Source organism: Stegodyphus dumicola, chromosome 9 (assembly GCF_044657685.1).
Source record: "Stegodyphus dumicola isolate Sdum_Otavi_A_Nest chromosome 9, ASM4465768v1".
In the NCBI taxonomy this organism is placed as follows: Eukaryota; Metazoa; Arthropoda; class Arachnida; order Araneae; family Eresidae; genus Stegodyphus; species Stegodyphus dumicola.
In genome coordinates, this window is record NC_140776.1 from 120,048,339 (window position 1) to 121,018,830 (window position 970,492).

The 970,492-nt window shown below is 34.3% G+C and overlaps 4 protein-coding genes across 13 annotated transcripts; 2 read left to right on the forward strand and 2 right to left on the reverse strand.

Moving 5' to 3' along the window:
* Window positions 1-177,591: 177,591 nt before the first annotated feature.
* LOC146995476 (uncharacterized) lies at window positions 177,592-179,384 on the forward strand. The gene has a single exon (XM_085824010.1). The coding sequence runs from the start codon at window positions 177,961-177,963 to the stop codon at window positions 179,212-179,214; it is 1,254 nt and encodes a 417-aa protein (XP_085680136.1). The 5' UTR covers window positions 177,592-177,960; the 3' UTR covers window positions 179,215-179,384.
* A 60,378-nt stretch (window positions 179,385-239,762) lies between these two features.
* LOC118205143 (5'-AMP-activated protein kinase subunit gamma-1-like) lies at window positions 239,763-792,479 on the reverse strand. 6 transcript variants are annotated; one of them, XM_085824013.1, is made up of 19 exons: window positions 792,385-792,479; window positions 601,330-601,516; window positions 492,676-493,176; window positions 472,421-472,451; window positions 384,437-384,555; window positions 347,397-347,427; window positions 313,122-313,219; window positions 311,697-311,730; window positions 299,586-299,633; window positions 295,316-295,374; window positions 290,198-290,243; window positions 290,062-290,110; window positions 284,931-285,057; window positions 280,263-280,361; window positions 269,736-269,858; window positions 269,549-269,617; window positions 265,371-265,445; window positions 263,362-263,455; window positions 239,763-246,612 (listed from the first exon to the last, which is right to left on the reverse strand). In XM_085824013.1, exons 2-19 carry the CDS (start codon window positions 601,495-601,497, stop codon window positions 246,410-246,412), a joined length of 1,974 nt encoding a protein of 657 aa, XP_085680139.1. In that variant the 5' UTR covers window positions 601,498-601,516; window positions 792,385-792,479; the 3' UTR covers window positions 239,763-246,409. The 6 variants fall into 6 exon arrangements, with proteins under 6 accessions (XP_085680139.1, XP_085680137.1, XP_085680140.1 ...); XM_085824011.1 differs by lacking the exon at window positions 792,385-792,479 and adding an exon at window positions 711,616-711,968; XM_085824014.1 differs by lacking the exons at window positions 601,330-601,516; window positions 792,385-792,479 and adding an exon at window positions 529,217-530,034.
* A 26,421-nt stretch (window positions 792,480-818,900) lies between these two features.
* On the reverse strand, window positions 818,901-969,944 carry LOC118186278 (bifunctional 3'-5' exonuclease/ATP-dependent helicase WRN-like). 4 transcript variants are annotated; one of them, XM_085824022.1, is made up of 27 exons: window positions 969,806-969,932; window positions 963,731-963,801; window positions 963,100-963,456; window positions 942,014-942,094; window positions 938,705-938,861; window positions 933,820-933,889; window positions 925,561-925,628; window positions 925,096-925,204; window positions 895,266-895,340; window positions 894,612-894,694; window positions 893,715-893,821; window positions 893,519-893,625; window positions 891,807-891,967; window positions 880,811-880,902; window positions 879,580-879,652; window positions 878,172-878,280; window positions 857,454-857,636; window positions 856,513-856,618; window positions 854,303-854,356; window positions 853,941-853,996; window positions 844,939-844,970; window positions 842,481-842,709; window positions 838,715-838,838; window positions 837,252-837,518; window positions 832,071-832,323; window positions 829,402-829,544; window positions 818,901-820,519 (listed from the first exon to the last, which is right to left on the reverse strand). In XM_085824022.1, exons 3-27 carry the CDS (start codon window positions 963,286-963,288, stop codon window positions 820,364-820,366), a joined length of 3,084 nt encoding a protein of 1,027 aa, XP_085680148.1. In that variant the 5' UTR covers window positions 963,289-963,456; window positions 963,731-963,801; window positions 969,806-969,932; the 3' UTR covers window positions 818,901-820,363. The 4 variants fall into 4 exon arrangements, with proteins under 4 accessions (XP_085680148.1, XP_085680146.1, XP_085680149.1 ...); XM_085824020.1 differs by lacking the exon at window positions 963,731-963,801 and having other exon boundaries at window positions 969,806-969,944; XM_085824023.1 differs by lacking the exon at window positions 963,731-963,801 and having other exon boundaries at window positions 969,630-969,928.
* Window positions 901,179-916,742, forward strand: LOC118186281 (uncharacterized). 2 transcript variants are annotated; one of them, XM_085824018.1, is made up of 5 exons: window positions 901,179-901,339; window positions 901,437-901,505; window positions 904,209-904,286; window positions 904,524-904,589; window positions 916,568-916,742. In XM_085824018.1, exons 1-5 carry the CDS (start codon window positions 901,194-901,196, stop codon window positions 916,569-916,571), a joined length of 363 nt encoding a protein of 120 aa, XP_085680144.1. In that variant the 5' UTR covers window positions 901,179-901,193; the 3' UTR covers window positions 916,572-916,742. The 2 variants fall into 2 exon arrangements, with proteins under 2 accessions (XP_085680144.1, XP_085680145.1); XM_085824019.1 differs by lacking the exon at window positions 901,437-901,505.
* Window positions 969,945-970,492: the final 548 nt, after the last annotated feature.

Here is a 970,492-nt window from a genome sequence, read left to right on the forward strand (position 1 = left end):
ATTGTGCGGAGAACAAGGTGAGAAATTTTCGATACCATTTGATGGAGGGTAGTTACGTTTTCCGGAAATTACATTGTTACCCCTCCGAAAGCAAAGCTGTCGAAGACGAAGAGGAGGCGGAAGAATCTCTCCAGGAGAACTCGTGCGACGATGAGGAGGAGGAGGAGGAGGAGGATGAACTTTCTAATAATAATAATAATAAATGTCTAAGTTGGGATGCTTTAGAGACCCAAGAATATTGGTCTCAACCCTTATCTCACCGAGACCTGAAGGAGGATCCTCAAGTGTACTCTTTGCGGTCCTCTTCTAAAATTTGGTCTTGGAGAGAACCCTTGAATATTCATGTAAATCCCTAGAGAAAAAAAATAAAAAAAAAGTTCCTTTTTTTTGTAATATGTTGATTTCTTTCCAATCCCATTTCTTTTCCATAACTCCAGCCCAATCGACGAGAAGAAGAAGAATTTTCCAAGTTACACAAGACGAATCTTCCAAGTTACACAAGACGTAGAAAGATTTCAGAAGGATTTATAAATCACACGCTCCCACATGATATATGTATAGAGAGAAAAAGACCCTCTGTTCTCTAGCCAATACGTCGAGACTTCCCTAAACTAAGAGAGATCATGAGTACCGAGGAAACCTTAGCAGAGCAAGTGGAAAGACTTTCAAAGAGATTAGAAGAGTTAAGACGGGATAGATTTACAGTTCCGCCGACTAAAGAGGAAACTATCATCGATTTCAACAAACCGCTGTACTTTCATCCCCTACCCCAAAGAATGAGACGAGTGGACTCGCCGTTGAACAGTTCCAATGAGAAACAAAATGTCACTTATTTGAATAGTCAATTTCAACACATGAATATTTCATAAGTATTTTTTTGTTTTTTTCCCTAAAGCGTAGGGAGATCGGATCAGTAGTTTTTCCCTTTTCATCGTCGAAAAAGATTGGGAGGAAAAATCTTTCTCAGCTCTCTCAGAAAAATTTTTCAGCCTTAAAAAAAAAAAAAAAAAAAAAAAAAAAAAAAAAAAAAAACTTTTTGTTAATTTTTATCATGTCTTAGACATGATAAAAATTAACTCTACCCCCCTTTTGTCTGGGAATGTTGTCTCACACTTTCTAAAAATAGACCATCACTCCTCCTTTCCTAAAGAATAGAATTCCAAGAATGGGATCTGGTCTATTTTTAGAAACGGTGAGACCCTATTACCAGACAAAAGGCGGGTAGAGTTAATTTTCATCATGTCTAAAGTTCAGGGTCCATTCATCTTCTTATGTGAAACGGTGACCCTGACAAGATCGAGATAAACAAGTCCTGTGAGTTGTTTTGTAATCTTGACGCGATCCAAGAAAGACTTTTTATTTTTTTTTGAAATAGGCGGGGGGTGGGAGAGAAAATGTTCTCACGACCCTCAGATATCTTTTCATAAATATATTTTTTATCAAAGTGTTTCTTTCATCCCGATCCTTTTAAGAGGTTGGAATGACCCTGACATTTAGATGGGGTCGCGCGAGTATAAAAGTGTGTATCCTCCGCGAGATTTCTTCAGAGAACAGAAGAAGACGTGAACTGAGCTGGTAAGTTCCTTTGGTCCTATGAATATGGTTTAATCATAACTTCATTTAAAAAGACCTTTGAAACTTCTTAACCCTTTGAAAAGAAAAATGTCTCTTTCAAGACGACGACTCTAAAACGTTTTATTGTTTTTTCCCCCTTTCTAGATCTTCCCTGTTATACATATATACCTTTTCGATTCTTTTTTTTGCTCCTGTTTGTAGAAGACATCACCGTATTCATCGCCATGGCGTGTTCAGAAAACTTTATCATGCTCGACCTAGAGGGTTTCCAGTCCTACAACCACAAGAAGGGTGAATTTACCTACGTTTTAAAAGAATTGGGCTATGCGACAAAAGATTTTTTGACCGTGGGATCGTTGACGTTTGCTCCTCCTCACCCCTTCCACCAACTGAATGAAAAAAACCAAAAGACGAATGCCTGGCTGACGAGAAACCGGCACGGACTTCGTTGGAACCAGGGTCATATTCCCTACAACCATTTAGGACGCATTCTCCAATCGCTCACTCACAGCTTCTCCACGATTTATGTGGTGGGATGTCAGAAAGCTAAATTCTTTGCTAAAGCCTTGGATTATCAAAAACCCGTGACGGAAATTTATGTGCCAGATGGAATCATTTGGAAGTATCGGGAAAAATGTGCCCGACATCATCAAAGGAGGAAATATTTCCATTGTGCCGAAAACAAAGTGCGCAACTATCGATGGCATATTACGGAAGGAGATTTTCATATCAATCACGTCTATCCAGACGGAACGGAGAAAGAGGAGAAGATTCAGGAGGAAGCAGACAATCCTCTGCAAGCTTTTGATAAGGCCTACGATCAGTTAGAGAAGGATCCGTCCCCAAAAGCGTACGATAATCTCATCCAGAAATGGGATAATCTGTCCTGTTTCCAAGTGATGGAACATCCGGATGAGCATACGCCTTTCCACTTGATGGGCTCTTCTACTTCTTCTTTGTCGTCAACTTTCTCCAATAACTCGAGGAAGACGGAGGGTTGGGGAGACATACCTGAAAATATTCCCCATTACGATCCAGCAGCCTGTTGGGACGAACCTTCCAAAGAATCTCATGAGACCCCCAAAATATCTTCAGAGGATCCAAAGACAAAATCCACTGAGTGTTGGGACAATGAACGGACGACTCATGCTCCAAAATCCACTAAGACTATGTCCACTGAGTGTTGGGACAATGAACAGACGACTCATGCTCCAAAATCTACTGAGACTATGTCCACTGAATGTTGGGACAATGAACGGACGACCCATGCTCCAAAATCTACTGAGACTATGTCCACTGAGTGTTGGGACGATGAAACCGAAAAGACGACAGAGAATTGGGATGACCGTTCTCAAAAGTATTTGAATTGATATATACATAAACTCAGGAGAAAAAAAATAAAGAAAAGATTTTTAGAAATAAGTAGGGAAAGGTTCTCCGCTTTCCCTATATTTATGGAAATGGACTGAGAAGAAAAAGAGAGAGAGAGAGAGAGAGACGAATCAGGAGACCGAAAAAAATGGGTCTTGGAAGGAATGAGTGCAAATGCATTCGATTCCTTCCAAGACCCATTTTTTTGGGTCCCTCTCTCATCCAATCTTGGAAAAGAACTTAGTCCTATTTTTCTAGGTCCATTCAAAAAGAAATTAATCTATCCATAAATTTTCTTAAAAGAAGAAAAAAACAAAAAGATCCTTTACCTCTTGACGGTCCAAAGTCGAGAATCTTGGAAAAAGTTATCCACTCTCCATCCAGTCAAGCTTCTCTGTAGAAAATCTAGTAGGTGCATCTGCATTCTTGAACACCCGGCAGTTATTATTGGACGCGAAACGTCGAATGCTGAAATAGTTAACAGTGATCCCATTCTTAAAGAAACGGGGATGTTTTATTCATCCAGTCGAGTGCGGAAAAATTTCTGAGAGCCGGAGAAAAATTACTCTAGCTGAAAAAAAAAAAAAAAATACCCCCCTTTTAGTCTGAAAATTGATGTCTTCAATTTTTCAAAAATTGAAGACATCAATTTTCAAATTTTCAGACTAAAAAGGGGGTAATTTATTTTTCAGAAACTTTTCCCAGCCGACTCGATGTGAATAAAACTTTACTTTTTTTTTTAAGAATGTTATTTAATGGATCGATTTCAACCTATCGAGTTTCGCTTGAGTTCCGGCCGTGCTGTGGGCCCACCTGGATACAAGTTTTTACCTTTTGGAATAGAATAAAACTTTACTGTTTTTTAAGAATGTTATTTAAGGGATCGATTTCAACCTATCGAGTTTCGCTTAAGTTCCGGCCGTGCTGTGGGCCCACCTGGATACAAGTTTTCCCCTTTTGGAATAGAATTTCCGTCAAGGTCGGCTACTTTTCCTCTTTTTGCATTTTTCATGTCATTTCATTTGTATTACAATATACTAAAAACGGGCGTTCGAACTGATTTCTAGGCTATTTGTATACAAATGGAGCTCGATCCAAAAAAGAAATGATGTCTTTTTTTTATTTTGTGGACTGCCAATTTGTATTGGAATATACTGAAAACGGGTGTTTGAGTCGGTTTTCAGTATATTTCAATACAAATAGAGCTCGATCCAAGAAAGAAATGATGTCTTTTTTTTATTTTGTGGACTGCCAATTTGTATTCGAATATACTGAAAACGGGTGTTTGAGTCGGTTTTCAGTATATTTTGAATACAAATAGAGCTCGATCCAAGAAAGAAGTGATGTCTTTTTTTTTTATTTTGTGGACTGCCAATTTGTATTGGAATATACTGAAAACGGGTGTTTGATTCGGTTTTCAGTATATTTCAATACAAATAGAGCTCGATCCAAGAAAAAAATGATGTCTTTTTTTTATTTTGTGGACTGCCAATTTGTATTGGAATGTACTGAAAACGGGTGTTTGAGTCGGTTTTCAGTATATTTCAATACAAATAGAGCTCGATCCAAGAAAGAAATGATGTCTTTTTTTTATTTTGTGGACTGCCAATTTGTATTGGAATATACTGAAAACGGGCGTTCACGTCGGTTTTCAGTATATTTCAATACAAATGGAGCTCGATCCAAGAAAGAAATGATGTCTTTTTTTTTATTTTGTGGACAACCAATTTTGTATTGGAATATACTGAAAACGGGTGTTCGAGTCGGTTTTCAGTATATTTCAATACAAATAGAGCTCGATCCAAGAAAGAAATGATGTCTTTTTTTTATTTTGTGGACTGCCAATTTGTATTTGAATATACTGAAAACGGTTGTTTGAGTCGGTTTTCAGTATATTTCAATACAAATGGAGCTCGATCCAAGAAAGAAATTATGTCTTTTTTTTTATTTTGTGGACAACCAATTTTGTATTGGAATATACTGAAAACGGGCATTCACGTCGGTTTTTAGTATATTTCAATACAAATGGAGCTCGATCCAAGAAAGAAATGATGTCTTTTTTAATTTTGTGGACAACCAATTTTGTATTGGAATATACTGAAAACGGGCATTCACGTCGGTTTTCAGTATATTGCAATACAAATGGAGCTCGATCGAAGAAAAAAAGATGTCTTTTTTTTATTTTGTGGACAGCCAATTTTGTATTGGAATATACTGAAAACGGGCGTTCACGTCGCTTTTCAGTATATTCCAATACAAGTGGAGCTCGATCCAAGAAAAAAATGATGTCTTTTTTTATTTTGTGGACAGCCAATTTTGTATTGGAATATCCTGAAAACGGGCGTTCACGTTGATTTTCAGTATATTTCAATACAAATGGAGCTCCATCCAAGAAAAAAATAATGTCTTTTTTTATTTTGTGGACTGCCAATTTGTATTGGAATATACTGAAAACGGGTGTTTGAGTCGGTTTTCAGTATATTTCAATACAAATGGAGCTCCATCCAAGAAAAAAATTATGTCTTTTTTTATTTTGTGGACTGCCAATTTGTATTGGAATATACTGAAAACAAGTGTTTGAGTCGGTTTTCAGTATATTTCAATACAAATAGAGCTCGGAAAGTCGAAAAACGAAATGAGATCGGCTGGCAAAATATTTTCAGAGTTCAGAAAAAAATTCTGAGATAAAAAAAAAAAACTTTTTGTTAATTTTTATCATGTCTTCTAGACATGATAAAAATTAACTCACCCCCTTTTGTCTGGGTATGTTGTCTCACCGTTTCTAAAAATAGACCAGAACCCAGTCTTTTCTTGGATTCTATTCTTTAAAATGATGAGTCATGGTCTATTTTTAGAAAGTGGGAGACAACATTCCCAGACAAAAGGGGGGGTGAGTTAATTTTTATCATGTCTAGAAGACATGATAAAAATTAACAAGAAGTTTTTTTTTTTTTTTTACATCTCAGAATTTTTTTCTCAGCTCTGAGAAATTTTTCCTAGCCGATCCCATTTCGTTTTTCGACTTTCACTTTCAACTCTTCACTTTTCTATAAAAGCATTCCACATTTCTGTTCAGAACAGTGTCTCTCTCTACCCAAATCTGAAACCCTAGTCACGAGAGAATATGAGACTAGAAAAATAGTTTAGCTTATTGATCTAAAAAATGTCCCATGCTAGAACTCAGAATTATAATCAGAGCGGGGCTTTCCAGTATCCACTTCCAAGATTTTAGATTTGCCATGGGTGATATGTTCCCAAATTCATAAATTCTTCAATTATAGTCCCCTTCTTTGACAAATGGCTAAGAAATTCTTAAAGAATATCATGATAAAGATTTAGCTATCTATATATAACATTATGTTTTCTTTTCAAAAACAAAATCCAGTCTTGATCGAAATGGACTTTACACACAATTTATTGTATCCCCACCTTTCCAAGATTGGCTTGAAGAAGTGATAAAAAAAATGGGTCTGGAAGGAAAAGAGTGCATTTCGAGAAAAGAAAAGAGGACCCTCTTTTTCTCGCAATGTACCCGTTTCCTTCCAGACCCATTTCTTTTGCCTCCTCAGAACTCTCTTTCTTTTCTCCTCCCTCTCTCTCTCTTAAGAGGGATAGAAAGAAAGAGGCTAGATGGAAAAGTTTCTTTTTTTTTTCTTTCGAGAAGATAAAAAAAAATTTGGAAGAGGAGCAAATTTTTTTTGGGGGGTGGTGGTTGTTTTTTTTAGAAGGTGATGACTTTAGTGACATTTAAAGAGACCACCAGAGGATCCGTTTGAGTCTCGACGACCTTTTCTTGACGGGGGTCTGTCTGGCAATAAGCGCTGGCATATTGTTTAGGGTAAGTAGAAGAGTCCGTCATGCCTGGATGAGGCGGTATGTAGCGCACTCCCAGATTAAAGAGGGTGATGAAGGGAAATTTCTCCCCCGGATAGAGCAGTCGGTAAACGGGTTGATTGGGTACAACTCGAACCAGCGGCTGAGTTAAAATGCTATACACCCAGGCCAGAAGCTGATTATTTTTCGGATTATTTTCGGCCAGATGTAACATTTCTTCGCTGGAGAGGACATATCCCTCTTGAGAACTGCCGAGACTCTCAAGATCTTTTATTTTCCTGAAGACGTGGTGTTCGTCGAAAAACACGGAGAGAATGTCCCAGGTTCTTTTACTGGAAGTATGAATCAGAGGAAAAATGTCCGTAGCGTTCCAAAACAATCTTCCGTCATCCACATAACAGCGAATGCTCACAAACTCATTATATAAGACGCGGATCATCATCTTGAGTAGAAATATGGATACGCACAGCAGTCTCTCTCTCCGGGAAATAGAGTCTGTCTTCCACTCGCCTCTCTATATATACGAGAAGACCACGTGATGGGCGACGTGACGGTTGACTTATAGAAAAAAAAATCAACTTTGTCTACCTCTCTCTCTCTGTGACCTTCGATTTTTTTCCTAAAGGACACCCCGTCACCTTTTCAAAGGTCATGGGATTGAGAGGAACGAAAGAAAAAAAAACAACCATCCTTTGTATACTACCTATGACCTTCTCCTAGAGACCCCTGTCATTTTCTTCTCGAGAGCTACGTGATGAAAGCTTTTTTTTATTCTAAAGTTTATCAACTTTGTAGACACATGACCCCGTCACCTTCTCAAAGGCCATGTCGTATGGAATGGGACCCTTTTGGTTTTTTCTTTTGAGAAAATAAAAAATAAAACAACTTTATAATCATCTCTCTATGACCTTCACAAACACTCATGTTTTATCATTTTTTTTATTTTAGAATTCATCAACCTTGTTCCTCCTCCCCCCTCTCTCTCTCTCTCTCTCTCTCAGGAGTCTATATAAACGGATCGCCAGCGAGCTCTTGTTCATATCAGACGAGTGTTTCGCCTTGAGAACGGAAAAAAAAATACAAAAGCCATGCTGCTCAAACTGGAATATAACGATGACTATTACGTGCACGCGTATGTTGATCTAGGATTCCTGTACTGGAATGCCAAAGATATCTTGACTCTCTTGCCTACGAACGTCTCGCATACGACGAGTGTTCTCCAAGTCTTTTTTCCTAATCGACACCATTTTCTTCGACTAGGCGATTTGGACAACTACTCCAAAGAATGGGGTCAACCGAACCAGATTGTCCTCACTTCGAATGAAGTGGCCTTCGTCGCTTCGAAATCCCTGCATAACAAGTCGCTCTTCCCTTGGATGTGTAAAATATTCATGAGACCTCTGACGAAAATTGAGGAGGACGGGGAAACGTATATCACCCTCCGAGAGACTGTGCAAGACGAAAGAGGAAGGAAAAAGAGTCCTCTCTTTTTCATCACTCAATTCGGGATCCATCATCTCCCCAAAATCATCCAGAGACATCAAGCCTTCGTTGAAAAGTATCAGAAAGAGGATGATGGTGGTGATGATGATGATGATGATGATGCGATACGGTCTCCAGTCGCTTAAGGAAGAGGAAACGTTCTCCGCTTTCCCTATACCATAGACTGGAGAGTTGAATCAGGAGACCAAAAAAATGGGTCTTGGAAGGAATGAGTGCATTTCAAAATGCATTCGATTCTTTCCGAGACCCATTTTTTTGGGCCACTCTCTCCTCCAATCTTGGGAGAGGCAAATCTAAAATCTTGGAAGTGGATACTGGAAAGCCCCGCTCTGATTATAATTCTGAGTTCTAGCATGGGACATTTTTTAGATCAATAAGCTAAACTATTTTTCTAGTCTCATATTCTCTCGTGACTAGGGTTTCAGATTTGGGTAGAGAGAGACACTGTTCTGAACAGAAACGTGGAATGCTTTTATAGAAAAGTGAAGAGTTGAAAGTGAAAGTCGAAAAACGAAATGGGATCGGCTAGGAAAAATTTCTCAGAGCTGAGAAAAAAATTCTGGGATGTAAAAAAAAAAAAAAAAAAAAAAAAACCTTTTTGTTAATTTTTATCATGTCTTCTAGACATGATAAAAATTAACTCACCCCCCCCTTTTTTCTGAGAATGTTGTCTCCCACTTTCTAAAAATAGACCATGACTCATCATTTTAAAGAATAGAATCCAAGAAAAGACTGGGTTCTGGTCTATTTTTAGAAACGGTGAGAAAACATACCCAGACAAAAGGGGGTGAGTTAATTTTTATCATGTCTAGAAGACATAATAAAAATTAACAAAAAGTTTTTTTTTTTTCTTTTTTTTTTTTTTATCTCAGAATTTTTTTCTGAGCTCTGAAAATATTTTGCCAGCCGATCTCATTTCGTTTTTCGAATTTCCGAGCTCTATTTGTATTGAAATATACTGAAAACCGACTCAAACACTCGTTTTCAGTATATTCCAATACAAATTGGCAGTCCACAAAATAAAAAAAGACATAATTTTTTTCTTGGATGGAGCTCCATTTGTATTGAAATATACTGAAAACCAACGTGAACGCCCGTTTTCAGTATATTCCAATACAAAATTGGCTGTCCACAAAATAAAAAAAAGACATCATTTTTTTCTTGGATCGAGCTCTATTTGTATTGGAATATACTGAAAACCGACGTGAATGCCCGTTTTCAGTATATTCCAATACAAAATTGGTTGTCCACAAAATTAAAAAAGACATCATTTCTTTCTTGGATCGAGCTCCATTTGTATTGAAATATACTGAAAACCGACGTGAATGCCCGTTTTCAGTATATTCCAATACAAAATTGGTTGTCCACAAAATAAAAAAAAGACATCATTTCTTTCTTGGATCGAGCTCCAATTGTATTGAAATATACTGAAAACCGACTCAAACACCCGTTTTCAGTATATTCCAATACAAATTGGCAGTCCACAAAATAAAAAAAAGACATCATTTCTTTCTTGGATCGAGCTCTATTTGTACTGAAATATACTGAAAACCGACTCAAACACCCGTTTTCAGTATATTCCAATACAAAATTGGTTGTCCACAAAATAAAAAAAAGACATCATTTCTTTCTTGGATCGAGCTCCATTTGTATTGAAATATACTGAAAACCGACGTGAACGCCCGTTTTCAGTATATTCCAATACAAGTTGGCAGTCCACAAAATAAAAAAAAGACATCATTTCTTTCTTGGATCGAGCTCTATTTGTATTGAAATATACTGAAAACCGACTCAAACACCCGTTTTCAGTATATTCCAATACAAATTGGCAGTCCACAAAATAAAAAAAGGACATCATTTTTTTCTTGGATCGAGCTCTATTTGTATTGAAATATACTGAAAACCGACTCAAACACCCGTTTTCAGTATATTCCAATACAAAATTGGTTGTCCGCAAAATAAAAAAAAAGACATCATTTCTTTCTTGGATCGAGCTCCAATTGTATTGAAATATACTGAAAACCGACTCAAACACCCGTTTTCAGTATATTCCAATACAAATTGGCAGTCCACAAAATAAAAAAAAGACATCATTTCTTTCTTGGATCGAGCTCTATTTGTACTGAAATATACTGAAAACCGACTCAAACACCCGTTTTCAGTATATTCCAATACAAAATTGGTTGTCCACAAAATAAAAAAAAGACATCATTTCTTTCTTGGATCGAGCTCCATTTGTATTGAAATATACTGAAAACCGACGTGAACGCCCGTTTTCAGTATATTCCAATACAAGTTGGCAGTCCACAAAATAAAAAAAAGACATCATTTCTTTCTTGGATCGAGCTCTATTTGTATTGAAATATACTGAAAACCGACTCAAACACCCGTTTTCAGTATATTCCAATACAAAATTGGTTGTCCGCAAAATAAAAAAAAAGACATCATTTCTTTCTTGGATCGAGCTCCATTTGTATTTAAATATACTGAAAACCGACGTGAACGCCCGTTTTTAGTATATTCCAATACAAATTGGCAGTCCACAAAATAAAAAAAAAGACATCATTTCTTTCTTGGATTGAGTTCTATTTGTATTGAAATATACTGAAAACCGACTCAAACACCCGTTTTCAGTATATTCCAATACAAATTGGCAGTCCACAAAATAAAAAAAGACATAATTTTTTTCATGGATCGAGCTCTATTTGTATTGAAATATACTGAAAACCGACTCAAACACCCGTTTTCAGTATATTCCAATACAAATTGGCAGTCCACAAAATAAAAAAAAAGACATCATTTCTTTCTTGGATCGAGCTCCATTTGTATAGAAATAGCCTAGAAATCAGTTCGAACGCCCGTTTTTAGTTTATTGTAAAGCAAATGAAATGACATGAAAAATGCAAAAAGAGGAAAAAGTAGCCTACCTTGACGGAAATTCTATTCCAAAAGGGGAAAACTTGTATCCAGGTGGGCCCACAGCACGGCCGGAACTCAAGCGAAACTCGATAGGTTGAAATCGATCCATTAAATAACATTCTTAAAAAACAGTAAAGTTTTATTCTATTCCAAAAGGTGAAAACTTGTATCCAGGTGGGCCCACAGCACGGCCGGAACTCAAGCGAAACTCGATAGGTTGAAATCGATCCATTAAATAACATTCTTAAAAAAAAAGTAAAGTTTTATTCACATCGAGTCGGCTGGGAAAAGTTTCTGAAAAATAAATTACCCCCTTTTTAGTCTGAAAATTTGAAAATTGATGTCTTCAATTTTTGAAAAATTGAAGACATCAATTTTCAGACTAAAAGGGGGGTATTTTTTTTTTTTTTTCAGCTAGAGTAATTTTTCTCCGGCTCTCAGAAATTTTTCCGCACTCGACTGGATGAATAAAACATCCCCGTTTCTTTAAGAATAGGATCACTGTTAACTATTTCAGCATTCGACGTTTCGCGTCCAATAATAACTGCCGGGTGTTCAAGAATGCAGATGCACCTACTAGATTTTCTACAGAGAAGCTTGACTGGATGGAGAGTGGATAACTTTTTACAAGATTCTCGACTTTGGACCGTCAAGAGGTAAAGGATCTTTTTGTTTTTTTTTTCTTTAAGAAAATTTATGGATAGATTCATTTCGTTTTGAATGGACCTAGAAAAATAGGACAAAGTTCTTTTCCAAGATTGGATGAGAGAGGGACCCAAAAAAAATGGGTCTTGGAAGGAATCGAATGCATTTGCACTCATTCCTTCCAAGACCCATTTTTTTTGGTCTCCTGATTCGTCTCTCTCTCTCTCTCTCTCTCTTTCTTCTCAGTCCATTTCCATAAATATAGGGAAAGCGGAGAACCTTTCCCTACTTATTTCTAAAAATCGTTTCTTTATTTTTTTTCTCCTGAGTTTATGTATATATCAATTCAAATACTTTTGAGAACGGTCATCCCAATTCTCTGTCGTCTTTTCGGTTTCATCGTCCCAACACTCAGTGGACATAGTCTCAGTAGATTTTGGAGCATGGATCGTCCGTTCATTGTCCCAACATTCAGTGGACATAGTCTCAGTAGATTTTGGAGCATGAGTCGTCTGTTCATTGTCCCAACACTCAGTGGACATAGTCTTAGTGGATTTTGGAGCATGAGTCGTCCGTTCATTGTCCCAACACTCAGTGGATTTTGTCTTTGGATCCTCTGAAGATATTTTGGGGTTCTCATGAGATTCTTTGGAAGGTTCGTCCCAACCGGCTGCTGGATCGTAATGGGGAATATTTTCAGGTATGTCTCCCCAACCCTCCGTCTTCCTCGAGTTATTGGAGGAAGTTGACGACAAAGAAGAAGTAGAAGAGCCCATCAAGTGGAAAGGCGTATGCTCATCCGGATGTTCCATCACTTGGAAACAGGACAGATTATCCCATTTCTGGATGAGGTTATCGTACGCTTTTGGAGACGGATCCTTCTCTAACTGATCGTAGGCCTTATCAAAAGCTTGCAGAGGATTGTCTGCTTCCTCCTGAATCCTCCCCTCTTTCTCCGTTCCGTCTGGATAGACGTGATTGATATGAAAATCTCCTTCCGTAATATGCCATCGATAGTTGCGCACTTTGTTTTCGGCACAATGGAAATATTTCCTCCTTTGATGATGTCGGGCACATTTTTCCCGATACTTCCAAATGATTCCATCTGGCACATAAATTTCCGTCACGGGTTTTTGATAATCCAAGGCTTTAGCAAAGAATTTAGCTTTCTGACATCCCACCACATAAATCGTGGAGAAGCTGTGAGTGAGCGATTGGAGAATGCGTCCTAAATGGTTGTAGGGAATATGACCCTGGTTCCAACGAAGTCCGTGCCGGTTTCTCGTCAGCCAGGCATTCGTCTTTTGGTTTTTTTCATTCAGTTGGTGGAAGGGGTGAGGAGGAGCAAACGTCAACGATCCCACGGTCAAAAAATCTTTTGTCGCATAGCCCAATTCTTTTAAAACGTAGGTAAATTCACCCTTCTTGTGGTTGTAGGACTGGAAACCCTCTAGGTCGAGCATGATAAAGTTTTCTGAACACGCCATGGCGATGAATACGGTGATGTCTTCTACAAACAGGAGCAAAAAAAAGAATCGAAAAGGTATATATATTCCATATTCCTAGGACCAAAGGGACTTACCAGCTCAGTTCACGTCTTCTTATGTTCTCTGAAGAAATCTCGCGGAGGATACACACTTTTATACTCGCGCGACATCTGTCGGGATCGCGACCCCATCTAAATGTCAGGGTCATTCAAACCTCTTAAAAGGATCGGGATGAAAGAAACACTTTGATAAAAAATATAATTATGAAAAGATATCTGAGGGTCGTGAGAACATTTTCTCTCCCACCCCCCGCCTATTTCAAAAAAAAATAAAAAGTCTTTCTTGGATCGCGTCAAGATTACAAAACAACTCACAGGACTTGTTTATCTCGATCTTGTCAGGGTCACCGTTTCACATAAGAAGATGAATGGACCCTGAACTTTAGACATGATGAAAATTAACTCTACCCGCCTTTTGTCTGGTAATAGGGTCTCACCGTTTCTAAAAATAGACCAGATCCCATTCTTGGAATTCTATTCTTTAGGAAAGGAGGAGTGATGGTCTATTTTTAGAAAGTGTGAGACAACATTCCCAGACAAAAGGGGGGTAGAGTTAATTTTTATCATGTCTAAGACATGATAAAAATTAACAAAAAGTTTTTTTTTTTTTTTTTTTTTTTTTTTTTTTTTTTTTTTTTTAAGGCTGAAAAATTTTTCTGAGAGAGCTGAGAAAGATTTTTCCTCCCAATCTTTTTCGACGATGAAAAGGGAAAAACTACTGATCCGATCTCCCTACGCTTTAGGGAAAAAAACAAAAAAATACTTATGAAATATTCATGTGTTGAAATTGACTATTCAAATAAGTGACATTTTGTTTCTCATTGGAACTGTTCAACGGCGAGTCCACTCGTCTCATTCTTTGGGGTAGGGGATGAAAGTACAGCGGTTTGTTGAAATCGATGATAGTTTCCTCTTTAGTCGGCGGAACTGTAAATCTATCCCGTCTTAACTCTTCTAATCTCTTTGAAAGTCTTTCCACTTGCTCTGCTAAGGTTTCCTCGGTACTCATGATCTCTCTTAGTTTAGGGAAGTCTTGACGTATTGGCTAGAGAACAGAGGGTCTTTTTCTCTCTATACATATATCATGTGGGAGCGTGTGATTTATAAATCCTTGTGAAATCTTTCTACGTCTTGTGTAACTTGGAAGATTCGTCTTGTGTAACTTGGAAAATTCTTCTTCTTCTCGTCGATTGGGCTGGAGTTATGGAAAAGAAATGGGAATGGAAGGAAATCAACATATTACAAAAAAAAAGGAACTTTTTTTTATTTTTTTTTCTCTAGGGATTTACATACCAGTTCATTCATGAACATTCAAGGGTTCTCTCCAAGACCAAATTTTAGAAGAGGACCACAAAGAGTACACTTGAGGATCCTCTTTCAGGTCTAGGTGAGATAAGGGTTGAGACCAATATTCTTGGGTCTCTAAAGCATCCCAACTTAGACATTTATTATTATTATTATTAGCAAGTTCATCCTCCTCCTCCTCCTCCTCCTCATCGTCGCACGAGTTCTCCTGGGGAGATTCTTCCGCCTCCTCTTCGTCTTCGACAGCTTTGCTTTCGGAGGGGTAACAATGTAATTTCCGGAAAACGTAACTACCCTCCATCAAATGGCATCGAAAATTTCTCACCTTGTTCTCGGCACAATGAATCATCTTTTGGAAATATTGGTGTCGCGTGCATTTCGACTTGTTCCGCCACTCGGTTTTCCCTGGGATGTAAAACTCATAAACGGATCGCTGGCAGAGCTTGCTGAAAAATTCGGCTTTATCGTATCCATTGACGTAGATCACCTCCACATTTTCGGTCAGCATTTTCAGGATCGTAGGAAGATGCTCGTAGGAAAGACGACCCTCGGTCCATTGCAGGCCGTGTCGGTTATTTGTAGTCTGGTTGACCACAGCTTGATTGCGGGACGATAAGTCATCGTAATGGACAGGAGGGAGAAAAATCATGGATCCGCATAAGGTTAAATCGCAAGTGATGTGGCCCAGTTCTTTCAAGATGAAACATATATCTCCCGTCTTTGCATCATAACAGTGAAAGTATTCCATGTCCAGGACAATGTAGGAATCTTTGAGAGGTTTGGCACTCAAAATGTCCATCTTCTTCAATTGAGGAAAAAAAGAAAACAAAATTCTCTCTCTCTCGCTGTGTGTCCTGAAGGAAAAAATGGATAGCGTTCTCTCGCCGTCTCCTCTTTTATATATATAGAGAGAAGGTTGCACGTGACAGGTCGTATGAATTCTGGGAAAGGTCACATTCGTATATATATTTGTTTTTTGAATAATATCGTGCGTATCTCAATACACATCCATCATAATAATAATAATAATAAAGGTCACCTTGGAAAGAAAAAGAAATAAAAAACATGGAACTCGTGCTCGACTTTGAAGGTTTCTACGATTCTCAAGGAGCCTTTATTGTGAAAGAATTGGCTTACGTCACATTGGACGGTACTTCTCGAGGGGTATTTGTTTTTAAACCCCCGTTTCCATGGCAAATGCTCACCGAGAAAGAAAAACGAACCGCTGTGTGGGCGAGTGATTATTATCACGGCTTGTCGTGGTACGAAGGAGAAATTCCGTATAGTTATTTTCCATGGGTGTTAACGATGTTGACGGAACCTTTTTCCATGATTTGGGTGCGAGGAGAAATGAAACGGCGGTTTTTAGAGAAATGGTTGCAAAGATCCATTTATTGCATTTCGGGATCGACGCAAGAGATTCTCAAATACAATGGGATCGAACACATGAATTGTCCTAACCATACAAAAGGTTTTTTCCATTGCGCTCTACAAAAAGCGGTTCGGTATCATTATTATTTAAAGAGACAGAGAAGAAATTCGCAAGGTCGATCCTGCACAATTCAATCTTGACAGAACTCATTAAAAAATACATATATCACGTTACTTCTTCAACAGCACAGATGGTTCTGAAGCGAAACTTTGAATTTTATCGGCTGGGAGAAAAAAAATTTCTCAGAGGTGAGATAAAAATTCTCTAATGAAAAAAAAAAAAAAAAAAAAAAAATTTTGGTTAATTTTTATCATGTCTTAGACATGATAAAAATTAATGACCCTCCCTTTTTGTCTGGGAAGGATGTCTCACCCTTTCTAAAAATAGACCATGACTCATCCTTTCGCTAATGGCAATCATTCCATGAATGAATCACGATTTGTTTTTCAAAAGAGTGAGACAACATTCCCAGACGAAAAGGGAAGGGGGTCGTTAATTTTTATCATGTCTAAGACATGATAAAAATTAACAAAAAGTTTTTTTTTTTTTTTTTTTTTTTTTTTTTTTTTTTTGAGTTGGAGAATTTTTCTCAGCTCTGAAAATTTTTTTACAGACGACTCGAGACTTTACCTTTTATATTTACGAATAGTCTTTGGATTATTTATTTATTTTCTTTTAAAAAGAAAAATTCTGAGCTAGACCTATCTATTGGCTTAACATTCTGGTCATAGAAACAGTCTACAATCTCATTTTTTTTTCGAGGCTAATGCACGGGTTCTCCAATCAAAAGGGTTACTATAAAGGGATTGGTTTGAATGCATTTATCTGCAAATGTTGTAGGATTCTGTTGTTGAGAAGGGGGTATATTATTATTATTATGATGATGATGATTGTGGCAGATTCGTTTTCTACATGGAAGTCTAATCTCCTCCGAAGACCTTTTCTGGGGATCGTCGATAGATGGTTATTCAATAGGAATCGTTTCCCTCGGATCCTCAAGAGATAGAGGGGGGTCCTGTCTTGAGACATGGAGCGGTCTCTCCTCCTCCTCCTCCACCTCGAGAAGTCTTGAGAAAGGGAGATGATTTTCGGTTCCCTTATTCTGGAGGGGTCTTGACAAATTGAGAGGTCCCTCCTCTTCGAAAGAGAGAGAAGTTTTGGTTCCCTTATCCTCGAGGGGTTTTGACAAATCGAGAGGTGCCTCATTTTCGAGGGGTCTTGATAAATGGAGAGGTTTTTCATCTTCGAGGGGGTTTGATAAAGGAAGAGGTCCCTCCTTCTCGAGGGGTCTTGAGAAAGGGAGAGGTTTTTCATCTTCGAGGAGGTTTGACAATGGGAGAGATCTCTCCTTCTCGAGGGGTCTCTCTTCCTCAAGGGGTTTTGAGGAAGGGAGAGGTTTTTCATCCTCGACGGGTTTTGACAAACGGAGAGGAATTTGAACAGGCTTCTCCTCATCCCCATCATTATCGAGGAGGATGAGGATAGGCTTTTGGAAAGGTTTTTTTCTTTTTCTTCTGAACAGGCTCCTCTTGATGCTCGGGGAGAGGGATGGGGTAGTTGTTCCACCATTCTATTTTTTCTTGCTCGAGGATTTTTTCAAAAGTCGTGCCTCCTTAAGATGAGACGAAGGAGGAGAGTCCTCGAGAAGAATATAATAGGTATTCTTCCCAGTCTTCTCGATCGAGAGAGGTTCGTGCAGACATTTGTGCAACCATTCACTAAAATGAACGAGAATCCCTTTTGTCTTCTCAAGACGATCCATAATCCTATTCATTTGCGAGACGGTTAGAAAGTGGGACGTGTAAAAATATTTGGCTCGTTTCATTAACAAAATTTGTGCATCCAAAGGTGGAATGTCACGAGCCATCAACACGTTTTCGTCGGATAAAAATTCGTCCCGCATCTTTTGATAACTCCCCACGGTATGATAACCCGCACATTTTGAAAAATCGGAGGCTTTCAGGTAAACGACTCCTTGGATGATATAAAAGGAAAGATCAACATATTTATATTTGAAAGGAATACACGTAGTGAGCCGGGGACGCCTCCTCATGATCCACTTGGACAAAAATACGACTTTGGGGCTCTCCCCTTTTATTTATAGAGAGAAAGAGAGTGTGACCTTCCCTTCCCTCCTCCTCTCTCCCTGCTTCCTCTATTCCTGGACGTCCTTGGATTGGAAAGGGTGACTTTGAAAAAAAAAGAAGGTCATGGGTGGATAATTTTTTGTTTATTAAATTATTACTTTCACTTCCTCATTCCCACACACATTCATCTTTTTAAGAAAAGAAAAAGAGATCATGGAGATAAGATTTCTTGGAAAGAAGAGAGAGAGAAACAAAAAAAAACAAATAAAACGGACGTCATAGAGCCTCTATGTGTGTCTGTGTGTGTCTATATAGATATATAAAAAGGCGAGAGTACTGGGCGAGATCATTTCTTTTCCATTGGGAGCCATGTCGCTATTAGACGTTTTTCCAACTCAACGGATTTCGAACGGGGAGGATTTGAAGACGCTAAAGCAAATCTCCAACTTGAAAATTTTTTTGGCGTGTCATTGTGCGACATTTATTCCGCATTTACCACCTCATCAAGAGATCGTTTCTTTCAACCAAGATGTCGAATCCTCCAACCTGCTCGTTCAGAATATATACAGAAATTCATTCGAATCGCAACAAACGAAAGAGGAATCTCCCTTCTCTTGGAATCGGATGGATCGAGCTTTGAGACGGCCTATTCAAACAGACCGGCGATATACGGATCCGCGCACGAGTTTTCGGTGGAAGAATATTTTTCTCACGAAACGATATTTTACGTTTGGAGTGAAAACGACGGCTGAGGACGAAGTTCATATTGTTCAAACCACAGCCGCTCCTCTCGCCTATTACGAATCATCGTCCCCCAATCTGAAGGAAAGAAGTTTTAAAGTCAGCGACAGGATGAAATATAAGAAATATATTCTAAGACCTTTTCAAAACTATGTCGTTCCCCAGAAAACGCAATATCTCATCGTCACAACCCAAAAGAGTCTCTTTCTCGTCGATCGGTGCTCGTACTCGCTTTGGAAACAATTGAAAGAGGAGATTTCTTTCCAATCGCCGATGATGTTTCAAGAAAAAGAAGAAGAAAACCCCCCGCCATCTTTACCCATCCCTTCCTTAGATGATAAGAGGAGCTGGACCAAACCGTTATTTCCCGAAACAAAATCTACCCGGCAACGGAAAGAAATTGATGAAATTGAAGTCATCACAATTGAAGATGAGGAGGAAGAAAAAAAATTACCTCTTAAAAAACGGTCGACTTACCGGAACCTACCTGGCGTGCAAGATCCGCTTCAGAATCCAGAAGCTTCTTCTTCTTCTTCTTCTTCCCCGACTTGTTCAAACAGGCAACCTCTTTTGGACTCCTCACAGACAGAACCTCTTCCAGTATCCTCTTCTTCTCCTCCTCCAACCTGTCCCGACATCGTAGAGGTAGAATGTCAGACGGGTCCACAAGCTTCAAAAAGTCCCGACATCGTAGAGGTAGAATGTCAGCCGGGTCCACAAGTTCCAACAGGTCCAGAAATCATGGAGGCAGAATCACAGCCGGGTTCACAAGTTCCAACGGGTCCAGAAATCGCAGAGGTAGAATTTCAGCCGGGTAAACAAGTTCCAACGGATCCAGAAATCATGGAGGTAGAATCGCAGCCGGGTCCAGACATCCTAGATCCTTCCACTCATCCCAAAGAGACTCCAAGTGCTTCAAGACAGCCTTGTGAGGATCCAGCCCTTCCCGTATGGAATGATTATATGGACTTACAAAATTTGGTGCAACAGGAAGGAGAAGAAAATAATCATACGGATGGGTGGGTCAAAGACTGTTTAGATCATTTAACCTCGAATGAAATTGAACTGTTATGGAATTGCATTTCTGAATTCACATCGGAAATGGAATAAAAACCAAAACAAAAAAAAACAATTTTTTTAATAACAAATTGGAGGAGGGTCATGATGTCAATTAAACAAAAAAATATTATATAGAGTCCAATCTTGGTGGTTCACTTCAGTTTTCCAGCATGAGGTGATCCACGTTTCCCGAAATATGGATCCCATTCCAAGAGAGATTGTGTAGAGCCTTCACTTCAGTTCTTTTTTTTATATACCAAGAGGAGAGGGTCCCCAAAGGGCTACCCATGTCCAAAGAGAGAAAGTGTAGAGCGTTCATTTCAGTTTTTTTTCCAAGTTTAGGGGAGGGAGGTCTCAAAATGACACCCCCCATTTTCAAAGAGAGATGGTGTAGAGCGTTCATTTCTGTTTTTTCCAAAATTAGGGAGTTTTCAAATGACTACCCATTTCAGAGAAAGAGAGAAAGAGAGAGAGAGAGGTGTAGAGCGTTCATTTCAGTTTTCAAACGTTAGAAGGTCCCAAAATACCTTCTGAATTCAAAGAGAGATCGTGTAGAGCGTTCATTTCCAGTTCTCCAAGATCAGAAGAAGAGGGTCCGCGTTTCCCAAAAGGGCTATCCGTATTCAGAGACAGCGAAATGCAGACTTCAGTTTTCTCCCTCCCCAAGAATAGAGGGTCCCAAAATGGCTTTCCATTTCAAAGAGAGAGGGAGAGGCGTTCATTTCCATTCTCCAAGATAGGGTCGTCTACTTTTTCCCAAAATGGCTTCCCAATTCAAAGAGAGAGAGAGAGAGAGAGAGAGAAAGGGTGTGTAGAGCGGTCATGTTCATTCTCCAAGATAGGGTCGTCAGCGTTTTCTCAAAATGTCATCTCCCCATTCAAAAAGAGATCGTAACCAATTTTTTCCAGTTTTTTTCCAAGATGGGGGGAGAAGAAAACCTAGGATGGAATAACACGACACACAGAGAGAAAGAGAAAAAAACGCTATCTTGTCATTTTCTGATAGGGTACCGGTGTTCGAATACTTTTGTGACCGACTGTCTGATTATACTGGGAGAACCATGAAATCGGAAAAGCGATGGGTTTCACAGTTAACGAGGCAATCGAAGACAGACTGGGAAAGAGAGATCCTTTTTTTAGCTGAGAAGCAGATTGCCCTGGAAATCCGTGACTCTGACCATATAATTTCTCCATAGACTCTTTGAACGGTATTCAGGAGACATCCTCCATGAGGGAAAAACAATCTCCCCTTCCCCTTCTAAATCGACTGGAAAGAGAATGAGGTGGAAGAGATCCATCCACGAGAGATCATACTCTTGAACGTCAGACAAATATGAAGTCGAATAGCTTAAACAAAAAGTGCTTGAAATGTCATCGAGTCTCGAAAATCTAGGCCTCTCTCTCTCTGAAGGAAATGAGAAAATGGGAATCTGCGTTTTTCTTCCTCAACGGCTGACATTCATCTGAAGTGACACTCGAAATGCTTAAATAGATAAACGAGAATCCATTCTTAAAAAAAATGACGCTGTGTCGTCAATTGGAGAATCGAGTCGGCTCGGAAAATATTTTTGAGAGCCAGGAAAAAAAAATTTCTAACTCTGAAAAAAAAAAAAAAAAACTTTTTGTTAATTTTATCATGTCTTTAGACATGATAAAAATTAACTACCTTCCCCTTTTGTCTGGGAATGTTGTCTCACCGTTTCTAAAAATAGACCATTACTCATCCTTTCTAAAAAGAATAAAATTCCAAGAATGGGTTCTGGTCTATTTTTAGAAACGGAGAGACAACATTCCCAGACAAAAGGAGGGTAGAGTTAATTTTTATCATGTCTAGAAGACATGATAAAAATTAACCAAAAGTTTTTTTTTTTTTTTTTTAAGAGTTAGAAATTTTTTTTTCCCGGCTCTCAAAATTTTTTCCCAGCCGACTCGATTCTCCATTGACAAGACAGCGCCATTTTTTTTAAGAATAAACTCTCGCTTATCTATTTAAGCATTCCCAGTTTGGCTTTAGATGAGTGTCAGCCGTTGAAGAAGAAGCATCCTGTCACTTGGGAGAGACATATTTTGAGGAGTCAACATGTTGTGTGGACCGTTGAGATCGATTTTTCTCTTCCCATTGTGTGGACATTGTTGAGCGTTTTGTGAAGCTTTGAAAGAATGGAGGGGTTTTGATGGAAAATATTTCTTTTTATTGAATTTTTAAAAAAAAATTTAAGATTGACATTTTATAACAGGTTTTACATGGAAAGAAGGTTTTTCTTCTAGTTTGACGACTTCTTTTTCTTGGGAGATGTTTCTATTGGAAAGATGGAAGGAAAGACGATTTCCACATTGAAGAAGGTTCATGAGAAACTCGTACGGATCTTGGTTCTCTTCTCGAGCCGATATATCATACGGAATCCGGGACATGTTTTGCAATCGCTCCAGTTCCTCCTCGTATTTTTGCTTGCTCGCCAATTTCATGCGGGGACGAAACTGGTCCAGAATATACAATCCCTGGGGTTGAGTCACTCGAGAAAAAGCGACATATTGTTGAAATCGATTAAAAGGTCCGTGCATGTAAATTGCGATCGACGGAAAGGTGGCTCCTTGTGCTTTATGAGCCGTAATCGCTTCGGCTAACATCAAAGGAAACTGTTCGCGATAAAATGCGAGTCTTTTCGTCGAACAGGTGTCAATACGAATGGAGACGCGATCGATAGGAGCTAGACTATTCGAAAATTGCAGCCAGACACGCGTCACAACTCCGTCTTCATCCTGGTCTATTTGGTGTAGTGTTCCAATCGCTCCATTCATCCATCCTTTGGATCTATCGAGCGTTTTAGTCAATTGATATCGCGCTCCTCTTTGTAAATGGAGGACGGATTCGAGATTCGCCATCTGAGATCGATGTAAATGTCGACTCCGTTTCATGATCCTCTTCCGCAATTTTTCGCTCTCGGAATAAATCACGTCTCGAGCCAGACACGAACAGTACGTCCCTCGGGATTGGAGACGTTTCATATTATATTTCTCTGCATCCTTGCTCGGAAAACAGAGAATAATAGCTTCGCGAGGAATTTCGTCGAAACTGCGAACGCGGGACTGGAAAAATGCCACATCGTCCGGTTCTAAAAAGTGATTTCTCGTTAAACGATCGAGTCTCTCCTCGTAATCCAGAGAGAATCGCATACATTCGACTAGTTCATAGTAGAGCGTGGATTGAGGCGTCCACCACCCTTCAGAATAAAAAATGGGCGTGTCGCGAATCGGTTGGAGCTGCTGCAAATCTCCGAATTTAATCATATGCACATTCCCAAACGGCTTATCCGTCACATGACACAATTGTCGAAGTTGCTGGTCGAGGCGCGAAAATAAATTGGATCCGATCGTGGAAACGTCATCCAAAATCACCATCCGTAAAGGAGCATACAGGGTTCTGTAATAGTCTAAAGTCTCTTGGGTCGGAGGTCGAACAAAAGTCCCGTTCATTTGAAGACGCAGGGCATGATGCAAAGTATCTCCCGTAATGTAGACCGCTCCTTGAGCACTGAGTGCGAGTTTGAGAACCGAGCACGCTTCGCTAAAAAGAGGCGTTCGAATCAGAGTTTGGTATAAAGCTTGGATCAGGAAAGATTTACCCGTTCCGGCAGATCCTTGCACAATAATATCCAGAGGAGGGGGACGTTTCGATTCAGGTAACGCGTAATAGGTGTACAAACGGACGAGAACGTAGATCAGGAAATTGTATTGCTCTTTATTACATTGTCGAATACATTTTTGATAGGCTTCTTCGGACCACATATCCTTATACTGCAAATTCGTATAGCTTTCCCACTGCTTGGGAGGAAGATGTTTCTTTCGCGGTCGGGAGTTCTTTTTAAGAACAGCATAACGTTCCCTTTGAAGTATTCGTTCTCGCTCTCGATTAGCTGAATTGCTTCGCCAGCGTCGTTTCTGTTCAAGCATTCTTTCCCTAAGACGTTCTCTACTGGATAAGCTCATCGTGACACCACTCAAAAAAGGTGAAGTGTGTGTATAGAAAATCACTTCCTTTAATTTATATACATATACTTTTTGAGGAGGGGGGATGTTAAATGACCTCGTCTCGAAACGAACCAATAGCACTTCGAGAAGCCTTGGAACGAGATAGGTTTCTTAGAGAGAGAGAGGGACACAAAAAAAATATATAAAAAATCAGAATGATTTATCCGTCGACCTCTGGGCTAAAAGTAAACAAACAAAATTTGAAAAGGTCAAGGTGAACTCACTGAATTCATCTTAGAAATCAGATAGGAAAAAAAAATGAGGGTACCCATGTTTCCTCTTCAACAACATAGACTCATCTAAAACGAAACTCGGAATGCTTACACAAATAAACAAGAATCCATTCTTAAATAAAAAATGGGGACGTCTTATCGATCGAGTCGGCTAGAAAAATTTCTATTACTCAAAAAAAAAAAAAAAAAAAAAAAAAAAAAAAAAAAAAACCATCACTCACCCTCTTTAATAGCAACAATTCCAAGAATGAGTCATGGTTTGTTTTTTTCGAATGGGTGAGACATCCTTCCCAGACAAAAAGAGGGGACAGTTAATTTTTATCATGTCTATAAGACATGATAAAAATTAACCAAAAGTTTTTTTTTTTTTTTTAAACTCTGAGAATTTTTTTCAGAGCTCTGAGAATTTTTTTCCCAGTCGACTTGGCTGGACAAGACATCTCCGGATTCTTTCTGGAATGGACTCTATGATCTATTTAAACATTTCGAGTTCCGAGTTTCGCTTCAGTTGAGTGTGAGCCGTTCAAGAAGAAGAAACCATCCTGTGAGTGGAGAGAGAGAACTATTCCTTTTTCCATTCACCCATTGTGTTGAACCGTTCAGATATTTGCTTTTATTAATATTTTTTTTTTCCTAACCCACCCGTCTTTAAACAATAGAATAGTTTGAAAGGGTCAACCCATTTTATAGATATCACATCATACCCTCATCTCAACGGGTCTCGAGTGGGAAGAAGGAAGGAGCAGGCGACGAGAACTAAGCATGTCTGTTTATCGAGTAGACGCATCGGGGAAAGAACGATACCCGACCGACCCCCAACATCCTCACTACGAATTATACGTTACGGATCCTGAAGGAAATCCTATCTTGGCTCGAGACGAAAACGGTCATGAGTATTACGCGGTAGATTTAAACGGAAACCAATACATTTTAGCTCCTCGACGGTATGCCCGAACGGCTTTTGGACGAGAATACTACCCGAAATTTCAAAATGGGGACGAGTATTCGCTTTATACGTCTGTTTTATTCCCTTATGCCAAAGACGAATCGGGGCATGAAATGTATCCTAAAAAGGCGGATGGAGTCGAATATTGTTTAACGGCCGGCGATCGAATTCGTTATGCTCCCGATGCTTGGGGAAACGAGTTTTATCCTCGAAGAGCGGATCAGCAAACGGAATACCTCTGTGAAGAAGTGGGGTATGCGAAAAGAGCGGACGGATCCGAAACGTATCCTAAATTTTATATCTACACTTCTGGTTAAGATCTCTCTCTCTATCGAAAGAGAAGAAAATAATAAAGAGTGTGTTACTGCAATGGAGCATTCTGACGCAGAACCTGTTTCGTATTCCATTTGGTGTGTGAAATGCCGAGCCAAGACCGATACGGTCGACGTCCACTATCGCATGTCGAAAAATCGACGGCCGATGGTCACGGGAAAATGTCAGGCGTGTGGAACCAAGAAACAACAGTTTATTACAAATGCTTCCGTTCCACCTGGAATTCAGTTCCTGGATGAGGAGGAAGAAAAAGGAAAATGTTCCGAGTAAGAAGAAACAAGTATACAAATCAAAAATTGGAAAAAGATGGATCTTACTATTATATGCTCTCCTAAAGCGGGTGGTTCTCCTTTACAGTTTGGCATACAGACGGATTCGCATAATCCGATTCCAAGACTCGTGAATTTTCCTCAACCGGCAACTCCACCCTTAGATACTTCTTCTTTGAATGAGTTTTCTAGCATTCTGAAAGAATATCTAAACGTCGTGAGAGAATTGATTCTTCCCCTGCAACGAAATGTTGAAGAAAAGATCTCTGAATGTGGAAGCAAGGACACGGATCCAAAGCCAAATTCGGAGGGTTGAAAGGGATAGGTGAAAGTCCATTATTAAAAAAAAAGAAACAATGGTCATGTCATGTCTTGTCGATCGAGTCGGCTAGAAAAAATTCTCTAGATAAGATTGAAAAAAAAAAAAAACTTTTGGTTAATTTTTATCATGTCTAGAAGACATGATAAAAATTAACCAAAAGTTTTTTTTTTCCAGAGCTCTGAGAATTTTTTTTTCCCAGTCAACTCGATGATCCAAACAACAAGACATCCAAAATTGTTTCTAGAAGAAACTCTCGCTATTCTATTTAAACCCCTCGCGTTTCCAACTTCAGATCCGTGTGTGCTGTGCACTCAACCTAGAATTGCGCTTCTCCTCCCTCCTGGAAAGAGCCTTTTTTTTCTGAGCTCTTAGCATTTTTTCTCAGCTTCATTTCCATTCTCCAGGTTTCTGTGTCCTCCTTTCCATTAACACTGCAAAATTTCTAAATTTCTCATCACTCGGAGCTTGGAAATCTGTCATCCAAAAAACATGACATAGCTCTGCTTTCAAGGAGTCGGTTTAGATTCGTCAGGATCATGGCTGATTTTCCATGACGGCTCTCCAACCGCAATATTAGTTTGAAAGGAATAAGGTAAAAAAGTTCGTCCTAGATATGCAACGAAACGTAAAAAGAGCGACGAGGATCTAAAAAAGCTACTACCCTTTCCAGAAGGGGAGGGAGCAATGGATATTCAGGTGAGTCCACAGCATGAACTGCACGAAAATGAAACGACTTCCGCAAATAACAGAATGTTCGAAATGTCTCTCGTCGATCAAGTCAGCTGATAAAATTTTTTAAGAGCTGAGAAAAATGTTCGCATACCTTCACAGAAATTCTTTCCAGGAGGGAGAAGTGTGTATCCAGGTCGAATTCACAGCACAGACTGAACTGAAGTTGGAAACACGAGTGGTTTAAATAGAGAAGGGAGAGTTCCTTCTAGAAACAATTTGGATCTGTCTTGTTTGGATCATCGAGTCGGCTAGGAAAAAATTCTCAGAGCTTTGGAAAAAATTTCTGAGTGATAAAAAAAAAAACTTTTGGTTAATTTTTATCATGTCTCCTAGACATGATAAAAATTAACTCTCTCTTCTTTTTGTCTGGGAAGGATGTCTCACCGTTTCGAAAAACAAACCGTGACTCATTCTTGGAATAATTGCCATGAGAAGGATGAGTTTTGGTTTCGTTTTCGAAACGGTGAGACATCCTTCCTTGACAAAAAGAGGGGACAGTTAATTTTTATCATGTCTATAAGACATGATAAAAATTAACAAAAAGGTTTTTTTTTTTTTTTTTTTCCTCAGAAATTTTTTTCTTCCCCAACCAACTCAATGGACTAGACGATGAGTTTTTAAGAATGGACGTTTTGTTATTTATGCAGATATTCCGAGTTTCGCGTCAGGTAAATGCGCGCTCACCTTAGATTGGATTCCCTTCAGACAGGTCTAGAGATTGGATAACCCATCAAGAATTCTTCGACAGATTTTTGGAAAAAGAAATCGTCAAGAAGTGAGTATTGATTTTGATATTTTCTTTTTAACCTTGGGTCAATTTCTAGTACATTCCTATACTAATTCCATTGTATTTAAAAAAAATAATGTCAGCACGGACTGATCTGACCCGAAACGCTTGCCCATACAGTTGGCTGGAGGGAGGGAAAAAAAAGAAATTTGTTGTGAAGGATATGTCAGTTTTTTTCTAAAAATAGATTTCTAAGAAAAGAATGAACTTTTGTTGGAAATTTATTTTTAGAAACATGTCTAGACAACATGTTGACAAGAAAAAAATTCTTTTTTTTTTCCTGAGAGCGAAATGATTTTTTTCTTTCCACCCACTTTTCTTATTCTTTGGGAGGAAGGAAGAACTTCCCTTCCCCCCGCCTTTTTTCCAATAGTATTTATATAGATCCGAGTTTTTCTGCCTACAGGGTTCATTCTCGTTCTTCCTTCTCAACCGAGCAAAACTAAAATGTCGACCGATGCCGTTGCAGTTCTACCTACCCTGGTGGAAATCACGCCCGTCTGTCATCTCGAAGTAGCTGATCAATGGGAACCTCTCTCCCGTTTCGAAGAATGGTTTCGGGACCCGGAGCGTATGGAACAAATAGTCCAAGAAACCACGTGCTATTTATCCTGTTACGATGGAAAAATCCTGCATTATTTTTCGTCCATCGAAGTTTTCAAGCACTTTGCTTTCCATTCGATGATGGAGGCAGGAACCTTTCGCTTACACGCTTATCTGCGATGGGAAAATGTGATCGCCGTCGATGCTGGAACTTTTTTAAAACTGTTTTACGTTTCACCCGAGTGGGTTCATATTCTTCAAACCGGAGAAGCTTCTATCCGTCTTTATGGATGGGAAATGGAATCAGAAGCCGACGGGTATCGTATGATTCCCTATCGACTGCGAGCTCGCTCCGTGTACATTATTCACGGACCTCTTTACTACCAACTCCAATTTCATGACAAGACGGTGTTTGCCGTAGACGCCCTCTCCAGGGAGAAAGTGGAGTCTTTACGAGCGTTGCATCCTGAACAGCATTTTCAATTCCCTGCTCGCGAGGAAGAGAGGAGAAGGAAAAGATCCAGAAGGAGGAGACACCTAAAGAGGTACTAAAAAGAAGTCGGAAGGTAGAAGCATTTTTTTTTCATTAACGGAAAAAAAAACTGTGGATCATTCTTTGTATATTTCTTGGAAAAAAAAAAGAAAAGACTAATAGTCATAATAGAGGGAGTTAGGAGGGACCCTATCTATATATAGCTCTCTATATAAATCGGAAGCGTCAACAGGACGGTCCACCCAAAACAATCTATCCTATCTTTCTCAGAGCAGAGTGGAAGAAAGGCCAAGATGCGTGGACTCATTGGAAGCAAAAAAATTTGAGTGGTTTAAATAGATAAGTGAGAAAAGATTTTGAGAGGTGTTGTTTTATGGATGGAGCTGGCTTGGAAAAAAATTGGCAAAGCTCAGAGAAAAATTTCCTGAATTGGAAAAAAAAAAAAAACTTTTTGTTAATTTTTATCATGTCTTATAGACATGATAAAAATTAACTCTCTCTTCTTTTTGTCTAGGAATGATGTCTCACCGTTTCGAAAAATAGACCATCACTCATCATCCTTTCTAAAATAATAGAATTTCAAGAATGGGATATGTTCTATTTCATCCAAACAAGACATCTAAAATTGTTTCTAGAAGGAGCTCTTATTTTTTTCTATTTAAGAAACTCGAGTTTCGGCTTCCCATCAGTCTGTACTGTGCATTCAACCTGGATACCCATTTTTTGGAGATAGGGGGGAAACTTTCGCAGTTTTTTTTTCCTGAAACCCTCTATGGATCAGAGAATCTCACACATATCCTCCTCCGTGGATCGAAATGGACTGACCGCCACATCTGATTTAAGTAATAGTTTTGAATTTTCCACCTCCTCCCCAAGATTGGACTATCTCAATATTTTTTTTAAAGAAAAACGAAATTATTTTTTTATAATTATTCTACAATTTTTATTTTTCCCCCCACACTCTTTAAGAAGAATAAAAACATAAAACACATTGAAACAGTTCCGATAAATTTTGAAACTGAAAATCCATCACCTTGTTCTCTACGGGACTAAAATAAGTTACCCCGGTCTGAGAATCTTCCTGGATTTGAAGAGGTTCTCTCATCACACTCTGAAGCCAGGTCGAAAAGAGGAGAACGTCTGGACCCAAATCGTTGAGCAGTCTTTCCAGGGAATCGAAGGTGATAAAAGGGGTATGGCGGAGAATCCGGCTGGGGCGGTCCGACGTATCGATCCAGAGATCCGTCGTTAAGGATCGGTAAGGGCGAAAAGGGGCTCGAGAGATCCATTGCTGAATAGTCCGTTGACTTTTCGGACTCATCCAAGTCCCTTGCTGGGAAAGGCAAGTTACGAGTTCCGATCCTCGAAAATAGAGCGTGCCCGACCCCAAGTAAAACGTGAGGGGAATTGTCTTGGCGAAACGGAAACGAATCGCGAGGGAAAAAGACTCTCGCCGTAACCACTCCATGGCATTTGGTTTTCTCTCTCTCTCTCCTGAGGACGAGATGGAAAAAAAAGAAAAGACAACTTTTCTCTCGGTTTCTTTTATATATAGAAAGAGAGAGGGGGAGGAGGGTTCTCGAAAAGACTCATGGGAAATTTCCTCTTCCTCTTCTTCTTTTTGGGATAGGTGGGAGGAACTTGTTTTTTTTTGGTGGAGAGAATGCGTCGGATGACATCCCGAGACATTTAAAAAAGAATAGATAGGATGGATTCTTCAAGTGGGAAATGCGGGGTGGTTAAGGGATCTTATTTTAAAGAATATTATTACCATTCTTCGAGGGTGAGACGTCTTACCATTAAGTCAGGTAATCCGAGATGATGAGCATTCCTTTTGACATGCCTCATATGTTTTCTAATAGTTATGTAACATAAATATTCCAGGCTAAGAATACGTGGTTCAACAGCATAATTGAGTAACCGCATATTTTCCTCTTCCAATTTTCCATTTTTTCGCCAGCGTTCTAAAACGGTTTTGGGATCGCAACACCGGACATTCGCACCAGCAAGCAACAACATATCCACGATGAGTTTGCATCGTAATTGACAGGCATAGTGTAAAGGGGTAAAACCAAAAATATCATGTTTGTTCATGTCGCATCCAAGAAGAATCAGTTGCCGAACGATATCATCCATTGAGAACAAAATAGCGAAATGTAAAGCATTTCTTTTCGTTAATCTGTGTTCATAAAAAACGGGTGGTTCCGCGTTTATTATTAATTTTGTGAATATCCATTGATGAAAACTGTTAGAAAAACTCATATTGAATTCAACTCTATTAAATTTACGCGTAGCTTCTTTGATAGATAGGTAGGAGATATCCTTAAATTCTTCACTGGACGGGGTTCTTGAGAAGAGAGGGTAGAACCATGTTGGAGAGCACACACTCATTCTAAAAGGAAACACGGATTGAACTAAAGCGAAACTCGGAATGCTTAAATAGATGAGCGATAGTCCGTTCTTAAAAAATTGGATGGTTTTGTCCATCGAGTTGGCTGGGAAAAATTTCTGAAACCCAAGAAAAAAAATTTCTAAACCTAAAAAAAAAAAAAAAAAAAAAAAAAAAAAAAAAAAAAAACTTTTGGTTAATTTTTATCATGTCTTAAGACATGATAAAAATTAACTCTCTCTTCTTTTTGTCTGAGAATGATGTCTCATCCTTTCGAATATGTTTCTAAAAATAAATTTCCAAGAAAGAAATGAGTCATGTTCTATTTTAGAAGCATATCGAGACAACAGGTTACCTACCTATTTTCATTCCCCCCTCTCACTCTTTCTCTATATAAACGATTGCAGAAGGAATCGCGGTTCATTTTTTTGAGCAGATAGGTCGAGAACAGATGGCTACGGGAGACTTAATCATGACGTGTGAAGACGATGATGAACCCTGTTTGGACTTGCAACCTTCTTCGCCTTTATATGAATGTGTTTCTTCGGAGAATGAGTATATCACGTCGTGGTCTGATATATCGCCAACTCCTTCTCCTCCACCTGTCCGCCGTAGGATCAAAAAGAAGAAACCTAAAAACCTAATCCAATTCGTGATACTCCTTCTCTGAATTTCAATCCGCCGTTATCGCCCATTTCGTCTTCTTCCTCTCATTATTCAGTATTAATGGACCAATCCTCTCCACCACACATGCGTTCTACAATCGAAGAAGATCTTCCCTCCTCATCTCATTCTACTTCTTCTACTAAAAAAAAGAAATATCGAACTGAAATTCATCCGAGTGTCATAGGTGTGCTGGCCATCACGTCTGATGGATACACTCTGACAAACAGTGTCCGGTTTGCCTCTAGAGACATGAAAACGTATCGACCGCATACCAAATGGATTCAGCAATTGAATGAGGATCTGCGAAAACTTCATATTCAAAGACTGTATGTCGCGAATGAACATTGTCGAAAAAAAATTTATCAATTGCTCCGTGTTGAATCTGTATGGACAGTAAGCTATAAACCTTCTCGTCGTCCACAGAAATGTGAGTATTGTGGAACGAAATATTGTCATCGATTTATGGCTATGATCGCCCTGCAACAAATAGTGAAATATGGTGTCAATAAATATATTCATTGAAGAACCAAATGAAGTGTCTTTTTTTTATAGATGATGATTAGTATTTTGTCCAACCTCCTCTGTGTTCTATGACAGATGCAATTCGTCGAGGCATGGACGCAATTAATGTTTCAAAATAAGTTTCTTCCAAACTATAAAAAGCATCGCGGACCAAGTCCCATAATTCCAATCGGTTTCGAGCTACCCGATTCGCTAATCGACGTTCTAATTCCGCCCAAACATTTTCGACGGGATTCAAATCAGCTCCTTTAGGAGGCCAGTCTTCGACCATAGGAATTTCATGTTCTCGAATCCATTGTGTGACGCGTAAACTCGTATGGATCGGAGAGAGATCGTGCATGAACAAGAGACGGTGTTCGGTGATCAAAGGGTTTAAAGAAACATCGGGAGGTTGACTATGATCGAGAAGCACCGGCTCTAAAATATTAGAGAGGTAATAGTCGGCATTTAAATGCTGGATCCCGATTCGACGGATTTGGTTGGGAAATTTTCCGCTCATGCACATATAGACACTGAGATTAAAACGACCGGAACGTTGACGGCCTTCTAACGCAGAAGAAAAATAACGTTCGTCTTGATAACGCAGGACCTGTCGAGGCCGCCATACGCGAATAGGACCGTACCCGATCGAACTGAATACTTTCTCGTCGGAAAATATAATCCGGGACCAATCATCGACCGTCCATTCCGCACGCTGAGAAGCAAAGTCGTAGCGTCGTTGACGATGAATCTCCCGCAAATAATCTTTTCGGACGGGGATGCGCGACACTAATCCTTTTTCTTTTAATCGTCGACGAACCGTTTGAGCGGTGCAAGGCACTTGTAATCGACGACCAATATCCGTCGCGGGTAAAAAAGGATCACCCGTCGACATTTCAAAAATACGTTGATCCATTTCTTGGGTCGTGGCTCGAGGTCGGCCGGATTTGTGTTTGGTTTGATAGTTCTCCTCATTTTCCGAGGAGATCCAATATTGAACTGTGGAAGGAGCGACATTCAAGTGTCGAGCAATTTGACGAACCGTTTGCCCTCGTTCATAATACGAACGACGAATTTCCCGTCTTATTTCAATAGGTGTATACGGCATGATAAGAATAAGAATAATACAAGTAGGATCTTGGTTACCATGTTCCTTGATTTCATTTCAACGTGTCACGGTCCCGATAAAATCGTAGCAGGTGTCAATGGTCAATTGCAGTGCACGGAATGTGATCAAATTCAAGATGCGTATGCTTTTATTTTACAAGCGTCCTTTCCTGATGACAGTGATCCGTTCTTATCAGCTCGTCTAGCTCGAGAATATGCGAATTGGACGGGAGATTTGAACGTACCCTGCACATTTCCTCTCATAGGGATTCCTGGTATTTTACCGATCCGTAATGTTTCCGTCACGTTACGTATTTTATTAAACGGGATTCGATTATTACAATGCGTGAATGCCCCTTTTCGATCCCAGGCCGAACCTTTTGAATCGTATGAATCGCTCGAACGGTTCATGATCGAATACATGGACGAATACGCCCAGCATATTGAAAAAATCGCCAACGAAGAGAATCACTCCCAAGTCGATAAAGCGGCTCTGCACGCTCTTTTCACTAACATGAAATCGCTCATGGAAAATGTCCATCAAGACGAGGACCAACCTTTCAATTTCTTAAGTTATTATCACAAAGTCCTAGCTCCCTACGTAAAAATATGTGACGGCGACGATGCTTCGTTCCTTCTACCTCCTACTTCCAAGGATGTTGAAAAGGATCCCGCTTATCAATTATGTTTGGAAATGAAAGCCTCGAATCAAATTCGGGCTCGTTATTCTCCTTACACGACCCTATTTGATCTTGTGCACGTCATGATTTATTGCAATTTATGCCGGAACGAACTCAACGTGGTGGCGAATTTCGTGTTTGAGTTTGGAGTTCGCATTTGTCGTCGCCCCTTCTTCTTCAAAAAATCGTTCTTGACCCAGCAATTGCGAAAACTGGTCACTTCTCAAATTACGTACCATTGGAATACAGAATTCTATTACCTCCTTCGAGAGATTCAACAAGGCGGCACGTGCGATGCCTTATCACTAGAATTTATTGAAAAAATGAGTCGAATCGAAACCTTTTTAGCGAAAGTGTTCTTAGGAAAAGCGGAAGATCGAATAAAGCAGTTTGCGTTCAAACAAAATTTCTCCTACGTCCTGTTTGTTCCGAAAGAAGACGAAGAGACGACGAAAAAAGCCACCCAAATTGATGAGTACCTCGGATATCTTTTCGGGACCGGGTTTATTATTTCCAAGCTCAAAGTTAAAGGATTAGTGAAAGGTTCGATCGCGACGGGTAAGAAATTTTACCGTCTTGTACAGAAAGTGGCCTTGAAAATACGCGAATTTGAAAAATCCGACGAAGAAATTTTCTGGACGATGGAAATGGTGAAACTGTTCTTATGTTCCGACGGGTATATGGAAAAAGAATTGAGAATGTTACTCAATGTAGCGACGAAGGAATCTCAAGTTCCCTCTCGTCAAGAAATATGTCAAGGAGGAGGAAGAAGAAGAAACGAAGACGGCGAAGAGATGGATATGTCATAATCAAGTAAATCATTGGGAAAAATGGCAGACGCAGAGGAAGAAATCTGTGGAATTTGCCTGAAGGCCTTCAAAGAAACGAAAGGTCATAAAGTCTACAATCTCGATTGTGAGCATTCCTTTCATATTAAATGTATAAAGAAATGGATTCGAGAGTATGGTAAAAAGAAATGCCCGACCTGTCGGACTCGTATCAGCCAGGATGATATGCTCTATTTCACCAGCGGAACATTGCAAATGGAACATTTAAGAATAGATTCGGATGAAGAGGAGGAGGAGGAAGAACTAGAGGTGGAAGAACCGCCAAGGCGACGACGAAGATGAAGACCCGAAGAAGAATTAGTCGATCTGGGAGGCCATGGTCTCATTTTTTCAGGGCCTAGTACCAGTCAGACGAGACCCAGAAGACAGAGAAGAGAAGATTTAGTGGGAGATTATGCTTATATGGATACACCTAGACAAAGTTCACCTACCTCAGATGATGAAGAACGGGAAGTCAATCCTTATTTTGGTCGACCGAATGCATTTTGGAGAGAAATGAGACGACAAAGACGAAGTAGAAGGAATTAGATGATTCTTAAAATAAAAATAAATACAGTACGCAAAAATGGAAAAGTAAGACTCACGACTGGTGTATAATATTTTGTTATCAACAGATCCATCTCCTATACATCGTTATATCAACAGATCTATTTCCAAATGGAAAAGTAAAACCGACCGACTGTTGAAAAATATTTCTCAAAAAAATTTGATAGTTAAAAAAAAAAAAAAAGAAAAAAAACTTTTTGTTAATTTTTATCATGTCTTTTAGACTTGATAAAAATTAACTGTACCTTCTTTTTTATTTTGAATGATGTCACCTTTTCTAAAAATAGATTTCTAAGAATGAATCATGCTTTTCTTGGAAATTCATACTTAGAAACATGTCTAGACAACATGTTGACATCATTCCAAACAAAGAGGGTAGAGTTAATTTTTATCATGTCTAAGACATGATAAAAATTAACAAAAAGTTTTTTTTTTTTTTAAATACCACATTAGATTTTTTTTTGAGAAATATTTCCCACCAGTCGGTCGGTTTTACTTTCTTTTTTTGGAGATGTTGATAACGATATATAAGTCGATATATAAGTTTCACTCACTGGGTTCTGATTCATTCGTTTTCGCCTTTGCTTTCACGAGATATCGAGACCGCTTCAGCATTTCGAAGGAAGCCCCTTTGATGTTATACTGTTTCTTCAATCGTCGCTTTAGATTAAATAAATACTGGTAATGATTTTTTCCAAATAGTTTGGATGGAGGAGCATTGAATAGAAACTGGAATAACTTTATCTGATTTGGATCCTTATAGACTTCTAAAGATTTAGACGCAAACGCTTTTCGTTTCTCTGGATCATCGTTTAGATAGCCCAAGATGTGAATCATCCTCAATTCCGTTTCTAAAAGTAATAAGACTATCAGCGACAGTTAATCTGTTTCATAATTGGAGAGACAGTGATTACGGATTTGATTCATCTGCTCTGCTGTAAAAAGTTGGTGTTTTCGACGACGAGGTTTCTTGACCACCACCTCATCTGCAGAAGGTAAGAACCATTTTCGTCGAATAGCATTTAAAGCATTTGAAATATATTTCGCGGAACGTTGTTTTTGATCGATAAGATATTGGTGATATTCTTGAAGTGTTTCGGTATGATTTAGATCTTTATGCATTTCTGAACACCAAGTTTCATATTGATTTTCATAAATAGAGTAGACTAATTTACTAGTTTTTGAGGGAGACATGATGCTTCTTTTATTTTTGGTATAATGAAGAACTCTTACTTATTTATAATTTTTTTAATAGGTTTTTGAATCAAAAAAAATATTTATAATAAGAAGAAGAAACAGTAGAAACAAAATGGCCGAATGTTGTCCAATTTGCTTAGACGAACTCATTGCCGAAGATGTAGAAACCATTTCTACTTTAACGTGTCAACATCAGTTCCACACGAAATGTATTGACATTTGGACAAAGAAAAAGCATTGACGTGTCCTGTCTGCCGAGAACCGTTTGAAGATGCCCTGCAGAAATTAATTTCTATGTTTCTCCCTTTGCGACGTTCTTTTTTATATGATGTAATTTACGATTATGAAAACCGCATCAGGTTTTCAGACGATGAGGCTGATTTAGATGATTTACTCATGTATGAATTATTGGGACCTTGGGAAACTTCTGAGGAGGAAGAGGAGGAGGAAACAGAATCAATCGAACCTGAGGAAGAAAACCAGAGTGAGGAAACTAATTGAGACTGGAAAAAGGAATCGAGACCATAGATGGGTTTGAGTAAATTAGCCGATGACGGATGTAGGGATTGGACTCAAACCGATGGAATGGATTGGGACTGATATTCATCCCATTTCTTTAATCCCATCCGAAGATTTAAAGCCAATGACTTTTTCATATATTCGGAAAGAAGGAATCGCCAGGTTTTGGGACGATACTTTCCAACAATCTCGAGAGCGTTTAACATGCTGAGATAGCATTCTTGAGCTGTCCGACACAGTTTCAAATGAAAGACAACATCCATTTCATTCTCGACTTGCTTCCACCATCTCCCAGTTTGATATTTCCTTGGGTACAGCACTTCATTGTGTGGATATATTTCAGCCTCATCTTCGATCCACGGTTTCATGGTACTGGAAGGAAGGTCGTAGGGATCGCCTAAATGATAATTCAGTAACTGACAATTAGATAAATTGAGATGAAGATGGCTCGTGAAAACAATGAGACGATCGGCATAGGCTGGTTTGACCACCGAGTCTCCAAAATTCGGTTCGATCCAGATGAGAAGATCGCAATGCGTGCCGTCGCATTCGTAAGACGGATCTAACCCGCTGACAAACCAATCGTTGGAATCGTCGAGAAGAATATGGACCGTTTTATGATGTCGAACAAAAAGGGTTTCCAAATGATAGGATAAGAGGGAAGGATGCCTTCCTAAATTACCTAATACAACGGTCACGGGTGCGTCTTGGCATTTCTTGAAAAGATCTTGAATGGAACCCATGGTGGTTGTTCCACATACTTGATTCCCGAGACGAGTCAGAAAAGATCCCATGCTTCTTTATTTTTTTAACGCAGCTCGCATATATTCTTGATCTTTCTGGAATTCCGATTCAGGATAAGGTGGCTTTTGAAGACTGGCATTCACTTCATTATGAAATTGAAACCAGACGTGGGCAAAGTATTCGCCTAAAAACCGTTCTTTATACGTTTTGAGTTTGGATAAGTAATGATACACACAAATCCCGCATCGGAGAGTTCGATATAAAGATTCTGTCACAAAGTCTCTCCAAAGAGTTTTCGCGAGACGAATATCCTCGTCCTGCTCGTCCTGAACTGAAAACGCTTCGGCCATCCAATGTAAAAGCCGCCAGTAATAAGGACCAAAGACCAACGTGTTATGGTAATTGATGTGATGAAAATAATCTTCGGCTGAAAAAGGTTGTGGGGATACGGAAATGCCGATCCGGGTCATCAAGTCTCGAATCGCCTGACTTTTCCCCTGGAGTAATTCAATCACCGCTTCGTCTGAAAAGAAAAAGTATTCGCTCTACTATCGAATACGGTACAGGAGCGTTAAGACGCAGTACGTAGTCAATTTAAAGAGTTGAATCCAACTGTATTCGCCTACCCAAGCTCCAGGTCGTAGAAACGTCCGTCCCCATTTATCTTGGTTCATTAAATTGGCCATGAATAATAAATAGGTGACGACGACTTCATCTAATCGTTGTTGGGGCTCTTCTTCTCGGAAAGCGGTCGTAAAGTGGGTGACGTCAATACTCGGAGGAGGAGGTGGAGAAGAAGGGGTTTTGAAGTGTAAAAGTTCATGAATTTTATGAGCCACGAACGGTGAAACACGAGCCTGGCTTTCTTGGAGTTCGTTCGAAACGATCGGTTCATCTTCTAAATAAGTTCGTTTTAAACGTTTAAAGGTTTGAGCATCCATTCTCTTTACTTAAACCACCATTGACGAAAACGGCAATACCAATCTCCCACGTCTTTATTTTGCACCAAACTGCCGAGCAATTCGCCAAAAGTTGTAAAAATCGTCAGCTTGCGAATGTATCCAAAAGCTAGAAAGAGAAAAATGAGTCCGTTGATGAGGAGGAAAAGGAGAAAGAACCAGCTTTGTGTTAAAATGAAACAAAACAGGATCACGAAGGACGTATACGCTCCAGCGACTAAAAGCGTTCCTAATGTTAAGGAATCCATTTGTTTTGTTTTCTTCTTCTTCTCTATTCTTGACCTAATGTCTCGTAATAAAGGGTCCGATACGTAATATTCTGGTAAGCATTATAAACGGGATGGTGGATAAAGAGAAATAATAAAATCCATAAGAGGATCGATACCATATTTTTGTTTTCTTTGTTCTGAGTCAGAAGAGAAGAGATAATAATAAAGTAACTCATATTAATTTAAAAAAAAATGGTTCGAAGGGATAAATCCAAATCTGATAAAGCGGAACGAAAATTGCTTCGAATGGAAGCAGCTTCTCCTAATCATGTAGGAGACCCAGTCGTTGACAACCCCCTTAACAATCACCCTCCAAGCAATCCATCTAACCATTCTCCTCCAATCCATGACCATCCTCCTAATAATGATAAGGTAGGCAATATTCCCATGGACGTGGATGAGGAAATAATTCGTCGGCATAGGCGAGATCTCCTGAATTACGAAGAATACTACCCCGATCGAATGAAATCAGATAAGCGCTATGCCAAATTGGCTGACGGAAATGAGATTTATGCTAAGAATCGACAAGGAGATGAATTTTATATGCTGGATCCCGATGGAAATATTGTGTTTGCAAAACAAATCTCTCCCATCACCGGTAAAATAACCCCTGTCTATGCCGTCGATCATCTGAACCGTTCTATTTTACCCGTCGACGCCCAAAACCGTCCCGTGTATGGATTTGATAGTGATGGGGAACCCATGTTTCCCATAGAAAACGGAAAAATGGTGTATCTGTTCTACGGAGGAAAAGAATGGTATCCGGAAAATCCTCAGACCAAAGAACAGATCTATGCTTTAGACGAGCAGCATCGACCCTATTTTGCCAAAGACGAGCATCAAAAGCCTTACTATGCTCGAAAACTCGATGTCAATCAATTCCCTATCGAATATGCCCCTCTCGATTCCAACGGTCAACGGATCTATATTCCCTTAGAGAACAATAAATTCCAATACCCGTTTAATCTCGTTACAAAACGACCGCTGTTTGAACTCTCTCCGGATCAGGATGAAATGTATTTCCGAAACAATACGCTAGGCGAATATTATCCCGTCAACGAATTCAACGATGAAATTTACGCTCGAGATCGTTTGCACAATGAAATGCTGGCTAGGAACATCGATGGAACCCCTTATTACGCTAAGAGAGCGAGTGGGGACGAATACTATCCCAAGCAACTCAACGGTCTCGAAACGTATATTCGAATTGGAAATAGGGACGAACCGGCCTTAGATGCTTTAGGAGGAGGCATTTATGCGAAAGATGAAAACTTGGACGAATATTATCCGAGAATTTACCACAACGACAATGACGAATAAAGCAAAACGATTACCAAAGGATCTTCGATGGCAAAAGATAAGTATTATGCAGTCGACAATCTTGGAAATCAGCGATATAGAAAGGATCGAAGGGAATTTGAAACATATATTACCACTGACGATCCCAGTCTACTGTATGCCCTAGACAAATATAAAGTTCCCCATTATGCTAAAAAATCCGTGTATATCGGTGGAGAAAAAAAATTTGAGGAGTATTATGGAAAAATCAATAACTTGCCCGTCTTTCTAAAATACCAGGGTCGAGAAATTTATGCCAAAGAGCATTCCGGGGCCGAGATGTATCCCAAAGATTTGTTTGGGAACGACATGATTGCTCGAGATGCCGACGGGCGGTATTATTATGCTAAAGATGAGACAGGAAATGAAAAATATCCCTTGTTCGCCGACGATACGGAACACAAGCCCGAATACATGTCTTACGCTCTCGATAAAAACGGTATTCCGTTCTATCCTATCAATTCTCAGGGTAAACCCATCTATCCTAAAAATGCTACAGGCGATGAATTTTATCAAATCCTTCACCCTTTCACTCAGCAAGTCACCTTTGGAAGAGATACCGATCAGAACCAAGTGTATGCGCGGAAAACGGATGGAGGCGAAATTTACCCGGATAGCGGTCAATTCGCCATGACGAGGTTGAAAGAATTCTTTTATGCTCATGATAAGAACGGGGTCATTATTTACCCGGTCGATCAACACGGCAACGAACGATATTTAGTGACGGACAAAGGATCGTACGATCAATTGATGAAAGATCCGGCCGTGAAACGATACGCCAAAGATGCAAAGAATAATGAAATCTATCCGGAAATTATTCATGCCGATAAGCGCATTACACAAAAACCTTTAGGAAACCGGTACGCTCAAAATAAATTGGGTGAATATTACTACCCGGTCGATCGATACAATAACGAGTACATTGTTCAGTTCAAGAAAGTGAGTGAGGAACAAATCTTTGCGAGTGGATACCCCATCACGTGTGATCAAATCATCATTGTTCCCAATTTAAATGACAAGCCCTGGACGCCTGCGTTTATACGAGACCCTAGAATTGAACCCGAAAATTTGATAGGCTACTTGTACCGATCGCATTCGAAACCGATGGATTATTTGACCAATTTGAGATCTAAACGCGCTTCTCGACACGGATTCCAACCCTATAAAGTTATATATAATAACTCGGAGGGTAAAGTGGTCGAGAAAGTGGAAAGCGGTCTTCCAGGACAGGAAGATCCAGTGGAAGAGGAAGAGAAAAAGAAGAAAAGAAAAAAGAAAATACATGCCAACCCGATACAGTCTGACGAAAATAATCATCAATCCACCACCAACTGGACTACAATCATTCTTTCTATGATAGGTATCTTGGCCATACTTGCGTTCCTAATCTGCATTAATATACTGTTTAAAAACTAAAGTCGTGAGAGAAAGAAAAATATCTGAAACAATCCATTCTTAAAAAGATTGGGATGTCTTGTCAATCCAGTCGGTTGGAAAAAATTTTTCAGAGCTGAAAAAAAAAAAAAAAAAAAAAACTTTTTGTTAATTTTTATCATGTCTTCTAGACATCATAAAAATTAACTATCTACTCTTTTTGTCTAGGAATGATGTCTCACCCTTTCGAAAATTAGACCATGACTCACCCTTTCTAAAAATAAAATTCCAAGAAATAAATGAGTCATGGTGTATTTTTAGAAACATGGTGAGACATCATTGAAAACAAAAGGGGTTAGTTAATTTTTATCATGTCTAGAAAACATGATAAAAATTAACAAAAAGTTTTTTTTTTTTTTTTTTTTTTTTTAATAGCTCTGAGAAATTTTTTCCAGCCGACTGGATTCACAAGTCATCACCATTTTTTTTAGGAATGAACTCTTCCTTATCTATTTAAGCATTTCGAGTTTCGCTTCAAATGTGTACGTGCTGTTGAAGAGGGACCCACCTAGATCCTAGTTGACTCATTCATGGGGAAGGAAAAAAAAAAGTATTCTATAACGTGTTGGATAATGTTGGAGGTAAGTCTCTTTCTTTTTCATTTTTTTCTAAAGATTTATGAATGACAAACGGAAAGGTTTCTTTCTTGTACTCTTGAAGGCGATGAAAATAAAACAAAGCTTCTTGGAAAGCACAATATTTGGTCCGACCTACATGTTTCGGACAAAACGATGAATATTCATAGTTCATTGGTATGGGCGCGGTATGAAACGCCTCCTTGTTCTTGGAGACGAAATTGAAATAAATAGGACGGGCCAGTATCTGGTATAAAACATTAATTTTCCAATAATGAGGGCAGTAAATGTTTTTATATCCTGCCGTTAGAGCTACGAGAAACGGTTTTAATTGATCGTACGGCAAATGACCCTCATTCCATGAAAAGCCATGCGTTATATCCGCTAACGGTAAATGAACACTCGATACACTTTGTTTGGCGGAATAGGATAATTCAGACCACGGTATGGGTGGTTCCACGTAGATAATGCCTTGGGAACGATCATGGGTGATATAAGCCACTTCTTTAATAATATAGTCGGAAAAGTCATCATTATAAGAAAGATTGATTTCTTTGGCGAGAGGATCACCATTCAATTCGAAACCTTCGAAATTGAGAACGATATAGGATTCCATGTTTTATTTTTATCGGTCATCTTGTTTCAGGAGAACATTGAATCTAAAATCCTCTACGGTTATCACATGAAAATCTCTCAATTTGCCTTTTAGATAGGTGGCTCCAACTAAGTGGATGGATTGAGTTCCATATTTTTTCTTTAATTGTTGGAAACAAATCCGCTCTGATACTTGTACTGCAATAGGTCCTAGACGTATCTTATCCTTGCGAGTGAACAGAGTTATATATTCTATACCCACTCGATGTTGACGAAACTTTTGTAGAAATTGTATTAAGGACCAAGATTGAAGACCCAAGGTCGATTTTAAATCTCTTTCCAAATTAAACGTGGCAGTATGGGAAATAAGAACAATATATCGAAAGGAGGGACCTATTTGTCGATTGAACCGTTCGGTGATTCGCCATGGAAGAAAGGTTGAATGATTCATTTTTTTTTTCAATTTAATTTAATTTTTTTTTCTTCTTCTTCTTCGGTTCGAAGGATTAAACAAGCATGGCAGAGTATTACGATATTTCTGTTTTGAAAACTATTCAATTACCGATTGATCGACTCATCCGATTCGTGATTGGGCAAAATCCTCAACTTGAAAACTATCAAGCGACGTACCGGTTTCTGAATTTATTTTTTGAGATTACGCCTCGACTCGTTCGAGATTTTCAATCACAGGCCGTTGCTCATATCCGTCACGTGTTAGATAATATGTCGCAATATGGACACCTATATCTTTTAATTGATCAGCAGCCCCTGTTTAATGCCCTGGAATGGAATGATGAAGAATTTATTTTATCAAATGAAGAAGTCTTAGACCCCATTCGCAAAATGGCCAGTCAGTTTTTTCCTAAAGATTCTGCTCATTACCATATCACTTGCATCTATCTCTTATATTTTTACGCACTACTCGCGAATCCGAAATATACTTGGATCACAATGGATTATTTAATGCACGGCAATAAATATCATCAATATTTATTAGCTAAACATGCTCACGAAGAAAAGTAAAAATAAAATCATTAGACGAGAAATTTATTTTTGAAAAGATAAAGCAATATAATGGAATTTTATCCGAATCGATATGGTAGCGAATATTACAAATATCGAAAAAAAGATCCAGTCTTTGTGAAAAGTGAATATGGTCATGAAAGGTATGCCATTCACTCCCAAAAGGGGGAAATCTATCCCGACAAAGGTGATCCTTTCGTTAAAACCCGAGACGGCCTTCCATATTATGCCAAAGATCGGAAAGGAAATGAAAAATATCCTCTACAACGTAAAAAATCCCTCGTTATTCAAATTCAAAACGAATTCGTTCTGGCCAAATACGTGGACGGAAAAGAACGATACCCGGTGGATTTTAGAGGGAACGAATATTATTTAGTGAAAAATGAAGAACCTTACGTCCTGAAAGATGCCCAAGGTGAAATCTACTTTGCTAAAACATGTAGTGGAAAAGTCCTCATTCCCTGGAATTATTTTGAACAGTACAAGTATCTTCTCTCAGAACATTATAAACGCACATGCGATGCTGCAGGAAACTGCGTTTATCAATCCACGGTACCCGTTGAAGAAATTCTTAAAAAGTTGTTTCCATGCCTCTGTTTGTGCTTAGCTGAAATACCTACAATGGCTTTTATTCTAGCAGCTACGTTAATGTCAATACCAGGACTGTAAGAACAACGTTCTTATATATAGTCAGTGAGAAGAGAAAGAATGACTCGAAGCTGGCTGAGAAAAAATTCTATTAAAAAAAAAATATATATATATCCCCCTTTTCTTCCGAAATTGATGTCTTCAATTTTTCAAAAATTGAAGACATCAATTTTCAGACTAAAAAGGTTTTTTTTTTTTTTTTTTTTTTTTTTTTTTTTTTTTTTTTTTAAATCTTTAGAATTTTTTCTCAGCTGTTAGAAATTTTTCCAACCCGACTCGATCGACCGGACATCACCATGTTTTAAGAATGGACTCTCACTTATATATTTCAGCATTGCGAGTTTCACTTCACATGATTCTGTGTTTTTGAAGAAGAAACATCTTGAAATCTGGCTTTCTTCAGTCAACTTTTGTTTTTTCCAAGTCATTACACAATGAAATGTTGGGAACCTACCTCATGCATATGTAAAAAGGTTAGTAATTCTTGTCTTTTTTCAGATTTTTGATGATAACATTATCGTAATAAATAACTTGTCTTTTATGCTGAGGCAGATCAATGGGTTCATCGTCCACTTTTAAATGTTTCGTGGTTGAGTGTTCTCCCTCTTCGTCGTCATGCTTTCGTTTGAGAGACGAATTCAATTCGGCATTTTCAAACTGAAGGGGTTCTACTATATCCAAAGAAGAGGAAATATTATTTTCGGCTGAAAAGGAACTGAAATCCATTTCGGTCCGTTTCAAATGTCCAAATTCATCATTGAAACGCATAATGAGTTCCGTTTCGTGGATGGAGGTGTCGCGCATCGTTTTCAAAAATTGTCGAATGGCCGATTTCAGTTCGTTAAAGGTCGTAACAGAACCGGGAATGATTTGTACATCGGCATACTGTTTGAATTGTGTAAAAATATCGGTCGAAGATAGAAATTCTTTTTTGAATTCTACTAATATTTCAGGTTCGGAACGGTAACGGATCATGCTGTCCTCCATGTTAATATTGTGGGCCAGATGCAGATAAATCATTAAAAAGAAACCTTTATAGGAATCTTCGACGATAGAATCTTTGGTTTCGAGTAAATATTGATCCTGCATCACTTGTTCTGAGGTGAGGGATGGAGCATTTTTCGTAAACACGGCGTCAAAAGGAATTGCTACCACGCGATCATTAAACGCCTCTGTGGCCGTACACACTGGGAACGTATTGGTAGAAGCCATGAGTTTGGCACTGGGAATCGCTCCTACATTTTGCTCGTACAAATTCCGAAAACTGGTGGTCGAATTACCCGTGATTTCTTTCACGAGGTTTTCGTTTAATTTTCCCGACATTTCTTCAACAGTCACTACCCGACAACAAAATAACGAAGAGGCCAGTTCGGGTTGGGCTGATAGTCCTTGACCACTCGTCGTTTGTAAATTGACGGCTCGAATACCATGACTATAGCCTCCAAAGACCTTCGAGATCATTTGAAAGAATTTACTTTTTCCATTGCGCGTGTTGCCTTTCAAAATAAAAAATTTGCGACCGTAATTGGTCGCAATGAGAAGACTGGCCAGGACATCTAAAAGGTACATGAACAAATCGTATACGAAACACGTATATTTACACATGTGCACATAAAAATGAAGCATGCTTTGAATGAGCGGGTTGGTTTCTAGTTTGTCATGAAACTCGCGCACTTTTTCCCGCAGCGTATCCAGTAAATCGTCCGTGAGGTCGAGAAAACAGCTTTTCAGGTATTGTAGAAAAAATTTCCGGTCGGTTAATAAACGATAGATGGCTATCAAATCCGGATCGTGACGAAATTGTATCAACTCGTGTCGACTAAAATTGATGCCCAGACGTCGATCCGATAGGTAAAATTCCGGAACCGTCCCTCCTACATGACCCGTCAAGAGATTCAGAACCCCATCGTGGGTTCGAATATGCCATTTATGTCGATCCATTTGAATGATTTTACGATCAATGTTGGTTCGACTCAGAATGGACGAGACCACATAATTAATGTTGACCTGTTTCATAATGTCTGTGAAAGGACACATGTTTTTAGTTTTATCGGCAAACTGATTCCGAGCATAGGCCTGAATGGAGGACCAGATGGCATTCATCAGGTTTAGAATTTCTATCTGGTGGGGCACTTCTTGCCAGTACTCGTGGATATTATTCCACATATAGCGTTGAGGTTTCTTACAGGAATTGTGCATGGTAATGACGAGAATCGGAAAATATCGCTCTTGAATTCGATGAATTTGTTCCACGAGCTGATCTCCAGACACCGAATATAAAATAACGTCTTTCATGGTTTTGATAATAGCTTCCAGTTTATCTTTAAATTTGTAAATTTTAGGATTGAGATTCGAACCACAAAAGAGGATCGTGTCGAGAGTAAAATCTTGGGAAATGATATCTATAATTTTACTGTTGATTTTTTCCACAGAATCTATGAGTTCGTGAGATTCTAATATCGTACGCAAATGGGATGCGAGTGTATGGGAGGACATTCGTAAATGTTGACACAAGGCACAAAAGACAGGCAAAAAATAGTAACCTTGAATGTACTGCATAATCGTACGAAGGGGATTGGGATCGGAATGCAAACTAGGATTGTCTAACTTGAGAGCTTGATTCACCGTCTGGAATACATCGTTTTCGATGACGATAGAATTTTGACTTTCCCTGTACCATCGGTTTAGAGCCCGGTTATTTGATTCAAAGTCTGAAATCACAAACCCGTTAAACTTGATAAAGTAAAACGTTTTTAACCAATGATGACCTTTGGTTCCAAAATCCTTCCCTTTGTAAATATACATCTGGGTTTTTAGTTTATACACAAACGTAGCCACTTTTTCATCGTCGGGTCCAGCTTCCTCATCTTTGCTAATAAGCGTGGGATACGATACTCGATACAAAGGATCGTACAGTGTCACCACAGGCATCATATATTCATAAAGTTGTTTTTGAATATCCATTGGCTGGAGGTGGAGCAGTTTACGAAAAAAGGAATTGGTATTATCCTTGCGACGTTTAAATTTTGATTGAATGCCTAACAATCGCATGCTGAAAGCATTGGGATTGGTCAAATCTAAACGCCAGGTGGTTTGTTCGTCTACATAAATAATCAGCATGGGTTCGTATTTATTCGTATAGGGCTTGGATGAATTCACAAGCGTCGCATTCGCTAAAACGTCCAACTGGAAAATAAATTCAGATGTTTCGTGATAGAACCGGGATTGAAGTTGGCTGCAGAATTGAATATAATCATCATGAGCGATCGAGATTTCCGGCAAATGGACATGAATACCACCTCCTGGACGAACAGCCACAATAAAAGTAAAATGCTTAAGGGATAAAAAGTAAAATTTTAAGGTTGAGAGAATAACAGAATCTACATAATCGTAGAGCATAGATGAAGGAAGGGATGCATCGCATTCGGTTTTAATATCAATATCTAGGATAAGGGAATGATGGGTCGTCGAGCAAAGATCCATCGTTAAAAAAAGATTTTCGGCAGACGTTCGAGTATAAAATCGAGAAAATTGTGCGTAGTCTTTTCGGTTACAGTAAAAGATTCCTCCCGACATCTGGTAGAAAATGTAAGCATCGTTGGGCGCATCTCCAACCGAATTAATCCTTGTTAAATAATGGAGGCTCTGCGACATGATTATATATCTTTAACTTGATTAATATTTCTTAAAAAAATACAAGCAATGCTTTGTAAGTAAATATCCTATAAAATCTCCACGTGCTCCTCTAAAGAATAAATAAACTGAGCACTTTTACCTTCATAAAGTCTGTTCCTATATAATGTTGAATTCACGGCACAGAATGATTTAAAGTGAAATTCGTTTCGCACGTCTTAAATAGATAAACCAGAGTTCTTTCTAGCCAGAGCTCAGAAAAAATTCTAAAGTAGATATTAAAAAAAAAAAAAAACTTTGTTAATTTTTATCATGTCTTTAGACATGATAAAAATTAACTACCTTCCCCTTTTGTCTGGGAATGTTGTCTCACACTTTCGGAAAATAGAACATGACTTATCCTTTCTAAAAATAGAACTCCAATAAAAGAATGGGTCAAGGTATATTTTTTTAGAGAGTGAGACATCCTTCCCTGACAAAAAGAGGGGACAGTTAATTTTTATCATGTCTAAAAGACATGATAAAAATTAACAAAAAGTTTTTTTTTTTTTTTTTTTTTTTTTTTTTTTAAATATACATTTCAGATTATCTGAGAAATTTTTCCCAGCCAGCTTTTACTTTTCTAGACATAAACGTCCTTGTTTATGTCCTTGAATGACGTCATCTCTCATGTATATATAAAGCGTGTAAGTTGGCTCTGTAGACTTATTCCTTTCGAGGAAGAAGGCGAGATAAAGTAAGCTCTGTCATGGATAATGAAAAGTATTACAATGTTTCGGATTATGTGGAAGCGTATGGAAATGTTTATAGACAATATTATTTTATAGCTGTTCGTTTCAAACTACCCATCTTCCATGTCGATACTTTGAAACATTTTAGCCCGGGTCTCGTTCGAGCACCTTGCATTCTCGTGGTCAGTGAAAATCGACTCATTTTCCAAGGAGAAAATTTAGACAAAGACTATCCGTTTCCTCGTGGGTCTTTAGTCTTTTGCGTGCATGGAACAAAAGAGGATCCTCGTTGGATTAACGTCTCTAGAGATACGACCGATCAGTTTTTACAAAGTTTATTTCCCTCTCGAGATTTTATCAAGGTCTCCTATGAAAATAATACCTTATTTGTTTGTTCGACCATCAATCCGTTTTCCTTGTTCTGGAAAGTACTTCCTCGCAATATGGCTTTTCGCGCCTTAAGCGATCTGACGATGACCTACATAAAAAGAGAACCTTTCCAGTTAGAGCATTGCATGCGCCTCCGATTTTTCAAACGAAATACGCACGTCTGGGAATCGTGGTCCAACTGGTATCACTATTTACATCCCATGCTCATCCTCCACTTCATACATTTAACGGGACAAGCTGCGAGTGCTCGATTGGCTGCCAAACTTCATAAATTGTGGAAACGCTCCCTTCCACCTTACCTGCATACGGATTCTATTCCATCGGACTTTTATACTTGTGAAATTACTTTTGACGACACGAAATTAACCGGTGTTTGGTTTGTCGTTTTGAATATGTCTTTAGTGATGTATGTTTCGCCCATGATTGCGTCATTCCATCATGAAACGTTCCTCGACGTGAATCGTGAATGTAATTATTGGCTACCGTTTTACCGAAATAATGAATTATGGACCCGAGAAGGATTTAAAATATACGTTTCCCACTTTAGAAAGAATCGTCGCTACTTGAAAGAAGTCATGATTTGGTTATCGTCCCGCTCCGAAGAAAAATATCAATATATGTTGCTCGATTTGAACAAAGTAGCCTACCTTTTAATGATTTAAAAAAAGCAAAAAGAAAAGAATGTTACGAGAACTGGTTCGATGTCTTATTCAATACCAGTCCGACCCCACTTTTATATCTTTAAATGTTGTCGATGGTCTCAAACAAAATCTTCGAGACGACGTGATCGATGCTTTTCTCCTGAGTCGACCTTTACTCCATCTCTATCCTCAACTGTATAAAAAGAGTTCGAGCATCATCGATTTCTTGTTTCGCATTTCGGGCTTGCATTTGGAAGAGATTGTTCCGATGGAATCGCAGGACCTGGAAAACAAAATCGCTTCTTTGGAAACTCAATTGGAGGCAGATCGGAAAGCTTTTGAGAAACAAATCGAGACGCTCCAACAAGAGCACCGGAACGAAATGCGTAATTTTCTAGCAGAAAAAGAACAATATGTGAATACCGCTCGATTCGGAAAAGAGCATTCAGTCGTGGATTTGCAACGACAATTGGAACGCCTTACATGGGAGAAAGAAACCCTGCAGACTGAGTTGGAGCGGCTGAAACGGAATCACGAAACCTTACAAACTCAGTGGGAGCAATTGAAACGAGATCACGAAACCTTACAGACACAAATTCGAACGCACGAGTCTGAAAAAATACAATGGCAGAGGCAAATAGTAGAACAACAACAACAACAACAACAACAACAATTGAATAATAATAATAATATCGAGTTTCCAAACCGTTTGATGAACGAATGGCAAATGCTCCACCAACGCTACGAAACAGGACTTGAAGAATGGATGCAACGAACGGAAAGTTTAATCCGCCCTTTGCAAATGGCTTTACAAGAAACGATCGAGCAACTGAAACTTCCTCCTTCTTCTACAACTACGGTCATTGAAACTTTACCGCTCGAATCGCCTCCTTCTCAGCAGCTCATGATCGAGTCGTCGCGATCTAAATTAGAGCAATTACAAGAAACCCTCGACCAGTTTTTAACATCATATCAATCGGAACAAAAACAGCACGTCCAGCAATTGAACGAGGAACTGAAAGGACAATTGACCCTTTGTCAAAACGAAAAACGGATATTGGAAAAGCAGTTGGAGCAGGGTCAGAAAGAACGAACCGACCTCCTGCAAAAATGGAAAAGCGAGTCCGAAACACATTTCCAGGAAGGTATTCAACACGTTCTTGACACGCTGCAAAAAAAAATCCTCATATCGAGACGATTCTTCGAGACGAAATGGCTAAACAAATGAAGGAGTTCCACGAAACACAGTTTATGACGTTTTTACAGACGATCCTTCCCCCCTCATTTTGGAAACCTTTAGGTGCGAACCAAGATTGGAAAACATTTTTCTTCCAGCAAATTCAAACGTATATCCAGTATTTACAAAATTGGCAAACCCAGCTTTTGAACCAATTAACATTTCTCGGGAATGCTTTAAATCAATCGCTAACGCCCGACAATTTAGCTCATTCCGTTCTTCACAGTCTCCCTTCTTCCTCTAAAAGCATGATGGAAGACACGACCCTCTTGCAACGATTGCACGATCTTCAACAATCGATTGAGAACCAGAACGAAGCGAAGGAGGTCCTACAACAAATCCAAACTCAACTCCATCGGGATCGTAGCCAAGAACATAAAAAATTACAGCAGAGTCTAGAACATGAAAAACGGCAACGCGTCGCTTTGGAAAAGAAACTGGAGGTCCTGAAAACGAATTTGGTAACTCTGATACGGACTAAATGGAATGCGTATTTTGGGGCCACGGATTACGATCAGATTCTCTCGGAACTCGAAAAAGTATTCCATTTCAAAGAAAATCTAGAGAGGATCCTCGAAACGCAATTGGCGCAACTGAAAGGTCATTTTCCCGAAATACCGGTCGTTCAATTCGATAATTTGGCGTCGAGCATGATCGAATGGGCTCGACAGGTCGAGAATCGCTACGATTGTGAAGTCGAGCTCCGTAAAACCAAAGAACAACTTTTCGAATTGAAACAGAAACTCGATCAAGTCGAAAGTAATTATACGAAATGTAATGAGTACCTCCTCTACGCCAAAACGAAATTGACCACGTTCCTAAAAACGATCCTTCAGAATGACCCTAGTGATCAGAGGGAAGATTGGCCGCAAGCCGTTGTCCATCAACTCCAAAACGTGATTCACGAGCATCGACAATTTCAAGATCTCGTTTATAAACAAATTGTCACGCTTCGAGCCCAGTTTCCGAACATACCGGATCCCATTGAAGAATTGGCGAATTCGGTGATTTTATATTTCGAGCAGGAACGAGACCTATACCGACGGCAGTTGGAGGAACGTCCTCACATTACCGAAGTGAAAGAACCCACTACTGTACCGGCCATTACGTATCCTACGGATCAAGTGGAGGAATTACAGCGGGAAGTGAAAGATTTACAAAACCAACTGGAAGTGTCTCGGTCTCGAAACCAAACTTTAGAAAACCAACTGGCTAAAGCTCTCGTAGCTCCGCAGGATGTAGAAATGTCCGATACTTCGAAATATAAACGAAAGCACGTATCGACGGTCGACGAAGACTATGTAAGAGGTCTGTCATTGGATTTACAAGATGCCAAACACGCTTTAGATCGATGTCTGGACGAAAAAGCCCACTTGCAAAAGGAATTGGAACACATTAAAACCGAACCAACCCCTTCTCCCTCCGTATCGTCCGATTTCAAAATGCTCAGCGACCTGTTTTATCAATTATACGTGTCCTATTTTCGATTACGATTTGATGTCGTGTACGGAAAAACCGTTTTTTCGTCGGAGGAATATATTAGATCCGTGCTGAATAAATTGGATTTCGTGGATCGAAGCATTCGATCCAATATGACTGTGAAAGAATGGACCGATGTTTTATTGCAATACATCAAGTGGGACGTACAAACTCTGACAGGAGGGTTAGATTGGCAGGGGTCGCATACAGCCTACATTAAAGATGAATTCTTAACCTATTGCATGAATCAAACGATTGGAATCATTGACCGGTACGCGAAAGAATTGAGGAAACAGACCGAGATGTTTAGAAGTCCATAAAATAATAATAAAGGGGAGCTATGGAATATTCAGAGTTAATCGATCGTATTCGTGCGCACCCGATTTTAAAAGCGGGGATTGACGAAATCGTTGAAAATAACCCGAGAACGTTAAACCTCGTGAGCCGGGAATGGAAAAATATATTAGCCAACAATCCTCAGTTTCAAGATTTTGAAGCTAAAGCGATCCCGTTGCAGCATCCCGTAGAAAAAGGTTATATTCAGATTGAAAATATTAAAGATTTCAATCATCATTATAATATTCTCGTAGCGGGGTATTGGGTTCTCTGCGCTACTAATTATAAGAGGAATCTGAATGCCCATTCTTTCATATGTAAACTCTGTCCTCCTCTGGTGGACATTACCAAAGCCGTGGCCGCCGATCATTCCCAAATGCTGATTTCAGAACAATGTCGGTTCTTCATTGAAAAATGTAGACCTTCTCTCTGTAAAGCGTGTCGGCAAATGAGTCAACGAAATGATCTGAATTCTCAGATGTCTCAAAATCAATGGTGTTTACGCAAAACCAAAGTGTTTGATGGGACGACCCTTTTAAACGTGTTTCAAGAAACCCTGGACCAAGAATTTGTGAATAACGATATGTTTATTGGTATTTTAAATATTAAAATTAATTCGCGGTACTTTTACGAAACGGACGCTTTGTATTGTAGAGTAGGAGGCATTTGTAGAGATATGATTCTCTTTCAAGAAGATGCTCTGAATATGATCGAAAAACCCGTGTTTCAGTTAAATAATTTAGAACCTTCTTCGAGAAATACTATTAACGAAACCATTTCCACTACCTTCGATAAAGAGAAAATCAAAACGGAAAAGGTGGATCCAGACCAGGTTCCCATCAAAAGCAAGATCAATCCAGATCTGTGCAAACCATTCAAGAAAGAGAAGCCTAAGAAGGAGGCTGAGGATGTAAAAGGCAATGAGGATCCAGTCTATTTAGGTGAGGTTTCTGCCAGTTCTATAAAGAACAAGTTTAGTAAATTTGCGTATAAACCGTACGCTCTCAGGTCTCGTCGTGATCTGGAATAGAAATTTAAAAAAAAAAAAAAAAAAAAAACTTTTTGTTAATTTTTATCATGTCTTTAGACATGATAAAAATTAACTACCCTCCCCTTTTTGTCTGGGAATGTTGTCTCACTCTTTCGAAAAACAAACCGTGACTCATTCTTGGAATGATTGCCATTAGAAAGGATGAGTTATGATCTATTTTTAGAAAGTGTGAGACAACATTCCCAGACAAAAAGGGAAGGGATTGTTAATTTTTATCATGTCTAAGACATGATAAAAATTAACAAAAAGTTTTTTTTTTTTTTTTTTTTTTTTTTTTTTTTTTTTAAGATCTCAAAAATTTTTTCCAGCCGACTCGATCAACAAGACCATCATTTTTTTTTAAGAATGTGTTCTCACTTATCTATTTAAGCCATTCGAGTTTCATTTCAGATCGTTTGATGCTGTGGCCTGTGTACAAGCTTCTACATGATGAAAACAGATTCTGTGTCAAGGTATATTACCATTTTGTTTTTTTTTTTTCCTTTTTACATAATAGAAATTTTTCTGTACTGACTTTTTAACCCCCCAACCAAATCAATTTATTTCTCCAAACCTTTTCGCATTTAGCAAGTTAGGAACCGCGTATCAGAAAACTGCATGGCATTTTTCATAATGAGATTATCGGGCAAATCCTTTCTCGTCAATTGTTTATTTAAAGCCGTTTCTTTGGGATACGTGATGCATTTGGATTGATAGAGATACGAAGATCCTGTTTCTTCTCCCATCACAACAATCGGTTCAGGGTGACAAATATCTTCTAACGTATAAAACCCAACCCCTTTCTTGTACGCGACATTCGAAATGACGGTTTCGGGAACGAGGTCTAAATTGGGTAGTTTATGAAAATCGAATAAACAATGCGCCAGCAGGAAATTGTAAAAAGGAGAGAATTCCGTTTTAGAGTCGACAAAGAGACCTCCATTCGCCATGTCGCATACCTTTATCTTGTCGAAGAGCGTCGCTACATTTGAATTATTAATATAGTGGTATAAACCGCAAAGACGTTGCTGAAGCGTGCTCTTGAAATGAACCATCATTTCTTCTTGCATCTTCGTGGTATTGTTCACGCCTAAACCAATTTCGTTCGTGTTGCCAACACTTAAATTCCGTAGCAGTTCGTAATGGAAACGCCGATCAAACACATCCATGGCGTTATTGCGTTTCAAGTCGGTCGGGTCTTGAGAATACAGGTGGTTGATATAGTGCTCGATGCACGGGTTGAGTTTAAATGTGAGATCGTCCAACTGGACGTCGTGTAAATCGGGTCGGAAATGTTTATCCAGGAACTCGCGCGTCGGTAAAATGACAGTATTTTTCGGAAACGAGAAATTTTCCTTCACAATCAGGTAAGGTCCAACGACTTTGGTATGCGATTCCGATTCCATTCGATGATAATAAATTTGCAATCCATAAGGATTTCGAAGATGGTTCAGGCAGAGAATATTCCGAAACGCCGAAATATTGTCCGACCCACAAGGAATTTTTCGATTACTAAAAATACAATTGGATTCGTTCATTGTCTTGGTTTCTGAAAATCCGGCAAGGGTCAAGAGACATGCGATTTTTTAACAAGTCTGGAGGCAAAGTCGCTAAACAATTTAAACAATTCGACATTCCTGTCAAACGAGCAGGGGAGGTCGCTAAAGTCGTCGCGAAGAATAAACCCCTTCAAAAAGCTTTTGATAAAGTGTTTAGTAAGAAAGCTCTTCTGACCGCAGAAGGGGTGACGGCCGTCGCGCTCGGTTCTCAATATGTCAACCAATACATTCGGGACAATTCGGGCTGTTTTCTCTACAACGGAGGGGACATGGTTTGTAAACTTAAAGAATTGAGTTGTTGTCAACCCGAACCTGTTCACGGGATCGAATCGTGCATGGGATTTCCTATTCAGCAATGGAATGCGTGTGAAGGGTACGACAACGAGAAAGAGGATACGTGTTGTCGATTATGTGATTGTCAATATCACGATTGTACACCGACGCAAGAATTGAAATGCCGTCGACCCACGATCGGAGAAGCTTTAACGCATTTCAGTCAAGACGTGACGGGTTCCATCACGAGTGGTATTTTGGATGTTTTGGGTAATATACCGTACCTAAAACCAATCTTGTTGGGAATCGTTCTTGTCATCATCGGCCTTATTATTCGGAAATTCGTATAAGAAAAGATGGATATCGTTACACTTCAATCCTTAAAGACTCCTATTGATCACCTTCTTCATCATAAATATCGTCCTCGACTGAATACCGTGGTACCTCAATATATCAAATTTCATAAATTTCCGCCCTTCACGAGCCTCGTCACGCTCGAACTGGTGCGCGATCCAGAAGTACGGGAAGCGGTGCGAGACTATATTCAAACGCTGTTTCGAGAAAAAGAGAAATACGGCTATTTGTATTTTTTGAGTGAACAAAACCTCGTACTTCCATTTACAATTCAATGGAATACAGAATTGGTCGTGGATCCACTGAACTTTTTTACTATCATTACGGAAATAGATCAGATAGCCAACCAGTTCGCTCAACGGGGAGATATGACGTACGAAATAACTCGCGTTGAAATACTCTATTTTTTAGTGTTGATTGTGAATATTCAACTCAATTGGATCACGGTCGATTATTTGCTACGATGTAATCAGATGTATGATTACTTGATTGCTGCTCCTAATCGAATCTTGACCAATTCCGAAATGGAAAAGAATACAATATGATCTCCAAGTTACGAAATGCTTCTTCTTCAACCCTCCTGAGCGATCTGAAGTAAAACTTGAAATGTTTAAATAGATAAGCGAGAGTCCATTCTAGAAAGAATTTTGAGATGTCTTGCCAATCGAGTCGGCTAGGAAACATTTCTGAGAGCCCAGAAAAATTTCTGTAGATGAAAAAAAAAAAAAAAAAACTTTTTGTTAATTTTTATCATGTCTTAAGACATGATAAAAATTAACTCTCTCTTCTTTTTGTCTGGGAAGGATGTCTCACCGTTTGGAAAAAACAAATCATAACTCATCCTTCCTCATGGCAATCATTGCAAGAATGAGTCACGGTTTGTTTTTCGAAACGGTGAGACATCCTTCCCAGCCAAAAAGAAGAGAGAGTTAATTTTTATCATGTCTTAAAGACATGATAAAAATTAACAAAAAGTTTTTTTTTTTTTTTTTTTTTTTTTTTTTTTTTTTTTTTTTTTTTTTAGCTCTCAGAAATTTTTTCCAGCCGACTCGATTCACAAGACATTTCAAGATGACGTCATCGTTTCAAGAATTGTGTATATCAGTGGATAACTTTCGAACTTTCGCACTTCTTGTGAGTTGAGTTCCTAGCTGAGCTAAGGGAATCACCATTTCTCAATCTACAGATATTTGTTTCGTTTTTTTTCTCTTTACAACAGAACACATGGAGAGGAAACTGGTCGTTCCATAAATTCAATTCTTAACCGGACAATATCGAGAAATTTTCGAGCTTCCCGACTTAGGCGAATGACGATCGGGGACGATGAATTTCTTGGTACAATGATACCTTCTTCTTCTTCGGTTTCGACCGTTTCGGCCGAAAAGCATATTTTATGTCGAGCCAAAGTTAGAGCCAATTGAAAGAGTTTCAGATTGCCGTACCTGATTTCTGGATCCGTGGAACGATTCTGATGATAAAATTCCAGCCATGATTGAACCAGGTAAGGTAGATGAGCATAGGGTTTAGCAAGTGGAACTGGTTTTTCTTCTTCGATTTTGGTCAGACACCATAAATCATGAGGAATGGAAGCATATCGAACTCGGTGAAGCGCATGCTGACAATCGTATTCGTAACTCTCGAGAAACGTCAATTCGCTCACATCTGTGACGGGATGGAACAGACACGCCGTGTTTCTATTAGCAGGTTGTTTCGGATGAGATTCGAGCATGACATAACTTAAACATAAGAAAGCCTTTTTGTATTCAAACCCGATGATCGTCGAACAGAGTACGACCGGTTGAAGTGGATACGTGGTTTCTGGTTCGTAAAGAATAGGAATCCAGTGCACGGTCGTGGGAATGGCTTGATATTCCATGTACCGCTGATACGGTGATCGAACATATAAAATCGTTTCCGGTTCAGAACCGTTGACGACGAGTCCAATGCATTTCCCGTTAGGATTCGATCGAGTAGCATTTTCGAACCCGATTTGAAACGGGTATTCGATCAAGAGTCCGACCTTCTCAAGCGAATTTCTCTGATCGTACGTATTCAAAATATCTTGGACAATATATTGAGGATGGTGCTGATACGTCCATTGTTTTTGAATGAGCGCCGTACTCTTATTGTACTCAATGGGAAACGGGATGGGTTTCTCAGGATTCACGGACGGTAAAAATTCAATAAAGGAAGACGGAAAAGCCGTTCACGTTTTCAGAGGATCGTAATTAACGTCCGGTCGATCTTTCCATTCGTTGATGAAATTATGGACGAGGTCATTCTCGTGATGGACCTGGTTGGACAAAAAACAAAGACGATACCTTTTCCCTCCGTCATCTTCTGGTAAATGTAATCTGGGCCCGTTATCATCATCAAAGTAATGTCCTCCTGGATACGGTATATCCCATTCGTCTAAATATAGAATTGTATGATTATTTTGGGAGCGGTACACGTTTTCGAACACGGGATTTTGTAAATACCGTTCGATCGTTTTAGGATCTTTCACAAAAAATGGTGTGGCGAAAAGTTTGAAAAGATTGTGGGAGGATTCCGATGAATTCGTGATCGTGGGGAAAATGACCCGTTCGTTTTCTAAAAGAAGGATCCATGACGCATTGCGTTGAAGAAAAACGGTACACGGCAAGTCCGACATTTTACAATAGGCGGCTAGGGCGAGAACGAGTGGTTTCTGACTCGGGACGACTTTATCGAAATGAACGAGTTTTCGAATCACAGAAGGTTGAAGCCGCATATGGGCTAAGGGAAAAAAAATCGTATCTTGAATCACATTGAATCCTCCTAAATGCAAGCCATGAAATTGGCTGTAAAGTGTAGCGTATTTATGAATATTCATTATCCTTTGTTTTTGAGAGGGTCGGATTAAAAAAAGAAGAAAATAGACATCTGAGAAAGTATCCGCAAGTGGAAAAGCTTACGATGAGTCGATTTTATAGTTGGCGTAGTATCCGAACTGACATTCGCTAAGGGGTCTAATAAAATCTAAAATCCATGGCTAGAGAATAGATGGGGAAAATCTTTTATGCTTCTGATAAAAACCGCTCGTTGTAAATCCAGAATCCATTGGTTAGAACAGATGCGGGAAATGTATTTGGAATTCTAATAAACAGACCAAACTGCCTCGAGTATCTGCAAGTAAAAAATCTTACGATGAGTCAATTTTATAGTTGAAGTAGAATCTTGGATCCATTAAGGATATTGATAGAACTTGTATGTAATTAGAGAGAAAGGAATGAACAAGATAAAATGAGTTATGAATCATTTCTCCGATCCGTTTTTGGATCTAATTATAAGACATTTATGCCTTTTATTCATACTATTCAGCTTTACTGTTTATTTGTCATTACATTAGTAATTTGTCTGACCATCTACATGATTTATGAAACACAGCAAGATAAATATTAGGAAAACTATGTTCCCCCTTCATGGTATTTGTTTTTCAGACATATATATTATGGATTAAGTTATTTCTTTATCAATAGCGTCAGATCCTGGCACCCATTCAAAAAATCATTAATAATAATTTAATATCATTAATAAAATTTTGAAACCTTCTAGTATAAACCTTTTCATCAAATTTTTAGTAAAATAAAAAAGATCCTAAAATCCTTACCTTTTAAATCTAGTGTGTCCCATAGGACAAACCGGTTTGTCCTATGGGACACACTACATTTAAAAGGTAAGGATTTTAGGATCTTTGTTATTTTACGGTCAAGGAAAATTTAAAAGTTTTATGGAATCCTTATATTTTTTTTAATCAATTTACTTTTTAGGTACCAAAAAAGGATTAGATTAAAAAATATAAGACGAAGTGAAAAATAATAAATAATAATTAATAATGAAGGGTAGGAATCAAGATGGATACTGAGGAACCTACAACTTTATCTGAAAGGAAAAGAAAAAGAAAAGCATATTTGAAACATTATTGGTCACTGGAACGAGTAAAAGAAGCAAATCGATGGAGAAAACGAGAAAGGCGAAAAGATCCAAACGTTCGATTCAAAGAAAAAGAATACCAACGAATGAGACGATGGAAATGTTGGGATAACGCTCTTCCTAAACATAGACATAAGCCTGACAATACAGTATTCAAACAATGTCCGTCGATGGAGGAATGTCAAAATATTATTAAACGTATGAATATTTCGGAAGGAACACGAGCTAAGTGTGAATTTTATTTTAATGAATTCTATGATTGGTATCAAAAACATGGTGACGGTATAAAATATCATTATAAAAGAGCACTAGAGATATATGAAAAATATCTGACTGAGGAAAAGAGGAAATCGTATAATAAAATAAAAAATAAAATCGTGTTTTTATACCGTTTGCTCGGTGAAAAAAGGGAGCGCTCGAACCAAATTCATATTAAAAGATGTCAAGGTCCTCTTCTTACATTAAATGATCTCAAAAAACTTAGAAAAATAGTTATAGATCGCTATGAATATGAAGAGATGGCTTTATTTATTCTTGTCATTCTTGAAACTGACTTAAAAGCAAACGAAATTTTAAAACTTCTGAACGAAACAGATCTTCGACGACATTATGCAGAAAAGAAATTGGCATCGTCCAATATATGGGATCAACGTAATCGGTTTTTGTATGAATTTTTGGCTTGGGTTATTGCCGGCCCACTTTTCCCTCGATCATTAGATGGTTGCTTAAGAAAATTAAAACGATTCTTTCGAAAGTATTTTCCGTATCGACCCTTTAATCCTTCCTATACCATCATTAAACGTTCCATGAAAATTGCAAAATATCGTAAATATATACGAGAAGAAGCTAAAAAAGAGATGGAATCAGTAACACAAGAGTCTATTCTTTAAAAAACTTTCAAAAAATATAGGGATCATTGCTTTTATGGATTGAAAAAGATAACCAGATTGGATCTTCAAAAGCACTTCGTAATCTGAAGTAGAACTCAAAACACTTAGATAGGTTGAAAAAAAATAGGATAATCATTTCTTTCTAGTAAAACGAAAAATAATTAAGAAGGAAAAATCTCTTACCTTTATTGAAGCATTTGTCGTAACGTAGAAGCTGCGTTGAAAGATGTTACCTCTTCAGCAGTACAGACTGATCTGTAGGGAATGTCGGATTGTTTAAATAGATAAGTGAGAGTCTGGATAATTAAAAAACCATAAGGATCAAATCGATTGAATTGATAGAAAAAAAAATTCTCTTTTCGTTCGAAATTGATGTCTTCAATTTTTCGAAATTGTGAGACATCATTTTCGGACGAAAAGAGGGGTAATTTCTAATTGCACCCAATGTAAGATAGAGCCACGGTTTGTTTTTTCAAAAAATTTGAGACATTTTCAGACGTACATTTTTTAATGATCCAGTTCATTACGGATCCCGATAAAACCGAGCTATATTCCTATGCACACACTGAGGTTTTCCTTGAATCATAGCCTTTACTTGTGGAAATTGACACATGCATTCATGCTGATTGAACCCCCTGTAGATAAATGTACCATTTTGACAAACGTCTTTCGCCAATTCTCCACAATCCGGTCCATTGTAAAAAGCTGGATCCGTACAGTAACACGACCACTGATAGAATCCATTTTTTTCGGTAAGAATAATCATACCCCCTTTTTCAGTTTGACACGGGTAAGGATTCAGTTTGGGCATACAGAGTCCTCGAACACATTGCATTTCTTCCCCGTTTGTGCAAAGAAAATCACATGTATCCACACACCAGACTTTTTCTCGTCGACAATCTTTAAGCGGTATAGATTCGTTCATGGGGATGGAATCCGATTCTATGACAGAAGTAGGAAAGAAAAATAGAAAGAGACCAAACATCATCAAGAATATATACATTTCAGCCATCTTTTTTTTTCTTTGGAAAAAAAACAAAAGATAAGGATATGGAAAGACGAGTTGATCAACACGAAGAACGTCGATCTTGTCGTCGAACGGCTCTTCAGTCTAAAATTAATACTTGGCGAGATGCTTGTACGGCATGCTTTAAAATCATGGATGATTGGGCCACGATTGATTTTAAAAAATTCCATTTCATATTTGAACGATGGGTCTCGATTCTCAATCGTATCTTGGAAAATCCAATTCGTCGATTGGACCGTTACGAAATGTCCATGTATTATTGTGAAGAGCCAGGAGGACCCAAAGAGGTTGTTCAGTTATATATTAATGAAACCGAAACCGAGGAAGGAAAAATTCCCGTCTACGTTATTTTTAATCTTTTCGAGTTTATTAAAATTCATCGTAATTACTGCTTAAACTATTCCACTTCGAACAAGATGCTGGTAGATCAAAACAGGGGCACGATCAATATGAACACCTATTATGCTAATCAGGTCAATGTAGATCAAACTCGATTTTATCGTAATGAAACGACATGGCAATTATTATTCATTTTTACTTTACATTCCTTGGCTCATTTAGATGTGTTTGATTTATACGATCACGCTTACTATGATACACACCAGCACGTTCGAGATTCAGTTTTCTTCCGATTATATTTCTATGGACAAGTCATTTGGGGAATATAAAGCAAAAAAAAATGTCTTATCCTTCCAAAGTTCCTATTGAGTATGTTCAAAAAGTGTTAGAAGAGAAATTAAATCGAAACGTGCGTCGTTCTGAATTGACAGGGACATGTTCGTTGGGGCACGTTTTATTCGACTTGTCTCATTTACAAAAATTTTTCCCCGCTATAGTCCAGAAGAGTTTATAAAGTTTCGAGACGATAAATTTATAATCATTCCGGGAAATTACTGGTATGACGCTATGAGTGAAGAACCTCGTGTCCAAGACTATGTAAAACGTTTCTTAAACCGTAATAAAGTAGAAATAAATCCAAATATGCGGCGTCGATCTCAACGTCAACGTTCTAGAAGTCGATCGAGAAGTCGATCTCAAAGTCCAACGAGAGTCCGAACACGATCTCAAAGTCCAACGAGAGTCCGAACACGATCTCAAAGTCCAACGAGAGTCCGAACACGATCTCCAAGTCCAACAAGAGTCCGAAATCGATCCCGAAGTCGCTCTTCGAGTATAGATATACCCATTCGGCATTACTTGGCTCCTCTACCCAAAAAAAGAGGGAGAAAGAGAAAGTCCAAACTCAAAGCTCGTGTTGGCTACTATCAAAAGTTTATAAAAGCCCTCGAGACAAACGAATCGGGTCTGATTCTAAAACCGACTCGAGGAATGGATCGAGATTTAAATTTGCCGGGATCTATTTGTCGGGGTATTCGCCAAGTCTGTCGCTACAAGGATCCTCAAACGAAACGTTACATCAATTTTGTTCGTGACGGGAGTGAAGACGATGAGTACGTGCTGCAACTGGAATATTAACAAATGATGGGATTTTCTAACGGATTAAAAGCCAGCAGGACAAGAGCCTTCCAGTGATCCGAATAATATAAATTATAAGGATCGTAATCATATACATAAGACGGTAAAATGGCTTTATCGGTATGATTCTTCCAAGCATAATCATCTCGAAGGGACAATAATACTGATTTAGAAGTGCACGGTGACAATAAACCTTGAATCATGCGTGTTTCCAGTAAAAGAGATGAACGAGGTCCAAAATATTCGGGATCCATAATTTGATGAGTGATCTTGGCCGTTTTATAGTTATACACCCATAGTCGTATGGACTGGGGTAAATATCGAGTACTTTCGTCGTGAGTTAAGTTCAAAAATTCTCGAATGGCAGGAATGTTACTATTCAGATACATTATGAAATTATAAATTTGTTCTTCGAACATCTTGTATTTAAACATATCAAATTCAGCAAGATGGTGACTGGACAGTTTAACACGAAAACATTTTTCCGGATATTGATTTATATTAAAATCTTTAGGATCGATTTGTCGTCGAATAACCAATTTACTACTCTCGTCCGAAGTGATAAATTCCAGTTTATATGGATTGGGTTCTTCTAAATATCTTTGATTCAACTCGAAACATGGGGAGTCAAATCGTTTTACTTTCCCGTCTGATTTATAAACCTCTTTGTAATAAATATCCATGACCACATAACCCACTAAAATGGAATATTTTTTCTGTTTCAATAAATCGAGGACGAGTTGTTTATAATCCATCTTCTTGTTTATCTCGCAGAAAGCCACGTTCGAATGAGTTGACGAATAGGCTCATGGGGCATGAGTTCTTGAAAAGTATCTAAAACCTCGGCCAGACTGCGTTGTCGACTTTTACAAATCAGTTGATGCGTTACATCGTTGAAGACGACTTTCTCGGAGAGAATGCATTGACCGCGACATTTCTTCTTAAAATAATCCGGATGCATGAGTTTCACGTACCGAATAATGTCTCGAGTCGTTCGTCGTTTCAAGAACCGATGCCATTTCTTCTCGTTTAAAAATTCTCGATGACCGATGCGTTCTCTCTTTTCCACATTCAGAGCTCCAATATCCACGAGCACGGGATGATGGTCCGTGTACACAAAAGAACATAATTTTAAAACGGGAGCCGTTCCTCCGAGTCGATAACAAATACTACACAAGAAAACAATGAACGTGTAAAACGTTTCTGCTAAATATTCCGGTTGAAGAATGCGAGCACAATAAAGTCCAGGATTCATTTCAAAGAGACCTATTGTATATCCCGAACGTTCTCGGAAATGCGTTGCAAAAGGCAACACATACTTCGAACTCAATTGTCGATGAAGAAGGATCAAATCGAAAAAATGTTCGGGCAAGTCACAAGAGCTGCTGGCACTGTAAGATCTCCATTGCATCGAATGGTAAGTAAACAGGTAGTGGAATCGTCTTTGATTGAAATTATTTAAAATGAGAAAACAGGCATAATCAAAATGCCAAGGACATTTGGAAGGAGCATAATAAACAATTTCTTTCACGTGTTCAATAATAGTATGAGTGGTGGATCGACTCATCTTCTTTCTTTAAAAAAGAAAGATGGTGGTGGTCTGTGTCTTAGATATGGATGAGACGCTTGGATACTTTGAAGGAGAAACATTTCAAATTCGACCCAAAACCAATTTCCTGATCCAGTTTTTACGTCTTTGCAATATCGATATCATTTTGTGGAGTAAAGGTTCGGATGATATGTCGAGCGAGTGATCAACAGTTCATTGCACGATATTGCACGATATGCGTATCGGATGTTTGGCCGCACGCAATGTGAAAAGTCGTGCCGAAAGTATAATATTTCAAAATGTTCGGAACATATCAGTCTTGTACGATTACGACATTCTTTTAATTGGGGTCGATGATAACGTCAATGAAAATATGGACGAGCGCTATGATTTAAGAATTCACGTGAAGCCGTACAAGCAGATAGATCCCCGTGATCAAGAACTGTATAAAGTAGTGGAAAAAATTACCCAATTTTGTATAGATCATCAACGAGAGTTGTAGATGAAGCGAGATAGGGTTTTTGCTATGTCAGCTGGGAACCCCATTCCGTATAGAGAAGTGAGTACGAGAAAGTTATGTGTATATAGTTCTTGAAGCAATGACGTCATTTTTAAACAAACCAATAGTGAGCCAGTTTTAAAAAATGATGATTGGGAAAAGGTCGGTTGAAAATCTGGCTGGAAAAAATATGTCAGGAAAATTTACAACCATAAAAAAAAAAAAAAAAAAAAAAAAAAAAAAAAAAAAAACCTTTTTGTTAATTTTTATCATGTCTTCTAGACATGATAAAAATTAATGACCCCCCTTTTTTGTTTTCAATGATGTCTCAGCACCATGTTTCTAAAATACACCATGACTCACCATTTCTAAAAATAAAATTCCAACAAAAGAATGAGTCATAGTTTATTTTTAGAAATGGTAAGACATCATTCAGAGACAAAAGGGTGGTAGTGTTAATTTTTATCATGTCTAAAGACATGATAAAAATTAACAAAAAGTTTTTTTTTTTTTTTTTTTTTTTTTTTTTTTTTTTTTTATTTTCCAGATATTTTTGTTCCAGCTCTCACAAATTTTTTTTTTCCACTCGACTTCATCAACCAAACAAGACATTGCAAAATTCCTTCTAGAATGAATTCTCGCTTATCTATTTAAGTCATCCCATTTTCGCTTCAAATCAGTTTGTGCTGCTAAAGAGGTAACATCTCCTAAGGCCAGTAGTCTAATAACCAAGATACTACATTCTACTTTGTTCGAAAAAAAGAAATCTATTGAGTAAGAATGGATTATTCGTTGATTATCAAGAATATTCTTTCTTCTCCCATCCTTGAGAAAGCTATCGACGAATTAAAAGAACGTCAAGGTGCTCTCAACTTAATATGTCCCAACTGGGAAGATGTTTTAAATCACGATCCGCTGTACGAGACACATTGTCAACAAAAAGTTCAATTTTCCAAAGGAACTCGAAAAGATACTGTTCACATCCGAAACATTATTGGTTTACAAAATTGCTATAATGTTCTCGTGGCTGGTTATTGGTATTTGAAACCGGGGGAGAATAATAAAACAGGAACTTCGTTCATGACTCGACTGTGTGCTCCTTTAACTAAAATTGGCGAAAGCATGAAAGAGAATCCGCAACACAAATTTGCGGAGAATTGTCGTTTTTTCATGGACCGGTGCGATCCCGCGTTCTGCTCTGCTTGTAAAGGAGCCCAAGATAAATTTCAAATTCATAGAAATATGTGGTGTATACGAAAGAGTCGGATCTTTAATGGAGAGGGTTTAAAAAATACTTTTCAGTGTTCGATTGAAAATATGTTTGGTACGACGACTTCTTTTCTAGGTATTCTAAACCTTCAAATTTCTAACCGGTACACTTTCGGAGAAAATTCGTACAAGATAGGAGGTTTAGTTCGCGAATTTATCTTATTTAAAGAATCTGTTCTGTTCTCGACCGATCTGGATATTGAAACTCCTCTTTCCCTCCCTGTAGTCGAAGAGATGGAAGAAGGGGAAGAGAAGTGTCCCGAAATTATCGGCATTCCCAATTACTTCAAACCCGTTACTCATTTTTAAATAAGAAGAAAGCATTTAGAAATGTATTTATGGAAAATCCATCGTCGACATTTATTATCCAAACGACGTTACCGATTTTTTGCCAAGATGGCTCAAAAAGAAATGGATCAACTTCCCTATCTCACCCCTCATAATATGTTTATTCATCGAGGTTTATCGGAATCGCTGTTGAGTAACAGTTTTGTGATTACCGATCATATGCTTTCCAGCATTATACACCGAAAAGATAATATTGATCCTCAGTACAGTCAATATTTGAACAAAATTGTTCCTTGCCGCAATTTTAATCAACCTCTCCTCCTTCAGTTAATAGCCACCTCGATCGCGGAAAAGGTGAAAACGGAACAGAAAGAATTACCGATGGACACAAGAGGACTTCCTAAAGACCCAATAGAGGATCCAAACGCTAGGAAAGTAAGTGTTATTAAGGGGGGTCCAGGAACTTCCACGGAGGATGCACTGAATCAAATGTTTGGCGTAAACAAGTAATTTAAAAAATAATGGACGACCCTGTCAAAATGGTGAAGGTTCAACGAAACGATATGGTCTACAGTGTTCGAAAATATTTATTATCGATCCAGAATCTACAAACCAAATATAAATTTTTGCAATATTTTGAACAAATAGGGGCTCAACGAGATAATGCCGGTCTGGTGCATGAAGATCGAGGCGATAAAGTAAAAGTTGTGAACCTCTATTGAAAAAAAGAAGATGACGCTTTGGATATTTCTTCTCGTCTTTTATCTTTACCTGATCATGATCTACCTGTTTCGAAACGAGTCACAAACGACTACAACCCATCCTTGGCAATCCATTTCCTACCACCCTCCTCAGCGGACGACGCTTTATTCGACTTGCATTCACGCAACCGATTGTGACGACGATCAAATATGTTTTCGGGGTGAATGTCTTCCCAAACTCCTTCCCCATGCTACTTGTTCTTCAGCTACGGGAGAGTGGGTTCTGGTGAATCAAAAAGGATTGAAATTCACGACCTGTTTTTGTAAATATCCTCATCTCGTCACGCAAAAAGAACGCGGGGGGAATTGTGACGTGGACATTGCTTGCGGACCTCACGGACGATTAGAAAGTTTAGACAAAGATCCTTTGAAAGAAGGTAAATGTGTTTGCGATTTTGGATACAAGCCGCTTTTGCAAGGTTTCGGGTGTGAAGAAATGACCGCTCACGAACGATTAGCGTTTTCGAAGGAAGAAGAAAAAAACAACGTATGGGATCCGACCGTATTTTCCGAAAAGTATGTCGCGTCTTTCCAAAAACCCGGTTACTTCCAGCAGCCCTGTTCCTTCGATGCTTTTACAGGTCAGCCTTTAAAACATACTTTTTATCATGCAGAATTTGGAAGTTGTGTGTGTGATCCGAGGTATGGGAATATTGGGGTGCGACTCGATCATCCCCATTATTTGAAAAATAACGATAAGGGCTATAATGCTTGCGCGAATATTTTTAAAAGCGAACCCGATTTCCCGATCCATCATGTGAAACTGTTTGCCTATTTCTACATGTTTGATTATTCGCCGGTCGCGTTCATCGAATTTGAGAATTTAGACCCGACTCAATTATCCTATCCTTTCAATTATTACGTGGTCCAATCCAAGAAACACCATCTACAAATCGAAGAAACGTGGCCTTTTGACTACATGCAATATGTTTTTAAGTACCTTCCCTTTACGGTGCATACGCGTCACTGCCACGAAGATCCTATTTTTCATGTCAAAACGTGCTACGAAACCATTATTCGACAAAACCAGCTCACACGTTGCCAGTTGATCGAGCAAGAACTGGATGGAAAATTTATCAAGGCCATGTCGTTCTCAATCCTTTCCATTTACTGTTGAAAACCCTCCCAAACCTTCTTCGATCGAACGGTATTCAGATGAAACCGAATGAGGAAGGCATGTGGCATGTCACGTTTGCTCGAGCTCCTTATGTAGAAACATATGCGGCGACGTTAGATCCAGCCGTCTTTCCAGATATTAAAGGAGAACCCACGAAAGCGTTGGAAAAAGGTCATTTCTTTTAAAGAGAAAGAGAGAGAAAATCAAAATAAAAGAAAGGGAGACATATAATCAAAATAAAAATGAAACGCGCTCATGAAGAATCTGAAAAGGAAATGGACCATGGAGAGGGGGATAAGGAGGAAGAAGAACCTACCCATAAACGAATTAAAGAGTCGGACGTGTCTCTATTATTAGAGCTTCAAAATAAACACACAGATCCCGGTCAGCAAATGAATCGAGAATTGGAAACGGCTCGCGAAAAATATCTCGTTTCTTATCTACGGAAAGTCATTGAAAAACTGCCCATGAGTAAACACGTTCTAGATTCAACGACCGAAATTCCAGAAGGCTACGAAGGATTTTTAAAAATGTACAGTATCGCTAAAACATGCGTCCATTCCGAAATTCAGTTAAAAAAATTGATGGCGTTTAATTCCATCTTTGACATGTTGAATGGCGTGATCGGGAAAGTCATTCACGATAAATATATTGCTCCATATTTAACGAAACTCGTCACCGATCATGATTTGAATCGGGCTTTTGCTGTATTCCAAGAAACTCTGCAAGCAGACGATACGAACGTATCCACGGAACTCCGTTGCGTTTCGTTTTTGATTCAAGACGAATTGTCAAAGAAGGAACCTCTCAAAGTCCCCAATCCTTTGTATAATCGTTTCACACAGCAAATGTATGCCGTCAGTAAATACGTGACAAGTATATTAATGGCGATCGCAGCGAATCATGCAACTGCATCTACGCCTGACTTTGAAATGATCGGAACACCTAGAAAAGGAGAAAAATAACCAATGAAAAAAAAAGCTTAGGAATACGAAAGTCCATTAGTAACAAAACATGACAATGTCAGTTGGAAAAATTTTCTAAGAGCTGGAAAAAAAAAAAAAACTTTTTGTTAATTTTTATCATGTCTTTAGACATGATAAAAATTAACTCTACCCCCTTTTTCTTTTTTGTTGTGAATGATGTCTCACACTTTCTAAAACTAGATTTCTAAGCAAAAGAATGAGTCATATCGTTCTTGGAAATTTATTTTAGAAACATGTTGACACCTGATTCAAACCAAAATAAGGGGTGAGGGGTAGTAAAGTTAATTTTTATCATGTCTAAAGACATGATAAAAATTAACAAAAAGTTTTTTTTTTTTTTAGTCAATTTGATGTGGACAAGAAGTTACCCTTTTTAACCGGAATATAAACTTTCACTTAACTATTTAAATCGTCAGTCAGCCTGGATCCAAGCTTATACTCCATCATAGGAAAAAACCTTCTTATTTGGGTCCATATTCTTAAAAGAATTTCTTTTTTTGAATGTCTATTCTCCATTCGATAAACCACGCAACCAACACCAGAAACACGATCCATCGAAACTGAAATATATAGAAGAGTTTAGGAAAGAAATGAAATCCATGGAATATAGTTTCGGCCGCTTCATGGTATCGTAAACGCCGATCAAGGTTGACGAGCTGTTTAACCGGTTCAGGAGCGATTAATAATTGTCTGTCTTGATTCACCAGAATCACGGAATGAGCCCAATCCACCTCATTTAAAGAATCCACGTTGAATTTTTCTGCCGAGGGGTAATTGGGATAAACATGTTCCGTTACATATCGTAAATGCGCGTCTAAGAGTTGAGCTGTAAAAATAATATTTTTGGGATACGTCAATAACAATTGACTTCTTAGAAATTCTTCCTGACAAGGAATCCAAGCTGATGAACGATCAAGAATCGTTTCCATCATGATATTATTTCATCTACTCTGTTTTTTTCTTCTTTACCTATTCCAATGTTTCATGTACCGAAATTTACTCGTCTATTATTCGGGACAATCGATCCCTTTTCATTTCAATCTTCTTCAATGGTATCGACAAGTCCATCAAGAAATCACATAATAAAGGAATCATTAGTGGATAAAACAATGTTTGGTTTTAATCTTCGTTCGACTCTCGCCATAACCATTTTAATATGTCTGGTGACAACACTGGTCATCATGGCCCTCATCGTATATCGTCTCTCCTACGGCAGTGTGGCTTTCGTTTACGATGCTGCTGATCCGAATAAATTCACGACCAAAGGAACGACAGCGAGCGATTTCTGGGCCAACAATAAAATGTTGCTCATTGCTCCAACGGTTTTCAATGTGATCAATATACTAATGGTCGGTTTATTACTTTACGTGTAACCGAAAAGAGAATAAAGACTAGATTCAAAAATACATCACGATGGATACAAAGGCTATCATGGTAATTATCTTATTAGGAATTGTATTTGTCTCGTTACTCAATTTCGGCTACCTGGCAACAGCTATTTACAGTGATGCGACACCCAAAACAGGAGCCGAACATTTTAATCAACGCAACTGGATGTTTTACGGAAATATAATGCTACATATTATAGCTCTGATGCTAGGTGGAGGCATTTTTATGAAAAAGTAATGATTTAATTAAAAAAAATATGACAAGACTTACCCAAGATGAATCCAAAATCTTTCAGAGAAATACTTTCATAGATAACGATGAGTCACTCGTATTCATAAACACGTTCAAGGTGATGGACGGGCGTAACTTCAATCCAAGAAGAAATATACCAACAACTGCTTTTATTGACATCTTGCCCACTCAAGAAGGAAGAACAAGAATGATCAGAGTCAGCTAGAAAAATTTCCCAAGAGCTTAAAAAAAAAAAAAAAAAAAAAAAAAAACTTTTTATTAATTTTTATCATGTCTTCTAGACATGATAAAAATTCACTCTACCCTCCTTTTCATTTTGAATGATGTCAACATGTTTCTAAAAATAGATCTCTAAGAATGAATCATACTTTTCTTGGAAATCTATTTTTAGACACATGTTGACATCATTCAAAACGAAAAGGAGGGTAGAGTTAATTTTTATCATGTCTAAAGACATGATGAAAATTAACAAAAAGTTTTTTTTTTTTTTTTTTTTTTTTTTTTTTTTTTTTTTTTTACTACTAGAGAATATTTTTCTCAGCTCTCAGAAATTTTCCCAGCCAACTCGATTGACCAGATATCACCATTTTCTTACAATAATGAACTTTCACTTATTTATTTAAACCATCCCAGTTTCACTTCAAAAAATCAGTCTGTGCTATGACCTGAATACAAGCTTCTGTTCAGGTATGTTAATAATATATTTTTTATTTCTTTGGCTTTTCGCGTTTAGTTTATGTGATTCGTCTTTCGCTATAGAGATCCAATATTTTATAATGGCAATTTTGATTTAAGATGGTCACCATTTTCGCCATTTTCCGTAGCGCTTGATCTGCTCGAGTGTCCATGTTGCGTCTATCTTCATAAGACATATCTAAATACAGCTCATTGGCGTTCGGTTCAATATTTAGGTGATACACTTCATGATTGCGTTCTTTGTCCATGAGAAACTTGAACACATCAAATTCATTTGGCCGGCGATCGGATTTGAACGGTTTCAGGACTCTTGGACTGTAAAGTCGTTTCCCCTTCGGATCAAAGACGAAACCCGGACAAGGTCCACCTTTTTGAGAACGAACTTCCACCTCGTCCGGTTCAACATCTTCTTCGACCTGTCGGCCATTGTCGGAACGATACTGTAATTTAAACCGTCGCCAATTGTCAATAAACGCGTCGAGAGTATCCTCTGATTCTGGAAAATATTGTCGGTAAAGCGTTTCGGCTTGAGTTTGTTCTTCGGGTAATAAATTGGCATACTCCACATATTCAGTGAACAATTTCCGGAAAATAGGATCTTTCTCACTTAAATAAGTGGCCATTTCATCCAACGTCATTTCGTATAACTGTTCGACAAAATTCATGATGGAAGTGCTTTCTTCTTCTTATTATTATTATTGAATTTTCAAAGCGGACATTATATCTTCCATTCTCTCACATTGATAGCGGTATTTTAAATATTTGAAAGATGTGATGGCCATGAGCGCTAGAAAAATGACGAGCGTTAAGACCGTGAAATGAAATTTAAAGTGAGTTTCTTCCTCATTCACAATCAACACGCAAATGGAATAGAGTAATCCGCCCGCTAAAGCAAAGATACCGAACGGTTCTAGCTTCGAAATATTCATGGGGATCCTAAAAGCGACTGGGCAACTCTCAAGTTAGTAAATACTTTATTCCAAAATTCTTCGTGAATAGCGAGCGAATTTTCTAAAGAGTCCTGGAACGTTTCGTACTGAGGCAGAGTTTGAGCAAACGATAAAATACAGTCTTTGGGATTCTGCATCGGCGTATGAACTAACCATTCGCGTAACCGGTTCCACGTCTCGGGCCAACATTGAATTTCTTGGTTGAACCGATCGGCAATTGAAGGACCGAACGTTTCATTCAAAAACCAAGAAATGCAAGCTACAGTTTGTTTCATAATCGTTTCTGAATTCATGGTTCCTTATTTTTAAATATTTTTTTTTTCATTTATTTCAGAAAAAGAAAAAGAAGAGCAAAGAATGAATCATTTAGACGAATTGTTTCAGTACCTTCTCCAACACAAGAAAACAATTGTGTTTGGGAGCCTGAGTCGATTACCCTATGTGATCAACGATTACATTTCCAAACATTTATCCCACCTCACCATTTTTGTCATTTGTCCCCTTTATACGTACCCGTCTTCCCCTCATGTGCGTGTAATTAAACCGGAAGAATTGAGCACGAACACGTGCGATTTATTATTCTACATTGAACCTTTTCCGCATGCCGTTTTACATCACGACATTAAAACGGCTCAGCGCCTCGTCATTTTAACGAGCCACATGATTTTTATCGATCGATACCATGCGTGTTCCTATTTATCCTATTTTCATTTCCCGGGAAGTTTAGAAAGGTATATGGAAAAAACCAAACAGCTGATGGATTTGGAACAGACGTTCCTTTACAAAACGGATCTACCCGAAGTTAAAGAGTCCAAGAAAGCTCTTTCGATCGGTCCTAGTCCTACCCTGGATCGATGGATCAGTCCCGAGAATCCCGATCCGACTCCCTTAGAAAACATGTCATGGATTTTAATCGATCTCACGTCCTTCCGGAATACGTCGTCACTGTTATTTCATTTTTGGACAGCTTTTGATTACATGCTGAATCATATCGATCGCATTGAAGGCTGGCAATTGTGTTTTAAAACGTCCGCGGAAGCTCGTGCTTATAAGAAACTCGTTCAGAAATGGATCGATTATCTCTGTTGTAGGGAATTCCAGCACGGGAACGTGCTACAATTGAATGAAATTCTCTCTCTCACGCCTTTTTATCGAGCAGGGACGGTCGATCTTCCCATTATTTTAGAAAAGAAACGATTCGGACCTTTGGAATATATTCTTTGCACATCGGTTCAAGATGCGTATCGAGCTTCTATGCGATATAACTTAGATCCTGTCGTCGGATCCGTGTTTCGATTGAAATAAAGTCAGAATGAATGATCCTAACGAGGATGATGTTTCGAAAGAAATTCCACCTCTTGGAACACCCGAAGTTATTTATTATGACGATATTCTACCTTCACAAATTCAAAACCAAGTCGACCTTCCTGACGATTTCGAACTTCAATTTCCTCTCCACACGTATGCCAAATCCGATGTAACCACTAGCCCTTACATTATTCGACCGTCCGTTTCTCCTTCTTCTCGAAGTTCGAGTCCAAGTTCAAGAAGAAGTCCAAGAAAACGCAGTCCGAGTCCAAGAAGGATTAGAAGTCCAAGTCTAAGCAGGAGCAGAAGTCCAAGTCCAAGAAGAAGAAAAAGTCAGAGAAATCGTAGTCGTAGTTTAGAAATACGTCATTCTAGAAGAAGAAGTCCTGTAAGAAGAAGTCGTTCGGCTTCCGTTTCATCGTCTGCATCTTCTTCTTCCTCTCCTTCCAATATCAATCGTAGAGGAACACAAAGACCCATTCGTAGAAGACCTATGAGAAAACGTCGAGGATACGTTCTTGGATCTCGAACCGTTCGTGTGGGTCCTAATCGATTGCTTCATAAATATGGTAACCATTCCATTACGTTTGTGACCGAAGGTGGGGCCCACATACGAAATAAGAAAATTCCCAATAAAGCTTGTCGATATCTATTAAGTCATTGCTCACGACGGCATCCAACAGCTCGAGATCGATTGCCACGACAAGCTCGTATTGTTTTGAGAAAGAAAAGAGCTTAAACACAACGAGTTGAAAAAGAAACAATATACAAGCAATTCACAAAAGCCAAAAAACAATTCAACAAAATAATAAAGTTCACTTACCAAAATGTGTATATAATAGACTTTAACTGAAGCTCTTTCGAGGCTGGTATCCAAAACACAGACTGATCTGAAACCGAAACTCGGGTAATTTAAATAGTTAAGTGGAAGTCCTTTTTCTGGTTTTATCGATCGAACCAACTGGGAAAAATTCCCAGAGCCATACTAAAAAAAAAAAAAAAACTTTTTGTTAATTTTAATCATGTCTTCAGACACGATTAAAATTAACTATCCCCCCTTTTGTTCAAATGATGTTAATCTGTTGTCTCGATATGTTTCTAAAAATAGAACATGACTCATTTCTTTCTTGGAAATTTATTTTTAGAAATATGTTCGAAAAGATGAGACATCATTCCCAGACAAAAAGAAGAGAGAGTTAATTTTTATCATGTCTAAAGACATGATAAAAATTAACAAAAAGTTTTTTTTTTTTTAAAGCTAAATTTTTTCCTACTACCCAACTTTTGCTTCTCCTTTCTACTTCCCCCCTTTCGTTTCACAGTATATAAACAGCTGGAGCTGAGACGATTTTCTCATTTCATACTGAGGACAAGATGGATCAGGAAAACACTGTAACCCTGGAGCCTTTGACATTACCCTTGAAGGATCGTCTCAAGTACGTGTTGGATGAAGTCGTGCTGGAAGAATTTAATCAATCTAATTTGTTTACGACTAAAACCACCGTTCAGTTGAGAGTTTTAAAAAGAATAGCTAATATGATGATGTTTCCGTGGACCTTGATTCAAGATTTGAAACCTCTTGTACCCGTCCATCGATACTGTTTAAATACCATTTGGCGTTTATGGATGGATGTGCAACAGCAGTTGGTACAAAATAAAACCATCTCCACGCCAGATGAATGGAATATGATCGAGAAAGTTTTATCTAAAGACTATTCTAGATCGACCGATCTAATAAGACTTTCCAACATCTTATTCAAACGACAGGAAATACGTAAGATAGAAGTGTATAAATTATTTGCCGTAGACGGATTGCTGGGCGAGGATCTGCAAAAGTATGTTTTTAATCTACAGTACGGAGGAGATGAAAAAACACCTTTAAACGAACAAGAAGCTCTAGATTTTAAAGCAGTTCATGCTCGAATCGTCCGTTGTTTATATCACGAAGTTTCCAAACGATCGGAATCTCTTCTCTACGTGGATGTGATTCGACGTACTATAGAAGAAATAATAAACACTACACCTTCTACCAGTGATGAAGTAAGCGAATGGGGTGCATTGTATTTAAAGTATCTTGGAGAGGATCTATTTTCAAATATATTTTACGAAATTAAAGTCTGGAAGACGAAAGAATTGGAACAATACCAGGCAAAAAAGAATCAACAAGAAAATAATTCTCAAAAGAGAAAGAATGTGAGAGAGGATCCTAGAATCAAGAAGAAAAACAGAAATAATATGTCGGACCTTACTTTAGCTTCGAGTGATTATTTCGACCCTTCGATTGTCGATTTACAACCTGTCGTTATCCTTCTCCCAAGAGTCCACCTCCATCGGAAAAGGGGGAAGAAGATCCTATTTCTCCCGAGAGTCCACCTCCATCGGAAAGGGGAGGAGAAGATCCTGTAGAAGCTTCCTTCGAAAGACTAGAGTGTGAAGACGAAAATGTAGAAACTACAAGTAGTGAACAAGGCAAAATGAACCCCTAGAGACTCGGAACATTTTTTCCATGGCTCTTTAATGGAATATAAAGAGTGAACAGTCCAATAATACATTGAAGGTATGTGGGAGACTATATATATATATTTTTGGAATAGATTTAAATACTTTAGATGCACAAATATTAGACGAAATGAACTTGTTTTTGTCCTTTACAAGAAGAACTACTAACCATGATAAAATGTTTTTCGAATAGCATCCTTTCCAAAATATTTTTTCATCAGGTTCCATCCTCAACTGTAAAAACTGATTTTGACAAGATTTTATAGATAAGATAGTTCATTAAAAAAATTTTTGAGAACTGGTTTTTATCGCTATTCCATACGCAACTGTAAAAACTAAAATTTATAGGATTTTATAGTTGAGACAATTTATTTTTTAATTAAAAAAATTTTTTTTGGAACTGGTTTTTGTATATGTTCCATACGCAACTGTAAATACTGAATTGAATCTCATTTTGTACTTGTTACTATATAAAAAATGAATCCTTTTATTTTTGTTGTTAAAAAAGCAACAACATCGAACTTTTTTTCGATATATAGGAACAAAGCCCTCCTCCAAGATGAAATGGGATTCGTTTCAAAATAGAAATGAATATACTGTCACTTCTTACGATCTCGATCACGCTATTCGGTATGCTCAAGAAGCGACTCAACTCTATATTTACGAACAAGCTCTTCAAAGTCGGTACGCTTTTATTTTTAAACATACCACCTTCCAAATAAGAAAAGCCGACTCCAAACGGGATTACTACATACCTAAAACCCTCGATCCGGAACAATGTCACGTCGTCGAAAAATTTGTTTTTACGCAAACGGGATGTGACATGATTGCCTGCTTCCCTTTCCAAGAAAATTTAGAATCGTGTTCCCCGGAAGATGAACCGCGATGGATTCGACTCGGAACGGGTTTCAGTTTAGCTTGCCAACCCGCCTGCGATCGTTTATATTCCAACACGCAGCAGAGTATGGACACGGAATATCGAAATGGAAAATGTGTAGCCGTAAATCTCGCCAAGAAATTATTAGCTCTCTTGCCCGAACAAGTTTTCTTTCAATCGAATCATCCTTCTCTTCCTCGTCATCATGCCGGCCTCAATCTCGTCGAGGGTCATTTACGACTCAACCAGCCTTATTGTGAAGCGTACGGTCTTGTTTTCAACGGGTCTGATTGTGTGACGACGACGGGGCAAGATATTGGCGAATTGTTCTTGGGAAGCAGTATCTATCGATCTATTTCCACTCTGCAAAAAAATCATACGTTACCACCATATCCTCCTCATCTTCCCGACTTTGTACAAAACTGGCCCAAGAAACATGTGAAACGGTCCTTGGTTCATGAATTGGCGATTGATGTAGGGATCGATATCGGATTAGAAGCCGCGCAAAAAATCCTTGAAAAACGGATGCCTAAACTCTTAACCAAATTGAGTATGCAGTCTCTTCCCATTCAATCGGCCATCCTTCAAGCCGTCGTTCGGACCCAATTAAGTACGCTCGCAACACTTTCCAGAATCGCCGCGACAGGATTCTCGGTTACTTCCAATGTGCTGACGGGTATAAGTATTCTGTCCGCCGTACTCGATATATTGGATCCGTTTCATTTCAATAAAGTGCTGACCGCTCGAACTCTTTACGATATCGACTGGCGATTAGACGTTCAGTTTTATCAATCGGAAACGGACCATGTTCTAGAAATCACACCCGATCTTCTATGGGTCGTGTTAGAAGAAGATGCGAGCGATCGATACCTCTTCTTTGCCGAGAAAGTGCAAGAATATTTAGATGCTATCCATAAAGTGCCCATGACCGATCGACCCCAAACGCGAATGTCATTTCTCCAAAAATCACGAACAGACGAAAGAGCCCCGAAAAATTGGATTTATTTCACGATAATTGTTTATTTGTTAACAGGATTCACCTTCCTATTTCAACCCTACATGCATTACTTATGCGTGACCATCTTTTTCCTATTTGTGTTTTATTTTTATCGTCATTCTAAATGAAAGCTGAAGATTTTTGGAGAGAAAAAAAACGAATGACTTGGAGGGGGAGTAACTAACCAGTGAATAAACTAAAAATCAGTTAGTACTTACAAATTACAAGAAGATGTTTCTTCTTTCACAGCACAGAGTGATCTGAAGTGAAACTTGGAGTTTAAATAGATAAGCAAGAGTCTCTTCCAGAAACAATTTTAACATGTCTGATTTTCTGGATCAAGTCGGCTGGGAAAAAACTCTAAGAGCTGAGAAAAATTTCTAGATGATTAAAAAAAAAAAAAAAAAACTTTTGGTTAATTTTTATCATGTCTTTAGACATGATAAAAATTAACTACCTCCCCCTTTTGTCTGGGAATGTTGTCTCATACTTTCTAAAAATAGACCATCACTCATCCTTTCTAAAGAATAGAATTCCAAGAATGGGTTCTGGTCTATTTTTAGAAACGGTGAGACAACATTCCCAGACAAAAGGGGGAACTAGTTAATTTTTATCATGTCTAGAAGACATGATATAAATTAACCAAAAGTTTTTTTTTTTTTTTTTTTTTTTTTTTTTTTTTTTTTTAGCTGTAAAAAATTTTGAGAAATTTTTTCCCAGCCGACTCGATGGACAAGATACCATTTTTTAAGAATGGACTCTCGTTTACCTATTTAAGCTTTCCAAGTTTCGTTTCAGATGAGTCCGTGCTGCGAATACTGTTCTCCTGAAGATCTTTCAATAATACCACTTTCTCGGATAAAATTCATCACCATTCGCTTTTTTAGCATAACTTAGATAGATATAGAGAAATTCCTCGTTTTTATGATCTTTCGGGTAATACTCATTTCCATTTTCGTCTCGTGCATATCGGATGTAATTCGTCTCTGGCTTTTCCCGAATTCTATCCTGTATATAATATTCTTTTCCAATGCTGGATTTAGGATAAATCTCTCCTCCCCTCGCATTGACAGCATACGTTTTCACATTTACATCCAATGAATTTAACGGGTATTCTCCTCCATTGTTTAATTTAGGATAAAATTCGTCTCCGGAATTGGATTTGGCGTACCGACGAGGAAGCGCTATATATTCATGACCCCGATATTCCACAGCGTAATATTCATTTCCATGCTCGTCTTTGGCAAAAATAGGTCGATTGTCATTATCGAAATAATACAGCTCCTGTTTAGGTTTTTTAGGATCATTCGGATATCGTTCTTTTCCAAATTCATCTATGGTGTAAACCGAAACCATGTTTTTTTCCTTTACCGATCTTGATATTTACATGAGTCACCTCCGATTATCCAGTTATCTTTTGATATATCTTTCGAATCCAGTCTTCAATCGATTGGCCCGTCGTTTTGAGATGTTCGGAATTATGAACGGTCAAATAAGCCATGTAAGCGGCTAGACCAAATGTGAGGACTAATAAAAATAAAAAGATGAGCCGGTTCGTTAAGAGGGTGACTGCGACTAGGATGATGCTGATATAAACCGTAGAGTAAAACAATATGCCTTGACCTAAATAACGATCCATTTTTTTTCTACTTTATTCCATTTGAATCAATGAGTCGGCCGAGACCGGATAGTCATCGGTCGTGACGGGCTTTTCGGTCATTTCACCCGTGTACAACAACGTCATGTCAGGATCGGGGAGGGCTTTTAATTTTCGGTCTTCCCAGTAAGCTGAACGAGGATGCGTGACGAGAATTCTAAAAAACAATTTCATGTCGCGCTCGGTCCAAATTTCATAGACTGAGGTAAGGAGGGGGATACCTTCGGGATGCTGCGTCGCATCAAAAACAGCTTCTCGTCCATCTATTTTATATCGCGCTCCATGTTCCGGTATAATACGACTCAGCTCTTGAACTTCAAGTCGAAGGGTTAATCCAGCCGGTAAAATCCCTTCATAGGCTTCTTCTTTGGGTACGCATACGTGATACCCGTACGGAGTGGCTCGAATTCCTTCTGTGGAGAAAGAAGGACAAAAGACAAAAGGTTGACGCCAATTACAAGTGGCATATAATACGGAATCGGGAATAAATCGTCCCGATCGTATGCGATGGCCTTCACGACACGTTTCGGGAACACTATAAGTCGAAGCCTGTTTCACAAATCGCTGCGACTAAAATTTCAAACCTTGCCGTCGAACGCGTTTCTTTCGAATTTTTCCCTTTTCGAAAAGACACATGTGAGGAGAAGTGGGTAAATAAATAGCCGTTTTCAATTGTTTGAGGAATGGGTACGGCGTGCAGTCGGGATGAGAACAAATATTATAGCCGGGAATATAAACTTCTTCGTTGGTTTCGTCACAAGAGGTACGAGGTTCATGATCAAGAGTCGTCCAGGGCCGAATCCAATTCGCAACGATCGATAAATGATCGAATTTAAACACATCGAGATGCCGATACTGAAACGCGCCGGGGATGCGCGGTCGACATTCATTTCCGTCAAAAAATGTTTGAGGAGTACACGTTTGAATTTCCCTCCGAACGCAATCAAAATATCGATCGCTCGTATCGCCTATCGCGAGTTTCGACGATGACGACTTATCCTCACAAGCCCATTCAACTGTATATTGATCCGACACTCGATAGCCTGGTTCTAGAACCGTACGTTTTCGGGTTGGATCACACGTGTAAGCTACAGCTCGATCCAAGGATGTTGAAAATGGATAGGACGGGAGATGTTTCGTATACTCGTGAGCGGGAACGACAGTTTCTTTTGAGCTCGGTTGAACATTTTCACAGAAAAGAGGCGGTTGACATGTTTGGGACGTTTCGTCGTACACCATCGGTAAATGGAATAAGGCATCGCCGATCCATGTGTCCCAGGAAAGAGGACAGGATATAGTGTCGCGAACCATTCCGTTTTCACAAATCGCGTAACCCGGAGAGTACAGAAAAGATCCTTTTTGGACGATGGGGAGAGGTCGTTGCGTATTATCCGGAAATCCGTCGCAGAGATCAGACACGCATCGCCGATAATGTGTCGAATATTTTTCTCCGGGCGAACATCGAATCATTTTCGGTCGATGGCCACGACACTCGATATACGTCACCTCGTCAATCGGAAAATGTTGACCGTCTTCACAGTAAGATACGAAATGTTTTCGCGAAGTGCAAGCGTCGTAGTAGAAAAATGTCTTGGGCGGACAGGCGATTCGAATCGGTTGTTCGTTCTGGCATTCGTAATAAAAACGTCGATTGGTTGGATCAGGTAAAACCGATCCGTCATGCTGATCGATGCAGGGATTGACAGGAATGCAGGTAGAAGGAGAATGTTCTTCTTGACACATGAGCACGTCTAGAACACGAGCGTGCCGACATCGATAATAATAATACATCATGGACTTTTCGCGGGGTACAAAACTCTGCGATCGTAATAAAAACAGGTAGAGGTTTTTCCCCGTTGCGGGGAGCTGAGTATCATCGGGCTGTCCAAAACATTCATCTTTTTCCCAAATCCGTCCTTCCGCGAAATAATATTCGAGTGGGAGAGGAAACGTCCATGTTTTTCCCGTGGAGGTGTGAAACGAAACCTCGTTGTCGTTTGAGGTCTCGATCTGATATTGGAAACGCGTCGTTGTCGTCCGAGGAGAAGAAGGAACTTTCGGGGACGGGACCGAAAAATTATAGAAATACACGTAGCAGTAGTATAAACCCAAAACGAATAAAAGTATGACGAGCATCCAGCCTTTATTCATAAACGAGATGTGCCAATTATGGAAAGAGCAAAAAATTCCGAAAAAGGACGCAGCAGCGTGTTGTTCCAAACCGAATTATCGACATTTTTTAAAACAAGATCGCGCGTTGGATGAAATGCCGGCTCTGTATCGTGAATGTTTATCCTGTCAACAAAAGAGAAAGATCTTGGCGCGATAAAAAAGTAAATCAGAATGGATTCGTATCGTCTAACCCGACGTTATTTTCGTCAATTGCAACGGCTTCACTTCCTCTCGCAAATGCGGCAACGCGATTGGTATCATCATATCGTCATCCAATACGTGATGGATCCCCAAAAAGGACGCCATTTCACACTTTTTCATCCGGCTATGGATACCCATACAGAAGAGTCGCTGGTTTTCTTTGGAAAACGTCGCTTGTTTCTTACGTTTATGTTGAAACGGATCGTTCACCAAGGTTTGAATGCCGAACAACGGTTACAACCGAACGCGTTATTACCTCTCAAATCGCTCGACGATCCCGTCTATGAAACACAACGCAAGGCTATTCAAAATATTTGGGAGGTCGATGCTCATTGGTATACTACGGAGAATAAAAACGATATTGCCGTGAAGAATACGGCTCCTTTCATCAAAACCGAACCTTAAGCTCTGTAATTTAAAATATCCATCGGATGAGTGAGATGATTCGGATACGACACGATTTCAATCGTATGAGGCCATTTTAGCATGTATTTATAATGTAAAAGATCGTGCCGCTTCAGCGTATTGAGTCGGATAGCTGAAATATAGGTTTTTTCTTCGTTGGTTTTCTCGTACAAATAACAAATACCTTGATCGACGAACACGTAAACGTCTTGAGGAAACAGTTGCAGAAGCGACTTGTCCTTGGAAAAGTGTCGAATCACAGTATAATGAGAACTCGTAGGGATTGGAACCGGTTCTAATTTATAAAGGAGGAAAGAAAGAAAAATGATACACCCGAGCGCGATCATTCTATGCATTGTATTTCTAGTGACTCTCTTGAATCTTTTTTATAAACCCGATCTCCGGATGCCTTCTATTCCTCCCTCATCATCATTAGCCTTACCAGAAATTTCAACCGAGACGTATTGCCCTTTCCAAATCTTTCAGTGTCCCGATAGCCATTGCGATTGTTCTCAGCTCTGTGAAACAAATCCCACGTTTTACGAAAAACTCACTCTTTCTGATAAAACATGGAATCATCTCGAACCGGGTACTTATTGTATTCCCCAAGGAATCCGGACCGCTTGTCTTTCTTCCTCGGAAATTCCCATTTTTTCGGCCTCGGGATGGCTCTGTGCTCCTCGTTCCTCTTTCACCCATCCCTGTCAACATCCAGAAGCCCGTGATCCTTCTCTCAATGTTTTAATAGATCGTCAAACCCAACAACCCGCTCAAGAAGTAGCCGATTATTACGAAACGTTAGAAGATGGATCGTTCCGATACCAATGTCAATGCCATTCTTTAGATCGACGAGGTAATCGAATGATTCAAACATCTCCGTGGGTCTGTTCTGTCGATTACTGCGTTCGAGATTTGTGGAACGTGCCCGGACTAGGATGGGACGTCGAACGACACGTCTGTGAATGTGGACCCTACGTGCATCGAGCTCTGGGCGATCTATCTTCCCCCTGTGTTTTGGAATATACACACATAGACGAAAAGCATAGGTTAACGGGAAAACGACAATGTATGACCGACCAATCTGTTGAATTCCGACCGATTTATTGTCCAGAGAATCAGTCGGTTTTACGGTTCACAAAACGGGTCTTGCGAGGCAACACAGCGTACGATTATGTCATTGTACATGGAACAAGTGTTCCTAAAATTTCGAGAGGTCAAGAATGACATCTCATTTCAAACGAATCGAGAAAAACTTTCAAACGGACCAAGAATTGAGTCGGTTTGAAAAGGAAGACGAAAGCCCCAAAGAGGAAGGATGGTCAAAGAGACAAACGTTCGCCATTCATTTACTACTGGTAACGGCGGGTCCTACGATTCTTTTCGCTTTACTGGGCAACGTATTGAAGATTCATTATTATGTCGTCTGTTTAATTCTATTATTTTACTTTGGAGCTCTGGCCTACTTGATACGATACCGATTTCAGTGGCTATTGCAAGCTTTTAAAGAAAGTCGGAAATATATTCGTTGAATATGGGACTTGAAGAGTGGATTATATAAAAAAAACTTTGAAAAAAAATGAAGAGGGAGAAGAGTAATAAAAAAGGAAGAAGCAATAATTTAACCATGGCGATGGATCCTGTACTTATTCATCTATCTCCCAAAAATTCTGAAGGTAAAGAGTTAGATTTGGAAATATGGATAAACCCCGATGATACGGATGACAAGATTATAGAAATACATCGTCATGATCGCAAAGACAAAACGAAAGAATTTGAACCCTGTTGTCAAAATCCTTTTTTAACTCCCGCTATCCTCCAACGTAGAGAAAATGAAAAGAATAAAACGATAGATAAAACATTAGAATTGACCAAAGAAGTCATCCACATGTTGAAAGAAGTCTTTTCGGGAAATGGAGAATTCAGTACAATGGAATTTGATGCATCGTCCACTGAGGTAAGAGCTGATTTTAGACAGCCGACCAAAAAACCTGAAGTTAAGAAAGCAACAAGTTGTCAAGGTCGTAAACATAAGAAAAGAGTTAATAAAAAGAAATAGTACATATAAAAAGACCTCCCCATCCTTCTATGAATTTCTTGAACAATGAACTGTTTTCACGAGACTCAATCCACATCTTTGCTGGATCTAAAGAGAATCTTGAGAGAAGACATGGCTTAAACTGTTTCCAGGAGAGTTGAAGTGCAGGCTTTTTCAACAGCACAGAGGGATCTGAAGCAACAGTTGAAATGCTGAAATATATAGAACAGAAATTCCATTCTTAAAAAAAACTGGGATGTCTTGTCAATCGAATCGGGTAGAAAAAATTCTTGGCTGAAAAAAAAAAAAAAAAAAAAAAAAAAAAACTTTTTGTTAATTTTTATCATGTCTTTAGACATGATAAAAATTAACTCACCCTCCTTTTTGTTTTGAATGATATCTCACCTTTCCTAAAAATAGATTTCTAAGAATGATCATGTTTTTCTTGGAAGTCTATTGTTTACAAACATGTCTAGACAACATGTTGACATCATTCAAAACGAAAAGGAGGGTAGAGTTAATTTTTATCATGTCTAGAAGACATGATAAAAATTAACAAAAAGGTTTTTTTTTTTTTTTTTTTTTTTTTTTTTTTTTTTTTTTTTTTTTTTTTTACTGAAGAATTTTTTTCTCCTAGTTCTTAAAAATATTTTTCAACGATATCTCGATACCTCTACCTATTTTATTCCCCCTCTCTTAGTATATAAATGGTTGAAAAAGAAATCGGAGTTCATTCTGTTTCGTAAAAAGATAGCGAACACATGGCAACGGATAACTTAGTCATTTCATGTGAAGAAGATCCCTTTGAGGATATTCCAGATACGGAACCCACTTTTTATGGACCATTTTCACCCGTTTTTAGAGTACCGAAAAAGTCTTCTCCTTCTCCAACTCATTCTTTGGAAATACTGTCTTCTCCTCCCTCGTTATCTACTCATCAGTGCTCTAGAAAGAAGTCCTCACAGACCAAGCTCCACCAAAAAATTGTTGGTGTGTTGGCTGTCACCTCTGATGGATATACTCTTACGAACTGCGTCCGGTTTATAGCCAGAGACCTGAAAACACATACGAAGGAATTTATTCAGCAATTGAATGCGGATCTGGAACGACTTCATATTGAAAAACTCTACGTGGCGAATGAACCCACTCGAGAAAAAATTCATCAAAAGGTACATCTCAAGTTTTTATGGACTGTTATTTACAAACCTCAACATCGTTAGCCACAGCAATGTCCATCTTGTCGATCGAAATCTTGTCATAGATTTATGGCCAAGCTAGCGCTCCAACAATTAGTGAAATTTGCTGTTCATAAATGTATTCATTGAGTGGATAGGTAATCAAGGAATTTTTCTATCTTTTTCCTTTTTTCAGATGATCCAGAGAAACAAATACTCTACTTCATATGGTTTAGTGGTAAAGACCTCATCAGGACAGGTGGTGATGATTCATCGAAAAATGCCATACTGTTTTCAAAATTATTTAATTCAGCTTTTAAAAAATAAACGTATCGAACCACCCTTCGATTTGGAAAAAATATCGGTGCTTCAAGATGAATTTGAAAACCATATTTATCCGACTCTCCATCCCAATTTACAAGACGATTATGATCGGTACAAGGCTAAATTAGCTTATGAAGATGAATGGGATTTCCCGCATGGACAAATGGATAAAAGACGCTTCAAGAAAGATGACGACCCTCGATTCAAATGGTTCAGAGTCGCGTATCAGGAATTTGAAGAAGAGTCCGGCTACCGATTCGCCTACCAACCCTCGGACGTGGCTCAGTATCCCTTAATCAAACTAGAATTTACGGGATTAGATCAATGCATTTATACACAATATTTTTTTATAGTCGAACATCCTAAACATTTACGCCGTAATACCTACTTTGATAATTATTCTCCTTTCCAATCTCAAGCTGCTTATAGAATGGCTCTCGAACGCAATATCGGGAGTATTGATGATCGGATGGTCTATCGGGGTTACTTAATTAAAATCGAAGAGGCTCTAAAGTATCTAACACGTCAACAGGAAATGAAAAAGGACGGGAAGGATCAAGTGTTGCTATATTTTTTAGAAGGAGATAAATGGAATCCACCCGATTCTATTTGTTATTTAGAAAAGTAAAAAAAATGGAATAAGATCCCTTAACCACCCCGCATTTCCCACTTGAAGAATCCATCCTATCTATTCTTTTTTAAATGTCTCGGGATGTCATCCGACGCATTCTCTCCTCCAAAAAAAAAACAAGTTCCTCCCACCTATCCCAAAAAGAAGAAGAAGAAGAGGAAATTTCCCATGAGTCTTTTCGAGAACCCTCCTCCCCCTCTCTCTTCCTATATATAAAAGAAACCGAGAGAAAAGTTGTCTTTTCTTTTTTTTCCATCTCGTCCTCAGGAGAGAGAGAGAGAAAACCAAATGCCGTGGAGTGGTTACGGCGAGAGACTTTTTCCCTCGCGATTCGTTTCCGTTTCGCCAAGACAATTCCCCTCACGTTTTACTTGCGGTCGGGCACGCTCTATTTTCGAGGATCGGAACTCGTAACTTGCCTTTCCCAGCAAGGGACTTGGATGAGTCCGAAAAGTCAACGGACTATTCAGCAATGGATCTCTCGAGCCCCTTTTCGCCCTTACCGATCCTTAACGACGGATCTCTGGATCGATACGTCGGACCGCCCCAGCCGGATTCTCCGCCATACCCCTTTTATCACCTTCGATTCCCTGGAAAGACTGCTCAACGATTTGGGTCCAGACGTTCTCCTCTTTTCGACCTGGCTTCAGAGTGTGATGAGAGAACCTCTTCAAATCCAGGAAGATTCTCAGACCGGGGAAACTTATTTTAGTCCCGTGGAGAACAAGGTGATGGATTTTCAGTTTCAAAATTTATCGGAACTGTTTCAATGTGCTTTATGTTTTTATTCTTCTTAAAGAGTGTGGGGGGAAAACTAAAAATTGTAGAATAATTATAAAAAATAATTTCGTTTTTCTTTAAAAAAAATATTGAGATAGTCCAATCTTGGGAAGGAGGTGGAAAATTCAAAACTATTACCTAAATCAGATGTGGCGGTCAGTCCATTTCGATCCACGGAGGAGGATATGTGTGACATTCTCTGATCCATAGAGGGTTTCAGGAAAAAAAACTGCGAAAGTTTCCCCCCTATCTCCAAAAAATGGGTATCCAGGTTGAATGCACAGTACAGACTGATGGGAAGCCGAAACTCGAGTTTCTTAAATAGAAAAAAATAAGAGCTCCTTCTAGAAACAATTTTAGATGTCTTGTTTGGATGAAATAGAACATATCCCATTCTTGAAATTCTATTATTTTAGAAAGGATGATGAGTGATGGTCTATTTTTCGAAACGGTGAGACATCATTCCTAGACAAAAAGAAGAGAGAGTTAATTTTTATCATGTCTATAAGACATGATAAAAATTAACAAAAAGTTTTTTTTTTTTTTTTCCAATTCAGGAAATTTTTCTCTGAGCTTTGCCAATTTTTTTCCAAGCCAGCTCCATCCATAAAACAACACCTCTCAAAATCTTTTCTCACTTATCTATTTAAACCACTCAAATTTTTTTGCTTCCAATGAGTCCACGCATCTTGGCCTTTCTTCCACTCTGCTCTGAGAAAGATAGGATAGATTGTTTTGGGTGGACCGTCCTGTTGACGCTTCCGATTTATATAGAGAGCTATATATAGATAGGGTCCCTCCTAACTCCCTCTATTATGACTATTAGTCTTTTCTTTTTTTTTTCCAAGAAATATACAAAGAATGATACACAGTTTTTTTTTCCGTTAATGAAAAAAAAATGCTTCTACCTTCCGACTTCTTTTTAGTACCTCTTTAGGTGTCTCCTCCTTCTGGATCTTTTCCTTCTCCTCTCTTCCTCGCGAGCAGGGAATTGAAAATGCTGTTCAGGATGCAACGCTCGTAAAGACTCCACTTTCTTCCTGGAGAGGGCGTCTACGGCAAACACCGTCTTGTCATGAAATTGGAGTTGGTAGTAAAGAGGTCCGTGAATAATGTACACGGAGCGAGCTCGCAGTCGATAGGGAATCATACGATACCCGTCGGCTTCTGATTCCATTTCCCATCCATAAAGACGGATAGAAGCTTCTCCGGTTTGAAGAATATGAACCCCCTCGGGTGAAACGTAAAACAGTTTTAAAAAAGTTCCAGCATCGACGGCGATCACATTTTCCCATCGCAGATAAGCGTGTAAGCGAAAGGTTCCTGCCTCCATCATCGATTGGAAAGCAAAGTGCTTGAAAACTTCGATGGACGAAAAATAATGCAGGATTTTTCCATCGTAACAGGATAAATAGCACATGGTTTCTTGGACTATTTGTTCCATACGCTCCGGGTCCCGAAACCATTCTTCGAAACGGGAGAGAGGTTCCCATTGATCAGCTACTTCGAGATGACAGACGGGCGTGATTTCCACCAGGGTAGGTAGAACTGCAACGGCATCGGTCGACATTTTAGTTTTGCTCGGTTGAGAAGGAAGAACGAGAATGAACCCTGTAGGCAGAAAAACTCGGATCTATATAAATACTAGTGGAAAAAAGGCGGGGGAAGGGAAGTTCTTCCTTCCTCCCAAAGAATAAGAAAAGTGGGTGGAAAGAAAAAAATCATTTCGCTCTCAGGAAAAAAAAAAGAATTTTTTTCTTGTCAACATGTTGTCTAGACATGTTTCTAAAAATAGATTTCCAACAAAGGTTCATTCTTTTCTTAGAAATCTATTTTTAGAAAAAAACTGACATATCCTTCACAACAAATTTCTTTTTTTTCCCTCCCTCCAGCCAACTGTATGGGCAAGCGTTTCGGGTCAGATCAGTCCGTGCTGACATTATTTTTTTTAAATACAATGGAATTAGTATAGGAATGTACTAGAAATTGACCCAAGGTTAAAAAGAAAATATCAAAATCAATACTCACTTCTTGACGATTTCTTTTTCCAAAAACCTGTCGAAGAATTCTTGATGGGTTATCCAATCTCTAGACCTGTCTGAAGGGAATCCAATCTAAGGTGAGCGCGCATTTACCTGACGCGAAACTCGGAATATCTGCATAAATAACAAAACGTCCATTCTTAAAAACTCATCGTCTAGTCCATTGAGTTGGTTGGGGAAGAAAAACATTTCTGAGGAAAAAAAAAACTTTTTGTTAATTTTTATCATGTCTTTTAGACATGATAAAAATTAACTGTCCCCTCTTTTTGTCAAGGAAGGATGTCTCACCGTTTCGAAAACGAAACCAAAACTCATCCTTCTCATGGCAATTATTCCAAGAATGAGTCACGGTTTGCTTTTCGAAACGGTGAGACATCCTTCCCAGACAAAAAGAAGAGAGAGTTAATTTTTATCATGTCTAGAAGACATGATAAAAATTAACCAAAATTTTTTTTTTTTTTTATCACTCAGAAATTTTTTCCAAAGCTCTGAGAATTTTTTCCTAGCCGACTCGATGATCCAAACAAGACAGATCCAAATTGTTTCTAGAAGGAACTCTCCCTTCTCTATTTAAACCACTCGTGTTTCCAACTTCAGTTCAGTCTGTGCTGTGAATTCGACCTGGATACACACTTCTCCCTCCTGGAAAGAATTTCTGTGAAGGTATGCGAACATTTTTCTCAGCTCTTAGAAAATTTTACCAGCTGACTTGATCGACGAGAGACATTTCGAACATTCTGTTATCTGCGGAAGTCGTTTCATTTTCGTGCAGTTCATGCTGTGGACTCACCTGAATATCCATTGCTCCCTCCCCTTCTGGAAAGGGTAGTAAAAAAAAACTTTTGGTTAATTTTTATCATGTCTTCTAGACATGATAAAAATTAACTGTCCCTCCTTTTTGTCAAGGAAGGTTGTCTCACCGTTTCTAAAAAGAGATCATGACTCATTCTTGGAATAATTGCCTTGAGAAAGGGTGAGTGATGGTCTATTTTTAGAAAGGGTGAGACATCCTTCCCAGACAAAAAGAAGAGAGAGTTAATTTTTATCATGTCTTAAGACATGATAAAAATTAACCAAAAGTTATTTTTTTTTCAATCTTATCTAGAGAATTTTTTCTAGCCGACTCGATCGACAAGACATGACATGACCATTGTTTCTTTTTTTTTAATAATGGACTTTCACCTATCCCTTTCAACCCTTCGAATTTGGCTTTGGATCCGTGTCCTTGCTTCCACATTCAGAGCTCTTTTCTTCAACATTTCGTTGCAGGGGAAGAATCAATTCTCTCACGACGTTTAGATATTTTTTCAGAATGCTAGAAAACTCATTCAAAGAAGAAGTATCTAAGGGTGGAGTTGCCGGTTGAGGAAAATTCACGAGTCTTGGAATCGGATTATGCGAATCCGTCTGTATGCCAAACTGTAAAGGAGAACCACCCGCTTTAGGAGAGCATATAATAGTAAGATCCATCTTTTTCCAATTTTTGATTTGTATACTTGTTTCTTCTTACTCGGAACATTTTCCTTTTTCTTCCTCCTCATCCAGGAACTGAATTCCAGGTGGAACGGAAGCATTTGTAATAAACTGTTGTTTCTTGGTTCCACACGCCTGACATTTTCCCGTGACCATCGGCCGTCGATTTTTCGACATGCGATAGTGGACGTCGACCGTATCGGTCTTGGCTCGGCATTTCACACACCAAATGGAATACGAAACAGGTTCTGCGTCAGAATGCTCCATTGCAGTAACACACTCTTTATTATTTTCTTCTCTTTCGATAGAGAGAGAGATCTTAACCAGAAGTGTAGATATAAAATTTAGGATACGTTTCGGATCCGTCCGCTCTTTTCGCATACCCCACTTCTTCACAGAGGTATTCCGTTTGCTGATCCGCTCTTCGAGGATAAAACTCGTTTCCCCAAGCATCGCGAGCATAACGAATTCGATCGCCGGCCGTTAAACAATATTCGACTCCATCCGCCTTTTTAGGATACATTTCATGCCCCGATTCGTCTTTGGCATAAGGGAATAAAACAGACGTATAAAGCGAATACTCGTCCCCATTTTGAAATTTCGGGTAGTATTCTCGTCCAAAAGCCGTTCGGGCATACCGTCGAGGAGCTAAAATGTATTGGTTTCCGTTTAAATCTACCGCGTAATACTCATGACCGTTTTCGTCTCGAGCCAAGATAGGATTTCCTTCAGGATCCGTAACGTATAATTCGTAGTGAGGATGTTGGGGGTCGGTCGGGTATCGTTCTTTCCCCGATGCGTCTACTCGATAAACAGACATGCTTAGTTCTCGTCGCCTGCTCCTTCCTTCTTCCCACTCGAGACCCGTTGAGATGAGGGTATGATGTGATATCTATAAAATGGGTTGACCCTTTCAAACTATTCTATTGTTTAAAGACGGGTGGGTTAGGAAAAAAAATATTAATAAAAGCAAATATCTGAACGGTTCAACACAATGGGTGAATGGAAAAAGGAATAGTTCTCTCTCTCCACTCACAGGATGGTTTCTTCTTCTTGAACGGCTCACACTCAACTGAAGCGAAACTCGGAACTCGAAATGTTTAAATAGATCATAGAGTCCATTCCAGAAAGAATCCGGAGATGTCTTGTCCAGCCAAGTCGACTGGGAAAAAAATTCTCAGAGCTCTGAAAAAAATTCTCAGAGTTTAAAAAAAAAAAAAACTTTTGGTTAATTTTTATCATGTCTTATAGACATGATAAAAATTAACTGTCCCCTCTTTTTGTCTGGGAAGGATGTCTCACCCATTCGAAAAAAACAAACCATGACTCATTCTTGGAATTGTTGCTATTAAAGAGGGTGAGTGATGGTTTTTTTTTTTTGTTGTTTTTTTTTTTTTTTTTTTTTTTTTTTTTGAGTAATAGAAATTTTTCTAGCCGACTCGATCGATAAGACGTCCGCATTTTTTATTTAAGAATGGATTCTTGTTTATTTGTGTAAGCATTCCGAGTTTCGTTTTAGATGAGTCTATGTTGTTGAAGAGGAAACATGGGTACCCTCATTTTTTTTTCCTATCTGATTTCTAAGATGAATTCAGTGAGTTCACCTTGACCTTTTCAAATTTTGTTTGTTTACTTTTAGCCCAGAGGTCGACGGATAAATCATTCTGATTTTTTATATATTTTTTTTGTGTCCCTCTCTCTCTCTAAGAAACCTATCTCGTTCCAAGGCTTCTCGAAGTGCTATTGGTTCGTTTCGAGACGAGGTCATTTAACATCCCCCCTCCTCAAAAAGTATATGTATATAAATTAAAGGAAGTGATTTTCTATACACACACTTCACCTTTTTTGAGTGGTGTCACGATGAGCCTATCCAGTAGAGAACGTCTTAGGGAAAGAATGCTTGAACAGAAACGACGCTGGCGAAGCAATTCAGCTAATCGAGAGCGAGAACGAATACTTCAAAGGGAACGTTATGCTGTTCTTAAAAAGAACTCCCGACCGCGAAAGAAACATCTTCCTCCCAAGCAGTGGGAAAGCTATACGAATTTGCAGTATAAGGATATGTGGTCCGAAGAAGCCTATCAAAAATGTATTCGACAATGTAATAAAGAGCAATACAATTTCCTGATCTACGTTCTCGTCCGTTTGTACACCTATTACGCGTTACCTGAATCGAAACGTCCCCCTCCTCTGGATATTATTGTGCAAGGATCTGCCGGAACGGGTAAATCTTTCCTGATCCAAGCTTTATACCAAACTCTGATTCGAACGCCTCTTTTTAGCAAAGCGTGCTCGGTTCTCAAACTCGCACTCAGTGCTCAAGGAGCGGTCTACATTACGGGAGATACTTTGCATCATGCCCTGCGTCTTCAAATGAACGGGACTTTTGTTCGACCTCTGACCCAAGAGACTTTAGACTATTACAGAACCCTGTATGCTCCTTTACGGATGGTGATTTTGGATGACGTTTCCACGATCGGATCCAATTTATTTTCGCGCCTCGACCAGCAACTTCGACAATTGTGTCATGTGACGGATAAGCCGTTTGGGAATGTGCATATGATTAAATTCGGAGATTTGCAGCAGCTGCAACCGATTCGCGACACGCCCATTTTTTATTCTGAAGGGTGGTGGACGCCTCAATCCACGCTCTACTATGAACTAGTCGAATGTATGCGATTCTCTCTGGATTACGAGGAGAGACTCGATCGTTTAACGAGAAATCACTTTTTAGAACCGGACGATGTGGCATTTTTCCAGTCCCGCGTTCGCAGTTTCGACGAAATTCCTCGCGAAGCTATTATTCTCTGTTTTCCGAGCAAGGATGCAGAGAAATATAATATGAAACGTCTCTAATCCCGAGGGACGTACTGTTCGTGTCTGGCTCGAGACGTGATTTATTCCGAGAGCGAAAAATTGCGGAAGAGGATGATGAAACGGAGTCGACATTTACATCGATCTCAGATGGCGAATCTCGAATCCGTCCTCCATTTACAAAGACGAGCGCGATATCAATTGACTAAAACGCTCGATAGATCCAAAGGATGGATGAATGGAGCGATTGGAACACTACACCAAATAGACCAGGATGAAGACGGAGTTGTGACGCGTGTCTGGCTGCAATTTTCGAATAGTCTAGCTCCTATCGATCGCGTCTCCATTCGTATTGACACCTGTTCGACGAAAAGACTCGCATTTTATCGCGAACAGTTTCCTTTGATGTTAGCCGAAGCGATTACGGCTCATAAAGCCCAAGGAGCCACCTTTCCGTCGATCGCAATTTACATGCACGGACCTTTTAATCGATTTCAACAATATGTCGCTTTTTCTCGAGTGACTCAACCCCAGGGATTGTATATTCTGGACCAGTTTCGTCCCCGCATGAAATTGGCGAGCAAGCAAAAATACGAGGAGGAACTGGAGCGATTGCAAAACATGTCCCGGATTCTGTATGATATATCGGCTCGAGAAGAGAACCAAGATCCGTACGAGTTTCTCATGAACCTTCTTCAATGTGGAAATCGTCTTTCCTTCCATCTTTCCAATAGAAACATCTCCCAAGAAAAAGAAGTTGTCAAACTAGAAGAAAAACCTTCTTTCCATGTAAAACCTGTTATAAAATGTCAATCTTAAATCTTTTTTTAAAAATTCAATAAAAAGAAATATTCTCCATCAAAACCCCTCCATTCTTTCAAAGCATCACAAAACGCTCAACAATGTCCACACAATGGGAAGAGAAAAATCGATCTCAACGGTCCACACAACATGTTGACTCCTCAAAATATGTCTCTCTCAAGTGACAGGATGCTTCTTCTTCAACGGCTGACACTCATCTAAAGCCAAACTGGGAATGCTTAAATAGATAAGCGAGAGTTTATTCTTTAAAAAAAATGGCGCTGTCTTGTCAATGGAGAATCGAGTCGGCTGGGAAAAAATTTTGAGAGCCGGGAAAAAAAATTTTCTAACTCTTAAAAAAAAAAAAAAAAAAAAAAAAAAAACTTTTGGTTAATTTTTATCATGTCTTCTAGACATGATAAAAATTAACTCTACCCTCCTTTTGTCTGGGAATGTTGTCTCTCCGTTTCTAAAAATAGACCAGAACCCATTCTTGGAATTTTATTCTTTTTAGAAAGGAAGAGTGATGGTCTATTTTTAGAAACGGTGAGACAACATTCCCAGACAAAAGGGGAGGGTAGTTAATTTTTATCATGTCGAAAGACATGATAAAAATTAACAAAAAGTTTTTTTTTTTTTTTTTCAGAGTTAGAAAATTTTTTTTCCTGGCTCTCAAAAATATTTTCCGAGCCGACTCGATTCTCCAATTGACGACACAGCGTCATTTTTTTTTAAGAATGGATTCGTTTATCTATTTAAGCATTTCGAGTGTCACTTCAGATGAATGTCAGCCGTTGAGGAAGAAAAACGCAGATTCCCATTTTCTCATTTCCTTCAGAGAGAGAGAGGCCTAGATTTTCGAGACTCGATGACATTTCAAGCACTTTTTGTTTAAGCTATTCGACTTCATATTTGTCTGATGTTCAAGAGTATGATCTCTCGTGGATGGATCTCTTCCACCTCATTCTCTTTCCAGTCGATTTAGAAGGGGAAGGGGAGATTTTTTTCCCTCATGGAGGATGTCTCCTGAATACCGTTCAAAGAGTCTATGGAGAAATTATATGGTCAGAGTCACGGATTTCCAGGGCAATCTGCTTCTCAGCTAAAAAAAAGGATCTCTCTTTCCCAGTCTGTCTTCGATTGCCTCGTTAACTGTGAAACCCATCGCTTTTCCGATTTCATGGTTCTCCCAGTATAATCAGACAGTCGGTCACAAAAGTATTCGAACACCGGTACCCTATCAGAAAATGACAAGATGGCGTTTTTTTCTCTTTCTCTCTGTGTGTCGTGTTATTCCATCCTAGGTTTTCTTCTCCCCCCATCTTGGAAAGAAACTGGAAAAAATTGGTTACGATCTCTTTTTGAATGGGGAGATGACATTTTGAGAAAAAGCTGACGACCCTATCTTGGAGAATGAACATGACCGCTCTACACACCCTTTCTCTCTCTCTCTCTCTCTCTCTCTTTGAATTGGGAAGCCATTTTGGGAAAAAGTAGACGACCCTATCTTGGAGAATGGAAATGAACGCCTCTCCCTCTCTCTTTGAAATGGAAAGCCATTTTGGGACCCTCTATTCTTGGGGAGGGAGAAAACTGAAGTCTGCATTTCGCTGTCTCTGAATACGGAAAGCCCTTTTGGGAAAAGCGGACCCTCTTCTTCTGATCTTGGAGAACTGGAAATGAACGCTCTACACGATCTCTCTTTGAATTCAGAAGGTATTTTGGGACCTTCTAATGTTGGAAAACTGAAATGAACGCTCTACACCTCTCTCTCTCTCTCTCTTTCTCTCTTTCTCTGAAATGGGTAGTCATTTGAAAACTCCCTAACTTTGGAAAAAAACAGAAATGAACGCTCTACACCATCTCTCTTTGAAAATGGGGGGTGTCATTTTGAGACCTCCCTCCCCTAAACTTGGAAAAAAAACTGAAATGAACGCTCTACACTTTCTCTCTTTGGACATGGGTAGCCCTTTGGGGACCCTCTCCTCTTGGTATATAAAAAAAGAACTGAAGTGAAGGCTCTACACAATCTCTCTTGGAATGGGATCCATATTTCGGGAAACGTGGATCACCTCATGCTGGAAAACTGAAGTGAACCACCAAGATTGGACTCTATATAATATTTTTTTGTTTAATTGACATCATGACCCTCCTCCAATTTGTTATTAAAAAATTGTTTTTCTTTTTGTTTTGGTTTTTATCCCATTTCCGATGTGATTTCAGAAATGCAATTCCATAACAGTTCAATTTCATTCGAGGTTAAATGATCTAAACAGTCTTTGACCCACCCATCCGTATGATTATTTTCTTCTCCTTCCTGTTGCACCAAATTTTGTAAGTCCATATAATCATTCCATACGGGAAGGGATGGATCCTCACAAGGCTGTCTTGAAACACTTGGAGTCTCTTTGGGATGAGTGGAAGGATCTAGGATGTCTGGACCCGGCTGCGATTCTACCTCCATGATTTCTGGACCCGTTGGAACTTGTTTACCCGGCTGAAATTCTACCTCTACGATTTCTGGACCCGTTGGAACTTGTGAACCCGGCTGTGATTCTGCCTCCATGATTTCTGGACCTGTTGGAACTTGTGGACCCGGCTGACATTCTACCTCTACGATGTCGGGACTTTTTGAAGCTTGTGGACCCGTCTGACATTCTACCTCTACGATGTCGGGACAGGTTGGAGGAGGAGAAGAAGAGGATACTGGAAGAGGTTCTGTCTGTGAGGAGTCCAAAAGAGGTTGCCTGTTTGAACAAGTCGGGGAAGAAGAAGAAGAAGAAGAAGCTTCTGGATTCTGAAGCGGATCTTGCACGCCAGGTAGGTTCCGGTAAGTCGACCGTTTTTTAAGAGGTAATTTTTTTTCTTCCTCCTCATCTTCAATTGTGATGACTTCAATTTCATTCCGTTGCCGGGTCGATTTTGTTTCGGGAAATAACGGTTTGGTCTAGCTCCTCTTATCATCTAAGGAAGGGATGGGTAAAGGTGGCGGGGGGTTTTCTTCTTCTTTTTCTTGAAACACCATCGGCGATTGGAAAGAAATCTCCTCTTTCAATTGTTTCCAAAGCGAGTACGAGCACCGATCGACGAGAAAGAGACTCTTCTGGGTTGTGACGATGAGATATTGCGTTTTCGGGAGAACGACATAGTTTTGAAAAGGTCTTAGAATATATTTCTTATATTTCATCCTGTCGCTGACTTTAAAACTTCTTTCCTTCAGATTGGGGGACGATGATTCGTAATAGGCGAGAGGAGCGGCTGTGGTTTGAACAATATGAACTTCGTCCTCAGCCGTCGTTCTCACTCCAAACGTAAAATATCGTTTCGTGAGAAAAATATTCTTCCACCGAAAACTCGTGCGCGGATCCGTATATCGCCGGTCTGTTTGAATGGGCCGTCTCAAAGCTCGATCCATCCGATTCCAAGAGAAGGGAGATTCCTCTTTCGTTTGTTGCGATTCGAATAAATTTCTGTATATATTCTGAACGAGCAGGTTGGAGGATTCGACATCTTGGTTGAAAGAAACGATCGCTTGATGAGGTGGCAAATGCGGAATAAATGTCGCACAATGACACGCCAAAAAAATTTTCACGTTGGAGATTTGCTTTAGCGTCTTCAAATCCTCCCCGTTCGAAATCCGTTGAGTTGGAAAAACGTCTAATAGCGACATGGCTCCCAATGGAAAAGAAATGATCTCGCCCAGTACTCTCGCCTTTTTATATATCTATATAGACACACACAGACACACATAGAGGCTCTATGACGTCCGTTTTATTTGTTTTTTTTTGTTTCTCTCTCTCTTCTTTCCAAGAAATCTTATCTCCATGACCTCTTTTTCTTTTCTTAAAAAGATGAATGTGTGTGGGAATGAGGAAGTGAAAGTAATAATTTAATAAACAAAAAATTATTTAACCAAGACCTTCTTTTTTTTTTTCAAAGTCACCCTTTCCAATCCAAGGACGTCCAGAGATAGAGGAAGCAGGGAGAGAGGAGGAGGGAAGGGAAGGTCACACTCTCTTTCTCTCTATAAATAAAAGGGGAGAGCCCCAAAGTCGTATTTTTGTCCAAGTGGATCATGAGGAGGCATCCCCGGCTCACTACGTGTATTCCTTTCAAATATAAATATGTTGATCTTTCCTTTTATATCATCCAAGGAGTCGTTTACCTGAAAGCCTCCGATTTTTCAAAATGTGCGGGTTATCATACCGTGGGGAGTTATCAAAAGATGCGGGACGAATTTTTATCCGACGAAAACGTGTTGATGGCTCGTGACATTCCACCTTTGGATGCACAAATTTTGTTAATGAAACGAGCCAAATATTTTTACACGTCCCACTTTCTAACCGTCTCGCAAATGAATAGGATTATGGATCGTCTTGAGAAGACAAAAGGGATTCTCGTTCATTTTAGTGAATGGTTGCACAAATGTCTGCACGAACCTCTCTCGATCGAGAAGACTGGGAAGAATACCTATTATATTCTTCTCGAGGACTCTCCTCCTTCGTCTCATCTTAAGGAGGCCACGACTTTTGAAAAAATCCTCGAGCAAGAAAAAATAGAATGGTGGAACAACTACCCCATCCCTCTCCCCGAGCATCAAGAGGAGCCTGTTCAGAAGAAAAAGAAAAAACCTTTCCAAAAGCCTATCCTCATCCTCCTCGATAATGATGGGGATGAGGAGAAGCCTGTTCAGATTCCTCTCCGTTTGTCAAAACCCGTCGAGGATGAAAAACCTCTCCCTTCCTCAAAACCCCTTGAGGAAGAGAGACCCCTCGAGAAGGAGAGATCTCTCCCATTGTCAAACCTCCTCGAAGATGAAAAACCTCTCCCTTTCTCAAGACCCCTCGAGAAGGAGGGACCTCTTCCTTTATCAAACCCCCTCGAAGATGAAAAACCTCTCCATTTATCAAGACCCCTCGAAAATGAGGGACCTCTCGATTTGTCAAAACCCCTCGAGGATAAGGGAACCAAAACTTCTCTCTCTTTCGAAGAGGAGGGACCTCTCAATTTGTCAAGACCCCTCAAGAATAAGTGAACCGAAAATCCTCTCCCTTTCTCAAGACTTCTCGAGGTGGAGGAGGAGGAGGAGAGACCGGTCCATGTCTCAAGACAGGACCCCCCTCTATCTCTTGAGGATCCGAGGGAAACGATTCCTATTGAAAAACCATCTATCCACGATCCCCAGAAAAGGTCTTCGGAGGAGATTAGACTTCCATGTAGAAAACGAATCTGCCACAATCATCATCATAATAATAATAATAATATACCCCCTTCTCAACAACAGAATCCTACAACATTTGCAGATAAATGCATTCAAACCAATCCCTTTATAGTAACCCTTTTGATTGGAGAACCCGTGCATTAGCCTCGAAAAAAAAATGAGATTGTAGACTGTTTCTATGACCAGAATGTTAAGCCAATAGATAGGTCTAGCTCAGAATTTTTCTTTTTAAAAGAAAATAAATAAATAATCCAAAGACTATTCGTAAATATAAATGGTAAAGTCTCGAGTCGGCTGGAAAAAAATTTTCAGAGCTGAGAAAAATTCTCCAACTCAAAAAAAAAAACTTTTTGTTAATTTTTATCATGTCTTAGACATGATAAAAATTAACGACCCCCTTCCCTTTTCGTCTGGGAATGTTGTCTCACTCTTTTGAAAAACAAATCGTGATTCATTCATGGAATGATTGCCATTAGCGAAAGGATGAGTCATGGTCTATTTTTAGAAAGGGTGAGACATCCTTCCCAGACAAAAAGGGAGGGTCATTAATTTTTATCATGTCTTAGACATGATAAAAATTAACCAAAAGTTTTTTTTTTTTTTTTTTTCATTAGAGAATTTTTATCTCACCTCTGAGAAATTTTTTTTCTCCCAGCCGATAAAATTCAAAGTTTCGCTTCAGAACCATCTGTGCTGTTGAAGAAGTAACGTGATATATGTATTTTTTTAATGAGTTCTGTCAAGATTGAATTGTGCAGGATCGACCTTGCGAATTTCTTCTCTGTCTCTTTAAATAATAATGATACCGAACCGCTTTTTGTAGAGCGCAATGGAAAAAACCTTTTGTATGGTTAGGACAATTCATGTGTTCGATCCCATTGTATTTGAGAATCTCTTGCGTCGATCCCGAAATGCAATAAATGGATCTTTGCAACCATTTCTCTAAAAACCGCCGTTTCATTTCTCCTCGCACCCAAATCATGGAAAAAGGTTCCGTCAACATCGTTAACACCCATGGAAAATAACTATACGGAATTTTTCCTTCGTACCACGACAAGCCGTGATAATAATCACTCGCCCACACAGCGGTTCGTTTTTCTTTCTCGGTGAGCATTTGCCATGGAAACGGGGGTTTAAAAACAAATACCCCTCGAGAAGTACCGTCCAATGTGACGTAAGCCAATTCTTTCACAATAAAGGCTCCTTGAGAATCGTAGAAACCTTCAAAGTCGAGCACGAGTTCCATGTTTTTTATTTCTTTTTCTTTCCAAGGTGACCTTTATTATTATTATTATTATGATGGATGTGTATTGAGATACGCACGATATTATTCAAAAAACAAATATATATACGAATGTGACCTTTCCCAGAATTCATACGACCTGTCACGTGCAACCTTCTCTCTATATAAATAAAAGAGGAGACGGCGAGAGAACGCTATCCATTTTTTCCTTCAGGACACACAGCGAGAGAGAGAGAATTTTGTTTTCTTTTTTTTCCTCAATTGAAGAAGATGGACATTTTGAGTGCCAAACCTCTCAAAGATTCCTACATTGTCCTGGACATGGAATACTTTCACTGTTATGATGCAAAGACGGGAGATATATGTTTCATCTTGAAAGAACTGGGCTACATCACTTGCGATTTAACCTTATGCGGATCCATGATTTTTCTCCCTCCTGTCCATTACGATGACTTATCGTCCCGCAATCAAGCTGTGGTCAACCAGACTACAAATAACCGACACGGCCTGCAATGGACCGAGGGTCGTCTTTCCTACGAGCATCTTCCTACGATCCTGAAAATGCTGACCGAAAATGTGGAGGTGATCTACGTCAATGGATACGATAAAGCCGAATTTTTCAGCAAGCTCTGCCAGCGATCCGTTTATGAGTTTTACATCCCAGGGAAAACCGAGTGGCGGAACAAGTCGAAATGCACGCGACACCAATATTTCCAAAAGATGATTCATTGTGCCGAGAACAAGGTGAGAAATTTTCAATACCATTTGATGGAGGGTAGTTACGTTTTCCGGAAATTACATTGTTACCTCTCCGAAAGCAAAGCTGTCGAAGACGAAGAGGAGGCGGAAGAATCTCCCCAGGAGAACTCGTGCGACGATTAGGAGGAGGAGGAGGAGGAGGATGAACTTTCTAATAATAATAATAATAAATGTCTAAGTTGGGATGCTTTAGAGACCCAAGAATATTGGTCTCAACCCTTATCTCACCTAGACCTGAAAGAGGATCCTCAAGTGTACTCTTTGTGGTCCTCTTCTAAAATTTGGTCTTGGAGAGAACCCTTGAATGTTCATGAATGAACTGGTATGTAAATCCCTAGAGAAAAAAAAATAAAAAAAAAGTTCCTTTTTTTTTTGTAATATGTTGATTTCTTTCCAATCCCATTTCTTTTCCATAACTCCAGCCCAATCGACGAGAAGAAGAAGAATTTTCCAAGTTACACAAGACGAATCTTCCAAGTTACACAAGACGTAGAAAGATTTCACAAGGATTTATAAATCACACGCTCCCACATGATATATGTATAGAGAGAAAAAGACCCTCTGTTCTCTAGCCAATACGTCAAGACTTCCCTAAACTAAGGGAGATCATGAGTACCGAGGAAACCTTTTTTAGAGCAAGTGGAAAGACTTTCAAAGAGATTAGAAGAGTTAAGACGGGATAGATTTACAGTTCCGCCGACTAAAGAGGAAACTATCATCGATTTCAACAAACCGCTGTACTTTCATTCCCTACCCCAAAGAATGAGACGAGTGGACTCGCCGTTGAACAGTTCCAATGAGAAACAAAATGTCACTTATTTGAATAGTCAATTTCAACACATGAATATTTCATAAGTATTTTTTTGTTTTTTTCCCTAAAGCGTAGGGAGATCGGATCAGTAGTTTTTCCCTTTTCATCGTCGAAAAAGATTGGGAGGAAAAATCTTTCTCAGCTCTCTCAGAAAAATTTTTCAGCCTTTAAAAAAAAAAAAAAAAAAAAAAACTTTTTGTTAATTTTTATCATGTCTTAGACATGATAAAAATTAACTCTACCCCCCTTTTGTCTGGGAATGTTGTCTCACACTTTCTAAAAATAGACCATCACTCCTCCTTTCCTAAAGAATAGAATTCCAAGAATGGGATCTGGTCTATTTTTAGAAACGGTGAGACCCTATTACCAGACAAAAGGCGGGTAGAGTTAATTTTTATCATGTCTAAAGTTCAGGGTCCATTCATCTTCTTATGTGAAACGGTGACCCTGACAAGATCGAGATAAACAAGTCCTGTGAGTTGTTTTGTAATCTTGACGCGATCCAAGAAAGACTTTTTATTTTTTTTTGAAATAGGCGGGGGGTGGGAGAGAAAATGTTCTCACGACCCTCAGATATCTTTTCATAAATATATTTTTTATCAAAGTGTTTCTTTCATCCCGATCCTTTTAAGAGGTTGGAATGACCCTGACATTTAGATGGGGTCGCGATCCCGACAGATGTCGCGCGAGTATAAAAGTGTGTATCCTCCGCGAGATTTCTTCAGAGAACAGAAGAAGACGTGAACTGAGCTGGTAAGTCCCTTTGGTCCTATGAATATGGTTTAATCATAACTTCATTTAAAAAGACCTTTGAAACTTCTTAACCCTTTGAAAAGAAAAATGTCTCTTTCAAGACGACGACTCTAAAACGTTTTATTGTTTTTTCCCCCTTTCTAGATCTTCCCTGTTATACATATATACCTTTTCGATTCTTTTTTTTGCTCCTGTTTGTGGAAGACATCACCGTATTCATCGCCATGGCGTGTTCAGAAAACTTTATCGTGCTCGATCTAGAGGGTTTCCAGTCCTACAACCACAAGAAGGGTGAATTTACCTACGTTTTAAAAGAATTGGGCTATGCGACAAAAGATTTTTTGACCGTGGGATCGTTGACGTTTGCTCCTCCTCACCCCTTCCCCCAAAATATCTTCAGAGGATCCAAAGACAAAATCCACTGAGTGTTGGGACAATGAACGGACGACTCATGCTCCAAAATCCACTAAGACTATGTCCACTGAGTGTTGGGACAAAGAACAGACGACTCATGCTCCAAAATCTACTGAGACTATGTCCACTGAATGTTGGGACAATGAACGGACGATCCATGCTCCAAAATCTACTGAGACTATGTCCACTGAGTGTTGGGACGATGAAACCGAAAAGACGACAGAGAATTGGGATGACCGTTCTCAAAAGTATTTGAATTGATATATACATAAACTCAGGAGAAAAAAAATAAAGAAAAGATTTTTAGAAATAAGTAGGGAAAGGTTCTCCGCTTTCCCTATATTTATGGAAATGGACTGAGAAGAAAAAGAGAGAGAGAGAGAGAGAGACGAATCAGGAGACCAAAAAAAAATGGGTCTTGGAAGGAATGAGTGCAAATGCATTCGATTCCTTCCAAGACCCATTTTTTTTGGGTCCCTCTCTCATCCAATCTTGGAAAAGAACTTTGTCCTATTTTTCTAGGTCCATTCAAAAAGAAATGAATCTATCCATAAATTTTCTTAAAAGAAAAAAAAACAAAAAGGTCATTTACCTCTTGACGGTCCAAAGTCGAGAATCTTGGAAAAAGTTATCCACTCTCCATCCAGTCAAGCTTCTCTGTAGAAAATTTAGTAGGTGCATCTGCATTCTTGAACACCCGGCAGTTATTATTGGACGCGAAACGTCGAATGCTGAAATAGTTAACAGTGATCCCATTCTTAAAGAAACGGGGATGTTTTATTCATCCAGTGGAGTGCGGAAAAATTTCTGAGAGCCAGAGAAAAATTACTCTAGCTGGAAAAAAAAAAAAAAAAAAAAAAAAAACCCTTTTAGTCTGAAAATTGATGTTTTCAATTTTTCAAAAATTGAAGACATCAATTTTCAAATTTTCAGACTAAAAAGGGGGGTAATTTATTTTTCAGAAACTTTTCCCAGCCGACTCGATGTGAATAAAACTTTACTTTTTTTTAAGAATGTTATTTAATGGATCGATTTCAACCTATCGAGTTTCGCTTGAGTTCCGGCCGTGCTGTGGGCCCACCTGGATACAAGTTTTCCCCTTTTGGAATAGAATTTCCGTCAAGGTAGGCTACTTTTCCTCTTTTTGCTCATTTGTATTACAATATACTAAAAACGGGCATTCGAACTGATTTCTAGGCTATTTCTATACAAATGGAGCTCGATCCAAGAAAGAAATGATGTCTTTTTTTTATTTTGTGGACTGCCAATTTGTATTGGAATATACTGAAAACGGGTGTTTGAGTCGGTTTTAAGTATATTTCAATACAAATAGAGCTCGATCCAAGAAAGAAATGATGTCTTTTTTTTTATTTTGTGGACTGCCAATTTGTATTGGAATATACTGAAAACGGGTGTTTGAGTCGGTTTTCAGTATATTTCAATACAAATGGAGCTCGATCCAAGAAAGAAATGATGTCTTTTTTTTATTTTGTGGACTGCCAATTTGTATTGGAATATACTGAAAACGGGTGTTTGAGTCGGTTTTCACTATATTTCAATACAAATGGAGCTCGATCCAAGAAAGAAATGATGTCTTTTTTTTATTTTGTGGACTGCCAATTTGTATTGGAATATACTGAAAACGGGTGTTTGAGTCGGTTTTCAGTATATTTCAATACAAATAGAGCTCGATCCAAGAAAGAAATGATGTCTTTTTTTTATTTTGTGGACTGCCAATTTGTATTCGAATATACTGAAAAAGGGTGTTTGAGTCGGTTTTCAGTATATTTCAATACAAATAGAGCTCGATCCAAGAAAAAAATGATGTCTTTTTTTTATTTTGTGGACTGCCAATTTGTATTGGAATATACTGAAAACGGGTGTTTGAGTCGGTTTTAAGTATATTTCAATACAAATAGAGCTCGATCCAAGAAAGAAATGATGTCTTTTTTTTTATTTTGTGGACTGCCAATTTGTATTGGAATATACTGAAAACGGGTGTTTGAGTCGGTTTTCAGTATATTTCAATACAAATGGAGCTCGATCCAAGAAAGAAATGATGTCTTTTTTTTATTTTGTGGACTGCCAATTTGTATTGGAATATACTGAAAACGGGTGTTTGAGTCGGTTTTCACTATATTTCAATACAAATGGAGCTCGATCCAAGAAAGAAATGATGTCTTTTTTTTATTTTGTGGACTGCCAATTTGTATTGGAATATACTGAAAACGGGTGTTTGAGTCGGTTTTCAGTATATTTCAATACAAATGGAGCTCGATCCAAGAAAGAAATGATGTCTTTTTTTTATTTTGTGGACTGCCAATTTGTATTCGAATATACTGAAAACGGGTGTTTGAGTCGGTTTTCAGTATATTTCAATACAAATAGAGCTCGATCCAAGAAAGAAATGATGTCTTTTTTTTTATTTTGTGGACTGCCAATTTGTATTGGAATATACTGAAAACGGGTGTTTGAGTCGGTTTTCAGTATATTTCAATACAAATAGAGCTCGATCCAAGAAAAAAATGATGTCTTTTTTTTATTTTGTGGACTGCCAATTTGTATTGGAATATACTGAAAACGGGTGTTTGAGTCGGTTTTCAGTATATTTCAATACAAATGGAGCTCGATCCAAGAAAGAAATTATGTCTTTTTTTTATTTTGTGGACAACCAATTTTGTATTGGAATATACTGAAAACGGGCATTCACGTCGGTTTTCAGTATATTTCAATACAAATGGAGCTCGATCCAAGAAAGAAATGATGTCTTTTTTAATTTTGTGGACAACCAATTTTGTATTGGAATATACTGAAAACGGGCATTCACGTCGGTTTTCAGTATACTCCAATACAAATGGAGCTCGATCCAAGAAAAAAATGATGTCTTTTTCTTATTTTGTGGACAGCCAATTTTGTATTGGAATATACTGAAAACGGGCGTTCACGTCGGTTTTCAGTATATTCCAATACAAGTGGAGCTCGATCCAAGAAATAAATGATGTCTTTTTTATTTTGTGGACAGCCAAGCGGGGAACGTTTCCCCTTCCTTAAGCGACTGGAGACCATATCGCATCATCATCATCATCATCATCATCATCACCACCATCATCCTCTTTCTGATACTTTTCAACGAAGGCTTGATGTCTCTGGATGATTTTGGGGAGATGATGGATCCCGAATTGAGTGATGAAAAAGAGAGGACTCTTTTTCCTTTCTTGTTCGTCTTGCACAGTCTCTCGGAGGGTAATATACGTTTCCCCGTCCTCCTCAATTTTCGTCAGAGGTCTCATGAATATTTTACACATCCAAGGGAAGAGCGACTTGTTATGCAGGGATTTCGAAGCGACGAAGGCCACTTCATTCGAAGTGAGGACAATCTGGTTCGGTTGACCCCATTCTTTGGAGTAGTTGTCCAAATCGCCTAGTCGAAGAAAATGGTGTCGATTAGGAAAAAAGACTTGGAGAACACTCGTCGTATGCGAGACGTTCGTAGGCAAGAGAGTCAAGATATCTTTGGCATTCCAGTACAGGAATCCTAGATCCACATACGCCTGCACGTAATAGTCATCGTTATATTCCAGTTTGAGCAGCATGGCTTTTGTTTTTATTTTTCCGTTCTCAAGGCGAAACACTCGTCTGATATGAACAAGAGCTCGCTGGCGATCCGTTTATATAGACTCCTGAGAGAGAGAGAGGGGGGGGAGGAGGAACAAGGTTGATGAATTCTAAAATAAAAAAATGATAAAACATGAGTGTTTGTGAAGGTCATAGAGAGATGATTATAAAGTTGTTTTATTTTTTATTTTCTCAAAAGAAAAAACCAAAAGGGTTCCATTCCATACGACATGGCCTTTGAGAAGGTGACGGGGTCATGTGTCTACAAAGTTATAAACTTTAGAATAAAAAAAAAGCTTTCATCACGTAGCTCTCGAGAAGAAAATGACAGGGGTCTCTAGAAGAAGGTCATAGGTAGTATACAAAGGATGGTTGTTTTTTTTTCTTTTGTTCCTCTCAATCCCATGACCTTTGAAAAGGTGACGGGGTGTCCTTTAGGAAAAAAATAGAAGGTCATAGAGAGAGAGAGGTAGACAAAGTTGATTTTTTTTTCTATAAGTCAACCGTCACGTCGCCCATCACGTGGTCTTCTCGTATATATAGAGAGGCGAGTGGAAGACAGACTCTATTTCCCAGAGAGAGAGACTGCTGTGCGTATCCATATTTCTACTCAAGATGATGATCCGCGTCTTATATAATGAGTTTGTGAGCATTCGCTGTTATGTGGATGACGGAAGATTGTTTTGGAACGCTACGGACATTTTGCCTCTGATTCATACTTCCAGTAAAAGAACCTGGGACATTCTCTCCGTGTTTTTCGACGAACACCACGTCTTCAGGAAAATAAAAGATCTTGAGAGTCTCGGCAGTTCTCAAGAGGGATATGTCCTCTCCAGCGAAGAAATGTTACATCTGGCCGAAAATAATCCGAAAAATAATCAGCTTCTGGCCTGGGTGTATAGCATTTTAACTCAGCCGCTGGTTCGAGTTGTACCCAATCAACCCGTTTACCGACTGCTCTATCCGGGAGAGAAATTTCCCTTCATCACCCTCTTTAATCTGGGAGTGCGCTACATACCGCCTCATCCAGGCATGACGGACTCTTCTACTTACCCTAAACAATATGCCAGCGCTTATTGCCAGAGAGACCCCCGTCAAGAAAAGGTCGTCGAGACTCAAATGGATCCTCTGGTGGTCTCTTTAAATGTCACTAAAGTCATCACCTTCTAAAAAAAACAACCACCACCACCCAAAAAAATTTGCTCCTCCTCCAAATTTTTTTTTTATCTTCTCGAAAAAAAAAAAAGAAACTTTTCCATCTAGCCTCTTTCTTTCTATCCCTCTTAAGAGAGAGAGAGGGAGGAGAAAAGAAAGAGAGTTCTGAGGAGGCAAAAGAAATGGGTCTGGAAGGAAACGGGTGCATTGCGAGAAAAAGAGGGTCCTCTTTTCTTTTCTCGAAATGCACACTTTTCCTTGCAGACCCATTTTTTTTATCACTTCTTCAAGCCAATCTTGGAAAGGTGGGGATACAATAAATTGTGTGTAAAGTCCATTTCGATCAAGACTGGATTTTGTTTTTGAAAAGAAAACATAATGTTATATATAGATAGCTAAATCTTTATGATGATATTCTTTAAGAATTTCTTAGCCATTTGTCAAAGAAGGGGACTATAATTGAAGAATTTATGAATTTGGGAACATGTCACCCATGGCAAATCTAAAATCTTGGAAGTGGATACTGGAAAGCCCCGCTCTGATTATAATTCTGAGTTCTAGCATGGGACATTTTTTAGATCAATATGCTAAACTATTTTTCTAGTCTCATATTCTCTCGTGACTAGGGTTTCAGATTTGGGTAGACAGAGACACTGTTCTGAACAGAAACGTGGAATGCTTTTATAGAAAAGTGAAGAGTTGAAAGTGAAAGTCGAAAAACGAAATGGGATCGGCTAGGAAAAATTTCTCAGAGCTGAGAAAAAAATTCTGAGATGTAAAAAAAAAAAAAAAAAAAAAAAAAAAAAGACTTTTTGTTAATTTTTATCATGTCTTCTAGACATGATAAAAATTAACTCACCCCCCTTTTGTCTGGGAATGTTGTCTCCCACTTTCTAAAAATAGACCATGACTCATCCTTTTAAAGAATAGAATCCAAGAAAAGACTGGGTTCTGGTCTATTTTTAGAAACGGTCAGACAACATACCCAGACAAAAGGGGGGTGAGTTAATTTTTATCATGTCTAGAAGACATGATAAAAATTAACAAAAAGTTTTTTTTTTTTTTTTTTTTTTTTTTTTTTTTTTTTTAATCTCAGAATTTTTTTTCTGAGCTCTGAAAATATTTTGCCAGCCGATCTCATTTCGTTTTTCGACTTTCCGAGCTCTATTTGTATTGAAATATACTGAAAAGCGACTCAAACACTCGTTTTCAGTATATTCCAATACAAATTAGCAGTCCACAAAATAAAAAAAGACATAATTTTTTTCTTGGATGGAGCTCCATTTGTATTGAAATATACTGAAAACCAACGTGAACGCCCGTTTTCAGTATATTCCAATAAAAAATTGGCTGTCCACAAAATAAAAAAAAGACATCATTTTTTTCTTGGATCGAGCTCTATTTGTATTGAAATATACTGAAAACCGACTCAAACACCCGTTTTCAGTATATTCCAATACAAATTGGCAGTCCACAAAATAAAAAAAGACATTATTTTTTTCTTGGATGGAGCTCCATTTGTATTGAAATATACTGAAAACCAACGTGAACGCCCGTTTTCAGTATATTCCAATACAAAATTGGCTGTCCACAAAATAAAAAAAGATATCATTTTTTTCTTGGATCGAGCTCCACTTGTATTGGAATATACTGAAAACCGACGTGAACGCCCGTTTTCAGTATATTCCAATACAAAATTGGCTGTCCACAAAATAAAAAAAGACATAATTTTTTCTTGGATCGAGCTCCATTTGTATTGGAATATACTGAAAACCGACGTGAATGCCCGTTTTCAGTATATTCCAATACAAAATTGGTTGTCCACAAAATTAAAAAAGACATTAATTCTTTCTTGGATCGAGCTCCATTTTTATTGAAATATACTGAAAACCGACGTGAATGCCCGTTTTGAGTATATTCCAATAAAAAATTGGTTGTCCACAAAATAAAAAAAAGACATCATTTCTTTCTTGGATCGAGCTCCATTTGTATTGAAATATACTGAAAACCGACTCAAACACCCGTTTTCAGTATATTCCAATACAAATTGGCAGTCCAGAAAATAAAAAAAGACATCATTTCTTTCTTGGATAGAGCTCTATTTGTATTGAAATATACCGAAAACCGATTCAAACACCCGTTTTCAGTATATTATAATACAAAATTGGTTCTCCACAAAATAAAAAAAAAAGACATCATTTCTTTCTTGGATCGAGCTCCATTTGTATTGAAATATACTGAAAACCGACGTGAACGCCCGTTTTCAGTATATTCCAATACAAATTGGCAGTCCACAAAATAAAAAAAAGACATCATTTCTTTCTTGGATCGAGCTCTATTTGTATTGAAATATACTGAAAACCGACTCAAACACCCGTTTTCAGTATATTCCAATACAAATTGGCAGTCCACAAAATAAAAAAAAGACATCATTTTTTTCTTGGATCGAGCTCTATTTGTATTGAAATATACTGAAAACCGACTCAAACACCCGTTTTCAGTATATTCCAATACAAAATTGGTTGTTCACAAAATAAAAAAAAAGACATCATTTCTTTCTTGGATCGAGCTCCATTTGTATTGAAATATACTGAAAACCGACGTGAACGCCCGTTTTTAGTATATTCCAATACAAATTAGCAGTCCCCAAAATAAAAAAAAGACATCATTTCTTTCTTGGATCGAGCTCTCTTTGTATTGAAATATACTGAAAACCGACTCAAACAACCGTTTTCAGTAAATTCCAATACAAATTGGCAGTCCACAAAATAAAAAAAAGACATCATTTCTTTCTTGGATCGAGCTCTATTTGTATTGAAATATACTGAAAACCGACTCAAACACCCGTTTTCAGTATATTCCAATACAAATTGGCAGTCCACAAAATAAAAAAAAGACATCATTTCTTTCTTGGATCGAGCTCCATTTGTATTGAAATATAGTGAAAACCGACTCAAACACCCGTTTTCAGTATATTCCAATACAAATTGGCAGTCCACAAAATAAAAAAAAAGACATCATTTCTTTCTTGGATCGAGCTCTATTTGTATTGAAATGTACTGAAAACCGACTCAAACACCCGTTTTCAGTATATTCCAATACAAATTGGCAGTCCACAAAATAAAAAAAAGACATCATTTCTTTCTTGGATCGAGCTCCATTTGTATAGAAATAGCCTAGAAATCAGTTCGAACGCCCGTTTTTAGTATATTGTAATACAAATGAAATGACATGAAAAATGCAAAAAGAGGAAAAGTAGCCTACCTTGACGGAAATTCTATTCCAAAAGGGGAAAACTTGTATCCAGGTGGGCCCACAGCGCGGCCGGAACTCAAGCGAAACCTTGATAGGTTGAATTCGATCCATTAAATAACATTCTTAAAAAAAAATTAAAGTTTTATTCACATCGTGTCGGCCGGGAAAAGTTTCTGAAAAATAAATTACCCCCCTTTTTAGTCTGAAAATTTGAAAATTGATGTCTTCAATTTTTGAAAAATTGAAGACATCAATTTTCAGACTAAAAGGTGGGATTGGATGAGGAGGGACCCAAAAAAAATGGGTCTTGGAAGGAATCGAATGCATTTGCACTCATTCCTTCCAAGACCCATTTTTTTTTTGGTCTCCTGATTCGTCTCTCTCTCTCTCTCTCTTTTTCTTCTCAGTCCATTTCCATAAATATAGGGAAAGCGGAGAACCTTTCCCTACTTATTTCTAAAAATCTTTTCTTTATTTTTTTGCTCCTGAGTTTATGTATATATCAATTCAAATACTTTTGAGAACGGTCATCCCAATTCTCTGTCGTCTTTTCGGTTTCATCGTCCCAACACTCAGTGGACATAGTCTCAGTAGATTTTGGAGCATGGATCGTCCGTTCATTGTCCCAACATTCAGTGGACATAGTCTCAGTAGATTTTGGAGCATGAGTCGTCCGTTCATTGTCCCAACACTCAGTGGATTTTGTCTTTGGATCCTCTGAAGATATTTTGGGGGTCTCATGAGATTCTTTGGAATGTTCGTCCCAACAGGCTGCTGGATCGTAATGGGGAATATTTTCAGGTATGTCTCCCCAACCCTCCGTCTTCCTCGAGTTATTGGAGGAAGTTGACGACAAAGAAGAAGTAGAAGAGCCCATCAAGTGGAAAGGCGTATGCTCATCCGGATGTTCCATCACTTGGAAACAGGACAGATTATCCCATTTCTGGATGAGGTTATCGTACGCTTTTGGGGACGGATCCTTCTCTAACTGATCGTAGGCCTTATCAAAAGCTTGCAGAGGATTGTCTGCTTCCTCCTGAATCCTCTCCTCTTTCTCCGTTCCGTCTGGATAGACGTGATTGATATGAAAATCTCCTTCCGTAATATGCCATCGATAGTTGCGCACTTTGTTTTCGGCACAATGGAAATATTTCCTCCTTTGATGATGTCGGGCACAATTTTCCCGATACTTCCAAATGATTCCATCTGGCACATAAATTTCCGTCACGGGTTTTTGATAATCCAAGGCTTTAGCAAAGAATTTAGCTTTCTGACATCCCACCACATAAATCGTGGAGAAGCTGTGAGTGAGCGATTGGAGAATGCGTCCTAAATGGTTGTAGGGAATATGACCCTCGTTCCAACGAAGTCCGTGCCGGTTTCTCGTCAGCCAGGCATTCGTCTTTTGGTTTTTTTCATTCAGTTGGTGGAAGGGGTGAGGAGGAGCAAACGTCAACGATCCCACGGTCAAAAAATCTTTTGTCGCATAGCCCAATTCTTTTAAAACGTAGGTAAATTCACCCTTCTTGTGGTTGTAGGACTGGAAACCCTCTAGATCGAGCACGATAAAGTTTTCTGAACACGCCATGGCGATGAATACGGTGATGTCTTCCACAAACAGGAGCAAAAAAAAGAATCGAAAAGGTATATATGTATAACAGGGAAGATCTAGAAAGGGGGAAAAAACAATAAAACGTTTTAGAGTCGTCGTCTTGAAAGAGACATTTTTCTTTTCAAAGGGTTAAGAAGTTTCAAAGGTCTTTTTAAATGAAGTTATGATTAAACCATATTCATAGGACCAAAGGGACTTACCAGCTCAGTTCACGTCTTCTTCTGTTCTCTGAAGAAATCTCGCGGAGGATACACACTTTTATACTCGCGCGACATCTGTCGGGATCGCGACCCCATCTAAATGTCAGGGTCATTCCAACCTCTTAAAAGGATCGGGATGAAAGAAACACTTTGATAAAAAATATATTTATGAAAAGGTATCTGAGGGTCGTGAGAACATTTTCTCTCCCACCCCCCGCCTATTTCAAAAAAAAATAAAAAGTCTTTCTTGGATCGCGTCAAGATTACAAAACAACTCACAGGACTTGTTTTTCTCGATCTTGTCAGGGTCACCGTTTCACATAAGAAGATGGATGGACCCTGAACTTTAGACATGATAAAAATTAACTCTATCCGCCTTTTGTCTGGTAACAGGGTCTCACCGTTTCTAAAAATAGACCAGATCCCATTCTTGGAATTCTATTCTTTAGGAAAGGAGGAGTGATGGTCTATTTTTAGAAAGTGTGAGACAACATTCCCAGACAAAAGGGGGGTAGAGTTAATTTTTATCATGTCTAAGACATGATAAAAATTAACAAAAAGTTTTTTTTTTTTTTTTTTTTTTTTTTTTTTTTTTTTTTTTTAAAGGCTGAAAAATTTTTCTGAGAGAGCTGAGAAAGATTTTTCCTCCCAATCTTTTTCGACGATGAAAAGGGAAAAACTACTGATCCGATCTCCCTACGCTTTAGGGAAAAAAACAAAAAAATACTTATGAAATATTCATGTGTTGAAATTGACTATGCAAATAAGTGACATTTTGTTTCTCATTGGAACTGTTCAACGGCGAGTCCACTCGTCTCATTCTTTGGGGTAGGGGATGAAATTACAGCGGTTTGTTGAAATCGATGATAGTTTCCTCTTTAGTCGGCGGAACTGTAAATCTATCCCGTCTTAACTCTTCTAATCTCTTTGAAAGTCTTTCCACTTGCTCTAAAAAAGGTTTCCTCGGTACTCATGATCTCCCTTAGTTTAGGGAAGTCTTGACGTATTGGCTAGAGAACAGAGGGTCTTTTTCTCTCTATACATATATCATGTGGGAGCGTGTGATTTATAAATCCTTGTGAAATCTTTCTACGTCTTGTGTAACTTGGAAGATTCGTCTTGTGTAACTTGGAAAATTCTTCTTCTTCTCGTCGATTGGGCTGGAGTTATGGAAAAGAAATGGGATTGGAAAGAAATCAACATATTACAAAAAAAAGAACTTTTTTTTTATTTTTTTTTCTCTAGGGATTTACATACCAGTTCATTCATGAACATTCAAGGGTTCTCTCCAAGACCAAATTTTAGAAGAGGACCACAAAGAGTACACTTGAGGATCCTCTTTCAGGTCTAGGTGAGATAAGGGTTGAGACCAATATTCTTGGGTCTCTAAAGCATCCCAACTTAGACATTTATTATTATTATTATTAGAAAGTTCATCCTCCTCCTCCTCCTCCTCCTCATCGTCGCACGAGTTCTCCTGGGGAGATTCTTCCGCCTCCTCTTCGTCTTCGACAGCTTTGCTTTCGGAGGGGTAACAATGTAATTTCCGGAAAACGTAACTACCCTCCATCAAATGGTATCGAAAATTTCTCACCTTGTTCTCGGCACAATGAATCATCTTTTGGAAATATTGGTGTCGCGTGCATTTCGACTTGTTCCGCCACTCGGTTTTCCCTGGGATGTAAAACTCATAAACGGATCGCTGGCAGAGCTTGCTGAAAAATTCGGCTTTATCGTATCCATTGACGTAGATCACCTCCACATTTTCGGTCAGCATTTTCAGGATCGTAGGAAGATGCTCGTAGGGAAGACGACCCTCGGTCCATTGCAGGCCGTGTCGGTTATTTGTAGTCTGGTTGACCACAGCTTGATTGCGGGACGATAAGTCATCGTAATGGACAGGAGGGAGAAAAATCATGGATCCGCATAAGGTTAAATCGCAAGTGATGTAGCCCAGTTCTTTCAAGATGAAACATATATCCCCCGTCTTTGCATCATAACAGTGAAAGTATTCCATGTCCAGAACAATGTAGGAATCTTTGAGAGGTTTGGCACTCAAAATGTCCATCTTCTTCAATTGAGGAAAAAAAGGAAACAAAATTCTCTCTCTCTCGCTGTGTGTCCTGAAGGAAAAAATGGATAGCGTTCTCTCGCCGTCTCCTCTTTTATATATAGAGGGAGAAGGTTGCACGTGACAGGTCGTGTGAATTCTGGGAAAGGTCACATTCGTATATATATTTGTTTTTTGAATAATATCGTGCGTATCTCAATACACATCCATCATAATAATAATAATAATAAAGGTCACCTTGGAAAGAAAAAGAAATAAAAAACATGGAACTCGTGCTCGACTTTGAAGGTTTCTACGATTCTCAAGGAGCCTTTATTGTGAAAGAATTGGCTTACGTCACATTGGACGGTACTTCTCGAGGGGTATTTGTTTTTAAACCCCCGTTTCCATGGCAAATGCTCACCGAGAAAGAAAAACGAACCGCTGTGTGGGCGAGTGATTATTATCACGGCTTGTCGTGGTACGAAGGAGAAATTCCGTATAGTTATTTTCCATGGGTGTTAACGATGTTGACGGAACCTTTTTCCATGATTTGGGTGCGAGGAGAAATGAAACGGCGATTTTTAGAGAAATGGTTGCAAAGTTCCATTTATTGCATTTCGGGATCGACGCAAGAGATTCTCAAATGCAATGCGATCGAACACATGAATTGTCCTAACCATACAAAAGGTTTTTTCCATTGCGCTCTACAAAAAGCGGTTCGGTATCATTATTATTTAAAGAGACAGAGAAGAAATTCGCAAGGTCGATCCTGCACAATTCAATCTTGACAGAACTCATTAAAAAAACACATATATCACGTTACTTCTTCAACAGCACAGATGGTTCTGAAGCGAAACTTTGAATTTTATCGGCTGGGAGAAAAAAAATTTCTCAGAGGTGAGATAAAAATTCTCTAATGAAAAAAAAAAAAAAACTTTTGGTTAATTTTTATCATGTCTTAGACATGATAAAAATTAATGACCCTCCCTTTTTGTCTGGGAAGGATGTCTCACCCTTTCTAAAAATAGACCATGACTCATCCTTTCGCTAATGGCAATCATTCCATGAATGAATCACGATTTGTTTTTCAAAAGAGTGAGACAACATTCCCAGACGAAAAGGGAAATGGGTCGTTAATTTTTATCATGTCTAAGACATGATAAAAATTAACAAAAGGTTTCTTTTTTTTTTGAGTTGGAGTATTTTTCTCAGCTCTGAAAATTTTTTTCCAGCCGACTCGAGACTTTACCATTTATATTTACGAATAGTCTTTGGATTATTTATTTATTTTCTTTTAAAAAGAAAAATTCTGAGCTAGACCTATCTATTGGCTTAACATTCTGGTCATAGAAACAGTCTACAATCTCATTTTTTTTCGAGGCTAATGCACGGGTTCTCCAATCAAAAGGGTTACTATAAAGGGATTGTTTTGAATGCATTTATCTGCAAATGTTGTAGGATTCTGTTGTTGAGAAGGGGGTATATTATTATTATTATGATGATGATGATTGTGGCAGATTCGTTTTCTACATGGAAGTCTAATCTCCTCCGAAGACCTTTTCTGAGGATCGTGGATAGATGGTTTTTCAATAGGAATCGTTTCCCTCGGATCCTCAAGAGATAGAGGGGGGTCCTGTCTTGAGACATGGAGCGGTCTCTCCTCCTCCTCCTCCACCTCGAGAAGTCTTGAGAAAGGGAGAGGATTTTCGGTTCACTTATTCTTGAGGGGTCTTGACAAATTGAGAGGTCCCTCCTCTTCGAAAGAGAGAGAAGTTTTGGTTCCCTTATCCTCGAGGGGTTTTGACAAATCGAGAGGTGCCTCATTTTCGAGGGGTCTTGATAAATGGAGAGGTTTTTCATCTTCGAGGGGGTTTGATAAAGGAAGAGGTCCCTCCTTCTCGAGGGGTCTTGAGAAAGGGAGAGGTTTTTCATCTTCGAGGAGGTTTGACAATGGGAGAGATCTCTCCTTCTCGAGGGGTCTCTCTTCCTCAAGGGGTTTTGAGGAAGGGAGAGGTTTTTCATCCTCGACGGGTTTTGACAAACGGAGAGGAATCTGAACAGGCTTCTCCTCATCCCCATCATTATCGAGGAGGATGAGGATAGGCTTTTGGAAAGGTTTTTTCTTTTTCTTCTGAACAGGCTCCTCTTGATGCTCGGGGAGAGGGATGGGGTAGTTGTTCCACCATTCTATTTTTTCTTGCTCGAGGATTTTTTCAAAAGTCGTGGCCTCCTTAAGATGAGACGAAGGAGGAGAGTCCTCGAGAAGAATATAATAGGTATTCTTCCCAGTCTTCTCGATCGAGAGAGGTTCGTGCAGACATTTGTGCAACCATTCACTAAAATGAACGAGAATCCCTTTTGTCTTCTCAAGACGATCCATAATCCTATTCATTTGCGAGACGGTTAGAAAGTGGGACGTGTAAAAATATTTGGCTCGTTTCATTAACAAAATTTGTGCATCCAAAGGTGGAATGTCACGAGCCATCAACACGTTTTCGTCGGATAAAAATTCGTCCCGCATCTTTTGATAACTCCCCACGGTATGATAACCCGCACATTTTGAAAAATCGGAGGCTTTCATGTAAACGACTCCTTGGATGTTATAAAAGGAGAGATCAACATATTTATATTTGAAAGGAATACACGTAGTGAGCCGGGGATGCCTCCTCATGATCCACTTGGACAAAAATACGACTTTGGGGCTCTCCCCTTTTATTTATAGAGAGAAAGAGAGTGTGACCTTCCCTTCCCTCCTCCTCTCTCCCTGCTTCCTCTATCTCTGGACGTCCTTGGATTGGAAAGGGTGACTTTGAAAAAAAAAAGAAGGTCATGGTTGGATAATTTTTTGTTTATTAAATTATTACTTTCACTTCCTCATTCCCACACACATTCATCTTTTTAAGAAAAGAAAAAGAGGTCATGGAGATAAGATTTCTTGGAAAGAAGAGAGAGAGAAACAAAAAAAAAACAAATAAAACGGACGTCATAGAGCCTCTATGTGTGTCTGTGTGTGTCTATATAGATATATAAAAAGGCGAGAGTACTGGGCGAGATCATTTCTTTTCCATTGGGAGCCATGTCGCTATTAGACGTTTTTCCAACTCAACGGATTTCGAACGGGGAGGATTTGAAGACGCTAAAGCAAATCTCCAACTTGAAAATTTTTTTGGCGTGTCATTGTGCGACATTTATTCCGCATTTACCACCTCATCAAGCGATCGTTTCTTTCAACCAAGATGTCGAATCCTCCAACCTGCTCGTTCAGAATATATACAGAAATTTATTCGAATCGCAACAAACGAAAGAGGAATCTCCCTTCTCTTGGAATCGGATGGATCGAGCTTTGAGGCGGCCCATTCAAACAGACCGGCGATATACGGATCCGCGCACGAGTTTCAGGTGGAAGAATATTTTTCTCACGAAACGATATTTTACGTTTGGAGTGAGAACGACGGCTGAGGACGAAGTTCATATTGTTCAAACCACAGCCGCTCCTCTCGCCTATTACGAATCATCGTCCCCCAATCTGAAGGAAAGAAGTTTTAAAGTCAGCGACAGGATGAAATATAAGAAATATATTCTAAGACCTTTTCAAAACTATGTCGTTCCCCCGAAAACGCAATATCTCATCGTCACAACCCAGAAGAGTCTCTTTCTCGTCGATCGGTGCTCGTACTCGCTTTGGAAACAATTGAAAGAGGAGATTTCTTTCCAATCGCCGATGATGTTTCAAGAAAAAGAAGAAGAAAACCCCCCGCCACCTTTACCCATCCCTTCCTTAGATGATAAGAGGAGCTGGACCAAACCGTTATTTCCAGAAACAAAATCGACCCGGCAACGGAATGAAATTGAAGTCATCACAATTGAAGATGAGGAGGAAGAAAAAAAATTACCTCTTAAAAAACGGTCGACTTACCGGAACCTACCTGGCTTGCAAGATCCGCTTCAGAATCCAGAAGCTTCTTCTTCTTCTTCTTCTTCCCCGACTTGTTCAAACAGGCAACCTCTTTTGGACTCCTCACAGACAGAACCTCTTCCAGTATCCTCTTCTTCTCCTCCTCCAACCTGTCCCGACATCGTAGAGGTAGAATGTCAGACGGGTCCACAAGCTTCAAAAAGTCCCGACATCGTAGAGGTAGAATGTCAGCCGGGTCCACAAGTTCCAACAGGTCCAGAAATCATGGAGGCAGAATCACAGCCGGGTTCACAAGTTCCAACGGGTCCAGAAATCGTAGAGGTAGAATTTCAGCCGGGTAAACAAGTTCCAACGGGTCCAGAAATCATGGAGGTAGAATCGCAGCCGGGTCCAGACATCCTAGATCCTTCCACTCATCCCAAAGAGACTCCAAGTGTTTCAAGACAGCCTTGTGAGGATCCAGCCCTTCCCGTATGGAATGATTATATGGACTTACAAAATTTGGTGCAACAGGAAGGAGAAGAAAATAATCATACGGATGGGTGGGTCAAAGACTGTTTAGATCATTTAACCTCGAATGAAATTGAACTGTTATGGAATTGCATTTCTGAAATCACATCGGAAATGGGATAAAAACCAAAACAAAAAAAAACAATTTTTTTAATAACAAATTGGAGGAGGGTCATGATGTCAATTAAACAAAAAAATATTATATAGAGTCCAATCTTGGTGGTTCACTTCAGTTTTCCAGCATGAGGTGATCCACGTTTCCCGAAATATGGATCCCATTCCAAGAGAGATTGTGTAGAGCCTTCACTTCAGTTCTTTTTTTTATATACCAAGAGGAGAGGGTCCCCAAAGGGCTACCCATGTCCAAAGAGAGAAAGTGTAGAGCGTTCATTTCAGTTTTTTTTCCAAGTTTAGGGGAGGGAGGTCTCAAAATGACACCCCCCATTTTCAAAGAGAGATGGTGTAGAGCGTTCATTTCTGTTTTTTTCCAAAGTTAGGGAGTTTTCAAATGACTACCCATTTCAGAGAAAGAGAGAAAGAGAGAGAGAGAGAGAGGTGTAGAGCGTTCATTTCAGTTTTCCAACATTAGAAGGTCCCAAAATACCTTCTGAATTCAAAGAGAGATCGTGTAGAGCGTTCATTTCCAGTTCTCCAAGATCAGAAGAAGAGGGTCCGCTTTTCCCAAAAGGGCTTTCCGTATTCAGAGACAGCGAAATGCAGACTTCAGTTTTCTCCCTCCCAAAGAATAGAGGGTCCCAAAATGGCTTTCCATTTCAAAGAGAGAGGGAGAGGCGTTCATTTCCATTCTCCAAGATAGGGTCGTCTACTTTTTCCCAAAATGGCTTCCCAATTCAAAGAGAGAGAGAGAGAAAAAGGGTGTGTAGAGCGGTCATGTTCATTCTCCAAGATAGGGTCGTCAGCTTTTTCTCAAAATGTCATCTCCCCATTCAAAAAGAGATCGTAACCAATTTTTTCCAGTTTTTTTCCAAGATGGGGGGAGAAGAAAACCTAGGATGGAATAACACGACACACAGAGAGAAAGAGAAAAAAACGCCATCTTGTCATTTTCTGATAGGGTACCGGTGTTCGAATACTTTTGTGACCGACTGTACTGCAATTCCTTTCACTGCATCTGTTAATATATTTATACAGTTTTATATATATATATATATTTAAAACAGATTTTCTGTGCCTTAAACTTCTATGCTTCTGGAAGTTACCAATGATATATCTGTCATTACCAATGATATATTGGTAATGACAGATATATTGCTTATCAGAGATATGTTTGTAATGCAACAAACCCTTTCGCAGTATTTGGACCTCGGACCGAACTACCAGTGTTCAGCGATTTTACTACATGGTCACTGGTGGGATTGATTTAAAAAGAGTATACATAGGAATATGTATTGCAATTTCCTTTCACCGCATATGTTAATATATATATATATATATATTTGTGTGTGTGTGTGTGTGCAAGATAATATGTCTTATGATTTAACTTATAGGTATTTAATTTTTTTATTTTTCTTCCTATTACTTTTGTTAAAAGTTTGTTATATTTTTACTCACTGCTTATTGGTATCTACGATACATAGTATATTTGTAGCTACGTGATAGGTATAATTTCTGAATAAATAAAATTATTGATATAATCACGCGTTGCTAAAAATTAAATTTTTTTGATTCAAATTCATTAGGAATATTAAACACGCGTATGCAAAGCTATATTTCAATTATTTGACTTATGACGTTGTTGCATAACCTTTTCGGACAAAATATTGTATTTTAATCATAAAATTCCTGTTAAGAAATAGTTTACAAACATGTAACCTTTTAGAAAATTTCCATTTTGCAAAAGATCATACGTAAAATTATGTTTACGTTTCTTCACATACTTGAAGTTTTGAAAAGCCTATTTCTTTCTGCGTCTAAAATATCCATTAACGTTCCCCATTTCTTTTTTCCATACTCATTACTAAATCCAGCAGCCTATTTTTTCGAAAAATTTCACCATTTACTCCAACTCGATTTTTTTTTCTACCGCCATCCTCAGTAATAAGCATGTGCGGAACAGCCACTTTGACAACAAACTACCCCCTTTCCCTGAGCCTGGATCACCAGGCTGTAGGATCTGAAAGTGATCCAGGCAGGAAAAGTGATCCAGGATGTAGGCCACGAAGTATAATACTCCGTGGCCTACAGCAATGTAGAGGTGAGATAGACTGGTTGCTATTCAATAAACGTCACTTCCGCACGGAATTTCCACTTCACTTTCCGCCGACGGAATTTGAAGAGGCCAGACTCGCTCTCCCTTCAGCTGTCGAGTGGAAAGAGAATCCTGACTGGTTTTCCGATATCGATCTCGACTGGTGTCCAGACTAGACCCTTCAGACTCGCCTCCCCGTTTGCTGTCGAGTGGAAAGAGAATCCCGACTGGTTTTCCGATATCGATCTCGACAGGTGTCCAGACTAGACGCCTTAGTCAGTTACGTCGAAAACTATGCGTATTAGATAAGGAGTAAAAACCAACCTGCAGCATGCTTTTGTGGTAGGAGATTAAAAACAATTGACACGCGTTGAACGCTTTGTAGCAGTGAATATACGATGTCTCAGCAAGACGACTTGAATTGGTAGTCAGGAAGGCCATCAGTCGTTTACAGGAGAGTCAAACGAAATCCATTGTAGCGGAAGCGTTAGGAGTTTCAAAAAATGTGATTTCCAGACTATGGAATCGCTTTTGGAAACCGGATATGTTTGAGAAATTCGGGACAAGGTCATGTTATCGTTTTAAAATAAAAAGCGGGAGCTATATGCACATTTCGCTTAAAAGAACTAAAAAATATATCGTTATTTTAGAGAAATAAAGTGGTCAGAAAGAACGTTTAAGATATTTGGTTGATGTACAGTCGGCCACAAAAGTATTCGAACACCGGTACCCATTCAGAAAATTTACTTTTCCGTTGAGAAACAAAATTGTCTCCAGAGTCTATCTTGGTTCGATAGACAAAAAAAAAAAACTAAAGGATGGCTCATGCCCAAAATTGGCTAGGTGCATGAAACAAAATACAACATGACCTATCTGAGTGAGATGGGAAACAAAAGGGCTGCTCACGTAATCCATTATTGCGCTCATAGAAAACGCAAAGTGTCGCTGCGGCTCGTCTCGGTTCGCGAAGAGTGAAAACCCAAAACGGTCTGCAGTGTCTATCTTTGTTGGATGAGAAAACAAAAGGACGGCTCATGTCCAGTTTATTTAGGTGTGGGAAAAAATATAACGTGACCTATCTGGATGAGATGTCTCCAGCGATCCAGTATAGACTTTTTCCCCATCTGCAATAGATGACATCTATAAACAATTTCATTGAAATCTCCTCGAAATATAAGAAACAGCTAGCTCGTGAAATTGTAAGGTATTCCCAAAGAATTCCACTTCTTGAAGAAGGAAAAACATCCTAGATGCAGATGAGGTAGAGAGAGAGAGAAAAAGCATGTTGCACCATGGAGAGCCCGCACGGTTCTGAACAGAAAACGTGGAATGCTTTTATAGAAAAGAGTTGAAAGTGAAAGTAAAAGCCGATTGGAAATTTTTCAATTGGTTGCCGACTGGGAAAAAATTTTCAGAGCTGAGAAAAAAAATCTGAGATGTAAAAAAAAAAAAAAAAAAAAAAAAACCTTTTGTTAATTTTTATCATGTCTTCTAGACATGATAAAAATTAACCCTACCCCCCTTTTGTGTGGGAATGTTGTCTCACTGTTTCTAAAAATAGACCATGACTCATTCTAGGAATTATATGTTTTAAAAAGGATGAGTTTAAAGTTTATAAGATAAGATAAGTTTTTAAAAAGGATATGTTTTAAAAAGTCTTTGGGTTTCTCCATTCCAAAGTAAACAAAGTGAAGACATCAAATTAATAGAAAAAAAAGGAAATTTTTTTTTTTTTTTTTTTTTTTTTTATAGCTCTGGAAATATTTTTCGCATTCAAAGCCAAGAAATATTTCCAGCCAATACAATTTCATTTTTACTTTCACTTTCAATTCATTTCTTATATCTATAAGAACATTTCATTTTTCTGTTCAGATCAGTGTGGGTTGTTCAAGATGCAGCAACTCTACTCCATCCCACAACCAGGAAAAAAAGATGTTCTTTCATGAGATGTTCTTTTGGCTTTCGAAAACAATGATGACATGATGATTGTAATACATTTCGGTTCTCATGTCCCATGCTTGAACTCAGAATTATTTCCAGAACTCTGAGAATTTTTCCTAGTCAGCTCGATAACCCAACTTTCGTATATTTATTTTTTAAGCCACTCGAGTTTCGACTTCCCATCCGTGTGTGCTGTGCATTCAACCTGGAGACACATTCCCTGAGCTCTAAGAAAATGTTTCCCAGTAGACTCAATCCCTGAAATGGATTAAAAAAGTTCTTTCATACATTTTTGAAGCTCAAGAGTGTTAGGTGTCATGGAAAGAACCTTTTTTTCCCTGAGCTCTAAGAAAATGTTTCCCAGTAGACTCAATCGCTGAAATGGATTAAAAATAAATTCTTTCATACATTTTTTAAACCTCAAGAGTGTTAGCTGTCATGGAAACAGCCTTTTTTTTACCTGAGCTCTAAGAAAATGTTTCCCAGTAGACTCAATCGCTGAAATGGTTTAAAAATAAATTCTTTCATACATTTTTTAAACCTCAAGAGTGTTAGCTGTCATGGAAAGAGCCTTTTTTTTACCTGAGCTCTAAGAAAATGTTTCCCAGTAGACTCAATCGCTGAAATGGATTAAAAATAAATTCTTTCATACATTTTTTTAAACATCAAGAGTGTTAGCTGGCATGGAAAGAGTCTTTTTTTTTACCTGAGCTCTAAGAAAATGTTTCCCAGTAGACTCAATCGCTGAAATGGATTAAAAACTAATTCTTTCATACATTTTTAAACCTCAAGAGTGTTAGCTGTCATGGAAAGAGCTTTTTTTTTACCTGAGCTCTAAGAAAATGTTTCCCAGCAGACTCAATCGCTGAAATGGATTAAAAATAAATTCTTTCATACATTTTGAAAGCTCAAGAGTGTTAGCTGTCATGGAAAGAGCCTTTTTCCCCCTGAGCTCTGAGAAAATGTTTCCCTGCAGACTCAATCGCTGAAATGGATTAAAAATAAATTCATTCATACATTTTTAAACCTCAAGCGTGTTAGCTGTCATGGAAAGGGCCTTTTTTTTTCCCAGCCCACTCAATCGCTGAAATGGATTAAAAATAACTTCTTTCATACATTTTTAAAGCTCAAGCGTGTTAGCTGTCATAGAGCTGCAGATGAGGTAGAGAGAGAACAAGCATGTTGCACCATGGAGAGCCCGCACGGTTCTGAACAGAAAACGTGGAATGCTTTTATAGAAAAGAGTTGAAAGTGAAAGTAAAAGCCGATTGGAAATTTTTCACTTGGTTGCCGACTGGGAAAAAATTTTCAGAGCTCAGAAAAAAAAAATCTGAGATGTAAAAAAAAAAAAAAAAAAAAAAACTTTTTGTTAATTTTTATCATGTCTTGTAGACATGATAAAAATTAACCCTACCCCCCTTTTGTGTGAGAATGTTGCCTCCCTGTTTCTAAAAATAGACCATGACTCATTCTAGGACATTCCAAAGTAAACAAAGTGAAGACATCAAATTAATAGAAAAAAAGAAAGAGTTTTTTTTTTTTTTTCAGCTTTGGAAATATTTTTCCCATTCAACAGCCAAGAAATATTTCCAGCCAATACAATTTCATTTTTACTTTCACTTTCAATTCATTTCTTATATCTATAAAAACATTTCATGTTTCTGTTCAGATCAGTGTGGGTTGTTCAAGATGCAACATCTCTACATCCCACAACCAAGAAAAAAAGATGTTCTTTCATGAGGAATTTTTTTGGCTTTCGAAAACAATGATGACATGATGATTGTAATACATTTCTGTTCTCATGTCCCATGATTGAACTCAGAATTATTTCCAGAACTCTGAGAATTTTTCCTAGTCAGCTCGATGAACCAAATTTCGTATATTTATTTTTTAAACCACTCGAGTTTCGACTTCCCATCCGTGTGTGCTGTGCATTCAACCTGGAGACACACATTCCCTGAACTCTAAGAAAATGTTTCCCAGCAGACTCAATCGCTGAAATGGATTAAAAAAATTCTTTCATACATTTTTAAAGCTCAAGCGTGTTAGCTGTCATGGAAAGAACCTTTTTTTCCCTGAGCTCTAAGAAAATGTTTCCCAGCCCACTCAATCGCTGAAATGGATTAAAAATAAATTCGTTCCTATATTTTTAAAGGTCAAGCATGTTAGCTCTCATGAAAAGGGCCTTTTTTTCCCCAGCCCACTCAATAGCTGAAATGAATTAAAAACAAATTCTTTCATACATTTTTAAACCTCAAGAGTGTTAGCTGTCATGGAAAGAGCCTTTTTTTCCCCTGAGCTCTAAGAAAATGTTTCCCAGCAGACTCAATCGCTGAAATGGATTAAAAACAAATTCTTTCATACATTTTTAACGCTCAAGCGTGTTAGCTGTCATGGAAAGGGCCTTTTTTTTTCCAGCCCACTCAATCGCTGAAATGGATTAAAAATAACTTCTTTCATACATTTTTAAAGCTCAAGAGTGTTAGCTGTCATGGAAACTGAAATTTATGTCATGGTTTGTGTCTCACACGTCGTCAACGGTATGGTTTGAGGTAAAAATTGAAAACCCGGTATGAAAAATCTCTTTAAGTTCACTTTAGAAGAAGCTGTGGGATAGAGAGATTTCGTCATGGAAAAATGTCTTTCAATGTCTTTCAATGTCAGTCATGGGAAAATGTCTTTCAATGTCCGTCATGGAAAAATGTCTTTCAATATCATGACATCTCTTTTCAAATAAGATTGAAGGATTTTTCTTAAACTATGTTAAAATCTTGATCCATCCAAATTACAGATGGGAAATTCTGATCCATGGATGGATCATCCAATTTCGCTAGAACCTGATAAACGGTTGCTGATGAAATCCAAACGAAAACCCTAGCTTTTCAAACAGGAAGCATTTTCCCCTAAACATATTAATGATTTCTATTCTGTGAGACATTAAAAAGTGGGAAGAAACTTGTGTTCACAGAAGCTCTTTCTAGAAGAGTGGTCCTAGGTCCAGATGAGATAGAGAAAGAGAAAAAGCATGCTGCACCTTGGTTAGCCCGCACGGTTCTGAATAGAAAACGTGGAATACTTTTATAGAAAAGCGATGAAAGTGAAGGTAAAAGCCAAATCGTCTTGGTTGTAGAATTTTCACTTGGTTGCCGACTGGGAAAAATTTTTCAAAGCTCAGAAAAGAAATTTGAGATGTAAAAAAAAAAAAAAAATCTTTTTGTTAATTTTTATCATGTCTTCTAGACATGATAAAAATTAACTCCCTTCTCTTTTTGTCTGGGAATGTTGTCTCACTCTTTCTAAAAATAGACCATGACTCATTCTTTCTAAAGAATAGAATTCCAAGAAAAGATTGGATGAGTCATGGTCTATTTTTAGAAAGTGGGAGACAACATTCCCATACAAAAGGGGGTGAGTTAATTTTTATCATGTCTAGAAGACATGATAAAAATTAACAAAAAGATTTTTTTTTTCATCTCAGAATTTCTTTCTGAGCTCTGAAAATATTTTCCCAGCCGATCACATTTCGTTTTTCGACTTTCACTTTCAACTCTTCTCTTTTCTATAAAAGTATTTCGAGTTTCTGTTCAGAACACTGTGGGCTGTTGAAAAGGTAACACGTCTCCCTCTCTACATTAATGGGGAATCCAAGATGTTCTAAAGAAGAATTCTTTGAGAATCTCTTAACCTTTCTGAACTTTAGAAGAGCTAGCTGGATATTTCTTCATTTCTTTTTTAAGTATGGGTTCAAAGGATTCTTTTAAATAGTTGCAAGTAAGACGTTGTATCATTTTCTGTTGATCATGAATCTATTAAAAAAATTTCAATGCCTAGTACCCAACATGATTCATATGTTTTACTCTACGTTTTAGATGAGACCCTCTCTTAAAAACATGATTTTCCTATTCAAAGTTGAAATGAGTTTCCAAAAGCTTGATCCTTTAAAAAAAACATGTGTGTTTGTGTAGGTGTGGTGGGACGGGAATCCAAGATGTTCTAAAGAAGAATTCTTTGAGAATCTCTTAACCTTTCTGAACTTTAGAAGAGCTAGCTGGATATTTCTTCATTTCTGTTTCAAGTATGGGTTCAAAGGATTCTTTTAAATAGTTGCAAGTAAGACGTTGTATTATTTTCTGTTGATCATGAATCTATTAAAAAAATTGCAATGCCTAATTTTAGGGCTACCTATACCCAACATGATTCATATGTTTTACTCTACGTTTTAGATGAGACCCTCTCTTAAAAACATGATTTTCCTATTCAAAGTTGAAATGAGTTTCCAAAAGCTTGATCCTTTAAAAAAACATGTGTGTTTGTGTAGGTGTGGTGGGACGGTTAGCTTTCTTTCTTACGAGATAGTCATCTCCACGAGATGTGTTTTGGATATCTTCTCCACTCTGTCTCTTTACCCAATCTCATGATATTCTTTAAGAATTTCTTAGCCATTTGTCAAAGAAGGGGACTATAATTGAAGAATTTATGAATTTGGGAACATGTCACCATGGCAAATCTAAAATCTTGGCACTGGATACTGGAAAGCCCCGCTCTGATTATAATTCTGAGTTCTAGCATGGGACATTTTTTAAATCAATAAGCTAAACTATTTTTTCTAGTCTCATATTCTCTCGTGACTAAGGTTCCAGATTTGGGTAGAGAGAGACATGTTCCTCATCAACAGCCCGCACTGTTCTGAACAGAAACGTGGAATGCTTTTATAGAAAAGTGAAGAGTTGAATGTGAAAGTCAAAAAACGAAATGGGATCGGCTAGGAAATGTTTCTCAGAGCTCAGAAGAAAAAAATTCTGAGATGTTAAAAAAAAAAAAAAATCTTTTTGTTAATTTTTATCATGTCTTCTAGACATGATAAAAATTAACTCCCTTCTCTTTTTGTCTGGGAATGTTGTCTCACTCTTTCTAAAAATAGACCATGACTCATTCTTTCTAAAGAATAGAATTCCAAGAAAAGATTGGATGAGTCATGGTCTATTTTTAGAAAGTGGGAGACAACATTCCCATACAAAAGGGGGTGAGTTAATTTTTATCATGTCTAGAATACATGATAAAAATTAACAAAAAGATTTTTTTTTTCATCTCAGAATTTTTTTCTGAGCTCTGAAAATATTTTCCCAGCCGATCTCATTTCGTTTTTCGACTTTCACTTTCAACTCTTCTCTTTTCTATAAAAGTATTTCGAGTTTCTGTTCAGAACACTCTGGGCTGTTGAAAAGGCAACACATCTCCTTCTCTAGATTAATCGGGAATCCAAGATGTTCTTAAGAAGAATTTTTTGAGAATCTCTCAACCTTTCTGAACTTTAGACGAGCTAGCTGGATGTTTCTTCATTTCTTTTTCAAGTATAGGTTCAAACAATTCTTTTAAATAGTTGCAAGTAAGACGTTGTATTATTTTCTGTTGATCATGAATGTATTAAAAAATTTCAATGCCTAGTTTTAGGGCTATCTATACCCGGCATGATTCATATGTTTTACTCTACGTTTTAGATGAGACCCTCTCTTAAAAACACGATTTTCCTATTCAAAGTTGAAATGAGTTTCTAAAAGCATGATTCTTTTAAAAAAACATGTGTGCTTGTGTAGGTGTGGTGGGACGGTTAGATTTCTTCTCTTACGAGATAGTCATCTCCACCCTCTCGTGGTCGCTGAAATCTCGTGATAGCTCAAGTGAAAAGGGTTCGTTTATTTTGACTCACAACCACGTTATATTTGTTTGGATATCTCCTCCAACGACTCGTGGAACTCTTTTCCCTGAAATCAGGTATGTTTAGCAGTGCACGCCCTCTGAAGTGAAGCTCGGAATACTTTGACAAATCCTGTCGAGTGGATTATGAAACCATTTTTAAAGGACCTCAGAGAAACACCCATGAAGACGATACCAACGTGTCGTTTTTCTGAAAGCATGAAGGTGGTTCATGGTGAGAGGTGAGATGGTAAAATAGTTTTTTTCTTAGAAAGTTGAAAAAATGGAGAGTAGTAAGACACAGTCTCGTTTTTTCGAAACTGAGTAGGAGGGTCATTTTGAGATGAGCTGGAAAATATTTTCTGAGAGATTTGAAAAAAAATTTTAAAAATAAAAAATATATATATTATATAATATATATTATATAATATATATTATAAATACTTTTTGTTGTTCATTTTTATCATGTCTTCAGACATGATAAAAATGAACGACATCTCTCTTTTCTCTTTGAAACCTCTTTCAACCTATCTCGTCCTGTTTCCCTTTTCCTAAGAAACATTTTTGGGAGGGAAACAGGCATGGTGTGCCTTTTCACGACACCCGTGTGGCTGAACAACCTATCGGTCACCGGTGATATCTCTGGAAGGACAGAAAAAAACTATCCACTGTCGTTGTTGTTCACTGGAGGCTATTTCTTTCCCTTTTAATTTTCTCTGAGATCCTTTAGAAATGGGTGAGGATGGGTAGCGTGAAGCGCGGGAAACCTGAATCAGCAGAACGAAAATCCCTTTGAACAACTATTTAAAAAGTAAATGTAAAAGCGGACCAAACTTTCGTGAAAAGCATTTCTGTGTAGACGAAAGTAGGAAGAGATTTCGAAAAAATATTCTATCCTAGAACGATGAAGTCATTCCATTGAAATCTTCTTCTTTGATCCATCAATAGCTTCGAAATACAAAAAAGAAACATTCAGCTTGTCTAAGGTTCAGGAATTGTAAGAGATTCTTAAAGAATTCTTCTTAAGATCATCATGGGTTCCAGATTTGGGTAAAGAGAGAGGGAGACGTGTTACCTTTTCAAGAGCCCACACTGTTCTGAACAAAAACGTGGAATACTTTTATAGAAAAGAGAAGAATTAAAAGTGAAAGTCAAAAAACGAAATGGGATCGGCTGGGAAAATTTCTGAGCCGAAAAAAAATTCTGAGTCAAAAAAAAAAAAAAAAAAAAAAACACTTCCTTTTTCTTTATTAATTTGATGTCTTCACTCTTTTGACCTTGTAGAATGTCAAAAAGTGAAGACATCAAATTAATAAAGAAAAAGGAAGAGTTTTTTTTTTTCTGACTCAGAATTTTTTCTCGGCTCAGAAATTTTTCCAGCCGATCTGATTTCGTTTTTTTAACTTTCACTTTCAATTCTTCTTTTATCTATAAAAGCATTCTACGTTTCTGTTCAGAACAGTGTGGGCTGTTGGAAAGGCAACACGTCAATGTTTTCCCCCTCGACTCGATGAGTCAAACAAGACCTATCTAAAGGGTTATTAGAACGAATTCATACTTGTGTATTGAAATCACTCCAGTTTCGACTTAACATCAATCTGTGCTGTGTATTCTGCTTGGATACACACTTTTCCCTCCTAGAAAGAGCTTTTGTGAAGGTAGACCATCCATTCTTCACAGCTCTTAGACATTTATTTACAGCTGATTTGATCGACGAGACATCACCTTATTTTTAAGCACATCCACTCTCTGGGATCTATGAAAGTTTTTATCGTTTTGTTTCTGTTGAGTCTGTGCTGTAGAGCCCCCAAATGTCTACAAGAGTTCTTATTCTAGAACGTGTGCACTGTTTTGACGTTTCATTTCATAGCTGGGGTGATGGGTGGGTCACCATCCTTTCAAACTGCACCGTGGAGGTAGAGATGTTAGAAAGTTTCGAGTCTACGTGTTTCATTCATGGGTGAACCACGGGTCGTGAATAAAAGTGGACACTTTCGTGGATCGTCGCTAGGAAAAAGCATAGAACTGAAATGGCTACTCGTGTTTTTGTCTATTCGACATTATTCAAAAGGATCTCTACTCTCTTTTTGGTTCGAAGTATGTCTCTACCTGTTGTCTTAGGTGTCTAAAGAAATTAGCTTTTCAGGAAAAGAGTTGTCTTAGGTTTCTAAAGAAATTAGCTTTTCAGGAAAGGAATGTTACTTGAGAAACAGGACGAGATAGGTTGAAAGAGGTTTCAAAGAGAAAAGAGAGATGTCGTTCATTTTTATCATGTCTGAAGACATGATAAAAATGAACAACAAAAAGTATTTATAATATATATTATATAATATATATTATATAATATATATATTTTTTTATTTTTAAAATTTTTTTTCAAATCTCTCAGAAAATATTTTCCAGCTCATCTCAAAATGACCCTCCTACTCAGTTTCGAAAAAACGAGACTGTGTCTTACTACTCTCCATTTTTTCACCTTTCTAAGAAAAAAACTATTTTACCATCTCATCTCTCACCATGAACCACCTTCATGCTTTCTGAAAAACGACACGTTGGTATCGTCTTCATGGGTGTTTCTCTGAGGTCCTTTAAAAATGGTTTCATAATCCACTCGACAGGATTTGTCAAAGTATTCCGAGCTTCACTTCAGAGGGCGTGCACTGCTAAACATACCTGATTTCAGGGAAAAGAGTTCCACGAGTCGTTGGAGGAGATATCCAAAAAAATATAACGTGGTTGTGAGTCAAAATAAACGAACCCTTTTCACTTGAGCTATCACGAGATTTCAGCGACCTCGAGAGGGTGGAGATGACTATCTCGTAAGAGAAGAAATCTAACCGTCCCACCACACCTACACAAACACACATGTTTTTTTAAAAGAATCATGCTTTTAGAAACTCATTTCAACTTTGAATAGGAAAATCGTGTTTTTAAGAGAGGGTCTCATCTAAAACGTAGTTTAAAACATATGAATCATGCCGGGTATAGATAGCCCTAAAACTAGGCATTGAAATTTTTTAATAGATTCATGATCAACAGAAAATAATACAACGTCTTACTTGCAACTATTTAAAAGAATCCTTTGAACCTATACTTGAAAAAGAAATGAAGAAACATCCAGCTAGCTCGTCTAAAGTTCAGAAAGGTTAAGAGATTCTCAAAAAATTCTTCTTAAGAACATCTTGGATTCCCGATTAATGTAGAGAGGGAGATGTGTTGCCTTTTCAACAGCCCACAGTGTTCTGAACAGAAACTCGAAATACTTTTATAGAAAAGAGAAGTTGAAAGTGAAAGTCGAAAAACGAAATGAGATCGGCTGGGAAAATATTTTCAGAGCTCAGAAAAAAATTCTGAGATGAAAAAAAAAAAAATCTTTTTGTTAATTTTTATCATGTCTTTTAGACATGATAAAAATTAACTCACCCCCTTTTGTATGGGAATGTTGTCTCCCACTTTCTAAAAATAGACCATGACTCATCCAATCTTTTCTTGGAATTCTATTCTTTAGAAAGAATGAGTCATGGTCTGTTTTTAGAAAGAGAGAGACAACATTCCTATACAAAAAGAGAAGGGAGTTAATTTTTATCATGTCTAGAAGACATGATAAAAATTAACAAAAAGTTTTTTTTTTTTTTTTTTTTTTTTTTTTTTTTTTTTTTTTTGCATCTCAGAATTTTTTTTTTCTGAGCTCTGAGAAATATTTCCTAGCCGATCCCATTTAGTTTTTCGACTTTCACTTTCAACTCTTCAATTTTCTATAAAAGCATTCCACGTTTCTGTTCAGAACAGTGCGGGCTGTTGATGAGGAACATGTCTCTCTCTACCCAAATCTGGAACCCTAGTCACGAGAGAATATGAGACTAGAAAAAATAGTTTAGCTTATTGATTTAAAAAATGTCCCATGCTAGAACTCAGAATTATAATCAGAGCGGGGCTTTCCAGTATCCAGTGCCAAGATTTTAGATTTGCCATGGTGACATGTTCCCAAATTCATAAATTCTTCAATTATAGTCCCCTTCTTTGACAAATGGCTAAGAAATTCTTAAAGAATATCATGAGATTGGGTAAAGAGACAGACTGGAGAAGATATCCAAAACACATCTCGTGGAGATGACTATCTCGTAAGAAAGAAAGCTAACCGTCCCACCACACCTACACAAACACACATGTTTTTTTAAAGGTCAAGCTTTTGGAAACTCATTTCAACTTTGAATAGGAAAATCATGTTTTTAAGAGAGGGTCTCATCTAAAACGTAGAGTAAAACATATGAATCATGTTGGGTATAGGTAGCCCTAAAATTAGGCATTGAAATTTTTTTAATAGATTCATGATCAACAGAAAATAATACAACGTCTTACTTGCAACTATTTAAAAGAATCCTTTGAACCCATACTTGAAAAAGAAATGAAGAAATATCCAGCTAGCTCTTCTAAAGTTCAGAAAGGTTAAGAGATTCTCAAAGAATTCTTCTTTAGAACATCTTGGATTCCCGTCCCTTCACACCTACACAAACACACATGTTTTTTTTAAAGGATCAAGCTTTTGGAAACTCATTTCAACTTTGAATAGGAAAATCATGTTTTTAAGAGAGGGTCTCATCTAAAACGTAGAGTAAAACATATGAATCATGTTGGGTATAGGTAGCCCTAAAACTAGGCATTGAAATTTTTTTAATAGATTCATGATCAACAGAAAATGATACAACGTCTTACTTGCAACTATTTAAAACAATCCTTTGAACCCATACTTGAAAAAGAAATGAAGAAATATCCAGCTAGCTCTTCTAAAGTTCAGAAAGGTTAAGAGATTCTCAAAGAACTCTTCTTTAGAACATCTTGGATTCCACATTAATGTAGAGAGGGAGACGTGTAACTTTTTCAACAGCCCACAGTGTTCTGAACAGAAACTCGAAATACTTTTATAGAAAAGAGAAGAGTTGAAAGTGAAAGTCGAAAAAAGAAATGAGATCGGCTGGGAAAATATTTTCAGAGCTCAGAAAAAAATTCTGAGATGTAAAAAAAAAAAAAAAAAAAAAAAACTTTTTGTTAATTTTTATCATGTCTTCTACACATGATAAAAATTAACTCGCCCCCCCCTTTTGTATGGGAATGTTGTCTCCCACTTTCTAAAAATAGACCATGACTCATCCAATCTTTTCTTGGAATTCTATTCTTTAGAAAGAATGAGTCATGGTCTATTTTTAGAATGTGGGAGACAACATTCCCAGACAAAAAGAGAAGGGAGTTAATTTTTATCATGTCTAGAAGACATGATAAAAATTAACAAAAAGATTCTTTTTTCTCTGAGCTGTGAGAAATTTTTCCTAGCCGATCCCATTTCGTTTTTCGACTTTCACTTTCAACTCTTCATTTTTCTATAAAAGCATTCCACGTTTCTGTTCAGAACAGTGCGCGCTGTTGATGAAGCAACATGTCTCTCTCTACCCAAATCTGGAACCCTAGTCACGAGAGAATATGAGACTAGAAAAATAGTTTAGCTTATTGATTTAAAAAATTTCCCATGCTAGAACTCAGAATTATAATCAGAGCGGGGCTTTCCAGTATCCACTTCCAAGATTTTAGATTTGCCATGGGTGACATGTTCCCAAATTCATAAATTCTTCAATTATAGTCCCCTTCTTTGACAAATGGCTAAGAAATTCTTAAAGAATATCATGAGTTTGGGTAAAGAGAGAGACGTGTTGCCTCTTCCACAGCCCACACGGATCTGAAGTGAAACGCGGAATAGTTTAGCTTATTGATTTAAAAAATGTCCCATGCTAGAACTCAGAATTATAATCAGAGCGGGACTTTCCAGTATCCACTTCCAAGATTTTAGATTTGCCATGGGTGACATGTTCCCAAATTCATAAATTCTTCAATTATAGTCCCCTTCTTTGACAAATGGCTAAGAAATTCTTAAAGAATATCATGAGTTTGTGTAAAGAGAGAGACGTGTTGCCTCTTCCACAGCCCACACGGATCTGAAGTGAAACGCGGAATGCTTTTATAGATAACTTCCCCAGTTATCTATTGATCATGTCCAGTTATCCCCAGTTATTGAAACAAAGTCAAAAGCCAATCGAAAGTAAAATCCCAACAGAATTCCACAAAAATGAGTCATAGTCTATTTTTAGAAAGAGTGAGACAACATTCCCAGACAAAAAGAGAAGGGAGTTAATTTTTATCATGTCTAGAAGACATGATAAAAATTAACAAAAAGATTTTTTTTTTAATATCTCAGAATTTTTTTCTGAGCTCTGAGAATTTTTTCCCAGTCGGCTTGATTCACAAAACCAGATATATTCAAATTATTTCTATAGAGGGTTCTCATCTATTTAAACCACTCGCGTTTCAGCTTTAAATCAGTCTGTGCTGTGCACTGGAGCTGAATTGTTTTCAGCTGTCAGACATTTTTTTCCAACAGCCGACTCGATAGTTCAAATGACACCGTGAAATTTGGAGAGAGGTCAAGTCAATTCGGAGGACGGTAAAGCATTTGAGGGCTATTTGCCTTAAGAAATGCCTTCGTGGAGGACTTTGGAAGGGAAACTGGCTCGTATTCACGTTACACATGGGGAAAAACCACGAAAAAAAACACCCATGCAGCCAGCTTGAAAGTCAGTCGTTCACGTTTAACAAAATATGAAATGGATTTTATAAAAACCTATTGGGATCGTATTCAAAATTGGATCATTCTGTTGTTTTATCAGAATATGCCAGGTATACGATTGAACAATTCTATTGAATCACATGATCTTGCCTTCTTGAAAGTCATTTGTTAACGTTTCACAAAATATATATCAGTATAACATGGAACCATCGTGATCCGTTATCCTGACTGATGGAGTCAGCTGTGGATCACAAGACCTTGCCTTTTTTGAAAAGGATTTGTTAAAGTTCCACAAAATATATTAGTATACAATGGAACTATCGTGATCCGTTAATTCTGACGGGTCTAGTCAGCTGTGGATCACGAGATCTTGCCTTCTTGAAAGTCATTTGTTAAAGAAGTTTCACAAAATATATCAGTATACAATGGAACTATCGTGATCCGTTAATTCTGACGGGTCTAGTCAGCTGTGGATCACGAGATCTTGCCTTCTTGAAAGTCATTTGTTAAAGAAGTTTCACAAAATATATCAGTATACAATGGAACAATCGTGATCCGTTAATTCTGATGGGTCTAGTCAGTTCTGGATCACGAGATCTTGTCTTCTTGAAAGTCATTTGTTAAAATTTCACAAAATATATCAGTATGCGAGGGAACAGTCGTGATCCGATTATACTGACTGCTATAGCCAGCTGTGGATCACGAGATCTTGCCTTCTTGAAAAGGATTTGTTAAAGAAGTTTCACAAAATATATCAGTATACAATTGATAAAATCGTGATCCGTTAATCCTGACTAGTCTAGCCAGCTGTGGATCACGAGATCTTGCCTTGTTAAAGTTTCACAAAATATATCAGTATACGAGGGAACCATCGTGATCCATTGATCCTGACTGCTCTAGCTAGCTATGGATCACGAGATCTTGCCCTGTTGAAAGGGATTTGTTAAAGTTTCACAAAATATATCTGTATACGATTTATAAAATCGTGATCCGTTTTTCCTGACTAATGGAGTCAGCTGTGGATCACGAGATCTTGGCTTCTTGAAAGGGATTTGTTAAAGTTTCACAAAATATATCAGTATACGATTGATAAAATCGTGATCCGTTTTTCCTGACTAATGGAGTCAGCTGTGGATCACGAGATCTTGGCTTCTTGAAAGGAATTTGTTAAAGTTTCACAAAATATATCAGTATAGGATGGAACAATCGTGATCCAATTACACTGACGGGTCTAGCCAGCTGTGAATCACGAGATCTTGGCTTCTTGAAAGGAATTCGTTAAAGTTTCACAAAATATATCAGTATAGGATGGAACAATCGTGATCCAATTACACTGACGAGTCTTACCAGCTGTGGATCACGAGATCTTGGCTTCTTGAAAGGAATTTGTTAAAGTTTCACAAAATATATCAGTATAGGATGGAACAATCGTGATCCAATTACACTGACGAGTCTAGCCAGCTGTGGATCACGAGATCTTGGCTTCTTGAAAGGAATTTGTTAAAGTTTCACAAAATATATCAGTATATGATGGATTAATCGTGATCCGATTACATTGACGTGTCGAGCCAGCTGTGGATCACATGATCTTGCTTTGTTGAAAAGGATTTGTTAAAGTTTCACAAAATATATCAGTATACGAAATAATAGCATGTGTTCTATAAAAACAGCTATTGAGTAAAACATTTCTAGCCTTGAAAAGCAAAAACAGTAGCACGGGGAAAAATATTACCCTACCTCAAAGTATTGAAAGGAAATAAGAATACATTTCTATAAAATGGGTGACTCAATAAATATTTGTAGTCTATGAAATACAAAAGAGTAAGAAAAAAATGTTCACGTACCTTCACAGAAGCTCTTCCCAGGAGAGTGAGAAGCGTGTATCCACGTTAAGTGCACAGCACAGACTGATCTGAAACTGAAACGCAAGTGGTTTAAATACATTAACGAGTTGCTTCTAGAAACCGACTGGGAAAAATTCTCAAAGCTCTGGAAAAATTTTAACACATTTAAAAAAAAAAAAAACCCTTCCTTTTTTCTTTCTTAATTTGATGTCTTCACTTTTTTTATTTCTACAAGGTCAAAAGAATGAAGACATCAAATTAAAAAAGAAAAAGGAAGTTTTTTTTTTTTTAATCTTTTTTCAGCTTTGAAAATTTTCTTCACAGTCGTTAACATTTCGTTTTTGGACTTTCACTTTCAATTCTTGGACCCATGATGTTCTTTTCTTGATGTTCTTGTAGTATATTTCTATACAAATTCACTTCTTTTCCCCAAAAAAGATATCTTTTTTTTATTTTTTTTTACCTTCCAATTTGTATAGCTATATACTGAAAACAGGCATTAAAGTCAGTTTGTAGTATATTCCTATACAAATTCACTTAATTTCCCGAAAAAAAAAGATGTCTTTTTTTTTTATTTTATTTTACCTTCCAATTTGTATAGCTATATGCTGAAAACAGGCTTTAAAGTCCGTTTGTAGTATATTCCTATACAAATTCACTGCCTTCCCCCCCGAAAAAAAAAGATGTCTTTTTTTTATTTTTTTTTTACCTTCCAATTTGTATAGCTATATACTGAAAACAGGCCTTAAATTCCGTTTATAGTATATTCCTATACAAATTTACTACCTTTTCCCAAAAAGATGTCTTTTTTTTAATTTTACCTTCAAATTTGTATAGCTACATGCTGAGAACAGGCGTTCAAGTCCGTTTGTAGTATATTGGTATACATGGTCTATTTTTAGAAACAGTGAGACAACATTCCCACACAAAAGGGGGGTAGGGTTAATTTTTATCATGTCTAGAAGACATGATAAAAATAAACAACAAGTTTTTTTTTTTTTTTTTTTACATCTCAAATTTTTTTTTCTGAGCTTTGAAAAATTTTTCCCAGTCGGCAACCAAGTGAAAATTCTACAGCCAAGTCGATTGGCCTTTTACTTTCACTTTCAACACTTTTCTATAAAAGTATTCTACGTTTTCTGTTCAGAACTGTGCGGGCTGTCCAAGGTGCAGCATGCTTTTTCTCTCTCTACCTCATCTGGACCCAGGACCACTCTTCTAGAAAGACCTTCTGTGAACACAAGCTTTTTTCCAATTTTTGACGTCTCACAGAATAGAAATCATTCCTCCGTTTAGGGGAAAATGTTTCCCATTTGAAAAGCTAGGACCCCTCGTTTGGATTTCATCGACGGACATTGAAAGATATTTTCCCATGACGAAATCTCTCTATCCCACACCTTCTTCTAAAGTGAAGTTAAAGAGATTTTTCATACCGGGTTTTCAATTTTCATCTCAAATCATACCGTTGACGACGTGTGACACACAAACCGTGACAAAAGTTTCAGTTTCCATGACAGCTAAGTGTCTTGAGGTTTAAACAAATGTATGAAAGAATTTATTTTTGATCCGTTTCAGCGATTGAGTGGGCTGGGAAAAAAAGGCTCTTTCCATGACAGCTAACACGCTTGAGCTTTAAACATGTATGAAAGAATTTATTTTTAATCCATTTCAGCGATTGAGTGGGCTGTGAAAAGAAAAAGCTCTTTCCATGACAGCTAACACGACTGAGCTTTAACCATGTATGAAAGAATTTGTTTTTAATCGATTTCAGCGATTGAGTGGGCTGTGAAAAGAAAAAGCTCTTTCCATGACAGCTAACACGCTTGAGCTTTAAACATGTATGAAAGAATTTATTTTTAATCCATTTCAGCGATTGAGTGGGCTGTGAAAAGAAAAAGCTCTTTCCATGACAGCTAACACGCTTGAGCTTTAAACATGTATGAAAGAATTTATTTTTAATCCATTTCAGCGATTGAGTGGGCTGTGAAATGAAAAAGCTCTTTCCATGACAGCTAACACGCTTGAGCTTTAAACATGTATGAAAGAATTTGTTTTTAATCGATTTCCGCGATTGAGTGGGCTGTGAAAAGAAAAAGCTCTTTCCATGACAGCTAACACGCTTGAGCTTTAAACATGTATGAAAGAATTTATTTTTAATCCATTTCAGCGATTGAGTGGGCTGTGAAAAGAAAAAGCTCTTTCCATGACAGCTAACACGCTTGAGCTTTAAACATGTATGAAAGAATTTATTTTTAATTCTTTTCAGCGATTGAGTGGGCTGTGAAATGAAAAAGCTCTTTCCATGACAGCTAACACGCTTGAGCTTTAAACATGTATGAAAGAATTTGTTTTTAATCGATTTCCGCGATTGAGTGGGCTGTGAAAAGAAAAAGCTCTTTCCATGACAGCTAACACGCTTGAGCTTTAAACATGTATGAAAGAATTTATTTTTAATCCATTTCAGCGATTGAGTGGGCTGTGGAAAGAAAAAGCTCTTTCCATGATACCTAACACTCTGGAGCTTTAAAAATGTATGAAAGAATTTATTTTTAATCCATTTCAGCGATTGAGTGCGCTGGGAAACATTTTCTTAGAGCTCAGGGGAAAAAAAGGCTCTTTCCATGACACCTAACACTCTTGAGCTTTAAGAATGTATGAAACAATTTATTTTAAATCCATTTCAGCGATTGAGTGGGCTCGGAAAATTTTCTTAGAGCTCAGGGAATGTGTGTCCAGGTTGAATGCACAGCACACACGGATGGGTAGTCGAAACTTGAGTAGCTTAAATAAATATACGAAATTTGGGTCATCGAGTGGACTAGGAAAAATTCTCAGAGCTCTGAAAATAGCTCTGAGTTCAAGCATGGGACATGAGAACAGAAATGTATTACAATCATCATGTCATCATTGTTTTCGAAAGCCAAAAGAATTCCTCATGAAAAAACATCTTTTTTTCCTGGTTGTGGGATGGAGTAGAGTTGCTGCATCTTGAACAACCCACACTGATCTGAACAGAAATATGAAATGTTTTTATAGATATAAGAAATGAACTGAAAGTGAAAGTAAAAATGAAATTGTATTGGCTGGAAATATTTCTTGGCTGTTGAATGGGAAACATATTTCCAAAGCTGCAAAAAAAAAAAAAAAAACTCTTTCTTTTTTTCTATTAATTTGATGTCTTCACTTTATTTACTTTGGAATGGAGAAACCCAAAGACTATGACTCATCCTTTCTAAAACATATAATTCCTAGAATGAGTCATGGTCTATTTTTAGAAACAGGGAGACAACATTCCCACACAAAAGGGGGGTAGGGTTAATTTTTATCATGTCTAGAAGACATGATAAAAATTAACAAAAAGATTTTTTTTTTTTTTTTTTTTTTTTTTACATCTCAAATTTTTTTTTCTGAGCTTTGAAAAATTTTTCCCAGTCGGCAACCAAGTGAAAATTCTACAGCCAAGACGATTTGGCTTTTACTTTCACTTTCATCGCTTTTCTATAAAAGTATTCCACGTTTTCTATTCAGAACCGTGCGGGCTATCCAAGGTGCAGCATGCTTTTTCTCTTTCTCTATCTCATCTGGACCTAGGACCACTCTTCTAGAAAGAGCTTCTGTGAACACAAGTTCCTTTCCACTTTTTAATGTCTCACAGAATAGAAATCATTAATACGTTTAGGTGAAAATGTTTCCTGTTTGAAAAGCTAGGGTTTTCGTTTGGATTTCATCAGCAACCGTTTATCAGGTTCTAGCGAAATTGGATGATCCATCCATGCATCAGAATTTCCCATCTGTAATTTGGATGGATCAAGATTTCAACATAGTTTAAGAAAAATCCTTCAATCCTATTTGAAAAGAGATGTCATGATATTGAAAGACATTTATCCATGACGGACATTGAAAGACATTTTCCCATGACTGACATTGAAAGACATTGAAAGACATTTTTCCATGACGAAATCTCTCTATCCCACAGCTTCTTCTAAAGTGAACTTAAAGAGATTTTTCATACCGGGTTTTTTATTTTCACCTCAAACCATACCGTTGACGACGTGTGAGACACAAACCATGACATAAATTTCAGTTTCCATGACAGCTAACACTCTTGAGCTTTAAAAATGTATGAAAGAAGTTATTTTTAATCCATTTCAGCGATTGAGTGGGCTGGAAAAAAAAAGGCCCTTTCCATGACAGCTAACACGCTTGAGCTTTAAAAATGTATGAAAGAATTTTTTTTTAATCCATTTCAGCGATTGAGTCTGCTGGGAAACATTTTCTTAGAGCTCAGGGGAAAAAAAGGCTCTTTCCATGACAGCTAACACTCTTGAGGTTTAAAAATGTATGAAAGAATTTGTTTTTAATTCATTTCAGCTATTGAGTGGGCTGGGGAAAAAAAGGCCCTTTTCATGAGAGCTAACATGCTTGACCTTTAAAAATATAGGAACGAATTTATTTTTAATCCATTTCAGCGATTGAGTGGGCTGGGAAACATTTTCTTAGAGCTCATGGAAAAAAAGGTTCTTTCCATGACAGCTAACACGCTTGAGCTTTAAAAATGTATGAAAGAATTTTTTTAATCCATTTCAGCGATTGAGTCTGCTGGGAAACATTTTCTTAGAGTTCAGGGAATGTGTGTCTCCAGGTTGAATGCACAGCACACACGGATAAGAAGTCGAAACTCGAGTGGTTTAAAAAATAAATATACGAAATTTGGTTCATCGAGCTGACTAGGAAAAATTCTCAGAGTTCTGGAAATAATTCTGAGTTCAATCATGGGACATGAGAACAGAAATGTATTACAATCATCATGTCATCATTGTTTTCGAAAGCCAAAAAAATTCCTCATGAAAGAACATCTTTTTTTCGTGGTTGTGGGATGGAGTAGAGATGTTGCATCTTGAACAACCCACACTGATCTGAACAGAAACATGAAATGTTTTTATAGATATAAGAAATGAATTGAAAGTGAAAGTAAAAATGAAATTGTATTGGCTGGAAATATTTCTTGGCTGTTGAATGGGAAAAATATTTCCAAAGCTGAAAAAAAAAAAAACTCTTTCTTTTTTTCTATTAATTTGATGTCTTCACTTTGTTTACTTTGGAATGTCCTAGAATGAGTCATGGTCTATTTTTAGAAACAGGGAGACAACATTCTCACACAAAAGGGGGTAGGGTTAATTTTTATCATGTCTAGAAGACATGATAAAAATGAACAAAAAGTTTTTTTTTTTTTTTTTTTTTTACATCTCAGATTTTTTTTTCTGAGCTCTGAAAATTTTTTCCCAGTCGGCAACCAAGTGAAAAATTTCCAATCGGCTTTTACTTTCACTTTCAACTCTTTTCTATAAAAGCATTCCACGTTTTCTGTTCAGAACCGTGCGGGCTCTCCATGGTGCAACATGCTTTTTCTCTCTCTCTCTACCTCATCTGCATCTAGGATGTTTTTCCTTCTTCAAGAAGTGGAATTCTTTGGGAATACCTTACAATTTCACGAGCTAGCTGTTTCTTATATTTCGAGGAGATTTCAATGAAATTGTTTATAGATGTCATCTATTGCAGATGGGGAAAAAGTCTATACTGGATCGCTGGAGACATCTCATCCAGATAGGTCACGTTATATTTTTTCCCACACCTAAATAAACTGGACATGAGCCATCCTTTTGTTTTCTCATCCAACAAAGATAGACACTCAGACCGTTTTGGGTTTTCACTCTTCGCGAACCGAGACGAGCCGCAGCGACACTTTGCGTTTTCTATGAGCGCAATAATGGATTACGTGAGCAGCCCTTTTGTTTCCCATCTCACTCAGATAGGTCATGTTGTATTTTGTTTCATGCACCTAGCCAATTTTGGGCATGAGCCATCCTTTAGTTTTTTTTTTTTTTTTTTTTTTTTTTTTTTTTTTTTTTTTTTGTCTATCGAACCAAGATAGAGTCTGGAGACAATTTTGTTTCTCAACGGAAAAGTAAATTTTCTGAATGGGTACCGGTGTTCGAATACTTTTGTGGCCGACTGTCTGATTATACTGTTACAACCACGAAATCTCGAAATGGATGGGTTTTACAGTTGACTACGGTAAGACGCAGGGAGACCTGTCATCCCTAGCTCCTCCTAGGAATTCTGAAGATACTATTACTACCCCAAAATCTCAAAAATGATAGGATTTAGTCTCACAACCTACAAACGCATCTTCTTTCAAAAAAGTTAGAAAGGATTTTAAAATAGGTTGGAAACTATTTTCTTTTTCAAAATTCGGGAAAACAACAACATACGCTTGGGTTCCAAAAAACAGTTAAAGAAGGCTAAATGAACAGCCCGTCTAAAGTGAAATTCCGAAGAGAATAAATGGGTAAGGACTCATCCATCGAGTCGGCTGGGCAATAGTTTTCTTAGAAATTGAAACAGTCCACAAATAAACAACGTGGTAAACAATATCAACAAAATGGTAAAGCAAATCTATTGAGCTGGTCTCTCAAATCTCACCCCGCAAATTATTTTTAAACGTAAACAAGTCAACAACATAGTAAATACCATCAATAGAATAGGATAATAACATCGGCTAGAAGGGGGAAAACCTGTCAGAGAAGCAAAAACACAAAAGAGTGGAAGAAAAAATGTTAACATACCTTCACAGAAGCTTTTTCCAGGAGACAGAGAAGCGTGTATCCACGTTGAGTGCCCCGCACAGACTGATTGGAAGCTGAAACACGAGTGGTTTAAATAGCTAAGTGAGAGTTCTTTCTAGAAACAATTTGGAAGTCTTATTTTGATCATCGAGTCGACTGGGAAAAATTTCTCAGAGCTCAGAATAAAATTCTGAGATGTAAAAAAAAAAAAAAAAAAAAAAAAAAAAAATCTTTTTGTTAATTTTTATCATGTCTTCTAGACATGATAAAAATTAACTACCCTCTTTTTTCTGGGAATGTTGTCTCCCACTTTCTAAAAATAGACCATGACTCATTCTTTCTAATGAATAGAATTCCAAGAAAAGATTGGATGAGTCATGGTCTATTTTTAGAAAGTGGGAGACAACATTCCCAGACAAAAAGAGAAGGGAGTTAATTTTTATCATGTCTAGAAGACATGATAAAAATTAACAAAATGTTTTGTTTTGTTTTGTTTTGTTTTGTTTTGTTTTTTAACATCTCAGAAATTTTTTTTCTCAGCTTTGAGAATTTTTTCCCAGTCCACTCGATGATCAAAACAAGACTTCCAAATTGTTTCTAGAAAGAACTCTCACTTAGCTATTTAAACCACTCCAGTTTCAGCTTCAGATCAGTCTGTGCTGGGCAGTCCACCTGGATATAGGCTTTTGGATTACAAGAATGGTTTTTCTCAACTCGCAGAAATTTGTTTCCAGCCGACTCGTTTTCACTTTCCCATTCAACTCGTCTCTGATCTATAAAAACATTCCGAGTTTCAGTTCAGTTCGGAACGGGCTGTTAGACACGCAATACAACAAGATGCTTCTCCTCCAGACCTGGAGAATACTTCTCTATTAGGAAAATAGAGATACATAAAAGATCTCAAAAATATTCTTTAAAGTGATATTGGAAAAAGGAGAACGTTATCATCAACAATTTTGTTTTGCTATTGAAATGGGAGAAAGAAAAATCACTTCTAAACATGCAAGGAGTTTATATGGAGAAGGCTAAATGTTTCCAGCCGACGTGTGTCACTACTAGTTTTTTTTTCAAAAAAAACAATGAGATTTCCAAGCTACAGTTCAAGGTGAAATATAATAGCCGGAATCTCTTCCACTTAAAGAAGATAACATATTCTATCCTTTTCAAATCTTCAAATTGAAAAGGGGTAAGTTTATGTCTTTCATTCATACTGTCCAGCTTTACTGTTTATTTGTCATTACATTAGTGATTTGTTTGACCATTTACATGATTTATCAAACACAACAGGCTAGATATTAGGAAAAATTATGTTTTTTTTCCTCCCTTCATGATATTCATTTTTCAAACATATATATTATTGATAAAGTTATTTCTTTTTCAATATCGTCAGATACTGACACCCATTCAAAAAATCATTAATAATAATTTAATATCATTAATAAAATTTTGAAATCCTTTAGTATAAATCTTTTTTATCAATTTATAGTGAAATAAAAAGGATCCTAAAGTCCTAACCCTTCTATCATTATCCCATTACTTGATCAAGGTGCCTTGAGCGAGAAATGGGTTAATATGAAAGGGGTTAGGTTTTTATTCTATTTTCTCTTTTACGGTTAAAGGATATTCAAAAGGTTTATAGAATCCCTATATTTTTTTAATCAATTTAATTTTTAGGTACCAGAAAAGGACTAGATTAAAAAAAATATAAGACGGAATCAAAAATAACATAGATAATAATGAATAATGAAGGGTTCGAATCAAGATGAATAATGAGGAATCCACAATTTTATCTGAAAGGAAAAGGAAAAAGAAGGCCTACATGAAACATTATTGGTCATTGGAAAGAGTAAAAGAAGCAAATCGATGGAGATTACGAGAAAGGAGAAGATTTTGCATCTAATGGTTCTGTGAGACTAAAGGTGCATCCAAGAGATAATAAGAGGTTTTGTTAACAATAACAACATTTATTTACAAGAAAATATACGAAAATTTCAATCAATTAGAGATATATTATTAGGCATCTCTGCCTTCCACGTCTTACACCTTTAGTATCCTGCCTGCCATTGACTATTAGGACGAACGCAGCGCCCTCTAGTCAGAATGACGGTGGAAATACGTAATAGAAGAGATCCAAATGTTCGATTCAAAGAGAGGGAATACCAACGAATGAGACGGTGGAAATGTTTGGAAAACTCTCTTCCTAAACATAGACACAAGCATGACAGTACAGTATTCATACCAAATCCGACAATGGAGGAATGTCAAATTATTATTAAACGTATGAATATTTCGGAAGCAACAAGAACTAACTATGAATTTTATTTTAATGAATTCTATGACTGGTATCGAAAACATGGTGATGGCATTAAATATCATTATAAGAGAGCATTAGAGGAATATGAAAAGTATCTGACTGAAGTAAAGAAGAAATCGCGCAATCAAGTGAAGAATAAACTCTGGTTTTTGTATCGCTTGTTAAGTGAGAAATGGGAACATCCAAAACAAACCAATATTAAAAGATGTCAAGGTCCTCTGCTTACATTAGATGACCTCAAAAAACTTAGAAAAATAGTTATAGATTGCTATGAATATGAAGAGATGGCTTTATTTATTCTTATCATTCTTGAAACTGACTTAAAAGCAACTGAAATTTTAAAACTTCTGAACGAAACAGATCTTCGACGACATTATGCAGAAAAGAAATTGGCTTCGTCTAATATATGGGATCAACGTAATCGATTTTTGTATGAATTTCTTGCTTGGGTTATTGCCGGCCCCCTTTTCCCTCAAAGATTAGATAGTTGCTCGAGAAGGTTAAAACGATTCTTTCGAAAGTATTTCCCGTATCGATCTTTTAATCCTTCCTATACCATCATTAAACGTTCTATGAAAATTACAAAGTATCGTAAACACATACGAGAAGAAGCTAAAAAGGAGATGGAATCAATAATAACGTAACAGCTTATTCTTTTACGTATCTCTATCTTCCTAATAGGGAAGTATTTTCCAGGTCTGGAGGAGAAGCATCTTGTTGTATTGCGTGTCTAACAGCCCGTTCCGAACTGAACTGAAACTCGGAATGTTTTTATAGATCAGAGACGAGTTGAATGGGAAAGTGAAAACGAGTCGGCTGGAAACAAATTTCTGCGAGTTGAGAAAACCATTCTTGTAATCCAAAAGCCTATATCCAGGTGAACTGCCCAGCACAGACTGATCTGAAGCTGAAACTGGAGTGGTTTAAATAGCTAAGTGAGAGTTCTTTCTAGAAACAATTTGGAAGTATTGTTTTGATCATCGAGTGGACTGGGAAAAAATTCTCAAAGCTGAGAAAAAAAATTTCTGAGATGTTAAAAAAAAAAAAAAAAAAAAAAAACATGTTGTTAATTTTTATCATGTCTTCCAGACATGATAAAAATTAACTCCCTTCTCTTTTTGTCTGAGAATGTTGTCTCCCACTTTCTAAAAATAGACCATGACTCATCCAATCTTTTCTTGGAATTCTATTCTTTAGAAAGAATGAGTCATTGTCTATTTTTAGAGAGTGGGAGACAACATTCCCAGAAAAAAGAGGGTAGTTAATTTTTATCATGTCTAGAAGCCATGATAAAAATTAACAAAAAGATTTTTTTTTTTTTTTACATCTCAGAATTTTTTTCTGAGCTCTGAGAAATTTTTCCCAGTCGACTCGATGATCAAAATAAGACTTCCAAATTGTTTCTAGAAAGAACTCTCACTTAGCTATTTAAACCACTCGTGTTTCAGCTTCCAATCAGTCTGTGCGGGGCACTCAACGTGGATACACGCTTCTCTCTCTCCTGGAAAAAGCTTCTGTGAAGGTATGTTAACATTTTTTCTTCCACTCTTTTGTGTTTTTGCTTCTCTGACAGGTTTTTCCCCTTCTAGCCGATGTTATTATCCTATTCTATTGATGGTATTTACTATGTTGTTGACTTGTTTACGTTTAAAAATATTTTGCGGGGTGAGATTTGAGAGACCAGCTCAATAAATTTGCTTTACCATTTTGTTGATATTGTTTACCACGTTGTTTATTTGTGGACTGTTTCAATTTCTAAGAAAACTATTGCCCAGCCGACTCGATGGATGAGTCCTTACCCATTTATTCTCTTCGGAATTTCACTTTAGACGGGCTGTTCATTTAGCCTTCTTTAACTGTTTTTTGGAACCCAAGCGTATGTTGTTGTTTTCCCGAATTTTGAAAAAGAAAATAGTTTCCAACATATTTTAAAATCCTTTCTAACTTTTTTGAAAGAAGATGCGTTTGTAGGTTGTGAGACTAAATCCTATCATTTTTGAGATTTTGGAGTTGTAATAGTATCTTCAGAATTCCTAGAAGGAGCTAGGGATGACAGGTCTCCCTGCGTCTTACCGTAGTCAACTGTAAAACCCGTCCATTTCGAGATTTCGTAGTTGTAACAGTATAATCAGACAGTCGGCCACAAAAGTATTCGAACACCGGTACCCATTCAGAAAATTTACTTTTCCGTTGAGAAACAAAATTGTCTCCAGAGTCTATCTTGGTTCGATAGACAAAAAAAAAACTAAAGAATGGCTCATGCCCAAAATTGGCTAGGTGCATGAAACAAAATACAACATGACCTATCTGAGTGAGATGGGAAACAAAAGGGCTGCTCACGTAATCCATTATTGCGCTCATAGAAAACGCAAAGTGTCGCTGCGGCTCGTCTCGGTTCGCGAAGAGTAAAAACCCAAAACGGTCTGCAGTGTCTATCTTTGTTGGATGAGAAAACAAAAGGATTGCTCATGTCCAGTTTATTTAGGTGTGGGAAAAAATATAACGTGACCTATCTGGATGAGATGTCTCCAGCGATCCAGTATAGACTTTTTCCCCATCTGCAATAGATGACATCTATAAACAATTTCATTGAAATCTCCTCGAAATATAAGAAACAGCTAGCTCGTGAAATTGTAAGGTATTCCCAAAGAATTCCACTTCTTGAAGAAGGAAAAACATCCTAGATGCAGATGAGGTAGAGAGAGAGAGAAAAAGCATGTTGCACCATGGAGAGCCCGCACGGTTCTGAACAGAAAACGTGCAATACTTTTATAGAAAAGAGTTGAAAGTGAAAGTAAAAGACGATTGGAAATTTTTCAATTGGTTGCCGACTGGGAAAAAATTTTCAGAGCTCAGAAAAAAAAATCTGAGATGTAAAAAAAAAAAAAAAAAAAAAAACCTTTTGTTAATTTTTATCATGTCTTCTAGACATGATAAAAATTAACCCTACCCCCCTTTTGTGTGGGAATGTTGTCTCACTGTTTCTAAAAATAGACCATGACTCATTCTAGGAATTATATGTTTTAAAAAGGATGAGTTTAAAGTTTATAAGATAAGATAAGTTTTTAAAAAGGATATGTTTTAAAAAGTCTTTGGGTTTCTCCATTCCAAAGTAAACAAAGTGAAGACATCAAATTAATAGAAAAAAAAAGGAAGAGGTTTTTTTTTTTTTTTTTTTTTTTATATAGCTCTGGAAATATTTTTCCAATTCAACAGCCAAGAAATATTTCCAGCCAATACAATTTCATTTTTACTTTCACTTTCAATTCATTTCTTATATCTATAAGAACATTTCATTTTTCTGTTCAGATCAGTATGGGTTGTTCAAGATGCAGCAACTCTACTCCATCCCACAACCAGGAAAAAAAGATGTTCTTTCATGAGATGTTCTTTTGGCTTTCGAAAACAATGATGACATGATGATTGTAATACATTTCGGTTCTCATGTCCCATGCTTGAACTCAGAATTATTTCAAGAACTCTGAGAATTTTTCCTAGTCAGCTCGATAACCCAACTTTCGTATATTTATTTTTTAAGCCACTCGAGTTTCGACTTCCCATCCGTGTGTGCTGTGCATTCAACCTGGAGACACATTCCCTGAGCTCTAAGAAAATGTTTCCCAGTAGACTCAATCCCTGAAATGGATTAAAAAAATTTTTTCATACATTTTTAAAGCTCAAGAGTGTTAGGTGTCATGGAAAGAACCTTTTTTTCCCTGAGCTCTAAGAAAATGTTTCCCAGCAGACTCAATTGCTGAAATGGATTAAAAATAAATTTGTTCCTATATTTTTAAAGCTCAAGAGTGTTAGCTGTCATGGAAAGAGCCTTTTTTTCCCTGAGCTCTAAGAAAATGTTTCCCAGTAGACTCAATCGCTGAAATGGATCAAAAATAAATACTTTCATACATTTTTTACCTGAGGTCTAAGAAAATGTTTCCCAGTAGACTCAATCGCTGAAATGGATTAAAAATAAATTCTTTCATACATTTTTTAAACCTCAAGAGTGTTAGCTGTCATGGAAAGAGCCTTTTTTTTACCTGAGCTCTAAGAAAATGTTTCCCAGTAGACTCAATCGCTGAAATGGATTAAAAATAAATTCTTTCATACATTTTTTAAACCTCAAGAGTGTTAGCTGTCATGGAAAGAGCCTTTTTTTTACCTGAGCTCTAAGAAAATGTTTCCCAGTAGACTCAATCGCTGAAATGGATTAAAAATAAATTCTCTCATACATTTTTAAACCTCAAGAGTGTTAACTGTCATGGAAAGAGCCTTTTTTTTTACCTGAGCTCTAAGAAAATATTTCCCAGCAGACTCAATCGCTGAAATGGATTAAAAATAAATTCTTTCATACATTTTTAAAGCTCAAGTATGTTAGCTGTCATGGAAAGAGCCTTTTTCCCCCTGAGCTCTGAGAAAATGTTTCCCAGCAGACTCAATCGCTGAAATGGATTAAAAATAAATTCATTCATACATTTTTAAACCTCAAGGGTGTTAGCTGTCATGGAAAGGGCCTTTTTTTCCCCAGCCCACTCAATCGCTGAAATGGATTAAAAATAACTTCTTTCATACATTTTTAAAGCTCAAGCGTGTTAGCTGTCATAGAGCTGCAGATGAGGTAGAGAGAGAACAAGCATGTTGCACCATGGAGAACCCGCACGGTTCTGAACAGAAAACGTGGAATGCTTTTATAGAAAAGAGTTGAAAGTGAAAGTAAAAGCCGATTGGAAATTTTTCATTTGGTTGCCGACTGGGAAAAAATTTTCAGAGCTCAGAAAAAAAAATCTGAGATGTAAAAAAAAAAAAAAAAAAAAAAAAAACTTTTTGTTAATTTTTATCATGTAGACATGATAAAAATTAACCCTACCCCCCTTTTGTGTGAGAATGTTGTCTCCCTGTTTCTAAAAATAGACCATGACTCATTCTAGGACATTCCAAAGTAAACAAAGTGAAGACATCAAATTAATAGAAAAAAAGAAAGAGTTTTTTTTTTTTTTTTCAGCTTTGGAAATAATTTTCCCATTCAACAGCCAAGAAATATTTCCAGCCAATACAATTTCATTTTTACTTTCACTTTCAATTCATTTCTTATATCTATAAAAACATTTCATGTTTCTGTTCAGATCAGTGTGGGTTGTTCAAGATGCAACATCTCTACTCCATCCCACAACCACGAAAAAATGATGTTCTTTCATGAGGAATTTTTTTGGCTTTCGAAAACAATGATGACATGATGATTATAATACATTTCTGTTCTCATGTCCCATGATTGAACTCAGAATTATTTCCAGAACTCTGAGAATTTTTCCTAGTCAGCTCGATGAACCAAATTTCGTATATTTATTTTTTAAACCACTCGAGTTTCGACTTCCCATCCGTGTGTGCTGTGCATTCAACCTGGAGACACACATTCCCTGAACTCTAAGAAAATGTTTCCCAGCAGACTCAATCGCTGAAATGGATTTAAAAAAATTCTTTCATACATTTTTAAAGCTCAAGCGTGTTAGCTGTCATGGAAAGAACCTTTTTTTCCCTGAGCTCTAAGAAAATGTTTCCCAGCCCACTCAATCGCTGAAATGGATTAAAAATAAATTCGTTCCTATATTTTTAAAGGTCAAGCATGTTAGCTCTCATGAAAAGGGCCTTTTTTTCCCCAGCCCACTCAATAGCTGAAATGAATTAAAAACAAATTCTTTCATACATTTTTAAACCTCAAGAGTGTTAGCTGTCATGGAAAGAGCCTTTTTTTCCCCTGAGCTCTAAGAAAATGTTTCCCAGCAGACTCAATCGCTGAAATGGATTAAAAAAAAATTCTTTCATACATTTTTAAAGCTCAAGCGTGTTAGCTGTCATGGAAAGGGCCTTTTTTTTTCCAGCCCACTCAATCGCTGAAATGGATTAAAAATAACTTCTTTCATACATTTTTAAAGCTCAAGAGTGTTAGCTGTCATGGAAACTGAAATTTATGTCATAGTTTGTGTCTCACACGTCGTCAACGGTATGGTTTGAGGTGAAAATTGAAAACCCGGTATGAAAAATCTCTTTAAGTTCACTTTAGAAGAAGCTGTGGGATAGAGAGATTTCGTCATGGAAAAATGTCTTTCAATGTCTTTCAATGTCAGTCATGGGAAAATGTCTTTCAATATCATGACATCTCTTTTCAAATAGGATTGAAGGATTTTTCTTAAACTATGTTGAAATCTTGATCCATCCAAATTACAGATGGGAAATTCTGATAAATGGATGGATCATCCAATTTCGCTAGAACCTGATAAACGGTTGCTGATGAAATCCAAATGAAAACCCTAGCTTTTCAAACAGGAAACATTTTCCCCTAAACGTATTAATGATTTCTATTCTGTGAGACATTAAAAAGTGGAAAGAAACTTGTGTTCACAGAAGCTCTTTCTAGAAGAGTGGTCCTAGGTCCAGATGAGATAGAGAAAGAGAAAAAGCATGCTGCACCTTGGATAGCCCGCACGGTTCTGAATAGAAAACGTGGAATACTTTTATAGAAAAGCGATGAAAGTGAAAGTAAAAGCCAAATCGTCTTGGCTGTAGAATTTTCACTTGGTTGCCGACTTTGAAAAATTTTTCAAAGCTCAGAAAAAAAATTTGAGATGTAAAAAAAAAAAAAAAAAAAAAAAATCTTTTTGTTAATTTTTATCATGTCTTCTAGACATGATAAAAATTAACTCTACCCCCCTTTTGTGTGGGAATGTTGTCTCCCTGTTTCTAAAAATAGACCATGACTCATTCTAGGAATTATATGTTTTAGAAAGGATGAGTCATAGTCTTTGGGTTTCTCCATTCCAAAGTAAATAAAGTGAAGACATCAAATTAATAGAAAAAAAAGGAAGAGTTTTTTTTTTTTTTTTTTAGCTCTGGAAATATTTTTCCATTCAACAGCCAAGAAATATTTCCAGCCAATACAATTTCATTTTTACTTTCACTTTCAGTTCACTTCTTATATCTATAAAAACATTTCATATTTCTGTTCAGATCAGTGTGGGTTGTTCAAGACGCAGCAACTCTACTCCATCCCACAACCAGGAAAAAAAGATGTTTTTTCATGAGGAATTCTTTTGGCTTTCGAAAACAATGATGACATGATGATTGTAATACATTTCTGTTCTCATGTCCCATGCTTGAACTCAGAACTATTTCCAGACCTCTGAGAATTTTTCCTAGTCCACTCGATGACCCAAATTTCGTATATTTATTTAAGCTACTCAAGTTTCGACTACCCATCCGTGTGTGCTGTGCATTCAACCTGGACACACATTCCCTGAGCTCTAAGAAAATTTTCCGAGCCTACTCAATCGCTGAAATGGATTTAAAATAAATTGTTTCATACATTTTTAAAGCTCAAGGGTGTTAGGTGTCAAGGAGAGAGCCTTTTTTTTCCCTGAGCTCTAAGAAAATGTTTCCCAGCCCCCTCAATCGCTGAAATGGATTAAAAATAAATTCTTTCATACATTTTTAAAGCTCAAGAGTGTTAGGTATCATGGAAAGAGCTTTTTCTTTCCACAGCCCACTCAATCGCTGAAATGGATTAAAAACAAATTCTTTGATACATTTTTAAAGCTCAAGCGTGTTAGCTGTCATAGAAAGGGCCTTTTTTTTCCCCAGCCCACTCAATCGCTGAAATGGATTAAAAACAACTTCTTTGATACATGTTTAAAGCTCAAGCGTGTTAACTGTCATGGAAAGAGCTTTTTCTTTTCACAGCCCACTCAATCGCTGAAATGGATTAAAAATAAATTCTTTCATACATGTTTAAAGCTCAAGCGTGTTAGCTGTCATGGAAAGAGCTTTTTCTTTTCACAGCCCACTTAATCGCTGAAATCGATTAAAAACAAATTCTTTCATACATGTTTAAAGCTCAATCGTGTTAGCTGTCATGGAAAGAGCTTTTTCTTTTCACAGCCCACTCAATCGCTGAAATGGATTAAAAATAAATTCTTTCATACATGTTTAAAGCTCAAGCGTGTTAGCTGTCATGGAAACAGCCTTTTTTTCCCAGCCCATTCAATCGCTGAAACGGATCAAAAATAAATTCTTTCATACATTTGTTTAAACCTCAAGACTCTTAGCTGTCATGGAAACTGAAATTTTTGTCACGGTTTGTGTGTCACACGTCGTCAACGGTATGATTTGAGGTGAAAATTGAAAACCCGGTATGAAAAATCTCTTTAACTTCACTTTAGAAGAAGGTGTGGGATAGAGAGATTTCGTCATGGGAAAATATCTTTCAATGTCCGTCGATGAAATCCAAACGAGGGGTCCTAGCTTTTCAAATGGGAAACATTTTCCCCTAAACGGAGGAATGATTTCTATTCTGTGAGACGTCAAAAATTGGAAAAAAGCTTGTGTTCACAGAAGCTCTTTCTAGAAGAGTGGTCCTGGGTCCAGATGAGGTAGAGAGAGAAAAAGCATGCTGCACCTTGGACAGCCCGCACAGTTCTGAACAGAAAACGTAGAATACTTTTATAGAAAAGTGTTGAAAGTGAAAGTAAAAGGCCAATCGTCTTGGCTGTAGAATTTTCACTTGGTTGCCGACTGGGAAAAATTTTTCAAAGCTCAGAAAAAAAATTTGAGGTGTAAAAAAAAAAAAAAAAAAAAAAAAAAAAAAAAAAAAAAAAAAAAAAAAAACTTGTTTATTTTTATTATGTCTTCTAGACATGATAAAAATTAACCCTACCCCCCTTTTGTGTGGGAATGTTGTCTCACTGTTTCTAAAAATAGACCATGTATACCAATATACTACAAACGGACTTGAACGCCTGTTCTCAGCATGTAGCTATACAAATTTGAAGGTAAAATTAAAAAAAAGACATCTTTTTGGGAATATACTACAAACGGAATTTAAGGCCTGTTTTCAGTATATAGCTATACAAATCAGAAGGTAAAAAAAATAAAAAAAAGACATCTTTTTTTTTCGGGGGGGAAGGCAGTGAATTTGTATAGGAATATACTACAAACGGACTTTAAAGCCTGTTTTCAGCATATAGCTATACAAATTGGAAGGTAAAAAAAAATAAAAAAAAGACATCTTTTTTTTTCGGGGGGGAAGGCAGTGAATTTGTATAGGAATATACTACAAACGGACTTTAAAGCCTGTTTTCAGCACATAGCTATACAAATTGGAAGGTAAAAAAAAATTAAAAAAAAGACATCTTTTTTTTTCGGGGGGAAGGCAGTGAATTTGTATAGGAATATACTACAAACGGACTTTAAAGCCTGTTTTCAGCATATATCTATACAAATTGGAAGGTAAAAAAAAATAAAAAAAAGACATCCTTTTTTTTTCGGGAAATTAAGTGAATTTGTATAGGAATATACTACAAACTGACTTTAATGCCTGTTTTCAGTATATAGCTATACAAATTGGAAGGTAAAAAAAAATAAAAAAAGATATCTTTTTTTGGGGAAAAGGAGTGAATTTGTATAGAAATATACTACAAGAACATCAAGAAAAGAACATCATGGGTCCAAGAATTGAAAGTGAAAGTCCAAAAACAAAATGTTACCGACTGGGAAGAAAATTTTCAAAGCTGAAAAAAGATTTAAAAAAAAAAAAATTCCTTTTTCTTTCCTAATTTGATGTCTTCATTCTTTTGACCTTGTAGAAATAAAAAAAGTGAAGACATCAAATTAAGAAAGAAAAAAGGAAGGGTTTTTTTTTTTTTTTTTTTTTTTTTTTTTTTTTTTTTTTAATGTGTTAAAATTTTTCCAGAGCTTTGAGAATTTTTCCCAGTCGGTTTCTAGAAGCAACTCGTTAATGTATTTAAACCACTTGCGTTTCAGTTTCAGATCAGTCTGTGCTGTGCACTCAACGTGGATACACGCTTCTCACTCTCCTGGGAAGAGCTTCTGTGAAGGTATGTGAACATTTTTTTCTTACTCTTTTGTATTTCATAGACTACAAATATTTATTGAGTCACCCATTTTATAGAAATGTATTCTTATTTCCTTTCAATACTTTGAGGTAGGGTAATATTTTTCCCCGTGCTACTGTTTTTGCTTTTCAAGGCTAGAAATGTTTTACTCAATAGCTGTTTTTATAGAAAACATGCTATTATTTCGTATACTGATATATTTTGTGAAACTTTAACAAATCCTTTTCAACAAAGCAAGATCATGTGATCCACAGCTGGCTAGACACGTCAGTGTAATCGGATCACGATTGTTCCATCGTATACTGATATATTTTGTGAAACTTTAACTAATTCCTTTCAAGAAGCCAATATCTCGTGATCCACAGCTGGCTAGACTCGTCAGTGTAATTGGATCACGATTGTTCCATCCTATACTGATATATTTTGTGAAACTTTAACAAATTCCTTTCAAGAAGCCAAGATCTCGTGATTCACACCTGGCTAGACTCGTCAGTGTAATTGGATCACGATTGTTCCATCCTATACTGATATATTTTGTGAAACTTTAACAAATTCCTTTCAAGAAGCCAAGATCTCGTGATCCACAGCTGACTCCATTAGTCAGGAAAAACGGATCACGATTTTATCAATCGTATACTGATATATTTTGTGAAACTTTAACAAATCCCTTTCAACAGGGCAAGATCTCGTGATCCATAGCTGGCTAGAGCAGTCAGGATCAATGGATCACGATGGTTCCCTCGTATACTGATATATTTTGTGAAACTTTAACAAGGCAAGATCTCGTGATCCACAGCTGGCTAGACTAGTCAGGATTAACGGATCACGATTTTATCAATTGTATACTGATATATTTTGTGAAACTTCTTTAACAAATCCTTTTCAAGAAGGCAAGATCTCGTGATCCACAGCTGGCTAGAGCAGTCAGTATAATCGGATCACGACTGTTCCCTCGTATACTGATATATTTTGTGAAATTTTAACAAATGACTTTCAAGAAGGCAAGATCTCGTGATCCAGAACTGACTAGACCCGTCAGAATTAACGGATCACGATTGTTCCATTGTATACTGATATATTTTGTGAAACTTCTTTAACAAATGACTTTCAAGAAGGCAAGATCTCGTGATCCACAGCTGACTAGACCCGTCAGAATTAACGGATCACGATAGTTCCATTGTATATTAATATATTTTGTGGAACTTTAACAAATCCTTTTCAAAAAAGGCAAGGTCTTGTGATCCACAGCTGACTCCATCAGTCAGGATAACGGATCACGATGGTTCCATCTTATACTGATATATATTTTGTGAAACGTTAACAAATGACTTTCAAGAAGGCAAGATCATGTGATTCAATAGAATTGTTCAATCGTATACCTGGCATATTCTGATAAAACAACAGAATGATCCAATTTTGAATACGATCCCAATATGTTTTTATAAATTTCATTTCATATTTTGTTAAACGTGAACGACTGACTTTCAAGCTGGCTGCATGGGTGTTTTTTTTCGTGGTTTTTCCCCATGTGTAACGTGAATACGAGCCAGTTTCCCTTCCAAAGTCCTCCACGAAGGCATTTCTTAAGGCAAATAGCCCTCAAATGCTTTACCGTCCTCCGAATCGACTTGACCTCTCTCCAAATTTCACGGTGTCATTTGAACTATCGAGTCGGCTGTTGGAAAAAATGTCTGACAGTTGAAAACAATTCAGCTCCAGTGCACAGCACAGACTGATTTAAAGCTGAAACGCGAGTGGTTTAAATAGATGAGAACCCTCTATAGAAATAATTTGAATATATCTGGTTTTGTGAATCAAGCCGACTGAGAAAAAACTCAGAGCTCAGAAAAAAATTCGGAGATATTAAAAAAAAAAAAAAATCTTTTTGTTAATTTTTATCATGTCTTCTAGACATGATAAAAATTAACTCCCTTCTCTTTTTGTCTGGGAATGTTGTCTCACTCTTTCTAAAAATAGACTATGACTCATTCTTGTGGAATTCTGTTGGGATTTTACTTTCGATTGGCTTTTGACTTTGTTTCAATAACTGGGGATAACTGGACATGATCAATAGATAACTGGGGAAGTTATCTATAAAAGCATTCCGCGTTTCACTTCAGATCCGTGTGGGCTGTGGAAGAGGCAACACGTCTCTCGCTTTACCCAAACTCATGATATTCTTTAAGAATTTCTTAGCCATTTGTCAAAGAAGGGGACTATAATTGAAGAATTTATGAATTTGGGAACATGTCACCCATGGCAAATCTAAAATCTTGGAAGTGGATACTGGAAAGCCCCGCTCTGATTATAATTCTGAGTTCTAGCATGGGACATTTTTTAAATCAATAAGCTAAACTATTCCGCGTTTCACTTCAGATCCGTGTGGGCTGTGGAAGAGGCAACACGTCTCTCTCTTTACCCAAACTCATGATATTCTTTAAGAATTTCTTAGCCATTTGTCAAAGAAGGGGACTATAATTGAAGAATTTATGAATTTGGGAACATGTCACCCATGGCAAATCTAAAATCTTGGAAGTGGATACTGGAAAACCCCGCTCTGATTATAATTCTGAGTTCTAGCATGGGACATTTTTTAAATCAATAAGCTAAACTATTTTTCTAGTCTCATATTCTCTCGTGACTAGGGTTCCAGATTTGGGTAGAGAGAGACATGTTGCTTCATCAACAGCGCGCACTGTTCTGAACAGAAACGTGGAATGCTTTTATAGAAAAATGAAGAGTTGAAAGTGAAAGTCGAAAAACGAAATGGGATCGGCTAGGAAAAATTTCTCAGAGCTCAGGAAAAAAAATTCTGAGATTAAAAAAAAAAAATTTATTTTTCTGGCCGATGGATTTGGGTATCGATGCGGAAAAGGAATCTCCAAAGGGGTGGGAAAAAAACTTTCCCTTTTCCGAAGAAACATTTTTGGGAGGGAAACAGGCATGATGTTCCTTTTCACGACACCCGTGTGGCTGAACAACCTATCGGTCACCGGTGATATCTCTGGAAGGACAGAAGAAAACTATCCACTGTCGTTGTTGTTCACTGGAGGCTATTTCTTTCCCTTTTAATTTTCTCTGAGAACCTTTAGAAATGGGGGAGGATGGGTAGCGTGAAGAGCGGGAAACCTGAATCAGCAGAACGAAAATCCCTTTGAACAACTATTTAAAAAGTAAATGTAAAAGAGGACCAAACTTTCGTGAAAAGCATTTCTGTGTAGACGAAAGTAGGAAGAGATTTCGAAAAAATATTCTATCCTAGAACGATGAAGTCATTCCATTGAAATCTTCTTCTTTGATCCATCAATAGCTTCGAAATACAAAAAAGAAACATTCAGCTTGTTCAGGAATTGTAAGAGATTCTTAAAGAATTCTTCTTAAGATCATCATGGGTTCCAGATTTGGGTAAAGAGAGAGGGAGACGTGTTACCTTTTCAAGAGCCCACACTGTTCTGAACAAAAACGTGGAATACTTTTATAGAAAAGAGAAGAATTGAAAGTGAAAGTCAAAAACGAAATGGGATCGGCTGGGAAAATTTCTGAGCCGAAAAAAAATTCTGAGTCAAAAAAAAAACTCTTCCTTTTTCTTTATTAATTTGATGTCTTCACTCTTTTTGACATTCTACAAGGTCAAAAGAGTGAAGACATCAAATTAATAAAGAAAAAGGAAGAGTGTTTTTTTTTTTTTTTTTTTTTGACTCAGAATTTTTTTTCGGCTCAGAAATTTTCCCAGCCGATCCCATTTCGTTTTTTGACTTTCACTTTTAATTCTTCTCTTTTCTATAAAAGTATTCCACGTTTTTGTTCAGAACAGTGTGGGCTCTTGAAAAGGTAACACGTCTCCCTCTCTCTTTACCCAAATCTGGAACCCATGATGATCTTAAGAAGAATTCTTTAAGAATCTCTTACAATTCCTGAACCTTAGACAAGCTGAATGTTTCTTTTTTGTATTTCGAAGCTATTGATGGATCAAAGAAGAAGATTTCAATGGAATGACTTCATCGTTCTAGGATAGAATATTTTTTCGAAATCTCTTCCTAATTTCGTCTACACAGAAATGCTTTTCACGAAAGTTTGGTCCGCTTTTACATTTACTTTTTAAATAGTTGTTCAAAGGGATTTTCGTTCTGCTGATTCAGGTTTCCCGCGCTTCACGCTACCCATCCTCACCCATTTCTAAAGGATCTCAGAGAAAATTAAAAGGGAAAGAAATAGCCTCCAGTGAACAACAACGACAGTGGATAGTTTTTTTCTGTCCTTCCAGAGATATCACCGGTGACCGATAGGTTGTTCAGCCACACGGGTGTCGTGAAAAGGCACACCATGCCTGTTTCCCTCCCAAAAAAAGAGAGAGGGAGACGTGTTACCTTTTCAAGAGCCCACACTGTTCTGAACAAAAACGTGGAATACTTTTATAGAAAAGAGAAGAATTAAAAGTGAAAGTCAAAAAACGAAATGGGATCGGCTGGGAAAATTTCTGAGCCGAAAAAAAATTCTGAGTCAAAAAAAAAAAAAAAAACACTCTTCCTTTTTCTTTATTAATTTGATGTCTTCACTCTTTTGACCTTGTAGAATGTCAAAAAGTGAAGACATCAAATTAATAAAGAAAAAGGAAGAGTTTTTTTTTTTTCTGACTCAGAATTTTTTCTCGGCTCAGAAATTTTTCCAGCCGATCTGATTTCGTTTTTTTACTTTCACTTTCAATTCTTCTTTTATCTATAAAAGCATTCTACGTTTCTGTTCAGAACAGTGTGGGCTGTTGGAAAGGCAACACGTCAATGTTTTCCCCCTCGACTCGATGAGTCAAACAAGACCTATCTAAAGGGTTATTAGAACGAATTCATACTTGTGTATTGAAATCACTCCAGTTTCGACTTAACATCAGTCTGTGCTGTGTATTCTGCTTGGATACACACTTTTCCCTCCTAGAAAGAGCTTTTGTGAAGGTAGACCATCCATTCTTCACAGCTCTTAGACATTTGTTTACAGCTGATTTGATCGACGAGACATCACCTTATTTTTAAGCACATCCACTCTCTGGGATCTATGAAAGTTTTTATCGTTTTGTTTCTGTTGAGTCTGTGCTGTAGAGCCCCCAAATGTCTACAAGGGTTCTTATTCTAGAACGTGTGCACTGTTTTGACGTTTCATTTCATAGCTGGGGTGATGGGTGGGTCACCATCCTTTCAAACTGCACCGTGGAGGTAGAGATGTTAGAAAGTTTCGAGTCTACGTGTTTCATTCATGGGTGAACCACGGGTCGTGAATAAAAGAGGACACTTTCGTGGATCGTCCCTAGGAAAAAGCATAGAACTGAAATGGCTACTCGTGTTTTTGTCTATTCGACATTATTCAAAAGGATCTCTACTCTCTTTTTGGTTCGAAGTATGTCTCTACCTGTTGTCTTAGGTGTCTAAAGAAATTAGCTTTTCAGGAAAAGAGTTGTCTTAGGTTTCTAAAGAAATTAGCTTTTCAGGAAAGGAATGTTACTTGAGAAACAGGACGAGATAGGTTGAAAGAGGTTTCAAAGAGAAAAGAGAGATGTCGTTCATTTTTATCATGTCTGAAGACATGATAAAAATGAACAACAAAAAGTATTTATAATATATATTATATAATATATATTATATAATATATATATTTTTTATTTTTTAAATTTTTTTTCAAATCTTTCAGAAAATATTTTCCAGCTCATCTCAAAATGACCCTCCTACTCAGTTTCGAAAAAAAGAGACTGTGTCTTACTACTCTCCATTTTTTCAACTTTCTAAGAAAAAAACTATTTTACCATCTCATCTCTCACCATGAACCACCTTCATGCTTTCTGAAAAACGACACGTTGGTATCGTCTTCATGGGTGTTTCTCTGAGGTCCTTTAAAAATGGTTTCATAATCCACTCGACAGGATTTGTCAAAGTATTCCGAGCTTCACTTCAGAGGGCGTGCACTGCTAAACATACCTGATTTCAGGGAAAAGAGTTCCACGAGTCGTTGGAGGAGATATCCAAACAAATATAACGTGGTTGTGAGTCAAAATAAACGAACCCTTTTCACTTGAGCTATCACGAGATTTCAGCGACCACGAGAGGGTGGAGATGACTATCTCGTAAGAGAAGAAATCTAACCGTCCCACCACACCTACACAAACACACATGTTTTTTTAAAAGAATCATGCTTTTAGAAACTCATTTCAACTTTGAATAGGAAAATCGTGTTTTTAAGAGAGGGTCTCATCTAAAACGTAGAGTAAAACATATGAATCATGCCGGGTATAGATAGCCCTAAAACTAGGCATTGAAATTTTTTAATACATTCATGATCAACAGAAAATAATACAACGTCTTACTTGCAACTATTTAAAAGAATCCTTTGAACCTATACTTGAAAAAGAAATGAAGAAACATCCAGCTAGCTCGTCTAAAGTTCAGAAAGGTTAAGAGATTCTCAAAAAATTCTTCTTAAGAACATCTTGGATTCCCGATTAATGTAGAGAGGGAGATGTGTTGCCTTTTCAACAGCCCACAGTGTTCTGAACAGAAACTCGAAATACTTTTATAGAAAAGAGAAGAGTTGAAAGTGAAAGTCGAAAACGAAATGAGATCGGCTGGGAAAATATTTTCAGAGCTCAGAAAAAAATTCTGAGATGAAAAAAAAAACACAATCTTTTTGTTAATTTTTATCATGTCTTCTAGACATGATAAAAATTAACTCACCCCCTTTTGTATGGGAATGTTGTCTCCCACTTTCTAAAAATAGACCATAACTCATCCAATCTTTTCTTGGAATTCTATTCTTTAGAAAGAATGAGTCATGGTCTATTTTTAGAAAGAGTGAGACAACATTCCCAGACAAAAAGAGAAGGGAGTTAATTTTTATCATGTCTAGAAGACATGATAAAAATTAACAAAAAGATTTTTTTTTTAATCTCAGAATTTTTTTTTCTGAGCTCTGAGAAATATTTCCTAGCCGATCCCATTTCGTTTTTCGACTTTCACTTTCAACTCTTCACTTTTCTATAAAAGCATTCCACGTTTCTGTTCAGAACAGTGCGGGCTGTTGATGAGGCAACATGTCTCTCTCTACCCAAATCTGGAACCCTAGTCACGAGAGAATATGAGACTAGAAAAAATAGTTTAGCTTATTGATTTAAAAAATGTCCCATGCTAGAACTCAGAATTATAATCAGAGCGGGGCTTTCCAGTATCCAGTGCCAAGATTTTAGATTTGCCATGGTGACATGTTCCCAAATTCATAAATTCTTCAATTATAGTCCCCTTCTTTGACAAATGGCTAAGAAATTCTTAAAGAATATCATGAGATTGGGTAAAGAGACAGACTGGAGAAGATATCGAAAACACATCTCGTGGAGATGACTATCTCGTAAGAAAGAAAGCTAACCGTCCCACCACACCTACACAAACACACATGTTTTTTTAAAGGATCAAGCTTTTGGAAACTCATTTCAACTTTGAATAGGAAAATCATGTTTTTAAGAGAGGGTCTCATCTAAAACGTAGAGTAAAACATATGAATCATGTTGGGTATAGGTAGCCCTAAAATTAGGCATTGAAATTTTTTTAATAGATTCATGATCAACAGAAAATAATACAACGTCTTACTTGCAACTATTTAAAAGAATCCTTTGAACCCATACTTGAAAAAGAAATGAAGAAATATCCAGCTAGCTCTTCTAAAGTTCAGAAAGGTTAAGAGATTCTCAAAGAATTCTTCTTTAGAACATCTTGGATTCCCGTCCCACCACACCTACACAAACACACATGTTTTTTTTAAAGGATCAAGCTTTTGGAAACTCATTTCAACTTTGAATAGCAAAATCATGTTTTTAAGACAGGGTCTCATCTAAAACGTAGAGTAAAACATATGAATCATGTTGGGTATAGGTAGCCCTAAAACTAGGCATTGAAATTTTTTTAATAGATTCATGATCAACAGAAAATGATACAACGTCTTACTTGCAACTATTTAAAAGAATCCTTTGAATCCATACTTGAAAAAGAAATGAAGAAATATCCAGCTAGCTCGTCTAAAGTTCAGAAAGGTTAAGAGATTCTCAAAGAATTCTTCTTTAGAACATCTTGGATTCCCCATTAATGTAGAGAGGGAGACGTGTTACCTTTTCAACAGCCCACAGTGTTCTGAACAGAAACTCGAAATACTTTTACAGAAAAGAGAAGAGTTGAAAGTGAAAGTCGAAAAACGAAATGAGATCGGCTGGGAAAATATTTTCAGAGCTCAGAAAAAAATTCTGAGATGTAAAAAAAAAAAAAAAAAAAAAAAAAAAACCACAATCTTTTTGTTAATTTTTATCATGTCTTCTAGACATGATAAAATTTAACTCACCCCCCGCCTTTTGTATGGGAATGTTGTCTCCCACTTTCTAAAAATAGACCATGACTCATCCAATCTTTTCTTGGAATGAGTCATGGTCTATTTTTAGAATGCGGGAGACAACATTCCCAGACAAAAAGAGAAGGGAGTTAATTTTTATCATGTCTAGAAGACATGATAAAAATTAACAAAAAGTTGCGCTGTTGATGAAGCAACATGTCTCTCTCTACCCAAATCTGGAACCGTAGTCACGAGAGAATATGAGACTAGAGAAATAGTTTAGCTTATTGATTTAAAAAATGTCCCATGCTAGAACTCAGAATTATAATCAGAGCGGGGCTTTCCAGTATCCACTTCCAAGATTTTAGATTTGCCATGGGTGACATGTTCCCAAATTCATAAATTCTTCAATTATAGTCCCCTTCTTTGACAAATGGCTAAGAAATTCTTAAAGAATATCATGAGTTTGGGTAAAGAGAGAGACGTGTTGCCTCTTCCACAGCCCACACGGATCTGAAGTGAAACGCGGAATGCTTTTATAGATAACTTCCCCAGTTATCTATTGATCATGTCCAGTTATCCCCAGTTATTGAAACAAAGTCAAAAGCCAATCGAAAGTAAAATCCCAACAGAATTCCACAAGAATGAGTCATAGTCTATTTTTAGAAAGAGTGAGACAACATTCCCAGACAAAAAGAGAAGGGAATTAATTTTTATCATGTCTAGAAGACATGATAAAAATTAACAAAAAGATTTTTTTTTATATATATCTCAGAATTTTTTTTCTGAGCTCTGAGAATTTTTTCCCAGTCGGCTTGATTCACAAAACCAGATATATTCAAATTATTTCTATAGAGGGTTCTCATCTATTTAAACCACTCGCGTTTCAGCTTTAAATCAGTCTGTGCTGTGCACTGGAGCTGAATTGTTTTCAGCTGTCAGACATTTTTTTCCAACAGCCGACTCGATAGTTCAAATGACACCGTGAAATTTGGAGAGAGGTCAAGTCGATTCGGAGGACGGTAAAGCATTTGAGGGCTATTTGCCTTAAGAAATGCCTTCGTGGAGGACTTTGGAAGGGAAACTGGCTCGTATTCACGTTACACATGGGGAAAAACCACGAAAAAAAACACCCATGCAGCCAGCTTGAAAGTCAGTCGTTCACGTTTAACAAAATATGAAATGGATTTTATAAAAACCTATTGGGATCGTATTCAAAATTGGATCATTCTGTTGTTTTATCAGAATATGCCAGGTATACGATTGAACAATTCTATTGAATCACATGATCTTGCCTTCTTGAAAGTCATTTGTTAACGTTTCACAAAATATATATCAGTATAAGATGGAACCATCGTGATCCGTTATCCTGACTGATGGAGTCAGCTGTGGATCACAAGACCTTGCCTATTTTGAAAAGGATTTGTTAAAGTTCCACAAAATATATTAGTATACAATGGAACTATCGTGATCCGTTAATTCTGACGGGTCTAGTCAGCTGTGGATCACGAGATCTTGCCTTCTTGAAAGTCATTTGTTAAAGAAGTTTCACAAAATATATCAGTATACAATGGAACTATCGTGATCCGTTAATTCTGACAAGTCTAGTCAGCTGTGGATCACGAGATCTTGCCTTCTTGAAAGTCATTTGTTAAAGAAGTTTCAAAAAATATATCAGTATATAATGGAACAATCGTGATCCGTTAATTCTGACGGGTCTAGTCAGTTCTCGATCACGAGATCTTGCCTTCTTGAAAGTCATTTGTTAAAATTTCACAAAATATATCAGTATACGAGGGAACAGTCGTGATCCGATTATACTGACTGCTCTAGCCAGCTGTGATCACGAGATCTTGCCTTCTTGAAAAGGATTTGTTAAAGAAGTTTCACAAAATATATCAGTATACAATTGATAAAATCGTGATCCGTTAATCCTGACTAGTCTAGCCAGCTGTGGATCACGAGATCTTGCCTTGTTAAAGTTTCACAAAATATATCAGTATACGAGGGAACCATCGTGATCCATTGATCCTGACTGCTCTAGCCAGCTATGGATCACGAGATCTTGCCCTGTTGAAAGGGATTTGTTAAAGTTTCACAAAATATATCAGTATACGATTGATAAAATCGTGATCCGTTTTTCCTGACTAATGGAGTCAGCTGTGGATCACGAGATCTTGGCTTCTTGAAAGGAATTTGTTAAAGTTTCACAAAATATATCAGTATACGAGGGAACAGTCGTGATCCGATTATACTGACAGCTCTAGCCAGCTGTGGATCACGAGATCTTGCCTTCTTGAAAAGGATTTGTTCAAGAAGTTTCACAAAATATATCAGTATACAATTGATAAAATCGTGATCCGTTAATCCTGACTAGTCTAGCCAGCTGTGGATCACGAGATCTTGCCTTGTTAAAGTTTCACAAAATATATCAGTATACGAGGGAACCATCGTGATCCATTGATCCTGACTGCTCTAGCCAGCTATGGATCACGAGATCTTGCCCTGTTGAAAGGGATTTGTTAAAGTTTCACAAAATATATCAGTATACGATTGATAAAATCGTGATCCGTTTTTCCTGACTAATGGAGTCAGCTGTGGATCACGAGATCTTGGCTTCTTGAAAGGAATTTGTTAAAGTTTCACAAAATATATCAGTATAGGATGGAACAATCGTGATCCAATTACACTGACGGGTCTAGCCAGGTGTGAATCACGAGATCTTGGCTTCTTGAAAGGAATTTGTTAAAGTTTCACAAAATATATCAGTATAGGATGGAACAATCGTGATCCAATTACACTGACGAGTCTAGCCATCTGTGGATCACGAGATCTTGGCTTCTTGAAAGGAATTTGTTAAAGTTTCACAAAATATATCAGTATACGATGGAACAATCGTGATCCGATTACACTGACGTGTCTAGCCAGCTGTGGATCACATGATCTTGCTTTGTTGAAAAGGATTTGTTAAAGTTTCACAAAATATATCAGTATACGAAATAATAGCATGTTTTCTATAAAAACAGCTATTGAGTAAAACATTTCTAGCCTTGAAAAGCAAAAACAGTAGCACAGGGGAAAATATTACCCTACCTGAAAGTATTGAAAGGAAATAAGAATACACTTCTATAAAATGGGTGACTCAATAAATATTTGTAGTCTATGAAATACAAAAGAGTAAGAAAAAAATGTTCACATACCTTCACAGAAGCTCTTCTCAGGAGAGTGAGAAGCGTGTATCCACGCTGAGTGCACAGCACAGACTGATCTGAAACTGAAACGCAAGTGGTTTAAATACATTAACGAGTTGCTTCTAGAAACCGACTGGGAAAAATTCTCAAAGCTCTGGAAAAATTTTAACACATTTAAAAAAAAAAAAACCCTTCCTTTTTTCTTTCTTAATTTGATGTCTTCACTTTTTTTATTTCTACAAGGTCAAAAGAATGAAGACATCAAATTAAGAAAGAAAAAGGAAGTTTTTTTTTTTTTTTTTTTTTTTTTTTTTAAATCTTTTTTCAGCTTTGAAAATTTTCTTCCCAGTCGTTAACATTTCGTTTTTGGACTTTCACTTTCAATTCTTGGACCCATGATGTTCTTTTCTTGATGTTCTTGTAGTATATTTCTATACAAATTCACTCCTTTTCCCCAAAAAAGATATCTTTTTTTTATTTTTTTTTACCTTCCAATTTGTATAGCTATATACTGAAAACAGGCGTTAAAGTCATTTTGTAGTATATTCCTATAAAAATTCACTTAATTTCCCGAAAAAAAAAAGATGTCTTTTTTTTATTTTTTTTTTTACCTTCCAATTTGTATAGCTATATGCTGAAAACAGGCTTTAAAGTTCGTTTGTAGTATATTGCTATACAAATTCACTGCCTAGCCCCCGAAAAAAAAAGATGTCTTTTCTTTTAATTTTTTTTTACCTTCCAATTTGTATAGCTATATGCTGAAAACAGGCTTTAAAGTCCGTTTGTATTCCTATACAAATTCACTGCCTTCCCCCCCGAAAAAAAAAGGTGTCTTTTTTTTATTTTTTTTTTACCTTCCAATTTGTATAGCTATATGCTGAAAACAGGCTTTAAAGTCCGTTTGTAGTATATTCCTATACAAATTCACTGCCTTCCCCCCCGAAAAAAAAAGGCTTTTTTTTATTTTTTTTTATTTTCCAATTTGTATAGCTATATACTGAAAACAGGCCTTAAATTCCGTTTGTAGTATATTCCTATACAAATTTACTCCCTTTTCCCCAAAAAGATGTCTTTTTTTTTTAATTTTACCTTCAAATTTGTATAGCTACATGCTGAGAACAGGCGTTCAAGTCCGTTTGTAGTATATTGGTATACATGGTCTATTTTTAGAAACAGTGAGACAACATTCCCACACAAAAGGGGGGTAGGGTTAATTTTTATCATGTCTAGAAGACATAATAAAAATTAACAAAAAGTTTTTTTTTTTTTTTTTTTTTTTACATCTCAAATTTTTTTTTTCCTGAGCTTTGAAAAATTTTTCCCAGTCGGCAACCAAGTGAAAATTCTACAGCCAAGACGATTGGCCTTTTACTTTCACTTTCAACACTTTTCTATAAAAGTATTGTACGTTTTCTGTTCAGAACTGTGCGGGCTGTCCAATGTGCAGCATGCTTTTTCTCTCTCTACCTCATCTGGACCCAGGACCACTCTTCTAGAAAGAGCTTCTGTGAAAACAAGCTTTTTTCCAATTTTTGACGTCTCACAGAATAGAAATCATTCCTCCGTTTAGGGGAAAATGTTTCCCATTTGAAAAGCTAGGACCCCTCGTTTGGATTTCATCAACGGACATTGAAAGATATTTCCCCATGACGAAATCTCTCTATCCCACACCTTCTTCTAAAGTGAAGTTAAAGAGATTTTTCATACCGGGTTTTCAATTTTCACCTCAAATCATACCGTTGACGACGTGTGACACACAAACCGTGACAAAAATTTCAGTTTCCATGACAGCTAAGAGTCTTGAGGTTTAAACAAATGTATGAAAGAATTTATTTTTGATCCGTTTCAGCGATTCAGTGGGCTGGGAAAAAAAGGCTCTTTCCATGACAGCTAACACGCTTGAGCTTTAACCATGTATGAAAGAATTTATTTTTAATCCATTTCAGCGATTGTGCGGGCTGTGAAAAGAAAAAGCTCTTTCCATGACAGCTAACACGATTGAGCTTTAAACATGTATGAAAGAATTTGTTTTTAATCGATTTCAGCGATTGAGTGGGCTGTGAAAAGAAAAAGCTCTTTCCATGACAGCTAACACGCTTGAGCTTTAAACATGTATGAAAGAATTTATTTTTAATCCATATCAGCGATTGAGTGGGCTGTGAAAAGAAAAAGCTCTTTCCATGACAGCTAACACGTTTGAGCTTTAAACATGTATCAAAGAATTTGTTTTTAATCCATTTCAGCGATTGAGTGGGCTGGGGAAAGAAAAAGCTCTTTCCATGACACCTAACACTCTTGAGCTTTAAAAATGTATGAAACAATTTATTTTAAATCCATTTCAGCGTTTGAGTGGGCTCGGAAAATTTTCTTAGGGCTCAGGGAATGTGTGTCCAGGTTGAATGCACAGCACACACGGATGGGTAGTCGAAACTTGAGTACCTTAAATAAATATATGAAATTTGGGTCATCGAGTGGACTAAGAAAAATTCTCAGAGCTCTGGAAATAGTTCTAAGTTCAAGCATGGGACATGAGAACAGAAATGTATTACAATCATCATGTCATCATTGTTTTCGAAAGCCAAAAGAATTCCTCATGAAAAAACATCTTTTTTTCCTGGTTGTGGGATGGAGTAGAGTTGCTGCGTCTTGAACAACCCACACTGATCTGAACAGAAATATGAAATGTTTTTATAGATATAAGAAGTGAACTGAAAGTGAAAGTAAAAATGAAATTGTATTGGCTGGAAATATTTCTTGGCTGTTGAATGGAAAAATATTTCCAGAGCTAAAAAAAAAAAAAAAAAAAACTCTTCCTTTTTTTTCTATTAATTTGATGTCTTCACTTTATTTACTTTGGAATGGAGAAACCCAAAGACTATGACTCATCCTTTCTAAAACATATAATTCCTAGAATGAGTCATGGTCTATTTTTAGAAACAGGGAGACAACATTCCCACACAAAAGGGGGGTAGGGTTAATTTTTATCATGTCTAGAAGACATGATGAAAATTAACAAAAAGACTTTTTTTTTTTTTTACATCTCAAATTTTTTTTCTGAGCTTTGAAAAATTTTTCCCTGTCGGCAACCAAGTGAAAATTCTACAGCCAAGACGATTTGGCTTTTACTTTCACTTTCATCGCTTTTCTATAAAAGTATTCCACGTTTTCTATTCAGAACCGTGCGGGCTAACCAAGGTGCAGCATGCTTTTTCTCTTTCTCTATCTCATCTGGACCTAGGACAACTCTTCTAGAAAGAGCTTCTGTGAACACAAGTTTCTTTCCACTTTTTAATGTCTCTCAGAATAGAAATCATTAATACGTTTAGGGGAAAATGTTTCCTGTTTGAAAAGCTAGGGTTTTCGTTTGGATTTCATCAGCAACCGTTTATCAGGTTCTAGCGAAATTGGATGATCCATCCATGGATCAGAATTTCCGATCTGTAATTTGGATGGATCAAGATTTCAACATAGTTTAAGAAAAATCCTTCAATCCTATTTGAAAAGAGATGTCATGATATTGAAAGACATTTTTCCATGACGGACATTGAAAGACATTTTCCCATGACTGACATTGAAAGACATTTTTCCATGACGAAATCTCTCTATCCCACAGCTTCTTCTAAAGTGAACTTAAAGAGATTTTTCATACCGGGTTTTCAATTTTCACCTCAAACCATACCGTTGACGACGTGTGAGACACAAACCATGACATAAATTTCAGTTTCCATGACAGCTAACACTCTTAAGCTTTAAAAATGTATGAAAGAAGTTATTTTTAATCCATTTCAGCGATTGAGTGGGCTGGAAAACAAAAGGCCCTTTCCATGACAGCTAACACGCTTGAGCTTTAAAAATGTATGAAAGAATTTGTTTTTAATCCATTTCAGTGATTGAGTCTGCTGGGAAACATTTTCTTAGAACTCAGGGGAAAAAAAGGCTCTTTCCATGACAGCTAACACTCTTGAGGTTTAAAAATGTATGAAAGAACTTGTTTTTAATTCATTTCAGCTATTGAGTGGGCTGGGGAAAAAAATGCCCTTTTCATGAGAGCTAACATTCTTGACCTTTAAAAATATAGGAACGAATTTATTTTTAATCCATTTCAGCGACTGAGTGGGCTAGGAAACATTTTCCTAGAGCTCAGGGAAAAAAAGGTTCTTTCCATGACAGCTAACACGCTTGAGCTTTAAAAATGTATGAAAGAATTTGTTTTTAATCCATTTCAGCGATTGAGTCTGCTGGGAAACATTTTCTTAGAACTCAGGGGAAAAAAGGCTCTTTCCATGACAGCTAACACTCTTGAGGTTTAAAAATGTATGAAAGGATATTTTTTAATCCATTTCAGCGATTGAGTCTGCTGGGAAACATTTTCTTAGAGTTCAGGGAATGTGTGTCTCCAGGTTGAATGCACAGCACACACGGATGGGAAGTCGAAACTCGAGTGGTTTAAAAAATAAATATACGAAATTTGGTTCATCGAGCTGACTAGGAAAAATTCTCAGAGTTCTGGAAATAATTCTGAGTTCAAGCATGGGACATGAGAACAGAAATGTATTACAATCATCATGTCATCATTGTTTTCGAAAGCCAAAAAAATTCCTCATGAAAGAACATCTTTTTTTCGTGGTTGTGGGATGGAGTAGAGATGTTGCATCTTGAACCACCCACACTGATCTGAACAGAAACATGAAATGTTTTTATAGATATAAGAAATGAATTGAAAGTGAAATAAAAATGAAATTGTATTGGCTGGAAATATTTCTTGGCTGTTAAATGGGAAAAATATTTCCAAAGCTGAAAAAAAAAAAAATCTCTTTCTTTTTTTTCTATTAATTTGATGTCTTCACTTTGTTTACTTTGGAACGTCCTAGAATGAGTCATGGTCTATTTTTAGAAACAGGGAGACAACATTCTCACATAAAAGGGGGGTAGGGTTAATTTTTATCATGTCTAGAAGACATGATAAAAATTAACAAAAAGTGTTTTTTTTTTTTTTTTTTTTTTTTTTTTTTTTTTTTTTTTTTTTTTTTTATTTACATCTCAGATTTTTTTTTTCTGAGCTCTGAAAATTCTTCCCAGTCGGCAACCAAGTGAAAAATTTCCAATCGGCTTTTACTTTCACTTTCAACTCTTTTCTATAAAAGCATTCCACGTTTTCTGTTCAGAACCGTGCGGGCTCTCCATGGTGCAACATGCTTGTTCTCTCTCTACCTCATCTGCAGCTCTATGACAGCTAACACGCTTGAGCTTTAAAAATGTATGAAAGAAGTTATCTTTAATCCATTTCAGCGATTGAGTGGGCTGGAGAAAAAAAAGGCCCTTTCTATGACAGCTAACACTCTTGAGGTTTAAAAATGTATGAAAGAATTTATTTTTAATCCATTTCAGCGATTGAGTCTACTGGGAAACATTTTCTTAGAGCTCAGGGGAAAAAAAGGCTCTTTCCATGACAGCTAACACTCTTGAGCTTTAAAAATATAGGAACAAATTTATTTTTAATCCATTTCAGCAATTGAGTCTGCTGGGAAACATTTTCTTAGAGCTCAGGGAAAAAAAAGGTTCTTTCCATGACACCTAACACTCTTGAGCTTTAAAAATGTATGAAAGAATTTTTTTAATCCATTTCAGGGATTGAGTCTACTGGGAAACATTTTCTTAGAGCTCAGGGAATGTGTCTCCAGGTTGAATGCACAGCACACATGGATGGGAAGTCGAAACTCGAGTGGCTTAAAAAATAAATATACGAAAGTTGGGTTATCGAGCTGACTAGGAAAAATTTTCAGATTTCTGGAAATAATTCTGAGTTCAAGCATGGGACATGAGAACCGAAATGTATTACAATCATCATGTCATCATTGTTTTCGAAAGCCAAAAGAACATCTCATGAAAGAACATCTTTTTTTCCTGGTTGTGGGATGGAGTAGAGTTGCTGCATCTTGAACAACCCACACTGATCTGAACAGAAAAATGAAATGTTCTTATAGATATAAGAAATGAATTGAAAGTGAAAGTAAAAATGAAATTGTATTGGCTGGAAATATTTCTTGGCTGTTGAATTGGAAAAGTATTTCCAGAGCTATAAAAAAAAAAAAAAAAAAAACCTCTTCCTCTTTTTTCTATTAATTTGATGTCTTCACTTTATTTACTTTGGAATGGAGAAACCCAAAGACTCTTTAAAACATATCCTTTTTAAAAACTTATCTTATCTTATAAACTTTAAACTCATCCTTTTTAAAACATATAATTCCTAGAATGAGTCATGGTCTATTTTTAGAAACAGTGAGACAACATTCCCACACAAAAGGGGGGTAGGGTTAATTTTTATCATGTCTAGAAGACATGATAAAAATTAATAAAAAGGTTTTTTTTTTTTTTTTTTTTTTTTTTTTTTTTTTTTTTTTTACATCTCAGATTTTTTTTTTCTCAGCTCTGAAAATTTTTTCCCAGTCGGCAACCAATTGAAAAATTTCCAATCGGCTTTTACTTTCACTTTCAACTCTTTTCTATAAAAGCATTCCACGTTTTCTGTTCAGAACCGTGCGGGCTCTCCATGGTGCAACATGCTTTTTCTCTCTCTCTCTCTACCTCATCTGCATCTAGGATGTTTTTCCTTCTTCAAGAAGTGGAATTCTTTGGGAATACTTTACAATTTCACGAGCTAGCTGTTTCTTATATTTCGAGGAGATTTCAATGAAATTGTTTATAGATGTCATCTATTGCAGATGGGGAAAAAGTCTATACTGGATCGCTGGAGACATCTCATCCAGATAGGTCACGTTATATTTTTTCCCACACCTAAATAAACTGGACATGAGCCATCCTTTTGTTTTCTCATCCAACAAAGATAGACACTGCAGACCGTTTTGGGTTTTCACTCTTCGCGAACCGAGACGAGCCGCAGCGACACTTTGCGTTTTCTATGAGCGCAATAATGGATTACGTGAGCAGCCCTTTTGTTTCCCATCTCACTCAGATAGGTCATGTTGTATTTTGTTTCATGCACCTAGCCAATTTTGGGCATGAGCCATCCTTTAGTTTTTTTTTTTTTTTTTTGTCTATCGAACCAAGATAGACTCTGGAGACAATTTTGTTTCTCAACGGAAAAGTAAATTTTCTGAATGGGTACCGGTGTTCGAATACTTTTGTGGCCGACTGTACTGCAAACACTTTATTACACATTTTATCAGACAAACCAAGAAAATAAATAATTGACTATATTACAATAATTATTAATTTTAAATATATTTTTCAGAAATCAATCAAAATAAAAACTGAAATTTTCCGGAAAATCTTGTTTGGAGACCATTTGGCGATCATACACCCCCTTGCCCCCCCTCGCTAAGCCACTGCACACACAAACACACCTGTGAGACACTATTTATTGTAAATGAAGACAGCTTCTTCTCCTTTTAACTACACTCATGGACACAATCGTATTTTAGGATATTTTCTACTTCTTTTCATTTTCTTTCTATAGGCCCTTATTTTTCCCTCTATTATTTTTTGGGCCATTTATTTTAAATTTTATTTTGTCCCATCTTTTCTTCTGCCCTTTCGAACTCGTACAAAATGTACGAAGTTCCTTTTTAATCTCCTCTGAAATACGAAATTGCCTCCCTTTCTATATATCTTTCCTTCGGACCTAAGCTTGAATTTTCGCCCATCGATGCAGAAAGACTTGGTGGGTGCAAAACAAGACATCTGTCTACTTTGTCTCTTTAATAAACGATGTTTGTGTACATCTTGGTAATCATCACTGAGCACATACCCAACATATATATATAAAAACAACACAGCATGTGTATTTGCTCAAAGTACCTACAGCTCCTGCGAAGCATCCAAGAACTACTCGGGATAAAATATTTTGCAAATTATGTATGTGGAACATGGAATGTGATTCAAATATTTAAATCCGTAAATTCTTCAAATTTTTATTTAGCAAGTCTAGAAAATTCAGAACTTCATGTAATCATAATGTAGCCGTTATAAGATATATAGCAAGTTATATGATATAAAAGTTTCCAGCTTCTAATTCTTTATAAAGGAAATGCGTAGGAGGTAGATAATGAGTTCCCTTAAAAAAGAATATATTTTAAAAGAGGAAATGCTTATCAGTGCTGGAGAGAAGCATCACGTGAATGAGGTATGTAACACATCACTTAGACACAACATTTGTTTAAACAGGCATATAATCACCCACAATGGAAAGAAACCTCTTTTTTGTGATATATGTAACAAGTCATTTAGATGTAAGGGTAATTTAAAGAAGCATATGCTTATTCATACAGAAGAGAAACTTCATATGTGTGAGGTATGTAACACATCATTTAGAAAAAAAGATTGTTTAAATGAGCATATGCTTATTCACACAGGAAAGAAACCTCATGTGTGTGAGGTATGTAACAAGTCATTCGCACTAAAGCGTCATTTAAAGGAGCATGTTTTTATTCACACAGGAGAGAAACCTCATGTATGTGAGGTATGTAACAAATCATTTAGACTGAAACATGTTTTAAATGACCATATGCATATTCATACAGGAGAAAAACCTCATGTATGTAAGGTGTGTAACAAATCATTCAGCAAAAATTGTACTTTAAGCGATCATATGCTTATTCACACAGGTGAGAAACCTCATGTGTGTGAGGTATGTAACAAATCATTCAGACTGAGAAGTAGTTTAAGTGGCCATATGGTAATTCACACTGGAGAAAAACTATATGTGTGTGAGGTGTGTAACAAATCATTCAGCAAAAATGGTGCTTTAAGTGATCATATGCTTATTCACACAGGTGAGAAACCTCGCGTATGTAAGGTATGTAACAAATCATTCAGACAGAGAGGTAGTTTAAGTGACCATATGCTTATTCACACAGGAGAAAAATTTCATGTGTGTGAGGTGTGTAATAAATCATTCAGAAAAAGTGGTACTTTAAGCGAACATATGCTTATTCACACTGGTCAGAAACCTCATGCATGTGAGGTATGTAACAAGGCATTTAGAAGAAAGTGTGATCTGAATGTGCATATACTCATCCACACAGGAGAGAAACCTCATGTGTGTGAGATATGTAATAAATCATTTAGAACAAATAGTCATTTGAGCGATCATATGCTTATCCACGCAGGAGAGAAACCTTATAAGTGTGAGGCATGTAACAAAGCATTTAGACAAAAAAGTGATTTAAACAGACATACTAGGCTTAATTATACAGGCGAGAAGCCTCATACGTGTGACGTATGTAAGAAGACATTCAGACTAAAGTGTGGATTGAATGTGCATATGCTGATTCACATAGCAGAAACCTCATGTTTGTGAGGTATGCAATGAGTCACATTGACAAAAGAGTGCTTTAAACAAGCATATGTTAACTCACACAGGACATAATGAAAGAATTTAAAGAAGATATCTATGGAGAGTAGAAGCCTCTTTTTTTTTTTTTTTTTTGTGAAGACGTGTAGATTAATAAAAACCTTTACTTATATGGGCAGGAAGGTCTTGTCCATACAGGAAACAAATCTCATTATTTAAGGTATATGTAAGATGTACTTTCAACTAAATTCTTCATAAATCATTTTGTTTCTGTAAGAGTAGAACCTAATGCTTGTGCAAGATAAATTAGACATTCTGGTACTTTTCCGTTTTGCCGGCGCAAACAATAAAGTTGCCAGTAATGGTACAACTGATGCCAAATGGAATATCTTATCTGGTAACCTTTTACGCTCCATTTTCAAAACAAGTCGCAGCCATTTCTAATCAGATTGATTGTCTTTCAAAACTGGCATACAATTACAAAGAATTTTTAAAAGATAGCTAAATTTTATGCCCTAAGACCATTCACGGTAATTAAGTCAATTAGGATGCAATCAAACCGCTCACCTGAAGGCGAAAATATAGAAAAGGTAAAATCAAGGGTTAAATTCATCTATTCTAATAAGAATACACTAGCGAAGTAAAGCACAGCGGTTTTACATAATTTCTGAGTAAGCTATTCATACAAATTGAAATAACTCTTGCATTTAAACTTGTATTCCAAATTAAGATTTAACTTGAAATTAATGTAGATAATGAGAGAATTAAATTTTTGTAATGTAGTTTACATGAGAGGAGATCACTTGGGGTCACGCGGTACGAATCGGCGAATCAGGATGTTGAACCATAAAATCATGGTAAGTTTGCACATTAATGTCTTTTTACAAATTTATTGTCTTTATTTATTGGATTTTTTCAGAATTTTAAACCATATTAAAATGTTTATGCCTTCAAAATAAAAAATTCTTAGACCTAACATTTGTTAACATTTTTTATGTGTATACTGTGTGTTGTCGCCAACAAAGTCTGCTTGGCGAGATTTGCACCGGCGAAACGGAAAAGTACCGAAATTCCTTTAAGGTATTGCTGACTTGAAGCAATATCTGGTTATTCTTGCTATTGAACTAAGGCAGAAAGTTCTAAAGCATTATATGTCTAGACTAGCAGAGTTTGAGACTGAATTTCATATTCATAATCAGGAAACTATATGGGTCTCACATTTCCCAAATATCCAATTTTGAATCCTTCACTCTGGACTGCACTTTTCACAACATTTTGTAAAAACTACAAAGATATAAAATATACTGTTTTATAACATTGTTTACACTACAGGCTGATTTTTTCTTTTACTTCTCAGAACTGAATTTTTTGAGGAAATGAGGTTCTCCACCTCCTTCCTTATATTTTCTTCCAGTAAAGATGTTTTTACACAATAGGTACTATTCGCTGTCTACCTTTAAGTGTTTAGCGTTATCTCCTGTCAGTTGAATGTTTACCTTTTGGCAGAATGCACTATATGGATAACTTTAGTGTACCCATTTTTGAAATACTTCTAGTTCTTAAATTCTGAAGTACTGCTAAGTATATCTTCACAGTATGCATGCAATAATTTTGAATTTACGACTCTGTGATTTAGTTATAGAAATGTATTTCTAATCTCCTATGCCAGAATGCACAACATACTTCCAAATATTAAAGACATTGCTATGAAACTCCAAATTTAAGCACATCAATACATAGCTTTCACAAAAACAAGTACATGGTTACCATATCTAATACTGAGAAAAGGAAAAACAGGTATCTCAAATTCTCACAATTTTTGCATATATGTATATTGTAGAGGAATCCCGTGTGTGTAAAGTGTGCAAGAAGGAATCTGGAAAAACAAAACAGTTGGGAAGTATTGGCTGATCTTTGGAATATGGTAACTGGTAGTTTGGCGACATTTTGGAGACGATAAAGGTTACTACCTAGGACTTTGGTAATAATGTGAGAAGCACTCAGTTCCGATTACGCATTATTTTGTGTGAGGGAAATGAGAGATCATGAGATATGTCATGTAACATTAATGGACGAATTACAGTTGTTTAATCGGAAAAGGGGGGAATCTGGAAAAAATCTGGAAATTTCGTATTTAGCTTTATTCTGTGTTGTGTGAAACGTGACATTAATGGACGAATTACAGTTCTTTAATCGGAAAAGAGGGGTTAATTTGGAAAAGCTTCATTGTGTGTTGTGTGAAATAGTGTTGATTAATTTTTGGATTGCATGGCGCTATGTAAAGTGAATTCTAAATTTTGAATGCGTTTATCTGATAATAATAATAAGTAGAGATTGTGTGAAAGGAAGATATTACAGTTAAGTTTAAATGGCGATGCAAGAAATATGGTGAAAATGGACATTTTGTGAGAAGGAGTGTAAGGAAAGGTACGTGGTTTGCTGAAAGTAGTTTGAGTATAGGTGAAATTTTATTAATTTCTTATTACTTGGTGAATAGACTTCCAGTTGACTACTGGATTTAGGATTTAGAAATTAGCAGTAGTACTGCAGCCACGTAATGAAGATTCTGAAGAAGATTAGGTAAGTTAGTATTTTTAATCATTTGAGGATATTATTTTTATGCATAGTTCTAAATGTAAGGAGTAAATAAATTAATGTGGTATTATTGGAAAATTGTTATTAGCAATAATTTAGTTTAAAGTAATTAGGATTGTAATCTAATTTTTATTAATTTAATGTATGTGCTTATTTATATTTTAAGGAGTGTTTTTTAATTTAATTATATTTTAATTTAATGATCGTAATTTTGTGAGTTATATGTTTGTAGTATTTTGGAATACGTTTGAGTAGTATATGTTGAGTATTTTCATGCATTTTCGTGAAATTTTTCTAATTTATGAGAAAAAAACAGTGTACATGGATATAGTGAAGAGTGTGTGCAATGCCATTTTTGTGCAATTCTGGGATGTTTTTTTAAGTAAAAATAAGTCGACGTGTACATGGTGTAGTGATATTTTAATTAAATGATAGTTATTTTGTGAATTTTATGATTGTAGGAATTTGGTATACATTTCAGTTGAAGTAAACATGTATGGAAATTATTTAAATATTTGACACTAAGTATTTATAACTATTTTTAATGTTTGCGTATAAATTCGTTAGTGACATTTATAATATAATAGATAATTTAGAGGTAAAAGCTTTTGGATATTTTATTTATTTTATATGTGGAAATGTTCATCCTTGGAAAGGGTATGTACTTTTTCGCGATCAGATAATTTCATATATGTGCTCTTTATGGAGTTTAAAGATTAAGAAAATTTTCCTGCATTTTCGTGCAAATTTTTGTAATTTATGAGAAAATAGCAGTGTAGATGGATAAAGTTAAGAGTGTGTGCAATGCCATTTTTGTGCAATTCTGGGATGCTTTTTAAGTAAAAATAAGTCTACGTGTAAATGGTTTATGTGTATGTGCTATTCTGAAAAACACGCAAGGAGTTTGCGATTCTGCACATTTTCTCAATTTTGCAGTTAATATTTGCCATGATTAAGCAGTTTTGTTACATAAAATTTCTAGCATCAGTGTAATTCGGCTAGTAGTAGATTGTTGGAAAAAGTGTTGAGTAAATAAAAAGAAAAGAAACATGTCTTTACTTCGTGAAGACAAAATGGCGGCAAAAATAAAAATAGAGGGTTGCTGTAGCAGAGTTAGTCGCCAAATTTTGGCAAAAAAAATCGCCAAGTTACCATAATCCAAAGATCAACCGAAGTATTTTTCTTATGCAGGTAAGAAACACATGTTTGAAATTAGCAAGATGTGAAACATACTACCATTTTGAGGATTTTAATTTAAGAAGTATCTTATTTTGAATATTGTACCAAACATATGTTTGTAAAATTGGACTAGTAGAATTAATTAAGCTTTGCTAGATCGTTTTCAAATTTTATATCATGGGGATCAATAATCAATTTTATTTCATGGGGATAAAGTAATATTCCATATATTTTAGTGTGCTTCTTTTTTTTTGGCTAAAGTGCAGAATCGCTTACTTATTTGGCGCTTTTTACAAGATTGATAAGTGCACCGAATAAATAAAGATATTGAAAATATCTAAATATTTAATTATGAGAATTCTAAATGTTCTTTATGGATGTTTGAAATTGTGTAAAATCCTAGTATACGGTACGGCCTTGGTACGATTTTAAAATAGTCGCTAACACTAAAATAACCCATTTACTGCTCATCATAATGTCGCCAAAAGTCACCAAATCCCGTGTATACGGTATACTAGGATTAAGCCTAAAATAAGCTGCCCAACCAGTACAGTAGTTAGCGTCGCTGAATGCCATGCCGAAGGGCCCAGGTTCGAATCTTGGAGAAGGCACGTTTGTAAATGTATAGTATCGGTGCGCCATGGCAGCACTCTAAATATGCAGCGAGCGGAAAGTCCTCTTGTGTGTTTTGGTGGAAGGGGTGGGAGACCCTTGGACTTGTCTTTCTGGGGTGCTCTCCATCAAAATTTGGGGCGGAACTAACCTAAATCGCACTATCACCTGAATGGTGCTCAAGGCTGTTGCCAACGGTGGTTGGCTCCTTGCCATGAGGAATTTTGTGGGCTTTGGCTGACTACGTCAGACAAGTGAGCATAAGCAACAACAATAACAAGCCTGAAATTGCATGCTTATTTAAAATAGGTTTGAAACATTTTTTCTATTTCTATTTGAAACATATTTTGATTTTTTATTTATTTGAAAAGGTTATTAATGTTTAACCCTTTGAGGTTCGGTGCATAAAATTTTTTTTTTTTTTTGAAAAAATAACTTTAAACATAGATAATTAGCCCCAAATACAATGTAATTTCATGAAAAAAAAAAAAAATCTGATGTGTACACCACGTGACTTCCTTGTACGGAATATTAAATTATACACATTTTTCCTTGCATTTTATTTAAACTTATTAGATTGAATTAAACCTACTTCGCCAACAGCGCATAAACCACAATAGAATAAATGCATTCTTTAAAATTCACTTTGTTTACCATAGCGACACTCTGGCACTAGGTTTACTTAACAGTATTATATTTCGTTCATATTATAACTCAGAATGCACAAAATGTATATCATTTATAGAATTAATCCCACGAACGGGCTGGCTGCATGGGCGTTTTCGTGGTTTTCCCCATGTGTAACGTGTATACGAGCCAGTTTCCCTTGGAAAGTCTTCCACGAAAGGCATCCCTCCCTTTAGGCAGATAGCCCTCGTGTGCTTTGCCATAACTGAATAATCCAATCCATTTATAGAATTATCTCATCGTTGCCACATGTTCTATTCAAATACTATAATAAAGCTAGAACTATGTATAAAAGAAATTAAGCAAACAAAACAAAAAAGAAACAGTTTTTCACAGACGATTGAGTATTTCTCATTTAATTAATTCAGTTCTCACTTCGCGAGAAGGCAAAAATACATAAAAACTCAAAATATCTATATTAAAATTACGAAGTAAACCTCAAACGCCTTTATTCCTCGAAAAAATTCCAGAAAGAATTAAGCATAATTTAACTGGCAATAATAAATGAATGTGTTATCTTTGTTGTTGTGAAGTTAAGTTTCTCTAGATTGGGGACAAATCCACTAGTCTCCTGTTTCAAATGTAAACATCAATGGCTGCCATTATAAACAGGCTTAACGGCAATTAAACAACTTTAAAATTGCTGATAACTCTAAAAATATTGCACACAGATTTACTAAAGGCATAAAACCCTTAACCGGAAGATAAAAACAACATAATTCAATCATTTTTAAAGCAAAAAATGTACAATTTACAAACATATAAGAGTAAAGAAACTGAGATCACTGAGCCAGGTAATAGAGTGGATATATATATAATTATATTTATATACGTTTGGGGCGGCCGATTGCAACCAAAATACGAGGTGCACATCTACATGTTATAGCAGTCCTATATACTACAAAATTTCAACGTTCTGAGGCTACTCGTTTTTTAGTTATGTGAGATATGTACGTACGCACGCACGTGTACATATGTTCGTACAGACGCCACGAAAAATTCTTCTCAGAATTAATTTTAAAGCAATTTTATAATTTTTTTGAAGGAAAAGAGTATTTTATTCTGTCCTTACATACAGAGATCACGCAAAAACATAGTTAAATTGCATTCGATAGAGGTCAAAAAGGATATTTTCGTTGAAAAATGCTGCCTGAAACTTTTCGCGATTACAATACTTCCTTTTTACTTCATAAAAGGAAGTAAAAATAAACAAACAAACAAAAAAAAAAAAAAACAGGTAAACCTTTAAGGTAATTCATGAGGTTATGGGATACCACTTGTCCCACCATGCATCTAGAGCAGTAAATTGGCATCTTTGACTGAAAGTGAATTCTCCTAACATGCTTATCTAATCTAAAGTGCTACTTTTAGCAACCAAATGAAACTGCAAAATATAAAAAACGTTTTTGAATAATTAACTAGAAAATATTGATCATATTCGCAAAGTAAAAAATATTTTTAAAAAAATTACATAATTTAAAAAAATTGCTCTCTGCATGCCTTTTTAGATATTTTTTAATGATTTCATAATAGATTTTAAACAGAGAAGATTTTCGCTCCAGTACTTTATTTGTTACAGGTTTGAAAAGGAAGAAATTTAGATGGCCATCATGTTTATTTACATTTCACCTCTCTTTCCTCTGCTTAGGATATTTTTCTATGGTGAAGCACACTCACATATCCATTCAGTATTCACTGACATTTCATGCCACAGAGTTATATTTTCATTTCTCTCGGAAAAAATACTAAATATTTTTCAAGTTTGAACATCATTGTAATTTATTAAAAAATATAATTTTGCATTATCAACATATAAAATGATCATGATACTTGAATTTAAAATATTTGAATGGTGCTGCCATCTAGTAGCAGCAATTCCTACATGTACAGTGGGACATATTCGTCCCACCTTTTAATTTCAACCATTCTTAATTAATATATATAAACTTAAAATATAATTTTTATGTAGGAAACTTTCACATAAAAATATTCATTCTAACACTAAAAGTTGTTGTTCAGGTGATTTTAAACTGCATTAGAAATTAAGAAAAAAACTGCTTCAAAATTAGACATGCGAAGTTTTATTTTACAACAAGGACGTCATATTTGCGGCCAGCGGGCCGCATGCGGCCCGACCAATATATCGGCAAATAATAATATATAACAATAAAATAACATATCGATGAAGAAAAAAATGAAATGTTTACTGCTAAGTAATTAACGATAATTTATTCAGTGTTGATTACTCACAGCGAGCTGACACACACACTACTTAAATTACAAATGCGTGTGAGTAGCTTGCGTTCAGCTACCTTCGGCTTATGGGTGACACGTGCACTCAGAACTTGTACGCATTCCCCCGATAGCCGAATGTGGCCGAACTCATGGTCTCAGTTTTCCAATCATAGTTTTGTACGATATATTGGTGCATGCATGTGCATGCACTTTGCTTTATTATTAATTATTACTTAATTCATATTGTTACGAATTTCATAGTTATTTATTTAGTTAGTTTTTTTTATTTAGAATTGTAATTAGATTTGCTTCATGTTGCCTTAGCAACGCAGACGACTTTTGAAAAGAAAGCTGTGTTGGAAGGTTAAAAATAGAACAACGCGTGCATTTAATACCTAATAAATAAATATCTCGTAATTGCTGTTGCCATCCACAAAAATCCAGATATTTATAGATGTTTCCAGTATATTCGAGAAATTAATTATAAAGCTTATAAAAGCCGAGAACAAACAACTCATCTCAGTAGTAGCTGTAGTTCTAGCGAACTGTTTGTTTACTTAATGCTGTGATTGATTTGTAGCGATTTCGCTGTGAGATGGAATTAGTTTCTCTGTTTTGAATTGATTTTTGCTAAACGTTTGACATTTTGTGATATTGTTAGAATATTTTTGAAGAAATATTTCAGCATTTTGATTTATCTCTTGTGGAAAGAATAAATTTTTGTTAACTTTTTAACGTTAACCGTGTTTATTCCAGCCCTTTGTATTCAGTATGTCTATATCAAAACCAAGTGGTAGTAAAATTAAACGAAAAATCGCTGACGAACATAGAATATTCCAAGTAAAATGGGAATTAGAATATTTTTGCTGTGAAATAAAAGATAAAATAATCTGCTTGATATGTAATAATACTATTAATGTATCAAAGTTATATAATATTAAACGTCATTACGAACAACACAAATCGAAATAGAACAATTACGAAGGATTAATGAGAGAAGAAAAGTTAAAAGAGCTCAAGTTAGGAGTGAAAAAGCAACAGTCCATGTTTAGTAAGGTATTGCAAGAAAGTGAAGCGGCGGTACATGCAAGCTACGTCTTGTTGGTAGCTAAACATTCGAAGCCTTTTACTGACGGTGATTTCATCAAGGAATGCCTAATGAAAGCTGGAGAAATTGTTTGTCCTAAAAATGTGAAGGCTTTTCAATCAATTTCATTGTCTCGAAATACAGTTGCGGAAAGAGTTACTGATTTAGCCGCGAATTTAAGTGATCAGATCAAAGCAAAATCATCTAGTTTCGAAAGTTTCTCCATTGCCTGTGACGAGAGCCGGACATTAGTGGCAAAACTCAATTAGCAGTATTTCTTCGTTCTTGTGACAAGAATTTTAACATTTTTGAGGAATTACTGGAACTAATACCGATGCCTGGTACTACTCCCACAGGAGAAGATATATTTACTTGTGTTTTTGGACTTCTGCAGAAATACAATCTACCTTTGGAAAAATTAAATTCTGTAGTTACAGATGGCGCTCCATCAATGACTGGGAAAAACAAGGGCTTCGTAGCATTACTAAGAAAAACATTTAGTGAAATTCACGGTTCAAACGTTCATCATATGCATTGTATTATACATCAAGAAGTTCTATGCACGAAAGTAATAAATATGGAGAATGTTTTGTCCTATATTAATAAATCTGATGTGTACACCACATGACTTCCTTGTACGGAATATTAAATTATATGCATTTTTTCTTGCATTTTATTTAAACTTATTAGATTGAATTAAACCTACTTCGCCGACAGCGCATAAACCACAATAGAATAAATGCATTCTTTAAAATTCACTTTGTTTACCATAGCGACACTCTGGCGCTAGGTTTACTTAACAGTATTATATTTCATTCATATTATAACTCAGAATGCTATAATGTATATCATTTAAAGAATTATCTAATCGTTGCCACATGTTCTATTCAAATACTATAATAAAGCTAGAACTATGTATAAAAGAAATTAAGCAAACAAATGAAATACTCAGAAAAAATTGCAAATTTAACATCTGAATTTGAAACGAGGTTCTATTTTCTCAATAAGTATTGACTCAGTACCCAGCCATATGCAAATGGAGGTGATCGAGATTCAATGCAACTCAAATTTGAAAGCAAAATTCATTAAAGTGGGCGTGCCTGAATTTTACAAATATTTACCAGCCAGGTTTGAAAATACTCGAAAATTCGCATATGAAATTATTTCCATGTTTAGTAGCACTTATCGGTGCGAGCAGTTATTTTCAGTCATGAAAGGTAATAAGTCTCCTATTAGAAACCGTATTAATGATGCTCAGCTTGGGTCAGCGTTGAAAGTTGTCACTGCAAACAAAATTTCTCCCGAAACAGGAAAGATAATATGAGAGAAGAGATGTCAAGTATCAGGACGTAAACATTAAATTTTTCTTGTTCTTTTCTATATAAATATATATATATATGTTTATTATTGTATTATTCGAAATAAATCTACGTTTCTATGAATATTGATTTTTTTTTTTTTTTTTTTTTTTTTTTTCCCCGGCCCGACGAAAGTTAAACTAAAAGTCATAATTGTATGTATTTTAAATGGAATTTTTCAGCTTTCATATGGGAGATAAAAACTGATGGCGTTCCACCGCCCGTCAAAGGGTTAAAGCAAATGTTAACTAATTTTATAGATTAGATAACATTAAAAAGTAGTTATGAAATGAATTTTGTAAATGTTACTTAATACATGTTCTTAAAAATTTCATTTATAATTAAATAGCTTAAACTTATTTATTATTTACTTTTGATATTTAGTACATTAAGCATAAATATTTTAATGTCAAGTCCTGAACTTTTAAAATTCTTGCTCGCAAAATTTGAATTTGCAGCTTTATCCTGTACATTATGCATTTTTTTAATAATTTTTAAGTGGATTAAATATGAAAGAGATGCTTAAAACGAGACTAATTTAGTATGCTAAGTATCTTTACATATGTAAAATCAGTTGTAACTGTTTGAATTAAAAAATTAACTGAATTAACATGAATGTGTGTCCAGCATCCTTTATGCCAAAATGCATTCTTATACTGAATAAAATGTGCTCACAAATTTTAATTTTTTATCTGCTATATTTCATAAATAATGAGAGAGTGTTCGTCATCATGCACTGTAAATAATATGTTTAATTATGCGCTGAGTTTTTCCGAAGAAATACATCTGCCTATAATACTCACAATAGTAAGTAAGTATGCAAACATGTACTTGCATAATTCTTCATATATAACTATGCAGAACCCAGATGTAAGGATGTTCAACAGAATCAAATGAGCACAATACTTATATGTGTGTATATGAGTGTTTGCAACATTCATTATTTAGTATTATGTGCAAGATAGCTATACAGATACAAATAATTCATTTTTATATATGCATTTCATTACATTTGTTAATACTTACCAGATGTAGAAAAGAAAAAGATACAGAAAGTAATTCCAAACAAGAAATTGTTTAGGTAATGTGTAATACCAGTTACTACTATTAGGTAATGTGCATAGATATGTCTGTGTGTAAGGTAAATTGAGGTATCTTCCCTTAGAATTTCATCCATGAAGACATCACTCCTATGAGATAGATAATGTTCATGCACTTATCATTAATGAATGAACAAAGAAACTCAACACATTATACTTGAGTAGGTCCAGCATCTGGAACTTGTATGTGAACTTCTAACAAGCTGCCAATAAAAATGTCCATGAACTTAAAGCATAGTAAGTGGTAACAGCTATAGCTTTCGTTATTTTAATTCTTATTGCTAAACCGTATAATTTAGTACACTAAAAAAAAATTCTATGAATACTAGAGAATTTAGTCCAGCATAGAAGTGATATATCATAAACTACTATTTAAATACTGTAACTTACCTACATATTTTAAAAATATTTTTTATACGTTTACTGTAAACTGAGTAAGTCACATATACCAATATTGAAAAAATGACAGTCCAAGGGCAAAATTTGCTTCATAAATATATTTATTTTTGTCCATATGTTTATTATATTTTATGAAATTTTATTATTGAAATTTTGGATCAATAATTTCTGCTTGCATACTTGAACATGTCTGTGAATTAACTCTTACAGTTGTTCAGAAGTGCAAGAAATCTTCAAGTTTTCAGCAGAAAAAGAAATGTTTCTTTATTTGAATGTAACAAAGCACACATTTATTTGCCTAAGGAAAAGGATGCTCTTGTAGAGGACTTTCTGAGGAAAATTGCGTCATATTTACATTAAATATAGGGAAAACCAGGTAAACAGCTATATGTCCAGCCCATTTGCTTGTCCATTAAACCAATGGCGTAGCGACGGGGGGGGGGGCAAGGGGGTGTATGATTCCCCGGGCGCCGCTGGCAGAGAGTCGCCAAATTGTCTAAACAGATTTTCCGGAAAATTTCAGTTTTTATTTTGATCGATTTCTGGAAAATGTATTTAAAACTAATAATTATTGTAATATAATTAATTATTTATTTTCTTAATTTGTCTGATAAAATGTGTAATAAATGTTTACGCTTGCAGTGCATCAATCAAATATCTCCGTATACAAAACGTTCTTTCTGACCACTTTATTCTTCTAAAATAGAGATATGTTTTTATTTTTTTTAACGAAATTCATGTATAGCTCCCGCTTTTTATTTTAAATCGATAACAAAAAGTAGTTGTATTATTGTTTAAAAAATAATTATCATAATGTGAATTTAGTACTTAGCTAACACTCGGTTTCTGCATCAGTTGAAAACCTAACTTCACCCAAACTATCTTTTACGCATTATAACGTTTTATTATTATATGCTAGTTGATTATTGACATTTAAGAACAGTGTTATTTTATGCAGCATATGCAATATATTCTAGTGTTGAAATAGCCTACAAAATATTTCTTAGTTCAAATACTTTATAAAAATGGAAAATCAAAGGGATTATTAGTACCAGAGGCTTATAAATCCTTTTTAACACTAATTGACCTAAGCTCTCCAATTTTCTATTTCAAGTCTACAGCCCCCAAATTTCCGCAGTAGCTAGCTTGTAAGGATTATGTTAATTTTATTAAATGTGTAATAAATGTTTACGCTTGCAGTACATCAACGGAATTAAATTTTCAGTTAAACTTCCTCTCCTATCGCTTCTTAACTTCAACTTACCACTTCCGGCCAGAACGTAGTTTTATAATCACGTCTGAATACTAATGAGGAAGAGCGGTATAATACCGCGAAGTTTTACTGTCTGAGGGAGAGAGATACTAGAGATTCTGATTAGCATGCGTCCGCCTATTTAAGCTACTCTCTCTTAAGCTAATGTTATGCTCGGCCGTACTTTAGGCCCTTGATAGCTTCGCAGTCAATTAGCGTTAAGGGGCCAACTCCGTTAGAATCTTGATAGCTTCGGCTATATCTCTTTTTTAGTTAAGATTAGTTTAATTCTTAGTTTCTTAAGTTCAAGCCCAAGTGTCGGCTTTATTGTACAACTCCAAGAAGGATTTCCATTAAATCTTATTTGAATAATAAAGGGTTATTTTACCCTTCTATCTTGTTGTTTCCTGTCACACGAACTCAAGCGATTATTCGCTTATCAGTTCTTAAGATTCTTCACTTTCAATGTTAACTTAGAATTACACAGTGGAGAATCCTACAAGCTTTATACAAAAATGCAACTCCCATTTCCCTATCACCAGTGCACAGTATTTAAGTACCAGTGCAGTTTATAAGCTACAGAAGCTATAGTTTAGGAAATTTTAAATATAGTATAACAAACTTATAAAGGGTCCCAGTTTTCAAATAGATTTGGGGCCTCATCAAGTTTAATCCAGCCCTGCCTATCACTAATCGTTGCAGATTTTCCATTTTTAATTGTATGTAATTGCCTTTAATCTCTTTTTATTTCTTCAGTAACTTCTTCAATAACTGTCACAAATTATTTTTTTATGCAGACCATGCCAATGCCAAGGAAAAAAACTTAGCGGTTCTAACAATCGGAAAAGAAAACTAGAGCAAGAAAAAGAAGCTCGGAACTCCAGCAGGGTTCGTAGCGGTCCTTACAAGTGCTTATAAGTCCTTATATTTGAAAATAAAATATAAAGACCCTTATAGGTGCTTACTTTTTCTTTAAAGCCCTATTTTTTTGTTTTTAGTGCTTATTTTTTGCTTTTAGCGCTTTTTTTTTTAATCCTTTGTTTTTAATGAACGCGCATTTTTTCCCCGTACCAAAGCCGAAACTAAATAAACAACTTTTCTTCCTTATATGCAACGTCAGATGGTGAATCATACTCCCGAAAATTGCTTTCTCCCCCTTCCTCTGTATTAACGTAACCTATGGTGCGCGCGAGAGTACAGACAGGTGCACGTCATTCTATTCATTGCGAAAACGTAGAAAATTCCGGTACATTCGGTATTCTTTTCCTCCCACCCAAATACTACACACGTTTGAATTTCCATCAAGATTTTAGTCATTTGCATTCTCGTTCCGCGTGGTCAGTTCATATTCGTGTTTATTATGATCGTTATGCGTATATTGTGAGCATATGTATGAATATTTATAATAATATAATTGCAGTAACTGCTGAAGTATAGATAAACTTCCAAAAATGGGTGTTTTTACACAGATTAGCTTTCTAAGGAATAATATTTGGAATGGCTTAAATAAAAGGAAAATAATCGAATGGTCAAAATAATTTCATTTTCTTTGCCAATAAATTATACAGTATGGAGGTTGGGAGTTACTCCGCAAAATCTCTAATATTGAAGCAGCGGACTTTTTTTTGTCACTGTCCAATCTGGATTGAATAGGACTAAAAGTTTTTGCGGTCTACCCAACCCAAGCCAAGATTGATTCTATTTCGGAAATTTAATACAGTCTGTTTAAAATTAGAATCAGAAACACCACAGATATGTAAGTCTCTTTCTTTCTTTTCCTTTATTTAGTTCTTCTTTCTCCGAATACCGGCAGGTGTTGATTCCGATTACGTAATATCATATATGGAAGAATTACGCCGCACGTATTGCGCAATAACGTTAGCGGTATTTTGCATTGATAATTAATTTTGATGTTCAGTCTGAGATTTGTTTATGAACACTTATAAGAGTTTTACTGTGCTTTCTAAGCAGAATATTTCTCAGTTCCGTTAGTTTTTATATGATGCACATATCGAAATGTCAAAATCATTTATTTAGCCTAAATTTAAATCTAAAGAACGGCTACAATCTCCCCCACTCCTCATTTTCCAGTTACTATCCGGAATATTCGGGAATTTCCAAGTATGCTGGTTAGTTAAGCTTTTACTGTTAAAGGATGACTGAATGAAGCAATTTCCCGTCTTCTGGTTTCAGAAATGTGCCTCCTTTTTTACTTAAATTACTTTGCTTGGGATATATGTTAAGGGAAAACTGTTATGCAATGAAAATTTAGAAAATGTTCAGAATTTTGATTTAAGTTAAATTATTTAAATATTAATATGAGTGGAAAAATAAATTGTATTTATTATTAGGTGCCAAACGAATACAATTAATATGGCTTATTATTACGTATTTATTTTTTATATTTTCAACTGAAATATCATCATTAAAATTTTGTAATATAGTTTAGTTCCGCATAGTTTTTTTTTTCTCTCGTTGTAAACTAATTCTGTAAATTGAACTGTCATTTAAAATTTAAAAAAAAAAAAGTTAATTGTTTTCCATTGTTGATGTAATGCTCATTCTTTTAATAAATATTTCATTGCTCATATTTTAAATTACAAGTCTAATTTTTCTTTTAAGGTTATGCAGTTGTGTATAATGTAATTAGACAGGTGCTTATTTTTTCCTTAAAATGTGCTTGAAAAGTGCTTATAGGTGCTTATTTTTTAACTAAAATGTGGCTATGAACCCTGTCCAGAATAAGAATGGAATTATATTTAATAAACAAATCGCAAAAAGGAAAACTAGAAGTTAAGAAGAATGAAGAACTAAAATCAGATTCAAATTGTATTTCTATTGCTGCTAAACGTTTATGCGATAACACATCACAACAAATAAAATTCTCTAAAGATGATGAAGTTGGGGGCCCAAGTACATCAGGAGTCCCAAATCCATGTCCATACCTAATAAGTACAGATAATGCAACAGAAACACTCACTGCAATGCCGGACGTTCTGGAGTTCAAAGATGTTGCTTATGTAAAATTTTCTAATAATCTTCCAATAATATCGAATCATCTTCGCACCCAAATGATTATTCGTGGACCCCGCATATTTCAAAACGAATGCAATAGTCTATCTAGTTGCAAAGTTGCTATGAATAGCAACATCAACTAATCGTCTAGGCCAAAATCTTGGTTTTTTTCGACGAATCGGTAATGAAGAACAAGGAACTGAAATAAACCGATCTGGGTTATTATATTCACCAAAAAATAATGCAGCGTTGTTTACTGTTTGTTACATCAAACTCCGTTACACAGTCATCTTTCGCAACAGCATCTGGTTTTAATAAATGGAGGAAAAAAGATAAATTGATTAGCCATGAAAGAAGTCAAATTCATCGAAAATCGTTTACAACGGAGAAAGAAGATTAATTAGTAAAATGGGAATCGATGAATCATTAGAAGCAAATATACAGTCTGAAAAAAAAAAACGGTGGCGAAATATATTGCAACGGATTGCTTGTATGAAGTATCTGATTATACAAATTCTTCCTCTACGTCAGGCATGTCAAACTCATAGGTACACTTGGGCCAAACAAACAAGGTTTAACTTTAGGCGGGCAAAAAAAAAAAAAAAAAAAAAAAATCAATATTCATAGAAACGTAGATTTATTTCGAATAATACAATAATAAACATATATATATATTTATATAGAAAAGAACAAGAAAAATTTAATGTTTACGTCCTGATACTTGACATCTCTTCTCTGATATTATCTTTCCTATTTCGGGAGAAATTTTGTTTGCAGTGATAACTTTCAACGCTGACCCAAGGTGAGCATCATTAATACGGTTTCTAATAGACTTATTACCTTTCATGACTGAAAATAACTGCTCGCACCGATAAATGCTACCAAACATGGAAATAATTTCATATGCGAATTTTCGAGTATTTTCAAACCTGGCTGGTAAATATTTGTAAAATTCAGGCACGCCCACTTCAATGAATTTTGCTTTCAAATTTGAGTTGCATTGAATCTCGATCACCTCCATTTGCATATGGCTGGGTACTGAGTCAATACTTATTGAAAAAATCGAAGAAAACGAAAAAAAAAAAAAAAAAAAATTGTCTTCGAGGGAACTAAAATCATTAAACCTCGTTTCAAATTCAGTTGTTAAATTTACAATATTTTCTGCGTATTTTTGATACGAACAAGTATCATCTAAACTTGATTTGTTCATGCTGCACGTCGGGAAGTGCGTCAAATCTTCATTTTTAAGTTGTTTTTCCCAAAGAACTAGTTGACATTTGAATGCTTTAATTATGTCAAACATGTTCGTAATGATATGATCTTTTCCTTGTAACGATAAATTTAAATCGGTTAAGTGTTTGGTTATATCAACCAAGAAAGATAAATCTTGTATCCATATTGGATCGTAAAACAAATTTCGTCTTGATTTTTCGTTTTTAAAAACTGACATATTTCTTCTTTCAAATCCCAGAATTGTTTGAGAATCTTGGAGCAAGATAACCAACTTACCTGGGTATAGTAGGACAAACCCGAATATTCACTATCTAAATCACTTAAGAATACAGTGAATTGACGCTGATTTAAACCTCGAGATCTTATAATATTTATAAATTTTTTATATACGACAAAACATTCTCCATATTTATTACTTTTCGTGCATAGAACTTCTTGATGTTATTACAATGCATATGATGAATGTTTGAACCATGAATTTCACTAAGTTTTTTTCTTAGTAATGCTACGAAGCCCTTGTTTTTTCCCGGTCATTGATGGAGCGCCATCTGTAGCTACATAATTTAATTTTTCCAAAGGTAGATTGTATTTCTGCAGAAGTCCAAAAACACAAGTAAATATATCTTCTCCTGTGGTAGTAGTACCAGGCATCGGTATTAGTTCCAGTAATTCCTCGAAAATGTTAAAATTCTTGTCACAAGAACGAAGAAACACTGCTAATTGAGCTTTGCCACTAATGTCCGTGCTCTCGTCACAGTCAATGGAGTAACTTTCGAAACTAGATGATTTTGCTTTGATCTGATCACTTAAATTCGCGGCTAAATCAGTAACTCTTTCCGCAACTGTATTTCGAGACAATGAAATTGATTGAAAAGCCTTCACATTTCCAGGACAAACAATTCCACCAGCTTTCATTATGCGTTCCTTGATGAAATCACCGTCAGTAAAAGGCTTCGAATGTTTAGCTACCAACTCGGACACAAGACGTAGCTTGCATGTACCGCCGCTTCACTTTCTTGCAATATTTTACTAAACATGGATTGTTGTTTTTTCACTGCTAACTTGAGCTCTTTCAACTTTTCTTCTCTCATTAATCCTTCGTAATTGTTATATTTCGATTTGTGTTGTTCGTAATGACGTTTAATATTATATAACTTTGGTACATTAATAGTATTATTACATATCAAGCAGATTATTTTATCTTTTATTTCACAGCAAAAATATTCTAATTCCCATTTTACTTGGAATATTGTATGTTCGTCAGCGATTTTTCGTTTAATTTTACTACCACTTGGTTTTGATATAGGCATACTGAATACAAAGGGCTGGAATAAACACGGTTAACGTTAAAAAGTTAACAAAAATTTATTCTTTCCACAAGAGATAAATCAAAATGCTGTAATATTTCTTCAAAAATATTCTAACAATATCACAAAATGTCAAACGTTTAGCAAAAATCAATTCAAAACAGAGAAACTAATTCTATCTCACAGCGAAATCGCTACAAATCAATCACAGCATTAAGTAAACAAACAGTTCGCTAGAACTACAGCTACTACTGAGATGAGTTGTTTGTTCTCGGCTTTTATAAGCTTTATAATTAATTTCTCGAATATACTGGAAACATCTATAAATATCTGGATTTTTGTGAATGGCAACAGCAATTACGAGATATTTATTTATTAGGTATTAAATGCACGCGCTGTTCTATTTTTAACCTTCCAAGGCAGCTGTCTTTTCAAAAATCGTCTGCGTTGCTAAGGCAACATGAAGCAAATCTAATTACAATTCTAAATAAAAAAAAACTAAATAAATAAATAACTATGAAATCCGTAACAATATGAATTAAGTAATAATTAATAATAAAGCAAAGTGCATGCACATACATGTACTAATATATCGTGGAAAACTGAGACCATGAGTTCGGCCACATTCGGCTATCGGGGGATGCGTACAAGTTCTGAGTGCACGTGTCCCCCATAAGCCGAAGGTAGCTGAACGCAAGCTACTCGCACGCATTTGTAATTTAAGTAGTGTGTGTGTCAGCTCGCTGTGAGTAATCTAACAACACTGAATAAATTATCGTTAATTACTTAGCAGTAAACATTTCATTTTTTTTCTTCATCGATATGTTATTTTATTATTACATATTATTATTTGCCGATATATTGGGCGGGCCGCAAAAATATTTGTTGTGGGCCGCATGCGGCCCGTTGGCCGCGAGTTTGACATCCTTGCTCTACGTGATCATGTTGAAAATCTAGCGCTTCAAGACGGTACAAATGTCGGAAACTTATTATCTTTATTTAAACTTGTAGCTCAGTTTGATCCACTGCTAGCTACTCATCTAAAAAATGTCATAGAAACGCCAAGAACTGTCTCATACCTATCACCACAAATCCAAAATAAATTTATTCATCTTTTGGCATCCATAGTTCGAAATAAACTAACAAGTGACATCAAAGGAAATAAATATTACGGACTTTTATTTGATTCGACTCCTGATATTACTTATCGAGAACAAATGTTGCAAGTCTTTAGGTATGTAGATATTGATTTTACCAACAGAAAAATTTCCATCAAAGAATCGTTTTTAGGATTTATTGAAATACATGTTAGAAAAAATAAATACCGATCGTATTTCATAAAAAAATTGTAGATCACAATGTTATGATAATGCTGCCGTGATGCCAGGTCACATATCTGGCGTTCAACAAAGAATTATGGAAAAAAATAATAAAGCATTATTTGTAAATTTTGATAACCACTCATTAAATTTAGAAGGAGTCACTGCAGCTAAGCAAGATCCAATCGTTATAGCATGCTTTGGAATAATTGAAAACATATATCTCTTTTTCTCACGTTCAACATTACGATGGGAATTATTAAAAAATGCTTTAAAGAAAACTGTTAAACATGAATCTGAAACACGATGGAACGCCAAACTAGGAGCGATTAACGTTACTGTTGGAAAACCGGAAGAATTAGTAGAACTATTAGAAAAATTAGCAGAGGATAGTACTACCAGAAGTGAAGCAAAATTGCAAAATATACTGAATTTTAGTTTCATAACTTTAGACCATTTCTGGCATAAAATCTTGAGGAGAATTGATCGTGTGCAGCTTAGGTTACAAGATCCTAAAATGAATTTTAGGGAAGCCTTCCATGATCTTCAGTCATTAGTGTTGAATATCTGCAAATTAGGTGTTTTAATCTTTTATAACTTTGAACTTAAACTGACTCATGGTGCCGGACAAAAACTCAAAATATATATATATATATATATATATATATATATAATCATCATAACATTCATATATCATATCGAACAATCGTATAGTGGTAGTACAAATTAAATTTTAGGTTCGCGTTGTAAATAACCTATGCAAAAAGAAAATCAATAATCCAAATTCAATTAAAGCTCCATGTTTCTTAAAAGACTACCGGCTCAAACAAATTAAGGGACATGACAGACCACAGTAAGTTAACACACAAAATTACCAAGTGCAATTAAAATTCTAAATCAAACGCATTTATTAAATTCTTAAATATAGTAATAGTAAATACCTGGGTAACTGATCAGTTTTCCCTACCACATTATTTTTACTATGAAAATATCGCATCTGTCACACAAAATTTCAGTTTACAATAATTAAAACATTTAATTAATAACATTTTTTCACAAATTAAGAAGGTGTAACATATTTGAATTCTCGAAATAAATGGTTCTCATTAATTAGGAATTAACACTTTTCTAACGCCAAATTCAGTAGGTGAAACGCATTTTAATCCTCCTAAAATTGGCCTTAACTTGAAATTATAAATCACTTCTCAATGTTACTAACTAGCTATATTTAATTTATATAATTAATAACAATATGTACACTGCTGAAAAAAAAAAAAAAAAAAAAAATGGGACAGTGCTATATCTCCCGTTCTACTGGGGCGATTCACGAAATTCAAATTGCGTTCTTCATGTCTCGAAAGCGCGACTTAGGATATATATCAGATTTATACATAGCACTATTCTAACGTAGGTATTTTGACACAAAATCGGACTTTTTCTGAAATAACATACCAATTTTTTTCCATATTTCGATTCTACGACTCAAATTATGCCAGAATACCAAATTTTGTAAAATTCGTATGAGTAGTTTTGAAAATATTAGCTCTCAAAATTTTAGCTTCCCAATGTTAATTGAATTTGGCAAATATTTATTAATATCTCTTTTTTTTATTAAACTTTTTTTATTTTTCTTTTCACATTTCGAAATTTAGCTTCATTCCAAATAAAATTTACCTATTTTTTGTGTTCTATTTTATAAATTTCTATTTTTAGATAATTTTTATAAATTTTTCGAAAAAAAATTTGAATTATGACCTATAAAATTTTTACCATCATCTTAAAGTAGGTGTATTTTTAAGTATATCTGCAAAAAATTAGACTTTTTTATTCAAAATCTTCTAAGATATACACGAATTTACATATTTTCGAGTTTTGAAATTTGGCATCTTTTTTTTGAGCGATAATAACGCCAAATGTGGTCTATGGATCTTTGTTACAGTGAATTGCCACAGCTATTTTTAACCTTAAATTTGAAGTAAAATTTTGCGAAGAATTAATTACATGACATTTTTTTCTTCAATGATGTGTAATAAATATTTATTAATACTATATGAAAAGCTATTTTTTTAAATTATAGATGATATTATTCAAATTTTTAACTATTTTTTTTTAAATTTCTCTCTATCTTCCTTTTTTTTAAAAAATAAGAGTAAATTTTTGTAAGACTAAATTTTTACCTTCGGCGTATTATCGTCCGCTACTTTACTTCGTTTAAATCGAAATGTCTAATACTGAGAATTTTCGTTTGATATTTATTTGAATTTTATGACATTAACTGCATAATTTATTTCTAAACAAACTGTTGCTTTTGAAGTGGCTGAAAGAGCGGTTTATACTATCATTCACATTTTTAAAGCACAGTATATTTTTATAGAAACATAAGATTTAGAATAATCATTTTTATAAAAGTCAAATTATGATATAAACATACAACCCTCTAGAGACTGAATTAATGGAAGTGCAATGGTTTGTAGAAATGATCTGCAGCTACTTAATGGCTGGATAAGTCAGCAGATTCTGGGGACAAGTAATAATAATTATATAAACGACACCCAACATTCTGGATTTTTTTTTTTTTTTTTTTTTTTCAATTAACAACGAGGATACGATGTTTATTAAATGGTTTGGTTTGGTTTATTAGATTACGGCAAAGCACTCGAGAGCTATCTGCTTTAAGGGAGGGATGCCTTCGTATAGGACTTTTTAAGCGAAACTAGCTCGTATACGCGTTACACACGGGAAAAACCACGAAAACACCCTTGCAGCCAGCCCGTTCGCGGGATTCGAACCTCGGAACGAACTACCAGTGTTCAGCGACGTTACCGCTCCGCCGCTGGTGGGCGTTTATTAAATGAATTTAAGAAGTTTTAAAATATAAAAAATCAACTAATTTTTTAACCTAAAATGTATTTTTGTGCGTAGCGTATTTTGATTATATCCTTAAAATTCTAATTTAGAATGTAATTGTCAACAACTGAATCCTAATCATCAGTAATATAATAAGTAATTATTACGGTTATTAATAAATCCTTCTTATAAAGTAATTGCAAATATTTCAAAAACTTTCTGTCTGAATGCAAATATTTTTAATTTTATATTAATCAAGATTTCACACGATATGATTTATTTGCACTTCACTTCTTACCGTCAGTTCTAGTAGAAGTTACAAATCAATTATATTTAATTAAGGATTGGATTGGATTATTTAATTATGGCAAAGCACACGAGGGCTATCTGCCTGAAAGGAGGGATGCCTCCGTGGAGGACTTTCTAAGGTAAACTGGCTCATATACACGTTACACATAGGAAAAATCACGAAAACGCCCATGCGGCCAGCCCGTTCGCGGGATTCGAACTTCGGACCGAACTACCAGTGTTCAGCGTCTTTACCGCTCGGCCGCTGGTGGGCTATTTAATTAAGGAATGACCATCTAAGTTTAGAAAGAGCGTACCGTAACAGCAATTTAATTATTGGCGCCGCATCTTTCATGTTACTTCCGATTGGCAGGCTACATGATTTTTAATGAGTATTCGGTTTTTGCTAGTAACTTCACTTGAAAATCGCGCTTAAACTAGGTTAATTGGTTATTTGAACATAGGAAGAACATGGGAGCTATTTGATTAAGATACTTTCATAGAGAACCTTTGTAAAGAGAGCCTAGAAAACTACGAAAACCAACCATGCAGCCTGGGTTAGACATCGCAACAAACAATCAGTATTTAACAATCTTCAAATGCTAGGCAACTGGTGAGGCTCCAATTAAATCTCCAATTTAACATTTTATTTGTAAATATTTAAAATATTGTTGTATTCTCAGACACAAAAAGCAGAATTTAAGTTTTGTTAACTCGTTAGTAAACTACCAAGCCGTAGTGCAAATGAATATTCAATTTCTTTTGAAATAATTGTATTCACTTAATATTCTTGGAATATGAGTTAAAGAAGGAACGTTCTCGGAAGATTAAAGAAGTGTTTAAAGCCAGTGATATTAGGTTTGTCTTACAAGCTTAGGATCAAAACGATTCTGCAATTGCCCGAGTAGTTGACTTGTAAATGGCTGTGAATTAAGCAGATGACTTAATCTTACGTTTTCAGTCAGAAAACGTATTCCAAATCTTTTGTATTGCATGACAATGCATCTTTTCATTATTCAATAACCAGTCGGAGAACCGCTTGTGTTCCGAAAATAAGTATGTGTACTCAATAATCGTCCTGCATGTTCTTCAAATTTGTCTTCTTGTGATTTTTTTCTTTCCCAAAAACTAAAGTTGTCTCTCAAAGGAATGTTTTTTGACATTGAAGAGACAAAAGGACTATGACATCTACTTTTAGAGGCATGCCAAAAACAGATCTCTACAAGCCTTCTCTTATATTACACGTTGGGCAGTAAGACAAAAAGTTGCATCAGTGTAAATTCTATAATATATTTTTTATTACACTCTGATTACTTTATTTACATACAGTGAATATATACTAAATCTTTTACTTGAGCTTAAGTAATTCGGAATTGTTGTCGGAACTAGGACTTAGAAGATAAGTCAAATTAAATATTTTGATAACCCAGTAAATTCAAGTTCGAAGTTTCAATATTTCATTTTCGGAGGGAGGGGAAATTTTTTCAGTTTTGGTCCATTATCCTAAGTATATTTGCTTCGATTCTTTATTTTTCCATAAAAGCGAAAATTTTACGCATGGTATACATATAACGCATAGCTTCAAATTATATACAGAGAGGTTCCACATTGAAACGGTGAAAAAGTTCCACACTGAAACGGTCATAAAAGGAAAACTACTGGATCAAATGTTATCAAACTTGGTAATCGTGTAAAGGAGGTCATGGGAATTTATTTTCCGCGAAAAACAGGAAGTTTGAAACCTCGCCACCAGGAGGAAAATGGCGCTATATGCAATATTGTTAAACGAAATATGGGTCAGAATCTAACTTAACCTTTTGTTACACGGGTTTAATATGTTGTATACCCTTAAGAAACTTTGAAGTAAGCAAATTACCATTTAAAGGCGTTAAATTCGATAAAAGTCGAGTGCGCCATCTGTGTAAGTGAGAAATTCGTCCGTGAAAACCACGAATTAGCGATTAGAAAATGTGAGATCGCAAATCACTCATCACTCGCACAAGTGCGTACAATCTGGAAATCGTTTTCTTACAGATCGCTAATTTGTAATTTTTGAAGGCCTAAATTCGGCATTGAAACATGAAGATACTGATTCAAAATGCTTTTAATCGATTTGGGCTAAAGTAATCCCTCATGTTGTCTATCTAGTTCCATTGCATTCTCCTACTGCACTCGATTGCATAGCAGTCATTCCACACCGTTTAGTGTTGAATGACAGCTAGTTTTATAACTGAACCATTTTTCTCTGAAGAGCAGTCGACAGCTGGAACACTGTGATTGCACCTCACTTAGAGTCAATGTTAAAATGTTTCGTGATACATGAACTGCAGTAACGTGGCATTTTAGATACTACGATTTTTATGCAGGGCTGTGCCCCATCTCACGTGTGTCGCACAGTTACTTAGGCAACATTTCACGAATGAACGTCTTATAGTCCAACACTTCCCCTCTTCCCACCAGACCTCAACCTCTGTGACTTTTGGCTATGGGGTTATTTCAAAAGCACTGTTTATGGTGATAATCTAAACAATTTGGCAGAAATGAAAAATGTGATACACTGACATGTCCGTAACATTCCTTCTGATATGCTAAGAGCTGCTGTTGAGAATGCAGTAACAGGATTTAACTTACTTTCGGAAAATGCTGGATGCTACATTGAACATGCTTTGTAACACGTTTCGGAAAATATTAAACACATTTTAAACAGATCTTTTCGTGTCTTATTTCATTTAACAATATTCTATACAGCGCCATTTTTCCCCTGGTGGTGAGTTTTTGAACTCTTTCTTTTTCCGCGGAAAATAAATTCCCATAACTTCCTTCACACGATTCCCAAGTTTGATAACATTTGGTCCGGTAGTTTTCCTTTTATGACCATTTCAAATTGGAAATTTATATATTTTTAAAGCTGGGACTTGAACCAAACTGTCAAACTTCTAAAGTTTAATTTAAATGGTGATTATAATTATAACCACCATTTAAATTAAACTTTAAAAGTTTGACAGTTTGGTTCAAGTCCCAGCTTTAAAAATATATATATAAATATAATCTTTTATATTAATTCTCTTAGAAAGAATGTTTTAAGAAGTTAATTTTTCTCTCGCGTTATGGATTGTATAAAAAATACATGATCTTTAATAGGATTTAGATTGTTTCAGCCGATATAAGAATCGGGTTACTCGGTGGTACAGAATAAACCCTGCTGGACTGTTTTATTTCTTTGTCATTTAGCAAAAATCTTTTAATTAAAATAATTATTCTTTGGACTTCGCTTTAAACTTTATTTATAGTAAAAATGACTAGAAAACGAAAAGCTGTCTTCAGCTGAAACGCAATTCATGTAATTGATATTTTAAAAAATTGGCAAGAATGCAAAATTTATGGAAGTCTAGCCACCGAAAAATCTTAATTTTCTTGTGTGAGCACTGAAAATAACTGTAGAAGGAAAGAAGAAAGTTAGGGAGAAAAGTAAGCACAAATTTGCAGGGAAAATTTGGCTGTCAGACATGCCAAGATGTTTAAAAAAGTTGGACGCTTTTGAATATACTCGTACTTTCTGGATACTTCAAAGAATTTAGGCGTTCAAAGAGAAAACAGTTGGACGTGTACACCAGCAAATACCATCAAATTGAGCTTGTGTTAACAGAAAAGACAAAAACAATATCATTGCAGATTAAAGTGAAGAGCGACTGGTTTTAGACTATATGGTTGTATAAATTTAAATTACGTTATAGAACATCATATCGTATCATAAATGGAGAATCACATGATTTTCTCAGTCGAATTATTTGAAGATTCAGGAGTTTATCCAGTACTATATGTGGATGTTACCTAAAGGTGTTTTTTTCCCGTCCTGATGTCCTCAGCGGCCTAGCCGTAAAGTCGCTGAACACTGGTAGTTCGGTCCGAGGTTCGAATCCCGCGAACTGCATGGGCTCTGTCGTGGTTTTCCCCATGTGTAACTTGTATGCGAGCCAGTTTCCCTTAGAAAGTTCTCCACGAAGGCACCTCTCCCCTTAGGCAGATAGCCCTAGTGTGCTTTGTCATAATTAAATAAACCAAAACCTCTTGATGAAACCAGTCTTTCCTTTCATCTCATACCTTCAAAATGTTTAGCCTCTAAAGACTGATAAAGGCTCTGACGGAATACTTCGTGAAGAACTTTCTAAGGGAAACCAGCTGTCATACACGGTACATGAGAAAATCCACGAAAACGCCCATGCAACCAACCCGTTTACCGGGATTCGAACCCCGGAGTGAACTACCAGTGTTCAGCGACTTTATCGCCCGGCCGTTTGTGGGCCTTTATGAAATGGAAGGCGATAACTTTATTCAAAATGATTGTCAGAAATACCAAGATATTTCGAAAAGTTGGATGCATTTTAATATACTTGCAGAATGCCTAAAGAAAAAGACCAAGAATAAAGTAGAATGCCTGAAGAAAAAAGAGAAGAAAAAAAATAAATTTTTTTGCGTAAAATTTAGTATTAGTACTTTTTTTTTTTTTTTTTTAATTTAAAACCTTTTAATCTTATATTTGATTCTTGCAATTTCAAAAATAAAATATTTGACTAAAATGTTAATAACATTTTAAGAAACCAAATGTAGGATAAAATTGTGTAAAGCAATGGGCACAATGATAAAACTGTTTAAAGCAGTGTATGCAAGTCATCCTAAGTTAAAATGTCGGTTATACATCTCTATTATATATATCTTTTTTGAACGGAACATTGAAAGGCGTGTTAACTGTGCTTTACTGTATTTTCTCTTTTAATATATGCAGTTTTCAAACGCATCGTAATCTGGGTTATAAAGTATTCTTCCGAAAGAAACGCAGTTCAAATAAATAAAATCAAATTCTGGAAAATTTATTTAAAAAATATATTTAAAATGCTCAGTTCGAAGGAATAAATAGAAAATTTTAAAACAATTATCTGAAGAGACAATGCAACACAAACAATTAAAATAGAAGTATAAAAATTTAAACATTACCTAAAATAATAACTATGACAAAAAATATATATAAAGAAAACTATTTGATAAGAAATAAACGCTCCACCTTTATTTACGCAGTTCGAATAGGTAAATAGAAATTTTAAAACAGTTGTTCGAAAAAAAAAACATGTAACTTAAACAATTAAAATGAAATTCAAAAAAGAAAAAATTACTTAAAATAATAAGTTATAATTAAAAATATAATATAAAGAATATTATTTGGAAAAAAGGAACGATGGTGACTTTTTTCCCTCTCACGGGAAAGGAAACTAGGTTGCCATATATTAAGAAGTTCGCCAAGTGAACTATTCTTGGCGCAACTGAAAAAAAAGTGCCAACATAAATTTGTGAATTTCTCCGTAAATTTCGCTCCAAATTTTACAAAATTTTATATTTAGGCGTAATTTGAGTTGTAGAAATATGTAAAAATATTGGTATGTTATTTCAGAAAAAGTCCGATTTTGTGTCAAAATACCTATGTTAGAATAGTGCTATATATAAATCTAATATATATCCTAAGTCGCGCTTTCGAGACATGAAGAACGCAATTTGAATTTTGTCAATCGGCCCAGTAGAACGGGAGATATAGCACTGTCCCATTTTTTTTTTTTTTTTTTTTTTTTTTTTTTTTTAGCAGTGTACATGGTAGATAAATCATTATTAACTGTTCCACCACGGCATTGGGATAACTAAGAAAAGAGAGAAAATAATCTTAAAATTTTTTCACTCACAGGTGTAAGACAGTTTTTCCAGATAGCAGGATCCTTAGTGTCCAATCCACAGGGAAATGAGCCAAGCCCATTTTTCCTTCGGTCACAACCCTTTCGGAAGCGTCTAAAATTATTAGAAATCACGAGTGGAAACTACAGTCTAATAATTCTTCAAACAGCCAGGAATCGCTTTATCTGTCCATTAGGTGGGGACCAATAGTGCAATTCAGAATGATCTTTATTTCAGTTCAATAACAGATAGTTGAAAATACACAAGTTTTTAGCACGATCACTTGCATCATCCAAGCGGCGAATCAACATTTTAAGCTGAATATTTCGGAAAAAGGCTCTTGGAGATAAACCTGCGATTCGGGTGAAGAGAGAAAATCTGTGCTAAATTTTCTTGGTAGATTGCTCTATATCTCGCACTAAAGTAGTAATCAGCTCGCAATAAAATGTTCATTGCAGCTAGCGCACGTTTGTCTAGACATATCGCAGGAAATAGCTCTTTACATCGCGCACAAAATTTTTAATCATCTCGCAGAAAAAATGCCTCTTCTGGAGAAAAGAAAGCGCAGCTCAAGCCCTCTTGGCTCAAGAAGACCGCAGCAGGGCAAAACGCCCCTCGATCTTTTCTTTCTCTCACATCACGCCTGCTCAAAATTCACGTAAATCATAATCGCAGCCCGCAGGTTCACGTCGCTCGCAAGAGTAAGACCCGCAAGGGGTTTCTCTTTTCTCTTTTTTCTTTCTCTTAATTCGAAAATCAGAATCAGAATGAATTCTAGCAAGGTGTAAGCACCGAAGTAAACTCTCCTCTCCGCCCCCCGAAAATTTCATTCAGGCATTTTTTCGCCTACAAAAAACCATAAAATTAAAATCACACCAATGCCAGAATTTTACTTTATCTAAACTGAGCAAATTACACCCCCACGACGAATCAAAACCAGAAAAACTGACAATGAAGTCCAGAAAACATCTATACACACAACGTGGGAACTAAAGTGAACCCCCCAACTAACAAGCGGAAACTAAGCTATACCAGAATCCGATTACCTAAGCTTACAACAACCCCCACTGTCTTGCAGTAAACAAAATTGCAACTATAACAAAGCGGAAGCAAGACGATTTTCGTTTCAAACGCCATTAGTAAAAGGCGACAACACAACACTCTACTGCCGCCATTGTTAGTAAAAAGGCCATAAACCAATAAACCAGATGTTTCCTCGCAACCGTCTCTCGCCTTTGTTACACTTTCTACTCAAGAATAACGAGTTAAATAAAGCCTTAACAACTTAAGAAACTCTTTTTACCGTATTGAAATATGCATGAATACAAATAAAAATACCAGAATAATGATAACTTAAAACACATATTAATAATTAAAATTCGCAACATAACATTAGCGAGTGAACTTGCAGAAATTCGAGACTAGATTTGTAAAGAGGCAATAAAAAATGCTAAGTCACTTTGTGAAAAATGGGGTATTGATACTACAATCTGTGTTAGAAGACTCCGAAAAATGCTCGGAGAATTGTCCAGAGACGTTGGCCTTTCCGCAGAAAGTGAAATTTCTCGCGTTATGAAAAGCGTTCTTGATCGTCTGCAGCTGGAAATAAATAAGCGATTTACACGACTAAGTGATCTTAACTCCAAATTTGGATTTTTACTGGACGTTGAAAATTTATTAAACAAGGGTAATGTCGATAACGATCTTGAAAAGAATTGTAAAAATTTGGGTGAATTTTATAATACAGATTTTAATGGAACAGAACTCTTATGTCGAAATATGTGATTGCAATATATTACTCCCCAGTAGAAAAGAAATTGAACCTAGAACTCCATTACAACTTCTTACCTTTATAATATCGTATAGAGAAGATGTTTTTCCAAACCTGAGAGTCGCTCTTCAAATACTCCTTACTATTTCAGTATCAAATGCTAGCTGTGAACTTTCGTTCAGCAAATTAAAATTAATTTTGACACATCTACGATCAACGATGGGACAAGATCGCCTAAGTAACCTAACATTTTTAAGTGCAGAAAGAGAAAAATTTGAAATGATCGACTTTGACGAAGTAATTTATAAATCTGCTTCATCCAAGGCGAGAAAAATATATGCTTAGTAATTAATTGTATTCATTTATTGTAATATAATATTATGTAATTATTAACTATAGCGACGTTTTATATATATATATTAACTTTTAAATTGTTTGAAAATTGTACGTTTTTTAAGAAAATTAAATGAGTATGTAAATTAAATAGCATCTTGAACTTATTCTAGATGACCGTCTGTCCGACTTTTCTACTGACAGAGAGATTTCCGAATCCAATTCCAGTCTTGTTTTTTTAACAAGTTTATTTTGTATTAAATTTAAAGCCTAATCTGAGCCTGAGTCCCTATATATCTCGAAAACAATACAGTATTTTGTAGAAGAGTGCTTGCAGTGACTATTCGTAATATTTTATAGAATATTTTAAGCTAGGTACTGTAATCTTTTATTTTTGTTTTATATTTTTATTACGAGTATATTCTATATATTACATTACTATATGTTTTTCGGGGGGGACGCCAGAAAGGTATCGTGCCCCGGGCGCCAGTTATGCTAGCTACGCCACTGCATTAAACCAATGTAGCTTGTGCCTTAACCTAACATATAATTTAGAGATATGTAACTCAGAGTTTTCTGGAATATACAAATGTGTCCATGAAATGCCTTCAGTATTATTAAAATAAAGTTTGAGAGCAAATATGTAAATGGGAGTACACATCAAAGCGTAGCAAAACCTTTTGCAACCATTATATTGTTTTCATTGTCAGAAGAAAACTTTGACCTATACAAAAAAAAAAAAATAAATAAATAAATAAATAAATAAATAAATATTGAAGTTTGCTTTATTGAAGTTTGCTGTTAATGATCCGCAGATTATACTTCGAAAATATTCATGATGTATGGAGCTGAAAATTTTCAAAGGAAAATGATAGGGCTGCAGTTTACTAGTTATCAATTATGAAGGTCCGGCATTGGTTATAAATAGTTTAATCCAGGGGTTCTCAAGCAGTGGTACACGTACCCCTGGCGGTATGCAAGAGAAAAATAGGTGGTATGCAAAGAAGCAAAGTATTTTTAACTGTTAAATTCAAAAATTAAAACCCCAACGTCCTGATTGAGTTTTATCTCCAACACTCGTAAATTTATATGCGATCTAAGCTTTGTTCAAGGTCAATAGCCGCTTACCAAGAGGTGAACGATCTGTCTGCATGGCAGTTTACGTGATTTTTCTTTGTACGTTTTACAAATATTCTTTTAGCCGTAGACCTAACAAAATTTGCAATGAATAATTTTTTTTAAAAGGAGTAATAGAAAGGGATGCTGTATTTAAGAGGACATAAAAATAAGTTCCCATGAAAAAGGTAATAGTATATCATTAAATCTCTTAGAGTTTATCGATTTTTTAGTATGTCAGCACTTTATCTCGCCATTTCCGAGCTCATATTGCTCCATTTTCAATGAAAAAAATTTTTACGTCCGTTTGCTGTCTCATACAGCAGGTATTTTGTGAACTATTAAAAACATTTTTATCTGCAGCGCCCCAGACTATGTATCGGAAATTCTAAAGCTTTATCTAGCACTTTTTAAACTATTTTGTGATATTTCTGGTGAACTGAATTTTATGGTTTAAAAGCGAAGAACATGATATTTAATAAATAAAGGTTACACACAAAACTTTAAAAAAAAACGCCCCTTTGGACCTCGTATAAAATTTGAAAGCTTTCAGAATTTTTTTTAAATATTTCTATGGCGAATTTAAAAAATAGTCATTGTGAAATTTAGTGGTGGTACTAAAGGTTTTGAATTTTTGTTTAGGTGGTACGCGTTAGTCAAAAGGTTGAGAACCGCTGGTTTAATATATTTGTATTACTTGTGTTTTAAACATCAGCTGTCATGTATGAGACTATTTCATTCATAAATATCCTGTTAACCCCAAAATGAACTTCTCTCTGAGTCTTGTCAGGTCATCTGATGCTAAGCCTAGTAGACCCCATTGTGCCATCCAATTAATAGTATATTCCCTGTTTAAATATTTGAAATAGGAATAATTTTTAATTCAGTGCAACTTAACAAATGGCAGCTGTCTGTTTATATTACCAAAATTGGTGAAGTATCTGCATCGCGCAGTTTGGGCAAAATAATGTACGTTCATCAAAGAAATAATACATTAGTTTTTAGTCCAAAGGGGCTTTGTCCCTGAAGGACTATTTTTTTCTTTTTGCGATTTTGCGTCGGAACCCTATAAACTTTTCAAATCGTTGTCACCAAATACTATTGCCCTGTATTATATTATATTCGAAGAAATTAAAAAATGAAGAATTTGCATAAACGTATATATGTTTCTCGCATTGTGATGAAACGACGGTACCCAGAGCTATCAAATTTTGAATAACATAATCCTCCTGCGAATATGAGCATCTGGAAACCCAAATTTGGAATTTGTTTTATTATTGATTTCATATTTTGTAAAACTTTAACGAATTTTTGATTAACAAACTCAACGATGTAAAAGCGAGCAATGGCAACACTCTGTTGGGGGAAAAAAAACTTTTTATCTCCAGCGCGCGAAACTGTGTATCGGAAATTCTAAAGATATGCTGATTATAAAATTACTTTCCGACATTGCTGTTGAACTGAATTGCATGATGCCACTGCCTTCCTCTTCATCCCACATGGGGGCTCGGCCCCGCGAACTCTTTCGATCCCTTGAACTAAAATCTGTTCTTTCCTTCAACTTTTTAAACCCCCTAGACTACCATATAACATACCGAGTATAGCTGTAAATGATGGAATACTTTGGAAACCTATGGAATAATATCGCAAGATTCCAGCTGTTGTGATTTGTCAGCACGTAAGTAGAGCTAATTTTATTTGATGAAGTAATGCTAATCAGGAAGTAATATTCTTTCAAATTATGAATATTTGATGACGCCTTTTTATGAAGTTTATTTGAAGAAGCGAAAGGCATTTGATTTTGATGAAAATTCGTTTTATTTTTGAATGATTATTCCTTTGAAGAATTAACACTTCCGTTTTCGAATTTGATGTTGATGATAATTAATTAAACAGATTTGATGAAGTTTAATTGAATAAACTAAAGATATTTGATTTTGATGGAAATACATTACTGACTATTTACAGAATTGTGATGTATTAAAAAAGTTACTCTGAAGAATTACTTTCGTTTTTGAATTTGATGCATAAATTTCTTATTTCTTGTGATGCCTATATTTTACAAGGACTGTAGTATATTATTTGAAGTTATTAATTTTGATATCATATCTTAACGTGAAATTCTATTTTTCATTCTTAACATAGTCTTATAAGAAGATTTGTTTGACGATATATTTTACTATTTGTTTGAATCATATGTTCACAATTTCATTTATGATTTTTGAGTGTTTTAACATCATTATTGTGTAAGAAGAACTAATATTATTGTGAAGAATATGAAACATTAAAAATATACTTTGTTATGATAATTTCTAAAAACGAAACTGATAAATAATGGCTACACTTAACGATTATCCCAACATTGCACAGTCATTAAAAACCGCCAGTACCAAGCATATCAAGCTTTTACATCGTTTAGTTTTTGGCTCAGATGGTGATCGGCAGAATTGTGCTATGTTACGCAATTTTTCTGGTTTTCCCAAACCATTTAACTTTGAAGTTACGAAACAAAAAATTATCAAAGAATTTTCTCTCACGGAATTATTTGCCATATGTAACTTACTGTATTTAGAATTTTCCACCGATATTGAAAACTGCGCTAATAATATTCTTACGAATCTTGCTGATGTATCATTATTAAAATCAGATTCCGCTGACCACAGCAACCTTGAAGAAGAAGCTTTGGTTCAAAGTTCACCCTCAACGCATAGCGTCACCGAAACGAACATAAATCACACTCCAGATGAATCTTTATGTAAACAAATGGAGGCAAAAATCTCTCATGAAAGCGCGCCTGCAAATTTATTGATATCGACTAACCCGCAAACACAAACTGTTCCATTTCAATGTTTTGGCTTAAAAGACATTGTTGATTTGATCAAACCCTTTTCCTCTCCTGATAATTACAGCGTTGAAACTTTTATTTCTGACATAGAAGATATTTTTAATCTCTATGAGATCACGAATCCTGTACACCAAGTAATTTTTGTTAAAAAATGTCTTGCAGTCCAGCTTTAATAAGATCAATTCGTGGAATTACTAATTGGGAACAATTAAAACACCATTTATTAGATGAATTTGCGGAAAAAATTAATAGCCTTCAATTACATAAAATAATGGAATCTCGTCACGTGAAAACATCTGAAACCTTACAAGAATATTTTTTAGCTATGAGAGATCTCGCATACAAAGGTTCTATGGATGGTTCTTCTTTGATTGAGTATGTTATAAATGGTATTCCTGATTCATCAAAAAATATAAAATAATTTTATATGGTTGTAAATCCATTCCTGAATTTAAAGAAAAACTGAAGATTTATGAAAAACTCTTTAACAATTCAAAAACTTTGAAGCAAAATACTCCAAAGAAATTTACAAATTCCTTTCCCAATGCTAAAATTCATGCTAAACGTACATCAGACACTCAACCAGTATGTTATTCCTGTGGACTAAAAGGACGCAAACGCATTAATTGTACAAATAAATCTAACAGCAAATTATGTTATGGCTGCCACAATTATGGTCACGTTCATTCCAACTGTCCCAAACGTTCTGGTACTTCTACCACGGAATCTGCTAACTGTTCTACATCTGATAGTACTGTAAATGCACTTTCTGCTCAAAATTTTTCTAAACATACGATGCATGTTGATATTCAACTTAAAGGAACTCAGTTAACTGCTCTCTATGACATTGGATCACAAGCAACGCTAATTAATGAGCAAACATACCGCAAAATTGGTTCTCCACCATTACATCCTTCCAGAATTACATTCTCAGGACTTGGCCGAGACATAATTCAAAGTATTGGATTCTTTCAAGACTACATTCAAATTCAAAACACTATTTTACCTGTTAAAATCCATGTAGTAAAAAACTATATGATTCCTCTTGATGCTATTATTGGAATAGACTTTTTGCAACAAACTCGATTTACATTTGATAAAGATGGTATTCATTTATGCAACAATAATAATGATCAAATTTTTGTTAATGTTGCTAATGTTACTCATGATCACACATTTCCACCTGATCTTTCACACATCTCAAAATCGGAAATTCTCGAACAAGTTCAACATATCATTACTCCTCACAAACCACACGAAGTTGACACTGCTATGGAAGATTTTCAGAAAATAACAGAAAGTGAAAATCAGTTGAAGAAAACAAGTAAGGAAAATGATGATGCTGCACATGACGATTTAGAATTGGATTTAGATGATGACAATTTGGATTTGGATGATCACGATCACAAAGATGATGCTGATACCAATCATGAAGCTCATGACGATGATGTTGATGAAGATGGTGATGACGACATGGATCAAGATCATGATATTGATGATGACGACAATCATAACGTTAATGGTGCTGCTGATGATGATGATGGCACTCCTGAAGCTAATGAAGATGGTGATAATGATGCTGATTAAGATGACGTTCTTGTTGTTGGTGAAGATCATGTCAATGAAATTGATGTTGATGACAACGACGATGGTGCTGATGACGGTCATGAGACTAATGATGATGATGATGATGTCGATAATGATCTAAACGTGCAGAATAATGAAGAAACTACGACAAATAAACTGAATCAGTTTGAACAAGCATGTGCTGATCAAGCAAACGATAAAACACCTTCTAAAAGTGCAGAAACTCCCAAAGAACAGAAAGCCTGGAAGTATAAACGAACTTCAAAGACAATGAAATTGCTGACACAGCATATTGATGAAAACGCTGCATTATGCATTGAAGCTCAACGGAACCTCCTCCGTTTACAGCACGCACATATACGGCAGTATAAGAAACGTCGCAAACCTGCCTGCAAATACAAACTTGGACACCAAATGCCAATCCCGCCTGAACTGAAACTTCGTCCCAAATTCTTCGGTCCTTATGAGACAGTTCATCCCTCTGATTGTTACGAAGTATGAAAGATACGCCATGAAGTAACCATTATGATATCTACATGTACTGATAAGATGAACCGGTGGTGCACAAAGCTAACATTCGCCATCTGGACATTGATTTTTTTTCACTTTCTCTGCTTTTTGTTTTTTCCCTTTCTTTTCAGATCAACCCCCAGGCGAGGACGCCCGGCAAGGCAGAATGGCCGTGTGGACATTCGCTCCTACAACTCATCCGCCTTTTCCTAAATCTGGCAACAGCTACAGTAGCGAGATACTTCTTCAAGCTGCGTGAGGAAATGGACAGACTTCCATTCCGATGAGGTTATGACGTGGCGATGGATGGAGCTAAGATATGTCGCTCTAAAATATTATTTGATGATGTAATCCCGTTTCATGATGAATAGAACTTTTATCTTACTCCCTTTCACTCTGTATATACCATAATCATGTTTATTCTTTCATCATTAAATACCTTTAAAATGCCACTGTCTTCCTCTATTTTAATCCTAGCCTCATCCCACATATATATATATAAACCACCAAGGATATATATATATATATATATAAACCAAGGATATGTATATATATATATATATATATAAACCACCAAAGAATTCACGACTCGGTTCAGTCATCTCGGAACTCTACTTACTCTCGAGATTCTCCAGGCTACCGTTCGCGATGCACTCAACGATAAGCGCTAGAGTAGAGCTCCCGACTCGGTTCGGTCGTTCTCGGATCTCAACACACTCAAGATAAAACTCGACGAAGCACTCACTTGCGAGACACTGATTATTCTGCGATCGACTAGACTTTCTCGATCGACTGCTACTCTGTGTACCAGCAGGGTTTATATAGCTTTTGGCTTGCGTTTGAGAATAGTTTGGTCCTAATCGGTAAGAATTCGTTCCAGAAGGTTCTCCATCCGTCTGTGGCATATCGCCAATATTTTTCCGCAAAATGGGCAATTTCTTGCCAAATATGGCAACCCTAAACCCGCTTTGCGGAGAAGCTATCTTACCGTAGCTGGACATTTTGTAGCACTGCCCCCTCCCAAAGACTGCATATGCCGGGCAGTACAATCCTTGGTCTGAAGCCAAATTTGATACAAACAAAGTGTCTTAAAACAAACAAATAACGTAACTAAAGAAACAAATATTACACTATGTACAAGTTGTATACACAAATTAACCACATAATAATTCTAAATTTTATAAATTAAAGTTCAAAATTAATTTCAGTCTCAGGCTTTTCATTAAGTAATACCCGGGTCAAATACTTTTTCACTGCAGTTCTCACATTTATTTCTGTTTTGCTTATCACAGTCTGAAAATTCAGTCCCTTCAGACATTTCATCCACAAGAAGATCTCAAACAGTTTTTCATTACTCTGTAATTTATCCGCATCATATGCACAGTTCACTTCAGTATTTTCAGCAGTTGGTACATGCTTATTTACCTCTATTTCCTGAAAGCCAGTTCCGGTGTTTGCATCAGAGTTATGAATAGAGTCCAATCATTTACAAACAGAAGTATCCTGGTTTATAATTAAGTTGCTGTCTGACCAACTTTTAGGAGACACACACTTAGTTTGTAATATTTTCTTGCCATACTGGAACACTCTGTTTAAGCTGTACATCAGCTTCTTCAATCTCTGCATGACATGAATTGTCAGATGGTTCAATACTTGCCAACTGCGACTTCGTAAATTCACTATCAGTTTCTACGAAATAGAACGAATTTCTACGAAACAGTAGCATTTTCACTTTTTTTCACTTCTACTAGTCACTTGAGAATCAAAAGCTTCTTTCCCGTCTTTTTCTTCATCTTTTCATTCTCTTTCTTCAGTCTCGTGAGATGCTTTATCCTTTATTTCTTGACCTTTCTCAGACAGTTCATTAGCTACTTCCTTCATTTCATCATCTTTTGATTCTTCAGATGTTAACTACTGTCATTTTCACATCTTTTATGGCGCCAGTTTCTTCTGTAAGCTCCGCTTTCATCTGTTGCACTTTTCTAGGCGGACTTTTATTTTTTCTTGTACGTTTTCCACCTTTTCTCGTCCGGCTTTCATCTCTTGATAGTATTTGTTTCTAAACAAAAATGTTAAGTTTTAATATTTTGGCAACGTTAATATTTTCTTAGATTGTAAAAGATTGAGTTAAAAATGTATCTGGCATCTAGAGAGATGGTTATGGTTTTATAGAATGCGATAAGGCCTTTTATGATTAATCTTATTTAATAAAGTTTTCTTTTTATATATTACTATAATGTGTTTTTTTATTAGAAGTAGATAATTCTTAGAGAATACAATTTATATTCCTACTTCAAACGAACATTTGGTAGCAGAGCGTCGTTGGCCCCTCTGTTGATGAACTTTCATATAAAACATTGATGATGTTTAGGCTTGATAGCATTGCTAATTTCTCTAAGAGATAAATTTGATTTATACTATAATTAGTGCATATAAATTAGGAAATATGGCATAAGATCATCAAGCTTATCATATAAATTTCACTCACATAGAAAAATTAACTGATGATAATTACCTTATATGGGCAAATAGAATCGAAAGTGAATTAAGAAGTTTGAAAATATGGAGAAGTGTGATAGAAGCTGATGAACCACCAAAACCATATAAAAGGGATGATGTTAATTTCGAAAGTGAAATAAAAACTTAGGAAATATGAGATGATAATAATGCGATAGCAAGAAATGTAATGAATCAAACTATGGCAGCTCCACGAGTGTTAAAATATGCGAATGAAAAGAACGAAAAGAACTTATGGGCAAAAAATTAAATGGCGGCAAGAATAGAAGATATTCATATCAAATGTAGAATAGAATTAGTTCAACCGAAAATGAGTCAAAATGATTCAGTAGATGATTACGTGAATAGAGCTATAATTCTGAAAAGTATTCAAGCGAGGGATAAAATAAGAGATAGAGAATTAATTTATTTCATACCAGAAGGACTTAGAAAGGAATTTGAATTTGATGTTAAAATCATTAAAAACAATAAAGAAAAGGATATAGCTTCAATTACACAAGCTTTAAAAGAAACAAATGAAAAAATAAACAAAGAGGAAAAGAAATAGAAGAAAGGCAAAAGGACACTGGATAAAATCGAAATATGAAAGAAGATGCTTTAATTGTGGAAAATTAGGGCAATTAATAAAAGAATGTCGGAATAATAATATAAAGTGCTTCTCATATTCTGCCAACTCAGTTGAAGAAATCACTTATTCCACCTATTACTAATTGTGCTAGGCTTTATGCTCTTCCAAAAGTCCACAAAACAGGTATTCCTTTTCGACCAATTGTTTCCAACATAGGTACTGCTTCATATCCTTTAGCCAAATATTTAGTTTCCTCTACTTGCTAACAATATTCACACTGTAAAAAATTCTGAAGTCATTGATAAACTTAAAAATATTTCTCCACTTCGTTCCATTATGGTTTCATTTGATGTCAAATCACTGTTTACTAATGTTCCGGTCGAAGGAGCACTAAATTGTCTTGAAACTAGGCTTCGGGAATTTCACTTCACACATACTGAAATGAATGAGTTGGTTTCGCTTACTAAAGTCTCTCTAAGTCAAACCCACTTTGTTTTCCAAAATGCATATTTTCGTCAAGTTAAAGGATTGGCTATGTGTAATCCTTTCAGTTCGGTACTCGCTGACATTTATATGCACTATTTTGAGATGAAATTATTTGATAAACTATCTTTGGATTCGGTATGTTGACGATGCTTTCGCACTTTTTGACGGTTATAAAGAGGATTTATCCGAGATTCTATCTATTATGAATTCAATTGATGCAGCCATCCAATTCACTCTTGAAATTGAATCCAACAATTCCCTCCCCTTCCTTGATATTCTTATAATCCGCAATGAAACTGATTTTAGCACTACTGTGTACCGTAAACCCTTTGCAGTTTGTTTACCGCCCCATGCCAAGTCATGCCACCCTGTTAAGCAAAAAATGGCTTCTCTTTACTATTATGTATTTGTTCCTCTGAATCTTTGCTTACCAATGAACTTAATTATTTGAGAGCAGTTGCGATTGACCGTTGATTTTCTCCCGTGATTATTAAGAAAGCCGTTAAAACATTTTCAGGTTCCCATCAAAGAAGACATTCCATTGTTAGAAATAATATTAATGACCTTGTCGTGCTTCCATTTTATCCTTCTGTTAGCTAAAAAATTGCACGGATTCTCCAGAAATTCAATTTTCAAGCCTGTTTCTCCCCTATTAATAAAATTCACCCTTCGATTCTAAAAGATTGCGTTTCTGTCTTGAATTCTTGGGGAATTTATAGTATATCGTGTCAGTGTGGTTTGAGATATATTGGCCGAACAAAAAGAGCGTTGAAGTTTCGTATCAAGGAACATGAATCTTATGTCAGAAAAGGCGAAATTAACAAGTCTTCAATAGCGTATCATAGTTGGACATTTAACCATAATTTTGACTTTGGGTCTGCAAAAATTATCCAAAAGGCTTCTTCCATAGGTGAATTGGATTTTCTTGAGGCTTTTCATATTCACAAAGATTTAGCATGTTTAGTTAATGATTTGAAGTCCAATCCTGTCCTTCCTAATGCCTTTAAAATTCTATTATCTTAATTCAGTTATTTTTGCCGATAGATGGCGTTACCTCCTCGCTTTTGGTACTACCAGAGGGTATACAAATTCGTTCAGTGGTTGCTTTCCATTATTCGAAGTTCAGATTTTGAGCGTGAATGTGCAGTTGCCCCTCGCTCCCTATTTTTAACCTTGCTAATTTTTCTTGCCCTTTGTGTTACATGTTTGATCAGATAGCTTGGCTCAGTAAAATTAGGCGGCCAGTGTAACTCTGATTAAAAATCCGGTTATAATCACGTGCAGTGCTGATAAGGACCACGTGTTTCTGAGACTCCTTCTCCTTTATTTTTCTTCTTAATATGTATTTCTTTCTCCTGATGAGGAGGGACCTTTAGCTGCCCTCGAAATCGATTGAGCGTTTCAATATACTTACGCTAAATACAAGGTTGTTTTTACGATTTTGATTCTCTATATAGTTAAGAGAAATGGAAATAAATTTGAAGTTGAAGGAAATATAGCTAAAGAAGCTAAGATTAGTAATGTTACTGATGTACTGAGCATCAGAGACTAGGTCACATAAATTATCAAAGGCTGACCGAAATGGAAAAAAAAAAAAAAAAAAAAAAAAAAAAACCCTCACTGGTCATTGGATTAGAAAAGGTAAAAATTTCCCAAAACAATTGTGAACCTTATACATTAGGAAAAATGACACGAAAATCGTATAAAAGTGTGAAATTTAAGCAATCTGAAGGTATTTTAGAATTATGGCATGTAAATATAGTTGGACCAATTGAAAAATCAATAGACAGGAGTTGTTATTTTTTAACAGTGGTAGATGATTACAGTAATTTCATGTTTGTGACAACAATTGAGAAGAGTGAAACTTCAGAAGCTTTAATCAAGCTTATCATTCAAGATGAAAGACAAACAGGAAAGAAACTAAAAAGAATTCGTAGTGATAATGGTAGTGAATTTTTAGCTAAAAATATAAAATTTTTTTTTTTTTTTTTTGAAAAAATGGGAATTAAAATTAACTTACAGCCCCTTTTACTCTGGAAAGTAAGGGAAAAGCTGAACGTTTTAATCGTACTATAATTGAATCTACTAGAACTACGTTGATTGATACAGAATTACCGGTAAAATTTAGGTCTGAAAGGGTTAAAATAGCTGTACATGTGAATAACAGGAATCACAAAAAGGATAAAATGTTTACACCATATGAACTATATACACGACGCAAGCCTAACATTACTTATTTTAAAAGATTTGAATGTGAAGCATATGTTCATCTAAGACGAGAAAAAGTTAGAAAGATGGACCTAAAAGCTCAAAAAGGAATTATGATAGTCTATAGCAGAGGTGGGGAACCTTTTTACCATTAGAGGCCATATTTAAATTAGGCAGCAATAAGAGAGGCCGCATAAGCTGATTGACCTAAGAAAGTGACTTTTGTGAAATTATTATAGTTTTTCTATATATTTAACAATTTATTGCATTATATAGAAAAAATAAAATATAATACTACAAAATTTTAAATATAATATACATATAAAATAATATAAAAATATTATAAAAAAATACAATAAAAATATTTTTTTATTCACTAAGTTAGTGACTTATTTGGCTTTGTTTTTTGTTTGACAGTAATTGTATATTTGGATCAAGCTTCGTAACACACAGCTTTAATTGATCCTCTAAATGTGCATCTGTAATTTGCGTTCTTAAATTTGTTTTTATTTTTGACATGAGAGAAAATGTTGTTTCGCAACAGTAGATACTTCCGAAGCAGGAAAGTAAACGGCGAGCATGTTCTCGAAGGCATGGATATTCAACAGCACTTTTCCAGATTTCTATGGGATCCTTTTTAGCGTTAAAAAGGGATTTGATGATACTATCTTCCCCTAAATCAATTAACTCCATTTGTAGTTCTGCAGGAGCCTTGGATATATCTATTAAATGTGGTTCAAATGCCAGTTTCATAGCAGGAGTGTGCTCGTCAAAATCAGAAAATCTATTAGTATACTCTTCTATTAAATAATCCAAGACACCTACATATTCATCGAATATTTTATTTTCACAGTTCTGCTCATTTAACATTTTACCTAGCTCCGAGAAGTGTTGTGCAGATATTTCCGATCGACAAAGCAATGTTTTGAAAAATGATAATTTTTTCTAAACGCTTGGATCTTTTGGCACATTTCATAAATATACCTCGTTTCACCTTGCAGGCAAATATTTAAATTGTTTTGTTTTGTCATCATATCAGACAAAAATGCAAGGTTTCTGAGAAATACTTCATCTGATAGATCACATTGTTTTCCTTGTTCTTTATAAAAGTTTAAAATTTGTCGTCGTAAAGACAAAACTTTTATCAAAACCTGACCTGTTGATAGCCAGCGAACCTTGCAGTAGTATGGCAGGTCAACACTATATGTTTCCTCATCTAAAGAGAGCATCTGCCGAAATTCACGATGACGTATTCTATTTACGCGAATATAGTTGACAATGGCAATGGTTCTATCCAGAGTGTCTTGCAAAATGGTAGATTTTGCGCAAAGATTTTGCTGATGCAAAATGCAGTGAAATGATATCAATTTTTTCAAGTTTAAGTTTTCCTTTTTTAACAAAGCAACGAATCCTTCTTTTTTGCCTCTCATGGAAGGTGCGCCATCGGTGCAGACACTGACTAAATTACTGACATTCAATTGTAATTTATTACGTACTTCTTTGAAGTTTTCGAAAATATCGGCTCCGCGAGTTCTTCCAGTTAGTGTACCCAACGCAAGTAGTTCTTCGTAACGTTGAAAATCTTTAGTTATAGCACGAATAAAATATAAAACTTGTGCCGAATCTGTTTTATCAGTGCTTTCATCTAAAGCAATTGAAAAATAAACATCTTCATTTTGTATAATTGCATGAAGTTGCTCTGTTACATTTTGCGCTAATTCGTGCTGTCGATCTGTTACAGTTCTTCTTGAAAGAGGTAATTGTTTGTATTTGTCGACATTTCTTGGATCTAACATACTCACTGCTTCAACAATACATTCTTTAATTATTTCAATGTCACTAAATGGTTTTCCCCTTTTTCCAAGTATATGTGCTATTTTATACGTAACAGCAACTGCAGCGGAATTTTGATTTACAAAGGCACTAAAAGATGCCTGCTGATGATGCTTCTCATTTTTCAACTTTTGAAGTGCAGGTTTTCGTGATTCACCTTCTAAAGCGAAATATTTATGTTCTTTATGAGTCAAATAGTGTTTATTTGCATTCGCTTTTTTTAAAGTATTTAAAACTGTATTGCACAACAAACACATCATTTTATCTTTCTCAGCAGTAAAGAAAAAATCCATCTCCCATTCTACATTAAATGTTTTGTTTTCATCACCTAATTTTCTTCTCTTACTATTTGACATGATGGATAAAAAAACGAATATCAAATAATATCTTTAACAAAGTGTGTACTTTCTAGAAATACAATAAAACCGTGTTTCTGTTATAAGCACGTACTGTTAATTACAGTTAGCTGAAGATCGCAACAGGGAAGCGTTGAGAGATGCGAGTCAGAGAAGCCAAAGCAAGGTGTGACACTCAAATGGGAGATCTGAAACCGAGTTTTGTTTACTTCTTAGACAAAGTAGTTGGCGCTGCTAGCTGTGGGCCAGAGCCTCGCTCATGCGTGTTAGAGACCGTTTCAGACTAGTATTCTGACGTCATGTTACAATATGACTGTCTTTGGCGGGATTTTTCGCGCAACTGTCATGGCGTTGATGTACAATAGTTGTTTGAAACGAACTCTACCATTTTGTACTAGGTGGCAAAGGGCCGCACAAGAACCTCGCGGAGGCCGCAGGTTCCCCACCTATGGTCTATAGCATGAAAAGAAAAGCATACAAAATTTATATTCCTGAATTAAATAAAATTCAAGAAGTGATAGATGTAAAATTTAATTAATAGAAACTGGGATCACCTTTACTAAGAGGAAATTATTTAAAATTCGATAAAAATTAAATATTAGAACTTATTATTTTTTACAGGGAACAAACTAATGGCTGTGTAAACAATTCAAAAATAACTGACAGATATCATAGAGAAGATAACACAACAGATGAAGAAGCTGAGAAAATTTTACCATCAAACAAAATTGATGAACACAACAAAAACAGTTCTTTGGAAAAGCCAACAGTCTATCCACAAATAAATGAAGAACCTGAAAATGATAATAATGAAAATTCTGTACAAGAGCAGAGAGAACGACGAAGCCACCAAAAAAATTAAAAGATTATGTAGTATACAATACAAATGAAGAATTACCTAAGACATATGAAGCTGTAGAATCTGCTGAAAGTGAACTCTGGCTACATGCAATGATAGAAGAACTGAGTTCAATAGAGGCTAATGAAGTCTAGGAATTAGTTGAAAGACCCATCGATAAGAAAGTTATTAAAAATCTCTAGATATTCTCAAAAGGGGATGAAAAGGGTGATTTAGAAACAATTTTACAAAGCAAGACTAGTAGTAACCCGATTTAATCAAAGAAAAGGATTTGATTATGAAGATGGATTTAGTCCAGTAAGAGATGTGCAATCTTTAGAACATTGTTATCGATTGCAGTTTACAAAAACTACAAAATAAGATTTTATGGTGTAAAAACTGCATATTTAAATGGATACTTGAATAAACCAATTTACATGGAACAACCACCTGGATTTATATCAGATCTCAACAAAGTATATCTTGTGAACAAAAGTATATATGGATTACCACAATCAGGAAAATGCTGGTATGAATAATTATGTATTCTTAAGAAAAGGAATTAAACTAGATTAACCCTTTCCGGCACGTTACCTTTTAAATTCGGAATCAGGCATTAGGGGAGTATACAAGTAAAATTTTGTGAAGGTAGCACTTATCGTTTTAATTCTGTGGGTGTGCCCTAAGTGGGGACACTGAGTGAATATAGCTTCGAATAGAGCTTGAAACGAGCATTGCGGGAAAGCGCGTAAAAGAGTAAGAAATTTTGCCTACGATTAAAAAACATTAGATTCTGACTACCGTAGCAGATTAAGCATTACTAACACGTTCTTAATCAGAAGCCCAACCACCAGATCTTGACGTCATAAACTGGCGGCTGACAATCGCCGTTGGTTTCCACTACCTGCCTTAAAAGTATATGTGTTTTTGAAGCTTTACTAAAAAGAACGGTTTCTTCTAATGATGTAAATACATATTATTTTTCTTTTCTATTTACTTTATATATATATATATATATAGAGAGAGAGAGAGAGAGAGAGATGAAGATATATTTTCAATTCATTCGCGGATATAATATTGGAAACATATTCATATGCACAAAATACATTGTACCGTATTTGGCGCCATATAAAACGCACTTTTTTTCCTTAATTTGGTCTCAAAAAAGTTACCTGCGTCTTATACGTGAAGGACACGGGTTAACTTTCAATACTGAATGCTATTTTTAGCCCGGATAAAGGTCTAGACACACATAACTTCTTCTACATCTGCCATAATTATTTTGCGCATGCGTGAAATATCTGTCGCCAAAAAGCGCCAAAGCTCGAAGCTGATGTCGAAGTTCGAACAGGTTCGACGGTCACATTACGTCTATGGAGCATTTCCTTTTTTACATAGACTTTCTTTAACTCAGTCGACACACGTGTCGGTATCGGTGCTTAAAACTATTTGTTTTAAAAAATACCCTGGAAAATATGACTACAGGAAACAAGAGATTAAGCTATACATTTGAGTATAAACTAGGAGTGTTAAACTACGCCAAAGTGCATGGAAACAGAGCAGCAGCAAGGCATTTCGGTCCACCACGTACCGAAAAAATGATACGTACTTGGTGACTGCAGGAAGATCAACTGAAAACTGCTAAAAAACAAAAACATACCTTCGATGCCCAGCTCCATCTTAGCCTGAACTTGAAAATGCCGTAAAAATGTGGGTGATAGATAAGAGGAAATCTGGGATAAGTGTTTCAACTAAAATGATAATGAATGAGGCCGAAAGATTTGCAGAAAAACATGGGGATCAGAACCTTTCAGAGTCTGAGGGCTGGTGCTACAGGTTCATGAAAAGGCAAGGCTTATCAATGCGCACAAGAACGGAAATTGCACAGAAAATGCCAGCAGATTATGAAGAAAAAATACTAGCATTTCATAGGTTTGTTATAAATGCACGCAAGAAAACTTCTTTTGAGCTCGGTCAAATAGGTTAAGTCCTGAAGTGCGGAATCAGTAATGCTCTTGACGGAACAGAAGACGACGCATTATTCGAAGAAGGTGATATTAGCGATGACAGAAACAGTAGTGATGACGATATTCTCGTTTTCGATGATGATGATAGTGAAAAGGATTTTTATGGTTTTGAAAGTGATTAAAGTCTAATTTCATGATAGGCAACGTTTTCCTTGAATCTGTGTTTTTTGTTGTTTCTGCTATATTTTGTATTATGTTTGATTGCTTTCCGTTCATTCATTTATTCATTATTGAAATTTAAATATCATGTTCAAAATAGCTTGCCGTTTGTTAATTTTCCTTAATAAAAATGTGTTTCGTAATTGCATTCAATGATTGTTTATTTGGCTTTTACGAAACGTGAGAACTAAAAGAAAAAACATTTTAAGTTATTGTGGACTGTCGCGCGGACTATTGAAACTTTTTTTCCTTGTGTGTGGCCTTCTAAATAAGGGTGCGTCTTATATGCCGTCAAATACGGTATTTATTTCTAAAATAATACGGTATATTATTAATGTTTTATGTTCTTATATTGTATGTTTACAGTTAAAATAAAATAATGCTTTAAAGTAATGGTTGGCTTTTAACCACTTGCGCTACGACTAAACTTCACGGTTGCGGCGCCGTGCGCTAAAATATAACAAGCGGTAAAGTGTCTCATTTACGCCGCTCCGCATCTGCGAGGGCATGTGTGTGATTATGGCAAAGCCTCGAGGGCCATCATGCAGGACTTTCTAAGGGAAACCGGCTCGTATACACGTTACACATGGGGAAAACCACGAAAAGGACCATGCAGCCAGCCCGTTCGCGGGATTCGAACCTCGGACCAAACTACCAGTGTTCAACGACTTTACCGCTCGGCCGCTGGTGGGCCCGCGTCTGCGAGTTCAATCCAGAGCTGTAACTCGAGAAATAAACAATCTCCTTTTTAGGCGACGTGTGCACCACGTTATTTTCATTTTTGCGCGCGGTTTGAGACAAAAGGATCTCGACGTGCGTGGCACGTCTTTTTAGCGCAAGTGGTTAATAAGTAACATTAATGAAAAGTTAGAATCTCCCTCCATACTAATAGTATTCAAGTCACTTAACTGCATAAAAAGTATATTGGAAGGATGTATAGAAATATTTTTAAGGATATTAGAAGCTTTTAAATTTTAGCAGGGCAGATTTATAAGCACAAAAGTTTATTAAAGAAATTTATCTCTATATGCACATATATACACAAATTCTACTACAGTTCTTTCTTATTTTTAGTAAATAGCAAGGTGTTAGCCGAGGTTTCCAATCCTCGTTAGCAGAGCATACATTGTAGAGCCTAATTAAATCAGGAAAAGTGCTATGACATACTAGGATACCAGACGTCCCTTGCATTAACACTCCATCTTTCCCTCCTTCCGTAAAGCTGCTATCACACAACTGTTTGGAACAATTTTTCTGTTTTGTCACAACAGCTAATCACTATAGATCGCTTTGGGATTAACACTGGGGAAACTGGTTTCCCAAATTACAAGCGCACTGATAGCATTCGAAGCTAATACAGTCAAAAGTCTTTAATCCGGACGTCCATAATCCGGAATGACCTATAATCCGGACCTCAAAGTTACAAACTTTCTGCTCATGCGTAAACGCATTAATGCGTTTACGCATGTGCGTAATACCTTTACGCATGCGCATATGTATAATACGTAAGCGCATTCGCATAATACGTTTACGCATGCGCGTTTAATGTATAACGGACTACCGTCCGTTATACATTATAAATTATCGCTAAGCTAAAATTATCTAATTGTCTATTTCAGTTAATGTTGCAGATTGCGTTGTTCCTTAATCTTCTAATTGGATCCGGCTTATTATTTTTTGCAGACTATTAGAGCAATTTCATAAAAGTAAGCTTGAACTTTCGATTATGTCAAAAAGAATTTCCGGTTCTGGAGCTGCCAAAGGATCTACAAAGCGAAAGCATGTTTCGATGTCCATCAAACAAAAAGTGGAATTGCTGCAAAAAATGGATAAAGGCATATCCTTTGTTTCTCTAACCATTCCGAAATCTGTTTATCAATTTCACGCTGCTCTGCGGAAGGGGGGGACGTCGCGGCGCCCAATGAACTGGAAGTTGATCTGCCAGCACTATCCTTATCTTCAGGGCAGATGTTTATATTTTATTCGGATTATAATTCCTTACTAAATGTAGTATTTCATCTCGATGTACTCCGTCTCTGATAAGATTTAAATCAAATTCCTCGTCAATCTAAATATCACGGATACACATCAAATAGTTTTATGGTTGCAATTTTCTAATTTCGACTATGCGTAATGTACGCTTTACGCATGCGCGCGTTGAAAGAAATTTTTAATAAAGTAAACAAATAAATATTAAGCTTTTTTTTTTTGTAAATTTTGATATCCTTTAGATCATAATTGCCCTTTATTTCATAAATTACGGTTTCATATTTTTAATTTTATAATTTCTGCATGCCATCTTACCAGATTTAAACTGATGATCTATAATCCGGAAAAACCGATAATCCGGAATCGCCGAAGTCCCGACGAGTCCAAATTAAAGACTTTTGACTGTAGCTGATTGGTTGAAAACGAACAAATTGCAATTTTTTTTTTTTTTTTTTTTTTTTTTGAAAGGAAGGAATACGTCGCACGTCTTTCTTTCTCACGTAAACCAGGCAGAAAAATTGCCCGAAACCGTTGTTCGTGTGAAACAAACGCCGTATGATATGGGCCTAATGAAATTCACATTTCCCCCTCCCGTCTGCTGTCATTTTACCAAGTATTTTAATAACATTCTAAAAATGTGCTTATTTTTATTACATTCGAATTGTAGATTTTTCATTTAAATTAACATTAAATAAAAATAGCTGCTAATTTTCCCTTCTGTCTTCAGCGGCTCTTTACGAAATAATTTTGTTAAAGACAAATATTTGGGGCAAGCGCTGAAAATTGAGGGAATAGCATTTCCTTTCAATCGTACTTGTTTCTATAGAACTTCTATTTTCTTCCCCGTTTATTTCATTGTATTTCTCAGAAACATGCTGAAAATCTTTCTCGTGGAAATGTAATTCATAGACCTAAATCCGGCAAATGTAAAAAGTGACCTAATTAAATTAATTTTATAAAGTAATAAAAGTAAGATTTCTTGTAATGCAATTTATTTTTTTAACAAAACTGGTAATATCAAGCTTATGTGTCTTTATTTCCCACTCGGGGGGGGGGGAGAAAAGGATTTTTAGTGGTATAAGGTTTAATAATATTTTAACTTATTTCTTATTTTATGCAAAACTATGCACTTTATATTGCAATTTAAAAAAAAAAAACATAAGCATATTTATTTCCTTGACAGTCTCTTTACAAAAACGTACAGTACAAAAATAAATTAAATACTTTCATTTTCTGCTATATACGTATGAAGTTAAAAGTTCCAAGTTATAAAATGAATCGAAAAGTAAAAAATTGCAGATTTTAAAAATTAAGTGAATATTTAGCATACAATTCGATACATAATTATACTAAATGATACGTGATTACTTTACACAATATTATACACATTGGTATATTGAAATGAAATTGCTTAATAAATACGTGTCCATTCTTCTAAATAAATACACAAGCAAATATCTTAATTAATTTAAATTTCAAGTTAGGCTTAACTTACCCTAGAATACTTCGAAAATTTTCGGTACACAGCTTGTTGTTTAGGAAATATATATACTGACACTTTAGGGCCATCATTAGAATATCGTTGGCATAACGACGCACAACACTTTAAGGCATAATGAAAAACGAAAAAAATATCAAGATTAAATTGAGCAGACATTCAACCTAGTAAAACAACGCTTTGGTTCATTAACGGGTCCTCTCACGATTTCCCTAACTTGCTCATGCCATCTGGATGACCTCGGGCCGAAGGGGCTATCTTTCGCACCCCATCGAGATAGCCAACAGTTTGTGATGTCACTAAACTACGAGCCTTCAGTAGGGAGGCTTGTGTTTAAGAAGGTGTTAGCATTGCCCATGGTGTGCCACAGGAAGGTCTGCTACTCTACACCCCCGTAAAAAAGCTTTTCTTGGTTATATGATGACTACATGAGTATGAATGGAAAAAACGTAACTTGAGTATATGAAATTTACATTTCCTATTTACATTTTCGTCCATTTTTTTATGGTGGTACTTCTCGAAGAAAGTGACACCACCTTAAAAAAGCACAACCCAATATTGCATGTTTTGCACATGTAACCTGGATCCGTATCAGATTCGCTATTTGAAAGTAATTCATGTAGCACTTTCAATGATTCAGAAACGGTCAGCCCTCTCTATTTGGAAAATAATTAAAAATCCGAAAAAAAATAAACTAATATACAATTAGAAATTATAAACTATAAAATAAAAGTTTACAACTGAAGGCTATCAAACGTAGCGCTTATAAAAATTCTTTGAACGAAAGCGAAAGAGAAAAAACCAAACAGCTAACTGATGAAATTACCCCTGACCTTCAAAAAATCACCCCAACAATTTTCTTAGTTAATTACCAAACCTGCTCTTTAAAAAAAAAAAAAAAAAAAAAAGGGAAATGGAAGACAGATGTGGACCCACCTTCCTGTTGTCAATATACTGACCGGAGAGCTGCAGAGAAACAAAGATCAGTTGTTGGTCTAGTCCAGGTCTGTCAGTGAGCCCATTCTGGGCGTACCTGATGTTCGGCGTTCGATTTTAGGCAAGATTTCAAGGTAAAAATTTAAAACTAACATACACTCATGTCCATAAATTAAGGATAATACGCAGTCACGTGGAAATCGAACTCTAAAATAAATATATCACCTGTAAAATCACTACACACATCTTCAAGAATCATATGCAAATTTCAGAAAGTAACCAGATGACACCGATGGTACGTCACAATGACGAGAGTGTAAGAGAGTGATATATAAGGAATACAGGCAAAGAAGTAAAATTGTTCGCACGCGCTTTATAAGCATTTCAGTGCAATAACCGAACAGTTATGACACAAAGGACGCATTTCGATAATTTTTTACTTGGTAGAATTATCGGCCGTCTGGAATGTGGGCGTACCCAACTGGAAGCATCAGACGAACTTGGAATTGCCCAGAGTGTCATCTCCAGGCTTTGGCAACGATTCCAAGATGATGGTAATGTGAGTAGACGTTACAGAACAGGTTGCCACAGAGTTACAACGCCGAATGAGGACCTGTATTTGGCAGTTACTGCCAAAAAAAATAGGCGGAGCACAGCCTCAGACCTGTCTCGTCAGCTCTCTTCAGCCACTGGTACGACAATTTCAAGGCAGACCGTTTACAGACGCTTACGGCAGATTGGTCTATATGCTCGTAAACCTGTCAGATTCGTTCCACTTACTGCAAATCACTGTCGCCTGCGGTTAGCCTGGAGTAGAGAGCATGCATTGTGGACACCGCAACGGTGGGCTTGTGTGATGTTTTCCGACGAGTCCAGGTTTAGCTTGCAGTCTGATTCTCGCCGGACTTTCATATGGAGATCTCCAGATACCTGTTACCACCAAGAAAACATCATTGAACGACACCGTTACGGTGGTGCAGGAGTGCTCGTTTGGGGTGGAATTATTCTGGGTTCCAAAACTGACCTGAACGTTCAAATTGGAACCATGACAAGCCAAATCTATCGGGACGTCATTCTGGAACAACATGTACGTTTGTTTCGGAACGCCATGGGCGTACAATTTGTGTTTATGGATCACAACGCCCGTCCTCACCGAGCAAACATCGTAAGCGAATGCCTTCAATCGGAGGATATCACCCGTATGGACTGGCCAGCTTTCTCACCGGACTTGAATCCAGTAGTGCACGTGTGGAACATGCTTGGCCGACGAGTTGCAGCCTGTCAACCTCCTCCTACATGTCTACAGGAACTTCGGAAAGCATTGCTTTTTGAGTGGTGTAATATCCCCCAAGATCAGATCGATAATTTGATACTCAGCATGCCTAGGCGTTGTACGGACTGTATTGCGTCGTTTGGGAGACATACAATGTATTAACAATTATACCAACCATGTAATATTGGTTTTTTGTAAATAGGTTTTTTTTTGTAATTTGCTCCAGGAAGAAAAAATCGCTATTTTTTTTAATAATATCAAACATATAGTATCTTTTTTTGCTCTTTACCTTTTGTTTAATAAATAAGCTTTACAAATAAGTCAAATTTGTTTTGCTTCTAACTCTTCCTTTGCCTGATTTTGCATTATCCTTAATTTATGGACATGAGTGTAGAATAAGGAGATTAGCATACAGCTAAGAAATAGGAATTTCTTTTCAAACAATTCCTTTTATATCCTAAAATAAAATCTGGAAGATTTCTTTGAAAAATGAGGGTCTTTAAAAACTAAACATGGCTAAAATATATGAACTGGTTAGTGTTGCGCTGCCATCTAGTATAAAAAAAGAAGGTTCAGAGTAACCTATAAACGCTTTTTCATTCAATTTTTCTGTGCGTACAGAAGGAAAGTTTTAGGTACCGCAGTGGGTTAAAGTCAGATCCATGTGTTTATAAAGATAAGATAAACTATCTTATCATAGCAGTATATGGATGGCTTGATGGTGATTGGAAATTCAAATTCTGAGATAAACAACATCATCTCTCAACTATCTAAATCGTTTACATTACGAGAAGTCACTAAAACACAAAAATCTTTAGGAATAGACATCCGGCAGGAATCTGGAAAACTTATACTTAGCCAAGAAAAGTATATAACTAAAATCTTAAAAAAACTTTGGAATGAATGAATGTAAAGCTGCCAAGACTGCAGGAATATTGGGTGAAAATCTTGATGACATAGCATCTTCGCCACCTGTATCGAAGACAAAATGTCAAGAAGCGTTAGGTTCATTGATGCACTTAGCAACAGGCATAAGATCAGATCTAGCTTTTGCCGTAAGTAATTTGTCAAGATATAATCATGATTCCAGAGAGAAACACTGGAAAGCTGAAACCTGGCTTTTAAATTTCGAGAATCCTGAAGGTCAAATTACCGGGTGGATACAGAGACTCCAGGAATATGACACAACTATCACGATTTCACACGGAAACGCCGACACCCTGTCTAGAAGGCCTTGACAGAAAGCTGCCGATATTGTTCGAGGGTCGAGCAGACTTATCCGATCGCACGACAAATTACAGCATCAGCATCAACTAATCGAGACTAATGGAATGACAAAAAAGTAGGAAAAACCAGTTGGCAGACAGCAACATTAAACCAATACTTGAATTGATGGAGTCTTCAAACAGGAAACCTACCTGGCAGAACATTTCAATCTACAGTCAAACGACAAAACAATTTTGGGCTTTCTGGGACTCACTCACCATTCAAAACGGCGTTTTATACGGGAAATTCGAATCAGATGATGGAAAGGCGTTCCGATGGCAGCTGATACTTCTAAGATCCCTGATTTCGAACGTCCTTAAAGAACTGCATAGCAGACCTACAGGAGGCCACTTCGGAATGATGAAGACTTTGTAGAGAGTTCGAGAGCGCTTCTATTGGAGTAACGTAAAGGATGACGTGCAAAATTGGTGCCGGTCTTGCAATGCCTGTGCAAGTCGGAAAGGATAGAAGAAACACAGCGGAGGCAAGCTGCAACATTATAATATAGGAGCACCTTTTGAACGTATCGCCTTTGACATCTTGGGACCTCTGCCACGAACTGCTGATGGTAACAAATACATCCTCGTTGTCATTGATTACTTCACCAAGTGGCCTGAAGCATATCCTATTCCTGATCAAGATGCTGTCATAGTAGCAGAGGTAATTATAGAGTATTCGATTTCCAGGTTCGGAGTGCCTCTTTATTTACATTCCGATCAGGGAAGGAATTTTACATCGGCTGTAATTAAAGAACTCTGCAAGCTACTCGGCATTGACAAAACTCAAATTACACCTTTACATCCTCAGTCGCACGGCGTGGTAGAGAAGTTTAATCGAACCATCCTTAATAATCTCTCGTTTGTAATTTCCAGAAACCAACACGACTAGGACAAGAAGCTACTACTGTTTCTACTGGCTTACCACAGTGCTACCCGCGAGACTACCAGCTATTCCCCATCTCAGATGCTCCTTGGTCGTGATCTTCATCTGCTTTGCGATCTTCTGCTTGGGTGCCCTCCGGATACGCCATCATCGCCTGAGGAGTATATCCAAGATTTCCAGGCATGGTTTGAAATGATGCACAAATTCGCACGATACCGAGTCAACTTGGCGATGGAGATGAAGATCCGATAATACACGGGTGGTACTGGACATCGATTCAACGAAAGAGACAAGGTGTGGTTGTGGAATCCGACTCGACGAAAGGACTCTATCCTAAACTACAGTCACCTTGGGATGGTACGAATACAGTCCTTAACAGGCTGAGCGACGTGGTAGTTCGAATTCTTAAGTCATCGATTTCTAAGCCCAAAGTTGATCATTACGACAGGCTAGCTCCTTACTATGGTCATAGTACGTAATGTATACGATGTAAATAGTATAAGACCATGGTCCTTTTTGTTTCTAAATTTGTATTGGATTTGATTTGTATTTAGTATTTGATTTGTTGTTCCTTCACCGATGTTATAGGATAGTTGCACTGCTTATTTCAGCGATCCAATTCGTCCCAGAGGCTCTCAATAGGGTTTAGGTCCGGAGATTCGGTTAAATCCATTCTTACCACACAAATCCATGGTGAACTTCGCAACATGACAGTGAGTGTTGTCCTGAAAGTAACATGGGTCCAACCAATAAAACTGCCACAATGTAGGAAACACACTCTCATCCAAAATATTGCAGTAGGCATTGGCATTCAGCTTACCATGAAGGGAATTATTATAAATCGAAGTGAAAAAGACGTCAACAAAAGATACGAAAAGAGGAATATGATCGGAAAAAAAAAAAATCCAAAACAAAACCTTCAATTGCACGGGCGGCTAAAACTCACCGGGAACTGAAGAAATTCAACCAATCAGAATAAGCCACCGCTGGGGACTGTTTTTGGCGACCAATTTTTATGCCAGCAATGGAAGGTTTTGTTTTGGATTTATTTTCCGCTCATACTCCTCTTTTCGTTTCTTTCGATGACGTCTTTTTCGCTTCAATTTTCTAACTTTTATTTCTATAAAAGACAACGGAGTGAATATGGAAAATTAGGTGGATTTTCACGTGAAATGTGTAATAAAATTTCTAGCCTGTTCCAGCAAAAAAAAAAAAAAAAAAAAAAAAAAAAGGCGTACGGTGTTGTATCGTAAAAATTATATGCTAAATTGGACATTTCACTTCATTTTGTAGCACTGAAAATTACAAAGAGCATTTATTTTTTGATTACCAAGTAAAGAATGCACATGAAAATGTCTTTCTCAAGTTTTCCTGTGCAGAAAATATGTTACTTTTTTCTTTCTTCTTCTTTTTTTTCTCCCCAGAAGGCTCCTAAATGCTAACAAATTATAATTTTTCTAAGATGTATTGCATTTTTGTGTGATGTTTGTTTTTTAAGAAATGTAACACATTGAATAAATTGATAGTAAAAATCTCAAATATGCTGTATTTTTGAAAAGGTTAATATGCAATTTTTTAAATTGTTTTCTTTATCTAATAAAATCTGGAATTCTCTCCGAATTTCAACACATGAGAAATGTACATAATATGTTAAGAAATTCTTCCAATTTTTATATTTGAATCTCAGTTCAATTAACGTACTTGAACTATACTTGATTTCCAAAATAATATTTTCTCACAGAAGACTAAATGCAGTACTTTTACTAACATAACATGTGTGACGGATTAATGCATGCAACAAATATATTTTTAGAATAAATGTCAGTAGCATAACTTGACGAATGTAAAATGTGAAGATCTTCATAATGTATTATATATTAGATATAATACAGTTCATAATCATCCGAAAAAGAACCCATGAGTGTTAAGACTGCTGAACATTGATAGCTAGGTTTTTATCCTAACAAATGTGATTTTGGACACAGCTCAGCTTATCTGGTCTAATGATCTCCATAAAATGATAAATGAAAAATAAAGTATTTGTACTCAATATTATATCTGATCTGCAAACAAGATTACTGTGGCTGTGGAAACCAACATGCCAGTGAAATTGTTATGTGTCTTGTAGATACTACACAATCACATCAGCTATAAGTACTCTATCAAGCAGTATGGGGATAGGTACCATATAGGCACACATAAAACATTTGTAATTATGTATTTTAAAGTTATAGGCTTTCAATACGATTAGAATTTATATTTCTGTAATACACGAATCTTCTGTGAAACATGCTTATTTTGCTTAAATCTACTTCCAAAGTACTTTAATACAACCCATTGTTTAGAAAATATTAATGTTTCTGACATTCAAGAGCAGATAAAAGTATGTCATACTTAACTGACAAAAACATGTAAAATTAAAATAAGGCAAAAATAGCTGCTTAACATAAAATCTTGTGTCAGTTTTAAGAATTAAAGAATTAACTAATATAGGTCCCTCTTCTTCAAAAAAAACGTTTTTATTCCTGGTTTTATCATATATCAGATAACCCTCGAAATTAATCAGAATTATTCAAATTCTGCATCAGTCTACCTTTTTTTTTTTTTTTTTTTTTTTTTTTTTAAATCTTTAAATTTATGACCTGTCAAAATTTTGAATTTTGTGACTATATGTTTTTGAGAACCTGGGATCACATGTTTCATGCTAATTTCTAAATTATTTTTTCTTTTGGGAGTTACAGTGTTATTTTATGAGTTATCCCATATCATCATTTTAACATACAGATTCTCTGAATAATCATCATATTTTCTACATTTCAGTAGGAGCTTTTGTTATTTGCCTATGGAAAAATACATAAAAGAGAGATTTCTAAAAGTTTTAAAAGTACTTTACATAAAAAAAGACATTCTTAAAATATTTTTCTTTATTGAATTTTACAATGTATACAGTACATGAAATAATAAGAACCTAGATACCACCAAGCATTTTCAGATACACCCAGAAATTTCACAATACAGTAACTTTTATCCTTTTTAAAAGTGTATCAAACATTTATTCCGTATCGAGATGCAAATTGAGTAGAATATTAAGTTGTATTTGTTTTCGAAATTGAGATTTACATACTTCACTTATCGCCTCTACAGTAAATTAAATATTAAATCATATCTGCATACCACAAAATCATGGAGGTAGGAAGTTAGATGGAGTGGCCCTCAACCGGTTTCCCCATACCCTGCTTTGAAACACTGGCGATCCCTTCTTTAGTGACCCAAACATTGGGTAATTTACCATTTAGTTCAATGGGTTTTGACACGATCGGATGTAAATATTCTGTAATTACGTCGTAAATATGCATATAAATGCACATATTTTCTTTTTCTACAATACTTCAGAGGCCTAAGTATATGAAAAGAATACATTTTTAAACAACATTTCATTCTGAACGGAATTAAATGCTATCATTTTCACAGAACAGTTTGCTCAGAATGGTTTAATTTGAAATATTTTCACAAGTTTCCGTTAATTACATTGGAAAAAAAAATTAAGGCAATTCGATTTGATTCGGTTAAGGATTACAAAAATTAAGATCAAAGTTTATTGTATTATTAAAATTATGCATTATTTCTTTTCTATTTATAGAGCTTCTTCTTAAAATACTTTCTCAAATATGACATGATTTTTTAGCTTCTGAGGCATCTTTTAAATCGAAAGCTATAAGTCAATTTCTAATTAATGCTCTATTCGGTCCATTTCAAAACAGAGCACCTTTTAATTTAATAGCGAAACAATTTAAATAGTACTTAACTTCCTCTGAATATTTCTGAAAGGGAATAAAATAAGGATTATTTTTTAAATATTATTTAAAACTGACTTATTTAAGGGGAATAATTCTTCTAATTATACTTATTAGATTTTTTTACCCTTAATTTCAATAATACATATTTCAAAACTCTTCTTTATTACTTTCTTAAGTATGCATCTCATAGAAATTGCTTTACAATACCTTTTAACAGATTGCTTTCCAGTACGAACAATTCTTGCTTAAATAGTTTTATAATGTATTTGTCAACAGGATGTCAATTTATGTTTACAATTCAATGCTAAGGTTATTATATATTTAGATAATACAAATCATTATGAACTTAGATGCAAATTTCTTCACAGTAACTTTCACAGTTATTTATGAATGAATAAATCCTTCATTTCAAATACATTTATAAATAATTAAATATTTACGTATTTTGTCAAAGGCAGATACACGCCTTTTGGAAGCACACACATGAATACAAATACATATTTTTCATTTCCGGCATGCGGAAATCTTTAATTTCTGAGCATTTACTATATTTTTCGAGTAAAGTAATTTACACTAATTTTCAAAAGTACATGTTACAATAATACTAGGATGTGAAAAAACTTTATTTTATTTAAAACATTTTGGCGTTTGGAACATAAAATAAAAGAAGCGAATACTGTATTATGGGTACCGAAAAATGTATACAATTTTAAAGGTAAGGTGAAGTATTTTTCATTCTTTAAGCATAACTTTTTTGCTAAAATCTATATTTTTGTAGTTCAACAGCTTTGAATTTTATAAAACAAATTCATAACCAAAATCGCTGTTGTTAGTTATCGAGAAATAACCAAGATGTGATTTTTGCGTAAATGTGGCTAAACTATACAAATTGCTCTTATCCATCATACTAGGAATGTTTCTTTTATGCGGAAGTGTCCCGTTTTTCGATTTGTATAGAACTGTCGTGTGTCAAAATACTATCAGAGCGCTGTCAACCGAGCTTCTGAATGTAAACAAAAAAAAAAAAAAAAAAAAAAAAACACCCCATCTGGTGACGAAGCTTCGAAGCAGTGTTTCACTTCTAGTACCGGTTTGGCCACTCCCTCCTTTCTTACCTCCATGCACAAAATAACTAAAACAAATGAACTACTTCTACCCAAGAAGTATGGACAAGTTACCATAACATTAACAACTGCGTTTGGAGATCGCAAAATGATGCCAAATGTTTCTGGTGCAACAGTTAAATTTCTCCCATTCCTGGCTGGTTTTAGCCGCCTGTGTATAAACATTGCTTACAACATTAATTCGGAAATCTTAAAAGTAAATACATGTCGATATCTGTGAATATGTATGATTGAATGATTTTATTTATTTTTATTTTTTAAAGGGAAAATAGGAAAATGAGTAAAAAATTCAATCTGTGCTTAAGATCATAACAGTTCTAAACAGTTAGAAAATATACATGTATTTTGCTAAAAGGGATTTCTAGCAGGGTATATGTAGAATAAAAAAGACCATTCACTAACAGAGATCAAGAAAAAACACATTTATTAATCATTGAACACTCATAGGATTACTGAAAACTAAACACAGTAATTATCCAATACAAATCTCAACATTTAAAATATTATGAAGAAGGCAAATCAATATTTCATCATTGTACAAATGTATCTACAGTAACAACCTCTCTTGGCTAAAAAACGCTCTCAAAAATAAATTGCATTTTCAAAATATTTACAGAATAAGCAATGCTGAAAACACTAACTGTACAAAAGTTCAGATTTTTTACATATATTCCTAAATGAATTGCACAGTTATATATTACATGTGTCATTTACACAGCCCATCATATTCTTCTTGCCTTTCCTTCGCAATACCGACAACAAGCACACCAAAAGATTATTTACATAAATTTAACAATTTTCTTCAACAGCTATGGTACGGTTGGTACAGTAAATGGTACGGTTCATTGCATAGCAAATAAGATAAATAGGCTATGTATTAGTCTCTCTGTACAGCCTAATATCCACTATAAAAGTCTACACTTTTTTTCACTAGAGATATATGTATAATATATATGATACATCACCTCCGGAAACTTGCTTAAAATTTTCTTAGTTAAAAAAGTGTGATTACTGATGAAAATAATAGGCAAGTTTACATAAATACTTATAAACTAAGGTTGGTACAAGAAATATGTTACATTTATTTGGTAATAACTAATCCAATATCTTTAAACTAGCATTCATTCATTTATACAAGACATTACACAGTATAACAAAATATCTAAATGTTATACATCGTCATTAAACATCAAAACGAGAAAATAAAAGCTCCAATATAAAAAAGATGCAGCAGAGATTAAAATTCTAGTTTCATAGCAAAACAAGGTATATTTTTACTATGCTTTTTAACATCACCCAATGACAATTTGTAAATATCTCTACGATCTAACTGATAAATTATATTTCAACATCCAGAAATTTTAAAACATACTTGTACTAAATCAAAATCTGTGTCATTTGATACAAGCTTGACTGGTCCTAGATTTAAAGTATTTAGATTAGAATATAATAAAGCTGTTTAAAAAGTTTTAAAATAAGTTGAGCACAATTGTGGAAAATGAAATATGCAATTCTTAAGATTAAGTTCAAGATAAAAATGTAGTAATTACAAGTGAACCTTATAAAGGAAAAAAAACAAACATACAATACTTTGAATGGTTACCAAATGCAAACATAAAACTTTCAATATGAAAGAAAATAAGAAATTGTTAAACATGTAAAAGGTTAACTTTTCAAAAATAAATTCAATAGGATAACTCATTAGTTAACCACACCGCTATTGAACAGACATACATGAATATACATATTGTCCTAAATTAATGAGTTCACATTTTATTTCTATTTAAGAATTAATTTTAAATATTAGCAAACAAGTCTATTAATATGTTTAGAGGTAATAACTAATAGTATTAAATAAAGTAGATTTAAGCTTTCATATTTTACAGTTACTATTATAAGCATATATTTCAGTGATTAAAACATCAAAAGAGAAAAAAAAAAAAACAGTTTTATACTGTGCCCATTATACCTAGACCAAACCATACTTTCAAAATATATACTGAGTTATAAAGTACTCCTTATTCTAATCAGGCACTATTGTGGCAATTATTTAAAAAATGTATTCCTTAAGTTTAACATAAAAAGATGTACTGTGAGTATAACATTCAGAAAAAACAATAAAAAATCCACTTCAGAATAAGGTACTTCATCTCTGCTAGTAACTGCACAACAATAGTCACCGTTGTGCTTTCTTAATAAATGCTAAAATATTCAGAGAAGGAAAATATAATAATGAAACCTGATCTCTGCAAACCACAAATATATATTTCAGAGTCACAGAGTTCAGAGTATGAGAGTTGGAAGGAAATCAAACAGCACCAGCATTCAATGATGGTCAATGATTGGTAGGCACTGAAGTTTAAAAAAAAAAAAGAGAAAGCTGATTAAAGATACTTGGTATCTAATTTTTGAATTAAAATTTAAAAAATAAGCTTGTGATAGGTTTTGGACCCTGAGGATTTTGTGTCAAACAGATATAGTTAAAATTTTAAGTACAACATCAAAAACAAATAAAGGAAATTTCATATTATAGTCTTAACATGCGTATGATTGGAATAACTTTAAATCTGCCACAAAGACAGCTTCAGTCTTTTACAAGTAGAAGATCAAAGCTAAGAACTATGACCATGGAAATGAACAACCTTTTAACTGTACTAACAGTAACTAACTGTAGCAGGAGGCTAATTTACTGTGCCAGTTGTTGGTCCTCTTATCCCATTACCCAGTGGTTTGAAATTTGATTCAACAGTAGCTATATATCTTTAACATTTAAAATTGCTATGCAAATAATATAATCACAATCTGCCCTAAAGAATCAAGTAACTTGCAACTGCATCACATATGTACATTTTAGGAAATACATGAAGGTAATTTGACAAGCCTGATTTGATATTCAAATATTGTTTTAGGGGAGGTTAAAATAAATTTCTCACTGTTTTCCAACAAATGGTGTTATCAGAAGTGTGTGCACATAGTTTAAGATGAAGACGCATCTATATGGAAGCTTGAAATTTAATGCATGTCATTTTGCAGAAGTGTAAACACTTTTTTTTTGTTTGTTTGTTAAATATGTCAAATTTCATGCCCCCTCAAAAAAAAAAAAAAAAAAAAAAAAAAAAGGTGCTTGTGGAGAGTTTTATTGCACCACTTTATTAAAAAAAATCTGCAGCTTAAGTACACAGAATTCTTGTTGAGACTTTGAGGCAACCATGCTTTTTTGGAAACAATACGCAGATACTGGTTTAGATGGTTAAAAAAATAATCATTTTGAAGCTGAAGATAGAGAGAGGGAAAAAAAAAAAAAAAAAGTTTGTAGATGAAGAACTGGAGGCATTATTTCATTAAGACTCATATCAGATCCTAGCTGAACTTGCAGAATCATTAGAAACTGATCACACAACAGTTTGGAAATGCTTGAAAGCATTAGGAATGTCATTGGGTGCTATACCAGTTAAACAGCATCTTTTCACATGTGAACAGCTGCTTCAACAGCAGAAAAGGAAAGGTTTTTTTTTTTTTTTTTTTTTTTCTTTTTTTTTCCTTCAGATCATGATTGGTGATGACAAATGGATATGTACTATGATAACCCTAAACATAGAAAATCATGTAGTAAGCCCAGTCATGCATCAACATCATCGGCAGAATCGAATATCCATAGTTCCTAGCTTCTGCTCTGCATATGACGATTAGCTGGGTGCAGTTCATTATGAGCTGCTTAAACCAAACGAACTATCATCGGAGATTGCTATTGATTACAAATGATGCGTTTGAGCTGAGCACCGAAGGAAAAATGGTCACTGTATGAGAAGAGGTACAAAATAGTGATTTTACAGTATGACAATGCTCAGCCGCATGTTGCAAAACGAGTGAAAACCTACTCGGAAACATTTAAATATTAAGTTTACCATATTCACTACACACTGCCCTTTCTGATTATCCCTTATTCCAATCGATGGCACATGGTCTGGTTCACCAGCATTTCCTTTTTACGAAGATGCCAAAAACTGTATTCCTGAAGGATCCTAAAGATTCTTTGATAGCCTCAAAAGACGTGTTGTTTTTCCAATGTGGAATTTAAATGCTGCCACAAAGATGGAAAAAAGTAATGGCTATGGATTGATAATACTTCCAGCGACATGTTTTTTGCTGATTTTTTTTGTTGAAATAAAGCACTAATTTTCATGAAAAAACAGCGAGAATTTATTCAACACGCCAATAGCAGCTGGCTTTAACTTACTGAATCAAGCATACATACATGTAAATCTTCTTCATAAATGATTTTTCCTATTCACCAACTGTGCATACTTTATGCACAGTTTTTAAATATCACAGAAGCAAGAAACAAGTTTAAGGATTCCAGTACATATGGTTTCTTAATGCCATTTGATATCAAAATATGTTTTTTATTGAGGTTTAAAATTAATAAAAAGCTCATCAAAAAGAAAGATAATCAAATTCAAGATTTAATAAAAATTTACTCAAATGGCAAACAAATCACAAAGTTATGAAAAATTCCTTAACATTAAAATGAAAAATAAGTTAAAAATAATTTGAGAGTAAAATTATCTATAAAAATTGTAAGTTTTAATATAATAAAAATCTCATTTTAAGACATTTCACAAATTGATTAGAAAAATAGTGACATTGTCACCAATGACCCTTTTCACAGATGTATGTTCCACATTATAATACTCACAGAAAAATTTATTATAAAGAAGCTAAATTTCCAATATCACAATTAGATTCTCCATGAATTTGTTATCTGAATATCTGAAAGTGTAGCATTCTAAAACAGCCAAGATAGTTTTATTCAATACTTCAGCAAAAACAGGTATGTATCTACAATATATCTAATGACAGTTCACTGTGAGAATGATCATGATCTTGGCAGGAAACATTCATATGAATAATATTTAAATTCTCCATAGATCTATTTTTAATCAATAGAAAATAAAGTCTATTATGATTACAGCTGACTTGCACTGGTTCAGTGTCATTCTTTACTAAATATATTTAGTTCAGTAAGCATTCTCCAGTATTTCAAAGGTTTATCTGAATAATTTAGCAATACAAAGGTGCAAATATTAGATTATTCAGAAACTATATCATCAAAAACTTCACAGTTGAAAACACTGAAAAGAATGTTTACAAAAGATACATCAATAAGAATATGGTATTAAAACGAAATAGAAACTACGTTTAAAATGTTATCACTGTCACTAATTTTTGTGCTTAATATACTTTGACAATTCACCATGGCTAAATACCTGCTTTAAGAATGTTAATTTGGGGCAAAAAATTATCTTCTCAGCACATCTCTACTTGAATAGATATGTTAACAAACAAAATTGTCTTTTTTAGTATGAAAACAATGCACAAGAGATCCGCCAGATGCCCTAGCATTCGGGAAAGGTCACCTAGTTTTTTTTTTTTTTTTTTCCCCTCCTCAGAACAAGAAAGGAGATGTAGTTACAGTGACTGATGAGTGATACTGAATGAAGATGAATTTTTTGTGGCCAAATTTGGAGGACATGTGGTTCCAATATTATGGTGCCCCGTGTCACACTGCTAATTCAGCTCTCAATGTATTGCCAAAACAGTTTAGTCAAAGGATAATTTCAAAAATGCCATTATTACTTGGTCTTCCAGAAGTTGTGATTTAATGCCTTTAGATTACTTTTTGTACATTTATTTCGAATCTACCGTCTATGCAAAAAAACTCACAAACCCTTGAAACATTAAGAACAAGCACTGAACGTTGTATTCGTGACATTAGACTGGAGTTATTGCATTTAGTCATCAAAAACTGGGTTCGTTAAATTCACTCATGTGCACCAAGTTGAGCAGGATACTTCAATAATGTTTTATTCAGAACATAATGCATTTCAAACCAATACAAAAAGTTTGGTTGTACTTGAAATAGCTTTTATTTTATTTAATTTAAATATCATATTCTTTTTGAAAGACCCTTTACTTGAGAATAATTTCTTTCCATTTTTAGATGGCGATGTAAGTACATTACAATTTTAAATTACAAATAAGAAAAGGAAAAGAACTTGAATATAGTTAATTTGAAAAATAATATATTTGGCATTTAAAAGAAACTTACACAATTTTTAATAAGCAGTGCATATCATGATTTAAAACAAATAGTCCATAGATATATAGAGACAGAGATAGATTTTCCTCCAGAGGAACATACAAGGTGAGTCAGAAATATGGCTACAATTTTATGTAATAAATGTGATGTATACTGTAGAAGGACATGGTATGCTTCATAATGTATATTTCAAATAACAGTTAATAATCCTGAGCTATTATCATCAGCTAAAATAACACTGAAAAAATGTAGCAATAAATTTCAGTCGCAACCTAAGCATTTGCAATCATGTATTCAATTAAGAGCTCATTGTCCAGAATGATCCATCACTTGTGAGACTGCAGATATGTCATTTTCTTCAGCAGTATTACTACAGACTGCAAGAACCTGCTTGTAATAGTAATCAGCCTTAAAACACTTGAAGTAGTATCATTGCAGCAACTTCAGAAAGGATGGAAATATTCAAAATGCTTGGCATTTTGATGAAGTAAAATAAATCTGGAAGGTATTTGTTTACTGCTCTTCAGTTTGAAAAATGCAAATTTTGAATGCACTGCCTTATTTCTTCCAGCCATAAAATACTGTCATCAAGTGATGCAGTTAAATACACAGCCATATTTCAGACTTACCATATTAACTTAAAAGCAAAAATGAACTTTTTTATGTGCTCACAAAACAAATAATTTCCATTTATGCAGAGGTTTAAAAGCAGTCTTAATATTTTTGGCAATATTTACAGAAAACACTCACTAACCTGACTGTTTTGTTTTTTGATAATAATACAAAACTGGTGGCATAACACAGTTCAAGGGTAGTCTTATAATTTAGGCCATTGAAAACCTACATTTAGCTTAAGTAAACCTCCTGCACAAAGCCAGAAATCTTTTTGTACAATAGACTAGAATATTAAAAAAGTTTCAGGTACATGGTTACATCTTGACAATTTGCAAGATATTATTCATGAGGATCCTCACTGGCTGGTGCATCTGCATCGTCACTTATTTGTAATTTAATTAAATCTTTGGCTAAATCAGATGAATTTTCTTCCTTTTCGGCACCAAAGAAAACACTAGTATCTGAATCTGCACCACCAACAGCACCTTCTGGTGTTTCTTTGATTGTGTCGGACACTGCTAAATCTGTATCTCCTAAGCCAGCTGAAAAAATAAAAAGAACATAAAACAAAAGAGTCAATCAACAAATACTATCCTTTTTAATATCTACTCCCAAGTTTATATTTATTTATACAAGGCTAGATAAACCCAACTGGACATGGCAGAAGAGGAAATGAAAAAAGCTAGTATATTGGATGGCATAACAGCCCATGCTGCCTTGGGAGCAATGCATTTATTTTCATACCTGACAGGACTGGCTCGGAGAATCTATGGCTTCCAAGATCACCTGATCTATCCAGTTGACATTTTTATTTGTGGGACAGCCTGCTTGCACCATCTTGTAGCTTTCACGTAAAATGTCATTAAATATAATGCTAACTATTAAACAATAATCCAGATAATAAATATGAATACTAAAATATAAAAATTTTTGGCTGATCTTTGGAATATGGCAACAGGTAGTTTGGCGACATTTTGGAGGCGATAAAGGTTACTACCTAGGACTTTGGGAATAATGTGAAAAGTACTCAGTTCCGATTACGCATTATTTTGTGTGAGGGAAATGAGAGATCATGAGATATGTCATGTGACATTAATGGACAAATCACTGTTCTTTAATCGGAAAAGGGGGTATATTTGTAAAAATATCTGCTGTACTTTATAGCAGTATTTTCATTCTATGTTCTGTGAAACAGTGTTGTTTGAACAGTTGTTGAACAGAAACAGTGATTTGGATCCCATGACCGTATATAAAGTAAATCCGAAATTTTTATTGCGTTTATGTGTAATTGAAAAGAATTGCTTAATTCCGGATAAGTATGAATGTCCAATATGTGGGAATGAAATGAGATTGTGTGAAAGGAAGGATATTACATATAGTTTGAATGGCGGTGCAAGAAACCTGGTGAAAATGGACATTTTGTGATCCGCCATGCACTCAAGATTCTGTAGAAGATTAGGTAAGTTAGTATTTTTAATTATTTGAGGATATTATTTTTATGCATTGTTCTAAATGTAAGGAGTAAATAAATTAATATGGTATTATTGGAAAATTGTTATTAGCAATGATTTAGTTTAAAGTAATTAAGATTGTAAGCTAATTTTTATTAATTTAATGTATTTGCTTATTTATATTTTAAGTAGTGTTTTTTAATTTAATTATATTTTAATTTAATGATCGTGATTTTGAGAGTTATATGTTTGTAGTATTTTGGAATACGTTTGAGTAGAAGTAAGTGTGCATGGAAAGAATTTAAGTATTTGACACTAAGTATTTGTAATCATTTTTAATGTTTTGTTATAAATTCGTTGGTGACGTTTATAATAGATAATTTAGAGGTAAAAGTTTTTGGATATTTTATATGTGCAAATGTCATCCTTGGAAAGGGTATATACTTTTTCGCGATCAGGTAATTTCATATATGTCCTTTTTACCGAATTTAAAGATTCACAAAATTTTCATGCATTTTCGTGAAATTTTTCTAATTTATGAGAAAAAAGCAGTGTACATGGATACAGTAAAGAGTGTGCGCAATGCCATTTTTGTGCAATTCTGCAATGTTTTTTTAAGTAAAAATAAGTCGACGTGTACATAGTTTAATTATATTTTAATTAAATGATAGTTATTTTGTGAATTATATGTTTGTAGCAATTTGGTATATGTTTGAGTAGAAGTAAACGTGCATGAAAATAATTTAAATATTTGACACTAAGTATTTGTAACCATTTTTAATATTTTGTTATGAATTTGTTGGTGATGTTTATAATAGATAATTTAGAGGTAAAAGTTTTTGGATATTTTATATGTGCAAATGTCATCCTTTGAAAGGGTATATACTTTTTCGCGATCAGGTAATTTCATATATGTCCTTTTTACCGAATTTAAAGATTCACAAAATTTTCATGCATTTTCGTGAAATTTTTCTAATTTATGAGAAAAAAGCAGTGTACATGGATACAGTGAAGAGTGTGCGCAATGCCATTTTTGTGCAATTCTGCAATGTTTTTTTAAGTAAAAATAAGTCGACGTGTACATGCTTTAATTATATTTTAATTAAATGATAGTTATTTTGTGAATTATATGTTTGTAGTATTTTGGAATACGTTTGAGTAGAAGTAAGTGTGCATGGAAAGAATTTAAGTATTTGACACTAAGTATTTGTAATCATTTTTAATGTTTTGTTATAAATTCGTTGGTGACGTTTATAATAGATAATTTAGAGGTAAAAGTTTTTGGATATTTTATATGTGCAAATGTCATCCTTGGAAAGGGTACATACTTTTTCGCGATCAGGTAATTTCATATATGTGCTTTTTACCGAGTTTGAAGATTCACAAAATTTTCCTGCATTTTCGTGCAAATTTTTGTAATTTATGAGAAGATAGCAGAGTAGATGGATAAAGTCAAGAGTGTGCGCAATGCCACTTTTGTGCAATTCTGGGATTTTTTTTAAGTAAAAATAAGTCAACGTGTACGTGGTTACTGTGTATGTGCGATTTTGAAAAACGTGGCAAGGAGTTTGTGATTCTGCACTTTTTCCCAATTTTGCAGTTAATATTTGTCATGATTAAGCAGTTTTGTTCCATAAAATTTCTAGCATAAGTGTAATTCGGCTAGCAGATTGTTGGAAAAAGCGTTGAGTAAATAAAAAGAAAAGAAACATGTCTTTACTTCGTGAAGACAAAATGGCGGCGAAAAAAAAATAGGGGTTGCTGTAGCAGAGTTGGTCGCCAAATTTTCGCCAAAAAATCGCCAAGTTACCATAACCCAAAGATCAACCATTAGATAAGATTCTTAATATAGGAATTCTGTTTTATTAGCTTATGATGATGAAAGCTAAAATATACACTTGGATACATGACTTTACTTTTCTCTTGTGAGTTCAGACAATTTGACACACTTATTAATAATTCTGGAAAAAAAAATACTGAAACATTCAACCAAAACTTCCCTACAGTTATTTCAAAACTGCACATATCAAACCTTGTGCTTTTTCCTCAAAGTATTTTAAGGTGTTTAGGCCTAAACAAACTATTATATAATTAATAATAAGAAAACACTAAATCAAATGTAAAATTCTACCACTTAAAAGGGTGATAGTCTCATTTCATACTGATTCAATATAAATTTAAAATCAAACAGTATATCAAAAATCCTGTCACAATATGATTGCATATTCATACATAAGTGAAAGAAGAACCATATTAAAAAAAATTCCCAAAATATAGTAATTCAAACTATAGTTGAAAGAAGTGCTCCACTATAAAAAAGTATATTTAAGGAGCTACAATCAAGTACAGTCAAAAGTCGTTAATCCGGACTCGTCGGGACTTCGGCGATTCCGGATTATAGATTATCAGTTTAAATCTCGTAAGATGGCATGCAGAAATTCTAAAATTAAAAATATGAAACAGTAATTTATGAAATAAAGAACAATTATGATCTAAAGGGTAAGAATTGGAGGCTCCCTTCAGCCCACCTGGACACAAGTGTCCCTATAGCTCAAAAGAAGGGGCCCCGTATCTCCACAAACGAGGGCAACCAGTAACCCAGCCACCCCCAAACAACAAACAAAAATACTAAATCAAAACTAAATAAGCACATCTAACACAATATTACAGACTAAAAAACAAAAACAAAAGAAGAAAAAAAAAAACCATAAACACAAATTCACAACATAGAACAACCACAGATATCCAAAACCCACACAAACACAAAATTCAATTTTAACAGAAGATTCCTACCAGCGCCCTATTTTCATTCATAAACTTCATTAGAGCAATAGAATATGATTTAAAAACTTTAAAATTAATGACACTTACATTAAAATCAGTAATGTTAAAAATCTGTCTAATAGGGGCTGTTAAACTACAATCAACCACGAAATGCCTAGCATCACCATCAACCTGACAACTATTACATAATTTATTTTCCTGCAGTTTAAATTGGTTGAAATAGAAAGGAAACCTACCATGTCCAGTTAAAACCTGATTAATATCTATGTTGTTCATACATTTCATTTTATTTGTGATTTTAATTAGTTCCATAAATCCTTTGTTTTTAGGTGAAGAAAACCACTGTATTTTCCATTTGTTAACGTAATATTTTTTCATTCTTCGAATTGCAATTCTCTTCGAACCTGTTACTTCAATATCCATTGCACTGACATTTGAGACTGCCTGCTTGGCCAGGCTGTCAGCCCTCTCATTACCAATAAAGCCTATATGGGCCTTAACCCAATGTAGCTTAATATTTAAATATGAACTCAAAGTTTCTAAATGATTCTTAATTTCGATAATTAATGGACTGAAATTGTCTGGGCGGGAGAGAGCATGGAGAAGTGACAGGCAGTCAGTGTAAATACTTACAGACGTGGGCATAAACAAGGTATTTTTAATCCATAATAAGGCTTGTTTGAATGCTTCACTTTCTGCCTGGAAAACTGATTTATATATATTCAACTTAAACATTCTATAATCCACCTCAATTCCATAGTAAAAAACAACAAAAGCAGCTCTTACGCTCCCTCCGACCCCAGAACCATCTGTATAAATATCAAACACATCAACAGTTGGATTACATTTATCAAAAACAAAACCAATTCTATTGGAAGGATGTATTAAATGAATATTAAATTTTTCAAAAACATTCTTTGTAATTAAATAATCTTTACATTTTCAATTCCATTCATCCAGTTCTAAATAAAAATTTCTCATAAAAAAATTCGTATAAAATTGAGAGAGGAGGCAGCCCAGCCAACACAAAGACGGCCTCGGTAGGCACTGTTCTAAAACATCGGGTTAAAGCTAAACCCCAAGCTCTCTGAATACTGTCTAACTTCATCTGTAATCTAACCAGTTCCCCTGCCCTGGATCCCCAGGCTCCAATTCCATACATGATGATTGGGAGCACTACATTTAAGTAAATCTTCTTCAGAATGGAGGATTTCAAGGCTAAAATCTCAGCTGAAAAGGTTCTTCTATAATTTAATAAAATCAGATCAGTTCGTCTTTGTACCAACTTAAAATGTTCTATAAAATTTAATTTGTTATCAATGATAATGCCAAGATATTTCATATTATCTACAAATTTGATTCTTTTGCCTTGATATTTCAAATTTGGTGGTCTAGTCTTTTTACCTCCTCTGGGAAAAAACAATGCACATGTTTTTTCAATATTAAATTGCAATTTTTCTTTCTTTTGCCAATCACTTAGTATTAGAGCAGTTTCATCAAATAATTTTTCCATTTTTTCAAGAGAATCGTGTTTCATAAGAATCATAATATCATCAGCATATGCAATTAATTCCACATTTTGAGGAAACTTCTGCTTCCGCAAATTATCCACAATAATGTTCCAGAGCAGGGGAGCATTGCAGGAGCCCTGAGGGCATCCTTTATAAATATTCATTACTAAGTCTTTACTCTTATCCTTAAAACAGTTAAAAACAATTTTCCTATTACTAAAATAACTTTTAAATAAATAAAGCAAGTTTCTAGGTATTTTTAAATCAATTAAACCATGCAACAAGGAAGACCAATCAACAGAATCAAATGCAGCTGAAATGTCTAGAGAAATCAAAGCTACGTGTTGTTCACCCCTAAAACGTCTGACATATCCAACAACCCGGTAAAGTGCATTCTCTGTACTTCTTCCAAAGGTAAATCCATATTGAAACTCGCTAAGTGGACATTTATTACCCATAAAGTGTAAAATTCTATTAGTTACCAATTTGTCTAGCACCTTACCCAAAATATTCAAAAGTGTATTGGTCTTTGCTTTCCATTAGGCTTAGGGATCAAAATAATTCGACCTATTTTCCAACAATCTGGAAAAAGAGTAAACTTAAGACAGGCATTATATAGGCCAACAAAAAAATATGGGTAATAGAAAAATAATCTTTTAATCAACACAGAATGTATGCGATCCGGACCAGCAGCAGCCATATTCCTCAAACCCAATATAATACTCTTAACTTCATCATACGTGAATGGTAAGTCATTTTCACTACATTTCAAAACATCATCTTCTAAAACATGTATGTCTTCTGGTTCACCCAAATCAAGCACCTCTTTAACATACACAGTATTAATATCTTGCTCATTGCCCATACCATCAGGTCTCTTCACATTCAGCTTTAAATTTCGCTTTCCAAATGCCGTCTTATAAAATCTGTCATAATAAACAACGCTTCTTAAAAAATAATTCTCTTTACATACTCTCTTGATCTTCCTAATCATACGTTTATAAACAGCCAATTCTCTTTTGTACTTTATCTTACGTAAAATTCTAGTATTATCATCTAATCCAATCACCTGTGAGCTTCTCCTATATGCACGGATACGTCTTTTAAACTTTTCCAATTCGGGCGTCCACCATGAGATTACATTTGAAGTCTTCCTCTGTATCAGCAGATCACAATCTATTTTCGCCTGAAGCAACATTTCAAAATCGTTTACTACACCAATCAATTGTTCACTGTCATTTACAACACTAATTCTCTCACCAAGCCTCATCATATCGACTTTAATTTTTTTACTCAGCCTGTTGACCCTTAGAATATTTCTCGATACCAAGGCCCCTCTTCCATATTGAAGACAAGAATCTGTCATTTCGAAGACAACATAGCGATGATCGCTCAGTGAATCATCAGTATTGATTTCAAGTTTGCATTTGTTACTATCCAGATTGCTGGATCCTATAGCTAAATCTGTCCAACCATGTCCGACAGGAGAATTAAAGGTTGCAATAGAATTAAAGTCATTAAACAAAATTAAATTATTAGATACAATAAAATCGAACACCAATGTTCCTCTTGCATCGATCAATTTGGCCCCCCAACTAAGATGCTTTGAATTAAAATCCCCCATAATTAAAAACCTCTTATATATAGATAAAACCTCTTCCAATTTATGAACATTCGCAGCTATGTCCTCTAAAGGGTATCAAAATTTACAAAAAAAAAAAAAAAAAAAAGCTTAATATTTATTTGTTTACTTTATTAAACATTTCTTTCAATGTAAGTTGTTTAAGTTGCTTCCTGTTATGTGATAATACTTTCTCTTTAATTCTATAAACAGACATAATTTCTTGTTCAGTTACAAAGTTCCGCTGTTCAAGTCCCGTAATTGCTGTGCCGAGAATACCGACTAACTTGTCAATCGAAATTTTTTCGTTTTCACTAACCTCTCTGTCACCTTCTTCGTGTCTATATCCATTTTTTGCAGCAATTCCACTTTTTGTTTGATGGACATCGAAACAAACTTTCGTTTTGTACGATCCTTTGGGAGCTCCAGCATCGTAAATTCTATTTGACATAATCGAAAGTTCAAGTTTACTTTTATAAAATTGCTCTTACAGTATGCAAAAAATAATAAGCCGGACCCAATTCGAAGATTAAGGAACAACGCAATCATCAACGTCAACTGAAATAGATAATTAGATACTTTTAGCTTATACCGTCCGTTATACATTAAACGCACACGCAAAAACCTATTCTGTACTTGCGCACACGCATATGCGCAATCGTAAAGGTCTTACGCGCATGCGTAAATGCCTATGCGCATGTGTCAATGTGGCGCATGTGCAGAAACTTTTTAGCTTTGAGGTCCGGATTATAGATCATTCCGGATTATGGGTGTCCGAATTAACGACTTTTGACTGTATTTGCCTTTAATTATGGTTGCAATGATGGCACTTGGGTGTTAGGTATCTCATGGCTTATGCTGTCAATAGAAATGGTGTACAGAGATGATATTTCATTGTTGAATGGTGAAAATGATGCTATTTCTGAAAATACAGGGAGGAGTGGCATGAGAAGCAGCTATTTAGAATGAGTGGCCAGCTTACTTACTGGACTCTAGACCATGGGATGGCAAACTATGGCCCATGGATCAAATATGGCCTGCAGCATATTGTTATGAAATGAACAGGCGCGGTAAGATGCCTTCCCCGCAAAGCAGTTTTAGGGTTGCCATAAAATGACAAAGGAAGGCAGGGTTGCCACATTTGATGAAAAATCGCCCATTTGGCGGCATTTGGTGACAAAATTAGCGATATACCATGGACTGACGGAAAAACTTCTGGAACGAATTCTTACCGGTTTAGCCCAGAATGTTCTCGTACACAAGCCAAAAGCTATATAAACCCTGCTGGTCCACAGTCAGTTAGTGTCTCGTCTAGAGAGTCAATCCCTGCGGAGTTGATCGAGTTGACAGCCGGGCAGCGGGTGCCGAGTGGGCCGTCGAGTGCACTGAAGGAGTCTGGTAGTGTAGTGCAGTTAGTGCATTGTCGAGAGAGCATGTTGAGCTCCGGGAACGACTGAACCGAAGAGTCGGGAGCTGGGCTCGTGTGTCATCGAGTGCATCGTGAGTTGTAGCGTGGAGAGTCGAGAGTGCGTGGAGTTCAGAAAACGACCAAGCTGAGTCAGGAGCTGTATTCCGGAAAGCAGAGTCGTGTGCTTTGCAGGAAGCTGTCTCAACCGTTATTGCCTGACAGTGTGAAGGCTGTGTCACTGATTGTTCCAGCGTGTTTATAGTAGATCTTCGACGACTGTAAAAGTGTTATGAAGCTGTCCTGATTAATATTGATAAATAAAGTGTGTTTTTATACTTCATCCAGTGTTGTCGTTATTCACTCCAAATCTACGAACCCCGTACGAATGTGAAGGAAAAAAATAACGTAACAACTGGTGTCAGAGAAGAAAAGAAAAACATAACAATATTTATTTTTCACATGACAAATGAATCAGCTTACACACAATTATGCAATGGATGATAGTTGAGTTGAAAAGTTGTGATTAATGACAACGAGAGATGCTATTGCCATATTCTCTCATTTATTGCATACCAACAGGCAAATGTTTATTCATTGTGCTAAAAACTTCTAGGACTGAGGAAGAAATTTTGCCAACATAGGAATGGTTCCGTCAGATCAAAGAGAGAAAAATTTACACAAAGTTTACAGGGCCTAGGGTGTTGGCTACCCGCGAGCAAATACCTAATGTGCCACCCCTCTAGACAATTTTTCATATTTTGACTTATACTTAACGCTGATGTTATAAACTCAAATAAAATTTGAAGTGCAAAACTTTATTGTTGTGTTAATAGGAACAAAATACTTTAACAAATAATATAATAGCAAAAAAATATCTTAACAAAAATAATATAATAGCGACAAAATACTTCAACAAAATAATAAACAAACAAAAATATTACTTTTGGAATAAAGTAGACATTTTATAATTAGAAATGCAAAACAACAGTATTTACTCTAACCTAATACAAAAGTACTAAAGCATAAATCTCGTGAAATGAAAAGTATACAAATCAGTCCTACAAGGCTTACCTAATAATTAACTACAAAATAACTTTTCTGGATTTCTGAGAACCAAATTTTTCAATAATTTTGCTGAAATAAATTTTTCAGAGATTTTGGATTCAGTAGAGATGATGGCCAAATCTGAAAGCCTTTCTTGTGTCATATTATTTCTCAAGTAATTTTTAATAATTTTTAATTCACTAAAACTTGAAATTCACTAAACAGGTAAGGTTAAAAAAATCCTTATTACTAAAGCAAAATTTGAAAAACAGGGAATGAGATCATTTTTTACTATAATTTCTAATATCTCAATTGGCCCTTTTTTACCTGTAAAAATATCTTTGAATGGAGTTATTTCATTAAAGAGTTGTATACCATCTATATCTTTCACAATATTTCCTTCCTCCTGTACCTGTGACTTAATATATAAGTCCAAGTGAGCTTTTATGAGATCATTATTAGAAATGTTGTGAAACTCATACAGAAAGCAGAATATTGAATAGCACTCAGATAAGATGGTAAATCTTTCATTTACCGAAGAGATCCCGTAATCACGAATTGCAAAATAGAATGCAGTCTTGAATTGCTGGAAGAAATTCAAAACGGAATCTTCCTTTTCCAGCGGTTGTCAAAAACGTTCCTGTTTCCGTGAAATCATCAATCTTCATTACCCCCCTTCCCAAAGGGGTAACATAGTGGGGGGGGGGCGAGTGGACCTTGGCCTCTCCAGAAATATAGGACAGCAAAAATTTTTAGATTTAAAAAGAAGAATTTTTAAACGAAATATTTGAAACATATTATGGTCTCAGATCTTTGCATGAATGAAGCTAATACTGTATTTAATAGGAGAGAGAGAGAGAGATGTGCAAACTCTGTGATGATTTTGGCAACGAACTAAAAGATTGTTTTCCAAAGTAAAAAACAACATTCTTCCAAAGTTCTGCATAAAAGTGAGTTATAATAAAATCTTTCAGAATAAATATTCGTTCTGAAATGATGTTCTTTCTTCTACAACGACGACTTCTTTGGTCTTAATAGCTTTTAATTCTTTCATTTATGCAAATCCAATAAACTACATTTTCCTTACTTTTATTCTGAATTCAATACTGATAACTTTTATAAAAGGCTAAAAGTTTTTCTTTTCCTTTTAGTTGCAATAATGTCTAAAACATCCGTATTGATTAACCTAAGATGTGAAAATAACAGCTAATATTGTAGCAGAATTACAAATGGAATGAAACTAAAAATTTCAAGAGGAGCCTAAAATAAGACACATCTTCAGTCTAACAAAGACTCTTATTTACAAAGAAACTGCCCAGCTCTTCTTAATGACTCATCATGACATCTCCTGAGGAGCTATGGGAGGGGGATTGTACTCTCCGATTTCGCGGGAACAGGAATAATTTTGAAACACACAGAAAGAGGAATCGCGGAAACAGAACTAGTTTATTTAAAACTGGTTCCTTGTAATCAAATAATCAAAATCCTAAAGAAAAATTACCCCTACCAATTCTGTAACAGCAAAAAGCCAAAAATATGTTAAACAAAATCAAAGGAAAGTGTAAAATTAATTTTATATTAATTTTTTAAGTGTAAAATTAATTTTATACAGAAAACTGCTGCATATTGAGACAATTACACGGGAAAAACTCTTACTATGAAAAAATTTAAATGAAGGCATTTTTAATCAATTACGTAGTGATTTTGCTGTTCCTAACAATTGTTTCGTAAATTGTGCTAAAGCGCAATTTATGCATTTATTACCTAGTTAATTTTCCACAATCAAAATATTGTATAATAAGTCACCAAAATGGAAAGTAATGTCACTTTATGATATGATAGCGAAAGATTAAAAAATGTTTTTTTTTAATGTTATTTCTTGAATAAAATTGCATTATATTAGCATTAATTTACTGAAATTGATCAATGTTATAATGTTTTAAAAATAATATCGTCAAAAAATTCCCAAATTTTCGAATTAAAAATTTTCTATAGAAACTGATCTTAAAATCGCCAAAATGTAGACAAGTAGCAAAATTTCGAACCGTTTAACAAAGAATTCACATTCTCCAAAGCAAAAAGTTGTTTAAAAGCTCTTCATTAGAAAAATGAAATAATTTCAAAATGCTTATGTTCACTTCTTGCTAAGAAACTTGAGTATCCCACCATTTATATATATTTATATCCCACCATTATTTATACCCCCTTACCCCAACCTAGCTACACCACTGACAGAATGTAACATGACATGAATAAGTTTTATACTTGTGATTATATTTTTGCAACTTGTATGGTAACATGCTTTTTTTTTCCTGTCAACAGTTTCAGTTGTTGTCGCTATAGTTTCTTTACCATGTATAATTTTACTATGTTCTTTCTGTGGGCTTAATAAATATATGTCAATATAGACAGCGTTCTTGATTTTCTCTTCATTCATAACATTAATCTAACAGGTTATAGATCCAGAATGCCCTAACTCTACAGGGGAAAAAAAAAAAAAAAATAGAAGCCAAGGGGAGATAGAAGTTAGCAGCAGTTTGTAAGCCTAACACAGTAGGTATTAAGTCTCAAGTAAGTTGGCAAATTAGTTCGCAAAAATGGAAATTGCAAAGATATCAATTAAGCCATTATGTGGAAAAAGTGATTGGCCTATTTGGAAATGCCAAATTAAGTTCACATTAAGTTGTCATACAAGACACTTAGTCGTGGAAGGAAAACTGAAAAACCCAGTGGAGCCTGATCAAGCTGCCGCTGAAGAGATTCAAAAGATACAAGAAAAGACGTGTAAGGTTTTTAATAAAGCCAATAATTTTGCTATGTTAGTTTTTACGAATTCCATGATTGGGGGTACTTTACAAAAGGTAATGTGATTTGACAGTGTAAGAAAAATTTGGCTCAATCTTCACAAAATATTCGAAGATTCGTCCGATAACCAACATATGTTTACAGTTCTTCAAATTCATTCGGTCAAATGACAATACAGCAGCTCATTTTCCAAACTGAAAAATTTATGGAACAGACTGAACAGTGGACTTGAAAATAAAGAAGAACACAAACTCCCACAGAGGCTGTGAAAATATTGGATACTCTTCCTCCCAGTTATGGTACTTTCAAATTGAGTTGGTTACTTCTTGGTGATAAAAAGAGAACTCTAGATGGATTAACTACACAGTTGCACACCCATGAAAGAGAATTAAAGAAAGATTCAAGCAGAAACTTTAAATCAGGAAGCATTCATAGCAAATTTGAAATTTATGCAGAAATCAGCAAGTGTAACTATTGCCTACAGAAAGGACTCTAAGTCAGAACCTACAAGAAGTGGATAGCTGATAGGAAACAACAAAACCTAGTCTACATACAGAGCCAAACAAAGGAGGTAAGAATAATGTTGCTGCAAATATGACACTCCTAGCTGTGTATGAAGGAATATTTTCTGCTGAAACCAATTCTGATCAGTGGTTTATTGACAGTGGGGCTTCAAAACAGGTCGTCAATAATAGTCACTACTTTATGAACTTTGAAAAGAGCTTCCCCATAGCATCACTGCAGCACTGGAGACTTATCTGCCTAAGTGAAAGGATGCCTTTGTGGAAGACGTTCTAGGGGAAAGTGGCTCGTATACACAATTGAGGAATATGACAAGTTCTCGTCAGAGCCACAACAGTGCCTTTTTTTTTTTTGGTATCACTGTATAATTTCATATAATAATCTTGTAATGCAATAAATCATCTGGAACTATAATAAAAGTAAGTACATATAACTTCTTTATATTTAGTTATTTAAAGTACTAATTTTGTATTGGTTTTTGTGTTAAGTATGGTATTGTTATTGGTTTCTTTGGTTTTGGTCATGGACCACACATATCTTACATTCTATAAACTTCACAACTTTTACAATAGATGACTGGACAGCTTATAATCAGAAGTAACAGACTAAAACACAGTAGTCTCATCAAGAAACTAAGAACTTTAAAAAACATTTGATGCCTAAAGAATGTTTATATGACAGCCTCATTATAATACTGATAGTGACTAAACACAATCCAACAATTAAGTACAAACAATTAAGTAAAGTTGGAAGAAAGATAAGTTTAATCCAGCGGTTCTCAACTTTTTGACTAACGCATACCATCTAAACAAAAATTGAAAAACTTTAGTACCACCATTACATTTTACAATGACTAATTTTCAATTTCTCAATAGTAATATTAAATATATATATATATTTTGCCATTAGCACAACCTATTGACTATTTGTATTAAATATGCACACATTAAAAATATTAGATTAAAAATTGGTTAACATTTAAATTATCAAAATTTAAATTATAGAATTTTAATTCTAAAATTTAGTGTGAAATTTGGGCCTGTTTAAGAGGATCAGTTTCTTTATGTCTGGTCTTATTTCATTTAGTTTTAACAATAAATTACCACTTTCAATTTTATTTTGTATTTATTCTTCAAACATAACATGGAAGAAAATCCACGTTCACACAAATAGGTTGTGCAAAAAGGCAATAAATATTTTATATCTTTGAAATGCCTTTAAATATGAGCAGCTATTGACCTTGAACAAAGTTCAGATTGCATAAATTTACACGTTTGAGAAAAAAAACTTAAACAGGATGTTGAGGTATTTAATTTTTGATATTAATACTAAAAAAATACTTTGTTTTCGCTGGTTTAATCAACAGGATAATTATCATAATATAACATAAAGATAAGAGTGCATGCTAAGCTAATCACAAAACCCAGAAAAAGCAATGCCAATAATTGGTACTGTAAAGCGATTGTAAACAAATCTAATATTTTAACTGTTTTTTTTTAAACTTTTATCTTAACTGTTTTCTTAAAGTTTTATCTTAACTATTTTTTCAAAGTGGCATTTTCTTAAAATTAATTTTTTTATTTTTCTAAACAGAAAAGGATTATCAAGCAAATCAGCTTTAATACTTTAAAACATTTAATTATTGCTTGTGATAGGAGTAAAAAATCTTTTCATCTCAAGAAAGTATGCATTGCTTTTTTAAACATTTATTTAACAGAACTGATGTTCTTTAACTCTCTCAGTGGCCAAACCACATACTATATACATGTTAAAAAATATTAGTTTTGATATTTTTAAGTACAAAGACATGGATCATGAAATAAATATTATAGATATTAATTAGAAAATTAAATTGCATATATATTAAAAAAATCGAAGCAGAAACTGTTCATTTCAGAATTATAATCTAGAAAATATCTATCATTCGTGAGCTTTTTGGGAAATTTAAGAGTTTAGGATCAAACCCTTGGCTATTTATAAGGTTAAGGATAACAACAAATGACTGAATAAACATAATTTTAAAGAAAATGGAATTATTTCTTAAAAGTTAACCCTTAATGCTAGAAAAGGTGTGCTGCAGAGACATGTATTACTACTAGAGAAATCAGAAGGCTCCATTATGGGAACATTTACTTAATATCCACCTTTCTCAGTGTTCGAAGTAAAAGGCTAAGCAGGCATGTGTAGCACATAATTCTTGGAAAACCACGACATGCAATAAACACAACTTAGGGATCCACAACTCAAGGCTAACGCTTATAATGAATTGTTAATGTGCACTGGAGGAAATAATCTAAATAGTGATTTTTAGGTACTTAGTGCAACTAACCTGGTGCAATCTGGTGATTTTTTACAGATGAAAAAGTAAAAGTTACTTAAGAAGTGAAAAATTGGTGATTTTCAGGACATTTTTAAAAAAAGATTTCCAAACTATCATTATTTGTCATAAGTTGGCAAACATTATCAATACCTGAAAAGGAAATGCAATTTAAACTTAAAATTTCAGTTGTTAAATAAGGATTATGTGATACATTAAAAAATAAAACTTGCATTCGTCTCCAAATTTTCTGGTTTTGGCGGGACTATTCCCAAGTACACAGAGATCTGTTTCCACTTAGAAAAACAATAATCAGAGAATTATAGAGACTCTGCATTGCATAAACCTCAATACGACTGGTTTTCTACCCAACACATCTCTTCATTATTCCATTTAGAGATTTTAATGCAAAATTCTGTATTCCCGCAGAAAATTTACTGCAGTTTCTTCCATTGCTGGAAAATTCTGTAAGACCATATTTTAAAATTAACTTTAAGGCAAGAAGCATTATGATTTGCTAATAAATACTGCTGGAACATGGAACATAACAAAAAGAATGCAATCAAAAATGGCAGTGTTGCTTGACAGGACTAATATGAGTACAGTTGCCTGAAGAATGCTTATGTGCATGGTTGCCAGTTTAACACATTCTGAAAATTTGGAAACTTCTACTAAGGGGACGATAATATGGAAGAATGCACAATTTTACGAAAAGTAATGTTTTGTGTAAAATTAATAATATATGCTGAAACTGAAAAGAAGTGAAAAAATATTTAGTAAACTGCATGTAAATGTAATAATAACTGTAACTACTTTTAATATATATATTTGTAATTACTTTATATGTATACATATTTGTTGCGGCAAAGCCAGCAAACTATTAAAATTAACATTACCCTTTTTGTGAATGGCATCACTTACGTTTTTGTATTCATAAATGTCTTTTTGCTTGTTCTATACTTGAGGTTTATGTTAGGAAATAAATAAGTATAAATTACTATCTCTTAATATCTTTAAGCAAAAGTTACTATCAGCATTTTATGGGGGACGTGACGAAGATAATTACGCTTTCTGTGCGATTCTTCCATCAATTTTTGTTTTATGAGATACTCTAGTTTTTTCTTATCAGATTAGATATAGAAAACCAAACTTTCTATCCTTTGAAATTCATTTATAACAGGGCTCAACCATATATGATTTGCAATACATAATGAACCTTTTAGTGACAGTATAGCTACTAATAAAAATCCAATTATAAAAATGATAAGAGATGAATAAAGTAACCAAAGATAATAAAACCAATAATAAGAGATCTATTGTTACAATGTTGCTTCATGAAATACACGTAGCAAATAAAACTAGCATGTTTATTCTGAAGAAAATTACTAAAATCATAAAATAATTAGAAATTGAATGGAAGGATCTAATAAACCTAAAAGAAATGGATCTATTCATATGTTATTTCATACTGTGAGATAGGAACTTTCTAACTTTTAAAAACAATAATTGACTGGAAGGAGGAAGCTGAAATATCCCGTATTGTGAACTAAAAAAATACCATAAAACAATAAAGATCATACATCAGATTAATCAACTCCCTGTTTTTTGAATGAATGATGCACCTCGTGTCTTTGTTTTTTAAAGAGTTAAAGGATACAAATTGACGTTTTTTAACCTTGAGTGTTCCTTGAGTTATATTTTTCTAAGAAAATGTTTACACAAGATATTTGGTGCAACATAATGCATAAAGTATTATACAATTCAACTTCAGTTCAGTAACTTTAAAATATCAGCAAATTATAAAAGTGATATAAAGATTTTAATTTACCTAGAGGTTGTAGCACAAGGAATTTAAGAATATCCGATAATGAAAGCATGCCAATGACTGTATGCTTCCCATCAACCACAACTAAACGATGAACCTAAAACATTCAATGAAAATTATGATATTAATATAAAAAGCTTTTTATTCCCTCATGTTAATATTAGGTAATATAATATGTTAAGCTTCCCTTCAATTTTATAACTCAGCATTAGGCTAAATTTTTATTTAGCCCGCAGTTAAGAATAAAAATTTCATGCAAAATTTTTAAGGTAACATTAAGAAAATTATTATCAGATATTTATGAGTATTATAACACTTATTTATGAGTGACATGCATTATTTTTTATCAATTTACATACTGAATTACTGATTCTGGCACACTGCTACTTTTTGGCGGTCAGTTAAATTATGGAGAACCTAATGGTAAAGTAGTTTCTTCATATGCAATTCTCATGAATAATTTTATGTATGGCAGCAGATCTAATGTTAAATTCCTTCTATATCATTTAGTATGTGCAGCGATTATCATCGATTAACATTTCCTGTATGGCACACACATTCTGTATACAGTTCATCACACAAAATATTAAATTCCATCAGAGAAAATGCATCATATTAGATCAACTTATTTAAAGGTGGAAACTGATAATCATCTTCCTTGCATGTTAATGTTTAATCATCTTCCTTGCATGATAATGTTTAATCATTTTCCTTGCATGTCAATTTATTGGACTAAGAAACTGAATCCTAGAAAAAAAATCAAAAGAATCCTTCACTGAAAGAGATCATTGCTGCGATGAACAGGATAAATGAAAAGTGTTGTGCTTAATAGAATTTTTATGGAAACAAGAGTGAATCACATTAGTCACTTATTGTAAAAAACTCAAAATAATGCAACAGATTAAAAACACAGTTCTCAAATGTGAACAGACGTTCACAAAATAATGATAAACAATACATCTTACAAATCAATATATCAAAACTGTCACAGCTGTTTCTCTTTAATCACATTATCAGCCCATTCAAAATTCTCTACACCAGACCACAAACTTCTCAAAAACAGATGCAATAATTTTCGCTTTCAAATGATATGTTTCAGAACATGACACAATACTTCAAAGAGTCTCCTCCATTAGTAAAACATTCAGAAACATGCAAGAAAAGAACAAGAAACTGGTTGGCTGATTAGAACAAAGCATACAAGGACTGTTTATATTACAAAGAATGCCTTCATGAAAAACTTTCTAATGAGTCACAATACACACGCAAACACCTTAAACCCCCCTTGCAGCTGGCTTGTTCACTAAACACTGTATCTGAAACAAACTATTGTTGTTCATCAGTCTTCCCACTAGGCAATGGTGAGTATTGAAAGACAAGTGGATGTTATGCTATAACAAAAACTGATTATATGAACAACAAAAGAGAGAGATTATTTTACCTTAAAAGAAAAACACTGCTTTCTCATATGGTATCAGACCAGGAGTTTAAACTTTGATTAGCTTTTACTTTCAATAGAATTCCTGTATAAGCTAAATAAAATTGAACTCATGTAAAAGTAACTTATAAGTTCTAGATAAAAATGCATATTTCACATTGCAGTATTACTCTTACAAAAAAAATTTTTAAATGTTTTTATGTAACTGGTGAACTGAGGAAGTCTGATAATGTCTCTTAGTGTCTTTAAATGCATACACACCACACAAACATTTAAAATATTTCCGCTTCTAGACAAAATGAACAAAAATAGAACATAATCTACCATATTAAGGAGTCAAAATGTATTAACACATTACACAATAAGTTGAAATAAAAGCATTAAAAATAATTCAATTATGTTTATTTCATTTAGGTAAAGTTTTAAGTATTCCATAAAAATTCATTTTAATATAAGAAATGATGCCTCTATATTTAACTGTCTTTCAGACTTTCAAAGGGGAAAAATTGTGAAATGAATATAAAGTAGCAGATAAAATACCAATAATTAGTTTTAAAACATTAAAACATACTACCTTAAGAACAAAAAATCTTTCTATCACAGCTCCTAGTGTTTCATCAAGCGTGCAAACATATCCATCTTCATGCACCTAAAGTAACAATTAATGCTATGCTCAAATTTAATATATATATATATGGAACAAACTTAGATATAATAATGCAGAAATGTTGATTGTGTAGACACTGCCATACTGATTCATAATGAAGAGCCAACTTGGCAGCTGAGGCAGATTAAATATTAATTTTTATTTCCATTGACATTTGTGGCTATAATTAGCAGTAAGCAGTGCTATAAGTGCAGTAAGCAAAATGCATAGTAATCTTTATAACAGCTTATTTACAAAAAAGGTTTTCGTTTAGGAAACTTTTAAGTTCCAAATTAGCTATCATCAACATTACATAAAAGTCATATGATGGATTAATCTAGAAATGATACAGTCTAGAAAAAGTTATTACTATTTTTAGAATAGAGAGAGGAAGTACCTAAATTAAAATAAGGAATTAAGGAGCTATTTATAAGATATTTTGATTTAGATATTTTTCTACATGGAGGTAGGAAGTAAGATGGAGTAGCCCTAAACAGGTTTCTCCCGTACTCTGCTCTGAAGCACTGGCGATCCCTACGTGGTGACCAAAACATTGGGGTTTTGACACGATCGGATCTAAATATTTCGTAATTACGTGGTAAATATACATATAAATGTATATATTTTCTTTTTCTACAACACTTCAGAGTCCTAAGTATATGAAAAGAACATATTTTTAAACAACACTTCATTCTGAACGGAATTAAATGCTATACTTTTTGCAGAACAGTTTCCTCAGAATGGTTTAATTTGAATGAAATATTTTCACAAGTTTTCGTTAATTACATTAGAAAAATAATTTAAGGTAATTCGATTTTATTTAGTTAAGGTACAAAAATTAAGATCAAAGTTTATTGTATTATTAATATTAAAATTATGCATTATTTCTTTGCTATTTATAGAGCTTCTTCCTAAAATACTTTCTTAAATACGACATGATTTTTTGGCTTCTGAGGCATCTTTTAAATCGAAAAATATAAGTCAATTTATAATTAATGCTCTATTCGGTTCATTTCAAATTAGAGAATTATTAGAAATTAGCGAAATACTTTAAATAGTACTTAAATGTTCAGAGAAGAACATTTCTGAAAGGGAATAAAATAAGGATTTTTTTAAGTATTATTTAAAATTTGTAACTGAGTTATTATAAAATGTAATGGGAATAATTCTTTTAATTATACTTATCAGATTTTTTTTATCATTAATTTCAACAATACATATTCCAAAACTCTTTATTACTTTCTTAAGTGTGCATCTCATAGCATTTGCTTTACAATGCCTTTTAACAGATTGCTTTCCAGTACGAACAATTCTTGCTTAAATAGTTTTATAAGGTATTTGTCAACAGAATTTCTATTTATGTTTACAATTCAATATTAAGGTTATTATATATTTAAATAACATTTATAATCATTATAAATTAGATACATTTAATAATTATATTTCTTCACAGTTATTTATAAATGAAAAAATTCTTCATTTCAAATACATTTATAAATAATTTAATGAATATTTATGTATTTTGTTAAAGGCAGATACATGCTTTTTCCAAGCACATGCATAAATACCCATACATATTTCATATTTTTCATTTCCGGCATGTGCAAATCTTTAATTTCTGTGCATTCACTATATTTTATTTTTAATTAACCCAAATAAGTAAAACGTGTAAGCCCAAAGGGATTATTTTTCAGAAATATAAAATTAAAATGATGAGTTTAAAATGAGCAACAGTAAAGCCTCTCCTCTAAAAATATTAAAAGGTACATGTTACAATAATATATGCATGTGAAAAAAATTTATTTTGTTAAAACGTCTTGGCGTTTGGAACAAAAAATAAAAGCAGCGAATACTCTATCAAGGGTATCGAAAGACGTACACTATTTTAAAGGTACCGTAAGGTATTTTTCATTCTTTAAGCATAGCATTTTCGTTAAAATTTATATTTTTGTAGTTCAACAGCTTAGAATTTTATAAAACAAATTCATAATCAAAATCGCTGTTGTTAGTTATCGAAAAATAACCAAGATGCGATTTTTGCGTAAATGTCACTAAACTATACTGAATGTTTCTTTCATGCGAAAGTGTCCCCTTTTTCGATTTGTATGGAACTGTCGTGTGTCGAAATACTATCAGAACACTGTCAAGCGAGCTTCTGAATGTAAACAAAGAACACCCCATCTGGTGACCGAAGCTTCGAAGCAGTGCTTCACTTCTAGTGCTGGTTGGCCACTCCTTCCTTTCTTACCTCCATGTTTTTTTACCTTAGATATACCATATATAAAGCATATGAGGAAAAAAAATCAATTTTTTTAATCATCAGAAATAAGCATACAATAAATCACACAGAATATAAAAAATAACCAACAAAATTTCAGGAAAGATTTCAAAAACTCAAATTAAAAAAATTTCAAATAATATCTGTAACATGCTTCTCATAGGATGAAAATTTCCTGTTCTTGAGATGTTATCGGGGATACTTTGTTACTAATGTTAAAACTAAATGGTGACAGCAATTACTCATGTATGCAAAAACAGCAAAAGCCTATTTATCCTGACTTCAGGAAAAGTGTCACATACAAGAGCTCAAATAATATCTTTACCAGGTAAGTGTAGAAGGGCACTCATAACTTTCTGGTAAAGCAATATTATAGAAATCAAACAATCTTTGGAATCAACTGTGGCCAGGATCAATCTTTGAATGATCCTGGCCACAATATTGAAAATATTATGTTAGTGTCACTAATTTCAAAACAGGGTAATTACCCTGAAATTAATATTCAAATTACTTAGCGTGTCAAAAAAAATTCGAAATTCGAAAATTTTTAAAAAGTCTAACTTGGCCTGCATATCCTCTCCCCCCCCAAAGAAGATATACTCTTTAAATATTCACTTATTAAAAGAAATACCAATCAAATGTGATACTGTGTTCCATAAAATTAAATACCAAATGGTTAAATGAAATATATTACTAATGGTTAACAAAATTAAATATATTATTATATGCTAAAATATCAAACAAATACAAAAGAATTCTGAATTATAAAATTAAAAATTATATGCATAAAATTACATTCATTTATTACATTACATTCTCTTTGCAATAACCTGCTAATCTACCTGCCGGAATTGGTGCCTAATTTTGCTTTTCCCTTCTCCCTTAAACTGAAAAGGCTTCATACGAAGATAAAAGAAGATTAAAGTATCTTCATTTCATAACAAAGACGTGAAAAAAAGAAAAAGATGAAATAGAACACCGTTTTAAGTTCCACTTGATAAATACATATAGGCTGCCCACCAAAACTCTCAGCCTTAGAATGAAATATTGCCATGAAAAGCATGGTGGAGATCTGTTAATAAAAGTGACGACTATGTTTTGGCGATGTTATGTGACATTTGTTATGTGCATGGCTAAATGAGACTTCTGTTCTGTAAAATTGGAAGACTTTTAAATTTGATGGAATTAAAAATTATAGGTTATTAAATTAATTCATGAAATCAGGATTTTTAATTATATTTATTTTCATATTTAAAAATAGTGTTACCCTTTAAGAAATAAATAACAAAATGCAGTACTGCAACATTACCAAATATTATTCATGAGCTGAAAATACTGACTTCATCAATTATGGAACTATGAATTGTATACTGCAACTATGGACTGTATACTGCAACATTACCAAATACTGTTCATATGCTGAAAATACTGACTTCAACAATTATGGAAAGACAAAAAAACTACTGCTTACTGTTCTGAGGCTTAAATTGCCTAACCACAAGCACACTTATGATCAAAGTACAAGCCATGTATCTGTTTTCCCAAGTTGCTCTGCATTTCACAAAAATTTCATACAGCTACTATAAAATATATATAGAATCCTATGAAATGCATACAACTTTTCTATAAAATTAATTGCCTAAGATACTACCAGTTTTCGATTAAATTTTGTCTAATTTTATTAAAGTTTAATTAATAGAGACTTCAAAATTCTTTAAAAATAATATTTTACTCCTTATTTGATGGTTGCATAATGCAGTTTAAGAAATTTGAAAACTTCAGATATTCCAGTTAAACACAGCAAAACTGCCCCAAAAGAATTACTTACACTTGCTTTATCAAGTGCTTCTGATATATTCATATCAAGATTATGGTACGTCTGTTCTTTTGCCAAAGCCTGGAATAGAACAACATATTTTAATTTCTCATAGGAAATAACGTTTATCTAAAAGGAAATTTAGATATTTAAGTTCTATAAGAAAATAAACAGAAAATTTTAATAATATTATGCTTACAAAAACATCAAATTTGGCAAAAATATCGACTAATAAACCATCATCATCCACTACAGGTAAAGCAGATACATTTCTTTCCACAAAGAGATCTAAAGCTTCAATAACATTGGACCTCAGTGTTATCTATAATGTAAGAAAATAAAAAATTAGAAATCTCAAAATACTTGAAGTGCTTTCTTCACTGTTTAAACTTAGATCTATTTAGAATTAAATCTATTTAAAAGATAGATTTGAATCCTAAAATACTTGAAGTGTATTTCTGAAGAATTATACAGTTTAATAAGAAATGAAACTGTTGAACACATGCATCCCCCAGTATAATACAGTTTAATAATATTATAAAGTTTAATAAGAAATGAAACTGCTGAACACATGCACCCCCCCCCCCCACACACACAAAAAAAAAAAAAAAAAAAAAAAAAGAAAGAAAGAAAGAGATCTTAGATATTCAGCTTGAATGATCAGTATTTTCCCTCTTTTTTATGTAGCTAAGTTAGTAGTTAACATAGAAACTTGTATCCAACTGTTTTTGACAACAGCAGTTATCTGTGGCAAAGAAATTTAGTTTCATTTCAGAGTTAAACCTGCTACAGCAGAGGTTTCCAACCCTATGACCCGGGCACCATGGCAACCGCTGATCGTTTAACATGTGCTTGACACTGCATGATCACAATAAAAATGTTTTAGTTTTCAATAAAATTCTATGTGAAAGTTTTCTTATTTTTAATGAAATAGAAAATGTGTCGAACACAGATATCAGGACAAAATGAAAGGTGGCCAATCTCTCTTTTTTTTTAAATGCATGTATTATTAACATTAACTCTATCCAACTATAAATACACTTTGAAAATGTAAATGGTGCAATCCATCCAAAGATATTCTAAAATGTGCTCTTTGAAACAAAAAGGTTGGGAACCCCTGTATTCATTATTCACGAGCACTGCATGATTAATGAATACTATCATTATATTGTAAAAGCCCAACTATTCGGCATTCAACTATCTGGAATGCTCCAGTAACTAGAATATTTTTTATTTTTAGAAAATTTTCCGAAGCTTTTGGATAACCAGCTCTTGGCAAAATTTCCGATTAGTTAAGCCACCAAATAGTGTGATTTAATGCCAATAATGGATAAACGTGTTGTCATGACACAATCAAAAGGAGTTTGTTTTGGTTTAACGTAAATTTGATGAACTATTCTATCAACTATCAGGATTTTTTTCGTAACAATTGGATCAGATATTTTACTTTCATGTTTAAAGCCTATAAAATACTAGAAAGCCTGGCGGTCATACGAAATGAATGCTGTTCTAGATATTATAAATTGTAATTAAAATGATTTGTGCAAAGGTGTCTGCTAATTTAAACTGAATTACCCAGGGCAGGCAGAAAGGATGCCCCTTTACTTACTGCCCCACGGGGTTTCCCCCCTTCTACTTGCTTAATTGCTTAAAGTAGAGTGCAATGAAGGAAACCACTGACAGTACATTTCTTAAGAGTCACTGCTAGCTCAGTCAATAAAGTGATTTAAATAATGAAATGTTATTTCACATGTCACAGATCTCTTTGTACACAATATTTCTTGTGTAGATCTTTGCATCATTTTTAAGCTCGCCTTGCAGAGGACCATCCATTATTTTTAATTTTACGTCTGTTCTTTAACGAACTCTTAAACAGGCAATATAAAGTTGACCGTGTCCAAATGCAGGCTCAGGTAAAAAAATGCCAACACGCTAAAGCGTTTGGCCCTGAGACTTATGGATGGTCATAGCAAAGGAAAGTTTTACAGGAAACTGTCTATGTCTCAATTGAAACAGAAACCCTGTGCCATGGCAACTTCACCCCATTGGCTAGTACAGTTATGCAAGCAATCAATAAACTATTGGCGACAAACAGACACTTAAGCCGCATATATATATATATGGCGTGAAGTAACATCATCTCCTCTGAAACAGCTGGCTCCCGGGCTTAGCGAAGCACACCGTTGGATTCCGCAGGTCCATGGCACGTCATTTTGACCATTTGCATCTTCTTGGGACTTTAATTAGCCAGGATATTAATTAAAAACTAATTTTCCCTAACGCTTTCCACTTTCTTTCTTGGGTTTTCCCTATTACAAGGATTTGGCTACGTGCAAAATTCTTTTTTCTCGAATATCTATGGAACGGCGCCGAGTTGAAATTCGAGATGCATATCCTCAGATTTAAAAAAATTCTCCGAATCCATCAATACTGTTCTCATCTTCGTAAGACTTTAACGAACTGAGATATTAATTAAAAACTGCAGAAACGTTAATTTCCGCGCTCATTTTTCCGAGTGGCAACAATAAACTATCAGCGACACACACTTTAGCCGCTTATACATATAAATATGTCAGTTTTAATATTTTAAAAGCAGACTCCCCCCCCCCAAAAAAATCTTTTATAATTTTCAATGCACACTTTTAAAGTTGGTAACATACAAGATGATTATTTTTATAATTTTAAAGCTGAAAATCTCTCTATGTATTTGGCTTTGTGCATATGAATTCTTTCTTTTGTATGCTCAACTAATTATGCAGAACTTCCACATATTCAGAATTTGGCATCTGAATTTTTACTACACATTAGTCATGAGTTACATATAAAGCAATGATCAATAATAGTTTTTAACTGCTGTAAGGATTCATTTTCTCTTAAAAGAGTAATGTTTATACTAAAAGGTATTATGAAACCTCATGAGTACTGAAGCAATAGATCCTAAAAGTCAGGCCTAAAAATAAGATATGTTGATATACTCTTTTTGCATTACAACAATGCAAGGCCGCATTGCACAAACTAATTTTAACAAATAGAGATCTTACTTATTAATCATCTGCCACAGATAATAGAAATGCATGTAGTATATGTAGCTAAGTTAGAATTTTGAGAAATTTTTATGAACATTTCATTTCTTTCAAATTTAATGCATTCACAAATGTTAAGTATGTAATTTTAATCACTACAAATTCTAACTATAACTTCAGTATGACAACTTTCCCTTTTTACACTTTTTCTGGAAGCATGTAGCTGCTGCTGTGTGTTTGCAGATGGAGTAAGCATGACGTCAAAACTTAACATGGCTGCCATACAGCGTACAAATAAATCTATAAAACATATTGTTAAATAAAATTACACTGATTTTTAGAGCAAATATCAGTGTGTGCAAGGCTCAGAAATGTGTCTTTAAGTTTAACTTGAATAAAATGCCATTAAAACTCTTTTACGGGTCTCTTAGTTTTTAACATGTGTACATTTTTCTTACAATTACTGTTTGCACATTTTCATGTATCTAGATTTGATTAAATTTGAAAGTTATTTACAATCCTTGTGATTTTTTCCTAAACTAATGGAAAATAAAATATATTAAGTATTAAAATTAAAACAAGTGATGTATATATGTTCAATGATGGATAGCTAACATACAGACAACACCAATTCGAATGTAAACAAAAGCAGCAGAAGTTCGCCTATGGCAGCAGCCATAATAACTGTGACATCATACCGTGATGTATCATGGCTTCATTATCTTTCAACGAACACACTGAGAGGTCTTGCTCCATTTATTCTAACTTCTTGCAAAACTCCAATATAAAAGAAGCATGTTACCACTCGGCAACACAATATACTTCTCTTTCAAATTTAATCACATTATGGAAGAATGGCAGCACTTGTAGTAAACAAATTTAGAACACACAGTCTTCCATCCAAGCATATGTTATATTTCAGAGCCTGAATTTTGAAGTCTGAGTTTATTTTTTTATTTATTTCATGTTTTGTTCAAATTAATGGAACTTTTGTTTAAAAACTCAGTAAACTAAAAGCTTTGTGCTTTTACTTATTGCCCCTTGACAAATGTTAAATGTATCAAAGTGTACCAGAAAACTTCAAAATAAAAGAAGCATGTTACTACTTAGCAAAACACAATATATTTATCTTTGTATTAAATCAACAAATTCAGCGATTTAAAAGATATATGCTGTCATTGGCCAAATTAAAACGTTTTTTCCCTTCCATTTAGCAAATTTATTTTGTTATTAATTAATAAATCAAGCAATTTAAAAGCAATAAACACAAATTCATATTAATTATTAGCTGGACCTGTGAAATTAGACTAGCTCGATTTCTTAAAATCATTATATATATTTTACTCTTTTATAATAACTGTTTTAGGCAGATATATTTTACTCTTTTATAATAATTATTTTAGGCAGCTGACCACTTAAAATAAGAAAGTAAAAGACAGAAATCCAGAAGATCAGAAAGACTTCATAATGTATTCACTAATCCATTAAATTATAATAATTTTTATCAGAAAACCACATTAGAAGTCTTTAAAGAAAAATCTGAAATGAATATTGAGGAAAAATCTGGAGTTTAAATCCCAACATATTTTCTTCAAAAATAATGAAAGGGACAATTTTGAAAAATTAAAGAAAGATCATTGTTCTGTAAAGTTCTCATCGTTGATTAAATAAAGCTTTGTTCTCTTAAATAAATTGCATTAAAATAAACAATTTAAATGCATTATGAAAACTGTGGTAATGACTATTAGAAAGGAAAACGTGTTGTAGGCAAATTTTTTTAAAGGGGAAAGTTGAAATTACAGCTTATAACAGGATTTCCCTAACATTACAGTAAATATCAGCAAATAAAACTACTTGTCTACTTACTTAAAGAAAACTATAAGGTCATTAAAGCATAACAACAGGACAAGAAATTAGTGAAAAAATATGAAATCAAGATTAGTCACCATAATTTATATAAAAATGATCATATTTGTGAGAACTGCAATGATGTTTTATCACCATTAGACTCATTAGAAAGGCCTAAGAATCACGGACTTCAGTTAATAGTTAAAATCAACTTTATTTAACATTTTAAAAAGGAAATTGCATCTCTCAAGAGGCTAAATACTTAAACATTAACACACACGAGCTGATGTCAGACACTGATCATGAACAGGCAAAAATAAAATTAAAAAAAAAAAAAAAAGTGAGAAGAAAGTCACAAATATGATCATTTTTATATAAATTATGGTGACTAATCTTGATTTGATATTTTTTCACTAGATTCTTGTCCTGTTGTTATGTTTTAATGACCTTATAGTTTTCATTAAGTAAGTAGACAAGTAGTTTTATTTGCTGATATTTACTGTAATGTTAGGGAAATGCTTCCTGTAGTTGAATAGTGCTTAGCATCAGAGTGCCCAGCAACAAAGCCCTAATCCAAATCAAATGAAATTCAAAGTTACTAAATAGATTTCTGGGAACAACTGGTCCAATATATTCATACATTTCTATACGATATATACAGTCAAAAGTCGTTAATCCGGACCTTGAAGCTACAAACTTTCTGCGCATGCGTGTAAGACCTTTACGCATGCGCATAATACGTTTACGCATGCGCGTTTAATGTATATCGAACGTTTATCAGCTAAGCTAAAATTATCTAATTATCTATTTCAGTTAATGTTGCAGATTGCATTGTTTCTTAATCTTCGAATTGGATCCAGCTTATTATTTTCTGCAGACTGTTAGAGCAATTTTATAAAAGTAAGTTGAAACTTTCGATTATGTCAAATAGAATTTCTGATGCTGGATCTACAAAGGGAAAGCATGTTTCGATGTCCATCAAACGAAAAGTGGAATTGCTTCAAAAAATGGATAAAGGCATATCCTTTGTTTCTCTAACCATTCCGAAACCTGTTTATCAATTTCACGTTGCTCTGCGGGGGAGGGGGGTGAATATTGCGGCGCCCAATGAACTGGAAGTTGATCTGTCAGCACGATCCTTATCTTCAGGGCAGATGTTTTTATTTTATTCGGCTTATAGTTCATTACTAAATGTAGTATTTCATCTCGATCTCGATGTACTCTGATATGATTTAAATCAAATTCATTATAAATATCACGAATACACATCAAATAGTTTTCTGGTTGCAATTTTCTAATTTCGACTATGCGTAATGTATGCTTTACGCATGCACGCATTGAAAGAAACGTTTAATAAAGTAAGCAAATAAATATTAAGCTTCTTTAGATCAAGGATGTCAAACTCGTGGCCCACAACAAATATTTTTGCGGCCCAGCCAATATTTCGGCAAATAATAATATATAATAATAAAATAACATATCGACGAAGAAAAAAATTTAATGTTTACTGCTAAGTAATTAACGATAATTTATTCAGTGTTGTTAGATTACTCACAGCGAGCTGACACGCACACTACTTAAATTACAAATGCGTGTGAGTAGCTTGCGTTCAGCTACCTTCGGCTTTTGGGCGACACGTGCACTCAGAACTTGTACGGATACCCCGATGGCCGAATGTGGCCGAACTCATGGTCTCAGTTTTCCAATCATAGTTTTGTACGATATATTGGTGCATGCATGTGCATGCACTTTGCTTTATTATTAATTATTACTTAATTAATATTGTTACGGATTTCATAGTTATTTATTTATTTAGTTTTTTTTTATTTAGAATTATAATTAGATTTGCTTCATGATGCCTTAGCAACGCAGACGATTTTTGAAAAGACAGCTGCCTTGGAAGGTTAAAAATAGAACAGCGCATGCATTTAATACCTAATAAATAAATATCTCGTAATTGCTGTTGCCATCCCCAAAAATCCAGATATTTATAGATGTTTCCAGTATATTCGAGAAATTAATTATAAAGCTTATAAAAGCCGAGAACAAACAACTCATCCAGTAGTAGCTGTAGTTCTAGCAAACTGTTTGTTTACTTAATGCTGTGATTGATTTGTAGCGATTTCGCTGTGAGATAGAATTAGTTTCTCTGTTTTGAATTGATTTTTGCTAAACGTTTGACATTTTGTGATATTGTTAGAATATTTTTGAAGAAATATTTCAGCATTTTGATTTATCTCTTGTGGAAAGAATAAATTTTTGTTAACTTTTTAACGTTAACTGTGTTTATTCCAGCCCTTTGTATTCAGTATGTCTATATCAAAACGAAGTGGTAGTAAAATTAAATGAAAAATCGCTGAAGAACATAGAATATTCCAAGTAAAATGCGAATTAGAATATTTTTGCTGTGAAATAAAAGATAAAATAATCTGCTTGATATGTAATAATACTATTAATGTACCAAAGTTATATAATATTAAATGTCATTACAAACAACACAAATCGAAATATAACAATTACGAAGGATTAATGAGAGAAGAAAAGTTGAAAGAGCTCAAGTTAGGAGTGAAAAAGCAACAATCCATGTTTAGTAAAGTATTGCAAGAAAGTGAAGCGGCGGTACATGAAAGCTACGTCTTGTCAGAGTTGATAGCTAAACATTCGAAGCCTTTTACTGATGGTGATTTCATCAAGGAATGCCTAATGAAAGCTGGAAAAAATTGTTTGTCCTGGAAATGTGAAGGCTTTTCAATCAATTTCACTGTCTTGAAATACAGTTGCGGAAAGAGTTACTGATTTAGCCGCGAATTTAAGTGATCAGATCAAAGCAAAATCATCTAGTTTCGAAAGTTTCTCCATTGCCTGTGACGAGAGCACGGACATTAGTGGCAAAGCTCAATTAGCAGTGTTTCTTCGTTCTTGTGACAAGAATTTTAACATTTTTGAGGAATTACTGGAACTAATACTGATGCCTGGTACTACCACAGGAGAAGATGTATTTACTTGTGTTTTTGGACTTCTGCAGAAATACAATCTACCTTTGGCAAAATTAAATTCTGTAGCTACAGATGGCGCTCCATCAATGACGAGGAAAAACAAGGGCTTCGTAGCATTACTAAGAAAAACACTTAGTGAAATTCACGGTTCAAACATTCATCATATGCATTATATTATACATCAAGAAGTTCTATGCACGAAAGTAATAAATATGGAGAATGTTTTGTCATATATAAAAAAAGTTATAAATTTTATAAGATCTCGAGGTTTAAATCAGCGCCAATTCACTGCTTTCTTAAGTAAATTAGATAGTGAATATTCGGGTTTGTCCTACTATACCAAGGTACGTTGGTTATCTTGCTCCAAGATTCTCAAACAATTCTGGGATTTGAAAGAAGAAATATGTCAGTTTTTAAAAACGAAAAATCAAGACGTAAGTTTGTTTTACAATCCAATATGGATACAAGATTTACCTTTCTTGGTTGATATAACCAAACACTTAACCGATTTAAATTTATCGTTACAAAGAAAAGATCATATCATTACGAACATGTTTGACATAATTAAAGCATTCAAATGTCAACTAGTTCTTTGGGAAAAACAACTTAAAAATGAAGATTTGACGCACTTCCCGACGTGCAGCATGAACAAATCAAGTTTAGATGATACTTGTTCGTATCAAAAATATGCAGAAAAAATTGCAAATTTAACAACTGAATTTGAAACGAGGTTTAATGATTTTAGTTCCCTCGAAGACAATTTTTTTTTTTTTTTTTTTTTTGTTTTCTTCTATTTTCTCAATAAGTATTGGACTCAGTACCCACCCATATGCAAATGGAGGTGATCGAGATTCAATGCAACTCAAATTTGAATGCAAAATTCATTGAAGTGGGCGTGCCTGAATTTTACAAATATTTACCAGCCAGGTTTGTAAATACTCGAAAATTCACATATGAAATTATTTCCATGTTTGGTAGCACTTATCGGTGTGAGCAGTTATTTTCAGTCATGAAACGTAATAAGTCTCCTATTAGAAACTGTATTAATGATGCTCACCTTGGGTCAGCGTTGAAAGTTATCACAGCAAATAAAATTTCTCCTGAAATAGGAAAGATAATAGCAGAGAAGAGATGTCAAGTATCAGGACGTAAACATTAAATTTTTCTTGTTCTTTTCTATATATATATATATATATATGTTTATTATTGTATTATTTGAAATAAATCTACGTTTCTATGAATATTGATTTTTTTTTTTTTTTTTTTTTTTTTTTTTTTGCGGCCCGCCTAAAGTTAAACCTTGTTTGTTTGGCCCAAGTGTACCTATGAGTTTGACATCCCTGCTTTAGATCATAATTGCTCTTTATTTCATAAATTACGGTTTCATATTTTTAATTTCATAATTTCTGCATGCCAACTTACCAGATTTAAACTGAGGATCTATAATCTGGAAAAATCGATAATTCTGAATTGCTGAAGTCCCGACGAGTCCGGATTAAAGACTTTTGACTGTATATTATAATATATAATTGATATTTAAAACTAAGGTATGACTCTAGAAAGCTGCTTGGATGATTAATACAGAAATACATAAGATAAGCTCCAACTACTTGATGCCTGAGAAAAATAAATAATATTCACAGAATATAAAATACAATAAAGTGAGTTAAATTTACAAGACAGTATAAGAAAAGATATATCAATCCTCTAAAATTATACTAAGGTTCAGTATTGCCATAGGCCTTTTGTTAGTAAACATGTTTGTTAGTTTTTTAGTAAACATGTTATTAGCAGTACTTCTGTAATGATAGTTGTAGATATTCAGTTCAGTTCTGTATAGGGTTCTCATCTTGACATAAAAATTTTTGGCTAAATATACGGAGTTGAACAACTTTTAGTTATTCGTGAATTCTATTACTGAACACATACCAAAGCGCATTATAAATCTGATGCAGAATACAGTTATGCACCCTTTGTAATATTTTTTGACTGGATTTATATGAGTATGCCTAGACTAGACAGGTGTAACATAGCATGGGATGCAAAATGGATTTACAAATGAGTAACTTGTTACTCATTTGTAGCTAACACACTGTTTCGATCAATTAAGGGGCTTTATGCACTAGAAATTTCTTTATAATACCTTGTATGTGTGGAAACTATGTAACAAGACATATTGAGGATCATCTCACTATCAGTTACTTGCATAGCCCAGAGTTGAGTGGTCCCAAAGAAGTGAAGATTTTGATCAATAATTTTCTTTTTAGTAAACCTGACTTCAGTTGTTTTACTGATATTAACCTGTACTTTCCATTATTTTTAAGCCAGATCTCTAACACTTGTATATGATTTTGAAGGTGTTGTAGTAAGTCTCAGCAAAAAAGTTTATGATTTTAACCTCGTATTATGGCGAACACATATGCATATTGCACAGCAAAGATGAATGTTGCCACTCACTACAATGAGGATTTCTACCATAGAACTTTCTAAATAAATATTCTACAGTAATTCTCATTCAAATATGACTTTTGAAATATGACAAACTTGATGTTCAAAATTTTCAAGCATTATTAAACTACAAACTCCGGATATACTTTATCTAAATAAACAGTACTTACATATTTTCCCCACATTAAACACAAATCCTGATACTGCCAATAACACCAAAATAATCCGAATGAATTTTTATCAAAATACTAGTTGAGTAACGTTATTACTCAATTAGCTCCTTAGCATATTTTACTTACAGCTTAACACATACACACACAAAACCACATATATATCTAATTAATATACATGATAATTTAAAATATTTAAATGTTATATTCATTAAATTAAATGCAATATCAAATACCACACCTTTGCAATATTTTCCAAAGTTCCAAGTTTGAGTTCCCCAATAGTTTTCTTGAAAAATAATGGAGTCTTTGCATTGGTTTTCCCAAATTTATCAATTAACTAGAAAGAAAGAAAAGTTTTATTTTAAGAATATACAACTGACACAGAGGTATGCGCCACTGACCAGGCTTCTGACTAAGGTTTAACCGAACGGAATGATGCCTGATCAGTAGAAAAAACAATAAGCAGCCACCACAACAAGGCAGCGGCTGAAAGACTAAACACCATTAATTGCTCTTAATTAGGAATGTCACAGAAAAGTACTTTACAAAAATTATTACAAGGCAACTTGCATAAGTTACTACATATGACAATAAGCAAAACATCAATGTATGACGTTATAGTACAATAAAATACTGCATTTAGTGATTAAATACATGAATATGTAATTTAATGGTATTCCATAGTATAATGCCTTAATATTATGGAATAGAGCTATGATAAAGTACGAATAATAAATTAACTAAAGTATTAACTAAACTGAATTACTCTATGTTAAACATAACTAAATGTGAAATATTTTTTAAAATGCTGCCTTAATGCAGTACTAAAAGTGACACATTACATTTATGATATTTTACATAATAACTGCAATAATGCAAAGCATTTTATACCACATAAATAGTTATTTAAGAATGACATAAATAGGTGACATATGAGTGAACCAAAATACGATAGTACATTGAGTTAGGTGATTACATTAGTTGTATTAAGCAGTGCCCCACTTACTTTATACATACGTTACAATCATTACAGCAAATCAAGCATTACATTAAATGATTCAGTGAAACAATTATACTATATGTAAAATGACAGATATGATAATAATTAAAAACTATACTTGACACAAGAATGCAAAGCAATATAACAATTAAATCAATACTTGAAATGATTCTGATATAAATTTTAAAAAATTAATTAAAAAAAAAGAAAAAAGGGAGTTACTCAAAGTAAATTTCTAGTGACTCAGTGCATTTTATAAAACCTTACATGATAAATTGAAATCATTATTAAATCATTTTATGATATATGATGTAAAAAGTAGAGCATAGAATTAAGTAACAAATACATAACTAAACAATACAAATACATAGGTACCATTTTAGAGTCATTAGGTTAATTGGAAGCAGAAAAGATGAAAAATATGCAACCGCTTTTGCCGGGAATCGAACCACAGACCTCTGAAATACTGGCTCAGCGTGCAGAACCACTAATCCACAAAGGATGCTAGGAAAGTGGGAGAAATACCTTATATACTCCCCTTTTTAAAGGGCGACTAGGGTTTTAGGGTACCTAGAAGCCAAATCCTGGGTGCGGAGAATAATCATCCACAACCCTTTTAGTTCCGGCACCACTGTAGAGTCATTAGGTTAATTGGAAGCAGAAAAGATGAAAAATATGCAACCACCTTCACTGAGAATCGAACCACGGACCTTTGAAATACCAACTCGGTGTGCAGAACCACTACACCACGAAGGACGCTAGGAAAATGGGAGAAATACCTTATACCATGTCTAAAACTTCATTTCTCAATGGTGCACTGGTCTAAATACGCTAATTTGAATTCATTCAAGACTACATTAGTTCTCTATTACAAATATTGCAAAATACTAAAAAACACAATTCTGGACTTATATACAGAAATGTATGATATATAATTGCTGTTGAAATACACTTATAAAAAACACTACTAAACTTTAAACTTTTTAATTAAAAAATTAACATTTCTTTAAAATACAATTTCAGGTTAAAGTTTATAATTGGATGCCCTAGATTCCATATACAAAACTCTCACTTAATCTAGCTCCACATACCCTCACTGGTGGTTGTACGGGTGACAGTGCTGGGTCTTTGTGAATCAAGGAGAGATTCACTTATAAATGCTGGAAGCCTTGATACAGACGCAATCATAGACTTTCCAGAAGTCTGAGGTAATCATGATCTTAGACAGGATTTTTTTAGAAATCACCACCAACAAAGTCTCTTTCATGCTAAAGTATTAACTAAACCATCAAACACCCACTTTCCATTCACCTTTCTACCTCTATTATACTTCCTTTTGCAAAACCTGCTCTCATTAATCTCCACAACTGTAATCAGGACCATCAATAATTTCACTCTTGTTTACACATACATCCGTACCTCTTTACAAAAATTTCTTCAGTCAATCATGGTTTTATTTAAACAGACATTCTCTTCATTCATAAGCAGATTCGTGAAAGCTTCTTATAGCCACAAATAAGTAAAAATTAAAATTTGAATTACACTCAACTTGGATGCTTCGAACCATGTACTCTTCCTTACCTCTTGCAATGATGAGTATCTGCACCTTTCTCATGACAAACCTCCTCTTAGCTATGCAATCAATCCTTGCACTCAACCAGATGTATATCTTTTTCACAAACTGGACATTCATACATAGAACTAATTAAACCTTCAATACACTAATCAACAATAACTTTTGCACCCTTTCACTCTAAATCACGAAAAAAAAAGAAAATCTGAAAGGTTTCAGATTTTAAATTACGTCCAAAGGGGCGTTTTTTAAACATTTTATCTGTTACCTTTATTTATTAAATATCACGTTCTTTGCACTTAAACCATAAAATTCAGTTCAAGAGCAATATCGCAAAATAGTTTTAAATTCAGCATATCTTTAGAATTTCCGATACAGAGTCTCGCACACTGGAGATAATTTTTTTTTCTGTACAACATTGCCATTGCTCGCTTTGAAATCCTTGAGTGTGTTAATCAAAAATTCGTTACAGTTAAAGTTTTACAAAATATGAAATCAATAATAAAACAAATTCCACATGCCCATATTTGCAATAGGATTACATCATTCAAAATTCGATTTCTCTATGTACCGTTGTTTCATCACAATGCGAGAAATATACATACATTTATGCAGTTTTTTCATTATTTAATTTCTTCAAATATAATGCATGACTCTAACATTTGGTAGCAACAGTTTGAAAAGTGAAACGAACATTTATAGTGAACCAACGCAAAACGAAAACAATAGTCCTTCAGGGACAAAGCCCCTTTGGACTAAAAAAGACTGTTTATCTTACAAGACCTACTTCTTTGAGGAAAAGACAGGAAAACGATTAATTAGAACCAGCCAGCTAATGAAACCTGACTGGCAATTAAAATTCCAATAATTAAAAATACATTGAGCTATAGAATGTGATACATGTACTACAAATCACATAACCCTTAATAACTAAGCTAAGAATTTCCAATTAGATTGGACTTAAAACATTGGCATGTAGCAAAAAAATAATTGCCACAACACTGAGGAAACAGATGATTCTGGGTTACCAGAAAAATTGTATCTTTGATATTTGGCGCCAATCTTGGGGGCACTCTTTTATACACTAAAACCCATTTTCATTTTTTATAAATCTCAGAAGTGAATTGTAAATGCAATTCATTCTCATTATTAATTCAATAGTCCAAAATATGAAAGAGCTTGGTTATATAGTTTCATATACTAACGTAAAAGATTTTTAGAAAATAATAAACATTATTTTATTAAGAGAGAAGAAAAAATATTAAAAGAAAACTGTAACTTGCATATTTCAGATTACATCTCAAAGATTAATTTTCATTAGTACTTTGACAACTACTAAAAAATAGAAAGTAAAACATTACACAGATTAATAAAACAAATGATTTTAAGCCAGCTATGAAACATATGGCTTAAAAACAAAAATTTTGTTAAATACAAAAAAGTTGCAAATGAACAAAAAAATTAAAATTTTCCATGAAATATAAAGTTGGAAATTCCTATAAATTAAATATATTTTAATTTATACCAATTTACATTATTTAAATGTATTATTTAATAAGGTAAGTAATAAATTATTAATTATTAGTACATTTATTGATTTAAAATTATTTGGTTTATTAATCAATAACTAATTCATTAAATTTGAAAGATAAATTACAGACTTACAATTTTGCAAAAGGTAACAATCTCAAAATTGGCTATGAGCAAAGGTATGTCAAAGACAAATTCAGTCTTACATTTTGTGGAGTGGAAAGAGCTGCTTTTAGTCCCCACCTGGGATTTGAAACCTGGACCAAACTATCAATGTTCGGCGACTTCACTGTGTTCGTTGCAAGAGAGACTATAATAAGACTAATATTTGTAACATGGGCAAACTGCTTCAAAGTCCTATCTCTAGTTCAATCTAAGAACAGCTTAACTGTATTAAACAAAAAGTGACAAATTTGTGCTTAGCAAATTAAATGAGCAAATTCAGGTTTCTTTTATTTTTGATACTATTTTGAATTTGCTGAGTATAATAACAAATTTCACAATTATTAAAAAAATAGCAGCATTTCAATTCACTAGAAATGTGTGTGTGTATTTAATTATGGCAAAGCACACTAGGGCTATCTGCCTAAGAGGAGGGATGCCTTTCGTGAAGGACTTTCTAAGGGAAACTGGCTCGTATACACGTTACACATGGGGAAAACCACGAAAACACCCATGCAGCCAGCCCGTTCACGGGATTCGAACCTCGGACCAAACTACCAGTGTTCAGCGACTTTACCGCTCGGCCACTGGTGGGCCTCCACTAGAAATGATGTGATATTCTAATTAAATATTCTACTTACATTGTTATATAAATACTGCAGCAGCCTTCGGCGTGTTATTATGAAAAGAACACTGTTTCTCCTTTCTTCATAAACTGGAAGCCTATGGACCCCTTCATGAATTAGTAACTTTGTTGCCTGAGCAAGACTAGATGAAATAAATAAGAGTCTTTTGAGGAAAGTGAAGAAAACAGGTAAATATAACTTAACTCTAATAGACACTATTAATGAATGTTTTTCTGAATATTTCATTCAGATAAATATGCTCAGGTAGGTATTTTCAAGTTATTTTAACAGCACAACAGTTCACAAATAATCAATACTCACAATCAATAAATTTTGTTTTTAAAGACTGCACTGCCTCAAAAATAACAAATGAACTTATTTTGGTAAACATTAATTAGTAGGTATTTCATATAACTGACAAAGTATTTTTCAGACTGAAAAATGAGTTTGTGAAATACCTTACAAATAATATGGACTAACATGATTAACAATATTTTTTTAGTTGATAATAAGGTATTACAATCAAATAATAATTGCCACAGCTAGTTTCATTTGATATAAACAGATTCACATCTATTTCAACATGTTAAGTTTTAAAAAAAACTTTTAGAAAGAATAATATATACAAGAATATAAATTTTTCAATAATAAATCATTATAAGAAAATATAAATCTTTGAACATAAAAGTCGAGCTCTCTTAAAGGGAAGAGGTTTGATTATGAAAAAGCACACAAGTGCTCTCTGCTTAAAGGAAGAAATGCCTCTGTCGAAGACTAAGAAAAATTGTATTATTTTCACATTACATGCAAAGAAAACCACAAAAATACTGATGCAACCAGCTGATTCCTCAGCTTTAAATTTGAGTCAAACTACCAGTATCGAGAAATTTTAATTCGCTTGGCCAATGGCTAGCCCATTAAGATTTTGAAAAATAAAGAATTTAACTGCAGAAAGCATTCTTCATTTCATTTTGATAGTCATAGTACATGCTATTCAATTTTATAGAGAAATGTTTCGAATATTAAAAAAAGAAAAAAAAAATTCTGGTTTCATGTTCATTAAAAAACCCTACATCAGTTGCATTTATATAAACATACAATTTATTAAAATTATATAGATAATTACGGCCATCTTTGAATAATCAATGACAATAAAATACAGTACATACCAAAAATCAAAACATTCGAACACTTAATTTTAAGATATCGCAATTTTCACATCATACATAATTAATTATACACAGTACAAAGTTCGAAATCCAGACATCCAATATTTAGAATGATCTAAAATATGGACCTCCACAATGGCAGTAACCTTTCTTTCTTTCAGAATTTTTTTTATTCTTTACACTACTTCCACAATAAAATATGTGAACAGTCCTGATTCTTAATTTCACATCTGCACTGATGCCAACTTGATGAATCATTATTTATTACTTTCTGCATTTATCACTACATGATTGAAACTGGCAGTTTGAGAAATGACTCGCACACCAATGTCTAAACATTTTTTGTTTCTTTACAACATTAGTAACTGAATAGTAAAGAGCCTGGGAATTTTTTATGTTGACCTTACGCTTGGCAATGATTACTGACTTCAGCTAACACTGCTGCAAAATGTTGAGTGTGCTGACAAATAGAAATTTAACAAAATACATGCAAAAAATAAAATTCGTATATGATACTCATAGGCCAAAGGATTACATTTAGAGTTAGTTATTTGAATTGAGAATAACTGATTTGCAGTTCAGTTAAGCCTACGACTGGTGTCAGAGCTGGTGAAACTGCACCAAGCAGTAGAATTTAGTGCAGGAAAAATGTTTAGAATTTAAAAACACTAAATAACAAAATTAAGGGATGGCAAAATCTTTTGAATTTAAAGAAGGCACTGGGATGCAAAATTTAGGAGTGAAGGGAGGCAAAATTTTTGGAATTTGGGGAGGTGCTACACAGCAGAATTTCAGACCCGCAGAGCCTGCAACCGGTTGCAAAATGTCTAATGCAAGCCCTAGATAAGCTATATGCATATGTCGGAATTTATTTATAAAGAATTCAGATAAGTCTTAAGGTTTACAGGAAAGAGATGTAAGTATAATACTATATATTTAATATAATCCAAGCTTAACTTTGTCAATGTGGGATAAAAGCAAGACAAAATTTAGCAGAACAACATGCCTTTAGTCACCAATTACACAATACATTGTCAATAGCATATAGTGGACGCTAGCTAAACTTTAAGATGATGGCAGCTATTTTGAAGGTTTTCAGATATTTTAAACAAAATGTGAAATTTTTGAATTAATGAAAGTTGTAAAGATATGTAGAGAAATGGTAATAAACGAAAATGATATAACATAAGTTTTTCATTGTGTAATGCCCCAATCATCAATCAATTAACAAATGGCAAAATCTGTAGCATGGTTCTAAATCCAGAAAATATTGCTACCGATAGCAAAGAAAGTTACAGAGAGGCTGCTGAGATTGAAAAAATTTTAATTGGCAATTTAGTAAGAACTCTCAATTTGGAAACCGGAGGACTTGAAGAAAGGAACTTTGTAGCTGAGGAAGAAATTATATCTACCTATAAAATTAAAAGAGAAAATATTAGTACAGTCAAAATTCTTTAATCCGGACTCGTCGGGACTTCGGCGATTCCACATTATAGATCATCAGTTTAAATCTGGTAAGATGGCATGCAGAAATTATACAATTAAAAATATGAAATCATAATTTATGAAATAAAGAGCAATTATGATCTAAAGGGTATCAAAATTTACAAAAAAAAAAAAAAAAAAAAAAAAAAAAAAAGCTTAATATTTATTTGTTTACTTCATTAAACATTTCTTTCAACGCGCGCATGCGTAAAGCATACGTTACGCATAGTCGAAATCAAAAAATTGCAACCAGAAAACTATTTTATGTGTATTTGTGATATTTATAATGACAAGGAAATTGATTTAAATCACATCAGAGTATAGCGAGATGAAACACTACATTTAGTACGGAATTATAAGCCGAATGAAATAAAAACATCTACCCTGAAGATGAGGATAGTGCCGACAGAACTTCCAGTTCATTACACGCCGCGACGTTCCCCCCACAGAGCAACTTGAAATTGAGAAACAGATTTCGGAAAGGTTAGAGAAACAAATCACCTCTCTGTCACTTTCTTCATGCCTTTATCCATTTTTTGCAGCAATTCCACTTTTTGTTTAATGGACATCGAAACATGCTTTCACTTTGTAGATCCTTTGGCAGCTCCAGAATCGTAAATTCTATTTGACATAATCCAAAGTTCAAGCTTACTTTTATAAAATTGCTCTAACAGTCTGCAAAAAATAATAAGCCGGATCCAATTCGAAGATTGAGGAACAACGCAATCTGCAACATTAACTGAAATAGATAATTTGATAATTTTAGCTTAGCTTATACCGTCGGTTATAAATTAAATGTGCATGTGTAAAGGTATTACATAAATGCATAATGCGTTTATGCATGCGCAGAAAGTTTGTAGCTTTGAGGTCCGGATTGTAGATCATTCCGTATTATGGACGTTCGGATTAAAGATTTTTGACTGTATAAAACAAAAAGAAGAAAATTACATAATTTACATTTAAAGAAATGCTTAATAAAACAAACAAACAAATATTGAGCCTTTTTTTTTTTTTTTTTTTTTTTTTTTTTGTAAATTTTCATTAAGGTTATAAATGCTTTATTATTTCATAAACCATTATTTCATATTTTTAATTTTTATTCGAAACTGCCAAAGTATGGATGAGGGCAGATCTCGGACTTAGCACTGTATTTCAAAATTGAACCGTAATGGTTTAATTATGATCAATTTTTAACTTCAGTTAGAATGCACACCAAGGACACTTATTACTACATTCAGAATGGAAATGTTGATAAAGAATTAAATGGAAGAACGTACCAATTCTATTCATAGCATGTAAATTATTATGACAGACATAAATTATTTCATTTCATTCAGGAAGGGCATGAAACCACCTTATCTCAACGAACATTTGCATTAGCCTATCTAAAACAAATTAATTTAAATATTGTATTATTTAATGACTTCTAAAACACCCTGTACATCGATATAAAAATAGCTAAAAATTATCAAGGAAAAATATCAGACCAGATACAATTAAAATCCAGAACTCCAGTTAGTGATGTTCTCCAGGTATCTAGCAGACATATTTGACATCCAAAATACTGTTACGAAATGTACAGGTGCAGCAAGATGGCTTCCCCGCAAAGTAGTTTTAGGGTTGCCATAAAATGGCAAGGGAAGGCAGGGTTGCCACATTTGGCGACATGCCATGGACAGTTGGAGAACCTTCTGGAACAAATTCTTACTGGTTTAGCCCAGAATGTTCTCGAACACCAGCCGAAAGTTATATAAACCCTACTGGTCTGCAGTCAGGAGAGTGCCTCGTCGAGAGGGCAAGCGAGTGCCTCATCTAGAGTGCGAGTGTCTCATCTAGTTAGTCCGTGCGGAGACGATTGAATTGACAGCCGGCCAGTGAGTGCCAAGCGCCCCGAAGGAGTCTCTTAGTGCATCATCGAGAGAGAGTGTTGAGCTCCGGGAACGACTGAACCGAAAAGTCAGGAGCTGTACTCTGTGTTTCAAGTGCATTGCGAGTTTCAGCGTGGAGAGTCTCGAGAGTATGGGGAGTTCCGAGTTTTGTCTTAGACCGTGCAGAGTCAGGAGCTGTACTCTGGTGCTTTGCAGTGAAGCTGTCTCCACTGTGATAGCCTGATAACCTGAAGGCTGTGTCACTGATTGTTCCAGCGAGTATTTATAATAGATCTTCAAAGACTGTAAAAGTGACTTTGGAGCTGTCCTGATTAAATATTGACCTATTAAAATGTGTTTCGATACTTCATCAAGTAGTGTTGTCATTATTCACTCCAAATCCACAAAAACTCCGTATGAACGTGAAGAAAGAAAATAACATAACAACTGGTGTCAGAAAAGAAAGAGCGCAACAATATGTACAAGCCTTTCAGATATGCATGAAACATAACAGATATCCATTAAATATTGTGACTGTACTTATTTTACAGGATAAATATGTAATCCAATTTCATACAACTCATCCTAGATTTAATTAATTGAGAAAATGTGCATTAAAATTACCTTTCATTGGGTCCAATTTTCATGAAAGGCTTTTCTACTTGAGTTATTTCTAAAAAAAATTTAAATATCAGAAAAGATATTTTATTATTGCAGTTATTTGGAAAACGAGATGAAAGAAAGTATTCATTACACTTACTCCTCCAAGTTAAAATTTTTTGATTTTCAATATCTTTTATATCCTCCTGGAATAAAAATTTCAAAAAATATATCTGGATTCCACATCAATATCCTGATATTTTAAAACAGGAATAAGCTAAAAGCAATATCAAAAAAGTAAATATTACATATTCTAGTCATAAACTCAGTACAATTTGCTAAATATACCAATAAATTAGAATTCTTAAGATTTTAAAGAAATATAAGCTATTTGAATATTTGGAAATAAATCAAAATGGATCTCTTACTATATATATGGGCATAGGTTTTAATTTTGCATAAAATATTTTTAAATAGGTTTTGCTGTATCACACAGGGGAAAAATAATCTATATAACACTTTATTTTTAATCTATATAATGGATTAGTTTTCTAAATATAAGCATATTATGCAAAATAAAACCTCTCACTTAAAATGAGTTCTTAGCTAAATTTTTTCACTTATTCCTTTAAACAACAAATAATATGTCCTCTTATAAGAAACAACTGATGTCCGAACCTATTAAGTGGTATGTTGACTTGAAACAAACACACAAACTTCCTCAGTTAAAAAATTCCTGTATAGGTATATAAGTTGTACAGCAATACAAATGTTCAAAATTTGTTTCATGAATTACCACAATGTATGTAAGGGCTAATTGCCTAGAAATATTCGAATTGCTCATCATTAAAGAAAATTTATGAAGGTTATATATTGTTTGCTTTTTGCAGATAGCACAATCAAAAATGGATACCTCAAAATATATATTCTTGTATACAAGACTAAAAGCATATAGAGACAAGTCTCCACATAATGATGCTATTCCTGTCATGCTCAAATTGATGGAAAATATCTTTGTAAGCGCATGAAATGTACTAACTGGCCAAGTTCCAGGATTTTAAAACAGTGAAAAGTAGAGCATTCTTGCAAACTTATGAAGCTAAAGATAGTACGAACAGAATGGGAATTCTTCTCCTTATTCCCCTTTCCTCCCCAAAATTCTGCCAGTAGAAAATATTTTGCCCATAAAAAAACTGATAACAGAATCACATAGTTCTATTCCAGAATGTTAGATACTCATTTGAGAACACAAGGATTCTTTTGCATGGTGGGAAAGATAATATGTCTTCCAAAGGAAGTTAGTCTCCTTTTTTTAATTAATCTTATTTAATAGACTATATTAACCTTCTCAGGGAGTCAAAATATCAATACAATCAGCGTTCAAAATAACGATAATGATCCGCAGGACTGTAAACAGAAGTTTACTCGTGTTTTTGCTGATACATTGACTTAACCCTACATAAGGGATATAATGATGCTATATTAGCTGACTAGTTAGTTCACTTCAATCCTTCTCTATATCACTAAAAATTACTAAGGGATATACAGGACAAGGTCTATCTATTCTTTTGCCACATGATGCAGTCTCTGCTACTCTTAAATTCTGCTGTCTGATATAGTTCTGGCATCAGCCTTCCGATTATACAGCAGTGTAAATCGGTCATACAATTTTTGGCAACATTGTATGACAATGACAAAAATTTTTGGCAACATAGCCTTTTGCATGACAGACACTCTGGCAGCTCAGTAACATATACATGAAAAATTATTGGTCAAACCGCATCCAATAATGAACAAGGGTGACTGATATTAAGATCGTGCACTCAAACTGGAGGAATTGAACCTCAACTAAATGAAAACAGTATTTCTATCTATAAGCACTGAGTTTTGCTTTAGATACCTGAAGATCTGATATATAATTCAATCAGTACAAAGAAAAGATCTGATATGGAAATTTACTCATATTAGCTCCTTCCCTCAAAAAACTAGAAGACAAAAATAAACTTTCTTTGGGCCATGTTCTAGATCTGAGAGATAATGGATCGAGAAGATTAGCCCTCCAAGTGTTATGAACATAAAATTCCACATCAAAGGATAGCTTTTCCATTTAATTATGCAAGAAAATTTCTGCCAGATCCTGATCCACCCGATGTCAGGTTGGATGTATATTGGAAGAAAAGGAGTAAGAGTACAAAATGAGAGAGTCATTTTGGAATTATAATCAAGAAAATAGCATTTATTCATGATACTATGGAGAACATTGAAATTTCAGGGCTAAGCCCATAATATTGAGAGGATTCAGGAAGAAAATATTCATTGAATGCATGAACTGGAAATTCTTTCATAACGTTAATTTGATTAATCTGTCAAATTTGGCTGCTAGAAGTCCCCAGGTGATGTTCCAATCATTCTACTCAAAATTTTAACTTCTGGTACAGATAATATTACATTTCTCATCAGCACAATGCTACTAGCACACTTAGGTAATATCTCTAGATCTGATGTCGGCTTTTAATAATCTTTGCAGGCTGGGTATACTCACCACCCGGCCACCAAAGATCACTCCAAAATCTTACCTGTTGTACAAATCTCTACAATTTACTGAAGAATTATCTTCATAATAGAAAAGTCATCTACAAAAGAGATGGCATCAATGTTTTCAAAAATTATTATAAGGGCACACCTCAAGGATCTAATTTAAGTTCAATTTTGTCGAAAATTGTGGTTAATACTACATTAAAGTTAGACATAGAATAATGTCACTGTTCAAGCATAAATCCTACAGACTTAGAAAGAAAAGTGAAGAAAGCATTAGTGAATATGGAAAAATGGAATGATAAATATAACTCTGTTTTAATAGCACTAAAACAAAAATGATCTAAGGGTTCAAAAACTGGTAAAAAAAATTCAACAAGATCACGATGGAAGAATGTCCCTATTCAAAATAATGATACATTAAAATATTTAAGATTCATTTTTGATAAAAAAAAATTAACCTGGATTCCACACCTCTCAGGAAGTGCGAGATCGAACACACACAATTGTAAACTATTTAAATCATCTTATGATGCACAAATGGGGACTTTATAGGTAAAATATGGAAAGAACTGTATTTAAGAGTAATTAAAAGATTAATATTATATGGCTGCCCTGGACAGTGGCATTATAGTGGCACAATAAGAGCAACAAAAAAATTGCTACAAATTCAACAACTAGTATAACTCCATATAACTAAAACATTTCATACTACACCAGCAACTGTTCTTCAAGTTCTTGTTGGAGTGCTTCAAATAAATATTAAAGCAGAACAGGAATCAAGTTATTCCATCTCTTTAATTTAATGCATGGCATAGAAAAATGCATGGCAGATGAATTGAATATACCAAGTTCTGTAGTGGTATTAAAAGTCCCAAAACTGAGCAAACACACAGCTCAATTCACACCTATCATTTGGCATATGAACGTTCCCAAATGAAAGGGAATAGAAATTTTCACAGATGAATCAAAGATAAAGAAGTTATAATATGTAAAAAATTTAGACTAAATGATTCAAGCACAGTTTTCCAAGCTGAAGTAATAGCTTTGAAGGAAGCCCTTTTTATGGCTAAATGCTTTTCTCAAAAGTAGTAAGTCACAATATACAAGCATTTATACAGATAGCTGAAGTATTTTAAAGGCATTATGTACCATATGATCTTTACTTATTCAAACTCTTCAAGAAACAATAAATATGGAAATGAATATTCGTATAATTAACCTAATTTGGATATGGGGATGTACAGGTATAATAGGGAATGAGGCTGCTGATACAGCAGCTATAGATGCCACATTAAAAGATATGATGGATCATATTCCACCTTCCTATTTAAAGACTTACAATCAAGAACAAAATTTCTAAACAAATTTTCATAAAATGGCAAAGAAGATACAGGAAGATTAACTCATGAATATTTCCCACAAGTATCCCTAAAAAGAATTAAAAAAAAAAATTCTTCCTAGTACAATTAGCAACAAATCATGGAAAGTTCCGCCTTTTTCAGCAATTCTTAAGAAGGAATGTAAGATGTAGGTGTGGAACACCTACACATCTAGCAGATGCTAAACATTATATATTACCATGTTCTTTACTTTCAATTATTAGAGCAAAACAGTTAACCAGGATTTGCAACAAAAATTCCAGCAAAAGATTTATTCTACAATACAAAGTGTGTGTCTGCACTTCAAAAAGTTATGAAATATATTATTGAAAACAACGGCACAGTGACTGTAAATAATTAATTATATTACATGAATAAATTAACAAGTAGTAATTTAATGGCAAGTAAAGATTATAGCATGTCCTTTCTATATCTGTAAAGTGGAAGAGAACAAGACAAAATAAAAAGGCTTCTTTCTGCTTGTATATGCTGTATATGTTTCCCTTCCTTACTCTATTAGTTTATTACTTTATATGTTTAACAATGGACTAGTGGGTCCTGTTGACGATGGTATTAAAATTTCCAGCCGAGCACGGTTTATCATTGTTTATGCTCTCAGCCTTATGGCTGCATATGCTGGGCAAATGTCCGATCAATTGTCTGGGCAATATCGGCACAGGATTTAAAATTATCTCCCTACAGTGTTCTTCACTAAACCTGGCAGAAATTCAAAATATAGACAGATTGATGACACCAGTTATCCGATGGCATGCTGTGCAGATATAATACGGCTATCCTCTCAGAATCACTAAACCTGAATAATGCTTTCAGCTGATTAGAAGACAATTTTACAAAATACACTCATGGACAAAAAAATTAGCACACAAAGAAGGAGTCATCAAAATGAAAAACTGTGACAACTGCTCATATTGTCTTTCGTTATGATCCCACAATTATTTCTTTGTGCGCTAATTTTTTTGTCCATGAGTGTATAACATGGTAGGGGGGGAAGGAAATCAAAACATGATTTATGAAATCAGTTTGAAATGCTGATAATCTATTTTTCATATAAAGAAGTATGAAATAACCAGCATGTTTCTGGTGATTCTGACTACAGGAAAAGACAATTACATATTGCTTTCCCTCTTGCCAGGGTAGGTGAAAGAAGGGATACTATATAAAAAATTAACTTCATAGTAATTCTAATTCTTTTATATATATTATGTTCCAAAATCAATTTAATGTTCCAAAATGAATGTTAAGCTTTTAATTTTTTTTCCTTACAAAATTTTAAAATAAAAAATATAACACACTTTCACATAAAATCAACAGAACTCAATAATAAAAAAATTAATACTTACACGTGAAGAATAATAATAATGCCTTAAGACATTTATGAAATCTGAGATTGTGAGCATTCCTGAAAATAAAACATATTAAAGAATTTAAATTTGATATTAAAAGCATAATTTCTACAGTAAATAATGCTAAAATAGTCTTTTACAAGCAGAAAATTAACACGCAAATTACACTTTCATACACGAATTTACACTTAATTTAAGCAAAAGCAATAAAAACTAATAACCTTTACCTTTTTTTTAACCAATTATTATTGCTTTTATTTTTTGGTGTTAGCAACTAAAAAATAAAACAACTTATCAGCATTCGAGTATTTTTATTTATTTTATAGTTTTCTTAACATTTGCTAAAATTAGTACAATCTAAAACTATACTTGTTTTTAAGTTTCTGTTCCCCCCCCTCGCTTTGTGCTGGTATCTGTGTTGGATGCAATTTCTATTTCATTAAAAACGAAAAAACTTTTATACAGGATTTTATTGAAAACTAAAACATTTTTATGGTGATGGCACAGCGGCAGGCACATATTAAACAATCAGTGGGAGCCATGGTGCCCACGGGCATAGGGTTCGGAACCCCTGGGTTGCAGCCATGGAGGTAAGAAAGGAAGGAGTGGCTGAACCGACACTAGAAGTGAAGCACTGCTTCCAAACTTTGGTCACCAGATGGGGTGTTTTTTGTTTACATTCAGAAGCTCACTTGACAGTGCTCTGATGGTACTTTGACAAGCGACATTTCCATACAAATCGAAAAACGGGACACCTTCACATGAAAGGAAATTTTCATAGTGTGATGGATAATAGCAATTTGTATAGTTTAGTGGCTTTTACCCAAAAATCACATGTTGGTTATTTTTCGATAACTAACAACAGTGATTTTGATTATGAATTTGTTTTATAAAATTCTAAGCTGTTGAACTACAAAAATATAGATTTTAGCAAAAATGTTATGCTAAAAGAATGAAAAATACCTTACGGTACCTTTAACCCTTTGCGGCAGATGTGTCCGATCTGGACACACCTAAAAATTTTCTTCTGTACGAACAGAAAAATTGAATGAAAAAGGATTCATAGGTTACTCCGAACCTTCTTTATTTTTAGCAGATGGCAACTCAACACAATTCAGTCCACATATTTTAGCCATGTTTAGTTTTTTAAGACCCTCATTTTTCAAAGAAATCTTCCAGATTTTTTTTAGGGTATAAAAGGAATTGTTTGAAAATAAATTTCTATGTTATTTTTTTGGCCGTATGCTAATCTGATTATTCTATATTAGTTTTAAATTTTTACCTTGAAATCTTGCCTAAAATCAAACAGCGAACCCTAGGTGTGCCCAGAACGGGCTCACCGATAATCTAGGACAACTGAGTCTGTATTCTTTGTTTCTCCAGTTCTCATCAGTCAGTTCATTGACAACATTGCTCATTTCAGCACTGTTTTCGAAGATCTATTCAATCAGGGTGCCCTATTTTGGGCACACCCACAGAATTAAACAATAAGTGCTATCTTCACAAAATTTTACCAGTGTACTCCTCTAGACCTAATTAGACTGCCTACCTTTTTTTTTAAATCAAAACTCCAAATTTAAAAGGTAGCGTGCCAGAAAGGGTTAAAATTGTATACATCTTTTGATACCCTTGATAGAGTATTCGCTACTTTTATTTTATGTTCCAAACACCAAAATGTTTTAAATAAAGTCCATTTTTTTTTCACATCCACTATTATTATAACATGTACTTTTTAAAATTTTTTAGAGGAGAGGCTTTACTGTTGCTCATTTTAAACTCATCATTTTATTTTTATATATCTGAAAAATAATCATTTTGTTCTTACACGTTTTACTTAGTTATTATTATTTATTATATTATCAGAGAATTATTAAACTGTAAAATCGATAAAAGAGATATTGAGTGCTCTGCCAAAATATATTTACTAGAAGATTTGAATTTGATGATGAATGTATCCTAAAACGTGTTTTAAGTCAAAAGATTGAAACTTGATGGCCAAATGTAAATATAAAATTATGCATGTTAAAATATTTGTAATTAGGCATATAAGTCAGGTTAAGTTTTTATTAAATAGAGTAAGGCAAGTAAGGGCTATCTGCCTAAAGGAGAGATGCCATCATGGAGGAATTTTGAAGAAAAACTTACCTTTGAGTGTGTATTAAAAATAATCCATATAATTTTTCATTCAAATTATATTTATACATATTTCTTATATGAAACTTTCAGGTATATGTTAAATTAGTGTAGATTACTCAAAAAATATAGTGAATGCACAGAAATTAAAGATTTGCACATGCCTGAAATGAAAAATATGAAATATGTACGGGTATTTATGCATGTGCTTGCAAAAAGCATGTATCTGCCCTTAACAAAATACGTAAATATTTATTAAATTATTTATAAATGTATTTGAAATGAAGGATTTATTCATTCATAAACAAGTGAAAGTTACTGTGAAGAAAACTAATTATTAAATGTATCTAAATTTATGATTATAAATATTATCTAAATATATAATAAACTTAGCACTGAATTGTAAACATAAATTGAAATCCTGTTGACAAATACATTATAAAAATTATTTAAGCAAGAATTGTTCGTACTGGAAAGCAATCTGTTAAAAGGTATTGTAAAACAAATTCTATGAGATGCGTATTTAAGAAAGTAATAAAGTAGAATTTTGGAATACATATTGTTGAAATTATGGGTAAACAAATATGATAAGTATAATTAAAAGAATTGTTTCCCTTACAGTTTATAACTCAGTTACAAGTTTTAAATAATATTTTTAAAAAAATCCTTATTTTATTCCCTTTCAGAAATACTATCCAGAGAAAGTTAAGTACTATTTAAAGTATTTCGTTATTAAAATAAAAGGTGCTCTAATTTGAAATAGACTGAATAGAGCATTAATTATAAATTGACTTCCATTTAAAAGATGCCTCAGGTGCTAAAATATGTCACATTTGAAAAAATATTTTAGGAAGAAGCTCCATAAATAGAAAAGAAATAATGCATAATTTTAATATTAATAATACAACAAACTTTGATCTTAATTTTTGTAATCCTTAACTGAATAAAATCGAATTACTTGAAACTTTTTTTCTAATGTAATTAACGAAAACTTGTGAAAATATTTCATTCAAATTAAACGTTCTGAGCAAACTGTTCTGTGAAACGTATTTAATTCCATTCAGAATGAAATGTTGTTTAAAAATGTATTCTTTTCATATATACTTAGAATTCTGAAGTACTGTAGAAAAAGAAAATATATACATTTATATGTACATTAATGACGTAATTACAAAATATTTACATCCGATCATGTCAAACCCCATTGAACTTAATGGTAAATTATCCATGTTTTGGTCACCACGTAGGGATCACCAGTGCTTTAGAGCAGGGTGTGGGGAAAACTGGTTAGGGCCACTCCATCTTACTTCCTACCTCCATGGTTGCAGCACAGATTACATTAAAAATTAAAACTTGCATACTAAAATACATTATAAAATTTAATTTTTCTAAACTGTCATTATCAAATCTACTGAAATTAGCTATTATTGAGTTGTTTAGTGATTTAACTGACAATACTTTTCTGCCACTTGGTAATTCTTATAACTTATTTTGACCTTATTTGACAGATTTATCTTTCACTTGGAAACTATTTTAGTCTAAAAATTTTATTATTTGATAACTTGATCATATTAATTGTATTACTGATCACAATAAGCAATGAATTTTTCATGTTGTCATAAACAAATGAGCAGGACTTTGGCAGATTGAATAACAGTATCCAAACAACAATAACCATATCACATTAAATAGCATCTACAGCAAACAGAGATATTTCGTAAAACATGGTACTTCTTCCCTCAAGTACCTATCGTACAAATGATGATTCTCTAATGCATTCAAATTCCTATGAATCTCAACAACAGGCTAAAAATAGATAGATCTGTCTGCTTAAAATTTAACCAAAAATAGAATTTCATAAATCTAAAAACATTGCTTATTGGTGTTGTACAACATTCCTGATTCCTTAGCAGCAGCAAATTATTTTGTGCCTAGCTACTAGACAAGTACTATGTCATCCTAGAAAACAGTTAACTTGGAGCTTCCAAAAGTAAATTTGGAATATATTGGAATCTTGTAGAAAGTAAGTGCTGTGGAGTTTCCAAAACTAAATTTGGAATACAATGGAATTCTGTAGAAAGTGCAATAAGCATAATGGAATTTTCATATGCACTTGCAAAAACTATATACTTACCTACAAAGGATCGAGACGTGCTGTCCCATAATGGAGCTGCTCTGATTTCTGAAAAATAAATATCAATGAAAAAAAAGCAACTTATTTTGGTAACAGTACTTAGCCATTCAATTATAGAGGTTGGGTGAAAATGTTGAAACACATGGTAAATGAAATGCATAAAGTACTAATTTTCCTTTTGAAAATGTTGACATTATAGTTTTGCAACTTACGATATCCACACTTAGAGTTTCAAGAACAAATTATTGTAGTCTCTTTGGCATATACACGTGTGACCAAAGCAGTGAATTTATTGTATATCACTATTAAATGCTCACATGTAATAATATTATTTAATATTGTATTTAATAATTTTATTTTAGTTTAATATCTTGAAAATAATGTTGTTAAAAATGTGATGGCAATCGTTACAAAATCCTATTCCTTTTTGAGCTGATGGAATTCTGATGAATCTCTTGTTGAGTGTGGAATTCAAACAATGTCTCTGCTTCTAATCTGAGTGTAAAAAGTGACAAAATTCTTTCTGTGTAAACAAATCACTGCATAGATGGTGACAAAATTTTTGTTCCTTTCATGAAGAAGCCCATTAGTTTTTAAAGATAAATGAATTATTTCCTTTCCATTTCATTAAGTAAAAAAGAGTGATATATTATAGATCTGTAGACAGTTAGTCGTGGTATCTGATAAAACTGTTAATTTTTCTTTAACATGTTCTAACATAATTTTTAGTGCCTGAACATGGACTCAAAACATCATATGGTTGATTATCTAGTTATAGAAAGTCAACCATATAATTCTCATGTGGGCGTTAAAACTCTTATAATTATTTTAACCGAGGAATTTTGAATTATACCACCTAGATGTACTATTATGGATATTATCAGAAAATGTATTAAATGTAAGAGATTCACTTTAAAGGCTTCAGTCACTCTACCTGTTCAGTAATGGTGTAATGACATCAAATCAGAAGAAACATTTCATTTACGAAATTCACAAACGTTTATTTGGAGATGATCATGAACAAGAATCATTTACATTTTCTCTGATGAATATACAGGGTGCGGCAGCGTTCATAATAGGATATTAAAAAAACACCATAAGACAGTAACTGTAATTTATTTATTACCTCTTATGTCAATTAATAGTTAAAGGTATGCCATTTACTTATGTGCAAGTCATAGTCCATTGCATGGATTACTTTTTGAATATGATGCCTGTCAAATGATGCCCCCTCTGCACAACACATTCATCTAGGCAGCATTGGAAGCTTGCCATAACTTGGCGTAATGTACTCCCTGGGACATTGCCAATAGCAGTTTTGATGTGATCCTTCAACTCAGGAATGGTGGCACAATGTGTTCGGAAAACTTCTTGCTTCAGGTGGCCCCAAAGGAAAAAGTCTGCACATGAAAGGTCAGGCGAACGAGGCGGCCAGGAAATGTCACCAAAACGGGAAATTACTCAACCTGGAAATGTCTGTCGCAATGGTCTGTCCATCTGGAACTTTCCCATGACATCCCAAGTTGAAATGTTGCGGAAATAGACGCTGGGTAGCAATAACAGAGTAGTTATTCTTCAAATAACTTTCAATAGCAAAGGCATGATGCTGCGCACTCCACCGATCTCTATCACTGTCACACTCAAAATGGCAGCTAATTAGTACACGAATGTGGCACGAGCTGGCACGTATTCATGCAGTACGTCATTGTACTATGCAAGTCAAATTACGCTATGAATGCTGCCGCACCCTGTATAACATTTATAGAAATGTTTATAAACTCAAATTATTTTATAAATAAATGTGTGTACCTCAAAAATTACTATAAAAATAAAACTCTCTTGCTCTTGATAAACATTAGTCACCCAACTCCTAACCAAAACAAAACCTCCTTCTAAAATACTTTGAACCACAGAGTATTAACTTTAAACTAAGGGAAAAAGAAGATTTTGATCTGCTGCCACTCAAACGTAAGTAAATTATAATTAGTAAAGAAGCAGTTTATGACATCCTCCCTCCTAAGTTAACTAAGAACTCAATTAATGTTATTTATAGCAGAAAACAGAATTTTATAATTTTATAATTAATTAAAAAATTTTAACAGAGGTAACCACATGCAGTTACTCAGCTTCCTTTTCTTAATCTTTTTAGACTATATTTTTCAAGAAAATTACCACTAAAACTTACCATAAAAATTACCAATAAAAGAGATTAATTAATTAATAAGCTTTATTAATTAACTATATACGTTTAAAATACTAGACTGTATTTTCATGAAAAATTAAGCAATTAATTAATTAGCTTTAGTAGTTAATTATACAAATTAATTAATGAGCTTTAATGGTTAATTATACAAGTTTAAAATTCTATTAACTGCCATATCTGGTATTATTTTCCTACTCATTTTCAGTTTTTTTAATGCTTAAAATTTCCTCCTTATTTTTTCAGCAAAATTAGTCCCAGTTCCTTTTATGAGAATTTTTAAAAAATCAAAACGTACGCCTGCGATATTTTCCTCTTATTTTTACCATGCATTTTCGATGATAATCTTTTTAAACTGCAAAGCTTTTGAGCCACACCGAAAATGACGACGATGTTGTAAAACAGCAATGTTTTCGCCTTCCTTTCTTTTATGTGGGCAAGACCATTACAGTCATGTTCATTAGAAAAAAGAATATTCAACATCATCTGCAGTTATACGGAACAACTCTGCCCTGGACTAACCAAGTTCCTTAACTCGAGGTGATCCTCACTAATTCTCTAACTTGGCCCCCACACATACACTCTTCCAGTTCGTAAAGTTAAACTATACACCTTAATTGTTCGAAACAGTGTTCCATCCATTGAATGAGTAACTTGTTGCAGCCCATGTTATGTTATGCCTATTCAGTCTGGGTGTATTCTTGTAAATCTGACAGAAAAAAGACTTCAAACTGCACATAACTATGTTCTCAGGCAGATCTCCAAAGCATCCTGGTATGTTCGTAATAATATTATTCATTAAGAACTTGTCATTGTCCAAATACAATCATTTTATTACTATCTTGCAGTTAAATTTCATGCAAAAATGAGAACACTTAGTCATCGTGATCTCCGAATCTGTAACTATAACTATCTGGATGAGCAGCATAAAAAGCGGACTATGGCCATACTTAACCCCAGGGTGTTAATGGAATAATTAGTACTGAATGTTGATTTATTTCTAATTTTATTTTTCATGATTTGTACTTTTATTGTACTGTATTATTGTATGTATTCTTTTTAAATTGTTTAAACTTTAACACTGTGACCGCTTGCACTGTGTACTTTTAGTTCTCAGCTCGGTCAGCTTTCTGAACAATCTGTTCTAATTAATTAACATTTATAATACACTGGTTATCATAAAATAAGGAAAAATTACAAAAATAGCGATAACTCCCTCAAAAATAAGCCAAACCGTGTAAAATTTGAATATGTTGCCAAGTAAGAGTAGCTGAGTAAAACTGCGATACGCAAATTAGTGGCGCTACTTTCGGAATACGTCATCTGCGAGGAGCATAAAAGTCCACGTTTGAGAACAAACCCACATATTTCACTGTGACAGTGACATCAGAAATCTGAGATAGCCAATTTGTAACAATGACCTCCAGGCATCATTTGCCTGCAGAACTGCGATGTAGAGCCATTGGGAGACTAGAGGCAGGACAAAGTCAAACAGAAGTGGCCAGATGGCTAAATGTGAGTCCTTCTGTGGTTCATAGACTTTGGAGGCAATTTCAAGGTTCGTGTCAACATCAACTGTGCGTAGGAGGCTTCATGAAAGTTGTCTGTATGCGAGGCGACCAGCCATTTGTGTGCCGTTCACTCCATGCCATAGGAGGGACCGTTTTCAGTGGGCACGACATGTCCATTGGACGCCTGATCAATGGAGGGTAATTCTATTTACGGATGAGTCCAGGTTTAGTCTAGAAAGCGATAGTAGGCATTATTTGATATGGAGAGAACCTAGAACCCGGTATCATCCATGAAAGGATGCATACGGAAGGGGCAGTGTCTGCGTTTGAGATGGCATCTCTTTGGGTGGACGCACACGCCTCCATGTCTTTCCAAGGGAAACTGTGAACGCTCAGATTTATAGAGATGACATCCTTGATATTTATGTGCGCCCATATGCCAGGGCAATAGGTGATGCTTTCCTGTTACAGGACGACAACACAAGACCACACATGGCTCACATCGTAGATGATTATCTTCAACAGGAAACAATTACGCGCATGGAGTGACCAGCTCGATTCCTGGACTTGAATCCTATCGAGCACGTTTGGGATGTTTTAGGGAGATGTCTAGCTGCTCTCAATCTGTCCCCTCAGACCCTTGTCGTGCTTGCAACTGCTTTGCAAGAGCAATGGCTCTCGCTTCCTATAGAACTGATAGATTGCATAACTGAAAGCATCACACATCGCTGTATTGCTTCTAGAGGCGATCATATTCCCTATTGAAGGTACTTTTCCTATAGCAAACTGACACCTTCGATTTGTTCATTTTATATATGTGCTAATTTCTATACTACCATATTTAAAAATACCATATTTGTCTGGTAATTTCTTTTAATGCTATTTGATACCTTACTATGTGTTGTATATTGTGGTTAAGTTTCATTAAATTCTACATGTAACTTTTTCAGTAATCATAATTTTTGTGATTTTTCCTTAATTTATGATAACCAGTGTATATTTAAAAACAATTCAGTAATTCAAATTCAAATTTGTTATCTTATTTCTTAACGTATTATTAAGTACATTATTTCAAAATTTTTAATCGTTCGATTCAGGGCAGGGCACTGGACCCAGGGACCCAGGCACCCGGGTAAGTTAAACACTATTCCACGTCAGCTTGATTTTTTCTTTACCACAACATTTTTTTGTATAAGGTCATTTTTACCTTGCGTTGTTTTCTCCGCCATGTTCTCGGGTTTATACTAGCCACTTCATATTGCAGAACAAATTAAACACTATTTGCAGAATAGTAAAAGAAAAAATTAAAATTGAGAAAATAAAATAAGTTATTTCTAAATACAACTATGTATATGATCAGCGATCTGTGTAAACAAAAAAGAAAAAAATCAGAGATCTGAATCAAGATGCTATCAGAGTGAAGCTCGTATTTTGATTCAGAACTTACCAGATCTCGAATTTTTTAAATTACCTGTAGAGACACAGACACAGAAAAAGTATAATTATTGATGAATGATGCAGAACAGAAGCTGGGTGATGCAAAAATGACCTTTTATGAGTGAGGGATGACAAGTATAAAAATATTATTGGCTGGACTCGAACCATCAGTCTGAGGCTCTACAGTGCGCAATTCTACAGCACTAATGTTTACGTAATAAAAAGGCGATAAAAATTGAAGAAACAAAGTGAAAAAGGAAATGTTCCTACATTTAAAACTTGTGCAAAAGAGATGACGATTTAAACAAACAATTATGTATATAGATCCAACATGTTGAACAGATGTGCTGCGCAAGATCTGGAAAGGTAATGATCTGGAATAATTTCATAGTTTAAGATTTTAGCAAAATTTGTAGAAAAATTTGTTTCAGCATTACAGTAGAAAATTTTGTTTAGCTTATTGAAGTAGTGCTTAATGTAATAAGTGTTTAAGTCTTTATGAAGATTCTTGTTTCTGAGAAACTAAAGGGTTCCAGTAATAAGAAAAAGAAATTTATTTTCTAAAATTTGTAGCTTATTAATTTCTTTTTCTTCTCTCATAGTATCATTAAGTCACCAATCTTATGATACATTGCCAATAGTGTATAGCAGACGGCAGCGAAGCATAACACATGCTAAGATGAAACGTTACTCCACTGAACACAATTAAAAAACAGCAATAGAGAAGGCAACAAGCTATCAGAAAGAGTACTCTTGTTTTGCATCCACTACGTCTTTTTGCACACAGGGTGAAAAATCAAGCTCAGGTGCGAATTCCTTTATTGGTGGCTACAAAACTGAATCTAAAATAAACGAACCATTTCAAATAAACAACTGGAGATAGGAACAAAAATATAAGAAAAGATTTATTATGGCCTTTTTATTATTATTATGCTCCATTTTTGCACTTGGAGATTTTGCTTTTAAGCTTTCATAATCTTCAATTCTAACAGCCTCTAATGGTCATGGCACCGACAGCAAAGTTCTGAATTATGTCTGAATTATGTTATTCTGACCCACTTTTCTTGAAAAACCTGTTTCAAGTGACCTTTGCTTGGAGCTTAATATTTGCATAAGCATTAATTTGAATACAGATTGTAGATTTTCAATGAATTTGATACCTGGGCACCACGCAAAGAAGGCTATGTAATTACTGAATACAGGGGCAAACTAACCACTTTTGCAAGTTTTGGATTATTATTTTACTGCATTATGAAATTTCTATGCAAATATAAATTAACAGCAGTTTCTTTCATGTTTTCCTCAAGCATATTTTAATAAATTACATATCATAATGCCAACAAAACTTTTCGCTTCTACTTGAGACCATGCAAGCCTACATAATCATAAATCTATCTCCATGTGTGATTCCTCAAAATCAATGGCTAGGATATCATAAATAACGGATCAAAACTTGGTGTTTCTTCGAAGCAATGTCATCATTATCACTAAATATGATCCCATAACATTACTGCAGAGGATATGAATCTTCAATAAACGAGTCTGAAGCTTCTCTCCAGCATATCTAGAAGTAAAACTATACATCACGATTATCTTAAATAAATATAAGCTTTTGGACTCCACTTGAAACCGAGCAAACCCATACAATCATGATTCCATTTTCCTATTTGACTACAGGAAATCAGTGACTTCGTATCAAGAGTTACATTTGATTTCCTGGAAATAATGACTTGAATATTATTATCACATCAACTTGCACCTTTATTTCAGATGTTACGGGTCTTTAAAGGGTGTTGAAACCCCAAAATCTTCAAAAAATTGTGATTTCGGATTTTTGCATTTTCAAATTCTTTACACTTTTATCTTTCTAAAAATACCATTCTTTAATCTTTATGAAAATTAGAACTGTAAAAAATCTAGTTTTAATATGTCATCGACTGCTTTGATCAATGAGGATTTTTATATAAAAACGCGTTTTTCTCCAAACGTGATTTTTTTTTATACTCGATGTACCTTTTCTCAGGAACTACTACTTAGAGGTATCTAAAATTTTTATGGCTTATTTATTAGGTTTCCTAATATTTACTGAAATGAGCTTTTTGTGATAAACTTAGAATAAAAAATTTTAAAAAGTTTTTTGTGTGAGAATGCTAAATTTTACTATGTTTAACAAAATATTCTGTAAATTACTCTAAAATCCAAAATGTTTCAAAAGCTCATTTCAGTATAATAAGATAGGTATACTTTAATTACACAAAACATTTTAAGCGTGCATCTACAGCAGATTTTGAGAAAAGGTACATCGAAAATGGCCAATTTAACATTGTCGGTAAAGAGGTTTCTGATACCCCTTAATAAACGGTCATCTGACATTTTTTTTTTCAGTATATTTAAATAAGCTGTATATTATGATTTCCATCAACAAATATGTTTTTTCCAACTCCATTTCTAGCCACGCTAACCTACATAATCAACAGCAGCTTCATGATTGATTTATGGAAATCAGTGGCTTAAAATTCCCAAAAATATTCGTCTTAATCACGGGAGTACAGCCATCATCATTACTAAATTTGATCTCAACACTTAATTCCAAAAGTTCTAGATCATGGCTTCTTAAACTTTTTTTGTCGTGACTCCTTTTTATCACCGAGATTTTTTTCACGACCTCTGGACCCCATAACATTTACGAAAATTTTGTGGGACCTCATAAGCATTGCGCAAATCTGACATACGCGCGAGTGAAACCGTCAGTTTTTTCACTTGTACTGTAATATACTATTGCAGTTTTAGGTCATTAACTTTAATTTCTAATTTTAAGACATGGAAAAATGTGAAAATTTTAAATAAGTAACACATGAAATGACAGTGTCACATGCAAAGCAAGTAAAATGAACGTTTATATTATAAAAAGAATGCGTCAGAATGTTTTCGGTTTTTTTTTTTTTTTTTTTTTTTTTTTTTTGTCTGTATTGTCTTATCTTTACCTATTTTCAGATACATTGGGTAAAAATATTTGGTAATTGTAAAATTATTACAAGTTAAAGAAATATCAATACTGCTAAAACTTTTGGCAACCCTCTGGTACAGGTTCCTCAACCTACAGTTTAAGAAACTCTGCTCTAGATCGTCAGTAAGCTAAATTACAAGTAAAACACCCCCAGACTTGCCTTTAATACTCAATTTGATGATGAGTAGCTTGCCACAATTGTTTCTAAAAGTTAAACAATAACAAAACAGGAAAACTGATCATAACTAAAAAAATATGCAAGCAGACTGGACGAAAACTGGTGATAATACACTTGTAAGTTAAAAACAAGAAAATGCTGATGTCACAATGGATGTTATATTGTGAATGCTGATATCAACAGGAACATAAAATCTCTTAAATTCGGACACATAAGTTTAATACAAAAAATTTCTGAATAATAAATATAATCACTCGAATACTAGTACAGGCCTGACAACGATGTTTCATTCTGTTTATAACGATGTCAACCAGCTAGCTGTTTGGGCAGCAATGGCGACTGATCATGTAAAAGCAATTCTAAATCAACTAGTGATTGGGGATAGGGCTGGAGGTCAGAAATACGCCTCTTGAGAGCACCCTACACGTGCTTAATTGGATTAAGGTTGGGAAAGTGTGCTGACCATTCTATTTGGAGTTAAGTTTTTGCGTCAAGAAGCTGGTGAACAAGGCGAGCAATGTGAGGGCGGCCATTATCTGCTTGCAAAATAAAGGTATCGACAATTGCGACCGTATACAGATGAATTATAGGATTCAGTATGTTGTCTCTGCACCTCTGAGCATTAATTGAGTTTTATGTGTCAGTGCATACAGATTTGTGCGCTTACCTAAAACTACTTTCCCATGCAAGAATACTTACCTACTGCAGAGGTATTAATTTTCCGTATGTTAGAGGGAAAATATCGAATGTTTACTTCCTATTACATGCAAGTACATCCAGAATCACTTGATAAAGCAAAGCAGGACTCATCAATGACCAGAGCAGGGGTCTACTGATTTTCAGTGCAGTTTATCTGACTATGCGGCCTAATTCAAACACTTCCTCTACTGGTGGGAGGTATGTGGGTCGCACAATGCCAGTCGCCAAGTATACAAACCTCTTTCATGCAATATGTCGTGGCTGATAGGGTCTTTCTTGTAGCAGAAATAAGGCGGATCTAAGTTGAGATGGAGCTGTAGTCCTCTTACGATATGCACTTAAGTCATCACAAATACTGGCCCTTTGCAGAAGTGGCAACTCTTGGCATACTTTCGGTAGGTCTTCAAGAGGCTGAACCAATTGTTAGAAACTGGTTCCACAACCGACTTAGCACGGAACGATTTACATTTAGCCATATTGCAATGTCAGATTGTCGCTGCCCAACTTCTAATCAGTCTAAGGTTCTTTAACGCAATTCTGCTGCGAAATGCAGCTTCGAGCTCATTATTACACTTAGGTTACTTCGAAACTGTTTAATATACGTAGTTTATTGAACAGCGATTCTCTCTTAAACAGCTCGTTTTATGCTGTATCATATTTACATAAAGCGAAGAATTACATAAGCACTTTTGCATCATGCTACTCGATGCAGCTTGCTTTTACTTGTAACATATACAAATTAAAAAAATTTCAAAAATGATTTTGGTTAAAATTCCATAATCGGGGTGAGCGCCAAGCTTGGCGAGTTTTTATTTGGCGTGATTTTAATTTGGTTGTGGTTTCTGGCTGTATGTTTTCTTGTGGCAAACCTAGAGTATTATTTTGGTAACTGTAGGAGCGCGAATTTAGTGTAGCCAGATTTTTTTTCAATTTAATTTTGAAATACTGTGTTTGTTTTTAAAAGTTTTACTGTTTAATATTATTGTTATACATACGTTTAATATTATATTTATATAAATATTTGCAGAAGGTTAAGCTGTTGTTGGTGGGAGAGTGTTGGATTTCATATGACATGAAGTTTATAATTTATAAATGTTTTCATTTAATTTTATTTAGTTAATTTTTTTAAAGTTTTGTTTCTTACATGTGGCAATCGAAAGATGTGGAATATTTAAAGCTTTGAATGAAAGTTGTTTAATGTGTTGAATTCCACGATGATAGTAACTTGAGTATTTTAGTTAGTTTATGATGCTGAATACGCATAATTTGCTATTCTGTTTATGTTTAAAACTGAGTTCGCAGTGCTCTGATCTGATAAGTGTATACATTTATTTACTCAATAATTATTTACAAGAATTGTTCATTCTACTATTTTATGATGAATTACATATATATAGGAGTATGCTTTTACTTGCAAAGCTGTTAGACTTTCTTTTACTCATCTAGTATTTGATCATCTCATTTTACTATTCTGTTTACATAAAATAACGGCGTTTCACTACTGTAAAACTATTCTACTATTCTGTTTATGTTTAAAAATCCCTTTTTAGTGCTTCTATTTAGTACACCTAAAAAATTCGCCAAATTTTGAAGGCCAAAATAGTTTGGTGCCAACTTAGCCCGCTTATGGAATTTTAGCCACGATTTTGATCAATTTATCCAGATTTTACGGTTTGATTTTGGCAATCAGTACCGTTACCTTCCTACCAGTTTTAGGGATGACAATGAATGTGATTTGTGTAAGAATAAATGATACTTGTTTTCAAGAAAACTGTATTAAATGAAACAAGGAACAGAACATCCTGCATGTTTATGTATTGATTTAGCTATTTTTAAATAGAATTAATTAAAACTGTTTTATATTACCGTGCAATGCAGCATAAGACTTATTTGAAGAGAAAGCTGTGGCGGAAAAATTAAAAATAGAGGAGCACGCACATTTAATAAATAGATCTGTCGTAATTGTACTCTTTTAATATCGAGAAGTTTCGCGTGCATTTAAAAAGCTTATAAAAGCAGAAGGAAAACCTCTCAATTCAGTTGTTTAGCAGCTGTTTTACGAATTGTTTTAGAAAACTGCTGTTTATTGTAGCGAATTCGCGGCGAGATAGGATTAGCTTTTTCTATGTTTCTCTGTTTTGAATTAAGTTCTGTTGAAAGTTTGAGTAGTTTAGAAGATAACTGCTGTCAGATATTGCAATATTGTACGAATATCTGAGGAAATTTAAGCATTTTGTTTTATTTGTTGTAATAATAATAAATTTTATTCAGTTTTCATCGGACTTGTACATTCAACTTATTACGAACCCGTACACACACAACAATATTGCTATTTTAAATAAACTCCTTACACAATTGTACAAAATATGATATATAATGCGCATATAATGAACAGAATTTCCGGCATGTTTATACATATTGCTATTTTAAATAAACTCCTTACGTAATTGTATAAACTATGATATATATTGTGTATATATATATATATTAAATAAATTCTGCTAAATTATGTTATATTTAAAAAATTGCTGACGAAATTGTAATAATTTCTATAAGTAATAAAAATGTATATTAATTTCCTTCAATGTATAGATATATTAAATAATTTGTATTGTAAGGTTATCAAATAAAATGCCAATTTATCTTTAACCCTAGTCAAATCGTTTTAGTGGATGTTTAACATTTGTCAACTTTCTTAAACTGAAGACAAAATACCAAATATTTTTTAAAGCTGTGCAATCAAAAGTCTATTACTATTTATTAATTTTTAAACTTGCACTTAATCGCCAAATTTTGTTTATATTCTATATACTGCTTTCATTTTACTAAATTACTCATAAATTTTATATGCAAAGGAATGCATCCTCTTCTTGCGGAGTCATTATATATAAGCAAAACTATAAAGACGAAATAGGGAAGTTTTCAAACAACAAAATTCATTTTAAAACCTAATATTGCATTAAAAATATAATATAAACTTAATGTAAGTTGCATAAAGAAATCACTTCACATTACATAGATATAAAATAAATTACTTCACTTAAAATGATATTTAATTTAAGAATTCTAAAGGACGTACCATTCGTCACCAGGCAGCTGAAGGCATTTTTTACCTGAAAAACAAAATTCAATTTCAAAACTTGCACAGAAAAATTTTATATGGTGCTACTTTGGTAAACAGTTGCACGGATTTTTGGCGATTTACATTGGCGCTATTGTTGGCGCGGTTTTATAGTCATCAGGCATCTTGAAAAATGCTGTTTTTACGTATTTTACGCATATAGTAAAGTATTAGAAACTTTACATTTTTTTTTAAGATGCCTCGCAAATGTAAATAAATACATTTACTAAGAGTATAAAATGCTAAAGTAAGGTTAAATTATTACTTTCATATAATAGAATAAAAACACCACTATAAAAACATTGCGCCAACATTTAATTGGATTAAAATATTGCTTAAATTGAATATCGAATTAAAAACATCATACCAACCTTTAAAAGAATTAAAATATTACTTAAATACTTTAAAATAAGTTTTATAGGATTTAATTATTTAACATAAAAACATATGTGGCAATAAATATCTCAGGAATTTTTGAAAACATTGTATTAATTTTTTAATAAAAGTTGAATTATACACTTATAAAGTAAAAGAAAATTATCTACTTACATTTTTTTTAAAGTATTTTACCTGTCGTATATTGATAAGTACCAGAAAAAGAAACGATCTTCATCTGTGATCCACATCTCTCGCACTTCATTGGAGAAGCAATTAGCGAGGTTTTCTCCAAAAATTTAAAATAAATTTCCTCTGACGCTATTAACAATTTATAAATAAATATTTGATTAAGAAAGCCAGGTTGGCCAAAATAAGTTCTCAAAGGGCAATTTTTTTATTCCGATACCAATAATTCTTGGTAATTACCAATAACAACCTTCATCTTCGAAACAGACATATCCATTCCATTTGAAATCTGAGGAATTCGAAGACATGAATAATAAAATTTTAAAATGGGGCGGTAATGCACAAATATTCAGTAACCAATAAGGGAGCTGATTACATTACGCATAGAATTAAAATTATTTAAATAATCATTCATAATAAAATCATTTTTAAAACAAATGCAAAATTAAATTGCATTTTAATATTTAGCAGCCATAAATAATGTCACTGATTACATCATCCACAGCATAAAATTATATAAAATATTATAAACAACAATTTTTATTTCAAATAAAAATGCAAAATTAAATTGATTTTTAATATTTAGAAGCCATAAATAATATTTAAAACACGGAATTTATGCATAATAAAACGCATTATTTTTAAAATAAAATGACAACAAAGTATCGGTTACCATAAATAACTTATACAGCAATGGGTTTACCATAAAGTCGTATTACTCGCCAAAAGAAAAATTGCCAAAATCCGTGCAACCGTCTACCAAAGTAGCACCTTTTATCTTTTATATTCGCACATTAAATAAAAAAGATTGATAGTTACCAAAAGATCTGTAGAAAGCAAAATAACTTTGCCACTTTTGGGCATTGCATCATAGCAGGCATGAGAACCCAAAAACATAGGAATAATCTTGTCATCGTCTGAAAAAGAAACTTTTACATGAAATGTTATTCAATTTAAAAATAAACAAAACTGATAATTTAAAATTTTTAAATATTTAAGATTTAAATACAGAATTCCACGATTTGGCCAAAACGTTAAACGTCTGTTTTCCGCGTAAGCGTCTAATGAGATTCCGCAGGAGAAGAAGAATGATCTTGGTTGCTTATATTAGCTATACATATGTTACGTGATCTCCGAGGTTCATCTGCATTCTTTGTTTACAAAAGCTATACATAAGTCACGTGATCTATGAGGTCATCGGAATGCATAAGCCAGAAACTAAACTTGAAGTACTGGAGGTGCTAAAGCAGCAAGAATCTGCGTAATATTCCTAAATTTGCTAAGACAAGTTTCAAGGTTCTAAAAATACAGAGCCATCTTATTCAGCTGCAGAAGTGCAGAAAGCGAAGCCTGGGCTCCAGGATTTAAGAGAGAAGTGCTAGTTCATACAGCTCCCCCCCCAAGAAACAGGAAGTGAAGAGTGATGACGTAGCCATGTTGACACTGGCTGCAATTTGTAGCAAAGATATAAAAATTTTAAATTTGAGAAAAAAGAGAAAATTTTATTACTGTAAGCATTTTAACGTTTAAAAAGTTAATAATATTTATTTATAAATTTAAAAAATAATAGATAAAATAAGCTACGCTTTCTTAAAAGTTGCAAGTTTCTTCCTCTGAGCATTTATTATTAAATCATGAAGGGGGAAAAAACTATAGCATTCATTATTTTTACTTCGAAGAGAAACACTCTAGCTTAAAATTTACAGTTAGGTCAAAAAAGCAATCTTAGATTAGATTAAATTGTGAATAAAACTACCGATTTCGAGGGTGGGCAAACAGTTCCTCTTCTTAAGCTGTGAAAAAAAAAAAAAAACATATATTCAACATTACGCCAAATTAAGGGTTTTTTTTGGGGGGGGCTAACTTTAAAAAGCTTCTGTTACAGTAATTTTAGACAGAGTAATAGAATTCTTTCACTTAAGCATACTAAGTGAGAGAATTTTATTACTCTTCGGAATTCCATGCGCCGTACATCTGAGGTGTACATTGAAGTCGGTGGACAAAACCTCGAACGCTATCTTTGAGTTATGTTACATTTTGTCACGTAAATTTATTGTAAAACGAATATTAACTTACATGGCATCTTTTAATTTCTGATGTTTCTGTATACATCAACGCGTCAGGAAAGCATTTCTGACCCTGCACTGCTATAGAATTCCGAATCACTAGGGGTGCACCCTACCCCTGCTAGAAGTTCTAAAACATGGTACTCAGACATCCTGTACATAACAAAAATAAATAAAAACAGTTCAAAATCTAAACCAAAAGCGCGCTGAAGCAGCAACCAGTGGTGGTAATAATGCAAAATAAATTAAAATAAATAACATGTTTAAACTCATCCCATTCAGTTTGGAATATACATATGCAAAAACCAAAAATCCAGAAGCACATTAACAAACTGCAAGAAAAAGGGGGCAATAGATGTCAAAACCAAAAACGAAATAAGGTATAGATTACTTTAACTGTTTTTCTGAGATTTAAACTTCAAACTTTGATTTGTGTTTTCCGTTAGTTTAGACACAGCTGATTCATTTACTTCTTGCGATGTACCAACCCCCTAATGACGATTGGGCGAAAGATGTAAATTTCTCATTTGACTTTTGGATTTGATATATATCGTCTCCTTTTTCTTGCACTTTGTAAATGAGCTTCTGGATTTTGGGTTTTGCATATGTTTTTTTAATTGACTATGGGATGAATTTTAAACGCATTATTTTATTTTGCATTATATATACACACACACACACACTGCGCTCCAAAAGTTAAGGAACAGCATGTTTTTTTGTGTCGTGTCTAATTTGAGAATGAAGCAATATAGAAACAAGAAATTTATACAACATGTTCACTAAACAGTTCTTTAATGAATGCGACATAGAATGTTTCGAAAGTTCATCACAAACATGAATTACAACAAAAAATAACTTTCTTGGCAGAAAAATCCAGTCTTGGAGAAACAGTATATCACAGCTTTTTGAGGAAAAATGGGGTGGTAACATTACAAAAATGGGTTCTAATAAAGAATGTGCCCACCCCTAGCTGCAATACATTGACGGCAGCGACGTTCCATGCTGAAGCTGTCGGTCAGTGAAATGGGAAGCAATGACCAGACAAGGAGTAATCCTTGTTCAAGCTTATTTAACGACATTGGAGGAGGACTTAAAGCAGCATCCTGTTTCCTAAGGTAGTCCCAAAATGCTTTATCGGATTCGGGTCTGGGGTTTGAGCTGGCTATTTCATACGCTCCATACAATGACCCTCAAGATATTCTTCAGCAACTCGAGCTCGGTGCGGCTGCGCATTGTCGTCCATCAGAAAAAAATCCAGGACCAATAGCAGCGGCATATGGGTGGACAAATTGATCAAGGGTTTCGTCTCGATATCTCACACCGGTCAAAGTTCTTCCATTTAACACATGCAGATGAATGTGACCACCGAGTGAGATCCCAGCCCAAACTATTATTCCACCATCTCTGTAACTGTGTTTTTCCACAATGCGGAATTAGTTGTATCTGGTGCGTTGTTCCCTCCAGATCAACTGATGACATGAATCACTCTCCAATGGGAATCTGGACTCGTCAGAGAAGATAACAGATGCCCATTGTTGACTGGTCTAGGAGACTTGGTCTTTTGCCCAACATAAAAAGGCACCTCTGTGTCCTCGGGTCAAGGGGACACAAACAACTAGTCGTCTTGCACACATACCTGTATTGTGCAGGCGTCTGTGCACTGTAGTAGCTGAGATTTTTGTTCCTGTTTTTACTAAATGATCTGCAATAAGCTCAGGGACAGCAATGTTATTCCTCCTTCGGGCCAAAATTCTCTCGCAGGTGTCGTAACTCTAAGTCTGCCTAGAACGTCTTCTAGACACAGAATCCTTGGAATCAAACAGATTCCATAGTCGTTGGACCACACTACGAGAGACATTGACACGTCTAGTAGCATCAGCTTTTGACGTTCCCATTTCCATCCATCCGATCGCATGCCTCCTCAAATAATTGGGTTGGACTTCTCCTGGATATTGTCTACGAAACTGTAATAACAACTGATAATCAACACACGTGAACAAAAATTACAATTTTTGCATTTTTGTATGAAATCCATTCCATTTTCAAGCTAAGTCAAAAAGTGGAGCCATGTGATATGATGGCTAAGGGTTCACGCCATTGGCTGGGACGGTAAACTTTTGCAACTCATGTACAAATATTCATTTCTATAAAATAAAAGTGGTAACTATTGTTTTTACACATATTTTCTTAAACTTCGTCTCTGTCATGCATATGAACTGTGAATTTAAACGTTATTGACATTTTTGTAACGGTGAGCTTTGAAAAACATGTTGTTCCTTAACTTTTGGAGTGCAGTGTATATATGAGAGACTAGAGAAAAGGTCAAGACTTTCGAAAGAATATGACATTTCTCCAATACTCGGATGTATCTAAAGAACGTTTCCAGCTACAACCAAAAAATCTTAAACGAGCACAAATATGAACATAAATATTTCAATAATTTTGTAACTGTCTTAGATTCCTTTAATGAAGAATACATGGACAGATTTCGAAGAACATATTCTCATAACGGCACTAGCTTTTGAACCACATCTGATCGATACCTTAAAAGAACCCATGGAATTGATTAAGTTGGGGGAAGATAATATTTATTCAATCTCATAAAAAATTCCAATGAAATATAGAAAATTAAGTTAAATATCTAAATTCGCGTGATTTGCTTTCCTGCTTTGGAAGTACTGCTGCAAATCAACATTTTAATACATACCTTTACCTTCACTCGCATTTGATACTAACTACTGTGAGTTATCACCAATAGATGAAGTATGCCTTAAGCCTTTCACGTTTGTATCAAAAAGAAGATGTAATATTGGTACATCTAATCACCCAGAGCCGTAGAATGCATTCAAAAACTCTACGGTTTGGAATAATATGGTCGTGGGGAAGTAAAAGTTTCTATAGATCTTAAATTGTAAAGCAATCTTTTACAAATGGTCGTATTCAGTCTCTGCTAGATATTAATTCAGAGTTATTTAAGGAAAAGCATTCTGAATTGAGAGCACTTTGTCACAAAATAGGAAAACAGTTTAAGTCTGCATTCAATTAATCAGTAATATCCTTAACATGCACCGAAACGTCAAAGTTTACTCTTACGTCAAAGTCAGACTTTGGTCAAAAACACAAAGTTCATAAAAATTAGTAGAATTTGCATTCACACACAATTGTCTTTAATCAAAAACACAAAGTTTATAAAATTTTGTAGAATTTTCAGTCACTCAAAAGTCACATCACATGAAGACACATTAAAAATTTATTCGCAGATACACCCTTGTGGGCGTTTCAACGAAAAAAGTAGCACAATTTCCACTTTAAATCTTGGAATTAAACATAAAGCATCGTTACATCATTTGAGAGCATCGTTACTAATTTCATCAAGTCTTTTGCTTTTCGGACTTTAAGTTCTTTAATAATTTGCCTTTCTTCTCTGGGAGAGGTGAGTTCAATAAAATTAGAGGGGGTGTTGCCTTTCAGAGATTGAACCCGAGTAGTACTTAAGTACTGTAGAAAAGTACTGAATTTCTTCTTCAAGCTCAGTGTTTTCTTCAGGGTGTGGCTTGAAAACCTTTTCCTAGCTTTTCAGCCATTAAGTTTGCAATCGCAGCTTCTGAGTGGTGCATGACACCCATGTGATTAATAGGAGAGACGGCATTGATCCTGCTTTGTTCTTAGAGACCGGGCAATCCTCCAGACTAAGTTCGATTGTAAGTCCATATTTTCAAGCAAGGAATCCCATTTATCAGAGCGGAATTCTTGGACATCGTTTTTAATTTTCCTATTTAGGTAATTTAAGTGTCTTCTGTCTTGAGGATTTCGGGATAACTGCCATCGTTTCCTGGCTCGATTTCTTCTTTTTAACTCTTTTATTCTAGTCGGGAGTGCAAGATGATTTACAGAATTTCTATGAGAAGAGGCATTCTTAATAGCAATTTGCATTTTATGCCTAAGTAAGTTGATTTTCAATATCACCACAGTGATTAAAACTATAGCTACAGGTATTAGTCTAAGCTTGTCAGTGAATTTGCTCCAGTTAACTTTGTAAGAAATTTTCTTTCAGGGCGGGTAAATTCCGTAAAAATCAAAGCTTATCGGGAAATGGTCAGACATCAAATCTTCGTGAACTTCCAGCAGAGGAGAAGTACTTACATTTTTGAGTAGCACAATATCCAGAATTTCACCTGTGCCGTTATGATGCAGGCGGGTAGGAGTGTGAGGGACAACAAGCCTAATATCATTACTTAGCATATAGTTATTCAGAATCCGGCCATTTGCATTGTCCGTCATTCAGAATCCGGCCATTGTATTATTCCAATTATGGTATTTTGAGTTTAAATCTCCCGCAATTATCGTGGGATAATTTGTAGAAGAAAGTATGTCAAGATCGTAATTTTAGAGAATTCCATTCGGAGGGAGATACACTTCATTCGTAGTACTATAAACAAGCATAGCAGTATTTTCAATAAGGTTAGTTGCAGGGAGGTGAATAACAGTGTTTTATATGATTTTTGATAAAAATCGCGGGTTCTCCACCCCTGTTATGCATTCTATCATTTCTGGCAATAGAGAAACCTGGAAGTTTAATTTTGTCATTCCCTTTAAGGTGGGTCTCGTTAATTAGCATTAAATCAATCTGATTTTTATATAAAAAATCTCCGATTTCGTAGAGTTGATTTTTAATGCCTCTAACATTGAAATAGCAAACTTTCAAAAAGCCGGCGTTGGCTGCAATCACAGTATTAATATTTTGATTTGAACTAAAATTCATAATCAAGATTAGTAAAGTATTCGAAGGCTTTCATGCCAACTTAAAGTTTAGCTAATATATTTTTAGTATTTTAAAATTCATTGAATAATTCTTTCGCTTTTTTCACCTGTGTTTTGAACCAATCCAAATAGGTGGGCTGATCTTCAGTAGGTTTTTCCAAAGCCGAAGGCTTAACTTTAGGGTTAGCACTAAAAAGGGCAGGAAATTCATCATCCTTTAGTTCAAATTTTCTTGCTTTAGTTGCTTTTAGTTTCTTATGATTTTCCATGCTTTTTTGAATTTTTTCAAGGTGCTGCGAACAACCTTTATACGATGAGACGTGGGGACCTCCTCAAAGGGCGCAGATAGCTGGTTTTTGCTCTCTAGTTAGCTTACAAGTATGAGTTTCATGATATTCGGCGCATTTCAGACAGCGCGCTTTATAATTACACAGGGGCCCGTATGTGTCCATAGCGCTGACACTTATGACACTGCACGGGCCCTGGCCGCGATTTACATGTTTCAATGCGAACATCTAGTCCTCTTAGGGTCTTGATTTCATAGATCTTCTTAGCTTCTACATTCCTCTTACATTCAGCTACAAAGAGCGGGAGAGGGGTCACGTTACCATCTTGAAAGCTTTTAAGCTACCTAATTTTTTCAATTGGAATTCCTTGATCCTTGATTTCTTTTATAACTAATTCAGTATTAGTATTTCGTGAGAGTTTTCTTATAAGTGCCTTTATAGGCTTTTGCGATTGAATTTGAAATGTGTGAAAGGGGATGCCTCTATCCCTTAACATTTTAGTGACTACTTTGTAGTCTTCAAAAACTTTAATCTTGAGAGTGTCTCCACTTAGGTTACCTTTGACTTTGATGCCTAAAGCCTCTACCTCTTCTTTAAGTTTGTCCCAGTTGGAGTTAAAAATCATCAAGTACAAATAGAGGAATATGCCCTGCAGTTTTTTTGGGTTCGAAAAAATCATTTGCGCTTTCACTATCTTGCTCCATTTGATCATCAGGATTTAGCGTTTCGTATTTCTTTTTTTTGGCCGGGGCCTTATATTCAGAGTTAGATCTAGTACGCTTATCGCGAGTCTCGGAGTAGTAAAACCATCAGCGTCTGTGACGACTTTTTGCTTTTGTTTTTTAATACTAGGATAACTGTCGATTTTGGTTTGTTTGAGCTTACGCTTAACTTTTCCATTTTTTCTTTCGCTAGTTTTTTCAAACATGATACAAATCTTCTTTATATATATAAGCGGCTAAAGTGTGTGTAGCCGATAGTTTATTGTTGCCACTCGGAAAAATGAGCGCGGAAATTAACGTTTCAGCAGTTTTTAATTAATATCTCGACCGATTAAAGTCGTACGAAGATGAGAACGGTATCTATGGATTCGGAGAATTTTTTGGAATCCGAGGATACGCGTCTCGAATTTCAACTCGGCGCCGTTCCGTAGATATGCGAGAAAAAAAAATTAGCACGTAGCCAAATTCCTCTAATAGGAAAAACCCAAGAAAGAAAGTGGAAAATGTAGGGAAAACGTAGGGGAAAATTAGTTTTTAATTAATCGGCGGATTAAAGTCGTACGAAGATGAGAACGGTATCGATGGATTAGGAGAATTTTTTGGAATCCGAGGAATTCGCGTCTCGAATTTCAACTCGGCGCCGTTCCGTAGATATTCGAGAAAAAAGAATTTGGCACGTAGTCAAATCCCTCTAATAGGGAAAACCAAAGAAAGAATGTGGAAATATAGGGGAAATTTAGTTTTTAATTAATATCTCGGCTATATAAAGTCCCATGAAGATGCGAATGGTCAAAATGGCGAACCACGGACCTGCGGAATTCAACGGTGTGCTTCGCTAAGCCCGGGAGCCAGCCGTTTCGGAGGAGATAATGTTACTTCACCCCATATATATATATATATATATGCGGCTTAAGTGTCTGTTTGTCGCCGATAGTTTATTGGTTGCTTGCGTAACTATACTTGCCAATGGGGTGAATTTGCCATGGCACAGGGTTGCCGTTTCAATTGAGACATAGACAACTTCCTGTAAAACTTGCCTTTGTTATAACTATCAATAAGTCTCAGGGCCAGACGCTTAAGCGTGTTGGCATTTTTTTACCTGAGCCTGCATTTGGACACGTTTATGTTGCCTGTTCAAGAGTTCGTGAAAGAACGGAAAAATAATGGATGGTCCTCTGCAAGGCGAGCTTAAAAATGATGGAAAGATCTACACAAGAAATGTTGTCTACAAATAGATCTTTGACATGTGAATTAACATTTTATTATTTAAATCATCTTTATTTATTGAGCTAGCGGTGGCTCTTAAGAAATATATCGCCTGCGGTTTCCTTCATTGCACTCTACTTTAAGCAATTAAGCAAGTAGAAAGGGGAAACCCCTTGGGGCAGTAAGCAAAGGGGCTTCCTCGCCGCATGCCCTGGGTAATTCAGTTTAAATTAGCAGACACCTTTGCACAAATCATTTTAATTACAATTTATAATATCTAGAACAGCTTTCTAGTTAAAAATTAATCTCAGATAACAGATTCTCATTTAAAAGATAGACTCAAACTTTCAGTCACGAAGCTGGAACCAAATACTGGAGTACTTTCAAGCAACAAATAAATGCAAAAGTTGCATTAAATTACATTATGTGCGTTTTATAAATGTACACGGAAACAAATATATGGTATTTCATGTTCTTAAGTGCAACTCATTTGTAATGTCCGAGTTAATTAACCATTTTTTAAGATTCTGATCGTTACTTTTCTTTTCGTATCCCTCAACAGAATGCAAATTAGCTTTAAGTGTATTTAAGTTTAGGGTTTTGGGGCTTGAGAGAAAGCTTTTGGGACTTGTGCAGCTCTGTTAAGCTTACAACCTGTACTAAATGTTTGCCGTTAGCTATATAAATGTAATTATCTCATTATATTCTCTCGCAGACTATTACTTTAAACTTACGCGCAGATGCAGTTATCTAAGCCAGCTTACAATTTTTTACGTCTAGTATGGTTGTAGGACTCAAATTCAAGTACCTGTTTAGGTACAACCTTATATATTTATCATTTTTCCTCTGTTTCTAGCACAATAAATATATTTAAAAATAATTAAATAATATTTGCAGAACAATGATACTAAAGATTCTATTCCCTAATTGTACTTTTGGCCTGTTGTCGAAATTTAATGTGGCCTATCAGGGTGCTGACCACCCCTGAACTAGGCTAAAGATTTTTCTGGCGTTGTACAGTTTTATTCATGCATCAATAAAACAGTACTCGGTAAACGATTGCAGTAATCAACCAAAGATTAATTACGGTGCTTCTCGTAAATGCAGAAGACATTTATTACATAATAATATATAATACATAATATATTTATTACATAAATAGTATATAATTTAGATTAATGTTAGAAAAATTAAGCTAATTGTTTTCTTTTTAAAGATTTTAATGTCATCTGACAAGCTTCAGTCAGGCATGCATTTCGTTAAGAACTTGATTATCAACACTTAGACGTATTTAAAAAGACTCATGTGTAACTGTTTGGACAAAGTCCCGTCCTGAAGAGTATGAAACGCACAGCTAGTGATTAAAACTGCAAAACCAACAAAGCAGAACACAATTAAGTTTATTTTACAAATTCCTTACGATATCTTCACAACGAAGGATGACATTATTAAAATTTCAGATAAGTTGGAAAAATAGAATATGATAGGATTTAAAAGTACGGCATGTAATTACTATGAGTAACAATAGCGGATGCTATACGGTTAAGTCAAAGATACTTAACATTCAAAACTTAAAAGCGTTTTTTCGCCTTAACTCTAAAAGAAATTACGTAAGAGATATGAAAAACATAATACAAAGTCTTCTGTATTTAAAAGATGAATAGAAGTCACATTAAAGAGCAGTTATGAATAGGACTCATACAGTATGGAACTGAACAGGGAAAAAAAATTAATAGAAAAAATGACACTTGTACAAATTTTTATCTGCCCAAAACGGAGAACAATATATGTTGTTTAATAAGAGAGAGACCTTCCTTGACTGAAATGGTTGCGTGGCACTTTATCTCCATATTCAACACCAGATGATTGAACATTTCTTGAAGTAAGAATGCCCATTTCTCGGTTAGGTTAGGTTATTTAATTATGGCAAAGCCTCGAGGGCTATCTGCCTAAGAGGAGGGAAGCCTTCGTGGAGGACTTTCTAAGGGAAAATGGCTCGTATAAACGTTACAGAACCACGGAAACACCCATGCAGCCAGCCCGTTCGCGGGATTCGAACCTCGGACTGAACTACCAATGTTCAGCGTTTTTACCGCTCAGCCGCTTGTGGGCCACCCATTTCTCGATAAACTTCAATTCAGTACCTAGATGTTCGCCGGCGGATGCGTTCGTGAGGAAAAACGTCTACCCTCACTTTCTAACAACTCCAACACAACAAGAGTCTGGTGTTTTTTTTGGCTTTTTCATCGATAAATACGAAGTCTGCAACAACGACAGCTCGGAACGGACACACATGGCGAAGGATCACTTCTTCACAATAGCAATGCTCATTAACGTTTATAACATCGAAAATGTAAAGGGCGGCGTGTGGCTTCCCAAATGAGCATGTCAGGACCACCATAACAATGTTTTTCCTTCATATTAATGGAATGAAACAGTGTCTCCATCTCTCTCCATATAAGGTAGTGTATCATTATACGGTTTATTTTCAGAACAGTTGGATCGGATCCTATTCCTCTCGTTCGTATCAGGTAGTGTGCAGAATCGCTCGTTACATTGAAACGAACTCTCATCTGTAACGAGGATTCGCCCCATTGATTATGCGTTCAGTTTTTTGTGCTCTTTACACATACGATGAGCGGCCGTCGATGGGATGCAACGTTCATTACTACGAGCGAATGGAACATTTTTTATGTTTCTATCCGCTCATCACATTAAAACGCGATATTTTAAATTATATTGCTATACGCAGCTGCTATGCGGTGTGTAACTAATTAACAGGATAGTATGCACTCCTCCTATATACCAACCGAAATATTTCTAAAAACATGTTTTTTCAGCAAGTTCGGTCGGAGAATTAATCTACAAGTGCTATATTTTACTTGCAGATCCAAAATGCTTCTTCCAAAGTCAACTAATTCATAACTCAGTCAAGTATAACGAAGGCAAAAGGTAATGGAAAACATTTACAAGAGATAATGGATTTCAATTTTGTGGCTATTAAACTCACCCTATCGACGTAAAATAGAAATTTAACTCAGCAACAACATAAAAAGAAACCTATTCCGATGTTTTGCCAGCATTTCCGACACTTTTTTAAAGCGTGCATTTCAGTTATCAATTTCATAAATACGTTCAAAGTTGCAACACAAACATGAAATTACTGGCATTCAATTTAACCACTAATTTTGAAACGTGGTTAACCTATTAACTGATTACGACGAAATTTTTCGTCATGCCTGGAAGACTACCTAAAGGTGAATGACGACATTTTTCATTACTAAAATTAACCGTATTATGTTGAATGCATTACGTTTTATATAGTTACTATGAATTAAATTCGAGAGCGGTTATGTGACATCATAATGTTGACGAGTCATGTACATGTATAACCATGTTTTGCAATCTGATACTCGAGCGCTATTCGTGAATAACCGATCGGTGCACGCGCTTGTTCGCTTATACATTGTGAATCGAATTTGCACAATTTGGCTTCACTTTAGTCTGCATTTCAGTATTTTACATATTAGTGATTTCAGTAATTTTTATTTATTTCAAAATATGGCTAAAAGCTATTTGTTTAAAAGTCTACCACATTGCTTCAAGAAGTATCATACTGCAAATTAATTCTTTTAACACTGAAATTACTTCATTTATATATTAAATATCATACTTTTTTGTGGAAATAAAAAAATCGATAAGTTAAAAGCAATTTAATTTTATTATTTGAAGTACGATGACATTACTTATCACAGCGGGGAAAAAAGTCCCTAATGTCAAACGAGTTTCACAAAATTTTATTCCCCGATTATCAGGTTAAAAGACCTAATCATCTCGGCCCTCCAGAGCGGTGAAATCACTGAACACTGATAGTTTGACCTGGGTTCGATTTCAGGCAAGCGGGCTGACATCATGGGTGTTTTCGTGGTTTACCCTAGGTATAAACACGGATATGAGCCAGTTTACTTTAAGAAGTCCTGCATGAAGGCTATTTCTCACTTAACGCAAGTAGCCCTCATGTGCCTTCCCATAATGAAAACAAAATCTAATCATCTCGATTAAGAATAAATCCTTACTTTTTTTTTCCTTGATAGACTAATACACAGATTGCATTAATTTACAGCACGCTGAAAAAGGATAAAATATGCAATTCGCCACCCTAAGAAAAATGTTCTAAATAGTATATTTGACCTTTAACTAGAATCCGCCCCCTGCTATGCATCCATTTTTCTTCATGAGTTAAGATAAAAATGCTTATTTCAGGGATTGTGCTATCCTTTAAAAGGTACCAGACTAAATACTGAACTGAGAAACACAGCTCTAATGATATAAATAAAAACCAAAACAGATGAACGAAAAACACACATACACTTAAAAAGGCTACGGATCTTTTAAACTACACAATTCTTAAAAGCTTATTAAGGTTACTATCACGTGTGGAGCTTTGCTGTCTTGCCAAGCAATTTCACAAACGAAAGCGAACTGTTTCTGTTTACTTAGGTTTCAAAAGTTTTTGAAGTATTCAGTATCCATTATAAAGAAGGAATCCACATGAAAACGTAAAGACAAAAAACAGAACCTTAAAAAAACAAAACGCTTACGTGCAGCTAAAGTCGAAAGTAAAACTTGAAGGGGAAAAAAGTATAAATAAAGGATCTTGAAATAACGAATCAAAACTTGTTTTTCTCGGGAAGAGTAGATAGAATTTAAAATAAATATACAAGAACTCTTCCCAATATCGCTTCCCTTGCATTCATCTATTCAATATATAGAAATTATTTCTTTTTTGATACATACTGGAAAAAATTAGTTTTTGGAAGATCGGAATGGAGTGGACTGAATGTGACCTATGTATTTTTCTAAGTTGAAATCACGTCAAATGTGCCTATGATGTGCAACACCTTTGTGAAGGATTTTCTGCCAGACACGGATTTATGTTTACAGATAGAGGTAATCACGAAAACATTCATGCAGCCAGTACTTTGCCGAAATTCCAAACCGTGTCCAAGAATGTTCAACGGTCAGTAGGTCCATCAGTGCCGGAAAAAATACTCGGCCAATGATGGATTAGAATATTGAATGAATTTGTTTCATTAACCTTTTCGGAGTACATTTCTGGCTTCATCATGGCTTAATTTCTATAATTAGAAGTGCCAGAGCCCTATGGATAACCACCACGGAAAAGAAAAAATTATAAATATACAAAATAACCAATAAAATAATAAACTAACTAATAATTAAAATAACTAAATAATTATATAATTAAAATTAAATAAAACGTAAAGAGAAATAAAAAATTCCTATATTAATGGTAAATGTTTAAATAATAAAATAAAATACTGGTTGTGTATTTAATTACGGCAAAGCACACTAGGACTATCTGCCTAAGGGGAGGGATGCCTTCGTGGAGGACTTTCTAAGGGAAACTGGCTCGTATACACGTTACACATGGGGAAAACCACGAAAACACCCATGCAGCCAGCCCGTTCGTGGGATTCGAACCTCGGACCGAACTACCAGAATAAAATACTGGACTTCGACTTATTTGGGGTTCTGAATGGAATTACAATGTCATTTATTAGCTAAGATATAGCTCAACCGGTCTCCGGTTGAATTTAAACTCTGAATATACATTATAATAAACTACTTCAAGGAATGATAGAAACAAAGACCATTCCTTTCCCAACACACCAATAAAAAACGTTAAAACGGTCTCTAATAAGAATGGAGAAAACGCTATAAACTTACATATCAGGGAAATTTTAATTGAGAATGTGTAGGTGTGGAAACAAAGATAGAAAAGTCCAACTTTATCACCACCACATCCTGCCAGTATCATTGCTGCTGTCAAGCAAAATGCGAAAAGAGAAAATTTTTTCTCAATCACAAGAATAAAGTAACAAGTGACAAATTTCGTCCCCTTGTATTTGATTACACCGTGTCAAATACAAACTTTTGACACGATGTAAATTAGAAGAGACCAAAATGTGCTCTTATTATATCCGGAGGTTCGCTATAGTGGGGTTTGAGTGTATTTACACAAGGGTAATTCAAAAGTCCTAGGAAAAAATGTGATGGATATAAAGATGTGGAATATGTATGCCAAAATGACGCATTCAGATCATACAGCGTACTGTTAAGTGATAGATAAAAGCGTTCTGCTGGCATTAATTGTCATTTCCGTCCAAATTTTGAGCAGTATGTATCACATCCATGGGGGCTGCGGACGGAAATGGAGCAGAAGCTTAAAGGAGGTACTCCTGAACCGTTTTTTTATACCTCCTTTGCGTTGCTATGCTATTTTAGCCGCAATCCCATATGTAAAACGCAAATCAAAGAGTTTCACGACGTTCATGTAACCGAGTAATGTCATGTAATCAACGAGTTTCACGTTACCTCTTGAAACTCGTAACAGGAATGATCATTTACGTTAATAGAACATATTTATTTACAGCTCAACAGCACCCTATGCAACTGCAATAACATTTCTGCATTACCATTCTATCGAGGTGGCTGCGGAGCGGTTGTTGATTTATGGATCGCTGTCTGTGGGCTTTCAGTGTTTTAGCGGAATTTTGCTCGTGGCAATGTCTATGGGTAGAATCAGAAGTGCAATGCGAAGTCCTTTTGAGACAGTCAAAGGAAGAACTTGAATATGTGACATGAGAGTGAAATAATTTACCTCGTCATAAACTAGCTTTTCGATGACGAATTGAAGTAATTCCATTCTTTGAATTTCCGAACGTTGGCTGGCTCCGAAGAACGCCATACAGACTGAGCACACAAAGATACGGAATTCATATGTGCAGTCTCTAAGACAAATGACAGTCTTCGAGCTGTTACGAGTTGTGAGACCACGTGCTTCGAAATTGCAGAAGCAGTAATTATATTCAATAACACCTCCATTTGACATTACAAGAGTCATAATTTTACGACCAGTGTTAAGAGATTTTTAGCGATTTACCGATTTTATCGATTTTTAGCGATCACTGGTATCTATCATCCAATATTCTCGATTTCATGGAAGCTGACGGATCAATGATCCTGTTGCTGCTCTGATATCGCTTCAACTATAATGAACCAGAGAACATAAAATACAACCGAAAAATTAAGACCGCGTGACTAATTCAGTCTGCTGATTGTTTCAGACAGAGCAACAGGTCTGTCTCGCATAATGAGGGGAACTCTGCTTACAATAAATGTTTCTAGCCTTCAATGCCGTCATGTATTGTTAATAAAGCTTCTGTAAATGTGTTTTATTGCTACATCCAATGAGTAACAAGCAACCTAATAATAATAATGTTAACCTAATGTTAATACGCAACCTAAACAAACCCCAAACTATGGAATCTTCCCCATCAGCGCAGCGTACCGTCACCACCCCACCATTAAAAAACCTGTTTATTTCAGTTCCTTCTACCTGCTTCATATTTCTGCCAGATGTTTTTGATGCATCCTAGATTCCTGCATAAAAAGGGAAGAAAGGCAAATTAAGATTTCGAATGAGGACAAAGCCGCTATAGGCTACCGCAAGGCATTGCCTCTAGCGTGTGCAGGTTATTCGGACTGTAAGACAGAGCATGCTTCTGCCTCTGGAGACCACGTTACTAGGTTCGTCAGCTCTGGTACATAGCAGTTCTTCGGTTTGTTTTGCGTTTTAGGGTCCCACTATTAAATTGTTATGCCGATGAGAACCTTTTCACCCAACTTCGCGTTAAATCAATTTGTACAGCCTCTAGCTACTGAGCTTAATTTTAAATTCTGAAATTTACTGCTGTTTTATGTTATACTGTCCCAAGTGTTTGCCTGATCTTGTTAAGCACAAGATGTGCGTGTTATGTTCACAGTTCTGATGTAATAAAAATGTTTGTTAAACCTTCTCTAACTCTGTAGTTCTGTCCATTACTAACATGTAAAGAGTTTGATGCTAGTTTATGCTATCAAAAAACTCCAAACTCTATATAACAATCGCTTTGTTTCGGAATATATATTTTTTTTCGCATTTGAACATGAAAAAAAGAGAACCCGACTAACCGATACAACGTCAGCAGTCCATGACGGTTGCTTTGATTTATTTGATTATGACAAAGCACACTAGGATTATCTACCACAGAAAAGAAATAGTTTCGTGTATGGTTTTTCTGAAGGAAACCGGCTCGTATAGACGTTACACATCGGGAAAACCACGAAAACGCCTATGCAGCCAGCCTGGAATCGCCTGAAACTAAGTCGGAACTACCAATGTTCAGCGACTTAATCGCTCGAGGGCCTATAATCCGTGATGAAGATAATTTCTAGTAATTTCTCTTCAAGGCTACAAACTTTGTCAGAATAGAAATGCAATTCAATGTCAAGGTATAATAAGAAATAAAGGAATTTATAAGTATTTACATACAAACAAACGTAATTTTATTTACACATCGAAGAACAATTTTGTAAATAGGAAACTAGGTTGTTATTATTTATTCTCATGTTTCGTCCTTCTAGGCAAATTTTCTTTGAAAACTTAGAAAGCTTTCATAATTTGTTTATTTTTAGTTTAATTTAAAGTAAATTACTTAATGATTAATTAAACATGCTAGAATTATTTGAAAGGATTGTCAGTCTAACAATTTAATAATTAGCTCTCAATATATTTGAATTACAAAATGCAGCCAACAAAAACGTCTTGTAGGTATAGAACTTTAGATTTCAAAAGGAAAATAAATATAAATTTGAATTTTTTCCCTTTCCGATATCATTATTGTAGTTTATGAATGTTTTGATAAAATATTTAGTAGCGATTAATTCTTTTTCTAATAAAATTTATCATTTTGTAAAAAACTAGGACAAACAATAAACATACCTTTATATCAAATCAAACTGCCTTCCGCAAACAATCTAAGTGTCAGGAGAAAAATTATGAAATTGAGCTTGAGGAACAACGAAACATTGTCAGCTTTCGGGTATTTATCACAAATTAAAACAATTTCTAGAAGAAATTTAAAGAGAAAACATAAAACAAAGTTACTTAAACTGCACGCATAATACATTTAATAATGTGATATCAGGCGGCTTGCGTTGACAATGAAATACAGACAAAATGTATTTCTCTTAGTGTTTCTGTTCTGAGCTCAGAAGTAAAGAAGTGATTCAGTGTCACTTAAATATTTTACAAGTGTTAGTTTTCAGTCGAAATTTACAGTGAAATATTACAGCACTTGTATGACATGCAGCTCAACGACATGCATTTAAATGATATACAGACTTGCTCAATATTTCCCACCGTGCCAGAACACAATTCCTGATTCGAAATCCTTTTACGACAACAGCTAAACTGACAGATATGACAGCAGCTGATTTCGAAAGATTAATTCACTTCGCAGCTGGCTCCGGCATAAAACAAATATTTAAAGAACTAGAGTTGAAAGAATTTTGGACAAATTTGTCAAAAGAATATCGAAACTTATCAAAACGAGCTACTCATATTTCGCTTCCTTTTACGATAACTTATACGTGGGAGGCAAGTTTTTCACGTTAAATTGCAAAGAAATCCAAATACAGAAACCGATTTGATGTTGCGCCTAATATAAGAATTCACGATTCTAACGCTGTGATTGACATTAAGGGAACGGTGGACTTAAAAAATTAGTTTTTTACGTTTTTGTGTTTTCAGCAAGAAATATATACATGTACGTATTATAACATCAGTTTATAAAATATATGTGCAAAATTAATTTTTTTTAATTAAAAATTTTTAAAACAAATAATTATAGATTTTAAATGCTCCTTGCGCGCTAATTTTCAATATATTTTCCTAATTTTAAGTTTGTTATAAAGACTTAAGAAAAGTTTCTGTGTATCCGTTATTGAATATGATGGATCAGAAATTTTTAAAAAGGATTTTTGTGAACTTAAACCCAGTTTTCGGAAAAATATCACCTTTTGTTAAATATTATAACAAGTTTAAACTTCTTAATAACCTCATATCCCAAAACGCATACACAGATCTACAGATCTATTGTAACATATAACAAGATAGTTTCTTCCAAATATCATTCATTTTTAACTACAAATGAGACGCATGGAGCATTTTCAAGACATACGAACTGCGAAAAATTTTGTTTTGAGAAAACCGAGTTTAATGTTTTTCTTCAAACTTATCTTTAACACATGGTCATGAGGAACAACAAATTAACTTTAAATATGAATATACAGATACTAGATAGCATTTTCGTATCATTTAATTATTTTTAATCTCATAATATTAATATGAGAAAAATAAACATATCGCAAATTGGCTCGTGATTCGAAGTTTAAGGTAGAAACAATTTATGCATTATATCCAATGAAACTTTTAAAATTCACTCGCATCCTATGTTTTACCTTCATTTGTTACATTTACATTATCTTTTAATGCTTTATATATTTTTTACTTATATTTTTACTATTTCTGTTTTTTTTCCAAGCAGGTAAACTTCTCTTTTTTTGCTTTGGTTCAAGCGAGCGACGTTGATCACGCTTTCCTGCAATGCGTAGAGAAACCGAGATTGTTTCTTCCTGTTCTAGACGTATAACATTCACACAACCAAAGTTAAATTCATTAATAGCTGTCATTACTGACATTTTTAGCCTTTTTTTTTTTTTTTTTTCAGAAATAAACACTTCTTTTGAGCAAATATATAAATTATTACATCAGTAAATAACTGTTGAAATACATTTTTTTTACATTTTTCTCCAAAATTTAAAGGGAAAAGTTTACGTTGTTTACACATTTTAAATGATTGTAAATTCTTTAAAAATTAGAATATTTGAACTCGGTTTTTTTTCATACGATGTAGTTACGTATATGGAATATTATGAGAGTAAAAAAACGAATTCAATATTTTGGTTGAATTTTAGCTATTTTAAAGTCCACCGTCCCCTTAAAAGAATTTGTAATTCGGGAAATCAAGTACATTGATATTATTGAAAACTTAAAATGTTTAAATTTTTTTTCCATCTTTGTTTCATTTAATTAGCTTTATGCGCCATTTTTTTAAACAAGTCAAAAATTTCTTTTATAGATATCATTAAAATTTAGAATACCCTATATTCCCTTACGTATTTTTTGACGTAGACATTTTAATTAGTTTAATTATTTTAATTTTAATTTTAATTAGAAACTAATTTTATCGTTCGAAAATGGAAAGAAGAAATTTATGCGAATCATTTAATTTCCGAATAACACGGTTATATTAAAAGCATAACGACTGAAAAGCAATCATGAATAAACTAGCAGTAACTATCACAATATTATTTTTTAAAAGAAACTCGCATTCTAATAAAAATGTACAGTAATATTAATGTTACAGTGTCTTACGAATATCTGAGCAACTGCGCGACGTGCCAGGTTTAATTACTCAGAAAAGCCTCAGGGCCAACTCACATGAATGAATCTTGATCGTAGTTCCCAAGGGGGACATCGCATGACTGAAGGAAGAGGGGACGACCAAAAGATTCGGACTTCGAAAAATTAAAGCCATGAGTAGTAGATATGGCTACAGTGAGCTAGAACGTAAATAGCAGGAGTAAAGTGAAATCCCATGTTAGGAAAGCTTCTTAAATGCGAGAACATCTGTCATGTCCGGGTTAGCTTAAAGGAGAATCTGCATCAAACGCGGTACAAATAATGCAAGAGAAAATGAAATGATTATATAAAAAATGAAAATACAAATTGAATAGACAGAATAAAAATTATCCAGGGAACAGACATTACCAACAAATTAGGCCTCAGAGGGGAAAACTATGAATCTTAAAGAAAGGATGAAATGACACGAACATTTAAAAAATTCTTAGATTATACGAAATCCATTCTTGCATTATTATATTGCAAGAATGCATTATTCATTATCCTTGAAATTTTTATAATTATTGCATTATACAAAAGTGCAACTACGAATTGAATAGATGGAAAAAAATAAATCCAGGGAACACAATTTATCAATAAACTAGTCCTCAGAGGAGAAAAAAACTGAATCATAAAAAAAGGATAAAATGATACGAATATTTTTTAAATTCTTAGATTATATAAAATGAATTCTTGCATTATTATATTACAAAAATGCAATATTCATTATTCTTGCAATTTGTATAATTCTTGTATTATACAAAAACGCAAATATAAATTGAATAGACGGAATAAAATTAATCTAGGGAACACAATTTACGCGTAAACTATTCCTCAGAGGGAAAAAACTATGAATCGTAAAGGAAGGATAAAATTATACGAATATTTTTTAAATTCTCAGAATCTACTAAAAAGCTACGGGAGAAAATACGCACGGAAATAAGGTAAATGTTTATTTGTATATCTAATATACCCGCCTGATCATTAATTATATAAACACCCAAACTTACTTTGTTCCTTAAAAATTTAAAGAACCTAAAAAGTGTTTCGCGATGAGAAAGGTTTGGAAAGCAACTGCTCTAAAGAGCACAACTGCACAAACTGCGCATGTCGAAATTCCTGATCTAAATGGCGTTCTAATGTTGCTAAGAATTTACTATTCTCCTGTGATTTCGTTACACAGAATCATTCCTTCAAATCAATACTCTGCATAGAAGGAATTACGAAGACTGTAAAATAATTTGCCCTCTGGGAAAAAAAAAATCTGATGTCTACACTGTATGAATTCCTCGTACGGTTTGTTAAATTACGCATACTTTTTTTGTTGCACTTCATTTAAACTTATTTTCTTGGATTATTCTAACACTCAATTACCTGATCCCTAAAGGGAAGTGGAAAATAAGACCAAAAATTGGAAAATTTTGAAACTAAATATCCCGGTCAAATATTTTTTCGCACGGGAGTCAAACTTCTTTGTATTTTTATTTTTTCATAACGAGTATTAAAGCTACATTAAAGTATAGGAGTTTAAATACAGAAATCGGGATACCGCATTTAAAGTTAAATTTTGTTACTAGTCCAAAATTATTTTCTTTCTAGATTTAAAATTGCCAGAACATGAATATTTTCGTCATTTAAAACACTTCTGTTATTGGAAGTATATAACTACGACCGACAACTGCGAAAATAAAGGCCGCGTAAGGACTTCAAAGCTGGGTAACGGAGTTGGTGTGCATATATATATTTGGCACTGCGGATTGCAATATAAAAGCAAGGTGCCCAACTAGATGTTATAGCACTCCCATATACAAAACATCAATGTTCTACGGCTAATCGTTTTTGAATTATGCGAGACTCATACGTACGTACTTACAGATATCAAAGAAAATTCCCTTTTTCATCCCTTTTAGAATCCATTTTGGGAAAAAGAATCCTTTATTCTTTCCGTGCACACAGATGGAACGCAAAAAAAAAAAATATTGTCAAAATGGATATTTCCGTTGATAATATGATACCCGATGCTAAACTGTAAATTGATGCAACTGCGTGAAATTGTTGAAAATAATCTGGAGCTGGAACACGTTCCAAGATAACACTAAAGAATCGCAGATTTATTCTACAAAAGTTAACCTTGAAGCTTTTAGAAGAATAATTTAAGGCATATGGATACAGTGGACAATCAGCAAGAAGGAAATTCTTCGATAAGAAGTGAACAAGGAAAATACGCCTGGTTTTCGCAAAATTCATGATAAACAAAGTTATATCATACCGAAACATTGTTATTATTGAGAAAAGGTCAAAATTTAATACACTCCTCAAAAGGGAAATTGCAACACCAAGAAAGAATGCTCGTAGCGTCATGCAAATTGCAGGATCGAGAGTTGTCAAATGGATATGCAAATGATTAAAAAAACAGACATATATAATCATTATCTACGAATCTATTCAGTATCTAATGTGCCCACCTCGGGCAGCGATACAAGTCGCATGCTATCAGTGAGTTCATTGATGGGTTCCTGAGGTTAGCCTTTGCCAAGCCACATTCACTGCTGTACGCAGACCATCCAGGGTTTGCGGCCGTGGTCCTCGGTTAATGTCACGTCCAGTGACATCTCACAGGTGTTCGATGGGATTCAGATCTGGAGAGGTTGCTGGCCAGGGTAGGATGTCAAATCCGGTCAGGCAGTTAAGAGTATGCCGTGCGACATGCGGCTTCGCATTGTCTTGCTGGAGTACCGTGTTGGGTGCGCCTACAACCAGGGCAGAACAACAGGCTCCACAACTTGCGTGACGTAGTGGTCCGCTGTCAAGCTGGCGTTAATGTGTACCAGGGCTGTCTTGTGATCAAACATTATGCCACCCCAAACCATGATGCCTGGTGCAGGACCGGTGTGACGCTCGGCGAAATGGGCTGTTTCGTAGCGTCCTATGGGTCGCCGCCATATCCATCGACGGCAGTCTTTCCTCTACAGACAGAAACGTGATTCATCCGTGAACAAAACCCGATTCTATTCGATGGTCCACGCACTATGACACTGACATCACACCAGGCGTCTAGTCTTGTATTCAACAGTCAATGGTACCACTGAGGCTGGTACCCGTGAACGCAAGCGCGCTTCATGCAATTTATTGCGTATAGTCTGGCTGGACACAGATCCACCTGCTCTTGGAGAAAACCGGCTTCGGATGTCACGTGACGTGGAGAAATGGTCTCCAGCAGTTGACCGCCGAATATGCCGGTCTATGCGCTCTGACGTGCACCTGAAGACACCACTTCCTCTTGGATGTGCACGTACACCTTCCTGAATCCATCGTGTGACACAACCTTGGTTGGTACACGCTATTATGAGCAGCGACAATAAAAGTTCATGAAGTTCGATAATATGGTCACGTTCCCCGGTCGTTAACTGATGGTATTGAGCTTGCCGACGTCTCAGAGGCAATTTCTATGCTTCTTCTAAAGTCTCCAATGCTCCGTAAACCCTGTGGCTAACATTTATAGCCCACATACGTACCACGTGATCCAATGCGTGCGCAGCTTTTATCATTTGCATATCCACCTCACAACTCTCGCTCCTGCAACTTGCATGACGCCACGCGCATTCTTTCTTGGTGTTGCAATTTCACTTTTGAGGAGTGTATATAAACAAGACCGATAGATGAAATAATAGGTAGCAAAATTAAAAAATTGTTGCCTACTGTTAAGGAAGGGTAGGGAGGCATAATGGTCCGCTGCCCTTAGAACAAGATATTTAATCCTAACAGAAAATAATAAGGATTGATATATATATAATGAAGCAGACTTAGATGTAATAAATGTAATAATGCTGTAGGAAAACTGATTGTACAAATGCGTAGAAATATTGATCGATAATGTATAGGAAGCTTCGCAATCGAGGCAGATTAAATCTTCATTTTCAGTAAACATGTTGCGGCCATAAACAACTTGGGACGGTACTTGTGCGCATATCAAGAGGTTTAAATTTTTGATAACTTTGCAGTAAGAAGGAAGCAGCAGACAGCAGTTCAGCTAGGCGGAAGAGTAGCGAACGAGTGCTTTATGTTCAGGATGTAATCTTACTTCAGACACATAGTTTTTGTTCTCAATACATTTTGATTGTATAATTAATACTGCTGTAAAATTAGTATTGGCTATTTCAGTTTTAGTTTCATTTACATCAACAGAATTACATCAACAGAATTATGCAAGAGTCATATGGCATGGATTAGCCTCGAAATAACGCAGTGCAAAGGGAAACTGATATTTTTAGAATACAAAGGGGAAATTAATTTGTGCTGCTAATTTAAATTTTATCTTTTATATAGTCTTTATTTTTCTCACATACATATATATGTAAAATATAAAATATCTAATTTGTAAAATATAAAATCTAAGTTTTCAAATAATAAATTAATAGCCCTTTAACTTCCTTAATGAATGTTGAATCAAGCAGGGATCATCCCGCAAAAGGTCAAGTTCGACTACGCCATGGTGAAATAAAACTAATCTATTATTGTAAAAAACAAACAAACTTAGAAGTAATAACTAGCAGAAATTTTGATGGCGTAGAAGTGTTGATCCATAATGAAATAGGAAATTGGAGGCGAAAGCAGATTAAATCTTCATTTTTTATTTCGGCAAACATGTTGCGGCCACAATCAAGCTGGCACAATAATTGTGCATATTTCAAGAGGTTTACATTTTTGATAACTTTGCAGCAAGAAGGAAGCATTAGACAGACAGCAACCCAGCTAGGCCAAAGCACAGAAAGCAAGTAAGTAATGTTCACGATGAAATCTTAATTCAGACTAAGTTAGTTTTGGTTCTCAATGCATTTTCTCAACGCATAGTTAATATTGCTGTAAAATTACTATTGGCTGCTTGAGTTCATTATGTAAAATATCTAATTTGTAAAATATAAAATCTATCTTTCATGTAATAAATTAATAGCTCTTTAACTTCCGTTTCATTCTAAAAATAACAGCAATAAATTTTACTCTCTGCAGGTCTGATGCGCACTTGCCGCTGAAATCTGAACCCAAAATCCCGTACATTAAAGTGTCACGTGATCTTAAATGGAATTCGGTATATAAAAAGCTTAATTACGACGAAACTCTTTCTTTATTGTACTGTGTATTTCTTAAATTCACTAGTTTTATTCACATTCTACACTCATTTTATGACTCCCACTTAGTCACGCCTTTACCGGGCCGGTTACTTGCTAGTGAGCTCTTGCGTTGCTGGTCTTCCTATTCTTTATCCGTCTTTGCTCCTCCTTACGGCGGACATTATGTGAAGATAGTTCTATGTTATGTGCCCATCTGGCATAAATTTGATTGAGCCAGATAAACTACTGATCTCAGTGGTATTCTGGCTATAAGTTATAAGTCAGTCAGTCAGTCGCAACTCTTTCTTCTTCGCTTGTCTTTTCTGCTACTTTCTACTGTGTCGTAAGCTACGCAAAGTTTACTTTCCTAAATTTGTCCATTATTTAAGATGTACACTGAAGTGACAAAAGTCATGGGATACCTTTTGCCCGGCGGTAAATGGATGGTAAGACCCGCGTAACGCTAGAGGGCGCTGAAAGCGGCATTGGGTATGTTCAGTTAGTTGATGGAAGATGTGACGCAGTGATGATGTGAGATTTTTGAGCTTGTGATATTATTATATTTAATTAAATCAATTCATATTTTATTGATTGTTGATTTATTCAAATTTGATGTAATATTATGTTTAATGAACCACTACACATATTAGAAAGTTGGATTACCACTGAATCTTCAAACCACTGATGCGCAATGGATATATCCATTGAAATATGATATTCGATATTTTTCGCGATTACTATACTTTTTACGTCGTGAAAGGAAGTACAAACCATCACTAAGAATAATGTTCAACGCAGAAATTAAACTATAACATTTCTATTCAGCGTCTGTAACCTTCGAACTTTCTACAACTTTCATTCCAAAAGGAATCGATACGAAGAGGAGGTATTGATTAGAAAATAGAAGCTAAACAAAAAAATTGATAAGTAAGAGATATCGATTGACCGTTGTTTTCAGCAATTGCGTTTTCTAGTTCTTTTTTGATACGTGTCTTACTGAACGGAAGTTGAATGGTTTTCCTTTTGGACATCCTACACTTTGGAGCGTTTAGTATATTAGAAAAAAGTAATTCAAAGATAATGACATTCAACGGCATTGGAATAATCTTCGCAAAATGGTCCAATAAATTCCTAATGGCGTTTTGGTTGAACAAGTAATCTAAGATATTACCAAAAAAATAAAAAAAAATTCTTGAACACGTTTTAAAGAATGCATGGATGGTCGAAAAAGATGGCTGGAGACTTATTTTAATTAATCTACACGTACTTAAAATTACGAAATTTCCCAAAATAATGGGTGTCCCAAAATTAACGCAAGATTTGAATTTGGCGCCATTTTTGCATTAAGTTGTTGGCAACCCTGAAAAAAGAACAGTTTGAAAGCCGAGAGTTTAGGGTTAGTCAAAATGGAGCGTTATACGATACAACAACGTGTCTTCATTATTGAACAATATTTTAAAAATAATGAAAGTTTGGCTACCGCAGTTCGAAAGTTTTATACAAAATATGGTAAAAATAGCGTTTTAACTTCGTCAACTGTGAAAATATTAATTGAAAATTTTGTGGAGACTGGATCAGTTGGAGACGCTAAACACACCGTCCAAAAACAGGCCGTTCAAATGTCAATACTGAAGCACTGCGTGAGCGTGAGTGTTGGTGAAATCCCAGGAACATAAATTCGGCGTCGTGGACAAGAATTGCAAATTTCAAGAAGCTCTCTACAGCGTATACTCACAGAAGATCTGTGTCTCCATGCTTACAAAATTCAATTAACACAACAACTGAAGCCTAATAACCATGAACAGCGAAGAGAGTTCGTGGAATGGATTATTAGTAATCAAAATCTATGTACTTTATGATTCACTTAAAAAATAAATATCTAAAGACTAAAAACTCTCTTTTATATTGAATTCAAATCTTTCGTTAATTTTGGGACACCCTTTATTTAGGATTAGATAGGATTAGGGCAACTCTTACGAAAAGGTCTTATAAAATTCTACTGAGAATCCTATAAAACGTTGGGTATAGCTTCTATAGACTCATGCGCAGAGACTGTATAGAAATATATGTGGATATTACATAGAGATTTATGCTGAGATTCCATAACATTTTATACACTTTCTAAGCGTCCCAAGAATAGAATCTTATGAAATGTGTCTAGAATCAATTAACAGAATTCTACTAAACATATGAGATGAAGTTTCGCAGTAAATTGGGCTAAAGAATTCTAAACAGGTTTTTCTTTTGCTTCAATTTTTATGGAAAAGTCTATAGAAACTTTTGAATATTTATGAACGCTATAAAAAATGCTTTGGAATTAAAAGGATGAATTAAATTTTCTTTATTGAACATAATTTTTTAATCTAAATTTTGAAAGCATATATGATAGAAATGGAGATAAAAATCTCCAGAATAATTAAACAAATAAATTCTAATAATTTTGATTAAAAATATTTAAATAAGAACAAGCACATTTGAAACAAGAGTTAAATTTGATGAAAATTAAGGAATCATTTCTCTTGTTAAGGAACATTTACACGGTATATGTCACGGGTATATATACAATTACATCAATTTCAGGAATTAAAATTTTTTATTATTAGTTACACAAATTTAATATTTTAACTAATTTTATGATTTACGTTGATTTTAAGTTTAGATGTAGTTTTTTTGTATTACAAATGCAATACTACGGAAAATGTTGCACAAAATGTTCCATAAATTCAGAAGATACAGGATGTTAAGCTAGAGTGGACAAAAAGATTCCATTTAGAAAAAGTTCACCTTTTACCGTGAAAGACCAAAATTGGAGAATGTCGACTTTCACCAGAGAATGTCAACATTCACCGAATACGTCGGTGAAAGATGGACTATTGCATTACATTCTTGTACATTCAGACCCTCACCGGTGTATGTCGACAATCACAGATATGCTCTGATGTGGGTCGAAAAGAGAGGAGTATATGTACACGCTGTCATTGCAAAAGGAAGTGTTCACAAATAAATGCAGTCGTAAAAGCAAGCGCCTCTTGTGCAATTCAAAGTATCATAATAGTTTAAGTTGCTGCAATAAATAAGATTTGAATCATATAATTTAGTAAGTTTTTAACTTCTATTATTTTCCTTTTTCATTTTGAATGTACTGTGTGTTTTAAGTTCTTATATTCTTATTTTAAGTCTCAAGTGCGTTTTTTCGCGACTGAATTACGGAGAAGAAAATATGATATTCTTATATGTTCAACATTCACCATTAGTACATGGTGAACGTCGACATTTACCGGTTAAGTCAGAAATGAGAGTATTTGGCAAATATTTTGAACATACACCAAGCGACTATGTGAATGTTGACATTCACCGGTGGAAGTCGACATTCTCCAGATTCCGGTGATTTACCGTAACATATATAAAAAGTTTTAATTTTTGCTTTTTTGTATCCCAGACGTGTAATAAAATGAGAAAAATATTTGCGGTGATTACAGTTTGAAAAACGTTGCAGATTTCAACAGAATATCATTTTATGCGGACTTTATTGATTTTTATATAATCCATTCTGTAAAAGCTTTATAAAATTTCTATAAAGGTTTATAGAGAAGCATTTCTATAGAGGATTATCTATAAAGTTCTATACGCACTGCAAAGAGCTTTACGAGCCTCTAAAAAATCATGAGGGAATACATGCGAGAATTATTTCCCCAAGAAAAAGGATGCCTTCGTGGAGGACTTGTCAAGGAAACTATCAGTTAATTGTTAGCGGTTGTTCAATATATAATATCAAAACATAGACATCGCGGTGAGAAGTTTCACTAAATTTAGTAAAATTGCTTAAATTAAAGCATTTTAAGGAATTTATTGAATGTCATGGTGGGATCTATTATTAGAATAAAATACAAAATTTTCTAGAACTGCCTCTTTCCGCAGTAAGTCAAAGATATTCAAGAACAACAAAATTTCAGACATTTTTACTTCCTTGTACAAAGCAAAGTGCTTTCAACTTTGAACTGCCAACTCGTCAGGCCATTCTTCATATTAGCTTCTAAGTTAAGTTCATTTGGCCCCATTGTTTTTGGAAATTAATTTTTTCACTGTAATTGTATTGGCGCGCATTAATTATTAGTGACAATGCCTTGAGTTTTATTAACCTAAATTAATAAATTAAGTTCCACATAGTATACATAACTTGTAGCTTTTGTATATACTTTAAAAAAAATTTACATACTGTATTTAACAGTATTACGAAAATTGAGGCTCAAAGACTTTTTTTAATAGAGGAAGCACTTTTAATTCACGAAGATGCTAAATATGTTTATTTATTTAATATTATTCTGCAGGAAAAGAGGTGATGTCACTTAATGGCTGATCTTCTCTTGACAAAGTAGAAGTCAAAGAGTGATAATACAGCTTTTCCAAGTGTATTTTTACTTCTAATTCATTTGTTCTTTTATTAAATGTTTGCTTTGCCATTTTTTCGCTGACAATCACATTTTAATTTTTATAATTTTAAAAACTGCTAAATTTTTATATTGTTGCGTTTTTCTTTTTTTCTGACACCAGTTGTTACGTTATTTTCTTCCTTCACGTTCGTACGGGGCTCGTGTGGATTTGGAGTGAATAACGACGACACTTTATGAAGTATCGAAACACACTTTATTTGCCAGTATTGTCAAGACAGCTCCAAAACACGTTTCACAGTCGTCGATGAACTACTTTAAACACGCTGACACGATCAGCAACACAGCCTTCCGGTTATCAGGCTATCACGGTGGAGACAGCTTCACTGCAAGCTACCGAATCTGCTCGGTCGTTCTCGGAACTCCCCGTACTCTCGAGACTCTCCACGCTACAACTCGTGATGAACTCGAAGTCACACAGAGCACGGTTCCCGACTCTTTGGTTCAGTCGTTCCCGGAGTTGGACGATGCACTAACCGCGATACACTAAGAGACTCCTTCGGTGGACTCGACGATCCACTCGGCACTCGCTGCCCGGCTGTCAACTCGATCGACTCCGCAGACGCTAGACGAGACACCAACTCGATACCGACTATCTCGCACTCGAGAAGGCGCTCTCACTCGCCCTCTCGACGAAGCATTTACTCTATGAAGCACACACACTGACTGCGGACCAGCAGGGTTTATATAGCTTTCGGCTTGTGTTCGAGAACATTCTGGGCTAAACCGGTAAGAATTCGTTCCAGATGGTTCTCCATCCGTCCATAGTATATCGTCAATTTTGTCGCCAAATGTCGCAAACCTGCCTTACCTTGCCATTTTATGGCAACCCTAAAACTGCTTTGCGGGGAAGCCATCTCACCGCGCCCGCACATTTCGTAACAATATTTTTAAACAATTTGCAATATCACCCTTTATATCTTTCTTTGCGCAATTTCTTTCGCCTGTTTAAGTTATAATTATTTTTATTTTAGATCATCTTATATATTTTCAAGAAATTATTATAAGAATTTTTATTAAAAAGATTGTCTTACCCTAGGATAAATTCTTTACGGCGTTTATTTTGTCTCTTGTCAATGGCAGTGAAAAGTTAAAAGCGGAGAAAATTTCTTAAAGGGTAAATCTGAACAATGTATTATTGGGAGAAACAAATAAATAGTATTAATCACCTACTGTTCAATGTTGCTTAAATATATATATATAATACAGTATCACAGTTTTTTATATCACATTTCTTAAATTTTCCTGACTGAATTGTTTTTAAAATATTTTTAGGGAATTTTTGTAGATTACTAGTTTTCAAATTATATTTCTTTTGGGTCTTTGCGGATTTGGTACTGAATTTCTTACTTTTTGTCTCTCTCTCTCTATATAAGGTATTTGGTATATAATGTGCATATAGTATATAACATACACATAAACCCTCACCCGGCTTTCAAGTTCTCACCCGACCTTTATTTTTGCAATCGTTGATATTTTTCCAATTACAAAAGTGTTTTAACTGGCGAATATATTCATGGTTTGGCAAAGTCAAATTAAAAAGAAAATTAATTTCTGACAAATAACGAAATCGAATTTTTGATGCGATCTCCCGGTTCCTATATTTATAGCTGGGAAAATTTTACATCCGTTATGAAAAGTAAAATTATAAGAAGTTTGACTCCAGTACGACAAAAATTCATCGGGGCTTTACAATTTGCAATTTTTGATGTCCTATTCAACTTGTCTCGAGCAATCGGTTAACTAAGCTAGAATAATTAGCACTTTATTGAGCCGTCTAACCGGAATAGTGGTTAGTGACTCCGACAACCGTTCCGAAGGGTCCGGGTTCTGATACCGGAGAAGACATGGAATTTTGTTAATCTATAATGTCTGTGCGTAAATGTATAGTTTCTATATATCATGAGGCACTCAAAGTGTGCTGTGAGCCTAAAGACCTTTCGAGAGGTTTAGTAGGGAAAGAGGGGTTTGAAATCCTCAAACCCGTCCGCTTGGGATGGTCTCTTTCAAAATTGGAGGCATGCCTTAAATCGGATTCCCACTCTGTGACCTGTGTGATACGGCTCTTGCCAACGACAGGTGCAATTTTGCTCCTTGCCATGCTGAACTTCTTGGACTTGCTCTGATTTCAGGCAAGTGAAATTAATCAAATCACAACAATAATGATTTTTTCGCAAAAGGCTTTTCCGTCCAGAAGCCTCTTTCTCCTTGAAAGAGGGCGGGGAATATGAAAGATATATGACAGAAATTTATGAGCAAATTAAACTTAATTGAAACAAACTGACAATAGATCTTTAAATTACTAAATTTCAATTAAAGTACAACTCTTCCAAGGTATCTGCATTTTCCTTGCAGTAACAGTAATGTGAAAACTCTTGTCTTATCGCTGTGCAAGTTTAAAACTAAGCGCTCCGAAATTATAAATACTAGTGGAACTATTACTCATTACTTTCTGCTGCCTATGCTTTAGCTAAAGGACATCTCTTATTTGGGTGCTTCTATTTATAATTAAAGTAATGCGTTAGAATCAAAACTGTGATGTGTAGATTATCGCTACGGCGCTCTGCCATTTCCATACAGTAATCAACAAGTAATAAAGATGCATTTCGATTATTAAGTATTTTGTAACTTTTGTTCCCGTCGTCACCTACGACGTAATCGATATTTCAGAGATCTTCTAACTTCAATCTACTCGCGACTACAAAATAAGAGATGTTTTCTCTACTCAAGCACTCATCTAATATCAAATTATCGGGAACGAACAAAATTATCATTATATATATATACATATACAATATATATAGGTATATCTAGCGAGCTGCAGAAGTTCCATATACGTAATTTCAGCGTTCTACGGCTAATAGGTTTTCAGTTTCACGAGATACATACGTATATATACTCTTTTGCAAAAAAAATCGAAGCACCATGAAGGAAGTGGTTGTTTTTTATGAAATTGAATATGTGTATAGCTCATACACAGATAACAAAATAATCAAAAAATCAAGGTCATAGTACCTGTTCACGGCTCACAATCACCCACTGAGTGTTCAAATTAGTAGTTGGTCGAACCGCTTCTGGCGGCAATGCATGCTTGAATTCATCTAGGTAAGGAGTGGTAGAGGTTCCTAATGTCATCCTGCGACACATTCTGCCAGGCATTCATCAGTTATCACTCCAGATCTGCGATATTTTGTGGTGCCCGAATCTGGCGGCCTATCATGTCGCAGACATGCTAAATTGATGAAAGGTCTGGTGAACTTGTTGGCCAAGAAATAGTATCAACTGCATGGAAAGAGTGCAGAGATATGCGAGTGGTATGCGGCCCGGCATTATCTTGTTGGAAAATGGCCCCAGGATGACATGCCATGAAGGGTAATGCAACCGGCCGCAGGATGGTATTAGCATATCGTTGAGCTGTTAAAAATGTATGGAGGACGACTAAAGATGACCCGCTGTCATAAGAAATAGTGCCCCACACCATCACACTAAGGGTTATGGCTGTATGCCCTTGTAAAACAAAGGCTGATTGGAACCGCTGGCCCTGTCTTCTCCAGACACAAACACGATAGTCATCTATCTGCTACAAGAGTGAAGCGGAATTCATTTCTGAACACCATACGATACCAGTCAGATGGCAGCCATGATGATCGACTGCGACATCACTCCAGACGACTCCGCCGATGTTGTGGGTTCATCGTCTTAAAGGGAAACGTCTTAAAGGCCTCTGTGAGCCTAACCCCGCCTCAGACAAGCGCCGTGAGATGGTGGACAGTATCACAGGAAATATAGACGTGGCTGTAGTGTGTTGAAAAGTCGACAATGATACTGTTGGGGCGGTTCGGATCTGGCGAACAATTATCCTATCTTGCCTCGCATTTGTGATCCTTGGCCTTCCAGAGCCTTCATTTCGTCGGCAATTTCCTTAAAGCAACCATTGCTGCCAACATCTTTGCACAGCAGTGTCTGTACGCTGCAGGTGGTGGCCTATTGCTCGGTATGACCACACAGCTTCACGGAACCCTACAATGCGACCACGTTCGAAGTCTGTAAGGTCTTCGATATAGTCGTAATGGTATCTTTAGTTGCTTCTTTACGGAATTACAATGGCTGCAACAAAAAAAGATGAATTTTCCGCCTCTGTTACTGCTTTTATACTTTGCGTATTGCGCACTAGAAATGCTCGCTATGATTGCAGCTCCTGTTCACTTGCCTCGAAACTTTGATCATTTGCATGTTCGATCAAAATGTTTTTGCATACTAAATTTCTTCACGATCGAAAAAGTCCTTAGTGCTTCGATGTCTTTGCAAAAGAGTGTATATACAGACGTCTCGAAAAGATCAATTTAAATGGTTGGTTGTGGGATTAGTGGCACAAAACCTTAAAGGTTATGCGCGCCGAAACAAGTCAGAAACTTTCAGATGTCAAACTAAGGAAAAACACAAGTACATACGCTCACAAACAACTTACAAGCAAACAAATACACACACAAATAACTTAAATAACTTAATTACCAGTGGGAAATTTATGCTCAAGTTTAATATAGCTGATAAACAGAGCTTCGATAAAATCGGTGGGGGATAATGAAATAATAAAAATCAACAGTCTTTTATGAAATGCAAAAACGAAATATGTTGAATACTGGTTGCTTATTTAATAAATGGATTCCGCAGAAACGGCTTGCACAACTTGGATAGGATCTCCGCCAACTTTCACGGTAGATGGGATGATACCTAAGTACCTTTTTATCTTCCAAGCGGTAGTGTTCTCGTTCGGCAAAGTGTATGGCACTTAAATTATCTTTGAAATTTATTCTGTTATTAATTAACAAACTAAGCGATTTTAAAGCAATAAAAGCAGATTATTATTAATTCCCCACTGCAGCCTTTTAATGACATATGCTGGATTCCTTAAATTCATCTATATATATATTTATAAGAAGAGTATTCCTTCATATTTGGGTAATTCATACAAATTCAATTAATAGGTCATTTTCTAGCAGTAATATGAATGCAACTATACAGAAACAAGAATTGCAATTAAGTGGAAGGTGTTTTGATGTATTATAATAATAAAATGTATGATTGTTATTTCTTAATTCATAGAGTAAATAGGAAAAGAATTACTTACCAAGGCTTCCGTAGTCGATTCGGCTTTCGCACTGAAAAAGAAAATTTTATAATAAGTTAATGAAGATAACTTAGTGCCAAAATTTAACTAAATTTAACTTTAAAAATAATAGGCAACTTCGCTTTCATTCTCAACATAAAGTTTGATTTTACAATAATCTGAGAAAATGAAAGTTTGATAAATTAGATTTCTTTGGTTCAATATTAATGGTCTGCAAATTGTGTTCTTTGGAACCTCAAGCTTCAGTCAAATCCTAGGGTTCCGAATGACATAATAAAAATTCGAAAAGAAAATTATACAGCACTCACACTAATTGGTTAATGTTTATTAACTAGAAAATATGAAGATACATTTAGTTACAGATTAGTTTTCAGACTTACCATTTAGTCATCATACGTCAAGAGAATACCGTACCGAAGGGCCTGGCTTTGATTCCCGGAGAAGGCATGGGTGTTTGTAAATTTATAGTGTCTGTACGGCATGGGGGCACTCAAAATATGCAGCGAGAAGGAAGTTCTCTCGAGAGGTTGCTAGTAAGGGAAAGGGGGTGGTAGACCTTCGGATCCGTACCCCGGATTTCAGCAAAGTCTTACTGTCACCTGTATGGTGCAAACGACAATCGCAATTTTGACTCCTTGCCACAATGAATTTCGTGAGCATGCTCTGATTTCGAGATTAGTTACAACAATGGTGGGCTATGCTTTGAAAAACTAAACAGTTTTCTAATGGAAAATGAACTGAATTTAGGCGATACTGTTAAAAATTATACAGTGGAGCACCTTGATAAAAACTATGAAAGAATATTTCCCAGAAGAAAAAACTGTATGACGGGACTAAAAAATCCCCTCAAGTATTACGATAGATAGGGTTGCTGGTGAAAAAAAAAGGGATTAATTTACCGACACATCAACAGATTCAACTTTAAAATCCAAATTTAATTTGCTCCTAAGTTTTTTGTTGTAGATTCATGCAGAGTACCCAGAAGTTATTGACATAGCTATAAAATTTTTAATGCTATTTCGGAACAATGTATTTAAGTGAAAAATATTTTTATATCCCGCGTACCAGACTGCTGCCATTCGGAAAAATGTAAAATAGTTCTGTTTCAATTTTAATCAATACATTCGGCTATTCAACAGGAATGTGCCACTACTAATAGTAAAATAGCGTTGCCACTGTCGGAAATAAAATACTTTTATTTTCCAAGACCGAAAATGTGGCCACTCAGCAAAGCCTTTGAGATTTAATCTGGAAAGTTACTGAGCAACACACTACGAGATTTAATATAAGAATACTGTTCTGCCCAGTTTTCACTTATACGTCTCGCATGTTTTGCTTCTCTTTTTGTCAAATGTTCTCTTTTTGAATCTATAACACGCAAATGAACTCTTATAACTTAATTACAGGCAGTCATATCTGAGTAACACTGTTACTATGAAATAAGATGTCTTTGGCAGTACTTACTAACAATTTAAACTAACAAAGTAAAAAGGAGGAACCTATAGTCCTATACTATAATATTTCGCTTTTTAATTTTAAAACCAATGAATTGGATCCTTTTGGTTGGTTTTTGGTTTTATTTGTTTATGGCAAAGCACATAAGGGTTATCTGTCTAAGGAGATAGGTGCCTTCGTGGAGAATTTTCTAATAGAAACTGGCTCGTATCCACTTGGTGAAAACCTTAACGACTATGCAGCGAGCTTTTTCGCCTATGATAGAACCGAGGTCGAACTATCAGGTTTCAAAGACTTACAACTAGGTCGCAGGCCAGCCTTCGATGAGTCTGCAACTCACACTGTGAGAAATATATGAATTTGCTAAGACCCTAAGTAGCAAAAGAATAAAAGCAGTCTTTTCTGCAAAAGCATCTTTGATTCCAAATAATGCACACTTAAAGTTTCAAGTTATACTTATGCTCTCTTCTGTTAGGCCTCTAAGCGAATACATATTTTTATTTCCCCCTTTAATGCGCGTATTACAGTCCTCTCTCTTATACTCATTGATATAGTAATGCTAAGAGATGAAGCACGTTAATCTCTCCAAGCATATAATTCTGATTCCAAAAACGTTTGTGTCATCAGCCACGAGAGCGGCAAGAAGTACTGCGATACATGTTTAATATGTAGTTTATACTACATTTAGGAATCATTATATTTAATTATTCATTGATCATGAAACAATAAAATCTGGTTTTAATTTTTGACAGTTTCCTCCATGTTGAAGTTTTGTATCGCTTATAGTTATATTCATCATTTTTAAAAATAAAACGAATAACTTTTCATAAGCAAAGGTTTTATGCTACAGATGTGCTAATTTGCTTTTACGATGGGAATGTTATGCCTCAGATATGTTAAATCGCTATTTTACACAAGTTATGCCACTGTTACATATTGCCACATTGGATGTGATTCAGCACTTTAAGTGCACAGGTTTGTTCCAACATTTGAATTTATTTTTCACTTTTAGGATACCCATTAAGGACAGATATGGATAGGTAAAGACTTCAGGGTCGTATACCTATTAAATAAGCGAAGACCTATGACCTATAGCATTTAAATTATTATTATTAATTAGGGTTTGATTAGCAATAATTTGAAATTTTATGATAAATATTAATGATATTTTATACTTTTACCCATTCTAAGTGAAATATTAAACACTGTAAATATTAATTCAGAAGTCAAACAACAAAAATCAGCGTTAATTTACAAAATTTTCACAGGACTAGTTTCGATGGTTTTACCGAACCATCGAAACTAGTCCTGTGAAAATTTTGTAAATTAACGCTGATTTTTGTTGTTTGACTTCTGAATTAGTATTTATTTGGCGTGTTATTGTGTCTTAACTGTAAATATTATGATGGATATATATCGTGAACAGATGCCACAAGTAAAATTAGTAAATTGAAATAATAGGTACTTTCTGAGCTTTCCTCAACGATTTCAACATTCGGCAAAACTGCTCTATTTTGATGTATTTTCGAGTATGCATGAGGTTAAGAAGCAGTAGAGTTTAATTTCCTTCTTACCTCCATGGCACACACGCAGTAACAGCCAACTCCGCACGCGCGTCCCATGCGTTTAGTACACGTGAATGGCACGCACGCGTGGATTTGTGTACTTTATATTTAACTAAACAGGCTGAAAAAAAAAAAAAAAAAAAAAAAAAAAAAATATTGGCATATTGATTTTTTTTCGCATAAAATTTCTTCTCTTATAAAATGCTTCTTTTTTATTATTTATGAACATAGTAAAACTAATAAGACGTAAAATTAGATAAACAAACCTTTCTCGCCAATTTATAAAGTCACCAACGAATTGGAAACGTTTTGTGAGAGTGCGAATAATCAGAAAGTGTCAATAAAGGTATCACAATTATCTGAGCTTTTCTAAAGCAGCAATTTTGTTTGAAATGATTTCATCTTCTTAATACACATGCATATTACATGAAATAAGATAACCCACATATTAAGGAGAGTTTAAGATTTCGTATTCAGAATTTACTATCAATATTGAATATTTTTTTCCTGTTTCAGTAATTTTAATGTAACACGGACAGCGGCCTTTAAAAAGAAAAGTTATTTCACAAGCCGCCGGAGGGAATACAACGTTCTGTAGATAGTAGGCAAACAGTAAATGAAAACTAGCTTCAGAAAACGGTAAATGGCAGTAGTTAAGGATGTTGAAGTGCACATACAATGAATAAATAAAGAATCAACGGTAGGACAAGTGTTGTGTGGATTTTTGTGTTCTTGCTTTAGGCTTTTGTATGTCTCGTAATTGTGAAAAATAAAATGTGAATGTATTTTAGAAATAAATACCGTATTTGACGGCATATAAGACGCACCCTTATTTAGAAGGCCACACACAAGGAAAAAAAAGTTTCAATAGTCCGCGCGACAGCGCGGTACCACAATAACTTAAAAATGTGGTTTCTTTTAGTTCTTTTAGTTTCGTAAAAGCCAAATAAACAATCATTGAATGCAATTACCAAACATATTTTTATTAAGGAAAATTAACAAACAGCAAGCTATTTTGAACATGATATGTAAATTTCAATAATGAATAAATGAATGAACGGCAAGCAATCAAAGGCATCGAAGGTTATGTTTTTGTTTTTTAGCAGTTTTCAGTTGATCTTCTCCTGCAGTCGCCAAGTACGTATCATTTTTTCGGTAGGTGGTGGACCGAAATGCCTTGCTGCTGCTTTGTTTCCATGCACTTTGGCGTAGTTTAACACTCCTAGTTGATACTGAATTGTATAGCCAGGGGCGTAGCTAGAATTTCTAGCGCCCGGGGACAACTGAAGAATTTGCGTCCCTTTCAGTGTGCCAGAAATGGAAAATATTTCATTAAAAAATTTCGTAGCATCAATTTGGCGCCCCTTGGATGTTGCGCCCGGGGACAGATGCCCCCCTTGTCCCACCCTAGCTACGCCACTGTGTATAGTTTAATTTCGTGTTTCCTGTAGTCTTATTTTCCATGGCATTTTTTTAAACAAATAGTTTTAAGCACCGATACCGACACGTTTATACAGAGTAGCATCGATACCGACACGTGTGTCGGCTGAGTCAAAGAAAAGTCTATGTAAAGAAGGAAAGGCTCCATAGACGTAATGTGACCGTCGAACCTGTTCGAACTTTGATATCAGCTTCAAAATTTTGGCGCTTTTTGGCGACAGAGATATTTCACGCATGCGCAAAATAATTATGGCAGATGTAGAAAAAGTTATGTGTGTCTAGACCTTTATCCGGGCTAAAAATAGCATTCAGTATTGAAAATTAACCAGTGTCCTTCACGTATAAGACGCAGCCAACTTTTTTGAGACCAAATTTAGGAAAAAAAGTGCGTCTTATATGTCGTCAAATACGGTAATACCGACAGAAATACCATCTACGTAATGCTAGTTTTAAAGGAAAACAACAAAATATTTAAGAAGCTAATAACGTTTAGAATTATAGAATCTTAGTTATACCGCTTATGATGCTCAGATTCGAAACAACAGTGTATATTTTGAATACAAAAATAACAATAAAATAACTGCCGCTGAGTTTTTAGCCACTTTTACGGCAGTTGCCAACTTTCTGGACGGAAATCATGCTTTATTGCACAAACACCATTTATTATTATTATTACATTATCTATGCCATATGAGATCAGAATTAATCGCGCGTTGTAGTGAAACTGAAAGATTCTCTAAAATAATCTAGAATATGTACATAAAATGAAACTAGAGAAAGCTTTTTTATACATTTCAATGAACAAAATACTAATGAAGATTCAACCTGTAAATAAATACAAAGGAATATTCTCATATATTTAAAAGATAACTCCAGTAAATAGTTTCTTATAATTCAATCAACAAATTATATTAGTACAAAGCAAAAAAGAAATATGAACAAACTACCATATTTAGTACACATGAGGCAAAACAATAAATCTACTTTTCACTTACGTGCACTTTATACTACATTACATTTCGATGCTTTACTCTGTAGTAAAAGAGATCCACATTTTATGATATGAATGCACTAGAATTACTGTATCCTTTATTTTAACGTGTACCAAATGTTTAAACATCCGCAAAGCTGCCAATCTTGAAATATAAAAAACGGCGAAATTTTCGCTCGGAAACCAGGATTTTCTGGAAGGTATTTTTAGTTGTCTGGCAATGCTATTTCAAGAGAAATCCAAATTGATTTAAATTCATTTTATACAGTACTGTCCGACCACGTATTCCAGATTTATATAAACATCCAGTCTGGGGCGGAAGTGGGCATATCTATCAGTGATGTAGGGGTGAGTGCAGTAGCCCGGTTAGATTTAAATGGTTCTTCTATTTCACGCTCATTCTTTCGAGTGCTGCGCAACAGAAAATTTTCGTCTGCGCTTTATGCATTTTAAGATGATGTACCGTGAAATTTTAAAATTATAGAATTAAATTAAAATGCATAGAAACATCAGATCCTGACATTTCAAAGAAAAACTATTAAAAGAACTGTAATAGTAAACTATTTGTCTTAATACAATTCATCATCAGTTGATAAATATTTTAATAGATAATATTAATTTAATAATAATTTAATAGATAACAATTCAATTAATAATAATTTAGATAATGCATCTTAGTTAATTTTTAATATTTTCAAACATTGAATGAAAAACATTTATCTGTTAAATATTCTTTAACAAATTACATCTATTAATATAATCAAATGATCTATAAATAAAATCAAGCAATTTAATGAGAACAGGTTATATAAAAATTAGTTTTAATTAGATATGCTATACCTCCCCCCTTTACATTTTTGGCTGCGTAACTGGGATTGTCAGTCTTCGTAATTGTGATTCTTCGTCACAAACTTTAATCACGTTATACACTAATTTCTTAAAATCGCTGCGGAAAGCTTTATTTCTAGAGCTTTCTGGAACACTAGAACTTATCGTAAAAATGAAGATATCAAAGTAAAAGAAGGTCAGTAACAGCGATGCTCAACGATTGTAAGAAAAAGCACTAAATGACCCCCGACGTCCGAGAGGAAAAAATACCCGCGCTTTTCACCCATACCCTGTGATACTTCTTAAACAATTTGAAGTCAACTCCAATGATAGAACACAGCAATAACTTTCATTTTACACTCTAAAAAAATGGCGACATACAAACAAGAGAAGAAAAGGAATAAAAACTTATTTTCCGAGAGGGAAAAATACACACGCTTTGCACCCACACACCTTCAATTAAACTGACCCATCTTGGCTCTCAGCCAAACTGCTCTCGTTAGTATGGTTAAATAGTAGACGAATTCAGTAAATCGAATTATTTAATCCATTATTTCCATTAAACTATACGACAAATTGATTTTTTCCTTTTAGTGCATTTATCATATACATTTTAAATGAAAGCTTACTATATAAAAACATTTTCTTAACTATATTTTTTTATGTGTTTTAGTCTCAATTACACGTTACCAATATAAAAAGTATATAAAAAACGAATATCGCATGACAAACTTCATCACAATTTGCGCCAAGATGGCACACTCAAAAATTTTTTTTCCAAGAGCAACGTTCTCTCCCCCCCCCCGTCTGCTCCAGATTGCTGAACATTTTTTTTAAGTGAAAAAAATTGCTCAATCAATAGTTTATCATTCACGTTTTAAAAAAAAACCAAAAGTTTATTTTATAATCTGGAATAATTTCAAAACGTTAAGTTAGAAAAGAAGTTAATAGTAATTTTAAGCTATATTTTTAGATGTTGACATTTTAAAATTATAAATGTCAGACAGTCTTCTTAAGAAATCCAACGATTTTCAAAAATTCAGAAATTAAGTTACAATTTCCCTACAACTTTCTGTGAAAAGATATTCTTTTTTTTACTTGTATTCGATGGAGCAAACAGTAAAATTCTGATATGTTTAGTTTGTTAGTTATACGAAGATATGCACGAAAAGTCGATAAAACATCATATTAAAAAACTCTAAATTGAATTTTGAAAACATTCTTGCACCACATTCCATTGTCATCGACCAACAGTGTGTGTACAAAATTTGAACTCAATAATTTATCGAGGTTAAAAATCAAGAACAAAATTCCACTCACAGTGAAACACCATGAGTGACCTAAATAAAAGCTTAGAAACATTTCGTTTTTTATAATTACCAGACAATGAAAAGATTTATAAGAAATTACTTAATTTGGATTAGTTACTACAGAAAAACATTTCGATGGCTACTAGTCTTAAAAAGAATGCTATTGTGGAGAGTTGCTAAGGAAAACTGAATCGATACAGATTTACACGTAGGAAAAAGTCAACCTATTAGAACCTAGATAGGTTCCTAAAGTACCATGTTTTGTGAAACCATGTCATAGGAACTAACAGCTAATACGAAATAGAAGGATGCGTTCCGAAAACGTGTTGTAAGACCTATGCATACAAATTTCCAACAAAATGTTCTTCCCTCCTTCAAAAAGGCTACCATTTCACAAAATAGTATAAAAGTGATTGACGAAGCATACTCAAAGAGTGATTAGCATAACTATGTGCGAAAAGAAGTTAATAGTAATTTTAAGAAAAACATTAAAACATAATTGCAGTCATTATTCATAACATAATTGATTAAACTGATGAATGATTGAAACATTAACATTCATAACATAATCGCAATTACCTAATTCCTTTGTCGTTGTTTTTCATTGCCACCAGAACGTTACACGAAAAATTATTCATGGTTTGGATTAGTTCCCTTCAATTACAAATTTTAACCTAAAACACGCATTTACAATTATGAATAAAGCATCAGCCTTAAACAGAGGGCTGTTTGACATCTCAATCAAAGAACTTGAATGGAATCAAACAGACGACTCACGCTCCCTCTCTCAGTGGAAGAATAATTCTTTGGTTAATGTGTGACACAACAGTATCTCCTAAGGCAGGCGTATGAAACCTTTTTTTAGCTGCGGGGTCAAAATAAACCAAAATTTGCGTAAAAGACGTTTCGGGTAAGCGTTATTCTCATTTTTAAATGGTCTTTTTTGGTGAATAAAATAAATTTTATAGAATAACAAAATTTTATACAGAAAGTAAATGTTTTAAATTTTAAACATAAAAATTAAAATTATGATTTTAATTATTATGAAAACAAACATAACTGAATGAACTTATTTTTCTCTTCGATACTAAGCTCCTCCGATGCTGAACTTGTGATATCAATTTAGTCAAGTTTTCTTAAGACAGATACAAGCATCTGAATTTTCGGTAAATAAAATCAATTAATAAATATTTTACTTAAAATAAATTTCATGCGTGAAAATACTAGCTCCCCTTTAGAAATTGAAACGAATGCGGAAAAAATGCCAAAGCCAGTTTCGTCTGCTACTCAATTTATTCTTGGCAACCTAAAGGTGTTTTTCGTTGTAAAATATCGTAAACATGATGGAATTGATGGGGTTATCATATCTGATGACGCGTGAAGCTAGAATAAATTTTCCACGATAGAGCTCTTGTTAGTAAGAACATAACAAGTGAAAAGTAATCATGGATAACTATCACAATTCTATTTCTTTAAAAGAAACCTACATTCGAATAGGAAGACATAGTAATATTCACATTACAATATCTGACGGTAACTGAGCTGGTCACGACACACTACCCGGTTCCATTATCTCGTAAAGCCCTGGGGCACCTCCCATAAATGAGTTTTGATAATTTTTGGGATGAGTCAGTTTCCAACAGCGACATTGAAGGAAGGCAGCAGAAGGAGACGAATTAAAGACATAGATTTCGAAAGATCGAATACACCAGCAGTCGATAAGGTTACAATGAGCTGGAACACAAATAATAGAAGTAAGGTGAAATATATTTGGAAAGTTTCTTCGGTGTGAGAACACCTGCTACTTCCGGATAGCTTAACGAAGAATCTGCACAAAATACCTTTGAAATAATGAATGCAAAAGAAAAAGAATGAAATAAAAATGAAATTGAATAAAAATAATTCAGAGAATAAATATAAATTACCAATAAACTACACTTCACAGGGAAAAACTATGTGCAATACAAGGAGAAAATTATGCGACTATTCTTAAATTTTTCAGAAATACGCGAGGAAATAGGGTACACAAAAAAATCTTCAAGCCAAGATATCCGCAGAGTTCGTTATCCGGTATCCATACATTTTGAAATTCGCTACAGCCGAGTAAAATAATATTAAGTCTACACATAATTGGACAAGATCAAAAAGTTAGTTCGTTATAGCAGGGATTTGTTATAGGCCGGATCAGCTATAGCGGGATTTGATTGTATCTTTCTTATTATGCTAAAACACTACAGTTTAAATATTTGTAAAGGAGCTACAGTATAAAAAAAAATCCCGCGTCCAAAATTTCAAAACAAATGAACCTCTATCACGCGCAGAGAGAGTTGAAACAACATTTGGCACTTACGTACGTCTTTCTTTCGTCCACTGAATGGATAGGGATAAAGAGTGCAGGACTTCTCATCTTCAACTAGTATACTAAATGAGAAGAAATAAGGACACCCAGTTTACCAAAGGCAAAAGAAGCAAACAGAAGTATGTGCTTTAGATAAGAACTAATCCTTCCTGCGCAGTGCAATAATTTTTCACAACTGATAACAGCCGAAGTTTCGTTAAAGTTATCCCAAACAAAGACTCTGTTTGTTTTCATCGGAAATATTTGTAAATTTATCTAAATTTTGAATTACGTACGGCGTCATACTACCTGCAAAACAACGTCAGCGCAAACAATTCAAAATTAGTGATAGTTGGATAGAGGTCGGCAAGTTCTGAACGATATCAAAAAGATAATGATAACGGTAAGAATAGAAAATTCGAAGTTTGGTTTCTGAGTCACTTATTTTTCAAATTCCCATAAAATGCCACTGAACAGATTCTCTCCGTTATCGGGATAACATCGAAGTGTTAGAGTGATTTTATGTCGTTAACAAACCAATCTGAATGCCAGAATCATTAAATCATACTGCATTGAATGTTCATTTATTTAAATATACCCAATCAGATAAAAGTAGAAGAATTAAATGTGGTTTCTATAATACAGTTAAAGTTTATGAAGTTCCAACTCTACATCAGCTAACCTCCATTAATTAAATCTTTCGCTTCCCGTGGTCCAACACTGAAACCACCTGCAGTAAATATTTGTCGAACGCGAACTTGCAAAACGCGATTTTGCGTATACTCGGTATCTTAATTGCCTCCATTTAATTTGTCTAAATTTTCATGATATGCGATTATGCGATACGTTACAGGCAGTCGGCCACGTTGCGGTATTCTCTGTTAATGAATGGTTTCAAAATTCGTTCTATAAAGAGGCAAACATTGCTTAAAGAACAGCAAACTTTGAGCTTTAACGTTCTTTCAAACCTCGATAATTTTCCATGACACGGTGCCGAAGCCCTCAACAATATTGTACCGAAATGTAGAGGTTTTATTCCTTCCACCGAACACCACTTCCTTAATCCAACCAATGGATGAGGGGATCATAAAATCATTAAATCATTCAGAAGTCTATTATGTCAGGCATGTTCACATCGGTGCAAATAAAAGCACTAGTCGAAGGAAAACACGATACACTATTCGCATTCTGGAAGCAATTCAACATAAGACACGGGATAGAAATGATTCAAATAGCATGGGAACAAGTGAATTTATCAACAATGGAATGCTTCTTAACATCAGCTCTGGCCAAACGTTGCCAACAATTTTAAAAGATATCCATCAATTGAAAATGAAATTAAGGAAAATATATAAACTGCAAAAGCAAGTCGCGGCTAAAGATTTTCAAAGGTGCAAGAAGGAGAAATCAAAGAATTAGTCCAGAAAGACGATCACAAAATGACAAACTGTATGATCATATAACACCAGCAGACTGCAAAAGCAATGATAGTGAAAAAAAATAAAGAGCCTTTAAAGTCCAAGAAGTTAAACGAATTCTACAAAAGATACAAGAAATGTCCAATTTTGTCATGGAGTTTGACGCTAATGTAGAAAAGAAGAGGATACTTTATGACAGTGAAAATTTTTGCTCTTCTTACCGCGAAACATTATAAGAGTTGTGTAGGACATTGTCCACCCCCCCCCCCGAAAAAAACCCATTAGATATTTAATAAAATAACTTTACCAGTACCTACTTATTATGCATGCGGTCAACCGGTTACTTAGCTCTCGAGTATTTAATGTTAATTTATGAATATAAAAGACTACTCTTAATTAAGTTTTGGTATTTATCAACATTTACTATACTTTTTGTTATTTAATTTATACGACACGTTAGAAAATAATCTAAATAAATATTTAAATGTATGTGTATGTAATTCAAGTTTTGGAAAAAAGAGAGGGGAATTTCCAAGCAATGCTGAAAGCGATGAACACAGCCAAAAAGGTTGATAACCGCTGTGATAACACAATTTTTTTTCAGCTTTATTATTAAGCGTCGCATTCTTCTCACTTAACGTCACATAAAATTCAAGAGCAAAATCATGAAATAGTTAAAAGCAGCTTATCATTAGAATTCCTGATACTGTATTAGAAGTTGCCATACATTTTTTATATTCGATATAACTAATGATTCGCACCCCCAGCTTCAATATTAAGTTAAATTGCCCTGGAGTATTTTCCAGTACGCATTCGTTATGAGCCGATCCATGCATTGCGCATACTACACGTGTTTGAGTACATGTGATTTATACAGTTCATATTTAACCGTTATTTCGCTGTATAGTGACTATAGGCTGTAAAAATGCAAAAACTGCCAACATACATTTCTAGTTTCTCTCATAAAATTTCCTGCTTCTTGAAAAAAAATGTCTCCTTTGTATTATTTGCGAACAAACAGTACAAGACACAAAAATATCCGAATAGGCATTTCTTGCCAATTCACAAAGGTCTGGGAATACGGTTAGTTTATTAGAATATGGCAAAGCCATGAGATCTATCTGCCTAACAGGCTACAAGAGTTATCTTAATAACAAGAAGAATGCCTTCGCGGAGGATTTTCTGAGGGAAACTGGCTCGTATTCAATCATGGGAGATTATCTGAAATCATATCAAATCCACGAGATTTATTAGAACTGAAAGAAGAGACAAAACGTGAAGTTATACAGATTCCGCGTGCGATGTTACGGTCGTCACAGCTGTCAGCAATCTCCCGCACGCAACCCTTTATCGTCTGTGAAGTGGGCACATTAAAAAATTTTAATTTCAGAAAAGTTTTTTCGTCCCTCTCCTCTCTTGTATTGTCTGTCATTGGTCCTTTATGACGTTATTTTTTGAAAACGTTTTAAGCCGGAGGGTTTCATCATGTATGTACCGTTCTAACGCTATTTATGGTTTTTCAACGCGCTGACCCAGTTGTGCAGGAAAAAGTGGATGTTGCCATTCAAAAATTTCTACAATTTTCTCACTGTCACTGTAACCGGGAGAGCTCTTTTGTTTTGAATAATCACAAACTCCAGCGCATACCTTCGAATAACAATAACTGTAATTTTATTTCGATTGGTTTAGCGGATAGGCCGCTTTGGGCTCATATCCCGAGGACTATTTTTATGGCCATTCGGCATGTTTCCGGCAGTGTATGAAAGTGGCCATTTTATATAATGTCGAAAACTTCCCAGCAGTGTATGAAACGATTAACATTTCACACATTTTTTTACGCATTCTTATAGAATGCCAGAAACAAACCGACAAAGTATGAAATACATAACAAAATTATTTCCTTTCTTGATGCAACAAGATGCAAATTTTTATTTTCTTTAATAAGATATTCACAAACTTCGTTTTGTATAGTTTATTTTCTTTCGTGTATTTTGAATAAAAAAATTTAATGACACAGTAAAAATTTAAATTAAATAAAAATTTAATGTCATTAAATTCATTATTTTTTCAAAATAACATTTGTATTTTTGAGGAACGCGCATCTTAATAATGGTCTTCTCATGCTCTTTTTTCATAGTTTACCTAAATGGCATTTGTCTTTCTAAAGAATACTCAGTATTATATACAATGCTTAGGGAAAGTGTATAATTCTCAAATTTCATACTTTGCCAGAAAAGGCCAGACATTCTATAATACGCCTAAGAGTTCTAAAAAATGCCGACTTTCATACACTACCAGTAACATATAGTACAGATTTCGATTAGCTCACAACGAGTATCAGATAAAGAAGTATCATCGTAAAGTGTAAAGGGAGTCAGATGAAATCAGGAAGATGAATCAAAATAATAAGGAATTACACATGAAATACGCTGTGTAGCAGGCGAATTGTGTAAGGTCGCACTCTGTAGCTCTCGATAGTGATCATCTGTCTGAAGTTCTTTCAGAAGCTGATAAGTTGGATGATTTTGTAAAAATGGGAGAAGCGACAGCCATTTCATATTAAAAGCAATAACAGGAGCAAAGCATAAACAAATGTAGCACCATCTGGCGGAAAACTGCAATGAAACGTTAAAAACGAATATACTATAATTCTGATCGCGTTAGGAAGAAACGAACTGGAATTAAAGTCGTTGATTAAATTTTTACATATAAAAACTTTATTCAAAACCTACGATAAGCTGTCTTTTTACCTATTTTATAAAATCTGATGTAGACACCACATGACTTCCTTGTACGCCAATTAAACTCCATACATTTTTTGTTGCATTTTACTTGAACTTATTTCTCCGAAATAACTTAATTAACTCTTATGTCGAGGCAAGTTGAAAAACACATCCAAAATTCCAAATTTTGAAATTAAACATCTCGGTAAGTTTTTATTTTACAGGAGTCAAATTTCTTAGAATTTTATTTTTTCATAATGAATATTACACATTCCCAAATATAAATACACGAACCGGAAGACCGCAATGAAAGACTTCTTTACTTTTCCAAATTACTATTACTCAATTTGATATTGCAAAAACATGAATATTTTCATCATCTGAAACACTTCCGTAATTTGAAGCACTTTACTACGACCAATGATTTCGATAATAACAGGCTGGGTAAGGACTTTTAAGCCAGGTAAGGTCATCTTTTCGAATTGGCGATTGTGATAAAAAAAGGTAGGTGTAAAATTACATCTTATAAGCGGTCCCATGTACAAAATGTCATCGTTCTACGGCTAATAGTTTTTGCGATATGCGTGATACATACATATATATGTATATACAGATGTCACGAAAAAAAAATTAATTTAAAATCCATTTTACAATCCGTTTTGGAATAAAGAGTCCTTTTTTATATCAGTACGAGTCCTTTTTTCCTGTCAGTACCACACAAAACAATAATCAAAATGGATATTTTCGTTGAAATCCGATAACCGAAATTTTTCTTGATTACAATGTTTCCTTTACTTCGCACAAGGAAGTAAAAATTAGATGATGCAAATTCGAGATGCGGATAATGAAGACAGTATATTTGTTGGCTTCATACAAATTTAAATATAGGTAGTAAAACATATTTTTAATGACATGGCAACTACTTATGATACAGCGAATAGTCAAAGAGTTAGAAAATACAATTATGAATTAAAAAAACTGGAGTAGGTCAGGATGCATTAAGAAGCAGAATAATAAAAACTGAATGGAGAGAGCTAACATGTGAGCTTGCAGAGTAAGCAATAAATTGTGGCCTTTGTGCTAGAGGGGGTTCTAGAGCAAAAGCTGTACGATATTTCTATTGACCAAACCAGGAGGAGAAAAAAAATGGGAAATGACAACACACGGTCCAATAGCTTCAACAAAAATAATGTCCAGAAGTGATGGATTACGGCCATTACTTCCAACAAGTTCCAACCTAAATAAAAATCACCATGGTTTCCCCACCAATAATAGCTAAACTGTGACATTTACCCAAATTTACAGCAATATTCCACACCACAGGAAGGAAACTAAAATATTCATCGAGTGGCTTTTGACTTGAGAGCAACGTACTGTCACGCGTGTACTAGTTCATATTGGATTGAATGCATACAAAACATGTATGCTTGATGAAATTTATTTTTCCAAAATCACGTTACACTTTTGGAACTTTTCACGCAAAAGTATTCCTACAACTCTTCTTAGTGTAACAGAGCACAATCAGCAGTTACCATTTCAAAACGAATAGACTATAATACACCATTCAAAAAGCCTCAATATGTAAGCTCGAACAATGATTTAACAGGTACAGGTAGAAGCTGGGCCCAGCACCTCCGTAGTACCACAGGTAATTGAGGTATTGCTGAACCTAGCCAACTGTTCAACTTTCCACCTCAATTTTGAGGGAGAACACCCCGGGGGTCCTAGGATCTCTCGCCCCTCATTTTTTTTTACCATCAACCCCTTGAGAAGACTTTCTGAGATAACTGATTTCTGGTATTAATAGCGTATACAAATCATACTGAGAAAAGACTGTCCTTGAAAAGTTCAACAACTGATGCTTCCAAAACTCTAAACATATGAATAAATGCCCTTTCTAAGGCGGAAGGTATAATAGGCAAGTCTTTGGAGCTCCCGTCTATCAGCATTGCGTAGAAAAATGAAATTGTTGGAACATTAAAAAAAATTAAATAATTATATTTTAGTAATATATGGACATGAATAAGCATTACATATGACAAATATCTAGTCTAAGTCTTTGGATATGTATAAGAACGTCTCCGATTTTGGTCCTAAGGTGTCTGTTCTTTATTGAGTATTTCTTAAATGGTATTAGATTGTTGTTAGGCTTAATCAGATGTTTACCGCCTGTTAGATTACAGTCAAAAATGTAATGATGAAGTTCATCCCTTTTGCCACATATGCAGAGATCCGTGGGGCACATGCCTCTGTCATGGAAGCAGGTGGTGAAAGGACCGTGCCCTGTGACATACTGATTCAGAACATGGTCATAGTGCACTCCTCCTTGTCAAAATGATTTAACAATACTCTCAATACTCTGAGCTCAACTTTGAACTAAACTATAAACTGAATACGAAAACGAAGATAACGGTTTATTGCTGGTCTGTGGCGCAATGCCCAATTTTACCAGCTTAGATGAAATTTGGGCCTTTCGAGCTTGACTGTGATTTTTCTTTGATAATGAATTCCGTAAAAACGGGAGTTCGAACAGAACTGAAAACGAATGCTTTCTTATGTCTTATACAGTACAAAGTCCGAAATCTGGACGTACAGTATCCGGAATGATCTAGAATTCGGACCTCAAAACCACCAACAACTTTTTCCTCGTAGGCTTTATGCATGCGCATTTGATTCTCTCCTCCACGCACAATAAAACATCTGGAGAGTCCCGATTTTTTAATTTCACTTCGACACTAAATAAAATGGTACTTTTCCGTTTTGCCGGCGCAGGCGATAAAGTTGCCAATAATGGTACAACTGGTGCCAAATGGAATATCCTCGCTGGTAAACCTTTTACGCCTCATTTTCAAAACAAGTAGTAGTCGTTTCTTATCAGATTGATTGTTTCTTTCAATACTGGCATATAATTACATAGAATTTTTACCAGATAGTTCAATTTTATGCCCTAAGGCCATTCGCGATAAATAAGTCAATTAGGATGCAATCACACCGCTTATCCGAAGGCAAAAATATAGAAAAGGCAAAGTCAAGGGTTAAATTCATCAATTCTAATCAGAATGTTCTAGCGAAGTAAAACACTGCTGTTTTACATAATTTCTGAGTAAGCTATTCGTACGAACTTAAATAATTCTTGCATTTAAACTTGTATTCTATATTAAGATTTAACTTGAAATTAATGTAGATAATTACTGAGAGAATTAGATTTTTGTAGCTTAGTTTATGTGAGATGAGATCACTTGGGGTCACGTGATATAAGACGGCGAATCAGGATGTTGAATCATGAAAGCATAGTAAATTCTTAAATTACAATCTTTTTACAAATTTATTGTCTTTATTTATTGGCTTTTTACAAAATTTTAAACGATATTCAAATGCCTCCAAAATAAAAAAATTCTTAGAACTAACATTTGTTAACATTTTTTATGTGTATACTTGTATACGGTATGTTGTCGCCAATAAAGTCTGCTTAGCGAGATTTGCGCCGGCGAAACGGAAAAGTACCAATAAAATACCTTGTTATTGAAGAAACAATAATTTTAGCATAAATTTGTACGCTGCGTATCTGCTTTTGACACACACCTCAAACCGATACATTCCACATAGATACATCGTTGATCTGACGCCAACCTGGCGAATCATTATTATACTTTCCTTCAGTGGCAACTCGTAATAATCACTGTGGAACTGCAGCACCTCCTATTTCCACTTATTATTATTTTTAATATTTAATATAGTGTGCCCTTTAGTCTTTAATTCTTTCTTTATACTTTTACAATACATAATCCTTAAGCTTAATGTCAGTTGTCATCCCCTACTTTCTGAAAAAGGTACGAAATTCTTTGTTTGGAACTGCGCGCTTCACAGTTCCAGCGACGTGGTTATTGGCTGTTCTGCGCATGCGCGCATGGAAAGCAGCACGCGAGTTGGAGAAGAGCACTGTCGCTCTTGCAGTTCTGAAATTCTGGCATGTTGTTGGAAACGTGATTTTCTTTTTACTCCGCGCGTGTGATATTCCTCCTCAAGGTGGAACTTCATCATACCGACCATAAACAGAGTTCATGAAAATTTGCAACCTTTAAAAAATTGCCTTACTGAAATTCAATCAACATCAAATGCAGATCAACAGGAATTGCAAAAGCAACAGGAATTTAAAAAAAAACTATATGATGATAATTTCAAGTTTTGGTTAGAGCTTTTTTATCAGATGCCTCATGTTGAAATAATATACAACTAAATGCAATCCAGAGAAATTACTGTGTTGTTTATAAGTTAACGAATATATAAAAAATTTCAAAACTGCTATTTTAGAATTAAGAAACTCAAAGTACTGTAAGAATTTTTCAAAGACACTGATGGCAGAAGCTAAGGAAATATGTGACTTTACACTATGTATTGATATAATGCACAGATATTCTTCCACTAAACACTTAGCAGCTGCTAAATTGTTAAACAAGAAATGCTTTGCTAGTTTTAGGAATGAACATTCTACAGAAGAAATAGTACTGACCACTGAAGCATATTTAATGATTGATAAAGAAAAGCTTGAAACTGAACTAAAAGTATTTTATTGTAGGTCTGATATTCATGATTGGTTTGGTTTGGTTTATTGAGATTACGGCAAAGCACACTAGGGCTATCTGCCTAAGGACAGGGATGCCTTCGTGGAGGGCTTTCTAAGGGAAACCGGCTCGTATACACGTTACACATGGGGAAAACCACGAAAACTCCCATGCAGCCAGACCGTTCGCAGGATTCAAACCTCGAACCGAACTACCAGTGTTCAGCGACTTTACCGCTCGGCCGCTGGTGGGCCCCTGATATCCACGAATACGGCAAATTAACTGAGCTACTGAAATTTATCTTTGAAAATAATCTAAATGATGTTCTTAGAAATTACGAAACAGATAAAAATTCTCTTGAGAGTTTCCATGATTACATCAGAGGCAGAACGCTGCTTTTCAAAATTTAAAAGAATGAAAACTTTTCTAAGAAGCACTAGGAATTTGGAAAGACTAAATGCGCTTGCATTGATTTCAATAAAGAAAAATTTCCTCAGTTGTCATCCAGAGATCAAGGAGAAAATTATTGATCTTTTCGCGCAAATTAAAACAAGAAGAATGGATTTCATTTTTAAATGAATAGACAAAGATTGAACTGTAACAATTTAGGTTAAAGTAATTAAGAAATGTTTAATTTTGTTCTTGTAAGATTTCATGAAGTTTCAAAATAAATTTTCTTTTTATACATGTTTATTTCCTTTTAGACAATTTTAAAACAAAGGTTATTTTTTTTTTGGGGGGGGGGGAACAGCAACCCCACTAATTTTAACCACGAGCCGCCACTGCTTTCCTTTCATCACAGCATGTTTATCAACACATGACGACTTGAGTAATGACTCATGTAGCGATGCCTAAATATTTTTTTATGTTCATAATTGAATAATAAAGGAGTATGGTAACCTTTTATAGTAAATACGTTTGGTACCTGCCGATTGCATTAAAAAAGCGAGGTGCATATCCAGATGTTACAACAGTTCGAGGACGGTCAAAATGGATATATCTGTTCAAATATGGCGTTGGTGTATTTAATTATGGCAAAGCACACTAGGGCTATCTGCCTAAGGGAGGGATGCCTTTCGTGGAGGACTTTCTAAGGGAAACTGGCTCGTATACACGTTACACATGGGGAAAACCACGAAAACGCCCATGCAGCCAGCCCGTTCGCGGGATTCGAACCTCGGACCGAACTACCAGTGTTCAGCGTCTTTACCGCTCGGCCGCTGGTGGGCTCTGTTCAAATATGATAGCCGAAAGTTTTCGCTATTACAGTACTTCCTTTGCAGAAGGAAGTAAAATATTGAACGTGAGCCAATGTAAGTGAGTAATTTCACCTAATTCCTTCTTCAAATAAAGCGAGATCGTAATAAGGCAATATAATTAATAAAGAAAGTAATCACAATTCCTCAAAGCTGTATAAATTTGAATATATAAAATACGTACAAGCTGTATCAGCGGAGAAGACTTAGAACTAATAGCCCCAAAGAGACGTTAGTCCCTCCACCAAACATTATCGCCCGGTATGATATTAAAGAAATTAATTAATGAAGAGTCTGTGTGAATGTATGTATGTTTCTAGCACTGTGAAATAAATAACGGTACCTAGAGCCATCAAATTTTGAATAACTTAAGTCCTCCACTCGAATATGGGCACCTGGAAGCCTGAATTTTGAATTTCGAATTTGATTTATTACCTATTTTATATAATAAATAATAATATAATGTAAAATTTTAATGAATTTTTTATTAACAAACTCTACGATTTCAAAGCCAGCATTCTCAACACTTTAGAATAAAACATTTGTATCGCCAGCGCGCAAGACTGGTTATCGGAAATTCTAAAGATATGCCGTTTCACATGTTTTCTGATTTTACTGTTGAATCGGTTTTTATGTGGCACAAGCGATATGATACTTAATAAATAAAGTAAACACACAAAACGTTAATAATAAAAAGACAAAAAAAGCTTTAAAAAGCCATCTTAGTAAGAGAGCAGCTGAACATTCATAAGATAAAGTGAAAAAAACGGGAAAATGTGTGCCAACTTAAAGCTGCATCGGGAATTCTGAACGTATATTTGCTATGCTGCTTTCAAAAATTTTGTAAGTTTGCTGTGTAACTGTATACAGCGTAAGAGCGAAGAAAATGATGCTTAATAAAAGCTAAAAAAAGGGGGGCTCGCAAGAGTGCGTGCAACAGCAGACTAGTACACTTAAGCTCAGCAAGAGCATAAAAAACCTCAACAAATCCTTTTGGCTACCTTCGAGATTCTTTTTTTAAAATTTTGTTTAAATACTAATCAAATTTTCAGTTTCTGATGTACTGTATGCTATGCAGAAGAACAAAATACACGTTTTCTGTTCATAAGTGTTGAATCATTTTTTAATGGAAATTTTTGCCATTTCTCCCATAGCTTTAAGTTTTTAAACTTCTGAACGCACAGATGTGTCAGGAGAAAAATCATCTAAATAGATTCGAAACGACCTAAACGGATATCCGAAACTTTTCTCGATTACAATGTTTCCTTTACTACGTACATGGAATTCGTAAAATTGGTATTGGCCATAATTCGAAAGTGTTAAATATTGGAATTTTTTTATAGAATTGTATAAGTTAGAGGTCTCAAACTGGTGGTCCGCAGGCCGCATGTGACCCTCGACGACATTTTATGCGTCCCACAATTACATTTCAATTATGTATTTGTTGCAAAGATTGAGTTTGCAGTATTTTCATTATCGTTAAAAATTAACGTGAATAACTTACCTGAAAATCTATGAATAGAGCTAATAAATTTAAAGTGTAATGTATATCTTAGTTAACGATTTGAAGACACAGAATTTATTAACTTTTATTGGTACTTGTTTAAAAATAAATTAAACTTTGCTACGAATTATTTATTGATTTATTATACGTTTCGCAATTAGACACTGGACGTAAAGGATGGGATGCCTAGCGGAGTACTATTAAGGGAAACTGGCTGGTATCCAAGTTACACATAGAGAAACCATGAAAACGCTTATGCAGCCAGCAAGTTCGTCGACTCGAAAACACGACCGAACTACCAGTTTTCAGCAGCTTTTATTCTCGCGGCCGCTCGTGGGCAATCGCTTTGTTTATGAATAAAACTTTATGAAACAGCTTTTTTTTTTCTTTCAAAGTTGAAAAATTAAGAAAAGAACCCGATTGATCAACAGGCATCTGGAATACACGATAAGAATAATTTCAAGTACTTTTCTTCCACTGCACGGGCACATTTACAAACAAATTTGGGCTAATCTTTGGAATATGGTAACAGGTAGTTTGGCGACATTTTGGTAAGGCGATAAAGGTTACTAGCTGGGACTTTAGCAGTGTACATGGATAAAGTCAAGAGTGTGCGCAATGCCATTTTTGAGAAATTCTGGGATTTTTTTTAAGTGAAAATAGGTCGATGTGTGCAATTCTTAAAAACGCGGCAAGCAGTTTGCGATTCTGCACTTTCTCCCAATTTCTCACCTAATCTTTGTCATGATTAAGCATTTTTGTTCCATAAAAGTTCTAGCATAAGCGTAATTCGGCTAGCAGATTGTTGAAAAAAATGTTGAGTTAAAAAAAAAAAAAAAAAGCCTTTACTTTGTGAAAACAAAATGGCGTCCAAACAAAAACTAGCAGGTTGCTGTAATCGCCAAGTTACCATAATCCAAAGATGAACCCAAATTTGATATTTACATACAACATTTAAAAATTTACATAACAACTCAGATTTTAAGGATTTTCAGATATTTTAATTTATGTGTCGGAGAAAAAATTAATAAATAACAGAAAATTAATAGGTTGTTATTATTTATTCTCAAGTTGAATCATTTGGTAAATTTTTCTCAGAAAACTTGTTTTTAATCATCTGATAATCTTTTAGATTTCAGATAATAAATATAAATTTGAGTTTTTTTTCCTTTGTTTTATTATTATTCATGTATGATTTAAGAAAAATAAATACATAGTACGAGAAATTTTAAATTTTAGTAAAATACTTATTTTCTTGATAAAACATTTTCATTTTGCTGTAAAAAAAATTATCTTGCATGCCAGCTTTTGCCAGATTGTGCGTTCGGCCAGCACGAAATTTGAGTCCGAGACCACTAATATATGGCATTTTTGCAAAAGTCTTCATTCCAAAAACAATTCTGTAATTTACCACCACACTGCTTGGTACTATTATAAGATAATTCATCTTCAATAAATAAGTCACAAGTACAGAAGTAAATAAAATTGCGATTTTAATTACCTTTTAACACCTCCGATTAAAAACCAACTTTCATAAATGAAATCCTTACCTTTCCGATTGGCGAAGAAAGTACAAATAAGTCATAAGAAAGCAAGGAAAGAAAAAAATATGACTCGGCATCTATCCAACTATGAGTGCATACGTACCGATGAGAGCTGAGAAGGGCTATCCCAAACTGTTTGCAAGAAATGCTCGATGGGACTCAAATCGCATTTCAAGCCTTCGCCACCGTCGCACTGGCTGGACGAAACAGGATATACTATATCCTTACCTCCAAATTTTGGCTTTTTGCATCTCAAACTATTCATCAACTCTTGTGGTGATGCTAAGCACTGTACCAATTTCCTAGTTTGAGTCACTGTGTATGAAGCGAAATTTTTACTTGAAAAAGCACCAGGTACAAGATTCGAAACATTAGGCGAGAAGGCATGACCTTTTGCTGAGAAACTAACAGGATCGGACTCATTTAGATGCTTTTTTGTTTTTGCTCCTATGCGACACGGAGACTTTTTTAGTTGAGGACTTGAATCTGATGCATTGGAGCTACAAACATGCAATGGACTAACAGCAATACCCGAGTCCGAAAGATTCTGAGAGTTAGAATTTAAATTACATTCCGCAACCTGGCAGCATCTGCCTGCACATGTTATTTTTTCAAGGTGGGATAAATTTGTACGATTGTTTTCATCAATATCGTTTCCACTAGAATACCTTCTGAACATTTTTTAATATAAATTATCGTTTCAAATGTTTGAAAGCATAAAAATAAGCACGGAATCAATTCTTCTACCCAGTGGCCAAACTGAAGGAATAAACGGCTGCAGTTAAAACTCAGCAAACTATTCTCTCTAAATTTTCAGTTAACATTACAGTTACGCAATACAGATTCATAAGTTTTAGAATAAGAATGTGATTTTTCATGTTGAATAAAATATGAAAAATTAAATGACTTATATCATTGAAAATGCAGAAATATTTACACTTGTCAATATTTTTGAAATTTCAGTAGTTAATCCACGAATCGAAAAAAATCACTGCAGTTCGTTAATAATACATATTCAACAATTCTAATAAACATAACATACATGTACCATCAAACTTCCAAATTTTTAGTCCAAAGGGATTTGAATCCCGAAGGACTATTAGTTTCGTTTTGGCATTTTGCGTCGGACTCATAAATGTCGGTTCACTTTTCAAACTGTTGCCACAAAATGTTAGAGTCCTGCATTATATTTGAAGAAATTATATAATGAAAAATCTGCATAAATGTATGTATATTTCTCGTATTGTGATAAAACAACGGTACACAGAGTCATCGAATTTTGAATAACGTAATCCTCCAACGAATATGAGCATGTGGAAGACCAAATTTGAAATTTGAAATTTGTTTTATGATCGACTTCCTATTTTCTAAAACTTTGACGAATTTTTGATTAACAAACTCAAGGATTTCAAAGCGAGCAATGGCAACGTTGTGCAGAAAAAACATTTTTATCTCCAGCGCGTGAGTCTCTGTATCGGAAATTCTAAAGATATGCTCGTTTAAAAACTATTTTGCGATATTGCTGTTGCACTGGATCTTATGGTTTAAGTGCGAGGAACATGATATTTAATAAAGAAAGGTAACACACAAAATGTTAAAAAACGCCCCTTTGGACGTAATTTAAAATCTGAAACATTTCAGATTTTTTTTTTTTTTTTAAATTAAGGACAGAAACTCAGCATTTTTATTAGCTTTTATTTAGCTTAATAGCATGGTGTTTCCCGCTAGGGCGAAAAATTTATCATCAATCTTTAAATTATTTCCTGATAAGCTATGAAGCTCAAATTTTGTGAAACACAATGGTAACACAATATGGTCAAGCGATTTTTCTAAATTTGATTTAATTTTTTCTTTTAAATTTAATGTTGGAACCATATTTTACGTATATCTTCGTTTAACGAACAAGCTAAAAATTTCAGAACTTTACTGCTTTCACCACCAAACTGAATACGAAAAAATCTTTTAAATGGAACTTACATGAAATTCTAAACGTCATGTCTAATTTTGTTTTGGCGAATTTTTGAAAAGTATTCGATTTTTGACTTCTTCGTACGAAGTAAAGAAAATATTCTAATTGAAAAAAGTTTCGGTTTTCAGATTTCAACGATTTTTCAGGTCCTTTTTGACCGTTTCCGAATCTCGTGACGTCTATACCTAAGTATATATCTCGCATAACTCAAAAACTATTCTATCCGCAGACATAGAAATTTTGTATATGAGAATGCTTTAACGTCTAGTTGTCTCTCTCTTTTTTATTGCAATTTATAGCAAAAGTACATGTATATATATATGTATACATACTCGAATTTATTTATGTATTCCTCAAAACTTTTTAACGTTTTCAAAAATATTTTTTCACAAAAAACAAATGAACACCATTAGTCGTGGGACAGGCATTCACCATTAGTCGGGCTGCGAGGTACTCTGACTGCTCGCAGGTACACTGACGACATCTTGCATCCGATCGTACTGCCTCATACCAGCAGCTTGTTTGCGTTCTGTTTTCCAAGAGGATAACGCTCGGCCACGTACAGCACGACCTTCCCAACAATGTCTTCGACATTTTAATGTCCTCGACTGACCTTCCAGGTCTCCAGACCTGTCGCCTATCCAACATGTTTGGGACATGCTGGGAAGGTAATATCCCAACAATATCTTTGAAGAGTTAATGCCCTCGGTCTCCATTGCTCCATTTGTGACACAATCAACCGCAGAACGATTATGGCAACTTAATAGACTCTATACCTAACCGAGTATCAGGCTTGTATAGCTTGCCAGAGGTGCCTTTACCACCTACTGATTTTCATATTCTTCGTATTGCTATTCGTAAATAAAATCCCTTTTTTCGCTCCGGTTTTTGATCATTAGTTTATCTACTCGAACACTATATAACTGCCGAGTTTTGCAGTTGTGTCTCAATTCTTTTTGAGTGCATATATTTTTTTGCAACAGAGTGTATTATTTCTTCCGCCCCTTTTTTAAAGAATATATTTTGCATTTATTCCTCATTTCATTTTATTAACCTCGAAAACAAAAAGTTTAAAATCTGATAAGCATTTAAAATTATCTACAATGAAATCTACACGATCGTTTCTAATTTCGGTCATTTCATAAATTTATATGGATTTTTTCCCTCAGTATTTCATTCTAAAAGTTTTTTTTTTTTTTTTTTTTTTTTGATTGATTATACAGTCTCACTCTCTTTGGTAACATAAACTGAGTGAAAACTCTGAAGACTTTAGCGATTCTCGCTATGTCTTCAAAATTAGAACAAAGACTTGGAAAGGGAGTAAAAGACCAGTTTATTAACTCGGCGGGGGGAAGAAAATAATTTAACAGAAGTCACAGCTTGTGCATACAAAACCAGACGGCACGCATGGCGCAAATCAAAAATAAATAATTGACCTAAGTAAACTGTACTTAGCGCAAAGGCTACACAGACAAATGACGGAGGCATTGGGCACTGTCCCTCTACCATCGTGGTTAATCAGTGCAGCACCTCCTCCACCATTATCTGGAGCACCCCTGGATGGTAAAAGGGAGGCCACATGAACTCTTCCCGCCGGATGCCTAAACCAAGCGCCTAATGCAGACCAACGGCAGTCCGCAAGACCAAAATACCCCCCGGGAATTTACTAATAATAAAATAAGATTACAGTGCCATATAAGGGCTGAAATATGTGACTTGTGCGTCACTGAGACATAATAGTTGAATATATGCAAATGAACTTGTTAACGATATACTATTCTGAAATTTCTAGATAATATATACAACATATGTACAAGTAAACACTGGGCACTACTAAATTACATTAAATTCTAGAACATAATTGAGTTACATTAAATAATACTACATATGAATATATAAATGCTGCAAATCGATAAAGAGCGAATTAGATTTGTGTTATCAAAAGTGTCAATTGGATTTTCAGCAAAATTACTAAATGCATCACATCTAGTATATATATCAAATAGGATTAAAACGCTACTAAGAACATATACAAATATCATTGCATATGAAGCAAAGATTAGACAATATAATATATATGTAATAGTAAGGCTGATCACTACGTAAGATACAAAAAGGACAGTTATCATGCAAGATAGATATAGCATTTACGTAGATTATTAACTGATTGTTAAAATTCTGGCAAATATATACAACATATGTACAAGTATACACAATTAAATTCTATAGCATAACTAAGTTACACTAAGCACTATTACATGTGAATCTATAAATGCTACAAATTGAAAAAAGGTGTGAATTAAAATTTGCGTGACTATGAGTATCATTAGAATTTGCAACGAAATTACTGAGTGCAGTACATCTAGCATACACTACATATGAGATTATAACACGATAAACAATATATGCAAATATATACAGAAGATAATAAATTATCACTATGTATTATGAAAACGTAGAATAAACAATATTGTTACGAATTTGGTATTTAAAAAGCTAATGTTAGTTCAATTATAAATTAATTGGTTTTATTTCCCGCGCAGTGCAGCGCGTGACGAATATTAAAAGAAGAAAGCTAAGCCGGAAAAATTAAAAATACAAGAGCGCGTGCGTTAAATAAATAAATATCTCTTTTTGATTTCGAGAAAGTGCTGGAAAATTCTAGCGCGTGATTTTAAAATCTTATAAAAGGAGGAAAACATCTCAGTTTGTAGTTGGTAGTTGCTTAGTTTGTTGTTATTTAGAAAACTGCCGTTGTTGATTATAGCGAATTCGCGGATTAGCGTTCTTTAGCTGTTTTGAATTACGTTCTATTGTACATTTAAGTAGTTAAAAGATAACTACTGTGAGATATTGTGATACTGCATGATAATTTGAGAAAATTTAAGCATTTCTGTTGTGATAATAATAAATTTTTGTTCATTTTTCATCGGACTTGTGCATTCATTTCATAACGAACCCGTACGCACGCAACAATATAATATTTTACCGTTGTTTAGGTTGAATACATACTTAAATGATGTAAATATGATGAATACATACTTAAATGGTGTAAATATGATGAATACATACTTTGATGATGTACTACAATCGAAATACTATATCTTGTTTAAAGTTTGTAAGTACTAACAGGTATGCATAGTAATCTCACTGATTGACAACTGATTGATATAAATCAAAATAATTTATGTGTACAATAATAAAATAACAATGAACAAGTGAATTTATATGCTCATGTGTGTAGGTCTATTACAGGCACATAAAATTAAAAAATTAAAATGGTATGTGACAGATGAGAACGGAAGTTTCACTATGTGATAATACAACGCGTAAGGTAATATCGTTTATGCGATATAATAATTAATACGATTTGTTTTATTCTACAAATAAGTAGGTTCCTATGTATATATTTGCAATAATATAAGCTATACAGATACAGTAACATGATACATGATGATGAAAATGAGACCAAGTACATATACCGAAACTCATTCTTCTTGATGCAAATCATCAAACATGATATTATACTATACTAGTTTGGTAGAACTAAGTGCAACACATTTGATATTCAGTACACAGACAAAAAACGCGCAAGCTTGCTCAGACCTAATACCAACGTGGCAAGGCTAATGGCGAGAATTTCTCAAGAGAATCAACTAGTTACGTGGTCTTCAGCAGGCGGAACATGCTCTGATTTTACATCTAAAACCTTTCTTTAAATACTATTTCTTTTCTGAATCACCGGAATACGCTCGAACAGATGGAAAGCGAGAAAGACAGCAAATTTAATTAATTAAGGTAAAATAAATGGCTTATTAAAAGTAAATGAATACTCTACAAGCTAATACTATACTCTTTTATGGGACTTTAAAATTATAACATCTAAAAATATATTTGTTATACAGATTTGAAATTTTCAAAAGTTACAAAATAAATTCTTCACCTACTTTTAAAACAAAAATGATAAGACAACTTGATGACTTACGTAGGTTTTTTTTCAAAATAGCCGTGGTTTTTGTAAGATTTTCCTAAATCGTTCATGGTGTTTGTCGCTACGATTAAAACTTTGACATCAATTTTTAAACTTGAAAAAGCTGTTTATATTTTTACAACGATTTCGACATAGAATTAAAAAAAAAGAAACCAAAATTCTTGAACAGTAACTTATTATCTGAAATGAGAAATATCGTCTGCTACTTCTAAATTTATTCTTTTTTCAAATTGTCGCATACAAGAAGCTGTGCATTGAATATGTCTTTGCGCTTTCCGAAAAGAAATATTCCCATTTTATAATTATACGCTGTTGCAAAATGCAAGGTATTAAAATTTCTGTACAAATTAAGCAAAATTATTAATTTAAAAGGAAAAAACCTTAATCATTACTTCTAGATAAAAAGAAGACTTAAAACGAATACCTGAAAAGTACATACAGTGTCTCACAAAAGTGATGGGACACTTGTGCTTTACAAAAGGAAACTGTAATAAAATAAATTTAAAAAACATGTAAAATTTTTTTGTGGGTGTGTTTCATACCTAAATTTAGTAACAATTATTACATAAGATAAATTTTCTCAAAATATTAATTTAATAAAAATACAATTGTTCAGAACGGAGCAAAAAATGGCTCACATAAGTGATGGGACACCATTAGATACTACTACGTACTACAATAAAAATATTTTTGGGGGGTTTTATTTTTACTCAAAAGCAATTGGCAATAATTTATAAAATCATCTGCAGTATTTCTCTCCAGTTTGTTTTGGAAATTTTGTGTTTTTTATCTCTGTGCAGCCATGAATGCTAAACGAAAAGAAACTTTGCCTGAAATTCAAAAATTAGTTATTAATTTGCATATTGAACATGGAAAATCTATTAGAGAAACTGCTGAAACAGTTAACTTGAGAGTCATTCAACAGTTTTCAATATCATTAAACGATATAAAAAGAATCATATGATTCAGGATAAAAGAAGACCTGGTCGACCATCAAAGCTATCCAATGGAATAAAGCGAATTATCGTTCGAAATATTAAAAAAATCCAAGAATGAGTGTGCCAGGAAAAAATTCTTCGTCAGTGAAAAGAATAGAGAACTCAGACTGGCTTTCGCAAAATCCAACATAAATAAGAATTCTGATTACTGGAATGAAGTTATATTTGCTGATGAGAGTAAATTTAATATATTTGGTTCTGACGGTAGAATCTTGGTGTGGAGAAAACTCAGGGAAGAATTTCGCAAACAGAACTTGGTGCCAACAGTAAAGCATAGTGGAGAAGGAGTTATGGTATAGGGGTGTATGTCGTCCGCTGGAGTTGGTAATCTCGTTTTTATTGACAGTATAATGGATCAATACAAGTATATTGGCATTTTAAATCAAAATTTGAAATCTTCAGCACGAAAATTGAATCTTCATAACGATTTTAAATTCTACCAAGACAATGGCCCCAAGCACACTGCTTTGAACGTTAGACTCTGGCTGCTGTATAACTATCCTGAAATAATAAAAACACCACCACAATCTCCAGACTTAAATCCCATAGAGAGTATTTGGCAAGAATTGGAATCAATAATTCGCAAACACACCATTTCTTCAAAGGAACAATTAAAATCGGTGCTTCAAGAAGAATGGGGTAAAACCGCTCCAGAAATCATAAAAAAATTAGTCGAATCCATCCCAAGAAGATTAAATCATGTTTTAAAAGTAAAAGAAAATCCAACAAAATATTAAAACCTTTTAAAAAGTAAAATTTTTGAATAAATATTTGATGGAAAAGTAAGTGTCCTATCACTTATGTGAGCCATATTTTGCTCCGTTCTAAACAATTTTATTTTTATTAAATTAATATTTTAATATTTTGAGAAAATGTATGTTATGTAATAATTATTACTAAATTTAAGTATGAAACACACCCACAAAAAATTTTTACTTGTTTTTTTAATTTATTTTACTACAGTTTCCTTTTGCAAAGCCCAAGTGTCCCATCACTTTTGTGAGACACTGTATTATTTTTAATGTTCCTAAATAATAATTTCTAAATACTAAATATAATGTTTCTAAATAATAAATTTAATGTTTCTAAATAATAACTTAATGTTTCTAATGATTGATAACAAGAAAAAAATTCACCTACGCAGAAATCAATTGCAAAGGCTCTTCAAAAATAAACTAAGATTTAGAGCCTAAAACAAATAAAAACATAACGTTCAGCAGCTTTTGTCAAGGCACGTGTCTAAATGCCGAATACTTTGTAGAACCGCACAAGAAAACTATTTAGCAGGAGAAAAATGAAAATATATTGTGGCCCTTGATGAAGCATGGGTTTACTTAAATTACTGCAGCAAAAAAAGGACTAATTATTATCGTAAACGAAGAGCAAAAAAAGAACAAGCCGGGTTCTGGCAATGCAAAGAAACTTTCACTGAGGGATTTAGGATCGTCGCAAGATTTTCTTAGAACGGGAAATTAAAAATAAGATCAGCGAAAAAAAAATGTTAAAATCAACAATGTTAAAATCATCAACAAATGTTAAAAAGCAAAACAAAAATGCCTTGTTTCACTTTTCATTCGTGTCTGTTAGTATTTGGAAAAACGTAAGATAGTACTACTTCAGTATTTAATCTGTCTATTATTCACTAACAAACTAAAATATTTAAATGCAATAGATGCAGTTTTAAAGAATATTAAGTTTTTTACATTTTAATCTGATTGATTTTAATAAAAATGCATTGAATTAAAGATGAATCTGCTTAAAAACACTCAATATGTTTATAGAAGTAATTACATTACAGATACATAATGCTCCCATGTTAGTCTAAATGCATATTCATCTAATATCCTACAAAATGTTTCTCTATTTCACCTGGGCCACCTCTATAGATAATCCCTATTGATAAAACATTAAACTTTAAAAGAGAACTTTTATGTGATCGTTAAAATTCGAAGCATTTCAGATTTTTTTTAATATAGTACGTCCATGTGTTTTTCTAAAATTTTTTTATCTAATTTCCTTAGTTAGACAAAGGTTTATTTATTTATTTATTGGTGAGGCGGGAGGCAAAGACTTGATTTAAACAGTTAAACACTCCACTGTTATAAATTATATTTAGTTCATCCTGCGTTTTAGTCACTTTCCAGAGCAGCATGTTTATATTTCCCTTGGTCGGTATATTTTTTTTAAATAAGCTTGATTTCTTTATTCGCAACATCTGCTAGAAATGACTTTCCTCACTTTTTTTGAGCAATTTTCCGTTCGTTAAAATTTCACTTTACCTCTGCCTCTCCCAGGTTTATTTATTTTTTCTCTCTGTATTGGCAAGAATTCCACATTAAGTTATTTTAGGTTCTGCTTCAGGGTAACTTTATAAAATAATTCTAAAATTTTCACTTCTTCGAGTTTTTTTTTTTTTTTTTTTTTTTAACGTCAAGAGCAGAAAAAATCATTAATATCAACAATTCAACTCAATTTTTTTAAACTGATTTCAAAACGCTAATTTTTTGTCCATATCTCTTTCAAGTGTTGCCATGAAATGTTATCGCCAAGTATTTCAAAAAATAATACCATCATACGGGAGATGTAGTATGCATGATGTCACAAAATTGAAGCCAAGAAGCCATGGAAATGTGATTAACGTGACGTCAAGACTTATCATGGCCCACCATACAGCCTACGAAACATATTGTTAAATAAAATTACACTGAATTTCAAAGCAAATATCAATATCCGCAAGTTCAGAAAGTGTTCTTAGGCATAAAAATAACATTGATCTACATCATCTGCATAAAATTAACATTGAAACTTCCACTGATCTTTCAGATTTTACCCTGTATACATCTGTGTTATAGTTACCATTCATACATTTTCATGTACCTAGATTTTTATTAAATTTGAAAAAGTTACAGTCCTTGTGAGTTTTCTGTACACTACTTGAAAGTAGAAAATCTTTTAAGTTGAGTATCAAAATTAGAAAGGCAAACTTATAAACGTTCAATGTTGAACAGCTAACATGTAAACAATGCCGATTAGAAAGAATGCAAAGAAAACCAACCAGAAGTCTGCTTATGGCTGCGGCCATGATAAGTGGTGACGTCATACCGTGACGTTTCATGCCTCCGTTTTCATTGCACGGGACACACGGAGAAGGCTTACTCCATCTAGTCTAACTTCCATCGAATAACATAGTGACTACATGAATAAAATGATGTTGCTACCGAATGTTATCACCATGCATTATTTTTAAAGAAATAATACAGCTAGTATAAAAAATATATGGCAACTTAAATAAAAGAATGATGCCTCAAAATGTTATCGCCATGCATTTTTTAAAGAAAAAATATAGCGAATATAAAAGAAAATATACACTGCTCGACATTGAAAATGCAACACCAAGAAGGAGTGGTCAGAAAGTGATGAAATTTGGAGAAAAGACAGAGACAGCAAGCAGCAATAAGTGATCTTATTTCAAAATGATAGTAAGAATACAGAGCGAGAACGGCGTCGGCTCAGTAGGATTTAGGATTTAGGATTTAGGAACGGGGAAGACGGGCACCACGCCTTTACCATTTGGTTAATTGGTTTAGCGCCGACGTGATCCCAGTCGTTTATTGATATTAGCAAACAGATACATAATTTGAAATGAATACAAAATTTGCAATGACACATAATTGTAATGAATACATAATTTGCAATGATACACAGTTTGGAAGGTTAAAAAAAAAATGCATATGAACAGTAAGAGAGTACGGAACAAACAAACAAGTCATCTGTAAAAATACTAGGCTCAAATATGCAATAGTTAAACAAAAACATATACAAAGACAGAAAGTTGCATACAAAATAAAGAAGAATTTGCGGAAAAAGCTATACTTGCTGACTGAAACTATCCATATTGTCAACAATAACTATAGTACCGACAGAACTATATTACTGACTGAATGCGATATTTGCAGATCGACTAGAATTATTTACTGATAATGCTATACTTGCTGACTTAAGAATGAAACTAGCTAACATGAGACAAGAAACAATGATATTGAAATTGTGTACTAAATAAAAAGTAGATAGATTCTTACAACATGAGACAGATTTCAATGTAATTAGATTAACATGATGCCATCAAATAAACATTTACAATTTCTGTTATATTACAAAGGCTCACTATACATTACAATACAACATACCAACATAATTTACTAATAATACTATACTGAATGAAGATACTTGTAAGCATGATACAATGATTAAGATAATGATTGTCTTATAGACAATCAACTTAATAAGAAAAGCATACTATCGATAGAAGAGTACAGTACAATCAAACCAACGTGAGAAATATGTAAAGGCATAGCTTAAAAATATATATATATATATATATCGTAGGCAATAGTGCCCCAAACCATTAATGCCACGTTGTCGCGCGGTGGGGCGTTCCACAGTTAATGCCGGATTAGATCTGTCTCCACGTCGACGCCACACACGTATGCGGCGACTGTCACAGGATAAACAGAAGCGTGACTCATCTGAGAACACGACGTTTCGCCATTCTGTCATCCACATCGCTCCAGTCCGGCACCATTATAAACATTGGCGTCTATGCTGTGACGTTAATGGCAGTCTTCTTCGGACGCCGTGAGTGCAGGCCACGTTCAACCAATCGACGAGAAATGGTTCTGGTCGACAAGGGAACATCCAGGGTATCTTGCACATGCTGCAGAATCGCGGTACAAGTGACTTGCTGGACCGCCACAGCTTGTCGGCGGATGCGTCAATCCACGCGTGCTGACGTCATTCTGGATGCACATGCACCCCTCCTTCTTCCCACATTTCCTTGTTCCAACCATGTTCGTCATACCGATGTACCGTGCTCGCATCCATGTGGGTATCAGCTGCAATTTGACGTAAAGACCAACCCGCCCTTCTCAGTCCGATCACCATACCCCTCGTAAAATCGTCTATCTGCTGGAAGTGCCTTCATTGACGGCGGCCTGGCATTCTCTTCTGTTACACGTATCCTCCGAGACAAAAACCAACTTTCTTCGATAATTCGTCCGGCAGAAATAACGACACGAATATTGCCCATTCTGCACGTTCCTTCCCTTATATCTTACTTCACGTTCGTCGGAGAGCTGCGTATTTCACATCATTCGAATAACTCAGTGACGTGCGTCTACTCTAAAATTTGCATAAATTTCTGACCACTCCTTGGTGTTGCATTTTCAATGTCGAGCAGTGTATATAGCAACATTTAAAATTCTATTCGGGAATAATAGATAAAAAGAACCAATATAAAAAGATAAATAAAAACAAATATAAAATATTTTTCCCGACTCTTGTTACCTGCAACGAAATAGAGGGTCCTGGAACTTCAAAACAGTCTATATTCTAATAAAACGATATTAAAAATATTTTTAACTTCTACTATCTAACTACGCGTCAGGTTGTTGTCATTTGTCAATCTAATTTTTCTTTTAAATTTAATCTACCTGTTTTTGATAAACAAACTAATCGATTTAAAAGCAAGAAACGCAGTTCTTTATCTCTTTTATGAATTACCAGCTGGACCCATACAATGATACTAGCTAGACACTTATTAAAAGCATTATATATATTTCTTTTTTATAGTCAGTATTTTAGACGGCTGGCTGAGCCAGTAACTAGTTATTCGAAAAGTAAAGTGGACAACAAAGGTGATTAGACGTAAAGGTTCAAGGATAAACATCCCTTCCGAACTGGAAAATGTATGGCAAACATTTAACACTGCATCGGTAATTTTAAAAATATGCTGCGTTTACACAAATTTTGTGATTTTACTTTTGAATTTCATGTGGCGTAAGTGCAAAGAAAGTGATGCTTAATAATAAAATTAAAAAGACAAAAGTTGTGCCAGCAGATTCAAAATATATATTGTGAATGATCTGATTAAACCTATTAACATTATACCACGGACCTCTGGAATACCAGAATGCAGAACCACTACACCACGAAGGCACGCTAAGAACGCGGGAGAAAAACCTTATATACTCCCCCTTTTAAAGGGCGACCGAGGTTTTTAGGGGACCCAATCGCCAAATCCTGGGTGTGGAGAATCCTCATCCAACATCCTTTTAGTTCGGGCGCCACTGTAGAGACATTAGGTTTTTTTTTTTTTTTTTTAAAGCAGGTAGAATAAAAAATTAGCAACGCCTTCGCCGGGAATCGAACCACGGACTTCTGGAATACCGGCCCAGCGTGCAGAACCACTACACCACGAAGGCACGCTAAGAAGGAGGGAGAAATACCTTATACATTGACTATTATTACAGAACTTCTTTTTCATAGAGCCTGCAATAAAAAATGCTAAGACTTCTACCATTTACATATATAACTATACTTATATTTGATTCAATGTCACACTAAAAATTTTCAAAAGAAATCTACGATGCATTAATTACTTTCTACAGGAAATTGCGTGGCAAAACGTTTTCAACTATCTTGCTTAAAGCGCGGTAAAGGCCATGCGAAATGACAGAAATGTTACTTTCAGCCCATTGGTCCATTCCAGAAGCCACTCCCTAGGTGGCGATACAGATGTGCACTTACGAAATATGCTTCCCGTAATTTCCTATGCACATAGATTTAGTGCAGTCATGAAATTCATCCCAGGGAAAAGGAAAAAAAAAAAAAGAGACTATAAAATACTGCTCATGATACTCAAGAATGTTACTCTGAAATGTACAGCGATAACTAATCTCATATCATCCTATCATGTTCACCCATCTCATTCGAGGTAAAATTAATCACGTGTTTTGGTATTTTAAAAAATGTTATAATCATTTTAATACATACCACTTTAAACATAACAATATTTATTTATACTTTATTTTTATGTCACCATTTACTATTCAAGACACCGAAGTTAAATATCTTTAGTTACTTATGACTAGTAGCAAGTAAATATTTAAATCCTACTTTTAATATAATGACGTGGAACACTCAAACGATAATTTCCAAGCAATGTTAAAACTGACGGTCCATCTGCCCCAAGATTTTACGCTACTTAAGTTCAGTCTCGCATATTATACCATACGCCATCGGTTGTACCAGGGCGTTGTCTACAAACGAACTATACTCATATGATATACACAACAGGGTTATCCACTTACCGTTTCGTCGTCCCCGTGGCATGTGTACGTCTCTCCCTGGTGAGACTCCAGAGACCTGTACGTGTTGAAGGGTTTCCGCCTCTTGTCGGGGTCGACCGAATGACGACGCAGAAGTGCATCTGGAAACGAGAAAAGTATTTTATTTATTATATTAGGACTCTACGGATATCATGTCTATTATTAAATAAAGAAGAATCTGTTTGTATGTATGTTTATATTTTCCTCGCATTGTGGGAAAATGACTATGCATGGAGCCCCCTAATTTTGAATTACACGTTGTCCTCCACCCGAACATTCGAGCACATCGAAGCTCGAATTTTGAGCTTCGAATTCTTGTTTTATTTATTTTATATTCTGTGCAAATCGAATGAATTTCTGATTAACAAACTCAGCGATCTGAAAGCGAGCAGTGGCAACACTTGTCGAAACAAAGCATTTTTATCTCGCCATCCAGGTTGTTGCTATTCGGCAAAACGTACGCTATTTCTGTTTCAATTTTAATTCATAAACTCGCTATTTAAGAGCAGCGTGCTGTCATTGCCCGAAATAGAATACTTTTGTCTTCCACGCATCAAGGGGCTCAAGGGACTATCATTAAGTACAAACCAAGCGATTCAAAAGCAACAAACGCCATTCGTAAGAATATTTCTTCTATTTCTTAATCTGCTTGATTTAAATAAACATGCATTTAAATTGGGAGATGTCTAACTAGAAATATCATTTTGTTTAAATTACATTAGGTGGATTTATGAAAATTATTATATACTTTTCTCACTTTATAACTATTTTAGGCGACTGGCCATAAGCGGCCAGATGAAATGCTGTTTACATAATAAATGCTGTAGTATTAAAGGGAGTTCGTCAGTACCTAACTACAAACAACATTAATTCAACTCAACACCGCTCATTTAAAAATGCCGGTAAAATTCAGTCATGGGAAAAGTGACACATATAATTAATAATATCATTATGAATGAATAATTTCGACACAAAAACAATGTGCAGTGTTTAATCAACTGAGAAACTATTTTCCCTAGACTTACTAATTCCTTCTTACATCGGTTCAGTAACATCAGCTACGGTAACAGTAACAATAACAACAGTGGAATTCCTTTTTGTACTTAATTTGTCACGAAATTGCATCGTCATCAGGCCCTTCATACATCTCGAGATGAATATTCACAGCTTTTATATTTTTTGCGTTTAAGACCGGAAGACTGGTCATTTTTCGCTGTCTGCCGAGCGATCGATTTTTTTGAACATTTTACCTACACAAAGATAACAGACCGACGGCACGAACGCAAGTGGCGCCGCCCAGACGATTCAGTGGTTAGAGGAGCTACTGCGGTACTTAAGGGCCCGGGTTTGAATCCCGGAGAAGGCATAGATATTTCTAAATACGAGTATATAGTGTCTTTGCGGCATGTGGGCACTCTAAATTTATGGCGAGCCTCAAGTCCTTTCGAGAGGTTGCTGGTAGGAGAAGAGGAGTGGGAGACCCTCAGTTCCGCACCCACTGAGAGAAGTCGTATTGTCACCTGTATGGTGCTCATGGCTCTTGCACACGTCAGGCGCAGTCTTGCTCTCCTTACCACGACAAATTTTGTGGGCTTGTTCTGATGTTACGGTCAGACAAGTGATATAAGTCACAAGACAACAACACACGCAAGCGGTGTCGTGTTCTTAGCAAAGAATGTTGGGAGCCTGCGCGCTCAGTAATTCAGAAGCACGAGTAGAATTTCAAATGGTATTTACTGACGGAAATTACTTAAAAAATGACTTTCGTATTTTAAATTACATTTTTACATTCTTAAACAGCATCTCTGACGTTCATATACAATCCACACTGCGTAAAATGAGTCAATTATAATTATTTGGCAAACAAATGAAAAATCTTATATTATAGATTAGTAATACTTCCTATTTTGCCCTTTTCACATGCAGCTGAAACTCACTATAACGAGTTTCAAGGTACCGTAAATTTAGTTCGCTATATGCGATTCGACAAGAAAAGTAGATTGTTTTCACAAAAATTATAAAAAATTTTCTTATATTTTAATGAAAATAATTATAAAGGATGTTGACGAATTTACAATTAACTTCTACTTAAGATATGTATGGTTACAAGGAAAAGATTCAGTAACTTTTGAATGGAATATCCTTGTCTTTCAAAACTCCTAAGGAACACAAAACCCCCATTTGGAAGGCAGAACTTTGCTATAAGCAAAAAATAAACTTTAAAAAAAGGGAAATGGTTTAGATTTTAACGGTCGCCCCAAAAGGCTCTTTTAATGTTTAATGTTGTTTATCGGTGGCGATTATCGGATAGAGATGGCCCAGGTCGAACAGCGAAACACGTTATAGGATATTAGATGAATACGTATTTAGAGTAACATAAGGAACTTATATTTAAAAAAAATGGAAAAATGTATAATTCTGATAATGTATAAAATGTATAATATATCATGAATTAAATGCATTTTCATTTAAATCAATTCAATTAAAAAGTAAAATAATAATAATAAGAAGAAGAAGAACTGTATCTATAGCTTTTAAACAGTTTAGTTTGTTAATTAATAACAGACAGATGTTCACATGGATGTCAATGATTTTCCGAATCGCAGTAGACTCGAATGAAGAGGGAAACAATGCATTAAAGTGAGACAACGTAAAATCATGTTTCGAGACTGATGGTCCTTTGAGGCTAAAAAAACAGTTAAGGATAAAAAGTTTCTATTCTGTAAAAAACGTATCTACTATATAACTCAGACTTCTAAGATGCACTACTTCCTCTTTGCAAGATTAACCAAAAATTCAAAATTTCTATCATGCTATCAGCCTCGAGTCTGAGAACTCCTTCATAGCATATGAATAGAGTGAAAGAACCCACTTACGTCTTTGGTTTTAATAGTCAAGTATACAAAGAAAGACACATGGTGTCCCAAAATATGCTTATCGGGTCCATCTTCTCCTAGACTGGGTGTCACACCTCTTCTTTCATAGTCTTTGTTTAGAACACTGAGAAATGTTGAATTGAACATACAAAAAAAGCAATGTAAAGGTGTTTTCTCACGCACAGAATGTGAAATGTGGATTCTAACATCCACAAAAGGATTAAAACAATTTTTCGCAAAAACCAGCAGAAATTCTAGAAAAAATATGGAAAATATTGACATCTACACAATTTCTTATTATCTGATTAGAGTCCTTTCATCATTTCGGGGGTTAAGTTATATCGAGTTCAATTCTAATTTTAAGGGCAAAACGAAACTAACAGCACATCTTTTAGGTATTAATAATTAATCATCAAACATCACCATCATTTATAACAAATAAAGAAGTGGACATTTATTTTGCTATTCTTATTAATAAATAGCAAATGCAAACAGAGAAATGAAAGAGTTGAAGGATATTAAGATTCCGATACACAAATTCCAGGTGCTATTACGAAGCCATTTGCATCACTGCAAGAAGTCGTGACACCAAACGCCTTAACTATATTGCAAGATATTTTTACGAATTTTATGTTATATATATATATATATATAATTTTAGTGAAATTATACATAAATTGCAGTATTTCTTGCATAATATAACATGAAACGCCTCAAAAGCGTGAAGCATCACTGGAAAAACAAAGGGGCCAGTTCTGTGTCCTGAACTGTATGCCTTGAACACCAAACTATTTGAAAATTTAATCATATCTTTCCCTCATTATATTATAAAAATGCAATAAATAAGTTGTAGCTACTTGCTTGCCTTCCTGATCTGACGATTTTAATGGCCCAATTCAAATAATTCAGCAGTTTATTTAACCATGCAATGTTTATGATACACCCTGTTTCAACAGACGTCTTAAAAGGGGACTCATACACCTTAAACCCCTTATGATCTTCGAATACGTGACTGTTGCAAGAATTGGGATATTTTATTTATTTTAAAAGCAATTACTTCCAACTTCTTACAGCTGACTACATAATATAGCTGCTTTGGAAAATAGTAACCAGAAAGTTTGTGTTGCCACAAATATTTTTGTAATTTAATCCTCTTTGTGACAAAATATTTCGCCATGTTTCCACCTTGCGCGCATGCTATTTTAAAAATGGCTGATGGTACATACTTGAAATTGGATGGAATTCTTTATATGGGCACTACTTTCTAACTGAACCAACAATCTGATGAATATTTTAATACTGAAAAATTTTATGGACGAAAACATTAAAAATTTTGTTAATAAAATACATTTTATAAACTGAACTTAAAATAAAATAAAAATTTAACATGAAATTTTTAGAATTTTAGGTTCACAGTAGTTTCCAAGTGTTATAAAATCTATATATTAATTATGGAATTAAATTATGAAACAGAATGCTTTAAACTGTGCGCGCAAGTTGGAAACATGACGAAAAATGTTGTCACAAAGCAGATTAAATTATAAAAATATGTATGGCAACACAAACTTTCTGATTACTATTTCAGAAAGCAGCTATATTATGTAGTCAGCTGTAAAAAGTTGGTAGTAATTGCTTTTAAAATAAATAAGTTATCCCAATTCTTGCAACAGTCACCTATTCGAACATCTTATGGATTTTAAGGTGTATGAGTCCCCTTAAACTGAAACAATAAAATAGTATATAAAAGCAAATAAATAAAAACTCCAAATGTTTAATACAAAGCAAAAACTACACAAAAATATCCACAAATTGATAATGTCAGTCAACGTCACTGCTAATTAAATGTCATGATGAATTAAACAAAAATCAATAATCCCGATACGGGGAGCTTTCGGCCCCGATTCTAACGCGACCGAGCTAGGGAGAGGTAAGATATTTTTTGGATTTATAAATAAATATTTTTTGGTATTTTATAATTTTTTTAAAACACAAACGCTACACGAAAGATTAAAGCGAATAGGAAAGAGCTCAAGATTAATAGGCTTCGTGTTCACATGGATGTTAAATCATAAAAAGCAATATTAAAGGTATCAGGGAGAAATATTCTAGGCAGAATTTAATTTGCGGTAATTGATGTGATAATAATGTTGAACAGATTCATAATAATGTTTGATGATCATTCATGAAACTGATATTGAAGACGTAGCTGATTTTTAGATGGTAAGAGGACGAAATAGCATTTCTTTATGTTGAGCGAAGACGGCTCCGGTTGTAGCGTCCAGAACGGCAACTGTTAGAAATTCTGAAATCCTCAACAAGTTTCTCTGCATAAACCTAAACCATTTTATACAGTTTCTAAGAAGAGAAAAGCAACCTACATAAAGATGCGGGCACCTTTATGATGGGCCATCGCTATGCAAATAGAATTTTCATCTGCTTTGCTAATCGGAAAAAAAGCAGAACATTATTTGCATACTGCCACTCTATCATAAAGGTGCTGCATCTTCATTAAGGCTGTTATTACTTCCTTGTACGAAGTATTGCAATAGCAAAAAATTTTGGTTTTCAAAGGAAATATCCATTTTTCCCATTTCTGAATTCATTTTGACTATTTTTTTTTTTTTGCGTGATGTCTGTAGCATGAATAGAATAAAGAACTCTTTTTTTTTTTTTTTTTCAAACCGGATTGTAAAATGTATTCAAATTTGATGTTTTCGTCACGTTTACACGTACCGTACGTACGTATGTTGTTGTTGTTGTTATTAACGTCGCTTGTCTGAATCAGACATGCCAAGAAACGATGCCAAGAAATTCATCGTGGCAAGGAGTCAAGATTCCTCCTATCGTTCGCAAGAGCTTTGGGCACCACACAGGTGACAATACGATTTTCTCAATTCCGCCCAAATTTTGAAGGAAAGAAGCCCGGGAGGTGGATCCGACGGTTTCCCACCCTTCTTTCCCTACCATCAACCTTTCAAGAGGACTTTCGGATCGCCTCATATTTTGAGTGCCTCTATACAACACAAATACTATTCATTTACATACATACACGCCTTCTCCGGGATTCGAACCCGGGATCTTGGGTACAGCAATCCGAGTCACTAACCACTATCCCACTATGTATGTATGTATCTCGTACAACCCTTAAACGTTTAGTCGTAAAACGTTGACATTTAGTAAAGGGGTTTGCTGTAACTTCCAGTTGCGCATCTCCCATTTTATTGCAATCGATAATACAAAAAGTGTACAATAATACATACAGTGTACACCCGCCCACATTACCCGGCCTTTATTTTCGCAATCGTTGGTCGCAGTCATATACTACCAGTTACAAAAGTGTTTTAAATGAGGAAAGAAAATATTCAAGTTTTGGAACTTTTAAATTAAAATAATAATTGTGGAAAATAACGAAATCTAACTTTGAATGCGGTTACTCATGGGAAGTTTTACATCCGTTAAGAAGAAACAAAAATACAGGAATTTGATTCCCGTACGACAAAAATGGACCGGGATATTTAATTTCAAAATCTGCAGTTGTTGGATGGCATTTTGGTCTTGCCTGGAGGAATTGGTTAATTAAGTTAGTATAATTTGAGGAATTAAGTTTAAATGAAATGCAGCAAAAAATGTGTATAATTTAATAATAGGGATACAAGGAAGTCACGTGGTGTCCACATCAGATGTTTTAAAAGTTAGAAACCGATCTTTTTAAAGGAGTGGGCGCCATCACATGGGGCACCCTAGTAGAGGTTCTCTGAGAACAGTGGCCGACTTTAATTAAGGTATCCGAGCCGTATAAAAGAGCTTTATTATGATTTAACCCTGCATAGCAACCATAAAATGCTTTCTTCGGAGAACATTTGATGGCAGACTTTTTTAAACATAATCTTTACACCAAACTCCAGGGTTAGTATTCAAGACTCGAACCCAGGACCTAAATACTAGTGTTCAGCGACTTAACCCTTCGGCCGCTGGTGAGCAATTCCATTTCTTAATTTCATTTAAAATATTTTAGAAAAGATAATCAACTGCTACTATTTTGAGAATCTTTACACATCACTCCCTTTGAAGGAAATTTCCGACAGTACTTTGCAATTGCCATACTTTTTTGCAGTTCTGCTTACTATAGTAGATTTCAATAACTGTAACGATTTTCTTAAATGCACACTTTTTCACAGTTACATTAAGTTTGACAATACTATTTTTCAGCAAATTAATGGTATGCCAGCAGCCACTAACTTGTTGAATAATCAAACAAACACACGAATAAAAGAATAATCGTAGATATACATGCTCAGAACATTATAAACTATCCCAAACTTAGTCAAGAACTTCAAGAAATGCTACATCATGTACGGCCATTGAAATTATTAGATTCCGATAAACTTTCGGATATAGAGTTAATAAATGTTATAGTTTAGAAGCTTGATCGTGAGTCTAGAAAACAATTTGAAATGACTTTCACGTTCCAGAATTTGATTCATTTTTGCAGTTTTTTGAAAAAAGAAGTTTGATGTTAGAAAGCCTATCGCGAAATATGCCGTTTAACGGTACAAATTTCCAATCGAAAAACATAAACTTTGCTTAAACTGCTTATTCTCGGTCTCATAAAGTATACAAATGTAGGTCAAAGATCATTTGTTCAATTTGTAAACACCGTATATTATTAAACAGAGACCTGAATAAAGATACTACACCGGCTTTTACTGAATTGGAAACTGAAAAGGTGCAAACACAAGTCAAGCTACTAACTCCCATTCAATCGTTAATAACGACTGTTAAAAAGGAAACAGTTTTGTTGTGCACTGCTTTCGTTCATATTCAAGATTTATTTCCACGTAAACATCCTGTGGTTATACATGCTAATTTATTGCGATGAAAAAAGCAAAAGAATTTTACTCCCATTTGTTCCTTTTAAGGAATCAATTCTTCCGTTTTAAACCTTAAATAAAAAAAAAAGGTATCAAATTTAAAGGGCATTTATAAATAGAATTATATTTTTTTTATCATACCACAAATAACTGATATTGGTGAACTAATGGAATTTTTATTTTTAAAATTTCCTTAATTTAAATGAAATTTGAAAAATAAGAATTCCAAATATTGTTTTAGCAAACTGCAAATTTTACACACCCTAGAAAACTTGTTTATTTCTTGAGCTCGAATTTCTTTTTTGAGTTAAAAGTGGAAAGGTTCACACTAAAGGCAAGAAATTGTTGTTTCAAGAAACTGTGTTTGGTTATGTGGCATCGGACTTCATCGAAACTTCGAGAAAATAAATCATCTATTGACTATTGTACTCATCTGTGAATATGTACACGTTAAAACAAACACTTAAGTCTTTTGGGGAAATACAAAATGTTACAGTTACAGTCCAAATTCAAGTGAAGAGTTGAGATATCGAGAGGACCACTTTGCTCGGATTCACCATCGGCAAATCCGATAGTCGTTTTGTCGTACAAAAACCACTTAAACCTGATGCTGCAAAAAACATAATTTACAGCAATTTCATACTGCTTGCGTCAAAATGCTTAAACCAGCTTTGAAGACTCTGAAAACCAATCCAATGACGGAAGCATTACATACTGAGTATGCAAGAATATAAATGTTTGCGTCATATGGTTGAGATTGAAAAAAAAAAAATTGTTCGGAGGTAATTTACACTCATGTCCAAAATTATCTTTACATACCCAACAATGATGGTATTCAATGAAATATCGAATCAGTATGATACGTATTTGCAGGGAATGTGGGAAAACCAAGCCTAATTAGCATTATCCAATTAAAAGTAATCAAACGGTTTGTGATATGCAAATCTAGGCGTTACATTATCCAAGGGTGAATCAAGCGCTTTGCGCAAACTGAATATTTGAGTGAATTTCTGCAACATAGCGTTTGATTTCAGTGTGTAGGGACTCAAAGCGGTTTGTTATGGCTTCGAAGTATCATTTGGAAGAATCTGTAAAGTGGCGAATTATCGGCCGTTTAGAAGCAGGCCAGTCAATCATGGAAACAGCCACATGTCTGAATATTTCAAGACAGACAGTCTCTAAGCTATGGATACAGTTTCAAAATGATGGAAGTGTTGTAAGGAGGCCTGGACAAGGTCGGAAACGAATGACAACTGCTTCTGAAGATCGGTATCTGGCATTAACTGCCCGTCGTAACAGAAAGGCTACTGCTCGCCAGTTAAGTTCAGAGCTTGCAGCCGCCACTGGAACTGTTGCATCACGGCAAACAATATACAGAAGGCTTAATGAAAAAGGCCTTTATGCCAGAAAGCCAAGGGTATGTGTTTTACTGTCTTCACAGAAAAAGAGGGATCGCTTTAATTGGTGTAAAGAACATCAAAACTGGACTGAACATCAATGGTCCCATGTTCTCTTTACTGATGAGTCGCGGTTTAGTTTAACTGGTGGTTCTAAACGTGTTTACATCTGGAGGGAGTCAGGAACACGAAATGATCCCTCGAACATTGTGGAACGTGACCGTTTCGGTAGTGGAGGTGTGATGGTGTGGGGTAGAATAATGATCGATGGATGTACGCCCCTACACGTGTTCAGCAGTGGATCTGTGACATGCCAGATATATCGAGATGAGGTCTTAGATCCTTATGTAAGACTTTTCAGGGGTGCATATGGACCTGACTTTTTATTTATGGATGATAATGCCCGTCCACATCGAGCAAACCTCGTTGATGAATTCCTTGAAAGTGAAGACATTAAGCGAATACCTTGGCCACCAAACTCTCCTGACCTTAACCCGATAGAGAACTTATGGGACTACCTTGGAAGAGCAATTGAACGTATACATCCTCCTCCTAGAGATGTAAATGCTCTGAAGAAGGCATTGCTGGAAGAGTGAAGATTAATTCCCCAAACTGTGGTTAACAACGTTATTTCCAGCCTTAAAACACGTTGTGATATGTGTGTACAAGTCAGGGGAGATCATATTCCATATTAAATTCGTAAGACTTAATTCTTTTTCTGAATCATTCCTTTTTTTCTTAACTCTCTTTGTCACACTTTATTACCATTTTTATTGTTTCATGCTACAATTTTATATCATATGAGGTGATCTTCAATTTTTTCTTTTGCATTTATGTGTCATCATGTTATGTGTGATTCCACGAAAATTCATTAAATTATAAGTCATCGTCTCTGAGAAATCCGTGAATTTATGCATGTAAACATAATTTTGGACATGAGTGTACTTTCTACCTCATAACGGGGTCTACAGACCTGCCATAATAACGTGTTCTACGTGGTCTTTAACATAAGTGCAAAACTGCTAGCGGTGCGTTCATTGACGATATTCTTCTGAAGGGAGGTGTCACATAACAAAGCCTTTTCCCTATCATATAACGATTTAAAAAACTTATTTATGCCTTTAGTGGGAACATCGAAAAAATGTTTTGAAAAACTGAAATTAACAAGTTCCAAGTCGATTCCTCAAAGAGTTCTCTGGAAGAAAAGTATTGATCTTTGGTAAAGGCCTACACTCTTCAAACAGTTACGCATGGAACAGCATATGCTCTGTTCCTAGCCAAGAGGATATTTCATCAGATATCTCTTAATGAAGGAAAAGACTTTCCTTTAGTCTCATCCGTATTTTAACCGACTTCTAATGGACCATGTCCTGTCAGGCGCTTCAGACTTAAGCTAAGAATCTTCAGAAGAGAGTTGACTCTATTGCTTGGACGTGGTGGAATGAAAATACACAAATGGTACGGTAATACTCCTGAGTTAAATGAAGGAAAGTTCGGAAATTACTCTTCTCATCATTCAGCCGAATAAAAGTTCGTGAAATCTCTAGGTGTGCAGTGCAACGCCAAGCAGTGATTTTTTCTCTTTCAAAATGTCCTGAACCTGGTAGCACATACAACAAACGAGCAGTGTTGCCTAATACAGCTCGCATTTATGACCTCCAGGGTATGGCAGGATTAATCATTACCAGAGCTAAAATATTTATGCAAAGGTCGTGGTTATTTCAGATTGATTGTCAAGTACCATTTCCCGGATCGCTATATCTTAAATATGCGCAGAATCTTAAGCGCAGGAAGACTTTTGTTACAACGCTTACCGTAACTGAAAATCTCAGTATTCCGAAATGTGTGTTGTGCTGCGACATGTGAAAAATTTTTATTCAATTCATTTTTAAATAAAAAGATGCGATTCGTGTTGGAAGACGCTTGAGACTATCAAATCTGAACTACGATCAGAAATATCCAATAGTTCTGCCAATTGGCCACAAACTAACGAAACCTATCATGGAATACTTCATACGATGCACTTATATATAGGGCCTCAAACTCTTCTTTGCAGCGTACGTCAAACGTTTTGGCTCATGGGTTAAATTTGTAAGGCAGATGTGTCGACAAAATTACGACATCTATCTGCCTACTACTGACAAAAGCCCACCGCTGCTTCGCAACTAACGGGTGATCTTTCTTATGAGAGTGCTTTCTTATTAGGGTGTTCACCCTTTACCAACACTGGAATTAGTTTCTGCGGGCCCTTTTATGTTAAGTATAGAGCGCACAGAAAGAGTGTCTTACAAAATACATATATTGCAATTTTCGCATGTTTGCCTACGAAATCCGTACATTTTAATGTAGTGTCTGATCTAATTACGAAAGCTTTAATCGCAACTTTGAAACAGTTTTTTTTTTTGGGGGGGGGACACGACGAGGCAAAAGCTCCGAAATTTTTACAGATAGCGCATCCAACTTCAAAGGTGCTCACGCGGAACTGAAACGTCTGCGAAATCTTTAAGAACTCCCAACAACAAACAATCAGGTGGTTTTGGGCTCCTGGTTTGGTTTGGTTTGGTTTGGTTTATTAGATTACGGCAAAGCACTCGAGAGCTATCTGCCTTAAGGGAGGGATGCCTTCGTGGAGGACTTTTTAAGGGAAAATGGCTCGTATACACGTTACACATGGGGAAAACCACGAAAACACCCATGCAGTCAGCCCGTTCGCGGGATTCGAACCTCGGACCGAACTACCAGTGTTCAGCGACGTTACCGCTCGGCCGCTGGTGGCCGTTTTGGGCTCCTGAGGAAGTACTGTGGAAATAAATTCCGCCTACAGCCCCCTTCAATCTTCGGAGAGCTCTGGGAAATTGGTGTTATGTCTTTCAAACACCACTTACAAAGAATAGTTGGAGAAAGCTAATCTTAGAAGAACTGCTACGTATTTCTGTTCAAATTGAGGACATTCTGAATTCGTGACGCCTTGCCCTTTTGTCTCCAAATGCATATGATTCTAAGGCTTTAACAACACCAAGCCATTTTTTAGTAAGACGTCTGATAAACGCAATTTCAGATCTAGAACTCTTATACAAATCAGATAATAAGTTAACACACTGGTAGCAAAAATAGTCAACAAATATACCGGGATTATATTAACCACCTGCGACAAAGGGCTAAATAGCAATTTTTTAAAGATAAGGTTTCTCCAGATGCTCTTGTATTGTTGGAGAAAGATAATTTTTAAAAAGGCCTCTCTGTCGAATAGAAAAAGTAATAGCTGGTCTTGACAGTAAAATTCGTGTGGTAATTGTAAGAACGGCAACTAGTTCTTTTCAAAGGTGTATTTTAAAAATTTGTATATTTCTTCTCCAATAAGATACTTTTGTTTTATGCAATCTTTAACTTATTTTAATTATTTCTTAACTCTAAAATGATATTGTTGCATCTGCTTCTCATGCTGATTAAAGACTGCTTATTTACATGTTTATTTTGAAATACACACGTCTGGCGAGATGTTGGTTAGGTTGGTTTATGTGATTACGGCAAAGCCTCGAGGGCTATCTGCCCAAGGTAGGGATGCCTTTGTGGAAGCCATTCTAGGGAAATCGGCTCGTATACACGTTACGTATTTTAAAAATTTTTTTTTTATTTATTACGTGCTCCGCCCTTAGGCACTACACGGAAAGGGAGGGATGCCCCGTGGAGGTCTTTTTAAGGGAAACTGGCTCGTATCCACGTTACACATGGGGAAAACCACGAAAACGCCCATGCAGCCAGCCCGTTCGCCAGGATTCGAACCCCGGAACGAACTACCAGTGTTCAGCGGCTTTTACCGCTCGGCCGCTGGTGGACCTACACGTTACGTAAGGGGAAAATCAAGAAAACGCCCATGCAGCCAGCCCGTTCATAGGATTCGAACCTCTGGCTGGATGTTGGAGATCGTTACATTGTTTACTTTTTTTAAAAAAGATAAAAGATAGTCTTTTCAAACTGGGCAATAACAGCATAAATTCTAAAGATGTAATGGTCACTTGTGTTTCATTATTATTGAGTAGCTTCAATTATCGTCTTCCTTGTTGCTTAAATTCGTCTCTTAATTTGTAACATGAATAAGTATGCAATTTATAACCTTAATTTATTTACCAAGGAGTTCTAGTTTCAAAAATCAATTTAAGTTGAACAATTAAAAAAGTCTGCTTATATTACTTACAGGCACATAGATGACATCAATAGTTTTGGTTTAATTGAAAATAGTAATATTTACCCTCCTAGCTTAAAACACAATATTTCAACATATTAAATTAATTAACTGGAAATAAAACATTTCTGAAAATGTAACTGATAATACTATTTCACAATCAATTAACTGGAACTAAAAATATTTGAACAGAATTTCTTACCTTCAAAAAGAAGTTATTCTACTAGATAAAACTTTAATTGATAAAAATGTTCCTTACAATTTTGTTAACTTCTTTTTCATCAGCTACAAAACATATTAGATTATGAAATGAAGTCTTATTTTAAACAGCGAGGAGGATAGAGGCGGATGTATAACTGAATATTTTTAACTTTACCATTTATTTTTATCATTTTCCATAACTTTTCACCTGAAATCACTTCAAATTACATTCAATAATTTTTTACCTTTTGCCGCCATTTCCAACATTTTCTTTGTTTAGACGAAAGGTTTTGTAGTCAAATTCTATGGCGCGAAAATCCCATTATACATTCCTTAAATAACCTTATTTTTGGTTCCAACGGTCACTTTTCGCTTAAGCAGACAATAAGTACAATTACAATACATTAGATCTCTTTATTATTCTATAATTACTTTTTAAATGTATTTACGACATGATTATTAATCTTGAATTTTATTAATTATTTTCATATTCTGTTCCGTGTATATGTTTGCATAGATATTTTAATGGTTTTAAAAATTTAGGGAATCACGAAAATTTAGGGAAGAAAATTAAATGTGGCATATGTTCACAGCAGCTATATTCTAAGTTTAATTTTTTTAGGGAGGGATTTTATTTCCTCCCTTCAGTGTCTTTTAAGATCTATAACAGATATATAACAAACATGTCGAGCGAAGAAGTTTTAAACAAATGGCCGCCTGACATGGGTTATAATTGACTTCCAAATTTGACAGCTAATGACTTGAAGGTTTGCTACATCTTGCGTTCCAAAATGTACGCTAAACATGCTTATGTTCTGCGCAGTAACAAATGTGGTCATTAAATGGAAAAAAGATTTTGAATTATTTTTAAAATTTTAAAATTAAAGTAGGAAGTTATCATATCGATGTTCATTTCCTCACTAAGATGGCTTTACAAAACATTTTTGTCTTTTTATTATTAACGTTTTGTGTGTTTACTGTATTTATTAACTATCATGTTCTTCGCGCTTACGCCACATAAAACTGGATTCAGCAAAATCAGAAAACATTTAAAAGCAGCATATGCTTAGCTTAGAATTTCCGATAGACAGTCTCGCGCGCTGAATCTAAAAATGTTTTTCTTCATACAGTGTAGCCACTGCTCACTTTGAAATCGCACTACAAATATATACAAATGTACATACGAAATAGTTTACAATTTACAAATATATGATTACATTCGTTTACAAAATATGAAATAGATAATAAAACAAGTTCGAAATTCAGAATTCGAGCTTCCAGGTGTCAATGTTCGGGTGGAGGACTACGTTATTCCAAATTAAATGGCTCTAGGTCCCTTTGGTTTTTCACAATACGAGAAACATGCATACATACATGTAGATTCTTCATTATGTAATATCTTTAAATATAATACAGGGCGATAATAGTTGGTGGCAGCAATTTGAGAAGTGATACGCCAATTATAATGACTGAACGCAAAATGCCGTTTCGAGACTTATATTTCAGTCGAGGATAACGTCCCTTTTGGGCTAATAAATAAAAAAAAAAACATATGAAAAATAAAATTTAAAAAAGTCTGGAAAGGTTTAGATTTTACAGATCACTCAAAAGAGCTCTTTTAACGTTTAATATGGTTTCTCAGTAGATATTTTCGATACAAATAAACGAGATGGAACAGCGAAACATTTTATAGGAATTAGATGAATATGCATTTATACTAACATGGGAACGTAATATATCTACTGTATGTTTGAAAAGTTAAGAAATATGTTACGTAGCTCTATAAAATTACTGAATATTTTTAATTAGATATATCATGAATTAAATGTATTTTCACTTTAATCCGATTGAAAAGTAAAAAAAAAAAAAAAAAATTCTTAAAAACTGCATATACTGCTTTTAAATAATTTAGTTTGTTAAGTCATAATATATAGATCAAGTCTATACAGACAGATTAAAAGATATACAGACAGATTAAAAGTGAATAATATCTTACGTTTTCCCAAATGGCAACAGACTCAAAAATAAAACCAACACATTTAAGTGAAAAAATATATTTGAAATGTGAAAAAAGTATGTAAATGTCATTTGATAAAAATATTGAATGTTTTTAATTAGATATATCGCGAATTAAATGCGTTTTTATTTAAAGCAACATGATTAAAAAGTTTAAAAAAATAGTGAATAATTACATTTATTGCTATTAAATAATTTACTTTGTTAATGATTAACAGACAGATTAAATATGAAGAAATATTATCCTTACATTTCTACAAATGGGAACAGACTGTAAAGTAAACAGTGCTTTAAATTAAAAAAATATATATATATATTCGAAAAGTCTAAGAATATGTAATGTAATTGCAAAAAATATTTAATGTTTAATTAGATATATCATGAATTAAACGCTTTTTTATTTAACTAAATCAGATTCAAAAGTAAAACAATACTATTCTTAACTGCATGCTTTTAAATACCTTCTTTTGTCCACGAATAGCAGACAGATTAAATTTAAAAGATAAATATCCTACATTTTGCCGAATGGCAACAGACTTGAAGGAAAAGGGATCGTACGCAAAATCGCGTTTCAAAACTAACAGTTCTTTTGGGCTAATAAATAAATCAAAATTTCATAATATGAAAAGAAAAAAAAAGAGAGAGAGAGAGATTCATGAATCTGATAAATATGCTATTCTTTCGCGGATATCAAAATCAATGTAATTTCAAAAATAGCAGTGTAGACAGCGCTTTAAATAAAAACGTAATAGCGAAAAATACAGACAATAATAATTAATATTTGCAATATTAATTTATACAATACCGATTTTAATTACAAAAATACCATAACCACTGAGCATTGGAAATTTTACTCTTACTTCAGGATTTCAAAGGTTAAGAAGCAAATGCAGACTCACTTCAAATATTTAAAAACACTTTCTAACAGTATTTCAACTATTTAAAATCACTTTTATTGGTTTTTATAGTAAAGGATAAAAAAAAGAAAATCCCCTACACCTCCCGCCAACTTTTACACAAACGCAATTTTCCAGCAGATTCCTTCAATATTAAATTCGGAAAAGCAGGCCTAATCTTCGTTAACGGGGGGTGATATCCAATACTCCTTTTCGAATCTTCCACCTGTACCACTATCGCACAATCCCCGTAAGCGTCGGGTAGCATTCTGCAAACCAACCGAGAAAGGAATCGATGATGGAAAAGAATGAAGTGGGCACTTTCACGCAGACAAGAAAGTGTTGAAAGAAGATGGATGGATTTACCTGCCGATTTTCTGGCGAAGGGGAATTTCCTGGATCGCCATATCCCTTTCTTGGGGGTCACCATCACGCTGACATCCGGGTAACCTCTCCGGAACCCGGAACTGATCCAGTTCTCTACGCTCAGCAACACGCAAGATGGAACTAAAATGCTTCCCGTGATGCCCTTAGCCAGCAAAAGGGCCCCTCGCCCTCGCCGCTCCCATGACGTCAGAGGTGTGAGCATCGATCGAATCCGTCACCTGCGTCATTCGGTTCGGAAGCGACTTTGTTTTCGCTTTCTGGACAAACGATAGATACTCAGTAGAACTCCTGGCACATTTCGAAAAGTTGAGTGGGTAAAGCGGGTAGTTCGAAATGGAACGCAGATCCTCCGAGAAGAAAGGCAGGATGATTATGCAAAATAACTTAGTTCTGTTTTGGAGTTTGCAGCGAAGAATGGTTGCCGTTTTCTAAATTTCGATCGTTAAGTGTTCGATTGGTAATGTTGTTGCTCTTCTGATAATTGGTAAGGAGGTCGAGATTCAGTTATCTCTTCAGCGAATGGTCAGGCTGGAGGAGGAAGTGAATCTCAAATCCCTTTTGCTGAAAAAGAAGAAAGCACCCCTTTCCAATGAACTTCCACTACTCTAACGTAACTCGTTTAAATCTTAAAGGATTTGATTTTACTCTTTCTCTATGCGTTTAATAATCGAAACCAAAAAATATTAATTGAAATAGATAATTTCGTTTAACGAGCAGAACCCATAATTGAGCTTTTAACGTTCATTTCAGTTTTCAAGTGGTAACTCACTTTGCATTTACTCATTCAAAAATTTTAAAAGATCTATATGTCAGATGAGTTATACAGTCAAATCCTACTATAGTGAATCCCGTTTATAACGAAACTGTGGATATAACGAACGAACTTTCTGATACTGACCAATTTCTTACGCTATTTTATATGAGTACGGCAATAATGCATTTTATATGACTATATGAATTTCTAACCGTTTGAATATAGAATACAATGAGCTTGGTCTTAGGCTTAAACTATTTTTACATTTACTCATTATGGGTTTTAAAAGATGTAAATGTTAGATTAATTATGCATTCAAACGCCACTATAGTGAACCCCGTTTTTAACGATCCTCCGGATATATCGAACGAAATTTTTTATACTAAACAATTTCTTACGTTACTTATATCCTGTGTCGAACCTCTAAGCGTAAGAAATTCAAATATATCGAACTTGATGGCCATCTTAGATTGAAACTAATTTTATAGTTACTCCCATGGGTTTAAAAGATGTCTACGGTAGATTAGTTACAGAGTCAAATCCCGCTTACAATGACGCCTTGGATATAATAAACACACGTTTTGGTCCTGTCCCGTTTCCTGTGTTCTTTTATATGACCACAGCGAACCTTATGAAAATCAGACATAACGAAATTTATGGATGCATTCACCTAAAATTATTTTGTATTTTTTACCAGAATTTCAGGTGCTAACTAAAAACTTACTAATCCTTAAAAATGATAAGTTATTACGAGTATGTACTAGCTGAAGTTACCCTGTGTTGCCCGTGTTTTTATAAAGTGAGGAGTGAAGAGCTTAATTTTGGGGGTTGATATAGTTTTTTTTTTTTTTTTTTTTTTTTTCAAAATGCCAGATAGATTGTATTTTTCCTCTTATTTCAGTTTAAGGTGAACTGAGCAAAATTTGAGCAAGCTCGAATAAAACTGTAGATCAGTATAAAACTAACACGGTGCCATGTAATGTTTTATTAAGCACTGATACTTGCTTTGTTTATCGGTTATGTTTTTTGTTTTTCGAAATGAGCTTTCGAAAAATCGGCATTCACTTTCGGGAAATCTCCACCACATCTTCACTGTTCACGAAAAATTGATATAAAGTGCACTTAAATTCTGCCTAAAGGTTCTAGACAGCTCTGGAAAGTTTCACGCTGTTCTAAAGAGTAAACGAACATGGTACTTACTATCTAAAGGTTTTAGTAAGAATTATTTACATCTCGTCTGTTGAATCAGGACAAATATGCAGTATAATATACAGCCCTCTTTGTAGCTGTAAGTTTGCAACCCCATTCAAACAGATAAGAGATAAAAAAATTTCATGTCCCATTCAAAGGCTATAACAAGGCAGAATCCTACATAATGCATAAAACACTCTAAAACTCTATTATAACTTTAAAAGACTTCTCACGTATATATTTTCAAAACACATTTTTGTCGCTAAAAGCAACTTCTGGGATAAGATCGGAAAATGGGAAAACGCAAGGAGCGCCGTGTTGTACCACTCTTTCTCAGACTGCTTTTCAGGCTTTTAGGATCAATCACAGATTTGGAGAATGAGCATAAATTTTAAAGCACAGCATGATAGAATTGAAGAATATCGATATTTCAGCAAGAAATACGAATCGAAATTCTACATATACTTCCTTTGAGCAGCTGCTCCGTAGCCGTCCACACCTCACGGATAAAAGGCTTTCCGCGAGGTTCCTCTTCGTAAAATGATGCCTACTGCTAGAAATCCGCAAGAGAAATAACAATTTACGCCAGCAGAATTCTTTCAAACACCCCAGTCCCATTTTCGAATGCACATTCCTTAAAAAAATATGCTTATTTCAGTCCGCTTCTCCTAATTTACATCTTAGCCGCCCAGCCGGTATGCTGACTCCCGTATCGATGGGCTCGGATTCGAATCCCGGAGAAGGCATGGTTGTTTGTAATCGTATGGCGTCTGTGCCGCAAGAGACCAGTCCAAATACATAGCGAGTCGAAAGTTCTGTCGAAAGATTGGTGGTAAGGGAAGATGGGTGGGAGATCTTGGATCGCGCCCAGGGATTTTCTTCCTGAAAACTGAGATGGAATCATGCAATTAGTGGGATAGGACTATACCTGTGCAACCAATAGTGAAATTGGAAAATAGGAAAAAAGGGGAAACACATTTTGCCATTTTAAATGGTTGTCATATACGACCTTACATAATTACATAAAAAATATTAAACTAAAATTCTATTTTTAAGCAATAGCTACTTAACTCTCCATTTTGATCTGGCTAATTCACTCCTCTGTCTCTCCTTAAAAACAGTTACTATTTATAATTGCGTTAATTCAAAATCCATCTTTCTTACATAACGTAATAGCACTGTATTAGCATAACGCAAATGGCGCACACACTTACGTTTCAATCAATGCAGATTTCAAATTTGAGAACTGAAACTTGAAAATAAGCCAATGGGGACAATCTAAACTGAAACTAAATCACTGTGTACAAGATTTTTACCTGAGACAAGTGGCATTCTATCTTTCGCTTCCCTGCCGCCTACTTGCTGAAACTCGCTACGGCACTAATTTCACTGCATTGAATTTAATTACTATAAAGCTGTAGGAAGTGCGAAAACGTGATAAAAGCCATTCAGAATTCCACATTATTGGCTACATCTTTCATCCCATATTAGAGATAAATTATTTATAACAAACATCCCTCAAAATTAAAATTTAATATGAGAACTCCACACTACTGGCTACAACTTTTATCCTATACTAAAGATAAATTATCTATAAGAAACATCCCTCAGAATTAAAATCTAACAATCTGTCTTCAGTGAAATTTGGGGTTCCTAGTTCTGCACCAATAACATTCACAATTTCACATTATACCAACAGCTCTAATTTTCAATTCAAACAACCATCAGTGAGCCGCACATATCTAATTTACAGAATGTGTTTACACATTTTTAGGGGCCATTTAATTAATGTTAAAATATAAAGAGCATTTTTCAATTGTTCGATCTGATAGCCTTTTTTTAACTATAAGTCTGCGTGATTTCCATGATAGAAGGAAAACTTCCATTCCATTTTGATTCCTCTTTGACTACGTTCTACGGTCCATTCATCAGAGTAGGTTTGCGCTTTGAGAGAAGAGACCAAACGCACAACAGTCCATATGTGAAATATCAGGAGACTTTGCAGGAATATGTTTATGTTGAAAAGGTACACATGAAATACCTCTATTGGTCTTCAGCATTTCAAGAAATGCAATGGTACTTTTTCGATGAAGTTTCACTCTTTGAAAGTAATTCGGATAGAGAAATGGAATTTCTTCTGAAAATATTCGACATAGAACTTTCTCTTGATAGTACATTGAGTTGATTTGAATATTTTCTTTCTAATTAATTCTTATTTTCCATTACAACAGATGCAAATGACAACCGTAAACCCCATTATTGACTTACTGGTCACAATGCATTTCCATTTATCTCTTACTAAGTAGTTTCCATACACGATTCTACAAATCGTTTTGCGTCGAGCCACATGTTTCGGCGAAAGCTGGTGAAAATTTTGTTTTTTTACCTTTTTTTTTTTAAATTTTGTTTTTAGTTGTAAATCTTGGTTTATTATTTTATTTATTGTTACTGCATATGTATTTAAAGGCTCTGCGACTGATATCTGCGTTGGCGGATTTCCTCTTACCAACGGTTTAACTTTAGCAACATTAGAAACAGTACCTACCTTTTTCAGATATTTCGTTTTCTTTCCGTGTAAAAGTAACGATTGACAGTTTTTCCCTTTGTGATTAATTATGTTGCTTATTTTGCCCTTAGAAATTTCAATACAACTCCTTTCACAACGTTTCTGTGTTATGGAACATTCTTCTTCGGAAATCGCAAAAACTTATCCTTCAATCCACAGCTTGTTTATGTACGACATTTTGAAAGAAGAATAAATTTCAGAGTAGCAAACGATATTTCTAATTCCAAATAAAGTAAGTTGTTGCAAGAAATTTTTATTCTAAACCATTTTTTTAAAATTCTTTATCAAAATCATTCTAAAAATGTATAAACCCCTTCTATCCACATATTGCCTTTCACAGCAAATTGAATTCATTTCAACCATCAGCAAATCGAATTCATTCATATACTGAAAAACTACAAATATCAAAATAAAATAAAGCAAAAATACTGGGATGCGGTTTCTCAACAAGTGACACTACATGTGGGACTCGATATCCTACCGTCGTAAATTTCCGCCCACTTTTGCTTCAGTTGATATACAAAAGTAGTCTGGACAGGCTAAATAGGGTTGGCGCCAGGTCTCCATGCAACTGCTTAGGCAAAAATAATTTCAAGCAGGAAAAACAGATCGATAGTCTAGTCTAGCCCACGCTTATTCATAAATCCCTAGCATTTTATTTATTAACACAAGAGATCTTTTAAATACATCAAATGGATGGAAGATGACTCGGTTTAATTCCTTCCCATCCTAAATATTTCATAAAATTTCTGAGCAACTGCTTTTTTTCCTCTCCTTTCCTTTTTTAATCAAAGCTAAAAGCTCATAATAATTCTGAATATTTACAGCACCAACTAACGGGCATTTTCCTTTTCTCAGATGCTTTCTTTACTCTATACGAATTCTCGAGTAAGAGGACTAGGTGTTTTTCCTTCCTCGGAAGGGAGCTAGGTTTACTTTTCCTGCTAGAGCAGTAGTCTTCAAACTTCGTCGTATCACAGAGCCCTTAGAACTAAAAGTTCCCTTCGCCCCCAGGAATCCCTATCCCAAACTTAGAAAACTATATCTTAAAACAATATTCAAAGTAAATCAATATGTAATAAGTACTTTATGTAAAGACAATTAAACTATTTTTATGAACAAAATTAACATAAATTAATAGAATTTACTCATTAATAGCATTAACTCGTGCTCCAGGCGTCACCTACCCCTGCATTATAGTGACTGGGTTGTGCTCCCATATTTTTTACATAAACTGTCCAAGTCTAGCTCTATTGATGTTATCTGCAGACGCATTTCACATTCCGCATTTAATTTATTTCTATATTTTGCTTTTGCTGCCACATGCGTTGAGAAAGATTTCCCCCTTAAATACTTTGATCCGAATGGCACTGAAATATTCCAAGCCACGTGAGAAATTTCTAAGTATTTTGTCTGAATCTGCAACCAAACATTTAGGAGCCAATGTCACTTAAATAATTTAGATTAACCACTAATCTGTAGATATGTCGATAAGTTGTTCCCCATCTTTCCTTGGAAATCCTTCAATTCAATTCAAAAGGTGCTCATCCATAGCGTAATTTTTAACTCAAAAGGTGCTCATCCATAGCGTAATTTTTAACTCAAAAGGTGCTCATCCATAGCGTAATTTTTAGCGTTGTCTAAATGGAATGGTTTTTCAATAGAAAATTGTTTAGTTTCGCAAAGCATTGCATGGCATTCTCTTTGACATATCATGACCACTCTTTCAATTTTAAAACTAATTTATCACTAAATGTAGCTTTATATTTTTTAGTTAATAAACGCTAGTCAGCTACGTGATTGCTGCATAATTTTATTTTCGAATTTTTATTTTTACTCGAGGAACCCTGGGGTTTGCCTGTCGGAAGCTCGCGGTTCCGCGGGACATAGTCTGAACACTATTCTGCTAGAGGAAGTTTTATTTTTCCTTCTTCATCCAAGAGAAAATTAAAAGTAAGTTCGTCAAAATTTTCGGTTATTTATCTTAGTGCTTTTATACTGTTAAGGTTAAAATAATTAATTGTAGTTATTAATGGTTTATTCGAAGGAATGATCAGGAGATTGATAGTTACGATAAGTGATTCAGTGGTCTCAAGTTGAAACTGGACGCGGCCTAAATGCACGATCTGAAAGTAACTGATACGCCGCAATAATAATTATAATTATAATGACTAAAAATCTATTGCATATTTGTGAAAACATACATGTAAAAATGGTGCAAAGAAAAATTCAAGCTTATAGTTTGTAGAGTTCATGTTTAAGTTTCTAAACAGTTATTTCATGATAATTTTCTGTCTCATCGGTCTAATTTCCATTTCCCTGCCAGAATATAAATTTCTAGCTCGCGTGATATATTTAAAAGAAGGTTTTAGAGGGTAGAATTAGAGCATGTTCGGTCTGCTTGAAAGGCATGTTGCTAATTTGATTCTCCTGCGAATAGTATTCCGCGGCGTTGAGTTAATCTTGCCATTAAGCTTGTTATGCCGGCTTTGGGTCAGAACCCGCTTACGCGTTATTTCAATAGTGAAGCTGCTAGGCTAACTTATTTTCATTAGCTTTCGTTAATCAATTATCTTTGGTTTAATCCACAACTATTTTCTTCTGAACGCATAAGTTGGTGCCGTCTGTTAAACTATTGAGTTAATAAAAGGGTACTTTAGACCCCGTTCTCAGTATCTGTGGTACTTACAAGACATAGTGAAAATCCACACATAGTGTTTTAGAGTTTCGGTCTAGTTTATGCTGCCTAAGAAGACTAACCTGTGCAAGTTATTTTCTGCCTGAAATCTAAAGTATCTGGATGAATTTCTCATTGGTCTTCATTTGTAATCTAAACGTACTGTCGGTTAAATAATAAGATTTTCAAGATCGCATTTATTAAAATAACTGTATTATGTTGAAATAACCACTAAATAACTTACTTTTAATTTAAACTAGACACTAGAAAGAAATATATGAAAAATTCCAAAAAGTTACAAAACTTGAGAATAAATAATGTCAACAACTTATTTTCTTTCTTGTCATATTTTTTATGACTTACTCAGAAGAAATACATATCTGTATATAAATAATTATAAACTTCTTTGTTTCTTACAACACCTCATGATTTTTATGACGTTTGTAACTTAGAAGGAAAATTACAAGAAAGTATCTGCATCACCAGATACTCATCGGTAGTCTGGTTCTTTTCGTGAACTTATTGAGTTGCAGCCTTGAAAGAAAGAGAAAACGTTCACATGCAAATGCAAGGGTTACAGCCGAAAACATCGCGGCAAAAACACCGCGGAAGAAAACGTCGCGGAGAAAACAACGCAAGGCGAAAACGTCGTGCTACAAAACATCGTGGGAGAAAACGTCGCAAAGAGAAAACATCGCAGTTCTAAAACATCGTAGTACAAAATATCGTCGTCGAAAATAAAGCGGTTCAAAAACTTCGCAGTTTAAAATCATCGCGGTCGAAAATATCGTGGTAAAAAATAAAGTATCTACAAATCATCGCATGACCATAACATCGCAGACACACTTTTTTCAAGCTTTAATAATTGTAAATGGGTATTCTCATGATGATTTGTGGGCGCCAAGATGGAAAGAAGAATAATTTTTACTTTCATATTTTTTATTCACTAATAAATTTTTGCTGGTAAAGCAAGAAGGAAACTTAAGCATAGAAAATTAATGCAACTTATAGCACTTAATAGAATTTTAAACCGACATAGTTAACTAACAAAGGTCAATAATAAATCCTTTTTTATAAAGTTTTTACTGGTAATTTTTCATGAAAAGTATAATATAAGAAAGATTAGAAAAAGGAAAGTAACTGCATGACCTTAAATATGAGAAAATTGCTAACTTAATTATGAGATTATATTCTTCACTTTTGTTTTAATCTAATATTCTTATAGTGAAAATTATTTCTTGTTTTGTTTCACTTTATTCTTAAAGTGACATTAAAGTTTTCATGCACAGCTTGCAGTCAGTTACTTAAATGTCGATTTGCTAGTTATGATGAAAGTCAGCTATATAATATTTCAGTAGCGTTTGGATTTATTAGATTATGCCAAAGGACACTACGGCTATCTGCTTAAGGGGTGGGATTCCTTTGTGGAGTACATTCTCAGGAACTAGTTCATATGCATATTATACTTCAGGAAAATCACAAAAATATTCACACAGCTTTTTTTTTTTTTTTTTTTCTCCCCTTTTTTAAAGAAATAATGTATACTTGCAGTGAACCCTCTTGGTGACTATCTCCCTAAGATGAACAATGTTTTTGAGAATAATAAACATAGGTTTTAATCATTACGCAATTTCACCACATACACAAGATTAAAAAGATATGGAATTTTGAGTGGTCACTTTAAATTGGATTGCCTACATTTACTTTTAGATTTAGGCCGCCCAGACGGTATGGGGATCCAGGTGGTTTGGGGAGCCGGCCTGCAATACCAAAAGCCCCGGGCTCGAATCTTGGAGAAGGCATGGTTGTAACTGTCCGTCCCTTCATAGGACGCAAAGGTGGCCCACCTATTTGGTGCCTCCATAACCTATTTGGGGCATCACTTCTTAGTAGTGGCCAAGCCGAAGTTGGCTGAGGGCCGGTCATTGGTTAAAACAAAATAGATTTAGATATTTTTTATTAAGCTTTTAAAAGCATTTTATTTAATTTTTCATATACATTTTATTCGAAAATTTCGTAGTTACATATTGAACTTAGAGTGACCAACTTCCTAAAACAATTTTAATGTTTTTCTTCCATGAAAAACAAAATCAAATTTCCCTTAAATTTTATTCAAGGATAAAAACTGCACGTATTTTACATTGACTTTTATTTTCAGTGATTGAAACGTTTCAAGTTCAATTTTTTGTACTTAAATGACAGATTATTTGGAATAAGAAAATGTAAATTTTTTATGTATTATTTTAAATGTTTTATAAACGTATGATTTTGAATATCAAGCATAACTAAATTTTAAAATCCGAGTTCGCTTCGTGCATGATTTTTTAATTAAAATAATCAGAAAGAATATTTTTTCAATAAAATGAAAGTTCTACGCATTCAACTAAAAGTATCTAACACATTTTGGAAAAAGATATTTTTAAAGAAGGCATGTTTTCCACAGTTTTCGTTTTAAATCAAACAGAAATATCTTTTTCATCTTTATACTTCATAGAGCTAGCCATTTCTTATACTTTGATATGCGGTTTCTTTAATATACATGCAAGGCTTAATTAGTATGTTGATTGTGATTCATACTATATATTAATACTTGTATATATTCGAATCACTTGCTTTTTTGGAGCACTGGTTTGCTCAGACTCCCTCTTTTTGTTCATTTAATTGTTGCAATATGTTTAATTTTTATATAGTGGCGATGGTGTGGGAGTGTGAGAAGTTGTATATAGTCCTTATTTATTTTAAATATTGTACTCATTCATTTTTGTAGTCTTGATTACATTGTACATTGTCCTTATTTATTTTGGTAATAACCACGGTTTCTTACTGATCCTGTGACTCAATTATTTTAATGCTTGCTATATGTTAGTGCATATTTCCCACTGAAAATATATTATAAAACTCTATTAGTATACGTCTTCATATTACACAGATTTTGGATGTAAGAAGCATAATTAATTCAAATAGACTCATGAATCTATGAATTTTTTATGAGCAAAAATTATAATTTTACGTGTGATATAGTGCAGATTATCAAAAACAAAGATGTACAAGTTGTCAAAATATAAAATATTTAAATGAAAGAAAAAATACTCTTTTTGAGGAGTTAAATACATTTAAGAAATGCGTTTGAAGAAAATGATTTTGATGCTTGAAATCTGAATAACTAAATACTGAAAATTTAAAACATCTTAAATTGTTTAACCCTTTCAGTCCCAATTTATTTGTTTGTTTCAACTGACTTGATTTTTTTTTTTTAAATGTATTCTTGGTAATTATCAAAAATGACACAAATGACATTGACAGAAAATGACAGTCTGTAACTAAGCCTCTATAAGAAGAGGCGCGCGACAATTTTGTAGTGGGGATGTTAGAAATGATGCCTACTACCAGTGGGACATTAACTATGTGGTAAACTGATGCGTGTAATTCCCTCTAGGCTTCTTTAAACATCTGCTGGGACTTATATAACCCATTGGGACTGAAAAGGTTAAGGGAGAGAGCTAAATGCTATATTTCACCGCACTTAAAATTTTCAGAATATTGATTTATGAGTTTTTTTACAAAAGTTCATTTTTTAATAAAGGATTTAGTTTCTCATTTTATATTCAGTTATTTTATTCACAAAATGAAATTTTTCTTTCATCTATAGTAGTATATATTTGTTTCGAAAGAGAAGTGAGAATCAGAGTTTGGCTGGAAACTGTAGCAATCTGTATGCAAGATGAAAGCAATTAGGAAATTTTCGGGAAACTAACGCCTGAAGCTTTTAGTTCTGAGTATTGAGCTGAAAAACAAGCTAAGCAGCTGAACTCGGGGGGGGGGGGAGGAATGAGTTACAGCTAATTTTACTATTGGGGAGAATTAACCATGGGAGTGGGTGTTTCAATCAAGCTTAACTCCTGGGGATCTGTCCCCTCTTGGAGCTTAAGGCTATTTGGTTAATAAAAGACAGCTGAAAATTGCGGTCAATACTGATGATGCTTCCCGTACAGACAGAAATAGCATTTCTTAACTTAGTATTTTTTTGTTTTTCAGCTATCATGCAGTTTAAAAAGAGAACTCAGAAAAGTTTAGTTTAGAGTTTACCAAACATGTTTAGATCGCCCTTCCTTCATAGTTTTTGATAAAGCCCTTTGCCTCTTTTGCATACATGTATTCATACATACAGATTTATTTAATTAATATATAATTTCATCAATGAATTATATTAAAATATAGATTTAATTGACATTTTTTCTTTTTCTTTCTTTTTTGGCCAAACTTCAGCATTACGAATAATTAATAATACAACATTTTAATTTTTTTCCCAATAAAATGACATATCCATGTAGTTCGATTAAAGAGGTGAAACTTCCCGATTATACGTATGATAAAAACATAAATTTAAACTTTGTCGCTGAGAATGGAAAATATTTAGAATCTGAGGAACAAGATTTTGCAAAATTAAATATTTTTTTTAATTATATAAGTTTTAAGCAGTGTGTTTTCAGAACTGTGCAATATTCATTTATTTCTTTATTATTAAATACTTCTTCAGACCAATAACAGAAATGTACAGATTTTCCTGAAACATGTTTTAATCTGTCAAAATAACTTAAAAAATTTGGTTTCCGGTCTATACACACAAACATTATAAAATTTGCTTTCACGATTTAATGTATTTAAGCTTCCGATTGCTCAACAAACGCCCACACGACTGTCTTTCTTTGTGTTTCTCGTGTTCACAACGTCTGTTCCTGTATGATTAAATCTACATAATAAGAGGACCAAGTAGTTCTAAGTTAAAATGTAATCTTAATTATCTAATTTATCTTAATTCTAAATTAAAATGTAATCCTTAAAAAATAATTTATACAAAATGAAATTTAGAATTGTACACAGCCCCTTAAAGACTAAATGATGATATATCTAACATCTACGGCCTTGAAACAGCATCTACGGCTTTACGAACTGGGAATATGATTTTACGGATTATTATTAATTAGGAGTATGATATACGGCTTTACGAATTGGGAATATTATTTGGCCTTTACGAATTAGGAATATTATTTGGCCTTTACGACGAAAACGGTTAAAAGGTAATCGACGTAACCTCTACATTGATATACATATTGCACATTTTCCCAAAACGCTAGTTTAAATTTATATCTGATTATCCATATAACACAATCGCATGATTAATTCTATTAAATTTAAATCTCTTTTATAGAATATTTCACATTTAGTACATCTGTGTATAACAAATTTTATTAAATGTAAGGCTGTTAAATGTTAATTTATTTTAAAAGTTATATAAACTTGTGGTGATATTTATGATATGATACTAAATAATTTGCTTTAAATTTTGGAAAAATAAGAAAATAGACATACAGTTTCCAGAAATATTTATTTTTTTCTGGAAACATGTTTACTGGAACACTTTTTCTAGGATAATTTTTTCAGGGACATTTTTTTCGAACACCGTGCGTAATAACAATGCCATGTGCAATAGATTTTCGTATTGATAATTTTTTATGAAATAATGACAGTTGCTCATTTATTCTCACTTCCTGTTATTTGAGGTAATCCACATTACCTTAAATGGTGGTCGAATTCCACACGAAAAACTAATAATGTAACGAAAAGCTAATGAAACAAAACTTAATTAAAAGACTTATCAGGCATAAAATATTTATCAGGACAGAAAATGACGCATATTAATTCATTCAGGTTTAAATAACACCGTCTTTCATGTTACTTTTTTCCCGTGCAATTCCCTTTTATGTTATTTATCCTAGCTGAGTACTTCTTTCTTTTTTTTTAACTTTTAAAGCAATGGAAGATATATTTACTTAATTTTATCTCAAATAATAATATTAGACTTTTAATGGCTTTTCTTGTAACTTACTTTGATATATCTATATATGCGGGCGCATCTTATATGCAAGCCCCTTTGGTCTTTCTGAAACATTTTTAAAAGACAAAACTTGTTTATATATGACATCATTATGTTTTGAGAAAATACGGTATTTTATTACGTATCTCTGCATATTTAAAAGGAAGAAAATTTGAAAACCGAGTAAGAGATTTGCTTTTAAATCCCTAGTCCTTTCACTTTTGATCAGTACTGATATATAACATAATTTTAAAAATAATTTATTATATGACAATAATGTAAACTTAACGTTAAAAATTCCTAACAGCAGTTTTTCATTTGTTAAATATAAAATGGTATGTAAATGGAAGTTTAATTTGATAAATATGAAAGGTATTTAGAGAGTTTCATGTCTTTCTGTAATGGGTAACACTATAAACATCGGTCTTTTGTTACAAGAATATATTCTCACAATATTAAGGTTTGCGACGCATAGCTTAATCGCAAATATTTTTGAAACAATATTAAATGTTAGTTCTAACTTAGGCGTAAATTTCTACTATGATTATAGTTTTCTCGCTCTCCTAATTTTTTAAATGTATATAATGAAGTATTTATTATTTTTTAATTAATTTTTATAACTGCATCAATAGATGGTGCATGATTTGCAAAGTTTTGACATGATATCACCTTTTAACGAAATGAAGGAAAGTAAAATTATTGTTTATTCTTAAGCTATTATTTTTAAACAAGGCTGAAATATCTACGCTAAATTTTATAAGGGTGCCATAAATAGTTTTCATTATTCAATAACACGTAATTTTGATAATTACTTAAAAATCGTAAAAAGAGTGGATTATAAAGCAGTGTGTTGAATAAAATTAGTATAATATTAAGAATGGCAACTTTTAATTAAAATATAGAGTCAAAATATTATGTCCTGACGCACTGCAAAATCTGAAAGTAGCACAGGCTATTTTAAACGAACTTTTCAGGATGCAATTTTGGATATAAATTGATCTGAGAAATAAGTATTAATATAAGGTGATTATATAATTCAACAAATAATCTCTATATTGATTCATAAAATAGATGATTTATGATGGGAGTCTTCTTTTATAAAACGTTGGTGGTTTAATGTTACAAACGAAGTTTCAGCTTAAGTTTGGAAATTAATATAGAGAAAAAGTTTAAAAAAGTCTTTCAAAACTAACAAGTTAATATATGAATAGCCCTAGGAAAGACTTTTTCTGTATATGAATGTAAAAAACTATTTCAGTGTGTATTCAGTACTTATTTCAGTATAAAAAACTATATAAGTATGTGAATAGCATAGGGAAAATTTTTTTCAGCATATGAATATATCGATTTCTTAAATCAACTTTCAATTTCTTTAAAAAAACATTAACATTTAAGAACTAATCAATAGAAAAAATACAAATAAACAAAAAGTAAACATATTTACTTAAAATAAAAATACATTTTTTATTCACGAGAAATGCCTTTGACAGGAAATTTTATGTCTATTATGGAACTTGAAGGGCATCAAAAGAGCGTTTGAAATCTGCACTGAGATTGAACTTACTGAGATCTGCAGCTTTCAAAGCTTTATTTATTTTATATGTGAAAAGGTTGGCTCGTGTAGGAAAAAAAAAAAAAAGAAAGAAAGATCTAAAATGAGAAAAGATATATATTTTCTTTACTTTTCAAACGGGAATATTCAGCTGCCTGCCTCCTGTCTAACCTTTTTCATATTTTAAATGATTTAAAAAATTTTTTGGTTAATTAGTCCAGGAATCACACCTTTTATAGTAAGATTGGTCAAGAGTACGCAGTTTGTTTAGTAATTTGATACAAAATAAATAAATGAATAAATAAAGACATGAAAGAAAAATAAATTATTTACACCAGTATTTTTTAAAAATAATATTGTAATTATTTGGTAAAATTATATCTTCTATAATGTATATCACATTTGTACGTTCCGTTGTTTAAAAATAGTGGACTGTAAATTGACTTAATATTACTTCAGTATAGAGCCCAAAAAACCTCACAGTCATAACGTTGACCGAAACCTCTTTATTGACTTTCAAACAGTAAGTTAATTGAGGAACGGCGAAGACCACACAAACTCCGACTTCAGTGGCGGCTTACCAAACACAAACTCAGAAGAACCTCTGCTTAGTTGAAACTCCAGTAATTCACAGCAACCTCAAAGCTCTAAACGCGAGCTTTAAAAACCTAACAAATTTGCGTCTGCGCCGCTCCTCGGTACAAAGAAAGAAATACAATTTGCATAACATCGAACAACATTACTTGATTTTGCTTAAGTGTATTATATAAATGTTAAGTAAAAACTTCAAATTACCCTCGAATGCCACTTTCAGATATTTTTACAGCAGGTAAGTGAGCAAACAAAAAGGTAAAATTTCTAGTCTTCTCTCTGCAATTAAGCTCTATACATAATTGGTAATAAATTAATATTGTAGAAAAATTAGAAATCTTGTTCGATAAAATTGCTGAATTTATTTGTTCTTTGATGAGATTTGTTCTTTGATTGGAGAAAGAAAATCAAAAACTCAAATTACGTGTGTGTCGTTGAAAGTGCAAATTCATACATAAGCAATATATTCATATTAAATTTAATTGTAGGGAGTTAAACTAGCACTATTTTCGGTATAAAGACCTACATTCATTTAAGTCATAAATGTAAAGACCTTAAGTCAATCAGATTTTTACGTCTGCTTTCTAAACATTTGTCAATAAAATAAATATAGCGCAAATATTTTTATATACAAATCAGAAAGAGCTTACACAAATATGTAATCAGATATCTATTATCTATACTGTTAAAATGATTTTAAGCATCATAATATCATGCATTTTTGTAAGACTCATTTGATAACACTGTAGTTAGCTAGGTCATTAGTGAAACAATCATAGATGACTCAATACTAAAACATGATTCAAGAATTCTCAGAAAATTCAATTACAGATGAGAAAATTCGTAGTTATCTGATTGCTTTATAATTCTACATTTCCTATGAGCTATAATTTTATAGCAATTCTTAATCATTACACTTAGGAATATATTAATCGCAGAAGCATTTTACATTCGTTTAAAAGAAATTCAAAACAATTTAGAGAAACTACTATCTTCTACTTTTATATGTATTAGTTTTCAATAACCAGAGGATTTCCCAGAATTTTTGGTTCCCAAAATCCTAGCGCTAAATATCCATAAAAAATAATTCAGTATGAAAAACATTCCCCTTCTATGATGAAACTGGAACATTAGAAATTTATTGCAAAAGTAACGTTCAAGGAGAAAATGATTGTGTCACAGGATCAATGAGACTTCGTAAATATTACTAAAATGCATTATTATAATATGTATTATAATAAGGACTATTAAATACGGACAATATACAAAAAACGAATAAGGACTATATGTAGTCCTCTTATATACGCACCATCACCACTGAACTTTATATAAAAATTAGTCATGTTGCAATAATAAAATGGAAATAAAAAAAGATTTTTTAACAGCAATCTAGCACTCAAAAAAGCATGTGATTCGAATGTATACAAGTATAAATATATAGTATGAATCGCAACCAACATGCTAATTAAGCTTTACATGAATATTAAAAACAACGCATATCCCATATAAAAAATGGTTAACTCCATGAAGTTGTAAACTTATATGCAACAGTTTGTTCCTTTTGTCTCATGCAGATGCAATAACGAGCATTATAGTACAGTTTGTATGGCTGGAAAAAGAGATAGAGAAGCCTTTTTTTCTCCCTGTGAAGTGAAAGATGAAGAAAATGTTTAACCTTGAGAAAAGAAATCAGACAAGCAATTAGTACATTTGTTATTTATAGTGGTGTACATGGATAAACTGAATTCTACATTTACCTAATAACACACCTCTCATTGATTTAGCTAATTAACAGTATATCTTTGTTGTTTATTATTACGAACTGTGAAACTAAAACTACAGTTAATTACAGATGAAGAAAAACTATAAGATTTGTAAAATTATTAAAACAAAAAAATACTTTTGGTTGATTTAAAACGTAGAATACGGAAATTAACATGCCTTTTTCAAGAAAACTTTTTCCAGTAGTTTAATGCGTAGAAGCACTAAATACTTTCAATTTATTAAAAAAATATTCTTTCTGGTTACTTTAATTAAAAATCTGATGTGTACACCACATGACTTCCTTGTACGGAATATTAACTTATACGCATTTTTTCTTGCATTTTCGTTTAAACTTATTGAATTTAATTAAATCTACTTCGCCGACAGCGCATAAACCACAATAGAACAAATGCATTCTTTAAAATTCACTCTATTTGTTTACCATAGCGACACTGGCGCTAGGTTCACTTAACAATATTACATTTCGTTCATATTATAACTCAGAATGCACAAAATTTATATCATTTAAAGAATTATCTAATCATGCCACATGTTCTATTTAAATACTATAATAAAGCTAGAACGATGTATAAAAGAAATTAAGCAAACAAAACAAAAAAGAAACAGTTTTTCACAGACGATTGAGTATTTCTCATTTAATTAAATCAGTTCTCACTTCGCAACAAGGCAAAAATACATAAAACCTCAAAATATATGTATTAAAAATTACTAATTATTAAAAATTAAATTATTAAAAATTAAGTAAATCTTAAACACTTATTTCCTCGAAAAAATTCCAGAAAGGATTAAGCATGATTTAATTCGCAATAATAAATGAAGGCGTTATCTTTGTTGTTGCGAAGCTACGTTTCTCTAGATTGGCAACAAATCCACTACTCTGCTGTTTCAAATTTAAACAAGCAATGGCCCCCATCAAAAACATTATTAGGCTTAGCGGCACTTAAACAACTTTAAAACTGTTGATAATTCTAAAAATATTGCATACAGATTTACTAAAGGCATAAAAACCTTAACCGGAAGATAAGAACAACATAATTCAATCATTTTTAAAGCAAGAAATGTACAATTTACAAGCATATAAGAGTAAAGAAACTGAGATCACTGAGCCGGGTAACAGAGTAGATATATATATAAATATATTTACATACGTTTGGCGCGACCGATTGCAACCAAAATACGAGGTGCACATCTACATGTTATAGTAGTCCTATATACAAAATTTCGACGTTCTGAGTTATGCGGTTTTGAGTTATGCGAGATACGTACGTACGTACGTACAGACGCCACGAAAACTTCTCTTCAGAATTCATTTTAAAGCAGTTTTATAATTTTTTTGGAGGAAAAGAGTCTTTTATTCTGTCCTTACGTAGAGATATCACGCAAAAATATCGTTAAATTGCATTCGAAAGCGGTTAAAATGGATATTTTCGTTCAAATATGCTGCCTGAAGCTGTTCGCGATTACAATACTTCCTTTATACTTCGTACAAGGAATTAAAAAGTAATCATACAACAAAGCGAAACCGGATTTTAAAATTTAGTTATGATTGATATTCAAAATTATATTCTTTTAAAGCATTTAAAATGATGCATAAAAATGTTTCATTTTCTTATTCCAAACAGTTTGCCATATAATTTTTAAAAAAAAAAAAATGTACTTGAAACGTTTCAGTCACTGAAAATAACTGATAATAAGTCAACGTAAAATATGTGCAGTTTTTATCCTTGAAAATTATATAAGGGAAATTTGATTAAATTTTTATTTGATTAAACTTTATCTTTAATTAAAACTTTATGAAGTACAAGAAAAATTAGTCGCTTCAAAGTTGCTAGGCAAAGAATTCCGACGACAAAGAATCAGAAAATATAAATTTAATCAAGAATTATTCATTTTTATTTCGCTACAGATTTCATTTTTATTTCGCTACAGAGTCCATAAATTAAAATATTCTAAAAATTAAGAAACACGAAAAAAAAAAAAAAAAACATTAAAAATTGCCTTAGGAAGTTGGTCACTGTAAGTTCAATAAGTAACTACGAAATTTTCGAATAAAATGTATATGAAGAATTAAATAATACTTTTAAAGTGCTAATAAGAAAAGTCTAAACCTAAAAATAAATGTAAGCAATCCAATTTAAGCGACCACTCAAAATTCGATATCTTTTTAATCTTGTGTGGATGTGGTGAAATTGCGTAATGATTAAAACCTATGTTTATTATTCTCAAAACAAAGTAAGAAGGAAAGAAAGAGGTAAGAAGTGAAAAGTAAGAAGGAAGTAAGAAGACAAAGTAAGAAGGAAACTTAAGCATAGAAAATTACAACTTATAGATAATACTTTTCATGAAAAATTACCAGTAAAAACTTTATAAAAAAGGATTTATTAACAGAGTAGTTGACCTTTGTTAGTTAACTATGTCGGTTTAAAATTCTATTAAGTGCTATAAGTTGCATTAATTTTCTATGCTTAAGTTTCCTTCTTACTTTACCAGCAAAAATTTATTAGTGAATAAAAAATATGAAAATAAAAATTATTCTTCTTTCCATCTTGGCGCCCACAAATCATCATGAGAATACCCATTTACAATTATTAAAGCTTGAAAAAAGTGTGTCTGCGATGTTATGGTCATGCGATGATTTGTAGATACTTTATTTTTTACCACGATATTTTCGACCGCGATGATTTTAAACTGCGAAGTTTTTGAACCGCTTTATTTTCGACGACGATATTTTGTACTACGATGTTTTAGAACTGCGATGTTTTCTCTTTGCGACGTTTTCTCCCACGATGTTTTGTAGCACGACGTTTTCGCCTTGCGTTGTTTTCTCCGCGACGTTTTCGTCCGCGTTGTTTATGCCGCGATGTTATCGGCGGACACCAAATGCAAGTTAATCAGATTTGTAGCTTCATATATTTGAAGAAGATTTATGCCACAGCGCAAATTAATTAGTTGCATTTTCCGAATTTTCCAAAGCGTTACTCAAGTTCGTTTTAATGGTGATGAAAATAATGTAAAACCGGTTTCAAAACTACTGAAACCTCCAAAATTTTCTTTAAATTCCTTTCATCATAATGCTCATTAATTTACCACAAATATAATCGTGGGACGCCATTATGAGACCACTAAAGCAATTTACTGTATTAAATAACGTATAGTGAAGCTGCAAAACAACAACCTACCAACTGAATGACAGCGCATGATAAATATTACAATTAAATATTAACATGATTTCTTAATTAGTTTTATTATTTCATTCTTTTGTTAGGTATGATAATATAAATCAATATTTTTTAATTGCGATTCAACATTTTACACGTTTTTGTGAGGTTATTCATTTTTCTTATAGGATCGGATATACCGAACCGAACCTCCGGTTCCTTGAAGTTCGCTATTGCGGGGTGCGACTGTAGTATGTTCTTACATTAAACGTCAGGCAAGAAAAAAGGCGCGGATTATAGCTCTTTGAAAATTTTTCATGATTCAACATCTCGGGTGAGAAAAATACATAACCAGACAAACAACTAAAAAACTCAACAAACTCCCCATGTGGCCTTTTAAAGATAATGTCCAAACGCAAACACACATGATGGAAAATGTATTTAAAATATTTCATCTGAATGTATGCAAAATAATTCACAGAAATCTTGACCTTAAAACGACCTTTAAATTCCCGGTTCGTCGCTTGGAATATGAACAACGATTCAAAAGCAAGACCATTCGCTTTCTCAAAAATTTTAACTGAAAGAAAATGAAAAGTAGAGTTACATCAGATGGTTTTTATAAATCAAAGCGAGATATGAAAAGCTTCAAGCAAATCTAATTCATCAGCTGATGAAGCTTTATGGATTATTTTTACAAAATCAAAATTAAAATTGCGATTCAATGTCGAAATTCGATTAGCTGTCGAAGATCTGTTTATTTCTTGTTTTCGAATATAGGATTCATGTTCCTTGATGTCAGACATTCATTACGTTCGCCTAAACATTAAAAAAAATGTATATTCAAAAATCGGGTTTGGAGGTACTCATGTTTATGTAAAGGACTATATGCGTTCAAACGCCCATGGGTGTAGGTGTCATTGTTTTTCCACAGCACGAGAAACAATTAAGCGTACATACATACAGATTCTTCATTACTTAATAATAGAACTTAAATGCAGAATGTGACATTCTTATATAAAAAATATTAAAAAAAAATTATTAATAAAGTTATCTTAACTGAGGAAGATTGTGTAGAAACATTAAACAAAGGGTGATAAATTAGTTGATTTTTTATTTGTTGTTCCAGTTCCTACATTTTTCTAATTTCAATTGCCCTTTACAAGAAATTTCCTTATCAAGCTTAAATTTTTTTCACGTCCACTTAACATGCGACAATTTTACTACTCTACACACAATCTTGCTCAGATAGGATAATTTCTAATTTATTATTATTATTAAGTATTTCCTATTTGTACTAATAGCTTTTAATTCAATCTTTTGAGCTTAACCATAAGAATTTTTCAATTTAATGTTTACTATTTTCTTTCCATACTATTTTTTTTTTTCAAGAATAAATATATATACATAGAGAGAGAGAGAGATTTCGCGATGATAATCTCACCATTACACACACACACATACATATATATATATTGTATGATCTTAAATTCACTTAGTGCGAAATCTTAGCTATTGTCGTAATTCCAGACTCTTACTGCTTTCCAGTAATTTCGAGAGGCAGAAAGTATTAGAAATATCTCAGCGGCCGGTTGAAAACTATAAAAGCCGAATAGAGAGAGCCGGAGAGCTTAGTTATTGTTGTATTGAGTTTTAGTTTCGCATGAACTGAGATAAATCCGAATTAGCTTTTTCTTTAGATGCACTTTGCATTGCGTTGTGTTTAACGTTCTTAGTAGTTTGAAGTGTAACTAGTGATTATACTGTGTGATACTGGGAACACTTGTACGAATATTTCTGTGTAAAATTTCAGAGTTCTGAAATATTTTAATGAAAATAAATTTTATTAACCTGTTATCGGACTTGTGCATTTAATCTATTACGAAATACTGTAAGGTGGCAATGCTCACAGCATGTACAATAAATTCCCGAGAAACTGTAATAACCGAACTGGGTAAGGATCCTGAATTTAGAAACATTTATGAGTATTTAAAGTATCCTGAAAATTTTAGCCACCAAGATATTGTGGCGGTAAGAAATAGGGCGGCCCATTACGAACTAATAGATGGTCTATTATTTTATACAAAAACTACGAATTCCAACAACGAATTTCGACCTGTTATCCCAGCTAGTCTTAGATTAAATATCCTGCAGGAGCTCCATGACAGCCCTTTAGCTTCTCATGCTGGTATTCGAAAACCTATCCAACGCGTACGCGAGGCAGTCTATTTTCCTGAACTGCAAAAGTTAACAAGGGCGTATGTCCAGTCCTGCCCAACATGTCAAGCAGTTAATTATATTAATTTCCGCCCGGCCGGGTTTCTAAATAGCATTAAATCCGAATTTCCAAATGAAATAATTGGCATCGATTTATTGGGCCCTTTCCCAAAAAGTCAGTTAAATAAAAGTCGGTATCTCCTTGTTATGGTTGATCATTTTAGTAAGTGGACCGAAATTGTTCCCTTAAAACGAGCCTCCGCGAAATTAGTTACTGATTCTATTTTAAATAAATATATTTTAAAATACGGGGCGCCGCTAAAAGTTATATCGGATAATGTTCCTCAATTTGTAAGTAATATATTTGAAGACATGTGCCAAAAACTGGGCATACGTCATTTAAAAATGGTCCCGTATCGGCCGCAATCAAATATAGCGGAACGGGTCAATAGAAATATAGTGAAAATTATCCGTAGTTATGTTAAAAATTTTCATAAAAGCTGGGATAACTATGTCAATGAATTAGCTTTCGCCCTTAGGACCGCAAAACATGATACAACGTACATGCAAAACATGATACAACGTACGCACCCAACATCATTTAAGCCGAGGTTGTTGAATTGTAAAACAGAGCGCGTTTCTGCCTTTACGGCAAGGTAACTAGTTTTCGCTACATCAGATAAAACTAACGTTATTCGGCTTTCAGTTACAGTTGGCGACATTTAAATTGTTACGCCGGTAAGAAGTTTGTGACAACTTCGCGTTAAATGAGTTGTGTAGCCTTTGGCAACTAGATTAGTTTTGAATCTTGAATTTGATTGCTAAAGTTGCTTTGCCACAAGCAATGACTGAGCTTGTCAAGCACAAATCGGGCGTTTATATTAAAGTTATGATTTAATAAGAAGGTTTTTTTAAACATTTTCAAGACTCTGTCGTTGACTTCAAACCAAGCGATAACTCGTCTGCACGGAGATTGAACTTAATTTATGCTTAAACTTTATATTGGCGCCCCACCAAAGTCTCGGACTATGTTTCAACTTAAAGCAACTTTTAGTTTGGCCCTGCCAGCTGCCACAGTTCCACCGGCACTAACAAATCCCAAAGGGAGGATTTTGATTCATCGTGGATACGATAGAAGCGTTGATAAAACTGACTTTTGATGATAGAAGTTCTGTACTGAACTTTTCGAAGAGTTAAGTTCGCATTTCCTGCTTTACTCGGTTGGGGGAGCACAGAAGGTCACTATAGCAACTGCCGCATTTCCAGGAAAGGCATCGGTGTATTTTTGTTGGATAAACCAATCAGTGAGAATTTTACATTAGAAGTATTTAAAGCCGCTTTGAGAATATTTTAATTGATAAACTCGAACAAGTTCGAACAATTATTTGAGATGATAAAGTTTGAAATGAGGAAGCCAGTAGAAAGTACGCGTACGTCAGGATATGGCCAGAGGTTTCTCAGAGGAATCCTAAAGTGTGACGGTGGTAAACTGTTTGATAATAGAAAGAAAATTTTGCCCGGAAAAAATAGAAATCGCCAAGACAAATCACAAAAAAAGGAAGATGACAAGAATTTAAATTAATAATGTCTATGAAATACAGGGTATAGTCACCCCGGAAAAAAAAACATCCCTCTCGGATTCACTTGAATACGGTGACACTTAAAATTTCGGCCCTGCTAGTCATTCAAATTCTATTAAACAATGTTCCAGCAGAAATATTGTTTGGAAAAGAAGACCAAAGTAGTTTCTTGGCAGAAAATGTTTTCAGAAAGTATTTTTAAACGGTACAGAGTGTTTGCTATTTAAGGAACAAGGGTTTTTGCTGCCCATGGCAGTCAATGTATAAAAAAGGTCACATTAAAAACACATAAAAAATAATAACTAAAAAAGTGTTTTTCTTTGTTGTGGAATACCTTCAGGCGCCTGAAATTTTGAGAATGGATTTTTTAAACCCGGCGGGGGCGAAACTTAATTTTTAGGAAGCGATGGTGCAACTGGATATGAGTAAAGAGAAAGAAATCCAGCCACCAACATTAGATGCCAAAGAACTTAAGAGAAAAAATGACGTTAGAACACCTGGTAAGATTTTTTGCAACGTTATTTGATCCCAGGGTGATCCCGTCGAGCAAAGGCCAACCACTGTGATTTAGCTATAGAAGAGATAATTGAAAAAATCCATGCAAGAATTATAATTTTATTATATAATAAAATAATTCAATTATAATTCCCATAAGCAGCCCTTATGCTACAAGATAGAACTATACAGAAAGAAGAATAATGTTTCACCGATAGACCATAAAGCATGGCGTTTTGCAATTGATTATCCAAAAATTAAAGAGCATAATTAAATATCTAGTTTATACATTGCCCAGTGCGATTTTTCGAAAATTTGCTACTTTTGACAAACATCTGCGATAAAAATGTGTATTCGATTTCGCGAATTTTTTTTTTTTTGCTCAGTTATTTCCTTATACTTTTTGTGATTTTAAAATTTCTTAATAGATCGTAAAACGCTTATATATTAAAATAATATATCTGATAAAATAAATTTACAATAAACAAATAAATAAAGTTATTTAGGCCTAAATAGAATTCGCATCCTGAGATCATAAAGCATATAGGAACAATTTTCAGCGCCAGTGGTTGGTGATTTCACCTGCTTAATTTATTAATTTGGTTTATAAGCTTCCTAATAATCAATGCAGCTTTAAAAAAAGTACTTCAAAAAAAAGGGGGGGAAAGAAAAAAGATCGTGTTTGGAATTCTTAGATTCTATAATTCAAATGAAGGTGTCACTAGAACATTACATTTTTTTATTTAAATTCTGTAAAAAAAATCAATACTAAATACAAAGGACAACTTTTATATATTTATTTAGCATATACGTCAGTAATTGTCTTCCTCCACGCCAAAAAATTCTGTATAGGAAGAGGAGATTATACATATATATACATGTGTGTGTGTGTGTTTAAAAAGCCAATATATACTAGAATTGTCTTTCGAGCAAAGGGCAATTTAATAATTTCTCTTTGAACTCATGCAGTCAAGAGTGTATCGTATTATTGATAAATAGGAGAATTCCGTACAAACATTAGTGAAAGGGAAAATATTGCAAAAAAAATGAAAAACAGAGTTTTGCACCTTTATGATAATGCTAATGATTTTATTACTTTAAAAATATTGTTTACAAACCAGTTTTCCCCCTAAATTCTATAATAACGAAGCGATATGTAGCCCGAGTGCCATATACACCCTTAGATTAAAAAAAAAAAAAAAACTACGCACCACGACGCACCGAGAAGATATAAAGCAAACTGGACACAAATTGATATGCATACAGGCTTCGAAGGAAAATGAAAAATTTTACATTTTGGCTGCCAATGAATGAACGGTTGTCGCTACAGCGCATCTGATCTGCGCAACTGACAGGATATTTAAGAAGAGAAATTAAGATTCCAGGTCATAAATTCTTCACGAATCTCATTCCGTGTACTCTGGTAGACAGTAACTATGCCTCGCATACAGGTACGCGAACGATATGCGCAGATGTCTGAATTTGAGACAGGTCGTGTAGTGGGCTCAAAGAAGCCGGTTGGTCTTATCGGCGAATACCCCCCAGGGGTTAATGCGATTAAAACAGTATTTTTTTGTTTTTGACTTGCGCGAGAGCCTTGTTGAATTCAAAGCGAGTTAGTTTGACCCATCTCAGAAAGAACGTCGGGTGCCGTCCAGTACCATCTGAGTTTAAAAGAGGTCATCTAACGGTCGTTTGCTGTTCACAATCCCGTGTGGAGTTGGACCTTGTCATGGTCTGGGGGCTCCCTCGCAAGAGGGTCTAAAGCAACTCCACCCGCCCAGTAGCAAGTCCGGTGAGAACTCCAGGGTACCGGACTTGTGAAGAGCAGCCACCGTGTAAGTTGGGCCCTTAACGGTTCATACGGTGGTCCCCTAGAAATAGGACACTTTCCCTACAAGTCTTCTTGCGAAGTACAAGCACAAGGCAAAATGATTAAGACGCGGAATACGGAGCGAAAAAGGAAAGATGGCGAGGGGCCGTCTCAGAGACAAAGAGAAGACAGAGAAGACAAAGTCTCGAAGGCATGATAGCCGTGACAGAGAAGGTCTGTACCATGATAATGCTCCATCAACAGATCAGGTTATTACAGATAGGATATCAGAAAAAGTAGACGGGGGTCTACGTTTGACGAATATCACTTTTGTGTTCAAGAGTCACTAGGATACTTAACGGAGTTAGAAGGGATTCTTAGTACAGCAGACTTGCACAAGAAAGTAGTAAAGAAGATTAAGGATCATTTTGTAAAAGTTCTAAACGTAGTCACAAAAAAGAATATGCAGATAGCCCATCTTGAGGGAACAAAAAATATTGAGGACTACATCATAAGAGTTACAAGTATAGAAAAGCCTACATATGCCAACATGGCACAAAGAGGCAGATCACGATCCAAATCACAAAAGAGGACTCAAAATGCTGCAGAACACGTCACAATCATCTACCCAAAGGGAGATATGACGTCTGACAGAGTTAGAGAAAAAGTGGTAAACAACATAGACCCAGCACAGTTAAAAGTCGGGGTTAAAGCAGTCATAAGAGTAAGAAAAGGAGGGGTTCTAATACAAGTAGATAAAAAAGAAGAACTAGACATACTAGAAGAGGCAATAAAGGACAATCTTAAACTCAAAGAAATTGTAGAAAAAAAACGCCCAACTAAGATTAACCCAAAAATAATAATTTACAACGTAAATAAAGAGTTAGATAAAGAAGCAGTTAAGGATAAAATTCTAACACAGAACTCTCAAATAGAAAATGCGGAAATTGAAGTTTTGTTTTCGATGAAAGGACGATTCGGTAACAACTGGGTAGTCTCAATAGACCCGACAAACTTCAAAATATTCATGAAATCCAGAAAAATAAACATTCAATGGCCCGGTAACAACATCAGGGAATTTTTACAAGTCCCTCAATGCATCAAGTGCCTAGGTTTTAACCACTCCACAAAAAACTGCACGGCAAACCCAAGATGCACCAGATGCGGTTCAGAAGATCACGTTAAAAAGATTGCGAAAACAAAACCCTAAATGTGTAAATTGTCATGAGACAAATAAAAAGTTCAAGACAAGTCTAGATACCAAACATGACTCCAGAAGCAAACAATGCGCATGCTATATAAAGTAATTTCAAAGACAAAAACAAAGAATAAATTATGAATAATATAAGGATAATTCAGATAAATCTCCAGCACTCTAGGGGTGCGACAGCCTACTTAAGAGATTTTCTAGAAGCAAATAATAACTTCAAAATAGCATGCACCCAAGAACCATACTTTAAAGATAACAAAATTAGAGGATTCCCAATCCAGCTTCGAAAACTCCACACAAAAACGAGTGCAAAAGCAGCAATAATAATTGCAGACACTCAGTTACCAGTCTTAGAACTACTTTGTACAGAAACAATTTGCGCCATCAGAGTAGGAGGCAACACACCATTCTTACTACTATCAGCTTACTGCCCGCCATCACAAGATCTCGACTCGATACTAAGCACAATAGAGGATTTAATCTCAGATCATCAGAACATCCCGATCATTATTAGTGGTGACTTCAATGCGAAGCACACAATTTGGGGACCAAATCAACCCGATCCACGAGGATTACAAGTCTGTGATTTCCTAGCCTCCACAGATATGAGTGTTATAAACAACCCGGACAGCGCCCCCCAACATTTTCAGGCGCAAGAGGAAACTCCTGGATCGACTTGACCCTCCTCAGGAAACATGGTCACCTAGATCTAGTTAACTGGACAACATAGACCTTAAGAAGAGGCTAACTTAAGCGACCATAACTTTATAGTTTACGAAATTTCAAATACAGAAGAAATTTGAAGACCAAATCCTAAAATGAAACTAAAACATATTGACTGACTTAAATTCAGACAAATAGTAAAGAAAAATACCATGCCAATAGCCTAAATAGCATAGGAAGCATAGACGATCACATTGAGGGTACAACCGTCCTCATCCAGGACACTTATAAAACTACAAAGAAAACGCCGGCAATCTCAATACATCACCACAACAGCAAACCCTGGTGGACACAGGAACTTTCTATAATCCGAAAAAAGGTACGGGCCCTCAGGAGATGTTACCACCGTTCCCCGGACATAATAAGAATGGAATTCAGACAAAAATATAAGTTAGAACAAGCCAAATATAAAAAGAAACTATTTGAGGCAAAAAGAGGCACTTAGAATTCTTTTTGGGAAAGTTTGCCGATCTCATCCCCCTTTGGCACACATATTATGATATCGCAAAAGGGAAAAGTCTAGGCCCACTGCAACTCAGTAAAATTCAAAAAGCGGACGGCTCCCACACCAAGACAATTGAAGAATCCATAAGAGAGATTCTAAAATTTCATTTTCCCGACGATTCCAAGAAAAACGATACGGTGGAACATAGAAGCATAAGACAAATGGACGACAGCCCAATTGATACACCCAATGACTTCGACTTCACAGACACAGAAGTAATAGAAACGACAAAAAAGAGGAAAGGCCCCGGAATTAGACAGACTAAACATAGACTTCATAAAAGAACTACGCTTAGCTAACGAGGGACACCTTACACAAATATTTAATGCTTGCTTCTACATTACGTATTTCCCACGAGCGTGGAAGAACGCCGAACTGGTCCTGTTTAAGAAAGAGGAAAAAAATCCAACAGACCCCAGCGCCTATCGGCCGATATGCTTCCTCTCGGCCTGGGGAAAGGTCCTCGATAAACTGCTAACGCAAAGACTAGGTCACCACCTCGACTCAAAACATCTCCTACACAACGCCCAATTTGGGTTCACGAAAGGCAAAAGCACAGTGGACGCCCTAGACAACCTCCAGAAACAAATCCTAAGAAATAAAGAAAATGGACTTCACACCTGTGTGATAGTCCTAGACGAAGTCTCGGCCTTTAACCGATTATGGTGGCCAGCCCTAAAAGAACAACTAAAAAGACTCAAGTGTCCAAAGAATATATTCAAGCTAAGAAGCAGCTACCTACACGACAGGGTTATTACTTACCAGCACGACGGAGTTCACATAAGCCATACGTATCACAAAGGCGCCCCACAAGGATACAACATAGGCCCGACCCTATGGAATATCATGGCAAACACAGCATTAGAAATAGACTTCGAAGACACTGCGCAGCTTCAAGCTTACGCAGATGATTTCATCCTCATCATTAACGGAGGGAATAGATTAATAATAGAAAGAAAGGCTGAAAAAGCACTGACAAAAATATCAGCATGGAGCTCTAAATACAAACTCAACTTTAGCTTGGAAAAAACTAAACTAATCATGTTCCCAAAGGGTAATAAAATATTAAACAGCCTTTCCAAAATCAAATGGCACGGCCTCCCACTACGAAATCAAAGCACACTCAAATACCTAGGATTCGCATTGGATAATAAACTCACATGGATTCTCCATCTCTCAGAAATACGGAACAAAACAAATAAACTTATTAATAATCTTAATAGAATAATAGATAATCAATGGAATCTGAAAGGGCGGCTAATGAAAGATCTTTACATAAGAGGCGTCGAAAAGATGATCTTGTACGGATGCCCCATCTGGATTCAAGGCACAACCACACAAAGGCAGAAATGACAACAAATCCAAAGAGTAGTCCTCCTTAAAATTAGGAAAGCCTTAAGAAAACTACCACATCTACGGCAGCCCTCCAGATTCTGGCAGGCAACCTTCCCTTAGGTCTTAAAGCAGAAGAAGAACGTTCCACTTATCGACTCTTTCACCTTCAAGAATCAGTTTTGCAAAATGGTTCCACTATTTTAGAAGGGATAGTATTAGAACCCTACATCCGGACCTCTTCCTCCCACCCAGCCTCCTCCTCAGACACACGATGGGACAAGCACATGCCCACTAACAAAGGTCTCGAAGTCTTCACCGATGGGTTCAAGGATGACACCAGGGTGGGCGCAGCATTCGTAGTTTTCCTGAACTCTCAAGAAATATACCACGAGCAATTCAGGCTAAGTGATCATGCCACAGTCTTTCAGGCCGAATCTTTCGCTCTTAGAAAAGCAGCCATATGGGCAAGCAACTCAAATTTCAATTCCGTGTTCTTCTACACAGATAGCATGAGCATTCTGCAACGGCTCAACAAAATAGGCACGATTCCACTGCATGTTTCGTCTCTTAAAGAAATCTTCTCTACTCTGAGAAACTAAAAGTCTCACTACACTGGGTTAGAGGGCACTAAGGTACCCAAGGCAACGAGCGGGCAGACGCACTTGCGAAAGCGCCACAGATATCCAGCACGTCACTCAAGACATTCCAGTCTCACTAGTCACCGCAAAACATCTTATCCACGAATCTTTTATGCCCTTATGGCAGACAAGATGGGATGAAAGGGACACAGGCAGGTTTACCTACGCAATCTTCCCAGAGGTCAAACTCAAGAGGCTACATTCCAGTCACTTAACACTCCAGGCTCTGACGAATCACAGAAGAGTCCCGTCTTACTTTGAGAGATTCCTCCACAAAGACGTTAGATGCAGCTGCGGCACATCGGCAAGCTCAGCAGACGTAATCCACTATTTCTCATCATGCACAGCTACAGCTTCTTTGAGGTCGCCGCAGAACACCGCTCTCCTCCACGCCAAAGGCCCGAGAGATTACCTAACAGACTACTACGGTTTACAAGAGGCAAGAAGAATACTCCACTTCGTTAACTCCAACGCACAAAGCATTATCAAAGCTATACCAGACTAAATACCAGTCTGACGTATTGTAAAAGGCAGCACGCCTTCTGTAAATATTGTGCATAGCTAAACTAATTTTTGCTCATTAATACAACCACTAACCAAAATTTTGATTATACTACTAACAAAAACAATTTGTAAGTTGGATCATACCAACATAACGTTAATTATCATTCTGTAATGTAAGTTATAAATAAAAGAGAGGTTACTACGCAACGACCAGGATGATATGAATGACCTGTAGTGCCCAACGAGAGGCGAGGAAGGCTAAGGATAATTATTATTATTATTATCGGAGAATAGTTCGACATTTGAGCAGGAGCGATGCCACTATTAGACGATGTTGGCAGGAATGGGTGAACCATGGCCGCACACAGTGTCAAGAAGGAATCGGTAGGCCTAGAGAAACGACAGAAAGTGGAGACCGAGCAGTCGTCAGAGCGGCACTCACAGCCCCAGATGTATCATTATCATCGATTGTACGTGCAACTAGTGCTTCAGTGACCGCAAGGACCATTCATAGACGGCTCACAGAAAGGGGGCTGAGGTCACAGCGCCCTTTGCGCCGACTACCATTGACCTTTGTACAACGTCCAGCCCGTTTGCAGTGGAGTCGGGCTCATTCGCACTGTACTGTAGTAGAATAGTCCTCAGTGATGAGTCCCGCTTTGAACTGAGCCCCGATGACCAGCGAAGACGCCGCCCCGGACAGCGGTGTGATACCAACCTGACTCTCTTTCGGCAGATAGGCCGACAACCAGGAGTGATGGTCTGGGGTGCCATTCCATTTCATAGTAGAACCCCTTTGGTTGTCATCCGTCGCAACTTTACAGCACAGCGACACGTCGACGAAGATCTACGGCCCGTTGTGTTGTCCTTCATGTCACACCACCCTGGGCTTACATTTCAGCAAGATAATGCTCGCCCCCCACTGCACATGTTTCTACTGCTTGCCTTAGGGCTTGCCGAACATTACCTTGGCCAGCAAGGTCGCCGGATCTCTCTCCTATTGAGCACGTTTGGAGCATTATGGGTAGGGCCCTCCAACCAGCTCGGGATGTTGTCGATCTAACGCGCCAGTTGGACAGATCCGCAACTTCTATCAATCGATGACAAGCCGAATAACTGCTTGCATAAGGGCCAGAGGTGGACAAACGCGTTACTAACTTTTTCACTTTGTGAAGCTCTATCACTTCATTAAATCATTCAATTTTTCTCAAATTGTAATCATTTGCTTTTCTGTACATGTACATACATCACTTCTACCGATTTTCGTCCCATTCGGATAACTCCTTCTCGGTGCGTCGTTTCTTCTTCTTCTTCTTTTTTTTTTTTTTTTTTTTTTTTTTTTTTTTGTCTAAGAGTGTATTTGTTACTCAAACAAAAAAAGATATGAAATTCATTCTTCTGATTACAATATTGCTCAAAATTAAACAATCGAAGTATCAAAGTCAATTTTTTAAATAACAACATAAAGAAATTTAACAATGAAAGAAAAAGGATTTTATTAGTAATCAGAACCCTATAAAAATAAACAAGTCAGCCAAGTAGAAAGGAAAATTCACTGAAACGCATTGGCCGTTTATAAAAAGCAAAAAATAATGAATTAGGAAAACGAACTGCTAATTCAATTTAATTAGAATAAACGCGCTAACAATCCAAACTTGAGTAAGCACTTTACAATGGATATAAAAAAATTAATTTAAGAATAAAAAGTTCAATTAACTCAGAATGAATTAAAAGAAAAAATGAATGTTTAAACAGTGGATAATTAGCAACATAGTTTTAAAATTTTTGTCAAAACTAAGATACGTAATTAAAATGAATAAAAATCGAATTACAGTCCTATGGAACCTATGGAGACTGAAATTCTGATAACGTCAGAGGTTGGTTATAAGGTATTTCTCCAGCCTTATTAGTATGCCTTCGCGGTGTAATGGCCAGCACACTCGGCGCGTATTCGAGAGGTCCGTGGTTCGAGTCCCGACCAGGGCACTGCTAATTTTTATGTCTCCTACTTCTAAATAACCTAATGTTTCTACAGCGGCGCTGGAACTAAAAAAAAAGGCTGGTGTATAATGATTCTTCTCCACTAGGATTTGGCGATTGGGTCCCCTTATTCCCAGTCGTTCTTTAAAAGAGGCAGTATATAAGGTACTTCTCCCGCCTTCTTAGCATGCCTTCGTGATGTAGTGGTCAGCCCACTCGGCGCGTATTCGAGAGGTCCGTGATTCGAGTCCCGACCACGGGCACTGAACATTTTTATATCTCCTACTTCGAAATAACCTAATTGCTCTTCAAGGTCATGTGAAATAAGAAACTCTGACGTCACAAAAATCACGTGATCTCTGACGCCATGTGCTATTTTTTGCGACTATTCGATTCTTTTCTTGCAATTTTAGTTCAAAAATATCTGGCAACATTGCCATTGTCCATATTTGGAGAAATAATTAGATGCATTATGGCAATGAAATACATGATCACGCTAGATAGCATCTCTGGATATTTTCAACTATGTGTAAAACCAGAGGATGTGCTAAAAATCGTATTTATTACCAAGTCAGGCGTTTATGCCTTTAGACTGCCCTCTGGCTTATGCAGAGCACCCACCGCGTTTCAAAAGGCCAGGAATATTATACTAAGACGACCTCAAAAAATCTACGTTTACGTTCCTAAGTGACATAATTGTAACTAGCAAGACTATAGAAAAACATATTCGAGATTTACGCGAAGTATTTTCGTTTCTAAAAAGAAGCGGGGTTAAAAATAAATGCAGCCAAAGAAATAATTCGTTACTTGGGCTATAAAATATCTCAGAAAAGGAATCGAAACCGAAAATTCCCAAACTAGTTGGGGGTTAATCAAATACAGTCAAAATTTGTATTCAACTTTGGATTTATGTTTAGCACAGATAGGAAAACTGTTATTTAAGTTAAAGAGAAAGAGAAGCAGATTTATCTGGACGGCAAAACACAGCGTTCGAGAGACTGGAAACTGCTTTGATCCAAGCGGCCAGTCTTAAAATTCCCTGGCACCAGTAGAAAGTTAGAAATTTCCACGGATGCGTCAAATTTTGGGTAGGCGCCGAGCTTATTCAAGATGGACAGGTGAACAGGTGACACCCAAGCGGCTTGATCAGCGCGACTGATCGGGTGTTATGCGGATCCTATAACTGTCTAGAGCAGCACTCGCCGATGCCCTACAAGGACCGCATCGGAGTTTGTTGAATTTAAATTCTATATAGCCAAATGACATTAGTACTTAATAAATTCATATGGACATCTAACCCAAATAATACATAAATTACAATATCAAAGAATTAAATGCATAATACATATTATACGAAATAACTGAACATTATACATACCACAAATTTACTTAAATTACTTCATAACAAAAATTACTATTGCAATACTTTAAAATACAGAATACTATATTCATTGGGTACAATATGCTAAATTCAATATATATGCTATACATTAAATACATTTTACACTGCCCGTCGCACATTATATTAAGGGCAGTAGTTCTTTGTATATTATACCGTACTGGATTCGACGCATACAGTCATTAGAGTCACATTCAGTCAGTACTTCTTACGTTCATTACAGTAAGTACTTCTAGCATTATTCATTGTGATTCGTTACGGTCAGTACTACAGTCATTGTGTGCAGTAGCGCTATATACAGTGCAAATGCTACTCACGTTATGCATTTTCATTACACAGGAGCACACTAATCAGCACGACACATATTCCACCCTAGTGCCTCTAGTTTTTTCATTATATTTTTTAAGTTTCTTAAGGATAGCCGTCTTTATGATGAAGAATCGCTTCAATGGATCATCAGTGTCTGGCAGCTGCATGTGCCAAACCTCTGGGCACGTTTCTATGTAATGATCTGAAGATCAAGGTGTCATCTATTTTCCACAGCTATAAAAATTATTAGTGAGCACGTCAAAACCTGTAACATCTGCCAGTTAGTTAACGATATTAATTATAGCCCAGCCGTTTATCTAATTAACATATAAGCTATTTTCCCTAATCAATTGTTAGGAATTGACTTATTAAATCCCTACCCATCTAGTGAGAAGTATAAAAATAGATATTTATTCGTAATTACGAAGTGGCTAGAAACAGTACTTCTCAAAAGAGCTTCCAATAAAACTCTTTCAGATTCTTTTTTAAATAAATTTATGTTAAAATATGGGGCCCCACTAAAAGTAATTGCAAATAACGAAAAACGGTTTATTAGTTCAATGTTTGAGGATTTATGCTCAGGACTTGGCATACAGCATTTTAAAATGGTACCTTATTAAATTAAATATCACACAGAGGATGAATAGAAATATTGTTAAAAATCGTTCGCAGCTATGTGAAAAACTATTATAAACACTTGGATAGCTGCATCAATGAACTTGCATTTGCCTTGACTAAACATGACACATTCGAGAGGACGCCAGCTGAACTATTTCTTGGCAGAAAGCTAATTACCACTCTGGGTAAACAATCTTTTGTTCGAAACAGAGCTGAGGAATTTAAGATGGCAGACATCCAGAAATTAGAAGATGAGGCAAAATTTGAATTTAAGATGCGAGATAAAGTGTTGAAAAGTAAAGATTCTCTTTCATGCGTCATTGAAGCCAAAGTGGGGAGGCAAATTCTGAAAGCCTGTCTTTGATCAACCGAATATGAGAGACAATATTTTATTTGAAAGCTCCAAATGAAGAATCGCTTAAGGCAAACGTGGATCAAATAAAGCGCTATTACGAGCGCATTGATATGCCTTCATTGAAAAATGTTTTGCAGGAATACACTCTAAACAGCGAAGGACCATCTCAAAATATGAAAAGGCAAATTTCGGAAAGAAAAAGAAATCAGGTAGCACACAACGAAGGGCAAAAGGAAAAGATCAAAACGCGACCAGGTATAAGAAAGCCTTTAGCGGACAGCAGGGTGCACAAACTACAGAAAAGAAAAGATTCGAGGAAGAGAGAAAAGCTAAAAGGATCCAGTAGACCCAGGAAGCATCCCAGTAACCAATAACGACCAGGAGGAAGCGAACGTACTAGGAATCAGATGCCGACAAAAGTTCGCAGGGAGGAAGAAAAGTACGATTTTACTTACGGCGGAATTCACACAGAAAAGCGCACAATGGACGACGGAAGAAATTTCAAATGAGAAGTCCAACGGCAGAGCCACAGCAAGTCCAGCCAGTGAAGTTACAGGAAAATTAACTCCTCTCAGCGAGGCCAGGAGCAGGAAATTTGATTGTTATTTCAAGTTATCTCACCACACGACCAGGAGGAAGCGAACGTACTAGGAATCAGATGCCGACAAAAGTTCGCAGCGAGGGAGAAAAGTACGATTTTACTTACGGCGGAATTCACACAGAAAAGCGCACAATGCACGACGGAAGAAATTTCAAATGAGAAGTCCAACGGCAGAGCCACAGCAAGTCCAGCCAGTGAAGTTACAGGAAAATTAACTCCTCTCAGCGAGGCCAGGAGCAGGAAATTTGATTGTTATTTCAAGTTATCTCACCACACGACCAGGAGGAAGCGAACGTACTAGGAATCAGATGCCGACAAAAGTTCGCAGCGAGGGAGAAAAGTACGATTTTACTTACGGCGGAATTCACACAGAAAAGCGCACAATGGACGACGGAAGAAATTTCAAATGAGAAGTCCAATGGCAGAGCCACAGCAAGTCCAGCCAGTGAAGTTACAGGAAAATTAACATGAAAATTAACTCCTCTCAGCGAGGTCAGGAGCAGGAAATTTGATTGTTACTTCAAGTTATCTCACCACAAGTGGTAGCCGAGCTTGTCAACCACAAGTTATACGTTTATGTTAAAGTTTTAATTTAATAAAAGGTTGTTTCCAAACCTTTTCAAGACTCTGTCACTAACCTCAAACCATTTGATAATTCGCTCTACCTCTGTTTGAACTTAGTTTATGCTACCAAAGAACACGAAACTCATACATACATACACACGTACGTTCCCTTTCAATTATGCACATAAGATTATAAGCAACAAAGTTTCCATTACGCGGTCCCCATTTTGCCCTTTGCCTACAATTTGATACAAACAAGAATTAAATATAAACCTTAATTTTCCTTTCTTCGTTATGATCCTTGTTAAATATCGGCTTTCGTTATGATCCTTGTTAAATATCGGCTTCTCAAGATTGTCATGATTCATGTAAAGGGAAGGTAATTATTTCTCGTGCAGTTGGTTTTAAGAGTGAGGTTCTTTCAAGTATTTTGATACTTTTGCTTCCTCCAATCGTCTTGCTCAGTATGCGTTCTCGATTCAAAGAGCGCTTATTATTGAGAACTTCGTTAACTAAAGCCTCATAGAAATAGTTTTTTTGAAAGTATACACAAAGCATCAAATACAATTTAGTAGGAATTGTTGGAACTTTTCCAATTGATTTAATTTTGTTTTGCAACTTTACTTTAACTGGTATTATTTTTTCGTTATATTCATCTACTGTGTTAATTTCATCCTTAATTTCTTGTTCTTCTTTCAACAATTCATCAATGTCACTATTTAGTATGTTAATAATTTCAATTTTACTATTCAACTGTTCTAAATATGAATCACATACATCTATGTCAATATCTGATTCATTCAAATATATGTTTATTTTTTCTACTAACTTTAATGTTTGATAACGGTAGTGAGTAAATAGTTTTATTGAAAATTTGGTTGAATAGAATATTTTGTAATTGTTGTGAAGTAGGGTTGAATAATTTTAGGATTGTATGGCGCTGTCTAAAGAGAATTTTTTTTTTTATCAAATTCTATCAAATTCGGAAAAAAAATCGTTCAGTAATTTTATTGAATCCATAATAAAAGTGTATCCACCATGTAAGGAAGATTCGGAAGAAGATTAGGTTAGTTAGACTTTGTTAAGAATGTGAGTAGTATTCAGTTCTGATTACGCATTATTTTGTGTGAGGGAAATGAGAGATCATGGGATATGTTATGTGATATTAATGGACGAATTACTGTTCTTTAATCGGGAAAAAATCTGGCAATTTTGTATTCGACAAAATACAATCTGGCGATTGTATTTTGTCGAAACTTTAAAATCATTTCAAATAGACTGGATAAAACATGAGCAAAACATAGAGTTCAACTTAGAATTACAGAACCTTAAAAATGGTAAATCGATTCCTAAAAACTCACCACTTTCAAATTTAGCCCCATTTCTCGACAGTTGTGGTGTATTGCGCATAAAAGGAAGGTTAGAACAAGGAGCGTTTACAAAGGATGAAGCTCATCCTATACTTCTTCCTAAGCAGTCTAAATTTACAGAGTTAATTATTATTCGAGAACATAATAAAATTTTTCATGGTGGAGTTACATTTACGCTAGTCAGAATTAGGTCTAGATTTTGGATTCCACGAGGTAGACAAATTATAAAAAGAGTATTAGGTAACTGCCTAATTTGTCGAAAGTATAAGTTGAAACCAGCTAAACAAATAACTAGTCAACTACCTAAATGTAGAATTACTGAAAACCCTCCTTTTACTGTAACTGGCATAGATTTCACTGGCCCAGTTTTAATAAAATCAGGAAAGGATACGCCTCAAAAGGCTTACATAACATTATTTACATGCAGTGTTACTAGAGCTGTGCACATAGAATTAATCACAAATATGTCAACAAAAAATTTTATTTTGTCATTAAGGAGATTTTTAGCTAGGAGAGGAAATTGTAAAGTTATCATTTCCGACAATGCTAAGAGCTTTAGAGCCACTAATGAAATTCTTAAAGAATTTGCAAAAATTATAATAGAATTCAAAATTGAAAGATTTCATATCAATAAACGGCATAACTTGGCAATATATTGTGCCTCACGCGCCTTGGTGGGGTGGTTTTTATGAAAGGCTTATGAAAAGTATCAAAGATCCTTTGAGAAAGGTTCTCGGAAGGGCTCTTCTTAACTTTGAGGAAATGATGACTATTCTATCAGAAATTGAGTTAGTTTTAAATCATAGACCTCTTACTTAAGTCCATAATGAAATAAAAGAGCCAGAAGCTCTTACACCTGCCCATTTCTTGTTTCCAGGGCAAGAAAATATTTCTTATCCTGTACATTTCGTCGACCTTTTCAGGAATGAACCATTGAACAGGCAGACTTTGACTAGGAGAAAACTGTATCAAACTAATCTTTTGAAACAAATTTGGAAAAAGTGGAAGGAGAATTATCTCCTCGAATTACGGTCTGCGCATACTTTTCTAAATCCATCTCCTGAAAAGAATCTTAAAAAGCGTGAGGTTGTATTGCTGGAGGGGTCGACGAAATCAAAATTTTTATGGCCTATTGGAATTATAGAAGAAGTTTATAAAGGTAGGGATGGGTATGTGCGTTCATGTTTGATTCGTACTTCTCAAGGACTTTATCGAAGACCCGTCCAATTAATCTATCCTTTTGAAGTTTAAAGTTATATATATATGTTTGTTTCATGTATTGTATTTAATTTGCAATGTAGTTTTCAGTATTAATTTGTGCATATTGGTTTTGATTATATCTAAATATATTATTGATATGTAAATTTAATGTGCTCTTAAAAGAGCACAGGTGGGGTGTGTTGGAACTTTTCATAGGATAGAGGGCGCTGTTGCGCCAAAGGAATTCTGTTTTTTTTTTTTTTTTTTTTTTTTTTTACATTATGTAACTGTGGTTCGCCATTGCGATGTATGTGTATTACTGAGATATATTTGGTGTTTTCATTAAATATAAATGAAAGATATCGTCATGAATTTTTGTATCCAAATCAAGATCAAATTTACCACTGATGCAAACTCGTTTAAACAAAATATAGTTCGAACAAGAATAGTCAAGTTATTACTAGCCTTTCGAACTACGCATTAGTATCGTTATTCGCTTCGTAACAGGAATAGTTCAAAGCAGAATCATTTTTAGATCCATTAATGGAATAATCCGCTTATAAATTCGCTACATATGTTGCGTCCTGTGCTTATTCTAACCGCCTGATGAACACCTGAAGTACTATCAGTATTCTTCATGTTTGTTTTCGAAGTATACCGCTGGGACCCCAAAGCAACCAGATATAAACATAATAGAGTATATTTGGATGATTTGACATCTACGAGGCATTATTCGGATAAATAAGGCAAAGAGTTTCCCAAAGAACAATTTTGAAGAAAAAAGAACATGTGTGTATTTTGCAGCTTGGGTAAGTTAATTGGTAAACGCGATAATAAAAAACAGTATTTTTGTAAAGTAATAAAAAACAAGATAATAGTTTAAAATTACTAAATAACCATAATTTAAAAAAGACATAAAATTAACATTATGAAAGCACCGACAAGTGCAACTTAGTAACTTAATAAGCTCATCACAAACAATAACAGAAACAGCCCCTTCGTAACGGACTAACTTTAATTTTTTTAATAGAATCTGTCACAGCTCTATAGACTCTATAGAAACTTTATAGGTAAGCTTTTAAAGAAATACCTTTCTATTTGCTTTCATGGAACAGAAATCTATAGATATGTTACATCCTGAAATCTCGTAGATACTTAATAAAGCCTTTACAGAATTTTATTCTATAGCAGGGGTGGCCTAAAAATACCTGTATGAAATATGGTAAACTAAAACTATTCAATACTTTAAAAAAAGTAATTAATTTATTTCATTTCTTTATATAAAAATATTAGTAAACTTAAACTGATCAATGTCTAAACGTAATTATTTTATTTCACTTCTTGTCAGCTCAGAAACTTAATAACGTTACTCAAAAACTTTAAAAAATAAATAAATAAAACTATAGAAAAATTGTACTGATTCTTTAAAACAATTTCAGTCATTTTTATAAAGAGTCTTTAAAAGCTAGATTTGCTAGTGGATGCTATACCAAATGAATGGATGGATACTTGTAGATGCTTTACAGGAAGAATCTGCCGAATATCTGGATCATTAGTAGCAGTAAAAATTAAATTGGAGTGCTCTGTGAGCGAAAAAGGAAAGGTATGCAATGCATTAGAAACATTTAATATCCTGCAGAATTTGATACAGGTTTTAAAATAATTTAGAAGTTGATTCGATGTCTGAACTGATAAGAAATTTTTATGGCATTTGGAAAGTTTAAGAGTTTCTAACAAATCTGATGGCAGTCAGAACTTAGAAGAGGATATTACCTTTATAGAAGTTCAAGAATCCATCAAATTTGAGGACAACAGTATAAGACTTGCTTGTTGTGTAACATGCATGTAGAGGAATGACGAGGTGCAACCCCACGGCTCAATGAGCGCCACCTAGCGGCCGCCGGGAAAAACACCGGCCAACAAAGACTATAGCAGTCAGTCGATGTACGGGAATCATGGACTGAGCATGTTGTTCCCCGAGATTTACTTTGTAACTTAAAGGTGTAATTATAACGCCCTTAACGGTAATGTTTTACCTTAATATGTGTTTTGTTAATTAAAACTATTTAAAAAGACTCACCAGGCCCTTTTTAAATAATTTTAATTAACAAAACACAATTAAGATAAAACATTACCATTCAGGGCGTTATAATTAAACATTTAAGTTACAAAGTAAATCTAGGGGAACACCAGTCCATGATTCCCGCACATCGACTGACAGATAGTCTTTGTTAGCCGGTGTTTTCCCTGGCGGCCGCTAGCTGGCGCTCATTGAGCCGCGGGGTTACAGAAGTAATTTTAATATAATGTATAGAGCAGATTTAAAAAGAATCCGAAGTTTCATCAGCATTACAAAGCTGTGATAGATCAACGTTTGCAAGAAGGTAACGCTGAAGAATCAGAGCATTTAAAAATTGACAAAAAGTACTTTTAAATGCATCAAGCTGTAATCAAAGAAAACAATGACACAAAACTTTGTGCTGCCTTCGACGAATCATCACATGTTCAAGGCAAACTGACACTAAATAACTGTGTAGAATCAGCTGTTTCTTTCCATTTGAAACTTGTTTCACTACTCTTAAAATGATATACACCGGAATTGTAACTTTTGGAAAACTCAAACTCTGGAAACGTTTCTGAATTCCAACACGCAACTCTTACTGAAGTTTGGCCACCCTTGTTCAGTAGAAATTTCCAAAACTTTCAATCTGTAATCAAAGCAAATTTTCAGTTTCAGTTCGTTTTACTCATAATATTTTACATATTGTGAATATGTTACATTAAATACAACATATTTTCACTGAATCATTTTTGAACGAAAAATTTTGCCTTTTCCTTTCTCTTTCTTTTTTCTTCTCTTTTCTTTTCTTTTTCTTTCTTTTTTTTTTTTTTTTCTCTCAAATATGGAAACGTTAAACTAACGTACTTTGCTAAACAAGTATCGTGCAATATATTTTCATTCAAAACAAAAATTATGACAAGAAACTTCATCTGCCAAAACCTTTCAACAGATGTTTCGAATTTCCGAATTATTATGTTATTTACCGACTGAAACGTTTTGAACAGATTGTTTTGTTACAAACAAACATTATTTTGATAAAATATGCTATTAGAAAAAAATTTGGAGCCTATTTAACACTTAGTATAAGATTTGTGCAAATAAATTTCAAAAATACAAGTGTTCGAAAACAAAATGTGAGCCACTGTGTACATGTATAAGCAATGGCTCACACTTCCAACTGTTTTCGCAAATTTGTGGTTTTTCAGTTTTCAAATATCAGTTACCAAATATTAGAAAAATCGCTTTATTTTTTTTTTCGCGTACACTATTGATCATCTATTTAAAAACTTGCTTCTTTTCAAAAAAGTTATTCAAAATGTTTTTAGTTAAAAATGCAGTTTATTCAAAAAGTTCTAAAAATGAACTCGTGTTAGTACCGGCCATTTTGAAGAAGCAGTTTATATTTAAGAAACAAATCCCCCCCCCAAAAAAAACGAAAGCTTTCAGATTTTATATTATGCCCAAAGGGGCGTTTCGTAACGTTTTGTGTGTTACCTTTATTTATTAAATATCATGTTCTTCGCACGTTAACCATAAAATTAAATTCAACAGCAATATAAAAAAATATTTAAAAGAGCATATCTTTAGAATTTCCAATACACAGCATCGCGCGCTGGAGATAAAAAAGTCTCCCTCCCGTACTTGCCTTGCTCGCTTTCAAATCGTTGAGTTTCTTAATCAAAAACTCATGCGCAATGCTTAATGCTTATAAATGCTTTACAAAATATGAAATATATAATAAAACAAGTTCCAAATTAGGCCTTCTTGATGCCCATATTCGGGTGGAGAAGTACGTTATTCAAAATTTGATGGCTCTATGTACCGTGTTTTATCACAATGCGAAAAACATACATACATTAATACAGATTCTTCATTATTTAATTTCTTTAAATATAATACAGGTTTCTAATATTTGGTGGCAACAATTTAAAAAGTGATTCGACATTTATAGCGAATCAACGCAAAATGCCAAAACGAAATTAATACTTCTTCTGGGTTAACGCCCTTTGGGCTAATAAAAATAAGAAAATAAAGGGACATTCTATGTTTCTGTTGAATATGTAGCTAACATTACACTTTTAAGGCACTTTTTTTATAGACTCAATAAATTATTTTCATGTAAGAATATTGTATTTCGTACTGTTCGTTAGCAGAAATTGCTTTTAGTAGAGCTTTCGAAGAAATAACATGCTTCCATATTTTTTCGCCAACTCACCCCATAAATGTTTCATAGGATTTAAATTAGAAGTATATGGAGAAGTTCTGATAACTTCAAGACAGTTATGTTATAACGAAAAGCGGACATTTATGGCTAGGATCTTTGTTCTGACAGACCTGAATGTCTGACACCGTTTAGGATATGCATTCCAAGTTTTCTTTGCAGATATTTCTAGGTTTTCATTAAGAATATTTATATATTTATCCGTATTACTTTCGATAAACATCATATTTCTTATTCCTAAGGCAGCGAAACATCCTCCAATCATCAAGCAACAATTTTCGAATTTTGCCACCTTTAATTCATCTGTCTTCCTCAATTATATATTAAATTTTAATTTTCCCCCAATAATAACATTATTCCAATATTTTAAAACTTTGCTTATCATGGACTTTACGAAAGCCAGGCGCAATATCCTTGTTTACTTGTTAACGAACAATCTCTTTCTTGCTGGCCGCCCGTTGTATCTATGCGCCTTAAATGATTCTTCTAAAAGCTTCAGGATTAACTTTTATTGCAAATCGTTCTTCTAAATTTGCTGAACATTTTACGGTACTAATTTTTAAGTGTTGCTTGATTTTTGGTAGAATAAATCTGAGATTCCTTGGTATTCGATTGGAATGCGTTTCAGACATCATTGTATTTTTCAACAGTTCCACGAAGTTTCCATCAGGTATTATATATCAACGGAAATATCTATTTTGATTGCTCCTCAATCCATTTTGACTATTTTCTGCGTGACGTCTGTGCATATGGGGGAGAATAAAAAAACTCTTTTTTTTTACACACAGGATTCTAAAATGGATTTAAAACAGATTTTTTTCGTGACATCTCAACGTACTTTAAGGTATAACTACACACACCTGTATAGAAACTCTATATGTAGTAACTAAATCTAAACTGCTTTTGAATTCTACACACGTTCTCTCATTTAATTTATAGAAAACTGGGCCATCATTCTAAAAGATTCTAAAGAAATTTAACATCATATTTTTTAATAGAATTCTAGAAGATATTTTAGTAAGTACTTGGCTAATAAGCAACGTATATTGCTCATATACGATCATCGAATTAAATCAATCGTCTGATAATGTAGCAAGTAGAAATCTCCAATATTAATGCTGATATTCGAAAACTACATGCTATCAATCTTTTTTGGGAATGCTGGAATATTTTTGATAGAACCATCACGCAAGAAGACAGGGGAATAAAGCAATGTTACAGAAACTGTTTCCGGAACGACTTTTTAGTTAGCAATTTTTCTTATTTTCCCTCTTAGAAGTCTAGACATAACGATATGTGATGCTTTCCTGCGAGAAATGCTGACAGAGAAATGCTTCTCGTATTCCACGACATGTGGAAGATCTTTTGTGATAACATTCAAGCAGTAATTGGTGACATAACCTCTGAACAGTGTTACCCTATTAAGACACAATAACACGCCGAATAATTTGCGGTTTTGCAGCTGAGGATGGTGGTTCGGTAAAACCATCGAAACTAGTCCTGTGAAAATTTTGTAAATATAACGCTGATTTTTGTTGTTTGACTTCTGAATTAGTGTTACCCTATGTCGTCAGCAATCACAGAATGATTTCAGTTTTTGATGCATTACATGTAATATAGAAGAACAAATATAAATATAATTTATTCATAAGTTTTGAATCATTTCTGAATAGAAATTTTTGCATTTTACCCTCTAGTTTAAAGTTTTTTAATAAATTATACAACACTTTACACAATTTATGGTACACTATTGCTGATAGAATAGATAACATTTATCTCGCGCAAGTATAAAAGCAATTTGAATCATAAAATTAATTAAAAAATGAAGTTCCTTCGCTGATTATATAATTGTAATTCTTGAAATTAATACTTTTAATTATTATATATGTACAACCGATAAGAAAAATGATTGCATCATTTTAATTCGACTTAATAATTATCTAAAATTTATTTATTTTTACTTAAATATTTTTTAAATCAAAACAATACTAAAAATTCTTATCAAGAAAATGTAATAATTAATTATAAAAGTTTAGTACGTTTGAAAATTTAGATAAGGTTACAAAAATTCTATTTAAAAATGAAAATTTATTTCACTCTTTTTTAATTCCAAAAGAAACTTTTACTGATAATATTATGCTTTTAAACCCTCAAAAGCTTCTATGTGATATTTTATAGCAAACTCAAAAAGGAAACTTGTTTAGATTTCTTTAGAATGATGGTCCAGCTTTTTTAAATTGGATCTGACATTTTCCATAGAATTCTGTTAGTCGACTCTGCGCATTTTGTTATTATAGGTTTAGAAACTCTGTACAGTTATCAAAATTAACGAGTTATTTATAATTTCAGCCTTTACTGTAAATTCTCCGTTTCTGTTTCCTCACCAGAATGCAAATGAGACAGATAGTATTTAAATTGATGGTTTGGGAGATTTAAAACAGACCATGTTTCTATCTTTGCGCGCACGTTACATGTTAGTTTTTGCCAGCTCGGATAGTTGTAATTATTCAGCTTTGCGTTACTTCGCTGATGACATTTTGGTTTTAATGCACCAAAGAGTTAGAATTTAGAATTACTGAGCCAACGTATAGTAATATTTAATTCTGTAGTCTCTGACTACTGTTCCACATTTAACTTAAATTTGACTGTCCTGTTTAGTTACATCACGACGAGCTGTAGTTGATTATTGGAGCATAAGAAAGTACATTTATGTTCTAAAGTCCGTTAAAATAAAAAGGTTACTTAAAACCTATAAGACATGTAGTTATCTCAGACATAGCGAGGATTCGCTTCACGTTTATTGGGGTTGTTATTCACGACCAAGTAAAATTCAACACCTCTGCAGAAAGTTTTACAGAATTCCTGCAGAAATCTGTATAGATTATCTGCATGTGTCTTTACAGAATCTCTTTACACAAGTCTATCGAAACTATAACTAAAATTTCACAGAATTCTATTGAGGAACTCTCACATAGTTTGTAGAATATTAGGTCATCATTCTAAATGATTCTAGAGATGTTTCACATCGAATTTTTTTATAGAGTTCTACAAGAACTTTTAGAAGCCTCTTCTTGACAGTATGATCATTCAACGAACATCGAAACCTTACCTGCGTCATCTGAAGAGCTGTCGCTTCCGCCGGAAACCGTGTATCCGTCCCGGCGTTTGCGGAGGTGGACCCGAAGGACACGGAACGGAAGGGTGCACGATTTCTTGGACGAAGGGGAGACCTTGAACCGATGCCTGCGATACCAGGCGGACGGGAGGACGCAGGGGTCAGCCCCTGCGGCCGCTGGAGGGACGGCCGACAGCATCGGCGGCGAACGGAGAAAAACTGGAGACGTGCTCCTCGCGGTGACCGGAACCTGGTGAGAACATTCGATCCGTTCGCAATCCCAAGATTCTGAGAGAGAACAGGTGTGCGCAGTCGCTGACCCAATGGCAAAAGAAGTTAAATATAGCTGGGTTATCGACGCAAACGAAACAAGGGTCCCGAAGAAAGCAGATTTATGATTTCTCATAATATTCGATCGATTAATCGCCAAGTCTGAATTCGTTCGGAGAACTGGTGTCACGGCACCACCCCAAACCATATTCGAATACGTTTGATTTGCTTATATATTCTCTCCACTTTCCTTTCACAAAACTATGGGTGAGAGCTCTCCAATGAGGATTCAGTACATTCTTTTAACCACAAATGCGGACTTCGCGTATTTATCATATTCATTATTTATGTCTTAATTTGTTTCAGCAATAAATACTGGTCTGAATAATTTCGATGTTTGCACTTGATTTCAATATTTTCTTAACCTTAAGAATGCTTTCGAATTTTTAATTTATGAATTATATTTGGTGTGTGTATTTAATTATGGCAAAGCACACGAGGGCTGTCTGCCTAAAGGGAGTGATGCCTTCGTGGAGGACTTTCTAAGGGAAACTGGCTCGTATACACGTTACACATGGGGAAAACCACGAAAACGCCCATGCAGCCAGCCCGTTCGCGGGATTCGAACCTCGGACCGAATAAATAACTTATAAACTACCAGTGTTCAGCGACTTTACCGCTCGGTCGCTGGTGGGCCTGAATTATATTTGGAGGACATAGTATAGGGTGTCTTCTATAAAACATTGCTTAATGTTTCATAAAAGAGAAATTATCTAAATCAGGGATTCTCAACCGGTGGTACGGTACCACTGGTGATACGCAAGAGAAAAATAGGTGGTTGAAAAAGAAACAACGTATTTTAACTATTAACTTCAAAAATTAAATACCCCAGGATCCTGTTTAAGGTTTTTCTCTAACTCTCGAAAATTTATGCGTGGTGAGCTTTGTTCATAGAATAGCCGCTCATAGAATTTATCAAAATAATCCTATTTTTTTCCTACAAACATTCGTTTAGCTGCATATATAACAAATTTTTTTATAAATGATGTTTTTAAAAGAAATAATAGAAATGGACGTAGTATTCGACAGGAAAAAATACGTTCCTATAAAAGATATTAGTATTTCATCATTTCATTTAAAGTTGATCGATTTATTAGCATGTCTACACTTTATGTCGCCATCATTTCTGGGCTCATATTGCTCTCTTTAAAAAAATTATTTTTTACGTCGATTTGCTGTCTCGACCAGCAGGTATTTTGCCTTCTTGTTGACAAAATACCTGCTGTTAAAGACTTTTTGTTTTGAAGAACTCAAATATTGTACATGTAAATATTTGTTAAAAAATAATAACACAAACTGCGCAAAAGCGATTATTTACAGGTGATGGATCCAGGACAATCTAACAGCACTAAGAACATTGAAAACAAAAGAAAAGTTGCTTATAGAAAATTTAATGAAATTTATTTCATCATTTACGTTTACTAGGAATGGAAATGAAGTGGACCCTCAACCTCAATGTGTTGCTTGCGGTGAACAGTCAAAGTATTCAATCAAATCCAGTCAAAGTATGAATTCATCGTTTCTCAAAAGACATCTTGAATCCGAGCATGACAGTTTAAAAGATAAATCTGAAGAATATTTTAAGAGGAAATTTTTGGGAGTTCAAAAATAGTAAATAAGTAATGAAAGGGTTTTTACAGCTTTGGAAGCTAGTTACTTATTAAGCCTAAGAATTGCCAAGAGTGGGAAGGCTCATACTATTGAAGAAAAATTTACATTACCAAAACCTAAAGATATCGTCTAAATATTATTCAACGAAAAAGTGGCTAATGAACTTATAAGCTTTTTCTTCCGCCTTTTCTAACATGCCTTCGTGGTGTAATGGTCAGCACGCTCAGCACGTATTCGAGAGGTACGTGGTTCAAGTCCCGGCGAGGGCATTGCTCATTTTTCATCTCTCTTGCTATCAAAAAATAGCTAATGTTTCTACAGTGGCGCTCGAACTAAAATAGTGGTGGATAATGATTCTCCAGCACCAGGATTTGGCGATTGGGTCCCCTAATCCCCAGTCCCCCTTTAAAAGGGAGAATATATAAGATATTTCTCCCGCCTTCTTAGCACGCCTTCCTGGTGTAATGGTAAGCACGCTCGGCGCGTGTGTGAGAGGTCCGTGGTTCAAATCCCGGCGAACGAACTGAATATTTTTCATCTCTGCTGCTTTCAAAACATACCTAACGTTTCTACAAACTTAATAATATTCCGTTATCAAATTATACAGTAAGTCGACAAATTCCTGAAATGGCAAATTCCATAAAATACGATCTTATTCAAAAAATAAAACACAGTGAGTATTTCGCATTGCAGTTAAATGAAAGTATTGATATAACGAACTTTGTTCAATTATTCGTTTACAATACGTTTCGAAGAAGATAGACAAATTGCCGAGGAGAATTTATTTTGTGAATATCTTCATGATAGAGCAACCACAAATGAAATTTTCAAAGTAATTGACCCTTTTATGTCTCAGAATGATATTCGTCGAAATAAGTACATTGCCGTATGCAGCGACGGAGCTCGGGCTTTAACTGCAAAACATTCTGGTGTTATTTCTTAAATAAAGAAAGTCGTATTCATCGTGAAGCTTTAGTACCCAAAACAATCCCCGACATCCTACAAACCATTTTGAATCAAGCTGCGAAAATTGTTAATTTTATTAAAAGCCGAGCTTTAAATTCACATTTTATGCCACGAGATGAGTAGTGAACATGAAACGCTTTTGTTACATTCCAAAATAAAGTGGTTATCAAGAGGAAAAGTTTTAGATCGTCTTTTTAAATTTCGATTAGAAATTCAAATTTTCCTCATTGATTCAAAATTTGAATTGCAAAAATGCTTATTTACTGAATGATGGTTGGAGCGTTTAGCATATTTAGCTGATATTTTTGTAAAGTAAAATGAATTAAATTTAGAATCACAAGAACAAAGTATAAACTTGTTTACCATTAGAGATAAAATAAATGCAATGATAAAAAAACTCGAGTTAATGAAAGAATTGGATAATAATATTTTAAGTTTTTACCACTTTTAGGAATTTTTCTAACCGAAATTAATTTGAAAATAAAAGAAGAATTAACATCCGACATTAAAAATCATTGTTTTTCATTGATAAATGAGTTTAAGATATATTTTCCCAAGGATTATGATTATGGAAAAAAAAAAAAAAAAAACTGGATTAGAAATCCATTTTGATGAAATGTACCTGAAATTTTATCCCAAAGAAAAAAAAAAGACATAATTGATAAAATTCCCGTGATCGAACTCTAACTAAAGATTGAAAAAATAACACAGTTGTTAACTTTTGGCTGAACCGAAAAAAAGAATTTAAAGGCATTTCAAATAAAGCTATTCAATTTTTATTCTTGCACAACTTATTTGTGTCAGAAAGGATTTTCTTCCATGTTATATATAAAAAATGAATGCAGAAAAAAATTAGAAGTGGATTCTAATAATTTACCGTTAAAACTAACTGAAATAATACTAGACATAAATAAATTGACCTCTCTTAAACAGGCCCAGATTTCTACTACTTTTAAAAGTATTATAACTTTATTTTGATAATTAAAATGGTAACTAATTTTTAATCTAATATTTTTTATGTGTGCATATTTAATACAAATAGTCAATAGGTTGTGAAGATGGCAAAATATATTTTTTATAATATTCCTAATTAGAAATTGAAAATAATCATTGTAAAATGAGTGGTGGTACTAAAGTTTTTCAATTTTTGTTTAGATGGTACGCGCTAGTCAAAACGTTGAGAACCGCTGACCTGGACTAAGAGATCGAACGCCATCAATTAGTCAAACTAAGGCAGTTTTTAGTCAATCGAGCTTACGTTTTTACTTCCTTATACAAAGTAAGAGAAGTATTGTAATCGCAAAAAATTTCGCCTATCGTATTTCAAGGAAAATACCCATTTTCACAGTTCCCGAATCCACTGGGGTGACCTTTTTTTCTTGTGACGTTTGTACATACAAAAAGAACAAAGGAATTTTTCTACAAAATGTATTGTAAAATGGGTTCAAAAGGGATTTTTTCGTGATGTCTTGCACATACGTACCAATGTATCTCGCATAACTCAAAAACGATAAGCCGTACAACGTTGAAATTTTGTATATGGGACTGATATAACATCTATTTTGCACCTCCCTTTTTTACTGCAATACGTAGTATCAAATGTGAACATAATGGGATCCGTGTAGAGAGAATATATGGCTTAAAACATCTTATTCGGCCTTTATTTTTAAATCGTTGGTCGTTGTTATAACTTCCAATTACAGAGGTGTTTTAGAATGTTTTGGCATGAAAAATAATAATTCAAAAATTTTAAATTTTTTAATTAAAATTAATTTTTTTAATTTAAAAAGTAATAATAATTTTCGCTAAATAACGAAATCTAACTTTTAATGCGGTCTCTCGGTTCCTATACTTATATTTGGGAAAGTTTTATACTCGTTATGAAAAATTAAAATTATAAGAAATTATAAGACTCACGTACGACAAATATTGACCGTGGTATTTAATTTCAAAATTTGCAACTTTGGATGTCATTTTCAACTTGCTTGGAGAAATCACTTAATTAAATTAGAATAATTCAAAGAAATAAGTTTCAATGAAGTGCAGCAAAAAATGTGTATAATTAATAAGCCATAGAAGAATGTCATGGGGTTTCCACATCATATTTTTATAATTTGGGTTTTTAACCTTTCCTATACTTGACGTAATTTTCACCTACTCAACAATCGTTTTGCCATTAGCTACCCTGTCTTAGTTTAAATACAAGTATTTGTTTTTTAAGTAAGAGTATTAATATTTTTTTTTCCTTTATAAACTTTGGTGGAATACATTGTTCTGATGTTCATTAATAATCTTTAATTATTAATTACCTTTCCTTTTTTATTTGACAATATGTCAATTTAAAACGCATATAATTTTTTTAATATGCTGGGTCACCTTCACGAGGTGTTGAGAGGGTTACATTCGAAAGGTGTCTATAAGTTTAGGGGTGTTTTATATTTCTATGGATAAAATACCTCTAAATCCATGTGTATAAAAATTTCTCTTTTGGGGTGGCAACCCATCAAAACAGTATAAATAGAATTATTATTTAATATTTTTTCATATTTCATCTCTCCATTTCACTGATTGTCTCAGGGGACTCAGATGTATTAAATTTCCTAAATTCGACGGGCATATTTCAGAATAAAATCTAACCCAGCAACAAAGACGAATCTACACGAACCATTTCGAATCTACACGAATACTCATGTCTTTACTGGAATCAACTCAATACTACATTCTCTTGATTTTTTTCACAGAGGATTTCTAATTCCATTTGAACAACTACGTCAATATTTTGGATTAGGTTATTTGAATATGGCAAAACACATACAAGGACTATCCGGTTAAAGGAAGGGATGCCTCCGTGGAAGACATTCTAATGAAAATTTACTGGTATCCATGTTACTCATGGGAAAAACATTTAAGCATTTAAGAAGCCAGCCCGTTCGTTAGGGATTCGAACCTGGGTCGAACTTCCAATACTTAATGCTTTTTACAAAAGAAAAGAGAAGAAAAGACGGGAGACAATACGACAAAAGAAAAAAGAAAAGAGAGGCAAAGAGAAGAGAGGATAAAAAATGATGAGAAGAAATAAAAAAGAAACAAAAAGGAAAGAGAAGGGAGGGGAAGGGAAAGAGAAGAGAGGAAAGAAGGAAAGAAAAGATGATTAGAAAGGGGAGGAAAAAAGAAAGGAAAAGAAAAGAACGCGGAGGGAAAGGGAACGGAATGAGAAATAGAAAAAAAGAAAAGAAGAATAGGTGTGAAGGGATTAGAAAAGAGGAGAGAAGAAAAAGAAAAAGGAGAGAATATAAAAAATAGGAGAAGAGAAACGAAAGGCAAAGAAAAGAGAGTAGAAAACCATGGAGGTAGGAAGTAAGTCCTTTCCTACTTCCATGTGGAAAACGAAGGAAAAAGGAAAAAGAAGAAAAAAGTAAAAAGGGAAGGGACGCGAAAGATAAGGAAAAGAGAGATAAGAAAGAGAAAAAAGAAAGGAAAAGGAAAGAAAGGGGAGAAGAAGGGAAGAGAAAGACGAAAAGAAGAGGAAAGAAGAAAGGGGAAAAGGGAAGGAGGGAGACGGATAAGGAGAAGAGAAAAAAAAGAAAAGGGAAAATGAGGGAAAGAGAAGACAGGACAAGAAATGAAAAGATGAAAGAAAAGGAGAGAAAAAAGAAAGGAAAAGAAAAGGGGGGAAAGGAAGGATTAAAGAGAAGATGAAAGAAGAAAAGAAAAAAGGGAGAGAAGGGGTAAGAAGACGAGATAAGGAATAGACAAATAGATAGATCTGGAGTCCCCTCTTGTTATGCCCAATTTCTAATGCCACACCGAGGAAAAAAACATTTTAATTATTATCGTTTCCAGCGTCATTATTCCTTTGATAGATACATCTTTCCAATTTCTAGGTTGAAAAAACTCCACAGATAATTAATTAGCTTCGAGATGATTATTAAAGGCATTACTAATAACGTCAGTGATCGTACTTACTTGATATATTCTTTGATATTTGATACAATCTTTTAAATATTAATATTAACCTCATTCCATAAAAAACGGTCTTTTTTCAAATGAAAGCAGCAGGATTCTAAAACTTCAAAATCAATCAATCAATAAGTAGTATTCAGTGTTATGCAAATTCTGTTTTACGTCAAGAGCGGCGCAGACGCAAAATAATGAAGATTTTTTCCGAACACTTGGAAATTCAATTTTTAAACAGCTGGAGTTTTATGTGCGTGTATGTTTTTTGTGATGTGTGCTTTCATGAAGCATGAAATTACAAGGAACTTAACAAGGTAGAATTTTCGTGTTTTTGGCGTGCTTGCGAGTTGCCGTTTTTAATTTTTAACCTGTGGATTGAAAGATATTTTTTAACTTTTATTCTCTTCATTTATTTTTATTCTCTTCATAGAATAAAAATAAATGAATTTGTGTCAATACTAAGAGTTTGTAATTTCCTTGAGTTCTACTAAGAGTTTAAGATAGCAAGCCCGCATACAGTTCAATATTAATGATGGAACAAATAAAATTTAGACAGAAATAAATTAATTTAAAAACAGTGATCTAATTTAGTTAGCATATATCTCGATATTTCATATTTTTCTTAATAATTAACATTCACCTTAACCCATAAAATAACTCCGAAAAAAGACAAAGATTCTGGAACTTTAAAAAAAGTTTGCATAGAAATAAAGAGGGTGCTTACATATTTTAGAAGGATTTCGATAAAGAATATAAAAAAATATTGGGAATAAAAATTTCTGGAACAGCTTATTATTTAAAATGAGAAATATCGTTTTTTTCCCCCAAAATTTCGCATGCAAACAACCTGTGGATTGAAAGATATTTTTGCACTTTTCAGAGAGAACTATACCCATTTAGTAATATAAAAAGGTTGTGAAATACATGGTATTAAAATTTCTAAGTGCAAAATAAATAACAATATCCATCAGAAAGCGAAAAACCGTCAATCATTACCTTCTACATAGAAAGATGATTCCAGACGAATATTCGAAAATGATAGGTACTGCTTTTCGAAAGTTAAACCGCTGGTAACAAGAGAAAATCTGCCGATGCGAAGAAATTAATTGCCGAGCCTTTAAATATATCTGTAGCAAAAATAAATAAAATAATAAACCTGATTTACAACATAAAAAAGCTAAAAAAATAAATTTCACCAGCTTTTTGCCGAAGCATGTGGCTCAATACGAAACATTTAGTAGAAACCTGTATGAAGACCAGGAGATAAATGGAAATACATTTTGACCCTCGATGAAGCGTGTTTACCTAAATGGCTGCAACTACAAAAAGGTCTATTTACTGTTGAAAACGAAGGGGAAAAATGTACAAACCTGGTTCCGTCAATGGAAATGAGGTTTCAATAAGGGGTTTATGATTGTCGTAGGATTCTCTTACAATGGGAAATTAAAAAGAAGAAGAGTGAGAAAAAAAAATGTTAAATCAACTCAACGTATTATCAAGAGAAAAATGTGTACATCCAAAATTTATAGAAGAAATTACATTTCCTTATTCCAATGATTTTCAAAGACAAACTTCATTACGACAAAGCAATAAGTCGTACATCGAAAAGTACCATTGCATTCCTTGAAAAAAATGAAGACTGATACAGGTAGAGCATATGTAATATTTTCAACGTATTCCTACGCGGTCCCTTGACGCTTCACATACTGATTATTGCGCCTTTAGTCTCTTTGAAAGAGCTCTTTCTAAGCGCAAACCCAACACCGATAGACTCCGGAAAGTAGTCGAAGAGGAGTGAAAATGAAAGTCCCTGGAAATTTTATGAAAAGCCCTTCTTTTATAGAAATCACGATGAATACTTATAATCCAGAAAAAGGGCTATCAGATCAAACATTTAAACAAATACTCTTTACATTTTAAATAAGAATTAAACGGCACCGAAATCGTTCTAAAAATGTACAAAAAGTCTTTGTAAATAAATTTAAAAAACAGTGATGACATTTACTTGATATATTCTTTGCTATTTCATATTTTTTGCTTACTTAATTTTAGCCTTAACTTGCAAAAACATTTTCGACGAAAACAGAAATATTCTGAAATTTTAAAATAAATAAAGAAACAAACAAAATTACATTAAAATAAGCAAATGTAAAATAAATAAATAAATAAATAAATAAAACAGGAAATCGTAAAATAAAAGAGTCGCTCCTCAACAGTAAAAGTGGCTCAACAGTAAAAGTAACTTTAAGACATTCTGTGTTACGTGACGCTAGCGAAAATATTTATAAAGACGAACGAGTGAACGAAAGTCACGTCACAGACATGATGACAAGAAGGGTCATAATTTACAAGAAGACGAGCTATGCCATCACGATTATAAGAAACGAAAGCTCTCGTCTCGTCAACGATTACCCACGGCAATCACTTAAGGACCGATGAATGCTGTTGCTGCATAACACAAGTATGTCATTGTTCGCGAAAGGCGAAAAGATATATGCTTCTTGTGGCACGAAGTTTCCTAGCCGTTGAGGAGAGTTATAATACACCTTGACAAATATGAAGAGCTGATTGACGATGCTCGAAAGAACGTGTTTAATCTTATGTTTGAACTGGAAAGAAAATAACGGGACCGAGTTTAAAGCGTTAGAAATACGAAAAAAAAAAAAATTTTTTTAGCTCTTAATGGGAATCATATAAATAATTTCGGTTGATATTTTAATCTTTATTTATTGGCAATGAAATAAATTATTGGCAATTAAATAAAAAGTGCTGCTTCCTATTTTGTGAATCTTTTATGAAGATAAAAGGCTAAAACACGCAAACTACACCTGAGTGAATAACCTTTTTTTTTCTAAAAAATACGCAAAGGCTTGTTTTCAACACAAAAGGCACAACCCACAATAAACACAGAGAGTGACGTAGTATATAGGTAACGGGGTATAGAGAGTGACGGGCATTTACGATTGCCTTTTTGGAGTGCTCCCCACTACCTCTCTCCTCTCAATCCGATGACACACTGTACCTACCGCACTCTTTCATAATGCGTCACCATAGCTGAAGCATCCAACGGGCTTTACGCAGAGTCAAGAGGCTTCATTTAATGGCATGGAAGCAAGCAGACGGTGATTTTTCTCTTATTTTGGTCAAAAGTGAAATGAGCAAAATTCTCCTGGGTAGAGTGATGCTATCCAACATCCTTATGTGCACGAATGCGGCGGACGGAGCTGATTTGGCGCGAATTTCTAAATAGGTCTTGACAGCTAGTAAAAGGAGGAAAGAAATATTTCTATCGTAAACTTGAGGCCAGTTTCAGATGTAAAAAAAGTAGCAAACGTTCGATTTTTGTAAGATGGCGAGGTGGATAATGCAGAAAAATCACAATCAGAAAACTTTAATTCACGTGTTCTCAATCAGGGGTGAATTCCTCTCGAGAGGGGATTTCATAGTCCTAAGGGAGGGGGAATGCAGTCAGCCTTATTTAACTGTTGAGTATTTAGCACTCTCTCTGTCCCATAATAATTGTAGAAGTTGATGAATTAATTTTTCCCATTTATTTCTTATTAAAAAACTAGATATAATTAAACAACAAACTGAAAAATATTACATGTAATTTTTACTTTAAGTGTTCAGATACTTTCCGGATAACAATTTCGTTACTGCATTTAAACTTGTAGGCAGGATTCGTTGGCTGCGAATTTCCCTATACGTGTAAGCTTAAAATTATTGGAGCCGAAGTTCTTCATCGCTTCCAATTTAACGTTTTGAAGTGACAAAAACGTTATTATCGAATATTTCGGAAGAATTATTAACGAAGGCTATGTTTACTGCTTATGTGGTGCCTCTTCTATGAAGAGGAATACGCCTACGTTTTTGTTCTCCATAATCTTTGCATTTACGTCCACAGTGTTTTTTTAATTCAACGTTATCATAAGATCAACCTTCACAATGATTTCCAAACTTTTGATACGGTCATTTTGCTGCATTTAACTTGTTTTGCAGCTAACGTAATTTAACTTTTCCGCAACGCTTTTTCATTTGTCGCATCAAGAACTGGACTGGACAATCGCAAATCGATCTTTGCTGCTTGAAAACTCTTTTTTTTTTTTTTTTTTTAAATCTTACTTTTATAATGGTTTGATATTCAACTGAAATAAAGCAACTGATTTCGATGAAATCGGAAAAATGGTTATAATTCGTAATAATTAAGTTAACCTAAAAACTGAAAGATGTTTTTAAACAAATGACAGATATCATGAAACAATTGAAAACTTCTCAATTTTGCCCTGCAACATAACTTGCAGCTGCATCCGCCAATAATTTCCGTTTAATTATTCAATTGCTGCTATTGTTACGGGGCAGAATTAGTTATCAATTTATGAATTCAAAAGACAATTTTATTCATTGGTATTTATCAACGTTATCTATACTTTTTTTGTTTTCTATTTAATTTATTAAACACTTTAAAAAACAATCTGAATCTAACTAAATATGCATATGTATTTTTGGAGATTTAGAGACGAGAGGAGGGGGACGCAGAGCTTACTTAAAAAAATCCTTTTCCTATAAGTCTCAAAAAATTTCCCCCTTCCCTCATATTTATAAGAAGATTTTTCTCTTAATAACAAAAACTATATCTCAAATCCTTCTTAAAACTATTTTTGGCGATACTTTCTTCGTTCAACCTATTGAGGAAGTGGATCAAAAAAGATACGAAAGATTGGGCAAATTTCCAACACTCTTCATAATGCTTGTGGCAGATGCTTCCAGATGAATTTTGATTCTTTTTTTCTGGCTCTAACTTCCTTAAATTAGTTTCTTAATATTTTACTTTGTTTACTTTTCGATGGAAAGTAGAGTAGAAACACGGTAGTTTTGTCAAGCTGACATTCCTAGACATTTTGAAATATCATGACGACATGACACAGAAAAATGTGAATTGTTTTACAAAGAGTAAATAACTATTTTAATAGAGTTTCGTGAATATGCGAGAGAAAGGTTTTTGGTTTTGTATTGAATACAACAGTTTTACAAAAGCTTTCAAGCGAAGAACTGTTATAAGGTCTTAGCATGCCTTCGTAGTGTAGTGGTCAGCACGCTGGGGACGTATTCCAGAGGTCCGTGGTTCGATTCCCGGCGAAGGCGTTGCTCATTGTTCACTTTTTCCTGTTAAAAAAATACCTAATGTCCCTACACTGTAAAAACCGTATAAAGATATTCAAGCAAGGAGTTCCGAGAACTATGAACATTTAAAACTATTTCTTGAAAAATTAAGGAGAATTTTTATGATATTTGAAGAACTTTAAATGCTTATATTTTGACAGAAAACGAAATGATGGAGTTTAGTATTCTTCGCTAGCATAAGCTAAGTCCAAACCCCTAACAGAAAGAATAATTGCTACGTCTGCAAAGAACTGCAGAAGTTAAGAAGATTCGACAGAACTTTTTATTAAATCTGAATTGAAACATAAATGCACGACTCGTGCTTACAAATTAGACAACGACTTGTGTGGATGTAACTTAAACCAACAATAAATTCAAATTTAAAAACTAAATCTAGTAGCCAAAGGCTACACAAATCATTTAACGTGAAATCGGCTCAAACTTCCCAGCGGAGTAAAAATTTAAATACCGGCCATTATAATGCAGAGCCGAAGACTACAGTCTTATGTGAGTTAGCGCAAACCTTGTAACGTGGCCTTGAGAGGCAGAAACAAACTCTGTTTTACAGTCCGAAAATCTCACCTTAAATTCAGTCGAAACTTATTTACATTCTGGTAAAGTGACAGTACAGATCTAAATCATAAATTTCTGGTTATAAAAAAAATAATAACCTTACAAAATGTTTAAAATTAGACTGAAGATTTTAATCAGATTCATTTGTTGTCAAAAATTAATTATGTAAAAAGTTAATTAGATATTTATATTTTCCAAATTATATTTCGCTTGTTTTGCAGCTCTATTGCGTGTTCTTTCAATACGTCTTCGCTGTCCCCAAGCCTTTTTCTCTCTGAAAGAGGAATATATGAAATAAAAAAAGTGTAAATCAATACTATACCTTAAATTGGCAATAGCCCTGTGTTTCTTTATTTTAAATTGCGTATCTCCTCTTTCTGTTATAAAAGTGGGAACCGTTTACGTAGCACCTGTTTCTGAACTGCGTCTTTTCATAACAGATCATAATTCCTTTTGACTCTCCCATGTTTCTGAATGGGTACTCCATCCTTCCCGCTTTACCTTTGCTCTTGCTAACACGCGCCGCTCGTCTCTCGGCTTCGTTGATTATCCAAAGATGTCCTAAGTTGTACAGAATGGTGGGGGTATGTCGCACCGATGATAATGTGTGAAGAAGAATATGTGTATCAAGAATTAGTTGTCTAGTAATAAAATTATGTGATGTATCTACTACGGTCACGCCTATCTGCAAGTTTCTTCTTCGCAATGCATCCTTCAAACTACACAGTAACACAACTGCTCAAACCTATTACTGCTATCGCCCAATCATCAAAATATTACATATATATTGTGTGCATTGTGCTTGGCGATTAGTAACGCCAAGCACCGAACACCGAAGAGCCATTACATTATGACCACCCTCCATCTATAAAAATGGGCTCGTCCAGGAACAAAACCACTCAGCGTGCGCGGCTGATGTTGGAGTATATATAGCGGCTATGCATTGTCTTTCCCAATATAGAGCAATTAATGATATAATGGGGAAAAGCAGCTGATTTCGATAAAGGTCAAATCGTTATGGCTCGGCTACTGGGAACATCAATGTCAGAAATGGCACGTTTAGTGGGCTGTTTACGTACAGTTGTTGTGAGCACATATCGAAAGTGGTGTATGGATGGTAAAACGACAAGCCAGCAGTGTGTCGTCGACGGCGCATTGATTCCAGAGGAGAGAGATTGCTACGCATTGCTCGCCGTGACCGAAGAGCTACAACAGCCGAAATCACCACCAGCTAAAACAGTGGCGACCCACACAGTGTTTCTTAACACACTGTGCAGCGTACATTGCTGCGTATGGGTCTATGCATCCGGAGGCCGAAGCATGCCCCTGCACTGACGTCATATCATCGCCATCTGCGTCTGCATTGGACCACAGAAGTATGGAAGAAAGTTGCATGGTCCGACGAATCACGTTTTCTGGGCCATCACATCGACGATTTCCAAGCTAATACGCCGATTTCCAAGCGAAACTCTGGCTCACGGATGCCCACATGGACAGAGACAAGCCGGTGGCGGGGGTATTATGGTGTGGGCAATGTTTTCATGGAGCACATTAGGACCCATAATCCCCATAGAACAATTCCCGTCGTACAGTGCGCTACGTGAACATCGTTGCATACCATGTTCACCCATTCATGACAAGCAGTATTTCCGGCGGAGGATGGTGGTTACGAACAGGATAATACACAACGTCATAAGGGTCGAATCGTCAGGGAGTGGTTCGAGGAACATTCCAATGACTTTCAAGTCATGTCTTGACCTCCAAATTCACCTGACATTAATACAGTAGAGCAGCGATTCTCAACCGGTGGTACGCAAGAGAATAATAGGTGCTACGCAAAGAAACAAATTATTTTTAACTACTAAATTCAAAAATTAATCCGTATCCGTTTTTATTTTCACAAATGTTCTTTTAGCCACACACATCACAAAATTTGTCTTAAATCATGTCTTTAACAGGAATAGAAATGGATGTTATACTATTTAATAGGAAATAAAAATAAGTTTCTATAAAAAGATGTATAAAAAAAGATGTATATTATTAATTCTTTTACAGTTGATGGATTTATTAGTCTGTCTACACTTAATGTGGGCACCATTTCCGGCCTCATATTGCTCTACTTTTAATTAGAATCATTTCTTTACTTCGATTTGTTCTTTCTAACAGCAGGTATTTTCTCTTCTTGTTGCTTTCTATTCCTTACTTTTCTACGAGTTTTGAGAATATACGTCGTCTGTTTCTGAAGAACTCGTAATATATTGTGCATTTAAATATTTGTGAAAAAAATAATAAAACAAACCTAGGATTTTAAAGTGGAAAAATGGCTAGGATTGACTAAGCGGAAAAGTGATGATTCAAGGGTGATGGATGCAGGACAAGCTACTAGTACTTAGAATACTGAAAAAAAAATTATAGCAAATATGATAAAGGTTATTTATCATTTGGGTTTACTTGGAATGGAGATAAAATGGACCCTCCTCCTCAATGTGTTGTTTGCGATGAATCATTGTCCAATTAAAGTATGAAACCATCGTATCAACAAAATCTGTTTTCATATGGAAAAACGTTTTTGGTAAATTTTTCCTCGTCAACATTTTTTAGCAGATTTAACTTAAATCCGTAATAATCGCCAAGCACAATGCCAGAATAAAAGGTTACCATACTCCTTTATTATTAAATTACTAATATAAAAATTGTCTAGGCATCGCTACATGAGTCGTTACTCAAGCTGTCATGTTTTGATAAACATGCGGTGATGAAAGGAAAGTATAACAAATAATGATTTGCTAGATTGGTGTCAGATCAACGATGTATCTATGTGGAAGGTTTCGGTTTGAGATGTGTGCCAAGCAGATACGTAGCAAGAGACAAATTACTGATCGTACAAATCTATGCTAAAATGATTGTTTCTTCAATAACAATGTATTTTATTTAATGTCGAAGTGAAATTAAGAATCAGGACTCTCCAGATGTTTTATTATGCGCGGAGGGGGGGAATCAAATGTGCATGCGTAAAGCCTACGAGAAAAGCGTTGTTGGTGGTTTTGAAGTTCGGATTTTAGATAATTCCGGATAATGGGCATCTGTATTTCGGACTCTGTACTGTATAGTACATATTTCGTATTTCACATATATTTAACAACATGATATTTGAGCGTTTACGCGTTATAAGAAGTAAAAATAAAAAGTAAAAAAAAAAAAAAATTTAATGCAAACACTGTAAGAAAAGAATAAGTTATAACCGCTAAACTGTGTACATGATCGACATCTGATTTGAAAATAATACACTGCAAAAGTGAGAATCAACAGTAATATCTTCTCTGGTGTTAAAAAACATTCATAAAATTCAAAAGTAAAAGTTCAGTTTGATCTTCCTATTGATACTGCAGATCAACATCCGAAACATTTTTAAGCAAATTATAAAATTAGATTTTAATAATAATAATTTTAATAAGGCATGTAACATCTTATCTACTGTATTACTGGAATCATAAAATTCACAATTTTAAATATGTAAAAATAATTTGTCATCTGTTTTCCAAAATAAAATTCTTAAATTGCTTTACAAGCTATTGCCATCCACAGCAACAAAGTAAAATGTAATTAAACTAAACATTTTGGCATTTTATAGTATTTTCAAACACCGAGTTAGTATTTTTGTGTGCTGACAGTTCGTATAAATTTTGCTAATAAACATGCCAGAAGAGCAAAAAATTAACCAAAAACTTAGAACCTTTTTTACAACTCCAAGCAATAACATTTTTTTTTTACGGGATGAAGACATCCGATGCAAATCCAGATATTTTCATCATCCGGATATTTTCATTAGTTTACATTACAGTATAGCGAATATATTGGGCTTATCGGAAAGTCATGTCGTATTTTGCTAACAGATGTCGTTAGTTCGTTGCAACATGCGCACGCACCTCACTGAAATACCATATAAGGTCACAACCCATTCAATGAACAGAAAATTGTTCGATTCGAATAAGTTGGATAGATTTTATACGGAGTTGAAAATGGAGGAAAAAAACTGTTGGTTTTCGCTATATTTTGCTTTTTTATTTCCGCAAAGGCAAGAATGCGACGCAAGCTTAACGACGGCGATTTATTCAGCCGTGTACTGTCAGCAATTGGACAAATTGAACAATGTAATCAACCAAAAGCGGTCAGAACTCGTGAATTGTAAAAGCGTTGTGTTTCACCAAGACAACACAAGACCACACACGTGTTTGGTTACTCAGCAAAAGCTGCTGGAGCTTGGTTGCGATATGCTGCCCCACCGTACACTCCTGACCTTCAGATTACCATTTGTTTCTCTCTTTGCAGAATTCCTTGAATCATAAAACATTCGATTCCGATGAGGCTATAAATCGGCACCTGGTACAGTTTTTCGCTTCTACAGATAGGTCATTATACCAGCGCGGAATTATGAACCTTGTTGAACGATGGAAAAAGGTCCTCGAACAGAATGGCCAATATATTACTAATTGAATTCTTATTTTTATAGGAGTAAATCACCTTTGAAAAACATAGTAATACGACATGACTTTCGATCACCCCGATAAAAAAAAAAATATGGCGACAATTTGTAAATGTGAACATTGATCAGCTTGCATACAAAGCTCATAATTTTTTTTTCCTCTTTACCTTTCCCAATACAAGATTTCTCGAGAATTTAAAAAAAATACCGATCAAACTTTGTTCTCTCGAGAAATGAAAAATATCAAGAAATCTTAATGATTACTCTGAAGCTCTTATTCTCGCACTACAATCCCTCCCTAAAAGAATGCCATTTCTCCGATTTGCTGTTCTTAAGATGATTTGCTGGTGATGAACGAGATTTCGTGGAATCTCCACTTTCTCCACCAACTAATCCGACGATCAATGGACGATCGATAACGAAGGAAAGGTTCGTGTCTCTAGCGCCAAATTCTCGATTTAGTTTCGACAAAATCGTCACGACTTTTGCTTGAACTCGTGAGAGGAAAACATATATGTACATGCTTTCATAATCTCTTATTTTCTCAAGAGAAAGAGGAGTTTCATTCATAATTCTTCGACAACTTCTTATTAACAATAGTGTTAATATAAATCAGAAAATTTAATTAAAAAAATCTCTAATCAATAGAAATAAGCACAGATACAGCACTCTAATACTGTACTTAATACATATAAGACCCATATAACTGGTAATAGGCACGATTATAATTATACAATGCAATCTTTAAAACCCTTAAACTAAAATTAGACTCCTTAGACTTTTAAATCCTTAAACGCTGATTACTCAGTCAGAAAAGACTATTAATTACTTCTATGGATAATTAATTAGGAATAGATATTACTTAATTATTCCAATATTAAAGTAGTTTTTGTTTACGAAAAGATTTACTTCAAAGAAATTTTGGTAACGATGAACATTCATTCATGTCCAATTTACCTTTACATACCCCCGCCCTTCCGGAAAAAAATATTTTATGAACTATCCAATCCGTTTAATTCAATTTTGCAAGCAATGTGCGAAAAACAAGCCTAAATAGCATTACTTAAACAAAAATGATCAAATGCTTTCTGATATGCAAATGAAGGCGTTAGGTCATCTGATGGTGAATCAAGCGCTTTACGCAAATAGAATATCAGAGTGAATTTTTGCAATACAGCGTTTGGTTTCATGTACAAAGCCTCAAAACAGTTTCTTACAGCTCCGAAGTATCATTTAGAAAAATATGTGAACGTATCATCGGCGTATAGATGAAGGGTAGACAATCACGGGAGCAAACAAACACGTAAAAGTAAATGGGGTACCAGAGACTTTCGGTATAGAATGGAAACAGGTATTGCCCCAATACACTAACCGGATAAGAGTGTGAAAAACTGAAATTGACTGTATGCTTTTTTTCCTAAGAAGCATGAGACGTGTCAATATTTCAAGACAGAGAATCTCTACGATATGGAAATAATTTAGAACTCATGAACTGTTGTAAAGAGGCATGGACAAGTCGCAAAATGAGTAACAATTGCTTGTCAAGATCAATAACTAGCAGTAACTACCCATAATATAATATGATATATCTTATCGTATTACCTTTATTATATAACTAAATTGGGGGAAACTTAAAAAAAGCATAAGTAAATAAATAATTAACAAAAAGCTTAATCTTCATTGTCTTAGAACAAGAAACGATCTAGTTCAAGGAAGATTTAATATACTTATAAAGAACAATTCTTAAGTAACTTCAAATTTAGTGGCAGATTCACGAGTCACAGTAATATTGGTAAATTACCGCAAATCAATTTATGATAAATAAAAGAAAATTTAAAGGGCAGTTATAAATTTGATCCTCAAAATCGAAAAACAATTTCGATACAACGCACACCACTACAAACTGACAGCTTATCAGATAGCATACAAGTGCTGCTAGAATATGAAACTAACAAGAACATGCGGTTAAATGTAAACAGGAAATAACACACAAAAACATACATCGGGAAAAGAACTGATAGTTCATGAGCCATTCAAGATTACAGAGAAACGTATTATCAAACGGCTTGTAAATGGTTGATGACCTCTGGCTAATTGATACACATCTCATTCGGTTAGAATTTTTTTTTACTGTATTTAGACCTTGAAAGCATTTCATTGAAATAAGCTTTGTTTTGGTAACGTATCAGGTAATTAATCCTCAGCTCTTACATCTCTTCCCATTTATGTTCCTCGCAGTGTAGGAAAATGACGTCAACTAAAGCCATCCAATTTCGAATACATATACTCGAACATGGACACCCCGAAGTCCGAATTTTGAATTTTTATTTATTTGGAGATTCGTAAAAACTTAATAAATTTTTGGTTAATAAACTGAGCGATTTAAAAGTGAACAGTGACAACCCTGTTCGAAATAAAGAATTTTTATTTCTTTCCAGACAGACAGTTGCCATTTGGCAAAATGTAAGGTATTTATTTATCTTTCATTTTTAATCAATAAACTCGGCTATTTCTACGAATATATTGCCATTGACCGAAACAAAATACTTTAATTTCGTCCTCGCCAGCATGTTGCCATGCACTAAAGTATAAGATATTTAATTTTTAAACTTAATTTGTCTGTTATTAAGTAGAAAACTTGTAAAATGTATTATGTTAATCAACCGGTTACTATAATTTAAGTCTTTATTATAACTTCTTCTTTCCATGTTCCTTATTAGAACTCAAATTATTTCAAATTTAGAATTCAGATTAGTCAGTTTGAGCGTATTGACGGTTATGATTCTGTTGTAACATTTTCGTCAGTTCTGCTTAAAAGTAATATTCTGGAATTAGCAGTATCGCTAGCCGATATTTTAACTACGCGCCGGTAAAATATCTAAGCGAGTTTATTTAATGTATAACGATATCAACGTTCAAAGTGAATTATCTGTTCTGTTAATTTAAATATCCACAAGTGGTAGAAATTTCTGCAGCAGAAGTTGTGCCTTTATGTTCAAAATGAGAATAAAATAGAAAGGCTATTTAAATCTTTTCGTGTATTTTGTGAGTTGCTCAAGACGCACCGATAACTCGCTATTTGCTTAGTAGCGTTTCCAGAACTTTAACCAGTAGCACCAATTACAATACCATACGAGCCATTATTTAAAAGCAATAAACACAATTCTTAAGAATGTTTTTATTCTTTTTTTAAATCTGATTCATTAAAATCAAAATTCATAAAATTAAAATAAAAATGCATTTAAACACAAGATGCCTGATTCGAAACACAAAATATTTTTATAAAATCGCACTAGCTGAACTCATTAAAATCGAATACGTAAGCGTACACATGAGTGTCTGCGGAAGTGTAATTATGGAAGGGATATCAGCGCAGGAGAGGCTTTTCGGCGATTTCTGTGCTCGTACTACTTCACGACATTCGTCACGTTTCTCGCCAGAGTTCGGTAAAATTTATGAGGCATCAGATAAAATGAGTGGCCCCGAACGTATGGATAACGCTATGAGATACAGAATTATGAGACACAGGACTGCTGCAGCTTTACAGCATTCACGTGAGCTGTATGCTGCCACTGGAACCCAAGTTTCACGGTCTACAGTGGACCGAAGGCCACATGACATAGCGCTCTACGCCAGAAGAGTGCAACATACAACGCCCCGCTGACTGCAACATATAACGCCCCGCTGACTGCAACATACAAGCGAGAGCGTTTAGCGTGGTGCAGACAACATGTGCCTTGGACAAGACTACAGTGGAGTATCGTGCTTTTTATAGATGAATCGAGATTTAGCCTGAATATTGATTCTCGGCGTACCTGTAGCTGGAAAGTGCCTAAAACACGATACCGACCCTACCTCATCAGGAAATGGATCATTACGGTGGTGGAGGCGTAATGGTTTCGGCAGGCATTATGTTGGACGGCTGCACATCCCTCCATATGTTTGACGAAGCATCCATGGCTGCTATGAAATATAGGAAATCTTAGAGCCCTATGTTCGACTTTTCAGGGGCTCTATTAGTCCTGGGTTCCTTTTAATGGAAAACAAAACCCGCCCACATAGAGCTCAGTTGGTCGAACATTACCTGGAAAGGATATTCGCCGCATGGATTGGCCAGCCAGATGTCCTGAACTTAACCCTACAGAGCACATCTGGGACGCTCTTGGAGAGCAATTTCGTCTCGCCATTCGCCTCTGAAAACCATCCCGGAGTTGAAAACTGCCTACTCTTCCACTGCCTTCAGTCCAGTATGCAAGCTGTCAGACTGTGAAAGGGGACCACACCCCATATCAGACTCATTATTAGTTCGATATCACAGCGTGAGTTTTGGACATCCCTGCATTAGGAGCTTTACTGATAATCGTGCATAGATAGAATGACTTTTGAATAGCACATCTCTTTGTCTGTTATAAATGTATATTCATGTCAAATTTTATTAAAACCTGTCCATTAGTTTTTCAAAAATTAAACGTAATGTGCTAATTTTCTTAACTTTGCACACAAGCCAGACTATAATAGTTATAATCTCCATTTGAATAAATTGACGATACAAGTTCAGCATCGGGGGGTCGTTGAACATCGAACAGAAAAATAAAGCTCATTCAGTTATGTTTATTTTTATAATAAACAAGGCATCAAGGGCTCTAGACGTGTATAACACAGAGCAATTCCATCCAAATCAATATGTTATGTTCCTAATGATTATTATTCGAATTTCTAGCTGAAAATGGTCACAACAAATAATCAAAGCACATCAGATCATGCCCAGTCTCCATTGAAATGGTATAAAGCACCTACGTACAGCAGTAAGTCAACGAAGCAATATGAGTAAATCACAAATACTCAAAAATATCTCAACAATAGCCAAAGTGTGTAATACAACGTATCTGAACAAATTTGAAAACTTGATTCCATCGTTTAAAATACATAACTGGCTCAACTTAAACATAAATGCAATCCCAATGGGATCCATATGTGAATATGCAATGAAGAGGAATTAAGTACCCTGCGTAAAAAAATAAATGGGACAGTTTCCTATATCTCCCGTTATACTGGGCCGATTGACGAAATTCAAATTGCGTTTTTCATGTCTCGAAAGCGCGACTTAGGACATGTATTAGATTTATACATAGCATTGTTCTAATATAGGTATTTTGACACAAAATCGGACATTTTATGAAACAACATCCAATTTGTTTTTCCATATTTCGATTCTACGGTTCAAATTACGCCAAAGTGTCAAGTTTTATGAAAATCGCACGAGTAGTTTTAAAAAATTAGCTCTCAAAATTTTACCTCCTTATTGTTAATTGAATTTGATATATATTTATTAATATCTCGGTTTTTATTAAACATATTCGATTCTTCCTTTCATATTTAAACATTTAGGTTTATTCCAAATAAAATTTGCCCATTTTATATGATTTATTTTTAAAATTTGCATTTTTAAATAATTTTTATAAATTTTTCGAAAAACATTTTGAATTTTAACCTATAAAATTTTTGCCATCATCTTAAAGCAGACATATTTCTAAGCAAATCTGCAAAATTGACATTTTGGGATGTTTTGAAATTTGGCATATTTATTATATTATAAGCGATAACGACGTTTTTTCCGCGCTCGTGGACAATGGGAAAAAAAAAAGAGAAAGGAAAATAGGTTGCTATAAATTAAGAAATTCGCCAAGTGAATTATTTTGGGCTCAAATTGAAAAAAACATTCGCCAAGATAAATTTTTAAATTTCTCCATACATTTCTTACCAAAAATTACAAAATTTAATATCTAGGCATAATTTGAGTCGTAGAATCGAAATACGGAAAAACATTATATGTTATTTCAGAAAAGTCGAATTTTGTGTCAAGACACCTATGTTACAGCAATGCTAGATATATATCCTAAGTCGCGCTTTCGACAAATGGGAAACGCAATTTGAATTTCGTCAATCGGCCCAGTAAAATGGGAGATATAGAACCGTCCTTGACAGTGTCGGTTGCATAAGCTAACAGTGGCTACTCAGCACCGGAACAGCACCGTGGGCCACAGGAAAGCGTTCTTAATATGGATAACTAGTGTAACAGGCCTTACTAACTCAGGGTAACTAATAGGTCTCTCCTGCAATTATCCATAACCTAACCTAACGAATCAAATAAGCGAACGCGTGAAACTTATATCGGAATAAGAATGGGAGGATTAAAAAGCATAGAAAAATTCCAGCTTTCAAGTTGTATATACATTCTGAAACTATGCGATGAAATTATACGAAGATTAAATAAAAAATAAATAATATTGAATGAAAATTAAACGAAAGCGGATCCATAATTTTATAGTTTTGTTTTATAATCAAAGTCTATGGGACAATGACCAATCAAGTTAACAAAATAAGTCAACTCATGAAATGAATAAAAAATTTCACTGTACACAACGATTCAGCCAAAAACCTTAAACTTAATGCCTAAAACGGAACAATAAATTGCGCCAAATTAAATGATAAAGAATGAACTTTCATCCAATGAGATGAGTGCACTGCATGCAAAAAGGGGAAAATTTGGTCTCTGTTTTACGTTGCGGGAGTATTAGAGGGTAAAGGTTTTCCCCTTTGACTTTTTGAGATCAACTGAGTGCGAGCATTCTTAGAGATAGATCCTTTAGTGCCCACTTTCCTCGTGTTTATAAGGTAAAGATAAAGAAAATTATAAGATGATTCGGCTGCCACTTAAATAAGATGCCCGAGGCCTAGGCCTCGTTGGATAAGGTATAATTTAAAACAGCATAAATTCCACAAACCGAGAAGCACCATCTAAAAGCAGTGTAGTCAGTAGCTTTATGTCATTCATGTTACCATGCATGCTACTTTAAATGGGCACTTCAAGGTCGCACCGATCATCCTCTGATTTACGATAGTAACGTGCGTCCTCATCATCCGCACAGAGGAAATTAAGAGATTTTAACAAAATAGAAGATTCGATCTTTTATTCGCAGCAGTCGTTGGCATGGTTGAATCACGGACTGGGATAAAGAAATGATCGCGAAGTGCCCATTCTGAAGTAACATACTATAGCAACGAAATTATGAAACAAAAAAAGTAATGTACTTACGTGACGAAATTGTGTTGCCTGATGCTTGTTTCTGAAAAGAAAAAAAAGTAGTTTATAAATATTATCAACTTGCAGTTCACAAAAAGAAAAAGCAATATTACCTTAAACAATATATAAACTGTGCTTACTTTAGCAGAATAAGCAATGGAAGCGTACAGTTTCTATGATGATAAAGTGTTTTAACTTTAGATCAATGTTCTTCAATAGACGTATCAAGCCCCCACGAAATTTTCAAATTTATATAGCCTTTTATGCCATTTAGAAAGACTCTGCTAGGCCAGATGCTAAACATTTTACCGCCAGTTGCAGACTCAGTGCAAATACATCGCTGAAATCTAAAAAATTTTGCCGCTTATTCTAAAAATTATACTTGCCGTCTGTTATTGCCTGGCGAAAATGTTAATTAGGAGCATTTCTGCATTGGCTCAGACGAACGGTTATCGCATGTGTGAGAAACAAACCGTTAACGATCTAACTGGTTTTTCGTAGTTGTATAATTGCATGGAGGTAAGAAAGGACTAACTTCCTACCTCCATGTATAATTGCGTAGTTTGACAGAGCGCAACCTTGCCTGGCATTCTGCCGAAACACTTGGAATCCTCTAGAAGGGCTGTTAATTACGAGATGCGGAACGAAGTGTCAGAAGAGTGTCCTCTCTCCGTCGGAAAGAGGAAGTTTACTGCCGTATTTGGTATATCCAGAACGTAACTGATCACATGACATTTGCCAATATTGTAATCGTAACATTTCTAGTATTGTAAAGTGACATTTATCAATATTATAAGTATATTTTTCATTCTTTTTCTAAAATAAATTTCGTGTTTTTTATAGCCAATATGAAGAATAACATATATAGAATTTAGCATAAAAATGAAAAAGAAATGTCATGATTATTTATCACAGAACATAACAGGAACTTACTTTCAGCTCAATGAGCATTACCTGATGTTATACGATGGTGCCTCCGAAGATACTACGCAATAATTAAATAACTATAATTATCATCTTTTATTGTATAATTATTATTAAGAAATTTCTTTTTTTAGAATGTAATATTATACATACATTTAAGATCAAAGTTAAAAAATATATGTAATAATTATTAATTAAAATAATTACTTCCTATCGTTAAATTATTCTAATCAGTTATGATAATATTAGAAGAATACCTTATAATATAATGTACAATAAAATACAGCAATTAAATTATTATAATAAAAATTGTTACACAATAACAATTATTTATTATAATGTATAATTAAATTACATATATAATAGCAAAATTAAGTGTGCGAAAACATTCATGTTTTTAATAATATTGTTACCTTTTTTTTTTTTTTTCTTCCTTCACGTTCGTACGGGGTTCGTAGATTTGGAGTGAATAACGACGACACTTGATGAAGTATCGAAACACACTTTATTTACCAATATTAATCAGATAGCTCCAAAATCACTTTTACAGTCGTTGAACTATTACAAACACGCTGACACGTTCAGCGACACAGCCTTCACACTGTTAGGCAATAACGGTGGAGATAGCTTCACTGCAAAGCACCAGAGTACATCTCCCGACTCTGCTTGGTCGTTCTCGGAACTCTCCACGCTACAACTCGCGATGCACTCGACGATACACAAGAGTATAACTTTCGACTCAGCACAGTCTAACACAAAATTCGACGATGCACTAATTCGCAATACACTAAAAGACTCTCTCGATGCACTCGACGACCAACTCGACGCTAGACTTCGAGATACTGCCTCAATGACTGACTATCAGCTCGCTAGACGAGGCACACACTAACTGACTGCGGACCAGCAGGGTTTATATAGCTTTCGGCTTATGTTCGAGAACATTCTGGGCTAAACCGGTAAGAATTCGTTCCAGAAGGTTCTCCATCCGTCCATGGTATATTGCCAAATGTCGCGAAATGGGTGATTTTTTGCCAAATGTGGCAACCCTGCTTTACCTTGCCATTTTATGGCAACCCTAAAACTGCTCTGCGGGGAAACCATCTTACCGCGCCTGTACATTTCGTAACAATATATATCTATCTATCTATATATATAAAGAAGAAAGTCTGTGTGTTATTCGCTAATAACTCAGTCACTAACTACAGCTATCGTCATCAAACTTTCTACAGTTGTTTTCTCGGCCCTGTAAAAGATCGATGTCCACCCCCCAACCAAAAAAATAGCTAAAATCAGAGATATTAATTAAAAACGCTTAAAATGCTCATTTTCTCCCTCATTTCTCCGAGTGGCAACAGTGCTGAAATCAGCATCAATGGCAATAGTGATATCAGCAACAATGGCTGCGTGCCATTGTTGCTGATATAATGAAAGAGAATTAGTTTACTTTTCTCTCGAAATTTTTAAGTGGGTTCCATATCACATCAAACTGAAAAATGTATGGCAATGCATCGTATACTTTGCTCAAAATAATGAAGTACTTGCTTTCATTTTTGCTGAAAGAAATGGCAATTCCATATGTCCTATGAGTATATATACTATATGATTCTATGATTCCGTAGTCAGTTGTGGTACGTGTATTGAATATTACTTTGTTTCTTTGGCATTTTTTATGCATATAGCGGTTTTTCACTGCAAACTATTCATTATGCTTACTACTTTCAATCTTCCATCAAAGTAAAAAGAAGCTATAGTTGATGTCTGAAGCATTAGTAACTATTGGTGAATCATGACCACCAGATAGAGTCCGAAAAAATTTTATTTTCCAGTATGTTTATTAAGGTTTTTATAATTAAATGCTGCTGAAATTGTATTAAATAAAAAAATGAATAGAATCTTCCGGTAAGTTCAGAAATAAATACAATTTTTCAGTGTGTTTATATAGATTGTTATTTTAAATAAATTAATTATATTAATTGTATCAAATATGATAATGGGTTATGCCCCATTTCAGACTCTCCCAGTTGAGGCCTTTTTTAAAAATCGTACCATTTCAGCCTTTTGTCAATATTTAATCCGAAAGTGCAGCAGGTCAAGTGACTGTGAAATAAGTATAAAATAACGTCACAATTAAGCCTTTAAACTTGGTGTATGGAGAGCTTAAATAAACCAATAATGGCAAAAGTGATTACCCCTAATACATAAAACAAAAGGTTATAAAATTTGATTACAATTCAATATTGTATTATTATTATCTTGCAGGATGATCAGTATGACTTTTAAAGAAGAATCGCGGCTAAAATATTTGGAGAATTCTACATCTTGAAAACTGAAAAACTGAAAGAGAAAACTGCAACACTGAAAACAAAAATGAAAATTTTTGAGGATTTGATTATCATTAAATCTGTATTAAAAATGCAATGCTCTGAGAAAATTGTCTGTAATATTGCTATCACAGACTATTTTCTTATACATTATTTGCTATTTTCTTATACATTATTTTTGCAAATTTTTAAAAATCTGACTTTGATCGTAGAAGGAAATTTTATGCCATGTATAAGAAAATGGATTTTTACAGACATTTGCCGAATGGAGTTACTATATGGTAGCATAAAGACAAGATATATGTCTTCTTTTCCGGCTGAAATAATTGTTCTTTATGAACCTAAAAAAGGCCTCCTGTTTTCGGTTTTCCTTCTTTCGCTCTTATTCCGGAGTAACTTAAAATACACGGATTTTACCTCCAATTTCTTTCCACAAACTATAATGAAACCTGAAATGAAAGGAGAAACAACGGCTGAATTAGCAGGTTTTTTATGTTTCCTTCCAGAACATCTGCAGAAGAGGGAACAAGCCTGAATTTTTGCTCTCATCTCCAGAAAGCTTGAGTTAGAAAACCCCGAAATGGGACTTCACATAATTAATGTATATGTTAAATAAATGTTGACTTATTTTGTGTCTATTATAAATAAACTTTGTCAAAACTGCGTAAAATGCTAAATTTCTTCTATATGTACATATTAAACATATACTGTGTAACTACTGAGTGAATTATTGTCTGCAGTAGTAAATTCCTTTTTCGTGAATGTTTACATTATCCGGCAACAAATCACACGATCTTAGGCCCAAATTGCGCCAAGCCGTTTTCGCTCCCCAAGGCCATTATAGAAAACAAGTGTCCTAAATATTTTGTATATCTCTAAATTTTGCTATTAAGTTGGGCTACTAAATTCAAAATAATTTCACCGTCCCTAAATTCTGCTGCCCGGTGCTTTTGGCATCGGCCTTTTATCTATACGAAAATCTTACTACGTATTTATTAGGGAGATAGTTATCGTTTTGTTTTGAGACAGGTTCTACCACATGCTTTTTATTTCCTTGTACGAATTATTGTAATCGCAAAACATTTCAGGTGTCAGACTTCAACGAAAATATCCATTTTGACGTTCTTGAATCCTACGGACAGTATAAAAGAATCTTTATTCCAAAACGAAATATTTTAAAATGGAATTTTTTTCGTAACTTCTTTACGCACGTAATTACATATGTATCTCACATTAGCCGTACAGCATTGAAATGTTTCATACGGGACTGCTATAACATCCAGTTGTACACCTCCCTCTTTTATCGCAATCGGCAGTTCCAAACCTATATATATTTAAATAGACAACCCCTTACCCGTCCGTTTTATATTTGCAATCGCTGGTCGTAGTTATATACTTCTACACTGCTGGCCATTAAAATTGCAACACCAGGAAGGAATGATCTGACGAACGTCAAAATCACATGAAAGGAAGAAGAGGTTAGGATATGCAAATGATTTGTATTTCAGCGTATTTTAAACAGGACAGGAGGGAGAAACAAAATCTGAAGCACTGCATTAAAAAAAATAAAAAGTTTTATAGTCAATTTCTTATTCGGAAAGCGCTTTGTAAGGCTGGACTTGGCTCAGAATATCGTGTAAAGCATCGAATAAGAAGAGGAAATGCTTACCGGCAAATTTCGAAATTCGATAGATCGTTGCCTATCGAGAATGTGGGTTTTTGCTCCGTGATATCAATCATGTGATAGGAAATCAATGGGTTGCTTATGCTCATACTAAACAGAATGCGCCATCTCAATGCCCTCCAATGAATATCGCCCGAGAGAACAGACATATTGCGAGTTCAGCTCTGCAAATCCGTATAACCACATCACGGACCATTAGTCAGGAAAGAGGCATGTTTGCAGCACGCCCAGTATCCGCTCGTACGGTGCGTCGACGTTTGTAGCAGCGTGGACCATCAGCACGGCGACGACCATTCCTTCGGCTTTCCTTGACAATGCAGCATAGAGAGAGAAAAACGGCTCTGGTGCGCCGAACGATAAAACCAGGAACAGGGGTGGCACAATGCCGTCTTTTCAGACGATTCCCGGTTCTGCGTGCAGCATTTTGATGGCTGTATACGTGTCTGGAGGATCCAAAGAGACCGCTCGTCGCCTGCTTGCATTCGATATCGGCATAGGGGTCCTGCACTGGTGTGATGGTTTGGACAGCTATTGGGTGCACAACACGGAAATCTTTACTTCGGATAGACTGTAATTTGAACGCAGATCGGTACGTTTATTCTGACATCTTATATCAGTTGTTGTGCCCCATTTCCAAGCGTGCCAAACGCCATGTTCTAACAAGATAATGCAAGATCAGATGTTGCACGCCGTGTTCTGACCTTCCTCGATACTCAGGGTGTCCGATTGCTGCTCTGGCCTGTACGGTTTCCAGATCTATCACCCATTGAAAATATTCGATCATGGGTCGCTGAGAGACTGGCTCACCACCCCTCTCCAGATAATACGGTTGATGAAGTGTGGCATAAACTTGAAGCAGCATGGAAAGAGTTGTCCGTTTCTGTCATCCAAGCCCAGTTAAACTTCATGCCTAACCGGACAAGGGTTGTTTCTATTAACTTCTCACCCCTGTAAACTTCCAAACTGCTTACAAATTTAACCATTTTGTCTTCATACCATACTGTTTACATGTAATAAATATCATTTTTGCATTTGCTTTCCTTAATGGTGTTGCCATTTTAATGCCAATCAGTGTAATTATAGAAGCCATTAATGGACGAAAATATTCATGCTTATGTAATTTCAAATTAAAAAAAAAATATTTTGAACAAATAACGAACAATTTTAAACAAATCTAACTTAAAATTAATAATGCGGTGTACCGGTTCTTATATCTGAGAAAAATCTCATACTCGTTATGAAAAAATAAAAATACGATAAATTTGACTCCCATACCACAAAAACTGACGGGATATTTAACTTCAAAATCTGCAATTTTTCTCGTAATTTTCAATTTGCCTTATTAAATTGGAATAATTCGAGAAAATAAGTTTAAATGAAGTGTAGCAGAAATGTTTTATAAGCGTGCAAGGAAGTCAGAATTTTTAAAATGCTATTAATTAAAAAAATATATTAAGTGATTTGTGTGTGCTTTGCGTTAAATTTATTTTATATAATGTCTTCCGTACTAGGTGATATAGCTTTATGTATCAATAAACAAATAATGATCAATTTTATTAAAAAAGTTTGCAATTAATAGGGTCATTATTATAGCCATCATTTCCGGGTGCATATTCGGCTATCGACCACTTGGTCAACACTGATCGTCTTTAAAATTTTTCTGATTACACCGACCCCGTAGATAACTTCTAGTTTAAACTAGCTGTATGAACGTGAGAGTGTGAACTAGGAACACATATTTCAAATAACATTTACAAAGTATTTAACAACATAAATGCACTCTGAAAAGAACCATTTAAAAAATATTTATACACTGACTACCAATAAGTATTTGGACACCTGTGATAGAAAAGAAAAACTAACTTTATTCAAAACCAATAGTTGGTAGAGCCTCCACGAGAGGTAATTACAGCGTGGACCCTCCGGGGCATACTTTCCAGAAGTCTTTGTATGACAGCTAGTGGTATTTTCTTCCACTCGGCCTGTAGAAGACATAGAAGTTCCTTCACTGATTTTGCACGGGTAGTGCACCCCTGAATTTGGCGATGCAACTCGTCCCAGAGGTTCTCGATAGGGTTCAGATCTGGACTCTGGACAGGCCAGTCGATTCGATGAACTCCATTGGCGCCATACCAAGCCTTGGTTACCGTCGAAACATGACAACTGGCATTGTCATCCTGAAAGTAACAGGGGTCCAACCCGTAAAACTGCCACAACGTAGGCAGCACATTGTCATCCAAAATAGTGCAGTAGGCTTCGGAGTTGAGCTTACAATGAATGAGGACCAAGGGTCCCAGCCCATACCAGGAGAAACACCCCCAGACCATAATTCCACCTCCGCCGAACTTGACTGTGGGCACAATGCATTCTGGCAGGAGACGTTCTCCAGGTAGACGCCAGACCCTGCCATCCGAAAGGTAAAGGGTGAACCTTGATTCGTCACTCCAAAGAACCCGTTTCCACTGATCTACGGTCCAATTTCGATGTGCTTTGCACCACATTAACCGAGCAGCGCGGTTGGACTTTGTGAATCAAAGGCTTATGGGCAGCAGCACGACCATGAAAACCAAGCAGATGCGCTTCCTTACGGATGGTATTCTTTGAAACAATACTCCTGGATGCCTGTTGAAACTCCTCGTGGATGAGGGCCATCGGTTGGATGTGGTTCTTCCGAATTTCTCTGGACAGCACTCGTCGGTCTCTATCTCCCAGTTTCGTTGGTCGGCCGACTCGGAGCACATTCCGACAGTCACCTCTCACCTTCCACCTCTTAATCACATAGGCCACTGTCGATTTTGGGTACTTCAGATCGCTAGATATGTCCTTTAAGGATCGGCCACATTTGTGATACCCGATAATTATACCTTTCTAGAAATCAGAGAGCTCCGAACTGCGAGGCATCTTGCATGCGATTAAAGCCGATGCTGTTTCCTACACGATATATAACGGCGGATTCCGTGACGTACCTTAGGACCGCAGATACCGTCATTTGCATAGGTGTCCAAATACTTATTGGTAGTCAGTGTAGCACCCAAACCGGTCACGTGGCATCCGACGTTTTCAAGATGTGGGGTAGAAAATGAAAACTACAGTGAAACCTCGGTTCACGAATGCAATTCGTTCCTGAGATCATTCATTATCCGAATTGTTCGTAAGCCGAAACTAATTTTTTCGCAAGAATTAATGCAAAGTGTATTTATCCGTTCTTGGACCGCAAATGGTAACTTATGCAAACTTTGCAAAAGAATAGCACACTTCTAGTTATAAAATGAAGAAAAAAAGTATATCAGAGCCATAATGAAGATATGAGGCATCACGAATACATTTTACGAAAACTACACAAATAAATATAAAAGTATTCAACTTGCTGGCTACATCTTTGGTGTAATCTGTACAAATGAATTTTACATCTGATCGCATGGCTCACAGCAGGTGCTAAAGTTCGGTTAATGGGTCACAATTATTTACTACGTATCACGTGACACAGAGCAGGTGAAAACAGTCTGCTGTAAAAGTTCATAAACTATATTAACTCTGGAAACGGAACTTAGTTAAACTTGGGAAAAAATTCATAAAAGAAAACCAATGGAAACCATTAAAAGAGAAAAAAAAAAGAAAAAGATATAAAAAAAAAGATAAGCAGATAAAACAGTCAAAAATTTAATTTAACTTTATTATACCTGTACGAAGGAGAGCCAAAAGCATAAACTGATAATGAAGATACGTTGACAAGGAAAAGAAGTTCACAGAAAGTTCATAGAACAAAACCAACTGAAATTATTTATTCTAAGAGAGAAAAGATAAACACAATATTAAGCAGATAAAATAGACGACAAATTAACTTTATTGTACCTGCACAAAGGCGAGTCAAAGTACAAAGTGATAAGGAAAAGAAAGGGATGAGATGTTATTACTTGGTTCTGAAGTCACTTTCTTACAAAGTGACAGTCTTTCTGGAGACTTTTGCTTCATTTCTTTTCTTCTCTCTCTCTCTCTCTCTCTCTCTCTTTTTTTTTTTTTTAAGAATCATGCGACTCCATTAGGCTTCATTCAAATAAAGGCTTTGTGGCTTAAGGTGTAAAAGTCATTAAGTTTGTTCACACTTGTGTAACACGGTTTAAGCCGTATAACTAGTCAAGGAAGGTTAGGCAGCGCACGTGTAAATGTGCAACTGGAGCGAAGCCATCAACCGAATGTCAGTTCGTATTTACTTTGTTGTGATTGGTCATTTCTACACCAAGCTGGCATAAAGTCGAACATTACGAACATTTAAGCAAAATTCTTAAACCAAGTTTTGTGATACAGCAAGATCTGGTTTCTAACCAACGAAGATCGGCGTATTAAAAGAATTCGCCTGAATGGAGACTTAGAGACTCACTGTGCCTCTGTTTCATCCAAAATTTGTTCCATGTGATTTGTTACTAGCCGCATTTTAAAATGTTTCTACAGTGAGACATGGCAGTATCACTGAAAATACATATGCTGAAGTCTGTTACTGCTTTATCGGAGTGATTATCTTTACGTGAAAACTTCGCAGTTTGCATAAATTTCACAGATCAGAGATCATCATTCTTCTACAGTTGCTTTCCGCTGCTGCTTCTGAAACTGCCATTTCTTTCTTTTAATTGTCAATTCTAATTCCAGCTCCTCGTGTTCCACAAAATTCACTACGGAGCTTACACAATTAAATTATAGCACTGATAAAACAAATAAACAAATGTACAATAGCATTAAAAAGGAGGAAAGAATTTTTTTTAAAATTAAATAACAGAAAAAATTTATAAAAATATAGTAATCAGATAAAAAACTTCAATAATCTAAACTGAGAATGTAGTATTTCCGAAAAGCATAAATTGTCTCTTTAGTCCATAAAAGTTCAGAAACATTTGGTGGCCAAGACAGACAGACAATGTGCTTTAAAATGACCTGAAATACCTTCCTCTGCTGAAAATGATAAATACACTAAAAATGAATGTGTTTAACATCTTCATTGCCGCTACTGAACCTGCACAAAGCTACTCAAGCAAGTCCAAATTGCTGTAAATAGTTCTTAAAATTGCCATGTTCTGATAGAAATTCACTTAATTTAAAATCTGTCGAAAACTGATTAACTTTCCTTCTGTGAAAAAACAGTAGGAAAAAAAAACCTTTGTATCCATCGTGCTTTGGGTGGCGCCAGATATTCTCTGTTCCACTGATTTCTATAAACGCGTTGAAACTGAAACACGAATATTTACATCAATGTTGAAGTTTCATGGCTATCAACAACCCTCTCATTTTCAAAATTTCAATAAAGATAAGTAAAATGAATATCGATATGAAGGTCTTAATGATAATCCAAATTTCAAGAGCAAGTTCCTCTGAAACACTAATTTTCTTCAATAATTGTAGCCAAGAAAGAGAATCACTGTATATATTAAAACGCACATGAATTCTCTAATAACTTCTCTCCATTTTAATTATTAACTTTCAAGCCTAAAGTTTTGCCTATAAACATAATATCTTAGATAGCAATAAACATCCTACTCGTCAAATCTCTCAAAATATCACTCTGCAACCGAGTCTCCGAATAATTTTTTCCGAATTCATGGTCTTCTTTCTACCAATTTTCGTTTATGAAAGTTAAGCAACGGAAAAAATTTAAATGATGTTTCTAGAAGACTCCGAGTGTAATTCTGCAACATATGTTACCACAAACACTTTTAAAAATCATTTATTGTCGACTTGACTGTTCGTAACTCGAGACACCGCTCGTCAACCGAGACGATTTTTGTTCAAATAATTTGTTCGTGAGCCGAACTGTTCGTGATGAGAAGCATTCGTTATCAGAGGCTCAACTATACAGGGAAAATTATGTTGAAAGTATGTATGTATTACCCGCAATGTATGAAACGTGAACTATCAGAATATGTTGCATACTATCAGAACTATATCAGAATATGTTGCATACTTTTAATATGCAGAGTATGCAATACCTAGGCATTCTATCAAATGACAAATGGGGAAATGCTATCTAGCCAAAGTACGAAAAGAAGGACATGATACGGCTTTCATTTAAAAGATGTGCATACTACAGAAATATAAATGTTATTTAGAAAAAAATAAGAAAAGACTGCCATTAAAAACCTGCTTATTTAAAATATCTAATAAAAAGTACACGTTATAGAAAACAAAGTTTATGCCTTTCTTATAAAAGAAAAAATAAAATACGAACTTACTTGCTACATCAAAAAAGGAAATAATTTTATTTTGAACTGCACTTGATTTTATTTCTCATAAAAAGTAAACCAGAATCATGAAAAAACTTTTACTAAAAATACACACTTTAAAAGAGACAATACTAAAAAAGAAATTTTTTTATATTAAAATTAACCTACTTTTGTTGCAATATGGTAGGCTTAATGACATTTTGAAGTCATTTCTATTTTCACATAAAAACATTTCATATTTGCAACTTTGCTTTACAGCGATGCATTTCATACTTTGTCCGCTTGTCATTTGGCATTGTAAAGATGGTGTAAAAAATGTAAGAAATGCTAATCATTTTATACTTTACCTAAAAACACGGAAAGAAACTTTGCCAACAGCAATATTTTTTCGGCATGCAACCTAAATATGCCGTTTGTCCGAAACGTGTCCTGACAGATTACCTCCTTGGAACAGCACCATAATTAAAATAAAACTGGAAATGCAATTTCTGTGTGTCATGCATCGGTTTTACAAGAGAATTCAGTGGGCTCCTCCGATAAGATGGAAGGATCGGTATTAACATACTTGATGCACGACAAAGCACCTGCTCAAATGGCTGGAGTTTTTAGCTAAAAATATGTTCCAGTTCTCAACCACCCTTCATATTCACCCGAATGGGCGCGTAGTGATTTTTTTTTTTATTCCCAAAAATTAAATTTCACCTGCAGAGTCAACGCTATCACGACATAACCAACATTCAAGACACAGTGACAACAAGTTTGTAAAGTATCTTACTTTAATTAACCATTTATTATGATTTAAATTCTACAGTCATTAGGTTATTTTGAAGCAGGATTCATGAAAAACGACCAATGCTCCCGCCGGGACTCGAATCTGGACCTCTCGAACACGCGCCGAGTTTGTAAGGATCTTAAGTTTTACTAACGTTTATTTTATTTTAAATCTTTACTATCACTTCTTATTTTCTACTTCCGGCCAGAATTAAAAGCTTTAACTTATATATGCAAATTTGTCTTGCGAACGCCAAGTACTTAAGTTGTGGCTTTTTGGCAAGCGAGAGGGAGAGGAAGGAGTTAGTAGAAGCAGGGCGCTTGCCTTAGCAGTTTTACTCGGTTGCTGGTTGCCTTCAAGGCCAGAGGTTTAATCCTCTTGATAATTTTAAACGTATCGTAGTGTTAACAGTTCTCTGTACTACATACGGCCTTTCTGTTAATATACGGCCAATCTTCGAGTAGACACTTGTTTATTAATCCAAAGTTAGTTTAGTTAGAATTTAGTTAATATTTTTATATTCTTACGTTCAGACCACAAGTGGTTGGTCCCTGTATTCCGAAGTCCGGAAATCATTGTAAAGAGAGAAAAATAAAGGGTTTCGTATAGCCTTCCTGTGTATCTTATCTACTTCCCACATTTATTGAACATAGCTTTAGTAAGCTCCCTGTTCCGAGTCAGGTCATTGAATGTTCCCCAAGCAAGTAAGGAGGAACACTGAACCTGATAGTGGCGCCCTACGAAGAAGAATAACCATGGCCGAGTTTCAAGGAGAACCTGTGCTGCCTGCAGAAGCGGCTCAGAATCCAGAAATGCGAGCTGCCGCCCTGGAAGGATTTGGTTACATCGTCCAGACCATGCGCGCTTCGATGAAACCAGAAGCAACATTTAATGGAAACTCACCGGTAACCAGTTTTTTGGAAAAATTGGAAGAGCACTTCATGATGTATACCGTGCACGAGTTCCAGAAAGTCACCTTAGCTAACAGCGCTTTGAGGGGCCAAGCGCTTAATTGGTTCAAATGTATAGGCAGAAATTTCTTGGGTCAAGCAGGAAGTCCCACCTATACTTACGAAAATTTCAAGACTGCCCTAGTAAAAGCCTTCCCTGTCGTAAGGGATTGTGCAAAATTAGAAACGGAACTTTTCAGCATATACCAGAAACGAATTGAAAATCTCTCAAGCTTTATTTTAAGAAAAATTCACGTCTTCAAACTCTTGTATGGAAACCGTCCGGATCCTGAGATAATCCTGAGATTCTGAGAAAGTGATTTTGCCGAGGTTACTTCCCCAAGTACAAGACTTTATTGAATTAAGGAATCCGACTACACTGGAAAAGTTATTTGAGCTAACGGCGGACATTGAAAGAAGACGCCAATATGAGCAACGAAACCAATTTGGTGCGCCAAGACCACAGCAAAGTCAAGCACACGGCTACGGAAGCAAAGCGAATCAGTGGGCAAGGAAACCCGAGCATCCAAAAATAGCCGGCGAACGTCGACAGTTCAATAGCAATCCAGGAAAAAAATCTGAGGGCCAGTGGAAAAAGAAGGAAAGCATGGAAAGGAAAAAACAAGATTTAAACTAAAACGGATTTCTGCTGACGGGAGGGTGCGGAAATCCGTAGGCCAAGAAAACCCCTCTTCCTTCAAGTTAAATACAGTAATGGTGAAAGATTTGACTCTTCCAAAGATTGAAGTGTTGGTGAATAACATCCCAGATACCGCACTCCTGGATACAGGCGCGCAGTGTTCCTGTGTGGCAGAAGATTTTTCGGAAATACCGCATATATAATTCGGATAACACTACAGTGTTAGCTGCGCAGGGAGAAAGATGTAAGTGCATAGGTAAATTCCGCTATACGTTCGTATCAAGGACGAACAAGTAAAAATTATGTTTTTTATAGTAAAGAATCTGCAAGCACATATCATCTTAGGAATAGATTTTCTTTCAGAGGCAGAAGCAACACTGGATTTTAACGAAGCGTCCCTTAAGCTGACGATGAAACCAGTTCGAGAAGAGAAAACAGAACCACCAATGTTAAACCTTGACCACCTGCCTAAGGAAGAGCAACAAAAAATCCGACAAGTGGTAAGTGAATTTGCTTCGTTATTTAGTGATATTCCAGGATTTACTCAAGTTACTAACCATAGTATCGACACCGGAGATTCACTGCCAGTTCGCCACAAACCATACCGGTATGATAAGAATAAGAAAAAATTATAGAGTGGCACATTAGAGATGTGTTACGTAAAAAGATCATAACGCCCATCTCAAGTAGTTATGCTAGCCCGGTTGTTTTATGTAAGAAAAACAATGACTATCCAGTAACACATCCAAAAAGGTGGCGTTTTGCGATTGACTATCGTAAATTAAACTCCATGACTAAATATCCGGTATATCCGTTACCTATTATTGAAGAAATTCTAAGGAACATAACGTCTACCAAATACATGACGACTTTAGACTTAACGACTGGTTATTTTCAAATAGGGGTTAGACCGGAAGACGTGCCTAAGACTGCTTTTATAACCAAGTCTGGCACTTATGCATTCCTGCGTATGCCGTTTGGCCTTTCAGGGGCACCGGCAACATTTCAGCGATGTATGGACATTGTGCTAAGGCCTGTTCTTGGAAAGTCCACATTTATCTATTTAGACGCTATCATTATTACTAGTGATAATCTGGACCAACATGTACAGGATTTAAGACAGGTGTTTTCATTATTAAATGAGGCCGGTCTAAAAGTTAATGTCGAAAAGTGCAAATTTGCAGCCCCTGAATTAAAATACTTAGGTTACAAAATATCTCAGAAAGGAATCGAGACAGACGAATCAAAAATAATCGCTGTGCAAAAGTATCCGCCGCCAAATACGGCGAAGAAGCTCTCTTCTTTTCTAGGACTTTGTTCATATTATAGGTCCTTTATAAAAGATTTTGCAGCTATTGCTGAACCATTGTTAAAATTAAAAAGGAAAAAGGCAAGATTCTCGTGGACGGCTGAAGCCAATAGTGCTTTCTAAAAATTAAAGCAAGCATTACCGCAAGCCCCGGTTTTGAAATTTCCTGAAAAGGATGAAAATTTAGAAATTTCAGCGGATGCTTCGGATTATGCGGTAGGAGCGGTACTTTCGCAAAATCAGCACCCGTGGCATTTTTTAGTCGAACTTTAAATCAAACACAAATAAATTATTCCGCGACCGAGAGAGAGGCACTTGCAGTTCTGTTAGCAGTGCAAAAGTTCCGAGTCTATTTTGGAAGGGCGCCTATAACAGTGTATTCTGATAATGCGGCGGTAACTAGATTGTACTCGGAAAAACTTATCCCCAAGGTTAATAAGATGGGCACTCAAGTTACAAGAGTATAATCTGGTAATCAAGCACACCCCCGGAAAGGAAAATATCGTAGCAGATGCCCTATCTAGAATAAAAATAGATGAAGAAGGTAATACTGTAAAGGTGGCAATGCTCACAGCATGTACAATCAATTCCCGAGAAACTGTAATAACCGAACTGGGTAAGGATCCTAAGTTTAGAAACATTTATGAGTATTTAAAGGATCCTGAAAATTTTAGCCATCAAGATATTGTGGCGATAAGAAATAGGGCGGCCCATTACGAACTAATAGATGGTCAATTATTTTATACCCTTTCCCAAAAAGTCAGTTAAATAAAAGTCGGTATCTCCTTGTTATAGTTGATCATTTTAGTAAGTGGACCGAAATTGTTCCCTTAAATCGAGCCTCCGCGAAATTAGTTACTGATTCTATTTTAAATAAATATATTTTAAAATACGGGGCGCCCCTAAAAGTTATATCGGATAATGGTCCTCGACATGTGCCAAAAACTGGGCATACGTCATTTAAATATGGTCCCGTATCGGCTGCAATCAAATATAGCGGAACGGGTCAATAGAAATATAGTGAAAATTATCCGTAGTTATGTTAAAAATTTTCATAAAAGCTGGGATAACTATGTCAATGAATTAGCTTTCGCCCTTAGGACCGCAAAACATGATACAACGGGCAAAATTCCTGCTGAGTTATTTTTAGGCAGAAAGATTATAACGCCGTTAGATAAATTATTTTATGTTCAACAAAGAGGCCCAGAATTTAAAATGGGTGATATAGAAAAATTAATTAAAGAAGCAAAAAAAGAACACTGAAGTAGCACAGAGAAAACAAAAACTTTATTACGATTTGAAACGACGGGGAGTAACTTATAAAGTAGGAGATGAAGTATTAAAAATTAAGCATTCACTTTCTTCAGCATCAGAAGATAAAACCGTCAAATTTTTTGCACGATTTGTCATAGAAATATGTCATAGAAAAAATAACTCACGCTGTAGTGGTGTTAAAAGCCAGGAATGGTGAAACATGCTCCGTAAACATTGACCAGATAAAACCATACTATGACTGTAATAAAATACAGATATTTAAAGATCTTTTGCAGGATCCGGCACGGCAGGCACTGCAGGCACAAGCTCCAGAGGTGGAACAACGACAAGCACAAGGGCAAGCCATTAGGAGGCAGGAGTAATTGAAAAGAAAGTTTCCCCGTTGGAAAATTGAAGGTAACAAGAAAAAGAAGCCGTTCCACCGACCAGAAAAGAGAGCGCACGACCACCCCCAGAATGAAGAAGGGAGAAGTACGACGAATGCAAAGAGAGCCAGGAGAAATAACGGCAACTATAACCCGGCTCCCAAACGGAAGATCTACCCATCGGACAGGACTCTACGCAGCAAATGTCGACGAATTGCGGAAGGAACACCAGCGGCGGAGGCAAAGATACAAGGAAAATTTGAACGGCCAGCAACGAGATCCAAGCAGGAACGAGAGAGAAGTGTCCCGGTTCCGCCAAGACCAGCTGCCATCAAACGGCCAAGACCACAGGCAGAGGCGAAAAAGAAGGTCTTCAAGGGTGACCGAACTGGAGGGAAAAGAAAGCGCATAGAGGAAGGAACTGAAGGGCGAGCCCGCACAAGAAGGAAGATAAACCAAACGCTAATCTTTGCTACCTTCCAGGACTGGGCAGAAAAAAAGAATGTCCGAATATCACAAAGATAAGTAAAATTTTATGTTACTTTGCAACCTTAAGTTAACCTTTCATTCTTACTGCAAGTGGCAGAATTCAAGACGTTTTATCTCATGTGAGGTCTACCTTTATCTCCAAAAAGGCGAGAAATGAGTTGTTACCTATTTTGGTATTATGTTTTTCAATTACTCGCGAGTAAAACTAAAGTTGATGTATAATAGGAATGTGTAAATACTTGAATATTGTAAAAGTTATTGTATAAAATTTTATTTAAAAGATTATGGCAAGAAAGAAGTTTTAGTCTGAAAGACTTTTGAAATGTAGTATTTCAATGGAGAAGAATTGGCACTTGCTTGGAAAAGAATAGAAGTTAACAATGTACTACTAATGTATGTTTTAAAATGCGTAAAATTAACGGCATGTTAATATGTTCTTATATACAATGTGAACTGTTATTTTAAACGTTAAGAAATACTGTGATATGTTAAAAGTGAAAGTAATGCCAAAAACTTTTTAACTTATTCGTGTGACTGTAAAAAGAGAAAATTATTGTGAATAAGTGTTAAAGGTTGAATGAATGTAGTTAGGCTCTCTGACGCTACACTTCAGAGTTAGCCACTTTCAGAATAGTACCTCAGGGTTTAGAGATGAATATAAGGTGTTTTATGAGGTCTTGTTATGTTGAATTTTAACACGTGTTAGTGTTTTGATTGCAGGCGGTAGTGTTGAACACTTGTACATAAACACATTCGTGTTTGGTGTTTTCTTTTACAACACATGTCAGAGAGCACGGAGAGAGATAATTAAATAAAGTCATGAATGAAATAAGAATGTTAAGAGAAATATAAATATTCATGTACTTGCCATTTAATTGTGTAACATTTCATTAAACTAGTTTTCCACCAGATTTCAACTAGAAACTCCTGTTTAGATGCAGTACAGATGAAAAGTAATTGTCAATGGAATTGATAATGTAAAAACGATTTTTTTTTTTTTAATTTCTAGTTTCTAGTGAGAAATGTTTGTAAAAGATTGGCCTCGCGTTAGATTCTAGAGCTAAAAGTTTTCAACAAGGTCGTTTTAGACCTCAGTTTCAAACTAATTAACTCTGGCGGGAAGTATGTAAGGATCTTAAGTTTTACTAAAATTTATTTTATTTTAAATCTTTACTATCACTTCTTATTTTCTATTTCCGGCCAGAATTAAAAGCTTTAACTTATTTATGCAAATTTGTCTTGCGAACGCCAAGTACTTAAGTTGTGGCTTTTTGGCAAGCGAGAGGGAGAGGAAGGAGTTAGTAGAAGCAGGGCGCTTGCCTTAGCAGTTTTACTCGGTTGCTGGTTGCCTTCAAGGCCAGAGGTTTAATCCTCTTGATAATTTTAAACGTATCGTAGTGTTAACAGTTCTCTGTACTACATACGGCCTTTCTGTTAATATACGGCCAATCTTCGAGTAGACACTTGTTTATTAATCCAAAGTTAGTTTAGTTAGAATTTAGTTAATATTTTTATATTCTTACGTTCAGACCACAAGTGGTTGGTCCCTGTATTCCGAAGTCCGGAAATCATTGTAAAGAGAGAAAAATAAAGGGTTTCGTATAGCCTTCCTGTGTATCTTATCTACTTCCCACATTTATTGAACATAGCTTTAGTAAGCTCCCTGTTCCGAGTCAGGTCATTGAATGTTCCCCAAGCAAGTAAGGAGGAACACTGAACCTGATAAGTTTGCTACCGTTACACCACGAAGGCATGCTGGAAGGAGGGAGAAAATATCTTACAGCGTCTTTACTATAACTTCTCCTTTCCATATTCCTAATCAGAATGCAAATTAGGTTTTTGTGTTTTTAAAGCTGAAGATTTTGAATCTTTAGTTTTAGAGAGATTCTGGCAATCGCGTTTGCTGTTAGTATTTTCGCCAGCTCTGCTTAAAAGTGATATTTCAGCTTTAACATTCTCGCTTGCCGATGTTTTATGTATGTACAAGTAAAATATCTGACCCAGCTTATTCTATTTAATGTGCAGTCTTACTACGTTATCAAAGTTTGAATTTAATTATCTGTTAAGTTCGAAAATTCGTCTATAGCACAAGTTCTGCCTTTATGTTCAAACGGTGACTAAAATAATAATAACACAAAGAGTTATTTAAACCACCTTCTGTATCCTTGAATTGTTTAAGAGGTAGTGACAACTCGCTATCTGTTTAGTAGGGTTTTAATTCTAGTTTTCAATTACAATACCAATCAAAAAGTTGAATAACATCTCAAACATAGACTTCTCATAGTTTTATATAGTTGTATAAAATTTCTATGCGTTATACTCAAGTATGTGTGTGTGGGGGGGGGGATTATATACAACGCCTTGAAGAATTAAAATCTTCATCTTAGGTTTTTTCCAATTTTTTAATAATACAGTCTCGGAATTTTTTGGACAGATGGTGTGTGTCGTCTCTATTTTGCATTCAATCCTCACATTTTTATTCACTACAGTATTAATTCCCTTCTTTTTCTTTCTAATAATTTGCAGATTGCACATTATTTTGCTAAAATTAAACATGTCAAATGATGCTTTATTTCAAGAGGGATGAGAAATATAATAAAAAATGGCTTCATATAAGTATGTTAGAGGATAACTTAGTATCTTCTTCTTCGACTGTTACTAAGGAAATCAAATACAGCGATCACATGAGAAGCCATAAACACGAAAAGAAAGCATGCTCGGCTAAAAAAAAATCAAACTTTGGTTTATTGATAAGAAAATCAAACTTACTTGTTCTCTGCTACCAAAATTATTGAGAAACATTTATTCATTTGGCAAACTGTTATTTCCTGGAAAGCTTTTCCCATACATACAAATCTCTCTGCTTTACTTAATTACCCAAATTCTAGCTGTAATTTGCCACAAGTTATTAAAAGCTTTAAAACTTCAGTTGCTTCTCGTTCAGATTTACGTCAACAATGGAATGCATTGATTTATCATTTCTAATCATTATCGCAGAATTTTCTCAAATATGCTCCTTCTTTCGTTCTACTGTATATGATTCTGAATATCATTTTTTTATCAACAACCGAAGATTTAAGCACTGTCAGACCTTCAAAATGTGCGTTGCCAATTTTATGCATTAAACCTATTCTTGTTGCTAACACCCTCATTCGAAACCATACAGCTAGGTGATATGCCATATTATGAAAAAGAATTTTCAATACATTCACAAAAAGATCTTAAAAGGAGTTAAAAAAATCACAAGACGACATGATATCAAATAAAAATCAACATGACAAATATTAAAAAAAAAAAAAAAGACAGCAAAAAGGGAAATGCCCTGGTACCTTGCTCCTGGAATCTATGGACAAGGAATTGGAGCGATTACGGAACAAGTCAATCATTTTCGACATGGTGCCGCCTCGGGTCTCGGACCCAGATCGCGACCTCTGCCGGTAATCACCGCCAGGCTGCAGGGGTTCCAGTGGGGGTTCCGAGTCTAGGGACGTCTTCTTCTGTCCTCCACCACTGAAAAAGGAGTTCTTGAGACTGGTGAGGAAAGTTGGCCGCTTGCTTTTGCTGTCCGATTTAGACCTGGGCCGAAACTGCTCGAATAGTGCTGCGCGCCTGGAAGGGCTTAGATAGTCATCACCGGACTGTCTTCTGGTCCGAACTGCAGCGGGAAGGGTGGGGGCCAACCGGTAGGCGCCCCCTGACAAGGACCGCATGCGAACCCTTGGAGGAGGAGTGGCAAATTCTTCCTCTGGAGAGGAAATGTGGTTACTGGGCAAACTGGTGTGGTCCACATCTTCCGTGGTGATGGTAGGCAGTGGTGATGGCACTTGGTTCTAGAAAGAAGGAAGGAAATGATTACAGATACCGTTAATAACCGTCTCACATATGAATGCAGCTAACACATAAGCAAAAAAGATTCTTAAATACATGAGTTTAAACATTTTTGACAAGAATAAGCATTCCTTTTTATGAAGTTGTTCTATAAGCTCTCACGGCCAAAATTATCTACATACTTCTTTCTCAAAAAATGTAAATTACAATTTTATGAATTTGTGTAGAGTGACACATCATAACACATAAATAAAAAGGAAAAAATAAGAGCACTACATATGACATAAAACTGAAGCAAGAAACAATAAAAAGAGTAATACTATATTACAAGGAGAGTTAACGACAAAAAGAATAACTCAGAAAAAAATTTAACGCTTGTGAATTCAATATGGAATATGATCTCCTGACTTGCATACACATATCACAGCGTGTTTTCATGCTGACAGCAATGTTTATAACCATAGCTTGAGAAATTAAGTTTCACTTCTCGAGCAATTTGGTCTCCAGGGCATTTACATCTCTAGAAGTAGAATATCTCCGTGCTGCTGCGTTTACAAGGTATTGCCGTAAGTTCTCTATCGAGTTAAGATCGGGAGATTTTTCTGGCCACGGTATTCGTTCAATGTCTTCACTTTCAAGGAATTCGTCAACTAGGTTTGCTTAATGCGGACTAGTACTATCGTCCATAAATAAAGAAATAGATCCATATGCACCTCAAAAATGTCTTACATAAGGCTCTAAAACTTCATCCCAATATCTCTGGCTGGTCATATATCCGCTGTTGAAAACGTGTAGAGGGGTAAATATATCGATCGTTATTTCACCCCATACCATCACATCTGTATAACCGAAACAGCCACGTGTTCTATAATGTTTGAAAGAAGATTTCCCGTTCTTCACTCCCACCAGGTGTAAATATGTTTACAATCAAATGTTAAACTAAACCTCGATTCGTCAATAAAGATACCATGGGACCATCGTTTTGACACTAGTTCTGATGCTCTTGGAACCAATTAAAGCGCTCCCTGTTTTCTTGTGAAGACAGTGAAACACATACATTTTGCTTTCCTGAAAAAAGGCCTTTTTCGTTAAACCTGCATGCAGTTTGCTGTGATACAACAGTTTCAGTAGAGGCAGCAAGCTCTGAACATAACTGTCGAGCAGCATACTTCATGTTACGTCGGGCGGTTTTATTGGTAGGTACTGGTCTTCAGAAGCAGTTGCTATTCGTTTACGACCTTGTTCACGCCTCTTTACACCAGTTCCAGAGTTCTGAAACTGTTTCCATAGCGTAGATATTCTCTGTCCTTGAAATATTCACACATCTCACTGCTTCCATGATTGTCTACCCTGCTTCTAAACGGGCGATGATTCGTTACTTCACAGATTTTTCTAAATGATACTTCGAAGCACTAATAAACTGTCTTGAATCCTTGCACACTGAAACCAAACGCTGTATTGCAAAAAAATCGCTCTCATATCGAATTTCTGTAAAGCGCTTGATTCACCATCAGATGACGTAATGCTTTGATTTCCATATCAGAACGCTTTTCATTCAATAATTAAAAGTAGGCTTGTTTTTTAACATATTCCTTGCAATAATGAATTACATCGACTGGATATTTGATGGAACAAGATTCTTTTTGAGTATATTAAAATTAATTTGGACGCGAGTTTATTAATCGGTAAACATCATTAGAATTGAAGAAAGTAAGTTATAAATAGAATTCAAAATGTTTATATAAAGGAATTTGAGCAATGTCTTGAATTTAAATTAGCGTAAAAAAGTCAGTTAGAACTTTTTTATTAAGGAGCTCACCTCGTAGATATATTTATAGTCTGTTACTTCAGAATACACATATCAATGCCAATCATGCCTCATAACCACAGTAATGACTGGTGTGAAAAATGTCTAATACTCTAATTTGTCAAAATACCGTTAATTACCTGTTTATGGTGATGACGACACATGTTGCAATCGTAAATGAGGGGAGATCGTTAGGACCTTGAAACACGTATTTTAAAATCAAAGAGTTATAGTATGTGCCATTAAACATTTTAAATTGTTACATTATTATGAATTACTATTATTACAATGCTATGTCATATTCTTTTCTCTATACTACAAAGCATTAAAGTGATACAATATTCTGCTTTGCGATTCATACAGAATAGTTTAAGCTTTTTTAAGATAAAATGGTTCCAATAATTCATAAGGCACAGAAAGTGACAGCTATTTGCTTATGGAGGCCCTCATGGAAGTTTTTCCTCGTACTTACATAACACAGGGAAAAAACAATTAAACCATGCTACCAATCCAGTGTAAGAAAAAAAGTGCGTATCAAGACATCCAAATGTCCTAATGCGGCCACTGAAGCAAAGTAATGCGGCCCGCGAATACATTTTAACTGCGTATTTGTTAAAAATACTCGGTGTTGCAAAGATTTCTATAGTATTCAACTTTATATTATTTTTATTATCATTAAATTTATTATAATTAAGTGAATAACGCACCATGAACACTGTAAAAAAAATCTGTAAAGTTACTAATAAAAGTCGTGGAAACTGGGATGCCATGGATTATTTGAGTAATCAAAACAGGAATTTTCTTAGTAACTTTACAGAGATTATACCTGTAATGGTTACAGATGTTTCACATGTAATGTTACAGGAAGTTATTCTGTAGGCATAACAAAGTTTTTGTACGTTGATTACCGAAGCATATGCCTGTAAAGGTTACAGATCTTTGATCTGTAATGTTACAGGAAATTATCGTGTAAGTATAACATGTTTTTCATATGTGATTTACCAATGTAAACATCTGTAAAGATTACAGGAAATAATAGTGTAAGTAGATCGTAATTTTTGAATGTGAATTACTAAAGGGAATATTTGTAGATTACTAGTGTTCTGCTTGTAAGGTTATTGCAAGTGATTATGTAAGAACATGTATTTTCATGTGAAATTTTAAAGGATATATATGTAAAAGTTGCAGATAATTTACTTAAAAGTTCTTCCAAATAATTATGCATATAGAACATATTTGTCTTATACAAAATACAAAAATGATGTATTCCTAAATATTAAATATTTTGATTGTAATATTACTATAAATAATTACACATGTAGAACATATGTTTTATGTGAAATGTCTACAGCTACTGCTTGTAACAAAATATGCTGCATTTATTTATTTGTGGGGAAAAGGAAGTTATGTAACTTTAAATATTAAGTTTTTTTTTTTTAAGGAAAAATACCTTAGATTTTCTAAAAGATATACAACATTTTCTTTCAAAATATTTCCAATGTTAAAAAGAAGCTCAAATTTTATGTTTTTCTTACATCTGCATTACTTTCCTTTATTGAATTTTAAGACATCTCAAAGTTACATATGCATCACGAAATAGCTGGAAAAAAAACTTGTGTATTAGACTTAATGGTTTTTTGGCAATAAATTAGTAATGTTCTAGAATTCCCCCGCTGAACACTGGTAGTTCGGTCCGAGGTTCAAATCCCGTGAATGGGCTGGTTGTATGGGTATTTTCATGGTTTTCTCCTTGTGTAACATGTATATAAGTCAGTTTCCCTTCGAAAGTCCTCCACAAAGGCATTTCTCCACTTAGGCAGATAGTCCTAGTGTGCTTTGCCATACTTAAGTAAACTAAACCAAATCATTCTCCTTATACCCAACAGTGTAATCTAAAGAGACTGCAATTGGATATGATTACAGTAAAAAAATATTTTAATGAAATTGTTTCAATAAACAATTCTAAATATTTTTTCAAATTCTAAAAAAAATTACTTATGTAACTCAACAATGAACTTAAATTCAGTTATCACAAGTTATCCAAAATTATTTTCATGCTTAATTGCATTATTCATTTTAATTACAACATATAATTCTTTTAGGCATAAATGCTTTTTAATGTCTTCTGCTACTGACCATTAATTGAAATAATAGATTAATTAATCGGACAGTTGTACAGGTATTTTCCCAGATTTAAAACTTTATTAATAAATTACATTCTTCTCATTGAATACAAAATTGAAGAATTAGTTAGTCCTAAATTTAATTTTTCAAGTATTCCTTCTACTAAAACATTTATTGTCTACAGGCAGCCAGATAGTAAGCTGAACACTAGCATTTGGCTCTAGATTTAAATCCTAGAGAATGGGCTGCCTGTGTAAATGTTTGTGTAACGTGAAGTTTTCCTTAAAATATTCCTTTCCTTGGACAGATGGCCCTCTCTTGCTTTGTCATATTTCAAATAATCAATTCAAGCATTTAATGTAGGTATGACTTCACAACTTCGTCCCAAATTCTAACTGAAAAATTGAACAGAATCCCCTGATACTGTGTCTATAATACATGATGAATATAGAATGATCTTAAAAATTTAAGGAAGAAAATATAATGTATTTGGAAATGCCTTGATCCTATAATTATATTTTTCTCTGCTATGCCTAGAAAATTAAGAAAAGAATGTAAAAACTGAAGATAAAGAATTCAGTATTAATAATTGATATGATAGTAGTAATAAACTAAAAATTTTTTAATGAAAAATTGATAATGCATAATGGCTCCTTAAAATTTTAATTTTCTATCCTACTATTAATGGAACTAATTTATCACTATAATCAAAATGACTCAGATTTTCTTTCTTTAACAGATGTCAAAAATACGATGATTATTTCAAAATTCCTGTGGATGATTTAATTTTTCTCAAAATTTTCTATTCATTTATTAAATGGTTCAGATTAATGTTTTTGTTATCATTATTTCAAACGACTTTTTAAATCTTCGGGAAAAATGTTTAAATCTTCATTCAACAAAATTATATTTTTAGATAGATTTTTATGGAATAAAAAATTCTGTAAGATAATATTCATTCACACAAGATATTAACTTAGTATTTGCTCATTACTTTACAAGTATTCGATGAAGCCTTTTAGTGTAACATACAGGTTACATAAGGAACCATTTCATTTTAACGTAATATTCCATAATCATATATTTTATTTCAAAAAATATCATATTTTGAAAATATTGGATATTGCAATGGATTTCGACTCTTTATTCCAATACACAGAATATAGAAACAAAAATAGGTTTATTTTTATTTGAAAACTATCCAAAAGGAAAATAAAATAAAAAATAGGTAAAATTTATATTATTGTTATTTTTAATTAACTAGTTGTAAACATGCAGTCCTCTTCTTCTTAGGATTCAAAGCATGGCTCCTAAATAAAGAAAAAATCACATTCGTTAGAAGTACATAACATATTCTAAATTTGTTATGTGACATTTTAATTTAGAATCTCTTCATAATAATTGCATGCACTTGCACATATTCCAAATGATTTAAATCTTTTTTTAAATTAAATAATTAAATTGCAAACAAGATTCCTTTTGGTCCTTTCATGAAATCATAAATTGCATGTATCATCCATTTTTGAAGCAAAAACAGTACAAATTTAAATAATTCAGAAATATTGCAGAAAATAATTTGAGGTTTATTAGATATTTACTATATTTATTTGCAATATAAAATAAATCTGTAAAGTAGTTTTAATAATGATCAGATTTTTTTTAAGATTAATTTCTCTAGAAATTGAAATGTATTAAGGTAGCACTTCTCAATCTGTGGATCATACAGCTTGCCCTCATGGTCCTCCGAAGTTTCCAAAGGAGACAAAAAAATTTAGTTGAAAAATCTCAGAGTTTAAAAAGTTACATATGACAATCATCTATCACCTTTTCTCGTAAGATAGACATTTTATGAAATTTATTATTGGTTACCCTACTTACAGACTTCCCACTCAGTCTCAGCAGTAAAAGATGGATTTAAAGCACTATAACTGTGGTACTTACCACCATATATCCAAATATACTATCATATATCCACTAAGACTGTGGTCTTACCATCATATATCCAAATATAGAAGAGCCATGCAAGAATTACAAATCATCCTTCTCATTAATAATCTTGAAATATTATAAATATAACTTTTCTTCAATGGACTTAATTATGAAATATAACGGATTTTAATTATATATTAAAATATAAGTGTACTAGTAGTAATATATGCTAAAATTTGCTTTCGAAGGGAACAGCAGCAAGGTGATTCACAAATTATGATAATTCACATAATCTCTATTCGAAAAAAGTTTGAGAAACGCTGAAACAGGAGAATAATTAAATTATGGTTAATACTGGTAATTTCAGCCATATGCTTTAAGCTTGATGATCAACATTAAAAAATTCAAGGGAGTGCGCGATGCCAAGTTTGTACAATTCACAGATTTTTTTTAAATGAAATTAGGTCGATGTGTACATGGATACCGAGTATGTGCAATCTGTCTTCGTGTAGCGGCGGTTTTTGGCACACAAATCGTCGCTACACAAGCCAAAATAACATGGTCAAAGAATTGCACAAACTCGGTATCCATGTACTGCCAAAAATCGCCAAATTTTGCCAAGGGGCACCCATAAATATGCTTTTACCAAAACAAGCTTTAAGGCATACTGTCAATTACATTTTAAATTCCAGTGATTTTTCAACACTAGTTCAAATACTCTAAGCATATGTTTGCATAAGTTACATAACTTTTGCATCAGCAAAATTTATAACTTAGCAAATATGAACTATGAAAAAAAATATTTGAGCTTACCTTGACCCTTGGATTTACTAAATCTATGACACTTTTAACGCCAAAGAAATTCGATGACCGAAAATACGCGATGATTTATTTAATCTGGTTTTAAAATGGGTCATTTTAAGTTTGGCTATATCAACAACATATTACTCAGTATTGTTGGATAGTGAATTTGTAATTCTTTTTCATTCTTGAAATATATACACATGACAGAATTGGAATAAAAATTTTAGGTTTTTCAGATGAACTCACAGATTGAACTAATTTGTTGAATTTTATCAAGTAGTTCTTAAAAATACAACCAACGATTAATTAAAACCAACTGCAATTCAAATGGATACTCTTTGTCAAAAAGGAGCAGTAGAACTTATTTTAAACATTCAGCAATAAATAGTTTTCTGAATATATTTTTTAGCGTAACGGCAGTTTCAAACATAATAAAGAGAACAACATTCATTCTAATGAGGATAATTTTGAAAATAATTCACATTAAAATATATCTGAAAGAGATTTTTAAAAGAAAAGATGACACAAAATAATTATTTTCAAAAAATACATGTTATCTCAGGTATAGAAGAAATTCGGCATTGAGCTGAGTATTGAAATTAATATATGCAACTGACGTATCATTACTAATATTTCCATGATTTGATATTGAATGCTATAACTATTAAATATTAGCAAATGCATTTTATAATGAACTTTGCACCAAAATTTATAGTAAATTTATATGTAAATTTACATTGTAAGTACTAGAATGAATGTTGTACCATTTTATTAATATTTTACTTTTCAACAAGCATAAAGGAAAAAATAGATTTTTTTTTCTTTAATGTTCCTAGTATGTTACATCATAGTTAAAAATATGTCAAAGTCTCGGCATTTCGATTGCCTTTTGTAAATGTTGGTTATAATGTAACTTAATAGATGCTTTATAAGTTGGTAAAGACTGTCCTGGATTAAAAGTATCTTTAACACAAAAAATAATATACATTGAATACTTTTACAAATATGTAATTGCTATCCGACTACATAATCTTTTAAGGCGAACTTATCGCATGTATTAATGAAATGATATTCCATTTTTAATGTATGTTAAGTTATTTTGTCGAATTTTTTAAATATATTACATTTATTTTTTCTTTTTCGTTGAGATTAATAATAACATACATAGTGTAATAATGCTCTGAAAAATATTCTAAAGCAGTTCACGCTGGGATTAATGATAACATGTATGGAATAATAATGTTACATCTGTCAACAAAATGAAAAATATGAATATTCTAACGCGATATGTTTTAAAAGATACATAAATATTTAACATGAGAAATTATTAGACTGTAGATAGAACATTAATATTAAGCTTATTTGTTTTTAACCTAACATATTAACAAATTTGTTTCTGTTTATAAATATGAGCAGTTTAACTGCAGACACCTGCAGATGTAACGAATAAAAGTTGTTATTTTACTAAATGGAACACAAGCTCTGTGATTTGAACTCTAACAATAATTCAACACAGGTTTATTTAGGAGCATTAGAATTATAAGCTAAACATTAAAAGAATTTAATTATAGATAGTGTAAAGAACATAACAAATACATTACATAAAATTAGTAAAATACACGTCAAACACTATTTCGAACTTACCTCGACCATAGCAAAAATAATGGCTAACATGGCGACTATCGTTGAACTCTCCCGCTAAGACGCTGTTTTTCCACCTTCTTCCTGATTGGTTCTTCTCTCTCAGCCGTTTTAAGCCACGTGATCACACGCTACGGACAAAATCCAAGCAAAACTTCTTGAAAAACTCCTGTAGAGTTTACAGTTTCGTTTGGTTCTGTGTTCGTTACAGGTATTTCCTTCGTAATTGTTCGCATTTCTGTAACTATACAAGACTTTTGTCTGTAAACTTCGAGGTTTTTTTTTACAGTGAAATCTAAAAATTGAGTTAAAAGATTTGATTTGATTTGAAGACACAAATCTGATTAGCTTTTATTTGAACGTGTGAGAAAATAAGTATGCTCAATTGCGAATTTTTGCACTAAGAATAATCCCTTTGTTTAGGAAGACATTTATGTATGATCGATTTTGTTTTTTTAAAAAACAGTTGAAATTCAATAAGAAGAAAAACCCGATTGATCGATGAGCATTTGTGTTGTGGATAATTTCTGGTAATTTTTCTCTAGGGAATGTTCTTGCATGTTTTAATAAATATTTAATAAACGAAATATAAAATTTAGTTAATTTTTTTTATTTTGTTGATCAAAATATTTTAATTTTGCTGGGGGAGGAATTACCCCGTCATCTTTTTTTAGATCGAGCATTTGAGCAGAATGCAATTTGCGTTTGAAAACACTGTCGTAAGCAGTACACCATTTACTGAACAACAAACATAACCACTAAATATACAGGATGTTAAAAAATATAATAATAATAATAAAATTTTTAAAAAAATCTGAAAGTTTTCAAATTTTATATTGCGCACGAAGGGGCATCTTTTAAATGTTGTGCTACTTTTATTTATTAAATATCATGTTCCTCGCACTTAAACGTAGTCAATTCAGCATAAATATCACTAAATAACTTAAAAAGAGCATCTCGTTACAATTTTCAATACATAGTCTTGCGCGCTAGAGATAAAAATGTTTTTTTTTTTTTTTTTTTTTTTTTCCCCCTTTCTGTACTGTGTTGCCATTGCTGGCTTTAAAATCGTTGAGTTTATTAATGAAAAAGTTCGTTAAAGTTTTATAAAATATGAAATAGATAATAAAACAAATTCAAATTAGGGCTTCCAGACGCCCATATTCGAGTGGAGAATTACTTTATTCGAAATTGGATGATTCTAGGTACCTTTGTTTTTATCACAATGCGAGAAATATACATATAATTTATACACATGAACCTCTAGAAACCTATCCGCTCAACCAATCGATATGAAATTTCAGATATTCTTATTTGAAGTCATGCGATCGAGATAGTAATGGTTTAAAACAATAGACTTCTCAATGAAAAAATTTCCGAAATTTTTGAACGGGAACAACAAATGGTTTCCAGCGCAAATTGATCAGCATATTGAAAAACCATAAATGGCGTTGGAGCGATATAGGTATGATGAAAATTGCCGGCATAAAACATTTGTAAAGAAGAGCATTGTAAAAGACGAATAATAACACAAGGGAAAAAACAATATTTTAATTACAACCTTTCAAAGTATACAATATTTAAGATAGAATATTAACTTTGCAGTTTCGTAGCCATGGCGATACCCTGACCTCATACGGATGGGTTTTTGGTTCTGGGATTATCTGAAATCTAAGGAGCACACATCAAATCCAAGAGATTTATCAGAATTGAAAGAGCCCATAAAATGTGAAGTTATGCAGATTACGTATGCGATTCGTCATTGTTGTCAACAGTCTCTAGCACATAATGCGTTATCAACTGCGAAAGCGGGGTAAATTGGAAACTTGCATTTAGCCGCCAGCTGCCCAAAAGTAATCATGAAAAAGTATATAATGGTTTTAATGCGTTCAGCTAAGGGCCATTTCATAAAAATGTTTAACATTTCTCATTAGACATCTCATGATTTAAATGAACTTTTGTATAAAGCAATTCGATTAAAAAGAAGAAAAAATATTTTAAAAACTGCGTTTATTACTTTTCAGTACCTGGTTTGCTACTCAGTAAAAGAAAGATGAAATTTGAGTTAAATATCTTACACTTCGGTGAATGGCAAACACGCTGGTGAATGGAGATAATAAGGATTCTATTTAAGGCAGTGAAAATATATTGCGTTAAAGTAGTCGAATTTGTGGATTAAAACTGAAAAGTAAATATTTTACATTTTGATGAATAACAACAATCTAGCACGCTGAAAGTTAAAATGCTTTATTTCGAGCTGTTTCGCCACTTCTCGCTTTCAAATCCCCGAGTTTGTTACATAAAAATTCATTAAATTTATACAGAATATTAAATAAATAAAAAACAAGTTCGAAATTCATAATTCGGGGATTCGAGGTGTCCATATTCGGGTACGTTCGGGTACGTACGATTACGTATATTCAAAATTCAGTGGCTCTAAGTGCCGTCGTTTTCCACAATGGAAGCAACATAATACATACTGTTACGTTATTTTCTTCCTTCACGTTCGTACGGGGTTCGTAGATTTGGAGTAAATAACGACGGCACTTGATGAAGTATCGAAACACACTTCATTGGCCAGTGTTAGTCAAAACAGCTTCAATAACACGTTTGCAGTCGTCTAAGAACTACTATAAATACGCTGACGCAGTCAGCCACACAGCCTCCAGGTTATCAGGCTATAACGGTGGAGATAGCTTCACTGCAAAGCACCAGAGTACAGCTCCCGACTCTGCTCGGTCGTTCTCAAAACTCCACGTACTCTCGAGACTCTCCAGGCTACAACTCGCGATGTACTCGATGACACACAGAGCACAGCTTCCCAACTCTTCGCTTCAATCGTTCTAGGAGCTCAACACGGTCTCTCGACGATGCACTAACCGCGATACACTAAGAGACTCTTTTGGTGAACTCGACGACCCACTCGGCACTCTGTGCCTGACTATCAACTCGCTATACGAGGCACTAACTCAATACTAACTATCTCGCACTCGCACTGACTCTCCGCGTACCAGCAGGTTTTATATAGTTTTTGGCTTGTGTTCGAGAATATTTTGCGCTAAACCGGTAAGAGTTCGTTCCAGAAGGTTCTCCATCCGTCCATGGCATATCGCCAAATATCGCCAAATGTGCGATTTCTCGCCAAATGTGGCAAAACTGCCTTTCCTCGCCATTTTATGGCAACCCTAAACCTGCTTTGTCGAGACGCTATCTTACCGCGCCTGGACATTTCATAACAAAAGATACAGATTTTTCATTATTATCCCAAAGGACTATTCGGCACGAAATGGGATTTTGCATCGAATTGCTAAAAACGCGTCGTTTCACTTTTCATTCGAGTCTGTTGCCATTTGGCAAAATGTGAGATACTTGTTTTCACATTGAATCTGTCTGTTGTGGAGTTATAAACTAAGCATATTTGAAAACAGTAGATGCAGTTCTTAACAATATTTTGAATCGGATTGATTTAAATATTAAAAATGAATTTAACTCAGATAAAAATATTAAATATTTTCATAGAATGATGTTATATATTTCTTATTATTTAATTAATTTTTTGTAAAACCTTAATAAATTTCTGATTTACAAACTCAACAATTTGAAAGCGATCAGTGGCAACAGTGCAATGAATAAAGCAATTTTTTCTCCGGCACTCGAAACTATTTACTAGAAATTCTAAATATACGCTATTTTTCAGTATTTTGTGATTTTGATGTTGAATTGAATTTTATGTGAAATAAGTGTGAAAAACGTGCTATTTAACAAATAAAGTTAACAAATAAAAAAGTAAAAAAAAAAAAAAATTGTTCGTCATCTTATTAAAAAAATTGAATATTGATATGATAAATTAAGACTGGAAAAAATTATAAAAAAATTGACGGGAGGCTGTCTGCAACATTTCCAAACGACTTCTGGGTTTAGATACGTAGGACTACTTCCTAATAACTGTAATATTTCTTAATTTTTATTTTATAAATTAAGTGTTCCTTTGGTTTATTTTACATTTTATTTTGCTACTTTAAAGAATGACTGCTTAGAGAAATCTGGAGAAAAATAAAATTAAGCTAATAGTTATTGATTTTTTAATATTATTCCTGACCACAGCATGCAGTAATTAAAATTTATACAAAAGTGAGCCATGATACGAAAAATTTAAAAAAAAAAATGATTCAATAGTTTAGCACTGATGTTTCTGGTAAACAGAACGATTGTTACAACGCGCACACTTGTCATCAAAATAGTGTTATTTTGTCTAAATTTGAGACTCTATTACCTCAATTCGTGGTTCAACCACAATTCCAGTTTTCAAAATCGTGTTTGTGTTTTGTAATGGTCTCCTATAAGATAAGCAAGCCATAAACGAAAACTATACGTTTGGGAATACTGAGATATCAGCGTTCTAATAAGACGCATTTTGCATCTTAATTTTTTTTTGTCCAAGAGACCCTCAATGAGTAACGTAGTCCTACATTAAAAATACGAGTATATGCCAACACTCAACACTACACTGAGAACTGCAAACATATGCTCTTGTGCAGCTTTTAATATGCTGTTGAATTATATACAGCGAAAGAAAACAATGTTTAACAATAAAACTAATAGGACAAAAAAAATTTGCAGTAGCGAATGCAAGAGAAGACTGTTAGACTGCGAGCTCAGCCAAACAGTAAAAGACTTTAACAAACCCTTTTGGGCGACCGTTAAAAATCTTAAAACATTCACTTTCTTTTTAAATTTCATTTATTTATTTATTTTTATTTATTTATTTTACATTCAAGTGCAATTTTTCGGAGAAATTTATTTCTCCCTTCAAACCTTACTATTAAATAGTTAAAATGAAAAATACCTGCGATAATAATTAATTTCATGTCTTTGAAATGGGTAAAATTTTCTGCCTCGACTTTTAGCGTGTTGAATATATCTGGCAATGTGACCAAGCTAATATTAAAGAATTAGCAAATGTATGTTTGAATAAATTCTTTTACCAAATTCCGCCAAAATATTTAGCACATATGAACTGTATCCCTAAAATGATTATTTTTATTTTCTTACTGTTTTTGAACAACAGCATGGAGAGGGGGGAATTGAACAACAGCTTCGTAAAGCGAAAAAAAAACAAAAAAACCTCCATTCAGCGTGTGAAACCCCAATCAACAAACTGAAATATAAACAGATTCGTTTCACAGATTTCTTAATTTAAAAAGCATTTTTTTTAATACATGGCGATAACATTTGGTAGCGACAATTTTGAAAAGTGGTTCCGACACAAAAGTGATAAGGACAAAAAAATGAGTTTCTGTACTAATAGCCCCCTGGTGCTACGAACATGAGTTTTTGGCTTTAATATTGCAACCGATTTCGACATTATGCTAATCACAACCTCGCGAACACCTACGACAGCATTCTGGCCAGCCGCCAAATAACGTGTTTCCCTTACTGTGTCAAGAGAAAGGCACGTGTTTGGTAGGGCAGTTCGGAAATACGACCCAGTTTATCAAATTTTCAGTATTGATCGAGGCAAGTCTTCGGACCTGCAAATAGACGAAAACAATGAATGACCATTACAAAAATACCTGGACATTAATCAATTTAAAAATGGCAACCCGACTGTCTGAAGCCTTCATATTATACCCTATGGAATTAAACAATAGAATTCTGCATTAAATTTGCAGGCATTTTATTGATTAAAAAGCGACAACTAATTGCCGGACCAGCGAGTTTTCATGTTAATAGACTCGAAGTTTAGAAGGTTATATAGCGTATTTCCTTTGGTAATCGCTCTCCTCCGGTAGCTTTCGCGCAAGGTTTCGAAAATTTCAAAAAAAATCGCGTCATTTTTCCCTTCCTCAACAGAGAATGTGCTCCCCTAAATTTTAAAATGGATTCGTCCATGTGATCATAGTTTTCGTTTTACTAACACATATAAATCTTCAAAAACTACCTCCGAATGTCACGCTCAGCCTTTCCCTTCTAAATGATGAAAATTTTACCAGCTTAATATAAGAGCCGAAACATCACAGAGAAGTAAACACCAACTGACATTCAGTCTAAGAATTCGCCAAGTCGATTGCACATTCACATTCTGTAATTATTTATGAAAAATCTGAGACCTAAAGAGTAGCAGAAACAACAATAAAAACTGGTGAGACTCAACATATACGGAAGCAGAATGAAGATATCTTTATTAGATGTTATATGTTAACATTACAATGTGTGTGTTATCGGGCTGATGGTTTCTTTTACAAAAAATAATATTGTGGCAGTTACCTGTAATTTCGCCATGACGACTTTTTCTTTGTTATGTTCTTAGTAACCGCATCCATTGCATCATTCCCTCTCTCTATTTTTGGACGATAAAATTAGTAAAAATAATGCAAAAAATACGGGAGTAAATATAGCACACCATTATTATCTAACGGAAATATTAAGCTAATCATATTGCATAAAGAATTGAAAGAAAGGATTTATTTAATTATATTTTATTATTAGCATCTCGAAGAAGGTGATACTGCTTTCCAAACAGAAATTTCGTGTCCTGACGAAACTGATAATGTTGCCACTTTAAAATGCAGAAACATTTTTCAACAAACAATAAAGATAAAAAAGGCAATAAAGATAAAAAAGGAATTTTTGCATTTAGAATTTTATTTGGGAATACATTAATATGTGAGCAACCTTTCTTCACAGATGAAAATTAATGAGAAAAGAACCCGATTAATTGAACAGCATGTACAATTCGTGATGAAAATAATTTCTAGTAATTTCTCTCAAAGGCTACAAATTTTATCTTCTGATAAAATTCGAAACGCCATCAAGTGTCAAGTTGTAGTAAGAGATAAAGCAGTTTAAAATTATTTACATTTAAACATAAGAATTTTTATTTATGTGTCTAAGAAAAAATTAATGTGTAAGAGAAAAGTTGCTATTACTTATTCTCAAGTTTCTTCTTACTTGGTTCTCAGGAAAACTTATAAAGTTTCCATAATTCGTTTATTTCTAGTTTCAATTAAAGAAAATTATTTAGTTATTAATTAGACATGTTAGAATTATTTGAAAGAAATAGAAGTCAAAGAATTTAATTCTTAGATATCAATATATTTGAACTACAAAGTGTAATCAACAAGAAGTGTCTTGCAGGAACCAAACTTCAGATTTCAGTTAGAAAATAAATATTCAATTTCTTTCCCTTTGCGATATTATTATTATTTATGTACATTTTAATAATTATTTAGTAAGCGATATTTTGCTAACTAATTTCTGGAATTATATTTATTTATTTCGTTAAAAAAAGAGAGAGAGACAAAGAGAAAGAAAGAATGAAAATTCGGCCAGTTAAGATGTTTTTAGATCCTAGATTCTGCCCGCATGCTATTTGAGTTTGAGACTACTGCCCTACCATACTGTATAACAAACACTCAGCAGTCAGTCGTAGCTAACCAGTAAGTATATCGTATAGAAAATCTATGACATAACTTCAAAAGTTTCCGCGTGGAACTGACTTAAGAAGAAAGTACATAACGATCCACATTCCAACTATGGCATTGGTATTTTCTACATTTCATCCAAAATCTACGATTTTACACCTTCTATCATGAATTTTTAGGCAACAAATCTTAAAAATAGTCACCTCTTGCTAACTGTTTATCTCAAAAGATTTTAAAATATTAAAATTCCATTCTGCAAACGTAGGTCAGGTATTAATTTTCTCTCTTTAATTTTTTTTTTTTTTTTTTTTTTTTTTTTATATATATATATATATATATATATATTCTCTAACATAGGAAAAAATTGGTATGTTAGAAATTTTCGAAATACTTAAAACTAATTTTTTTAATGTGTTAGACGGTTTCTTATATGTAATTCAAAGTTTCCAGGTCGCGGTTTTTCTTTGTTTTTGCATTGTTCTAGATCCCTTCGTGGCCAGCTGCCTAAAATAGTTCCAATAAAAACATAAAATATAGATAATGACTTTAATGAGTCCAGCTAATATTATCTCAAGGGTCCAGCTAATAATTAATAATTATTGAAATGAATCTGCGTTTGTGGCTTTGAAATCGCTCTGTAAATTCATAACTGATTAAATCTGAAAGACACACTCAATATTTTACGTTTTGCGGAATGGCAACACACTTACGTGAGCTGAATTTGAAAACATTTGAAAAAAGAAATATTCTAAGCCTTGTCGAGTGGCAACAGATTTCTTTTAAACGGCAAAGTTTGTTGTTAAAATTTGAAACACAATTATCTGACGCTTTGCCGAATGGCAACACATTTCTTTTAAACGGCAGAATTTGTCGATAAAATTTGAAACGTAAATACCTGACGGTTTGCTGAAAGACAACACACTTCTTTTAAATGGCAGAATTTGCTGATAAAATTTGAAACATAAATATCTTACGGTTTTCCGAATGGCAACACATTTTTTTAAAATGGCAGAATTTGTCGATAAAATTTGAAACATAACTATCTGACGGTCTGCTGAAACGCAACACATTTCTTTTAAATGTGCAATTTACTGATAAAATTTGAAACATAAATAAATATCTGACGGTTTGCCGAGTGGCAACACATTTCTCTTAAACGGCAAAATTTGTCGATAAAAATTTGAAACGTAAATATCTTACGGTTTGCCGAGTGATAATAAATTTCTTTTAACAGACACCACAATTTCAGCAACAGCTGTACAAGTCGAACCGCCTCATAACGGAGCCTCACCCTAGAGCAAGTTGGCCAATGTTCTCAGAACGGTGGCGCGCCGTAGAGGCCGAATGTACAAACTGAAGATCAGTTTCCCTTTTGAAACGGATGGTCGCCATCGTTATGCCAACCCGACGTACTTCATGAAGGTGGAGATCTGAGTTACTTTGCAGAAAAAGCCGCATCTGGCTTCTACAGATTCCAAACACTAAGTTGCGCCTTGAAATAATTTTCATAGAGGAATGGAAAGATATTTCAACATTTTTATTCCCTTCTGCAAAGTAATCGATTCGTAAAAAATTTCCGGTATCATATATCAATGGAAATGCCCATTTTGAATTTTTTTCCCGTGATGCCAGACAGAATAAAGGACTCTTTATTCGAAAATGGATTGTAAAATGGGTTCAAAATGGATTTTTTCGGGGCCTCTGTACATAAGTACATATGTAAGTTTAAGTCTTTACCTGGCCTTTATTTTCGCAATCGTTGGTCGTAGTCATACTCTTCCAATTACAGAAGTGTTTTAAATGAAGAAAAGATTCATGTTTCTGTAATGTCAAATTAAAAAATTCAAATAACAAAATCTAACTCTTAAAGTGGTCTCTCGGTTCTTATATTTTGCAAAGTTTAATACTCGTTGTGAAAAAAATAAAAATACAAGAAGCTTGACTCGCGTACGACAGCAGTTGACAAGGAAATTTAATTTCAAAATTTGCAATTTCAGATGTCATTTTTAACTTGCCTCGAAGGATTCGTTAATTAAGTTAGAATAACTTAAATTTAAAGGCTTAGGCTAAAGGCTTACGTATTTAAAGGCTTTGACTGTTTGAATGCATACTATAAAATTCAGTTAAAACAAGAGGCAATACCAGTAATTCACCCTCCAGAAAAAATACCCATAGTAATACGAGATAAAATGAATAAAGAACTACAAAGAATTGAAGATTTATATGTCACTGAGAAAGTAAAAGAACCAACCAAATGGGTAAATTCTACGGTCAAACTGATGTCGAACCTAATAAAATAAGAATATGCTTAGTTCCTAGAGATTTAAATAAAGTGATAAAACGAGAACCTTATCTTTGTTATCGGAGACGAAACTGTCATTAGAATTCTAAAAGCAAAAATATTTTCTGTTTTACATGCTAATAGTGCTTTTTGGAAAATACAGGTAGACGAAGAAAGCAGTATTGTACATTTAAAACACCTTTTGAGAGAAGGCGCTGAATGCATTATAGATGATATCTTAATATGGGAATGTAATGAAAAGAACACGACCTACGACTTAAAAACAAAACTATAGAAAGCATGATAAACTAATCTGAAATTCAAGAAGGATAAGTGTAAAATAAAAGGTAATCGTGTTAATTATATAAGGTATGAATTAAGTGAAAATGGGTTAAAAACCTAATCTTTCTAAAGCAAATGGTAAAATGCCGGAAAACCTACAGATGTGCCTCCTTTACAAAGATTTTTAGTAATAATTAATTACCTTGCCAAATTTATTCCTAACTTGTAGAGCCATTAGGTTATTTGGAAGCGGGAGACGTGAAAAATGAGCAATGCCCTCGCCGGTACTCGAACCACGGACCTCTCGAATTCGCGCCGAGCGTGCTGACCATTACACCACGAGGGCATGCTAAGACTGGCGGGAGAAATACCTTATAAACTTAACTACTATTGGAGCACCATTAAGACAGTTACTTGAGAAAAGTTTCTTCTAGCACTGGACAGAAACACATCAGAAAGCTTTCGACACACTTAAAAGATTGATTGTTAAAGCACCCGTATGATGATATGATATTAATAAGGACGTAATTCTTTCAGTTAGATGCAAGTTTTGAAGGATTAGGTGCTGATTTACTACAAGAAAATCAACCAATTGCTTATATTTCGAGAACTAAAACGAAAAGTCAGAAAAATTATGCTCATATAGAAAAAGAGCTTTTTGTTGTTATTTTTGGATGTTCTAAATTTCATTAATATATATATATATATATGGCAAACGTATCATAGTTGTAACTGATCGCCGACCATTTGAAAGCATAACTAAAAAACTTCTTTTCAGACATCTCTGCGATTGCAAAGAATACTATTAAATTTACAAAAGTATGAACTATTAAATATACGTTACAAAAAGAGGAAAGACTTACAATAGACAGACACGTTAAGTACAGCATAGTTGAATACAACAGAATTCCTACTCTGATTCCCGTATCTAATGACAGAATTGATAAACTAAAGAAAGAATGCGAATATAATGCTACACTACTAAAGAAATATATTTTGGGATGTTGGCCAGAAAAAAAACATCAACTAAAACCTGAAGTCAAAGTATTTTGAGACGACAGAGATCAGTTGACAATGGAATGTGATTTATAATAGTAATTAGCCTTTATTTATGCAAAAAGAAATGTTAAAGTTAATACATGAGGCTCACTCTGGCATAGCAAAATGTAAGAAAAGAGCAAATAATGCTTTGTTTTTTTCACTTATGAACGAGCAGATGAAAGATAAAATCTCAAAATTTCCTATATGTAATCGCACGATGTTCCTAATTTACCTTGCTATGAAGTTGGAAATCTCCCAGACGGTTACAAATGAGAGGAATACGACCGATCCATACTGCTATGTTTTGCAGAGCAGTAATCTGTCTTCAGGTTAATAAATGTGCCACTTCAAGAAGAGTTAATGCCATACTGAAGGTGCAATGTCTAATACTGAGAGAACTATGCTAAGAAGTGGCGTTGTTAGAACGTAATGTGTGTTAGATACGACACAAGTTTGTACTTTATGACTACTATCTTCGAGCGTCAGAAGAGTAATTGTTGATACAGTAGTCAATTATTGCTTTCAGTTTCCGTTTTTTTTTTTTTTTTTTTTTTTTGTAGAATCTGGAACCAATATGGCCAGAATCTGGCTCCTGGCTACTTGAGCCTTTTAAGTGCTGTGTGTGTAGGAGAAGACAAAATGGTCTGGATGACCCTCCTCCCCACATTCACAGTTGCCATCCTCTCTCAAGCCAAGTAATTAGGAGAGTCTACTACAGTACCGAAGAGCCCGGGTTCGAATCCCGGAGAAGATATGGATGTTTGTAAATATATAGCGTCGGTGTGGCATGGCAGCACTCTAAATATGCGGCGAGCAGAAAGTCCTCTTGTGTGGCTTGGTTGAAGGAGAGAGAAGTGGCAGACCCCGGATCCCCCTCGGAGTGCTCTTCCTCAAAACTGGGGTGGAAAATAAACCTCTCTTTGAAGTAGGCTCTGGCAACCATTGTTCCACGTAATATGGACAAGACAACAACAACATCATGAAGTTGGAACAGATTAATGTGAGGTTAATGAAAATGTATATTTACTAGTAATTGTACATTACTAATCCAAATTTTTTGAAATATCCAAAATACTAGGTACTCGAAGTCAGACGGTGATCAGTTACATGAAATCTCATTTTGCGAGATAAGGCATACCATTGTTAGTGATATCTGATAATGGACCTCATTTCGCAAGTAAAGAATTTACGGAATTTGGTACGAAAAGAAATATACAACAGTTTAAACATACAACGTGCAGTCCATACCATCCGCAGTCGAATGGATTAGCACAGGCATTCAGTACAAACAGCGAAGAAGTTGTTAAAGAAAGTTTGGACAGATCAGGCTGATCTTTAAATAGCACTGTTAGCTTATAGAAACACTCTAACTAACGAGATGTTAAGATCACCAGCTCAACGACTTATGAGTAGAAGAACAAGAAAAATTTTTCCTACATCAGAAGAATAATTAAAACCTCAGGTTGTGAAAACCGTAAAAGAAAAATTCAACCAAGAAAGATATAAGCAGAAGTCATATTATGATCTTTATACAAAAACACTACCATCGTTAAGCAAAGAAGATTATGGTAGGGTATGTCAAGATAATCATTGAAAAGCAGCAGTTATTAAAGAACAATCTAAGATGGCCAAATTATGCTACGATCAAGAGGAACAAATTTTAAAAGAAATAGAAAATGCACTAGACACTAAAAAAAACACTTCAGCTGCGGAAAACAATTTCAGAGAAACAGAACAAAGAGTTAATGTACAGAAAACAGAAGTAAAAAAAATATGATCCCAGATATTCTCAAGAAGAAAATTTAGAAGATCAGCTACCACACTCAGAAACAAGGGACTGTGAGCAAAGAACTAGAAGTGGGAGAGTGATTAGAAAGCCAGCTAGATATTTTGACTTATTTTCAACTCTTTAAAAAACTATGAGGTGTTTTCTTCCTCCTTCCGGCATGCCTTCGTGGTGAAATGGTAGCACACTCGACGCGTATTCAAGAGGTCCAGGTTCGAGTCCCGCGAGGGCACTGCGCTCTTTCCCCCTCTCCTGCTTCAAAATAACTTAATGACTCTACAGAACTTTTGAACTCATCTAAAAAAAAGGAAGATTTAACATTTAGTTATTTGTAAATGGCAATATTTAACATTTAGCATTTAGAAACACGCGAAGAGCAACACTTAGAATGCATGTAAAAATAGAACTCTGTTAATATTGCAGTGCTCTGTAATTATGTTCTAGGCTCATAAATAAATAGTTTAAACAGTTAAAAGTGCACTTTCTTTATTTTATATTTGGGATCCGAATGATGAAGGTAACCGAATTTACTCCGGAAATCTTCACCCGTAAAAAATTTTTACTGCTTGGAGTTGTAAAAAAAGTTTCAAAATTTTTGGTTTCCTTTTTCCTCTTTTGGTTATTTATTCATAAAGCTTATACGAATTCTTAACACATAAAGATACCAATTCTATTTTTGAAAACATTAGAAAATACCGAAATGCTCAATATTTCTTTATTTTGAAAATGTAGATGGCAACCATTTGTAAAGCAATTTAAAATGAAGTCCTAAGTTTTAAAACCTTTATTTTGGAAAATTAAGCCGCATTTAGATAGCCCCCATGCCACACCGACACTGTACATGTACAAACATTTATGCCTTTTCCAAGATTCGAACCCGTGCCCTTCGGTACGGCAGTCAGCGTCGCTAACCACTATCCCGGTTGGACGGTTACTCGCATAGTTCTCAGAATGACAAAGCACAATCAGTAGCTACCACTTCAAACTCCTAAGAACGTCAAACACAACTCAATGCAAAGCGCATCTAAAGCTCGCACGAAGATCTCTCAATATTCTCCTAATAATTCCGAATAAAATGTCACCGAATGGTCGCCAAAACCATCTATCTCGCTAACCAAAGCAAGGTATTTAGCTTGGCGCTATACCAACCACCAAGCATTAACCTCAATATTAAATGGACTTACCCTGTAATCTTATTTTTCCGGCGAAGCTTTACTCTCTTAAGGCCTTTTATGTTACGCTACACGAGGTACTACAATCTTATATATAATTACTTACATCACTAAAATTACTTACGTAGTGTTACGAATTTTATATTTAAATAGGTAATTTTAGTAGAACTATAATTAAAATTCAATTTTAATTATAGTTCTACTATAATTGCATTTCTCCGTGCAATGCAGCACGAGACAAGTTTTAAGAGAAAGATATGCCGGAAAAGTATGAATACAGTGGCACGTGGATTTAACATCGAGTAAATGGTTATCTGGCTTATTTGTATGGAAATTGAATAAACGTAATTGACCACTATGTTAGCTGCAACGGTAATTCCATCCCCTTTTTGCATTAAAAGAAATCTCGAGAAACAGAAAGTACTGGTATTTTCTCGCGGTTGGTTAAAAACTATAAAATGCCAGAAAGAGAGCGTCTGAGTTTAGTTGTTTAGTTACTGTTGCGAGTTGTTATTTCCGCGCAAATTGAGAAATCCGAGTTAGCTTGCTCTTTAGATGTGCATTGCATTGCGTTGTATTTTAACGTTTTTAGTAGTTTGAAGTATAACTACTGATTATATTGCGTGATATTGTGAACACTTGCAGGAATACCTCTTAGGAAAATTCCAGTGTTCTGCTATATTTCTTTTGATAAGAATACATTTTATTAACCCATTATCGGACTTGTGCGTCCAGTCTTTACTTTTGGTATTCCTGATTGCAATAAATACGGTGCACAGCTAGATGTTATAGCAGTCCTATAAAGAACATTACAGCATTCTACGACTAATCTTTTTTGAGTACATATGCACGTACAAACGTTACGAAGAAGTATATTTTGAATCCGTTTTGGAACGGAGTCCTTTAATCTGTCCGGATGTACAGACGTCACGAAACGAATAGTCAAAACAGATTCAGAAACGGTCAAAATGGAAATTTCCGTTGAAATCTGAGGCCGAAATTTTTACGCCATTAGTTTGTACAAAGAAATAAATTTGTGTGTAGCGTGGACGCACATAGCTGATCAATGTTTACACGTAGTATTTTCGGAAATGAGAGTAATCAAAAACAGTTAGAGGGACATTGAGCTATCAAAAAATTTAGTTCTTTTCGAGCGAAAACATTAACAAATATATAAATTATTTTATAATTTTATTCATTTCTCACATAATGAAATTTTTTAGAGAGATCACTAGAGATTTAAAGGAAGAGTTGAACGTTGTACAGGACACGGGTACGTTGAATGGTCATTTAATTGAAAGCGTTCTTTTATTCGTTATAGAATCGGAGACTTACTAGCTAATTCATAGTATGACTCTTAAAATCAATGTTTATTTTTTGTTTATTATAATAATTATTTCAGAAGACTAGCTTAAATAATAATAAAGTCGATACGCCTCGTGAGAATAGGCGAAGCAGTGATGGGAAACACGTGTCGATTAATGCGTAAACACTGAAAGAAAAAAAAATTTCAGGAGGGAATCCTATTTTTTTTTTTTTTTTTCCATCTTTTCTGTTGAGCTGTAGACGTTGGACTATTTCCTCAACATAGTATCTAAAGTTGAACGGAAAACGTCGAGAGATGGTGACAACAAATACTAAACTTTGGTAAGTGCCCATTATTCAAACTACACTTCAAGTTGTTCTGTATAGATATGCAATTTTACTTAGATTTGATGATGTTTAAAATATTTCTTTACCAGCTTTTAAGCTTTAATGAATATCATTACTTGAGCAATTTATACCAGCGTTTCTCAATCTTTTGACTAACGCGTGCCATCTAAGCAAAACTTTATAAACTACCACCACATTTTACAATCATTATATTTCACTTTCTCAATAGAAATATTAAAACAAAACATATTATGCCATTTGCACAACCTATTGGCTATATTAAATGTGCACACATCAAAATATATAAATAAAAATTGGTTACTATTTTAATTATCAAAATTTAAATTACAATACTTTAATTCTAAAATTTAGTGTGAAATTTGGGCCTGTTTATTTACACTGTTAAATATTTTTGAGATCAATTTCTTTATGTCTGGTCTTGTTTCTCTTAACTTTAACTGTAAATTAGAATCCAATTTTAATTTTGTTCCGTGTTTCTTTTTCAAATAAAACGCAGAAGAAAATACTTATTCACACAAATAGGTTGTAGAAAAAGGCAATTTAACAGCTTTATTTGGAACGCCTTTAAATTCTTTTTTTCAGCCAAAAGTTAACAAGAGCGTTATTTTTGAAATCTTAAGTCACAGTTCCATCACAGGAAATTTCTAGCAATTTTTCTTTTTCTTCACGAGATTTTTGAATTTAATAGTTAAAAATACTTCGTTTTCTTTGCGTACCACCGGCTGAGAAACGGCCATCTAAGCCGTTAAATAATAAAGAATCTGTATGCATGTATGTATGGATTTATATGTCTGCATGTATGTTCCTCGCATTGTGGAAGAACGGTGACATCTCGAGTTGCAAAATTTTGAAGACAGATAGTCCTACACCCGAACATATGCACCTAGAAGATCAAATTTTAAATTTCGTATTTAATTGTCTTTTATTTCGCATTCTGTACGAACTTAACGATAATTTAAAAACGAGCAGTGGCAAGACGGCATGAAATGAAACAGTCTTATTTCTGCAGCGGCAGACTGTTGCCAATCGAAAAAAATGTAAGATACTTATCTTTCAGTTTTAATCAGCAAATTTTCGGCTATTGCTATTTAAAAGCAAAGTGCTACCACTGCCTCAAATAAAATCCTTTCTACCTTCTCCAGCGTCAGCATTTTGTCATTCAGTAAAGCATAAAAGTAAGCTTTATGACACTAAGTAAAGTTTCAAATTTAAGCTAGCTCATTTAAATAAAAATGCTTTTAAATCATGAGAAGTCTAATTCTAAATATTAAATATTTTTATTAAATGACACTAGGTGGACTCATTAAAATCAATATGTAATTTTTCTTTTTCACGATAGCTATTTCAAACGACTAGTCGCGCAAGCGGTTGGTTAGGGAACAAAATATTTCGGGAACTTTTATTTTCTGTTTCATAAAATGTTCAAGCAACTTAAGTAATGTAACTTAAATGCATGTAACTTCGAAAGTTTTATAAGCCTGGAAAGTTTTTCCAAGAAAACAGCTCCTTTAGCTCATCTATTTTTACGCTGTAGATGCCAATATCAGTCATCCGCACAACACGTGAAGCCACATTTGAAACTTCAGCAGATTTTCATCTCAGAAAATTTACAAACAGATGGCGGATGCAAGTGCTTTTTTAGTATATCAGTTAGCTTCATATCTATTCATAAATCGTTATCACCAACGCGCTCGCGCTTTTATCTGCACACGCCCTTCCTTGCCCTAATATTTTATCTAAAAGAATTCTTTTATAATTCAAAACACTACAATAAAAATCTGAATAAAAATTCAAAATAGCTTCATACGGTTCGCGAAGGCATTTCAATTATGTATTTCATGCAAATAAGGTGCTACAAAAATTTCAAAATTTTAGTTATTTGAAGTCCAAGATCACTTTTTTTCAGTTTACTTTATTTTTCATTTCCATCAAAAACGAAGATGAATGACGCAACAGAAAATCTTAAATAGAGCTAATTAATTTACAAAGTAAAAATTATGTAAAAATTCGAATATAGAAATTTTATTAACTCTTATTCGCATCTGTCAAAAAATGAATAAGCTCAGATATGAATAAGGACTAAAAATAATTGCTTTGTTTGGGAAGATATTTGTATGTGAACTGCATTTTTTCACAGTTGAAAATTTATAAGAAACCAGCCCGTTGGGCCGATGACGCAAACTTGATGATAATCTACAATCAGTGAAAAAGATAACATCTCGTGATTTCTGACCAAAATTACTAACTTTATCAGAATAGAATGTCAAGCTTCAAGCTGTAGTAAGAAATAAAGCAGTTTATAATTATTAGAGAAAGGTGATTATTTATTCTCAATTTTTTCCCCCATGGAAATTTTCTCTGAAAACTTGGTAATTTTTTATAATTTGTTTATTTTGTTTCTCAAATTTGAATGCGATGTTATTATTATTGTTTATGTACACTTTGATAAATATTTAATTAGTTAAACTTAAAAGGTATTTAAAATATTTTTAATTTTGTTATTGAGAATTTTAATTTTGTTTAAAAAAACTGCCCGATCACCTGTTTTCAAATCATGCATTCGGCATTCGATCCACATGCAATTTGACTTTGAAATTACTCTTCTAAGCAAAAACTAAGTTCTGCATTCGATGCAAAATTGTTTCTTTAGCTACAACGTAAAGCTACTTATGAAGTTGCCACGAGCCAAAACAGCACCTGTTTTCTATAGCAGCCTTGGATAAAAAAAAAAAAAAAAAAAAAAAAAGAGCTGCCGCAATTTGGGTTTCGGAAAATGCGATTTGTTGCCAAATATTGTGAACATCCACGAAAGCAAAACTGCTAATAAACCATTAATTTATTCAATACCTATAAAATACAAGTTATTAAATGCATACACATAGAGGATGTTTATAAATGAATGGTGCGGTTTTAAAAATTAATCTCTTAAGAAAGAAATCGCATTGTGTTATATCCGGCGAACAGGGCGGCCAGGAGATAAGGTTGTTATCTGCAGTTGCAGCACGTCCAATTCAGCGTTGGTGAAACACACGATTAAGAAGATTTTTCCATTATGGCTAGAGTCACCAGTCACAGTTTCTTGTTCGGAGAAAAATGCACCGTATACTTTCTCGCGGGACACCGCAGAGAAAACGTTCACTTTTGAAGAGTAACGCTGATACTATGTCATTCTCTATCTGTGTATGTGGTTTCTCGTTTGCCAGATATGACATGGCTTCATTGCGGAAGATGAGTCTTTCTACAAAACCATCTTTCTCAATTTTTAACTTCATTGTCATGCACATACTCTATGCTACCGACCAAACCTGCCGGAAGAACAGACTTATAGCTGAAAGCCAACGACTTATAGCTGAAAGGAGAGAGGAGAAAATCTGGCAACGAAAAGAAGAAGCGTGCTTGATGTGAGAAGGACGGCATGCTCGTGTGAAAAAACCAATTTATCTGAAAGGAGAGGAGGAAATCTGGCAACGAGAAGAAGAAACGTGCTTGATGCGAGAAGAATGGCATGCTCGTGAAAAAAAAATTTGAAATTAGTTTGACTGTATTCCGAGAGTAGAGTTGGTCTTTCTTGTTTTTTTTTTTTTTTTTTTTTTTTTTTTTTTTTTTAAAAGAGCTGAGAGATGCAATGTATTACTTGTGCGTTTGATGTAAATGTGAATAAAAGCAATACTTTGTGAAGTTAAACTGTATTTACAAAATTAAAATACAGCTCATGTTATTGTTAAACCTGCATAAGTGTCCCAGTTTATTTCCTGCAAATAGAGTTGACTAATAACATTCATAAGTGGATAGAAACGAACCGACAAAGAGGAATTGATCAAAGGATCGATAATATATGACAGTGGTGGCAGCTGGTCGGATGTATATTTGTCAACTCGGAAAAGGCTCAAGTGAATTCCTTACGAATGCTGCGAAGCTTATTAAGTGGAATAGTTATCTTCTACCAGGTTCTCTCGTTAAGTGATTTATTTATGTTTTTGTGTTTATGAAAAATTTGCTGTTAATGTAAAGGTACACTTGAACAAGTACTTTATAAGACAAAAATTATCAGTGTTATTATCATATGAGACTTGAATTACCTTGCAAGTGCATTTATCTTTTATTATATGAGTGAATGATCATTAATTTAAGTAATGCTTGTGTTTTATTTATGAGATATGATTACATTAATTTTCAAATGCTTATATATAAACATACATGTTTTTTTTTTATTTATTGAGTATTTGGATGTTGTGCATATTTAATGCAGATACTATGTATTTATGATTCAACAAGAGTTAAGGATTTAACTTGATGTATAATTTTATGTAAGGAGATTTAGTTTTAATTTTCTGTTATTTTAATTAAGTTGAACATAAAGTCGCATAATGTCATTTTTGGCCAAATCTAGAAAGGCTGATCTAGTCGCCCTTGCACAAGAGTTTGGTGAAGTGTTGCCTATATTTAGGATTTTGGACTTAAGGGAAAAGATTCTTGCTAGTGAAAGCTATGAGGAGCAGTTAGCAAAGGATCTTCTGAGTGTTATCATTACAGATAGGGAGGCAAAGGAGGAGAAGGAAAGGCAGGAAAGGGAATATAAACTGAAGTTAGAGGCAGAGGAGCGGATTGCCATTGAGAAGTATAGGGTAGATTGTCGGGATCGTTACTCGAATAGGAGTACTACACCCGAACGGGGGGAGAATGGGAAGGAAAGATCAGTAGAAGAGTTAACGAGGACAATCAGATTATTGACAGTAAAGGTTCCATGTAAAGCAGATGGCTGGGACTATTTCTTCTCCAGTTTAGAAAGAGCTTATGTTAGTGTCCCTGATGAGTATAAGGCCAAAATTCTGATTTACCTTTTGGGAGATAAAGCGGCAAATTTATTAACATTGATAAGCGAGGATAAGTATGGGAATTATGAGGAAATAAAGGAAACTGTGTTGAAAGAATTTAAACCTTCACCTCAGGTATGCCTGGAGAATTTCAGAAAGGCAAGACGAAGTTCAGAAGAGACCTTTGGCCAGTTTTCTACTAGAGTTACTGCCATGTGGGAAAATTATGTGAAATCAAGGGGGGTGACAGACTTTGAAGATCTTAATCAGTTGGTGGTAGCGGACAAAATCTACCAGACCCTTGATACGGAAACTGCAGTACACATAGGTATAAGGCAGGGAGACTCGTGGTTCAAGCCAAGAGAGCTTGGAAAGGAGTGTGACATATTCTTTGCGGCTAAAGGGAAGTCCTACAACGTACGTAGGGAAGCTTGTGAAACTAAGATTTTAAATCAGACAGTAGGTGAAAAACCTAAGGTCGAAGAAAGACGAGGCAGTCGGCATACGTCAGAAACCATAGGGAAAACCACAGGGAACGTTAAAGGTTTAACATGTTTTGTATGTGGTTCAGCTTCACATTTTAAAAGGCACTGTCCTCAGATTAAAGGTTCTAGGCAGTATAACAGAAATGAGGAAAAGGATAAAGCCAGGGTAAACTGGGTAAAGAAAGATCAGGATAATAATATCCTAGAGGACAAAGTTGTGGTAGCTCGTGTGGATCCTTTGAGGAAGTCAGGGGATGTAAACGACTATAAGCTGTGTGAGTTGAAAAGGGTTCCTATTAGTGTGAATGGAACAATAGGGAAGACCCTAGTTGATTCAGGAACAGAAATTACGGTGGTTAAGAAAGAGTTAACCAAAAGTCTCCAACTGAAGGAAGGATCGAGTATATATTTGGAAGGTATATTTGGTCCAGCTGTTGAATGCCCTTTGGTAAGCATTCCACTGAGTATTACTGTAGGAGAAAGTGCTAGTGTTATACATGAAGAGATTTTGTGTGCAGTTGCAGAATCGCTGGCAGAGGATGTGTTGCTTCCTCCGGAAGTATTCACCATGTTAGGAGGTCGGTTATATGACACAGGTGAAGGGGTGGAAAACTTACCTGAAGAAACCACAAACATCCCAGAGGTTAGCAGAAAGGAAAAGTCTGTTAAGGTAAACACAGGAAAACTAGAAGGAAACGCTAGTATGGGAAGGAATCTCAATGAGAAAGGGAAGATGGAATCAAGTGAAAGCCAAGAACCTCAGCCAGGAAGACTATGTACAGCGGATGTATTTAGAAGAGAGCAGGAGACTTGTGAATCTCTGGTAGGAGCATGGGAGAATGCTCAGAAAGGAAAGGGGAATTATTATACAGTGGATAACTTTCTCTTTCATAAGGACAAAATTCTTGGGGAAAGTGTGGGGCAATTAGTTGTACCTAAGAGTCGAAGGGAGGAAGTCTTGCGGTTAGCACATTGTTCGGTGTTTAGTGGCCACATGGGGGTAAAGAAAACTGTGGAGAGAATTAGATACTCTTTTTATTGGGAAGGTCTGAGGTTAGACGTTCAGAAATTTTGAGAGGCATGTAAAGAGTGCCAGTTGACTAGACCAATTAAAACTGTTGATAGGACACCAATCACCCCAGTAACCAGGCCAGATCTGCCCTTCCAAATTGTAAACATTGATGTGATAGGTCCGATTGATCCTCCCAGTTCTAAGGGTCATAAGTATATATTAGGCTTAGTTGATCAGCATACCAGATGGGCAGAAGCAATACCTCTAACTAGCCTCTCCGCCAAGTCGACTTGTGAGGAGTTATTACATATTTTTTCAAGAACGGGTATTCCAAATGTAATTGCATGTGACAATGGAACAAATTTTAAAGCAGATTTGACTCAATTTGAGAGACGAATAAGGGCCAGTCCTAAGTTTTCGACCCCTGGATATCCTCAAGCTAATGGATTAGTTGAACGGTTTCATGGTACTTTAAAAAGAATGTTGCATCATGTCATCAGAGAAGAAGGTAGAGGGTGGCATTTGCAAATTCCTTATGTATTGTGGGCCTATAGAGAAGTACCCAACTCAACAACTGGGGTGGCTCCATTTCAACTGATGTACGGCAGGACACCTCAGGGACCTCTGTCGATATTAAAATCATCATGGACAGGGAAATATGAAAATTTACAATTAGATGCAACTCCTGTTTATACATATTTACAAAATCTAAAGGCTAGGTTTGAGAAGGCAGCGGAGCAGGCAAAGCTCACAGCTAAAATTCAACAAGAGAGGACAGCACACTATCATAATTTAAAGTCTACCATAAAAACATTTAAGGTGGGAGATAAGGTGATAGTCTTGATTCCCGATTCTAATAACAAGCTTTATGCTAGGTGGCAGGGTCCTGCAAATATATTGGAACAGAGAAGTTCTCACTCATTTGTAGTACAAATGCCCGATGGGACCAAAAGACATGTTCATCAGAATAAGATTAGACCTTATGTGGTTAGATCCCAAGCAGTAAATGTTATCTTGGAGGAGGAAGAAGAGTTTGGGGAAATTGAATCTATACCTGTCAACAAGGGAGAAAAGAGTTTTTCTTAATCTCTGGAAGGATTAGAAATGTCTAATTTAGATTCAGTCCAAAGGGGTAAGCTTTTAGGGTTACTGAGGAAATATCAAACATTATTTACACGTCCAGTGCAACCAGCACGAGTAGGTACACACAAAATCGAACTTATTCCTACTGCTATTAGGAAGAAACCCCACTGCTATGGAATACCCATGGCATACCGCAAAGTAGTAGATGAGCAGATACGTGAGTTGCTAGAATTAGGATTAATTGAACCTTCTGAGTCAGAAATTGCTCATCCTATAGTTTGTGTGGCGAAAAAAGATGCTACAGTTAGAATGTGTATAGATTTTAGATCATTGAATGCTGTAACGAAAACTCCAACATTTCCCATGAAAGACATACAAGAATTGATTTTTGTGGCGGGTGCAGCAAACTGGCTGACAAGCATCGACCTTCGAAAAGGGTATTGGCAAATCCGAATGGATGAAAAGAGCAAACCTTTGACTGCATTTGCAACATGTAATGGAGTGTACCAGTGGAGAACAATGTCTTTCGACTTATCAGGAGCCTCAGGGACATTCCAGAAGGAAATGAATTGTGCTTTGCAGAGTCATAGTGATTATGCTCAGGCATATATAGATGATGTGGTGATTTTCTCGAAAACATTTGAGGAACACTTGAAACACATTTCTCTGGTTCTGGAAACTTTAAAAAAATTAGGATTTTCTGTACGTTTGGACAAATGTACTTTTGCAGCTAAAAAAAATCAAATATTTGGGGCATATAATTGGAGGAGGCAAGCATGGTCCTGATGAAGAAAGGGTCAAAGCAATTAGAAAACTCGTCAGGCCAGTCACAAAAATAAGATGTGAGATCGGTTTTAGGATTAATGGGATTTTATCGATCTTATATTCCCAGTTACGCAGAAATATCGGCACCATTGACAGAGTTGACGAAGAAGAGGCAAGCCAATATTGTTCTATGGGGGGAGTTGGAACAGAATGTTTTTAACAAATTAAAGGATACTTTGTGCCAAATGATATCTCTGGCCACACGAAATATAGGAAAGCCATTTCAGATCCATTGTGATGCATCCAATTTGGCGGTAGGTTGCTGATTAACCCAGATAGACGAGAGTGGTAACGATTGTCCTATTGCATTTGCAAGTCAAAAGCTTTCTCAAACTCAGAAAAATTGGGCAAGCATTGAGAAGGAAGCTTGGGCAGTCTTATTTGGCCTAAATAAATTTTATAAATGGATCTATGGGGCTCAGGTAGAAATTATAACGGATCACAACCCTCTCAGATATTTGAATTAAACTACTCCTCGAAGTCCCAAATTGACGAGGTGGGCTCTGGCATTGCAGAAATGGAACTTACGGATTACTCATAGGCCAGGGATCCGGACCAAAGTGCAGAGGCACTCTCACGTCTGGATCAAATATGATATGATTAATATAATTTGATAGTTTTTTTCTTTTTCTTTGTTTATTTGTATGATTGTAATAATTTTTTGCTTGTTCTGTTTTGTTTTATTTAATACTGTACGAGGTTGGTATTGTGTAAAAGTAATGAACAGAAAATTTGCTTGAATATTGATTAATGAAATACGTCCCAAAGAAAGGACAAATTTCATTCTTGGCAGGGGCGTGTCATGCACATACTCTATGCTACCGATCAAACCTGCCGGAAGAACAGACTTATAGCTGAAAGCCAACGACTTATAGCTGAAAGGAGAGAGGAGAAAATCTGGCAACGAAAAGAAGAAGCGTGCTTGATGTGAGAAGGACGGCATGCTCGTGTGAAAAAAACAATTTATCTGAAAGGAGAGGAGGAAATCTGGCAACGAGAAGAAGAAACGTGCTTGATGCGAGAAGAACGGCATGCTCGTGAAAAAAAAATTTGAAATTAGTTTGACTGTATTCCGAGAGTAGAGTTGGTCTTTCTTGTTTTTTTTTTTTTTTTTTTTTTTTAAGAGCTGAGAGATGCAATGTATTACTTGTGCGTTTGATGTAAATGTGAATAAAAGCAATACTTTGTGAAGTTAAACTGTATTTACAAAATTAAAATATAGCTCATGTTATTGTTAAACCTGCATAAGTGTCCCAGTTTATTTCCTGCAAATAGAGTTGACTAATAACATTCATAAGGGGATAGAAACGAACCGACAAAGATGAATTGATCAAAGGATCGATAATATATGACATTCATCTTTTCACAAACGTTAAAGCCTTTTCACTTGTCAGTCGGTGCTACCTAATCCCACTTTGAAAGGTTTAAAACATAGCCGCTTAAGCAACGCCTTCCACATGTTATTCTTTGGCATCCCCAATTCCCCGCTTGCTTTACTAAGTGACTTGCGAGAACTTCGCTGAAACGCCTCGCGCACTTTCTCAACGTTTGCATCAGACACAAGACGTCGACAAGAACTCTTGCCTTTATAAAGGCATCCAATTTTCACGAATTGTCTCTACCACTTACTTATGTTGTTCTTGTGCGGTAGGTATTTCTGCAACCGCGCACGAATTTCAAGCTGCACTGTAACCATGGATCTGGACACTTCAAAACGGAGCACACAGAAAGCCTTTTCCTGTTGCGACGCCATTTTGGAAGCTGACGCTGCGGCTGCGCAGTAAGCATGACAAGCAAACAGCAGGTAGCGCATGAGAAACTTACAGTTGCCCATGTTTATGGTGTAGGTTTTATAACGAGTAAAGGAATACATCGATTTATTATCAAGTTTTAAAACCGCACCATTCTTTTATAAACACTCTGTTAAAAAAATTTAACTTGAATTTTTGTTTATTATAGTATTTAATGTAATTCTGTTAGCAATTTATTTAAAAATTTTATTTAAATTTAATTAAATAAATTTTTTTAAAATAACAACATAATTCAAAAGAACTTATTTAAAATATATAAGTTATATATATATATATATATATATATCGTATGCAACACAAATATGTAAGCAATTTAATTAAAACCGGGATTCTCAATGAGGTCGATAATGAGCCCTTGGGGGTCGATGAAATTTTAAAAGGGGTCATTGAAATCAAAGTGTAGATTGGGGCTCGATAGCCAAATCAAATTAATTAACAAAATTGATAATAAATTGATTACTGATATGAAGCTACACGATCTACCGATGAAAAAATTTACCAATAAATATTTGGACACCCATGCAAATACCGATATCTGATAAACGTCACGCCATCCGCCGTTTAATATGGTGTAGAAAACAATATTGGCACTAGTCACATGCAAGATGTCATGAAATGCAGAGTTCATCTGATTTCTAGAAAGGTGTAATCGTCGAGTATCACAGAAATGGCCGATCCTTAAGGGTCATATCTAATGAGGTAAATTACCCAAAATCGGCTGTGGCCTATGTAATTCAGAAGTGCAAGGTGAGTGGTGAGTGTCGGAATGTGCCCCGAGTCGGCAGACCCCCGAAACTGGGAGACAGAGAACAATAGGTGTTGTCCAGAGAAATTCGAAGGAACTGCACCCAACCAATGGCCCACATACTCCAGAAGTTTCAACAAGCATCCGGACGTATTGTTTTGATGAATACCATCTGTAAGGAAGACATCTGCTTGGTTTTCGTGTTCGTGTTGCTGCCTATTAGCCTTTGATTACAAAGTCCATGCTGCTCAATTAATATGGTGCAAAGCGCGTCGACAGGGAACCGTAGACAAGTGGAACCGACTTCTCTGGAGCGAATCAAGGTTTATACTCTACCGTTCGGATGGCAGGGTCTGGGTCTGGGGTTTGTCTGCAGAACACTTCCTTCTAGAATGCATTGTGCCTACAGTAATGTTCGGCGAAAGTGGAATTATGGTCTGGAAATGTTTCTCCTGGTATGGACTGCAACACTTGGTCCAAATTCATGGTAAGTTCAATGCCAATGCCTGCTGCACTTGAGGCTGTAACTGACGCTCGTGAACGCCCTACCAAATATTGAATATGAATAAATTTTGTTTTTATTTTTATCACAGGCGTCCAGATACTTGTTGGTGATAGTAAAGAAGAAATTTTGCTTTTTTGCAGGTCCTCATACACTGTGACAAAGAGTCACGCTTTTCTTTGACGTTTTCAAACTTCCGTTTCTACGGAACGTACTTTCAAGTAATATTCAACGTGAATATTACTGGCGCTGAAGAGACCAAATTTCATCTCAGCTGATAAAATTGCGCTTCGCGCAGCAGACCAGCTATAAAATATTCGTAGAAAGTAATAACATAAAATAAATAAAAATAAGGAGAAAATAAATAAAAAATTTTTAATATATTTTAAAAATTAACAATGTATTTTTTTAATATATATAATTTTTTTGCAATAAGTGCAATATAAAAAAGTAACGCGTAAGAAAACGAAAAAGCACAAGAAAAAATAAGAAGAATGCGAAACTAATGAAGCACAGCAAAATCCGCGCCTATTCTTTCATCCATAAACGGCCGTTGAAACTTGTTAAAAACATTCTTGTCAAATGGGGATTAGAATCTGTTATTTTAATTCTGAAAACTTATTTATATTTGTATGATAATAATAATAATACAAAAAATAATAAAACGTAAATGTAATAAACTATTTTTTTTAAATTTTTGCTCATATTCTTAGTCTTAATGTTATATTTATTTATGTGCAGTTTATATATTCTTGCATAACAAAATTAACCACACGTTAATGATCAAGAGACCTGCTTACCTTTGTTACAACAGGCATCATGAGAACAACAGACCTTCCAAACACTTTTCAACTCAGTGATGTAGGTGCTCCATACATCAGTTCCTGTATTTAGGCACACGATGTTTCTCTAGCTGTTTGCGTTTCGCTCACGTTTGCCACCTCATCTACGTTCAAGATTAAACAATAGCATGTCACTGAACAACTCTGAAGACAAATGAAGACCTAAGAAATCATTCATTCAGTGCCAGATCACTTATCAAACACGCAATGAAGGGCGCGTGACTTAACACAGTCCAGCAGAAATCACAAATGTTTGCTTTCAAATTGTTGAAACTGAGCCATCGATCATTTCAAAACACGACTGTCATTTGATGACCACTTGATGATGGAACTCCATTAGAAAAGACAACCACTCCAAAGATGAGGAAGAGCAGATAAGGTTGTTCTGTTCTTAAACAGCTATTTATGAAAATATTCATTCAGGTTAGTCAAGAACAGAAAAGAAAATTAGCACTATTTTCGCATCCAAGCATTTATGTTTCAAATTTTTAAAATGTTTTTGCATATGATTTATCTGTAGAGGTAAATCCTCTCACTGCAAAACCACTAACAATATTCACAAAATTATTATTTCTTGCTGGGTATAAATGGCGAATACCTGTTCAAAATCGATGCCAGTAAACAAAAAGCCGATAAAAGCTGCAATTAAATCTTCCGCTCAGTCGCGCTTGGAATCCGCTTTGTTTAGACAACGATCCGCAGATAGCAATGCATCGTAAAGCATGCAGGAGAAGCAACAAACACCATTTAGACCAAAACCAACTGCTCCACTGCCGAAGTGTCTAAATAAAAGACTTCGAACGAAGTGGCTGATGGAGAAGACTAAAATAGAATAAGAAGCGGGAACCGTGCCAAAATATCGCACGGGGCGAAAAAACTGCATCACGAGCGCGCTTTGGCGATTTATGAACTTAACTCTTTCTTCCTTATAAAATTAAAGACGAATCATAACGACATCACTGCAGGCGGTTCCTTAGTATCCCCTATACGTCTTCCGTTGATTAAAACTTCCAACATAGAATATGCTTATTCAGACACTTAGTTTTACGGAGTTGATCTTTATAATGCGTACTAAACCAATAACAACGTTGAAAATGTGTCTTAAAAAGTAAATCACAGAAATAAATTTTATTATAGCAATTAAGGCTTGAATAAAATAACAAAATATTATCCGAGTGATGTTAAAAATATTTTAAAACAAGCAAGTAATGACATAACCTTGAAGATGGCTTAAAATAAGTAGGCAGTCAACCAACGAGTGCGGTAATGGCTTTTGAATATGCATAGTCACACGGGAGTTAATGCACACAGTATATTTTAAGATAATGCGCGACAATGTGAAAGAAACGAGTCGTGCAGAGACTTTATAACGCAGTAATGAAAACGAATAACCTTTAAAAAGCACTAAATGTTTCAATAAAAGATGGTTTTTAATGCATGTAAGTAAAATTTAGAACAATTTAGGCTGATCTGTAACAAATAAAAACAGGTTTTGCAAGATAATGAAGTAATTTCAGCTCCTCGCATTTCCAACACAGTGAGGCCTGCTATAGTAAATAAACGCTCTCGGTAAACCAGTAGCATGACTTTTAATAAAATACAGAGGATATTTATACATTTTTAGAATGATTTCGAGAAAGAATTTTTTTAAAGAGCAAATGTTTTGGAATAAAAATTTCTGACAATAGCCTTATTATTCGAAATAAAAAATATCGTCTGCTACTGTAAAATTTATTCTTCTTTCAAAATGTCGCATGGAAACAAGCTGTGTATTGAAGGATATGTTTTTCTCTTCGCGAAAAGAAGTATTCCTATTTCATAACTCTAAAACGTTGCAAAATACACGGTATTAAAATTTCGAAGTGCAAAATAAGCAATATTATAAGCAATATATAGCAATACGAAGAAAACCGTCAATCATTACCTTCTAAGTGGAAAGATGACTCCAGATGAATACCTGAAAAAGGTATGTACTGTTTTTCTGAAGTTAAATCGTCGATAACAACAGAAAATTCTCCGATTCAAAAATCAATTGCCTTTAAATATATCTGTAGCACAATAAAGTCAGCTTTAAATATATCTGTAGTCATAAAGTCTTTAAATATATCTGTAGCAACAATAAATAGAATAATAAACCAAGATTGACAACTAAAAAAAGGCTAAATAACAAAGTCTCTGACGTTTCACCTACGAACTACTGCGCCTTCAGTCTCTCGAAAAGCGCTCTTTCTTAGTGCAAGCCCACCATGATGGATGAACTCTAGAAAGTAGAGGAAGAGGAATGGAAATCAAAACAATTAAGAAAACCTTTTCTATCCTGGGAATAACGATGCAAACGTTTACTCCAAAGAACAGTCTTCTGATCGAACAAACGGTTCTGAAACCATTCCAAAAATGTGTAAAACCCTCTATAAATCTCTCAACAATCGTAATATCATAGCAAATACCACCTGAATTCGTTTTACCGCAAATATTTATCTTGATGTTTAAGGAAAGTAAAGCTACAAGAAGAAACAAACATAAAATTAAGGATTACGCTCTTTTGAAGATTTTTCTTGGTTTTAAAACATATCCGATGAGAGTGGCTGATATCTTTAGTTACATGTTCAGAGAAGTTTAGTGTTAGTAAAGAGGAGATGTACAACTTGGAATGTAGATAATTCTGTTCCCGTCACACTCTCTGACGATGACGACGAATAATCTTACATATAGTGGGAAAGGAGAAAGATGATGAAAAGGAGGGGTAGGAAGAAGATGAAAACGACGCTCAAAAGAAAAAAGTTACGTGGAAGGAAGTTGACGAAGGACTTTTCATAAGATATGCCGAGCAATGTTCATTTATGTTATTAGATGGTGCTATGAAGCCTCATTACGTACAAAGCAAAATTTAACAACAACACAACAATCTCAGCAATCCGGCAACAATCTCGTAAGCAGGCAGACATTCAAAGAAAGAAGGAATGAAGAATCCTAAGAAATTTGTAACTTTTATATCATAATATTTAAGGTAATTTTAAATTCTTGTTTTTCTGAAATAAAAAATCACGTGTGTGCATTCTAATTTTAAATAATGATCCGTATGATTTACTTAATAGTATCCAAAAGATAAAAAAAACCCAAATTACTACGGTCTTTGCTTCTAGCAGTTTCTTTAAAAGGCATCAGAAAACAGGATCAGTTCATTTCTAGAAATATATATTTAGTTATACGTAAAAATCTCTCATCGGTATCGGCGCAGTCCCATTGTTACTGATTAAGAGAAATACTACTATATATTAGGTTAGCAATCACCAATTTTTTTTAATCGCGTAGCAATGTAATATTACAATATAATGTAATATAACACAGCATAATATAACGTAATATGATGTAATATAATGTACTGTAGTGTCATATAACATAAATATAATGTAATATAGACATAATGTAATGCAGTGTAATGTAATATAATATTATGTAATGTAATGTAAACATAATATAATGTAATGCAGCGTAATGTAATATAATACAACATAACGTAATATAACATAACGTACCATAGAAATTACTGAAATATAATACAATGTAATATAATATAACGTAATGTAATGCACACCTTATAAAATGTAATATAACAGAATGTAATGCAATATAAAATAATAAAATGTAATGCTATATAAAGTAATAAAATGGAACGTAATGTAATGTAATATTATTAAATGCGACGTAATATAATATAAAGCAGTATTACATTACATAATAATTTATTATGAAAACGCTTTAAAGTGTAGTTATGATGTTAAGCTCCCCAAACGCTAGAGAAACCACAACACAGCGACCAATGACAGGACATCGCATTCACGTGATAACGATCATGCCCTTGCACATGATCATGAGCTTACTTTAGTGTACCCTTAAGTAGCTCACTTAGGAGACTACTTTCCCTTCCTTGAATCCCACATATCTTCATAGCTCAGAGTTGGCAAAACTTGGCGGAATCACAAACAGTGTAACCCCACAAACATAATTCAATTGTGGGAGGAAGTAATTGCTTCTACGTTACCGCAGGAAAAGGGAAGAGACATCTATATATAAATAAAATATAATAATCGCAGCAAGGTCATAGCAGCAGCTCTTCACCAAAATATCCACAGACTGCGGAAGTTGACAATATAGTTTGCGTCACACAGACGCTTCTGCCACCGGTTCCTGACAAGGAGTTTACTCGGGAAGTAGGAGAGATGAGTTAATACTCTTATATCATGGACCTTATAAGAAATAGACTAACCCAAACGGGTTTTCTCCCTCGTCTGAGGCGTTGCCGACTGTCACCTTGATCTCATCCGGAGGAGTAGGGACGACTTGCAGAAATTTAACATTGGTTGCCTATTGCAGCGTGTATAATTGTCAAGAAAAAGCTGGTTGTAGGGCTTCATTTCACAAATTAGAATTTCTACATATTTTTATTTTTGAAACTGAGGTTGATCTTTAAAAATTTAGCATATTTATCAAGCATAATTAACGTTCCAAATAATTATAAAGCTATTGCATGCTTTCAGGGCTGGATTTTCTTTTAGCTTTTCCAATGCTGTAAGGAAATTTGTAACTACTTCTTTTAGAAAATAACATTTTAAATCTGAACTAATAGAAAATTTCAAACAAGCAATTTTTATGCTTTTTATTGGTGTAAATAAATAAAAAATGCTAAAATATTTAAAAACAAATTTTTGAAAGTTTTGTTTAAAATTCTAAATTGTGCTGCTTTTTTAAAATTATAGATGAGTATTATAGCCCAATTTCTATAAAGGAATTTTATTTCAACTATATTTCATAATACATCATAGTGATAAATGCTTTTGACTCCTTAAAAATTTTTATACATTTAATTCTAATATTAAAATTGTATTTAACCGTAATAATTAATTTTGCTTGTATTTTATAGTGATTATTTTTTATTTATTTTTAGTTCTGCATAAGATTTTTTTTATTTACTGTTAATTTAATTTATTAGCTCGAAGCGGCATTTTGCGCTGTTTCACTATAAATGTCCGTGTCTCTTTGCAAATTGTTGTTACCAAATGTTATCGCCTTGTATTATATTTAAAGAAATTAAATAATGAAGAATCTGCATGAATACATGTATGTTTCTCGCACTGTGACAAAAACGACGGTATCTAGAGCCATCAAATTTTGAATAATGTAATCCTCCACCCGAACATGGGCATCTGAACGGCCGAATTTCGAATTTGTTTAAATCTATTTCATATTTTTTAAACTTTAACGAATTTTTGATTAACAAATTCAACGAGTTCAGAGCGAGCACTCTACAGGAAATAACAGTTTTATCTCTAGTGCGGAAAATCTAAAGATATGCTGCTTTCAAATGTATGTGGTTTACGTGCGAAGAACATGATATTCAATAAATATAGGTAACGCACAAAACGTTAAAAAAGGTTCCTTTTGGGCGTAATGTAAAATCTGAGTGCTTCTAGATTTTAGTTTACCTTTTTTTTCCCCTTGATTACACTCAGAAAATTTTATGCTCCGAATTTTATAAATTACTAAAATAAATATTCCACTTTAATGCTAATAAGTTAATGATGATATAATCAAATAAATGATTGTTTTGTAATGCTATTATAGTTTTAATTATAGATCACAAAATTCACTGACTCTGATGCATGTATGATTTACTCCAGAAAACTGGTCTGCCTCGTCCTGAATGCCAAGATGAGACTTCAGAAGCATTTCTACGCCTGAACATGCCTGCCCTTTTAGCACGTTGACTGCCACGCTAGTTCATAAGAAAGAGGCCACGAACGCTATTTCTGATCGTAGGAGTTTAGAACGTCTAGAATGAAACTTTTCGGAATACACATTCAGTTGAAAATCTTTCCTCAAGAACGAAGTATCTAAGAAAGAGTGTGAGATCCGAAAATTATTTCTTCTTTCTCAAACACTTTTTATTGGAGAGGGGGGGTGACGGATAGTTAAAATTGTTTTGGGTTCAAACTAACTCTAAGTGACATTCCAAAAACTGGACTGTCAAAAAGAAAAATGGAAGAGTTATTTTTTAGTGAATGACACAGCAGTGAAGAAAACTGTTATCAGGGCTGCAAAAATTAGAATAATACTAACGAAGAACAGCCGAGAATTTCTGAAAGACAAATATAAACAGAATTACATGGTCAGATTCTGATTCGGACACTCATAAATGCTGTGATAATGAAAGTGGTGTAGATATTACTGATCATATTTTACAAGAATTGGTTTGTTGAAGGAAAAAAAAGAAAAGCTGATACCGAAGAAAGTACAATTCAGTGAGGGCAACAATCGTTTTCGTTTTCTTCATTCATAATTCAAGTTATTTTTTTCAGATACCTACTAACTTACTTTGTATGTCCTAAATTAACGTCACCTAAAAATGGGTAACGAGGCATGATCAGAATGTTTCCGTCCCACGTGATGCGGCAGTCAACGTTCTAATCGAATGCCCCCCCCCCCACTGTCTTTCTCCTTTAAGTCCATCTCCAACAACTATTTACAACAGTGCAGTACCCTGACATATTAGCAAAGAACAAAATAGCCTAAATCAACGCATTCTGAACTAAGGTCTCGCAAACAGTTTTTAAAATTTCTATATTTACTATACAGATAATATATATATTTATATAAGAGAATGCCAAGGCGTAAATATAAATCAGTACTTACATCTTGCACTATAAAAAATCTGATCTGGACACCACATGACTTCTTTGTACGGCCTATTAAATAATACACATTTTTACTGCACTTCCTTTAAACTTATTTCCTTGAATTATTCTAACTTAATTAATTGATCTCTCTGTGGAAGCTTAAAATGACATCCAAAACTGCAAAGTTTGAAATTAAATATCCCAATCAATTTTTGTCGGTCTCAAGTCAAAATTCTTGTATTTTTAATCCTTCATAACAAGTATTAAAAATTCCCTAAATGTAAGTACAGGACTCCGGAGACCTTTGCATTGCGCTGCGTTTAACGCTGTTAGTAGTTTGAAGTGTAACTACTCATTGTACTCTGTGATACTGTGAACACCTGTGAGAGAATTTATGTGGAAAATTCCAGAACTTTGAAGTGTTTCGTTTCATAAAAATAAATTTTATTAACCTATCATCGGACCTGTGTGCATTCAACCTATTACGAACCCGTACGCACGCAACACTATACTTCGTAGTCTCACCCATAAGGCCATGATAAGTTGTGTTGTCGATATTTCCTTGGCTTCATTTTTGTGAGGCCAAGCTTATTCCAGAATTTTGACCTCCTTGGCGTGTCGTACATAATTGAAAAATCTACTGCGATTGCGCTTTACTTGAAAATTCTCTAATATAAATATCTGTATACTCAAAGGAAACTGCAAAGGAAGATGGTAGAAATATTCTCTGAATTGGAACTGAAATGATTCTTGCTAAATATTCACTTCGGAGTGATTCCATACATATACCGTACATACCCTTATACAAGACGCCTCCACTTACAAGACACAGCTTGATTTTGAGTCCGAGAAAAAAAAAAGATTAGTGATTGACAAGACTGTTTTTTATTAGCCTATTGTATTACAATTTAATAGAAGAAAGATTCAATGTTTTTTTCGCTATGCAACTCCTCATCGTTGTCAGAACTTTCGTCCATGAGCTGGATCTCATCTGTGTATTTCTTAAAGGACAAAATAACCTAAGATGCAGTTTCCCCAAATGCACTATAACCGTTCATCTTTTTTTGCACAATCTTGCCCTAAAAGCATTCTTTTGTGGTTCCTTATCTTTACGTTAAAGGTGACTTAATAACTGTATTAAGTCCAAATATCTGAACTCCGACTATCTGAATCGCTGATTATCCGAATTGCTTTCAGACTTTAAGGAAAACATTAAGACGAAAACATACTGCGATTCACAAAATAATGATTCTGTTTACGCGCTCTATCGTCTCCTCCGCGATTCTAGTGTAGGCGCAGCGCGAACATTATTGGGATGATGAGCCATCCCTTTCATTTTAATTAATTAAAACCTCTTTTTCTTTAAAAATAGTTTTTTTCTCTCATTTTCAACGTACAATACATACAATAATTAATTAAAGTGTACGAAAATCCTTCCTTCGAAAAATATCCGATTGTTCGATTATCTGAATGGTGTCCGGTCTCAATTCGAATAATTGGGAGTTCTATTGTATATATTCAGAAAGAAGCTCTTTGGTTAGGAACTTGAAAAGATCTCATTTGAAATCTTCATACCTCTTTGCTTGTTAATGAAAGAAATTGTTGTGAATCTCAAATACGATTTCATATGTTTTGGATTTTAGAAAGCGGAAATTCTAAGGGTTAACACGCACGCCGTCGTCGATAATCTTTCACCCTTTGTTTCGCTCGTCGTTTGCGCAAATGCTGCTGTAGTCTAAAACACATCCAGTTTTTAGAAACGAAAATTTTAAAGAAAAACTGCGTCTCATACTGTGGGAAATGCGGTAAACACAAAATCCGTATCAGAAAAACAAAATTAATTATATTGGAACCTGAATTTAGCTTTCGTTTTATGAACTAATTTTTAAAATGAGTAATATAAAAAGCAGAAGTTTCAGAACTGAAAAAGCTTTAATTTAGTTTTTTGTCGATTAGTTAGCAACTTTCAAAACACCGAATGATTCATAAAGTAACAGCAAATATTTAACAAAAGAGCACATAACACCTCAACATGTTCTGCCGTTAGGGACATCCATAGACGTTTCATTTACCGCGTCACACTGAGTCACGTCATAATATATTACGTTTACACAGCCCATATTATTATAGCGATTAGCGATTAGCTTACTATATCAATGAGACCGGGTTCGAATCGAAAGCATGGATATTATTAAATATATATTATTGTAAATATATGTAAATATTTGAAGCTTTCTGATTCTATTTCTTCTTTTATTACGTATTGTTGTCGTGATTTGTATTACTTTATTTATCCATTTTATTTATTTATTGTTTACAGGTTGATAGTTTTTGGGTTTATTTTATGTTCAATCTAATTTGTGGCCATATGTGTTGTATTTAAGTGTTTATTTGTTGCACAGAATTGTAGATTTTTCAATTATGAGTGCGCTGGATTCTAATACGTTGGAGCTGTAAAAAATGGCTCAATTAGAAACCAAGATATAGGCAATTTCCTGACGAATCTCGGTAACAATTTTTGTCACCGAGTTGCAACATCTGGCAATTTCTCACTAACTTGGTGATTTTTTAAAAAATTTGCGAAAAGCCCATTTTTCAAGTCCCTACAGTAGAGTCGTGAGATTTAGCGGTTAGCTGAATTACAAATTGGGGTTCATCCTGAGAATAATTTGAGGAAATTAGGTTTATTTCCCATGCTAAGGAGGAATTATTTAATATCCTCATTTTTCTGGAGATTTTCAGCTATTTATTGTGCTGTCTATGCTACTTATTGTGCTTGTTTGCTGTTATGGCTATTTCCGGTCTTGCGAGAAAGCATTTGCAAACACGCGGATTAGCAAAGTGAAGTCTCACGGCTGTTGTCAATTTTGCGAGAAAAGAGCTTTATTTCACCTTTCAAGGTACTTTTCTGTTTCTTTCAAGGTACTTTTCTGTCTGAGCGCCAGCTGCCAATTGGCCTGTTAATACTGGGTCATGAATAACTGTGTAACGTTTAATGCCAAATTAAAAAAAATTTTTAGTGTTCTTTTAAGCGAAAACAGATCGCTGCATACGCAGGTAGAAAATCAGCTCTCTCCACGTACACAGCGATCACAACACATGCACATATTCGGCTCGTGCGCATTAAACATTAAATATTACATTATATAATACATATAATACATATTATATAAACATTAAATATTATATTATATAATACATATTACGCTTATTGTATAAACATTAAATATTATATTATGTAATTACTGTTATTACAAGTTTATTTTTTCCACGACGCTTTATGAACCATTAGGTTTGCCACCATCTAATCAGATTTCGCGGCAACGTTTATGTGTGGCTCTAAGTTACATTCCGTTAACAGAAAAGTACTACTTTCAAATTATAGCTGCACACTTTGTTAGGTTCTTCAAAGCAAGAAATAAGAAAAATCAACGACGACTTTGCCGAGATTCGAACTCTGGAACTTTCCACTGCTAGCCGGACGTACTACTACTTACACCAAGTCACGCAGTGGGAAAGAAGAAAAAACAGAGTTTCAAAGTGCTAGTCTAATTGAAATGTTTAAAAACAGCACGCTGAACGGTTATGAGCTTTCACTTCCAATAAGATATCAGTACCATATAATTTATAATATACAAAACTGTTAATTTTTATAAATATTTACACCATTAACTTAATTAACGAAAGATTTATTCTATGTAATCGGATACAAAGCAACGTATACATCTAGCAACGAGCTAATTACATTCTCATACTTCACCTCCTAGTGACAATTTTTATCTCCGTCTAACTTACATACCCTGCCTGTAAGAGGGTAATTGTTTTCGGTTCCAAATTCCGATAGAGACTTTTCAGTGAATAAGCACGAATTACTGCCTCCAAAACACGTTTTGACAATTTTTACAATGATGACTGTCTATCTGTGTGTCTGTATGTGTGTGATGATTTTTTCGTCGACGATAACTCTAATGTGAAACTTCCAAAGACATCTATTTTCTGTATTTAAGTTTTCTACTTTCATATAAAGAGATGATTACATTTTGGGTAAAATTATACAACCGGAGGTGGTACTTCATTTGAAGCCCATTACAGTTTTTAATGCAAAACTACACTAAAAATATAATCCAAAATTTTTCATTTTAGTATTTAAGCTTTTTATTTTCCTACGGTACTTTAAAATTCCATCAGTAAAATCGCTCAGTTATGTCCCAACGGGAATTTTAAGCCCCAGTTCTAAATTTAAAAAAAAAAAAAAAAAAAAAAAAAAAAAAAGAGAGAGAGAGAGATAATCCAATACTACTGAAATTTGGTATTTAAACTAGATATGAGATTGAGAACAACATATTACATCTATAAGGATTAAATGTATTCTTGGAATTATGCCAAATGCAATAAGAATAAGCTCATTACGAAGATGAGCTCTCGTTATGAAGCATTCCCGTCAATCCTCAATTTGACGTCGAATTAATTTGCAAATACAAGTATGTAGTCACCGAATGTTATCGCTATGTATTTAACAAACAAACAAAAAATCTTTCAGATTTTACATTACGCTCAAAGGGGTATTTTTTTAACGTTTTGTGTGTTACCTTCATTTATTAAATATCATAATCTTCTCACTTAAAGCACATAAAATTCAATTCAAACCCAATAACACAAAATATTTACAAACAGCATATCTTTAATTAAGATACAATAACATGTCGAACAAGTATTAATTTAGAAGTCAAACAACAAAAACAGCGTTATATTTTCAAATTTTCACAGGACTAGTTTCAACAGCGTTATATTTTCAAATTTTTACAGGACTAGTTTCGATGGTTAACGCTGATTTTTATTGTTTGACTTCTAAATTAATAGCATATCCTTAGTATTTCCGATACACAGTCTCGTTCTTTGAAGATATTTTTTTTCCTTCCTCTCTCCGTACACTGTTGCCATTGCTCGCTCTGAAATCATTGAGCTTATTACTCAAAAACTCGTTAAAATTTTACAAAATAAGAAATAGATAATAAAACAAATTCGAAATTGAAAATCCGGGCGTCCAGGTGTCTATGTTCAGGTGAAGGATTACGTTATTTAAAATTTGATGGTTCTAGGTACTATCATTTTTTCACAATGAGAGAAACATAAATACATTTTAGCAGATTCTCCATTATTTAATTTCTTTAAATATAATAAATACAAGGCGATAATATTTGGCGGCAACAATTTAAAAAGTGATTCGCCGTGTATAGTGAAACGCCACAAAATGCTGTTTTGAGATTTAATAGAGTTAACGCTTAACTAACTCTGAGCTAACGCTCCTTTAGCCTAAAAATAAATGTAAATAACACACGGAATATACAGAGTAATGTATAGCAACATTTTATTCTCTATCGAGAATTCTAAAGATATACTGCTGTCAAAAATTCTGTGATTCTTATGTCATCGATTTATGAATCTGAAACACTATACATGATCGGAGGAAATACTAGGATCGATGCGATATTTAAAAATCAAATTATGAGTACTGACGTGTACACAAGCACGTATAGCTATCATTCTCTATTGTACGGGAGAATAGAATAATAAAAAAATAAGTAATTACCCCTGAAGGATAAAATTTATAAACAAATAAAAGTTTAATTACAATCGATTAATCGGAAATGGTAGTTTACTTAAAGCTCGTTGATATTTCGACATTTTAGTCTTAACATGGAGTCGTGAGAGCCCGTTTCGAATGCTCTCGAATCACGCTCTCTAAACATGGCAACATATTTCTGCCATTTCAAGTATTCTCCCCCCCCCCTTCTGCAATAGTTCCGGATGAGAACATCAAAAATCGTACCACTTCAGCTTTTCTATTTTTCTTATTCTTTCTTTCTAATTATAATAGTTTGTGCGGAGATTAAAGCGTAAAGAAAGCTTATTTCAGCCGGAAAGGAGTACATATTCTTTGTGTAAATACCAATACAGTAACTCTGTTAGGCAGACAGATGTAAAAAATTCATTCTCTCATATCTGGTTTAGCATTTCTTTCTACAGAGAAAGACACATTTTTAAAAGTCTATGAAACAATAAATCTATTTTATTATAGAGATGATAGAGTAGTACCACTCCCGATTTTCCTGAATGTTTAGAACATTATATCTTTTCTACAGATTTAATACTAGCCAAATCCTCAAAAGTTTTCATTTTTTTCTCTTTCGATGTGATTTTTTTACTTTCGATATTTCTATTTTTAAGATTTGGAATTCTGCTTCAAAAAAATAGTAAGAGTCGTACTCGAATTTTGAAAATTTCTTGTTTTCTGCATTAAGTGTGATTACGAATGTCGTTAATTATTTTATTTAAGCAGTTTAAAGGGCGACTATATCATTATGACATCACTTTATACGTACACACATACATCAAAGTCACATTATCTCCTATCACACTTTCGGATTTTGCGTTAGCCCTAAATGAAAAGGCTGAAATAAGAATCGTTTTTACCTACTTCATCAACAAAGACTGAAATGGGACATAACTCATGGAACTGGCAGGAGGTCATGTGCTAAACACATCACATTTTTTTAAATTTCTATTTTTTAATATACGGATTAGTTTAATTACTTCTGTCAACTGGAAAGAAAAGGAAAAATACTTTCAGAAACTTCTTACGCAATATATGAATCATCGTACGCAAAAGAGCCTGCAAAAAATGTATTTTTTTCCCCTTGTTCTCTCTTTCCTTTGACTGACAGCTATTGAAGGCAACTAGGAAGCATAAATGCTAACGTAGCAACGAATAATTTAATAGTCTGCGAGATCAAACTTGCAGTCTCGTATTCATCAATACATTGTAAACTCTTTTAATCCATTTATCTTTGACTGGAATTTTATTTATTAGCCTAAAGGGGCGTTAGCCAAGAAGGGCTATTAATCCCGAAACGACATTCTGCGTTGAATCACTTAAATGCGATGTAACACTTTTCAGAATATTGCCATCACATATTACCGACCTGTATTATATTTAAAAACGCTAAATAATGAAGAATGTGCATGAATGTTTCACGCATTTTTGAAAAAAAAAAAAAAAAAAGGTACCTAGAGTCATAAAATTTTGAATAACAATAGTCCTCCAATCGAACATGGGCACATGGAAGTCCGAGTTTAGAATTTGTTTTATTTTCTATTTCACATTTTGTAAAACTTTAACGAATTTTTGTATAAAAAATTCAAAAATTTCAAAGCAAATAGTGGCAACACTGTACGGAATAAAACAATTTTATCTCTAGCGCGCGAGACTGTCTATCGGAAATTCTAAAGATATTTATTTTACTATTGTCTGCTTTCTTAATTTTGTTTTATTTCTTCATCACTAGCCCGAAAGGGGCCATTAGTCTCGAAACGGGATTTCAGGCGGATCGTTATAAATGTATTTTCGCCTTAGATGGCTGATTCACTTTTCAAATTGTTGCCACCAAATGTTATCGCACTGTATTATTTTTAAAGAAACTAAATAATGAAGAATTTGCATGTATGTATGTATGAATGTATAGTGTGTGTGTGTGTGTGTGTGTGTGTGTGTGTGTATGTTCTTCGCGTTGTGAAAAAACGACGGTACACAGAGCCATTGAATTTTGACTAATGGAATCCTCCACCCGAAAATTTGCACCTATCCCAAATTTTGCCCAAATATTGAATTTCGAATTCATTTTAGTGTTTATTTCATATTTTCTAAAACGTTAATGAATTTTTGGTTAACAAGATCAACGATTTGAAAGAAAGCAGCGGCAACACTGTCCGAAATAAAACATTTTTATCTCTAGAGCGCGACACTGTTGCCTTTCAGAAAAACGCAAGACATTTATCTTTCAGTTTTAATTAAAAACTTCGACTGTATGAAATCAATTTCTTGCCGCAACAGGGAATAAAATACTTTTATTTTTTACGCGCCAACGTGCTGCCATTCAGTAAAGCCTAAGATACTTTCAAATTTAATCTGGAAGGTAACTGAGTATTTTAAACTAAGCGATTTAAAAGCAATAAACACAGTTTTCAGGAACATTTTTTCTACTTTTCAATGTGATTGGTATATGTATTCAAAGCATGAGATGTCTAATTATAAATATTCAATATTTTTATGAAATGACACCAACTGGGCTCATTAAAATCATTATATACTTTCCTTTTTTGTGGAAACTGTTTAAGGCGGCTGGCCATGGAAGCAGCTAGTTTTGATAGAAAGAATATAACGAATATAAAAACAAGTATGGCAACCTCTAACACTCTATCGGGAATTCTAAACATATGCTGTTTTTAAATGTTTTGCGATTTTGTTATTGAACTAAATTTTATGTGTTATAAGTGAGGAGAAAGTGATATTTATTAAGTACAGATAATTGAACACTGATCGAATGAACTGAAAAAGACTGAAAAAAATATAAAAATGTATGCCAAAACTTAATACTGCTCCGGAATTCTAAACATAAGTTGCTATACTGCTTTCAAAATCTTTAGGATTTTGCTGTTGAAATGCATTCATGTAAGTACAAAGAAAACGATGCCTAATAATAATGGGGGTAAAAAGATAAAATTTTAACGGTTGCCTAAAAGGGTTTGTTAAGGTTTTTTACGCTTTCGCTAAACTGTTAACTCACTCTTACTAACCCTTTTTTTTGGGGGGGAGGGGTCGTTTAAGCTTTATTATTAAGCCTCATTTTCTTCGCACTTACGCTGTATACAGTTCAACAGAAAATTATAAAAATTTTAAAAGCACCATAGCAAGCATACGTTTAGAATTCCCGATGCAGCGTTAAGTGTCAGCATACTATTTTTTCCCTCCTCCCAAGTCTTTTCTCGGTTCATCATATCAATATTCAGTTTTTTTATATTTTTTATATTCAGACAACATTTTTTTGGATCTTTTTGTTACTAACGTTTTGTGTGTTTACTTGATTTAAGAAATGCCACGCTCGATGCTTACGCCACAGTTCGATTTAACATCAAAATATTTAAAACAACATATCTTTAGAATTTCCGACAGAAAATCTCCCGCGCTGGAGATAAAAATTGTAAGACAAATTCGAAATTCGGGCTTCTAGGCTCCCGGTGTTCGGGTGGAAGAGTAGTTTATTTAAATTCGTTACAAAAATTCCCTATAGTTCGACAAAATTTGAAATAAATAATAAAAGAAATTCGAAATTCGGGCTTCCAGGTGCCCATATTGGTTTGGAGGAGTACGTTATTCAAAAGGAGGTTTTTCATTATTTAATTTCTTTAAATATCATACAGAACAATAATATTTGGTGGCAACAATTTGAAAAGCGATACAACGCATTTAAGTATTTCGACGCAAAATGCCGTTTCGAGACTAATATTCATATGGGATTAACGTCCCTTTACGGCTTTAAGGGGAAAAAATAGATTTGCAGGCGTGAGTGCAAGAGCAGACTGGTAGACTGCGAGCTTAACGAGAGCGTAAAAGACCTTAGCAAACCCTTTTGAGCGACCATTAAGATTTGAAACCTATTATTACTATTATGTGCTGATTTTAAGAGAATATATTTACACTTTCTCACATACAAGAAGAAACATTCAATAAGAATTATTACGAGCAAACAGCTTTCAAAAACAAAAACAAACAAACAAACAAAAAAAAAAAAAAACAATAAATAAATAAAAATTCTTAAATCTTGACTCCGTAATTCAAAATAAAATTAATGCGGGAAAATGAAGAATAAAACTACTGGTCTTTATTATCATTCTTTTTATTATTTATTTCTTATACTCCTCCAGCGGAAATGTCCTTCCCACCGCTCTATCTTCCTCACAGTTAAAAGTTCGATGACGTCATAATCAGTGTAGAGGTTCATTTCCTACTGCTAGGAACAAATAAGAACAAACAACATTCAATGCCTGTAGAATTCCAAAATAAACTTCAGTAAAGCAGATCAAATATTAAACAGAGAGTGACGAGGAGAGCTTCGAAACTGAAAGGAACTCTGTTTCTCCTAATTATTAATAGATGAAAACAGATAGAGCAAACATCGAGGGAAAAAAAACCGAAAGATGTGCTTTAAATTATATCAATTGCTGGTTATACTGTAGAAGGATAGAAGGACTTAACTATTTTTAAATCTTAACTTAGCATCAAAACTTCAGTTAACTATTTAAAATAACTTAGCATCAAAACTTCAGCTACCTCTTCAATTTCCATCTTCACGAATGATCATCAGTCTGTTCAACATATTAAATTTTGCCAATGATATTTCTTCGCGATACTTTTAATATTACTTTTTATGATTTAACACTCACATGAGCAAGAAGCCTAATCAAACTTTTCTTTACTTGTTAAGTATTCAGTTTTAGTTTATGAATATAAAAACTATTTTTTTTCCAAGTTTTTGCTTTTACCAACATTTTCCATACTTTCTCTTGTTTAATGCAAATTAAACAAACTAAAATGAAAACAATTTAAAAAGAATACTAAATTCAATTAAATGTACAAGATGTTCCCATAAGGTAACCGGACAATTTTTTATAAAAAAGAAATAATGGCTAGAGGGATCTACACAATTTTTTCAACGTTTCTTCAGGCCATCGAAACACTATTTATTTTAGACGTTGTAACTAACCGTTCGCAAAATAAGCGTAACATTCGATTTAATATCCGAGACGGTTTCAAATCTCTGTCCTATAGCCATCTTAAGTTTCGAGAAAAGAGAAAAAATCATGCTGTATCAGGCCAAGGATTGTCGTGTGAAAGAAACCATTGCCCAGAATCCAAAATTTCTTTCTTAATCCGCCTTATCCTGTTTCTTAATCGAAAACGCACACCTCATTTTAAAAATACTAATCAACTGATTAATTTTCAGAGCCCAATTCATGGTGAATAAGTAATTCATATTAAAAAAAATGCAGCAATCGGCATCATTTAGTCTTTGCTTTCGACATCCGCGCAATTTTTTTTCGGGTGGGGAGGGGGTTGTATGGGAAAAAACGGTCCTTTCCCCTGTGCATTTTGTCTGTTTCTAGGTCGTATTGTAGATACCATACCTCATCGGCCCCCTGTGATACACTTTAAGAAACTGTTGCCTTGTCTCTCAGTAGTCAGAAAATCTTCACAGCAAAGCTTTTCTGTCGTCTTTTTGCTGTTCTGTGAAAATCCGAAGCATAAATCGAGCAGATTTTCAATTAAAACTAATCTACAGCTTTCTTTACTAATCCTAAGCATGTTTGAAATAGCTTTTACCAAAGAACGAATTTTCTCCACATTTTCTCCATCCTTTAAAGCTGAAAGGCACCCTATCTCTGGTTCATCTTCAAAACATTTGCGCCACATTTAAAGCGATTGTACCACTTTTCTTACACTTGTGTTCTTGATAGCGATGCATCACCATATAGCATTCGAATCATCTCGTATATGCTCCCCAGACGGTATAGTGGTTGGGGGAGCCGACTGCAATACTGAAGGGTCCGGGTTCGAATCCTGAAGAAAGCATGGATGCAAATTGACTGTCCCCTCATAGAAGGTAACGGTGGCCGCCTAGTAAGTGCCTCCATAATAAAATGACCACTACTTCTGGCCTTAGTAGTAGCGAAAGCACTAAAAATAGCTAGTAACCACGCCATAACATATAAAAATAAATAAATAAAAAGCCATGTATAACGTTCAGTAGCATATTATTTATTTAATTTGTGAAAAGATTTAATGTTATATCGTTCTCCCATCTCAAAGTTTTTTTTTTTTTTTACAACGTCTTTTTATTAAATGAAAATGACTCTGGCATTTTGATATGCAAAAGAAAAAATAATTAATTTCTGACTTTAACAAGAGTTGAGATGTCACCCTTTCTAAATATACATTATTTCTTTCACTTCTTTATTTTATCGTTTGGTGTTTTAATTTATACCAGCTACTTTATGGGCGTATCTTGTATTTTTCGAATTTGGGAAAGGAAGAGGTGGAGATGATCATTTCGCAACGATGAAAGGGGTGCATGGAAGGGAAAAAAAAGGCTGAGAACCACTCTTCTATACCGTTAAGCGAGCGCACTCATGATCTGAAAATTACTGAAGGGACAATTTTTTTTTTTCTTTCTTAGCAAACAGGGCCTGTTAGTCTCGAAGTGGCATTTTGCGTTAGTTTATTATAAACGGTGTATCACTTATCAAATTGCTGCCAACAAATATTATTACCCTTTATTAAAGAAATTAAATAATGAAGAATCTGCATTATGTACGTATGTTCCTCGTACTGCGAAAAACAGACGGTACCTAGAGCCATCAGATTTTGAATAATGTAGTTCTCTGATCAAATGTAGACAAATGGAAGGCCGAATTTTGAATTTCTTTTATTATTTATTTCATATTTTGTAAAACTTTAAGGAATTTCTGATTAACAAACTCAATGATTTCACAGTAAGCAGTGGAAAAGTGTTCGAAATAAAACAATTTTATCTCCAGCAGGCGACACTGTTGCCTTTCGAAAGAAGGCAAGATATTTTATCTTTCAGTTTTAATTAACAAAATTCGGCTCAATGAAAAATATTTTTATTTTCTCTGCGCCAGCCTACTACTATTCAGCAAAGCTACTTTCAAATTTAATCTGGATGCTTACTGAGTAATAAATTAGGCGATTTAAAAGCAATAAACAGAGTTAAAGAATATTTTTTTCTTCTTTTTAATGTCATTAAAATCATGATATGTCTAACTAGAAATATTCAATATTTTTATGAAATGGCTATATACGTTTTTTCGTTTTTAGGGTAAATATTTAAAGCAGCTGGCGTCGCAAGCAGCCAGTTTTTACAGAAAAAATATAGCGAGTATAAAAATATGTATGGCAACCTTTAATACTATATCGGGAATTCTAAAGAGAAGCTGCTTTTAAATATTTTGCGATTTTGCTGATGAATTTTATGTGGCGTAAGTGCGAAGAAAAAGATATTTAATAAATAAAGTTAAGATATAAAAAGTTAATAATAATAATAATAAAAATTGTTAGCCGGCTTACTAAGAAAACTGAATATTGGCATGGTGAACTGAGAAAAGACATAAAAATACAAAAGTGTATTCCAACACTGAACACTACATCAAATATTCTAAACATATGCCAGTATGCAGCTTTTAAAAATTTTGTCATTTTGTTGTGGAACTGCATGTGGCGTAAGTGCGAAGGAAACGATGCTCAATAATAATGCTAAAAAGAAGAAAAAAGGGCGTTAGCAGGAGCGAGTGCAAAAGCAGACTGGTAGACTGTGCGCTCAGGGAGACCGTAAAAAAAAAAACCTTAACAAACCCTTTTATGCGAAAATTAAAACCAGAAACCTTCCGAATTTTACTTTTTACAAAAAGAAAAATTTTATGAACAACATAAAAATTTTTTTAAAAATTTATATATGTTTAATTTCGCTCACTAAACGTTTATTAAAACTTTACATAAACAGTAATATTGTTACGAAATGCCCAGCTGCGGTAAGTTTGCTGCCCCGCAAAGCGGATTTAGGGTTGCCAGATAATGACAAAGGAATGCTGGGTTGCCAGCTTTGGCGCGAAATCACCCACTTGGCGATAAAATTGCAATATGCTACAGGCGGATGGAGAACATTCTAGAACGAATTCTTACCGGTTTGGGCCAGAATGTTCTCGAAGGCAGGCCAAAAGCTATATAAAGTCTGCCTGTACGCGGAGTTGCAGTGTAGTGTCAGTGCATCGTATCGTCGAGTTTTATCTTGAGTTTGTTGAGCTCCGACAGCGATCGACCGAGTCGGGAGCTGTACTTTAGTGTTTTGCCGTGAAGCTGTCTTCATCGTTATACCCTGATAGCCTGAAGGCTGTTGCTAATTGTTTCAGCGTGTTTGTCGTGCTTTTTCGACAACTGTAAACGCGATTTTGGAACTATCCTGAGTAATACTGGTTAAATAAATTGAGTTTTCATTCTTGATTAAGTGTTGTCATCAATCACTCCAAATCCACGAACTCGTAGAACGCAACAAAATTAATATCAAAATGGGAAAAAAATGAAATTTATATTTATTTTGTATCTGAAATCTAAAGATTAGTGCCTGCAAATAATTTTTGTAGGTTACATTTTGTAATTTAAGTATATTGATAGCTAAATATTAAATTATGAAACTGATGTTTCTTTTAAATAATTCCAACATGTTTAACTAATCATTAAAGAATTGGTACTTTAATTCAAACTAAAAAAAATATTAAACCTGTTTAAGTTTTCAGAGGAACATTTCCAGTATGACAGAACTTGAGAAAAGTAATGAAAAACCTAGTTTCTTTCTCTTATTTTTCGAAATTTTTCTTCCACGCATAAATAAATATAATAGCATATGGTAAATAATTAAAAATTCTTTATTTCATAACATTTGATGGCGTTTCGATTTTGATGAAATTTATAGCTTTGGACAAAAATATCTTCAATACGAATTGTAAATGCTCATCGGTGAATCAGATTCTTTTCTTACTCATTTTTAACTGCTGTGAAAAAAAGCTGTCCACAAGTAAATGTACCCCCCAAAAGCAATTATTTTTAGTGCAAAAACGTGTAGCTGAGCTTATATATTTTTTGACAAATTTGAACAAAAGTTACCAAAATCTGTATCTTCACACTTTTGAATAACATCTATATCACATCGTAAATTGATTAGTATCTTTATTTAATTATTTTTTGGTTCGTTACTTATGTTCGTTTTTAATAGGAATGAGAAAAATATAAACTCGAAGCTCTATAACTAACTCTTGAAATTTCTGCAGCAAATACATACAGGGGTTGGACAAAAATATGGAAACACCTTTAAAAAAACATGTTTCTTTGCTTAATATGGTGTAGGAAACCCGTTGGCATCCAAAACAGCTTGCAGTCTTCTCGGAATGGATAAATACAGTTCCTGTATGTTTGACAAATGAATATTATACCATTCTTTCTGCCAAACGGTGGCAAGTTCAGATAACGATGTTGGCGGTGGATAACGAGAACGCACTTTCCGTTCCAATGTAGACCACAAAGGTTCGATAACATTCAGGTCTGGTGACTGTGGTGGCCAGGGGAGATGGAACAACTCATCCTCGTGCTCAGAAAACCAGTCTTGGACAATGTGAGCTGTGTGAACAGGGGCTTTGTCGTCTTGGAAGACACCATCACCATCGGGGAACAAAGTTTGTACCATGGGATGAACTTGATCGGCCAAAATGTTCGCATAAGTCTTGGCAGTCATGTGCCCTGACACAGTTATCATGGGGCTAGCAGAGAACCACGATATGGCTGCCCAAACCATAACAGAACCCGCGCCGTGTTTCACTCTTGGCAACAAGCTGTCTGTATTATAGGCTTGAGATGGCGTTCTCCAGACGTAAACTCGACCAGAAGTGGGAAACAATGTGAAAGAAGACTCGTCAGACCATATTACTCGCTTCCACTGCTCTATAGTCCAGGCTTTATGACTTAAACACCACCTTTTCTTGTTACGGGCATTAGCATCACTGATGAGTGGCTTCTCAATTGCAGCACGGCCAGCAATTCCCTGTTTATGAAGCTCCTTTCTAATTGTTTTGGTACTCACAGGGTTCGGTAACACAACATTCATTTCAGCAGTAACTTTTGCAGCTGTGGTCTTCTTATTTTTCGTCACAATTTCCCTTAATGATCGTCTGTCACGATCACTCAGGACACACTTTCATCCGCGCTGTGATTTAGCAGATGATGTTTTTCCGCTTTTCAAATATGCGGAATAAATTTTCGATACAGTACCTCTTGAAACACTAAACATCTCGGCTACCTTGCTCACGGAAGCACCTACCATACGTGCTCCAACAATTTGCCCACGTTCGAAGTCTGTTAACTCTGACATAATGCAATGACAACCTCACATAACAGTACTCCGACAACAACTGAACTGTTTAGCACATTTACGAAGTTGTATAGGTTGCGTCAGTAGTCAAAAACGCCAGCGCCACCTACATATTTCATTAAAATCAATCTTTCTTTTCAAACATGCATTTCAGAAGGTGTTTCCATATTTTTGTCCATCCACTGTAATTGGGGCTACACAAAATTGGTTCGGGTGCCACCAGTTTAAGACTATTGTTCTATTATGGCATCGAATTTTTCTAGACCGAAGGCGAACGTATGTTATATATCGTCGAGTTTCCGTTCAGTGCCATTCTTATCTGTTTCCATACCATTTTCTTCGAACTGGAAAGCAAGCTTTATACTCTCGAGTTGTATACCGACGGCATATTCTATACCTTGGAGTGTCAATTTACGCTTTGTGTTGGAGACGGGAGCCGCACAACATGTGATGTGACGGAAATACTTCAGAATATATGCTTTGAACCTTAAATTTCAGCCGAGGACCAATGGAGTCAATATATCTTCAGACGTAATACATATTCTTTCCATCACAAATCAGCGGATACGCGGCCACGAATGTAACGAGATGAGCGCTTACAAAATGGTTTTGTCCCGAACATATCAACTTTTAAAATCGGTTCCAGTAAATATGAAGTAATACTGATTTATTTCTACACACATATAATCTTTTGTATTTAATTTATTTCTTGTGTTATATATTTCTTGTGGAAATTAAAAAAATATTCTTGTAATTCTTCATTTTACATTTTAGTGTATGATTTCGCCCAGTCGGCTGCCCATTAAACCTTCTCTAAATATTTACGGATGATTAAAAGTCTAAGGAACAGAAGAGACAACAATAAGAACGGGCGAGATTCGAATTAAGGGCAGTACAGAAGTAGAAATGAAGATACCTTATTGGATATTGTAATATTATTTTACTATGCATTTTTATTAGAATGTAGGTTTCTTTTTAAATAAATAATATCGTGATAGTTACCTGTAATTTAACCACGCCTTCTTTTCATATCTTTCTTCTTATTGTGAAACCGCATCCTTCGGAAATTAAATGATTCGCATAACTTTCTCGATTTTCGGATGATAAAAATAATAATTAAATGAAAACCAAAAAAGGGAAAATATGGTAAACATAAGCTTTCTCCAAACAAATTCTTCACTCCACACTTGGAAATCTTGTATCTTCAGTACAACGCTACTTTTATTATGCGGGGTTTAAATGTTTGCCTCCTCCTGCATCCTCCTGCGCTTGCTCTGTCCATTATTAAAGCACCACAATCCGAGTTTTGGAAAATCGAATAACACACTACACTGTCTCAGAAGAATCTTTCACCCCGTATCTCAAATCGGAACGTCCGCTCGGACAAATTAAAAGCAAAACGCCGGTTTTGTAAGATTCCAACTCCGAATATAATTATAGGTAAATGAGAAAGCAATGAATAAGCGACGAAGCTAGATTTTTCTTTTATTTCATCTTTTTATCTTCAGTCGGACAGCGTGAGTCTTTAGTTCCCGAAACCGACACCAGAAGGTTCTGCGTATTAAAAATCAAACGAAATTATCGCAGAACATGACATTTCTATCAGGACGTTGTGGTGGCACACGCACACAGAAATTTCCTTTTGCTGTAATAGAGTCTGAAGAGAAATATGTCTTTTATAGTTTAAAATCTAATTTCATGTATTCAAGTCAATAAAAATAAATTATTACAAGTAAAACATTTTCTTTCAATGCTGTTATTTTAAAAGCAAATGGAGTCAATATATCTTCAGTCTTTATACATATTCTTTCCATCACGTTCATTTTAACACCTCTTCCGGTTTTCGTCAAGACATGCATGTCTGAAATTACCGGAGATTCGATTCTACTTCTCACACTTCAAATATACAATCTTTCAATATATTGTAAGGATCCTAAGTTTTACTAACGTTTATTTTGTTTTAAATCTTTATTATCACTTCTTATTTTCTACTTCCGGCCAGAATTAAAAGCTTTAACTTATTTATGCAAATTTGTCTTGCTAACGCCAAGTACTTAAGTTGTGGCTTTTTGCCAAGCAAGAGAGAGGAAGGAGTTATTAGAAGCAGGCCGCTTGCCATAGTAGTTTTACTCGTTTGCTGGTTGCCTTCAAGGCCAGAGGTTTAGTCCTCTTGATAATCTCAAACGTATCGTAGTTTTAGCAGCTCTCTGTACTACATACGGATTTTTTGTTAAATAACGGCCAATCTTAAAGTTAGGCACTTGTATATTAATCCAAAGTTAGTTTAGTTAGAATTTTAGTTAATATTTTTATATTCTTACGTTCAGACCACAAGTGGTTGGTCTCTGTATTCCGAAGTTCCGGAAATCGCTGTAAAGATAGAAAAATAAAGGGTTTTGTATACCCTTCCTGTGTGTATTGTCTACTTCACAGTTTATTGAACATAGCTTGAGTAAGCTCCTTGTTCCGAGTGAGGACAATTCATGTTTCCAAAGCAAGTAAAGAGGAACACAAGTCCTGATAATATAAGCCGCTTGCTTATAATTCATACAAATCTAGAGTTTCCCCCCTTGAGCTTGATGAATTTATAGCATACTAGATCTTTAAAACAAGAGGAGAGTCATTGCCTACCTAAACTTCGACACACAACCCAAAAGCGCCCACACTCTTTATGTATATATTTAATGAAATTTTGATTAAAAACTAAGCGATTTAAAATTGTGCTGCCACTCTGTAAAGCGTTAAATGTTTCAAATTTAATCAAAAAACTCGGCGATAATAAAAAAGAGTGTTGCCATTCCGCAAAATGTATTATATTTGCCTTTACAAAAACTGAAAGATTTAAAATAAATACGTTATTACTCCGCGAAATAAAATGTTTTTTATCTTCCACGCGGCAAGTTTTGGAAGACCATTCGTTTTAAATGACCTTGAAAATTCACAAAGGACTTACATAACTAGCCGATATTTCTTTAAAAGTAAGGATTATCAACTTAGGATTGTCAAACAGTTCCATTGTTTACAAAAGTCTAAGAAAACTGATTTTACGATCTGAACTCAATATCTTCTGGAAGTAAGATTTAAGAATAAGTAAGGAATCATTCATTTAAAAAAAATGAGACCGAAATATTCGACACATATTACTAATTCTTGTAAGAAAAGTTAGCTTCAGTTTACAACGAAGTCAATGAGAGCTTAAAAACCCATTTAAAAGGCCTACACACACATGCGTAAGATAAAAATACGAACGCAAACTTTTAATTTTAAACCAGCCTCTTTTACTTCTCATTCTAATTTAGGTATTTTCCTTTTGTGCGCTAAAAATAGGAAGTATTTATAATATACAATCTAAACTGCGCCATTTCAAAATTAAACCGCATTGTAAGATCTTACATAAGGCAGCAATGCAGACACCTTTTATCCAATCAGATTAGAGATTTCATTTGAAACCCACACTTTCACTTTTTCATTCATGCTTTTTAAATCTGCCTCGACTGTTAGTTTGCTCTTCATTATGCGCGCTTCAATGTCTATTATAATCGCAATCGACCTTTCCAATCATGTCATATATCTGTAAAATATCTATAAGATCATATATATGTATATCTGTAAGATATAAGAAACTACGATAGCTGCTTTAAAAATAATTGGCGACCTCAAAATTAACATTCTAGATTTGGTGATTTCCCTCTAAATTTATCTGTTCTCCCAAATTCGAAATATTTCTAAGTTACATAACGCTACTGGGAAAGGGCAAATAAAACTAATATTAACCAATAATAGCTTGTTCCTACAATTACATCAAACGTAGTATAAACACCGCTGGCTAGTTAATTACGTCATTATTCTGCTAGCTTCTAACATTGCTAATATCTCCCTCTTCGCTTCTTTAGAAACGCCCGCATTATTTCTTGTTACAAACCAATGTACAGAGGGGGGGGGGAAGACACACAGTTCTATATCTCCCGTTATACTAGGCCAATTCACGAAATTCAGCTTGCGTTCTTCATGTCTCAAAAGTGCGACCTAGGATATGTATTAGATTTATATATAACATTGTTCTAATATAGGTATTTTGACACAAAATCGGACTTTTTCTGAAATGACATGCCAAGTTTTTTTTCTATATTTGGATTCTATGACTCAAATTACGCCAAACTACCAAGTTTTGTACAAATTGCACGATTAGTTTTTAAAAAATTAGCTCTCAAAATGTTAGCTCCTCAAAGTTAATTGAGTTTGGCATATATTTATTAATATCTCCTTTTTTATTCAACTTATTTGATTTTTCTTTTCACATTTCGAAATTTAGGTTCATTCCAAGTAACATTCTCCCATTTTTCATCGTTTATTTTTAAAATTTCTATTTTTAAATAGTTTTTAAAATTTTTTTGAAAAAACTTTTGAATTATAATCTATAAAATTTTTACCATTATCTTAAAGTAGGTGTTTTTCTAAGCACGCCTGCAAATACACTGGTGTGCAAAAATTAAGGACGAAGTCGAAAAATTAGCATATCAGCTAAACGAAGAGGCAGAGCGGACAGAAAGACCAATCAGGAGATTAAGTAAGGTGATGTACGGTAGGTAGCACATGCGCAAATATGCAGGTAGACGTAATGGGGGAGTGTCTGAGTAGTATAAAGCAGGTTGTCGGTGTAAGATCAGTATTTCTGGCAAAGAGATTGCACGCCGTATAGCAGTTAAAATCACACCGAGTTGCTGCCTCAGCGAGAAATGGCGAATAATCAATCTGTTAGACGACATCTGGATGCTTTTACCCGAGGTCGAATCATTGGGAAGTTGGAGGAAGGCCGCAGTGTGACAAGTGTGGCTGCAGAGTTCGGAATTGCTCACAGCATCGTTTCACGACTTTGGAGACAATTTTAAACTACAGGAACAGCTATCCGGGGGTTTAGTAGTGGTCGTCCACGAGGAACCACACCCGCAGATGACCGGTATATTGCCTTACAGGCCAGAAGAAACAGGCGGCAGACAGCGGGAGAAATCGCTAGACACACGACACAGGCGACTGGACGACCGATATCGCGTTTTACTGTGGCCAGAAGACTGCACGGTGGTGGTCTGTTTGCACGACACCCTGTACGGTGTGTACCTCTAAGCCTGCCCATCGGAGAAGGCGTTCTCTGTGGTGCCGGGAACACCGGAATTGGAGAGACAATGAATGGGGACGAGTACTCTTTACAGATGAGAGCAGATTCAGTCTGAGTAGCGATTCTCATCGCATCCTCATCTGGAGAGAGCGGGGAAGCCGCAATCATGCCTCGAACATCATTGAAAGGGACAGGTATGGAGGTGGCGGTGTTCTCGTTTGGGGAGGCATCATGCTTGGTAGTCGTACAGACCTCCACATCGTCGACGCAGGTTCAGTCAACGGGTCCCGCTATTGTAACGAGATTCTTCTTCCATATGTCTTTTTAGAGGCGCTATGGGTCCGCAGTTCCTTTTCATGGACGACAATGCACCATGTCATCGCACAGTAGCTGCCGAACAGCTCTTAGAGAGTGAGGATATTGAACGTATGGATTGGCCGGCACGATCTCCGAATCTCAATCCCATCGAGCATGTATGGGATTTTCTAGGCAGACGCTTGGCAGCTCGTACCTTACCACCAGTAACGATTCCGGAGCTTCGATTGGCGCTGCAAGACGAATGGGCAGCAATGCCTCAACAACTCATTGACACCCTCATTCTCAGCATGGGCAGACGCTGTGAAACCTGCCTAGCTGTCAGGGAAGATCTTATCCCCTATTAAAGACCGGATGTTTCTTGCTGGACACCCATCACAGGGATGTTTCGGCCTTCAGTCGCATTGCGCTCCATGCTACTTTTTTAATAAAGCTTCTTTCTATCTCTCTGATTTCTCTTTTAGTAAGTGTTGCTTACATTACTCATGTCCTTACGTATTGGGGATCTTACGGTATTAAATGTGTTGATTTGGAAAGCTTTTGTACAAAGTTATATTGAAAAAAACCGTCTCGTCCTTAATTTTTCACACCAGTGTAATTAGAGTTTTTTATTCAAAATTTCCGAAGCTATACCTGAATTTATATATCGGCCCGTTTTGAAATTGGGCATACTTGTTGAAAACGATAATAACATGAAATGTAGTTGAGGTACTTTGTTAAAATTATTTGAAAGTATGAATGACGTGACTTTTTTCCCCGTCATACACAATGTAAAAAGGTAGGAACGATGTCATTTTTTCCCGCTCTTGAACAATGGAAGGGAAAGGAAAATAGGTTGGCATATATTAAAAAATTCGCCAAGTGAATTATTCTTCGCGCAAACTGAAAAAAAAAAAAAAAAAAAAAAAAAAAAATGGGTCAAGATTAATTTTTGAATTTCTCCGTAAATTTCGCTCCAAATTTTACAAAATGCAATACCTAGGCATAATTTGAGTCATAGAATCGAAATACTAAAAATAGTGGCCTGTCATTTCAGAAAAAATCCGATTTTGTGTCAAAATACTTATGTTAGAATCACGCTATACATAAATCTAATATATATCGTAAGTCGCGCTTTCCAGACATGAAAAACGCAATTTGAATTTCGTCAATCGGCTCAGTAGAAAGATATAGAACTGTCTTTATTTTCCTTCCCCCCGGTAGTGTATATACCATATTTTATTATGATTGAATCATAGAAATATATTGGATTTCCTTATGATTGGATAAATATCTACTAAGATTATTTTATATGTGCGAAAATAAAGATTGGAAATTCTTCAATCTCAAGCGTGTTAACTGCGTTCATCTTAGTTTTTACCTTCAACCATTACTGTCTGCTCAGACATGACCGTTATCGAAAGCTGTTAAGAGTTCCAGGCTTTGATTGGGCATTCAAATTCATTACATTAAGAAAATATGCCAAAGCTTCGAAAAATCGAACACATCAATAGTTGATAAGGCTACAATAAGTTGGAACGTAAATAATAGAAGTAAGTCGAAATGCTATGTATGGTAAGTTTTTTTAAATAAACGAACACCTGCCACATCCGGGTAGATTATCGAAGAAACTGCACCAAACACATTTCATACAATAAATAAGAAATAGAATACAATGGATGAAATGCTAATAAAATTAATCTTGTGACTACAAATTACTAATAAACTGGTATTCAGTTGGAATCTATGTAGAATAGAAAAAGGAGAAAATTATGCAAATACGTTTCTAATTCTCAGATAAGAAAATGGGGGTTCTGCGACAGGTGGATCAGTGGATCAGGGGGCGTGGTCGATGACATCACAGAGGGCGGGGCCAAAGGCAACGTCATCACACTAGGAGGCGTGGTTTCGAGTGGAGTTGAGTTGTTCGTAGACTACTGATTGAGTTGTAGACCTCCTGCTTTTCATTTAAAGTTAGTTTTTTTTAATTTGGCAACGGAGTCATGGCGTCCTCTAAGGACGAAAAAAGAAAATAATGTATTTAGGAATTGCTTATGGCGTCCTCTAGGGATGAAAAAAGAAAATAATCTATTTTAGAAGTTTCTTTTATTAAAAAAATGTTCTATGATTCAAAATATAGAATTGAACTCTCAAACAAAATATCTCACCAGCTCAGTAGTTTGAAGATTTTAACCACTAAGCTGACGGGATACATTCAGATTCAGGTAAAAAAGCCTATTTAAGAAAATGGAATTTGAATCGACTCATCAATTTATTCTGATACTTTTACCTTTCTAGTTTTTCATGAAACTTTAACTTATTTCTCAGGTTTTCTGTTTCATAATAACATATTCATTTACTGTCATATTTTTTTAATACTTAACGTTTCTAATTTATTTGTAATATTTTATTTAATTTCCACATACTATTTTTTTTCATACCTTTCATAAATTTCAGAATACCTGATTTTTAACTTATACGTTATATTTCACAAACGTTCCCGCACGTGCTGTTTATTTGTTACATTACTTAATTTTAGATGCAATTTCACACTTTTTTTAACGTTATAATGTTCAATATATTCTGAATTTTAACTTCATTTACTTTTTTTAAACCATTCTAGTATTCTATACACACTTTAACTTAGTGGTATGAAATTGTATTTAAAAAGAAACGTTTATTTTTCATGATCTTAGTTCATTTACTAAATTTTCTACAGAATTTCTAAGTTCTTTCACGTGTTTAACAATATCTTCCTTACATTACCGAATATTTTAAAAAAAACTTAAGTCTATAACTGTTAATTGCTTTTCTTACGTTCATGATTTCCCTTCTGTGTTTATATTTCTTAATTCTAGCTTAACTTATTTATTATAATGTTTTTATTTCTGTCTCATCACTCGTAATTCCAACATTTTATCCCTTTTTATTCATTTTAACGATATGGATTGTTTTCATTTACTCCATATTCAAATATTTCCTTACAATTTTTATAATACTTGTTTTATTCCTCGATCATAATAGATCATCTACAGGTTTTACTCAGAAATTTCCATTCACAACTTTACAGTTTAATACCATTTATATCTAAATGTATTTCTTTCTCATATAGTTTTATGGTCTTCAAAGTTTCTAACATCATGTTTAGTTTTAAATCCCGATTACCTTTAAGTGTGTTGATAATTTTCATTTCTAATTTTACAACCACGTTCAGTGTTTCATCCACACATACCAAAATATTTCTTACATTTTCTGATATTTAGTCTATGTCATATTTCAGTACTTAAAATGAATTTACACTGCTCACACTATTATTTTTTCATGTTTTAGAGACACTAACTATACTAATTTTACTATTTTTCCTGCACTAATTGCATCTATGACAGCACTCATGATAAACTAGCAATTGTTTTGCATCACATGCATAAAGAAATTCTTAAAACCAACTTTTTCAATATCGTACTCAAATTACTGTTTTCCAGATGGGAATTACCAGTATTCTTTGGTTTTACTCTGTTACATCTTTTTAAATTTTAACATCTTACTTTTAATTCTAACATACATCTTTTGAACAGTTTTTTCTTTTAATGATAGCCTTACCTTATTTGTTCAAATTAATTCTTTCATTCACCTTCTTCACTACCTTTCAGTACCTTCATAATTCACTATGCAAACGCAATGTCTTTCACTGACATTCTGTTTAATAATACCACAAGTTTCCTTAATTGACAAAAAGCGAATTATTTCTCATTTCAAAATAGAACTACTATATTTTTGCACAAACATTACCTTTATCCATTCAAGCCACCCCTTAACCTGTATTTGACGTAGCGATAGGAAAGGTGATTCTTATCATATGCTCTTTCGACATTTGAGGTTTCTAGAACTTCTTTGACAAGTATATCAATACCATCAGAAAATATACTTAACACTTTCACCCAGTTTAAAGGCAACATACTGTTATAAGAATGGTTTTAGTTAAATTTATAACACAAATAAACACATTTTGTGCTAAATAGGCATAAACATTTAGATTCAGAATATTTCTTTTTAATCCGATGTAAGACTTGAATTTCATTCATGATACGGATTGTCTTTTGATTTTTTTTGTTTACCTTACACTAATAGAAAATTTTTATTTTACAAGTTCAGCTTTTAACGAAATAGAAATAAAAACTACGATACACCTGGTGTTTTTAAGAAAAGGAACTTTGATATATTTCTGGAAATGTAAATTTTAGAGTTTTTTTTTTTCTTTCAATAATGTTGATTTTCATTACTTTACTAATTTCAATAATTCTCTTATTAGCTAATATGAATGAAAGAAGATTGTCAAAAATGTGACACAGTATAATTCTTACGAACATACGTACCTTTACCAGCATACAGATATTACCGATTGAAATGAAGAAAGATACAGATATTTTACTCCAATCTACATTAAATTAAAAAAATATTTAAACTTTCATACATTCCAAAGAATAAACGAAAACTCAATAGATATTGTCATGTTTGTATATATGAGATAAAAGTTTTATGAATGGTATTTAAAGTAATGCTTAGAACTTCATAAAAGCGAACATTCACTATGTTAATACACATATCATCAGTTATTTACATAATTCAATGTAATATTAATCATTACATGTACTATATGCATATATATTTAAAGCTGCACTCTACAGCGCTTATCAAGGATCTTCCTTCACTTCTGTATGTACTGTCAAATTTGGAATAGCAACAATAACCTTAAGATAATACATTCTTTCGCGTATGATTATCAGAGTTTTAGAAATTTTCCATTACTCTATCATAAGTGGATGATGCTTTTAAGATTCTCTTTATGCATATATGTAATATCGAGGTTCAGAATAACAACATTAGGACACTATAACTCTTTCCCACTATCCTATCATGATTATTTTTACACATATGACGCCGGAAAGACTGGCTTCACAAACAAGACATGACAAGAATGTATTACGATAAGTGTTGATGAAATCATTTCGTTAATGTATGTTTTAGATAATTTTTGCTATTTAAGAATGCTACGTATTTCTATATCATTCAGAATTGACGTTAGATTCAAAAGCGAATATGAGGAATATATGTGATACAGAGTTAAATGTGGAATTATACGAAGAATTTTATTCACGAAATGAAGCTGATATTTTGCTAGATGAACTATCAAATTATGATTTTAAAAATATTAGTTTTGAAATTAATGGGACTCAGTATGTTCCACGAAGAAAAGTACTCGGTTTTGGTGATGAAGGACTTAGTTACGAATTCTCTGGAACGAGTATTTGTGCAGAACCATGGACTCAAACTCTTCTAAATGTAAAAGATTATGTTGAAACGATAACTGGCAAAAAAATATAATTTTGCTTTATTGAACTATTATCCTGACGGAGTGGCGAAAATTTCAACGCATAAAGACAATGAAACTTGTCTCGAACCTGAAAGTGATATACCTATCATCAGTTTAGGTGCAAAACGTGAAATGGTATTTACCAGGCGAAATTTCACATCTCGAAGCGTGGACTTAACTCATAGAACTCTCCTTGTAATGAAACCCCCAACGAATCAATTTTGGATGCACGGAATACCCTCTCAACCTGACGTTAAAGATCCTAGAATTAGTATCACATTCCGAAACATAAAAATTTCGAAAATTAAAAAAACGACGCTTGGAAGATAATGAGGATGAACTTCCAGAGGATGACTGGTTTGCCCACTATATGAAGTCTGTTCCTGAAAATATCTTCATGCCGAATAATCGAGAACAGAAAAAAGAAAGTTCGAAGTTGATTGCCCAGTGGACTCTTGGTTGGGGATATTTTGTGTCCATAAATCAGTTTGAAAACAGAATGAACATTCATCTACGTGAATGTGTGGAACAAAATAAAATATTATACCCTACTACACGCGGTGTTGTTATAACTCCTGCAACATGGCAAGAATTTTCCTCAAAAATATATGAATTTAATCTTGTCTATACGACTGCCAGCATCATTTGCAATAATGAGTTGGTAGTTTTCAACAAAGAAGGTGAGTGTATTTTTCAACAAGTTTTTAAACAAGATGAAAATTCTTTTAAACTAAAACCTACATACCTAAAAGTAAACTGTGATATTTTAAAAAAATTGAAAGAAATTATTCCTGATGTATCTAATACTTTATATAAAAGTATTTTTGAAATTATTTTACCGTTGCAAATCAAATGTAAAAACAATTGTTCGGATATGGTAAGTGATGATGATGAACTTTTTAAAGAACTCATAAACTCTATCAAAACTGAATTAAATTCAGTGATTAAAAAACTATTTAAATGCGAAGGTTGTATTGTAAATCATCCTTCACAAACAAGACATGATTGCATTATAATAAGTGTTGAGGATAGAATTAAACATATTGGGGAAGATATATTTTTATGTATTAATTTTAAAAATATAAGAGATTCTTTAAGGCAGAAAAAAATGTTTCATTTATTTTGTAATAGGTTTTTTTGAATCGAAATGTTATGAAGATTATAAAAATGCACTAATATAAGTACAGCTATTCTATTTAAATTTCTGTCTTTGGTTGATGTTATGAGTATTTTTTTCCTTATGTTTTTTTTAATAGAAATATATTGAAATTTTAGTTTTAATTTTAAAGCAAACATGTGTATCAAATATCAGTAAATGGATATTGTTGTTAATTTGATATTAACTAATGAAAGAAAATTCTAAGTATATTTTATGTATAATACAGAAACTTGTTCTTTGGAAATAAATAAATGTATTTAAATAGAAAAGCTTCTTGGTGAAATGAATGTATTTTTATTTTTTATAACAATTTTTTTAAGTATTGTATGTTTACAGTGCAGTATATGCTTCAAGTGATTCACTCGTGTTGAAAATTTAAGAGTTTATGAAGCGATTATTCGCTGAACTTATGTGATATATTTGTAAGGTTTCTTGAATACGAGTAATCTGAAGAGATATTTGAAATCTCATGAAAGAAACATCAGATGTAGTGTATGTCCTAAGAAATTTAAGTTTATAGTTTGAAAAGTCGCGAAGCTTCTCGTCTTAGAATTTTGTAGTGAATAATCACAAGTTCTTTTCATGTAAAAAGGATATGAAAACTAATAAAGTTACTTTTAAGAGTAAATCATGATAAAAAATATTTAGTGAGCATAAGAATTTAAAACAATATGAATCTTTACATCGTATTGAATGTTCGGACATTTTTTCAAGTAAAACAGAATTTGAAGAATATCTCAGGAAACTTTTTTTTTAAATGTTGCCGGTGTCAAAAGAAACAGAAATATGTCGATGATGATGTTTTGAAACAGCATGATACTTCTCTTCTTATAAATTGCATCCATTGTTTACAAGTGTTTAAAAGAAAAAGTGATCTCTTACACCACATTCGAATGCGACATGATTTGATGTGAATCTTATAAAAACGAAGAAACGTTGACATCGTTAATACATGCAAGTCTTCTAAAATCGCAAGTCTTAATAGTATGTTCGCAATTGAATCGATTTGCTAGAACATACAAAATGATCATGTCTTACATGTACTTCTTGAATATATAAAATTGTAGTTAGTAGGGAAAAAATGAGTTATGATGTAGTTTTACATTGAGTTATGATATCGGTGTTTGAAATGGTAATCAATAGTTACATTTAAAATGTGTCGTGAGTGTGAAAATACAGAAATAAAAGAGCTTTGGCGAATTTAATAAACGCGGTTCAATGTGGTTGATGGAAAAATTTGTTCCATGTGAATTAAATAGTGTAAGATATGAACCTCTTTCTCTCAATAGTTAATTATTCAATTGTAAGACAATTAAACTTTAAATATATATGCATATAGTACATGTAATGATTAATATTACATTGAATTATGTAAATAACTGATGATATGTGTATTAACATAGTGAATGTTCGCTTTTATGAAGTTCTAAGCATTACTTTAAATACCATTCATAAAACTTTTATCTCATATATACAAACATGACAATATCTATTGAGTTTTCGTTTATTCTTTGGAATGTATGAAAGTTTAAATATTTTTTTAATTTAATGTAGATTGGAGTAAAATATCTGTATCTTTCTTCATTTCAATCGGTAATATCTGTATGCTGGTAAAGGTACGTATGTTCGTAAGAATTATACTGTGTCACATTTTTGACAATCTTCTTTCATTCATATTAGCTAATAAGAGAATTATTGAAATTAGTAAAGTAATGAAAATCAACATTATTGAAAGAAAAAAAAAAAACTCTAAAATTTACATTTCCAGAAATATATCAAAGTTCCTTTTCTTAAAAACACCAGGTGTATCGTAGTTTTTATTTCTATTTCGTTAAAAGCTGAACTTGTAAAATAAAAATTTTCTATTAGTGTAAGGTAAACAAAAAAAATCAAGAGACAATCCGTATCATGAATGAAATTCAAGTCTTACATCGGATTAAAAAGAAATATTCTGAATCTAAATGTTTATGCCTATTTAGCACAAAATGTGTTTATTTGTGTTATAAATTTAACTAAAACCATTCTTATAACAGTATGTTGCCTTTAAACTGGGTGAAAGTGTTAAGTATATTTTCTGATGGTATTGATATACTTGTCAAAGAAGTTCTAGAAACCTCAAATGTCGAAAGAGCATATGATAAGAATCTCCTTTCCTATCGCTACGTCAGTTACAGGTTAAGGGGTGGCTTGAATGGATAAAGGTAATGTTTGTGCAAAAATATAGTAGTTCTATTTTGAAATGAGAAATAATTCGCTTTTTGTCAATTAAGGAAACTTGTGGTATTATTAAACAGAATGTCAGTGAAAGACATTGCGTTTGCATAGTGAATTATGAAGGTACTGAAAGGTAGTGAAGAAGGTGAATGAAAGAATTACAAACAAAGAAGGTAAGGCTATAACAAATAAGGTAAGGCTATCATTAAAAGAAAAAACTGTTCAAAAGATGTATGTTAGAATTAAAAGTAAGATGTTAAAATTTAAAATGATGTAACAGAGTAAAACCAAAGAATACTGGTAATTCCCATCTGGAAAACAGTAATTTGAGTACGATATTGAAAAAGTTGGTTTTAAGAATTTCTTTATGCATGTGATGCAAAACAATTGCTAGTTTATCATGAGTGCTGACATAGATGCAATTAGTGCAGGAAAAATAGTAAAATTAGTATAGTTAGTGTCTCTAAAACATGAAAAAATAATAGTGTGAGCAGTGTAAATTCATTTTAAGTACTGAAATATGACATAGACTAAATATCAGAAAATGTAAGAAATATTTTGGTATGTGTGGATGAAACACTGAACGTGGTTGTAAAATTAGAAATGAAAATTATCAACACACTTAAAGGTAATCGGGATTTAAAACTAAACATGATGTTAGAAACTTTGAAGACCATAAAACTATATGAGAAAGAAATACATTTAGATATAAATGGTATTAAACTGTAAAGTTGTGAATGGAAATTTCTGAGTAAAACCTGTAGATGATCTATTATGATCGAGGAATAAAACAAGTATTATAAAAATTGTAAGGAAATATTTGAATATGGAGTAAATGAAAACAATCCATATCGTTAAAATGAATAAAAAGGGATAAAATGTTGGAATTACGAGTGATGAGACAGAAATAAAAACATTATAATAAATAAGTTAAGCTAGAATTAAGAAATATAAACACAGAAGGGAAATCATGAACGTAAGAAAAGCAATTAACAGTTATAGACTTAAGTTTTTTTTAAAATATTCGGTAATGTAAGGAAGATATTGTTAAACACGTGAAAGAAATTAGAAATTCTGTAGAAAATTTAGTAAATGAACTAAGATCATGAAAAATAAACGTTTCTTTTTAAATACAATTTCATACCACTAAGTTAAAGTGTGTATAGAATACTAGAATGGTTTAAAAAAAGTAAATGAAGTTAAAATTCAGAATATATTGAACATTATAACGTTAAAAAAGTGTGAAATTGCATCTAAAATTAAGTAATGTAACAAATAAACAGCACGTGCGGGAACGTTTGTGAAATATAACGTATAAGTTAAAAATCAGGTATTCTGAAATTTATGAAAGGTATGAAAAAAAATAGTATGTGGAAATTAAATAAAATATTACAAATAAATTAGAAACGTTAAGTATTAAAAAAATATGACAGTAAATGAATATGTTATTATGAAACAGAAAACCTGAGAAATAAGTTAAAGTTTCATGAAAAACTAGAAAGGATAAAAGTATCAGAATAAATTGATGAGTCGATTCAAATTCCATTTTCTTAAATAGGCTTTTTTACCTGAATCTGAATGTATCCCGTCAGCTTAGTGGTTAAAATCTTCAAACTACTGAGCTGGTGAGATATTTTGTTTGAGAGTTCAATTCTATATTTTGAATCATAGAACATTTTTTTAATAAAAGAAACTTCTAAAATAGTTTATTTTCTTTTTTCATCCCTAGAGGACGCCATAAGCAATTCCTAAATACATTATTTTCTTTTTTCGTCCTTAGAGGACGCCATGACTCCGTTGCCAAATTAAAAAAAACTAACTTTAAATGAAAAGCAGGAGGTCTACAACTCAATCAGTAGTCTACGAACAACTCAACTCCACTCGAAACCACGCCTCCTAGTGTGATGACGTTGCCTTTGGCCCCGCCCTCTGTGATGTCATCGACCACGCCCCCTGATCCACTGATCCACCTGTCGCAGAACCCCCATTTTCTTATCTGAGAATTAGAAACGTATTTGCATAATTTTCTCCTTTTTCTATTCTACATAGATTCCAACTGAATACCAGTTTATTAGTAATTTGTAGTCACAAGATTAATTTTATTAGCATTTCATCCATTGTATTCTATTTCTTATTTATTGTATGAAATGTGTTTGGTGCAGTTTCTTCGATAATCTACCCGGATGTGGCAGGTGTTCGTTTATTTAAAAAAACTTACCATACATAGCATTTCGACTTACTTCTATTATTTACGTTCCAACTTATTGTAGCCTTATCAACTATTGATGTGTTCGATTTTTCGAAGCTTTGGCATATTTTCTTAATGTAATGAATTTGAATGCCCAATCAAAGCCTGGAACTCTTAACAGCTTTCGATAACGGTCATGTCTGAGCAGACAGTAATGGTTGAAGGTAAAAACTAAGATGAACGCAGTTAACACGCTTGAGATTGAAGAATTTCCAATCTTTATTTTCGCACATATAAAATAATCTTAGTAGATATTTATCCAATCATAAGGAAATCCAATATATTTCTATGATTCAATCATAATAAAATATGGTATATACACTACCGGGGGGAAGGAAAATAAAGACAGTTCTATATCTTTCTACTGAGCCGATTGACGAAATTCAAATTGCGTTTTTCATGTCTGGAAAGCGCGACTTACGATATATATTAGATTTATGTATAGCGTGATTCTAACATAAGTATTTTGACACAAAATCGGATTTTTTCTGAAATGACAGGCCACTATTTTTAGTATTTCGATTCTATGACTCAAATTATGCCTAGGTATTGCATTTTGTAAAATTTGGAGCGAAATTTACGGAGAAATTCAAAAATTAATCTTGACCCATTTTTTTTTTTTTTTTTTTTTTTTTTTTTTTTTTTTTTTTTTCAGTTTGCGCGAAGAATAATTCACTTGGCGAATTTTTTAATATATGCCAACCTATTTTCCTTTCCCTTCCATTGTTCAAGAGCGGGAAAAAATGACATCGTTCCTACCTTTTTACATTGTGTATGACGGGGAAAAAAGTCACGTCATTCATACTTTCAAATAATTTTAACAAAGTACCTCAACTACATTTCATGTTATTATCGTTTTCAACAAGTATGCCCAATTTCAAAACGGGCCGATATATAAATTCAGGTATAGCTTCGGAAATTTTGAATAAAAAACTCTAATTACACTGGTGTGAAAAATTAAGGTGAAACACTGGTGTGAAAAATATCAACATTATTTTCTTTTTTCGTCCCTAGAGGACGCCATGACTCCGTTGCCAAATTAAAAAAACTAAATTTAAATGAAAAGCAGGAGGTCTACAACTCAAACAGTAGTCTACGAACAACTCGACTCCACTCGAAACCACGCCTCCTAGTGTGATGACGTTGCCTTTGGCCCCGCCCTCTGTGATGTCATCGACCACGCCCCCTGATCCACCTGTCGCAGAACCCCCATTTTCTATCTACTTGTATGGTAAGTTTTTTAAATAAACGAACACCTGCCACATCCGGGTAGATTATCGAAGAAACTGCACAAAACACATTTCAAACAATAAATAAGAAATAGAATACAATGGATGAAATGCTAATAAAATTAATCTTGTGACTACAAATTACTAATAAACTGGTATTCAGTTGGAATCTATGTAGAATAGAAAAAGGAGAAAATTATGCAAATACGTTTCTAATTCTCAGATCATAGCAAGGAAATACAAGTGAAAACATGGTATCTGTTTAATATTCATGTTTTACCAAATATGTTTATTCATAAATTTACCGTACTTAATCAGTTCTTGCTTTGGAATCATCATTTTTCTTAACGCGCGTGAAGTCAAGTAAAATATGTACGTACGTCCACCTGCTGCTAATATTATTATTATTATTAAAGTATTTCGTATTTCAGAATTATAATCTGGACAAAGAGATAAATTATTGTTATTATTATTTTAAAGTATTTCGCATTTTAGAGTTATATACTTGACAAAGAAATAAATTATTATTATTATTACATTCCTATTTTAAAGTATTCCGTATTTTAGAGTTATATACTTAACAAAGGGATAAATTACTCTCTATCTCAGTTGCCTCGAATGTTAACTTATATACAACGCTATAAAACTGCGATGAAAAATATGCTAGGGGAAAAAATACGCGCATATATATATAGATATTATATACACAGATATATATTAACTGTCATGCAAGCCAGAACACAGACAAACATTCATCGAGATCGCGAGGATGGCGATGGTGATGGAGAATCAGAACTTGATTCGCTTTGGAGATATGGTTATAATTGCAAATATAGCCTCGCACAGCAGATGTCAACATAGTAAACAATGAGACTAGCCGCAAAGCAAATGACGAACCGCTGCTAACGTCGTACCAGGTTATTTAGATGCGCAGAAGGTTATCGAGTTATTAATTAATTATTAATTAACAGCGGAAGTTCGATTATCCATTAGTCTCAGGACAGTCGTAGTGGCGGATGAGGCAATATATGGATATAAACTAACACCAAACATACGTAATCGATAAGCAACATTTTTTTAAAGAATATACTGTTTCGTACGGAAAACAGGGGGAGATTAAAAACCTTTAACTTATATAAAAAAAGAACACAACAAATGAAAAGTAGTCACGGGTAAACTAATGTTTATCACGAGCTAAGATTTTAGAATGTATTCTTCCACAAATCATCGTTTTCTTCTCACTAACAAAGACAAACCTTCGCAAACTACCTGCGAAATTCACGCCGAACATTATCTGTCTAATTGTTGATTTTTGTGCCGGCCTCGTATAAGAAAGACCCATCAAAGCGCCCTCTATTGGCAAAACACCACCCTTATTATCTAATTAAACCAGACCAGGGAGCAACTGGTTCACAACACCCGTTATAGATGGCGCCACAAGACCGGAAAGGTCAAAAACCAACTTTCGGCGACAAGCAATCTCTGCTGCCGTGGTAATTCCAGAGGATAAAGGAGATAAGGTTAGAAACCTTTTCCTTATTTATGAGAAATTATCCGGTTACTTTACGGGCGCACTTTGTATTTTGATAACGTAACCGATTAGTTCATAGAAGTTGGTGTTGATGTATTTAATTATTGCAAAGCACACTCGGGGTATCCGCCTAAGGAGAGGGATGCCTTAGTGGAGGACTTTCTAAGGGAAAATGGCTCGTACACACGTTACACATGGGGAAAACCCCGAAAACGCCCATGCAGCCAGCCCGTTCGCGGGATTCGAACCTCAGACCGAACTGCCAGTGTTCACAGACTTTACCGCTCGGCCACTGGTGGGCCTCTAGTTCATAGAAGAGATGTCTTTATCTTTGATGATCAAATAAGGGATGTCTTTTTCTGCGCTTCCAGATACAAGCGGGCGGGTCTTCGGCAATTCGATGTATCCGAATGGTAACATTCGTTCCGTGCCGTTTCATCTTTTCCCGTTTCATCCCCAGCTCGAAATAGTGGCGTTTCGTCCGCTGCCTTTTCCCCACCGATTCTTTCCTTCCCGTTTCATCCGGTCTTCGAAAAGTCACTGTACAAAAATGCGAACACCATTTTCGTCGACATCGGTCCGAGGTTCGAATCCCGCGAAAGGGCTGGCTGCACGGGCGTTTTCGTGGTTTTCCTCATGTATAACGTGTATACGAGCCAGTTTCCCTTAGAAAGTCCTCCATCCGAAGGCATCCCTTCCGCTTAGGCAGATAGCCCTAGTGTGCTTTGCCAAAATTAAATAAACCAAACCAAACCGTTTTCGTCGATTAAAGCAGTTTACACGAGGTGCCCTTACTTCTTTGACCTCAGTTAGTTTTTGAATTCTAACATTTATTTAAAATTTCCTTTAAAAATTTATTCTGACCAGAATAATGAATTTGAGCTATGTTCAAAAAGTTTATATCTGAATCTAATTATGTTTTTGTCGTATAATGTCTTTTTTTTTTTTTTTTTTTCCTCTTAAATTTCACATACTTCTAACGCAATAAAACCACGCTTTGAAAGAAAATAAAAAGGTTGCAGATGCTTAAGATGCCCATACTTAAAGTCCATTGGACAAGACTCTTTAACCGCGACCATCCACTTTTTATTCACGTCCACGGTCCTCTATGATATTTTGGAGCTCTGTGGATATCGTGTTTTTAGAGAGGTGATGTTCACTGCCAGTGTTTGTTTATGTCCTGAAAAATGCAGGTCTTTCTCAGAAGGAGATCTCTTAGAGAGGTCACAAATACAGCATTCACTATAAATATTTATTAAGTGGAATTGATTTATTTTAACGTCAATTTCAAGTAAAAAGAGGGGCTTTCTATACTAAGAGAGATTTAAGAGCAATATAACTGCAATTTTTCTTCCACAGTAAGCTCTTAGATAAACTCAATTGTTTTCTGTTTATTCATTTCACGCGCATTCAAGAAATATTGAACATTTAATATTTTGCTGAATTGGAGTAAGTTCGTCACGCATCATCTCCCCCCACAAACACACAAACACATTGTGGTATATTTTTATATCTTGATCTTAACCATGTTAGGAATAAGGTACGGTTCCCTTCTTGCAATACAATATCTTCAAAATTTGTCAATAAAGTTTTGTTACAGTGAATTTCTCGTCAAATCCACTGCTTATTGTCCCCGCAGTGTTTAAATCTAGTGTTTTAAAAATTTCTTTTTAATATATATGATCTACCTTCAAATATTACAGCTGGATGATTGCGTCTGATTTCAATAAACTCAGGTTTCGATACACTCATGATCACGTTTTAAATCAAGATAAATAAAAATACTACGACACAATTTCAGATTAATCGTATATGACTGAAAACTGAATTGCGTTTCACACCTACGCATCGTCGTTCTGAATTCATCCAAAGCAACTAGTGTATTCATCACATTTAAGTGTAAGACGCCGACTGGCATTTATCACATAATCATAGTTCTCTGTCTCAACAAATGATCCCCCTCAAGAACGACCATGGAGGTAGGAAAGGGAGGAGGGGCCATTCCGCGCTAGAAGTGAAGCACTGCTTTGAAGCTTGGGTCACCAGACGGGGTGTTTTTTGTTTACATTCAGAAGCTCGCTTGACAAAATTCTGATAGTATTTCGACACACGACAGTTCCATAGAAATCGAAAAAGGGACACTCTCGCATGAAAGAAACATTCATAGTGGGATGGATAATAGCAATTTGTATAGTTTACTGACATTTACGCAAAAATCACATCTTGGTTATTTTTCGATAACTAACAACAGCGATTTTGATTATGAATTTGTTTTATAAAATTTTAAGCTGTTGCACTACAAAAATATAGATTTTAAGAAAATTGCTAAAAAGAGATCTGCCAAGATTTGAAAAGTTTGAAACTTGATGGCTAAATGTAAATATAAAATTATGTATGTTAAAATATTTGTAATTAGGCACATAGGTCAGATTAAGTTTTTATTAAATAGAGTAACGCATGCAAGGGCTATCTGCCTAAAGAGAGAGATGCCATCGTGAAGGAATTTTGAAGAGAACTAACCTTTGAGTGGGTATTAAAAATAATACTTATAATTTTCATTCAAATTATATTCATATATATTTTTTATGTAAAACTTTCGGGTGTATGCTAAATTAGTATAAATTACTTTACACGAAAAATATAGTGAATGCACAGAAATTAAAGATTTGCACATGCCGGAAATGATAAATAGGAAATATGTATGGGTATTTATGCATGTGCTTGCAAAAAGCATATATCTGCCTTTGACAAAATACTTAAATATTCATTAAATTATTTATAAATGTATTTGAAATAAAGAATTTATTCACTTATAAACAACTGTGATAGTACTGTGAAGAAATCTAATGATTAAATGTATCTAATTTATAATGATTATAAATGTTATCTAAATGTATAATAACCTTAATATTGAATTGTAAACATAAATTGAAATCCTGTTGACAAATACGTTATAAAACTATTTAAGCAAGAATTGTTCGTATTGGAAAGCAATCTGTTAAAAGGTATTGTAAAGCAAATGCTATGAGATGCGCACTTAAGAACGTAATAAAGAGTTTTGGAATATGTATTGTTGAAATGAAGGGTAAAAAAAAAAAAAAAATTTGATAAGTGTAATTAAAGAATTATTCATTTTATAATAACTCAGTTACAAGTTTTAAATAATACTTTAAAAAAAAAAAAAAAAAAAAAAAAAACTTATTTTATTCCTTTTTAGAAATGTTCAGAGAAAGTCAAATATTATTTTCCTAATAATTCTCTAATTTAAAATGAACGGAATAGAGCATTAATTATAAATTGACTTACATTTTTCGATTTAAAAGAAGCCAAAAAATCATGTCATATTTAAGAAAGTATTTTAGGAAGAAGCTTTATAAATAGAAAAGAAATAATGCATAATTTTAATATTAATAATACAATAAACTTTGATCTTAATTTTTGTACCTTAACCGAATAAAATCGAATTACCTTAATTTTTTTTTCTAATGTAATTAACGAAAACTTGCGAAAATATTTCATTCAAATTAAACCATTCTGAGAAAACTGTCCTGTGAAAAGTATAGCATTTAATTCCGTTCAGAATGAAATGTTGTTTAAAAATATGTTGTTTTCACATACTTAGGACTCTGAAGTGTTGTAGAAAAAGAAAATATATACATTTATATGTATATTTGCGACGTAATTACAAAATATTTACACCCGAACGCGTCAAATCCCATAGAACTCAATGGTAAATGACCCAATGTTTTGGTCACCACGTAGGGATCGCCGGTGCTTCAGAGCAGGGTACGGAGAAACTTGTTTAGGGCGACTCCTTCTTACTTCCTACCTCCATGAGAACGACTTTTTGAAAAAGGAATAAATCGGTGAAAATGTAGCCTTCTATTTCAGTACCATGGAGGTAAGAAAGGAGTTCCTACCCCCATGAAACGTACTGATGAAGGGGATTGGGGGGATAGCGAATGAAACGAAACGAATTTTGACAGCAGAATGAAAAGAGAAAGGACGATACAGGAAATCCCCATAATATTAACCGAGATCATATAACGGCGCCTATTGTATAGACTAAATTACTTGACTTGTAAAATAGATACGAATGAATTAGAAGTTAAACTTAACACATAAGAAGTTAAACAAACTGTTAAGAAAAGCACAGGAACTGTCTGATTTTGTAATGGTAATTGACCTAAATCAAGAATAAATAAGGACATTATTAGACGTATTGATAAACTTCGCACTCCTTACCTCGAAACGTTTAATGAGTTGTGTCAGACATTGTCCCAAGAAAAAATCATCAGGTATTTAAAAAAGGTAATTGTATCCTGTACCTACTTATTAAGCAGTAATAAAAATCCCTTCGGTTAACATTTGTTTCATTTTTACCTTTTAATTACAATAATAATTAGGTTTGTATAAATAAATCATACTTTACTTACTTAATTTGAACTAAACTAGCCCGTTGTTTCTATGGAATGTACACTTTGAAGAACGCGATTTTGTCGTACGCGCGTTGTGTTAATGACATAACCCCCGCGATTAGCAAGGGTTTACTGTAATTCAACATTTATGCACATCCGACTTACCGACTTACAACAGCTTTATGTTGGCGCTGTTACATATATGAACCCAGCGAAAGGAAAACAGTAAACCTGGAAATTTTTCATTGCGTTAAAAACAATTCAAACCCACGACATGTTCACGTAAAACTGCAAACACACGACAGAGAATTTTTTTACCCATTCTATTTTTCACACTCTGCAAGTATTTTAGATCCACAATGATAATAATTTTAGAACTCCCGATATAAAGTATTTTTCACACTTTCACACCGCGTCTGCTCAGGGACTGTCTTAACGAGGTGGGTTTGATTTTGATATGAAATAAACGGATATGTTTATTTTCTCTGGCCGGATGCCAGAAAAGAGTCAGAGGCAGGAAAATAAAAAGTTTCGAGCGCAGCGATTGGTAGATTTGGTATTCACGATTTTGCTTTTTGAGTTTACAACCACAACCAGAAGATCCTATGTGTCAAGGTTGCTTCAGAGGTTGTTGTTAATGGTAGGCCATAAAATTCAAGGGAAGATTTGTGCAGCCGTAAACAACTTCACTATGACAGGACCGTTTCTTCCTCTTTCCCATTTTAACAAGTAGAGCTGAACAGAAAAGCAATGTGTTGATGCAGTCAGTTTCCTGGACAACTACGTTTACCACAGAATCAATTAGTTTCTTTTAAGTTTCAAATTAATTTCTCAAATATATTTCATTGAACAAAACTGAAAAAATTTCTTTCAATTTATTATGCACATAGATGCTGTTTTCTTCATTCAAATTTATATTAAAATGTCACAATTATTTCTTTAATATATACAAACGCTTTATTACTTTCTACAAATTACCTGAATTTTCAATTCCGATAGATATACTGAGAGACTATTTAATTGTACACGTTACCTGCAATGAATAAAAGCAACTGGCTGGCAATATATGAAACGATTAACATTTCATACACGTATAGCAAACCGGCAAAGTATGAAATAAGTATCCGATTGTTTCGAATATCTATACATTTATTTAACACATTCATTCCAAAATTTCATACGTTTAATACATTTTCATTATGTTTGATAGAAACGCTTAAATTTTGTTTAATTTTGTTTTGTACAACTTTCCTTTTTCTTTACGTATTTTAAAATAACGGTTTTTTAATGACACTCTTCCGTTATTTTTTCAAAGTTACATTTTTAAATTTGAAGAATGCACGACTTTCAAATAATACCCTTATCATGACTTTTTTCCTTACTTTGCCTAAATAGCAACTTCCATTCTATACAACACATACGATGCCTATTACAATGCCTAGAGAAAGCTTATAATAACTCTCATATTTCATACTTAGCCTAAAAGCGCTAGGCATTCTATAATATGTCTAGGTATTTTACAGAAATGTCATTGTTTCATGCACTGCCGGTAACATTTAGATTGAATTATTTTTTATAGCCAGAATTGGTCAATTTATTTTTTCGAATATATAGATACGTGGCGTTCATCGTATGAAACATAAAGCAATATTAATAGCTCATTAAAACGTTTTTTTTTTTTTACTGGCGAACACTCGCCGACTTGCATATAAAGGCGCTGCCATTTTTATAACAGAGTATCGTTATGAAGTCGTCCGGGTGGCAAGATATGAAAATTTACTGCTTTTATGATATGCAGTAAAGAATTAGATCCGATAGTTAGGAATTCGCGACAAGTTAACGACAGTGCGGTTAAGACGATAAATTTTAATAAGTTTACCATTAGTTTAGCTTTCGAATTTCTGGATGGACAAGAGTGTCATTTAATCGTTTTGTTTCAATGAGTTTATTGTTATTATCATTATTTTATTGTTTTTGTCAGAATCCTGCAAATTAGCTTAACGTTTCATCCGTTTATAAACTATTGGTATCAGATGACAAGGCGGGCTTATGGTAATACCGGTGCTTCGAGAAATTTCCCGACAATTGCATACGCTCTCGCAGAAGACCCATTTCTCATCTGCAGACCCCACCGATCGAGAAATTTGCTACGTCGTTGCAGCAATAACTTAACAGGTGACTGCATGTTTAGTCCTGTTTTCTTCCGACCAGACTTTATGGAACCCAAACAACTTCTCACTTAACTTTAGAAACAATCTGCTTCAAATCTAGACTGCTTCTGGACGATCAAAGTGTGTTAAGTTTATCAAATAACGCCTCGATTGTTAAACAAAGATTTGCTTTCTCTTCTGCTCACAAAACATTATGAGCCCCAGAGGCGCCAATAGTCTGGAAACTCAATTTTTGTCCGTATCGCTTTTGTATCTGAATCACTTTTCAAATGGTTGCCACCAAATGTTATCGCGATGCATTTTAAATCTTAGGCCTTATATTTTTTGCACCAAAAGTGACGTTATGTAAGTCATGCAGGGAAATTTTATCTTTGTAAAAATACTTTTAGTAAATATTTTCTTTGTATGCATCTGCAACCATGATTTACTTTTCTGCCCATATTATTTACATATGTTTTTATATCGTAGTTTTATGTTTCTGTAAGACTGCTCAAGATGAAATGCTATATTGCTTAGACCCACGATTTCTAGGTCCCTTCTGCACCTTCAACGCCGCTCTTCTTGAAGAACTACGCTGCAGAATTCTTACCGTTATGAGCCCATCGGACACCATCTCAACTCACCACGAACAACTAGCACCACTTGTGGGATATTCTCGGCTTATAGTACAACTTGGAACAGTTTTCAATTTTGTTTAGTTCAAAGTTTAGCTCTGAGAATTGAGAGATCATTGTGCGAGCTCAAGCATTTGAGGCTTTTTTTTTTTTTTTTTTTTTTGTGTGTGTGTGTGTGTGTGTGTATTGACTTTAATTCAACGTTCTTAGTAGTTTAAAATGGTAACTACTGATTGTGCTCTGCGATATTTGAAGACTTGTACGCGTACTTTTTTGTGAAAAGTTTCCAGAACTGTAAAGTGCTTTTGAAAAAATAAAATTTATCAAGCTGCCATCGGTTCTGAGTGCCTTCAATCCATAACAAATCCGCTGGCATGAATTGGAAACACCTTTCCTAATCTTTTTAACTATGAAAGGGAAACATCTACGACTCACAACTGAAGTAAGTAATAGGCCTTATAAGACGGCAACACATTTTTCCTCCGCCTTTTTTCGAACAAAAGATTTTTTGAGAAGGCGATAATCATTTTCAGTTTAAAAGTAAACAGACGAAATCACCGAAGCAAATTTAATACAGAACACAATAAAAACTGCACAAATCCCATGGAAAAAAAGGAGGAGGCGGACATTTGCCGGCATTCTGGAACAAATAAAAGAAAAAGACAAAATAAAAATTAGATCTTAGAGCACATGAACGAAAATAACTTTCAACCAGCCTTCGAAATCAAATCAAAGGGAAATAAACAAATCTCCAGGGTGCCAGAATTGAAATCAGCATCTTCCAAGGAACAAAAACAAATCGGTGGGGTGCTTTCGACGAGCGGAAATTCCATCGCTGAGAAGTAATCTTTCTCATAACGAAGAACATTTTATTACCTTCTGTGCTTCAACTTTCTTTTTTACGCACCTAAATTTTCAATGGTTGAATGAGCGAATTATCACAGGATGGTTTATTTAATTACGGCAAAGCACTTCGAGGGCTAACTGCCTAAGGAGAACGATGATTTCGTGGAGAACTTTCTAAGAGAATTGGATAGTACACGTTACACATGGAGAAAACCGCGAAAACGTTCTTGCAGCCGTTCGCAAGGACCCAAATCCCGAATCGAACTACTAGTGTTCAGCGACTTTACCGTTCGGCCGCTAATAAACTCAAATAATCATACGATACTTATTTCTATTTACCGTTTACACAAAAGTCCTTCCCGGGCCTTTATTTTCGCAACCGCTGTTCGCTGACATACACTTCTTAAAATGCTTTAACGGTACGAAACGGTTTCATATATTGACATTTATAAATTTACGAAATTTAATTTTATATTAAAATGCGAAATTTAACTTTTAACCCATTCCTCCAATCCCTATACTTATATTTACCAAAATAAATAAAAAAAACCTGATATGGACACCACATGGCTTCATAGTACGGCGAATGTAAGCATAAAATGTATATAACTTCATTGTAAGTTATATAAATTTTATGCTGCACTTTAGTTATTGTTTATTGTTATAGTTATCTTTCCAGCGTAAGCAGTGACATCATCTTAGTAAATACGATTCAGAAATGTGAAAAAAAAATTTGATGTAGCTACCACATGACTTTGTTTGTAAGGCCTATTAAATTATACACATTTTGACTGCATTTTATTTAAACTTATTTCCTCGAACTGTTCTAACTTTATTAACCGATGCCTCTATGCAAGTTGAAAATGATACCAAAAATTGCAAATTTTGAAGTTAAATATCCCGCTCAAGTTTTGTCATACGGAAGTCAAGCTTCTTCTATTTTTATTTATTAATTATTATTTTTTTTTCATGAAGAGTTTAAAGCTTTTCTAAACACAAATATAGGAACCGGGTGACCTTATTAAAACATAGATTTCGTTATTTGTCCAAAATTAATTTTTTCAAATTTTGAAATTGCCAAAATACCAATATTTTCGAAACACTTCTGTAAATCGAACGACCAACACTACGACCAACAATAGCGGCAATAAAGACTTTTAAGGCGGGTAAAGGTGGGTGAGTCTACACATATATACACCATTGGTACTACCGATTGCAGTGAGAAAGGGAAGTGCAGAAATAGATATTAGAGCAGTCCCATATACAAAATTTTACGTTTAAACTAATCCTTTTCGAGTTATGAGAGATACGTACGAGCAGATGACACGAAAAAATCCATTTTATAATCCGCTCTGGAAAAGAACAATCCTTTATTCTGTCCGTTCGTTCAAACAGCACGCAAAAAAATGTCAAAATGGATTCGGGAACCTTCAAAATGGATATTTCGGTTGAAACACGAATTTATTTTTGGCGATTACAAAAAATCTGTCATTGAACATTTTACAAGAATAGGTTTTGTGTTATTTTTGCCCACTTTCATAATCGTATTCTAGATGTGTTCCTAAAACTTTTAGAGAAATTCATAGAAATTTCATTCATGAAAATTTTCAGCAGCGACTTTGTTTTAGCCCTAGCTTTATATCTTGTAATTTATTTTAATTTGGGGTATTTCCTCCTCCCATAGAAACCTGGCAATACTATGATATACATATAAGCGAAAGTTTGCACCCAATTAAAATGTAAGCAAAATGCGCTGATAAACTGTTGAGGAGGTTGTAAATAAAGATACTTAAAATTAAACCAAAAAAAAAAAATCTCTGTTATTCTGGGATCAGAATATTTTTGCAAATGTGTCAGGTGAAACTGCATGAAAGTCTAAAAAAAGTTTTCATGTTGCATGTTTACACCAGGTATTGGTCTTCATGAAAGAGCCAATACGTCCCACAAGCTAAAAAGATTGAAGACTCCTGCTATGTACCTTTATTTTTGCAAACATTGGTCATAGACATAGACTTCCAGTTACAAAAAGGTTTCAAATGACACAAAGAGGTATTCTCCTGTTATCGGGACTGGATTCAGAAATGTATGTATGTATGCATGTATGTATGCGCGTATGTGTGTGTGTGTTTGTGCATATATACGCATGCAATCATGCCTAGATATATCCACACATACATACATTTCTACATCATACTGATTACATTTCTGAATATTTTATTCAGAGGATGCTCACTATGCTGAAGCCCCTTTATCGTGCCCATTCCTTTATATAATAGGTTCTCAAATTGTACGAGTGCATTAAATCCATATTCTTCATGATGGCATAGTAAAAATACCATGTTTTTTGTAGTGCATAAAGGATTACTGTAAGAACAATCAACAATATTTAAACCCATCATTATTTTTCCGATAACTAACTTCTTTCTTAATTTACATGGAAAAAGCCGAGTCCTTAAAATAGATTAAAACGAAATCCATTAAGTTTATTGCATCATCTCAACTCTTTCTTTCCAACAGGTCTTTGGGAACTTTGTTTCAAAACATTTTTTTTAAACCGGAGACCTGTTTCAAAATTCTATTAACTCGCCGACTGACAAGCTGCCGGTGAGTCATGAGGCGGTTACTAATGAGCCGACGAATGAGAAGCCGTCATTTGCATTTCGGCATGACAGGTGAAGCGTCATAAATCATTGCTATCCACCAGTCTCTTTAATCCCACAGGGACCGACTTATATCAGTTTCCGATAAAAAGAATAAATTTTTGCTAATATAATGTAATGTAGGGGGATGGAAATTTTGATTTAAGCCACGCAACTTTACATGTATGTCACATACCATGCTCATATACAATCTATGAAAGCTGAATGTGTCGCTAACAAACCTAATCAACAATATTCAATTTTTAGACGTAGAAAATGGATAGCTTGTAGAGTCATAAAGATATTTTTATAGCAGGAGTAATGAAAAATGAGCAAACGCCTTGGCCGGGAATCGAACCACAGACCTCTGAAATACCGGCTCAGTGTGCTGACCACTAACACCACGAAGGCACGCTAGGAAGGCGGGAGGAAGCTATTCTCAGTTTTGGACCTATAGCTATTGAGATCTGGGGCGGAAATCTCCCTGGGGCACCCCTTATGGCTATAATAATTATAGCACATATCAAATAATTATGGCACAACAGTAGTAACATATTCTTTTCAATATTGCATTAACAAAAATAACTGCTGATTATAAATAAAACTAGATTGCACACATAAACAGTAAAACAAATGAAAGCCTCAATTATTTATGCATGTAACACACACAATACTGAATGTGCTGATTACCATGTAAATTGGATTATCTATGCAAAAAAAATATCATAAAAACGCTCAATTAAACACAGGTTATATTATTCATTGTTCTAGAATACGGCTGAAACGAAGCCAATAATTATTTACTATGTCTGGCTGCTAGTAGCTATATACTGCGCAGCACAATAGCTAATTACACTTGCTAAGTTCTTTTCACAGAGGTGACTTTGAGAAGTTTATCTGCCCACAGTGGCCAGTATTGAACGCTTGAATTAATAGGCTTGGCGCCGGTAGGTGGCAGTCGGAGCCGCCGTTACAGTTAAAAGTTCACTTACCTCTTCGCTCTGACTAAGTTCTGAAGTGTTCAACTCAAAACGCTTCAAATATTTGGGGAATAATAAATGACGCTAACTGCCGTACCGATGGGCCCAGGTTCAAATCCCAGAGAAGGCATGGATGCTTTGTAAGCGTATAGTGTCTTTGTGACAAGAAGGTACTCAAAATACAAGATGAGCCGAAAGTCCTCTCGAGAGATGGATGGTAGGGGAAAAGAGGTTGGAGACGCTTGGACCAGCCTCGGGTGTTCTACCAATATTAAGTAATGTATTTTTTATAATCACATGCATATTCAGTATATTGCATCTATATTCAGTGTTGTATAAATACTCATTATGTACAGCTTTATAAAAATGTAGCATTATCAGAGAGGTACCTATGGCCTACCGATAGGCCCAGGTTCAAATTATAGAGAAGGCATGGATGCATGTAGGCATATAGTGTCTTTATGGCAAGGAGGCACTCAAAATACAAGATAAGCCGAAAGTCCTCTCGAGAGGTTGTGGTAGAGAAAGAGGAGGGGATATATTCTTCTTCAGATTCTATTGGCTTTGCAAAAGAATATTTTGACATTGCATTTCTAACCATAATTTTAATGTAACTAAAGAAGTGTATGGGTAAATATCAGTAAGTATGTACAGAGTGTCCATCAAAGTCCACTACTACTCTTTTGACTGACTAACGGCTGCAGCTATTGTCATAAAGGTGGCGTCTATACTCTACTAGATTAGACCGCTTACAGCGCCACCTGGTGGAAAATGTCGAAAATAGCGTTCCTATCTCGAAAACGATACGAGATAGGAGAACAAAAAAGTTGTACAGTATCATCGATATCGTTGTATACGAAAAGACACCTCGTGGACATGAATATTAAGAATAGAACGTTTTAGATGCGCATTTCTTTGTTTGCAATTTCCTACATTGTGACGTGATGAAACGATCTTAGAAAGAAGGGGGGGACTAGTTATCACAAGATACCTTTATTTCCCATGTTCAAGTTTTCCTCCGTCAGCTGAAATGCACATGTGGACCCTTGTTAAAACTTCACATTGCACGCATTGTAGCATAGCAGGTAACACATTTAAGTAAGCTTTGGAGAGGTCGCATACACCTGCTGTTTGGGATATCTCAAACAGGAAAAAGTTCGTTAGAGTCAGGTCAGGTGGACGTGGAGGCCACTCTTCAAAACTACCATAACCGATTATTCGTTCTTCGAACTCCTCAATCAGGTACTGCTTCACTGGTGTTGTCTTGTGGGCAGGCGCGCCGTCATGTTGGAACCATCCATTCCGGAGTTGAAGCAACGGCAGGTTCTCAACAAAATCGGACATTACGTCTTGCAGAAGTTCTAAATATCATGCGGCCGTTAACGTACCCTGGTAAAATATTCGGCCGATTAGCCTGTTATTGTAAATTTTACACCAAATATTAACCCCTTCGCCGTCCTCTCCTGTACGCGAAAATTTCTCCGCAGCGGCCCTTTGTTTTTCTCAGAGTGTAATGTTGTTTTCTCTGTACATACATAACTTTCTATTCAGAACTTTCGTAATGGATGAATGCAAATGAATATTACGTAAAATTGTAAGGAAATAAAGCATAATGGAAAAGTAATAATATCTCTACTTATTTCTAACAGCAGGATTAATTTGATTACATCTGATCCAGGCGGTCCACTCCTCCCATTTTGTTGTTGTAATCTTTTAAAATTATTGGTTTTTTACAGGTCTTTTCCGTGTTTCAACATCAGTCATAGATTTATTATGGACTGTACTCATCAAACGTATATCCTTCTTGTCTTTCCAATTCACAACCTCATTTTTTTCTCTTTTCTGCTGAGTAGACGTTGAAGATCTCTCACTGTCTTGTATCTTATGCAAAATGACGCGAATATTCATAAAACCCGGGGGGGGGAATTCAATTAGAAATAGAATGCCTGATTAGTACTGCCCTCTAGGAGGTATTAGAAGAAACAAAAATAAAAACTCAAACAAGTAAACATTTAGAAAGCGTTTTAAATGCTTAAAAGTTTTAAAATGTAGAAGAACGCCTGAAGCGCGTTACGGCCGCCCTGCAGAAGTTTCATTTGAACGCGCTAGACGCGTTACGGACGACGAAGAGGTTAATCGAAAACCACCGTATTTGATGTGTAAGGTCAGCAGAACATGATGGGTTTTCCAATGCCCAGTAATACCTATTCTGCCTAATGTAAATTTTATTCCGCGAAAAGCATGCCTCATCCGTCCACATTACATGCGCCAGGAATGTTGGCTGGACCTCTATCTGGTTCACGACGAAGTAGCACCATGCAAAACGTGTCTCGGTTTCTCCGTCCAGTAATGCCTGATTAGGTACCGGCCGGTATGGATGAGCATGTAATTTGTTTCAAACGCGACTTTTTGACAGGCCACAGCTTTCATTATCTCTCTTGTGCTGTTGTTCGGATATGTGAGGACGTGTGATAATACATCTTCCGGTTGTACTTTCCGCCATACCTTAACTGGTCTGCCGAAGCAAAGTTGACTAATCCTGCAGCCTTCAACGTCAGTTGCAGTCCTGCAGTCCTTCTCTTGAACGTTGCACAACCTGTAGGATGCTTTTGTGTGAAGGATGCGAGCCTACAGGAAACGGTTGCCGATGCAACAGCGTAAGTTGTTCCGATTGTGAATAATAATTAATACGTTTATAGCTGCATGAGTAACTTCTAGGTATTCTGCATGAATCTGCAACCAAAAATATGGGGAGCTGCTCTTGTTTAAATTTTGGTTTGAATGTCGAGTCTGTTGATATGACGATACGTTGTGCCCCACCCTTCCTTGGCAAGCCGAAATTTATCTCAGTACTCGAAGGGATTTTTTATTCTGTCATACTTAGTTTTTTGTTCTAAGAAGTATTCCTTCGCAGTTTTCTTCATTTGAAAAAGGTACTCGATTATATAATTTTTAACACTGCTCTAAATTCAATTCATTTTCAACTAGATAACTGTTTAGTTTTGCAGAGCTTTTCAAGTCATTCTCTTTGACATATGTCATATGACAAAATTTATTTTTACTTGCGGAACCCCAGGGTTCCGCGGAACCATTTCGTTAGAAAATTGGGAGTTTACTAGAACAAATAAAACATTTCGTGCGCTACTCTGTTTACAATTTACGCTGACGATAAAAATCGCGAGGCAAAATATATAGCAGGGCATTTTAAAAGCAGAAACCCATTTTTAAAACTGTTTCAAAATACACAATTTGATCAGTGTGTAAAAAAACCACCCGTTCCAAAAAAATGAAATAATTTAAATTTAATTATCTCATTCAAATTCATTAATTAAGTTTTAAATTAAAAAGAGCTGAGAAACAGTTTGAAGAACATTCACTAATTAACAGCATAAAACGCCTGAAGGCACAGTTCCCGGGCACTGATATTCAAGGTCAAACCCATAAGGGGATAGGATGGTTACCCCGAGCAACAGCGGGTAGCTTTCAAAATTGCAAGCCGATTGGCTGAAACAAAAGGCGTGTGATCAAACGGGTACATACGAAGGCGGTTTTGCGTCATCGTGAGCCTCGGCCTAATCTCGCGTAGCCGAAATACGATTAGACGACCTAGAAACTGACTGTCATTGGCAAATGTTCAAAATTTAGGGTCATTTAACTCCGCCGTTCGACGCACCGAACATACTGGAACCATCCTTGTTCTCGTATCATTAGCGGCTGAGATAAATTTGCATGAAACTTTATCTTTTAAAGAAATATTTGAAGAATAAAAAAAAGCGATAAATTTCTCCCCACTCAAGCTAAATCGCAGACATTTGCATTCTCGAAACCATGAGAAGCGGTGTATATTTTTGGAAAGATTTCAGAATTAAGAAGTTATTAGATTACTCTATAAATTGTGCGGTTTTTTATATATATAATATATATATAATACTTCTTTTATTTACAAAGTACTTTTTTACTCTGAATAATTTGCCTTTTTCAACAGTTAACGATACAATTTGTTCCACGATGGTTTGCAGAGTATTCTCATCCATCACTACAGCACGAGTGTCACGGATGTCAGCTATCACGGGAAGAAAGAAACACAGTTGGAATCAAAAGAGAATTTTTTGTAACATAGTTTATTTACTCCATACTTATAACAAATGTTTACACTGCGCTTTGTCTGTCTACTGACCCTGGATTCATGCGAGCAATGCTAATATAGTTTGACAACGTCGGCCGCGACCATGATCACAGACAGGCACGCGCCATTCGAACCGATTTACTGACGAAATAGAGTGGATGTAACATGAACCATATAGTAGGGAATATTTTTCCATTCTTATTTTTACCCCGTGTACTTTCTCTCCGTTCTAAGAACAGAAATTTAAGGCGGCAGAAAATTAGTTTTAAATAATCTAAGATAATATGCTGATCATTATTTGTAATTAACTGTTTACTTACACCATGTTTAATTTTGCGCTTTTATATATTTATTTATATATTGGTAAAAATATGAGTGTTTTTAAAGCTTAATTTTGCTACCCATAAATAATTTTATGATAAAGTGCAATAATAGTTATCATAATTATTCAATTATTGTATTTTATTGTAGAATTTTGATTACAATGAATTCTAATATAATAATAATTATTATTGATTATAACAATTTTACGATAACAAATAATTATCATAATAATATTAATAATTATTATATCTTTTTCCTCTGAAATAAACTGAAATATATGCACATTAATAGACACTAAAAAAAGAAATTTCTTAATAAATAGTTAAAATTATACAATAATCAATGATTATTACAGTTAATTAATTAATTATGATGATCATAATAATAATATCATAATAAATAATCATTATATTTGCTTTCTGTTTTTTTGGGGGGCTAAAGTCTACACACATTACTAGTCACAGATGTAGTGAGGCGGAGGAGACAATTTTTTTTTAATAGCAAAGAATGAAAATAGAGATCATAATATTGGGTTTGGTTTGGTTTAGGGCTAACTACCTAAGAGGAGTGATGCCTTCGTGGAAGTCTTTCTAGAGAAAACTGGCTCGTATACACGTTACACATGGGGAAAACCTACATGCAGCCAGTCGATCCGCGGGTATTCAAACTCCGGGCCGACCTACCAGTATTCAGAGACTTTATCGCTCAGCCGCTCGTAGGCCACAATACTGGGAAACGTCACATTAAATCAAATACGATCAGGAAAGACCTCGCTCAAATGGGACCACTTTTTTAAAACTACAGAAGAATATTTACGCAAAAAATTTACAGTTCTATTATTTTTAGAGATCTTCCTTTTAACAGTAAGCAATGAAATATGCACTGTTCGCATAAAATTCATATGTTATGGGGGGGGGAGAAGAAAAAAAAAAGAAGAAGAAGAAAGAAAGAAATTTCAACATTTTTGGTTTCCAGCGTTGCACATCAAAGCGAATATTCGCGTTTATTTCTGCGAATATGAAATGAAAGCGCGAAAGACAACTGACGTCAGGATCACTGCATGAGACGAGGACTTTCTCACCTTCGCTAGTAAATTCCCTCGAACTCTGTGTGACCTCCTCACCGTGCGGCACGTAATTATCACCACTTCTGGACGATCCTATAAGCGTTTTAGCAGAATGTCAGCCAAAGTTGCGTTTGACGCGATGGAACTATACTGACCTTCCGCCATGGTGTTAATCATACGGAGTTGTTTCTAACTAGGTGGAAAGCATGCTAGTAGTCCATTTGGGCAATGATTCTACTATAAGCAATTTGGTGGCACAGGAACATTCGGGTGCAGAATGACGACATGCATTTCTTTTACTGTTGTTAATGCGTATTTTAAAGTCTATGGGGTCAAATTTACTGACTCAGCAACACTACTTATTACATTAGAGTAGGGAATTCTCTAGTCTATTTTTTCTCTTTGTAATTTCGATGGACAAAAAATATTTAAACACGTGATCTGCATTTAATAACATTAATTCTGTCGCCCAGAAGTATTGGCAAGCAAGACGGCTAATGGTTTAAGTGCCAAACGACTGTCATTTCAAATATTGAATAACAATAATAATCTTAATAGGAAGTCTAATACACTAATTTTACGGGAAGATTACACAATAACTGATACTGCGACATTAGTGTTACAATACTAATACAGTAACAGAGTTACTAATGCCCCATTACTGTAATTAACACTGCAAAAGCTATGGGGGAGACAAAATAACACATGACGCTTTTAAGTGCAAGTGTTGTACATGTACTAATAAAATATTTTTACAAACAATAATAAAAGTGAAGACAAACTTTAAACGATATCAATACTAATACATATCTTCCAGGTTGTCAGAAGTTCTTTGTTGTGGTCTTCCATTCTTTCTACAGCGAATTCAGATGAGGAGGAACGTGACTTAACTCTCTCTTCCCCCCCCCAACAATCACTTCTTCAAGTCTTCAATGGTTTTACATCGATAATAAACATCCATTGGCAGCGATGATATGCTAATAAATGAGTCAAAGCTGGGTACGATGAATTATGCTTCATATTTCAGTGCGAAGCTTGAACTAAATGTTCGGATACAGGATATCTAGGATAAACCTTTATACATCACGATTAAAACTACGGATAATGTCTCTTGATGCAGAAAACAAAGCAACTTTCTTTGGCTTCAAACTCAACTAGGCGCATTTGGAATATTTCTAACGGAAGTCTAACGATTTACACCAGCGGTCTGAAACTCGCGGCGATTTTTTGCGGTCCGCAAATACATTTCAACTATGTATTTGATGCAGATATGGTGCTTAAGTTTTAAAGAACATAGAGATATACACTTTGATCTTAACCACGACGCCAAGAAGCGACAAAGATATGGAACGTGCTTATGTATGCGACTACTAGTCAAAGAAAAAGACAGAATGATTAGGCTGGGGCTTTTCGTTGCGGCTAACGAAACCAAGCATTGTCGGCCACGCATACGGGGCGTGCGTGAACCTTTAGAATGCAAATGTCTTCATTCACCTGTTTCTTTAAAAAACAGAAACGTGTCTGAAATTCCATTTGAGATTCACAAAAATTTCTCCCCCTCCGTTCGCTAACAAATAAAAAATTTCAAAGGTTTCAAATGACATCGTTTCTAGTTAGTAACAAAGGAGCTTCTCCCCACAATTCACCTTTAACCTAAAAATAAGGAGCTACGAAAATACCCTTTTAGGACAAGACTGTGTACAATAAAGGTGAACAATGCAATGCACCCTTAGGGTATTTTTCAAATTTCGGGTTCCAGAATCAAGATGAGTGTTATACAAGGGCAAATACGGTACATCCGATATTTGAGAGGGGTTGTCGTAGGAGCCCCAACAATCTGGTTTGCCAGGGGCCATAATGCTGTTAAGACGGCACTGCTACTAGCATGTCAGTGCGTCTGTCCGTACTTCACAAAACAGAAACATAAAAATCTACATACTTACATAACTATCGTTGCCATTCAGCCTTTCAGTACATTCCTTTCCCTATCTACTACATGCACGTGAACGGAATATAAATTCTTGCATTAATTAGCAAAATGCCTAATTTAAAAGGTAAACATAATAATGAATTTACAGTCGGGGCCGCTAAATCTGATCACGGCCGCTTTGATAACATTAAATGACAAGAAAAAAATATCCTTCAAAATAGCATTGCAATTAAACTAATTTAATATAAGTGTAACTAGAAACATATAAATTGGCATTTTCACAGCATTTTAACTATGAGAAAGCCGTTACGATCGGATTGTCAGCAAGAGTCATGTTCATTCATAAACTGGGGCTAATATTTTTGGAAATTGTCTGACCTATGTTATACCCCTAATCTCAATGCTTGGGGGCTTTCTTTATATCAGTATTTATAGGGATTTCATCGCTACGTTTTTCTGAAAGTTTATTACGCGATTTGTTTAGATTTGTTTCAGAAAGACCCTGGCAGATATCTTCTGTAATCTTCTTCTGATTGAAGAAAAGAGACCTGCATCTTAGCGTTCCCGAAATCAACAGAGGTATTAAAAATCTGCACCACAATAAACGAAAGGTTGAATTTTTGCTTAATTTTAAATAGATGACTAAAATGAAAACCATGCAGTTTGTTGACTTAATCTCTTAATCGGTTACATTTTTAAATCATTCGGCAATTTTTTAAAGTTTATTTTGAGCATTAACCAAACTGATGATCACAATAAGCGATGTACTTTTCATGCTTTCGCATGCAAAAGGCGGGACTTTGGCAATCCGATAACAATATCCGAACAGATTTGGGAAGTTGTTTTACTGCATAGTTTGCATGATGCGTAACAAAGGATAGACTTGCAGATAAACGACGCCGTCAATGCATCACATAATTTAACTACTGTATAACTAGTTCCTGAGACACATATTCTCTTTCAGAAATCAGTATAGAGGTAATATGCACACTATCTTCAGAACATTCTTTGAAATTTACATCTTAGGCTATAAGGTATTTCTCCCGCCTTCTTGGCATGCTTTCATGGTGTGGTGGTCTGCACGCTGGGCGCCTATTCCATAGGTCCGCGGTTCGATTCCCGGCGAAGGGTTGCTAATTTTTCATCTTGCCTGCTTCCAAAAAATCCTAATATATCTACAAGGCAATGGACAAAGTACAGAGACGAGCGCTGCGTGTGAGCAAAGGCATAGCGGAAAATAGACTATGCATTAGAAGAAGCGTGAGATATAGAGCCAAAGTTTCAGTTCTCGAAGAAATGATTGGCTATAACATACCTGCATTGCTGTGCGTTACCGATGATGGTACGAAACCGATTAATTTTGAAATAACGCAGTCAAGAATTATTATAAGCAATTACTATTTTAGAACAGGGAGGGGGAATATTCAAATTAAAATTAAGAATTAAGGGGCTATTGCTAATCTAAGTTATAATTTTGATTTACATATTTTTATCTTATATATATATATATTAAAACTTTACCGTGTCAAACTGATTTTCCTTGATAGTCAACATAGATGCATATAAAACGGCCCAAAGTTCTGCATCTACTGCCCGAGTTACAATGTATACGAATCCTCAAGATTTGTCCAGCCAAGCCCAAACGTCAGACAAAACAAAGAACCATTTCATTCACACAGTCGTGTTCTGGAATCGATAGCCAACCTCGTTCGTTGAACTGGGCGGTAGTTGGAATCCATCCAGTCAGACTGTGAGCAACATTTGAAAAGTTTGTGCCTCGAAACAGGCAATTTACCATCGATTTACAATTACCTTGCATACTTATAACCATTAGGGTTTTCGTTTACGAATATAGGATTCACTGACCCAGTCCAGATCTAGACAATCGATATGGAAGTGACCAACCGTCATAATCAAGGTCAACTCCTAAGTGAAACGTTCTAAGATATAACCCTAGTTGGGCAAGTGGGATGTTTTGTATTTCAGATATGTTTATTTTTCAAAAAGCCTTTTCCAAAAGTAATTAATTTTGAACTGTCTCCGATTTAATATATTTAAAATATCTTAATGTTTAGAAGCTTTCATATAGCTTATTCATAATAGTATTTCATTGAGTGGAATTTTGTCATCGATTTTTAACTTGCTTCCTAATATGCTATCAAGTTCAAATTTTGTACTCACACTTTTCCTCGATGACAATGACATGTGGTAATTGTAAACTTAAATTCACTTAATTACAAATACGCAATACTCTTTTATTTTTTACAAGCCCAAAAGGGGCAATTTGCCCAGGACTATTAACTTCGTTTTCGAATTTTGCGTCGTCCACTACAAAACCGCGTTTTACTTTTCAAATTGTTGCCACCAAATATTACAGCCATGCATTATATTTAAAGAAATCAAATAATAAAGAGTCTGCATGAATGTATGTAGGTCTCTCGCACTGTGAAAAAAACAACGGTATCTAGGGACATCAAATTTTAAATAACGTAGTCCTCCACTCTAATATGGGCAACTGGAAGTCCGAATTTTTAATTTGTTTTATTCTCTATTTCATATTTTGTAAACCTTTAACAAATTTTTTACTAACAAACTCACCAATTTCAAAGTGAGCAATGGCAATACTGTAGGGGGGATTTATCTCCAGCGCTTGAGACTGTGTATCGGAAATTCTAAAGATATGCTCTTTGTAAATATTTGATATATCTGTTGAATTGTATTTTATAGTTTAAGTGCGAAGAACTGGCTATTTAGTAAATAAAGATAACACACAAAACGTTAAAAAAAAACCACCCCTTTGGGCGTAAAATGAAATCTGAAAGCTCTTAAATCTTTATTTAAGCTTCAAGTAAAATATTCGTAGTAACATGGTTATTACATCTAGTTTCCGAAACTAGATATTCAAAGTGATTTCTTCATTCTTTTAATGACGTTCAGTTATTTTTCTTTATGCCATAATTTTCTAATAATTTATCGCTTGTGTCTTAATAACGACTCAAAATTTCATCACTGATAACGCGACACTGAGACTATATATAAAATGAAGTTAAAAAAGGTTTTTATACAATAAGCTTTTATTTAAAATGGATATGATAATTAATACACTAAAAGGAATAAAAAAATAATTTAACATACTTTTGGATGGGAATAATATACTAAATAATTCTATTTACAGAATTCCTCTACAATATTATATCGCGAATAATAAAAGTGTGGGACGCCTAAATAACGAAATCTATTAATTTAATTGCGCTGTCAAATGTATCAGCCACTATCTCTTTAAATTTATCACGGGCACCCCAGGCTCTTACTATTCGCGATATAAAATTGTAGGTAGATTCTTTCAACAAAATTATTAAATCTATTATCCTCATTCAACTATATAATAAACTAATTTTCTCCTTCTAGTGCATTAAATGTCATATAAATTTTAAATAAAAGCCTATTTTAGAAAAACCTATCTTTTTTTAATTGAATTTAATTTGCTTGTTAAGTCTAATATTTTCTCTAATATATCCATACAGCCAAAAATAATATCTTAAGCTCTAACGACCCCAATTAGAATACTATTAATTTTTTTTTTTATTTTTTGGAATAAAATATGAAGTTCATATTATTGCGTGTATGAAAAATAAACATTACTTGAAGGCCTAAGATATATCAATGTTTTTCTCAAATTATGAATTTTGAACATCACTTCCCGTTTCAATACTCAGTACAAGCAGACTGAATTTATTGAATAAACTTTTTCAGCTGGTGAATTTTTGGAGTTTTGCAAGTTAATTAACCAAATAGTCCAGCTATCTAGCTTATAAATTTATTAACCCAGTTAACGATAGGTTCACTACACTGGTGTGCAAACAGAGCGGACAGAAAGACCAATCAGGAGATTAAGTAAGGTGATGTACGGTAGCACATGCGCAGATATGCAGGTAGACGTAATGGGGGAGTGTCTGAGTAGTATAAAGTATGTTGTCGGTGTAAGATCAGTATTTCTGGCAAAGAGATTGCACGCCGTATAGCAGTTAAAATCACACCGAGTTGCTGCCTCAGCGAGAAATGGCGAATAATCAATCTGTTAGACGACATCTGGATGCTTTTACCCGAGGTCGAATCATTGGGAAGTTGGAGGAAGGCCGCAGTGAGACAAGTGTGGCTGCAGAGTTCGGAATTGCTCACAGCATCGTTTCACGACTTTGGAGACAATTTCAAACTACAGGAACAGCTAGTTATCCGGGGGTTTAGTAGTGGTCGTCCACGAGGAACCACACCCGCAGATGACTGGTATATTGCCTTACAGGCCAGAAGAAACAGGCGGCAGACAGCGGGAGAAATCTCTAGACACAAGACACAGGCGACTGGACGACCGATATCGCGTTTTACCGTGGCCAGAAGACTGTACGGTGGTGGTCTGTTTGCACGACGCCTTGTACGGTGTGTACCTCTAACGCCTGCCCATCGGAGAAGGCGTTCTCTGTGGTGCCGGGAACACCGGAATTGGAGAGACAATGAATGGGGACGAGTACTCTTTACAGATGAGAGCAGATTCAGTCTGAGTAGCGATTCTCATCGCATACTCATCTGGAGAGAGCGGGGAAGCCGCAATCATCCCTCGAACATCATTGAAAGGGACAGGTATGGAGGTGGCGGTGTTCTCGTTTGGGGAGGCATCATGCTTGGTAGTCGTACAGACCTTCACATCTTCGACGCAGGTTCAGTCAACGGGACCCGTTATTGTAACGAGATTCTTCTTCCATATGTGCGTCTTTTTAGAGGCGCTATGGGTACGCAGTTCCTTTTCATGGACGACAATGCACCATGTCATTGCACTGTAGCTGCCGAACAGCTCTTAGAGAGTGAGGATATAGAACGTATAAATTGGCAGGCACGATCTCCGGATCTCAATCCGATCGAGTATGTATGGGATTTTCTAGGGAGACGCTTGGCAGCTCGTACCTTACCACCAGTAACAATTCCAGAGCTTCGATTGGCGCTGCAAGACGAATGGGCAGCAATGCCTCAACAACTCATCGACACCCTCATTCTCAACATGGGCAGACGCTGGGAAACCTGCCTAGCAGTCAGGGGAGATCATATCCCCTATTAAAGACCGGATGTTTCTTGCTGGACACCCATCACAGGGATGTTTCGGCCTTCAGTCGCATTGCGCTCCATGCTACTTTTTCAATAAAGCTTCTTTTTATCCCTCTGATTTCTCTTTTAGTAAGTGTTGCTTACATTACTCATGTTCTTACGTATTGGAGATCTTACGGTATTAAATGTGTTGATTTGGAAAGCTTTTGTACAAAGTTATATTGAAAAAACAGTCTCGTCCTTAATTTTTGCACACCAGTGTAGTTTAAAAATTAAGCCTCAAAAATCGAATATTCAGAACATAAAATAGTGCTTGTATTTTGAAATGGCCTTGGCGACAGAAAACGGAGTTAGCGAAATTCCGGCTTAAGTAAGTGCGATTTGTTGCCAAATGTTAAAAAAAATTTTCACGGAAACGAGATAAATTAAAGTAAACGGTAATTCATTTTCAATGTAAGTTATTTAAAAAAATATACATATAGAAGGAAATATACAAAAAAAAAATATACATATAGAAGGAATCTAATATAAATCTATATTTATTATAGAATTTCATACAGGTTTTACAACAATTTATTTAAAATAACAGCATAATTAAACACAAATTATTTAATATATACATTAACTAACGTATTTAATACAATTATACAAATGATCTGTTTGTATGCCGAAAATTTACTATTAAACTCGCCGGAATAAATTCTATTTGTCATTTTACTCAATACAATTTTGTTAGGAATTTATTAAAAAAGTGCATTAATAAAAATACTGGAAAATTCCTTTTTAAGAATCTTTCTGGTGGTCACAGTTCAACAATTACTGCTAATAATGCCTCAAACATCTCTTACAGCTCCTTTTCCTTTGACGGAATACTGAAGCTAGTAAGCACAACGAATATTTTTCAGTGAAAAACTGCTATACTGACACAATGCAATTACGAAAAACCAATTAAATCGTTATCCGGTTGTTTCCGGCACATACGCAAATCGGAAACGGTTTATTTCTCGCACATTCGGAGATCTGTTACCGTTTGTTTCTGGCCAATGTAGAAACGCGTCAAATCAACATTCCTGCCAAAGCCACTACAGAAGACAAGTGCCTGTAAAGTCCTATACTGAGAACGAGAAATCAAAAGCAATAATTCCAAAAGATTGAAGAAAGCTTAATAATGATATTATTCTTTCACAAATTAATGTTACGTCGAGATATTTTCAGTTATTTAATAAAGAAAATAATTATTCAAGATACACCTGTTTATTTTTTTCAAAGAAAGAACTCCATAGGAAACTCGCGACAAATAATTCTCAAGAGAACGTAAAGTTTCTAAATTAGTTACTTATGTTAATTTCATATTTTTAATAAAATAAGTTACCGTTTAATAAAAAAATTCGTTAAGTTAATCTTTCAAACTCAGCAATTTAAAAGACATGTATTGCTTGATATTTAGTCTTCCGATTTAATCAACAAGCAGGACAATTTAAAAGAAATGTGGTAACACAGCCAAAAATAAAACGCTTTTATCTTTCCCGCAACAGTGTGTTGCTATTTAGTGTGTTTGACATTCAGATTTGATCTGTTTCTAATCGATTAGCAAGCTATTCATGTTTAAGCAATAAGCGATTTAAAAGTAATAAACGAAGCTCTTAGTAATGATAATAACATTTTTATAATTTTTATCTGCTTCATTTAAATAAAACACGACACATTTTATTCATGATGTATCTAATTAAATGTATTAAGTATTTTTACGAAATTACAATGAAAAACCACTTAACTGTATCTTTTTTTTTTTTTTTTTTTTTTCCGAATTTGATCCAAAAATCGCCACATTTGTTTTATTCGTTTTACATTTGTAAATAGGAAAGTGTCATTAAAATTAACATTTGTAATATATTTAAGCATTTAGAAAAACTTTCTTACTTCAATTAAAATAATTACATTTTTTCACCTGGAATTCGCTGTTCATCCTTCACCAGCGCCTACCGGAGAATTAACATTTACAGTTTTATATAAAAAAATACAATTATTTTACAAGTATGTTCAATAACAATTACTAAAATTACATTTACTCAGTCTCTCCTTTTTTTTTCCCTCGCAAAGATTTGATTTAGTGAGATATATCTTAAAACAACGAGAGAAGCAAAGCTCAACATCACAGTTCCAGACAAAAATCTCTTGAAATACTTTCATCGCGAAAATTTTCGTGTACCATATTTCAACGGAAATATACATTTTGACCGTTTCCGAATCCATTATTTTGAATATTGCTTTGGGCCACTTTTGTACGTACGGTCATAATAAAGGACTCTTTTTTCTAAACCAGATTAGAAATGGATTCGAAATTAATTTTTTCGTGACATCTGTCAGTATACACGTCCGTATATATCTTACATAACTCAAAAACGATTAGCCTTAGAACGCTGAAATTTTGCAATGGGACTGCTATAAAATTTAGTTGCTGACCTCCCTTTTTTTCATTGCAATCGGCAGTACCGAAAGTGACTTGTATTTTTGCAATCGTTAGTCGTAGTCATATACTTCTAATTCCATAATTGTTTTAAATTATAAATAAATAAATAAATAAATAAAAATAATAATAATAATTTTTGAAAAATAACGAAACATAACTTTCTAAAATGTGGTCTCCCGGTTCCTATACGATTGTTTTATGCTAGTTAAGGGAAAATAAAAATAGACGTATATATATAATTTAATAAGCCGTACAAGGAAATCATGCATTGTCCAAATCAGATTTTTTTTCTGTAAGTATAATCACACCTAGAAAATGTCTTACAGCCATTCTTAGTGGAACCTAGAAACATCCAGGAAGATATTCCTTTACCTTCGATTATTGCATGTCTTTCATCAAGCGCGAACCAAGAATGAATTGGAAAGTATTTGATATAAGAGCAGCATATGTTGACAATGACAAGTCCGTTGCAAGAGACAAATATTATGGTATTATGTAATTTTTTTTTTTTTTTTTTTTTTTTTTTTTTTTTTTTTTTGTCTCCATCGGCGGCTCTAGATGCATGTTAGTCACTATTCCATGGCAGTCAAACGATAATATCCAATCGAAACTGAAAATTCGTATCATTACCGCTATGTTTCTTATATAATTATATAACAAACAAGCGTTCCATAAACAGACGTCCAGAATTTTATACTAGTGTCGAAATCATCTAGAAAACTGTCATCACTCACTCACTTATTTCAAATTCTGGTTCCAAATCGCAAGAAACTAGCTGCATCTATTCTGAATCGTGTCCATTACTTCACGGGGAAAATACTTTTAACTCTTTGTACATCAACAAATTATCAAATGAATATTAAAATACATGCGAAAAGCTAAGCACCAAAAGATAAAAATTCGCCGAGGCATCAAAAGCCATCAAGCGCGAACCAATCGGAACAGAAGAGGGACGGCAAACCTATGAAATGCGAACCTATTTTGAGTGACACGCGACACGCATTTTTAGAGCCGCCGATGGAGACAAAAAAAAAAAAAAAAAAAAAAAAAAAAAATTACATAATACCATAATATTTGTCTCTTGCAACGGACTTGTCATTGTCAACATATGCTGCTCTTATCTCAAATACTTTCCAATTCATTCTTGGCAGACAGATGACACGGATGGCAAATGTATGATTCTACACGTGGCACGGTACCAAAATTAAGCTAGGATTTTCTCGAACTTTGACACGCCGAATTCAAAAGGTTTAGAACAAAATAGACTTTACAAATTCCCACTTAATGTAGATCTACTGCTATTCAACTTATTTGATTAGGAAAGATACAGGCTACGGGTAAATCACTAAACAGTAAAAGGCCACGGGTAAATCACTAAAGACCCGTAAGCAGCCCCTCTACGGTGTACAAGCAAAACAGGCCCAAGCTTAAAATCGTTACATATTTTTTTTTTTTTTTCCTTTATAAGAATTCTTTTAGACGGCTGACCGCGGAAGCGGCTAGACTGTTATTTTAAAATCGGTGTTTCAAGGTCTTTCTGATCCTAACCATTTGCGATCGTAACACATTCGTCATTACCACAGAACACTTATTTTCTCAACGTCTTTTGAGTTTGGGGTCCTTTTAACGAACCGAAACACGCTAAATGGAAATGAAGTGCGGTAAAAAATTACAGTACTCAACCATCTGCAGCTGTTGTTGCCATGGTTACGAAGCAAGCCAGGCGGAGAAATGACCTTGAAATGCCTCTTCTAAAGGTAGACTATAATCTCGTAAAAGAGGAGTCAACATAATATTTTACTTTCTGAGAAGGTGCGTGGCACACTGTCTAAGCTGTTTGTCAATCAATAATAATACTCCGCAATGAAGACGACTAGTAGTTGATGGTATCTCAGTTTCTAGCTTAAAAATTGCAAAACTCAAAATCGTTGCTTTGCTCAAGAAGTGCCGAGCTATTGAAGTAGCTGTAACATTTGAAATAGCCAATTAGGCATTATGTCATGAAAAGTTGGAAGTGTTAAGCATCACCGAAAGACGGGAATCAAAACTCCTGGAGAGTGAGAAATTCTACTTTTATCCGTTGAGCTAATTAGCAGAGCATAATATTTGTGCGCCATCTTTTGACAGAGCCCGGCGATATTCCCTGAAATCAGGTCCGGATTTACGTATAAGCTACAAAAGCTATAGCTTAGGGTTCCCCCAAGGATTAAAATATAATATTAATAGTATTAAAACATATTATAACAGACTTATAAAGAGCCCCATATCTCAAATAGCTTAGGGCCTTATCAAGTCTAAATCTGGCTCTGCCTGAAATTAAAAATTCAAAATGTTCTTTAAACTTCCAATACTTTTTTCCTGAATAGAGGTGAATAACGTTTTGTATTTTTAGTTATTAATTTAGTTTATTTAGTTATTTGTTATTTTAGTTAAGTTATTAACCTCATACAAGTTATGTAAAAACTTCTACAGTTTAAACCATTACTAGCTATCTATCTTCATCTAACTGAAAGCCTGATCAGCTTTCCTCACCTCCGTGACCTTCTGCACCTGCCCCAGACATGGCTTGCTGATCACTGAAGCTCAGGGCTTCACTTCTCTATTACTTTTACAAGGTTATCTCAACTGGAGAAGCTTCATTTTTGGAATTTTACATATGTCAGGACTCTAAGGGGATTCATTTAGGAATCTGGAAAGTGCGGGAGTAGTGCATCTCCCGCTGCATGCCAGAATAAACAGCCAAAGTATCAAATATCGAAGAAAAGAGAATTTCATTTCGACTGCTGCTGCCATTAATGAATGTTGCTTATCTCCTACTCAATGCATCGTTAAAGATTTAATACCATTTGACATATGATTGATTCAAAGTGCTTATATTTGCTATTTACTGAGTTTACTCAAGCTTATGATTTCGCCTTCGGTTGTGGTGTATTTTTAAAACATACACCTTCAGTTTTTGCATATTATTTTTAATGGCCTCTGGTATAATGATTAATTACTGGCTAGAACTGTTAGTAGTTGAAGCCAGAAGTAAAGATACGATCCAAAATCCAAGAAAACAGAATCTTGAGTGAACTGGTAACAGTTTTTACTACGCCATGACAGGAAATACGCCTAATAGAAACAATACCATTTTCTTAAGATGTTAAAAAAATTAGCCATGTCTTCTGCATTTTAAAATGGCGATTTAGCTTTATTCTAGCTCACACTAAGACTGGTTATTTAAGCGATGCATTCTAGTCGTCTCGTGTTTTCTAACCACCAGAATACGGCGAAAATGAAAAGAGGAGATTTATAGGCTGATTGGTCCCGCTCCCTCGAAAGCTAGATTGTATCAGGATCAGTATCATACAAAGCAAAGCTCACCTAAAAAGATGGAAAACTGAAATGTACTTCCACGTTCCTTTCAGATGGTACTGCAATGCGTTTGAAAGCGTGACTTTAGAGGATCGTCTTTGTTAATTTTCAGATAAGACGCTAGGAAAATGAACTTTTCCTCCTGGGTAGGGTGATGCTATTCAACATCCTTGAGTCCGCCGTTTAAGTTGATTTGGACAGAAATTCTAAACATTTCTTGACAGTTGGTGAAAGGGGGAAAGGAATAATTTTATCGTAAACTAGGCCCAGTTTGAGAGTCAAAAAGTTTATTTTAGGGGAGAACTTTATCTTTGGAGAAACTCTAGTTGATGCAGATCCAACGGAAATGAAGGAAGAGAGTAAATAGACTTACCTCATGGTTAGGAGAGCTAGGAGTATCCGTTGGGGATTCCGAGGAAGAGGAGCAGGACGGGTTGAAAGGAGGCGTAGAGGAATAGGGGCTCTTAGGCTCCTCCTCCAGGTTCAGAAGATTCTCCTCTGTTTCCTCCGTAATCTGAGGGAACATCTTCAACTCTTTCATCGTTCCATTGGACACCTCCCTGGAAGAGAAGCATTCCGTTCAAGAACAACTGAAGAATAATAGAACGGAATATATATCATGCACAACAGCCGCAACATGGAGAGAGGAACAGATTATAGCAGCACCCATAGTGTATTACCGTATTTTCAGGTGTATAGGACGCACTTTTTCTTTAAAAATTTCGTATCTAAAAATTGGGATATACGACGGTGGTGACGGCGCCCACGTAAACTCCAACGGCGACTGAAATGAAGGGTGAAAGATTGCCACACAGTTGCCAAAGACACATACGGGGCATTCACAACAGTTTCTTTCATTAACGAACAAAGAGGAGTGAAGGTTTCAAATGATATCGCTTCTAGTTCCTAACAAAGGAGCTTCCCCCGAGTGTATATTAAGTCCTATAAATGTGTTTCCGCACAAAAATTTCTCCGTGCTGCCCGGGCGGACCTCCTCTTCTAGCTACGCACCTCGAAAGCCAGATTGTATCAGAAGTGTTTCTCTCCATTGGAGAAACACAAATTAATCATAACTGGAAAATAAATCTTCCTCTTATTAATTAACTTTTCCGTACTTTAGTCTGTAACTTCAGTTTCTTCGTCGTTCACCTCCCAGCATGGCAGAGCTGTTAAATACTGCTTTTTAAATATTGTTTTGCACCGCATCTGTACATATGGGCAGAATAAAGGTTTATTTTTCTAAAACAAATTATAAAATGGATTTAAAATAAATTCAAAATGGATTTTTTCGTGACATCTGTCCGTATGTATCTTGCATAACTGAAAAATTTTAGCCTTAGAACGTTGCGATTTTTTATATGGGACTGCTGTAACATCTAGTTGCTCATCTTCCTTTTTTTATTGCAATCGGTAGTACCGAAAGTATATATATATATATATGTGTGTGTGTGTGTGTATATACATATATATATATACACACACAACATCCGTCTTATCCGGCTTTTACTTTCCTAATAATTAATCATAGTCATATACTTACAGTTCCAGAAGTGTTTTAAATGAGAAAAATATTCATGTTTTGGCAAAGTTAAATTAAAAAATGTAATATTAATTTTTGACAAATAAAGAGATCTTATGGCTTTAAACTTGAAGTTCAAACCCAGGCAAATGGCCTGACTGCACAGTTCCCTTAGAAAGTCCTTCACAAAGGCACACATGTCCTTAGGCAGATAGCTCTCTTGTGTTTCTCGTATTCAAAAAACCTCACTAAATTTTTCGATTTACCCCGCGATAAAGTTATTGTCCTATAAATAATAACAATTCGTTTTAATTACCACTTGTTACTGTGTATAAAACGCACTTTTTCTTTAAAAATTTCGTATCTAAAAACTGGGTGCGTCTTATACAGTGGTAACACCAACGCTAACTGGACACGCATGCTATGGGTTAACACGGACGACGCATACATGATGTGCGTGTTAACCCTTAGAATGCCAGGCCTTCGCTCACCCGTATCTTTAAAAATCCGAAACATTTAAAATTCCCTTGGAGATTCACAACTATTCCCCCCCGGTTCATTAACGAACAAAGTGGTGTGAAGTTTTAAATCATATCGTTTCTAGTTCCTGAGAAAGCAGCCCCTCCCCCCCCCACACACATACACACTGAGTGAAGAGTTCTTTTAGGAAAAGACTGCTTAAAATAAAGATGAACTGAAACAATGCATTTGGGGAAACTGCACTGTAGGCTATTGTGTACTTTAGGGGGTACACTGATGAGATCCAGCTAATAGATGGGATTTCCGACAACGATGACTAGTTATACACTAATTAAAGTTGATTTCAATAAGTTTATGTGACATTTTTCACCTATTAAACTGTAATCCAGCAAGCGAATAAAAAACAGCCCGTCAGGCGTATATTTATTTATTTATTTCAATTTGCGGGTTCCCAAATCAAGGCGTGTCTTATGCAAGAAGAAATACGGTAATTAATTCACACTATAAGCAACAACTATTTTTCTATATTATTCTCTACGGTACTAGTATGAAGGACACCAGCTGTATACGGCTGGTCAACAGGTATAACCTTTACATCCTACCTAACCTATACTGCACCTGACCTTTACTCTGTAAATGGAATGTTCATGGTTATGATATAATGCTCAGTGATTTTACTGGAATAAAGTAAATTGGGGTGCTTTATTTTATCTTAGATAAGTAAAATAACAGTTACTAAAAAGCCACTGATATTGAAATATGACCGTTATCAAATGACGACCCTGACCATTCTTCTGAACGAAGCCGAAAGCTGTCCATTGGTCCTCTTAACGGCATTAACGAACTAAATTCGTTTCGTCCAGCACTATAGGCTGTTACTTTAAAATAGGCACTTAAAGGCCGTTGTCATTCGTGGTCGTAACTCGTGTGGCCATCAGCGGATTGCATTTATTTCCTTCACTTCGTCGAGATCATATTTCAGGTCAGCCTTCATTCACGTGCTTTTCATAAAACGAACGTGTTAAATGAAAATGAAATGGGAGAAATAATTAAGTGAGTCATATCCGCAGCCGTTGTTCCCATGGTTACCAGTCAAACTGGCCAGCGGGAAATAGACTTGATGTTCCTAATTTAAAGTAACAGATTACAATTTCTTCAGAAGATTTCTAGTCGAAACTTTCGGGAACTACATTCATAAGATCTGCTGCGCGCACATAGCGGAAACATTTTATAATGCAGCTGAAAATACTGTGCAGGAAGTTCCATTTCCTACGGAAGAGGAGCTAATTAAAGTACGGTTCTGCTTCTGTACTTTTGGGAGGGCTTCTATACAGTATACTTTTGGGTCTGTACAGTATACTTAAGGAAAGTTTTCCTTTGTATTTCTGGCCCACCAGCGGCCGAGCGGTAAAACCGCTGGTAGTTCGGTCCGAGGTTCGAATCCGGCGAACGGGCTAGCTGCATCGGCGTTTTTGTGGTTTTCCCCATGTGTAACATGTATACGAGCCAGTTTCCCTTAGAAGGTCCTCCACGAAGGCATGCCTCCCTTTAGGCAGATAGCCCTAGTGTGCTTTGCCGTATTCTCAATACAATACACCACCTTTGTATTTCTGCGAGGGGTGTGTTTATCGGAAAGGTTTCTGATTCTGTCTTCCGTCGTTAGGTCTGTAAACAATTTAAGATTTTATTGTTGTTATCGTGATTTATCTCTCGTCTCTGATAGTAACATTAGAATGAAGTTCACGAATTTTATCGTGGCTAGGAGCATAGCATTGTGTCTGTCGTTGGCGTGTGCCCTTGATACTGTAAAGACAGCGAATTCTCATGTTCTATTGACACATGCATGTGGGCAGTTAGGCTTAGAGATTTCGTGTGGTTCTAGAAGAAAAAAAAAAGCACAGAGCGGACATTCAAGATTGTTCCATCTAGCTAAGCCTTAATGTCACAAGGTCAGACGTACGCATTCCGTTGTGCGCGACAATAAAAGAACGAGGAGAAAAGCTTTTCGTTTTTGGGAGATAACGGTTTGCCTTTTAAAATGAGGTTCCTGACGACCTGCGTAAAATGACAGTGTGTTAAAGATGTGTTTTGATGATTTTGAATGTAATTAGTTTTTCATTTGTATTTTAGTCCAGAAATAAAAGTTTTCATTCTTTTTACTTCGCAGTTCTGATTTTCGTGGCAGTCTAAAATATAGGTATTACAATACCTTACAGGTGAGAGTACTACTTTGCTCAATTCCGCTCTTTTGAAGGAAAGTCCTTCGAGAATTGCCCAAGGATCTCCTTTTCTATCACCTTTTCTTTCACTCCTTTTCTATCACCACACGATACGAGGTGGCTTTCTGCTCGCAGTGTATTTTTAGTGCCCCAATGCCGCAAAAAGACACCATATGTAAATACGTACATACATCTAATATCGCGTTCGCCTTATTCTAAACCTCAATATTCAAATCAAATAATAAAGAAATTTCGCTTCTGTCAGACGCAGCAAGGATTCTCGCCTTTTGTCATTTTATCCAATTTTTATTGACGACACAATAAATACATTTACAATAAAGAAGCACATATAAATTTAGTTCGCAACGCGCACTTAATTGTAATTTCTTGTTACATCACGCACAGTCATCAAAGTTTTGAAGTCCTCAAAGGAATTCAGGCGCACACAGCGCCATCTGATGCAATAAAGTTTCTACACCATACTTTTACAAACACTCAAGCCTTTTCCGGTGCCCAGCGGTATGGCAGGGAACAAAGCTAACTACTGTGCCCATCAGGTCGCCAGGATTTTAAGATATTTCCAAGGAAGTGGTGACGGAAACGCAGCCGCGTTCCTTCAACTCCAATATGGTAGTGTGTTTGGAAAACTACTCGCTTGAGGTACCACCCACAATAAGAGACTATATTCTCATTATTCTTAAAACTATAGAAAAAGAAACGGTAATGCGACATCGTTATTCTTGAATTTAAGTTTCAACAGCGAAAGTATGACGCTTTGAAGTCTAGCTCTTCATTTTTAAAGAACAAGCAAACAATATGGCAGATCATTAGCAAAAGAACACTGCGTCATCCCCACGCACTGATGCGTCACTTGTACGTCCATTGTAAAACGCAAGTCAAAATTGCTACGAAAGCTACCGAGTCCTACATATACACAAAATATACGTTTTCTATATATTAAACCTAATCTAACATTTTACAAGGTGTCAACGTTAAAGTATATAAGAGTGGCCAAAGTGCGGCTCGCGAGCCTGATATAACTCTCGCAGGCAATTTGTGCGGCTCGTGGATATAAAATATATGTATGAAATATGGTAAGCTAAAACTATTCATTGTCCAAAAAGAAATAATTAATTAATTTAGACTCTTTTTATAACGTTATCAGGGATTTCTTTCTATTTAAAACCTCCTCCACTACTTCTATAATGATGTAAATATGAACTTGTGGGCTTTTAGAAAATCTAGATGCGGCTCTCGAACATTCCCGAATTCAAAAGTGCGGCTTTTACTTACATGAAGTTTGGCCAACCCTGGTATATAGATTTCTAAAGTAAATAATTCTAAAGTTTGGCTTTAACTAACTGTAGCTTTACAAAGACGTAGTAATAAGCAATGAATGCAGAATTACAATGTTTGCTTATACTGTAGTGTACAAATTAACTGGGACAAAGGGATTTTGTTCACAGAATTTTTAGTTAGTTACCAGCTGGCACCACTAGGTCTCTCACAGGAATTTTATCTGCCTTAATGTTATCTGGGTGTCTGCTTTCGACTACTTAAGAACTGGTTTCAGATAATTAACTAGGATTATTGCACCATTTTTAAACATGTTTGTGTGAGTAGAAAAAGTTACTTTTGCATATTTTCATTCGTTTATTTTCGTGCACTAAAAATGGATACAATGCCTAAAAAGAGAGCACAGTTTATCGCACTTGACAGTTCAACATCCAAGTACTGCTTCCGCGGTTGGTGTTTGACAATCGAGCGTTATTTTAATTCTCAAGAGACACAGTGAAACTTTCTTCAGACACGAAAGGCAAACGTGGAAGGAAAAAGAAAACAATTCCAAAATCTGATCGATTGCTATTTTGAAACAGCATTATTAATACAATAAAAACTAGCACAGACCTTAAAGAGATCTATTGTCCATTGGTATTGATAATCATCCTTCAAATTTGCAGCGTAAAGCTCTCTGCTGGTCGGAAGGCGAGAAAGCCAATTAAAAACAAATTTGGATAGTCAAATGAAGAAAAATTATTATTGTGTACCAATAAATACAAATCTTGGACAATAAATGAATGGAAAAAATGCTTTTTGCAGCGATAATAATTATTTGGTCTTAGTTACCCATCTTATGTTGTTAAAAGAAATAAGGTTGAATCAGTCAGATCTCAATATATCCCATAAACTGTAACATACCCTCAGCATGTTTTGGGGTCTTTTTCACTGCACATAGCACTGGAATCTAGATCCTATTGCTGGAATGATGTATTCAACGAAGTATATAGATATTTTAAAACGTAGGATTGTGCCATTCTTCCGGATCTTTGCAGGAATATTTCAACATACTTGGTTCCAGGTCACATTTTAAAAATCTATCGGAAAGTTCATGTTTGAAAATAAAATTATTGCGCTACTTTGGCTTAGAAATTCAACTGATTAAAATCTGATGGAAAACTTATGGCACATTCTCATGGGACGTCTTAGCAAAACTGATTATACGACAAAAACACGCATGATTAAAAACGCTATAAGTGTGATTTATAGCTTTCATGGTGGTACAGTCAATGCCTAAGCGCATTCTAAACATGATTTCTGCTAAAGGAGAACATATTTCCTATTAATTTCATTATTATCACTGTAAATGAAGGTATGTACATAAATTTCAAAAAAATTACATTGTTCCAATTAATTTGAACACTATAATCCAGTTAGCACTTTTTCTCTTTAGCAGAGGTGCTTGGTCTCAAACCTGAATTTTTGCCCGTTTCATTTTGTGTACTTATCACTTTTGAAATGTTGCCATCAAATGTTATCATCATGTACTATTTTTAAAGAAATAATATGGCGAATATAAAAAAAAATGTTTAAAAGTATGCGTGTACGTAAGAAACACGGACGTATTGTACCATGTATGTACGTAAAAGTACATACGTAAGAAAATGAATATAAATTGACATTTCGATTTTAAACTACTACAGACGCGCGCAAGCTGATTAATGTTTACGTTTACAAGTAATGTTTTCGGAAATGAAAGTGATCAAAAACAACTTGAAAGAATAATTGAGCAATTAAAAAATTTTAGTTATCTCCGAGCGTTTGACGAGTGTTAACATCAACACTGAGCACTCAAAAGTTTAGTTCTCTCCGTACGCTAGACGAATTAGCATACACACACACATACATACTATCCCCCCAACCAAAAAAAGGCCTGACGTGGAACACTTTCTTGAAGGGCTTATTAAATTACACACAAATTTTGCTGCACTTGATTTAAACTTATCTCCTCGAAGCAACTTGAAAATGATATCAAAAATTGCAAATCTTGAAATTAAATTCTCCCGGTCAATTTTTGTTGTAAGGTAGTCAAACGTCTTGCATTTCTTTTATTTCACAACGAGATAAAACTTTCCCAAATAACAATTTAGGACACTAGAGACAGCATTAAATGTTAGATTTCGTTATTTGTCCAAATTCTTTTTCTTTTTTAATTTAACATTGCCAAAACATGAATATTTTGTCATTTAACACTTCTGTAATTGAAAATATATGATTATGATCAACGACTGTAAATATAAAGGCCGGGTAAGGAATTTTAAGTCGGGAAAAGGGGATTGGGTATATATGTAATACAACATATATTGTTGGTGTAGAAAGTAGAAGTTTGAATCCGTAATGTAGAGCAAGAATTTTGATGGCGAAGAATGCTGAAATGCCGATCCGTAATGAATAGGAAACTGGCAGCCGAGGCAGATTAAATCTTCATTTTATTTCAGTAAACATGTTGCGGCCGCAAACAAGTTGGCACATTATTTGTGCCCTATTTTCAAAATGTTTACATTTTTTATTACTTTGCAGTACGAAGGAAGCAGCAGACAGCACACCAGCTATGCCTATCCTAGCATTCTCAAATTTAATCCTACTAATGCTAATCAACATGTTATATATTAGTATTATCTTTATTTGCAAATTATTGACCATCACACCATAAAAAGTTTTGACAAAAGAAGAAATTTTAAGTTCACTACTATTAAATTAATCAACTGGAACTCCAATATTAATATAAAAGTAATAAAAAATACTTTTATAAATTAAAAGAATAAGGAATATTTGTGGAGACATTCAAGATATTAAAGAAACCTTTAATAAAGAGGATAACGTTAGATGGCTTCGACTGGATGTGTGTGTGATTATGGCAAAGCCTCGAGGGCTATCTGCCTAAAGGGAGGGATGCCTTTCGTGGAGGACTTTCTAAGGGAAACTGGCTCGTATACACGTTACACATGGGAAAAAACCACGAAAACGCCCATGCAGCCAGCCCCGTTCGCGGGATTCGAACCTCGGACCGAACTACCAGTGTTCAGCGACTTTACCGCTCGGCCGCTGGTGGGCCAGGCTTCGACTGGAAGATTTGTGCCTATGTAAATAGTACGAAATATAAATTTGTAATATTCTTTTTCTGGCTTCTAAGCATTTACTAACTCAAGAGCAAATTTATTTTCTTAAATTATTTTAGCCTAATTCAATTTTAAATTTCTTTTAATTGAATATTTTTGTAATGTTACATGTACTTACTCCTTTTATTTACATTTGCATTATAATGTTTTTTTTTTTTCACATTTTTACATGTTTTGCTCATATAATTGATTCGATACTTCCATTTTGTTCTAACGGTTTTTTTGCATTTAAGTCTCTAATTCGAAATAATTCTAAATTTAATTCATATCGTGTAGAGAAATTCTTGATATACATATGACTTTCCTAAATTTGTGGAATTAAATATTTGCGTTTAATTTCATTTCTACTTTCGATTTGCATATGCATAGCAAGAAAAAAATAGCATGGCTGATCAGTCGGAAAGGAGTGTGAAATAAGTTTTTTTCCCTGAAGAGTCAATATTGTTTCATTATCTTTTCAATTGTTCACTTTTAGGTATTTTTCTTTATGTAGCTATAATTATTGTTAGCAATTTTTGCGTCACAATTTTATGCATATCCACTATTATTAGTCACTGCTTGTAAGGCAATTTTTCCACGCCGATTTTCCTTTTACTATTTAATACATTTAAAAAATGTTCTAAACATTTTTTTTTTTCAAATTAAAAAAATCTTTTGAATATTAGTTGAAAATTATAAATTTGTAAAATGGAATTTATTTAAACTTCAAATTGTAATTTTTTTACTTTATTGGCTTAATTTTATGTGGAAATATAGGAATTTTATTTGAAATATTTCCCTTTAATTATAATTATGTTTATTAAATCATTGCAGCTTAGGCGCAGAATTCTTAATAGTCCTTCCTTACATTTGTTTATGTTTATATATGATATTTTAATGCACAGAAGAATCCGACACTTTTAATTTCCGGCAGTCGAAGGGAATTTACTGCGTTGTTAGACAGACGGATGAATAACCAACTTCAGACGTGGCCGTTTCGAAACATAATTTTATTCCATGATGATTCACATCAGATCATTTTGGCAGACAAGGGACAAGGTATTTATCCGATCATAGTTAAAACCAATAATTTTTATGTACTCTGGTTTTTAAAGTACGACGTAAGCATCTTAGACAGAAAAGCATAAGCAGCGCGAAGATGTTTGCATGGCAGAAGTTAGGAAACGGAATGACGTAATGGCTTGCGACGCAGTATATGTACTACGTAAGTAACTACAGCTAAGCTGTGATTGGTTAATTTTAGGCTTTAGTTCTCATTTCAAGCAGTGTTATGTTATATGGAAAGATCAACTCCAAGTTTTAGTGCAACGTCAACTTTCTACATCCTGAATTTGAAAAAATTAAATTCAATTACATTTTCAAGAATAATTAATAATTCTTTCCTGCAGTCAACGCAAGTACGATTTTTTTAAGTAAGCAATGGCTCATTGGAGGTGAGTATGTTCGTGTGAATGAATAACAGTATTCAAAATTTTGTGACTCCAGGTGTCGTTTTTTTTTCCATAATGCAGGGAACATTCGTACATATAAACATATATACACACATACAAATAGACGTTTCGTTATTTACATAATAATGTAATAGAAATAAATAAATCTCTGATTGATAATGCTGAAGCACTTCAAAATACAGAATAAAAGATCATATAGGGCAGTGATTCTCAACCTATATGATTTTTCTAAAACTTTCGAATAAACTTTTATTGCAAACCGTTCTTCTAAATCTACTACGCTTTACATCAAGGATTTCTTTAATATTTCGAATATTTTTATCATCTTTAAGAAAGATAAATTATTAAATTTCTTTGGTTGGTTTGAGTTTGTTGTTAAATTTTGTGTCTTGTTCGCTTCAGATATGAAACTGTTAATATATTTTGTTATACAAATAAAAATTTCCAAATTCAGACGATAGTTCTTTAGATATATTTTCATTTGAAACTGTAATAGGAAAACACCGTCTACCAAAACATTTCAACAAAAATTTGAAGGGTCCAAATTATTTTGTGAGTTACTGGTTTACGCTTTTGAACATATTAGTTTATTGCAAAGAATATTTTAATGATATTTATCGTCCAACAAACAAGGCTTAAAACGAAGAAAAGTAATAAATTAGGAAAATAATTAGGAAAAAGGTTTACATTTCAATGTTTATTACAAGGTCTATGCAAATAAATTTCAAAAATACAAGTGTCCGGAAACAAATGTGAGCCACTATAAACATTTGCCTTTAAAAGGAAATGAATAAGCAAGCAGTCTTACTTCAAAATTCGAATCATGTAGTTAAATAATCTTTATAATTGATCCTGTAATTCAAAACTTACGACCAACTTTGAATGTAGGTTAATTGCTTTAGAAAAGTTGCCAGAAGAGGAGGGAAAGGAAGAAAGCATAAATTATGCTTTAACTTAAGTAACTTTCTGGTGTAGAAACTAGAATTTAAAGATCCTATTCGAAGCTTTGGTTTTGATTGCTCTCGACGCGTATGTCTTCCCCCCTTTTTTTTATAAAGGAAAGAATTAAAAAAAATAACATGTCATTGAAAAAATAGACATAAAGATAAAGAGACTGAAAACTTTGAAATGATATAATATATAAAGTTAATTGCTGAAAAAATTTTATATTATCCACTTACCATAAAGCAAAGGATAAAACATAAGTAATGAAATTTCTCAGTACGAAAATGAAGACTTTTTTACGGTGGTCATAATAAAAATTCCCCGATTTATGAACTTTTAACGGGCTATCCGTTCAACCGAAATGAAATTTCAGATAAGGTTATTTGAAGATATGCGCTGGAGATTGTGATGATTTTAAACAACAAAGCTCTCACAGTTACGGTAACAGTGAAAACAATTCGAAATTTTCGAATGGCGACACCCACCTTTTTCCTGCGTAAACTGATCAGCGCATTCTAAGAGGTATCGAAACGATGCACGCATGGCAAAAACTGCCGACGTGAAAAATTTGTAAAGAACAGAGCCTGCGACAACACAAGAAAGGAGAGGGGGGGAGAACTTTTATTGGAATTACAAGTTTTCAACGTGCCCAGATTTGCAGATGATAATGCAGGAGATTATTGATAATCCTTATGAAAACTTTTTTTTCTTTTTGCATAACAGTTATTCACATTCATTTTCGGACAATCGTGTTTTCAACTTTTATTTGCAAATAATCAGTTACAGATATTACCGAAATCACTTTATTTTTCTTCTACATATACTATTTATGAATCATCTATTTAAACTTGCTTCTTTTCAAAAAAGTTATTCAAAACGTTTTTGGTAAAAAGAGAAAAAAAAAACATCGCAAGAGGAATTTGTATAGCGTTTCTGTAACGGTTTATGGCACTTTCGATTTTGATAAATCTCGTAGACATAATCAGCACACATAACAGATTTCAGATAATACCAGAGCCATTAAGTGAAAAGTGAGATCGGGGATCGCGGTGACTATGAAACTGAAAAGTTACGGGAGATGATTCTATCTTGAAACGTTGTATACCTTGAAACCTTGTCATTTTAGTAAAAGTTCCCTAGCCCTTCCCCTTACTTCTGTTCTCACTGTTTCCCTACGAAGCTCTTCTTTGCAAATGATTTACGACGGCACTTTTACCCATACATGCATCCTCCTGAAGTCACTTATGGTTTTTCAATGCGCTGGTCAATTTGTGGTGGAAAAATGTGGGTATTGCCACTCGAAAATTTCGTAATTTTTTCACTATAACCGTAACTGTGAGAGCTATGTTGTTTTAAATTATCACAATCTCTAGGGCATATCTTCAAATAACAATATCTGAAACTTCATTTCGATTTTGAACGGATATCCAAAACGTTTCAGTTTTAGTATGTAAGACCTTTTATATCGATGGGAATGACATATTAGATTTTGGCCAAGATTGATAAACTGAAAATGATAGTTTACTTCGAGTGCTAAACAAGTACATTATGCGATAACCAATACTTCTCGAATTCGGTATTTAAAATAGGTATGCGATTGAGAACAACGTATTAAATTTATAAGCATTAAATGTATTTATTATTGGAATACATGCAAGGAGATTAAGACCATTATGAAGACTGGATATGATTATAAAGGAATTATATGTATCAATTAATTAGCTGTCCTTAATTTTGTGTTCGTTTCACTGAGTCGAATTACTTTTCAAATAGAACAATTTTGTCGTCAAAAGTTATCGCTAGGCGTTACTTTTAAAGAAATAATATAACAAATATAAATAATATAACGGCTATAAAAACCACTTTATACCAAAACTTAACAATCTGTCCAGAATTCTAAATATTCTAGATATGCTGCTTTTAAAAATTCTGTGAATCCGAAACACTCCGTGGCAAGAGGATATACGATACAAGTGATATTTTCAAATGAAACCACCAAAACGGATCTTCTGTATATTTATAAACAGAAAGAGAGAAGTGTATAAGAGAACAGAATAATAAAAAGAAAGAAAGAAAGAAAATCTCAAATGATTCAGCTTTTAACGTCGCACCAGAGGCTTTGTAAAGGTTCTTTATGATCTCGCTGAACATCGCAGGTTACCAGCCTAACGTAATTTTTTTTTTTTTTTTTTTTTTTTTTTTTTTTTTGTCGTTTTAGTTTTATTATTAAGCATCACTTTCTTCGCATTTACACCACATCAAATTTAAGAGCAAAATCACAAAATATTTTAAACCAGCACAGAATTCCTGATAGAATGCTCGGGATTGAAATGAATGTTTTTCATATTTACTATGTTATTTCACTAAAAGTAATAGCTCGAACGACCAGCCGCCTAAAGGAGTTAGCATAAAAAAGAAAATATCTGATATGTACACTACATGTGTTCCTGTAAGGAATATTAAATTATAGGCATTTCTTCCGGCATTTCATTTAAACTTACTTCATCGAATTTTATTACAGATATATTTCTCATTCGATTCATTCAGTTCTCACTTCGCGACACGGCAAAAATACATAAAAACTCAAAATATTTATATTAAAAATTGAAGAATGTAGAAAAACATATAACACCAAATACAGTTAAAACAATTTAAAAATTTTTTTTACAATTAAAATTACAGTTTTTACGCAAAAACAAGCCAGCCGGCAAGAAGGCAGATTTTTCGGTGCACAAAACTGAAAGTTTACTTCTAGTCTCACTCGGCAACCGAAGACACTGAAGGCGTAGAAACGGGCTTAATTTGTTGTGAACGCTAGGCTGAGTCAATATATAGGATAATTTTATACTTTTGTAGGGTCTCTCCCTTTTATCTATTAATTAAGTGTTGAGGAACCTAGTGAACAACGACGCAAATAATCGCTTATGTTCAGGAAAAGAAACATAAACTCAAGAAGGATTAATTACCCTTTACTGCTCACAATAAAGATATACAGTCGGCCTCTTTCTATGGACGTACAGCAATGCCTCCACACGGGCTTAAACTCAAAATAAGAAATAAAAACTTATGACTAACTAAAAAGATTTTAGCTGAAGCTAACACAAATCTAAACTAGCTGGCCCCCTAAATATTAAATTAAATAGCGAAGCTATCAAGGCCACGTAATACGGCCCAGCGCATGGACCTTATAAGAAAGATAAACCTTATAATATCTCTTATAAGGTCCATGGCCCAGCGTAGTAACAGCTTAGAGAGACGTAGCCAAAAGGCAAACGCGCGCCATTCAGAAACTCTGATTCTTTCTGCCAGTCCGAGGAACTTCGACTTAAATACTACTCCTTCTCGTTCATTAAACGCGATTCTAAAAACTCATTCTGGTAAAGTTGAAATTAAGGTGCATAAACTTAAAAATAACTGTTACAAACTTAGGACTTAAAAGATAATTCCAAAATGGATTTAAGCATAATTTAATTCGCAATAATAAAAAAGGTTACTTTGTTGTTGAGAAGCTTAGTTTCTCTAGATTGGCAACAAATCCAGTATTTTGCTAAGTTTCAAATGTAAACAAATATGGCTGATATGGTAAAAAAAAAAATAGGCTTAGCCGCACTTATACAACTTTTAAATTGTTGATAATTCTTCAACTATAACATGCAAGTTAAAGGCATAAAAACCTTAACCGGAAGATAAGAACAGCACAGTTCAATCATTTTTAAAGCAAAAAATGCACGATTCGCAAAGGCCGACTGCAAACAAAATGGAAGGTGCACGTCTACATGTTATAGCAGCCCTATATAAAAATTTTCAATTTTCTGACGCTATTCGTTTTTGAGTTATGTGAGATACATACGTACGTACGTACAGACGCCACTAAAAAAGCTCTTCAGAATTCATTTTAAATCAGTTTTATATTTTGGAGGGAGAAAAGAGTCCTTTATTCAGTTCTTACGTACAGATGATACTCAAAAACATCGTTAAATTGCATTCGATAGCGGTCAAAATGGATATTTTCGTTAAAATATGATACCCGAAATTTTTCGCGGCTACAATACTTCCTTTTTACTTCGTACAAGGAAGTAAAAAGGAAAAGAAAATAGTTTGTTATAAATTAAGAAGTTCGCCAAGTGAATTGCTCTTGGCTCAAACTGGAAAATAATAATACTAATAATAATAATAATAATAATAATAATAATAATAATAAAATTAAAAATAAAACATCTGAAGGTTTCAGATTTTAAATTATGCTCAAAGGGGCGTTTTTTTAACATTTTATGTGTTACCATTATTTATTAAATATCAAGCTCTTCGCATTTAAACCATAAAATTTAGTTCAAGTGCAATATCGCAAAATAATTTTAAAATGAGCATATCTTTAGAATTTCCGATACAATCTCGCGCGCAAGAAATAAAAATGGTGTTTTGTGTGTGTGTGTGTGTGTACAACGTTGTCATTGATCGCTTTGTAATCCTCGAGTTTGTTAATTAAAAATTCGTTAAAGTTTTACAAAATATGAAATCGATAATAAAACAAATTTCAAATTTGGGCTTCCAGATGGCCATAGTCGCAAGAGGATTACGTTATTCAAAATTTGATGGCTCTAGGTACCGTTTTATCACAATGCAAGAAACGTACATACATTTATGCAAATTCTTTATTATTTAATTTCTTTAAATATAATACAGGGCGACAATATTTGGTGGCAAAAATTTGAAAAGTAAAACAACGCTTGTAGTGAATCAACGCAAAATGTCAAAACGAAATTAATAGTCCTCCTGGGCAAATTGCCCCTTTGGACTAAAAAGGCGCCAAGATACATTTTTAAATTTCTCCATAAATGTCTCACCAAAAATTACAAAATTTAATATCTAGGCATAACTTGAGTCGTAGAATCGAAATATGGAAAAAACTTGGCATTTCAGAAAAAGTCCGATTTTTTGTCAAATTATCTATATTTTTTTGTCAAAATATCTAGGTATAAATCTAATACATATCCTAAGTCGCGCTTTCGAGACATGAAAAATGCAATTTGAATTTCATCAATCCGCCCAGCAGAACGGGAGATATAGAACTGTCCCCCGCCCCCTTTTTTTTGCTTTGTGTACATAATACATACATGCAGATTCTTCATTAAACACCTTTAAAGAAAATACTGGGGCAACTGGTATTTGGTGGCAACAATTTGAGAAATGATTTGCTGTTTATACTGGACAACGCAAAATCCCGTTCTAAGCCCATTCGGACTAACGCTCTTTTGGACTAAAATTTTATTCAAAATGTTCTTAAAATGAACTTACATAAGTATTCCAAAATTTAAATGACCAGTTTACAGTGGCTCACATTCGTTTTTGGACACTTGTATTTTTGAAATCATTTGCAAATTGCTTGCACTAAATACTAAAACATACACTCCAAATTTTTCCCTTGTACATTATATTTTCTGTATTTTAAAACTTGCTTGTTACAGAATAAACATCATCAAAATATTCCTTGGAATAAACTAATTTATTCGAAAAGTATTCAGTAACTCATAATATTTCGAACAGACCAAATGTTATTGAAATGTCTTGGAAGATGGTGTTTCTCATATTTTTATTTATTTATTTATTTATTTTCCTAAATGAAAATACATGACGAGAATTATCGTTTGCATTCGCAAATTAGACGAGTTCCATTCGAACATGATTTTAAAAATGATACAAATTTTATAAATATTTTTTAAAAAAATCCTTGATGCAAAGCGTTTAAACTATTGTTGATGTATTAAAGCGATGTCAGTTGTGTAGAACTGTTCAGCACCGATGGATCGCACTCCAAGCTAACAAGAATGAATCGGAATTTATCCTAGAAAAAATCCAACAAAATCCCAAAATTAGTGCTTTAAAACTTGTACGGGATTTAGAAGAAAGGTTTGCAAAAATCATTAACCCTAAAGCTGTTAGAAGAATCATAACAGCACTTGGATACAATGGGCAATCAATACGAAGAAAAATACTTCGTCATCAAGAAAACGAGGAAACTTCGCTTGGCGTTCGGAACATCTATAGTAAACAAATTTTAATCATATTGAAAAAATGTTATATTTGCATAAAAGTCGAAATATAATATGATTAGGCCCGACGGGAGAATTAATATGTGGCAAAATCCGAATTAAGAAATGAATTCGAAAAAACAAATTAATAATGTTACGCATGGAAGTAGAGGCATAATGGTTTAGGGATGTTTAGCCGCTTTTCTACTAACAAATTTAGTGTTTATGGAAAATAATATGGAGTCTTATAAATATACAAACATTCTAAAGAAAAACCCGAAAACATCTCTAAAGAAACTTCGAATGCAAAATGGTATTCAAGTTCAGTTTGCAAGCAGCGATAATTCCGTGTAATCCGAGATAGCCAAAGCGCAGAGGACGAGCCGAAGACATTACTTGCACAATGAAATTCGTTGGAGGACTGTCGGAAATGTTGCAAGCTGGTGCCAGACAATCCGCTGTTGCGAAAGATCTGAATGTGCATCATAATATCATCAATAGACTATAGAATCGCTACCACAGTGAGAAACGATCGCGTCCTGTTGCAAGACGCCGTAGACAGCTGGCGTCGCAGCTCTCTGCTGCTGCAGGACGGCACATATCCGGCCAAAATGTGTCACGTCGACTACATGAAGGTGGACTGTATGTCCTACGACCTTTGTCCGAATCGAATGATTTGTGTTCCTTTGTCCCCGTCGCATGTCAGAGCGAGGTTGAATTGGGTTCGTGAACATCACAGTTGGACACCAAAGCTGTGCGGCCACATACTCTTTACGGGTAAGTCTCGATTTAACATCTAGAACGATTCCCGAAAAGCAATAATATGGCTGAGCCAGGGACACGCTATCGGGCACCAAACATCGTTGAACGAAACCAATAGAAGAGGAAGAGGTTTACTTGTATACGCTGAAATAGCAACGAACGGCCGCACCGACCTCTACGTGATTCCACGTGGTTCCGTGACAGCCGTCCGATAAGGCGAAGAAAGTCCACACTCTTGTGCGTCCTTTTATCCCTACATTGGGTACCGACGGGATATTTATGAACGATAACACTTGCCCGCATAAAACTCAAATGGTGCTGAGTTCTCTAGAAAGTTAAACCGTTCCACATGTGCCATGGCCTGCCCCCATACAGCATATGTGGGACATGTTGGAACGACAGATAGCAGGTCGCAGTGTGCCGCCAAGCTTAGACAATTCTATATTACCAAGCTATTGCAGGTGCAACGTTGCCGGTTCCTTAAATTAAACCCAAGGGCACATGACATAATGAATTCAGGAAATGGAAAACATCTCGGATGAGAAAACGGAGAAAGGAAAAGTGAGAGGGGTACCAAAAGGAAAAAGGACAAAGACATCTATCAGGTGAACGGAACTTGACAAGATGAAGAAAATCCGAACGGATCCTTCATAATTCAAATTCGACAAATGCAAAACATGGTTGAAAATGCTATACAACAACAACAAAAGTTCAATACTACTATAAAACTACACAAATTCAACCCATACAACAGAAAATCAATACACAACGACTGTTACAACATCACATTAGCAATCCAAACAACTTAGATTACAGCACTGTCTTTATCAGATAAAATGAAAGAAATTACCGCCTCCAATTGAGGAGCAAGAGAAGAAGCAGAAGTCTCGTCCCATGAAGGTGTGAGCAGCAAGTGGTCTTATGTTGCGGTCTTCATTGAGTATTTCGTAGTTGGAGACTTGAGAATAGTTCACAAAGTTGCATTGGACAGCTTTAGAGAAGAATTTATCATTTGTTCTTTGAATAAATTCCGTGATGGTTTCAAGCTCAAGATCTCTATGAAGAAGTTCATTTCGGATAAGTCAGCATTAGTGATAATACGAAGAAATTTATTCCGCATTAGTTGAAGTTGATGAAATTGATTAGGAGAGGCAGTATTCCAAGCTGGAGATGCATAGCAAAGAATAGGTCGGATACAAGTAGTAGAAATATGTCTCTTGGTTCTTAGGCTAAGGTTAGAAAATTTTCCCATTACTGGAAGAAATCTGCACATAATTCCAATTGCTTTATTTTTAACATTCTTAATATGGTTGGTCCAAGTGAGATTATGGTTAAAAATCCCTCCTAGGTATTTGGCTTTTGTAACTAAGAGAACAGGCTCTTGAAAAATGAAAAGTTCTTTAAACTTAATACGTTTTTTTGTTTTTGCGAAGGATTAAAAGCTGAGACGTACTGGCGTTAATTTTAACTCCCCAATTGGTGCACCAGTCCTCCACGGTGCAAAGAAAATCTTGCATTTTATCAATTGCATGATTAGCGTTGATAGACTTGATGGCTATCGCCATATCATCGGCGTAGCATGCAAGAAGAAAGTAGTTGTCAAGTCCAGGATGAGGAAAGTCTGAGATATAAAACAGGTAAAGAACCGGTCCGAGGATGCTCCCTTGTGTTACACTAGCTCTTATAGGTCTCAGAGTAGAGGTTTTATTGCCTAGTGAGACGAAGAACTTGCGATGTTGCAAAAAGGAATAAATCAGGAGAATTAATTCTCTAGACAATCCAAGGTTGATGAGCTTGAAAACAAGCCCCTTATGCCAGACGCGGTCAAAGGCTTTTGCCCCGTCCAGCATAAGGAGCGCTACACTTTGCTTGTTATGAAAAGCAGAACCGATGAATTCCATAATCCTGACCAGTTGACGAGTGGTGCTGAGATTTTTACGAAAACCATATTGATCATTAGGCAGAAGATGCATATAAGGTTCTAAGCTTTTGAGGATGAGACGTTCATAAATTTTTCCGAGGTTCGATAATAAGCTGTTAGGTCTGTATCCATCCGGTTTAGAAACACCTTTGTGTGATTTAGGCATAAGAAAAATTTTGGCTTGTTTCCAAGAGTCAGCAAAATAATTAAGATTAAGGCAAGCATTAAAAATGCAAGTAAGTTTGTAAGGATCTTAAGTTTTACTAACGTTTATTTTTATTTTAAATCTTTACTATCACTTCTTATTTTCTACTTCCGGCCAGAATTATAAGCGTGAAGGATTTTATGCAAAGTTTGTCTGGCGAACGCCAAGTACTTAAGTTGTGGCTTTTTGCCAAGCGAGAGAGAGGAAGCAGTAAGTCAACGCAGGCCGCTTACCTTAGACGTTACGCAGTTGCTGATTGCCTTCCAGGCCAGAGGTTTTAATCCTCTTGATAAATTAAAACGTATTGTAGTGTTCACAGTCTCTGTGCTACATACGCTTCGTGTTATTATAAGGCCAATCTTCCACGTGTATTATTCTAAAGTTAAATTAGAGTTTAGTTTTATTTTTATACTTCTACGTTAGACCCCGAGTGGCGGGTCATTGTATTCCGAAGTACGGAAGTTATTGTATATAGAGAAAAATAAAGGGTTTTGTATACCCTTCGTCTGTATCCTGTCTACTTACCACAATTAGTGAACATAGCTTTAGTAAGCTCTCTGTTCCGAGTCAGGTCCTTGTATGTTCCCGAAGAAGGTTAGAAGGAATATTGAACCTGATAAGTTTACTAATCACCTTTCTTGGGAGATTTCGAAGCATTTGATTGGTGATTTGATCTTTTCCAGGAGCCTTTTTAACATTTAGATAACGAATGATGTTAGTAACCTCCAATGGAGTTGTAAACTTGGGGAGATTGTGAGCAGTGGAAGAATAGAGCCATATGTACATAACTTTCCAGAGAATCTTTAAAGGTAGGATTCATCGGGTCCATGTTTGGAGTGAATTATTCTTCAAGGTAATCAGCAAAAATGTTAACTTTATCATGAATCGAATGTGCAATAGTAGAACCAGAATGGAGAGGTCTATTGTAAATGGTCTTCTTCTTGAGATTTTGAAGATATTTCCAAAGTGAGCCATTATTGATGTTCAGTTTGGAGATGAATTCTTCCTTGGATTCTCTTTTAAAATCAAAAATAAGTTCTTTAATTCTTCTGTTTAAAATTTTAATTTCTCGTTTTAAAGCCACCCTCCGCGAGCTCTGATATACGTTATTACAGGAATGGGCGCTACTGACACAACAAGCAGTTAACGACAGTATTGCCAACTCAACTCGCCGTTGTCGAGCATGCATTTCATCTAGAGGGTATCGTATCCGTTATTGCGTGATCTGTCCACTGCACATTCTTCCGACTCATTTGGTCTTTCGCGATGTAATGGTCGTAATATACATGTTTTTACATGTCTTTGGTTTACTGCTTGCTGTGTGGTCTAGTATTGCCACACCAAATTCTTGGAGCAATTTCAGGCATACATTAAATAGTTTTTGTCTTATTACCTGTTTTGTCTTTGTTGTTTACTTTCTGAGCAAGAGTTTATTTAGTAACTAATATTTGCAAATAAAACAGAAAAACACAACTGTCCAAAAATAAACACGAGTCTTTACATAGTTAATAAAAGCGTGAAAATAAAGGGACATCTAGTACTTCGTTAGATATCATTTAGCTAAAATTAAACTTTTCATGGCCTTTGACACAAATTTAACTAATTTTTTCGAGTAAGAATGTTTTTATTTTGTTCCATTCCACTGTAAATAATACTCATAAGAATTCCGTACAATAAATCTCCAATGCGCTCAGACTTCAAATGCATTTTGAACAGGTACACGTAATTTACATCATGTTAATACGTCAAAGCTAGTTGCATCAACTTTGATTTTTTTACCATGTTGAGTAATTTTATAATCTTTAAAATCGTGAACAGTTAAATTTTCGAACAAAAAACTTCTTGTTAATTTGGTAAAGTCTTGCCATTTTCATTTTAGATGTAGAACTGCTAACATATCTGGCTGAACAAGTCATAATTTCCAAATGCAGACGATAATTCTTGCGAAGTATTTTTATTTAAAATTAAAAAACAAATACAAGAAGAAGCATCGTTTACGAAAACATCTCAACCAAACTTTCGAATATCCGAATTATTATAATGTGAATTATTGATTGTGGAAAGATTATTTTGATGATATTTATTTTGTAATAAGTAACCTTAAAATAAAGAAAAAATAATATATTAGGGTAGACGTTTTAGCCTATATTTCAATACTTAGAACAAGATCTATGCAAACAAATTTGAAAAATTGCAAGAGTTCGAAAACAAATGTGAGCCATTATAAACCTAACAGCACTTTTAATACTAACCTTTATCTTAAATTCATTTTTCACTAAACACAGATTCAAAATTTCGCTTTAAACTAAAAGGTTTTTTTTTTTTTTTTTTTTTAATATAAAGTAACTGTTTTTCCCCCTTACTGTTGTTCTTATCAGAGAGATTCAAAATCGTTTTGGATGCGAATTTAAAGAAATTTATGGTTCGTCCTACTTATAAAAGTAAATAATAATTAAAGGTATAATAAAGTTCTAATTTATGCACCATTTTGTGTTGATGAATGGAACGTTGCCAAAACAGATGAAGAACATGACTTCAAGGTCAACCATACTGGATAGGAAAAGTTGAAAGTTTCCAAGCGACGTATACTTACTTATCTTTCATATCGTACATATTCAATAATGTACAGGTAACGTGAAAAAGAAGCACGTGGTACATGCCACCTGTTCTCGTTAAGATGTTTTCTTTACACGTCGGAGAAAGTAACTGATAGGAAAATCAGCATCAAATACAAAAGTATGCCTTGTTACTTAAAATATTTTTATTATTACAAAAAAAATTGTATTGAAAAAAAATTCGCATTTGCTTGCTTGTTGTAAAACAAATACCCTCAAAATGTTTCTCGTAATATAAAATAATTTATTCAAAAAGTGTTAATCAGTAACTCAAATAATAATTCAAACGCTCCAAATTTTTGGTGATATGCATTAGAGAATATGTCAAAAGAATAACTGTCTTCCCCTAAATGTATTATTACTTGTTTCGGAAAATATATTAACTCTTCCATATCTGAACTGAACATAGAAAGACGTTAATAATTAATAACCAACTCTGTTAGAAACTAAAAAAGTCATCCTTTTACGCATGGTAAAACTATTCGAAATATCACAAAAATCCTTGATGTAAAGCGTTTCATTAATCTTTGGGTAGTAAAACGAAGAAAATCTGCTTGAATATGTTGAAAATGCACTACCCATTCTTAGTCCAGGAATTTACCACATTCAAGCTAAGACATAGGAGTAATAAATTTATTCTATGAAAAATCATACAAGACAGAAAAATTAGTTCAGTAAAATGTTTAGCACATTTAGAAGAATAGCGTGCAATAACAGCTAACCCTGGAGCTTTTAGAACAGTCATTTAGGGCATATGCACACGATGGGCAATCAGCAAAAAAGAAATTAAAAAATTCTTCCTCAATAAGATAACATTAGGCGTTAGTAAAATATACAGTAAGCAGTTTTATCGCATGGAAACAATCTTACATTTGCAGCCGAAACAAAATTCAACATATCTGGATCTGATATGCAGCAAAATCAAAATTAAGAATTAAATCGGAAAAACTCATTGCTTAATGCTACGCACGAGGAATAGAGACATAATGTTTTGGGGAAGTTTCACTGCCTCTGGAATCAGAAATTTCGGAATTATCGAAAATAGTATGTATTAGTATTGTAAGGTATTTCTCCCACTTTCCTAGCGTGCCTTCATGGTGTAGTGGTTCTGCACGCTGTGCCGGTATTCCAGAATCCGTGGTTCGATTCCCGGCGAAGGCGGTTGCTAATTTTTCATGTTGCCTATTTCCAGAAAAAAAAAGTCCTAATGTCTCCACAGTGGCGCCCGAACTAAAAGAGTGTTGGATGAGGTTTCTCCACACCAAGGATTTGGCGATTCGATCCCCTGAAAACTCCATTCGTCCTTTAAAAAGGGTAGTATGTAAGGTATTTCTCCCACTTTCCTAGCCTGCCTTCGTGGTGTAGTGGTTCTGCACGCTGGGCCGGTTTTCCAGAGGTGCGTGGTTCAATTACCGGCGAAGGCGGTTGCTAATTTTTCATCTTGCCCGCTTCAAAAAAAATACCTAATGTTTCTACAGTATAAATATATAAATATTCTCAATGAGAACTTAAAAACATTCAGAAGAAAACTCTCGAAAAGCAATATATATTCAATTTCTGTCAGGATACCGATCCTAAACATACAGCCTTGAATATTTGCTTGTGATTATCATTAAACTGTTCTTAAGTTATAAAAATTTCTCTATATGGTCCCAAATTAAATCCTATTGAAAATGTATGGAGTGAGTGAGAGAAAAGAATAAGAAAATATTATACTTCTTCGAAAGCTCTATTAAAAGCAATTCTTGGGCAGAAATGAAACAAATGGAACATTCTTACTGAAAACCTTTAATTGAATCCATGCCAAAGCGCACGAAAAGTGTCATTTTAGCTAAAGGATATCCAATGACATGCTGAAATTCAAGTTATTCCGTGTTTATATTAAATATAAAATGTTCATTCAAAGTACCAGAATACTTAAATGTCAGTTCATTTTCAGAGTTTTTTTAGATGAAATATTTTTTTTAATCAAAAAAAAACGTTTTGAGTAACTTTTTTTAAAAGAGCAGTTTTTAAAATATATAATTAATAATACATGTGAAAGAAAAATAAGTCATTTTTCTAATATTTATGACTTAATATTTGCAAATAAAACTGAGAAACACAAGTGTCCGAAAGTAAATATGAACCACTCTATATAATGATTTTAATGAGTGCACCCTGTGTAATTTCACGGAGGAAATGAAAAACTGTGTTTACCTCTTTGAAAGCGCCTAGTTTGTTTATCAACAGCAGACACTTAAATTTGAAAGAAATATTAAATATCTTATGCTTTGTCGAGTGGCAACACCCCAGCGCGTAGAAGATAAAAATACTTCATTTCGGACAACAGTAATTCATTTCTTCTAAATAGTCGAGTTTTTCTGATTAAATTTAAACCTAAATATCTTGCGCTTAGAAAGAGCTGTTTTACACAGACTAAAGGGCACAACAGTACATAAGCGCAAAGTCAGGGAACTTCGCAGGAATACGTTGAAAAAGTATATACGCAATCAATACCTGTACCAGCCGTCATTCTCTCAAGGAATGCAGTGGTACTTTTCGAAGTATGATTTATTACTTTGTCTGAATGAAGTTCCGCTCATTGAAAGTCACTGGAAAAAAGAAATAGTATTTCCTCTGTAAATATCTGGAGTAAAACTTTCTCTTCATGGTACGTTGAGTTGATTTTAATGCTTTTCCCGTTCTTAATTTCCAACTTTTAGAGAATACTGCGCAATCATAAACCTCTTACTGAAACTTTGTTTGCATCGATGGAATTACGTTTGTACATTTTTAGCACGGACAAGCGTTAACCCAGTAGGACTATTAGTCTCGAAATGTTGTCGAATCACTAAAAACGATTTACATCAAAATTTTGCGACCTCGAATTTTGCATCGAATCATTAAAAGTGTTGAATTACTTTTCAAATTGTTGACACAAAATATCATCGTCCTGTATTAGATTTAAGGAAATTAAATAATGAAGAATCTGTATGAATGTATGTATGTTTCTCTCATTGTGAAAAAACGATACCTAGAGCCATTAAATTTTGAATAACGAAGTCCTCCACCCGAATATGAGAGCCTGGAAGTCCGAATTTGAATTTCGTATCTGTTTCATTATACGCTTCATATTTTGTAAAACTTTAACGAAATTTGATTAAAAAACTCAACCATTTCAAAGTGAGCAGTGGTTAACACTGTACGGAATAAAACATTTTTATCTCCAGTGCGCGTGACTGTCTGTCGCAAATTCTAGAGATATGCTGTTTTAAAATATTTTTAGTCCAAATGCTCTTAAAACGTGTATGTCTGTATAAAATATATTTATACAGCCTCTTTAGGCGTAATATAAAATCTGACAGCTTTCAGATTTTTTTCCCCTTCCCGTCTTCGTGTTCGATAACATACATACCCTTTTTTGTTACAGTGATTCAGGTAAACCCATTCTTCATTCATAGTGACAACGTATTTCTATTTATCTCCAGCTATAACAGAAGCTAAATAGTTTTCATGCAGTATTCTACAGTTTTTCTGCGCGAACCACATGCTACGGGAAAAACTGGCGAACGTTATGTTTTTAGCTTTTTTTTAAGCTGTAAATATTATTTTATTATTTCATTTATTGCTGCTACAGATGCATTTAAAAACTTTGCAATGGATTTGTCCGTCGGCAAATTTTCTCTTGTTATCAACGATTTAACTCTAGAAAAATTAGAAATAAATTACGTACCTTTTTCGGGAATTCGTTTGCAGTCTTATTTTCACGTTGAAGTAATGATTGACGGTTTTTCCTCTTTTCCGATTAGTAATGTTGCTTATCTTACACTTAAAAATTTTAATGCCATGCATTTCGCGCTCCATTTGAATTACGGAATAGGAATATTTCTGTTCGGAAAACGCCAAAACATATCCTTCGATCCACAGCTTGTTTACATATCCCATTTTGAAAGAAGAGTAAATTTGATATTTCTCGGTCCAAATAATAAGGTGTTGCCAGAAATGTTTACTCCAAAACATTTGCTTTTTTTAAAATTCTTTATCGAAATCATTCTAAAAATCTGTAAGCACCCTCTGTAATTAATAATTATTATTTTTCCCAATGATTAATTTTTTTATTAATATTAGGTATATCAAAAGCCAGAGTCACAGCAGTCTTTTCTATTTACAGGTGTTTTCTTATTTGAATGAATTCAAGCAAATAAGTGAAGATGGAAAGGCAGGTAATTGGTGAAAACACTTCTTCACGAAACGTAATGGGACAGAAAAAAATTTCCATTCACCCAGTGATGAATATATTTACAAAGCTTCAAGAAAAACCTTGACTTTGCTTTCAGAAGTGCTCCACCCATATGCTACATTCGTCTCTATCCCCATTATTGAATAATAAAGAATTTTTGTTTGCAGCAGTCACAGGTAATCCTCCACCCGAACATGTGCATCTCCAAGCACGAATTTTGAATTTCGAATTTTTTAAAAAATTTATTTCGTATTTTGTGCGAATTTAACGAACTTTTGTTTAAAATCGGCCATTTAAAAGCGCTGCCACTCTGAGAAGCGTAATCCGTATTTCCTCGCGTATTAGCCTTCTTTACTTTCTAGCGGTAGATTCTAAAAGTTTTTTAAATATTTACATAATTTTGTCTTTTCCCAGATATACATAATTTTTCTTTCTGCGAGCTACTTTAATGGTAAATTGTATTCTGTCGATTACTTTTATTTTTATTCCGCGTATTCATTTTGCACTTGCATTTTTGTATTAGCATTTTATCTATTTCATGTTCCCTCAGTTCTTATTTGAGTGTACTTTGTGCAGATGTTCGTTAAGTTACCCAACGTGGTAGGTGTTTTTACACTTCAGAAACTTTCCAAATACATGATTTCGCCTTACTTATACTATTTACACAGTTCATCGTAGTCTAATCTAGTTCTGATGTATTCGATTTTTCGAAACCCGAGTCTTTTGTCTGCCTTCTTCATTCCTCCGATGTTCCTCTTGGAAACCGAGATCAAGATTCAATCATGTGAGGAGCCGCTGCGTATAACTGACCCGGACATATCTCACAATCAGATTTGCGTCAGATATTGTAGAGATAATATTACTTTGTTATCTTACTGGAATGTAGGTTTCTTTTAAAGAAATAATAGTGATTCGTATTGTAGTTTTTATCCATGACTATTTTCAATTTATGCTGTTACTGTAACCGCATTCTTCGTAAATTAGACTCGCATAATTTTCCCCTCTTGATGTTGGGATGATAAAATTAATTAAAAAAAGTCACAAAAACATGATATAAAAGAAGTGTGTTGCTACTCGACAATATGCAGTTTAATAGCATTGTGGAACAACAGCAGCTCCTACAGACCCGCCAGATTTTTAACACAAGAGAGTCTTTTACCCAGACATTTCCACCTCAAAACCCTAATTAATTTAAACTTTTATTTTTTATTTATTTCGTGTTTTATGTGAATTTAAGGAACTTTTGATTAAAAACACAGCTTTAGAAAGCTTTATGTTGCCATTTTCCTAGGCGTAAGATATTTATGCTATAAATTTAATCAGGAAACTAAGAAACATAACACAACTGTATTGTCGCAGCCAGAATTAAAATATTTTTATTTTCCATACGTCAGTATATTCTTGTTCCGTAAAGTATAAGATATTTAAATTTCTTCGAAATTTACTCTGTTATCAATTAACAAATTAAGCGGTTTAAAAGTAATAAATGCAAGATAATTTCAATTACTATTAAGTACTAGATGAACTTCTGAAATTACATTAGCTGGATTTAATAAAATCATTGTGTGTGTATATACATATTCATTTTCAAAGTAAAGATGGAAAGAAAAATAAAATAAAACTAATGCCAGAAATAAATATAAACCCAATATCCTATCTCTATGAAGTTGGTGAAATCACCGAATTACATTTATTGAACGGGTAAATTTTTTTTTAAAAATGTATCCAAAGAAAATCAGTAAACCTACTATGATGAATGGTACAAAGTGCTACACAACTGCACGAAAAACGGAAATTAATATATAAATACAAAATAAATTAAAGTAAATAATACGTTTAAAATTCATCCCATATTCAATTCGAAATACACATATGCAAAAACCGAACAACCAGAAGCACAATAGCAAACTGCAAGAAAATGGGACAATAAATGTAACAAAACTCATATACTTTACGTAGACAAATTCTGAAACTTCAGTACATCTTAACCTAGTAAACCCTTGCCGAACGCAAGTTTGCGTATACGCCTTATTTTAACTGTCTTCATTTATTTTGTCTAACGCGAGAATTTTAGTTATATGCTGTACGCTGCTGAGCGTCGCTGCGTTCTCTTCAATGGCTGGTTTGAAAATTCATTCATTAAAGAAGTCAAATGTTGCTAAGAAGAGCAAAATTTAAGTTTTAAAGCTCTGATAATTCTCGATAATGCTCCAGGACACTGTGCTGAAGCCCTGATAACAATGCATCGAATTGTAAACGTTTTATTCCTTCCATCGAACACCATTTCCCTAATATAATTAGATCAAGGAATCATAAAAAATATCTAAAGCTTATTATGTCAAGCATGTTTACATCTCTCTAAATAAAGCACTACACGAAGGAAAGTGAGACAAAATAATGACATTTTGGAAACAATTCAGCTTAAGAGGTACTGCATGGAAATGATTAAATTCGCATGGGAAGAAGTGAACTCATCAACAATGAATGCTTGCTGGCAATCAGCTCTGGGCAGAAGTTGTGGCTCTGGGCGACTGAAAATAAACCCAAGGAAACCTAGAAATTGCAAAAGCAATCAAAGGCGAAACATTTTCAGATAAAGAGAAATCAAAGAATGGGGAAAGAATGACGATCGTGAAATGGCAACGGAACAACTGAATGATCTTATAACAGCAGTCGACAGTGAGAGCACCGATAGTGACTGACTGACTGACTGATAACTTATAGCCAGAATACCACTGAGATCAGTAGTTTATCTGGCTCAATCAAATTTATGCCGGATGGGCACAATAACATAGAACTATCTTCACATAATGTCCGCAGTAAGGAGGAGAAAGACGGATAAAGAATAGAAAGACCAGCAACGCAAGAACTCACAAGCAAGTAACCGGCCCGGTAAAGGCGTGACTAAGTGGGAGTCATAAAATGAGTGTAGAATGTGAATAAAACTAGAGAATTTAAGAAATACACAGTACAATAAATGAGTAAAATACAAAATTAAGAATGCTAATAAACACATTGGGTACATCATTTACAGGTGGGCACTAGGTGGGAAAGTTCGAGTCCCTGATAAGGTGGGCGCAGTTTGGCGTCCTCATTCAATATTTCGTAGGTAAAGATATCAAAATTTCTCATATGGTCACAGTTCAGAGCTTTCGTGAAGAATTTCCTGTTGATCTTATTCAGGTGCTCTTCTAGAGTGTCCAGTTTCACAGTGCAGTGTAGCATTGCTCACAAAAAAGTGAGCATGGGTGATAAGCCTTAAGACTTTGTTTTGCATGATTTGAAGTCTTTTTATATCCTCCTTGGTAGCCGTGCACCAGGCCGGCGACGCATAAGTCATCAATGGCCTAATTGCCGTGATATAAACTAGCCTCTTTTTCCTGAGGTCTAAGCTAGAATAATTACCCAATATAGGGATGAGACTATTTACAACAGTGAAAATTTTTCTTCTGACCTCTGTTATATGATCTCCATTTTAATCTTTCATTTAGCATTACTCCTAAATATTCCGCCTTACTAACTCTAGGAATCTCTTCAGAGAATAAGAAGAGCTTACTGTTAATAGTCAACTGTGTATTTTTCCTCCTTATCAATACGACTTGCTGGCATTAATAGCAATTCTCCAAGTCTTACACCACTTTTCTACCACTGGTCACCGATAGTGAAGAAAATAAAGAGCCTTTAACGCACAAGAAGTTAAACGAATTGTTAAAACAGGTGTAGGAACTGTCTGATTTTGTAACGGAGATGAGCCCAATGAAGAAAAAATAGGACACTTTATGAGAGGTATTGAAAAACTTTGCACTCCTTACGGGAAAAGTTTAATGAGTTTGCCGAGATATTGTCCCGAGCAAAAGTCACCAACTATTTTTAAAAAGTAATTGTTTTAGGTAGTAACTACTTATTAAACAGTAATAGAAAGGAATCCCTACAATTAACAATTGTTTCATTTTTCCCTTTTGATCCCAATGACATTTAAGTTTGTATAAATTATACTTACATTTCCAATCTGAACTATACCTAACCGGTTTTTTCATACCTAGTTAACTTTGCAATACGTGATTTTGCAGTACGCTCCATGTGTTAATGGCGTAATTCCCGCCTTCGACAAAGATTTGCTGCATTAAGCTATTACAAACGGCAATAAGTAATCATTTATGCTGCCGGGGGGGGGAAGAAAAAGAAAAATGATAATAAAAAAATCTGAAAGCTTTCATATTTTAGGGTGTGTTTCTTTCATTTACAAACAAATACACGTTTCAACAGGCGTTTCGAGAACATTTGGGCTAATGAGCCTTTCAGCTAAAAATATTTAAAAACAGCATATCTTCAGAATTTCCGACAGACAGTCTCGTGCGATAGAGATAAAATATTTTATACCGTACAGCAAGGATATCAAACTCGCGGCCCGCAAGCCGCATGCGGCCCACAACAAATATTTTTGCGGCCCGGCCAATATATCGTCAAATAATAATATATAATAATAAAATAACATATCGACGAAGAAAAAAATGAAATGTTTACTGCTAAGTAATTAACGATAATTTATTCAGTGTTGTTAGATTACTCACAGCGAGCTGACACGCACACTACTTAAATTACAAATGCGTGTGAGTAGCTTGCGTTCAGCTACCTTCGGCTTTTGGGGGACACGTGCACTCAGAACTTATACGCATCCCCCGATAGCCGAATGTGGCCGAACTCCTGGTCTCAGTTTTCCAATCATAGTTTTGTACGATATATTGGTGCATGCATGTGCATGCACTTTGCTTTATTATTAATTATTACTTAATTCATATTGTTACGAATTTCATAGTTATTTATTTAGTTAGTTTTTTTTATTTAGAATTGTAATTAGATTTGCTTCATGTTGCCTTAGCAACGCAGACGACTTTTGAAAAGAAAGCTGTGTTGGAAGGTTAAAAATAGAACAACGCGTGCATTTAATACCTAATAAATAAATATCTCGTAATTGCTGTTGCCATCCACAAAAATCCAGATATTTATAGATGTTTCCAGTATATTCGAGAAATTAATTATAAAGCTTATAAAAGCCGAGAACAAACAACTCATCTCAGTAGTAGCTGTAGTTCTAGCGAACTGTTTGTTTACTTAATGCTGTGATTGATTTGTAGCGATTTCGCTGTGAGATGGAATTAGTTTCTCTGTTTTGAATTGATTTTTGCTAAACGTTTGACATTTTGTGATATTGTTAGAATATTTTTGAAGAAATATTTCAGCATTTTGATTTATCTCTTGTGGAAAGAATAAATTTTTGTTAACTTTTTAACGTTAACCGTGTTTATTCCAGCCCTTTGTATTCAGTATGTCTATATCAAAACCAAGTGGTAGTAAAATTAAACGAAAAATCGCTGACGAACATAGAATATTCCAAGTAAAATGGGAATTAGAATATTTTTGCTGTGAAATAAAAGATAAAATAATCTGCTTGATATGTAATAATACTATTAATGTATCAAAGTTATATAATATTAAACGTCATTACGAACAACACGAATCGAAATAGAACAATTACGAAGGATTAATGAGAGAAGAAAAGTTGAAAGAGCTCAAGTTAGGAGTGAAAAAGCAACAGTCCATGTTAAGTAAAGTATTGCAAGAAAGTGAAGCGGCGGTACATGCAAGCTACGTCTTGTCCGAGTTCATAGCTAAACATTCGAAACCTTTTACTGACGGTGATTTCATCAAGGAATGCCTAATGAAAGCTGGAAAAATTGTTTGTCCTGGAAATGTGAAGGCTTTTCAATCAATTTCATTGTCTCGAAATACAGTTGTGGAAAGAGTTACTGATTTAGCCGCGAATTTAAGTGATCAGATCAAAGCAAAATCATCTAGTTTCGAAAGTTACTCCATTGCCTGTGACGAGAGCACGGACATTAGTGGCAAAGCTCAATTAGCAGTGTTTCTTCGTTCTTGTGACAAGAATTTTAACATTTTTGAGGAATTACTGGAACTAATACCGATGCCTGGTACTACCACAGGAGAAGATATATTTACTTGTGTTTTTGAGCTTCTGCAGAAATACAATCTACCTTTGGCAAAATTAAATTCTGTAGCTACAGATGGCGCTCCATCAATAACCGGGAAAAACAAGAGCTTCGTAGCATTACTAAGAAAAAAACTTAGTGAAATTCACGGTTCAAACATTCATCATATGCATTGTGTTATACATCAAGAAGTTCTATGCACGAAAGTAATAAATATGGAGAATGTTTTGTCATATATAAAAAAAGTTATAAATTTTATAAGATCTCGAGGTTTAAATCAGCGTCAATTCACTGCTTTCTTAAGTGACTTAGATAGTGAATATTCGGGTTTGTTCTACTATACCGAGGTACGTTGGTTATCTTGCTCCAAGATTCTCAAACAATTCTGGGATTTGAAAGAAGAAATATGTCAGTTTTTAAAAACGAAAAATCAAGACGTAAGTTTGTTTTACAATCCAATATGGATACAAGATTTACCTTTCTTGGTTGATATAACCAAACACTTAACCGATTTAAATTTATCGTTACAAAGAAAAGATCATATCATTACGAACATGTTTGACATAATTAAAACATTCAAATGTCAACTAGTTCTTTGGGAAAAACAACTTAAAAATGAAGATTTGACGCACTTCCCGACGTGCAGTATGAACAAATCAAGTTTAGATGATACTTGTTCGTATCAAAAATACGCAGAAAAAATTGCAAATTTAACAATTGAATTTGAAACGAGGTTTAATGATTTTAGTTCCCTCGAAGAGAATTTTTTTTTTTTTTTTTTGGATTTTTTTTTTGTTTGTTTTCTTCTATTTTTCTCAATAAGTATTGACTCAGTACCCAGCCATATGCAAATGGAGGTGATCGAGATTCAATGCAACTTAAATTTGAAAGCAAAATTCATTGAAGTGGGCGTGCCTGAATTTTACAAATATTTACCAGCCAGGTTTGAAAATACTCGAAAATTCGCATATGAAATTATTTCCATGTTTGGTAGCACTTATGGGTGCGAGCAGTTATTTTCAGTCATGAAAGGTAATAAGTCTCCTATTAGAAACCGTATTAATGATGCTCACTTTGGGTCAGCGTTGAAAGTTATCACTGCAAACAAAATTTCTCCCGAAATAGGAAAGATAATAGCAGAGAAGAGATGTCAAGTATCAGGACGTAAACATTAAATTTTACTTGTTCTTTTCTATATAAATATATATATATATGTTAATTATTGTATTATTCGAAATAAATCTACGTTTCTATGAATATTTTGTTTTTTTTGGCCCGCCTTAAGTTCAACCTTGTTTGTTTGGCCCATGTGTACCTATGAGTTTGACATCCCTGCCGTACAGTGTTGCCATTGGGTCCTTTGAAATAGCTAAGTTTTTTTATCAAAAGTTCGTTAAAGTTTCATAAAATATGAAATAGATAATAAAATAAATTCGAAATTCAAAATTCGATGGCTCTAGGTTCCGTTTTTCTCACAATGCGAATAACATGCATATATTCATGCAGATTCTTCATTATTCAATTTCTCTAATATAATTTGGGGCTATAATATTTGGTGGCAACAATTTGAAAAGTGATTCAACACTTTGAGTGATTCGACGCAAAATGCCTTTTCCAGACTAATAGCTCTTCTCGGCTAACGCCCTTTTGGGGCAAACATTTTTAAAGAAAATATAATTCATTCAATTTTAAAGGAACATACAGCATCTGCACACCTTTATTTATTTTACTTTATTACTAGTCATCAGCGTCATTTACTGACATGAAAATTCGTAATGTTATGGTATTGTTACGTTATTTTCTTTCTTCACGTTCGTACGGGGTTCGTAGATTTGGAGTGAATAACGACGACACTGGCTGAAGCATCAAAACACACTTTATTTAGACAATATTGTCAGGGCAGCTCCAAAACACGTTTTACAGTCGTCGATGAACAACTATAAACATGCTGACACGATCAGCAACACAGCCTTCAGGTTATCAGGCTATCACGGTGGAGACAGCTTCCTGCAAAGCAACCGACTCTGCTTTCCGGAGTTCAGCTCCCGACTCTGCTTGGTCGTTCTCTGAACTCCACGTACTCTCGAGACTCTCCACGCTACAACTCGCGATGCACTCGACGACATACGAGCACTTCTTCAGTTCAGTCGTTCGCGGAGCTCAACACGCTCTCTCGACGATGCACTAACCGCGATACATTACGAGACTCCTTCGGTAAACTCGACGACCCACTCGACACTGGGTGCATGCTCATTTACCTCTATTTCCTCAAAGCCAATTCCGATGTTTGCACCAGGGTCATGAATGGAATCCGATCCTTTACAAGCAGAAGTATCCAAGTTTAGAAACAAGCCCTTGTCTTCAAAATCTGCACTATGAAACGCACACATAGTTTGGAAAGTGGGTGAATTTTCTTTCAATACTGGAGCACACTGCTTAAGCTGCACATTAACTTCTGTCATCTCTGCATCACATGTACTTTCAGATGGTTCGAGACTTGCTGAGTACGATTTCATAACTTCACTATCAGTTTCTAGGAACTTGACAGTCGTATTTTCACTTTCTTCCACTTCAGGCACTTGACAATCAAAATTTACTTTCTCGTCTCTTATTTCTTCATGTTTTTGTTCTTTATCTTTAATCCCGTTAGTTGTTTCATCTTTCATTTCTGGATCTTTCTCCCCAGGCAGTTCGCTAGCTACTACTTTCATTTCTTCATCCTGGGATTCTCCAGATGCCACTACTGACATTTTCACATCTTTTTTTCATGGCTCCACTTTCTTCTGCAAGCTCCACTTTCTGCTGTAGGAGTTGCTCTCGCACCTTTTCACGGCCGACATTTTTTTCTTCTTCCCCGGCTTTCTTACCTTCCAGTCCCACTTTCATCTCTTTCAGTCCGGCTTTGATCTCAGCTGCCATCTCTTTACATCCAGCTTTTATCTCATCATATCCGGCTTCCATCTTTTCTTTTAATACAGCAAAGGCAGTCACGAGCTGTGTTACTAGTACGTCCATTGCTCTTGTCACTGGCATTCACCCTCAAATTCCTGCTGACCAGCAGGGTTTATATAGCTTTCGGCTTGAGTTTGAGAACATTCTCGGCTAAACCGGTAAGAATTCGTTCCAAAAGGTTCTCCATCCATCCATGGGATATCGCCAATTTTGCCGCCAAATGTTGCCAAATGAGTGATTTCTTGCCAAATGTGGCAACCCTACCTTCTTTTGCTATTTTATGGCAACCCTAAACTGCTTTGCGGAGAAGCCATCTCACCGCGCCTGTACATTTCGTAACAATATTTATCCAGCAGTTAAGTTTGATAATTTTGATGACATGTTTCCACCGAGCGACAACTCCACTGTCGCAGAATAAAGAAGCGAAAACGAGAAACACACTTTGTTTGATGTAATATTGAAATTTATGCAGTTTTTTATAACTTGCATTCATTTGAAACGGAAGATTACCTTTCATATGACTGGAATTTATAAAAGAAGAACTGAAATCAATAACAATGTTGTTATGTGTTGACACTAAACCGTAGAACCCAAAAGGTACAGAAAACTATACATTGTACAAGGCATGCATGACACCGCCGACATAGCTTCTGGCTAAGCATAGAGGCATACGGAATGAGTCGTCTTTTAAGCAGATGTAGCTTTAACCAAGAAATACTGCTAACTGTTGGGAAACAGAGGTAAGTAATGTTGAAAAACCTCCAAGATGAAGAGAGGTAACCCATTCTTGCCGCTAGATGGACGATGGCTTTTCCTTTTTTTTTTTTTTTTTTTTTTTTTTTTTTTTTTTTTTTCTGTTGAAATCCAGTAACATCAAAAGTTTTTTAGGACCAGAGATGCTATTTAGTCTCGAAACTAACTTTTTGTTCGTATCACATTTGTGTCGGAATTTATTTTCAAATTGTTGCCAACAAACAGTATCGCCATGCACAACAGGATCACGTTTTTATTATCAAGGCTAAAGATACAAGTAGATCGCCAAACAGTATTAAGACGCAATTAGTTCAGAATATTAAACCGCAAAGGCTCGGAGTAAATATTTTACAAGTTCGTCCAACAAGAGCCAAAGAGTTACTTGTTCGTTGTAAAGGGGAAGAGCAATTGGTGACATTGAAAAAAGCCATTTTGGAAAACTCGGATTTGAAGGAACATTTGGACCTGAGAATTCCAAGACTACCAAGAGTGTCTTTCATAGTTTTTGGGGTTCCTCAGGATACTACTTCTGAGGAACTACAAATTGCTTTTCAAGAACTCTTATCATCAGGTGAGAAGAATTTTGTTTTTCCAAGGGAACCCAGATCCAGAACAGACGGTACGTGCAACTGGCTTGTTGAGGTGTCTAGAGAACAGGCACAATTGTTGAAGGACCTGAAGAGAGTCTATATTGGTTTCGCATCGTGCTTCTTTCGAGAATTTCATAAAGTGACGCGTTGTTATCACTGTCAAGCCTTTGGTCATTTAAGTCTAATTTGCAAAAATCCACCGGCCTGTGCAAAGTGCGGGAAGGGCCACCTTACTCAGGAGTGCTCCGAAAGCATTGCAAATTGCGTCAATTGTACTCATTCCAACGCCTCTGCAGGAACGAAGTACGAGACATCACATCAGGCTAGCTCATCACAATGTCCGCTATACAGGCAGGAGATTCTTCGCCTCAGCAACACTCAGAAGTGACAGGCTCAATGAACATACCTGTTACTCAGAGCATCTCGGGTCTGACTTGTGCACAAGTAAATTTACAGAGATCAAGGGCAGCTACTTTAAATTTTATTGATTTTATGATTAGAAATGAAATACAGCTCGCTCTCTTACAAGAACCTTATGTCAAAGATGGCAAGATCATTGGATTACCAAACTGTAGTAAGATACTCTTTTCTGGTTCTTTTAAAGCGTTGATAATATATAACGGCCCTCTTAAATCCATTTTTTGTGGCGAGAACTTTAGATGCAGTGACAATTCGCTTGCAATTTATCAATAGAAGTATTAATATTACTAACGTTTATTTTCCACCGACGGCCGATTTAGATAGCAATTTAACCGAACTTTGTTCACATATTATTCATAATGATAATTTGCTTATTGCGGGTGATTTTAATGCTACGAGTCCTCTTTGGGGTGGAAATCAAGAAGATCATAGGGCTGCTAAAGTTCTTGATTTTATCCACGAAAACAGACTGTGTGTTCTTAATTCCTCCGATTCAGAGCCAACATTATTGACTGTCAGAGCCAAGGGTTGGCCTGATACTACATTAGCTTCATCTCCTTTTGCAATTTCTATTACAAATTGGAGGGTGTTGACAGTTTTGTCTATTAGTGATCATCAAATTATTTTGTTTGAAATTGGAATCTCGGAAGACATAATTTTAAAACGTGGATTTAAAACTTCATATGGTGGACATGAAAAATTTGAGAAACTTCGTCCACGAATTTCTCAATTTATAAATTTATTTGAATCTAATACTTCTCGAGAAGATTTAGAAAATAACTACGACTTTTTTATTGGTTCATTGATGGATACAGCAACAGCGTCCTATAAGTCGAAAAGAGTACGGATTAAAACCTCTACATCATGGTGGTCTGACTCGCTCACAATAAAAAGGAGCAAAGTTCGTGCTTTAAGGAGACGTATGCAAAAAGAAAGGGATGACAATATAAGGCATTCACTTAAAATTTCTTATAAGAAGGAACTAGCAATTTTTAAAAGATTGATTATAAAGACAAAAAGTGAATCTTGGAAGGCATTTTGTGCTGCTATTGAAAATCCTTATGGCATCACTCAAAAGATTGCAGTGGACAGAGTATTTCGACCTCTTCAGCTGCCAGTAGAGGTAGCTCCGGACTGTATTTCTCTGGGAGAGAAATATAAAAAAATTTTAGATGAGTTATTTCCATTGGATTTGGAGATTGACGATATGGATTTACATAAAGTAATGCGAAAAAAATTTAAAAATCAAACTTGGAATTCTACTTTAAGTGACTCTGCCCTCCTGGAGCTTGAGGAGTTAGAAAATACAATTCGTTCTCTACCGTCTAAGAAGGCCCCCGGACCAGACGGTCTTGATAATATTATCATAAAGATACTTTTCAAAGAATTCCCCCAATTGTTGTTATCTTTATATCGAGCATGTTGGAAATTGGCTTTATTTCCACGGCAGATGAAAATTGCCGAAATAGTTTTATTTGGCAAAAAAGGTAAAGATCCTGCTATTTTGTCTTCTTATAGACCAGTGAGTCTTCTTTCTTCTTTAAATAAACTCTTTGAAAAATTAATATTGAACAGACTAAATTATTTTCTAACTGAAAATAAAGTGATCAGCGACTTTCAATTTGGATTTAAAAGGGGGGTTTCAACTGAAATGGCTGTTTTTAATCTGCTAAACACAGTAAAACGCAACAGGGATGGTAACAGGCACACGTTACTCATCTCCATTGATATACGTGGTGCATTTGACACGGTCTGGTGGCCTGACATAATTCATGCATTGGATAACGCAAACTGCCCTGTAGAAATTTTGAATTTAATTCGAAATTATTTGGAACAACGCAAAATTCAATTAACCCTGGATAATGAAATTTTAATAAAAGATTTGCAAAGAGGCTGTCCACAGGGTACCTGTTTAGGACCAACCCTGTGGAACTTAGTCGCTAATTCGGCCTTTGGTATGTTTGAAAATACTGAACAAGTAACTTTGCAAGCTTATGCCGATGATTTTCTGTTAATTATCTCAGGCGTAAAGGACATTGAAGTAAGAGCTCAACAAGCGATTAATAAGTTTGTAGAGTGGGCAGACATGCATAAATTAAGAATTTCCGAAGAAAAAACTACTATGTTGTTTATCGGTAGGAAAAGAAAAATGCGTCGAAATCCGTCTATAAAAATCCATGGAAGGCCAATAAAATGTGCGAACACCTTGAAATATTTAGGCTTTGTTATCAGTAATACGCTGTCTTGGTTTCCACATGTGAAACATCTTAAACAGAGATGTGCCGTTCTTACGAATGGCATCACAAAGACTATGGGCCTTAATTGGGGTACTTCCCCAAAAATCTTGCGGCTGTAGTATAAAACAATCACTGAAAGAGTTCTTTTGTACGGAGTTTCCATTTGGGGTTTTGATATGAACAAAACTATGAGTGGCTTACTGAATTCAATACAGAGGCATCAGCTATTACTTATTTCCAAAGGTTATAGAACAACCTCGACAGCCTCATTGCAGATTTTGGCGGGTATACCTCCATTAGATCTGCAGGCTCAAAGAGACTCTTTCTTAGGACGGATCCTACGATTACGATTGAATGGGGGTTTATGGAACCAACATCACCTAGTAAATGATTATGAACTACGGCTTCCATCTAATCTTGGCCATCCTGCCTCTTTAAAACTCAAATCTGCAGTCAATTTATACTATACGGCTCCAGTAGCCAATGACATTGCTCTATTTACAGATGGTTCTAAACCTGAACGTGGAACAGGTTGTGCATTTTGTGTATTTAACAATACTCAAAAGGTATATACATGGACTCGAAGGCTTGATAACAGAAATACTGTTTTTCAGGCAGAACTTTTAGGGATAAACGCTGCTCTCACTTATGTTAAAAGAAATCTATCGGGCAAGACTAAGATCTTCAGTGATTCATTATCTAGTCTGCAGATTATCTCAGACATTACGAATAGAAATCCGATTGTACAAGTTATTCAAGAGAAATTGCTAAGATTTAATTCATCTGAAAGACCACTTCTTACCTGGGTGCCAGCTCATGTTGGCATACTGGGCAACGAAGAAGCAGATACTTTAGCTAAATGGGCTGCTAATGATATCAACGGAATTGAAAATCCAACGAAATTGCCTTTTTCACACTTGAAGAGCGAGACTTTAAATACACTGCTTGTGAAATGGCAGGAAAGATGGACTAATGACTCCACAGGAAGACGAGTCTTCTCTTTCTTTCCAAAAGTTTCACTCAATCAAAGAAGCACATCGAATTTTTATACTCAATTTTTCACTGGTCATGGACCTTTTAATACATATCTCTTTCGATTTGGACTACGTACGATTGAGCTTTGTTCTTGCGGGGAGTTGGGAGACCCTGAACACTTTATCTTTCACTGTCCATTTACTAAATCCTTCACTTGAATAAACCTTTAGATCAACACAGGCCAAAATGGGCTGAAATGATATTAAAAAACTCTAGTGAGAGTAAGAAATTTAAGGAAATTATGCTTTTCTGTCAGGAATTAAATTTTTCTGTAAATAATTCTCTCAGATCATCTCTATTGGGAGTGAGTAATTGACTTTCAGCGACTGTTAGATTTTTACTGTATAATGGTAATTGTTTAACTTTGTGTGTTTGATGCTTATTATTGTTCAGTTTTTTTGTTTACACTACTTATGTTACTGATTTAAAATTAGAAATGGTTTTACGTAGAACAGACATATCTGACATTGAATGCATCTATGCTCTTATAAATTGTAACGGTTACTTGTAGCCTATTACTTTCTTATATTGTACAAATAGTCGGTTTTATTTGTGATGCACATAGTATTTGTTGTATGGTACTGAAATCGTTCTTAATCATATATATATAATGATTATTTTGTTCAGTTTTGTAATTGTTAATTAAATTTAACAGAAAATTTTTGTGACAATTTTATTATAATTTTATTATATTTATATTATTGCATATTTTAATGCGTTCTTTTGTAATTGAATTGATTCACTTTGGTGAATTTGATAGGCATTAATTGTGCATTCTATTATAAAAATTTGCATTCATGATAGTTATTTTATATTAATTTTCTTTAATCTTGAATGCATTTTGTATTTGATTTTGAAATTCTGTAAAATTTTGTGTCGGCATTTTTCTAGTATTGCATTTGTCTTAGCGATGCCAGCAAACCTAATCTAGAATAATTATTTTGTATACCTTTTTGCACTTTTCTGAATTGAATAGTTGACCTGTTTTTGTGAATTTGATTGGTTTTACTTGAGTTCTCTATTTTAAAATGTGCATTTAAGGCAGTATTTTATAATAATTTTCTTTGACTTATTTTTGAATGTATGTGGTTTTTGGAATCGGAATTTTTCATATATTTATGTTGGCATTATTCTTTTTATTCTTGTACTTGTACTGTATTTCTATCGCGTTGCCAGCAAACCTGATGTAGAGTTTTTATATTACTTGGAGTGGTTTTGTTTTTAAACCAAATTTATGTTTTGCATTGTAATAATATCTCAGGTTCAGTGTATTTTATGATAATATTGTTCAGTTATCAAAGTTATTGGTTCTTAATTCTGAATTCATATGAAAAATTTTATTTGGCAGTTTATTATTGTCTTAGTTTATCTTTATGCATTTTTTTTTCCTAAATTGAATGGTTCTTCTTGAAATTGTGAATCTAATTGATATTAATTGTGTATATGCAGTAATGGATGTATTATATTTTGTTTGTACCATAGTTTTTATTTAAATTAGTTGGACTCAGTTTTGAAAGTATTTCGTATTTTCAGTACAAATTATGAAAGTATACTCGGTTTATTGTTTGAATGCTATAGGTACTACTTGTAACATCCTTTCTTTAGGGTCTATTATGACTATGTTACTTATGTTCTTGTGTTCTTGAAGGCCTTGTATGCCACTGTAAACTTATTCTGCTTAGTCATAATAAATAGCTTCTGGAGGCAGGGGCTTTAATCCGTGTAAGGCAGACATCATGTCAGCTAGGTAATGGAGCCCCTGTTCTCTGGTTAACAGTATCGCCATGCATTATTTAAAAAAATACTGAAAAAAAATCAGTGAGCACTCTATATGTATGTTCCTGGTATTACAGAAAAACGGAGAGCCACCGAATTTTTAATACACCTCCACCCGAACATGGGTGCCTCGAAACTCGAAATTTGAATTTCGAATTCGTTTTTGATTACTTCCGTATTTTGTACGATTATAATGAAATTTCGATTAATAAAATCAGCAATATAAAAGCGAGTATTGGCAATATGACTGCAAGAAGAGTTGATTGCATTGAAGCTGAATGTTCACGCACAAGTGTCATTCAAAACACATGGGTCAACTAAGTTTTAAAAGTCATCCGAAAGAAATGTTCCCAAATAAAAGTTGCTACTGGTCCAATATTATTGACTTTTCTTATCTAAAGGAAGAAGGTTTTGGTCAAGTCAACAATTTACGGCTGAAAACGATAAATAGATTGAAAATTTTTAATATGGTGATTTGAGAATTAAGTTCAGTTTTACACCAAATATTTTTTAAAAAAATCAATCATAATATCATGCAGTCATTCCATCAATTAAAGTGGAACTTTTGCATCATTAGATAATCTGTGATTTTGTGTATGAAAATTCGGTTATATTCTTAAAATAAAAAATAATAATAAGACAAATAAATAAATAAATAAAAATTTGAAAGCTTTCAGGTTTTACATTACGCCCGATTTACGTTACGACATAGGGCGGTAGTATTTGGTGGCAACAATTTGAAAAGTGAAACGGACATTTAAAGTTTCGGACGCAAAATGCCAAAACGAAATTAATAGCCCTTCTGGACTAAAACCCTTTGGACTAAAAATCTGAAAGCTTTCAGATTTTATATTACGCCCAAAGAAGCTTTTCTTTAACGTTTTGTGTGTTACCTTTATTTATTAAATATCATGTTCTTCGCATTTAAACCATAAAATTCAATTCAAGAGCAATATCGCAAAAATAATTTTAAAATGAGCATATCTTTAGAATTTCCGATACACTGTCTCCCACGCTGGAGATAAAAATGTTTTTTCTCTGCACAACGTTGCCATTGCCTGCTTTGAAATCCTTGAGTTTGTTAATCAAAAATTCTTTAAAGTTTTACAAAATATGAAACCGATAATAAAACAAATTCCAAATTTCAAATTTGGGCCTCTATTGTTTAATTTAGTTTAAGGTAAGTTATTTAATGCTTAATTCAACACATTAGAATTATTTCAAATAAATGTCAATGTGAAAATTTAATATTCACCTACCAATACATTACGAAGTGTCACTAACAGTAATTCCTTGTAAATATCAACCTTCAGAATTCAGACAGAAAATTAATATAAATTGGAATTTCTTCCTTTACGTTGTTATCGTTATTGTTTATGTATGTTTTGATAAATATTTAACAAGTAAAATTTAAAATTTAGTTTTTTTAATAAATAATTTTGGTTAAAAAAATCGACCTGTCAGTTGCTTTCAGATTGTATATTTGAGTTTGAGACCACTGCTGTATATGAGAGAAAAGGCTCATAAGGGGGTCGATGCAGATGAAAGGTGAGAACTCTTTTATCTAGCCGGTTATCTCAGCAACACAGGGCTTCTTTCGTCAGAGAAAAATTTCGAACTAAAGCCAAGCTCAAAAAGTATTTTTCCGGTGTTTCTGTCGAGTTCATCTCTAGAGGCACAATTGTTTTAGAGAGCGCTGATGTTTCCGGAAGTTGGCAGTCCGTAGAGGTGCAGACGACCTTGGACTTTTCCTGCCAGGTGTCCCACGAAGACCTTGACTTTGGGAACAATCTAAAGTTTATTGTTTAATCTGTATGTATTTTTCCTTCCTCATGCAGCAGCTGCAAAGAGAAAGGCATCGAACCAATCAAAACAGACGATCAATGCAGCCTCATTAGGGATGCGTCTTTCGCATCACACAAACTGCAGGCTTGTGTCACAGAAGCGAATCATCTGTTTGGATACCCTCTTTCCGCACTGCAGATTTATCCAATATACAGAACTCTCTTTTCCTCTTTTTATTTGCATCGAATCACTATAATTGCGTCTTTTCACTTTTCATTTGAGTCTGTTGCCATACGGCAAAATGTAAGATATTTATCTCACAAATTGAATCCTTTTGTTGTGGATTAACAAACTACATGAACGCAACAGATGCAGTTTTTAAGAATATTCGTTTCTTAGTTTTCTATCGGATTGATTTAAATAATAAAAATACATTTCATTCATGATCTATCTAATTAAAAATATTCAATATTTTCATATAATTACTTCATATACTTTTTCTTAATTATTTCATATTTTGTAAAATTTTAATGAAATTTTTATTAACAAAATTAACGACTTGAAAGAAAGTAGTGGCAACACAGCACGCAACAAAACATTTTTATCGCTAGTGCGAGAGACTGTCTAACTGAAATTGTAAAGATATGCTGTTTTTAAATATTTCGTGATTTTGCTGTTGAACTGAATTATATGCGGCGCAAAAGCGAAAAATGTGATTTTTAATAATTTTTAATAACACAAATGTTAATAATAAAAAAAGCCTTTTTTTTTTTTTTTTTTTTTTTTTTTTTTTGGTGGAGGGAGTAAGCCATCTTACTAACAAAACTGAACATTGATATGATGAACCCATGGCTCTCTTTCTTTAGCCCTGTGATGAACCGAGAAAAGACTGAAAAAAATAGAAAATAATGTCTTATGCCAACACTTAGCACTGCATGGGGAATTCTAAACATATATAAGGCTAAACAGCTTTTAAAATTCTGTAATTTTGCTGTTGATCTTTATTTGGCGTTACGTGCGAAGAAAACGACGGTTAATAAAGTTAAAAAGACAGAGAGAGAGAAAAAGTGTAGAAAAGAAAGGGTAGCAAAAGGAGAGCGGTAGACTAAGAGCAAAGCGAGAGCGAAAAAACAAAACCTTTTAAGCGACCGTTAAAATCTGAAATTTTGCATCCCCCCTTTAATTTGTTTTCATTACTCATGTCAGTTTAAAAATATTTATAAATCGTAATATTTCGCATTTTATAAAAAATCTTAACCGGTCTTTATTTTTCACAACTTTGACTGTAGAACACATACTTCAAAAGACACGCAGAACAGGAATGTTTTGAATAACTCAAAGATTCACATTTTCGTATTTTTAAATTAAAGAAAAGAAATTTGCATAACATACTAAATCTAAATTTTTACACATTCCTTCAACTTTTATACTAACATTTAGGAAAAATTTTTACCCGTTATAAAAATTAAAACACAAAAAAGGTGACTCAAGCACGAGAAAATTTGTATGAGATATTTAATTTTAAGATTTGACATTCTGAATTTGTTTACATAAATAAATTAGGGAAATTCGAGGTTGATATTTTACCCGTTAAATGCCATTCACTTATAAAGCAGATAGAAAAATTGTTTGAAATATTTGTTCGTCTGAAATAAATGGATGTATAAAACCAGCCTTGGCCTCTGCTAGCTATTGTCCATTATTCTGAAAAGGTAACCTGCATAAAATTGTGGTTTCACAGAGCGCACCCATAATAATGATTGGTAATGAAAAAGAATAACGTGCTCTAAGAAATAGTTATCAAGGAATGTGTTCAAATTAACGGCTATGGTCATCCTTCTAATTAGGCAGTAAAACCTCTTTAGCCCCTTCGAGCCGGGTAGCGAAAACGCGCGCTTATTGCGGAGGCCGGCAATGTCTTCCGCGAGCGTCTCTCCAGGGCCGGGGGCTTTTTTGCTACTAAGCCTAAATCCATGAAATTTCCGAAGTATCAACGCATTGTTTAATAATGCTCTATAGAGTATTTAAACGGCTTATGCTTTATAGATATTTATATATATATACTTTAATTACCTTATTTCTTGTTTAAATGCATATTTTACACATTTTATTTTAATTACTCACCATTTTATGACTTTTAACATTATACATCTGAAAACTAAATATATTACTTAAAACTATCTTTTCGTATGAAAATTTTTAAAACAGGGATCTACACACAGTCCTACGTTACATTCCTTGAACTCGTAATAACTCATTTGCCGTTTTGGAGGATTTTTCCGTGAATGTGAACAAACGAAGCATCGTCGTCTCATTTTCTTATCAGTCTCTTCTGAACAAAGTTTTGGAAAATGTCTTTCAGTTAATCTTTCAGAATCAATATCAGAATATCAGAATTTCAGAATCAATATCTGAAATATTTTGCATAATTTCTGCTATTTCATGCTCTGTTAAACATTTTCGACGCTTCGACATTGAAACGGTAAAAACAGAAAGAATTCACGTCTAACGAGATCTAATTATTTTCTAAAAACTGAACTGTAAACGGAAATACTCAACGCTTTAGCGCATATAAAACTTCTACTTAATAAACAACTACCACGTGCGAATAAAGTGCGATTTAAAGAGACGTCATAAATCACGCCATTCGGAAACATTTAGTTCCCCGTTTGTTTATATAATCAAAAACACGTGTATGTGAGTCATGCTTCTCTCATTTCGAGTAGAATGTCTAATGTACATGTATCTGAAACCATATGGGCATACAGTGCCATCTTGTGGCAGAAATTATAGTTTGAAAAACGTTCCAAGGTACTGGCACAAATACGTGACATTCGGTAGAAAACGCAACAATGCTCTGGCACGCCTGCGTGTCGGCCGGTAGATAAGTGTGTTCGTTGCTGGCACGTATACGTGACAGTCGGCGCGAAGGGGTTAGGTTATTACAACGCAAAGAACCATCGTTACGCAACTGTAACTGTTCTCCACATCCCCCATTAGATATAAATATGGTAAAGTATAATTTTACACGTTAATATCACATACTAGTAGACAAATGCAAAACATTTTTTACATTTACAAGAAAAAGAACCAGAATATTTACCATTGTTGTCATTCATTTAGAAATATTAATGCTGCCACTCACTAGTACATAAATAAAAATTGTCCCTGAATAGCTTCCTTCAAAACTAAATAGGTTCAATAATGTCTACGTAGACCGCATCTAGTTCTACATCTCATGTTTCAGTACTGAATCTGTAATCATTACTTAATGCAATTTTAAAACGAATTTATTGGAAATATCACTAACAAATAATCTAAAGAATCTAACATCTTGAATTCAAACAGTACATTATACACGCAAATCAAATAAATTTTCTTTTCTGCTGTTGCCATTTACCGTTTATCTGAATCGAATACGCTTTTACTATTTGTTGCGTTGCCAACAAGTGGTAGTGAAAAATGTCTATTCAGATAGAAACAGGTCATATAAAATAAACAGCAAAAAAATTACGTTAGAAGACTTGATAGCTTGAATTTCGGTGTTAATATAGAGCAATAACCATTTTTAATAACTGTTTTAAAGGATTAATTAGAAAATACCTAGTCCCCCTCCCCCATTATTATGTTTCTAGCACTCATAGCTTTATTTTAAAGGGATTCTGAGCTTTTTACTGCATACTTGACATTAATGACATAATTTAAAATTTTTGCTATTGATGTATAAGTAAATACATAAATCAATAAATATTTTTAATCATTAAATTATTGTTTATAGCGGAATTTTAACACCATACCTTTTAAATACAAACTAATAACTTTGGAATGTTTTTGCAAACTACAATAATTTCAAGTTTGGGTGTTTTTACTTTTACAAAACGTATTTTATAATACAGATCGATGAAATAAGCAAAAAGCATTTTTAAGAAATAACAAATATTTGTAAGTATCACTTAAAAACTAACGTATATAATTTAAGAACATTTATTATTCGTTCTTAAACATACAAGTAATAAATAATTTCCTTAAAAAGTTATGAAAATGCAAAATCTGAAAATAAAAAGTTGTAATTAAAAAATGGTAAAATGTTGGTGTTAGCTTGATGTGTGGTCCTGACTTTCAACAGTTTGAACAGTTTTGAATATTTTCTCGATGTTTAAATTTATGAACAACTAATTTTCTAACAAAATTTCTCGTTAATTTTTAGCGTTCGCTATGTTCATTTCAGATATGGAACTGTCGATATATATTGCTAAATGAGTAATAATTTCCAAATGCAGACGATAGTTCTTGCGGTTCATTTTAATTTAAAACCAAACACTGTGACAACACACATTGTTTATCAAAGCAGCATTTCAACAAAATTTGGAGTTTATTATTATGCGAGTTACTGATTAACTTTCTGAATAATTTTTTTATTACAAAGACTATTTTGGTGATATTTTTTTGCAATAAGCAAGGTTTAAAGTAGATAAAAATAATATTAAAAAAAAGACTGAAAGGTTCAGATTTTAACAATCGCCCAAAAGGGTTTGTCAAGGTTTTTTACCCTTTCGCCAAGCTCGCAGTCTACCCAACGAGATATAGTATACTGCTCGCTGGCCGGGTAAGGAATTCTGTGGCTATAGTGTAAATTCTCTTTCATTTGATTTTTAAAAAAAATCTAGTTTAATCTGATCGTGCACTTAAGCCGTACGCAATTTGAGTTTTAAGCTATTGATTCAAATAATAAAAAAATCAACTTGATAGTTTAATCGACCTTTCACATTCACAACAAAGTATCCACTGATTCGTAGCTTTCAGATATTAGCTGGATTTCGAAGAATAAGATACAATTACCTTTCTGTTTGTTTGAAAGTAGCTTTGGCACATGAAGTCAAAACCATTTACCATTTTATCTCCAGAACAGTCATCAACCCTAAATGTGCATAGTGTTGCCAATTGGCAACCCTTTTTCATTCTTTACTATTGGCTCTATTTAAAGTTTTTAAAAGTCAACAACATGGCTTTTATAATAATTTTATTTGCTTTTACTGAAATCACACTTATATGACAGCACAGAAATTTTGCACTTCGCTTCAAATTCGAAATTTCAGAAAACGTTAAAATTTTTGAAAAGAACGGTATTCTAAAAAGGAATAAACATTAAAATTTATATTAGGCATTTAAATTTCAGATTATGAAACATGCTACACGTTTCAACTTAAAAATTTTTATCCCTCACCCTCAACCCAAAAAAAATTCACCGCACGGAAGTTAGAAATATCTTTAGAATTCCGGATAATATTTTAAATGCTGCCACACATTTTCTGGTATATTCGCTACGTTATTTCTTTAAAAATAATACATGGCCAACACATTGTTTGACAATATCCTTTTATTTGCGTTGCCATATTTTTTTTAATATTCGCTGCATTATTTTTCTAAAAACAACATATGACGATAACATTAGCGATGTCAGAAGCTTAATAGAATGGAGGCTTGCACTCGTTTTTGGCGGTTCTCCAAAAGCCAAAAACGAGTGCAAGCCTCTATTCTATTAAGCTTCTGACATCACTAACATATCAAAAGTCTTTTAGAGATTTTGCCACTCAAGCTTGTGAAAGCAAGTCTTGGAGTGTTCTCTCAATAAACCCAGCTTTGTTCCTGACCATACGCAAACAGTTGCGGTTGCATCTTTTAGACTATTGACGGGACATGACTGTCTACAAAATCATTTATTTCGCATTAGACAAGCTGATTCGCCGTTGTGTGTTTTATGTAATAGTGGAACATTGACGGCGGAACATTTGGGCGAGTGTGAAGCACTGACAAATTTTTCTTGTAGATTTCAGCGCTATTGGCAAGCAAGGAGTTTAATGGCCTAACGACCAATGTAACTGGCATTTGACAAATAAAGACATATGGCGATAATTTTGGGTGGAAATTATCGCCATACTTTGTACAAAGTCGCCTTCCTTGTAGAAAGTAAAAGAAGCGCGAAAAATTTCCTGTATCATATATCAACGGATATATCCATTTTGACCGTTTCTAAATCCACTGAATCCATTTGGACGATTTTCTTTTTGCGTCACGTCGGATCCCGAAAATACCCAAATAGTCTACGTAACCCAACCGGATGTCCGGACTCGCTTTCACATGTCACCACCTATACATACGAACAAAATAAAGGACCTTTTTTTTCCATAGCGGATTGCAGAATGGATTTAAAATGGATTCAAGGGGGATATTTTTGGTGACATCTTTCGTTTTTTTATTGCTGTCGGCAGTACCAAAAGTATATATATAATCGTAACAATATAACGTATATTGTTACGATTTTTGTACACAGATAGGTAATTTTATGTAAATTACACTTATGTGTACAATTATATGTAAAATTGTATTTTTCTGTGTAATGTAGCATGAAAAAAACCGAGAGAGAGAAGCTATGCTGGAAAAATAAGAATACAAGGGCAAGCCTTTTTACCATTGAGTAAATGGGTATCTCTAGAACTTGGCGAGATATCGCCAAGCAGGCAAAGCTTTTAGAGACTAAAGTTACTCGCCAAATTTGGCGGACAACCACTAAATGTTGCCAAATTTGGCGACATTTTGGTCTGGTCGCACTATTACCGCAATAAATATTATAATTGAACAAATGTAATTGATCACTATATTATCTGTAACCGTAATTCGACCCTCATATTGCCTTCCAGTAACTTCAAGAAGCAGAAAATACTAGAAACATCTCGGCGGCCAGGTTAAACCTATATAAGGCCGGTGAGAGCATCTGCTTCTCAGTTGTTGTTAGATGTTAGTTCAGCGTGAGTTCCGAGTATAGCTCCGTCCTATAGCTGCGCTTTGTATTCAGTTGTCTGTAACATTCATAGTAGCTTGAAATGTAACTACTGATTGCACGAAGAGTTGTACGACTATTTTTGTGAAAAGTTCCAGATCTCTGTAGTGTTTATTTTTATAAAATAAATTTTATCAACCTACAATCGGAACTGCGTGCATTCAATCTGTTGAGGACCCGTACGCGCGCATGAACAACTTTTATAATTAAAATTACAGTTTCTAACCAGCAATTCCGCCAGCGGGCAAGAAGGCAGATTTTTGGTGCACAAAAATGAAAATTTACTCTTGGTCTCACTCGGTAAAAAGATACTGAAGGCGTAGAAACTGACTTAATTTGTTGTAGACGCTGAGTCAATATATGAGATAAACGATAATTCCAGACTGGATTAAGCATAATTTAATTCGCAATAATAAATGATGGCGTTATCTTTGTTGTTGCGGACCTTAGTTTCTCTAGATTAGCAATAAATCCACTATTCTAAGTTTCAAATATAAACAAACATAGCTCCATGGGAAAAGTACTTAGGCTTAGCCGCACTTAAACAACTTATTGCAACCAAAATAGGAGGTGCACATCTACATGTTTTGGCAGTCCTATATTTTCTGAGCTACTTGTTTTTGAGTTATGAGAGATACATACATACATACACGTACGTGCGAACAGACGCCAAAAAAATGTTCTCAGAATCCATTTTTTAAATTAGGTTTTTATAATTTTTCTGGGGGGGGGAAGGAGTCCTTTATTCTGTCTTTCCGTACAGATGTCACGCAAAAACATCATTAAATTGCATTCGAGAGCGGTGAAAATGGATATTTTACCAGAAATTTTTCGCAATTACAATACTTCTTTTTTTACTTCGCACAAGGAAGTAAAAAGCAAATGTTTCGGAATAAAAATATCTGGCAACAGCTTATTATTTGAAATGAGAAATATCGTCTGCTGCTGTTAAGTTTATTCTTCATTCAAAATATAGCAACTGAAGGATGTGAACTGAAGGATTGAAAACTTTCCTATTAAAATTTTGAAGTGCTTAATTAATAAACGACATAATCGGCAAAGCCACCCGTCATTATTTCTACATGGGAAAAAAATTCCAATCGGGGGGAAAAAACTGAAAATAGGTGCGTACTCTAATACTTCTAAAGTTAAATCGTTGGTAACGATAAAAACGTCCACCGAAGGAGAAATCATTTGCAACGTCTTTAAATAAATAAAATAATAAACCAAGATCAATAACATGAAAAACTAAAAACATAACTTTCACCAGCTTCTTTCTGCCGAGGCATGCGGCTAAACAATTTGTAGAAACTGTATGAAAATTATTTAACAGGGAGATAAATGCAAATACAATGAGACTTTCGATGACGCATAGGTTTACCTACAAGACTGCAATAAAAAAAAGATATATTTATTACAGAGAATGAAGAGAAAAAAAAATTTACAACCTCGTTTCGACAGTGCAAAGAAAGCTTCTGTAAGCAGTTTATGAATGTCACCAGATTGTCTTACATTGGGAAATTAAGAAGGAAGGGGGGAATGTTTACATAATCTCACCGTGCTATCAAGATAACATTTTACGTCCGATATTTACCGAAGAATTTCCATTTTTATCCAATGACTATGCATGAAACTTTATCAAAACAAAGCAATCAAAGTCATACTTCGAAAAGTACCACTGCATGCCTTGACAGAATGAAGATTTATACAGGTATTGCATATATACATTTTCAAGGTATTACTGCGCAGTCCACTAACGTTTTATCTTGTGTTTGTAGCGCTTGAAAAGAGCTCTTTTTAAACGCAAACCCACCACGATGGATAGATTTTGGGAAAGTAGTGGAAGAAAAATGGAAATCAACAAAGCCCTTCTATCATACAAATGACGATGCAGACTTAGAGTCCAAAAAAAGGCTTACATCGAACATTTAATAAATCGGATCGAACATTTAATAAAATAGTCTTTACATTTTAAACTTTAATTAAACGGCATCCAAATCGTTGTAAAAATATGTAAACACAGTCCGTACATTGTATGTTATGTCTAAAGGTTTATTAATAATTTTTTGCACTCTTTCCTAAATTCCTTTCTTACGGTCACACTGTTACAGTCAAAGCTGGAAGTGTTATTGGTGCTGTTTATGCTTCATGCAAGGAAGTGGATCAGCATGTGTTCACGTCGCGACTGGAAATTATAACTTCACTTTCTCCATCTGATAAACAGCTTTTATGAGAACACTGAAACTGCGTGCCACCCATAATATTTGAGTTTCCATGCTATTCCTGTAAGACTCAGATTCCTAAACTTGTTTTTACATCAGCGCCTTTAAAAGAAATGATTTTCTTCACCGATTCCCTTGCATTTTTCTCTATAATATACAGTTTTCAATACAATCATAATACCATTAATTGTATTTAAATAACTTAAATTACAATTAAATTAAGAACAGAAACACAGGTTTTGAAAAAAAAATGGTTTATTCGATATATACTTAATTTTTTTCAATATTATTATTTTTAATTTTACAAATACTATAAAAATATTCAGAAAAATGCTACCGATTCTAGCTGCAGAAAAATTCAATTTTAATGAATGTGATGGCTGCTCTTGTTTCATTGATGCTCCTTTTTTAAATAGACTCGTGCTAAAAAAATAAGCAACATGCGCTATAACAAAAGATACAAATGTAAAAAGGGGAATTAAAAACATACAGTTTACATATGAGGTAGAGGTTGCATCAGCGAATGCAAGTGGGCAACCAAAATTAGCATAAAATGCAATCCGCAGTCACAGCAGTACGCCTTAAAAAGGGGCATGCCGGATCTATGGATCTATAATCTATGCTATGATCTATCTATCACAAGCAGCGATAGTTCCGTATAATCCCAGATAGCCAAAGTGAAATACATGAGCCAAAGACACCACTTGCACGATAAAATGCGCTGGAGGACTAACAGGATATTGCAAGACAATCCGCTGTTGTGACAGAGCTGAATGGGCATCGTACTGTCATCAACAGGCTGTGGAATCTTTGCCAAACTACCAGGTTCAAACCCCCGAAGAAGACGTGGGTCTGAACGCCGAAGGATTTCCACAATGCCCGACGATCGCTTCCTTTTGCTATGTGCAAAACGCCGTAGAGATCACTAACAGCACAACAGCCGGCGTCGCATGTTTCTGTTGTTGCAGGACACACCGCCAGTGTCGCGCTGTCTGCATAAAAGTGGACGACTTGTAGTTTCTGTTCTTTTTCCCATCACAAGTGGTTTGTTTCTTTATCGGTTGAATGAGGCCCATGAACATCACAGTGGGACACCACAGCAGTTGGATACGCTACTGGGCGCCAAAATCATCGAATGAGGATCAATACAGAGGAAGAAGTTTACTTGCATGGGTTGGGATAGCCACAAATCGACCCCTATGTGACTTTAGTGGTACCGTCATAACCCTCCGATATTGCAACGAAATTTTTCACTTTCTTGTACGTCCTTTTATCACTGCAATGTTTACGGACGATAATGCCCGCCGGTATACAGCTCTAGTGGTGCGGAGTTATCTGGAAAGTAAAACCGTTCCACATCTACCGTGGCCTGCTAGATCGTCGGAGGACATGTTGGGACAACGGATAGCAGGTTGCAATGTGCCACGAGGCTCCCTCCACGAGCTCCAACATGCATTACTACAGAAATAAGCGCTACTGCCACGACACTGATCAACGATACTATTGCCAGCTGGCCTAGCTAAAAGTTTCATACCCGTTATTAGCATGGTGTTTCCATTCCGCATCCATTCGGCCTTTCGCAGTGTGATGGTAGTAATACATATGTTCATGTATGTTTTTCCTTTATTGTCTAAGTTATGCAAAACCAATCTTTTGGATCAATTTTACGCATATCCATTATTTAGTCCATGTTTTGCCTTCATTACTTATTTTTTTAGCAGGAGTGAATTGGGTATAAAATTATTTAATTTAATTTTTAAATCACCTCCTTTAGAAATACTCAGTCTGTTTTCTTGTTTACCGTAGTAAATTACTGACTTGGTTAAAGCCTGCCTGCACCAGATAAGAAGATGCAAAAGTCAATAGTGTTGGCCTCATAACACCTTTAATTTGGAGATAGTTCTTTCGGATGACTTTTAAATTCCGAAACTTGGCGTACGCGTGTGTTTAGAATAGCACTTATTTGTATGATAAAGCTTTATATAAATAAACAATTAATTATAAATTTTATTACTACATATTTTGCAGTGAATGGGATCTTGATTATCCCTCCTTAGGAGTGAATATTAGGCTCTCGCCCCTTGACCATCATCAGATATAAATTACTCGTATATCAACTTAGGGAATCACAAACAGTAATCGAGAGTCCGACTGTTTGGTTGAAATTCACAGATATCCTAGCGTCCACTAAATTGCAAAATATAAAGAAACAAATAATTAGCACTTAATGATCATTGAGTTGAATCCGTGTTTACTGCTTTAAACTGCTTAGCATGTTAGTTAATAACATAATAAATTTTAAAAATAAATTCTCTCTGCCGAAAGCCAACAAGCTGTCACGTGGAAGATAAAAATACTTTAATTCTGGCAGTGGCAACAATTTTTTTTTTACATCATTGAGTTTGTTAACCACTCCATCCCTTTTCCCGCGAGAGGCTCGTCGATTTGAAAATTGTCATCAGGCGTTAGCAACATCACACGCTCGTCGGTGTTAAATATGGTCTGAATCGTTATCTCCCAGAAATACTTGTCATTTCATGTTTTCCAAACCTGCCCAGAACGCAGCGAAAATGAAAAGAGGTGACTGATGGCTTAATTCGTTACGATCTCTCCACAGCGGGGTTGTATCAAGATCAAACAAACTTCACTTTCAAAGACGAGAAATAGGAATGCACTTCCGCTCCTCTTTCCGCAATTGCTTCTCATTTAAAAGCGTGCTTTTATAGAATAGTCTTTGATAACTTTCAAATAATATATAAGGTATTTCTCCCGCCCTCTTAGCATGCCTTCGTGGTGTAATGGTGAGCACAATCGGCGCGTATTCGAGAAGTCTGTGGTTCGAGTCCTGGCGAGGGAATTGCTCATTTTTCATCTCTTCTGCTTTAAAAATATACCTAATGCCTCTACAAATATACTAGGAAAAACAAATGAAATTTTTCTCTTGGGTGGCTAGACAAGTAGGCGGTTTTCTAAATAGTGTCGTGACACCTTGTTGAAACGGGGGGGGGCAAGAAATATTTCTCATGCTACTTTCAGACACAGTTTGGAGATACCTTTCGAGAAAAAAAAGAAGCAAATATTTGAGTTTCATACGACAGTGAAGTGGTTGAATTCCAGAGCCAAATATATAGCGTTTTGCAGACTGGCAATGTACTTCTTTAATATCGCCGAGTTTTTTGATTAAATTTGAAACATAAATAGCTTCCGCTTTGCCGAATGCGAACACAAACATTTTCATGTCGTTAAGTTCCGAATCAAAAGGTCCTTAAATTCCCACAAAGTACGAAATAATTTCTTTTTTAATTCGAAATTAAAAATTTAGGCTTCGAGGAACACATGTTAAGATGGAATACTATGTGTATTCAAAATTTAGTGACTGTATGTGCTATCATTTAGAACACATTGCTTTTGCAACAAATTAAGAATTTATCCGTTACAGAGTCAAAACTGTACAAGAAGTGGGGCCAACAGTACATACTGCATGTTGCTGGATTAGAAGATCTCGTTACTGTTTACAGCGACACGCTCGATGAAGAAGAAAATAAAAATGCGGTAATGCAACAATTACGTCCCTATCTCCTTGAGGAAGAAAAAATGGAGCAGCAAGCTCGAAAAGTAGGACCCACGCGAAGAAGAAGAAGGATAGGTGCACCGAGCGACCGTGCGACACCAGACTGGGTTGACCTTGAAAAGAGTCGGCAATCAGCTGAAAAGTTAAGTACAGGCAAAAAAAGAAAAAGAGCGAGGCGGGGAAGAGATATAATGTTCTCCGCCTTAGTGGCAGATAAAAAAAATTATCCAATCTGTCTTCCGCAGCTCAACTAGCGTCGTACTTTGATACATATTCATCTTTCCATCTTCGGAGTAGTATTTTCTGGAAAATGTACTACAGCGCGCTCTACCGGATTTCGAAGAGAGAATATATATCATTAAAAAATGCTGTAAGAATTCCACAATTATCCGGTTTTTCCCCCATAATTCTTACAAGCATCTACACGGCAGAAGTGGAAGGAGTGTTTGGGACAAATTATTGGGCACATATTTCCTCTTGGGCTGAGGATACCCAAATGTTTTTTAATAACCTGTCATCGACATACAAGGAGTCACAAACTGCTCTTAAATCACGGTAACTTTCGATTCAAAATTAATACCACATTTCTGCTTTTGCCAATTCTAAAGAAAACACATTTACGTTAAACGCATGATAGCCCGATCAATGTTTAGTAATAATATACAGAGGGTGTTTACACATTTATAGAATGTTCCGGGGCCGTTGAATTAAAATATAAAGAATTTTTTTTAATGTTCAATCTGATAACTATTTTTCCGGATTTTAAGTCTGTACTGTGATTTACATGATAGAAGGACTTTTCGTAATATTTCCAGGGGTATTGATTTCCATTATTTTCAAGAGTCAATCCATTATGTTGGGCTACCGCTTAGAAAGAGCTCTTTTTGAGAGACTAAAGGCACAACAGTCCACAGATGAAGCGTCAGGGGACTTCCCAGGAATTACTACAAAACCAAATAATCGTAGTATTCTAGACAGAAGCTCTTGATTCGAGGAGTGCCTTAAAGAAGGTGGTTTCATTGTTCGTTGAGGATGAAACACTGTTCCAATTGTGTCCACAAAACGTGTAAAAAATTGAATTGCAATTATACTCGACAAATTATCTTAATTTTTAATATTCTATAACCTTCACATGAAGTCAGCCGTGTTCAAAATATACTAAAAAAAATCTTAACAAGGAATAGCAGTTGGGAACCTAATGAAATTTTCAGCAGATGTAAAGCAAATATCGTACTTGGTTTGGTTGATTTGAAGCACGGATTCCCGGCTGGTCAATACTGACCCTACTGAGGTCGATGTAATTTTATGAAGAGAATGCTGATCTACTGTTTTCTGTTCTATATAAGGAAGATGCTAAATTTTAATATTTTTTCAAAATGAATATATATATAGCAATAACAGTTAATTTCTACCCTTGTTCATGAATATAAAACGTGGCATATTGACAATCAGTCAAGTTTACATCAAACGAAAGCGCAGATGTTATGAGTGGGGAGTTCAGTTGCGAATCGGCTCTGAGACTTAACGGCTAGCTGAACTACGGGTTATGGTTTACCTTGACAGTGATTTGAGGAACTTCACGATATACACAACGTTACAGTGAAAATGAAACACCATCAACGCATGAAGCATAGAAAGTGATGAAAATTAGCAAAAGGGAAGACCGCAACGAAGAATAAGTGATATTTATTACAACACGATACACTTAAAAAAAGAACGACTATACAGTATGCTCAGTAAGTTTTAGGACCACTGTTGCTGGCGATACAGGCAGCAACATGTCTAGGTTCAGACGCAAAGGGCATGTAGGTTTCTGAAAGCCACGGTGGCAACGCAAGCAAGCGACGTCATATCACGTCACAGACATGCTCAATGGCTAAGAGATCCGGGTTGACAGGTGGCCAAGAAAGCACTTGGGCACATCATCTACGTATCACTGGCCCTCACGCTGCGAATAATACAGACTAATGATGATCTTGTGGTAAACGGTGGCAGGTTGCGCTGATGAGTCCAAGTAAGTTATAGTACTTTGATGAGGTTGCGTAGTACCTACTGCATTTTCGAACTCAAAACATATTTATTACAAATTATGAGAAGCTCTATTGCATATATATAATAATATGAAAAGCAGAGAACAATTATTGAAGTGAAGTTATAGTTCTTGTTACGTGAAGATCCTGCTAACGGTATAGTCTCTCTAGTCGAGAGTTCAAAAGCTTTCTGTCGCATTGTTCGGTTGGAAAAAAGTCAACAGACTGAATTAGCCACGCCTCCTTAACTTTTTCAGTTATATTTCACATCCTCGATTCGTTATATCTGGAACGATATCAGAGGAAAAACAAGTTCATTGGTTCGTCAGCTCTCCTGAAATCGAGAGGCTTTGACGACAGACACAGTACAGAACGCTAAACTCTCTTGACACTGGTTGTGAAGGTATGTCTCTTCTACTGTCAACTGGAACGAATTATTGCGTCTGCGATGTCGGACCATGTCATCTGACACATCGTAACAGCTTGAAAACAGTTACTTGCGGTGACAACATACATGATTTTCTCATCTTTAATTGGTCCGCCGCAATCTGCTATCGTAAGAGATGGGCGCACCAAACCATGACATTGCGTTGTCGCGCAGTGGACGTTCCCGTGTTGCTGTCGGATTGGACCTGTGAAGACATCACCGCAAGACTCATACATGGTGATTTTATTGCTTAGACAAATGTGTGATTCGCCAGAAAACACCGCACTATGCCACTTTGAAGTCTACGTGGCTCAATCCGACATCCTGTCGGCGAAAAATTGTCTTTGTCGATATGGGAGCATCAAGAGTGTTTTGCACCTGCCACAAAATATCGACGGCTGGAGGCCACCTCCGGGGTCACCAACACGTGTTTTGCAGATGCGTCAGTTCACGGGTGCTGAAGTCTCACGGGTGCTGAAGAAGGCAGCATCGCCACTCCTGGAACATTCCCCATTCTCTTCTTCCAAGAATATTCGCCACAGCCAGTGTAGGGACCAACCTACTGTTCTCAGTCCCATCACAATTGGTCTGGTGTATTTATTTGCCTGTTGGAAGTGACTCGTGGTTGTCGGCGTCTTAGCATTCTGCGTGTTAACGCTTCCTCTGCGACAGAAATCACCTCTGCACGAAGGAGCAGCAGAGCTATTGATGATTCTTCAGATTTCTTCCCTCGTTTCTCGCTTCACCAAAGCTAGAATGTAAGGCATTTCGCATAATCTACATAACTCGGTAACACTGCAATTTGCATATTCTTCGCAGCATGCATTTATGACGTTGCATTTTCATTATCATGTAATGTATTTCTGTGTTACGAAGGAATTATTGTTTTCCACGTTCTCCTTGAGTTATTTCCATTTGTTGTGCTGCGTGCGCTACTTATTTTGTTTAATTTCATAATATATTGTTTCTTTCTCCCAACTGTTTAGAATTTTATATACATATAAATAATTTTAGTAAATTATAGTATTTCTTGTATAATGTAACATGAGAGATCTCAGGATGCGAAGCATCGCCGAAAAATAAGGTTATAAGACTGCTACACATTTAAGTTCTTTTTTGTATTGCCTTGTGTTTAATCCTCTTCGTAGTTTGAAGTGGTAACTACTGACTGTGCTCTGCGATACTTAAAAGAGCTGTGTGAGTACTTTTGGATGAACAGTTCCAGAACTGTAATGCGTTTCTGGGAAAATAAAAATTTCACCAAGCTATCATCGGTTCTGTGTGCATTCAATCCATAACCAACCCGTACCCATGGAACACTTATTATCTAAACTCAGAAACATCAACGATATTACAGAGAAAAATGTATAGAAGTCGGTAAGAAAACCATTCCTTTAAAAAGGGGTGGACGTAAGAAGAAGGTTAGGAATCCTTGATTTGAAGTTCCTAAAAAAACTTTCAAGAAAATATTCCATGAGGTAATGGAGCAAGATAATATTTGAAGGAAGAAAAACAAATGAAACTGCAAAGAAAGGATAACGAATCTCCTGAAACAAAAGCAATAAAAAGAGAAGGGAAATTAATAGCTTGACAAAAACAAATAAACCAGAAAAAAAAAAAAGATTTTATAGCGATAAAAAGAACACGTGATCTGATGTTCAACAATACAGAACAAATACTTTACGTAAATTTTCTTACACCGCCTGCGAAAACTGGAAATGTATCAAAAAAGAACAATATCTTATCTGGATAAATGAAAAAGTGGTATTAGCAATTATCCAGTAACGATGACATGCATGCAAAATGTGGATGTGCGATTATTTCCACTGAGAGATTTGAAAATTATTTCAAAGGATAGCAGCTGCACAAGACTCACTGAATATTCGAAATTGTACAAAAACATGAAGCAAATTTTTTTGCACAGTTATTAGCTGTGTGACATGTGTCACCATCAATATCTAATAAGTGGGGTGCTTTGTTTGATCGTAGTCTGGTTTCAACACCCTTTTTTTTCCACGCATGGTGTTACATGAGTCCATTAATACACTAAAAGTCTTGTATTAGAAAAAGGTGGAAAGAACAGAAAATGAGTGTAACGTGGACGTAGTCAGCTGACCAATGTTCACGTGTATAGAAATTTTTTTTATATTTGCTATACTATTTATATTTGGGATGTAAATGGATGAAAGTATCCGAATGATTTGCTCCTGATATCATCAGTTGTAAAAATTGCTACTGCCCGGAATTGTAAATTCCAAATTTTTCGGTTCATTTTTTTTTGCTCTTCTGGCATGTTTATTCGCAAAGTTTATGCGAACTGTTGACACACAAAAGTATAAAATCAATATCTGAAAATACTGAAAAATATCAAAACCTTTAATTTAATTATTCTTTGTTTAGAAGCAGGACATGATAATTTGTAAAGCAATACAAAATAGAATCCAGTTGGGATCACCGTGCAATACAGTAAAGAGACTTATTCAAAAATAAATATAATTTTTCTTAAATGTTTAAACAATTTTTCACACAAATCTTTCTTTAATGAACAAGCTAAGGTCATCAGAATTTTAATATGTGCAGTATCGAATACAAGAGGAAAAAAATTAATCTGTTCTATGAAAATTGCAATTTAATTACTGAATTTTCGGTGAACTTTCCAAAACCGCTCAATTTTTCAGAATATTTGACATTTTTTATACTATTTGATTATGATTTTAAAATTTCTACATCTAAAATTGTGTCGAATATACAGTTCGCAAATTTTCACTGATTATAAAACTAACTTTTCCTCCTATTTTTAAAAAAGAATGTCAAAAAAAATTTAATTGAGGGATTTTAATTTAATTGAGGGCGAAATCGTTTTTACTTCCTCCTATGAAGTATAGGAAGTATTGTAATCGTGAAAAATTTCGGGTATCATAATTCAACCGTTCTCGAAACAAGTTGAACCATGTTTTTGCGTTACATCTATCTATACGTACCGACAAAATAAAGGACTGTTTTATCCAAAACGGATCTAAAATATATTTAAAATGTGTTTGGAAGAGATTTTTACTTCCTTGTACGAAGTAAAAAGGAAGTATTGTAATGGCGAAAGGTTTCAGGCAAGATATTCCAACGAAAATATCCATTTTGTCCGCTATCGAATGCAATTTAACGATATTTTTGCGTGACATCTGTACGTAAGCACAGAATAAAAAACTCTTTTCCTCCAAAAAAATAATATGGATAGAATAAAGGAATCATTTTTCCAAAACAGACTGTAAAATGGATTTCTTTCGTGACGTCTTTACGTATGTATGTATCCCGTACAACTCAAAAAATATTTGTCGTAAAAGATTGAAAGTTTGTATATGGGACTGCTATAACATCTACTTGTGCACCTCCCTTTTTTATTGCAAACGGCAATACCAAAGGTATATATATATATATATATATATATACATAAACCCCTTGCCCGGCTTAAAAGCCCTTATCCGGACTTCATTGTTGCAGTCGTTGGTCACAGTCATATACTTTCAGTTACAGAAGTGCTTTAAATGAGGAAATTGACTGGGATATTTAATTTCAAAATTTGCGATTTTTGATGTCATTTTCATCTTGCCTAGAGGGACTGGTTAATTAAGTGCAGCAAACAACGTGTATAATTTAATAGGCTGTTCAAAGAAGTTTTAGTGTCCGCATCAGATTTTTTAAAATTATATTTTATCTTTTCTTCAATTCAAAAATTCGAAAACATGAAGATATGCGTCACATAAAAACCTATCTGAAACCATAAGTACACATCTACGACCAACGGTTGCGGAAACAACAGCCACGTACGGACTTTTGAGGACACAATTTGGTTATTACCTTTTCTGGGAACAGGAAATAAAATTTCACTATGAACGTCACCTAAAAGTGACAATGAGCACGGCGAACTTAAGAGTGCACTCTCCTCACAATGACTTACAATACGACTCTCGGATTTAAGTGGCAGAAACAAGCTGTACGCTATCGAAATGCATTCGAAGAACTGTGCACTTACTGTCAAGTACTAATTGACCTATAATCTGATTCTGACGACAAGAAGCTGATCATGCAACAAAAAGAAGTTGACGGTTTTGGCAAGACCGCATGAAGTGCTTGCATTTGTACTTTCTCACTAATGAATTAAAATCTAAAAGGAGTTCTTACGTTCAGAAAGCACCGATGGACGAAAGAACACTTTGAAAGGATTCATTTAAAGGCACTGAAACTTTTTTTAAAGGGAAAAAAAATAAGTACGAAGATTTAAAAGTACGGTTTGGAGGTCTTAAAAGCATGCACTTCGACTCAAAAAAAAGGGGGGAAGATAATTCTATATCCCGTTCTACTCGACCAATAGACGAAATTCAACTTGCGTTCCCTCGTGTCTCGAAAGTATGATTTAGGATATTTATTAGATAGCGTTGTTTTAACATGTGAATTTTTACAAAACAATGTTGCAATTTCAGACATTTGGCTGATTAAGCTAAATAGCTGACATCTTCTCCACTTCGCGGAGCCACTCTCTCTTGAAAATAAAATATGTACTTAGTCATTCCGTGTGTTCTCCAGATTTGTCTCCTACTGGTAGTTCGGTCCGAGGTTCGAATCCCGCGAACGGGCTGGCTGCATGGGTGTTTTCGTGGTTTTCCCCATGTGTAACGTGTATACGAGCCAGTTTCCCTTAGAAAGTCCTCCACGAAAGGCATCCCTCCTCTTAGGCAGATAGCCCTAGTGTGCTTTGCCATAATTAAATACACACCACACCACACCAGATTTGTCTCCTTGCAATTATTTCTGCTTCCTAAAAACTAAGGTGCCTCTTCGAAGGAAAATTTCTTTTACATAGAAAAGGGAAAAGGAACGCGACATTCTACTCTAAAACAGACCTCTAAAAACCTTCTCTTTAATTGTTATATTTGTAATTCAGACAGGAAACTGCATCAGTGTAAACTCTATAAAGTTTCTATTTTTAATACACTCTGATTACTTAATTGCGATATTATGAATATACACAAAAACCTCTGACTACTTCAGCTTAATTTAGTGGAAATTTCTAATGGAATAGTTATCTTGTGAATTGTTGTTTTTGAAGGAATAACTGTGAACTAAAAATTCAAAGGTTAAGTCAAAGCGAATATCGAAACAAACTGTTCCAAACTGATAATGATTCAAAAACGAATTTTTAATATTTACTTTTTGAGGAGTGTGTTCTTTCAAGTTTGGCTTACTGAAACTTCGACTATATTTCCATTCATTCTTCGATTTTGTTTTGTTTTTGTTCATAAAAGCAAAAATCTTATGCACAATATACTCCCGCGTAGTTTCAAGCTAAGTATTGAACAATATTAAGTTTAAGAGTTTGAAGATTTAAGAATGTTATAAGTTTAGATTAAGAATTAAGAATTAAGTTAAAAATTCTATAAGTTTAAGAGTTTGGCGGTTTTGATTATATTTCATCTTTCTATAAAAATAGGAAATATATAGTATTTTATATTAACCCTGTTACAAAGAATGTTTCAAATTACTATTTTTTCCTCATATTATTACAGAAAATTTTAAAGCATAAGAGCTTTACTATGTCCTTTATCAGTCTTAAAAATAGTCAGAATTATATGATTTAGAATATTTGCACGAAATATTAATATCAGATCACTAGAATAAACGCTGGATATTGTTGACCATAAACATTTGAGATCCGCTTTATTCCTCTATCATACGGTAAGCACGTTTTAACTTAACTATTTGTCTTCTGGGTTTTTGAGCTTAATTTGCAGTTAAAATGTCTAGAAAATGAAGAGTAGTCTCCCTGAAATATAGAATTAAAGTTTAAAAAGAATTTGATAAAAGTACAAAATTTATGGAAATATAACTGTCATAAAAACTACACATTGCGTCAACGATTAAACAAATCTTTCTGAAAGAAGGAAATTAGGAGAAACAACCGTTTGCGGAAAACCGCTTCAAAGAAATTGCGAGTTCAAGGCAAAGAATATGGAGATATAAACCATATTTTGCTGAGCTTTTTCATTCAGTGCAGTGCATTAAATATTCCAACGAATGGGCGAAAAAAGGCAAAAGAAATAACATCGCCAAGGGTAGCTGTTTTTTCACTGAAGAACTGTATAAACTGCATCATAAATTATTATATCATGTCAGAAATGGATAATCTAGAGATGTCTCAACCGAATTTATTGAAGATTCAAGAATATATGCAAAAAAGTGTTTGGATATCAGCTAAAAGTATTTTCACTGTTGAATGAAACTCATGTTTTCTTTCAACTCATGTCTTCAAAATGCTTCTCAAGATGTTCAGTATCATGAGCAAAATCGCTTTACTATTTTATTTTGACAAAATACTGACGAAACGGAAACAGACATTTCTACTCATAAAAATGTCACAGAAAGAAAGTTGCTTCAGAAGTGACTAAACAGCGAATAAAAAAGGAAGGATGATTGCGACCATATCTGCAGAATGCTCAAGAAAATCAACAAAGCATTAAGGTTTCCTTGAAGCAATAAGCCATTCAGAAGAAAAATTCAAGGTAATAAGAAGATGAAATATTTATTTATTTATTTTGTATAAAAGTTAGTCTTTTTATTTTATGCTATTTGATTTCTGCGATTTAAAACAAAGAAAAATTTTAACTAATTCGGAAGATGGGTAATATTTCAACAAGTTAAATACAAATTGAGAAAAAAGTGTTAAGCAAGGGCACAGTCATAAAACTGTGGAAACTCGATCGCATGCATATCAGTCTAAATTAAATTATAGAATATACATCCTTCTCAATTATATATCTTTTCTGAAACGCCCATTGGAAGACGTATTAATACTTCTTTCCGCCATTCTCTCTTTTAATGCAGAATGCAGTTTTCAAAATCATTGTGATGAAAACTAGGTCACAGAGCATACTTTCAAAAGAAATGCAATCCAAATAAATAAAATGAAAATAAATAGTGGGAATGAAGAAACAGAAATTTTTAAAATAACTATTTGAAGAACTATAATTCAACCACACAACTCAAATAATTAAAATAAAATTCTTTAAAAGCAGAAAAAAGTCGTAAAAATACCAACTGTAATTAAAAAATACAGTCAAAAGTCGTTAATTCGGACATCCATAATTCGGAATGATCTATAATCCGGACCTCAAAGCTACAAACCGCATGCGCGTAAGACCTTTACGGCTGCGAATATGCGTTTGCGCATGCCCAAAATACGTTTACGCATGCGCGTTTAATGTATAACGGACGGTATAAGCTAAGCTAAAATTATCTAATTCAGTTAATGTTGCAGATTGCGTTGTTCCTTAATCTTCGAATTGGATCCGGCTTATTATTTTTTGCAGATTGTTAGAGCAATTTTATAAAAGTAAGCTTGAACTTTCGATTATGTCAAATAGAATTTCCGATATATATTTACTAATATGTAAAGGATCTACAAAGCGAAAGTATGTTTCCAAGTCGATTAAACAAAAAGTGGAATTGCTGCAAAAAATGGAAAAAGGCATATTCTTTGTTTATCTAACCATTCCGAAATCTGTTTATCAATTTCACGCTGCTTTGCGACGGGGGGACGCCGCTGCGCGCAATCAGGACTTAGAAGAGAAGGGCTAGCTCATAGAGCTTTTTCCCCTGAAGCAGAAAGTGAGAAGTGATGACGTAGTCATGATGACACTGAGCGCGCAGATGCAAGTGACAGCTTGAAAATTAGCGATTTTGAACCAGCGTTTGAAATGAGCTGTGTGTGAAAGATAGCTATAATTTGGAAGAGACAATGTTACTGCTTTATGCATTTTAGACTAAACCATTAAAAACTTAATAATACTTACTCAATTTTAAAATAATAGATAAAATGTGCTACTCTTTTAACATAAAGTTCCGTGGGTTTTTTTCAATGTTTTATTTGCAGGTTTTTTATTTAATGAACGTTTATTTCTAATCATTTCTTTATCTGCATGTGAACTGAGAGAATTTTTATACTGCTTCTAAGATAACTATAATAGCAGCTATTTAAATTTACTCAAAAAACAATTTTACATTGACATAGTTTTAAACATATATGACATAGATGGCAACATTTCTGCTAACCTACGTTTGATTTTTTGCCTAATTGTAAATTTTACATTGTTATAATTCTCTTCCGATTCAATATAATAATTTTTTTTAAATAATTTTGTAATTTATACTTATATCTATATTACAATTAAATAAATGTATGTAAGATTGTTACCTTAATTTTGACAAAATAGCTTTACTCAGAGTACCTAATAAGTTATTTAATTTTCAAAAGTGTGAGTAAAGGAAGCAAGTCTTTTTATGCCAATTACTTTAATGTTTTATACTATTATATTTTATCTAGAATGCTAATTTAGCACAAAATCTAATCAATAATTAGTTACAAAGGATACAATAAGAATAACTTTAACAAGTACTTAACACAATTAGTTTGTTAAATACTTGTTATTCTTGTTGGTACTATTCATAATACCGAAGATATTATCGATTAACTCATAGAAGTCAGATGCTTTTTGATTTCCTGTGGGGTGGAGTATACCTTTTGCGGTACTTTTTGAAAATAATGTTTTCTCTGGAGCGACTTTTTGTCTCTCGTTTCCCTTGACCATTAAATAATTCGGTTTTAGTTTGTGACATAATTTGATTTCTTCTCAATCTCTATTTAAAACCTCTTTAATAATAACAAAATTTAAAACAGTTCCATCTTCTAAAACAAATCCTTTATCTAAAACGTGGTTTCTCAGTAATTTGAGGCAGAGCGCGAAATGAGACCTCTGATTAAAACAAACTGAACATTTTGAAAAGAACCGAGAACTTGGTCCAGTTTAGAGTCATAGCAGAGTTTTCAATCTATATGCATTTCGTCGAAACTGAGAACGCATATTTTTTCTACAGAATACAAATATTCGCCTCTTTCCTTCTTCAGAGTAAGAACATCACTTTGAATTCTTGGACTACACTAAAATTTAGCGCACCATTTCTTTAATTTGCTAATACTAGGTAAAGATATTCCAGTTTTTTTCTTAATTTTTTTTCTTTCCAAAAATCATAGCTTTAAGATGACAGAGCTCTTATGACAATGCAACGTGAAATATCTTCACTAGTCCACCTGATTTTTTCCTTCTTTTTCAGTAATACATTAATATGCGTCTTTATAAAAATAGGCTTTAGACATTTTTTCCAATTCTCCGATTTGTGCTTCCGCCCCCCCCCCCCAAAAAAAATTTCGCTATTTGAGATTTTAATTTCTGATACCAACTTCTGTCTAGATGTCGTACACCTTCTTTGCCGCTGAACAAACATTCTAAAATTTTTCTTTACTCTATTTTTGAATACTTTAATACAATTTTCTAAGGATATTATTTTGTTCTTCAAATTATCAATGCATTCTTGTTTATCCTTAAACTTAGGGCATTCAGGAATATCTATATTTTCATTTGTGAGTTTTATTTCAAAATCATTAAAATTTGATTTACTATTGTCATCATCAATTTCGATTTATTATTGTCATCATAATTTACTTTCGGCACAGCATTCCATTTCAACAGTTTCTTTTTGTGGCTATCCAAACAAGCGATTTTTCATATCATCTTCATAAACACTGCATAGAAAATGTTCGCTGCAGATTTTTCCGCTCTTCGCATTAATAGAATCTTGTCTTTGACATTTGTGTATCCATTCTTTCGTCAAAAGCAAAACCTCATTTGGATCCTTTGGTCCCGTGAAATAAAATATCTCATCTTGTCGTACTTCTGTAAGTGCTACGGCAAGATACTACAGCGCAAAAAGCCATATTACGTAAATGGTACTTTACAATATAGAATTTAAAATAAAAGCTGACTAAAATTACATATATATAAATTATTTTAAATATATACATTATTAGAAAACAGATATATATATGATTAAAATTAATTTGGGATATGTAACCTCTAGAAAATCGTCTCTCAGCTGAATGAAACTACAGTTTTAAACGCGGGAAATCAGAACAGGTGGCATCACAGTGACGTCAGATTACTGCCTGTTAATTTTCCCCATTAGGCTCGCGTCGGCAAGGAGTCGAACAAAGAAATGACCTAGCCCTTTCTATTTATCCTTGGCGCGCAATAAATTGGAAGTTGATGTGTCAGCACCATAGAGGTAGGAAAGGAAGGAGGGGCCAATCGACACTAGAAGTGAAGCACTGCTTTAAAGCTTGGGTCACCAGATGGGGTGTTCTTTGTTTACATTCAGAAGCTCGCTTGACAGATAGTATTCCGACACACGACAGTTCCGTACAAATCGAAAAAGGGACACTTTCGCATGAAAGAAACATTCATAGTGTGATGGATAATAGCAATTTGTATAGTTTAGTGACATTTACGCAGAAATCACATCTTGGTTATTTTTCGATAACTAACAACAGCGATTTTGATTATGAATTTGTTTTATAAAATTCTAAGCTGTTGAACTACAAAAATATAGATTTTAAGAAAAATGTTATGCTTAAAGAATGAAAAATACCTTACGGTACATTTAAAATTGTATACGTCTTTCGATACCCTTGATAGAGTATTCGCTACTTTTATTTTCCAAACGCCAAAATGTTTTAAATAAAACAAATTTTTTTCACATCCATATATTATTGTTGCATATTATTGCAAAAACCATGTATCTGCCTTTGACAAAATACAGAAATATTCATTAAATTATTTATAAATGTACTTGAAATGAAGAATTTATTCACTTATAAACAACTGTGAAAGTACTGTGAAGAAATCTAATTATTAAATGTATCTAATTTATAATAATTATAAATGTTATCTAAATATATAATAACCTTAATATTGAATTGTAAACATAAATTGAAATCCTGTTGACTAATACGTTATAAAACTATTTAAGCAAGAATTGTTGGTATTGGAAAGCAATCTGTTAAAAGGTATTATAAAGCAAATGCTATGAGATGCGCACTTAAGAACGTAATAAAGAGTTTTGGATTATGTATTGTTGAAATGAAGGGTAAAAAAAAATCTGATAAGTATAATTAAAAGAATTATTCCCCTTACATTTTATAATAATTCAGTTACAAGTTTTAAATAATACTTTAAAAAAAAAACTTATTTTATTCCCTTTCAGAAATGTTCAGAGAAAGTCAAGTACTATTTAAAGTATTTCGCTAATTCCTAATCATTCTCTAATTTAAAATGAACCGAATAGAGCATTAATTATAAATTGACTTATATTTTTCGATTTAAAAGATGCCTCAGAAGCCAAAAAATCATGTGATATTTAAGAAAGTATTTTAGGAAGAAGCTCTATAAATAGAAAAGAAATAATGCATAATTTTAATATTAATAATACAATAAACTTTGATCTTAATTTTTGTACCTTAACCGAATAAAATCGAATTACCTCAATTTTTTTTTCTCATGTAATTAACGAAAACTTGTGAAAATATTTCATTCAAATTAAACCATTCTGAGAAAACTGTCCTGCGAAAAGTATAGCATTTAATTCTGTTCAGAATGAAATGTTGTTTAAAAATATGTTGTTTTCACATACCTAGGACTCTGAAGTGTTGTAGAAAAAGAAAATATATACATTTATATGTAAATTTACGACGTAATTACAAAATATTTACATCCGAACGCGTCAAATCCCATTGAACTCAATGGTAAATGAGCCAATGTTTTGGTCACCACGTGGGGATCGCCGGTGCTTCAGAGCAGGGTACGGGAGAAACTTGTTTAGGGCGACTCCATCTTACTTCCTACCTCCATGGTCAGCACTATCCATGCATAGCGATTCTGATGAAGAACGCGTGCAATGTTTAATTTGCAAAATGTGAGCACATATTAAATGTATGAGAGGAAACAATCTATTATTTGTTTGTATTAGCAGCAGTTTTAATCAAGACTGGCTTTTAGGTTGATTGGTTAAATACTACATATGGGTTTTTTTTTTTTTTTTGTTTGTTTGTTTGTTTGTTTGTTTTGTTTTGTTTTGTTTTACTATAAACCACTTGCTATCATTCATTGTAACTTACAAAGTTATAATAATCATCAAATGTTTTTTAAACAATGTCATTTTTATTGCTGCTATTTGCCCCGGGTCTGTTACAATTTACCCCAAGTCCGAGGCAAATTATAACAAGCGAATAGTTTTGATAAAATGCTTCTTCTGTTACGATCAATAAAATTGGCGAATTGTTTTGCGCATATGATGAATGAATAGTTATTCTATACAAAATGGCAGTTATAATCAAGGAATCGCAAATACTTTTTAAAATATAAACATTTTTTCAAAATTTCTTAAAACTATCCGCTAGCTCCCTTACAGTTCAGCCGAAAAATAATACAACGAATATAAAAAAAGTATGGCAACACAAATATCTAAAAGGATGTTGCCACCAAATGTTAACGTCACGTATTAAAGAAATAATATAGCAACTATAAAAAAATGTATTGCAGCATTTGATTTTCTTTAAAAATTTTATGATGTTACTGTTGAATTTTATGAGGCATAAGTGCAAAGAAAGCAATGTTGATTAATAAATTTAAAAAGACCAAAAAAAACGGAGTTCCCAGTAATGTCCAAGATTAGACTGGTGATCTGCGAGCTGAGAGAAAGCATAAAAATCCTTTACAAACCCTCAGGTTCAACATTAAAATCTGATTTTTTTTTTTTTTCCCAGAAAGCCGGTTAGAAAAATGGCTAAAGCACATTAAGTATACACAGTTACGGTACATGAATGTCGCAAAGCGCACGAGAGTTACCTGCTTAATAGGAGGAACGAATTCGTGAAGAACTTTTTCAGAGAAACTGGCTCGTATCCACGTTACACATGGAGAAATCCACGAAAACAAGCACGCAGCCAGCCCGTTCGAATGGGATCGAATCGAGGTTGAACTCACAGAATTCGTGAGCCACTGCAGTGGCATTACGAACAAAAACAACTCTCGAAGATGACCAACTTCACAAAAGAGCTAAATCGTTTGAAATTGCGGGCAGTCGTTTCAGAGAGAAATTGATGTATATTTTTAACCTTCTTAAAAAGAGCCTCAAGTGTCGCGTTTGCTTACTAGAACTTTACTTCCACGAACGCCCTCTGGCGAAAGAGACTAAAAGTAATCAGTTGAACGGCTGACGCGTCTAACAGATGTATAACGATAGACCGTCTCCGTATAAATTATGCTTGTAATCATTATAACTTGTAAATATTTTGTAGATATCTTTCATAGGAATTAAAATTTCTTAAAACGTTTATAGCTGTGTTGCGCAGTGAATCGAAGTTCATCATAGAGACGGATATCGACAAGAAGGAAAGAAGGCAGTTAAGGGCAGCCCTATTTAGAAGGTAAGTGAACTTTCACTTATCTATTTAATGATCAAAAAATTTTAATAGTACAAAGTTGATAAAATTTTTTAACATGGCGCCCGAACAGGGACTGCCAGTAACTGCTGTTTTCCTAACTATTGAAACTGTCTAAATTGATATCAGTTATATAGATAATACATAAGCATAAATAATTAGTGAATTGCTGATACTTGTTGAATTGTTGAATATTAAATAATGACGGAATTCATCGATACATTGAAAAGGAAACGCGGCCACATAAGGGCTGCCGTTACAAAATTAATTGGCCGAATCGAAACTGAATTACCAAAAACAGAAGTGAATGCAGAGGAACTAGAAATTTCTTTAGAACTCTTAAATGAAAAATCGAACGAGTTAAAACAAATAGATGCCGATATAGAAAAATTAATAAACATAAAGGATCTAGACCAGGAATTAAACGGTGTTGACGAATATCGTGAAAGAATAACTACATTTAAATACAAAGCTAACAAAAAATTGAAAGAAATTAATATAGAACAACAAAAATTTAATGTGTTACGAAGCACTGAACAGTTAAGTGAAAGTATTATAGAAAACGTTAAAATCGAAAGTCATAATGTGAAGCTTCCTAAACTTACGATTCCGAAGTTTTATGGCGAGAGCTGCGAATGGCTGACATTTTGGAACACTTTTTCATCAGCCATACATCAAAATAAAACGCTTGACGCTATAAGCAAATTTAATTATTTGAAATCCTTTTTGGGAGGTACTGCTTATAACACCATTGACGGTTTCGATTTAACCGAAGAAAATTACGAAACTTCAGTTAAACTCCTCACAGAACGATTTGGAAATAAAGATGTACTGATAAACGCCCATATAGATAAATTACTGAAAATAAGACCTCTAAAGGATTCTAATGACATTCAAAATTTCCGTAAGTTATAGTTATTCAATTATATACAGAAACATATTCGATGTCTTGAATCATTAAATATGACCTCAGAAACATATGGAGCTTTATTAACGCCTATTTTGCTTAAAACATTGCCCGCAGATTTGGTTTTGGAGTATAATAAAACAGTTCGGAAATCAAATTACGATTTGAATCACCTAGTGGAATTTCTTTCTGAACAGTTAGTTGCGCGGGAACGTACATTCCAGACGGTCCAGCCAAAGGCGGCGCCGCAAAAGCATAACAAACTGATTGAAACCAGACCTATTGCGAAACACACAGCTTCGGAGTTGACGAACGCAAGTTTGCAGGGGGGACAAACACCATGTGTTTTCTGCGACTCTTCTGATCACGAGTCTATAACGTGTAAACAAGCATCTTTATGGTCTACTGAGAAAAAAAGGGAGAAATGCAAAGCGAAATTAATATGTTATCGCTGTTTACACCCACGGCATCTCAGTTTTAATTGCACTTCTAGAATAAGGTGTGAATTATGTAAACAACGACATGCCACTATAATGTGTTTTAAAACCGAAAACGGATAAATTAAGGAAGAACAAATTGAAAATAAGGCCTTAACGAATAATTCATCCTATGAAAGTGTAATCTTGCAAACTTTAATTGCCAATGTTTACGGAGATGGTGAAAGCAATTTTACACGAATAATTCTGGATACCGGAAGTAGCAGATCATATATCAGCACATTTCTTGCGGAGAAATTAAAACTAAACTCTTTAGGTCAGGAAAGTGTGACTCATGGGCTTTTTGGAAGAATAGAAAAAAGGGAAAATCACAACAAGTATCTGATTAAGTTAAATAATCCAGAAACAGGATTCACATGCGAAATGGAAGTTTTGAGCCAAAAAACCATATGCTCACATATTCCAAAATTGGAGGATAGGGAATGCTTAAAGAAACTAAGAGGTTACAAAATTTTTCCCAGTGATGTAATTAATGAGAATTCTTGTTTATTTGAAAAACACCCTAACGAAATACACATGCTTGTAGGAGCAGATTATGCCGGAAAACTCTTTACAGGGGAAATAATACACGTAACGGAGAGTTTAGTAGCGATGAATACACACCTTGGTTGGACAATATTAGGGAGAACGAAGGTAAAGGGAAAGAATTTTAATGAAGTTCTTTTATCACTACACATTAGTGACAGAAAAATGTGTGACTTGTGGTCTCTTGATTCTATCGGAATAACTGAACCAGCTCTTTCGCAAACAAAACAAGAAATACAAAAGGCTACAGAAAATTATTTTATCCGTACTTTAGAAAGAGATGACGCTGGAAGATATCAGGTGTCACTTCCGTGGCTTCAAATTCATCCTGAGTTGCCAGATAATAGAATCCTTGCAGAAAAGCGTCTGAAGTCTTGCGTGAAAACCCTTCAGACAAAGAATTCCTTAGAAGCCTACGAAACTGTTTTAAAGGATTGGGTAGAAGAGGGAATAATTGAACCTATCAATATTTCGGAGGCAGAAAAGATCAAAGGGCATTATCTGCCACATAGAGCAGTGTTTCGGGAAAATTCGACTACCAAAATTCGACCAGTGTTCGACGCATCTGCAAAGGAGAAAAATTCGGTATCTCTGAACGACTGCCTGGAAAAGGGTCCTAATTATCTTGAATTGATCCCCAAAATTTTGATAAAATTTCGAGAGAGGAAGTATGGAGTAATTTCGGATATAAAAAGAGCATTTCTTCAGATAGGTGTGAATCCAGCGGATCGAGATTTTCTCCGGTTCCTATGGTGGGAGAAAGGACAGCCTGAAAAACTGACTATATATCGGCACCGAAGGGTTGTATTCGGCGTAAATGCCAGCCCCTTTTTACTCGCTGCCACGATTAACTACCATTTGGAAAATGTACCAAAACAACATCAGGAAATAGCTTCAAAGCTAAAGAAAGCCATGTATGTGGATAACTGCGTAGCGAGCGTGGAATCAATTGAAGAATTAAACTCATTTATCAAAGGATCTAGAGAAATCATGGCTACTGCAAAATTTGACCTAAGAGGTTGGAAACATAATAGACTTAAAAATGAAACTTCAATTCTAAACCTTTCTGATAAAGATTATGAAGATGTTGTGTCAGTATTGGGATTGAAATGGGACTTGTTTGACGATACTTTGTCTTGTCACGTAAAATATGAAGAAAACCCTGTATTGAGCAAAAGATCTGTTCTTTCCGAATTGAGTAAAATCTTTGACCCAATTGGGTTTACTAGTCCAGTTACTCTCTTGCCTAAACTGATTCTGCAAGAGTGCTGGAAACAGAAAATTAACTGGGATACTAATTTGCCGAATGATCTAGCAAGGAAATTTTTCACATGGTCATCTCAGTTAAAATATTTGAAAGACATCAAAATTCCTAGATTGCTTCCCAAAATAGACGAAAGTACCACTGTGCATGTATTTTCGGACGCAAGCAAGGACGCGTATGCGACCTGCATTTTCCTTAGGCACAGCGGTGAGAGTGGAGTCACTTGTCAATTGATACAATCTAAAGCAAGAGTTGCTCCCCTAAAAGCACTCACCATACCTCGACTAGAGATACTCGCTTGCACTATTGGAGCCAGGCTCTCTCATACAATAAGAGAAGACTTGAAACTAAAAGAGGTTCCAGTTTTTTACTGGACGGATTCCACAAATGCTCTCTTTTGGATAAAACAGAAAGAAAATTGGTCCACTTTTATAGCCAATCGAGTAAATGAGATTCGAAAACTGAGTAACCCAGATCACTGGCATCACATTCCCGGAAAGTTTAATCCTTCGGATTTGCCATCACGCGATTGCTCTGCAAAAGAATTGAGGAAATCCGAATGGTGGAAAGGACCAGATTGGATTTATCGACCTCCAGAAGAGTGGCCTATTGCAGATGGAGAACATCCTGACTTCGATATAGTAAATGGAGAGAGAAAACGAACTGTGGTTTCAGCCAGCAATAACACGAATACAGATAAATTTAAACTTTTTGACAATATTTCAAAATTCGAAAAGATCATAAAGGTCGTATCTTGGATCTTTAGATTCATTAAAAATGCTACAACACCACCATCTGAAAGAACTCATGGGAGAATTTCAGTCGAAGAACTAAAAGGAGCTGAAACAGTGGTTTTCCGACTCATCCAACGAGAATCTTTCGAAGGATTAAAAGATAAAAGAATATGTGCTCTAGAACCTATCATGGACTCCAATGGCCTTATAAAAGTGAAGACACGTATCTTTCAGAGAGACGATGATGCTGACTTTCGTTACCCAGTTTTACTTCCCTCAGGACATCCATTAGTCTTAAAACTGATCAAATCTGAACATGAAAGGCTAAGTCACGCTGGAGTACAATTCGTTATGTGCGCTTTGCGTGAAAAATATTGGATCGTAAAGAACAGGAAGACCGTACGCAAGGTTATCCAAAACTGTGTACGATGTCGAAGGTTCCACTCTGATTCATATAAGATTCCTCAAGCGCCACTACCTGAAGACAGAATAAGAGATGCTTTAATTTTTGAGATTATTGGTGTTGATCTGACGGGTCCCTTAATTTTAAAAGGAAGCCAAAAAACATGGATCGTCATTTTTACTTGCGCAATATATAGAGCAGTTCACTTAGAGCTAGTCTCATCTCTATCAACCGAAAGTTTCCTGCACGCGTTCAGGCGATTCATCGCTCGAAGGGGTAAACCTGTCACTATATACTCTGACAATGGAACCAATTTTGTTGGATCAAATAATTTGTTTAAGACCAAACATTGGAATTCTATTTTAGAAAATGCAACAGTTAAGAAAATTGAATGGAAATTTATTCCCCCTTCCTCGCCATGGTGGGGAGGGTGGTGGGAAAGATTAATTGGAGTACTAAAGAGAATTCTTCGAAAGGTACTAGGAAAATCTTCTCTGAACTACGAAGAATTGTTGACAATCATTTGTGACTGCGAGAGCATTATGAACAACCGTCCTCTCACGTATTTGTCAGAAGACATAAAGGATTTAAGAGCTCTCACACCAGCAATGTTTCTAACAGAAATTCCAGAGACTGGAGTTCCTGAATTAGATCTTTTGGATTCTAAATCCATCAATAAAAGATACCTTTACATAGCCAAATTGAGAAAAGATTTACGAAAAAGATTTCGATCAGAATATTTAGGGCAACTAAAACAAAGCTCAAAATTCATCCGCGAACCATCTTCTGTGAAAGTTGGTGATCTTGTAATTGTGTCCAACAACGAAAAAAGGATAAACTGGCCCTTAGTTAGAATCGTGGAAATTTTTCCATCCCACGACGGACACATTAGATTAGTGAAACTGAAAACTGCACAAGGGGAGATTATAAGACCTACTAAGAACCTCATACCTCTTGAACTCAACTTTACACCTGAGTCGGATATGCAAGTGAGGTACAGAACTCGACGTAAGACGAAATCTCAAAAGACTTGAACTACAGGTCAGTTGAGGTCCATCCTCTGTTGATACTGGACCTCAAGGTGGGAGTGTCGCGTTTGCTTACTAGAACTTTACTTCCACGAACGCCCTCTGGCGAAAGAGACTAAAAGTAATCAGTTGAACGGCTGACGCGTCTAACAGATGTATAACGATAGACCGTCTCCGTATAAATTATGCTTGTAATCATCATAACTTGTAAATATTTTGTAGATATCTTTCATATGAATTAAAATTTCTTAAAACGTTTATAGCTGTGTTGCGCAGTGAATCGAAGTTCATCATAGAGACGGATATCGACAAGAAGGAAAGAAGGCAGTTCAGGGCAGCCCTATTTAGAAGGTAAGTGAACTTTCACTTATCTATTTAATGATCAAAAAATTTTAATAGTACAAAGTTGATAAAATTTTTTAACACTCAAGTTTCCAGATTTTTTGTTCTTATGTGGAAATTGTAGCCTTAGAGAACATAACTATCAGTGATGTTCAGTATTGTTAATTAATTACATATTTAGAAATACTCTTCTCGTTTCGAGCTGGAGGCTGTGAACTACCTCCTTGCATTATTTAGGCATTAGTCTTCAAAATTCGCACTTTAATGCACGGAATATTTAAAAATTAATTTATTTAAACTATAATGATTATTTTACTAATTAGCACCTCCTGTCTACAATAATGGATTGTTCTCATAATTCTATATGAGTAGAATAATTTTTAAAGAAATAAACGTTTTAAATTAGATGAAAGAGCAACCTTATTTTAGAGTATGTTTCCAGTAAAACTCCATCCATTGCAAAGACAAGGTCCCTCTTCTTCAGGAGCAAAATACTTTTTTTGTTTAAGTAGGAGGCGTAACAATTCTTAGGTGGCTGGGCCGGAGCCCTATCCCAAGCGAATAAGATATGTGATAAACGTAGCATGAAAACATAACATATAAATACTATAATAATGTATAATAAGCAGAATAATAATAATGTGAAAACACGATGGCAAAATGTTCGCAATAAAGGATTTACGAAATGAAGCAAGTCCGTCGATGTCTAGGCTTGTATAAAAAGCACCGAAGGAGAAGTGAAAGCGATGAGATGGGTCAAATGGTACACGTGATTGAAGGTTTAATGATTAGCTGGAGGAAGCTTAGCTATTGTCTGAAAGTAAAGTATCAGAGCACAGAAAACTACAGGCTTTGTTCCAAATAACAAAATACAAATAACAACACAAAAGGAATAACATGTTATAACAGCATACAAGTAAAATGAAATAAAAGCACAATAATTGAATTCAATAATCTGTCTAAATGTCTAAGAACGGCTCCAGGCCCTCTTTTGTTAACTGCATGATAAGGATAATAATTTAGCACTGGAATTGAGAGTTTGCTAACAGTGGAAATTCTGTCAAAAAAAAAATTTAGAAATTTTTGCAATAAACAGAGTAATAAGTTTTATGCCAAGCTCTTTGTGTATAATTGCATTACGGTAAAACCAGCGAGCACGAGCAATTTGGCGAAGTGTAATGTTTTGACTAATTTGCAGTCTCTGAAACGTGTGGTTTTACATACAAAACCCCAGATGGGACAGGCATAAGCAATAATAGGGCGCAACATGGCCTTATAAATAAGTAACTTGTTGTCAAAGGATAAGACCAAGTTCCGGCGAATTAAGGGGTGAAGAGTAGCTTTACACTTTCGGAACTTAGAGATTACATGTGTAATGTGGGGCTTTTATGTTAATCTTTGGTCAAGTATAACACCAAGATAGGTTACTTGTTTGGACTACAGAATGCAGTATTATATATACAAATATTAAAGATGATAGTTCTTCGGTATGAAAACATAACCGTCACCGTTTTCTCGACGTTCATCTTTATTTTTCAGCTCTGAAGCCAGGACTACAGTGCATGTTTAACTGAATCCAGAGATGCGTTTCGTGTTAGGATCGCAGTACCGTTTGCACACATGGCAAGTGTTGTGTTGGAGTGCGGGGTATGTCGTTCACATAAAGTAAGAAAATTATTAGGCTAAGGATGACCTTTGTGGTACACCCGCTTTGATTTGCCGGTTTGTGGAGTATGAACTTTTTAAGCGAACGACAAAGTGTCTATCGGTGAGATATGAATTAATTTTGTGTGCAATGCAGTTTGGGAAACCCAGAGTAATAAGTTTGTAAGTTATTCCCTCTAGCCTAACGCGATCAAAGGCCTTTGAAATATCAGGAAAGAGTCCACCGGTGGATTCTTGGTTGCTAAGTCCATCCGAGATATCTTCGAAAACTCGTAGAAGTTGGTGTACCCTAAAATGTCGAGGCTGGAACTCATGCTGTTCAGGTAAAATGATGTTTCGTTCAGCAGCGAAGTCTTGTATCCATTTGTATATCACACATTTTAGCAATTTTACTGACACCAGGAAGCAAGCTGATTGGCGAGTATGAGGCGGGGTCATACAATGGTTTGCCGGGCTTAGGTATCGGTGAAATAACAGCTGTTTCCCAAACTTGTGGAAAATATGCTTTCTCCAAGATGAGATTTATGATGTCCGTAAATCTGCATATCATAAACGTTCCCAGATGCTTGATCATTTTATTACTGGTGCGGTCCATTCTAAGGCTCTTCTTGGTTTTTCTCTTCACAATATAACTCAGAACCTCCAACGGTTGGACTGGGGTAATGTTGTATGTGGGTGGTTTTGCAAAGTATTTTGTAAGTGTACTGAGACAACATGTTCTGTTTCTAAATTTGCAATGTTGCTTACGGTGAATTGGGAGGCATAGTGATCCGCTATAGACTCGAGTTTCTCCATTTCAGTGTACGCGATCCCGTTTTGGCCTTTTAGGGGCGGAATAGCAGTGAGGACTTAGACTCGATATTATGACGGGGCTATTTCTGGGTGCAACGTTGCCGGTTCAATGAAGTTATGCCCGAAAGCGCATGACAATGATGAGCGCTGAATGTGGAGAAAATCTCAGAGGAGAAATCGGAGGCAAGGAGGGTGGCCTAAAAGGACCAAAGCCAAAAACTGAATCTGACTCAGTGCTTGATGAGAACTGAAAAATAACCAAAGGTTATGCAATGATCGAGAAGTAGCAGTGAGGTTCCGGCTCTAATGTTAAGCCGCGACTACCTTTTAAATTTGCTCCTTTGTTCCAGCTGTCGTCACATAAGGTGCTACTAGAGTGATGCAGCGAGTTGAATGCTCAGGGTGGGTCCGGAGGACAAACTAGGAGGTGGAGACCAATAGCCACGTGTGAGGCAGCAAGGCACCGGGTTGGCTGTCCAAGACGAAGTATCTAAAATAAAATTTTACACGCAAAAACACTAACAAAATAGCATGTAATATCATAAAAATATTGTGGAAGCATGGCATTGAAGATAGTGTAGATGTCTCATCAGTTTCATAAGTAAAGGCATTATGTATAGACAATATAGACAGGTAGCTTAATATGTACAGGTCACGCGATCAGAAATAACTCAAAAGCTCCATGAGCAGTGAGGAGTAACGAATAGCGTTCTCATACCGAAAGTAACAGGCGGAGCAAAGGAAGAACGAAAGTAATCCCATTTATCGAGGAAAATAGTAACAAAATACTAAGAAATTAGAATTCTGAAAGGTTCGAAATAAAGTTACGTTTCGTCATCCTTTCTACCTATAAAAAGTTATAAGGTATTTCTCCCACTTTCCTAGCGTGCCTTCGTGGTGTAGTGGTCAGCACACTGAGCCGGTATTTCAGAGGTCCGTGGTCCGATTCCCGGGGAAGGCGTTGCTAATTTTTCATCTTGCATGCTTCCAGAAATACCTATTGTCTCTACAAAGTCTCTTACTATTTCTTTCACAGCATTTTAAATCTCAAAAGAATTTAGGCAAAATCAATTTCTCATAGTCTATATTGATATGCACTACAATGGCAGGCATATTCTAAAAAATTTCAAATCTGCATTTTGCAAATAAAATGAGAATCATGTCAACGAGAAGCGTAAATTAAAATTTCTGACTGAATGAGCTATTTTGGAAAACGTCAAGTCAGTCTATTGCGTCAATTGAACAAATAATAGCACAACAGCCGCACAGCTGGTAATCTTAAAACGTCATCAAGTGGCTGTATAAACACACACTTAATCCCACTACTGTAAACGACTGCGCAGTGGGAGGGACATATTTCTGAGTTTATCCCAGACGTTGAATGCACTGACTGTATGCAGTTTCAGAATTTGTGTCTCACATACAACGTGAATGCAAGCGGCTTTTCTTTATAAATTTCATCCTGAAAACGCTCTATCCAGGCAGATCAGCTTGCTTGGAGAAATTACTTTACCAATGACAGAAAAAATCTGATGTGGACAACACATGAATTCCTTGGATTAAATTATGCAATTTTTTCTGCATAACATTTACACTTATTTCTTCGAATTATTCCAACTTAATTAACCGAGCCCTGGTGGCAAATTCAAAATGACATAAAAAATCGCAAATTCTGAAATTTAATATTCCCGTCCATTTTTGTCCTACGGGAGTCAAAACTTCTATGTAAAACCTTCTTTTGTCAAACTTCTTTCTTTTCAAATTTGTATTTTTCTTTTTTCATAAAAGGGTATAAAACTTTCCCAAATCTAAATATGGGTGGTGTAGGTGGTGTATTTAATTATGGCAAAGCACACAAGGGCTATCTGCCTAAGGGGAGGGATGCCTTCGTGGAGGACTTTCTAAGGGAAACTTATTCGTATACACGTTACACATGGGAAAAACCACGAAAACGCCCATGCAGCCATGCCCGTTCGCGGGATTCGAACCTCGGACCGAACTACCAGTGTTCAGCGACTTTACCGCTCGGCCGCTGGTGGGCCCTAAATATGGGAGACCGCATTCAAAGTCAGATTTCATTATTAGTCCAAAGGAGCTTTTGTCCCTGAAGGACTATTGTTTTCGTTTTGCGATTTTGCGTCGGACTCCTATAAACGTCGGTTCACTTTTCAAACTGTTGCCACAATATGTTAGAGTCCTGCATTATATTTGAAGAAATTAAATAATGAAAAATCTGCATAAATGATTGTCTATTTCTCGCAATGTGATAAAACAATGGTACATAGAGCCATCGAATTTTGAATGACGAAATCCTACTGCGAATATGGGCATCTGAAATCCCAAATTTGGAATTTGTTTTATTATAGATTTTATATTTTGTAAAACTTTTGATTTACAACGAATTTTTGATATACAAACTCAATGATTTAAAAGCGAGAAATGGCAACGTTATATAGAAAAAAAAAATACTTTTATCTCCAGCTCGCGAGACTGTGTATATCGGAAACTCTAAAGATATGCTTAATTTAACATTATTTTGCAATATTGCTCTTGAACTGAATTTTATGGTTTAAGTGCAAAGAACATGATATTTAATAAATAAAGGTAACACTCAAAACGTTAAAAAAACGCCCCTTTGGACGTAATTTAAAATCTGAAAAATTAAAAAAATTTTTTTTTTTTTTTCCTTTTTTTTTAAATCTAAGGAGATTTGTCCCTGAAGGACTATTGTTTTCATTTTGCGATTTTGCGTTGGTTTACTATAAATGTCCGTATCACTTTTCAAACTGTTGCCACCCAATGTTAGAGTCCTGCATTATATTTGAAGATATTAAATAATGAAAAATCTTCATAAATGTATGCATATTTATCGCATTGTGGTAAAACAACGGTACATAGAGCCATCTAATTTTGAATGACGTAATCCTCCTACGAATATGGGCACGTGGAAGACCAAATTTGATATTTGGAATTTATTTTATTATCGATTTCATATTTGTAAAACTTTAACAAAATTTTGATTAACATACTCAACGATTTAAAAGCGAGCAATAGTAACGTTGTACAGAAAAAAAAAAAAATTATCTCCAATACGCGAGACTCTGTTTCGGAAATTCTAAAGATATGCTCAGTTTAAAACTATTTTGCGATATTCCTCTTGAACTGAATTTTATGGTTTAAGTGGGAAGAACGTGATATTTAATAAACAAAGGTCACAGATAAAATGTTAAAAAAAAAGCCCCTTTAGACGTAATTTAAAATCACAAACCCTTCAGATGTTGTTTTTTCCCCCCCAATTTTGCATGACAAAACATCGTCATTTAAAACACTTCTGCAATTAGAAGTATGTAACTACGAACAACGATTACGAAAACAAAGGTCAGGTAAGAACTTTAAGCCGGATAACTGCCGACTGCAATGAAAAACAAAAGGAGGTGCACAACTAGATGTTACAACTCTCCCACATACAAAATATAAATGCTCTATGCCTAATCGTTTTTGAGTTATGCGAGATTCATATGTACTGGGTATTTCTGGTGAAAGGCTGATAGCCTAAATTTTTCGCATTACAATATCTCTTTTTATATCGTACAAGGAAGTGAAAAAAAATTAACTACAATTCCATATCACGCACAAAAAACAAAGCGAAAACATTACATATTTCAATAAACATTATATATTTAAATCCACTTTGATCGTTTCCTGACCTATTTGGAAGATTTTCTTTGCGTTCAGTCTATCTGTCAATAAAGGACTCTTCACCAGAGAGGATTGTAAAATGGATTCAAAAGAGATATTTGTTTTCCCCATGGCATCTGTGTGTACGTATGTACTTCGTATGATTAAAAGCCATTTGTCGTAGAATGTTGAAATTTTGTATATCAGACTGCTATAGCATTTATTTGTGCACCTTACTTTTTTACTGCAATCGGCAATACCAAACGTATTATATAACTCACCCACTTTTACCCAACTTAAAGGTCCTTTTACCTGGCCTTTATTTTCGCAATCGTTGATCGTCTTCGAGGTGCCCATGTTCGGATGGAAAACTACGTGCATTAAAAGTTGGATGGTTCTAGGTTTTATCAGTGTTGATAGATCGCGCGATTTTTCGCCAATTTGCGAGTTTGGGCAAACTTGTGCTACTAAAATTTTAGTATTTCCGAAATTTTGCGACATCCATCATTTTCTTATGCTACTTTTTGCGACTTCAAAAAGTTTTTTAATATATAGTAAAATGCTTTTATGTTAAAATAATGTATCAATTAAAAATAATTTATATATATATATAAATTTATTTAGGCTTAAATAGAAGTTGGCATCTGACAATCGTGTTTACACGGGTTTTCCTTTTCAAACGGGCGGCTAAAACCCGCCGGAAACTGGAGAAATTCAACCAATCAGAGACGGCCGTTGCGCCAGAAACTTTTGGCATCATTTTCCGACCGCCAAACGCAATTTTTGTGCAAAACTGGTATACAAGAAAGCAATTGTGCAATTGTTAACGTTATGGTAACTTATTCCTGCCCTGCTTCTTGAGTAGAAGTAGTTCATTTGTTTTGGTCATTTTGTGCTCCCCTGATATGATTTAATATTTAATTTACTGTAGGGAAGATGAGTGAAGTATGTAAATCTCAATTTCGAAAACAAATACAACTTTATATTCTACTCAATTTGCTAACACGATACCGATTAAATAAAGGGTGAAAATAATAGTTGATAAAAAAACTGCATTTTGAATTTTCTGGGCTCTTTGTGCATTTGAAAATGCTTGGTGATATCTAGGTTCATATTATTTCATGTACTCTAAACATCGTAAAATTCAATAAAGCAAAATATTTTAAGAATGAGTCTTTTTTTAATTTAAACTACTTTTAAAATTTTTAGAAATCTCTCTTTTGTGTATTTTTCCGTACGCAAAAACACATTAATAAAAGCTCCTACGGAAATATAGAAAATACAACGATTATTCAGAGAATCTAGATATATTAAATTGCTGATGTGGGATAACTCATAAAATAACCCAGGTAAGCCAGTGACCAATAATCAGGTAACCCAGTAACTCCCAAAAGAAAAAAAATAATTGAAAAAATTAACATGAAACTTGTTTTGGCATTATTCTCCACCTAAATAATTCTATTTCATTTCATTGTGTTATGTAAAAATATAGATGTAATTTTTGAAGTCTTATAACATTAGCACAATCAAGTAATTTTTATTCATGACGAATCTGTGGAGTATTTTACACTCTATATTACACTATGTGTGTTATTATGTACATTATTTTCTTTTATTGTTAAGACTTTTCTGAATAACATGTCGTAATTTATCACCTTAACTAGTCTCCAGGGTTTGTAATTATATTTTAGGAAATCACTCAGTCTTTAAGCTGCAATTTTAATTCCATTTGCTTATGATTTCAGATGTCATCCCTAGCAGAAATTCTGTATAAGTTTTTCTTGAAATCCGAAGCATTTTCATTTTCTGTACAAATAAAATATCCCAACAACAGCTACCACCATTGGATGGTTCTAATTTTTATTTTGTAAAAAGCAACAAATTGTGTACTGTAGTCTACACATCTGCTGCCTATGTTCCTATTTCCTATCATTTCTGATTGTGGAATTGTGGTGAGTTTTCCTAATTATGTATTGTTTTCAATAGAATGCAAATATGAAAAACTAAATTTGTTGTTTTTTGATAAATAAAATTTTTGTAGTCTTAAACCATAGCACGCATAAAAATATTTCAGTTATCAATGGTAGTAAATGAGAATGTTTTCTTATTATCCACTTCTTATCCATTCGACTGCTGATGAATACTAATTATGGAAGATGGTAATAATGTTTCTCAGCGTGAAAAATTTGTGACCATTTTATAGAAGGTTTCTCACTTTAATCTGCTCCAGAATCTTCGGATGAAGTTATCATTACATGATGTATCATCATTTTTTTCTTCATATCGAAACTGATTGGGAAACTGCATTTTTTTCCCCTCATTTGGAATAATTGTTCCTAGTAGCAGCATAACTACACACAAAGGAAACTATTTATAATTGATATTCTCCAAGCAGATTTAATAAATTAAGATCAGTCAGTTTATTATACCATTGTTGTATAAAGAGTCAAAAATGCTTTAAAGCAAATGGGTGGTATCTGAGTATAAGTGTGCATTTAATTACAATAATTAACATTTATTTATTGTTTTACAATGGTTTACAGTAATGTTATGTTTTCCTAATAGCTAACATGTTAAACAACAGGTCTATTTTGCTTGGTTTAAGGTTGGTTCCTAGGGACCAATGCTATATTTAATATGTTAAGAAATGACTGATGAAATGTTAAATTGATAAAAACAAGTTATTTGTACATAGAAAACAAACACCTAAAATTTTCAACTTCAGGTTGTATTTTGTGATTATGCATATGATCCATGTGCAAAAAATATTTTAAAATATAGTATTAAAAACAAAATTTACAGAGTTTAAGAATTTATAAAAAATATTCATATTATGCAACATAATCTAATGTTTTGGACAATATATATTAAATTGTAATTTATCAACCTAGATAAAATTTTGATTAAAATATCTAGTGGTGAGCTATTAACAAAGAGCACACACTTTATTTTATAAAATCAAAATACCAAATTACGTTTAATTTTTAAATGTTTTAATTTTTTTGTTTTAAATGTTTTAATTTTTACAAAAACGGAAAACAAATAACTATGCATGATAAAAAATAAAATAAGAAATATCATGGAAATTACATAAAATAGCAAATAAATTTCATGAAGTGCACAATTTATGCCAGAAGTTGCCACTCACTGTTTTCTTCTCACCTCAGTTGATCATTTGGAAGGTTTTAAGAACCAGCAGAGATTTTTCAAAACGTTTTTACATTCTGCTAAAGGTTTCTCCTTTTAGCATTGTCTTTAAATCTAAAACTTATTGTGAGTCAAAGAAGGTCTTACTGTGGAAACACTTTTCATCGAGCTTAAAGACTGCTTAGCTTCACCTCTATTAATACTAGTAGTCTTCATAATACCTATACCTTCCTTTACACTATTAGGAATGCCATTATGCAGTTTTCATGTTAAAACCATCTCAATGGAAATCCTAAAGTTATTTGTTTATATTTCATGTTTTAATGTAAAATTTAATGTTTGTTAAAGTACGGTTACAACATGCAAGACTTTTTTTCCTGGAATAAGTAATAAGCAAACAAAAAGAACACGGGGTTTTCAACTGCACGACAAACTGAGCAAAGAACGCGTGCACACTTCGTACATTTCATCACTGAAGATATCACAATAAACTTTTTGTACTCCATTTAATGTTGCAAAAACCTAATATTACTGATACTAAGATGGAGATCATCAGACCAGATAAGCTAAGCAAAATGTGTCCAAAATCACATTTGTTACGATATAAACCTAACTATCAGTGTTCAGCAGTCTTACTACACATGGGCTCTTTTTCAGATGATTATGAACTGCATTTACATTGTAAAGATCTTCACATTTTACACTCCTCATGTTATGCTACTGACAATTTTTCTAAAAATCTATTTGTTAGATGCATTAATCCTTCACACATCCTTCTTTCCTAACATATTTATGTACGTTTCTTATGTGTTGAAATTGGGAAAGAATTCCAGATTTTAGTAGATAAACAAAACAATTTAATAAAATTTCATATTAACCTTTTCAAAAATACAGTATATTTGAGATTTTTACTATCAATTTATTTAACGTCTTACATTTCTTAAAATAAAATATCACACAAAAATGCAATGCATTTTAGAAAAAGTTCAATCAGATTATAATTTGTTAGTATCAATCAAATTATAATTTGCTAGCTTTTTTCTAATTGAGCTGAGAAGGACTGAAAGTGTTTGATGAGTATTTCTTGTGTAGACAGTATATTTAAGAGTGAGCAGTTCTTAAATGTGAAATTTAACTCACTAAATGAATACCAATGCAAATTAGTAAAGTTTACTTTGAATAAAATTCTGCATTGGCTATTACTATTAAACATCTTTTTCATATAGATTGCAATAAAAAGTGCTGACTTTTATTTACATATATAATTGGTGTAAATATTTTTTATATGCATATTTTATGTAAAGATAGCATTTGGGATCAGATGTCCATCACATATTTCTTTCTTCATCTTATTTACTTTTTATTTTTATTAAGTAATATTTCACATGGATATATTTGCGGAGTGTCCAACATATGTTTGTATTTATTTCAAATTCTTTCAACCAGGTAGTGAAATTTCAGAATTGCTTATATTTGATCTAACTTTGCAATGAAGATTTTTAGAAGAAATCGACGATGCTTTAATTATTTTGTACAGAAAATTGCGTGGCAAAATATTTTCATTCATCTTGCTTAAATCTTAAAGCACGCGAAAGGTCATATGACATGACAGAAATATTACTGTATGCCCATTGGTCCATCCTAGAAGCCCCTCTCTCGGTGGCTATACAGATGTGCACTTGTGAAATATGCTTCCCGGCTGTCACCTTGATCACATTCGGAGGAGAAGGAACGACTTGCAGAAATTTAACAGTTGTTGCCTACTGCAGCGTGTATAATTGTCAAGGAAAAGCTGGTTGTAGCGCCTCATTTCACAAATTAGAATTTCTCCATACTTTTATTTTTGAAACTGAGATTGATTTTTAAAAATTTAGCATATTTATCAAGCATAATTAGCGTTCCAAATAATTTTAAAGCTATTGCATGCTTTCAGGGCTGGCTATTTTTTTAGCTTTTCCTATGCTGTAAGGAAATTGTAACTACTTCTTTTAGAAAATAATATTTTAAATCTGAACTAATAGAAAATTTCAAACAAGCAATTTTCTCTTGCAATTTTTATGCCTTTTTATTGGTGTAAATAAGTAAAAAAAAATAAAATATTTAAAAACGAATTTTTGAAAGTTTTATTTAAAATTCTAAATTGTGTTGCTTTTTTAAAATTATAGATGAGTATTATAGCACAATTTCTGTAAAGGAATTTTATTTCAATTATATTTCATAATACATCATAGTGATAAACACTTTTGACATCTTAATTTTTATACATTTAATTCTAATATTAAAATTGTATTTAACCGTAATAATTAATTTTGCTTGTATTTTATAGTGATTATTTTTAAAATTTATTTTTAGTTCTGCATACATTTTTTTTATTTACTGTTAATTTAATTTATTAGCTCGAAGCGGCATTTTGCGCTCTTTCAGTATAAATGTCCGTGTCTCCTTGCAAATTGTTGTTACCAAATATTATAGCCCTTTATTATATTTAAAGAAATTAAATAATGAAGAATCTGCATGAATGTTTCTGTATGTTTCTCGCACTGTGACAAAAACGACGGTATATAGAGCCATCAAATTTTGAATTATGTAATCTTCCACCCGAACATGGGCATCTGGACGGCCGAATTTCGAATTTGTTTTAATCTATTTCATATTTTGTAAAACTTTAACGAATTTTTTGTTAACAGACTCAACGAGTTCAAGGCGTGCAATCGTAACACTGTACGGAAAATTACATTTTTATCTCCCGTGCGGAAATTCTAAAGATATGCTGTTTTCAAATGTATGTGGTTTACGGGCGAAGAACATGATATTCAATAAATATAGGTAACACACAAAACGTTAAAAAAAGGTTCCTTTTGGGCGTAATATAAAATCTGAGTGCTTCTAGATTTTATTTTATCTTTTTTTCACCCTTCATTACACTCAGAAAATTTTATGTTCCGAACTTTGTAAATTACTAAAATAAATAATAACTTTAATGTTAATAATTTAATGATGATATAATCAAATAAATGATCGTTTTGTAATGTTATTATAGTTTTGAAAATCAATATCTGAAAATATTCATTAAATTTTTAAAAAAATTATCAGATCTTGTTTAATTTTACCTTATTTATTTCAAAGCATCACGTACTATCAATCTTATTTAATTTTACTTTATTTTTACGCAAAATTAAGTTCATAAATTTTGTGTTTAGAGTTTTTACCGTTTTACTAAAGTAAAGATGTTTGTACAAGAATTACGCGTGAAAAAAATGTGCGAAATGCAGTAAAAAGTGCTTTAATGAGATATATTAAATCCCATTTGAAAAAAAAACTGTGACTTTCATAATCTCATCACTATACAACGCATCACATTTAATAATTAAAAACAGTTATGTGATACAAACGCCATAGGTTTCAGTGTTAAAGTAAACCAGATCGTCTCTACTCTTTCTTGCGGACACGTCGGTGACGCGCGCCCCGCCCACTGGGTTAGTCTATCTCTTATAAGGTCCATGGTAAATTTATGATGACGTCAGAGGTCATGTGACCATGCTTAACTATGGCGTCACAAAAATTATGTGATCTCTGACGTCATTTGAGATTTTTGCGACTTTAGTTGAAAAATTTCTGGCAACACTGGGTTCTATCGTTTTTTTCTCAATACGAGGAACGTACATATATACATACATACATATAAGATTCTTGATTGTTTATTTTTGTTTTAAATAATATATGGCGATAACATTTGGTGGCAACAATTTAGAAAATTGATTCGGACAGAAGATATCGACAAAAAATACGTTCCATACAAATAGCACGCACATCTGGTGTTAAAAAAAATCGCAAATTTTTAAAATGCAATATAATAACAACAAATCAAAAAACGTAAATCAAAGGGAGAAGAAAATGGAAGCTGCTTAAGTATACAAAAACCAAACAACACAGCTGTGTTTCCTTTGATGGCTCCGCCCTACATTCGCAGGTGTTTGATTTCATGCACTTTAGGAATGAACCATTGAAACTGTATCATTTCGATAATACTCTATACGGTAAACAACGAAAATTAACGAATCGCTTTTGAGTTCAATGTAAGGGACAAAAACAGAGGCAAGATCAAAATCTCAGACAATTTTTATTTTCAAGAAGGGAAGAACGGAAGAGAAACTGTTTTTCACTCTGCGTAATTCTTCCATATGTTTTCCTAAAATAATATTGAAAAATTTAAATGGAAAAAAACTGAAAGGCTTCAGATCTTAACAATCACCTAAAAGGAATTCTTTAAAGTTTAATATGGTTTATCAGTAGAAATTATCGGTAAACATGGTCCTGGTAGAATAGGGAAACATTTTATAGGATATTAAATGAATATGTATTTAGACTAACATGATATATATCTTCGATGTATTTAAAAAGAAAAAAATTTTGTAATGCAATTCTATAAAGATATTTCATGCTTTTAATTAGGTATATCATAAACTAAATGCCTTTTTATTTAAATCAATCAGATTAAAAATTTTTAAAAATCATATTTTTACGATGTGCATCTATTGCCTTTAAATAGTTTAGTTTGTTAATTAATAAAAGGCAGATTAAATATGAAAGAATAAATCTTACGTTTTTCCGAATGGCAAATGAAAAGTGAAAGAACGTAAAATCGCATTTCGGGACTAATAGGCATTTTGGGCTAATAATAATAATAATATATTGTTACGTTATTTTCTTTCTTCACGTTCGTACGGGGTTGGTGTGGATTTGGAGTGAATAGCGACGATACTACTTAATGAAGTATCGAAGCACACTTTATTTAGCCAATATTAATCAGGACAGCTCCAATAACACTTTTTACAGTCGTCGAAGATCTACTATAAACACGCTGGAACAATCAGCGACACAGCCTTCACACTGTCAGGCAATAACGGTGGAGACAGCTTCCTGCAAAGCACCCGACTTTGCTTTCCGGAGTACAGCTCCCGACTCTGCTTGGTCGTTCTCGCAACTGCACGTGCTCTCGAGACTCTCCACGCTACAACTCGCGATGCACTCGACGACACACGAGCACAGCTCCCGACTCTTCGGTTCAGTCGTTCCCGGAGCTCAACACGCTCTCTCGAGGATGCACTAACCGCGCTACACTAACAGACTCCTTCGGTGCACTCGACAACCCACTCGGCACTCGCTGCCTGGCTGTCAACTCGATCGACTCCGCAGGGATTGACTCGCTAGACGAGACACACTGACTGACTGCGGACCAGCAGGGTTTATATAGCTTTCGGCTTGTGTTCGAGAACATTCTGGGCTAAACCGGTAAGAATACGTTCCAGAAGGTTCTCCATCCGTCCATGGGGTATCGCCAATTTTGTCGCCAAATGGGCGATTTCTCGCCAAATGTGGTAACTCTACCTTCCCTTGCCATTTTATGACAACCCTAAAACTGGTTTGCGGGGAAGCTATCTTACCGCGCCTGGACATTTCGTAACAGTATACTGCATTTCTATTTTTCCTGCTTTTTCACTAGTCGGCAAGGGAAAATTATGAGAATCTTTTCATTTCCTAATGGGTCGGTTAAAATACGAACTGAAAAAATAAAAACACTAATAGATAAACTACAGGCAATTATTCCAGTATTAAGAGAGAAGAAAGCATGCCAAAGTAAAATATAAAATTAATCAAAGCAACATTCTTGTGTTTCGCGTAGATTTCAGTCAAAACTCTATTGATTTCGAAGGATCAAAAGCTCTTAGGCTTGTTACTTTATCATTTTCTCTTACACTCCCAGCTTTTCTTGCCCTCTTTGGTTTTGAAGAATTTGAGGTTCGTAAGTCAGGACTATTGCTTCGTCATCGTTTTTGTTGCATTCCTAGCTTTACTTCGCCTCTTTGGCTTTGGAGAATTTGAGATCCTAAAGTCTCAGGATTGTTGCTTCATCGTTTCTATTGATTCTTAGCTTTCCTTCGCTTCTTTATTTTTGTAGAATTTGAGGTCCTCAAGTCTCAGGATTGTTGCTTCGTCATCGTTTTTGTTTCGTTCTTAGTTTTTCTCCTCTTCAATTTTGCAGAATTTGAGCTCCTTAGGATTTGTTGCTTCGTTATCGTTTTTGTTACATTCCTAGCTTTTCTTCGCCTCTTTAGTTTCAAAGAATTTGAGGTTCGTAAGTTTGGATTGTTGCTTCTTCATCATTTTGTTATCTTCCTAGCTTTTCTTGGCCCCTTCTTGTTTCCGAAGTCCTTAAGTCTCAGGATTGCTATTCCGTTACCGTTTTTCTTGCATAAATATCTTTTCTTGCCCTCTCTGGTTTCAAAAATTTAAGGTCCGTAAGTCTCAGGATTCTAGCTTCGTCAACATTTGGCTTCGTTCTTGAAGAATTTGAGATCCTTTCACACATGCGGCTGTTAAAAAAGCTATAAACAGAGTCATTGACTCCGCACAGGATATTCAGGCAGAATCGCAGAGGATATCTCAATTAAAAGACTTCTGAGAGCACTCCAATTATAATGCTAGCTCTGGCATCGGTAAATCATTTAGAAGATACAAAAGAGGGAAAATATAGAGGGTGCGAATTCAGGTAAGGTAAATTTTAAGAGTATGTCCAACTTCTTTTTGTTCAGTGCTGTAATTCTTCAAATGCCTAAATTCATTAATCGCTTAGCGCTTTACAGGTTGATAACGGGCATTAAGGTAATCAAAAAGCCTATTGGGTGCTCTTAGCAATTGTTTACCTTATTAAACCCTCTTAATTTTTGGTTCCGGAATACAGGAAAATTTCGGACACATATATATTTACTTAGACTATTTTTTAACATGTTTTCATAAATTAAGCAACAAAAAGTATAAAAATGTTGATAAATACAAAAACCTGACGAGAAGTAATTCGTTTATATTCATAAACTTAGTAGTTTACAGCTAAATACTGAATACATTCCATCCCTGAAACTACAAAATCTCCCGGGGGGGGATTCTCTCCTCTTGACGACCTATGTTCCATAAAACTGTATCGATTTCGAGGTCGATATGATTAAAAAATTAAACAGTTTCTCCTTTCCAGGGAAAAGGCACATTAAGTTCGATATTTTTGGCATATTACGTTTTTCCTCATAAAATGGCACAATTTCCCCTCTGACTGAAGGAAATGGATCTACAGCAGACATCGCTTAATGCGATTCCGGTTAATGTTATCATTCGGATATTACAGCCAAAGTTCAGCAGTTCGTACACGAAAACATGGAATATACATCGCTTATCGTTATTATCCATTCGGTTAATATGATCACATAATTTTTTTAACTAAAGTAAAGTTGTCACATAAGGTCAAAATATATTTTAAAATTCGCCATGTGTCAGAAAAATGTCACCGAGTAGGGGACTATGTCAACAAACAGCTTGTTTTAGATTTTAGTCAACCATTTAAAATTAGGTAAAAAAGATACTAGTTTGGCTAAGATTTTGGATAACTCTATCCATTTTGAGGATAATAACACAAAAGTCCTTCTTCTTTAGAAGCAAAAAAAATGTCTTCTCCCCCCTTCCCGATCCTTTAAAAAGAATTCCCCAGAAAACAATAACTCATTAGGCTTTTTGAAGCAGGAGACTTGAAAAATGGGCAATGCCTTGGCTGCGATTCGAACCTGAACTTCTAAAACACGCGCCGAAGGCGTTACCGTTACACCACGAAGGCATGCTGTAAGGACAGAGAAAATACTTTGTAACATCTAAGCCAACCTAAGATTGCTTTTCTGCATATTTTAAAATTTTATGAGTACATTTGCATGTTCTCTTCTACTGAATGAGAGATGCCCTCCGAGTATTAAGACTAGAGGTAAAAAATTGTTTGCCTTTTTCTAATAAAAATTCTGTGAAAGTACCTACTTATATGTTTCGTGTTGCATTTATATCAAATTGATTACCTTCCATCGATATTTTAACGGATATTTTTTTCTCCTCGTTTAATACTGTCAAAATAACCGTAAACAGCTGGTCACATTAACCGGCATCTACTGTTTGTAAGTTCGTCTTCGAAACTGATATGAAAACCTACACCCATTTCCGAAAGAATTTTTGCGTAATTGCTACTGTCCGCTTATGACTGACACCCCTCAGGTGTTAAGTTGGAATTTAGTCGATAAAATTGCCGAGCTCCTTTTTATCTCATTTTTAACAATATTACAAGGTAAAGACCATTTTGATAGAAATTCGAGAACAAAGAATACCGCAGTTTAAACCCAAATCTTCAGCTTAGAGCAAGTTGTCCTTGATATCTGGAGTAGCTGCCATTTAATCTTAAGTCGGTTTTGATGACGCGAAGCGTTAAATGTTATCAGGCTTTTATGAATAAAACTTAACATAAATGGAACAGCGAACATGCATAAAACCGAGATAAGAAAGCGGCTTGCAGTAGCAAAATAAGAGCGGGTATAGCTTCATCGCTGTGTTCTGCAGAAAACATTCTACATCAAGGTCTGAAAAAGAAATGCGTAGTCAAAATTCTTTCCTGTTTAGCCATCTTTCTGCCACTGTTGCCAAGCAGAAATACTAAAAAAAGTTAAATTATTATTTTTGTATGATTTTATATGGTTTGTGTTTTTATTAATTTTATTAGCACCAAAGTTGCTATTAATCCCTAACCTGTTTTCAAATGTCACCCATGTGTTATTTTTAAAGAAATAGTCGATAAAATTGCTGAATTTGAATACAGCAATACAAAAAATAAACGGCAACACAAATAAAAAAAACATAACACAATAAACGATGTATTTTCCATGTTTTCGTATACAAAAGGGCGGAACTTCGGGAATTTGACAACAATATCCGTAACCGCGACCACATTAAGAGGCGTTTAGCGTATACATTTATTTAAATTTTTTTTTAATGTGTTTTATAAATTGCACAACAAAAAGATGGAAAATGTTGATAAATACCCGAACTTGAATAAAAGCAGCTTTTTTATATACATAAACTAAAACTAAGTACTTAACAGCAAAATACCCCCCCCCACACACACACACACACCCGACTGAGAAACCCTGGTTAAAAAGTCCTGTCTTTGCAATAATTTAGTAACATTTCTTTCCTCGTTAAAGTAAAATTAAATAAAATAAAATTTCTAATTGCAATTGAATTTGGTGGACAGGCAATTAAGGATGCTTGAATTAGACAAAAAAATTTTTAGTTTTGATTATCCATTTAACAAATCTCTTAAAAATCATTTAAGCCTTTCGTAGCAATCAAACATTCTCTCAATGTTTTCCTTCGTCGTTTCCAACAGCTATAAGTAATTTCATTTAAACTCAATTTTTTTTATTTTTTTTTTTTTGTCGTTGTTGTTGTTGTTAAAATATTATTTTCACTGGCATTGTAAGATCGTCTGGAATTGTGTCAATCTTCAATAGTCGCAGCTTAATGTGATAATGGTTAATGTTATTATTCCGATGCTGTTATCGAATTGCCGAAGTCGTTGGCACATGGAACCACTGGAAACACATGGCTTATTGCGATAAGCAATACGGTTAATATGTTCAAACTATTATAGAATAATTTATTAAAATTTACGTTGCCAAATAAAAGACAAAGTCACTAGATACGGTCAACGTAGATTATAAACACTGCTAAGTGAAAAGTAAAGTCGCCCAAAAGACTGGTTTCGATTTCAGTCAACCGTTTCAAATTAAGGGGGAAAAAACCTGGTTTAAAGCAGATTTTCAATCATTTTATCAATTTTAACAGAAATCAGATATAGGTCCTCTGTTTTTCAGGAGCAAATAATAATAATAAAGTCTGCGGAACCTAAAACATCAACGCCAATCTAAGGTTTCGGCTGATCTTTACAATATGGTAACTGGTAGTTTGGCGACATTTTGGAGGCGATAAAGGTTACTACCTGGGACTTTGGTAATAATGTGAGCAGTACTCAGTTCCGACTGCGCATTATTTTGTGTGAGGGAAATGAGAGATCATGTGATATGTCATGTGATATTAATGGACGAATTACGGTTCTTTAATCGGAAAAGGGGGGAAATCGGGAAAAAATCTGGAAATTTTGTATTTGCCTTTACTCTGTGTTGTGTGAAACAGTGTTCGTTAACTTTTGGATCCCATGGCCCTAACTAAAGTGAATTCGAAATGCGTATTTAGTGGGATTGAAAGGGGTAATAAGTGTTTCTTTAAGGTTGTGCGAGATAGAAGTAAAGATGTTTTATTAAGTTATTTATTTTACCTGGTACCTTGGTGTGAACTATAAGTATGATTTTAAAGATCCTGAAACAGAAATAAGAAAAGTTTATCGGACACGTAATCAAGATTCTGAAGAAGAATAGGTAAGTTAGTATTTTTAATTATTTGAGGATATTATTTTTATGCATTGTTCTAAATGTAAGGTGGAAGTAAAGTAATTTGCGTAAACGTGCATGGAAATAATTTAAATATTTGACACTAAGTATTTGTAACCATTTGTAATGAAGTAAAGGTATGAATTAGTTAGTGACGTTTGTAATATAATAGATAATGTAGAGGTAAACGTTTTCGGATATTTTATTTATTTTATACGGGGAAATGTTCATATTTGGAAAGGGTATGTACTTTTTCGCGATCAGGTAATTTCATATATGTTCTTTTTACCGGGTTTAAAGATTCAGAAAATTGTTATGCATTTTCGTGAATTTTTTCTAATTTATGAGAAAAAAGCAGTGTACATGGATATAGTGAAGAGTGTGCGCAATGCCATTTTTGTGCAATTCTGGGATGTTTTTTTAAGTAAAAATAAGTCGACGTGTACATGGTTTAGTGATATTTTAATTAAATGATAGTTATTTTGTGAATTTTATGTTTGTAGGAATTTGGTATACGTTTAAGTTGAAGTAAACGTGCATGGAAATAATTTAAATATTTGACACTAAGTATTTGTAATGCTTGCGGTATGAATTCGTTGGTGACGTGTATAATATAATAGATGATTTAGAGGTAAAAGTTTTTGGATATTTTATTTATTTTATATGTGGAAATGTTCATATTTGGAAAGGGTATAAACTTTTTCGCGATCATGTAATTTCATATATGTTCTTTTTACCGGGTTTAAAGATTCAGAAAATTGTCATCTATTTTCGTGAAATTTTTCTAATTTATGAAAAAAAAGCAGTGTACATGGATATAGTGAAGAATGTGAGCAATGCCATTTTTGTGTAATTCTGGGATGTTTTTTTAAGTAAAAATAAGTCTGCGTGTACATGGTTTATGTGTATGTGTTATTTTGAAAAACGCGTAAGGAGTATGGTATTGTGCACTTTTTCCCAATTTTGCAGTGAATATTTGTCATGATTAAGCAGTTTTGTTAGATAAAATTTCTAGCATAAGTGTAATTCGGCTAGTAGATTGTTGGAAGAAGTGTTCAGTAGATAAAAAGAAAAGAAACATGTCTTTACTTCGTGAAGACAAAATGGCGGCGGGGGAAAAAAAAAAAAATAGAGGGTTGCTGTAGGAGAGTTGGTCGGCAAATTTTCGCCAAAAAAACGCCAAGTTACCATAATGTAAAGATCAACCAAGGTTTCTTTTCAGCCTAATTTTAAATTTTATATTAGTATGGTCTCTTCCAATGCGGGATGCCCTCCAAGTATTAAAATTAAGGGTAGTGCATAGGTCATACAATTTCAAGAAATGTTATAAACCATTCGTAAATGAACTTTCATATTAAAGACATGAGTTCATAAGGTATTTCTCCCGCCTTCCTAGCGCGCCTTCGTGGTGTAGTGGTTCTACACGCTGGGCCGGTATTCCAGAGGTCCGTGGTTCGATTCCCAGCGAAGGCGATTGCTTATGTTTCATCTTGCCTGTTTCCAAAAAATACCTAGCTTATGTTTCATCTTGCCTGTTTCCAAAAAATACCTAATGTGTCTACAGGTTCATACACAGACTTTTACACTCTCATGCTGTGAAAATACCTGTAAGGATTATTTAAATTTTCCAGAAGTTATTTTTAATTTTGAAACCTTTTCCTTTATTCTCTTGTTTCCCACCTACAATTCCCTGACAGAATGAGTTTTCAATACCGCGTTTTATGTAAATGAGGTAGAACCAGTATTTAATGGAAAGTTCACTCATTTCCGTAGTTCCTTCACTCACTTTGTACTTTCCAGTTTATCCTTTAAGAAGGGATATCTCTGATTTATTCAGAATATTATCATAATTTATTAAAGAATCATTTCATATATAATTGTATAAGAAACAAAGTTATTTTAGTATGCTTAATCCTTCATCATTAAGTTGTAATACACTAAACAGAAATTCACATATTTTTTTTTTTTTTTAGCCATCATCATGCTCACTGAAATAGATAATTATTTGAGCTAATTTCAGGAGACCTTTACTTGATGCAAAGAATATCTCAATTTTTTCATTTTTTAAAGCACTTATTTGCATATTTTAAAAAAAAATTAAGTAATTTAATTCTTAATTTCAATTAAAAATACATGTTAAATTTTGCCCATTAGCCATAGGTCGCACTTTTTTTAAATGCAAGTTTTAAATGGATCCTTTTCAGAACTAGCAACCTTGTAAAAACAGAAAATAAATATTAATAAAATAAAACAGATTTATATAAATTAAATGATTTCAGTTTATGCTTGTTTCATATTTATAAATCTCAAAGAAATACCTTGAATTAAGCTGAATTAATGAAATATACCTATAACTTTTTGGATACTGCTTTCCACTTGCTTAATTATGGTAAATATTTTACTTACTTTTATCGCTATATTGCCTAGAAATTTTTAAGTGTATGCAAACAATTTTTTACAAAAGAACAGTTTATCTTGATCAAATGCACAAATTATATTCATAACCGCTCATGAAACTTAAAAATGAATAACAATTAATACATAAAAGCATTACTTTATTTAACACCGTTACAATTCATAAAAATAGTAACAATTGATTTCTTACTTTTCATGAAAATTATAAAACAAATTGCTTAAAACGTTCAAATCATAGTTTAAATCCTAGCGTAATATCATTGCATGTTAAGGAACAAACATACCAGTCATAAACAAAAAGATTAAAATGTATTTAACATAATTTGATTATTATTAAGTCCTTTCTTTCACATCTGAAAAGAACATACATGACACTGTAATAATTTTCAGCATATTTATCAAATTACATTAAAAAAAATACTTGAGCGTGAAAAGTAATCCCAGGAATCTTTTTAGAAGTTCTGTTTGTACATCCGTATGCAACACCACATCCCATTCTTCAAAAATTATGGGGGAAAAAAATGTTGCAATGACAAGTTTTCCTAGCACGTATCACAGCAGTTGCAGTAATGTTGCCCCCGAGGAATCACGGTTTGAGTTGAACCTTCCCTCCTTCTATTCTAACCTCCTTGCTGTTGTTCACAGTGTTTGGGCTGGTTTGGTCGGCGTCTGCTTAAGCAGGCCTCTCCTGTTGCCATTACCTTTAACATCGGCAAATTATGTCATCTTTTTGGAGCAAGTTCTACCAGGTTGACTTCATCCTGTGCCACAAAATGTGAAACGCAACATGTGCTTTCAACATGATGGGGCGCTTCCCCGTTATGGATGATATGTTATGGAAGACATGGGTGTGTCATTTAGTCATTTATGATTAGACGTGGTGGACCGGTTGCTAGACCTCCACGCTCTCCGAATTTGAGCAGCGTGGATTTCTTTACTTAAAGCTATTGTGTATGAAACACCTGTCGTGTCTGAAACGGATCTGGTTGCAAGAATCATCTGTGCTGCTACAGATTTACAAGCAAATTCTGGTGTTTCTGACGTTTCCACCAATCCATGGTCCGTCCGTATAATGCACGCACCGCTTGTAATGGCGGAAACTTTGAACACATATCGTAGCATTCTGAAATGGTATTTACTACAATGTTATGTAATATTTATGAGCAATAAATACTTCTGGTTATTTTCGTCTTGTCTCACTTCATTTCTTCCACCTCTGATACCACTTTCCTATGACGTTTTCGGTCATGGCAAACGGGCACTAAAACGGGGTGGTATGCAATTCAAAATTCTTTTGACGTGCTGTACCTACCCTTAAAGTTTGTAGGTGTATTTTTCGAAATTTTTAAAAAGACAAGGTATCTAGTACTGGTAAAAGGGGCGCATGGAGCAAAAAAGGTTAGCAACCACCTGGTTAATGTTATCGAAATAACCGTGGATAAACGTGATCCCATCGAGTAGCACTTACATTTTTACAAATTTTGCTCCCTATCTGAATATACGTAAATTTTTTTCTTGATAGTACATTGAGTTAAAAATCTTAACATTTTTTCCAATCGCCTTACTTTTAATTTTCCATCGTAAGGGAATTCTACCGACAATCATAAACCGTTTACTTTCATTGCGTTGACGGAACCAGGTTGTACATTTTTTTTTTCTTCGTTTTGGATAGAAAATAGACTTTTTCCTAGTCATTTAGCACTCATTTTGAACCCATGCTTGATCGAGAGTCACAATGAATTTCCATTTATCTTTTGTTAAATAGTTTTCATATATGATTCTACAAATTGTTCTGCATTGAACAACATGGCTAGGCAAAAGCTGGTGAGCATTATGTACTGTAGCTTTTTTAATTTGTAAATCTTGCTTAATTGTGTTTAGAAATCTACTTAAAGACTTTTCAACTGATTTCTGCGTCGGCGGATTTCCTCTCGTAACAACGATTTAACTGCAGAAACATTAGAAGCAATTCCTACCTTTAGCTGGTTTTCCCTTGGTGTCACCTTAGCATGTAGAAGTAATGGTTAACGGTTTTTCCCTTTCGGATTAATAATGTTGCTTATTTTTCGATTAGATATTTTAATAGCAATTCACGGCTTGTTGACATATGACATTTTAAAGAAGAAACAATTTAAAAATTGCATGTGATATTTTGCACTTCAAATAATAAGCTGTTGCCGGAAATTTTTATTCCGAAACATTTCCTTTCCCTTAAATTTTTTATCGAAATCGTTCTAAAAATTTGTGAACATCCTTTATAGTTCACAACAGAGCAGCAATTAACAAATTAATGAATTTCATCAACATTTGCAAGCAAAATCGTGCTAATATTTCCCACAGGCGCAAGGTACCGACTGCATGAAACACTTAAGCACTGAAGATCTATTTGTTGTGTTAAAGTTTGCATAATTATGCAACAATTTCAACAGCTAAGCACTGAACAACGATTTTGCGAAACGTAACATTTTCTAAAAGCATACAAAGTTCAAAAACATAAAAATTTCCAAAAGTGTCCACAATTTTGGCCACCACTGTATGTCGCTGACTAGCGTTAAGGATCCATCTAGAAGACTTACACGGTGGGCTCTTAGGTTACAGGAGTACGACATCTATATCATCTACAAGAGCAGTCGGGCAACATTTCGATGCGAATTCATTATCAAAGAAACCCTTTGTTTAATCAACCAATTGAGAGCAACGACGACATCTCTCTCTCCTCGTCGTGAACGGGCTGGCTGCATGGGCGTTTTCGTGGTTTTTCCCATCTGTAACGTGTATATGAGCCAGTTTCCCTTAGAAAGTCCTCCACGAAGGCATCCCTTCCCTTAGGCAGATAGCCCTAGTGTGCTTTGCCTTAATTAAATAAACCAAACCAAACCCTCTCCTCGCAGCAATCGCAGATTACCGAAAAGAGCAGCAAAATGATAAACTATTGAAAGGCATCTAGAACTCTCTAGAGTGGTGACGCATACCAAAATTATCAAGTAAAAATGGTATATTGCACAAAAGAACCTATGATTCCCACGGAACAGCAATGCCTTTTGGTAGCACCAATACAACTTCGTAGCGATGTTCCAAGAAGTCTTCGTGATGGTGCTACCGCCGGTCATCTCGGATTTGTCAAAACGTACGACTAAATTAGAAGAAAATATTACTACCAGGACTTATAATAGGAGTGAACGATGGTACGTATCACACTTTCTAGACGGACTTTCTAGAATGCCAAAGACGGAAATCATCCCGTAACTTCCACCAAGACAGCTTCATCCAATAAAAATCATGACATTCATTTTGCGAACATTGGAATAGATCTACTTGGGAGCTTCTTTGTTACTCGAAATGGGAACCGGTGGATTATTGTTTACACAGATTACCTTACCAGATTTACAGTCACATAGGCAGTACCAAATCTGTGACCAGTGAAATTGCGAAATTTATAATTAAAGAAATCGTACTGAACCACGGTGCCCCCAAAGAAATGATAAGTTATCAAGGACGTTAATATTCTTTTCCAATGTTGCTGAAGACATCAGTCAGCCACACGTCTCATCTTCTGACGACCGCCTACCGTCCACAGACCAATGGTTTAAAAGAAAGTTTCAACAAGATACTGACAGACATGCTGTCCACGTACGTAGTCGTTGACTACAGGAATTGCAATACCATCTTACCATTTATGGCTTTTGCCTATAATAATTCAGCAAAACAAGACACAACGGAATTCAGCCCACTTTTTCTCGTTCATAGTAAAGATATCCAGACTTCCCTCGACTTGATTTTCCATCTAGTACCGAAGATCGCTACGGTAGTTACGTGCAACATCTGATCACCAGAGCTAAGAAGATAGCTTGCAAAACTCCACATACTCAAAGCGCAAGTCCCAGACAAGCGCTGATAAGACGAGAGTCTGGGTCTTCATTCCAATACGAAAGGTTAGATTATGCGAAAAGCTCTTAAGACGTTACTTTGAACCGATCGTATTGAATAACACGACAATTATCTGACGTGACATACGAAGTAGAAATATGTAACAAAATAGGAAACAACGGAATTCAAAAGACATCTTTCACATATTGAGACTGAAAAACCCTATCTTGATTCAAAAGGACAACCAGACGATGGAATAACTCCCAGTATTTCCAGGAAACCTATTACAAGAAGCCAAACCAGATCGCAGCGGTACTGCTCAAGAGGGGAATGTAGAGAAAATTGTTTATTGCAACCGAGTATATCGTGGTACAGTAGGTAAGATGTCGGATTCAGAAACCAAACCCGAGTTCGAAATCATCAAAGACCTAAAAATTTACTTTTCTTTAAAAATTCCCTTCCTGTTAATTTATTTCTTTTATGTTCCATTTATTGGAGAATAATCTCCAATTTTTTACAACCTTCCAAGTCTAAAATGATCTAGTTCGTTCATCAAGTATATATAAGAGGGTACTTATTCAGTTCGAATAATAAAGTCGTAAGCTGAGCTTTAAACATCACTTCATCTATGCGAAGTTCACAAAATATAATATATATATATATATATATATATATATATATGACAACATAAATAAAAAATAGTAGCGACTATAACCGTTATCGCCATGTATTATTTTTAAAGAAATAATACCGCGAATATAAAAAAATGTATAGCGAGACTTAACATTCTATTGCAAATTTTAAAGATAGGACAAATTGTTTAAAATATTTTGTAATTTTGCTGTTGAGTTTCATGAGGCGTGAGTGACGAAAAAACAGTATTTAATAAAGTTGGAAATCTGATGTGGACACAACATGACTTCCTCGTACGGCGTATTAAACAATACACACTTTTTCCTGCACTTCGTTTAAACTTATTTCCTCGAATTTCATTAGATATATATTTTTCATTCAATCAGTTCAGTTCTCACTTCCTGGCAACGCAAAAATACATGAAAACTCAAAACATCTTCATTAAAAATTATGACTACACAAAAACCTAAAACGCCAAATACCGTTAAAAACAGTTAAAAAAAAAAAGTGTTCTAACAAAATCAGTGTTTCTATGGCAAAACAAGCAATTCAGTCAGTGAACAAGAGACAAAATTTTTGATGCATAAAATTGAAAGTTAACTTTAGTTCCCTCTGTGCAAAAAGACATTGAAATTGGTGCACGAACTGACTTAATTCACTACTTTACTAAGAGTTTCAAAAGTAAACAAATGGCGCTCTCGTTAGGCCTAGCACACTTTTAAATTGTTAATAATTTTACAACTATTGCATGTAGATGGAATATACAAACAACATAATTCAGTCACTTTTAAAGCATAAAATGTACAATTCACCAACATATAAGAATACAAAAATAGAGCTCATCGAGGCAGGCATGAGGGTTGAGTATATAGATATATATGTTTGGATTGCGGCCAATTGGAATAAAATAGGGAGGTGCACAACGGCTAATCGTTTTTGAGTTTACCCAAATACATATATACCTACGTATGTCACGAATAAAATCTTTTCTGAATCCATTTTACAATCCGTTTTTGAAAAAAGAGTACTTTATTCTGTCCGTACGTACAAATGTCACGCAAAAAATCGTTTAAATGGATTCGAGAGTGGTCAAAATGGGTATTTCTGTTAAAATACGGTACCCGACATTTTTCGCGATTACAGTAGGCAAAATTGTGTAAGACATCTTTCTAAAAAAACTGAGCATCGATATTATGAGAAGAAAACACTGAAAAAAGTACAAAAATGTATGGCAGCATTTAACACTCTATCGAGAATTATTTTTAAAAAAATGCTGCTTTTAACTATTTGGGAATTTTGCTGTTGAAGTTTTATGTGACGTAAGCGCGAAGAAAGTGATTTTTATTAGTTAGAAAAACAATTAATAATTAAAAAAGTAGTCAAAAACATTCAGTTCAAAAAACGTTCTGCATATCATCTGACTGAGAAAACTGAACATTGATAAGCTAAACTAAGAAAAAAAGGAAAAAAATTAATTCCAACCCTTCACATTATATCGAATTGTAACATTTGTGATTTTGCTGTTGAATTTTATGTGGCGTAAGTGGGAAGAAAGTGGTGTTTAAAAAGGCAAAAGAACTTGTATAAGCAGGAGTGAGTGCAAGAGTGGACTGGTTAATTGCGATCTCAGGGAGAGCATAAAAAAACCTTAACAGACCTTCTGGTGCAACGTTTTAAATTCACACATCTACAAAAGAATTTACACGTGACCCAAAAGCTATTTAATTGTTGTTTCAGAAACATGAAAGCAAACTTTTAGCCAGAAACGAGTCTCGGTACATTAATTTAGCTGAAAGTGCACTTTTCCAAGTACACAAATAAATACGTCTCCAGAAGTGACATCAAAATATTTGAATTTTTTAAACACAGTGAGAAAAGTACCGAACTCTCAGTGTTCGCTCTCCAGATGCGCGAACGGCCGTCGACTGATTTTGTGTGGCTGTGCAGGCGCTTTTAATTCCCGCGCAAGTTATCGATCGCAAGATTGTCAACATTGTGAATATTCTATACTGCCAAATAACGAAGAATCTGTATGTATGTACGCATGTTTATCGCACTGTGGAGTACACGGTAGCACCTAGAGCCACCAAATTTTCAATACACGTAGTTCTCCACCCGAATATGAATACCTCGAAGCAGGAATTTTGAATTTCGAATTTGTTTTTTATTTATTTCGTATTTTCTGCGGATTTAATGAAATTCTGACTAAAATCTCAGCAATTTAAAAGCTTTGTGTTACCACTCTGCAAATCGAAAGACATTTATTTATGTTTCAAATTTAATCAGACAACTGATCGATGTAAAAGAGGTGGGCTGCCGCTTTGCGGAAATACACTATATTTGTGCTTCGCAAAGTGGCAACACACTTCTTAATCGCACTACGGAAAAACGGCGGCACCTAGAGCCATAAAATTTTGAATACACTTTTGAATTTTCCACCCAAAAATGTGCAATTCAAAGCTTGAAATTTTAATTTCGAATTTGCTTTTTATTTATTAGCCCAAAGGGGCTTTAGGACAGAAGGGTTGTTAGTCTCGAAACGGCAGTTTGCGTGGAATCACTAAAAGCATTGAATCACTTTTCAAATTGTTGCCACCAAATATTATCGCTCTGCTATTTCATTATTTAAAGAAATTAAATAATTAAAAATTTGCATAAATGTATGTATGTTTCTCGCAATGTGGAAAAACAACGGTACTTAGAGCCATCAAGTTTTGAATAACGTACTCCTCCAACCCAATATGAGCACCTGGAAGACTTTGTAAAACTTTAACGAATTTTTTTTATCAACAATCTCAACGATTTCAAAGCGAACAGTGGTAACACTGTAATGAAATAAAACATTTTTATATCCAGCGCGCGGGACAGCCTATCGAAAATTCTAAAGCTACCCCGTTTTCAAATATTTTTACCTAAATGCTCTCAAAATGTGTGCTTGTGTGGGAAGGAGGGATTAAAAAAAAAAAAAAAAAAAAACCCTCTTTGGCCATAACATAGAATCTAGCGAATTAAAGAAACTTTTGAGTAAAACATAAGCCATATAAAACTTTGTTTTGCCACTAAGCGTAAATTATTTATATTTATAAACAGAAACTCAGTGATGTAAAAGAAAAGCATTGCCACTCGGCAGAAAGAAAAAATGTGTGTGTGTGATTATGGCAAGCCTCGAGGGCTATCTGCCTAAGGGGAGAGATGCCTTCGTGGAGGACTTTCTAAGGGAAACTGGCTCGTATACACGTTACACATGGGGAAAACCATGAAGACGCCCATGCAGCCAGCCCGTTCGCGGGATTCGAGCCTCGGACCGAACTACCAGTGTTCAGCGACTTTACCGCTCGGCCGCTGGTTGGCCCGCAGAAAGGGGGAAAAAAATGTCTTTCGAATCTAATCAACAAACTTAGCGATCTGAAAGTATTGCCACTGCATGAATTTAAATATTTGCTATATATATAAACATCTTCCAGCGGGCAATGTTTTGCTATTCAGCAAAGCGTACGATAGTATTTAATTTTACTTTCAAATTTATTCTGCTATTAATTAACAAACTAAGCGATTCAAAAGCAATAAAAGCAGATTCATTTCAATTATTATTAATTACTATGAAATTACATCAGCTGGATTGATTAAAATTATTGTACACAGAAAAAATATAATTATATATTAAAATAGTTATTATAAATATAATAACTATTATAAATATAATAATTATTTTAAGCGGCTGGCCACACAAACGGTTAGTGATTTAAATAATTTAGAAAGCATTTCTCCTTCTGTGTTGAGCAACTACAAGAAAAATCAGTGAAAATATTCCTCAAATATATGACAAATTTTCTTTTCTGTTTAACTAATTAATGTATTAGTAGGTGACTAATAGTCTTAATTTTCATATTTAAATTCCTATATCGATGATTATAAATACAATGTTTTAAAATTTCTGAAAAATTGCAAATGCTTTTGCTGAATATATGATTAATTATGTTCCCTATTTTTCTACATTAAATTAATTAGCTTCAAATAATTAAAAAAAATCTTTTTACATTTTAAACTGAGAAATGTAACTATTATAATTGTATTAATTTGCTTCCGATACAGAAAAAATTAAACAGAAATTAGCATTCTCTATTATTCTTGCATTTGCACAATGTGTAAATATAGCTGCGAACTTCAGAAATAAAACTGCTTGGCTGAATATTGGGATTCTGAGGTATATTTTATAAATTAATATTCTGAATCTCATTCATGAATAAAATATAAAAAAACTTCAGCAATTTGTACATACACACATCTTAGACGAGATATTTCGACCAGATTGAAAATAGTTCTACTATGTGCAGAAAGGGAAAGTTTGACTAAAACAGTTCTTAAAATATTCTTGCTCAGATCTTCAGTCATTATAGGATTTGAGGGACTGTGAAAAAATAAGAACAACTTTTCTGGATTCATATTTGCAAGGAAACGCATTATTCTTCTGCACTGTCAATTAATAATTTTACCTCGAAAATGTTAAAATTTCTACTTATGCAAAGTTGTGTGAAGTTTAGATTTTTTCAAACAGGGATTCTCGGCGTTTTGATTCCATCGACACCTTTTAAAAGAATGGTTTCTCTCCATCGACCGCCTCACACTTTTATCTTTAATATAAAACACACTTACTTTACACAGCATACAATACACTTTACAGAGCATACAATATAATCATAGCACATATAATTAATTGCACAAGAATAACTTTAAAGGGAACAATTAGACTAAGAATATAAACAAAAGTTTTGAAAAAATCGATTTATTAGATTTATGTTTTATTATTCTTTTTAATTTTACAAGTATAAACAAATTTTTACGAAAAAAAAAATCACATATAAACACACATAAATGTTCGATTTTACACATTTCGATTGCAAAAATGTTCGATTTTGGCGAATGAGATTGCTGCACTCAACGCATTGAATCAATTTTTTTAATATTTGACACACTTGCTAAATTTAAATTTTTATAGCATTTCGTCCAAAAATATTTAACCTGTTTCTTGCATCAACAATTTATACATTAAAAAATATTACTGATTTTTTAATTTTATTGTATCTTTGCCCTTATATTTATTTTAAATGACTTCTTTCTTACTATGCGATATAACTTTATATCAACAAACAATTATTATTTATATTGAATTTTATTTATATTTCTGGGGGGTAATCAATGGAAACTTCAATCAACTGCCGATGCATATTCACCTATCCACCCACTGATCATTTAAAACTTCATGGACCCCCACGAGGTGAATATCAACACTAAGAAGCCTCTGTTTTGAATGTTAGGTTATTTTCATTTGGTATTATTCACACTGTGTCCTGATTGGATGATTATGTTGCTATAATTATAATAAATGTCATCTAGCACTTGAATGATTCTTTCAATTTAAAAACTTTCTCATTTTGATATTTTTTGTAACGCAATAAACTGCAATAATTTATTAAAGATTATTTTTGTAAAATGCTTTTCCTCCCACCTAGAAGGGGAAAAAAAAAAAAAACACTACATTGTTAATATAGGAATGCTTTCAATCGTAAACAAAATATTCGATTCCATGAAAAATATCCAAACTTACCAAAATGACTCACACGAGACAGCTGCTAAAGTCGCCACTTTCTCTGTAAAACAAAAACTTGCACGCAAGAGTAAATTCAAATCACTCGAACTCGGCCAAAATACAACAACAACACATTACACGAAGTTCGCACCTAATTACATTCCCCAACTGGCAACAAACGGGGTAAGGCGGGAAGAGTTGAAGTTCCTGCTGGCGCGTTTGCAAAATTTCGATGATTTTCAGTAGTGATGATGTCTTTTCAAAGAAGCGCTGGACACCGAGAAAGACGATGATCATGCGAACAATCTAGAGGAGCTAAGCACAACTGTTGGCATACGCCGGATGCACGTGGGACCACAAGATTCTACGTTGCTTTCTAGTGGATGAGACACACCTACCGAAACAGCCGACATGCAGAGCATGCGCAAAACACCTTCTCTTGAGTACCAGTTTTGTTCTTTTCGCACTTCGGTTGAGGCTTCCTCTGGCGTAATTGTGACCTCGATCTTCGCGCAACGGAAGAATTTTCTACCTAAATAGATTCTTGTTTGGATTCGGCTCTTGCGGACTTACCTTTTTTTTAGCTCCATAGCAAGAAGGTTAATCCTCTCAGCGTAATAAAAAATAGGGGAGGAGTCGACGTACCGCCTCCTTTTATCATAATCGATCTGTTTCCATTGAGGAAACCACTTTTCCTGCAGCTGACTTTTTTTAAGGTTTCTTGTCAATGTTTATCAACTGCCTGTAATAGACACAAGACAAATTCATGCTGATGTTTAAAGGTTTTTATGTGTTTCAATAGCGATTGACACATCAGATCGTCTTCCATCCTTTTTGGCGTTAAATTCGATTGTGATAAGATTTAATAGGTCGCAAAAGACAAACTTCACTCTGAAATCTAGCTTAAGGGTTTCTCAGATGATGCATGACGAGCGTAAGATAACTTCTTGAAATATATATTACATTGCCTTTTCTTTAAAATCAATGCCTGTTAAAAATACTTTTGCCTTTTTAAAAAACTCTTCTAAATAATTTAAGGTATTTTCTCCCTCATTACTCTATTTATATATTTCTTTACATGCAAACTTTTAAGTTATCCTTTGTGTATGGACCAAAAAAAGACTTTTTTTATTGTTTATTGTAAAGTGGATATGTAACACAAAATTATTAACTTTAATTTGCCAATAGTCCTTTTTATTTCCCGTTTTAATCTAGATATCTCCCCTTTCTGTTCTAAAAATTGCAATTGTTTTAATAACTTTCGGTACTTAACCTTTCCGTTTCGGGTTTGCTCACGTAATCCTCCTGCACTGTGATAGCTCGTATACCAATCGCAGATACAGAATTGAAACAAAGAAATCAAACCTAAAAATATACTAATGCGTAGTAGTTTTATATAAAAATGTGTATGTGTGATGCTAAAGATGTGTTTTTGCGTAAGATGAAATCAATTCACACTTTAGTCATGGTCGAGAAAAATCTGCTGCATAGACGACTGGAGCCAAAATCACAACTGGCTTGACCGTGAAAACATCATTATTATTTTGGGATGGAAAATTCTTCAGAAATACATTTTATTTAAATTGGCACCACACTGTGTTAAACGCGTCCCAAAATTTCTACGTTGACAGTTTACATTTCAGAGGATAAAGAAAGAAAGCAAGAGACGTGGTTTGTCCAAGCAGTAATCAAGCGAGAAAAAGTGATGCGTACTAACTGCGGTCATATTTATAAAAGGGAAAACCTTTGTTTCAGTCCTAGGCAGCGACTGGTCAGAAGACACTGCCGGGAAAGCACAGACACCTTGAAGGGATAGTAATTTAACTAAAAATTAACAATTTAAAGATCTATTGTCAGATTGTTCCAAATTATTTTGATTCATGTTTTAAATTTTACATGTATAATATATACTTTTAGTACTGCCGATTACAATAAAAAAGAGAGGTGCACAACTGGATGTTATGGTAGTCCCATAATACAAAATTTCAACGCTCTGACGACTAATCGTTTTTAAGTCATGCGAGATACATACATACACTTGCACATATTACGAAAATAATCTATTTTGAATCCTGGTATAAAAGTCCTTTATTCGGTCCGCACGTACAGACGTCACGCAAAATAATAATAATAATAATAATAATGATGATGATAATAAAATAAAATAATCAAAATGGATATTTCCGTTGAAATCTGAATGTCGAAATTTTTCGCGATTACAATACTTCACTTCTTTTACATCTTATCTTATGAGTAATAAAAGGGCAAACAGTTGATTATGCTCGTAAAATAAATTTAGATGGAAACAATTTTCACATATGACCAAAACAAAATATCATCTAAAATTTCTTACTACAGACCTTTCTATTTATCGGAACAATCAATTAGATTTTGTTTACAAAAGAATCAACAGGGATGTGATACTTTTTAAAGTACGTTACCATTTAAAAAGCAGACTTTTTGGACGTCACTTGCTGGAATTATCAGTTTTTTCCCAAAAATTTTCACTATTTTTGTGCTATAAACTTGTGAACAAAACATGAGTATAAATTTTAAAAAAGTGACCGTTTGCGGCCCAGGAACGGATTAATCCCTTTTACATTAATGAGATACATTCCGATGGCCTCAGAGATTTCGGATAACGAATGAAGTTCAGAGACGAATTTAATTCCTGAACGGAGGTCTCACTACATTATTTTTAAAACATAATGAACACAGAATTTCATAAATTGTATTTAATACTAAGAACAACAACAATAAGGAATGTTGAGAAAGAAAATGTGTTATTCATTGTTTAAATTATTACATTAGTTATATGACACCTTACAAAAATACAACAAACCTTATATTTCATTTGAAATCTCAAAAATAAGTTAGAAGAGGCATCACACAGCGGATATTTTACTCTTTCCCAAGGCTAAAGCAGTGCGACAGTGTTAACTAAGAACTGTTGAGAAAGCCGTGCTCTGATGATTTCGATTTCCAGTGCCGTATTTTACCCGCATATCTCCACATGATGGTAGCTTTGGGTGTCAAATAAATTCTTTAATTATTTCTGATCTCTATCACAAGATGAGGGCTGTACAAGGTTTCACAGTAAAGTGCTGCCTGTACGAAGAACATTAAAAGGACTGGAACAAGGTTTAGTCAAAGTATCCGTATCGAAAATAATGTCCTATTTGCATAAATTATTTGTATCAAAATTATAAACAATGTTTTCTCCTGCTCTGTCTCTAATTTCAAGGCTTGAGTATAATTTATTAAGTACGATACAAGTATGAATATGAGTATATGAATGAAATTAGTATTATTTAACTTTTGTTTAATATATCTTACTGTCATTTAATTTTTAAAGTTATTTATTGCTTCATGGGCTACATCAATGTATTTTTTGACACAAGTAATGAATTTTAAGCGTGTTTTGAAATCGAAGGACTGCCTTTTTCGTGTGTTCTTATCTTGCAATTCAGGTTAATGGTACTTGAAACATGCTGCAAACATACGTCTTTTTTTTATTTTCTGCATCACTGCCAGAAGCTCTCTTACTGCAGCAACAATAAGGCTAAGTACGTTTGCGAAACGCACTTTCTTGATTTTTTCCCAAATCTCTTCACGTCCTTTGCGTCGACGACCACTATGCTCCTTTATTTTCGCCTTAACATTTACAGATTCTCCTCTGTCATAGAAAAGGTACTGCTCTAGTACGTTTCTTAGAAAGAAATTTAGCCGACACGCCATGTTTTTACCAATAGCCGCTATAAGACCATGCTTTAGTCTTCCATTTCTAAAGTTCCTCAATAGCTTCCGTAAAATCGCATTCCTCGCTTCAGACCTTAAATTGAGTTTCTTCTCTATAATAGCTCTATAAAAAGAATGAAAATAAATCGATATATAGCACGAAAATGCTCTTTCATAAAAGTAAAAGGTATCGTATCCAAAATCACATTCTTCTCATTTCTATCTCCTTAATCCGATATAAATCTATTAAACGGACATATTTTCGATACAGAGGGAGTAATACATTTTCTTATCTATGCACAAATCTTAATCAAGCCAATATACGTTTAAAACAGATTTTATAACCATTTACTGGAATTACCATTGACGTTCACGGTTTTCTTGATGCCCTCGACATTCACGAAACGTCGTCTATCAGTGTCAGTTTCAGTTTGGGGAACAGAAAGAAATTGATAGGAAACAATCAAGGTCAGTGAACAGACAAGATTATGCTCTTTCAATGTGAAACATTTCTCTTTTCAACCTCCGAGACAGTGACGTATCTTATATATCTGCACAGTACGACTTTATTCGCAGAAGTAGGAAACATCTTGTTTGGGAACAAGAAGTCGACATCGCGGCTTTGTTTGACCCTCGTCTAGAAAAGCAAACCTTGTAGTACAGTAACTTTGGAAGAAATGCTGCTCTAGACGTCACCATCGAGATAGGTAAGGCCTGCGCGCTGAGTTACTACGTCACTGCTAGGGGACCGGTCTTCGCGCAGTTTAGCTTCCTTGCTAAACACCCGTTTTTCTAAACCTATTCTATGAAATTGGTATCTCATACTATAAAATCAGTCTAAAACAAAAGTACAAGCGGCAATATAATGTTTTACAAAGCTTATACGAATATGAAATATTTTCATTTCCTTTTGTTGGTATTTATTTTCAAAACAAAATTATTTGAGAATGGTGTGGTGCTTTTAGAAGCAAATCATTTCCTTGAAGAAAAATTGGTTTTAAAATTCAAGTAGCTAAAATTTTTACTTTGATTTTTCTGCACTGTCTTTGTGTCTCTCGTTGATTCTCATCACCGCATCAAAGTTTTTTGTTTCACCCACTACTTTAACAAAATGTTTGCCAGTGGGAACACATGTTATCTTTCATTCCATAATTATTGCATATTTTTTATGCCTATCATATTAATGTAGCAGGATTATAAAACATCAAACGAATGCAAGAGACTACTTAATATTTAGACTAACATTTAAATGCGTTATATCAGTCAGCAAATTTTTCTGAATGTAATAAATTACTAAATAGTCTAGTTTTAAAATTATTTCTTACTTACATATTGTATGTTAATCTGTATTACAGTTAATGTTTTCCTCTTAATGCTACATAATTATTCGACAGAATCTGTAGTTAAATTGAGATAATGTTTATTACATAGTTCTGAAGACTATCAATATTAAAATTCCAAATAAGACAGGAAAAAAGGTTTTTTAAATAAAGTTATACACAATTTTTTTTAAATATTTTTAAAATATACGAAATACTTAAAAAACTTTTAGAAACTGAAATTTCTTGCAAATATTTACATCATACCTATTTAACTATAAGCGTTACCTCTGTTCTGAAAATATTTTTTCTATTAATATCCACATGAAAAGAAAATATAAATCCTAACATCATGTTCAAAACTTTTCTGTATAATGTAAGCAATTTTTTTAACTTAACTTACATAGCTTTTGGTGGTGCCACGTACTTAAATTAAAGATTGTAATTTAAAAGATAATTAAAAAAATTGTTTTTAAAATTGCATTGAATTGAAATACAATGAAAACAAGTATGTCTACATATGAATTCAATTACTACTGCTTCGTCGATAACTGTACATTTTTAAAATTTCATTTTGCAGTCTCGCAATTTAATTACCTTAATATGAATCTTACATACATTACTTTAGAAACTTTTCTATCATTCTCAGAAAGGTTTGTATTGCATAACAAATTTTAAACAAACTGATTGCATGATAATAACATATATAAAAGTGAACAGAAGCTATGTTAGCTAAACATATGCATCATGATAAAATGATATTTAATGATTTGCAAAAAACATTGATATTTAAATTTAAGAACACAGTACTCTGTCAAGAATCAAATTTACTCTGCATTTGATATTCTACATATTATGTAATGAAATAAGTGTTATGCTTTTAACCTCTTAGGACAGTTATTTCATATAAAATTAGTTTCCAATTAAAATAAATAATCATAAATTTTGATGACAATTTTTATATTACTAGTGTGTAAAGATCGTGACTTGTAAAGATCATGACTTGTGAAGATCGTGACTTAAAGAGAACGTGAAATATAAATAATAGGACAAGAACTTGCATTTTACTGTGTGGCAACAAGAAGAGGATTCGAAAGATTTTTATATATATTTTTGTTTTAGAGAGTTGAGGATTTTGAATATTTTAATAGTTGTAACAGTTTTAACTGCAGTAATTAAGAGTTTAAAATTTTGATAGTTAAGAGCTGCAGTATTTATTTTTTTGGTTCTGTTTTAAAATTTAAATAAAAGTATTTTGTTTATTCTGAAAAATTAGCTTTATTCTTCCTACAAGATTCAATATTCATTATATTGAAATAAGGAAGGGATCTTTACTGGCGCAGTCGACAGGATCGGGATTTCCCCGCATATAATTACGAACCAAAATAACTCAGGTGAGAGCTCAATTTACCTTGTTAACGTAAAATAATTGATTAAGATTATGAAAAGTTAATTATTGTTTCCGTCATGGAATATTATTTTAGTTACTTGTCAAAGTAATGAATACGCCAGTGTTCAAATGTAATTTCGTTTGACTCGCCAGAGTAAGTGAACAACACATTAAGTATTGATTCCACTGATTGATTTTCGTGTCGAATAAAATTAAATTCATTGTGAATTATATTTAAATAGAAAATAAGAGAGAATTTTTTTTTTTTTTTTTTTTTTTTTTTTTTAACTAAGAGTCTATTGGCTGAATAAAATCGAGACATGGCTTTTATGGGACGTGGGATAAAAGAGGATTTGCTAGTTTTAGCTGCTGAATTAGAAATTCAAGTAGATCCAAGTATGAAAATCGTGGCGATAAAAAATGAAATAATTCAAAGTGATACATATGATGAAGCATTTGCTAAAGAAGTGTTTTTAACGATTATTGAAGAGAGGAAAAGAAAAGAAGAGGAACAGCGAAGAAAGGAGAAAGAAGAGATTGAGGAACAGCGAAGAAAGGAAAAAGAAGAGATTGAGGAACAGCGAAGAAAGGAGAAAGAAGAGCTTGAGGAAAGGCGAAGGAAAGAAGAGATTGAGGAACAGCGAAGAAAGGAGAAAGAAGAATTAGAAGCACAACAGAAAAGAGAGCAAATGGAGTTTGAATTGAGGAAACTCGAAATTGAATCTCGTGTTCGACTAACACAAACTCCACCAACAAATGAAAATGGACATCATAATTTTGATTTAATTAAGCTTATTCCCAAATTCAATTTAAGACACGATGATATTGTGATTTATTTATCCTTATTTGAAAGACAAGCTAAAAGGACAAAGATTGATCCTAAAGATTGGGTTTCATGTTTATTGACTTTAATGCCATCTGAAATCATTCAATTAATTGGTAGGGAATCTGAAGAAAATTTTGAAGATTATGAGTACATTAAGGCCATTTTATTGAAGAGATTTAAATTAAATCCTGAAAGCTTTAGAAAAAAAATTGTGATGCACCAAAAGAGCGCTGAAAAATCATGGAGAGATTTTTGCTACGAAATTACAAGTTATTTTGAAGAATGGATCAATGGTCTTGAAATCACAAATTTTGCCGCGTTAAAAGACTTGATTATTACTGACCAAATTAAGAAAAGAGTACCCTATGAAGTAAGAGACCATCTTCTTGACGACTGGGCGAAGTTCGTTTCTCCAACCAAATTAGCTGATAAACTTGACGAATATGACAGTGTTCGTAATATCTCAAAACGGACTGGTGGTAATCCATCAGCAGACAGAACTAATAAAAAATGGCAACCTCATTCTCCACTTCCAGGAAGAGCTTTCAGAAATAAATCGCTGTCCGCTGAAAACACGCCAAGAGTGTACCCATCCCGTAAGAGTGACGAACCACAAAAGCCTAGTTTCAAACTAACTTGCTATAATTGTGGAAAAGAAGGTCATACATCTAAGTTATGTACCAAAAATCGGATACCAAGAAGTGCTTCTGCAACAGCACAAAACAACTTAATACAAACACAAGCACCCCTTACAGAAAAAGAAAAACCAGAAGTGCTAACTGCCAAGATCTCTATTCCTGTCTCAAAATCAGTGGACGTGTCTAGAAACATAGATGAATTAAAACTTGTCAAAGTTAAATGTGGAGATATTATTTTAAATGGAATCGTAGACACGGGAGCACAAATCTCAGTAGTCCGTGAGAAATTGGTTGACAACATACCTTGCGAAGGAGAAAGTAAAATAGAGATATCTTCTGCTTTTGGTGAAAACGAAATTACTCCACTAAAGATTTTCCAGATGAAAATTGACGATGATTTTCACGGTAGAGTGTCCATTACGTGTGCTGTTTCAAAAAAGCTAGTTGCCGATTTGCTATTGAGTTCTTCAGCTTATGAAACACTCTGTGGGAATATCGAACTGTTTAACTGTGATCGTTATTGGGATGCATCCCCCTTAGAGTACAAAGAGACAGATGATAAACCGTTACCAGTTGAAGAAAATACTACAAATTTGGCTGTTGTTAATCAGCTTTCCCAAGAAAACATAGAGTCTGGGAAAACAACGAATAGAGTAAGACTAGAATTCAAGACACATCAAGAACAAGACGAAACTCTGAAAAAATGCTTTGAATGGGCAAATAAAAATCAAAATTCATATACTTTCGATGATGGCATATTACTTCATTCCGAATATATCTGTGGTGAAAACATTAAGCAAGTTGTGTTACCTTTAGAAAAAAGAAGGGAAGTCCTAAGAATGGCACACGAAATCCCTCTTGCCGGCCACCTCGGTGAGAAAAAGACAATTCAACGAATCAAGTACTCATTCTTTTGGCCTACTATTAAGCAAGATGTTAAAAAATTCTGTGAAAGTTGTAAAGAATGCCAATTGAGGAGAACAGTTACGTACAAAGATCGAGTTCCAATTCAACCTATTGTTAGACCGGAAACACCCTTTGAAGTATGGAGCGTGGATTGTATCGGGCCATTAGAACCTCCATCCAGGAGGGGTCATCGGTTTGTGATATGTGCAGTTGACCTATGCACCAGATGGGCAGAAGCCACCCCCGTCAAAGACATAAGTGCGAAAACAACATGCAACGTTTTGATGAGGTTTTTTTACTCAAACTGGATTTCCAAAAGTGATTTGTTCCGACCAGGGAACTAATTTCACAGCCAAACTCACCCGAGCCTTTGAGAACTTACTTGGTGTGTCTCCACGATTCTCCACTCCAGGACACCCCGAGAGTATGGGTGCCGTCGAGCGTTGGAATAGAACCTTAAAAGAGATGATGAACAAAAATATCCAAAAACATGGGAGAAACTGGGATTTGAATCTTCCCTATCTCCTGTTTGCCTACAGAGAAGTGCCACATAGCACCACTGGTTTGTCTCCCTTCCAGATGGTATATGGAAGAATACCACCAGGATCATTATCTTTGCTGAAAGAGATATGGACAGGTGAACGTAGCATTCCAGTTACAGCTTCCCGTTCAATTGAAAATTATCTACAGGATCTTTTAGGAAAATTAAGAAAAGCTCATGACATTGCATCAGCAAATTCCAAAATATCTCAAGAAGAGTACACTTCAAGATACAATTTACGTTCTCAAGAAAAGACTTTCAATGTTGGGGACAAAATCCTCGTGTTAATGCCATCATCATCACATAAATTGCTCAACACGTGGCAAGGACCAGCTACCGTGATCAAACTTACCAGGCCACACTCTGCCAAAATCGAAATGGAAAACGGAAGTATTAGAGAACTCCATATAAATAAGTTAAGGCCATATATTGCTCGTGCAGATCACGTTGGTATCATTTTTGACCAAGATGAAGAGTTTGGAGATATCCACTATGCACCAGCAGATCTTATGAATAAATCTGCTGATGATATCTGGACCCATTTACAAAATTTGAAAGGCGACTTAAAATATTACCAACGGGAAGGACTATTTAAAGTACTAAAATCTTATGTAGATGTTTTCAGTAGCAAACCTGGTCAAACCAGTGTTGATGGTCATGACATCAAGGTTACAGAAGGATGTAATCCGAAAAGATTGAGGCCCTACCGTGTTCCTGTTTCACTTCAAGAGGAAGTCGATCGTCAAGTTAAAGAACTGTTAGAATGGGATCTTATAGAATCCAGTGACAGTAACTGGGCACATCCTATAGTATGTGTTGCAAAAAAGAATGGCGGCGTTAGACTGTGCATAGACTTCAGGCTTTTAAATAGCTTCACAATTCCGGACGCCTATCCGATGAAGATTGCTAAAGATTTACTATTCGAAATAGGGAAAGCCAAATTCATAACAGTTCTCGATTTAACCAAGGGATATTGGCAAATTCCTATGAAAGAAGAAGCTAAACCCTACACAGCATTTATCACTCATTCCGGACATTACCAATGGAAAGTTCTCCCTTTCGGTTTGAAAAATGCTGGAAGTACCTTCCAAAAATCGATGGATAAGGTGCTTGCAAACCATAAGAACTACTGCCGTTCATATATTGATGATGTGGCAATATTTTCTGAAACTTGGGATGGCCACCTCTATCACATCGACCAAGTGTTTCAGACACTGAGAAACGCAGGTCTAACCGCAAATCTAGAAAAGTGTGATTTCGGAAAGAGTCACGTGAAGTTTCTAGGACATGTAATAGGTTCTGGCACTCACTCTCCAGATCCTGAGAAGGTAGAAGTCATCAGAAATCTGTCTAAGCCTACCACTAAAAAAGAAGTCAGGAGTCTTTTAGGGCTAGCAAGCTACTATAGGGATTATATCCCAAATTTTTCTGAGATAGTTTTACCTCTAACAAACCTTACAAAGAAGAGTGTTCCAAATAATATTCCATGGCACTCTGAAAAAGAAGCAGCTTTCAACAAACTTAAAGAAGAGTTGATTAAAATGCCATCTCTGCATACTCCGGACATCAGCAAGCCCTTTCAACTCTATACGGATGCATCTGCTTTCGCAATTGGAGCGTGTTTAGCTCAAAACGACGAACATGGCAAAGAAATGCCCATAGCATTTTTCAGCAAGAAATTAACGCCCTGTCAACAACGATGGTCAACCATCGAACGAGAAGCATTTTGTGTCATCGAAGCCTTGAAAAAATTTGACACATGGATTTTCGGTGCCAAAGTGCAGATTGTGTCTGATCACAATCCCCTCACCTACTTGACCCAAAGCGCCCCTCATGGTGCTAAACTGTCTCGTTGGGCCTTAGCGTTACAACGGTATAACATGACTGTGACATACCGCAAAGGAAGTTCACATGGGAATGCTGATGCTTTGTCAAGGTTAGCTGTTAACTCTTTCTCTCTCAATGAACTCTGAGCAACATTGTCTCTACGGTGACGAATGTGCTTCTTGTGGGGGGACTTGTAAAGATCGTGACTTGTAAAGATCATGACTTGTGAAGATCGTGACTTAAAGAGAACGTGAAATATAAATAATAGGACAAGAACTTGCATTTTACTGTGTGGCAACAAGAAGAGGATTCGAAAGATTTTTATATATATTTTTGTTTTAGAGAGTTGAGGATTTTGAATATTTTAATAGTTGTAACAGTTTTAACTGCAGTAGTTAAGAGTTTAAAATTTTGATAGTTAAGAGCTGCAGTATTTATTTTTTTGGTTCTGTTTTAAAATTTAAATAAAAGTATTTTGTTTATTCTGAAAAATTAGCTTTATTCTTCCTACAAGATTCAATATTCATTATATTGAAATAAGGAAGGGATCTTTACTTAGTGGTAGTAATTATTACAAGGGATGATGCTTCAGGTGTCAAAAGTAAACATAAATTCAATTCTTAAAACATAATGAATAAAAAATTACAACTTATAAAAGCCAACAAAAAGTTTGCTGAGGGTCCCTTAACCGTGACGTCACAAGCCAGTTTCGTTTCAGAGCGCAGGCCTTATCTATCTCGATGGTGACGCTCTAGAGCAGGATATTGACGTCACCATGCTGGTTGACCTTCATTAAGAAGAGCAAACTTTCTAGCATAGTAACCTTGAAAACCACGTGCATGGTGGATGGCTGAGTCTTGGTAAGTATGGTTAAGATTTATATCACAGTCAGTGATGAGTGTGCCAGTCCGTTTACTTCCAGAAGAAAAAGCTGTACGATAAAGAAGAAACAACTTTTACGAGTAGTAAAACTTGATTTGATGAATCCTCTTCATCAGGTGGTAAAAATTTCCAGGTAACAGGCACAGTTAAATACCATCAAAATTTCTTCAAAATGCTGGTTGACGGACATTAACTTCTTGAGTAAAGACGGATCTCTTCCAAAATCTTTAAGTCTTGCAAGACAGGAAAGACATACAACGGTTCTCCCCGTCGCTATATAATAACCCCATATGTAATACACCCAATTTATTAGGTTATTACGTAGCGACGCTACACGAAAGTATTACAAAAATGAGTTTCGCTCGGCACTAATTTGAAACGGGGTTTTCCAGCCGAAACACTTCCTTTCAAAGATCTCTTGAACGTACGCACCGGGAACACTTTATGATGCTGTTGAAGATGTTTCGCCTGCAGCCGTATATGAGGGAAGGAGAATGTGGTGGCTCGATCTGTATGTATGAAGCTTCCATTGTTAAGGAGTATTCCTTGATATCAAAAAGCGATGGCGTTAGAAGTCCATCTATTGGCTTATTTAACGCTTCCCCTTCTGAACACATGGCCTGCAAAACTTTTTTTTTTTTTTTGATGAGTTAGTTTTCTTGAGGGTAGAGTTCGAACTGCATTGCTCAGTATAATTCGATTAGATTCTTTTGATGAAACTATTCAGTTCTTGCTTTTTAAGCGTTGACATTCGATTTAGGCATTTTAGCCTACCTTATGTATATATGTATAATTAAGTTTAATTAAAATTATGTAAAACCCTCCACGCTATGAATCTCATTTTTTGATTATCAATTTGATTCGAACTTGATCTAGAATTTCATTTCACCATTAAGAGACTACATTTTCTATTGGAGCAATAATATCTGAACAAATACCTCATCTCAATTTTAACTATATGGGGCATTTCAAATTGCTTCCGAAATAGCAGATTACCAAATTTCTTTCTGTATTGATTAGTCACGCCTTTTAAATGTTTTCCTAGCAGTTCTGAATATCGTGTATATTGCTGTAAATATCTGTAATATTTTAACCCTTTTTGTTATATTTTTTACCTTCTGCATTGTTGTAACATTTTGTATTGTTTTACTTATTTACTGTTTTTATAATGGTGATTTTATGGCTTGTGTTTAATGTAATTCGTGGCCACACGTTTCGCATTTAAGTGTTTAATTGCTGCGTAGAATTGTAGATCTTTTAATTCTGAAAGCAACGGTTTTGGAATAGTAAAAGTTGTAAAATACCGCTCAATTAGAACTCGAAATATAGGCAGTTTTGCTCCTCAGGAACCTTAGAGACGATTTTTGTCCCCAGGATGGCGACATTTAGCGATTTCTTGGCAATTTAGTAACTTTCTGGATGACTCGGAAAAACGCATTTCCGAAATCCTACGGCCAGAAGTTTCCTAAGCGCCTGCTGCAGAGTATTAGTATGGATAGGAGAGCTCGGGCGTTTATCCTGAGAGTGATTTTAGGAATTTATTGCGACTATTTTCATAATAAATTGTTCATTTCTTCCTGCTTATCTGGACTTACTATTCAATAAACATCAACGACCCAAAGCTCGCAGCAGTATGAGTATATAATGTTACATACTTAGTGTATATGTTGTACAAAATATACATGTGTTTCTATTGTATTATAAAATTTACTGTAAGTTTACAGTACTATATTATTAGCTAGCGCGTGCTGAAATTCATTTAGAAAGTTCAGTATTTATACGTTGCGACTATTTGCTGACCTTTGACCTTTGTATTGCTACGAAATGTCCACCACCTGGTATGACAGTTTTTCCGCAAAACAGTTTTAGGGTTCCCGGATTTGGCGCGCAATCGCCCATTTGGTGATATTTGGTGATAAAATTGGCGATATGCCATAGATAGATGAAGAACCTTCTGGAACGAATTCTTACATGTTTGGCTCAGATAATTCTCGAACGCAAGACGAAAGCTATATAAACCCTGCAGGTACGCGAAGTAAGTGGTGTCTCGTAGTCTAGTGTAGAGTTAGTCGTCGACTGTATCGCGAGTTGGTGCATCGAAACTGTGCCTCGTTGAGGCTATCGAATGTATCGTCGACTGCATCGCGAGTTGTAGCGTGGGGAGTCTCGAGGGTACGTTGAGTTCCGAGAACAACCAAAATCAGTCGGGATTTGTACTCTGGTGCTTTGCCTTGAAGCTGTCTCCACCGTGATAGCCTTAAGGCTATGTTACTGATTGTGTCAGCGTATTTGTCCAGTTTTCCGACGACTGTAAACGTGTTTTTGCTACTGTCCCCAGTAATACTGTCTAATAAGCAAATAAGTTTGTTCTTCATCAAGTGTTTTCGTTAATCACTCCAAATCCACGAACCCGCACGGAACGTAACAACGGGTGTCAGAAGTGGGATTTGCGAGCAAATGCCAGTGACCCGCTTACAGGAAAAAGACATGGAGGAAATGAAATTCACGGACCTCTTAGCAGTTATAAAAGCCGGATTAGAAGAGTTGAACGCTGGGCAAAAGAGTTGATATATATAACTTTACCAAATATTGTATATGCTGTACATATTATATTGAACATTGTGTATATTTTATGTATATTATACATGTATTTGTACAATGTTATTTTGTAATATTTGTTACATATTTAATATTGTAATACGGTGGTATTTTACAGTAATTAATATATTTTTTAAAAGCTGTAATGTAATATTACTGTAGTACAGTGCTACCTCGTGGTTTGTAATTGGCACATTAATAACATTATAGTATAAATGTAGTTTTTGTCTTTTAATTATTAAATGAACATACGTTTATAGTTATTGTATCATAACATGTGAACTACTGTATTACCTAGAGATTATGACTTTTTGATCATCAATGGACTAACAAACTTGACGGACTATTAACACCTCGACTATTGGCCTTATATATGAATCATTAATTTCTGCATCACGAAATACTGATAATATGCGGAATATGCTACTATAGTATATGATAACTGAGCATATACTATATGAATTCTATAAGAACTACTACAGATTGTTATAAATTAATAACAATATCTAATGAGTGTGAACAGTTTAAAATTTTTCAGATGATTCTAGAAACCTACAAATGACAGTTACCTACTGAAATGACAAGTGCTATGACTTTCATTTCTAACTGTCCATTAACTTTAACCGTTGCCTTAATATTAAATATTAAGTTAGGATTTACGCTCTTATATTCCTATGTATATTAGTAAGCAAAATTGTGTCTTTATACAAGAATTTCAATATTCAATAAATGTTCGTCTGGCCTGTCTGTCCATCTGTGGTCGATAGTGAATGAATTACCACAGAATGGCAACTTGGCTAAAAGTGCAAACAGATTAGCTGTCATTCTTGTAAAGTCTGTTACTTTAAAAATAAGCACTCTAAGACTATGATTTTGTCCCATAACCATGGCAACGTCTGTCACGAAAAATAAGTCGAATCCTCTCATTTGCTAATACCCTCGAATTCTCTCTGTGTGTTGAAGACGACACGCGTTATGACCGTAAATGAGGGTAAAGAAGGTACGACCTTGAAGACTTGTTTTAAAGTAGCAGACTATGGATATGGCTCTATACCTTTAATAAAAGAGCAAAACATAGTTGACACATACTTTCTTCACCTCTGTTTATTTGGGTAGTTGGTACTGTCCACAATAAAGTAATATTATTAGATGTGAAAAAATGAAAGTGTTTCAAGACGATTGACAAGCGGAGGATTTAAAAAAAGAACAAAATAAATTACTTCTTTTCCTGTTTCCGATCGTTTGCCATATGCGGAAGTGACCGCAAGAATTGTTCGCTTCTTATCAACCTTTGCCCGATAACGCGACATAGAAAGGGTAAACAAGTCAAATAGGGTCTTCAGCACCGAAAATACGATCATGTTGTTTAATGATGTGCTTTTGGTTTTTGTTAAATGATATTCCATGCCATAGATTATTAATTTATATAGATCGTTTAGTTAGAGAACAGTTTGCGAGGGGGGAGGATGTAATACAGAGATATCGAGTATTATAAAAGAGTTTAACAGTTTTCTTCTTCCCCCCCCCCTTCCTAAGCCAAATTCCGAATTTCAGGCCTCTTTTCACTCACCTCGACATTCCATAATTTAATGGCAGTTCAGCATTTTGCTGATTTGTTGAAATTGTAACAGTAGAAATCTAGTCATTCGCACTAGATTATTCTGAGCTCCAGCTATTCGAATGGCTTCTTGTTCTTTGTCAATAAGTAAAATTCTGCCTGTTTTAATTTATTTACTCATTTTTAATTTGGAACTCCAAAAAGACAAATCTTTCCTCAAATGTTGCATTTTGATTATTTATTTTTTAAAAATTCCCGTCCCGATTCTCTAACGAATCGAATAAGCGAACGCATGAAATTCGCTACGATATAAATTGCATGGGAACGAAAATAGGAAATTTTAAAAATAGATAAGAAAATTAAATTATAAATTGAAAATTAAGTTATAAATTTAAATTCAAAATACTTTAAATATGCATATACATTTTGAGACTTAGCAATACACGAACTTAAATAAGTAATCTTAAACTAGAAAAGGCGAATGTGTGCCGCGGATTAAGTTTTAAATGCTGCCATACTTTTTTATACTATTTATATTTGGGATGCAAAGATCTGCAATCTTGTAGAGTTTAACACATGCCTCTGTTCGGGCAGGGAAATATTTGTGATTAGAGTCTACTATATTATTTTCTTCTTCTTTTTTTGGAACATCTGGCGTCATTCGACAGGACTGGATACTGTAAGTAAACATTGTTCTGAATTAACTATATTTAATTGTATTTTTACTATGGATGCTTCAAAAGTTAAACGCTCTCAATATAGAAGATTTTTTAGTACAGCTTTAAACGATTTTGAAAAAGATAAGAGTAATTTAACTAAGAGTCAAATTACAAATTGAAAGAAAAGCGAAACCAATGCTAGAAGCTTAACAAGTGATCAGAGAAGAGCTTTTTAAATTTGAGAAAAGTGAGGATGTAATTAAAAGAATTTGATGAATCATAAGCTTATAAATGGAGAATAATAGAAACTTAGTTAGCTAACCTATTGAATGAGAAGATCAGCAGTTTTAATGATGCTGATGTGACTGTTTCGCAGAATACAATTAATTCTACGTTATCCAAAACTTAAATTGCCGACTTTTGACGGTAATTGGTTAAGATTTTGGGGGTAATTTAAAAATATAGACGGCGATTGTAGTTTGGATAATGACGACAAGTTTATTAAAAGTTTCCTCCTTGGGGTGATAGTTACAACAAAGCATTGCAACAATTTCAGTTACGTTTTGGTAGAGAAGACATTCTTATAGAAGTTTGTGTGAGGTATGTTCTCTCTTTAATGCTTCAAAAGAATTCGAATCACAAATTTTGTTTGAGAAAATTGTATGATAATTTAGAATCGAAACTTCGCGCTTTAGAGGTTCTTGAAGTTGCCAGAGTTAAATATGCAGCTATGTTATACCCACTTGAAGAATCGTCATTACCTGACGATACTCTTCGTGCGTAGCAGATTTAAGCAGTTAATCGTGATCGCAGAGCCAAAAAGGGAAAATGATAATAAAAGAGAAAAGGAATCGACACATCGCTTGGATTTAGATGGTTTTACTTGATGAAATTGAGGGTGAAGAACGTGCATCCATAGCTAGCAAATGTTTTGGCAAAGATCAGTCTTCCAGACAGTGGAACACAAAACGTTGTGCGTTTAAAAATCATAACCAGTCTCCACCTTAATAACGACAAAAAAAAAAAGAAAATCAAAATTTGTGCATATTTTGGAGTTCATGAATCCAATGATTGTTGCAAAGCCAGAAAGATGTCAGTAGAAGAAAGATTAGGCGTAGTACAAAACAGTCGCAGCTGTTTCTTGTGTTTGGATAAGGGGACATGGAATAGCTAGATGTCGGAAAAGGTTTCGTGTGTAGTGTGTGAGAAAAACCACCATATAGTTTTGTGCAAAAACATCAATTCCGAGTCCAAACCCGAAAGTAGCGCCAACAGCAATATCAGAGAAGATGATAAACAGATACCAAAACATTACGAAACACTTGCAAATTTATCGAAAACTCCTAACGTCTAATTACAAACTTTGATAGTTACTTTGAAAGGAAAAAATAAAAAACGGCAAGCAAGAGCTATCATTGACTCAGCATCACATAGGTCTTATGTTTTGAAGAATACCGCTGCTAAAATGCAATTTCCAAGCCCATGCAAAAAACTACAGCATTCGTTTTTTGGAGGGACAACCACTGAAATTATAGATCACAATGTTTTTATCGAAAACAGATGGTAATTATCTATGCAATTTTAAGGCTCTTGGACAAGAGGTAATTTTGGTACTGTACCACCAGTAGCACGAGGCGACTTGATAAACGAACTTCAGGAAAACTTTAGGAAAATAATATTTATCTGAATGATCAAAGTGATGGACAGATATAAATATTAATTGGAGCTGATATTTGTGAAAAATTGATGACTGTGGGCTTTAGACTACTTCCCTCAAGTCTTGCGGATATTGAGAACAAATTAGGATGGACAGTTATGGGCAAAAACTCAATGTCTGAAATTTCGAATAGTTCTACTTTTCTTGTGATTTCCATGCTCAATAATACGGTTATAGATTTGTGGGTTCTTGAAAAGCTGGGAATTTTAGACCCTTTATAAAAATAAAAATAAATTAGAACCTCAAGGAGAAGCAAGGAAACATTTCTAATCTACAGTTAAAATAAATGTAGAAAGTCGTTTTTTCAAGTATGATTACCGTGGCTTAGTGATTATCTGCCCTTGCCAGAAAGTTTTAATTTGGCTATTAAAAGATTAGATTCGACTGTTAAACGATTGAAAGCTGAATCTTTATGAAGAATTTATGTTATGGTATCAAGCTGATGGCCAACTTAAATATTACAGATACTGTAGAGTTAATTTTAGCGCCTCCGGTATCCCTTTTTACTCGGTTCTGTTATTTAATATCTTTCAGCTTCCATTTTGAAAGATGCTTTCGAAGGAAAATTAAAATACTCAGCAAAAATAGTTGTATAGTTGAAGAACAATTTTTATGTAGATAACCGTATAAGCAGCGTCAAAAATGATCAAGAATTACATTACTTGAATTACATACAAATGGCTATAGACATTTTAGCTGAAAGGAAATTCGAATTACGTGGAAGGGAATACACTGATCATAGAATTCCTTAAACACTACTAATGTGTTGGGGAAACGTATTGGTAACGTAATAACGATACGCTAAGCTTGAATATTATTAATCTTATTATTGAATTGACCGAAAAAGTAACTAAGAGAACAATTTTAGCAACTGCTCATAAAGTATTTGATCCCTTGGGAATATTATCTGCTATTACCTTGCTTCCTAAGCTTATGCTTCAGAGTCTGTGGAAATCCACACTGTCTTGGGATCAAGAAGTTGATTCTGTAACCAAGACAGAATTTTATAAGTGGATGAAGGACTTGAAAGGTTTAAAAGTACTTAGGTCAGTGATGGCGAATCTATGGCATGCGTGCAAAGTCGGAACGTAGAGCCTCATCAGCCGGCACGCGACTAAAATATTAATTGCTTAATCAATAATCACAATAAAATGATACTATATAATTTAAGTTAGTGTTTTAGTCTGTTCTTGAAAGTTTCAATTACTTCCTTATCGCACAATGCCACTGGCATAGGGCCTAAGCCTAGATATAAGATTTTCATATATCGCCACAGATATAATGAGCCAATTTATGACGTTCCAATTGTTTGGGCCAATCATAACACTTGTTACATGGCAAAGGATACGAAGTTGAAGCAGCTAGTGTTTGCTAAATAAATTCAAATTTATTGCAGACTGCCGATGAGTTTTAATACCTTCATTGTTAAATAGATTCCAGTTTTCACATCTAAGCATTTTGAGGAAACTTATGAATAATTCCAATTTAATACTTTAAATGGAATATACAAATATAATGTAAAAACATACAATTTGATAATATAGCAAAACACGAAAGCTTAGTAGGAAAGCCAAGCTTATTCACATGCGCTCAGTCAAAATAAGCCCAATAAAGCCGAAAAGGAGAATATGAATCTAAAGTTAGTTTAGCAAAGAGATTTCTGGGTTAATGTTTACTGCTGTCTCCTGTTCATATTTGAATGCCGCATTAAAAAACTGTTGATTCGAGAAAATCCAATTCCTTACTATTGGCTAATAATGTTACCTCTATTTGGTATATGACCGATTTATATTTAATGCTTCATTTTTAAATTTTGTGCTTTTCTATACTCCATTCTCCACAGGTCTTGAACCCTCACAAATGACTCCAGCAAAAAAGGCAAAATTAAACATTGATAATGGAAGATAATTTCAAGAGATCTGAATAGAAAGAATCATTAGGAGGTACTGAACACAATTAGGAAAACATTATGCATTCTGTGCGGGGAAAGCGTTGTGAGTCGCACATCTAGTGTCAGACGGCACTTTAACACCAACCACAAGATTGTTGCCGAACTTAATGAAGCTGAGCGGAAGATGTTTATTGAAGGGAAATTGAGGAATTATAATTCCTAGAAATTTGGTTTTTGCAATTATCTTTCTAAAGCAAACCATCTAACAACGGCCAGCTTTCAAATTTCATTGTGCCTGGCAAAATACACTGGTGTGCAAAAATTAAGGACGAGACGGTTTTTTTCAATATAACTTTGTACAAAAGCTTCCCAAATCAACACATTTAATACCGTAAGACCCCCAATACGTAAGGACATGAGTAATGTAAGCAACACTTACTAAAAGAGAAATCAGAGGGATAAAAAGAAGCTTTATTGAAAAAGTAGCATGGAGCGCAATGCGACTGAAGGCCGCAACATCCCTGTGATGGGTGTCCAGCAAGAAACATGTGGTCTCTAATAGGGGATATGATATTCCCTGATTGCTAGGCAGGTTTCACAGCGTCTGCCCATGCTGAGAATGAGGGTGTCAATGAGTTGTTGAGGCATTGCTGACCATTCATCTTGCAGCGCCAATCGAAGCTCCGGAATCGTTACTGGTGGTAAGGTACGAGCTGCCAACCGTCTGCCTAGAAAATCCCATACATGCTCGATGGGATTAAGATCCGGAGATCGTGCCGGCCAATCCATATGTTCAATATCCTCACTCTCTAAGAGCTGTTCGGCAGCTACTGTACGATGACATGGTGCATTGTCGTCCATGAAAAGGAACTGCGGACCCATAGCGCCTCTAAAAAGACGCACATATGGAAGACGAATATCGTTACAATAACGGGTCCCGTTGACTGAACCTGCGTCGAAGATGTGAAGGTCTGTACGACTACCAAGCATGATGCCTCCCCAAACGAGAACACCGCCACCTCCATACCTGTCCCTTTCAATGATGTTCGAGGGATGATTGCGGCTTCCCCGCTCTCTCCAGATGAGTATGCAATGAGAATCGCTACTCAGACTGAATCTGCTCTCATCTGTAAAGAGTATTCGTCCCCATTCATTGTGTCTTCAATGCCGGTGTTCCCGGCACCACAGAAAACGCCTTGTCTGATGGGCAGGCGTATAGGTACACACCGTACAGGGCGTCGTGCAAACAGACCACCACCGTGCAGTCTTCTGGCCACGGTAAAACGCGATATCGGTCGTCCAGTCGCTTGTGTCGTGTGTCAAGCGATTTCTCCCGCTGTCTGCCGCCTGTTTCTTTTGGCCTGTAAGGCGGTCATCTGCGGGTGTGGTTCCTAGTGGACGACCACTACTAATCCCCCGGATAGCTGTTCCTGTAGTTTGAAATTGTCTCCAAAGTCGTGAAACGATGCTGTGAGCAATTCCGAACTCTGCAGCCACATTTGTCACACTGCGGCCTTCCTCCAACTTCCCAATGATTCAACCTCGGGTAAAAGCATCCAGATGTCGTCTAACAGATTGATTATTCGCCATTTCTCGCTGAGGCAGCAACTCGGTGTGATTTTAACTGCTATACGGCGTGCAATCTCTTTGCCAGAAATAGTGATCTTACACCGACAACATGCTTTATACTACTCAGACACTCCCCCATTACGTCTACCTGCATATCTGCGCATGTGCTACCGTACATCACCTTACTTAATCTCCTGATTGGTCTTTCTGTCCGCTCTGCCTCTTCGTTCAGCTGATATGCTAATTTTTCGACTTCGTCCTTAGTTTTTGCACACCAGTGTATAGTAAACCGCTCTCCAATGGAGATTTTATCAAAAAGGTCAGTCTGGGAATAATTCCCTTTTTCATGACTTTTCAAATAAGGACAAAAGTAAACAACGCATCGCTAAGATGCCACTTAGCAGAAATACTGTTAAAGATCGAGTCCAGCGGATGGCAAGTAATACTGGTCAGCAGCTCACCACTCACTTACAAAAGGCAGCCTGTTACTCAATGTGTTTGGATGAAAGCAAAGATTATAAATAACCATGCAAGGCTAGCAATAATTTTGCGTTATGCTGTTGGTGATACGATAACAGAAGATCTGGTGAAAGGGGCATCTCTGCCCGAAAGAATACAAGAAATAGATATTTACAATGCTGTTATGGAACCTTTCTTGCAACAAGACATAAGAACAGAAAAAGTAGTTTCAAAGTAGCTGAAAGCAGTAGTATTTTCAAATTAGCTGAGATAGAGTAAAAGTAGTAGTAAATACTTTTTCAAAGTAAAAGTAGCAGTAAAGTAAAAAGTAGTAATAGTATTTTCAAAAGTTGCTGAAATACTGATGGCGCGCTTTGCATGTTGGGAACAACATCGGGTTTCATACAGTTCTTTGTTAAAGAAGCAAAACATCCAATTATTCAGTTTCATTGTCTCATTCACCAAGAAGCTCTTTATGCCAGGGACAGCTGAAAAATATTAGACGATGTTCTCAAAGATGTCCCGAAAATGGTAAATTACATCATGGCTCGAGCTCTTAATTTTTGACAGTTTCAAGCATTTCTTGATGAGGTTCAGGCACAGTATAACACTTTGCTTATGCACAATAATGTTCAATGGTTGAGAAGAGGACGGATTTTAGAGAGATCTCTAAGCTGCTTGGATGAAATTAGGCTATTTTTGAATAAAAAGGGGCAGGATTATCCACAGCTCACTGATATGGTCTGGCATAACAACGTTATGGTTTTTACAGATTTCACATAACACTTCAATGTTTTGAACAAGCAACTGCAAGGCTTGGGAAAAAGGGCAGAAAGGATGTTTTGCAATATAAAAACATTTGAAAGAAAACTGCACGTTTTTGAAAGACATCTTGCATGTGGGCAGCTGAAATATTTTCCAAATCTAAAGATGCATCCAGAAAACTCTACACAATTCGAACACAATCCTTCAAGTCATTAAGAAATCTACAAGGAATTTTTGAGCATCTTAGCAGCTGCAAAGGAGAATTTTAATGACAAATTTCTACAGTTCTGCCAGATGGAAACAACCATGTGTTTTCTTACATCTCCAGAAAAATCTAAGTTTAAAGAACTTAATCTTTCTTCCTTATAATGGTTAGGTCTTGAAAATCTGGAAATGGAGCTATTGGAATTTCAAGGAAGTTCTACGTGGAAAAGAAAATTCTCTCATCTGCGTGCAACACTTGAGAAGATGGAGTTTAAAGAGATCCACACACGACAGCACAACTGATAGTTATGAAAATGGAATCCCTAAAGCGTGGAATTCTCTGCTAAATAAATTTAAATCAACGAAAACACTTGGGTTACTATTCTTACTTTGTTTGGATCATCATATGCGTGTGAACAGCTGTTTTCAGCTTTAAATTATATCAAATGTAACACAGGAAACAGATTGACAGATAACCTGAGTGCTGCATCTGTTGCGCTCAAATTAGCAAAGTATGAGCCACGATTTGATGAATTATCAATATGTATACAACAGCAAAAGTCCCATTAATTACGCAAAACCAATCTATTTCCTGCAATACGAAGCTTTCTGTATCGGTAAAAACTCTTCTTGCTTTGTGTGTTGTTTTGCTAAACCAAACCCCCATTTTCAGGTTTAACTGGAGTGATGGCACTTTGCTATAAATAAGAGGGCTTTGGGTGAAATTTTGGGCACGCGGCCCCAAAAAGGTTCGCCGCCATTGAACTAGGTGGTTGCGCTGTGAGTTTGAAATAACATCACTTCATTCCTTTTGCAATGCAAGTAAACCGGCATATTCAACTGCAGCTTTCATTCATGCTGAAAACAGAGATTCTGTGATTCTGTGATTCTTCCCACTGGCAAGAAAGAGATTTCTATTGCCCGATTAAAAGTCCTGGGCGCTACTATTTGTGCTCGTTTAGCTTCGCCAATTTTAAAAGAGTTTAAAGTGCCAAACGTTTGTTTTTGGACTGACTCTTCAACTGTACTGGCCTGGATACAAACAGATGTAGCATGGGATGAGTATGTTCACAACAGAGTTATGAAAATAAAACAACTTTCTCCAAGGGATGCCTGGAGGCAGATCCCACGAACAATGAACTCTGCCGATTTACCCAGTAGAGGATGTTTTGCTCGCTATTTAGTCGCATCCCAATAGTGGGAGGGACCAGAATGGTTATATTCACCGCGAGAAAACTGGCCAAACAGCGACTTCATTGTAAACGAAGAAGTACCCAAGGAGAAGAAAAAGAAATTGTATCATCTTTGTTTAACATAAATTTCATTGGTCTAATAAATACTCTTCGGTTCACAACTTACCACCAGACTGTTAGAATGATGGCTTAGATTTGTCGATTCATTCACAACTGCAAGTATGAGAAGAAAAAGGAAGATGAACTTACCGTTCCTGAGCTTAATGAAGCTGAGAAAATGCTCATTCGTTTGATACAAACTAAATCTTTTGCTGGAGTTGACGATAAGCGTTTATTATCACTAGATCCATTTCTAGACCAAGGAATCATTAGGACGAAAACAGCAGTATATCAACGAGTGATGAGTCAGAGTTTAGAACTGCTGGCATTCTACCCAGTGACCACCCTCTTATAAAAAGCATAGTAATGGAAGAACATCAAATTAAAGGACATGTCGGAGTTTCTCATATCTTAAATTCTCTACTAGAAAGATTCTATCTGGGCGAAGAACTGTTTCATCCATCTTGAGATCTTATATTATTTATAAAAGACATTCCAGCAAAAAGGTTAATCCTCCAGCCCCCGCCACTGCCCAGTTACCGAGTTCAAGATGCCTCTGCGTTCCAGATGACCGGCACTGATTTTGAAGGTCTTTCGATACTTATGGATAAAAGAAAGACAATGTGCAGTGAAAGTCCTTATTTCTCATTGCAAGGTGGAAGAATGAAAAAAAAAATTAATACGAGCTCCATGAAATATGACGTCACTCTTGAACGAGAAGTAATTCTAGAGACTTTTAATGATTCGATTTTTGGGTGGCAATGTTATCTATATTCCATGCATTTGTTTTTTGAGTTATAAATAGTTCCGTTTAGTTTCAGATGTAAATATTAATAAATTTGAATTTAAGTGAATGATTAAGAATCTTCTTTTAGAGTTTGACATATGCCTCTGTTCCAGGCATTGAAATATTTGTGATTAGAGTCTACTATATTATTATTATTTTTTTTTTCGGGGGGGAACACCTTCCATGTAATTTCTTCAGATGTTCTGTGTTCTGTCTGTCGAAACACGAAAGACATCTGTCGAAACCTATCAGCTGTAAGTCTTTATCGCTTTAAAAAGCATATTTTTTATTTTGCATAACCTTTAGAATCCTCTTCGTTTTCTCTAATAACTAATTAATTAATTTCAGGTGATAATGATCTAATTAGTTTCAGGTATATTTATGAGCTTCAATTGACGCTCAAATACTGTCAGGTAAAGTCCTATCTCATTTTCCTTTGGGTTAATATTGGAAGAATGCAATTCAGTTCAAATTTAGGCTGCTTGATTAGGAGCTAGCTCTTGAGAAACATATCCCTTTGTAATTTAATTCTTATTAACTTCGAGTTGAAATTTTAATTTTTCTAATTCAAATACATGTTTATTCGCTATTCTTTCTTCTGCTTCTTTTTCAGTCGCATGTTCAGCTGCTTTTTGTTCAGCCAAATTGAGTCCTTACACTTCTTTTTCAGCTGCTACGTGTTTATCGATAATGTTGTTCAACATATTCTTTGTAAATTCTTCATCATAGGTTTTAGAACCCGTTATCAGATCTTACTATTGTACGACCTTTGAGTTATCTGTAACTTATAATCCAAGTTCTAAAGCTAGTATTTTAAGGTCCTCTTTGCGGCCTTTGCTTAAATGCACCATTTCGAAATTAATTTACATAATTTTTTTAATAGTACAAAAATCTGTAATCCAACTCAATATTGTTTTCGTTAATACTTAAATATTTACAAAACTAAATAGACTTTATATTAGAATGTCATAAATCGATTAAACTTTTCACAAAATAAATCGCCTACTTACTTCTTTACAATAAAACCAAGGACATTGGATTAGTCCTTTACATACTAGTGTGGCTATTTATTACCGGAGTTGCAAAAATCAAAATTTTCCTATCACCAGGGTGGCGATTTTCTTCCTTTAACGCAGGAAAAGCTAGAGTGCTACTATGGTAGACGGTTGCACGGATTTTTGGCGATTTACGTTGGCACAATTGCTGACGCGGTTTTTACAATCGTCAGCCATCTTGAAAAATGCTGTTTTTACGAATTTTACGCATAGTATTCGAAACTTTAAAAAAAATTAATATCATTAAAAATAATGGATTAATTTTTTGTTGAAAATGTCGTTTTTTAAGATGGCAGGCAAATGTAAATAAATACATTTACTATGAGTATAAAATACTAAAGTAAGGTTAAATTATTATTTTCATTTAGCAAAGAAATAGAATAAAAACACCGCAATAAAACCATTGCACCAACTTTTAATTGGATTAAAATATTACTTAAATTGAATATCGAATTAAAAACATCATACCAACTTTTAAAAGAATTAAAATATTACTTAAATTGAATATCGAATTAAAAACATTATCTAACGTTTAAAATAATTAAAATATTACTTAAATTTAAATCCTTGAAAATAAGTTTTATAGGATATAATTATTTAAGATAGAGTTTAAAAATTTATTGCCACATAAGTTTATTTAAAACATATGTGGCAATAAATATTTCGGCAATTTTTGAAAACAGTGTATTAATTTTTTAAATAAAAATTGAAGTATACAATTATAAAGTAAAAGAAAAATATGTACTTACATTTTTATGAGTATTTAACCTGTCGTATATTGATAAGTACCACAAAAATCGGAATCATAATTTAGATATCATTGAAAAAAGTTTGAAAAATGTAATATAATTTAAAAAATGTAATCTAAGGAATTTGAAAAGATGAATAATAACATTTTAAAATGGTGCGGTAATGCACAAATATTCAGTAACCAATCAGGGTGCTGGTTACGGCTCGTTAATGCACAAATTTTCTGTAACCAATCAGGGAGCTGATTACATCACGAATATAATTTAAAAAAATTAAATAATCATACATAATAAAATCATTTAAAAAATGCAAAATTAAATTGTATTTTATATTTAACAGCCATAAATAATGTTTAAAACATTAGGGGAAAGTGCAGAATCGCCCACTGCTTGGCGCGTTTTTAAGAATTGCACATAATTGGTATCCATGTGCACATCAACCTATTTTCACTTAAAAAGTGAAAGAAAATTGAGAAAAATCCATTTCTTCTATACTCTATTCTTCTTACTCTTCTAATTTCTTTGCATAAAATTTATACAAAATATTGAGAACAAAGACTTTTTTAAAGACATTGTTTTTAATACATTTTCTCTCTTTTAAATGTTGATTGTTGTAAAATAAATTTCATAAAATAATTTTTGCGATAAAATAAATTGTTCAAAAAGTGTTAATCAGTAACTCACGTAATAATTCGAACATTCCAAACTTTTGGTGAGTTGTTTCGGTAAACAATGTTTATTTTAATTTAAAAATGCATCACAAGAATTATCGCCTGTATTTGAAAATTATTATTTGCTTAGCAAAATATATTAACACTCCCCTATCTGAAGTGAACATGGCAAGACGCTACAAATTAATGACTAATTCTGTTCCAAATTTAATAATTAATCTTTTAATTATTTTTATCTTTTAAAAAAAATCCTTAATATAAAAGTGTTTAACTATTTTCAATGTCATAAAACGATGGAAATTGCAAAGAACGACTGGAGATGCATTTAAGTCTGGCGATTCTTTTGTGTTAGATTGGCTACATTCCAAGCTAATATGAAGGAACCGAAGATTTATTTCAGCAAATAATCAAACAAGACCCAAAAATTAGTACTATGAAACTTTCAGCAAATTTTGAGGAATGCTTTGTTATAAAAGTTAACTCTGAAGTTTTTAGAAGGGTCATTTAAATTACATGGATACAACTGGCGATCAATAAGAAGGAAGTTTTACTCCAACTAGAAAACAAAGAAAATACGCCTTGCGTTCGCAAAATATAGGGTAAGCAAAATTTTACCATGTTTGAACAATATTATACTTGTAGAAATGCCAAAATAAGTTTGGATCCAATAGACGAATTAAAATGCGAGAAAAGCTGAATAAAGAATTGAATTTGAAAGTTCGGTTTGAGACTAATTAGTACCTCTGATGCTAAAAATTGTGAGTTTTCTGAGCAGTCAAAGTTTGAAGACCAGAGGCTTAAGAAAATAGCAACTTAATTATTCGGTTCAATTGTAGTCCAACTCCATCACCCGGATAATTAGAATTTTACTATACTTGAAGCATGGATCTTTCAACAACAAATAGATTTATCGCTGTTCTTTTAAACAGGTCCGACTTGAAACATTCTGTCAAAGCAAAGTAAGAATTTCGAGACAAAGTACCTCATTGTAAATTCATCCTGCAGAATATGCAAATTTAGTAAAACGCTCAGTGAAACTTCTCTTCAGGCATGGTTTTCTCTTGCTCTCTGAATGGATCAAGCCGGTTTCTCGCGCCTTTTTGCCGGTGTTCTTTCGACCTTGAAAAAGAGAAATAAGAGATAATATTCTCACGCTGCAATTTCTGTTTTCACCGAAATGTTTATAAACAATACCTATCGGGAACTGTGGAACAATGGCAGACTTTGAGTGGCAGTTAATGCTGAATCTTCTTTTCAGCGGGTTTTTTTTTTTTTTTTTTTTTTTTTTTTTTTTCCCGTAATAGCTTGCAAGCTAGCTTTTTGAATGCGTTGTCTTTTAGAAAAGAACATGTATTTTAATCGGATCATTTCCTATAAATCAACCTAAAAAGCTTTTTTCAATAGAATTAATATGCTTATAATCGAGGGAAAAAAAATTTCCCATCATTTTTACTTTTTATTTTTGTAGACTGTTGTTAATGAATTTTTTTTATTGCGTTTTGAATATATATACGTAGTAATGTTGCAGAAACACTGATAGCCATAAATATGGAAATGTTAGTTTTCGTAGATATTGCTCCATAATGGATAGCAAACTTGGCAGACGAGACAGATTAAATATTCATTTTTATTTCAATTCGTTTTTATTTCAGCTGCTAACAAATTGACACACTAATCATGCCTTTTCAAGAACACTTACATTTTTGGCACTGTTGCCGACAAGAAGAAGGTTAGAGAGGCAGCATCTTAGCCAGAACAGAGACAGAAGCAGAACTGTATGGTAAGTTATCCAGTACGGCAGTTTATTAAGAGAAAGGTTTCTATTATAGGAACTTTGAGTTAAAATTCCGAATTAGCTACGTCCTCATCGTTATGTAAAAGTCGTGTGATAGAATTAATGAAGAAATGATGCAGTATATGAAAACGTTTTATTACAAAACACTTTTTTTAGAGTAGAAAAAGGTATTTTTAAAATAGAGAATAAGAATTATAATTTTAGAATACAGGGAGAAGGCGCCCAAATGAAGACGAGGAATTAAGCGATAGAATATGGGAAAAACTCTATTATTATTGTCAGATTCAAATTTTTTCAAGAGATGGAAGTATCTAACATCGATTTTACCTCTCTTTTTTGCATAATCAGTTATGTTTCTTTCGCTTTTAATTATCTGACCTATCGTAATTAATTATTTTAAATTATTCGTACTTCTCAAAAATTCAAAATGCCACTAAGTAAATCAATTCCAATTATTCAAATAGAAATTCAATGAAATAGCAAGCAGCATTTCCCTTTTCCCCAGTGGCGGGCACTTGCCTATAACGGCATTGGCCACTCTTAAGGCCATAAATAATGGCCATTTTATTGTGGAGGCACCTAATAGGTGGCCACCGTTGCCTCCTGTGAAGGGACAGACAATTTTACATCCAATGCCTTCTCCGGGATTCGAACCCGGGCCCTTTGGTATCGCAGTCAGGTTCCCCTAACCACTATACCGTTTGTAAAGCATGCAAAAAATTGTCTAAACTGCCAAAACGAAATTCTATACACGAGAATCTGTATACAATGGCAACTAAAATGGGATTAATTAAATTACATTTTTATTTAACCTAACAAATTCGAGTGAAATTTCAAAAAGAATAAATTAAACTAGGCTGAAAGAACTGTATTACAATTACATTTCGTTTGTTGAAAAAGAATTCTAAGAATGTAAGTTGATTACTATTGGCGATTTATAATCTCGCCAAGAAATATTGGCAAAAAAAGTCTTCAGGCATTAAATTTAATAGATTCCTATAACTTTGCATCTTTTTTATAAATTTAACTCATTTTTTTTTATAAATTTGATATTAAATTACAGCGCTCTGGCTCATTCTTTGCCAGTTTAGTTTCAATTTAAATTAATTTGATAATTTTTTATGTCCGTCTTAGCAGCAATTACGAAGGATATTCTTCTGAAATTCGTCTTTAGATCATTTTTTCAATTGTTTACACTTTATATATGTATTATATTATATAGGCGCAAGTCTATTTAACATTGAGTAAATGCTTATGTCGCTAAATTGGCGAGATATCCCTAAGCTGGCAGTGGTTTTGCTGACTAATTTTTGTCATCAAACTTGGAGAGAAATCGCCAAAAGTCGCCAAACACGGTTACCATTTGGCGACAATATCTTCCGTTGCCTGTATAACCATACATGATATTGTAACTGAATAACTGAAATTGATTGCTATATGTAACTGTAACCATATCCGGCCCTTATATGTATTAGAAATTTCGAGAAAGGAAAGATACTAGAGATTTCTCGGTGGCCGGGGGAAAAACTACGTACGACGAAAGAGAGCATCAGTTTCTCAGTTCAGAGTCGACTTCGGAATATTGAGACTATCTCCATGTGAACTTCGGCCTTTAGATGCGCTTTGTTTGCGTTGTGTTTAACATTCTTAGCAGTTTATTTCTTGTGCTTTGTGATACTTGTGCTTTGTGTACGAGTATTTTTGCGGAAATTTCCAGAAAAGAGCTTTTTTTGGTAAAATACATTTTATCGCGCTGCTACCAGTTCTCTGCACATTCAGTCCATTACGAACCTGAGCGCACGCAACAATTTTTGGTTTCAGAAGGCGACAAGATGGACGAGTAACTAAGACATGATTGCCCATGATGCATTCCAAAGTTTCCCACAGAATGTCCTCCGGCTGCTAACTCTCCTGGCTTTGCAATATTCAAATAACTAGCGTTTTTAAAAAAAAGGGCGTTTTGTTAATATTGCCAAGATACTTTGTTTTACTGGAAATTTAATCACTGTGCTAAGCTAGTTAATTGATATTCTGAAAATAAAGTAGTTACAGTCCTGGAATTATGTGACTAATTCCTACTACAGTTTGACGAGTTTACATATATATCAGACATTGCACTATTGGCAGTTATTGTGAATACTTAAAATATTGCCCATGAAAGTAAGAACGAGAAGTGAGGACACTGACTGTTCCCGAATCCATTTTGACTATTTTTTTGCGTGACGGCTGTACGTATGGGCAGAATAAAAGACTTTTTATTCCAAAACAGACTGTAAAATAGATTAAAAGTGGACTTTTTCCTGACTTCCGTACGCACGTATTATCTCTCATAACTCAAAAATGTTTAGCCGTGGAACACTGAAATTTTGTATCAGAGATTGCAATAACATCTAGTTGGGCACCTCCGTTTTTTTCACTGCAATCGACGACATCAAACGTGTGTACCCACCCGCTTACTCGGCTTAAATGTTCTTACTCGGCCTTTATTTTCGCAATCGTTGTTCTCAGACATACACTTCGAAATACATAAGTGTTTTAAATGACGAAAATGTAAAAAATTAAATTTGGACAAATAACGAAATCTAACTTTTAATGCGCTCTCCCAGTTCGTATATTTATATTTGGAAAAGATTTTGTACTCATTATGAACAAATTAAAAAAAAAAAAAAAAAAGAGTTTGACTGAATTAAAAAAAGTTTGACACTAAACAATATTTTATTTCAAAATTTGCAATTTTGAATGCCATTTTCAACTTGTCTGGAGGAATCGTTTTATTAAGTTTAATTCGAGGAAATAAGTTTAAATGATTTTTTTTATAATAACTATTCTAAGAGATTAGTAGTAATAAAATGATAAAAGCTGCTTTTACGGTACAAAATTGCATATACATTAATTTTCTAATACTTTCGATATCACATTTCGTACTCTCTCAATCGATTTATTGTTTTCTTCATCATGGCGGGATATATTACAGGCACAAACCTGGAGACTAAAGTTTAATTTATTATCGCATCGTAACTGTAAATAACAGCTTCCTGGAACAGGGAATTCCCACTCAACATCCATCAGCGTCCTTCCATTATAATAAGTGCCAAAGAATGGTCCAGATGAGGGAAAAAAGGTCGTATCTTCACTGTTTACTCTGAGGGTGCTAGTTTTACATGACAGACAATTTTAATCTGTGTTTCCAAGAGAGAAGCTACGCGTTTCTAATTTAGGTTCCGAAACGTGAGCAGCTTTAAGTAGAGCATAAAAAAAAAAAAAAAAAAAAAAAAAAAAAAAGAAAAAAAAAAAAAAGAAAAGCCTTTTACCATTATTTTTGATTAAACAGTGAGATAAGAGAGTAGTCAGTGAGTTAATAAAGATTCCTGTTTTGTCTTGAATGTCCTACACAGATCCGGAACAATGGTAAAGACTTGCATCAAGTGAAAGGACACCAAATTTGGCTATGCGAAATCGAAAATTAAATTAAAAATGTTTTTAAACTTGTCAGAAATAAGCTTCAGCCAACTTAAATTAATAAAACAATACGTAAAAATCTTGGGCTCCGGTTCGGATCCTGGATAGAGCATGCGTATTTGTAAACTTACAGTGTCTAAACTGCAAGAGGACATTCAAAGTACACGGCGAGCTGAAAGTCCTCTCGAGCAACTGGTGGGGAGACTTTTGGACCACTCCCCGGAATGGTCACTTTCAAAACTGGAGCAGAGCTACACAGTTAGTACGGTGGGACAATTTATTGAGAAGTTCCGCAAACCTAATTTTTATATTCATTTGGAAACCGAAAGGTTGATGAAACTTGTTTTATTACGACATTCATTTACATTGCAAAGAACTGAATTCAAACGAGCACCTCAAGATAAGTCCGGTAATGGAAAACCTTCACGTGAAAACGCACAGAAGTGCAGTAAAAATCATCAGTTTCGCTTCATTAAGTTGAAACTAGATAAGTGGGAATTCCTTATTCTCTCCCCCCTCTTTTTGTTTCCGTTTTTTTTTTCGAAGTCTTTTTATGACGCAATATTGAAAGGGAAATGTTCAAAAATAGCTCTAATAACTCCAGTCTGTGTGCCTCCCTTTTGAAAAATAAATTTCCGATTCTTGTTTGTTGGCGAAATTGCAGCACTGAGTTCAATGACATTGTTTAAATTAATTTATTTTTTATACAAGCCGTGATTTAAGATGTTTATCAGAAGGTTTATCAATAGAGATTACTCACAGAGATGTCCCAGGTGGAACAGCGAAACATTTTATAAGATATTAGATGAAGATGCATTTAGACTAACATGAGAACTACATCTATCTTCGGTACATTTCAAACGTGAAAAAGTGTGTAGTGAAATTCTATACAAATATTGAATGTTTTTAATTAGCTATATCAGAAATTCAATCGAATTTTTATTGAAATCAATCCAATTAAAAAGTTTAAAAAAAAGTAATATTCTTAAGAACGGCATCTATTGCTTTAAAAAAAAGTAATATTCTTAAGAACGGCATCTATTGCTTTTGGATAATTAAACTTGTTAATAAATAACAGACAGATTAAATATGAATGAATAACATTTTACGATTTTCCGAACGGATAAGTCCTGTAATTTCGATACAACACATAAATCGTGATGTTTGTTCATTAAATTGGAAAGACAAATGCATATTGTAAGTTGTAGCACGCTTCTGTTATATCGACGAGTTTTCTGATTTAACTTACGACATAAATAATGTAAGCTTTTAGATAGGCACCACAAAACTTTACCGACGATATACTGTCATCAAAGCATAATATTATGTATTCCCTTTTATTTTACCTATTTAATACCGAGTTTATCTCGTTAATTTTTTAATATTTAATAACTTCTTAATTTTTAATATAAAAATTTTTGTTTCATTATTTATTAGCCTAAAAGAGGCTATTAATTTCGAAATGGGATTTCGCGATGGTTCACCATAAACGACGTATTACCTTTAAAACTGTAGCAACCAGATATTATCACCCTGTATTATTTTTTAAGAAATTAAATAATGAAGAATCTGCATGTATGTATGTATGTATGTTCCTCGCATTGCCGAAAAACGATCGTACCTACAGCCATCCAGTTTTGAATAACGTAGTCCTCCACCAGAACATGTGCGCCTGGAAGCCCGAATTTTGAATTTCGAATTTATTTTAATAGTTATTTCATATTTTATAAAACTTTAATGAATTTTTCATTGACAAACTCAAGGACTGAAAGCCAGCAGAGGCAACACTGTTCCAAAAAAAAAAAAAAAAAAAAAAAAAATATTTTTATCTGAGATATCTCACGATATCGTCAGACTGTTGCCATTAGAAAAAAATGTAAGATCTTTCAGTTCAGTTTCAGTCTCATATCTTTCAGTTTTAATCCGCAAACTATGTTAATTCATTTTGTTGCATGTGGCGTAACAAAAAGAAAACGACGATTAACAATAAAGCTAAAAAGACTATAAAAGAAAGTTGGCAGGTATGAGTGCAAGATAAGACTGGAAGACTGCGAGTAAACCAAGATTGTATGAGAACACCTTAACAAAATATTTTCGGTAACCGTTAAAATCTGAAACCTTTCAGATTTCTCTTTATAATATAGTCTTTTTTATTACATTATTATTTTGTTTTATTTTTATTTATTGATTGATTTTTTGTCTATGTTTATTATCTTAGATTTACCGATTTCCCATGGTCTTAAGTTACAAACTTTTGCAGAATGTACCGATATAAATATTAATTAAACAATCATTTTTATTCTAGGAATGGATTAATTCATTTACATCAGTTCCCATGGTAAAACACCTTCCGCTCACTAAAATCTCTGATGACGTATTATCTTCAGTAATGCATTAAATTCGTGAAGCCATGATTCACTGTGATAAACATAAATATTCTGTGATAAACTCTTGCCAAAAAATCCCAATTTATTCCTTTTTATTCAGTTAATTAACCCTTTTTAATGCGTTAAGATGAGGTTATTCCATAATTCATTTTTATTTTGTTTGGTAACAGATGAAAGATGCAGGAAATGGCTGTGTTTTTCCTATTTCGCTGTCTTTTCAAGAATAATGGCCCGCATTTTGTGAATGTGGCAAACATTCATAATAAGGGCAACGGTTATAGGAAAATATGTCATTACCAAAGAAAAGCCCCTATCCCTTTCAAAAAACTGAGAATAAACGGGGCATAGCATTTCCGAAAGGATTCCATACAGTATCTCACGCCTTTAAGAAGGAATAAAAATAAATAATGGCATTTCTGAATATGCTTTACCATTCCGCAAAGCAGAACGTTCTTGTGAAAACTTTCCCAAGCCAAAATAGTCAAGAGAAAGAGCAATTACTATTCATTTGTTACGAGAAGCTTTATTTTTAAGCTTTCTCTTTCATATATACCCGGCAAAATCATGCTGGATAATGAATGAAAAATAAAAATTTATTTAATATTCCAGTAAATAATCCTACAAGTAAAAGAGTCCTACAACAGTCACAAACCCCTTACTGAAACTTTCTTTTTATTGATGAAATCGCGTTCGTATATTTTTTTTCTTTTCATTTTCAATAATAAATAGACCTTTTTAATTTAGCTAAACCCATCTTCATCGAGGGTCACAACGTATTTCTATTTATCTCTCTCTAAACCGTTTTCATACAGAGTTTTAAAAAACGTTCGGCTTCGAGAAACATGCCTCGCTAAAAGCTAGCATTAGGTTTTTTAGCTTTTTCAAGTCGTAAATCTTGGTTTATTATTTTATTTATTGTTACTGCAGGTGAATTTAAAGCCTTTGCAATTGATTTCTGGTTCGGCGTATTTTCTCTTGTTACCAACGTTTTAACTTTAGAAACATTAGAAACAGTACCTAACCTTTCCGGGAATTCGTTTAAAATCTTCTTTCTATATAGAAATAACGAAAGAGGTGTTCCCCTTCTTATTAATAACGTTGCGTATTTTGCACTTAGAAATTTTAGTACCATGCCTTTGACTACGTTTTTGAATTATGAAGTAGGAATATTTCCGTTTGGAAAGCGCAAAAACGTATCTTTAATCCACAACTTGTTTTGTTTGAAAGAAGAATAAAGTCAAAGCTACCGGACGATATTTCTCATTTCAAATGATAAATATGCCAAAAAAATATTTATTCCGGAATATTTATAAACTCTTTATCGAAATCGTTCTAAAAATGCGCAAAAGCCCTCTGTACAACCGCTAAAATAATGCTAGATAATGCATGAAACATAAAATAATGATAACTTAAAATAAAAGCAGAAATCTTACAATAATATTCACTGTAGTCAAAACAATTTACGCACAACATAATCTATTTCAAGAATTGGGCAGACAACGAGCAAATAGACTGGTATACTAGACTATGACTTAGTTATGGAGTTTAGGAAGTTCAAATGGGACATTCTGATCGAGATAGAAATGTATAAAAATAAAACAGCATCATTGTCCAGACTGAGGTATAGAAAAACGAAACAATCATCGTCCATATTGAGACGAGAAAGAAAACAGAAGAATATCATTGGGTTCAGGTTGAGATACAGGACAAAGGATACAGATCATCATTGTCGAGACTGAGGTCAAGGAAAGAGTAAAGGAGTATCATAAAGTGAGATACAATAGAAGGAGGAAGAGAATCATCATTCAAGTTGAGGTATAAGGAGAAAGAGGAAGAACATCATCATCCAGAATGGGATGAATGACAGAAAAGAAAAACCTCATCATCGAGACTAAAATGGAAGAAGAGGATCATCATTAAAAATGAGAGGAAGGAGAGGGAAGAAGCTCATCTTTCATTCTGAGTTACAAGAATAGAAGAATATCATCGTCCAAGAATGAGACGTAGAACGGGAAGGAAGAACATTATCATCGAGACTAATGGAGGGATCAGAGGAAGAGAATCATCTTCAAAGGTGATTATAGTCAAGATGTATTTTTATCAGTGGCCTGTGATAAGATTTTGACACCTTTATGCAGGCTGGCTATTATTCACTAGGGCAGAAACTTTCATTATGATGCCGCGACACAAAATGCCGCATCTCTATCAAGATCAGTTTTATGCTGGTGAAAAGGAAGGGTAAGGATTTTTGTAGGCATGGTGTGTATATTAGTACTATGTGATTACTGAAATCTTAACTCTTAATAGTTGCCAACATTCGGCACTAAATATAGGTGCAATACGCTTTAACTATTAAATATTTACGATATCAAATACACACTGTACATTTATAATCTGCTCACTAATTGCATTGTTTGTACACATTTGTATGCAAAATCAAATTAACGAATATAATAAAAAAATATAGAGAGACAGTAGTCATCTGTACGTTTTCAAAATATATATACGTTAAATCGGTCATATGTTTTTTACTTCGTTGTTCGTAAAGTAGAAAAACAAGTATACGAGCATACATACATACAAACGTAGAAAACATTTAAATCGCAAAAAATTTCGGGTACCATATTTCAAAGGAAATATCCATTTTGACTATTTTCGAATACATTTGGACGATTTTTTGCGTGAATTCTCTACATATGGACAGAATAAAGGACCTTTTTTCCAAAAGGAATTGTAAATGGATTCAAATGGTATTTTTCGTGGTGTGTGTCTATATGTATGTATCTCGCATAACTCAAAAATAATTAGCCGTAGACAGCTGAAATTTTGTTTATAAAACTGGCTGTGTGCACCTTTTTTTTTTTTTTTTTTTTATTGCAGTATATACATATACACCCGGTAGATACGTTGCTTAGAAACTCGTGTAAAAATACATGGGACATATGGTAAATTTGGGGATACGTTCCACAACTTTAAAAAATCGAGTAAGATGAGGGGGGCGGAAACTACATATTTTCCCCAAAAACCGTGCGAAGAAAAAGTAACAATGAAATCCATATTATATATTTATAAAATAAAAACAATTCATTTTTATTACAAAAAAAAATTAAAACTAGTGTACAGTGAAAAGTCAGTCCATAAGTACATACAAAATTTTAATTAAAATTAGAAATAAATTCAATTTCGCTACTCTTTATCGCTGCTTGATAACAAGCGTGCACGTTTATTAAGAGCTGAATCAAAAATACTATTATGATATGTGGAGCATAACTGTTGAGTTTGATTCAAATGAAGAATTTCGTTCGTTATTAACCGTCTCTATTTTTTCCCCCGTTACAAAGACTGTTATTAGCGATTGTCTCCCCCCTCCTCAAGTTGCTTATATATATAATTCTTACTATCCAGCTACACAAAACTTGGGATTACGTTGAAATTTTAATGCACGCTCCATGTCAGGATTATGAGTAAGAAAATGTTGGAAATACCAGATCTGGAAATACCTGTAGTTAATTTTAAGCCCTCGCGAATTAAATCAGCCGTTTAATGGCTGAACTTCACCTTCGACTTCGTCATTATCGACTTCTTTATAATTATAAACTTTCATAAATTCGATCAAATCGTCCTCATCCAAAGTCCTCATCAAAGGGCTTTCTCACATCAATTCTTCTATGTCAGTCATTTGCATGATGCTAAAAACTTCGCCACCAGTTGCATTTGATAGAGTTATAATTTTCAGAACACACAGCTGATTTTTGTACTGCGAAACTTTCATTTGAGCATGCTGGCAATTTTTGTTTTCTTTTTCCAACAACTATTTAAAGTCGATTGGTCCATATCGCAAGTTGATCAGTGATTTAATTTACATCGATTCGATACGGAAAAAAATGATGTCAGAAGTGTGAACTCGATAAACGTGACCTTCGACCTCCGTCAGCCGCTCGACAGGTATTTCGCGCATGCGCATAAGGCTCGATGAATGATCCTCTTCGGTGTGGCGGAATCACTCCTGCTTTGACGAAGCTTCTGTTCTAGCATTACAAATTCTTTGATGAAGTAGACTAAAACATGTATGGGCATAAACTACCAACTTTTGATCACACTGTCAAAATTAGAATTTTTTTAAAAAATGGGGGGGGGGGGAGGATTTGTGCTAGAATAAAAAATTCGTGCAAAAAGTGCATTTGTTCTTGTTGGTGAACCGTGTTATTTCAAGATCGTGTAAGAAAAAGACTTGGGTGCACACCCATCCCCTTACCCTCCTTAAAAGTCCTTACCAGGCCTTTATTTTCGCAATCGCCAGTCGTACCCATAAGAGGTGTCAGATTAAATCGGTCGTAGCCATATACTTCTAGTTGCAGAAGTAATTGCAAATGACAAGAGTTTTGGCAACGTCAATAAAAAAAAAAATAATAATAATAAAAAAAATTAAATTTATAATTTTCGACAAATAATAAAATTTGACTTTGAATGCGGGTTCTCGGTTCCGATACTTATATTTGGGAAAGTTTTACGCTCGTTATGAAAAAATAAAATTATAAGAAGTTTAACTGCCGTATGACAAAAATGGACCGGGATACTGAATTTCAAAATTTACAATTTTTGATGTCATTTTCAACTTACTTTGAGGGATCGGTTAATTAAGATAGAAATATTCGAAGAAATAAGTTTAAATGAAGTGCAGCAAAAAATGCGTATAATTTAATAGACCGCAGAAGGAAGTCTTGTATGGGATCCACAGCAGAATTTTTTTTTTTAATTTACTAGCCGCCTGAAATAGTTCTTCTAATAAAGAAAAACTGTATAATAATTTTAGCTGGTAATTAATAATGCCAGAGATCAAGAACTGTAATTTTGATTGCTTAGTTATTAAGATATAAAACTGTACATGGTCCCATCGCGACGTTTTACTGTAAACTTGGATTTACCAATACTGGCCGTAGTGTCTGTGAGGCCATTTGGATCTTCACATCATTATATAATGGAATGGTGTTTGATGTATTTAATTATGGCAAAGCACACTAGGGCTGCCTAAGAGGAGGGATGCCTTCGTGGAGGACTTTCTAAGGGAAACTGGCTCGTATACACGTTACACATGGGGAAGACCACGAAAACGTCCATGCAGCCAGCCCATTCGCGGGATTCGAACCTCGGACCGATCTACCAGTGTTCAGCGACTTTATTCGCTCGGCCGCTGGTGGGCCTATATAATGGAATGTTCCTTAACGAAACAATACCATATTCAATTTCCTATATCTATCGTCATTCGTTTCAGACGATTCTGTATTAAGCAAAGACATCTCGTTCTTAAAATTTTCAAAATTATTAATCTACTTTCTGCACAGAGAAACCATATTTGCCATCCGACTCAAAAATATGAATATAACAGTAGCATATTTACTTCTTTAAAATTTCGTTATTTTCTTTATAAGCTCACACGCAGTAATTTTATTTTTATGAGCATCAGGTGTAAAAGCCTAATTAAGATATTATGATTATTTGTACGATCGAACGTTATGCACTCCATGAACTGTGGAATTTTTTAGCTTTATTTTTAATGCAAATGCATTTAATTTTTAGTTTTTTATTCCTCTTTCATGTAAATATGTTTCAAAATTTATACTTTTAAATTATGTATTGTAATATGAAAAATGCAATTAATTTAGTTATTATTATTTTAAATTAAAATGAAACTATCTAATGATGAATGTGAGACGATACCTTTTAACAAATGGTACAGACCAAGTGTTCCCATTCCTCGTTCACTGAACTGAACTGTATTTATTGTTTTACAGTATCTTAGTTTTCTGATTGATAACAGAGAAGTTAAATTTAAAAGAAAAGCTATCTTGAAGAAAAATTATTTGAAACAAAAATATGTTACACTTTTCCGAATGGCAACACACACACGGCATGTTTTATTATGAGGCGTGATAACACAGTTCTTTTAAACCCCTAACTTTATTCACTAAATTAGATGGATTTCTCTCATCGCTGAGGTTTCTGACTAATTTTGAAACATAAACATCTTACAATTGGAGGAGTGGTTTCAGACTGCTGAACTGGTTAATTAAAATTTCGTTAAGTTCGTCCAAAACATAAAATAAATTTTTAAAAATTTCGAAAATCAAAATTTAGGCTTCGAACTGAACATATTCGGCTGTGTTCAGAATTTGGTGGCTAGGTGCCGCCGTTTTTACACAATGCGAAGAACGTATATACATACATGCAGAATCTTCATTATTTAATAATAGAGATTTAAACGGTAAAGATCTGATTTTATTAGATGACAACAATAATTAATATTTTTCTTTAAAACCAGAAAGCTTTCACTTTCATAGATATTTGATTTAAATGAGCACGGTTTATTTCATGAAATTGTCATTGCCATTCAAACTGATAATGAATTTCAACGCCGACGAAACTTTTCCCATGTACCTATTTCAAGAAGCCTTGGTTATATGGCAATTATTTCCGTTCATAATTTCAACATTTTTCCTCTCTGCTTGCCAGTCCAATTTAAAAGGGTATGTTTTTTTTATGGATAGAGAAACGAACGGATGTTTTGCTCTCGGAGATTTCTTCCGATTGGTCACTTCAAAGGCGTGGCTGACTCTCCGAAGGTGCCCTTCAAAGATGCTGTTTAGTATGGAAGTCATGCTTGCCTACTTCTTGTCCATAGCTGAGATGATTATTAATTTCATAATCTGATCAAAAGAATAATTTATACGAAGAAGATATACAGACTATACGAAGCGCTGGAAATGTTTTTCTTTTTCGGTTCCGCCTTAGTAGCTGTTTACAGAGAAGTGCCCTGAATAGAACTACTCATTACAAACATTAAAATGTCAGTGTCGTGCAAAGATGATCAAAACAAAGCCATCAATAAAGGTTTTTCCGTTTAAATAGCTTTTAGGTTCCCGAGCACTGATGCTAGACTTGTTCCCAAAGACCTGGAGCTGACGCTGTGAAAATTAGAGTAAAAGAGTTGCAATTCAGAAAACAGCGTTTAAAAGATGTATCAGTGGAATGGAAATTTGATGGAAATTTTACCAACCGTTTTCTTTGTTTGTAAACCATCTGTGCTAGGTGATGGATTATATGATAATTATTTTAGGCAGGCCAGCTGCCTAAAATAGATATAAAAAAAGAAACAAAATCTGAAAGAATTCAGATTTTAACGTAGCACCAGAGGATGTGTTAATATTTTTTATGCGCTCGCTGGGCATCGCAGGTTACCAATCTGCTTTTGGGCTTTTGTTTCGGTTCTGATATATTTATAAAGGATCATAGAAGCATTTTGAAGTCTAGTCACAAAATAAATAAATATGCCAAATCAATTAAAAATAATTTTGAATTAAAGGATTTTTTAAGAAATACTTTTCCTAAAAGTGTATTTGACACATGAAAAAAGCTGGTTATGTGCTTACAAAAATCTTAGCGTTTTATAATATTAATTCTGCTTTTGATTCCTCAACAATTTAACGATAATTTTCGATGGTATCTTAAATATTGCCGTGTATTATATTATTTTTTAAGAAATGAAATAATGAAGAATATGCATGTTGTATGTATGTTCCTCGCATTGTGAAAAAAACGAGGGTACCTGGAAGCCCGAATTTTAAATTTCGAATTTGTTTCATTTTTCATTTCATATTTTGTAAAAGATAATGAATTTTTGATTAAAAAACTCAACGATTTTAAAGCGAGTAGAGGCAACACTATTTTAATATTTTTATCTCCAGCGCGTCGGATAAATGTAAGATATTTTTCTTTCAATTTTAATTAACGAATTCGGCTGTATGAAACCAACGTGTCTTGGCAGCAGAAAATAAAATAATTTTATCTTCCACGCAATAGCGTGCTGCTATTCAGCATACTTTCAAATATAATCTGGAAGATTATTGAGCAATAAACTAAGCGATTTAAAAGCAATAAACATGGTTCTTAAGAATATTATTTTCTACTTTTTAATGGGATTTATTTAAATAAACATGTACTAAAATCGTGAGATGTATAATTAGAAATAGTCAATAGTTTTATGAAATTACGCTAGCTGGACTCAATTAAAATCATTAGGTTCGTTTTCTCAGCGGCTAGTTAAAAAAAAAAAAAAAAAAAAATAACAATAATATAGCGAATATAAAAATAATTGTGGCAACCTTTAACATTCTATCGGTATTTCTAAAGATATTCTGTTTTCAAATATTTTGTGATTTTGCTGTTGAATTGAATTTTATGTGCGGGTATGTGCGAGGCACAAGATGTTTAATAAATAAAGTTAACACATAAAAAGTTAATAATAAAAAGACAAACAAAAATTTTTCTCGAAGGAAACTGAACATTGATATGATGAAGTGGGAAAAGACTGAAAAAATAGAAAAATGCTATGCGAGTACTGCATCGGGAGTTCTAAATATATGCTGCTAAACAGCTTCTAAAAATTTTGTGATTTTGTTGTTGAACAAATTTTGTTGAATGATTTTGTTGTATGTGGTTTAGGTAAGAAGAAAACGATGCTTAATAATAAAGCCAAAAGACCAAAAAAAGGGGGGAGGGTTAGCAGGAGTGAGTGTAATAAGAGCTAACCAAGAAACTGGACTAGGATCAACAAGACTAGGATCTCAGCTGGAGCGTAAAAAGCTTTAACGAACTCTTTTGGGTCTTTCAGTTTTTTCCCCCTCAACCCATAGTTCACTTAGATAAGTTTATAAACCTTACTGACGCCATGACACAACAATGTAATGCATGAAATTTTCTCAACTTTGTTGATTTATTTCACCTGATACCACAAAACAATGGTTAAAACATGCAAATAAAAGGTAACGTAACTGCTGCGCGATAAGATTAAATTCGAGAAAATAGAGTGGTTGAAAATGAGATAAAGTAAAACTGCTACTTGTTCCATGCAAGCACCACCCGTCTCTCTCTAACGTAAAGGTTTGTAGCGTTAAAAAAAGGCGAATGAATTTAAACAAAGTCTAAAAGAAATGGACGTTCGCTAATTTTAACGGTCATAACTGAAAAAAAATCTAGCTTTCTTTCTGCCTTCACTTTTTTAAATGCAATATTCAGTCCATTTTAAAATGGCGCTGCGTAATCTTTAGAACAATAGTATTTCCTGAATATAACAATGTCGTTTGGAAATGCATTCTCTTTTTTAAAGACCTTAGCTCCCTAACGTAGTTACCATAAAAATTTAAAAAATATAGAGTGGTTTTAATGAATCCAGTTAGTGTAATTCTATAACACTATTTAATATTTATAAACATGTCATGATTGAAATGCACTTTTATTTAATTCAATCACATTAGAAAATAGAAAAATATTAAAAACTGCGTTTATTACTTTTAAATCGCTTGGTTTGTTACTCTATAACAGACAGATTAAATCTGAAAATTAATATTTTACCTTTACTGAATGGCATCACGCTGGTGCACGGAAGATATTTATTCCGTGCATTCCGTAATTCTGTTTTATATTAGGCAATGGCAGCACATTGCTTTTAATGACCACTACCGGCTTAATTAAAATTGTAAGACTTACATTTTGCCAAACTGCAACAGTCTCACGCGGTTGGATATAAAAATTGTTTTATTTCGAAAAGTGTTGCCATTGCTTGCTTTCAAATCTCTTAGTTTGTTAATCAAAAATTTATTAAATGCGTACAAGATATTAAATAAATCAAAAACAAATTCTAGAAAAATCAATAAATAAACCAAAAACAAATTCTAAATTCTGGCTTCGAGGTGCCCTTGTTCGGCTGGAGGACTACGGGTGTTTAAAGCTCGGTAGTTCTAGCTGTCGCCATTTTTATGCAGTGTGAGGATCATACATACATGCAGATTCTTCATTATTTAATAATGTAATCTGTATGTATCCGATGTAATCTGTATGCATTGACATAGATATTAGGTGAAACAGCTTCATCGTAAGAAATAAGAAAGTTAATAATTATGGTAATGAAATTAAATACTAAAAGGAACTAGTTGTTCTAGAAAATATCAAAATTTTATTAAAAGTAAATATTGTTTTCAAATGCCTTACTTTGTTACACTCTTGAGCAATATATTGAAGTAATCTGTATGCATTGACATAGATATTAGGTGAAACAGCTTCATCGTAAGAAATAAGATTCCTATTTTACCTCAAAAGCCATATTCTTAGCAAAATGAAAACAACACATCTTTTTGGTTATTAATAAATGTGGAATGTTGTCGCTTTAGAATGTGAATATAAAAGATAATTTATATCCATATAAAAATATATTAAAGCTATACCGATATAAAGTACAGCAATAAAATGGCACGACAGAAGTTGGACTGTTGAAGGAAATTTGACTACTATTCGAACGCAGGTGCGTTAGTCATTTTTTCTAATCATAAAAAAAGGCCGTCTAAAATAATATTCTTTTTTTATTGTTTGCTAAACTGGGTAACATTTTATTGGCCTTACCTTAAATATTTATTCTTCTATTAGGGTTCCGTAAAGGAAATTATTCATTCGGGGAAATTCGAAGCACAGATGTATCCATGTGAGGCAGATGAGGAAGTTGAATTAAAGATGACTACCATAACAGCTGTAATATGTCCATATTGCCTTTCTGTTTCTTACCATTTCTGACTCTAACAAAACTGTCAGATATTGGGTTCGTGCCAGGAAAGAATAGAAATGTTAGCTGAGAACTTAAATTAATTGGATCTTAGGAAAGACAGTAGATTAAATATAACACAACATACAATAGTCTGTCGTTAATTAGAATAGTCAGGGACTAGCCAAATTGTGGAAAGTAATCCCTAAAATTATTTTACAGAAGATTTACTAAGTAATCTCTACCGTTAAATAATGAAGAATCGATTCGTATGCATTTTCGTATGCTCTTCCCATTGCGAGAAAAACGGCGGTTCTTAGAGCCACCTAATTTTAAAGTAGTCCTCCACACGCCCATGTGCACTTCGAAAACAGAATTTTGAATTCATATTTATTTTTGATTTATTTCACGTTTTGCAGGAATTTAATGAATTTCTGATTAACAAACTCAGAGATCTGAAAGTGAGCAGTGGCAACTGTGTTCCAAATGAAACCGTTATCCCCAGCGCCTCAGTTTGTTGCCATTCAGCAAAATGTAAAATGTTTACCTTACAATGCTTCAGTTTAGAATGGTGCAGTCACCTGTGCACAGAGTGCCTGTGCACAAGGCACTATCCCTTTCGAATAATTTTTTTCGACAGCAATATCACAAAATATATAAAAAAAGCATATCTTGAGAATTTCCTATACACAGTCTCAAGCGCTGGAGCTAAAAATGTTTTTCGTTCCGTACAGTGTTGCCATTGCTCGCTTTAAAATCGTTGAGATTGTGAATCAAAAATTCGTTACAGTCTTACAAAATTTTAAGTAGATCATAAAACAAATTCGAAATTCAAAATTCGGGCTTCCAAGTGCCCATATTCGGTTGGAGAACTACGGTATTCAAAATTTGACGGCTTTAGGCACCGTTGCTTCTTCACAATGCGAGAAACATTCATCCAGATTCTCCATTACTTAATTTCTCTAAATATAATACATGGCGATAATATTTGGTGGCAACAGTTTGAAAAGTGAATCAATGCAAAATGCCGTTTTGAAATTAATAGCCCTTTTGGGTTAACGCCTTTTGGGCTAAATAAATAAATAAATAAACTCAGTTGGACTCGAATTCACAATTTGATGATCAACGAAAATTTTAACGTTTGAGTAAATGCGCCAAGCGAGCGATCTAGCTTTACCTAAGCTTTTAGTTTTAATCAGCAAACTCAGCTACTTTAAAAAAAGCAGTGTGTTAGCACGATATGAATAAAATACTTTTTATTTTCCACGCACCAGCACTGGCATTCAGTAAGGCCTAAGATATTTAACATTCAAATTTATTCTCTCTGTTACTGAGTAATAAATCAAGTGATTGAAAAGCAACTAACCCAGAGCTTAGGAATATTTTTTCCTACTTTTTAATCTGATTGATTTCAATAAAAGTGTCTTTATAATTATGTTCTTTATAAGTATGACATTTATGATTATGTCGAGTTAGAAATAGTAAATATTTTTATGAAATGACACTAATCATTAGTTTTTCATTTCTTCCTAATATTATTATTTTAGACAGTAAATATAATTATGAATATAAATGTTGACAGCTCTATAGATACTTCAGTATCATTTTGGTGCACGGTTAAAAATTATTTCTCTAGTTATTGTGATAAAAGATTAAATTTGTTCGACCTCTTGATTTTGATTTAAAGTGCCGTATCGTAAAAGCTACTGCTATTACGATATAACACTTTAAATCAAAATTTTAACCTAGCAGTTATACTAGTCTGCCGTTAGCAGTTAGCATCCAGCTCAGCAAGAACAAGTAGATGAGGAGTGACTCATACCCGTTAGGCTTAAACTCCTCCTAATATTTATTTTGGGATGTTCCCTAGCTTGCAATAGCTGGCTGATTGCGCGCTGGAATAAAATCATGCAGCAGCAGCCTACACTTTCCCACCTCCACCCAGCTGAGCCCGGGCAAAGAAGGGCTTTTAATTCGATCCAAGATTTCAAGGCCAAGGTCATACGAGCAGGCGAACAGTTCGTAGAACTCGTTGTTGTCGCTACTGGGTTGTTTTTCGCCCTGTTTTTTCTATTTACTAACATTTCCTCTTCAGTGGGTTTTGGGCATTCCTTAGTACAGATGTACTTTCATTTTCTTCCCGCCGTGAGCCTTATTTTATTTATTTATTTATTTATTTTTTTGGTTGCGGCGGAAATAATATTGATATGCTTTAATCGAATTAAATTTTCCGCTCGAATTAGCCTCCTTGTGCAAGTTATGTTTATATCTTGTTCAGTTAAGCAATTTGATAACGTAAACGTTGCAAATTTGTGTTGCAAAAGGAGGTAGTATTTGGGTACTTCGACTACTGACCTCAAACAGGTGTTGAAATGCAACAGTTCCCGATAACTACCAGCGGCCGAGCGGTAAAGTCGCTGAACACTGGTAGTTCGGTCCGAGGTTCGAATCCCGCGAACGGGCTGGCTGCATGGGTGTTTTCGTGGTTTTCCCCATGTGTAACGTGTATACGAGCCAGTTTCCCTTAGAAAGTCCTCCACGAAGGCATCCCTCCCCTTAGGCGGATAGCCCTAGTGTGCTTTGCCATAATTAAATACACCACACCATACCACCCGATAACTACAGCAGGCACCGTTTAATGTGATTCTGTTTGTCTAGGACTATTTTGATAACATTAAATGATGAGAAAAAATATCCCTTGAAATTGCAATGGAATGTGACTACTTTAATATGAATATAACTAGTAGCATATAATGCTTATTTTCACAGCGTTTGAACGATGAAAAAAGTAGTTACTGCACTGTGACGACTGCATTGGACTGTCTGCAAGCATCACGCGTGAGTTAGTTTATGAACTGCTTCTAATGTTTCTAGAAATTATTTGACCGACGCCTAATCTTAATACTCGGAGGTCGTTTCTTGTATCAGCATTTACAAGGAATTCACCGATTCCATCTTTGTGTTTTTCAAAAAACTTTATTACGTAATAAGCTTAGATTCCTTTCAGAAAACTCCAGCCAGATACCTTTTTTCATCGTTTTCTTTCTGACGAAAAGAATCTGGTTCTTTTCGCAGACCTTGTTAATTTTCAACTAAGGAAAAAACTGTTTACGTGTAAATATTCCCAAACAAAGTGATTACTCCTATTGCAAATATTCGTAACTGAGGATATTTATCTTTTGACAAGTTAACCAAATTTGCGTCTTTAAACTTTTCGTTAAAATTTATATCCCAATGTAAATTTATTAACTCCATTTTAGGATATTCCCGAGCGGTACTCATGTTCGTTTTTAGTAATACTGGATTCGAAAACATTAAAAGCTTAAATGGTTTATCTTCCAATTCTTGTCATGATAACTACAATTAATTTACGAAAATTGCATTCGCGGGCCGCATAGCATTGCTTCGAGACCACTGCAATAAGCAACGTTTACCATACACAAATAGGCGGGACTTATATCAATATCCAAATGATAACATTAACCGCGATCACGTTACGCGATATCTAATGTTCTACATATACTAGTTGCGCAGAGCCGCGCATACAAAATACCTCGGTAAGGAATATTCTTTGTGAACCACTAACAACCAATACCTTTTTACTTCCTTGAACGAATCTGTTTTTTTACTATGTAAGTATTGTAATCACGAAAAATTTCGAGTATCATACTTCAACGAAAATATCCATTTTGACGACTATTGAATGCAATTTAACGCTGTTTTTGCGTGATATCTGAACAATGTCATCTGAACGTAAGGACAGAATAAAGGACTCTTCCTCAAAACGAATTATAAAACTGATTTAAAATGTATTCAGAAACGATTTTTTTCGTACGTACGTACAGACGCCAATTCTGCATTGCCGCTGCTACAAGACTCAGCGCTTCTCTGTCCATTACTCTTCCCTTTGTTACAATAGTTATGACGTCAAAATCCTAAATTTAACCTTATTTTAATTTAAACCATTATTGGATATCTAAGTTAGAGAATTTCGTCTAAAAGAATAATCATCTGCCATTTGAATTGAATAATAATTGATACTGAAATTGATACTAGTGTTAATGCTGATAGTCTTGATAATGTTAGGAATGAAACTATTGTTAGTGAGTGACGTAATCCTCTGCGAATATGGGCATTCTGAAGTCCAAATTTGAAATTTGGAATTTGTTTTATTACCGATTTCATATTTTGTAAAACTTTAGCGAATTTTTGATTAACAAACTCAAGGATTTCAAATCGAGCAATGGCAACGTTGTACAGAAAAAGCAATTTTTATCTCCAACGCGTTAGACTATGTATCGGAAATTCTAAAGATATGATCATTTTAAAATTATTTTGCGATATCGATATTAAATTGAATTTTATATTTTAAGTGAGAAGAACATGATATTTAATAAATAAATGTAACGCGCAAAACGTTAAAAAAATCCTTTGGGCGTAATATAAAATCTAGCTCTCATTTGTTTTTAAAGGTTTTTCTCACTTTATCATATCAATGGTCATTTTTCTCAGTAAGTAGGTTTGCAAAACTGTTTTTTGTCTCATTATTATTAACCTTGTATATGATAACGTTATTTATTAAATATCACGTTCTTCGTACTTACACCACATAAAATCCAACTCAATAGCAAAATCACAAAATATTTAAATATCTTTAGAATATCTTTAGAATTTCCAATATCTTTAGAATTTCCAATAGACGGTTTCGCGCGCTGCTGTGCTTTATTTTGTGCAGCGCTGCCACGGCCCCTTTCAAATTTAGAGAATATGAAATAAATAATAAAACAAATTCGCAATTCAAAATTCGGACTTCCAGATGCCCATGTTCGGGTGGAAGTCTACGTTATTCAAAATTCGATGGCTCTAGGTAGCGTCGTTTTTTCACAATGCGAGGAACATACATACATGCAGAGTCTTCATCATAACATTTCTTTAAAATTATAAAGGGCTATAATATTGGTGGCAACAATTCAAAATTATACGCCGTTTATAGTCAACGGACGAAAACTCCATTTCGAGACTAATGACACCTTTAGACTAATGACACCTATCTTTTTGGGCTAAAACAAAATAAAATAAATATCTTACGCTTTGTTAAATCAACAACAATATAGCGCAACGTGGAAGATAAAAATATATTGAGGCAGTGGCAACACATTTCCTTCAAATTGCACAGTCTGTTGATTAAATTCATAAGACAAGCATATTGCGTTTTGTGAAAGGGCTGCACAAAGCTTTTAAACTACTGAGTCAGAAGTCAGCTCAAACTGTGAAATAAATAAAAAACACAAATTCGAAATTCAAAATTCGGGTGCCCTTGTTCGGGCGGAGGAGTATGTGTATAAAACATTGTAAGGCTCTAAGTGCTGTCACTTTTCTACAATGCGAGGACCATGCATACGAACAGATTCTTCATTATTTAACAATAGAGACTGGAATAAGATTTTTCAGCCCTTATTCCTGTTTAAATCAAGCAAGAGAAAGGGCAAACTTAGACCTCAATGTATGTGAATTCGATTTACATGCTTTCTTCGATCCCATCCTATCGCGTAAATCTAAAATATCACAGTACTCGGATTTCCACTGAGTGTATGAATGAGCAGGTGTACACGACACTACCCCCACCCCGCGCTGTTCAAGGCTTGTACGCTGTTAGTAACCTGGAGGGGAGGGGAGCATCCCCATCGTTCAAGTAGTTCAGCTCTTAGAAATGGTTGAGAATTCCGTATTCTGTTGACCTGATTCGACGGTGAACGACTAATCTCTTTTTTAGAGACCTTAAGAAACAGACAGACTTTTTCACAGACGTTAAGTTTGATTGTTGAGAATGATCAAGCTAAGACTCATAGTTAATTCTTGTTGCTGGCTTAAAATTGCTTTCTACTTCGTTACCTGTGCATGGTGGAGGAGATTGCGCGTTTGTGTCCGCAGCTGCGCCCCTGAAGTGACATCTGGAAAAGAATTTTTCGCGACCTTTTCCTAATCATTGCGTCATCATCCGTGAGAACAGCTGTATTTAAAAAGGAGGCATGAAAAGCTGTTGCCAGTTTTTTGAACGCAGAGCCTCAAACTTTCAACTGCAAAGAAGTAAAAAAAAAGATTCTTTGTATGCTCCTTTATTACTTCTGACGCGTGGAATTTTATTAATGCAGTCAAATATCGATTTATTGGTTGCCAAGGAGCTAACATAAATTGCAATTAAATATAGAACATATATTCGTTCAGTTTTAAATATTGTTACGAATTTTGTATATATGCAAATAATTTTAGCGAAATTATACATAAATTGTAGTATCTTTTATAATATAACTGAAACGCGTCAAAAGTGAGAATCATCGCTGTAAAAATAGTGTTACAGTTCATTTAACATTGAGTTAAATGGCTGTCTCGGCAATTTGGTGACACAGCACCAATCTGGCTATGGTTTTGAGCCACACCGACATTTAGGTCCGATCCCTATGTAACTGCGATTAGGCTAAACAAGCCTCAGCCAACTATAAACAAAATAATCTCACACTGCAGCTGTTCAACACTTACAGTTTCCCATAGCCAGATGTAGAGTGTATTCTTCTCTTTAATGTTCAGTGTTTAATTTTTTTAAAAGTTCTGTAACTTTGCTAGATATGTTAAAATAGCTTCTCTTTACTTTTAGTTCCTTTATGAAAATTTTGTCAAATGATTATTCACAAATCATGTGCTCTTTGGCTGTGGTGTTATATGCTAGTTCTTTAAATTTAAAATCTCAAAGTCCAAATTTCCGATTACCATGCCTAACTTTCATATACTATTTTCCCTTCAAAGACATAGTTTTCTTCCCAAATCGTTTTCCTTTTTCTTTCAATTTAGCACATCTGATCCGCCACCTGGCACTTGACCAAAGAACGTCTATGTAAAGAAGGAAAGCCTCCATAGACGTAATGTAAACCTGGATTTTCCTCCTCCGCGACGTGTACAGGAAATTGAGGAACACGGGTTTAGATGAATAACAAAATTAGGTGAAGTTTCACTTTCACTGGCTGTTGAACTTGCATTATCCATATCGCAGTTTGATGTCTGATTTTATATCCGTCATTATGGAGGGAAAAAAATTCGAGTCACACAGCTTTAAACTCTTGATAAACGTGACCGTCGAACCTGTTCGAAGTTCGACATCAGCTTCGAGCTTTAGCACTTTTGGGCGACAGATATTTCAAGCATGCGCACCATGCGCGGCTGTTCTCTTTTCGTTCGAAGGGAGCCATTCCTGCTGCTAGTGTCAAGAGCAAAGCCTATGGCATAATATGCAGATTTCTCCCGGTCATTGGAAAATATTCAAATCTTAGCATGCGTACCAAAAAACATATATATACCACTTGCATTCGACCGATACTTTGTTATGCTGCTCCTGCTTGGAACACGGTCACTCAAACTCAACTGCATCAATTACAAGTAGTGCAAAACAAATTTCTGCGCATTATTACTGATTCACACTATCTTATCCGCAATAAACTTTTACACAGAGACTTAAAACTTGAGACGATTCCAGATTACATCAGAAGATCTAATGAAAAATTCTTCAACAAAGCTGTGCAATGTGACTTTGTTAATTATTCCCAAGTCTTTAATTATGGAATTCTCTTCGAAGATAGAAGCGTCAGACCACTTGCAGCTCACACCTTCATGGGAGGAGATGACAACTTTTTCACTTAGATCCTCAATTGTTAGCTATTTATACTTCCAATGCATCTGATTTTGATTGAAGTTCTTCTGTAGCTTCGTTGAATAGTTGTATTTAAATTGTGCTGTATAGTTGTTTTGTATTGTGTTGTATTTAGCACTACTGATTGATGTTGTTTAATTGTATTTGAATTTGTCATTGGAACTATTGCTGTAGTGTATCTTCTCGTATTGTTGTCATTGATTTCCATTGTCTTGGGTCCTCCTTGATCGCTCGTCACGTTTTGCGAACTTGTCCGATTGGATTGTCTTCCTCCTTTTGGTACTTCTCTTCTTCCCCTTATCTCCGTTTTCTCATCTGAGATTTTCTCCACGTCCGGATTTATTTATGTCAAGTGCCCTTGGGCTTTAATTCTGGAACCGGCAACATTGCTCTTCGCAATAGCTCGGTCAATTATAGAGACTAAGTCCTGCTGCTGCGAAGTTTTTCTTCTTAACAATACATATTATTTGCCTTGGCTGTGGTGCGCTAATAGTGATTTCTTCCTTCCGCGGGATGGTATTATCCTGTTCGTTGTCCTACAGGACAACTGAGGTCAGGAGCCGTCTCGTCGGGTAGAGCTGTATTTGGCTGTATGTAACTGAAACTGAGAATGCCTGTCAGCAATTTCAAGAAATCGAAGGTACTGGAAAGTTCTCGGCGTACAAGGGAAAACTATATAAGACCGGAGAGAGCATGCGTTTAAGGTCATCAGGCTAGCCAATGAGTGAGTAGATTGCCTCCAATGGTCGTCGGATTTAATTAACTCTTTTTTTCGTTAATTAATTCACCGCAACTGACTACCAATTTTAAGACTGATTTTTCCTTTATTGTGATTTTTGACATACTATACTTTACATGCCACCGCTCAGGCAGGCAATCTCCGGCCCCCAGCAGCCTGAAAAGTAACAGCCATCTCATTGCTGTTCTTAAAAGAATATTTCTTCACCACGTAAATAGTGTACTTAGCAATTTCTGAATTTTTCATGTAATTATTTTGAATCATGTGCATATATCTTTTCATTTAGTGCAGTAGTCGGTAAGCCACGCCGCCTTCATGACATTAGATTCGCTGCTTTAGGCCAAGTGACCAGCTAAACAGTGCCTGACCTCACCCCCTTCAACAGCACTTAAAAGAAAATTATACCTGTGTAACGAAGTTGTCCCTCAGGTCATCAAGGCCAAACATCTTGGAGTAGTCCTAAACAAAAACCTCATCTGGAAGGATCATAAAATTAATATACTGAGAAAAGCATTTGGTATAATCAACGGTTTAAAGCTCTTGCTGAATAAATTTTCTTGCTTAGATCTCAGGAGGAAAAGACTTGTCTACATAATGAAAACTGAAGACCAGTCATCAACTATACCTCACCTGCATGATGTACTGTTAAAAAAAATTATTTGCACAAGCTGCAGCTTAAACAAAATAGGGTTCTAAGGATGCTAATTAATCACATTGTTACGTCAGTAACGCCCCGCTGCATAAAGACTTAAGGATCACCACTTAGGAGTAGCACCTGCACAACTTAAATAAAAACGTCTTCGGCAAAGCAGTTAAATGCTCGCACCTCTCAAATCTCAATACTTTAAATTACATCATTTTGGATGAAGACAGTGACAAAAGACCGCTAGCGGCCCATCTCACAAATGACTCAAATTTCCCTACTTGATTCCCATGACGTGCAGTATCTTGTATATATTGTAAATATTTTACCTAACCTGTATTTTTATCTGTGTATGTATTTGTTTTATATTTATTTTGCTATTCTTCTGGACTGAGTATTTACATAAAATTATTACACTTGTTCTGAGTGTTAGGACGATACATTCACCTCGACTTCTCTGTCCATGATCGCTCTTGATTGTTGACCGCGTGATGTCTCGATCCCTCTTCTACCTAACCTCTTCCGTTTCCTCTGGTATGCCATGTGCAGACTGAATCATGTGATGCGCCAATATGGCAAACGTTCATCGAGCCGGAGAAACCGCACTTGGTGTGGTATTCCGGCCATACCATATCATTCAGTCAGTCAGTCCCTTCTACAGCTCCGCCCAGTTTTGCCATTTTCTTGCAGGAAGCAATGGGCTTCAAAGTTTTTCCCACCTCATCTTATACCTCATCTGGAGATCATATATCATCTCATCTATTTACAGGCTTCCTCAGACGTCAAGCCCAATTCGGGATTCACTCCGGAATCTGGAAAGAGCAAAGGCAGGAATTCCCCGCTGCATGCCAGAATAATAAAAATAGTATCAAGTTTAGGTCGGAGTATTGAATGATTACTGTGAGGGCTTAGGCTTTGAGGCTGTTAGCATTACCTCGTGTTAAAAGTTCTCAGAGTTTAATGTAGTAATTACTGATTGTACTCTGTGATACTCGGAAGAGCTGTACCAGTACTTTTATGTGAAGAGTTCTAGAATTGTAAAGTGTTTTGGAATAAATAAATTCAGCTTGCATCGGTTCTGTGTGCTTTCAATACATTGCGAACCCGTTCACTAACAATTATCCACTTTTTCGAAGATAGTTGCGTAACTAATTATAAATTAAAACAGAAAGAAAATTCAAAAGGCTTCTTTAAATTTTTTTATGCTGTAGCTGAGCATCGCAGGTTACTAACCTGCTACTGGACTCACTCCTGCTAACACAATTTTGCTTTTATTTTTTAAGCTTTATTATTAAATATCGCTTTCTTCGCATTCAAGCCGCATAAAATTCAAAAGAAAAATCACAAAATATTTAAAAATAGCGTATATTTAGAATTTCCTATTGAGTATTAGAGGTTGATATATATATATATATTTTTTAAAGTTATATTCGTTACATTATTTCTTTGAAAACTAGCGGCCTAAAAGAAGTATCATGAAATTGAAAAAGGTATATAATGATTTCAATGAGTCCAGCTAGTGTAGAAAAAATAAAAATATTTAATATTTCTGATGAGCCATCTTATGATTTAAATGCATTTTTATTGAAATCAATCCGATTGAAAAGTAGAAGGCAAAAGTCTTATGAGCTGCGTTTATTATTTTTCAACGCTTGGTTTGCTACTCAGTAACAAAGATTGAATTTGAAAGTTAAATATCTTACGCTTTACTGAATGGCAACTCGCTAGTGCGTGGATATCATAAGTATTCTATCTGAGGCAGTGTCAACTCCTTGCTTTCAAATAGCGGAATTTGTAGATAAAAATTTAAAGATAAATATCTAACATTTTGCCCAATTGCAAGAGTCAGGCGATGTTTAAAGGATGCAAAGACAAGAATGTTTTATTTCAAATAGCGCTGCTACTGCTTATTTTCAAATCGCAGAGTTTGTTAAGCAAGAATTCGTTAAACTTGCACATAATGTGATACAAATCAAAAACAAATTCGAAATCAAAATTGGGCGGCTCTAAGTGCAGGCGTTTTTCATTTTTCAAGGATTAGTCTATAAATTATAACCAAATGTTATGTATAAACACGGTTCAGTACAACTTTTAGACAAATTCGTCGTGGAGATTCAGGGATTTGTCCCAACACTGGTGGAGAAGCTTTCCTATGCCTCTTCGATGAACGTTGACTCTAGTAATGGAGATGAGCCTGAATATGTTTTGAATATCCTCATTGTTCTGGAATCTTTGGCCTTCTAGCTAGTTCTTCAGTTCAGGAAAGAGATGAAAATCAATAAATGATGAATTTGCTGTAATGTACCATCTTTTGGAGTAGTTTAAATGGCCTCCTATATAAATAGGCAAAAATATTTTGCCTATTTGATCACGAGGATTAGATCCCGGACTTTGCGGCGAGTGATTTTCGTTTCTTCTCTGTGCTAAAGAACTGGCTAGGAAGCCAAACGTTTCAGAACAATGAGGATCTTACAGTGTCGTTTCGTCCTTTCTCGTTTCATCCCCACCTCAAAGTAGAGCTGCTTCGTCCTTTGCCTTCCTTGTCCGATTCTATCTTTCTTGTTTCATCCGTTGTTCGAAAAGTAATTTTACTACTAAGCCAACACTTGCGTTCGTCAATTAAGGTGATTTAGACTAGATGGCCGTTACTACTTTCACGCGGATTAATTTTTTATTTCTGTATTTAGTAAATATTTCTTTTTGACAAAGAATTCTGAACTGAATAATGAATTTCAAGCACGTTCAGAAAGTATATATCTGAATCTAGTGTTACGTAGTTACTTTTTTTATATCCTGACGTAAATATTGAAATCGCGAAAAATATTGCTTATCAGATTTCAACGGATATATTCATCATATCGTACCCGAATCCATTTGAACTATTTTTTTAACCTAACGTCTGTACGTAATGACAGTGGCGTAGCAAGCATAACTGGCGCCCGGGACAAAATAACTTTTTGGCGCCCCCCCCACAAAAAAAACACTTACAGTATAATGTATGGAATATATTCGTAATAAGAAAATAATGCAAATAATAATAAAGTGCTGAATCTGCCATAAAATACTCTAAAATATATTAAGAATAGTCACTACCTAACTGCACTAGCATTGGATTCGGAAATGTATCTGTGTCGGCAGAAAAATCAGACATACGATGATCTAGAATTAGTTAAAGTATTATTTATTTCACATATTTTTATAATTGTTTTTAAAAATGTCTAATTTTTATACACTGACTACCAATAAGTATTTGGACACCTGTGATAGAAAAGAAAAACTAACTTTATTCAAAATAAATAGTTGGTAGAGCCTCCACGAGAGGTAATTACAGCGTGGACCCTCCGGGGCATACTTTCCACAAGTCTTTGTATGACAGCTAGTGGTATTTTCTTCCACTCGGCTTGGAGAAGACATAGAAGTTCCTTCACCGATTTTGCACGGGTAGTGCCTCTGGGACGAGTAGCATCGCCTAAATTCGGCGATGCTACTCGTCCCAGAGGTTCTCGATAAGGTTCATGTCTGGACTCTGGGAAGGCCAGTCCATTCGATGAACTCCATTGGCACCATACCAAGCTTTGGTTAACGTCGAAACATGACAACTGGCATTGTCGTCCTGAAAGTAACAGGGGTCCAACCCGTAAAACAGCCACAACGTAGGAAGCACATTGTCATCCAAAATAGTGCAGTAGGCATCGGAGTTGAGCTTACCATGAATGGGGACCAAGGGTCCCAGCCCATACCAGGAGATACACCCCAGACCATAATTCCACCTCCGCCGAACTTGACTGTTGGGACAATGCATTCTGGCAGGAGACGTTCTCCGGGTAGACGCCAGACCCAGACTCTACCATCCGAAAGGTAAAGGGTGAACCTTGATTCGTCACTCCAAAGAACCCGTTTCCACTGATCTACGGTCCAATTTCGATGTGCTTTGCACCACATTAACCGAGCAGCACCGTTGGACTTTGTGATCAAAGGCTTATGGGCAGCAGCACGACCATGAAAACCAAGCAGATGTGCTTCCTTACGGATGGTATTCATTGAAACAATACTCCCGGATGCCTGTTGAAACTTTTCGCGGATTAGGGCCATCGGTTGGGTGCGGTTCTTCCGAATTTCTCTGGACAGCACTCGTCGGTCTGTATCTCCCAGTTTCGTTGGTCTGCCGACTCGAGGAACATTCCGACAATCACCGCTCACCTTCCACTTCTTAATCACATAGGCCACTGTCAATTTTGGGTACTTCAAATCGCTAGATATGTCCCTTAAGGATCGGCCACATTTGTGATACCCGATAATTATACCTTTCTCGAAATCAGAGAGCTCCGAATTGCGAGGCATCTTGCATGCGACTTAGGCCGATGCTGTTTCCTACACGATATATACCGGCGGAGTCCATGACGTACCTTAGGACCGCAGATATCGTAATTTGCATAGGTGTCCAATTACTTATTGGTAGTCAGTGTACAATTAAAAGTTTAATATATATTATAGATAAGTAGATGTATTTATTAATAATAATATAATATTATAATACATTAATGCTATTAATTACTGTGTATACATTTTTCTTGCCTTGTATGAAGCAAATTTATCAATTACTTCATCAAAGTCGACCCTTTCAAATTTTTCTCTTTCCACACTTAAAAATGCTAGATGACTTAGGGGATCTTGTCCCATCGTTAATTGTAAATATGTCAAAATTTATTTAAATCTGCTGAACGAACTCTCACGGGTAGCATTTGATAATGAAATAGCTGGAGTATTTGAAGTGCGACTCTTAGGTTTGGAAAAACATTTTCTCTATAGATCTGTGATGGAGTTTTAGGTTCCGTTTCTTTTTTACTGCGAAGTAACACCTTACAGTCACATTCACTGCTCAAACAATTAGGGGATATTGTGTGGTTGGTATAAAATAACCATATAATCAACAACCTTTGAAACAAAAGGAAATAGAAGAGATTATAAAGGAAAATTATAACGTTTGCAAAGTTGAGAATATGCAAATTTAGTCTGTGACGTCCAAAACTATGCGTTTTAGATAAGGAGTAAGGAGCGACCTGCATCACTCCTTTTGTAATAGAAGATTTAAAACAATTGACACGCGTTGAATGCTTTGTAGCAGTGAATATACGATGTCTCAACAAGATGACTTATTTGAATCGGTAGCCAGGAAGGACATCACTCGTTTACACGAAAGTCAAACGCAATCCATAGTAGCGGAAGCGTTAGGAGTTTCCCAAAATGTCATTTCCAGACTATGGAATCGGTTTCTGGAAACTGGACATGTTTGAGAAATTTGGGACAATGTCGTGTTATTATTTTAAATAAAAAACGAGAGCTATACGTGCATTTCGTTTTAAAAAAATAAAAATATATCTCTATTTTAGAGAAATAAAGTGGTCAGAAAGAACGTTTTATATGCGCAGATACTTGGTTGATGTACTGCAAACATTTTATCAGACAAATCAAGAAAATAATTAATTAATTATATTACAATAATTATTAATTTTAAATATATTTTCCACAAATCGATCAAAATAAAAACTGAAATTTGCCGGAAAATCTTGTTTGGAGACCATTTGGCGCCCCTTTGCGAGCGGCGCCCGGGGCATCATACACCCCCTTGCCCCCCCATCGCTACGCCCTGCGTAAGGACAGTATAAAAAACTCTTTACCACAAAACGGATTGTAAAATTTGATTTTTAGTGACGTCTATACGTATGTGTGTATCTCGCATAACTCAAAAACAATTAGCCGTAGCACATTGAAATTTTGTGTGAATTGCTATAGCATCTAGTTGCGCATCTTCCTTTTTTATTGCAATCGGCTGAATCAAACGCATATATATATATATAATCAAAGATTCAAATAAGTAATTTCATTAATCGCAATAAATTGCCTAATACTTACGCTAAAGCTGCAAAGCAATAAAATAATAATTTATTTTCTAATAGATTATTTAGTATATCATCTGCTTTGACAAAAGTAGTTAGAATTTTATTGAAATTAGGCTACTTGTAAGATTTATCCTAAGTTTTGAACAATTATTTTTAGTTAAAGCTACTTTCCTGTCTCTCTTAATTTCAGCTTACAATTTCCTGGCAGAGTGTGTTTTTAGAATAGCGATTAATGCAAATGAAGGAAGAGCAGTACTTCAGTCGAAGTTCGAGTGACTTCGTTCTAGAGCCAGAGATTCTGACTAGCCGCGCGCAGGGGCGTAGCTAGAGGGGGGGCAAGGGGGGCATCTGTCCCCGGGCGCAGAATCCAAGGGGCGCCAAACTGATGTTACCACATTTTAGAATTAAATGTTTTCCATCCTTGGCAAGCAGTCGGGGGCGCGAAATCTTCAGTTGTCCCTGGGCGCTGAAAACCCTAGCTACGACTCTGGCCGCGCGTATGCTACACTCTCTCTAAGCTATTATTACGCTTGGCCGTATTTCAGGCCTTTGATAGCTTCGCCGTTTAGTTAACATTTAGAGGCCAACTCCTTTAGAACTTTGGTAGCTTCGGTTATATCAGTTTAGTTAAACATTAGTTAAGTTTGATTTCTTAATACTCTTGAGTTCAAGCCCAAGTGGAGGTTTTTCTGTACACTCTACTACAGGAGCTGTCTGTAAATTCTTATTTTGAGAAATAAAGGGTAATTAACCATTCTTGAGTTTATGTTTCTGTTTCTTCCTGAATTAAAGCGATTATTCGCTTACCAGTTCTCGAGGTTCCACACACATAGCTATAAGAGAAGAGGTTGAAACTCCATAAACTCATTAGCATATTTAAACATTGATTAGAAATTAGTTTGTTCCCCTTGAAAAATCAACTAATTTCCAGTCAATGATGATGATTATTTGGTTTATTGATTGCATTTTCACTTTTAATTATACCTTTTTAATGTTTCCAATTTAAATTTATCCAAGATTCAATTTTTAAATATGTTAATGAGTTACTTAATTTCAATAGAATTCTAACTTCTTTTGTCAAAGGAGATAATATACAAAATAATCTATTTGTTCTATCTGTATCTATCTATCTATATAACACATGAAAATTCAGAAGGATGTAAAAGACCTTTTTCTTTGAAACTAAAAAAAAAAAAAAAAAAAAAAAGAACAGAAGTCACAATTGAAGGCTTGAAATTCATGATATCACACAAGTTGAAAAATAATGAAATCACACTAGTTGGGCTCACTAAAATCATTATATACTCCTTTCTCTTTTATAACAACTTTTTTAGGCGGCGGGTCACTGGAGCGACTACTTTTGAAAGAAATAATACAACGAATTTAAAAATATGTGCCGTAATTTGTAAAACTGTATCGGAAATTCTAAAGATATGCTGGGTTTTTTTTTTTTTTTTTTTTTTTAAATATTTTGTGGAATTTTATGTATAAGTGCAAAGAAAGTGGTGCTTAATAATAAAGCTAAAAATACCGAAACAATTGCGTTAAAAGGAGTGAGTCCAATAGCTGAGTGTGGTAACTTGCGATGCTCAATGAGAGCGTAAAAAAACCTTAAAATCTCTTGTATGACATTTAAAATCCTAGACTGCAAAGTTAAAATCTGAATCCTTTGGGTTTTTCTTTTCTTTTTTTTCTTTCTATTCTTTCATTTATTAGCCCGAAAGAGCTGTCTCGAAACCCGATTTTGAGTTGTTTGAATTTTCATTCGAGTCTGTTGCCATTCGGTAAAAGATTTTTATCTTACAGATTTAATCTGTTTGGTACTATATAGCAAACTATACTATTTAAAAGCAACAGACGCAGTTCTTAAAAACATTTTTTTTAGTTTGCAATCTGATTGATTTAAATAAAAATGCATTTAATTCTTATATATATATAATTAAAATTGAATTCATAACATATCTAATAATTTAGTTTATAACATATCTAATTTAATATATAATTATCTAATTCAGTATTTTTATAGAATTATATTACATATTTTTTCAAATATACAGAAAATATTGTATATAACATCCTTTCGTTAGTTTCCAAACTGTGTTCCCCGAATACCCGTGGTTCTGCGGGTCAAAATAAAAAAGTCATCTTTTTTTTTAAATTGAAGTAAACTATAAGAGAATATTTTTCAGGGGGGGGGAAATAAGTGTAACTGAATGAAAGAAATCCGTTCGAGTTGTACGTTAAATCAGAACTTAACGATATATCAACAGATTCAACGTTCAACTCTAAATTTAAGCAAGATAAGCTGCTAAATTTTTGGTAGCAGGTTCATGCAGATTACACAGGTTTCTCACTCACCTATAAATATTTCAATGCCATGCAAAACAACGTATTGCTGCGTTCTATTGGTTCCTGGAATTGGAGCGACAGACGACAACGCTTGATGAAGAATAAAAAATTATTAGCTAATATTACTTAGGAGAGTTCCAAAAAATACGTTTACAGTCGTCGAAAGACTGCGACAAACACGCTGAAAATATCAGCAACTCAGGCTATCAGGCTATAACGGTGAAGACAGCTTCACGGGAAAGGACTCAAGTTCAGCGTACTCCAGATCCTCATTCATAAACTTTCGATATACAACTACTCTGCGTACAGGCAGAGTTTATATAGCTTTTGGCCGGTCTTCGAGAACATTCTGGGGCAAACCAGTAAGAATTTGTTCTAGAATGTTCTTGTTCCGTCTATGGCATATCGCCATTTTTGTCACCAAATGTCGCCAAATCTGGCAACCCTGCCTTTCCTCTGGAAATTTCGGCTAAACCCGTCTTATGGGGAAGTTATCTTACCGCAGCTGGGCGTTTTGTAACAGTATATAAGTGAAAAATCATTCTCTACGTATGTGGTACAAAAACAAAATACTCACTTAAATAGGAATACAACAAATTAAAACAAAATACACAGACAGAATGCAACAAATTAAATGCAGAATATGAAATGCGACTGCAAGATAACATCAACAGAGCCAGACTTCGATACTTTGTGTAAAAAAAATACCAGCACATCCCCATCACTAAATATAATGCGAGGGCAGGTGACATACTTTTGATTGTCTTTACATAACCCCCCCGGGAGTTGACTCAGGCGAAAGCCTGGGAAGTACTGGTTAGGATCTGTACCTAGGCAGTCTCAACCACGGGGTCATAATAACAGACTTCACAGAAGGTCTGAGGGCTCTCGGGACAGAGTAAGGCTCAGCAGGGACCGTACTGGTACTGCTTTGCCTGCCCTTGCTCTGTGGGGTCGCAACATGGTTGATTAATCAAGGCTGGGCGGCACTTAATTCCGATAGGCGTGTATTAGGCCGCATTAGGACGGAAGCCGTCTCGTTCCATCAGCGTTGTCTTTACATAAATTAATTTGTAATTATCTATATTAGTTTACTTTAAATATTATTTTAAGATATATTTTCCTAAAGGTGGAATGGGGCTTTCCGAAAATAAGTTATAGTTCTAAAGGTTGTACGAGTCGACAAAGATTGGAAACCGATGGTCTAAATGCATATCCATGTAATATCCTCTAAAATGTTTCAGTATTCCACTTGGCGATCTTTATCGAAAATCCTTACTGATAAACTATATTTAACTTTAAAAGAGACATTTTTAAGCGAATATGAACCGTTTCAGTTTTATTATTATTATTTTATTTTCCTGGGCATGCGGGGACTTGGGAATCGCTGCAAGTGCAGCGAGAAACAAAAAATACACGCCTTTCATTTTATTGGACTATTCACTTTATCGCACAGAACAGAAACCCAAATCCGCAATATCTCGAGGTATGCGTGCATTTGCATACTCTGTTATGCATAATTGAGAACGATTCTAATAAAAGAAAGTAACTCATATACAGAATAATAAAATTATGAATGTTACGTAAGCATGCAGGATGATGATGCAACATTATGCATGCATTCGCGAAAAAAAAGAACGCAGAATATATCTCACTTTTCTGGTTTTCTTATTTTTATTTTTGTTCAGACGATATTTCCCGGGCGCCGTATTATTCACCTTCTTCAAATTTGAATAATAAAAGTCATTTCGCTGAGATGTAGAAATAAACGGTCGTGCTCGGAAAAGAATCGCGTGACCTTGGAATTCATTCGGAAAGTCGCCTAAATGCAAGCAGCCGTGTAAATATCACATATTTCAAAAAAGCTTTTCTAAAAAGAGACCAGTTGCCCTGGTAAACACTTTGAAGGTCACTCGTCCTCTCTCTCTCTTTACTTTGATTCGCTTGAAATAATCATCCAGATAATTACAATGTGAAATTGCTTGTACGAGGAGATGTATTTATACTTTTTCCTCCCGCTCCGGAAATTCAGGAAACATACAATTTTTTACCAGCCCAGCGTTCTTGTCATTACCTTTAGCAATATCAGCCCCCCATAACTACCACTGCAGTAATTATTTTTTTTTTCAGCTTGGTAGTGTCTCCGTAATTAATTCTTCGACTCACGCAAATTCGCAGTGCTCAAAAGCCGTAGCAGTTAAACCGAAACTTACTAATTAGAAATAAGGACAAGGACAATGTACGCAATATCTCTTTTCCTTAGCTGCATTTCTTGCATTCAAACGATATTTGCTCACTTAGTTCAGTCACTTTCTTTATTATTTTGTTAATGTTTGTTGTTTCTTTACCTTTAACCTGCGAAAAAAGAAAAAAGCGCTCCCTTATTTCCGCGCGCTCTGAAAGCATATGTACGAATGGGACCAGACGATTTTCCTTTTTAAGCCTAAATTCCATTTAAAAAGTCATTTAAATTCATTACTGCAACTAAACACGCTCAAATTTACAATATATTATCATCTGTATACTATCTATGATTGTATCTGAATATATTGTATTAAAATCTGCTTGAATAAACAAAAAAAGTTTCATTTTAATAAAAAAAAAATACATACGTACACTGTCGGGAGAGGAGGAATGGAGACTTTAAAAATTTCAACAAATTACCTGTAAAACCACAAGCTATGTCCAAAGAACTATCATAAATATAACGAAATGAATGAAATATTCGCATTTATAAAGTCCTATTAGGATGTAGTTATCTACCTTGCGCTAGTTTAGCAGTTTTTTTAGCGAATATAAAAACTGATCTATCCATTTTTTTCCCAACAGAGTAGGTAAATGGTAAAAATTTTATATACTTGCATATGAGCAGTCGAAATATAGAAAAATATTAGAAAACTGAATGCAACAAAAGATAAGATAAATGTAAGAAAATTATTGAATAATATTAAAATTTTTTTAAGCTTATAATACATTTCAAAACCGTGTTCGGGACAAAGCTCTACGTTGCGAGTTTTGCATTGATAATAATTTGCGATTTTGGTAATTATTATTTTAAGGAACTTTTTTTTTTTTTTTGCATATTACGCACTGTTTTCTTGATTTCTCCGTCAAAATAAAAACAAAAACCCGGCGCGCTACAAAACAGAACCCTCTGTGCAGTTGTTTAAGCGTTTAAAACCGGAACGGACAGCGCATATTGAAGATACAGCTCTGGGAAACATTATTCGAAAATATAACGAACTTCAACCGCCATCTAATGTCGCATAAAAACTTAAATCAAAACTTTCCGTTTTGAAATTGCCCCGCTGTGATCATGGGCCTCAAGACTCGGCTAATCGCATGTACGATACCGTGGGCTGTGAAGGGAGAAGACGTGTTTACGTATATGTGATCCGGTCCTGAACGGAATTCGAAACGCAAAAGAAACTTAGGATATGGTTACTAGCCTATACTTTTAACCTGACAAGACAAGACGCTTGCGAAATTACAATTAATTGATCCTAAAACAAGCGATTACAAAATGTTAGTAACCGCATCCCATTTCCATACATATAATCACCAGGTTAGTTGCCATGACAAAAGCTTATCGGTATAGTGGTTAGGAGAGCCTACTGCGGTACCAAAGGGCCTGGGTTCGAATCCTGGAGGAGACATGCATCTAAATTGTCTGTCCCTTCACAGGAAGTAATGGCGCCTATTAGGTGCCTCCATAATAAAATGATCACCGCTTCCTGTCTTAGTAGTGGCGAAAGCCTAAAAATGGCTGGTGCTCGCTTTAAAAAACAAAAACAAAAACTTACATACAGTGGTCTCAAACTCAAATTGCATGCGGACCGAATACAATATCTGAAAGCAACTGACTGTCCGAATTCTTTTCCCCTTCCAAAATAAAGGAAAGTTAAAAAGAAATTAAATTTTAAAACTTATTAATTAAATTTAATTAAGTTTTAATTGCGTAATTCAAACATACTGACAGCTAATTATTAATTTTTCAGATTGACATGTGTTTTACACTGGTGTGCAAAATTTAAGGACGAAGTCGAAAAATTAGCATAGCAGTTGAACGAAGAGGCAGAGCGAACAGAAAGACCAATCAGGAGATTAAGTAAGATGATGTACGGTAGCACATGCGCAGATATGCAAGTAGACGTAATGGGGGAGTGTCTGAGTAGTATAAAGCATGTTGTCGGTGTAAGATCAGTATTTCTGGCAAAGAGATTGCACGCCGTATAGCAGTTAAAATCACACCGAGTTGCTGCCTCAGCGAGAAATGGCGAATAATCAATCTGTTAGACGACATCTGGATGCTTTTACCCGAGGTCGAATCATTGGGAAGTTGGAGGAAGGCCGCAGTGTGACAAGTGTGGCTGCAGAGTTCGGAATTGCTCACACCATCGTTTCACGACTTTGGAGACAATTTCAAACTACAGGAACAGCTATCCGGGGGTTTAGTAGTGGTCGTCCACGAGGAACCACACCCGCAGATGACCGGTATATTGCCTTACAGGCCAGAAGAAACAGGCGACAGACAGCGAGAGAAATCGCTAGACACACGACACAGGCGACTGGACGACCGATATCGCGTTTTACCGTGGCCAGAAGACTGTACGGTGGTGGTATGTTTGCACGACGCCCTGTACGGTGTGTACCTCTAACGCCTGCCCATCGGAGAAGGCGTTCTCTGTGGTGCCGGGAACACCGGAATTGGAGAGACAATGAATGGGGACGAGTACTCTTTACAGATGAGAGCAGATTCAGTCTGAGTAGCGATTCTCATCGCATACTCATCTGGAGAGAGCGGGGAAGCAGCAATCATCCCTCGAACATCATTGAAAGGGACAGGTATGGAGGTGGCGGTGTTCTCGTTTGGGGAGGCATCATGCTTGGTAGTCGTACAGACCTTCACATCTTCGACGCAGGTTCAGTCAACGGGACCCGTTATTGTACCGAGATTCTTCTTCCATATGTGCGTCTTTTTAGAGGCGCTATGGGTCCGCAGTTCCTTTTCATGGACGACAATGCACCATGTCATCGCACAGTAGCTGCCGAACAGCTCTTAGAGAGTGAGGATATTGAACGTGGACGGCACGATCTCCGGATCTCAATCCCATCGAGCATGTATGGGATTTTCTAGGCAGGCGCTTGGCAGCTCGTACCTTACCAGCAGTAACGATTCCGGAGCTTCGATTGGCGCTGCAAGACGAATGGGCAACAATGCCTCAACAACTCATTGACACCCTCATTCTCAGCATGGGCAGACGCTGTGAAACCTGCCTAGCAGTCAGGGGAGATCATATCCCCTATTAAAGACCGGATGTTTCTTGCCGGACACCCATCACAGGGATGTTTCGGCCTTCAGTCGCATTGCGCTCCATGCTACTTTTTCAATAAAGCTTCTTTTTATCCCTCTGATTTCTCTTTTAGTAAGTGTTGCTTACATTACTCATGTCCTTACGTATTGGGGATCTTACGGTATTAAATGTGTTGATTTGGAAAGCTTTTGTACAAAGTTATATTGAAAAAACCGTCTCGTCCTTAATTTTTGCACACCAGTGTAAATTACTTTAATGTGTTGATTAAACCATTAAATAACTTCTTTTTATCTTAAATTAAAACTAAAAAAATTACGAAATCTTTCCCAGGGAACAAACTTTGAATAAATTACAGCATTTATTCTACTTTTCTTTACTAAATTTTTCTTTGATGCATATAGAAAAACTACGTGTATTTGTTAATAAATAATTATCAACGACTCTATTTCTTACTACAGCTTTCAGTTGCATGGCCTCATGGCGTTTCGATTTTGCTTCATCTTAATCTTAAAGAAAAATTACTAGAAACTATATTCATCACGAACTGTTGATGTTCCTCGGTCAATCGGGTTCTTATAAATTTTCAACTGCGAAAAAACAAGACAGTTGACATGTAAGTATACTCCCAAACACAGCGATATTCATATTGTAAAAATTCGTAATCGAGAGTATTTTTACAAGTATGGACAAATATTAATCAAACATTTTTCTGCAAATCTCCGAATAAGATTGAGATCCTTCTGTAATTTTCTGGGGCGTTTATATAAACTCGTTTTTAGGTATTTACGTGATATCCTAACCACCTTAGTAGAAGTTGCCAAGTTTTTCAGAATGTGCCAACTCTGGCGACCATGCACATAATCATTCTTCAGGCAACTTCATAACAGTCCTTCCGTCAAGCAGCATTGCCATTTTCGTTTGGATTCTTTTTGTTATGTTCCATGTCCCAGCAGTTTTTATTAACACATAGTGATATTTTTTGCTTTAAAGTTAATTTTAAAATGTAATCTTGTGGAATTTGCCAGCGACAGAAGAAACTGCAGTAAAATTTCTTCAAGAACACAGAAATTTTGAAGCAAAATCTCTAAAGGGAACAACGAAGAGATGCATTTGGCAGATAGCCGATGTTACCGGAGATTGCGTGACGCCGGATCTCCGCAATTCTCTGATATCTTTTAAATGTAAATAGATCGCAGTGTACTTGGGGAGAAGAGTAGCACAAAAAAATTTCAGAAAGATTTCCAGAAAAATGCTTTTTATTTTTAATGAATCACGTGATACTTATTTAATAATTAAAAATTGCATTTTAAATGATTAAACTATGTTTTCTTTTCAAATGCTCATAATGTTTACCGACTTACAATAAGTATCGATACTTTCGGAATCTTTTATTATAAATATCGATACTTTTTTAATCTTTTATAAGTCACGAAAGTCGCCAGTTTGCGCCAAGGTGGTTGCTTTAATACTTAAGTACTGTCTGCTTTATTTCGAGAAGTGTTGCCACTGCCCGCTTTCAAATCGTAAAGTTTGTTAATAAAAAATTTCTAAGTTTTACAAAATCTGAAATAAAACTAGTTTTGCCAAACATTAACCCTTTCCACTCCTTAATGTTTTTTTTTCCTTACTAACCAACAACTCCTTAATTCATTTACCAAATAGATAAAAATAGAGGATCTCAATAAAAGGTTGTATCGCAACTGCGTAGAATGTGTAACAGATATTTTTTTGATTATATTAAGTAGTAGGATAGTAAATATATATAAATTTATATATTTAACCAATTTATTTACCTTAATTATTTATAATTTTTTAAAGTATGATATTTTTTTAAAACATTCTCCTGGATAAAGACCGGGTTTCCTATCACAAGTATTACAATTGAATGTTTTCTTTTCTCCTTCCTTTGACCTTCCGGTTGGAACACATCATACAGTCCTTGTGTTTTTTATGAAAAAAAATAAAATAAGTCTTCCCATCTAAACGTAAGATAGTATCATCTGTGGATAATCGGCCGAGTTTTTTGTGTAGGAGCATGAAAGTCTTTGATTAAACTTATCAATAAATTTTGTCTATAACCTAAATTATGATAGTCGGTTTGTTTATTTCGTTTTCACTAGCATTTTCAGTCAGCTTTGATCTTTTTCTCGCAGATTGTGAAACAGAAGATTGTTTTGTACTAAACATTGTGACCACTCTTTTGTCAAGCCATGTTACTAACGTTTTTCCTTCTCTATACGCTATTTTATGTCTAACAGCTAATTTTTTTTAAAAAAATTTCTGGTAGTCCTTTTCGATTGGTCATAATTTGTTCCAGTAAAAACGCAATTATGTTTTAGAAGTTCTGCACCTAAAGTGGGGTTCGTATAAAATCTGTCAGGAAAAATATGATACCCTTTACCTTCAGAAATCGAATTTCGTCAATTTCGGTAGAGTTGCATCACAATTCTGCTAGTGAAATTAAGATTTGGTCTAATTAAGCCGTCTGTTTAATTTTACCATAGTATGGAACATATATAGTATATAAATAACTTGTCTTAGAATCTGCTAAAACGTAAACTCGAAATTTCCATTTTGTTGGTTTTTTAGGGTTAGACATGAGAATGATTATTTTCCCCTTGAACGAGATTGTAGATTCGTCAACTGCCAAATTTTCACGAGATTTATAATTTTCCATAAATTTTTGAGCCAGAAATCCAGAAAGTTGCTCACTCTTTCTATCCTTGTCCCCGTCTTTTAAGTGTGAAATTGTTTCCAAATGTAGTGACCAAAATATTTGCAAAAAACGTTTGTGTGAAAAAATGTTTCTAAAAAATGATATCTTCAAATGAAATGCTTGAGACCAGAATGATTCTAAAGCTGGGGAAATAATAAGACCCATACTGATGATGACACAAATAAAGGCTCCCATTTCACTCTCAGTTACATCTTTCCAATTTTACCAAATGGAATATTTGCTCGGTGTTTTTTCTGATATTATTTTTGCTGCGTATGCATAAGTTTCACTCAGTAATTTTTAGTAGAGTAGGAGTCAAAAACAACTCAAAAGGTTCTACAGCTGATGTGCAGCTGGATGGAACTTGTGGCCCAAGAACATTTTCACCAACTGAGAATTTTATGTTATGATGATAATTGTCTTCTTCAGTGACATTTGTCCATAATGTTTCATCATTTCCAACAAACTGCCAATTATATGTTGAAATAGATGATTGCTCATTGCTATCCTCATTTATCGTTTATAAGCTTTCTTCTTCTTACGATAATTTCTTCGTCAGAATCGGTCTCGGTTTAAAAAGGAACCGAAAACAATAACTCAGACGCTTTTGTAAAATTTATATTGTAGAAATATTAGGTAATTTTTAGAGGTAAGCAAGATGAAAAATTAACAACGCCTTCGTTGGAAATCGAACCGCGAACCTCTGGAATACGCGCCCAGCGTGCAGACCACCACACCACGAAGGCGGGAGAAATACCTTATAATATCATCTTTCAATAATTCAAGTTCATGATATTTGAGTCATACATTCGTCATCACTGCTTTCATATTCATTGGTGAATGATTGTTTTCTCTTGATTCAAGGCATCTATATTTTTATACTTATTAGTACATAAAATAAATAAATATAACATTTCAATTACTATTATTTTAATTAAAACATGTGTTTTTCTGTAAACAAAATATCAATAACGACAAAAATACGATTTTTCTCTAAAGCGTCAGGCAATTGCTTTCCTGAAGACAGCACTACTGTGACAAGATCACGCAGATGTTCCTCATCTCGCCCTCCAAGGATACAGTTCCTAGACTCTTGCACGGGACTTGGAACGCGGTTTGGAGATTGCAACTGTGCCTGTTTCTTAATAGAGGGGATATTCTCGCTATGATTTAGCCTATGACAGGCGGCGAGGGAGTCGAGGTTTGGACGTCGTGAAGCGAGGTTGTTTCAAGAGAGCGTAGTCGAATACCTCAATGAGTGGTGTACGGGAGTTCGAAATTATCGTCTGCACGTTCAACGAGCTAACTTTTCCAAGCTAAAAGACCGTATGTCCATCGGGAATGCTGGAGGTAGTATTGTTCTGTTTGGAGTATTTTGTTGTGCTAGGAGATTTAGCACGGACTAATCTTTCCGAATATGCTGTTTAGCACAGTACATTTGTAATCGTTTAGAAGTGCTATTGGATTAAGTGTTATCCACATACCAGATTGATGTAATCTTAACTTCTTACATTAATATTTTTATTAAAATTCTCGCTATTGTTTTATAACTTTAGTTTGGAGTCATTTCAACCCTGAAATACAACAGAGGCTTTGGGTAGCGTGTTCGACCACTACACGACACTCTTTGATGACTCTTTTGATCCTAATGTAAAAATAACATTAAAAATGATTTAAAATAATATAAATTGGTCAACTATGATAAATTTAGTCTTTATTTACATGGTACAAAAAATTTGAAAAAAAAAAAAAAAAAAAAAAAAAAAAAACAGTTTTAAACATTTTTTATTATTTTAGAAATTACCATGTATAATGTCGAGTCTAGCTCGACAAAGGAGTTAGTGTAAGAAACATGATGTCGAGCCGCACTCGACATATGTTAAAATAATACTAAAAAGAATTTTAAATTATCTAACTTGGTCACGCATAATAAATTTAGTCTTTATTTACATATCACAAAATATATGAAAGAAAAAAAATAGATTTAAACATTTAAAATTATTTTAGAAAATACAATTTATAATGTCGAGCCTAGCTCGACAAAGGAGTTCGTGTAAGAAATACGATGTCGAGCCAAACTCGACATAGGAGTCCTAAGGGTTAAATATATTATTTCCGATTCTAAAAATTCGTGGGAAGCCATTTCTACTGTTCCCATCCAAAACCCCGAAAACACCAATTTTTGCATTCACTTTTCCAAGTGGCAACAGTCTCGCGCGTTGGAGATAAAAATGATTTATTTCAAAAAGTGTTGCTATTGCTGCTTTCAAATCGTAGAGTTCGTTAATAAAAAATTTGTAAGTTTTACACAATATGAAATAAAAATACCATTGCCGAACATTTAACATATTATTCTTATTATAAGGTCATATTCTGATGTTGAAGAAAGCATGCGACGTCGCTGTATGTCGAAAATTGTTCGTTAATGTCAGCATTTTAAATAAATAGTTGCTGTTGGCAACTTTTTTGTTTCAGGTTAGTGTAGTCGACATGATATATAATTGCCCCGTTAATTCATTTATTAATATTGAGAAATGTTGTTATATTACCTTAAACTTAAATCATGACGTCACGGGTATTAACTTGAAATGTCAAATTTTTTGTTCCCCAGTTCAGCAATAAAAATATTACTTACGAATTGGCTGTTGCTTGGAAAGGATGAACTAATTTCTTTCATATTGAAATGTTTTCATGCATTTGCTTTTCAGGGGTACATAGAACTTACAAATTTTGCTTTGGCTGCAGCCCGCTAGTAGGTATTAATAGCAGACGACTAAGCAAGGATCAAATAATAGATACTTGACAATTTTTAGTAAAACCCAAAAAATTCCCTAATCTTACTTTAAAACAGGGATTTCCACTGGAATCGGTATTGACCCTCTGGGGGTTGATGAAATTTTAAAAAGGATCGGTGATGATTAGGGGTTGACTGCGGGGGGGGGATCAATAACCTTGTATGCAAGCGAAACTGATCGGAATAATGAATATTCCTTTTATTACAAAAAATTATCAATGTTATAAAACTTATAATTATTTGTTTATTAATATAAAGCTATATCACGTAAGAAAGAAATTCATCCACAGAGCTTGGTTTCGATTTCATTGAACCATTTAAAATTAGGCCAAAAAAGCAACTTAGTTTCAGTGAGGGATGAGGGTCGGCATCGGTCAAATAATTTCCAGAAACGTTATGAATCGTTCGTAAACGAACTTTTGTATTAAAGACATTAGGAACAGTTCATAAATAAAATTTTGTATTTTCCTATTTACGATGTAGTGAAAGTGCCCATTTATATGTTTCTAGTTATATTAAATTAGTTATATTGCTGTTCTGAAGGCTATTTCTTATTGTTGAATGTTATCATCCGGTTTATATTATAAAAATAGCAGTGCACAAACGTGATTACAGCGGAGAATACTGTAATAATTACTGTAAATAATTAATGAAATTTGCTGCCATTGTGAAAAAGCAAAATATTATTAAGTATATACAATTTTAAAATAACACATTTTCCAACACTAATTAGCAACAATATACTGCTAAATTGTAAGAATATAATGTTATTATAGTTTAGCGGAAATTGTGGCGACAACCGTGACTTTTATTCGCGGCATAGTCATCACATGGTATTAAACCTGGCGATCAAACAGTGATTTTGAAAACAATTTGATAAAGCATTTGAAACAATTTTGATAAAACGCATCTACTCTATTAACTTGTATATCATGCTTTAAAAACATCATTCAGGCAATAACAGAACTTAAATGTGATATTTAACAGTAACTTCCACAAACAGGTTCTCGAGATCGACCTAGTTTTCTTTTGCAGTAAAAAAGTTTAAAGAATTACGCAAATTACAGAACTTTCTCGGGCGTATAGTATTTACTTACTATCTATCCCAGGACTGAAAGTGAAAGATATGTATATATTTCTTTCCACGAGAAATCAAAATAGCTACTCAGCCAAATCTATCTCTGATAGCAAATCAGAATTTTGTGTTGGTGGCGTTCCAATAACCTCGGCGCAATTTTTTGCATCACTGGTCCGGCACAAATTAGACCAGACTGAGAAAGTGAGGCGCATACCAGACCATTTTGCTTTGGAGATTCGGACTAATGCTGCAGTAACCACAGAAGCAGAATATGATTTAACTGGAGATTCCTTTAGGGGTAAATCCAGAAAACATAAATGCATATGCATGTTGCCTTTCTGCGAGAAACGCGAATTGAAACTTCAGTTTTTCTTCTCGTGGTTTTCCTAAGATACTCTCATTGACGCAGAATGTAAACAATTTTGAATCAACTTCTTTGTTTCAGTAAAAACTTTGTAATGTACTGTAAAATGAAGTAAAAGAAATACAAATATTAACTGATAAAACATTAGTTGAAACCTCATATAAAAATCTACAAATGTCTGCAGTAGATTAAAGCAGTTCGAATAAAATTAAATTTACTGAAAAAAGTGTCGATAAAATGTAATAAAAAAAAAGAGTTTAAATGAAATAAAATTTAACCAGAAAAAAATTATTCGGAAAATCATTATGGCGGGAGAACAGAATTTGTCCAGTTTAAGTTTCATTCATTCAATAACTTTCGTTTATTGCTGGAACAGCCTTAGAAAAGGCTAAAAGCTTAAAACCGGAAGATTCAGAGATCCACCAGGAGATGTGATGAAAGATGGAAGAGTTGGTAGCTATAAAACCCAATCATTTCTAGCACCACAAGATACGAAAAGTGAAATATCACTGCCTGAAAATGTTAGAAATTATAGTTGAGACTTACGTTTTAATACAGAAAAAGCCAAAATTCGCTGAAAAAGAAAGAATAGTTGCCAAGTTTGGCACCATAGCACAAATTAATCGCTATTATAACCGTATGACGTCACTAAGTTTTAAGAACGCATGTAAGCTCTAATTTTAAAAACGGCTTTTTTCTTTCCGAAATATTTATGGTTTGATTATGGGTCTGTGGGATGTAATAAGCAATGAAGGTGATACCATTATTTTGTGACAAAAACATAATGTATTGCCTAATAACGTGGTACAGTCTGAAAATTTGGCAACTTCTCCTGAGGTGGTTGCGATAACACGCAAGTACCGTTGATACTACTGTTATAAACCACAACAATTTCTCGTATTTGTGAGAAATGAATCAGTGGCCAGTTTGGCACATTCTGAAAATTTCCGATAGACAGTGTCGCTCGCTGGAAATAAAAGTGCTTTTCTTTATAATGTTGCCTTTGCTCACTTTGAAATCGTTGAGTTTGTTAATCAAAAATTCGTTAAAATTTTACAAAATGTGAAAGGTAATAAAACAAATTCGAAATTCAACATTCAGGCTTCCAGATGCTCATGTTCGTGGGAAGGATAACGTTATTCGAAATTTCATGGCTCTAGGTATTGTTTTTTTCACAACGCGAAAAACATACATACATTCATGCATATTCTTTGTTATTTATTTTTTTAAAATATAATACAGGGCTATAATATTTGATGGCAACAATTTAAAAAGTGATTTGCCGTTTATTGTGAAACGCCATAAAATACCGTTTTGAGACTAATAACCCTTCTGGGCTAGTGCCCCTTTGGGCTACAAAGTTTTATCTCCCCTCCCTGACGAATCAAATTTGATAACTAAATTTTAAAAAAATATCACACATTTTTCAAAACGTACCTATAAAAATATCGTAAAAAATTCAAATTTATTCTTATTTTCTGTCTAAAAGTCGGTAAATGCAAGAAACTTCTCTTGGTCTCAATTAGTAATTCAAACCCATTGATAGCAAAATATTAAGATTTTCAGATTCACATTTATTCAAATACTTGTTACGAAAAATTGCATCTTTCAAATAGTTGCAAAAGTAAGTTATTATTTTGTTTATATTTTATTTTTACCTTTGAATGATGCGTGCTGAATTTCATTTTGACATATTTGTAACTGTACGATTTTTAGTAATTAGGTTCTGACAACAGTAAAATATTGCTAATTCTATTCGATTCTGTTTTCGTTTAAGAATAAGTTATACTTTGTTTTTGAGATAAAAGAAAAACAGCTTTTTGTGATATTTAAAGATGTACGTATTGAGTTTCGATGCGTTTACGGTGTAATAAATGTGTTTTATCAAACAGCTTGGAGTTTTAGTGAATCGTTATTGACTTTGGAGTATTTTGAGAGGCAACTATTTGTCAGTCGTAATGTATTGAAGTTATTACTAAATAATTTACTTTTAACTAAAAAGAAATATACGAAAACCTTCTAAGAGGAGTAAAACTTGAGACTAAACAATGGATTCTATTTTCTTTCTTTTATTTATTAGATTCTTTCATGACATATACAGAAAAAAATATTTGTTATGTAAATAATTATAAACTTATTTGCTTCTTACTGTACCATTCAGCTACAACCTCTCGCGGCGTTTTGATTCTCTTAAAGTTTGTAAATTTGAAGGAAATTACTAAAAGGTATCTTCATTTACAAATTGTAAATACTCATCCGCAGTTTGGTTCTTTTCGTAGATTTATTAAATTTCAACTACGAATTTTTTTTTTTTTTCAAATATAAATGTACGCCGAAAGAAAGCGATTATTTTTATTGCAAAATTCACGACTGCTATTTTTTGCTATTTCAAATCTATAGACATGCATCGCATGTCATAAAATGACGCCCTTGGTTATCTATATAATATAATTTTTAAAAATGAATTTTTTAATATAACATGTCGCAGCAAGATATCTGTTTTAAGGCGGAAATGTATTTCAAAAATAAAATTATTATTAGGCCAGGTATGTCTATTTGAGGTACTTAATGGTTTTCACAAATAATAATTCTAGGTGTAATAATTCTAGGATAGGCTAGGATCTAGGTTTTACATAGATCTCATTTGGGCCAGGCGGAATATATAAGAACCATAAACGCCGTAAATACCGCAATTAAGTCTGGTTTTGTACATGAAAACGTAAATGCCGTAGAGTTAGGCCAGGTCTCGTCTCTGAAAACCGTTAATGTCGCAGAACGGTTCTAGTGCGTTTTATTTTACCACTTTCTATGTTTATTGAAATAAATTTTTAAAAATTATTGTGTAGAGAATCATAAAAATGTAAACTTTACATTCGCATTCCTTTTTCATATAAATTTCTATTAATACTGGAAACGCCTAAATTTTTAAATCACCACATATATGAAAAGATAAAATTATTATCATAATTTCTTATAAATCAACTTATGTTACATTCACACTTATATTCGTATAAATCAACTGATGTTAAGTTAATAACCTCTACTTCTTTTGCGATTATTACAAGCACGCATTAAAAATCCCACACGTACAGTGCACTACTAAATGTACACTGCGCAGGGAAAAAAAAAAAAAAAAAAAAAAGCACAGTTCTATATCTCCCGCTCTATTGGCCCGATTGACGAAATTCAAATTACGTCAATCGGGCCATGTCTCGAAAGCATTTTTTTCCCATATTTCGATTCTACGACTCAAATTATGCCAAAGTGCCAAGTTTTGTAAAAATTGCACGAGTAGTATTTAAACATAAGCTCTCGAAATCTTAGCTCCTCAGTGTTAATTGAATTTGGTATATATTTGTTAATACCTCTTTTTTTATTAAACTTATTTTATTCTTCCTTTCACATTTCGAAATTTAGGTTCACTCAAAAAAAAAAAAAAAAAAAAAAAAAAAAAAAAAATCGCCCATTTTTTGTCGTTTATTTTTAAATTTGTATTTTTAAATAATTTTTATAAATTTTTTGAAAAAAAAATTTGGAATTATAACCGATAAAAGTTTTAACATCATCTTAAAGTAGATGTATTTCTAGGTACAAGTGCAAACAATTAGAGTTTTTTATTCAAAATTTTCTAAGATACATGTGAATTTATGTATTGGAGCATTTTGAAATTTGGCATATTTGTTATAAGCGATAATAACGCCAAATGTTATTTACGAACTTTTTTAAAATTATTTGAAAGTATGAACGATGACTTCTTTTCTGCTCGTCTGCAATGTAAAAAAAGGAAAGGAAAATAAGTTGCTATAAATTAAAATGTTCGCCAAGTTAATTATTCTTGGCGCAAACTGAAAAAATACGCCAAGTTAAATTTTTGAATTTCTCCGTAAATTTCGCATCAAATTTTACAAAATTTAGTATTTAGGCATAATTTGAGTCGTAGAATAGAAATATGCAAAAACAGTGACATGTCATTTCAGAAACAGTCCAATTTTGTGTCAGAATACCAATATTGGAACAGTGCTCTATATAAACATAATATTTGTGCCAAGTATATCCCAAGTTGCGCTTTCGAGACATGAAAAACGCAATTTGAATTTCGTCAATCGGCCCAGTAGAACGGGAGATGTAGAACTGTTTTTTTTCCTCGCAGTGTACATAAATAAAATATAATTTATAACTCATTTTGTTTCTCTGCTTTCTCTAAGAAACCCGTAAGGAACTTAAATCTTATGCAAGGATACTGAAAGTATCAAATTATGATATATGTAACATAAATTTATGTTACGTTTCGGAAACATAGATAAAAAATTTCAAGCCATTAATAAATTTATTTTTTGTTTACCACCATTCCATTAGTAAGAAATGTAGTTTTTAAATTACTAAAGTAACGAATTCTAACCAAAAATTAACTCCCTTAAATAAATACAGAGAAATCTCCCTAAGACAACCAACCATAATTCTAGATTTTATTTTGTTTCAGCGAGGTCGTCTTACAAAACACAATTAAATACAGGTATTAAATCAATGATATTTAGAACCGGTAACTTAATTGTGTTCCTAGAAATACTGGTTACTTCAAGAGAAGGTCGTCTGACAGAAGTGGTCTTCCTGAGAGGTTCATTGCATTAAAAAAATTGCAATATCATGCCATGCTTAGTAATTTTAGTCAAAATGAAACACATATTGAATCGATAATATAGCTGTAATATTTGCCATTCGAATTATATCAATCCTTGATATATATTCAGATATATGTTTTTAATAAAACCTTTAATGTAATAACTACTGGTTGTAATTTTATTTCATTAAATAATTTAATAAAAAAATAAATTGTTGAAAAAGTAAAAATAAACTTTAAGCTCACGTCTGTTCAAATCCTGCAAAATTTGAAATAAGAAAAATAAATATTGAGTATATTACCTGCTATCTCCCTGTCTTCATTTCTGTTGAATGAATCAGATGATAGATTTGACAAGCTGTAAATATGAATTACTTATCAGTGAGCAAATTCAGTGTTACTTCAGTTGAAATCTAGGAGTGCTAAGAATAAAATAAATTTTAAAAATAAGCAAAATCTTATGTATTTGAATTAAATTATTCTAAACTAAGAATTACTTTATAAAATCACATTATCTGCTTTCAAAACTCTCCATTCACCGTTTTTTGGAGATATCCCCGGGTATCTGCATGCAGCATTATTTCCATCGCGCTGTTAGCGCCATCTATTAAAATTTAAGTAAACTATTTAATTGGAAATTTTGGCACATTCGAATAAATACCTTAGAATACCTTATAATAAATACCTTAGAATACCTTAGAATGAACTACATCAGGGTTTCTGAAAACTGTGGGACCTTCAGCAGGGGGGGGTCACCAAAATTTTTAGCAGTTTTGATATTTCTTTAACTTATTATAATAATTTTACAATTACCAAATATTCTTACACTATGTATCTGAAAATAAAGATAACACAATACAGAAAAAGAAAAAACGAAAACGTTTCGACGCATTCTTTTTATAATATGAACGTTCATTTCCCTCGCTTTGCACTTGACGCTGTCATTTCGTCTGTTACTTATTTAAGATTTTCACATTGTTCTATGTCTTAAAATTAGAAATTAAAGTTAATGACCTAAAACTGCAATAGTATATCACAGTACAAGTGAAAAAAATTGACAGTTTCACTCCCGCGTGTGTCGGATTTGCGCAATGCTTATGGGGTCTCACAAAATTTTTGTAAATATTATGGGGTCCTGAGGGTCGCGACTGAAAAAGTTTAAGAAACCCTGTACTACACCAATGCTGTCAAATTGCTCGCGAGGCAAATGTACTGCGATCTGAAAATAGCTGGCATCTTGCAATAAAATTTTTTGACAAAAATTGTTCACTAAATTTTTTAAAAAGTACTAGAAATCTGTCATATAAAAGTAACGCAAAGAAAAATTCATACTTATATTTTGCTAAAAATTTAAAGTCTGGTATCTGCAAGAAATTTTTATTGATACCAATTAGTAATTCAAACGACGCACCGATCGCCGCCAAATACTAAAATTTTCAGATTGAAATTCCTTCAAATTATTGTAATATATTGAAATAACAACAAAATGACTTATTTTAATTAAAATTAGAAAGAATTCTATCCAAGAGAGAATTCTATCTTGAAAATGAATAATGGCAACCTCTTCTCTTTCTTTTATTTACTACATTTTTCTCTGAAGCGAACAGAAAAAAAGACACATTTGTAAATAATGATACACTTTTTTGTTTCTTACTACATCTTTCAGTACAACACCTCACGGCGTTTTCAATTTTCATATAGTTTGTAACCTTGGAGGAAAATTACTAGAAAGTATCTTCATCACCATTTTGCAGATACTTATCGGCAGTCCGGTTATTTCGCAAGTATACTAATTTTCGTGTACGAAATAAAAAAAATACTGTTAGCATGTAAATTTACTCCCAATGAAGCTATTATTCATATTGCAAAAGTTCGTAATTGAGGATATTTATCTTTTGACAAATACTAACAAAAGTTAATCAAATTTGTATCTTCAAATCTTTGATTAAGATTTACATCACTCAAATCTTAATCTTATTCAAAGATTTGAGTGATGCAATTTTTGCATCACTCAAATATATCACTTCAAAGATTTTTGCATCACTCAAATATATCACTTCAAAGATTTTTGCAAATCAATTAGCTCAATTTCTGTCTTTTCCGGAATGTTCGTTTTTGGTAAGAAGATGATGTCAAATTGAGTTCGAAATGGCTAAAATCTTAAACATTTTCTTTAAATTTCTGTAATAATTAATTTACGAAAAATGTATTCGCGGGTTGTATAAAATTGCTTTGGGGCCGCCAGTTTGGGAACACTGTAGTGCACATAAATCTTAGCAACAGCGAAAACATGTATACCATATTAAGAATTCAGAATATCATATCTTGTTCTAGAAACAATTTACAGTTATCTACTTTTAAAAGGTCTGAAATTAGTACAATAATTCACATGAAAATATATTATTTTAATTAAAAATTAGGTTTATTACTTGATTTTTAATCAATAAATTAAAACTGACTAAAATTATTGCTTAACTAAAAATATAAGGAAAAGCATAAATATTATATTGAGTTTAATAATTAATAATAATGATTTAAAGCCAAGATTTTCAATGAAAGTTTAATTAGCTACTAAATTCAAAACAGCTGAGCTAATATAATTAAATTTAATATTAACATTATTTTAGGACTACTGAATGAATGATAAAATAAAGCATTAACAGAAATGTAATTAAATGTAAAAAAGGTACGGTTAAAGCAGGCAAAAACATAAATTAATCACTTGGTAACGAGGTAGGTGGATCGTGAAAATTATAACTGTGTTAAAGTAACAGGTAACCTATACAGTAAGTAAACATACATACTTACTGATTATACTATAGTCTAATCCGAATGAAACAAAAACCTTACTGGATTTTCCATTAAGGGCTGTCAAGATTTACACAAAAATAAGATACCCATTTTTTTTTAACTATATTTTTGTTTTTAAATTCGAAAGGGTCTAATAACTTTAGATGTATATAATAGTTTAATTAAATTAAAGCTACACAGACAAAGACTGAACTAAAACGTTTTACTTAAATATTAAAATTAATTAAATAATGTTAGTGGAATTTATTAAATTATTTCGGGCTTTGGAAAGTAATTATGTAACTGTATAAAAAGTACACAAATATTAAACATAATAAGAAAAAATCTGATGTGTACACAGCATGACTGCTTTGCACGGAATATTAAATTATACGCATTTTTCTTGCATTTCATTTAAACTTATTGGATTGAATTAAATCTACTTCATCGATAGCGCATAAAACACAATAGAATAAATGCGTTCTTTAAAATTCACTATATTTGTTTACCATAGTGACCCTCTGGCGCTAGGTTCACTTAATAGCGTTACATTTCATTCATTTTATAACTCTAATCCTAATCCTAATAGTTTCTAGTATACTGGTACACAATCGCATTAGGATTTTTACGTTTCATAACTTAGGTCTTAGGTTTTCATTCGTGTAATAGGTGTGCGATCCTAAGGTCTTCCCCTATCTATATTTTTCCCTTCTGGAAGTCCTGAATAGAAAAAATAAAAAAATCCAAATAATTGGAGTCTACCTATGCACTATATGTGCTCAGAAACTTCCATAAAAGCATATGTGGTAGTAGCAATAGCAATTCGAAGCAATAAGCATATCTTTTTTAGCATATCGTTCCAGCATATCTTGTAGCGTACTTCTTCCTTGGTGTCTCGTCTCTGTCTGAACATCGTAACATTTTATAAATCAGAATGCACAAAATTTATATCATCTGAAGAATTATATAAACTGCATGCCGTCACGGACTGGAGGAAACGGCGTTCGCCAAAGTCCTCATCCCCTTTCTTCTTGCTTAAAAGCAAGATTGCTAAAGATTGAAGAATTATCTAATCGTTGCCACATATTCTATTCAAATACTACAGTAAATCTAAAACGATGTATAAAAAAAATATTAAGCAAAACAAAAACAAAAAAGAAAAGAAAAGAAACAGTTTTTAACAGAATAGTCAGTATTTCTCATTCAATTAATTCAGTTCTCACTTCGCGACAACGCAAAAATATCTATATTAAAAATTACGAAGTAAATCTTAAACACTTATTTCCTCGAATAAATTCCAGAATGGATTAAACATGATTTACTTCACAATAATAAATAAATGCGTTATCTTTGTTGTTGCAAAGCGTAGTTTCTCTAGGTTGGCAACAAATCCACTGTTCTGCTAAGTATCAAATGCAAATAAACATGGCCACCATGGTAAAAATACGTACGCTTAGCCGCACTTAAACAACTTTTAAATTGTTGATAATTCTACGAATATTGCATGCAGATTGACTAAACGCATAAAAACCTTAACCGGATGATAAAAATAACATAATTCAATTATTTTTAAATAAAAAAATGCACAATTTACAAACATATAAGAATAAAGAAACTGAGCTCACTGAGCCGAGTAACAGAGTGGACATGTATGTAACAGAGTGGATGTATGTAAATACATGTATATACATACATGTATTTACACACTTTTGGTGCAGCCGATTGCAACCAAAATGGGAGGTGCACATTTACATGTTATAGCAGTCCTATATACAAAATTTCAGCGTTCTGAGGCTACTCATTTTTGAGTTATGCGAGATACGTACGTACGTACGTACAGACGCCATGAAAAAATCTCTTCAGAATTAATTTTATAATTTTTTTGGGGAAAAAGAGTCCTTTATTCTGTCCTTACGTGCGGATGTCACGCAAAAACATCGTTAAATTGCATTCGATTGCCATCAAAATGGATATTTTCGTTGAAATACGTTACCCGAAATTTTTCGCGATTACAATGCTTCCTTTTTACTCCGTACAAGGAAGTAAAAAGCTGTATTATCACTGTAAGACTCAAACCTTTTCAAGAAATGGAAGAATCTAACACCGATATCATATCTTTTTCATCATAATCAATTATGTTCCCTTTCGCTTCTAATTAGCTGAAACACCGAAATTATTATTTTAAATTTTTTGCTCCTCTGAAAATTAAAAACGCCACATCTGTATAGTTAATCTGCCAAAAAAAAAAAAAAAAAAAAAAAAAAAAGAGCGCAAGTCCTTGAAATCTGCAACGAAAGGAAAGTCACGATTTGTACCTGTTTGCAATTAGAAGTCAATAGAGTCTTGATTATATACCCCAAACGCAAGATTGCTGCTTTGTTAATTTTACGCTTTACTTTGGCGTGTTTCTCTTTTCTCTCGATCAATACAATATTTATATATTTTTTCTATGTTTTTGAATAGCATTATTGAGTTTCTTAACTAACAAGAAATGGAATAAAACCATTACATTTGAACATTGATCAATTTATGTTTACTAATAAGTTTGCGAAAAGAACTGAAATAAATTAATTACTTTCTTTTGGATATTGAGTAGTTTTGATTCACTATACTTCAGTTCCATATTTATTTACATAATAGCTGCCGGTCTATGGTCACTCCTGACATATACATATATATAAACATAAAGTAAGAAATTTAGCCACGTCTAGATAAATGATTTCAACGTAGGCTTACGCATTCTACACTGATAACTGAAGTATAACTAATAATGTCCTTGAGCCACAGCTAACGGCACTGATAATTCAAGGAAACTTTGAAAGAAGGTGTTGTACTAACATTTTCTCTCCAGAAATGTTACAACATAAATATACACTTAGATATTCATTCCTTAAAATTTATTTTAGAATGTAGGAAAGACTTTATATCCAAATACATATAATATAGTGAGGTAGTCTAATATTTTTCTTAACAACCGTAATGGTAAAAGTAATACAGTGTCATGTCATTTACCTAGAGAAGGACTATACTATTACTTAATCAAGAGTGTATATGCACTAAACTATTACTTTTAATTAACACTTTTATTCCTACATAATATGTAATTATATTTAATAAAATTAGTTACTCATTCTTACTGCTAGTATCTATAAAATATAATACGAACAAGCAAAATAAATGTTGCAAGAATGTGCAACAAAAATTTACGGAAATCTTATAGTGCTGCCATCTATTACTAAATCCTATTACTATAAGTATCAAAATTTAATGTGTTTAGTGCTGCCATCTACTGGTGCATCTGCTTAATTGTTGTGAGATATTTAAATATTTTTCTAAACACTATTAATATACAAATCTGATACCATTACCATTATTATAAAAAAATCTATTACGTCCCAAAATATACATTAAAAAGGCCTCTTGTTTGGAAAGGTAAAATAATATTACATAGTATTATACATACTATTAATATTTCAAGTGAGATGTTGGTAATGGAAAATGAAAGATACCTTAAATTACTGGCAGCATATATATATAATTTATTTACTAAATAATATTGATTATATTATCTCCTAAGATTAATTATAGTAGAATTATCTAAAAAGAGTGAATCCATATTTAGTAAGTTCTATTTTGAAAGATGTTTCGAAGCAACTTGAATGTAAATTGTTAAAAATGTTTAACGGGGACTTGAATTAAATCATGAATAACAAAATTTCGATTGCAAAAGAAAGAAATTGAAAGCAAGTAATTAAATTAAATGCAAGTAATCATTGCCATTGATCGGAAATTAGTTGACTTTTCAAGGGGAACAAACCAACTCCCTCTCAATGAACAATAATTAAGAAATAAATACGAAGGTGTTTCGTCCTTTACTCGAGCAAGAAGCCGAAGCCAAACCGGCAATTAAAGCTAGGCCAAACATTTCCGTGAATAGAAGGCATTAAGAACCAATGCAGAGAACCAAAGAACTCATTCCGATTAAGCATTATATATACATATATGTTAATGAATAGCAATCATATATGTATATGAGCGCAATTAATTCTATACATTTTGAGCACACTTTTACATCTTAATCGATGGAGGTTTTACTTCCTCGTATACCAGCTTAAAATTCAGAAGCAATGTTTAACTTAATATGCGTGTAAGTATCTTATCCGATTAAAAAATTAATTCAACAGATGGCACAAGCATATTGAAACGTAAGTACAGTCATAGCCTCACTAAAATATCAAATTTGCACCATGAAAGAATTCTTCAAACACTATCCGTAGTTTCAGCACATATACTAGCTTTCCTTGACGATCGATTTACATTGGCATTAGTTACAATAAAGGAAACCAGTTTATTACTCCAATTCGTTCTCACATTTTTTTAAAAATTAGTACATATACATCTAATATATATATATATATATATATATAGTAAATTTGTAATAATTTTGTGTTACAGTAAAAGCCCAAAGTCTGGTAAATCCTAGGTTTTACCAGTGAAACCTAGCTTTTACCGAAGTGGCTTGGTGAAAGTCTGAAGTATGCTTTGATATTGTTATGTTCTTTTCTTCCTGATACCAATTGTCACGTTTTTCTTTCTTCTGACACCAGTTGTTACGTTATTTTCTTCTTTTACGTACATACGGGGTTCGTAGATTTGGAGTTAATAACGACGACACTGGATGAAGTATCGAAACAGACTTTATTTATCCATATTAATCAGGACAGCTCCAAAACACTTTTACAGTCGTTGAAGATCTACTGTAAACACGCTGGAACAATCAGCGACACAGCCTTCACACTGTCAGGCAATAACGGTGGAGACAGCTTCCTGCTTTCCGAAGTACAGCTCCCGACTCTGCTTGGTCGTTCTCGGAACTCCACGTACTCTCGAGACTCTCCCCGCTACAACTCGCGGTGCACTCGACGACACACGAGCACAGCTCCCGACTCTTCGGTTCCTGGAGCTCAACACGCTCTCTCGACGATGCACTAACCACGATACACTAACAGACTCCTTCGGTGCACTCGACGACCCACTCGGCACTCGCTGCCCGGCTGTCAACTCGATCGACTCCGCAGGAATTGACTCGCTAGACGAGACACGCTCTCAATAGTACTGACTGCGGACCAGCAGGGTTTATACAGCTTTCAGCCTGTGTTCGAGAACATTCTGGGCTAAACCGGTAAGAATACGTTCCAGAAAGTTCTCCATCCGTGCATGAGATATCGTCAATTTTGTCGCCAAATAACCGATTTCTCGCCGAATGGGGCAACTCTACCTTCTCTTACCATTTTATGGCAACCCTAAAACTGCTTTGCGAGGAAGCCATCTTACCGCACCTGTACGTTTCGTAACAATATTATTCCGTTTTGTATTTTTACCAAGACTTTGCGGTAAAACCCAGGAGTTGTCAACGCCTTTTGGTAAAAACCCGAAACGAGGGACTGCTTATGATAGGATTTTCTATATCCCCAAAAAAGTTGAAATACACTTTAACTTTTTAATTGATAATATGCATTGTAAAAGTGATCAAAATAAAGGTATGATTTAAGATTATGTCGATGAAACTGTCTTACAATTGTTTTTCAAAGAGCCACAAGAAATAAAAATAAAAAACGCAATATTTACGCCACTTCACAAATAAGATCTCATGTGAAAAAGCTGAATTAATGCACAATTCTCTGGATAACTACTGAATAGATTTCAATAATTTGTTTTAGTAATTTTGGTAATAGTTAAAAAAATTAAATTGATAGCTCAGGAAAAAATTAATAAAAATTATGAAATTTAAAAAATAAGAAAAATGTAGCATGTTTTTCTTTAATACATCTAATACTTCCTACTACCTACTACAATAAGGTTGACTGTTACGGCATTTTGAATTATAAAGTAGATCAACTGATTTACACAAACACATCTTCGCAGTACACTTCTGTAAACATTTGCATTTTTCGAGTCCCTTTTTTTGTTCCCCAATTAAAGAAAGTTTTTTACTACTTCAAGTACACTTATTTCTCCTGTACCAACTTCTTCGATGGTTAAAAAATTTTCTTTGCAAAAGGTAACCTGGTTTCTTATGTATAACGATTTTAATTTACCAAACTTAGTAGCAAGAACATAAAACTCATCATCTTTAATGTCTGTAAAAACGGCTATTAATGATTTTGAATCCATTTTCGATCTGTCAGTAGCAGGTACTTTTATTTTAACATTTTATCCTAGACTAGGTTTCGGAAAGTTTTTAGTAGACGCAATTTTCATCTTCTTTCCCTGCTTCTCAAGTTCTTCCTTAGCTGTCTTTTCGAAACACTTGATGATCACACTGGTTGTGTCAAAACATTTTTCAGTTTAAACTTCAGTATCTACTTCCAACTTTCTGCATGATTCTTTTTCAAATGTATTAATATTATAATCTTGCAATTCTAAATCAATTGTTTATTCAAAATTAGTGCCTTCATCTTCTGTGTCAACCATGCATTCATTGCCAATATTTATAATTTTTTCTGAGTCCTCTTCAGTGGTACGTGGAAAAACTGAGTTAGCAAGTCCCATCTTCATAGGACAACAAAGCATAGCTTTGTAAAGTGAACATTTGATTCCCTCGTGATGTGCTTTGTTTTTCATTGCTTGAACAAATTTTAATCCTCCCAAACACTTTTCTGTTTTATTTGTTTTCATACATGTTGCCAACATGCTCTCAACGTCTTGGTTCGCCCGTTCGACGAAACCTTGCGATTTACTGAGTCTCGGCTTACCGCAAACTATTTTTATAACACTCCACATTTTACATAAACTGTTTATGATTTGGTTGCAAAATTCCCTCCTTTGTCGGAATGGAGAATGTTCGGTGCTCCAAAAGTTGTGAAAATATCCAGAAGGTTATATGTTACTTCATCAGCACTACATTACTGTGCAGACTTCGGAGTAGGACGAATTTTGTAAGATTATCTTTATACACGAAAATTAATTTCATATTATAAGGTATTTTCTCCTTGCTTCCAGCATACATTCGTGGTGTAACGGTAGTACACTCGGCGCGTTTTCGTCCAGGTTCGAGTCGCGGCGAGGTTATTGCTCATTTTTCACCTCTCCAGCATAAAAATATCCTAATGATGCTACAATATCACTATCAGGATTGGACTGCATATCTATTAGGTCGATTTGGAATCGAGAATTCATTTTGCTATGCACAACTGCTTTGATTACAAACCCCCTTTTCACAGTTTTTTGTTTTTTCTGACATGACTCACATAATCTCAATTACGTGACTATAGATTCTACTGTTACGTTCTTGTACTTGCTATTCAGTTCGTTAATCATACGGCTTCTTCCATCATGGCCAACTGCGATGATGTATTATTTGTGTATGACGTTGAAGATTTCATCAACTGTAACATAATGCAGGATTTCTGCTTTTACTGCGATAGTGGTGATATAAGTTTGTCTTCTCCTCCAATATCTAGCATATCATAGCGTCTCAACCTCCTGTAAGGAACTAATTGTTTTTTTTTCAAGCATTTTGGTTCTTTCACTTCATTTATTAAATAAGTGTATTTCTCATTTGTTAAATAAAAGGTCTTATCGCGCTTATTTCTTACAGATTCGGTGGCTTGGCAAATGCGGTCAAGAGCAGGAGACTCACGTTAATTACGGAAGGGGAAAGTAAACGGCTGTGTCAGGGATCATAAGGGGAGATATATTAAAAAAAAGTGTTTTTATATCTCATTCAGTATCAGTATATCATAAATAAATGATGCACATGGTATCAGAATGGAGACAAATCACATAAGATACGAAAAGTTAGTCGGCTGAAAAGCACTGCTATAAACAAATAATCCAACCCAATTCCAGTTGAACAGCGCTTATTAATACTAATTGTTTACGGAAAGCATCCTAGTTTTTGAAAAGCTTCGTATCATCTAACATAAAATTAATTAATTAATCATCTTAAGAATGATTTTGTGTTGAATATGGCAAAACATATGAGGGTTGGCTAGGCATGATTTCATGGAGAATTTTCTAAGGAAAATGGGCTCATATTTACATACCTTAAGGAAATCCACGAAAATGCTTACACAAAGTGGTACGTTGCAGTAGGGTTCCTTCAATCCATCTGTTAAATTTGCATCTAATTGTCAAGTGCTCAATTTTTTTGGCTAGTTTATACATTCAAAGGAAAATACAAGTGACTCACTGAACTTCGCACGTTAGTCTGAATAACCTTTAAACCCGATGAACAGTATATTTCTGTGACAAGGCGAGCTTTCTGACTGTACAATCTGTTTTACATTTAGAGAGCTTGTGCCGAATAAGTTTATTCGCTATTTTATGTAATTTCTGCAATATTTTGTAATTCTTTTATTTTTTCATTTAAATTTATTTTTTTTAAAGATAATTTCTTTTTATTCACAAATATTTATATTTTCTATTTTTCTAATAAGTGAAACATTTAATTAGATTCTGATATTTTGTTTTCATAAGATAAAGTACGAAACCTTTGTTAAAATTTTCATTGCTCACTGTAGTTCAGTGACCGTATTTTAATGTGCTATTTTATTCGCGAGTCCATTCATCCGATTTGAAACTTGGAAATTAATTAACAAATCGATCTTTCCATTCAGTTGGTCCTATCGACTTGAATACAGTGAGCCTGAGTAAACGGGAAGTATCTTTCGTAAATATAAAAACCATAATAATCGCATTTCTAAACAATAATTTTAAAATATAATTTTGACAACTGTTTGACGCTGCTTTCAAAAGGTTTCTTAATTATAAATATAAATATGTATACTGAAAATTACGAAGAGAATAACACATGCGTATCTGTTATTACGAGAATAAGTATTTCTAATGTATGCAATAGAGCAATTTATTTACTATATCGATTTATTACTTATTGTAATGGATTGGAATATTTGAATATGAATTAGCTGAATATTTAAGAAAAATATTATGACTGCGAGAATAGGAAAAAAAACATTTTTTGAATATTTACTTTCTTATAGAATGCAGATGAATTCATTTTTACTCAACGAAAATCAAAATTTAGTAGCTAATTAATCTGTCCTGTATCGAGCACTTTAGTTCAGTGATCCGTATTAATGTGCGCTTTTTTTAAAAAAAATTTAAATGCTTCAAGAATAATTAGAAAAGGGCATAATTCTCTTCTTACCCTTAAATTCTTCAATAAAAAAAAACTGCATTTTCAGCTATAACCAAGTGAAATAATTTTCTAAATATAATTCAAAGCATGAAAAATAAGGTACATAAACAGCTTGGAAATGGAACTAGCATTGAGATTCTCTTTAAGAAATATGGTGAAGCTTAACAAAAAGTCTACGAAGTGAAGTAATTCCGTAGAATATTTTCTAACTCTTTATGATTAAATTGCACTCAGTTATACTTTATAAACGACATGTAAATACTACTTAATGTATATGTGTGGATGTGTGTGTGTATGTGGTTCGCTAGCGGCTGAGCTGTAAAGTCGTTGAACTCTGGCAGGTCGATCTGGGGTTCGAATCCGGATCGACGGGGATGGCTGTATTGGCGTTTTCGAGGTTTTCCGCACGTGTAACGTGCATAAGAGTCAGTTTTGCTTAGAAAGTTCTCCACGAGGCACCCTTACCCTCAGGCAAATAACCGTCGAATGCTTTGCTGTAATCAAACAAACCAGACCAAACAATAGATATATAAATAAGTAGCTTAAAAAACTGCTATATTTTATGTATACTTATCAAGTAGTATTTCAATATATATAATGATTAAAAGAAAGGAAAAGTCGGATCCTAACTGATTGTATATAATGTAATCCCTATGAAGGCCCTAACACTTCTTTCTCACTTAAGTCGTAACCCAAAAAGAGAACAAATTAAACTTCAGATACGTATACAATACTGAATCTAATACAAAAAATACAAAATATAAAAATAAATTATATATGTACGAAACCTAACTAACTATTTATATTACGTAAATATACGTATGGTAATGAACATTGTATAATAAAGATATTTTATACCTTGTTCTATATTCGATTCCATTTATATATACCTATACATAGATATATATAATTTAAGGATTATAGTAGTAGTTATAATACTACTACATATAAAACACAAAAGTGCATCAATAATGTATTTTTCAGTATTATTTAACTTCATTCTTAAGAATTTTCTGCAGTCTAGTTTGCGTTATTTTATTCATAAGTCTCAAATAAAAACAATTATTGTTTATATGTCATTAGAAAATTAACCAAAAAAGCAGCGACCACATTGTAATTGAGAAACAGTCCTTAGCCGTGAAAAGGTTGAAAGCCATTCGGTTATGACTATTATCTCACATACTCAGCTACTTCGCATACATGGAACATAGCATTCGAAATGAAAAACTCAATATTTACTACAAATTCATTCGTGTAACAAATATCTATCTTTCTACACCTATGGTTTTAAAAAACGATGTTATTTATCTTACAGTTTATCGTTAAGTAATACATTTTCATTGTACAAAATTGCATTCATTTGAAGAATTCAATTTGTATTTTCCTCTGTATAAAACTGAATGTAGAGAAGTTATATGTTTAAACGACCCCCACATTTTCTCAAGACCACGAGCAAGATTATCCCCTCCTTTTCAGTCCCCCCGGGAAAAAAGGGGTTCTAAATTTACGACTTGACCGCATATGAGGTGATTTCACAGATTCAGACAAAATTGTCGAAAAACATTTTCCGTATAACATCATTCATTTCCATTCAGCAAAATAAAAATCGCAAAATATGTTGAAATGTAAACAAACTGCTTCTATTTTATATCGTAGCCGCTTATACACTTGTTTGAATTCGCTCGAAGCTGGACTACAAATGGCACAAATAAAAAGGAGCAGAAACAAAAAAGTGTCGCAACGGAATTTGCGTGCTCAAGTTTTATTAAGAGTCGATTGAAATCCCTCGTTTCGGGCTTCTACCGGAAGGCGTTGGTAATTCCTAGGTTTTATAGCATAGGCTTGATAAAAGTCCGAAGCTGAATCATATTAAAGCATACTTCGGACAACCGCTTTGGTAAAAGCTAGGTTTTATTGGTAAAACCTAGGATTTACCAGACTTCAAGCTTTTACAGTAACATATGCAAGAAAAGAATAGATAAAATAAAATCCTAATTTTAATTGTAATGACCCCGTAAATCTATTTTATTTGGTTATTTCCTTGCTATTTTAAAACGTAGCATCCTTATAACAATTCTTGCGAATGTGCGCCATTTCAAAATTGATCCTTGTCACGATTCCTACAAAATACTCGTGAGACATAAATGTTCCAGTGGACGTTTACTTTTGAAATAGAACTGTGCTATAAGGATTTCCTGCGAATGTTTGAATGTTGATATATACAGGGTGCCCACTAAAATTCGGTAACACGAGTTTAACTGTTAGGTACCACGCTTGAACGGCTGCAGCTATACTCATAAAATTGGTGTCTAGGTATAGTAAAGTGGTTATAAAGGGGTTAAGCTACTTGAGATAGCTTACAGCGTCACCTCGTGAAAAACGGTGGAGTTAGCCTCCCTATCTCGAAAACGATACGCGATAGAAAGAAAAAGTGAATTACAAAGTTGTAGAGTATCGTCGATTTGATACTAAATATGAATATGAATATACTAAAAACAGAACGCTGAAAACGTATACATTTGGTTTCTTCGCGATTTCCGAAACTGTGACTTCACGAAACTTGAACGAAAGGAGAAAAGATTAGCTTTCGGATGAAAAACATACCCGTAATCGCGGCACAATGATGTCGCTTGTAATTCGTAGTCGAGAGGACTATGGTTCAAACCCCGCGGGGTGCATCCTTGTACTGATTGGCTTTACAAACAGTAGACAACATACAGATCGTGTACAATCGTGTGTCTAAACGCATGAACTCAACGCAACTTGAGCTTGGTGCGCGACTTTGTGCATTATGCAAATAATGTATGAAACGTTACACCTGTTCACCCGAGCCAGCTATAAAAGAGATATCTCCTCGTGGTTGTATGTTGAAGCTCATGGTCATGGAGCGACTTTCAAAATATGATTATTGTGAGATGGATCTAGTTAGGGTGAATGTGAGCGCAAGGAACGATCGGCAGCGCGGTTGCATCGGCAACGTTTTCCTGCAGACCCGCATCCTTCATACAAAACCATCCTACAGGTTGTGAAATGTTTAAGAAAGATAGTTTGAGTGACTAGCCGACTTAGCTAAGGTAGGGCGGAAAGGGCAACCTGAAATGTTTTATGGCCTCACATATCCAAAGAGCAGCACAAGAGAGATAAGTGAAAACTGTGGCCTCTCAAAAAAAGTCGCTTTTGGAAAACCCTAAATGAATTAGGTGCTCATCCATACCGACCAACACCTAATCAAGCATTACTGGACGGGGATGCGGAGAGACGTTTCGTACGGTGCAACTTCGTCATGGACCAGATAGAGATCCAGCCAACATTCTTGGCAAGTATAGTGTGGGCGGATGAGGCATGCTTTTCGCGGAATGAAATGTGCAATAGGCAGAAAACCCATTACTGGGTACTGGGAAAATCCATCATGTTCTGCCGAAGTTTTCGATTAATGTTTGATGTGGAATTTATAATAACAGGCTAATCGGCTCAATATTTTACTAGGGTATGTTAACGGCCACACAATATTTAGAACTTCTGCAAGACATAATACCGTTGGAGTTGAACCTGCCGTTGCTTTAACTCCTGAATGGATGGTTCCAACATGACGTCGCAAGTGAAGCAGTACCTGATGAAGGAATTCAAAGAACAAATAATCGGTACGTTTCGAAGGGTGGCCTCCACATTCACCTGACCTGACTCCAATGGATGTTTTCCTGTGCGGATACCTCAAACAGCATGTGTATGTGACAAACACTGCAGGACCTTCAACGACGTATTACAGATGCTTGTGCAAACGTGTCACCCGCTATGCTACAACGTGCAACATGAAGCTCTAACAAGGGTCCAGATGTGCATTTCAGCTGATGAAGAGAAGTTTAAAACATCGAAAATAAAGGTAGCTTGCGTGTTGTTTTTTCCTTTCTAATATCGTTTGGTGACGTCACAGTTTCGGAAATCGCGAACAAACAAATGCGCGTTTAAAATGTTCTATTCTTAACATTCATGTCCACGAGGTGTCTTTTCGTACTAAATCCACAATGCTCTACAACTCTGTATTTCACTTTTTCTTCCTATCTCGTATCGCTTCGAGATAGGAACGCTAACTCCGCTGTTTTCCACCTGATGGTGCTGAAAGCTGTAGTTGCTAGTCAGCTCATAGCCACTTTACTGTACCTGGGCACCACTTTTATGACTAAAGCCGTAGCCGTTCGGCAGTTAAACGGGTGGTACCGGACTTTAGTGGGCACCCTGTATGTATAAATGTTAAATGCAGGAAATTTAACACGCGAGAAATGTTTTCAGCGAAACTTATTCACAATTGTAAACAAAAAGCTTATACAATATTTAGTTATTTACTTTATTGACAGACCAAGAAGACGATGAAATTCATTCAAAGAAAAAAAAAATATTTTCATCTACAATTTTTATTTTTAAAGAATTATGCATACCGATACTTTTCTAATTTTTTAATACGTAAGAAAGACAATAACAATAAACAATCTATTTTCGGTTCATTCATAATGATAACAGAATTAGATATCATTGCTCTTAAAACAGCTACGCCCATAAAAGATTCAAATCGTTTAGAATTGTGTTTGCTGTTTTAAAAAGTGTTCACTGTACATGTAATAACCATCTTTTATATCTATAAAAAGTAGAAATGGTTAATTTTTTTACTCCAGTCTTGTTCTGAAATTGGCTTCATTCTGTCTTTCCTTTTATCTCTCAAAATCTCTCTTTTAACAAGATTTGCCAGAAATTCCTGGTAACTGTCTTTGTCACAAATGGACATTCTTTTCGATCTGTGACTCAATAGGACAATCAACTTCACTTTTGAAAGAACGTTTCTTCGCCCAACAGTTCCAACAAGAACGATGAGAAGAACACGCCAGAGGTGGATATCTTAGCATATTATTAAAAGGTGGACAAGAAAAAAATTATTAAGTAAAATAATTTGATCGTTAATGTGTTTAATTATAGTCTCATCTCTCATCAATAAAATTTCTGCAGTTTCCTATTGCTCAGCTTTACAAACTAGAATATCAAGTTCCATTGTTTCCCAAGATCACACACTGGCGGCAGAATTGTGAAATAAAGTTACCACCACCACCAACAAATATTTACTAAGGCATATTTTAATGGTCGACCAAAAAAGGGTTTGTTAACTTTTTTCACTCTCTCGCTGAGCTCGCAATCTACTATTCTGCTCTTACTAACCCGTACTTTTTTTTTTTTTTTCTTTTTCTAGGTTTTATTATAAAGGTTCCTTCCCCCCTTCAATTATGCCCAAACAGTTCAACAAAATCACAAAATTTTTAAAAGCTGCATTGTAGCAAATGTTTAGAATTTCCGATATAGTGTTAAGTGTTGGCATATATTTTTTCTCACTCTTTTCTCAGTTTATCATATCAATATTCAGTTTTCTTAGTAGGATAACTAATATTTTTTTCCTAAATCTTTTTATTATTAACATTATTTATTAAATATCATTTTCTTCGCACTTACGCCACATAAAATTAAATTCAATGGAAAAATCGCAAAATATTTAAAAACAGCATATATCTAGAATTCTTGATAAAGTATGTTTTTATAATTTCTATATTATTTCTTTAATAACTAGACGTTTGCGCGACCAGCCGCCTAAAATAGTTATCATAAAAAAGAAAAAGTATATAACGATTTTAATGAGTCCATATAATTTAATTTCATAAAAATACTGAATATTTCTAATTAGACATCTCATACGTTTATTATTACGTTAATACGTTTATTTAAATTAATCACATTAAAATGTAGGGAATGCTTAACAACCGCATTTATTGCTTTCAAATTCCTTAGTTTATTACTCACTAAACTTCTAGATTAAATTGGAAAGTATCTTAGGCTTTACTGAATGACAGCACACTAAGATATTTTATCTTTTATCATCTCTCTAATTTCTTTAGGCAGAATGCCTGTGTTGTTATTTCTTCTCACGTGCCTAGATCATTTTCAATAGCATTGTTGATCGACTCAGTGAGGGTATCAATTGCATCATCTATGTCCTTATACGAACCCAGAGCATCAAAGTTGGGCGGATTCTGACCCAGAAACTCCTAGAATGTGTTCCAGTCTGTCGTGCGAATCATCTCATTTTCAACCTCCTTAGTAGTACCTAAAATTGCAATGAACGGTATATGGTCAGAATTTAATTCATGCTTTACTTAGTGTAAATAGGGATCGAAGTATTTGTCAGAAGAATATCAAGAATGTCTGCGTTTCTAGGGTTCTGGGGTCTGTACGTATACTCCTCAGTAACTTGCAGAGCAACTGGGTAATTATTAAGAAACTCATAGAGAACTTTTCCATTTCTGGTTCGTCTTGCGGCAGCCCCATTCCGAGTACTTTGCGTTAAGATCTCCAGTAATAATATACTTATTATTGTCAGATAAGACCCCGGAGAGAATATTTTCCGTCAGCTGCACATGGGGCGGATTATAGAATAAAATGAAATTAAAATTTCCATATTGCGGTAACTGCACTGAGACTGTGACCATCTCATCCTATCGTTTCTATCTTGGCTTATCAAACAGGACTGGAGTGAGCTGCGCACATAAATTACGGACCCCCACCCAGGTGACTCAGACAATCGCACCTATATGTGCGGTAATTAGGCAAATTAATACGCACACATGGCGTGGCAAAGGTCTCTGTGACAAGCGCTATGTCAATATTATGAGTGTTAAGGAAGTTTAAAAATTCCGACAATTTTTTCTGAATGCTAATTTTATAGGATCTCCTTTTGAAGTGTACTTATCCATTAATATCATGATTTATGGGAATTTTGTCATTTTGTATAGGTACATTTTGGCCTAGTTGTTGAATTAAAAGAAAGCCGGAGCTCTTCATAAGCGACACTATTTCAACCAGGTGTGCAAATACAGCTTTTGCTTCTTTGATCGTGTCTGCGTACAAACCAGTAGACAGTGCTTCTGCAAATGTTTTGTTTTCTATAACCCTACTAGGATATACTTTTGGTTTATCCTGTTTCTTTTTAGGGAACATCTTGCACCCCCTAAGGTTCGAGGTGTGAGATTGTTTACAGTTCGCACAACGTGGTGGCAAGTGCAGAGTTTTTATTAGGGCATTCAAAGGACAAATGTCCCTCTTGGCATCTGACGCACTTGGGTGCATAGTTACAGCCAGTTTGCGTATGATAAAATCCTTGGCACACCTATAGCATTGTAGCGTGCCTGATCTACCTTTATAATTTTCGACTTTAATTCTTAGGTCACATAAGTGAGTTTCGTTGTGTATATCCTTGGATTGCACACACACACACACACACACACACACACACACAAAAAAAAAAAAAAAAAAAAAAAAAAAAAAATTCTCCAATTATTTTCTTAAAAAGATGTTTATTGTAATTCGATATAACTAGATATATTAATGTAAATATATTGTTTGAAGTACAATGTAAAATGAAAGTTTGTATGTATGTTCGAAGTAATTATGTTATATTAATCTGCCATAATTCAACTTTTGTTAATAGGTCAATCTCTTTGTAATAATTGTATACTGTGTCTTTGTAATTGTATATTCAATACGTAAGTCTAGTATTGATGTAAAATTACTATGTAAATGTCTTGGTAGGCTAGCATCCGATGCGGGCCAACTAAAAGCCCAGCGGGGTACAGTAGTGCGGCGGAGCAACACCTGTAAAAGTCACTGACGAAGTTCTGGTGCTCCGTCCACTTTTCCCTGTCCCTGGTTCCCCATTACAAACAAGCTGATAGCTGATTGGTTGAAAACGAACAACTTGCAATTTTTTTGGAAAGGTAGGAAAAAGTCGCACATCTTTCTTTCAATAGTAAACTAGTGAAAAAAATTGTCCGAAACAGTTGTTCGAGTGAAACAAACGTCGTGTGATATGGGCCTTAGGCAGAGCAATTAAAAATAGCAGGAGTTTAATAACCTCCTCTTTTCTTCTGCGCGTAAGTTGCTTAAGTGATTCAACTTTGTATTCTAAATCCTCTTGTATTTCCACCGTATCTGTGTCTCTTAACAGACCTCTTATCACTACTTTTATGTCTTTATCCTCAGGAAGTGTGAAAGAGTGGTGTTCCACTTTTGCGTCTTTTAAATAAGTAACAGCCTGCCTGTAATGATCAGGGTTTCTGATGAAAATTTTAATCCCTTTATTATTCTTATTACTGTTAAATTCAATGTTTCTCTGTTTAAGGGCCCTAGCTATGTTTTTCCATGTAGGGTAATCTACTTTAAGTTATAGGTGGTATATGTGTCTTTTTCCCTAATTCCGCTTTTAACTTTCATCTGAGCTTGTATTTTGTTTACACGTACTAGCGTCCGTGTTCACAATATTATTATCATTACCATTAGTGGCATTTTCACTAAGTCTCTCCTCCATGGTGTTCGTGGCCCACCAGCGGCCGAGCGGTGAACACTGGTAGTTCGGTCCGAGGTTTGAATCCCGCGAACGGGCTGGCTGCATGGGCGTTTTCGTGGTTTTCCCCATGTGTAACCTGTATACGAGCCAGTTTCCCTTAGAAAGTCCTCCACGAAGGCATCCCTTCCCTTAGGCAGAGAGCCCTCGAAGCTTTGCTATAATCACACACACCTACACCTACACCACCATGGTGTTCGTTTGAGTTGCGCCAGCCTGGGGAATATGAGTGTCAGATCGCCCAGTCGGGCAGGTGACCTCATCTGGATAACTGATTGGTCGCGCTGCGTTTTCGGTCTGAGACCTACTCGCTGCAGCCTGTTTCTCAGTTCCTCCACTAGATGGCGTCATATTATTGTGGCTGCTGACCGCAAACTCAGAACTCAATTTATGTGTAATTTTGCTACCTAAATCCTGACTAGGTGAGATTTTCAAACTTTTGGGAGCCTTCGGTTTGGGATTTCGTTTCAATCTAATATCACCTTCATGTCTGGTACTGTGCGTGCGCTGTTCAGCAGCGAACGCGCAGTCATCATCTGTTATGTTCGCTAGAACATCAAATTTGTTTTGCAACTCTGGAGGGTCCGGTTCAATATCGCTCAGAATACGTTTCGTGCTTTTGGTAACAACAGTCCAACGCATATCGTGTTGGGAAGACATCAGTATGGCGAGAATCAATTTCATTACATACTAACTGGTTAGATCCGACTTGCACTAAGAATAGTTCAGAGTTCTGATTTGCTCGTACCTTATCCGATATGTTAGGGAGAAGTTTTAGTAAAAAATCCAGATCAATCTTTTCATCCTCAATCAAAGGAAAACCCTTCTCTTTAGAAGTAAATTCCTCATATCGAGCGAAGATAATTTTGACCAGTGACATGATGATCAAGTCCTTAAACCAGTTCAGTCGTCATGGAAAAATGGATGCAAGACTCAGTAGTTCCAAGTTCCAATTATGCCGAGATTATCAAGCATTCTGCTTGATGTGTTCCGGCTGTCATCAGATGATTGCTCTGTGGGAGCTGAAGAGAGAATGAGTTCGAAGTGTGAGTCCAGAAGGGCAGGAGTTAATGGCGAAGGGAAAGAATAAGTAAAATCGCACTAAGGCCTTTTTGCTACTCTATGGTCACTTAAGACCGGTGAGCAACTTTTTATGTGCTAGCAACTGATCGTAGAAGAAAAATCAAATCGACTTGGTAAAGATCTAGATGTCAATCAATCAATACACGTATTGCCGGGCTATCGCTAATATGTGCGACGTTGCCGGCTCAGTGACAAGTCTGCCCAAGAGGCGCATGACGTAACAGTCGGACAGAGTAAGGGGAGGTCTGAGGTGAAGAGAAAGGGGGTGACCATACGCCACAAGGTTTTAGAAAACCAATAAGAACGAAGACCAGGAGAGGCTTGACAAGAGTGTCGGTGTCTGACTGATGTTAACATAACATACATAAAGTGCTCTCGATGGCAGTGAAGACCATCTTATACATGAAGAAGACGACAATAAAGAGGAAGAAGAAGAAAGTTCAGATGACGATTTTCAGAGATTTTTAAAAGTCAGTTCAGTTTTATAAACTGAGATTTTTTTTTTTTAAGTCTGGCTTTGCAATCTTATAATAAAAATGTTTTTTTTTTTTTTTTTTATTTCATTTTTAAAGAAAAATTGCTTAAAAATTAAGGTGCGCCTTATAGTCCGTAAAATACGGTATTATCGAAAACGAAGGGTAAAAAAGGTATGAAGCTGGTTTTGTCAATGCAAAGAATATTTCGAATAAAGCGTTTATGATCATCAAAAGATACTCTTACAATGAAAAATTAAAAAAAAAAAAAAAAAAAAAAAAGATGAGTAGGGGGGAAAAGTTAAATAAACTCAATGCATTATCAAAAAAAAAGTTTTACCTCCAATATTTACATGACTTTCAAAGAGTGAAACTTCAGTGATCCAAAGGAACAAGTCATATTTCAAAAGAAAACTACGGGGGGGGGGAGGACAGTTTTGCATCTTCCGTTCTACTGGGCCGATTGACGAAATTCAAATTGCATTTTTCATGTCTCGAAAGCGCGATTTAGGATATATATTATAGATTTATATATAGCATTGTTCTAATATAGGTATTTTGACACAAAATCGGACTTTTTCTGAAATGACATGCCAATGTTTTTCCATATTTCAATTCTACGACTCAAATTATGCCTAAATATTAAATTTTGTAAAATTTGATGCGAAACTTATGGAGAAATTCAAAATTTATCTTGGGACATTTTTTCAGTTTTCGCCAAGAATAATTCACTTGGCGAACATCTTAATATATGGCAAACTATTTTCCGTTCTCTTTCTACATTTTGCAGAGGCGGGAAAAAAAAAGACACATCGTTCCTACTTTCAAATGACTTTGATGTGGACTGAAATGACTGAAATGTGGTTTAGGCACTTTGTTAAAGTGCCTAAACCACATTTGATGTTATTATCGCTTCCAACAAATATGCCAAATTTCAAAACGCGCCAGTATATAAATTCGCGTTATTTTCGGAAATTTTGAACAAAAAATTCTAATTTTTCTCGGGTGTGCTTAGAAATACATCTACTTTAAGATGATGGTAAAAATTTTATAGATTATAATCTTCGAAAAAAATTATAATAATTATTTACTAAATTCATCACAAAAAATGGAGGAATTTAATTTGAAATTTCGAAATGTGAAAAAAAGAATCAAATAAATTTAATAAAAAAAGAGAGATTAATAAATATATACCAAATTCAATTAACATTGAGGAGTTAAACTTTTGAGAGCTAATCTTTTAAAAAATACTTGTGCGACTTTTACAAAACTTGGCAGTTTGATGTAATTTAAGTCGTAGAATCGAAATATGAAAAAGATTGGCATGTCATTTCAGGAAATGTCTGATGTTGTGTCAAAATACCTATATTAGAACAATGCTATACATAAATCTAATACATATGCTAAGTCGCGCTTTCGAGACATGAAAAACGCAAGTTGAATTTTGTCGATCAGCCCAGTAGAATGGTAGTAGAGTCCCATTTTCTTTTTTGCGCAGTATACCACTGCATTCCTTGAAAACATGGATACAGGTATTACATATATACTCTTTCAACATAATCCTGCGAAGTTTCCTGATGTTTCACATGTTCTCTATTGCTCATTTGGTCTCTTGAAAACAGCTATTTCTAAATGCAAACCCACCACGATTGAATTACTCTCGTATGCAGTGGAAATTTTATGAAAAGCCCTTCTATCATGGAAATGATGATGCAGACTTGACAGTTCAGGAAAAAGATCATTCAGCCAGCTATCAGATTGAACATTTAAAAAATACTCTATACATCGTAAACATTTATTAAACCTCACCAAAATCATTTAAAAATGATGTAAACATCCTCTGTAGTATATTGTGTAGGATTGCTTTTTTGGATTAATTATCTTGGAGATTTTTTGCTAGCATCAAAATTTGTTCCTAACAATTGCTGAATTTTTTTGAATTAAACTACCTTATTTATCTTATCCATTGGGAAATATAACATGAATTATATTTATATGAATGAAGTATATTTAAAATCTCAGGAAAATTCACATGAAGCAGTACACATGGACGACTTGAGAACTTTGTAAATAATCAATCAAACTGAATTGTGAATGAAGATGTGTTTTTAGAGTCAAGTCGCATGCATCTACTATACATTCAACTAAGTCAAAACTAAAGACTGCACACTATAATGTGTCTTTGGAAAATGAATGGTACCCATAACATGATGAAAGCTATCATACTGAAGTTGCAGTCGCATATGTCATTGCACATCCGACACTGATGGATGAAGGATTGCTGGGCGTGTTCACACATACCCGCAGCATTAGTGCTGTCTGCTGTAGCAATGCCGATCTGTGCTGTTATATCCTCCAATGTATTCACAGGCATCTGATAAAACAACCAATTTCAGGTTGCACCAGATGGAGAAATCCAATGGATTGAGGTCTGGGAAGTGTGGAAGCCAAACAACAGGTCTGCCACCTCCTTGGATGTGTACCCTTGTGGTGATTATGTACCGCAATCTCATAATGTGCTAGTGCACCATCATGCATAAACCACATATTCTGGCACACAGTGGCCGGTATTCTCTACATCAAATCTGAGAGGACGTGTTATCAGAAAACAAGGTAATTTGCACCATTCAGGCATTTGGGCAGAAGGTACAGATCTATCAGATGACCTCCAACAATCCTTGCTCAGATGTTAATACCAACGTGTAGCACAGTCTCATTGAAAGTATGTACTTTTATTTTCTCCATTAGCTTTGGAAATTTGCATATGAGAAGTTATATTCTTCTGGACCACAGTGATCCTAATCCTTGCATCTGTCTGGCCACTCTCTTCATCAGGTTCACCGTTCTCTCGGTGTCAATTTTTGTGATTTTCACTGACTGAACGTGGTTTGCCATCCCAAGTTCTATGGTGAATTTTTATTCTCTTGATGACTATCAACCCTTTGAATTTGCTGTTTGAATTCAAGAACACCATGTTAAAATACTATCACATAAATATAATACACATATGTAAATATCATGTATACTTTATTTGGAAAAGAATTCAAGGCTTTTTACATAGCTGAAAGTTTAAGAAACCTTTCTCAATCTATGCTTTTGATTTTGTTATCTCTATGAAGACAAAATTTATACTTCCTTACGCAAACTATATGGTTCAAAGAAAATTAATTAAAATTTACTGTGGTCTAATTTTAAAGACCCAAGACAAATACTAATATTCTATATCATAAATTGCTACTGTCTAAAGCTATAAGCTCATCATCATATGAAGAATGATTTGTTTATCTCCTTAGAAGTCAATGGGGCAAAGTATGGATACTTTTGTGGAGGGCATTTTAGGGCTTCACATTCAGGCTACCATAACTACCTACCTGCATTTGAAACTGAGTTCAACTAACAATGTTCAGTATTCTTTACAATTTAATTATTGGTAAACCAATTAACCTAAATAAAAGCATATCTATATTAAAACTTATAAGATGTTTTAAGCCACCTAACTAATGTTAACATATATATGCAATAAAAGACTTGTAAAAAAACTCAGAAAGGAGATACAGAAGGTGCCACTTAATGTGTCCACATTCGTCCCCACCTATTTTCATAACATTAAAAAAAATAATAATATCCTTCAAAATACCAATGGAATTTAACTAACTGAATATGAATAGAACTAGAAACATATAAACTGTTACTTTCAAAGCATTTTAAATAAAATAAAGAAAAAAGTTTGCTTATGAACTGATTACAATGTTTATTGCACAAGTTCATCTATGAATTGTTCATAATATTTCTAGAAATTATTTGACCGATGCTGTGCTCTTAATTTTAATACTCGTGACATCCCTTCCCTTACTGGAAGAAAGCATGGCAAAGCAAAATTTAAAGCTACACAAAAAAGCAACCTTAGTATGGCATAAATGTATATAAGTGGTTTTTTTTTTTTTTTTTTTTTTTAAAGAGAAAAAATAATTTGCAGAAATGTTTTGTTCTGAAGAAAAGAGACCTACATCTTATCACCTTCAAACTCAACAGAGTTACTGAAAATCTAGGTCAAACTGAGGTTTCCCCCTCCCTAATTTTAAATCGTTAAATAAAATCAAAACCATGTTGTTTGGCGCCTTAACTCCGTTACTTGGTGATATTTTTTTTATACAGTAGAAGTCCAGAAATCCGCAAAGCTTGGGACCAGAGGTTGTGCGGATTTTAGGACAGAAAAGATAAAGCATAATATTCGGACAAAAAGTGCAAAATAAATAAGGTGTATTTAGATACATTTAATTAAATTATTATATACATTATTGCAATAATTTATTATATTCATTAAATTAATTTTACATATATAAATTGACTATATTATTCATTGTATTATATATACACAGCATCGAGGTTTGCTGATTTCGCCTCATGCAAAGATTTCCGGTTTTTGATTCCGGTGTTAGAATGACTGTTGCTGTAAAATTTAACAGCTTTTCTTTATTTTTCCATATATCATACACAATTGTGTCGCAATTCCATACCATTCTGCTATAAATTGAGCACCTGCCTCCATCTTTTGCATTACCGTCAATGCAATGTGTTTACGTTTTTCAATGTTGCAAGCAGTAAAATCATGAGTGTGTTTCTTATCTGTCATTGTATAAAAAAGGCTGAAATTTAAAATATTCTTAATTGATCCACAAAATATCCAGATAAAAAAAAAAAGGCAGCACTAAACAATCTTGTGAAATAACAAAGTTCAGAAAATACAACAACGTGAGTTGAGTGAATCGTCTGCTTTTTTACCTCGATGCAGATTAGAGGAAAAAAAACTTATTTATCTTATTCTTTTTAACTTATAATTTGTGTTGTCATCTGTTGCACAATTTTTATATTCTAATTCATAACAAATAATACAAATGTGTATTTTATTCAGAAAAGCACATATTAAGTACTTAAGCAATCTTTCACAATTTTAAAAATATTTTACAGAAATCACAGATGAGTATGGAATTTATTTTAAATAGTTTATTCATGTGAACTGGAATGAAAGATCTTACACAATGCTTCAAAGATGACTTCATACTGATGAGACTCATCATTTGCATACAAGAAATAATTAGTTACTACATACATCATACATGGATATATAACACACAATTTGCATGGGAGTACTAAAATATATCATATTCTCACTTTTTTCTTTACATAAAATATGTTAAATGTGATCACTTCTTATAAGTATTCCATCGATGTTATTCATAAAGTCATCCCCACTGTGCAGTTTGGGGATTCTTTAATTCAAATATATGCAATTTATGAATGATTTTATGTTTCATTTTATAGCTCCTTCTTGAGTTCAGATTTATTTGGGTTTATGTGCAAGTTGTCTAGGAACTGAGTTATACTTCAGCATCGCAAAGGCAGCTCAGAACTTTCAGAACAGGGTATAAGATACGGATAAAATAAAAATAGTCCACACAACAAGCTAATATGAAATTTTGGTCATTTCACTCAAGAAAGAATTTAAAAAAAAATCATTTTATACATAAATTTAGGTTTATTAAAAAAATTTCCTGAAATAAAATAGTTAATTTTTAGAACACATTAAAAATTTCACTTCAATTAACAGTCTTTCATATATAGAGATACAGATTTTTAAGAACTTTAACAAAGATGAAGTTTAAGACTGAATTTAATTACATATTTTAATAATGGCAAAGTACATGAAAGTAATTAAGGGAAATGCATAATGATACCACTGTTGAAGGAAGAAAGAGAAATCTAATTTTTCATATTTTATCGTTTGGTCAGATCTGCAAATAGTGACAAACACTAATTAAAATAACAATTCTGTAATCTTCAGCAATCATTATTGTCACTACAGCCATTTTTCAAGAAATAAAAAAAAATGAAATCTAGAATAACATTCAAGATGTCTCTAGCTTTTAGAAGCTACCTTTAAATGTACCCACAGCCCTGTGAGCACTACAGATTTAACACAGTATCCATTGCCTTGTACTCATAATTCTAGACAAGATATCAATCAATTAGAAAGTTAAATATTCCTGCCGCTGTTTAAAAAAGTCTTGAAATTTTATATATATTTATATAAATATATATATAAATATATATATATATAAACTTTTATATAATAGATGAAATTTGATATACAAAAACAGCACTAAAGAACATTTTGCCACATATAACATTTTCATAAAATTATTCGTGCTTACAGCCAACTTTAAAAACCTAATGACTTTGTACAAATGCTTGGAAAATTCCAAGTTCTTTGATGAATTGATATAAATTACAAATGATTCACAATTGAACTTTATATAAATGCATTATAACAACAACAGTAATTAAAGTTTAAAAAGCTTATTGGTCTTCATTCGTTTCACATTGGAAGATTCAAAACCATTTGGAATGGATGCACTCTCTTTCCTTTTTGGAAATGTAACCTTTTCCTTATCCTCTGGACTATTACTTACATTCTGTTTTGCTTCAAATGGTGATTTCTGAAAGAGGAAAGAATCCTTCAGTCAACATCTAAAGTAAATAACTATTCACATAACACTGATACTTAATGCCGTGGTCTCATATTCAAACCGTATATATAGTGACAAACACTAATTAAAATAACAATTCTGTAATCTTCAGCAATCATTATTGTCACTACAGCCATTTTTCAAGAAATAAAAAAAATGAAATCTAGATTAACATTCAAGATGTCTCTAGCTTTTAGAAGCTACCTTTAAATGTACCCACAGCCCTGTGAGCACTACAGATTTAACACAGTATCCATTGCCTTGTACTCATAATTCTAGACAAGATATCAATCAATTAGAAAGTTAAATATTCCTGCCGCTGTTTAAAAAAGTCTTGAAATTTTATATATATTTATATAAATTGATGCTCGATTCAACTTACGGGAGGATTTCTTTTAAACAAAAATAAAAGGGTTATTTTATTAGCTAAATAAAAATTTTTATTTGTACTAAATATTTATCAAAACAAGTAGTAACAACAATGACACAAAGGAAAAGGTCCAATTTAAACTTATTTTCTGCCTGAAACCTGAGGGTTGATACTGCAAAAAATTTCTGTTAATTATGCTTTGCAATTCAAATGTATAGATAACTAAATATTAAGATTTCTCGCTGAAATTTATTTCAAATAATTCTAATAAGTTGAATAACTTACTTTTTGACATATACAGGGGAGAAAAACATATATCGGATTTTAACGAAAGATTCCAGCTGCTGCAAATATTGTCTGCGCAAAACAGTTTGTGCTGGTGTGTTTAATTACATTTTGTCAAAAAAATTTTTGGCGTTTGAAAGAAAAAAGACTGTTGTGAAATTTGTAAAAATATATTGTTATCTCTAAGTACAATATGTCTGAAATGGAACTATCATGCTATCAGATAGTTCTGTTGCAAAAAGTCAGCTACAGAATGTCACCAAATCATGTGTACAGCTTTAGGTACTAATGCTGAATCATATGATACTGTGAAGATTCGGTACTGAAAGTTGTAAAACAAGTACTATGATACTGAAGAAGCAGAGTGCTCTGGCCGGCATACTGATGTTGATGAGGCCCGCCTGCAAGAACTTGTGAAAGAAGATCAGTGTACAACCACTCGAGAGCTTGCTAAGAAGTTAGACATCAGTGCCATGTTCATTAGCCATACTATGTATAAACTTGAAGTACAAGTTCAGTCAATGGGTGCCACATAAGCTGACTCAAGCAGATAAGGACAGATGTGTTTGGGCCTGCACTAATCTGCTCAAATATCAATGCAAGCATAAAATTCTGGACCGGATTGTCACATGTGATAAAAAGTGGATTTACTTCAACAACACAGGCTGAAAAGGGGATTAGGCCCATATCACTCAGCGTTTGTTTCACACAAAAAATTGTTTTGGACAATTTTTCTGCCTGGTTTACCATTGAAAGAAAGACATGCAACTTTTTCCTTCCTTTTGAAAAAAATTGCTAGTTGTTCATTTTCAACCAATCAGCTATCAGCTTGTTTGTAATAGGGAACCAGTTTTCCCTGTGTTAACCCCAAAGTGATTTATGGTGATTGGCTGTTGTGACAAAGCAGAAACAGTTGTTCTTCTGAAAGAAACAGGCATGTGATTGCAGCCTTAGTCTGTATCTGGTGAGCCCATCGGCAGCATTGCAAAGTGCAATTTGACTAAAAAAAAGATAATGCTTTTTATTTGGTGGGATTGCTGTGGTATTATCCACAAAGAGTATCTGGAAAAAGGTAAAACCCACAACAGTAAGGTGTACAGCAAGACGCTGGTCTGTGTTGACACTGCTATCGAGGAAAGTTCCCAGTGGATAAAGGTAATGTTCTGGCAAGATAATGCAAGACCACATGTGTCTGCATTCACTGGCCAGACTCAGTACGGACTCAAATGGGATCTTTTGCCACAACCACCATATAGCCCCAACACCACTCCTTCGGACTTCTACTTTTTTTTCACACCTGCAGCTACATCTTGCTAGTGCTGTCTTCCATTCTGCACAGAATGTCTGAAATGAGGTTGATCTGCTTTTTGGACTCACGACCACTAAGTTTCTTGGCCGAAAGCTTTGAAAAACTATCAAAACATTGGCAGAAAATCATAGATTTGGGTGATGATTATTACCTGCACTAAAGGTACTACTTTCATTTTTTTTTCTCCTTTTCTAACTTTATTAATCCATAACAGGGGAGGTCAAATATTGGGACATAACCGGGAATGTGCGGTCACAGAGACCACGTCTCGTTATGGTGTAAATAAAATGTTCTAATCAAAATATTAAAATTTTACTTTACCCATACATTCTATACACACTTATCTTTGAACAGAGAGGGCGGGGGGAATTATTTTACAAAGAAATCAATGAACACTAGGAACATCTTTTCTGCAACATGAACTTTTTTTTATATGAAAAACCTCTTGCAAATGTAAATTATGCAAAACAAACCAGAACAACTATTATTTTTTTATGAATAATAATTACTTTCCATTAATTTAACATGTGATAAATATATTCAGATGAAAAATACAAATATTGTACGAAACATAAAAAAAAAAATGACAATAACTTACTATCAGTAATACCATTGTGTTCTTACAAAAGATATCAACTTACGCAGCATATTTATGTGCACATTCATGACATAATTTTTGTGTACATACCAAACAAACTGGCATTTTACAACTTATGCATAAATATGAAGTTTTCAGTTCTTTCTTTTTCTCTAATATTTCGTTTGTGAAAAGGACTTCTCAAACGCTTTTAGGATCCATATTTTCACCCAATTTTCCATATGCTCTTAATCCTGGAAGATGAAATATATTATATGCATGGGAGTTCAACACATTTCATTGAGGTTCAATAGATGACCACTTGAAGCGGTTCCTCCCATAATAATATTTTATAGATGAAATGGATTCAGTCTCTGGTTCAGTGCATTCATTGTCAGATTCAGAAAATTCTAATGTCGTGGAATGCGAACTTTCATTTGCAAAATCTTCTTGGCATTCATCTTCATCGCTAAATTCATTTTCCACTTCATCAAGAATTCTTTACAGCACTTCTGCATAACACGAATTAGAAGGATATATGATATTTCTCGGGCCCAGTCTCAGAGCCATGTTTCCACCTGAGACAGAAATTGTAACACTTAGAGGGAGGTGCGGTCTGACATACCGCTCTCAGACAACGGAGTAGAATTTCACAATGAAGCTGGTGCAAAAAATTTTAGCCAATATGTGAGAATTATCAAGGTCACAAAAGGAAAAGCTAGCAGGAGAATCCACTCAATCAGACTAAATATAGAATAAGGGTGATAGGAACAACACCTGTAGACTCAGAGACTGCACTTCCCCAGTTACGGGTTAAGAATGTTTTTTTGCAGAAAACTTTCACTACAACCGGATTTGTATGAAAGGATTATGAATTCTTTTATTTCTAACTACAATTTTCAGCTACGACTCTCATGGTACTTTGATTTCATTAAATTTTCTAATCTTGGATAAAAAAATACTAGAAACTATCTGCATCATGATTTGCATCAGTCAGCCAGGTTTGTTTTTTAAACTTATTAATTAAAAAATAACAGCTATGTTAAAAAAAACTGTTCACATACAAAGTCTCCATCGAAATTGATTATTATTACTGCAAAAATTCATTATTGAGGGCATTTATCTTTTGATATGTGCAAAAAAAGGTTAATCAAATCTGCATCTTCATATCTTTGAATAAGATTTATATCACACTGGTAAATTAATTAGCTCCATTTGTAGATTTTCTGAAGTGTTACTCACATTCATTTTTAATGGCTATGAAAATAATATAAAAGTGCACTATTAAACCATTAAAACCTTAAACCTCTATTTATTTATCATAATAAAATTAATTAAATTACGGGAAATGCATTCGTGAGCCATCCATTTGAGACCACTGACTTAAGAAACACTGTTAAATTATCATATTTATGTCCAAGAAGTTTTTTTTTCCCTTCAAAACTTAATTAGTGACAAAATAGAAAAAGAGAGATAACTAAATGTCTCAACAAATTACAAATATAATAATTTAACAACAATAAATGGTGAGATATAATTTTGAATAAATATTTCTGTTAGTTAAAAATTTATTAAACCTCTGTCTTGTACTTACTCTGTCCCATAAAAATAGTTTAGTGAATATTTAAATGGGAATTATTGGCAAACACAACTGTAAATTATGTTGAGTGCAAAATTGCAGAGACCTCAAACAAAATCAATGTTTCATGACATCTGCTATGGTTTTGACACAACTTTCAATTTTTAGGTTAATCTAATTACTACAAATTATAACTTTTTTTCTAATTTCATCCACTGATCGAAATCATTGTTTTATTTCAGTTGAATATCAACCTGTTGTGAAAGTAAGTTGAAAAAAAAGGAAGTTTTCAGGCAAAGATCCAAGTTGTGATTGCCATTTCTTGATACACCAAAGGAAATATTAAAAATTGCAGAAAGGTGCAATAACTGAGGTGAATCTTTTGATTGATTTAAAAATAAAACTGTGAACATAAATGCAAAGATTATGAAAGAAAACTTAAAAAATTTAGACATATTCTTCTTAGCAGAAGAGGCCGCAGAGAAGCAATAAACATAGCCTTCGTTAATCTTTCTCTCCAAATACTGGATAACATGATTTTTCAACAAGTTATGCTGGAAGGAGTCAAGGACGATAGCTCCAATAATTTTAAGTTTATGCATATACAGAACACAAAGCTTTGCAGCCAAGGTATCCTACCTAAAAGTTTAAAATACAGTAATGAAATTATTGAAAAATCCAGAAACTATCTGAACACTCAAAATAAAAATTAGTTGTAACATTTTTAAATTTATTTGTTTAATTTAAGATAGTTTTTTAATAATAAATATTGCATTCTATATTTATTTTCTTTTGCTACTATTTTTATGGGGAAAATTAAATTCATCAACTACTATTATTACAGGAGTATGATTTAAATTAAATGAACAGAAAAAATTATAAATATGGAGACTTAAGATGCAGTTGCAAAATGACTTACACCAACAAATATGCTTTACTTCAAATTTCATCAATTTTTTCAATAAATAAATAAGAAAAATATTGTCAATTACATACTGGTCATCAAAGTTTCATTCTTTTGCAAAACATAAAATATATATCAAATGTACAAATTTCAAAATTCCTAGCAAACAAATAACAATCTTAATATTTAATCTTTATAGCATTGTTATAATTTTGGGAAATGCATTCTTAATAATAAATGCAGATATTTCTTTAAATTTGTGTTTCATTTAATGTATGATCTAGTTGGTATTATGGCAACACTAATAAAAAATATGTTCATGAATTAAAAATAGCATAAAATACACCAATTATCATTTTTTTTAAAATTTTAATCAATTTATTCACAAGCATGTAACAACACAGTAAATTATGGTCATTGTGCTTAAAAACAGCGAATGCTAAAAAACTACATTTAGGATTAAAAAAAAAAAAAAAAAAAAAAAAAAAAGGGCTTCCTTGTAAATTTTTAAAAAAGCTGCATTTTTGAAATGCAAATGCAGATATTTGAGTAATTTTTAAACCTTTTTTTGGAAAACTTTCAAAAATCCTAACTTAAGTTCTTTAAATTTAAGAATAAAACATCTGATGTGTACACCACATGACTTCCTTGCATGGAATACTAAATTATACGCATTTTTTCTTGCATTTCATTCAAAACTTATTGGATTGAATTTAATTTACTTCGTTGATAGCACATAAACCACAATAAAATAAATGCACTCTTTAAAATTTACTATATTTGTTTACCATAGCGACACTCTGGCGCTAGGTTCACTTAACAGCATTACATTTCATTCATATTATAACTCAGAAATGCATATAAATTTATATCATTTGAAGAATTATCTAATCATTGCCACATGTTTTTTTTAAATACTATAATAAATCAAAAACGATGTATAAAAGAAATTAAGCAAGGAAAAAAAAAAAAAAAAAAAAGTTTTCCACAGACGATTCAGTATTTCTCATTCAATTAATTCAGTTTTAAATTCCCGACATTAAACCTGATTTAATTCGCAATAATAAAAGAAGGTGTTATTTTTGTTGTTGTGAAGCTTAGTTTCTCTAAATTGGGAACAAATCCACTATTTTGCCAAGTTTAAAATATAAACAAACATGTCCGCCATCACAAAATTAATTAGGCTTAGCTTCACTTAAACAACTTTTAAATTGATGATAACTCCACAAATATTGCATGCAGATTTACTAAAGGCATAAAATCCTTAACCAGAAGATAAGAACAACATAATTCGATCATTTTTAAAGCAAAAAATGCATAACTTACAAACATATAAGAGTAAAGAAACTGAGATCACTGAGCTGGTTAACAGAGTAGATATATATACATATATTTATATACATTTGGTGTGGCCGACTGCAACCAAAAGATGAGGTGCACATCTACATGTTATAGCAGTCATATATACAAAATTTCAATGTTCTGAGGCTACTCATTTTTGGGTTATGCAAGATACGTACAGATGCCACGAAAAATTATCTTTAAAATTCATTTTAAATCAGTTTTATAATTTTTTGGGTGGAAAAGAGTCTTTTATTCTGTCCTTACGTACAGATGTCATGCAAAAACATCGTTAAATTGCATTCGATAGCGTTCAAAATGGATATTTTAGTTTACGATGCCTGAAAATTTTCACGATTACAATACTTCCTTTTTACTTCGTACAAGAAAGTAAAAATGTACTTACATAAATTCCAAGACATGATTTGAAAATGCATTCAGATGTTTACATTGTGTGGGAGGGAGCACCTAGACAGTACAGTGTCATGGATGGTAAATGTCTTGGCAGAATTTCATGTAGGTACGTATTGGATAAGGCACGGGCATACATTACTGTAGAGCATTTTTGTGGAATGACGGCACTTAAAATCTTATATCTGAATGTCCTCTCAACAGACTGAGGGTAAAGAAAGAAGGATGCAAGACTTCTAATTACTCTGTAGTAATTTGTTTTCAGGCTAAAGTGAGATGAAGTGAGTAAAATTACTTTGTCACCATTCATTAACAAAACATTTGGTTAACATTTTTAAAGGCCAAATTCAGATCCAGGTTAATTTTTAATTACTTTTTTGTTTTGATTTTCATCTTCTAATGCTTTAGTTAGGTATCAGTTGTTTAAATGAGGAGGAAAAAAAATAAACATATGACTTTTATGATATTCTGAATTGGGAACATTGGCCACATCTGATTAAGCTTACTATGCTAGTGTTAAAAATGGAATATAGTGATAGACTAAATAATAAACAAATTAATAAGAAATTATGAAGGATTTAATTTTAAATTTAAGCATAGATATGAATTTAGCTGAAAATTTATAAATTTGAACAAACAAATTCTTTCTCCCCCCCCCAAAAAAGGGCTTTATTTCATGTTACACTGGAAAGCAATTTAAATACAACACATTCTTTTTCCCTCATTATATTCTAATCTTGCATTTATGCCATAATGCATGTATCTACCTCGAGTTATTGTTGACCATGACACTTCTGCGGAGATATATTGTGGTGTACTTTTGGTCCTGGTTTTAAATCCATTGTTTCTTGCTGCAATCCATAAATGAGTAATTGTAACTTCTCTTTGGAACTCTAGGGGAGTAAGCTGGCTCATTTTTCCGTGAGATGCTGCATATAAAAGTCATCTAGCCACCACAGCCACGAATCTTGATGCTAATGATGATCTGATTTGGGTGTACAATACTTTTTTTTTTTTTCCATTTTAGAATAATAATAACTTTTCTTGGCTCTGCAACTTGTTCTTCAGAATGGTTTTTGCTAACTGAAAATCTGTTAATAATGCTAATGTGTACACAAACATCAGAAGGTAAAAGAAGACTAAGAATGTTGTCATCAATGTCCTCTTCTCCAGAAATGCAATCAATTTCATCATGAGGAAGCCAACAAATTTCAAGTTGTTTATCAGAAACTTCCGATATATCAGAATCCCTAAGAACCCTAAATCAAAAACTCAAAAGTTTCTTCTGTCTGTGCCTTCGTGTGTCTAAAATACATCTTCATGTTATAATAAATCATGGACAACATTCAATACCTTTTACCACAAAATCTAAAGAGTAAATGTTCTAGATCACAGAAGAAATTAAATTCGCTTTCGTCAAAATTACGGAAATGGAGAGAGACAAAAAACAAAAGAAGGGAATTCCCTACAAAAGAAACAAAAGATGGGAATTCCCTTTCTTGAAATATAAAGAGATTTTCCTTTTAATGAGAAAATTTAAGAAAAAAGTTTCATTTTCAGTGAAAATTCACAATAAGACAAATTTCCTCTTTTACAGACTAGAAGCTACAGTTCGGTGTTCCTAGTTGGGAACATCGAAGTTTAATGAATTTCAGCAAATGAATTTCTTCTTCTTTTTATTATATCTTATGCTTTTTTAATAAAGTGAACCTTCTTAACTAAGTCTGCTGATTTTTAGAAATATTGGATCGTTTTTTAAATTTATATGAGTTTTTTACGCATATCCTATGAAAGATGACAAAAAAGGCCATTTTCCTGAATTTCTGTATATTGCTCATTTTACATCTGAAAAATGATTTATGTATTTTTTAATGTTTCCATCAAGTCATATTTCAATCAGAAATGACAATTCTTTCAAATGGAATTTTATTTTTAAATGAATTTTGAAGTTGATCTCAAATGGCCCGTAAAAGATTAACAACAGGGCACCTGACCCCATCCATGATTGTTCATGAAACTATTTCAGAACTTATTTGCTTGGACATGAGAATAAGCAATACAAATATATAAACTTACTTCCTTCACAAAACTTTCTTTTGCAGGAACAGAAATCTCATCTAAACCAAATTTGCTTTGCAACAAAGCTATCACAATTTTAATATGCTTGAATTCTATGTAAGGTGGACACAATTGTTTTATAGGACTTAGGCGACTGACATCTAGAAATAAGAAAAACATTTATTTAGAAGTTAAAACTTTAAAATAAAAAATATTTGATTTTGCACAGTTAGAAGAAAGAATAAAAAATACCGGCGGTGAGGAAAAATTATTCATTCAAGCATGAATTAAAATAGAGAAATTAATCGTTTGATACACATAATGCATATGATTCATTTCATATTTATGTGCTGAAATAAATTTGATGTCTTTCAAATATTATACACTATATTTCATTCCACAGCGAGTTTGAAAGTTACAATACACATATTTAAAAAAGTCACAAATCATTCATATTTCAGTAGTTACTATTTTCTTTTGCTGAAAAATGCCACTGTCTTGTAAAACAATCATAAATATTTTTTAATTTATTATAATATTTTATGATGAAAGATAAGACAGATATTCTAGGAAGATAACAAGCAATCATCATGAGCCCTTACATATGCTCTTGTGATGTAACTCAAAAGTTTAAAACTCAAATTCCTGGTCTAATGCACAATCTAAAAGCAGCTTGATGGGCTTTGTTTTAACCACACTGAAAATTTTTTTCATTAAAGTTTAAATTTTGTTTTTTAAATATTCATCAAAACATACATAAACAGCATAAATAATGATGCACAGGAAAAAATTCCAATTTATACTTATTTTTTGTCTAAAGTTTGTGATCTGCAAAAAATTTCTGCTGGTTCCACTTTGTTATTCCAACATATTGATAGTTAAATATTAAAGTTTCAGACTAAACATTTGTTTCAAATAATTCGAATGAGATGAATTAACCATTAAATAACTTAAAACTAAAAATAAACAAAGTATGAAAACTTTTGGGGGGGGGACTTTAGAATAAATAATTACAACTTATTCTTTTTTTTACTTATTAATTTTTGACACATATTATATATATTCTGTATGTGTCAAAAAGCAACTAGAAAGTCCTTTATTGCAGCTTTCTGCTACAGCATCTTATGGCATTTCTATTTCGACAAAGTTTGCAGCCTTGGAGAAAAAAATTACTGGAAACTATTTTTATCCTGACAGCCTGGTTCTCTTTCTCCCCCCCCATTTTTTTTGGACTTATTAATTTTCAGCTGGAGGGGGTGTTCACATATAAATGTATTCCCAAACAAAATGATTATTCTTATATAGCAAAAATTCATAGCTGAGGGTATTCATCTTTTAGCAAGTACAACCAAAATGTTTCATCAAATTTGTATCTTAAATAAGATTTATAGTATTGTGTAAATTAACTAGCTCCATTTGAAAATTTTCTGGGAGGGTACTCATGTTAACTTTTAATGTAATGAAAATAATGTAAAATTGGATTCAAAATCATTAAAATCTTAAACTTTTCTTCAAATTCTTGCCATAATTAATAATGTTATAATAATGTTAATTAATTTAGGGGAAATGTATTGCCACATAAAATTGCTTTGGAGTCCACCAATTTGACACCACAGATGCAACTGGTACCATGTCCACTTAAGCAAGTGGAATATCATAGTTTGAGTCCGGAAAGGCATAGCTGATTTTTGCATTTCTATTCAAAATAATAATAATCTCTACAAGAACACTGTCACCTGACAGGTGTTGACAGATGAAACATTTTTGCTATGAATTGTGCAACTGTAATATTAAAATTAGTGACAATTTGATTCAACAGGTATGTTTTGTAAACATGGAGATTTTGGGATGGAGTGCAGGTAACAGTGAAACCAGTTAAGAACGTATCCTAGCCCGTAGCAGTAGCCATATCTCAACCAGTGGTCTGGAACATCCCTGCCCACAGACATAATGTTGTGAAGGAAGTGCAGGCTAAATGCTTTTCGCAAAAGCCAGGACATGAGAGGAAATGGATACACCTCTCCAGTGTAGAACAAAGCAGAGCACATGAACAGATTCATCATGTCTCCTTTGGAATTTGACCAAACAGTAGGCAAGTTAATGTAATTGCCAACACAACATGCCCATATAACTTTCCACCACAGAAGCCCGAGTCAAAGCGGTGCTCTGAGCAGTTCAAGGCAGTGCGCACCTTCACTATTCAAGATTCTTCAGAAACTCAAGTGATGATTGAGATATCTTCTTAAGTGTGTGGAGAACTCATTATTATTATTATTTGTCCACTGGCCCAAGAGAGGGCGCTACCAGCTTTCTCCCTCTTCTCCACTAGGGGAAACTTCGGACTCTTTACTCTGTTCCTGGCTGCCATCGGTGAAGCACGCGCTCACCTTTCTTCTGCTTTACTTTCATGATTTTTCACCTACGTGGACTTGTTAACTATAAAAATGCTCATCGTACAAACTGTAATCAATGTGATTGTGTATCAATGAACGTGTGTTAAAATATATACCTCCTTTTAGTGTTAAATAAAAATGTTAAAAATCATCAAGCTAAGCTACCATCGTTATACCTACAGCAACAACACACGCCACCAAAAATGGCATCCATAGACGAAAGCTTTAAGTGTAAATGATTAAGCTTCAGGATAAAGAATCTTTTAGCATAAGTAAAATTATGTAGCTACTCACCTGAATTGATAGGAGGTGAAAGAATAACTTTAGCAATAACATCAATTATATCTTGGGTTATTGCTAAGCCATCCAAGTCGACAGGCAGACCAACTTTAATAGCTTGTGCTAAATGGGTAATCAAAGTCTCCTCGGTCATTCCCCTTATTTTGGCTGCAGCTGGAAGACTTTTTTTCTCTATTGCATATAATCTATATGTTTCTTGGACAGTTGGAGTCAGCGTTCTTAAGCCAGCCTCTGCGGTGGGACTTAGCTATAAAATACATCAGACATACACTCCAAATTAACATAGATTAATAAAGAAGCATTCACGTCTGTCCATTGACCAATGTAATGATTAATGTAACTTATTAGCATAATGTACTACTAAATAGAACACACACACAAAACCTCCCCCCCCCCCCGAAAAAACCCTACCATTTACAATAGATATCTTCGGGCTAAAAATATTTCTTAGTTATCAAAATAATTTTAACTTTTTCTCTTGGATTAACTTTGATTTGAGTTGATTAGAAATCTACACCAGTGCTATTTAAATAAATGTTTCTCATTTATGAAACAAATTTTTATTTATTTATTTATTTATTTATTTTTGAAAAACTTCTAAAATATTTTATATTTTCATTTTCAAAATGAGCCATTTCTCAGCTTTACTGAATTAACTGTATTATACTTCTTCATATATTATGCTTTCAGAAATTGCTTATTATTATTTTTTTAAATAAATGAAACAGCATTTTAACTAGATCGAAAATGAGTGAGAATTCATAAGAAATCTTCCCTTACCAGACTTCAAAATTAAGCAAACATGCTATAATCCATGTAAAAATATTCCCTAGTATAGTCTCTGCTTTACTAAACAATGTGTGTATAAACCTGTAAGAAATGTAGTTATGTTATAGAAAGAAAATAGTAGAAAAATAAAAATAGTTATGTTTCCCAGCTGTGCTCTTCATGCTTTTTGCACTCATAAAAAAAGCACAAAGCAGCATAAAAGGCAATTGGATTCTAATTTTACATTACATGTACATATAAACACTAGCCACTTGCACAGCTACCTGTCTAAAATACTTATAAAAAAAGAAAGCTATGTAATGATTTTTAATGAGTACAGCAATCATAATTTTATGAATCCAGTTAGTTATTAATAATAATAAAAATAAAAAGCTGCATTTATTATTTAGTCTATTAATTCATAACAGGTATATTAAATTTGAAAGAAAAATTAATTGCATTTCACCAAATGACAGCATACGCTTAGGTAGAAAACAAAAATATTTTATTTTCAGCAATGGCAACACATTCCTTTTGAACTGTTCTGGATGCTGATTAAATTTGAAAAACAAATATTTTATGTCTCATCGAGTGGTAAAGTTGCTGAATATCAATATATTTTTTAATTTAACTTTATTAAGTTTGCACAAAATATAAAATAAATAAAAAAAATTTTTGAAATAAAAATATGGACGGAGGACTATGTGTGTAAAATCTAGGTGCTGCTGTTTTTACAAAATGAGAAGAACATACACATATACATAGATTCTTCATTAGTTAACAGAGATATACAAAAAGTATTTTTTTTTTTTTAATCTTTAAATTAAAAGTGAAACGTATTACAGCATACTACTATAAAACTGTAAACTGGCATACAATTCCACTGCATAACCTATACATACACAGTATGAGCTTGGTTCATGAATTTAATTCATCCTTGAAGGCCTTTCATCATCTGAAGTGTTCATAAACAGAAACTATTTCCCCCATAAGGATTAATGTAAAATAGATTAATCCGTTCCAAGATCACAGATGGCTTATTTAAAATTTACAGAAGTACTTTGCACAAAAGTTAGTAACACAAAATTAATGTAAATTATTAAATCTAGGGGGGGGAGTGAGAGAGAAGGAAGAGATTAAATACAATACTAAATAGATTAAATGAAAGTCACAAGAAAAATATGTTATTATACAGTTGAGAAGACACCTTTCATAAAAATATAAAGTATCTGTCTTTCTGGGGCATCTTTGTCTCTTAACATCACTCGACTCCACATGAGACTCACTGGGCTTTCGCTTAATTCAAAATTTATCCAATGTGATTTTTGTCTAAGCTTTTAAATGTTTCTAGAGTGAGACAAGGCATTAAAACTGAAAATACTTTGCATTAACTTCTTGTAGTCTTATCATGATATCATAATTATTATGAAACTTTGCATCCTACCTCGTTTTGCATGAATTTCATGGACCAAAGAATTAGGTTCATTTTATCCTATTCCTCTTCTTCAAACACAGCTGTGTTTTAATTTTGTTTCTGAAGATGTTTCATTTCTTTTTTGCTGAATTCATGTTTAAGGTCCCTTAATAATTCCTCCATGTCTTCGCTGCCAAAGATCATGATTTTGCCTAGAAACACAATAACATACACAACAAAAAGAATCCTCTCTCAAAATCTAGGCCTTTAAGTCTGGTTATAATTTTTTTTCCAAATTGAATTCGTGGCCCTGTAAGTAAGTCATTTGCTGCCAGGCTTCGTTACCAATTTTTGCGATGGCACACCTTTGTTTCAGAAGGTTCTCATGAGAGGGAAGGGAGTCGAAAGCAGTAAGCCTAACTTTAGAAAGGGGGAGTTTAAATTCTAGCATCATTATTTTTGGTACCATTTTAGCTTTTATATATATTAAAGTTAATACAGTGGGTGATCAGTTAACGAACACTTCGGACAGTGAACATATCGGACAACGAACAATATTCGGATAACGAGCAAAAACTAATTCTAACGAAAACCTTTCGGCTCTTGGAACACCCGACACCAGTTCTCAATTCGTGCTGAAAATGGATGTGCGTGTGCGCTGACACATCATCATCCATACTATGTAGCAGTGAGGCAGCACCGTACGACCTGTACGGTAGTGTGCGACGACACTTTATCAATTGTGTACCATAGTTGGTTTTTGTCCTTGTGATTTTGGTAGGTGCTTCTCTAAACACCTTATATAAAAAACCTGAAAAATATGACAATATTATGGGACCTAAAAAGGGTGGAGTGTCAAAAACTGAAAAACTGTGCTCACCATAAAAACCAAGCAAAAGATTATAACTAAAGTAGAGAATGGACAAAAAATGACTGATGTTGGTAGGCAGTACGACTTGAACAGGTCTACAGTAGGCACAATCCTAGCTAAGAAAGATATCATCAAGACTCAAGCCGCTAAAGGAGTAAAGAAAATCACATCTGAGAAGCAAAGAAGTGCCATCCATGAAAAAATGGAGAGTTTGCTTTTAGTATGGGAGAATGGGAGATGAAAAAAGATGCAACTAGTATGGCCATCATTCAAGAGAAGAGCAGAGAAATTGAGAAATTGAAAGAACAAACTCCAGGTTCGTCATCCGAAAATCTAGAATTCAAAGCTACCACTGGCTGGTTTGCAAAGTTTAAAAGGAGATCTGGCATTAAACACGTGGTCATGCATGGTGAGTCTGCTAGTGCAGATAAAGAAGAAGCTGAGAGGTTCCGTCTCAAATTTCAATAATTCATTGAAAAAGAAGGGTATTGTCCACAACAAATATTTAATTGTGATGAACTAGTTTGTTTTGGAAGTGCATGCCGAACCGTACCTACATCACGAAGATGAGAAAAGTGTTCCTGGGCATAAACCCATGAAAGACCAATAGGCGTTACTTTTGGGAGCTAACGCTAGTGGTGAAATGAAGCTTAAACCACTTCTCGCTTATTACTCTGAGAATCCTAGAGCATTAAAAAAAAAAAAAAAATTACATGATCAAGAGAACACTGCCAGTGATGTGGAGATCGAATCAGAAGGCATGGGTAATGCAGGTTCTTTTCAAAGAAAGGCTATTTGAAGTTTGTGCCTCGAGCATCAAGGACTGCCCTGATACCAATGACTTGAAATTGAAAGCATTGTTGGTATTGGACAATGCACCAGGGCACCCAAAGGAACTTGAAGATAATTTGCTGATAGACTTTTCCTGGCTGACAGTGCAGTTTTTACCTCCGAATACGAGTTCACTGATTCAGCCAATGGATCAAGAGGTTATTGCAGGTTTCAAGAAATTGTACATTCGTATGCTGTTTTGGCGATATTTTGAAGCATGCCAACTCTCCTAAAAAATGACTTTAAAAACGTTTTGGATAGAAAAATTCGACATTCTCGAAGCTATTCGTCTTAATGTAAAGGCATGGTCAGAAATCACTCAACGACAGTTGGTTTCTGCCTGGCAAAAGGTTTTCTGTCCATCCCTAATTCAAGGAGACGGATGTGATCAGGGTGACACCCCTGAAATTATGGATGAAATTATAACAACTGCGAGAGATCTGGAATTGGAGGTGAATGAGGATGACATTGAAGAGCTCATAATGGAACATGAAGGTGACTTGACGGCAGAAGAACTCCAAGAAATCTTGAATGAAGAACACCAAGAAACTGAGCGAAATGTGTTTCCTTCTGAAAAAGAGGAAGATGAAAGAGGAGCAATGCCGACATCTGCAATTAAAGATCTTTTGAAGAAGTGGGAGGATGTCAGAGCAACAGTCTTAAAATGGCACCCAAACCAAGCTGATGTCAGTAGGGTTACTATCAATCATTTCTTGAAAGTCCTGAAGGAGAGAGAAAAACAATCGACATTGGACATGTTCTTTATTGCCCAAAGAAAGAAAAAGGACTGATTAGTAAATAAGACTATATGTATGCATTATATTTGTAATAAATAAACTTAAGAAGTAATACTTGTACACGACATTTTTTTAAAATTCAATTTTAAGGATCTCCAGAACGAATTAATCGGAATCCCATTAACATATATGGTAAATCGGCGATCGGTTAATGAACAAGGGGCTATTGTTAATTTAAATTATAATTTACATTTACATATTGGTATTTCTTGTATATGTGCTTTTTTGTATTAATTTTTTTATATGGCAACTTAGCAAATTGTAATTAGTTTGGAGAAACAGACTGTAATTTAATTTTTAAACGGCAACACATTTATGAAGTTTAAAAAATTTGAAAAAGTTACATCCTTAAGACTATATTAAAGAAGTACAATTTTGATAATTTAGGAAACAACCCTCTTAGCTAAAGCATTAAATTGTCAAGTTATTTCATATACTTAATAGAATATTAGTTACAGAAGTCTTTAAATCAGAAATGTTACAAAATGACTTACCTTACGACTTTCCTCTTTAGGTGGGAAAACATCTTCTTTCAAGGCATTTTCTTTGCAGAAAGAAATTATAACATCTATCATGGCTTGGCCAAATTTAGATATACGTGCAGCAGTGATACCTTCTATCCGAGACAAGGACTTCAATGAAGATGGACGATATACAGCCATGTCCAGAAGGTTTTTGTTGCTGAAGACCATGTACGGAGCTAATCCATCTTGATCCGCCATCTTATTTCTCAAAGCCATTAATCTTTTATATAATTCACCCTTAGAAAAACATGCAAGATTAAATTTTAATATATCTGATTTAAATCCAGTACATTCACTTTAAGAAATACAAACAAGAAATCAGTCAACAAAGAAGGCAGTTACTTAATTTATTGAAATTTTCAAGAATAATGAAAATTATTGAAAACAATAATGAAAATTATTGCATTTATGATTTTTTTTAATCAAAAAGCCTGAAAGCATGAATCACCTCAAAGCATACAGGCAAATGTATATCTTTATGTTATACCCCAAAGTTAATTTATTTTATTACAACTATTGATGCATAGTATACAAGAGAAACTTTTACAAAGAATGTTTTAAAAGAACTGGTTCGTATTCAAATTACACATGGAAAAAATCATGAAAATATTCACTGGAGTTCAAACCCAGGTTACACTATCCATATTCAGTGGTCTTAGCTATTTGAAAAGCGGCAGAGCATACCTTTATATTATTATGTAAAAAAATCAGTAGGGAAATAATAAATTCAAAAACAAAATTAATATATAATTTAAAAATATAAACAAAAGATAAAACAAAGAAAGCAAAATATGAGGTATTTGTTCAAAAGACACAAAACTAAAGTATTTTTCTTTTCTTTTATAAATACTAACATTACTTAATGCACATATTTTATAATTAAAATAAATGATTTCTAGCTCTTATAAAAGTTATCGTAAATGCTTAAATAATTATAAATGTAACTAAAACAACTATCTTGACTTAAACTACAGCTATAAGACAGCCCATGTTTACAGTCAAGCAACTAATTCTAAGTTTAATATGCATTTTAAGAGCATTCTTTTTTCTTAAAAATATTGAAAGAAAATGGGTATAATTTCTGAAACAGTTTAATATGATCTATAGCTTAAAAATATTCTTACAAAAAGCTGTTTCCATTTAAATACACTCTTTCACATATTTTCCTTTAGTTATAGAGGTTCTCAAAATCAACTCAAAGCAATTTTTTCTTATTTTCGAACTTTTTAGACAGATTTAATATTTATAAAGTAAAATTCTCACCTGTGTTTTGAAAAATCACAACCATTTTATATTTAACAGAAATACATGCATATAAGACAAATAAACTTTACATCAACAACATTGTTCTTGATACTGTCAATATTACTCTTTAAAATATTCAATGATTATGCCAACATAAACTTTTATTTGAATACAGAAAAATAATATACCTTCAACATCTCTTCCTGTGGATCAGCTACTTTATCATCAGACGAAGAAGTTTCTTCATCTAATTTTTCTACGCTACCCTCAGACAATTCTCCCTTTGCATCTTTAAAAGCTGCTGATAGGACCCTGCAAACAAATTTTATACATGATATATTTAACAGGATTTTAGTTTTATTTAATAAGCTTTTACTATGCTCATTTTATATTTTTCAGAGAAGTGTCTAATTACATATATGAAATGATGCTGCCTCTGGTAAATAAGAACTTGGGCATAATAGAAACTCAAAGCCCTAGACTTAAACTTACATATATGAAATAACTTTCATAAATTTAATATTTGAAGAATGTTTCTCAACCAGGGTTTTCTGGAATTTCAGTATTTTTAGACTGGAATTCAGTGAATTCATTTGCACATAATTAACCTACACATCACAAGAAATTATGATGTGTAGGTTAATTATGTGTAAATGAATGGCTATTCATGTAAAATGTTTATGCTTGGGTTTATAAGGTTATATTGCATTGCAAGGGCAAAAAGATTGAGAAATGATGGAACGGTGTGTCTTTCATCGCATTTCAATGAATTTCATACAAAATAAATAATAATAATAAAAAAAGGGAGGGTGGAAAAAACATGCACATATCAGAAAGTATAGTTTAGTAATAAATAATAATGAAAGAATTTAAGACAAAAGCCGTTTTTTATTTTAGAAGTCTATATTTCAAGCCATTATTTCAAACAGCCACCAGTGGACACTAGTTATTTATATTGGTGGCAGAAGTTCATGAGAAGTTTTCTAATGATTAATATTTAAAATAATACTGCTATTTTAAATTTTAAAAATCAGATGAATTCTCTACAAAATTATCTTAAAATTTTTGTATTAATTAACATTTGCATCTACTTAATTTTTTACATATGGTTAGATACACAAAAATACATGTATGCATGAAGTGGTGCAGAACTCGGTATAACTTTGGCTGATAGAAAAAGAGCAACTTAATTAGCTCCAATGCTTTTGTTTATTATCAGACAACGTTCTGCTAAATGGGAAACCAACAATCTCCTATTTTGACGGTCCAAAGATTCAGGAACTAACTGTTAACCCATTAGCTGCTGGTGTTGCGTTGACGCAACGGTCAAAATAGAAACGTATATAAATATAACTATCCAAGATATTTTATACCAGCAGATGATTTTGTGTAGGGAATATTATGAAGATTATTTCTGTAAAAAATATTTGCCTTCAACAATCATTTTGTTTATAATAATTAATCTCATACTTTAAGCAAAATTTTCGACCGGATATTTTTGCTGAAAATATTTCACGAAACAATCGCAGTCTTTACGAGTGATCTATTTTTAGTCAAGGTTACTGTTTATCAGAACAGTACATCAATCAGATGTTTATATTTGTGTCAGGAAGAAAAAGAAAACAGATGTTGTGCTGATGCAATGTCAGCAAGAAACGGTAATCTGTTTTACTCATTCCTTCCAATGTTCTGGTTCATGTTCTGGCTGCTTTAAAAAATGGCTAGAAAAAGATATCTTACACTAGAAGAAGCCCTTCAAAGACTTTTTGATGAAGAAACGGATGATAATAATGACAAGAATGAAACTGATATTGTTGTTCCATCAGAAATTGCAGAAGCTAGTGATGAAGAAGAACGGGATGGCAATGTTTTAAATAAATGGGGAAGTGTAAATTCACGTAAGTTTCAGCCTTCTTAAAGCAGTGGTAGTCATACAAAAAAGTTTAAAAAGTAGAAAACTGAAAACTTGAATTGGACAAAAAAGGAACCATTAGTTATGTCTCAAGAAGAAAATGAAGAAAGAGATAGAAGAGAAACTATAAAAGACAAAATACAAGGTAAAACTACTGGAGAGATTTTCGATTTTCTTTTTAGTTCAGACATTTACTCTCTTCTCACTGAAGAGACAAATATATACATGCTCAGCAAAAAAATCGCCCAGAATTTATTGCATCTGAAGCCTATATGAGAAGATTTATTGGAATATTATTGCTTACAGGATATCATTCTTTACCTCAAGAAGAAATGTATTGGTCTTTTGATAAGGACATTTCTGTTCCTGTTGTACGAGAATCAATGTCACGTTTGCAGTACAGGAATATGAAGCAGAATTTGCATTTAGCTGACAATAGTCGAATTGACAATACTGATAAATTATATAAGGTGAGACCGTACCTAAACTTAATAAGAAATTCCAACAATTTGGTATATTTTCCTACGATCTGAGTATTGATGAGCAAATGATTCCTTATCGAGGCAAACATTCAGTAAAGATGTTTTTAAAAGGGAAACCTATAAGATTTGGATACAAAGTATGGACTCTGGCATCATCTGATGGATATGTGTTTCATTTCGATATTTATTCAAGTAAGTCGACAGCTCCAAAATTACCAGAATATGAAGAATTTGGGCTTGGAGGAAGTATGGCGATAAATTTGCTCAGTGTTGTTGAAAGACCCTCCAATCATGCTATTTATTTTGATAACTTTTTTACATCATTTCAGCTTCTCTGTCATCTAAAAAATAAAAGTTTCAGTGCTAGATGCGAGGAACAATTCAGGAAAACCGCATACAAACGTGCCCACTAGAAACTGTGAAATGTGTCCGTAAGAAAGATAGGGATTATTATGATTTCCAGTATGAAGAGAAAAACAAAATATTTTTTGTACGATGGAACGACAATTCGGTTGTAACTGTTGGTTCAACATTTGGAAATAATCAGCCCATAAAAAAATTTTCCCACTATTCAAAAACACAAAGGAAAAAGGTCTTTATATCTCAGCCTCATCTTATTGAACAATACAATGCCAAAATGAGCGGAGTTGGTTTATGTGACAATTTAGTAGCCAATTACAGAATAAGAGTTTGTGGCCAATATTTACTAATTACATTGATGTCGCCTTGATAAATGCATGGAAAATATCACAACTTTCTACTACTGGAAATAAAACGTCTCTTTTAGATTTTAGACGCGAGATTGCATTATTCCTTTTGCAAATTCCTATTGAGAGTGTAAATTTAGCCAGAAATAGATCAGCAACAGGAAGACCTAGTCAATTCAGCATTCAAAAATAATTGCATGGAGATGGTAGACATTTTTTCGTAAAGTCCGATAATAACAAAAGACTTTGTTGTAAAGAGTGCCATAGCCAGACTGTTTATAGATGCAAAGTATGTAATATAGCTTTACATCGTGATTGTAGTAAAGCTTTTCATGCTTGAATCTTTCAATTGAAATAATCTGTATTTGTAAAAGAAATAATACTGTATATTTTAATATTAAATTAATTACAAGTAAAGTGATTTGTAGATTTATAAAACGTTATACAGTTAAAAAGTAATCCAGTGCTCCACTCAAAGGAAAGATCGCATGAGTACAAGCCTACTCATTAACATCCGTAGTCTTATTTCTCTGATGTTGCACGAACGCAACACTCGCTTTTTCCACAGGTAAGAGCATTTTTTTTTTTTTTTTAAAATTTTCAATGTAAATTTATGTTATAAATGCTTAATTTAATATCTGTTATTATTTTCTGAGAAAAGAATCATTCCATGTAGTTTTGGCAGTTAATTGGTTAATGGAGAGTGCCCAATTAACAGAAGTTTGACTGCATTCATATTTATACAATACATGAAAATGCTGTTTTCCCATTTAGTGTACATAGTTTCAAGTTCTACTAAACAAGGTTTTTTTTTTCTACCTACAACTTTTATGCAATTTTTATTTTCACTTACTTTCTAACAGGTGGAGAAGTAGACTGCTTCAGTATAGCAGGTGCTTTGGTTTCTTCTAAAGCTAGTAACTCTGCATTCATTTCCAAAATTAATGGTTTAGCTTTGCTTGGAATCTGCTTTGTTTCTGCAAACCATCTTTTGCTTTTATCACTCATATCAACTACAGAAAAAAAATTACCAGATCCAGTTTTTTTCTCCACTAAATATTTTTCGCACATTAAAAGCCGACCTGCAGAGAGATAAAAAAAAAAAAAAAAAAAAAAAAAAAGGAGCAAATGAAAAAAATTAAAAAATAAATATACTTAACAGATGACTTATGCAGCTATAACAATTACAGCTGACAATGCATACAATTTTGCAGCTTAAGAAAAAGCAAGCAGCTTAATGTAAACTATATATTTATTCTGCCCAGATCTTGGTATTAAGCATTCATAGATTTTCATGCTATTGGGTTCAGGTTTGAATCCTGGGTAAGATGGATATTTGTGATTGTAGAGGCTTTGCATCATGGAAGCATTTAAAATATGTCTTCCCAAGAAGTCCTCTCAGCAGATGGATGGAGAAAAAATGGACTATCACAACACTTGAACTACACGTTTGAAATAAAATGGAATCAAGGGTACATAAATTAATTCATCTAAGCCATTCCAATACATAAATATTTATAATAAAATATTTTACAAAACATCAACATAAAATATCACAATGCTCAGTCTTTGAACAAATACAGGAAGATTATAAAAATATATTACTTCAGATTCTCACAAAACAAAATAATTTAATAAGTGTTAGAAGCAAAATTATCTAAGTTTCAACAGATGTCCATTTTATTTCATCGTCAACAAGAAACCTGTTCTTCATTCGAAGATGAAAGAAAAAAGAAAAATTTTCAGCTCAATTATAAATTGACAGAAAAGTTTCCAGAAGTACCAGCGAAAATTATTAATCCAAAAAAAGGTAACATAATATGTATATAAAATTTTTTTAATTTAAATTGTTTTAGATAAATGCATTCAACTGTCATTTTTTAAAAAAATATTATAATATTCTTGGTCATAAAAATTAAGGGACTGTATATAATGATGGATTTTAATACAAATTATGACAAAAGAGAAATGAATATAATTATTCTTACAAATATCATTTAAATATTATTATTATTGTTTCTTCAACTTTTGTTAATGTTCTAATAAAATTCTTTTATGGAACTTTATTCCTCATAAATTTTATATTTATGTATTATAATAGTTATTTTTTAATACTAAAAACAACAAAAAAGTGGTATGATCAAGGAAAAAATGTTTTCCCATAATCAAATAAGCCAACCAACCTTAGGCAGTTGATAACTCCACTTATCTGTACTTTATAAACTCAAGCTTCCTCGTTCTTTTATTTAAGGCAGGTCAAATTTAGTAAGCTACTACGGTATGCACATATTAGTATTTGATACAAGTGATTTCTGTCACTGATAATTAGTCAATAAATGTCTGCCTTATAGTAACAAACACGCATAACAGTAATGATCTTCAGTTGATAATATAATCGACTTTATTTTGTTTGCTTCAATGAGTTTTGCACCTGTTATTTTTAAGGACTTGATTTTTCAGAACACTTTCTTTCAATTTCTTAATTACATCATTGGGATTCACAAAGTAATGAAAAAGAAGCACTTCTACTTTTAAGGGATACATCTAAACAATCATAAACTTTCAAATTTCTATGCAATTATGCATAATTAACAGAAACTTGCTGCACAAGTTACCAGTCACAGAAAACACAGATATGAGAATGGTAAATTAAGAAGAAGCTAGAAAATAATTGCAACAGCTGCACAGGTTATTTACATTGGTGGCAGAAGTTCATGAGAAGTTTTCCAATATGAAAATTTGGAATATTTACAATAATACTGCTATTTTAAATCTTAAAAATCTAATGAATTCTCTACAAAATTATCCTTAAATTTATATATTAATTAACGTTTGCATTTACTTAATTTTTTATATATGGTTAGATACATAAAAATACATGCATTCACGAAATGGTGCAGAACTCGGTACAACTTTTGCTGATAGAAAAGGAGCAACTTATTTAAAAAATTCATGGTTACCAGACTGTCTTAAATCATTTTTTGGCCACAAATGTTAGAATTTTAGATTGGAAACATTTTAACAGAATATGATTATTTATTTATTTATTTATTTATTTTTTATTTATTTATATATATATAAAGGGGAAGGGATATGCAGATAACTATATCCCTAACACAATATTTATTTTGAAAGACTTGAATAATTATTTTCAAGGGTAATAAAAATTTGCTTGCACGAATTTGCTCAACTGAACTTATTGCTATTAATTCATGATAGCAATAGGACTACTCTTATTATGAATTCATCAAAACCATTATCTGATTCAGAGCTCATATAAATCAAACAATGAAAGAAGAATATAAACTTACCAAAAGCTTTCCACCAGTTATCGGATTTATGCCTGAAAAAAAAAAAAAAAAAAAAAAAGAAGAAGAAAATAAACCATCATGCAATAAATTTTAATAAGTTATGCAAAGAAAAAAACTAGTTTTCTTTAAACATTAATAACAATTTCAGAAATTTTTTCCCTTAAATACACTTCAAATCTTCAAATCATCCAAAAAATTTTTAATAGTACTGAAATGTTAACCATAACAAATAACCACTGCAAAATTTCAAAATTTAATAAAGATAGTTATTTTATTTTACTACTATATAATTATAACCTGTATTTAATGCTCAAATGATTTATTTACTATCTAGTGAACTGAAATCATGTGGAAAATATAATTTATGTCAATAAATATTTATTAGCCCACAGGGGTGTTAGCTCAGAAGGGCTATTGGTCTTGAAAGAAATTTTGTGTTGAATCACTAAAAGCGTTGCATCACTTTTCAAATTATTGCCACCAAATATTATCACCATGTATTATATTTAAAGAAATTAAATAATGAAGAATCTGAATGAATGTATGTATGTTCCTTGCATTGTGAATAAACAACGGTACCTAGAACTATAAGATTTTGAATATGTAGTCCGCCACCCAAATATGAACACTAGGAAGCCCGAATTTGCAATTTGTTTTACTGATTATTTCATATTTTATAAAACTTTAAATAAATTTTTGATTAACAAACTCAACAATTTTTAAGTGAACAATGACAACACTCTATGGAAAACAACATTTTTATCTCCAGCGCACAAGAAGGTCTATCAGAAATTCTAAAGATACGCTGTTTTTAAATATTTTTAGTCCAAGGGACATTAGCTCGGATGCTCTCAAAACTTCTTTGCATGTGCGAGTTAAAAAAATGCCCCATTGAGCATAATACAAAAACCGAAAGCCTTCAGATTTTATATTTTTATGCACTGTATTGAATTTTGTTGTAAATGAAAATAGTTTTCTTTTATAAGCACGCATTATAATCTGGCTGAAGAGCAGCAGTAAGTTCTTAAAATTGTTTAAAGCAGTTAAAAGAACTGACTATCAAAAATATCTCATAGAATATAAAATACTTAACTCTTTAATTATTTTGCATAATGTATATTTAATATTCATTAAATACAAATATAAATTCAATACAAGTATTTTATAAACATATAAATTATTATTGCATACAGATGGTAATAATTTAAAAAGTTGGAAATTATGAATTGCTTGCAAAGGGACATAACTTCTATGGATTTTCTTTTTAAACTCATTTATCTCTCAAACAGAAGTGGTGTGTAACTATTACCATTATATACAAACTTAAAAAATATATATATCAAAGATAGAAAATTTTAAATTAACATCAGAAAACTATAGACTGAAAAACTAATATTTTATTGCTAGTAAATTAAACAAATAAATAAAAAGCTAGAAATAATGCATATTTTTCATTACTCTTATTGAAAAAATGCATTCAAAAAAGGAAACTGTTAGTAGCAGATTTAGTTACTGCATTTTCAAAAAGCATTAATGATGATCTTGAATCAACAGAAGAGCATTAATGATGATCAAAAGTACTTTTTTTTTTCTTCTTCTTCTATTAATGACATGATTTTCTCAGACTCATTGCTCAGGTTCAGGAAAAAGAATTACCATTTTTGGTTTAAAAAGGGAAAAGTTAAGTAAAAACAGTGTGGGAGGTATTTATCTTTTTATATACGAGGGCCATCCAGGAAGTAGATTACGTTTTCGTCTGTGTCCGCTAGGGGCGGGGCTAGCGCGGCCATCTTGGGGTCAGAGCGTTGCGCAGCTCAGTCTGCATCTAGCCGTGCTAGTGAGAGGTTCGTGCTGTGCTCCGTTCAGATACTGTGACGGTTTGAAATGTCTGCGTTAATTGAAAATCCCGCGAGGTGCGCTCAGTAATAAGGTTTCTGACTGCAAAAAACTGTAAACCGATAGAAATCTATCGGCAGCTTCGTGAAGTGTATGGGGACAACATTATCACTGAAGGTGGAGTGCGTCAGTGGGTCATAAGATTTCAAAATGGCCGAACCAATGTTCACGACGAAGATCGAAGTGGGAGACCCAGCATAGTGACCGCCGAACTTCTCGAAAAAGTCGATGCTAAAGTCCGTGAAAATCGAAATTTCACAATAATAGAACTTTCTTTGAGTTTTCCACAAATTTCGCGAAGTTTGTTGCACGAAATCATCAGCGAAAAGCTTGGTTACCACAAGTTTTGTGCAAGATGGATTCCAAAAATCTTGACAGAGGACCACAAAAATCAGCGAATGGCTGCAGCGTTGAACTTTTTGGACGCTTACCATAAGGATGGTGACTCTTTACTCGATCGCATCGTTACTGGTGACGAAACATGGGTGAAACATGTGAACTGTGAAACGAAATTGCAATCAATGCAGTGGGGGCACACAAGTTCTCCCCAAAAACCCAAGAAATGCATGCAAACAATGTCGGCAAGGAAGATGATGGCGACTGTTTTTTGGGACAGAAAAGGTGTAATTTTGGTGGACTTCCTGGAAAGAGGCACTACAATAAACTCTCAAAGGTATTGCCAAACTCTCCAAAAACTCAGAAGAGCAATTCAAAACAAGCGCAGAGGAATGTTGAGCTCTAAGATCTTGTTGATTCACGACAACGCCCGGCCCCACACGGCAAATGTCACTCGTAAAGTTCTTGAATCTTTTAAGTGGGAGTTGTTTCCTCATCCGCCGTACAGTCCCGACCTGGCACCGAGCGACTTCCACCTATTCCCAGCAATGAAGAAGTGGCTGGCTATGCAGCGTTTTGATGACGACGCACAGCTGCAAGAAGAGGTAACGAAGTGGTTGAAGGCGCAGGCGGCCGAATTTTTCGACGAAGGAATTTCCAAGCTCGTACATCGCTACGATAAATGCCTTAATTTGTATGGTGACTATGTAGAAAAGTAGTATTTGAGTGTGGCTTTCATCTGTATATAATAAAATTTGTTTCCTATACTTTGTTTATTTTTTTATTCCAAAACGTAATCTACTTTCTGGATAGCCCTCGTAAAAAGAAGACATTACAGACAAATATATAAATTATATCACGCAAAAGAAAGAAAACACTTTCACATTAATCACTTAAATATAGAATATGATTTTATCTCTTACGAACAAAACATTCAATTCTCCTTCATAGCTTTCAAAACTTAACTTTCATCATAAAATAGAAATTTTTCAGCACATTCACATACGTTGTTACGAATTTTGTATATATGTAAAATGTTTTACTGAAATTATATGAGAAATTGTAATACATTTTGTATAATGTTTGGGAGATATGAAGCTCTGGCAAAAAATGAGATTACAGGACAACAGGGTTCGTACACATTTCTGCACACGGAAATTAAGTACCATTAATGAAAAAAATTAAGGACCTATGAGCAAACGGTAACTGAATAAATTCAACTAAAGATATTATCTATGCCTGAATTTCACTTTTGTAATACCATCCTAAAAATAAAATAGATCCCTAAGTAGTATGCATTATTACTAAACATGAATTAATAAGTTTGAGAATAAAATAAACTATGCAATTTATCAAGTAGCATTAAATATTTTACACTTATGATAGTTGGTCATATTTGAAAGTTTATATCGATTTCCTTCTCTTTTAAGCATCTTTTCTAACAATTAGAGATTTGTCTCAATATGCAAACCAATGCTCTCACTAGTTTCTGCGTGCATCATCTCCTAACTTGTCAACCTCTCCACAATGTACCTATGAGGCTTTAATTGATCTGGTAAAAGTTAAATAGTCCAAAATCCCCCGACAGACATGAAGCATATTATCGCTATGTCTGAAATGAACTACAATATAAGACAAAGGTTTAAATAAGCCTCTTATTTAAAAAGAACTTAGAACATAAAGGCATGTTCTGATGCTAACAAAATCAACTACAGCTCACGATGACGTAATTAAACAAGAACAGTCAAATTCAAACTACTAATGTAGACTAGTGATCAAAGATTATACAATTTAATTGTAATTTAATCTGGCTCAATAACTCTATCATATGAGGAAATAGAAATGGGAAATTATAGTAAAGGTTGAAATCATAAACAATTGGGTAATTTACATAATAATAGTTGCACATATCTTTGATGAGTAATTTCCTTTATAAGTACTCAGTTTCTTTTTTCAACACGTTTCCTTTTCATTTTAGAATTTTTGGATTTAATTAAGGATTTCCGTTATTCTAAAAAACAATAAATGCATTTAGGATGTACAGAAAAAGCGGCTAATTTTATTTCTTTAGTAATATGAACATTCAGAAGCAATATGAAATATATATAGTAAAGGACGTTTACAGAGCTGATGTGGCAGAATTTCTAGAATTTAGTGACATACTGAACAACATAATCTAGAAATGGCAAAACTTTTAGAATTTAGAGCAAGAACAAGGAAGCAGAATTTAGAAAGGCAGCAGAATTTGGGATCCACAGAGACTGCATCAGGTGGGAAAATGCCTAGTGCCAGCTTATTTTCCCCTAATACATCGCATAACTATGCGCACCTGTGTGAAAAACCATGGCACTGGGAAATGAATCTTGTACGTTTTCCGTGGCAGTTAAGGGGTTAAGAAATACTAGATGAATCTTTTAAATTGTAAGTTTTCAATTTCTTTATTAATAAAAAAATCCCTTTCTATAATGCCTGTCCATGTGATAAGATCAGAAGTATTTTTGATACTTTCCATGCTTCTGTCTAGTGAAAAGTAGAGAAAATAAAGAGAAGATAAATATGTTAAGATTCTAGTATCAGAAGTAATACATTCAAATATTATGTTTTCATTGTTCTTCAAAAATTAAGAAATTCATTATAAACTTTCTGTAAAATACATCCACTACATGTTGATACCATGGAGACATTTCTGATTTTGTTACATATTTCTCGAATCTTCTAGAATTGTGGGTCTATAAATCTTGCCTTCAAATCCTTCTAAACTTTCCAAACTGCAATGTCTAAAATCATAAAGAAAAATTATCCCTACCATTTCTGTAACAGAAAAAAGCCAGAAATATTTCAGAAAAAAGTAGGAGGGAAAAAGTATAAAATTAATTTTATAGAGAAAACTGATGCACATTCTGAAAATTTTGAATATTGAGACAATTACATGGGAAAAACTCTTACTATGAAAAAATTAAAAACAAGACCTTTTTAATTAATTACATAGCTAATTTTGCTAAGAGGTGTTTCATAAATTGTGCTTTATAGCATTATACCTTGTTTATTTTTCAGATTTAAAATATTGTATAAGTTGCCAAAATGAAACTTTATAATACGACAGCGAAAAATAAAAATGTTTTATTTTAATGTTATTTTTTAAACATAATTTCAATAGAATTTATCAATGTTACGATGTTTTAAAAAAATTGTCGAAAAATTCTCAGATTTTGGAATTAAAAAGTTTCTATAGAAACTGATCTTAAAATCATCAAAATGTTGAAAATTCGTCAAATTTAGAACCGTTTAATAAAAGAATTCCCACCCCCAAAAGCAAAAGGTTGTTTAAGAGCTCTTTACTAGAAAAAATGAATTTCAAAATGCTTATGTTTCACTTCTTGCTTAGAAACTCGAGTATCCCATCATTTATATTAGAAACAGAAACAAATTATAACTCATGAACCCATTCAAAAGATTACCATATATACGGCAGTGAATCGCCAAAAATATTCCTCAAAATGCTAATTCACACTCAAAATGACAGTCGTAAAAACAGACAGAAATTTCAGATGATTAAAATTAAGGACCTTCTGTTGATTTTGGCCAAAATTAAGGACTTTTAAGGGCCAAAAATCGATTCCAAAAAATCTAAGGACTTTAAAGACTCTTAAGGACCGTACGAACCCTGGACAAGTCTATTTAACATTAAGTAAATGATTATCTTGCTAAATTGGTGACTACTTTTTGTTACCAAAAGTCATTGGAGACATTTTGGTCCAGTCCTTGTATAACTGTCATTGGTATTGACATAATTCATTACAAATAAAAATTGTAAATGAAAATATTTTTCATTCCTTTGAATGAATTTTATCGTCTTCTTGTTTGGGGCCAAACTTGGTGACATTTTGATCCAGTGTACCATAATTGCTACTCTAATTGATCCCTACATATAAATGTAACCATATCCAGCCCTCATACGCTTTCCAGTGAGTTCAAGAAGTAGAACGTATTAGAGATGGCGGTCATAGGAAAACTCCATATGAGCTTTGCGTTTTAAACGCGCTTTGCACTGCATTGTGAACGTTAGTAGTTCAAAGTGTAATTACTGATTGCGGTCTGTGATACTGAGAAAAGCTATATGAGTACCTTTGTGGAAAGTTCTAGAAATGTAAAGTGTTCCTTTTGGTAAGATAAATTTTATCAAGCTAACATCAGTTCTGTGTGCATTCAATCCATTACAAACCCTTTATGCATATATATACTAAACACCTTCGCATTTATTAATTATTGTTCACTAAACGGGAGTTGGTTTGTTCCCCTTGAAAAGTCAACTAATTTCTGATCAATAGTAATAATTACTTGCTTTTAATTTAATTTCTTTTTCAAAGTTTGAAATTTTATTAGTCATGATTTAAATTCAAGTTCCCGTAAAACATTTTAAATAATTTACATTCAAGTTACTTTATAACACAATTTTCGGAATTAAACTTCCTACATGTTAGTTCCCTCTTTTTTGATACTTCTACTAAATAAATTATTACTATCTTACTTTGCAGCTATTGCGCAAGTATTAGAAAAACTTGTTTTCGTACTAAGTGAATTTAAGATCATTCAACATTTGATATATTGGGTTGGCAACTAAGTAATTGCGGATTTCACTCATAGATGGCTTCAGTTTAATTTTTAACATTGCAGACGTAGTACAAATGTAAAACACATTTTGTTATTTGATAGTTGGTAATTCAGCTGTCAATCAGTAAAAAAAGTTTTTTGATCGGTTGCGTAGTTTTCGTTTGGCGTTCGTTGAAAAATGGAAAATCAAAAGAAACATTTTCGTCATATTTTGCTTTTTTATTTCCACAAAGGGAAAAATGCATCGCAAGCTCATAAAAAGTTATGTGCTGTTTACGGTGACGAAGCCTTAAAAGAACGGCAGTGTCAAAATTGGTTTGCCAAATATCGTTCTGGTGATTTTTCACTCAAAGATGAAAAACACTCTGGTCGTCCAGTTGAAGTTGATGACAACCTAATCAAAGCAATAATCGATTTGGATCGTCACAGTACAACACGTGAGATTGCAGAGAAGCTTCATGTATCACATACATGCATTGAAAATTACTTAAAACAACTTGGCTATGTTCAAAAACTCGATACATGGGTTCCTCACGAACAAAATGATCCATTTTTAAAATGACTGATAACTGGCGATGAAAAATTCGTTGTTTACAACAATATCAAGCAGAAAAGATCATGGAGCAGGCCAGGTGAACCAACTCAAACAACATCAAAAGCTGATATTCATCAAAAGAAGGTTTTGTTATCAGTTTGGTGGGATTACAAAGGAATTGTTTACTTTGAACTCTTACTACCCAACCGAACGATCAATTCTGATGTCTACATTGAACAACTAATGAAATTAAACAATGCAGTTGAAAAAAAGTGGCCCAAATTGACAAACCAAAAAGGTGCTGTATTCCATCATGACAATGCAAGGCCACACACACCTTTGGTCACTCGGCAAAAATTATTGGAGCTTGGTTGGGATGTTTTGCCACATCCAACATATAGTCCTGACCTTGCACCATCTGATTACTTTTTGTTTCGATCTTTACAAAACTCCTTGAATGATAAAAACTTCAATAATGATGATGATGTCAAATCGTACCTGATTTAGTTTTTTGCTAATAAAAGCCAGAAGTTTTATGAACGTGGGATTATGATGCTGCCTGAAAGATGGCAAAAGGTCATTGATCAAAATGGGCAATACATTACAGAATAAAGTTATTTAGTTCCATGAAAAAATTGTCTTTGATTTTCTAAAAAAAATCCGCAATTACTTAGTTGCCAACCCAATATATATATGTGTGTGTGTAAAAATGCAATTTAAATGACCTTGAACAATAATTAAAACATTGTATTACTTAATCTTTCACATAGCACTTGCCATTTACACATCAGAACAAGAACCAGATTTGGTAGTACCCTGCTTTTCTAAACTATTAAATAAGGAAAAAGATATCCAAAATTTTGATTAGCAGCAACAAGCTGTACTGAACTACACTGCATTTTTTTAAAACTCATAAATTCAGAATTTAAGTATTAAAAAATCAGGCACCCATTCCCCTGCAATGACTGATAGATCAATTCACGAATTATTCCCCTGCAATGACCTTGAGACTATTAATCTTGTATACATGAACATTGTAAAAAACCTTGGAGCAATAAAGCTGCAAAGCACAATTCTAAGTTGTCATTTGTATCTATCTATCCAAATATTACCAAGATAACTTAAGCACTGATGCAGAGTTAAATATATACATGAAAACAAGATATAAATATTTTAACAGAATATATGCAAAATTTTAAGAATATGTGTAAATTAAAATCCATTTGAATGATCAGGACTTTAATACAGAACATATTACACCATGCATAGAAAACTCCAATATTACTTTGCTTTAGACACAAGTCTAAAGCCTACTAATGAGAATTTACTTATATGTTACAAGTTCATACTAAAAAAGGTCTGGCATGCAGAAACTAGATATTATGGTTCATGAGTTAGCAGACTTTTTTTATTTTAAATGGAGGTAAATTTGTATTTCTGTGCACAATGAAAATAGAAATCTCTGCTTCCAGGCATTAAAAACATTAAGTATCATATTAGTTTCCTCTCCACAGCTTGCACATAACACATCATAATAAAACTGCTGATATATTTCAATATCCTGCACTGAATTTTTATTATTTACAATGACATATTTCCTATAATGTTAATAATTATTACTTACTTGCCCATTCCATACTGGGGACAATTTTTCATGCGCTCCGACATTCGTTGACTTGACTGCAAAATATTATTAACATGAAACATTTTTACTTTGGCTACAAGCAATACAACCAATTCAAAACACATCATGACATTCTGAGTTACTTAAAATTAAATTATTAAATAGTTTGAAAGAAAGAAACATAAATCTTATCAGATAAAAATCTTGTAAGATTTATGCCTCAAATGAAGAAAACACATACTTATCAAAATATGCTTCAATTTTAATATTTTATTTTAATAATTATTGTATTCAAAATACTAAAATCACATCACAAATTATACACACAGTTATCTAAATAAAATCTAATAGCAACAACTTACAGATCCTCGTAAAATTAAAATGGGCACAGACAGTCCAAAACTTCCATTAGTGTACTATAATACAAAAACAAAAATATCAGAATTCCAGATACTAACAAACAATAAAAGAAGTAGCTATTACAATGCACTGTAGAGTATTCAAATGGATTTATTGAACGATTAGATAACTAAAATTAATAAATTTTATTTTCAACTCTTTAAATGAATTTTTTTGAATTGAAGCTTAATGAACTAGTATTAAGAAACCCTAGATAGTATAATTATCTTTCTTCTTACAACATAATTTTGTTAGATATAAAAATTGCAGATTATAAAAATCAATCTCAAACTTGAACGAACATCTGACAAAAGTACAGTATACCCTTCTCGAGCAGATCTGTGGAAAATGATTTTGCATATAGTGTTATCATAATTTTTTCACTAAATATGTCCAACACTAGAATTTCATATGTAATTCAATGTTTATTTGTCAGTATTGAATGTTTGCTTGCATCAGCTATGACCAGAAGTTATCAGAAATTTTTAAGGACTTCTAATGATTGAAAATGAAGCCAAAGAAATTGCAAGGGCAACTGGTAACAAGAGATTTTTAAGAAGAGATCAAAGATGGAAGAAAGAGTAGTAAAAAAAAATAATAATTGAGAAAAGACTAATGAAGAATGAATAATCATACAATACCAGACAACATTAAAAGCGGTGTTGATGAAAACGATAAAAGCACTTTACAAGAAATTATATGCATTGTTAAAACAGAATAAGGCACGGGAACTGTATGATTTTGCAATGGAGATGGGTTCAAATGAAGAAAGAAAATGACACTTTATGATAGGCATTGAAAAACTGTAGTTGTTACCATAAAACTTTTAAAGAATTGTGTCAGTTATTTCCCAGGTAAAAATCACCATTTTAAAAAAAAAGAATTGTATCACCTAAAATAAATCCTTTAAATTAACACATCTTGTGTGGATGTTTTGAAACCACTCTCAAAAGCTAGCAGGCAATTGTTTTCAATTCATGCACAAATTTACTTCTGCACAAAATAGCTGTAGTGCCAGGCCTTCCGTAACACGTGAAATCTGTCTCTAGCTATTATTTTTGGAAAAACTATAGGGAATTCCATGTTCCAATAATACTCTTTTCGGTCCTTAACATCCTTATCCCATAAGAAGAATAAGCTCCAAATATTTCTTCATATTTACTTGAGAGATATACGCCAATGCATAGCTGGACGCCCGGGTGCCGAATACTATGTTTGTCATAGCATAACAGCATCAACAAAGCACATTCAAAAGAATGCATTTTCAAAATGCACATTTTAACGTTGAAACATATGGGCATCGAGCTAGTGCTCATGTGTACCGGACCTCATTGTAAAAACATTACAAAACCCCTTCATTAATAATTCACCAATAATTTTATAAGGTATTTCTCCCACTTTCCTAGCGTCCTTCGTGGTGTAGTGGTTCTGCACACTGAGCCGGTATTTCAGAGGTCCGTGGTTCGATTCCCGGCGAAGGTGGTTGCTAATTTTTCATCTCTTTGGCTTCCAAAATATCCTAATGTCTTTACAGTGGCGCCCGAACTAAAAGGGTTGTGGATGATGATTCTCCACACCCAGGATTTGGCGACTAGGTCCCCTAAAACCCTAGTCGCCTTTTAAAAAGGGGAGTATATAAGGTATTTCTCCCACTTTCCTAGCGTCCTTCGTGGTGTAGTGGTTCTGCACACTGAGCCGGTATTTCAGAGGTCCGTGGTTCGATTCCCGGCAAAGGTGGTTGCTAATTTTTCATCTCTTTGGCTTCCAAAATATCCTAATGTCTCTACAATTTGTTGAAAATGACTTTTGTCACTATCGATGCTTGACTACCAATCTGCACAAAACGACTTTAGTTGCTTCCTGTGCTGGACTACCAAACTGAACAAAGCCACTTTTTAGTCGCTTCCCACGCAGGTTGTGTTAATATATTCATTTCATTTCCCCCTTTTTAATCACAATATTTAGGTTTGTTTCACTTATAATTACTTTCTTAATCTGAATTATATCTAACACAGTTTTCCCACAGAGAGTTAACTTTGTGAAATGCGATTTTGTTCAGCAACGGTTTACTGTAATTCATACCACACAGAAAAGAAAATTTTGAATGCACATTTTCTGTAATTAATATTGAAAAAAGTCAGCATCCTTATTCGTTTCAAAATGTAAAATTCACCTCTATGACAGCAAACAGTAGCTTTGCTTCTTCAGTGAAATCTTTCTTGTCATCTAAACTGTTTTGTGAGGATCCTGCCTTCAGAATATTTTTAGCTCTCTTCAACCTACAATGGATACAGAACAAACAAATATAGACAACATTTTTTGGAAACAGATTTTAAGAAATTTTCTAATTTTAATAAATACTATTTCAAAAACTCTGTATATCTCAACAACTAATAATGTTGCCACAGAGATTATCTAGATAAACTGTAATCATAAAAGCTCTCGATCTAACCAGCAATTAGAAATCCTAAATGTTTCCTAACTTTTCAATTTATATGCATTTTTCTTAAACAGGAAGAAATTAAAATTTTTTATTAACTTTTTTACGTTACAAGCTTTTATTTCAACTTCAAAACGTTAAGAAATTATAACAAAAAATAATATTTAATTTTTCAAAAGGTTCATTCATTCTTAAATTTAAACAAATAAACTAAAAAATGATAGACTTGATAACACTGCTCTTATTTCAAACTACACAATGTCTTAAAAAACATTTTGGATTTGGTTTTAATTCAAATGCTTTTCTATTGTGATTTTTCACATATCAGAAACTTAATATTTTGTACCATGTTTTTAAATACAATTAAAAAATTCAAAGTAACACTGTTGCTTATAAATACATTTAAAAAATAAGCTTCAAGCCATTTACTTCAATTTTCTTAGCCATAAAAGTTAAATACTTTAAAGCAATGAAAAATATGAAATAGAAAACCCCATTTAAATTTCCTAGTTTAATAGTTCTTGAGATGCCCTCAAAAATTCTAAACTTGTTCTAATATGGTTATGAAATTTATACAGAATTAGTCCCCCCCCCCCAACTGTTAAATAAGAAGCAACTCAACTTTTCAAACAAAAACTGACATAGCAAAATAATCAAAATGATTAAAAAAACACCTTTTTCTACAATTATCACAACATATCTCTCTTCCTCCAACATTAGTGACTTCATGTCCTTCAAAATGAGATAAAAGCATTTGTCTTCGACAGCGCGTTGAATTCAAATACTGTTGCATTTTTGTTATCATATCTGCTTTATGTGCTTGAAATTTTGCATTCTTAATATCTGCCAAGAAAAGCCTACAAAAAAATTACACATATTAATTATATTCATCATTTTAATGCATGCTACAAAAAGTGAATGCAATAATTTAATAATACAACATCCTTTGCTTTTTAAATATACTTTTTCTCTTGATATTCATAAATACAATTTAACTATTAAAAATACAAAAAGCACATTTTAAAACTGTGGTTACAGACATTTTTTTTTTCTTAAACTCTGTTCTTGAATGAATAGCTGGTTACAATTTTTTTTTTTTTTTTAATAAATAACATAATTTTATGAAGAGTTTCAATACTGTTGGTAGAAGGGTTTTAATTAATTAGAAAGCAAATTTAAATATCTTAACATGTAAAATTCATAGGAATACTTGATGAAAATTTCCAAATGTCACTTTTAAATTTAATAATAAATTCTGTTTTATTCAAGACAGAACCATCAGTTGTCAAAGTAAACAACTTTGGATTAGTGGCTAGTCTCTGATTTTTTGTCAAAATGCTCAAGCAATATACTTCTTAGAATTTATGACTGGTCACCTATAGGATATTTGTATCACTATGCCAAATGTACGATATCAGTTAAACCACTGTCACAGTGGCTATCCTTAGAAAGAGATTTTTCACTAAGTTTTGGTAGGTGTCTCAAGTGCTTTCTTCCATTCCTCTTGCAATGCGGTGAACAGTTCTGTGGTAGTAGTGTTGCCTAGCTCTCAAATGTTACTCTAACTTATCCCAGAGATGGTCGAATGGGTTGGCCAGTTGAGTTCATTCACTCGCATTTCCCCACATAAGTTGGTTGTGGCACTCACTTCATGAACGGTGAACTGTCACGTTAAAAATGATAGAAGGCAGTTTCAAATTTTTAATAGCACAGAATTGCTTGATATTCTATCACAGTCTTCATTCAGGATTTGAGGCACAAAACCACCTCAAAAACAAAAACTTATGCCAAAAATCCCTTTTTTGTCACATTTTACAGTGGAAACTCTGGTAATTACACCTCATCTGGCATTCATCTAAACCTATCCATCAGAATATTGCAACATGTAATGTGAATTATCACTTCACAAATTGCTTTTACATCATTCTAGAGATCAAGGGCAATGAATTTTGCTTTACTTACAATGGCAACAAGCATTCAGTTTAATGATAATTGATTTATGTGCTGTAGATTGCACATGGAACCAGTATATGAATTTAAACACCCATAAACAAATGGTATAAGTACTATTGTAACTTTCTGATGTCAATGCCTGTATTCACAGTTTCTAACAAACCTCAGCAGCTTGACTTTACTACACATGGAAAGAAACCAATTTGTCTTTTTCTATTCCTTGGTCAGGGCTGAAGTTTTATAACACCTCAACATTTGCAATTTATCACTACATCACTCACCATTGCATGTAAAATCTGGGAACTGCCAAATAGTTCATAGATGGAATTATCAAATGAGTGGGCAGCAATAATCCTGCCTAATTTAACTTCATTCAGCTCTCATTTTCAATAACTGAAGCTAGCATGCATTTCTAGAGAATGCTCACAATCTTTTTATAGGCCAATGATATGCATTAGGGACCCATGTGTGATCCTACTTTCATTTCGAAGGGATGTCTGATCATTAACAGTTACCAATATAGAGCATGCCAGTAAGAAGCATGAAAAAAACAACAAGTTTGTTGGTTAACCCATTAGCTGCTGGTGTTGCGTTGACGCAACGGTCAAAATAGAAGCGTATATAAATATAACTACCTAAGATATTTTATACCAGCAGATGATTTTGTGTAGGGAATATTATGAAGATTATTTCTGTAAAAAAATATTTGCCTTCAACAATCATTTTGTTTATAATAATTAATCTCATACTTTAAGCAAAATTTTCGAATGGGTATTTTTGCTGAAAATATTTAACGAAAGAATCGTCGTCTTTATGAGTGATCTATTTTTAGTCAAGGTCACCGTTTACCAGAACATTACATCAGTCAGATGTTTATATTTGTGTTGGGAAGGAAGGGTAAACAGGTGTTGCGCTGACGCAACGTCAGCAGGAAACGGGTAGTCAATCTCCTTTTTCACTCATTCCTTTCGATGTTCTGGTTCATGCTCTGGTTGTTTAAAAATGCCTAGAACAAGGTATCTAATATTAGAAGAAGCCCTTCAAAGATTTTTTGATGAAGAAACGGATGATGATAATGTTAATAATAACAAGAATGAAACTGATATTGTTGTTGTTCCCCCAGAAATTACAGAAACTAGTGACGAAAAAGAAAGGGATGGCAATGTTTTAAATAATGATAATGATATTTTACCAAATGATACTGCTGGGGAAGTTGAAATTGACGTAAGAAGTAAGTTTCAATAGTCATACTAAAAAGTTTAAAAGGCAGAAGACTGAAATCTTGAAGTGGATAGAAAAGGAACTGTTAGTTATGTCTCAGGAAGAACATGAAAAAAGAGATAGAAGAGAAACTATAAAAGACAAAATACAAGGTAAAACTACTGGAGAGATTTTCAATTTTCTTTTTGGTTCAGACGTTTACTCTCTTCTCACTGAACAGACAAATATATACACACCCAGCAAAAAAATTGCCCAGAATTTATTGCATCTGAAGCCTATATGAGAAGATTTATTGGAAAATTATTGCTTACAGGATATCATTCTTTACTTCAAGAAGAAATGTATTAGTCTTTTGATAAGGACATTTCTGTTCCTGTTGTACGAGAATCGATATCATGTTTGCAGTACAGGAATATGAAGCAGAACTTGCATTTGACAATACTGACAAATTATCTGAGGTGAGACCGTATCTAAACTTACTATCACCACTTTTTACTACTGGAAATATAAAGTTTCTTTTAGATTTCAGACACGAGACTGCATTATTCCTTTTGCAAACTCCTATTGAGAGTGTAGAATCAGCCAGAAATAGATCAGCAACAGGAAGACCTAGTAAATTCAGCATTCAAAAACGTTGCATGGAGATGGTAGACATTTTATCGTAAAGTCCGTTGATAACAAAAGACTTTGTTGTAAAGAGTACCAAGCCAGACTGTTTATAGATGCAAAGTATGTAATGTAGCTTTACATCATGATTATAATCAAGCTTTTCATGGAATCTTTCAATTGAAATAATCTGTATTTGTAAAAGAAATAATACTGTATATTTTAATATTAAATTAATTACAAGTAAAGTGATTTGTAGATTTATAAAATGTTATACAGATAAAAAGTAATCCTGTGCTCCACTAAAAGAAAAATCACACGAGTACAATCCTACTCACTGAACATCCGTAGTCTTATTCCGCTGACGTTGCGCGAACGCAACACTCGCTTTTTCCACAGGTAAGAGCATTTTTTAAATTTTCAATCTAAATCTATGTTATAAATGCTTAATTTAATATTTGTTATTATTTTCATGAGAAAAGAAATATTCCTTGTAGTTTTGGTGGTTAATGGGTTAATAGCTCAACGAAAATTGCATGCATGTATATACAACATTTAAGTCTTTAACATAATAAAGCATAAAATATTTCAGTAATTAGAGCAGGCGTGAATGTGCAAGTTGGGGGGGAAAAAAAAAAAAAAAAAAAAAAAAACTAAATGCGCACGTGCGATCTAAAGAAAAAAACAAAAACATTTTAATAAAATGTCAACCTTTTAATATAAAAAGTATTAAACATATACATATAATTAAACTAAAATAACACTTGTACTTACTATTTTGCTATTAATTTTATCTTCCACTTGTAAAACAAAAATCAGTAAATCACCAAGAGATTGTAATGAATTAACCTTCTTTAAGATGCTCTTTATGTAACTTAATTTAACAGTTGATACATGAATACTGTGCACAACATTACAACACACTAATATACATATTTATGTTACATATTACTGCCCATTTCCAGGCAATGACAAGTGTTAGAGATAATATACAGGGTGATTATAATTAAAGTTTAAGCTTCAAAATGCTATAAAAAAAGAACCACTGATGAAAATGATGTGAAATTTGAAAGGAATGTTATTGAAGAAGGCGGAACGAGTATGGCAGAAGAAAAAAATTTAGTATCAAAAGTTAGCAACAGATGGCGCTGTAAGCGGCAGAATCACGACGAGAAACGAGAAATGTTTCGTAAAACAACGGCTAAGGTGGCAGTTACACATTAAAACGCATTGACAAATTAGAATTGTTGAATAATTTTATTTGCATGACTGTACATATCACATCGGAAGGGACAAATCGATTGGTTTCAAGAGTTTTGCGGCGGCATACCGCATAAGAACCATTCATCAAAGAAGTTCGGAACTGTCGCAAAACATGTTCAATATGGTGTCCACCGTTGTGTGCAACAAGTTGAAAGCAACAAACAGCATGTTCCACAACGGATCGCAGTGTCTCCGGGGTGATGTTCAGAATGTTTTGCGAAATGCGTGCCTTTAATTCCGCTAAATTTGCAATTGGAGCATGGAACACAACATCCTTCAGATATCCCCACAGCCAGAAATCACACGGAGTAAGATCAGGCGATCGGGACGGCCAGGCTGTAGGGAAATGACGGCTGATAATTCGAGCATTTCCGAAATGGCGCCTCAGCAGCTGCTTCACGGGATATGCAATGTGCGGAGGAGCGCCATCTTGCATAAAAATGATTTCATTCACACATCCACGCTGTTGCAGAGCTGGAATCACGTGGTTGCGCAAAAGAGACGCATACCTCTGACCAGTGATGATTGCGGTAACAGGACCGGAAGCACCCGTCTGCTCGAAAAAATATGGTTGTAGGATGACTAATGCCGTAAAGCCACACCATACCGTGACCTTTTCAGGATGAAGTGGTACGGGGTGCGTTGCCAGTGGATTTTCTGTTGCCCATATTCGACAATTCTGGGTATTCACGTATCCTGTCATATGGAAATGGGCTTATGGTCATATGGAAAGTGGATAATGAATGGCCGTGGAAAATTTCCAACGTCTCCCTAGCTGTCAGGTCAGAAGGAAGCAACTCCTGCACATGGCCAATTTTGTACGGATAGCATTGCAGGATGTTTCGTACCTGTCGTTTCGAATTTTTGCATCATTTTCTTTAGACCTACGACACTCATTGGACCAACGCCTTCTTTTATACCCTTCAGTGCCCTGAATTTTTGCAGAGCTACTCTTGCACAATCATCATTCTTGTAATACAGCTTTACCAGCAGAGCGCGGTCCTGCAGTGAAACACCCATGGCGAACGCCTAAGTCGCGAAATGAGGAACAGCCTGGTACCTGGCGGCTTTATAACACTGAAATTTAACTAACATTTTAATTTACGTCTTCTTCCGCTTGCAGCGCCATCTGTTACTAACTTTTGAAACTAAATTTTTTCTTCTGCCATACGCTTTCCGCCTTCTTCAATAACATTCCTTTCAAATTTGACGTCATTTTCATGAGTGGTTCTTTTTTTATAGCGTTTTGAAACTTAAACTTTAATTATAATCACCCTGTATATATATATATAACTGTTACTATAGCTTTCAATTATCTTCACTTTTAGTTTAATAATAATAATATATTTATATAATACCATAAAAAGTAGTCATATGAGATAATATAGTTACAAAATAACATAACATATAGTTAAAGGAGGAATTTAAAATAACTATTTTGTCCGTCTCACTCGACCCTGATTAAAAATTTTTAGGGAAAAAGCTTTTTCCTTTTTGCTACTTTTGCAGCCAACTTTTCTAATTTCTGTTTGCGAGCTAGTTTTAATTTCTTTTCAGCAGCTTTTATACAATCCCTTCATACTTTTTTATTTTCTTCTTTATTTTCAGCAATGTTTAATTGCTTTTTTTTTAAGATTCTCGCTCCTCCTTTTTTATCTCTAGCTCTTCTTGTTGGAAAATATGACCTATTGTAACCCTTTTTCTGCATCATCTCTCCTTCTTGAAATAATTCTAACTTTTACATAAGGTTTAGTTCTTATTTTAAAGGGATATAGCAATTACTTCTACTTTGTTTTTCACTGCCACTGTGTGTATTAAGAACGGACTTTTCCAGCTTAATTAAGATGCAAAAACGAAACTTGATATTACGTCATCGGAAAAGCCGAGTCGTGCCGATAGTTGATTGGTTGCCGTGAGATAACATCATGTCTACTTCAGGTATAAGTATCTCACGTCGCTCTGGCTTATTCCTTAACTTCTTTGAAGATGTGAGAAATTTTCCCTATGAAGCTCTTAATTCACTTACAGACTATGACATTAGTATTGAGCACATAGTGAAAAGACCTCGAACGATTCACCATAATTCTAAGTGGTAGTAGTGTATATAATGTTAAAAAAAAAAATTATTATTTTACTATTCCTCTGCAGTTACTATTCAAGAAAGATGAACTTTGCAAAGTTAGGACTTTATTTTTCATCGATGAATTCTTAGTTTTACTACTTATTTAACCAAGATTTTTACTTTTACTTTTTATTTTTACTATTTCGTATCGTGTGTTTTAAAATCAAAATTCGTGGTAACACCAAATGCTTACTCTCACTCATTAGCCCCAGTGAGCTACATGATCTCATTTTCGCCTTTTACAGTTTCCTATTCATTTAATGATTATATCGCAAGTTTAAAAGAATTTCAAGTGTTTCAAAAGACATAGGACTTTTAAATTCACAGATAGATGTTGCTTTTACTATGTTCGAACTTTATTTATTTCCAAAAACTACAAAAAACTTCATTTTTCGAACTCTGACTCCTCGACCAATCTAAATGCCGGATGCTGATCACGTGTTTCTGCTCTTCTAGACTCACCCAGAAGCTTAGACTTCTATTACTAATTCTGCTAAATGTTTTTACAACTGTAAACTTTGCTTTTGCATCACTTCTTTGTACAGTTTATGAGCATTCCTTAAATTTTTACATAGAGTTTTGTGCACTGGAGAACGCAAGTGGTTATCCGTATGTCTGACAGATGGCGCCAGCATCGATCGCTGAAATTATTGAAGTCAACTCTTATTTGACGGTTGCTTGCTCTTCTTTGATTCGACATTCGTTCGCATCTAGTTCCGCCTTTCCACATAAGCCCCACCTACTTCGCATTGATGTAAAACAACGTATTTCGCAATCTCTGGCATGACGTAAAGTTTTTTTACAAAGAAAAGAGGGAGACAGCGTGTCCTCCGTTTACCCCCCCCCACACACACACACATTTGCCGGTCGCGATTTCTCAACGATTCTACATCGATCTCAGAAACAGCCTGGGTGATGTTCAAAAAGCGGAATTCCACGAAAACGCGGAAAACTTTTATGCCTGAATTACAGTTTTTTTATTAGGGGAGAAAATATTATATAAAAAACAACTTTTTACTTTTACAGACACCTTTTACCTATAGTGTTGGAACTATTCTCATAAAATTCAGTATAGTCAAGTCTTTAATCCGAACTCGTCGGGACTTCGGCGATTCCGGATTATAGATCATCAATTTAAATCTGGTAAGATGGCATGTAGAAATTATAAAATTAATTATGATCTAAAGGGTATCAAAATTTACAAAAAAAAAAAAAAAAAAAAAAAAAAAAAAAAAAAAAAAAAAGCTTAATATTTATTTGTTTACTTTATTAAACATTTCCTTCAACGCGTGCATGCGTAAAGCATACATTACGCATAGTCGAAATTAGAAAATTGCAACCAGAAAACTATTTGATGTGTATTCGTGATATTCATTATGATGAGGAATTTGATTTAAATCATATCAAAGACGGAGTACATCAAGATGAAATACTACATTTAGTAAGGGATTATAAGCCGAATAAAATAAAAACATCTGCCCTGAAGATAAGGATAGTGCTGGCAGATAAACTTCCAGTTCATTGCGTGCTGCGATGTCCCCCCCCCCCCGCTCAGAGCAGCGTGAAATTGATAAACAGATTTCGGAATGGTTAGACAAACAAAGGATATGCCTTTCTCCATTTTTTGCAGCAATTCTACTTTTTGTTTGATAGACATCGAAACATGCTTTCGCTTTGAAGATAGATCCTTTGGCAGCTCTAGAATCGGAAATTTTATTTGACATAATCGAAAGTTCAAGCTTACTTTTATAAAATTGCTCTAACACTCTGCAAAAAATAATAAGCCAGATCCAATTTGAAGATTAAGGAACAACGCAATCTGCAACATTAACTGAAATAGATAATTTTAGCTTAGCTTATACCGTCCTTTATACATTAAACGCACATGCGTAAATGTATTATGCACATGCGTGAAAGCATATGCGCATGCGTGAACGCATATGCGCATGCGTAAACGCCTAAGCGCATGCGTGAACGCATTATGTGTTGACGCATGCACAGAAAGTTTGTAGCTTTGAGGTATGGATTATAGATCATTCCGGTTTATGGGTGTCCGGATTAACGACTTTTGACTGTACTGTGTTTTAACAAACTTTAAATCTGTTTATGATTAATGTTTAAGGAAATAAAGTATATAACCATTTCATAAATGCAAAACATATGAAACCTCACTTAGTTGACAGTCTGCATGCAGTGAACCTTCCCTAAAAGTGACTAGTATTTCTGAGAAGAAGCATTTGTACTCAACATTACCTTAATAGAAGACCAAAATTATCAGGTACGTCTGTGGTTGACTTAAAGGGGATTCACTGCATTTATGCTGGGAAATGTATCATCTAAAAGGACAAGAGTATGATATACAGTCAAAAGTCGTTAATTCGGACACCCATAATCCGGAATGATCTATAATCCGGAGCTCAAAGCTATAAACTTTCTGTGCATTCTTCGCTTTGACGCATGCACATAGGCGTTTACGCGTGCGCGTAAGACCTTTACAGCTGCGAATATTCGTGTGTGCAAGCGCATAATACGTTTACGCATGCGCGTTTAATGTATAACAGACGGTATAAGCTAAGCTGTTAATGTTGCAGATTGCGTTGTTCCTTAATCTTCGAATTGGATCCGGCTTCTTATTTTTTGCAGACTGTTAGAGCAATTTTATAAAAGTAAGGTTGAACTTTCGATTATGTTTAGAATTTCCGATATATATTTACTGATATGTAAAGGATCTCCAAAATGAAAGTAAGTTTTGAAATCCGAAATCTGTTTATCAATTTCCCGCTGCTCTGCGGCAGGGGGGGGGGAGAAACGCCTCGGCGCGCAATGAATTGAAAGTTGATCTGTCAGCACAATCCTTATCTTCAGGGCAGATGTTTTTATTTTATTTGACTTATAATTCCTTACTAAATGTAGTATTTCATCTCGATGTACTCCGTCTTTGATATGATTTAAATCAAGTTCCTCGTCATTATAATTCGCTTCCGATAGTGAAGAAAGTGACAGAGAGGTTATTGAAAACGAAAACATTTCGATTGACAAATTAGTCAGTATTCTCGACACAGCCATTATAGGACTTGAACAGTGGAACTTTGTAACTAAACAAGAAATTATGTCTGTTTAATAGAATTAATGAGAAAGTATTATCACATGAAACGAAGCAACTTAAACAACTTACATTGACAGAAATGTTTAATAAAGTAAACAAATAAGTATTAAGCTTTTTCATTTTGTAAATTTTGATACCCTTTAGATGATAATCGTTCTTTATTTCATAAATTACGGTTTCATATTTTTAATTTCGTAATTTCTGCATGCCATCTTACGAGATTTAAACTGATGATCTATAATCCGGAAGAATCGATTATCCGGAATCGCTAAAGTCCCGATGAGTCCGGATTAACGACTTTTGACTTTGATATACTTCTTCAGAGATATTAATATATTACAACATATTGTGTCATTCAGAACACTCTGCAGTTTTCCGAATCAAAGTGGGCTTTTTTACAACTACTCATAAGGAGTGACCTTGATCGAGTCAGATGTTTATACAATGTCTTTTCTGCTCCTGATGTTTGTGGCCTCCTGCTATAGCATGTTTTGTGGCATAATTTTTATACCAGTGCATTGCTCCGAACGGAGAACCCCAAAATTCGCTTCCATCATATATATTATGTTCCTTTATTAAACAAATTTGATGTGCACGACATGGCGTCCTCGAATGGCCTATTATACACATTTTTACTGCATTTCATATAAACTTATTTATTTGAATTTCATTAGAGATATATTTATCATTCCATTACTTCAGTTCTCACTTCGCGGCAAAACAAAAATACATAAAAAAGCCAAACATCTTCATTTAAAATTGTAAAATGCAGAAAACGTAACACCAGATACAGTTAAAACACTTAGAAAAAAATTTTAAATTAGAGTTTCTACCGAAAAAAAAAAAGTGATTCGGCCAGCACATAAGAAGGTGGATCTTTCATTGCACAAAACTGAAAGTTTACTTTTAGTCCCACTCGGCAAAAAGACGCTGAAGGTACAGAAACTGACTAAATTAAATATTCTAAGTTTTAAATGTAAAGAAATATGACTGCTGGGTTAGGCTTAGCTGCACTAAAACAACTTTTAAATTGTTACTAATTCTACAACTATTGCATGCAGATTAACTAAACGTATAAAAACCTTAACCCGAATGTAAGACCAAAATAATTCAATCATTCTTAAAGCAAAAAATGCAAAATTTACCAACATATAAGAATAAAAAATAAAATAAATAATTAAAAAAAAAAAAAAAAAAAAAAACCTAAGCTCACCGAGCCAAGTAACAGAGTTGGTATACATATACAGTACAAAGTCCGAAATCCAGACGACTCATCGAGACTTCAACGATTCCGGATTTGGGATTTTTCCAGATATTAAATCATCAGTTTAAATCTAGCAAGATGGCATGTAGAAATTATAAAATTAAAAATATGAAATCTTGATTTATGAAATAATGAAGAATTTATGATCTAAATGGTATCAAAATAATAATAATAATAATAATAAAGACTCTTAATATTGGTTTACCTCATTAAACATTTCTTTCAATGTAAGTTGTTTAAGTTGCTTTGTTTTTTGCGCTAATACTTTCTCTTTAATTCTGTACAAGACATATTCTCTTGTTTAGTTACATTGTTGAAGTCCTGTAACTGCTGTTTCGAGAATTCCGACTAACTTGCCATTGAAATTTTCTCGTTTTCAGTAACTTCTCTGTCCCTTTCTTCACTATCGGTAGCGGTATTTTCTGGATCTAGAACCATACTACAGAGTTCGTCATTCATTAATTGATTGATAATTGAGAAGCATTGTCATCACAATGAAAAACTTCTTTTACATCATCTTCGTTTATTACCGCTTCTCCACGTCTTTACAAAATCCGTTAATTGGAAAATTTCACCTTTGTTTTGCAATATCCGAAAACCTTTAAAATTCGCAGCTATCATAATCAAATTTAGTTATCCTTCACTATACATATTTGGCTATGCATCATGAGCTTGGCGACTAATGACAAATTGTTCTGTTAAATTTTATCTTGCTTCTACCATGAATTGAGACAATTAAGCCTGAACTGCTGCTTAAGGCTTATCAGAGATCTGAATAAATAAATTTCCACATATACTTAAGCCTTATTGAGGGCTGTGTGATACTTTTTTGGCAATATGAAGCAACTCCAATGATGGAACACAGAAAAAACTTTATTTAGCACTCAAAATGACGACATACAAAACAAGAAGAAAAAATAATTCTAACATTTAAAAATAAATTGCATTCTTCCTGCAAGAGCCGCACTGGAGCCTGGTTTCAAATACTGCCATTCACAAATACCTTAATGTTCATCTAATTAAATTATTTATTTTAAACTACAAGATTTTAATAATATTTAAAGCTGTTACAACCTCTCCCCCAACGCAGAGGCTTTTACCGAAGGGAAAAGTTCTGTAAAATTCGAAAGTTTATAAACTCGGCTTGCTCAATTGCTTAAAGAGAAAAGATAACTTTTCTCATAAGTTTCCAAATTTTCAGGCAAAAACTTTAAGTCTTAAACAAATACTTTTACACCACATTTAAATAGGAAAAAAAAAAAAAAAAAAAAAGGAGAACGTTCAAATACATCAGTTGAGCGTACATTAAATAATAAAATAAATTATGAATGTGGTTACATACACTAAGAGTTATTATATTACTTAATTTCTACTCGGAACATTTACGTTCTTGTGCAAAGATCCTTTGCGACGAATGACCTTAAAATTATAAGGTTGTAATGAGAGTGCCCAGTGCATCAATCTAGAGTTACATTTGGCATTGTATTGTAGCCAGACCAAAGGGTTATGATCAGTTTGAATCAATAATTCTTGCTGACCATCCAGATAAAAATGCAGTTTCTTGATAGCGTAGATGATAGCAGCGCACTCCTTTTCAGCAGTGCAATAATTCTTTTCAAATTTAGTAAATTTTTTGCTTATATACAAGATATGATGTTCATGTTGTTCATCATCTAATTGGCATAGTACTATACCCATGCCATTGTCTGAGGCATCGGTTTGTATAATAAACCTTTTATCAAAGTTGGGAGCATACAGAATTGGTTTCTTGCATAGCAACTCTTTTAAATTTTTAAAAGCTTTGTCACATATTTCAGACCATTGTATATTTCCTTTTTTTGTTACCCCCTTCAAAGCATCCGTGAGGGGTGAAGCAATTTCCGAAAATATCGGTATGTACTGGCGATAATACCCTACTAGTCCTAAGAAAGGATACTCCTTTACAGCCAGGATCTCTACTTCCTCCGGGGTTCGTTGTCCTTGTCCCATAACATGGCCTAGGTATCTCACTTGATCTTGTGCAAATTTACATTTTGATGGTTTTAGTCGTAAGTTTGCTTTCTGTATTCTTTCTAGAACAGAAGTTAGGTTTTTAAGGTGCACCTCCCAGTTTTCTGAGTAAATGGCAACCAGGTATGGTACAGCGAATCCTTTGCATCCAGCCAGGACTTTAGTCATAACTTTGCTAAAAAAATATGGGGCATTTTTTAATCCAAAGGGTAAACGTAGAGACCTGAAACTTCCAAAACTAGTTACAAATGTTGCATATCTTTGGGCTCTTTCTATTAACGGAATTTGCCAGTAGCCTCTAGATAAATCTAATAGGGTAATATATTTTGCTTTTGCTACAGTTTCGATACGTTCTTCAATATTAGACAAAGGATAGTATTCAGTTTTAGTAACAGCATTGAGTTTACGATAATCAATACAAGGCCGAGGATCCTTTGATGAAGATTCTATCAAAATCATGGGAGATGTATAGTCCGATTCTCCCGGCTCTATAATTTTAAGATCGAGCATTTTCTGGATTTCCTTTTTGAGAATTTCAGTCTGTCAGGGTGACAGTCTGTATGGCTTTATTTGTATTGGTTCGTTATTTAATAGCTTAATATCGTGACAAACAAAGTTTGTTAGTCCAGGATTATTTGAAAAACAATTAGAATATTTCCATAAAACCTTTCGTAAATCTTCTATTTGCTCGGGTTTCAACCTTTTCTCGAGTTCATTCTCCTCTATGGTGTCCGAGAAATTTAATATACTTGGATTGGGAGGAATGTCCATTTCTAAGTCTTCTTTCACTTCAGTTATCATATTAATAATTTCTGGTCTTTTGTAATATGGTTTAAGCATGTTAATGTGATATACTTGATTTGGCTCATTTTGTTCCTCAAAACTTACAATATAATTGGTTTCTGAACTATTTTTCTAGGTCCTTTCCATTGTACTTCTAGTTTACTTTGACGATTCGTTGATAAAACAAGAACTAAATCTCCTCTAGCAAATTCTCTTTTCACTGCATTTCGATCGTATCCCGTTTTCCTCTGTTGTTGAGCTTCTTTCATGTTTTCCACGGCAAGTTCTTGGCATTTCTTCATTTGATTAATAAGTTCAAAAACATAACTGACAACATTATTAATTCTTCAATCGGTTCTAGCCACTGCTCATAAAGTAAAGTGACTGGCCTTCGTAGATTTTTGCCATGAACTAATTCTGCTGGTGTAAAACCAGTGCTTTCGTGTGTGACTGTTCTGAGAGCAAAAAGAACTGATAGTAGATACTCCCAATCAGAAGTCGCTCCTATACATATGACTCTTAACACCCTTTAACGTTCTATGGAATCGCTCAACGGGATTACTCTGCGGATGATACACAGAGCTTCTTATATGTTTAATGCCGAAACACTAAAAAAATTCCTCTGTCAAAGCACTGACGAAAGAGGTCCCCTGATCTGTTTGGATCACTTTTGGGAAACCCATATGACTGAAAATCTGTAAGAAAGTATCAAGCACAGATGGCGAAGAAATGTCTGTCACCCCAACAGCATCTGGATATTTGGACGACGTACACAGAGGTGTAATAATATATTTTTTCCAGTCTTTGAAGTAGGTAGTGGACCAACAGCATCGACATTTATTTTAGTGAATATTTCGGAAATTACTGGTACTAATGTCATTGGAGCCTTCTTGTCATTTCCTTTTCCAGCGTGCTGACAAGCATCACAGGTTCTTAAAAAATCTTCAGTTTCTTTGTAACACTTTGTCCAGTAAAAATATCTAGCAAGTCTGTCTTTGGTCTTTTTGACAACCAAATCGCCAGAAATTCCTTTGTCGCACATCTTTATAATTGACGGCTTGAGTTTTTCAGGCATAACGACAAGCTGTCTTTCAAAGCCCATTTTATCCATCGTTTTTTTAACTAAAAGCTCTTCTCTTGTCAGACTATATAGTTTTCATTTTTGCATGTACCTTCTTTAACTTCTTGGATGATTTTAGACAGTTCCTTATCAGTAAGCTGAAGTTGTGCATCTTTTTCTGAGTCAATGTTTACCAGTTTCATGAGAGCTTCATCTTCCGTATTTAGTTCCGGTAAATTATCTTCTTCTTCAAAAACATCTCTGGATGCTTTATTTTCTTCCTTCATCGGTTCCACTATCTTCTCTTCAGCTATTTCTCTTTTCCTTTGAGCTCTAGTAGAGACAGCATTAACCTGGTGAGGACAACTATCAGGCTCCTTTTTTTGTTTATTCAACAGTGCAAAAGTTTGATTGCCTAATAAATACCTTCCTTTGTCGAGTTCATTTCTAAAAATGGCAGCCTTAGTTATTACTCGCCCAAGATCGCAATTTAGTTCGATCTCAGCCAATGGTAAACGGGTTGCATTCAAATCTAATGGCTGTTGCACCCACACATTTTCACCTGTCAGCATTTCCGGCGTGATGTATTTTCGACAAACTATATCAATACTAGCACCCTTAATATAGAATCCCTTAATATAGAAATTTTATGACCATTAATGTAACCCATACTAGTATAAGGTAATAGAAATTCATCCTCTGGTTTTGCACTAATTCTGTTAAGATTAGCAGGAAGATTCAGTACTATTCCTAAGTTTTGGACATTGGGGTCTTAAATGTTGATAGGACCCACACTGATAGCATTGTGGTGTCTTTCGTTTTTCATATTTATCACCTGGACGTGGACTTCTAGGTCCATGAAATCAGCTTTGCGAATTAAATCCTGATGACAATTTTTTTCAGTTATATTTATTTATTTTTTCAGTTTTTCTCAGCTCTATTATCTGAACTCAATTTACCTTGAGTTAGTGCATTGCATCTTTCTTTCTGCCGATCCACTACAGGGTTTTTTTGAAAGTTTCCGCAAACGTTTTCATAGGCATCAAGTTTTTCAGCTAATTTTTTAGATGAAATCATCTCTACCCACTCATCAAGAAAATGATCTCGAATTTCAGGAGGAACTCGACGTTTAAGTTGGTCAATCACCATCAAATCTAGCAACTGATCAAAAGTCTTAACTCCTAGACCAGTCACCCATTTTTTACAATAATTTTCTATTTCATAATTGAAATCCACCTATGTGGATTCGGTACTCTTTTGATGTTTCATAAATTTCTGCCTAAACTTTTCCGGGCTTAGTTTAAACCGTCTTAACAATAAATTCTTCACGTGTTCATAGTCTTTAGCTTTATCGGAGGGTTCACTAGCTATTAACTGGGATACTTTGTAAGGAAGTAGTCCTAGTAAATGAGATACAAATTCTTCTTTATCAATTTGAGCCCATTCTGCTTGCCTTTTAAACAATAGCAAATATAGACTGATATCTCCTTTCTTGTCATCGAATTTCTGCATAAGGTGACGCAGCTCCATTTTCGGCCGGATCTGTTCGGTATTTTGAGACTTTGTCTCTGCTTCAAGTCTTAATCTCTCTAATTCATACTGTTCGTTCCTCCTCTGCTCTTCTGCTTCTTCCTGTCTCCTACGTTCTTCTCTTTCCCTTTCCGTTCTTCTTTTTCCTCCCTCTCTTTCCATTCTTCTATTATTGTGTCTAAGACTCCTTTGACGAATACTTCATCATAATCTCTACTTTCAACAATTTTCTGTTTTAAATCGACTATTTTCAAATCTGCAGTCACATGAACTCCCAGTTCAGCCGCGAGATTTTGCAAATCTTCCTTACGAGCTCTTCCTAAGTAAGACACTGTTTCTATGTTTAAAATTAACGAACACTGTGTTCTTTATACTTCCTCAAAATAGCTCAATTCAATTACTTCAATTAATTAATGCAGTCAGGAATCACAGAATTAAATGTACTCTGTTAAATATGTATACCTCAAAAAAGAAATATTTAAATTATATGAAGCTCATTTTCTCTACCACATTAATTGTGAATAAAATAAGAATAACAACATAGAGCAATATATTTATCTACTGTCTGGACAACTAAAATGAATATTAAAAATAATATCCAATACGGTAATGAAATAAGACAATTCAATATTAACAGGAAGTAATAATCTGATATTGCTAATATTGCATTCAGTGATGAACTAATAAAATACAGCAATTCAATATTAACAGGAAGTAATAATCTGGTATCACTAATATTATGTTACATTAAAATTACATTCTTCTTGCGAGAGTCGCACTGGCACTAGAGCCTAGTTTCAAATACTGCCATTCACAAATACCTTAATGTTCATCTAATTAAATTATTTATTTTAAACTGCAAGATTTTAATAATATTTAAAGCTGTTACAGCTGGCGCTAGATATCATATCGCCTGATGCAGTCTCTGTGGGTCCTAAATTCTGCGAGTCTGCGCAGCCATACGAGCTCTGGCGCAGTTCTGGGTTGATGTGAATAACAAATCATATTTATTCTTAATTCAAATAGCCCTAAATGTAATCTTTGGGTCTATGAGTATCATCAACAAAATCTATTTTAGCATATGGCAAGAAATTTTTGGTAAAGTTTTCGTCAACATTTTTTAGCGCATTTAACTTAAATCTGTAATCATCGCAAAACGTAATGTCAACATAAAAGTTTACCATACTCCTTTATTATTCAATTACTAACATAAAAAAATGTTTAGGCATCGCTACATGAATCATTACTCAAGTTGTCATGTTTTGATAAACACGAGGGGATGAAAGGAAAGTATAATAAATAATGATTCGCCAGGTTGGGGGGTCAGATCAAGGATGTATCTATGTGGAATGTTTCAGTTTGAGATGTGTGCCAAGCAGATACACAGCAAAGGAGCCAAATTACTGATTGTACAAATTTATGCTAAAATGATACTTTCTTCAATAACAAGGTATTTTATTTAGTGTTGAAGTGAAATTAATCGGGACTCTCCAGATGTTTTATTTTGTGCAGGGGGGGTGAAATGTGCATGCGTAAAGCCTATGAGAAAAACTTTGTTGGTGGTTTTGAGATTCAGATTTTAGATCATTCCAGATAATGGACATTTGGATTTTGGACTTTGTACTGTATATTCATATACTGCTGGTGTGGCCAATTGCAATCAAAAATGGAGGTGCACAAATATATGTTATAGAAGTACTATATACAAAATTTCAACATTCTGAGACTCTGCGAATTACCTACCTATATACACTGCGAAAAAAAAATGGCCCGGCGCAACAGTTCTATATCTCCCGTTCTACTGGGCCGATTGACAAAATTCAGCTTGCGTTTTTTATATCTCGAAAGCACGAATTGGGACATCAATTAGATTTACATATACCATTGTTCAAATATAGGTATTTTGACATAAAATTGGACTTCTGAAATGGCATGCCAATTTCTTTCCATATTTTGATTCTGGAACTTACATTATGCCAAACTGCCAATTTTGTAAAAATCGCACTAGTAGTTTTTAAAAAGTTAGCTATCAAAATTCTAGCTCCTCCATGTTAATTGAATTTGACATAAATTTATTAATCTCTCCTTTTTTTTTTCATTAAACTTATTTGATTCTTCCTTTCACATTTCGAAATTTAGGTTCATTCCAAATAAATTCTCCCATTTTTTATGATATATTTTTACATAATTTTTTGAAAAAAAATTTCATTTATAACCTATAAAATTTTTACCATCATCTTCAGATGTACTTACTTCTAAGCATACCTGCAAAAAATTAGACCTTTTTATTCAAAATTTCCGAAGATATATGTGAATTTACATACTGGCACTTTTTGAAATTTGACATATACAGTCAAAAGTCTTTAATCCGGACTCGTCGGGACTTCGGCGATTCCAGATTATAGATCATCAGTTTAAATCTGGTAAGATGGCATGCAGAAATTATAAAATTAAAAATATGAAACCGCAATTTATAAAATAATGAGCAGTTATGATCTAAAGGGTATCAAAATTTACAAAAAAAGAAGCTTAATATTTATTTGTTTACTTTATTAAACATTTCTTTCAACGCGCGCATGCATAGCTTACGCATAGCCGAAATTACAAAATTGCAACCAGAAAACTATTTGATTTGTATTCGTGATATTTATAATGACGAGGAATTTGATTTAAATCATATCAAAGATGGAGTACATCGAGATGAAATACTACATTTAGTGAGGAATTATAAGCCGAATAAAATAAAAACATCTGCCCTGAAGATAACGATAGTGCTGACAGATCAACTTCCAGTTCATTGCGCGCCGCGACGTCTCCCCCCCCCTGCGCAGAGCAGCGTGAAATTGATAAACAGATTTTGGAGCGGTTAGATAAACAAACTTAATACCTTTATCCATTTTTTGTAGCAATTCGTTTTTTGTTTGATGGACATCGAAACATACTTTCGCTTTCTAGATCCTTTGGGAGCTCCAGCATCGGAAATTCTATTTGACATAATCGAAAGTTCAAGCTTACTTTTATAAAATTGCTCTTACAGTCTGCAAAAAATAATAAGCCGGATCCAATTCGAAGATTAAGGAACCATTCGTTATACATTAAACGCGCACGCGAAAACGTATTCTGCGCTTGCGCAGACGCATATGCGCAGTTGTAAATGTATTGCGAGCACATGTAAAACGCCTATGAGCATGCGTCAATGCGGCGCATGCGCAAAACGATTTTAGCTTTGAGGTCCGGATTATAGATCATTCCAGATTATGGGCTTCCGAATTAATGACTTTTGACTGTATATTATAAGTGATAATAATGCCAAATGTGTTTTATGAATGTTGCTAAAATTATTTGAAAGTAGAACGATGACTTTTTTTCTGCCATAAATTTCGCACCAAATTTTACAAAATTTAATATTTAGGCATAATTTTAATCAGAAAATCAAAATATGGAAAAAAAATTGGGATGTCACGTCTGAAAGAGTAAATTTTGTGTAAAAGTCCCTAATTAAATTATAAATTAAAACAATGCTATATATAAATCTAATATATATCCTAATAACGTTTTCTAGACATGGAAAACACAATTTGAATTTCGTCAATCAGCCAGTAAAACGGGAGGTACTCCCCTTTTTTTTCGTGCAGTGTACATACAGACACGTCAAGGAAAAAAATCTCTTCTGAATCCATTTTAAAATTCTTTATGAAAAAATAGTCTTTTTTATACTGTTCGTACATACAGATGTCACACAAAAGCATTGTTCAAATGGATATCTTTGTTGAAACATGATACCTGAAATTTTTCACGATTACAATAGTTCTTTTACTTCGTAGAAGGAAATAAAAAGGGGGTTAATCGACTGCTTTAAGATTTGTGCTACATATGAAAAAACTTTTGTTTCTGATGAAACAGTTCAAAAGCAGTTTGGAAAGTTTAGGCATGGAAATTTAAGCTTTGCGGATGATATGCACTCTATATGATTACCTTCTATAAAAAATTTGATGTGGACACCACATGACTTCCTTGCATGGAATATTAAATTACATGCATTTTTTTCTGCATTTCATTTAAACTTCTCCCCTCGAATTTTATTAGATATATTTCTTATTGAATTAATTTAGTTTTCACTTCAAGGCAAGGTAAAAATACATAAATACCAACAATAGCCATACAAAAGGAGAGAGATTACAGATTGCATTATGAACAACAATATCATAACACAATGAACAACATAATTTTTTTTAAAAATATATTATTTCAAACTGTAAAAGAATGGGAAAAAATACTTGATTTGTGTAAGATATACTGCAAACTATTTTCTAAAACCCAACAAGAAATTAAAAAAAAAGAAAGAAAATTATTTTTAACTTCAAGGCACTGAAAATTACACGATTAAATTATTATTGTACTCATTAAGAAAAGAAAAGAAATACATTCACTGCATGGCATGAAAAATACAAACTATCAGGATAAAAAAACTAACTTCGAAGTAACAAAATCAGCATTGCCATAAAACACTTGGCAAGTACTTGGAGAACCATCTCGACCAGCTCTTCCAATTTCTTGATAATAAGATTCAATATCTTTTGGAGCTAACAGAATAAAAAAAAAATACTTTATATAAACATATACAGCATACTTTCACAAATATTTAGTTAAAATTTCGCAATATCATAGTTATATAATGCATCATACACAAGGACATTAGCTGCAATTATCATACACAAGGACATGGAGAAATTTTTTATACTTTGCACCTATATGCAAAAGGTCACATCAAACTTCTCCCTTCTAACTGCTGAACTTTATGTAGGCCTAATACAAGAATCGACTTATCAGGTCGAAACAAACATGAACGTATATTCAGTCTACAATTTTGTCAAGTAGGCTGCACATTCACCTTCTCTAACTATATATGGATAATTTGATCTAGTAGCAGAGATAACAATAAGAATGGGTGAGATTCAAGTTACAAGGAGGTGGAAATAAAGATATCTTATTAGATATTATGATGTCAATATTACTATTGTAGGTTTCTTTTAAATAATATTGTGATAGTTAGCTGCAATTAACCCAGAACTATTTTTCATTTGATATATTCTTACCGTAACCATAAGGAACAGTCTTTGTTTTCAGAAGTTAATTAAAATTACTATCTATGGAATTTACATTATATGTATAATTTTCTCTTCTTAATTTTTGGATGATAAAATTAGTTTAAAAAAAGCAGGAAAGATATGTGATGAAATACAATATTCATAAATGAGGAAAATCTGTTAAACACAAAAATAGCTATCTAAACTGCTTATGAACATTAACTACTCTTATTTTCTTTTGCCCCTTCCTTTTTTGAATGGGTGAACAGTCCAGGAAAAATATAATAATAATAATTTAATAATACAGATGCATTCTTTGCAAATGATGCAAAAGCTCATTATGATCAATGGATTGTCCAGTCCTTCACATGGCTTCCATAATCCATAATTTGACATGCATATGCCTGGATAGCAAGTGCATGCATATGAACACAGTTATAAATATAACATAAACATTTATTTTGATAGTAAATTACTGTAAATATTTATTTGGCACTTATTTTGCATTACTCAAGATTTATGTATACTGATTTTATCTATTACATTATAAAATCTGGGTACAAATTTACGCCCCCATATCTGTAGTCTATTAAAACCCAAATAGTTATTATTTTCATTATTCAAGTATTGTAGGTCATTAAATGGCTTGGTTTTCAAATATGGATGTTTTAACTTACTAATAAAAAAAATGTTATATATATGCATATTTTTCTAACATGCCATTCAAATTTTTTATCCTATTAGAATAACTGCATAATTAGGCACATACATATGAAATTTGAGGACTAAGCATACCACCATAATGAATGACACGACGTACATCTGGTTTGTCAATTCCCATTCCAAATGCCACAGTAGCAACTACAACCTATAAAATAAGCATTTGAAATTAGCAAGGCACTGTTCGTACTACTGCTCAGTATAATCAAACATGGCTAGGATCACTATAAAATCAGTATAAAGAGTATATGCAAATGACATAAAACCACTATCACAGAGCAATACTTCTAAACTTTAGTTCTGAAGAAAGCGGTAATTTCAACAAGCTAACTTAGTCATCTCAACAAAGATTTTGAAGACACAAATAACATTTTTATTTTACAATACCATGTGTAATTCTATTCAAAATTTATGAATTTTTATTTTATATAGACTTATATATAATGCATGCATCTCAACTCCTACATAATAAGTAAGAGGCATATGATTAACATTTTTAATAGAAAGATCTCGGTGTCCAACTCGGTTGTTTTAAAATGACAAAAGATTTTCAAATTCTGCATTAAGTAAAATTCATACTGACCAGAAAAGAGAGAATTTTCAATTACTGTTTATCAATATTATCTCAAGAGATTAAAATAACATCTAAATTTATAAAAACAAGGTAGAAAATATAGTCAAAAGCAAATCAATGTGTATGACAAATCGCGATTATATCTGAAAACCAACAAAAGATCAGTTTGTTTATAGTGATACTAACAGCAGCTGAAAATCATAGAGAATTATGTTCTTGTATTTTATTCCAGTGTTATGGGATTGTTGCAATGGCAATTAGGTATAAAATATGAATTTTCCATTTGATGCAGCAATGCCTCACATCTATAATCTTCACAGACAAATTAAGATACAGAGTGCTGAAAATCTCTCAGAGACTGAAAAATGCAGTGTTTTTCACATATAATCCTAAAGTAAACAATGAGTAATTATCTGAATTTAATCTCTTCAAATATGGAGTTTAAGTAAATTTAAAAATAAAAAAGAATGTTTTAATTTTTCAAACTTGGAAATCAAAACATAAACAACACAACAACCACATATTTACAAAATAATGAGCAGTGTAAGCAATATTATAAGAAAAATTTTACCTACAAAATTTTTTTTTGTCACTGCATCTTTCTAACACATTACATTATTAACAAATAACAGAAAATTTAGATGGATTTGTGCAAGTTAATAAAATATATTCCAGCTGAACTACTTTATCATCAATTAGCTTCAAGTATTCTAGACAAAAATTATACCTTACCTCTACTTTATCCCGAACAAACTGATAATGTGCAGTTTTACGATCGTCCGCTGACATTCCAGCATGATAAATTTGGCACGAAACTTTCATATCTGAAATATATCATGTTTAAAAAATGCATCACATTTCATCAAAGCAATAGTAATGTTTCCCATAAAAAAGAAAGCACCATTTATACATATCATACTGTCATAAGTCACCACATACCTTAACTTAAAATGGACCTGCCAGTGTGATGTAGATATATCTGGCAAAGATTATAAAAGCATTAACATTAGAAAAATGTTCTGTTATGATAACAGAATGAAGAAGTCAGTTCATCTGAATGGGACATCATTGGAGTTTATAATTTTTCTTGTGTAGTCAGGGAGATTCATGACGGGGGCCTTAGTAACCGAACTGCTCTCGTAGGATGATGCACTGTGTTGTTCGGACAGGCAATCTGCGCTTTGTGATCTTATAATTCCAATTTTGTGCATATTATGAGAGGAATACTCAGGTAGTTGTTAGAATTTATTTGAAAACTTTATCATTATATTTTCCTCGCCATTTTAAGTACAAAAAATATTTTGCTAAATGATAAACAAAATATTCACCTCAATGCTACACAAACTCTAAGATGAATGAATGAAACCTCTAAAACAATAGCACATATATCCCCATACTATCAAAAAATAAAAACAAAAGTTAGCTGATGCAGTTAACAGCCAGCTCTATTAAGACACAATAACACGCCGAATAAATACTAATTCAGAAGACAAACAACAAAAATCAGCGTTATATTTACAAAATCTCCACAGGTTTAGTTTCGATGGTTTTACCGAACCACCATCCTCAGCTGCAAAACCGCAAATGAACAAGATAGGAAAAAATGATTAGATAAGATAAGAAAGCCTGGACAAGAATAAGCAAGTGTCGCCATCTGTTGGTGAAACCAGAACTAAAACATAATTTCTTTAAAGGCCGAAGGCAAATTTGGATTGGAATTAGGATCGTTAACTAGAACAGAAAGATTTTTATGAATGTGAAATGCCTCTAGAAAATCCAGTTCTCCAATGGAAGATGTTTTTTGAATAATTTTGGCAGCAGAAAAATTGAAAGTGCGATTTTCGGACCAACAATGTTGCGCAACAGAAGACTTCTGTGTTTCCTTTTTTCTAACATATGCCTCATGTTCCTTGATGCGAAATTTTAAGGCTCTCTTAGTTTGGCCAATGTAAATTAAACCACACTGGCAAGGAATCCTATAAATACCCCAGGAATTCATATCTGGAATGGGGTCCTTAAGTATGGAACTCGGAATTTTATTGATGGGAGAATAAACAACCCGAATTACAACAGAATTTTTATAATCTCCTAAAACAAGAGTGTGCCTTTTAGTGTGTTGAGATGAGAATTTTTTAACTGCTTGATTAATAATGTTGGGTGAAAAGCCCCTGTCAATAGCTATTGCTTTTTAAATAATTTAGTTCTTCATCAAGGGCTAGTTTGGAGGAGCAAACTTGAAGAGCATCAAAAACATAGGAATAAAATGAAGCTAACTTTTGTTTAGTCGGATGACATGATTTAAAGTGTGGTGGAAGGCAAACCGATGAAGGTTTACGGTAAACTGTAGTACTGAAGTTGGATGTGTTACGTGTGACCAGAATGTCGAGAAACGGAAGAGAATTGCAAGTCTCAAGTTCAAAAGTGAACTGAATAGCAGGATCAATAGAATTCATTGTTGAAAGAACTTTATTTAAATCATCTTTATTACCTTCAAACAGGGTAAAAGTATCGTCTACGTAGCGAAACCATGCCGGGAAGTTTAAAGTTTCAAACAATTTTGATTCATAATAATGCATATAGATATCAGCCAGGATGGGACTGAGGGGGTTTCCCATGGCTAATCCCTCAGTTTGCTTGTAATATTTATTTTGGAAAACAAAATGTGTTTGTTTCAAACAGAGTTGAGTGAGAGAAATTAGCTCATCAATTTTGATGCAAGAGAAATGAAATTCGCGAAGTCTGGTTTCTAGACATCTTAATGCACCCTCCACCGGGACATTGGTGAATAATGATTTTACATCAAAAGAAACCATGAGTAAATTACTAGGAGAAATGTTTTTAACCTTTTTTACAAACTCTATTGAATTTTTTATGGTGTAAATGTTATTGTCTGGTTTCACCAACAGATGTCGCCACTTGCTTATTCTTGTCCAGGCTTTCTTATCTTATCTAATCATTTTTTCCTATCTTGTTCATTTGCGGTTTTGCAGCTGAGGATGGTGGTTCGGAAAAACCATCAAAACTAGTCCTGTGGAAATTTTGTAAATATAACGCTGATTTTTGTTGTTTGTCTTCTGAATTAGCCAGCTCTATTACATTAATAAACTCACAATTTCTGCTTGTATTTTGATTCAGGGACAGGGGGGAATCAAAAATGAAAAACATTAAAAAAAAGTGCTTCAGTAGAATGGCGATCAACATTTTCTCCAGTCTCAATAAATTCTACCATAACAGACATAGGGCTACATCTAGTGGCAAAAGAAGATACTAATTAAACGTTCTGTCTAAAAATTTGCATGTGGTATACCCATCTTAACAGTGCTTTTAATTGGAATTTATATAAGTAGATCAATCTGAAATTTTTTAGATATGTGCAGACAATAGTGACAGAAAAAATTTAATGGTTAGATTTGAAAATATGAATTTATTAAATGATTTTTTATCGGAAAATTGCAAGTATTTTAGCATAGAATAAATCTTAGGCAGAAGAAAAAATAGAGTTGACAAGAGAACATTATCATGCTACGATATTCCATGATTTAAAAGTGGGACTAAATCAAGAAGAATGCATTCAGCATCTATCTACAATTAGCATTTGGAAATAAAATTCCATATCTTACTACTGTATTCAGATCATTTACAGAATTTCACAGAGGTCACAACTCCTTTCAGGATGAAGAACACACAAGAAGGACATTGTCACTAGAGTTTGGAACGAGCTTAAGCTCGAGCTTGATACTCTATAATTTTTTTTCATTTGCAAGTACTCGATACTCGAATCTCTGTCTCTCTCTCGAAAGCCCGACGGGCTTTCAAGCTCTGTACATACAAAATGTTTTTCGTTCTGCATCTTATTTTTGATTTATTTGTCAACATATTTCTTAAGAATCCTAGAAGACATTTTATTGGTGTCATAAAACTTCTCCTTTTTAAGTGCATAAAAACTAAAACTTTTGTAACTGTATTACGGATAAGTAAAGTTAAACAATAAAAGGATTATAAATATATATAGTACACTCATGTCCAAAATTATGTTTACATGCATAAATTCACGGATTTCTCAGAGACTACGACTTATAATTTAATGAATTTTCGTGGAATTATACATAACATGATGACACATAAATGCAAAAGAAAATATTGAAGATCACCTCATATGATATAAAATTGTAGCATGAAACAATAAAAATGGTAATAAAGTGTGACAAAGAGAGTTAAGAAAAAAAGGAATGATTCAGAAAAAGAATTAAGTCTTACGAATTTAATATGGAATACGATCTCCCCTGACTTGTACACACATATCACAATGTGTTTTAAGGCTGGAAATAACGTTGTTAACCACAGTTTGGGGAATTAATCTCCACTCTTCCAGCAATGCCGTCTTCAGAGCATTTACATCTCTAGGAGGAGGATGTATACGTGCAATTGCTCTTCCAAGGTAGTCCCATAAGTTCTCTATCGGGTTAAGGTGAGGAGAGTTTGGTGGCCAAGGTATTCGCTTAATGTCTTCACTTTCAAGGAATTCATCAACGAAGTTTGCTCGATGTGGACGGGCATTATCATCCATAAATAAAAAATCAGGTCCATATGCACCCCTGAAAAGTCTTACATAAGGATCTAAGACCTCATCTCGATATATCTGGCCTGTCACAGATCCACTGCTGAACACGTGTAGGGGCGTACGTCCATCGATCATTATTACACCCCATACCATCACACCTCCACTACCGAAAGTACCGAAAGTAGTCACGTTCCACAATGTTCGAGGGATCATTTCATGTTCCTGACTCCCTCCAGATGTAAACACGTTTAGAATCACCAGTTAAATTAAACCGCGACTCATCAGTAAAGAGAACATGGGACCATTGATGTTCAGTCCAAGTTTTGATGTTCTTTACACCAATTAAAGCGATCCCGCTTTTTCTGTGAAGACAGTAAAACACAACCCTTGGCTTTCTGGCATAAAGGCCTTTTTCATTAAGCCTTCTGTATATTGTTTGCTGTGATGCAACAGTTCCAGTGGCGGCTGCAAGCTCTGAACTTAACTGGCGAGCAGTAGCCTTTCTGTTACGACGGGCAGTTAATGCCAGATACCGATCTTCAGAAGCAGTTGTCATTCGTTTCCGACCTTGTCCAGGCCTCCTTACAACACTTCCATCATTTTGAAACTGTTTCCATAGCTTAGAGACTGTCTGTCTTGAAATATTCAGACATGTGGCTGTTTCCATGATTGACTGCCCTGCTTCTAAACGGCCGATAATTCGCCACTTTACAGATTCTTCCAAATGATACTTCGAAGCCATAACAAACCGCTTTGAGTCCCTACACACTGAAATCAAACGCTATGTTGCAGAAATTCACTCAAATATTCAGTTTGCGCAAAGCGCTTGATTCACCCTTGGATGACGTAACGTCTAGATTTGCATATCAGAAACCGTTTGGTTACTTTTGATTGGATAATGCTAATTAGGCTTGGTTTTCACACATTCCCTGCAAATACGGATCACATTGATTCGATATTTCATTGAATATCATCATTTTTGGGTATGTTAAGATAATTTTGGACATGAGTGTAAAATAATGCTTTTACTTTTATCAGTACTTTTACCTGAACAGTACTGAAACTTGTTTTGGTAAAGAGATGAATTTGTTGCCGCCTACAGTACATACAGTACAGTACATAGAAATGCAAGGATTTTTAATATTTACCGATAGAAACAATATACTTTTAATTTTAAGTAGCAACGTGTATGTAATATTAAATAATGATTTTCTTAGTATCAGTAAAAAAACAAAATTACAAATTGTTGAACATTGAAAATGTCGTGTTTTGCAAAACAAACATTTATTACAGAGCAAACAGAGTAAAAGTATCGTAAGCAGAAAAATACACACAGAGACACAAGCAGAAATACAAAGAGAGATACAAGCAGAACATATTTTAACAAATCATAAACAGATAGAATGGGATTAAGTTTCGGAATATTTCTAACCTGACAGAAAGGTAATGCATCGGATGTGTCAGAAAGCTATACTTCCTTTTAACCAATGAGAATGCGATTACTAATATCTCAACACAAATTTAGTTGAAATTTTAGCAATATTTTGGTACAAATGGTTAATATTATTGGAGTTACAGCCGTGAATACACGCATATTCTAGAATAGTATTTTCTTTTTTTTTCTGGAATAATAATCCTGCCGAAAAACAAATGATCAACCGTTTGGAGTCATTTCGCCAAGGCAGACCAATGTTATGCATGCTGCAATGAATGCAATTAAAAAAATTTCCATTTTAAATGGAAATACATCAATAATGTGTCGTTATCTAAGCAGCGTTCATAACATTGACATTGACAAAGCAGAGGCAGAAACGACAGTTAAAAAAACAAAAACTTTGTATAATTTGATAATCAAAACATCAGTTGAAGAGATTGTTGCAAAAATGGCTGCAGTAGATGGTTTATCAATTCGTCAAATCACTCAGTCAGAGTTTATTCGACAATCATTGGCCTTAAGGGGTATGAAGCTTCCAGCCAATGAAAAATCTCTAATGGCTCTTGTTCATAACCATATGGAAACTGTGAAACAAAAAATCAAAAATGATATTAAAAAAAATATTGCTGAACCAAAGAAATTCTCCATTACGATGGATGAATGGACCAGCATTGGTAACTGGAGTTTCCTGAATGTAAATCTGCATAGTACCTGCCAAAAAAGCATCAATCTTGGACTGGTAAGATTTTTGGAAGTTGCAATGCAAAGAAAAAAAAAAGCAGCAAGAACTTGTAGAAGAGCCCTTTGAATCTCTTGGTCTATCATTTAAGCATGATATTGTATCCACTACTGGGGATGAAGCAAGTATTATGATCAAGTTCAGAAAAGAATCACCTGCTTTTTATCAAACATGTCTTGCGCATGCCTTACATTTGGCTGTTACAAAAACTTTTTATAAAGAAAAATCAAAGACAGAAGAAAGTATAGAAGAAAGTTCAGGAGAGACAGATGATTTTGATGATGTTTATAATGGTTTGAGCATTAATGAAACTGAATTACAGAATGAATCGTTCAAAGAAAACATAAATATTGTGAGACAAGTTGTAATTTTTTTCAAAAATTCTGTTGTGCATTCAGATTTGTTCAAGTCTAAATGTAGAGAAAAATTACAGATAGAGCAACAACTCTCTCTGGATTGTAAAACCAGATGGAATTCAATGCTGAAAATGCTTGAAACATTTGTAAAATTGTATGACGTTATAAAGGATGTACTTATTGAACTTGGAAATTACAAATTTAAACCTGGAATTAATAAAATCGGTAGTCTTGGCGTTAAAACAAATTGAAGCGGCACTTAACGCTATGGGTGAAGAACAAGCCACTTTACGAACAGCATATATTTCTATCAACTTTATGCGAGAGAAGTTAACTGAACAATAATCTGAAATTAGTAGTTCTCTTTCTGAAAATATCGATTTTTGCATCAATAGCAGGATCAAGAAAAACATCATAGATTTGATGAATTCACTAAACAACTTAAATAAAACACTAAAAAAAGCTTCTATAGAACTAGCAGTTGCTTTGATGAAACGTTTATTTCCGTCACCAGATTCATGAAATGAAAAATAAGCAGTAAAGGCCCATCCACGAGAGTAAGCTCGCGACGTAGTTGACGCAACATTTTTTGACACTGGCGCAAATTCACGTGACGCAGAATACGTAAAACTGATTTCGCTCCTGTTTAGCTTTTACGTCCGTAACGTGAACAAACAGCCAATAACCGACCGACTTCTTATCACGTGTCAAAATCAGTAAACCGTCTTGCTTACCCGTTTCAGTATGGTATCAGAACCACACAGAGATGAGTTTTTGCTTAGAAATATCATAACTGTATACAGCAATAAAATAATCAGCATTGTTCATGCCATCTTCAGATTTCTCAAACCATATATATTGGTATAAATTTCAAATTCTCATTAAAGGGGAAAACTATATTTATAAAGCAATGATCCAATCAGTATATCCATATGCTTCACCTGTTTATAACACTGTAAGTAATAGGAACCTAAATAAATTAGTTTCTATGAAATCATTACAAAATTCTCCTTAATTATTATAAATATTGGCTATATCATGTGTAATAAAGCTCTATAAATATCCCAAAAACTAACTTCAGCAATATAACAACTTCTAAAATAAACCAGTTGACTGTGAAAGAGTAATTCAATAAAATACAATTACGAAATTTTGGAAGAAAGTTACAACTTGTGTATACAGAAATCATTTATTGAAGTTTAATTAAATCACCTTTGCAGTGACTTTTAACTGTTACATTATTTTTCACAAACACTGCTATCACGGATAGCTGAGTGGTCAGCGCGTTGCTTTGCAAATGGAAAGGTGGTGAGTTCAAACCTTACCCGTAGACAGTATACAATTCAGTTAGCTTTTCTTATTTTGAAACATGTTTCTTATATTTAATCATGAATCATTATATTCTTATTTTACCTATTATTATTGTTTTTATTTCTTATTTTATTCATTATCAGTACTGTTTTTAATTTAGTTTAAAAATGTGCATTGCAAATAGAAAACCTTATGTAATACTATATCTGCATCTCTTTATCATATATCATCTATAAATTATCCCATTATTTTTACTTTATTGCATATTTTATCATGCACATAATTTCTCATAAACTGTCCAAAGTTTGAACCTCATTCTAAATTCAAAAATAAATAAAAAGAAAAACAAAAGACCAAGGGAGGGAGAGCTTAAAAAATATGAAGTTGGTTTTATTATATGGTGGATGGTGTATATAAAGAGAATTAAGTAATTTAATTCTCTTTATATACTGTATTCCAAACCAATTTTATAAATCCTAATTTTCATACGATATAGAATCTGCAAGTCTGTCAAACTGGTCGATACTCATCCTGAAGTAATTAAAAAACAAGTAACAAACACACACACACAAAAAAGTCAATTCCTACTTAGGTTCACAAAGAAAAATTTAAACAAACAAACAAATAAATAAATAAATAATAAAAAAATACAGAATTTTTTTAAATTAAAAATTAAAAAAATTTTAATATGTGAAAAAGCTGTATTAACATCAAGTGTCATCCTCTACAAGTTTAAAAAATTGTATTCGAACTTGAGTGGATGAGAAAAAAGTATTTTATTAACGACTGAAAATTTCAACAAGATATATGGAGAGTGTGAGCTAATAGTAGGAATTTAATAATTCCGAATATTCATTTCGCAAACGAGGCAGTAAAGAAAAAAAAACTCTTTGAACAGGTCGCTCTAAATAAATCTTTCAGAACCATTCTCGTAATTTTTTTTGCGGTTTTGCCTCTGCTTAATGAAGTCAAGTTTTAGCTATCAAAAAATCATCTGATTCAGGCAACTTGCCGCAAACATATAAAAGCACAGCGAAGTAACAAGATACAGCTCCAAGATATAGAACCATTCTCGTCATTTTTTTGCAGTTTTGCCTCTGCTTAATGAAGTAAAGTTTTAGCTATCAAAAAATCATCTGATTCGGGCAACTTGCCGCCACAGCGAAGTAACAAGATACAGCTCCGTTGACGCTATATTAAAGCGCCACGTGATTTTTGTGCAAAATAATTCTATTGGTTAAACGCACTCTTCGCAAGCGTACTCGTTTGGACGTTTTTTCGCTGGTAACATCGCGTTCGTCAACTACGTTTCGAGCGTAGCCGTGTGGACGGGTCTTGAAACACAAACAACTACCAAAGTTGGTGCTTCTCTTGAAGAACAACTTAGAGTACTATTAAAAGTTCCAACCAGCAAATTACTGGAAGGTGACCGCTTTAAAAAATTAAGTCAAGAATTTACTTTGTCAAAAAGTAATGGTGAATTGACTGTAAATTTAAAGCGGTTACTTGAAGCTATTTACAATATAAAACCAACGTTGATTGATTCTGAGAGGGCATTTCCTGTGGCCAACAATTTTTGCACCATAATTAAATCGAAGCTATCAGATCACTACATGCACTGGTGTTTTTAAAATATTTTTTCATTAATATAAATGTATTAGTAAAGAAAAAGTTTCTTTTAAATTTCTAAAAAATATTATTTTAATTATAAGTCACTTATAAGTCTTTTGATAATGTAAGTATGTCAACTTCAAATACTTGAAAGCCCGAAAAAACAATCAAGCTCAAGCTCAAGCTTAACCGAGCTTCAAATTATCAAGCTTTACCAAACCCTAGTTGTCACCAGTAATTCCAGATAATGTGTCTGCCATATGGAAAATATTAATCATGATAATTACAGCAGCACTTACTAAAAGATACAAAAGGAACTTAATATTGGATTCAACGCCATTCATAAAATTATTCATGAAACTACTTTGCCGTTGAGTTCTCCATAATTTAACTGAGCACCAAAAGAGAAGCATGTCAGAATCAGTAAAGAAACCCTTACATTACTTAAAAGATGATGGCCATCACATTACTTCTGAAATCATAACTGGTGATGAAATATACATACCATTTTTTGATGTTCCAACATACCAAGAAAGTAAAGTATGGGTCTTTGATGATGATTCCATGTCCACAATGGTGAAAAGACAATGTGCCATGAAAAAAGTAATGTATGCCACTTTCATCAGAGGTACAGGACTGGTCAAAGCTCGAAGGACAAAAACAGTCACAGCTAACTGGTACACCATTAAGTGTCTTCCAGAAATTCTTCAAGAAGTGAATGTTAGAGAACTCATGCTCCTGCATGACAATACGTCTCCTTATTCAGCAAGATTAACAGCTGAGTTTCTTGAACAAAAATACATCAAAGTGATGAAACATCCCCCCCATGAACCTGATCTAGCTATGTGTGGCTTTTGGCTATTTTTTAATCTAAAAAAGAACTTATGTGGACATTGTTTTCATTTCAAAGACGAGATTGATGAGGCTATAAATGCTTTTTTTCCCCATCAATTCCAAGAAATGAATGGCTTGAGCATTTAATCTTTGGAAGATTCACCTACGGAAGTGCATTGATGCTGGAGGAGACTACTTTGAACGCTCCTAAAATTTCATAAATTTAACTTTAAAAAAACCTATGTGTACCTCAAAAATTTCAGACTGACCCTTGTATGACACATACGGCTCTATTAGATAGTTGACAGCCAATGCATATATGACACACCTGTTCTAAAAGGGTCTATATGTATCCAATGTTTTTCCCAAATATAACATATTAAGCAGCAAATATTTCATAGCATGAGAAGTTACAGAAAATTGAAACTATTAACATTCTTATTTTATTCTTAGGCAAGCCATTTATGGTATTTATTTACTATGCCAAATTTAGATTATAAATTTACACCTAATAATAAATAAGAAAGTCAGAGATTCTATTAATCATTTTTTTCTTTTAAAGTTATAAATTTACACCTAATAATAAATAAGAAATTCAGAGATTTTATAATCATCAATTAATGTAGAAAATATTTTTCTTTTAAAGAAAGTTAACTTCCTTTTTACCTGCAATTAATTCAATATTTATTCAATATAAAGTACACATTTCAGAATTGTTTTAATTACAATTAATGTTTTGTCCTTTGAATAAAATAAACTATGACAAAATATTTACACAAAGCTTTGCCACAAAATATTTACACAATTTTTGATAAAAATCGCAAAATTTATAAAATTTTTCTATTAAATGATACCAATATTTAAAAAAAGTACTGATATACCAAGCAATCTTCTATACACATCTTCAGTGATATTTCTTGTAGGGCAGTAAATAATTGTCGGACCCGAAAAACTAGGATTCCCATTCTTTTTCGTCATAACTCTCAACAAATCATTTTCAACAGAGCCACTTTTCATGCATACTTCCAGGTACAGATTAGGCCTAAAAGAAAATTTAAAAAATTTTAAATACACATATATATTATGTCTGAAAATATATTCTGCGTAAGATTCAGTCACAATTAAATTATGCCCAATTTTTCAAATACTTAATACAATAACGAGTGGGGGGGGAAGGAACAAAAAAGAGAGAGCTGAAAAAAAAAAAAAAAAAAAAAAAAAAAAAAAAAAAAAAAAACTACCTTTCAACAACAAAATAATATTAACAATTTTCAGATTACTTGCTTAAAATTTCCAAAATGATATTAATTTCCTCACAGTTATGTATTTCATGCATCTAAGCTATTATATAAGAATCTTACAGGTGAATCATATTACAATATTTTAGTTTGCATGGATTTAATAAAGAAAATTACTGCATCTATTGACTTGAAATTTTACATACTAGTAGAAAATGAGTAACACAGTACTCTATGGACTAGACAGCGGCAATCACAAAGAATCTCATTTCCTTTTCCTTGCCACATCATAAGAAATTGTTTAATTTCTTTTTTCAATTACACTCAGGCTCCAGCAGTTTTGCCATGTTAAGCTGCCATGTTTTGCCATGTTACACTGTATAAATCAAGCATATTAATAACTCAAACCAAAATATATCTTTATTAAGTTGTTGCTTTTCAGAACAACTTAGTTGGTGCTCTAATAATAAACAAGAAAAATTAGTGGTCCCTACATTTTAAAATTCATCAGACAGAATTTAAATTTCTATTCTGGTGAATTTAAAATATAGATTATTAAGTAAAGATAATATTTTTTCAAATAAAATATGCTGTGATTCTTTTCTAAAACTAAACAAATGTTAGTAAATGTGTGCATTTTATATCAATCTATTATCTAAAGTGTAGCATGTAATACACAAACTAGTATATATTTTTGGTTTCCTTAAATTTAAACAAGCCCCATTTTTGTAACGCATCCTAGGTTTTAAAGGTAAGTTAAAAATTTCAGATTTACAATTTTATCTAATGGAAAGTTATCATTTGCATATTATATTTATTTGACAAACTTTCAGGCTTCATCAAAAACTAATTTTTTAAATTATTATTATTGTTATTTTTATTTACTTATTTTTTATTTAATATTTTTCCAAAAGGGAATTTTTAATGTATGCTTGTATCTTCATGTTTGAAATGCTTATGTTTTAAAAATTTCCATTTTTGAATTATAATATAGCAGACCTTAGTAATAAACTGAGCAACTTATTTCCCATTTCTTATCAGAGAAACAAGACTAAGGATATCTAGAAAAACTTTAATGAGTTTTCCCTTTATATGGCAACAAAAGTATTTTTCTGGTTGAAGTTTGAAGCTGACATAAAAACTGTGTCTTTTTATTACAAATTGGTTAAAATTCACATAACCTGAAAACTTACACCATTTGATTCTTTTCATAAGTTAGAATCATGGATCCATCTATGACCACTGATTCAATTTATATTTTCACAAGCTATAATTTTTTCAATTTTTTCAACATTCAATATACATAGATATCTCTACTTATATAACAATAACCATTAAAAAAGAAAAAAAATTACCGATCAAAACTCGAACACACTCTAACAGGATTTACCAAATTCAAAGAAGAACATATATCATTCAGAACAACTGGAGTTGCCGTTGCCGTTACAGCCATAAAAGGAACCTTTGATTCAAAGATTAAATAATTAAAATAAGTATTCCATATATGCTCAGCATTAAAATAAAATGACTGAAGATATAAAGATAACATACGTGGTTGAAAGTAGAACGTAACTTGCCAAGTTTTCTGTATGAGCTTCTGAAATCATGGCCCCATTGAGAAACACAATGTGCTTCATCAATTGCAAATAAAGTAATGCCTAAAAATAAAATTCAATATTTGGTATAAAATAATTGTTAGTTCTTCAGGCTTCCACATAGAATTAAATTAAAAACTGCTATAAATACAACGGGTTTTGTTTGAACAAATCATAAATTGTTGGGGGGGGGAATCCTTTTCCTTTTTTATGTTGTTTATGCGCAGCAGGTTTATGAACTAAAAACTTATAGAGGCATGGCAATGTATTGATTTCTGTGATGAAAGAAGAGCAAATTAAAATGCAAAAAACTTGGTGCAAATTGCATTCTTGAAAAGTAATTGATCCGAAAGCAGATTAATGAATTTGCTCACCTAAGATATCAATAATTACCAGAGTTCGACTTAAAATACCCATAGCCTATTAACAGCTGAGTGATAACATCTTTGAACACTGGATAGTTTGGACTGGGTTCAGATCCCGCTTGGGTTCCCCAGATGATTTCATGGTTTTCCCATTGTGTAACATTGTGTAATGAGAACACTAACAAGTTTTCCTAAAAAAGTTCTTTAAGATAGTCATAGCATTTTCAATTAGCTGCACAACTGTAAAACTTTCACAAGAAGTATAATTTTATTAACATCCAATGACAGAAGCACGTTAAAGAGAAAAAGATTATTTTGTAAAAACATACAATTTTGAAGCAAGATCAAACATTAATGAATTAAAACACAAAATAAAAATACACAAGAAATTAATACAAGTGTGATTACTTCAGATTTAGATAATTAATGACTGATCAAATAAATAATTAAAGATGAATTAAATAATAATAATTCATATAAGAACTTACCAATTTTTTCATCTAAAGATTTCAGTAATGACATAGCATTTTCTGCAAATTCAGGAGTCAAATAAACAACTTTGTATTTACCCCTTAAAAAGTTTTGAAATAAAAATTATCTAAATCATCTATTTAAAATAGAACACAAATACCATCAAATATAATTTCTAATGGCCTGACTGGGCATCAAAGGAATAAGTTAAAAGAAATTCTGAGAAACAGATATCAAACATACTAAATTTAGAAAATAAAAGGGATGTTTTTATCAAAAATTTAGAATGGTTTACGATAAAAAATGCTAAATTTCAAATACATTTCTTTTTAATGCTTTATTTTAAAATACTTCAGAAAGTAAGACTTTTGTATTACATATTACAACAAAAATATATGTTCAATATTCATAATAGTACTTCTACTGGTTTATATTAAAAATGGACTTAATCTCTGAAACAAACATTTCAATCAAAAATCGTATGTCAGTCCCCCCCTTTTTTTAATATATCTTTCAGAATATACTACATACCTTAAGTTTAAATATCTATAAACTTCATTAAAATTACTAAAATTGAAATTTTCTATGAAGTGACATTTACAAGAAAGATGTAATGAAAAATGAATTTTCATGAAAAACTAAATTGCATCAAATATATAATAAAATCTTACTTTAAGAGGTCTTCTTTTACTTTCGACATTTGTCTCTGAGATGATCCCAAGTAACAAGCACCAATATTTACAACACTAATAAATTAAAAAAAAAAAAAAAAAAAATCTTATTTTAAGTAAATGTAAACATTTTTCAACACAGATTTAAAACAAATACACAATAAATTGAAAATAGTGGTTAAGGAATGGCAGAAATGTAGTACAGTCAAGTCTTTAATCCGGACATCCATAATCCGAACCTCAAAGCTACAAACTTTCTGCGCTTGCGTAAACGCATAATGCGTTTATGCATGCGCATTTAATGTATAACGGACGGTATAAGCTAAGCTAAAATTATCTAATTATCTATTTCAGTTAATGTTGCAGATTGCGTTGTTACTTAATCTTCTAATTGGATGCGACTTATTATTTTTTGCAGAATGTTAGAGCAATTTTATAAAAGTAAGCTTGAACTTCCGATTCTGTCAAAAAGAATTTCCGATTCTGGAGCTGCCAAAGGATCTACAAAGCGAAAGCATGTTTCGATGTCCATCAAACAAAAAGTGGAATTGCTGCAAAAAATGGATAAAGGTATATCCTTTGTTTCTCAAACCATTCCGAAATCTGTTTATCAATTTCCCGCTGCTTTGCGGGGGAGGAGGGCGTTGCGGCGCACAATGAACTGGAAGTTGATCTGTTAGCACTATCCTTATTTTCAGGGCAGATGTTTTTATTTTATTCGGCTTATAATTCCTTACTAAATGTAGTATTTCATCTCGATGTACTCTGTCTTTGATATAATTTAAATCAAATTCCCCGTCATTATAAATATCATGAATCACATTAAATAGTTTTCTGGTTGCAATTTTCTAATTTCGACTATGCGTAATATATGCTTTACGCATGCGCGCGTTGAAAGAAATGTTCAATAAAGTAAACAAATAAATATTAAGCTTTTTTTTGTAAATTTTGTTACCCTTTAGAACATAACTGCTCTTTATTTCATAAATTACGGTTTCATATTTTTAATTTTATAATTTCTGCATGCCATCTTGCCAGATTTAAACTGATGATCTATAATCCAGAAAACCGAAATTGCCAAAGTCCCGACGAGTCCGGATAAAGGACTTTTGACTGTATTAATATACAAGCAACTCATGTACAAAATTAGCTTTAGACAGAAATGTCATCAGTAATCACAAATTAAACTCAAAAGTGGAATCACACTGTTACATTAGTGGGGTTAAATTAAATGTCTATTTTGCTAAATAACTCATATTATCTATGACCTACATGATAGTCTCTGCATGATAGGAATTGAATCTTCCTATTATGAAATATAAAAAAAAGCTCTTTGAATTAAAAACAAAAATAAAAATTGCTGACAAGTTTTAATTTAGAAGTCAAACAACAAAAATCAGCGTTATATTTTCAAATTTTCACAGGACTAGTTTCGATGATTTTACCGAACCTTCATCCTCAGCTGCAAAAGCGCAAATGAACGAAGATATAATGATAAGATAAGAAAAGAAAGCCTGGACAGGAGACAAGCTACTGGCACCATGACACCATCTGTTGATGAAACTAGAACTAAACCATAATTTCTTTAAAGGCTGAAGGCAAAGATGGATTGGAATTAGGATCATTTACTAGAACAGAAAGATTTTTTTTAATGTGAAATGCCTCTAGAAAATCCAGTTCATCAATGGAAGATGTTTTTGAATAATTTTGGCAGCATAAAAATTGAAAGCGTGAATTTTGGACCAACAATGTTAGGCAACAGAAGACTTCTGTGTTTCCTTTTTTCTAACATATGCCTCATGTTCCTTAAAGCAAAATTTTAAGGTTCTCTTAGTTTCCCCAATGTAAATTAAACCACACTGGCAAGGAATCCTGCAAATACCCCAGGAATTCATATTCGGAATGGGGTCCGAATTTTATTGATGGGAGAATAAACGACTCGATAAATTTCTGCAAAATACGTGCAACTTTATAACTAATTGATGGAAAGAAGGGAATGACAACAGAATTTTTATAATCTCCTAAAACAAGAGTGTGCCTTTTGGTGTGTTGAGATGAGAACTTTTTAACTGCTTGATTAATAATGTTGGGTGAAAAGCCCCTGTCATTAGCTATTGCTTTTAAATAATTTAGTGCTTCATCAAGGGATAGTTTGGAGGAGCAAACTTGAAGAGCACGGAAAACATAGAAATAAAATGAAGCTAACTTTTGTTTAGTTGGATGACATGATTTGAAGTGTGGAAAGCAAACCGATGAAGGTTTACGGTAAACCGTAGTACTGAAGTTGGATGTGTTACATGTAACCAGAATGTCAAGAAATGGAAGAGAATTGCAAGTCTCAAGTTCAAAAGTGAACTGAATAGCAGAAGCTATTCAGCTTCTGCTATTTATTTAAATCATCTTTATTACCTTCAAACAGGGTAAGTGGAACCATACCGGGAAGTTTAAAGTTTCAAACAATTTTGATTCAGAATAATGCATGTAGATATCAGCTAGGATGGGACTGAGGAGGTTTTCCATGAATAATTCCTCAGTTTGCTTGTAATATTTATTTTGGAAAACAAAATGTGTTTGTTTGAAACAGTGTTGACTGAGAAAAATTAGCTCATCAATTTCGATGCAAGAGAAATGAAACTTGCGAAATCTGGTTTCTAGACATCTTACTGCACCCTCCACTGTCAAGTAGTTTTGACAGTTTCAACCAAGACTTGCTTGGTAAAAATCTGGGGAGATTTCTAGGGAAGTGGAAAAATTTCAAGTTTTGCGTTACTGTGGTAAACGATACTCTCTTAGTGAATTAAAAAGCAAATGATGCTGGATTTTTAACTTCTTTCAGGCTTTCTCAGCGTGGACTGATAATTTACAATTGCTAAACAAATGCAAGTAATTATCTTTACATTTCAACACATTAATCAAATTTTGCACATATAATCCTCCTTTTAAAGGGAATACAGCTGATTGTGTTTTTCAGTACAGAGTCGTTTTATATTTTAAAAGAGTATCTCCTTTTCATAAGCCATTACTAAATACTTCAAGAACAACTTGTTTGTATGATGTATAAGCAGGTAAAAAAAGGACAGGCAATCATATGGTAATGATGCAGTATGCAATTGACCTCTTTTACTTAGTTGGCGGGATGGCTTATCATTTTAATCATTTCTTTTTTCCCATTATTTTATAGAAAACAGGGATTTAAAAATAGCATTTCAGTGGGCCATGAATAAATAATTAAACTGAGACATGAATAAATAATTAAAAACAGTAGTTTGCATACTATATCATTACTGACTATTCTCAGTTGTGGTAGCCGATGTACCACTTTTGATGGGACTTATGTAAAATTCACCCATCTTTTTAGAGATATTGCAAATGATGTAAACTTTCCTAATAATCTTCAGCAGTTGGATGTTAACTTTGGATATTTCTGCTGGTTGTCTAGTATATAACTGATTCTTTCAAGCTGTCTTTTTATGACTTGCTTCCATAAATATCTTTCATTACTGCAGCCCCATTAATTATTGTACAAGTTATCATATTTTTTATTCTGCATCTATATGATGAAAAATGAATGAAACTTTTATGTACACTCAAAATAAGTTCATGGGTTTTACACTAGAAACAGCCAATGTTTAATCAACATGATGCTTACTTTGACAGCAGATCATCAAGATTAAATATGTACTAAGTAATCACATATTTCTTCCCATATTTTTCCTCATAGCATTTTAGTGCCAGTTTCTAAAAACTTTAAAAAGATTCACATAATTTTTTTTATCATTAATGCATTAAGAGAAAGAGCTCTATTAAATTTTAACAACTTCACCATTTCTCCCGAGACAAGACTCGTCAATCTGACAAGTGTTGTCAGGAGTCACCAACGACAACCACCCATCGGGATACAATGTGGCCTGGCCTAGAGACTTGTTTTGCTTCATGCCTCCCCCCTGCCTAATACACCACAAATGAAAAAAGGTTGATTAATAGTTTAGCTAATCATGCTCTCTCCACAGCTGGGTTATATCAGGATTATACAATTCAAAGTTCACGTAAAAAGACTGGAAATAGGAAAGCACTTCAACCCCTTTTAGCTGGCATTGCAATGGGAACTACTGCTCATTTGAAAGCATGCCTTTAGAGGATTGTCTTTTTTAATTTTCACATATGAGACTACAGAATACAAGAGAATTTTTTTCTCCTGGGTAGGGTGACAATATTCAACATCCTTGAGTGATACAAGTAAGTAGTTGATATTGCTTTGGAGCTGACTTCTAAACAGGTCTAGGCAGCTGGTGAAACAGGAAAAGGAATATTTCTGAGGCCAATTTCAGAGGCAAAAACAAGAAGTAAATTTGAATTTTGCAGGACAGTGAAAGTTAAAATGGATCTGTCTATGTAGTGATTGATATCTTGGTAATAAAGACAAGTTCTACAAACTACCATGGAGGTCACAGAAAACTTTTTTATCTTCTACTCTAGCTATCATAGTTATACAATATATCAGAAACAAGGATATGGATAAAATATGAATAATATGCACTTATATCAAATAAAACGATCTGTCACTTCAGAGGCAACAGCTGAAAAGAATAAAAAGTTAAATGCAGATTAACAAAAGGAATTAATCATTGTATAATACTTAATAAAATCCATCTACAAAAACAGAAGAGTAAAAATAACTATTATCATGTTGCTATAAGACATTTTAATACAATAAAATTGATAGGAAAATTCAAATTTATAAAAGATTTCTTTTAAATATTAATTTGTGTATTCAAATAAATATACTGTATAGAACAAAAGGGCTAAAAAATTATCTAAACAAACTTTGTATGCACAAATCTGCTTCCCTGTATCTACGAATTTTACCACAATTAATGTTTGTAAACAGCCTCATCAATTTCAAATATATACACCGTATTTCTTTATGTTTTCCCACCTAGCTTTTTAACTTCATGTTCTGAGCACTTATAATAAAATAATCATGAAATATTCCTCTTCCTCAGAGCATTCAGAGAATATTTAGCCCTAAATTTTAAAATGGATTCGTCTAAGGTGTGATTGTTTTCATCTTGCTAACATAAATAAAAAGATCTCTTGCAAACTATCTGTGAAGGTCACACCAGACCTTTCCCTTGTAAATTTATGCTAGCCTAACATAAGAACCCACCCATCACAGCAAAGAAAACATGAATGGACATTCTACCTATGTTTTTGTCGAGTTGGCTACATATTCACATTTTCTAATTATTTATGGATGATTTAGGGCCTAAAGAGTAGCAGAGACAACAATAAGAATTGGGCGGATTCAAGCTGTGGGGAAGCAGATATGAAGATATCTTATTAAATATTGTATTATTAATATTATTTCTTACTGAAATATAGGTTCCTTTTAAATAAATAATATTGTGATAGCTACCTGTAGTTTATTCATAAGTACTTTTAAGGTGGTCTACTACAGCAGCATTATAATACTAAAAATTTTTTTACACGCAGAATCGCTAATTAAGAAACTATGTTGCGTGAAATTTGGCAGAAATATAAAGCAATAGGTCAGTTTTCGAATCACAATGTTAGAATCAGGTTTGAAATGAAATTTACTTAAATATCATATTTTAAAAAAATTAGTTTGAAATACGTAATTTTAATGTGTAGTTTGGAAAGCCATCAATAGATGGCGCTACGAGTTAAAATTTAACATTGTAATCTTATTTCTGCAAAAATTCACGAAGTAATTGATTTTGATATCAGTTATAAATCATATTTTTTTCTAAATAATATTTAGAAGCGTTTCATATATTCCTTTATACACAGTTTTCACTAAACATTGTCAGCTGTCAGCAGAATGACGTTTACGGCAACCCTATTGCATTGCTATTCTGCACTCGTTTTGTTTACATTTATTTGTACTGTGGTCAGTTTGCAAAAAATATGCGAAAATATCAAGGACGACCGAAAAAACATCCTGGTTTTAATAAAAGATCCAGAATTCAGCGTAAACGTCGAGCTCAAGAAAAAAATATGAAATTAAATTCCCGAGATGTGGAAGATTCCGAACAAGCGGATGTTTTCGAAAGGTGAGAAATAATTTATTCTTTATATCGACTACCCCGTGTTTATGATTTCGTAGTAAGTTAATTCCGAAGTAAAATATGCGTATTTTTTTTATTGAAGGTCAGAAATTATTGATACAACTGCATCTGTGTCAAAGGAGAATCATTGCCCGGATGATTTTTTTACAAAGTAAGTTTTTTTTTTTTTTTTTTTTTTTGTATGTGTGTGTATGAGGGGATGCTAATAATTGTTCAATTCTGTTATAACAATTTATTCCTCCATTCACACTAAATTGTTGGGAAATATTGAAAGGGTAAATTCCAATTCACAAGGAATTGCTGAAATAATTGAATCTTTTCAAAAGTATGAGCATGTTCTTGCGATCTAAATTGAATTCACCATCATTACATGTATTATTGGAAATTTTATAGTCATATGTTTGCTACGAAATGCTTTGTCAGTTACCTATGGTATATTTTTACAGGTGTATGCACATTTATTCATGTGCTCGCTGTTCAACTTGCTTTTTTTTATTATGTCATTTACTTGGATGTTAAAACTTTCTTTTAGCGTTGGAACATTTTATGATCATTTAGTAAAATTTATATATAAATATATATTATTGCTTGTTTATTTATGGTTCTGTGTATTTGTCATGCATGCATGTTGTGAAGTGTAGTTTTTGAAAAATATGTCACAAATGGTAAATTCCACCAAAAGCTGAATTGAATTGATATTGGGATGCAGGTAATTAGAAAATATCTGCTGTGTATTTTGCGCATAAACCAAACTAGTGCCAAGAATGGGACCAATACGCTCAGGCTTGCTTAGCCTTTTTGCCATTGTCCAAATTGAATTATCTCCAGTATAAAGGGAGTGAATGCTTTCTCTGTATACGAGGGCCATCCAGGAAGTAGATTACGTTTCCGTCTGTGTCCGCGAGGGGCGGGGCTAGCGCGGCCATCTTGGGGTCAGAGCGTTGCGCAGCTCAGTCTGCATCTAGCCGTGCTAGTGAGAGGTTCGTGCTGTGCTCCGTTCAGATACTGTGACGGTTTGAAATGTCTGCGTTAATTGAAAATCCCGCGAGCTGCGAGGTGCGCTCAGTAATAAGGTTTCTGACTGCAAAAAACTGTAAACCGATAGAAATCTATCGGCAGCTTCGTGAAGTGTATGGGGACAACATTATCACTGAAGGTGGAGTGCGTCAGTGGGTCATAAGATTTCAAAATGGCCGAACCAATGTTCACGACGAAGATCGAAGTGGGAGACCCAGCATAGTGACCGCCGAACTTCTCGAAAAAGTCGATGCTAAAGTCCGTGAAAATCGAAATTTCACAATAACGGAACTTTCTTTGAGTTTTCCACAAATTTCGCGAAGTTTGTTGCACGAAATCATCAGCGAAAAGCTTGGTTACCACAAATTTTGTGCAAGATGGATTCCAAAAATCTTGACAGAGGACCACAAAAATCAGCGAATGGCTGCAGCGTTGAACTTTTTGGACGCTTACCATAAGGATGGTGACTCTTTACTCGATCGCATCGTTACTGGTGACGAAACATGGGTGAAACATGTGAACTGTGAAACGAAATTGCAATCAATGCAGTGGGGGCACACAAGTTCTCCCCAAAAACCCAAGAAATGCATGCAAACAATGTCGGCAAGGAAGATGATGGCGACTGTTTTTTGGGACAGAAAAGGTGTAATTTTGGTGGACTTCCTGGAAAGAGGCACTACAATAAACTCTCAAAGGTATTGCCAAACTCTCCAAAAACTCAGAAGAGCAATTCAAAACAAGCGCAGAGGAATGTTGAGCTCTAAGATCTTGTTGATTCACGACAACGCCCGGCCCCACACGGCAAATGTCACTCGTAAAGTTCTTGAATCTTTTAAGTGGGAGTTGTTTCCTCATCCGCCGTACAGTCCCGACCTGGCACCGAGCGACTTCCACCTATTCCCAGCAATGAAGAAGTGGCTGGCTATGCAGCGTTTTGATGACGACGCACAGCTGCAAGAAGAGGTAACGAAGTGGTTGAAGGCGCAGGCGGCCGAATTTTTCGACGAAGGAATTTCCAAGCTCGTACATCGCTACGATAAATGCCTTAATTTGTATGGTGACTATGTAGAAAAGTAGTATTTGAGTGTGGCTTTCATCTGTATATAATAAAATTTGTTTCCTATACTTTGTTTATTTTTTTATTCCAAAACGTAATCTACTTTCTGGATAGCCCTCGTAACAATAAAATATCTGTCTGATCAAAAATCTACCAATAAGAAACTTTTCATATGTTATGTGACAGACTTTCTGCAAACAGAAGTCCTCAGCTCTGTTCTTGTACATGTTTTTTAATTGTGGTTCAGATGTGTACTTCTCAAAGGAATTCTTCTCATAGGAAGATTATCTGAACATTTAAAAACTATATTCTGCTTTTAGGGGCCTAATATTTTATGCCCCTAAAATTAATATTGAAATTTCTAAAATGTTGAAAAATATGTCATCTGGATTCTGTACAAAAAATATAATCCCTTTTTCATTTCTGCATTTGCAATTCCTGCATTTTCTTTATTCCTACATTTTTTAATTGGAAGGAATTTCATTCGCAGAGCCCTCTAATTTATTCTTACAAATCATGTAGTAATGTACCATTTTAGATAGATATAAATAACACATTTTGTAATTTTTCTAAACTGTGGTTAAACAGCGTGATATAATAGCTACACAGGGTATGGCGAAACAGTATACAGCAATATCTGTCGCGCTGTCTGAGATGGGTGGTAGTCATACATCGCTTAATGCTTAAATTTGTTATGTGTTATTTATTTATTCATGTTTTTTTTTTTTTTTTTTTTTTTTTTTAATTATGTTTATAGCAGTTTATTTCTTTCATTCTTAGGTCCGGAAGTGAAAAATTTGACTTTTCTACGCCAGAAGTTACAGCTAATGTTCCTAAGACAAACCAGGCTTTCCTGAGGTAAGTTGGTTTATTTTTAAAATAGATATTAGCTGTGCATGATATTACAGTTACTTAATTATGGTTAACTAATTATGTATTAATTTAGAAGTCAAGCAACCAAAATCAGCGTTATATTTTCAAATAGTGAATATTTCAAAATATGATGCTGATTTTTGTTCCTTGACTCTCAAATTAATACTTGGTCGGTGTGTTATTGTATCTTAATTAAACTAATTATGGTTCTTTTCTTCTCAGTTCTGATCTGGACATTTCAGTTATTGACTCTGACGTAGAAGGTAGAAATACAAGCTCTCTTTTGGGGTAAATATGTATTTCTCTATGCCAAAATTAAAATGTCATCATTTATGTTTTTCTTTTATGGTGTTACATTATGTTGTTTACATACTGATAGCTATTAAAACTGTTAAATATAATATTGTAGCTATCAAAAAGAGGGGGATGAATTTGATTTGTACCAAATTTGGACGTTTTGCATGAAAGAACTTGAAAATAAAAGATTTTTTTAAAAATATATTCATTGAAATCAGTGAAATTTTCAGACGGGACACTGAAGCAAATGAAAATATTTTGGGGTTTGATTCTTTTGATGGGAGCCTCATCAATAAGCCTACTATCTTTTTTAAATATTGCTTCTTTTTCATTGTTTTCATGATGTTTTATGTTCCCTTCATGAAAGAGATTTTTAATAATTTAAATTTTGTTAATAAAATATAACAAAATGAAATCTGTGATTATGTGGCTATTATTTTTTCCATATATATTTATTTGAGGAAAACCAAAAATTTTATTATTTTACAGAATTTTTAAGAAAAATATAAGGATAAAATTTTTTAAATAATTCTGATTACTACCTTTGCTTTCCTCTCGTAATGTGCCTCAAATTAGAGCAATTAGACAACAAATTTAAGTCGTGATCTTTTTTTTCCAAGTTTTTTTTTTAGGCTTAGGAGTATAAATTGCTTATCCCCACAAGACAGTGCATCTTCTTAGTATGCCATCCTAAGGCTCCGTTCACATGATGGTATAAATGTCATAGATGCATAATCATAAGGCACAAAATGTGGGAGTTCCATTCACACCTGCCAGAGAGGGTCTAAGCCATAGCCAATTAGAGAAGCTAAATTTGTGCATGCATGTATGTGTCTACAGCTTTCTCTCTCAATAGGTTTTATGTATATGCTCTGATTGGCCGACTCTTATATCAAGTCGGCACAAAGTTGAAAACTTCAAGCTTAATGCCCAAACTAGTTTTTGTGACATAGCAAGGTCTGACTACAAAGCGTTGTTAGTTGGGAATTATGACATTTATACAACGGCTTGAATAGAGCCTTAGAAAGCCATTTGGTAACTGAGTTATCCACCATGAAAGAATTATTCTTGCCCCTCTGAATTCAGTGTTTACTGGAACACGAACATTTTATACTCAGGTGTAGAGGCCCTTCATGTGAAACCTCCGGCACACAAAGTACTGACTAATATTGCACGAGCAAATGACACTGCGAGCATGGAAGCAGCAGTTGTGAAGATGACTCATCTTCTTGTAGTAATATACTGGTAATCCAGTGTATTATTATTGTTAATTTATTTGCTATCTGTTGCCTAAATTTCCTAAACCTAATTGCGAATGGGCTGCCTGCATGGGCGTTTTCATGGTTTTCCCCGTGTATATGAGCCATTATCCTTAGAAAGTCCTCCATGAAAGCATTCCTCCTCTTAGGAAGATCAAGTGCTTTGCTGTCATCAAATAAGCCAAATTTAAACCTAATTTGTAATATTTATATATATTAATTATATATATGTATATATATTGTGTGTATATATATATATATATATATATTTATATTTTAGCTTGGAGTCTGAGCCTCTTCAGGAGAACCTTAATGATGAATTTCTGTGTCCTGATTCACCTTTAATTATCGAAAGGGAAGATCGACGAAAGGCAAATCCATTACCATCTGGCAGAACAATTTGCAATATGTCTTTTGTAATAGTGCAGGCTAGGACATTAGAGCAACATTCCCTAAATTGTAAATTTGGAGGATCATTTATTTTTAACAAAGTGATTCGACGTGGTCTTGTCACTACATATAACTATGTATGTGATAAAATTTTATGTGGGGAAATGGCAACAATTTGTTCTGATATGGAGAAAAGCAGCCTAAATCAGCTTGCAGTATTAGGTGCGTTATCTACTGGCAGTGGATTTTCACAAGAGGAGGAAAAGTTTAGCATCATGGAAATTCCGTATATGAGCAACTCGACCTTGGCTTCTTGTGAGCGAACTACTGGCAAAATAATACAGGGATGTGCACAGGAAACTATGTGTGCTGCTATAGAAGAGGAGAAAAGGCAGGCAGAACTTCGCAATGATAAAGATAATGATGGTTATCACTGTATAACTGTCATTGTTGATGGAGGTTGGTGTAAAAGAAGCTATGGGCATGGTTACAATGCTTCAAGTGGCATATCTGTTATTATAGGCATGGTCACCCAGAAAATTTTGTTTGTTGGAATTCGCAACAAAGTGTGCCTTATATGCAGTGCTATTGAAGATGGCAAGATGCCAAATAAAGTGCACCTTTGTTGGCGAAATTGGAATGGGCCTTCTACAGGTATGGAAAGGAGTGCCATTGTGGAAGGTCTGAATTATCTCCAGTGTGTTCACAAAATACGTTGTACTCGACTTGTTGGAGATGGAGATGCTAACACAATGGCCAAAGTGAAAGAAAGCGTTTCATATGGAGGACGGGTGATCAAAGTAGAATGTGCTAACCATGCTGTTCGAAGATATCGCAGAGCTCTTGAGAAACTTCAGCAAAATACTGCGCGCTTCCCCGGGGCTAAAGGAATTGCTGCTAGTAAATTGCTGAAAATTAAAATGCCACTGTTAGTCAGAGGTGCTAGAGTAGCTATAAAAGCTCATGCTTTACCTAGCCATTATCAGCACACACAAGAAGCTATTGATGCATTAGTATCTGACTTGAGAAATGGGCCACATCATGTATTTGGCAAGCATGATGCTTGTAGTGCTTTTTGTGCAAAGAAAGGTGCAGAGTTGGACAGCACATACAATGAAATTTTTTCCTCGGGTATGTTGCAAGCTATTGAAGCAGAAGTGGGAAGAGTACTGATATCGTGTAGCAGTACTCTTATTTGGAATGCCACAAATAATCCTGCTGAAAGCTTCATGAGTCAACTGTGTAAAACATCTGGTGGAAAAAGAGTTGATTTTTCCAAAGCTGGTGGCATGAACAGGCGTGCGAGTATTGCTGTCATGGCCTATCAAAATCCAGCACAGCAGTGGCAAAAAAATGCACAAAAAGCTGTAACAGGAAGTAGCCCGAGGACTCCAACTTTGAAATTCTTAGCTTCCAGAAATAAGCGCCATGTAAAACGTCTTGAGAGACGTAGACTTTTTGACACTGAGAAGAAAAAGAGAAATATGAGAAAAGCAGGACATATTCAGCAAGGTGGGGATATTTCTTATGGTGATTTTCCTGAGAAACCAGACCTATCAGATGAAGCATATGAATTGGCAGTTAAAAATTTTTTTATATCAATTGAAGTTCCAAAAAAAGATTCTCTTGAGGACGTAACACGTGGACAGTCATCATCTGAAAGATGGCGTCACGAAAGATCAAGAAGAATATCATCATCCTTTTTCAAAGATGTTGCTGATAGGCGTCCAACAACACTCAGTGCTGCTTTAGTGAAACGTATCATATATAATGATAACGTTTCAACTAAAGGATTAAAGTATGGCTTGGCTAACGAAGCAGTAGCCTTAAATACAAGCAATTCAATACAAGGAAAAGCACATGGGAAAAAACATCAGACGTTGTGGCCTTTTTATTGATCCTAAATATCCCTTTCTTTGTACTTCGCCAGATGGATTGATAGACGAAGATGGATTACTTGAAATAAAATGTCCTTATACAGCCAGATTCTCAGCAGACTTGTCAGACTTTTTCAGCAAGCCTAATTCTGTTGGTCTTCAGATGGATGCTGATAATAATCTTTATTTACCGAAAAGCCACAAATATTATTTTCAAATTCAAGGGCAGTTAGCCATAACAGAGAGGAATTGGTGTGATTTATATATATGGTGCAGAGAAGATGCAATCACATTAAGAATACCCGAAGACAAAACTTTCTGGATCAGTTTAGTTCCAAAACTCGAAAAATTTTACGTGAATTGTATTCTTCCTGAGCTTGTTGATCCAAGAGCACCAAGAAAAATGTCTCTTAGAGAACCGAAGTATATTGTTGATGCTAGAGCACAGAATGAGAAACAAAAACAGGCCACTGCTTCTGTAAAACAAACGCAAGAAAAAAGAGAAATTGAAATTTCAGAAGCAGATAAAATTATTTCATCTCCTAGAAAGAATGCAGGAGAGAAAAGAATCAGGAAACCAAAAATTATTTTTGATTTGTAATCAGTAACAAGTCAAGCCAGCACACCGTAACATTTTCTACGTCTGAATAAAAACTATGCTTGCAACAAAGCATTATGATTAAATCCATACCTAATTAGAATATTACCCCATTTCTCTAAAAAAATATGTTCAAAAAGTCTCTGCTTTCAGTAATAGATACGTCTGATCAATTCTGCCATAATTCTGTAATCAATACTTGAAGCTAGAATCTCCTGTGCTGCACTGCCATTGCATCTCTTTTCTGAATGTTTCATCATCCACTTCTCATTCTAAATATTCCTGTGTGCTTTCATTTATAGCTGCTAACTTATTGTGAACATTTTCTGCACCACATGTTATATTTTGCAGTGTAAATAATGCGTGCAATCATATATTTTGGTTTTAATCATCAGTAACTTTGGTAAAACTACATTTATGCAAAGAAGACTTTTTTGCAGATGCAAGAAAGATGCAAAGAAGAGTCACAGTTTCTGTGAAAAAGAAAATAAGTTTGATGACCTCTGTCATAATTCAATAAATAATTTTTTAAAATAGCATCACCTGTGCTGCACTAACATTGGAAAAAATTAAAGTCATCTCTTTTCTGAATGTTTCCTCATGCACTTCTGTTTCTAAGTATTCTTGTGTGCTTTGATCCATAGCTGATAACTTGTTGAGAATATTTTCTGCACAACATGTTATACCTCTGAACTTAAATAATTGCGGTAAAGAAGTATTTTGGTTTGAATCATGTGTAACTCCAATATAAGTCCATTTCTCCAAGGAAAACTTCCAGAAACTCACTGCTTCTGTAGAAAAATAAGCCTGATGAATTCTGACAATTCAGTAATCAATTTTTGAAGATTACATCTTCTGTGCTGCACTGCTATTGCAGCAAATTAAAGTCATCTCGGTAATGTGTAAGTCATGTGTCCTCTCAAATTAAAGTCATGTGTAACTCCAATATAAGTCCATTTCTCCAAGGAAAACTTCCAGAAAGTCACTGCTTCTGTAGAAAAATAAGCCTGATGAATTCTGACAATTCAGTAATCAATTTTTGAAGATTACATCTTTTGTGCTGCACTGCTATTGCAGCAAATTAAAGTCATCTCGTTTCCGAATCCACTTCTGTTTCTAAGTATTCTTGTGTGCTTTGATCCATAGCTGCTAACTTGTGAACATTTTCTGCGCCACATGTTATACTTCGCTATGTAAACAATACCTGTAATGATGTTTTTCGGTTTCAATCATCAGTAACTTCTGAATAACCACATGTCTGTAAAGAAAACCTCCATAAAGTCACTGCCTCTGTAGAAAGCAAAACAAGTCTGATAAACTCTGCCATAATTCAGCAGTCATTTTTTGAAGATAGTCTCCTGTGCTGCACTGCCACTAATTATTAAAGATAGCATCGTTTCTTTTGCCCTACCGTTGCAGAAAATGAAGATCTTTTCTTTTCTGAATTTGTTCTAGTACTCATGTGGCCTGATATGCTTGTTCTCTAAACATTCCTGTATATTTTCTGTGCAGCTGCTAACTTTTTGTGAACATTTTCTCCACCATACTGTATACACCTGCTTGTAAACAGTGATAGCCATTAAGTGATGTACATCTACATATACTTAATTTGAATACAAGAAATAAATATATGTTTGATGAACTCTGCCCTAATTCAGTAATCAATTTTTGAAGATAGCATCTCCTGTGCTGCAGTGCGATTGCTGAAAATTACACTGATCTCGTTTCCGAATGTTTCCACGTCCACTTCTGCTTCTAAATATTCCTGTGTGCTTTCTCCATAGCTGCTAACATTTGAACATTTTCTGCACTACGTGTTATACTTCACAATGTAAAACAATGCCTGCAGTGAAGTATTTTGGTTTCATTCTTCTGTAATTCCAGTATAACTCCATTTCTCCAAGGAAGACCTCCACAAGGTCACTGCTTCTGTAGAAAAATGTGTCTGATAACTGTACCATAATTCAGTAATCAATGTTTGAAGAGAGCATCTCCAGTGCTGCACGCGATTGCTGAAAATTAAATTGATCTCTTTTCCGAATGTTTCCACATCCACTTCTGCTTCTAAATATTCCTGTGTGCTTTCTCCTTAGAGTAAACAGTGCCTACAATGAAGTATTTTGGTTTTATTCATCAGTAATTTAAGTATAACCACATTTCTGTAATGACCTCCACAAAGTCACTGTTTCTGTAAAAAAATGTATCTGATGAACTCTGCCTTATTTCAGTAATCAACTTTTGAAGATTACATATCCTGTGCTCATTCCCATTGCAGAAGATATCTTATTCGGAATGTTTCCTCATCCAGTTATGCTTCCAAATATTCCTGTGTGCTTTCATTTATAGCTGCTAACTTGTTGTGAGCATTTTCTGCACCAAGTGTTATACTTTTCAATGTAAACATTGTCTGCAATGAAATATTTTGGTTTCATTCATCAGTAATTTCAGTATAACTCCAGTTCTCCAAGGAAAAGCTCCACAAAGAAAGATCTCCAATACAATTATTTACATTGTGTATTCTGATAGGCTTTAGAAATTTTTGAAAGTATTGGAAATTAATAACTTGGCATCGAAAGTGAAATTACAATTGTACTGAGTAAAAAGACACGTTTTATTTACAGGAATTCTATTGGACATTGGGTATTTCCTGTATGCTACAACATGTGCTTTATAAAGCAGAAAGGTACGTTGGATTTACAGGAATTCTATTGGACATGAGGGACTTTCCTGTATGCTACAACATGTGCTTTATAAGGCAAGGACATTGCTTAAGAGGGTATAGATATCGTTTGCGGAGAGGACTCCGAGACAGTGAGCGTTAAGTTGCTAGTTCCCCTCGCTTTGTGTTTCGCCTGATACTGCTATAGTAGTTTGGTGCGCCAACTTCAGTTAGGAGCACTGTAGGAAGGCCTAGCGTGCCATATGGTTTTATTGAATTTTTTACTGATTTCTGCATTATTAATGAGCAATTTTTTCCAGTTTATTGTTTCTGAGATCACAAACTTGGAATATATATTCGAAAGTAGTGGTTCCTCTCACTGCTGCTGAAGAATGTGACCTTGATTTCTTCAAACACCTTAAAATGCTTGCTCATAACGATTTCCTGCAGAAGCAAAAATGAGCATCCAGAGATGAAAGTTTCCAAACTCTTCAAAGCAAGCGGATAGCATTGAACAGCAACCTGGGGATGATGAAAGTCATAAAATCTGGTGACCCCGCAGGCAAGAAAATTTAAATGATGATAGCTGCTATAAGCCGATCGGCGGAAGTTCAGATTCCGGCAATGAGCCAAGAAGAAATAAAACTATTTGTCACCAGCCAGAAAGAGTAAGGAAAGTGTCTGCTAACATGAGAATGAAGGTTTTTGATGCTGCAAAAAAGCTGATGGAAATAGAAATGCCAGTACCCAGCCTGACATTCCCCCCGGGGGTTGATTTAGAGAACTCTGCGAAGCTACTGGCGAGGATCTGTACCTAGGCAGTCTCGGCCACGGGGGTATAAAATTTATGAACTTAGTGGTTCTGAAGGCTCTGGGAAAGGTCACTTATTGGCCGGCCTCGGAGTCTGGCACGTCCTAGCGCGGCGTGGTACTAGTAGCCCGGGGGTTTTCCCCCAGGTTCGCTGGGTAATGTCCCGCTGCGACGGGCTCGCCCAAGCGACTGGTAGGAGCATTAGACGACCGGTGCTGCCTGGTGTCTTATCCAGTGGTGCGCTGCTCCCTTGGAGGATAATAGTGGAGGTTGAACCTCCACGACATGCCCAAAGAGGGAGTAGGCCTGCAGTGTGATTTAGTTCACGGAGCAGGGAAGCCTAAAACTTACTTACTTACTTACCCAGCCTGACATGTACACTGACAACGATGCAACCCAGGAGAATCAAGATAGATTCTGCTACACCAAACAAGTGGCTTGCATTAATCCTATCTTAATTCAGGACTCCTGATTCAGCTGGAAGGACATCCATACAATGATATTTGAGAAGAAGACATACAAAATTGAGTATCGTGGAAAGATGATTGCTTATATCTTGAACGTGGATGATCCACTTGTCTACAAAACTCATAACCATGCTAAAAAATAAGGACATCAAATTTCAGTGCATCCTGCTCTCACAAGAGAGAAAGGTGATCATTAGAAGCTTTCCCAGCTCCACATGTTAATGCTGCCTCATGTTGCATAATCTAATAATACACACACTGGCCAATCAATAAGAAACCTTTCAGATTTTCATCTGAATGAATGCTAGGGATGAAATATCCAAATTTTTTCTATGATGTGGATTATACTTGGTTAAAATGCCAGTATAAGTAAGGTGTAAGAGTGCTTTTCATGATGAATGAAGTAAAATGGGGAAAAAAGGCGGCAGATCGTTCACCATTTGAAAAAGGGGCTTATTGTTGGTGCACATTTAGTGGGGGCATCGATTTCGAATCCTTCTCTAAAAAATGTAACTGCAGTTCGAGCATAGTTTTCAAAGACAGTGATCGGCGGTATCTCCAATGAATTGTACGGCAGAACACGGATTCAACTATCACAAACCGTCAACCAAGGCTCTTCCCATCAAATTTCAGCTAGAACTATGCGCAGCGAATTGCAGAGGGATAGGAATGCATAGTTTTGGTGCCTGTAAGAAAATCACTCAGTTCTGCCGACATGCAAGACTTCATTTTCAGTGGTGTCGAGAAAAGACACTGGACATCTGAGGATTGGAAATGGGTAATGTGGTGGGATATTACATTATGTATTACATATTAAACATAAGTTATGGGTTACCTCATAACTACAGAAGGTTCCTGTTCGCTGCCAGAAAAGGTTGAAGTAATCTGCAATGTAAATTACCGACAATACATGAGCTTTGTTCATTTATGGGCATGATAAAATTTTATCGATGCTTTTTGAAAAATGCTGCAGAATCTCAAGCAGTCATACACGAAATGTTAAAGGGTGATAAAAAAAGATCATTGTAAAGTTCCATGCACAGATGAAGGTGTTTAGTGTATTTAATTATGGCAAAGCACACTAGGGCTACCTGCCTAAGAGAAGGGATGCCTTCGTGGAGGACTTTCTAAGGGAAACTGGCTCATATACACGTTACACATGGGGAAAACCACGAAAACGCCCATGCAGCCAGTCCGTTCACGGGATTCGAACCTCGGACCGAACTACCAGTGTTCAGCGATTTTACCGCTCTGCCGCTGGTAGGCCTGCACAGATGAAGGAATTCACCAGTTTGAGAAGTGCAAATCTGATTTAGTCAATGGTGCCCTTTTGTGTTTCCCAATGGATTACCCTCTGTGTGCAGATGCATCAGACTTTCCTATAAGATCAGTATTGCAGCAATTGGAAGAACAAGAACAAGACTGAAAACCTATTGTGTTTTACTCTAAAACATTAAATAATGCACAGAAGGTTTATAGTACCTATGACAGAGAATTCTTAGGAATATATCTTTCTGTCAAGCATTTTAAACGTGTATCGGAAGGACGCAAATTCATCATACTTACTGATCACAAGCCACTGTCATATGCATAGAAGCAAAAGAATGGGAAGGCATAACCCAGACAACAACACCAACTTCAGTATATATCGGAATTTTCAACTGATATTCAGCATATTGATGCCAAAGAAAATTTAGTTGCAGTTGAAGTAGTCTCAGTTACTGGCTATGAAGCAGTAGCAGATGCTCAAGAATATAATGAAGAATTGCAACATTTAATGACAGGTAGTGCTTCACTGAAATTTAAATCATCTACATTAGCATTTTGGAAAACATTAAGATGTGACAGCTCAACAACCAGTATCAGGCCTTTTATTTCAAAGCAATTTAGACAACAAATGTTTCATCAAATTCATAATTTTGCTCCTCTGGTATCAGGACAACTGTCAACGAGATGACTGAAAAATTTATCTTTCCAAATATAAAGAAAGAAATTCACGAATAGACTTAAAGTCCTGTTAATTGTCAAAGGAGCAAAGTCAACAGGCATACAAAATCTAAAATAGCCGAGTTCCAAGCACCTCATGCTAGATTAAGTATTGTGCAAGTTGACCTGATTGGGCCATTACCACCATCTGCTGGTAGGACGTATTATCTGACATTTATTGACCATTTTTCCTGTTAGGGAGAAGTAGTTTCTTTACCAGATATCACAAGAGAAATGGTTGTCAAAGCATTTTACAATCAATGGATTAGCAGATTTGTTGTGCCTAGTTCCATAATCTCAGATCAAGGAAGACAGTTTGAGTCGCAGCCTTTCAAGAGCCTTGCAAAAGTATGTGGTGCTAAAGTTTTACGTTCCACTCCATACCACCCACATTGCAGTGGGAAAATTGAGCAGTTTCTCAGAACTTAAAAAAATGCAATAAAGGCTCACAGCAACATCAGATGGACAGAAATCCTTCTAGGATTCAGAGTTGCAATATGTCCTGATACTAATCACTCTGTAGCTCAAATGGTATATTTTATGCAAATAAGGTTACCATGTGAGTTTTTCGACTACCTACCACTAAAACTAAACCTGAACCATTTGTAACAAATTTACTGTCTTTTATGGATCAGCACCAGTTTATCAAAAGCTAACAAACATAAAATATTTATGCATAAAGACTTGAGATCATGTTCTCATGTGTTTGTGAGAACTGATCGTGTGAAAAAGGCACTTGAATTTGCTTATTGAGGGACCATTTTTTTGTGGTGAAAAAATATGATAAATATTTCCGAGTCTTAATTAAGGACAGACAAGTTAACATTTCATTGACAGACTGAAACCAGCTTATTTGTTACTTTCGAACAAATTACTAGAAACAGTGACTGAAAATAAAAAACCATTTCACATTTCATGTACCCAAAATTCTGATACTGTACCTAACGTCAAATCTATTATTCTAGATGGTATGAAAATCAGAAAATGTGTTGGATTTAAGGACTAATGTTTTGTATATTTTGCTATACTTCATCATTCCTCTGACATCATCTTCTAAATATTAGTAAATATATATCTGCATTAGTGATAATCAGCTGTGAGCACATAGTGCACCATCTGCGACTCATTTGGGTATAAACTATGCTAGTGATTATAATGTCCTTGCTTTTTCCCATATGCCATATGTTGCATGAAATTTTGTTATATGAATCTAGCTTCCTGTGAGGAATTTCTGTGATCTTTCTAGTATGTATGGTCAAGAATTAGGCTTGTGATATACTGTCATGATTTTGCCCACATGTTCCCTGAATATACTACCATTTCCTTAGGAAGACTTCCAAGAAGAATACTGTTGTGAGTTCTAAGCCTAACTATGGTTTGGAACTGTTTATAATGAATTATTGGGATTCTGCACATGTAATGTGGATGCAATTCTATTTCCATTTAGAAGATTTTCTGCAAAGGCAATGCTTTAGCTGTGAGATAATTCTGTTTTGGAAATAAAACTGATATTTATTTAGATTTGTGGTATTTATAAGGCAGTTTATCAATAGCAGGTAGCATCTTGCCTCTTTGCTTTGATCAGGGCCTGTGCAACCAGTGGTAGTCAAAATTTTATAATTTAGCAGAGGGCACTGAGCAGCAAAATTTAGAGGCAAAAAAATGTTCAGAACTTACGAAGACATCAGCCAGCAGAATTTAGGATATGCAGAGATTGCACTGAGTGGCAATAGTGCCATATGTTACATTTGCTATCTGCATTATTAATTTGTGAAACAATTTCAGCTGTTTGAAAATGCATTTTTCTATTATAAATTTGTATTTCTTGCAATTTCTTTTTTTTCGGGGGGGGGGGGGTCGAGAATATGGTGTTAAAAATATTTTATAATTTTTTTTTTTTTTTTTTTTTTTTTTTTTTTCAGGTGAAAATTTTGTGCATGATTTGGCTTTCATTGAGACGTCTCTGGGTCAGGAGTTACTAAGGAAGAGAAACTTACATGCAGGTTGAAGCATGCAGTGTCAAATGTATAAGGAATATAAAAGATGCTGTATATTAGTATAAGTTTGAATAACCATAATAAAAAAATTTCTTGAAAATTGTGTTTTTTCTGCGAGTTATTAAAATTGGAAATAATTAATTACAATATTTATGAAAATTTTCGAAAATAAAAATACAAGTAGTATTTAAAAAGTACTGCAAAACTCATTTTTAAGTAGAAAAATTATTCTCAGATGAAATTCTTTCGATTATGCAAAAGGACTTTTTTAGTATTTGAAAGGTTCATTTGAACCCAACAACTGAAACTAACGTATCCCCAGTTTATTGATACCAACCATTTTGTTGGTATCAATGAACCCACTACTTTCTAAAAGCATTTCTGTCAATTACTAAGGGCTAATGAACAAGTGTTGAATTCTCAAGATGAATGTTGCCGAAACAGAAGAAAGTGTACTTCAGAACATTCTGCAGTAGCTCAAACAAAGTCACGGACCTCATCTATACTGTAGTCAGAGAGAAATTATTCCCCTTCCTTTTCTTTCAAAAGCTGAGTTTCCAAACGCACAACGGGAGGCCGTTGCTAAAAGCTGTGGAACCAGTTTTATAGCTATTTTTAGCAACTTGTGAGCTGTTTTTCAGATAACACAGTAAATCTCGGGGAGGGGGAATTTGAAATCATGATCACTGCCGGTACGGCAGAATTTAGGTACAGCAAAATTGTAAAATTCAGCGAAGCATCAAGCGATAAAATTTTAGAATTTTGTGGGAAGGGCACTTGACAACAGAATTTATTGCGTACAAAGTCAGCAAAATGCATAGCGCCGTACCTGATTCATGATACAGCAGTATTCATTACCAATAGCAAACTTGTTTGAGGATAAGTTCGAAAAAATGTTTTCTAGTTGTTACCTAAAATCGGTAAACAATAATCTTTGAAAGATTATTCGATTATATCGTTACTAATATGGTAAAAATTTGAAAAGCAATCAGAAGCCGTATCTCTAGGGTCTTCACGTCACGATTTATTTTTATTTGTTCGAATATGATATTTATATCTCTCTTCCTACAAGTATGTATCTTCGTATGTATAAAGTATCAAAAATAATAAAAGTAATTAATAAATTTTCTCTAGTTGCCCTGAAAACTACATCTGAATATAAAGATAAGAAAGACATCAGTAAATTGCTGTTGTTATTTGCTGATCATAATGGTAATCAACCGAACATGATCACATATACCGTCTTCAAAACTTTGATTTTTATCAAGCTTCATATAAATACTAGGTTTTTGTTAGTCACGTAATTTGACATCCTAAATTTAAGATGACAGATGAAATAATGACTAGTTCTGAATTAGCTCACTCAGGAAGTAAAATTTTCTCCTTCCCGTCAATATATCATATTTATAGCTCCCAATGATGGCGATCACTAACTAAATATGTTATGGATTAGAACCCTATTGCACTCCATAAGTTTTTCTTTATTCGCTTTATGTGCATGCATGCTTGGTTGTGGAAGAAATTAAAAAGCCCTTTTTTTTTTTTTTTTTTTACTTAGGTTATTCGAATGTATACGCCAGACATTTATTTGTTGAACTGTAGTTATAATTTGGAACGTGGTGCTAGAGCCGTTGGAGCCGAACCGAACGTCAGTTTGTTTAGAATTATAGAGTTTGATTACGCCAAAGCAGGTGAATTTGGAAAACACCAAAATCGGTCATGCATCCAACTCGTTATCGAGGCTTGAACTCCGGATGAACTACCAGTGTTCGGCGGCTCGCTTGCTAGAACTGCGTTAGGCTCTTTGAATGTAGCAAAGCCACGAGGGTTACCTTCTTAAGATGGCAGGCCTTCGTGGAGTCATTTTCTGAAGGCTTAGATTAGGTTATTATGGCAAAGCACAGTAGGATGCCTTCATGTTGAACTTTCTTAGAGAAATTGACAACCCATACACGTTACACATACAGAAAATTATGAAAACGTCCATGCAGCCGGCCCGTTAGCCTTGATTCGAATCCAGGTCGAAACTACCAGTGTTCAGCGATTTAATTCCTCTACCGCGGGAGGGCCTAATTGCTGAAGGGAACTGGCTTGTATTCATGTTACACACGGTGAAAACAAACAATGCAACCAGCTGATTCGTCTGGCATCGAACCCAAACCAGTTTGAACTTCCAGTATTCAGTAGTTTTAACCACTCGGCCACTGGTGGCATGTGGTAGGAGCCACAGATAATGTACTGAGTAGCAAAAATCCCTAATAGTGGCCCTGGTTACTAGTAGGATTGTAAGTATATTGGTAATCATCCAATCTACAGCAAGGAAATTTCGGAGCTTAATTGTAAAGTCAAATGCGACACTCCGATAAACGTGGTATATGTAGAGATGAAAAAATTTATTATTTAAAATACTTGTATTTATTAGTAAACATTTTATAAAATTTATTCTTAATTTAGCGTTTAAGAATTCTAAGAGAGTTATCTGAGTATTTTTTCCTCCTTTGGTAATCCAATAAAATTGAGTAAATTTATGTTCTGTAATATCTTTGCGTGTTATATACATAGTTTTTTTTTTTTTTTTCTTTCAAAGTTAGACAAGTTTACACAAACAATATAGGTCGAAAAGGGAGCTGGTCTGCGCCCGGTGAGCCTGTCGGCAGCGTCGCAAAGCGTAATTTGACTAACGAAAAGATCATGCTTTGGATCTGGTGATCTGGATAGTCACTTGTGTTGAAAAATAAATTTATTTCAACAACATAGGCCAAAAATTTAGTTGATCTGCGCCCGTGAGTCCGTCGGCAGCATCGTAAAGCGTAATTTGACAAACAAAAAGATCATTCTTTTGTATTTGGTGGGATTGCCGTGGTATTAATCACAAATTGTATATGGAAAAAGGTAAAACCCTTGACAGTAAAGGATACAACGAGATGCTAGTGCATGTTGACGCTGCTATCAAGGAAAAGAGTCGAATTGAGTTCCGGCGCAGAAAGGTAACGTTCCATCAAGATAATACCATACGTGTCTGCATTCACCGGCTGGCCTCTGTACGGACTCGAAAGGGATCTTTCACCACCTCCACCATATAACCCCGACATCGCACGTTCGGACTTTCAGCTACATCTTGCTGGTCCTATCTTCACTTCTGCACAAGACGTCCGAAATGAGGTTGACCTGTGTTTGGACTCGGGCCACCAAGTTTCCGAGCCGAAGGTTTTGAAAAACTACCAAAAAATTTGCAGAAAAGCATAGATTTTTGGTAGTGATTACTATCCGCACTAAAGGTACTGACTGCTTTTTTTTTCATAACTTTATGAAGAACGTTCGTGCTTAAAATTTTCGTTACAACCATTAAATTCTGTAATTTATGAATTCCTTCCTACTTCTCATGTATTTATCAACTGTTCTTTATGAACCTGATATTCCTACAATTATCAGCTGTACTTTATAAATCTGATATGTAGAAACGCAATTTGATTTTATGCATTTCAGTATCAAGTGAAATCTTTAAACTAATCGTTCATTATAACACTTTATGTTGTTTTCATTCAAAGCTGAACTCAGATAATGTGCCGAGGTTGAACTACCAGTAATAGGCGACTTTGGCGCTCGCCCACTAGAATTTAGAGAGGAACTGAGTGCTAGAATTGGGTTAGGCTCTTTGAATATAGCAAAGCCACGAGGTGGCAGATAGCAGATAGCAGATGCTTTCGTGGAGGAAGTTTCTGAAGGCTTAGTTTAGTTTATAGCAAAGCTCCCCATACACGTTACACACGGGGAAGATTATGAAAACGCCCATGTAGCCAGCCCGTTCGCCTTGATTCGAACCCAGGTCGGAACTACCAGTGTTCAGCGATTTAACCGCTCGGCCGCGGGTGAGCCTAATTGCTGAAGGAAACTGGGTCGTATTCATGTTGCACAACAGGAAAACAAACCATGCAGCCAGCTGGTTCGCCTGGGATCGAACCGAAACCAGGTCGAACTTCCAGTAATCAATATTCTTAACCACTCAGCCACTGGCGGCGCGTGGCAGAAGTAAGAGCCACAGATATTGTAGTGAGCAGCAAAAACCTCTAATACTGGCTCTGGTTACTAGTAGAATTATATATTGGTAATAATCCAATCTACAGCAATGAAATTTCGGAGCATAATTGTGAAGTTAAATACGACACTCCGATAAACGTGATAAAGATGAAAAATTTTTTAAAAAAGGAAACTTACTATGCAAATACATGTATTCATTAGTAAACATTTTATAAAATTTATTCTTAATTTAGCGTTTATGAATTCTCAGAGAATTATCTCATCGAATTATTTTTTTCTCCTCTGGTAATCCAATATAATTGAGTAAATTTATGTGCTGTTAATATCTTTGCCTGTTATGTACATAGTTTTTTTTTTTTTTTTTTCGTTCAAAGTTAGATAAAACTGAACGTACGTTACACTGAAATTACTTTGTCTAGAAAGTAAGCGCTTGAGTAGAAACAGATGTTGGGTTTTATTTTTAGAAGACATGAGATCGCTTTCTGTAAAGTAATGTTATAAAATTTTGAATTTGAAATAATCGTACTTCGTTTTTAGTAGCGCAGAATGATAAAGATTTAATGAGAATATTACAAAGCATCTTTTTAGAGACGCTGTTATAATTTTGCTATTTTATTTTTTTATGGTAGGTCAAGGAAAAAGGCAGGCTGCTAAATACGGTAACAGCACATTACTCTGTTTCATATATAGCGAATCCGCTCTGAAATGCTATATATGTATACACATATCATCAAGTATAAAATCATTTATATATAATTTTTATGTCGCGATGAAATTTGTTTTCTTCTGCAAAATAACGGCAAATTATGAAACATTACGCAACATTGAAAAGCGTGATGAACAAATTTTGCGAAAAGAAATAGCGACTGCTGCACGTATCTCACAGATATCTTTCATTCAACACAAAGGTGGAAAAGTTCTATTCCTGTTCAAAACATACCCTGCAGTCTGAGTCACAGACGGAAGAAATGACAGCAGGTCTTTTGTTCAACTGAGGGGAGATGTGTTTTATGGCTTACTCACTTTCCCGCCAAACGAGTACAGAGGAAGGAAGCGTCGTTGCCATAGTAACCAGGCTGTAGGTAGTCTTACAGATTTGAGTCTTTATCGCTCAACGTTCGTAGCGCCATCTGTTATTAAAAATTGACATGAGAAAGGGGTATTAAACGCTCTTAAGTTGTTAATTATGATTTTACTGTAACTGCATCCCTTGGAAATGAAATCATTTGCATAAATCTCCCATTTAATTTTTGAAGGATAAAACTGGTAAAAAGGAGGGAAATATGCAATAAAATATGATATATAGCTTAAAAGCACTTAAAAGCACTCTAGAACCTGCTATGAATTGTAAAATAGCTAAATTTCATTCTATATGAAAATATTACTCACAAATTATTGAACTTATCATCTTCTTTGGATATAAAGATGCAGTACAAAACAACTTTAAGGCGTCAAGAACATTCTATCTTTATACTCTCAAATTTAGTTTTAAGAGTGGGAAATTCAAATTCTTGAATTTTAAAAAAGATTTTGGATTTCAAAAATCGAAACTTATTCTCTTTTATCATTTGAATCTTTCGAATTCTAACCTAAAAAAATGTTAACATTTTAACTCTAAACTTAAAAAGTTTAATTTTATCAACATCCAATAAAATCATTCATTAGAAAAAAGGGAAGAAAGAAAAAATAAAGCAGCTGATGTACTTTCCGAGTAACTCAATCAATAATAGCTCCCTTATAGCAGCCTTAAGTACTAAACTCTTACATTTCTGCAGGGAATAATTTAGCATTCAGTCTTTAAAGCTTATTTGCATCAACTTTTCAAATAACCCTGTCTGCTCTACACTTGGTATACTTTTTAAAAGATTTAGGAAAAAATCTAAAAAAATTAAATTGTTATACAATCAAAAGTCGTTAATCTGGACACCCATAATCCGGACCTCAAAGCTACAAACTTTCTGGGCATGCGTCAACGCATAATGCGTTCATGCATGCGCATAATACGTTTACGCATGCGCGTTTAATATATAACGGACGGTATAAGCTAAGTTAAAATTATCTAATTATCTATTTCAGTTAATGTTGCAGATTGCGTTGTTCCTTAATCTTTGAATTGGATCCGGTTTATTATTTTTTGAAGACTGTTAGAGCAATTTTATAAAAGTAAGCTTGAACTTTCAATTATGTCAAATAGAATTTCCGATGCTGGAGCTGCCAATGGATCTACTATGTTTCGATGTCCATCAAACATAAAGTGGAATTGCTGCAAAAAATGGGTAAAGGCATATCGTTTGTTTCTCTAACCATTCCGAAATCTGTTTATCAATTCCACGCTGCTCTGCAGGGGGCGGAACGTCGCTGCGCGCAATGAGTTGTAAGTTGATCTGTCGGCACTAGGCACTATCCTTATCTTCAGGGCAGATGTTTTTATCTTATTTGGCTTATAATTCCTTACTAAATGTAGTATTTCATCTCAATGTACTCCATCTTTGATATGATTTAAATCAAATTCCTGGACATTATAATTCGCTTCCGATAGTGAAGAAAGTGACACAGAGGTTATTGAAAACGAAAAAATTTCGATTGACAAATTAATTGGTATTCTAGACACAGCAATTGTAGGACTTGAACAGCGGAACTTTGTAACTGAACAAGAAATTATGTCTGTTTATAGAATTAAAGAGAAAGTATTATCACATAAAACGAAGCAACTTAAACAACTTACATTGAAAGAAATGTTTAATAAAGTAAACAAATAAATATTAAGCTTTATTTTTTGTAAATTTTCATACTCTTTAGATCATTGTTCTTTATTTCATAAATTACAGTTTCATATTTTTAATTTTATAATTTCTGCATGCCATCTTACCAGATTTAAACTGATGATCTATAATCCGGAAAAATCAATAATCTGGAATCGCCAAAGTTCCGACGAGTCCGGATTAAAGACTTTTGACTGTACAAATATTTTTAAAATTGCTTTTATAATTTTTTTTTTACTACTATTGTATGAAGGATTCAAGAGAATTTAGAATTCAGTGAATTTCAAGCTAATTTTACTTCAAATAGTAGATAGAATATTCATTAACTTATATACTACATATTCAAAATTAATAAATCTTGACATCGTCTAAAATGTGATAAAATATTTCAGATATATTTTAAACCAGTGATCTCAAATTCAAATCGCATGCACTCAAAATGCACGATCTTAAAGTAGCTGGCAGACCGCAATGAAGTTAAAAAAATATTAACTAAATTTTAAAAAAAATTGAATTAAAAGAAAAAAGCACCAAAAAAAGAAAAGAAAAAAAAAATTAAACTAAATTTACAAATTTTTTACTACATATTTATAAAAAACAAATACAAATAATGCAAAGAAAATATTGAAATGTATACTTATCTTCTGCCTGAAATCTGAAAGTTGCTATCTGGAAGAAATTTCTGTTGGTCAAAATTCGTAATTCAAATGCATTGAACGCTCAGTATTAAAAGTTTCAGACTGATTCAAAGAATTGTAATATGTTGAAGTAACCACTAAATAACTTTTAATATAAACTAAAAAGAAATATGCAAAAACTTCATAAGAAGCGGAAAACTCGAGAATAAATAATGACAACCTATTCACTTTATTTTATTTATTAGATTTTTCTATGACGCATACAAAAAAAAAAAAAAAGGAATATTTTTATGTAAATAATTAAAAACATCTTTGTCTCTTACTACACCTTTCAGCTACATAACATGGCACTTAGATTTTCATTAATTTTGTAATCTTGGAGGAAAATTACTAGAAAGATGTTTTCATCACAAAATGTAGATGTTCATCAGAAATCAGGTTCTTTTGGTAGATTTATTACTAATTTCCAACTACCCCCCCCCTCCAAAAAAAACAGTTCACATGTTAACGTACTCCCAAACAAAGTGATTACTCTTATTGCATAAATTAGTAACTGAGAATGTTTACCTTTTGCCAAGTACTAATAAAAGTTAAACAAATTTGTATCTTCAGGTCTCTGAAAAAGATTTCTATCACAGTGTAAATTAATTAGCTCCATATCCAGATTTTCAGAATTACTCATGTTTGTTTCTGATAATGAAAATAATGTAAAATGGATTACAAACCATTATCTTAAATTATTATTTCATTATTTTAAACTTTTCCTCCAAATTCTTACATTAACAATGTTAATTAATTTACAGAAAATGTATTCACAGACCACATAAAATTGCTTTGAGGGTAAAACTGCCCGCTAGTTTGAGATCACATTTCAGGCATTTTACTTTATGGTTAATTTGATTATTTCTTCCAAAAATAAAATAATCATAATTTTGAATTATACTGATGACACTGTCTGATTTAAAATATACAGTTTTGCAGTCTTAGGAATTATAATACATATTTAATAACTTACCTTAAGGCCATTACTTGATCTTCCATCAATGATATTAATGGAGAAATCACAACAACAGGTTTGTTTGAATAAACTGCAGGATACTGATAGCACAAACTCTTACCATAGCCTTAGAAATGGATAAAAAATTTTATATAGTACAGATAGAATTAAATATTACAATATTAGTAACTAATGTATTAAAATGTTTAAAAAAAACTACAATATTCCAGTGGAGAAACTAAAAACATTTGCTTAGACTGATTAACTCAAAACAAGAAACTTTTTCAATATCTTCACTAAGCTGGAAAGGGGTAAACCCCCTTTTTTTACATTAAAAAAATCACAGAAGCATTCAAATTATAAATATTTAAAAACAGATAAAATTCAACTTCTTTTTAGCATTTTAATTATTTTATTAATTTCTAACATTTTAATGTTCTTTTTTTAATTCTCTTCATTTACAGAATAAATAAACATACTTACCAGTAGCCATAACGGCACTCACATCTTTATGCTGTACTAAAACAGAATGTATTATTTTCCATTGCATCCTAGAATAGAAAAACAAAAATAACATTAATTAAATAAATTTATTTATAAATGAATATTGTTTAGCATACTGAATTATGTTTTAGTGCGTTACAAAAAAAAAAAAAAAAAAAAAAAAAAAGACTAAAATACAGAAATTCTATTTAATATATTATGCTTTTATTCACACTTTCAGAATAAATTATATGCCCCTATTTTATGATAATTTACATAATATAAAATGGGATGCACATATTTTTGGTATCTGACAAAAGCAGGGCTGTGGAGTCGGAATCAGAGTCGGATAGATTTTTGCATAAAAGGAGTCAGAGCTGGAGTCGCTAAAAACACGTTGACTCCGACTACAGTTTTTGTTGGACAATTTGAATCTGAAATGAAATTACTCATGTTTCAGTAAATTAAGTACTCATGTTAAGTAAATTGAAAAAAAAAAAAATTAACTGAGTTATTATTTTTATTTATGGACTATATACATTAATAACAGTTATTTTTTTTATTTTATATACATATTAGTAAATAAATATAAGTGAGGAGGATGGGTGTGATATTTGCCATTATTGATTAAACTCATTCATTTAGTTACAACTCTCATTGGTAAATTTAGGTAAGTAGCAATAGCAGCAAGAACTCCCAAAATTAATGCCATTCTTAGGAAGCGAGCAGGAAAAGGAGCAATTATTGATCAAGCGATGGGGAAGCACACTCCGCAAAAAAAAAAGGGGGGACAGTTCTAGATCTCTCGTTCTACTAGGCTGATTGATGAAATTCAGCTTGCGTTTTTCAGGCTGAAAAGCGCTTCTTAGGTTATGCATTATATTTATATATAGCATTGTTCTAATGTAGGTATTCTGAAACAAAATCAGGTTTTTTTCTGAAATGACATGCCAATTTTTTTTCCATATTTCGATTCTACGACTCAAATTATGCCAAACTGTCAAGTTTTGTAAAAATCGCACGAGTAGTTTCTAAAAATCAGCTCTCAAAATTTTAGCTCCTCAATGATAATTGAATATGATATATATTTATTAATCTGTCTTTTTTTTTTTTTATTAAACTTACTTGATTCCTTCTTCCAGAATTCGAAATTTAGGTTCATTCCAAATAAAATTTGCCCATTTTTTTATGATTAATTTACAAAAATGTTTGAAAAAAATTTGGAATTATAACCTATAAAATTTTTACCATCATCTTAAAGTAATTTAAAAGTAATCTTAAAGTAATCTTAAAGTAGTATTTCTAAGTATACCTGCAAAAAATTACAGTTTTTTATTCAAAATTTCCTAGGATATACTTAAATTTACATACTTGCGCATTTTGAAATTTGGCATGTCTGTTACAAGCGATAATAACGCCAGATGTGGTTTATGCACTTTGTTAAAATTATTAGAAATAATGAATAATGACTTTTTTCCCGCTCGTTTACAATGAAAAAAAGGAAAGGAAAATAGGTTGCTACAAATTAAGAAGTTCACCAAGTGAATTATTTTTGGCTCAAATGGGAAAACAATTTGCCAAAATGAAAATTTTAAATTCTTTGTAAATTTCGCCCCAAATTTTACAAAATTTAACATTTAAGTATAACTTGAGTCTTGGAATCAAAATATGGAAAGAAATTGGCATGTAATTTCAGAAAAAGTCTGATTTTGTGTCAAAATACCTATATTATAACAATGCTATATATAAATCTAATATATATGCTAAGTCGTGCTTTCGAGACATGAAGAACGCAATTTGAATTTCATCAATCGGCCCAGTAGAGTGGGAGATATAGAATTGTCCCCCTTTTTTTTCCTTCCCACAGTGTACAACAACGTTGTATTAACAATCAATTTAAATATTTTCATTAAATATATCTTCAGCCTTATTTGCATGCTGCAATAACTTTCTTTGGTTATATGCATGTAATAGATTGGTTTTCATTGTAATAGATTTGGCTTAACATATTGGAGACTTAGGTTCGTGGCACAATGCATTCAAAGTTTTAATCACTGTAATTGCATCTTATCACGAATGATTTGTCTCACCGACATGTTACGTGGTAAGAAACAGAAACAAATTCCTTGCAATATATTTTACTGTTCTGCACTTTACAAACTAAAATTAAATGATAAATTACATAATTAAATAATTTTTCAATATATTTTATCATTTTTAACTTTATTAAGAATGCTCTATCTTATTTTGGAGGGGGTTATTCACTTCTTTGCCATATGCTCTGCAGACATTTCAGCATAAAGATGTCCACATGAGCTCTGTGTTCATCAGTATTACAAAATACTATTTTAATGGTATTTAGACTAACAGGGTTCGTACACATTTCTGCACATGGAAATTAAGTACTTTTAAGGACCATTAGCGAAAAAAATTAAGGACCTATGAGCAAATGGGAACTGAATAAATTCAATTGAAAATATTATCTATGCCTGAATTTCACTTTTGTAATACCATCTTAAAAATAAAATAAATCCCTAAGTAGTATGCATTATTACTAAACATGAATTAATTAACATAACTGTTAATAAGTTTGAGAATAAAATAAACTTTATGTAATTTATCAAGTAGCATTAAATATTTTACACTTATAATACGTAGTTGGTAATATTTCAAAGAAGATACGAGTAAGTGACATTTACGTTTTACTAACAGTTAACTTTATGTTAATTTTTTTCATGTCTCATTTTGTCACACACTTGGTCAGTCTAGAGGTTTAGTAAATAGCAGGTAGATTTTATGTCAAACAGCATACATTAAAATGAGAAATAAGATCATAATCAGCATCAAAGCAAAAGACTGAATGTTGTCATCGCTGCTGCTTGTCTAGAGAGACCTCCTGATTGGAACAAACCTGAAAGGCCTGATGTAGGCATGGTTGGCAAGTTATTTAGGCTCTGTTTGATGCAGTTAGTGTTGTAGCTTTGTGTACAGTTACGGGGGTTGTACCCAGTTAATATACTTTAATGTTCCAATAAGCCATTAAAGCACCAAAGGTGATAAGTTGTTTTGTATTATTTTAAGTCTCAGTAGATGCAAAGAATAAGTTTTGAATTTTTACATTTTTATATTTTATCTTGAGACCACAGTGAGTATTAATGAAAGGCAATAAGACTGAATGTCTTATTGCCTTTCATTAATACTCATATGTACACTGAAGTGACAAAAGTCATGGGATAGCAATACGCAAATATACAGATGGCAGTAGTATCGCGTAGAAAATGTATACATGTGAAGTGCATTGGCAGGGCTTTCATTTGTGTTCAAGTTATTCATGTGAAGAGGCTTTGATGTGATTATGGCCGCACGATGAGAATTAATGGTAACGCAGAATGGTAGTTGGAGCTAGACGCATGGGTCATTCCATTTCGGATATCATTAGGGAATTCAACATTCCAAGATCCACACTGGCAAGAGTGTGCCGAGAGTATCTAATTTCAGGCATAACATCCCACCATGGACAGCGCAGTGGCTGACCACATGCACTAAACGACCGAGACCAGTGACGTCTGCGTAGAGTTTTCAATGTTCACAGACAAGCAACACTGCGTCAAATAATCGCAGAAATCAATGTGGGACATACGAGGGATGTGTCCGATAGGACAGTACAGCGAAATTTATCTTCCTTTGGGCTATGCCAGCAGAAGACCGACTCGAGTGCCTTTACTGACAGCACAACATCGCCTACAGCCACTCTCGTGGGCTCATGAGCATATGGGTTGGTCCCTAAACAAATGGAAAACCGTGGCTTGGTCAGATGAGTCATGATTTCAGTTGGTAAGAGCCGATGGTAGGGTTCGAGTGTGGCGCAGACCCCACGAAGCCATGGACCCAAGTTGTCAACAAGGCACTGTTCAAGCTGGTTGTGGTTCCATAATGGTCTGGGCTGTTTTTACATGGCATGGACTCGGTCCTCTGGTGCAACTGAACCGATCATTGACTGGAAATGGATACCTTCAGCTACTTGGAGATCACTTACAGCCATTCATGGACTTCACGTACTCAAAAAACAATGGGATTTTTATGGATGACAATGCGCCATGTCACCGGGCCACAATTGTTCACGATTGGTTAGAAGAACATTCTGGACAATTCCAGCGAATGATCTGTTCACCTACATCGCCCGACATGAATCCCATCGAACATTTATGGGACATCATCGAGAAGTCGGTTCATGCGCAAAACCCTGCCCCATCAACACTTTCACAATTATGGATGTCTATAGAGGCAGCATGGCTCAATATTCCTGCAGGGGACTTCCAACGACTTGTTGAGTCCATGCCACGTCGAGTTGCTGCACTTCGCCGGGCAAAAGGAGGACTGACAAAATATTAGGAGGTGTCCCATGACTTTTGTCACTTCAGTGTAGAGTTAATACTCTAATATGTAGAGATAATTTTTAAGAGTAAGCAGTTAGTTATAAATAATTACATTAGGTAGTTTGATAACCTTAGTCATTATGGATTTACATGACCACTATTAAATTTTATTTTTTTAAACAATATTTGTATAAAAACCCTATTAAAATCAAAATCTAATAAAATTTCACCATTTAAAATATATGTAATTTATGACACAGATTCTTAAATGATATTATGATAATTACACATTAAAAGCTACAAAACATTTGTTGTTTTGTAGCAACAACACTCAACACAATATTTATCCGTCATTTTAATTCAAAGCTTTCCCAGACATTTTGGCTAGTTTATATCGATTTCCTTCTCTTTAAACATCTTTTCTAACAATTAGAGATTTGTCTCAATATGCAAACCAATGTTCTTGCTAGTTTCTGCGTGCTTTATCTCCTAACTTGTCAACCTCTCCACAATGTACCTATGACGGTTTAATTTATCTGGTAAAAGTTAAATAGTACAAAACCCCTGACAAATGTGAAGCTCATTATCGCTATGTCTGAAATTAACTACAATATCAGACACAGGTTTAAATCAGCCTCTTATTTAAAAAGAACTTGGAACATAAAGGCATGTTCTGATGCGAACAAAATCAATTACAGCTCACGGTGACATAATTAAACAAGAACAGTCAAATTCAAACTAATAATTTGGACTAGTGGTCATAGATTATACAATTTAATTTTAATTTAATCTGGTTCAGTAACTACCATATGAGGAAATAGAAATGGAAAATTATAGCAAAGGCTGAAACCATAATTGGGTAATTTACATAATAATAACGGCACATATCTTTGAAGAATAATTTTCTTTATGTATTAAGTTTCTTTCTTCAACACATTTCCTTTCCATTTTAGAATTTTTGGATTTAATTAAGGGTTTCTGTTATTCTAAAAAACACTAAATGCATTTAGAATGTACAGAAAAAGCGGCTAGTTTTATTTCTTTAGTAATATGAACGAATATTCAGAAGAAATATACATGGTAAAGGCCAGTTACAGAGCTGATGTGGCAAAATTTTTAATGACACACCGAACAACAAAATCTAGAAATGGCAAAATTTTTAGAATTTAGAGCTGGCATTGGAAGCATTTAGAAAGGCACTAGGCAACAGAATTTAGGATCCACAGAGATTGCATCAAGTGGGAAAATGCCTAGTGCCAGGTATGTGTATGGTCCATTAAGATATATTAGATTAATCTTTTAAATTGTAAGTTTTCAATTTCTATATTAATAAACAAATTCTTCTATAATGCCTGCCCATGCGATAAGATTAGAAGCATTTTTGATATTTTCCATGCTTGTATCTAGTGAAAAGTAGAGAAAATAAGGGAAGATAAACATGTTAAGATTCTAGTATCAGAAGTAAAACATTCAAATATTATGTTTTCATTGTTCTTCCAGACGTTCTCGAAAAAGTAAGAAATTCATTGCAAGCTTTCTGTAAAATACATCCATTACGTGTTGATATCATGGAGACATTTTCCATTTTATCACATATTTCTCAAATCTTCTAGAATCGTGGGTCTATAAATCTTGCCTTCAAATCCTTCTAAACTTTCCAAGCTGCAATGTCTAAAATCCTAAAGAAAAATTATCCCTACCATTTCTGTAACAGCAAAAAGTGAGAAATAATTTTGGAAAAAAAGGAGGGGAAATGTATAAAATTAATTTTATAGAAAAAACTGATGCACATTCTGAGAACTTTGAATATTCTGAGACAATTTACATAGGAAAAACTCTTACTAAGAAAAATCTGATGTGTACACCACATGACTTCCTTGTATGGAATATTAAATTATACGCATTTTTTCTTGCATTTCATTTAAACGTATTGGACCAAATTAAATCTACTTCGCCGACAGCGCATAAACCACTATAGAATAAATGCATTCTTTAAAATTCACTCTACTATTTCTTTACCATAGCGACGCTCTGGCACTAGATTCACTTAACAATATTATATTTTGTTCATATTATAACTCATAATGCACAAAATTTATATCATTTAAAGAATAGAATTATCTAATCGTTGCCACATGTTCTATTCAAATACTATAATAAAGCTAGAACGATGTATAAAAGAAATTAAGCAAACAAAACAAAAAAGAAACAGTTTTTCACAGATGATCGAGTATTTCTCATTCAATTAATTCAGTTCTCACTTCGCGAGAAAGAAAAAATACATAAAAACTCAAAATAGCTATATTAAAAATTACGAAGTAAATCTTAAACACTTATTTCCTCGAAAAAATTCCAGAAAACATTAAGCATGATTTAATTGGCAATAATAAATGAAGGCATTATCTTTGTTGTTGCGAAGCTAAGTTTCTCTAGATTGGCAACAAATCCACTAGTCTGCTGTTTCAAATGTAAACAATCAATGGCCGCCATCAAAAAAAAAAAAAAAAAAAAAAAAAAAAAAAAAAAAAAAAAAAAAAGGCTTAGTGGCACTTAAACAGCTTTTAAATTGTTGATAATTCTACAAATATTCCTTGTAGATTTTCTAAAGGCATGAAAACCTTAACCGGAAGATAAGAACAACATAATTCAATCATTTTTAAAGCAAAAAATGCTGAAGTTACAAACATATAAGAGTAAAGAAACTGAGATCACTGAGCCGAGTAACAGAGTGTATATATATATAAATATATTTATATTCATTTTAAAGCAGTTTTATAATTTTTTGACGGAAAAGAGTCTTTTATTCTGTCCTTATGTACAGATATCATGCAAAAACATCGTTAAATTGCATTCGATAGCGGTCAAAATGGATATTTTCGTTGAAATATGCTGCCTGAAACTTTTCGCAATTACAATACTTCCTTTTTACTTCGTACAAGGAAGTCAAAAATTAAAAACAAGACATTTTTAATTAATTACATAACTAATTTTCCTCTTGGTAAGAGCTGCTTCGTAAATTGTGCTTTATAGCATTACACCTTGTTTATTTTTCAGATTCAAAATATTGTATAATAAGTTGCCAAAACGAAACTTTATAATATGACACAGAAAAATAAAAATGTTTTATTTTAATGTTATTTTTTAAATATAATTTCAATATATTACCATTATTTTATTGAAATTTATCAATGTCACGATGTTTAAAAAAAAATCGTCGAAAAATACTTAGATCTCGGAATTAAAAAGTTTCTATAGAAACTAAGCTTAAAATCGCCAAAACGTTGAACAGTCGCCAAATTTAGAACTGTTTAATAAAAGAATTCACATCCCCAAAAGCGAAAAGTTGTTTAAGAGCTCTTTATTTAGAAAAAATGAATTTCAAAGTGCTTATATTTCACTTCTTGTTTAGAAACTCGAGTATCCCATCATTTATATTAGAAACAGAAACAAATTATAACTCATGATCTCATTCAAATGATAACCATATATATGGCAGTGAATTGCCAAAAATATTCCTCTAAAATGCTAATTTACACTCAAAATGGCAGTCGTAAAAACAGACAGAAATTTCAGATGATTAAAATTAAGGACCTTCTGCTGATTTTGGCAAAAATTAAGGACTTTTAAGGACCAAAAATTGATTCCAAAAAAATCTAGACTTTTACGGACTCTTAAGGACCGTACGAACCCTGACTAAATCACTCAGTACAGCTGAAATTTAAAAATACTACTTGCTTGCTTAGTTCAGAATCTGAAATTATTATGAGTTACAAAATTTCAGAACACATTTACTTGTTTACATGGTGTCATACAAAACCTTGATTAATTATAAAAATAGCATTAATAGAAATAATATTAATATAATGATACTGGTGATACTTACGGTCTGAAGGACGCATGACCAAAGAATTGTTTCAAAATTCTTAAATGCTCAGCAGATGGAGGATCACAGTCTAAAATTATTTGATTTTAATTTATTAAAATTCCATGTATGAAAAAATTACTTGAATTTAATTAGTTAGAATTACATATAAGAAACTGCAAACAAAATTATTCCACCCCCCAAAAAAATCTTAGAAATCAAATGAAAATAAAAAAGTATATTCATCACAAAACAAAGAATTTCAGTATTCTTTATAAAAGCAAAATAAAGCACATTTTACCTTTTAAAAGCAACTACATATATAGGAAAACAGATGATGTATGCAAGAAAGTGCAGTTTCTTACATGCCATTACCCTTGTCATTAACTGCTTATCATGTAATTTCCGCCAGTAACATGAAAGTAACAAAATTTTCTCATCTCACAATTTTTGTTAATACACAGTTTCCCCTCTATCTAAAAGCAAATCCCACTTTCCCTCCGTTTAATTTTGGTAATGCATTTTCTACAATATTCGAATTTTGAATTAACAGATTGGCAATAATAAATGCACTTTACAATTAACTCAAAAGCATACTACTAAACATAAATTCAGAACAAGATTAAATTTACCAGACGTATAATAGCCAAATATTTCTTAATACAGTGACCTCAAATTCGTAGCTCCCGAAGTAATTTTATGCAGCCAGCGAATAAATTTTAATACATATTAGATGCAAATATGATGGTAATAGTTTTAGATAAAGATTCTAGACCGAGACTAGATTTTAAATAAAGATCTAGACTGAGCTCATGTGCATGACAGCTATTGAAGGAAAAAAGAATGAACAGGTTGGGTCTTTGTCATTGTTACTGTAAGTTTGTATGCCATGCCGCACAACTAAGATAAGATGGGAGAATTTTCCCCCTTGGTAGTTAGTAAATTTAGTTTAGCAATTGGCAGCTGATAGGCCTTCAGTACTGTGATGCTTCCGATTTTCTGGTTTAGGCTAAAAGTTAGTGGTTAATTCAACATATTGGAATAAAGTTAAATAAATTTCAGTCTAAAATTTAATATTTAGCTGTAAGTGCATGAAAATTACACGTTAAAACCACAGGGGTGTTTGTGGGACCCCAAAAAATCCCCTGAAACTTTTACGGACTTACTACCGACATTTTGGAGTTTCGAGAAGGGGGGGGGGAGAAATGAAAAATTACAATTATGAAGTATTGAATGACCTAATTATAAAAGTTCAATGAATTACTTTCTTTGCAAAATTAATAACCATACATTTTCAAACATATAAACTACTACATTTTACGTAAATATTTTAAATTACCTAAATTAATTCTTTAAAAAAAAAAATTATCTAATTTCTGCTGCTTTTTTTTATTTTCTGATGTTTGTGGGCTTGTCTTTCTTTTGTGGTGAACTTCATAATTGCAGGAAGGTTGACTTTTATTTTCCTCATTTACAGTTGAAGAAATTTCCTCAAGAACTGCACATGCAGAGGTAGAAGCAGTTTGCTTTTCTGCTAATGTAGAAGGTTTTTCAGAGACTTTTATAGGAGACTCATCTGAAATACGTGTTTTTAAGTACTCTTGATATGTTTTCCAACTTCTGTTCATATTCAGTAAGAGATCTTTGTGAATTGGATCAGTCATTGGATTTTTTTAGCCGTATTTTTCACATGGGGTTTCTTTAGAAGCCATTAAATCATATTTAATAGTCTGCACTGCATCTAAAGAATCAATCTTAAGAGAGGTTCTATAGTCAGTGACAAGCGTATCCATTAAGTTACAACCTTATTTCAGCTTCTACTTTTGACTTTTCATTATCACTAAAAATATGGGACATAAAAGATGATAATTTTTCAAAAGCTAATATTGTACTGGTTTTACCTCTTAGCTCTGGATCTAATGCTGTAAAACTAATTACATATGAATTTTTAAGGGGTAATTTTTGTTTCATATGCTGTGCTGTATTAGTATAAGCTTTTATCAGAGAAATTTGGAATTCTTTTGCTATTGGATGATTTTTTGATAATTTCTTCAGGAGAGTGGAAGCTTCTGCACCAGTAAATATTACTTTGCTAGGTAGATGGAATTCTGGATTTGTGACATCAACCTTCAATAAATCATTATAAGATGTGCACTCTATATTTTCTGGCTTCATAAAAAAAGAGAAAAATTTTGCCATCAATTTATAAATACTGGAATGTATTAAATGAAACATTGGTTTTTTTGTTTCAAATAATTTAATATATGCGTTGAACTCTGGTAATACTGCTGAATATAATGCCATATGCAATAAAGTTTTGTTTTGCATAACAAATAACCCATTTAGTATTCTTTTTTTCCGAGCTAAAGCATCCTTTGTGAGTTGTTGGGAATGCAAGCAGGAGTACACCCCTTCAACAATTTTTTTCTGAGCTGCAGAAATATTTCTTTTATTGTATACAGTTTCAACATAAGAAAAATAATCCCCTTTATCAGTTTTATCCAAGTAGTGAAAATAAAATGCAATAAGAGCATCCCACAGATCTTTGATTCTTTCTAAAACACATAAAACGTACACCCACCTATGGTCTGGTCTCTTCAAGGGCTTAAGTTTTTTAATGGCAAGGGATTCACAGATTTTGAAAAAATTTTCTCTTTTACTGCAGCTTTTCATATCAAAATAGATGTCATCAAACAAATCTTCTAAGTATTTATCAAAACATGAAGCAAATTTTTTTGCACAGTTATTAGCTGTGTGACATGTGTCACCATCAATATCTAATAAGTGGGGTGCTTTGTTTGATCGTAGTCTGGTTTCAACACCCTTTTTTTTTTCCCACGCATGGTGTTACACGAGTCCATTAATACACTAATTAAGTTTGCACATGGAATATTATTATCTTCAATAGTATTAACAACTGCTTTAAAAACAGCTTCTGAATTGCAAGATTCCATCTTTAGAGATGCAAAATGATGAACTACAACTTCATTTTGATTTTTGTCATAAAACTGCACCAATATTGCCAGTATACTTTCTTGAGCATTGCTAGTACTTTCATCCAAATTTAGAGAAAATGGAGTCTCCTTTAAAGTTTTAATGATATTTTCCTTAATAGCTTTTGCGAGCCCATATTTCATCTTATAACATGCAGTAGTCCTGGACATTTCCAACGAGTTTAGTGCTGTCTGATCGCGGCTCAACTGTTTGCAGAGTTCAATTAAATTGGAAGCTACATTGAAAGAAAGAGAATTCTGGGCGATAAACGAAGTTATTAATACCTCTTGGCGTGCTTTTCTTGTCACTATATCCAATGGCCGAGCATCAGTCTCAAGTAAGTCATCAGTATTTTTTTAATTACCATAATTACTTAAAGTCATTGAATGTCTAATGCACTTTGAATATTTTATGTGCATCACAATCACAGTTTTAGAATGATTTGTGAAAGCCTTGAATCCTTCCCCACCATACTTCAGCAGTGAGTTACAAAAAACACAATATGCTTGTCCAGCAACATTTATTTTCTTGCACCATGTGCCGATGGTATCCCCATTACCATCTCTCCGTTCAATCCAATTCCACCTAAATGCATTCCGGACACCTTCTTCTAATTGTATAATATCACTATTTATATCGAGAAATTTCATAGTGAAATTCTCTTGCGTACATAAATAAAAAAATATTTCAATAAACGAAACGAAAAATTTACACGTGCATCAATAAATGAAACGAAAATTTTACACAGCAGAGAAAAAAAAGTTGAGAAGCGATCTATGACAAATAGCTAATACGGTGAAAAATCCCCCTTCTCTACTTATTGGCGCCACGCCAGGAGAGATAAGACCTTCCCCACCATACTTCTGTGTGCGATCACGTGACTCTGGGTTCAGAGTCACGTGATCGCACATCTGGTCAAACGAAGTCTCTCCCTTTTTTTTCTGCCACGCCTACTTGCCGAAAAGAATCCAGAAGAGAATGTCCGAGAACCGGGAGAATGAGTCATAACTCGCAATAAGGAAAGAACCAAAAAAAAAAAAAAGTTTTTTTTCCCCTTTTCACGCATTATCACTGCCTTTGGAGAAAGAAAGGAAAAGTTTTCACCACACACACTGACCTTGCGTTTTCTGCTTTCAAAGCAAACAAAATTACCCAGATCAAAATAAATAATTCATTATTATTCCTACTTCCTTTTGAACGACGGTCCCCGGAATTTCCGGGTATCAAAGTTCAAAATCCCCGGAATTCCGGGGTTTCCCCGGAGCACAAACACCCCTGAAATCAGTAGAAATTTGTTTGCAGGCACTTTCAGATTTCAGATAGAAAATAAATATAAATGTTATTTTTTCCTTAGTGTTAATATTATTATTATTATTATTATTGCTTATGTATGTTTTAATAAATATTTAGCAAGTGAAATTTAAAAATTTGTTCCCCCCCCTCGTTTCTGAAAAATGTTATTAAATGTCTTTAAAATTGTTCTGGCCAGTCAGCTGCTTTTAGATAGTGTACGCAGCCCACATGCAATTTGAATTTGAGACCATAGATAAGGATATGCTTAGTATCTTTATATTTTTACCCACCATAAATGAAACCCACCAGTCGCCAAGCAGATGAGACTTCAATTCGTAGTTTGATGTAGATTCAAATCATGGCAAACAGAATGGCTGTGCGACAGTTTCGTGGTTTTTACTATGTGTAACGTGAACTGGAGCTATTCACAAATTCATCCATTCTGTTAGGCAGATAGATAGCCCTTGTGTGCTTTCCCTTAATTAAACCGTAACATTAATTAACATCTTCCTTGAAAAATAGCCCAGAAATTTAAAGTGTAAAATAACTCTTCTGGAAAGTAATTAAGGTTTAATCAAAAAAAGTATTCTAATTTTATTTACATTATTTCTTTACATACCAAATGATTTTTCGTCTACTACTGGTGATTTCAAATTACTCTCATTTAATATATTTTCTCCATTTTCTGAAATTACTTTTTCAGAATCATCATTTTTCACTTCAGGACTAGACATGAGATCTTCAGATTGACAATCTCTTTCAACATCATCACATACCTTAAAAGAAAAATTCTATGCATTCTTATTTGTTTTTATATTAAAATCATAAAATGAAAAAAAAAAAAAAAAAAGAAGAAGAAGAAGAAAAGAAGGAAAGAAACTCGTCATAAAAAATATAATTTGGAGATATTTAAGGCAACACTACGGAAGAAACTAATACTAAAAATTTAAGGCAACACTACGGAAGAAATTAATACTCAAAATTAGGCTGAATATTCATATATTTAACACATTCATACATAATCCATATATTAACCTTCTAAAACAGTCTTAAATTCTCATAACATAACCATTAGGATGAAGCTATCCAAAACACTTCCCCCCTCCTTTACTGTTCCCTAATGAGAAAAGTCGTTAGGCTGGTCATTTGTCTCCTCCATCAATGAAGTAAAATTTACATGTTTGTCGAACTCTGAACAATAGTCTAGAATAGGTTACTATATTTGCGACTTTTTCGAGGTTTATTTTGATTTAATTTAAACTCTATAACATTTACTATTTCTGATCATTCTCAGTAATAATTTGTGAATTTGATGTCTTTGTTTCTACTAGAAATTTTACAAGAATAGAACTTGGCAAAATATAACAAATATGAAGTAGCTTTATGTGCCTGTAGGTCGGAATGTAATATTTGATAATCTATTTTCATTAATAAAATAATAGTAATGAATAATTTAATGAAATAATGATATAGAATTCCTAATAATATTCATTACTATTAGATGATTAGAATATCATTCATTGCTGTTAGATTTTGAAATAAACATAAAACAATAATAAAACTTTAAATCTGTTTCTTTTTTCTTAATTTTGTTATTGTAATATAAAAAAAGAAAATCAAAGGTATATTAGTTGTTTGATCATTTAACTTTAACAAATATTACTTTGGACTATCAAGGCAAAGAAGGTATAGAAGAAGGGCAAAGAAGGTAGAAAGAAATTTCTTTATAAAATCGGATATTGCTTACGTTAGGAGGAAAAAAAATTCTGCAAATACCCATATATTCAATTCATTTTATACCTGCAGTGTGAAGACTGATAAGGTAATTTCTTAAATCTTTACATTTTTGTGGTGTCCGAAGAGAGAGCACTTTGAGGCTTCTTTTTAATATTTGCTGAAGAGAATTTTAATCTATGATTTATAATTTTAGAAAATATAAATTTATCAAAAATATTTTTCAGAACAGTTTAAATGTTTACAAAGAATTCTATGTAAATTTTGTTTCATAGGCAGACTTTGTTCAAAACCATCATTAGTTTTATTTATTAGTTAGTTTGATTTTTCCTTGATTTTAAATGAAATGGATATACATATGTTCTACATAATAAATTTACTAGTTTATTTTTAAAAGATTAATATTTCGTACTTACAAAATAATAAGGGCATACAAGGTGTTGACATTTATAGTGTAGGAAATATGTTTTTTATATTTCTTTTAGTGATTAAAACAATTATTAAAACAATTACAGGAATATTTTCAAATCAAAATGCTTTCTTTTCCCACTTATATTTGACCGCAACTCTAAGATTGTGAAGCATATCGATTAGTTTCTCTGGTTAAAGTTTTAAACAATTCATCTGAAAATTTTTAAAAATGAACAGCAAGATGAGTTTCCGAAAATTCAGTCTTTATACCAGGATTACCAATAAAGGTCTCAGTCAGTCAATATGTTAGCTTTGTCGTGCTCATTTGGTTGTCTTCATTCAAATAAATCATTAGCGTTGCTTTTGAAGTCATCGGCAACTTTATCTTCATTAAAAGATTGATTAAAACGTATTTCTTCTGTATCTGAATAGTGAGAATCTGTGTTAACAAAAGTTTCCCCTTCTAAATCTCTTAGCAACTTATTAATTTCGTCCTGACTGAGACCTTTGAGCCGAGGTGCCATAATAAGAACAATAAAAGCACAAGGAAAAAAGTTACACTGAAATCACGAGAAAAAGTTCTAATGTTTGAAAGAGAGATAGCATCTGTTTTATTTTCAAGTACATTGCCGTGAAACGTCTTCGCCAAAACGTAGCCAACCAGATAAGAAACGGAACACAATGCATAGCCAGGGACTGCTCTGACACAGGAAACTGGACCACCTAGATATTCTAAAGATAAACGGTTACTCTGAAAGGGGGGAAGAAAGGCTGGTACAACAGTTGTACCATAGCCAGTTTAAAAGCAAGTAAATTTCTCGGTACAACAGTTGTACCACTGGCTTTAGAAAGTTAATAATACACCCAATCCATAATTTCACATATTTCATACGCTGTTTAATAAGAAAAGAATAAATTTTGTTTTGTACAACTTTCATTTTCCTTCATATATTTTGAATAAAAATTTTCTAATGGCAGTCCTTCCATATTTTTCCAAAATAACATTTGTATTTTTATGGAAAGCATGTCTTTCAAATAACAGCCTTATCATGACTCTTTTCATACTTTGCCTAAACAGCATTTGCCATTCTACAGAATTCCTAAATATTATATACAATGCCTAAAGAAAGTCTATAATTCATATTTCATACTCTGTCTAAAAATGGCAGCAATTACATATAATGCCTAAGTATTCTATAGAATGTTAGCATTTTATATATTGCTGGTAACAGATGCATTTAAGTTCTTTATAGAAAATCTTGAAATTAACTTTAAAAAGTATTAAAAAAAGTCAGAGAAGTAAGAAAAGCAAGTAACTCGTGTTCAGGATGAAATCTTAATTCAGAATGTATTAGTTTCGGTTCTCAATGCATTTTATTGGGTAATTTGTCTACTGGATTTTAAAATACTTTTATTACAAAAGTTACATTTCAAGAATGTAAATGCTGTCAGTAAAGACCAAACAATGCAAGTGGTATTTGAGGAGCATGAATTTTTGCAGTAACAAGGTTACATTTAAAAACAGGCATTAAAAAAATATTCATTTCTGCAAGTTATTTTTAATTCAGAAAACAAATCATAGAACACTAATTTTATGATATTCAAGATGTGCATACATTTTTGGAACAACATGTATATCTAACTATGCCTTAAGACGTCATTATAAGTCTTTTTATTGCCTTCAAAATTCAAATGTGAATGCTTCAAAGAAATGACTCAACTACTTCTAATCATGTATCTAAATTACACACAGAAATTCTTAAATAATATACAAGATAATTACCTTAATAACATCATCTATATTGTCTATTTGATCACCCCATTCATCTTCATTCTCACTAAATTCATCAATCTGTATAGAATCCTACAAAATATCATTCATAACTTTTCAAAATATAAAAATACTATTAGAATTATTCAAAATATATTCTTCACAACATATAAAGTTTGTGAAATCATAAAAAAGTGTAATAAGTTCCTGACATAATAAAAGCTTTTATTCCCTTAAGTCTAAACTATATGTTTGATCAAACTTTACTTGAAGATATTGTGTGAATCTTGCCATTGGTGGTTACAGAAATTTTACTTTTACAGACAGCTTTTCAGCCTGTGAACAAGTTCTGTACCAAAAGAAACGAGACTAATTCCGGAAAAATTGTTTATTACTAATAGATCCAAATACATTTAACATTCTTTAAAATACGATATTTGAGGGTCATACAGTAATTATATCAATGCTGCCACTGTCCATAGCATTGCATGAAACTTTGATTTCAGATGCTTAGCACAAAATATGTCACAATTACTTGGATCTTTGCAAGCGTCCTAAAATGGCATCCTCGCAGGTCAATGCTCAGCCTCAGTAACACAAAGTAGTAATATCAGTGTATACTCTCTAGTTGGTGATGATACAGTTTGCTGACCACCAGGCTATGAAGGCATGCAGAAAAAAATTAATATCATGCTACAACAGCATGCAGAAAAGAGGGAGAAAATATCTTATAAATTCTTTGTTCTAGTATTGTCAAAAGGTCAATAATTATTTTATGAATTATTTTTTAACCAATTGTTAAGACAAGTTAGAATATCTGGATTGAACTACTTGTCTAAATCGCTTATGTATGGGTATTCACAGTGGTGTCACATGACATTAAGGTGTAAGCAAATCATACATGAATAAGGAAAGAATAAGGAACAAAAATTCAGTTGCATGACAGCGGTCGCATTACAAATAAGCACAAATAAAATAACTTTTATTGTATGCATTCATAAAAAGGTTATTTGCTGACTTTTTGTCCTCAGGTGATGAAAAGGATACATCTACCACAAATGTAAATCCTGATTTGATTTATTTTGACATTCCCTGCTCTGTTCTACTATACATATCTTAACTGATACTATTTTCAAGTTCTATTGTAAAAGTCATGCCAAATTTCATCAAATACAGCCCAATTTTCCCAAATAAAATTCACTAGCTATTTATTTACACAATAATAAATCATTTTTGTAGCAAACAGATACATAAAAGGTAACCACATTATTAGCAACTGTACATAGCACATAGCAGCATTCCTCAATCTGTGGTGCATGAACAACCAGTGGTCATCAAAAGCTGCTTTGTGGTTTGCTTTCTCCTAGACTTTAATAATAATAGCTGAAAATCTCAGAATTTGGAAATTACACATAGCAATCACCTATCACTATTTTTCCCCAAGACTAACTTTTTTTGAAATTTATTATTTACTAGTTATCATATCAACAGATTTCACCCTCTAGTTTCATAACAAAGAGGGCTTTAAAAACACTATGACTGGGGTGCTTCTTACCAGCATACATCCAAACATAAAACGGTCATTCAAGAATCATGTCAGTACCAACAATGTATTTAATTTCAGTTAATAAGATGATCCAGATCATAATAGCAATGAATAATTAAAACAAATATATTTTTTATTAACTTAATAATATAAAACTAAATTAATTTTAGCTATACCTGTTTTAAAAATATAAATATAACGGTAGTAGCATATGCTGAAAACTCCCTTGAAAGGGTCTGTATGATGTTCTAATTTATAAAAGTGACCACCACTTGAAAACGTTTGAGAAACACTGGAGTATAAAACAATAAGAAACACCGTTGTCTCCCTATAATGCAGAATGTACCGTGATAGTAAGAAAATTATCAGAAGCAATACAATATGATATCACAGCATAAGAATTGCTGAAAAAGACAGCAAATTTAAATCTGAATGGCATGCAGCCAATCTTTGTATTCTTAATAATTTAATATGATTCTTAATAATTTAATATCTAACCCTCTTTTTGGAGAGATAATATTTTTAGCTTTATTATTAAGCATCGTTTTCTCTGTACTTACGTAACATACAGTTCAACAAATTCACAAAATTTTTAGAAGCTGCATAGCAGCATGTTTAGAATTCCCGATGAGTTAACTGTTGGCATATATTTTTCTATTTTTATCTCTCTTTTCTCAGTTTATTATATTAATATTCAGTTTTCTTAGTAAGATAGCTAACAAAATTTTGTGTCTTTTTACTTCCTTGTACGAAGTAAAAAGGAAGTATTGTAATTGTGAAAAGTTTCAGGCAGCATATTTCAACGAAAATATCCCTTTTGACCACTATCGAATGCAATTTAACGATGTTTTTGAGTGATATCTGTACGTAAGGACAGAATAAAATACTCTTTTCCTTCAAAAAATTATAAAACTGCTTTAAAATGAATTCTGAAGAGAATTTTTCGTGGCGTCTGTACGAACCTATGTACGTGCATACGTACGTATCTCGCATAACTCAAAAACGAGTAGCCTCAGAACGTTGAAATTTTGTACATAGGACTGCTATAACATGTAGATGTGCTCCTCGTATTTTGGTTGCACCAAACCTAGAGAACCTAGAGAACTAGAAGAGCACGTGAAAAAGTTTGAATACGTAAAAACTTTACTGTTACAACAATTTAAATTGAGTGTGGACAAAATTTGACCACTATTTAATAAACACCAAAACTTCTGAAGGTATTTGGCATGATTTTTACTACAAATTAAGAATTATTTGGAAGGATGGTTTAATGTTTCTAAATAGCTCAAAAAGATGATCAAAAGCTTAAACATAAAAGCTTTTAAACAGCTAAAAGATCTCATGCTGGTTGATCAAATTAAACGAGACTCTATCGGCCTAATTCATGGGTTCACGAATTATCGTCTATCATGTTTCCATACATTCCGTTTTTCTGAGGAGAAAATACGAAAAATCCTCTATGCTCTCCCACGGATACGAACCGCAGACCTTCCGACTGCTAGTCCGATCTACTATCACTTACATCACAAGAGCCCTAAAAAAAGAATGAGATACTTTCTTATAATATAGTATACGGATATACAAACTGATGATTCTAAAATTTTATTATCATAAGACTGGAAAAAATTCAGGATTTAATTCATTTTATACATTTTAAAATAAATTCAATTTTTCAGAAAGTTAAGATAAAATATTTATTAGAATGCCAAATTTAAGCATTTCAATTATTTATATAATAAAGGATAAACTTTATATTTATAAAGAAGAATTGTTAATAATATCCCTCTGATTTTAGAAAGAAATTTATTTCAAGTGATATGTTTAGCTTAAAAGTAACGGGAGCAGAACTATGCTAAAACAAAAGGCACACATATTGTTATTATCTCCTTTAAATTAATGATATTTATACTGTTGAGAAATTGTCACCTGACATGCCTACTAGAATATTTACGCATAATTGGTCCCTTCTAGACTAATACTGGCATAGCATATTTCTATGGAATGATTTGCTATAATTCCTAATTTAAGTTTCACATACTTTCATATTTAGGGAATTAATTACATAGTACTGAAGATTACTCAATGTATCATAAAAGATATGCTATCTGATTTATGTTTAAAATGACTAAATTTAAATGTTATATGCTCACATGTACACATACTCCAGAAGCCTGACACATTTCGAAATTTCTGATAAATCAAAGTTACAGGAATATTTCATCAGAAAGCAGTTTTTTAAATTTTGGTAAATTTCGTGCGATTTTGACATAAATTAGCCTGATCAACAAAAACGCAAAGCTCATGAGGCCCATTAGAACACAAGTGATTAAGATCCTTGAACCACAGTAATTAAACCTGGCTCCGAATACTGATGAACGAGCTAACTGTACGGATCTTTTCATGATTTTCCCTCCATGTGTAACATTAATACAAGTAATTTACCCTTATAAAATACTCCCCAAAAACATTCTTTTCTCGTATGTTTTGAGCTAAATGAAAGAAACAAACAAAATTCGGATGCATGAAATGAACGCGAACCAGTTTCCTATAAATCCTACCTGAAGGCATTTTATCATTCAGGTTGAGAGGCTTTGTCTGCTTTGCCTTTATTCATTGAAATCAAACAACAGTAAACAACGTCCCCTAATAACGACAAAAGCCTAACATCGGAGAAGGAAAGAGGTGATAAATAGTTCTTAAGCGAAAGGCTCTTTGTAAGTGTAGAAGTCCTATCTGTGGCAGCCGAATACTGGTAGTTCAACCGGTATTCGATCCCAGGTGAAAATGTTGAGCGCTTGATTTGTTTTCGTGGTTTTCCACCTGTGGAATATGAATACGAGTCAGCTTTCCTATGAAAATCCTACACGAAAGCATTCCTCACCTTATGCAAATAGCCCACATCTACTCTGTCATATTCTAATAGCATAACCTTTTCTACTAGACAGAAGAATCTCTTTTTTTTTTTTTAATGTATGACTCCTAATGGTGTCAAAAACTGCAGTTTTCTTTTTTCCCCCCTCTTCAATGCAAAAGATACACATGGATCAATCGATGTTACTTTACATAAAATCTACATGAATTTGTAATTTTTCCACTATTTGTTTACGAGAGCTATGGGCCTTCGTGGAGCCCTTTCAGTGGGAAACTGGGTTACACATGTAGAAAAACACAAAAAACAAACAGGCAGGAATCCCGTCTCTGAGAAACAGAACTGATTATTTTCCTTCAATCTGAAATCTAAAACAAATAAGATAGAAAACAGAGCTTTTCAGGAGAGCTGTATTCAGTATACGAAATTTATTTAAAATAAGCTGTAAGCTTTAAGTACAGTTTTTGTACAAGCAAATAGTAGTTTGCTTATGCTAACTGCCCAGTGGATTGGCTGCCTCACTGTTGGTGGGAAAAAAGAAAGTAGTTTAGCCTTTGTACGTAACTAACATGCTGACCAGCAGCTCACCCTGTATCATTCTCTATTAATTCATTAAATGAAGACTGGATCATCAGATAAATTTTGCTTCTTCCAGTGCCAGTTACAAATCGTACAGCTGTTCAGTAACATTTGAACTATATCATTAATGTTGCATATTACTAAAATGTACTTGTTCTTTAAAGTCCTTGATCTGTTCTAAAAATAGGTACCGCAGAAGTTTCAGAAATGAAGTACAATTTAAAGCTACTTAACATTTCTATGCATATAAAAAAGTAAAATTGTTTAAAATGCATATCGTTTAACGCTTCCTGTTTTATTTGGAATAATATTTCAAAAATAAAACTCGTGTTGGTTATGGCCCAAGCAATACTTAATGGGATAAAGAGCCGTAGTTTGATAATGCTAGGATCATGCATTCAGTTTTTGTCGTTTTAATAAAATCCATTATGATACTTATGCTGGTAATTATAAACTGCATTTACGTATACAGAAGTATGATTAATACACTAATATCACAGAATATACGCTTTTTATATTCTGACAAGTTTTGTCAAGATACCAATTTTTAGTTCATATATAAGTCATAAATTCCATAGCCAGATTCCATTTTTATATAAATAGATACATAAAGGACAAAATGGAACAGTTAATTATATTTTTTATTCTTTTACAAAATTTAGTTCTTTTAGATATAATTTTTAATGGTAAACGATATTCTGCTAAGTTATAATATAAAAATTATTACTACTAATAATTTATATCACTCAAAACAGAATTGGAAAACTCATTCAAATCATATTTAATCAAAACTTTTTACGCAGTTTTGGGAAAAAGGAATTTTGGGATTTGTTTGATTTTTAACGGTGAATTCAGTCATTAAAACATTTTTACCATGTATCCTCATTCATATAAAATTAGCAAAATAATTTACTAAATAATTCTTAGATATAATAGTATTCTTGTTTATCTTTTGTTATATGACTAAAAATAAATAAAAAAGTGGCTGGTATTCAATATTTATTTTTATTTAATTATTTAATTACAAATACTTGACTATTGGTACTTAAGACATAGTCTTTCCATATTATCACTTTTCTATTAGGCCTTGAAATTATGCTAAGGACCTAATAGATTTCGGAAAATCCTATGATTGCATAAAACTGCGGGAGATGCTAATAATGACAAATTTTAAATGAAAATAGAAATTTATTTAAATAGACTACAATAGAATAGATATTTATTTAAATTGACTATAATTATTCTTATATTCTATGTCATTTCAGTACTATAATTTCAGTTATTAGCTTAAATACTGCAATTTAGTCATATAATTTGTAAGTGGAAGTTCCACGATTTTAAATTTATGCATAAACGAGCAAATACGTTTTGAAAGTTAATATATATATTTTACAATTCATTTAACTGAAACTGTAAGAATCAAAAGGGATTTTTGTGCATGTCTGCTTTATGCATTTAATGTATAAAATACGGAAAAGTGAGAAAATTCATCCAACACAGGGAAATAATTCTTTCTAGTCTGTGGTAAGATTGTATCAAATTCATTTAAACTTCTGTTTAAATTCAAAAGCGATCTCTCAAATAAACGAAGGAATACATTTTTGGTTTTAAATTCCACATTAGTAACAACTGTACAATAGCTAAACTTAACAAAATATTTGTAGAAAACCGCCAAAATTCTAGAAATTGCTATAAAATCCCGAAAAACATTAGGAAGATTATTGCTTGCCAACTCCATGCTGAAAAGATCAAGCGTTTACGAAGATGAGCTCAACTGTTAACGAACAACTTGTGGAAAAAATTCAATGCTAAAATATAAATACTTATGCCAAATTTTCCAAAAATTCCTGATAAATATTGTACTCTCATTGTAAATATATATGGACTTATAATGTGATGAAAACTGAGTCGGTAAAAGAAAGGATTAAAATTTAATTTCCCAAAATAAATTGGGCTACTAAAACTAAATAAAATAGATAAGTAAATAGTAAAAAAAATGTGTAACAAAATAAATAATGATCTTTCTTAAAGTACTGCCCAATAAAACTTGTCGAATAATTGAAAATTTACGAGCTTGGAAGCTAAAATCCTAAAAAGATTTCAGAAAATTCGGACGTCGCATATTAAAAGAAACAAGTCTACAAACTACGAGTACAAAGAAAGAGGAGAGACGAAACTAAAGCCAAGAAGTACTTCTTGCTATTCAATAGCGGGGAGGCAATTTTATGGCTTATCCATCACACTAAGGGGAAGCAAACATACTGCCCTAGGCTGGGCCATCTTAGAGAGATTTCAGGAAACGAAAGCGATTTTTTTTTTTTTTTGAAGGGTTTGTTGAGTGACAACACGGACATTTCAAAGCATTTCGTTCCAAGGGACGGGCTCGTTAATGGGTTAATATGAAGCCTTTCCAGACATTCTGGCTAATTTATATCAATTTCTTTCTTTTCAGCATCTTTTCTAACAATTAGAAACTTATTTCAATATGCAAACCATTATTCCCGCTGTAACCAACCCTTTAACATAAACTGTTGGACTAACTGTAACAACAAGGCTGCTCTCTGGTGAGTAGCCAGAGAAGTACTTCAGCAAAAGCCACGCGTCTAACTTGATAGGTTGTACCAGACTCTTGCTCTGTAATTTTCTTAAAGTTAAATGTAATGTCCGTGTGTAACTTAAACCTGTTAATAAATACTTGTTACACTATACAGGACTCTACTATGACCCTATTTAAAATGACCCCCACACAAAGTGACGCCCAATGTGGGGCTTATCTGGGATGCAACAGCTACAAGGCTACCAACCAAAAGCCAGCTAGACTGCTAAGAACCCCTGTCTATTCTCAATGTTTTGAGATCATATTTATTGATTTCTTTGGGCCATTGCTAAAAACTGACACTGGAAAACAATGGATCTTCATTGTTGAAGACTGTGCTACACGATGGGTTGAATTATTTTCTCTTGCTCAAGCTATAGCATGCGGCTGCACTATAACCCTCATCAAAGAAGTATTCATGCAGCATGGTATACCACAAAGAATCATCATAACGGAACCCAATTTATCAGTGCAGTCATGTAAGAAGTTTGCTGCACATTAAATATCAATAAAAACTTGATACCAGTTTACTTTCCTCAGTCAAATCCTGTGGATCGGAAAAATTGAGACTTAAAACCTCGTTTTATAATCCTAATACGAGATGCGCATGACAACTGGCATTCGAAACTCCCAGTTAATTCGCTTAGCTATGAATACGGCCATCTGTGACATTACAGGCCATACACCAGCATTCCTAATATTTGGAAAAGAGCTGAGGACTGTCGGCGACGTTGTTCACGATTTCAAAGCTGTGGTAAAAAATGATAACTTTGTTCCTGAAATCAGCCCTTATCTTAAATGATTCGCAACTATTACAAAGGACATACGAGAGCGTATCGAAAAAAAGCAAGATCAATGTAAAAAGCAATATGATAAAGGAAGGCACCAAGTGTTTTATTCACCAGGTGTAGAGTATGGGTCAATTTACATCCCGTTAGCAATGAAAAAAACAAAAAGACTTCAAAGTCTGTACCAAAGCGTGAAGGTCCATACTTGGTAATGACACAGAAATCACCTACTTCCTATGTCATTTCAAGCCTTCATAAGCCATCAGAACCATTAGGAATGTACCATATGTCTATACTAACATCTTTCAAAGACTCGTCCACTTCTTCCATTCTTCCGCTCAGGAAGAGAGGTAGATCGCCAAAAGTTACTTTGCATTCCCGAAATAATCAAGAACTTGTGGTTCCAGACAGTGCTTCAAAGAGAAGTCCCCTTGCCCAGGAAACCAAAAAAACTGAGACTAGAGACAATGTTACAAGAGCTCTCGAATCCTCCAGTTCTGTCTCCTTGCCGGGACGTCGGCAAAGCCAGAGGGGGAGTTTGTAACCAATCCTTTAACATAAACTGTTGGACTAACTGTAATAACAAGGCTGCTCTCTGGTGAGTAGCCAGAGAAGTACTTCAGTAAAAGCCAAGCGTCTAACTTGATAGGTTGTACCAGACTCTTGCTCTGTAATTTTCTTAAAGTTAAATGTAATGTCTGTGTGTAACCTGTTAATAAATACTTGTTACACTATACAGAACTCTTCTATGACCCTATCTAAAACGACCCCCCCCACACTGCTAGTTTCTTCGTGTCTTATCTCCTAACCTGCCAATCTCTCAACTAAGTACCTATGAGGTTTTATTTGATCTGATAAAGTCAAATAGTCCAAAACCCCTGACAGACATGAAGCAAATTATTGCTATGTCTGAAAAGTAACTACAAAGTCAGATAAAGGTTTAAATAAACCTCTTATTTAAAAAGAATATAAAGGCATGTTCTTATGCTAGCAAAATTAACTACAGCTTATGGTGATCCAATTAAACAAGAACGGTCAAATTCAAACTAAAAATGTGGACTAGTAGTTAAAGACTACACAATTTAATTTTAATTTAAGCTAGCTCTATAACTCTATCATCATAAGAAATTCAAATGTTGGCAGTGATAATGCAAAGAGGAATAATTACAAATTATCAGAGCTGGCAAGAACTAATGCAGCGAGCAAGGGGAGGCCAGAAACAAATTCTGTCTCACAACCCCAAAACCTTAGTTTAAAACTTATCTAAGTGGTTTTCCTTCTGGTGAGGAAATGGAAAGGGGAAATTGTAGCAAAGTCTGAAATTATAAATAACTTCTTAATTTACATAATAATAACTGTACATATCTTTGAGGAATAATTTTCTTCCTATTTTATGCATTCAGTTTCTTTCTTTGATATGCTTCCTCTTCATTGTAGAATTTTTGGAGTTAATTAAAAATTTCTCTTATTCTAAAAAACTAAATGCATTTGGACTGTATAGGAAAAGGTGTTCATTTTATTTCTTTAGCAATATGAACATTCAGAATAAATATGAAATGAGATATGGTAAGAGCTCACTACAGAGCTAGTGGTGTAGAATTTTTAGAATTAGTGACACACCAAGCAACAAAATCTAGAAATGCCAAAATTTTAGAATTTAGGAAGGCACTAGGCAGCAGAATTTAGGATCCACAGACATTGCATCAGGTGGTAAAACGTATAGCGCCAGCTCTGTGTATGAAGCATAGAGCTGTAGCTAGGGTTTTCAGTGGCGGGGGCAATTGAAGATGGTATGAACATGTAACGGATGTCACTAGACACATGCTTACATTGTTTTCTCTCATGGACAGGCATTTATAAAAAGGAATTTTTCTAATAATAAAGATATCAAATATTGACAATTTAAAAAATACATGCAAATGTCTGAATGCATCAGCATCAGATGTCCCCCCTTACCCACCCTATCTACGAGACTGATGATGCATTGAGACATGTGACACGAATAGTTTAAATTATCAGGTTTAAATTTCTTTACTAATACAAAAATTTCTTTCAGTAAATGCCTGTCCATGTGATAAGATTAGAAGCACTTTTAATATTTTCTACGCTTGTGTCTAGTGAAAAACAGAGAAAAACAATAGGAAGGTTAACATGTTAAGAAACAGACCTCTAGTATCAGAAGTAAAACCTTCAAATATTATGTCTTCATTGTTCCTCCGAAAATTCTCCAAAAAGTAAAAGTTCATCTCAAACTTTCTGTAAAATACATCTATTACGTTTCAATACCATGAAGACCTTTTTCTGGAATCTTTTAGATTCATGGGTCAATAACTCTTGCCTTCAAATCCTTCTAAACTTTTCAAGTTGCAATGTCTAAAATCCTAAAGAAAAATTATCCTACCAGTTCTGTAACAACAAAAAGTCAGAAATGTGTTGGGGAAGGGAGGAAAAAAAAATCAGAGGGGGGAAAAAAGTGCAAAATTAATTTTATAGAGAAAACTGATGCATATTGAGACAATCACATGGGAAAAACTCATACCATGAGAAAATTAAAACGAAGGCATTTCTAATTACATAGCTATCTTGCTTTTGCTAAGAATTGTTTCGTAAATTGCAGTAAAGCGCAATTTAAGCATTTATTACTTTGTTTATTTTTTCAGATTCCAAATATTGTATAATAAGTTACCAAAATCGAAAGTAATGTCACTTCGTTGAAATCATTATAATGGTTCATTATGTCTGTTAAGAACAAAAGTCTTAAAAATCATTGTTTATCATTGAGTTCGAGATCATTTTCACCGATTTCGTGAAGAAATATTTGTATATCATCAAAACACTCTACAAATCTATTAAGAACTTTGCCCCGACTTGAGCATTGTATTTCAAAATGTAATAACAAATCTCCATATTTCGATTCAATTTCCTCCAAAAAAGCTTTAAAGTGCCTGTGTATTAATGCTGATCGCGCTATTATTATGTTTACGGTCTTAACAACTTTTTCCACTACATCCTTAAGTTGTTGTGTAGATGCCTTTGCAAATAAATTTTCTTCATGTATGATACAATGAAACAATAAAAGTGAACGGCCAAGTTCATTTTCCATTAGTTTTACAGATCCAACAGTTTTTCCTCTCATACTTGGAGCACCGTCAGTTGTTATGGAAAACAATTTACTTTTTAAATCCAATACTTGCCCATTTTTGAAATTTGTAAACTCTTAAACTTGATGAAAAATATCAGTGCCTTTGATGGTGTCATTCATTGAAGCAAGAACGCATAGTTCTTCATTGACATTCAAACTATTTATTGATGCAAATCTAATAATTATTGCAAGCCTACCAATACTATTTATGTCGGTACTTTTGTCAACAGCAATGCTAATTATGTCACAAGATAACATATCATTTTTGACCTGTTCGTCAATATTCTTGGCCATATCTTCAACACGACGCTGGACTGTGCTAGCTGACAATGGCATTTCTTTATTTCTCTCAATTATTTGGTTTTTATTTGCGAAGTCATCAAATAAATGTTCGGAACAATTTATGAATGCGTTTTTCAAAAACTTGCCATCTGTAAATGGTTTTCCATTGGTACCAATACTAAGAGCTGCAACAAAGCTGGCAGACGTAGCGTGATTGTTGCTGGTAATAAAACTCTTTAAGAATTTATTTTGCTTTCCAAAATTTAATACACGTTTAGCAATGTATTCAGATTTATCTTCATTTGCCATTTCACTCACATCTTTATGTTTTGAAGAAAGTGTCACTCAATATTATAAGTCCTGGCGGTAATTATATCTGTACATAAAGTACATATCAATTTGTCACCATTTTCGATACACCCATACTTTTCTGTACACATCTTGAAATAATCTCTTTTTTGCTTTTTGTTTGTTCATGGTAATTTTTTTAAATATTTATTTCACTAGGTCACTAGGTCAATATTATTGTGCTACTGTACTACACGTGCTATAACTATAACTGACATACAATTGAGATTACGACGCGCGACCAGGAATGGTACAATTTGTTCAGACAATGTTGCTGCATTCCGCATACTATTGGGCAATTCCATATCCAGTCAGGCGGGGGTGGGGCGAGCGTCCAGGAATGGTACAATTTGTTCAGACAGTGTCGCTGCAATCCGCATACTATCGGCCGATTCCATATCCAGTCAGGCGGGGGTGGGGCTTTAACTGATATTTTTATATGTTATACTGGAGTCAAATTTGGTGCGTTCATAACTTTGCGACAAAAACTTTGGGGGAAAAAGAAAAAAAATGTTTGTATATCTTATATTTTATTTTCGGAACTAAAGTAGGTCACTTGAAATTACCAAATGGGTCACTCGGTGACCCACGGGTCAAAGGTTGCCGACCTCTGCTCTAAACATTAAATTTTGTATTTTAATTTTTTCTTTCATTCTTTATTTTGGGAAAGTAAACAGTTTTTTAGACAGCAAAACTTGCACTTATTTCCCCCTAATACAATATATAACTACACGTGCCTGTGTAAGAAATGGTGGCTTTGGGGAGTGAATCTTGTACGCTTTCTGTGGCAGTTAAGGGGTTAAGTACGTCAATCATTTCACAATTTTCTGTCTCTTCTCTATTTCCGTGAAATGAATTTCCTGAATGGTCCAGCAACTCTCTCTTGGAATGAACAAGGCTTATCTACTCAATTTCACTCCAAGAATAAGCTATCCATCCAATAGCATCCAACATATATATTTTCTTCAGTTTCTCGATCATATCACCCAGTTCCTCCATGGCTAGGACAGGAGATATAAGAAGTTTACGTCTGTAATTTTTCTTCAGTGCCTCCAAAACGCCCTGGTCTATTGGCTGACATACTTAGGTTATGTTAGGAGGGAGAAACATGGCTCATATATCTTCATCTCATAACTGTTCTGCATCAATATGAGATGAAGCATTATCTAGAATGAGAATCGTCTTCCTTGGCAGATTTTTTGATTTTAAAAACTTTTCCACTGATGGAACGAACTGCTGATGAAACCAATCATTAAATATTGCTACATTCATTGATGTGCTTGACTGATTCCGGTATCAAATAGGAAGGCCATAGTTGGTTTTGGTCCCATTAGTGTGCCTTTTTATGTTTTTAAATGCCCGTGGATTTTTTCATTTGCCTATAAGCGCTAGTTTGAACTTGTAGTTGCCTGTTTTATTGCTGCATGCCAAGATTGTAACTCTCTCCTTGCTTCTTTTATAGGGCCAGGTGTTGATTTTTCTTCCCTGGATGGCGGCGTCTTCAAAGGTAACATTCAAAAATTCAAACCAGTCTCATCAAAATTATAAATTTGATTTCCGATATACCCTCCTTTTCAATTAGTTTGTGGAAATTATCCTTGAATATTGCAACATTTTCCAAGTTAGCAGATAGCTTTTCCCCTCAAACGTTTAACTGCCTGATGCCGTACCGCTTTTTCCACCTGTCGAGTCAGCCAACACTAGCAGTAAATCCAGATTGCCCTTCTTGAAAATCAAAATAAAATATTAGGACTTTCTCTTGCAAAAATGGTCCTCAAATGGGTGTTCCCAGAACACATTTGCTGCCAGAAGAAGTTACTTTTGCTGCCAATAAAGCTCCTCGCTCACTTTTTTATATTCACAACCTTTCATACTTTCTCTTTCCTTTAAACTATCCGCACATGCTCTTTTCACACACCAAGACTCAATTTCAGACCTCTTCTTTTCCCACCCTATCAAAGTAGTTCATCCAACACCTAAATCCATGTTAATTTTGTTTACACTTCCCCCTCTGTCCAGTCTCTTTAAGGCATCTAGTTTCATTTCCATTGCCACATTAGTTTGTTTTCTTTTCAAATGACATTTTCCATTTACAGAATACCAAAAGTTCCCCAAAATATGTTAACACTTAATGACCTGCATGTGAACTGAGCAACAACACCTGCAATGAACTGGTATGAGTGTAGTTTGCAATTAGATGCAGTCACAAAACTTCAGACAAGTCTCCTAATATTCTCAAAATATTTTGCTACAATAGAAAGGACTGTAAGTCAGCCGCCAGCTGCTACCTGACTTTCTTTTTATCCTTGAAAGAAGCAAACAGCATTACCAAGTATTACGACATATCTTGAAATTTGCTTGGCAGTTCCATGAATTAATGGCACAATGTGAAAAACACAATTACAGAAAAAGGAACACTCAAATATTTGAACAGAACAGGAAAGATATACGCATAAATAATAATTATATGTACTGTATGTAATACTTGCTTTGCTTGGACTAGAGATATCTTTAAAAAGTTGCCGAGTTATATGGAATGTCGAGATATCGGAACTCCACTGTAGATGCTTCCACGGCCCGACGAGATATTTAAAATCCAGCTTTCTCGAGTTAAGAACTAAATTACTTCTTTACAAAAGTCTTATAAGATCTGTTCTGACTTATGCATCAGAAGTTTGGGTACTGACTTTATGTGATGAGAAAGCTTTGAAGGTTTCTGAGAGAAACTTATTGTGTTTCATTTTTGATGGGATCCATGTGAATGGATCATGAAGAAGAAAATCTAATTTAGAACTATACAAGATTTATAGACAACCTGATGTAAAATTCTTCAAATCACAGAGACTTACATGGGCTGGTCATCTGGCCAGAATGCATGAAGATCAATGTTGCAAAAAAGTCTTTCTGGCAAAGCCCATGGGAACCAGGGCTTGGGATAGACCGCTAGCGAGATGGATCGATTGTGTTGAAAATGACATTAATATTCCAAAGGCCAAAACTGGAAAATTGGCTAAAAGCACAAATACCTGGAGAAGGCTAGGGCCCACCCTGGGCTGTCAAGCCAATGAAGAAGACGAAGTAGTCATAAATTTTCACAATTGAATTGAATGATGACTTATGTCATTGTTCTTTTCATCTGTAAAAAATCGCCAAATTGGGTCATGGTGGTTCATTAATGCGTACGTACCTTTTTTTTAAATCTCTCACATTCACTACAGGTTTAATGATGAAAAATTAATTAGAGATATCAGATAGTTAGATAAAAGGCAAATAGATAAATAGATAATAGATAAAAGGATGTTAGATACAAAGTCACAAATATAAACATTTAAAATTATAATCATGATTAAGATACATCTAAATAAAGTGTTGCTAAAAAACAAATATTTATATATTATCCCATCAACTGTGAAGCTGTCAACAAGCAACATGAATGAGCACCAATTATGGATAAGAGCAATGTCACAACTCACTTATAACATCTGCGCTTTCGTTTCACGTCAGTTCAATAGATCCTTGATAAACAACGTTTTGTTTTTATGAACAAGGATATACAGTCAAAAGTCATTAATTCAGACACCCATAATCTGGAATGATCTATAATCTGGACCTCAAAGCTAAAAACTTTCTGCGCATGCGCCGCGTTGACACATGCGCATAGGCGTTTACGCGTGCGCGTAAGACCAAAAATGATGCTAAAGCAAAGTTTAAAGTTTAAAGAAATTAAACATTTAGCAGTAGTAGCAATGAAAGCTCCCTGAGATATGTTGTGCAGACATTGAAGACAATAAAAGATTTTGAACTTAACCAATTTATTAACAATATAATAAAGAATAAAAACACAAAAATAAATGTCAACAATATTAGAGTATTAGAAAAAATATAATATAATCATCATTTTTATCAAATATTTTTACCTGGTCTCCAAAACACTGGCATTCTATACAAACAAAAAAAAATGTCCTAAACAGTGACTATGCAGCCTAAAAATAAAGCTGGCTACCCATTCAATAAGTCCATAATCAATGGTCAAAAAAAACACCTGAAAAATTTTAATGTGAAAACACTTAAAACCGGCCTAACTCCGTTTGCACAAGGAGTCGTCGCCGCTCACGTATTTTTAATTCCGCCTTCATTGAAGAAACATGGACGCCGCACACGGCAGTCACTCACAGGATAGCCTCTGGAACCGAAGAACTTTAACCTGGAACCATCATCTCGCAAACCGGAATCAAGGCATTTTTTCACCGGACTGCATGCATCCTTTTGAAGGGGCTGGAAACCGCTCACTCACTTGCCGGGAAACCAGGAACTAGAAGGGTTGAGCCAGAGCGACGCGAGATACTTATAGCAGAAGTAGGAATGACGTCATCTCACGGCAACCAATCAGCTATCGGCACGAATCGGCTTTTCAGATGACGTAAATCATGTTTCGTTTTTGCATCTCAATTAGGTTGAAACAGTCCGTTCTCAATGCAAACAGTGGCAGCAAGAAAAAGAAGTAGAAGTAACTATTATATTACATTAAAAATGAGGACTAAACTAAATAAACATTTCAAGGAGGAGAGATGATGCAAAAAAATAAGCTATATTTTCCAACAATTACGACTGCGCATATGCGTGTGCAGAATACATTTTTGCGTGCGCATTTTATGTATAACGGACGGTATAAGCAAAAATTATCTAATTATCTATTTCAGTTAATGATGATGATTGCGTTGTTCCTTAATCTTCGAATTGGATCCGGCTTATTATTTTTTGCAGACTGCAAGAGCAATTTTATAAAAGTAAACTTGAACTTTCAATTATGTCAAATAGAATTTCCGATGCTGGAGCTCCCAAAGGATCTACAAAACGAAAGTATGTTTCGATGTCCGTCAAACAAAAAGTGGAATTGCTGCAAAAAATGGATAAAGACATGAAGAAGGTGACAGAGAGGTAAGTGAAAACGAAAAAATTTCGATTGACAAGTTAGTCGGTATTCTCGGCACGGCAATTACGGGACTTGAACAGCGAAACTTTGTAACTGAACAAGAAATTATGTCTGTTTATAGAATTAAAGAGAAAGTATTATCACATAAAACGAAGCAACTTAAACAACTTACATTGAAAGAAATGTTTAATAAAGTAAACAAATAAATATTAAGCTTTTTTTTTTTTTTTTTGTAAATTTTGATACCTTTTAGATCATAATTGTTCTTTATTTAGAAAATATTATTTCTTTATTTAGAATTTATTAGAAAATTAAGCAATAATTATCTGTAGGTAATTAAATTCCAATTTAATAATTCTGCTGTATATGTAATAATATAAAATGAGGATCAACACACAGGACAATGATGGCTTTTTTTGCCGAGCAAATGAGATACATCAGGCATCAGGAAAGCTGATGTCTTCCCCTTCTTTAATAATGCTGTAAAGTTACTTTTGAATTAAATAAGAAAGTCTATGTTAAGTTTTAAAATACATATAAAAAAGAACAACTGGTCTGCGTTTTTTCATCTTGAAAGTTCGGCGACGTTACACCTGCTATAGTCAGCTAGATTCATTTTCCCTCATTCTCTTAATAAAAAAATCGACATAAATGAAAACATCGAGCTGAATGCACTTTCCCACATTCTAATAACGAAAATGCAAAGAATAAAAATGATGATAAAAAAAAATTCCTAATGAAATAAACAAGCATACATGTAACTTATACATTAATTTAAAGAGCTGCAATTCCCAGTGTGTTTACACCAAAAAATCTATAAAAACCAGAAGCACAGAACAGAAACTGATGCTAATATATGAAGGTCAAAAGCCCCATGACTTAACCAATATGAAAAGCATTACCATTTAGCACCATCTACTGACATTTAAAAATTCAAAAAAATAGTTCTGTTTTCAAGTTACGTATACGCAACGCTTGGCTGGTAAGAGTGAAAATGGTGTGTCGTGCCTATGCGACATTGGTCTTATGGGTCTAATGGGTTAATGGACATTGGTCTTGAATGATCAGCTGTACATGACAGAAAAAACAATACCAGATAAGAACTATTACCTTTGGAAGTAATCGCAGCATCCCAAACAGAGCTTCATTAAAATTGGAGAGCCTAACAAAACACTAGAAATTGATGAAGGCCTTTTTTTAAAAAATGAAGTGCAAAAATAAGAGAGGTCAACAACTGATAATTTATTAAATAAAGAGGCATTAATTCTTTTAGAATTCCAGACGAAAGACTGGCGCAAATTAAAGGGTACTATTCCGTTTTTAGGACCGTAAAAAAATTGCAGCGAAAATGTATGTGCAAAAGCGCCAAATCTAGCGTATGTGCTGGTTTCAGATAGCATAAGTTTATATTGTTCTATATTTCTTAAGACGCCATAGAAATACTAGTTTAATTTTTAAATCCTTTTTTTGATATCCTATGGATTTAACAATTTGGGAATTGCCCATGACGAAAAGTCGGCAATAGAATTTTGGGTAAAGTGCAGAATCACCCATTGCTTGACGCGTTTTTAAGAATTGCACATACTCGATATCCATGTGCACATCGACCTATTTTCACTTAAAAAAAAAAAAAAATCCCAGAATCCAGGCACTGCGCACACCCTTGACTTTATCTATGTACACATCAACCTATTTTCAAAGGTTTTCAAAAGATAAAATGGTACTTTTCCATTTTGCCGGCGCAAGCGATAAAGTCGCCAATAATGGTACAACCGATGCCAAACGGAATATTCTCGCTGGTAACCTTTTACGCCTCATTTTCAAAACAAGTCGCAGCTTTTTCATATCAGATTGATTGTTTCTTTCAATACTGGCATATAATTACATAGAATTTTTATCAGATAGTTCAGTTTTATGTCTAAGCCCATTTTCGGTAATTAGGTCAATTAGGATGCAATCACAGCTCTTACCCGAAGCCGAAAATATAGAAAAGGAAAGTCAAGGGTTAAATTCATCAATTCTAATGAGAATGCATTAGTGAAGTAAAGCACTGCAGTTTTACATAATTTCTGAGTAAGCTATTCGTACGCATTGAAATATTTCTTGCATTTAAAGTTGTGTTCCAAATAAAGATTTAACTTGAAATTAATGTAGATAATTACTGAGAGCATTAGATTTTTCTAGAGTAGTTTACGTGAGATGAGATCGCTTGGAGTCACGTGATATGAACCGGCGAATTAGGATGTTGAACCATGAAAGCATAGTAAATTCTTAAATTAATGTCTTTTTACAAATTTATTGTCTTTATTTATTGGCTTTTTATAAAGTTTTAAGCAATATTAAAATGTTTATGCCTTCAAAAAAAAAAAAAAAGTTCTTAGAACTAAAATTTTTTATGTGTATACTGTATGTTGTCGCCAATAAAGTCTGCTTGGCGAGATTTGCGCCGGCGAAACGGAAAAGTACCGATAAAATTTGTCAATTTTCTAAAGAAAATTTACAAAAATTTACAATTGTTTTTAACCCTTGTAAAAAGCGGCAAACAAATAAGCGAGCGATTCTGCACTTTACCAAGAATATTTTTTAAAAAAAGGCATCATTCATTATAAAAAATTACATTTTAACAACTAACGAGATGAAATTATGCTTTAGCGATAAGTTGGTAGCAAAATAGCGATGCAGGCATCCATTTAGTTAGTTATGTTTAGCAATTTTTATATAAATTATAATAATGATCTGAAACAGTTATTTACTCTTATGCTTCCATTCAGTCATGTTTAGCCTTTTTTATATAAATTATAATAATAAAAAAGTATTATATGAAATTAACCTTTCATCTAAATTAAAACATCAATCTTAAATAGTTATTTACTATTATACTTCCTTTCTTGCATTAGGGTTGCCGCATTTATTTTTGGCAGCATTGGCATCAACAATTTGGTGATATTTTACAGCCCTCAAAACCAAATACAGTCAAAAGTCGTTAATTCGGACACCCATAATCCGGATCTCAAAGATAAAAAATTTCTGCACATGCGCTGCGTTGACACATGCGCATAGGCGTTTACGTGTGCGCGTAAGACCTTTATGACTGCACATATGCGTGTGCGCAAGCGCAGAATAGGTTTTCGCGTGCGCATTTAATGTATAACGGACGGTATAAGCTAAAATTATCTAATTATCTATTTCAGTTAACGTTGATGATTGCGTTGCTCCTTAATCTTCGAATTGGATGCGGCTTATTATTTTTTGCAGACTGTAAGAGCAATTTTATAAAAGTAAACTTGAACTTTCAATTATGTCAAATAGAATTTCCGATGCTGGAGCTCCCAAAGGATCTACAAAACGAAAGTACGTTTCGATGTCCGTCAAACAAAAAGTGGAATTGCTGCAAAGAATGGATAAAGACATGAAGAAGGTGACAGAGAGGTTAGTGAAAACGAAAAAATTTCGATTGACAAGTTAGTCGGTATTCTCGGCACGGCAATTACGGGACTTGAACAGCGGAACTTTGTAACTGAACAAGAAATTATGTCTGTTTATAGAATTAAAGAGAGTATTATCACATAAAACGAAGCAACTTAAACAACTTACATTGAAAGAAATGTTTAATAAAGTAAACAAATAAATATTAAGCTTTTTTTTTTTTTTTTTTTTTTTTTTTTTGTAAATTTTGATACCCTTTAGATCATAATTGTTCTTTATTTCATAATTTACAGTTTCATATTTTTAATTTTAGAATTTCTGCATGCCATTTTACGAGATTTAAACTGATGATCTATAATCCGGAAAAATCGATAATCTGGAATCGCCGAAGTGCGGATTAACGACTTGTGACTGTAGTACCATTTAGAGGGATCTCTACCAAATTTCACATTCAGCGAGATATTAAGTACAATAAAAAAAAGTACATCAAGATTAAATAAAATGTTACTGAAAGAATCCATACAATAGTTCCTTAAAATCAACTTTCTAAACAAATAACAGAAAATAAAAGTAATATGAAAATATATACCTTTGAATCGCCTTTATCATCTTTAAGATTATAGTTTATTAAATGAATAGCAGCTGAAGCCACACTGATTTTTTCGTTTACAAAATCAATATCTTCATCTGTCAAATCTCTACCTTCCAAGAAATCTTTTGTTGAAGACACCATTTCTCGCAGCATTAAAACTTCTTTTAACATCTCCTGATAAGCCATTTTGGAAGTTAAAATATTTTAACAGACACTCATTCAATTTTGTTACATATAAAGCATGTCACTAGATTAATCATAAATTATGAAAGACGAAACTGAAGAAAGAAACCACTCTTCTCATAAGCTCCATTTTCTGATCAAAAGTAATTAACCTTCATAACAACATTTGTTCTGAAAAAGAAAATAATTAAATTTAATGCACTTCTTTGCAAGAATATAAATTTATACAGATAACACATTCTAAATATTGCACAACAGTTTACTTTTATATAAAGTCCTGTTAAAAATCTTATAAAAATACTTATAAGAAAAATAAATAACTTTTAACCCTCCAAGCATTACAGGCGTAGCCCTGAAATTTTTAAGTTCTGAAAAATATCATGAACAAATAGTATTTTCTTGATTATAATTAAAAAAAAAAAAAAAAAAGACTGGCATTTTGTACCTTGATTCCTTTTCTTCCAATATACATCCAACCCGAAATCAGATACATTAAAAGTTGGCAGAAATTTTGACCTGTAATGAATAAGAAAGCCACATTTCTATATGATATTTTCTGCCCATAACACCTAGAGGGTTATTAAAATTTATTATACAGTTGTTCAAAAGCTACACCTTCTGTAAACTATGCCATATAGTTAATATCAGGGTCAAATAAATCATGATTTTTAAAATATTTTTTTATTTATTTATGTTATTTTATTAAATGGTTACCATGTATAGTTTTCAAAGCAATTAAATATCTAATTAGATGATACAGTACAAAGTCCGAGAAATTTGGCAAGTCTGGATTTCAGAAATTTTTGGATTTTAAATCATCAGTTTAAAACTAATAAGACAATATACAGACATGGCAACTTTCACTTTTTACTTACCTGTAAAACCAACTAAAGATCTTTTGGGTCCGCTAAAGAACTGCACTCGCGATTAGGTGTTTACAATTTTGAAATTCGTTCCGCGCTTCGTCACAAATTCAGCGTTATCATTTTTCTTCATCCCTTTTAAGTTAGAAGTTAAATGTATCTGATACTGAGCTATGTTAGATAAAAACCATCATTAAAAATTTTTAAATACTAAAACCCTTTGCAAATCTTTTACCATTTCAGCAAATTTGCAAATCTTTTACCAATTGTTTCAGGAAGTGGGTAGTTAAGTATCAGTTCAACTTTGTTCGGCAGAGGCTTGGTGCCGTTTTTATTGATTAAATGTCCTAAGAAAGATATTTCGGGAATGCCAAAAACACATTTCGCAGCGTTAATTGTCAGTCCGCACGAAGTTAATCTTTCAAAAACAGTACGTATGTCAGATTTATGATCGTCTTCTGTATCACTAAATATCAAAATATCATCTAAGTAGACATAGGCAAAATTTAGGTCCCCAAGAATTTTGTTCACAAAACTTTGAAAAGTTTGAGTTCCTCCGCACAGTCCGAAATTTAAAAACAAAAATTTAAAAAGACCAAACAAGGTGCAAACTGCAGTTTTCGGTACATGGTCTGTGTTCCGTCTCAGAATATTTTTGTTTATTTGTACTGGCATAACGTTTGTAGTGCCACATAATGTCAGTGGCGAGAGCCCAGTACTAATCAGTAAGCGATAGGCATGCCCTCGGTCCACACCAAGTCTCCATTCCTCTGCCCAATCAAGGGGGCAGTCAATCATTAATTGTAATCCTTACTCACACTTTGCTTGTTTAAGCGGCATTATTGTGCTTGAAAGAAAATAAATGTTGTTAAGTTTTTCAACTTGACTTTCATGAATTAATATACAGTCCACAACTACCAATTGCTATCAATATTTTGGTCCTAACTGAACCGAAGAAAGAACAGCAACTATGGATAACATAATACCTCTGAACATGTAACGCCGTTGTCTAAAAGTGAAAGTCACAAAACTGGAACATTCTCTGCATGACTTCATCGAAAATGAAGCATTTTTAGAAGTAAAATTGCAGTCATTATCAGGAATAAATCGATCTTTGGATGAATTAAAACTGCAGTACTTCAATCTACCAGCAGAGGTCTCCATAGAGGAAGCCTGTAAAATTATTGACGAACTACAGAACGATCTGGAGAAAATGGAGATAAGTCTAAAATACCTCCTTTCAAAATTAAAATAAAAAGTTAATGCATTACCAGCATTTAATAATACTGTTGAAAATATTAATGTTAAATTGCCCGAAATACCTTAACCTCAGTTCTCTGGAAAATATGAAGAATTTCATGAGTTTAAATGCCAATTTATATCCTTAATTGCTGAAAATAAGAAACAAGCTGAAACATAAAAATTTTATTATTTAAGGGCTGCTTTTTATATCCTTAATTGCTGAAAATAAGAAGCTAGCTGAAACATAAAAATTTTATTATTTAAGGGCTGCTTTTTATATCCTTAATTGCTGAAAATAAGAAACTAGCTGAAACATAAAAATTTTATTATTTAAGGGCTGCTCTTAAAACAGGAGCAAAAAATATTGAGAATTGTGAAGATACATACCAATCACTGTTTCAAGCTTTAGAGTTACGTTATGAAAATAAGCGAGCAATAGTGGATAGTCATATCCAAAATATTTTGAACCAAGAGAGAATTAAAGAAGAATCATCTAAGGAACATCGCCGATTATTAGATAATATCAAACGCAATCTACGCACCTTCAAAACACTACAGTACGATCTTGATATGCTATCTAACGCAACTTTAATAAATATTCTCCTTCAGAAAATTGACAAGAAAATTCGAAAGCAATTTGAACTCGCCGTAAAATTTAAAGATGTTCCATTAGAACATGTCAAATTATTTTTATGGATGCTTTCTAGCACCGAAGTCCGATTTTCAAGAAAACTTTAAAATTCATCCAGTAATGGAACAGTCTGGATGGAACGGTATATGATGATATGCCCTAACGATATCAATTTTTGAAAAAATTTTCTTTCCGTTAAGCGTATTATAAACATCTTGTAAATGCGGGATAAGATATCTGTCGAGTTCCTACACGCGTTTAATTTTCAGTAGTCTCCTACAGACCGTGTGTCAATCGAGCTTTTAGAAATGACACGAAAAGGTGATGACCATGCCGATTTTAATGATCTACAAATACCTTAGTCCATCATAAATTGGAATTCTTTTTAGGCTACTTTGTATAACTTAGGACATAACCTATGCAGTTTATTATGCACAGGAGGACTGTTTGTTTCAATGTAATAGCCCCTGCTGTGCTTTACTCTGCCTAAATCAGATTTTTAATTTCAATAAGTCCGGAAAGTCTTTCAAGACCCTGTGATGTGATAAATCATAGATTAGCTTTACCTAAAAATAATTTTCAAAATTGGAAATAGAACCAGTTAATTTCATATTATTATCAATAAGCCTACCTCGTTTTAAATCAATTAAAAGATCAAAATGTCTTAAAAAATCGGCTCCTATTGTAGTCTTTGGTACATCGATGATTTAAAATGTCCCAGAAAAGTTTTGGCCGAGTCCTAAATTCACATTTAATAATTTTGTTCTGTATGTAGAAATTCTGGAATTATTCACGGCAAATAATTGTAGAGAATCAGAATGAATTTTCTTTAATTTAGAAGTCAGTGGGACGCATGATACATCCGAGCAAGAATCAATCAAAAATTTTTAATTTAATCTATTATCGTAAACATGTAAACGAAATGATAATGTGAGACTGTCAACAAGTTTTGATCGACAGCCACTACTAATAGTTTTCCTGGTCTGTAGTATTCACAGAAAAAGAACAAGGTGCTCGGGATTTTCGTGCATTATTACTAAATCACGAATGAATTTTTCTCAATATGAGAGGTGGTTTGTCATTCCCTAAATGCAGTTCATAAATAAGCCTGCATATTTGCTCGTTTTCCAAATCCAAGAATTCCACTATTAACCTGGCTTTTAGAGCATTATATTTATCTGTTGCTGGGGGGGGAAGGAATAAAATATCTCATACCGTGGAAAGAGTTTCAGAGTCTTTGAAAAAAATCAGATGATTATATTTTGTAATATCGCTACTAATCTTCACCAGAGTAAAGTTACTTTCAACTTGAATAAACTACAGTTTAACATTATTCTTACATAAAGGTGGAATTTTGACCGCAACACGCAAGATTTGTGGCTCTGGTGCCACTGCGTTAAATTGGACTTCTGATCCTGGCATGGTTAACAATTATAAATATATTATAAATAGTTGACTTAATGATTTGCACTATTATTTAGGACTTACATATCATAATCAAAATGAAATCATTCAATATCTCAATAAAATTGTGAGCACAAATATTACACACGAATCAATTTTAAACAATGAATAATTTAGTTTAAATTAAAACTAGAATTTTAGAGCAAAATGCATCACAAAAATGTATTAAGACCGATCACGGAGAGAAAAAAAAATTGCACCCACATAGCTGTTAATCATCCTTAACAGTGTGATAACCTACATGATATTATTTATGATAATATAAGAAGGAAATTAAAATAAATAGGATGTAGCATTAATCACTCACAAAAAAGAGCAGTCTCATCAAAATAAGGCATGGCGTTAGTTTTAATACAAAAACTGAGATAGACAGCCATTAGAAATTTGAAATAGAAGGAGCAAGAGACAGGGTCACCAGTGGAGTACGCGTGGGCAACGTGTGCCTAAGAAAGCCTCAATATAATTAACTAGAAAAACAGCAATCTTAATTAAGATAGACATATAGCAATTAATCGTGAAATTTAATGAGATAAAATAACATAGTTGGATATATTATATTATAACGGCTTAAGAAGGACAGAGCACGGCCCCAACACAGACACGGTGCCGAGGTTCACATATCCTGCTGAAGCACAGACTGCCGGAGAAAAACTCATCTCTCTCTGTCACCTGTAAGATTGTCATACAGGTTTAGTCTTTCGCCATGGCAGTTTTCTACACAGTTTAGAGTTCGTATTGCCTGTTTGGTGATGCCGCTGCAAATTCATAATTGCAAAAGAAAGGTTTCATATATTTTGCAAAAAAATGTCCCATGCCTTTCAAAAGACCAAAGAATGCAAAACCTCCATACGGTAGGTGGAAATTTAAACTAAAAAAGAAAGAAAAAAGAAAGAAAGAAAGAAAGAAAAGAAAAAGGAAAGGAAAAAAGAATGAAAAAGAGAAAAAAATATACGATTAAAAAATTTTCATTTTCTAAGAGATGAATCAACTTGTAAGATTCACTACTTCCTCTTTCCCTGAATTGGGAAAATTTCTGTCATACTATCAGCCTTAGACCTTTGACTGAAAATTTAAGGAATTTGAATGGAATCAAAGAACTACCTTACAATGTCTGGTTTAACTGTCACCTACACCATATACAATGAATGCCATATACTGCTCTAAAATTTGCTTATTTTATCCTAATTTCTCCTACACTGGATGTCACACCTGCTTTGCCTAGTTTTTAGAACACCGAAAAGTGTGGGGTTGAACATAAAATATTTTGTTAGTTATCCTTTAGCAAAAATGACACTTTTCATGCACTTAAGAATGAATTCAACTAATTTTTTTCAGGTAAGATTATTCCATTTTGTACTATTTCTCTATTACTTTTAGAAGAGCTTTCAAAAACATATCATGTTGCCCTATTCTTTTCTTCAATACACTCCATACACGTTTGATAAGATTTAAGTCCAGAAAATATGGAAGAGTTTTGTTAACTTCAGAAAAGTTGTGTTATAACCACAAGCACGCATTTCGAACTATGTTTAGAATCCTTATTCTGAAAGAATTTGACCATATTTTGTATTTCAAGTTTTCTTGGAGATGCTTTCAGGTTTTCATTATATATTCATATCGATCCATTTTATTTCCTATAAAAACAAAATTTCTCATCTCAGAGGCAGTGAAACATCCTCAGACTATTATGCCTCCATAATATGTTAAACAAGTTGCTAAACAAATAAAAATTTCCAGATGCAGATTCTTGTACTGAATTTTTATATAAACAATTATGGTAAAAACATCTTAACATTATTATGTGATATTGATTAGTATGTTTTGAATAAATTATTTTATTACGAGGAATACTATGAAGACATTTATTTTGTAATAAGAAAGACCTCAAATAGAAAAAAAAAAAAAAAAAAATAGTCTTATGTTTTAATATTTAATACGAGAACTATGCACACAAATGGCCAAAATGCACAAATGGCCACAAAGAAATGTGTGTCATGATATATAATAACGGTGATGATCATAACATAGACTGAAAAGTAGTTCTTTTTAATAGTGTATTCATTACGTATCACACGATATAACACACTTAAATACTAGACAACACTTACAAGCAGTTTTGTAGACTTAATCAAAAATTTACTGACACGTTATAGCTGTATCGTGATTATATATCATACGCAGAGAAGAGACAAAAGTCCAATATTTAATACAAAAAATCTTCAATTTTTTCCTCTCTATCGAATATTTTCAATTCATAATAAGAGAAAATATATATATATCATTTCTATAGAATTAAAATTAATAATAAAATGAAAATTACATCAGATTATAAATATCATAATTTACAACGCTCAAATTTTTGTTATATTTTCCAGAAACTTGAAATGAATACAAAATATTATAATCAAAACACTTTCGCCAAATTTTCAGCTTCTGCCGCCATTTTAGGAAAATGCCAATATTTTTTTGGAAATAGTTTGCAAGATAATCAGTTCATTGATACGATTAATAAAAAAGTGTTATTTTACGTTTTTTTTTTTTTTTTTTTTTTTCATGTATAGATGATTTAGAAAAATCTTTCTTTTCATTTTAATAATTAAGAAGGGATCAAACTGCAATGAAAAACCTTTTCTTTTAGCAACATTCTGTTAGAATAGCAACATTTTGTTAGAATGATTCAGAATGTTAATTCTCCGATATATATCGTATGCCCTTATTTTAACTCTAATTTCTTAAATTTGAAAATTTTTGAAAAAGTGTCTTGTGCTTTGATATTTATATTTAAATTGGTGTCACCAGGAATTCTATCACGCTATTAACTGCACCTCAATAAATTAGAAACCTCACATAATTTACCCAAGGAGAATTAGGAGGTTAACTTCCTTGAATTTACCGCCGAAAAAAACTAGGTAAACTGCAAACTATAACTGTTTTTTAAGATTTCTCCCTCTCCCCCCACCCTGCGAATTTTATTGTACAGTGGAATTTGGGGAGTGTGAGAACAAGG

Excerpts from the sequence above, each read along its gene's own strand:
- LOC118186278 (XM_085824020.1), bottom strand. The coding sequence starts at position 963,288 with ATGGCTTATCAGGAGATGTTAAAAGAAGTTTTAATGCTGCGAGAAATG. Across the intron at positions 894,695-895,265 it reads GTAAAAGAAGACCTCTTAAA|GGGTAAATACAAAGTTGTTT; the intron begins GTAAGATTTTAT and ends AAACTTTTTAAG. Across the intron at positions 893,626-893,714 it reads TACGTTCTACTTTCAACCAC|GTTCCTTTTATGGCTGTAAC; the intron begins GTATGTTATCTT and ends TTTGAATCAAAG.
- LOC118205143 (XM_085824013.1), bottom strand. The coding sequence starts at position 601,497 with ATGAAAGAGTTGAAGATGTTCCCTCAGATTACGGAGGAAACAGAGGAG. Across the intron at positions 313,220-347,396 it reads AATCGACTACGGAAGCCTTG|ACGATGACAAGATTATTCCT; the intron begins GTAAGTAATTCT and ends TTTCTTTTTCAG. Across the intron at positions 263,456-265,370 it reads AAAGATTTTTTGTTCTTAAG|GTTCATCGTTTAGTTGTGGT; the intron begins GTAGTATGTTTT and ends TGAATGTTTTAG.
- LOC118186281 (XM_085824018.1), top strand. The coding sequence starts at position 901,194 with ATGCGAAAATATCAAGGACGACCGAAAAAACATCCTGGTTTTAATAAA. Across the intron at positions 901,506-904,208 it reads CCGGATGATTTTTTTACAAA|GTCCGGAAGTGAAAAATTTG; the intron begins GTAAGTTTTTTT and ends TTTCATTCTTAG. Across the intron at positions 904,287-904,523 it reads ACAAACCAGGCTTTCCTGAG|TTCTGATCTGGACATTTCAG; the intron begins GTAAGTTGGTTT and ends TTTTCTTCTCAG.
- LOC146995476 (XM_085824010.1), top strand. The coding sequence starts at position 177,961 with ATGAGTTCCCTTAAAAAAGAATATATTTTAAAAGAGGAAATGCTTATC.